Source organism: Monodelphis domestica, chromosome 1, assembly GCF_027887165.1.
Source record: "Monodelphis domestica isolate mMonDom1 chromosome 1, mMonDom1.pri, whole genome shotgun sequence".
In the NCBI taxonomy this organism is placed as follows: Eukaryota; Metazoa; Chordata; class Mammalia; order Didelphimorphia; family Didelphidae; genus Monodelphis; species Monodelphis domestica.
The window spans coordinates 232,525,857-233,471,531 of record NC_077227.1 but is presented as its reverse complement, the minus strand read 5'-3'; the positions used below and the strand labels follow the sequence as shown (position 1 = coordinate 233,471,531).

Sequence of the window (945,675 nt, the reverse complement as noted above, 5' to 3'; positions counted from 1 at the left end):
CTGAAATTCAAGAAACAATTTAGGAAGGCTTTTCAGTCTCCATTAATAAAAAGAAATTCCAAATCTATGAAATCATGAATCCTAGAAATATTTTGATTAAATAAATATGCCTGAAACATATTTGATCTTGAGGGGATGGTGTTCTAGGGACAGAGAACTATCCAATTTAGTTATAGCACAGAATGCATAGAAGGAAGTAAGATGAGATTAGGCTGGAAAGGTACATATCTCTTTCTAGAGGACCTTGAATACTAGGAAAAGGCATTTGGAAATTTACCTAATACTCATTTAGGTATCAAATGTGTCAAATATGTCAAACCTTAAGCAAAGGGTTATGCAAAAACATAAGAAAATTTACTCAGACTGATATCAAAGATAGATTAGATTGTAAGAAGAGAACAGAAAGCTACTTCCTCCACCTTGGCAGATGGTATAGAAGGTCTGTGCTAAGATGTAAAAAATGAAGATAGAAAGTAGGAAACATTCAGGCATTGTGGCAATGGAATTGACAGGGTTTGGTGATGAATTTTTCCAGCCTGCATATCCTTCAAGAGTTGAACTCAAATGTCAGTGCCTCCAGGAAAGTGGTCCCTCCACTCAACAATAAGTTCAGACCTTATATTATGCTTTGTAACTCTGAAAGGTTCTTATCTTGTAATATGCAACATTATAGTTATCTATATTAGCACTGTTCCCCTAGAATGTTACATGCATTCTGATGGTTAATGAATGAATAAGGGCAGAAATATGGTTTATAAAAGATACAAAGCAAAAAGTCCCAAGCAGTGTCAAATGCACATACCAGCAAAAGAAAAATAAGAAAATGTAGAGCAAATATAAGGTCAGTAGTATATTGTATATAAATTGTAAAGGAATAGTTTTATATATGTAAGCATAAGTGGTTATATTATCTCAATTAATATAATTATAGAAGACCCAGAAATTTCAATTCTATCAATCAATGGATATAAAATTCTGGAGTTGAAGATTTTAGTTCCAGAGTTAGATTCGCTCTTGAAGGAGAGAAACTCTTTTCCCCCATTCTCTGTCCCCCCCCCTCACTACTCCTAAACCTGGATTCCTTTACCACTGAACTAACTGACTTTTTATACATAGTCTCTATGTGATATGACTGATTCCCTTATACAATCACACTGCTTTTTTTCCTGACCCAATAAAAGCAATTGCTATCCTGTAAAGAGAACACAGGGTATATACACTATCCTGTCTTCACATTTAAAACCTTATCCTGCTTAAGTCTTCTCTGAATACTTTGAAGCAAAGGTGGAATCCCCTCTTTTACTGCCTTGAACACACACACACACACATACACACACACACATTTTCTATGCTGATAAAACTGACAGAAAAGAAGGTAGATTATTGCTTTCAAATCTTTAGGAGACATGAGCATTGGCATTGAAAGTAAATGCCAATTGATGCAGAGTGGTAAGAATAAGGAAAGTAAAAATAAAAGAGCCATAATGAAAATGAAAATTGAATCAATTTCTGTAAACATATTAATATATTTTCAAGGAAATGGTGTTATAAAACCAAATTGTTGGGGGGAAAAAAGGAAGGAGGAATAAAACCAAAAAAATTAGAGAGGATGGAATACATTTTTATCATGCAGTTTCAAAACTGATAGTCATTATATATGTCTGTGTTGTCATGACTATCCAACAAAGGCTAATTCTACACTGAAGATTTTTTGTTGTCTTTTAGAAGAATGAAATACATTTTTATTTTTTTTAATTAATTAATTTAGAATATTTTCCATGGTTACAAGATTCATGTTCTTTCTCTTTTCTTCCCCAATCCCCCTCCTGTAACCAGTGCGCAATTCTACTGGGTTTTACATGTGTCATTGATCAAGACCTATTTCCATATTATTGATATTTGTACTAGGGTGATCATTTAGCATCTATGTCCCCAATTATATCCCCATCAACCCATGTGTTCAAGCAGTTGTTTTTTTTCAGTGTGAAACACATTTTTAACTCAACACTTAAAAAGGACTTAAGGGTGAGAAAGAAAATGAGAAAGAAGGAGTTGTCTCTGCATTTGAGAAATAAATATTTCCTAAAATTATAGAATTTCAAAATTGGAAGGAACCTTAAGAGGTCATCAGTTCAACATGTAATGTGAATCTCCAAGCTTTGTGTAATAATTAAAATTAAATAATATTTCTTCTAACAGAGCTATATATTTTAATAAGTTTATTAGGAAGGGTAGACAATCATTCCTAAGTAACCTGACCACATGATAGCTATCTAGCCTGTATCTTACTCATTCCCCCTCACTTCCTGGTCTCTCTCTTCTCCTTAAGTTTCTCTCTTTGTCTTCTCCTCGGTCTCCCCCAGATTCTGCCCCAAACCTTAACTTTTATTGACTTTCACAACATACACAGACGCAACCCTGGCGCAACTGTGGTATGTCAGGAATGTTTTATAGATAGGTAAAGTTAGTCAGGAAGGGGTGTGCTGCGGTCAGGGTCCAGCCTCACTCATGACTCCAGGGTTCCCGACAGGTGGTGAACAATCAGTCAAAATAAATAAAATGAAATAAATAACAAACGGAAGACAACTTAATCATAACAGCCATGGGATTGCTTTGCATTTCAGCTGCTCCCACATTCCCAGGCTTGGGACTTATTTTTATATCCATATTCTTGGCATGCAGATACATAAAATCAAAGAGAGATAATTGGAAAAGTGATACATTAACTTTTAACAAATCACTTGATTAACATTCTATATTTCTGTATTGTGTTTTGCTCTTGCATTATTTCTTTTGAGACTAGGGGGAATAATAATCATGTCAATTCATAGGTAAGGGACACTGATGAAAGAAGTCAAGCAAGGGGGATAGAGTGGTCAGCCACATCTTGCCAAGGACCACTCTGTGGTCTCCTGGCTACCACGTGTGACTCTGTCAAGGTGTCATGGACTGATGGCCCCCAGCAGAGGAGGGGATGAACTTCCTTGACACAACTGAAATGTTTAAAGGCAGAGATAATGGCTTTCATATGCCATAATTATCTTGGAAACACTCTACCTTGTCAATGCCCTTCCTATAATGCAGCTGAATTTATAGTTGAACACAACTGTATTCTACATGTAGTCTGAGAGGGTTGATTATAGTAGAACTATATCACTTTCCTCTTTCTGGACACTACTTCTATGAATGACGCCTAATGCTTCATTAACTTTTTTGGCTGCCATGTCACACTATTGATTCACATGAATTTACAATCCATTAAAGTGCTTGATTTTTCCACTTCAACTTTTGTTTAGCCATCCTGTATATGTGAAGTTGTTTGAGAATCAAATGAGACTTACCTATTACCTATAACACAATACAAATTCTTTATTGTTTAATTTTAAGTTTCTCCACAACCTAGCTTCAAACTCCCTTTCCAGATTTATTTCATATTACTTTTCTTCATTCATACATACAAATACATACAAATTGGATTATTAGCTATTTCCCATTGGAACTGTTAGACTTAACTGCTACGCGTCTTAAAGTTTGTAGCATAGGTTTCTCTCTCCGCCCCGCCCCCTTTCCCCCCAGTAGATCTCTGGGTTCTTTTGATTGTCACTTTTGTATGTGTGTTCTAAGCAGTTTTCTTCTATTTTTTTTTTATATTATGGCATTAAGCTTTTTGTCTTATCATGGTTTTGGGGAAGTTCAATGATACTTAAGTTGTCTATATGCAACCTATCTTTGGATCGACATGTTTTACGTGCATTTAATGTGCTTTTTAAAATGTTATTAGTTTTTGCTTCTCTTTTTTTTCTAGATTGTTCTTTACTTTTGTATATTTGCATTCCTAATCAGTTGTCCTTTCTTTTGTTTCTTTGGAGAAACTTACCAAAATGGATTCAAGGTGTGTCTTTTGTTTTGTTGTGATGCATGTTTTTCAATCTGACAATTATTACTTTTTTTCAAGCCATAAATTCGTGATTCTTATTTTCCTCAAACCAAGCAGAGCTATGATGTCATGCTCTTCTAGCAATCCATAGAGCTCTCTGCTTCACAAGACATTGAATCATTTCCCTTTCTCTTGTAACATTTATTCAGAAATTTTTGGATTAATTTAGATGTTCTGGAAGCTACCTTTTCTTATGTTATTAATATATTCATTATTTCAACTGCTTGTGCTCAAGTTTTTTATATGAGTTTTCTTCCTTTTGAGATCTTTGTTTAGTCTTCAATCTGTTTTTGTAGACAATATGATGGTATATGTGGATAATTTTGAATACATTAAGTTGAAAAGTTTTTGTAGGAATAAAACAAATATTGCCAAGATTATAAGAAAACAGAAAATTGGGGGAAAGTTTTCATAGACAGTCTCTTGGATAGAGGTCTTGTATCTAAAACATTTAGAAAACTTTGCCAACTAAGAGCTGTCTCCCAATTCATAAATGAGCAAAAGATGAATAGACAGTTTTCAGATGAAGAAATGAGAGCTATATATGTGAAAAAATGCTCTAAATCACTACTTGTAGGAGAAATCCAAACCAGAACAATTCTGTGGTGCTGCCTCACATCAACCACATTGACTAAAATGACAAAATGTGAAATGTAAGACGGGATGTGGAAAAGGGGACATTAATACACTCTTGGTGGAACTATGAACTGATCCAACCATTTTGCAGAGCAATAATTATGCCCAGAGAATTATAAAACTGTGTATACCCTTAGAGCTGGATCTATTTCCCAAGGAGACAAGAGAAAAAGGAAAAATGCAAGTAATCCCTGTAGTAGTTTCTAGAGTCATCCCAAAGTATAGTGAGCCCTGCCTGAGGATTTAGAATCTCTGGACCTCTCAAACTCATAATATCACTTCCAAATCTAAATACATCTATCTTGCGTGTCATATTTATATATAGAAATTTACATAGAATAAATGTAAATATATTCAATAGCTAAATATAAGATATCTTGGGAAGGGAGATACCAGCAGTTAAAGACATCTGTAAAATCTTTATAAGTAAAATAGTCTTTGACCTGCATTTCAAAGAAAGAATATTCTTTGAGACTGAGGTCAGGACACAGCATATTCTAGATATGGAGCATACCAGTGCCAGAATACTGAGGGGGGGGGGGGTCATGGAGTGCTGTGTATGAAGAAAAAGCCAATTTGGCTATATCACAGAGTTTGGGAGGAGGGGGAATAACCTATAATAAGGCTGGAAAGATTTTGGAGTTTTGGTACATAGAGATTTAAAAACTAAATAGAGGAGTTTATATTTTATTATTGGGCAATAGAAAGCCACTGGAATTAGCCAAATAGAGAAGTCATATAGTTAGATTGACACTTAAGGAAAATTACTTTGGCAACAGTATTCTGGAGTGAACTAAAGTAGGGAGAAACTTGAATCATAGAGATCAATTAGATAACAACTTAATCTAATTTGAGCAAGAGGTCATGAGGAACTGAATTAGATGTATGATTGAAGTGGGGAGATAGATTCAATAGATGTAGAAATGGCAAGATCTGGCAACATGTTGGAAATAGAAGAATGAGGAGTATATAATAATGTCTAAGTCAAGAGCTTGGGATAAATGAAGGATAGTATTGCCTTCAACAGAAATAGAAAAGTTTGGAAGGGGAAGAATTTGAGGGAAGGATAATGATTTCAGTTTTGGAAATGTTGAGATGCCTCGGCATATACAGTTTGAAATGTCCAATAGGGCCTTGATAATGAAGCTCAGGGAAGAAATTGGGGACATAAACACACACACATGCACATGCATACATATATGGGTGGGTATATATAGTGCATATATATATATATCTGAGTCATCTACATATATATGTGTATATCTATGGGTCAAATGAAAGTCAAACTCATGGAAACTCCTAAGGTCAGAATCTTGGGGAGTAGGTATGGCTAATGAGGCAATAAATGAGATGGGAGGGTAGGTAGGATGATAGGATGGTGACCAAAAAACAATGCCATTAAAAGCCAGAGAGGAAAGACTATATTGGAGGAAGGGGTGGTCAAGGCTATTGAATACAGCAGGGAGGTTGTGAAAGGAAATTCTTGGTTCTCTTTGTCTCTTCTGAGTTTGCACTTTTAAAAAGGGAATCCTTTGTTCTCTTTGCCTAGTTGGTGTTAACACTTTGGAATAACAATAACTTAAATATCCTTACTTAGTACCTCACTAGACTTAAAACAGGGTTAACTCTCTTTTGTCTACTTTTGAATTAATCAACAAAAGTGACTACACCCATACTTAACCCTAAAGTAAGGGAAGTCCACAAACTTTTACTCCTGGGAGAAGAGTTAACACACCTTTAGAGGTAAGAAGACAGCAAGATACTTGGAAGAGCTCCACCCTTTTTTCTAACTCAAGCAGGCAAAAACTTTTGAATTCTTTTAAGAGTTTACAGGCTCAGAAACATGTGGTCCCAAAGGTTCTAATCCTAGGAGGAGAGTTGATACGTTCAGAGGATGAAAGGTGTGACAATTTGGAAACTATGATTGGCCCTTGTGAAGATAGGGATATTTCAGGGATAAGAAACCAACAAAAAGGCCACAAAATCCTTGGGCTGTGTGACAAGGAAATCACTTTAAAAGACTGATATATATTAATTTAAGGTCTCCAAGGAATTCAGCTATGTAATTCCTAAATGAAAACTCAAGTCAGCCGTCAACCTTTTATAGAGTTTAATTACACACAGGAGGAAGAAAGGTATTAGAGATAGAGAGAGAGAGGGAGAGAGAAAGTAGAGAGAAGGGAATAGGGCTTAAATACCTCTTCTGTTTAGGCTGGGGCAAAAGGCCCAAGCCCTTAGATAGCTGAGGCAAAGAAAGGAGATCAGTCCCTAATACTCACGTGACCAAAATGGAGAAACTGTCTCAGCGGCCTCCACCTCCAGCTTCCTTCAGAGCAGCACAACCTCTCAGAGCCAAAAAACTCTCCAACCCACCCCCTCAGTCCTCAGACCCCTCTATCTTTAAGGAAACCATCCAAGTTCCCTCCCCTCAGTTCTCACATCTACCAATCACTGTCCATCATTTTCCCTGTGCCAATGGTGGCTCTAGCTTAACCCAGGACCACCCAGAGGTCTGTGGCTTTGCACATGTCTGTTGAAGGTCATATTCTCAAATAATTAAATCTTGATCTTTTGCTACAGCCCTTCCTAAATCCTGTTACCCTGAGTAGGGTAGAGATTGGAATAATTAAATTTTGATCTATGCTGCAGCCCTTCCTAAATCCTGTTAGGACTGAGTGGGGTGGAAATTGTATTTTCCAAGACCTGATTCTGTCATTCCAAGTATCTCTATTGTATCAATTCTAAAATCAATCATGACTCAAAGAAATTCCTGTTCTGTGCTTAAGCATAGGTCAAAGCCCTTTCCATTGTTTAGCAAAAGGTTTCTGTCCTAAAGTAATCTTAAGAAGGTAGGAGGAGGAACCTCCCATGCCAATGGGGTTCACATTCCAATAGCCAAGACCCACTATCAATAGGAAATTTTTCAAGTATGAAATTTCCCAATGGTGAAATTTCCAACATTTATAAGTCTAAGAAATTTTAAGGTTTACAGCTGGCAGTCTGGTGAAGTTAAGTCTCAGTGTCTCTTGGAGATAGTTTTTGAGGAAACCTCATTGGAGACTGCAGCGTGGATCCTGACTTCAATTTAGACTCTGACTCCTGGACTACTTGGTTGAGTGAGTGAAAAGGCTGACTCCCTTCCTAGTTTCCTAAGAGACTAGCTTCCATCTTGGAGGAGGTCACATGATTACTCACTACTGGCCCTCCTGGCTGAGGACTAGTATAGGTATTTTCTCTAACCTCTTTCACATTTTTCTACTTTATTGTTTCCCCTCCATTTTGGTAAATAAACTGCATCCAACCATTAAATTTAACCTTTACAAGGTTCACAAGGATGAAAACTGAGAAAAGGCCATTAGATTTCTGAGAGTAGGAACTACAACATTTTTTAACTTGTATCCCCAAAACTTACCATAATGCCTGACATATAGTAAGTGATTAAGCAATGTTTGTTGATTAAGTTGACATACAACTGGCATATATGAAACAAAACTAGAACATCAAATAATGGGCAAGTGTTGGGGAAAGGCAGGTCTTAAAGAGGAGCCCAAAAGTTGGTGATCAAGGCAGAGTTGATAATCTCAAACTAAGTATGCAGTAGAGAATAAAGGCATGTATCTGTACCAAAGGCAATAGTTCTTCATTGAGTATTCAACATAAACTTGATGGGTGGTCAGAGAAGGAAAAAAGGTACAGGTTACAAGATACAGCAGCAATGATGAAAGACCTAAACAAGGAAACTAGGTAATAGGGAAACAAAATTCCAAAATAATAATGAAAAATAGAAGATCCAGGAACATAGATAAGGAACCTGAGCAACAGGGTATCCAGGACCTTAGGGAAATCTAGGGAATATGTAATAGGCATATGAAGAGAAAGCAAGGACTTGTTATTAAATCAAAATGTTGCCCCAGCTCTCCTATTAAGAGCAAGAAACACAACCAGTGAAGAGTCTATAAAATGGAAGAAAATGGAAGTACATTAGATTTGTGGTAAAATGGAAGTACTTTTGATTTGGGAATGATCTCTTTGGATACTCCCTGATGGAAACTATACTTGACATTATTCTTAAACACCCAGCCTCAGCAGCCTTTTAAAGTATGTTGACTATATGCAAACAAAATGAAAATGCTTCTAAGCCATATTTATTCCCATATACTTTAGGTAGGGGCAGATAAGAATGTAAAGAAGTCCAATATATATTTATATTATCTTTTAAAATCAGTACACCATTTATTTCTCATTTTAAAATGTTTAAACTCCTTTGTGTAAAAAAATAGCATGCATAGGATATTCTTTTTAATCTCCTGGATAGCTCTTGTTTCTTCTGAAATGTCTCTTTATTTAATATTGTCTGTGTGCTGGAAAGAAGGTGAAAAATGTAGCAGTAGCCCCCTAATGCTGAAAGTGAATAAGGTACTGCCTCATTTCATTTTCAATCACATCAGAAGAAGATGTAGCCAAAGGTGGCTTTCATATAAATAGAATTTAGAATAGAGTTCTAAATTTGGTTCAGTTGACAGTTAAAAATCAGTTGATTTTCAATCTTCAGAATCTGATTTTGAGTGGAAGAATATTGATGGAAAAGGCAATTGAATTTAATCAGCCATTCCTTATGTGCCTCATTTAAAGTTGTTTAGTCTGTCATGTGTAATATGAATTGGAGGCACTTGACAAATATTTCCAAGATCACCTAGATGGATTACATTGGAACATATGTAATCATCAATAAAATTTAGATTGAAGTAAGCTGATTCAGAATCCAAAAGAATGTTTAACACAGTTGTATTCTCATAGAATTACTTTTAACATCTTCACTAAATTAATAGATGAGACCATCATTAAGTGGCTATCAAAATAAAATAGATATTGGTGGCAGGTGGTCAATGAATTGAAGCATACAAGGACATAAGATAGCAGACACATTTGAAGTTTCCTTTAAGTTCTAGGTTAATAGCTCATTCTTTCTTCTGTCAGTTTTAATATAGAAACAGCAGGAAAGCTTTAAGAGAAAATATTCAGTGGATTGAAAAAACATTTTTAAACTTTTTGGGATATAAATATTTTTAAATTGAGAGCAAAGAAGGGTAATTTTATTAAAATTGCTTCATAGCTCGAAATAGGTTTCCTAAGAATAAATTCCTACAAAGATTTACAGATTGAAATATATTTTTTAAGTTTTTTTGTCATGAATATCCCTGTTTAAACATTGTCTTTGGTATTAATTATAAGGATGACAGATAAATATGGATCGAATCCCACTATCCTTATTTAAACAAAATCAACAAGAAGACAATATAAGACAACAATAGGAGATTATTTTAGGTGTTTGGGGAAAAATTCATCTACTTCTTCATAATTAATTTAGAAAAATGATACCAATAATAATTTTCAAATGAATGTATCATCAACTTAAAATGGAATAAATTTTCAGGTTATATAATTCAGCATGAAAATAATCCTTAAAATATATTAAACATCTATTATAGTATTAATTAATTAATATGCTGTTAATGTCAATATAAATATTAAAATAAATATATTAAATTAAAATAACCCTTCAAAAATATCAAGGGCATTGAATAAACTAGATTATTTCATCCTAAGTATTTGTAAGGATAAACATGACTTGAATTGCTTGAAAACACACAAGCCTCTTCTTTAGGTCAAACTTAGCTTATGCACAGTCTGAGAGAAGAATCATTTTGTTGGAAAATAATCTTTTGAAACAGTGAGCAAATGGACAACCTTATGTAGTTTTCAAGGTGATACAAGGGCAACAAAAGAATACCATCTGCCTGTAATATTATTTGGCACTTATTTGTATCTTTTCAAGTATGAATGTTCTGCCTCCTCAACCAGATTATAGGGTCCTTGAACACAGGGAGAGTTTTCCTATTTCTTTGGTAACTGCCCAATGACCTGTAAAGAGCCATGTACACATAACTCCATGCAATAAATACTGTTTATTCACTGACAATGAAAAGAAAAACTGCACACACTTTCAATTTCTTGGCTCTGCTTTGATTAAGGTTAATGTCAATGCTTTGTGTGAGGGACCTTGGTTCTGAGTATTCAGACCAGAGAAAGAGACAATGTCTAGCTTTAACCTAGAAAACACCCACTTATTTAATTGGAAAATTGTGTTAAGGATGAGGATTTTATATGGCTATTTGAGCTGCTGATATATCTAATTTTGCTTTTTTTAAAAATGAAGAGTTCAAACTTGCAAAAAGAATTTTAAAAATATTTTAATACATATTTATAATTTTGTGTGATTTTTATATTTGTTCTTAGACTGCCAATGCTATTTTGTAAAAGGTGTTAGATTTTGAACTTATTTAAATAAAGAGTGATCTCATTTCTTGATCAGGAAATCCTATGTTCAAATGCTTCCCATGACACTTAATAATTGTACGACGCTGAACAAGTCATTTCCTTTTTCTCAGCTTCAGTTTCCTCATCGAGAAAACAAGGTTAGTAATAGCACCTACCTTGTAGGTCTATTGTGAATATCAAATAAGAATACATATTCATGAGTTTGCAAATCTTAGAACTCTACATAATGGATAGTTATTTCTAAATGTATACGATCTTTTAAAGGTGTAATCTTTGTGGTGTTTCTGCATGTGTGTAACCACACTGTGAGATATGTGTTTGTCTTTGTTTAATGTTACAAATTGAATGAAACAACTGTCTTTGTTCACTTTTTTTTCTTCCTAGAAGAAATGGAGACTACAAGATTTAGAACAAGAATGGCCCTGAGAGATTATCTAGCTTGAAACCTTCAGGGTAGAGATCATAGGAAGAAGATGAGAACTAGAAGGATTAATTTACTTTACTAAGGTCACACAGGGAGGATATAGTATAGTGGAGCTTTGAAACCTGGTTTTAGAAATCCAAATCTAGTTATTTTTCTACTGTACTACACTATGGTCTATTGTCTTTTTTTTTAACTTGTGGGAATTTTTTTCTAATTACATGTAGAAACAATTTTTTACATTTGTTTTCTGATATTTTGTGATTCAGACTCTCTGTCACCCTCTCCCATCCCTCCCTGAGGTGGTAAATAGTGATAGAGGTTATACCAGTAATTTCATACAATACATAATATATGTGTATTTCCATGTTTCCCATGCCATGACAGAAGACACATATTACACAAAAAAAAAACACTTATGAAGGAAATAAAGTCAAAGATGCTTTGATCTACAATCAGGATTCCAAAAGTTTCTTCTTTGGCAATGGATAGCATTTTTTATCCTAAGTCCCTTGGGGTTATCTTGGAAACTTGTTTTACTGATTTAGTCCAGGGGTTCCCAAACTTTTTACACAGGGGGCCAGTTCATTGTCCCTCAGACCAATGGAGGGCTGGACTATTTTTTAATAAATTTAAATTAAATTAAATTAAATAATAAAAAATAAAATTTAAAAATAACTAGTACTGTACGTGTGCAACGTCACCACATACAGTACTCCTCTCACTGAATACCAGTGAAAGAGGTGCCCCTTCCAGAAGTGCATTGGGGGCCAGATAAATGGCCTCAGGGGGCCGCATGTGGCTTGCAGGCCACTGTTTGGAGACCCCTGGTTTAGTCCTTCACAATTGATCATCATACAGTATTACTTATATTCTTAACATTAATTAAAGGAATTTTTTCCCTCTTTTGTCTGATTTCTTAGAAACCAACATTGATCTCAAAATATGTGAGAAATCATTTAGGGCTTAATAGATAACCACTTCGATTATAATCTTAAAGCAGGGATTCTTAACATTTTTTATGTCATGGACCTTATTGGGAGTCTGATGAAGCCCACAGACCTTTTCTCAGAAAATGTTTTTAAATTCATACAGTAAAATACATTGGACTACAAAATATAAAAAATAAAGTAATATAAAACAAATTCACAAATTCCCTAAAATCAGTCTACAAATGCCCAGGTTAAGAATCCGTAACCAAGAGCAAAGATAGCTATTATGAAAAACAGCCTGGCATCTTAGGGAATAATGTCTACTCCTTACAATCCTATGGCGAATAAGTAATGGATAACTACAGCAGTAAGCCAGGCCAACTTAAGTTCCCCAGCACATTTCTAGGGAACCCCCAAATGAAAAGTATTGAAGACAATATAACAGTCTGTGCTAAAACCTACTTAGCTGGAAAAGTTTAGTACTTATATGAAGAGCTAAATGTGGAGAAGTTTACTCCTAGAAAACTGCTTTCAGGTAAATGAGATTTTTTTTTTTTACATTTGGCAACTTTAAAAGATAATCTGCTCAAGAAGGCAGGGCTTGCTATCCACATTGTTGAAAGAAACCCTCTCACTAGTTAAATTGCATTTAAAAAAATACTGAAGTGTTCTCTTTCTCAGCAAACAAGTACAGAAAAGTGTTATTCTATGATGCCTTGTAAGTGGTGAGGGTGCTCTAGCATTTCCAAAGAATATGCCAAAGGAATACAGCATGTTCTATCATATTGGGAAGACTTCAAAGTACTATCTCAGTAACTTCTGCAGCTCAGCTAAGTTGGGAAAATTTCATTATTAGTTGATTGGCTAATATGTGATGAAAATTCACCACAGTATTACATGAAAAAAATACAAGGGTGGGTTTGGTTGAGTAAAACAATCAAATCATCCCACTTAAAGTGAATAAGATGCCCTGGTACCATAACAAGATGGGAAGAATTCTTAATCAATCAACCAGTCATTCTCAACCATGGGTTTTAGACTAAATGCAAAAAGTCCTCTTTGAAGATGTAAACAAAGAAATTAGGAGTTGGCCTTGTACTTCTCAAAGTATCAAACAATATCTTTTCATAGGATATTTGATAACCTCATGAAGATAATGAGTTCATTATATAGGAGACCTCATGAAGGTCATGAAGATCATTTAAAAAACAACCATGATGAAAAGGTAAAGAAAGTTTAGGGGAAACTCAATAAGTTCTCCTAAATTAAATCAACCTTTATTTTAATATTCTGTGATTTCATTGTAAAGGTAGGCATGAGGAAGATGGCAAATTCAAGTAGGAAAATACTTATTTAGGATTAAGATTTAGGATTATGAAATTAGAGATCAAGGGGATGTAGACTATACTGAAGCCTTAGTAATGCAGTACAGGGAAAAGGATTTGAAAAAAGAGAACTAGGTTCAAGGTCCAGTAACTCTATGATTTATTACCTATGTGATTTTCATCAAGTCATTTCACATCTTTGGGAGTAAGTTTCCTTACTTTCAAAATGATGGGGTTGGACTAGATGTCCCCTAAGGTCCCTTTTGGTTTTAAGTTTATGATTCCCAGAAAATATTTTTCCTTAGGGAATATATATATATATATATATATAGATATAGATATATATATATATTTCCTATGAGTATGTATGCATACTGTAACATTTAAAATTAGCTTCTCTGATAAAAGTATTATATTTTATGAGGTTTATTAAAGATTAAGAAATAAAGAAAATACAAAATAAGAAAGCACGTGCAACCTACATCTTGCCTGCTAGATAGAGAGCCATGTGTGCCTAGAAGCAGAAGCCAAGAGAGAGGGCCAAAGTAGGCGGAGATTCAGTTTAAATACCCATTTTGTTCTCGCCCCAGGTGAGGACCTCAGGTGAGATTTTAGGGAATTCTGGGAACTACCAAGGACTTCTGGGAATCAAAGTCCAGGGTTCAAATTTCCATTTTTACAACACACACATATAGAGAAGACTTTCTTCAGAGAAAGAGTTGGGAAGATGCTTGGCATAGCAAGAATGAAAGGTCAGAAAAATGAAATAAACTATATCTTAGTAGACATGAAATAATAGATTACCTATGTAAAAAAACAGGCCTGAATTATTTTTCTGTGCATAGTCTGACTATCAACATAGTAGAGAAATGATCAAAAGTAATACCTAATTAGAGGAATAACTCTGAAAAGACATGACACACAATTTAAATAATTATAATATAATTTCTTTATAAGCCAAATTGGAAAAATCGGAAATAGATACAAAAATTTACACTTGCAGAATTGTCAACATTTGATATAATTCAGTTACTATAATAAAGGTACTGAAAGAGTTTAGAAACTGCGTTGGTAATTATTTGATCTCTTTGACAATTGGAAATGCTTGGCAGGCAAAGGCAACATTGAATTTAATAATAAATTTGTCTGTAAGATCTTATGGAGGAGAATGGAGTAAATGACATTTATATAAAAAACTTTATGTAAAAGACAGATTGAACGAAGGGCACTCTCAGTTTTAGATGCAATGATGAACTCTGAACTCAACAAACAGAATCCCTACTTGTAATATTTGCTCAACCCAAGTAACCAGTGAAACTCTCTTACCCGCAAAAAAACAATTACAGACTTTCATGATTCTCTAAGGAGTATACTCATTGACCAACTGAATATAAGTAAAAGGTACTGCTTTACAGTCTTTATGTTGATAAAGCTAGGAAATAGATAGAGGAAAGAGATGTTTTGCAAGGTCTTTAGCAGAGCCTCTCCCATCTTGTAACCTGAACCTGACACATTCAATAACAGTTCTTTTTTTACTACCATACTCAGATTCATAATTTACTGATTCTTGTTGGGGTGCTCAAACTATTTGAACTCCAACCTTCTATAAGCAATAGATTATGGAAGATGATGGGCAATATTGCCTCATGGAACAATAAGAAGCAGAAGAAGGGAGTTTACAGAAAGTTTGGCAAAAAACCAAATGAACCAAATAATTGCAATAGAATTTATGAATAAATCTAGAAGAACAAGGAACAAATGGAAAATGAAAAAAAATTTGCATGGTTTTTATAACAATCTCTTTTTTCTGCTAATAACAATGGAATCAGCATGTTTGGACTCACTTCACAATAAGGGAAAAAAAGATTAAAAGAACTGAACTAGAACAAGTATACTAAGTAGAAGTCTCTGCCAGAGGTAGCAAAATTTTGAAGGAATTGAGGGATCAATTAAAAATATATTTGAAATGGAGAAAATACCAAACACACAAAAAATAGCAAACATCATTATTATGGAGAAAGAGTGTGGAGAAAATGTCAATAAAGTTCAATACTTTATACCTAATTTTCTATCTCTAGAAAATCTTTATGAAAGTAGTCTATAAACAAATTAAGGGCATCTGTGATGAAAAGCGTAATGATACAATCAGGATTTTACAAATGATATTTGACAGCAGACCACATCTTTATACTCATGAGATTGACTGAAATGTATGGAGAATTACAAGAATCCCTCTATGCTCCCTGCTTGTTGATTATAAGAAAGCACTTCATTTAATAAAACAGCATATTAAAAAAAACTTCTTTGGTGATTTTTTTTCACATGAACATGTCAGTCATACTAGAATCACTGAAAAATGAAATAATAGATTGATTTTTCAATCATTCTATTATTATTGTTTTTGTTTAGTCATTTTCAGTCATGTCTGACTCTTTGTGACCCCATTTGAGGTTTTCTTGGCAACAATACAAGAGTGGTTTGCCATTTCCTTCTCCAAATCATTTGACAGATAGGGAAATTGAGGCAAACAGAATTAAGTGACTTACCCAGGGCCACACAGCTAGTAAATGTCTGAAGTCACATCTGTAGTCAAGGAGATGAATCTTCCTGACTCCAGGTCTGACACTATTTTCTTTGCCACATAGCTGCCGTTATGATGATGATGTAAGACATAAAAAAGAGCTGTGTGCTCCCTAAAGCTTTTTGCTATATAATGGAGGATCATTAGCACAGTCTAAAAGGAAGAGGGGGTCCTTAAAAGTCACAATGGCTTCTATATGCTTCTGTTTGAATTATATTGTACTCATTTATCAGGCTCTGGAACACTGTAGAGCCTCATACATTAGATCCATAATCTTTCAAAAGAGTTGTCTAAGTAACTAAGCACGAAAAACAAAGTGGATAAAAAAATACCTATTTCTCATAGTATGGTAGTTGTGTAAAAAAACAACAACATAGACTTGGTTCATTTTGAAACAATACTGCCATTGGAGAATGAATTATACCCATAATTAAGTAGGAGAAAGAGAGTAGGCTGGATTGCATTTGGGAAATTATATGTTTTTAATTATCTACTGATACTCCCTGAAACAAAGGCTTATATTTTTATTTTCTTCCATGATTTTAGTTCATTTAAAATTTTAATCTGTATCTTTGGATTTTATATCACTTTACTTTCTGAAATTGCTTGTGTTCTTCGTCTCTTCCCCTATCCTTTTTTACAATTAAAAAAACCCAAAGAAAAGAAATTCAGAAAACTAACCAAGACATTAACATTCTAACAATATGGGTAATAGTCCAAACTCAAAGTCCCATGAGAGATAATATGACATAGTGGAAAGAGCATGTGGCTCCAGCTGGAGGCAGAGGTTTATCCCTGCCATTTACTACCTATGCAACTTTAAAACAAATCACTTATTTCTGGGTCTCAGTTTATTCATTTGTAAAATGAGGGAGTTTGGACTAGGTTGCCTCTAAGGTCACTTCTAGCTAGGATATTCCCCATTTGTAACATAGGAAGCGGGGGAAGAGATGTGTTGAAGTCACATCTAGCCAGTTCTTTTAAGCCAATTGTTAAATTTTCCAGTGTGAGCATTTACATGTCATGCCATTTTGGCTATATATTTATCAGCTTAGCCCTGGAGAGGTACATTTTCTTATCTCTTCTTTAGGATCAAAGTTAGTCATTAAAATTATATATCATTCAGTTTCTTTTTCAAGGGACAAGGGATCTTTCAAGTTACATTGTAATTTGGCATACTTTTCTCAGTTCTCTACGTTTAATTCTGCATCATTTTATCTCTTCTCGTGCTTCTTTGAATTCTTTGTATTAATTTCTTACAGCTCTGTAATATTTATGTGCCATGATTGTCTTAACCATTCCTCAATGAATGGAAACCTATCTTTATAGTACAGATATTTTTCTGGTGATTTGGAATCACAGAATACCAGGTTCTGAAGAATTAATTCTAGGTCACCCTAAAAGCAATGGGCTGAAGTATATTAGATAAAAATAGGCTGTGGCATATTGTTGACAAAGACTTGTACAGTAGATGTGGTATAAAAGATAAGGAGGTGGTCCCATTAGGAAGAATGAAGGATAATGATAAACAATTGTGCACTCCAGCAGAGAGAGTCTTCAGAGGTTTCCTCCAGAAGACATGAGGAAGGCCTTCAGTATGTTGGGTGGATATTTCCTAGTGTCAGATTTATAGAGGTTATGGAGAAGCCATGGATTGGTTGTGATTTGCTCCAATGAACTGAGTACCCACATAACAGAATGTTTTAAAGTAGTGTAGAATACATATCTCATCCTCTTTACTAGATTACATATACCTCGAGGCTGGGCACCATGTTCTGTTTATCTCTCCTAGCATCTAACACAATGCAATGGGCATCAAAGGTACTTAATAAATATCATATGAATGAATGAGCAGCATTGGTAGGAATAATACTTAGGGATAAGCATCTTCCTATTGAAAGAGAGATAAATATTCTAAAATTGTTTGGATTTGTTTCTTTCCTTTCTGACCAGATTCCCCTTAAGGTAGTATAGAAGAATACCATATAAGACAGGAAAAGTAGCATCTATTAGTTGTTCCTGCCCCTCCCCAACCATCTATTTTAATAGATTTTTATTGACATTTTCTTCTTATATCATAGTTTCCTTCTTTTAGCTTTCCCTTCCTCTCAAAGAGAGCCATCTCAAAAAAAAGGAAAAGGAAAAAAGAAAGAGGAAGATGTAAAACAAAACAGTAAAATTGATGAATACATTGAAAATACTTGACATTATTAGTTATGTTCCCAGCCAAGTCACCAAATATTTATTAAGTACCTATTATGTGCCAGGCACTGTGTTAAATACTAAGGATTCAAAGAAAGGTAAAAAGAAACAAAATGTACCTTTAAGAAACTTACATTCTAATGGGGAGACAACAAGCAAAGAACTATATACAAACAAAATATATCCTGGATAAATTGGAGATAATCTCAGAGGGAAGGCACTTGCATTAACTTCCTCTTTTCTCTATTATAAGAAGAAATCTAAGCTGTGTGACCTTGGGCAAGTCACTTAACCCCCATTACCTATCCCTTACTACTCTTCTGCCTTGGAACCAATACACAGTATTGATTCCAAAATGGAAGGTAAGGGTTTAAAAAAAATAAAAGAAGAAATCTGCTAAAGATAAAAATCCAGAATGAAAAACTAGCTTTAACTTACCCTAGCATGTCATCAAAACCTTTAGTTTGAAAACTTTAAGATGAACAAATTCCATTCATGTGTCATTTCCCATGACATACTTTTTGCATCCTTGCTTCTTTTTTTGATGTTCAGTTTCATCGTGTTATTTATATCAGGTTTCTAAAATTCATATACTTTCAATATAATCAAATACAGCCTAAATTTAGAGCTAGTCAATGAAATATGGAGAAAATTTGAGACCCTTTCTCTGCATGATATGCCTTACTTAATACAAATCAACCAAACATAACAGCCATACCCACATACCCTCCCCACTTTTGTAAAGGTGAGGGAAGAGGTGCTTTTCTATCTTTTCTTTGAGACTAACCTTTTTCTTTGTAATTTTGAAATATTAATTTTTATTGTTTATTTTATTGTTTTGAGGTTGTTATTTGTTTTCCTGGCTCTGGTCAATTTGCTTTGCATCAGTTCATACAAGTTTGCTATATATGCAAAGTTTGAATAAAGATTCATTTTGTTCATTGTTTTATTATAGCACATTAATATTCTATTTATGTGTTCCAATTTGTTTTACTGTTCTCCAATTGATAGGCATCTGCTTTGTTTCTAGTTCTTTGTTACCAAAAAAGTACTGTTATTTATATATTGGTATATGTAGAATTTTTCTTTTTGTCAATGTCCTTTTTTCTCCTCATTTTAATTTTTTTCCAGATTATGTCAAATCAATTTTTAATAATCACTTTGTGACATTTTGCAATCCATGTTTTCTCTCTGTCTCCTACCCCTCTCTAAGAAGGCAAGAAGATAATATGATATATTGTTGTACCTATGTTAGCATCTAATACATATTACCATGTCCATCATGTTGTGAAATAAGACATATTGCATACACTAGAAAAAAATTCATGGAAGAAATAAAGTGAAGAATGGTATATTTCGATCAACATTCAGACTCCATCAATGCCTTCTATGTCAGTGGATTCTCTTTTCCATCAACTGTACCATGAATATGTCCTGAATCTTTTTTGCTTTGTTGATAATAGTTAAGTCATTCATAGTCTCCTGATTCTCCTCACTTCACTTTGCATCATTTCGTATATATCTTTCTAGGGATTTTTGTGATCATCTTGTGTTTTTTCTTATGACATAATAGTATTACATTACAATCATATGCCACAACTTATTTAGTCCTTCTCCAATTCATGGACTTGCTCTAGTTTCCAGTTCTTTGCCACCACAAAAAGAGCTGCTAGAAATATGTTGGTATAAATAGGTCCATTCCCCCTATATTTAATCTCTTTGGGATACTGACATTGTAGTAGTATTGGTGGGTCAAAGAGTATGAACACTTTTATGGTTCTTTGGGCATGGTTCTAGATTGCTCTCCAGAGTGATTGTATCAATTCATAGCTTTACCAATAGTGTATTAATGTCCCAAATTTTCCATATCTCTTCCAATTTTATCATTTTCCTTTTTTGTCATGTTAGCCCATCTGATAAGTATAAGGTGGTACCTCAGAATCGTTTTGTTTTTTTTTATAAAAACCCTTACCTTCTGTCTTGGAGCCAATACTGTGTATTGGCTCCAAGGCAGAAGAGTGGTAAGGGCTAGGCAATGGGGGTCAAATGACTTGCCCAGGGTCACACAGCTAGGAAGTGTCTGAGGCCGAATTTGAACCCAGGACCTCCAGTCCCTAGGCCTGGTTCTCAATCCACTGAGCCACCCAGCTGCCCCCTCAGAATCGTTTTAATTTGAATTTCTCTAATTAATAGTGTTTTGGAGTATTTTATATGATTAAAGATAGTTTTAATTTCTTCATCTGAGAATTACCTGTTCATATCCTTTGACCCTTTGTCAATTGGAAAATCCCTTATATTCCTATAAACTTGACTCAGTTTCCTATATATTTGAGAAATGAGACCTTTGTCAGAAACATTTCCTATAATGATTTTTCCCAGGTGTTGTTTGCCTCTTAATCTTGGTTGCATTGATTTTGTTTGTGCAAAAAACGTTTAATTTAATGAAGTCAAATTTTTTGATTTTGCATTTCATAATGGTTTCTATGTCTTTTTGTGGCATAAATTCTTCCCTCATCCAAGGGCTGACAGGTAAACTGTTTTGTGCTACCCTAACTTATTTATGGTATCACCCTGACAATGTCCTTCTTGGAATATATATACACAATAGTGTAATCTAGGAGCCAAAGGATATGGAAATTTTGGCCACTTTATTTGTATAATTTCAAATTGGATTCTAGAAGGATTTCTCTAATTCACAGTTTCACTACAATGTATTTGTGTACCTGTCTTTCTAGTATAGCTCAAATGTTGTTTATTCCTTATCACCTCTGCCAGTTTTCTGAGTGTGAGGCAAGATTTTGATATGTATTTCTTGAATTATCAGTGATTTGGATCTTTCTTGCATATGATAAGATAGATAAAATGTAACATGCCTACTATATGCCAGCTATTATACTAGGCACTGGGAACAAAAACATAAGCATAAAGACAGTCCCAGTCCTCAAGGAGCTTACTTCTAATAAGAGAAGACAACACATAGAAAGGGATCTGAAAAGGGTGGAGAGAGGAGGTTCCACAACATAGGAATAAGGAAGAAAAGTTATCAAGTGTTGGGAGCTGATCTAAGTTAGAAGTGTGTATGGCTGTATTGGCAATTTCTCCAACTGAGATTGCAGGAAAGAACTTACTCAGTTGAAGGAAGAAACTGCAAAGGTAGAGGCACTTACTGTGTCCACTACAATGGAGGAAGGAAGTAGCGTAGGACATCAGAAGTTAAAAATTTACATTTCTTTTTGGAATTTTGTTCATATCCTTTATTTTATTTTATTTTATTTTATTTTGTAGATAATGATTCTGATATATTTTGATTGGTTTTCTACGTATCTTCTGTACCAAACCTTTTTTGAGATAATATTCAGGTATTTGTTGTGGAATATGTTGTAAGATGTTGGTCTAAGCTTGATTTCTACTAAATTGCTATCCCTGTTTTTTCTGTAGTTCTTATCAAATACAGAGTTCTTTCCTAAAGTAATTTATATTTTTCAGGTTTATCAAAACTGGATTATTGAATTATATTATTTCTGATTCTCTTATCTTATTTACTCCATTGATGCACTTTTCTATTAAAACAAAAGCAGCAATAATAAATACCAAATGGTTTCAGTGGTTGCCACATTATAATATGGTTTATGGTATGGAAGTATATTATTCTCCATTTATTCTAATCCTTTATTAAAATTGCTTTCCTTGATATTTTTGGCCTTTTGTTCCTCCAAATGAGTATTGTTATTTTATCTCATCTGTAAAGTATCCCTTTTAAAAAGAAATCTATAAATCAATTTTGATAGTATTGTCATTTTTATTATATTGATATAACTCAAAAAAGTCTCAAAATGACATCCCTTTTCAAAGATTCAGTTGAGTCCAACAATGTATGCTGTTCATATGACTCAATAATAATTTACAAGTAAATAGAGAATTAAGGTTTGCAAAATGATTTACATACTCAAAGAATAAAGAAATATATGCTTTACATATTTTCTTTTGATCCCCACAATCACATTGTGAAGTAGGTGCTATTATTGTTTCATTTTACAGGTGAGGAAATTGAAGCTGAAAGTCTCTTAGTGATTTGGCCAAGGTCCTGTAACTGAGATGAGATGTGAACTCTTGTCTTCCCGAATGCAAATACAGGGCACTGTCTACCATCCCACTTAAAACATAGTATTATTGGTTAAAAGTTGGAATAGATCTCATCCAACTTCCTCAACTTAGGATCTTTAAGAGTAAATTGAAATTATGTAGGGGGGACAATGAAAGTATACAGTTTATCTATTATTTTGTTTGAGCTTTCCTATTGCAAATTCTCTATGAGTACAATGGATTCTAAGACTTTCCTTATTTTATACCCATGGTGTACTTAAATTCTTTTTCCTTTAAGAAATCCCCTCATATTGAAGCCTCTCTGCTCATGAGATTTTTAGGCAACTCTTTTTTTTATCACTCTAAAAAAGCATTCCTTCTTGTCATGTACCTACTGGATATAACAGTTCTTTATGTATTCTTAGTCTCACAGAATTGCAAAGGCAGAATGAAATGATAGTCATTTATTAAATACCTACTAATTGCTAGGGATTGTGTTAGGCTCTAGGACTACAAACACAAAAGTGAGACAAAAATTCCCTCAAGTAGCTTATATTCTACTGGTTAGATATAGTATGTTCACAAATAAGTAAATATTGGTACATGTAAACTAAATACAAAGTGATTTGTAACAAGAGGGTTGATCAGGAAAGATTTCCTGAAGGAGGTGATATTGGAACTGAACCTTGAAAGGAGCTAGATGTTTCAAGAGACAAAGGTAAGGAAGGAAAGTAGACCAGGTGTAGAGACAAGAGTTGGCATTTTTTTGGGCAGAGATGAGCAAATAGGACAATTTGGCTATAGATTTTATAGAATACAAAGGATAAAATGTGTAATTAGCTACTTTGGGTAAAGATTGGATTCAGGCACAGGATCAGAAGGAAAAGAAACAATTTGACCATCTGATAATTAAAGGCAATTTCCTTGACAGTAGAATGGAACTTCAAGAAACAGCTAAAATTTTTACAAGAAGACTTTCCCTTTTCCCCAAATCCTATTACATTTTCTCTGTTGATCATCTCCAATTTATTCTAACTAGAGCTTATTTGTATGTAGTTGTTTGAAGGTTGCCCCTCTTACTAAGCTGTAAGGTACCATCTTTTTACCTTTTTTTCTGTATCCTCAGCACATAGTCCATTGGCTGGTATATGGTAAGTGATAATATTTACTGAACAACTGACTCAGCAAAGATACAGCAGTGTTTATGTAGCTACAGATACAATCATCTTTGTATGGAAATAGTTTGATCCAAAAAATGTATTGCATCAGAGGGGTGTGTTGGATTCACACAATGGAATATCCATCAAGTCTGAGAAAACCTGACTTCTTATGTGGTGGATATTTTTTTATGCCTTATATTATCAGAGAACCATGTCAATAGTTTGAGCCTTTGTCCCTTAAACCAGTTAGTTAAGTCTCAAGGATGTCTTTAAAGGGAGAGACTATACATGAAGTGTTGTAGATATTATTCCAATCACAGTATCCTGGAAAGATAGAAGATAGGCTGTACTTACCTTAACGGATTAAAAAGACAAATGGGGGGGGCATTTTATCCTTGGGAAAATGGGGAGCTTCTGAAGCCTTTTGAGAAGAGAAAGACTTAGATAGCCTTTTGCTTTACAAATATAAAATTAACAGCTATGTGGAGAATGGATTAGAGAGGGGAGAGACTTGAGACAGGGAGAACAATTAGGAAGTTATTCGGATAGTCCAAGGGAGCAGTAATGGAGGATTGAACTAGGGATTACTGCAGGGTGAATGGAGACAAGGGAATGGATGTGAAAAGTATTGTGAATTGTGGAGGAGAGAAATTACAAGGCATGTAGCTAGACAAGAAGCTGGAGATTGATCAGCTGTCAATCAAAGGAAAATTCCATATGGAATGTGACCAGGAAACAGTTGAAGGCAAGAGACAATGGTGACTGTTTTTCTGAACTTGGCTGAGGCTTTGGGCTGATGGTAGTGACTTTGAAGGAAGAAGCTGGGTTTATCTCTGGGATTTGGGATTATTAAGTTGGAGGTGACCTGGCTGATTTGAAGGCACAAGAAGGACAATAGTCCACATATCTCTCTCTGCCTGGCTCTGTTTCATGATTGTGACTAAATTGCCATTTCTCTCAATATCCTCTAACCTAAGGCTCCCTGTAGATAATAGGGAAACCTCCAATCCTCTTACCTTATCCTCTATCTTTCCTGTTTTCCTCAATAAACCCTTACTTGAGATAAAGAAGAGGAAAGATTATTTCCTCTGAAACATCATAGTTCACCCTGAGTGACTTAGAAGGAGGTTGAAGAAGAAGAGGGAAGGGGAAACTGAAGGGAAGAAGAGGGGAGGAAGGGATATTGGAAGAGGGAGGAAGGGAGGTAAAAAGGGGAGGAGGGTAGGCAAAAGAAGATAACTACCTGATCTACTAGTTACCTAGTATTCATCAAATATACCCTCCAATATCATCTATTACAGAATGTAAAATTAATAAGAATTGGCAGTTAATTAGATATGTAGAGTGAAGAAGAAGAATGAGAGGTTTAGGATGATTCCTAAGTTTTGAATACAGGTAATTGGAAAGATGATGATAACACTGATAACAATGACATTAGATGGGCTTAGATTTAAAGGAAAAAATAAGTTTTGTTTTGGACAGAGTAAATTTGAAGTGCTAGTGGGAAAATTAAGTGGAGATGTTCAGGCATTTGTAGATTTATGTCTAGTGCCCAAGAGAAAGTTGAACGCTGTATAACAATAACAATTGAATCCATGGAACCTGATATGATCACCAAGAAAGGATATAAAGAGAAAAGAGAAGGACAAGTAAAACTCTGGAAAACAACCACTCATTGATAGTGAAACATGGTTATGGTCCTGAAAAAGGTACCAAAGACTGATCAGATAGCTAGGAAGATGTGAGATTAAAAATTATGAGAGACTGTGTTCCAGGTAAGAAAAATAAATTTATTAATTGGTCTAGCAATAATCAGTTAATTAATTGGTCAGTAATCTTTCCATGATCAAAGACTAATTTATTCAACATTTTGAGTCATTAAGTACAATTTTGGAAACTTACTATTCAGCTATTCCCAAGATTGGTAGATATTTAATCAGGAGGGGGGGGGTTAATAATCTCCAGTCTCTCTGATCCTTCATGAAGATGGGGAAAATCACATAGCTGATCATAGGATTCCAATATCTTTGCTGATCTAAATGAAGAAATCAGTTCATGCCTGATCAAGATTGATTTTTTTTTCTGCCTATCCTAAAGGGGACTCAAAGATACTGCTATCTTGCCCCCTCCCTACCACATACTTGCTCTACATTAGTTCTTATTTTCTGGACAAGACGAGGCTTGATCACCCCAATTTTAGAAGCCATTCTGGGATAGAGAATCTGAGAGCATTTCTTGGATTGTCAAGGCAAAGGAATGAGTAGAGGCTTGAAAAATACCTTTCAGAGTCCTATTAGACTGTCAAAGCATTATTTAGAAATAAAGATGATACAGCATTAGGAATAAGTTTCTCAAAGAGAACCAGGAGAGTATAGTATCATGAAAACACTTGGAGGAGAAAATTTCCAGGTTCACATGCTGCAAAAAAGGTAAAGAAAGATGAGATTGGCAAGCGGCTTCTGGATTTAGCAATAAGAGAACTGACCTTACATGGGCCATTTTCAGTTCAGTGGCAGGCATAGAAACCAGATTCCAAGAAATTGAAACTCAGGAGGTAAGAAAGTGGAAGCAACTAATATGGGTAAAATTTGCCTGTAAAGGAGAGTGGACAGCCTCAAAGTCAGGAATACCTGGCTTTCAAGTCCTGCCTCTAACTTAACACTAGTTGTATTGTAACGCAGTGTGAACTCCACAATAATTTATCAGTATGTTTTCTATGGATTTATTGGTGAAAAGGTGCCAGATGGAACAAAGGGCTCAGAATAAGGAAAGAAGTTTAGTGCGTTAGAAGCAGCAACTAACGGGCTATTTAAAGAGAAGGAAGCGCATACCACGCATGCACTCGGAGATGGAACTCGACAAGTACAGATGGGTCCTTTTTCTCCCGCGAGAGCAGAGGTGCGTTCTTGAGGTTGCTAGGCAACTCCGCTACTGGCCTGGGGTGGGGTGGGGGAGAGAGAGGTGTCTAAGTTACTGCCGCCTTGATTTACTCCAGCTTTAGCTTCTCAACCATTTTAAAGCGTGATCTTATAAATGCCCATGTCCTCCGTTACTGCCCGAATTCACCTAACTTTAGGGCGAAATCGGGCAGGCGAGGCTTGTTTCATTTTCTTTTTATTCAGGCTCAGTTTGGATCGTCACTCATTCTGAGGTCCCCGCTGCTTGGAGTTGCTGGGCGGGAGTGGATGCTCTCCGGGCCGCTATGGGGAGTATAGAAATGGAACCCCTCCTCCTGGCCTGGAGCTACTTCAGGCGTAGAAAATTCCAACCCTGCGCTGATCTCTGCACGCAGGTGCTGGAGAAAGCCCCTTATGACCAGGTACCCACCTGCCCGACATGGATACTGGGCTTGGGGATGAGCGGGGTGGGAGAGAGGGGCTTGGGAGTGTCAGCCCCTGACTAACTTTACCCACCTGTGGCTGGGGTGGGGTCCAAGGAAGCCTCAGCTGCCTCCTCTGTATATGCCAGAGGCCGAGCGACTCCGGGCATTTTGTATCTTGAGAAACATTCGACTACACACACTTATACATGCGTACATACGTGAATATATATAGGGTTTCCCAAAAGTTTAGTGAAATTTTAAGCTTTTAGGAGTTTAAAGTAAAGTTTAAAACTTCACTAAGCCTTTGGGAAGCCCTGTGTATATATATACATATATATGAACACATATCTATTTATCTATCTATCTATCTATCTATCTATCTATTTATCTATCTATCTATGTGTGTGTGCACTTTCTGTATAGACATGCATATTTACACATGTATCTGCATATGTGTATAAAATGTCATATTTACCCATGAATGAATTATTCATAAAGGATTTTTATTTCTATCTAGACCCATGACTTCAATAGTATGGGGAACTACAGGGGTGGAAATTCCTTTGATTCTGTTAGAGTTGCCTGTGGCACAGTGAAAGGTATATGCAGGGGAGGGGAATGGGAGAGTAGCTAGGCAGTTTAATTGATTTAGAGCCAGGCCTGGAAACAGGAGGTCTTAGCTGTTTGACCTTGGGGTAGTCACAAGGGCCATTGCCTAACCCTTACTGATTTTCTTCATTGGCACCAATAGAGTGCTGATTCTAAGACAGAAGAAAGGGTTTAAAAAAGATGTGTGCAGTTGAATAAATGAATAACACATTCATTAAATGCTTACTATGTGTAAAGCATTGTGCTGAGCTGGAAGAGTGGTATTAGTAGAAAATACAGTCTCTGCTATAGAAGGTTTTGACTGCAAATCAGATGTAAAAAAAACCCTGGCCTTTAGGGTACAACAATAAAGCAGATGATTATGCCTCCTTCTTATGTCATTTCCATTAATAAAATTAAATCATATTCTGATGTCAAGCTATTTGACAGTGCCAGGGATTTTGGTGGCAAGAACTTTTCTTCCCATGGACTTTAATAGATAGGTCTGTAGCAATTACCAGGGTGCATCTCTCCAGGTGCATCTTCCCAGCATGATGACCATAGGCACTGTGCTGGAAATTTTGCTATTCCAAAGGCTTTTGGGTTCAGGTTTGTGGACTATCTCCATTTTGATCTGAGGAGAAATAATGGTCAAGAAAATGGTGATGATGGTGGTTTTACTTGCTTCAGAGTGCCTAGCTGCTTTGGTTATATTGGCTTGCCTAAGCTGTGGTAGCAGTTTAGCTGTTGACTGTTGGTGGGGGATGGTTGACCCCTTCCTTATAGAATTTGCATTTTCTGGATGATGGCTCTGAGGGCTAGACTAAAAAAAAGACAGGTAGTTTTAGGGGTGTTGTCACTCCCAGGGTAGTGAGAAAAGTGGACCCCTTCTCCTTAATGATTTCTTCCCTGAATGAAGGCTATAACAGTTAGGCTGGAAGCAGGGCTGATTGTTTGGAAACACTGCTATTCTCAAAGCTCTTGGGTTCAGGGTCCTGGGTTGTCTTCATTGGAGCCTGAGGGGAGATGGAAGTCAAGTTTTGACTTGCCTGGCAAATGTTAACGACTTTATTTCCTCTTCCAGCCTTCTCTATTTCTGTCAAAGGCACTATCAACCTTTCTAGTTCCTAATCTTGGTATTATCTTGGATTCTTCCCCCTCCTTCACTCTACATATATAATTGGATGGGGTGAATAGGATATTCTGGGAGGACTAGTACTTCTGATGTGATGGCTTGCCAAGCTCTTTTCAGGGCTCCTTATCCATCTTTAGTGTCCACATTTCTCCCAGTTCTCACCTGTGTCTCTAAGAAGATGTAGCATGGTCAGTGGCCACATACTAGTAAAACCTTCTGACAAGCTTCATAGCCATCAGTGAGTTAGGAAGCTGTCTACCTTAAGCATGTGAAGATTTTGCTTGGGGGAATGAACAGATGAGAACACTTCATTCCGACAATCATGAATGGGGTAGAAGCAGGTGCTGTGAAGTGCTTAGTGCTTGGTCAGGCATGGAAGACACCAAAGTCATCCACTGCATCTCAGAACATCACCAGTTATCCTGACTTTTGTCTTGCCATTGGACTTTGATGATCCAGGAAGAGAGAACTGTTCACTTTTTCTACCTCCATTGCATTTAAATAAATCCAATTCACAATCAGATCAAGATATCACCTGGTGATATCTCCTCTTCAAAAAACAAAGCACAAACAATGATATATCCAATCCCCCAAAATAGCCTCTCAGGCCAAGGAAAGATAACTATTTTGCTTATACTTGCTAGCCACAACAGAATGAACAAGAATGATTTTATATTTAAAGAAGACTGCTCCATCTTAGAGATTTTCTGCCAATACAGGGAAATAAGAAAAGACTAATCACAGGGGGAAAATAGTTTTCTATTTTTCTATTTTCTATTATTTTTATTTTTATATCATAAAATAAATATTTTATATTAAATATAATGTATTAACTCCTTTGAACCCAGAGTCTGTATACTCCCCCCCCCAATTTTTTCTGCTTTGAAATGCTGCATATTAGCTCTATGCTTAAAATTAGTCTAAAAATCTATAAAAAATCTAGTTGTTACGCTAAGACAACTGCTCCTAGCAAGTAATTTTCCATATTATATTAATAAATATTTTTTCACTTTGGCCACTCACTTTATTTGACTTCCAGTCATGCAAACTTGCTGTTGGGTGAGATTTTCCTTAATCTCTCAAGGAACCCAAGCTGAGAAACTCCCACTTTTACACCCTTTCATCTGACTCCTCTTTAATTCATCCAATTACCACTTTAGTTTAGGCTCTCATACCTCTCCCCTAAATAATTGCAGTAACTTCCTAATAGATCTTCCTGTCTCAAGTCTCTCATTAATTCAGTTCAGCCTACATATTGCTTATCCAAGTAATGATCTGACCATGTGACTCCCTCATTCAATCTCTTCAAGTTTCCTCTTGCCCCTAGGAGAAAATCTTCTCTTCAGGTCTTAAAGCCCTATATACTGTGGCCTCTGTCCAGCTTCACTCATTCAGATCATTGATCTATCTTTCTTACTCTGAGATCCAGCCAAACTGGCCTTTCCTCTGTTCTTCACCATCTCTAGTCTGACACTGGCAGCTTCACATGTTTGGAATAAATACCCTCCAGCTCCTCTCTTCTTTAAAGATGAAGTTCCAATATAATCTTTTCATGAAACCTTTCCTGATCCCAACCCTAACTGCTAGTACCTTCCTGCCTAACTACCTTGCATTTAGCTATTTTGCATATATTTTTATTTTTTAACTTTGTATTTATATAATATATATTTTTACATTTATACTTTTAATTGAATAGGGAGCTAAGACTACATTACTCTATCAGCTGCCCAACAGGAGGTGAAAGCAGGTACCGTCATCTTCATAAACAATCATCATCTTTGCAAATATTTATGTGGTACCTTTCTTCATTAGATCATAAAGGGTTTATATAATTTTAGGGTAGGTACAGTTCTGATCAGCAAGTGTTATAAAACCTAGTAGGTAGGTAAGATGAAAATAGATTTAAATACTATAATTAAATAAATCAAATATAATACATTCATAGAAAGATAAGTTGAATATGAAATATGGAAAGATTATTAAAGAAGAATTTTTAGATGAATTCCATAATAATGGGCAACTCTTAAGCGAGAAGAACTCTTTAATATTTTTAGAATATATAAAAGAATTAAGTATGTATGGATGAATGTGCATGTATATCTATGTGTCTATATTTATATGCAAATATACTGAGTCCATGAATCACATTATATGTGGATATATGCCTTTGAATTTTCAAGATTTTATTAGCATGGGCTTTTGAAAGCTATATATTAGAACACAAACTTACCAACTGTGAGTATAGGCCAAGTGATGGACTATATGGCTGTCATCCAAGAACCAGCCTAATTTAGATCAGAGACATTTCATTGTCAGACTAGCAAAGGGGTACTAAATTTTTCAATCACTGGAATTCATAAAGCCCATCCATTGATATACAGAGGGTTGAAAACTATTTTGGTGGAATCCATATTTGATAGTATTTTTTGCTGCATGATGTAGTGAAAAGAATTTTGGATTTGCTGTCAGAGAGCCTGAGTTTGAATCCACGCTATAGATTCTTCTCCCTCCAAATTCATCTTCTGCTCAGCTGCCAAATTCATTTTTCCAAAGCATAGACCCTAACTTGTCATCTCCCTTCTCAATAAGTTCCAGTGGCTTCCTTTGACTTCCAAGATCAGATATCATGTCATCTTTATGTCACGGTGTTCTTGCTTCTCTAGGCTTCTTATGCTTTACTCTCCTCTCTACGTCCTAAGGTTCAGCTTCACTGGCCTTTTTTGAAGTTTCTCTAGTTTAGTGTTCTATCTCCTGTCTTTGTACCTTTCTACTGGCTGTCTTTGAGGACCAGAATGCTTTTCACCATCACCTTCTCCTCTTGTTTCCCTGGCTTCCTTCATGACTCAACTCAAGGCCCACCACCATCTACCAGAAACCTTACTGGGTTCCTCCAGTTGTTAGTTCCTTCTCTTCTATTACTTTTTACCTGCTGTTTATATATGGTATAAATGGAGATTTTATACCTTTTTACTTCACCCCCCAGAAGTCCCTAGTATTTCATAAAATTTCCTTTTCCAGCATTCCTCACGTTTTTTGTGTGGTTGTATTTAAGTGGCTGTAACTCCTCCCTCTTCCTCTCTTTTTGACCTGTGACTGGGTTGAGTTCAGGTAGCTTTTTAAAATTTTAGTTATTACAAATGAAACTTTTAAAATACAATACTTAGTTATTGATTATTAATTTTTAAAACCCACATTTGACTGATCACGAAGAGAGAGAATTCTCAAATATTTTTTAAAAGAGATTTTCAATTGTTAGTAAGTTTTTCACCAGTCACTCAGCCATCCTGCTTTCATGCCATTGTGGCCACTATTGCTACTGTTGCTCTGCCCTCTGCACTGCTGCTTCACCCACTACTGTGGCTGTTGCTGCCTCTTCAGCCTGAGCTATACCAGCTTAGTCTCCAGCCCTGGAACAGCCGGAGACCAGATCTACCTGCCATTTCAAGCCACATATCCCTGCCCCCTGGAAGGGGTGACATATAAAAAAAAAATCTTTCCACCCCAATCCCACCCCCCTACTTCACTTGGGTTTTGACCCTGTCCTAGCCGTTTTTTTTTTCTGTTTGAAGAAAAGAAACCCCACCTCTTCTAGTTTTCAAGCAGATTTTTTTTCCAGTGAATTTAAACTCAGTTTTGGGAAATAAGCCTGTTTTTTTACTTTTTTCTTTTCCTTATCTCTCTTGACTCAAAACCCTAAACCAAAAATGCCATTCCTTCATATGCAAATATGCTATTGTTTCCTTCAAAGTTTTGCCTCCTAACTTGCTTACTCTGTAAATAGACCTTATTCAGTTCCTTTTTTTGGAGGAATAATGTTCTTAAAAAGCATAGCTCAGTTTCTTTCCCATCTCAAGCAACTTCCATTTCCACAGAGCCTTATAGAGCTCATGCAGCTTACAGCTTTAAGGTGTGTTTTCTTACTTCTGATCCTGGAAGGTTTTGTGCTGATTGGACACCTTGCAGTTGGAAGCATGACTCATCTTAAGATTCTAGGGGGAGATGCATCTCCCTATATCCCATTGTCATTTTGGCCTGCCCACTTTCTGCACCCCATCTCATATGGGATTTCTTTATATTCTGCCCAGTGCTTCTATCAGAAACTTCAGAGCTCAGACAAAAGAAATCTAAATGGATAATAAATACTGTGGGAGGGGAAGGAAACTTTAAAAGAGATCTGGAAGTTTATTGCTAACTATTTTAAGTTTATTCTCCTCCTATAATATAGAACAAATCTGTTGGATTGATGAAAAGGATTTTGACTGCACTGCCTGCCTGTACCTTCTCATTTGTTTATATTATTGTATTTATTGATTGCTTTAAGGTTTCAAATTTTTTTAAAGTTTGCATTAATCTAATCGATATCTTTTTGTAATACTGAATCATTTTAAGCTACTATGTTTTACCTATATTGATCTTTAAGTTGTACCTTTACCTTTGCTGGAGAACAAAATATCATTATATAAGCCTAGGAATATCTTGACCAAACTCTTATCACATAGATGATGATGGATGGACTTCAATAAAACTGGTTAAATTGTATGCAACCTTTGGAGAATTTAATGAGCTAAGAATTTAAATGTCAATTCTAAGGGGTCTTCAGAAATAATTTTAGTAACTAATGGTTTCTGAATGGATGATATTTTTTTATATTTATATCTATTATAAAGAATATTGTATATAAAACAGGAAGTCAAAAAGAGCTTCTGTGCATGCTTAATAATTTAACTCTTCAGTTTAATTTACTTCTGCCAGAACAATCTAGATTTCTTGGTGATGTGATGTCCTAGACCCAAATAAGTTTTACTTTGTTTAAAAATATATTTTCGAAGGTTAAAAGATTTGCTACATCTGTAAAAATTGTGACAAATATCCATCAATTGATAGGTTTTTTTAAAAGTCACATAGCAACTCATATAAAATATGATAGTGGGTTTGTTTGCTATTATCATTAACTGGGCTATTGTGAATTTAGGGGATTTTGATACTTCTTTGAATGTTCATTGTCTACTGTACTGTTTTATTCTGAAAAATCATTTGCACTCACATAGTGGTTCATGGCCAAGTTAAAAAGGAACTGGATCTCATTTTTGGGTGCGAAACCTTTGTATTCTACATCTCCTTGACTGGCACAGTGTGTCACTGATTGTAAGCTACATATTGTTGATTTTTAAAACTTTTTTTTATTATTGTTTCTTCTTGCATGTGCAATATGGTATCTTAGTTTTTCCTCTCCTTTTTGTTTTTGAAGTACATGTCAACAGTGTTGAATCTTTAACTTTTTTGATTCTGCAGTAATATAAGTTTAAAATACATTTGTTCTAATATTAATGCATACCCAAAAAGCTTTAGATTATAAAAATGATGCCATTGATTGTTTAAAAAATTATGGGGGGGGGGCAGCTGGGTAGCTCAGTGGATTGAGAACCAGGCCTAGAGACTGGAGGTCCTAGGTTCAAATCTGGCCCCAGACACTTCCCAGCTGTGTGACCCTGGGCAAGTCACTTGACCCCCATTGCCTAGCCCTTACCACTCTTCTGCCTTGGAGCTAATACACAGTATTGACTCCAAGACGGAAGGTAAGGGTTTAAAAAAAATTATGGGACTTTGCTTAATGATTCTGTCTGATTCCAGAAGAAGGTAATATACAAAAGAGCCACTGTACAGTGCTAAAGAAGCACAGAACATCTGCATAGTACCTATGGAGCACAAGGTAAAAGAGACCAGATCCCAGTGGGATTGATGTAATTTTGAGCCAGGACAAGAGGACTTGAACTTGTTTGGGGTTCAAGGTTGAGTTTGTTTTGACATATGTCAGAGGCTGGACTTCTTCTGAGCCACATCCTATCAAGCACCTCCTTTTCACTGCTACCCTGGCTCCCATTTGCTGCTGAAATCTAGTCCCTTTTCTGTCTTTCATAGTGTGGCAAACTTTCTGTAGTCCTGGCTACTGACTGGGTAAGTGCATAATTGCTTAAACCATTTTAACTGGTCCGTGATTCAAGGGCCTGTTATAGGTTTGTTTTTTCCTTTACTTAGATTTTTTAGACATAAGACTTTTACATTTTGTATTTCATCCACAAGTTATTTTTCTCTTTTATTTGGATTTTTTTGATGTTTTTGATTTTCTTTTGCAAATTGATTCATATACCTCATAACTCAGCCATGCATCCCTAAGTGATCCCTGTGTTTGCTATTATTCACCTCAGGGGGACCACATTATTGTTGTGAAATTTTATTTGTATTTGAGCAATTTTAGGATAAGAAACTTGCCACCTCCCAGAATCCAGAAGGAACCATGAAGATGCCTGCAGAGACCAAAGGCTGCACCAGAAGAACAAGAGTTAACTTTGGGATGTGAATTGAACTATGGGGGTTTGAAATGCCTTTGTTTTGGATGTATACTCTTATGCCAAAGGGGACTGCCCCCAAATTGGTTTTTTGTCATCCTAGTAATCATTGGTTTTGTTCAAAGCCCCCTGTGATCCATTGGGGAGACTGGGGGGAATATAATTAATTGGAATCTTGAACCCTCAAGACTACATTTCCCACAATCTCCTTTTCCCTTTCATGTAGTGTGTCATTACATTGATTGAAATTTTAGTTTTGGTTTTGGCCACGCTCTCTCTCTCTCTCTCTCTGTTTGGGTGTATCCATGTGGAGGAGGGAGGACCGGCTCTTGGTTTTTGCTATCCTTACTTCCTTATACTTCAAGATAATATTTAATAAATGTTATTAAATATTATCTTGAAGTATTGGATATTAATTTTAATATCTACAGTATCTTGTATGTACCTAGTTATTTTCATGTTGTTGCCCTCACTACAATGTGAGTTCCTTCAAGGGCAAAGACTATGTTTGCTTTTCTTTGCATCTATAGTACTTGCACATTTCCTGCATGTAGGCTGACTGTGTCACCTTGATCAAGTCATGTGAAGAGGTAAGCCTCTAAAATTTCTTCCCAACTTTAAATCTGTAACCTTATGAAATAGGCCTAGGAAGCTCAAGCTCAATTTTGAATCTAGAAAGCTTCAAATCTGTGCTCCTTATAACCATGAATTACCATATTTTCCAATTATTACCTTGGAAAACAGAGAGAGTCTGAACCAGAGGGATGAAGTATAGTGTAAGAGGAAGCAATGGACATGAAAAATACAAAGTCTTTGTTGTTATGTCCCACGCTGCTTGATCCCATTTGGGGTTTTCTTGGCAAAGACAGGGGAGTGGTTTGCCATTTCCTTCTCCTTTGACATATGAGGAAATTGAGGCAAATTAACTTGCCCAGAGTTTCACAGCTAGTAAGTATCTGAGGCTGGATTTGAACTTGGCTCTTCCTGACTCCAGGCATGATGCTCTATCCCGTGAACCACTTATCTGCCATAATGAAGTATACTGTATATGTATTTGGGTTGGGAGGTGGGGAGGCAGTAAGTGGAGTTGAAAGTGGGGAGGAAAACAGTCATTTGATAAATGAGGACCAAAACTAAGGAGAAGGGGACCTAAGTAGAATATCCTTGGGGTGTCAGTTTGAGTTGGGTGTTTGGGAACAGGGAGAGGAGAATGACAGCCTTAGGGCAAAACCTATCATGTATCAAGGCTAAAATTTTATTTTTCTTAATATCTAATAGGTTTATGTTAATTACTGAGTCAACACACATTATTCATTATTTTATTTTAGCTAGTAGAGTACACTTGGACACTCATAGGGGCTTTCAGTGAAATAGGAGCAAAGGCATGAAATGGGAACACACTATTTAAGGGTGGGTAAGTCAGTGTTCTGATCCTTCCTTTGAAATCCCAGCAAGAAGAGACCTAGTTGATTTAAAATACCTTTTCTTTCTGTTATGATAGAGTAAAAATATTCATGCTGCTAGACTAGCATTTTTGAAAATGTTCATTTCCCACGATTTTAATTGTAACCCAAAAAGTAGTTAAATGTAAATACCTAAAGGAAAGAAATCTTAAAGGACCTTACAGATAGTAAGATGACCTCGTAGGAACCCTCTCTGCTGAGGCTTATGTTGATCATCCTGATTAGTTGCCTAATCTGATTATTTTTCTTTGTGTTCCATATGTCAGATTGAAGGTTTTAAAACCAGTGCTGATTTTCTAGTTATATTGTAATTAAGTTATTCTAAGGTACAATTTATCTTAGTACACACATTTTGCTGCATTGGGTTTATTTATTTTTATTTATTTTTTAACTCTTACCTTCCTCATTAGAATCAATATCATGTATTGGTTCCAAGGCAGAAGATTGGTAAGGACTAGGCAATGGGGGTTAAATGACTTGCAGAGGGTCACACAGCTAGGGAGTGTCTGAGGCCAGATTTGAACCTAGGACCTCCTGACTCCAGGCCTAGCTCTCAATCCACTGACCTACCCAGCTGTTCCCTTGTGGGGCCATTGAGTTTTTATTAAAAATTAGAATGTTGTCAAGTTAGAAAACCTGAATTCCCTTCCCAAACTCTCACTTATACCTTAGGTAAATCAGTTTATATATCCCGAGCCTTGGTTTCCTCATATATGAAATGATGGATTCAGATATTTCTCCTTTCAGTTCTATCTATATCTATGGTCTTACAGATGCTCCTTTACTTCTCAGACTCTCTTAGCTCTTTGTTCTGAACTTAAAATATTCTATATTGTTTTATGGCTATCTTTTTCATTCACTCCCATGTCATAATTCAACTCAAAAGACATTTATTTAGCACCTATCATATGCAAGGCATAAAGCCAGCCTCTGAAGATCTATAGACAAAATTAAAGTATGCCAGAGCCAGAAGGGAGACTACAACATTTGCAGTTGGCAGGAGTGTCCTGGAGCCAGCTCATTCTCAAGCAGTTTACACCTCAGAAATGCTATAAATCAGGGACTAATTTATTGTTTTATTTACTGTCAAGGAAAATATGCTATATTTGCATTCCTATCCCCCTCCACACCCAACAGGTTATTTAATATTTACTAGCACACACCACTGGAAATAGCCTAATTGGAAAAATGAAGAGGAAGAGGGCACTAGCACCTGGGGTAGGAGTGGAAAGGATGCTGGCCCGATGTCTTCCTCAGTCATCTTTCTTCTGAAAGCACAGCATTTTATAGTAGGTCCTCAGTAAACATTTATATTTACCAAATTAATAATATTTTACTTTTTTAGATGAATTATATGAAAAATCTATCAAAAGCTATGTTTCTACAGTGGAAGGGAGAATTATCTTGGTCAAATCCATTGAGCCACCTAGAATTATGGTATAGTTGGTATATAGTATATGGTATGTATAAGTATATCATGCCAAGCTGACATGTTGCTAGGTCCCAAGGGCAACAAAGAAGAAAGCAAAACAGTTCTTGCATTCAGGGAGCTTACTTTCTGTTGGGGCAAAGGACATGTTCACTGCTAAATAAAAACAAAATATAAACAAAGCAGTTTGGAGATTGGGAGAGGCAAAAACCTTGTTCTTGTTGAATTATCAAAATTTATTCTTTGGGGTAATATCGACCTGGGGGCAACATAGAGCTCTATGAACCTGTGCAAATTTTGCTTATATAGCAAAAATAACCCTTTTTTTAAACTATTATTACAATTACAATACAATTTAAATATACTACAATTATCTCATGTTAGCATTGCCATTGGAAGTGTTTACACTGTACTTCAAAGCCAAACAGGAACTGGAATAAGGATAATAATAGCACCTACCTCATAGAGTTGTGAGAATCCAGTGAGACAGTGTATATAAAGTACTTTGTAAATCTTAAGTTGCTATGTAAATGCTAGCTGCTATTGCTGCTACTAGTACATCAATAGGGAATTATCCCAAAGCACTTAGGGCCAAATATATGATAGCATGAACTCTCAAATATTTGTTGAATTGGCATCTCTCTGTACTGAATTAAGATTTTCTTAACCTCTATCAATATTTTACCCATTTCTACATTCCTTTGTATTTTTTTCCTTTACTACTAAATTTGGAAATAACTGATCAGTGGCATAAGGAGATAGTTTGGTAAATTTATTGGAACAAAAGTAAGTACCCAGTTAAGAATTTCCAGGAGATAATTCTTAGTGGTAGTACTAACAACTTTAAGAGACAGGTGTATCCTGGGGAGAGAGGAAGCTATCTAGTCTGGATGGAAAATGATGTTGACCAATTACTTGCTCTGAGGAAATGATGCTATACTTCTTTCACTATTAGTTTACCTATTTTAAAGGAGGTTTGTGGGGGAATTTTAATTTTAAGTGACAAAAAATTAGGGCTAATTTAGTTCTTTGAAAAGGATGCAATATATTAAGGTGATATTACATATTAATATATATATATATATATATATATATATATATATTATTTTTAAAGAGGAAGCTAGGTGGCACAATGGATAGAGTGATGGCCTGGAGTCATGATTCATCCTCCTGAATTAAAAACTAACCTCAGATACTTACTAGCTGTGTGACCCTGAGCAAGTCACCCAACTGTTTGCTTTTGTTCTTCACCTGTAAAATGAGCTCAAGAAGGAAATAGCAAACATTCCTCTATTTTTACCAAGAAAACCCCAAATGGAGCCATTTAAAAATTGGACATGACTGAAAAATGAATAAATTACAAAATTTAAAGAATTCTTTGTAAAATGGAACTTTAACTTTGCACTGGATTTAATGCTTTTCAGAGTACTTTCACATGCATTATCTCATTTAATCCTTATAACAAACCTGGAAGATTAGAAATTATTATCCCCATTTTTCAAGGCTGGTGGGGGAGTAATAAAGTTATTTCCCCAAGGTCACACCATTAGTAAAACTAGGGCCAGGATTAGAACTGATTAGGTTTTCTGATCCCTGTTTCAATGTATTTTTTCAACTGTATCCATGTTACTTTCCTGTAAAACAACCTTATATTCCATGGAAATCTCTCAGTGGAGACTGGTTAACATTTTCTCAAAGAACAAAATTAGAAAAGAATAGAGATTTGACACATTGAAATATTAAATCCTCAGTGGTTTTTTTTTTCCTTGAAATATCTTCATACTAAAAATAGTGTGGCTGTTTTCCTTTAGACATTTACTTTAGGATTCCCATTTCAATCTAATTTTCTCTCTCCCTTTCCTTCCCCCCCCCCTTAAATTGCATTTGTTTCTGCCACTTGAATTTTTCAGTGTGTGCTAGTAAATAACCTGCAAAGCATTTATGATTGAAATGAATTATGAGCAGCTGGAGGCTTTTTGATTCCTTTATGTTTTCTCAATGGACTTTTGGCTGACCATCAGTAAAGAGAAAGAAGTCTTTTGTCAAGGGCCTGGATGCCTGAACTGCTCAGGGCTACTAGTGAACAAATAAAGTGGTGAACGAGTTTCCTAAAGTCTCACTCTATCACCCAGAAGTCATCTTCCTGCTCTATCAGAAAATTATGGGGATCCTGGGGCAGAAATGTTCCTATGAGGCCAACTTATCCAACTCCCATGAAGAAGAGGAACTTGAGGTTCAAGAGGTTGTCCAGGACATTGACCTAAGGTCATATAGATGTGACAGAGGCAAATTTGAACCCAGGTTCCCTGAATCCAAATCCACAAGCAGAGTAGCAGGGTTTGGTGGAAAGATCATAGACTGGCATGTGTGTAATCAGAGAATCTGAACAAATCCCACCTGGCACTTAATGGAATGACCTTGAGAGAATTTGCTTGGCCTCTCAGGGCCTGAGTTCCTTCTCTTTAAAATGAGGGTATTATACTAGATGGTTTCTAAGACTCTTGCATTCTTAGGGGGAAATTTGTGGTACAAATCATGCACTTGGTGACTGCTAGGGAACCACACCTTGGCCTTACCTTCTTGCTTCCACCTGCCCTCCACTACCCCCAGCTGATTGGTTCTGGATTTGCTCCTCACACAGTCCACCCTCAACACTCTAAGAATCTAATGACTTTTGTGTGTGTGTGCCTTCTGGAGTACTGTGCACTGACTGACTTCTACACTCCTGTCTGTCGCCACTAGAAAACTGGACAATGATGAGGAGTCGCCATGTCTCAGGAGAATTCTCTGGCTTGCCATCAAAGCCCTGAGAGTTCTTTTCTCACTTCAAGGAAAAGCTCTACTGAACTACAATACACCTTCAGAAAGCCCTCCCTTCCCCACCTGCCCAAACAGAATAAAGGCACCATTAAATGCACAAGCAGTCCTCAGTACCAGTAATAAACAGAAAAAAACAAACGGCAAACAAAGGGACAAAGGAAATTGACTCAGGAACTCTACAGCAAACAACTTCCAGACTCATGCTTGCTTCTGCCTCCTCTGTACTGCTGCCATTTTCCATTCTGCTTTCAATGTTTTCTGTATTTCACCTATCATATTTATTCTTTGTGTAAGTAGATGGTGTCTCCTTTGTTCACTTTTCTTCTCTCAATTTGTTTTCCTATATACTTTAGGTCTCCTTAATTCCTCTCATTTGGGAAGTTAGGTGTCTAGAGGACTGGGCTTGGAGTCAGGAAGACCTGAATTACAGCCTTATAAACTTCTTTGTGACCCTGGGCAAGTCACTTAACTTCTACCTCAGTGTTCCTGATCTGTAAAATATGGAGAATAATAGGACCTACCTTCCTGTGAGAATCAAATGAGATATTTGTAAAGCACTTAGCACAATGCTTGGCATATAGTGTATATACTATATAAATGTTATTATTATTATTGTTATTGGTTTGCTTACTTTGTTCCTGTTTCCTGCTCTACCTAATTTCTCATCTATTTCATCTGTTCTGTTCCCTAGAAAAGAGGTAGGGATATTGAAGAAAGGATCAGAGCCTGACTACTTGGTTACTATTAAGTCCATCCAATTTCATTCAGCTGATTGACATATATTCTGTCCTCTAACTCCCATCACACATTCTAGTCTTTAGGTTCTATCTTATTTTTTCCTTCCACAGTTCCATTTCCTTCAACTTATTTTTATTCAGTTAATGGCAGCTTTGGTAAAGAGACACAAAATGTTATTGCACATTTCCTTTATATATAATGTCAGCATATTGGAATTGGTATGCATATGACTGCTTGTTTTTAGCTTATAAGGCTATAAAGAGACAGAAATAATTTCTTCTACTTTTCTTGTAATTTCCCACAAGCATCTAACAAAATATGCTACCCTTTGTATTGAGTGTTCAGTAAGCATTACTGATGAGTTTAAACAGTTGAAGCACATAAAGATCTGAGAGTACCAACATTTAGAAGAGCTAGTGATGACATATGCTTTTTATATGTTTTATTGTATAGTGTTATAATTGCAGAATTTTGTGGACAAATTTGGTTTCCAAAACAATTACAAAACATTATACATTGCCTTTTAATGTAAAGATAGATTCACTTTCTATCAATGATTAATATAATTTGTAATAACATGATTGATCATTTTAGTTTGATTTTTTTAAAAATAGCTAGAGTTTAGACTATGTTTTAATGATATGTTTAGATATTTTTTAATCCTTATGAACAATATTTCTTAAGATAGATAATTGTCTCTTAAATATTTAAAATTATTTGCATGATGAACAAGATATTCTCAGAAAAATATGGAAAAACTTACATGAATTGATGCAAAATGAAATTACCAGAACCAGGAGAACATTGCATACCGTTAACAGTAATGCTACACAATGATCAATTGTAAATGGCTTATCCATTCACAGCAATGCAAAGATTCAAGACAATTCCAAAACACTTATATGCCATCTACCTCCAAAGAAATAATTGATCAAGTCTGAGTCAGATCAGAGCATAATTTTAAAAAAATGCTTTCTTATTTGTTTTTATTTGCATTTTCTTTTACAACATGACTAATAAGAAGATATATTTTGTATTACTTAATGTGTATAACCTATATCAAATTACTTGCTATCTCAGAAAGTTGGAAGGTAGGCAGGAAGAGAATTTGGAACTTAAAATTTTAAAATACAATTGTTCAAAATTGTTTTTAAACCTAACTGGAAAAAATAAAATATTAAAAAGATAATATAAGCAAAAATTTATTTGCAATTTTATTCTTTAATTGGAAAATGTCTTATTTAATTTAATTTAATGTCTTCTGCCAAATTTGTTAGTGCTATGAATATCCTAGACTCAGGAATGTGATAATTTTTGCTAATCTTGGGAAATTGAGCTTGAAGTTAATGGATATTACTTTTATTGGGATCTGCTAAATATAGAGAAAAGGTTAAAATCAATATTTGAATTTTTTCACTTGTCAGCTTAAATTGCTTTCACATTTGCTTGGTTTACCATTAATACTTTGGCATTTTTTTTCTTTTTTGAGGGGAAAAGGAAGTTTATTTCTTAAAACTATTTACCAACTTCTTAATGCTTTCCAGGAACCTGATTCTGATGAACCAATATCTCAGGTAAAGGTTTTTGATAGTTGCAAGCCTTCTTAGTTGGAGACCCTCTTATTGCTATTTTCTAGATGTAGTTATAGCTTTAGATCATGTGCTGCTTGTATACATGTAGTGTTTTGATATTAGCTAAAGTTATGAAACATTCTTGACACTTCTAAGTAAAGAACCAAGTTAAAAAACTTGGCATATAGGTACCATTGCATATTTGCTATAATCTAGGTTTTAAGAACTGAATCTTGAAGGGAGTGGGGAGTGTGTGTGTGTGTGTGTGTGTGTGTGTGTGTGTGTGTGTGTGTGTGTGTATAGAAATCACTTAAAAGCCATTCAAAAGAAGAAAAAGAGGCAAATGGAATATAGAGGCCTGAATTGGTACCACCTAGCAGGTAGGATTACAAAACTATCAAGGGATCCATTTTGGTTTGGGTGACAGGACCCGTAGCCTGAGTGGGTAGATGGGGACCTCTTCTGAATAACATGATCAGTCCTAGCTGAGAAAGAAGGAAGCACTGTGATTCATTTCACTACTTTACTACTGAGCAAAAGCAGGACTGGTCAATGAAGCTTAATTAGGTGATAACGAAGGTTGTTCTGAACCAGAGTGTAGATGTTAAGTGTTCCTTCTGAGAGTTTTTCCATAGTGATGAGGTGAGTAAACTTTTTGGACCCTTTTTACTATATGTATAAATCATCTTTAAGGTATCTATGAAAGAGGGTCTTATCCATAATGATCTTTCAGAGGGCTATGAAACAGAAAAATAAAGCATTTTATCTTAGATAATTGATGTACTTTCTGATTATGCATAACTCTGACTGGTATTTATCATCGAATGAGGCAAAAACAGTGTATGTTAGTATTCTGGGGCCCTAGATATACAAGTTATTTATGAGAAGGCTCTATATTATTAATGGCATAAGTAATACTTTTTTTGTCAGATTTAAGAAAAAGCCTGAGATTGAGTACAGTCTTTGCAAAAAAATTGATTATATCTAAGAAAAACTACCAACAAGTTGTAATTATGTTAAAAACAACTAATGAGTAGCATTTGAAGTTTAAAGCTCAAAAACTACCCAAAGACTCATCTGTGAAGACACTGTACATAATAATAATCTTTTTGTTCTGTTACTATAAAGCTAAACCTATTAATCACTGGGTAGTAATAGGAGAAAATAAGTGGAAAAAATTCAGTCTATTCTCTTCATTTTGCTAGTGAATTTGATCAATATTGAATTGCTATTAATACTTTTAGGGTTTCTTCTCTTTGAACTTTTAATTTTTAATTTTAATTTTTTTCAAACCCTTATTTTTTTGTTTTAGAATTGATACTAAATACCAGTTCCAAGGCAGAAAAGCAGTAAGGGGTAGGCAACTGAGCTTGAGAGGCTTGTTCAGGGTCACACAGGTAGAAAGAGTATGAAACTAGATTTGAACCCAGGACTTCCCATCCCCAGGTTTGGCTCTCTAACCACGGGGCCACCTGGTTATCCCGTTTTGCATTTAAAAAAAAAAGCTTCAAAGGAAATGATCTGCTATCCATTTTTTTTATCCTAAACATATCTTGAAGTATCTTTAGAACTGTTCAAAGAGTTTGAAGTTTAAATTTTGAGTCAGATTTAACTCTCTGCATCAGGACCCTATATTCTATCAAGCAGTTGGTCAAATGAAATTGTTTTACTTATTCATGGAATGCTCAGAGTAAGTGCCCTAGAAGGGAGTTCAAGAGAAACTTAAAAAAATGCTTTTTCTTTTTCAAATTCACTGTTATCCTTCCTAAACCTGTCAGTACTGAGGAAACATGAGTGTTTATGCAAAAGTTCTTCTGGTGTAACCTTCATATGAAAAAGAATCTGCCAGGGGAATTACAAAAATTTAGCCTAAAATTGCTATGCATTCTCATGCTCATATCCTATTTAAAATCTCTTTTCATTGGCTTATATGTTAGATGTTATATAAGAAAATATTCACCCTGTGTATGCCATGTAACAAATATGTGACCCCCTTTTCCAGGAGGTTTTTATTTCAGAGAGAGCAATTATGACTTTGATCCATTTTTATTTTAAACAGATGTTTTGTTTAAAAACTATATTTATTACAGTGAATCAGAATCTTATTACCACAGAAGGTAAAACAAATGAGTCGATATTTTTTCTGGCATTTCATTAGTAGATTTTTATTATAACATAGGCGAATGTGATGGGCTCATGTTTCACAGGTATGTAAGTAATTTGTCTGTTGATTATTCACATAAATGGGAAAATATTATATTTTTCCTTACCTCCTCAAAAAATTATTACTGTCATGGAAAATGTTGGAATGTACAACATAAATGATTTAACTATATAGCTGTGTAACTACAAATACAATATTTCACAGAACCAGTACTAATTACTGCATTTGACTATCATTTCAGGTGTTAGAGATAATGTTATCACTTGGTATTTTTATTAAATTCAAGAGCCTGTTTTCTATCACTTATATTCAAGCTTCTTTGCAATGGATACATCTGTTTTTGATCATGATCACAGTTGAGCCTCTATGTTTTTATAAAGACTGGAATACAAGGGTATTAGAAGCTATGAAATAATATTTGGCTTGTTTTCAACATGAAAACTGGCATACAAGGATATAAGCGATGAAACAATATTTGGTTTATTGCCAACATAAAATGCCATATTTTTTTAAAGCCAAGAATCAATCTTCTTCCATCTGCTATTTTGATTAAAATCCCAAGAATTGTTCTCATTGCCACAAGCAATTCTTTGAATGCAAGCTGATGTTTAATCAAGCAATGACATGTTATTTTCAAGGTCATTTTTGCTTGGGATAGAGCAAAGCAAGTATTTTCATTTTCCAAAATCAATAAAAATTTAAGGATTGAATATTGTTGTTTTAATAGATTTCATTACAATTCCATAAACTTTTGAAATGGAAAATACCATTTTTACTTTTCAGGAATAAGACTTTGCAGCAGGAAAATAATAATGAAATAAAAACTCATATAGATCTATGCACATTACAAAAAAGCCCATAGAGAATTCTTGATTATGCTATTGGAGAAAGTCGGTGGTGTGAATAATTAAAAAATAATTTCTGTTGTTCTGTGTATATATTATTCAAATTTGGGGGCAGGGGAAACTGGTTTGTAGATTTACCTGCTTAAATATATCTGGATTAGGACAAAAATGAAATGTTTTTCTCTTCTGAGCAAAATGCCAAAATCAATGGTGAGAGGTTACTTGAAAGCATGATCAGGGGCATTTGCCAAGAGTTGTTCTGTCTAAAACCTTCATTTACACCAGAGGGTAGGGACAGAGAAGGGAATGGGGCATCTGCTGTTTAATGGAAAGAGAATTAGATAGCTTTTGCCACTTATTAGCACTGTGACCTGGGAAGTCAATTGTCCAAGCTTCCATTTCCTCATCTATAAAATGAGGATACTATTATTTACACTAAGTACTTCGCAGGGTTGTTAAAAGGATCCCATGAGATAACTTAGTATGAGCAGAGGTATCACTACCTCTTTTGTAAATTGAATGCAGCCCTGCCTGTACAGACTTTAGAATGCTTTGGCACAAGCACTCCCTTAACCATCATAGATCATAACCTGTATCCTCTGATAACTCTTAGTTGGTCTAAAGTTTTTGTCATTTAAAAAAAAAAAACAAAACCAAACAGATGTAAAAACCATTACTTGTTGATCAATTCTTGATCATTTGGCTTCTCTGAATTTAGCAAAACTGGGCTTTGGTCATCAGGTCCCTATGAGAAGCTTTTCTACCTTGGGATTTTCCAGAGCCTGTCCTCTGTAATTGGAATCTTCAAGAACCAGAGTCATCTTTACCTTGTTATTAGGCATCACAAAACCCAGAGACACAAAGGCCCTGGGAAAAAAGCAGCTTTAGAGATTGTTCAACTGTAAAAAAGATTTAGCTGGTCCTTTAATGTAAAAAATGTCAAACCTTATAATCAGTAGGACCCAACACACAAAATAAAGTGGTAAAGATATTCTTCAGGTTATAATCTTTGTTGTTTTTCCCATTTAAAAATTCTACTGTCTGGATTCCAAAGCAATTAACATTGTTTTGATTGTGAGCTGAGTCAGTAAATGGGGAAAAACAGTGCCCTACAGAAAAGAAAGCTCATGATGCTGTCTTGAAGTTTGTACATAATCTATACTTAAATTAATTTGCTTTTGGATTTTCCTTCTTTAAATATTCCCTATTTAAACTACATAAGAAAATTTGCTCTGTGCCATCAACGTAGTTACTGATCTATTATTTGGTGGGACATTACCCAATTGATTGTGTATGTGACTAAGAAAGACCTTGATCTTTTTGTATGATATACTTATATTTTGTATTTTGATATATAATTGTAACCAGGACTTATACATATGTGTATAAATCTACCTAATAAGAAATCAAAACATAAGGTGTCATGAACGCTAGGTTTCATAAGTTCTTCTAGTTTGCTGGTGCTACTAATTTTGTTTTATCCATGATTTTTAGGCAGCTTGGATTTTAAAAACAAGAGCACTAACTGAAATGGTGTACGTAGATGAAATTGATGTAGATCAAGAGGGAATTGCAGAAATGATCCTGGATGAAAATGCAATTGCTCAAGTTGCTCGTAAGTACCCAGAAGGCTCTTTGGACTTAGTCTGACACCCTCATTTTAAAGATTATGAAGTCAAGGTTCAGAGAAAGAAATTAAGTTACCCAGTATCACAGGCCACAGTGAGGCAGAATCAGGTTCTGTACCTATATCCTTAGGTTTTCAGGCTTAAGTTCTGACTCTTTTGTCAAACTGGCTTCCTTGTATGCCTAATAGTTTATATTATGAAACACAATGGAATTATTAGTAAATATTTACTATGTTTGGGTCTAGACAAGTCTACTTTATATAATTCAAGAAGATAATCCTCTTTTAAATATGAAGTAGGTGATAGATAGCTCAGGCTTCCTGAGAATGAGGACTTTTTTTTTTTTAGTCTAGCAGATAGTAGGCACCTAATAAGTACTCATCAATTTATTTTATTCCAAACTAAACTGTAATTTAACAGTTAGTCACATTAAAAAATATTAAATTTAACATTACCTAATTGTACTTTTCAAGGAGGGGGACTTGAATTATTCAAACAAATTGAATTATGATATATAATAACCATCTTATAATTTCTCAGTTATCAAACACCAATATATTTTAGTCATGTCATAACCCTTCTGCCAGATGCTTTTATCTCAAAAATGAATGTAGTAGGAAATGTTAAAATTTCAGGTTCTAAAATTCTCTTAATGTTAGGGCCTGGGACATCTCTGAAGCTCACTGCAAGCAGTCAAATAGGAGGGCCTAGTCCAGCTGTCAGGTATTTGTTTTTCATCACCCTCAGACATCTTTCTCAAAAATTATGTTCTCTTATTTTCCTTACCTTAACAGTTTGCTATATTTACAGGCCACTAACTCAAGCTGGAAGACCCATTACTGGTTTTGTCCGGCCCAGCACACAAAGTGGAAGGCCTGGCACTATGGAACAAGCTATTAAAACACCCAGAACAGCATTTACTGCTCACCCAATTACCAGCTCTTCTGGAAGATATGTCCGGCTGGGAACGGTAAATAACTTTGCTTTTACCACAGTACCAAAAAACAAAATTATCTTTTTGTAATGTGATTGATTTTTATTGTTGTGAATCTATTGGATTTTTAAAGGTGATTCTTGCTTATTTAGTCTGCTTTTAAAATTTTTACTTAAAATTGTATTCAGTTATATTTTACAGAGTAAAGGTTTCAGATTACTTATCTCCTAACTGCTTTTCTCTATAGGCATCAATGCTTACAAATCCTGATGGGCCTTTTATAAATTTATCTAGACTGAATTTAACCAAATATGCCCAAAAACCAAAATTTGCAAAGGTACGTTTTTCTATTATCCTTTCTAAATCTCATTGTTATGATTTTAGTATAAAGGTAAAAGTCATTGCATTGTATTTTAAAGATAATTATTTTGATTACAGATGATCTGGAATGATTTCAATCTCCTGTAAACTGATATGTACTTATATATGTAAAGTTCTGGGTCTTATTAATTTATTCATTACTCAGTTCCTTTTAAGCAAAGAATCTCAGCTTCTGAAGAGAAAGCACAATTATTGTTCTTTCCCCTTCTTTTCTCAGAATTTCTTTATCTGATTCTCTAAAGAGACATGTACACAGTATATTCTGAAATGTAAACTTTGACTTTGGGATTGCTTCATAACTTTATAACCTAAACTCCCACAAGAGTTTATTGTTCTATTCTTTCTGAGGAGTACAACCCCGACTCAGATACATATCCTTATGTTTAAAAAACCCCCAAACTAACCCTAGCCTCTCAAAACACTTTAGACTTGAGGAATCTTTTTGATGTGTAAGACAAATTATTCTCAGTGTCATAAATTGATCTTATTAGTTAAGAACTAAAGAACCAATGGCATGAAGGTTTACCTTAGATATGAAGACTGGGCATGCATCATATCAGTATATATGTAAATGCATTTGGAATCAGAGTTTGCTAATTTATTTGGGATTGAATTAAGAAAACCCATGCAAATTGGTACATATATAATGATATTATTCTAAACTAAACACATTCAAAGTACCTAAAAAAGTAATTGCATTACATTTGTAGATGTTAAATCCTATTCTTCAAGTTCTCAGGGTTGGGAGAATTTTCCCAAATATTACATGAATTCAGAAACCTAGCCCTAAAGAATAATAATTGAAACCTCTGATTAGGGAACAAAAGGATAAAGAATCAACTTGCTCTGACTAGATATTTTCTTTAATTAGAATGTTCTAATACAAGATAATCAAGGTTTCTGGTTTTTTAGATAAGTCTAGACATATTAAATCAAGGTTGAGACTGGGGAAGAGGAATAAAGGAATCCAAAATGGTCCTGCCTATATTTGGAGATTACTGAAATAAATTCAGAAGGCATAGGAATTAAACAGTTCTTTTTCCTCATAGGAATTTACCTTCTGCTGTTGTTTACAAGAGGTGCTTATCTTCATAAATTAATAGCCCCTTTCTTTCAAGATAGTAATATTTGTGTTGTATACAGTTATGATGAGACTTGTCTTAAGTTAGAAAGTATTTTTCTTGAAGTCATAACTTTCATTTCTGTTAGCAGTCAGATGAATCTATAAGTTGGCAAACTTTTATGAAAGTACATGAGCAGTTATATTAGTTATTAGGATAAAAAACTTATTTATATATTAGCTATTTTCCTTATATACTGTGTAATGAGAGGCAGTGTGCCATAATAGATTTAGTGTTGAACTTTTCTTTTTAACACAGAAGATTTTATTGTATACTCAAAGATCACAAAATGCCTTATTTCATGAGATATTTATTCATTATATATTACACTAGTAATGATAAGTATTGATAAGAAGTCATTATGAAAATAATTATACCTCAGGTGACAACCTTAGTTACTGAGGATGAACTGGTAGAAAAATTCAACAAAGAAATTGATAAGACCCTCTAGATTGAATCATGTGACATTTGGCAATCTCAATGGAAAAGGTGAAAAAAGATGAAGCCTGGGAAAAATATGGGAAAGTTCAATTCAGCAGGGAAAAAAGATTGAGAAAGGCCAAAGTTTTGTAGATTATATGGAAACCTCATGTCTATATCGTGAATGCTTCTTTCAAAAATAAAACTGACAGGCATTGGACATGGAAAGCACCAAATACTCTAGCACTACCAACAATAAAATTAAAAAAAATTTTTTTTAACCTTTACCTTCCTTTTTAGAATACGGTGTATTGGTTCTAAGGCAGAAGAACAATAAGGGCTAGGTCAGTGGTGGCAAAAGTATGGCATGGGTGCCAAAGATGTTAAGCAGAGTGCTCTCTGTGGGCACATGGCTGCCTCCCCCTAAATTTGCTACTAGAAAGGCAGAGGGACTTTGGCGGATCTACTTTCCTCCCCCTCTCCACAAATGCTGAGGGCCTTTTTTCACATCACTCACCCTTCCCTCTCCTGTGTAGGGTAAGGGGTGGGGCAGGGTATACCTGGCACTGGGAGGGGAGGGCATGGCACTTGGTCTCTGGGGGCAGATGGGCATAGCACGGTCTGGGGAATGGGGTGGGGGCAGGGCCAGACACTCCATCTCTGAAAGGTTCCCTATCACTGGACTAGGCAATAGGAATTCAGTGACTTGCCCAGAGTCACACAGCTAGGAAGTGTCTGAGGCCAGATTTGAACCCAGGACCTCCTGTCTCTAGGCCTTGCTCTGTCCCTTGACAATAAAATTAATTGCATTTTATTTCATTTTAGTGTTGGATTTCTTGAGCAGGGAGTGATGTGGTCAGACCTGTGCTTTAGGACTATCACTTGGGAAGTTATATCATAGATAGCCTGGAGTTGGGAGAGACTCCAATGAGGGAGACCAAGTAGGAGGCTCTATTGCAGTAGGCTAGAAGTGATGAGGGTCAGCACTAAGGTGGTGGTTTGGGAATGTAGAGAATGGGATGGATATACATGGAGAAATCAACAAGTCTTGGCAATGAAACACTCAGGATAAGGGTAAGTAAGGAGTAAAAGGTTCAGTTTGTGAACCCGAGTGGTTGGATGGATGGTGCTGCCCTTAAGAGAAATAGTGAAGTTAGAAAGATTGCTTAAAATAATTTTTAAAGAAAAAATTACCCCCACATCTATAATCTTTTCTATAACAAAAAGCTTTAGAGCCGATCTAGAAACAACACAGGAGAGGGCAGCTGGTTGGCTCAGGCTCAGTGGATAGAGATCCAGGCTTGGAGACAGCAAGTTCTGGGTTCAAATTTTAACTCAGATACTTCTTAGCTGTGTGACCCTAGGCAAGTCACTTAATATCCATTCCCTGGTTCTTACCATTTTTTTGCTTTAGAACCAGTGTTGTATAGTATTGATTCCAAGACAGAAGGTAAGGTAGGTGTGTGTGTGTGTGTGTGTGTGTGTGTGTGTGTGTGTGTGTGTGTGTTTTAAAGAAGTAATGTAGGAGACTAGAGCATTTATATAATACAACCTTGTTCTACTTCTTAGGTGGCGTTACTTGGCTGAATTCTGTGGAAGTGAGCTCAGTTCTGATAGAATTTAGCCTGAGTGGAGTACAATAGCCAATGAGATTCTAGGTGGAGCAAAACCAAGTTTAAATTAGGAAGTGCAGTATCAGAGGCTAGCAGAAAGGAACTAAGTTCATTTCAGTTGCTTTAAACATTGAATTGGTGCGATTTTTCTTAAATTCTTCATTTAAATATATTAGCTTTGCCCAGGTGGCATCATTAAGACTTTGCTTGCTTTTGTATCTTTATGGAAGAAGATTACAGAAAACCATTTTATGAAGGAATGAATTGCTCATTTCTTGGACGCATTTAAAGAGCTGCTACTGTGTTTACTCAGTAGCTGCAATTTATTGAAGACAAGTTTTCAGTGAAACTATTTGCTTCAGGTCAGGTCCACGGTAACTCTTCTCTATGTCAATGAAGTGAGAGTGAGATTTTTGAACAATTCCACAGCTTAACTCTAAAATCTTCTTCTACCGTCCTATTTTCCATGGAGAATTACTTCTAACAACTTCTTAAGATATTGCATCTAGTTCATGGCAACTAATATTGATTCCCATTGCTGATATGTTAGCAAATCTTGACTAATTTAGATATATTCCTAATAAGTAAAAATCAGTACCAGGCTTTTTTTTTTAAGCTTTTTGGGTTATTAGTATAAGAATGTTTCAGAGACACTAAATTTATTCAAAATATTAAAAAGTAATACCATGGTCATAATGCTACCGATCATATTGGTCAGTCAAGCATTTTTCAGATGGAGGAATGATTAATTTTTCACTTCTCTCTCTTCATCAAATCCAGTCAGTTGTCCAATCTTGCCAATCTATTTCTTCAGTATCTCCAATCCATTCGCTACCCGCTGGCTGCTACATGTATACACTACCCTAGTTCAGATACTAATCTCTTGCTCGACCAGTTAATTGTTCCCTTTCTTCTCCAGTCCATGTTCCACAGAGCTCCCAAATTACTCCTCTATTCTATAATCTTTACTTGTTCCCGATTATCTCTAGGACAACGAGGAGCACATACCTTGGTTCTGTGAACTTTAAAAAAAAGAGGGTGGGTTTGGTTTTTTTTATGACTATTTCAGTATAAAAAGGTTTCCCCTGTAATAATATGTGTTTTATGCATTTAAAAACAGAATTCTGAGAGTTCATAGACTTTGAAGGAATACCAGAAAGGGTCCATGATATAAAAAAAGTGAAGGCCTGACTAGGATAAAATAAAATTCCTTAGTTTTGCCCTACACATTCTGGTTCTGACTTTTCTTCCCACACATTTCACATTACTCCTCTTCTGGCACAAACACTACTACATTCTAGCCATAGTAGCTTACTTTGTCAAACTCCCATTTCCTTTCTTGTCCTCATGACTTTGCACAAAACTGTTGAATATACTTGGCATGCATTCCCTTTTCACCTCTGCCTCTTAGAAACCTTAGCTTCCTCTAAGACTGCTTATGCCCTACGTCCTCTGCAAAGGTTTTCCCGACTTCTCTTGGTTTCACATAGAAGACATTAATTAAATGTTTGTGGAATCAAGTTAAATATTTCTTTGGAATGGATAGTTTATAGGAAGTTGGAGTTTGTTGATTAATCTGGGTAACAGTTATTATGAAATATCATACATATATGGAGTACCAAGTGTCAAAGAATAAAACAAAATGCATCAATCAACCAACAAGCATTCATTAAATGTTTACTTTGTGCCAGACAGCATGCAAAGTTCTCAGGATACAAATACAATATAAATTATACTCTGAACAAAGTAGCATCTTTCTTTGATTCAGAAGGAACTTAAGTACCTTGCAGTGACTCAAAGTCATCATGATTAACATGACTAGATATGTCAAACAGGTCACCTTGGCCTAACCAGATTAAAATGTAATTGAGCGGGTCAGCTAGAGGACTCAGTGGAGAGAGTGCCAGGCCTGGAGACTAGTGAGCTTGGGTTCAAATTTGACCTCAGATACTGCCTCTCTCTATGATCCTGGAAAAGTTACTTAACCTCCATTGCCTAGCTAGCCCTACCACTCTAATGCCTTGGAACTAATACTTAGTATCAGTTCTAAGACAGAAAGTGAAGGTTTAAAAAATGTAATCGGGAAGTATTTAACAAAATAAATAAAGTTCAATTGTAGTTTTCTGAGATATGTGGTGGTAGGGATCTTTATAAAAGCTCCATTTTATTTGAGTTTGACATTACTATAATGGGTGTCTCTTACTCATTTGTCTTTTGTTTATGAAAGTATAGAACATGGGGGAGAGGGCAGCTGGGTTGAGAGCCAGGCCCAAAGATCAGAGGTCCTGGGTTCAAATCTGGCATCAGACACTTCCTAGCTATGTGACCCTGGGCAAATCATTTAACTCTCATTGCCTATCCCTTACCACTCTTTTGCCTTGGCATCAATACGTGCTATTGATTCCAAGCTGGAAGATAAGGGTTTTTTAAAAAACCCAACATTGGGGGAAATTCAGTCAACTGGGCTTTATTTTTGGGATTTGGGGTAAATTAAAATTAACCATATAATATAAATACTTAGCCATGTGTAACTGTGAAAGAGGAGAAATTTCTATAAATACCAGACTGTTAGACTATGTTGTTATTTTGGTTCAGTCCATGTGTTGTGAGAGTAGTTTTTGAGTCTTTGTAGAGCAGCAAAGTGCTTTTATTATGAAATAAGATTCAACAGTGAATTTAATATTTTCTCTTTATAGGCTTTGTTTGAATACATCTTTCATCATGAAAATGATGTTAAGAATGTAAGTTTTTAAAAATTTCTTTTTTACTATACTCTTCAATTTTTAAGTTGTTTTTAAATTTCTAAAACACTACATTTCTCAGTTGATGGAAGTTGTTAAAAGTTCAACAGGTACAATTATTTTCAAAATCCATTGCCATCTTTAGATAAGAAATGTAGCACAAATATGAAAGTGTTAGTATTTTAATTTACTGGTATATAACATTTGCAGTTAAATAATATACATGTAAAATCCCTAAAACTTCATCAAAGGGCAAGATGTATTTATTTAAGAATAATACATAGATTGTGTGTTAATGCATTGGTTATTTAAAACACTCTCATTTTAACTAATAACAGATGGACTCTTTAACCCATGTGAGAGGAAAAGGCAAAAGATAAGGATTTTTTTAGTGAGGCAATGGGGAAATGTTATTTCATATTTTATTTGGTTTGTATTTTATAACCTTATGGATGTATATGTACATGTGTATAAAATATATATTCTTCATTTCTTAATATTTCCCTTGCAAGTTTTATAGTTGTATGGATATGACTCATTGAATCACTTATTCTATTTAAAATGCATTTTTAAATTTGCACAAAATAATATTTAAAGTTTAGAAGTAGAGAATAAGTTGTTAATAACTATTTTGCATAGTGACTCACAATGGTAGTTTTCATATGTTTGTATGTAATTTATGTGTATGGATATGGATATACATATATAAATGAATTTCTGAATCAATTAATACTTAGTAATTGAGCACCTACCATGGAGAATACAAATTTAGGTATAGAGTATAGTCTCTGTATATATAACCTTATAGGTTAGCTATGAAATCCGAACTGGCATACATAAAATGATTAGAAAACATTTAATTTCTAAACCATATGTATAGTAACCATAGGAGAACTTCAGAGGCCATTGCTATGAATTAAATCAGTCATCTGTGAGGTGGATAGTTGGAGAGAGGGCAGAGTTTAGTGGACAGTGAAGAGATTGACCTAAGCTAGGCAAAGATATTGTACTGGGGAATAATGGAAAATGAGGTTTGGATAAATAGAGTAGGCTCATATTGTGGAAGACTTTGAAAGTTAGGGAGAAGCATTTAGACTTGTTATAATGGGCTAGTAGAAAGCTATTGTAGATTTTTTTATCTGAAGAGAGAAAAAATGTTTTAGGAAATCTCATTTGGCACCTAGGATCATCCCTGGGGCTTATGAGAACTAGGGCAAATGATATACTCTGTATATGCCTTCCCCTGCCTCTGACACACATTTTTGTACCCGTAATCTAGTTAAAATGAACATCAAGGGCAGCCTTGATCAAGAGTAGTGAGAGTATAAATATTAGGAACATCCATACATAGAAGTGTTGTAGGGGAAACGAAGTAGACAGAGAAGCGATGACTTTAAAGGGCTGTTTGCTGCTAGAGATCTATATGCAATAGGGAATAGAGGAAGGACCTTGTTGCTAGGCAGCCAGCAACAGGGCCACTTTGTTTTTCTTAGTGGCAGTCTGTGTATGCACTGTTTTAAAAAACCTGAAAGAATCAGATCTTTTTTTTCTTTAATATCACACAAATAGAGAGTTTCATCTTCCTGTCCTCCTCTTACTGTTGATCAGCAGCATCACTGCACAGTTCTTATTTCGTTTGATTTGTTTTGATTGTTTAACCAAACTTCTTATTTCATTGACGTATCAAAACTCTGGAGGAGAAAACTTCCTTTTCTAATACAGATCAGCACCAACATGGCAACTTCTGCTCTTACAGAGCTTCCTGGAGTGCTGGAAGCTTAAACAATTTACCCAGGGTTACATGTGAGGATGTATGCATTATAGGAGGGACTTGATCATACCTGATAACCACAATGGCATCATGCCTAGTGGAGCTCTAGATGATTGTCCCAGTTTATCTAAGGACCACCCTTTTGTTAGATATATGCCATGTGGATTGGAAGGTGAAGAGAATGGAGGTAGGAAAACCATTAGGAAGGGTTTGCGTTAACCAGAATGAAGTAAGAAAGGCCAAGAATAAGGTCATGGTCAAGTAGATGAGAGAGAGAGATCTCCCACCCTCATCCCAAGACATTTGGAAAAAAGAAATAACAAACTTGGTAACAATTAGTGGAGATTCAAACAGAGAAAAGTAAAGATGAATCCCTTCTTTCAAGCCTGGGAGATACTCTCATTGATAGAAATAGGATTGTGTGGGGTGAAGAAAGGAGTATTAAACATGGAATCAGGAGAGACATCCCGAATCCCATTGACAATGAATTGTGTGAGTAAGTAAATCACTTATCTTCTTGACATCTCAGTTTCTTCTTTTGTAAAATAGAGATAATAATTCTTTTAATAACCCGGGTGAAATAATACCTGTAGGATACCTATTCCTCTATGAAGACCTTATAAGACTGTGAAGGCCAAATGAATTCATGCTTGTAAAATAGCTGTCAAAGCTTAAAGCCTCATAGAAATGCCAGCTATTATTATTATGAGGTGTGGCATGGTGTAATATATAAAGACCTGCCTTTGTCATATACTGTTCATATGACCATGGGCAATTAAGATACTTCACCATTCAGTGTTCTCAGGAAGTTTTCTAGGACTATAAATCTCAGTCAGAAGAGCTATGATCAACACTAGTGGTAGGAGTGAAATCACAGGTCTATGCTCTGCCCCTTTAACAAAGAGAATATATTTTTAATAGTTGGGAAGCAAGTAGTTTAAAAACCTGAGTTTGAATCCATTCTCGGCATATCCTAGCTATATGACTTTGCACAGGCCACTTAACCTTATTTAGTCTAGAATCCCCAAGTTCCTTCCAGTTCTAAGTCCTTTGTTTCTCTGGTCTTCCCTGAAACTCAGTTTTCTTATCTATAAAATGATGGTGATAATATGTACTACCTACCTCACAAAATTGTGTTTAAAAATGCTTTTTAAGTATTAGGCTGATAAATAAATGTGAAATAGTGTTTTTTAAATTGTAAAAATGTGGGCAATAAAATGCATTGCTTGAATATTCTGGAGATGATTAACATTGAGAGTAAATTTTAGATACTACATCTGAAAATACTACCTAATTATTTTTAAGCAATACACTTTGTTAAGAATATATCTTAGATTTCTAGTAAGACAGCAGAGTCAAAGGTCACAACTCTCTTAACCTTTATCCCAGTATCTAAAAATTGCATCCAACTAAATTATGATGCAGAAATCCAAAGAAGAAATTTAGTGTCTTCATCCATAGCAAATCCACACAAAGAGATGGGCAGAAACTTTTGTACCCACAAGCTAGAAGCCTTCCAGTGCATGATCAGAGATGCTTCAGCATCACCTGGCTGTGGAATGCAGGGAGAGGGGAAGACAGGAAGCTCTGACAGCTTTTGCAATGGACACAGGGATGGGATGAGAATATGCAGCATTTTGACCTAGATCCCCCAGCTGGTAAAGATTCTTGCAGCACTCTGACCTTAGATAATCCAGAGGGACCTGAAGCCTTACAGTATTCTCTATGGAGATAAGAAACCTAGTGTGCTTGTATGGGGAAGCCCTAGGACCTCAGAAATATGACAGCTTTGTGACCTCTTGTAGCAGTCCAGTCCATATGTATAGTTAAGAGGCAAGGATTGTGTGTGGGCACATGGCCATTCTGCGCATGGCAATGAACTCTGTTCCTAGCATGGCTAAGGTTAGGGCGCGAAACCTTGCTTCCCTTTGTCTTACTCACCTGGGATAAAAACCCTACCTTCACCTTGTCGTAATTTGCAATTATCCAATGGCAATACACTATGTAACTCATCAATATATATTGAGAACATTTGCATATAAAAAGGGAGCCCGCAGCCATCTCAATCCTTCTCTTGGACAAGATCTCAGGATTGCTGAGCACTGTCTTTCCACCTTTCTCTCTCCTCTCTATCTCTACCTGAAACCTGGCCTTCGGCCAGGTGTCTCTTTCTTTTCCAATGCTAATACCTAGTACTCTCTAATTCCTCCCATTATTCTCCGTTCATTCTCCTAGCTGAGCTATATCATCCTCTGACCAGTGAAGTGTTAAATTGGGATCTTTGGACGGGAAATAGCCTTCCAGAGACGTCCACTGATCGGGGCATGGCTGCGGCTCCAAGATATTAATAAGACCTGATCTCTGACTCATTTCTGACATCTCAAACTCGGCTCTAACACGCCCTTTATGGTATCCAAAACTTCTATCCTTTTTCTATCTTCCTACCTTGTGGCTTCTCGCAGGTTCGGGAAGCCATACCTCTCTGATTTGAGAGATTGCCCACAAAGAGGAGAGAGGGTAAGGAAAAGTGACTGCAGCAACCTGAGGTGTTTCAGAGGCTCTGAAGATCTTAGTGCCCTGAGCAGAAATCCAGGAGAACCAGAAACTTGTCAGCCATACTAGGGGAGGGGAAGGCAGTTCCAGGAGCTTAGGTAAACTGAGGTCAAGACCAAATATAGCGTGACCATCCCAGCCAAGAGTGTAAGAGACCTGGCTCTGGATTAAACTCACAAATCATGAACAGAGATCAGCAATATGAATAAAGAGAAGATGATGCTGAATACTATGAAAAATATTATGAATTGAGTGAGATACCTAAGAGGGTACACTCAACAATAGCTATAAGCAGAACCTCAGACAGAAAAATGACTTGGCCTGAAGGGTTATAAAACTATCTGGAAGAAATATAGCCAAAGGTTGCAAAATGAAATTATAAGTGATATAAAAGTTCTGGAGGAAAGAATTAGAAAGAGAATGAAATAGTTAAAATAATCTAAAGATAAAAATAGAACTAGGTGTAGTTTAGCAAAAATGCAGAATACACTATTATATACCATTTTGGGGATATATTAGAAAAGCAAATTAAGCAATCTGTGGTATCACTAATTGTATAAAACATGGATTTTAAGTATATGGACATATCTATATGAAATACACAATATGTATATATTATAATTTTGCTAAATCAAACAATGGTATTATTATGTTTAAATTATTTGAATGATCTAGAATTAAATACATATTAATATCAAGAGAGAATATTAAAATGTACTATAGCCCTAAATATATTTAAACATTAGACACTAACATGGAGATATTTATATATCATAGATTAATTCAAAATTATACTTCTCACTCAATAATATATAAGAAATGGTCTACATTTATAATGCTGCTGTTTTTTGCATTGCTTTTGTGTAAAATACATATAGTATATGAATGCAAGACTTATGTTAAGATTCATTTAACAACAGATATTTTCATAGTCTTGGTCAATAAAGTTGATTAAAAATAAATAAATGTTTTTATGCTGTTTTAGTGATCTTAGTGATGGAAATTTTCCCTTTCCTATTTTCATTGCCATTTTTATTTTTATTTAGGGGAGGTAGAAAAAACAAGAACCTAAAAAAATTAGGCTTTCTCTACATTTTCAGTTTTCAAGTTGAAATGTAGGTTTTTAAAGCCCTTTATAGTGAATCATCATTTATTAACATATTCAGAGATCTCACTCATTGGGGCAAGAGAAGATTGAGAACAGGAAGGCAAGTCATTTTGTAACCAAGATCTCCACTGTGGTGTATTATTGCCAGAAGACTCCAGAAGCAGCCCTGTCACTTCAGAAGAGAGCAAATTTAGAAAGTTGACTTTCTAACATGAGGAAATTAAGAACAACAAAGCCTGAAATTTTAATATGCTTTAGCCAACCTTTTTTTTTTAATCACTGTATAACAACTATCCTAAACCTGAAGCTAAGGAATAAAAAATGGTCTCTCTTTATATTATTAGTATTATGGCAAGGTTTGTTCATCTAACATATTTCAAATGATTTACTAAAAGACAGGAAAGTTAAAGATTTCATCTAACAAAAACGTTTTTAAAAAAATAAATTTGTGGAGGCAGCTGGGTAGCTCAGTAGATTGAGAGGAGGCCTAGAGATGGGAGGTTCTAGGTTCAAATCTGGCCTCTGACATTTCTTGGCAGTGTGGCCCTGGGCAAGTCATTTAACCCCCCATTGCCTACCCTTACCACTCTTCTGCCTTAGAACTAATACACAGTATGGATTCTAAGACAGAAGGTAAAGGTTTAAAAAAAATTTGTGTTGGATCCAAAAAAACTCCTACATACTTTACTTGTATAATATTTAGCATTGTTATCACTAATGTTTTTGAATAGCTATGTCCATTTTTTAAAAAAGCTCATTAAAATGTTTTTAAATAATTATTATAATTTTTAATAGTAAAATTTTTAAAAAATAAAACAAGAAAGAGAATATTGCAGGGTGATAGAGAACTGGTCTTATCAGGAAGAGCCAGGTTCAAGTTCTGCTTCAATCACATACCAGGTAATCCTGAATAAATCACTTGATTTCTCAATGCTCTAGGTGACTGAAACTCTGAATGGCTAATCTGTATCTGTGGAGGGAGTTTCCATTCTGGGAAGTTCCTCACACTGATGAAATTATAGGTTTGGATCTTCCCTCCCACAATTAAAATTAGATAAAATACTGATTTCAGAAAGGTATTTTGGGGGGTTTATGGGAGTTAATTTGTGACTAATCTATTCATAATTTGTAGATTTGTCAAAGGCTTTAACTGTCAAACCACACTTTTTATTCAATGCTAGAGGTAATGGGGAATTCCTGGAACTTCTTGAAGAGAGTCAAACCTAACCTATACTTTAGGATACTCTTTAATCTGCCTGAGACAGCTTGAGACTGATGATGCTCCCCCTGGGTGTCCCTATAGAAACAGGGAAATTCACAAAACGAGTGTGTTTAGTGGGGTAGGGAATAATGAATTGTTTTGGGCATGCTGAATTTGAAGTGTCTATAGAATATCCACAGAACCTAGAAAAGCTAATAATTTTTTAATATCCACAGAACCTAGAAAAGCTAATAATTTTGTAAATTTCACCTTTGATTCAGGAAAATTAATGTCTTTATCTGTATAGAATATAACAAAGGAATCTATTTATCAACTTTACTATATATTTTGTTATATCCTCATTCTTATATTTCCAGTATGCAAACCTATCATTGTTTTCCTGTAACTTTGAATCTTAATGCCATAAATTAGGATTTAGTATATAAACCAATACTTGTACCTTATCTCTTACTTCCACTTTATTCAATGTCACTTTTTTGTATTTTTTAATTTTTTTTCCCGCCATATGTATTGAAATTATGTTCAGATATAAAGCATGTCTGCTGTCATTGTGATCAACTGTTTCTCATCTGCTATGTATCCTATGGTCTGGAAATAATTCTTAAAGAAAACCGGCAGGGCTACCTAGAAGTAATGAGAAACTTAATTTCATGTTTGATTTTTAGACTAATGTTTTGGTTGATATCAATTGTAGTATTTTATTAATTTTTGTTCCTGAAGGCAAAAAATATATCAAACTAAAAGAATTGTTTTTAAAGGCTTTGGATTTGGCCGCCCTTTCTACAGAACACTCTCAGTATAAGGACTGGTGGTGGAAAGTACAGATTGGCAAATGTTATTACAGGTAAAATTCTTTATAATTATCTTTTAAGCTTAACTAGAACAGATTTTCTCACCGTCTCAGATTTGATAGATCTCTTTTAGTATAAAAGATGTGGGCACAAGGAAATGGGAAATGCACTTTTGGATGGTTTGAGAAAATATTTATTTAATTTATTTAACAAAAGAACTTAGTACTTTTTAAGCCATTAGTCACTTTTCTTTAGTACTTACAGATTTCTGGCATAAATTTCACTTAGTATTTATAGGAGTACAGTGCCCCAGTGCTTAGCACCATGCCTAGTGCATAGTAGGCACTTAATCAGTTCTTGATTTAATATTTAAACAAATTTAGCAAGTATTATCATAATTAATTTCTAAAAATACTAAATAAGCTTTTTAAAAAATGTGTTCTAATATTGGACTATAGCTAAAGAAGCAGCATAGTTTATGTGATGAGTATGACATGATTAGAGATCATTTGAATTAATGAGAGAAAAAATTAATACTTTCTGTTACTCACTTAGGAATGTGATGAATCCACTGGACTATGATTATTTCTCCCTAATTTATGTAAATCTTAGGTGTCAATGTAATTGTCCAAGGAGAATGGAAGAGGGAATTCAAAGAATCATAAAATAAGATAAAATAAGTGCTTAAAGGCCTGAAATCCTCGGGGGGGGGGGGGGGGGGAGGAAGAGAGAGGGAGAGACAGAGAGAGAGAGTGAGTGGGTAGTTTTGCAAAAACTTAGCTCTATTTACAAATCCCTATAGAATGTGAGAAAGCTTTGAGTAAATGAAAAGCATAGTGAGGTAGAAAGAATGCTGGATATGAAAACAGAGGGCCTGAGTTTCTTCTCAGAAATCTGTGACTTGGGAAAGTCATAGCCTCTCTAGACCTCATATCCTCAGTTGTAAAATGAAAAATTTGGCCTAGATGACCCCTAATGGCTCTTGTAGCTCTAAATCAATGATTCTTATTTTTGTAACTTTTTAGCCAGTCTCTGGAGCTGGCCCTTTAGCCTCTGAATCTCCTCAGAGTGTCCTTTAAAAGGAGCAGTCTCAATAAATAAGAGTTAGATCAGCTGAAGGCTTTATGTACTCCAAGTCAAGTAAGCTTTCCCAAAATCTTAAGGAAGAGGTAGGGTAGAATAATTCATTGTTTGATTTCATTTCATTGTGAATGGAGAAACATGATAGAAAGTATGAATTTAGAAAATAAAAGTATAATGTTTACATGATTAGATAGCCTTTTAAGTAATGAGGAAACAACAATAGCCAAACAAGTAGCCAAATAGGATAAAACCATGTCATAAGGGACAGGCTTAACAAAAGCAGTGTGGAGTTTAAGGCAGATCTAAAAACAGAACCAATATTGGTCAAGAAAGTCATGTTCACACATTGCAAGACAAAATACATTCTGTGTTTGTTCCTCAGCCACCAGAACTACTAGTGTTAGAAAACAATAAGAAATGTTCACCAAAAAAGTAGTACGTTTAAAATTAAAAACTTTTACCTGCTTTCGTAGAATTCATGCTCAGTATAAGTTCCAAAGCATAAGAGCAGTAAGGGCTAGGCAGTGGGAGTTAATTAACTGACTTGCCCAGGGTCACATAATGAGGAAGTGTCTGAGGTCAGATTTGAACCCAGGACCTCCTGTCCCTTGGCCTGGTTCTCTTTCCACTGAGCTACCTTGCTGTCCCAGAAGTGCATATTTTTTGTATGTAGACTTTCTTTCACCAAAATAATGTCGAGTGGCTCCCTTAAAAAATCCATCTTTTCACTTTCAGCTTTTCTCAAATACTTTCCACCATTCTTGTTTTGTGTAGACACTACTCTTAAGAATATCTCTAGCCTGGAATGTTTTCTCTGCTAAACTACTATCATAGTTTAATTCTATAAAACTAACTTATGTATATAAATTGCTTATTCTTCTTATTGCCTTAATAGAATTAAATGCAGTACTTTTTATGTTTGAATAAAATGTGTGACTTTCTTGTGTTTGCTGTTAGACTAGGAATGTACCGGGAAGCAGAAAAACAGTTTAAATCAGCCCTGAAGCAGCAAGAGATGGTGGATACATTCCTTTACTTGGCAAAGGTGAATAAATAGCTCTAATTTATTCAAATTAAATCTATTATTTGAGAGTAACTTTGAATTCTGCCTTCTTCAAAGATTTGCTAGCTTTTTAAGAAAGGCATTACAGGTTCAGAACTGACCTTTGTTCCCTCTTCCTATCAAGAAAGCATGACAAATATGTATTTAATGAGATTCAGTTCCAAAAATGAATATAATTACTCATTGTACATATTGGTTTGAAGGTGTAGCCTTAAGGGAATAAGAAAATGGCAGCCACCTCTATAAAGCTGTGCTCCCTAAGAGGCTCTCTTCCTAAGTCTAGCTATGACTATCTTTTAGCCAGTATCACTATGTGTCTTAACCAAAGAAGATGGGGCTTCTGGAGCATTCAGGGTTGAAGTAAGTTTCTTCTTGATTTTCTTGAGACTTAAAAACATTGGATAAAGTAAGGAATTCATCTCTTTATGCTAAACTTTGAAGAGCTTTTTTTTTCATGTGGAATATATCATAGAAAGTAGCTAGAAAAGACATGGTATAAAAGAATAGGCAGTTCTTTTAAATGGTACCATATAAGAAATAAATGAAATAAATTTTGTAGAGAGCAGCTAGCTGGATCAGTGGATCCAGGGCCAGAGATGGAAGGTCCTGGGTTTAAATCTGGCCTCAGACATTTCCTTAGCTGTGTGACCCTGGTCAAGTTACTTAACCCCCATTGCCTAGCTCTTACTGCTCTTCTGCCTTAGAATAAAAATTGATTCAAAGACAGAAGATAAGAATTTTAAAAAAGTGATAGAGATAGAGAGAGAAATATGGTATGTACCAGAAAAGATAGCCATGGCATAATCAATAGTGATGTATTAGAGTCAGGAAGACCTGGGTTCAGATCCTACCTTCCACACATGTGAACCTGGGGAAATAATTTTTTTCTCAGTGGTGACTGAGGTTCATATTCCATCTCTGCTATTGTGATTTTGGGCAAGTTCTTTCACTTTTTTCTGGGCCTCGGTTTCCTTATATGTAAAAAGAATGACTGTTAATGACTTCTGAAGTTTTATGACCTTCTGAAGCCCTCATAGTAATATATGAAAAAACCATGATATATGGCAGCAGGACACACAACAATGAAATCGGTTGTTTGAAAAATGAAGTTTTAAGCATAGAAATTTCAAAGTAAAAATTGTAATTCTAAATTGGTATGCTACAAATTATATTCTTTATTTTATAAGTTCTTTTATAAGTATGTAGAAATTCATTTATCCACTTTATGTGTTAATTGTTAAAGTGTTGAAGAATTAAAGAGATTTTGTACTCAGAATTTATGTGGAGGTCAAACTGCAGCTATAATAATGAAGTGTATCACTGTGCGTTATGGAGAATTTTTCACTCACATTTCATCCATGTTATTAGCAACAACATGTAGGAGAATAAATATGTTTTGTGATATATTGAAATGTTTCTTGATTTTTTTTAGGTTTATATCACCTTGGATCAGCCTGTCACAGCTTTAAATCTTTTTAAACAAGGCTTAGAAAAATTCCCAGGAGAGGTGACCCTTCTTTGTGGAATTGCTAGGATATATGAGGTACAGATTCTTCAAAAAGTTGTTTTATAATAGAAAGCACCTACACAAATATTGCCTACATAGCTTCTAATGTCTCCTGGGCATGAGTGGGGGCATGAAAATGGGGGTAGGGTTTGATGGAAAAGGGGAGGAGAGGAATATACTTTTTAATAGAGTTTTAAGAGACCTGGAATTTAAATCTGCCTTCTACTGAGGTAGGGGGATGCTTTTGGTTATTTATTTAGTCCAGCTAATTTTTCTCTCTCTGCTAAAGTTCTTCTCAATCAAATCAGTCAATCATCAGTCATTTATTATTGTGTTTATTATGTGACACATAGTAGGTTATGGGTACAAAGGAAGAAATAAAATGAAATAGGTTCTACTCTCAAGGAGTTTGAATTCCATTGGGTGAGACAACTTGTGTATATATATAATAATAAACCAAACACATACATGTAAGGAGGGAGGAGGGTAGGCCCTAGCAGTTTGGGGAACCAGCAAATGCTTCAGGTAGAAAGCCAAACTGGAGCTAAATTTTGAAGAAAACAAGGGATTTTGTGAGGCAGAGTTGGGGGAAGGAATAAATTTTAGGCATGGGAAACAGCCACTAAGCCTGGAGGTGGAAGCATTGTTTGAAGAAGAGCTTGCCTTTCTGTGGTGTGGAGATGGTGGCTTTGGGTTCTCTGAGGCTCTCACACCAGAGCAACAGTTTTGACAGATCTTAGAAAGTGGACTGTGGTATTTCTGCTTTTGTTACCCGCTGTCTTCCAGTGGCTTATGCTCAAAACCTTGAAGCCACCTTTGACTCTTATCCTTATTTTCAACCTCCATGCCCAGTGCCCAGTTCTTATTGATTCTACTTCCACAATACCTTTCACATCTCTTTACTTCTTTTCCATTTTCACTGTCACTATCCTAACTTAAAATCCTCACTGATTCTTTGTTAAAGACAAACAAACAAACCTTACCTTCTATCTTAGAATCAATAAAAAGTATAAGTTCCAAGGCAGAAGAGCAGTAAAGGATAGGCCATGAGGAGTAAGTAACTTGCCCAGGGTCACACAGCTGGGAAGTGTTGAGGATAGATTTGAGCCCAAGACCTCCTGTTTGTCTCAAAGCTTTGCTCTCTATCCTCTGAGTCACCTATCTGCACCTACTATCCTCATTGATTCTGACACAAAATGCTACAAAGCTTCCTAATGCGATTCCTCATATCTGTTCTTGAATTCATACCATTTTATAAAACATCCAGGTTAACCCTCCAAATTTTTAGCTCAGATCTTGCAACTCTGATGCTCCAAAATTTTTTCTTTTCTTTTTTGCTTCACATTTTTCAGTGGTTTTCTGCCACCTCCTAAATAAAGGCCAGTTCTTTAACCTGGTATTTAAGACCTTTTAAAATCTGACTCTAGCCTGCCTTTCTGGCATCATCTCATGCTCTTGCCTTTTATATACTTTATATTCTGACCAAACGGAATTACTCCTCCTTGAGTTCTTCCATCTCTGTATCTTTGCTTATTCTCTTCTGTGGAAATAGATTTCTCCAGTCATCTCTGCCTATTGAAATTCTGCCCATCCTTTACGGCTTAGTATAAGTCCCTTGGAATTCCCCTCAGTGGTTCATCAGAATTCTTATAACCCATTCTCAGATGCTTACCATGTTCTAATCTATTTTTAATTATTTGTGTACATGTCTTCTTTAAGCCCCTTAAGGTCAGGGACTGTCTTAATTATCTATGTATTTCTCTCAGTACCTAATGCATTACCTTTCATTTAGTAAGTACTTTATAAATGATTGTTGCCTTTGCTACAGATGCAGGAACAGCTGTTCCATTTTAAAAAGGTCTAAAAAGGAAATTCCAATTGTTATTTGAGGTAAAGAAACAGCATTTTTAGTTAACTTCAGTTAGTAGGTGTTGTTTTGTTTTCTTTTGTTTTTTACTAGTAATGACAGATTTTTCTCGGCTAGCCAAGTGGTGCAGTAGATTCAAGAGGACCAGAATCTAAATCCCACCTCAGACACTTAATAGCCATGCGATCTTAAGCAAGTCACTTAACCTCTGTCTGCTTCTATTTTCTTATCTATAAAATTGAATAATAGCATCTAGCTCTCAGGGTGAAGTCCTATGCAAACCTTAAAGCTCCATATAAATGCTAGCTATTGTCATTATCATTGTTGTTAGATGCTAACTATTTAGTGCCTAGCATAGTTCTTCACTTTCCAGAAAAGAGGCACTCTTCAACCTCCTGGCCAGATACAAGGCAAAGATAACTGTCCAGGTGGTTGAACAGTGCCTCTCTTTTGGAGGGTGCTTTGCCATCTTTTCATCCAGATGCTTAGTGACCTGAACTTGCATCTCAAACTAGTGCTGTGAGGCCATGTTCTAGATGCTTCAAGAGCTATTAAAAAGTATAAGACAAGAGTCCCATCATAAAGAAGTTTACGATCTAAGTAGAGAGACAGGGCATATGCTAAAAGATAACTTATGATATAAGGCAGCATTTATATAACAAAAGAGCAGTATGAACAGATCAGAATATGGAAAATCCATTGTGGATTTCTCTAGGTTAGGCTTCCTGGATAAGCTTGGACTTAAATGAGGATGTGACAGCTACTAAAGTCATTTCCCCAAAATGAGGGGTTCATTGAAAACACCCAACCTCAACTCAGTAAACTCCAGGAGTTCCCTTTTGCCTCCAGGAACAAATAAAAAGTGTTCTATTTGGCTTCATGACCAGCCCCCTCCTACCTTTCTCCATTTCTTATATCATATTTTCTGACATATACTCTTTGATTTAGTGATACAGGCCTCCTGGCTGTTCCAAAAACTAGATAACTCCATCTCTGCTCTGGGCCTTCTCTCTGGCTGTCTCCTGTGCCTGGAATGCTCCCCCTCCTCCACTCCAATTATTGACTTCCCTGAGTTCCTTCAAGTGCCAATTAACCTTCCCAACCTCTCTTAATTTCAGAACTTTCCATCTTTTAATTATTTCCCATTTATCCTGCCTTGTTTTGTATACCATTGTTTACATATTCTCTCCCCCATTAGACTGTAACTTCCTTGAAGACAGAGACTGTCTTTTCCTTTTTATCTTTAACACTTAGCACAGTGCTTGGCACATAGTAGAAACTTAAGAAATGTTTATCTATTGACTGAATGTATAATTAAATTCCAATAAGTGAAGAAAGTCAAGTATCTATCTTCCACAAGGTAGGTAACAGAACTTAGGAATAGAAGTATAATATTCCTGGTGCACTTAGAGACAAAAAAAATTGATTGAATGTGATATTTCTCCTAACTTTAAGTTATATATCACAAAATAAAGTTTTTTCCTCATTATGGAATAACAAATTTAGAGTTAATTAGTAAAGTTGGTTTCTTGGAAATTGCAACTTATTTTACCTTTGGGAACTTTTGTTCTGCATCACAACATGGTTTTTTTTGGCATTAGCATTTATTCATCATAGTCTTGCATTCCTTTTTTTTTCTTTGAAAATTTTATTTAGTCAATTTCGAATATTATTCCTTGGTTACAAGAATAATATTCTTTCCCTCCCCACCCTTCACCCCTTCCCATAGTTGACGTGCAATTCCATTGGGTTTAACATGTGTCCTTGATCAAAACCTACTTCCATGTTGTTGATGTTTGCACTAGGATGATCATTTAGAGTCTACATCCCCAATCATATCCCCTCAACCCATGTAATCAAGCAGTTGTTTTTCTTCTGGGTTTCTACTCCAACAGTTCTTCCTCTGAATGTGGATTCTTTCTCATAAGTATTCTTTCTCATAAGTCCCTCTGAGTTGTTCAGGATCACTGCATTGCCACTAATGGAGGAGCCCATTACATTCTTTTTTTTTTAACATTATTTTATTTGGTCATTTCCAAACATTATTCATTGGAGACAAAGATCATTTTCTTTTCCTCCCCACCACCTCCCACCACCTCTCCCATAGCTGACGCACGATTCCACTGGGTAGCACATGTGTTCTTGATTTGAACCCATTTCCATGTTGTTGGTATTTGCATTAGAGTGTTCATTTAGAGTCTCTCCTCAGATATGTCCCCTCAACACATGTAGTCAAGCAGTTGCTTTTCCTCAGTGTTTTTACTCCCACAGTTTGTCCTCTGCTTGTGGATAGTGTTTTTTCTCCTAGATCCCTGCAGATTGTTCAGGGACATTGCATTGACACTAATGGAGAAGTCCATTGCATTCAATTGTACCACAGTGTGTCAGTCTCTGTATACAATGTTTTCCTGGTTCTGCTCCTGTCACTCTGCGTCACTTCCTGGGTTGTTCCAGTCTCCATGAAATTCCTCCACTTTATTATTCCTTTTAGCACAATAGTATTCCATCACCAACATATACTACAATTTGTTCAGCCATTCCCCAATTGAAGGGCATCCCCTCATTTTCCAATTTTTGGCCACCACAAAGAGCATAGCTATGAATATTCTTGTACAAGTCTTTTTCCTTATCTCTTTGGGTTACAAACCCAGCAGTGCTATGGCTGGATCAAAGGGCACACAGTCTTTTAGCACCCTTTGGGCATATTAGTTCCAAATTGCCCTCTAGAATGGTTGGATCAGTTCACAACCCCACCAGCAATGAATTAATGTCCCTACTTTGCCATATCCCCTCCAGCATTCATTACTTTCCTTTGCTGTCATGTTAGCTAATCTGCTAGGTGTGAGGTGATACCTCAGAGTTGTTTTGATTTGCATTTCTCTGATTATAAGAGATTTAGAACATTTTTTCATGTGCTCATTAATAGTTTTGATTTCTTTATCTGACAACTGCCTATTCATGTCCCTTGACCATTTATCAGTTAGAGAATGGCTTGACTTTTTGTACAATTGATTTAGCTCTTTGTAAATTTGAGTAATAAAACCTTTGTCAGGTTTTTATGAAGATTGTTTCCCAATTTGTTGCTTCCCTTCTGATTTTAGTTACATTGGTTTTGTTTGTACAAAAGCTTTTTAATTTGATGTAGTTAAAATTATTTATTTTACATTTTGTGACTTTTTCTAAGTCTTGCTTGGTTTTAAAGTCTTTCCCTTCCCAAAGGTCTGACATGTATACTATTGTGTGTTTGCCTAATTTACTTATAGTTTCCTTCTTTATGTTCAAGTCATTCACTCATTTTGAATTTATCTTGGTGTAGGGTGTGAGGTGTTGATCCAAACCTAATCTCTCCCACACTGTCTTCCAATTTTCCCAGCAGTTTTTATGAAATAGTGGGTTTTTATCCAAAAAGCTGGGATCTTTGGGTTTATCATATACTGTCTTGCTGAGGTCACTTGCCCCAGGTCTATTCCACTGATCCTCCTTTCTGTCTCTTAGCCAGTACCAAATTGTTTTGATGACTGGTGCTTTATAATATAGTTTGAGATCTGGGACTGCAAGGCCACCTTCCTTTGTTTTTTTTTTCATTATTTCCCTGGATATCCTTGATCCTTTGTTCTTCCAAATGAACTTTGTTATGTTTTTTTTCTAAATCAGTAAAGAAATTTTTTGGAAATTCAATGGGTATGGCACTAAATAGATAAATAAGTTTGGGTAGGATGTTCATTTTTATCATATTGGCTCATCCAACCCATGAGCAGTTAATGTTTTTCCAATTGCTCAAGTCTAGTTTTAGTTGTGTGGAGAGTGTTTTGTGGTTGTGTTCATATAGTTCCTGTGTTTGTCTCAGCAGATATTTTATTTTTTTTTGTCTAAGGTGATTTTGAATGGGATTTCTCTTTCTAGTTCTTGCTGATGAGGTGTGTTAGAAATATATAGAAACGCTGATAACTTATGCAGGTCTATTTTGTATCCTGCAACTTTGCTGAAGTTGTTGATTATTTTGATTAGCTTTTTGGTTGAATCTCTAGGATTCTTTAAGTAGACCATCATGTCATCCGCAAAGAGCGATAACTTGGTCTCCTCCTTGCCTATGTTAATGCCTTCAATTTCTTTTTCTTCTCTAATTGCTATTGCTAGTGTTTCTAGTACAATGTCAAATAATAGAGGTGATAATGGGCATCCTTTTTTCACTCCTGATCTTAATGGGAATGGATTTAGTTTATCCTCATTGCAGATGATATTAGTTGATGGTTTTAGATATATACTGTTTATTATTTTTAGGAACGACCCTTCTCTTCCTATGCTTTCTGGTGTTTTTAATAGGAATGAGTGTTGTATTTTATCAAAGGCTTTTTCTGCGTCTTTGGAAATAATCATGTGATTTTTGTTGGTTTGCTTGTTGATATGGTCAATTATGTGGATGGTTTTCCTAATATTTAACCAGCCCTGCATCCCTGGTATAAATCCTACTTGATCATGGTGAATGACCCTTCTGATCACTTGCTGGAGTCTTTTTGCTAGTATCTTATTTAAGATTTTTGCATCTATATTCATTAGGGAGATTGGTCTATAATTTTCTTTCTCTGTTTTTGACCTGCCTGGTTTTGGAATCAGTACCATATTTGTGTCATAAAAGGAATTTGGTAGAACTCCCTCTTATTATGTCAAATAGTTTGTATAGTATTGGGATTAGCTATTCTTTGAATGTTTGATAGAATTCACTGTTGAGTCCATCAGGCCCTGGGGATTTTTTCTTAGGGAGTTCTTTGATGGCCTGTCGGATTTCATTTTCTGATATGGGGTTATTTAAGAATTCCATTTCTTCTTCTGTTAGTCTAGGCAGTTTATATTTTTGTAAATATTCATCTATATCGCCTAGATTGGTATATTTGTTTCCATATAATTGGGCAAAGTAATTTTTAATGATTGCCTTAATTTCCTCTTCATTGGAGGTGATGTCCCCCTTTTCATCTTTGATGCTGTGAATTTGCTTTTCTTCTTTCCTTTTTTTAATTAGATTGACCAGTATTTTGTCTATTTTGTTTGTTTTTTCAAAGTACCAGCTTCTAGTCTTATTTATTAGTTCAATAGTTCTATCACTTTCCATTTTATTAATTCTCCCTTAATTTTTAGGACCTCTAGTTTGGTTTTCTATTGGGGGTTTTTAATTTGTTCGATTTCAAGTTTTTTAATTTGCATTTCCAATTCATTGATCTCTTCCCTCCCTAGTTAATATATGCACTCAGGGATATGAATTTTCCTCTGATTACTGCTTTGCCTGCACCCCATAAGTTTTGAAAGGATGTCTCACCATTGTCATTTTCCTCGATGAAATTATTAATTATTTCTATGATTTGTTCTCTAACTGATTTTGGAGTATCATATTTAATTTCCAATTTATTTTTGATTTGGTTCTCCATGTACCCTTACTCATCATTATTTTTTATTGCCTTATCATCTGAAAAGTTTGCATTTATTATTTCTACTTTTCTGCATTTGTATGCCATGTTTCTGTGACCTAGTGTATGGTCAATCTTTGTGAATATGCCATGTGGTGCTGAGAAGAAGGTGTATTCCTTTTTGTCCCTATTTATTTTTCTCCATATGTCTATTAACTCTAATTTTTCTAAGATTTCATTCACTTCTCTTACCTCTTTCTTATTTATTTTTTTATTTGATTTATCTAAATTTGATAGTGGTTGGTTCAGATCTCCCACTAGTATAGTTTTATTATCTATTTCCTCCTTCAGTTCTCCTAGTTTCTCCATTAGAAATTTGGGTACTATATTATTTGGTGCATACATGTTGATTAGTGATATTTCCTCATTATCTATAGTCCCTTTTAACAAAATATATTTACCTTCCCTTCTTCCCTTTCCTTTTTAATCAGGTCTATTTTTGCCTCTGCTTTATCAGATATCATGATTGCCACTCTTGCCTTCTTTCTATCAGTTGAGGCCCAGAAGGGCTTATTCCATCCTTTAATTCTGACCTTGTGAGTGTCTACCCACCTCATGTGTGTTTCTTGAAGACAACGTATGGTAGGGTTTTGTATTCTTACTACTCTAATGATGCATACAATTTTTGAGAGTTAGACATTACATATTCCCCATATATTAACATATATAAATTGATATAAATGTAGTCCTTATAGAAGAGAGTTTGAATAAAAGAAAAAGATAACCTTTTTCTCCTTTTCCCTTTCCTTCATATTTACCTTTTCATGTTTCTCTTGCTCTTTTTGTTTGGATGTCAAACTTTCCAGAGTTCTGGTCTTTTCTTTACAAACACTTGGAAATCCTGTATTTTGTTGTATGCCCATACTTTCCCCTGGAAGTATATAGTCAGTTTTGATGGATTCTTGATTGAAGACCCAGCTCTCTTCCTTTTCTGAATATCATCTTCCATGCTTTATGGTCATTCAGAGTGGAAATTGCTAGGTCCTGTGTGACCCTGATTGGTGTTCCTTTATATCTAAATTGTCTTTTTCTGGCTTCTTGTAAGATTTTTTCTTTTGCTTGGAAGCTTTGGAATTTGGCAATTACATTACTGGGAGTTGTCTTTTGCGGATTTAGTGTAGAGGGTGTTCTGTGAACTCTTTCAATGCATATTTTATCCCCTTGTTCTAGAATCTCTGGGCAGTTTTCTTTGATGATATCATGCATTATGATATCAAGATTACTGTTTATTTCTGGCTTTTCTGGTAGACCAATGATTCTCAGATTGTCTCTCCTTCCTCTGTTTTCCAGGTCAGTGATCTTTTCAGTGAGATATTTTATGTTATCTTTTAATTCTTTAGTCTTTTGTCTTTGCTTTATTAATTCTTGCTCTTTTGCAAGATCATTGTCGTCCAGTTGCCTGATTCTTACCTTTAAAGACTGGTTTTCCTTTTCAGTTATGTCTGACCTGTTTTTTGAGGCTTCGAGCTGTTTCTGCATTTCCATATTTTGGTCTCTCAGATTGCTAAGTTCCTTTTGCATTGTTTCCCATTTTTCCTGCCAGAAGGCTTCCATCTTTTTGATAATTTCCAATTTAAATTCTTCAAGAGTTGTGGAGAATTTCCATTTCCTTTGGGAGGTTTTTGAGCATTTGTTTCTGTTTCATCTTCTATCTCCTCTGTATTTTGTTTTTTTGCTCCATAAAATGTGTCCAAAGTCATCCCCTTCTTCTTGCTTTTCTTGGTGTTTGGAGGCTTTTGCAATTCTGTACTGTTTGCCATCTCTGTGGTTTTTCTTCCCCTTTCCAGTTAGAAATCTGAGTGAGGAGGACTGGCTCTTAGTGTATCTGGGACCTTCCTTCTGCCTTCCCCTTAGATCTGAGTGATCTAGGATTCTGGCTTTTGGGGGGCGTACCTTTTGATTTGAGTCCAGAAGGAGGGTTCCCCGGCTCTGTCCTATTGTGAAGTTTGAATTTCAGTCCCCTAGGAGTATTCAGTTTGTGATTGGTAAGGAAGGGTTTTCAGAGGTCTGAACTTTTGCTGCTTCGAAGCCGCCATCTTGCCTGGAAATCTCTTGCATTCCTTTAAAAAAATTTTTTTATCTCTTCCATTGTTGTTCTATTTTAAAATGAAATTTCAGTATTACATATTTTTTATTGTTCCTTTTGTATACCAGTTAGTTTTAGGAATGATTTACCTAATTAAAAGCTTTCTGTTATGGTTACATTTTTTTTTTGAAGTAAGTATTCTTTCATTGGTAAAACTGGCCTTTCTGCAGCCTTTTTTCTTTAAATCAAAAAGGGTATAAATCAGAAGTCTTCAAGTCTTCTTGATTTCTAGCTTACTTTCCATTTATATCATATTTTCAATGAATTTAAAATAGAATTATAGTTATTTTGTTAAATGGCTCAAAAATAACCTTTGTAAAATAATTTGTGTTAATTTTAGTTTTCCTAAGTCAAATGTTTATGAATTTAGGGGAAGATTAAATTTCACACCTAAGGTTTCATATAGCTACCACTTAACTATCCTTAAGTGCATTAAAATGAGCTATTGCAGTTGTTATGTGATTACTATGAAAATACACAGGTAGCCTTAATTTTATAAAAATGAAAGACTTAAACTTATAGAAGTGGTAAAATTTGTTTTCCAGAATTTGAAAGATTTTTTAAAAAAATCAATTTCCAGGCTGAAGCATGCCACATATCAGATAGCGTCACTATTGGTAAAGTGTGGTATTGTAGCTTTTGCCCTGAACAATGTAAATATCCAGATAAAGAGAGGTCATAGCTAAATTCAGAAAGTGAGTACAGAGTCAAAAGATTCCTACCTAGCTTTCGGAAAAATTTCCAATGTTATAGAAAGGGTACTATAGAATAGTTTAAATCTAGGTTTATGAAATTGGAATTTCTCCTTCTGGGTTTTCTGGTGACCCTTTATAAGTGAGCCTTTAAAGGGTGTATTGGCTTTAAGTAGAAATGTGAAAAATTATTGGGTTACGTAAGGAAGTTGTAAGAATTTACTGTGTCTTCAAACTGTTCATAACATTTTTACTTGTATCATTATAGTTATTCTTATAACTTTTTGAGAGTCATCTGCACAGAGGTGATAGTTGAAGTCATGGGAACTGATGAAGTCAGCTAGAGAGATGTAGAAAGAGAATGTATGCCTCCTTATAGAGAATACGGCAAGGATGACGGTCCAGCAAAGGACAATGAGGGGTGGCTAGACAGATAGAGGGAGAACCAGGAGAGAGCATTGTCAGAAAAAAACCAGAAAGAAGAGAATGTCTAGAAGGAGGTAATCGACAGTATTTGTAGATGTCACATTGGAGTAAAGTTTTTTTTAACTTTAAGAGAGTAGTCCTATCTATGCCAGTTCTGCTTCTGACACATACTGCCTCTTGGTCCATTGGAAAGTTGCTCCAGGTGGCTCTCAAGGATTTGGCTATGCAAATTAGTAGTTTCCTTATCAGGAGTACTCTATTCTCATGATATCACAGGTGTGTGTGGCAGAGGTTTAGGAATGAGGGTTAAACTAGGTAAAAACTAAAATAGCATTAAATTGTTGATTTTTGTTTTGATGGAGAATAGGCAATGAATAATATCTCATCTGCCTCTGAATACTACAAAGAAGTCTTAAAGCAGGATAATACTCATGTGGAAGCTATTGCATGCATTGGAAGCAACCATTTTTATTCTGATCAACCAGAAATAGCTCTACGATTTTACAGGTTGGTTTTTATTAGATTTGACCAAAATATTTCCTGTTAGGATATGAAGGTGGTAAGTCTTTTCCCTTTAGACCCTGTTACCCAATTTTTCTTGAGGCTCAAGGCATGCAATTGCCAGATGGCATTAGTCTTTAGTGCTGGAACATAGATAAGCTAACCAAATGACACAGAAACCAAACCTGATCTGTTCTTTATAATCACTGTGACCTGAACTAGCCAGTCACATACATCCAACAAAATATACATAACAGAAAAAGAAAAATTACACAAGTCAAAATTTAGAGACAAATGTGTTAACTTCTGACTGGGTTCAATCTTGATGTCGTCTGTCTAACAATACCCTTGGTGGCTTGTACTTTCCTAGGAACATGAAAATCTGATTTCAGTCTCTCAGAAGGCCCTCCACTCCTTATAAGCATTCAGGCTATCATAGGCATTACTACATTAAGGAAGAAAGAAATGATTTGCATACAATCCCTAGCAAAGCAATTTGGAGAGCTCTTCCCAAGGACCTTTGTATCCTGATCCAGAGCCATCAATAAGCATTCATTGAGCACCTAATATATATATATATATATATATATATATATATATATGCCAAGCACTGTGCTAAGGGCACTGGGTTTTGAGATTCAACTGACAGTCCCTACAAATTCATAGCACCTGTTAGTGGGACCTCTAAATCTTAAGTGATATCACAGGTCCTGTGACTGATGAAGTATCTGTCTTATCTGATGCCCCTCCTCTGCCTTTGGTGGTTTGGTATGGCTCTAGCAGTCAGACCCAGCTCCCTCACTCCAGTCTGAGCCTTGTCAGCTCTCTAGGCACAGCTTTAGCAATCTGGTCAGCTATTCCTCACTGCAGCCTGTAGCTTATTTTCCTAACTCAGCAGTTTTTACTTAGTGTTCCTTTTGCCAGAATGGTGACATCCTCTAGGTGCATAAACCCTTAAAGTTCCCTCTATCCCATATTAGATGCAAGGAAGGAAGCTTCCTTAGTGCATGCCTTTTAAATGAATACAGCCCCCAGAGTAGAGAAGAATTGGTAAAAAGCTGAAATTTCCTGTCATTTATCAAATCTGAACTGGACAAAGTTAATATTCACTGGCTTTATTTGAATGTGAGGAATATTTTTGTTAATAAAATGTAAGGAAAACTTCTAGAGAAAGGTATAATTTTTTAAAAGATAAGTTTTTTTAATATTGTGTACATATGTTTCAATTGATCATAATCATGCTTCCTTTACATTCTTTGAAAGAAAGAAAAGTCCTACAATATAGTAGTCATTTCTAATTTTTTTAAGTATTAAAATTTAATGTTGGATTAAAAGTAAACTATAAGATATTCTAAGATTTTTATTTCTTCACACAGGCGACTACTGCAGATGGGTGTTTATAATTGCCAGCTTTTTAACAATCTGGGCCTCTGTTGCTTCTATGCCCAGCAGTATGATATGACTCTGACCTCATTTGAACGTGCCCTTTCCTTGGCTGAAAATGAGGAGGAGGCAGCTGATGTCTGGTATAACTTGGGACACATAGCTGTGGTGTGTATTTTAGATGTGACCATTTTACCATAAAGTGCTGAATTGAATATATTCCCCAGCTGTTCTAAAACACAGGGTATTTTATGTTTCTGGCAGAAAGATTAGAGGTTTCTAATGGTCATGACAGTTCAATTCAACAAATTCTTATTGAGAACCTACTATATTCAAAAAACTGCCAGACACTGAAGGGGATATAAAGATTAATAAAGACAAAGCCCCTGCTTTTTTAGGCATTTGTCTTATACAGTAAATGAGAATTACACACAAAAAATATAACATTGTATAAGAGTTATAAACAGTGTACCATGGGAGTCTGGAAGAAGGAATGAATACATCCGTTTGGAAGAGAATGAATCTGGGATCAGAGGATTTAAAGTTAGAAGAGATTTTAGAAATCATCCAGTCTAATACCTTTATTTTTACACGTGTAAATTGAGATCCCTAAGGATATACAGATAGTAAGTAGTAGAGCCAGGATTTGAATCCATATCACCCTACTTTATGTTGAATACAAATTTAAAAGTTCCTGTAAGATTACTGAAATGTAATTTTTTTGGTCTTTTATTAGAAAGGAAGAGAAAAAGATTGTAGGAAGAAAGTTTATTTTTATTGAAGAAAAATAGATATTTTATTTTTGTAGGGAATAGGAGATCTAAATTTGGCCTATCAGTGCTTCAGGTTGGCCCTGGTCAACAATAACAACCATGCAGAAGCTTACAACAACTTGGCTGTCCTGGAGATGCGAAAGGGCCATATTGAACAGGTTGGTAGATTTATAAAAAGGGTAAACTGCATCATTTTAAAAATGATTGGGTGTACTTAAAAATAAAGGTAAAATATTCAACTATCACAGTGTTAGTAACATATGTTAGTAACAAATTAATGAATAGCTTCAAATGAAATATGAATCTGGTAAATGTCTTGAAAATAGCTATGAATCACTTGAACTCTAAGAAAAATGTTTGCCAAGGTTAATGCAAAACTTGCCAGCATACAAAATTCCAGCGTTTATCTGTACTTTGTTTACCAATAGCTATTTCAGCTGTTCATTGTATCAAAATTTGGTTTTAATTTCTCTTGTGAATCTTTTCCTTAAGGTGAAAGTAAACCTTTATTATTATTTTGTTAAGGAACATATGTTGCTAAAATGTATTTTATCATGAAGCACAATTATTATAATATCTTCTAAATTTTGTGAAAATTAAGTATAGGTTTCTATATTTTTGTGTCTTTTATCATTATTAATTTTGTAGTATAACCATCATTATTATATAATGAGCTCAATTTAAGCTTAGAGGGGGATATAGTGTCCCCTAAGATGCACATTGTTTCCTCCTATGTGGCTTTAGGAAGTTCATTTTAAATGTACAGTTATGAGTTCAGTCATAGTCTCTTTGTGCCCCCCAATTAAGAAAATTGCTAACATTTAGGTGGAGATTCGGCTTTCTGCCCAATTACATCATCATACATTGACATTACATTACAGTTACATTTATATCCAGTCTAGTTAAACCCTTGCTTCTTTGTGGTAGAGGCAAAATTCAAGTTTAACTAGAAATGTTTGAATAATGAAACAGTGCGTATCTTAGAATGCCTTTGGAGTCCTTAAGACCAGTATCAAGTCTTGCTTTTGACAACCTCTTGCTGTGTGCCCTAGGAAAATTACTTAATGTCTATGTCACAGGCAACTCTCAAGGACTATAGCTCAAGGACAAGCAAAATAGTTGCTGATTTATCTCAGTTTCCTTTCCAAGATTAAGGCCTCTCTGTGCCCCTGATTCCAGGATGTCTTCACCGGGACAATGCAACTATAGACATGCCCTGCCTCAAAACTACAGCCTCTTCGTCTCTGACTTCCATCTACTGAAGTTATTATGCTGTAGTTCTTTTATCAGCCAGATTTCTAGAAAAAGCAACACAGTTGAATCTACTTCTGTTTTCATTTGCTCTAAAACTTTTCAATCTGACTTAAATTGGCCTCTTTATGTAATTAAAATGGCCTACTTCAGAGTTCCTTGTGAGCTCTTAAAGACTACATCTCATGGTCTCTTCTCAGCCCTTATCCATCTCAGCCTGTCTGCTATATTTAACATTGCTGACCCTCCTCTCTTCTCTCTGCATTTTCAAGACTTCGCTCTCTCAGCTCTCTTCCCCCTGCCTGACCATTTCTTTTTAGCCTCTTGTTGGCTTATCATCTATATCATGCCCCCTAAGTGGGTGTTCCTCAAGGTTCTTTCTTGGGCTCCTAGGAGTTTAATTATCATCTCTATTAAGATGACTCAGATCTATACATCAGGTCCCAGTCCCTTCCCTGAGAGTCAGTCTGGCATTACCAATTGCTCATTGGACATTTCAAAATGGATGCCCCATAAATACCTCAAATTAAAAATATCCCCCCCCAAAAAAAGATCTTGTTTCTCACCTCTCCAAAACCCACCCTTTCCCCAAACTTTCCCGTTCCTGTTGAAGGTACCACCATTTTTCCATTCTCCCAGGTCTATAACCTCAGTGTATACCTTATTCTTTATTGCCCCCCATATATATGCAATTAGTTGTCAAATAGAATTGCTTCTTCCTCCAGAACATCTTTTGCATCAGACCCCACCTGTTTACTTACACAGCCCTCTTGCCACTTCTGTTTTAACCTAGGCAAGAGTTGCAAACTGCTTCATCTTTAGCACCATATAAGTATGAGCCCCATTTTAATTTTGCAGCACTCTCTGATGAGGTATGGCCAACTGTACTGTTATATTAATTCCATTTTCTCCTTCATTAATTAAAATAAAAGTATTTGCTGGATATAGAAATCCTTATTTGTCACTGCAACCTAATTGGTTTTTTCCACAAGTTTCTCCCCATTCTAGTCTTCCTTATACAACTGTTACTGCCAAAGTGATTTTCTTAAGTCGTAGATCATATAGTGTCAATCCCCTACTCAATAAATTCTGGTGACTCCCTAGGGTCTTTATAATAAAATATAAATATATACTCTTCTATTGGGCTATTAAAGCCCTTTATATCCTGCCCCCAGTCTATCTTTCCAGCCTCTTTGGCTATTCCTCCCCTCTCCTATAGGATGAATTTTGGCAGCTGCCTTCCCTGTTTCTTTCACACAGCCAGCACTCCGGCAACCATCTCTGAGCCTTTGTTCCAGCAGTCTTTCATGCCTGGGATGCATTTCCTTATCTCAGCATTATGGCATTTGTTTTTCTTTAAGACACAGCTCAAGCATCACTTCTACCTAAGACCTTTTCTAATCCCCCCCCCAAAATACTGAGGCCCTGCCATTGATTGCCTTCTACTGAACCATTATTCGTATTTATATATTCATATTTACTCTGCATACAGAGTACGTATATATACTTATAAGTGTGTATGTGGATGCATGTAGATACATATACACACACTTCTTGTCTATTCTCCATTAGAACAGAAGCTTCTTGAAAGTAGTGATAACTTCATCCTTTGTGTTTCCCCAGTGCCTAGCATAGTAGCTGGCATATAATAGGTGATTAATAAATGCTTGACACTGATTGTTTGATAAAATGCTTTGATTTTCTTAAAGCACCATATTAGTGTAAGTGAGGTTTTTTTTCCCCATTATGTAAATATGATTTCAAGGCAGGGAATTATATTGTTTGATTTACACATTTATTTTCTTTCTCTCCTTCCTGACAGAATATATGCTATAGGAGGTTTAATGGCAGCCTGAGCTTTTCAGTTACAGCATTTCAGTTGCTGTGTTTGGGGTCTGGAGAATCCTTGTATAAACATCTCAGTTCTCTGTACTGTATATGTTCTTTTGGACCTTTAGGGGACATAAAGGGATGAGCATTTTGCTGTTTGAGTACTTCAGAGAGCAGATAGCCTGTCAACTTCCATTCCCTTCTCCCTCAGAAGAATAGCCAGCAGACTGGAGTAAGAGATCAGCACCATAATGGATATATGCTCCCAGCATGTATTTTTATCTCATCCAGCTTACTACATGGGGTTTTGAAGATTACAAGAGCTCTTTCTTTACCTTAGAGAACAGGTTTAAAAAAAAACATGGGAAGGAAATTTTATAAAACTTTTATTAAGATCATATTTTGAGTAGAGCATTATTTAGAAATGTAAATCAATGAAAACTGTTGTTCTGCCTTTAAATCTTTGATTTTTAAATGAGAGAAACTTTCTCATTGACTCTTATGTAAATACATTTACGTGTTTTGCCCCAGTCCCTTTTATTAATGATATAATTTAAGGAATAAATAGCTTCTTTTGCATTTTGAATTAACTGTATCTTATGAAAAATATTAACCACAGTACATCAGATAAGTTTACCAAAAGTAAAGTTTTGTGTTGTGAAATGTTTATTAGATTTGGTTCAAATCTTGGGGCTGCTGTTATTTACTGGCTAGATGTCTTTGAGAAAGTCAATAGTGTTACCCTTTCTTAAGGCCAACATTCCTCATCCATCACATAATGGGAGGGGCTAAATTAAATTATCTCTAAAGTTATTTTCTCTAAATCCTATGATACTAAGTTATGGGAAAACTATAGGTATTTTCTTTCAGAATATTCATCATAATGCTTTGTTTATGATTCATTAACTTTTGTACTTGTATGTTTCTCTTTTAACCTAGGCAAGAGCCCTGTTGCAAACTGCTTCATCTTTAGCACCACATATGTATGAGCCCCATTTTAATTTTGCAGCACTCTCTGATAAGGTATGGCCAACTATACTGTAATTAGTGCCATTTTATTCTTCACTGATTTAAAATTTAAATTAAAAAAAGTATTTGCTGGATAGATAAATCCTTATTTCCTCAATAAATGCCATACGAAAGTGGCATGGTGTGATAGAGACACTGAATGTGAATAAAAAATCTTTTGTTCAAATCTTGTCCCTATTTATTGCCCATCTGACCTTGGCAAGTCACTACCTTATTTGAACCCTGGTTTCCCTATCGGTAAAATAAGGAGTACAGATGATCCCTAAGATACTTTCCATCCAAAATCCACTAGCTTGCCTGAATATGATCATTTTTCTTAACAGTTAGACTAAAGAAATCATTTAGTTGTGATAATACCTAGCGAACCCGCTTTCTAGTCTGGATACTCTGAGTTCAAGTCCAGTCCCTGACTATATTGGCTTGTGTGGCCTTAGCTCTTTCTTTAGAAGAAAATCTTCCAAGTATATATATTAATTTAAACCTTTATTCAAAGCATGTTCTAAATAGAACACTGAATATGAAGCTATCTATCTTTAATCATAATTCTATTTTTAAAAATAAGATTGCTATGGACCCATGATTTCATTACCATAGGGAACTCCCAGTGTGAAAACTCCCAATCAATGTGGGTCGCAACTGCCCTGAAACTTACAGACTCAGAGTTACCTTGGACACTGAGAAGTTAAATGCTATGTGCAGTATCACACAGCCAGTCTTATGTCAAAGGTAGGACTCAAAACTCAGGTTCTTCTTATTCTGAAGGCAGCTTTCTATTCATGATAACACTTTACTTTAAAAAAAAAAGTTTTTTAAAAATATTTTTATGGTAAAGTGTTTAGCTATGTGTATACATTCAGATAGGTGTTATATCTGTGTACATGTATATATGTGTGTATATACACACACACACATATATACATATGTGCTATATATATTATATATATGTATCTGGGAAGGGGAGGAATACTGGGGAAAAACTATAATGATGACAAAAAACAAGACCAGTAAAAACTTATTTTAAAAAAAGATTTCTGTTCATAAATTCAGTGTGCCTTCTTAGAAACATTACTGTATTTTAATTCAGTAACATCCAAATGAAAGTGTGTTTTTTTAATGGCAAAATTCTGCATATTAGTAAGAGAAAGCAGTATTCAAAATTTAAAAATGACTAGAATTGAAATAATTATATTTCCTCTAATCACTGATTGAATCTCAACAAGGCCTGTCCAATTTTCTTTGTTACAAAAATAGACAAATATTCAGATCCATTCAGTTTTCCTCTGTGTGTCTCTTTAGGACCAGACTTTAAAACAAAATCATTATCTGCTCCCTGCTAACATTAAAATCCCTGAACTCATTTTTAACAGTTTAAACCATATTTATCTCAATATTGTTTTCTTTAAGAACTTGAATATGTTACAGAATGCATCATTATTTTGAATAATCTTTTTTGCACTTATTTCTCTGTCCTTAATCAAAAAGATGTCTTTGGATGAGGTATATTATAGGGGTTTTTTTTTGTCTTGAATTATATATATACTATTCAGCTCATAATTGTATGGCCTACCTACCTCCCTCTCCACTCCCCAGTAAATCTTTTTAATTTCTAATGGGGCTGCTCATATTTAATTGGACACAATACTTTAGATAAAAATCTTTTTAAAATAAAAATGGTGTTTGGAACTAAAATCAAAACATTGTTCTTTAGTCATTTTTAGTTCTGTCTGATTCTTCATACCTCATTTGAGTTTTCTTGGCAAAGATAGTGGAATGGTTTGCCATTTTCTTCTCTAGCCCATTTTACACGTGACGAAACTGAGGCAAATAGTGTTAAGTGACTTGCCCAGGGTTACATAGCTAATGCCTAAGGTCAGATTTGAACTCGGGTCTTCTTGACTCCAGGCCCTGCACTCTAAAATCAAAATAGACACAGTCAGTTGATCTAGTATTTCTAGTATAGTGAAAACAGCTGTCCAGAGAAATGTATTCAAATCCTGTCTCTTTGTGGTAACAATGGGCAAGTCACTTAATTTTGCTGGATTTTCATGTTTTAGATCTAAAATGAAAGGTTGGACTAGATGTACTTTTCCAGTTCTAAGACCTGTGATCCTATGTCCATACAATATGCATTTACTAGGCATTTTTGACTTATGCTTGAGTGTTTTATTTCTTTCTTACAGATTGGAGATCTGCAGAGAAGTTATGTGGCTGCACAGAAGTCTGAAGCCGCATTTCCAGATCACATTGATACACAACATTTAATTAAACAGTTAAAACAGCACTTTGCCATGCTTTGATTGCTCCTCCTACCAAATATGCTCTTAGGAAGAGGCAGAGATCATAATATTATTACAGTTATTTTATTACATGAAGCTTAATAATATACCTTGTGCTGACGGGAAGAGAATTGGAGAATTAGGAAATGTACCTTAAAGTACATTAACATTTTTGAATGCAGAATTTTTACAAAGTATTGGGTATAAACACATTCAGGAATTGTTGAAGAAAGGCATGGCCTTTTAGGAGATAGATGGTAGGTGCTTCTCCGTAATGTTTACAAAAATATCTTAAAGGATTTTTAAAAGTATAATTGATATTTAATGTTCTTAGACAAGCCATCAAGTATATTAAAGAGTGAGAAGTCTAAAATCTGCTTTTCAAACTGCATTTTTATTAAGAGTTTGTGCATATATTCTATTGTGGAGATCTTATTTCTTAAAAGAAAAATCTGTTGAAACTTTTCTTATTAAATATCCTAAGAATACTGTATATTTTCTAGTTTCTTATGTATTAAAATAAATACTTAATCTATTTATCACAGATTTGTTCATTTCTTTTGTTTTATCATGTAAGTTTGTTTTCCATAAGAATTTTTAAATACAGCATTAAGAATTGATTCTGCTGATGAAATAATTACTTTTTGTTAGTTTCTGTCATTAAAATGGTATCAGTACTTTAAAATTGTTTATAGACTATTACATTGTTACTACTATGTGTAAATCAGCTTTCATGAATATAATTATTTACTGGTATCATGAAATTTAAAATCAGGATGAGATTGTTCAAATTTAGTTCTATCCCAGGCAATTTTTCCCTACTTAAATAGTTATATACATATTGCTGGATGATACTTGAACTTTCACTAAAATTTTGATTCAGGAAAATATGTTACAGGGAAAGGATTATCTCCATATGTTACATTATGACTTTAGGAGATTGTAGTTAATGGATGCATAAAAAAATGTATCTTTTATACGTCTTTGAAACATATTAGATATTTGTTATTCATTCTTTTCAGGGTTTTACAATCAATAGTTTTTAAATGAAAGACCAAAAAAAAAAAGACCAAAAAATGGAATTATTTGATTTCTTTCCATTTTTAGGTGCTACTTGTTGCTAATATTTTTTAATAATGTTATCCATCTAAGGAATATGAGGCCTGTGACAATATAAGGAAAGTATCCCTCTGAGAGGCCTTTATCCCATTAAAAGGATGTCTCTAAATAAATAAACATAAATAACTAACTAGCTTTAAGGGAATAGGGACAATTAGGCCAATGTGGATTGCAGGAGCTCCTCATTTACCTGAATATTTATTTCTGAAACCCCACAATTTGGCTGCATTCTCTTTTGGTCCAGACTTGTTATTTAATTGGTAAAGGAAACCTCCTTCACCAATGTTGAATCAACAACTGTTGTGCCATCTGTAATCTTAGTTTGTTGCCTGTGGCATTGAGCAATGAACTGATTTGTATACCATTCCACAGCCAGGATGCTTTGGAGGCAGAAACTATGAGGTAATATCTTCATGGTGTACCCTCCCTCTCTTCCTTCCCCTCGTAGATTGTTTAGGATGAAGGTTGAGAGATATGGATAACCTGTTTCAGTTCTCATCTAGAACTTGATGTTAAAGTCTTTGATAAAAGATTCATCCAATGTGAATAGATGTTTCAATAGTATTTTAGGTGTTTGTATTGTCTAAATCAGTCATTGCAGGATGGAAAGTTTCAGCTTAAGGATTCAGATTAGATGTTTTTTCTAAGGAGATCTGTGCCATATAGCTATTTGAAGAATTAACTGAGTTTTGTGGGATCTTGTGCAAATCAGTGAATGTTTTCAAAGTATTTACATCTCTATGAACAGTAAACCCATTGATAACAGTAAATTTGTGCTTTGATTTTCTGTTACACTCATTTTGCTGCAGGGAATTGAAATTTTGTTTCTCTGTATCTCTCACTAACTCCTGCTTGAGTTTTTGTGAGTTTTTGTGACTTTTTCTTTTACAAATTTCAATCCCTGTGCCCAATCTACACTGAAAAAAGTTCTCCAAGAATGTTTTGACTTGATTTCTACTTTTTCCATGTGTGCTTACTATACAATTTTTCTCTAAGTTTCTTATCTCTGTTGTTATTTGAGAAATGATGTCTTTAACTTCTGCATGAAGCTGTTTTACTTGTCTCTTCCTGCCATGTGATCTTTTGCTTGGTTTGCATTTCTCATCACCCACAGATTTAATTTCTTGTACTAACTTTTCATTGTTTCTTATCTTTTTCCTCTTGATTTTAACAGCAGTATGTCTTCATTATTTTCTCCATCTCCATGTACCAAACTACATACATTATAATTCTGGCTTCATAATTCTCTCCTAACCATATCTGAATATTTGGGTTTAGCTCCTGATTTAATAGCATTTTTCATTTCCTGTAAATCTGTTGCCTGTTGTGTGGATTTCAGTGTATAATGATTACAAGTAGGGTTTTCCTTATTGTATTTTGCTTTTGTGCTCTTGTTGTTACTAACTTTGTATTTCTTTTTTAGAAAACAGCCTTTGATCAGGTGTCCTGTCTTATGGCAGAAAAACCATTGCCTAGTTTCTCTCTGCACTGTTCTTGGCTTATAAACAGGTTTTGTGTATGTTCTAACAGTATTCAACTTTTTGATTTCTTCAATCTCCTTTTCTCTTAAATTTTTCTGTGATTCTTCTAATTTTTCCTATTTGGAAGTATGGGCAAATTTGATTAACAGTAGGGTTCTTATGTTTGGGGAGATTAATTTTAAGGTATGAAATTGTAAAAAGAAAAAAAAAGTTGTTTTTAATGTCCCAAGAACCAGAAATATTTCCACCAAGTTCCTCATTCCTGCCTTTAGCCAATGTGCTAGTGTATTTAATACAGAATATCTCAAAAGTCTATGAAAGCTTAAAACTACACTAAGACTTTTGGGATACCACATATAGTATTCATTATCCAGATTCAAACTTTACATTGTTTATTTGTACATAAATATTATAATGAATTATTTAAATTGCATGTAAAAATGAGAGTACAACAACAAAAATGAATCTACTAAAGTAGTGATAAAAAAAAAGGTTATATCTCAATTTTATGTTAATTCAATATGAACACTGCTGCAGAGAATGAGTCAGTATGGCCAAGGGCAAAACACTTTGTAGTTGACTTATTATGACATAATATAACACTGCATCAGAAGCTGTATACATCTTTGTAACAAAGTTATTCTAGGACTGTGTGACCTCTCAGGGCTGTGGCAGCATTTCTGTAGGCTAACTTTATTGGTTATTTGCTGCTATAGCTGTAGTTGTATTCAATTTGTGATGAGAAATTATTTGCTTAAAATGAAAGGGCAGCCATTAATCTTCTGTCTGGAAAGCACAATTGAAAAGGTTCATTTGAACCATTAATCTTCTATCTGGAAAGCACAATTGAAAAGGTTCATTTGTGCATTCATTCATTCCATTGTTCATTTGTTTACCAGTTATTAAGTACTGCAGCTAGGTGCTTCACGAGACATAAATAAACTACAGGTTTCCTAATTTCAGAAAGTTTACCACACCTTGGGTAGGAATACTGTCTACAAACAGAAGTATTTCTTTCATACTCTTTGATTCTCATCATGGCCTTTATGGCCTTGATAGGAGTTTTTGTCTTTGTGTCCCTAGCAGCTGGCATAGTACCTGGAAAATAGTAGATACGTCTAGTATCTTAGTTCATTAATTCACAATGGCTATGTCATTGGAGTCATAAGCTCTGGCAGCCCCACCTAGCTGTAAAGTCTTTGGGTATGGGTCCATGGATAGACTATGTACCCAGTGTTTTGAGAAGCCCTTCACTAGGAAATTATACCAGCTGAGGAGGTTTTTTTTTTGGCTTCAGCAACTCATGATAATATCTGGTAAGGCCTAAAGGAACTTTGGTTAGTAGAAGAAAATATGCCCATCAATGAAATCATAGATTTTTTGAGGTACAAAAGGGAGTCTTGGGCTAGAATATAATCCAGGTGGTGCCAGGGCGGGGGGAGGGGATTATATGAACCATTTAGAATAGCTAAAGTTGAGATGGGGGAGAAAAAACCACCGAGATTCTCAACAAAGAGATATTCAGTGCCTGAGCAAGGAACCTGATTGTAGGAATTCAAAGGAAAAATAGACCCAAGTGATAAGTTGAAAAGCAAAGGCAAATTCTTATAGACTTTACAAAATACATAATTTAGGAACTCGACCTTCAGCCATATTTGTATGTTGTCTTCTTTCATGTACTCTGCCATTCTTGCCTGTGTCTAGGATTTTAATGCTGCAAGGGACTTTGAAGATCATTTAATCCAAACATCTCACTTGACAGATGGGAAAATTGAGTCTCAGAGACATTAAGTTCACCACTCAAAGTAATGTAGGTCATTAGTTATTAAATTGTTTCAGTTGTGTCCAACTCTTTGTGACCCTGTAAAAATTAAATTATATCTCTAATAATAAAATATTATATTTTATGAGTTTTATTAAGGATCATTAGAAAGTCAAGGAATAAAGAAGATACAAACTAAAAAAACATGTGCCCATGGCTGATTAGCCCATTTAAAATCCCAGCACTTAGCTTACCACTATACTTGCTACATCATTGCAAAGGAAAGGAAGAGCGCTTGGGAGGCGTTACTGCCAGTTAAATACCAATTGTGAACTTGCCAATGTGGAGACTCAGGAGAGATTATAGGGAATTTTGGGAAATACCAAGGACTTCTGGGGATTGAAGTCTAGGGTTCAAAATCTCCATTTTTACAACCCTGTTGGGGATTTTTCTTGGTAAACACACTAGAGTGGTTTGCCATTTTCTTCTCCAGCTCATTTTATAGTTGAAGAAAACTGAGGCAAAGATAGTTTAGATTTGCTGAAGGTCACACAACTAGTAAATGTCTGAGGCTGGATTTGAATTCAAGTCTTCCTGACTGTAGGTGCAGCACTCTTTCCACTGGGCTATCTAGCAGTCCAAGATAACATAGCAAAATTAGAACTCAGTATCTCCTTGATTCCTGTCCCATGTTCTTTTTACCAAAACATGAATAGTTGATGGCTTGCCAAGATAGTAACATGAATAGTCATAGAGAAAGCCAACTCTTTCTTCCATAGATATCCTAATAAAGAACTGAAAAGAGCTCCAGAAATACCAATTACAAATCTGAAAAGGCTCAAAAGCAAATTCTTGTTGTTTCATAGTATGATTTTTCATGGTTCTGATTGTTTCATTCTATTTTTGATGGAGTCCACTACTTGAGCAAAGTTTATAAGCTTTTTCTCTCCATTTAAAAAAAATAAGAGCCTTATTTTCATCTTTTAAAATCTCTTCATTTCTTCCGTTATTGTAGCTCTTGTAGCCAAACCACTTTTGGTCCCTTCTGAGTCTTTACTTGTATTTTAACTGAGTTAGTCTTTCCCCCTTTGGTTTAACTCTTGGACTTCTCTTAACCTGTAGTATTTCTTCATTGTGGTAGGTTTTTTCTTCAGCTTGTTCATAGCTCTAGTCTCATTTTCCAGATTAGGACTGTATTTTAGGGCTGGGAGTGAGTAGGCTCTGCTTGGTCTTGGAATATGGATGGCACTGCCATTGAAGAGAATAGAGTAAGATAATTGCAGCAATGAAAGAATGAAGGTAGGCAATGGTTTACTTAAGATGTTGCAATTGTCAATCTGTCATTTTCCTCTGCTGGGTGCTCTCACAATCCTTCTCTGCTGCATTTGAATGAGGATACACATAGATAAGTAATGTGATGGTTAACCAGGATTATCATACCAAAATGACAAAACTGAAAGTTACATGAGCTTTCAAGAAATAGAAATGCTTTAGGAAACCAGCACAAACCTTGGGAAGAAGTGGAAAGGAGATACTCCCAAAAAAATTGGGAGTATCTATCATGTATTTGCAGTCCAGAGGGAGTTTCAGGAGTCCTGTTTTCATTCCAATATGCTTCATGCGCAATTTTCTGAGGATCTCATGGCCTGTACTGCTTCTTTGTTGGATTCAGTTCTCCCAGTCTGCAACTCTGAAATGTGTTACAGAGGCACACACATCCCTTTTCCATTTCTGTTCTCTTTCCCAACTGGCCTTTGGCTCGAGGGTGGGACTATGAGTCACATCAGCTTCCTTTGACCATTCCTCAGATTAAGACAAACTGTGGGCAAGGAAAGGAGACTAAGACAGTGTCAGAGGGGCTGAGAAAAGAAAAAAAGACTGGAAGATTCTACTCCCAAGCCAGCAGGTAGCACCTTGATTAGCAATGCCAAAGCAACGCCACAGAAGAATTCAGAATTACCAGTTCTGTTGTCAGGAGATTTCTGAGTAGGGTTTTTAGAGTCCAAAATCTATATCTAATTTTAAATAAAATTCACTGGTATGTGTGTGTGTGTGTGAAAAATGAATATGTTTACACCTGTAATGTAAACATATTATTTTCAGCTATTCAGATATTCCAAACCACACATTTTCTACTTTCTCCCCTGTTATTTTCTTTCACTCTGTTCTCTCTGTGCCCTAAAGAGTAAAAAATACCTCTTTGCCTGACAGAAATTGGGCATGGCTTTTGCAAAGAACAAAGTATTCTACATATGGTTCTTCATTAATTACTATTTGCAGCAAAAGGTTTTTTTTTTTAACATTTTGGCTTTCTTTTTATAGTCATGGTAGTTAGTAGCATTCCCTTGCTTTTTTTATACTCGTCACTAGGTCTTCTCCTAGTGAAAGATGACCAACAGTATTTTTCAGAGGAAATGGAAATAATATATGAACTCTATGTGGCTCACTATAACCAGCAATAAATTAGGGCAATTTAAATATTTGTTGACTAGATGAGCTAATGAATGATCCTGTTTCTTAAACAATAAAATGGTTGGGAGAAGAGATGACAAGGGATCTGAATTAGATGATCTCTAAGTTCCCTTCTAACTCTAAAGCTGCTGGAATCATAAATTTAGTGCTGAAAGAGAACTTCATTACATTCTAGTCCATCCCCTTCAATTTTGCAAATGAGGAAACTGAGGCCTAAAGAGAGGAAATAACTTGGTTAGGGTCCCAAAGCTAATGAGGTGGGGCTCAAGTTTAGGTCTTCCTGAATCCAAGTAGAAGATTCTGTCTACTGTGAATCTACATTATTTTACTCATAAAAAACATTTTTGGGTTCTCTGGATGGAATTTCCTATTCAGATACTAAAAAATCTTTATGTTCCCCAAAGACATTTCATATTATTCTGAAACAAGTAAGTTCTAAATGAGACTGTCCAATACGTTCACCACTTATCACACAAGGGGTGTCACAAACTTATTCTTAATTGGTACTTTCTTTCATCAAAAAGTAATTAAATGACATTAACAGTGCTAGATTTAGAGTCAGAAAGATCAGAATTCAAATCCTGATTCAGATACTAGCTATATCAATTTCAACCTATTTATCCATGAAAGATCATAATAGTAGTCATCTCATAGGATTGCTATGAGATTCAAAGGAAATTAAATACAATGGTGTCCTAAGGCCAGCTCCAATTGGTTCCTGAAAGCCAATTGTTACGTTTCTAGAGTGAGCATTTACACCTTGGAAACTGGCAAATGCTACAGATCAGGGCTTGGTGGATTGTTTTTGTTAACTGTCTTGACTTAAGAAAGATGGAGAAAATATTATTAGTGCAAATTAAATTGAATATGAAATTCCCCCCCTCCCCCAAAGAGCTGGCTGTTAAACATTTACCTATATACCACTGAATATGTTTAAAAGTACTTGCAAACCTTAAAGAACTATATAAATATTATCCATTAATTATTACTCCAAGAACTAGTATTCATAGAGTACTTCCACATATATTGTCTCATTTGATCTTTCCAAGGATTATCCCCATTTTACAAATAATAGAAATTGACCCTCAGAAGTTGACTTGCCCAAGGCTATACATAGGGCTAGTATGGCAAGGTCAAGAATCATAAGCAGATCTTCTAGAACCAAGTATGCATTCCATGAGCCATGCTGCCTTTATCATTGCAATATTGATGATTATTTCATTAGACATGAGAATGATAAATTGATGGTGACAGTAAGAAGTAAAGGTACCTAAGGAAACAGAATAGCATTTCAATTTGTACAGTACTTCAAAGTTTACAAAACACTTTCCTTATAACATTTTTTTAATGTAAGTAGAGCAAGTATTATCCCTATTTCTCAGAGAGATTGAGGCTCAGGTAGATAAAATGACTTTGTCCAAGTTCACAGATCCAGGGTATATCAGATCTAGTATTAAAATTCAATCCTCTGGACTCTAAGTCCAATACTTTTTCCACTATACCATTTTCCCAGAATAACAGCAAAATGGTGGATCAGCTCAATTTGTTCATTTGGTTCCCTTAGAAGATATATTTGAGCCCATTTCTAATCTGTTAATGCTAAGTTTTTTCAGGGAGAAAGAGCCATCCTTTATCTCAGCAAAGGTGTTCATTATATCTTCCAACTTGACATAGTGTTTTCCATGATAGTGGGAGGATGAATAAGTGCTTGGAGACACTTTGGGGTTGATTTTGCTTACACATCCATGTTCTGCCCACACACTGCCATACAAATTCCATCTTTGAGGTTTACTTTGGCAGGATTGGAGGGGGTGTTCATTTGTTTCTTTGCTACTTTATGTGAGTTTAGAGCTGCCAAACCATGCTATAGTGCCATACCTTTGCCCTGATAGCCAAAGGACACCAATGGAAGCTGTTCTAGCACAATTCAGGTTTAGCCATTTGGGTTAGGTTTTTTTACTCACTTAACTCTCAGGGGAAAGTCAGGTAAAGTTTTTATTTCTCTTTACCCCAGAACCTGGAGATTTATAGATCTAGATTTTTAAGTTGAGAAGGCAATTTAAATAGTATACCTTTTCAGTCAGTTGTCTCTTTTTTATAAGTTTCTCATGATTATTGATGTGGTAGGAAGTTCAAGAACTGCAATGGCATCCATGAAATAATGATGACAATGATGATGGTGATAACTAGAATTTACATAGCACCTACTTTGTGCCAGATACTATGCCAAATGCTTTACATTTATTATCTCATTTGATTCTCACAATTCTTGGAGTTAAGTGCTAGTATTATTCCAATTTTTTTTGCTGAGAAAGCTGAAGCAAACAGAGTTTACATGACTAACCCAGGGTCATATATCTAGTGAGTGTTTGAGGCCAGATTTGAACTCAGTTCAGATTGACAGTTGGCCTGACTGTCCCAGTGCTCTATCTATCCATTGAACCACCTAGATACCTTATTATTAAAAGAATTAGAGAAAGGGTTCCATAGTACTAAGTAAATTCTCTGTGGAGTGCTTCTGTAGGCACAGGAAGAAAAATCTAACAATGAGAATATGTGACAGGTTTGTAGCCTCCACTGGTGAAGGGAATAACTTAGGATATGAATCTAAGTAATAAAGTATTAACCTAGTTGGGTTTCTGAAATATGAAAATATCACAATCTCAGATACCCTCTTTGAACAAGCAGTTAGAATTCAACTTAAAAAATGGTTCTATTCTTCAAATATGAATTCATTCAAAATTCATTAAGCACCTGTCATCTAAGCAATAGGAAAAAGACTAAGACACATTCTCATTACCTTCAGGGAGCTCACAATCTAATAAGTAATCCTACTCATAAGTGGAATAGTCTTGGACCCATCTTGGTCTTGGAAAGTGAGACACTGCCAGATGGAGAATGAAACATGGCCAACTTGGACCCATCTTCAAAATGGAAAGAATTCACCAGTGGGAGAAGAGGGCTGGCATGGAAGGGAACTACTTCTGGGTAAAAAAGATCCTAGGTGGTGAAAAAAATTCAAGAGTGAGAAGGAAGTTGAGTCCACAAGAGTCATAAAAATAGAGAATAAAGCATGGCTCATCTAGGCTTGTCAAAATGGAGGTACTAGAAAGAAATCCACAATGGGATATGGGTCTAGTATGGAAGAGGGTGAGAAGGCCCCAGTTGCTGAGAGAAGTTTAAGACCGAAAAAGAATTTAAATCCAGGAGAGTCAAAACGATAGCTAGATGGTATTTCCTCTCTTCTCCTCCTATCCTTTTCTTTTTTCTAAAATCAATAACTTAATGACTTTGGATTTATATTATAACTGTTTACCTCCTACCTTCAGAAAGAAAATAGGTATATAATCTTCACAGCTTTTCTTATCATCAACTATGCTATCATACTTTATATGTTTGTATTCAAGCTGGTTCTTTATCAGGTCTATGTGGATCATCCTAGACTGCAAGCTGATTGGCCTCTGTATCATATAATATTTGAATAATAACAATCAATTGGTTGTTAAATGTTAGGAGTGGTTCTGAGGATCCCACAAAGAAGTAAAAAAAAAAAAACCCATCTCTTAGTATCACAGATCTAGAATTAGAAGGGAACTTAGAGATAATTTACTCAAACCCCCTCATTTTTTACTAAGGAAAATGAGGCCTGGGGAAAGTAAATGACTCTCCAAAGGCTACAGAGGTAGTAAATGGTAAAGTCTGGTTTTGAACTCAGATTCAGGCTTTTTACTGTATCCAGATGTTATCTTTAAGAAGCTTACAAGCTAGTTGTTAGGATGTGTAACAGTACACACATGTGTATGTATAAGGTAGATGTTTGATCTATGGAATTGTATTAAGAAACGCATGGTCAGACCTGTGCATGGCAGTAAAGGTCTTGACCTTTGATCTCAGCATTCTTAACATTATGGCACGAATCCAGGCTTCTTTGTCTTCACCTGGTTAGAATACTCCAGGCCTGGAACTTGTTGTAATTTACTTTTGAACCAATGGCAATCCACTGTGTGCTGCTGCATATGCATTACGTACCTCTTACCTCATTATCCTAATAAATAGAGAGGAACAGCCAGATCCGCCCTCTTAACTTTCTTTTCTCTCTGACTTGGAACTTGGCTGCATGCCAAGTAATTGCTCCCTCTATGGAGCCCCATTGTACTCTCTAAAGATCTTCTTTCTTTAATCTTTCCTTCCTTCTCACCTGACCGCAGGCCAGTACGATCTGCACTTAGAGCTTAGACTCTCAGATCTGCCAGCGGTACCTTTTCTTCCATTGAACTATAATCTCATACCTGATCCACATTATCTTGATTATTTTTATCTTTCTCTACTGTGTACCCTACAAAGAAAGATAACAGGAACTTGTCTGTGCTGTTCCTCCCTGCAATCTGATCTGTGTGTGTCTGCCTCAGTTTATCACCCTCTCTCCAGCTTCTGTTCTCCTCCTCAAAATCATAATGCAGTAGATATTCCCTTTTATGCAGTGGCTGCTGGCCAGCCTTCTGTAGGATGGTATTGACACAGAGAGAATTAGTCCACAAAGACAAGAATGTGTAGAAGAATTGTGAGGGTAAGTACTATGATTGTGGACCAAAATACTGGTGAACCTGGGAAATGTGAGGTGAGCTCCTATGTCTCCTAGAGAATTGTCCTAGAGGGATGTGAGATGATACAACCCAAAAGGACAAATGCCTTGGCTTATAAAAAACAAATTTTATTTTATAAAGGGAGTAAGGGAAACTGGTAGGTAAGACCCTAACGAGACTCAAACTCCACACAATTTCTAAGACCCCTGCAAATTGAGAGCCTTCTTTTTATTCTCTGGACCCTGCCTAAGGTGCTCTGCTTTATCTAAAAAACAACCCCACACTATCTGACTCTAACCTGATCTGCCCACTAGTGATTAGCAAAAAAAAAAAAAGGGGGGGAGCCTTGGTTTGGTTGCACTAAGTAACCCAAAGTCCCAGATGAAAATCTTTGGATTACCTTAGTTCAAGAGGATTTCTGGCAGATGGACCACTGGCAGATGATATTTGTACTCAGAAAAATTATTTCCTCCAAATAAATTCTCTACCAAGAAGTCAATAATTTCTCCACGAAATTTTGAATATCTAGGGAAAATCTTTCAGAGAAGCTCCTTCCAGTTTGGTGGAAATCCAGGCAGAGAGTAAAACCTTCCAGTTCAGGGGAAATCTCAGAAGGAAGTAAGTCGGTTATTGTCAGTTCAAACAATTCCTCTTTCCTTCTCAGAATCCTCTCCCTGGGCTTGTATCAAAATTTCCTTCTTTTCGCTGATCCCTGAAAGCAGTCTATCCCTAACTTATATTCCTACACTTACACTACCACAGTACTAACCAAGGCTATCAACTATCATTAGAAAAGAAACCATGAACAGGATGATTTCAGAAAGAACTGGAAAGCTGTAAAATTTAAAATTCAATCTCAATAATAATATATTTTAAGAGATTTATTAATAATCATTAGAAATCAAGGAATAAAGAAGATACAAAATAAAGACCACATGCCTATGGCTAGTTAGCCATTTTTTAGTCAACCCCACTCACCACCATCAATGCTGATTCTACATCAGAGAGAGGGATCCTCCAAAGACCACGCCTTTTATCCTCTGTCTACAGGAAGTACATAATGACAGGAAGTCAATGGGCCCTTGGGATATGGACTTCTTTTTTAGGGTAACAGATTTTCAATCATACATTCCCCCCAAGACCCGCAGAAGACTAATCTCTCCAGTGGGTCTTGTAAACATACCAACTTTGAAATTGCAATAATTTGAGGACAAGAGGAAAAGAGAACAAAACCAATAATTTCTAGGTGTACTGACAAAAAGCCAGTTAGGGGGCAGTCCCCTTTTGTCATAAGAGTATATGTTCAAATTAAATGTTCAATCAACCTTCAGTTCAATCAACCACACCCAAAGTTCATTCTGGATCTTCTTGATGTAGCTTGTGGTCTGTGGAGGCATCTTCATGGTGCCTTGTAAGAATTCATTTTCTGGATTTGGAGAGGTATCATATTTCTTAACCTAAAATTCCTCTCAAAAAGAATTTAAAATTTGCAATTTAAAATAATAATAATATATTCCCCCCTGAAGAGGGTTTTGCAAAACACAGGGATCACTTAGGGATGCATGGCTGAGTTATGAGGTATATGAATCAATTGGCAGGAGAAATAAAAAAATATTTTAAAAATTCAAATAAAAAATAAGTTCTGCATGAAATATAGACTATCAAAGTCTTATGTGTAAAAATTCTAAGTAAAGGAAAAATAAATCCATAAAAGGTCCTTGAATCAGGGACCAATTAAAATGATTTAAGAAATTATGCACTTACCCAATCAGTTGCCATGTCTATAGAAAGTTTGCCACACCATGAAAGACAGAAAAGGGGCTAGATTAAAGGAGCCAGGTAGGAGCCAAATTTGAGATACTTGGTAGAATGTGGGACAAGGAAGACCTGCCTTTAACACATATTAAACAGCCATAAACTTGAACCCCAAACAAGTTCAAGTCCTCTTGTCTTGGCTCAAAATTTTCATGAATCCAATTGAGATTGGTTGGTCTCTTTGACCTTGTGCTTCATAGGCACTATGCAGTTTTGCTTTGTGCTTCTTTGGCACTGTGCAATGGTTCTTTTTGTATTCTGTCCTGGAATAAGACAGAATCATTAAGCAAAGTCCCATAATTCTTTTTTAAACAATCACTGGTATCATTTTTATAGTCTCAAGCTTTTGGTGGCATGCATTGACATTATAGCAAATATATTTTAAACTTATATTACTGCAAAATCAAAAAAGTTAAAGAAAATCTTCTCAATGATGGTGACGTGCTTCAAATACAAAACGGAGAGAAAAAATAAAACTAAGTTATTATATTTCACATGCAAGCAAAAACAATAAAAGAGTTTTAAAAACCAAAAATATATAGCTTACAATCATTGACACTGTCAGCTAAGGAAATGTTGTAAAAAATAGACTCGAATATGGGACTACAATCCCCACAAGCCTTTGCTCCACTTCCCCAAAAGGCCTTGTAATCTCACCTGGGCCGAGATTGAGAAGGTATTTAAGCTGATTCAAAGGCTTTTGAGGCGCGCTCAGGCTCTTGGACTTCCGTTTGGGGCAGATGTGGCTTTTTTCATAATGTAGGTGAGGTTGTGTCTAGGACTCTCTATGGCCTAGACACGTATCTCTTATCCTGTATTTTCTTTAATCCTTAATCTTCAATAAACCTCTAAAAAATATAATACTCTTTGCAGAGAGAAACTAATTTCTACCTGCCCCAGTCTCCCCGTCTCCCCTAAATTTTAATCTTTACAGATGGTGACCACGAAGGGATGAGAACTTCTCAAAAATTTTTTAGCCTAGAGAATTTTTTTTAAAGCCACAATTCTCCAAGAAAACCATCTTGATCGGCTCCTGCTTCTGCTCCTGGCCTCTCACCTGGTGCCCGAGCTGCACTCCGGCTCCCGGCCCGACCCACCCCAGTGGTCTGTCTCTCACCCATCTGGCCTCTGACCCAGACAGCTCACCACCCCAGCCCCAGACCCACCGAGCGTGACCCCAGCCGGCTCATCACCCAGATCCTTGGAGCAGATTGCTGAGGACTCATTGCGACCAGCTGGTAACAGTATTGGCCACATGGGCAGAGGGGAGAGAAGAGAGGGAAAGGAGACTGGGTCATTTTCCCTTAGGCTAAGCCTCTGGGGGGGTGTATTGGCTCCACGTGGGTGGCCTGGGCTCCACGTGGACTGGGGCAGGAGGAAGGATCATATCAGGGGAGAGAGGAAAGAGAGACCAGAGAGAGAAGAAACAGATTTTTTAAAACAGAAACTTAAAAAGCAATGGGCTGTTTAAAAGGATTTTTGACTGTGCTGGTAATTTCATTGATTTCACCTGCGTGCCAGAAGAAACATTCAGCCCAAAGATTCAACTTTGAATTTGCAAATGGGTGGCTCAGGGAACTGAGAGCATGGTCCTGGGTTAAAATCTGGCCTCAGATACTCCCCAGCTGTGGGGCCCTGAGCAGATTGATAGTCTTTACTACTCTACCTTCAGAAAATAGATATTTAAATGGATAAACACACCTAAGGAACTAAAGACTGGAGGTTATATTCTAAGGCATTTCAGACTCCAATGGTTTATAAAAATCTCTGTATTCTATTGCATTTTTTGTTATGGTTTAACTTTGTGATTTTAAGTTCATATATTACTGGATTCAATATTATTCTGCTTGAACTGAAGGTTGATTGAATTTATTTTGAATGTACTGAGTTTTAAAAATTCTGTTGTTTTTCCCCTATAACTATTGAACAAATATTATTGTGAATAATCCCATATATGAAAAAACAGTTTTTCTATTTTGCCTTTGTAAAATTGTCATAGAGATAGATGGACTTCTTCAGAACTGGTTATAATTGTATAACAACCTTGGAAAAATTAATGTGCTAAATACCTCAAATGATTTTAAGGGTTTTTTAAATATGATTTTTGGAATTTTTTTTAACAATCTGGTTATTTTTGCCCGCCCTAAGGCCCATTAGCTGAAGTGAAATACATTTTATAACCCCCAACCTGCCCGCATTTCTAAATATGTGAATGGAAGTTGGGCAGTTAATCTCAGGGCATTTGTAACCCTATAAGCCTCCAAAAAAGGAGCATCTTTTATTTATACTCTTCAGCTCACTATTTTACTTGCACCAGAATGATATATAGATCTCTTGATTATGTTCTTAATCCAAGATGAGTTTTACTTTGTTTAAAAAATATGTTTAAATACCAAGGTTGAAAGATTGCTATGTTTGTAAAAATTGTGAAAAATGTCCATCAATTCATAGGTTTTAAAAATGTCATACAGCAACTTATGTGAAATATGAAAGTGTGTTTGTTTGCTATTGTAATTAATTGGGCTATTGAGAATTTTGGGGATTTTGATATCTACATATTTGTACTACTATATTTTTAAAGATGAAAAAATTGTTAACCTTGTTCAATTCATTTGCCTTCTACTCACAGTGATCATGGCCAGATACAAAGAGGAAATGGATCTCATTTTTTGGTGAGAAAGCCTTGTATTTTATATTTTCTTAGCTGACACAGAGTGTCAATGATTATAAGCTATATTTTTGAATTTTTAAAAGCTCTTTTATTATTATATTTTTCTTGCATGTGCAATATACTTTTTCAGTTTTTTTATTATTTTTTTTCTCCTTTTTATATTTGAAGCACATGTCACCAGCATTAAAGTTTTGATTTTTCAGTACTACAAGTGTAAGATACATTTGTCAGAGCATGCCCAAAAAGCTTGTGACTATAAAAATGATGCCACTAATTGTTTAAATAAATTATGGGACTTTGCTTAATGATTCTGTCTGATTCCATGACAAGATATACACACAAGAGCCATTGCACAGAGCCAAAGAAAGGCCAATCCAGGATGGATTGATGCACTTCTAGGCCAATACAAAGGTCTTGAACCTAGTGTGAAGACTTGAAGTTACTATGTTTAACATGTGTTAAGACATAAGCTTTCCTTGTGCCCACACTCACTCTGAAAATACTCACAGACGAGTATCCCCAAAACCTTGGCTCCTATAATCTGGTCCCTTTCTTTTCTGCCTCTCATAGTGTGGTGCCTTTCTGTAGTCCTGGCTACTGACTGGGTAAATGTATCATTGTGTAGATCATTTTGATTGGGCCCTGATTCAAGGACCTGTAATACATTTATTTTTCTTTTACTTGGAATTTTTACACATAAGACTTTGATAGTCTATATTTTCATCCAGAAATTTTTCTTTTTTTATTTCGATTTTTTCTGATGTCTTTTAATATCTCTTGCCAATTGATTCATATACCTCATACTTCAGCCATGCATCCCTAGGTGATTTTTCAATCACCCTCTTAATGGGGGGAATGTAAAAAATATCATTATTTAAATTGCAAAGTTTAAATTCCTTTTTGAGAAGAATTTTAGGTAAAGAAGATGCTACTTCCCTGAATCCAGAAACTGAACTGTTGGAGAAGCCATCATGAAGAAGCCTCCAGACCACAAGCTGCACAAAAATGAACTTTGGCTGTGGTTGATTGAACATTTATTTGTATCTGTACTTTCATGCCAAAGGGGACTGCCCCCTAACTGGCTTTTTGTCAATGTGTTCAGCAATTATTGGGTTTGTTTGTTTTGTTCTCTTATCATCAAATTATTATAATCTTTAAATTGATTATGTTTTCATGATCCTTTGGAAAAAAATTAATTTTTTGCAAACAATCAAATGGAGGAATGTAAAAAATAGACTCGAATACAGGACTACAATCCCCACAAGCCTTTGCTCCACTTCCCCAAAAGGCCTTGTAATCTCACCTGGGCCAAGATTGAGAAGGTATTTAAGCTGATTCAAAGGCTTTTGAGGTGCACTCAGGCTCTTGGACTTCCGTTTGGGGCAGATGTGGCTTTTTTCATAATGTAGGTGAGGTTGTGTCTAGGCCTCTCTATGGCCTGGACACATGTCTCTTATCCCATATTTTCTTTAATCCTTAATCTTCAATAAACCTCTAAAAAATATAATACTCCTTGCAGAGAGAAACTAATTTCTACCTGCCTCAATCTCCCCATCTCCCCTAAATTTTAATCTTTACAATGTAGCATACAAAGGTTTCTCACCAAAAATGAGATCCATTTCCTCTTCAAACCTGACCATGATCCATTGTTAATACAAGCAAATTATTTTCACATAGTAACAGTTTTTTTTATAAAGAACAATAGTACAACATGTAATGCACACTCAAAAAGTATCAAAATCCCCAAAATTATAATAGCCCATTTAATGATAATTGCAAACAAACCTACTATCATATTTCATGTAAGTTTCTGTATGACAAAAAAAAACCCCTATGAACTGATGGATATTTGTCACAATTTTAAAGACATAGCAAATCTTTCAACCTTGCCAAGTATATTTTTAAATAAAGTAAAACTTATTTGGGTCTAGAACATCACCAGTCAGTAGCAAGGAGGAACTAAGGAGGAAGGAGAAAGGAAGGACACAAGCAGTTAGACGAGAGAAGTGGTTCATTTCTTCTTTGACAAGAGTCCCCCCGCTACAAATAGCCCAGCCAGTAGGGAGAGCAAGCAACCTGGCAAAAAGTAGTAAAAGAAAAGCGCAGTAGCTCCAAAGAGAGTTGGAGTTTGCAAGGGTGGGTGGAGTAGGCAAAAAACCTTAGCAGGAGAAATGTGGCTTAAATTTTTTTTTATCTAGGCTATCTTAAAAATTTGAGGACTTCCGGGTAAACATGGCTGCAATCTAGACGTGAATCACTTCCTCTCCTTCGGCATCAAATGAAATAGACTACCTCAAAAGAGCATAAAAATCATCCTTGGAAGAATGGAGGGACTCTCCAGAAGGCCACAGCAATGAAGGAACGTGGGGTTTGAACATTTCCATACTATAAGAAGGAGAAAAAGTGTGCACAAAAACGAGAACTGAACTGCCCTACCCCATCTCCCCCATGGAACCAGAGTAGGGGCCAGTGCACTCACCAGAGACAGTGAGTGAGTGAGGAGCGTCTCTATCTGGGGGGCACACCAGGGCCCTTGGGATCTAATGAGGACTGCCAGGGAACTACCCCTCAGGGCGGTTTCACTGGAGAACCCTGTGCACTGGAGAATGCACAGACCACGGGGGCTCTTGCAAACTGCGAACACTGTGGAGATCCTAGAAACTGTAGAAACTGCCTGGGGCCAAAGCTCCACTCCTCTCTGTAGTGAGGGGGGGCACACCAGGGTCCTTGGAAACTGACAGAGGCTACCAGGGAACTACCCCTCAGAGCGGTATTACAGGAGACTCCTGCGCACAGCAGAGAAGAGACCACAGAGCACAGGGGCTGGCCAGCACACTAACAAACCGTGGAGTTGGGGAAGAACCAGCCTGAGGCAAAAAACATTGCCACTTAAAGCCACAGAAAACCCACCCATAAGACCCAGACCTCTGACCAAAAAGGAAAGGGAAAACCACCAAAGGGATGGCTAATAGTGCCCAAGATCAACCTCCAAGAAGAAAGGGAAAAAAGTGACTATTGAAAACTTTTATGGAGAGAAAACCCAGGCTACAGAGGAAAAAGAGGATGAAATTCAAACAAAATCAAAATATGCCCCCCAAAATGGAAATTATCCACAAGCTCTGGAAGAACTCAAAATGGAGCCTATCCAAAAGATGGAAACCTTCTGGCAAGAAAAATGGGAAAAAATTCAGAAAGAGGTCAACAGCCTGACAGACAAGAACTCAAAATTGGAGAGAGAGCTGGAAGCCTCAAACAGAGGGGCAGACCAAATTGAAAAGAAAAATCAATCCTTAAAGATCAGAATTAAGCAACTGGAAGACAATAATCTTGCAAATCAGCAAGAATTAATAAAGCAAAGTCAAAAAATTAATGAATTAGAAGAAAACATAAAATATCTCACTGACAAGGTGATGGACCAGGAAAACAGAGGAAGGAGAGACAACTTGAGAATCATTGGTCTACCTGAAAAACCAGAGATAAATAAAAATCTCGATGCCATACTACAAGAAATCATCAAAGAAAATTGCCCTGATGTTCTCAAGCAAGGGGGCAAAATAGAAATAGAAAGGGTTCATAGAACACCCTCTATACTAAATCCCCAAAAGACAACCCCCAGGAATGTAATTGCAAAATTCAAGAGATTCCAAGCTAAGGAGAAAATCTTACAAGAAGCTAAGAAGAGAAACTTCAGATACAGAGGAGCCCCCATAAGGATCACACAAGACCTAGAAGTAAACATGCTAAGAGACCACAAAGCCTGGAACATGATATTCAGAAAGGCAAGAGAACTGGGTCTTCAACCAAGAATCACCTACTCATCTAAACTGACTATTTACTTCCAGGGGAAAATATGGGCATTCAACAAAATAGAAGATTCCCATGTATTTGCAAAAAAAAGACCAGAACTCAGTGGAAAGTTTGACATCCAAACACAAAGATCAAGAGGAACATGAAAAGGTAAATATGAAAGAAAGGGAAAATGAGAAAAGTGTTTTTTCTTTTATTCAAACCCTCTTCTATAAGGGCTACAATTAGATCAAACATATACACTAACATATGGGGTAAATGTTATATGTAACTTTCAAAATGGTATGCATTAATACAGTAATCAGAAGAATCACTCATAGGGAAAGATCGGGGCATTAACATGATTTGGAGGGGGGAAACAAAAGGAAAGAAAAAGGGAGGGTGATAAATGATGGTACTAAGATATACTTGAAGAAATGGAAATAAATTAAATAGAATAATCTTTGTCACACAAAGATAAACACAGGAAGGGGAGGGGAAGAATTCTCTTATAAGAAGGAGAGGAAAAGAGTGCTAATTATTATTACTTAAATCTTACTCTCAGTGAAATCAACTCTGAGAGGGAAGAACATCTAGATCCATTGGGATTGTGAATTCTATCTTATCCAACAGGGTAAGGGAGAAGGGAAAACTAAGGGGGGGGGTAAAGGAGAGGGAGTAACAAAAGGGAGGGAAGGAGAGGGGGGAGGGGAAGGGAACACAAAAGGGAGGGAATGAGAGGGGGAGGGGAAGGGAACACAAAAAGGGAGGAGCCAGAAAGGAAAGCATAACAAGGGAGGGGACTAGAGGGACTGATTTAAAGTAAACCACTGGTTTAAAAGGTTATAGCAAAAGAAGAAAGGTCAGAATTAGGGGAGGATATCAAAATGCTGGGGAATTCACAAATGAGAATCATAACACTGAACATGAATGGGATGAACTCACCCATAAAATGTAGACAAATAACAGAATGGATTTGAAGCCAAAACTCCACCTTATGTTGTCTTCAAGAAACACACATGAAACGGGTAGATACTCACAAGGTCAGAATCAAAGGTTGGAATAAGACCTATTGGGCCTCAACTGACAGAAAGAAGGCAGGAGTAGCAATCATGATATCTGACAAAGCCAAACCAAAATAGACCAAATTAAAAGAGATAAGGAAGGTAAATACATCCTGATAAAAGGGAGTATAGACAACGAGGAAATATCATTAATCAACATGTATGCACCAAATGGTATAGCACCCAAATTTCTAATGGAGAAACTAGGAGAATTAAAGGAGGAAATAGATAATAAAACTATACTAGTGGGAGATCTGAACCAACCACTATCAAATTTAGACAAATCAAATCAAAAAATAAATTAAAAAGAGGTAAGAGAGGTGAATGAAACCCTAGAAAAATTAGAGCTAATAGATATATGGAGAAAAATAAATATGGTCAAAAAGGAATACACCTTCTTTTCAGCAGCACATGGCACATTCACAAAGATTAACCATACACTAGGTCATAAAATATGGCATACTAATGCAGAAAAGCAGAAATAATTTATGTACCCTTTTCAGATCACAAGGCAATAAAAATTAATGATCAGTAAGGGTACATGGAGAGTAAAATCAAAAATAAATTGGAAATTAAATAATATGATGCTCCAAAATCCGTTAGTTAGAGAACAAATCATAGAAACAATTATTAATTTCATTGAAGAAAATTACAATGATGAGACATCCTTTCAAACCTTATGAGATACAGCCAAAGTAGTATTCAGAGGAAAATTCATATCCCTGAGTGCATATATTAACAAATTAGGGAGGTCAGAGATCAATGAATTGGACATGCAAATCAAAAAACTCGAAAGTGAACAAATTAAAAATCCCCAGAAGAAAACCAAATTAGAAATCCTAAAAATTAAGGGAGAAATTAATAAAATTGAAAGTGATAGAACTATTAAACTAATAAATAAGACAAAAAGCTAGTACTTTGAAAAAAACAAACAAAATGGACAAAGTACTGGTCAATCTAATTTTTAAAAAAGAGAGAAGAAAAGCAAATTAACAGTATCAAATGAAAAGGGGATCTTACCTCCAATGAAGAGGAAATTAAGGGAATCATTAAAAACTTCTTTGCCCAATTATATGGCAATAAATATGCCAATCTAGGTGATATGGACGGATACATACAAAAATATAAATTGCCTAGACTAACAGAAGAAGAAATAGAATTCTTAAATAATCCCATATCAGAAAAAGAAATCCAACAGGCCATCAAAGAACTCCCTAAGAAAAAAATCCCCAGGGCCTGATGGATTCACAATGAGTTCTATCAAACATTCAAAAAACAGCTAATCCCAATACTATACAAACTATTTGACATAATAAGCAAAGAGGGAGCTCTACCAAATTCCTTTTATGACACAAATATGGTACTGGTTCCAAAGCCAGGCATGGTCAAAAACGGAAAAAGAAAACTATAGACCAATCTCTCTAATGAACATAGATGCAAAAATCTTAAACAGGATACTAGCAAAAAGACTTTAGCAAGTGATCAGGAGGGTCTTTCACTATGATCAACTAGGATTTATACCCGGAATGCAGCAAGTGATCAGGAGGGTCATTCACTATGATCATCTAGGATTTATACCAGGAATGCAGGGCTGGTTCAATATTAGGAAAACCATCCATAAAATTGACCATATCAACAAGCAAACCAACAAAAATCACATGATTATCTCAATAGATGCAGAAAAAGCCTTTGCTAAAATACAACACCCATTCCTATTAAAAACACCAGAAAGCATAGGAAGAGAAGGGTCGTTCCTAAAAATAAAAAACAGTATATATTTAAAACCATCAGCTAACATCATCTGCAATGGGGATAAACTAGATGCATTCCCAGTAAGATCAGGAGTGAAACAAAGATGCCCATTATCACCTCTATTATTTAACATTGTACTAGAAACACTAGCAGTAGCAATTAGAGAAGAAAAAGAAATTGAAGGCATTAAAATAGGAAATGAGGAGACAAAGTTATCACTCTTCATGGATGATATGATGGTCTACTTAAAGAATCCTAGAGATTCAACCAAAAAGCTAGTCAAAATAATCAACAACTTTAGCAAAGTTACAGGATAAAAAATAAAACTGCATAAGTCATCAGCATTTCTATATATTTACAACACAGCTCAGCAGCAAGAATTAGAAAGAGAAATCCCATTCAAAATCACCTTAGACAAAATAAAATACTTAGGAATATATCTGCCAAGACAAACACAGGAACTATATGAGCACAACTACAAAACACTTACCTCACAATTAAAACTAGACTAGAGCAATTGGAAAAACATTAACTGCTCATGGGTAGGACGAGCCAATATAATGAAAATGAACATCCTACCCAAACGTATCTATCTATTTAGTGCTATTCCCATGGAACTTCCAAAAATTTTTTTTACTGAATTAGAAAAATCCATAACAAAGTTCATTTGGAAGAACAAAGAATCAAGGATATCCAGGAAAATAATAATAAAACAAAAAACACAAAGGAAGGTGGTCTTGCAGTCTCAGATCTCAAACTATATTATAAAGCAGTGGTCATCAAAATAATTTGTTACTGACTAAGCGACAGAAAGGAGGATCAGTGGAATAGACTTGGGGTAAGTGACCTCAGCAAGACAGTTCATAACAAACCCAAAGACCCCAGATTTTTGGACAAAAAATCCACTATTTGACAAAAACTGCTGGGAAAATTGGAAGACAGTGTGGGAGAGATTACACTTGGACCAACACCTCACATCGTACACCAAGATAAACTCAGAATGGGTGAATGACTTGAACATAAATAAGGAAACTATAAGTAAACTAGGTGAACACAGAATAGTATACATGTCAGACCTGTGGGAAGGGAAAGACTTTAAAACCAAGCAAGACATAGTCACAAAATGTAAAATAAACAATTTTGATTACATCAAATTAAAAAGGTTTTGTACAAACAAAATCAATGTAACCAAAATCAGAAGGGAAACAAGTTGGGAAACAATCTTCATAACAAAAACCTCTGACAAAGGTCTAATTACTGAAATTTATAATGAGCTAAATCAATTGTACAAAAAATCAAGCCATTCTCTAACTGATAAATGGGCCAGGGACATGAACAGGCAGTTTTCAGCCAAAGAAATCAAAACTATTAGTAAGCACATGAAAAAGTGCTCTAAATATCTGATAATCAGAGAGATGCAAATCAAAACAACTCTGAGGTATCACCTCACATCTAGCAGATTGGCTAAGATGACAGCAAAGGAAAAGTAATGAATGTTGGAGGGGATGTAGCAAAGTTGGGACATTAATTCATTGCTGGTGGAGTTGTGAATTGATCCAACCATTCTGGAGGGCAATTTTTTAAAAACATTATTTTATTTGGTCATTTCCAAACATTATTCATTGGAAACAAAGATCATTTTCTTTTCCTTCCCCCCTCCCCCCACCTCTCCCACAGCTGATGTGCGATTCCACTGGGTATCACATGTGTCCTTGATTGGAACCTATTTCCATGTTGTTGGTATTTGCATTAGAGTGTTCATTTAGAGTCTCTCCTCAGTCATATCCCCTCAACCCCTGTAGTCAAGCAGTTGCTTTTCCTCGGTGTTTTTACTCCCACAGTTTGTCCTCTGCTTGTGGATAGTGTTTTTCTCCTAGATCCCTGCAGATTGTTCAGGGACATTGCATTGACACTAATGGAGAAGTCCATTGCGTTCAATTGTACCACAGTGTATCAGTCTCTGTGTACAATGTTTTCCTGATTCTGCTCCTCTCGCTCTGCATCACTTTTTTTATAAAGGGGTTCATTTAGAGTCTCTCCTCAATCATATTTCCTCAACCCCTGTAGTCAAGCTATTGCCTTTCCTCGGTGTTTTTACTCTCCCCGTTTGTCCTCTGCTTGAGGGTAGTGTTTTTATTTTCTCCTTGATCCCAGCGGGTTGTTCAGGGACATTGCATTGCATTGCAAAGGGATCAGTCCCTTTGATCTAGCCATAGCATTGATGGGTTTGTACTCCAAAGAGATAATAAGGAAAAAGACATGTACAAGAATATTCATAGCTACGCTCTTTGTGGTGGCCAAAAATTGGAAAATGAGGGGATGCCCTTCAATTGGGGAATGGCTGAACATATTGTGGTACATGTTGGTGATGGAATACTATTGTGCTAAAAGGAATAATAAAGTGGAGGAATTCCATGGAGACTGGAACAAACTCCAGGAAGTAATGCAGAGCGAGAGGAGCAGAATCAGGAAAACGTACACAGAGACTGATACACTGTGGTATAATAGAATGCAATGGACTTCTCCATTAGTGGCAATGCAATGTCCCTGAACAATCTGCAGGGATCTAAAAAACACTACCCTCAAGCAGAGGACAAATGGGGGGAATAAAAATACTGAGGAAAGGCAATAGCTTGACTACAGGGGTTGAGGGGATATGATTGAATAGAGACTCTAAATGAACACCTTCATGAAAATACCAACAACATGGAAAGGGGTTCGTACTGAGGGACACATGTCATACCCAGAGGAAACACGCTTCTTCACCATTGGGAGGAGTGGGGGAGTGGGGGAGAAAAGGAAAATGATCTTTGTTTCTAATGAATAATGTTTGAAAATGACCAAATAAAATAATGTTTAAAAAAATAAAAATAAAAAATAAAAATAAAAATTTTGAGCGGTTCTTCTCTGACTAGTGGTTGCCATCAATATAAAGGTTAAAATTAAATCTCAATAATTATATTATATTTTAAGAGATTTATTAATGATCATTAGAAATCAAGGAATAAAGAAGATACAAAATAAAGACCACGTGCCCATGGCTGGTTAGCCATTTTTTAGTCAACCCCACTCACCACCATCCATGCTGATTCTACATCAGAGAGAGGGAGTCTAAAAGCCCATGCCCTTTATCGTCTGTCTACAGGAAATACGTAATGACAGGAAGTCAGTGGGCTCTTGGGATATGGAGTTCTTTTTTTAGGGTAACAGATTTTCAATCATACAAAGCCCTACATGAACTGATGTAGAGTGAAAGAAACAGAACCAGGAGAACATTGTACACAGTAACTGCAATATTATGGAACGATAAAATATGATACACTTTGGTATTCTCAGCAATACAACGATCCAGGACAATTCTGAGAGACTTATGTAAAAGAATGATATCCCCTTCAGAGAAAGAACTGCTGGAGTAGAAATGCAGATTAAAACATGATTTTTCACTTTTTTATTTGGGCATATGTTTTGGGGTTGTGATTCTATAAGATTATTTACTTACAAAAATGACCAATATGGAAATATTTTTGCATGATAATGCATATATAACCTAGATTGAATTGCTTTCCAGCTCTAGGAGGGGGAATGGGAGGAAATATTTTGGATCATAAGACTTCGGAAAACATATTGAAATTTGTTATTTCATGTGATTGGTAAAATAAAATATCTTTATTTAAAAAAAGAAAAGAAACCATGCTGCAGAGCTCGGGGCAGTTTAGATTAATTTTGCTCTCAGGCTAAATGATCTGGGACCCAACTGTGAGCCCATTGACCAAGAAACATATAGAAGTAGTTTTTAGAGCTTTTGGCAGAGAGTTCCTAAGACCCCAGGGGACCTTCTTATTGTTTAAAATTTTTTTCAACCAACAGCTTTTACTTGCTTTAATGTCTATGATCTATGTTTTATCCATTCTGTGAACTGCTTTTACCTGAGGGGATTTGTAATATATTTTTATCAAAGAAATCTGCAATATTATGGAACGATAAAATATGATACACTTTGGTATTCTCAGCAATACAACGATCCAGGACAATTCTGAGAGACTTATGTAAAAAGAATGATATCCCCTTCAGAGAAAGAACTGCTGGAGTAGAAATGCAGATTAAAACATGATTTTTCACTTTTTTATTTGGGCATATGTTTTGGGGTTGTGATTCTATAAGATTATTTACTTACAAAAATGACCAATATGGAAATATTTTTGCATGATAATGCAACCCTGAACCACTACCAGAACAAATGGTAAAAGAGAGGATGGGATCTAGTCTAATGACTTATTGAAAACAACAACAAAAACTATATGGAAGGAAGGGAATTACGAGTGGTTTCTTGGCTCTCAGTGAGTTGCACAGGCAATGATGAGGGCAGTGACATTGAAACAGGACCCAGACATCTACAAAGGTAGGTTGGAGCCAATTTGTGACAGAACTGTATTGTGTTGGCTGTATTTGTGTTAAAAAAAAATAGAAACAGATCCTTGTGATGGTATACTGACTTGTCATTATTTGTTTTTCACCTGTGCCCAACTCTTCCTGACCTTATTTTGGGTTGTCTTGGCATATACTGGAGCATTTTCTTCTCCAGCTCCTTTTACAGATGAAGAGATTGAGGCAAATGGAATTAAATGGCTCATCCAGAGTAACACGGCTAATAAGTGTCTAACACTGGATTTGAATTTATGACAGTGCTCTATCCACTGTACCATCCACCTGCCTAAAGGTAATGTTAGCTTGCCTTTGAATTGAGATTTATTAATAAACAATGATTTAATATTACTTTCTTAAACAACTCTGTAAAGTGAGTAAGTTGGTATTATTAGGCCAAATAACAGACGAGGAAACAGACCCAAAGAGATTAAATTGCTGGTTGGGTCATGAGGGTATATGATATGATGGGATAAACATATTGACTCATAGCCTCAGTTTGGGTATAATAATGTGCCATCTTGTGCCATCTACCTTATAAGTTCTCTAAGTGAAAGTGCTTTTTAAGTCTTAAAGTGTTATAGAAATCTGAACTGTGATTATTATTATAATTGTTCCTGGTCATATAGTGAGTCATGATGAAAGCACAGGTTTCCTGATTCCCAGGCTAGCATTTGTTCTATTGCATCATGAAACATGACTTAGAAGACAGTTGCATGTGGTGTATATCTTTGGAGGACATAAAAAATAACAGTAATAATCATAGGCTGTGAACCCTCAAATCATTTGTGTGAGGAGAAACATCCTCAATAATTGCATTTGCTAAAACCACTCATCTCCTTTTTCAGAACAGGGATCTTCAAAGTATGGACTGTGGACCCAAAAAACTTTATTTACAAATGGAAAAACCATTCTTAGCAACTAGGCTGGACAAAAACAAACCCTTAGGCTTTAGTTTGCTGACCTCTGTATTAGAAGAAAATCATCTGAAAAAATTCAAATTACTTATTAAACATTCTGATTATCCAATAACACTAATAAACTGGAATTTGACAAAATTTCCAAAAACCCCAGTAAAATATTTCTTCTTGTTCTAGGGACATATTAATTTAGAGGCGTCTATTCCTTTCTACCTCTCCTATCTTGAGTGCTATATATGTATTTATATTTTTAAAATTATATAAACTTGTAGCTTTCTAGATGTATATTATCACCAGGAAAATACTGAATTTCATTTATCTTAATATAGTTTATACATTCAGGGAATTATGGGAAACTTCATTTGAAGATGACATAACACAGCTTCCAGCTCTGTGCTAACTGAAGTACAGTGTGTTGATATAAAATAAATAGGCATCTTGCCCTAGAGTAAAATGGGAAATGTCATGGAATTTATACTGCACTGAAAACTATGCAGGAGCAGAATGAAAAAAAAATTATGAAAAAAATTAAACCAACCTTGGCATTCAAATATTCTAGCTTGCTGACGTTAGTGGAGGTTTATGGACAATTGATAAGAGGAAAAAAGAAACAAATTAGGGATCTTATCCCTAATTCAAATGAATTGGTTTTTTTTTTAAGTTTGATTAAAGCCTGCTTAAAATAAAGGGTATAAGATGTTTAAGAAGAGCCCTTTATATTCCTTACCTTCTCATCAGCTGAAAAGTTTACATCCAAAACCATTTCCTTGTTCACCTTGACTATGATTTTTCTTGGATTGTGTGAGGTGAAGAAGGGAGGGGCTCTTTGTTAGTAAACTCTAGGATGGAAAAGAAAGAATGGGACGTTGCTTCCTCTTTATAGCAGTCTCCTCAGAAAACATGAGTTTGAAGCCCAGGTCTATTGTTTACTCCTGAGATGACCTCATGGAAGATACTTTACATTTCTGTGTCTTGGTTTCTTTATCTGTAAAATAACTGGGTTGGACCACAGGACTGCTAATGTTCCTTCCCTGTCTAAATCCTATGAAGATATTAACAAGAAGTGGTATTTTCATAATGCTTTAAGTTTGCAAAGTACTTTATAAGTGCTATTACATTTGATCTTCCCAACATCTCTGTGAAATAGGTTCTATCATTTCTCCCATTTTGCAATGAGGAAACTAAGGCACTGAAGTTCAGGTAACTTGTCTAAGGTCAAACAATTAGATGTATCTGAGACAGAATTTGAATTTGAGTCTTACCGACTTCAAGTCCAGTGCCATCAAAATCATAAAGTATCCTAAAAGTGAAAGTTATTATTATTATTGTCACTGACAAGTATTGCTTAGAAAAATGAAAGTACAAATATAGCAACTAAAGAGTCTTGAGTAATTTGTTGGAAATAATATACTTATAAGGAAGTGTGTGATGACAAACTCAAAAGAAAATGCTTAACAGAAAGAGAATCTTACTAGGTTTTTAGATGATTGAGATCAGGAGTCATTTCTTATTTATCTTTTAAATCTTTCTTTTCCCGAGAACAATGGTTGGTGCTAGATGCAGTCAATAAATGTTTGTCAATTTGATTTTGATTGGGTTTTATATAGCCTTTACTAATTGTAAGAAATGATTTGAAAGGGTCATCTCTGCATTTCTCCAAGTTTTCTGCCTGTTTTGATAGTTAAACTGACTCAGTGTATTAAAATTTTTAAGGTGAGAATTTGCATTTTGCTTTAGAATATAACTATAATTTTCTGGATGTTGTTGTAGTGTTTGCAGCAATAATACCAGTTAAATCCCAGACAGTCCCCTTGCTCAAACAATTATGAAAAAAATTCTAAAAGATACTAATAAATCCCAATTTTGAGGGTTTTTTTTTTAAAGCCAACCTGGGTTTCTGGTATTTGTCCTTCCTTGTAAGCAAAACAAAACTTTGCAGACATAAACTAAAAATGTCCCTATTTTTGTACTGAAGAAAAATCTCAGGGGGAGGAGGGAGAGAGTAGAGACTGAGGAACACTACTGTTTTTTCTGCCTCCCTCTTATCTGTCTTTACTCTCTTGTGGTACACAATAGTTTTCATTTCTCCCAGTTGTTGTTTGTCCTTCATATTCAAAGAGGACCACTGATATATCAGGGTAATATCTTGACTTGAATATGAATTGAATTTAAGTGAGACAGAGTTATACAGTCATTGGCCTCACTCTCTCTTCTAAAGTCATTAAAGTCCAGTGGAAAGACAAAAGTCAGGACAACTGGTGATGTTCCAGAATGCAGTGGATGCCCTTGGTGTCTTTTATGTCTGACCAAGCACTAAACGCTCCACCAGTACCTGCTTCAGCTACCTTCATGACTGTTGGAGCAAACTATTCTCTCCAAAGCATATAAACATTTCTTCCAGGATCGCAAACAATAAATTACAAATCAATATTTCCATAAATGAAATACATGACAGATTTTTAGGAGCCCTTATCCCTGACAAAAGAAACATCTCTGGGTAACAGATAATAACATATTGTCATTTAATATACTCCTAGCACTTTCTGATAACTACAGGTATCATTTCCACATGAAGAGGAACATATGCCCCCCACAATCTGGAGAATCCATAACATTTTTGGCCCTTCCTTTGTATCAGAGAAGTTTGAATTTTTTTCCTTTTGTGGAATGTTTATAATATCTTATTGTAGAATTTGGGTGAACCAGTGGAATTGTGCGTCAGCTATGGGAGGGGGATGGAAAGAATGTGAATCTTGTAACCATATTAAAATATTCTTAATTAACTAAATAAAATTTAAAATGAAATAATGAAAAAAGAAAGAAATTGGGTTACATATTTGATCATAGGTTATGTGTAGGTCAAAGATCAGTGAAAGATATCACACGACAGATGGCCATAGATATGCTTGGCATCCCCCAAACTGCTTGGGAACCATAATTCTTTTACTACCAATTTATTTGTAGCTCTTCATTTATGCTATTAAATAGTAAAATATATACTGTAAGGTAATATCCATAAATCAGTACATATATTTTATGCATTTATGAGTTACTAAACTTTTAAAGATAGCTCTACAGTTCTAGCTTCTTGTGTTGTCTGATAGTTTTGTGTCCTTTTCCCAAGATTTAATTTTAGAAAGGAAATTGTGTATGTTTATGGCATTAAAAGATAGTGTATTGATATTATGTATACTATGTATATATTTTATACATTTCTGGGTTTCTAAACTTTTAGAACTTTAACCTAAACTTTTTCCTGTGTTGCCTACAGATTCTGCAAAAAAATTCCTATTTAATTCTTGTGCTGACCTGCAATATAGTGAGACCACTGTGTGTAAAGTCACAATGTGGAAGGGAAACTTGCAGACTCCTTTTAATGAACTATATAGCAAGTTGATTCTGCAAACGATCTCCTATCATTTGAATCAGACAATCTAAATGGATTTGATTCTGGAGCTTTTAGGGAGACTATTTTTTAACTTCACATGCTAGCACTAGTGCCTATCTTCAGGATTTATATGTTTTGCTTCTGTAATCATTTGACCTGTTCTTTCACATAATGGCCTTTCTATCACTATATGCATGCCACTTCTCTGAGGAATCATGGTATCCTGAACAGAGCATTGGCCTTGGAGTTAGGAAGAAAAGGTTCCAAATTTCACATTTCAAACATACTACTGTGGATAAAAACCATTTCACTTTTCAGAGTCTCAGTTATCTGCCACCCAAAAAAGAGCTGCTATAAATATTTTTGTACATATGGCTCATTTTCCCCTTTCTTTGATCTCTTTGATGTAAAAACAATAATTTGTAACACGATGTTGTAGACTAGGAACTATGAGCTGTGAGAGATAAACTCTTCTCTCCATCTCTCCTGTCAACTTCCATAACACCCACCAGCACTGTTGCAAGCAAAGAAATTGTGGTGCAGACCTGGGGTAGCTGAGGTTAACGCTGCCCCCAAAAGATTAATTTGGGACACAGCTGTGGACCCTTTGAGCCCCAGAGGGCCTCCTTGTCAACTGCTTTTAGAAAGTCTTGCTGGTAGTTTTTTTTGTATTTTTGTCCTCTGAACTGGTTTTAAACCACCTTGAGAATTGTTTTTATCTTTGGGTATTGAAATACAATTTTAGAAAAAGGACTCTTTATATCTAACTATTGGGTTTGAATGATCCATCATACCTGATGCAGGATATTGACCATGAAACCTTGTGAAGAAATATTATTTTCATTCTATCTCCTTTCTAATTCCCTTCCTCTTTTAGGATATTCTAAAATTGATTCCCAGGAATGTTGGTTTTTGACAGAGATACTTGGTATCAATGGAAAGTATTCTAGTGTCAGTGAGGCTGACACTATTTTTTGCCTTTTCCCTTCTAGTTTGTTCCTTTCACTGACCTGTCATCTTTTTTTAAAACCTATAAGCCCTGTGTTCTACTCTCTCCAAATCATATGACTACCTCCTTAAGCCCAACCTCTTTCTTTCCTATGGGAGAGTTAGTATCAAGAAGATCCCAGTTTGTGACTGCCCTTTGATCCAGTCATAGCACTGCTGGGTTTGTATCCCCAAAGAGATAACAAAGAAAAGATTTGTACAAGAATATTCATAGTCATACTCTTTGTGGTGGCAACAAATTGAAAAATGAGGGGAGGCCCTACAATTGGGGAATGGCTGGACAAATTGTGGTACATGTTGGTGATGGAATACTATTGGATTGGATGGATACTAAAAGGGATAATGAACTGGAGTAATTCCATATGAACTGGAACGACCTCCAGGAATTGTTGCAGAGTGAAAGTAGCAGAACCAGGAGAACGTTCTACACAGAGACTGATATACTGTGGTGCAATCAAATGTAATGGACTTCTCTAATAGCAGCAATGCAATCACTCAGGACAATTCTAAGGGACTTATGAGAAAGAACGAAATCCACATTCAGAGAAAGAACTGTGGGAGTAGAAACACAGAAGAAAAACAACTGCTTGATCACATGGGTTGATGGGGATATGATTGGGGATATAGATTCTAAATTATCACCCTAGTGCAATTATCAATAATATGGAAAGTCTTCATCAATGACACATGTAAAACCTAGTGGAACTGCGCATCAGCTACAGGAGGGGGGTGGGGAAGGGGAGGAAAGAACATTAATCTTGTAACCATGTAAAAATATTCTAAATTAACTAATTATATAAAATTTTCCAAAAAAGAAGAAGAAAGAAGAAGAAGAAGAAGAAGAAGAAAGAGGAACAAAAAGAAGAAGAAGAAGAAGAAGAAGAAGAAGAAGAAGAAGAAGAAGAAGAAGAAGAAGAAGAAGAAGAAGAAGAAGAAGAAGAAGAAGAAGAAGAAGAAGAAGAAGAAGAAGAAGAAGAAGAAGAAGAAGAAGAAGAAGAAGAAGAAGAAGAAGAAGAAGAAGAAGAAGAAAATTCTAGTTAGAAAGTGTCCAAACCATCTTGCAACCTATCACACTTCTGTTCATCCCAATATCGCCCATTCATTCCTTTTAGGATAGGACTCAACTATCAACTTTTCCAGTGTTCTATCTGTACTCTCACATTAATCCAAAATCAAGGGGAGAAGTTTTGTGTGTCTCATTAGTCAATTCTTTTGCATCCTTGGTCTCCCTTTCTTTCTCCTTTTTTCTGCCTACCTGAGATAAAAGTCTTCAAATGACCCAACCACTACTCATACTAATTTATAAATGATAGAATACATTTTTTGTTTCTGAAATATTAATTTATTCTTTCTTACCCTCCCTCTGATTTTACCCCTAGATATTTTGTGTTTGATTCTTTACTCCATTGATCCTGAAAAGAAAGATCTTTTCAATATCTTTCAGACAATTTGAAAGTTTTTAAAAACAAAAAATTTTAAAACACTCCTCTATTCCTCACTCATGACTTTATTTAGCCCTAGTCACATGAGAGTCTTTCAATACTATCTGAAGTGTTTGCATACTTTCTTCTATTGAGTAAATTTGGATGTTGAATACCATATCTCCTCCAAGTTCTTTTAAAGGAAAGATTAAAATTCTTCTTTTTTGGAAAAATATTTGCAGTGAGTATATCTGATAAAGGTCTCGTATTCAAGACACATAAAGAACAGAGTCAAATTTGTAAGACTAATTGCAGTTCTCCAATAAATGAATAATCAAAAGACATGAATAGGCAGTTTTCAAAGAAAAAAATCCAAGCTAACAACAATCATATGAAATAATGCTTGAAATCACTCATAATATTAGGAATTGATCAACACCTCACACCCTACACCAAGATAAATTCAAAATGGGTGAAAGACTTAAACATAAAGAAGGAAACCATAAGTAAATTGGGTAAACACAGAATAGTATACATGTCAGACCTTTGGGAAGGGAAAGACTTTAAAACCAAGCAAGACATAGAGAGAATCACAAAATGTAAAATAAATAATTTCGACTACATCAAATTAAAAGGCTTTTGTACAAACAAAAGCAATGTAACTAAAATCAGAAGGAAAACAACAAGTTGGGAAAAAATCTTCATAAAAACCTCTGACAAAGGTTTAATTACTCAAATTTATAAAGAGCTAAATCAGTTGTACAAAAAATCAAGCCATTCCCCAATTGATAAATGGGCAAGGGACATGGATAGACAGTTTTCAGATAAAGAAATCAAAACTATTAATAAGCACATGAAGAAGTGCTCCACATCTCTTATAATCAGAGAGATGCAAATCAAAACAACTCTGAGGTATCACCTCACACCTAGCAGATTGGCTAACATGACAGTTATGGAAAGTAATGAATGCTGGAGGGGATGTGGCAAAGTAGGGACATTAATTCATTGCTGGTGGAGTTGTGAACTGATCCAGCCATTCTGGAGGGCAATTTGGAACTATGCACAAAGGGCGATAAAAGAATGTCTACCCTTTGATCCAGCCATAGCACTGCTGGGTTTGTACCCCAAAGAGATAATGGACAAAAAGACTTGTACAAAAATATTCATAGCTGCGCTCTTTGTGGTGGCCAAAAATTGGAAAATGAGGGGATGCCCATCAATTGGGGAATGGCTGAACAAATTGTGGTATATGTTGGTGATGGAGTACTATTGTGCTCAAAGGAATAATAAAGTGGAGGATTTCCATGTGAACTGGAACAACCTCCAGGAAGTGATGCAGAGCGAGAGGAGCAGAACCAGGAGAACATTGTACACAGAGACAAACACACTGTGGTATCATCGAACGTAATGGACTTCTCCATTAGTGGTGGTGTAATGTCCCTGCACAATCTGCAGGGATCAAGGAGAAAAAAACACTATCCAAAAGCAGAGGACAAACTGAGGGAATAGAAACACCGAGGAAAAGCAACTGCCTGACTACAATGGCTGAGGGGACATGACAGAGGAAAGACTCGGAGCGAACACTCTGATGCAAATACTAACAACATGGCAATGGGTTCAAGTCAAGAACACATATGATACCAGTGGAATCACACGTCGGCCACGGGGGGTGGGAGGGAGGAAAAGAAAATGATCTTTGTCTTTAATGAAAAATGCATGGAAATGATCAAATAAAATACTATAAAATTAAAAAAAAAAAAGAAAAAAAAAAGAAATCACTCATAATTACAGAAATGCAAATTAAAGCAACTTTGAAGTTCTACCCCATACCCATCTGACTAGCAAAAATGACAATCGAAGATAATAATAAATATTTGGGGATGCTGTCGGAAAATGAGTATATTAGTGAACTGTTGGTGGAGCTATGAATTTATCTAGCCATTCTGGAAAGCAATTTGGAACTATGACCCAAAAGTTACTACACGGTTTATACCCTTTGACCCAGCCACACCACAATTAGGCTTACTCCCCAAAGAAACCAAAGAAAAAAGAAATATATGCAAAAATATTTATAGCAGACATGAAACATTTATAGAATATATTTATATCACTCAAGCCTTGACTGACTCCAACTACCTCTCTCCTCTGAGGGAGGGCTGGAGAGTGATGCATTAAACTTCTTCCAAAGCCTTCCTTTATAGAGGGCAGAAACTTGATATTTTTGTTCTCTCCACACTTCATCTGCTGCCATGTTTGGTTTTAACTCCCTGGAGCAAGATGCTTCCCAGCTTGCCCCCTGGTCAACCTTCTTTGGTCTTCCGTTTCCTATCACCTTTGTTGTCTATCCCCCACCTCACCCCCATTAGCATGTAATCTACTGGAGGGGAGGAAGTGTTTACTTTTTATTAATTGTATCCCCAGCACTTAACAAAATGACAGGTCTAGAGTAGGCACTTAATAAGTGTTTATTGGATTAGGTTGGATATTTATAGCAGGTTTATTCATGGTAGCCAATCCCTGTTTTAAAAAAAAGGAAACTTAAGAGGGTGTTCTATTAGGAAATGACTAAACAAATTTTTTTTATGTGGATATAATGAATATTATTGTCATAGAAGAAGAAGCAAATGGTTTCAGAAGAAACTGGAAAATGTTCATGAAATGATTCATAGTGAAGTAAGCAGAGCTAAGAGAATAATCTACACAATGAAAACATAAAGACAACTTTGAAAACCTTTAATATTTTGATTAATGCAATGATAAACTATAAGTCCAAAAGAATGAAGATTAAATATAATACTTTCTGTTAGAGAATGAATGAATTAAAGATTCCGAAAGAGTTGTACATTTTTGGCTATGTTCAATGTGAGAATTTCTTTGACTGGACAATACACGTATGTTATTCAGTTGAGGAGTTATTATAAGAACAGATTATAAAAGAAAAAAATTGAAAATAAATATTGGCTATCAGTATAATTAAAGGCATTACATATTTTATAAGTATGTATATTTTTATTTTAAAGATTGGTTTGTAAGTTAAAACAATGCTATTCCTTTAAAATGAATGAATATAGGGAAGATTTTTTACTGTTGCTCAATTTGATTTAGATTCAACTGTAAAATATATTTTCTTTTTTAGTTATCAATTTTGGCTTTTCAGGTCATATTCCAAAATCTCCTTTCACTTTTTAAATTATTGTGAATAATACTGATGGTTGGCCCTGGAATGTAAAAAGTTTTTACCTTGCTCCCTATAAAATTTGTTGTTTATTGTTATAATTTTTATGTTTGATTTTACTTTTTTCTGGGCAAGTTAGGGCCCTGGGTTTCTTTCTGTAGGTGTTCTAGGGGTTCTTTCAGTCTGTGTTTTATATCTACTTCCAACTACTGGAAGTAAATTTTTTTCAATGATTTCCTGAAGTATTTGGGTTTTTCTTTATCATGGTGTTTTTCTGGAAGACTAACAATCCTTAGCTATCTAAATATTTGATGGCCTCCTTCAGGAGATACAGGGATTTCCCTCATCAGAGGTTTTTGAATAGAGGCTGGATGACCATTTGTTGGGGATGATATAGAAATAATTCTTTGTTGGTTGTGGTTGGAATATAGGATCTCTTAGGTCTCTTCCAACAACTGAAGTCTTCTGACTTAGATTCAAGTGATCTTCCCATTATCTAGGTACCATATCCCAAGCATGTGAAAACTTCCCTATGCAGAATGCATGTATGAGAGCAATTTGTTCCAGTGGGCATGAAGGCAGCTGAAATATACATTATGGAGTACTTAGGGCATGAGTGGACATCAAAGACACCAAGGTAATCCTCTGCATATTGCCACTAGACTTCAATCACTCTGAAAGAGACAGGAGCAAGCCTGATGACTTTGTGCAACTCTGCCTCAAGTAAATCCAATTCAGGTCCAGTCAAGATATCACCCCATAATGCCATTGATACTCTTCAAAAACAAAGGATGAACAAAAGCAAGCACAACAACCATTCTCCTTTGGCAACTATAGTTTTTCTATGTCATCCAGCACTTTTTATTAACCTATCAGTCACTGGGTCAACTAGAATTTATTAAACACCAACTATGTGCCAGGCACTATGATAGTGTTGAGGAAAGAACAAGAGTCAAATGACAGTTTCCTTTCTCAAGCAATTCACAGTTCAATGACGTCAACCAGCTCTGCATGCCTGTAATATGTCAGACATTGTTCTAAAAGCTAGGGATACAAAGACAAAGAAATGAAGCAATCCCCATTCTCTAGGATCTTATAATCTATCAGAGGAAACACGTACCCAAGTAAGTACATGCATAATATATGCGAGAAAAATAGAAGACAGTTCAATGCAAAATAGTTTAAGGAAGGAGAGCTGGCTTTTTGCTTGTTTCCCCAAGACAAGTGGCTTAGCTGCACTTGCTTCTCCTAGGGCATAGTGTCTTTGATAAATGGTCTAATATGTTACTGGGCTGGGTGAAGTAGGTGATATGATAGATATGCTCATTTCTCACCAGGTTCTGCAACTGATGGATTCAGCCAAGTAAGTTCCTCTACTATTGGTCAGCTGCTTCCCAGAGGGAGATTTTGAAGAAAGATTTTGCCTTGGGTCTTAACAAACTACGATGTGATGTGACTGGTTCATCTTTTAACCACCCCCTTCCTAAAAACGTGAATCATTCGAGCAGGGTATCTTATTAAAATCAGTTATTAACATTCAAACCTTACTATACAAATGGTGAGAGCTTAATTTAGATTTTTTACACCAACTTTGGAAAATTGGCTTTTAAAGGCTATAATTAGTGAGGAAAGGGAATAATATTCCAAAGAGAATAAAGGAGAGCAAGTTGAGCAGAGAGAAGGGGAGAAGACTAATTCACAGAACTTGCAGCCAGCCAAAAACATCTTTAAAGACAGAAATATCCTTTCTTCCCTGTCACTTTCCAGCTAAGGGAAATATAGAGGAGAGAAGGCAAGGGTCTTCCCCTCCATAATCACTGTAACAACCCCTCTCTGGGTAGTATAGAACAATCATCCAATGAGCATTTATGAAGGATTTATCATGTAGCTGGTACTGTTTTGAGAGAAGATACATTATATATATATATATAAATATATATATATATAGTATATATACACACATATATAGATACATATATGGATGTGTGTATGTATATAGTCACATGTTATTATATATATGCATATATATGTAATTGAGGTTCTAAATATGTGGTTCTATGATAGCCTCCAGAATAATATAGTGGAACAAGCACTGGACTGGAAGTCAGAAACCCTGAGTTTAAACCCATGTTCCACTCAAGAGGATGATATGAATAGTAGCAGGTCTCAATAGCCAGCATTTTTATATATTATTGCACTTTTTAAGATTTTCAGAATGCTTTATATATATTATTGATTTGATCTTCATGAGAATCCTGGGAGGTAGGTGTTATTCTTATCCTCATTTTACATATGAGACAGGTTGAGTAACTTTTCCAGGATCATAGAACTAGTAACTGTCTAAGGCAGGATTCGATTTAGAAATAAACTCCATGTTCAACATTGTGTGCACTGCACTATCTTTGCTATTTTTGTTCAGGCTTTTCAGTAATATCCAACTCTTCATGACCAGATCTGGGATTTTCTTGGCAAAGATCCTGGAGCAGTTTTCCATTTTCTTTTCCCGCTCACTTTAAGAATGAGGAAACTAAGGCAAACAGGGTAAAACAACTTATCAGAATCATAGAGCTAGTAAGTAGCCAAGACTGGATTTAAACTCAGGAAGAAGAATACTCTATCCACTGCGCCACCTGGCTGGCTATTAAAATAGGCCATACAAGGATTTGATGAAGAAACCAGGGGAGTTTATCATGAAGAAGAGAAGACTTAACGGGGAAATAATAAATTATTTCTAAATAAAGAATAAATATAGATAAATTCTAAGGAAATTAATTCTAAATAAATAAATTCATTCTAAGTCTTTTAAAAGCTGCCATAGAGAAGAGGGATTCGCCTTGTTCTTCATGCCTTATTTATACCCAGAAGGTACGGTGAGGGAAACATTCAGGGAGCCAGGTATAGGTTCAATAAAAAATAGAAAATTGTCTTTACAATTAGTGCTATCTATCATATAAATAATTAGTATTTAGGGCTGGATTTGAATTTTGGTCTTCCTGAGCCCAAGCCCAGCACTATATCCACACTACCACCTAGCTGACCTTGGGTACAGGGAGTGAGAAAGAGAAGGCACTGAGCCATCGTGTAATTGGAGAGAAAGATTCACTTATGGGACAAATAGGAAAATGTGTTTCTGAGATCCAGAAGGCTGTGTGTGTGTGTGTGTGTGTGTGTGTGTGTGTGTGTGTGTGTGTGTGTGTGTGTGAGAGAGAGAGAGAGAGAGAGAGAGAGAGAGAGAGAGAGAGAGAGAAATACAGTACAAAAGAAGTCTTCCTGACTATAATGCAGATAACCAAAGATGATGAAAATAGAGAACTGATGTCCTGAGAAAAGGAATGACCAACACCTATTGGGAACTGAGGAGAACTCTGGGAGATGTGAACTCAGGGGAGCAGGAGAAATTGCAATTGAGGTTTATGATGGGGATTGATGATGGCTAACATCGGCTGAGGGCTCCTGGAATGAAGGATGTTGAGAAGAATCAAGACAAATAGCAGTGATGGAGAACGCCTACTATAAATAAGCCATTGGAATGAGTTATAGGCAGGGATGTGCCAGTAAATGTTTCACAATCACCTAGGGGTAGGAAGAGGGAAAATGGGCATAAGACACAATTTTAAGTTCAATCTTTTTATTGTTTTTTTCTCCATAACTTTCTTAAATCTATAAAAAATCCACAAAACAATAAATCAGGCCCTGATTTGTAGCTTGTGGATTTCCAAGGTCCAATCACCACAAGAGCTGATACTAGCACACTCTTGGTTGAAAGAAAAGAAAGCTTTGCTGCACAGTCAGCGAGAACAGTCAGGAAGAAAACAGCATCATATTGAGGGTAAATATCAAATAAACCTTAGCCCTTGTTAGAGATCTATCAAAGGAACATTGTAAATGACTAAGGACTGAAAGGCTACAGAAAGGTAGGTAGCTCAGTGGTTTGAGAACCAGGGCTAGAGACAGGAGGTCTTGGGTTAAAATCCAACCTCAGATGCTTCCTAGCTGTGTCACCCTGGGCAAGTCACTTAACCCCCTTTGTCTAATCCTTATCTTATGCCTTGGAACCAATAGATAGTATAGGGTTAAAAAATAAAAAAAGACCTGAAAGACTTTGAAGAAAGGGTAGCTCCCTAGTAGATACTATTATTTTCTATGAGCTCTAATATAAGTTCTTTGGTTTCCCTTGACCTATAAATAAAATTTCGTACTTTCAGTTTTATAAAACCTAGGTGCACATTTAGGGTGAGGCATCAGTTACTGAGAAATTCCAAAATTGTCTTTGTGTAGGCCATGATCTAGAAAAGTGAGAAGTTCCCCAACATATGGCATGGGTCATGTTCTGGGGACTTAATCTGCTCTATTTTGAACTCCTAACCCAGGGTCTCTGCTCTCCATATTGATGAGTATGTGAGTGTAGACATACACGGACCCCAGACATGCCCTAGCTAACCTCAGATATATACACCCATCCAGATCATTTTCTTGCCATTTATCTTGCTGAGGACCAAATGAGATAATATATGTAGTGTACTTTGCAGGATATAAATGCTTACATTAATATTAGTAATATTTTCTTAGAGCTGGAAAGGTTCCTTACCCAACCACTCTGTGAAGAATGAGCCCCTTCTATAACATCCTAAACAAATTTCTGCCTAATTCATCATTCTAAACACAAAGTAGATTCAGAGAAGGTTCAGAAAGGAGCATTAGAAATCATCTAGCCTAGCCTTCTGATTATATAAGGAAACTGAAGGACAGAGATGCTGGCGAGGGAATAGGATGAGGAAATCAGAGGTGGTTGCATCTATTTGCTTCCATTCTTCACCTAGGGAAGAGCTGGATGAAAGGAAAACAAGAGAAAGTCTAGATGGAGTCCCAGGCTTGTTGGCCCAGGAAATTGTTTTAAAGGTCTAGTAAGAATCAAAGTTAAAAACAAATATGGCATTTTAAGCAGAACCAGGAGAACATTACACACAGTCACTGAAATATTGTGGGACGATCAAATGTGATACTTAGTTACTTTCAGCAATACAATGATCCAGCACAATTCTGGGGGAATTTATGAAAAAGAACATTACCCATCTCCAGAGAAAGAATTGTTGGAGTAGAAATGCAGAGGAAAGCATATGATTCGTCATTTGTTTATTTGGGTATATGTTTTGGGATTTTGGTTTTATAAGATTATTCTCATACAAAAATGAACAATATAGAAATAGATTTTGAGTGATAATATATGTATAACCCAGTGGAATTGCTTGTCAATTTTGGGAGGAGGAAGGGAAGAGGGGAGGAAGACAACATGGATCATGTAACTTTGGAAAACTTATGTGTAAATTTGTTACTGGAATAAAATAAAGATAAAATTTTTTTTAAATATGGCATTTCCAATGATAACTCTCTGAGCTATTAGAATAATTATACTAGCTTATATTTATATAAAACACTATATCCCACCTACCACTTGTGAGATAGGGAATGTGCCTGGTATCATAATGTGTTAATAGCCATATTAATATTACACAGATAAGGGAACTGAAACTCAGAGATGAGATCTGACCATGGTCACCTGACTGGTTCCTAAAACCATAAGATTTAGACCATTTCACTACAGATTGTATTCCTGACCCTTCAGACTATCTCCCAAACTTCTTTACTCTGTCCTTCTGATACTGTATGTATTCTTCACCTTCAACCTTTTCCTCTGAATGGCTGGTACCCTCTAAAAATTGCATTTTATAGAGGACGACCAAGGCCAACCAAATCTTTCTTCTATTCCAATCTGTGCTCCTGAATATAGACTTTTTTCTATCATGCGCCTACACAGACACTTTCTTTTATTCCATCATCCCCTCATCCCTTTTTAGCTTTTTAGTTTTGCATGTTGCCTTTTTCCATTTAAATGTAAGCTCTTTGAGGATAGGGATTGTTGTTATTCTGCTTCTATTTGTATTCCTAGTGCTTAGCACAGTGCCTAGCACATAGTGAATGCCCAATAAGTGCTTGTTGACTTGATGTAGAAGGGGCCTTAGAAGCCATCTAGTCCAATCTTTTCATTTTAAAGATGAGGAAAGCTCAAGGAAAGACGTGTCTTGCCCAAAGTCACACAAAAGAAAGAAGGGAACAAGCTTTCATTAAATGCCCACAATGTAATAGGCACTGTGCTAATTTTTGATTTACAAATATTACCTCATTTGATCACATAGGAAGTAAGAAAAACAGGGAGGATTTGGATCAATAACTTCTTACTCCAGTTTCAGTGCTCTTTTCCACAGTAAAATCATACTTCTGACAGTGGTGGAATCTGGGCTCAAAACCAAATCATCTGATACTACTTCCCCCTTAGCATACTCTTCTCCCTAATTACCTTGAGTCCACACCTTATAATTAATTCCCCATTCATTACCTTATTAAAAGATTCTAATTACATGTTGAAAGAGTTCTCTGCAAAGAACAGTAAATACTTGACTGGATGAAACAAAATATGGTATGCATATAGTGAAGGGAAAAAAATACAGAGAGTTATACACCAGGCCTTGAAAATAGCTATGATAGTGCCTAGTTTTATTAGCTTAGTCATTCAGAATATGTTATTGAAAGCATAGATAAACATCTGATACACATGTGAGTCAAATTAGTTTTGGACAGAAAGAAAAAAGACAGCCAGTTGGCTGGCCGAAGACTCGGGAAACTGCATCTTATCTCTTTCATGCCCACCTTCCAAATTCTTCCTGATGCTTTCTTAATTTTTCATACTAGAAGGAAGAAGATAACTGATGAACTCACCCTCACACTGGACAGCAACCAGACAGGGTGATCAGTTTGAAAAGATACAACTGTTCTCTTGGGAAAGAGGTGATGGACTAAAGGTATAAAATGAGTTATACATTTTCAGAAATAACCACTGTGATTTGTTTTGCTTGACAACACTTATCTGTTACAAGGAAGAATTATACTGTAGGTATGGATGAGAGGAAAGTGACAATGACGTCTTTTAAAAGCATCATAGTGCTATTTATTTTAAGAAAAGAAAATTTAAGAGTAGACGTTTTTGTCTCATAGCACTGAGCAGTCACCTTGATTGACTGTTGCTAATTAACCTTGCATAGTCCTGCAAAAGCATTGTTGGATTTGATCAGACAGTGAACATATCTAGAGAAATAGCTTGAGAAAACATGCCAAGTTTGTATATTTTTTTAGTCACAGGCAGACTATAACTCTAGCTAATCAGCTTGCAGATATGTGCCATGAGTCAAGATAGACAGGGAACAAGTCAGGGTAGACAAATGGGTTCAAATTCTCTTTACTACTAGGAAAACTACACAAGATCACAACATACTTCCATCTAACATGCCTCATCTTTGTTCACATGGACAATAAATACATTTTACTTTTACTTAGAGAAAATGATTGCCATGAACTTTACTGTATGGTAGAAGATCAGGGGTGAGATGTAGTGATGTTATTCTATTCTAGAATTGGCCTGAGATAGAAAAGGCTAAAAATTTACTTGTGACCCTATGAAGATATTATTGATCTAGCTAGAGAATAACCCAGCATTCATGGGTAAGAAGGCTCACCTTTTTTCACAAGTAACTACACATATTTGAAATCCAGTCATAAAGGTAAAAAAATGTGTTGTCTCCTCTATCATTTTCAGAGAGGCTCAAAAATCATACCTAACATCTGGACAGTGTTTAATTAGAAATCTGTTACCCTAAAAACTACATTTCCCAGGAGCCCACTGACTTCTTGTCATTACGTATTTCCTGTAGACATGGGATATATTGGGTAGGGTTCCTTGTCTTCTTTTTTTTCCTTCCTGGGTTGTGACTGTGGTGGAGCATGGTTTTTGAACAGGTAGATTAGCCATGGGTACATGGTTTTTTATTTTGTTACCTTTTTATTCCTTTGTCTCTAATGATCATTAATAAATTTCTTAAATATAATATTTAAATTATTTAAGATTAATTTTAATTTTTACAACAGTATCATCAGTTCTACCTTTTGAGTATTCTTCATTCCAGTGTGGGACCAATTTAATTAAAGAATATTGGATAGAGAAATAGATTATCGGGGTTGGGGGGGGCTAAGAAATTGTGTTCAAGTTTTTAGAGGGACCATCAATAAAAATATTGAAGCCCCTGAGAGTTATCGCTGGGCATGAAGACAAAAGGAAACCAAGTACAAAAGATATTGAGATGGCAGATAGAATAACCTGGAAAGGGATAGTTATAACAATGTTATCATTAAAATTATCTAGGGAGATAGAATTTTGGGCAAGAATACCAATTTATTGATCATATCAGGTTTATTGGTGAGGCCAGCATCATAACTGATAAAATTACATAGAACTCTATGGCCCTCTCAGGTGACCAGGGACGCTAGAGCTGGTTCAGGCATCTTAGAAGTTCATTATTCTGCCTCTCTCTTGAACATCTTAATATATCTCTAATTGGTGATTAGCTAATTAAAAGGTGGCACATCGAACTTTCTATCCAATCCTCTACTGACATCATGGGGAATCATACACAGGAAAAGAACCCTTGTCCCATTCATTTATTAACCAAATTATGTTCAAAAAGGAAGACATTCTTGGGGATTCCTAAGAATAAAGACCATGCAAAAAGCAGCTGACTAGATGGTATTTCTTATCCAAAACTCAGACACAGGAATACCCAGAAATCTTCACTGTCTCTTAAGTCAGTATAGTGTTTAAAAAATTAATTCCAGAAGTCAGTTGGATGGTTCATGGCATTAAGAGCCAGGTGTAGAGATGGGAGGTCCTGGGTTCAAATTTGAACAATTCCTGTTGTTTAGCCTTTATAATACTTCTGCCTTTGAACCAATACACAGTATTGATTCTAAGATGAATGGTTAGGGCTTAAAAATAAATAAACAAATTCTCACAATAATTAGAATATGATGTGAAGAAGGTGACAAATAGATAATATAGATTTCAAAAGATAAAAATGGGGGAGGGCAGCAATGGTGGTGGTAGTAGTGGTAGGGAACTGATAGTAAGGGAGGAGTATGCAGAATGACCTTCCCTCTCCACCAGAAAAGGTTATAATGTTGTTTGTAGTATGCTTAGGGAAGAACTAGAATTCTGTGAAATCGAGATGATAGAAGGAACACTGGTTGAAGGTTTAAGGATTTAGGGGAGCTTGTTGAGAATAGAACTGTTATCTCTATGTAATACTGGTTGTCATGGTATCCTAAAACCATATATTCCTGAAGTAAGATTGAGGAGGCTGAATTTAGAGGTTCCTGAGAGCACTTGAAGTCCTTAGGCAGCTTAGAAACAGCAGTGCTTAGCACCCAAGTAGCAAGAATAATTAATTTCTCCCATATCATCCAGCTTCCCCGCCCTTTATCTGAATTTCCTTCAAACTGCTTGTCTAAGAAAGAATTTGTGATGCTGGCTATGGAGGAAAAAACTCCTGGTTGTGACTTCTTCTCAGCAATAATAAATAGTTTGCTTTATATAAGTTTGCTTTAAGTTTGCATTTATATAAGTTTGCTTTAAGTTTGACATAATGCTTTAAATAAAACTTGATCCTCACACTGGCACTGTAAGATAGGTGCTATTATTCCCATTTTTCAGAACCTCAGAGAAGTTAAGTAACTTTCCCAGGATCACACAGCTAGTAAGTGATTCAAGTGGGCTTTGAGTCTAAGACTATCTGACTCCAATCACAGCACTCTGTTCACTACACAATGCTGTTTCCCAAAGTAGCAGATGACTAGGATTCCCTTACTACCAAGGGCTTCCTGTTCCTTATACTGGTACACTAGTAGGTGACTAAAGTAGGATTTGAAGCTTCCTGATTGTATCCACTACACATTGTATTGCAAAGAACCAAAGTTGGTAATATTTGAAGACTAGGTCTTCCTATCAATTGCTTCCTGTTCTTTACACTGCTATACTTTTTAGACAGCTCACATTTCTAGAGTGCCTTAGAGCCTTATTAGTATTTTCCCCACAATTCCATAAGCTAGGTTTAGAAGTATTATCCCCATTTTAAGTATATGAGGAAACTGAGGCTTAAAAGGTAAAGCCACATGCCCATGGTTCTATGGCAAGTAAAGGCTGCGAAAGAAAGAAAGAAAGAAAGAAAGAAAGAAAGAAAGAAAGAAAGAAAGAAAGAAAGAAAGAAAGAAAGAAAGAAAGAAAGAAAGAAAGAAAGAAAGAAAGAAAGAAAGAAAGAAAGAAAGACAGAAAGACAGAAAGAAAGAAAGAAAGAAAGAAAGAAAGAAAGAAAGAAAGAAAGAAAGAAAGAAAGAAAGAAAGAAAGAAAGAAAGAAAGAAACAAGTAAATCCCAATAATTTCTATCAAGATGATTAAACAATTTTCTTTTGCATTTTATTGGGGCTATTGTAGTAAATCACATAACCAAGAAACTGAATTGTACTGTAGACTGTCCCTGTTTAAAACAAAGGGTATATATATATTTCTATCTTTTTTTCTATAGCCCTCATCAACAACAACAAAAAATGTAAACGTATCTGATCTCCTCTCCCTACTTACTGCCTAACAAAAATCCTGTGTCCTTATATAAACTACAATTAATCCTGCCTGCTTTGGAAGACTTAGAAAGATGGGGCTGTTGTGCAGACTCCAGTGGCTTTAAAGTCTACTGTGCTATTTCTCTGTAATGCAAATTGACAAGGACTCTAAATTAGGCAACTAACTAGAAAATGAGGTTTGAAAGCCATCTTTAACAGTAGCCAGAAGCCAGGTCTTCAAGACTATAAAGAAAAGACCAGAGTGGGAGGATCATTACCATGCTGAGGAATATGCTGACAGAAACAGAGGGGAGGAGATCAATTGGAAAAAGAACAGGATGAATCTCAGTATTGAAACATCTTTCCTGAGGAGACAAATTTTGACATTCAATAGGCATTCATTCTGAAATGGATAGTATGTAGAACTTCAGACTAGAGATCAGAATACTGGCTTTTCCCCATTCTGTGTCTACCTGAAATGAACCAGGTCCTTTCTAGAACTTCCTTCGTAGCCTCTTTGACTTGCCCTGACAGGTCAGAAGACAGACAGAGTTGGTCCAGCACCCTGCTATCCTGGAATGGGTAATAGAAGCAGCAAGGAGGCAGAATGGATAGAGTGCCAGGCAGAGTCAGAAATACTTCTCTTCCTAAGTTCAAATCCAGCCTCAGACATTTACTAGCTGTGTGATCCTCGACAAGTCATTTAACCCTGTTGGACTCAGTTTCTTCTTCTGAAAATGAACTGGAGAAAGAAATGGTAAACTCCAATAGCTTTGGAAATAAAACCTCAAATATGACTGAAAATGACTGAATGGATTTGTGGAAATTCAGAGGAGGTATAGATATAAGGTATAAGTGTTTAGGAGGAAATTATAGAATACGGGAGCCAGAAGGGACCTTAAAGAGTACCAAGCACAAACCCCTAACTTAAAGAGAAACAATTCAATTTGCAAAAGTTAAAGCCCAAATTGACCTCCCTTGGTGACTGATCAATTATTAATATATCAGGCTGACAGCTGACAGTCAGTGGAGAGGGAAGAGAGGAATCCAAGATGAAAGTAGAGCAAAGACTGATCAGAGGTTGAAATTAGGTGAGAAAAAGGATGGGAATTCCTCAGTAACATGGATAAGTGGACAGAGGGACATCCCTAATCAAACATGAATACTGGGCAAATGGAAGAACAGACAGAGGATGTGGTCAGTGAATTGGGTTGGAAAAGAAGTCAAATAGATAGGGAGATTAGACAAAGTATTAGGTCAGATATGGGATCAAGGTAAGGCAAACTGCTGAAATCTGGGAAAGAGTCCTCCTTATTCACAACTTTCTAGGCAGCTCCATTTTGGGCAAGATGTGCTATTCTATCCTGACCTTAAAGGACTCTAGTTACCGAAGAGGGACTGTGTTCTGTGAGAGAAATAGTTTTATTTCCTCCTTGAAGTCCTGTGTCATGACAGGTATTGATACCTGTTTATAATAATAATAATATCTGACATTTTACACATAGGGGAGGTTGAATGGACCAATACACAGAGCAGGTTCGGAGTTGCCCTTCCTGTTTCCAATCGACTTTGGGGGAATTCTAGGACTGGCTTCTGGCTTATAGGGGTTTATACTGTGAAATGATAAAGAATCTCCTAATTGGGTGCTGATCCAAAGAAGCTGATGGTTCACTCAATGGATATACAAAAGGGATTGAACTATCCCTCTACCTCTCTCTTCATTTCTAAATTAGAATTATGTAAGGATTCTCTTATACTATTTCCTGAAAGTTAGGTGAGAGAAATGACATTGCTCCTCTCTTCTATCCAGAGAAAAATAATGATAATGACTTGTACTTTTATATTGTCTAACACCTTACTCTGTGTTTACCTCATAACAACTCTGTAAGCTAAGTAGCACAAATATTATCCCCATTTTACATGTGAGGAAACAGACTCAAAAAGGTGATACAACATGCTCTTAGTTATATGGCAAATAAAAGCTGGATTGAAAAACAAAATGAGACATGGTAAATTCCAGCAAGATGGCTAAACAATTTCATTTTGTTATTTCCCAGGGCTATTGAGGCAAAATTCATAACCAAGAAACTGATTTGTATTATAGATTCTCTTTTAAGAGCAGTATATTTGCTCTTAAGGAGCTATGAGCACATGCCCTGCCTTGGCAAGATTTTGCCTGTATTCCTAGTCAATTTTGCATTCTTTTTGTTTATATTTTTCCTGGTCTTCGGTAAAGAGCACTCCCAAGATTAATGTGAAGAAATTTGGATTAACTGTGAATTACGAAGGTCCAGAGCTCTTAGAACTCATCACTTTGGATCTGATTGACAGTAGGGGAAGTTTCAGAATTAGAGAGGTCAGTCACTGAAAAGAAGAGATTGACTAGTCTTCTATTTTACCAGCAGATCTGTACCAAGAGAAAGGCAGTGCCAAAATGAATTGAAATGTAAAATGACTGGCTAGCAGTCTTTGAATTCTGCTAAGGGTTAACTATTAGTCCCGATGAAGATTGTAACAGTCAATATATGTTATTTTGAATGCTGTTCAAAATTCTCGTAATGAACATGATATATCTTTATTGTTCAGCATTTCTTTTTGTGTGTAGGAATAAATTACCTGTCACATACCTCTTTCATGCTATGTATTTGATACTTCTTTTATTTCCTCTTTTTGGGGAAACTCTAGACTTGTGAGCCTTACTATAATTCCCTATAGTTAAAATTGTCCTTGGGTGATCCAGGATGGGGAATTTAGTGAATCTATTAATGTGAGAAAAGAAAACATTTTCTTTTTAGTGGCAAGCTCTCCCAGAATTGAACATAGTCCAATCCAATGTTTGGATAACAGGATACAAAAGGGTGAGTATGAGGAGTGTCTCAAGGTTAGATACACAGCACTTAAAAAGTTAGTCTGCAAAATGCTTTACATTCATTATTTCACATAAGCCTAATTCATTTAGGCTTAGACCCTATAATATTTAAGCCCCGTGAAGTAGATACTACAGATAGTATTGTCCCTACATTCTGAGAAGCTAACTGACTTGCTTAAGGTCACACAGCAAGTAAATAGTATAAGACAAATTTGAATCTAGATCTTCTATACCTCAAACCTGGTGTTTTCTATCACACTGCCTCTTAAGGTATGTAGGGAGCTCTACTGGGTCCATAACGCTTGGGTGACCTCTGCAGAATTCTCATGAACCCAGATTCTAACTCATCTCTCCAGGGTAGAGTCTGAGGTTTGATAATAGCTAATCTTACTAAAGAACTTGCTTTAAAATTTTAAAAGCACTTAAATACCATCATTCCATTTGATCCTCACAACAGCTCTGTCAGGCAAGTCCTCATTCATGAAGAAACTGATGCAAAGGTTAAATGACTTGCCCAGAATCACATGTTGTTCATTCTTGGTTCTTTTTTTTTTTGTCCTTCATTTTGAAGAGGACCAATAATATCATCGGGTGATATCTTGACTCCTGAGTGAATTGGCTTTAAATGAGTCAGTTGCACAAAATCATCAGCCTCATTCTGTCTTCCAGAGTCATTCAAAGTCCAGTGGCAAGGTAAAAGTCAGGACGACTAGTAATGGCCTGGGATGCAAGGCATCTTCCATGTCTGACCAAGTTCTAAGTGCTCAACAGTGCTTGCTTTAGCTGCCTTCATTGCTGTTGGAACAAATTGTTCCCATCCACCAATTCTACCAGGGAAATTCTTCACATGCTTGGAATTGACATTGCCTTGATTCACCGATGCGTTTGTGGCCCACTGGCTACTCTCAACCATCTGCTTAGATGGCTTTGCCAGAGTGTGGCTGCTGCACATGCTACAGTTTCTTGGGGCCACAGATGAGAGTTTGAGAGTGCCAGGTAGCCACCAAAGGTGGATGAGCAGCCCTGGAAAGGGTCCAGCAAGCCTTCATAGCAGAGGTCCTTGTCCTCCTTGAATACCCATATAGTCAGAGAGTATAATTCTGTTACTATTATACAGTACTGTATAATAAATAAAATGTATTTTATTATTATTATATTTAACATTGGTAATGTCTTACTATGTGTTTAATATATCAATTAAACTTTATTATATGTATGTGTGTTAAGAAAATAATGTTATACTGTGCATACCCTTTGATCTGGTAATACCACTATTAGGTCTGTATCTCAAAAAGATAATAAAAAAGGGGAAAGGACCTACTTGTACAAAAATATTTATAGCATCTCTTTCTGTGGTGGCAAAGAATTGGAAATTGAGGAGATGTCTAACAATTGGGGAATGGCTGAACAGATGGTGGTACATGTTGGTGATGGAATACTATTGTGCTATAAGAAATGATAAGCAAGATGATTTCAGAAAAAGGTATAAAGAACATCAGGAACTGATGCAGAATGAAATAAGCAGAACCCGAAGAACATTGCACACAGTAACAGCAATATAGTATGATGATTACCTGTGAAAACTTGGCTACTCTTAGCAATTCACTGATCTGAGATAATCCTTAAAGGTGATAAGGAATGCTATTTACCTCCAGAGAAAGAACTATTAGAGTTGTATTTCACATCAGTGTATTTTTTATTTTATTTTGGGGTTTCATTTATGTATGAGTGTGATTTTTCAAAAATGACCAAAATGGAAGTGTGTTTTACATGACAATAAAAAGATTGTTTTAGTTTAAAAAAGAAAATCATGTTATATATGGGGTTAGCAAGTGTTTGCTTATATCCATGATTTCAGCCATCCACAGTAGGTCTTGGAATATATATATATATACACATATATATATGTGTGTGTATATATACACACCTTATGGATACAGGGCCCCTACTGTACCTGGTATTAGCAAATTTGCATTTTTAAAATTATTTTTAAAAATTTATTTTATTTAAAAAATATTTTCCCATGTTTATGTATTTCATTTGTTCCCTCCTCTCTATATTCCCCCTCCAAGATCCAATAAGCACTTCCACTAGATTATATAAATGTTATCACTTATACCTATTTCTATATTATTAATTTTTCAAATAGAGCAATCTTTTAAAACTAAAACTCTGCAGTCATATATCTATATAAACAAATGATAAGTCATTTGTTTTTCTTCTGTTTTTCTACTCCCACAGTTCTTTCTCTTCATGAGGATAGGATTCTTTCTCATAAGTTCCTTGGGATTGTCTTGTAGTAGCAAAGTCATTACATTGGATTGTTCTACAATGTTTCACTTTCTATGTATAATCTTCTCTTGGTTCTGCTCATTTTACTCTGTATCAGTTCATGGAGGTTCTTCCAGTTCATATAGAAATCCTCCAGTTCATCATTCCTTACAGCACAGTAGTATTCCATCACCATCATATACCACATAAATTAGCATTTATTAAACACCTACTATATGCCAGGAAGAGATAGCTGGGTTGCTCAGCGGAGAGGGTGCTGAGCCAGGAGTTAGGGACACTGGAATTCAAATCAGACCTTAGATGCTTACTAGTGTGTCGACAAATTTCATTAGAAAAAAACCTCTTAATAAGTTATCACCCTTTTAGGTTTAAGTAGTTTACAAGTTGCCCCACCTTTATAGGTACTTAGCATCCCATTGTATCAATTCTAAAATAGTCATGACTCAAAGAACTTCCTGTCCTTTCCATAAGCATGAGTCAAAGCACTTTTCATTGTTATCAAGGAGCTCTCTGTCCTAAAGCAGTCCTAAGTAGGGTGGAGTAGGGATATTCCCAAGGCAAGGAGCCCTCACATTCAAGTAGAATTCTCACTATCTGCTAGGGAATTTTTTTAAGTAGAAGATTCCCCAATGGGGGAAACCCCTAACATTCATAAGTCTGAGAAATTTTGAGGTTTACACTAGCTGTGTGACCCTAGATAGATCACTTAACCTTTGTTTGCCTTAATCCACTGGTGAAAGAAATGGTACACCACTGTGGTGTCTTTGCCAATAAAACCCCATGAACAGCATTGTTATACTATGGTACCCAGGGTCAAGAAGAGTCAGACACAATGGAATAATAGCAACAGTGATAAGGTCTGGGGCTACAAAGAGAGGCAAAAGATAGTCCCTGCTCTCAAGAAGCTCCCAGTCTTTTGGGGGAAACTTCATAAAGAAAAATTATGTCTACCTACATGTGCCTCATCACACACACACATAGACATTTACTGTATGTGCTAGAAATTTACAGTTTCTTCCATTCTCCTTTTCCCTATTCTTCATCTTTTGAGATGTTTGTGATTATAGATGATTGTTGAATCAACAAATAAAATATAACATAAACCCTCCAATACCTTGTTGAATGAATGAATGACCTTCTTTGTCCCAGATATTAGACTGAATTCTGTGGGGGATATACAGAGATGTAAAAGATATGGAACTTGCTCTCAAGTGCTGCCTTTGGGCTTATGAAACTTAAAAGAAGTTCAAAGTAAGGGAGTTTAAAAAAATTACCCTGACCTTTCCAGAAGAAAAGCTTTTCATCAGTCTAGGAGCGACATGACTTTCAAGGTTCAGCCTGGACTTCTGGCCCACAGCATGTGATCAGTGCCTCGAGAGATAACTCCCACTTAACAATGGCCCTACAAAGAGCAGTGTAGGATTTCTGCCTAGCTCTGCCAAAAGCACCAGTTTTCAAGAGAAGAAAACCACATTGGGAAATAATTTTGGACAATAATTTTTCTCAGATGCCAGAGAGATGGCGATTTCCCTCTGATTCCTTCCAGTCTGTGATATATAACCCGAAAACTTCCTCTCAATAATTCACTTATTCCTTTACCTGCCTAGAAAAGACATACTTTTATAGATTTATTCCACAGAGCTATTAATGAGCCCAGAGCCACAGGTTCTATTCCTGAACTGAACAGTGAGGTTGGCTGGGGAAAAAAGTTTCTTGTCATGGTCCCCAGTTAGAGGATGGACAGCTTAGTCAGATTGGTACTAGACCTGTGAATTCTTGAGAAAAACTTCCTCTATCAATACAAGTCAGCCCCTTCCATGACACTTAAGAGTTTAAGTAACTGATGTAATTGTTCTGGAGAGAAATTTGGAACTAAAACTAATGGGCCATAAAAACCACATGTACCCTTGGATTTGGCCAGACCACCACTATTCTGTATCCCAAAGAAATTAAAAAAAAAAAAAGAAAGATGTCCTACACATACAAAAATATTCATGGTAACTCTTTTGTGGTGGCAAAAAAATAAAAATTGAGGGCATACCCATCAATTGGGCTGAATAAAGTAATGATATATTATTGTATTTATTATTATTCCACATATTTACAAAATTACAAATTATAAAACATTTGCATACAGAAAGAGAAAAGATATTACACAAATGAAATAATAAATCTCCTTTATGGTTAGCTTCCTTCTCTTCATGTCTACATAATAGATCCTAATCTCTTTCCACTCTCCTCACATCACATAGGATATCAGGTAGGCCAACATGATCGTATAAATGTCATGTTTTATCTTTCTGTTCACTTTCTGGAGCTAACATTTTTAGTTTATTCTTCCAGTATTACTTCTGTGACTGTATATAATGTTCTACTAGTTCTATTCATTTCACTTTTCATTATCTCATGTAGTTCTTTACAGGTTTAAAAAAATCAGGCTATCATTTCTTATGGTGCAGTAGTAGTGGTATATGATTTTAATGGAATTATACTATAAGAAATGACAAGCAGGATGATTTCAGAAAAACTTGGAAAGACTTACATGAACTGATGCAAAGTGAAGTGAGTAGAACCAGAAAACATTGCGCACAGTGACAGCAATACTCTAAGATGATCAACTGGAAATGACCTAGTTATTCTCAGCTATTCAATGATCCAAGACAGTTCTGAAGGACTTATGATGAAAAATGCTTCCAGCTTCCAGAGAAAGAATTGATGGACTCTGACTGTAGATTAAAGCATGCATAAAAAACCCTTTATTTTTCTTGCTTTTTTTTTTGTCTGTGTTTTCTTTTACAACATGGCTAGTATGGAAATATGTTTTGCATGACTGCACTTACATAACAACTTTTTCTCAGAAATACAGTGATCCAAGACAGTTTTGAAGGTCTTATAATTGAAAATGCTATCAACTTCCAGAGGAAAAACTATTGCAGTCTGACTGTAGATTAAAGCATACTTTTAAAAAATCCTTACTTTTTTTTTGTTTCTTTTCTTTTACAACATGGCTAGTATTGAAATATGCTTTGTAGGATTGCACATGTATAACAAAAAATTTTAAATGTTAAAAAGTGTTTTTAATGTAATTGGGAAACAATTAAATATTCAAGATGGGGGAAAAAAGTTTAAGTAATCTGCCTGGAGTCATATACAAGTAGCGGCTTCCTGGTTTTGAGGAAATTCTCTCTATACTGTCATTCTGCCTCTCATTTACCTGAATTAGGATGAGTTATTTATTCATTCATTCAGTGACTTAGAGTTCATTACTGATATGAATATTTATATCACATGAATTTTACACATGTATACTTTTTTATAAATATAACTGTGTGTAGATGTGTCTAATAACACCTGGCAGTCATTTATCTTCCTAAATTTATATGAAGTCACTTTTAAAGAGATTCACGTCTTCCTACCATTTTTTAAAAAAGATCCACTGTTTCTTTTAAGCTTGAAAACAATCCTGTGAGGTAAGTTTATTATTATTCTATATTGTTTCATAGATGAAGGAACTAAGGCTGAGTTAGGTTAAGTGACTTGTTTCAGGTCAGTATTAGGGATTAGAATCACAGTCTAGTATGATTCAAGGCTGGCTCTTTTGGACTCTTTTTAAAAAATATTTTGATTATTTTGTTTATATTCAAAAATTTCTGCCAAGAGACAGGAATGCATGTTAGAAATGGTTTGAACATCTTTACAGGAAACACTAATTCAGATTTCATTCACAAGTTTTCTCCAAAAAAAATTATACAGTTTTCATTGTTGTCTCACAAACACTGAAGTATAGATGAGGAATCATAGAGCTAGAAATAAAACTAAAGATATTGATATAGATGTCTACATAGATCTTTCTATTTATCTATCTGTAAATGACCAAAAGAACTGCCAGTTAATTTAAGAGTCACTCATGTGGGCCATAATTTGAGTATCTTACCCACTCACCATGAGTTTTGTGTGCACTTCCTTGGACACATAACTTTTCTGAGGCTCAGTTTCTTCATTTGTAAAAGGAAAATAATAATACTTGCATTAGTCTCTTAAAGGTGTGCTTTGTGATGTTGGAGAATTCTCTTGACCAAGAGGAATGGGACCTCTTGGGAGATGTGTCAGTAGTGATCCTGTGACTGTGGGTCAAAGATAGGAGGTCAAATTGAAAGCAAAGAAATTTACTGGTGTGTTAAGGAAGATTGTTCTTGCTCATAGCAGCTTCAGCCCTAGGGCATGGATTGAGTTTTTATAACTTTTCAAGCCCTCTTATAGTACACAGTTCTTCAGCATCATTCTGAGAACTTAGGCTAGAGAAGTAAAATATTTTATAGAAGAAAGAGGGATAGAGAAAAGGGAAAATCTTCAAAAGGGAAAAAATGTATATGTATGTGTTCTCAGGGAATATTTGCCATGTAGATGGCAGGATTTATTGTCAAAATGAGAAAACATTCCCTGTTCATGGTCAGAAAACCAGGGGAAATGACCAGATATTTTTATGATTATTAAAGAAGTCCAGTTAGAGAAAATAATATTGAGGTAATAATAATAATAATAATAATAATAATAATAGCTTACTATGAACCAGACACTTGTCAAGTGATTTACAATGATCCCATTTGATTCTTACAACAATCCTGGGATGTAGGTGCAATTATTAACTCCATTTTACAAATGAAATGGAGGCAAACAGAGATTAAGGGTCTTGCCCAGGGTGTACATAGCTAGTAAGTATCTGAGGTTGGATTTAAATTCAGGTCTTCTCAAGTGACTCCAGTCTCAGTACTTTATCTACTGCACCACCCATGACAACTGTCCTATAGAAATAATCATTTAAACAAGATTCCAGGGGTCTCATCTAAGGACAACTACGTTTTATAAGAATGGATGGGACCATCTACTTTAATGTGTCCTTGAATAGTTTGTGATATTTTATTTCTCTCTCAAAAAAAGTGATAGGGGAATTTCTACTGTCAGCTCATCAATTCAAAGGGAGATTGGTCTCTCAAGATTTCTTAAAATGATTGTGGCTCCTATTCCCCACCCTGCTGTTGCCTATAATGAAGGTATAATGAGATAACTGATATAAGGGGACTTTTTAAGTATAACATATAGCAAGTTGTAGTCTACAAACTGCTCTCCTTACAACATTTTATAAATAATATGCTTAAAAAATAAGGGATTCTAATAGAAATGGTTCATTATCCAAAACTAGCATCCATATTACATTAGCCTCTGGAGAAAGAAAAAAACAACACTTTCCAATAAGTTTCCCATTTAGTTCCTAATTTCTACACATGATCTTTTAGAGGACATTCTGATCAAGATTCAGTCTTTGGTATGTGGAAGGTGTAGGTGCTTCAGTCTGTAGACTCCGAAGCTTCCTTCTGGTTAAATCTTAGAAAGGAATGTCTTTGTCCTATGAATCATCAAGGGCTTTGAGATGAAAATGAAACTCTCTGAGAATATAAAGTGATGTGGGAAAAACCACTGTCTGGTTAGAGACCAGACAACTGAGATTCTAGCTCCTATTTGCTTCAGAATCTAACATAGTCTCTTAAGTTTCTGATCTTACTCATTTATAAAATGGAGATCAAGTGTTTAGAGATTTGCAGATGAAAAAAAAAAGTTCTTGCTGAACAAAGTGCTTTGAGATCAGTAGATGAAATAAGGCCAAGTGGGGCCTACTAGCTGTATTTGAAAGGTTGTCTGTGAAAGAATCGATTTATTCTGCCAGGTCCCAGAAGACAGAACTGGAAGGAACAGGTGGGAATTAAAGAGACATATCTTGTCTTCCTTAATAATTGATATTTTTCAGCTGGATCTGACTCTTCATGGCCCCATTTGGGGTTTTCTTGGCAAAGAAACTAGAATAGTTTAGTATTTCTTTCTCAGGCTCTTTTTATAGATGAGGAAATGGAGGCAAAAAGATTTAAGTGACTTGCCCAGGGTCACATTGTTAATATGTGTCTGAGGTATGGATTTGAACTTGGAAACAGTCTTCCTTATTCCAGACAGACCCAATGTTCCATCTGCTGTGCCAGCTACCTGCAATTTACTCTACCTAAAAGCTAGGAAGCTAGGAGGCAAAGTGAATAGAGATAGCATTTGGGCTTGTAATTGTGATGGGGAAGATTCATTTTCATAATTGAGGGAATTATGCCAGCAAATGGTTAATTGTGGCAACTGAGTGAACCACACAGACTCTATTTTGTGACTCGGTTCTGGGGCTACCTCAGTTCCCTTTCTGTTCAATTATGGGTCTAATCCAAATTCTTTCTTATGAGAAAAGTTTATTTAACTGTGAGAATTGGAGGAGAACCTTATTGTTTTGTTTGAACTTAGTTCTACAAACATGGAAAATTTTATCTGTTGTTTGGAGACCCTTAACCAGAGGAGTAGGATATGTTGATCAGACATGCCATAAAATATTCAGATTGCTGTAAATAGTTTTTTAATATTTGTTTATCTCAAGCAATCTATATATCTCATCTGAAAACTGGCCCCATACTGATCCACAAGTTATTGTTTCTTTGTTCCTTTGATTATTTATAGATCCTTGGGGAGGAGTGGGACACCTCTTTTCCTGAATTCAGGGAAATGAGCCTGTTTATTCTTCCCTTCCCAACTTGGAAAGTCCCTAAACTTTCCTCTAATTAGAAATTAGATCACCTAATGTTGAATTGTTTTTTTAATTAATTGCTTTTTCTTTGATTAATTATTCTTCACATATAAAGTCTGTCTCCATCTGTATTCAAGGTCCATCCCTAGGCTGGTCTGGTCCCTGATTGTTGGACAACTGCCATGCATTACTTAATAAATCAAAATGCTCAGAAGATCAAATCTTTATTTCTTCAGTCATTTCATCTTTCACTCATTTCAATGAGTTCTTGGTCTTAGATACTGACTGCCTGGTTCAAGAGACTGCTTGCCTCAGTTCCTTGTTTGTAAAATGAACTGGAGAAGGACATGGCAAACCAGTCTAGTATCTCTGCAAAGAAAACCCTAAAACAGGGTTACAAAGAATCAGACATGCCTGAAACAACTGAACAACAATAAAATGTTGCCTTCGACTGTAGTAAGCTGCCTAAAGAAATAAATTGTATTGCCAGAGATGTTTAAAAAGAGATAGCTCTTCTCCAGGATGTTGTGAAGGCTTCTTATTTGGGTATTTCGATTGCATCCCTGAGATCTATCCCAACCTTGATATTCTGTGATTTTTAAGTGCTTTGCAGTTCAAAAATAAAATAAAGTGATATTCCAGATACATGACATAGAAGCATGATTATGTTTCTGTTTTTGTGAAACTGCTAGCACTATTTCATGTCTTCCATGTTTCTATACTCACTAGTTTTCTCATCTAGAGCTGAGAGAATACTGGCATTTGGTTTTATGGCCAATCATGGACTTTTCTTATAATCAGCACTTCTCAAGTAAGACACAAGTGGCCCTCAGGCCCAAGGGAGTCAGACTCACCATAGACAACTAGATTGAAAGAAAAAGAAAAAAAAATAAAAGAACATTTATTTTTAGAGAAATATAAGAAATTACCCCCAAAAAAGACAATGGTTGTCATGACAACAATACACCGCTCTATATATTCCATAGGCATACCTTTTAAAATCTGATGGAGGGAACAAAATACTGATTTCCCTTGTGACTCTGTGCCGGCATACAGAGAGGAATAAAAAGCCTGGCTAGAAACAATATCTAACATTAAGTTCAATTGTCATTTCACTATCATCTTCCAAGAGCATTTATTACACAGCCTTTGTATTAACTTAAAAACCCATTTCAAAAGTTGGCATGAAATCCATGTTATATGAAAGGCTGGAAATTTTTCTTCTCATTTTAAAAAATCTGATTGTTTTAATGCACTGAGGGAATCAAAACCCCTAAAATCATACTTCTTAATGCAAGGGTCAGGTCTAAAAAAAAAAACATGATATACTGGACAGAACTCTGGACTTGGAGTCACAAGACAAAGGGTCCAGCCTGAATGTTTACCAGATCTGAAAATGAATGGAAGGCTGTGGGGGCAGGAATATGAAGCACTTGGTACAACAGTAACAAGTCATGGGTCAGAGCATAGTTCTTGGGAGCAGAGTCAATACAACTCCTCTTAACTGGGTTTTGATCACTCTTGAAACTACATCGTCTTCCAATCTTATGGTTTGCTTCACAAAGGGAAAGAATTTGGGGTATTAGGAAAATTTTTTTCTTGATGTAAAACCCTTTCACTCTTATGTTTTTGTAATATTCTATTTTCTCTTTTGTAATTGCTACTATTCTTTGTTTGGCAAAGAATTCTTCCCTGGACTATCACTGTGAAATATACCTGATATGATCTTCCTAATTTTTTAAAAAGTTTGACCTTTTATCAAGTAATAACATTTGTACAACCCAATGGAGTTGTTTGTTGGCTCTAGGAGGGGGGCAGGGAAGAGGGGAGGGAGAGAAAATGAATCATGGAAACATGGAAAAATATTTTAAAATTAAAATAAAAAATAAAGTTTGACCTTTATTTTTCAAGTCATTATTTCATTTTGAGTTTAGTGTTGTATATGATTATCTAAAATTCTATTATCCAGAATTCTATGAAGTAGTATTTATATTCATCTATTCAATACTCATGTATTTGTATGCAGGAGAGAAGGAACCAGTACATAAAAAGACATTGAAATTTAGAGAAGAGGGGAATGCTTGTCGGGGAAAATCTGCTGGAGAAGATGGGAGAGGATGGGTAATTGTAGACACAGAAGGACAGATCTTGGGGAAGAGAAAATGACATTATCATCAAAGACTGGTGTAAAGAAAAAGAATGGAGTATGATGTAAAGGAATTATGAAATAAAGAACAAAGGGAAGAGAAATCAATACTTTGATGTAGTCATAATATAATTGGTGTGGGCAGCCCATACTTAAACTTTCTGCAAAAGTCCTGGCCATATCGTGTCATAAATCCTCCAAAGAAGATCTATTCAACATTATGAGAGCCTTTCTCTAAAGCCTCATAATATTTTATGGATATAAATAAAAGCATGCATTTATATTATGCATCAACATGGGGAATGCTTCTGGTTCTATTCATATCTTCTACATTGCCAACCTTCCATTCAGGGAACATTTAACTATGAAAGTACTGGCCCTAAGACTTCTCAGGTAATAATTTCTCCTCACTAATAATGAAATTGAAATGGACTTTATAACCCATTTAGGATTCCTAGGATTTCTGGGGAAGTCAATTGGAACAGTCTTCTGGAGAAGAATAATAGCATTTTAGTCATAGTCTCATAGATTGTTTAAATGACAATATTGTCTTTTTCATAGGAGTCATAGGATCACAAGATTATAAAGTTAGAGCTGGAAGGGATCTTAAAGAGACCAAATCCAATCCTCTCATTTTACATTTGAGGTCACTGAGGCAAATAGAGACTAAGTAACATGCCTGGGGTCACATAGTGTGTGAGGATATATTTGAACTTACTGACTGCAGGTCCATTTCTCAATCCACTGTGCCACCTAACTGCCTTAAGGCTAATACTTTAAGGTTCAATAAAGGTGAAGTTCATTGAAAATGACAGTGAATTGAAATCCATATTTAAAATAACTTTAATAAATGTTTTGGTCTTTTTGCTAGATCTAATTACATCATTGCTGTTTTTATCTCCTAATGTAGCAAACAAAGAATTCACAGTAAGCAAAGGATAAGTTTCAACTCTGTCATTTTAGTGTTATTTATGCTCACATATATTAGTACTAACTTTAATCTGTGGGTTCCCTACCTGGACATTATAGCTCACTAAGTCTGTGTGATAATATTTTGGAATAGCAGAAGGGTAAAGGAAGTAGGTGCGTCTTGGCTAGGAAAACATTTCTATTTTGTGACAATTTGACTAAAAATAGGTAATATAGGGGACAGATAAGTAGTTCAGGGGATAGAGAGTTAAGTTTGGAGATCAGAGGCCCTAGGTTCAAATCTAGACTCAGACACTTCCTAGATAGGTGACCCTGGGCAAGTCACTTAACCTCCATTGCCTAGCCCTTACTGCTCTTCTGCCTTAGAACCAACACATTGTATTCATTTTGGGACAAGGAAGGGATTTTTAAAAAATAGCTAATATAAATGGTAGGTCCACTTAAAATGATATACATCAACTCTAAAACACTGAAAACAAATCAATTGTTCAACAAAGATTTACCAGCTTCTCAATAACACACGCACTATATGAGAATATCATTGATAAATTATTTGAATTATAGAACTCACTTTTCTCTTAGTATATCTTGCATATCATACATGGAGTGACACTGTCAGATATATAGGTTGAATGGGGATGCCAGTGCAAGTCAATATATTTAAATTTAGGAAAGTTTAGTTTCTTACTTTTCTTTCTTTTTTTAGGAAAAAAAATAGATGTGGGACAAACAAGATGGAGGAGTAAAGATTTTCTCTGATCCTTAAGTCCTCTCAAATCTCTCCAAAATATAAATTACCACTGATTTTAAAGCAACTTCACCTACCTTCAGAGTTTAGAATACTAGCAACCATAAAGAAGGTTTAAAACTCTATGAACTAATGAATAAGTCAACGTCACTCAGCCTTTGAAAAAAGCTCTCATAGCTCATAGTTGGCACAGTGGATAGAATGCCTGGAGTCAGGAAGACCCTTCTTGAGAAATCTTTGATACTGACTAGCTGTGTAATCCTTGGAAAGTCATTTAACTCTGTTTATCTCAATTTCCTCATCTGAAAAATGAGCTGGAAAATGAAAGGGCAAACTACTGTGGTATCTTTGCCAAGAAAACAATAAATAGGGTCGCAAAGAGTCGGACATGACTAAAATGACTGAACAATAACAAGATCACTCAACTCACTCCCCTCTTCCATTTTCTACCATGCTATTGGTAACAAGGTTAAATTAGTCAACTCAGAGGCTTGAAACAAAATACAACCCCATACTTAAGCATCTTCTTTTTTTTTCTAGTCCTATAGAGATCTAAGCTCTGAACTGTAGAAATTTTAGGTGGCCTTAATAGGCAGTTTGCACAGCAGTGTTTGGTGCTGCCAAAGATCTTTAAGGAGAATCGAGGAACAAAGAGAAAGAAGCAAAACATATATATTCACTTGAAATAGAGCCAAACCCCACACTGTGCCCCACGCCTTCCCAGTGCCAGAAGATCCAAACTTGAAATGATAGGAATCAACCCAGGCTGCAAAAACACTAGAATTGGAAGAACTCTGTTTTGTCATGTCAAAGAACTGAGAAACAAGAGGGAATGGATATTATACAACATGGCAACTGACTAAGCCTGAGGGAAATAGCCTAGTATTAATCTGGGGTCAGTTCTGTCCCCCCAAAAAAGTCACTTGAAGTAGAGACCTAGGCAAGTGAACTATGAATTACCCACTATGAACTAGGTCTTCTCTTCTTGTCTCCCAGTCCAGCACTCTACCCACTATGCCTGAGATATAGCCACAATGGAAAACATCATCAGAGGGGAAGGAGTCAGAAAGTGAGTAATAAGGGAAAATAAGGAGGAAAACACTGAAATTTTCAAAGATCACAGTAAGATGAAAGCTCAAAGACCTTGAGCATAAGCTGATAAACAAATAGGGAAAAGATTAACAGTAGAAGAAAATATGGCCCTCAGATCTAATAAATGAATTTAGTTACCTAAGAATAAAAACTGTAAAACAAAGGAAAATTGCCCAACATTACATGAGATAGAAGATTCTATGGAATTTGAGAATAGAAAAATCACAAGACATTGTTTTTGAGTGGTTTAAAATTTAAATGAGAATTGTGAGGGCAGAATTATGGAATATATAATAGAAAAAAGTGACAAAACAGAAAAATTTGACTATTTGAGGGCACGTTTTACCAAAGACACAAAAATGAGGACAACTGATTGTAAATGCAAAATACATAGAAGGGAAGGCCAATCTCAATGAAGAGAAGCAAAAAAAAATTTTAAAAAACCATTAAAAGGAAAAAAAGATATCTATTCAAGTAAAACCTATTGATCTCTGAAATAGAATGCATATAGAAAATCTAGGGATTCCAGGCTCCCAGAGGAAAACAAATGAAGAAATATAGAAATTTTAATATGTTTTCCCTACACCTTAAGGGGTCATCTTGTTAATTTCACTTTGGAAATCATTGATCAAGCCAGGGGATATAATCAGTCTCTGTCTTTTGCATCCCTATTAATAATACTAATGAACCCTTGACATGTTTATGATGTAGATTTATAAACAAGGGTCTTGTTTTATAGTAATTCTTTAACTAAGAGGGTATTTATTAAATGGTTCATGCTTAGAGAGCACAACTATAACAATGGGAAGGTAGCTGAGCTTCCAGATTTGTGCTAGAAAAGATCCCTCTCTCTATCATGGCTCCTGTTGCTCCCTTATATGGCAAACAAATAGAGAGCCAACAACATAAGGGCAGGATTTGACTGCAGTTGTTTATGAAAATAATGTTAAACCTGGCAAATGGACTCTTTAAGAAAAGCAAAACTTTAAGAAGTAAAGCTGAGGTTGCATACCTTTTAGTTTATCTCTTGGCTGGCTGCTTTGTTTCTCTTTGAGCTCCTGCTCCTGGACAAGAATTTAAAATAAAATAACATAGTTACATGCCCTTTCTAACATCCATTTAGATGGAGGTCATCTTTCATAGTGATATAGAAAGGAAGTAAGGATGTAGTAGGCACCAGCTACTACCTGGGGTCACTACCATGTCTCTCTTTTCTCCTCAAACATCCCCAAACTCCTACAGTAGCTGTTTGTCAAAAATCTCCACCATGTGGCAAAGATTTGGAAATTGAGGTGATGTCCAACAATTGGGAAATAGCTGAACTAATTGTGGTATATGATGGTGATTGTGCTATAAGAAATAATTAACAGGATTATTTCACAGAAAGCTGGAAAGATCTACATGAACTGATACAGAGCAAAATAAGCAGAATCTGGAGAACATTGTATGTTCAACTGTAAAAGACTTAGCTACTCTCAGCAATACAATAATCCAGGACAAGTCTGAAGAATTATGATAAAGAATGCTATCTACTTCCAATGAAAGAACTACTGGAGTTGGATGCAGATCAAAGCACTATTTTTCATATTAGTTTATTTATGGTTTCATTTTGGGGTTTTGGTTTTATGTGAGTATTCTCTTATAGCAATGACCAATATTGAAATATATTTTGCATGATAATACATATATAACCCAGATCAAATTGCTTACCGTCTCTGAGGGGAGGTGGGGCAGAGGGGAGGCAGGGAGGGAAGGAGACAATATGGATCTTACAATTTTGGAAAATGTATGTTGACAACTGTTATTACATGTAATTGGGAAAATAAAATGTCTTTTAATTAAAAAATAAATTTGAGCTTTTAACTTCAAAAATAAAAATCTCTACCACTACCTCTTGCCTCACTCCACTACGACTCAAAGGGTTGATCTCATTTTAGTTTCCCCTCTTCCCAACTTGGGAAAAACTACACATCTCAAGAGATTTTATAGCCAGTCTCCTCCTTATGATGAGTTGTTACACTGTGCTTGGCATTTATATAGTATCATAAAATTATTTCATTTGTATCTCATAACAACCTTGTGAGGTAGGTATGACAGCTATGACTATTCCCAAAATACAGACAAAGAAACAGAAGCTCAGAGGTGATAAGGAATTTTCCAGAAGATGTCTTGGGTGAGATTAGAAACCAGGTCTTCTCTTCTTGTCTCCAAGTCCAGCATTCTACCCACTACTCTCTCTTATTTTTACTTGGCATCCATCTGGAACAGACTGTCTCATCTGCTTCTAAATATATTTATAAAGAAATGTGCCTTTTGTCATCTTACCAGCCTCCAACTATTTTCTCTGACTTTGATCTCATTAGAACAAACTTCTAAAGGGCTTCTTAATCTGGGATCCACAAGACCCATCAATAAATTTTATGGGATGGAAAAAAATCATGCTTATGCTCACTAACTTCTAACTGAAACTTAGCATTTCCATCAATCACTTAAAATATTATTCTGAGAAAGGGTCTGTAAATTTCACCAGAAAGCCAAAGGGATCTATGATTTAGAGTTGGTTAATAACTCCCGACTCAAGGGATTTAGAAAAAGCATTTTTTTCTTTTTTTTTCCCCTAAATCAAAATTTTACCCTAGTGGAATGTGTGTTTTTAAAAAATATATTGGCTGTTATGTCTGCTAAAAGTGAGAAGAGCTTATTCTAATGGAAAATTGATGTTTTTAAAAATTATAAGCTGGCTCAAGGATGGATGAAAATGGGCCACTACTACTCATTTTTTGAAACACATTACAACAGAAGTCTTCATTTCCCTTTGGTCTTGGTAAGGAAGCAGATTTTTGTGTTTACCATTAGTTAGGCAATTTCTCTTAGGACCAACACCCATAATTTTAGAAGCTTGAGGCTCTTCCCCTCTCTATCATCTTCTCTAATAACCTCAACATCTCCCCATAAATAATATGTAAACCAATTATCTGCCAAGTGTGACTGTTATAGAGATTGTGCTAAAAGGGCTGCATTTGCGAAAATCATTTCCACAGCCTAAAAGGATTTCTCTGTGATATACCAGACCTGAACATTAGCCAGATTGAAAGGTTATACATTACACAGATCAGCCCAAGAGAGGCTTCCATAAACCAAGAAGCACCTTGGGGAACATTAGAAGCTTCTAGGCAAAGATCTTTTATCTGGTACTTGGAACTGGCCTTGGGATGCTTCCAGCATGAGGCAGTCATAGCCAAGAAGTTATCACACTGAGAAATCTGGAGATAATGAAATCCAGATGCTTCAGAGAGGATCTCAAATTGTTTTTCATAAATATTTGATACTCTAAAAACTCAAATGTAATTTGTCCTGAGGCTTTTCCTCCTGAGTTTCTGAGATCATGCCTTGCAAGAGAGCATTGCTTATATCCTGATACCATGCTAAAACAGTATCCTCTGGGGGACCAATCCTATGGGGCCTTCCCATCCTTGACGTCCTTCTTTAGGGATCTAATCATGTCACCTTTGTTCAAAATCTTGTGATGGCTTCCTATTGCCTGTAAGATAAAATTGAAACTCCATAGCATTCAAGGCTTTTCATAATTAAGCATCTTCCTTTCTATTCAACTTTATATCATACTATAATCCAACTTGTACTATTTGCCTTTCTCCAGACTTATCCTATTTTTTCTTAGCATCTGTGCTTTTGTTCACATTATTCCTTATACTTATAAAGTCCCCTCTCAATCTCTGTCTATTGAAATACTATTTTTCTCCCTTAAAGATGCAGTTTACAAACTCTCTCTGATATGAAAAAAGGAAAGAAGAAAACAATGGTTTATTAAGCCCTTCTATACCAGGGGTTATTCTAAGCTCCTTATAAATTATTTCACTTCATCCTCATAACAACAACCTGGGAGGTAGGTACTATAATTTTCCTTATTTTACAGTTGAGGAAACTGAGGTAGTCAGCTGTTAAGTGACTGGCCCAGGGTCATGCAACTAGTAAATGACTGAGGCTAGATAGATTTAAACTCACTTCTTCCTGACTCCAGACTGAACACTATCTACTACATTGAATGAATACTTATGAAACCTTTGCTGACCATATTTACCAAGTTGGAAATGAAATCTCATCCTCTGACTTTATGTACTATTTTGCATGTCTTTAATGTACATATATTCTATTTAATAATTATTATTTATATAAGAACCACATCACTCCAACAAGTTTCTAGAGAGCAGAAACTATGTCTTATTTATCTTTATTATTACCTACAGTGACTAATGCAGCTTTCTATACAAGTAGATACTTAATGAATATCTAATTGAATTTGTTCCTTTTATATGGAACAGGCTATTCAGGCAAATCTTAGACTGGCTGATTGGTGGGTATGAAAAACATGTGTGCCCTTGCTAGGGATCCTGGGATTTGTGATTTTTCCTAGACTAGAAAGAGATTGAACCATTGCAAGAGCTTATCTAGATGATAGAGTTCTGGGAGACCAGGAGTTTTGAACCACTTTATGAAGTAGTAGAACAGAGAGAGGCAGCAAGGAGAAAGTCACAGCATTGATAAAGTGATATGTGACTGTGGAATGAGCAGAGAAGCTAATTTAAGCAGCTTAGCCTCCACCTTATGGAACAATGAACTACTCAAACTGCATTTGCACTAGGTAACTACCCTTTAGAAACTAGAGAAAACCAGTGAAAGATTTTAATGTCTCACAAGTTCCTCTCTCTGTGATTATATGCACAATAGACATTATCTACCCTTTTCTTGTTGTTTCTTTAAAACATATCTCTATCCTGATTTTTTCCCCTTCCTGTAGAAACTCATGGTTAATTATGAACATTGTATACTGTATTTTGGTTGCAACCAAGGGGAGAAATGGTAAAAGTGGATAGTTAGCTTAAATATACAGAATTTAAGTTCAAAATCCTCATCTCCAGGAAGATTATGACATAATTTCCTCTAACAGGCAACTCAAGAGCAATTTGATGATGACTTACTAGTAATCCATATTAACAAATTTCCTAAAATGGAAAGGATCATTTGGACCAGAGGACCAGTTTCATTTAGTCTAGAAACTGTGAATTGTCCCTTTGCAGTTTGGCTAGGTCGCTCAAAGCATAGTTGTCTTGTTATTGTTGAGTTGTTTCAGTTGTGCCATACTCTTTGTGACCCCATTTTGGGGTTTTCTTGGCAGAGATACCATAGTGTTTTGCCATTTCCTTCTCCAGTTCATTTTACAAACTGAGGAAACGGGGTTAATTGATTTGCCTGGAGTCACATAGCTAGTGTCTGAGGAGAGACTGGAACCCATGAAAATGAATCTTCCTGATTTCTAGAACTGTGCTCTATCCACTATGCCATCTAGGTAAATTTTAATTTAGCTACAAAAAGAGGAAAAGGTAAAAAGTCATCAAGACATGGATTAGAGGGAAGGTGATATTCAAAGTAAGCCCAGTAAAAGGGGATAGGTATGATCTGGGAGGATGTAACCCCTCCCATTTGAAGACATACAACATGAATTTATGTTAAAAATAATTAAGAAGAATAGTAGTAGAGCCAAACTATAAGCATCAACATTGCATGATGATCAACTGTGAATTGACTTAACCATAATCAACAATGCAAGGATCCACGGCAACCCCAAAAGACTGATGATGAAAAAGGCTCTCTACTGCCATAGAAAGGACTGATGGAAGCTAAATACAGATGGAAACATTCCATTTTTCACTTTATTGCCTTCATGAGACTTTTCTTGAATGTGTTAATATATATGTCTTCTTTCACAATATGACAAATAGGGAAATATATATTGCATGATAACACATACATTACTTACATCAAGTTGCTTGCCACCTGGGAGAGGGGGAAGGAAAGAGGAGGAGTGAATTTGGATGGCAAAATGTCAAAAAACAAATGTTAAAAATGGTTTCTGTATGCAATCAGAAAAAAATACAATAATAAAACAAAACAAAGCATCATAGAGAATTGGTATTACCTGTAAAGGAAAAACACCAGAGGCTAGTGACTTTTCTAGTATAAGTCAAACTGTTTTTCAGGTTAATTGTGAATATGCATCCATAATTTTCATCCCATCCCTGTCTCCAGAGAGACAGAAACTTTCCAGTGTGAGAGATTCAGGTTGGCATGGACTGGTTGTGACTTCTGGAACCAAGAAGCTAGGAAAGACACCTGCTCATGGAGAAGCAAGAATCTCTAGGAGGGTCATGCTAAACCAGAGATATCAGATGCTGAGTGGAGGGGTCAGAAACAAGAGGCAGGATCTAGCTCAAAAGGGGGAGTCAAGATGTGAGCTGGAGTTTAAGCAGAACCAGAAGAACAAAGAGACTTATTTTGGTATTGATCTCAGCACAGTATGAAGTCCTTGCCTTCCTTGTCATTGAGTGCTCAGGTGTCTGGCTACAGTTACCTTCTAATGGCTCTTACTTTAGCTGCAGCTGGACAGCTCCCTAACACTAGTAGCAATCCTCATCAGGCAAAGAGACATCACTAAGGGCTGGTTGGACAATTGCTCTCCTGTGTAATTATAATTTAATTTATAATATGCTTCTTCCACTAAAGTTCTCCCATGTCTCATCTCAGATTAGAGAGGACTCTAGGCCCTCTACAGCCATGCCAGGAGACCATAAATTCTGACAGAGCCTACTGAGCTAGAAAGATTTGGAGTATGGTCTTGGCAATGGATTATGTGCCTGTGAAGTGAAGAATAGTTTGAATCAGTTTGGAAAGGCTTATCACCAGTCAGTCAATAAATCAACCACTGAAAATATGTTACATACCTATTATCTATGCTCTATGCACTGGGGATGCAAAGATAAATATGAATCAGTTACTCACTCAAGAACTTTACATTTTGTCTTCAAAGGGTTGGCCATCAAGGGATAAGTTGTTTTTGGTCCTTTTTTTTTTTTTGGCTGCTATAAATCTCTAAGGAAAAGTAGAGCTGTGCTGGTAGAGTTTTTTGTTGTTATTACTGTCACACTAATTCTTTTTTTCCCCAGGAAATTCTTACTTCTGTGTTAGTTTAAATTCTAAGGCATAAGTGACAAGGGCTAGTCAGTTGGAGTTAAGTGACTTGCTAGAAGGTGAAAACTGGAATCTTTATTAAGAAGAGCTTTAAATGCATACAATAAAATATACAAGACTACAAAGGAAAACAATTCTTTTGAAAAACAGTTATTATAATATTTTTTAAAGTTAATGAAACTTAGCTCTGCAAATAGGCAAATCTGAGATGTAAGGCACTCAAACTGAAAAAAATGTCCTCACTCTTCAACTATATTCTTTGGAAGAAGTAAATAGATTCCTCATCAGAGAAATTAAAAAAAAAATTTTTTTTAAATAGAAGATTTAGGACCAACTCAGAAATCAAAATTGTTGCTGTTCAGCCATTTCAGCTGTGTCCACTTTGTGGGTCTTTGTGACCCCATTTGGGATTTTCTTGGCAAAGATACCAAGACTGGTTAACTGTTTCCTTCTTCTAGCTCATTTTATAAATGAGGAAATGGAGGCAGACATCGTTAAGAAACTTGTCCAAGGTCACACACTTAATAAGTATCTAAGGCCAGACTTGAACTCAGGTCTTCTTTACTCCTAGTACTTTGTCTCCTGTAATACCTAGCTGCCTAAGTGACATCACATAACTTTGAATAATGGGATATGACAATCTCAAGCATCCAGCTTTTATGACTCACTTCCTTCCCCTTCACCATTAAACACCATTAGAGACCCATTAAGAAAATTGTTTGTACTTTTAAGAATTATGCTCAGAATACAAACAAGAAAATGATCTCTTGGAAAGGAAGAAAGAGGAAAGGAGAGAGACAGGAGACAGAGAGAGGGGGGGAAGGGAAGAAAAGAATAAGAGAAAGATACATAATACAATATATACAATATATAATATAATACAATATATAAATATTGGAAATGTAGAGCGGGAGAAGACTGAGCTAAAGCTGCAGTAACATTGACATTTGTGAGAAGTTATGGTTTTAAAACAAATCCATGAATATCAACTTGTTTACTTATCCTTTGTCTCTCAATATAAATGCTAGTATAGAATGTGTGCCCCACCTCCCTCCTCCAAAGTGGTTATTTGAGGTTTCTTTCTGCTCAGATTCTGGGTAAACAAGTTTGTTGTCTATATGACTAGCCTTTTAATGGATTTATAAGATAACATCAGGCTTGGCCTTCTAGAATGCATTTTAGTTATTTCAGTAGAGAAATACAGGACCCAGTGAATATGGGAAGTTAGTCCTTTAATGCATAGAGATTTTTCCTCCAGGGAGGAAAAATCAATTCTTCCTTGCTTTTTCTATTTGACTCTTTGCAGTGTGTACAGCATATAGCAATTTGTGCATTCAGATGAGAATGTGATCCCATTACAGACTTCAAATACCAAAATACCCACCTCCCCTCATGCTTAGGGCATCATCCCCTTATCAGTGGACAGATGATGGTGTCAGTGCCCTACTATTAGCATATGGTATCTCCTCAAGTCTCTATGATCTCAAGACTTTTTATGTTGACATTTACTTAGCTTTTTTTGTTGTTCCTGTAACTGAGAAAGATAATTCATAGCACCGCATTTGGAAAAGACCACAGAGGCCACATAGTCTAACCTATACTTGGACAGGAATCCCTCCAAGATTTTCCTTTAAGATCTACTATGAGAGAAAACTCACTACTTCCTGAGGCAGCCCATTCCACTTTTTTTTAATATATTTTATTTGATCATTTCCAAGCATTATTCGTTAAAGACATAGATCATTTTCTTTTCCTCCCCCCCACCCCCCATAGCCGACGCGTAAATCCACTGGGCATTAGATGTTTTCTTGATTTGAACCCATTGCTTTGTTGATAATATTTGCATTAGAGTGTTCATTTAGAGTCTCTCCTCTGTCATGTCCATTCCACTTTTAAATGGTTCTCTTTTTAAGAGCATTTGTTCTTAAAAGGCAAAATCTGCCTCTATAATGTCCTTGTCTCTAGTTTTGCCCTCTGGAGACAAACAGAACAAGTCCAATCCTACACTGTACATATATGACAACTCTTTAAATACTTGAAGATTATCATGACCCCAACCCAAATCTTTTCTTTTTTCTAACCATCCCTAATTTTTTTAAATGATCCTTCCTCTAGACCAGTACTATTAAACTAAAATTGTGCATAAAGATCCCTGTGAGTCAAAAGGAGAGTGTGTCACCCCCCCATCCCCCACAGCAGGGCTATCCCTAGGATTCCAAGAGAGATTGATTTATCATAAATAATTTTGTGTGGCTGATCCCTCACTTGGGGGGGAGGGAGAGACCAATAAATCTGCTGCTGTAAGGGACGAGTGAGCCACCCTCATGGGCTGCACTACTGGCATGATTTGCTGCCTCATCTAGGTAATGTATACTTTTTTTTGTTAATGTAAAGATATTTTATTTTACCAGTTACATGTAATTACAAATTTCCACATTAAGTTCTCTGAAATTATATGAGCCAAATTGTCTCCCTCCTCCCCATCCCTCCCCAGTCTGGAGCTTGTAAGTAATTTATTTAAGTTATACATGTATTATCATGCAAAAAATTACATATTAATCATTTTTATAAGAGAATAATCATACAAAACAAAACCCCAAATAAACTAAAGTGACAAATTGCATATTTTGATCTGTATCCTGACCCTAACAGTTCTTTCTTTGGAGGTGGATACCATTCTTTAGCATAAGTCCCTCAGGGGGAGCAGCTGGGTAGCTCAGTTGATTGAGAGCTAGGCCTAGAGATGGGAGGTCCTGGGTTCAAATCTGGCCTCAGACACTTCCCAGCTGTGTGACCCTGGGCAAGTCACTTGACCCCCATTGCCTAGCCCTTACCACTCTTCTGCCTTGGAGCCAATACGCAGTATTGATGCCAAGGCAGAAGGTAAGGGTTTAAAAAAAAATAAGTCCCTCAGAATTGTCCTGGATTATTGTATTGCTAAGAATAGTTAAATCTTTTACAGTTGATCATTCCATAATATTGCTGTTACTGTGTATAGTATTCTCCTGGTTCTTCTTATTTCACTTTGCATCAGTTCATGTAGGTCTTTCTAGTTCTTTCTGAAATCATCCTGTTCATAATTTCTTAGGCAAAATAGCATTCCATCACCATCATATACCACAATTTGTTCATCTGTCCCCAAACAATGGATATCCCTTTAATTTCCAATTCTATGTCACCACGAAAAGAGCAGCTATAAATATTTTGGTACAAGTAGGTCCTTTCCCCTCTTTTTTTTTTATCTCTCTAGGATACAGATCTAGTAGTGGTTCAAAGGGAATGCATTGTTTTATAGCCTTTGAGCAAAGTTCCAAATTGCCCTCCAGAAATGGTGGATCAATTCATAATTCCACTAGCAATGCATTAGTGTAAGTATATATACTTTATATACATACTTTAGAGCTGAAGAAAATGAGCTTCAGAAATATTAAGTAACTTGCCCAAAGTTACAAGGCTCATTAATGTGCAAATTAGGACTCCAAATTCAGGCATCCTGACTTTAAGACCAATGCCCTTTCTATGATGCATTACGTACTGGTGGTCTTAGAAATATGTTATAGGTTGATTAGAAAAAGATACAGATATAGGGAGGTTTATCTAGTTATAACGAGTCAGGATCATAGATTTAGAACAGCTAGATATAGCCATTATTATAACTAGACATAGATATAGCAATAGTTGGTGCAATGGCTGGAGAGCCAGGTCTGGAGTTAGGAAGACTCATCTTCCAAGTTCAAATCTGGCCTCAGACACTTATTAGCTGTGTGACCCTGGGCAAATCACTTCACCCTGTTTGCTTTAGTTTTCCCATCTATAAAACGAGCTGGAGAAAGAAATGGCAAACCACTCTAGTATTGTTGCCAAGAGAACCCAAGAAATGACTGAACAACAACTAGATCCTTTCCACCTCTAAAAATCCTTCTTGTCTCTTCTAAGCACCATTTAGTCAAGACATGGAATGTCCAGGAAGCATAGCAGATATAGTCTATGCCACACTGCCTCCATGACACCTAACCCTGACAGAGTTGCCAGAGAAAGGAGGGGAATGGGAGAAAGGAGTGAAATAAGATAGAACCAAGGTAAATCTGAAATTCAGAGCCTAGAAATAGACTAGCAACAGGACCTCCATCTCATTACAAGAAGCCTCAAGTAGCTCTCTGCTAGAGGTCAGACATGGTAGATTTGTAGTCTATATAGGAAATATCTTTTAGGACTAAGAAGGGCTGATAGACTTTTCTTTCCCTTATACCTATTTCCTCCCCATCTAATTAATCACCAAATCCAATCTGTTCTTCCTTAGTAATCACTCTTATTCCTCCCATCCTTCCCCACTTTCCTTGTCCATTCACCCAGATACAGGATGTTTAAAAAATCATAGCTCAATTTTAAGCTATTATAGCTTTAAAATCACACTGAGACTTTTAGGACACTCTGTGCCAACAGTTCTAGTTTGACTTTTTGTCGCCCTACTCCTGAACAGGCTCTTAACTACCTGTTGAACTCTTGTCTCTCCAATCCTCTCTAACTTTCTTAAATCCCTTTATCATCCCAATGCTAGATTTGCCTTGTGAGGTATCATAACAGTGTTGGAACCATAGCCAGGAAATTTAGATTTGAATTCCACCTGATACTTAATAGGGCAAGTAAGTCATTTAATACTTCATTGACTCAACTTCCCCATCTGTAAAATGGAGATGATATCTTATACTCATTACCTTATAAGCTTGTTATAAATAAAACCTTTTATAAATCTTGGAGCAGGATTTCAATGTGATTATTTTTATTAGTAGTAGTTATTAGTACTATTATTATAGAAATCATATAGATAGGGATCATATTTCCTACTCAGTGCTATAATGAGAGTTTTAGGATCATAGATTTAGAAGAGGCTATCAACTCCAAACTCCTCATTTTGCAGATGAGGAAACTGAGGCACAGAAGGATTAAAGTGATTTGCTCATGGTCATTCAGTCTAAGAAAAGAGTTGAATCCATTTTTCCTGACTCCATGTCAATGGCCCTATCTACCATGATGGTAAGGTGGAGAAAGCAAGTCCAAATGAAGTAATACTTGTAAAGCAATTTTCAAACCATAAGGTGTTTTATATACATGCTTTTGGGGAAAGAAAATGAGTTCCATTTAGGACATGTTAAATTTGAAATGTTTATGAGTCATTTCAAGGTGCCCAGTAGACATTTGATAATATGAGAATGTTAGCTGCTATTATTATTATTACCATTAATAATAATAAGAAGAACAATAAAATAACTAGACATGTATTCATTGGTAATGATTTTTAAAGACTATACAATTTTCTATTAATTAAATGTACAGGTTTATGGCATATGCAGTCCTTTAGTAGCATAGAAACAATTGGGTTGAGTATTTAGCAAGAATAATTAATTAAAATAGGAAGCTACTAGATGGTAATGCAGATTTAAAAGCCTGGTACATAGTAAGCACTTACTAAATACTTATTGAATTAAACCATTCTAAGTACCTATCTAAGATTATGTAACAGATGATTTATTCTTTCTCTCTGTCTATGTCTGTCTGTCTCTGTCTATCTCTGTCTCCGTCTGTCTCTCTGTCTCTGTCTCTGCCTGTCTCTGTCTCTAAATCTGTCTCTATGTCTCTGCCCGTCTGTCTTATCTTTCACTCTCTGTCTCTGTCTCTGTCTCACTCTATGCGTGTGTGCATGTGTGCATTTGTGCATGTGTGTGAGCGTGTATGTATGGAGCTTCCATGCTAGGGACTTCTTAAAGTCTTCAAGAGTCTATCCTTGACCTTCTTTTTCTGTAAAGTCTCACTTGGTGAACTTCTCGGCTCCTATGGGTTCAGTTTTCACCTCTCTGATGATGAGTCTGATTTATTAATCTAGTATTAACCTAGGAGGCATCATGTACAATCCAACTCGACATTTCCATAACAAAACAAATAAATTCATTATCTTCCCCCTGCCCCACTCCCCAAACCTTCCCTTCTTCCCAACTTCCTTATTATTGTCAAGGACACCAATATCCTCCTACTCATTCTGTCTGGTAACCTTTTGTCCAATCTCACCTCTTCACTAGCACTCACTCCACATACCCATCTATTGCCAGGTCTTATCATTTCTACCTTTCCAACATCTCTCATATAAGTCCCCTTCTCTCTACATACACAACCATCACTTCTCTGCAAGCCCTCATCACCCCATGCCTTGATGATTTTCATAGCCTACTACTTGCTTTCTATTCCTCTTATCTCCCCACTCTACCCTATTCTCTACTCAGCTAGCCAAGGGATATTTCTAAAGCCCTGGGCTGAGACTATCACTCCACTCCCTCCCCATGCTCAATATACTCCAATAACTCCCTATTGTCTCTAGTATTAAATGTAAAATTCTCTGTTTGGCTTTTATAGCCCATTTTAACCTGACCAACCCCCTTTTCTCAAACTCCTCAATGTTGGGACATTGGCCTAAACTGTAAAAATTAAAATTAATGTACAATAATTTACAAATATTATATTTTAAGATATTTATGAATGATCATTAGAAATAAAGGAGTAAAAAGGTAACAAAATAAAAACCATGTGCCCATGACTAATCAACCTATTCAAAACCCCTGCTTACCACCACAGTCTTGACCCAGTAAGCAAAAAGAGTGAGACCAGGAACCCCACCAAATATATCCCTCTATCTACAGGAAGTATGTAACAACAGGAAGTCAGTGGGTTCCCAGGAAATGCAGTTTTTAGGGTAACAGATTTTTAATTACACAGAACACACAGGACACTGAATTTCCCAAACCGGTGCCTTTTTACTGGCTACTCTCCATATCCTGAGATCTTGAGTGCTCTCTTTCTTCACCTCCATGTCTCTGATTCCATGGTTTTCTCTAAGACTCCTCAAATTCTGATTTCTGCCTTTCCCGATCTTTCTCCCCACCTCTACTGCCCTCCCTGCTGCTAATGCCTTCCCTCTGAGATTATTTCCCAATTATAATACATATATTAAGTAGTTACATAGTTGTTTTCATATGGTTTCCTCTATAAGAACGTGAGCAGTTTAAAGACAAAGATCTTCTTTTTGACTTTTTCCTAGAAATCACCAGGCATTACAGTGCTTAGTGTAATAATCATTGATATGGGGGCAGCTAGGTGGCTCAGTGGATTGAGAGTCAGCCCTGGAGATGGGTGATCATGGATTCAAATTTTGGCTTCAGATACTTCCTAGCTCTGTTAATCTGAGCAAGTCACTTAACCCCCATTGCCTAAACCTTACCACTCTTCTGCCTTAAAACCTAAGACACTAAAATACTAGATATTAAATATTGATTCTAAGATAGAAGGTAATGGTTTTTAAAAAATAATCATTTGTATATAGCAAAAGATGCTTGTTGATTGACTGGGAATCTCTGACACTGATGAAATAATTGGTCTAGGTAAAAAAAAAATCTAGCCAAACCAAAAGAGAGGGTGTATGGTGTATGTGGCTTATGTAAAAGTTCTTATGTAAAATATCTTATTTAGTCCTCAAATATTTTCATCCTTATTTTATAAATGAGAAGCAAAGAAGTTATATGCTTAAAATTAATTGACAGAGCCAAGATACTGAGAGAGATCTTCAGACCATGGATCTAGAACTGAACAGAGCCTCAGAGGCAGTTTAATCCAAATCCCACTCCTATTTTTCAGATGAGGAAAATAAAAAAAAAAGGAGGTTAAGTCTTCTTCACTCCAGGGCATTCCCTCTGAAATTTCCATTAATTTACATACATATATGTGTACTTTTTTGGTTTTTATATCTATGTCGGTGTATCTTGTATACAAATAGTTATTTACATGGTGTCCCCATTAGAAACTGAGCTCCTGAAGACTGCTCAGACCATGTTTTTGCCTTTCTCTGTACTTCGTAAGTACTCAGGATTTAGGACAGTGCCTGGCTCTCTTTGTCTTGCAGCAGTCAATCAAGAACACTATTAAATGTTTATTGTGTCTCAGGCACTGTCCTAGGGAGTGGGATACAAAAAAAAGTCCCAAAAAAATGGTCCCTGACTTCAAGGAACTTACATTCTAATAGACAGACAACATAAAAATGACTATGTACACCTAAGGTACAGACAGTGTAAATGGAATCTCAGAGGGAAGGCATTGAGTGGAGGACAGTTAGAATGCAATTGGAAAACAGCACTTATTCTGTTTCTACCTTCAGGTTATAAATCATTTTTCCTAGTTACTGTGGGTATTCTGGTCTCATGGTAACAAGCGAGACACTGCAGTTCACCACCAGAATTTTAAGTGACCTACATTTATATGGAAAGCCACATGCCCCAGCCCAGCAGGATCAAAGAGAGGAGGGAAAATCTGCTCTGGTACTAATTGCTTATCAAATCCAAACAAAATCCAAACCTTTTACTGTTCAACTTATAAATCTCACCATCTGTATAATTGACGATCCATTAGGCAGAGTGACTGCTGAAAGGGACATTTGTTTCCCATCATGCACCACCCTTTCCATCATTGCAAAAAATAGGATTCATTGCTAGGCACCATATGCAAGCAAAGTTGGAGGGATACGAATGATCTGATGGGCAGAATTCATAGACACAACAGCTTTATTGGCAGCCTGTAGAATTTACCCTCTTATTGGGAAGAAGTATGGCTCAGAAGCTTATTGTTAAAAACATTAGCCAAACTTGTGTCCACATTAATAAAACTCCAATCATGAGACCTTAGAGCTCAAATAGGAATGATAGATTTAGAATCAAAGGACCATTAAATCCAAACTCTGCCATTTGGTCCTCATGTGACTGAGCAAATCAATTAATTCACTGCTCTGTCTCAATTTTCTTATCTGTAAAATGACAGATATAGAGTATTCTAGATGACCTCTAAAGTTCCTTCCAGAGCTCAGCCATGATTCTATAATCTTATTCAAATACTGAGACTACTGAAGGAGATAGTTCACTCATAGTTTCAAGGATTTTCTCCTTTCTTCACAATAAAATAACTCTTCTACATTTAAAAAGAAAATAAATTAGCTGTGTGACCCTGGGCAAGTCACTTAACCCCTATTGCCTAGCCCTTACCACTCTTCTGCCTTGGAACCAATACACAGTATTGATTCTAAGATATAAGGTAAGGGTTTTAAAAATAAAATAAAAAATGAACAATAAGAGAAAAGTCATATTTGAAGTAATAGTTAAATTAGAGAACCTTTAAAATCACTTTTTAAGGTCTGAAATGGTTAAGAGACTTACCCAAGGTTACATAGTCAGTTCTTGGCAAATGTGGAAGCAAAGTTTATATTGGTCAATTATATGATTGATTCTTTGAGGGGTTCAGGTGGCTTCTCTCACATTTCATTAACATAATCTTTCAGATCTTCAGTGTTCTTTGTGCCTCTTCCTTAGCAGCTCAAGGAAGAGGTTTGTGACCCTCCTAAAACATACTTAAATCACATTGACTCCACTCTTATCTGTAGCTGAGGAAAGAGGTAAATGTTTAATGATTAGAGTTTCAGAAAAAAAAGTATGCTTCCATGAGTTAACAGATTTTAATGATTACTTTTAGTTTCCAGCAACTCATCTCTCCTTACAATGGTTAAAAATAGAAATCATTAAAATCCTGAGTATAAGTTTTTAAAAAAGGATTTTGAGCTGTTCACTGTGGGATACATTTTTAGGTTTATTCTGTTTTGTTAACATTTTCTTCATCATTTTAAGTCCAGACAATTGATAAAAAAAATAAACCAAGCCCTAATTTGTATCATCATCATCATTATTTTTATAATATATAGAATTGATATAGTGCTTTCTATGTGCCAGGCACTGTATAAATGCTTTACAAATATTATCTCATTTGATCGTCACCATAACTCTGGCTGGTAGATATTATTTTCATCCTCATTTTATAGATGTGTAAACCAACGCAGAAATCAGTAAAGAGTCCATGTAATAGAACTAGTAAATGTCTAAGACTGGATTTGAAATCAAATCTTCCTGACTCCAATCTTGGTGTTCCATTCACTTCCAAAGCATAAATGCTAACACTGGTTCTCAAAAGTGGTTGGTGTTGACTTCTGTACATTTCTAGCTAAGGTTATCAGATCTTCAGATGTCTAAGTTTTTTAGAGAAGCTTCACATCCAAGTGAGCAAGTCTCCAATCTCTAGGCTACATTTCCTTGCCCTGCAAATGAAGGATTTAAACTAGTAACCTCTCCAATCGCTTCCAGCTTCAACAATCTATAATTTTGTGAAATACCTATTTTTCTCCTGACTTTGACCTTGTGTAGCAACCATTTTTCTATTTGAGGGATGGGCTTCTAGTTGTGGACAACAGCAAATCCCCATATTAGGAAGCTCATCTGGAAAGGAAGATATTTGGAACCATGACCCTCTAAATGGACTGCAATCAAGCCCAGTTCAAAGGTAGAGGATGAGTATACTTGGACTGCATACTTAGACCTACTTTCCAGCACACTTAAACCAAGAATCTCAGCATTCCAAGGTAGAGAAGAGGGGGAGGGATGGCATCAAAAAAAGAAAACTGGTTCAAATCAGCTAATTTCATTCATTCAACTGGTTTCATTGTAGAGGGCACCCAGGGTAGATGTGGGAGGAATCAAGCCCCTGGAAGCTAAATTAGTCTCTCTCCCTGAGCTCACATGAGTTAACAGGTTTTAATGGCTGCTTCTGGTTTCCAACAGCTCATCTTTCTTCACAACAGTTAAAAATAGAAAACAGATTAAAATCCTGAGTATAAGTCCTAAAAAAAGGATTTCAAGCCATTCCCTGTGGGATAATATATTTGCAGAGCTCTGGGATCTTCAGGAATTGTCTCTGTGACAGATATCCATAGCTTGATGAGTTCTGTTTTTAGACACTGGCTAATAGTCAAAGGCTTAGCCTTCTATGATTAAAAAAAAATATTAACCATTTTCAAATCAATGGATGATGCTGTTAATGTGACTCATTATTCTGCAATGAGAGGGGGGAGGGAAGGGATAGATAAAAGAAGCTATAACGGGGTCCTTTACTTTAAAAATTAACTCAGTTTCTGATGAAGCCACAGATCCTATTAGTTCTATCCCTTTGGGGAATGCCCAGGTCAGCTGCATCAGCCTTTTCCCTTTAATACCACTCTGCCCTAGAATCTAAGTCCCACCCCCAGCACAGTGGGCTCATGTCTCCTGTGTTCTTTGTCCTGACCCCATCCTTCTGGGTCTCAGCTCTCTCTCTTAGGAGCCCTGAGTTGGGACTCTAAATGGGTCCATTAGAATAACTCTCCCTTAGCCATTAATCTGTCCTGGAAATGATGAACCTCTGCTTTAAATGAGTGATCTGAAAATCTCATAAGCCTGCTTAACTCAGAACACTGGAGGGAATTAAATGTGAGAGGAGAATGACAGCTGAGGCCCCTCAGACCCTAATAGTTATGTAAATCCACCAAACCAAACCTGTTTACATTTAAGGATGGGGTCGGGGGACATGGGCAATGGGCTTAGCCAATGGCTGCTACTGATTTGGTGGAAGTTGGAAAAGAAAGGCCAAATGCTGAGAATGACCAAGCTAGACCTCAGCTTTTCCGGTTTTAATCTACACTGAGCTGATTGATAAATATGCCATATGGCTCAATAATTTTTTAAATTATCTAATTGCTTTAAGAGAGGAAGCATGGTTGACTGAGTTGGCCTGAGTTAAGCTGAGTAGGCTATCATTTCACCTGTTAGTGTCCCAAGAAAATATCTTAGACTTTATTTTCCAGGATAGTTATTGATTGGTATTGACAGGAGTTTTATTCCTAGGAGGGGGAAATGGACTAGGAAGTGTAAGATAACTCTATAGTGAGAATAAAGGGAGACGGGACTCCTAATTGGCAGAGAGAATGCTGAGATTATATTGGATACCTGAATTAAGGGCACATCTAGCGACTGATGGAGTTTGGAGAGATATATGTGTGGTGTTAGAGATTGCAGGAAAGAGAGAGAAATCTTGGAGGCCATAGATGAGTAGAGGAAGCCAACTCCATAACATGTCTCTAATTCCTAGCTTGTTTCCCAATAAAATTCAAAGAAAAAAATTCCTCCTGGATAAAATAGGAACACTCTTATACTGAGCTGAGATCTTAGCTCTTTTCCAGTAGAAGAAACCATTCACTCATGTATTTTCTTATATATGCTAAGAAAATTTCTCCAATTTTTGTTTCGTGTTTTTCTTTGTTCAATTGGGTTTACTTGCTATTTGGCATTTGTTTAATGAATAGGGGCTCAGCAGACAAAAGTTGGTGACAAAGGAAGCAGCTTTGTTCTCTACCTGTAAAAATTATAACTCTAGACCAGCAATATTTTAGGGGGCAGATATAATCTAGTCCAATATCCTTGAAGAGTTATGAAGGAAGCAACAAGTGTTCAGTCATAGCTTTCTCTTATTTGCCTCAAGATGGGAATCATTCACACTTGGAGAAAGATTTTTTTAATCAAAAATTTTTATTTAATTAATTAATTTAGAATATTTTCCATGGTTACATGATTCATGTTCTTTCCCTCCCTTCCTCCCCCCCAATCCCATAGCTGACACACAATTCCACTGGGTTTTACTTATATCATTGATCAAGACCTATTTCCATATTATTGATAATTGCACCAGGGTGATCATTTAGAATCTACATGCCCAATCGAGAAGGATATTTTAGATTCTGAAGATAGTTGTCAGTGCCATCCATAAGTTACATCTATACATTTATTATTATTATTTTCTTTAAAAATATATATTACCAATTACATGTAATAAATTTCCATACAAGTTTTCCTAAGTTATATGATTGAACCTATCTCCCTCCCTCTCTTCCCTTCACCCTTCCAGTACTAGCAGGTGATTCAATCTGGATTATACATGTATTATCATGCAAAACATATTTCCATAACTGACCATTTTTGTGAGTGAGAAATCTTATAAAACACAAACCCCAAAACACAAACCCAAACACACAATTTAAAAATAATATGCTTTTATCTGCAGTCTGTGTGTCTATACATTTAAACAATCTATGTGGACATATATATTTTACATGAATAGCATACCTTATACTCAGAACCAGAAGGAGCCTCAACTTAGTGCTCATGGCTGCCCACATTGATGTATCCGAACTAAGTCAATGGAAGAAGTCAAGTGCAAGAGGAATCCAAATGAAGGAGGAAGAGGATAAAGAGAAGAAGGAGGGGACGCAGAACAAGAAAGAAGAAGGGGATAAAGAGAAGGATGAGGAAGAAGAAGAGAAGAAAATTAATTTTGTCATCATTATTACTAAATTTTTATCAGGTACTTCCTCTTACATAAATATAAATCCCTATCCCCTCACTAAGAAATGCTAAGGTATGTGAACTGGTCCAATCAATCATTATGGAGAAAAATTTGTAACAATGACCATAAGATTAATAAACTGTGCATACCCTTTGATCCAGAAATACTAATGCTAGGTCTATATCCCAAAGAAAAAGTAAAAGGACCTACTTGTACAAAAATATTTAAGGTGCCTCTTTTTTTTGGTGGCAAAGATACCCATCAACTGGGAAATGATTGAACAAGTTGTGATATATGATTGGGAAATTATGAGAGAGATGTTTTCAGAAAAAGCCTGAGAAGACTTATATGAATTGATGCAAAGTAAAGTGAGCAGAACCAGAAGAACAACATACCTAATAATATCAATATTATAATAATGATCAGCTGTGAAAGATTTAGCTACTCTGATCAATAAAATGATTCATTACAGTTCCAAAGGACTCTTAATGAAAAATACTATCCATCTCCAGAGAGAGAGAACTGATGTGTCTGAATGCAGATCGAAATATATTTTTAAACTTTATTTTTTGCTTGTCTTTTTGCAATGTAGTTAATATGGAAATATGTTTTGTATGAATAATTGCTATCACATTGTTTATTTTCTCAATGGGTTAGGGATGGGTAAACAGGAGGGAGAGAATTTGGAACTCAATTTTTTTTAATAGAATGAATATTAAGAGGGAAGTGAGGTGGATTGTGAGCCAGGCTTGGAGATGGGAGGTCTTATGTTCAAATCTGATCTCAGTTACATCCTAGCTGTGTGACCCAGAGCAAGTCACTTAACTCCCTTTGCCTAGCCTTTCCCACTCTTCTTCCTTGGAACCAATATACAATATTGATTCTAAGACAGAAGGTAAGGGCTTTAAAAATAAATAAAAAATATATTTTAAAAAAGGAAATGTAAACTGAATCTTGCCAATTAACCTTATGTATAGGGAGACCCCTTCTTAGTATAAGAATGACCTCTGCCTAAATTGGGACACAAATGCATTGCTGGTGGAGTTGTGAACTGATCTAATTGTTCTAGAGGGCAACTTGGAATTAAACCCACAGGGCTATAAAACAATGGATCCAATAATACCACTACTAGGTCTGCACCCCAAAGAGAATAAAAAAAATTGGGAAGGACCTATTTATATAAAAAGATTCATAGCTGCTTTTTTTGTGGTGAGAAAGAATTAGAAACTAGAGAAATGTCTGTTAGTTGGGGAATGGCTGAACCAATTTTGGTTTATGATAGTGATGTAATATTATTGTGCTGTAAGGAATGATGAACAGGATGATTTCGGAAAGAGCAGGAAAGATCTATATGAACTGATGTAGAGTGAAATAAATAGAACCAGGAGAACACTGTACACAGTAACAGCGATATTGTAGAATAATCAAATATGATAGACTACTAGTATTGCTACTGTTGGCATTGCAACTATCCAGGTCAATTCTGAGGGACTTATGACAAAGAATGCTATCACCTCCAGAGAAAGAACTGTTGGAGTAGGAATGCAGAGGAAAACATATAATTTTTCCTTTGTTTATTTGGGCATATGTTTTGGGGTTTGGGTTTTATAAGATTATTCACTTACAAAAATGATCAATAAGGAACTATATTTTGCATAACACATGTATAATCTAGATTGAATTGCTTGCCATCTCTGGGAATGGGGAGGAAAGAAGGAATGAATCATATAACTTTGGAAAACTTATATGGAAATTTATTACATGCATTTGGTAAAAAAATTAAAAAATATTTTTTGGGAAAAAAATAACCTCTTCTGGACTGGGTTTTCCTTTTCTCTGCATTTTCCTTCCATAACTTATCTGAGGCATTTAATGGACTTGGCCAAGGTGGTTTTAATTTCCCCTTCCCTATAAGGAATGATTTTATTTTATTTTTTAATTAATTTATTTAGTCAATTTAGAACATTATTCCTTGGTTACAAGAATCACATTATTTCCCACCCTTCCTGCAGCCAAAGTGCAATTTCATTGGGTATTACATGTGTCCTTGATCAGAACCTATTTCCATGTTGTTGTTTGCTTTAGGATGTTCATTTAGAGTCTATATCCCCAATCATATTCCCCTTGAACCATGTAATCAAGCAGTTGTTTTGTTTCCATGATTCTACTCCCATAGTTTTTTCCTCTGAATGTGGATAATGTTTTTTCTTGTAGATCCCTCCAAGTTGTTCAGGATCACTGCATTGCCACTAATGGAGAAGTTCATTACATTCGATTGTACCACAGTGTATCAGTCTTTGTGTACAATTTTCTAAGGAAGGACTTTAAAACAAAGGTGGTCACATGAATTGAGAGATACTGAAGGAAGAAGAAGAGGAGATTGGGGTCAGTGAGAATTGCAGGTTCATAGAGCAGACAGTACCTGACTATAAAACTTCTAGTAACCAATTTGTTGACATGTTGGACTTCAGGTTTGTCTGGGCAGGAAATGAATGCTGCTTTGTAGGAGTCAGGATATATGTTCATCACCCTTTGTGAGGTCTTTCCAATATCTCTGGGACCCTAAGATGAAGCATTCTTGTTCAATACCCTTTGATCCAATTGCTTTTTCCCTTTCTTACAGAAATAAGTCTGACACATAAAAGGGTAGGGAAGTTGAGATTTCAGAACTTTGTAGGAGTAGCAAGCTGTTAGCCACTTGGAATCTCTAGTGCTGTTCCCTTCATGTTTGATTTCATTCAGTAAAATGTACTCAGCTCTTTATATAAGGGTAAATGGTGCTTTTGCATCCCATGAATCATAGGATCACAGATTTAGAAAGCTAGAAGGGAAATTAGAGGTCCTTAAATCCAAACCTCTCATTTTAAAGATGAAGAAACTAAATTAGGGAGTCAAGATGGCAGCTTAGAGACAGCAACAGTTCAGACTTTCATAAATCCTTCCTCAACAATCAAAAACACAATGCTTCGAGAGGACTGAAAACCAAATCTAACAACAGGACAGAGGTAGGGAACCCTCCTCCTGCACCCAACTTAAAAGGTATGCCCCCCAAAAGCCATAATTATAGAACACATGGGTTTAAGGGGAAGGAAGAAAGAAGGTCCCAGGACCTCTCCCCCACCTATAGCACAGAGCCTCCAGGGGTGGCTGGAATCTCTGGGCAGGCAAGGGCACTAGTCTAGAGGGAGTACTTTGCCAAAAAAGGTGGGCCAGGCTAAGGGAATAGAATATAGACTGCATAGAGATAGCTGGAGGAGAAGCACAGAGCAGGCAACCTAGTCACAGTCAAGATGCTCCATCTTGCCCCTGCCCTTTTCTGGAGGTTTTGGCCTCAGGGCACATCTAGCTTTGCATATCAACTCCTCTGCCCTGGCTCAATCTCATCAAAAGGTCATATAAGAAGCCTTCAGAGGGCAGGGAAGCTCAAGCTCCAACACCCTTCCCCCACAGATTGATCTGAGAGCCTTGATGACCAAGCTCCAAAGGCAAAAGCCACAACAAACTACAGGCAACAACCTTGACAATAGGGTGGAAATCCTGACTCCTTTTCAGCTTCTGCTTTCAGCTGGGGAAGATCTGACTAACCTGATCAATCAGTAGAACAGAGAAGAAGCCCCTTCAGGACAGAACAGTCCAAACCCACAGATCTAGCACATAATGAGATGAACAAGACTACAGGAGACTACATGGAGGAAAAAAGGGGGAAATATGAGTAAACAACAGAAAAAGAAAAAATAAATTACAATCAATAGCTTCTATCCAGGCAATGAACAAAGAAAATGAAACAGAAGAAGATCAAGGATCACCAAGCAAAAACACAGAAACTCCAGCAAATTGGACACAGGCTTTGGAAGAACTCAAAATATGATTCAAAAAACAATTAAGAGAGGCTGAAGACAACTTAGAAAAGAACATAAAATCAAAATAAATCATCTAAAAACAGAAAATAGTGTCTTGAAAACCAAAATTAATCAACTTAAAAATGAGGCAGAGGAGATGAAAGATGAGACAAAGAAGATGGAAGAGGACCTCCAAAGAAAATCAGACCAGAGGGAGAAGGATAACCAAAAATCCAGGGATGAAATTCAGTCTTTAAAAACTAGAATCCAATAACTAAAAGCAAACGACTTCACAAACAAAATCAAAAGAATGAAAAAATTGAGGAAAATCTGAAACATCTCATCCACAAAATGGAAGATCTAGAAAACAGGTCCAAGAGAGACATCTTAAGAATCAGTGGATTACCAGAAGATCATGACAAAAGAAAAAGTCTGGTTATCATCCTACAGTAAATTATCCAAGAAAACAGCCCTGACATTCTAGAGCAAGAGGGAAAAGTGGAGATTGAAATAATCCACAGATCACCTCCTGTACTTAATCCCCAATTGGCAATACTCAGGAATGTTATGGCCAAATTCAAGAACTACCAGACAAAGGAAAAAATATTACAAGCTGCTAAGAAGAAGTTATTCAGATACCATGGAACCACAGTTAAGATAACACAGACTCTGGCTGAATCTACACTGAAGGACCAAAAGGCATGGAATATGATATTCTGGAAAGCAAGGGAACTAGGTCTACAACCAATAATCAACTACCCAGCAAAACTGACTTACAGGGGAAAGTATGGTCATTTAATAAAACAGAAGACTTCCAAGCATTCCTAAATAAAAGACTGGACTTGAATAGAAAATTTGATGCCCAAACACAGAACTCAAGAGAATCACCAAAAGGTAATTGAGAAAGGAGAAAAACCAAAAATACAAAAAAACTTTTTTAAGGGACCCAATAAGTTAAAATGATTTATATAGCTACAAGAAAAGAGGATATTGATAACTTTTTTAAACCCTTACCTTCCATCTTAGAATCAATACTATGCATTGGTTCCAAGGCAGAAGAGTGGTAAGGGCTAGGCAATGGAGAATAAGTGACTTGCCCAGGGTCATACAACTGGGAAGTGACTGAGGCCAGATTTGAACCTAGGACCTCCTGTCTCTAGGCCTAGCTCTCAATTAACTGAGCTACCCAGTTGCCCCCAGTAACTCTTTAACATTGTTATTATCACTTGGGTAGCTAGAAGAATTATACTTAGAGGGAACAGGGACAAACTGTATAGGATGAAATACCAAGACATATATATGTATGCATAAATATATATATATATACATATATATATATATATATATATATAACTAGAGGTAAAAAAAAAAGAGGCTAATACTAAGAGAAATGGGAAAAGAAACCAAATGGGGTAAATTTATATGTCATAAAGAAGCACATGGTGGGAGTGGGGGAGAACACCAATACACTGGAAGGGTAAAGAGGTTGGAGACAGGAAATACTTAATTTTTACATGCATTGAAATTGACTCAAAGGGGGAAGAATAATCAGATCCATTGGGGCAGAGAATTGATTCATGCCCTATAGAGAAGTAGAAGGGTAACAAATGGACTGGTGGGAAAGGAAGCAATACAAGGGAGGGAGAGGGTAGAGGGTAGTTTTAAAAGACCATAAAGAAAATAAGAGGAGAATAAGAAAGGAGGGGAAGTAGAAAGGGAAGTAAAATAAAGGTGGGAATTAGGGGGATTGATTAAGAACAAAACTCTGGTGTAGAAGGAAATAGTGAAATAAGAAGGGGCAGGACTAGGAATGGAAATCAAAATGTTGGGAAATACACAGCTGGTAATCATAATTCTGAATGTGAATGTAATGAACTCACCCATAAAACTCAAGCAAATAACAGAGTGGATTAGAAACCAAAATCCTACCATATGTTGTCTACAAGAAACACACATGAGGAAGGTAGACACACATAGGGTGAAGGTAAGTGGACAGAGCCAAATCTATTGGGCTTCAACTGATAAAAAGAAAGCAGGAGTCACAATCATGATATCTGACAAAGCCAAAGTAAAAATAGATCTAGTCAAAAGAGATAGGGAAGGTAATTACATTCTGATAAAAGACAGTATAGACAATAAGGAAATATCAGTACTCAACATGTATGCACCAAATGGCAAAGCATCCAAATTTCTAAAGGAGAATCTAGTGGAGCTCAAGGATGAAATAGATAGAAAAACTATACTAGTGGGAGACCTGAACCTTCCTCTATCAGAACTAGATAAATCAAACCAAAAAATAAATAAGAAAGAGGTAAGAGAAGTGAATGAAATCTTAGAAAAAATAGAGTTAGTAGATATGTGGAGAAAAATAAATAGGGACAAAAAGGAATACACCTTCTTTTCAGCAGCACATGGTACATTAACAAAGATTGACCATGTACTAGGGCATAAAAGCATTGCAAACAAGTGCAAAAGAGCAGAAATAACAAATGTAACCTTTTCAGATCACAATGCAATAAAAAATAATTAGTAAGGGTACATGGAGAGGAAAATAAAAAATTAATTGGAAATTAAACAATACAATTCTCCAAAATCAGTTAAAGAACAAATCATAGAAACAATTAATAATTTCATTAAAGAAAATTACAATGATGAGACATCCTTTCTAAATCTATGGGATGTAGCCAAAGCAGTACTTAGGGGGAAATTTATATCCTTGAGTTCATATATTAACAAATTAGAGAGGGCAGAGGTCAATGAGTTGGGCATGCAAATTAAAAAACTAGAAAGTGAATAAATTAAAAATCCCCAGATGAAAACTAAATTAAAAATCCTAAAAGTAAAAGGAAAAATAAATAAAATTGAAAGTCAAAGAACTAATGATTTAATAAGTAAGACTAGAAGCTGGTACTTTGAAAAAAAAATTCAGACAAAGAACTGGTCAAACTAATTTAAAAAAGGAAGGAAGAAAACCAAATTAACAGTATCCAAGATGAAAAGGGAGACCTCACCTCTAATGAAGAGCAAATTAAGGCAATCATTAAAAACTACTTTGCCCAATTACATGGCAATGAATATGGCAATATAGTTGATATGGATGAATATCTACAAAAATATAAAATTGCCTAGATTAGCAGAAGAAGAAATAGAATACCTAAATAACCCCATATCAGAAAAAGAAATTGAACAAGCCATCAAAGAACTACCTAAGAAAAAATCCCCAGGTCCAGATGGATTCACAAATGAATTTGATTAAACATTCAAAGAACAACTAATCCCAATATTATACAAACTATTTGCAGAATAAGCAAAGAAGGAGTTCTACCAAATTCCTTTTATGACACAAATATGATACTGATTCCAAAGCAAGGCAGGTCAAAAACAGAGAAAGAAAACTATAGACCAATCTCCTTAATGAACATAGATGCAAAAATCAAAGGATGCTAGCAAAAAGACTCCAGCAACTCCATTAGTGGCGATGCGATACAACCTGGAGGTATCTATGAGAAAGAACACTATCCACACTCAGAGGAAAAACTGTGGGAGTAGAAACACTGAAAAAAACGAACTGCTTGATTACATGGGTCAAGGGGGATATGATTGGGGATATAGACTCTAAATGAACATCCTAGTGCAAACATCAACAACATGGAAATAGGTTCTGATCAAGGACACATGTAATACCCAGTGGAATTGCACATCAGCTACGGGAAGGGGAGGGGAGGGGAGGGAGGAAAAGAATATGATTCTTGTAACCAAGGAATAATATTCTAAATTGACTAAAAATTTAAAAAAAAACAACTTAATATTCGAGGACCTAACATCAACCTCCATAAAGGAGCCATCATTAAATCTGGAGAAAATTTTAAAAAAAGACCTGAGGAAGTGATTACAAAGGTTAATCATTATGATCAGGTGGGATTTATACCAGGAATTCAAAGATGGTTCAATATTAGGAAAACCATCAACATAATTGACCTTATCAACAAGCAAACTGACAAAAATCACATGATTATCTCAATAGATGCAGGAAATGCCTTTGCAAAATGCAACATTCATTCCTATTAAAAACACTAGGAAGTATAGGAATTCAAGGGTCTTTCCTAAAAATAATAAACTGTATCTATCTAAAACCATCAGCTAATATCATCTGCAATGGGGATAAACTAGATGTATTCCCAATAAGATCAAAAGTGAAACAAGGATGCCCATTATCACCTCTATTATTTAACATTGTACTAGAAACACTAGCAGTAGCAATTATAGAAGAAAAAGAATTTGAAGGTATTAAAATAGGCAATGAGGAGACCAAGCTATCACTCTTTGCGGATGATATGATGGTCTGCTTAAAGAATCCTAGAGAATCAACTAAAAAGCTAGTGGAAATAATCAACAACTTTAGCAAAGTTGCAGGATACAAAATAAACCCACATAAGTCATCAGCATTTCTATATATTTCCAACACATCTCAGCAGCAAGAATTAGAAAGAGAAATTTCCTTTAAAATCACGCTAGACAATATAAAATACTTAGGAATCTATCTGCCAAGACAAACACAGGAATTATATGAGCACAATTACAAAACACTTTCCTCACAATTAAAACTAGATCTAAATAATTGGAAAAACATTAATTGCTCATGGGCAGGATGAGCTAACATAATAAAAATGACAATCTTACCCAAACTAATTTTACTTATTTAGTGCCATACCTATCGAACTAACAAAAAACCTTTTTTACTAGATTAGAAAAAACATAACAAAGGTCATTTGGAAGAACAAAAGATCAAGTATATCCAGGGAAATAATAAAAAAAAATGCAAAGGAAGGTGGCCTAGCAGTACCAGATCTCAAACTATACTATAAAGCAGTGGTCATCAGAAAAGAGGATCAGTGGAATAGTCTTGGGGTAAGTGACCTCAGCAAAACAGTCTATGATAAACCCAAAGATCCCAGCTTTGGGGACAAAAATCCACTATTTGATAAAAAAAATCTCTGAAAATTGGAAGACAGTATGGGAGAGATTAGGTTTATATCAACATCTCACATCCTACACCAAGATAAACTCAGAATGGGTGAATGACTTGAATGTAAAGAAGGAAACTATAAGTAAATTGGGTGAACACAGAATAGTATACATGTCAGATCTTTGGGAAAGGAAAGATTTTAAGACCAAGCAAGGCTTAGAAAAAAATCACAAAATGAAAAATAAATAATTTTGATTACATTAAATTAAAAAAAGTTTTGTGCAAACAAAACCAATGCAACCAAAATGAGAAGGGAAGCAACAATTGGGGGGAAATCTTCATAACAAAAACCTCTGACAAAGGTCTAATCACTCAAATTTATAAAGAGCTAAATCAATTATACAAAAAAATCAAGCCATTCCCCAATTGATAAATGGACAAGGGACATGAATAGGCAATTTTCAGATAAAAAAATAAAAACTATTAATAAGCACATAAAAAAGTTCTAGATTTATTTTAATCAGAGAGATGCAAATCAAAACAACTCTGAGGTATCACCTCACACCTAGCAGATTAGCTAACAGGACAGCAAGAGAAAGTAATAAATGCTGGAGGGGATGTGGCAAAATTGGGACATTAATATATTGCTGGTGGAGTTGTGAATTGATCCAAACATTCTGGAGGCCAATTTGGAACTATGCCCAGAGGGTGTTAAAAGACTGCCTTTTGATCAAACCATAGCACTGCTGGGGTTGTACCCCAGAGATAATAAGGAAAAAAGACTTGTACAAGAATATTCATAGTTGTGCTCTTTGTGGTGGCAAAAAATTGGAAAATGAGGGGATGCCCTCCAATTGGGGAATGGCTGAACAAATTGTGGTATCTGTAGGTGATGGAATACTATTGTGCTCAAAGGAATAATGAACTGGAGGAATTCCATGTCAACTGGAACGATCTCTAGGAACTGATGCAGAGTGAAAGGAGCAGAACCAGGAGAACTTTGTACTCAGAGACTGATACACTGTGGTACAATCAAATGTAATGAACTTCTCCATTAGTAGCAATGCAGTGATTCAGAACAACTCGGAGGGATTTACATGAAAGAACACTATCCACGTTCTGAGGAGAAACTGTGGGAGTAAAAACACAGAAGAAAAACAACTGTTTGATTACATGGGTCGAGGGGGATATGGCTAGGGATGTAGACTCTAAATGATCATCCTAGTGCAAACAGCAAAAACATGGAAATGGGTTTTGACCAAGGTCACATGTAAAACCCAGTGGAATTGCACGTTGGCTATGGGAAGGGATGGAGGGAGGGAAGGGAAAGAATATGATTCTTGTAGCCAAGGAAAACTGTTCTAAATTGACTAACTAAATAAAATTTTGAGAGAAAGTAAAGTTTAGAAAGTTCAGATAATCTGACCAATGCCTTATGACTAAATATCTAAGCAAGATTGAAGCCCAGTTCTTCCTGCTTCCTGCCTCCTGCTTCCCTAAGTAGCTAATGATACAGTGGATAAAGCATCAGGACTAGAGTCAGGAACACTCCTCTTCCTGAGTTCATATCTGGCCTCAGGCACTTACTAGCTGTGTGACGCTAGGCAAGGGCCTTCACTTTGCTTGCCTTAGTTTCCCCCATCTGTAAAATGAGCTGGAGAAGGAAATGGTAAACCACTCCAGTATCTTTGCCAAGAAAATTCCAAATGGGGTCACAAAAAAGTCTGACATGACTGAACAATAACTTTCTGACTCCAGGTCCAGTATTGTTATCTGCTATACCACTCTGTAGCTAGTTGGGAAACAGATGAGGCTCTCAAAAGGGATGGGAGGGGGGAAGGAGGGTATCTCAGTGGTTTAAGAGCCAGGCTTAGAGACAGGAGGTCCTGGTTTGAAATATGGCCTCAGACACTTCCTAGCTGTGTGACCCTGGGTAAGTCACTTAACCCCCATTGACTAGCCCTTAACACTCTTCTGCCTTGGAATCAATACATGGTATTGCTCTGAAGTGCTTTCCATTTCCCCTTCCCTTTAGGGAATGATTTTAAAACATCTAATATCTAATACATAGTATTGATTCCAAGGCAGAATGTAAGGATTTTTTTTAAAGGGATGAGGAATAAGCCATTCTGATAAACTATTATGTATTGGGAATTTTCAGGTTAAACTGAAGCATGAGCTGAGGTCCTGAGGGCCACTGGACTGAGGCAAACACAGTCTGCACATGCTCAAGAAAAAATGGAAGGAAATAAAATGGTTTGGGGCCTATGGAAAAGTGGGGAGCTGATAGAGCCCAAACTGAAAGTACTTTCTGGTGGCTTGTGCAGAGGATGCTACTCTCAGTAGCCATTCCAGTCCTTTATCAATAGGATGCACACAAAACACTGGGCTTTCCTACTTTGGGCAGGCAAATGAGCTGTTCTAGCAGTTTACATACGTGCCTTCTTCTAAGTGCCAGTGAAAAGAAGGTATTGTTGTGTACCCCAAAACATATACCTTTATATACAGAAAACAATTATTAGATAATGTCATTTTTTCTACCTTGAAGAAGCATTTTCTACCTTGAAGAAAATGTATCTTTGGTCTAGTCTAGATAAGTGAGGGGGAAGAAATATTACCGCTCTCTTGTACCCCTGACCATATGAAGCATTGTCTATTAAAGCTTAGTTGTGTTGTTGGTGCAGTGGATGGAGCATTATTTCGAGAGTCAGTTCAAATCTGGCTTCAGACATTTACTGGCTGTGTGACACTGGTCAAGTCACTTAACCCTAATTTGCTTCAGTTCCTTATCTGTAAAATGGGGATACACTAGAGAAGAAAATGGTAAATCACTCCATTATCTTTGCCAAGAAACCCCATGGAAAAAGTTCATAGGGACAGATAGAATTGGACATCACTGAACAACAGCAACATTGTTGTAATGTAAGTATAGCTTTTATAAGTAAAACTATTATAAGTATAGTTTTTATAGTGAGGGGACAAGTATTTCAACCAGAGGAAAACAAGTCTTTCATAGCAAACTTGAGAGAAGGTGTCATGAAGTGGACAGGACACTGAACTGGGGGTCCAGAAGACTTGTGCTCAGTTCCCACTTAGATACTAACTATGTGATCCATGGCAAATCATTTCGTTTATCTCTTCCTTACATTCCTCACCTGTAAAATGAGGGGACTGGACACTCTGGTCCTTTTAGTTTTAAACCTCTGCTCCTCTAAACTACTTTTGTTTGTTAAAGTCCCTGTCTCTCAATAATCTTTCCCTCCATTCCCACTTTCTTACTTTTCAAAAGAAGGAAAAGGGACATCTGCATTAGATATAAAATGTGTATTCATATACTGTATCTGTGTGTTTTTATATCTACTTAACATATGATGCCATAACAACCTTCTAGAAAAATGAACAGTGCCTTTATTCACTATTTAAATATCTAGTGTTTTGCTGAAAATTTTTTCTTTTCTTCTTGCCTTTCCCTCTCCCTCCCCTCCTCCTCTCCTCCCTCTCTCTCTCCCCCCTTCCCCCCCTCTTTCTCCCTTCACCCCCTATTCCCCCCCCACTGTTCTTTCTAGATGTGAGGAACTGGAGAAAAGCCTGCTTTCTGACCAAAACCTGCCGAGTTTAGAATTGCAAAACTAGATATAGAAGTTTTCTCACATATCAGTTTCTCTTTTTCCTTACATGGAATTGCATTAAGTAGAATTACAGTGCTTGTATTAAACTTCTGAGACCCAGACCAAAAATGTGGAGGATTAGATACTTTCTCCAAATCCCTTTAACTCTCAAAACCTCCCCAAAAAAGGAATCATGTGTTAGACAGGGAACAAATTACAGTAGAATTCACAGGGAAAAGAAGAGAGAATTCTGATAAAAATAAAATCCTTATGAATTGACTCCAGTGAATATTTTGCTATAAAATTGTGGGGGAAATGGACAGGAGAGCTTCATCATTTCTTCTGTTCCCACTGAACCCTTTAAACAAATTAATGTCATCTTTATATGGTAACTCAAACCAGGTGCCTGCCCTCTGGAAGGCCAAATTACTGGAACAGACTGAGATAGAAGAAATACAGTGATCCTGCAATAACAATATTATCTTAATACACAAAGAGTGAAGTTCATGTAACAAGCTTACATTGAAGGGATTCTTCCTGCTTACTCCCACATCTCCATGAAGTACCAGCCCTATTCTAGGAGTAAGAAAGAAAAAATAAAGAGCTCTCTTTCATTATACTCTGCAAAACCATTTCATCTAGGGGAGGCCATACTGAAAAAATAAAGTTCCATTCCAAATGGTCTGGAAATATTCACTGAATCAAAGACTTCTAAAAAGATATAATTATAGTGTTTTCCTAGTGTCCATTTAGGGGGTTATAGGTAGAGAATAAGAGAATTTAAAGTAGTTCTAAAGGTTTTCTCTGGGAGGGGGGAAAAGGCACAATTAATTTTGCAGATTTGTGTTAACCAAGCAAAATTTGATGCCTTAATCTTTGCCTCTATAAAGTGGAGTTCAAGAATCCTTCCCCTATTTGGGCTATGACTGTTATACGTCTTTCATACTAATGATTGCTTATCTGAAGGTTTCTGCTTCATTTCCCTTTTTTGAACTCAAATTTCTTCCATAATACAGCAAGTTCTATGCCTGTAAGAAGGGTTATCATTCCAGGAGGATCGCATGCACAGAATTTCTTAGATGTCTTGGATTGGGGTTAATATAAGAGTTCAGGGAGCAACAAAAGTCTCATTGGGTATAACTGCAGTAAATAACTTCAACTTTCTTAGATCACTTTTTTCAGGGGATAACTTGAGTGGTGAGATGGTAGTCAAGGCCATTTTGGAAATGTACAACAAGGGAAACCTACTCCCACTCTGTCTAGTAACTGACCTTTCTACATTGCCATCTATATCAGTTTGTCCTGCTCCTTGCAGAGGACTCTAAACCTTGTGTTTTCATGGGAGAACGGATTTCCCTACAAGAGACAACTCTATGTCTCTGTGTAGGGGTTGGAAACAATTTCTGAGGGGGCCAGGCTCCTAGAGGGTTGGTTTTATGATGCCAACTGTCTTCATGCTCACCAATCCAGAGCTACTCCTCTAAGGCTTCACATGAATCTATGATGAAAATTAGTTGCTTTCAAGGTTAAGTGAGTGGAAAACAAGTAATGATAATTGTCATGTGAAGATGGGGCAATGTTTTCAGTAGTGTAAAAGACAAAGGGTAATTTATAGAGCAGCCAAGTGTGAAAACCTGGAATGGGACTTTTTCCATCTTTGGAAATAACATCAGAACAAAAATGAAACCTGTCATCTCATTACCTGACAATCTTCTCTCCATATCATGCCCCCCAATCCCAAGAAAGAAAGCACAATGTCACATTTTGCTTAGTCAAAAACTATGAATGTTTATCTGAAAAGAATACCCTTCCTTTCCTCTTTGACCCAATTTACTTCACAAAAAAAGCTGAGAAGGGACCTCAGAAATGACCTAAACAAAACCCCAAACCTGAATAACAATCCTTGGTTTTCTTGGTATAGTTTTAAAACCTGCATCAAATTGCTACCATCTTGGGATTTAGACCTGAAAGGAGACTCAGAGGCCATCTAGTTCAATATTCTTATTTTATACATAGGGAAACTGAGGCTCAGAGGGATTAAGTGACTTGTTCAAAGTCACATACATTATAAGTAAGGTTCAGAGGCAGGATTTGAACATGGGTCCCCTGACTCCAGAGCCAAAGTTCTTCCCACTGTACCAAATAGCTTCAGTTTTATAACATCATGAAATTTTATAGCTGAAAAAGACTTTAAAAGTCATTGAGTCCAAGCCCCCCAAATCTGAAGGTGGCTTGTAGAAGTCAATATTAAATATCTATAAGCACTTGTACTTGAGAAAAACACATAGCATAGTGGGAAATAAACTGAGCTTTGTATCAGAAGATCTATTTTTGGCTCCAGTTTTGCTACTTACTAGTTGTGTGACCTTGAGAGAGTCATTATATTTAAGCTTCAATTGAATTACCTATAGGATGATGGAGTTGGGCTGGGGAGTTCCACAGTTCAAATCTTCTGTGCTTCCTCATATTTTCATAGGTTGGTTCTTCACACACAGTAGGCGTTCAGACATTTGTTGCTTATAAGTGCTTGTTACAGGAAATTTTAAATTAAACCTATGAATTTTCATAAACCATCTGCTCAGCCGATGGATGCAATTTTGCTTCACTCTAAATAGCTTCCTTTTCCCTTGACTCTCTGTGTGAAGCCCCTTTAGAATTTATAAGATGACTTAGCTGTGTCTCTTGATATTCCTTCTTCTGTTAGTTAGTGTCAGGGGTGGGAGAATTAAATATGCAAGGAAAGGTTTGGTTCATTTGCCTAGGTTTTAAAGACAAGTTCTGCCATTAGCCTTCCTTCCGTAACAGCTGGAAGATGTGTGTTTGCATTAAAATTCTTGTGGTTGTCATCATAAGCTTCCATTCTTCTATCAATCTCATTATCATTTTCATTATTTTCTCCTGCTTTTGTGTGTTGACCTTTTGGAATCTGTACCTGTGTAAGTTCATAAATCCATTGTGGATGTTTTAGGCTAATTTATCATTCATGTTGATTTCAGATTCAGATGACTTTTTCCTTATTCAATAGTAAAGAAATATTTTTATATAAAAGGTATATGCTAAATATACCACAGCATATAATAGGATACTGTGATTCTACTCTTCTTTATAGAAGTAACTGACTCATTAATTTCTTTAGGTGTAAATTTTTTGCTATCAAGATCATAGAAATAGAGCTGGAAGAGTCCTTTGAGACCATCAAAAGTTCAATTCCCTCATTTTACAGATGAGGAAACTGAGTTACAGAGAGATTAAATAACTTACCCAAAATCACATCGCTAGTGAGTGTCAGAGACAGGATTTGAACTCAAGTTTTTCTGACTCCAAGTCCAGTGCTCTATCTCAGATTTGCCAATTAACTAGAGACCAGAAGCATTCTGGAAATAGAAACTTATTGGATGTTCCAATGATGATCAGAATCTTTGAACACGAAGGGAGAGATTTCAATCTGCTATAGACTGTATGAAGAATGTAGGCTCTAGAATAAAAGAACTCTAGATGTTGTAGCCATGTGGCCTTGGAAAGTGACCAAGCCCAGATACCAGGCTAAAGCTATAGAAACAGTAGTCTAGCTTCCCCCAAAAGTTAAAACTTACCCTAACAAGCAGCTAATGAATTTGTTTCTAGAAAATCAACTAGGAGAGAGAGAGAGAGAGAGAGAGAGAGAGAGAGAGAGAGAGAGAGAGAGAGAGAGAGAGAGAGAGAGAGAGAGAGAGAGGAAGAGATCAATGGTAAATTAAAATTAGCCAGAGTCATCAAGATCCCCAGGTGAATAAGAAAATTACTGCTAGGAAAACTTAAATCTTTTAAGCCAATAAAGAATACATGAATTCCACCAATTTGGGACCCTTTAGGATTCAGGCTTAAATCATGGAGATTTTCAAATGGTAATTCTTCTCTCTCTGGTTCACTTGCCTCCACTCAGTTAAAAAACTAAGAATATTTCAAATTAATATAAGTTTAGACATAGTTGATTAAATTATTGAGCAAAGAAGAGCAAATATGATCTTTAACATAATTAACTATGTCTAAAGGGAGCAAAGAAGATCAAAGATGGCAACTAAGTCCATGGGAAATGATAAGATCACCAAGTGAAGTAAAATAAAGGAAGAAGAGAAAAGGCCTTGGCACATAATTAACTGGGAACACCTATGGTGAGAAGGCATGATCTGAGGAGTGGTTAGTTAAGTAGAGGAGAACTGGGAGAGAATGGTATTTTTAAAACCTGGAGAGAGGAGAGTATCATAGAGGAGGTGGTAATCAACAACATTAAAGGCTGAAGAGACAAGGAGAATAAGGATTGAGAAAAGAGCTTCAGTGGAATTATAAGCTTGGAAACCATGTTGTAAGGGGTTAACAAGTAAGAGGGGAGAAAGTGGAAGCACTTATAGATAGAAAGGTCTCTTAAGCCACAAAAAGGTAGAAGAAATATAGGATAGTTAGAAGCGATCAAAGGATCAAATGAGGGTTTTGGTGGATGCAAGGGTAGATATAGATTGTGTTTGTTGGCAATCTCTATTGCCAAGCAGTGAGATTAAAAATAAGTGCAAGAATGAGGATGGCAGATGGAGAAATTTGTTGGAGGAGACAGGAAGGAATGGGATTGCTTGAGTAGGTACAGGTGTTAACCTTGGTAAGGCTTAAGATCAACTTACCATTGGGAAAAAAATGAAGGAAAAGATAATGGAAGAAGGCAGTTGGACTGTGTGACATGAGAAAGGGGGGAGAAGAAGGAGTTCATGGCAAGTGGCCTCAATTTATTTTTTTGTAAAATATGAAACAAAGATCTCATTTGCTAGGGGATTTGAAGAGAGATGACAAGGTTTAAAAGAGCTATTGCGGAGAGTTGGATAGCCCAATGGAAGTTATACAAACAAATTTGTAGCAAACCCCATTAGAATGGTTGCATAATTTTCTCCAGCATTGTTCAGCAACGAGTTCAACATCAGAAGTGGACATGACTTTATCCATGGAAATTGGAATAAAGAAAGATTCTTTTATCTATTTTTTGCCACTGAACTCCAAGGACTACGAGGCCTTTTTGCCTTGCAGTTCAAACTTCCTATTTGTGTTGTCTCCCTCTATTAGAATAAAAGATCTTTCACATGAGTTGATGGGGATATGCCTAGGGAAGTAGATTCTAAAAGATCACCCTGGTGCAAATATTAATAATATGGAAATCGTTCCTGATCAATGACACATGTTAAACCCCGTGGAATTATGTGTCAGATACATGAAAAGGTTGGGTGAAAGGGAGGGAAAGAACATGAGTCTTATAACCATGGAAAAATATTCTAAATCATCTAATTAAATAAAATTTTCAAAAAATAAAAAATAAAAAGAAATACACAATAAAAAAATAAAAGAATAAGAGATTTTTAAGAGCAGAGATTATTTCTTTCTCTATTCATATCCCAGGGCTCAGCTGATTGCTTTGCACAAAGTAAGCTTTTATGAAATGCTTGTTTTATTGATTCATACCTCCACAATCTAACACTGAGCTTCCCTTTTTACCTTTCCAGATATTTCCCATCATTCCTTCATTATTTCCTTCCTTCATTCACAGGATTCCCCTTCACACACTACATTTCAGCTAAACTATTTCTAAACTCAACATCCCATCTCTTGATTCCAGCCTTTGCATAAGTTGTTGTCTGAAAGGCACTCCCTTCCTCATGATGCCTTTCAGAATCTATCTTGTGGTCTCAGTTAAGGTGCCACCTCCTACATGAAACCTTTCCTTATCTTCTCTGGATGATCTTCACCCTGCCACCCTAGTTGTTAGTCTACTCTTTCCTCTCAAATGACCTTTGAAGATCAAATGAGATAAATAGAGAAATAATAAATGAGATGTATATAATATGCAAATGTATACATGTAATGTAGTAAAGGATATGTATATAAATAAATATAAATGTAATTAATGCATATAAATACTTTCCAAACTTTAATATGTTTTGTATGTTAGCTATCAGCATAATTTCCAATTCTGGAAATCCTCAGATTGGGACACATCTCCTTAATGTTGATTGGTTTTTCAAGGGTGTCATTTCAAGAGCCTAAGTAGCTCAGTGGATAGAGTGCCAAACCTGGAATCTGACACACCTGGGTTTAAATTTGGCCTTAGACATGTCCTTTGTGACCCTGGTCAAGTCATTTAACCCCAATTGCCTAGCCCTTACTATTCTTCTCCCTTGGAACAAATACTTGTATTGATTTGAAGATAGAAAGTAAGGACTTTTTTAAAAAGTGTCATTAGTTGTTTCTTTTCCAAAATTCTGCCATTGAAACACACTCAATAGACCAGTAGATTCCAAGCATGGCATATAGCAATCCTGGTGTCTGATGCCAGACCTGAGAGATTGCTGAAATGCATTGTTTCAAAATGGTGCAGCCCATTAGTTTATTTATGGTTTTATTTTGGAGTTTTGGTTTTATATGAATATTCTCTTATAATAATGACCAATATGGAAATATGTTTTGCATGATAATATGTGTACAACCCAGATCAAATTGCTTATCATTTCTGAAAGGGGGGAGGGAAGGAAGATGGGAAACAATTTGGATCTTGCAATTTTGAAAAACATGTTGAAAATTGTTATTACATGTAATTGGGAAAACCAAGTATCTTTAAATGAAAATAAATAAACAAAATGGTGCCAAAAAAAGGTGGGGACAAGGAGTTGGGAAAGAATTATCGAAAAATCCTTAGAGGAAAGATGGGAGAGAGGGGGAAGAAGGCATGGAAAGAGGGAAAAATCTCTCCAAACCTAGCACTATTAAACAGACCCTGCTGCTTAAGGATAAAATGTCCATTTAGAAACTCTTAATATTGATCCCATCCTTGATGCCTTAGCAGTAATACTGCTCTGGGGCTAAGTGGAAGGAGGAATTTACCAATTTAGGATAGCTTTTTAAAATAAATAATCCTTTTAAAAAAACTTACACCACCAGGATATTTATTTCAGCTTAAAGAAATGAGATGACAGAACTCTAAGTCAAACTTAACTAGCTTTTCTTTTTATAAGTCTAATTAATGATCTCTAGGTTTCCACTGACAGATCCTCAAAGGTGTTTAATCAGCTGTCTCTGCAGATACACTACCTTTTTAGGTTAGCACATTTGCAAACACACACATGCACATACAAACACAAACAACTCCCCCCCCCAAACCCACCCTGTAATCCTACACAACCTAGAACTATGGTTTAGCTCCAGTTGATTAAGCAACATTATCCCAATTGTTTCCATATGAATACATAAACAGCACATAGCTCAGAAGATTTGGGTGCATGCATTGAATAATTCCTGGGAAAATGCTTTCACCAGGCTTTGTCAGAGTTTTTCACTTATTTGGTCTCAGTAAATGATTGGGTGGGAAGCAAAGAAAGTGGTTGAAGAGAACTGAGTGAGAGCCATACTGGCTAGTTCAGGGCAATGATTATCTATTAACAGAACAGAAGCTTGGAAGAGGAAGCTCAGCGCAGAGGGAATAGAGATTATGAGAACTGGCAGCCACTGAGATAGAGGCTTTCTTGGGTACAGCTGCAATTTGCCTTAGAATCTAATGTCAGGGCATCCTATGGTTAAGAATGCAAAAAATCTTAGAGCAAGGGTTCTTAACCTGAGGGCTACAGATCCCTGGGGTATATGTGGATAGATTTCAAGGGGTCCATTAATGTCTTTTAAAATATTTTGATACCTGAATTTCACTATAATTTGTTTTCTTTTAAATATTATTTTATTTGATGCACTGAAAGCTATCATTCTGGGCAAAGAACTGGAAAGTGAGGGGATGTCCCTCAATTGGTGGTATGTGATTATGATGAAATACTACTGTGCCATAAGGAGAGAAGAAAAGATTATTTTTTTTTAATTTGGAAAGAACTACATGAGATAATGAGGAGTGAAATGAGTAGAACCAAGAAGACATTGTATACAGCCACAGATTTAATATCTGAATAATAACAAACGTTTGCCTCCAGATAATGAATTGAAAAAGGGAAACAGGAAAATTAATCTATATATACATATCTGTTTTCTGGATGATGCCTCCTATGGTGTGGAGAGGGGAAGAAGGGACTGAGATTCCTGGAAATAAATTCTATTAATATAAATAACTAAATAAAATGGAAAAATAAACATATCATTCTGAGCAGAGGTCCATAGGCTTCACCAGCCTGCCAGAGAGGTCCAGGACACAAAAACTCCTGCTTTAGAGGATATCTAGCCTAATCTCTTAATTTAGAGATAGGGAAACTGAGGCCCAAGAAATTATACATTTTGTGAAAGTTTCCACAGGTAAGAAATAGAGTTCAGACATTCTCAAGATTATTAATTCTTAATAAATAATAAATAAAATAATAATAATAATAAATAACAAAGAGGACCTTGGAGTTAATCTAATCCAACCCCTAAATTTTACAGATGAGAGGTCCAAATAATTTCAATAAATATTTATGAAGACCTATGTGCAAGTTACCAGCACTGTGCCAGTTATGGCTTGCCTAAATTAGTCAGGCAGCTAGTTATTGCCTGAGCTAGTGACTAAGGATATTTTCATGGAGCTGAATATTGTAGAAATTCTAGCTCTTGGTTTTAATTTGAGTCATCAGCAGAGGGGCCATAACTTTTCACCATAAAAGGAAGAGTAGGTTCTGCTTTTTACTTTTTTACTTTAAACCCCAGAGGTTTAAACTACATCTGTTTTAAAAGTTTGGCCCTCACACAGTTAGAATAGGGAAAACTCTTAATGGTTCTTATCCCCTGTAAGAAGAGTCTGTTCTGAAAGTGTTGTCTGTAATAGGTATTTCCTCTCTAAAACAAAAGGCTTTTCCTAAGAAGTCAGATTCTCTGGAACACAAAATAGACAGGATGCTAAGGAGGACCACTGAGATCCTTTCCAGTAGTATCCCTTCTACTTAGAATGCTTTTCTTCCCCTGCATCTTATATTCAAATTCTATGTTTGTTTTTTAATCTTCACTTCTTACTTACCAAGGTCAGTGTATCTGTCCTAAGGCTCTGAATGAGCTAAGGCCAGAAATTCCTCATGAAACTGCATCCATCTGGCATTTTCTTAGATACCCTTCCTAAAGGCCATCAAAAACTGCCTGGGAAATATTCCACAGTTTTTTCACATCTAAGATTCTTTTGGTCTCCAGTGCAAATCAATGGAAAGGAGAAAAGTCACTGGAAACAATGTCCCTAGGGAGATCTATTTGGAAGTGCTTCCCCTTCCTCCATCCTTTGTTTCAAATTCTTTGTTTTATTTTGTGTATGTTTGTTGTTGTTGGGTTCAGTTGTTTCAGTTGTGTCTTTTGAGGTTTTCTTGGCAAAGATACTAGAGTGGTTTGCTATTTCCTTCTTCAGCTCATTTTACTGATGAGGAAACTGAAGTAAATAGGGTTAAGCCCAGAGTCACACAACTAGAAAGCATAGCCAATCTGAAACCTTATCAGGCTTTGAGCTCCTGATTCATGAGGAAAACATTTCATTGAAGTACAAATAGTTATTATTGTTTTGCACCATCTTGATTTCATATGGAGAACTTGCCCAGCACAGTACTGATAAAAAGAAATTTTTAGCTTAACAGATTAATACGGCAACAGAAACCATGAATAAAATCTTTCCCCCATATGAAACCAGCCAGCTTCCTTCCTACCTACCTATCATGAATGAGTCCCAATTTGTATTTCCTCTAATAGTAACCTAATTAAATAGCAGCACCAGGCACTATCATTAGGCTAAAGCAATTCCCCTGGGGAGGTATCCTGATAAAGCAGCAGTTCCAATTAATACCTTGCCAAACCACTTAAAACAAACCTGGTCAGTCCTTCTGCTGGTACAGGCAGTTTATCAGTATGAGAAGACAATGAATTGTACACTTTCTACAAAGGATCTCAAGAAAGCCCCCACACCTGAGTAGAGATTCTTTTTTAATAGACCATGTTGCTGTTTTTTACTCATGTTTCCACTGCTCATAAGGATTATATGAACCTCCTTCATTGTTGCTTGTCTAAACCTCCATTGGGAGGGAGGAGAAGAGAACTGGAAGCATTCCAATTGAAGATAATTTTATTGAATACCTGCAGCAGATGGGAATGGGGGAGGGTGGGAGAGGGAGAGGAAAGCTGTAGCAAATCTAAGATCACAGGATCACTGATTTAGAGCTGGAAGGAATCTTACTTAGTTTCCATGTAGTCCACAACTCCACTTCACTGATCACAGTGACAAAAAAGGGATTTGAACCCAGTTCTTTTGTCTAAAAATCGAGGTCTCTTTCCACTGCAGAAAGAGAAAAAGTATTTGTACAAAATATTCTACTCCTCATCATTCACTCTTTTACTTTCTTCAAATTCTTCCTTCCTTCCTTCCTTCCTTCCTTCCTTCCTTCCTTCCTTCCTTCCTTCCTTCCTTCCTTCCTTCCTCCTTCTCCCTTTCCCTCTCTCTTCTCTCTCTCCATCTCTCTCATCCAGGTAAGTGATTTCATGGATGTACAGAACTCTCTGTGGAAAAATTCCCTACACCAATGCAGGTCAGACAACTCATTCTACAATTTATTGTCTACTTGCTTGGGACACTGAACCAGTTAAGTGACTTGCCCAACATCACACAATCAATCAATATTATTATAATTATATATTATATTTATGTGGTATATTTACATGATTTCATATACATACATGAATATACATTATAGACATGCATATAAACATATATGTATGCAAACTTAAATGTATATGTGTATATGTATATGTGTGTATATACATATTCAGGACTTAAAACCTAGGTTAGCTGGGTTGGCTCTAAGGCTGACTCCCAAGTCTCTATTTGTTGTTGTTCAGTTGTTTTGGTCATGTCTGACTTGTTCTGACCCCATTTTGAGGTTTTCTTAGTGAAGATACTGGAATAGTTTGCCATTTCCTTTTTCAGCTCATTTTACAGATGAGGAAACTGAGGCAAACAGGATTAAGTGACTTGCTCAAGATTCCTACAGAAACAAAGATCCTGCAAAGTTAAATGATTTATCTAGCACACTAAATGACTTACCCATTTAGTAAGTGGTGGATCTGAGATTCAAACCTAAGACTTTTGACAGCATGTCTAATGTTCTGTATCTAATTCACATTGCTAAACAATTAATTCCTTTTCTCACCAATTCACCATCAATGAAAGAAATATAAGCTGGTAAGAATGAATGAGGTACTTTCAGGAAGGAAGGGACAGTGGTATCATAAAATTTAGATGTAGAAGGGACTTTAGGGATCATCTGGTCTGTTCCTTATCCTTTTTACAAATGAGGAAACTGAAGACCAGATGAATTAAATGACAAATTCCAACTCTCATGAAAAGTAAGGAGCAAAGGACAGGTTTGAGCCCATATCCTCCAATTCTAAATCCATTGAGGACTCTCTCCATGATACTATTATTGCCACCCTAGATGACATTCAGAAATAAAATCTGCCTTGTGATTAAGCAGAAGCTTCTGCTTTCTTTAAATGTTAACAAAACACATCATCTGTATTAGAGGCCTCTGTTCCCCAGCCCTTCATAGACTCATTATTTAATTATGTTTCACTTAGGCATAATGTTTGTTTTCTGACTGCCCTGGCTAAAAGGTATCTGGCTTTCTTCAGCAACAGAAGGAAGGAAACACTGACATGTCAGGCTGTGTAAAGACTTCACAAAATGGTGGAGTAGGAGCTACCCTAGGTAGAACAAGGGGCCAGTGTCTTTTTAAGTGGAAACTATCTTTCTACTGGATCAAAAAAGGCCAAGATTCAGTAGTTCTGAATAAGTAGCAAGTTGTCAGATTTTGGAGCTGGAAAGGTAGAGAAAGAGGGAACCATTCCTAAGACCACTGATTGCTCCTTCCCATGTGAGAAGGTAAATTAGAAGTTCTCCCAGAGATTCCTACCTCTATATGGCTACTGTATAATGAAGACCTGAGTAAATCACTAATCCCAAATTTCCCCCATCCCCTCAAGAATTTCCTGGGGAGAGAATTCTCTCTTCTGCTAAGATTTACCTTACTTGACCACCAGTCAATGTGACATTGAATTGGTTCCATGGCATCATGTGATAGTGGAAAACTTTAGAAAGGACCAGAATTTGAATCCCAGCCCACCATAGAATGTAACTTCATTGAAAGCAGGAAAAGTGCTTTGCTTATCTTTATATTTCTCTTGATTCCTTCGTAATCTGCAAGTTAATTCTCCTTTCGGGGCCACAGATCAACTTGAAAGCTCCTTTTGGCTCTGAATCTGATGATTCTAAGTAAATCTAAGGTCTTCTAAAACAGAAATTCTTTACCTTTTGTGTCCTTTATGGATCCAATCTCAGAATATTGTTTTAAAATAAATTTTAAGGAAAATGCTGAATTTTAATTGGAGGATAGTGAAAATAAAAATGGTTTTCTGTGTATGTAAAAGGTTATTTCTGTTTGTTTGTTTTTTTACCATTCAGTTCACAGTCTTGAAAATTGATCTCCAGTTAAGAATGCCTGTTCTATAATTTTTATTTATTGCTCAAGTTCACCCTTTTGTCATATTGGATCCCTTGAAGGGTCAGAAGAAACCTTGAGATATTGTCCCATCATATTGGTGCCTTTATTATTCCATTCACAGAAAAATTCAACAAGATGAATGAATATAAAAATATAACATATATAATTATGCTTCATTTTTAGCTTCTAATTAGCCATGCCATAACATTTCTAAATCTTTCCCAATTGTTAATAAGTATTCATGTTCAGCTTGAATATAAAAGATTATAATAATAATAGCTCTTAAATAGTGCTTTAAGATTTGCAAAGCACTTTATATAAAATACATCATCTGATCCTCATTACCTATAAAAGTAGGTGTTGTTATGATCCCCATTTACAGATGAGGAAATTGAGGCTGAGAGCAATTAACTGAATTACCCAGGATCACATAGCTAATAAGTATCTAATACCAAATTTGAACTCATGTCTTACTCCACGTACAGAACTCTATCCATTATTCCACTTATCTTCCACTATGTGGTCTATAAATTCTTCTAAGTACAATTGCCTTGTTGATCATTGCTAGAAATTTTTTTTACACACACTCCTTTTTCTATTACCTATTTTATTTTTTCCCTTATTTTCTTCTCTTCCTCTACCATTCTGTGACCTTCAAGACTACTTGCCCTCTCATTATTTCGTCTTCATTTTCTTTTTCTCAAAAGTAGTTGAGCAAAGTAGAAAAAGTACTGAATTTCAAGTTAGGAATCCTAAGTTTGAATCTTAGCTCTGACATTTATTAGCCATGTAATCCTGAGAAAAATTGCTGAGCCTTGGTTTCCTTATTTGTTGTAAAATGGAGATCATAATTTTTATTTCCCTGCCTTAAAGTGTTATTGTAAGAGGTCTTTTTTAACTGTGAAATACTATTCATATGTGAGCTGTTACAATTATTACTACACAGAATTCCTACTGCAATGAATCATCCTGATGTCAATGTGGTTCTGGGTCCTTACAGACTAACATCAAGAACAAGCAACCCCCCGGCCCCCGTCTTTTCAAACAAGAAAGGCTTCCTGAATAGTCCAACAAGCAATAGAATATTAATTATTGGCCAAAGAGCAGCCTAGGTAACTTCTGGGTGGTTTATCATCAGGCTAATCAGGGAGATATATTTTTAGCCACATCAATTCTCAAAGGCCATATATGAAGTGATAGAGTTATGATTTATGTTGGTGATGAGAATATTTATGCTGATGAAGTCACAAGTCCTTGAAATGTTGAAGTAGTCATTATCACTGTTGTTAATAATCACAACATACAATGAGTTGCTCTTTACAGTTTGGGGTCATTTTGGCAAACTCTTATGGCCTCTTAGTCCATATGAATCATTTAATCAAAGTATATATTTTACATTTTACAGATATGGACCTAATAATAGTATTTCTATGGTGCTTTAATGTTTGTAAAACTCTTCACAAATATCTTTTTTTAAACATACAGTGGGAGAGATTTTATATTTAGGGAACTCAAACAGATAGAAGTAAAATGACTTGTCCAGGGTCACAAAGCTAATAAATATCTGAAGTTTATTTAGACTTAGTGCTATATCCATTGTTACCTATCTCTAATATAAAGATAGGTACTTAGATGTATATATGCATTTCTACGTATACATGTTTTTATAAATATACTCATCTATATATAAATGCAAGTGTATGCACACTCATACATATGTATGCATATATACATATGTGTATATAAGCGCGCGCGCACACACACACACACACACACACACACATATAAAGCTAGCTTCAGAGTCAGGTAACCCAGGTTTCTAGTCCCACTTTTGACATATCCTACCAGTTCTATAATCTCAAGCAAGTCACCATCAAGACTTTCAGTACCATAGACAGCTCTCTAAGAAGTTCAGTCTCAGAACCTCTGTTGATCACTATGATTTCATTAGCATAAGGAACTTCCAATTAGGAAACATCCTCTTCCAAAACAGATTTGCATCTGTTGTACAATTTAGAGTTTTAGAGAGCTTCCCGTGGCATCTAGAAATGAAGTGACTTACCCAGAGTTAAATGACCAATATGTGTCAGAGATAATATTTGGACTCAAGGGTGTGTGATCTATACATGTTTTATACTTGTTTAATTCTAACTGCATTATTTACCTATATGTGCATATGATATGAGAATGGACATAGACATGTTTGTATATATATATATACATATGTATATATATATATATATAACTGTGAAATACTATTCATATGTGAGCTGTTACAATTATTACTACACAGAATTCCTACTCCAATGAATCATCCTAATGTCAAGGTGGTTCTGGGTCTTTACAGGCTATAGTATATAGTTCTGTTAGTATATAGTTCTGTTATATAGTATATGTAGTATATAGTTCTGGTTACATGTGTATAAAACCTATACATACATATATATATATATATATATATGTATATATTACAGTGCCAAATTGCACTTAGCTCTTCTCCTTTCCTGTTATTATTGGTGGTTCCAAATTACAGCCTTTATTTCTTTTTTTCACCATTGATGTGTTGTCTGGGAAATGAACTCTAGTAAGCTGTTTGCAAGTTATCTGTGTCTCTGACTCTGTCATCTTGTGGTCATAGGATATATGTGTTGGCATATGCTTTTCCAAAACACTGAGATGAGTACAGTAAAAATGTTGTTAAGTAGACTCCCCAGGTAAGAATATACAACCAGAAAGGCACATAGTATAAGTGCTAATGAGCCAAATGGAGTAAAGAGTGCCTAATGTAGGAATATAGAATCACTTGCCCACATCCCAATAAAACATTGGCAGAATTCAAAAACAAAACCTGCAGCTGTTAGAAGGGACAATATTCACTTATTTCTGCCAAAATGGAAGCCAAGGTTTCCTCAGGATAATAATAGCTTATGCATATATATATATAAATATATATGTATATGTATATATAACAATTTATGGGTTATACATTGCTCTCTTTACAATCAGATTGTTAGGTAGGTAATGGAAGTATGACCATCCAATTTAACATATGAAGAAACCAAGGCTCAGAGAACTTAGTAATTATCTTTAGTCACACTGAGTAAATGTTAGAGTTGGCCCTCAAAACTTAAGTCCTCTAATTTAAATTCCTTCCCTCCTTATATGAGAATCTCTTTGTATTTAGCACCTCAATTCTTCATCCTTGCCACATGGAAAGGCCATTAGTTACTGAACAACACTGTCAAGTACACTTGGAATATATCACATAATTCAGATCTAGTTCTCATAATCAGGGATTCCAATCTCCCCTATATGCAAATTCAGAGTCCACCTCTGGGTAACTTCATGCAGAGAAAGGAGTTTTCATTACATCTTGCTAGGAACTAGGTCTCCCTGACTTCAGATCATCTTCATATGATATTACTGGGCATATATTGAACCTTTAATATATTATCTTCCATCATTAGAATGTAAGCTCCTTGAGGGCAGGAACTGTTTTGTTTGCTTGTATTTGTATCCTGAGCAGTTAGCACAGTGTTTAACACACAGCAAACACTTAATAGATACTCTGTCTCCATTTTCACCACTAATCCTTCCCAGTACTGTTCAACAGTGATTCATCCTACCTCTGACCTGCCTACCAACATTTTCTGCATTATTCATTTGGTACTATCTCATGACTTATCCTAACTATTATTTATTCATTCTTTTATTTAATTTTCTCTATGCTTTGTGTGTGTGTGTGTGATAGTAGAGAACTCCATACTTTTAGAAACACTTTGTTGAAACTTTATTGCTTATAAACAATAAATTTCAAGGAGACACTGAGCTATAGAAAAATCCTTCATGCCTTAGTCTTGAGTTATTCCTGGAAAAGAATCTTCCTCTTAGTAGAAAGTTAAGGGTATATCTCAGAAAAGGTAGCCCAACTGAAGGTCTAAGATGTCTAACATTTCCTGGCAGGAGCAGGGTCCAGAAAGAGGTTAGAGAAACAAAAGTCAGTGAGAGCCCTCCAAGATGCACCCAAAAGATAGGGCCATAAGAAAGGGTAAGCAGCATTCTTTGTGAACCTATGGAAGTTCATCCTTGATTTGATAAAGGTGATGCAGCTCTGACTCTGCAAGAGCAGCAGCATACAGGGGAGCAGTTAAGTTTCTTCCAAGAAGTCTTAGAATTTCGAGGTGGGAGGGAGAGGCTAATGACTTTGCCAGACTAAATAGACCCTGGCATTGGCAGAACCTTCCAGGAAAGGTTGGGATAGGACACAAGATATATATATATATATATATATATATATATATATATATATATATATATATATATATATATATATAGTCTTCTCAGCTACCCTATAAGTTCCTGAAGTTCAATAAAACCAATAACCATTTATTGAGCATTTACTATGTATGAGGTTTTGTGCTAGGTGTCTCTGTCCTAATAGAGGGCTATAACATTTATAAAGGAGGTTATAGTTTCAAAATAGAGTAGGAAATCACAAGAATTGGGAACAGAGCCATATAACAAAAGGTTGTCATGCCCTTTCTTTTACCTTTAAAAAAACACCTTTTACCCTGTCTTTTTACTCCTTGTTATCCTTTTTGATGCCTAGCAACGAAGTAGAGATTCAATAAGTATTTGTTGACTGACCACATCTTTCCCTAGTCTATCTTCTTAACATAGCTTCTGCAAAGTACATACAAATTTCAGAAGGATTACATATTTTATTTTCAACTCAACATATTAAAAATGGATATGCTCCAACAAATTTCTCTGCTGCTATTGAATCAATCCTTCTAGCCACTAAAATTCTTAATCTTGGAGTCATTCTTTGCTGTCCTTTTCCTCACCTATTTGCCAAATCTTGTCAGTTCTACCTCTAAAACATCTCTCTGATCTGTTTCCTCTTCTTCTCTCCCATAGTCCCTACTCAGCAAGAGATTCACAATTGACTTTCCTACCTCCAGTCTTTTCCTTCTATAATCCATCCTCCATGTAGCTGCTAACTTGATAGTCCTAGAAGAAAAAAAATCTAAGTATGTTGTCCACTAAAAAAATCTCCATGGTTCTTCTACAATCTAGTACCCACTTGCCTTTCCAGTCTTATTTCATATTGCTGCTATTCACACATTCTCACTTCCAATTAAACTGGTCTGCCTAGGTTGAAGAGTGGATAGGGTGACAGGCCTAGAGCCAGGAATACTCATTTTCATGAGGTTAGACTCATGACACTTAGTAGCCTCAGACACTTAGTAGCCGTGTGACTCTGGGCAAGTCAATCCACTCTATTTGTCTCCGTTTCTTCATCTGTAAAATGAGCTGGAGAAGAAAATGGCAAACCACTCCAGTATCTTTGCCAAGAAAATCCCAAAGGGATCACAAAGAGTTGAACACAGCGTAAAAATAATTGAACTTAACTGTTTCCCACACTTATTCTGTTTGCTGCTTTAGGTCTTTGTCCTTTGTCTACAATGTATTGTAGACAATCTTACTTCCTCCTTCTAGAATCCCTATCTGTATAAATATCTAAACAACATCTAAACTAGATCTAAAGATCTACACACCCAAACACCTGTACATTTAGATATCTGTATCTTGTCTTCCCAACTAGACTCCAAGGTCCTAACTAATCAATCCACCAATAAATCAACGACCATTTGTTAAATCATCTGCTATGTACCAGACACTGCTTGTGGATATAAAGGTAAAAACAAGAAAATCCCAGGGGGTGGATTTAATGACCTGTAAGATTCTTTCTATCTTTAGATCTTTGATCCTCTGGTCTCTCTAGGTCCTTTCTTCCTAATTTCACTCAATTCTATGCTTCTGCTTCTCCCAATATAGCAGTATTTGTTACCTCCATACCAAAGGACCAGCTCTTAAATTTGTTCCAACTGCCACAAAGGCAGCTGAAGCAGGCACTGGAGTGTTTAGAGCTTGGTCAGATATCAGAGACCTCAAGGTCATCCCCTGCATTGCCATCACAGTGATCCTGACTTTTGTTTTGCCACTGGACTTCAATGATTCTGGAACAGAGAGTGAGGCTGATGACTTTGTGCAACTTTGCCTCACTTAAATCCAATTCATAAGCAAGTCAAGACATCACCCCATAAAGTCATTGATCCTCCTCCAAAAACAGGATTGAAGACAAACAACAACAACCAGAAGACCAGCTCTTAAGTAATGGAGCAATTAAGACATTAAGAAATTAACCAGGTGCCTCAACTGACAGTTTTACAATTCTTTCATGACACCAGGTCAGAATGCCTCCTGCCTTTTGAAATATGTTTTTTTTTCATCTTCTTTAGACTGACACTTCACAGAAAGGGCTTCTTCAAGCGACTCTGGAAATACAGTACCTCCTTCTTAGACAACTTGAATGAAGAGGAGACTTGAACCTTAGGATCATAGACTTAGAATCTAAAGGAACAACAGAAGTCATTGAGTGTATTGCTTTCATTTTTTTATATGAGAAAATCATTTCCCTGATAGAAAATAACAGAGATGAAATTTGAATTCAGATCTTCTGACTCCCAGCACGGGATTTTTTCCCTCCTGTAATACCATCTGTTCAAACTTTGATCTCCTTTGAACAATATTTTTTTTTAACATTCAGCTGTTGAAAAGAGATAGTAACAAGGAAGAATCTCTTTACCATTTCAGAAAGAACAAAAGTCATTCTAGGTTAAGAAATGTATTGTGTCTTTGTTTTCCACTCTAGGTTAGTTATGGTGAGTCAGTCCCAGTTGTCTCCTCCCTCTTCCAGTGTCTGGGTGATGTGCTTTTGAATTGCATCAGCCCCTCCTACTGAGTCTTGGGGTGCAGAGGGGGCACTCCCACTCTCTTCATTTATCTATTTCTCATTTTTCTCTGGAACAGCTGGGCTATATCACACAATTATCCTGGACTGTTTCTAGAAAGAGCTCCATAATTGGAGGTGGGGTGGAGAGGAATGAACTCAATGGCTATTAGAAGCACCAGCATCCCTGACTCAAAAGAAGAAGGGGCAACTCTGACCCAAGGACTAAGATTTATGTTCCTTACAAAATAATGAGTAAAAGGCTGCTTAGAACACAGATATACACACTCAAACAGAGGTGGTATTTCCTTGATAACAATTTACTTTGTACAACTTAAAATTCTCTATGAGTTGTAATTATTTATATTGTTTTGTTGATTTATTAGACTCACAGATTCATAGACAGAGCTTGAAGTGACCTTTGAGGTAATCTAATCCAACTCTTATTTTACATATAAGGAAACTGAGACCCAAAGAAATGAAGTGATTTGCCCAACATCACAAAAGTAATGATATTTATTATGTTTTTTATATTTACTATTGTTTTTCAGGCAGCTAGGTGACACAAGGGAGAACTCAAAACCTGAAGTCAGTCAGACCTGAATTCAAATCCAAGCTCAGGCACTTGCCAGCTCTCAGTTTCCTCAGTTATAAAATGGGTGTAATAAAAGGGCCAGCTTTTCAGGGTCATAAAGATAAAATGAAATAATATTTGTAAAGGGTATTACAAACCTTCAAATGCTATATAAATGCTTGCTGTTATCATAATGATTATTAGGCTGAATGGAGATAGAACCATGGGACAGTTTTTTTTATTGTCTAGGCAACCTAAGGCTTATAGTTTGTCCCTTTTCTCTTGCTTATCTCACATATCTTCAATATCTTTTCTCTGTTTCTGTCTCTGTTTCACTATATGGATGTTTTTCTTATTCACAAATCAGGTGAGGGGTTTGACAGATCAGGTTGACTTTGCTGTCAAAATGTAATCATTTCTTATGCTGAGGTTACTCTGGCTGCCCTTTGTTCTAGACAAAGCTGTGATCCACAGTGACCATCATAAATGCATTCTAAAGATGACCTCTGCAGGTTACTATGATTTCTGAAGGTGACAGCCACATCATAAAAGTCAGCTGCATCTTATTTCTTTCTGAAAGGTCATAAGGGATAAGTGAAAAGTGGAAGAAGAGGAGGAGGATGGAAAGAAGGAGGGGGAAAGAGGAGGAAAAGGGAAAGAGGGGAGAAAAAAAGAGAAAAGGGGGAGGGGAAAGAAAAGGAATGAGAGGTGGGAAAGGAGGAGGGTAAGGAGAAAGAGGAGAAAAGGAAAGAGGAAGAAGAGGAGGAGAAAAGGAAAGAAGGAGAGGAGAAAGAAGATGAAGGAGAGGGGGAAAAGAGTAGGGGAGGAGAAAGAAAAGGAAGAGGGAAAAAAGAAAGAAGGGAGGGAAAAGAGAAAGAAATGTAGGGGAAAGAAAAGGAAGGTGGGGGAAGAGAAGAGGGAGAGGAAAGAGAAAGAAATGTAGGGAAAGAAAAGGAAGGAGAGGGAAAGGAGGAGGGGAAGGAAAAGACAAAGAGGGGAAGGGGAAAGAGAAAGAGGGGGAGGGGAAAGGAAGGGGAGGGAAAGGAGGAAGAAGAGGAGGAAGGGGGAGAAGTGGAGGTAGAGAAAGAGGTTTAGGCATCTCTTTTAAGATCTAATTCCCTATGGATACATTTTTTTCATCATGTTGTTTGAACTACAGAGTAACAGAGGTACTTTTACCAATATAGGTGAAACACAGTCATACTAGGTTAATGGATATGTTGAAGAAATTCTTTTTGCTAGAGCCACTAATGAGACAATCCTATATTTTCTTCCTCAAACATTTTGCCCTTGCAAAAGACAGGTAAGTGTCTCTATCTTGATACTTTTCTCTAAGTACAGCAGGTGACATGGCCTCTCTTTATGGCTGATGTCTTTTAGTCTTCAAGTTTCAGGGAGAATGCCTTTCCTATACACACAAAAACAATCTGAAGAAATCACAGTCACTTAGTGAAGGTAAAAGGAAATGTTCTGGTCTGCTTTTTCTTGTTTCAAATGATATGAGGGGAATGTAAATTAATGTAGGCAGTACAAGTACTTTGCTGAAGCCCAGTAATAAGAGTTTCAATCTAGAAGAAGAAATTGAAGAATTCCTTTATACCAAATATTATAGTTTGGTAAAGCTGGCTCCTGATTCTATTAGAAACAAAGCTCCATAATGAATGGCTTTAGATCCAGAAAAGGAGGCCCTACAGCAAATATTCATTAAGCACCTACTATATACTAGACACAGTGTTAAGATCAAACAGTGAATTGTAGATTTAGTAGGATCTGGACCTACTAGGACCTTAAAGTTCATCTAATCCAACCACCTCATTTTATAGGTTAGGAAACTGAGGCACAGAGAGGTAAAACAACTCACCCAAGGTCAAAATCAGTGGCAGATTGAGGCATCTTTTAATTTCAAAATCCTTTGATTTAAAATCCAGCATTCTGGGAAGGGCAACATCATGGCCTCCAGATCAGGATGGAAATAGTCTACTCCATTTGTTTCCTAGGACCTGCTGCTGATCCTGTGTCCCTGATTCTTCCACTTGCCATAAAGCTTCCTGTTTTTATCTGTAGGGTTTGAAGTAGCTTTGAGGGGATTGGTTCATGCCCCAAAAGGGCAAGAAATTGTTTTAGGGATTTTGTATGTGCTGTTTCTAGGGGCTACCCTGACCCTTCAATTCCTATGGACTTAATCCCTGACCTTTAATTGTCTTGAGACTGCCATTCTCTTCTCTGCCTGACTTCCTCTGGATTCTTTTCTACCCATTTGTTTCCTGGTACCTATTCATCCACTCTTTGACCCATTCCCCAGTTCCATATCTGACTCATGATGCTCTTTCATTGGTCCTTGATGTCTCTGTAGATTCTTCTGATTCTGGCAACATATAAGATGCTCAAGATCTTATTTGAGTGTTCAATTCTCTTTGTGTGATTGTGCGAGCCTGATACTTCATTATTTCCTGAGGACATAAGTTCAAATCCTGCTTCAAATGAAAGTGATGCTGGACACTTCTAAGGTTATGCCAGCAGGGTACAAGTTGTGTCTGTTCCTACCCTGATAAAAAGACTTCATGTTCAGTCCTGAAAACAAACCAAATCTGCTTTGTAAGGACCCAGGCAGTTCTGGGTAGAGAAGCCAATGACTAGTAGACTGGCCACTTGGTAGGAATTATTTGGCCACTGCAAATCAGGAAACAAAGAAAAATACAAAATGAATCTATAGTGATAGGGGACAAGAGGAAAAAAAGAGGGCAGAGGCTGTTAAGAATCATAATGTTTAGTCTATATATCAAGTTCAACTTGGATATTGGCAGTCTAAATTTGGAAACATTGTCCAGGGCCAACAAATAGACAGAATAATGGAGGAACTGAGTCTTATCAATCTTCACAGTGTCACTATAAACAAAACTGGAAATTAGAAGTTTGTTGCAGCTAAATGGAAAATTGACATATAGGTCCAACTTTAAGAGACAAATGAAGAAGCAAGGAGAATGGGTTTTATCTTGCACTAAAAGGTACACAATTTCATAGGACATTTGGTCATCTCAGACACTGCAATGATTTTGATAGGTATTTGCCAAAAGAGTGTCATAATCATAGCTAAAATGTATAGAAGGCATTAAAATTTGAAAAGAAATTTTTATCTTAACTCATTTGATCCTTGAAACAACCTTGTGAAATAGGTACTGTTTTTATCCCCATTTTACAGATGAGTCTCTCAGCAAGTTTCTGAGGCAGGATTTGAAATCAGATCTTCCAGACTCTAAGTCTCAGGTTCTCTCTCTTTGTAGCACTATGCAACTGCCTAGAATAAATGGAAATGTTTGCAGTTTATGTACTAATATCTATTGCAGAACATCTTAAAAGTAAAAAAATTCTACCAAGGGTTTGGTAAGATCTTCCAAATTAAATGAGCATGTTTTATATCAGGTGATCTCAATGGAATGGTGGGAATAAAGGAGGATCATGAGAAATATGTGGGGGAAATATCAAAAATAAGAAATGAGACCATTTGACTCTATAGAAGTCTTATACCTACATAAGTATTTTCTTTAAAAGAGAAAAAGAATTGATAGTTATTGAACTTGTTAATCACCAAATATCATTTTAAAATACCTTAAATAATATCTTAGATTAAAGGAAATGGTAAATTACTGATGTAGGATCCAATATATGAATAGGAATCATACCATTGACAGGTTAGAACCAAGATCAAAATTAGCTAAAAACTAGAGACTGCCGAGTACCACAGGCTTAGAGTCAAGAAGACCCAAGTTCAAATCTAGCCTCCAACTTTTAATGTCTGGGTACCCTGGGCAAGTTCTTTAATCTCTACTTGCCTCAATTTTTTCATCTGTAAGATGGGGATAATAATAGCATTTACCTCTCAAGGCTGTAATGAAGAAATAGTGCTTAGCACAGTGCCTGACACATGGTAGCACTTAATAAATGTTTATTGATGAGATAATTATAATGTGTTTTACAAACTGCAAAATATGCATCAACACTAATTATTACTGGAAAAATAAAAATGTATTTGAAACTATTGCATTGTTACCTATTCAAACAAGTTATTGAGAATAAAATATGGGTGGAGAAAGGATATCAATAACAGACTAGAAGAATTTTACATACATTTAACTGAGATAGATCCAATTCCATAACAAAGAGGACAAAAGAGTAAAAAAAAAAGCCTTTAGTCTGCAAACATGTGACTTACTTTCTATATTCAGGGAATAAATTTACTTGTTAAAGCTTATGAATGACTCTGAGCAGTATCATCTCTTAAAACAGAGTTAAGCAGTAGAGGATAAGAACAGTTCGAGGAACGTTGGCACAAGACCCAACTACTCAAAGGCATCCCAAGGGCATTGAAGAATAAAAATGGAGGAAAAGCAAGCTGAATTATTGAAAACTCATTTGCAAAGTGCTTACTATGTACTAAATACTAGGGATATAAATAGAAAAGCAAGGTAGTCCCTCCCTGTCTTCAAGGAGCATATGGTCTGATAGAGGTAGACAATACATAGAGGAAAGTTTCAGCTGCAGATCAGGTGGAAAGGTCCCATGGTCCCCAGGATGCAGTGGCAAAACAGATGATGGTACATCCTGTTAAATATTATCTCCACTGATAAAACCTATCAAGAGAAATAAAATCGTTGAACCATGTAATAGTGTCAAGGACTTTAGTGAGAAGGACTTTCTTTTTCAAGTCTTGAATAGCTGTGGGTACTGAGGAGTCAGAGACTGCAGCACCCACAGTGTTGCCAAGTCACATCTCCATAATGGTGGCTCATTTTGATTAAGAGGTATGGCTTGAATTAAGGCCAGCAGTCTAGGAGGTATAATTATTCCTAGGGCTCTAAGAATCAAGATTTTCCTAACAAAATGTTTTTATCATCAAGGACAATAGAGCCACAACTCTCAGATGAGGCAAATAAAAGGGAAATGTCTGCTTACCAAAGATATTCACCATTGTAATGAAGGAGATCCAACATGGAGTCCAAGTTGAAGATGAATTTCCTGCAGATGGTGAAGTCTTCCAGATGTTCCTGTTTACAACTGGCATCATGCCAGTTGTATCAAGTTTTAAACATTACAGAGACTCCTGGAAGAGATAAAGCATAACTATTCAAGAGAGATTAGCCTAATTATCCATGCAGGAAAAAGCAAATGCCTGAAGAATGTCTATTGCCAGAATTGTGACGTGTAATTAGACTGACAAAATAGAGCTTGTACATCAGTATAAATATCTAGGTTGAATTGTACAAATGGACAAGTAGTAGGGCAATAGAATTATATAGGAAGAGAAAAGCATGTTGGATTGCCTTTGGGGAAACTGCTCAAATCTTGGTGTGGGAAAGAAATGCTATATTTGGAGTTAGGGGATCTGGCTTCAAGTTCTGCACCTGACAGTTTCTGCCTCTGTGACCTTCACCAAGTCACTTTTCCTTTGAGATTCAGTTTCCTTATCTGTAAAATGAGATAAGGAGAATTCTTTCCAACTTCAAATCTATGATCCTATATTCTCTGCTGCTTCTCAGCAAGAAATCTTACATCCTGATATTTACCCTCCTAGAGTGCAGGGGTTAGAGCCCTAGCCCTGGAATCAGGAAGATCTGAGCTCAAATTTGACCTTAGATATTTATCAGCTGTGTAACTCTAGACAAGTCACTTAACCATCATTTTCCTCATTTTCCTCATCTGTAAAATGGGGAATGTAATAACATCTATCTGCCAGAGTTGCAGAATCAAATGAGATAATTATAAAGTGTTTAGCACTCTATGTTTGGCACATAGTAAGCACTAGTAGTATTATTATTCTACCATTTGTGAAGCAGAACTTCTTTCCCCTTCATGGTGCCCTAGTTTTCTAATGCAATGAACAAGCATTACCTCGTTAATCCTCATTCTGGACCCAGGGAAATAACCTTTTGTTGGCACAAGTTTACTGAGACATCTTGGGGGTATTTTCCTTTTTGGGTTGGCAGATTGGAAGCAAGAAAACCTGCCGCCAGTTTAAAAAAAAAAAAGGCTTAATGATCTCCTTTTTATAAGCACATGCTAGAACAATATGGCATGTTCTTTGTCTCCTTCAGAGCCTCAGAAGACAAGCTTTCAGGTTCTTTGTGCTTTCCTGCCCCTTCAGGTTGGGCACTTTTTATAGTTCTCAGATTATTGTGTCATCATAGAAAGAGCACTGGCTCTGGTCAGAGGTTGTTGTTCAGTCATTTTGATCATTTCCAACTCTTTGCAACCCATTTGAGGTTTTCTTAACAAAGATACCTAAGTGACTGTACATTTCCTTCTCCAGATCATTTTATAAATGAAGAAGCTGAAGTAAACAGAGTTAAGTGACTTGCCCAGGATCATACAACTACTAAATGTTTGAGGCCACATTTGAATTCAGGTCTTTCTGACCCCAGACCCAGCATTCTATCCACTGTGCCATCTTGCTGCCCTTGTCAGTTCAAATCCTACCTACCTGTGTGATGCTGGGAAGACCCTTTACCAGTGATGATGAACCTTTTAGAGATGGAGTACTGGATCACTCCTCTTTCTCCCCCTAGACTGAGTCCTGTTCCCACCCACCCCAAGACTGAATGCCATGCCCCCCCCCTACCCCACACAGGGGAGAAGTGCTCCCATTGGGCTACTGGGTGGAGGGTGGGTGAAGTGAGGAATGTCTTCAGTGAGTGTTGAGAAGGGGTGGGGAGTGAGTTGCCTGAGCACAGTACTTCACTCCAGCTCTGCCACCTGTGAGCTGCTCACCTTACCCCCTGTGTGCTCTCATTGGGCTGTTGGACAGAGGGGCAGGTGATGTGAAAAAATGTCAACAGGTACAGTGGAGAGGGGGAAGGGAGCAGCTCCACTCAAGTCCCTCTGCCTTTCTAGTAACGAACTGGGGGAAAGGGGAGCAGCCATGTGACCATAGAGAGCACTCTGTGTGCCTTCTTTGGCACCTGTGCCACAGGTTTGTCATAACTGCCCTTTACCCTCCCCAGACTTCAGTTTCCCCATGTATAAAATGTAGGTATTGGACTAGATTGCTTATGAGGTCCTTTCCAGCCCTAGATACTATAATCCTATAGGATAGTGATCCTATAAATGTAAATAGCTTTGGGCCACAAGTTACAATCAACTTCTGACCCTCTTAGTAGTCAAGAGAATTGATCCTGCCATCATGCCAATGATGAGGATCCTTGCTAGCCCTGCATATTGTCAGGTGGAAAAAGATGCTTCTACTTTCAAGGTCTAGAGATGACCCTTGGTGAGTTGGTTTAGATTTCTAATTAAATATTTTTCATTATGGACCCTAAAATTTGTCTTTTATTGCTTCTCAATCTCTTAATAATAGATTTATTGTTGGGAAATCATGGAATCATATAGTTAAAGCTGAAAGGAACTTTGGAAGGTAATCTAGTCTAATAATCTCATGTTACAGATGAAGTAACTAACCGACTCTTTGTGACCCCATTTGAAATTTTCTTGGCAAAGGTACTGGAGTGATTTTTGTCTTTTTCTTCTCCAGCTCATTTTATAGAAGAGGAAACAGAGGTAAGCAAGGCTAAATGACTTGTCCAGAGTCACACAATTAGTATCTGAGGCCAGATTTGAACTCAGATGTCTTCTTAATTGTAGACCTGTTACTCTATCCACTTAACTGCTCTATCTGCCTAACACATAGTAGATACTTAATTTATGCTTATTGACTGAATGCTCTATGAAATCACAGTCCAAGTATTATATTATCTATATTTCCTAAACTAAGGAAACAGGCTCAAAACAGTTAAATAATTTGCCCAACATCAGAAAGCTAGGGAGTTAGTGTCAAAGCCAAGACCGAAACCCCCAAAGCTTCGGTGCTCTTTCCACTCTACTATGATGTTTTAATGAGAAGACACAGCCCTTACTTGTCATCTTATAAGGACTAATTTAATTGAAAGATATAGCATGTAGGCCTGCTTTATGTAGCCTGCTTGTTACTGTCTCAACTCTTGTTAATATGCACAGGGCTCACTGCTGAAGACCTGGAGCTATATTGATCTCAGAGTATATGCCATTAATTGTTGAGAGAACTATTTCCTAAAAAGCTTTTACTCTAATATTTGATATCAGCCTCAAGGAATAAACAGTTTAAGTGATGTTGATTCTTTCTATTTTAAAAGCTTTAATTACTAGCTTGCAAGTTGCAATTATTTTGTTCTTGTTGAGTTTAACCTCCTTTAATCCAATTTAATTACATTCTTTACTTATTCTTCTACCCTTACAAGTATTCGTATCAAGATCATACTCCCAAACACCCTTAGTACAAATTTTGACATCTTTTTTCCCCTCCCTTTCCTCCTAGTGTTTATGATATGTCAGCTGGATCTTGGAAATGTCTGGCAGAACAAATTTGCCTTGTAGGCTATGAAAATGGGGCTAAAAGATAGGGCTTCTTTGTCTCAGTAAATTTTTGTCCCAATAAACTCATAACTGGAAAGCTGATATGTACAAAACCTTTGTATTCAAAACTTTGACTAAAATGTCTGATCATTTCAGTTTTAAAAATCTAATATCTTAAGGGATTCAGTTTTTTGCTTTTTTTTTTTAAGGAAGATGGTGGTATTGAGGAGAAAGAGTACTTTGAAGAGGAAGAGGGTGCTAAAAGTCATCATTTAAACCCAGGATAGGTCTCCTTTCTATAGGTTTGGGTGGATAAGGCTAGATTGAGAATAGTTAGGCCTTTGAGACATTCTACCTACAATTAAGGTAGTTGCCACTGAGTGTATGTGGTGTATGAGATATGGCCTGTATGATTTTCCTTAGGTAACTGAACAGGAACATAGCATGGTATCTGGTCAATTATGCAAAACTTGCTATTATATAGAATATTAAAGATTGTCATTTAGTGAACGTAGCAACTCTCAGTCCTGCTACATTATGTCTACTTCTTAAAGTTTTATTCCCCCCCCCAAATATCTTAAAACACTGCTAGATGGAAGAGTACAATTACTATGCAAAAGGGTACATTGTTGAACTATTTCTCCCTCATCTGATCTCATAACACTTTATATTCTTCTCATGCACTTATATTCTGATGTAGCACCCAGAGAAGAGGCCCTCCAATACATGGGCTCTCTGAATTCTGACTTAGTTTTGAAGGATACTGTGGGCTTGGGTCTGCATATACTCAAGACAATCATGAGCCCCCACTAATGTAGTTCTTTTACCAGTCAACCAGAAGATACATTAGGTCAAGCAGAGAGTCAGATTTAAAGCTGCAAAGGACTACATAAAATCTCATTTTAAAGATGAAAAAACTGAGGTCTAAGGAGCTTAAGTTTCTTTTCCAAAGTCACATGGGCAATACCCATGAGAGGTGGGATTTAAACCCACATCTTCTTACTTGATAGTGTTCTTTTCAGTACACCACAATGCCTCCCAAACAAAAGCCATTTAAATTACACTGTATAACATGATAAAGGACAAGAAAGATTTCCTCCCACACAAAAAGGTATGCTTTTCCAAAGGTTCCCAAATTAGCACTGGAGAGGAAATATATGCAGGAAGCATGTGATCAGGAAGCACTCCTGGCAAGGCACAAAATCAGAAAATTCTTGTGATCCAGCCAATTCGTATCTCTGAAACTGAGGTCACTGCAGATCCACTAAAGTATTTTGGTGACGTCTTAGATTAACTGCTTTCTCCTTGACAGATCCCTTGTGTTCTCTACCACATTGCTCACTGCAGGGAGCTTCTGCTAAACTGAATCTACTGCTCTTCCCTGGGCACCTCTATTGTTATTTCTGTTTCTTAATACCATATGCTGGTCTTTGCCTTCTGTGCAGCCTCTTTCCCCATAGAAGAGAAGATACTCAGTCTTCGATTGTGTAGTACACTAACTGTTCTGTGATGTAAACCTCAACCCAACTGGCAACTGACCAAGTTCTTTAAATCTGTCTTTTTGACTAATTCTTCTTCCCAGTTTTTTGGTCCCTCTCATTCTTAATTTCATCTGAATGCATTTATTTCAATTCCTCCCATATCCTTTATAAAGACAAATAATTCCAAGGGACTCTACTTAGCCAAATTGAAAAGGAATTGCGTAAATTCATTGTAAGGAGACTCTCAATCTCCCTTTGTAGTCTATGCAAACAACTACAGCTTGGATTAGATGGAGAAAATTTAATAAATCTTATGTCGTTTGCCTTGCTTCATACCAGCAACCAGAGCCACTGTTTTCTCTACAGTAATTTGTATCATATTTCCTGTGTATAATCTCAGATCCCTATACTAGATTATAATGCCTTCCAGGCATTTTAATTCTTGGGCCTCATTTTCCTAAGCTTAAAAATGAGAAGATTGAATTTAGTTCCTATGAGTTCTAGTTCTGATTCTATGCTTGAACTAATGTATCCTCTGGTTGACTAGTAAAAATCATTAGTCACATGAGAGGGGTTCATGAGTTATTGTTTTGAGCACATGTCCAAGATGTGCTTCAAAACTAGGTTATAATTGAAAATTAAGGGGATGTCCATCAATTGGGGAATGGTTAAACAAATTGTGGTGGCATAGGTGATGGAATAGTACTGTGCTATAAGAAATGATAGCCAGGATGACTTCAGAAAAAGCTGGAAAGATCTACATGAACTGATACAGAGTAAAAGAAGCAGAACCAGGATAATATTGTACATAGTAACAGCAATGTTATACGGTTATCAACTGGGAAAGACTTAGCTGTTCTCAGCAATACAATGATCTGGGACAATTCTGAAGGACTTAGGACAAAGAATGTTATCCACCTCCAGAGAAAGAATTGTTGGAGTTAGATGCAGATCAAGGCATACGTTCACATTTGTTAACGTATGGTTTTATTTTGGGATTTTGGTTTTATGTGGGTTTTCTCTTAGACCAATGACAAACATGAAAGTATGTTCTATATGATAATGTACATGTACAATCCAGATCAAATTGCTTACCATCTCTGAGAGGGGGAGGAAAAGGAGGGAGACAATTATAATTTTAGAATTTTGAAAAATGTACATTGAAAATTGTTATTATATGCAATTTGAAAAATAAAATATCTTTGAATAAAATTATGTTAAAAGAAAAACAAACAAATAAAAACTAGGTCACTAATCAGAAAGCTCTTATGTTGGAGGGGCCCTGCCCTGGTGATAATTGAGAATATGTATGTATCTCATATAGTTCCTATAATAGACTGGTTTTATAAAATCAGGAAGAAGAAGACTAAGATTTCTGTTTTGGCTGAAGCATTGGAGAGATAGAGCAAGAGAACCAGTTAAAACTTCTCTGAGACAGCAATGAAACTCAAGGAAGTCCATTTACTTGGATGATTTTCCTTGTGTTTATATTTATGTTCACTAGGGTTGTATGTGTCACTAGCTAACATTCTGCATGGTTGTTTGCACCATAAGCAGCTCATTATTTTGGGCAGACTATACCAAGGGGTTGGACAATCTATATCATATGAACAGTGGTTCCTGGAGCTTTGACACTACTTTCTGAGTCCTTCCCTTTGATCTCATGTAGGCCTAAAGTTGTCAAGGTCATGAATCTTTCAGCCTATGCCTTTCTCCACTCCATATCCTGCTACCAAAATAATTTTCATGACCTAGTATTTGCAAAATACTGTGTAGAGTTTAAAGTACTATATAAATGCTAGTTAGTATTGTGGAAAGGAAACAAGACTGACAGTTGGTGGAGGAAGGGACAACTGGGAGTGGCAGTTGGGTCTTGTGACTAGCTCTTCCTTCCTGCTAGGTTTTTGGGACTTCCTTCCTGGTGTTGGAGGAGAAAGGAGCTTGTTCAGCCCAGTCTGGCGTGGCATGCTCTTCTTGGTTCAGCCCGAAGACACAGGCTTCTGAAGGTTAAAAATGTTCTTGTTTGCTTTCTGACTACTGCTAAGATTCTGAATTAGACTAAGCAGGACTGATATAGAGTAGATGGGAGTAGAAGAACCCTCAGCCAGCCTCTGGAGCCTGGCCTCAACTCTGAAGCTGAAGAAAAAAACTCCAATCCCAACTGGTTATTAAACTTTATATTATTTGAATTCGCAGTCAAATAAGTGGGCTATATTTTCTGTGCATATAGGGAGCTGAACATCAGTTCAGTCATTCCAGGACAAACAGTCCTTATCAGACCCCTGCTGCTTCCTCTCAGCAGGGGGCATCTCTCTCCTTTGCTTCACTGAGCAATATTCCCTCTCTCCCCTCAACTCCTCCATATCCCAATACAAACCTCACTTTATCCCCCATTTTTCCAATCCTCAATTTCCTTTCCCAATAAATATTACAGTATAATAATATAATAGTATTGTATAACATAATTCTATAATAATTAATAGTATTCCATATTATGTGGCATTATATAATAAACATAATTCATAGTTTAATAATAAATTATGTTCATAAAATAATAAATTATAATAACTATTGAGGTTTATTATATAATAAGGATAACAATAGCAGCAACCTTCCAGGGTTGTTTTAAGAATGAATTGAAACAGCATTTGCAAAGAACTTTTTTGTCTGTGTGGTTGTTCAGTCTTATCCAACTCCCCATGGACAAAGGTTTTTGTGGTAAAGATACTGAAATAATTTGACATTTATTTCTCCAGAGGATTAAGACAAACAAAGATTAAGTGACTTGCTCAGAGTCACAAAGCTAATAAGTGTTTGAGGCTAGATTTGAACTCAGGTCTTCCTGCCTCCAGACCCAGCACTCTATCCACTGAGCAACTTAGCTAGCTCTTGGACATACTGAGGTTAGATGACTTGTCCAAAGTCATACTGCTAGGAAGTGTCTGAAGACTGCTTTGAACTCAGGTCTTCCTGACTCCAAGTCCAGTGCTTTATCCACTGAACCATCTTGCTATCCCTGTAAAGTGCTTTGCAAGCCTAGCTAATAAATACTAGCTATCATTATTATATAATAGTATTATAAAATAAAATTCTAGATCACAATTATAATAATTAATAGTATCATAATAGTATATTATATAACAAACTATAAATATCATATTAACTTTCTAATTAATATTGTTAACATTAATTTGTCAGTTTATTATATAATAGGAATAACAACCTCCCAGCATAATTGCAAAAATAAAATGATATAACATTTGCAAAAGGCTTTGCAAGCCGTAAATCACTATATAAATGCTAGTTATTATTATTATTGTTGTTATTTATTATATTGCCAAAGACTGATTACTTCATGAGCCTTCTCATCCATAAAATGAGAGTAATAAAATTTTCATTATCTACCTCAGAGAAAACCTTGGAGTTCTATAGAAAGGGAAATTGTTATTATTATTATTACCATCCAGGGAAATGAGCTGGTAAACTGGAGAAGGCAATCTGTGGTTGACCTACTAGTATCTCATAATGCTGGTGGTATTATGCCATTCCCTAACAAATGCCCAGATGTATTTTCTCCCCCCCCCCGCTTTTCTCCCCTTTTCCTTCTTTTTCCTACTTCCTCTCTTCTCCTTCCACTTCTCTTTTTGTTTTCCTAGGAGAACTTAGAATTTGGAAGCACTGCTGTGTATCTACTCCTTTTTGAGATGTTTGAGAAATGTAGTAAATTCACATAAAATTCATGCTTGTCTTCTTGAAAAATAAGAGTTAATTCTTAGGAATTCATGCCCAGGATAAGATGCTGTATCATCTTGGAATGTCCTATTAAGAGAAATTAAAAGTCAGGGACCACTCCTGGAGGTAGAGCCAAGATGGAGGAGTAATTAGAACAGCAGTTCCATTTCACCATGAGAATCCTCTATGACCAAGATTAAAATATCCTAACAAAATGAATACAGGAGTGAAAGAACTAACAAGGAGACAGAGTGAAACAACTTTCAAGAAAAGAAAAACCCAAAAGGTAGGCAGTGAACATCTGGAGCACTGGGGTGAGAGGAGAACAGAGCCAGAAAGAGGCTATAGCAAAAAGTGAAGAGCAAGCCAAAAGCAAACCACAACCACTCACTTGAACTCCCACTCCCATCTGCTGTCACAGGCTCCAAATTTAAGTCCAAGATAACATTCATAACCTGAGAGCCTGCCTGGTCAAATAGTGATCCAAGTCAACTCATACCACTTTAAATTTCAAGTGGTGGAGAAGTTCAGAGTCCCAGCCCAGGTCAATCTGAGCTAAAAGAGGTTGATCCATGTGGGCCCAGAGCAAAGCCAGGAATCCCAATCTGAGTTTTGGATGAGGACATAATCCACAGTTTGGGGTGAGGACACAGATCACAGGGGGAGTCCCCTATACCACCAGATCTTTTTTTGCCCAAAACTAAGGGAAGAGCTCCAGAATAGAGTAATGAATGGTGTGCCTGATTGGATCAAGAACCCAGTGAGACCAAAAACTTGATTTTAAGCCTGGGGCTAGAATTTGATCAGCCCTTGACCTTATCAAATTCAGAATGAGATCAAAAGCTTACACCCAAGTCTGAGGAAAGTCTTTAAGTTATCAGCATCTCAAGGGTCAATTGAATCAGTAGGGGGAAGGGACTCTCAGAGCTCTCAGCCCTCAGTAAACTAGTAACATCTGGTAAACCATCTGGTAAACTAGTAACAACCCAGAAAATAAGTTGGGAATGTCAAGGAAAGACTGAAGTTTAAGAGAATACCCCAACTTACATAAAACAAAGCCTACCTATAATTAGATAGAAAAAATGAGCAAACACAAAAAAAGCACCTAACTCTAAAGAGTTTTTATGGAGACAAAGAGTAAGGTACATATAGAGAAGGAAACAGACACAAAGTCCAAAATAAAAATATGGATTGGACACAGAGTCTGGAAGAACTCAAAAAGGACTTCAAAAACCAATTAAGAGAGGCAGAGGAAAAGTGGGGAAGAGAAATGAAAGTGATCAAGAAGAAATGAAAATGATGCAAGAAGAATTGGGACAATTAAAAAAGGAGAACCAAAAACTGACAGAGGAAAACCAGGCCTTCAAAAACAGAATTGACAATCTAGAAACTAATGATTTCATGAGAAATCAAGAAACATTAAAGCAGAATCAAAGGAATGAAAAAACAGAGGAAAACATGAAATGTCTTATTGGAAAAAATAACTGACCTAGAAAATAGATCTAGGAGAGATAATTTGAGAAATATTTGATTACCTGAAAGCCATGATAAAGAAAACAACTTGGACATAATTTTATGAGAAATTATCAAATATAATTGCCCAGAGATTGGAAGAATTCACAAATCACCCCCAGAAAGAAATCCTCAATTGACAATTTCCAGGAATATAATAGCTAAATTCAAAAGCCACCAAGTCAAGGAGAAAATACTTCAACCAGCCAGAAAGAAACCATTCTAATATCATGGAGCTACAATCAGGATCACACAGTTCTGACTTCTACATTAAAGAATCAAAAGGCATGGAATATGATATTCAGGAAGGCAAAAGATTTGGGTTTACAATCCAGAGTCACCTATCCAGCAAAACTGAGTATATTCTTTTAGGGGGAAAATTGGTCATTTAATAAGGTAGAAGATTTCCAAGTATTCCTGAGGAATAAGCCAGACCTAAATAAAAAATATGAAGTCTAATCATGAGATTCAAGAAAAGCCCAAAAAAGTAAATAAGAAAGAAAAAAATTTTAAGGACTTATTAAGGTCAAAATGTTTATATGTCTATATGGAAAGAGGATTTCTGTAATTCTCAAAAGTCAAGGAACAAGAAGGAGGGAAGGACTTGGTCATTTGAAAAGGGAAATAATATGGGCAGCTAGGTGGCTCAGTGGATTGAAAGACAGGCCTAGAGATGGGAGGTGTTAGGTTCAAATCTGTCTTCAGACACTTCCTAGCTGTGTGACCCTGGGCAAGTCACTTAACCCTCTCATTACCTAGTCCTTACCACTCTTCTGCCTTGGAACCAATACACAGTATTGATTTTAAGATGGAAGGTAAGGGTTTAAAAAAAGTTACATGATAAAATGTTTGTGTATTAACAAATGAAACTCTTTAAAAAGGAGCTCTTACTCTTCCAACTATGATTGCTAATTTATGTGACATTCATACTGTTTCCAAAATTTTCCCTGAATCTATGGGAACAAATCACAAAATAGAAGTTGGAAGGGACTTCGGAAGGCAACTCAACTCACTTTCACTTGACAAGAATTCCTTATATTAGATGGTCACCAATCCTTTGCTTGAAGACCTCCAGTGAAGGAGAACCCAATAATTTCATGCCATCCCCATTTAATTTTTGTATAACTAAATGTCAGAAACATTTCCCTTGCTCCACCTAAATTTACCTTCCTGGAACTTCTGACCACTGTATAATGTTAATACCCTTCTAGGGTCAAGCAGAAAAAATGTAATGCCTTTCTCCACCAAGCCTTTTTTTTTGTCCACACAATACATTGTTTCATTCCCAAATTCCCATGTGACATGAACTTATATATTTTTATATGCACATATATGTGAATGTATATGTGTGTGTGTGGGTACACACACATTGATGTAGATATATATATGTAAACACAGAGATATGCATACATACATATATAAATAAACAAATGGGGATAAAGAGAGGAGCTGGAACTATAATTTCATTGGTTGTTTAGGAAGATCTCTGGAGAAGATCAATCTACAGCATCATTTTCTCTGTAACTTAAGAGTCTTAGAAATTTGCCCAGAACATTAATGTATTGCTGGTGGAGTTGTGAATTGATCCATCCATTCTGGAAGGCAATTTGGAACTATTCCCAAAGGGTGTTAAAAGATTGCCTGCCTTTTGATCCAGTCAAACCACTGCTGAGTTTATACCCCAAAGAGATAATAAAGAAAAAAGACTGGAACAAAAATATCCATAGCCACACTCTTTGTGGTGGCAAAAAAAAAATGGAAAATGAGGGGATGCCCTTCAATTGTGGAATGGCTGAAAAAATTGTGGTATATGTTGGGGATGGAATACTATTGTGCCCATAGGAATAATAAATTGGAGGAATTCCATGTGAACTGGATCAACCTCCAGGAATTGATGCAAGGTGAAAGGAAGAGAACCAAGAGAACATTATACACAGAGAATGATACACTGTGGTGTAAAAATGGAGATTTAAATCACAGACTTCAATCCCCAGAAATCCTTGGTATTTCCCAGAATTTCCCAGAATTCCCAGAGTCTCCACCTGGGTAAGATCACAATGAGTATTTAACTGGCAGTAAACGCCTACTTCCATTTCTTCTATGCACTCTTCCATTTTGCAATGATGTAGTAAGTAAGCTAAGTGCGGGGATTCCGAATTGGTTAATCAGTCACGGGCACTAATGTGGTTAATTATTTTGTATCCTTGATTTCTAATAATCTTAATAAACTTCATAAAATATAATACTTTTATAACTAGAAACTAATTTAACTGTTACAGTGGTACACTCGATTATAATGGACTTCTCTACTAGCAGCAATGCAATGATCCAGGAAAATTCTGAGGGACTTATGAGAAAGAATACTATTCACACCCAGAGAGAGAACTGTGTAAGTAGAAACACAGAAGAAATACAACTGTTTGATCACATGGTTCGATGGGGATATGATTGGGGATATAGACTCAATGATCACTCTAGTGCAAATATTAATAATATGGAAATGGGTCTTGATCAATGACACTTGTAAAACCCAGTGGAATTGCTCATTGGCTATGGGAAGGGGGTGGGAGGAGGGGAGAGAAAGAATATGAATCATCTAACCATGGAAAAGAATTTTAAAATTAATTAATTAATTATTTTTTCAAATAAAAAAAGAGATATTGCAGATAAAAAAGTAAAAATAAAGAAATTTGCCCAGAGCACCAAGAGGATCCCAGGAACTCATAGTCAGAATGTCTGAAAGGAGAGGGACTCAGGCCTCCCTAGTTTTGAGGTAAACTCTATTCATGTCACAGACCTCCCAAGTTTCCTTCACATTCCAACTAAAACCCTTCCTTCTACAGGAAGCCTTCCCTCTTCTCCAATCCCTATTATTTCCCTTGAATGTTTTCCTATTTTGTAAAAAGCTTGTTTTATATACATATATAAGCATATATATATGGATATAGTTATATATAATATGTACTATATAGATTGTGTGTATATATAGATATATATATTTACAGGATAGGAAAACATATATATTGTAAAAATAAATTAGTGAGCTATACAGTAAAATATTTAGATGGAAAAACTGTTCCAATATAGGTTCAAAACTGTTCAGATACTTTTGATAGAGATAATCAAAAGTATCCTCAATGATGAAGTGAAGCTCAAATGTGAACTTCCCTTCAGGGCCAGGCACAAGAGCGCTAAAGAGACTCTTATTATAAACATAAAATATTTATTGAAATGTATAAGGATACATAAAGAATTTCTAATTCTAAGGGATTCTAAATCCACCCAAATAAACTCCCAGGTTCCACAAGGAACCGCTTCTCCTGTGTTTCACAGGCTACACTAATCCTCCCTGATCTGACTAACCCAAATTTATACTATCTAAATAAAATAAAAACTACTGCTAATATCCTTAAAAATCTTAACTTCACCTTCAAATTATAAAATAGCAAAGGCTAGCTGGTTGAGTCTCAACAAGAATCAAGACCAGTCTTGGTCTTGGTCTTTTCAGATATAAACCAATCTATAAAAACCACAATAGATATTTAATAGTGTTTTCCAAGTTGGGAAAGGAAAACACTGAGCTCCTTCAGATTTTTCCCTCAGACAGAGAGAGAAGCAAAGATGTCACCTCCTCCAGCCCTGAGAGAGTCTCTGAGAGTGTGTCTCTGCCAGCTGCCAGAGAGCAACTCCCAACTGCCAGAGAGAGTAATTGATACAGAAAAAAATGGTCATAACTGTCAGCAGTTGAAATTAACATGCTCTCTCAGCTATGCTTCAAACTCCAGTTCTTTTCTCAAGCCAGCCACTTTACTTATCTCTAAACTAATAAAACAATACTTATTTTCTAATATCCTTACTATATATATGTATGTATGTATATGTATATATATATATGTGTGTGTGTATGTGTGTGTGTGTGTACTTGCATGTTGCATCCCCCATTAGATTTCAAGATCTTTGAGTACAGGGACTGTCTGGTATCCTATTTTGTATTCCTGGTGCTTAGCACAGAGTCTGGCACATAGTAGGCACTTAATAAATGTATGTAGATGAATTTATATAGGTGATTTGGGGAAAAGGGCATGAGCATGAGCAGCTGGGAGGAATCAGGAAAGATATTATGTAGATATTATGTAGAAGGTGACACAAACTATGTGTTGCTGCCTCTGACAGAAGCAGCTGGCAAACCCACATTAACCATGACGCCACCACCTTTGAAGATGAGCGACGTCCACATCTTGGCCGCTGCGCGTGAACGCCGACACCAGGCCACCACTGCACCTCCCGTAACAACTGGCGTCCCATGCCCCGTGTGCCACAAACTCTGCGCCTCAGCCTTTGGACTCCAAAGCCACATGAGGGTACACCGTAGATGAAACTGCACAAAGACAATAGTCATTCTTGGTCACCAAGAGACTACCACTGAAAAGCTCATATTTACATTATACATTAAAGATTCCAAAGCATTTTACATATATTTTCTCATTTGAGCTTCACAAGAAGCCTGTACATTAGTGGCGATTAATTTTCACTATTTTACAGATGAGGAAATTGAAGTTACTTAAGTGACCAGGATCAACACAGATTAGTAATCCTGCCTGAAGCTGGATTAAAATTCAGATCTTCCTGACTCCAAATATTCTATCCACTCTATTTAGAAATTAAATACTTTAAGGAATCCATCATGCCCTATTATAATACAAAAATTCTCCATGAGAAACTCTGCATAAGAAATACAGATTTAGATCCTGTCCCCAGAACTAGATTTGGGGAAAGGGAAAAGGATCTTTTCCCGTCCCCCAGAGTGACATATCAGGAAATCCCATCCTCACTTTCCTGGTAGCCTCTGAGCCTTCTGCTTTATACTTTGACCTTGTATCTCACGAGCTCCTAGTAGCTGCTTAATAAAAATGTGAAGGATTTCTTTTTTTGACTTGAATTTAGTGATCCATTAACTTTCCACTGAGTACTTAGTTTTAAATCAGCGCCTTCCAAAGAGAGATTAAGAGTCTGACTCATTTACCTTTGGCAAAGCAGGAAGGCAACAAAATCACAACCACAGATGAGCTCCTGCTGTTTAATATTTAAAGCCAGAGCACAAACATCTATTATTGGTTCAATTAAGACAGCAGCCACTCACTTTCTCATTCCACCTCACTGCTAGCTGATCAGGGCACTGAGGTCACAGAGTTTCAAAGGGCTGTTAGGACCATTCTCTCTTACGTAGGCCTATTTAAAAAGTCAGAATATGCTTGTGGTGGAAATGAGGGCAAACAAGGTTAAATTTATTTTAGTGTGCTATTTACACTGGGGGCTGGAGCACTGCAGAGCATCCTTAGTGAGGACCAAGGTCACTCAAAAAGATTGGTCTGGCAAACCAAAGTGGAATAATGAGAATTATTCAGTCATTTTCAGTTGTGTCTAACTCTTCATGAACCCATTTGACATTTTCTCAGCAAAGATCCTAGAGTGATTGGTTTGTCATTTCCTTCTCTAGCTCATTTTCCAGACAAGGAAAATAAGGCAAACAGAATTGAGTGACTTGCCCAGGATCACACAGCTAGTCTAAGACTTTGAACTAAGGAAGATGATTCTTTCTAACTCAAGGTTAGATGCTCTATCCACTGCACCATCCAGCTGATGATATAAAAAGGAATATCGACTGAATCATGACATACAATTTCCTCTATTTGGCCTCCTCACAATCTAGTTGTAACCTATCATTCTGTTTAATTTCACATTATTCCTCCTCAGGAACTAGCAAGCGGCAGCGGTCACACCCCGGGCAACGGCTTCAACTGGCTGGCTAAACCTTGTGAGGGTAGTCATCGGGTCGCAGACCTCTGGTGAACCAAGGCTTTGCTCACCCAGCATGTGAAGACTGCTTCGCCTGAACAGACAGAAGAAACCAATAAGAAGGTTCAACAGCTGAGATGGCGATGCAGCAAGGCACTGTGGAGTGCTCAGGGCGTGTTGGAGCACAAAAGACAACACGGCCATCCAATGCAGCTGAGGAAGTCTCCAGGTGTAACGATTTTTCGTGCCACTGGACCCAGGCTTCCAACGCCGAGAGAGTGAGACTGTCTCTGTGCAACGACTTTTCCACTTAAATCTCCTTCACGCACAAGTGTCTTTGTGCACACTCATCTATACACCATAGATGAAAACACACAAAGACAATTGTCATCCTTGGTTACCGAGAGACTACTACCATTCCTCCTCAGATACCCTACACCATTTTCCATCAAACTGACCTACTTGTGGTTCACCTGCTCATGACTCTCCATTTCCTGCCATTGCATATGGCTGGCACCTGGAACATTCTTCCTCTGCCTCTTGGGATTCTTGCTTTTTTTTAAGCTCAAGTGCCAACTCCTAAATGAGGTCTTTTTTGATCCTTCTCCGCCCCTCACCCCTACTGCAATTACTTTGTTTTTCTTCGGCATATATATGTATTTACTTAGAGTATCTGTGTACCATATTGTTTCCCCACTGTCTATAAAGTAAGGTCCTTGAGGTCAGTGACTGCTTTGCTTGTCATTGTATACATAGTATACTGTCTGGAAAATTGTAAGAACTTAGAAAAATACATATCAAATTGAATTAGATACAGTTGTTGGAGTTATTCATTGAGTTAGAATGTAAGTACAATCTTGGACAAGTCTTTACAGCTGGACAATGAGCTGATCCTAGAAGTCTAGAAGTAAAAAAAAAAAGATATTAAACTGGATCACAATTGGAAAGTTACATAACACTTTCAATAATAATGTCATAATAATGTCTTATAAATAATAAGGCAAAAATAATTATAAAATTCCATCTTTTTAACTTTAGTACTCTCTCAATAATATGTTCTGATTTGATCCTTGAACACCCTAAGTTCAATGACCCAAAGAGTTTTACTGTGTGTCTAAGAAGGCTGAAAGATATTACCAATGATGACTTGCTTGTGACAAGTAGTGTAAAGGACATCCCCAAAGATGTATGTAAAGAGGCAGCACTCTGTGGTAGCAGAGGTAAGGAGAGAGCCAGCTTGTGACTTTTGCTAACAGAAATGCAAAATTAAGGAAGGAAGATGGCCTTAGGACTTGACCTGACCTCTTTGTTCTTGCTTTAAATTTTTTTGCACGTCAAACCAAAGAGGTTCTTAAGAACCCCAATGTCAACCCCCTGGAAAACTCTGAGTCTTTACCCTGTTCTAACTAGCGGTTTCTAATTACTCACCTACATCAAAAGGTAAACTTCTGGGAATCACTACTGAGATGACTACTTTTTCACTGCCCCTTAGAAGCTTCCCAAAAGATCTGCAGGAACTGATGCAGAGTGAAGTAGGCAGAATTGGGAGAATGTTGTACACTATAACAGCAATATTGGATGATGATTATTTGGGAAAACATGGCTACTTTCAGTAATACAATGATCTGAGACAATCCTGAAAGACTTATGATGGGGAATGCTATCTACCTCCAGAAAGAACTGTTGGAGTTGTCTTTCACATCAGTGAATTTATGGTTTTGTTATGGTTATGTATAAGTGTGCTCTTACAATAATGACCAACATGGAGTGTTTTGCATAACAATGAAAAATGAAAAAATTAAATTAAAAAAAGAAGCTTCCTGAATACGTCAGCAGTTTCTAATTGCTCTATCCCCAGACAGAGATAAATCCAAGTATACTTCTGCATCCTCTTCTTACCTGCAGTTGAACTATTCTGTTTAGCCCATGGGAGACCCTATCTTGGAGCTCAGTCAATACCCTATATCTGCTGGCTAGTTGTAGTTTAAACCAAACCTATGACTTTTCCAGAAAGGTGCTATCACCTTACAACTCACCAGCTCTTCCATCCAACTCCTTAACTTCCCACCCCCCTCACTTCCTGAGTACATAAAATCTTTGTTGTAAGTTCACTCTTTGGACACTTATGGATCACTTTGTTCAGTGTTATGTCAGGCTCATAGCCTTCTTGGCCTCAGTTAAAGAGTTTGATTTATTTTCGGACTTGACATCAGTCTCTACAAATTTGGTGGGGTTCATGAAGGGGAGAGTTAGTCAATATTCCAGAAATAGGTTTGAGGAACACCAAATTACAATTAGAGGTATTCACAGATTACAAAGAATTTCCTTACCTTAAGTAAGATAGTTGTCTGAGACCTTCAACCAGGAATCAATACCAGACAAAAGCATACAGAGAATAGATATAATCTTAGCCTGGGGACATTCAGATGACTTTTATTAGCTGTCTTCCTTCCTATTGTGTAATTAGAATTTTTTTCCCAGAACTCTCCCCACTTCCCATCTTCATTCTCTCATTACATCCTTAAGTTTTGGAAATAAAGTTGTGAGCTTAGCTCTTTCCTCTCTCTTCTCCTGGTAATGTAGCTGTGGCAATAGGTGAGAGCCAGGCAGGAGAATTTTACTCATGTGGTTTTACTCAGGCTTTTTGTTATTTTATTTCTTCTACTTCAAGTGATTATTAATAAACTTTATAAAATATAATACTTGAAGTTATTGGATATGAATTTAAATTTTACACTACCTGTGTGCAGTGGCTTATAATGTAGATCGATGGTGTCAAATTCAAGTAGAAAATAATCCCTGCTAGGATGTATTGACTTTGAAAACCAAAAATTAACATATCTGGGACATGTATTATTAAATATTCCTCATATCTGGGACATGTATTATTAAATATTCCTCAATCATATTGTTTTTTAAAAAAACTCATCTTCTGAGCAGAATCAGGAGAACATTGTACATAGAGACTGATATATTATGGCACAATCAAATGTAATAAATAGACTTTTCTACTAGCAGCAATGGAATAACTCAGAACAATCCAGAGGACCTCATGAGAAAGAACACTATCCACATCCAAAGGAAGAACTGTGGGAGCAGAAACGCAGAAGAAAAACATATGATCAATCACATAGTTTGATATGGATACAATTAGGTTTTGATATTAAAAGATCACTTTATTGCAAATATAAATAATATGGAAATAAGTTTTGAACAATGAAACATGTGAAACCCAGTGGAACTGCTTGTCAGCTCTGGAAGGGGGAAGGAAATCATGAATCATAAAACCATGAAAAAATATTCTAAATTTAAAAAAAGAAAAAAAAACCTCTTACCTTTCATACTTCAATACTGTGTATTGGTTCCAAGGCAGAAGAGGGATAAGGGTTAGGCAGTGGGGGGTTAAATGATTTGTCCAGGGTATCTGAGGCCAGATTATTTTTATTTGAATGCTTTTTCCCCAATTACATGTCATAACAATTTTACCATATGTTTTCCAAACTTATGAGATCCATAGTGTTTCCTTCCCTCCTTTCCCACCCCGCCCCCAGAGATGATAAGCAATTTGATCTGTTATACATGTATTATCATGTAAAACATATTTCCATATTGGTCATTGTTGTAAGAGAATTCTCAGAGAAAACCCAAACCCTCAAATAAAAATACAAATAAACTAAAGTGAAAAATAATTTGCTTTGATCTGCATTCTGATTCCAATAGTTCTTTCTCTGGAGGTAGAAAAGCATTCTTTGCCATAAGAATGGCACACCTGTCCAGGATCATTGTATTGCTGAGAGTAGCTAAGTCTTTCATAGCTGATCATCATATACTATGGCTGTTACTATACTGTACTATGTTCTCCTGGGTCTACTTATTTCACTCTGCATCAGTAGGACTCTCCAGCTCTTTCTGAAATCATCCTGGTCATTATTTCTTATAGCACCATAGTGTTCCATCACCATCATATACCACCATTTGTTCAGCCATTTCCCAACTGACAGATAGCTCCTCAATTTCTAATTCTTTAAGAGGTCAAATTTGAACTCAGAACCTCTCCTCTCCAGAACTGGCTCTCAATCCACCAAGCCACCTAGCTGCCTCCAACCCTTACATTTTAATTTGGTTTTGCCACACTCTGGAACAAACTCTAGAGTTTAGTACTTCTGGCCTAGGCTATGCACTAAAACAGGGTCAACAAACATCTACCTTTGAGACAAATCTGTTTTTAAATTTTTTAGTAAATTCCATTGTTTTTTTAAAAAATGTTAAAACATCATTTTTCATTCACCAGCTGCTGGCCATAGTGTCTGACCCTTATACCTAAGCAGATGGGAGCAGAGATCAACAAATGACTGAAGAGACAAAGTAGACAGGTAGGAGCAAGGAATAGTTCAGCAACCACACAGCCAAAACAAATGTATAACAGAGATGACCCCAGCAGACTGAAGACATGACATTCAGCAAGAGAACAGTATAATCATATCCCCATAGTATGATGATAGCCCTGCATCATGAGATGTTTGAGTTTCTCCAGCTACCTGTGAACCCTGGTACCTTTTATGTATGTCCCCTGATATATATGTGCCCTTTATGTATGCTCTGGTGCCTTCTATGTATGTGTCTTCTTTTTATTTAATTAATTAATTTAGAATTTTTTTCCCATGGTTACATGATTCATTTTCTTTCCTTCCCCCTTCCTGGAGCCAACAAGCAATTCCATTGGATTTTGCATGTATCATTGTTCAAAACCTATTTCCATATCATTACTATTTGCAATAGAGTGATAATTTAAAGTCAACATCTCCAATCATATCCTCATCGAACCATGTGATCAATCATATTTTTCTTCTGTGTTTCTACTCCCCTGTCTTCTATATATGAGCCCTGGTGCCTTCTACACATGTGTCTTCTGTATGCTCCCTGATCGCATACTCTCTGCTTCTATGGATTTCTCCACTGATGATGTGATGTTTGTGGGAGTATAGCCCATTTGTGCATGAGAGAATCACTTTTTTTTGTTATATTGTTTAATTAAATGCCTTTTGTTTAGAACTGTGTGTGTGTCCTCTGGATAATTGATATAAGTGAACACATTGGTGGGGGTTCATAAGCAATGTTTTTGAATGAGTATTGACCCACAAAGTGCCTTGTTGGGGTCCTAAGGGATTCTCTAGGCACTTTATATGCATGACTTTTCAGTGACATAAGAAGAGGGGAGGAAAAGAGGACTTAGGAAGGTCTGCAACTTTTCCGAATTGTCCTTGTCCCTGATGATGTCTTAAGTCATCATTGGTCACATGTTCTTATGTCCCCCATGTATCTTGGTAATGAAAATGAAGTGAAGCAAGATACTTTGGAAATGTTTTTTTTGAAGTATAAATTAATATGAAGCAAGCTAATTATGCACATAGAAAGCACACTGGAGTAATTGTTGAAGGAGCAGTCATTATTTCAGGCCAGAGAAGATCTTCTCTGTAGTCTGTGGAATTTAGTAAAACAGCCAGTGGCCACTTGTATTCATTTCATTCTGTTTTGTGTCTACTGCATCAAAGTTAACATGTCTCAGGGGGCAGCTGGGTGGCTCAGTGGATTGAGAGCCAGGCCTAGAGACGGAAAGTCCTAGGTTCAAATCTGACCTCAGACACTTCCCAGCTGTGTGACCCTGGGCAAGTCACTTGATCCCCTTGCCTAGCCCTTACCACTCTTCTGCTTTGGAGCCAATACACAGTATTGACTCCAAGATGGAAGGTAAGGGTTTAAAAAAAAAAAGTTAGCATGTCTCAGATTTAAAAAACAAAACAAAACAAAAAGCTGTCTGGTTGTGTATGCTGAGGGATGACAAATGGATAACCTGAGTGTTGAATTTATATCAAAGAAATATTAAAGGAAGCTGTAGGCCTCTAGCTGTTGGCACAGAGAGTAGAATATTTGTTCTAGAGTCAGGAAGACTTAAGTTCAAATACAGCTTCAGACACTTACTAGTTGTGTGTCCTTAGGCAAATCACTTAAGCTCTGTTTGCCCCAATTTCTTCATCTGTAAAATAGGAATATTAATAACACTTACCTGCCAGAATTGTTGGGATGATCAAATGAGATCATAATTATAATGTGCATAGCATAGTGCCTGGCACAAAGTATGTACGACATAAATGTTAGCTATTTTCTGGGCCTACAGTCAGGAGAACATTTTCCTGAGTTCAAATGTGCCCTCAGACAGTTATTGAGTGTGTGATCCTGGGCAAGTCATTTAACTCTGTCAGCTTCCTTGTCTATAAAATGAACCAAGGAAGGAAATGACAAACCACAATAAAATTCCAAACAGGGTCACAAAGAGTCTGACATGACTGAAATGACTGAATAATAACAAATGTTAGCTATTATTATTAGGTAAACTGATATAGGATTTTCAGAAAGACTTGAAAAAATCATACAATGGGAGAAGGCTCAGGTAACCAGGTCTCCTTTTTTCATAAGAACTTCTTTAATTTCCTATTATACATTTTGAAGAGAAGGTCCCTGGATATTTCTAATTCTCCAAGTTCAATACAAAACTTTCCCCCTGAACCTCCTCTTCTCTTAACTTCTCTTTTCTTTTTAGTGTACCACCATATTTTCAGTCACCCATATTCACAACGTTATTCATCTACCCATTTAATTCAAAATTCAAGAAGCATTTATGAGCATATATCAAGTACAGGTATTCCTTCTTTCCACATTGTGACTTTCCCCCATCACAGTTTTGATATATTGTGGATCCATATAAGAAATTAAATGGAGATTTTTAGGGAGTTTTGCAGAAACTATAGACAAAACATAAAAGCCAGAAGATCACCCAGGAAAAGTTTAGAAACTCAGAAATCCATAACACATATGTAGAATATTGCATAATATCAACATATTGACCAAATACTTAACCCAAATTTTACAATAAGGTACTATAAGTATCCTATAAAAGAAAAAGAAGAAATTCATACTTTTTCTCTGGTACAAAGGAAAGGCCAAAGAATTCTATGTGGATTTTCCAGATCATGGCATCTCCATACCCCTAATGCCCATGTAATGGAAGGGATACCTAGACTAAGATTAACAATAATCACAAAAAAAAACAAAAAGTCTGATTTAACATGTTTACAAATGATTTGGTGAAGGGAGTGCATAGAAAAGTAATTTAATTCTAACTCAGAGTTGTTTTGTTGGCTTTTTTAATAGCATCTATATAGTACATTTGGGTGGCTAGATGGTGCAGTGGATAGAGTGCTGGGCCTAGAGTCAGAAAGACTCAACTTCATGAGCTAAAATCTAGACACTTACTAACTGTATGTTCCTTGGCAAGTCACTTAACCCTGTTTGCCTGAGGTTCCTCATATGTAAAAAAAATAAGAAAAGGAAATGGCAAACCATTCCAGTTTCTCTACCAAGAAAACACCCAAATGGGATCACACAATCTGACATGACTGGAAAACAACTTAATAAAGATAGAACATTAAGTTTTCAAAACACTTTATAGATATCTCATTTTTTCCTCATGACAATCCTGTGAGGTGTTTCTATCTTCCCCATTTTACAGATGGGGAAACTGAGATAAGCAAAGGTTAAGTGTCTTGCTCAGTGTCACACAGCCTTTAATTATATTAGGTGGAATTTGAATCCAAGTTTTCCTGACTTTAGATCCAATATTCTTTCCACTCCACCACCTAGCTGCCCCTGGTGAAAGGTGAACAAATGAGGATCCATTGTGGAAAGTTTTTTTTGTAAGATTTTATAATTAGGTAGGAAAGTTGTAGGTGTTTCAGGCCAGCTGCCACCATAAGGCTCATCATTCAAGCACATGGTGTGTAGGTGGGCTTCATTTAAAAGCAGATGGCTTATGGCAAAATGGTGAACAAACAGTCTTCCATTCATTGCAAACTCCAAGGGATCCTTTCGTCTTGTATTGGCCATTGCCTTCTCCACTTCTTCTAAATTCAGGTACTCAATCTCACTTGGCAACCTCATGTTGATACTTCCTATCCACCCCCATCTGTTTTACATACCAGAAGATTTTAAACTTAAGGACTTGAGAGGTCATCTAGTCCAACCTTTTCACTATATAGATGAGGAAACTGAAGCAGAAAGAGATTAGATAATTTGTCCTAGGTCACATTGCTGGTAAGTGGCACATCTGACTTTAAATAGATCATTTCTTCCATTATGCCTGTACCTCTCCTTTTCCTCTCCTTTTCTCCCCATACAACTGTTTTGCCTTAGGACTGATACAGTATTGATTCTTAGATGGAAGATAAAAGGTTTTCAAAAAGAGAGAATGTCAAGCATGCAAAACTCCAAAATTTGCGTAATCAACCAAATCAGTACTTATAGGAAATTTTAAATCCCTATATGCTTAAATCAATAAAATAGGAAAAGAATGGATTGATTAATTGGACATGCAACAGAAAAAAAAATCTAGAAAAATAACAAATTTTAAATTCCCAATTAAATATCAAATTAGAAATCCTGAAAATCAAAGGAGAGATTTAATAAAATTGAAAGTAAGGAAATCATTGAACTAATAAATAAGACAAAGAACTGGTTTCATAAGAAAAACCCTAATAAAGTAGATAAATCATTGGTTAATTTGATCAGTTCTCTATAAGTTATAGATCATATGCCAATTTATACTCATCCTCATTGGGAAATGAGTTCCCTATATCAAAAGTGCCAACCACACCTCCAGCAGACTGTTTTGAGGCTTTTAACATTGACGTAGAACCAAATTAAAATTAAATTTTAAAATTTAAAATTAAAATCAAATTAAAAAGGCCTGAAATGACAGAACAACTACAAAAGATTGTAATTTGAGGTTTTCTAAATCAATATGTGGCCTATCTTATACAAGGCTTAGCACATCATTTCTATTTAATTTTGATATCATTGCTCAACACCAATGAAATGAAATGTCTGGAACCTCGTAAGTAAAATAAAAACAATACCTCTTGGAAACGTTGTGAAATCAAATGAGATTCTATTGGGTAAAGTGCTTTGCAAACTTTATAGCACTATATGAATGTCAATAATTATTCAATCATTATTATAAGAAGCCTTCCCTAACCCCTCTTAATTCCAGTGAATACTGTGAAGGGAGCCTAGAAATACTTGGAGTCAGATTGTGGAAGGCCTTCAATGCCAGAATATGCCATTATGTTTTACTAAATGTTAGGCAATAAATGAGGAGTTGCTAAATGTTTTTGAGCAGAGGAAGGACCTGGTAAGCTCTGTGGCCTAAGATTATTTAAGAATTCATGTGGAGGATAGTTGGGAAGGAGAAAGACTGAAGGCAAAAAGATCAATTGCAAAGTAACTAATGTTGTCATCAGAAATTTGTAGTTGCTCAGAATGTAACGGCAAGGATAAGGCACAAAACTTCTCTGTGTTGCTCCTTAAGTCATAATGCCAACATCAACAATGATGATAATGTAAGTTGAATCATTGGCAAATAATACAGGGTTATCCTTCCCATTCCTCTATTTTTAACAAAGAGGACCATAATGATGATGGTGTGAGAGAAAGCAGGTTATATAGTACAAGGAACATATACCTAGAGTAAGAAAATTTGAGTTCATGTTCTACTTATGTGACTTAGCCATATGATGGTGGAAAACTCACCCTTTCTGAATCTCAGTTTTCTTATCTTTTTAATGGGGATAATAATATCTACCTCAGAAGGCCATCTTGAGTAAAGTGTTTTGTAAACTGCAAAGCAATATATAAACTACTAGTATTATTAAACTTATTAGCTATCAATATAATTTTATTCTTTTTGATGCTTCATGTGACAATCTTTATCTTCTATTTTCTACAAACAGAATCAATGGTGAATTTGAGCAATACAATATTTCTGAGGCTCCCAAATATAAGCCATTTTAATAGGGACCAAATCTTATAGGATGAAATTTGATAGAGATGGATTTGGGGTCTTGTGTTTGGGTTCAGTAAATGAACTCTACAGGTTGATGATGGAGTCACCTGGGAAGCATTTAGAAGTTTTAGTGAATTACAGACTCTATATGAGTTAACAATGGGATCCTAGACAACTCATTAAAAAAATGTTTCCCTTATCTTATAAAATGAGACTAGTAATAGCACCTATGTCCCAAGATTGTTGTGAGGATTAAATGAGAAAATATGTAAAGCACCTTGCAAATCTTAAAGTGTTCTGTAAGTGCTAAATTTTATTAAAAGGAAATACCAAGAATGAGAGAGGTGATAGCTATGTACTGCCTAATAGGAGGACATCTCAAGTGCTTTGTTGAGTTCTGATTGCCACACTTTAAAAAATTCAACAAGCATTTATTAGGTGCCTCTTATGTACAGATCCTTGTAGTAAGTATTAGAGAAGATAAAACGTTTAGAAAAGATATGGCCCTTGCCCTCAAGTCTTTACAGTTCTTGAGACCAAGTCAGGGATTAGGTTTTACCAAAAGACATGACTATACCTAAACACTTCAATGAATTTTGATCAATAATTATTTATTAAGCACCTACTATGTGTTAGTCACATAGTGAAATAGGAATAATATGTACTAATAGCCTTGGGAATACAGAAACAAAAGACAGTTCCTGTCCTCAAGGAACTTACAATCAACATACCCCTTCATCCTTTCATCAATGCAGATTGCAACTCATCCATATTTCTCATCCAGAGATATTCTTTAAAAAAAAAAAAAAAGAATTCTTACTGATACCTTTTGGCTCATATCACAACTATTTCCCAATATTCACCACCACTAAATAAGTTTTCAACATGCAAATATAAGATAAAAAGTAAAAAATGTGACCTTATTTGGAAATCAACTGACCCAATGACCTTATCTACTAATAAATTTAACATTCTGTACCCCAATGCCCCTTTCCTTTAGACCAAAATCTCAAATTCACCATATCTTCTCTGGGACCAAGATTAGCCCTCATAATTATTCAACATTTAATTTCATTTTCATGTCCATTGTATAGAGATTAATGTAGTTACTCTGTGTTATTCTTGTGGAATAAAGAATAATATCTCTCCTCTCCAAAGATCTCTTGACAACTCTACCCCTCAAGCAAGCTGAAATCGACATTATTCTAGATTTTAGTAAGACATTTTTTAAATGAGCTCATGTTATTTTTATGGAAAAGATGTAGAAATGTGGGCTAGATAATAGCACAGTTGAGTGGATTTGACAATTAGCTAAATGAACAGAATTAATGGTTCCATTTCAGTTTGAAAGGGAATCTCCAGGAAAGTGTCTCAGGGATCTGTTTGACCCTGTGCCATTTTACATGTTCATCAATGATTTGAATAAAAGCATAATCATCATGATTATAAAATTTACAGATGATACAAATACGAGGGAGAGCTTAATATACTGGCTGAGTTAAAATCACAAAGGGGATTGAAATGCTAGACAATTAGGCTGAGTCTAATAAAATAAAATTGGCTAGAGGCAAGTAAAAACCATTGCACTTATGTTCAAGAAGTTGACTTCACAAATACAAGATTAGAGAGGCATGGCTTGATGTTAGTTCACCTGAAACTAGAAATTTTTAATAGACTATAAATTCAATATGAGACAACAGTATGACACTGTGGCCAATAAAAGTGAATATGATCTCTGGCTGCATTAAGAAAGTCATATCTCTCAGATGCTTCCTAGCTGTGTGACCCTGGGCAAGTCACTTAATCCCAATTACCTAGCCTTTACCACTCTTCTGCCTTGGAACCAATACTTACTATTGATTCTAAGACAGAAGATAAGGGTTTAAAAAAAGAAAAGACAGGAATACCTTTTGGGGATAGGAAAATGATAGTTAATGAATAAATCTATCAATCCATAAGCATTTATTAAGGGCCTACTCTGGGTAGCTAGGTGGATAGAGACATAGGTCTGGAGTCAAGGAGGCTTGAATTAAAGTCTGGCCTCAGATACTTGCTAACTTATGACCCTTAGGTAAGTCACTTACCTTGTTCACCTTAGTTTCCTCATCTGTAAAATGTGCTGGAGAAGAAAATGGCAAGCGGTTCCAGTATCTTTGCCAAGAAAACCCCAGATAGGGTGATGAAGAGTTGAGAGTGACTAAACAACAACAATGTTCTGGGCCCTCTGCTATACACTGGAGATACAAATATAAAGACTGAAATAATCCTTATTCTCAAGGAGCTTAGTCCCACTGTACTCTGCCCTGCTCAAACTACCTTTGGAGGACTGGGTACCATGCTTTAGAAAGACAATTGATAAGTCAGAGAACATCAAAAAGAGGGCAACCATGAAGAATTTATGCCATTTAGAGATTACCTGGATGAACTGTGAGGGTGTGTTTGTCCTAGAGAAGGGAAGGCTCAATGTTAAATATGACAGCACTCTTTAAGTATTTGGAAGGCTATTATGCAGCTAAATGGTAGAGTAAATTGAATGATGTATTTGGAATCAGGAAAACCTGAGTTCAAGTCCTGTCTCAGACACTTGTTAGCTACATGTGCCTAGACAAGTCATTTAACCTTTTTCTGCTTCAGAGTATTAGTGAAATGATAATAATAAATATAAAACTATAATAAATAATCAGTATAAAACTCAGGGTTATTATGAAGATTTGTTAGATAATACATGTGATATACCTCAGGAATAATAAGTAACTACATCATTAAATTAAATTTAATTAATTAATTAAATTAAAGATGGATTTGTTCTCTTTGGCCCAAGAAGGTAAAACTAGGACAATGGGTGGAAGCTTCAATGGGTAGCTTTCTGAAAGGAAAGACTTTCTGATTATTAAGATAATACAAAAGTTAGCAAAATACTGGAAACAAAGTAGATGCCTAATAAGTGAGGAAGGGCTAAACAACCCAGAGTACAAGAAGGTAACAGAATATGACTGTTCTGTGAGCAACAATGAATATGAGGAATCCAGAGAAGTATGGAAAGTCTTACATGAACTGATGCAAAGCAAAATAAACAGAGCTAAGAAGACAGTATATAAAATGACTATGATACTTAAAAAATAAAGAACAGTTGCCACAAAGTAATCCAAAGTGAATTTCCAAAATTACAAAAAATAAGCATGGCCCCAAAGAAGAAATATGAGGACAGATTTTTTTCCTACTACTTTATGGAGACTAGAAATAAAGGAGCAGCCACTGATGTGAAATATTGCATATATATTTTTGAGGTAGTGATCAGTTTTGCTGAATTTTTTTCTTCATCTTCTCGGTTTAAAAAATTATTATAAATGACTCTGTGGGATAGGATAGAGGGAAAGATGCAGAGGGAAACTGAGATGATGTAAAAAATAAAAGATTTCAATAAAAATCCAACAAAAATTGTCTGCAAGTGGAATAGGCTCTTTGGAAATTAAGAGAAAGTTGGTTTCCCATTTATTGAGGTTAGTTTGAACTGGCTCCTGTTTAAATGAGTTAAACTCAATTGTACTTGAAGTTCTTAAGATTCTGTGATCCTGCACATAGTAGTTCCTTTGTCATGCTTATTGAAGTATATAGTCTGTATATCTATTATCTGTAATTAGCTATGAAAACCATTTTAGGAAAGAACTGGTCAAGATGGAGCATATCTGGAGGAGGATATTGAAAGGATGGAAACCCATGCCAAATGAGTATCAGTTAAAGGAAATGTGACTGTTTAGCCTAGAGAAGACTCAGCAGGGATAGGAGATAGTGGTATGGAGTACCATTTAAAGGGCATGGTGTAAAGGGGATGCTTTTTCAGATGCCAGTTGAGCTAAGTGACCTCCAAGAACCCTTCCCTCTCAGCAATTTCTATGAATTCTTATATGTACGAACATGCCTGAGTGATGAGAAATCACAGTTAACCAAGATGACAGTCAGGCCCTAAGGGCAATGAAGCCTTCTCTGTACTGGCCAGTTCTAGAGAAATGTCAAGAGCCAGTGAAATCCCTAAAATTATGAATTAGACAAAAGAAAATTCTTTTCACCTCAGGTGCACAATGCTCAAATTAGAGCCACAACCTCAGGTGCCTCTAGGGCAACAGACTCATGGAACTTGAAGAAAGAGGGTAACAAAGCATTCCAAGGGGTGAAGAGGTCACCAGTATTCACATTTTTGTCCAGAAGCAGCCTCTGTCAGCCCAGAGCCTTATATAGCTTTTGTGAGCATCACTCTGTGGTTGATGAAAGAAGGATTTGGTTTTCAGGGGCCATCAGTAATCTTCCACTGCACCAGGAATTGGAATAAAAAGAGAAAAAAGAAAAACAAATCTCAAGGTGACATTCATCATCTGTCACTTACCACCATCAAAATGTAGATTGTACAAGGAATACCTTCTACATTTACAAGAGTTAGGGACACAAGGCATATCCATAATCTGGAAAATCTGTATAAAAATGTTTGTCCTTCTATTTATATAAGAAAAGTCTGACTTTTTTCTTTTATAGGGTGCTTATGGTACCTTGTAAAATTTGAGTTAAGAATTTGGACATAAGCTATAAATTTTTAAAAGAATTTTTAAAAAATGAAATAAATATGAAAATATGTTTACATGAATCAAAATTGAAGAAAATAATACTAAATATGCCATACAGGTAATATTATACAGAACAGTACATAACATTTTATGCATTTGTAAGTTACTAAACTTTTTAAGATATCTCTACATTTCTAGCCTTTATGTGTCATCTTCTGGCTTTCACATTCTTTTCCCAAACTTCAAATTTTTACTTATTTTAACTTAAAAAAAAGAAATCATGGGGGGCAGGCAGGTAGGTGGCTCAGTGGATAGAGAGCCAGGCCTGGAGAGGGAGGTCCTGGGTTCAGGTCTGGTCTCAGACACTTTCTAGCTGTGTGACCCTGGACAAGTCCTTCAACCTCTGTTGCCCAACTCTTACTGCTTTTATGCCTTGAAACCAATAGTTAATATTTATTCGAACCAATAGTTAATATTGATTCTAAGGCAGATGATATGGGTTTATGGGGTGTATATGGGGTGTATGGGGTGCTCAGGGAGGAGTAATATCTTTGGTATGGAAGACTTGTCATGCCCTCCTAGGGCAGCTCTCCAGCCTCTGACTCTCACCTGACACCCAGTTCTCACTTGTGGCTCCCAGTAGCTGCTAGCATGTGGCAGCGGCCACACCCCGGGCAATGGCTTCGACAGGCCGGCTAAACCTTGTGAGGGTAGCCATCGGGTCGTCGTGGACCGCTGGTGAACCAGGGCTTTGCTCACCCAGCATGTGAAGACTGCTTTGGTGAAACAGGCGGAAGAAATCAATAAGAAGGTTCAACGGCTGAGATGGCGACACAGCAAAGCACTGTGGAGTGCTTAGGGTGTGTTGGAGCACAAAGGACAACACGGCCATCCAATGCAGCTGAGGAAGTCTCCAGGTGTAACGACTTTTCGTGCCACTGGACCTAGGCTTCCAACGCCGAGAGAGTGGGACTGTCTCTCTGCATTGAGTTTTCCACTTAAATCTTCATGCACAAGTGTCTTTGTGCACAAAAAACACACAAAGACAATCATCATCCTCCGTTACCGAGAGACTACTACTACTACTACTACACTTATGGTATTAAAAGATAAAATATGTTAATAGCATATATATGTATTTTATGTGTTACTAAGCTTCTAGTGGTTTTCATGTGTCAACCAAGGCTTCTGCAAAACTCTCCCCAAATTCCATTTAGTTTCTCATGTGGACTTGCAATATATTGAAACTGCGATGGGGAAAGTTGCAATGTGGAAAGGATCTCTGAATATATATCTGAAGGAAAAAACCAGTTGAGTTGAAGAGCAAATTCAGAAGATATCTTAACAAATGCGATGGAGAGAATGGGAAGGCCCTTTACCCCAAATCCTATCAAGTTGGGCCCCCATATTCCAAGATAGCAAGACACATCTCTCCTTTCCCTAAAAGGAAGAACAAATATTCTGTATTCCATAGGCCAATTACATACAGCTCTTCTTTTCTGGCCCAAGTATATAGGTACCAAATTTGGGGAAGGGGAAGAAAGATTGAAATGTCAGGCCTGTGGAAAGCCAAGAGGAGCTAGTGCCCAAAGCCTTTGCTTTTAATTAGACTAAATTTCAGAAATTCAGATTAGCCTCTTTATGGCAACAAAATCGTTGATTTTTAAAGGAATATTTGTATTGAAATGATTTTTCTTATTCCTTATCCACACTATGGTGGCCTTCAGTTTGGCTGCTGTCATAGAGTTAGGACAAGATATTTAGAGTTCTGAGTTCAATTGTTGGCCAAAGAATGAGTTCAGAATGATGGGGGTAAGGGAACCTTGGGAAGAGGGTTGAGGAGATTGCAGAAGGCATCTTAGTGGCCATGTAGTTCAATTTCTACTTGAACCCCAATTTTCATGGTAACAGCCTCAAGTGGGTAGGCGTGGGACCATCAATCTATATCTAGAAGGTACTTTGAGAGGACAATTAGGCTGCTGCTTTCATTTTTATACTTTTATGGCATTGCTCACTCTTGGTTCTCTTCTTATCCATCTGATTACTCCTTTATCACTTTTACTGACTCATCATCCAATCAAGCCTCTCAACTGTGTGTTATTATAATTCCTTTTTCTTCCTTCTCTATACTCTCTCTCTGGGTGACCTATCAGCCCATTGCTCCTAACTTGTTTCACTCATGTCCAACTCTTCCTGACCCCATCTGGGGTTTTCTTGGCAAAGATACTAGAGTGGTTTACCATAGCCTTTTCCAGGTCATTTTACAGATGAGGAAACTGAGGCAAACAGGGTCAAATGATTTGCCCAAGTTCACACAACTAATAAATGTCTGAGGCTAGGGGGCAGCTGAGTGGCTCAGTGGATTGAGAGTCAGGCCTAAAGAGAAAAGGTTCTAGGTGCAAATCTGGCCTCAGACACTTCCTACCTCTGTGACCCTGAACAAGTCACTTGACCTTCATTAGCCCTTACCATTCTTCTGCATTAGAACCAATACAGAGTATTGATTCTAAGATGGAAGGTAAGGGTTTTTTAAAAAGTGTCTGAGGCCAGATTTGAATTCAGGAAGACGATTCTTCCTGATTCCAGGGCTGCACTCTATTTACTAGGCTAGATCATCAGTTCACATGGATTTAATTTTCATCCCAATGCTGAGGACCCTCAGACCTATATATCTAGTTTGTATTTTATAGTCCCACAATCACCAGTTTCCTATCAAACATTTCAAATTGGATGTTCCATAGGAATCTCAAACTCAACACCCCAAATCCATCCCTTTTTTATGCTTTCTTTTTCTGTCACAGGCACCACTATCCTTCTAATCTCCCAGGTTTACAACATTGATGCCATCCCAGACCTTTTGCCTTCCTTCAGCTCAAATATCTGGTCAAGTTGTCAAATCTTGTCTTTTCTACCTCTACTACACCTCTCAAATCTATTTTCTTCTCTCAACTTACATGGCCACTGTCCTACTAGAGAATCTTATCACTTCTTGTTTGGACTATTAAAATAGCCTCCAATTGGTCTTTCTGTCTTAAGTATTTTCCTCACTCTAAAGAGTCCTCCACATAGCTGCCAATGCGATTTTCCTAAAACTGAGATCTGATCATGTCAATCTCCTCCTCAATAAACTTCTGTGGCTCCCTATTTCTTTAAGGAGCAAATATTAATTCCTCTGTCTGGCATTTAAAGCCTTTCATACCCTGGCCCTAACCTATCTTGGCAGCTCTATTATACATAACTCCCTTTCTCACACTCTGTGGTTTGAGAAAATTGGCATGCTTACTGTTCATCACAAACAACACTCCCATTTCCATATTTTTTATTGACTGTCTCTCATGTCTAAAATGAGACTCTTCCTAAAGTCCTTCCTTACTCTTGTCTCTTAAAATCCCTCAGTTCAAATATCATCTTATACTTGAAGCCCTTCCTAATTCCCCCAGATGTATTTCCTATGCAATAACTTTATATATATGTACATATATATGTATATATAGTCAGTCAATATATATTCATGTAAATATATATTAATGAACCTACTGTCTCCTGAGGCTATAGCGAAAGCTTCTTAGGGTCTATTTTTATCTTTCTATTTTGAGTGTTGGCACAATGCATAGTATGGAAGAGGCACATAATAAATGCTTTTTGATTGATTACAAATGACTTGCCCAAGGAATTCTCTTAAAGACTTTTCCTGAAGCCTAAAAAAAAAAAAATCCACAACCCCATTCAAGCAACAGGAATATTTAAGAATAATTATTCTAATGTTCCAATGATATATTTTTCTGAATTGCCTATAAGTAAAGGAGAACTCTAATTGTTATTCTCTAATTATTTTCCTTATATCAAACCTAAATCTTTTCCATAACTTCTATGCATTGCTCCTAGTTCTCCAAGCATATCAAATCTTCTACATGTCAGCCCTTTAACAATTGAGGAAATAACACATCAGGGCAGTAGTCCTTGGCAAGCATAAACTATAGTCTTTCACTAGAAGATAAGTTCATAACATTTAAGGGATGTAACATAGGTGAGAAGTATCAACAAAGCAACAGACCAATGGCAAAGGCATAAGAAAAAAAACAACAAGAAAAGATCCCAAATCACAGGAATTCAGCATGGCTAAGAATAAGTTGGGCAGCTAGGTGACACAGCAGACCATAGGCAGCTGGGCCTGGAGTCAGGAAGATTTGAAAGCTCAAATCTGGTCTCAGATATTTATTAGTTGTGTGACCCTCGACAAGTCACTTAGCCCTGTTTGCCTTAGTTTCCTTGTCTATAAAATCAGCTGAAGGAGGAAATGGTAAGCCATTCTCAAGAAAACCCCAAATTGTATCAAAAAGAATCAGACATGACTGAAACAACTGTACACAGGGATAGTACTTCAGAGTTAGCAACCATGAAGTGGCACTGGGAACATTCACAGAATAATGCATTGGTCTGACTCTTCAAGTCTTCTCTCTGCCTATGTGTTCTGCAAATGAGTATCAGCTGACATTAATAAATATCATCAGTTACTTACTACCTTTGTAACCTTGATCAGTCGCCACTGTGAAGATTGCATTTAGCTATCTCCTGATTATAACAATGAAGATACTTAGCTCTTCCTTTATTGTGAATATTAAATTGTAATCTACAATCTATTTTTAGATTTTTAATCCCCCAAAGGTGGTAACTCAGTATTTGAAGTAGATCTACCCATTTTAATTTACAAAAAGTATAAACTCAATATTTGAAGTATATCTACCCATTTTTAACTACTAAAGGTACAAACTAACTACTAAAAGTGTGATCTAACAAAAAAAGGTATAATCTAACCAAAGAAGGTGTGACCTAAAGAGTGGGCAATCCTGGAGAGGAGTATCTGCTGTGATTGGTAGACATGAAATTTAGAGAAGGTGACACAAGAGAAAAGGATCTTTAAAAAGAGGACCACAGAAGCCAGAAGATTCATTCAAGATATTCGAGCATTCGAGATTCATTATAGAGTAAAGAAGAATCACTCAGAGGAGAGACTGGAAGATGGACACTCGGACTTGGCTGTGGAACTAGACTCCTGCAGGAGCTCATGCAGGAGACCTCAGACTGTGTTGCTTTTAGAAGGTCACTGTTGGTGAGTGAAAGGATGACTTGGTGACCTTGGCTTTCTGGAGATGTAAACCTCCAAGAAAGGCCCATAGTTTTGAGACTCTTTTCCGTGATTAGGGCTTTAGAATTTCTACCTGGCTCAGAGGAAGCCGGAGTTTTCTCTCTCTCATTCCTTAATATCTTCTCTCTATTGTAAATAAACTACCATAAATTCCATTCTACTTTAGTAATTCAATTTGGGATTTAGAAATTAAATCCCTGGTGACCACAATTAAATATTCAAGTCCAACCAGAAATAAAAATTAATACCACACTTCACTGGACCTCTGTTTCCTTATCTCTAAACTGAGGAGGTTGGACAAGATGACCTCTAAGGTCTAAGGTCTTCTTTCAATCATATGATATAGTTAGAATAATATAATAATTAAAAAATTAATACTATTTTATGATACTTTAATATTGTATATAATATTTCTAAAGCACTTTTAGCACAGTGCCGGGCACACAGTAGGTTCTTAATCCCCTTTTTCCTTTCCCTAGTTTGTCCCCTTCCTCAAGTGCCTTTTGTTCCAGAATTTTCTCACCCAACTCTGGATGCAGAGACCCTGATCTTGTGACTACCATCTGGTTCTCTTCCATAATCAGTTGTTCCTAGCTCAACTTCAACTTTTGTCAATCCAGTTTTGAGCACAGTGTGTATGTACTCCATCAGCTGGGTTGCTAATTACTTAGACCTTCTCACATTCCAGGTATAAAGTTCCCAGGACTTATCAATATCTCTAGAAATAGATGGGAATGATCTGTAAATTGGGGGACTTGGGCTAGATGACTTCTAGTGGTACCTCAATTCTTAGAATTGGAGAGAACCTTCTTTATTGTTGTTCAGTCATTTCAGCCATGCCCATGTCCAGTTAAGTGCAAAAACAAAAGTGAAGTTCCAGCCCTCAAGGACCTAATGAGGGAGACAACATATACAGCCATACAAAGGATATCCAAAAAGTCTTAGTGGGGTTCTTAGCTTTAACAGCTTAATTTTTTTTTATTGTTGTTCATTCGTTTCAGTTGTGTCTGATTCTTCATGACACCATTTGGTGTTTTCGTGGCAGAAATACTGGAATGGTTTGCCATTACCTCTCCCAGCTTATTTTACAGATGAGGAAACTGAGGCAAAGAGGGTGAAGTGATTTGCTCAGGGCAACACAGCTAGGAAATGCTTGTGGCCATATTTAAACTCATGAAGATAAATTTTCCTGATTCAAGGTCCAGCATTCTACCTATTGCACCATCTTGCTGCCTTTGAGTTTTTATAGCTTATTGATAATTATATACTTAATAGATTAATTGAATAATAAATAGCTTGTTAAATTGTAATTGCTTGCTAATAATTATCCAAAATTAATAAATTTTAATAGCTTTAAACTGTCCTTAGACTTTTGGAACACTCTATATAAATGTATACAGAATATTTGCAAAATGAATACAAAGTAGTTTGGTGAGGGTAGGTCCTAGATAAACATCTTGTGCTCTGAATAGCTGGTGTTATTTTGCTTTTAGAAACCACACGTGTAGTGGATACTAACACTGCATAAAATTACTTTGGGTATACAAGCTTACCTTTCTACCCCAAAGCTTCAAAATGCCTTCCTGGCAACAAATAAATATTAAATAAAAATCTCAGCATTCTGAGAAGAGAAAAGGTCAAAGGTTATTCTGAATCTCAGATGGGGAAACTGAGGCATGCTCCCTTGATGTCATCAACAGAGTCAGAAGTGAGATTAATAGCCCAGCCTTGAAATTCTTTATTTACGTTCTGGCTTCTCTCTCTCCGGGCCAGAACAATCCATTTTCTCCCTAAGTAAAAGAATCTCAGAGGGTTGGAATGAGAAGGAGGCATAAAGACCATCTAGTGTGACCCTTGCCTCCCCCTACCCTTAAGATAAGAAAACAGAAGCCAAAGGTGAGAAAGTGATTTGTCTCTAGTCACCCAGCCAGTTATTGGCATTAAATACTCTAGGCAGAGAAAAGGTCAGACTCAAAAAGAAGAGAAAACCCAAATAAACAGAACAGCCTTTTAAAACTCACATCAGGCCCCAAAAGAAAAACAAACACTATATAAAATCCAAGGGAAGAGGAGTGTAGAGGATGCCTAGCAAGTACAGCTGTAGCTAAGGCCAAATCACTAGAGATGAAAAAATGAAAAGACAGGTCTGGCAGCCAAGCTTGCGGGAAATTAGGCTTACTTGATGTAGGCTGACAACTCCTCAGATGTGTTTATCAGCTCTCTTCCAGGGAAGAGCCCTTGGGTATTCCTAATGCTTTGGGAGAATAAAAATTGATTCCTTATGATTGATATCTCAATGCTCCAATGCAGATTTATTGATTACTTTGTCCAGAAATGCAGGCTTAGTGTTGGGCAAAAGAAGGGGAAAGCTTTTAGAGCCATACCTTGTGTCAACCACTGGACAAAGGGAGAATTCCTCAGTCCAGATGTCACATTTAATAAGAAGCCTGCTCAGACTGACAAGTGGAGAGGAAATAATAATAATAAATCATCATCTTAATAAATGGTGATGATAAATTATATTGCTATAATGATTTAATGTATGCAAAGCAATTTAGATACAACTCCAGACCAAGTGGGAGATACTAGCTGTTCTGTTCAATACTTCCTCAAATAAGTTAGGGGACACCCAAACAACAAGGATGAACATAGTTAGAAGCATTAGAGAAACAGGTTTTTCAAAGCCTTCTTACCCAAACTCTACCAGATTAATTCTTCATAACTTAGTGTTTTCTTCCAAATAGTATCAGCATTTCTGTCATAGTTATGCAGTTTGCAATGGTCAACAACTCATCAGTGATGCCTCTTTTGGGCAGTATTAAATAAGTTTTTCTCCCTATTCTACCTTATAATAAGCAATCCCTTGCCCTAAGGCATACAGCTGGCAAGTTTCTGAGAAAGGATTTGAACCTAGATCTTTCTGACTTTGACTTTCGCCTGTGGGTTATGGTCACTGGGCATAATTATAGGGGTGTATGAGTATTCAAGGAAAACCCCCAGTATGAGAGCTACTCATCCACCTTTGTTGTCCACCTGGCACTCAACTCTCACACATGGCTCCAAGAAGCTACAGCATGCACAGTGGTCGACCCTGGTAAACCATGTCAGCAGATAGGCTAAACCAGGTTGACAGTAACTGATGGGCCACAAACCCATTGGTATGTGAGAGGAGTGGCCACCCCAGGAATGTGAAGACTTCTCTTAGTAGGACGGGTAGATGAGAATAATTTATTCCAATGGCCATGAGCTGAAGCAGGCACTGGGGAGTGCTTAGATCCTGGTCAGGCATTGAAGGTCATCCACTGCATTTTGTCATCCTAACTGTTGCCTTGCTACCAGATAGAATCACAGATATGTCAAAGTAAGGTCTCTTCATATTAGAAGGCCATTTGGGTAGAAGATTTTGTGGATACTCCCTCACTTGAAGCAGACCTCAATGCCTTCTCATTCAGGGTGATCCACCCAATGTACACTCAATACTTTTTTCTTATACTTTTAATACCTCAGAGAGTGTACTAATGTGCCATTTAGGCTTCCTTTAGCAAGAAAGCATTTTAAAAATTAAGGTATGTTCATTTTTTAGACATAATACTATTGTACATTTAATAGACTATAGAATAGTATAAACATAACTTTCATATGAATTGGAAAACCAAAAAATTAATGTGACTCACTTTACTGTGATATTCACATTATTGCAGTGATCTGGAACAGATCATGCAATATCTCCATGATATGCCTATAAATGAAAAATGGAAGATATCTGTAAAGATTTTGATGAGAAACTCTTTTCACTATCAAAGACAATGGAGCCAAGTTAAGATTCCAAGGTATATCCATAGAAGGAAAAGGAAGAGGCAAAGAAAATCAAACAACTATAGAGAAAATGCAGTGAGTTCCAGCAGAGAAGGATTGGGAGGGTATTATGAAAGATGCAGCTACCGCCAACCTTGGGACTGCAGTCAGTTATCACAGAGCTCCTTAGTGCTCTGTGCATAAGACTTCATGCAATTTGCAACACCACCCAAAGAGGGCATGAACCTTCCCTAGAGACACACAATGCAGGAAAACACAGGCACCAGAATATCTAGCCAGTTAACAATTCATCCTTATAACTGTACATTGCTCTGTTGAAAACAGATAATGAATGGCTCTCTTAGTTCCCCTTCTCCCAATATATGCAGGTCTGCCCCTGAAGTACAAATCTGAGGTTCCCCAGGCTCTCCTTTCTTTCATATACCATAGATTCTACATGCAGCCTCAATAGGATTGAAGCTGATACCCTTTTTACAGCTGCTCGCACCCCACAGTCAATGTCCTAACTCCTTGATTATGTTAGTATACAACTGTATGAGTCAAGAAGACTCCTCTTGAATTCACATCTGACTTCATGCACTAACTGTGTGACCCTGGCAAGTCATTTAACCCTGTTTGCCTTGATTTTCTCATCTGGAAAATTATCTGGAGAAGGAAATGGCAAACCAAACCAGTATCTTTGCCAATACAACCTCAAATGGGATCATGAAGAGTCAGACACAACTGCAATGACTGAACAACAGTTGGGATAAATAATAGAGGCTGCCCAGAAGCAGTGACATTTAAGCTGGACTTTGAAGGATGTCAGTAGGCAGATAGGGAATTTTAGGGCTTAGAAACACCTTGAATGAAAATGTTGCAATTTATACAGAAATAGAAAGTTGTCTCTTAATTCTTCCCAGAGATTGAGGATTGGAGTGACTTTAAAAAATCAAAAGTACTCCATGCTTAATACAAACTAGGTCTCGATAATCTTATAATTATAATCGAGCTGATTCGGTATGCAACTATAGAGATGAGGCACAGGCTTTCCTCGATTCTAAAAATAAAAATTCTAAACCCACACACTTATGTCAATCTTGTAGCCAATTAAGAAGCCTAGAAGTGACAAACTTCCAGACTGCCAAGGCAGATCAAAACCCCACCCAAGACTTTCCCAATCATTTAAGCAATTATACTGTCACCAAGCAGCATCACCTCATATGACAGGGAGGAAAATGAAATAATCCCAAGACTACTTAAAACCATTGCTCATATATCTAGCATCTCTGTAAATATCACCTGGATGGCTGAAAATGATCATCTAAAACTAGGAAATTTAGTGATGGGAATTTTTCTGATAGCTGGTATCAGGACCAGAATATAACAAGGAGAGGTAAGAAGGCTTTTGCCTCAGGGCACCTACATCCAGGTATATCCACTTCTTCTCTACCCCAGGTCTCACTCCTTAGCATTACCCTGCAATGTGGTATTGCTACTACTTGGACAATCCTGCCCAGGTGATCTAGGCAGGAGGACCTGAGAGCCCATTTCCCCATTAAGGCAGCATTTATAATTGGACCATCCTAAGCACTGCTTCGTTTCCTTTCCTCAACAACTGTTTCTACCCCATTCGAAAAAAAAAGCTAATTATGGCTACACTTGAGATGGTATCATGGGTTATACCTGACTCAGGTGAGTCTCTTCATGGTTTAGGTCCAGTATTAGAACAAAATGAGACATGGGTTATTTGACAGTTAGCAAATGGAGTTTTAGTCATAACATGGAAAGAATAATCAACCAGAATACAGATAGAGCTGAACTCACTCATATTCTTCCTTAGCTGAAAGGTGTCTGGTCAATAGGGCAAGGTGTAGTAATTTGGGGATTTTTTTTCACCCATTGGAAGAGGGCATTTATTAGTTTTGAATTTGCCAGTGCATTGTCTAGAATTCCACATAGGTATCTTCTCATTGCTTTTTAAAAATTTTTGTCATGCAAAGCACACTTCCATATTGGCCATTGTTGTAAGAGCAAATTCATACGTAACCAAGACCCCAAATTAAACCATAAATACACTGAGGTAAAAGACAGTTCCAACAGTTCTTTCTCTGGAGGTGGATAGCATTCTCTATCATAAGTCTTTCAGGATTGTGTCAGACATTGCATTGCTGAGAGTAGCCAAGTTTTCCCAGATAATTATTGCTCAATATTGCTGTCACTGTGTACGATATTCTCCAAGTGCTGCTTATTCCACTCTGTATCAGTTCCTGCAGATCTTTCCAACTCATTCTGAAATCATTTTGCTTATCCTTTCCTATAGCATGATAGTATTCCATCACCAACATGTACAATAATTTGCTCAGCCATTCCTCAATTGGACATCCCTTCAATTTCCAATTCTTTGCCACTACAAAGAGAGCTACTACAAATATTTTCATACAAGTAGGTCTATTTGGGATTTTCTTGGTTAAAATACCAGAGTGGTTTGCCAGTTCCTTCTTCAGCTCATTTTCCAGATGAGGAAACTGAGGCAAACAGGGTTAAGTGACATGCTCAGGGTCAAATAGCTAATAATTATACAAGGTCAAATTTGAACCCAGGAAGATAAATCTTCCTCACTCCAGGGACTGGTACTCTATCCACTGTGCTACCTAGCTGCCCACCATAATGAGAACACTGATTAGAGTTCTTAGAAGATGAAGGAAGAAGGAAGGAGATTTTTTTAAAAAAGTATTGTGAATTGGGAAAATTTTTTAAAGAAAATCCTTGGGGCCGCTAGATATCTCAATGGAATGAGAGTTACATCTGGAGATGGGAGGTCCTGGGTCAGAAGTGATAATATCAATTCTAAAACAGAACTTAAGGGATCAGGGAATAAGTAAATATTTTATTGATTAATAAGTTTTAGAGCACTATGTGGAGGAGTTGACTTGTCAAGGGAGCTAGCAAGCTAGAGGGTGAACATTTACAGGCCGAACCCAGTACTCTAGATTTGACAGATAGAAGCAGGAGACAGATAGACGGATGAACTGAATAGCACCTGAATGCGTCAAAAGAGACAGGAAAAGTGAGGAAACCCTTAGGTTTATAGGTGGAAGGGGCCATCTACTTCAACCTCCTCATTTTACCAATGAAAAAAATCAGAAATACGATTTAAAAGCAGGTCCTCTACCTCCACACAAAGAATGCTTTTGACTTTACCCTTTACCAGCAAGGGATATTAATAATTTCGCTCACCAGTTATACTCCAGAGCTCGGGTCCTATCAAAGCCCTCTTCAACTCCTGAACATTAGTGGGAAAGCCTAATCTGCTAACATACATAGTTTTTAAAAAACTAGACAAAGAGAAACTCTCCCTAAGCTGGTTATGAATGAATCCAGAGTACAATATCAAGTATGATTCAGTTATATTAAAATATGGAAATCTTTATAGCTTGCATCAGGGAAATTTCTTGCTTTCTGTTGGCCAATGACCTGTTCATTACATCTGAGCAAACAGTGCTCAGGGTAGCCATGTGGTTTACAAAAAAATTGTTGAGTTGTGCAGAAATCATCAAATGCTTGCATCTTGTAGAATATTTTGTCCAATCTTCTCCCACAGTGAAACTTCCTTTCCACTAAGTCTTCCAAGCTTTCCAGGGTTAGGAAAGGATTGAGAGTCATTTGTCTAGTACATCAGAGCTTAAACAGAAAGGAAAATACATTGTGGGGGAAAGGTCCATCTTTCTATGGTCCCATTCCTCATTCCTCTATGTTCCACAAAAAAACCTCTGGAATCAACCCCAAGAGTAATTCTGTACAAATTCTTTTCTGGTAGCTTGCATCTCCACCATTTTCCCCAAACTAAAGTAGAAGGTTGTGCTATGCCACCTAGGAAGTTGATACTCTGTCCCAAAGCCCACTGAGGTTTGATGAGATGCAAAATTCAGCACCCCTAAGAGGAAGTCACTTTTCCCTCTCCTATACCCTTTCCTGTCATCCCTTCTCTCTTCCTGTCCCTTCTTTACCCTCTCAGTCTTCCTCTAACCTAACCAAATTGGATGCCAGATGAAATTCTCAGTAGAGGCAGAAGAGAAAGAGACCAACTTGGATCCCTAACTTACTTACCCATTGACCTCTTCTATGGCTTACTCCTTGGACCCCAAGGCATAGCCAAGCAGGCCTACTGCAATTTTATGCTCCCTGAGAATTATTGACTCAAGTTTCTCCCTGTGCCCATTCTCAGGGCTCCCTTTGATTCTCTGATAAAAGACATTGCAAATTCCATTAAATATAGATAATGAAACAGATTCAAAGAGGACAGAAGACATGCCCATTATATAGTAAGTATGAGATCTAGGAGGCAACAGTACAGGGCTGTTTCTTGGCCCTTCTATATACTTAATATTGTATTTTAATGTTAATATAATGTTAATATTGCATTTTATAATATTAATGTTATATTGATATTGCATTTTATATTAATGTATTTTAATATGGATATATTAATATTATACTTGAATATTCATATTTATTTCTTCATATTGAATTTTATATTGTTATTAATACTAAATTAACATTGACTTAATTTTGCATTTTTCATATTATGTTAACTCTGCATTTTCTTAAAAATCCAATTTTATAATCAAAGCTAAAAAGTTGATCATTTAACTTAACTTTATGTGGATACAAATGTTGTAATAGAGATTAGAAATCCATGGATTGATTTTCCTTGAGTTTCATACCCATCTAGATTTGACTCTGTGAATAAGCTGGTCTTTTCCAATACAGAAAGAAAGCAGCAATTAAGGAGGGATTGGAAGGGCAGTGGAATAGTTGATAACAATGGACTTAGTGGTGAGAACTTTGTCTTATATAGTATTTTTGCAATATAATGCTTTGAGCAATTCATACAGTCTCCACATTTCAATTTTCTAGCCTAGAGAATATAAAACACACAATACAAGCTATTGAGTCATGGCATAGTAGAAAGATCACTGGCCTTGCAGTTAGATGCTATAGGTGTGAGCACCAGCTTTTCCATTTATGAGCATGACAAGTCATTGACTTTCTCTAGGTCCTGGTTTTCTCACCAGTAAAGTGGGGATAATAGAACTGACCTTATTTACCACATGAGTCTATTGGAAGAAAATTGTTATGTAAAATGCAATAGAATGATGAGCTCTGATAATAATTGATGATAACATGGTACAATGGCTAGAGTGCTGGATAGAATATGAGGAAGAAATCTGGGTTAAAATCCTCTTTCTGACACATTAGTTATATGACTGACAAGTTAGTTAAACTCACTGAAGCTGTAAGGGGAAATTTTAGGGTTGTGACTTAATCTAATTTTTATTGGTCACCAGGGAATATCCCAAATAAAAATACCCAAGTCAGTTTGGAAATTTTATGGTACTTTAATTAATATAGAGGAAAGGAATTAAGGAGAAGAGAGAGGGAAGGGGTATAGGATTTCTCCCACCTGGCCTGTGCCAGGGGGAGTTCAAAGACCTCTGTCACAAGGTCTTTTCAGAAGATTAGAGGCTTTCCTAAGAGAATACTGTTTTTGGAAGGTAAAGGAGAAAAGAGTCAGCCTAAACTCCAAGAGAGCTCAGAGAAGGTGCCTCACCTAAACTAGGTTACTAAGCTACCCCTAGTAGTTTATCAAGGACTCTTACCGCCAAACCCAGACAATAGTTTCCACCATGACAAGGCGCTTAGCACGCTGCTGCCTGAGCCACCTCTCTGTGAAAAGAGACCGGAGAGAGGAAGTGCCGCCAAATATATAGACCATTTTTACATCACTTTCCTGCATCTCACGTGTACCAATGGTAGCTTAAGCTTGACTTAGGATAGCCCAGGGGTCTGTCAGTTGTTTCTGATTTGTCATTTGCTAGCACATGTCTGTCATAGGCCATCTTTCTCAATACTTAATCCTTAAGTAGGGGTGTAGATATTCCTGTTTTGTTAGACTAAACAGGGTGGAGTAAATCTAAAATTCACAAAGCTCAGGGACCACTCTAAAATGTATTTACTAATTATAAATTGATTTGTCTCTTTGGAGGGGATTTCTGCATTGATGAAACCCCAAAAGTTTGAAGTATTTACATACAATTATTAGCAAGGATATCATGGGTTTTGCTAAGTCTAATTATAGTTGAAATATGCTGAAATCTTTTCTCTAAAAGTTTATTAGAAAGCTATAGGCTATTGGTTTTTAATAGTGGGCAAACAAGAATGATCACTGCCATTCAAACAAAATGACACACTCTAAAGCCACATCTGCAAAGTCTTGAGCTTCCATCCATTTCAAATGTCAGCTTTTGCCTGTGTTAGTCAAGACACAAAACCAGGAACCTAAGCAGTTTCATCTCAAGAGGAATCTGGATAAATTTGTCACAACAATACCCACGACAAAGCCAGAGGGCACTGCTCCCTCCTCCTGTTCAACTGGAGACAAAACCCTGCTCTGTGAATTTTAGCTAAGATGCCTCGAATTCCATGAAACTATCATTGACACTTTGTCCTATTCAGGACCAAGGACAGAATGCTCAAGAAGGCAAATACATCCTCATGATGCTGCCTGAGAAAACATCTATGTCTCTTTCAACCTTCAAGGAGAACCTAGAAGTAGGCAATTTAAGCTCTTTGAGGATGTTGAAGATGGAACTGGTATACTTGGAGGTTTTTCTTCCAAGTTTTTCATCATTTTTATGGGTTTTATTATTTTTTGCTCATGTTCATTTTTTTTGTATTACTAATCATTTTTTAAACTATACAACATAAATAACTAATATAACAATAATATAATGCATATGATTTGTTACACATATGTAATAAGTTATAATAAATATGCTTATCCAAGAGAACCAAATGCTTGTATTAGCTAAGTCCAAAAATGTGTCTCATTCTTTTTTTTCCTCCTTTCTCCCATGCCTCCTCTCTCCCCAAGAAGGCAGGTGATCTGATACAGGTTGTACATATACTATCATGAAATGCACATTTTCATGTTGGCCCTATTGTGAAACAGGACACATATTGCTTATACTAGAGAAAGAAGAAATAAAATAAAGAACAGTATGTTTTAATCTGCATCCAGACTCCAAAGTCTGTCCCTTCTATAGGGGATGGAGAGCCTTTTTCATCATGAGTCCCTTGGAATTGTCCTTGATCCTTGCCTTATTGATAATAGCTAAGGCATTCACAGTTGATGATCATCATAATTAGTGTTACTGTGTACAACATTCTTCAGGTTCTGTTCACTACATATTGCATCACTTCATATAAGTCCAGGTTTTCTTGTGATGATCTTGTTTTTTATTTCTTATGGCACAATAGTATTCTATTACAAGCAGATACCACAACTTATTCAGCCATTCCCCAATTGATAGAAATCCCTTCAGTTTCCAGGTCTTTGCCACCACAAAAATAACTGCTATAAATAGTTTGGTACAAATATATCCTTTCCCCCTATCTTTATTCTCTTTTGAATACAGACCCAATAATGGTATTGTTGGGTCAAAGGGTGTGCACAGTTTTATGGCCCTTTGGGCATTATTCTAGATTGCTCTCCAGAATAGTTAGATCAGTTCACAGCTCCACCAACTGTGTATTAGTGTTCTAATTTTTCCACATTCCCTCCAACATTTATCATTTTCCTTTTTTGTCATATTAATCAATTGAATAATGGGAACCTTAAAAAATTCTCAGACCCTACTTCATAAGGTTTGGTTAAGACCAGTCCCCATTTAAACAATGAAGGGACTTAGATCAGGAATGTGAGACCTCTACTCCACCCCTACTTAAGCATACTTTAGGGGAAGAAACTCCTTGTTGAACAATGAAATATATATATATTTATATATACTTATATAATATGTACTTATAGTAAGGCAAAAGTTCTTAAGCTGTGCCTATTTTTAGATCTAATACAAAAGGGTGCTAAGTACCTATAAAGGTCAGGCAACTTGTGAATTTACAAGGATCAAAAAGGTGAGAACTTACTCAGAGATTTTTTCAGGTGTGAACTTAATCTAAAATTTAAGCCTACTTAGGTGTGAATTAAGAATGGCCTGTCCTTTGGAAACCGTCTACTGTGATTGGTAGATGTGAGAACTTAGGGAAGGTGACATAGAAGAAAATTCCCTTTAAAAGGAGGTCAGAAGCTGAGAGAAGGGGCTCTCTCTTAGGAGATTCAGCTGGGAAAAGCTGAATTGGAGGAGGCAGCTGGTGTCTCTCTGAACACTAGAATCTTGCTTGGACAAATCTTGTGGTGAGTGGATAAAAGACTGACTGATCTCTCTCTTGGAGTTTTCAGCCTAGGCTGGCTCATGCTGGCCTAGGCTGGTCTAGCCCTTTTTCTCATTATTTCCTTTCTCTCTCTCTCTCTCTCTCATTAATTCCTCATTTGTATTAATAAAAATCTTTATAAAACCCAGCTAACTTGGGTATGTTTAATATTTGGGAATTTTCCCCTGGCAACTACCTTATATTTGATTTAAAACAAGACACTGTCTTGAAACCATATTTTCTGCTGTCACAATTTAAGCCAACCACTCTTTTATCTGTAACAATTTATGACTCCCACTATTTTAATCGTTTGATTTAGTACCTGAGAGTTGCTTTAATTTGCATTTCTCTAGCAGTTATTTGGAGCATTTTTTCATTTGACTAAAGATAGTTTTAATTTCTTCATCTGAGAATTGCCTGTTCATATCCTTTGACCACCTAACAGTTGGAGAATGCTTTGTATTCTTATAAATTTGACTTTGTTTTCTTTGTAAATAAGGCCTTTGTTAGAAACATTTGCTATGAAGATTTTCCCCATTTTGTTGTTTGCCTTTTAACCTTGATTACACTTTTATTCGTGCAAGCATTTTTAAATTTAATGTAGCCAAAGTTATCTATTTTACATCTTGTAATGTTCTCTATGATTTATTTTGACATAAATTCTTCCCTTATTTATAAGTCTAACAGTTAAACTATTTTAGGCTCCATTAATATGTTTGTGGTATCACCTTTTATTTCTAAATCATTGACTTTACCTTGGTAAATGATTCTAAATGATTCTAAATCATGACTTTACCTTGGTATATGGCATGAAGTCTGGTTTCTTCCATACTTTTTTCCATTTTTCCTAGCAGTTTTTGGTCAGATGTGAGTTCTTCTAAAAGTTCAGATCTTTGGGTTTGTCAAATACTAGGTTACTCTAGTCATTTACTACTGCCTGTTAAGTCCTTATCTATTTCATTGAATCACTATTTCATAGCCAGTATGAGAGTTTTGATGATAAGCCACCTTCTTTCATATTTTTTGCATTAATTCCCTTGATATTCTAAGTTCTTCTAGACAAATTTTGCTACAATTTTTCTAGCACTATGAAATAATTTTTGGGTAGTTTGGTTGGTATGGTGCTGAATAAACAAAGTAATTTAGATGGAATTACTTTTATTATATTGACTTAGCCTACCCATAAGCAATTAATATTTTCCAATTATTTGGATCTGATCTCATTTGTGTGGAAAGTGTTTGGTGAATTCCTCTGTAACTTTGTAATCTCAGAATGTTGAGTGGAGGGATTAAAATTTTAAGTGGAGTAGCTTGGTGGCTCAGTGGATTGAGAGCCAGTCCCAGACACAGGAGATCTTGGTTCAAATCTGGCCTCAGACACTTCCTAGCTGTGTAACCCCGGGCTTCACTTGACCTCCATTGCGTAGCCCTTACCATTCTTCTGCCTTAGAACCAATACACAGTATTGATTCTAAGCTGGAAAATAAGGGTTAAAAAAAAAAGAATTTAAGTGACAGTTAGTATGTGTATGAGGCATAATTTGAACCCAGGACTTCCTAATTCTAAGATTGGTTCTCTATAAACCACACCAATCATGCTATAGAGACAAGTTCAGCAATTCTTAAATTTTTTTTATCTCTGTTAAGGACCTCTTTACACTCTTAAAAATTGTTGAAAACACCAAAGAGCTTTTGTTTATGTGGGTGAAATCAATTGACATGTATCATATTATAAATTAAAACAAATTTTAAAATATTTTGTTAATTTAAAAATAACTAATAAACCCAATACATGTTAACATAACAGCATATTTTGTAAAAATTTACTCTATTTTCCAAACAAAAAAATGAAAATGGCATTGTTTTACATATTTTTTAAATCTCTTTATTGTCTAGCTTAATAGAAGTCAGCTGGATTCTCCTATCTGCTTCTACATGCAATCTGTAGAGCATCAGGACTAAAAAGTATGTGTGTTCAGTCGTTTTTAGTTGTGTCTGTATTTTTGCGACCCCATTTGGGGTTTTCTTGGCAAAGATACTGGACTAATTTGCCATTTACTTCTCCAGCTTATTTTACATATGATAAAACTGAGGCAGAACAGAGTTCAGTGACTTGCCCATGGTCACCCAACTAGTTTCAAACTCAGAATGATGAGTTTTTCTGACTCTAGGCCCAGTGCTCTATGCCCTTTGTCATCTAACTGCTCCTTTAATGTCTAGCTTAATGCTGTTGTTTGTCCTTTGTTTTCAAAGAGGATCAGTGACATCATGGGATGATATTTTGACTTCTACATGAATTTGACTTAAGTAAGGCAGAGTTACACAAAGCCGTCAACCTCACTCCCTCCTCCAGGGTCATTGAAGTCCAGTGGCAAGACAAAAGTGAAGATGCCTGGTGGTGGCTCAGGATGCAGTGGATGACTTGGCATCTTTGATGTCCCACCATATTGCCTGCCTTCCTAGAGTTGGAACAAATTGTTCTCATCCACCTACTCCTCCAAGAGAAGTCTTCACCTACTTGGGGTAGATACCCCCCCCCCAGCTTGCCAATGGGTTTGTAGCCCATTTGTTACTCTCAACCTTGTTTAGCCCATTTGCCCAGATGGTTTACCAGGAAGTGGTCACTGCTCATGCTATATAAACTGCAACCCTCATGCCACATGTGAGCCCACATATACACCTTACCCCAGTCAGGGGAGGGAGGAAAGGCTTCCATTAGGCTATTGGGAAGAGGGATAGATCATGTGAGAAATGTCTCTGAAGGAGAGGGGTGCAGCTCCCTCTGGCATGGTCTGGCTCATGTGCCATAGGTTTGCCAACATGGCTATAGCTTCTTGGAGCCACAGGTGAAAGAAAGGTGGATACCCAAAATAGATGAGCAGTCCTGAAAACAGTCTTCACACCAGAGGTTCTTCCTCCTTGAATACCCAAGCTGAAATCTTCTATCTATTTCCACATTCAATCTGTTATGATACACTGATGGCAACTAGGTCACTCAGTGGAGAGAGTATCAGAGTCAAGACAACCTAAATTCAAATCCAGGCTCAAAAATTTACTAGCTATTATATTAGGCAAGTCACTTAACCCCTGTTTGCCTCAGTTTCCTCATTTACAAGATAAGGATAACAATAGCATCTCTCAATTTATTGGGAAGACCCAATAAGATTATATTTGACCTCACAGATCCCCTGAAAGGGTATCAAGGATTCTTCAGGAGACTGTGGACCATATTTTGAGAACTGCTGTTTTAGCAGTCACTAGTAAAGAGTACAATTTGTCTTACTTGTGAGTGACTTGCCCAAGTAGACACATGTAATATATGACACATCCAGGATTTGAACTCAGTTCTTTTGACTCTAAGCCCAGAGTATTTTCCATTACATTTCATTTTTGTATCCCCTATATAGCAACTTACACATTTTTAAGTACAGAGTAGGTCCTCAGGAAATCCTTATGGATTAATACTCATTTCTAGAGCCTGGGTCTGCTGGGTCTGATAAGAGGAGGGTTTTAAGGAGTGGTCTGTATTCACCATCAAAGAGAGATAATGTGCCTATCACAATTTCAAAAAGGAGATAAACCCATTAAAAAAGATGCCTTTTTAAAAAAGAAATCATGTCAAAATTCAAAAAATTTCAAACACTAATCTGTTATTCCCCAACTTATTTAAAAAATGAGGCTGATAAACCCATCATAATGGCATTAATAAAAACTTCCAGATAAAAGAATTAATACTATCTCTAGGCAGCCAGGATTCCATATTCCACGGGGCTGCCAAGATTCCTGTATCTTGGAAGGCCTGAGAGAATACAGAAGGGTTTGTCAAGGATGAAGCTATTTTTGACCTTTGGCATGGTCTCCTCTTTCCCAAATCCTTTGATGTTCTCTGTGCTCAAGACTTCAGGCAGTTCACAAGCCTGGTCCAGTATATAGGACTTCCCTGGGGGTCCCCTGTATACAACACAGGGGAACAAAGAATGCACAGGGGAAGCTACCTAGAAAGAACAATCCCTCAGGGACATATGTTCTAATAAAAGGTGGTCTCATCTGGTGCTTTGTCTCCCTTTAAGACAATCAGCTCTGCAGCCATCCCAGAAAGTCTGATCCTTTCTGCCTTTATCTCCTGTGTACAGATGACCTCAAAACAGTAAGATTATAAGCCTAAGGGCTATCACCTAAAGATGCTATTTGCCAGTTCCCTCGCTCCATTGTTCTGATTTCCTGAATGTGCTTACAACCTTGTCATTTATAAGTTATATTTTCATGAGTTGCTTTTTATCACTAAATGATATGACAAAAAATTTTCAGTTGAGACATCCAAGACTCCTTTAGCTCCAAAAAGAAAAATAAAGTCAGATTTAAGGCCTTTCTAAGGTAGAAACCAAAACATATTGCTTGCTGTGAAAAGTAATTTATCCAAACAGACCATTTAGCAGGGTAGGTAGGTAGGTAGCATGATGGATAGAGTGTGAAGCCTGGTGTCAAGGAGATCTGGGTTTAAATATGGCCTCAGACATTTTTAGCTGTGTGGCCATGGGTAAGTCACTTACAACTATAAAATGAGCTGGAGCAGGAAATGACAAACCACTCCAGTTTCTCTGCCAAGAAAACCCCAAATAGCCTCACAAAGAGTCAGATATGACTGAACAACAATAACAAGAAGACCATTTGATTTATAAAAAATAAATCTAGCACCATACACAGAGATTTTGTGTAAAACTATGGACCCTAGGAAGACAATTCTTGAGGAGCTGTGGTTCCCATTCTTCAGGATATTTGTGTATATGAACATATATGTATGTATGTCCATGCATATGTATATTATGTGGTCAAGAAGCTACTTAATGGCAAAACCAAGACTTTTCTAATGAGCCTAGCCCATTTTTTTTTCTTTTACAACATACAAACTACCTACCTAGTATTGCCCATCATTGGAAATATAAATTCATTGTGAGGAGAGATTCTTTCATTCTCTGTACTTATATCCCCAGAACATCAAAGAGTGCCTAACACATAGTAGCTGTTTATTAAATACTTGTTGACTGATTGATCTGAAAATCAAATGCTGAATGAAAATAAACCATAATGATCTGGGACAATCCTGAAAGACTTATGATGGGGAATATTATCCATCTCCAAAGAAAGAACTTTTGGAGTCATCTTTCACATGAGTGTATTTTGTGTTTTACTTTAGGGATTTGGTTACATCTGAGTTTGCTTTTACAACAATGACCAATATGGAAATGTGTTTTGCATGACAATAAAATAAAAATAAAACATATAAATCAAATACATGGGACAAGACTTTAAGTGTATTCATTCTCATCAATGCAGTTACTGCTGCCAATGGAATAACCCATCCACATTTTTTTTCACCCTATTAACTCTTTTTCATCTTTACAAAATCTTTATGAAAATAATCTACATTGATGGAGTCAGCAGGGGACTGATTCTATTTGGTAGTAAGGACCAAATGGGGGTCAGTCAAATACTCATGCCTACCTACTAAGTACACCACCCAGCAGTAGAAGGCTTGCTAGGGAGATGTAGCAAGCTCTTTCTGGTTCTCAGAGAGTTGGTTACCTCTCTCCTTAGCTCCAACCCTTTGGAGGAGGTATCACTTAGCTGCAACATGGACTAAGTTTGATGTGAATTTATCTATTTATCTTCTTGGCCTCATGCCTAGCTACATGTGAAATACCTCCCCTTCATTCTATCCTTCCTGTGTGTGCTATTCCCAATTACTTAAATACCTTTTCATTGTGAAAATAAGCATTAAAAAGGAATTATATAACTAGTAATAAAATGTAAGATGCAAACATGTATTTTTCAGAAATGGCCACCATCATAGTTCTTGACACTGTCCACCCACTCTCTCTGAATCCCTCTCAAAGGTTGAAAGCAACTCAATCTAGAAAGTTAATTCAACTTAATTCAAACCTCCCAACTGCTCACAGAGTATGAATATCAGGTGTTTCCAACAGGATCTTGACATATGGTGTCTCTCTGATATTTTTTTTGCTTGACACTTTAATAATTGTTGGGATCTTGGATCCTGTCCTCACCAACTGATTCTTTACTGTGGTTTGTTTAAACAAGGTCAGAAGGCCCTGAGAAAGAACAGAATGGAAGTTGGCATCCTAGGTCAGTGATGGTAAACCTTGTAGAGACTGAGGGCCAGGTCCTATCCCTACTCCACCCCCCAGATTGAGTGCTGTGTCAGCCCCCCCAGACTGTGTGCTATGCCCCCCACTGGATTCTGGACACACCCCACCCCACCTTACCCTATGCAGGGGAAGGAGGAAGTGAGAAATGTTGTCAGTGAGTGTAGAGAGGGGGATGGGGAGTGACTTGAGCGCTCTGCTCCCCTCCAGCTTGCCTACCTATGAGCTGTTCACGTTACCCCCTGTGAGGTCCCATTGGGATATTGGGAAGTGGGGCAGGAAGGTGTGGTGGAGAGGGGGAGAGGAGCAACTCCACCCAAGTCCCACTGCTTTTCTAATAACAAACTCAGGGGAGGGGTGGAACAGATGAATGCCCTCAGAGAGCATTCTGTGTGCCCTCTTTGGCACCTTTGCCATATGTTGGCTATCACTGTCCTAGAGCAAAGTCCTTTTCAGGACAGCCTGTTGGACCTGGTCACCCAGATCTGAGGCAATTTTGAGGTGGAGGTTTGGAAGATGACCATTCAGGAGCTGTTTCTACTTCTACAAAAACAAGTGTGGAAGATCTTTGCTTCTGACATTGCCTTCTAAGTGTGACCAATATGCTGCATACTCTACCAAGCATCTCCACATTTCCATCATGGAGGATGGACTTGTTGACTGATTCCAGTAGATAATGGCTTCCAGGCTTTCATACTGTTTATCATGCCATATTTCATACTGCTTCTTTTGTAACTAGGATGATGAGCCCAGACCCATATCTACCCAACTCTGAGTTATACTCTCCTGCCCTCCCAGTCTCTTAGTACCTAATCTACCATCCTTTACCCCCCTCCCTTTCTCTCTGCCCTATGCCTATTACCAAAAACTTCACATGCAATATCACTATTAAAGTAGAGTCTTCAGGGGCACTTGGGTCCCTGAGGCCTCCTGTCTAAGCCACGCAACTAAAGTATATAATAAACCAGAATCCAATCATCTGACTCCCAGTTCCCACCACCCCTCAGCATCTTTGCACCCTGTACTGAGATACTCATCAGATTCAGGGGACCTAGGGACCCGGATATTGCCAAAGGAGGAACTTTGCTTACCATCCTACATCTTGGAAAGCCCATTTGTGACTAAAGTTAATGTTTGTGTGTGTGTGTGTGTGTGTGTGTGTGTGCATGTGTGCACATTACATTTTGCAACTAAAAAGCCAAAGGATTTTTAAAAATATTCTGTATTGCATATGCCCTATACAAATTCCAAATGGAAAAGGGATTCCTTATAGAAGGTATTTCTCATGAGGTCATGGAAGATAATTATGATGATCATAATTTTTTAAATTGGAAAAATTTTTAATTGGTAGAAATTTTCTAGAGATTTTATGGATATAAATGCAGAAAATATCTCCTAATAAATAAGGAAATATTTCCCAGTATGGCATAAATCTCATGTAGAAAAATGATGGGAGTAACTAACTAGCTTTAGAACACAAATAACCATAACTAATGCTTGTATAGTGTTTCATATTTTACAAAGTGTTTTCCATACATTATCTCATTAAATCTCTGTAACAACCTAGTGAGATAGATTATAGATCGTAGATTACATTAAATTGTAAACTCCTGGAGAGGAGGACCTGTGACCTATCTATCTTTCTGTAAACAGGGCCTCCCACAGTGTCTTATACTTAGAGTAAATGCTTAATAAATGTTTGCTAAATTGAATTATTGAATCAGATCTGCAGTGCTCGTCCTACTACTGCTCTCCCCATGGCCATTTAACAGATTATGAAATAAAATTGACTTGCTTCAGGTTTTGAAACTAGTAAATGTCAAAACTCAGGTTGGAATTCAGGTCTTCTGATCTCAAATCCAAGTGTCTCCCACAATGATTACTTCCACTCACAATTCAATCTACTTATTAGACAATAAACACTGATTTTTTAAAATAACTTACACATATGCCAATGTGTGGAATAGAAGCAAAATTGAAGAGAAAAGGATCATTAAGGACTGGTAGAAATCTGGGAAGGCTTCAAGAGTAGGTGGCACTTGAGTTGAACCTGGAGGGAAGAAAATGATTCTGAGAGTAAAGACGGAATGTGTTTCAATTATTGGAAAAGACTTTTGCAAATAGGTGGCTAGGTGGTATAGTAGATAGAGTATTGGGCTTGGAATCATGAAGACTCATCTTCCTGAGTTCAAATCAGATGCTTACTAGCTGTGTGATGCTGGTCAAGTTACTTAACCCTGTTTGCCTCAGTTTCATTATCTCTAAGATGAGTTGGAGAAGGAAATGGCAAACCACTCCAATATATTCACCAAGAAAATCTCAAATGAGGTCACGCAGAGTCAGGCACAATTAAACAGCAACAAAATTGGGGGATGGGGAGGTTGTATACACAACATACTTTCAAGTTTAATATTGATTATTGATATTTTTCTCTATCATTTTCTTAAGTCTAGACAATCAAAAATAATAAATCAATCTCTAGTTTGTAGTGCTTGCTCATTTCTGAGATGTAAATGCTCACTCTGAAAATTTCACAATACTACCATGGTTTGAGCTGACTCTGGCACACCCCTGGATAGACTCAACAGAAACAGGGACCTTTGAAGTTGGTTTAGGGGGAAGAAGATGAGTTTCTTTTTAGATATGTTGAGTTTGAGATAGGGAAAAGCCAGCAGGAAATATCACTAGAGTTTAGAAGAGATTAGAGTTGGATGGGAGCTGAAGGGCTTTCTGAAGAAAGAGTATAGAATAAGGTTTCCTGCTCTTTAGTGTGTATCAGTGACCCCTTTACCAATCTGATGAAGCCTATGGACTCTGCAGAATAGTATTTTTAAATGCATAAAATAAAATACACGGGATTATAAAGGAAACCAATGGTTATTGAGAAGAACTATGTCCAAGTTCATAGACTACCTGAAACCTCTAATAAAGTTAAGAGCTTCTGATGTAGAGGCAAGAGAGCCCATGAAAAACCCTTGGAGAAGACCTACAATAAAGGAGCAAGAGAATCTTGAGAATTCTTAAAGGAGGCCAACACAGGCTTTGAGAGCCCAATCTTATGATTACAGATGCCCAGATTTCTGTTTGTGAACTTACAAAGTCTGGAAAATTATTTTCTTCTCATCTCAGATGCTGCATCTTCAGGATTGGGGTGGGGGGAAACAGAGAAAAAGACAGAGTTAGGAAGGTGTTCTCTGAAAAGTCTGGACAGCCTAGGATATGATGGAAAAGGGCATGGAGTCTTGCCGCAACTGCCAGAGAACTAACAGAACTTAATTAAGACTAATACATTAATTTTCCTTAAGAATTTTTGTAACTGGGGGCAGCTAGATGGCTTGGTGGATCAAGAGCCAGAACTAAAGAGGAAAGGCCCTGTGTTCAAATCTAGTCTCAGATACTTCCTAGCTGTGTGACCCTGAGCAATTCACTTAACCTTAGTCCTTATTGCTCTTCTGCCTTGGAACCAATAAAGAGTATTGGTTCCAAGATAGAAGGTAAAAGTTAAAAAAAAAAAGAATCTTGGTAATTTTTCCTTTTCATTTCCCTCATCCTAAATCAAGAGACCATTGACCTAATGGGAGGGGGTAGGGAAAGGAGGCTCTACTGCCCTAACTTGGATTCAGCTAGGATCAATTGGGGGGTAAGAATTATTTTTTTCATTAATTATTTTTTAAAGATTTATTGATATTTTTTCTCTTATATAGCCTATGTTTCTCCCCGAATCTGTCTTTTTCTAAAGTGTCATCTCTTATAACAACAAACAAATCAAGAAAGAAGAACAAGATGAGAAAAATTTCAGAAAAACTTGCCAATACTTTGAAAAACATCTGACATAAAAAGCAGTATTCCATGCTTGTATAATTCCACTCTCTCCTATCCTACCTCTGCAAAAGTGTATGGGGAGGTGTCTTTTTCCATCTCTTCTTAGGATCCAGACTTGTCCTCTTTGGGAGAGGTGGGGGGGGGAGAGGTGTTTGCAACATTTCTTTTCTTTTTTCTTAAAGATTGTGTCTCCCTATCTCACCCAGACTAGGAGTGCATGGGCTATTTATGGACCCTTTCCCACTCCTGATTGACTCGGACCAAGTCTTTTCTCCTTAGGCAACTTGGTGTCCCCCCCCCTCCCCATCCTGCTTCTGGAAGGAAGTGGTGGGGGCACTCAAGGAGTTTACAACTTAAGGAAAGTACTGTACATAAATAATCATGGCATGAGAGAGAGCAATATAAATGCAAAGGAAAAGCCTGGACAAAGTGCTAAGAGAAATCTAAAGAGGAAGAGGTCACTTCCACCTGGGGAGGGGAGGAGGAGAAATCAGAAAAGGCTTAATGGGAAAGGTGGGCATCTAAGTTATTAATACTACCTAACGTTAATATAATGCTTTAAAGCTTGCAAATATTATCTCAATTTACCTTTACAGCAACCCTCAGAGATGGGTGCTATTATCATCCCCATTTTACAGATGAGAAAACGGAATCAGAGAAAAAACTAAGTGACTCACCCGGGGACATACAGCTTTAGGTCCAGAACTCTAAACACTGCACCATCTTGGTGCCTTCTAGTTCATTTCTAAAAGAGAATCTTCCAACATGCTGTGAGGAGCAAATAATTTAAACTGAACAGGAAGGAAGTAACCTATTCCATGAACCAAGGCAAGGAGATAAAGATAAGCTAGAATGGGGATGGGAAAAGAAATCCAATTTGACTTTTAGAGTGATTTTTGGAATCAGAACCATTGGCTTTTTTTTTTAACCCTTACCTTCTGTCTTGGAGTCAATACTGTGTATTGGCTCTAAGGCAGAAGAATGGTATGGGCTAGGCAATGGGGGTCAAGTGACTTGCCCAGGGTCACACAGCTGGGAAGTGTCTGAGGACAGATTTGAACCCAGGACCTCCCATCTCTAGGCCTGCCTCTAAATCCACTGAGCCACCCAGCTGCCCCCCCCCATTGGCTTTTGTGTAAGAATATGAGGGGAATTGACTCTATTGTACCACCTCTGGTACCACCAAATCATTCAACTGAAAACAAGGGTGCAGAACTACCACATTCCAAGCCTGCTCCAAATAGAAGGATTCCTGGATTCCTGTACAGATAGAAGTTGTACTAGATGACTTCTGAGGCCACTCACTGGGATGCTATGCATTGGGGTGAAATGATTCTTTAAGACATATCAAAAGCAAGATGATTTCAGAAAAGGCTGGAAAGATCATCAGGAATTGATATAGAATGAAATAAGCAGAACTGGGAGAATATTGTACACTGTAACAACAATATTAGACAATGATTATCTGTGAAAACTTGGTTACTCTCAACAATGCAGTAAATTGAGACAGTTCTGAAAGACCTAGGACAGGGAATGCTATCCACCTCCAGAGAAAGAACTGTTGGAGTCGTCTTTCACATCAGTCTATTTATGGTTTTATTTTGGAGTTTTGTTTTTGTATGAGTGTGCTCTTACAATAAAGACCAAAATGGAAGTGTGTTTTGCATGACAATAAAAAATAAAATAATAAAATAAATTCCTGCAAATAGATCTAGGGAAAAAAAGATATATCAAGTAAAGCATCAAAAGACCTGGATTTTGTTGAAATATTCCCTATAACCAGAATGCTTTTCCTTAATTTCTCTCTCTTAAATGCTCCTCCTTTTGTGATGCCTTCTTTGGCACCTCTAGTTGGATATACAGGTATCCCTTCGACGTTGTGACTTTTTCCATCTCAGTTTCAATATATTGGGTTGGCATAAGAAATTAAAGAATTCTTTGGGAGTTTTGTGGAAGTCACAGATGAAACAGAAAAAGTTTAGAAACTCAGAAATGCATAAAATGTATGCATAATATTGCATAATATCAACATATTTTGTCTTTTAATAACATAAATATATAATTTCTCATTTAAAGTTAAAATAAGCCCAAAGAGATCATAAAAAGAATAAAGGACTAAATTGTACAAAAATATGTATAGCAATTCTTTTTGTAGTGGCAAAGAATTGGAAATTGAGGGGATGTCTATCAACTAGGAAATGGCTAAATGAATTGGTACATGTTAGTGATGGAATGCTATTGTGTCATAAGAAATGATAAGCGAGATGATTTTAGAAAAAATTGGAAAGATCTGCAGGAAATGATGCAGAGCAAAATAAGCAGAACTGAGAGAACATTCTATATAGCAACAGCAATATTGGATGATTATTAACTTTGAAAACTTGGCTACTCTCAGCAATACTATGTATGATCTGGGACAATCCTGAAAGACAGGGCAGGGAATGCTACCCACCTCCAGAGTGGAGGCATCTTTTACATCAGTCTATTTATGGTTTTCTTTTAGGGTTTTGATTACATATGAGTTTGCTCTTACATCAATGACCAATATGGAAGTGTATTTTGATAACAATAAAAATACATTTTTTAAAAAGTTAAAATAAGTAAAAAGTTAGTTTGCCAAAGTCAGCAAACAACATGTAAAGGCTAGAAATGTGAAGATATCTTAACATTTAACTACATAAATCCTATGACTACATATTTAACCCAGATTTTATAATGAGGTATTGTAAAATACCCATAAAATTTTTTTACTTCTCTGATATGAAAGGAGGGACAAAAAATTTTACATAGATCTCCAAATCTTCCTAACCCCTGAAATGTAGAATGGACAACTGCAAATGATCTTCTTCCTTAATAATTCGTTGATGTTTGTAGTCAGTCCTAAATTATTTTATTAACTTTATATACATTTTACATAGAGATATATATGTTGTCCCTCTCACCCATGAAAGTAGGGAATTTCTTTTGGTCTTTAAGTTCCTCAAATCTAGCATAATGCCTGGCACATTATAGGTGTTGAAAAATGTTTGTGGATTGAGTTTCTAACATAAACTTCCTTTGTATCTTTTCCATGTATCCACCTTGAACTATTTCATATAGTAGATACATATGTAGTTATAATGTGTAGTATTAGCCCTGTCAGACCTTGTGAGGGCAGAGATCATTTCTTATTGATTGTAGTATCTACCCTAATAACTAATACTAGACTTTTTGCTATTTCCTTCTCCAGTGCATTAAGGCAAACAGAGGTTAAGTGATTTGCCCAGGATCACACAGCTAGTACATGTCTGAGATCACATTTAAACTCAGGTCTTCCTGACTCCAGTGCTCTATCTCCTGAGTCACCCAACTGCCTCCTCTACAGTAGCAGCAACAGTAACAACATTCCCCCATTGGACCATAAGTTCCATGAGGGCAAAGATCATTTCTTATTGACCTTAGTATCTGCCCTACATCTAAGACTACAACTTAAATTTTTTTTAATTTAATTGATTAATTTAGAGTATTTTTCCAGGATTACAAAAATCATGTTATTTCCCTCCCCTCCCCCCAACCCCCTTCCATAGCAGATGCACAATTCCACTGGGTTTTACATGTGTCATTGATCAAGACTTATTTCCATACTATTGATATTTGCACTAGGGTGATCATTTAGAGTCTACATCCCCAATCATATCCTCATCAACCCATGTGATCAAGCAGTTGTTTTTCTTCTGTGTTTCTACGCCCACAGTTCTTTCTCTGAATGTGGATAGGGTTCTTTCTCATAAATCCCTCAGAATTGTCCTGGATCATTGCATTGCTACTCATACAGAAGTCCATTACATTCAATTATACCACAGTGCATCAGTCTCAGTGTATATGCTTTCCTGGTTCTGCTCCTTTCACTCTGCATCCATTCCTGGAGGTTGTTCCAGTTCACATGGAATTCATCCAGTTCATTATTCCTTTTAGCACAAAAGTATTCCATCACCAACATATACCACAATTTGTTCAGCCATTCCCCAATCGGAGGACATAAGACTATACTTTTTAATAAAAACCCTTAGCTTCTATCTTAGAATTGATATTAAATATTGGCTCCAAGGTGGTAAGGGCTAGACAATTGGGATTAAGTGACTTGCCCAGGGTCACACAGTTAGGAAGTGTCTGAGGCCATATCTGAGCCCAGGAACAAAACTGTAGTCTTAACATCATAAACATTTAAACAATGTTTGTTGGATGGGACTGAATTACATTCTAACTCCCAGACTGCCATTTACTAACTCTGTGACCTCTGGCTAATCAATTTTAAATTTCCTACCCTGTAAAATGAGGGGATTGGCATGAATTACATGCAGGTGGTTGGCACAGTGTGTAGAGGGCTGGATGAGGAATCAGAGAGACTAGAGTTTCAATTCTTCCTTAAATACTTGAGAGCAGGCACTGTCTTTTGCCTATGTTTGTATACCCAGAGCTTAACAGAATACCTAACACATAGTAGGAACTTGACAAATGCTTATTGAATGACTGAGGCTTACTAGTTGTGTGACCCTGGACAGATTACTAAAACTTTCTTGGCTTTAGTTTCCTCATCTATGAAATAGGAATAATAATATCTCTTACAAGGTCATTGTGATGGTCAAGTGAGATAACATGTAAAGTGCTTAGCAAACTTTAAGCCACTATTTAAATGATATTATCATTACCTGACTTCAAATGTGACCTCAGATTCATACTAGAATTCATACATTCATACATGTGACCCTGGGCAAGTCACTTAACCTCTGTTTGCCTTGGTCCTCTAGAGAAGGAAATGGCAAATCTCTCCAATATCTCTGCCAAGAAAAGCCCACTGGGTCAAGAAGAGTTAGACATGGCTGAACAACAACAATCATCATTGTTATATAACTTTCCTTTCTTGTATTTTACTTAGTGCATTTTTTACCAACTCTCTACTTATTCTTCATATATTTTTATAAGCAATTTTCTCCCCCTTTAGGAGATAAGCTTCTTGCTGATAAGATTTGTTTCATTTTTTAAAATGTGTATCACCAATGCCTAGCACAGTACATGCCTTATAGATTCTTGTTGACTGAATCTTGAGAATTGCCAGGAACCCAATGAATTGCTGCTACAACACTGCTAACATTCACGTATTACTTTCACTCATCTTATTTGATCTTTACAACAACCCCTGAAAGCAGGTGCCTCCCTCTCTACTTAAAGGTTAAATGCTTTGATCAACCTCAGAAAAATTTGGCTCAGCTAATGATAGATTTAGACTCAGTTCTTGAAGCTAGGTTCAGCTAACTGCACTGCCTAGATTCTTCCATTTAAAGGACACTAGAGATCACTTTGTCTACCTTCTCTTGATTGATTGGTTGAAGGTCTCAACATCCCTTGGTCTATTTCCCAGCAATCTACATTCTAAGGTTCTTTTCCACTCTGGAAACTCCATGGTTCTGCTTCCCTTCTCTTTTAATCCCTTTCTGTTCTCTCTCCACTTTTCTGCTCAGGGCAAGCAGGGATGCAGAATGGAAGCAGTTAGGTATGGGGAGGAACAAACAAGAAAACAACAAAACCACAATGGTGAAGGAGCCAAGCAAGAAATTATGCTGGGGCCGCAAAGGGAGGCACACTCATTCAATAAAAGGAGAACCTAAGGCCCCAGCGAGGATCGAACTCGCGACCCCTGGTTTACAAGACCAGTGCTCTAACCACTGAGCTATGGAGCCAGTGCCCTACCCCTTTGCAAGACATGGAAAGACTTGCGCGTCGCCGCTGCCCGTCTCCAGGTACTAGGGCTTGTTTCTTGGGAATCGAACTAGCCTGTGGGAGAATCTTTGGCGAGACAGGGCAGGCGCAGGACGTCCTGCGTCCTTGACAACTGCTCCCTCCCCCAGCTCAAGGAGCGGACCTGCTCGCCTTTCCTCTCTCTCTCCCTCTCCCAGAGCCCCGCGGCTGAGCCCTCCTACATCCCTCTACCTGGGAGGATGCGCTCTGGCGCCTTTGCGCTCCGCAGGTGTGTCGGTCGGCCACATGGTGGCGCCGCAGCACCACCCTGAGCACGTCAGTCCGCTGTTGCTGCTCTTACTGGTACAAGTAGTAGCACCCACCTCCTGGCTCCCTGCCTTCAGCTCCCATCTTCTCCCATCTTCTCCCGTCCTCTAGGCTAAGGCACCTGTGCTTCTATCCAGGGGGAAGCCTTCCTGCACGCCAGAGAAGAAAGGGAGAAGCCCACCTGCCCCAGCTGTCAGGCTTCACGGGACCACATTCAACCTTCCCATAAGAGTATTGGATTCCAGCAGGGACTTTAAAGGTTACCTGATCCAACTCCCTGATTTTACTGAAGAAGAAATTGAAGCAGACAGAAGTTAGGTGACTTTGTCGTGGTTACATGCTAGAAGCATGACCCTAAGCCCACCCCTGGCCCCCACCTCTCCATCCCCACCTCTTTATGTCCCCCCCCCCCGCGTGGAAGTGGGGTCGGAAGCAACTGTACTGAGTCTTGGGTGGGCTCGCTATTGCTTTCAGTTCCATTTAATTCAACAAGCACTTTCTAAGTCCCTACTGAGCGTTAGATATTGAAGCGATAAAAACAAATGAAAATGTGATGTTGAGGCTTATAATAATCGCTTGCAATTAATTATATGGTACCTTAAGTTCTGCAAAATGTTTTACAAATATCTTATTTGATCGTCACAAAGCGCTATTATTAGACATAACTGAGACCAAGCAAGTTAAGTGATTTATCCAGGGTCACTCTAAGGAACTGAGGACTTCCTTGAATCCAAGTTAACTGTGTGACCTGCCTCCTGGTTTACCAGCCTTATTAGGGTGTAGACTCTATAAGGCTAAGGAATATGCCTTATCAAAATTTCACATCCTGCCACTAATAGCACCTGTGTGACCTTAGGTAAACTAGTTAACATACCTAAGCCTCAGTTTCTTCAGCAACAAAATGAGAACTCTGAGGACCTGTCCAATTCTGATTCTATAAGATGCTTCTGTGACAGCAGCAAATAGAAAACCAGACTTGAGATCAGGAAAGCTCATCTTCATCAGTTCATATCTGTTCTCAATCACTAGCTGTGTCACCTGGGCAAGTCACTTAACCTTATTGCCTCAGTTTCCTCATCTGTAAAATTAGCTGAAGTATGGAATAGTAAACTACTCCAGTATCTTTGCCAAGAAAATCCTAAAATTCCACAAATAAGGCACAACTGACCAATAACAAAATGCTCCTGTGAACTCCCTGTGATCACACACACACACACACACACACACACACACTCTCTCTCTCTCTCTCTCTCTCTCTCTCTCTCTCTCTCTCTCTCTCTCACTCACTCACTCACCTTCTCCACAGATGGGCCTCAGTGCTAATAGCAGAGACAAACAGGGCCCTCTAGTGCCATCTAGTTCAATTGTGTTAGTTTTGGAGATACAAAGACAAAAATGAAAACCTCAAGGGGAGCAATATAAATATATATATGTATATATGTATATATGTATGTATGTATGTAGATAGATAAGGCAAATACCATGCATACTCAGAATAAATATTGGATGATAGGTGGGGATAGGGGAAGTACTGATAATTAATTGGTGAAATCAATAATGGATTCACATGAATTTAACATTTGAGGAAACTGAGACTTGAAACTTGAGTTAAGTCTTGAAGGGAGCTAAGTATCCAAGTGACAAAGGTGTAGAAGGTGGCTATTTCAGGTATGAGGGAAAAGCCTATGCAAAGTCAAAAAGGTTGATGATGTAATGTCTTATAAGTAAGTCAGTTTGTCTGGAAGATAAACTGTGTGATAAGAGAGTAATATGAGGTATGTCTGGAAAGATTGGCTAGAACCAGATCTTGATGGGCTTTGAATGTCAAAGGAGTTTTTGTATTATCCTAGAGGTAATTGTTGTTAAGTTTTTCCATCCTATCAGATTCTTCACAACTGCATTTGGGGTTTTCTTGTCAAAGATACTGGAATGGTTTGCCATTTCCTTCTACAGTTCATTTTCAAATGAGGAAACTGAGGCAAACAGGGTGAAGTGACTTGCCTGGGGTCACACAGATAGTAAATGTCTGAAGCCAGATTTGAACTGAGGAAGATGAGTGTTCTAGCCACCCTGCCACCTAGTTGCCCTCCTAGAGGCAATAGAGAGAGACTGAAGTTTCTTGAATACTGGATTTATCTAAAATGAATTTCATTTATCAGGAATAGAAATGGTGATTTGGTATACAATCCAGATGTTCCTGCAACTTCTGGATTGTAAGCAAAGTCAATATTTATTGGACCTCTGAATAATACTAAAAACTTGTTTTTTTTTGCTAGCGCCTGTATTTTCTCCATTGTCAAAGATCACAACCCATCCACCCCAAGGGCATCTAGATCTTCAGGAATTCCTGTAGTCAAAGAAAGTCATTACCTCTTTGCCAACCAAGCCTGAGGTGATGAACCTTGGACTAGCCTAGTCCTCTGATGCCAGGCATATAGCCTGGCCCCAGTAGTACCTGAAGTCTTTATGTCTTGGGGTAGATGGGATGTTCAAGAAAGATGAACACTTTTGGTGTGAGGGCTTACCATGACCTTTTCATGATTACTTTAATGTCCAGCTCTCACCTGTGGCTCTGAGAACAACCACACTCTGGTAAACCATCTTGGCAAATAGGCTAAACTAGGATGAGGGTAACCAATAGACCTCAAACCCACTAATGAGTGAGTTAGTGGGGTGTCTACCCCAAGCATGTGAAGAATTCCCTTGATGGAATGGGAGGATGAGAACAATTTGTTCCAACAGCCATGAAGACAGTGGAAGCAGCCACTATGGCACCTTTAGAGCTTGGTCAGACATTAAAGAAGCCAAGGCCATCTACTGCATCCTGAGCCACTACCAGCAATCTTGACTTTTGTTTTGTCACTGGACTTATATGAGTCTGGAAGAGAGAATGAAGTTGATGACTTTGTGCAACTCTGCCTCACTTAAATCTAAGTTATGTGCCAGTCAAAAGGTATCACCAGTTATGTCATTCTGGTTCTTTTCCAGTGCAACATCCAATGTCTTGGGAGCACTAGCCAGGATTTATATTCCACAGGTAGCGCCTTGAGATTCATTATTGCTTGATGCTTTCCTCTTGGGGACTCTGTGAGATATGTAAGTGACCTACAGTTACTTCCATGCCCTGAAAGGCATCAGAGTAGGACTTCGATGGAAGAAAGGTAGTAATAGCTCAGATTGAATAACACTGAACAATTATGGTTCCTATTTAACATTTCCTCTACTTGAATCTTTCTCTAGTGGTTCATTGCATCATGGAGGTGACCCGGGATCCATGGATTATGGTGCTGTGGGGGAACACAGATTGAAATCTTTCTGAATATGATTAGAGACTCTAAAAAAAAAAGAATTAGGGGACCTGGTTTTAAATCCTACCTCTGACTTTACTTACCTGGTTGATCTTGGGCAAATAATTCAATATCTACAGGCCTTTATGTCCCCATGTGTAAAAAGAGAGAGGGTTATACTGGATGACCTCTGAGGTACTGCCTAGATCAATAATCTAGTAGGTCCTACTAAACTCAGGCTAGAGATGAACTCTTGCCTGAGGATCTACTTAGCCAAGTTAAGAGAAGCTTATTACCAACCCAGGTCTCTGCTGAGTATCAGATTCTTCTTACCACAGAAACTCTTGAAGACCATCTACCAAATCAGAAAGTATATGCCAATAGGGGAAGTGCCCACACCAGGGAAACTGAAAGGTTTATTGAAGTATTTTTAAATGTTTTATTTTTATTGTCATGCAAAATACACTTCCATAGCAAACTCATACATAACCAAAACCCCCAAAATAAAACCATAAATAAACTGATGGGGAAGACAGCTCCAAACAGTTCTTTCTCTGGAGGTGGGTAGCATTCCTTGTCATGTCTTTCATTATTGTCCCTATTTAAATAATTTAAATTTTTTTTTTTAATTTTTTCTATGTTTACAAGATTCATATTCTTTCTCTTCCCTCTCCCCTCCCAGAGCTGACAAGCAATTTCACTGGGTTTTATATATATTAGCACTCAAAACCTATTTCCATAATTTTGTAATAGAGTAATCTTTTAAAATCAAAACTCCACATCATATACCCATACAAACAACTGATAAATCATATGTTTTCTTCTGGTTTTCTATTCCCACAGATCTTTCTCTAGATGTGGATAGCATTCTTTCTCCTAAGTCCCTCAGAATTGTCATGGATCATTGCATTGCTTTTGGGAGCAAAGTCAATTACATTTGATTGTCCCACAAGGTTTCATTTTCTGTGTACAATGTTCTCCTGGCTGTTCATAAAGGTCTTTCCAGTTCTCATAGAAATTAAGCAGTTCATCATTCCTTATAGCACACCTATTGAAGTATTTTAAATGAACATAGTTTAAAAATTTTTTAAATAAATAAAATGAACATAGTTATGATAAGTCTTGTTATCCCCATTTTACAGATGAGAAAGTAGAATTGGATTGCCCAAATAATGTAAGGGAGCGAGCCAGGATTTGGCTCTAGTTTGGAGAAGGGAGGGAGGGGAAATACTTGGGAACTTCAATGTAACAAATAAACAAATGAGTAAATTTTTAAAAATTTTGGATGCCCTATATACATTGTCACAGGATAGCTCTGTAAAGTATTATTGTTATAATTTTGCCATTGTTGTTCCCTTTTTAGAGAGAGAAAACTGTATCTCAAAGAAATTAAGGCCAGTCCCTAAGCATCAGAATCAATACTCAAACCCAAATCTGTCCTAATTCCACATCTAGATGTCACCCCATTCCAGTGGCATGCTGGATCTCCAACTCCCCAAATTAGTTGTATCTCCAGGGCAATCAAGGTGGGAAATGCCCAGTAAATGGAGCAGCTAGATAGCAAAGTGATAGAGTACCTAATCTGGAGTCAAGAAAACTTGAGTTCAGATCCAGCCTTAACCACTTACTGTGTGGTTCTGGGCAAGTCATTTAACCTTTGTTTGCCTCAGTTTTCTCACCCATAAAATGGAGATAATAATAGCACTTACTTCTCAGGGTTACTGTGAGGAACAAATGAGATCATAACTGTAGAGTTTAGCAAAGTGCTTGCTCTGTAAATGTTAGCTATTGTTAAATCAGGATTTGTTAATTCTTTCTTGTAATAGTTCTCTAGAAGTTAAATATCCTTCAGATAAGTTGCTTGAAGAGAAATCAGGAAAGGGCAAAATGCAGAATGAAGGATGGTGTCAACAAAGAAAAGGGATTTTTGGCTACTTACTCAATCCTCTAGTTTCCTCCCTAATTCCTAATTTCCCTATTACCTTCAAAGGTATTACTTCTCCTAGTCATCCAGCCTCAAAATCTACATGTCATCCTTGGCTCCTAATTTCTCTCTCACTTCCCATATCCAATTGATGGTTAAGTCCTATTGTACCTTAATAATAACTCTCATAGGGCTGTTAAGTGGGGCAGTGGATAGAGTGCCAGGCCTTGAGTCAGGAAGATTCATCTTTCTGAGTTAACATTTGATCTCAGATATTTACTAGCTATTTTACCCTGGGCACTCAGACTCCATCAGTCCTTTTTCTAGAAGTGAATGGCATTTTTCATCATGAGTCTTTGGGATTGTCTTAAGATCACTGTATTGCTGAGAATAGCTAAATCATTCACAGCTGTTCATCAAACAGTATTCCTGTTATTGTGTATGATGTTCTTCTGGTTCTGCTCACTTCACTTTGTATTTGTTCATGTAGATCTTTCCTGGTTTTTCTGAAATCATCTTACTCATCATTTCTTATAGCACATAGTAATATTCCATTACAACCATATACTACATCTTGTTCAGCCATTCCCCATTGATGGATATTGCCTCAGTTTCCTGAGTTCAAATGTGACCTCAAACACTTAATAGCTGTATCAACCTTGTTTTCCACAATTTCTTCATCTGTAAAATGAGCTGGAGAGGGAAATGACAAATTACTCTAGTAGCTTTGCCAAGAAAACTTCAAAGGGGGTCACAAAGAATGAGACATGTTTTTTTTTTCATCATGGGTCCCTTGGAGTTGACTTGGATCCTTACCTTGTTGATTATTATTAAGTCATTGTGGGTTTTAAAATTAATAATCAATACTAAATATTATATTTTATAAAGTTTTATTAACAATAACTAAAGCAGAAGAACTGCCTGACTTCAGCCCAATAGCAGGTTCAAAAGAGGGCAAGGGAGAGGTTACAGCCACTTAAACACAATCATGCAAAATGTGGGGATGGAGGAAAATGGAACTCTGAGAAAAAACTAAGAGACTTCTGGGAGATGAAGTCCAAAGCCTCAAAATCTCCATTTATACATCATTCACAGTTGATCATCATACATGATTGTTATTTTGTATAATGTTCTTCTGGTTCTGCTCACTTCACTTTGAATCACTGCATAATCCAGATCTTTTGTGATCATCTTGTTTTTTCATTTCTTAAGGCATAATAGTATTCTTTTATAATCATATACCACAATTTGTTCAGCAATTTCCCAATTGATGGACATCTCTTCAATCTCCAGATCTTTGCCACCACAAAAAGTGCTGCTATAAAAATTTTAGAATATATAGTTTCTTTTTCCTTTATCACTTTAGGATAATGGTAACACAATAATGGTATTACTGGGTCAAAAGGTATATGTTATTTTATTTTTTTCAAACTTTTATCTTCTGTTTTAGAGTTGGTACTAAGTATTGGTTCCAAGGCAGAAGAGTAGCTAGGCAATGGGGTTTAAATGACTTGCCCAGGGTCAGATAGCTCGGAAGTGTCTTGGGTCAGATTTGAACCCAGGACCTTCTATCTCTAAGCCTGACTCAATCCACTAAGCTACCTAGTTGCCACCATATACATCATTTTATAACTCTCTGAGTATAATTCCAGATTGCTCTCCAAAATGGTCATATCAGTTGGATCAATTCCACCAATAATATATTAGTGTCCCTATTTTTATACATCTCCTCCAGGAGATAGAAAGCATTATAAAATGTAAAATGGATACTAAATGTATATTAATGGCCCCAGAGTAAGAGTTGGGGTGAAGAGAAATACTGCGATTTGGGCACTAAACTCACAAAGAAGAAAGGAGACTATGCTGGGTGATGATAGATAATGACTACCAGGATCCATATTGGATAGATTGGTAGCATAAAAAAAGAAGGAGAATCTGGAACTAGGCTCAAATTTCTCTCCACTGGTTAAATCTTGAATGTATCTCTCATTGAAAAGTCAGATGGTAGCCTTATCTTTTTGATGACTGTGATCTAGATGTATCCAGCTTCCTTCCTTCTGAGTTGCTCTCCTCATGCCCTTTGGTATCTCAAGTCAAGCTCTAAGCTTAACTTTGAATAAGGTAAAATTTGTCAAATAAAGGCTTATTGCTTTTAGCATCACTTTTCAGTCTGCTTTGCTAGCCAATATGCCTCTTTCTTCTAAATTTCTAAATCTCAAAAAGCAAGTACAAAGGCTTGGGGCTCTAAGTTGGGACCCAGGGCAGAGCCAAGACTTGCCCCTCCAGGTCAGCCCACTTCCCATTCAATCATACTGCCCCAAGCCAAAGGTTTTGGACTGGAGTGAAAAGGGAATAAAAGTAAATCTCTCCAAGTTCCCATGAAGACATCATAATTAAGAGGTCAGACTAGTGCTGTTGTTTCAAATACAGCACCTATAACATCTCGTTACACTGTGCTTTATGTACTTTGGGGAAAAAAGAATTATAAGCATGCTTTGGAAGGATTTAAGCTCGCCACTTAGTTTTCCCTATTCCTATCTAACCTGCAGCCATAACACAGGCAAAGTAAAAGCATTTCACTTGTACCACAAACTGATATCCAAATTTTAACTAATTATTGATTTCGCTGCCCTATTTTTAAAAAATGTACACAACTACAGAAATCCTACAGGGAGCAACCTTTCCCCATGTGTAAAGTGACATATCTGATTGCTGGATTGAGCAATGGAAATTAATTATTACAGTAATTACTCAGCCACTAAGTATTTGAATTCTAGACCTGACACGGCTATCCTGGGAGTTGCCTTCAGTTTCCTGAGTGCATTAGTATTGACGGGGCCAGGTCACTCAAATGTATTTTTAATAACCTTCCTATATAGCATATTGCCATTGGAAGTTTAGGGGCATTTATTTTGGGCAATGTGTGATGGCCATCCTTGCACTGAGGAGCAGAGAGCTACCTATTAACAACTATCATTTTAAGCCAAAAGTCACCCCCACTTTCAGGTAAACCCCTCCTGAAACAGGGCAGTTATTGGGCTAAGTGAATATATGGGGGAACAAAATTATAGACTAAGCTGTCATAGGAAGCAAGCAGTGCTGTACAGAGGGAAAAGACTTGAATTCAAATCTTGGTGGTGTTTGTCATCATTAGTTGTCTTAACTTTTGTCTCACCACTGCACCTCAATGACTCTGGATAAGAGAGTGAGGCTGATGACTTTGTGCAACTCTGCCTCACTTAAATCCAATTCATGTGAAAATGAAGATCAAACAACAGCCTCTTTGATGGTCGGTAAATCGCTGAAACCCTGATGGAGCTAATTTCCTCATTTTTAAAATAAGGGTGTTGAACTGGATAATTTTTTTACTCTCTTCCTACTTTAAAAAAAAAAAAAGCCTTACCATTCTTGGAAGCATCACTAAACCTCTGTGGACAATTTCCTCATTTGTCTAAAAAAGAGGGTTTCATAGGATTTAAAGTTTAAAAGGATTTTATAGGTCATTAGTCCAACTTCCTCATCTTATGGATGAGTAACTGAGACCCAGAGGGGAAACCAATTATGCACAGTCACATGCTTGGTAGTAGAACAGGCATTTGAACCTAGGTCTTCTGATTTCAAATCCAGTGTTCCCTGTGCCAACGTCATGCTGTGTGGGACGCCATGTCCTCCATGGTTACCTAGTTGTAAACAAATCTCTACATTTAACTGGTATCAATTTTTTTTTAATTTTTTCTTGATCACTGGAGCCTGGCACTAACAATTCTTGGCTTGATCTCTGTGGGCCATACTTCTCTCTTCTCTTGCCTTCCATGAGTATAAAATATTCTACTATGATCTTGATTCCCAAAAGGGTTCTTAAAGGCCCTACAAAACATTAAACTGTATTCAAAGTAGAGGCAGGCTGTTAGAAATGTCACCTCCTGCCTAGCAACACTGCCAGAGGGGCAGAGTGGACAGAGGACTGAGCTCGAAGTCAGGAATTCAAATCCTATCTTAAAGAAGATAGCTGTGGGATCCTGGGCAAATTAATCACTCGGATCTCAGTTTTCTCATTTGCAAAATAGGGATAATAATAGTACCTATCTCACATTATGGTTGTAAGGATCTAATGAGATAACTCATAAAGTGCTTTGAAAAGCACTTAAAGCACTATGTAAATGCTAGTTACTGTTTTATTGTTGTTATTATTATAAAGCAGGCCAAGGCTTCTGGAGGCTCCATGACCACAATGTTCCTGGCCACATATGCAGTGAGACAAGATTCTGGGTTATTCTACTTCTTTCCTCTTGACCCAGCTCCTGGACACTCCAGGATATACCACCTTCTGCCCATGACTTCTGAGAGTCAGCCTTCCCAGGATTTTCTAAGACACAGCAATACTGTGCCAAAATAAGACTTGGAGGGCCTCAAGGAGCAATCTTGAACTTTTTAATCATCTGTCCACATCAGTGGACCTCTCCCAATCCAGTGGTAGGGATTTAGCATAGTTGTACTCTCTCTCTCTCTCTCTCTCTCTCTCTCTCTCTCTCTCTCTCTCTCTCTCTCTCTCTCTCTCTCTCTCTCTTTCTCTCTCTCTCTCTCTCTGTCTCTCTCTCTCTGTCTCTCTCTCTCTCCTAGTGACACTAAACTCTGACTTCAAAAGAAAAATAATCTAGCCACCTAACCATATCTTCATTGTCATCCACCTTAACCCAGCTCTTCCTAGCTCAGAGGGCCTAAATTTGGATTGGGGTAACCAGAACCCACCAAAGAACCCCTTCATCGTTAGCTCTGCTGGACCTTTCTATTCCAAACTCTGATGCTGCCCCTACTCTTATATAGGAGTTCATAGCTTCTTTTAATCTAGGCAAAGAGAGTGGTGGCCCATGGAAGTTCATAGCAGCAGCCCGTGGATACAAAATGTCAGACAGCCACCATGACTTAATGGCTGCTTGATAACACTTCCCTCTTTGTTAGTATTTCAGAAGACTCCTTTTTATACTTTTACTCAGCAGTATGACTCCAGCCTGGGGAACATGGGATCTTGCCATTGTGTTGACCACAGAAGATCTGGGTTTGAATTGCAGGAGATCTAGGACAGCAAGAACCATAACATTAAACCAAAAAACCTTTTAATGAATTGAGATAAACTCACATTTCTAGGAGCTGAGGGAAGCCCCAGTAAAAGACTTGTCATTATAGCATCACTGGCTCAATCTGGATAAATACTTCAAAGAGCCTAATTAAGGTACTCTCTTTATATACAGATTACTCTAGATATTGAGTCAAGACAATTTCTAGGAACAAGGAGTTCCCAGGAACAGTTTCACACCAGACTGAGTAGGTATTGTATATAATTCTACTTTACAGGATCACATATAGGTCACTACTATAGCTAGAAACTGAGAGAAACCCTTTAATTGTCTATGTCTTTGCATATAAAATCTCCTAAGAATTTCCTTTCTCCTTAATTCTCCATTGGGGCAGCTAAGTGGCACAGTGGATAGAACATTTGGACTAGGAGTCAGGAAAACTAGAGTTCATATCAAGTCTCAGACACATTATTTGTGTGACCCCAGGCAATTCACTTTAATCCTGTTTGCCTCAGTTTCCTCATCTGTAAAATTAGTTGAAAAAAATGAGTTGCAGAAGAAAATGGCAAGCTACTCTAGAAAACCCCAAAACAGAATCAGAGTCTGAAAATGACTAAATAATAAATCATTCATTATCCCACTCAATATTTTTGTGTACTTTCTATTCTCTCTTTGACCAATTTCTGCTTCTTAATTAACAAACTTCCTTTCCCTACAACTCCTTTCATCTCAGTAACAAATCAGACACTCAGTAAGATGTAACTCCCATTGGAAAATATTACATCCCAGGTTATCCTTTCCATTATGGACAGTGTTTCGTTTCTTCAATGAGTTTAATGCCTGACCCAATGGCCAGTCTCCTCCACACCAACTCCTGCCCTAAATTAATAATAGAATCTTTCAACATATATGTTGGTATTTCCTCAAATATCTAAATTCTCCATACCTCAATATATTCAGCACTTAATACCCTATGCCCCTACTCCACCTTAACTACACGTAGATACAGTCACACCCTTGACTTTGCCATCACCCACAAGTATTCCATTTTCATGTTTGTGACCTCCAACTTCTTGGATTTGATCCTATCCTTGTATTATTATACCTTTCCCTATGCCTTAATTTCTAATCCTATTCTTGATCCTCAGGGTAATCTGCAGTTCTAAATCAGGCCATCACCTGTACTCTGGTAACATTCTCCTCCCTTTCTCAGTATTTTTATTTTTCATTTGTTTCAGGCAAGTCAAACTCTTTGTGACTCCTTCCGGGATTTTCTAGAATGGCCTGTCATTTTCTTCTCTAGCTCATTTTACAGATAAGGAAACTAAAGCAAACAGGGTTAGGTGACTTACTCAGAGAGCTTGCCCCCTTGGTAAAACAGGTCAACTTTACATTATCCTCTATTCTTTTTTTTTTAACATTATTTTATTTGGTCATTTCCAAACATTATTCTTTGGAGACAAAGATCATTTTCTTTTCCTCCCACAGCCCCATAGCCGGCGCACGATTCCACTGGGTTTCACATGTGTCCTTGATTCGAACCCATTTCCATTTTGTTGGTATTGGCATTAAGGTGTTCATTTAGAGTCTCTCCTCAATCATATCCCCTCCACCCCTGTAGTCAAGCAGTTGCTTTTCAACGGTGTTTTTACTCCCACAGTTTGTCCTCTGCTTGTGGATAGTGTTTTTTCTCTGAGATCCCTGCAGATTATTTAGGGACATTGCATTGACACTAATGGAGAATTCCATTATGTTCGATTGTACCACAGTGTTTCAGTCTCTGTGTACAATGTTTTCCTGGTTCCACTCCTTTCTCTCTGCATTACTTCCTTGAGGTTGTTCCAATCTCCATGGAATTCCTCCACTTTATTATTCCTTTTAGCACAATAGTATTCCATTACCAACATACCACAATTTGTTCAGCCATTCTCCAATTGAAGGTCATCCCCTCATTTTCCAATTTTTGGCCACCACAAAGAGTGCAGCTATGAAATTCTTGTACAAGTTTTTTTTCCTTACTATCTCTTTTGGGTACAAACCCAGCAGTGCTATGGCTGGATCAAAGGGCAGACAGTCTTTTATCACCCTTTGGGCATAGTTCCAAATTGCCCTCCAGAATGGATGGATCAATTCACAACCCCACCAGCAGTGAATTAATGTCCCTACTTTACCACATCCCCTCCAGCATTCATGACTTTCCTTTGCTGTCATGTTAGCCAATCTGCTAGGTGTGAGGTGATACCTCAGAGTTGTTTTGATTTGCATCTCTCTGATTATAAGAGATTTAGAGCACTTTTTCATGTGCTTATTAATAGTTTTGATTTCTTTATCTGAAAACTGCCTATCCATGTCCCTTGCCCATTTATCAATTGGAGAATGGCTTGATTTTTTGTACAATTGATTTAGCTCTTTGTAAATTTGAGTAATTAAACCTTTGTCAGGGGTTTTTATGAAGATTGTTTCCCAATTTGTTGCTTCCCATCTGGTTTTAGCTACATTGGTTTTGTTTGTACATAATCTTTTTAATTTGATGTGGTCAAAATTATTTATTTTACATTTTGTGACTCTTTCTAAGTCTTGCTTGGTTTTAAAGTCTTTCCCTTCCCAAAGGTCTGACATGTATACTATTTTGTGTTTGCCTAGTTTACTTATAGTTTCCTTCTTTATGTTCAAGTCATTCAGCCATTTTGAATTTATCTTGGTGTAGGGTGTGAGGTGTTGATCCAAACCTAATCTCTCCCACACTGTCTTCCAATTTTCCCAGCAGTTTTTATCGAAAAGTGGATTTTTGTCCCAAAAGCTGGGATCTTTGGGTTTATCATACTATCTTGCTGAGGTCACTTACCCCAAGTCTATTCCACTGATCCTCCTTTCTGTCTCTTTGCCAGTACCAAATTGTTTTGATGACTGCTGCTTTATAATATAGTTTGAGATCTGGGACTGCAAGGCCCCCTTCCTTTGTATTTTTTTTTCATTATTTCCCTAGATATTCTTGATCCTTTGTTCTTCCAAATGAACTTTGTTATGTTTTTTTCTAAATCAGTAAAAAAAAATTTTGGAAGTTCAATGGGTATGGCACTAAATAGATAAATGACTTTGGGTAAGATGTTCATTTTTATTATATTGGCTTGTCCTACCTATGAGTAGTTAATGTTTTTCCAATTGTTCAAGTCTACTTTTAGTTGTGTAGAGAGTGTTTGGTAGTTGTGTACATATAGTTCCTGTGTTTGTCTCGGCAGATAAATTCCTAAGTATTTTATTTTGTCTAAGGTGATTTTGAATGGGATTTCTCTTTCTAGTTCTTGCTGATGAGCTGTGTTGGAAATATATAGAAATGCTAATGACTTATGCGGGTTTATTTTGTGTTCTGCAACTTTGCTAAAGTTGTTGATTATTTCGATTAGCTTTTTGGTTGACTCTCTAGGATTCTTTAAGTAGATCATCATGTCATCCACAAAGAGCGATAACTTGGTCTCCTCCGTGCCTTCAATTTCTTTTTCTTCTCTAATTGCTACTGCTAGTGTTTCTAGCACCCCATTGCAGATGATATTAGTTGATGGTTTTAGATATATACTGTTTATTATTTTTAGGAATGACCCTTCTATTCCTATGCTTTCTAGTGTTTTTAATAGGAATGGGTGTTGTATTTTATCAAATGCTTTTTCTGTGTCTATTGAAATAATCATGTGATTTTTGTTGGTTTGCTTGTTGATGTGGTCAATTATGTGGATGGTTTTCCTGATATTGAACCAGCCCTGCATCCCTGGTATAAATCCTACTTGATCATGATGAATGACTCTTCTGATCACTTGCTGGAGTCTTTTTGCTAGTATCCTATTTAAGATTTTTGCATCTATATTCATTAGGGAGATTGGTCTATAATTTTCTTTCTCTGTTTTTGACCTGCCTGGCTTTGGAATCAGTACCATTTTTGTGTCATAAAAAGAATTTAGTAGAACTCCCTCTTTGCTTATTATGTCAGAGTTTGTATAGTATTGGGATTATCTGTTCTTTGAATGTTTGATAGAATTCACTTGTGAATCCATCAGGCCCTGGGGATTTTTTCTTAGGGAGTTCTTTGATGGCCTGTTGGATTTCATTTTCTGATATGGGATGATTTAAGAAGTCTATTTCTTCTTCTGTTAGTCTAGGCAGTTTATATTTTTGTAAATATTCATTCATATTGCCTAGATTGGCATATTTATTGCCATATAATTGGGCAAAGTAGTTTTTAATGATTGCCTTAATTTCCTCTTCATTGGAGGTGATGTCCCCATTTTCATCTTTGATGCTGTTAATTTGCTTTTCTTCTTTCCTTTTTTAAATTAGATTGATCAGTACTTTGTCTATTTTGTTTGTTTTTTCAAAGTACCAGTTTCTAGTCTTATTTATTAGTCCAATAGTTCTATCACTTTCAAATTTATTAATTTCTCCCTTAATTTTTGGGATCTCTAATTTGGTTTTCTTCTGGGGGTTTTTAATTTGTTCACTTTCAAGTTTTTTTATTTGCATTTCCAATTCGTTGATCTCTGCCCTCGCTAATTTGTTAATATATGCACTCAAAGATATGAATTTTCCTCTGATTACTGCTTTGACTGAATCGCATAAGGTTTGGAAGGATGTCTCACCATTGTCATTTTCCTCAATGAAATTATTAATTGTTTCTATGATTTGTTCTCTAACTAACCGATTTTGGAGTATCATATTATTTAATTTCCAATTAATTTTTGATTTGGTTCTCCATGTACCCTTACTGATCATTATTTTTATTGCCTTATGATCTGAAAAAGTTGCATTTATTATTTCTGCTTTACTGCATTTGTATGCCATGTTTCTGTGACCTAGTGTATGGTCAATCTTTGTGAATGTGCCATGTGGTGCTGAGAAGAAGGTGTATTCCTTTTTGTCCCTATTTATTTTTCTTCATATGTCCATTAACTTTAATTTTTCTAAGATTTCATTCACTTCTTTTACCTCTTTCTTATTTATTTTTTTATTTGATTTATCTAAATTTGATAGTGGTTGGTTCAAATCTCCCACTAATATGATTTTACTGTCTATTTCCTCCTTCAATTCTCCTAGTTTCTCCATTAGAAATTTGGGTGCTATACTATTTGGTGCATACATGTTGATTAGTGATATTTCCTCATTATCTATAATCCCTTTTAACAAAATATATTTACCTTCCCTATCTCTTTTAATCAAGTCTATTTTTGCTTTGGCTTTGTCAGATATCATGATTGCAACTCCTGTCTTCTTTCTATCAGTTGAGGCCCAGAAGGTCTTACTCCATCCTTTAATTCTGACCTTGTGAGTGTCTACCCTCCTCATGTGTGTTTCTTGAAGACAATATATGGTAGGGTTTTGGGTTCTAATCCAATCTGCTATTTGTCTATGTTTTATGGGTGAGTTCATCCCATTCATGTTCAAAGTTATGATTGTCACTTGTGGACTCCCTGGCATTTTGATATCCTCCCCTAATTCTTACCTTTCTTCTTTAACTCTAACCTTTTAAGCCAGTGATTTACTTTAAATCAGTCCCCCTAGTCCCCTCCCTTGATATGTTTCCCTTTCTATCTCCTTCCTTTTTGTTCCCTTCCCCTCCCCCCTCTCCTTCCCTCCCTTTTTGTGTTCCCTCCACCCACCACCCACCTTGGTTTTTCCTTCTCCCTTACCCTGTTGGATAAGATAAAATTCAAGATCTGAATGGATCTGGATGTTCTTCCCTCTCAGAGTTGATTTCACTGAGAGTAAGGTTTAAGTAAAAACTCTCTTCCTCTCCTTCTTATAGGAGAATTCTTCCCCTCCCCTTCCCATGTGTATCTTTGTGTTAGAAAGATTATTCTATTTAGTTTTTTGTTTCTATTTTTTGAGTATATATTAGTACCATCAATGATTCCCCCTCCCTTTTTTTCTATCCCCCTTTTCTCCATATCATCTTGAGGCCCCAAACTTTCCTTATGCGTGATTCTTCTTACTACTCTAATGATGCATACAATTTTTGAGAGTTACACATTACATTTTCCCCGCATATTAATATATATATATATATTGATATAAATGTATTCCTTATAGAAGAGAGTTTGAATAAAAGAAAAAGATAATATTTTTCTCATTTTCCCTTTTCTTCATATTTACCTTTTCATGTTTCTCTTGCTCTTTGTGCTTGGATGTCAAACTTTCCGCAGAGCCCTGGTCTTTTCTTTACAAACACTTGGAAATCTTGTATTTTGTTGAATGCCCATACTTTCCCCTGGAAGTATATCGTCAGTTTTGATGGATAGCTGGTTCTTGGTTGAAGACCCAGCTCTCTTGCTTTTCTGAATATCATATTTCATGCTTTACGGTCATTCAGAGTGGAAATTTCTAGGTCCTGTGTGACCCTGATTGGTGTTACTTTATATCTAAATTGTCTTTTTCTGGCTTCTTGTAAGATTTTTTCTTTTGCTTGGAAGCTTTGGAATTTGGCATTTACATTCCTGGGAGTTGTCTTTTGGGGATTTAGTGTAGAGGGTGTTCTGTGAACTCTTTCAATGCATATTTGATCCCCTTGTTCTAGAATCTCTGGGCAGTTTTCTTTGATGATATCATGTATTATGTTATCAGGATTACTGTTTATTTTTGGCTTTTTTGGTAGACCGATGATTCTCAGATTGTCTCTCCTTCCTCTGTTTTCCAGGTCTGTCACCTTGTCAGGGAGATATTTTATGTTATCTTCTAATTCTTTAGTCTTTTGACTTTGCTTTATTAATTCTTGCTCTTTTGCAAGATCATTGTCTTCCAGTTGCCTGATTCTGACCTTTAAAGACTGGTTTTCCTTTTCAGTTGGATCTGACCTGTTTTTGAGGTTTTGAGCTGTTTCTGCATTTGCATATTTTGGTCTGTCATATTGCTGAGTTCCTTTTGGATTGTTTCTCATTTTTCCTGCCAGAAGGCTTCCATCTTTTTGATCATTTCCGATTTAAGTTCTTCAAGAGTTTGTGGAGAATTTCCATTTCCTTTGGAAGGTTTTGGAGCATTTGCTTTTGTTTCCTCTTCTATCTCCTCTGCATTTTGTATTTTTGCTCCATAAAATGTGTCCAAAGTCATCCCCTTCTTGCTTTTCTTGGTGTTTGGAGACTTTTGCACTTCTGTACTGTTTGCCATCTCTATGGTTTTTCATCCCCTTTCTAGTCAGAAATCTGAGTGAGGAGGACTGGCTTTTAGTGTATCTGTCTGATTGTCTGAGGCTTTAGCTCCAGGCAAATTGTCCACTATCTGTATCTGCACTGTCTTCCCGGGGAATCCCATGGTCTGCCCTCCCCTGACTGCTGGCGTTTCGGGTGTTACTGCTCTCAGTTCCCTCCAGTTGCTTCTCTGCTGCCTTACTTCCATGCTCTGAGCCTGGCACAGCATTATTCGCAAGGTACTTCAGTGCCTTTGCTGGCCCTGTGGATCCTGTCCTTTCAGAGGGCCCTGCACTCTAAGGGGGGAGGGGTCCTGGCCTCCCTGAGCTCTGAGGACTCCTGATGGGATTAGGTTCAGCTGGGTTGGTCTGGATGTTCCCCAAGGGAAAAATCTCCGGTGAGACTAGGCTCCCCCCATTTCTCTCAGGCTGCTTCCCGGCTGTCTGTGTTGGATGCCCTGAGACTGGCCCACGTTGCTTTCAAGGTGTGCCCTTCAGAACAGCTGGCCCTGAGGCCATTTTGCCAGCCCTGAAGTTCCCAATGCTGCTGCTGCAGGCTCAGCACTCTGGGTTGGGGGGGAAGGGTCCTGGGACCTTCCTTCTACCTTCCCCTTAGACCCAAGTGATCTAGGATTCTGGCTTGGGGGGGGGGGTGTACCTTTTGATTTGAGTCCAGAAGGAGGGTTCCCCAGCTCTGTCCTGTTGTTAAGTTTGAATTTCAGTCCCCTAGGAGCATTCAGTTTGTGATCGATAAGGAAGGGTTTTCAGAGGTCTAAACTTTTGCTGATTCTAAGCCGCCATCTTGACTGGAAGTCCCATTATCCTCTATTCTTGAATCCCTTGAGCTATTGTACTATCCTTGATAATACTTGTCAAATCAAAAATCCTGGATTATTCCCAATGCCCACTTCTGTTGATTCTACACATGTGCTGTTGAATGGAACTAGAGAAAGTTTAAATAAAATAAAAGGATACTGAATAGATCCACCATAAATTTTTTTATCTAGTCTCAAGTAGCCCCTTCTAGAAGAAAGCTAGTTCCTTAATACCTCTCTAACTGATTCACCATTTTGCCCAATATAAAAAAAATGATTCAAAAATTCTCAACACTCTTTGAAGACCTTAACTCCTACTTCGCAGAAAGAAAAAAATTGAGGGCATCTGATGAGATCATCTTTTTTTCTCTGCAATTTGTATCCTTCTGTTATCATTCTATGATCAGAAATTGGACTGAAATTAAAAATAATGGGAGATGAAGTCAGAGGGATATAAGATGCTTTGCAAAGGCCTATCACTCTATATGTATCCCTTTTCATCTTATCAAGAAGAGGAGGTTCCTCAAAAGAAATAAATATCCCAAAAGAAATGAAATAAACCAAAAATGATGGAATGGAAGTACATGTGGCACCAATATGCAGTTAAATTAATGTGTGCTATAATTAAAGTAAAATTATTAAGATTTACCCCATTGCCACCTTCACTTTCTCTCTAATTTCCATCTCTCCCTATGTACTTGTACTTTCTCTGATGCATACAAACAAACTCATCTTTCCCTAATTCTTAACAAAAAAAAACCCTTCTAGCCCCCACTAGCTGCCCTATGTCTCACATCTCTGTTGTTATTCAGTCAGGCCTAACTCTTCATGACCCTATTTGGGGTCTTCTTGGTAAAGAAATTGAAATGATTTGCCATTTTCCTTCTCTAACTCATTTTACAGATGAGAAACTGAGGCAAACAAGGTTAAATGGTTTGCCCAAGATTAGACAGTGAGTTAAGTGTCCGATGTTGGATTTGAACTCAGGAAGATGAGTCTTCTTGACTTAAGGCCCAGCACTCCATCCACTGCACCATCTAGTTAACCCTCTATCTCACCTCTAATCTCCTTGAAACTAATCTCAAGTAATCTCCTTGAAAAAGCCATCTATACTAGATGGCCCCTTTTCCTTCCTCTTCAAAACCCTATTATCTGACATTAGCCCTTGTCATTCAACTGAAGATTCTCCCTACAAAGGTACCAATGATCACTTAATTGCCAAATCTAAAGGTCTTTTATTAAATTTAATTTTACTTTAATTAATAGTACATATTAATTTAATTGCATATTAATGCCTCATGTACTCCCATGCCAACACTTTTTCATTCTCCAGTTTCTTTTGGGCTATTTATTTCTTTTAAGGAACTTCTTCTTCTTGGTTAGGACCAACTTGTTTCTTTTTAGTAAGTATCATCTTCAATATCACAAGGAAAATTCACATATATTTTTAGTTTCATAACTAAAGTACATATAGATTTTAAATGCTTTGTTGACCTGGATATGTTGAAAGATGAGGTCATCAGTATCTACAATATCTGCATTATTTTGAATTTTTACCACGTTCAATAAGAATTTGGCACTCTTTTGGGGCCAATAGCCATATGTTCAGTCTTATTACTAAGCCTGGACATACTGCTAACTCCACTATTATAACAATGGAAGGGAACATAATTGTTTCTTTTTTTGTTTCTCCTTTTTTCAATGGGCCCATTTCTTCTTGCATCACTTTTATTTCTCTTCCCCACTTTTCCTCTGCCTCTCTTAATTGGTTTTTGAACTCTTATTTGAGCTCTTCCAGACTCTGGGTCCAACTGACATTTTCCTTTTTGACTTTGCATATGTTTCCTTTGCTTTCACTGTCCCCTTCTGAGTCTGTACCTTGCTCTTTGGCTCCATAAAAATTCTTGAGAGTTGGGTGCTTTTTTGTTGTTTGTTCATTTTTTTCTATCTAATTACAAGTAGGCTCTGTTTTCTGGGGAGTTGGGGTACCCTCTTAAACTTCAGTCCTTCCTTGATGTTATTCCCAGCTTATTTTCTGGGTTTTTACCAGTTTCAGTTCTTGGAGGATGATATGATGGTCTGAGGGCTGAGAGCTCTGAGAGCCCCCTTCCCCTACTTATTCAATTAGCCCTTGAGATGCTGATAGCTTAAAAACTTTCCTCAGGCTTGGATGTAAGCTTTTGATCTCACTCTGAACTTGATCAGGTCAGGGGCTGGTTAAATTCTAGCCCCAGGCTTAGGTTCAAGTTTTTGGTCTCACTGTTTACTTAATCCAATCAGGCACCCTTAATTGTCCTGTCCTGGAGTTCCACCCTTAATTTTGGGAAAAAATATGAGGGTGGGTGGATTATGAATTGTGTCCTCACCCCAAACTGTAGATTATGTCCTCATTCCAATTCCAGATTAGGATTCCTGTATTTGCTCTGGGCCCACAGGGATTAGCTTGCTTCAACCCAGATTGTCCTGGGCTGGGACTCCAGATTTCTCTACAGGTTTGAAATTTCAAGGGGTGTGGGTTGGCTTGGACCACTATTTGCCCAGGTGGTATCTCAGGGTCTAATTGTTAGTTTAGACTTAAGTTCTGACCCTGGGATAGCAGATGTGGGGTGGGGGGATGTGGCTTGCTCTTCACTTCTTGCTACAGCTTCTTGCTGGTTCTGCTCTCCTCTTACCCCAGTTCCCCAGATGTTCATTGCCTACCTTTTGGGTTTTTCTTTTCTTGAAAGTTGTTTCACTCTGTCTCCTTGTTAGTTCTTTCATTTCTGTATTGATTTTGTGACAATATTTTTAATCTTTGTCTTAGAGGATTCTTGTGGTGACATGGAGTTGCTGGGCTAGTTACTCCTCCATCTTGGTTCCACCCCCAGAACCAATTCAATACAATTGTTTTTTTAATAAGATGTTTCAAATACATGATAGCTTTTCAGACATGTATGTCCATGATAGCTTGGGAAGTTTCCTACATGTTTTTGAAGTGGGTTTGGGGATTTGAACCCCTTGACTTGCATGAAAGTAAGCTAGTACATCATCTGAAGCTACTCACAGGGAGATTGAATGGTCTTTTCTCACCATTACACTTTCAGATTTCTCTGAAGCATTTGCCACACTGAGTGCTTTCTCCTCCTAATCTCTCTTCTCTGTTTTTTCATGATACTGCTCTTTCTCTTGTTTTCCTTGTTCCCTCATTTTCTCTTTCAGAATACCCATCCACATCATACCTACCTCACTATGGGTGTACTCCAAGTAAATGGTTCTGGATCTTCCTAACTTTTCTCTCTAGACACTCTTTTGATAAATTCATCAGCTCCAGAACCATTGTATTTTGAGCTAGCTATACATGTATTCATTTAAATATATATCATGGTCTCATTTTTTGTTTGTTTTGTATTCTTAGCACTTAGCCTAGTTCCTGGTACACAGCAGGTCTTTAATAAATGCTTAGTATTTCCTTGATTGCTCCTAAGAAATTCTTAGTATAACTAAGCAGGGGCCAAAATCTTCTTTAAAAAGGTCAGGGACAGAAAGATTCATGATGAAAAATGCCATTTGCCATCAGAGAATATACTGATAGAATTTTAATACAAACAAAAACATATTATATTTCACTAAAAATAATTTTTTGAGATCTTTTCCACAAAATTACTAATATAGAAAAATGTTTTACATGATTGCACATGAAAAATCTCTAGCAGATTGTTTATTGGCTCAGGGAAGAGGGATGGGAGGGAGGGAGAGAATTTGGAACTCAAAAAATTTTTAATGAATGTTAAAAAATTATTTTGTTTGTAATTGGGGAAAAGTAAAACATTATTATAAAAAATAAAATAAAGGTAAGCCCTAAGTTCATTCAGTAAATACCTATTAAAAGTCTAATATGAATGATGAACCATGATAAGGGAAAGATATATCACTGCTGAATTTTCCTACAACAAACATTGAACCAATCAATTGATAAGTTGAACCAAATTAATGTGCACTTATTAAGTTCTTACAATATTCCAGTCACTGTGTTAAGTGCTGGGGTTGTAAATATAAGGAAAAAGAGAGAAGAAATAATCCTCGATATTAAGGAGCATGCAATCTAATAGCAAAGACAATATGTAAGATAAAAAGGTAGAGAGGAGATAAACAGGGGAATGGAGATAAAGTTGGAAGAATGGAGAACGGTTGGTCTGGGCCTTTCTGCCATTTTGAAGACAATTGGTCTGGACCATTCCTCAAAATGGATGTTCCTGGAGGAACTCATCAATAGAAGGGACCCTAGGAAGGGAAGGAGAAGGCAACCGAAGCATGGTGGAAATGTCTGAAGAGTAAAACAGGTCTAGTCTTTATACACATAAATTAAGCAACTATCATGTGCCAAGCACTCTGAAAGGCACTAGATATTCAAGCAAACAAAAAATTAATCTCTTCTGAGAAGCTAAGTGGCTCAGTGGATAGAAACTAGGCCTGGAGATGGTAAATCCTGGGTTCAGATTTGGCCTCAGACATTTTCTAGCTGCATGACCCAGGGCAAGTCACTTAATCCCAATTGCCTAGGATTTGCCTCTATTCTGCCTTGGAACCAATACTTAGTATCAATTCTAAGACAGAAGATAAGGGTTTTTTTTAAAATAGGCTCTTTCCTCAAAGAGTTGACATTATATATTCATCTATCTATGTCTATATCTATTTAGTGTGCATCTACTATGTACAATGGAGAAGAAAATGACAAATAACTTTACTATCTTTGCCAAAAAAAAAAAGCCTAATAGGGTCATGAAGAGTGGGACAAGACAGAATAATAACTGAACAACAAAGCAAAAACTATGTACACGTTTCTGCAGGGGAATAGAGTGGGACAAGACAGATTCTTTACCCTGAAAGAGAAATAAACAATGTACACAGAAACAAAACACCACAGAATATGAGTGTCCTATTGCCACAACAGAAGTGCAAACAAAGTGATATAGAAGTACAAAGGAGGAGAACAATGAGTCCCAGAGTAGAAGTAGAGATTTAAAGCCAGAAGAGACCTTGGGATCCATCCAGTCTCACCCCCTCATTCTACAAATGAGGAAAAGGAGAATAAACAGATCAGTCATGACCCACTCTAAATAGAGATTAAATAATTTATTCAAGATCAGTGTGAGGGGCTTTTGGAGCATGCCCAATTTGCCTACCATGGATGCACCCCCAAGGGGGCATTCCTGGGCATTTGAACCTAGGTCCTCCAACTCCCAATCCATCTCTTTTTCTATTTTGTCAAGTTGTTGTTAGGAGAAGGTTTCTTGGAAGAGAAAGAATTAGTCTTTGCAGAAGGAAGAGATTTCCTTGGATGAAGCAAGAGGGGAAAGAAGAGTGGTATGAAAAACATCTCTTCATGGAATCAGGGAAGGAGGGAAGTGTTCAGAGCACATTTGACAGTTTGGTAGTGCAGTAGATGCAACACTGGACTTGAGGTCAAGAAGATCACAGTTTGAATTCAGTTTTTAATACTTGCTCGCTATGTGATACTGGGCAGGACATTTAACCTCTATCAGCCTCAGTTTTCTCATGCAGTAAAATGGGTTTAAAAATAACACATACCTCTCACTGTTGTCTAGCTCAGTAGTGTCAGCATTAAGTAGAAACCAGGTCCCTGGGGGTTGTATGTTGACTTAGAAAAATATAAATTACATTATCTATGTTATATTTTTATTTAATTTGTTCTATATTTCCCAAATTTGTTGAGCTGAATTTTGGAATTTTCAGTCAATCCATTTTGCAGCCTGTCCATGACTGAGTTGCCTGAAGACCAGAGATGTTAAGTGATCTGCTTGGGATCATACAACTAGTAAGTTTTAAAGGCAAGATTTGCTACCAAGTATTTCTAAATCTAAGTCCAACAGTCCATCTACTATAGCACATCTCAGTCATAAAGTGGGATTAATAATTCCTTCTTCATAGGCTACTTTTAAAGATTATTTTTTCTTATTGTTGTTATTATATTGTTTATTTCCATAGCAGGGGTTCTTAAATTAGGATTAATGGAGAAATTTCAGAGAATCTTTGAACTTGAAAGAGAAAAAAATGACATCTTTATTTTAACCAACCTTTGATTCCTCTGTCATTCTAGATATTTTATTTCATGCCCATAGAAATGTTATTCTGAAAAGAGGTCCATAAGTTTCTCTAGACTGTCAAAGGGGTTCATCTTTCCCCAGAAGGTAACTCCACTTCCCCCCTTGTCTCCTCAATGCCCTCTCCCTCTCCCTCTCCCTCTCTCCCTCTCTCCTTCTCTCTCTCTCTCTCTCTCTCTCTCTCTCTCTCTCTCTCTCTCTCTCTCTCTCTCTCTCTCTCTCTCTCTCTCTCTCTCTCTCTGTCTCTCTCTCTTTCTCTCTCTGTGTCTCTCTCTCTCTGTGTCTGTCTGTCTGTCTGTATGCCTGTCTGTCTCTCTGCCTGTCTGTCTCTCTCTGTCTCTCTCTCTTTCTCTCTCTGTGTCTCTCTCTCTCTGTGTCTGTCTGTCTGTCTGTATGCCTGTCTGTCTCTCTGCCTGTCTGTCTCTCTCTGTCTCTCTCTCTGTCTCTCTCTGTGTCTCTCTCTCTGTGTCTCTCTCTCTCTCTCTCTGTCTCTCTCTCTGTCTCTCTCTCTGTCTCTCTCTCTCTCTCTCTCTCTCTCTGTCTCGTGCACACGCACACACACACACACACACACACACACACACACACACACACACACACACACACACACTACTCTAGAGGTAAATCTGATGATTTGTTCTATATTTGAGGGGTATAGTCAAATTGGCTGCCTGAGAAGTGATAGGTTCCATCATTAGTAGAAGAAATTTGCTGGAAGTTGAATGAACATTTAACCAATTGATCAATGAACATTTTTAAAGTATCTATTATGTGCCAAGCAGTGGCTAAGCTCTGGGGGATACAAAAAAAAAGGCACAAAGCAGTCCTTGTCTTCAAGGAGCTTACTATCTAATGAAATTAGATTCTCAGGAGTTATGTAGAAGAGATTCCCTTGCAGATCATATTAGATGAGCTCTGCGTTCCCTTCCAACTTTGAGATTCTGGAATTCCATGTCTCTGAGTACCAAGCTGAGGAATTTTTATGTTCCTATAAGTATTATCATGCCTATGGCTCCATATGATCCCCTTAAGTGAAGTCTTTTCCCATTCTCTCTCATATGTCAAATCCTTCACACACACACAGTCCCAGGGGTGCATCACCTCTATTCTTCCCCAGGGCAAGATGGGAAAGAGATTTCTCTTTAGAGAACATATCCAGGTCAAAGTCAAGGATTTCAAAAGACAACTAGACAGCATGGTGCTTTTCTCGAAGGACAATAAGTAGTCTCCTTTCATATTTCTTTCCCTGACTTGTTACTGTTCTCTTTACCATTATTGATTTACGTTTTCAGTCAGGAACTCACCCAGCAGTCATGCTCAGCAGATGATCACTTGGTGTATACAAAATAGCATTCTATGAAATGAAGAATTTCAAAACCATTGGTCCTTTATGGGGCAGCTAATAGCAAGTGAGCTCCCAACGGGGCAAGGCCATTTAAACAAGACTTTCCACGCTGTTTCATAAGTCATTCAGTTAATACTAGACATCTTGGTATCCCTGGAGTCACAAGGTAATTCTCCCTGACACAGAATGTTGTTATCCATTGCTGCTTTTAAATTGTCAGGCTAATGTGCAGGATATCTGCCAGACAATGTTAACAACAGTACCTGGTTGTTCAAAAGATGGCTTTTATTGCACAAGAGCAGGGGCATCAAATAATAAGGATTGTGGTTCTTTCCACTTCTCAAAACCAAAAGAGCTTTCATACAAATGCAGACTTCAGTGTGTATTTGAGACACACATAAGCAAACACCCCACCCTACCCCATCACCATTTGGGACACTGGATAATTGCTCCAGGTTTGAGACACTCTGCGGATCAGTGTTAAGTCAAATCATAACTGAGGATCTCCCATTTCTGTCTTTTTGTTTTCCCTGAGATCAGCTTGTAGGGAAAGGGATTGGACAGGCTAGCCATAGAGAATGGTGTTAACAAAAGCATCTTTCTTTCTTTCTTTCTTTCTTTCTTTCTTTCTTTCTTTCTTTCTTTCTTTCTTTCTTTCTTTCTTTCTTTCTTTCTTTCTTTCTTTCTTTCTTTCTTTCTTTCTTTCTTCCTTCCTTCCTTCCTTCCTTCCTTCCTTCCTTCCTTCCTTCCTTCCTTCCTTCCTTCCTTCCTTCCTTCCTTCCTTCCTTTCTCCCTCCCTCCCTCTCTCTCTTTCTTTTTTCCCACCTTTCTTTCTTTCTCTCTCTCCTTTCTATCTTTCTTTTTCTCTCTCTTCCCCTCCTCCCCTCTCCCATATCTTTCCCTCTCCCCGCCTCATCTTTTTTAAGATTTAGTATCATTTCTAAGGCAGAAGAGTAGTAAGGGCTAGGGAATGGGGTTTAATTGATTTGTTCAGGGTCTAAACATTTGATCTCCCGTCTCCAGGCCTGGGACTCTATCCATTGAACCACCTGGTTGCCCCACTCATATACTTTCTTGAAACCTGGACTATATCTCACACTGGACATACACTCTGACCCTTTAGCCTTATCTTTTGATTAGCTGGTTCCTCCCAGAATCTCTAATGGAAGAAGTAGCATCAAGTTAAAGACATCTTCATTCTTTTCTAAGATGTATTCCTAACTAATCTCTCCACAGGACTTGCTTTCCTATGTCCCTCTGCTCAGTTCCTTTCCTCCCCACCCCCTTTTTAACTCCCTTCTATATTGTCTTCCTCCATTAACATGTAAGCTCTTTGAGGAAAAGGACAATCTCTTTCTGATTGTGTTTGTAGCCCTATCACTTATCATATTAAGTGATCTTTAGTGATATTAAATGATAATTAAGACAAACTGGGGACAGATTGGGCCTTAAATGACATTTGAAAGAATTTGGACTTTATTCTGTAAGTGACAGAGAGTTGCTAAAGGTTTTTAAGCAAATTAGTGATATGAATTTGTAAAATAAGCTAGCCTCAAACATCCCAATTGATACTGTGGAAAGAGTGCTAGATTTGGAAGTCATAGGGCATAAGTTCAAATCCTATCTCTATGATTTTCTATCTATATGGCTTTAGGCAAGTCATTTAACCTCTCTGGGTCTCAGTTTCTCCATCTGTAAAATGAAGAGATTGGTCTAGATTTGTGTTGGCAAACCTATGGCACACATGCCAAAGGGGGCTGCTCCCCTCTGCCCAGCAGCCCAATGAGAGCACTTCCTCCCTCCCCTGTCTGGGGTAAGGGAGTGGCTCCCATGTTGTGTGAGGGTTGCAGTTTGGGCACTTGGTCTCTAAAAAGTTTGCCATCACTGGTCTAGGTGATCTCTGAGCTCCCTTTCAGCCCTAAAGTCTACAATCCTATGTTTCAGTTTATTAGTGGGTTTTGGCATACTGAATACTTCCATTATAATTATGGCTTTATTTATGGGACTTCTAAAATAGAAATTATATTATATGCACTATATATGCACTAAGACTTTATTGATGAACATCTGAAATACGTTGTATTATACATATTATGTTACATGATATATTATGTTTGCTTATTTGATCCTCACAACATCCCTGTGAAGTAGGTAATGTTATCATCCCCATTTCATAGATGAGAAAAGAGAGGTTCAAAGACATAAAGTGACTTATCCAGGATTATACAACTTGAAATGTCAGAAATAAAATTCAAACACATGTTAATGGTTCTACATTTGACTTTTTTTTTTCAGGATACTAGCTAGCACATATACTACACTACAAACTATATTACAAACATAACATCACAAAAGTACTATGCAATTTCCCAAATGGTAACCACACCACTCTCTTCATCCAATTCAATTCTGGGCAATCTCATTCCATTTGCAGGGCTTTTCCAGGATTTATGTTCTAATAGATTTATTTAGTGGGTAGGTTGTCTATTCAAGTACATGGCACAGCCTGGCCAATTGGCACTATTGATACATTTTTTAAATGTATGGATTGTTAAGCCAATTTCTTTTAATGGATCTCATTAAGGAAGTTCCATGTATTTTAGGTCTTAATGTAGTCATCACAATTTCATCTACAAATGTCAGGAAAATCTCACCCTCTGCAGGATATCTCTCTTTCCTTTGGACTTTGTACTGGCATCTAATATGATTATCATGAACACTTTGTGAGTTGACATTCCTCTTTTAGCCTCACTTTACACTAATAATGAATAACCAACCAGTGTCCAACATATTAACATTTATTAAGCACCTGTGTGAAGGGTTAACCTTTTAGGTAGAAGTTTGAACAAAGGTCAGGAGAGCAATTTGGTAAACACAAAACACTTAGTTTATTTTTAGGAAAGTTCAGATAAGAAATAGAAAGGAGAAAAGTGAGAGTAACTAAAATTTTCTTAAAAACCCTAAATCTATCTGCCTTGGAAGGCAATTTCTTTTGCCAGGGCCAGGGCCAGGCCTCACTTCTCTACACAGACTAGCTAATAATTTATTCACTATCTAACTACCTACCTACCCAAGGTAATCAATAAGCATTAATCGTTACAGACTATTAAGGCCTTAAATTCGTTTTCTCTATCTCCAACTATTCATCAAAAACTGTCAGTCTCAGAGAGACAGACAGTGACCTCTCTCCAGGGAACCAAGAGACAAAAGTCCCTTCCAACTGTCACTTTCTCCTATGTATCCACTTTGTCTCCTAGGTAACAGAATCTTTAGCTCTAACCACAGAAGAGTTTGTTAATTGACTCTTACTGCAAAATGTTTTTGTTCCTCTGCCTCTTAAAGAGACAGAGGGAGAGATTAAGAAAACTCTCTTTTACACTAATTACCTCTCAAAGGGACCCAATCTAATGGAAACAACATTCAAAAAACTATGCACAAACAAGATATTTACAAACTAAATTGTATATGGTCAACAGAGTAAAAGCTCCTACATTTTTAATGTTCTTAACACAAAAAGCCTTCATGGCAATATTTTGCTCTACCAAAATGTCAATGTTTTGGAAAAAGAAGGGGTGAGTAACCAGTGAACAATAAATGCAGTAGCTTCTTGAATTCTCTACACCTCTCAGATTCAACTTTCTATCCACTGTGCCACCTAACTCCCTCTAGAAAGAAAAATGAAGACAGTTATATGAAAAACATTGAAAAAACAGCCCCACAGAGCAAAGACATTCACTCAGAATAAAGATAACCAATGAGTCTGGTTTTCCAGTGTATGGTAGAGACCCATTAATATTCCCATCTACTTAAAAGTAATTACTTTTGTTAGTTAATAAAACTTCTTGGTTGAATCGGTCAATAGGAACTGTGTGAATCAAGTTTATTCCTCATTTAATCAAATCAAAGCCATTGTATAAGCGACTGTTGTTGCTCAATCTTGTCCAAGTTTATATGACCCCATGGATTTCATCTATGGAATTTTCTTGGCAAAGATACTGGAGTGATTTGCTATTTCCTTTTCCAGTGTGTTCCCATTTATAGAAGAAGAACTGTGCAAATGGGGGTTAAATGACTTCCACAGAGTACCACTAGAAAGCATCTGAGGTTGGATTTGAACTCAGATCTTCCCAACTCTATCCACACTGGTACTCTATCCACACTGCACTACCTAGCTGCCTCAATAAGAAACTTAGTTAGGTGCTAAGAAAGGTATATGAAAGGAAGAAATTATCTCAGAACCAGAGAGGAATTTAGAGGGTTTAGAAGAAGAGAGGAAGAAATTATTTTATCTGGTTGCTGAGCCAAGAACCAGCAGCCTCAAGACAGCCAGTAAGTGGAGAAAGAGAAGGTGTGATTGAGCAGTGGCAAAGGAGATATTAAAGAGGGTCATGGCTTTGTAGGTATTTCAGGACAGAAGATTTTTGAGGCTGGTGCCACCAGTGTACCCCATCTACTCAAGCATGAGAGAAGTACCAAGAAAAGATCTGCTTATTCCCCAACTTTCCCTCCAGGTGCCTAACCATAGATACTATAATGTAATCTGCTGTTTCATTATCCAAATATTTCTAACAACCTGAATTTTTGCTTTGCACAAAGAGGCCAGGGTTTATAGATATAAATACAAGCACATATAATGTAGTAGATATAAATGTAAATTTAGGCAGAGAGCCCAACCTCTGTCTAAATGTTCAGAATTTTTCTAACTGGGGCTTGAAATGATTATAAATGAAATCATAACTTCTAATCTAAAATTAACTCCTTGAGGTTGAAGTGGAAGGAATCATGTCAACATGAGGGGCCCTTAATTTGCCCTTAGGATTAGAATAAGGTAATTATTATAAGTGTTATATCAGCATCTGATTTATATATGAATGGCACGAGGACTTAAAAGTTAAAAGCTCAGAAACCCTGATGCCTAGATCTCTTTAGAGATTATAGAACAACTGTAAATTATCTGTTTGTGGCTTGTCTGAAAGAAATATGGATTCTGGTTTATCACTATAATTTATAGATGAATCTTTTCATGAAAGAGTTGGTCAAAGCCAACCCTCCAAATGGATCTTAGACTCCTCAAAGCTGGGTCACAGGAAAATCTCAAGGTTTGCATTCTAACTGCTACTGAGAAGAGCTGATTGGAGTAAAAATTTGGCTCTTCTGAAAAAGTAATTGAAGAAACATTTTACTGCTTGGAGAAAAAAACTTTATGCTTTAAAAAGCTCACTGGCAGAAAATTGTTCTACTTTTATTTTTTCTTTCTCTGCCACCTACTACCTGAGAATTTGAAACTCCTCAGAACTCAGATACCAGAACAAGCCTGGAAGAACTATGTAAATCCTAGATGTTTCTGTTGAAATAAAGGAATGATGCCTCAGAGCCCAGCCAAGGAATAATCCTGGAAAAATTGCAGTTCCCAAGCTTTGGGTTGCTGTTTTTGCAAAAAGAGCTAAATACTCTAGGCAGCCTAGAGAGGAATGACATCAGTGTAAGAGCCATTTGCAGAAGAGCAGACACACCAAGAGGTGTGACCCAAGTTCAGTAGCCAACTGGGGAGGAGCAGTTCTTCCCATCAGTGACTTGAGGTTCAGATTATTCCTGAAAGAGACCATAACCATCAAGGTTATGAGTTGCTCCAAAGTCATAGGTCTCCTACTCATTTGCTTACATTCTATGGTTTCATTAAGTTTGTTGTCCCTCTGCCCAACAGACACTGCATGCCTTGGTAAAAGAATGGGTTCTATGGTTATGGATAGAATGGTACATTTTGATTTTTCATGTTTTGCCTTCTTTTTAACAAACATTTGTGCTTAAGAATCAGTGACATCATCTTAGCTGATTTGTTAAATGAGAAGCACAGCAATGGGAGCTCAACAGATATAGTATATAGTAGTATGAGTATATTCTCCCAGGGTTACCCCTACTACCCTGAAAGAAATAAATTGTAGCAGTTTCCTCTTGGAACTCCCAACCTACAGGCAAGAATATAGATCAGGAAAGCCAATCAACCCAGAGAGGAAGCCTAGAAGGAGGATATGGGGAGATGGCCAGCCACCATGCCCTATGTTATACATATGAGGGATATGTATTCAAATAAAGCTCTCTTGTACTCATCTAAGTCTATTGTTTTCAAATCTCTGCAACCCATAAAACTTTAGTATATGAAGTTGATATTATAACGCCCCTTTTCTTTTTACTTACCCAGTGGGAAAATTAGAAATAAATATGCAGTAATCTATTGAATCAAGTCCCAAATTTTTCAGTAGTGATCATGCCCAAACGACTAAAATCTTCCTTCCCCAATCTGATAGCTTCATAGGAGCTGGACTAGATGCCAGGAGAAAAGATAACTCAGCATGATGACAAGGTCTAAACCTTGAAGGAAACCTCCTATAAGGAATTTCTTTTATGTTTAAACAGACACACAAGGTATTAATTTACACAGCTGACTAATGGGTCATAACAAGCCTTTAGGGTCTGCCTTGTAAACAACATACAATCGCAAAATCTCTCTGTTCTCTTTATTAGATTACAATGAGCTCAGTGGCCCCAAGCACTCTGCTGGGTAAATAGGACATGGTTCTATGTGGCAGTCAGGCTTCAGGGTCTCCTCCAAATGCTGCCTCAAATGTGTAGAAATGTAGGCTATTTTTAGACTACCCAGAGAACACACCCAGGTCATTATCCCAGTCAGTCTGCTTTTTTTTTCTCCTGCCTATTAATTCCAAGATGGGATGTTCCTTTTAAAAATAATGCTAAGTGTCAGTCATATCTCTTTGATGTAGATGAATATTACAAATTTGAACATGGAGCTCTGGAGCCTTAGCCTCTTCCTCCATGAAAGTTTTATTTTATCCTTGGAAAAGTAGAGTTTATAACTAATAGATAAATAAACCTAGGTGGGAACTACAGATGTGAAATGTGGTATATACATTGTTGGACAATTTCTGAATCAGCTGGCTTTGCTTAAAATTTTCCTCTGTTACAAATTGGAGTGAGAAAGATTTAGAGGAAATGGCTGGTGTAAAAAACATTAAAAAAAAAAAGAACTCTGAGCTCTGACTCTCATGAAAAGGAGGGCCCCTCCTTATCCAGAGCTAATCCATGAGCTATTGGAAATCCTGTTTCCTATTGACATGAAGTCCATAAGCTTTTAAAAGCTTTATCTATGATCCACAAGGAGCAAAGGTCAAAATCAGTTACATTATGTCCCGAGAACCATCCCTATTCCCTGCAGTGAAGAATAAATAATGTCTCTCTGAGCTCTGCTACCCCTGCAAGCACTAAAGTTCACAATATTTAACATAGAACAGCTTTATTCATATAGGAAAGTCATATAGTAAGAAAAGAAAAAGGCCTAGAAATAGGCTCCTCCCCAACCCCTTTCCAGTAATAGCTCCCTCCCATTGAGGTTCTTAAGCTCTGAAACTTCTGAAAACTCACAGCCAGCATTTAATCACAGTCTACTCAAAGGTCCTGATGAAAAAGCAGCATCTCTGGGGTCTACACTTCACTTGCTACTCCCCACCGGGCAATTTCATCTCTCCCTCCGCGGTCTAATCAGTTTCAGTGGGCGGGATTACCGCGTAGTACCTGCTCTGTTGCTCATTCACTGTCACTTGCCAATTCTCCTCCTCCCCCCGGACTACTTAGAAGTGTGGTCAGCTTCATCTCCCCGCAGTCACTGACGGCCACTGCGTGTCCCAAAGCTCTGCTCTCTCTGTTCTCCCACAAGTCCTTGAGGGGAAGCTTCATGTCCCCAACACTACCTCCCCTTGCGACTGCTACTGCCTGAGAGTTTCCATCCTAAGTTAAGGGGAGATAGAGAGATCCCGACACGTTTATACATCAAAGCCAAATTCACTAAAGATTCATTGGCCACTTGCTTTGGGCAAGGGGGCACGCTTCTTCTCAAGGGGCAAAAGGCTGCCCATTAAAGGGACCCAGAAGCAGATGCTAACCATCTAATCCACTCCAATACAAGTCCTAGTTGGGCACTTGTTATATACAAAGCACCATGCTGGGCACCATAGATAAAACAAGAAAAGAAATATCTATACATATCTATCTATCTATCTATCTATCTATCTATCTATCTATCTATCTATCTATCTATCTATTTAAACCCTTACCTTCTGTTTGGAGTCCATTGCCTAGCCCTTACCACTCTTATGCCTCAAGCATAAGTGACTTACCCAGGGTCACACAGCTGGGAAGTGCCCATGGCCAAATTTGAACCTAGGACCTCCAGTCTCTAGGCCTATCAATCCACTGAGCTACCCAGCTGCCCCTCCCAATGTATATTATTAATTATATATTATATATTATCAATATATTGATTTTTGGCTACAAGGTTCATGTTCTTTCCCTCTCCTTTTTCCTTCCTCCCTCCTGGAGCTGACAAGCACTGGGTTATAGATATGTCACTGTTCAAACCTACTTCCATATTATTCATATTTGAATAGTGTTCTTCTAAAGTCAAAACCCCAGTCATATATCCATCGAACCACATCATGTGTTTTTCTTCTGCATTTTTACAAAATTGTTATTTTTAGATAGAAGAAAGCATTAACAAGTAGGGAGATCTAGAAGGATTCCCACCAAGAAGACATATGAAGTGAAACTTGAAGAAATTCAAGGATTCTAAAAGTCAGAGGCAAAGGAGGAATGCATTCTGGGCATAAGGGAAATGGCTAGTACAAAAGGACACAGAGGCAGAAGAGGGAATGCCAAATTCTCTTTAGCCATTTCACAAAGTTGCCAACAACAATTTTCAGATATAAATTTTTAATACAAAGAGTTAACATTCACATTGCATTTTAAAATCTGTGAAGTGCTTTAGGGGCATTTTTCTTATTTGATCTTCACAACAACTCTGGGAGATAGATGCTACTATCATCTCCATTTTGCATATGAAAAACTGAAGCACCAATTGGTTAAGAGACTTGCCCAGGCTCACACAGCTAGTAAGTATTTCAGACAAATTTGAATTAGTATTTTCCTGACTCCACAGATAATTCTCTGTCTACTATGCCACCTAGGTGACTTAACAGAATAGACAAATGAAGTTTCCTCCGACAGGAGGCGACCATTTGCTTATGACCAGGTCTCTGCCTGATGAAAGCAATGGGTTTAAAGTCAAAAGACCTGTTTTTGAATTCTAAATTTTTGAATTTTAAATTTAAATTAAAATCCTTATTCCCTGTGGCCTTAGCAAATCAATGACTTCGCTAAATATCAATGATTTGTTTTATAAAACGAAGAAGTTGGATGAGACGACCAACCGCCTACCTCAAAATTCTGTAAGGGTCCTTGCAATTACCCGACTGAAAAATGTATAAGCCTAGTCTTGCTAAGGCAAGCTGGGGCATTAACTGGAGGAAACTATACTCAGCAATGGCCCTATGAATCCACTAGGGGGTGCAAGCGGATTTATTTACTGTCCCATCCTAGAGCCTGCTCTAAATGCTCTCAACCCAGAAGAAAGAAAAAAGATGAAAAGTGCCCCCGGGCCACAATTGAAAGTGTTGAGAGTGGAGGGTGTTTTAGCATGGGGTCTAATAAAGGAGAACATCGTTTTTATTAATTGCATTAAGCTGTTTTCTGGTTTTATTTTGGGAGTTGACCTGAAACCCATGCCCTGGAGATAAGGAGGTTACATAAGGCAGCCAGGACCTGCCTCCTGGGTCGGGGCTGGCAAGCCGTCAGCTTTGTTGGGGTGAGTCAACACACATGGAGACTAGATGTTCCAGAAGAGCCTTTCAAGGAAGGTTACAAGCTCTTTGTACTCGCGTAGAAGCCCTCATTTGATCCATTCCCAAACGAAGGAGACTAGGTAGCAATAAACACAATTGCTAGTGTGGAAAGGTTGGGTCCGACTCATTCTGTGAAGAGAGTAGCCAAGACGCTATTTCCAGACTTTAGAAATAGGAATCGGGGGTGGGGGTGGGGGAGAGAGAAATGGGATAAAAGGGGAAGGGGCAGCAAGTGGGGACGCACTCGGGCTCAGTGAATGAGAGGAATTTGCTTCACACAATAGCTTCTTACTCTCCTGGCCTATTTTTCAGCATGGAGTAGAAAGAGGGCAGCAACCCAAAGACCACAAAGATCCCCTAGACTAGGTCTTACATTGTACATCTTGAAGAACGGTTCAACAGAGCCTTGTTTTCTGCTTCTGGGCTACTGGTGATGTTGGGCTTCCGTTTCCCAGCCTGTCACAGGAAGCAAGCAGAGTAAATCAGCTCAGGGTTCTTATGGCTAAATATTTCTTTTTCCTTGGAGAACAACACATTCAAAATGCCATTAAAGCCGGATGGCGATTGGAGTTAGTCCAACCATAAACCATCTTAATGAACAGTAATAGAGAACAACAATTATTGTTGACTTTAGAATGCAAACAAGAACTTTAGCTACTGATCTCTATCAGCCTATGAGTCCTGGCTGAGATTCTGCACAATGTTTTAGTGGTTGCTTAGCAATGGAAAATGAGCTGTTCCTGTCTCTTATCACTAGAAGTATAGTAAGAACAATGCTTATCATTTAACTGAATAGGTATGAAATTAGTTTATTTTTCCTCCATTTGAGAGGGCAATTGGCAACAAAGTGAGTTGTTTGGGCTCTGGGCACTGGAGAGGTTCTAGTGGGGGAGATTCTCCTCTTTTTTTCCCCCTAACTAGCCCTTCATTTGAGTTTTTTTCCAGTGTTGCTAAAGCTTGTGCCTCAGGATAGTTCTTACAAAACTGTCGTTAAAAACACCAAATAAATGTACACATGCCTCACCCTTGCCTCACATTCACTTTTATAAGAGAAAAAAAATCTTCAAGTGTATTTTATCACATGAATTTTTCCTCTAGAGAAAAGATGCTTTAAAAAAAAATCAACACTAGAAAGATCTTCAAGCCAACCATAGAATTTGAGTTGGAAGCGACCACAGAGAACACTGAATCTAATACCTATCTGAAGCATGAACCCCTTAAAAATATTTCTTATAAGTGGTTATCCAGCTTTTACCAGAAGACTTAAAGTAACAAGGAGCTCATAAGGCAGCCTCTTCCATTTGTTGACAACCCTAATGGTTGGAAACTTTTCTTCGGTAGCCTCTTGAGTATATTCTCTTGTATGTGGAGCCCCAAACTAGCCACCCTAGGTTCAAGATCTTCTGTGGTTCATCTCAATAAAAACTATACTTCATAGGCCCCTATTAATGTGGATATTTTTGCTAATCTGTCAGAGAATATGTGATTTCAAAACAAAAGACATTTATTCACAGTATAGTGAACAAAAGACAAGAAAAGAATCCCTCAATAAATACCCAAGTTTCCTTTTCCACAGGTTACTATACTTCCAATGGAGAAGAGAACACCCATGTGTCAAGGGCATAGGCACTGATGGCACAAAACAACCCTAGTTTTCATGCTATATGCTGCTGAATGCAAAAAATCTGTTTCCCTACACTTATATTGAGCTGAAATGTAGCCATTTCTCTATTCTCTGAAACCAAGAATATAAATATAATATCTTTTTTCCATGACAACCCTAGAAGATGCACATATGTGTCTAGAACAATCCAAACCTTTGACATTTTAGAGCTCCTCATGTTCTTGGTTAGCATTATCCTACCCTCTGCTATTCCTTGAGGGGCTTCCTATCTCTGCTCACTAAAGGATACCCAGTTTCTGTGATGGGCACATCATCTCTCCTAAGTGTAGCATGGCTGCTCTCCCCTGGGCATCACATGTCTGCTCTCTTCTGAGAACTTCTGCTGGTCTCTTGGTTGCTGAGCTTCTCTCTGCTAACAGCTTCTGAGATTTATCTCTTCAGAGACACCTATATGTGCTAAAGTGCAGTAATTAGTAAGCCTAATCCTGAAAAAGGAAGGCTCTTCAGTCATAGATAGGGAAGGTTCTGAGTCATTACAAGCAGCTATAAACAATTGAACAAAACCAAGCCTTTCTCTCAGGCTAAAGTTATATCTATCTACATATCTATATCTATTTTTAACTGTTTGTGTTTGGCACTCAATCAAAAACCGCTATTCCAGGCAAGCATATGACACAGGGTTAGACTTTCTCAGTAACCTCTGTTTAATCCATTGTGAAGCTCTTTGGTGCCCAAATCTGTTTTTGGTAGCCTCAGACAAAGAATCTACATAGAAACAGTATGGAATCTGGGTCCAAAAAACTCATTTCGTTTCTATGATCCTCTCTAGTTTGACATGCAAATAAATCTAAGTAATAAGAAAACTAAATGAAAATAAGGTTGGTCATTGTCTTCCACCTTCCCAGCCTACATCTCTGCCTTATGATATATGATTTAAATGATTTTTAAAAAAGACTGGACATCATATTTTAAGAAATTATAAAGGAAAATGGCCTAATTATCTTAAAACCAGAAGATAGAGTAGAAACTGAAAGACTTCACTGATCACTTCCTAGAAGAGATCCCAAAGTGAAAATTCCCAGGAATATTATAGTCAAATTCCAGAGCTCCCAGTTCAAGAGAAAATTCTTAAAGAAATCATAAAGAAACCATTTAAATATTGTGGCACTGCATTCTAGATCACAAAATATTTAGATCTATCACATAACAGAAGCAGAAATCTTGAAATATTATATTATAGAAGGCAAAAGAATAAGGATTACAAACAAGAATTACCTTCCCAGTAAAATTGAGTATAATTCTCTGAGGAAAATAGACATACAACTAAATAGAGGATTTTCAAGCATTCCTAAAGAGCAGAGCTGAATAGAAAATCTGATAATCAAATGCAAGCCCCAAGAGAAACATAAAAAGGTAAACATGAGTGAGAATCATAAGGGACTTAATTAAGTTAAATTTTATTTCTATATGGGAAGTTAATATATGTAACCTTTAAGAATTCTATCACAATTAGAAAAATTAGAAGGAGTCTACTTAGACAGAGGGAATGGATGTCTATTATATTGAAATGATCTTAAAAGAAGAATGAGAAAGAGGGGTGCACTGGAAGAAGTGAGGAGGGAGTGGAAGAATGGGGAAGATTATCTCTAGTGGCAAAGAATTGGAAACTAAAGGAATGTCCATCAATTGGGAAATGACTGAACAAGTTGTGGTAGATGATTATAATGGAACACCAGTCTCATAAGAAATGGTGAAAAAGATAATCACAAACAAACAAACAAAAAACCCAACCTGGAAAGGCTTATATGAAAAGGTGCAACATGGAGTAAAAGAACCAAGTGGCTGTTGTACATAGTAACAGCAATAATGCAAGATGATCAACTGTGAATGACTTAACTCTTATCAACAATGCAAGGATCCAAGACAACTCCAAGGAACTCATGATGAATAAAGGAGATCCACTGTCATAGAAGTAACTAATGAAATCTGAATGCAGAATGAAGCATACCATTTTTTCACCTCATTTCGTTCATGAGGTTTTTTTTTTCCTAGTGTAAGCAATATGTGTCTTTTTTCACAACATGACAAATATAGAAATAGGTATTGCAAGATAGCTCATGTATAACATATATACTTTGCCTGCTGTGTTGAGGTAGAGGAGTGGGAAGGAGAGAGTGAGAAAATATGGATCACAAAATGTCAGAAGATAATTATTGAGAATTGTTTCTACAGGTAATCTGACACACAAGGGAAAATGTTTTCAATAGAAGGGATAATGGATAAGGCAAGGCTTGAAACTTATTCCCAACCTAACTGGTTCAAGAAGGGAAGAATATATAGGCACACAAATCTGGATATAGAGATTCATCTTACCCACCAGGAACATAAGAGGGGAAGAGTCTAAGAGAAAAGTAGGATCATAATAGGGAGGAGAGTCAACTAAAGGAGGTAGTGGCCAGAATCAAAATTTTCCTGTCTCCCTACACTTATACTCAGCTGAAAACTGGCTATTTGCCCTGTTCTCTGAAGCCAAGAAGATAAACATAATTCTTCTTCCCCATGACAACCCTTCAAATATTTGAATGAAGACATCATGCCTCGAGTCCAGGTCTTCTCTTTTAATAAATAGAGACCTTTCATTAGGCCTTGACTCTCTCAACATTATTTATCTAGAATTTCAGAGACCAGTTACCCTTAGTGTATTATAGTGTAATATAATATAGTTTATATTAGTATAGTGTATTATATTATTAAATTATAGTGTAATATAGTGTAAGGTAAGTTGGGGCAAGCAATTGCTTTGCACCCTGCATTTCTCCAAACTCTCATCTCTGACCACTGCTCCAAGGAATCAACTAGATAGTTTGGGCTCTAGTGACTGGGGAAACAGTACAGAACACCAAGAACTGGTGCTAAAATAATATTTGCAGTATTCATATACATACGACCACCCAATAAATGAATACAAAGGCAAGAGGCAAGACTGAGGCTGGTTGCCTGGCAATAAACTTTTCTCTATATCTCTATGCAACCTACAGATGGCTTAGGGTCTATGGGGTGTTTATAGAAGACTGGTATCTCTGGTTTGAGGACTTGCTGAGTCTTTTTCAGGTCTGTTTTCCTCCTTCGGTATGCATCTTCCACCAAAATCTAACTTGTGGCTTCAAGAAGCTGTAGCATGTGCAGCAGCCACCCTCCAGTGAATCATCTTGGTAGATAGGCTAAACTAGATTGAGGGTTATTGATAGGCTCACACTTGCCAGTAAGTTGGTGGGATCTATCCCATATATGGGAAGAATCCCCCTGCAGAAGTGGTATTTGAGAAAAATTCACTCCATTGACAATGAAGGCAGTGGAAGCAGGCACAGTGGAGCACTTAAAACTTGGTCAGACATCAAAGAAGTCAAGGTCATCCACAGGCTCCTGAGTCATCACCAGTCTTCTTGATTTTGTCTTGCAATGACTCTGGAAGCCAGTGAAGCCAATGACTTGGTGCAACTAAGTCCCAACTGGCTTTAAATCTGTCATTCTATAAGGCTGCCCTGAATATTCATTTTAACCAGAATTTGATTCCTTATTCACTAAACCCATTAAAGTAGATATGGAGGGAAAGAGTATTAGGTATAATCATAGGATCACAGATTTGGTGCTAGAAGTTATCTTAGAAGCCTCTAAGTCCAACCCCTTCATTTTAACAGATGAGGAAACTACTTACAGATGGGGTCCAAAAGGGATAAGTAACTTGCACAGAGTCTTAAAGAAAATAAAGTGTCCAAGATTCACACCTTGAATCCAAGATTTCCTGTTTCAAGGGCTAATGCCCCCTTCACTAAATCAGAGATGTTAAAGGTCCCAGAATCAGAATGAAACAAGATCAGGAAATTGTTTAACAAAATAAATGAATACAATATAATATAGGTAATGTTAATTTGTGCTTTTCTAAATCAACATGAGGCCCTTGAGATCTGAGTTTGACACCACACTACATTACACCTCACTTGACATTGTAAAATCATTTTATAAGCATTTGCATGACTCAATAATTTGCTGAGGTAGGTAGTAAAAATATTATCACCATAATATAATATATATAATATATATATATATATCACCATAATATAATATATCACCATCACATAATAAATAACTTGGGGAAGTTAGGGTACTGCCCAAAGGTAATAAGTAGCAGAGACAATATTTTAACTTGGTTCTTTAAAAACACACACACACACACACACACACAACCTTACTTTCTGTCTTAGTAGCAACTCTAAGACAAGGTCAAAGATGTGTTGAACAGGGTTAAATGACTTTCCCAGGGTCACACAACCAGGAAGGGTTTGAGGCTAGATTTGAACCCAGGCTTTCCTCATTCCAGTCCTGGTGTTCTATCCAATTTGCTACCTCATCACCCCCTAACCTAGTTCTACTAATTACCCATTCATGTAAAGTACTCTTCCCTTTTTATATGATACCTGTAGAGTGTTCCTATGACTCTCCCATTCCCCACCTCCATCAAAATACAGCCTTTCTCTCCACACAATGGCAGGTACTACAGATAGAAGGAAAGAAAAAGAGATATTATATAAAATATACCAATAAAACTGAAAGTGGCTCCCCAAAACAACTGAATTAAAATGAATGCAATTAAAGTGAATGAAATTAAATCAGTCTTAACTTCATATGATTTCAGCCTCTATTCCGAGACTCCAAATAGGTTCAAATTCCACAAGCTCCTTCCACTTCCTAGAGAAGAATAATTTCAATATCAGTTTCGTTCAGGGTTAGAAGTATGAGAAGGAACGTCACCTTCTCTGATAATACTTTTTTTACCCTGCCTTTAGTTGAAGTGTAAGTTTCCCTTAAACCCACTCAAGATTATTAGAACTAATAGATATGTTTAGCCAAAGGGTTTTTATAGTCTTACACAGGTAATGTGGCTTGGTGGAATAAAGTCTGGAAAGGCCTGGATTCAAATCTTTTCTCTGACACTGTCTAGCTAAGGGACCATGTGCAAAATATTTCATCTCAGGGTCCTGTCCTGTTTTGTAGGAATAACCATACTATTAGAATCTACTTCAAAAATAATGAGGTTCAGCTTAAATTCTGGTTGTGGACAATGCTTTTGCAAATTTTAAAACATTATGTTAGTTAGGAATATTGTTAATATTCCTTGAATGGTCTTAAATTTTTTTATTAACTTAACAAACATCAACCAATATGAATATTTGAATTAATTGAATTGAAAAGAGGATTACATATGAAACTATGAACTTCTATTATATACGTGTTGTTTTTTTACAGTGTAATTTTAAATTTAGCATAAAATCCCATACTACACTGCTTATCTTTGTCCCCTTTTAAACTTCTTTCTATACTCTTCTGTGTGTTTACTAATACTTCATTATTTTTTTCTTTATTTTCTTATTTTCCATCACTTCTTAATGCCACCAACTCCTCCCCCTAATAATTTATTATTGTTGTTGAGTTGTTTCAGTGATATCCAACTCTTCATGACCCTCTTTGGGGTTTTCTGCCATTGCCTTCTCTAGTTCATTTGACAAATGAGGATTTGAGGCAAACATGGTGAAGTGACTTGTTCAGAGTCGCACAGCTAGTGAGTGTTTGAGTCAGATTTGAACTCATGAAGATGAGTCTTCCTGATTCCCAGACCAGTGCTTTATCCACTGTGCCACAAAGCTGCCCCTTACAGCTCATACCCCACAATTAGAAGCTTTTCCTTAAAACAAAAATCTTTAAGTCTTTTTCCAGGTCTACTGGAAACAAGTTTGCCAAAGATGATTTAGAACAGGCTTCTGATTTGGGAAGCACCTTTCTATTTCATAATTAAGAACAAAAAACTTATGCTGGCAAAGTGGATACAGTTTGCAATGTGCTTTTATATAAATTCTGGGAACAATAATCAAACCAATATACAACTATGTGTAGAAAAGGCATAACAAGTTACTCTACCCAATGGTTCTCTTCTAATCTCTAAAACAAGACTCTGTTCAGATGATCACTATTTCCCTTTGATGTGTGACACCCCCCCCTTTTGAATTCAAATTCCTTGAGGGCAAGGACTCACTAGCACCGAAGGAGGAGCCTGGCTCATAGGAGGCACTGAATAAATACTTATTAATATATTATATGATAGATTATAGTTATTATATTATCATATAATATTTATTGATCAGTGATCCACCTAGTCACAAGCTTCAGAGCCACAAGAGAATTTAGAGATCAGTGAACCTGACATCCCCTATACCCTTTTTCTTTTTAAATGGACGAGGAAACATGAAGTTCATAGGGGTAATATGACTTGTCCCAGATTGTTGTTGTTTAGTCATTTTTCAGTGATGTCCAACTCTTCATGATCCTATTTGGGGTTTTCTTGACAAAGGTACTAGAGTGATTTTCCATTTCCTTCTCTAGTTCATTTTACAGATGAGGAATCTGAGGTAAACAGGGTTTAATGACTTGCCCAGGATCACACAGCTAGATTTGAACTCAGGAAGACCTTGAGTCTTCCTGACTCCAGACTTGGCATTCTATTCACTATAAAGGTGGGTGGGGGGGAGGTTAAAATGCAAAGCCTTTCACGCTAAATCTAGTACTCAAGTCAATACCCTTAAAAATTCAGCTGGGGGAGTTGATTTGTTATAGTAGTAATTAAAGGATCTGGAGTCCAGTGTCCATTTGCTAGAACTGGACCTTCTGGGGTAAAAAATTTCCTCTGGTAAAAGGGGATTAGGGTTGAGGGGTGGAAACTAATTACAACTTAAGCATGAATTCTCCTTTGCTGATGATATTTAATATGTGTACTTCATTTCTGCTTGCGTGGAAGAGGGAATGAGAACAAAACTGATAGGTATCTCTAGTCTATGTATATGATAAAGAAGGTTAATTTATTTATTGATTACATAATAAAAGAAGAAAACAAATAGAGCATCATGAAGTTCGATAAACCCATAGACTGACTACTGGCAATAAGTACTCACAGATTGAACAGAAAGTACTGGGAAAATTAAAAAGCCTTTTGGCAGAAATTATGGTTAGACAAACAACTCATACCATACTCCATAAAAAGCTCTGAATAGATACATGTCTTAAGGGTAAAAGGTCATCTCATAAATAAATTAGAAGCACAGAGAGATAGACCCTTCATAGCAAAGTAGAAAATTAATACTGAAGTGTAATAATTTTTATATGAAAACTTTCTTAAATCTTTGTTTTTGAAGGTCAACCAGCTTTCAAGGTAAAGTAATTTACTCCCAGGCCTCAAAGCATCTCGTTGGGTTGGCTTTTGCTAGAAGCAGGGTGGAGACCTGCTCATTATTTATCTTTAAAAAAGAACTCTCTCCCAGCTTTTGGGACAAAAATCCACTATTCGATAAAAACTGCCGGGAAAATTGGAAGACAGTGTGGGAGAGATTAGGTTTGGATCAACACCTCACACCCTACACCAAGATAAATTCAAAATGGGTGAATGACTTGAACATAAAGAAGGAAACTATAAGTAAATTAGGCAAACACAATATAGTATACATGTCAGACCTTTGGGAAGGGAGAGGCTTTAAAACCAAGCAAGACATAGAAAGAGTCACAAAATGTAAAATAAATAATTTTGACTATATCAAATTAAAAAGTTTTTGTACAAACTAAAATCAGAAGGGAAACAACAAATTGGGAAACGATCTTCATAAAAACCTCTTACAAAGGTCTAATTACTCAAATTTGTACTCAATTGTACAAAAAATCAAGCCATTCTCCAATTGATAAATGGGCAAGGGACATGAATAGGCAGTTCTCAGATAAAGAAATCAAAACTATTAATAAACACATGAAAAAGTGTTCTAAATCTCTTATAATCAGAGAGATGCAAATCAAAACAACTCTGAGGTATCACCTCACACCTAGCAGATTGTCTAACATGACAGCAGAGGAAAGTAGTGAATGCTGGAGGGGATGTGGCAAAGTGGGGACATTAATGCATTGTTGGTGGAGTTGTGAATTGATCCAACCATTCTGGAGGGCAATTTGGAACTATGCCCAAAGGGCGATAAAAGACTGTCTGCCCTTTGATCCAGCCATAGCACTGCTGGGTTTGTTTCCAGAGATAATAAGGAAAAAGACTTGTACAAGGATATTCATAGCTGCGTTCTTTGTGGTGGCCAAAAATTGGAAAATGAGGGGATGTCCATCAATTGGAGAATGGCTGAACAAATTGTGGTATATGTTGGTGATGGAATACTATTGTGCTTAAGGGAATAATGAAGTGGAGGAATTCCATGGAGACTGGAACAACCTCCAGGAAGTGATGCAGAGCGAGAGGAGCAGAACCAGGAATTCATTATACACAGAGACTGATATACTGTGGTACAATCGAAGGTAATGGACTTCTCCATTAGGGACAATGCAATGTCCCTGAACAATCTGCAGAGATCTAAAAAACACTATCCACAAGCAGAGGATAAACTGTAAGAGTAAAAATACAGAGGAAAAGCAACTGCTTGACTACAGGGGTGGAGGGGATATGACTGAGGAGAGACTCTAAATGAACACTCTCATGCAAATACCAACAACATGGAAATGGGTTTGAATCAAGAACACATGTGATACCCAGTGGAATCGCGCATTGGCTATGGGAGAGGTGGGGGATGGGGGGAGGAAAAGAAAATAATTTTTGTTTCCAATGAATAATGTTTGGAAATGACCAAATAAAATAATGTTTTTAAAAAATTGTGGTATATGTTGGTGATGGAATACTATTGTGCTCAAAGGAATAATAAAGTGGAGGAATTCCATGGAGACTGGAAAAACTTCCAGAAAGTGATGCAGAGCGAAAGGAGCAGAACTAGGAAAACATTATACACAGAGACTGATACACTGTGGTACAATCTAAGGTAATGGACTTCTCCATTAGTGGCAATGCAATGTCCCTGAACAATCTGCAGGGATCTAGGAGAAAAACACTATCCACAAGCAGAGGACAAACCGTGGGAGTAAAAATACCGAGGAAAAGCAACTGCTAGACTACAGGGGTTGAGGGGACATGTCTGAGGAGAGACTCTAAATGAACACTCTAATGCAAATACCAACAACATGGAAATGGGTTTGAATCAAGAACACATGTGATACCCAGTGGAATTGCGCATCAGCTATGAGAGAGGTGGGGGATGGGGGGAGGAAAAGAAAATGATCTTTGTCTCCAGTGAATAATGTTTGGAAATGCTCAAATAAAAAAAATAAATTAATAAAAAATTTTTTTAAAACCTCAAAAAAAAAAAAGAACTCTCTTAGGTAAGAAAAGTAAGCAAATTCTAGACTCTGTGTTAGACTACAGTAATCCAGCCATATGGTGAAAAGGAAAGGATGTGTTGGCACCTTTCCTCTATGAACAAAGACCTGCCTTTTCATATGATGAAGTAATGAGGGAGGAGTAGGGGGTCTCTAAGTCCACCTCCTCCATGTCTATTTACTAATCAGAGATATCTTAGGGTATCAGTCCAAGGAAGGGATTGAGTGGTGGGGTCATGAGGAGTATTTATTAGTTTCCTCTCTCTCTGGCCCCACTCCTTTGCCCTGTTCACTCTCTTTGATGCCCATTCAGATTGTGAAGGAAGTCAATTGACCAGTTTAGATTGCCTTGAGCAGGCAACTAATAAATTAACTTAAAATTAAGAAATACTGCCTCTTGAGAATTTCAATCATTACAGCTCTAAAAAGGGGAAGAATTCTTCACCAAAGGATGGAACAGAGGATCACAGGAGATAAAACGAAAAATTTTGATTCCATAAAATTGAAAAGCTTCTTTATAAACAAAAGTCAATAAAAGTTAAATTAGAAGGAATATAATTAACTCAAAAAATATTGCAATAAGTTTCACTAATAAAAATCTGATATCCACTATATCAGCAGCTAGAGTACCTGATCTGAAGTCAGGAAGACTCATCTTTCTGAGTTCAAATCTGGATTCAGACATTTATCAGCTGTGTGACCCTGGGCAAGTCACTAAATCCTGTTTACCTCAGTTTTACCATCTGTAAAGTGAGCTGGAGAAAGAAATGGCAAACCATTCCAGTATCTTGCCCAAGAAAACCCCAAATAGGATCACAAAAAGAAAGACATGACTGAAACTACTAAAAAAAGTCAAGATTTACAGGATGTCCCCAAAGCCTTAAAGCAGTTTTAATCTATTAAAGTTTATTTCACTGTACCAGAAATAGATTCAAATATACAAGAACAAGAACCATTACCCAAAAGATAAATAATTAAATGATAAGGACGGGTCTCAACAAAGAAGTACAATCAACACCTATATGAAAGAAAAGTTCCAAATCACAAATAATGAAAAATTCAAATTAAAACAAGTATCAGGTTCCATGTCACAGCCATCAGATTGGCAAAAATGACTAAAAAAGGAAAATGACAATTGTCATAGGGTTCATGAGAGGACAAACCCACTAATATACTGTTGGTGAAGTTTTGATTTGGACTAATCATTCTGGAAAACAATTTGGAACTACATATAAAGTTGCTAAACTTATATTATTTCATTCAATAACATAATTTTAAGGCATTTGATCCATATATATCAAAGAAGGAAGAAAATGATCCCAATGTAAAAAATATTTATAGCAGCACTTTTTATTACAGCAAAAAACTGGAAACTAAGAAGGTGCTCATCATGAGGAATGGCTGAACACATTATGGTATATAAATGTAATTGAATATTAATGCACTTTATAACAAAAGGGACAGATTCACAGAAACCTGAGAAGACCTGTAAGAACTGATGCTAAGTGAAATAAGCAGAACCAAGGGAACAAATTAAATAAAGACAATAACACTGGTGTGGGGTGTGGGGGGAGGGAAGAGCTTAGAAAGATGTGAGAATTCTGATGAACATCCATGATGAAGCATGCTACCCATCTTTTGTCAGAGAGGTGATGGATTCCACTTGTAGAATGAGACATATATTTTCCGACATAAACAATGTATAGATTTGCAGGTTTTGATCACTTATTTGTTACAATGGAAGTTTGTTGATTTGTTGTTCTTTTTGTTTTAACTTATAAGGGGGCTAGTAGTGCTGACAATGCCTGTAGACCTTCTGCTGGGGAAACTGAGGTAGGTAGATGGCTTAAGTTCAGGATTTCTTAGCTGCAGTGGAGTAAAAGCAATGTCAGCCATGTGGTGAGCCCCCTACCAACAGAGGGACAGAGTGAACCAGCCCAGATCAGAAAAGTAAAGTGCCCACCAATTGGTGAATGGCTGGATAGATTGTTATATAAATGTAATGAAATTCTATCATTTTAGAAATTATTAAAAAGTGAATTTCAGAAAAATGGGGAAAGATTTATAAGAACCAATGCAGAGTGAAGTGAGCAGAACCAGGAGAACAATTTATATAAGAACAACATCATAAAGACAAATTTTGTTTGGTTATTTTCAGTCATGTCAACTCTTCATGATCCCATTTGGGATTTCAATTTCTTTCTCATACAAAGACAAATTATGAAAGAATTAAGAATTTTTTTTAGCAACTCAATAACCACCAGCAATTCCAGAAATATTTTACATGATAAAGCATGCTTCACAACTACTAACGGAGAAGATAGGCTCAAGGCACTGTAATATTTATTGGGAAAGGAAATGGGATTGGAAAACAGAGGGATAATGGGAGGTTTGTATGGGATAATGAGGAGTTAAGGGGAGAGAGGGTATGTTGCTTGGTGAGGCAAGGGAGGGAGATGCCCCCTGCTGAGAGGAAACCGCAGGGGTCCAAAGAGGTCTGTTTGTCTTTGAATGACTGAAACTGAAGTTCAGCTCCCTCTATAACCAGAAAAGATAGTCCACTTATCTGACTGCGAATTCAAAATATAACGTTTAATAACTAGTTGGGATTGGAGTTTTTTCTCAGCTTCAGACCTGAGGCCAGGCCCCAGAGGCTGACGGTGAGTTTGTCTACTCTCGTTCTAATTCAGAATCTTAGCAGTACACAGAAAGCAAACAAGAACAAATCTGACCTTCAGAAGTGACTGGGCCTGAATCTTCCAGCTGAACCAAGAAGAGCATGCCACTCCAGACTGGGCTGAACAAGCTCCTCTCTCCTCCAACACCAGGATGCAAGTCCCTCCCCAGCAGGAAGGAAGTGCTAGTCAAAAGACCCAACTGCCACTCCCAGTTGGGCCCTTCCCGCACAAACTGTCGGTCTTGTTTCCTTTCCACAATCGTCCCCTTTTTTTGTTGTGACCTTCCCAAGGTCACATATTTATATTATAGTTACCAATTTACTAAATCTACTCTAAGGAAATCTTAGCAGGAAAGTTTGGGCAAGGGAAGTTTTGGGTTTTACAATAAATTCAGTACAAAAAATGTTGAACAAAACTATTACAAGAAATTTGAATCTTAGTGCTAATACTACTTACTCTACATTAACTAAAACTAATACATTACTTACAGAAATTATTTACATATAATACAACAATACAGCTTCTTCTATGTCATGATGTCAGTCAAATAGAAATATCTGTTGATCTTTCTATTTGCCTAAGGCCTTATGGAACTAACTATATACATATTTACATTTTGCATAAATACAATTTCAGACACTTGTTTATATAAACAAGGTCTCTCAATATGTTAGTGATTTTGTGTTTTGTGTCTAATCGTGTTGTGTTGAATTAATACTTATCAAGTTTCTTCAGATTTCCACTTCTCATGTTGACTGATGGATCTCTTCTTTCTTCCATGTTATGTACTGATGCATGCTATTTCCCTAATATGTGACATTACTTTTGTTTTATTATTTCAACACACTCAATCTTACATATAAGTCTCATTTTCCATCTGTCCTCTAATATAAACAAATTTAGAAGTTCAAAGTCTTAGCTGTCCGTTTCAGCTTTTCCTCTTTGTTTCTTGTCTCTTTTCTTGATGCTTTTCCTCTGAGCTGGTTTAAAATCTTTTCCTCTGGGATGCTTTTCCTCTGGGTTGCTTTTCCTCTGGGTTGCTTTTCCTCTGGGATGCTTTTCCTCTGGGTTGCTTTTCCTCTGGGCTGCTTTTCCTCTGGGCTGGAAAGTTGTCTCAAACATTATGTGTCACTATTATTTCTTTATGATGTGCTTCTTATGTTAATCAGTTTTTTTTTTGTTTCCATTTCTCAGCCCTATCTGTTGTCTAATTATCTTCGATGTCTGTTACAATGGTGTTGAACTTTTTCTGGTTTCACGTGGGAACAGTGAAACCATGAGTATTTCCCTGCAACTTTTATAGCTGTTGGGGTAGTAAGTAATACTTCATGTGGCCCAGTCCATTTTATGTCTGTAGCCAATTTTCTATTGAAATTTTTAAAGTATACTATGTCTCCTGGTTTGATGTTGTGCAAATTGTAATCCAGGGGTACTGCTTGTTGTATCAAGCCCATTTCATGCAATTCTGCTATTCTTGTCTGTAAAGCTTGTATATATTTTGTTAATTGACAATCTCCACCTATCATGGTAATGTAAGCTGGTTTACATTCCTTGCCAAATTGCATGTCCAGATAGCATCTCAAATGGAGAGAGGTGCAAATCTCCACTGGGTCGTGTTCTAAGATGGAACAGAACTAATGGCAGAATGTTTGTCCATTTTTGGTATGTTTCTGCACAAAATTTTCCTATCAATGTTTTAACGTCTTTATTTAATCTTTCCACTTGCCCTGAACTTTGGGGGTGATATGGTGTGTGCTGTGTTGCTTGTATTCCTAGATTTTTATAAATTTCATTTAATATTGACTGAGTAAAGTGACTTCCATGGTCTGAGTTCAATTTTGAGGGAATCCCAAATCTAGGTATGATTTCTTTTAATAGGATTTTGACCACAAATGCTGCATTGTTCTTTTTGGAAGGAAAAACTTCTGGCCATCTAGTCAGTTTGTCTATGATGACAAGGCAATACTTAAACCCTTTGTCTTTTGGCATATTGATAAAATCTATCTGTATGCATTCAAATGGAGTATATGCTAAGGGACGACCTCCTAAACCTTTGGTCTTATAAACTCCCTGATTGAATTGCATACAAATTTTACATTTTTGACAAATTCTTATGGCATATGAGGATATTCCTGGTGCAGTCCAAAATCATCTCACTGAATCGATCACAGCTTGGGTTCCACAGTGTCCTTGTGCATGTATTGCATTGCACACGTGATAAAATAAAATTTTAGGCAGGATGGGCTTGTCTCTTTGCGAAAACCATATTCCTCTTATTTGTTTTGCTCCTAAGTTCTTTATCCATGATTGAATTTCCTGCTCATTATAGGCATCAGTTAGATTGTCCTGTTCAACTATTGAGAAATTCAATACATGAAAAGGTCCTTCTCTAGCTCCAAATTTTGCTGTAATGTCAGCTCTATGGTTTCCTAAAGACACATGATCATTAGCCCCTGTGTGTGATCTACAGTGGATTATTGCCACTTCCCTGGGAAGTTGTACAACCTCAAGAAGTTGCATTATTAGTTTGGCATATGCGATCTCTTTACCTGTACTTGTCAAAAATCCTCTATGTTTCCAAATTTCTGCAGTGGCATGAATTACTGAAAATGCATACTGGGATTAACAAGAATGTGTGTTCTGTTGTTAGGGGTCCTAATGTTACCATTTTTGCCACTCCCAGTTGGGCCCTTCCCCCACAAACTGTCGGTCTTGTTTCCTTTCCACAGCACAGAATGAAAATATGCCTTTTGGACATGGACAATATGAGAATAAGTCCATACCAAATTTTTAAATCAAACAACAATCATATAATAAGTATGCCAATGTGTGCCAGGAACCACTCTAGGTGGAAAGATACAAAACCAAAACAAGTCTATCAAGAGATGTATGAAATCTATCCAACGAAGTGCATTTATATATTCAAAATGAATACAAAGTAATTCATTAGGAAATATCATTACAAGCTTGGATCAAGTAAGTGCTCTTGTAGAAACTGAGCTAAATTTTTAGGAAATGGGGGATTATTAGAAGTGGAAATGAGGAGGTAGTGTATTCCAGGAATGAGACAGCTTCTGCAAAGGCATGTAGGTGGGAGGTGGAATGTTGTAGACGAGGTGTGACTCTTGGCCTTTGGAGGATTCTGAACTCCCACAGAGAAAAACTGACACTGAGATCATGAGCTCAAGGAGGTCATCACTTTGGCTCTTTATCTCGTCCTAGAAATTGTGGGGAATTCAGATAAAACTTAGATATTGCTCATGTCTAGTTTTCCCCAAGTATGAGTAACACAGTTCCCAACTCATACAGGGAACTTAATGTAGAATATGAATTTGAGGTATGGGACAATCTTTATCATCCCCAATTATGTCATAAAATATATACATGATGAAAAAGACTCAGGAGCCCATGGACATAAGCACCCAAAGAATTCATTAGATACCCTACGTAAGAATAAGATACTTTGGAGGACCACTGAACAAATACTTCCCGTTTACCTAAATAATGGCCATATAAGACACTAACAGAAATAGTAAAATTAGCAAGGCTCATATTTCTTCCTTATTTTATCACTACCCCACCTTGAACCCCAACCCCAGAGATGGCATGGCTTAAATTCTTCAGCGACAAGATAGATCTCCAATAAGGATGCTCTTCCTTCTCCTAATATGCAATACACCATCCAACAGCCCCATTTCTTACCGGTAGAAACACATTTCATGATCTAGCATGCCTTCAATTAGGGGTTTAATTAATTTATTTACTTACAATTTGCTTCTTATCTGCCTCTTAAAGCTAAGTAGTTGGTCTGATGGATAGAACATTGTATCTGGATTAAGGAAGACTCAAATCCAGCCCCAGACATTTCCTAGATATGTGACTCTCTGTTTCTTCAACTGTAAAAAATGGTTAATAATAGCATCTATTTCCCAGGGTTGTAGTATGGAACAAAGGAAATAATAATTGTAAATCATTTAGCACAGTGCCTGGCACATATTAAACACTGTATAAATGTCAGCTAATATTAATATTTGTAAAGTGCCTAACAAGGAACCTGGTATGTAGCAGATGCTTAATAGATGTTCATTTCCTCCCTCTTCCCTTCCTGACTTGGCCTAGACAACATTTCAAGTTTCTGATGTCTTGAACTTTTCATCTCTAAAAAATAGAAACGTCTGTCCTCTATCTGGTCCCATTTTTTCAGGGTCCTGTTTTCTGATACTGAGAATAAAATGCAATGGGTTAATTGCATAAACGTCCAAGCTTGCTCAAGAGTAGGGACAGCACAGATGCCTTATTTGGTTTCAATACTTCAAAAATTCTTGATTCTGTCAGTTTGGGTTTTCTCTCCTCATTGATGCTACTCACAGCTCAAAAGTTCCCACCTTAGTTTCATGAGGTTTGGGGATGAGCCTCTCTTCAAACTTAAACTTTACAAAGGGGGTCCCCTCATGCCTGGAATACTCTCCACCCTCACTTCTACCTCTTAGAATCCCTAGCTTTCTGTAAGACTCAGATCAAATGACACTTATTAGATAGAACCTAAACTTATTGCCCCAAGAAAATTCCTTGTTTTTTTTATTTTTTAATATTTTTTATTTTTTATATTTATTTTAATATTTTAACATTTTTAATATACTTCTATGGGTACATATTTTCTTCCTCTATGCATATAAGCTCCTTGAGGTCAGAAATTATTTCATTTTTGTCTCTGTACCTTCCACCACCTACATAGTACCTAACACACTGTAGGCCTTCAAGAAAAACATATTAATGATCATCTGATTCTGCCTGGGGAAATGGGCACACAATCTGTTTCTAGACCTGTAGTCAATTCCTTTCTAAATCTATAACCAGAACTTGAACTCAAATCTCTGACATAGCTTTCGAGTACCTGGGATCACCTCCCTACCTTGTGTAACAATTAAGATTCTTGAGAAGCAGCATTTCTTAATTTTAAGTTACTTTATGAATCAACCACTCAAGACAATTTAAACTGGCCATTTGATTCCCTCCACAAACTGAATGGGCACCCAAGAGAGTGAGGGGGGCAAAAGAGAGCAGACTTCTCTTACACAGGCCAGTATAAACCCTCATGACCACACCACTCAGGTCCTCGCCTGCACTGATATCCCCAAGACATCTCTGACTGGTAAAAAGCCACTGATGAGGTGGACTTAGAGACCCCCAATTCCCGAGGAAAGGTGCCAACAGTGCCCACATGCCTTTTCTTCCTTACATGGGTTACTGTAGACCAACATGGCAACTAGAGCTTGCTGACTTTTCTTACCTGAGAGTTCTTTTTTACAGATAAATAAAGAGTAGGTTTCCATCCTGCTTCTAACAAAAGCCAACCCACTGAGAAGCCTGGGAGAAAATTACTTTTGTTTAGAAGCTGGTTGACCTTCAAAATCCAAGCTTTAATATACACATCTAAAATTTAAATTTAATTTTAAATGTAAATGAAAATGAACATTTTAATTTTATATTACAAATAAAAAATTAATATAAAATTTTAATTCAATATTAATTTACCACACATAGTAAGGATCACAGAAAGAATTTTGTAGAGAAATACAGAATCTTAAAGCTAGAAGGGACTCTAGCAGCTATCCACCTGAAAAATAAGAGCTAGCATTGGTATAACACTTTATGGTTTATAAAGCACTTTACATATGTCTCATTTGATCATCACAACAACCCTAGTGTTGTTACTACTGTTGTTTAGTCATTTTAGTCATGTCTGATTCTTCATGACTCTGTTTTGGAGCTTTCTTGTCAAAGATACTGGAGTGATTTTTTATTTCCTTCTCCAACTCATTTTATAGATGAGAAAACTGAGGCAAACAGAGTTGTATGACTTGTCCTGGGTCACACAGCTAGTTGTGTCTGAGGTCATATTTGAACTCAGGTCTTCCTGACTCCAGGCCTGGCACTCTAGCCACTGTGGCTATATGACTGCCCAAGGAGGGGAATGATAGTGTCTGAAGCTGGATTTATACTCATTATCTTCTTGACTCCCACTCTACCTAATATGCTACTTGGGTGGCAAAAAAAAAAATTACTCCTATGCCATACTCAACAAGGGTCATCTATCTTCTGCCTGAAGACTTCAAATGATGGGGGAGCCTAGGACCTTAGTGTTGGATACGCAGTCAAAGGAAATGGGTTCAAACCCAACATTGCCATTTACTTCCTATGCGACTTTAGACAAATCTCTTAATGTCTTTGTAATTCAGTGTCTTTGTCTATAGCACAAAGGTCTGGGACTAGATGATATCAAAGGTCTCTTAATGTTTAAATCTGTGACTCTATGTCCTTTTGGAGAATTTATTTTCACTTTTACATAGCTTTCATTGTTTGGAAGGGACTCTAGAAACCAAAACTCAAAGAGACATTCTTAGGTTCTTTTTTAGTCATTTTTCAGTCCCATCCCCTTTGGGGGGATTTTCCTGGCAGAGAGACTGGAGTGGTTTGCCATTTTCTTCTCCAGCTCATTTTACAGATGAGGAAACTGAGGCAAACAGAATTAAGTGACTTATCCAGAATCACACAGCTAATAAACATCTCAGGCTAGATTTGAACTCAGATTTTCTTGACTCCAGGCCTGGTGCTCTATCCACTGTGCCACCCAGCTGCCCTCTTAGGTATCTAGAGGGAAATAACAAAGGGGAAAAGGAGATATATTTGGACAGGAAAATTTATGCTCTCTAAATCACACAACTCATCCCTCTTCTGCTTTCACAAGAGCTTGGTCTGTTGTGACGATCTATAGTATTTAACTCATTTTGGTTTCTAATAAATGCTCTTACATCCAACATTTTTCTAATGCCTTATTCAAAATGTTTGGGGCAAACAAAAAAAAGGGTTTCTCGTATACCCACGTATCCACACGGCAAATCTGATTATACTCTAGGAGGATCATTTTTTCTCATAAACTAATTATTAAACTCTCTAGTTGAAGTTTCCCATGATCACAACCTTATTATTTCTACATATCTTCTATATCACATATAATTTAATTTTTCTGTCTAACAACTCTATAGCATGCTTCTATTAGTGTCAGAGTCAGAGTACCAGCTTCATTTAGCCTGAATCACTGTTACTATGTCTCTAGATTTATCTGTCGAGTTTGAAGGCACTTGCATCTTTCTCCAGGCTTCATCTTCAGTCCTTTTATAATGCTGGATGAGGTACCCTGAACTCATCCTCTTCCCAGCATGCACCCCCACCAATGTTAGTTAGTAGAGCAATGTAGGGCTATAATTAAACAAACAAGGTTATTTGTGACATCCTGGTTTATACATCAACAAGTTATTTTCTCTGATTTTCTACAGATAGATTTGCTGTGCTTACATTAAACAAAAAATATCTCATCCAAAAATGCTATATAAGCAGGACTGAATAAACAGAATTCAACAGCTGGCTCTTTTTTTTCCTTAGGAGGCAAAACCAAACTTTCCTTTCCTGGGTTTCTTGGCCCCCAAGGAATCGCTCTGAGGGAAGGAGAAATACTTTTGGCCACTGCCTTCCTTCCCAGAGACCCAGCTTTAACTCCAGAAAGATAACCAAAGACACACAATTCTCAGAAAGGAAAAAAAGTCTCCAGGAAGACAAGATCACTTGTGAGTTTATATAGTAGGTTTCCAGACTAAATAGTCTGAGCTGGTAGTAAGAGTATAAATTTGGGTCCTACAAACAAACATTTCCTCCAAAGGATGAGCCCCCCTGTCCTCCCTGTATCCCTGCTTAATTACAAACTAGGTGGTTAGAATGCCAGGTCTAGAAGTCAAAAAGATATGGGGCTTAATAAATGTTTGTTAATTGACTGATTGATTAAAGCATTCCCTCCATGAAGCTTTAATTAAAGCATACCTATAATAAGAAGAGGCGTCATTATCCATTAGGGTAGCTAGATGACACAACAGATATTCTGGAGTCAGAAGACTCATCTTCATGAGTTCAAATCTGGTCACAAACATTTAGAAGCTATGTGATCCTGGGCAAATCATTTAACTCTATTTGCCTCAGTTTCTTCATCCATCAAATGGTCTGGAAAAAGAAATGGAAAACCACGCCAGTATCTTTGTCTAGAAAATCTCAAATGGAGTCACAAAGAATTAGACACAACTGAAAACTAAACAAGAAATTCTACACTAAATAGATCTCAGCAGAAGAATCCTTTGGACCAGGATTTATTTGGTAGATTTCAGGGCTGTCAGTCCGACAATTAAATATCTACTATGTGCTAGGATAATACTAAGCACTGAGATTACAAAGAAAGGGGGAAGAGACAGCCTCTGCTCTTAGGAACTCACAGTCCAACGGGGAAGACAACAAGCTACATAGTAAATAAATTGTAAAAAGTCAACAGAGAGTGCACTAGAATTAGGGGAAGGCTTCCTACAGATGGTGGGATTTTAGCTGAGACTTGAAGGAAGCCTGGGAAGCCGGTCCAGATTCTTTGAGGTATTAGCAGTATATCATGTCCTGAGGACTTTCTCCTATTTCACTGACTCTTTACAAAAATAAAGTGAGGAGGTTATCAGTTAGTTTGGATGTTTAATGTTACACCAATCAAATTACCAAGGGGATACTTTGTAGAACTTGATAAAATAATTGGATTCATTTGGAAAAACAAAAGGTCTAAAATATCAAGGGAAATGATGAAAGATACGAGGGACCAAGAGTAAATAGTACTTTCATACCTCCAACTATATTGTGTGATATCAAAACTATCTGGTGGTCAAAAATAAATCTCAAGGACAGTGGATAGAGTTAGGAGATTCTGGGTTCAAATTTAATCTATGGGACCATGGCCAAGACACTTAACTTTAATTGCTTAGCCCTTAGCTCTATTCTGCCTTGGAATCATTACTTAGTATTGATTCTAAGACAGAAGGTAAGAGTTTTTAAAAAAATACTTCCCAGGGTTGTTATGAGGATAAAATGAGATAATTTTTGGAGAGTGATTTGAAATCTTAAAGTATGAAATAAATACCAGCTGTTAGGAACTTCAGTGATTCCCTTTTGTCTCTAAGACAAAATATATTATCCTTAGCCTGGCATTTACCCTCTGAGACCAAAGTAGAGCTAAATTCCTTTTCCATATGACAATATTTCCAACATTAGAAGACAGGTATTGTGACTCTCCACAATTTGACTCTAACATTTCTTTCTAGGTTTTGTTCATACTACTCCCCTTTATGTACTCTGTATTCCAGCTAGATGGTGCAACAGATAGAGTGCCAGGCTTGGAGCCAAGAAGAGTCATCTTTCTGAGTTCAAATCCAGCCTCCAATACTACTAGCTGTGTGACCCCAGGCAAATCACTTAACCTTATTGCCTCAGCTGCCTCATCTGTAAAATAAGTTGGAGAAAAAAATGGCAAACCACTCCAGAGTCTTTGCTAAGAAAATCCCAAATGGTGTCCATCGATTGGGGAATGGCTCAATAAATTGTGGTATAAGATGGTGATGGAATACTATTATGCTAAAAAGAATGATGATCTGGAGGAATTCCATGTGAACTGGAATGATCCCCAGGAATTGATGCAGAGTGAGAGGAGAAGAACCAGGAGAACATTGTATGCAATAACTGATACACTGTGGCACAATCAAACGTAATGGATTCCTCTACTAGTAGCAATGCAATGACCAAGGACAATGCAGAGGAACTTAGGAGAAAGAACATCCAGAGAAAGAACTGTGGGAACAGAAACACAGAAGAAAAATATATGCTCAACCATGTAGTGAAATAGGGATGTAGTCAGGGTTTTGATATCAAAGGATCACTCTAGTGCTAATATGAATAACATGGAAATAGGTTTTGAACCATGATACATGTATAACCCAGTGGAACTTCTTGTTGGCTTCAGGATCTGGGAGGAAAACGGGGGAAGGGGAATCATGAATCATGTTACCGAGAAAAAATATTCTAAATTAAAAAAAAGAAGAAAAGAGAAAATCCCAACTGGGGTCACAGAGAGACATATATGACTGAAAGCAACTCAATAGAGGGCACCTGTGTAGCTTAGTGGATTGAGAACCAAGCCTAGAGATGGGAAATCCTAGGTTCAATCTGGTCTCAGACACTTCCTAGCTATGTGACCCTGGGCAAGTCACTTAACCCCATTGCCATTAACCCCTTTACCACTCTTCTGCCTTGGAACCAACACACAGTATTGATTCTAAGGCAGACTATAACAACAACAACATTCCAGTCAAACTGAACTACTATCTCTTTACTTAGTTCCATTATTATAATTTCCCATCTCCTTGCCTTAATTCCTCATCCCTCAGTTTTGCAACATATTCTTTCCTTATTGTTGCTAATTTTCTTCCTTCAACGTCCACTATTCTACTCTTTGAGTTCTTCCTTTAAAACCAGAAGGAAAGAGAGAATAGAAAGCAATCCATTGCTACTTATGTTTCTTATATTATTTCCTAGATTCATACTTTTTGCCTATTTGGACTAATTATGCCTTACTTTGCATCCAGCTTCATTTTGTACATCTCACCCTATTAGACTCTTAAGTTCCTTGGATTCCTGGACTGTTTTTCATCTTTGTATCCCCGGTACCTAAAAGAGTGCCTTGAAAATAATGAGCATGTAATATACTTTTATTGAACCGAACTAAGTAAAAGAGAGTTAATGAGAGATAAAGCTGATAAAGTAGCCTGAGGCCAAAATGTGGAGGTCCTTGAAAACCAAGCTTAAGACCTGGTACAGGAGGAAGAAGCAAGGGATGTGGGGTCAGAAAACATGAATTCAAATCTCAGCTCTGTCTCTTGATATCTACATGACCTTAGGTAAATAATTTTCCTTCTCTGGACCTCAGTTTCCTTCAAAACTGACTTTCCTCAGTTCCAGTAGGATGAGGGAGTTGGAATATTCAGCTTGTAAGGGTTCCTTCCAGATCTAAATCCAAGTAATGCTTTTAAATTAAAAAACAAAACAAAACAAATATACTTGGGATGAGTAACACTTGGCAGCCATGAAAATATTATAATGAAATAATTTATCACATTAACAAGCCATTCATTTAACTTCTATATGGAGAAGTTGATTAAGGGTCAGATACAGAGTCAGGAAGATTCATCTTTCTGAGTTCATATCTGGCCTCAGATACTAACTACATGACTCTGGGCAAGTCATTTAACCCCATTTGCCTCCGTTTCCTCATCTGGAAGATAAGCTGGAGAAGAAAATGGCAAACCAATCTAGTAACTTTGCCAAGAAAACCCCAAATGGCATCACAAAGGTTGGACACAAAGGAAATGACTGAACAACAAGAGAAAAAGAGGCAAAAGCCAGAAAACTTTAAGTCATGGAGAAAAAGGAGAAGGAACTAGGAGAGTTATAGGATTTTTAACTTTAAAGCAGGGGACCTTCACCTTTTTTGTGCCATTTCAAAATCATGTTTTTAAGTGAATAACAAAATACATAGAATTATAAAAATACATATTGATATAGTTACAATATTTAAAAAATTTACAGACTATAGGTTAAGAACATTTGGGTCAGAGTTCTGAAAGTTTTTGAGTGGAGTTGGGGGAAGAGTGAGGATCTGGGGGAGGAAAGGGACAAAATACAGTCTCCTTTTTGGTAAGATTGTGATAGGAGAGAGAGTGATCCAGCCCTCATTCCTACAAGGATTGAAAGTAAGTGGGCCTGGGGGAAAGTGCCCTTAGAGATAGATCTCCAGGGATGAGGGACCTTCTATATGGATGCCTGGATTGGTAGAGGATAGAGAGGAGAAATATGGAAACAGTGATAACCGAGGGAAGAAATACTCACTCTCATTCCTGATGTTAGCACTCAGGGCCAAAGCCCTATTTTACCCTGGGCTAGTAACAGCTATGTTTTCTGGGTAGCCAGTGGGCAAGATAAAAATCTTCCATGCTTTCTCAAATTCCCGTTGTCTTTAGCCTCTGTCAGTGACTTTGAATGTGAAGAGAGAAATGGATTTAAAAATTAAGAACCTGAATCTATCGCAAAAAAAATAGAATCTCACTATTCTGTGATGTATTCGTTTTCTAGTGGCTCCAGGGTTTGGGTCCCTAATCTTATAAGGGATGATGGACAATCCTAGGTTCTACACTGTTCCTGTTCCATTCTGTACAACATAATTAGTTTCTCACATTACATCGAGAATGGTGAACAAGCATACAAATCACTTTGGGCTGGAAAAATTTCTATCCTCATCAAGTCTAAGAACATCTCCCTCTCATTCTCAGCACTGGACATCAAGGGGATATAAAAGGAATTAATAGATAGAGCATAGAACTAGAAATCTTGAGGTTCTAATTCTGCCATTGACTAGTTGTATGGCCTTGGGCAAACCACCTTCTTTCTCTGTGTTTCAGGCTTTTTATTTAAATCTGAAAAATGGATTAAAAATGGAGGAGGGGATTGTGATGATCTCTAAGCTCCCTTACAGCTTTAAAAGTCTGTGGCTATATATAGAGAGTTGTCTCTGCGTTAATAAAATTTTTCTTGACCCAATCAGCCCAGTACTATTCAGGGAGAAAAGCCCCAATTCTGGAGTCAGGGATCCTGAGTTCAAATCTCACTTCAAACAATCACTGATTGCCTATATAATCTGGGGTAAGTCTCTTGACCTTTCTAAGCCTCAGTTCCTCCATCTGTAAAACAGGGGGTTGGACTGGATACTCTCTGAGGTCTCTTCCAACTCAAGATCTATAATAATACATTGTCTCCAGCTTTGCTATATATACATATGTGAGTGTTCTCTCTCTTGTTCTCCCTCTCTCTCCCTCTCTCACTCCATCTCTTTTCCTCTCTCGTTCTTTCTTCTCTCCTAGTCTGTCTCTGCCTTTCTGCTCTCTTCCCCCCTCTGTCTCTGTCTCTATTTCTATCTCTTTGCTGTCTGTCTCTGGTTTGCAATCTCCCTTTGTCTCTCTGTCTGTCTAGCTGTCTCTCCTTCTGTTTTTCTCCCTGCTTACCTTGATATTTTGATCTCAAGCTTCCTGAAGCAAAAGAAAGATCTTATACTAGAAATACCGCTGACCTTGGAGGCTAAACAACAGTTCATATTCCAGCTCTGCCACTTCCTGTGTGTGATTTTACTCAGGTTACTCCATCTCTTTGGGGCTCCATTTTCTCATCTATAAAATCAAGGCTGGGGAGGGAAAAGGATTGAACCCGACTCCCTTTCAGTTACAGATCCTGACTGAGGCTTCCATATGTATGGCAGCCTCAGTTTGGGGTGCTCTAAATAGAGACACTTTCAGGTGTCACGTATGCTGGACTCACAGTGAAGATGCAGGAGTATAATAGAGCCACAGGGAAAAGGACTACATTTCAACCTCTGCTCCATACTATCGGCATTGTACAGCATAAATAAATGGAGTCTCCTCCCCTCCTCCCCATCCCATTTCTGTCATCTTCGATTCACATGCTATGTAATTCACGTCATTAATTTTTCCATTCACTATACTGCCAATTTCTTTTCATTTTGTTCCTGGAAATCTCCTGTGTGCACCGTCTAAATTTAAAATAAATACACTGGATATAATTGGATCCTAACCAGACAACACTAAGCAATCATATTTTTTCATTGATCTTCTAGATTTATTTGCTTCCAACATGAGTAGGAAAGGTCTTCTGCATGTTTCAGATGAAATTTTAAATGAGACAAGTTGCTGTCTCATTCTTCAAGAGCTGTATTGCCCTTTAAAACCTTCTCCTCACAAGATTTTCCCTGAAGTAAAAAATGAAAAGCTTTCTACCAGAAAACTAGAAACCTAAATTGTTCTAGTTGCTATATGTCATGAACTGTGAGCTCTTCCCATATATTAGAAAGAGCAGCTGACTAAAGGTCAGGAGACTAAGACTCTAGTTCATGTTCTCTCACTAATTAGCTCAGTGACCTTGGATGAGTCACTTGACTTGTGTTGTCCTCAGTTTCCTCAACTATAAAAAGGACTTGAAAAATTAGAAGGAAAATGAGTACCCACTGATTAGCAAATGGCTGAACCCATTATGGCATACAGATGATGATGGAACATTATTGTGATGGAAGAAAAGCACAGGACAGAGGAAATATGAACAACATAGATCAATTGATGAAGAGCAAAAAAAAAAAAACTAGTATCACAAGAATAATACATACAATTACTGCAATACTGTGTGACCCTGGCCAAGTCGTTTAATATCTATCTGCCTTGGTTTCCTCACCTATAAAATGGGGATAATAACAGCACCTTCTTCTCAGGATGATTATGAGGATCAGGTGAGATAATAATTGTAAAGCACTTAGTATTATTGCCTGACCCATAGTAAGTTGGGAGATAATTGTTAACTATTATTATTGTTGTTGTTGTTGTTAAATGGAAACAGTACATGAGGGCATTTAACTTCATATTAAATGAAATAGCCCATCTTGATTGGACTGGACAGATGATAAAATATAATTCTTCCTCTTCATCCAGAGGCAGTGGCTCATGAATTTTTAATGGGAAATGTATTGCTTGATATTGTTGATATGATGGCTTGTTACTTATTTCTTTATGGGGGGGTGGGGGTGGCTGGGTGGTACAGGAGAGAGAGTGCTGGAGGAAGACTCATCTTCCAGAGTTCAAATCTAGCCTCAGACATTTATTAGCTACATGACCCCAGACCAATCATTTTACCCCATTTGCCTCAGTTTCCTCATTTATAAAATGAACTGGATAAGGAAATGGCAATTCATCTTTGCCAAGAAAACCCTAAATAAGGTCACAAGTTGGACATGACTGAAACAAAAATTCAAGGGAGGTACTGTGGTAAGGAGAAAGGACACTGGAGGCATCAAAAAAATCCAAAAGTATCAATAAAAAGATTAAAAATAAAAGAAAATAAATTTTAAAATAAAATTTTAAATGGCCAATCTTGATTGTACTAGATAAATTAGAAAATGTATTTTCTTCTTCTCTATCCAGTGGCCTCTGGGTGTTTAATGATGTGTATTGCTTGATATTATTGATGTGATAGTTTGTTTCTTATTTCTTTTGTATATGGTGGGGAGGGGTGGGGGGCACAGCTGGTGGCTCAGTGGATGGTGAGCTAGGCCTAGAAATGGAAGGTTCTGATTTTTCCTGTTCCTCTCAAGGGTGCCAACAACCTTCCAGCCACCCCAGTTCATAGCTTTGGAGTCTGTCAGCCTTGATTTCTCACTTTACCTCATCCTACATAGACATTCCATTGTCAAATGTTGCCATTTCTGCCTCCACAAAGTCTCTCATAACCATCCCCTTTTCTCTCCATCACCACCCTAGTTCATGATTCTCTTCAACTCCTGATGAGGCTATGACAATGGTAGCCTTCTAGTTCTTTCCCAATTCCAGTCCTTCATACCTTCATACCCAGGACATGCAGCTTTCAGGTCTGGTTTGCCATCCACTTAGTCCCCTAACTGCTCCCTTGTTATATTCTTTTAAGTATCTCTCCACCGCACCAAAAGTTTTTATATTTTATCCCCTTCAATTTCTTCACAACTTTTTCCTGCTCTCCCCAGTTCTTAGCACTCTCTCCTTCAGCTAAGTATAGTAAAGGATAGAGAATAGGGACTGCAATTGGGAAGACCTAAGCCTCAGATATTTACTAGCTAGATGACCCTGGGCAATTCACTTAACCTCTGGTAGTCTCAGTTTCCTAAACTGTAAAATGGGGACAATAATACTATCTATCCCCAAGAAAAAAGAGATAATATTTGTCAAGTGTTTAGCAGAGTGTCTAGCACATGGGAGGCATCTAATAAATACGTATTTCCTCCTCCCCTCCTCATTACCTCTCATTCACTTATATCATCCATATAAGGAGAGGGAAGGAGAGGGAGGGAGGGGGGGGGAGAGAGAGGGGGGGGAGGAAGGAGGAAGCGGGGGTAGGGATAGTGAGGGAGAAAAAGAAAGAGAGGAAAAGAGACGGAGGGAGAGAGAAGAGGGGGAGAGAGAGAGAAACATGAGAGAGATGAGAGAGAGCAGAGATTTTGTCATTTTTGTCTCTGTATTCCAATACTTTGCACAATACCTGGAACACGGCAAGCACTAAATGGAATAGCGACTCCTGTATTTACCCTCTGTCTTCATTCCCACAAGCAGCTGGGTTCCTAGCCCAGTCTTTGATACTTCATACCTACATCATTGCAACAGGCTCCTTGCTGGTCTCTCCCCACACCAACCCATCCTATATGCTGCTGCCAGATTAATCTTCCTAAAACAACATTTTGATTGCAACACTCCCCTGCCCAAGGACCTACAATGGCTCCCCATTGCCTACCACATCAAGTCTGAATTCCTCTCCCTGGCATTCAAGGCTCTCCATAAACTGGCTCTCGAGATTTATGAGAGTAAATATGGTATTCCTTTCAAAGCAATCTGTTTCATTTTCCAACTGAGCACCTCTGATTTGTGTGAAACATCCTTCACCCGGAAAATGCCAACACTACCCAGTAGAATTTACGTGAGTGGAGAGCCAAGCAAAATTAATAACGTATAAAAGCAGGCAGTTGTACTGTATTCACCGATCAGACATGACATGCAGTGCCTACAGATTACTGAGACAAAGAGGGAGGGAAGAAATAGTGCAGAGCCCAAAGGCCACATCCACATAAAATGGAAATTCTGCCCAATTAAAAGGTCTGCGTGCATGCCCGTGAGATCCAAAAAATAGGTACACAGCAAAAAAAAAACGAATTCTGCTAAGTCTGAGCTTTTTCAGTGAACTGGGTTCCCAGGCTAGCTATAAAGAATCTGTATCCCTCCTTCACCCAGTCTCGAAACCCAAACCATGTTCATTCAGGCTAGAGAGATTCTCGGGAAAGAAGGAAATTAGACAGACTTCCTATCACTTCTAACTACCTACATGGTACTGCAGCTAAATGCTCTTGATTATTACCAGAAATCAGAGATCTCTGCCTTTAACTATCCAGTAGGTGCTGACCATCCATTAATGCTTCGAGGACCTGGGATTTTGTTGGTGTCAGTCCTCTGGACACTATGAAAAAAATGTCAAAACTTCACTTTAACTTACATGGGGATCTTGGAGAACTGTCAGAAAAATGAATCCCAAGGTCAGCTGGATAGCTCAGTGAATTGAGAGTCAGATCTAGAGATGGGAGGTCCTGGGTTCAAATCTGCCCTCAGACACTTCCCAGTTGTGTGACCCTGGACAAGTCACTTAATCCCCATTGCCTAGCCCTTACCACTCTTCTGCCTTGGAACCAATATATAATATTGACACCAAGATGGAAGGTAAGGATTTTAAAGAGAAAGAAAGAAAGAAGAAAGAAAGAAAGAAAGAAAGAAAGAAAGAAAGAAAGAAAGAAAGAAAGAAAGAAAGAAAGAAAGAAAGAAAGAAAGAAAGAAAGAAAGAAAGAAAGAAAGAAAGAAAGAAAGAAAGAAAGAAAGAAAGAAAGAAAGAAAGAAAGAAAGAAAGGAAGGAAGGAAGGAAGGAAGGAAGGAAGGAAGGAAGGAAGGAAGGAAGGAAGGAAGGAAGGAAGGAAGGAAGGAAGGAAGGAAGGAAGGAAAGAAAGAAAGAAAGAAAGAAAGAAAGAAAGAAAGAAAGAAAGAAAGAAAGAAAGAAAGAAAGAAAGAAAGAAAGAAAGAAAGAAAGAAAGAAAGAAAGAAAGAAAGAAAGAAAGAAAGATGAATCCCCCTCCAGCCAACAAGGCGATGAGACTCTCTGAAAGTAACGTGGATGCTCCTCAGACTAGAGAGGGGAAGCCCATCAATGGACCTATATTCTCCATCAAGGGGCCCACACTCCAAGTCTTTCCATCTTGGGTGAATCTCTGGAGCTTATGCCCTTTTAGTGTTGCCCTCAAGAATCCAGGGTTGAAGAGAATGAACTAGGATCCCCTCCAAGCCATGATTAGACAGCAGAGCCGGATTTTATGGGAGATCAAAATCATACCATTGTTATCTTTGTGAAAATGTCCCCTTAAAGATTTTTAGTTTTATTAAGGGGTGGCTAAGTGGATCAGTGGATAAAGCATCAGGTCTGGAGTCATGAGGAACAGGGTTCAAATTTTGGCCTCAGACACTTTCTAGCTGTATGACCCTGGGCAAATCACTTAAACCCAATTCCCTAGTCCTTACCAGTTTTCTGCCTTAGAATCTGAAGCTTAGTATTCATCTAATCTAGGAGGTGAGAGTTTAAAAAAAAAAAAGAATCCAGCATCTTCAGAGAATAAGTTAGAGTCACCTCCAAGCCATAATTAGGCAGCAAAACATGACTTTACTGGAGATTGAAATCATGCCATTATTATCTCTGTGAAAATGTCTCCATAGTAGTCAGGTTGCTCAGTGGTTAGAGAGCAAGGCAGGGATCCAGGAGGTCCTAGGTCCAAATCTGGCCTCAGACACTTCCTAGCTGTGTGACCTGGGCAAGTCACTTAACCTCCATTGCCTAGCCTTTCTTCTCTTCTGCCTGAGAACCAATACACAGTAGTGATTCCAAGACAGAAGGTAAGGGTTTCAAAAAAGAAAAAAGAAAATGTCCCCTTATGCACTATTAAATGTCCATGTCCTTTAATCCAGAGGTCAATTCCCACAGCTACACATATGTCTTGGGGAGTCAAAAATGGAAACAAAGGTCTTGCACATGCCAAAATTCTTTTTTTCTTTAAACCCTTACCTTCCATCTTGGAGTCAATACTGTGTATTGGTTCTAAGGCAGAAGAGGGGTAAGAGCTAGGCAGTGGAGGTTAAGTGACTTGTCCACGGTCACACAGCTGGGAAGTGTCTGAGGCTAGATTTGAACCCAGGACCTCCCATCTTTAGGCCTGGCTCTCCATCCACTGAACTACTCAGCTGCTCCCTGCCAAAATACTTATTGCAAGATGCTAGAATCAGAGTGAGTGTCCATCAGCTGTAAACAGCTAATCAAACTGTGGTACAGGAATATAGAGATAGGGGATATGGATCATATCAGTGATTGCATTGGAAGAAGAACTCCTTCTACCTCCCCTATGAGTGCAGACCAACACCTTCTATTCAAGGCAGAGGCTCAAGGAGTGGCCTAGGACACTGAGAGGACAAAGCATTTGTCTGCGATTACAAAGCCAGCTTGGATCAAAAATAGGTCTTGCACACAGGTCCTCCTGGTGTCAAGGCTGAGTCTAACAAATATGCCCCACTGTGTCTCTTTATATTCCATGACACTAACTGCGCCATAAGAAACAAAGAAATATGATGAATTCAGAGCAATCTTGGAAGGCATATAATCTATTTCAGAACAAAGTAAATAAAGCCTACAAAAAAGATGCACAATGACTACAGCACTGAAACTGGAAAGAATGACAAAATGAGATAAGGCGGCGAGATTATAATGATCAACCTTGATCCCAGAGAAAAAATGAGCCAATGCATGTCCCTTCTTTCTTTAAAGACCGGACGAATGGATGTGGAATGTCGGATATGATATCAACAAAGTTGGTTCTGGTCTATTTGTAATTTCTTGCAAAGTAAATTTCACTGGGTGTGGAGGAACATGAATATGATGTGAAAATAATGTGGAACACTTGGTTTAGTAACTAATGTATTTATCTTATTACACAATATCGTATGATACCGTTATGTGTGTTTGTGTTACCACCCCCACTTCTATCACCAGGCACTTGACTATCTTGAAGGCAGGGATAGTGGGTTTATTTGTTTGTTTGTTTTTTGCCTTTTAAAAATATTTACATTCTGTCTTGGAATCAATACTCTGTATTGATTCCAAGACAGAAGAGCAATAAGTGACTCACCTGCCCATGGTGACACAGCTAGGAAGTGTCTGAGGCTAAATTTGAACCCAGGGCTTCCTGTCTCTGGGGTGGGCTCTCAATCTACTGAGAGACCTAGCTACCCCTCCCCCAAAGGATAGTGTTTTACATGCATTTTTCTATTTCCTCCAGGGCCTATTCCAGTGTTCTGTACACAGTAGGCACTCAATATCCTCTCTTGAGCCAATTATTCAAACTCTACTGCAAGATATGCAACCCCAATGGGCTGGCCACATTGTTCAAATGTCAAACCTGTGTGTTTGCTTAAAAGACTATTTTATTGTGAACCCCCTCAAGGCAGGCATTGGCACAAAAGTCAGAAGAAGCGATTGTGAGAGAAGGTGGACACTGGCACAGGAACTCCCAGCACAAAGAAGGCTCTGAGCTCCATGAGCAAGGCACAAGAGAAACATGAAATGTAAAAATCTACAGACGTTTCCATCTCAAATGTTCAAATGGACTATTTGCCCCCAACCTGTGATGGAGCCTTACGAGCTCGTATTGGACTGATCAGCCCCAGCTGAACAGATTGTATCTTGATTACATCCTGATGGTTTGGTCTTCTTTGAGTACAAAGGATGAGCAATGACTCTAAACATTGGTTGTTCTTTAGCCTATTCAAGGAATACCTGGAAGTTCTCTAACCCATATCATTGTCTTCAAGTATTATAATTGTTATTTAGTTGTTTTCTACTCTTTGTGACCCCATTTGGAGTTTTCTTGATAAAAATACTAGAATGGTTTTCCATTTCCTTCTCCAGCTCATTTTATAGATGAAGAAACTTTAAATAGCTGAGGTCAGATTTGAACTCACAAAGATGAGGTTTCCTGACTCCGGACCCAGTATTCTATCCACCTACCTGCTCCCCATCATCATACCTAAACCATTTGAGGGAGAGAAATTTTTCTTATTTTTAAGGGACTTTCAGGGGAAAAAAGTTTCATCACTGCTAAATATAGGAAATGATATTTTAGCGGGTTATTATTTTCCTTTGAATTCTCTTCCTCATATTCTTTTAAAGTGACTCATTTCTCCTCTACCCAAATGACAAAATAAAAAATCACAGGATCTATGAATTGGAAGAGACCTTGGAGGCCATCTATTCTAGTCCAACCTGAACATGAATACCTTCTACAATATACTTCACAAATGGTCATCCAGCCTTTTTGAAGATCTGTGGTCAGGAGGAATCCACTAACTCTCAAAGAAGCCCATTCATTCATTCACCCTCAAAGGAACCTTTTCATTCATACATACATTCATTCATTCATTCACCTCAAAGGAACCTATTTATTCATGCATTTTTCCATTCTTTCACCTTCAGAGGACTCCATTCATTAATTCACTTGTTTATCTAGCACTTTTTAAGAGTCTTTGACCAGTCACTCACTACAGCTAGGCACTAGGAAAATGAAGTCAATAATGAATCAGCCCCTGCCCTCATGGAGTTTATATTTTATGGGATAAAAATAACATGGACACAGAGACATAAGTCCAAATTATTTTCAGGGAAGAATGTTATCAGCTAAGGGGTTCAAGATAGCTTTTCCATAGGAACTGACACTCAAGAGTAGCCTTGAAGGAAGCTAGGAGGGAAGGAGAGAAGACATTTCAGTATAGAGAACAGCTGGAGCAAAGGCACGGAGGCAGGAAAATGGAATGGCACATATGGGAAACAGCATTTTGGCTACTTCTCTGCAATTTCAACGAATCAAAGAATCACAGAATTTCAGAGTTGGAAAGGATCTTAGAAACCAGTCCAATCATTGCCTGGAAAAAACAAACAGCATACCTTCTGTACAATATATCTGCTAAAAAGCTATGCAGACTTTGCTTAAAGACTTCAAGTAAGGAAAAAGTCACTATTTCCTTAGGTTACCCATTCTACATTAGGACAATTCAAATTGTTATGAGTTTTTCCTTGTGTCAAGCCTGAATTTGCCTCTTTTACAACTTCTCCCCTTTGCTAGTTTTATCCTATGGGACTTGGAAGAATAACTGTACCATATCTTAGCCTTTGAGAAGTTAGGTGGCCCAATGGATGGTTTGCCATTTCCTTCTCCAACTCATCTTATAGAGGAAGAAATTGAAGCAAACAAGCTTAAGTGACTGGCCCAGGGTCACACAGCTAGGAAGTGCCTGAGGCCAAATTTAAACCCAGGACCTCCCTCCAGTCTCTGGGCCTGGCTCTCAATCCACTGAGACACCCAGCTGCCCCAGATTATATTTTTCAAAGGAATTTGCAACACATTTGAATGTTAGCCTACCCTAATGTAAATTGATAACCTTAATCTTAATTTACTAAGTACATATGGAAGCCATTAAGCGGATTCTATATTGATGTCACCTGGACTTGAATTTAGTGTGAATGAGGAAATGAAAATGATAGACATGTTTATTGTCTTAATCAGTTTTATATCCAGGGGACAGCTGAAGAGGGTTTGTAGGATTTGTTCAAGTCTTACGTTACTGTTTCACTTATATCAAATATGATTTTTAAGAAAACAAACATTCTTTGTCCCTAATTTCTACTTGTTATTTTTCTCATCTTTCATTCTTGCAAATACACATATATACAAATATATTATATGTATAATAAATTTCAATATTATATATAACAAAAATATTTATATTAATATTATACATATGCCTATTCATAGGACCACAGGCATACATAAAGGAGAAAAGAATCGAAGGCCAGTAATTGGTAATACAAATTGCTAGAATTGCCAGAAACAAAGTCTTTTAGTTCAAGGGGGCCCCATCTGTTAGGCTGTTTCTTAGGCCTCATCTTATCAGAAGGATAGTGTTAGAGTGAGTTATTCTTTCAGAGGACAGCAGCCAGTGAAATGACAGACCAATGACAGAGAGAAAGTAACCTTTTTGCCTGATTTTTCTTAGCAACAATTTGCCTGATGTAGTACAAAGAATTCTGGTTATAAAATCACAAGGTCTAAATTAAGATTCTAAATGGACTTTTTATTGCACAATCTTAGACAAGTCATTTAGATTCTTTTAGCCCTTGATTTCCTTTGCTATAAAATGAGCCAGTTGAACTATGAAATCAAGGACCGCTCTGACCCTCATTGGGTGAAGTCTGGGTGTATTACATTTCGCCATTCCCTCAGGGTTCCCCAAAGAGGGTATTGGGAGGAGGTCTCGTATCTCTGCCTTTGACTCAATCCCCACCAATTATGCTCCATCAATTTTAGGGGTCCACGCACTCCAATTCTATTTAACCACTTAATAGTCAAATTAGATGTTAGGAAGCACTATTTATTTCAAAGGTAAGTAAGAATCGACATAGAAATATTTCCCCAAACATCTCTGGGACATTAGCTCCCTTTTGCCACCTTGGTTTCCAGGTAGGAGAAGGGGATTCATTTTTCACATCTTTACTCAAAACCTGCATAGAATAAAGTCCCATCAAGTTTCGTTTCAGCACCTTAGTTCCTCAGCTGTCCCTGCTGGACTGGCAGTAACACATAGCCTAGAATCCTGGTCTTCAAAGTTGCCATGGGTTGAGCCATGGGGTAAGTGGATTCCACTTCCTACACCTAGAACTGAAAAGGACAAATGAAAAAAAAGACCAAAACCCCCAATTCATTCTTCAAGGCCTCAGAGACTAAGGGGAAGGGAAAGTTGTCTCTTTTCCCACCCAGCTTACTTCATGGTGCTCCTACTGTGAATGAATGAGTTCTTCATCCTTGAATGCCTCTAGAAAAAGAGAATGAGATTGTTCCAATCTAGTGATTTTAAAGATACAGCCAATTCTAGCTGGCAGCTGTTGGAAAGAGGCTACTCCCCAAAATGTGCTAGACATATGCAGAGTGTCTCTGCATTACATCAAAACCCCAGTATGCTAGGATCATAAATTCAAAATTGGAAAAGATAATAGATCTAGAACAAGACGAGATTTCGGATACTGATTCTTCTTATACGTGAAGAAACCAAAATTTGAAAAGTTAAATGACTTTCCCAAGGTAACATAGGAAGAATCATGGATAAGATAATAAACCTAGGTCCTTCCACTCTTACTTGCATTATATCATACTACTAGTCTCTAAGAGTTTTTGCCAGTTAAAGATGTTATGATTTGTTAGCCTGAAGTCTATTGACCCCATTCTTTCCATAGAGGGAATATACCATCCTCATTAGTGGCAGAGATTTCATGCCTTCCCAGTGGGTCATTTCCATTCCCTGTAGTTTTATATAAACAAAACTCAAATCTTCTCTGTCCTATATTTTCCTAGGAATAATATCATGAGAGAGAGACAGACAGACAGACAGACAGACAGACAGAGGAAGGGAGGGAGGGAGATGGATAAAGATAGAGATGGGTAGATGATATAGCTAGACAGATTACAAATATCAATGTTCAGGCTTGACCAACTCTTTGTGACCCATTTGGAGTTTTCTTGGCAAATAACTAGAGTGACTTGTCATTTTACAGATAAGGAAACTGAGGCAACAGGGTGATGTGATGTGCCCAGTGTCACACAGCTAGTATATGTCTGAGTCCAGATTTGAACTCAGTTCTCCCTGGCTCCAGGTTTGGGGCTCAATCTCTACTGTGTCATCTATCTGGTCCAAGGTGAAGTGATCAGTCCTCAAAACCATAGAGGTTTTTTAAGGGCAGAACTTAACCCAAATGTCCTGACTCTAAACCTAGAGCCTTTTCCTTTAGAATGGAATGGTTTTTAAAATTTTTGTCTTTTCTGCTCTTGTTTCTGTATGGGGTTGAAGTGGAAGGGAACGTGTGCAACCTGGGAACTTTAAAAATGGAACACCAGTCAGCTCCAGAGAACACTTGGGATTTTGACAACTACTAAGAAACCTTCTCTATATAAGGCCCTTTGTTTATATTTTGAGAAAGATGTGAAAGTGACATTTTTCAAGACTCTTTTCAAGGAAAAAAGCCTATTTTCGCATTCTGTGGGATGTGTCGGGGTCTCTGCTGTGCTATGACACCACAGATTTCATCAAGCTATGGTAATTTACATGCTGATGTCTCTGTGGAACCAGCTCCTTGGGTAAATTTCTATTCATGGCTTGATCATCTTAATATGTTTGCATCACTGAACACTTGGCCGAGTTAACTGATCTTCCATACCCCATGCTTACAATTCATTAACAATCATTTCTCTTCTCTGTAAGAGGTATGGGGAAAAAAAAAACCACAACAACCCTGTGTTTGCAGGGATGAGAGTGGGGGGGGAGAAGGAAAATGCCACAAATAGCAAAAAAGAAAAAGAAAGAAAGAAAGAAAGAAAGAAAGAAAGAAAGAAAGAAAGAAAGAAGAAAGAAAAGAAAGAAAAGAAAGAAAGAAAGAAAAGAAAGAAAGAAAGAAAGAAAGAAAGAAAGAAAGAAAGGAAGGAAGGAAGGAAGGAAGGAAGGAAGGAAGGAAGGAAGGAAGGAAGGAAGGAAGGAAGGAAGGAAGGAAGGAAGAAAGAAAGAAAGAAAGAAAGAAAGAAAGAAAGAAAGAAAGAAAGAAAGAAAGAAAGAAAGAAAGAAAGAAAGAAAGAAAGAAAGGAAAGAAAGAAAGAAAGAAAGAAAGAAAGAAAGAAAGCAAAGAAAGAAAGAAAGAAAGAAAGAGAAGAAAGAAAGAAAGAAAGGAAGAAAGGAAGAAAGGAAGAAAGAAAGGAAGGAAGGAAGGAAGGAAGGAAGGAAGGAAGGAAGGAAGGAAGGAAGGAAGGAAGGAAGGAAGGAAGGAAGGAAGGAAGGAAGGAAGGAAGGAAGGAAGGAAGGAAGGAAGGAAGGAAGGAAGGAAGGAAGGAAAGATGAGGAAATAGGGTAATAGTTAATAGCCTCTCAGAGCTAGAAGGGAATTTAGAGATTATCTAAAACCAACTTCCTTCTCCTTTCTCTGGCCTCATTTTTGTTGTTCAGTCATGTTTGACTCTTCCAGAGCCCATTTAGGATTTTCTTGGCACAAATACTGGAGTGGTTTGCCATTTCCTTCTCCATCTCAATGATGAAGAAACTGAGGCAAACTTGTGTGAAGTGACTTGCCCAGGGTCATGCAGCTAGTGTAGGAGGCTGGATTTAAACATAGGTCTTCCTGATTCCAGACCCAGCATTATTATTCATCGTGCCACTTAGCTACCCCATTTTACTGGGAAGGAAACAGGGAAACCCAGTGGAATTGCTCTGAGAGGGGGCAGGAAAGAGGGGAGTGAAATAAAATGAATCATATAAACATGGAAAAAAATATTTTAAAACATAAATAAAAGGAAGGAAACAGGGACTCAAATGAAGCAATTTGACCATATTAACATAGAATAAAGACAGACTGGAGTGTAGAACCTAAGTCTAAATGCCTAGTTTGTTGCTCTTTCAACCATGTCATATTGCCTTTAAGTCAGATAGGTACTGGCCCTGGAGTCAGGTGGATTAGAGTTCGAATCCATCCTCAGACACTTATTAGTTGTGTTTGACCTCTATTTCTCTCCTTTTCTTCATCTGTAAAATGGAGAATGATAGAACTCACTTCCCAGGGTTGCTGTAAGGATAAAATGGGATCATAGTTGTAAAATATTTTAATTAATTTATTTAGTCAATTTAGAACATTATTTCTTGGTTATAAGAATCACATTATTTCCCTCCCCTCCCCTCCCTCCCCACCCCCTACCATTCCCACAGCGATGTGCATTTCATTGGGTATTAGTTATGTCCTTCATCAGAACCTATTTCTATGTTGTTGGTGTTTGCACTAGGATGTTCATTTAGAGTTTACTTCCCTAGCCATATCCCCTCAATCCATGTATTCAAGAAGTTGTTTTTCTTCTGTGTTTCTACTCCCACAGTTTTTCCTCTGAATGTGGATAGTGTTCTTTCTCGTAGATTCCTCCAAGTTGTTCAGGATCACTGCATTGCCACTAATGGAGCAGTCCATTACATTCGATTGTACCACAGTGTATCTGTTTATAATGTTCTCCTGGTTCTGCTCCTTTCGCTCTGCATCAATTCCTGGAGGTTGTTCCAGTTCACATGGAATTCTTCCAGTTTATTATTCCTTTGAGCACAATAGTATTCCATCACGAGCATATACCACAATCTGTTCAGCCATTCCCCAATTGAAGGGCATCCCCTCATTTTCTAATTTTCTGCTACCACAAAGAGCACAGCTATGAATATTCTTGTACATGTCTTTTTCCTTATTATCTCTTTGGGGTATAAACCCAGCAATGCTATGGCTAGATCAAAGGGCAGACAGTCTTTTAGCGCCCTTTGGGCATAGTTCCAAATTGTCCTCCAGAATGGTTGGATCAATTCACAACTCCACTAGCAATGCATTAATGTCCCCACTTTGCCACATCCCCTCCAGCATTCATTACTTTCCATTGCTGTCATGTTAGCCAATCAGCAAGGTGTGAGGTGATACCTCAGAGATGTTTTGATTTGCATCTCTCTGATTATAAAAGATTTAGAACACTTTTTCATGTGCTTATTAATATTTTTGATTTCTTTACCTGAAAATTGCCTATTCATGTCCCTTGCCATTTATCAATTGGAGAATGGCTTGCTTTTTTGTACAATTGATTTAGCTCTTTATAAATTTGGGCAATTAGACCTTTGTAAGAGGTTTTTATTATGAGGATTGTTTCCCAATTTGTTGCTTCCCTTCTAATTTTGGTTACATTAGTTTTGTTGGTACAAAACCTTTTTAATTTGATGTAATCAAAATTATTGATTTTACATTTTGTGGTTTTTTTCTAGCTCTTGCTTGGTTTTAAAGTCTTTCCTTTCCCAAAGATCTGACATGTATACTATTCTGTGTTCGCTTAATTTACTTATAGTTCCCTTCTTTATATTCAAGTCAATGACCCACTCTGAGTTTATCTTGGTGTAGGGTGTGAGATGTTGATCCAAACCTAATCTCTCCCATACTGTCTTCCAGCAGTTTTTATCAACTAGTGGGTTTTGGTCCCCAAAGCTGGGATCTTTGGGCTTGTCATAGACTGTGTTGCTGAGGTCACTTACCCCAAGTCTGTTCCACTGATCCTCCTTTCTGCCTCTTAGCCAGTACCATATTGTTTTGATGACCGCTGCTTTATAGTATAGTTTGAGAACTGTAACTGCAAGGCCACCTTCCTTTGCATTTTTTTTTATGATTTCCCTGGATATCCTTGATCTTTTGTTCTTCCAAATGAACTTTGTTATGTTTTTTTTCTAATTCAGTAAAAAAGTTTTTGGTAATTCAATGGGTATGGCACTAAAAAAGTAAATTAATTGGGGTAGGATTGTCATTTTTATTATGTTAGCTCTTCCTGCCCATGAGCAGTCAATGTTTTCCCAATTGTTTAGATCTAGTTTTAGCTGTGTGGAAAGTGTTTTGTAGTTGTGTTCATATAGTTCCTATGTTTGTCTTGGCAGATAGATTCCTAAGTATTTTATATTGTCTAGGGTGATTTTAAGTGGAATTTCTCTTTCTAATTCTTGATGCTGAGATGGATTGGAGATATATAGAATGCTGATGACTTATGTGGGTTTATTTTGTATCCTGCAACTTTGCTAAAGTTGTTGATTATTTCAACTAGCTTTTTTGGTTGATTCTCTAGGACTCTTTAAGTAGACCATCATATCATCCACAAAGAGTGATAGCTTGGTCTCCTCAGTGACTATTTTAATACCTTCAAATTCTTTTCTTCTCTAATTGCTACTGCTAGTGTTTCTAGTATAATGTCAAATAATAGAGGTGATAATGGGCATCCTTGTTTCACTCCTGATCTTTTTGGGAATGCATCTAGTTTATCCCCATTGCAGATGATGTTTGCTGATGGTTTTAGAAATATATTGTTTATTATTTTTAGGAAAGGCCCTTCTATTCCTATACTTTCTAGTGTTTTCAATAGTAATGCATGATGTATTTTGTCAAAAGCTTTTTCTGTATCTACTGAGATAATCATGTGATTTTTTGTCAGTTTGCTTGTTAATACAGTCAATTATGTGGATGGTTTTCCTGATATTGAACCATCCTTGCATTCCTGGTATGAATCCTACCTGGTCATAATGAATAACTCTTGTGATGATTTGCTGGAGTCTTTTTGCTAGTATCCTATTTAAGATTTTTGCATCTATATTCATTAAGAAGATTGGTCTATAGCTTTCTTTTTCTGTTTTTGACCTGCCTGGCTTTGGAATCAGTACCATATTTGTGTCGTAAAATGAATTTGGTAGAACTCCTTCTTTGCTTATTCTGTCAAATAGTTTGTATAATATTGAGATTAGTTCTTTGACTGTTTGGTAGAATTCACTTGTGAATTCATCAGGCCCTGGGGATTTTTTCTTAGGGAGTTCTTTGATGGCCTGTTCAATTTCTTTTTCTGATATGGGGTTGTTTAGGTAGTCTATTTCTTCCTCTGTTAACCTAGGCAATTTATATTTTTGTAAGTATTCATCCATATCACCTAAATTTCCATATTTATTGCCATATAATTGGGCATAATAATTTTTAATGATTGCCTTAATTTCCTCTTAATTAGAGGTGAGGTCTCCCTTTTCGTCATGGATACTGTCAATTTGGTTTTCTTCTTTCCTTTTTTAAATTAGATTTACCAGTACTTTGTCTATTTTATTTGTTTTTCAAAGTACCAGCTTCTAGTCTTATTTATTAAATCAGTAGTTCTTTGACTTTCATTTTTATTAATTTCTCCTTTGATTTTTAGGATCTCTAATTTAGTCTTCATCTGAGGATTTTAAATTTCTTCACTTTCTAGTTTTTTAATTTGTATGCCCAATTCATTGACCTCTGCCCTCTCCAGTTTGTTAATAAGTGAGCTCAAGGATATAAATTTCCCCTGAGTACTGCTGTAAAATGTTTTAAAGCAGTATATAAATGCAATTGTTAATGTTATAATTGTAATTATTATTATTTGGGGTGGTATGCTATTTAACATTCCAATATTTCATATTTTGGTGGGATTCAATCTACCATTAGAGACAACATCTGGTTAGACAGAAATCTGAAAGGAGACCAATGTACTGGTATGATCTCTTAGAAGACTATTCACTTGACCCACAGGTTGCTGGAAATACTAAAGAGGAATAGAGGAGGAAACATGGTATGGCTCATGCATGAAGATTAAAAATCTCTGTACTAGGGGCAGAGTTGATAGAGGTGGCTTGGTGGATAGAGGACTTGACCTGGAGTTGGGAGGACCTGGGTTCAAATTTGACCTCAGACAGTTTCTAGGTTTGTGATCTTGGGCAAGTCACTTAACCTTATTTGCCTAGACCTCACCCTTTTGTCTTAAAGTTGTTACTAAGACAGAAAATAAAGGTTTTTTAAAAAAGTGCTCATTATGTTCCAGGCACTAGTACTGGGAATATGAATACAAGTACAGAGAAAGTCTGTGCTCTCAAAGTTGTTGTTCATTCTCCATTTTCAAAGAGGACCAATGACATCAAGACATAATATCCTTTAAAAAATGATTTAGAATATTTTTCCATGGTTACAAGATTCAGGTTCTTTCCCTCCCCTCTTCCCTCCCCACTCCCAGAGTGCACAAGCAGTCCCACTGGGTTATACTGTGGGAACAACTTGTTTTCATCAGCCCATTCTACCAGGGAAAGCCTTCACGTGTTTGTGGGAGATCCTCCCCTAACTCACTGACAGGTCTGAGGTCTGTCAGTCACCCTTGACTTGGTCTAGCCCTTCTGCTGAGAGGGCTTTATCAGGCGGTGGCTGCTGCACATGGCACAATTTCTTGTAGCCACAGGTGAGAGTTGGAGGCTGGGTGGACACCAAACATGAATGAGCAACACTGAGAAGGGCTCAGCAAGGCTTCACACCAGGGATGCTAGTGCTTTGGGAATATTCCTTGCTCTCAAGGAGCTTACCTTTGAAAGGGGGAAGATAATACACAAAAGAAGTTGAAAAGGGGGTGATGGGTACCCAGCTAAAGAGCATAGTAGAAAAAAACCCAGAGTGCAGGCTGGACAGGAATGAGACATGGCTGGTTTGGACTTCTTAAATAGAGATAATGAGAGGAACCATCCAGTCAAAAGAAGAATCTGCAAGGTACTTTTTTTACTGATGAGAAAACTGTGGCAGGTAGACATAAATGACTTGCCCAGGATCACACAGCTTGTAAATGTTTGAGACCACATTTGATCTCAGGTCTTTCCAGACTCTAATAACTCTGTTCGTTGTCACCTTATTGCCACATGCCATCTTGCTACGTATAAGACTATACAAACTCTAAGGTCTCTTACAGCTCTGATATAGTATGATTTTATAATTGTACTATGAAAAGAAATTCCAACCTGACTGTTGCATTAAAAAACATGCTAATGAAATGAAGCAATTTTATTTTAACAATAAAAATAATCTTTTACCCACCCCATAGGTGCTAGGTATCAGTAGTCTGCCAGATAAAATTAATAAACTGCCCAGAAATGGAAACAATTCCAAGATGCTGTTCTTGATTTCTCTCATTGATTCTCCCCTGCTTCAAGTCCTCTAACCTTACTCCATCAGGCTCTGAAAGCTTGCATCCCTGTCGGTGTGATTCTCCATCTGTCTCAGGTATCTGTGGGTGTCCCCATTTTAGCTGTGATCACTTTGATCCCAGGCATGTGCTGTATTGCCTATAGGCAGATGGTGCTCCTGACCCTCCATCAGGAGGGCAGGCCCTTTGAAATCTCTTTCCACTAGCAAAGAGAGGTTCCTGCTGATCACCCACATTCTCTTTCCTGATCCACCTTATGACAAGCTGAAATAAGTCCAAAGAAAAGTAACCAAGATGGTGAGTGTCCTGGAAACTCTCCATCTAAAGACTGAATTTAAAGGAATGTGTGATCTTTACCTTAGTGACAATTAGGAGGGACATCTCACCAAACAAACCAAGTGCTATCATGTAGGTCAGCTAAGTGGCACAACAGATTGAGAGCCAGATTTAGAATCAGAAAGATCTGAGTTCAAATCCTGCCTCTGACGCTTACTAGCTGTATGACCCTGGGCATGTCATTCTCTCAGTCGCAGTTTCCTCCTGTGTAAAAAAGAAATGATGATAATAGCATCTATATCACAGGGTTGTTGTGAAAATCAAATAAAATTATATATTATATATATTTTTTTTATTATATATATATCTTTACAATATAAATGTTTGCTATTAGACACATAGAATCATTGTTGGAAGTGTCTTCAGAACTAGTGTAGCCCATCCTTAATACCTCTGACTCTTATCTATATCTATCTATATCAATAGCTATATCAATGTCTACTTAAAGATCTCTGGATGGGGAATCCACTACCAAATAAAGCAGCCTTTTTGGGACAGATCTATCTATTCAGTGGGGGAGGGAAGAGGGAAGTACTGAAAACAAATGCTTATTAATTAAAAAGAATATGAATTAATAAAAAATAATTCTTAGAAGAAGGGAAAAATTTTAAATAATAGAAATGAATATCCAGGGAAGTTTTAAGTAGGAATCCCAAGAAGGAAGTCTAGCAGAAAGGAAAGAAGTAGCACATCCCCAATGGTGCTGGAGATGTAGAGATGATAGGGAGGATGTAATAGACTGATAAGGAACACTGAGCTTGAAATCCTAGAGACCTGGGTTTCAAGGACTGGCTCTAAGTTTACTAACTACATGACCTTGAGAAGTCATTTCACCACTAGAATCATCTAATTTCTTACCTTTAAAATCAGAAAAATAATAATAATACTTTCACTACTTATTTTACCAGGTTGTTGGAAGGAAAATAACTTATAATCATATATTCAATTCACATTTTTAAAACAAATTTTTTCACAAAAATACTAAAAAGAAATCCCAATCAAGCAAATGATATTCTAAAATTGTTTATGAAATCAGAAGACCTGGGTTCAAATCTTGAAACCAACTTGCCAGTGTGGGATCTTGGCAAATCACTTACCCTTTCTTCATTTCACTTTCTTTATTCTATTCAATGAGGGAAACAAAATAGAGAATCTCTAAGGTTCTCTTTCAGCCCTAGATCCATGATGTAATGATCTCTGTTCATAGATCCCTTCCAGTTCTGCAGTGCTAAAACTCAATAGAATTTATTATGCCCCTCAAATGAGCAAAAATATTAAAGATAGAAATGATCAATTTTGGAGGTGTTGGAGGAGAATGGATGCACTAATATCGTATTGGTGGAACTCTGAAAAGATCAAAGTATTTTTGAAAACAATCAAGAATCATCCAACTTGTTCATATCCACTTTACCCAGACCTCTCAAAATGGCTATATATACTCTAAGGAGATAAACAATAGAAAAGAAGGTCCCTTTCATAGCAATACTATTTTTGGTGGCAAAAACCAAACCAAAGCAAAAAAAAAAACCGAACCAAAAAAAACCAAGTACTAATCAGTTGATGTTGCATGGATGTAATTGAATATTATTGTGTTATAAGAAATGATGAATATGAAGAATTAAGAGAAACCTAGGAAGATCTGAATGATACAGAGTGAAAATAGCAGGACCAAGAGAACAGCATGCAGGATTACAATTATGGAAATGTAATAACCCCCCAAAGCAGGTGAAGTATGGTGAATTGTAACGAATGATCTCACCTGTAGAATTAAGACAACCTACCTTCCTTTTTTCTCCAAGTAAGAAGTGAAGATTAGGGATGTGAATATGGTAAATACACTGTTAGACTTGAACATGGTTGCTGGATTATTGGCTTTTGTTAAATTCCCCCTGCCTTGTTTCAAGGAAGTATTATTGGGAGCCAGGGGTAGTGGTTTAAAAACAAAAGACAACAATCATACCTTTAAAATGAATTCATAAGAAGAACCTGGGAAGATTATGCTCTCCAGTCTCTTCCCTTATCTGTAGAATCATCAGTGGCAGCTTGCTTAATATACTAGTTGCCCACAATCCCTGATCTCCAAAATGAGATCAATTGGAAAGATAAAAGCCTGAAACTGACAAGGCACTAATAACTGTAAACATGCAGATATGAAAATCTCATCTGATTAGTTAAAGTTCACACTGTGAACATTGATATTTGCTGCAAAATGGGAAAAAGCTTGGGAACTGTTCTTTTTTCCCCTCTTCTTTTTAAATCACTCAAAAGTGTTTTAATGGCTGTTGAAAGAAATTATTGCCAGAGCAATCAGGGCTCTCTGTGTGAAATCCCTTTAGTGGAGTTATGCTTCCCTCTCCAGGCTAGGGATATTTGGGCATTAAAAATTACACTGAGCTACATCTGTCTACCAGCACCAACTAATCCTTTACCAGAATAATGAGGGAACATACCCCATCACCAGCAATCTAAGGCAATTCTTAGGTCTGGTATGTCCAGATGGTGGTTTCTTGAGCAAGGATATCAAGAAATAAGCAATAAATAATAGTGAGGACTTGACTGACTAGATACCCAGACCAAGGTCAGAGTACCAGAACAGAGTGTGATCATATTAGTTTCAATCCCTTCACTTTTCACTGGGCCTCAGTTTCCTCATCTATGAAGTGACTTGCCCACGGTCACACAATGAGTCAGTAATCTCTGTCACCTTGGCAGGTAGAACTCTGGATTTGGAGTCAGGAAGAGTTGAATTCAGATCCAACCCCAGATAGTTCTTACCTTTGTGACCTACTGACAAGTCACTTTACCTCTAAGCTTCAGTTTCTCCATCTATAAAAATGGAGAGAATGACTGAGTTCTTCACAGAGTTGTTGAAGATCAAATGAAATAACATGTCAAAAAAACTTTGAAAATGTTTAAGTTGTCTATAAATGCTTGCTATTTTTAGTGGTTTAGAAATCAGATCTCCTGGAAAAGGATAAATGTTGACGGGGATGCAGGAAAATTAGGATACTAATAGACTGTTGGTGTATGGGGTGCTCAGGGAGGGGTAATATCTCTGGTATGGAGGGCTTGTCATGCCCTTCTAGGGCAGCTCTCCAGCCACTGACCCTCACCTGACACCCAGCTCTCACTTGTGGCTCCTAGTAGCTGCTAGCATGCAGCAGCGGCCACAACCCGGGCAACGGCTTCGACAGGCAGGCTAAACCTTGTGAGGGTAGCCATCGGGTCGACGTCGACCCCTGGTGAACCAGGGCTTTGCTCACCCAGCATGTGAAGACTGCTTTGGCGGAACAGGCGGAAGAAACCAACAAGAAGGTTCAACAGCTGAGATGGCGATGCAGCAAGGCACCGTGGAGTGCTTAGGGCATGATGGAGCACAAAAGACAATACGGCCATCCAATGCAGCTGAAGAAGTCTCCAGGTGTAACGACTTTTCGTGCCAATGGACCCAGGCTTCCAACGCTAAGAGAGTGGGACTGTCTCTGTGCATCGACTTTTCCACTTAAATCTTTATGCACAGGTGTCTTTGTGCACAAAAACGCACAAAGACAATCGTCATCCTTGGTTCGAGAGACAACCAACAACAGACTGTTGGTGGAGCTGTGAACTGATACAACCATTCTGGAGAGCAATGTGGCACCATGCCCAAAGGGCCATAAAACTGTGCATGCTCTATAACCCAGTAACACCACTACTAGGTCTGTAACCCAAAGAGCTCAGAAATAAGGAGATTCCAAAATATTTATAGCAGCTCTTTTTGTGGTGGCAAAGAATCGAAAACAAGGGGATGTCCCTCAATTGGAGAATGGCTGAACAAGTTGTGGTATGTGATTATAACAGAATACTATTGTGTCAAAAGAAATGATGAACAAGATGATCACAAAAATCCCAGAAAGACTTATATGAAAAGATGCCATGTGAAGTAACAGAACCAAGAGAATGTTGCACATAGTAACAATAATGTTTGATGATCAACTGTGAATGACAACTATTATCAACAATGCAAGGATCCAAGACAACTCCAAGGGACTCATGATGAAAATGGTTATCAACTAATGGAGTCTGAATGCAGATTCTTCACTTTGTTTCCTTAATGAATTTTTCTTTAGTGTAACTGATATGTCTTTTTTCACAACATGGCAAATATGGAAATATGTATTGTATGATAGCACATGTAAAACCTATATCATATTTTCTGCTGTCAGGGAGAGGCAAAGGATGGGAAGGAGAGAACATGGATTGAAAAATGCCAGAAAATAATTATTAAAATTATATCTTCATGTAATTTGGGGAAAAAATAGAAGTTTTTAAATAAGAAAATAGATCTTCTGATCCCAAGTCTAGGGGCTTTTCCACTATATAAAGCTTTCTAATAACATTGTTAATAGCATTTATGTAACTTCTACTATGTCCCAAGAACTGTGTTAAGCACTTTATAAATATTATCTTTTTAATGTTCAATAAACCTGTGAGGTAGGTGCTATTATTGTCCCCCTTTGACTGTTTATGGAAATACAGAATCTGAGGCAAACAGAAGTTGTGTCTTGCCTAGGTTTACCCAGCTAGTTAGTGTGAGGTCAGATTTATGAAAAATATTCTCAACAATTGTGTCGTAGTTAAGAGAGGACTAGACTTAGAATCCAAAAGAACTTAAGAATTATTATTAAGAATAATACTCCAAGAAAATGTTGTAGCTCTTAAAGAGCACACTTCAGTGACTGTTAATGACTTTTGCAGTGGCTATTGCTGTTAGAAAGTTGTGTTTTTCAAGAATCTTTCAATCCCACAATGAAATAGGATTAAATTGAAATTCAATGAAAAGCACAGTGGAAATAGATAAACAACAAGAACTAACAAATTATTGCTACAAAGTAATCTAATTAATGCTAGAAAAAGAGGAATGATCTTCTGAAGAATCTGACAAATGGAAGAGATATTACTGAATGTAAGCTCCTTGAAAAAAGGGACTATCTTTTACCTTTGAGACTCAAGCCCTTATCACAATATGGGTGTTTAATAAGAGTAACTAGGTGGTATAGTGAATAGAGCACAGGCCTCAGGAATCAGAAAGTCTTCTCTTCACAGGTTCAAATCTAGCCTCAGACACTTACTACTGTGTCTGTACAAGTCACTTTACTCTGCTGACTTGGTTTCCTCTGTAAAATGAGTTGGAAAAGGAAACGGTGAACCATTCCAGTATCTTTGCCAAGCAAACACCAAATGGGGCCATAAAGAATTGGATATGACTGAACACAATTTTGTAAATGTTGATAGAGAGAATGTATACAAACAAAAGTTTTTTTGGGGGGGAGCTTCAATAATTTTTAAGAGTGTAAGAGGGTCCAGAGACTAAAAAGTTTGAGAACCACAATCCATTGAAGACCAGGATTGACTCAATTTTTACCTTTACTTTTCCAATACCTAGGACAGTTCCTGACACTTAGTAGATACAATAGGACTTCATTTTTACTCAACTAACATGTTGAAAATGGTACATAATAGCAAACTCCATTGTTTAAGAAGCATTTCTCATATGAATATACCTTGCACCTAGGCACTTTTTTTCTCTTAAACTTATCAGAGCTATCAACATCACTACTCTTGTACTTTGGGGCCATTATTAATAACTAAATCGTATTAATGGAACAAATGCACTGCTCTGCTGAGGACACTACTTGTTACAGTTGAGAACTCTGAACAAAGACTGATGATGTAGGAACTAATGCTTGGTATGTAACAATGTAAACGATTCATACTAAAGCTTCTCAGAGGGAGCATGAGCAAAATGGGGCAAACTGCTTGGGAAAATAGCACAGATTTAGCATTTAATTAAAATTTTTTATTTTACATATTTTCCTGCCTTTTTTTTTAGTCACTGATTATATATCCCTGAATTTTCATTGAGGAGTTCTGTGAAATAAGGACCAACTATACTTCCTGATTGATTGATTCCTTGATTGATCATTCAGTCTGGCGTTCCGTTCTCTGAGACCACATTACTTCCAGAGATGCTTGATGGCACCATATTACTTGGCGATGTATGTTCTTAAGCAGAGAGCGATGTCATGGAAGAAGCCCCATCCCTTCCCTTGGCGCTTCTGTCACAGTCATGGATTGACTGGACTGTGGCTTAAACTCATTGTGCCATTTCTTATGGCAAATGAACCAGCCCATGCATCCATGGCCTCCCTATTATGAATGCTCTCGCTCTGGCCTAGCGACTCCCTCTGCCACCTCAAAGGGAATGACTGACTTAGAGTCTTTACACTCCACAGGAGGGCCCCAGAGCAGGAATGTAAAGGAAGATTCAGCCTGGCTCAATAAAACCAAATCCTTTTGTTCCCCCTCCCACCCTTCTTTGTGCCTTTTTACATTACAATCAATGGTGGCTGTGCTTTGGGAATATTATCAGAGGCGTGATTGCAACCTCTAACATTCTAATCCGCGGGGTTGCTGGAAGCATTAGAACATCCAGGATAAATTAATTCAGTGTAAGAGCAAGCTTTGAAGCTAGGAGCATCACTAGGCTTTTGAAGCTTAAGCCCTGTTTAGATTACTTGATTAAAGTGGTTGGGTCCAAAGCTCCACTGATCAATATATTTTACTTAAGAGCTGCATTGATATAGAAACAGATTTAACTGGATCCATGTGTTACCCCCGCCTGAGATTTTTAGAAAAAGACAATGAGATAAGATACAGCCAAATAATTTAACAGGCCAAGAACTCTTCCAATAATGGGTATCCACAAAGCATGTTTACTGAGTGAGTGTCTGTGTGTGTGACTGGACTTATTAGTACTGAGAACTCCCAATAAGGAAATTCCCTTTACTAATGCTAATGAGCACCTGCTTAAGTTCAAGTCCCGAGTCAGGCACGTACAGGTTGGGTGACCCTAGCCACTTAAGTGTTCAATGTCCCTGGGCAACTCTCTAAGACTATAAATTGCAGAGCAAGTAGGTGCCTGTTCTGTGAGACTCTATAATGTTCTTTTATTTATGTATTTTATATTTATCTAGAAGACAATAAATTTCAGGGCAGCTAGGTGGCACAGTGGATATGGTCCTGAACCTGTAGTGAGGAAGACATGAATTCAAATCTGCTCTTAGATGCTTATTAAGATGTGACCATGGATAAGTCACTTAACCCATCTGTCTTTGTTTTCTTTGAGTGTAAAATGGGGATAATGATGGCATCTACTTCCCATGGTTGTTATTAGATTAAATGAAATAATATTTATCAAGTGCTTTATCAACCATAACATTTTATTATTATTATCATCTATTTCAGTAAATGAAAGACCTCACCAGGAAGGTCCTGTACCCATGAATTCACAGATTTGGTTGGGAAATAGAGAGAGAGAGATTGATAGATAGAAGTAGGTGATATAGAGATTGGCAGATGATCAATAGATGATTGGATGGAATGATAGAAGTAGGTGATATATGAATTGATAATTCATAGAAAGACAAATACATGATTATAAGACAGGTAAATAATAGGTATAGAGACAGATGATAGATCAATGTGGATATATGTGTATGTATTTATTATATATGCACATATACACTTATGTTTGAAATATATATATATATGTATGCATGTACCCAATCCCACCACTCATAACCCGTGTATATATTTTCTTTTGGTTTCTGGTGGTCCATGTACTAATGAAGGTGAGGCAGGGTGAAAGTGATGGAATGTTTACATATATATTCCCTGTAGATGAGAAGCTGGGGAAAAACTAAAGATGGCAATAGGTGATGACAAAAGAAACACAGGAAGACATGAAGGGGGAAATCTAGGCTGTCTAATCTGTACAATCATGCTTTCCTCTAAGAAACCATATGGCATAAAGTTAGATTTGTAATCAAGATTCCTGATTACAAGGCTCACCTCTGATATATAGTAGCTGTGAGACCATGAGCTGATGGCTTATTCTCTGAGAGCCTCAGTTTCTTAGTTCCTAAAAAAGGGATGATCAGGTGTGCACAACCTACCTCACAGAGGTAAAGGAAAAGCATAATGCTCTCCCTTAAAGTTCATCTTTAAATGCCTATAGGTTATTATCATTCCAGTGTTAGAATGAAATTCAAAAATATATCAAAATGGTGAAGGGTTTAAGGTGAGAAAGTATTTAATAAGTTAACTGAAATGTGGGGCTTTTCTCAACACAGTCCTTTAAGAGGGTTGTTATACCCATTGTACAGATGAGGAAAGTAGTTCAGAGAGAAGCACACAGGTAGCAAATGGTAGAACCAAGAGTGAACACCTCATTTATTCGATTAAAATCATAGCTGTTGTGGTTTGGGACATGGGTTAATTGATTTAGTGTCAGAGGTTTTGTATGTTGATAATGATAATAATAACTGGTATTTATATGGCACTTTACTAAGTGTTGGACATGTTATCTCTTTTGTTTTTCAAAATAACCCTGCGATGGAGATGCAGATACTATTATCTCCATTTTGTTGTTGTTCATCCTTCATTTTTTAAGATGATCAATGACATCACCAGTTGATATTTTGACTTGTTTGTAAATTGGATTTAAGCAAGTCAGAATTGCACAGTCATCTGTTTCACTCTTTCTTCCAAAGTCATCAAAGTCCAGTGACAAGACAAAAGTCCGGATGACTGGCAATGGCCCAAAAATCAGTGGATAACCTTGGCATCTTTGATGTCTGACCAAGCTTAGGCACTCCATAGCAAGTGTGTTGGATGCTGGAACAAATTGTTCTCATCTGCCTACCAGGAGATGACATTCCTCTGTCACTGATGGATCTCAAACCTGTCAGCATCCCCATTTATAGATGAGGAAACTGAGACAGAGAGGTTAAGTGACTTGGCTAGGGACCCACAACTAGCAAATATCTGAGGCAAGATTCAAACCCAGGTCTTTTGATGCTAAGTCTAGCTCCCTATCCACTGTGACACATTGCCTCTCTGAGGTAAGAGATATGCCCATATTTTTGTAGTAGCAAAGAAAAAGGACTGACCTAGGATTCAGGAAACCTGGATTGAGATCACAGACTACTTGAGTGAACTTTCACGGGTTTTGTTCCTTTTCTTTGGTTGGTTTCCTCATCTAAAAGAAAAGTGTAATAATGCCTTCCCAAGGTTGTTAAATAACTCAATTCAACATTTATTGTGTCTTAGCATGGAGCTAAGTTTACCCAAAACAGGATTCCCTGCCTTTGTGGAGTTTCCTGTCTCATAAAAGGAAAACATTATACTATCATATAAAATAATACGTAATAATAAGAAATCTGTTAACAGAGCACCATGTGAGGTCCAAGGTAAGGTAGTTATTAACCAGAGAAATCATGAAAGATTCCCAGTAAAAAGGGATATATGTGTTGGGATTTTTAGAAGTCATGGAATTAGATATTATATGTAAAGCACTTAAAAACTTTAAAGCACCATATAAATAAATGCCAGTTACAATAATATATTTTCAATTATATGTTGTGTAATTATTATTTTTTATTATTATCATTTTTAGTATAAAATCCCTAGATGTCTCATCTGGCAGTGACTTCATTTCCTGAGCCTTTTACTGTATTGCTGAGCTTAAGCAATTGTTTATAAAGCAATACAGGGATGAGCTGGTGAATATTTCACAATCAGATCATGTACCAAAAAAAACTTTGCACACACACTTGTAAGAACTAAACAATCAACAAAAAAGTAAATCAAGCCATGATTTTTAAAGTCTGCTGATTTTTTATGTTCCCACTGAATGGAAAAGGGAAAGGGAAAGAAATAAGCAGACATATTCTGCCTACTGTGTGCCAGACACTATGCTAAGCACTTTGCATAAATATCTCATTTGATCTTCACAATAACCTTCTTGCAGTTGAGGAAACTAAGGCAAATGGACTGGCTTGCTCAAGGTCTGATCATTAGTAAGTATTCAAGGCCATTTTTGAACTCTGGTCTTCTTGATTTCTAGACCCTGCACTCAAGCACTTGTGCCAATAACTCCCTCTGGCTAAGTGGATTAAGAGCCAGGTCTTGGAGTAAGAATGTCCTGGGTTCAAATTTGACCTTGGCTACTTCCTAGCTATGTGACCCCCCCCCCCCATTGCCTAGCCCGTAACAACTCTTCTGCCTTGCAACCAATACACAATATTGATTCTAAGACGTAAGGTTAGGATTTTTAAAAAATTAATAATGGACTCTCTAGTTAGGGTTGGCTCCAGCACATCCTTGGTTGTTACAGAGACTAAATGAGATGTCGGGTATAGAGGTATTTTTAGAAGTATTAATCACTATACAAATAAGGCTAGATATCAATGATAATCTAGTAAATTAACATGGTGACAGTCAATGAGCAGAGTTCCAGTTACAGACTAAGAAAATGTGAATTCAAATCCCAGACCTGAATATTATTAGTTGTGTGACTCTGAACAAGTGTTTTAAAATCTCTGTGTGTCTCAGTTTTCTCATTGGTAATATGGAGTCAATAATATTTGCATTACCCACCTGGCTGGGTAGTTGAAAAGAAGTCCTTGGTAAAATTTACATACAGACTTCTAGAAATGGGAGTTGTTATTAGGCAGGCTTCCCCCACCCCGCCAAAAAGTAGCTGGCCTACTTTTTCCTATGCAGGCAGCCAATTCTCTCTACAGTGTTGAAAAGGAGGAAGCATGACAGTCGGTCAGCCCACAGGCACAGTGCCCAGGCATAGAGAAGCCACCTGTGCCTGGAAGACATTCAGTTCTGTGGGAAGGCAACACATTAAACAATTGGTCCTCTCCAGCCACTCTGTATCCTTTCTCCCCAGGCAAACCATAAAATCTGAGCTTCTCAGGAAGGAATCAGATTAACCAAAAACATTCTCCTCCTACAAAATCTGGCCCACCTGCTACAAGAAGGGGAAGCACAAACTGGGCACGGGCAGCCACACAGTGCCAACACTTTGGGGAATGAGTGCCACCACAATGAGTCTTGTGGCACGGAACACATTCGTTTCTTCACAGTTTCTTGCAGTTGATACAGTGTGTGGGATCCAGGAGCCTCCATCCCACTACTTTTTCACTTTAAACATTTTTATTTATGTTGCAAAAACATGACACAGCACCATATGCTGATGATTCACTGGAGTTTATTGCAAAGCCGTCAATAAGTGCAATGACTGAATTTTTCTCTCCAAGGAATCAAGAGCTTAAAGAAGCATGTTTAATTGAAATACACTGGGCTACATTCATGAGATTTTCAGGTTTTACAGGTAAATGAATGAAGTTCAAAACTCATGTCATCTATTATAATTAATCAAGAGAAACAGTGTCCAGACAATGGGAAGAGAGAGTTTTGCTCTGCTCTGAATTGATCAGACCATAGCTAGAGTATAGTGGACAAGATTTGATGATGGGGGTTAATTCAAAGGGGAGGGGTATGCTGGTAAATGCTTAACAACCAACTCTTTGGGCAAAATGACATGCTTTTAAGTTTACTCTACATCTTGAAATTTTCTCCACTGTGGAATGAGAACGATTTTTTCCAATGGTCATGAAGGCAGCTGAAGAAGACTTTGTGGAGCTTTTAGAACTTGGTTAGACATCAAAGACACCATGGTCATCCACTGCACCCTGGGACATTGCTAGTCTTCATGACTTCTGTATCACCACTGGATCTAGGCTTCCAAAAGTCTATATAATCAACAAAACTACAAATAAAGCCCTGATTTGTGGTATTTGAAGATTTCCAAGCTACAAATGATCCTCTACAATGGTACCATTATCTCTTTTTACCCCCATTTGATATTAACCAAGGAAAAATCTCTAAAATAAGGCTTATGTAGCTTTTGTCCTTCCCCACAGTGGGTAACTGAATTCCCAGCTCCTTCATAGGCATTCAGTGTATGATACAGGTGTATAGGGGTTAAAGAAGGATGCAAAGCCTTTTTCAGGACTTCTCATCTACCTTTGTTGTCCATTTGGCTCTCAACTCTCACCTGTGGTTACAATAAGCTAAAGATTGTGCAGTAACCACACCTCAACTATCTTGGCAAATGGGCTAAACCAGGTTGAGGGTAACTGATAGGTCACAAAGTCATTGGTGAGTTAGGGGGATGTAAGCAAGTGAAGACTTTCCTCTGTGGAATGAGAACAATTTTTTCCAAAATGATCATGAAAGCATTTGAAGCAGACTTTGTGGAGCTTTTAGAACTTGTTCAGACATCAAAGACTCCATGGTCATCCACTTCATCCTGGGCCATTGCTAGTCTCCGTGACTTTTGTATCACCACTGGACTTCAATGACTCTTGAAGAGAGAATGAGGCTGATGATTTTGTGTAGTGCTGTCTCACTTAAATCCAGTTCTTGGACAAAGGTAAGACATCACCCCATGGTGTCATTGGTCCTCTTAAAAAATAAAAGACACGGGAGGTCCTAGGTTCAAATCTGGCCTCAGATACTTCCTAGCGGTATGAACCTTGGCAAGTCACTTAACCCCCATTGCCTAGCCCTTACTGCTCTTCTGCCTTGGAACCAATACACAATATTGATTCCAAGATGGAAGGTAAGGGTTTTAAAAAAATAAATAAAAATAAAGGCCAAACACCAATGGGAACTAATATGGCATACCCTTTCCCCTCCCTCATACAGAAACCACACAAGGTAAAAAAGGCTCCTAGAAGTCCATGAACAAATACAGATATAAAGCACTAAATAAAAGGCCATTAAATTCTCCCATCCAAGAGAAAGAACAAATATTTCCTATTTACCTTGAGTTTATATCATCTGAACAAACAATTCAAGGCAGTAGCAGAGTTGGTACGGTCCAGATCTCTCATTCCATCAGGCCTAACATGCCTCTGGTGAAGATTTTCTTCCTGGAAGGCCAGTGCTCAATTATCAAACTTAGACACTCAGTAGTGTCTACCAGGCCATAGTCAAGGCATTTTCAGAAACTCTAATCTGACCTGTATTCAGAAAAGGAAGAAGCAGGAGAAAGTAGCCAAGAACCCAAGATCCATGATATCTCTCCCATCTCATCTGGACATTCTTGGAACACTCATTACATGTTTCCCCTGAAGGTTGACATAGGGATAGGGTAGCTCTTGAAACATGAGTCCATCCCAGATGACTCCAATGGATCCAATCATTCTGGAAGCAGCTCCAGTTACTAAGGACCAATCTAAGGAGTTTTCTATAACCTCTCAGCAAGATATTAGTCTAGCACTACAGGAGGAGACGTTCAGAAAAAGATCCAGCTACATAAACTCATCAACTTGATTGGAGCAATTAATTGAATTAAAGGAAAAGAACCTATATGTTCTAAAATATTTATGGCAGCTTTCTTTGTGGTGACAAAGGACTGGAAATTGAGGGGATGCCCATCAGTTAGGAAATGGTTAAACAAGTTGTAGCATATGATTGTGATGGAATACTACTACACTGGAAGAAATGATAAGCAGGTTAACTTTTTTAAAACATGGGAAGGCCTACATGAAATGATAAAGAATGAAACAAGCAGAACCAAGAGAACATTATATACAGCAACAGAAATATTGTTTCAAGAATGACTTGTATAGGTCCACCTCCAGAGAAAGAATGATAAATAGATATAAGTAAGACATAGTTTTATATATACATATTTTTTTGGTAAAGTATGCCTTCCTTAAGAGGGTGGGAGGAGGAAAGGAGGGAGTTAACTGGATATTTTAATGTAACAAATTAACTAATTTTTAAAAAAATTGATGAAGCATACCCTTGATCATTCTTCCTTTTATATTTATTTCTAGGCACTATATTTTAGGGCAGGCAAAGGTAATACCTTTGCCATTACCTGGTAGGCAATACTGAGTTCCTGAGTTTGAGATTGAGCACTGGCCTGCCACATAATAAAGGAAGAGGATACTCACCAGAGGATTAGCTGCACTATGTACATAGGAGGATGACCAAGATGTTGAGAGGTCTCAAACTCACACCATAAGGGGAGCTAGGTGGCTCAGTGGATAGAGCACCAGGCCTGGAAATGTCAAGTCCTAGATTCAAATCTGGCCTTTGATACCTCCTAGCTACATGATCTTGGGCAAGTCATTAGCCCCAATTGCCTAGTCCTTGCTTTTCTCCTACCTTGAAACCAATCCTTAATATTGATTCTAAGTAGAAGGTAAAGATTTTTAAAATACCAATCAAGAATCAGTTGAATGGATGGAAGCAAGAACAGATAAATGGATGAATGAATGCATGTATGGAAAAGGAATAAATGAATCAGTTGAAGGAACCAAGCATATCTCAGGAAAGACACTTCAAATATTTATAGGTCTATCATGTCGAAGAGGAATTAAACTTGCTTTGTTTGACTTCAGAGGGCAAAACTAGGATTAATAAATGGAGGTGATTTGGTGGGGGTGAAATATGTTGGAGGTTAAATTTCAGCCCAATAGAGGGAAATTTAAACTGATGATCATTTGTTGGCTATGATGTAACTGGACTAGACACTCTAAGAAGTCTTTTCCAATTCTAACAATCAAGGGTTCAATCTTTGGAGATGGTAGCAAAGGACAGAGAGACTCTTCATTTTTTCTCCTGTCTATTAAGAGAAATTGTACCAAACTGAACAAATAACCAAGTTGAAGTGCTAAAGGAGGCCAGCTCTTTGGAGAGGACAAACCAGTCCCCAGAAAGATCGGCATAGTCCACCCAACAGAAATCAGACTTGGCAGCAGCCTGAGCCAGAGGGATCTTCCTTCTGAGTCTATGAATGATCCTGAAGATTCACACTGTGCCATCTCTGAAAACAATGGTAAAAAAAAAAGTTTCTCTGTAATATTGTGAAGTCTGAGTTTTCACATCAGGAGTTGGTGCCAATATATTGGGTACAAATTTTTCCCAAAATTTCTGAAAGGGACTGTTCATGCCAAAACAAGACAGGACGTTCCCTGAAATTCCCCTCTTAGCCTTGCTTGTGACTTCCCAGACTTTACTGCTCTGCCTTAGCTGCGACCTTATTTTGAAATTTCCCTCAGTACTTGGGTCTTCTTACTCTGGAGGATCCCTCCACCATGCCGGCCCCCTTCTCCTATTGGTGAATTTCTTCTGGGACTCCCATTTTGTGGAAGTGCCCAGACTGGCCAGCCTTCCTTCTCTCTCCTGTTTCTGCTTCTGACTTTCTGGGCTTTGATACCATGTCCCTATAGGACCTTCTACTCTCCTACCCACCAGACACATATTTTTAAGTTCTTCTTTATATGTTGTCTTCCCTCGTGAGAATGTAAAGTCCTGTAAAAAAAAAAAAGACTTTTCTTTTTGCCTGTATTTGTATTTTTCTTTTCTTTCTTACAAACCCTTACCTTTTGTCTTAGAATCAATACTAAGTGTTAATTCTTAAAAATTTTTTTTAATTTTTAAATATTTTTCCATGTTTACACTATTCATTTTTTCCCTTCCCACCTCCCAGAGCCAATAATCAATTCCACTGGGTTGTACAAATGTTATCTCTTGATACCCATTTCTATATTATTCATTTTTGCAATAGAGAAACCTCTTAAAGCCTAAACCCCAAATCACATACCCATATATGCATGTGATAAGTGATACCATATGTTCTTCTTTTGTGTTTCTGCTCCCACAGTTCTTTCTCTCAATGTGGACAGCATTCTTTCCCATAAGTCTTTCAGGAGTGTCCTGGCTTGTTGCATTGCTACTAGTAGCAGAGTCCATTACATTGGATCATGCCACACTGTTTCAGTTACTGTATACAATGTTCTCCTGGTTCTACTCATTTCACTCTGCATCAATACTTGGAGGTCTTTCCAGTTCATATAAAAATCCTCCAGTTACTCCTTATAGCACAAAAGTATTCTCTCACCAACAGATACCGCAATTTGTTCAGCCATTCCCCAATCTAAGGGCATCCCCTCATTTTCCAATTTTTGGCCACCACAAAGAGTGCAGCTATGAATATTCTTGTACATGTCTTTTTCCTTATTATCTCTTTGGGGTACAAACCCAGCAGTGCTATGGCTGGATCAAAGGGCAGACAGTCTTTCATCGCTCTTTGGGCATAGTTCCAAATTGCCCTCCAGAATGGTTGGATCAATTCATAACTCCACCAACAATGCATTAATGGCCCTACTTTGACACATCCCCTCCAGCATTTATTACTTTCCTTTGCTGTCATATTAGCCAATCTGTGAGGTGTAAGGTGGTATCTCAGGGTTGTTTTGATTTGCATCTCTCTTATTATTAAAAGAGATTTAGAACACTTTTTCATGTGCTTATTAATAGTTTTGATTTCTTTATCTGAAGACTGTCTATTCATATCCCTTAACCATTTGTCAATTGGGGAATGGCTAAGTATTAATTCTGAGGTAGAAGAGAGGTAAGGGCTAGACAATTGGGGTTATGTGACTTGTCCAGGGTCACACAGCTAGGAAGTATCTGAAGTCACATTTGAACCCAGGACCTCCCATCTCCAGGCCTGGTGCTCTATCCACTGAGCCACCTACTTATCTCTGGTACTTTTTCTTCATGTTGTTCTTCATCATGCTTGTAGCCTTTCCTGAATGTACCCATATTCCCGTACACTCTTATACTATGAGAATCTCTGACAAAGTAGTTGCATAACAATAAATAAGGCAAAGTCTACACACAACACTTAATTTATTTTATTTTATTCTGAATTTAAAAATAAAATTAAATAGGCATTTCCATATACAAAGTAATAATAATAATAATAGTAACCGACATTTGTATAGTGCATACTGTGTGCCAAGCACTGCACTATGTACTTTTTAATTATTATCTCTTTTGATCTTCAGAACAATCCTGAGATGTAGATACTATGATTAAACTCATATAGAGTTGAGGAAATTAAAGTATTAGGGGAATCGTTTTACAAATGAAGAAACTGAGGCAGGCAGCAGCTAAGTGATTTGCTCAGGGTTGCACACCTAGTATCTGAGGCTGGTTTTGAACTCAGGTCTTCCTGACTCCAGATCCTGCATCTTATCCAAAAAGAACAACCAAAAAGGAGAGATTGTACAGGAAACTGTGGGCCTCTGTTATGTACAGATTGCTTTTATTTCTAAATATACAATAAATTTAACATGTAACCAGATAAGTGCTGGAGCTAATTCATAACAGCTTGTGAGAGTTGATTTTTCTTCCTTAGAAATTGGCAAATGCTAAAAATCAGGGCTTGATCTTTTATTTCACTGATTGTTGAGATTTAAGAAAGCAATGGAGAAATGTAGATTAAACTTAAAAGTACAGCCTAAGTATAATTCCCTTCCCTTCTGCTTGTCCTCACTCACCCACAACCAATTATTAAATATTTTCCTTCACTTCACTACATTCAACTTTTTTTTTCATTTTTTTATTGTCCTGCAAAATATACTTCCTTATTGGTCATTATTGTAAGAGCAAAGTCATACATACCAAAACCCCCAAATAAAACTAAAGATATGCTAATGAGAAAGACAGCTCCAACAGTTCTTCTCTCAAAGTGAATAGCATTCCCATCATGTCTTTCAGGATGGTCCCAGATCATTGCATTGCTGAGAGTAGTTAAGTTTTCACAGATGATTATTGTCCAAAATTGCTATTAGTGTATACAATGTTCTCCTGGTTCTGTTTATTTCACTCTGCATCAGTTCCTCTAGATCTTTCCAGCTTTTTCTGAAATCATCTTGCTTATCATTTCTTTTTTCTTTTTTTTTAAACCCTTATCTTCCATCTTGGAATCAGTAATGTGTATTGGTTCCAAGGCAGAAGAGCAGTAAGGGCTAGGCAATGGGGGTTAAGTGACTTGCCCAGGGTCACACAACTAGGAAGTGTTTGAGGCCAAATTTGAACCCAGGACCTTCCATCTCTAGGCCTGGCTTTCGATCCACTGAGCTACCTAGCTGCCCCCTTGCTTATGATTTCTTATAGTACAATAGCATTCCATCACCAACATGTACTACAACTTATTTATCCATTTCCTGGTTGATGGGCATCCCCTAATTTCCAATTCTTTGCCATCACAAAAGAGCTGCTATAAATATTTGTGTACAAGTAGGTCCTTTCCCCTTTTTTTATTATCTCTTTGGAGTAGTGGTATTACCCAATCAGAGGGCATATACATTTAACTTTCAAAACTGGTTTGCTTGTCTGTGGTTCCTTCTGGTCTTCCTTCTATTATTTTCTATGCATCTTAAACATGCTTCAATCACTCTCTTCCTTCTTTTCTTTTTTCTCCCCTCTTCCCTCTTCTTGGATACCCTCTTGCCAGTCACTCTCTCCCTCTCATCTCACCCTAAATTGAGAAAAACAAAAAACAAGGCCTGTGTAAAAAATAGATGTAGTTAAGCCAAAAAACAAAAACCTCCACTTTGGCTGTTTTTTTAAAAAGTATGTTTTATGAAGCAGCCAGGTGATTCAGTGGACAGTCAGGCCTAGAGACAGGAGGTCCTGGTTTCAAATCTGACCTCAGACACATCCTTGCGGTGTGACCCTGGACAAGTCACTAAACCCCAATTGCCTAAGCCCTTACCAGTCTTCTGCCTTGGAACCAAAACTTAGTATCAATTCTAAGACAGAAAATAAGGTTTTTTTTTTTTTAAGGATATCTTATCCACAGTAGCTATTTAATAAATATTTTTTGGATATTGAATGAATGAATGAATGAATGAATGAAGGTAATCCAAGGAGCTTATACTCTAAAAGGAAGAAATAAGACATGAACACAGATAAACAGATGACCAATTAGAACATAATATGAATAAGAGGAATAGAAAGTGCTATGAGATCAGGAAAGAATGGAATTAGTTCTCTGGGCTTCATTTTATAGGAGAGTACACTCACCATGCCTCAGGGAGGTTAATGACTTGCCCAAGGTCCACCACGTATCTATTGGTTGAGCTGGAACTTAGCCACATGGTCTTGGATCTGGAGTCAGAGTACTAGGATTCAAAACCCGTTTCTACCACTTATTAATTCTACTGGGGTTTAGGGCAAATCCCTTAATTCCAGTTTCCTCATTTGTATTTATCAAATACCTCTGTGCTAGGCATCATAAGGAACTCAAATAAAATACAGTTCCCTGTATGCGAGGAAGAAAATTATTCATTCAAATTTGACAAACGTTTATAAAGCACCCATTGGGTGTAGAGAAGGGCAGCTAGGGGGATGAAGTAAATAGATAACCGAGCATGGAATTCGGAAGATCTGAGTTCAGATTTTACCTCAGACACAGACTTACTAGCTCTGTGATTCCAGGTAAGTCACTTAATCCTGTTTGCCTCAGTTTCCTCATCTGTAAAATAAGCCAGAGAAGGAAATGGTAAACCACTCTAGTATCTTTGCCAAGCAAACTCCAAATAGGGTCACAAAAAATTAGACAGGACTGAAACGACTGAACAACAACAATAATACTAGGTGTTGGGGTATGAAGTCGAGTATACAAGGTTTAGCTAACTAACATATGTTCCTTCTGCTCATGCAGCAAGATAAGACCCATGGACACAGATAAATATGTGGCATATTTACACAGGAAGAGTATATAAGTATACAAAGTGCTATGGAATTAGATAAGCAGAGAAAAACTTCATCCAGTTGGAAAGATCACAGAATACTTCATGGAAGAGATTACATTTAAACTTGTCCTTGATAGATGCCAACCAGTAGAAGGGAAGTAGATCAGTTTGGCCATTCTACATGATAAGGAAGAATATGAGTACAAGAAAAGCATGGGGCATGCTTAGGAGGTGACAGGTAATTTAGCACTCATTCAGAAAGAAAGGGTGTGAAGGAAGAGGAGCCACAAAGCATCTTGGGAAAAGGAGGGACTTGGGCAGTGCCATCACCGACTCAGTATCCTTCAATAACCCTGCCACCTGAAGAATATTAGACTGGATGCCCATGGCTGAGAGACAATGTGGCATTTCTTAAATTTAAAGACTTTAAATAGTTCCTTAAGAGTTAATTTCCAGTAACTTCAATTTTATTGCTAGTAGGAAAATAGATTCCTAAAGTAAATCAAACACAGCCATAAAATGCCCCCTTCTGGATTGATATCTGGGATAACCACCCAGTCTTCAGTGATCAGGGATCTCTAGAGCAGAGCTGTCAAACTTTCTGCAACATTCCTAAGTAAAGCAGAACCAGGTAAAATGTAATTGGGAAATAATTTACAAAATAAATGAAAATACAATAAAACATAGATGATGTTAATATGTGGTTTTCTAAGACAACATATTCTTAAAGGGATCCTTATGTATGGTTTCATGGACCCATCTCTATTTGAGTTTGACACCATTGCTTTAGAGTGCAGAAAAGTGATGCTTACAGGCAGGGTAAAAATACGAATTCTAACATAGATACAGACAACACCCAAGCATCTTACAGAGATTGCCATGGAAACGGCAACATCATCACTGTGAGGTAGCCAAATCCAAGGAAGTATCGCCACTGTTTTTTGGGGTTCAGAATCTGAACTGACATTTTCTCTGCCACATGACTCGTTTAGTGGCAGAGCTGCTGAACTGAACCCATGAATCTCCTCCGCTTTGGCCCTTCTTCATCCTGACAAGTGTCACTTTTGCTTCTCCCATTTCTCCCTTCTCTCTTGTCAAAACTCTTCCCAATAGCCTGGCTTAAATAATCACCTGTCCTCATCCATCTTTCCCCTCCCTGGCAGCAACCTCATTTCCTTCTTTGCAAACTCTTCATTATCTTATACAATCATAATAGCCTTAGGGATCTTCTAATCCAACTCCCTTGTTTTGCAGATGAGGAAACTGAGGACTAGAAAGGAAAACTGAATGATCTAATCAAACAGCTAGTGACAGAACTGGGACTCTAACTCAAGTAACCTGGCTCCAAGTCCAGTGCTCTTTCCACCATGCATGTCATGCTCAGGAACCTGTCCTTTCCCATTTTTTATATCCAAAAGGATCGCAGTCTTCAGTCAAACCCTTCCCATTCCCTTATTTCTCTTTCTTTTGGGTCCCCCTAATGAGCAATGCAAAGAAAAATAATAATTTTAAAATTATAACCATTGCTAGATATTGTCCTTTCTTTCATCATTGGCTCCCATGCCAACCATTTTGGATTCAAAACCTTCTAAAGAGAGACTATCTGCCATCTTGGGAACAACACCTAGCTAGAGTACCACAATTCATATATTCTTCTAAAAATACCATTTCAAAATATATCCTTTCACCCTCCCCTCCCCATCACCGATCAAGTGTCAGTCAGTATGACTGCCAGTATGACATGCCAGACTGACAGTATGTGCAATATTTCATGCCATATATATTTCCACCAAGGAGAGAGGGAGACATTCACTGATTCTTAAAAGAACAAATCCTAAATAGAAGAGCAGATTCTAACCACACATCCACTCTGGTGCCTAACCCAGGACGTGCCCCACTTCAGCCACTTCACATTAATAAAGAATGGGAGATAAAGTTCTATAAAATGCTACAAAGCGGGGACTGGGTAGCTCAGTGGATGGAGAGCCAGGCCTAGAGACAGGAAGTCTTGGGTTCAAATCTGGTCTCAGATACTTTCCAGCTGTGTTACCCTGGGCAAATATCTTAACCCCCATTGTCTAGCCCTTACCACTCTTCTGCCTTGGAACCAATAAACAGATTCCAAGATGGAAAGTAAGGGTTTAAAAAAAATGATACAAAAGGGAATGAAAGGTCTCACTTGGAGATATTTAGATTTAGTTGTAGAAGAGACCTTATAGATGGTCTAAGCTGGGTCTCTTATTTCACTGAGGTGGAAACTAAGGCTCAGAGAAGAGATATAAAAATGATCCAAGGCCACACAGCTTGGGCAACAGAGTGAGGGTCCCAACTCAGAACTTCTGACACCAAACTGAATGTGTGTTCCATGTACCATACTGTGTTACTTTGAAATGGCAAGCCTTGCCCTGTATTCCTTGCCTCCTTATCCATCAATGAGCAGACGTTCATACTTTCTGTGTACAGAATACCGTACTAAATTCTGGTGGAGATAGAAATTTGAGTTAAAACATGGTCTCTGCTCTCATGGGACTGAGTTTATTCAGCTTAATTTAATTCAATAAGCATTTATTAATGGATGTCCTCTCTAGACTTGCTCCATGGGAAATCACATCTGTTTCCATATGTTCAATTTTCATGGCTACATAGATAATGACCACATCGATATAGCCAGTTTCGGTTTTGTTTAGGTGTCAGCTCCTGTGAAGGGCCTATTGGTGATCTCCCAATCTTGAAATTACCTTGGATAACTCTGTGTGTACTTTGTCATTTTTTAGCTATAAATGTGCTATTTTACCAGTTTCAGAATCTGAGATTCTTCAAGAGTAGGATGGTTTTTAGTTTTGGCTCCTGCCTCCCAGGAGATCTTACATGCAAATAAATGGGCGTTGAGTTGAATTGAGAAGTGAATGAGGATGAGGGAGGGAGTCAGTAAGTCTAGATGGTTCTAGGATTCTTTTGTTGCAGTTGTTCAGTCATTTTCAGTCTTCTCCTACTCTTTGTGACCCCGTTTGGGATTTTCTTGGCAAAAGATACTGGTTTACCATTTCCTTCTCCATTTCATTTTACAGATGAAGAAACTGAGCAAACAGAGTGAAGTGATTTGCCCAGTAAGTGTCCGAGGCGAGGAAGATGAGACTTCCTGACTCCACACCAAGCACTCTGTCCACTTAGCTGCCCAATGCAATAAATAAAAATAAAATATAATAACAGCGAACATTGACAGAATACTTATAATGTGCCAGGCACTGTGCTAAGTGCCTTACAATTATTATCTCATTTTATCCTCATGACAACCTGGGGGGGGGGGAGTATGTGCTATTTATTAGTCCCATTTTACAGATGAGGAAATGGAAGCGCAGAGAAGTTAAATGATTTTCCAGGAGTCACAACTACTAAGACTCTGAGGCTGGATCTGAACCAAGGCTTCCTGACTTCAGGCTCGGCATTCCATCTACTGTACCACCTAGCTGCTATAGCTATGGGATGATAACTGAAGAAGATGGCAGGTCAAAGTAAATATTCTTTGGCTTTCCCCACCCCCTTTTCAGAATAAAGGAATCTAGGATAGGCTTGTAGACACTGGGAAAGGAATCTATAATGAGGAGAGAGGAATGATGGAAGAGAGATAGGTAATTAGGGTTAAGGTTGGGCAGGAAGGGAAGAGAACCAAGGCAGGACTAATGGGGATGGCCATGGCAGAGAGGGGCCATCGTGTTTGTCATTGATGGAGAATGGAGGAAGATGTTGAAGGGTTTTGAGGTACAGAGTCTAGGCAATGAAGAAGTTCATGGCAGAGGGCTTCTATTTTCTCAGTGGAGAAGAAGGCAAGATTGTCTCCTGGAAAGAAGTGGAGTAGGGAGGCATCAGGGGATAACAGAAAGAATAGATGATTTGGAACAATTGTGGCCAGGAGTGTGACAGAGTCAATCAGAGAAGAATAAATGGGCTGTTGTGCTGTCCTGAGGGCCCATTTGAAATGAGATAATGTCTTCTGAAAGGAGTCTCCATTGGCAACTTCCTCTGGTGACAGCTTCATGAGACGTTAGGCAGAGGAAAAGAATCAAAATACAGATAACCAGAACAACTCACCAGTCACCAGAGAAGGAACTCACACCTTCCTTCTGTTAGTTATCCTGTATATAGCTTATTTTGGCTATATTTACTTGCACATTATCTCCCCCATTAGACTATAAGCTCCTTGAAGGCAGAGATGATCTTTTTTCCCAGTTTGTTTGTTTTTTTAGCTATAATAACTTTAGGTTATTTCATTAAAAGGTCTTTAATTGGGGCAAGGACATAATAATGGAGAAAACAGCAGGAGAAATTGAATGATTATGTTTTCTTAACTTTCTTTGGCAGTTTAGTGAAGCTGGTGGACCCCTTTTCAGAAATGCATAACATAAAACACTTAGGATTACAAATGAAACCAATTATTTTGAAATACAAATATGGAAAAAAATATCTGTTTAAAGCCAAGATCCCAGACTCTAGGTAAAGAACATCTACTTTACAGGAATGTTGTGGACAGGTCTGGAAAAAACCCAGATTGGACTGGGTAGCCCCTTCTGTGGTCCCTTTCAATCTTAAAATCCCTTGAATACATTCCCTGACTTCCTTGAAAAATCTCATCCACAGCTATGCATCAGGATGGATAGAGCCTGAACTTAGAGATCTAATCTCTACCTCAGACACTTACTGGATGTGTGGCCCTGCACAAGTCACTTATTAGCTCTGTGCCTCAGTTTCTTCATATGTAAAACTGGGAAAATAATAATAAAGAACTCCTGGGTTGTTATGACAGCCTAGTGAAATAATACACACATGAGGTTTTTCAAACTTTAAAGGGCTATTATAAATGCCAGCTAACTAGCTAACAAAGAATAATCCACTGCACTGAGGCTCTGCTTTAATCAAGGCAGGAGAAGGAGCCCAGAGAGCATTTTGGAGACAGCTTTATTTTTATTCAAGCACAAACAGATAGAGACTTCTTTAAGCCAAGGATCCCTAATGGGCAGAATCAATCAGAGCTCAACATGCCAGACTTCAGCTGATAGGAAAGGAAACAGAGTTTGGGAAGATTTGTAATTATAATTTAAAATGACCCAGTGAGGTGGTGATCTAAGTTAAAGTCTGCTTTCTGAAGGCCTTTCCCACTCTAAAAGTACAAGATGCCCAAAGATTTTTGGGCCTGGAGTTAGGACTCTTTTCTGCCCAGCTCCATGCTTGACTCATTGCCCTCTCCCCAAAGCATCACCTCATCCCAGGGATGAGTGTGTGCTCAGAGGAAGCCCTCTCTTCTAGGCTAGCATCCTCAGTTTACACATGAGGAAAGTGAATCCCCCTGAGCAAGAGTGATACAGTGGAAAGAGCATTTGTATTCAAATCCTGCTCCTAACTTACTATGACCTTTGGCAAACACCTTCACCTCCAGGAGCCTTATTTTCCTCACAAGTAAATTAAGAGGCTAGACTGGATGTTGCCTGTAGTCCGCTCAAATTAAATTTAGGAGACTGGATTGTTAAATTCTCAGTGTGAGTGGATGCTTTGGATATCAGAAAAAAATATAAATCAAACCGTAACATTTAATTGATTGTTTAGATTTAAGAAAGCAATGGGGCAAAAAGTTCATGGTAAAGATTAAACTTTCAATGTGTCATCGTACTTTTTTTCAAAGAGCCAATTATTAAAAATCAACAAGACACTTGTTTTTCAGTTCTTTAACTCCAATATTATGATATTTCTTTCAGACACACTTTCCTCCTGTGAAAAATGAAACGGTTAAACCAGAGGATCTCAAAAGCCCCTTTGAGCTCTAAAAGCCTATGATCATATCATCTCCAAGAAAAGCATTTTCACCTGAGTGAGTCTACAATCTTCACACTCACACACACACTAAAATGAGGTGGAAGCAGGTGGCTTCCTCCTTCCAAGCCCTAGCTAAAGAGAAACGATTGCTTCTAGGCTTTGAAGTATGGGAGACATCAGAAAAATACCTTCCCTCTGAATAATTTATCCTAATTTTTGCTACTTGACCCCAGTGTGAGGTCGCTCAGTCCCATTCCCATTTATCTGAGAGAAGATGAACCCACACCAAAACTTTATTGCCAGGACATCAAGTCATCACTGAGAATGGGGACCTGTGGCCCCTGCACTCTGGCCCTGTTACCGTCTACACAAATTGGTGTTAGAGAGATCACCTGCCTGTCAGGAGCCAATGATTAATGAGTAGTTAGGGGGCACAGTCACAGAGCATTAATTTTCCACAGCTGTACACTGTATTTGTGGAGAGCAAGGAAAAGAAAGGGCCAAGCAATCAGCTCCTGAGAGCCTAGGAGAGCTCCACCCTGAGCCATTAGTCCGTTGGCCAAACAGATCTGGCTCTTACTATCTATTTAATCTTCCAGTTTACCAAGGCAAACAGAGGCAGAAGCTGACTGGACATTGTCCTGAAGTCAGAAATAGAAGGCACAGGATTAGGACCAAGGACTTGTGTAGGCAATGGGAAATGGGTGATGCGTCACAAGGTCAGTAGATTAGGAAGGTCTGTCCTATGGAACAGAAAATGTCTATGGAGCACCTGCTGAGTTCAGAGTATTGGAAGAATTTATGAAGAGATAGTAAAGCATAGTAACAGTACTCCTGGGATCTAAAGGATACTAGGGGACAGTTCAGAGATTAAGTGGAGAATGCAACCAAGGCAATGATCCTGGGGTACAGGGTGGGTGTGGATTTTAGAAGGGGAAGGACTTGATCTGCAGTCTTGAGGTCTTGGGTTTGAATCCTTCCTCTGCTGACTTTTGTTGTTGTTGTTTTGCCTCAGATGACCTGTAAGAGATGAAGTTCAGAAAGATGGCAGATTCCTCTCAATGAATCACTAAGATGGTGTCAAGGAGCCTTTCCATCAAAAGAAGTTAAGTTTCCTGTTTCCAACCTAAGCCCCATTTCAGATAGATCGGCTTGAAACAGCCCTTGTTTTGATTGGTTAAAAGGCTATAAGAAATGCAGATAGGATTGAAACAGTCCTTGTTTTCATTGGTTAAAAGACTATAGGATATGCAGATGGATAGGATTGAATAATCCTTGTTTTGATGGATTAAAAGGCCAAAGGACAGTGATGGTGAACCTTTTAAAGACTGAATGCCCAAAATATACCCACATACCTCATGTGAGCCATCTCCTTACCCCAGACAGGGGAGGGAAGAAGCACTCCCATTGAGCTGCTGGGAAGAGGGGTGCATAAAGTTAAAAATGTCTACAAGTGTGGTGGAGAGGGAGAAGGGAAGGGAGAAGCCCCCTCTGGCACAGGTGCCATAGGTTCACCAGCATTACTATAGGAAGTTCTCTGGATGCTATGATTCTTTAGCAAAATCTACATGATACCAGTGGGTCCTTGAAGGGAACAAAAGTAACTATTCTGAAGGTGACACAGGACAGGGAGGATAGAAGATGAAAATTATTTATAATTTTTGTTCATATTCCAGTCACTATTGATTGCTTAGGGTAGAGCTTAGTATAGTGGATTTGTTGTTGTTTAATTGTTTCAATTGTGCCCAACTTTTTGGGATGCCATCTAGGGTTTTCTTGGTAAAAAATACTGGAATGGTTTGTCATTTCCTTTTCCAGCTTATTTTACAGGTGAGGAAACTGAGGCAAACAGGGTAAAGTGACTCACCCAGAACCACATAGCTAGTAAGTACATGAGGCCATATTTTAACTTAGGTCTTCCTGACTCCAGGTCGGGTTCTCCATCCACTGAGCCACCTGGCTGCCCAGTATAATATAGGAGAAAGAGGGCTAAATGACAGGAGTCTCTCCCCTCTTCAATAAACTCGCTATTGTGTCCAGAATCAACTACAAAATTCTCTATTTGCTCTCAAAGCTCCTCATAATCTGGCCCTTACCTACCTTTCCAGTTTTCTTTCACATTTTTGTCCCTCCTCTCCTCTCACCAACTACTCTTAAATTCACTAAAGTCCTCACTCTTCCTTTCCCACCTTACTCCATCTCCTATTTATTTGTGTTTTATTACTTGGATTATTTGTCTATCATCTCCTCCATTAGACTGTGAGTGCCTTGAAAACAGGGTCTATTTTTTAATCTTCCTTTTATCTTCATTGTGTGGCATAGTGCCTGAGGAATAGCAGGTGCTTAGGAAACGCTAGGTGATTGAGTGACCCCTTGGTTCTTCTGTTGCTTGGTCCTCTAGACCTGACAGGGCTCCATGCTAATCCTCATCCTTGGCTGCTGAGACCAGTATCACTACTACTTTACTCTTGCACATTGTATAAACATTTTCTTCAAGAATTACCTTATTTGTGAAAAGATAACTGATTACTTTTGGTTCCATGCTATATTTATTTCTAACTATATCTCTACTCAGAGTGCTGTCCTTATAAGAAAGATTTTTTTAGGTTTCCTCAAATTTATCAATATGTTAATCATGCCTAACAGTTTATTCAGCTTTCTATGGCCACTCTGTTATCTCTACATTTTTGCAACTCTTTTCCAGCCTTGGTCATTTTAATTATACTGTACTGTTTTAGCTTTTGGCAATCATTATTTTCTTGGTTCTGCTTACTTCATTCTGCATCAATTCACACATCATCTCATGCTTCTCATATTCTTCATATTCAATATTTCTTACATTTCATTCCATTAATGTACTCTAATTTGTTTATGTTTAGCTGTTTATCCCAACGAATAGGTTCCTCTTTTATTTCTAGTTTTTTTAGTACTACAAAAAGTATTGATATGAATATTTTGGTGTAAATGCAATCTTTATTTCTATCTTTAACCTTTTCCAGAGTATATGACTTCTGGAGAGATGGCTGGGTCAAGAGGGATAGGCATTCTAGCCGTATCTTTCACATAATGCTGAATTGCTTTCCAGAATAATTGGACCAACTCATAGCTACATATTTTTTCAGTGAGCAGTAGAACTCAGAAGAAAGATCACTATGCCCTCGACCCAGTACTGTCCAGATCGCCTTAGCCACGGGGTAGTGATTATAGCATTGCCCCTATAAATGCCTTTTACCTCTCAAAGCCCTCTCTACTGACTGACTTTTTTTCACTTGTTCCTCACACTGCTTTGTTAGCCAGATACCCACCCCCCAGGGAAGCTCCCATGAATATAGAAAATGATTAAGTGAATGGCTCACAGTATTTTTCAAATTGTATTTATCTTCTCCTGAGTTTAATAAACACTAAATTAAACATGCATTTCTATCTATAAATTAATGACAAAAACACATGAAAAGGCACATTTCTATCACACTCAACTTGCTTTTCCTTTTAAGAATATAATAAATTCAACATTTAACTTTCAAAGCTGTCCTAACATCTTTTTTTCCTTCAGGTCTCTTTTGTGCATTTAAAAAATGCTTCAATGAGCCTTTTTACTTTCTTTTTTTAACAACCCTATCCCTTGCTCCTTTCTCCTCATAACTCTCCACCTCATCAAAATACGAACAAAACCTCTTATATTAAATATATTTAGTCAAAAAGAACAAATTCCTACATTTGCCATGTCCAAAAATTTAAGCCTCATTCACCCTTCTGTCAAGAGCTTCATTGCTTCTTTGGAATCTTGGCTATTCATTGTGTTAATCAGAGTTCTTAAGATTTTCAAAGTTGATTGTCTTTACAATTTTATTATTATTGCATAAATTATTTTCCTGCTATTGCTCACTTCTCTCTGCATCAGTTCATGTGTATTTTCCCACAATGTTCTGAAACCATCCTATTCATTTTCTTATGGCACAATAATACTCTATTAAATTCATATCCAGTAATTTGTGAATCTCCTACAATTGATAGGCACCCCTTCTAGTTTCTAGTTAGTTGTTACCACAAAATGTTTGTGATATTTTTGTACCTGTGACTCCTTTTCCTCCCTTTTTGCGATCTCTTTGGAATATAAGCCTAGTAGTGATAGCCTTGAATCAAAGGATCAATTTGGTGACTTTTAGAGCATGTTGCAAATTGCTTTCCAAAATGGTAGCATCAATTAACAGCTTCACCAACAGTGCATCTTCTTGTTAAATTCAAGGAGCGCTGTTTTTAACTGCTTTGGTGGGAGGAGGTAAGGGGCCAGTCGAGGAGCAGGATATGAATCCTGTTAATGTCTCCCCATCAAGTCTTTGATTGGTTGAATCCTGCAGTAAAGTTGACCAGTTTTCTGATGACACCTAGGGTAAACGAGCTCCTCTCCAAGGAAACCATGAATGAATCCGGCAGGGAGAAGCAAATGTGTTAATTAGTATGCTAATAGCAGAATGGATCTATTTTTAAATCACTGAAGAGCATTGATATTTACTACAAATGCAGGAAGGAATTATGTAAGAAGATGGTTAAAGTGGGTCCCCATAAAACTGTCTGGTTCTACATTTTGTAGCTATTCAAAAAATAGGCATGAAGAGGGGTTTTCCATCCTCTCTAGGCTAGTGTTTTCTAACTGGTAATGCCATCATTTTTTTATTCATTCTACCCCATCTTTGTACCCCATTTTATTCAAAGTACCCTATCATTTTTTTATTCATTGAAAAGCTTTGTAAGCTTGCATTGTAGTAAAAAATGAAAGAAGATATCAATGTGGGCACTCTAGTCCTAACTCTACCAACAACCCATTGCATATAGTTGGATATATCTCTGAGTCTCAGTTCTTCATATGTTAAAGGAGGAGACTGGCTTCATTAGATTTTCTCTGAGGCGTCTTTCAACTGTGGCATTTTGTGATCCAATATCCTAACTTCTAAAGACAATTCCAAATGTTAACATTCTCCATTCTAGTATTCTGGGTTTCAAGATCCTGTTCTCAGGTCCAGTTCCAACATTCCATAAATGCTTATTAGTTGACATTTTTACAGCAATTTAAGGTTTGGAAAGAATGAATAAAGAGACTTTTATTAAATGTTTATTATGTGCCAGATCCTGTTTTAGGGGTTTAGATAGGTCCTACAATTCAAAGAGCAGACACTCTAGTGGGGGGGAAGACCTCCCCAAAATGGGGAATGGTGGTAAGAGAATTAGATTGGGAAACTGATCTATAATGAAGTCATTTAATACATTCTTTCTAAGTAATGGCATTGTTGATTTGATTATTGTGTCCAGAGCAAGAGAAAGATCCTAAGTAATGGATTGGAAGGAAGGTCCAAAATTGAGGGAATTAACTTCATGGATCTTGGAAGTCCAGTCCCTAAGACCAGAAGTAGTAGCACCTAAAACAATGCCTTTGCCCAGCGGGCAGCACTGAGGGCTGGGGGTGGACAGGGGCAGTTCCTGTAGCAATGCTCAGACCCTGGTACAGGGAGGCACCCTTAAAGTAATGCCACCATGGGGTAGCGCTTGGGCCCAATGAAATGTGAAAGAGGATCCAGGATAGACTATATTGTAGATCCCAGCAACAACAGTATAGAAAGCCCCATGGATCTTCATGGAGTGGGCATTATCATGGGCAGTGGGAAGGGTTCCAGTAACCTGGAACTGGTGAGCCCCTCCACAAGTGATCATCTGACCATTTCCAAGGAGGACTATAAGGGGGTGATGCTCCTGGGAAGTCACTCACTCTGTGTGTTAGGATACAAGGAGAATAGATCCTCAGACACCTTTCAAGGGGCAAAGATTTGGTATTCCTCCCACATCTTGCACCCTAGACTCTCATGGAAGAGAGGCCCTGGTGGGGGGCTGTAGTTATTATATATATATATATGGAGTTATTCTTGGTGCTGCACTGAGATTGGCTGCTCCAAGTGTTTTTTTTTTCCTTTGTTCCTGAAGTGGAGAGAGCAATCCTGGGATTCCTAGTTTGTTGTTCCATATTTAGTCCCATATTCATTCAGGGGGTAGTCATTGGTTTATTTTGCTTTTGCTTTCTTTCTGACTTACCTTTTTTTTTTTGTTTTTGTATATAAATCATCCAAAGGTCCATTATATTTATATATTTTGTTTAAAAAATTTTTTTAATATGTTTATATAATAATGTGGTTTGATTTTGATTAATTCTGTTAATGGTTTTCCTAATATTGAACAATCTCTTTATCCCTAGTATAAATCAAACTTTTCAAAGAGAATAATTAAAAATGTATTGTTATAGTATTTTATAGGATTTTATTTAAAGTGTTTGCATCAATATTCATTAGTGATATTGGCCTATAGTTACTTCTCTGTTTTGTCCCATCCTCGTTTAATTGTGAGGACCATATTGGTTTCACAAAAGGGAGTTGGCAAAGTTCTCTGTCAGTTATCAAGAAGAATTTGTGTAGCTTATTTATTAATAGCTTTTCAAACATTTAATAGAATGCACATGTAAATCCATCTGGACCAAGGTCCCTTTTTCCTCCCACTTTGACAATTCCTTTATTACTTTTTAAATTCTATTATCTGAGAATAGGTTGTATAAGATTTTGATTTTTGGTTTGGCTAATGTAGGTACTTTATGCTTTTGTAGGTAATCATTCATTTCCTTGAGATTCTTGGTTTTTCTGGCATATAATTGTATATGTCAGGTTGTGATGATCCTTTCTATTTCCTTTCTGATGTGAACTCAATATATTCAATTTTTAAATTTCAATCATTTGATTTTCCTCTAGTTTTTGGACAGTTTAAAAGTTTGTTGAGTTTATTAACTTTTTTTCAAAGGATCAGCTTTTCATCTGGTTTGTAACTTTGGAAGCTTTTTAATTTTCTATTTTATCTACATTAATTTTCAAGAATCTTTCCCTTGTACTCCTTTTTTGGATTGTGAATTTGTTGTTTCCCTGGGATTTTCAATGACATGTTCAAGTAATCTACTCTTTTAAAAAAATTGTCATTTTATATTTTCTGTGAAAAAATGTTGTTGCTTTTAGAGTCTGGAATTCTCTACCCACAGGAAGTACTGAATTTTTATTGAATCTTGTCACATGAATGAATGAATGAATGAATCTCTATGTATTTCTTACTCTAGGTCTCCTCTGTAGTACGGGCGGGGTGACCTGTACTAAATTGAGCTCCCCATTCAGGCGGTTCTAGTCTTTCATCCTGTTTCTCAAGTAGGCAAGCACATAGACCTTGCTCTCTTGTTCTGATTAGTGAAGCTGCCACCCTCACTGAATAACTGGCCCAGGAAGAATATTCCTTGTACATCTGTGCATATTGCCTAATTGACTGAAAACAGAGCTAACAAGATGTTATGTCTTTCATCAGTTGGAGGAAGCTGCAAACTCAGGGCTAGCAACCAGTTTTTACAAAATGCAATTGTTCCTGATGACATTTATTTACTAAAGACCTGGAGAGAGAATTGATTGGCATTAAAAGCTGGGGGAGAACATTGATTGTCACCGTCAGAGAAGGTTGGAGAATTCTTTGCCCAAAACGGTGCCTGCGTTGCCACCTTCACATTATTTGATTTCCTATTTGAAAATGAGTTCCCAAATCCCTGAGCAAGTAGAAAACAAGCAACAGAGCCAAATTGTAAGGGATTCAGGGTATTTCTGAATACTGCCTGGTCTACCAGATCCAGCTGGGTGGTGCAGAGGCAGTTGCCACCGAGAATAGGGGGGCCTGTGTTCTAAGTCCAGCTAGGGCCCAGCTTCTGAATCTATATAAAACAAAGGGCTTAGACCAGTTTCCTAATATTCATTCTTTCATTCATTTATCCATCTATTCTTTCATTCATATACATTATTTATTGGATACTTATTGACCTAACCAACATAGTGGAAAGAGTTGTATATTTGAAGTGACCTTAGTAACTTTTTTCAAACTCTTTAGACCCTTATTTCTTGGTCTGTAAAACAAGGATACCAAGGCAACTCTCTGAGATGATAAATTATAGCTAAGTTGTCAATATGTATTGGAGGAGGAAGTTTCCACACCAGGAATCCCTAATACGGTTGAAATCTTCGTTCTGGACCCTTCCCCTCATCCTCCAAATAGAGATAACAACTCTCACACATTTGTCGATCCAGGGACCCTGCCTGATCTTGCTGACGATGGACCCAAGACACTTCATCTCCTGATGCTGGGAATTTTTGCTGGATGTTCCTTAAGAGTGGAAATGCTCTCCATCCTCATCTCTGCCTCCTGGCTACCTTCAAGACCCCTTTAAAACACCTCTTCCTACAGGAAGCCTATCCCAATCCCTCTTAATTCTAGTGCCTTCTTTCTCTTGATTATTTCCTATTTATCATCTATATAACTTGTTTGTTCATAGTTGTTCTCTCCACATTAGATTGTGAGCTTTTGGAGGGCAAGGACTTTCATCTTCCTGTTTCCTCGGGACTTGGCACAATTCTTGGTCCATAGTAGGCACTTAATAAATGTTTGATGACTGAGTGACTGACCCTAGTTCCCTCAACAACAAAGAGAGGGTTAGACTAAAAGATTTTCTAAATTCTAAAATTCTCTCATCATACCTCATTGGGCTGTTAAAGATTCATATGAAATAATATAAGTGAAGGTCTTTGTTAATGGAAGTCATTATATAAATGTTAGCTATCAAATCTGATTTATGCTTGGCTTTGTGGGTGATGGGGAGAGGCATAAGACACGACTCGTGCCTTCGTGGATCTTCCATCTTTGAAAAAAAGAGTCCTCCCCTATGCTATGAATTTAGGCAGCCCCTCATTCCCATACAGTTCAGGCAAGGCATCCAAAGTGTGCCCATTTTGAATTTCTCAGGTGACACATGGGAGAAAGAAGGTATAGACTGGAGATAAAACTTGCTAGGATACAGATTCCTTTTTCTGTAGCACTCTGAAGGTTTACAGACCATTTTCTTCCCCCCAAAACTAGTTGACTTTGGGGGGTCAGAAGACCAAATTTCAATTTCTCTTTTGAAAAGGACACACTGTAAATATATAAAAGGGTCCTTGACTGAATCGGATCCTAAAATTTGGAGTCTGAAGGGGCCTAAGAATGAGCAGAAGAGGCAGAAATTGAACATTAGATTCTCTGACTCCAAATTTAACCTTTTTTCTGCATCACACTGTTCACTGGCTTTGATATACAGATTTAGAAGAGCCCATAGAAGGGATTTCAAGACCAATCCCCTTTTTTTATAAATGAGGACACTGAGGTGGAGAGAGTATCTTGCTCAGGGTCATAGTGCTTCTCAGGGGTGGGATCTGAAAATAAGTTCTCTGACTTTACATCCTGGACTTCTTCCCAGATTTTCTGCTTAAGGAGGGTGTCCAGGGCAGCCGTGTCCCACCAAGATTCCCGATACTTCCTGGAATCTCATCATCTTGCAAAATCACATCAATCCCAAAACTCAGTTCCTCAGTAGCCCCTGTCCAGCCCCTCCTCCCTATTATGGGTATCCTTCTTTCTATATATTGTCTTCCCCCATGAGACTGAGAGCTCTAAGAACAAGGAGGGTCTTCTATTTTACTTTGCAGCTTTAGCACTTAGCACAATGCCTGGCAGATAGTAGACACCAACTAAATATTATTGAATGACTGACTTTCCACCCTTAATCCCTTTTGGAATATTTTACAGATCAATACCCTTGATTTTTTTTTTTTATGAGCTGAAAAAATACAAGTATAAGATATATTTTCTTGCATTAAGGGGACACAAACAGTACATAGTACACTAAATCAGAATCACAGAATCTCAAGGCTGGAAGGGACATTAGTCTCATCCAAAAGGAGGAATTGACTTGCCAAAGTCGTATAGTGAAGAGCTGCGACCAGAACTGAGGCCTTTTGATGCAGATTAAGGAACAATTGCAAAAGATCAAATTGTGTCCAAAGTCTGATCCCTATTTTTTACACATTACATATGACATGTGGCTACTTGGTTATTAAACATGGGCAGCCTGTTGGGGGAAAGAAGCTGATTTGGAGTAACTGCTTTTGAGTCTTAACTTGGTTATTTACTATCTATATGACTTCAGGCAAGTCAATTAACCCCTCTGGGCCTCAGTTTCCTCATCTCTAAGATAAGAGATAAGAGCTGGATTATTGAACATGTCACAGATATTGTGGTGGGTTTGAATTGGACTAGATGGAATGTGTGGTTCTTTTTCAGCTGGGATTCTGCAATTGCCAAGAAATAGCACTGGACATTTCTGAACATCAAAAATCAAATACAAAATAAAAATATGAAGTATATTACTAAAAATTATAAAAAGCATATTACTAAACTATATGTGATAATGTTATAAAAGTGATGGTTCAAGATCTCCTGACATTGATTTTTTTAGAATGTGGAGATTTAAGGTTTCTTGTATGGGGAAGCTAGATGGCTCAATGGATAGAGAACCAGACTTAGAGATGGGAGGTCCTGGATTAAAATCTGGTCAATCCTGGGCAAGTCACTTAACCCCCATTGCCCTAGCCCTTACCACTCTATTGCTTTGGAATCAATACATAGTATTGATTCTAAGGTGGAATGTAAGTTTGTTTTTTTTTTTTTAAAGGGGAGTATTGTACTTGTAATTCATTTAGTTTCTACTTCTCAGACCTAGAGTTTGTAAATGATAAACATCATGGGCTGGGTTCATAGTCCTGTATTGACTATCTGCCAGACATCTCTAACTGAATGTCCCCAATGGCATTTCAAACTCGTGGTCAAAAAGGAACTCATCATCTCCCACTCCTAAACCTACCCCTCCTCTAAACATCCTTATTTCTGATGAGGACCCAGTTATCCTCCCAATAACCTGCATTTATACTCTTGTAGCATTTCTTGACTCTTGCCTCTCCCCTATCCGGTCAGTGACCTCACCTTGCCTACTGCCACCAAATTTCTTGTAGGTATCACTTTCTCTTCTCTCAAACGGCCACTGGCCTCATTCAAGTCTTTTTAAAATGTATTGATATTTTTTGTTTTTATATCACTTAAAAATTTCCCATCCTGTTCCTCATTCCCAGAGAGCCCTCTCTTATAATTTAAAAGAAAATAGAATTCTAATTGGTCTCTGCTTTCATTCTCTCCTCTAATTCATTCTCCACACAAGAGATGCCAAAATAATCTTAAAACACAGCCCTATGTTGTACCCTACACAAAAAAATCATTAGGTACTCTATCTGGTCAATAGGATAGAGTATGAACCTTTCTACCTGTTATTTAAGGCCAAGCAGAATCTGGCTCCAACCTACCTATCCATTCAATTCCCTTTTGTGCATTCTATGTTTCATCCAAACGTTGACCAAGTATTTCTAGAACCCAACGCTCTTCCCTCCTATCTCCACACCATAGAACAGGTTGGCCTCCATGCTTGGTATGTACTCCTCGGTTGCCATTCCTGGTATTCATCCCTTTCTCATCTCTTGATTTTCAGGACATTTCTCTTCCTTGAAGGGACAACGTGTATTAATTACAAAAGTGCTTTTCTTGAACCCTCTACATCTAGTTGGTGCTAACCTAAATAGCTTCAGAATGATATATTTATTAATCTGCCTATACATCTTCCCCTAGAAGTACAGGGTTTGGGTTTTTTGGGGGGCGGGGTGAGGTGGGAGGGTAAACCTTATCTTACATCTTGGAATTAATAGTAAGTATTGGTTCCAAAACAAAAAAGTGGTAAGGACTAGGGACTTGGGGTTAAATGACTTGCCCATATCACACATCTAGGAAAAATCTGAGGTCAACTTTGAACCCAGTATCTCATCTCTAGTCCTGGTTCTCAATCCACCTAGCTGCCTCTGAATGAAAGGTTCTTCAGAGCAACTATTGCTTCCTTCTTTGGTCTTAGGATTCATCAGCACTTAGCACAGCGCCTAGGATAATGATAGGCATTTAATAAATGATTGTGCAAGTAAAGGCATGCAGGTTCACATAAATTTATTAGAGATCAAGGAAATAAAATGGATGGGTCTTCTATCTAATTATCTACCTATTTCTGTTAAAAATCTGTTTTTAAAGATGACCACTTAAAATAATTCCCATTATGTTTCACTATAAATCTATACTCATTTGGTCTTAGCTCTCCTTGGGGAGAGCATTATTGTTCTCCATAAGGCATCTCTTCCTTAGGATCAATAATCCGAGTTTATTTGTTCTTCATGGCACGATTTCAAAGCCCCTCCACACCCCTTGAGAATGTTCTCCAGGGTAATATTCAATCTACAGAGACTAGAACTAAGAGGAACCCAGTACTCCAGAAGGAATCCAACCAATGCAGTGGAGAGCAGGCTGAGGGCTCCTTCCAAAGCGGATGTTTTATGATTGATGAATATTTGGACAGATCTCCCTCATTCTAGACATTATTTCTATTGGCAATAGATTTCATTCTGATGGCCCTTTAAAATGATTTGAGTGTAGCAAATCCAGTAGTAAATTCTTCGGTGATACCATTTTTTAATGATTTAGAATGTTTTTCTCTTACATGGGAGGTGGGAAGAGGCAGTAATTTCATCTACACACATTTGTCTTTCAAAGTCTCCACTACCCTTTCAGAAAAGATACAAGAAAAGGAATTGTTCCTAAACTCTGGCTTCCAGGGAGACAATGGATAACATTGTTCTTTCAAGACAAAGAGGTTTTTTGTTTTTTTTTTTAATCCCATTGAATTTTTTCACATTTATTCTCCATTAATAGGGAGAGGGAAATAGGCTGGTATTGCTCTGGATTATTCAAAAATTAAAAGAAACTATAAATTGTTTCAACCACATAAATTGGGTGTTCATTAAAGAAATGATTTCAACATCTCAAATAAGGGGTCAGGATCCCTTCTTAAACTGGGGTCCATGCATCTTGTAAGGCAGAGATAGAGAACCTCTTAAGAGATGGAGTGCCCAAATGGCAACCCATAACCTGCCTGTGAGCTTTCCCCACCTGGGGAGGGGAGTAGCCCCTTCTGGCATACTCTGGCACATGTACCAAAGATTCACTAATGCTGTTCTAAGGGGGTCTGTGAATAGATTTCAGGGGGTTTAAGAACTTGGAGCCAAAAATTATATATTTTTACTAACTTCACTGAAATTTAGTATATCCTTCAATCATTTCAATGATTCTGAGAAAGGATCAAAAGGCTTCACCAGATTGGCATAAGGGTTTATAACACAAAAAATGGCAGGCATCCTATAATTCAGTTCAAAGGGCACCCAGATGGAGACATGCTTTTTTGGGAATTGTAGGAATTGCACTGCATTTACCCCCCCCCCCCCCAATGTAGCACTTAAAAGCGGCAACTCTTTCTTTTGGAAATAATTGCTTTTTTATGTGCGCATCTTTTTCCATTTTACAAATAAATTATTTGTGTTTTTGTTTTTTTTTGGACAGCACCTAATTTTCCCTGGTATAACTTCCCTTCTTGCAAAGCCATCCCACAAAAGAAATAATGTTTTACTTAAAAAGGAAGAGGGGGGAAAATGTCAGAATTGACCAATAGAATGAATACTTTTCCTTTTTTATTAAAAACGTGTGTGATCCATTGCCATCCATTTCTGCCAGAACTCCAGAAAGACATTCAGGCACTGGTGGGCTTATAGCACATGGATAATGCCAAGGATGTGATCATGACATTGCTTGTGATGATGCAGTGTTGGGGAGAATACATGAAGGGATCACAGAATAAGTGGTATTTTGGAGTGATAGCTTCTTGTCACCCGTCCCCACCCTCCCTGGCAGAGGTCGTGGGGACATTATTATGTTTTATTTCTTAGCGTAGAGGGAGACAGAAATCAAGAAAAGCAGTCTAGAGAGAGCCAGAAGACCTTAGGGGAACAGGCGAGAAATACGCATGATGACCATGAAGCTAAGAAGTGGGAAATCTCGTGTCTAGATTATCCAAAAGGAAGAAAATTTGTAAATTGCTTTAAATACTCAAACTGGGCATTCATCCAAAATTGGATTTTTAAATACACTACAGTTTTACCATTCAAACGAGTGTGTCATCTTCCAAAGTAACTACCCTGGATGGCGACATATTTATTCCAATAGTTGCTCAGAGCATTTTTAGAATCCCTCTTTGGAACCATTATGAGAGCCCCACATGAGCTTCACAAGAAAATGGCCTCATTACTCTGCATGATTAATTTGGCAATTCATCAGCAATTCTTGTCCCATTGTTTTGCAATGTTGAAAAAAATTCTTTCATTGTTATTTAACTTTTCATAGCTTGTCTGCCCTGTGAATAAAGGTCTTAAAGCTTCTAGGGCAGGGAGTTCTTACCCTTTTTTATGTCATGGACTCCTCTGGCAGTTTGGTGAAGCTCCTAGATGCCTTATTGGGGCATTTTAAAATGCATTAAATGAAGTAGGATTACAAAGGAAGCCTGTTAAAAAGTTACCAAAATGTTAAAATTCAGAGACTTCAGTTTTAAGAATCCCTGCTGTAGAATGTACCCACATATCCTCTGCATTCTATTTACTATAAGGGGTTCAGCGAATATATTTAATATTCTTTTCTGATCAGTGAAAAGGTAAACAATTAAGGATTTAAAAAATAAAAACAAAACAACACTCATTCATCAGAATTGGCTTTGGATCTTTGTGCTCTTTGCAAAAATCAAATCCTATCCCTCCCAAAAGATGACGGGTCACTGTGAAAGAATATATGGTAGGGAAAGTCCAAAACAAGATTTCCAAAGAGAGCATCTGTCCTGGGAGTATGGTATGTCAGGAAGACACAGATCATTTTCCCAGATGACAGTTCTAGACAGTTGAGGTGGGGGTGGGAGGCCCACAAAACACAGCTTGTAACCTGCCTCTGACATTCTTTCCCTTTATTCCTTGGGCTCAGGGTGATGGTGGTCCTCTAGAGGTGAGAGACAAGCCACAAGGACTGTGGATGAAATTTCTGGATCCCTGATTTTAAGGTCTCACACAGCCTTAGAAACCAAAATGGACTAACTGGGGATGACTTTCTATGAGCAAGTGATCCATTCTGACCTTTCATCTTAGAGGATCGTCAAGATAGGTTAGGGTGGTGATGGAGAAATCTGATAAACATGGGGCCGCTGGGCTGAAGTCTGGGGAACCCAGCCTCATGGACATCTTGTAGGAGGTTGCCTCGATGCCTCCCTTAATTTATTCCAACAGTAAATGGAAGGTTTCTTGAGAGCAAAGTTATATTCCATCAGATTAGGGGTAAGCAGGGCAGATTGGGTATCATATGGCTTAGGCGCTAAAACTGTACTACAAAAACAAGCAGACGCCCTAAAAGCAGGTAAGAAATATAAATTATTTTACTGCTCAGCATTTACATATTGAGAGTCAGTACACACAATACTACTATTTTTTTCTTCAATTGATGCAACTCAGTAATTTTTATTGCAACTGGAAGACAATACATCACAGAAACTTTATGGTAGGTTTGGGGAAAAGTGTTATTTACAATAATTGATGAAATAGTTTGTCTTTGGCAATATGATTACACATCAAGAAAATGTAAAATGCAGGTATGTATGCCTCTAAATCAACACCATCTCATTCCCTAAAGTTCAGCTGCTTGCTCTTGCCTTCGGACTGCTCACTTAGGTAACACAAAAATACAACTTAACATTACTTTTTCTTCTTCCATCGTGGTTCTCATTTTCTATTCGTGATATTGGCAGTTTCATACAGCAAATACGAGAAAAAAAATTGGCTTTTGAAAAGTTACTTCTCAACTAAAATTAATTTGGCCAGGTAAGGTTATTGACCGGTGAAGGTCAACTGACCCCTAAGCATCGATCCTAAACCTCTCAGTCTTTTGATTGCTTTATCACTTTATTTTCCTCTTTGTTAAACAAAACAAAACAAAAAACAAAACTCAGAAGTGTTACAGATTCAGAGCAAAAAAAAGTACTGGCGTAGAATGTTTTCCAGACACACAAATACTTTTTTTCCCCTTGATATTTTTACCACGGCAGTTAAAGTAGTGAGTGTGAATGATACAGATGTGAAATTGGTTACTGAATGTCAGACAACATGACCTTAAATAAATGGCCTTCATATAACATACTCGAGAAGTGTTCCAGGTTTAAATAACTGAAAGTGAGCTCAGTTTCAATCTACAAGAAGGGATTGGGGATTTCAGGCCATAGTAATAAAAAAGGATGAAATATGATTGCTAGGTATGCTAGCTCAACCATATCGAAGTCTTTGTGAATCCAATATGGAAAATCAATTACTTTGCAAAAGGTAGAGAAGGCCATTCTGCACCTGTTGCAAATGCAATACAGAGGGGAAAAAAATACAACACTGTTCATATCTTTCCAAATAAATATTCTTGGTTTCAATGATCATGACGACAACAACAACAAAAGAGGAAGGCTACTTGTTAGCACGGTAAGTCAGAAGTGATCGTAACATCTCTGATTTTCAAATGTGCAACAGCAATGATGCAGCACCATAGACACATTAGGTTTGGACTTTTAAGAGTTGTTCTGTTTTTCTTTATTCTGTTTTCCTCATCCTTCCCTTAATTTTTGGTCAGTGAAATTAGCACTTATTTGTCGAAACATGGAAGAATCACAATGTTGAGTACACTATTAATGATAAAGCAACCCAGTTGACAATTCTGTGCTTAATTCAAGAATAAACCAGTATGAGGGAAGAATAGAGAGGAAAAAAAACGAACAAAAAGGAAAAGAATTACCAACCTTGGTTGGTGCTTGCTCCAAGGAAGAAAGGATTGACAGATGGATTCACAAAAGTATACAGAACACTGAATGTTATGTGTAAATCCTTGCAAAACTCCAGCTTGAAACAGAAACCACACACATAATGTATATACTTTTGATTTACACATTACGAAGGAAAAAAAGACATTGTTACGACATTGTTGTAGCTGTGCTAACTGCAAGAGAAACCAAACAATCTCAGAGTTTGGCAGGTAACTAAAAGAGGGTTATTACTTAGGTTATATAGCAAAAAAGTGTTGATGTCTATCATCTATAGTAGTATAAATAATAAAAAAGTATTATTTAAATTAGATCACAGTGCTGGATTATGTGCATAACAGTGTTTGATAGATAACTGGAGGGCTGTGAACTATGATACTGGGGATTTAACAGTCAACACTGATAATGCGGGCATGGTCAAGAGGAGGATGTACGTGGTCCAAAGGGTCTTTTGGTGGCAAAATCTAGAAGATTAAATTGCTTGTCTATATTAAAAAAAAAATTATAATATCCGGGCAGCTGTGATCCACCACAAAGAAACCATTCCCATTCTAAATGCAATGAGGTGGGTTAGAAAAACAAACCAAAAAAAAAAAACAACCAACCCAAAACAAAATACGTTTAATCCAATTCCATATGCTAAATTCTTCTCATTAGGTCACCTGTTGCATAAATTCTGGTTACCTTTCCATTCGGTCCATTCAGTGAGTGGCTGAAGGCCCATGAACACAGTATGGGAATGACACTCAGGAATAGGTTTGATGTCACTTGGACACTGGTCAGTCCTTTTGTATAGCAGGACTTTTTGGGGGAGGTGAGAAGCCATCAAAAAGGATTTTCTCTCTAGAAGCTCTAGGGATTTATAGTTCAGTGTTTCCTGCATCTCACTCAAGGCATTCACCAGGAACAATTATGCTAGCTCCAAACACCCGAATTGGATTTAGAAAAGGTAAAGGATTCTCAGGCCAGACCTGTTACAGATTTCTTTCATGTTTAGTTACATAGCTTTTACAATGGCTTTAAACAATTGCCATGATTGGATCAGGTCAAAAATTGCTCATAGCTTGCTCAGCTGGGGGATTTGGGGGGCAGGGGGGTTTCAACTGCAACAAAGATTTGGCAACTTCCTACGTGGAAGTCTGGTGTAATTGCACCAAAGAATTCCTGGAAACTTAAATATCTGTTGTGGAGGAAAGCGAGAGGTTTTAGAACACTATGGGCAGGGAAGGGGATCAATAATATAATTCCTCTTTCTGAGTTTTGAGGAAAGATTCAATGACAAGAGGATAAAAAAATTGGGTAAAATGTATATCATTTAATAAAAAAATGTGAAGATATTCTCTTAAATATATCAGAGCCAATAATATGTGATTCTAGGTTAGAGTACAAATGTGTTCTAGGCCACTTAAGGTAGCTTTTGATGCTGTTGAAATAGAACTGAACCACTGGAACCACCATGATCCAAAAGACCAATGATCAAAACAGAATGGGCAAACTAATAAATAAATAGGTATTGGAAGTTGAATGATCAAAAGTTCGGAAGGGAATTTTAGGCCTAAAGTGTATTAAGTTTATTCAAAATATTCTTTCACAAACAGAGCTTCGCTTAAATGTTTAAATGCACTGGGGGTCTCCTGTCCCTTTGGGTTCAAAAGCGCCAACCATCTTGTCCTTCAACTAGGTACATCCAAAGAGCGCTTCCTCCTCCTCCTCCTCCTCCTCCCACCCAGGTTCATTGCTGAACAATTTCTTTTAAAATGTGAAATGTAATTGCTTTTCAGGGGAGTTGGCCCTGCTAGAGCTACTGGCAAGAGTGAGAAAGCATGGGGTACAAGGTGAATTTTACAGGGATCTGCATAGAGTATACCATGGTTTATCTTTTGGCCAAGGCAAGTGACTCTTTTATCTATGCTAAAAGTGCAGGTTGGTAGGGGAGAGATTACCTCAGGGTTAAAGGAAGTCTGGGACAGTGTCTTTCAGGCTAGTAATGCAGAAAAGATGGGACTCAATCACACTGAGTCAGAGACACCTGAAACAGGTTAGCCCTAAAGAAGTCATTCATGGCTGGATGATAGTTTGGAAGGTGCCCAATAGAGCATTAACCAAAAAGACTTGGGATAAAAGACTTATATATGCAAGTGACCCATTTGCAGATCACCCAAAGCTCAGAGGACTTGCCAGCACATTGGATGGCAGAATCAGGAGCCCAGGAGATCCCAAAAGGCAAGGACATGAATGCAGAAATTAAAGAGATGAAATTTATTTTAAAAAAAACCAAAGGAAAAACCAAACAACCCTTACGTTCTATCTTGGAATCAATACTGTATCAATATAATTGGTTCTAAGGCAGAAGAGTATCTGAGGCCACATTTGAACTCAGGACCTCCCGTCTCTACACTTGGCTCACAATGCCCCCCTTAACTGGGGGCAATCTCAATCTCTGCCCCCGAGATGAAATTTGTTAGGGGAAAATGTAAATAAAATCTTGGGATGGCTTCAAAATTTAATGTCCCGAGTTCAAAATGGGTCAGGTGTGGCCAAACTGTAGTTAATTGGGGGAAAAAAACACAAACACCCCAACACTTAGGGGTTCGTGAGTGAACAAAGGAATACTGTAGCTAAAAAAATAAGAAAATCGAATAGGATCATGTGCTACATTTAGACAGGCATAGTTTCCAGAAAAAGGGAAGGGAAAATCCCAGTGCATTTTGCCCTTCTCAGACCCCATCTGGAGTATTGTGCTCAGTTTGGGGCGCCACATTTTTAAGAACATGACTATGATAGAGGGTAATCCAGAGGAGGGCGACCAGGAGAATGAAAGGCCTTGAAGATCATGCCAGATGGGGATCACTGGGATGGAAGAGGGGGAAAGAGAACCAAAGGGAGACGAGGTGGAGAAGAGATTAAACTCGGCCTTGGAGGGCAGAACGAGGGGGCAACAGGAAGTAAGAGAGACACACATTTCGGCGTGTGGAAGGAAAAACCTTCCTAATAATTACAGCTACTGTTGAAAGAGCTTCTTCAAGAGATAGTAGGTTCCACCATAGCAGTGGTCTTCCCGGAAAAGCTGAACACCTGGTTTCATGTTTGTTCCAGAGGAGACGCTTGGCCTCAGATGGGTCGAGCGGGACCGGCCCTCGGAGGCGCCTTCCAACTCGGATCCCAGGATTCTGGACTGACACTTCTTTTGGTTATGCACCATGCGTAACCTTCGAAATGATAAAGAGGAGAAGAAAGAGCCCCTGCTAAAGTTGCCCCAAAGAGGGAGGCTTGGGGAAAATGACACTTGGAAAGTGGCTGATTGAGGTATTTAAGCAAAAGAGTGGTTCAAGAGTAAAGAACACAACACTTGTGATTTAGAGGGAGAGAGAGGCTGAGGTGGGGGAATCTCCTATTAAACGAGGACAAGATAGCTGGAAAGAGAACTCCGATTCATTCCACCTATGGATGATCTCCTTCATGGTTGGAGGGATCTTAGGTGAGAATGAGAGACTAGATCGCCTCCGTTTCTGTCTCCATTTATCCAGACAAAAAAAGGACCCACACTTCAGTGACAGAATCTTGTCTGGGTAATGCTGCTAAATCAACAAAAGGTGAATTCAGGTCCAATTAAATGGTTCTATTTGTGGTATATTGAGAAAAGAAAGACTTCCTCTCTTTACCTAATCAGAGGGAAACAGCTTTGTGGTGTGGGTCAATTGGTCGTCTCACTTTGACTGAAAAGCCTTCCATCCTCTTACCAAAAACCAGCAGATGGGTCTGAACCCTTTGCATGTGCCTTCCATTTCTTAATCAAAATTACCCACTGAGTCCCTTCTATATCAGGTGGTAATTGGTTTGTTTTAATTTCAATTCACCGAAGAGGTGGGAGGAAAAAAAAAATCAGATCTTTCTTTTGTTAGCTCTTTGAGGTTTTGAAAAGGAGAAAAAAAGACCCAAGATCTTAGGGGCCTATTTGCATTTTTTCAAACAAATGGAAAAATATGAGAGGTTTCTGTTTTTAACTAGGTTGTCCTGTTGTGCTGTATCCTCCTAATTCAGATGATATTAGGATAAGATTCTAGAGTGCTGAGGAAATGGAGACCAGAGGCTTCCTCTCGCCTCTTGTTAAATTCTATTGTTACTATAGAATGTCCTGGGAGTAGCATTTCCACCACAGTGTCACTCCCTCCTGAACATAGTACCATGTATCTCACATCATCATCAGATAAGGCCTGTTAGCAATTTCTTCTTCCTCCTTAGGGGCAAATTTGCATAATTATTCACTGCCATCTATCCTAGAACCAAATCATCATGATTTTCTCAGTTTCAGCTTCCCATTATTCTCTTGATTCTATCATACACACTCACTACTAAATTTGCCCTCAAATTATTGCGTCATGTTAGACATTTACAGACAAAGAGAAAGGACACACTTTTTTAAACAGAGAAGTCGGGGAGTTGGGGGTGGGGTGGGGTGGGAGAAGGGGGGCTGAATGTTCAGACAAGGCAGTATAGTTCAACCATCCAAGCCCTACCAGAGCGTGGAGTTTATTTATATATATATATATTTATATATATTGCAGAGTAAATTCCCCAACAGTCAGTGTTTGTCCCTGAAGAAGGTTAAACCTTAAACACCTGCTTCAAAAAACCAAAATAAAACAAAACAAAACAAAACAAAAAAAATACCCAAAAAAAAAAAACCATCCAGAACAAAAAACAAAAAACTTCTAAGCCTAAAGGCTTAAAAATTAGAGGCATAGCCTTTTCTCTATTTTCTATATTTATATGAAAATAATTCATGCTTCATGCTAAATACATTATTTACCTTACAAGAACTTTGTTATCTTTGAATAAAAAAAGTTTTTTTTTGTTTTTGTTTTTTTTTTGTTTTTGTGATTTCTTGTTTTGTTTTCCTCAAAGGAATCCATGCACTGTGGATCATATATTCTTGCTGGCTATACTGGGTGAATCTGGAAATCAATGATTTTTGCACAGATGAATCCTGACTGACATTAACTGCAATCTCCATTTCTGAGGGCAGCTTAGGAGCTCTTTTTGGTAGATTTTTATTTTCTTGTCCACCAATACGCCTTGAAAACAAAAAAAATTTTTTTTAACACATCATAATACTAATGGCAGGTTTTGTAGCTTTTAAATTTTTTTAAAATTAGATCAACTATTTTTGATCCACAGAAAAAAATCTGCATCATTATTTCCTTCCTTAATATCTACTGTAATTTCTTAGACTTGATTGCTTTTCACTCAGGCAGTTAAGAAGACATAGCTTGTTCTCTGCATTATTGTTATTACTTTTTGTACGCAGTGCCAATCTTCGGGTTTATGGCTTCTGAATTTACTATAGAAGACAGAATTCAATGATTAGCGAGATCTCTAACAATTTGCCCTATTTCTTCTCATCATTCACTGAAACCCATCACATACACAGTTCAGTTTCCACCACTTAAAAAAGCATCAGTCTTTACATTTCCAAGCCACAGGGTATGTAAAAAGCAGGAAACAACTATGCCTGACATGTGGCAATTCCAGACTTGCAACGGCACCACTGGAACCCACAGGGCCACTGGCTGGTTCCTGGTTCTGTCAAGACGGAAGGGCTTCCTCCTTTCCCCAAATCTCCTTAATTCACATTCAACTCATTAACCCAATTGTGTGATCATTTAAATTTCTTAATCCTAGGGGCTGGGCCTGACCAATGATTGATTTGTGCACATCTCCTCTAGGTGCCAAGGGATAACTGGTGCCAAATTGTACTTCCTTCCAATTCATTAATGTGGGTGTCACGGCATATTCAACCATGTATTTCTGACAAGCTGGAGAAAGCAATGTAAATTTTGGCTTTTACGGTTTTTGTCTTCAGATAATGAAAAGCTTTTGTAAAACAGCTGAGTGTCAGTATGAGTTCTATGGCTTCAATCTCCTTTAAAAATAAAAAAAATCTTAAGGGTCCAAAAAAAATAAAATAAACAAAACCAAAAGGAAAAAAAAATTGCTGATATTGCCACAAATCATTAGAATTCTCCTGACGTGCTGAAACAAAAAAAAAAATTTTTTTAGTAAGTTCAAAACAAATCATTGATTTGTTTTAATTTTTTGTGGTTTCCTTTTGCTCTTTCTGCCCCTTTGCCGTCCGATTGGTGATGTTGTTCAAGCAGGATCGGATTCCTGCTAGGTGTAAGAGAGAGCCAGCTGCTTCCTTCATCTCCTCATCATCACTCTCGGGGGGCTTCTCTGTGCGTCGCTTTTTAAGAGGCAGCGTATCACTAGGGACTTTCCTCACCTTGGATAAATGCTGCCGTTTCTTGTGCTGGGACGCATACCCACTGTCAGCTAAAGAATCCTTGGTCTCCTTTCTGTTCTGCTTCCTGTCATCTTCTTCTGTTTCGCTATGGCTCTCGTGGCTCTGGAAGCTGATCTCGCTGCCCTCGCTGCCCTCGTGGCTGCCCTTTGTGGCAAACTCGTAATGGTCGTCGGCGGAGGAAGAAGAAATGGAGTCACTGGTTGGGGAGGTGCTCCTGGGGTTGGAAGATTTGGCACTACTATAATTGTGATCTTCCTTTGGGTCACCGCTGACGACCGGGGAGCCGCAGGACTGCTCGCTTTCTGTCCGCATCCGGCAATTGGTCATGCCATTCCTGAGGAAAAGAGAAAGTATGGCATCAAAACAGAGGCAGGGGGAAAAAGAAGCAAACTTTTTTTGCTTTTGACTATAGAAAAAAGTCATTCAAGATTAAGCCTGGTATTATTTTATTAATTTGTATATTAAGTTGGCATTGCTACACTTGAGAGAATATCACAAATCCTATCAGAGAAAGTAGAGGATTTGGGAAGAACTGGTCCCTCCCATGGATGCCTCAATAACCCATGTTTATCTTCCATCAATGATGTTTTCATTCAATGTGGACAACTAGGGAGTCAAAACAACACTTCCTCAACGGCAGAGGAAGCAAATTCATTACCAGAAATGAAAAGCACGAACCAGAAATGACTATGGAAAAGGTCTGAAAAGGAATAAGGGTCTGATGTTGGCATGGATGGGCACTTGAAGGTGAATGAGAAGGCAGATCATTTTCCACAGAAAAAGTTGGGTTTTTTGGCCAGCATTATAAATATAAATTGTATATAAATATAAACAATTATGTATGTAATAATAATAATATAAAAATATAATATACTATATATAAATATAGTAATAAAAATAAGTATATAAATTAGACACAACATAAAAATAATATAAATTTTAAGTCTAGACTAAATTATTAGGCTAGGAATAGAGAGAAGAGTTGGTAGAATGTTCATCTATGAAGACCGGTCTACTTCTCTCCCACTTGTTCCTTTGGAGCTGGATATTAGGTTCACAAGTAATTTGGGGAGCATCTTCCTCTGTAAACAGGGGCAGCAGTCTCTAATAGATCTGGGATGACAAACCATTCTTAGTTCATAATTGCATAAAACTAAGCGGTGAGCTCGATGTGACTTGCAGAGGCAGTAGCTTGTTGACCTCTGATACAGATGATTAATAAAATACCTTCTGAGTTCTAACATTCTATTACTATGATGTTCTGGAGCAGTTAGAAGGTGCGCAAAGGATAGAGCGTGGTCCCTAGAATTAGGAGGACATGAGTTCAAATCCAGTCTTAGACACATCTTAGACGTATGACCCTGGACAAATTCACTTCACCCTATTCGTCTCAGTTTCCGTCTCTATAAAAATAAGTCAGAGACGGAAATGGCAAACCACTCCAATATCTTTGCCAAGAAAACCCCAAATAGACTCATGAAGAGTTGGCACCACTAAAACAACTCAACAACAAAGAAGATCTAAATATCCAGCCCTGGCCTCTCTCTTAAGTCCTAAATACTTAGGACTTAACTAAGGACTTAAATCCTTAACTACTAAATATCTAGGGGGCCTATTTCTCAGTGAATACCCCATACTCATTTCAAAATCAACCATGTTTAAAACAGAACTTGTTATCTCTTCCCTAAAACACACATCTGGAATCATGGTTCCTGGTGTCCAAGTCAATAATGTTGGCACCATCTTTGGTTCCTCACTGTTCCCCATTTCCAATTGTAGAAATGGAAATTTTGTACTCTTTGGACTTCATCTCCCAGAATTCTTTCCTCATCCCCCAAATTCCCTTTCCTCTTTGTGTATGTGTATCCTTCCCTTGTTTGTATATAATGGAAGTGGCTCCACCCTCTTGTTCTCTTTTCCACGTGGAAGGCTGGTGAGCTCTCGGGTTTCTCTAGCCTTTTACTTTCCCTTTGCTTCAAGCTAAATATTAATAAATATTATTAAATATAATACCTAAGAGTATTGAATATTAATTTTTAAAATTTACACAACACACAGCCAAGGCTTTTTACTTAGGACTTTGTGGCCCTTCTGACACCTATTTCCTTTCTCTCTACTATCACGGCCCCTCTAGAGGTCAGGGGTTACATTATTGATGCAGAAGGCTGAGGCTGGAAGGGAATGAGGCTTCCTGGGGGCCAGAGGTGAGGAGCGAGGGCATTCTGGGCTCGGGGATAAAGCCAAGAGAGGTAGGAGAATGCAGGAAGAGTAAGGAAGACAGTGGGGCCGTACTGCGGTTAGAGCGGATGCTCCTGACTGCTTCTGGGATAAAGTACGAGCTTCTCTCTTTGGTGTTCAAAGCTCCCTGCCAGCTGGCTCCAAATGCTTTTCCAGGATGATTACACATTATTTCCCTTTAACCCTCCCATAGTTGCTGTGAGGATCAAATGAGATATTTTTAAAGCGCTTGGTACAATGCCTGACACACAGTAGGAGCTTAATAAAAGCAGCTTTTTGAACTTTCAGGTCCAGTCAAACTAGCCTTACTATCCCTCCCCCCCCATTTAAATGTGTTTGCTACACTTAAATAGCCGGGTAACACTCCCTCTCCCTCCCTTTTCCCACCACAATGACTTTGTAGGCATCCCCCACCTGGAAGGAACTTTTGGCCTCGCTGTCACTTCTTAGGGTTCCTATCTTACTTCAGAGCCCAGCTCCAGGGTCTTCTCCTCACGGAGGCTTCCTTGGTGTGAATGCAATATAAATTCTAACCATATTCTGTCTGAGAACCCATTTTGGATGGTATCAGCCCCACTCTTTGACTAAGCACCCAAGCATACTGTGGGGGGACACCGGAGGTCTTGTGACGCCCTAGCCTCCTCCGGAGGAGGCTGACCCCAGGCCTGCGACCTGGACTACAGTCAAGTCTGACCAAAGAGAGACCCAGAAGGAGTGACATCTGTGACTTTAGGAGGAAGGGGACTGAGGAAGTGAGGGCCACTTTGTGGGTGTTGGGGGGGGGGGGGTCCTGCTGCTTTTGGCTGGTGAATGGAGACAAGAAGGCCAACTCAGGTGAATGAGGGGTGGCTGGCGGACTGTGTGATCTTCTTTCTCTAACTTTTACAATTAATTATTAATATACAGTTTCCAGAGAATTTTAATAACATTTGAATGCCCCTCCCCCTCCCCAAACTCCCAAATTATATTCTATTTGCTTCAAGTTTTATATAAACTTATATGGATACAAATCGTTTCCCTAGAGAGACTATAAGCTCATTAAAGGCAGGGATTGCTATCTTTCTGTCTTTACATGTCCAGAGTGCCTAGAACCTAGAAGGCTCTTGATAAATTAAAAAATAAAAAACAAACAAACAAACAAACAAAAAAACCCTTGCTTTCCACCTAAGGCAGAAGAGAGTAAGGGTTAGGCAACAGGGGTTCAGTGACTTGCCCAGGTTCACACAGTTAGGAAGTGTCGGAGGCTAGAGGGGTATATGGGGTGCTCAGGGAGGAGTAGTATCTCTGGTATGGAGGACTTGTTGTGCCCTCCTAGGGCAGCTCTCCAGCCTCTGACCCCCACCTGGCACCCAGCTCTCACTTGTGGCTCCTAGTAGCAGATAGCATGTGGCAGCGGCCACACCCCGGGCAACGGCTTCGACAGGCCGGCCAAACCTTGTGAGGGTAGCCATTGGGTTATTGACCCCTGGTGAACCAGGGCTTTGCTCACCCAGCATGTGAAGACTGCTTCGGCGGAACAGGTGGAAGAAACCAATAAGAAGTTTAAACGGCTGAGATGGTGACGCAGCAAAGCACTGTGGAGTGCTCAGGGCGTGTTGGAGCACAAAAGACAACACGGCCATCCAATGCAGTTGAGGAAGTCTCCAGACGTAACAATTTTTGGTGCCACTGGACCCAGGCTTCCAATGCCGAGAGAGTGGGACTGTCTCTGTGCACTGACTTTTCCACTTAAATCTCCTTCACGCACAAGTATCTTTGTGCACTTCAAGACCTGCGGCGATGGGGTAGTGGCGACGCAACAGGTGGAGGTGACCACTGGCAGTTGTAGTCAGATCCTGCACGTAGGCGGCCCACGGACCAGTGGTCGCTCGGCCCTGTAGGGCAGCAGGGATGTTCGGCAGCATCCTGGGTGACTGAGCAGCCCTCTCTAGGACAGCACTGCTCACCCTAATCAAGGGAGGGGACTAGAAAAGGTGTCCCAAACATTGCCTACCCTACAAACACCCGGTCAGCACACCGCAGCTGGCGGGTCATCCCTTTAAGCGGTCAAAATCAAAGAAAAAATACAAAGAAACTCCTACTAGGAGCATGGAACATCAGGACATTACTTGACAGAGAGAATACCCCAAGAACTGAGAGAACAGCTCTAATCGGTAAAGAACTGGCACGACAGAACATCGACATCGCAGCCTTAAGCGAAACACGCCTACCAGAAGAGGGATCACTCAGTGAACCCACCACTGGATACACCTTCTTCTGGAAAGGTAGAGTCACAAATGAAGACAGAATCCACGGTGTTGGCCTGGCTATCAAGACCAGTTTGCTCAAACAGCTGCCAGACCTGCCTGTGGGCATCAGCGAGAGGCTCACGAAGATCCGTTTACCTCTCAGCAAAGACCAGTATGCCACAATCATCAGCGCATATGCCCCAACACAGACCAGCACAGAGGAGACCATCGAGCAGTTCTACTCTGACCTGAGTGCCGTCCTGAACTCAGTGCCCACCAACGACAAGCTGATACTACTGGGAGACTTCAACGCCCTCGTTGGCCAGGATCATGACAGATGGAAAGGAGTGCTCGGCAAACACGGCGTGGGCAAAATGAACAACAACAGCCTACTGCTACTCATTAAATGCTAAGAGTTCGAACTCACCATCACAAACACTGTGTTCAGAATGGCGAACAAATATAAAACAACGTGGATGCACCCACGATCAAAACAGTGGCATCTCATTGACTACATCATTGTACACCGGCGAGACATCCAGGATGTAAAGATCACCAGAGCCATGAAAGGAGCTGAATGGACAGACCACCGATTGGTTAGAGCGACTCTTCAAATGTGCATTGCGCCTTGCAATCCAAAACGCATTTTACAACTTGAGTCATCTTAGAGATCCATCTTATTTGCAAACATTCCAGTCCTGCCTGGACGACAAGCTGTCTGCCAAGGGACCACTCACTGGAAACTCAACCGAGAAATGGAACCAGTTCAGAGACGCAGTGAAGGAAATCTCAAAGGCAGTCCTAGGCCCCAAACAACGCAACCACCAGGACTGGTTCGACAAGAACAACACTGCTATTGAAGACCTACTGAGCAAAAAGAACAAAGCCTTTATGGAGTGGCAAAATAACCCAAACTCTGTTCCTAAAAAGGACAGATTCAAGTCTCTCCAAGCCACGGCTCAGCGTGAGATCAGGAAGAAGCAAGGCCGATGGTGGGAAAAAAAGGCAGAAGAAATCCAGCGTTTTGCTGATACGAAAAACTACAAACAATTTTTCAGTGCCCTCAAGACTGTCTATGGGCCATTAAAACCCACCACTACTCCCTTGCTATCCTCTGACAATAACACTCTCATAAAAGATAAGAAAGGCATCAGCAACAGGTGGAAAGAACACTTCAGTCAGCTTCTCAACCGACCTTCTTCAGTCGACCAAAGAACCCTTGACCAGATCCCCCCCAAACCGCACCATTGAACAACTTGACGTCCCTCCTTCAATAGAGGAAGTCCAAAAAGCCATTAAATAAATGAGTGCAGGCAAGGCACCCGGTAAAGACGGGATCCCAACCGAGGTGTACAAGGCCATATAGTGCTGACCAGCATATGGTAAGAGGAAGACATGCCCCCAGAACTCAGAGATGCCTCCATCATAGCCCTATACAAGAACAAAGGCTCACGAGCAGCCTGTGACAACTACAGAGGCATCTCACTACTCTCCACTGCTGGAAAGATCCTCGCCCGTGTTATACTCAACAGACCCCTGTCATCTGTTTCAGAGAACCTGCCTGAATCACAATGTGGCTTCCGACCAGATTGCAGCACCATTGACATGGTCTTCATGGTGAGGCAAATGCAGGAAAAATGCCTTGAGCAGAACCTAAGTCTCTACATTGTCTTCATAGACCTGACAAAGGCGTCTGACACAGTGAACAGGGACGCATTGTGGGTGATCCTCAGCAAGCTCAGTTGCCCAGCAAAATTCGTCAAACTGATCCAGCTCTTTCATGTCGACATGACAGGGGAAGTCCTATCTGGTGGAGAGACTTCTGATTGCTTCAACATCTCCAATGGCATGAAACAAGGCTGTGTCCTCACTCCGGTACTATTCAACCTATTTTTCACCCAAGTATTATGACATGCTGTGATGGATCTAGACCTGGGCGTCTATATCAAATACTGTCTGGATGGCTCACTATTCGACCTTCGCTGCCTGACTGCAAAAAACAAAGACAACAGAGAGACTCATCCTGGAAGCTCTCTTTGCAGATGACTGTGCTCTCGTGGTCCACCAAGAAAATCATCTTCAAACCATTGTGGACAGGTTCTCTACCACAACAAAACTGTTTGGCCTGACTATCAGCCTCAGCAAAACAGTGGTACTGTTCCAACCTGCACCAGAGAGGCCAACGAACCAGCCGTGCATTACAATCAACGGCATGCAGCTTTCTAACGTCAACTCTTTCAAGTACCTGGGCAGCACCATAGCCAACGACCGGTCCCTAGACCACGAGATTAATGCCAGGATCCAAAAGGCCAGCCAGGCACTCGGGCAGCTGCGCTCCAAAGTGTACAACGCTATGAAGCTCAAAGTGTATAACGCAGTGGTCCTCAGCTCGCTCCTGTATGGTTGCGAGACATGGACACTGTACTGGAAGCACATGAAACAGCTGGAGCAATTCCACCAACGCTCTCTCTGGTCAATCATGAGGATCCGATGGCAGGACCGAATCACCAACCAGGAAGTCCTCGACAGAGCCAACTCCACCAGCATCGAAGTCATGGTCCTCAAAACCCAGCGACGATGGTCTGGACACGTCATCCAAATGGACCCACAGCGAATACCAAGACAGGTATTCTATGGTGAACTGTCAGCTGGACTCAGGAAACAAGGCCGGCCAAAGAAAAGATTCAAGGATCAGGTAAAGTCACACTTGAAGTGGGCTGGCATTACACCAAAGCAACTAGAACTCGCTGCCTCTGACAGAAGCAGCTGGTGAACCCACATTCACCATGCCGCCGCCACCTTTGAAGATGAGTGACGTCGACGTCTTGCTGCTGCGTGTGAACACCAACACCAGGCCACCACCGCACCTCCCGTAACAACTGGCGTCCCAAGCCCCATGTGCCACAAACTCTGCTCCTCAGTCTTTGGACTCCAAAGCCACACGAGGGTACACCGTAGATGAAACTGCACAAAGACAATACTCATTCTAGATCACTGAGAGACTACCACTGAGGCTAGATTTGAACCCAGGACCTCCTGTATCTGGGCCTGGGTCTCACAAATTAGTGATTCTGGAAGGAATCCTGATAATAAGTAGGTTTTCTTTCATGAAAGGTGATTTAAAAAATAAATAAGAGGGATTGTTTTGTCATTATCTTTTATCAGTGAACCCTTCTATTAATTAGCCCCGGTGGCATAATCTAATAAAATCAAATTCTTTTAGTCAGAATGGCTGAGAAATTGGGCATCATGGTTAAGTGAATATTTTTGGCTAAGTGGGCATTACTACACTCACATCACCAACATCCAACAAATTAAGAATATAATAGGAAATCCCAACAATCATAATTTGACTTCCAATATTCAGAAGGGACATCAGGATCTTGCCTCAGGGTCATCATGATGAACATTAATTATCACTATAGTCCTCTGGGGAAAGGTTACTTGAGCTTTGGGGATATTTGGATGCTGGATAAAAGGAAACATGCTATGCAAGAGTGCGTGAAGAGCGGAAGTGTTCTGTATGCTCTGGGTCAGCAGGGGATCATGCACCCTGACCCACTGGCCCTACACAATATGGACAACAAAACCTCAGTGGCTTAGACAAGAGAATGGACATTTTCCCCAAACTTATGCTAATCCCAAAGAGCTATGAGTGTTGAGAAAGAAAAATCCCCAAACATTTGGATTTTCAATCTTATAGTAATCTCACAAACTCAGTCATCACGGGGCAAGCCTGCTCTTCTTTGGAACTAAGTTTCTGAAATAGAGTTGGAATACTCTTTCCTCCCTCAAAATTCCAACACGTTTTATCATTTTAATGTCCGAGGATGGAAAGTTTGTTTTAAGGTATTATCCCCCTTCCCTTGTTATTCTAAAATTAAGTTTAGCCATCCAGAGCCTTGAGGAAAGAGTTTATGTGTCTGTATGGAGAGGGAAAGAAGAAAAAGAGAGGGAGAGATAGACAGACAGATAGACGGAGAGGGAAGAGACAAAGACACGGAAAATCAGAGAAGGGGGAGAAAGACAAAGTCAGGGGAGAAAGACAAATAGACAGAAAGATGGAAAGGGAAGAGACAGAGACACGGAAAATCAGAGAAGGGGGAGAAAGACAAAGTCAGGGGAGAGACAGACATAGACAGAAAGATGGAGAGGGAAGAGACAGACATAGAAAAAAGAAGGGGGGGAGACAGAGAAAGACAGGGGAGAAACATAGGGAGAGAGAGAGATGGAGAGGGACAGACAGAGGAGAGATATAGGACAGAGAGAGATAAGGGAAGGATGTGAGAGAGAGACAGGCAGACAAGCCTTGGACTCTGGCATCAGGAGAACTTTTAATACTTAGTAGTTTTATAACCTTGGGGAATAATAATAATGATAATAGTGGCCTGTCCTGAGTACAAGAGCTACAGCAACAGCAGCAGCAGCAGCAGGAAAAGCTAGCACTAATATAGTGATTTAAGGCTTCCATAGTGCTTTACAAATATTATCTGATGGGATTCTCATAACTACCTCAGGCAGTAGTAGGTGCTACTGTGATTCTTAAATTGAATTGACTGATTTGGAATGGAATTTGCTGGATCTCCTTCCACGAAAAGGTATAAAACTTAAACTGAGCCTCAAATTTCTTATGTGTAAAATGAAGATGGATAATATATTCTTCACAGGCTTGTTGTAAACAGAGTTATTATCATTATGGCACAGTGGTCACATTTTCTGGATAGCTGAGGATTAATCCTTTAGGTGAAGAAACATTTTTTAAAATTTAGCTGTTTTGAACAAAAGTCTTTCTAAAATGCATTATAAATTTTTTCAATCTTAAAAAAAATTTTAGAGTCGTTTTCCTGTTTAGCCTTCTCTAAACTCATTAATAGTGGGTGAATTTACCACTTTGTCTTCTAAATAGTTACTCTTCTTGCCAGTTTTTCTTCATTAGTATTCTATTTTGAAACACTTGTTTCATTTTATCAGGAACATTTATAGTCCTTGTGGCATTCATTTCTCTGAAGTTGTTTTTAGGATTATTGTGGATTTTTTCTTCCTTTTGAGTTTAATCCTCGGATTTCTCCCAGTCCAGGACATTTCTTCATTGTATTAAGCATTCTTTTTTTGTTTGTTTCTTTGTTTACTCCCATCTTTAGCCTCAAGTTTCTGGATTGGGTGGGGGGTGTCGGGTTATGTTTGGGTCAAATAGCACACTCTCCACTTGCTTCGATTTGAGTGCAGTGACTCAGAGCAGACCCTGTCTTCTGCAGGAGCTGTCTCGCTGGGTATTCTGCTGTGGTTTGGGTCTCGGCTGCCTGCCTGCGGAGTCAGACACTGACCGCCTCGGCACTAGGTCAAGCATAGGCTGCCGGGATGCTGGTCTGGCCCGGTCTTCCCAAGGTTGCCATTATAAAAAAGTTAACCAGGATGTCCTCTAAGTGTAGTTACACACAAAAAACGGCATACAACAGACGCCACCTCTCTGACTGGCCCACCGCTCTAACCAATATGCATTTTTTGGGCAGAGCAGGTGGGTACCCTCAGAGGCGCCTGAGATTCAGGGCAGATCAATGAATCCTGGATGAGAGCGGCCTTAGACAGCATCCTCCTCTATTTTGATCGCTTCAATCTTAAAGAGGAGGAAATCACTTGCCCAGAGTCATAAATAAAGGTGATAAGTAGCTTGGCCAAGATGTGAATCCTGTGCTTCCAGGTCCGTTGTGGTCTCCAATGACTGCCAGGGTCTACCTTTTGCCCTTTGTCAGGCTCCTACAGGGACTCATCACACCAGGGCGCTCTTTTCCCTTTTTTCTAAACAGCATCCTGGGAATGCAGTCTTTGACTTTCCTCAATGATTCTCCACTGAGGGCAGGGGCCTTACTTTTGGGCTGCCCTTTTTAGGCAAAAAGGTTTTTTAAATTATTTTTAAAACCCCCCACCTAATTCTGAGCCCCGAGCCGTTCCAGAAACCATGTCACAAATCTTTTGGATTCTACTGAGTAACAGCAGCTTCTCTGTGGTGCAAGGAAAGAGTAGTAAATCAGGTCCTCAAGGATCTGTGTTCTAATTCTGGCTCAGCTACTACCTACTTCTAGAAAGCTTTTGGTTTTCTTAGCTGTAAAAGGAAGGCGCTAAGCTAGCAGAGGGGTGTCAAACACACGGTATGGGAGTACAACTAAATGAGATTAAATTGTAACAGTGAAATATCTGAGGAAATTAAAAAAAAAGGCATAAAACAGAATTTTAAACTAAAACTAAATACCTTTAGGGATCCTTATGGATGGAGGAGTGTCCCCCCCCCCCCCCCGTTCTGAGTTGGATATCACTGGCCTAGAGAACCTTAAAGGTCATGTTTAGCTCTAAATCTCTGATCTGAATTTATTCATTTCTAGATTTTCATCATGAACCAACTTGCCGGTGTCTGCGTGCCACAGGGACTTGCATCCTTATGTTTTAATGCCAAAGGTGGGCTGCCCCCTCCCCAAGTCTAGGAGGGATACAGATGATCGAAGAAAGCCTGGGTGGAACAGCCAGGGAAAGGATCACCGATTTGGAGTTGGACAGACATTCAAAGCCATCTAGTTCAATGTTATTGTTGAACAAATAAGGAAACAGCGGCCCGGGGCTCACAGGACCATGGATTTAGAACCAGAAGGAAGCTCAGAGGACAACTGGTTCAACAGCTCTTTTTTAATTTTTTTAAACCCTTACCTTTCGTCTTGGAGTCAATACAGTGTATTGGCTCCAAGGCAGAAGAGTGGTAAGGGCTAGGCAATGGGGGTCAAGTGACTTGCCCAGGGTCACACACCTGGGAAGTGTCTGAGGCCAGATTTGAACCCAGGACCTCCCATCTCTAGGCCTGACTCTCAATCCACTGAGCTACACATGCCCCCTCAACAGCTCTTTTTTAAAGATAGCCTAGCTGGATGACTCTGGACAAGCCACTTTGCCTCATCTGCATCAGTTTCCTCATCTTTAAAATATAAAACAAGCTAGAGAAGGAAATGAAAATCCCTCCTGTATATCTGCCAAGAAAACCCCAAATGGGTTCAAAAACAGAAGGGCAAGACTAAAAAGGGCTGAAGACAACAAGAAGTGGCTACGGTGTTCTGTACACCGTGCTCAACACTGGAGACACAGAAAGAACTAAGAGATGTTCTCAGACCTCAAAGAGCCCATAAAAACATCCAAGTTCAACTTAAACTCAGGCTGGCCTTCTAATTCGAAATCAAATATGCTTTCCTTTGAGGAACTCTTTCCCTCTTCCTATAGTCACACACATAAGCTTGGGCTAAAATCCCACCCAATGGGGGCAGCTGGGTGGCTCAGTGGACTGAGAGCCAGGCTTAGAGATGGGAGGTTCTGAATTCAAGTACAACCCAGACATTTCCCAGCTGTGTGACCCTGGGCAAGTCTCTTAACCCCCACTGCCTAGCCCTTAACATCCTTCTGCCTTAGAACCAATACACAGTAATGATTCTAAGAAAGAAGGAAAGGGTTTTAAAAATAAAAATAAAAAACTCAAATCTGGCCTCAGACACTTCCTAGCTGTGTGACCCTGGGCAAGTCACTTAACCCCCATTGCCTAGCCCTTAACACTCTTCTGCCTTGGAACCAATACACTGTATTGATTCAAAGGCAGATGGTAAGGGTTAAAAAAAAAAAAGCCCCTGCTCTTTCAAATCTTGTCTCAGATATTTCCTAGCTGGGTGACCCTGGGCAAGTCATTTAATGCCCATTGCCTAGCCCTTACCACTCTTCTGCCTTAGAAACAACACACAGCACTAATTCTAAGATGGAAGGTAAGGGTTTTGATAATAATAATAATGATGCACAGCAGCTCACAGAATTAAAGGGAGTTTCTTCATCCCTAATTATTATTGTTAGTATTTAAATCTTTACCTTCTGTCTTAGAATCAATACTAAGTACTGGCTATAAGGCAGAAGAGTGGCAAGGGCTAGGCAATGGGGGTTAGGTGGCTCGTCCAGGGTCACCCAGTTGGGAAATGTCTGAGGCCAGATTTGAACCTAGGACCTCCAGGCCTGACTCTCTGTCCTCCGAGCCTCCCAGCTGCCCCCTCAATATGAATCATGAATGCCAAAGAAATCCAGGCCGGATCCTGCTTCTAGGACTAAGATGGTGGCCACTTCCGGAATCCCTGCTCTTTATTGAAGAAGCCTTTGCCTGTGCCTTGAGGGATCCAACACATGCTGTTCTTCTCTCATGTTCTTGCATCTCCTTTCACAGCTTTTCTGTCCCTGCCCTGCCAGGCTTCTGAGGTCACTACTTGCTGTTCTCTCTCAGGGAGCCTTTGGCAGCTCCCACATCGAATCCTCCATGGCCTGAGAAACCTGATCATTGGGCCTGTCCAAAGTGGGTGCAATGAGGAAACAGGTTCATTCTTTGGGAGGGCCTGGAGGGCTCCCCGTAACGAGTCAAACCCATGGTTTTGAGAGCACAGGTGTAGCAAGAACTGTTTTGGCTCCCCTCTCTCCTCCCTATTTTTTTTTTGGAGAGGTTGAGTGGGTGGTGTTTCTTCATGGTTCCTGGCTACATACCAGGGTAGCCAAGATTTGATGAGTGAGCTGTGTAGCCAGGGAAGGTAGAAGTTGCAAGAATGACTGGCAGGTCTTAAGACCTAGAATCATTTATGAGCTGGTTTGGTCAGAGTTCCAAAGGGGCAGTTTCCTAACTGACTCAGTCTGGGCTGAAAGTGAAGAAAGAAGGTGTGTAGCTGAGACTCCCTGAACAAACCACCTGTCAAGCCACTGGCCTTTGAGGATTAACTGGCTGAGGGTGAGAGGAAACTCTCCTGTCTTCCTGGTGGACAGATTGACTGGGGGAAAGACCTCTACCTTGCTGGGACCATCTGAGGACACCACAACTGGGATTCTTGATATCTGACCAACCATTGACTCCGTGTGTGTGAGATCCTGGGTTTACTGGGATTTATTCTTAATAGTTTTTAGTTAAGATAGTTAGACAGTGTAAGCTTAGATAATCAAATATAGTGGGTCAAAAGTCAGAGGCTATCCTTTCCCTTATTCCTTTCCCAATATCTTCCCCTTCTATTTAAATATGATTTTCCCCTTATGTATAAAGCCTTTCCCCTTTCCTAAAATCCCCATAACAGATAAGAAAATCAACACGCTCTGGCAATATGAAACTACTATAGGTGGGCTTTGTTCTTTTTGAACCAAACATGAATGAAAATGGAAGGTTTTTGGTGTGTGTGTGTGGGGAAAGGGGGGGTGTTTTAAACCTTTACCTTCTATCTTAAAAGTCAATTCAAATATCATTTCCAAGGCAGAAGAGCAGTAAGGGCTAGAAAATTGGGGTTAAGTGACTTGCCCAGGGTCACACAGCTGGGAAGGGTAGGAAATTGTGGTTGACTTGCCTAGAGTCATGCAGCTAGGCAGAGACCACATTTGAACCCAGGACCTCCTGTCTCTAGGCCTGACTCTAATTCCACTGAGCCACTCAGTTGCCCCCTATTCTTGCATGCATTCTCATTTTGGGGTAGACATTCAAGTAGATAACCTCCAAGGGTCTACGCATGCAGAGTAGTGAGACCAGGCCTTCACTTGGGTGACTGGGCAGTCTGGAATGTGGACCAACTTTGCATGTGGATATATTGAAACAGTTTCTGGTTTTCTGTCTGTTTTAAATGAAAATAGCCCAGAACAGTAATGGAGAAAGTGGCTGAAAGAGACTTAGGAAATCATCTCTTGGGCCTCATTTTTAATAATACACCTTTTATGTTTATAAGAGATTTATTTGAATAACACAATCTAATTTTATAGATGAAGAGGCCGAGAGCAGGAAGAAGTGAGTGGCTCAAGGCCAGGGCAGGAGGAGGCTCCGGGGTGGCCTTTGGGTTTGGGAGGCCGGGCAGGCGCAGGGCTCGCAGCGCCAAGGAGGCTCTCGCCATTCCTGAGGCCGCTATCCCAGGCTTCGAAAACGTGCTGGCCACGAGAGAACGTCAGGGAAGGGGAGAACAATGCCAACGCTAGCGTCTCCGAGGGAACAGCACGGACTTTTCTCTAGATTTTAGCATGGGCTTGGAAGCCATAAATTACATATGGAACACAGCAGGAAGAGACAAGCTCCTTCAATTATTAATAACTCAGTGCAAAGTCATTCATGATTGTGCAAGCCAGCTGCATTTACTTGGAGATGGCTCACCACTGCAGGGGTTGTCATTACAGGATACTGAATGCTCAAAAGGAGAAATCAGCCATCCCAAACTAGTTGTAAGCTGAATTTATAACTATCGCCTCAAAATCATTCATTAAAGGGAAACAAGGGATGCATTTTAAATGGCGGCAGTTTTTTGTGCTTTCGCTAAATTTACATGTAAAGATGCTCAAAATTATCATACATTAGCATGAATTAAAGTCCCTTGATTTTACTAAGCCTCTAATAGTTTAAGCAATATGGTTCAACAAAGCCATATGCTACTAATCTTCAAAATGAACCTAGTATTAATTCTCTTGTCAGGTAGAATGGAAAATACTCAGCCAAGAAGAAACTCCAGTTCTTCAGAGCATGTTTCCAAAGGCTTCAGGTGGGGGAGGATATATCTAAATCCATATCTATATCTATATCAAAGTCCCTTCCCTTTTAGACTCTATGTTCCAGGGCAGGGACTGTGTGTTGTTCTTTTCATCCTCTTGTCAGCACACATCAAAATTCTATTTAATGAGGATTTATTCCATACCTATTGCATACACCAGAAACTCTGCTAGGAGGAAGCGCACAATAAGACAAAAATAAATAGGTTCTGTCCTCAAGAAGCCTATCATCTAGAAACGCAAAAGAAAAACACATGACTTATCACTTGTATATATATGGATATATGATTTGGGGTTTTGGCTTTAAAAAATCGCTTTAAAGCAAAAATGAATAATATGGAAAAAGCTATCAAGCGACAATATTTGTACAACCCAGTGGGATTGCTTGTCAGCTCTGGGAGGGGAAGAGAAGTGGGATGGGGGGGGGGGGGGGGAAGAAAATCAATCATGTAAACATGGAAAAATATTTCAAAAATAAATAAAAATTTAAAAATAAACAAAAGAAGCCTATAAGCTAATGGGGGCGGCGGGGGTGTGTGTAACAAAAATGGAAAAGTAAATAAAAAATATACAATTATAGGTTGAATGCTGAATGAATAAATTCAGTTTCTCAAATAGTAATTTGCATTATTAATTTATAACAACTGTTTATGAATAGTAAAATGCTAAATCATATGTGACATTTATATTGGGCTGATGATGGATGTGAGGAAAGACAATTTTTAGAAGATGCATACAGAATTATTTTATGCTTTTACACCCTTCCCTTTTAGAATCAATGCTAACTAAGTATTGATTCCAAGGCAGACAAGCAGTAAGGGGCAGGCAACTGGAATGAAGGGCTTCACTCAGCATCTGAGGTCAAATTTGAACCCAGGACCTCCCATCTCCAAGCCTGGCCACTGAGCCACCTAACCGCCCCAATTGTGTATGCATCTTGTTTGGACACCATTGTCTGTGTGTTGTTTTCCTCATTATATTTCAAGCTTCTTGATCAATGGGTCTTTGTATCTCCCAGGCTCTTAGTGCAGTGTCTGGTACATAATACATGCTTATTAATGCTTCTGACTTGTTGTTGACTTGTAATCTACACAGTGCTGGAAAGCAGGTGAGTTATTATTCCTTCCATACAGTGAGTACACTGGAGTTACTATCTTTGCTCCTTCCTGTTATTGTTTAGAGCAAAGTCACTTACTGAAAGGATTTAGTTGGAGAGCCCAATCCTTTAGCAAGACTTGAAAAATGGACCCAATTCAAAGGATTATTGAAGCAATAGTCTGAAGGCAGGCTAGTCTCTGAAAGAGCAAGTCTCTGTCAATTAGAACTAGAAAGATTTGGGAGAGATGAGTGGCTCAGGAAAACTCTGACAAAAAGGTCACTTAATCCCCAAAGAATGGCTTTGCTCAACTCTTTCTCTTTAAAAAGCAGTACCCTATTCAGGAGAGATCTGGAAATGACCGATTTTTTAACAAAGGAATTAAAAAAAATTTAAGGCATTACTAATTTAACCTCCCCTCTCTCCACAAAAGCGAGACCTTAATGGAAAGGCAGTTCCAAAATGTAGCATTTTGAAGGAAAAAGAATACTGAAGATGTTAAAACAGAGGAAGAGAAAATAAGAAATAACAGGAAAAAAATTTTAAACAAAATTAGACTATAAGGCTTAAAAAAATTTTTTAAAAGCAGTTTTAAAGGGTTAGAGGGAATTAGGTTCTTTTTAAACTGGTTGGTCCTACAGTCTTTCAGAGAAACTTCACAAAACCCAGCATCCTACAACCTTAGCTGCGTCTCATAGCATCTATATCTAGAAGAGGAAGAGGTTGTTTTAAATTATCCTTAAAGGCCTCTTCTAGATCTGTATTTCAGCATTTCACTGAATGCACAGTAATAAACCATAGGTGGGAAATCATACATTCAAGAAGACAATAAAGATGCAAAACAAGTTGTGCTTCATGGTTAAGATAGAAGATGCCTCTAATGGACTTTAAATACTGGGGGTGGGGGTGGGGTGTTTGGTCGCTGTGGTGCTTTTGAAATGGGCCAGATCTAATGTTCTTTCATGGAGAGGTGATTCCTGTCCCCAATCTCTACACCAATTCCTTTAAAAAAAAAAGGCATCAAAGAATCATAGATAAAAGAGTAATTAATATTTTTGTTCTCTACCAGTTATCTTAAGAGGGAATATTTTGGCTAAAGTTAAAAACAAAACAAGGTAAAAACAAAACCAAACCAGAGACCACAGAGGGATTACAGGAGGGGATAGCCGTGGGCACACATTTGGAAAATGAGGCATAACATTATATCTGTCATATTTTACATATAAAAAAGTGTTGGCAATGGCTTAGAATTCAGAGTAATCAAAAAACACAAAATGTAATGAATGCTGCTAACATTATGCGTGGTGGAAGCAGTGGGTACAGCTGGGAACCTATCCTCATACATTTTTTCCTCTACCCCTGACTTAGAGAAAGTATTATTTCTTAGATGATGATGATAATGATTAACAATAATAGCTAACATTCATATAGTATTTTGAAGTTCACAAAGGTCTGCACGTAAGTCCTCATTTGGTCCTTACATCACACCTGTAGGATAGGTGCTGCTATCCCCAGTTTACAGATGAGGAAACTGAGGTAGATCAATGGAACAAGGTTACACAGCCTAGCATCTAAAGCAAGATTTGAACGAGGGGACCTTGACTCCAAGTCCAATGTTCCATCTGCTTTGCCACCTATCCAATCAGTGAACACTTGTAAATAAGTTCTTATGTCACCATTACAAGGAAATTATACTTTGATTTTTAAAAATAAACTGTTTCTAACTAATGTCCTTCACTGCTTTCTCTGAATATTTCATTTCTTGTCCCATTCTGCTGAAAAATCCAATTATGTTCTGAATGCCACCAATTGCCTTTTTGAAGACCGAATTCAGCTTAAAAATATAAGAAGACATCTCTATTATTCTGGGTTTCCCCCCAAGTTATTCATGTCAAGGGCCCAGGGGCCCAAAACTTATAAGTTTTCTTAAAAAAATTTTTGACAACTGTATTCAAACACAACTGGTTTCCTTTGTAATCCAATGTATTATATTTTATGCATTGAAATACATAATTTTGAGAAAGAGAAAGGGTGCTAGGCTTCACCAGACTCCCACCAGAGGGGTCCAGGATATAAAAACGGTCAAGAATCCTCCCACTAATACATCTCAGATCCAGTCTGATAAGGAAATTTGACTGGATGTATTATTCCTTCTTCTGGTAGGGAACAGTGAGATATTTATAAGTGAAAAACAAAAAGAACTGACAAGTGACAGACCTCAGGGCAGGAGATGAGCTTTTCAGATTTACCTCTTTTGACAATGACTTTATAAACTAATTTCACCAACTGCACGAGATCTTGGGCTTATGATCTCGGTTGATACACCTGGAGTTTACCTAGCCAAGATGTTTTCTTGGAAGCCAACGAGGGACATATTCTCGAGCTCTCATTCAAACTGTAGGCAGCCTCAGGAGCGACCGCTTATAGATAATCCTTTTATTATAATTATATAGTGTAGTTTGGTATATAACTAGTCCAGTCTAAAGGCACTCAGTTCTAAATCAACAGCTTCCTGCCATAACTACGTTAGAGCCTTAAGAGATATAGTGTTTCCCACCTGGATTCAAGATAGCAACCCAATGGGACAATGGGATCCAACATTCATTCTGCTGAAATTTGCTAAACTTTACGTTCTAGATATAGGCCAAGCTTGTAAACGGGGAATAAAACCAACACGTAAGCTACTCTTATACAAAAGGGTTCTTAACCCCTTTTTCAGTCTGATGAAGCCAGTGTATCCTTTCTTGGAATACTGATTGAGATCATTTGAAAAGGCTTAATTTCAATTAGAAACTAGTGAGGATAAAGGTAAAATAGTTTTCCTATTCATGTTTGTAGGACGCTCCCTCCCCACCCGCCAAATATCTCCAAAGACCCTAAGTTGGGAACTTTCACCTTTTCCAAATGAAGGACCCACTCTTGATCACTGGCCACCCCACCAGGGAGCCTCCCCCAACTGATCCTAGTCTACCTCCGGTCTTCCAGTGACCCAACTCCCTAGTCTCTTGGGTCCAAGGGGGCTTGGGCAATGGGGCTAGACCTCAAGGTATTAGTGAAGCTCTTCAACACAGAATTCCACGATGATGATTTAAAAACATTTAGGACCTCTTCATCCCTCAAAATGCCAGAAACATTTCCTCTCCTATTTTGCAGCTGTTTATGCCCTATTCAACATAATTGCTACAACACACTCGATGGAGAAAGCTGCAGAGGATTCAGAGAGATAACTTAAGGCTGAAGGTTGTCAGGGATTGTTATTTTGAGTATAATGGATTATGGGGAATGCACTCCCAGGCAAATTAAAAATAGGCAGGTTTCATGTCGATAATGATTGGCCAATATCTGGAGTTATTGTGTAAAAAGTCAACAGAGTGAAGTCAATTACACTATTGACAGATACTCTTAACAAGGAGGTTTTACATCATAATTATATGCAGAAGAATCCAGCAAACACAAGCTGGGTAATGATCTGCTAATAAAATAACACTATATCTATAGCAATAGCAATTTCGGAGTTAAGGTAAACAAACATGGCCCAGGACATTAAGGGGAGGGAGAAAAGACCTTCCACAAAGAAAATGCTTTCACTTAAGAATAAAGCCATTTACACACAGACACATTCCATCATGAGAAATAGAGTAGGAAATGGTCCTTAGTGAGCCCTCCTGACTCCCCTCCACCCCCCAATTTGCTGAACAAACTGTTTACAACAAGAGGCCGTGGTCCCTTCCAGGTGGTTTTCTCTGAGGTTCCAGTATAATTCTGACCACTTGTTATTGACTCCATCTTCATCCCCATCCCTCCCTTCCCAGTAATTTAATTTTTCTTAGTTTCAGCTGACTGTGAGATTCATTTGACACATTGCATTTAAAAAAAAAAAGGAAAGAAAAATAAAGTAAAATGATGGTATGAAAGTGGCAAGGATACTTTCCAATATACCTTTTTGGAGGCACAGTCCCAGCCATTAAAAACTCTTCTATTAGCTATGGCATTTTTGTCTGGGGTCCTGAAATCCAGACTGCATGCTTACTTTGGACAATTTAGCTCCAAATTCATAAGTTCTGCCACCCAGCCAGGTTAAATCTGCCCTGATCAACATATTTTGGAATGGCCAAGGCATGAGCAAATCAAATTGGAAATCATTCTATTTATTTTGTTTCTTGTTAGATTTCCCGATATTTTTTTAACAATGAAGTCCTTTTTAACTGCTTCTGTCAACACTTTCAAACTCTGCCGCCTCCCAACCGGAATATTCTCACTACTCCAAAGCAAAGGGAACTACAGACACTGATTATTAAAATTTGCAAGGAGACAGGATGTGAAGGTAACAATTAAAACCAGCAGGGTTTAATTCAGCTCCTGCTGAAGGTCACCTTCTTCTCTACATTTTGAAGAAGGCAATCCCTTGTCTCTGAATTTCCTTCATCTCCTTTTTCAATCTCCTTCATTGTAAGAATGGCATCAAATTTAAGAATGATCAATATTGTAGCAGAAATCTATGTTTAAGATCTGTTAATGAAAATGGAGAGATGTTATTAAAATAGCCCAGAGAAGGAAACAGAGAAAATGAAGGGGCCTGAAAAAAAATGTTTTCTAGCAAAAGAACAAGAAATCAAAGGCCATTCACAACCTGAGGCATGAACATAAGTAACCCTACTTTATGGAGCAGGGTTAAGATCATTAATCTAAGGGTAAACATGACCTATTAATAGAGAACTGGAAGAAAAGGGCCTCTCTGAGCCATGTTTATTTTCAAAGCAATCCAGCATATGAATAGTGGATATAACACAGGCTTCTTTCCAATCCTTCTTTTGCCCTCTCTCTTACCCTCTTAGATTTTCACATTCTATTCTTTTCTTCCCTTCCCTCCAAAGTCATGTTATTTATAGGAACAGGTCTTGTGATTAAATTTAATCACACTCCCTTTACCAACACAGGCTGGCACCTTTTCTGCAACTTAAAGAGCCTTAAATGTTTCTTAGAACCCTGAGATGTTAAGCAACTTGTTTAGGGTCACAGAGCTACTACATTTCAGAAGTGAGACGAACCCAGGTCTTCTTGGCTTACAGAATTCTCTAATTACTATGCCACGTGTTCTCTCGGTTATTATTTACATCATTGCAAAACTGGGTATAATAGTGAGTTTCAGAAGACTTTAACAGTCACCAAAACCTATCAGTACTCTGAGCTACATGGAAATCTTAAATAGGAGGATACACACAAAAGCAAATTTCCCCTTCATGGTTTCAAGAAGGGTTTTTTCCCCCCAAGGAGTCAAAAAAATACGAAAATAATGAAAAATATGAAAAAAATATGAAAATAAACACAGTCCAGTAGTGTGGAAGGAGTACAGGGGTAGGAGAATGGCTGGAATAAAGTAATTAACTGACCATTATAGATTCTAAAAATAGAAGAATCTATAGTGGAGGAGAACTTCCTACATTTCTCCTCTATCCTTGCTTCTAACTATTCTCACAGTAATCATGTGTAACTTGTTTAACCTCGCCATATTTTAGTTTCTTCATCTGAAAAGATTAGAAACCCAAAGATCTGATTGTTTGAAAATGTGCTGGATAAACTTTCCCCACACAAAAAAGTATTTTCATTCTAAACATTGAGAATTATTTTAACCCCTTAGGAAAACACCGCTAGATTTGTTAAACCCATTTGGCTAGTTATTCTTCTCCTACGCAACTGGATTTCCACTGTGGAAAAATCAGAGCTGCCTCCAAGTCTGTGTTGTTGATTTACCCTAGATGTATCATCACTATCACTTACCTCACAGCAGCCGCCATTCCGATGGGGTGGATCGGCAGTGGTCTAACTCCAGGGAACATACCTCGACTCAGAACTCGGGCTCCATTTTGTATTACTCCTGAAGGGACTGAAAAAGAAAAAAAAAGGTACAAAATTTTGTAAGTAACACAGGGAGTCAAGTTTAAAGATTTTAGTTCAAAGGATTACATTAATAAAACGCTGATGGTTCTGAGAGGTAGATTCAGTCAGTCAGGTCAGAATGATAACGGAATCAAAAGTAGAGTTGTCTAGGTTCAAAAAATAAGTATATACATGAGATAGACACTGATTTTCAATTCGTGATTGAAACTTAATGAAGAGAGAATTTTCATCTTTGGGTAAACCTCAGTCAAGAAACAAAACTAAACGTTCATTATGTTTGTTGGACACAATCAGAGAACAATAATAGTTGGAAAAGAGCATTTTCTCATTTTAAAACTATGGTTTTTAGGCCTCGGTCAATAACAGGTATCATCCACCCCACCCCCCTTAAAAACCAATATGGCCCATAGAGGAAACATACAAACCCGACTGTGAGCATTTTCACATCTCAGCCAATGACTAAAATGGTCCTACTTAATATTACAGAGATCTACCTCCAGCACACTCTTTCCTCTTCAGAGACTTTAAGGGGATTATGGATTAGGATCAAGCAGCAACTTGGCCTCTGCTGCCAAACCCCTCAGGGGGTTGCTTTCCCGAACTAACTTTCTTGCCCTCAATTCCTTCCAGGCAAATTTCCTCAACATATCTCTCCCAAATGGAATATTAGACCTGGAATGATCGACCTGCTAACTTTTTCCAGAGGACCATGCTCAGGGCACAGATTCTTCTCCTTTCTTTACACAGCCCTCTCAAAACAATATGGAAGAGACCTTTTTATCTCCCTAAAAGAAAGTCAATAATTAATTAGTACACTCTGTGATAGCGGTCCAGCTATCTAAGACAGTAAAATCATCTTTGAGTGAAAGAGCAGAGTTCTGGTCCTACTTTTTGATGCTAGCCACTTCATGATGTTAGGTAACTCATTTAATCTCTGGAGGACTGTTTCCTGTTCTATTATATATTCATCTAATGAATATAAAAAATAAATAAATAAATTAGATGGCATCTATTTTTATATATATTACATATATAGATTATGAGAGGGGATAAACTAGATGGATGAAGAGTTCATTCAGTTTCAACATTTTAAAAGGGCAAGGAGGCATAGTACTGGGAGACAGATAGGATGAATAAACATTTTACAACTCAGAACATGAAATATAATGGTTGGAAGAACCAATAGCATCATGAATTTAGAGCTGGAGGGAACCGTAGAAGTCATCGTGTCCAACTCCCCTCATTTAACAAAACAGAAAACAGAAGGCAGCAGAGGAATAATGATTCACATACCCTAGTGGAAGGCCGACCCAGACCTAGGATATGATTTACATATATGTAGAGGGATTGAAGAAATTTCAGGTCCTAAGATGGAAACCACCCCAGGTATTAAAGTTTGGAGGTCGGATGCAAATAAATATGTCTGCTGAAGTATGGTCTCTGCATAAGACTCTTAAAATGAAAAGGCCAAGAAATACCTACAACACACTCCCATACAAAATACCATTCGGCAACAAATATCCCAAGTCCAACAAAAACTGAAAGGAACATGGGGCAAAGTCAAGTCTCAGTGACTCTGGGCCAGCTCGGCATGCAGCTTTTCGAGATCTGGCTCTAGAGCTTACTGGCTGTGAGATGATCAGGGGGATAACAATCCCCTCCAGGACTCCATTTCCTTATCTATAAAATGAGAATAATACACTTTGTACTCCCTACTTTATAGGGATGTTGTGCTTCATAAATGCGCGCGATTATCATGGTGGTCGCTATTATCATGATGGTTGGGTTCCTCTTTTTTATCTTCTGTGATATACTTGCCTTTTAGCCAATTCTCTTGTTCAGAAAGGGAAGAGAAAGTTAATCTGGTTCCTTCTTACCAACTCAGGCAAATGGCTTACTCGAGATAGAAGCTGCTGGCTGAAAGTTAAGATTTATGACTATCTGTGGATTTCGGGGAATCAGACTCTCCCCTCTTTCTGATTACCACGGAGAGTTGGATGTATGATTTCAGGAAGTCTCTTTAAGTCTCTTGCATCAGCTTGACTCAGAATAACAGACTGCCAAAGTACCAAGATCAAGAAACTGATTTAATAACGAAGCATTCTGGCACACTGTGTGACATCTCACTTAAATGACAGCTCAGAGTTTAAAGAAAATATCAATATTTCTGTTAACTTTAGAGGTAGAAAGTCTATTAATAATCATTAAATGGAAATTTCACAAGCACATGAGGACATATGCACCACTATCAGACATATGTGGAAGTGCATTTAAAGTCTGAAAGCTGCCTAAAACAATACAGCTTTTAATAAATTATTTTACCATATTAAAAACTTTGTACATTGATTTTCTTCACTCCAAACTCTCTTTAATCTACCCTCTACAAGGATGCCAAATTGATACATTCTTAAAGTAAGGATAGGACCATGTCACCTCCCCCCCAAAAAAATTATTCATTCTGTCCTATAACCTCTAGGATAAAATACTAAATCCTCAGCTTGACAATCAAAGCCCTTAAAATCTGGCTCCCTTTTTTGTACTCTCTGTTCACTACTCCATGCGCAATATTTTACCTCTGGACTTCATTCCTTTGGTCAGGTTCCCTTGACTGCAATGTAATCTCAACTGGCTTCTGTCTTGTAGAATCTCTAGTTTTCTTCCAAGAATCAGTCCTGGTGCCTCCTCCTAAAGAGGGTCCTTCCCTATCCTCTTTAGTTATTAGAACAAGTGTACTCTCTCTTGAATTTCCTTTGCTTTATTTCTTTGTATGCTTTTTGTAATGTACTTGCATATTATGTTGCTGAGACAGCTGGGTGGTGCAATGGAGGGAGTGCCAGGCTAAAGTCAAAAAGATTTCTCTTCCTGAGTTCAAATCTGGCCTCAGATACTTTCTGCCTATGTGTCCCTGGGCAAGACACTTCACTCTTTTTGCCTCAGTTCCTCCTCTGTAAAATGAGCTTGAGAAGGAAATGGTAAACCACTCCAGCATTTTTTTAATTTCTAAAACCCTAACTTCCAATAATCTCATATTTAATACCACATACTGATCCGAAGGCAGTAGAGTGGTAATGGGGCAATGAGAGTTAAGTGACTTGTCCAGGGTTATACAGTTAGTGTTTGAAGCTAGATTTAAAGCAAGGATCTCCTATTTCTAGGCCTGGCTCTCAAGTCACTGAGTCAACCAGCTGTCCCCCATTGCATTATTTTTGACAAGAAGCCCCTCTTTTCCAAAATGGGGTCACAAAAAGTCAGACACGACTGAAACACCTAAAGAACGCTGAAAATATAGACTTTATCTCCTCAATAGAAAATATAAGCTTTAAAGGAAAGAAGGAGGCACACAAGGGTGGGCTAGGGGAGAATGAGAACACACAACCACAGGACAACCAGCAGAGCTTCCTACAAAATGCCATTTGGGGAAGGACATCTATCATGAGCAACCTTGATTTTAGAGGCAACTGGGGCTCCTGCAGTGGAAAGCAAAGCCATAAAATCTCTTTGAGCAGCACACAAGGAACAATAATGTAGGATGATCAGAAGTCATAGAAACAGAAATAGGAATTCTCCTGGAAGCTGGAAAATTGCAATGTTGTAGATTAAGTTTCCAAAAGCAACAAAAACAGGCGCAATCAGAAAATCCTGGAAAGTCTCAGCAATTCCATTAGACATATGGCTCCTTGGTTAGAACAGTCACAATGGAACACACCATACCTCAGAGGACAATGTAAAAGGTAACACAACCGTCTCTGATGAAATATACCTGAAACACTCAAAAAATACCTGAGAAATTGGCTAAAGAGTCCTTATTGATGGCCTGTACAGTGTGTAGCCTGCCCCGAGTAACTGCCCACTGAAACTGAAATGAAGATATTAAAAGATAAAAGTCAGTGACAAGACGGCAGGTCCAATTGCTTTCCCATGTGCTTTCTCCTCCAATGTTTTCAGTGCCATGGATCTGGGTACCGGATTATATTTGGTTTTACATTTTAATAGAAATAGAATCTTTTCACTCAACAAAACCAGGGTGCGACATGAAGGCAGGGGGACTAAATCATACATTTATTTCAGGAGAGGGAAAGGGATATATATGTATTGGCAGTTGCTTTAGAAATTGTTCTTGAGTTGAGTAGTTTGGCCCTGATGGATCTCTGGCCAATGTATGTTCCCCAAATCTCATCAGTGACACTATCTGAACATCCCCCTTTAAAAGGGAAGTGAGAGAGAGAGAATGAGTATTTACATAAGATTTACTATGTACCAGGCACCATATCAAGCACTTTGCAAATATTATCGCATTTTATTTTTACAAACATCTGAGAGGAAGATGCTGTTATCTTGCTCATTTCACAGTTGGGGAAGATGAAGATGGAGGATAAGTAATTTTGCTCAGGGTCACACAGTTAGGAAGTGACTAGAGTCCACATTTGAACTCAGTTCTTTCTGACTTCAGGCCCAGAGTTTTATCCATTGCACTCACTGGCTGCAAGAGGGGAAAGACAAGGGAACACATTTTGAATATAGTTTACTATGTTTTAAGCTTCCAAGGCCTTTCTTTTCCACATGCCTAATAAATCTCTTCTAGTCAAGTCAACCCCATTTCAGTTACAAGAAAAGTAGTTCTATAGAGTTCCCCAATTTTGCAGAAAGTTACATTTTCCCATCCCTATACCACATAACCACAGTGGCAAAACAGGAGAAAAGAATGGCGTTATTTATTTTGCTTACTATCAACTAGGCTGGGTAAGAGATGGAGTGGAAAGTTTGGGAGAAAAGTTTCCTTTATTTTTGGATGAAAGTTCACTCTAACTTCTTCCAACTTCAATATTTCATTAGTGCCTTTCAATTTCAGTTGTTAACATAGACAGAAAGTATGTTGACGGGGAGTTTGCAGGTTACTATAAGCCAGGAATATTAATATTTACTTTCTTCTTTGTCTTTTTTGTTTTCTTTTCCTTTCCTTTCTTCATTGTTTTGAACTAATTATCTCAAAGGGACTCACCATTATTTCTTCTGATAACAAGCTTTTATATTCAGGGTTGTTTAGGCATATTTTAGATACCAGGTCACAGGCATGTTCCCAATCACCACCACCAACCTCTACTTTGTCATTTGTCCTCCATACAATAGAAATCTAAAATCTTCCCAAAGCAACATTCTTATTTCTTTGAAGAGAAGGTGATGGAATGACAGAGATGGGATTTCAGGGTCTAGTCAATTAGAAGATAGTATGATTGAGTAGAAATGCATTGGTCTGGGAACCAGGGAATGTGAATGAGTTCAAATGCTGCCTACAACATTCAATATCTGGGAAACTATGGAGAAACTTTTGCCATCTCTGAGTCTTAGTTTTCTTGTCCACAAAAAGGGGATATTACTTGCACTACCTTTATTCAGAAGTTGTTGTGAGGTAAGCTGCTTGGTTAGCTTATAGGTATATAAACATGTGAGCTGTTGGAGCAGAGAAACTATTCAAAACTGAAAATTTGATTATGGATTGATTAGCAAGTCTCATTGGTAACAGAATGAAGAAAACAAGCACTTATTAAGTGCCTACTGTGTGCCAAGCACTTTACAAGTATCATCTCATTTGATCCTCACAACAACCCTGGGAGCTGTTGTTATTCCCATTTTACAGTTGAGGAAAATCTTTAACAGATAGTAGTCTGGTGACTTTCCCAGGGTCACAAAGCTAGAAAGTATCTGAGGTATGATTTGAACTTGAATCTTCCTGACTTGAGGCCCCAAACTCTATAGAACCAACCAGCAAATAGCCAAAATATTGCATATTTTGTTTTTAATTCTTGGGAGACTTTACCATTGAGGTCTACAGCTGGGCAGGTCAGTCTACTAAGGCCTGTGAATTTCATACAGGGATGAAGTGAAGCCAAAGGCATGAGCATATTCTCGGATTCCTGCTGTCAACCATATCCTAAAAATAAGACTATATGAGAAAACTTTATTTTCACCAGGCTCAAAAGTCAAGACACAAACTCATTCAGGAATCTAAAATTACCATTTAGAAACAAAACTCTTTGTAAATAGGCTTGCTTATAAAAAGGAAGGAAGAGAGGAAGGGAGGAAGGGAGGAAGGGAGGAAGGGAGGAAAGAAGGAAGGAAGGAAGGAAGGAAGGAAGGAAGGAAGGAAGGAAGGAAGGAAGGAAGGAAGGAAGGAAGGAAGGAAGGAAGGAAGGAAGGAAGGAAGGAAGGAAGGAAGGAAGGAAGGAAGGAAGGAAGGAAGGAAGGAAGGAAGGAAGGAAGGGAGGGAGGGAGGGAGGGAGGGAGGAAGGAAGGAAGGAAGGAAGGGAGGGAGGGAGGAAGGAAGGGAGGGAGGGAGGGAGGGAGGGAGGGATTTTGGAATTGGAAGACTTCTACCACTACCTACCTCAGCATCCATCCTGGTGCTTAGCTGCCTTAATTGCTGCAAGTACTAAATGCAGTTCAGTGCTCCCACTGGGGCCTTTGGAGGAGAGTCCTGGCTAGCACTAATAGAAGCCATAAGTTGAGCAGCAGGTAATTCCGCTAATCCTTCCTTTAGTTGGTTCTCCCACCTGCTTCTTTGGAAGTGGTGGGAAAAGGGAGAGAGAACACAGTGTTTCCAGGATGCCCTTTCCTCTATTCCTGCTGGCACAGACGATGGAGATCCTTAATTCCAGGCAGAAAGCTGCGGAGGCCGGCTATTTCTGACCTTGCCATCTCCCTTTCTGTTTGGGGTTTCTGATTTCATATGCTGGCATGATGATGAGCACACTTAGGAGACTGGGAAAACTTGCTTTTCCCGGGTTGGATTTGGATATCTCATTTATTATGGAGGGGCTTGTCTCTGGCCATTTTCAATGAGGGTTCAGAATCTGGCCATAAAATACTGAAATTTTGTGACTGGGGGCTGCCATATTATTTCTCTTTTCTAAATCTCAGTTTCCTCATCTGTAAAAATGGGGAATGACAGATCTATAAAACCTTCCCCTAGAGTGTTGTTGTGGGGCTAAGTAAGTACTTTGCCAGCCTTAAAATGCCACAGAGAAATGAACTATAATTAATACATGATAAGACTTTACAGGTAATATAAATGAGTAATGGTGATTTGGTCTCTCCTGACTTCATAATATTACTGTTGGGGTTAAGGATAATTTATTTGTGCCAGAAAAGAATTGCAGAGCTTCTATTTTGCTCAAACCTTGAAGATGGCACTTCTAATCTTTTGAAAAATTTTTTTCTGCCTCAGCATTTCCCAAACTAATTTGGCCACAGGATAGCACAGGGCTTGAAATATAATAGCAGAACCCTTAAATGCAGGTCTAAAGCAGTTTGGAAACATGGAATATCTCCTCCTGGAGAAAGGCGATACAATGTGTGGGAAAATAAAAAAAAAAACACTGGGATTCACTTCAGAAGAACTGATTTGAAGCACTAGCTTGGCCTCTTACTAGTTCTGTGACTACAAGCAAATCACTTCCCCATTTAACTATTTCTTGGTTTCCTCATTTCTAAAATAACAGTTAGACCAGATGATACCTGAAGTTCTTCACATTTCTAATCTTATGATTCTAGTAATGCTCAGCTCAGGAGAATCTGAGGGCAAAGGGAAGAAAATCAAATACATTTTCAGGCTGATAAACTGATATAACTAAGTGTGTATCACTGATATAAATAAAAAGAATATTATGTTTCAGAGAGAAAACAATCAATAATCTTGAATTTTTTCTCACAAATTCTTTATCTATACCCTGCATGATATCGAAGTTCTTGCAGAAAAAGGTTTGAGGAACAAAAAGGACTGCAACCTTAACCACAAATCCCAGAGATTAGACTCTTTCTATTAAAACAAAAGGTAAGGCTTAAAAATAAGTAAATAAAAGTATGTTTGCACACACAAAGATCCTCAAGGCAATATAGGCTGTTTTGTAGAACAGACCCTGTACTTCTCAGTCTTTAAGAAAACAGAGCCTAAGGTGACTCGTAAACAAACTATGCGCCCGAAGAACTGATGCACAACCTGAGATTTCATTGCCCACACTCGGCTGGCACATGCAGTAGGACCTCCTACGGTGAATTAATGAGAGAAAGATGGTCGAGAGATGCCCAGGATGGGCAGACAGGGAGGGTTGCAACCTGCCTGCCTGGAAGGACAGATGCCCATCCCAGAGTACACGCTGATGAAAAGCCCTCTGTCAGGCAGCCTCCAAGTACCAGCAGGTAAAGAAACCAGGACGGCACTCAGGAAGGCAGGGAGAACCCCGGCCCACACAGGAAGGCTTCCGGAACAACGGGATTCTCCGAGGCAGCGGGCCTCCCTCTTAACTTCCCGAAGAGCCATGGCCGGACGTCCCCCCTCGCTGCGGGGAGCGGTGCTGGCAGCCCCGACGGAGGGGCACATAACGTGAAAGGGTTAAGCCTGGCTCCCTGAGGGGGCCCTGGAGCTCTGCCAAGTGCGCCGCTATTAAAGCTCAATGGAGCTCCGCGGCAGGTGTGGAGGGGGGCGAAGAGATCTAAAGAGCCGTGGGATGGGAGAGCTCAAGTGGGGTGACCAGCAAGAATGGGCCGGCCAAAGGGAGGCCTTCCAGGCAATGCATAGTAGCCATTAATTGCTAGGAAACCGAGGTGGCGGCAGGCGGCTCAGGTTAGAGGGCCCGGATTGAAGTGAGGGCAGTTCAAGAAGGCACAGGCCTACTGGAGGTGTCAAGAGCTTCTGGCTTCTTTGCTCTTTTCTAACCACACTCAGTCCACAAGAATAGCTCCATCCGCGAGGAGAACGGCCTTCTAACAGATGCTAAAATGCATCTATCTACAGAGAGGCATTCCCACACACACACAAACCTGCGCTCTCTCCCTCTCTCTCTGTCTCTCTCCCTGTCTGTCTCTCCCTCTCTGTCTGTCTGTCTGTCTGTCTCCCTCTCTCACACACACACCATAGTCATTGGTTGCTCTAAGAAATTATTTTCCAACTGGTTTTTCATGGAGAAGTAGAAAAATAACTATACTACATATACATTTCATTGGGAAAACAAAAGGTTGAGAGTCAATGAGTTATTGCTTGGGACACTATAATTCACTCCCAGGGGAGTGGAGTGATTTTATATACTAAAAAATTTTGAGACCTGAAAATAGTAGATCTACACTTTCTTAGTAGTCTATTCTTTTTTCTTTTAAACCCTTACCTTCTGCCAGAAGAGTGGTAAAGGCTAGGCAAAGGGGGTTAAGTGACTTGCCCAGGGTCACACAGCTGGGAAGTATATGAGGTCACATTTGAACCCAGGTTCTCCCATCTCTAGGCCTGACTCTTAATCCACTGAGCCATCCAGTTGTCCCCTAAAAACATTTTTAAAAAGTTCTATATTTTTAGTTTTTTTCTTCTTCCAATAGACTTGCTGTTCCGGGGGCAGCTGGGTGGCTCAGTGGATTGAGAGTCAGGCCTAGAGACGAGGTCCTAGGTTCAAATCTGACCTCAGACACTTCCCAGCTGTGTGACCCTGGGCAAGTCACTTGACCCTCATTGCCTAGCCCTTACCGCTTTTCTGCCTTGGAGCCAATACACAGTATTGACTCCAAGACAGAAGGTAAGGGTTAAAAAAAAAAAGACTTGCTGTTCCAAGAAAACACCCTAAGTTTTCCCACCTCGGTATCTTTGCTCATTTCATGCTCTCTACACCTGAAATCTACCTCCCTTTACTCAATCAGTCTTCTAATGGTTGAAATTCTACCTGTCTCTCGAGGTCCAGCTCAAATGCCTTTTCCTCCATGAACCTCTCTCCCCTTCACCAAAGGAAAATGATCTTTTCTCCTTGGCACTCTCTTCACACCTTGCCTGTACTACTTCCATCCATTAATCATGTTTTCTTTGGTAATATATCTTGATGTCAGTTTGCCTACTAGAATTGCTCCTGGAGAGCAAAGAGCATGTGTTATTTCTCCTATCTTCCCCCGACAATACCCTGCACACATAAATGCCTGTTGATTGGCCAATATAAGGAAGTGAACTTCAAGTTCAATGAAAGCTAGTCCGTCTATGTATTTACTGACCACATTTCTACAAAGCTGCCCCTTCAGATGAATTCAGGGCCTTAGAATAAAATCTACAATGAGGCCCGGGGCACGGTGCGACAGCACAGATGGGAGCCATCCACAGCTCATCCAGACCACTGGCCAACACTGGCTGGCCACACCTGAGCTCTCCTGGGGCTAACGATAAATGACAAATGACCCAGGGATGGACCGCTCTTTGCCTCACTGACCTGTGGGCCTGCTTACAATCTAAAGTTTGGGCGACCTCTGTTTCCACCCTTGGGAATATAAGTTGGAAAGGGAAGCAGGGAGGACAACTGATTCAAGAGGAGCCTTTGGTGCTACCTATATTAGCTGACATTTACGTAGCAACCTTCAGGTTTTCAAATAACTTTCTAATCTGATCCTTATAAGAACTGTGTGTTTTATTATTATCTCCATTCAACAGAGAAGGCCCAATGAGATCTTGAGACCCGACTTGCTTTGGTCACATGAAGTATTAACAGTGGGATTCTTCTTTTTTCTTTAAATTCTTTCTTTCCATCTTAGAATCAATACTAAGTATGGGTTCCAAGGCAGAAAAATGTTAGTGAATGGGGCATGCCCACACAGCTACAAGGCGTCTGAAGCCACATTTGAACCCAGGACCTCCCATCTCTAGGCCTGGCTTTCAATTCACTGAGCCACCTAGATGCCCCCTACAATCTCCTGGGAGTTAGTCTTGGAGTCAGGTTCACTAGACTTCAAATGTGACTTCAGAAACCAGGGAGCTGTGTGACCTTGGGCAAGTTATAGGAGCTTGGTCTCCCCTAACAGGGATTAAAATAGCACCATTTCTGAGGGTTTGTGGAGGGGATCCAATAAGAGAGTATTTATAAAGCAATTGGTCTGGCCCACAGTAGGCACAATATAAATGCGAGCTATCATCATCATCACACTAATTCATGTGGTTTCTGCGCTTATCAGCCAGTGTGGCTTTGGGCCCTCCCCTAGGAGGACTTCCAGATTCATTGCTAATCCTTCCAGACTCAGCTTCTCTCCCCATCATACAAGGAGTGATCTTAAAGGAGATGTGTACCTGAATGGACAGTAATAGTAAGAAACTGAGTAGTGACAGTCAACACAGTTTCAAAAGGAAACCTGAGGTTCTTTTGTTAATTTAAATGCTTACCCTTTTGCAACACACAAGGCCAAGAAGATAATATGAACGCATTTTTTTTGGTCATAGTCCATAGCTTTCTGGAAAGTAGCAGTGAAATGGGAAAACCCACTTGACTAGAGAATTGAACCTCATTTAGCTATTATGATATGAATGTTTGAAAACAACAAACATATCCATGGTTCTCCTTGCCAAATCAAGACCCTCTCCCTAGTTTCTGTTTTTTCTTCTTTTCTTTTCTTTTCTTTTCTTTTCTTTTCTTTTCTTTTCTTTTCTTTTCTTTTCTTTTCCTTTCCTTTCCTTTCCTTTCCTTTCCATTTTCCTTTCCATTTTCCTTTCCATTTTCCTTTCCTTTCCTTTCCTTTCCTTTCCTTTCCTTTCCTTTCCTTTCCTTTCCTTTCCTTTCCTTTCCTTTCCTTTCCTTTCCTTTCCTTTCCTTTCCTTTCCTTTCCTTTCCTTTCCTTTCCTTTCCTTTCCTTTCCTTTCCCTTCCCTTCCATTCCCACTACAAATACAATAGCAAAGGTCTATGATCAAAGTCACCAGGATCATGGGTACAGATGAATAACCCAGCCACACCCATAGGGTCCCTCCTGCTTCTTTAAACTACTTCTTAACAGCTTACTTTTCAAAAGGAATTTTGCAGCTGTGACCATAAGTAGAATAGTGAAAGTCATGAAGGTCTTATTATGATGCTGTAATAAAGTCTTTATGGTTATTACCATGTGATAAGTTATGCAACTGGATTTATAAGACACTACAGTATCAATCCTGAGATTTACTTTTCTTGAACCATAATCTTTGGATGGAAGGAGAATTTCTAATTCTCCATAACTTTTAAGTTCAGGTAGAAAGACGGCTTGTCTAAGGTCTGACTGCTTGCTGGTTGATGTACTTACCGGATATGCGTACAGGTTATGGGCAGTTGGTTTAATTCCAGTGCCAGCACAAAGCAACTGGAGAAGAAACATGGGAGTATCTTTAAGAGAAGATTACAAAAGAAGAACTCCAAGGCATCATAAGAACTGCTAAGTAAACTATGAAATTCCCTGGTTCATTTCAAAAGCGATGGAGAGAAGCGATTGAGTCAAGTTTCAAAGGAGAAGACATCTAAGAGAGGTGACCGAGAGGTAGAAAGCTGGAAACGAAGTACACCTCCATTAAAGATATGTCCCACGCTTGGGTATTTCCCCAAGTCTGCAGCCAAACAGTCTCGACATTCTTCAGCTCTGTAGGCCACAGAAACTTTCAAGAGTAGGTTGGTCAGTATAGTATACAAGCCAATGCTTCCAAAAGAAGAGCTATTTGTCCCCTTGAGCCAGAGGTAGTTTGATGGGGAACCCTAGTTCCTAGTTTTGAATTTGCGCTATTTTTTATGGGACTCCTCTTTTTGAATTTGCGCTATTGTTATGATTATTTTAAATTAGCTGTCTAACTCTGGCATATTGCTGTTATTGACTATGGGCTGAGGAAAAAGTGGCTTGGAGAGCAAGCAGAAGAGAGACCTTCAGCCTCATGAAGGATGATTTTCCAGGACCCAAACGAGCTTTGCTTAGCACAATTCTTCACTCAGAGATCAGAAGATCTTCCTGAGATCACAGATCTGATCCACAGAGAGCCTCTCTCATGCCTGATGAGCAAGAACTATCGTAGCCCCATCAGATAGTGCTAGGATAACTGGGAAAGAGCAACAAGAAGAAATTAGAAAGAAAAGTGTTCCCCCAAGACCTGATATTTCTAAAGAACCTACTGGGGCTGAACAAAGGTACAGTGTTGCTGAGAGATGTCTCCAATGTCCCGATTTTTCATTATCAGGAAGGGATGGAGATGATATGTACTCAGCAATCTCCAAAGCCCAGGAAGAGGACTTTAGGGTGCTTGTGGTCAAAGGCAAGTGACTCTCTTCCTTAGAATGCTCTCTACTTCATCTCCCAAATGTGCTGCCAAAAAAAAGTGAGTGCCCGGCTGGTCCAGTCCAGAAGAAGGCTTCTAAGAGCGCTGCCTGGGGCTCAAGTCTACTACTGCTCATCCACCCCCAGGTAGTCTTTCAGATTAGAGCCACCATATTCATAGGATTTTTCTTTCAGGAGAAGGGTCTATTTCACTTTCCCCAACACGGACTGGTAGGCACCGAGCTCTTCTGAAAGCCTTAATGCATACAGATGTATGTGCACATACACGTACATGGAAGCAAGTCCATATGCCTATGTGTTTCAGAAAGTCGGAAGTCTTCATGGGAAATGGCGTTTTAGCATTAGTTTCTCCTAGAGTCTGGCACATAAATGAGAAGGTTAAGTTGACAAGTCTGTGGTGCTGTATGCTATAGAAATATCTACTCACAACCTGCTTGTATCTCAGGGGGAGTATTCAAAAGCATCATGGCAGTGGCAGCATCAATGTCAGGATCTGGAAAAATCAACCAATAAATACATTATTTACAACGGGGCCGATTTGGGTTGTGTGTGTTTTTCCCCCTGCAAGTTATCGCTTACTGAATGCAAAAGTGAAAAGAACTAGGAAATAGAGGAGATATCCCAAGGGTGTCCTTCTTCCCCTTTTTTGCATCTGGGGATGGAAAAAGGGCTATTCTGGAGTTAGATTCAAAGGATGTGTCCCTAGGCTTTAATTAAAAAGACATTAAGAATGAGACCTCAGCTTCAGCAAAGGGGGCTCCTTTTCACTGCATTCATTTCATTGCTTGCATTGTGTTTTCCTGAGAAGTAATCTGTGCCACTTGCCTGGTACCTCCCTTCTCCCCTGGGGGAAAAAATTCAACCCCCACCAAAAAACAAAAAAAAAAAAACAAAAAAACAACCCAAAGAAAGGTCTAGCCACTTTCTTGTAGCTCAGGGGAAAAAAAATTAAGCACACCTGCATCTGGGGAGATACAAACATGACATTTGGTCATTTCCATTCATCAGCAGAATTTAAATGGTCACTTCTGAGACTATGGGAGCATAGTGGTAGCAGAGCCTCTAAATATTTGGGGGAAATAGAAAGTTCTCTTGAGGGCACCATCGCTTGCTACAAAACCTATTGCTGCTCTTTTAGAGTCAAAAAAAAAAGTCATCACATCACTGCCGTTATTCTTAATAGGTTTCTGAATCCATACTGATCTGCCAGTTGACAGATGGTAGGTTATAGAGACAGAGAAAAATATTATCCTTTTATAACTAAATTCACTTTCCTCTGAGAAGCAGCAGAGGCCGCTGCTATGGAAATAAAGGTCACCATGGCAACAGTAAACAACCCTCAAGAATGGCCACTGAATACACTGAAAAGAACATCTGCCCTAGCACAGTGTCCCAGCTGCCCTGGGGCGAAACTTGCTAATAGTGCAGTGATGCCCCGTGACAGGAGCCGCCGCCTGTACCCTGTCCAAATAAATGAAGTGTGCAATTGAAGCCGACATCAAAATGCCTGCCCTAGCAGATTACCGCCTCTGTGCCTCCAAAATGAATGACTAATGATTTGGGGGGGGGGGGGGGGGGGGGTTGTTATTTGTCAGTTTTTGTACTAGATTACATACCAAAAAATTCAATTTACTGTGAATAGCTCCATGGCACTTTATTTGGGGTATTATGTTGGAAAATTACTTTTTACTGTTAAAAAAAGTACATTTTTCATGCTTTAGATGTGTTGTTTAATTTCCAGGGGGATAATATGATCCACTAGAAAACCCCACAAGCTATTAATAATGTGCATTATGCTGGCTATGAAGGACATTGTCCTCCCCTATTCCCCAGCACCCCCTCCAAGGTAAACTAACTGTACTTTGAAGTATTTTTTGCCTACAGGAGGCCAATTGCATGCAATCCCTAATGGAGTTGAAGGCTTACTTTAATGAATACATCCTACAGAAAACAGGTAAAACAACTTATTCAGCAACCTATACTATCTAATTCTTGAAACTGTCATCTCATGGTGCTAAGAATCTGGTAAATGCTCATCAAACACTTACATAAAATTTTTTGAACCCTTATCTTCTGCCTTATCAGTTCCAAGGCCTAAGGTTAAATGTGACTTGTCCAGAGTCACGCAGTTTAGACAGGCAAGATTTGAACTGAGGAACTTCCATCTCCAGGCCTGGCTCTCCAAACACTGGGCCACCTGGCTAGCTGCCCCTTCCATAAATACTTTTTGACTGATTAAAAAAACTGAACTGTGACACAAGTCCCAAGACCCTTCTGATAACTACCATTGTTCAGTGCCCAACATGAGACCAACAGGTGTGAAGATCTGCACATTTCCCCATGGGCTCATTGTCAAGATTTGCTAGAGTACTTCTGAAGAAGCAGGCTTTTGTAAACTCAGGTCCATACCGACATGTTGGCAGATGTGAGGAATGATTTAAAGGTTATGGAATATTAGATAGCAAGGATTTTTTTTCCCTTGCCTTCTCCCATACTAAATGGCCTAAAGTTGTTTTCCCCTATTGTATCCCTTTTTGGGGTTCTTTTGTCTTCTCATCAAGTTCTTGTGTCATCGCTGGAGAATGGTAAAGACTCAAGTAAATTTGGGGTTACCCAGACAGATGGTTTCAAACTAGTTACCCAGAGTCCTCAACTTTAGAGTCATTACAAGAAGATTTGCAGGAATCCAGTATAGTAACTAGATCTTTTATTTAATGGAGTTTTCAAGAAAATGCAGGTGAAACATTTCTATCTTAATTCAGTAGAAAAGGCATTTTTGGACATTAAAGAACACTGGAAAAGGCAGATATTTTCATAGGAAAAAAGAAGAAAGGCTTCCTAAAGGAGAATACACAACCATTGACTCACAACAAATGAAACAGAATCTTTTTCAGGTTCTAGTCTGAATATAGATAACCAAGCTTTTCACTATCTCATTCGCACGATTTCCAACAAGTCCCATTTCTCTACTCTTCGTGCACCAAGAGCCGGGTCAAGATCAAGCCCGTAGAAGCTTTTTGAGGAGGTGAGGGAGTTCAGGAGCTTTGATGAGAACCGCAGAATTGATGCAGGATTTTGTTGTTTGGCTCCAGAGATGATGCACTTAAACCTTGAAAAACTGGACCCAGAAAATTTAAATTTATACATGTGCAAGCACACACATACACTCTCTCTCTCCAGTACCATATTAAGTTAAGTTATGCAGACAGAGGAGTAAATAAAAACAGGAACAGCGAGGATACCCCTTTCCTCAGGTAAGCAAATAGAGATTTTCCTAGGTCAAAGTAAAATGTTATCTCAAGAGATCAAAAAAAAAAAGATAATGGCACCTTTGTAAAGGAATGCCAGAGCCAACTCCTATTGGCTAAGGAGAGCTGACTGTTCAATTTCAAGGTGAACATTTATACCTTGGAAAGCTACAAATGCTACAACTCAGGGCTGGATTTGTTGATTGTCTAGACTTATGGAAGTCTAGATGATGAAGAAAATTTCAATATGTAAACTTAAATATGTGTCATGCATACATTCCCCACCACCTCCAAAAAGTTGTTAAGCATTTATTACCCAGCTGAGACCATTTTACTGGGAATGGTTGTTGTGCATGCTATAACTTCTTGGAGCTACAAGAGTTTACATTGTTGAAATCCTGTTGGTCAGACAAATCCCCTTCATTTCTTAAAAGACTCGGACAGAAACTAATTCTATTTGCTAACAGCCCCTGTTAACAAAGCTAGCTGAGATTTTTCTGTTCTATCCACAGATTGCCAAAACTATTCTTATGCATTGCGTCTTCTCTGTTTCAGTTCCTAAAGGACAGAAACTTTTTTTTCTTCTTTAACTTTCCAATTTATCCCTGCTCAAATCTTAATCTTTGGCCAAACAAGCCTAATTGCTATCCCTACTGTAAAGCATAGTATAGGAGTAAATAATTGAGTAAGTAGTCTTACTTTTCTTCTCCTAACAGAATCTCACCCATCCTTCAAGGTACATCATAGAGATCATCTCCTGGGTGAAGCCTGTCTTGACTGGGTAGCCCACAATGTATCACATAGTGCTTTGGATTATTAATAATCAATATATAACAACTTGATTCAGATTTATTGGGTATTTAAGGTTGGGTAAAGTGCTTACTTCACAATATTCCTTTGAGGTTAGTAATGAAAACCCCCTGTTACAGATGTGCCAGGTAACAGAGCAAAGGTTTGAATTCAAGTGGCATTACTTTTGACATCAGTCCAAACCAGCAAGACTGGAACAGTCAGCGCTGAAGTTTTAAATTGACAAGAAAGACAAAAAGACATGTTGAGTTCTAATGACATGCTGCTACCCTTGAGGTCTCCCTTTCAGTGTCAGTTGACTATTCATTAAAAGAGAAAGGGAGATAGCAGAGATGATTAGCAGAGGGAATGAAGTAGGAAATGAGAGATGGGATTCACCACAGGAGATGATGTTATCCTTTACATGGCAAAAATTTGAGATGTTCTCATCCACAGAGACTAGAAAGAAAGGGAACCCGCTGAGTTCAATGGCCAAGTACTATGATTTGATCATAACTGATGTGATTAAAGAAGTGAGAGAAAGTCATACATCTGTGAAATAAAAATTTGTGAATTAAAATTTGTGTCATAAAAAAGCCAGCATATGTAGGACAAGGAGAGAGATAGGGAGATGTAAGACAGAGAAGGTACTTCTTAAAAGTGACCTTTGATTTCTCTAAAAAGAATTATATGTATCTATATCTATCTATCTATCTATCTATCTATCTATCTATCTATCTATCTATCTATCTATCTATCTATCTATCTATCCCACCCCCTACTGCCAATCTAAAAACCTTTCTGCTCTGAAGAAATGGAACAAAATGAAACAAATTAGGGCAATATTTTGTCTGGCAAGATGGGAAATAAACTAATTTGCATTTCCCCTTTATGTAATATATGCCTTCTGTACTTAACCAGATTCTATCTTGGTGTAAAGTTGTGATGAAGTAAATGAGGTTTTGTTCTTTTTTTAAACTAGTTCTTCACTGCAGTATTACAGTTAATTTCCAAAGTCCAAGATATGTTTACATCATCACCTAGGTGAGTTGCAAGTATTCCTACCAGCTGAGAAGTTGAATGGGAAAGCAATTTCCTATGAATTCTCTTTCCTTATCTCTGATAACCCTAATTCTTTCTGATTCATGGGGGTGGGGGCAGTATGAGGGGGTAATAAGAAAAGCTATGGACATAGAGGCCAGAAGATCTAGTTTCTCAACCCAGCTCTTCTAGGCTGCTTTCTGTTCTTAGGCTGTTGGTGGTACTGAATGGACTAAATTTTGGATTAGTGAGGAAGACATGAGTTTAAATCCTGACTCACATATGATCTTTGTGATCATAAATCATTTAACCTCTCCTCAACTAAGTTTCTTCATCCATAAAAATGAGGACAATAATTGTAGCTACCTGTAATGTTGTTGAGGGGATCAAGTAAGATAACATATGTAAATCAAATTTCAAACTCTGAACGTTAGCGATTATTATTATTGTTCCCTTTATCTTCCTGGGACTCAGTTTCCCTATATGTAATATGTAGAGGTTGGTCTAGTTGATGGGTAGATGTTGTATAATAATAGATTTTAAGAACATAGAATGTGACAGTTTTGGATAAGGGCAATGTAGGAATTAGTTTTGCTCTGACTAAACCATCTTTGTTATAAAGGTTTTGTTTTTCTTTTAAATGGGCAGAGGGGAGCAGGTGAGAGAAAAAAAAATAAATGCTTGTTTAAATTGAAACAAAAAATGAAATTTTAAAAAAGAACACTAGGCTTAAGGTTGATAAAACCCTAAATAAAATATCTGGGGAAGAGAAAATCAATTTTAGGTCTCTCTTCAATTGTAGGTCTCAGCAAACATTATGCAGAGAGGTATATCTGAGATATGTCTTGATGAAGAAGACCTTGCCAATGTCAGAAAGGTCCAGGGGGCATTTGGGTGGAAGGTAAGTCATTTTATCTTCCTGGGGTCTCAACTGGTTCCTATGCAAAACAATAAATAAAACATACACTACCTTCCTCCAAAGTGGAGGGGATTCAATGAAAGGATGTATTTGGAGCACTTTGTAACCATTAAGTTATAAACTTATTATTACTATTTTCTGTTGTAACCTCTCACATTTATAATTATATTGATCATAATAATATTTACAAAGCATTGTCCATTTTCCACTTTGCATACAGAGCAGAGAGGTCAGTAACTGGTGTGAAAAGTTGTTTATCTACATGCTTCCAATCACTCCTGAAATAGACATCTTTAGTTTCTTAACAAGAATGGAGTAACTTTTAAAACATACTTAGCTTTATGTTCTAAGACATAACTCGTTTGCTAGGGACAGTTCTATTCCCTTGCTTCCTCACATTTGAGGAATGAATACATAAAGGATGTGGCTTAGAACCTGAACTTTACTTTGTTCTAAAGTATTAATCATCAAGACCATTTGGTACCCATTCCAAAGAGGCCATAGTACTATTTTTAGAAACTAGATTATATTGCACTACTGTACAATAATAATATTGTATGATAATACTAGTTGACATTTATGACAAGCATGGCAAAATGAGCAGTGAGGTGGCACGGTGGACAGTGTGCCAAGTCTGAAATCAGGAAGACTCATCTTCTCAAGTTAAAACTTGGCCTCAGATAATTATTAGCTATGTGACCCTGGGTAAGTCACTTAATTCTGTTTGCCTCAGTTTCCTCATCTATAAAATAGCTAGAGAAAGGTAATGGCAAACAACTCCAGTATCTTTGCCAAGAAAACCCCAAATGGGGTAAGGAAGTCAGATACAACTGAAATAACAACAAAAAGAACATAACAGAAGGAATTTGGGTATCAAAAGACCTAACTTCCAGTCTCATCTCCGCCATTTAACTCTTGTCATCCTGGTTGAGCCACTTCCCCTCTTTTACTTTTGTTTCCTTACCTGTAAAGTGAATGAAATTCATGACCACTAAAGTCCTCACAAACTGATTCAAGGGGATCAATTTTACTTTATGGTTAGAAAGTCATTCTGAAGCTGCCTTTCCTATTTCTGTGGATGGTACAAACCTCCATTTTCTACCTATGAATAGTCTTCCAAACATAAAGCCTCAGTTCCAGTGACACTTCCTTCTATCTTATCTGTGGTCCCATCCTGCGGATTCTGCTTCTGTAGAATCTCTTGCACCCATGTCGTCCTTTTTACTTTACTTTTTTACTGTGACTAACTTAGTAAAGGGCCTATCTCATCTTCTCTCCATTGGGTTACTGAACTAACTGCCTCAAGTCTTCCCCTCTGCCCAGCTCCAAACAACCTTTCATATACCCATCAAAGCAATCTTTCCAATGCAAGGGTCAAATGAAGTCATTACTCAGAAATTGTCAGGTGTTTATCATCAGCTCCCTACCTTGGCAATCAAGTCTCTTCACAGACCCCTAAGCATCCTTTCTGGAATTATTTCATACTGCTACCCATTATGCACTGGAACTCCCACACAAATTAGATTCTAAGTGGTTCCCCATTCTCCTCTCATACTGTCTTGCTTTTGTACATTTATATTGCCCAAAGATTACACCAAGGAGAAAGGAACCTTTCCTACTTGAATCTCTCAAGGAAATGTGTTTGACCTCATTTGCCTCTTAATCTTTTAACAATCTGAGTTGTTACTAAGCTAATAAATGGTAAGGAGTAAATTTGGACTTGAATCTTCTGTTTCCTAGAAGTTCAGCATTCTTACCATCACACCATTGTTCAAGTAATAAAGAACCTTTACGACAACAATAACAAAATTTACCTACACCTTCCTTTGTAAATATACTGAATCACAAATGAAGATCCGGTCCTAAAGAGTCATTTGTTCATTTCTTAAGTACAAAAGGCATCTATATCATTAGTCAATCAACAAGTTCTTAAGTACCTATGTGGGAGGAACTTATGATACCCTGAGAAAAATGAAACCATCCCTACTCAAAATTAGCCTAGAAGTCAAAAAAGCTTTTCCTATGTCAAAATTGATGGAATCATGGCAAGGGGATGAATGGGATGGAATGGCTTAAAAAAAAAAAGTCTGCTACCTACCTGCCAAAGAGCTGGGAAAAAAAAGTCAACTTTTGGAATAAAAATATTTTAAGATCAGTTTTGAACCATAAATCGCTGGGACATTAGAATGAGGTTGAAAATAGGGTTCTGAATTTTCTATTATGCACACAGATGAAGTAACTAATATTAGTGGTCAAATTTTCCTTAATTCAAAAAAGATAGAATATATCATACAAAATTTATTCATGCTCAAAGGTGGGAAGAAAGGGGTAGAAAAGAGATCTTTAAGATACTTTCCAACCCCAAATGCTGAGATATCATTAAGCACAAAGCGTCTTAATCCTTGATGTGTGAATTTCTTAATCCTTGATCTTAAAATTTCTTTAAAAAAGATATTTCGAAAGGGTCATAACAGTTTATAAAGTGCCCTAATGAATTTTTCTTTCCCCTTTCCAGACCCGGAATATTGCCACTTGACATAGTTTCTATGCAAAGGAGGCAGGTCCATATCATGCAAACAAACATTTGAAGGGCATCTCCTACCTGCCCAGCTCTGGGCTATGAAGTGCTGTAGAGCAGAAAAATAGGTATGACAGTCTGGGTGCACTCAGGGCTTACAACCTAGTTGGGAAAGACAAGACTAGTACAGGGGAATATAAATCACGAACAAGACAATGCAAAATAAGATTTTAATTGTGCAGTATAGACAATAAGAATCAGGGAAGAGAACAATGGATGGAGAGTCAACAAAGGCTTTGAAAAGATTTAATATGGGCCTTCCAAGATGAATATGGATAGATGGAGAGTACTGTGACTCTTAGGAAATTTCATCTCTTTGTTCTGGAAAAGGGCTTATACTTTTAATCCAGGCCACACCTTCCCTCCTTCATCCCCCAGCTGAAATATTGTCAGGCATTCCTTTTCTAGAAGGGGCACACACACATCTGTCTACAAGTGGAAGGAAATTCTGCAACTGAATTGTCAAAGAGATACTCTCTATGTCAGGGACCCCTCTGTTGAAGCTTATGGATCCCTTTTCAGAGTAATGTTTTTAAATGCACAAAACAAACAACAAAGGATTAGAAAGGAAATCAATTATATTGAAATGCAATCAACAATATAAACATTTTTTTAAAACAAGCTCATAGACCCCAGTTTCATAATTCCTGGCTCTACATCAAAATAAAGTTCTTGTTTGTTTGTGGCACTGTATTTGGGGTAAACACATCACAAAATCCAAAGAAAAACCATGATCAAGCTCTCAAAAAGGAATGAAATTTGGATGCTCCTATCCAGTCCTATTCCTGGCTGAGAAGATTAAAAACACAAGGGACTGGATGAATTTAGTGCCACTCAATGATTTAAATACCACTGGGGGGTGGGGGAGACTAAATGAGGGTGGGAGTGACAGACACCCCCCCCACACACACACTTCTTCCTTTCTCTTTGAAAGTATTTCCACATCGCTCCCTTCTCTCTCTCTCTCTCTCTCTCTCTCTCTCTCTCTCTCTCTCTCCACACACACACACACACACACACACACACACACACACACACACACACACACACACACACACACACACACACACACACACACAGCAGGCAGGCACACACAAATTAAAGCCCTTACATTGCTCTAGGGACAACTGTTGAACACTCTCCACAGGGAGTAATGTTGAATGCTGTGGGGAGGAGATTCCTTTCTATTCTTCTGAAGCAGCATCAAGGCATCCAATGCCCAGGGCAGCCAGTCCTAGCAACAGTATCACTGTCTAACAGAACTCTGTCTGGGACCAGGTTTTAATGCTTAACCTTTTCTACTCTTTCTGGGCTAATCCTTTCTCCCAAATCTTTGATATGGAAAAAGAAGAAGATAAAAGAAAGCCTGGTATTTCTTTTTTAGCTACTAGAATCACACTGCTGCATGATGTTTATTCAAAAACACTACTGGCTGTGTCAGCCTCTGGGTTTGGTTGGGGAAAAAAATGAAAACAAGACTCCAATAAAGCATTTTACAGGATCACAGCCTCTAAGAGTAGGGAAAAACCACAGAGGCCATCCAGACAAATAACTGGGAATGGAATCCTCCTTCCAGCTCTGAAATCTAGGATTCTGTGAACCCTGATAAGTGATTAGACTTGGATGATTCTGAGTGATGGAGAACTCACTTCCTCTGGGAAAATTAAGTTGAACAAGAATCTGCCTATCTGCCACCTCCCAGACATTGGGTCTGGTTTTTACTTTCTGGGTCCAAGTCTAATGCTCCTTTATTTCTCATGAAGATCACTTAGGGGCCAGGTCATAATTGCTATATCACTGGCCCACCTATTTTTGTATTTTGTTTTTTTATTAAGTCATAACATCTTCGATGATATTTGAGACACTAACTGCCAATAATATAGTGTGCTCTATTCTGGCCCACACCAAGCATCAAATCAGTCTTTCTACTCGTAATTCAGATATTTCTGAAATAGCGGCAGTTCATGATTTGATTAAAATGTTCTTTTTCTTTATCCAGAGTATGTTCTGATTTTTCTTTTTTTGTTGTTGTTGTTTTTTCTTTGAATTTAATTTTATTCATTTTTAGATAACATATTAAGTTCCCCAGCTGTCTCCTTGCCTCCCAACTCCACCCTATAGAAGGTTACTATTTGACACAGATATAGAGGAAGCAGAAGCTTATCCAACACACACACTCAGATTCTCTCTCTATATGCACAGCATGGTATATAGTATACTACAGAGTATGTCTGCATCTATCTATCTATTTATCTATCTGTCTATCTATCTCTATGGGAATGTCTTTACTTATCAGCTCTTTCTCTGGAGACAGATATAGCATCTTCCTTTGTAGGTTCTTTGTAATTGATCTGAATATTAATAACACTAAATGGCTTAGTTGCTCAGTTATTCCTCAAACAATATTGCTGTTACTGTATTCAACATTTTTTTTGGTTCTGCTCATTTCACTCTTCATTATTTCATAAAAGTTTTTCCATGTTTACATTCTGATTTTTAGAAGCAGGAAAAGGTCAGTCTAAACCAAGTCAGGTGAATAATCCAAGTCAGTATCTGAACATTTATTAGCTGCCTATTGTCTGTAAAGTACTAAGAGGGCAAAGACAAAAGGTTCAATTCTTGCCCCTGAGTAAGTTTACATTCCACCCATGGGGCCCCTAGGGTGGGAGGAGGAGATACAATAGTAACAGAGATAAATATAATAAGAGCTAGAGAGTGAGACAGAGGGCCCCAGAGAGACCCACATTTAAGAAGAGAGAAAGTTTCTGGCTGAGGGGGGAAATCAGGGAAGAAAAGAATCAGCTTTGAGTGAAGTCTTAAAGAAAAAGATTCATAACGACTTGAATAAATACACAGAAGTAGAAGACCTAGAAGAAGTAGTTTGGGGAATCTTGTGGATTGGAAGATAAGAGTTCAAGAGTGGGGAGTAGGATAAAAGAAATAAAAGAAAAAATCACAAATAAAACATTTAAAAGAAAAAAGATAGGTGTTGTGGCCTTTCGCTGACCATAGCTTTCGCCATTGTTCTCTGGGTTACCCATAGTTTGGAATCACTAGAGGTTGTGATATTTTAATATTCACATCCATATAGCATTATCCAGAGAACATAAAAAGAAGTCTCCATCAGGGAACAGTTAATGAAACTAGCTGAGTCTCTCCCCCAGCCCCAAGGGGACCAGCTCATTGTCCATGGCAATGTCTATTTGAGATAAGCACAGGCATGACTTGGTGGCCTGGGATTCAGTGCCTCTGGCACTGTTCCATGAAGATTTCTCATCCATTTGGTTTTTTCTGTGTGGATTCTTAGCCTGATCTCCTTTGAGTGACCATAGATCTCATGGTGGAGGTTATGTAGCATGGTTTGGTTGAATCTAAGGAGCACCTACAAACCCGGGGTGTCTGTCAGACTGGATAAGGAATCTCTATTCTGTTCAAAGCCTGCATGATACATTTGCCTGGGCAGCAAGGATGAATATCTTTGGCAAGCAGATGACCGTTTTATGACTTGCCTGATGTGAATAATCAAGATAATCACAGAACAGTTATCTTTTGAATTGCATTTATTGAAGACTGTGACCTTAGCACTTGTATGAGAAAATTGTTGGAGGAAGGCCTGTAAGGTCACTTTAAGTCAATGGGGGAAAGAGGAGGGTGGGGGGTACTGTGGGGAAAAATCAAGAAACACACAATTTTAGGAACTTCTCCAAAAGAAAAATTCCTAAAAATGATCTGAGCTTATATAGTTCATGATTCTAACAAAGGGGAGGAGGGTGAATCTCACTGAACTTGTAAGAATACAAAAAAAAAATCTGTTGTTGTTTTTTTTTTTTAATAAAGTCTCATAACTATAGTAGCCAAACCTAGAGTCAACTTCTTGAGTTCAAATCTGGTCTCAGAGGCTTGCTAGCTGTGTAGCCCTGGACAAGTCACTTCACCCTCTTTTTGCCTCAGTTTCCTCATCTGTAAAATGAACTGGAGAAGGAAATGGCAAACCAGTTCTGCATCTCTGCCAAGAAAACCCCAAATAGTGACAGTCAAAACCAAAATGACTGAACAACAACTTCTGTCTCTAGGTGTGGCTCCTAGTTACCTAAAGTGAACAAATAAGTAGTCATACAAAAGAACTAGCTAAGCTGAAAAATAGGTATTAAAATTTTTTTCTTTTAAATAATCACACTCATGGTTAAGAATATTTGGACTAACCAATCCCATCCTGAAGATCCCTTCTAGTTCTAATATTTTATACTTCTCTCTGTAGTAACAACAACAACAACAACAACAACATCTCTAACTCCTGTGTTTGGTGCTTATAGAATTATAAAAAGAAATTTGTATACGAAGTTTTAAATTTAATTTAATTAATGCATTTTTAAACCCTTACATTCTACCTTAGAATCAATACTGTGTATTGGTTCCAAGGCAGAAGAGTGGTAAGGGCTAGGCAGTGGGGGGTTAAATGATTTGCCCAGAATTAGATGGTTATGAAGTATCTGAAGCCAGATTTGAACCCAGGATGTCCCATCTTTAGGCCTGGCTCACAATCCACTGAGCTACCTGGCTGCCCTCATTTTTTTTTTTAAAGAAAAGTAAGGGGAAAGTGTCCAGTCAATTTTCAGATGACATTCACATCTAACTAATCCACACAAATCTGCATAAAAGGACTGAGGTGAGAAAAGACCTAGTTGCCATTTTTGTTGCTACAGTACTGGCAGTGGAAGATGTCAGTCAAGTTGGGATATCAGGTTATGTTAGAAGAGTAACTGTTTTCAATTCTAACAAAAAAGCCATGTTTCATTTTTAAAGAAGGAGAAAAGATTCCCACATGATATCAGAGGAGGGTTTGAGCAGTAGGCAAAGGTTGATAGCTCAGGACCTGTGACTCTCAATCTACCAGGACAGTTTATTAGAGGCTCTTCAGCTATTTTTTTTTTTATCAATGAAATTTATAATAGTCTGAGCTGAAAAGAGCACGGAACCCTATTTCACACGAAGGAAAACAAAGGAGCTCTTCTTTTTAACTTCTAAGGTAAGGGCCTTGGGGAAGAGCTGCAAAATAGTGAAGTGGAAATTAAAATCCATTAAAAACAATGTGCAGTCTTTCTGTGGTAATTAATAATAATATTAATTATACAGTAATAGCAATAATAGTTATACAGGTATAGAGTACTTCTACATTTTCAGAGTCCTTTCCTCATAACAGCCCTGTGAGTCAGGTAATGTAAAGGTTATCATCTTCATTTTACAGGTGAGGAAATGAAGCTTCAGAGCTGGTAAATGACTGGCCACACAACTCTAAAGTGCCTTAATAGTACTTGAGCCTCGCTCTTTGGGTCACAACTTCCCATTCTACTTGCCTCTCCTACCTCTCTCCTTCTCCCTCTCGTCTCTCTCTCTCTCTCCCCCCTAAAACGTACTCTCTGTTCTCTCCAAAGATTACTAAACCCTTGATCCCTCAATTTCCTCTCATTTCATCATCTCAATTGCAACTCTCTGTGCCTCAGACCTAGTTAATCATCATTCTGGGTACAGAATTTCTTTCTCTATTCCTACTCCCAAGCACTATGAGAGTAAATCTCACAACTGTGCTAAATTGGGTCCACCCAAAAATTTCTACTATCTAATTTCATTTGGACTATTTTTGGTACATTACAGCAATCCATGTTCATCTTGGACTGCCCACAAACCTCCTTGAACCCTGGACTCCACTATACCCCTAATTCTCCATCCATCTGTTGACTTTCTTACCATGCTATAACTGGGGAAATCAGGAAAGATCTCCTGAAGGAAAATGGCACGCCTGGCATGAACACTTAGGATAGATATTCCACATGATTATAATTAAGAGAAAGGCTGGGCATGATAGTGGATAGAGGGCTGGCCTAGATATTCAGAAAGACCCACCACGGTCTCTGTCACTGATCCCTTAATGCTCAGATAAACCTAGAAAAATAATAATTTCCAGAGAATATGTAGATCAGCACGGGTAGAGGAAGTTCCTTCCCAGGAATTCCCTACAGGAATGAAAAGACAGGTTGTTTTAAAAATATATTAAGGATTACTTTCACCAACCAAAATGTGTTTTTTGTCGTTATTGTTCGGAAGACTGACAGAAGAGACAACAAAATGAAATGCATTTAACCCTGACTCCCACATTTCAGAATAATGTTCTCTAGAAATCACTTTGCAAACAGACTTGCCTATCTTCTCTTTCAAAAGAATGCCCCAGGGTGATCTCATCACTCTCTTGGGGCTAAGAACAGTTCTAAGACAGCACTATGGTGATCATCAGGTGCTGTCATGGCTAAGAAAGCCGTCTCCAGGTGCAGCCAGCCTCCGGGATGTTGTGTCACCCTGAAGCACTGAGACAAAAGTGTTCTAAGAGTTGCCACCAGTCCCTATCCTGACCCACTAGTCCTCATTCACTTGACGAATTCCTATTCATCCTGCAAAGGATGTCAAGTGCCACCTCTTACTTTTCCTGTATGAATTCTCTGGTTCTCACTATCTTCCCAGGGATCCTCACCCAACAATCTGCTCTCCATCTCTCTGATCTCTCTCTCTCTCTACGGTATCTTATATTATTGCACCTCACAGTTATCGGTGTGTTTTAGCCAGCTACGAAATCATTTTTGGCCAGGGTCAGGGAGGGAATAAAGAACAGGTAAAATAAAAAGAATAGACTGGAGAACTGGGTGAATTTTCAAATTTCCAGATGTATCTCAGTCTTGAGTAACACAGACCTGGAGATTTCATTGATGAAATATGGAAGAAGCCTGAAAGGGTTAGCACATGGACTGTGAAGCTCCATAACAAGAGAGATCAAGTCTCCTGGAAACTTCATCTTCCCCAGCACTCATAAATGACTAAAAGTAACATTTAGTAAACATTTGTTGAAAGAACAAACCCAAACACCTTTCAATGACCAGAGATGCTTTCCTTCAGAGGCAGAGAGAAGCTATTTGTGCTGTGCAATTTGGTATACAGCATTATTTTAAAAATGTGTTTTGGTTTTTTTTTTTTTTAATGGAGGTTTCATCTCTCCAACTAAATAGGAAGGATTTGGTTGGGAGCAACCCATGAGCCCCGCTGATGAGAAATCTTTTCATGGATTTTCTATGACCTAATAGAAGTGTAACCAGAAACCAGGGTGGGGTGTGAAAAGGTCTCGTAGCACTGGAGCTGATATTTGGAGTTGCTAGACTATAAAGGTGGTAACCATGAACATCATATTAGGGTCTATTCTCAACCAGCTCTTAGATGGGCAAGAATCTGAGTTGCAGGACTTCATTTTGCTCTAATTGGAGACCAGCCGCTTCCAAGAGTCTTTTGGATGCTTCAGAGAAGAAAAAACAAGAGACAATTTAGGACCAGAGTAGTCCCTCGTTTTCATTTCTTAACTAACTCTCTGGTTCACATAAAGTCATCTGGTGGTTCTGGACACCAGTATCTTCTCTTCATTGACAGAAAAAGAAAGGGCCCAGGAAGAACAGGTACAGAGCCCTTTCAGAATACAGGTCTACTTTGTCACCAAAAGGGCCCAGCTGCTCCTTGTGTTTTTAAGAAGGTCAACAGGAAAGACAGTAGGGGTTTAGCAAGTCACTAAAGCTTTTCCCCACGAACATCTGACCTTTCAGCTGTAATAAGTGTTAAGCAGTGGTCAATACCTGGTGCTTCCCAGCATGACAAGACACTGCAAGCCCAGTTTAGTCAATCTGATGGGGTTATGCATGGCTGGGGGTGAGATGGAGTATGTTTCTGACCCTTGAAAGCAATTAACTTATACTCCCAAGCAGGAGGTGTCATTATCTTTATCTCAGCAGGCATTACTGTACATAATTAGAAGTCATAATTATGGTCCTCTTTTTAAAAATGCAACTATAGTATCCAAATTGACCTCCTGTGGCAGTGAGGCCGCCATGCTGTGAAACAGCATAAAGGAGATAATTCAGGTCCTATACATCAGTTTAATAGTAGTGATGGTTCAAGATGTACAATTTCACTTTGGGGGTCAGGCTGCTATGTCTCTTCTCTCTTAGCTGTTCTGAGTGGTGTGTATGGCCATTTTTATCTTCAATAGCTACCTAGTTCTCCTTTGGGAATGACTTTAGAATGTCAATACTTTGGAGGCATGGAGGAAATCTATAAGAGAAATCCCCATTTACAAATAATTAAATGTATAAATTACTTCCTAATGAAGCATAATGACATAATACTGATTGGTTCAATTCTGTAAAAATTTCTTACAATTTCAGTTACTTCTTATACTCCTTTGCCCATCAGATTATTATCTCATATGGATTATTTGGGGCCATTTTCCTGATCAGAACTGAAACATAGAGAGTGGGAAAAGGGACAGTCTGGTCAACTCTGAAATGTGATTTTCCTATAGGCAAATTAGTACCTGAATCAAGCAAATAAGTTTACTCAAGAATCAAATGATAACATGAAGAAGGCTCAGCAATTCTTAAGTGGACATTTATATAAATATTATGCAAACCACATTTCCATACTGGTCACTCTTGTAGAATCACACTCATAAAAAATCAAAATCCCAAAATAAAACCATGAATGCTGCATCCATCCAACTCTAACGGTTCTTCTCTGGAGGTAGATATCATTCCCCATCATAAGTCCTTCAGCATTGTCCCAGATCACTGCATTGCTGAGAATAGCCAAGTCTTTCACAGTTGATCATCACACAATGTTGTTCTCCCAGTTTTGCTTACTTCACCCTGCATCAGTTCATCTAGATCTTTCTAGTTCTTTCCGAAATCATCCTGCTCATCATTTCTTAGAGCACCCCAGTCCACCACCACCATATATTGCAATTTGCTCAACTATCCTCCCTTTTAAACAGCGTACCCAATTCAATTAAATTCAATAAACAGTTATTGAGCTTGCCACACGTGAGGCATTGATTTAGGTGCAAAGCAAAAGTCAGAAAATAACATATTTACAGAAATACGAATATAAAGTATATAGTAAGAATAATAAAAAGTATTAGTATATAGCATATATGAATATATAGTACATGTTAAGTATATAGTAAGAATAGTAATAGCAGCTGACATTGATATACTTCACAATTTGCAAGATGCTTTCCATATATGAAATGACTCTCACAATGACCTTCTGAGTAGATAGCTTCTGTCATCATCATCATCATCATCATCATCATCATCATCATCATCATCATCATCATCATCATCATCATCATTTCTATTTTGCAGAAAAGAAAAATGAGACCCAGAGAGGTTAAAGACATTTGCCTAAGGCCATAGCTATTAAGGACTAGGAGAAGGATCTGAATCTAGATCTTCCTGACTCCAGATTCAATAATCTGTGTCATTATGATGATGATTACTATAAAATAAAATGAAGTCTCTGCTACCAAGAGATTATAAAGAAAAAAACTAATTCTACTCTATAATGCGCTGCAAAACATGTTTAGGAAAAAAGCCTGACTAAGCATTCTACCAACCACAATGCACAGTATGTTAGGTATTATGTAAAACTATATAAGAAAACCCAAGGATAAGAAATCACAACTGGTAAGAGCCCGAGTTGTTGTTTTAGAGAATGGGTAAAAGTGAAAGCTGAAAAGGAGTGAATACCATCTAAACAAGTGCTATGGCTATGACTTGATTTAGCAATCAAACCCTTCCCTGTGGGTACTTACTTCTAACTCCATTTAGCTCCTCTATTTCATTCACTTTCTTTTCAGGAGCATCTGCTCCTGTATCTGTCCCTATGAGGTCATTAAATAATCCTAACAAAAAGCCAACTCCTCTTGTCAAAGTATTCGAAACCTCCAACCAACACTTGAAAAACCAGAGAGCAAAAGAATAAGACTGAGAAATTTCAGCATCAGGCAAACTCCTCCCACTTGCAAAGAGGATTGAAAACACCAAAGACAGACAAAAATAGTTTCAAATGGACAGCAGCCGATATGAATTCAAAACATTCACAGAGCTGCATGTTGATTTCGGGTACAAAGCAAGGGCTTAGATTAAATAGCCCTGGGAAATACAGTTTTATCAATATGCTCTAAGTTTTCTGGAAGAGAACACTCTTAGAATGTGGTCCCCACAAATAGAAAAGCCGCCTTATTCAGAAACAAAAACTTTATTATTACGAGGTATGCAAAACTACAATTTCAATAAAAGAACCACTGCTCCATTGTTCTTATAGGCCCTTTACTATTAAGAAAGTAGGCTATTTTATACTATTTTCTTTTTTGGTTCAGTCATACAAGTCAAAGAAACCCTCCTCAATAGATCACAACAAAGGTATTCAATGGGGACCAGTTCATTTGCATCTCAATGTAGCTAGTACATGATATAGCAATGTAAATGAATTGATAAAGTTCATTCTATTACAGTATTAGAGCTGCCATATAATTTGTTAGTTCACAGGTTGCATTTTAGCATTGCAGTGAGTAGATGTCTGGGAAATTCTGCAATCCAACTAGTTATTTTGAGAAAGGCTGCTCAAAACTTCGCAGAGTATAGCAGCATTGTAGCCTATGTGTTTAGGAGGGCACCTAGGCTTGTGCTGACAGTCAAATCTACTATAAAATAAAAGCTGGATTTCCAGAGCTTTGTCTTATGGCACTTTGAAACCTGAATCTTGAATCTGCCTTATACATACCAGCCCATCATTCCTGTGTGGTGCATTAATTTACACAAACAAGCCACAAATTAAACACCATCATTTTCTATTTCAATTAAATTTGGATTCTAAACTGAACACTTCATTTAATTATGTGTTCACCAAAGCATAGCTAGACAAATGAGTTATGTCTGCGTGAACTACCCAGTCTCATGACATGGGACTGAGAGGGGTTAAAAACAAGGGCATTGTTAGGTCAATGATTTTTTTTTTTGCATTTCCACTGGCTTGAAAGGATTGAAACATAAAAAATTCCTTCCACATCATATAATCCTGGCAGCTGCTGTACAGCAAATCAAGCTCACTCAGTGTTGCTTTAGTTTATTCCCCAAAGAAACTATACTTTTGTCCACACGATTCATTTTCCATTGCTTGATGTTCTCTGGCTACCTAGTTTCCTGGTTTTATCACTGGGTGGGAGAAGCAGAATTGCCAATGGCTTCAAAGTAAATTTAATGTTAGTATAATTCCCATTTGCACAGGAAATGTTAATTTATCTAGTTCTTTTCATTTTAATACCTCTTATCCCAAACATTCAGCACAGGACTAAGCTAGTACATGCCATTCTATCAGACTATCTCTCCAAATCCCAGGTGGCCCAGCCTGTGGTATGTTAGCCTAAATGCAGTCATTATGGAGATTAAGCTTTCCATGTACCTCATTTTATCATCATGCCCCGTGCTACCATAAAAAATGGCTAATCCATATTAGTCAGGACCAAAAACTAAAGGCAATAAGAAAGATTCTGATCAGTCACCAATGGATGTGGCAGCAAAGATCAATTCCAATTTTGAAGTCTCTCCAGGGAATGAGGGGGCAGGAAGGTCTCCAGCCATCTTGGAATCTCCAGCTAGCACTGGCAGCACCAGATTAAATGTGATATGACCAGACTGGCTGCACAAATCTGACAATTACTCATAAAAAAAGATAAGATTTTCAAGGCAAATAATTGACTGAAATGGGACATAGAGTTCTTCCAAAAGTGTCTACAGTGGGATTTTTTCTCTGCTACAAGGCAGAATTGAGAAGGTTCCACCAGAAACTCTTGCATGCTATGAAAGATATGTTGATTGAGGTTTTATATGAGCAAAACCCAGAACTTAGGACTGCCAAAATGGCCCCAGAAGAAAATGAAAGAAAATCTCTTGGCTGGTGGGCTTGGCTAGGTGGCGCCTAGGAAAGGTTAAGATCTTGAACAGTTTCCTGGGTCACCAATAGCTCCTTTTGCCTTTGGTCCAAGTTCCGTTCTTTCCTTCAGTCAAACTGTTAAACTTCAAGGATTTGCCAGCCTTCCTTCTTTTCCTTCCTCCCCCTTTCAAAATACGCAAATTAAAGTGACTATATTCATGGTTCTAAATGAAACACAGCTTCAAAGAAAAAACATTTTTCACATTCTGCCTGATTTTCCAATCCAGTGGCTGTGGACCTAGACACGTTCCGCAGGTTATACAACTAGAAGATGGTAAATACTTGAGTCTCATTTTCTGCCATCATATCCTCTATCATACTACTAGAAGTAAAGGCATTTTTTTCTGTGACGCATCTGCACTTTGCTTTGCTAGGAGTCTCAGATCCTTCAGGTATTTTTCTGGCTCAGAAACAAAGGCTGCTTTGCACCTGCTTACACACATTCTCTTCCTGGCTCTCAAAAACTCATCAGCAAATGTTACAGCAGATCATTCGGGGGTGAGGTAGTAAGCTGGGATACTAAGATTATCTTAGGATATCTGAGTAATTTAAAAAACATTTTTAAAGTGCCTACTATGTGCAAGACAGAGAGACCCCAGAATGGTTTTAGATTCTCAGAGTAAGGAAAATCTGGGTTTAGTTTTACCTCTAACCCACACTATGTGACCCTGGGCAAGTGATCCACTTTTAGCTGGATCTATAAGTTGCAGAACAATTCATGAAACATAATGCCAGAATAGAGAGAGATTCCTTAACTGGAATTCCTTACATTGAAGAAATCTCAGATCAAGTCAAAAAACAAATTTTAGGTAACAAGACAACAAAGACGAAAAAACACAATCTTAATTCTCAGGAGGCTGAGAGCCCAGTCAGGAAACTAGGATCTTCAAGGAACAGTTAAGCAATGGAAATGGTGCTGGGCCTGGGACACAGGAAGACTCATCTTCCCAAGTTCAAATCTGGCCTCAGATACTTACTAGCTGTGTGATCCAGGGCAAGTCACTTGAGCCTGTTTGCCTCAGTTTCCACATCTATAAAATGAGCTGGAGAAGGAAATGGCAAACCACCCCAGTATCTTTGTCAAGAAAATCCCAAATGGAGCCTTAAAATATTGGACAAGACTGATCAACAAAAACACAAGAATGTGATGCTCTTCAAGATTTACAGACTGCTAAGGAAAGAGGGAAATCTGGTAGTCTGGAGTACGGCTACATTTCTCCGTAGGGAAGGAACGATTTTTGTATCAAAGTGGGTTGGACCTGCCTTTACTGGAGAAACTAGGAAAAGAGAGGAAAGGGGCAGAGATCAATCTAAAGGACACGTGAGGGGGAAGCTAGGTGGCTCAGTGGATTGAGGAACAGCAGAGACACGAGGTCCTCGGCTCAAATCTGGCCTCAGATACAATCTAGCTGTGTGATTGGGCAAGTTATTTAACCCCAACCACCTTGGCCTTTATTTCTGCCTTGGAACCAATACACAGTATTAATTCTAAGATAGAAGGTAATGATTTTATTTCAAAAAAATCATGTGAGTAGTTTCAAAAATTTAATTCTCAGGAATCATAGATTCAGAGTTGGAAGGGATTTTAGAAGCCCTTTGGCTCCAATTTCTTTCATTTTACCAACAAGAAAAGTCAAATCACTACCTGCTCTAAATGTTTAAACCAAGACCTGAATCTAGGGCTTCCTAATTCTGAGTAGAGTGTTACCTCTTGATTAAAAAATACAACTACAAAAATTGTAATTAAACTTTGAATAAAATAGTAATTTTTGAGGGCAACACAATGACGACTTTTGAAATACCACAGGATAATGAACACAAATGCAAAGACTTAAAATATAGGCATTATTTCATTTGGTTCTAACAAAAACCCTGTAAGATTGAAACAGATATATTGTTGTTAAACTGTTTCAGGTGTGTCCAAGTCCATTTAGGTTTTTCTTGGCAAAGATACCTGAATGGCTTGCCATTTCCTTCTACAGCTCATTTTATTGATGAAGAAATGGAGGCAAACAGGGTGAAATGACTTGTCCAGGGTTAATTTGCTAGCAAGTGCCTGAGTCTGGATCTGAATTCAGATCTCCCTGACTCTGGGCCAGGAGCTTTATCCACTTAACCCCTTAGTCACTGACCTGTAGTCACACACAGATAAATTAGTGCTGAAGATTGGATTTAAATCCAAATAACTACTGACTCCGAATCCAGCCCCTCTACTAGTCTCTAAATCAAAATACTATAAAATAGGGGCAGCTAGGTAGCACAGTGTCAGGCTGGGAGGATCTGAGTTCAAATCTAGCCTCAGATACTTCCTATTTGGGTGACCCAAAACAACTGCCCCAAAGCCCTGCTGCCTAGTCCCTACTGCTCTTCTGCCTTAGAATCGATAAGAATTATATTCCGTTCTAAGACAAAAGTGAAGGGTTATTAAAAAATGTACTATAAAATAACTTTAGATTCCTAAAGTTCAAAAACTTGAGAAATGAAAGAAATAAAATCGCTAAGATTTTCTATTGTTTATAAACTAAATTAATTTCTTTATTAAAAACACCAGAGAAATTACAAATATATTAAATGACTAGATCTTGTAGTTTCACATCAGTCCTTTTTTGTTCACAAAAGAAAAATACGAACTGTTCATATCACTATATATGAGGAGTCTTACCAAAAATTTCCTCTGTGCTTGGAAATGGGACAGAATAAAAAATCTAAAGTCTAAAGGAGACGCAGCAATTGTATTTTTTTAAGAGTTAAGATGGGGGGTGGGGGGGAGGGTGCAATTAAGTGGCTCATTCGATTGAGATTGAGAACCAGGTCCAGAGTTGAGAAACCCTGGGTTCAAATGTGACCCAAGCCACTTCCTGGTTGTATGAACCTCGGCAAGTCATTTACCACCCCCCCCATTGCCAAGTTCTCACCACTATTCTGCCTTGGGACCAATCCACAATATTGCTTTTAAGACAGTAGGTATGGGTTTAAAGAAAACAAAATGGAAAGGACTATTCTCAATTCTGTATTACTCTCAAGAAGAAGAAAAATTAATGTGTAACTTCTAAAGTACAGAAGAAAAACAATAGTAATGATAAAAATAAGATGGGATAGGATCAGAGAGATCAGGGTCAGAAGGGCTTGGGTTTGGTCCTCCCTCACACCCAAATTGGTTGTGTGACCCTGGGTCAGTCCCTTATTGTCTCAATGCCCCAGGCAACTATTTAAGATAATAAAGCTGCAGAAAACTTGTTCTGCCCTGGTAGAAGTAGTTTGCTCATCAGGAGTTCACTGCACTAGTGAAACCACAGTTCTGGACTAAAAATAAATAATGATGATGATAATATTCACATGGGTTTGTGTTCTCATCCATTTCAGAGTTCCTGATCATTGTGCAGAATGTAAGTCATCACTTTCTATTTATAATATTTAGACCTTTTCCCCTAAGAGGTCCCAAGAGATGATCTAATTTTTGCAGATGACCATAATAAACAACATTACGGGATAGCACCAGAGAGGCATAAAACAAAATGATAAGTGACTCAGCCAGCTGCCTAAGAGTGGAGAAAGAACACCAAGTTGGATTCAACTAAGCATTACTAAAACACTTGGCCTGTCCCGTTTTTTACTGATGGAACCATCTAATTTGTCCGCATCATCAATTATCATCCTCATCCTCATCATCCCCCCTTTTTTGGGTGGGGGGTTTGGGGGTTCAGGGTGGTGAGAGGGGCTAGAAGTCTTTCCTAACTATCACACAGAGAACTAGTGGCTCTTACTCTCTATTGTGCCACTGACATTTTGTTTTATGGTACTTGCCAGATTATAGCTGATAGTAAGTTTTATTTTAGTAACCCTAAGTTTGAGGACTGACTTTGACACTATGTGATTGTGGGTAGATCATTTGATAATACTTTTTTAAAAGAAATGTTTTACATGTGAACTCTGTAGAAATAATGTCCGGTGGATTATGCCCAGTGAAAAATTACCAATTTATTAAAAATTTATCTTGTAAAACCAAACACACATACCCTCAGTTTCTTCATCTGTAAAAATAATAATCGCATTTATATAGCACTGTAAGACTTGCAAAGTGATTTATATTTGATCCTCACAACAACGCTAGAACTCATTTTACTGACTCATAAGGGAAGTATTACAGGTATTACTATCTTTCTTTCACAGATAAAAAATTTCCACCCTGAAGAGACTTAAGGACTTGTTCATGGACACACAATTAGTATCAGAGGCTGGATTCAAATGCAGGTCTCTCTTGATCCTAATACTCCCTCTGATGCTTCTGCTTCATGGAGAGAGAGGTTGGGTTGATGCTTAGATATGAAGGAATCAAGAATCCCAGAAAGTAGAAACTGGAAAAGACTTCAGAGATCACCGAGTCCAAACCTTTCACTTTACCAACGTGGAACTGGAAGCCCTGGGAGGCTGAGTGTATTGATCAAGGTTAAATAGCTAATGAATGGTAGAACTAGGATTAAAACCAAAGCCTTTTTGAGCCCAAGACTCCGTTATGTGTCAGATTTGCTTAACCTGCTCCTACTAAAACTTAAGACATTTATTATTCTGAATTAACTTATCAACAATGGAAGGATCCTGGACAACTCCAAGGGACTTACAATGAAAAAGGCAACCACTACTGTAGAAGGAACTAATGGAGTCTGAATGCAAATTAAAGCATACCTATCTTTATTTCCTCCATGAATTTCTCTAGTGTAAACAATTTTTCTTCCTCTTATATTACAGGGAAAAATGTACTATATGATAACACATGTATAACTTATGTGATCATCTTATCCACTGTTTGGGGGAGAGAACATAGATTGCAAACTGTCAGAAGATTAAAAATTATTAAAAATTGTATTGACATTAAAAAATCCAATTAAAATACCTTAATGAGACCTATTATTCTAAGTCTTGTGAATATTTTTTACTAATTACTTACTAGGTAGATGGATCTGACAAGATTTGAATAGGCATTTGAAATGTAGAAATTTCAATCCACCCATACCCTGCTGATCACGTTGGACCTTTTCCACAAGTATTTATGATGTAGGCATGGGTGCTTTCCTTTCATCTTGTATATAGCTTGATATATTTGCATATTGTCTCATCATTAAACTGTAAGCTTCTTGAGGGCAGGGACTGTCTTTGACCTTTTTCTGTCCTCAAAGCTTTGAATGGTGTATGGCACATAGTAGATCTTTAATAAATGTTTATTGATAGATTGTTAGGAATGGATATACAAAAAATATAACAATCTTTGTGTTCCAGGAGTTTACATAGGTTTAAAAAACACACACCAAAAAACCCTTATCTTCTGTCTTAAAATCAATACTAAGTATTGATCCCAAGGGAGAAGAGTGGTAAGGGCTAAGCAAGGGGGCTTTGGAGGGAGAGTTAAGTGACTTGCCCAGGGTCACACAGCTAGGAAGTATCTGAAGCCACATTTGAACCCAGGACCTCTCATCTCTGGGACTGGCTCTTCTTTGAGCCACCTAGCTGCCCCTTTAAATAGTTTAAAAAAACAACAAAAAACCAACAAACATTTCCTAGATTTTCTATATCCAGTGGATCTTGGAAATGATGTCTTTGCTCAATTTCTTGAAACGGATGGCATCTGATTAGTGAAATGCAACTTATGGTGAATTTTGGTCTCAAAATAGAAAATGATTTCTCCACATTTCTCAGTTCTCTTTGGTTTTTCTCTACACATACCTTGTTTTATTTTGTAATATAAGTATCCATGTAGATGTCAAATCCTCTCCTAGCCTTTGGACTCCTTGAGGAGGAGGGACTAGGTCCCCTCTCCCTTAAAAAGAAGCGAAAAAATATCCAAACAAACCCCAAAACTTGTATTTTCACTTACACCCAGAAAGCAGGAGGGAAATACCAGCTGAAGTGAATTGACTGTATTTCCAGAGCTGGACAACAGTGAGTGGGTGCAGGCTTTTTGTCAAGCTAATCTCTACATCTATTTGCCTTGCTACCAAGACAACTCAACTACAAACAAGAGCCATGGTTTCATTCAGCAGTCTCCAAATTGGGAACCTGCCTATTTTGTTTGCTTTAGGGCAAAAAAAGGTGGCCATGGGCAGCTTGGGTTAGTTAGAGAAGTTAGTGATATTCTTCTCTCAATTATGGCTGTGAAAAGATAAAGTGATGTAAAGTACTCTTTATAGATCAGTCATTTCATTTGGAGCCAACTTGTTTCACTTGACTTTAATTTAATTCTGCCCCTAGAAGTGGTTTAACTTTGATGTGAATTAAGCCATGTTTTCTGCAGTTGGAGAGATAGTTTTCAACTCAGCAGGGACAAAGTAATGTTAACTCCTTCTGCCTAAGCAAAGTATTTACCTAAAAGAAAAACACAGACTATAACCAGTTCCCAGAGAGTTCATTTCCATTATCTGATTCAGATCATGTGGTTGGTCCCCGCTGCTGACTCTGTCAAAGTATTGTCTGGCAAGGTGAGGCAAACAAAGTCAAGTCATTCTCAAAGGGAACAATTAAACAAAACCAAAAAGCAACTCATCTACAAATATCCCTGTCAAACAATTAACAAAAAAGGAGAGGGATAGTGTTTAGCTGTAGCATGAATGTAGTTAATATTATATAGAAAATAATTTCACAAGGTAACAGATAAAAATCAAGATCGGTGCGTTTATGTTATGTTATGTTGCAATTAAGCTGCAGTCAGCACCTGGCAGGGGTTGTATGCTTTGAAAAGCCAAACCAGCAATTCCAGTTTGCATGGGCACAATTTGAAGATTCCATTTGGGGCTGCCACGCACATCTTCCACCCTGTGTTGAGATATATGTACATGTATATATAGGATGTAACATACAACATACACACATAAGTTAATGGATAGGTGGTGTGTGTCTTTTGAAAACCAGAAAATCAACTTTCCTTCCCCCAAATTTGCCTTTGTTTTTATTTTTTACCACCCACGAGGAAAAGAATCCAGATTTCCCCCCCCACCCCTGGCAAAAGGCCAAAGTAATATCCCAGCAAGACATCTGACTTCTTGACAAAAACACACACTGCTACAAGTTTGATTTTGATTTCCAAAACCAGAACAATTTTGCATCATAAAAGAAAGACTCCCACTATTTAACATGTTGTTCATAAATTAATTTTACAGCCTCTCCAGAGCACTAAACTCAGTGATGCTATTAAAAGAGAGGGAGAAGGGAAGTAAAAGGGGATGTGGGGTTTGAAACAACTCTTAGATTGCTCAGTAAAAAGAATGGGCAAAACTACTCTTAGGAGTTGTCCTAAGTCAGCTAATTTCTAACAGCAGTGTTTTTATTCTTACTCAGTGTCCCATGATTATTTAACCCCAACAACCTGAATGCAGAAGAAAGCTGGGAGGCTTTTTAGGGCAGGCATGCATGCTTGGTTCCTCTACACCGCTCCTCCCTCTGCCCTGGGACTTATGGGAGAGTACAGCAGTCAGTCAGAGAATCTGCAGGATTGAAAAAGCCAATGACAGCTGTGATGAACACAGCACTTGGTAACTGGGTGGGAGGAAGGAAAACAGCTGTGTAGATGCTGACAGAATGTAGCACAAGACTTAAAAAATAAAGCACTTTACTTGGCCTAAGAGGCAGGCCAGGGTCTTGGGGGAAGAGGGAAGGAGAACAAATCTCCCCAAATTAATGCTCTCCTTGGCATAGTTTACATAGCTTTGCTGAGGTCTATCTATCTACTGGTTCTTTCTGGTCAATTCTAAAAGCATGGCATTTCTCGGGAGGATCTGAAAGTGGGCCAACAGCCAGCCACACGCCTTAAAAAAATCCGCTGGAAAGGAGTCGGGAGCACAGCTTAGAGGGCCAGTGCATTTTGTTTATGCGACATCTAGTAAGAACAAGCACTGGCTGTGTACAGAGCACCAGATGACACTGAGGAGGAGGAGGGAGAGGGGGAGACAGACTTACAAAATAAAAAGCCGTGACCATTGCCCCGTGGTCATTGTGAGGAGGCAGCTCACAATCTGGAAGGAGAGATACATGCGAGCACATAGATCGCCACGAGGGTAGCAGCACGCAACCTATTTGCAGCATGACTGATGGACAAGTGGCTTGTGCTTCATCCAGGAGAGACGTTCTTGAAAAGCAGTTTGCAAATAAATTTTTCATCAGTTTTTTTCTCCCCTTTTAAAGGCGGCATGACCACCATCTGAGTTCACACCCTTGTGACATTCCTCATCACTCTGATGGGCTTCAACTGGCCTGTGACTCTCTAATCTATTCTATATGTCGATGAAAGATCAGCCTTTTGCTCCAAAAGCTTCACTGTCAAAGACTTCTTATTCCAGCTTTCAATGCCTTCCACAGTCTGGTCAAACGCCCTTTCAACAATCGTATTTATTAATAGCACCAGCAGCTGCTGCTATTTATAGTTACTGCAAAGCACTTTACATACATTATCTAGGTGCCTACTATGTGTAGGAGGACGCTACATGGCCCTGTGGATAGAGCAGTGAACTTGAGTCAAAAGGGAAGAAGAATTCTTACAGGATCTACTATGTGCCCTGGCACCCACTAAATGGGTTACAAGAGGACAAACTGATAGGGAATCCTACAGCACTTAATCTCTTTGATTCTCATTTTGCACAATGAAAAAATAAATAAATAAAAGTAAAGATGCCATCTTTATTTACAGGCTAATTAAAAAATATGTTCAACTAAACTAAACTAGCTAGAATACAGTTATTATGGATATTACATCTTTTACAGATAAGCCCAAACCTGAATAGAAGGATATTGAATTATATAATGTTTAATGAAAAGAAAGCATTTTAAAGTTTCTGAAGTCAAACACAAAAATCCCCAATGTGATGAAAGCACCACCACCAAGGAAATTAAATTATGTTTTTTAAGTGTTCAGTTACCTCCACCACTAAGGAATGTTCATTTTTCTTCAATCTACCTTCATATATAATCCTATGTTGTTGAAGTTAAGTTCTCAAGTCACTGCCGATGAGTAATTTTTAGAAAATGGTCTTAATAAGATGTGCGCATATATGCTATGTTCGCTCTCGCTCTCTCTCTCTCTCTTTCTCTCTCTCTCTGTTTTAAACTATAAAGCACTCTGCAAACTTTAAAACAACTATATACTCAATCAATAAACAAAATTAAGCACAATTAAGCACGTATTATGTGCCAGCCACTGTACTAAACTCCAGAGGCAAAAGACAGTCTCTACCCTCAAGAAGCTCTCAATCTAATGGGAGACACAACAAGCAACCCCATGTATAAAGATAAGTTACATATAGGAGATAGAAGAAATAACGGTGAGAATTAAAAGGAAGTGGAAGTTTGCTGGATGATTGATATGTCTAGAGAAAACCTGGTCTACTGTCACTCTCCTGCTGTTTGCAGTTCTAGTAGGGAGATGAGTGACAAAATCAGACAAATATATTAGAATTTGAAAAATAAAGGGCTTTTAATGGTAGGAGGGTCAAGTAAACTATGAGGGATGAGGGCTATAAGGGTTGTTGGAGGTTTTTCCCCCCTTAGTGAAAGGGGGGAACCCTTTTTTTTTCCTTCTTTTTAAATATCCACCTTCCTAAGCTCTCAGAAGCTCTGGTCACTTCTTGGATGTGCCTTGAGTTTCCTCTTCCATTCCATCTGTTGGTAATGCCCTCCTCACCTTCCCTTCTCATCTAGTTCTTCCAGACCCAAGGCATGCATATCTTATATCACAAAGCCTTGCCAGCCCATTGTTCTCTTCCTCCTCAGAAGTTATATGACTACAAAGGCACCATACTCAACATCTCTTTTCTTTTTAAACCCTTACCTCCAGTCTTACTGAATCACTACTGTGTATTGGCTCCAAGGCAGAAGAGTGGTAAGGGCTAGGCAATGGGGGTCAAGTGACTTGCCCAGGGTCACACACCTGGGAAGTGTCCAAGGCTAGATTTGAACCTGGCCTGACTCTCAATCCACTGAGCTACCCAGCTGCCCCCTCAACATTTCTTTTACTATGTGCAGTCTTGAATTGTTACTTCTGGAGGCCAAGAACAATCTCTTGTGCCAGGTAAAGCAATGTGGCAAAACAAAACAAAACAAACAAACAACAACAACAACAACAAAACAGGAAGAACATCAGAATTGGAGCTAGAAAGCGTGTGAGTCCCAGGTCTTAAGACAACAAGCATGTATGTATTCAGCTCCTACTCTGGCAGCCAGGAGCTGACACGCAGACAGCTTTGTACATACAAGATGCACATGGGATAAACTAGAAGTAATCTCCAGAGGCACTAGTATGGACAGAGTCTAGAAAAGTCTTCTGGAATTTGGAAGAAATCAACAGTGTGGCCAAAAAGGTAGAGAATTACAAGCAGGAGAGAGCCGGGAGTCTGGATGATGGAGCTGGCCAGTGTCATTGGATGGAAGAATACTTGTGGGGGTGATCCAGGGCTCAGGTAAAAGAGGTCGTTAAAAATCTAAAATACTTTAAAAAGTAGATTTTTGATTCTAGAGACAATAGGGAGCCACTGGAGTTGACAGGGTGAGTGGGTTTATTCCATCCTTTAGTCCTTTATTACCAATAGTTAGTTCCACCCTTAGCAATGGTGGCTAGAGGATGGACATAAATTACATCTCCACCCTTCCCTTCCTATAAATAAGCACTTGAAGGAGGGAGACCCTGGAATTTAATGAATGGGAAGAGGGTGGATATAGGCCAAACTGCACTTCAGGAAGATCAAATTAACCCAAGTGAAGACTTTTTGACTTTTTTTTTTTAATCTCCAGCCCTTGGCAAGGTGTCTGGTATACAGTAGGCACTTAAATATTGATTGATTGATGATGAGCTGGAGTGGTGAGAGACAAACCAGAAGATTATTAGGACTCTAGAGGGTGAGGCAATGAGGGGCTGTACCCGGGTGGTGGTAATGTCAAGAGAGAAAGGCCATATACAAGAGAAGTTACAAAGGGAAAAATCAATAGGACTTGGCAACAGCTTGGATATGAATAAGAGGCAAGTGACTCAAGGCAAATCACTTACTATCTCTAAGGTTTTTTTTTAATTTGTAAGATGGGGAGAATAAACACTTTAGCACACAGGGTTGTAGAGGGCAAGAGTCTATAACAGATTTCTAGATGTGTGACCCTGGACAAGTCATTTAACCCCCACTGCTTAGCCCTTACTCCTCTTTCTGCCTTGGAACCAACACATTGATTCTAGGACAAAAAGTAAGGGGTTTTTTTGTTGGTGGTGGTTGTTTTTTTAAAGAGCCCACTATGTGGAAAGTATTATTCCAGGGGTTAGAACAATTAGGGCTGAAAGGTACTTTAGAAATCAATTGAACCCAATCCTACTAGAAGAGATAATATTTACAAACAGCACCTACTTCAGTGCCTGACACATATTAGGTGCTAAGTAAATGCTTGATCCTTTCTTGTTTCTTCTCATTTTAAAGAGGAGGACACTGAAGACGGGGAAATTACTTGCTTATGTTTGCCACAGCTAGTTTGAGGCAAGGTCCATGACTCTTTCCAGGATATGCTTTAATGGTCAAATGAGATAAAAGTGCTATGTGCCTGTTCCTGAAGTTGATTCAGCAAACATTTATTAAGTACCTACTGTGTGCTCACTCTGCAAGACTCTGCAAGAATGAACTATAGTTCATTCTCTTTCTTGAAAATTCCTACCACCTACCAAGATTTAAGGCTAGGAAAATAAATGCCAATTATCACTACATGGTATCAGAATACTTTCCATGTTCATTCCTTTTCCTGCCTCCCTCCACAAGGAAAAATGGGGAGGCAGATTTCTTATTACCCAACCACCTGAGAACCTGGAAATGCATGCATTTTTACTCATTTCCAATGCTGCACTGAATGTATGCTGCCAAACGCAAAGTGAAAGCTATCCAGTTCAGTACTTGGTGCCAGTTACTCCCCAAGGTGTTTATGTGAAGCACTCAGGCAAAATGAACATAACATCTGTATTCTAATTGCTAATGAGCAATCATCATTTCTACAATTCTCCTGCCTGGGATTTAGCTGCCTGGAATACTAATGTCATTAAAAGTTTTAGGGCTGTTTTTTCTCTGCTTAAAACACACACACACACACACACACACACACACACACACACACACACACCTCTTTCCCTCACACTTTTTTTTCCTTTCCAAAATGAATTATATTTTTTAAAAGAAAACCTGTCTTCTCACCCTACCCTCTCACCTCCTTCCTCCTCTTCCCACTGAGGAAGAAAAATAAAACCCTTTTTAAAAACATTCAGTTAAACTAAACAAATTCCCAAATTAGGCATGTCCAAAAATAAAGTCTTAATCTTCACTATGCATTTTTCATCATGAGGCTTCTGGAATTGTAGTTGGTCACTGTCTCTTCATCTTTCAAAGCTTTAATATCTTTACAATATTGTTATTACTGTGTAAATTGTTCTCCTGGTTCTGATGACTTCACTTTGTATCTGTTTATAAGAATCTTCCCAAGTTTCTCTGAAATCATCCCCTTCATCATTTCTTAAAAAGAACATAGTATTCCATTACATCTGTATAAACAATATCTTTTTTCCCTGTTCTCCATATGGTAGGCACTCCTTTTGGTTTTTGACTCTTCATCACAAAAAGAGCTTTTATAAATAATTTTGTATTCCTGAGTCCTTTTCTTCTTTCTTTGATCTCTTTGGAAAATAGATCTGAGAGTGTTATGGTAGGGTCAAAGGGTTTACACAGTATATTAGCCTTTGGGGTAAAGTTCCAAATTGCATTCCAAAATGGCTAAACCAATTCAGGGCTCCACCAACAGAGCATTAATGCAGCACCTGTTTTCATACAGCCCCTCTGGCACTTATCATTTTTCTTTTCTTTTCTTTTTTTCTTTTCTTTCTTTCTCTTTTTCTTTTCTTTCAATGTTTCTAATCTGATGTGTGTAAAATAGTATCTGAGTTCCTTTTATTTTGCATTTCTCTAATTATTAGTGATGTAGAGCATTTTTTCAGGTGGTTATTAAATTGCTTGGATTTTTTGCTCTGTAACTTATCCGCCTGTTTATATTTTTTGACCAGTTATCAATTGTAGAAAACCTCTTATTCTTATAAATTAGTCTTGGTTCCTTGTATCACTTAGAAATGAGACTTACTGAACTTAATGAAAACATTTTCCCACCCTTTCCCACAGTTTTCACATATAATTTTACCTGCATTATCTTTTGTAATCAAAACTTCATTGTTATCCATAGATTTAACAGGCAATTTCTTTCTTGCTCCTTTAATTTGTCGCTCTTTACATCAAAGTCATGGGACCAGTTAGAGATTTTCTTGACACATGGTGTTTAATGCTGGTGTGCCCCTAGTTTCTACCAGACTGACTATTCCTGTGAATACTGAGGTCTTTCCATGATACTTGGGATCTCTGGTTTTCACCAAATACTATGATGCTTAGTTTGCTTCTATGATATTGCATATCTGATCTGTTTTACTGATTCAATGTATTTCTTAGCTAGTACCAGACTGTTTTGATAATTCCTCTCAAATTCTGTAGGATAGTTTAAGAGCAGGTAGGGCCAGGTGCTCTTCCTTCCCATTTTTTCATTATTACCTTTGAGAATTTTGATCATTTGTTTCTCCAGATGAATTTTATTACCTGTTTTTTCCAGTTCTATAGAATAATCTTTTGGTAGTTTTAGTGATATGGAACTAAATAAATTAATTTGGATAGTCTCATCATTTTATTATATTGGCTTAGCTGACACATAAACAATGTTTCTCCAATTACTTACATCTGCCTATATTTGTACAAAAAGTGTTTTATCATTGTTTTCATATAGTTTCTATGTATGGTTGGCAGGAAGATGCTCAAGGATATTAAAATTTCTGTAATTATTTTAAATGAAATTTCTCTCTCTAGCTCTTCCTATTGGATTTTGTTGGTAATATACAGAAATGATGATGATTTATATGGGTTTATTTTATATTCTGCAAATTTGTTGAAGTTGTTAATTGTTTCAATTAGTTTTTCAGTTGACTCCAGGGTTCTCTAAGCATACACAGACTTTCTAAAACCTTGTTTAGCTTGTGAAAATTTCTCTTCTCATTGAATCTGGTTACCCACCACACACAGGATAACTAAACCGTTTCCAATTTCTCGGGTTTTAGTTTGTGTATAATATTTCAGAAGCAATGTAGCATAAAAGAAACATTATTAGAAGGGGAATTCAGAAGACATAGGTTCTTGTCCTGGCTTTACCACTAATTAGGCTCAGTCACATCGAGTCTCTGGGCCTCAGATCCCTCATCTGTAAAATGAAAGATTAAAGTCTTTTGTAAACCTCTCTTTTCTTATTTTTCCACAGGAGATACTATACCTATTTGAGGCAGGTTTAAAAGTCCCTTGCTCTCTCAAACAAATACTCGCTATTTAAAATATTTGCTAACAAGTCTAAAATAACTTTTAAAGGCTTTCTTCTAACAGGGTTCCATCTATCTTTCCAAGCTAAGCTTATTTTTCCTTACTGATCACTGACATGAGCATTTTGCTTCAATCAAGAATTCAGTCTAAAGCATGGGTCAAGCATATTTTTCTCCCACCCTTTTGCTTTTGTCAACACCATCCTCACCTCTTTCTAACTTTATTCTGTCAGTCAACAAAACCTAATATTGCTTTGAAGCCAAAATCAAACCCTACTTCCTTCATAAAATCTCTCCTACATCTCACCCCAATCTCTCCCTTCCTTAAAGCAGCCTTCTCCTATATCTTTTTCCTCCTTTGTCAAATATTTTTGACCATTTCACTAATAATGCACCCCTTTTCCTCAGCCTATAAATGTCAGGTTTCCCTTTATTCTTAAAAAGAACATATCTGGGTGACTATTATACATAACACACCTATCTGATTCACCTCCTCTTCCCCCTCCTCCAATGAATTAGAAAATTCATAACTCTCATCATTAACAGGCCAGTTTCTCAGATTATCCTTCAGGTCTGGAATGGCCTTCCATCCCCACTGGCATTTCTAGCCACTTTAGTCTTTTTTCCTTCATAATCCAAATTCAAGTGCTGAGTTATCTATGCCTAGATATCTTCTTTGCTTCTACTTTTTTTTTAATAACTCTGTTGCTTTCCCCTAATCCTACTACAGACTGTAAGCTTCTGGAGAGTAGCCTAAAGTATCTCTCTTTGCATTTCCAGATCTTGGCAGAGGGCTTTGCCTATAATAGATTACTTAATAAAAGTCTATTGAACTGAATCATACTGGAACTCTAGAATCACAAACTGTTAGAGCTGCAAAAGACCTTGGAGATCATCTAGTCTAGTGCTCATTACACTAATTGTTCTCTAATTGTTTCATGTGTGTTCATCTAATCTTGTTTCATGAACTAGATGCCAACTTGCAGATCTTATACTGAATATCACTAAGCAATGTGAAATTTGAGAATAAACTAGCAAAGTAATTTTTTTTATTGCAGGATTTTTAAAAATTAAATGTTCATTTAACAATAAATTTTGTTGATGCTGTTTGCCTTTATGTTATAATCATTCTCCTACCATGTAGCTTTTTTTCATGACAATGAAAAAATTGGTAAAAGCATTGCTCTGGTGTTAGTACCAGACAATGCATACAAACTCTCATTTCTGTCATGAAAGGGGCAGTGAGCTTCCTTATCTAGTCTAGTCCCTAAGACTTCCTTGCCTTTTCAGTTATTTAAGATTTAAACTTGCTTTTAGTGATCTCTTTTCATTTATACATTGTTGCAGTAATCGTGTAGGTTGTTCTTTTGGTTGTTTATTTTGCTAGGTCAGTACATTCAAATCTTCCCATGTTTCTTTTGGATTCTTATTTGTAATTAGAAAACAATATTCTATTATGTTTACATGCCAAATAATATTTTTCTTCTCTAGCTATTACCCATATGGATTTCCCTACCCTGGACTTCCAAAATCTAGGTAGTGAGTAAATTAACCCTATTACCAACTGGTGGGATTGGTGCTTTTTACTTATATCCCAGGGATAGACTTTCAGCTCCGTCCATCTCCCCATCTGCCTTGAGCTCATAACTGCTGCCCTACCACATTTTCATTTCCCGTAAATAAAACTTCCTAACCTGGTCACTTCTCCCCTATTAAAAAGGAATCTCCTCGGTGGAAAAAAGTCTGTTTCTGTATTAAGCACATAACCTGGTATGGAGTAAGTACTTAAGTGTCTTTTCAGTCAATTGATGGGCACCCATTTTTTCAATTCTTTGTTATAACAAACAATGCTGCTATGATAATTTTAGTATATTATAGGGCCAGCTCTGCTTTTTATTAATGGGATTATTGGATAAAAGGATAAAGATGTTTTAGTCACTTTTCTTACACAATTCCAAATTGATGTCCAGAATAGGGAGACTACCTCTCACCATCAATCATCAAATAGTACATTATTGTGTCTATTTTCCTATAGTGCCTCCTATAATTTTTTTGGGGGGGTGGGGGGGAGTCATCTGCCAAAGAGCATGGTATAAAGTAAAAACCTGAGGTTTTTACTGTTTTGCACTGTTCTTACTATTAGTGACTTGGGGGATGTTTTTGTAAAGCTATTTATGGTTCACTGTTCCTTTGAAAACTTCACAAACTTTGAAAACTTATGTATTAGAGAATGGTGGTTGGCGTTACATATTCTAGTCAATTCCAAATGTGATTGTGGCTACTGGAATTTACTGGTGACATCTGATGTAAGTAATTTTTCCTGTTAGATCAATTTCTCTTCTAATTTTACCTTCATTGATTTTACTCATGAAATAGCATTTTAATTTTCTATAGTCAAAATCACTTAAAAAATTATCTATTCTTTATTTAACAGAGAAATTTTCTAGAGCTGTTTACACCACTAAAAAACAAACAAAGAAATAAGTACTCCTCTATTTCTCCTTGGAAATGTTTCTTTTTGGTCCTATGGACCTTCACATCTTTTGGTACCAACACTGAGATTTAGCAGATCTACAATAAGGGACTCAATGTACACCCTGGCATTTCCTTGAAAAGGTCACGATCTAATAAAGAGACAGTTGTAGGTACTTCTAATTGAGTTATTTTCAGACTCTTAGTCATGATAAATTATAAAAATTAACACAACGACCTCTTGTGAAGATTCCTAACCATCTTCAGAGCAATGGCATCGAACTCAAATAGAAATGGAAGGAGCACTAAATCAGCCATTCAGTAACTTGTAGGCTACATATGTACTTAGAAAATCGCATATGAATCTTATCTAGGTTCTATTGTATTTTTATTTATTTTGTCAAATATTTCTCAATTATAGCTGTATCTTGTCTTGCCACATCCAGGGGTATGGTAGGCGTTTGACACCACTCTTCTAGAGAACCCATGTTTTCAGATGTGTCTATGGCCCATGTAGGTGCCAGATGACACCAAAGTTATGGGGAAAATGTCTGGTGGATGGAAACTGCAGCATATTACCAACATTACTTATTATATCATTACCTATATTATTATCAGAGTAATATTACATATACATAAAAGTATTATATTATCGAGCATACAATATATTTATATTATATGTCATAGAATTATATGCAATTATATATTACAGTAATTACATATATAACTAGATATAATTATATGTATAATTATAGAATATATTATAGTAATATTACATATACATGAAAAATATATATACACATGCATTAAAGATGTCTTTGTAAGAGGAGGTAGACTGAGCATATGTTGAAAGTGAAGAAAAAACAGGAGCCCAAGTGCTGAACTCATAAAATACTAAAAGAACTAGGGGAAAGCTTCCAGGACTTTAGATGATCTCTGTAGCATATCGTCTCCCTCTGAGACTACCTCCAGTTTATCTTGTATCTTATTTGTACATAGCAATGTTTTGATGTTTTTTTTTAACCCATATCCTTCCATCTTAGAATCAATATTGTGTATTGGTTCCAAGGCAGAAGAGTAATAAGGAGCTAGGCGGGGGGTGGGGGTGGGGGGTGGTTAAGTGACTTGCCCAGGCACACACAGCTAGCTAAATATGAACCTGAGACTTTGCATCTGAAGGTTTGGCTCTCTTTCCACCAATTGTGCATAGAAGTTTTTATGCTGTCACCCCCATTGGACTGGGTGAGTTCCTTGAGGGCAGGAACTGTCATTTCCCTTTCTTTGCATACCCAAGTAGTTTAGCACAATGTGTAGCACAAGGCAGGTGCTTAATAAATGCTGCTGGCTTACTGGCATATTGAAAATAACTGGAAGGAACAACAGGATGAGCCAGATGTCAGGGAGGCAGAGGCATAAATCCATTTTTTTTTTCTCTGAGGGAGGGGCCAAAAACTAGGGGGCATTGGGGGGATTCACCCCCGCGGGCCATTGGGCAGTATCTTACTGTAACTAATTACTCTTGCTCACAAACTTTGGGGTTGGGGTTGCTGTTGCTAGGCTTTTGAAGAGCTCCCAAGTGCTGCAAGGGTGCTCCTGAGCTTGGCATTCTGGACGGCAGGCATCAATCATGCCTAGACTGTAACCATCGCCCCCTTGGGATTATCACCTCAAACTGTCGAAAGGGTACGCCAGAAGTTTGGGTACAAACTATGACATATCAAAAGCAGATGGTGCTGAATAGAGCCTGAATTCACACATAAAAAAGAGGTCTCAGGGACAGTCAATATATAAGGAAATGAATCAGTCAAGACAAATTATCATTTGCTAGTGGATCAGAGCACACATTATAAAAGACAGTTTGAGTTGGGAGATTATTGTTGGATGGCATGAAATATCATGGGAACTATTAGGAACAAAAGACAAGGTACCATGTAGGCTCTTCTATCAGAAATGCTATGCTTTAAAAGTCTAAACATTTTATTAATGCCTCTCAAAAGTGAGTGAGTAGAGGCTTAACTTGACAGGAAAAAAAAAAATTTTTTTAAAGGAAGCAAAATTTATTATGGGATCATAAGTCAAGTAGGTCCAAATCCTTAACCTTACAAAGCTGGACAAGGTGGCTGAAAGTTAGTTAGGAGGTGCGTTTTTCTTTATTCTCTTTCTTTTTGAAGCTAGCTATTTTTATTCCAGAGAAAAGTCACTTTGCAAAATTTTGGAACTTAAAAGAAACAAAAATAAATAAATTGGAGAATAAAAAATTCCATGCCCTTCAATGTTTCCATCAATAAAAATACAGCTTGAATTTCCTTCCACAAATCAAGTCCTAATGATTATCACTTTCTTACAACTGGAGCTCTGTTCTAGCAAAGGCATCTTGATGGTAGCATTTCCTTCCTCGGTCTTGAGCTAGCTTTCTGTTGCCAAGGCAACCAGTAACATTTCACATACCACAGAGTAGTATATCATGTATCACTATGGCAGAAAAGGAAATGCCATACTATACTTAAAAGCCATCTCTCTCTTTTTTTTTTTAATCTTTTACCACTCAAGTGAATTATTCAGAATACCATATCCTAACCTTTGGGTGCAGAATGTTTTTTGAAGTAGAGCAAGAGTTTTCACCCTTTCAAAAATCTAAACCAAAGTAGAAAACTGGTTTCCAAAACAAGAATAAAATCTATGTTTATCAACTTCCTGATGTGAAAAGAAGCCCTTTTCCTGTCCACACCTGCAAAATTTCACTCAAGTGGAATAGCAGCAACTTATCTAACAACAATAATAGCAGGCACTATACTAAGTAAGCACTTTACAAATATTATCTCATTTGACTTTCACATCAGATCCTAGAAAGCAACAATTTTCAATTATCCCCATGTTACAGCTGAGGAAACTGAGGTGAAGGTAAGTGACTTCCCCAATGTCACATAGCTAATAAATAACTGAAGTGGGACTTGAACTCCAGACTTTGTAATTCCAGGAACAATACTGTCTTATTATCCTCATTATATACCTGAGAAACTGAGGCAAATAGAAATTGTGTTGCCCAATGTCACATAGCTAATAAGCATCTGAAGTGAGATTTGAACTTGGGTCTTCCTGACTAAGCCTAAATGGATGCCACTTACCTGCCTATTTAAAATGGAAAAGTTCCTATATCAATAATCTCTATCACTTAAGCTTTGAACTTTGGGGATCAAAAAGGTTTATTTGTATTTTAAACCATTTCATATGGAAAACTTTGTAAGGTGTCACAGGCTACAGAAGGAAACCATGAACACGATCTTTTTTGAAGGCTGCTATAGCCTCAAAGGATCAGAAGTTTTTGAGTTTCTCAGGGAAGTTGCTGCCTGCAGGCTCTCCTCTCCTTTTATTCTTAGGAGCAGTCCAGTTGCCCCAGAGTCTCTTTAAGTGAAGTCTGCATGCAAATATCAGCTAGGATTGGTGAATTTTGAGTTAACTTCCAATGAAAATCCCAGACCCACTGCTACCTGCTGTTAGCTGGACAAAACAGTTCAGTCTTTTTGAAGACTTTCCTGAGGAATATTCAAGAAACAAGGGATAACTTTGGAGGAGTGATGTATATTAATATTTCTTTGCCTTCTCATTCAATAAATGCCTATTGAGGGTCCACTATATACAGTTCTTTTATAGGAACTCCTGAGTGATGAGGGAAAGGAAAAAAAAAACTGACTTCTCCCTAGGGACTTGAAGCTCACAGTCTTCTCCTAACAACCCTGAGGGTTGCAAAGGGTAAGTATTCCTAATTTACAGATAAAGAAACTGAGACTCAGAAAAGCTACATAATAATTGGCTTCAGAATAGGGAATCGCACTGAGATCTGACTTGAAGTTGATGTCACTTTTCTATTCAAGAACAATAACAGTAATTCACATTGATATGGTAATGGTGATGATGATGATGAGAGCTAACAAATATTTAGTGCTTAGTTATTATTGTTCAGTTGTGTAAGACTCTTTGTGACCTCATTTTGGGCTTTCCTTGGCAAAGATACTGGAATGGTTTGCTGTTTCCTTCTCCAGCTCATTTTACAGATGAGGAAAACAAAGGGTTAAGTGACATACCGAGGGTCATACAGCTAGTAAGTATCTGTGGCTACAAATGAACCCCAGACTCTGTGCCATTCACTTTGTCACCTTGATGCCATAGAGTGCTTACTCTGTGTCAAAAACTGTGCTAAATTCTGTACCATAATTATCTCATTTGATCCTCCTAACAAGCCTGGGAGAGAGGTGCTATTATTATCCCCATTTTACAGAAGAGAAAACAGAGGCAAACTGAGGTTACAGGTCCTGTAATTACCCTGTTTAAACAATTCCAGTGACCTCCTACTCCGTCTTGGGCAAAGCCCAAATTTCTTTTACTTCATACCCCAAGATCTCTAAAATCTTGTTATCCTAGTTTTTCTATCTTATGCTATTTTAAATGTTCAGCTTGAATTTAAGAGGTCCTGAAGATTTATTATCAGATTTATTCAGTGGTTTCTATAGATGATAAAGGGCTAAGAATCCTAAAATAAAATCAAACTAAACAACCCTGGCCCTAGGAATTTTGTTTTGTTTTGTTTCGTTTTGTCACTGGCCCTTCTGGAACAAGCCTAGCAGGATTATTTTCCAGCTCCTGCAATTTATCCACCTACATCTGGGCCTTTCAATTAAGCTGTTCCCCAAGCCTGGAATCTCCTTCCTCCACCTGTGGAATGCTACCTTCTCTATGAAACCATCCTGGAGCACTGTCAGGACTCTCCTCCCCATCCCTTTGGCTTTATACCTGTGTCTCCTTTATGCTTTGCCCCAAGCCTGACAGGCAGCAGGACCTGCCCCAACACCCAATAAGTTGTCTACGATAAATCTGTGATGAATGAAAAAATTGAATTGTATTAACAAACAATTTTCAAAGTTTTTAGAGATGACAGACTTTTGTTAAATATCCTTATGTCAAGTAATATCTTAGAAAATAAAAAAGGTTGCAGCAAATAACAAATGATGAATATTTTATGTCTATAGCACCTTTTTTTTTTTTAAATTAAATCCTTAACCTTCCATTTTATAATCATTACTGTGTAATGGTTCTAAGACAGATGAATGGTAAGGGCTAAGCAATAAGGGTTAAGTGATTTGACCAGGTTCACACCGCTAGGAAGAGTCTAAGACCAAATTTGAACTCAGTACCTCTATCTCTGGACACAGTTCTCAATCCACTGAGTCACCAACTGCCCCTACATCATCTTAATTAATAAAAATATCAATTTTAATAAAATTCAACTGATTTTGCTCTGTAATCTCAAAAACAACAAAAACACATTTTATTTTAAAAAACTTATTTTTCATCTTAGAATTAATACTGTGTATTGTGTTTAAGGCAGAAGAACTTTTGGTAAAGGCTAGGCAATTGGGGTTAAGTGAATTGCTCAGGGTCAAAAAAACACTACTTTAAAAGGATATTTCCATAAAGAAAAATATAATGCTGATTTAGAAAGTAAATTTCTTAATTCACAAAGAAAACCATGTTGATTCTTCCTCCCTTAAATCAGAATGACAAGCACAAAGCACAAAATGAGATGTGGAATAAAAGACCAGCTAGCTCTTTTCTCCCACAGGGGAAGAAAAAAAAAAGCATTTTTTCAAAATGTTGTGGGACTTATCAACATCCTGCCCCTCCCTTCAAAAGAGAGAGGGATCAAGAAAAACATGATAAAATATCAACATTTTATTTTACTATGTAATTGGCATTACATGAATAATAAACAAATGTATGATGACATAAAATATTTAAAAAATAACAAAGTAACGACCACTGCTTTACTCCCCTACATTGAGAAGAAAACATAGAAAACACAAATCCCTTCTTCGCTCACAATTTGGTGAGGGAATAAAACATGTCTGGAGCTATCTTGAGATCGTATTACTGAGTTTAAACCCAAGTGGTATTGAAGATAATTCGGACTTACTTGGTGATTGGGAGTGGATAAGAAAAGGGAAGAAAAACCCTAAACCCGAATGAAAGTAAACAATGCTGCCCTAGGAACTGCACCGCCCAAGACTTCTCGGGAGATCTGAGGCCTCCAAGTTCTGACGCCTGGATAAAGGCACGACACAAAAATGTCATTCCATTTTGGTGGCACCCGAGTTACTGAGGAAGAGGCTCCGGGTCAGGAAATATTCATTTTTCTTGTGTCTTGGACCCTTTGGTGCAATCTGTGAACTCCTATTGAGAATAATGCATGCAGGCATGTATACACATAGAAATGCACATTATATATATAATATTAAAATGTTATAAACATGTACGTGTATGTATATGGCATGAGGGATTACAAAGGAAATATTAAAAACAAACACACTCGTAGGCCCCAGGTTAGGAATTCCTACTCCAGAAGACGCCCTGGATTCCGCTTCAGCAAATGGACATTTTAAATCTCCTAACAAGATGAAAGAGGAATGAATGTGCTTCCGTGATTAGGGCAGGAAGTCCATGCTCTGGGCCCACCGTTAAACAGGAAAGAGATTTCAGGCTGTTTCTCCTACCAGGGCCATAGTCTGAACAGAGCCATCCCCTCTTGTTTTACCTCCATCTCTCTTGGGGATGTTCCCCTTTGTAGAACTGCTATTCAAAAGCAGGGGGTTCGGGACAAAAGGGAGAGGGATCTTTAAGGGATGGCGCTCACGGTGTCACACGGAACAGGCGCTACGACCGGTCCTTGGCCAATGGCTTTCAAAGGATGGACATTCCGCTGGCTCTGGCACACGGATGCCAGCATAGGACATGACTCTGGGACACCCAGGGCTTGTCAATGTAGTGCTGTGGGATCTTCACATAATGGGTTCAAATCTGGCCTCAGACACTCGCTAGCTGTGTGACCCTGGACAAGTCACGTAACCCCAACTGCCTAAGAGCCCTTACTGCTCTTCTGCCTTGGAACCACTACTTAATATTGATTCTAAGATGGAGGGTAAGGTTTAAAAAGGAGGAGGGGGTAGGGGGAGAGCTCGATACAAAGGTTAGTTCTTACTGAGGAGCTGATAGGGAGTGTAGTGGACCAGGAGTTAGAAAGACCTAGGTTCAAATTTGGATTGGGCACTAGATGTGTGAGCCTGGGCAAGTCACTTAATCTGTTGGCCCCAGTTCCTTTACCTAGAAAATGGGAATAATAAAAGCACCTATTTCCCAGGGTTGTGAGCATCAAATAAGATTAAAATCTAAAAAAGCACTTTGCAAACCTTAGAGTGCTTTATAAATGTGAAATATTAATGATTATCTGTGAATGCATATGTAGGTAGAAGTGACTTCACTGCCAAGCGTGTGTTCTGTTTTCCAGCCAAAAAAGTCTACATTCACTTAAAAAAAACCTCCCATCAAACCCTGAACCTTCCATCTTAGAACTGACCCTACGTACCAGATCCAAGTCCGAAGAGTGTGAGGGGCTAGACAAGGGGGGTTAAGTGACCTGCCCAGGGTCACCTAGTCAGGAACCCAGGACCTCCTGCCTTTGGGGCTGGCTCTATCCATGGGGACACCCAGCCGCTCCCCGGCACTCACTTTCCCTCAAACTTGTACCCTCCTCTCTGGTCCCGGTGCAAGCCTGCCCCATGGTCCTTCAAAGCCTATATTGAATATTACCACCCCGAGGAAGCCTTCCTGGATTCTCTCTCACCGACATACAAATGATGGTGATTTCGCCCTTATGTGAATTCAGAGCATCCTGATGACAATTATCTTTTGTAGATTACTGCTTTGTGAATTCAGAGCATTTTGATAGTAATTATACTATGCAAATGATGGTTATCTATATTCCTGTCTGATCACTTCTACGAGACGTAAATTCCTTGAGGACAGGCACGACGTCTTATTCTTGCTTCTCGGGCCAGGGTCTCTAGCTCGATGTGTCTAGCACGTCGTACACGCTTAATAAATAGTTGTTGAATTTTAAAAAAATGAAATTAAAATACTCCCTCATGCGCTGTCCCCTTGTGAAAAACCATTTAGTTTTTGACAATGAGGAAGAGCCTCTTTTAGTTTTAAAAATTTTGTTTTTGTTTTATTTTGGCAGTGGCTGACTCTAGGAAATGCTTCATGCCTCCACCAACCCAAGGGCAGGGTCTGTTTTGTTTGTCTTTTAAGCCAAGACACACTAGCGTGACACCCTGTGTAATAGCTGGCATTTAACAAAGCTGGTTGAATTAACTGCATTATTCCAGGAGACACGTTCCGTTATGTAAAACCGACGGAAACCTTAAGCAATCTGTTTAGTGTTCCAATAAGACGAAGACGACTTTCACGCCGTCCCCCATGACTCCTAGGCCTGTTGCCTGTTGATTTCAGAGCATGGAGTATTCCCAAAATTGCACGTGGGATTCTTTGGGGAAGGATCCTAACAAAGAAAGAAGCCTGTGCTACATGACTGGCCAGGGCTTCCTTCCCCATCTAGGTGCAGTACTGGGCCTGGAGACTAGAAAGGTATGTAAATTACTGGGTAAGTTATGTAACCTCTTTCTGCCTCAGTTTCTTCCTCTGCAAAAAGGGGGAGGGGGGTAATAATAGCACCTACCTCCCAGGGTTGTGAGGATATTTGCAAAATGCTTTGCAAATCTTAAAAGTACTATAAAAATGCTAGCTATGGTTATTAGTGAAAAATTCTTTTGGAAGTCCCTAATGACTTCATTTTCACCAGATCCAACTCCATTCCCATTTTTTGGGGCTTCCTCCACCTAGGCCTCCTTGCAGTATTTAACACGGCTGACTACCCTCGTCTCCAAGCTATGTTCTTGCCCCAAAATGATGATATTGTATGCTGTACTCATGAGGCAGGAGGACGGCAGAGTGAAGAGAGGACTGAGCCAGGAGTCAGCAAATCCAACCTCGAATCTTGGCAAGTCACTTACCTCTGCTCACCCCATTTTTCAGAACCGTAAGATGAGGATAATATCACCTGCTTTACAGGGACATTGTGAGGATAAAATGGGATGATTATTTGTAAAGTACTTAGCAGAGTGCCCAACACATGGCATGGTGGATCCTTTAGAACCATTTATCCCCCTTTACTCCTTTAGGAACCCCCACCTACTTCTCTGATCATTCCAGTTCTGCTTCCTTTGCTGCCTGCCTGCCTCCCTCCCTCCCATCCAAACATGGCTACACCATAAGTTCTATCTTTGGTCCTCCCCTCCCTTCTCTTCTTTCTCTCCCCTCCCCTCTCTTCCTTCTCTTGTCTTTTCTTTTCCTTCTCTTCTCTTCCCTCTGAACATGTTCTTTCCAATGAAGAGCACTTCTACCCCCATAGCTCCAATGATCTTTTCTATGAAGAGGACTCTCAAAAATAAAATATTATTCATACCTCATCTTCACCCCCAAGCTCTGTCCTCATGTTTCCAACTATCTCTATCCCCAACTACCACGTATAAAAGATCTCTGACCTTCACCCCATCCCCAGTCCTTCCCAACTTTCTTATTTCTATCAGTGGTGCCATCATCTTCAGTCATCCAAGCTAAAAACCTCAGGGTAAAACCATGGAAAGACCTACATGAAATGATGAAACATGAACCAAGCAGAACCAAGACGTTAATATTTACATCTAAATATACATACATGCATACATATACGCATACTTTTTGTCAAATGATGGGCAAAGAGGAAAGAGGATTTAAATATTTTTTTAAGTTAATTAAAAAATGAAAATGTTAGGGTCACGTTTCATGATTCCCTTTCCTTCATTATCTATATGAAATCAATTGATTTCTACATCCACATAATTTACATCTAGGCCCTTGCTTTACTCACACTGTCACCTCTTCCTCAGGTTCAGGCCCTCACTGAAAGGCTCCCAGAAGGTCTTACTGTTCCTTGCCTTTACAGTGGCCAATTTATTCCTTTTTGTTGTTGTTGTAGCCCTTCAGTCATTTCAGTTGTGTCCCACTCTAGGACCGTTTTTCTGGGTTTTCTTGGCAAAGATGCTAGAGTGATTTGCCATTTCCTTCTCTAGCTCATTTGACAGATGAGGAAATTGAGGCCAACAGGGTTAAGGGACAGGCCCAAGATCACACAGCTAGTAATAAGTGTCTGAGGCCAGATTTGAACTCATGAAGAGGAGTCTTCCTGACTCCAGACCTGGCATGCTATACACTGTACCTCCCAGTTTATACCAGTACTAACCTTTCGAATGCATGCATGACCTTGTTCGTAACGTTCCTTCACTCAAAGCTTTTAGGAGCATCCCCTTACCTGCCACATAAATGATCAATTCCTGATCCAGGATTTCAAAGCTTTTCACAGTCTATTTCCAACTTGCTGAGCACTCTTCTTGGGCTGTTCTATCTTTGTGGCAGACAGGTAGCAGGTGGATAAAGCATCAGTCAGGTGAGATTTGAGTTCAAATCTGCCTCACACACTTACTAGCTGTGGTAACCCTGATCATCCTCTCGATGGAGCCATCTTCGCCTCAATTTCCTCACCTGTAAAAAACAGGGCCAGGCCTGGAGCTCCATCCACTTTGCCACCTTGCTGCCCATTTAAGAAGAGACTCTGATCTATCTTTGATCATGTTTCAATAGACCTCAATCCAGAAAAGGAAAAACCAGGTTCTAAATCACAGGACAAGATTCGGATAAGAATGTAACGCTGGTTCTAAGTTTAACCATATCACTGTGAGTGGAATATATATACTGAAAAGGCTTTTGGGATACAGTCTTCATACAAGTGGTACAAACTGTGAAAGAATTAACCCCCCCCAAAAAAAAAAATTGTTAAAAAAAGGAATCCCAATCGCTTGCCAATCTCCGAAAGTCCTCTGCTCTTCTAACCTCATTTTTTAACTGCATCCCAGGAAACAGTCCCATCTCGGGGAGACTGTATGTTAAAGTGACAATGCGTCAGCAATTACAAGACATATGTGGAGATTGAAAACAACAGCTACAATTTCTCTGAGAGCCTGGTCTCTAGCTTCAAGCATGGGATGATAATTTTAAAACGCTGCTGTAGCCACTTCTGTCATTTCAAGATGGCAGAACACTGATCACTTGTGACAGGAGGCATTTTCACTAAGAGATTTTTGAAAGCCATACAGCATTTCTTTGTGTGAGGGAGGGAGCTAAGAAATAATAATAATGAGGAGGAGACGGATTAAAAAACACAACAACAACAACAATAAAAATCCCTTCCTTTCAGTGTGTGCTGTCAAACAAAACAATTCCTAGCCCGTGTTTTCTTTTCTTTCTCTTGCTGATGGATATTACATTAGAGGGGCACCCAGCACAAAAGATGTTCTTGGCAGGCAATGTGCCTTTTATGTGACATTCCATAGAAACATTTGAGAGATATATTGATTTAAGGCTGCAAAGATGCCCTGTATGCATCACTTCTGCCATAACCTAACCTACCCAGCATTCCACATTCATGATTTAAAACAGGTCCAAAAAGCTGGAATCTATTGAAATGGCATTTGTTCCTCCACTTCGACCTGCAGAAGGAAGGGAGAGTCAAAGCAAGGCTGGCTACAAAATACTTTTCTGTTGTGCCTAGAGGAAGGTTTTGATTTTATGAGTTCCAAAAAGCTGCAATACCAACATTGAGCCTGAAATTCCAGGCCTTTAGTAGTTTTAGCAATGACACATTGTATTACTGTGCTTTCACACGATTTCCCCCCCTTATAGTCATCTACACTTAATCATCCTTTCAAATCCTCTCTGAAGGTCAAACTAATGTTTAAGTCTATCTGGCCTTTCCACCACCCCCCTTCCTCAAATGAAGATCTAGTTAAATATTCTGAAGGAAAAGTTTGCCAAAGGAAGCAGAGGTATTCACAGTCATAAGCAATAGTTACAAGGGACCTTAAAAAGCATCTTGTTCAGCCAAGCTACCTTTAAAATACGGGGAAATTAGAATAAAAATAGAATGTAAAATTCGTAATCCTTTCTTTGTACTCCACAGTCCCTGACATTCAAAGTAGGTTTTGTTTTTTTTTTTAATTTAAAAATTCAAAAAAGAATTGATACTTAGATTGTCTTAGAATTGATACTAAGTATTGGTTCCAAGGTGGAAGAGTAGAAGGGCTGGACAACTGGGAGTAAGTGGCTTATGTAGGGTCCGGCAGGCAGCTAGGAAGTGTCTGAGAACAGATGTGAGCACAGGTCCTCCCAACTCCAGACCTCACTCTCTATCCACTAAGCCACCTAACTGCCCCCATAAGTAGGTATTTAATAAATGTTTGTGGAAAGCGTATTAAACAGCGGGTGCTTCCTGCTTTCAGGAAGTCAGATTGCAGGTAGACTGACTTTTCTACCCTGACCGACTACAGCTTTTGACTCCTTTACCACTGAGAATAGCCAAAAAGTCTGTGTCCTGAAGCGCCAGGCAGTTCTGGTTAGTGAAGCCACCCAGCAAACTTCTTGAAATATCCCATCCAACTTCAGGAAGGATCACTATCCGCTGCAATATCTAAGAACTCAAGTATCACGTAAACTCCTTGAGTTTCCTCCAGAGGATCAGCTGGCTGCATTAGCACCTGGCATTTATATTTTTTATTTATAATATATTTATGGAACTATTTATTTTACCCCCCCCCCAAAAAAAACAGTTTAGGTCTTACTTAGCCCTCAAGAAATTAGATTTTGCTTTCGTAGGGCAAATTTATGTGACTTCTGGCAAGTCACTTAATTTCCTGAGGCCTCATTTTCCTCATCTGAAAAAAGAATGGGTTAGATGAGAAGGCTCCTGGAATCCCTCCATCTTTACTTCTATAATCTATCTCTTTATCATAGAAGTCTCTGAAAGGACGCCTGAAGTGTTTAATAGATCTTGATTCTGATCTCTTATGGAAAACCTAAGAACTAAGTAGATGCCAGTATTATTCCCAAGTTATCCTATTCCTTACATGTTCTTTAGGATATTGTTGAATGATTTTTGACTTTTCATGACTCTGTTTTCTTGGCAACGCCACTGGAGTGGCTTGCCGTTTCCCTCTCCAGCTCGTATGACAGAGGAAGAAACTGAGGCAAACAGGGCAAAGTGACTTGCCCAGGGTCACACAGCTGGTGTTTGAGGCCAGATTTGAGCTTACGAAGATAAGCCCGAAGCCTTCCTAACTCCAGGACCAGCAGTATATCCACTTAATTGCCCTATTTCTCTTACATATAATTTATTCTGTGCATCCTACTGTGCATACATCATGTACTATGTACATCCTACTATAAAAGGGAAAGTGCAATTACAATTGCAAAGTGCAATATTGGAGAACATGTTAAACATCTTGACTCTGTTAGGTTCTCACCATTTCTGGAATATACAACAAGCCTAATGAGAAGGATTTTCATGGCTTTTTTACATATCTCGGACAGACAAGACAGACAGACAGACACAGACAAAAACACCCCATATGCTGAGAAGGCCTAAAATAGTTTGAAAACTAACTAATATAAAGGAATCCCTCCCAAGAGTTTTTTTTTTTTAATGTGAGTCATATCTATTTACATTTATTGTATCAAAAATTAAAATGTCTCAGTATTATTATGAAAATAATTTGGTCCTCATGAGCCCCCTTGAAAGGCTGTTGAGGACTGCAGAGATCCCCAGACCACATTTTGATAACCATTAAACAAAAGACTAAATGAAGCATATTTTAAAAAAAAGAACTAATGGATGTATTTTCAGGCCAGATTTCATTTGGGGAGAATCGGGTTGGGGATACAGATAGCACTCTGTATCAGTTAGTTTCTTTAAAAATATCAACGCCTTCCCATCACAGCCTCGTGTCTGGCCTGAAGAAACACTCACATATCTACCATTTGGGGAAAAACAAAACAAAACAAAACACTCCCTCCAACATTTTCCTCCCTGGCTACTTCTACTACTAAGCACCCAGCAGCCTGTGAATGAAATAGATCTATTTCCAATGTGAGAGAGAGAGCAGGGGGGGAAAGATCCAGCGTTACTCTCAGCAAAATCCTGTCCACATTCGCCGGGACGTAAGCTATAGACACCCTAATTACAGGCTGCAGGTAATTAACAGACACTCATGATAGCAAACCTGAACATTTAACATGAACAATTAGATATGATATCAGTTGAGGAATAATCAAGTCAGAGATGGGGGTGGGGAGAGAGATGCACAAATTCATGAATGAGGACGGCGTTAAACAGTCAGATATAATTCTGTCCTCTTTCAGCCTCACTAAGAGCTTTTCCAGCAAAGTGCAATGGAATGTATCTTGTCAAACAAGCGGAACCAGAGGACAGAATTGGTAGCTCCGAGAAGGCAATCTTCCTAGTTGTAAATAACCAGCGGCTTTGTGGGAATCAATTAGGTTTCCCTTCTCTTCTCCAGAAGTCCTATTCCGGCACATCCATCTTCTTTCATTGACTTCAGGAGCTGTGCTTAAGAATCTGGAGAGAAGGATCTATTTTTCCCTCCCTCAGTACTTATTGGGGAGTTTCAGATTCTTTCACTTAGAATTCAAGGAGAGTACTTCCAAGTCACTCTTCCTTTTCAAGGAGAGAAAGCTGGGTGAGAATTATGTACTATATTTGGCAATAGGGGCACAAATCTTGAAGAAAATGCAACTGTATCTTCTGAAAAGAGGGAAAAAAAAAGCAAACTCCAGGCCAATAAATACAGCATAGCAGAGTCCCATTAAAAACGATTTATTATTCACAGCTTCAGATAAAACACAGGTCAAATCACACCACCTGAAATTTACAAACCCAATGTAATAACTGTCTTCTCTAACATGGTTAGGTTCCAATGGAAATGTCAGTGATCCCCCTCTGCCATTGTGAAAAAGGCATTTTACTTAAATAACTATCAAATCACCAACGTGGGGCCCTGGCAGTGTAGTTCTTAAAGCTCCCTGGGCATTCTATTCTCCAGTTGTTAAGGACACTGTCCTGGTGCAGGAGAGACGAGCCTGGGGAAAGCAGACATTTATATTCTTCTATTACAGTTTCCATTCTGCTTTGAATACCTTCCCTCATTTGAGACTCAAGAATGACCCTCTGAAATTGTTGTACTTGAGTCTTTTCAGTCATGTCTGACTTTAATGAACCTATTTGGGTTTTTTTTTTTTGGCAAAGATACTATAATGGTTTGCCATTTCCCTCTCCAAATGAGGAAACCGAGGCAAAGAGGGTAAAGTGACTTGCCCAGGGTCACAAAGCTAGTAGTGTCTGAGGCCAGATTTGAATTCAGGAAGAGGAATCTTCCTGAGTTCAGATCCAACACTATTTACTAAGCCTTGCCTTTAGGGAGAGACAATAGGCATTATTGTCGCGCCCATTTTTTCTTCCTTTTATATAATTAATTGATTTATTTAGAATATTTTTCCATGATTCCATGATCTATGATTTTTCCCACCCCTCTTCCATTCCCCTGTCCTGGAGCTGACAAACAATACCACTGGGTTATATGTATCATTGTTCAAAAACGTATTTCCATATTATTCAAATTTGCAATAGAGTGATCTTTTAACACCAAAACTCCAATCATATCCCCGCTGAACCACATGACTGATCATATGGTTTTCTTCTATATTGCCCCCATTTTGCTGATGAGGAAACTAAGACTCAAAGACTTAATAAAAAGTCACACAGCTAATAAACACTTCAGGGGCAATTTGAACCTGGGGCTTCTTGGTTCCAAGGATGAAGATCTTATATACTACTCCAGGATGGTCAAATTGGGTCCCATTTTGTTCCTAACAATATGAATCAACTTAATAAAACTTCTTACATCAAAGCATTGCCCTTAATCCCAGGCTTTTCTCCATTATTCAATGTCTGCCGTTTACAATCAGCATACTTCAGAGGAAAAAAAGAATAGCATCTTGTGCTCCGTGATTCTGTTCATTCTTCCTGACTTGGTAAGCCACAATTTAAAAAGGCAATCGAGGAGCCAGTCAACATTTCTAGTCCAAGGACAACCTCTCTCATCTTTATGAAACAGCCTGAATATATTTCAGTAGCTTCCTAAATAACTTAGGAGAAGCATTTGATGACCCAACTAAATAGGGGTTCTCATCTCCAATTTTTTGGATACCACCAACATGGAAAGTTCAAGTACATTTTGTGAACCATTTAGTTACAGGGCTGCCTCACAACTACTCACAGAAACAGGAAATGCTACTGTTGATAGATGAGAAAACTAAAAATCAAAGAGTCCAAGACATTTGGTATAGTTAGCAAATGGCTGGGTCTGGACCCGGGTCGTTGGACTATAACATAGTAAAGAGAGTGCCAGGCCTGGGGTCACGGAGATGCATCTTCCTGAGTTCAAATCTGGCCTCTGACACTCATTCGTTAACTATTTGCCTCTGTTTCCTCATCTGTAAAATGAGGTCGTGAAGAGTCGGACATGACTGAAACAACTAAAAAACAACTTTGGACATTAGGAAAAGCACTGTCTTTGAAGTCAGTCAATGGATTCAAACGAAGACTCTAATGTTCACTCCCAGTGTTACTGTGGGGCAATTCATTTTAATCTCCCCAACTCCCAGTTTCCTCATCTGTAAAATGAAAGGACCGGAAAAATGGCTTCTCAAGTCCCTCTGAGTACTAGTGATACGACTGACCGGTAAGTTTTTGATAGGGACTAGGGAGTAATGGATAGAAGGCAACTGGATCTGGGTACAAAATTTGCCTTTAAACATTTACCAATAGTTGTGTGATCATGGGCAAACTTTGATCTTTTTTATCTTGGCTTACTGATATGCAAAATGAGTTGGACTCCTCCCTAAAAATCAATGATTTTATGAATCCACTTTCCATAAAAAAAGTTCATGCTAAAGGCAATTAATTAGGTAGTTGTAATTATACCCCCAAACTAATCTTCTAAGTTTATAGATTAATCCATGGCCAATTTTTCCCCCGCAAGGATGAATCTACCCCCTATTCTTACTCCTCTCGCACAGTGAGTAGGGGAATGTGTAGGCATCAAAATACAAATCAACTTTTCTATCAGTCAAAGAAAATCATGGGGAAGATAAAGCTCCTATAAAAGAAATCAGAACTGCAAAACAAAGGCAAATAGCCATGCCTGGTTATCCATGCTACCCTTCCTTTCATTATTGAGACTAGAGAAGTTTTTAAAAAATCTCTTTAGTTTCTCAATTTTAAAACACATTTTTCTTATATTCTCTGATGCCTTTGTTTGTTGTACTTTTGACTTCTGAAAGAAAAGGAAAAGAGATTAATAAAAGCCAAGCTATAGACTAGAGGCAGGCATCAGCTGCCTTGCCATGGTGTCTAAGTCTAAGTAGCTCCCAATCCTATCTTTGCAAGTCACCCCAGGCAGATGAGAGAATAGCGCCCGCTGAGGGAATCACATGTTGAGATTGCATTTTTCACCCTGAGACAAAGGAGTGCCATAAAAAATGCTGAATTTGGATTATTATTCCATTATATTCTACCTGATTACATTAATCAAACTGGTAAATGCTCCTATGGAGGAAAAAGATCGCCTAAAGGTAAAATATTTGAGGTTTGATACTTGCAAGATTAAAGCTGAATACAGTAATTTCCACATAATCATAACGACATATGCACCACTTAATCAACAGGAACACTAGGAAAATTCCAACAACTTAGTGTTAAAGTAATTGGGGGGTTGAGTGGAGGAATCAACCTACAGAGATGAAGAGAAAAATCATAGCTGGTATTAAATACCTTAAACTATCCTGATTCTACATTTCCCCCTTTTATCATGGTATCCCCCAAGATTCTTAAAAACAAATAAAATTCAAACAAACATGCCCCTATTGCCCCAAAAACACTTCAGCAAGAGAGGGCTATTAAAAAAAATCACCCCTAGACTCTTACAAGGTCATAGTTAATTACCAGGTTGCTTTACTTGGGAGTCTCTTCAGCATACCACATTCCCCACCACCCTTAGGATCTGGTGCCATGGGGAAAAGGGGTTGAGTGATGAAGGTTCAACTTCCTTTCCATACCTGAATTTCCCAGAAGTATAGGAATTTGGGTTATAGGTGCTTTCAAACCCCCAAAGGGTAGTAAAAAACAAACAAAACCACCATAGTTTGCCTATCTACCAGGAGGGGTAGTAGGATGGATGTGTGTGTGAGTGATTTCTTTTTACGTGGTTTATTTTTCACCATAGTTAATGAATACAAAATTCCTTAGTGACAAGCTACACAGAAATACAAGCTGCACCAATATCTACAAATGGGATAAAAGAATGTGGCATAATTTTCCAAACCTGGACGAGGTTTTGACAAGTGTTCTTTTGTAATATTTAAAGCATCTGCCTTATCTTATTTTTCTCTAAAAGGACACATTATCCTAAATGGTTGAAATGAAAGGCAATGAGGTTTTATTCTGGTTTCATAACCCAATGCTGGCCATTCCCCCCACTGGGCCACCCCCCAGTGCATTTATTTTCCCTTTTAATTCCTCCCCTTGGAGTAAGCAGGTAAACATAGTAAACTTGACATCATGAAAAACCACTGCAGCCCCAAATGAGTGATGTCACCCCCAGAAACAAGGCTTTCAGAATTCTATCGAAAAACTTCTATTATTAATGCTTTCCGTGACCTATGGAGGTAAGTGAAAGAGAGCTATCAATGGTGCATTTGCCACAGAGCAAATCTGATAGAAGAATCTAAACATAGCAAGGAGGACTAGCTTGCATGCTAAATGGAATCTCATCACATGACCACTTTCATTGTGATGCATGAGTTCATATAAGGACTCCCCAAAGCTACATTATGCAGGAGAATGAAAACAATTAGAAGCTATATTCAGCTCTTCCAACACAAGAGAGACACTATTTCCTGGTAGAGATGCTCAAGGAAAATGGCCCCATGCTTTCCCCCCACCCCTCTTAAACTCTTTTGTCAACAGGTTAAAATATTCAGCAAATCCAACCATAAATGTCCAAGAATGCTTTTTTCCCTCCCAGAGCCTCAGCAAAACACAAATCCCAGAACACTGAAACAAAAGAGACCCAAAGGTTCACATTCTCTAAGGAGAGGAACAGAAATGAGTTATCTTACCTGCACCTACACGTGTTCCTGGATTACACAGAAAGACACACACATGCGGACAAATGACAGGCAGCAACATTTTAATGCTAGGAGGGTCCTGGGAGATCATTTAGTCAGCCTGCTCCCATTAGAACAGATCAGAAAAGTGAGACTTGAAGGGGTAAAACCATTTACCTAAAGACACACACAGCTAGTCAGTGTTTGGCTATGGGCCTGGCTTTCCAGCCTCACAGCACTCCCCTTCTCCTCCCACGCTCCCAAGCAGGACTTGTTTAGCTCTAGCATCTTGGGGCGGGCTTATGCAGACAATCCTCCATGCTAAAAACACAGAGAATGGGGAGTTCAAGAGGCCTTGCTTTTAAAATAGACTCTGGTGACCCACTAATTGCAAGGTACTGCAAGGCCGCTTTGCATGTGCCAGAAAGTGGACTTCCTTATTGGTTGAAGGTCATCGAAGTAGTGGTTTGTGTTTGATGGAAACAGCTACAGTCCAGTCCCATCACTGCTTTCCCCTTTTTCTCAGCACTTGGCATCTACACCATTACTTTGACACAAAGATGTCTCTTGTTCATCCTCAAGATTTTTTTTAAATGCAACCTTTTATGATGATTTTTCCCCCCTTCTGGCCTGGCAATTAAGCTGTGAATTTTACCTAAAAAGTTATATTCTTTCTTTGATCAATTATTGCGCCCCCGCCCCCACCCCATGTCTGGAATGCCCTCCTCACTTGCATGAAACCAGTCTCTTCATTCAAGGTATGGCTCAAACACTCCCTTCTGCAGGAAGCCTTTCTTAACTCCCTTCTTCTGAGGATAGATTGCTGGGTATGCAGTCAGGAGGGCCTGAATCCAAATCCTACCTTAGAGATTTACTAAATGTGTGACCCTGGACAAGTCTCTTAACCTCTGAAGGGACTAGTTTTGTGTCACTGAAGAGGGCATTCCAGACATGGGAGCTAATAAATGATTAAAGAAAGAATACTGTGGGGGCAACTGGCTGGCTCCGAGGATTGTGAGTCAGGCCTAGAGATGGGAGGTCCTGGGTTCAAATCTGCTCTCGGACACTTCCTAGCTGTGTGACCCTGGGCAAGTCACCTAACCCCCGTTGCCTAGCCCTTACCACTCTTCTGCCTTGGAATCAATACTATGCCAATCAATATAGACAGAAGGTAAGGGTTTATATTTTAAAAAAGAAAGAATACCATACAAAGCTCCAGGTAAACAAAAAGACAGGGCAAAAGAAAATTCCTCTCCTCTAGGAATTGACAATCTAATCAAGAAAGACAACAAAACATTATATATATATATATATATATATATATATATATATATATATATATATATATATATAAAAAGGGACGGACAAAGTAGGAGGGAGGGAAGTACTGCAGCCAGGTGGTAAATTATGAGATGCTGTCCAGGGGTCCAATCCTTAAATGGAGGATCTGGGAGGAGCTCTCTGATAGAACTCTCCACCCTTTTCAATTAGAGGCAGGGAGGCACCCAAGGGACAGGGGGACTGGGTAGGTGTGATTGGATCTTGCAGGAAGATGAGTTTCTAGAGATGATGGAGAAGTCCGATGGCAAATATTGAACTACTTGGGATTAACTTTTATAGATTCTCTTCATATTTTTTAGACACATACTTCTATATGCTCTTTATGCCTTGCACTTGTGTGCTTGGTGCAGAGTGGGATTCAGTGCATAGATCTCCTAAATTTCAGGCTAATGCTTTCTCCTCTCCAAGATACTGCTTCTAAAGACTCACCAATATTTTCAACAGCCCAATTCACTCATTAAGGCCACCCCTAATCTCATATTCCATCAGTCCTGGCTCCACTAAACAGAGATAAAACAAATCTATTTTTGGCTAAATATGACCAGAATTCAGGAAAGCCTTTGAAAATTTTAAGTCATCTCAAGATAAAGGCAAGTTAGAAAGGTTTCTCCTTTAGGAGTCTGAATTCCTGAAGACCTTGGGAATGAGATAATGAACAAGATGAAGATAATGATAGATAGCATTTATTAAGTGCAATGAGGCTTCCAAAGCACATTACCTACATTATCTCACTTGTTCCTCAATTCTGTGACTTAGGTGCTATTATTATCCCCATTTTATAGATGAGAAAACTGAAAGTTTTGTAACTTGTGAGTGACTTTGTGAGAAGATGATGGTTATGTGACTTGCTCCAGGTCATGGCTGAGATCAGATAGGTGGTATAGTGGCTAGAGCACAAAAAGCCTCATATAAGGCCTTCTGCATTCAAATCTGGCCCCAGACAAGTCAGGCAACCTTGTATGCCTCAGTTTCCCCATCTATAATATGAGCTAGAGAAGGACAGGGCAAATCACTTTAGCATCTTCACCAAGAAAACCCCAAACTGGGTGATGAAGAATCAGACATGACTTAAAGATGACTTAAGAACAAATATTCCAAAAAAAGGCAAAAGTCAAACCATGATCTCAGGAAGCTTAGAATTGAATGGTCAAAGAAGACTCTACCAACCTGTGCAAAAAGCTTATTCCTGACAATTCTTGTTTTCAACAAAAATTTCACTGACCTGGGCTCTTTGGGAATCTAAAGTATGAAATAATTTTTTTTTGGCTTAAATTATTAAAAAAAAAACCTCATACAATTTATGTAACTCCCTCCCTGCTGTGTGGGAAATTTCTTAGCTCTCTCTCAACCTCCGTGTTGATATTACACAGGCAATCAACTTTCCTGTGGCCACATGGTTTATTAAATATAGTAAAATTGCAAGGAAAAATGTCAAGCACTCCACTCACTTGGAGTAATTGGCCTGATCGTCTCCATACTTACCCCCCACCCCAAGCCAGCACATACTCTTGCGGGTAACAGAAGGAAGGAGGGGTGGGGTGGGGTACCTGAGAATTCTCTTGGGCTTAGGGAGACTGCTTTAGAAAACAAGGAAAGAAGGGGAAAGTATGCCAGGAGTTTGGTACTTACACACATAACAGTGAGGATTCTTTGGAAAAAAAAAACAAAGTTAAAATCAAGGAATGTCAAAATACTTCACAGAGAAGAGATTGTTAAAATATAAATTTCCAAAGAACTCTTGTCAAGAAAATCAGTGGATTTTAGAGATGGGAGGGACCTTAGAGATTTTGTAGCTGGAGCCTTTCATTTTAAACAGTGCCAACTACAGTAGTAGACACTCAAATATTTGTTGAAATCGTGAATCATATTGAAACCGAGAGGGTAGGTGGTATACAGAGCTGGGACTTCGAGCCATGTCTTCTGATGCTCTATCCTCTAACTATACCACACAATTTCCCTGATGTTGTTTTTCAACTTTGATTCTCTTTCGCCCCAATGCCCCCTTCAGTTATTATTGTTGTTGCTCAGTTTTTTAGTTGTGTCTGACTTTACAACTGGTTTTCTTGGCAAAGATCCTGGAATGGTTTGCTATTTCCTTCTCCAGCCCATTTTACAGATGAGAAGCCACAGGCAAACTGGCTTATATGACTTTCCCAGGGTCATACAGTTACTAAGAGTCAGAGGCCAGATTTGAAGTTATGAAATCCCTCAACAAAACAGTCAATTCCAATTGCTTTCTGCCCACCCACTGCCCCAAACTCAGCAATAAAGAAAAAGTTAAGCAACTCAGCAACTTCACCAGAGCATTTATACAACATTATGCTCCCAGAAGTCCAATCCCTTCCCCTGCAACCTTGTTACTAAGAAGAATGAAAAGTGCACTAAGTTTACTAGGATGAAGACTTTGAGACCGACTGACTTCTAGTGTGGTTTCCATGGATGTTACTGTCATTGTGAATTCTGTTCTCTGGACTCAACCTACAAGAGTTCCAACAAACTTTTCATATTTCTTGTTAATACCCAATTCTCTGGCACAGCAGTATTTCATTTATTTGTGTATCAATTTGTTCATCTCTTCCTTCATTTAATGGTGCCCACTTTGCTTCCAGTTCACAAAGACTGCTGATATAAGTTGGGTAGATATAGTATCATTGTTCTCACTGTTTCATACAGTTTAAGAAAAAAATTGTTTTAGAAACCAGAAATTTGGGATTTTAAAGAGAATACCTAAGCTCGTGACTTTGCTCTGAACTTTACCTAGGCAAAGTACTTTATTTTAAAAGGGGAACATTCATCCTATATTCACAGAAATGGTAGAGGGACAAAGAAGGCAAAGGCACTATTAAAAAAAAAAGGTCATAACAAACCTGAAACACCATACACCATTATAATTCAGAGCATGGAAATTTAGAATTATAAATGAAACTGTAGCGTATCAAAAATAAGATTCTATGGTTCCCCTACAACATTTAATACCAAAGAAAAATATCATATAAACCACGTAACTTATTTATCTAGATACAGACAAAAAGACATCTAGTGTTAGCTTGGTTATATTTTTCTTTTATCTTCCCATATTGCATTGATCCATTGACCAATGGCTGAAAATGTTCACTCTGAAGCTTGAAACATGTCAAGAAAGTGTTTCTGAGTACAAAAGACATGCAATTTAAAAGGGCAAGAAATGTTTTCTTTGGTCGAAAGTGAGAGACTACATTTCTCTGTAGGTTTCTCATCTTGAATTTTGTTGGCCTTTTAGCACTTCAAAAGAGAGAGAGAGGAAAAAAAGTAACAGGAGGGTTTTGCTTTTTCTAGTTTCTATTTCTCTGAATGGGGCTTTCCTGTTATATGCATTATGTTTTCCTCCCCACTTAGTATCTAGTTGTCTAGCTTCACTGGTGCTTAAAGACCCAGTAAAAGAGGATTACATGTCCAATTGGTCCAAGATTTGAAAATGTTAATATGAAATAAGTAAAATGCAGGACGAGAAAGCAGAAAAGAGATTACAAGGGGATGGACCCATTATCATTACATGGGATTACATTACAAGGGGATGGACAAATTATCATTACAACAACACAGCTTAGATGAGAGTATGAGATATGCCCTAGTATATAAAAATTATATTCAACTTGTTGATTCAATTAATGAAGGAGCTAGAAATCATTAGATCATAAATCACATAAACACTGGTTGAAGGAACCAAAGAAACTTAGTCTTAAGAGGAAAAAATTTTTTAAAAGAATGATTGCTATCAACCTAGATGGATATCTCAAATGGAGACTTGGGCCATTTTCTATTCAAATGTTTATCAAAGACTCAGATAAATAGAAGACACTCATCAAGTTTATAAGTGACACAAAGATAAAATGGATACTTAATATGATTAACATTCAGGATTTTAAAAAGGCTGATACAGTGAGATGAATCTATAAAACATAATTTAATATGGTAAATATAAAGTCCAATATAGGTTTAAAAAATTAATCACATCTCAGAAGACACAACCTTTCTTGGTCTCAGTTTCCTTGTTTATGTTAGATTTTCTCTGCTATAAGATTAACCTAGAGGGTCTTTATTCCAATCATACGCTATGACCATTCCTCTTCCTCCAAGTCAAACATGCAATGTGGTTCTGGAAAGCAAACACCAAGACTTTACTAGACAGTATCATAGGCAACTCATACTCAACTGTTAAGCTACTGACAGATGTAACATAAAGTTCATTAGGTATTCAAGGCTAGAACGATTCAGTCAAGCTCGACATTTTACACTGGGCTACTATACTATACTATACTATACTATACTATACTATACTATACTATACTATACTATACTATACTATACTATACTATACTATACTATACTCACACACAAATGCGTGCGCACAGAAATAAAACAATGTTAGCAAAATTTCTCAACTAAACAATCATATTACTTTGGACTTGATGAATTTCAGTGATTGAGGGTCAACTAGATAACTACATTCCCATCAGTCAGACTTTAATTACTGAAGAGAAAAAGCAGAGTGTAGTGGCCAGGGCAGTGGACGGAGAATTGGGAGGCTCTAGGTTCAAATCCTGCTTTATACAATTTTGTTGAGTGACTAAGGACAAATGACTTACCTTTCCTGGACTTTTTCTTCTTCCTCTATAAAATGAAGGGGTTAAGGATCTAAGATTCCTTCTAAATCTAAATTTATGAACCTATGATCACTTTTAGAATTAAATACTTAAAAGAAGGAGGAAGAGAATAAACATTTATATAGAGTTTACAATGTGCTGGGCACTGTACTAAGCACTTTATAAATAAATATTATCTCATTTGATCCACAAAAAACAATCTCCCCGAGATCAGTGCTATTATATTTCCATTTTATACAGGTGAAGAAAACTGAGATTAAGCGGCTTGCCCAAAGTTTTGAGACCCAGAAGGTGAGTCTTTCTTGAATCTAGACCCAGTACACTATCCACTGCACCCCTTTGTTGCCTCCAGGTTATGAATTAGTCCCAAAATACTAGGGTTGGCAATGAGCTAAAGGATAATAAGGTCTTGGGAGTACTATGCATTCGCAGAATCAAGGGTTTAAGAACACACATTCTTATACCACTTCATACCTAGCCGATTGGCTAACATGACAGCAAAGGAAAGTAATGAATGTTGGCGGGGATATAGCAAAGTTGGGACATTAATGCATTGCTGGTGGGGTTGTGAATTGATCCAGCCATTCTGGAGGGCAATTTGGAACTATGCCCAAAGGGCAATAAAAGACTGTCTGCCCTTTGATCCAGCCATAGCACTGCTGGGTTTGTACCCCAAAGAGATAATCAGGAAAAAGACTTGTACAAGAATATTCATAGCTGCACTCTTTGTGGTGTCCAAAAATTGGAAAATGAGGGGATGCCCTTCAATTGGGGAATGGCTGAACAAATTGTGGTATATGTTGGTGATGGAATACTATTGTGCTCAAAGGAATAATAAAGTGGAGGAGTTCCATGGAGACTGGAACAACCTCCAGGAAGTGATGCAGAGCGAGAGGAGCAGAACCAGGAGAACATTGTACACAGAGACTGAAACACTGTGGCACAATCGAATGTAATGGCTTCTCCATTAGTGGCAATGCAGTGATCCTGAACAACTCAGAGGGATCTGAAGAACTGTGGGAGTAGAAACACTGAAGAAAAACAACTGCTTGATTACATGGGTCGAAGGGATATGGTTGGGGATGTAGACTCTGGGTGAACATCCTAGAGCAAACATCAACAACATGGAAATAGGTTTTGATCAAGGACACATGTAATACCCAGTGGAATTGGGCATCTGCTATGGGAAGGGGTGGGACAAGGGGAGGGAAAGAATATGATTCTTGTAACCAAGGAATAATGTTCTAATTTGACTAATTAAATAAAATTTAAAAAAACAACAACACACCCTTAAAAGATTCGGAATATGAAGGGGGTTGGGAGTAAGGGGAGAAAAAAGAAAAGAAGATGAGGAAGAAAGAGGAGATGATGATCTTTCACTATTATAAGAAAGTGTTGGGGAAGAAGGGAGAGGTCATATAGACAGTCTGCACCTGCATACTACACTTCTTATATAAGCTAAGTGGAGTCTAAGAATAAACAAGAAAGACAGGAAATCTAATCTATCTCTAGGAACAAATGAAAATTTCTTTGACTATGAAAATAATTTTGATTTGAAGCTAAAAAGAGGAGGGGCATGTGTGCATTTTTGCACACTTCAATGAAATGATTCCCAAGAGCAAGCTACTGAAGAAATGGGCAAAAAAAAAATTTTTTTTAACCATTCTAATAGTTTAAAGAGCTTATTCAAGTGCCACACTTTAAAAATGCCAGGAATTCAACTGCTTAATTTGAGAGCTCTGTAATTCAAGCGCTCAAAATTGAGAAAAGAATACACAAGTAAATGCTTATGATTTCTTCTATGTACAAAGAGGTATTAATATTTACCATCTTTGACTATGTCTCTAGTAAGAGCTACTTAGGGTTTCTATTTCTATCATGGCAGGATAGGGTGAGACACATTATTTGAATGCTGAACATTATTCCCACTTGAAATTATACCAATTGAAATTAAAATTAATTGGGGGGAGTATAGGGTGGTGAGGGGAGGAAGACAGGCATGTTCTCATTTTGTTAAACAAATCCCTTGGAAACAAAGTAGCAGGTACTATGTAGTAAGGAAAACTTGTTAGCAATGAATACAAAATTACTCAGATTCTAGTATGTAGCTTCACTATTTATAGAACACCTTTAAGATGAAAAGAACTCTTCTACTGTCTTACCTGTCCCTTTCTCATCTGAGTTTTCAAAGCCCATTTTTTGATCTGGCATATTCTTCTATTAGCACTCAGACTGATGCTTCTTCAATTAGGTAATTCTTAGGAACAGTGAATGGCTAACAAGGAAGGAAGGCAACTTTACAAGCTCCTGCTTTCTGAAGTTGCTGTGGGGTAAATCAGCCAATGAGAAACCAGAATGCTAATAAATACCTTTTGAGTATGTATCTACATAGACAGATGTTGCATCATAAGGGTGGGAAACCATTTCAGAGTTGAGTTTCAAGAAAACAATGCTATTATTTCTACATACACTGGTTTTTCTTGTTTAAATTTTCTACCTGAAATTCTGCTTGATGATTTTTGGCTTGCCAAAAGAAAAAAAAATCTGCCAAATGATTACTTTGTCACTCCAAGCCCAAAACATCTGTTTTGATTCAGTGATTAAAATATTAAATATTTTTACGTGGAAAATGTTTGAAGAAACAATGACTGGTGTTATTCAAAGGAGCCAAGAATATGGTGGTGCATTTGCTTTAGGTTACTATATAGTGGATATTTATTCGAGTTCTCTTATGTGTGAAATATTGTGAGACCCCAAAGAAGTATAGAGTACCTAGGACTCTAATCCCTGCCCTCAAGGGCACATGAAAAAATTATTTTTATTCACCTGGACAGATAATACAAGTCACAACAATAGGCAATACTAAGGGCACACATGATTTTTATTATAATTTTTAAATAATTTTAATGTTATATAGAATTGATATAAAATAATTAATAATATAGTTAATATAATGCTATAAAATGACAAATATTATATAAATATAATATAAAGGTAGTTTGGGGGCAGTTTCTTCCCAGCTTAAAGGAGTCTAAGGTAAAATTTAAAACTCTTTCTCTTAGCCTAACTCTTTATTACTAACTCGGTTAATTAACTAATTTAAAATATTATCATTACAATGTCAAGCTGTATTTTTCCATACAGGCCTGTCAAAGAATAACCATATTGGTCTTGGTAGATATTGTTAAATGAAACAATGATGTGCGTACAGGTCAGGATCTAGCATGGTGCCTCCCGTACTTTGTTAAGAACTTCCTAAATGTTTGTTGAATTGAAAATCTGGTTGAATCAGTTTTCAGTTATTGTCGGTGAGTCATGAGTCAGGTATGTCCCAATACCTTGGTGTGAGCTCAGGTCACATGTAATTCTGAACTGATGTGGGTCAGGGGCACCATACGTTGTTCTGCTGTGCATCAAGAGGCCGTCTCCCATCTCAGGCTAGAGAAGGCTCACTGAGATTCCAGGAATCCATTCTGCAGAGAAGCTAGCATCTGCTCTAGTACAACGCTTGGAGACCAGCTATCTTAGAATCAGTACGGTGTAGGTTCCAAGGCACAAGTGTAGTCTAGGCAATGAGGTAAATGTGACTTGCCCAGGTTCCACAACCAAGGAAGGGTTTGAAGACAAATTTGAACCCAGGACCACCTGTCTCTAGACCTGGCTGAGACTTCACTGAGACACCCTGCAGCCCCGCATACTGCATAAACCACAATAGCATCTATATACATTTGCAAAATAGTCATACATTTATGGGTACGGCTGAATAGTTATTCAATCTATAGATGTGATGTTTGCTCATTTATTATAATGAACAGTTTAATGAGAGAGGGGTTGCTGGTGTTTTGGAGTTTACAGAGATGAGAGTTCTTATTGAAGTGATGATACTTTCAACATTAGATCTGGCTTTATACTAGGTTTGTTGCAGTATTAGTTTTCCATGCAACAAGTCCAGATGGTGCAACAAATATTTTTTGTTTGGATGTTCAATCCATGCATTTGGAGAGGCAACTCATCTGTAATTTATAATCCTAGAGAGTCGCTGCCACGCAAAATCCTATTGAGACACGAAGGTGATTCTGGTTTTGGGGGCTTAAGATATGGTACTAGTAACAGAATGATTCTTCTTCCTGAGGACCAGCAAAAGCTAAGTAAAATCTTATCTCCAGCAGGCTGGCCATCTGGTGATGAATTTCACTGGACATTCAACAAGGTAAAAAATGCCAAATGGTCCTCAGTCCTGGGTAGCCCCTCTCTACTTCTGCAATGATGATAGCAGAGTAGCAGAAAAGAAAAGAAGGTAGAGGTGATCAGAATCACTCAGTTATTAGACCATCTATAATCTTTTAACAAGCTGTTGGCAGTCTAAATGTGTGATCCTTGTCCAATAAACAATGAATGGACACACCACCACAGGAAATGAATCATAGCAATCTTAACACTTTCGAGATAAATTAAAGCAGAGCAGAAGGGGAAAATAGGATAGTAAAATGGAAGGATAGCCTTTCCTTGAAGAAGGTAGGAATAAAAATAAAAAAAAAAGAATTGTTGAATATAGTTTTATTGTGTGCCCAAAGGCAACAAAGAAATTATTATTTCCTAGTCTGGTGATCTAGTATTGCAGTGCTCAAAAGAACACTGGGGGTGGGTAGCTAGCCAGGCCCAGAGACAGGAGGTTCAAATGCAGCCCCAGACACTTCCTAGGTGTGTGACCCTAGGCAAGTCATTTAACCCCCACTGCCTAGCCCTTACCACTCTTCTACCTTGGAATCAATACACAGTATTGATTCTAAGATATTTGGTAAGGGTTATTTAAAAAATAAATAAAAAGATAACTATGAAAATAACTACAGCTTATGTACCAACATTGGTCACAGATGATGAAGAGAAAGCCAATTCTAGGAGGAACTTGATAAACTCTCAGATTAATTCAATATACTATAATACTTGTGGATGAGAATCAGTAAAGATGGAGGGAAACACACTGGAAATCAAGGGTCAAGAATAAGGAATGAGAAGAGAGGCCAAAGATTTCACCCTTATGCTGACCATTCCAACTCTGGAAATAACTTCTCCAAGAAAATAATTGTTAGGTGCTGGTCATGGTGAGAACAAAATAATCTCACCTCAAAGGAAAATAATTACATATACTTATAACTGATGCTTGCAGCCATTCCCTGAAACAGCTGTGTATAGTCAGACAACTGACTTGTTAAAGCAAAGATCAAAATTAATATAAGCTAAAAGAAGGCTAACGAGATAAAGATATAATATGCAATTTTAATCTTTTCAAACAAACTGCGGTAATGAAAAGTGACTAATGGATAGGAAAAAAGGGATTGACATCAATTACCATACAGGGAGAAGAAAAAAGCTTAAAAGCACCTTAGTCAACAAACACTTGGCATGTTATCTAAGCAAAAAGAAGTGGCTAACAAAATAAACTTGTTTGTAAAGTCCTATGGAGACAGGTTAAATAATAGTATGAACAGTAAGTATATAGCACTGAAAAGAAGGGAGGATAAAATCAAGTTTTTTCAAAAGTTTGATAAGAGACCCAATTAAATAAAATTATCACAAGAACATTTAAGGATGAAGATGAAGGTGGACAACAGAAAAAAAAATGGAAAGACAGGTAAAGATTTTTATAACAAATATTTTTCATCTTTTTTTAATTTTTAAAATCAAGTTCGGTAAAAGTACTGTACTTGGGAGTCTAATATCATAGTCTAAGATAAGGGCACTGACAAGGCAGGAAGGGGCCAAAGAGAATACAAGCAGGAAAAGCTACTGGATTAGACCAAGTGTAAACAGAAGAGGTCTATGTTGTAGACAAGATAACTTTGGGGATGGAGAAGGAAGGGAAAGTGTGATGGGTATATAGACTTTAATAACACCAAAAAGGACAACCAGGAAAACGACATTAAGTATATATGTCTACTTTCGTATGTAGAAAATGTCTGTGAAAATAACACACACACTGAGAATCTCCGGACAAAGGTATTAATAAGGAGGAAATAGGCTTTCACAATGAGTATTGTAATGTAGACCATGTTTTTATTATCAGACAACTGACTGGAAGATAGAGAAAATACCAGCTCTTATAACACTTGTTGTTTGTTAATTATTTTAAAAATCAATTGATTTGATAGAGTAAATGCCTTAAAGGCACTATTCTGAGATTGTGTTACCAATCCACGGATCAAAAACACAAGATTCCTTGAACACAGAAATTACTTTGTTCAAGTAATCCTCTGACCATCAACACCAGAAATAAAACAGAGCACATGCTTGCCAAATAACCAATGTCACAGAGATCCAGGGTGGAGTTCAAGTTGAACACGGATTTCTTAAGAGCTGTGAAGTCCTCTAGTCACTCTTATTTGTGAGTGACATTGGGCTGGTTGTATCAAATGATTGCAAACCTTCATAGAAGACATGTATGTCCTCAAAAGAGTTTGGCCTGAGGATTCACACAAGAAAAAACAAGTGGATTAAGAATATTGCCCAGATTAAGATGCAGTTGGACAGACAGATCTACGTAGAGCTTGTGTGTGTGTGTGAATGAGAGAGAAAGAGAGAGAGAGAGAGATGGGGAGAGAGAGAGAGAGAGAGAGAGAGAGAGAGAGAGAGAGAGAGAGAGAGAGATGGGGAGAGAGAGAGAGAGAGAGAGAGAGAGAGAGAGAGAGAGAGAGAGAGAGAGAGAGAGAGAGAGAGAGAGAGATGCGCGTGAGAGATGATTTCAGGAAATTGCAAGGCTCCTTTTTATGTTCCCAAACTTCTCTCTAAAACAAACACTTGTCTTTTTCATACCAATACTCTATTGATCTTACCATATCATTATATAGCACAGAACACAATGGTCACTGAAGAAATGAAAATAAGTATTACCCAGAGGGCAACAGTTACAAATAAGAAACTTCAGAACAAAGGGGTAAAGTTAACTCATCAGAGAAGGGTAGAAAGAGAAGATGACCTAGTCATCTGCAAAGGGGAAGAGATAAATGAATTAATGTATAATCCTGCTACTCCACTGGAATTCTCACAAAGTCAGAGAAAAGAAAGTAGGTTTCCAGAGCGCATTGGTTGGCAAAGGAGGGAGGGAGAAAGTGAGTTAGAGTTACATTGGAGGTGAAGTAGGCATGGATGAGTGACAATCTACATCATTAGAAGGAATATACAGATCAAAGAGGACACAGACCCTTTTGGGTAGAATGGCCTGGTTATAGAAATCTACTGAAAGAAAAGGCATCCGATTCTTCTGAAACTCTGTAGTTTTGAATCAGACAATTCTGAGTACTCCAAAAGAGCCATACAAAGCCAAACTGTTATCCATGAGAAATCACATTTGTTAACTTGGAATAGATAAGGCAGATGGTCCACTGCAAGAGAAGCTATCTCATCAATATAAACTCATCTTAAAAGTCCAGGAAAAGTACTTTTTATTGGCACAAATAAAAGCAGTGAAAATGGGCATAAAAATGTCACATTTTGTTTGGAGGTAAATAAAAATAAGGAGGGCAATATATGATATGAATATGGATTCAGAGATTCCTTGTAACTCTGGAGTCCTTGTCCATGGCATGGGGTTTGGATAGCACTGTCCTGAGGTTCTAGAATCCTAAATCTGAACTCCAATACGGTATTGTTTGATGGTATGTAGGTTAACACTACTGTGAATGTGAGATTTGGAGCAGGTCTATGCCATCCTAAAATATTATTTTCTCCCCCAATGAACACATACTCTACAGGGTCAGCAAAGGGGAAACTGTTGAACATCCTCCTGTGAAACAGGTTGGAGTGGCCAGAAGTTGGGCAGAGAAACAACAAAAAAGGAGATATTAATCTTTTACGATGGTAATTTCTTTCTTTTTATCAATCCAGTTCATCATCTTATAATTCTTGCTAGGTATATGTCTATTTATAAAAATCCATACTGTTCAATTCTCAGACATGCTATTATTTACAAACTTTCAAGCAGCACGTGCAATCTCTCTCTCTCTCTCTCTCTCTCTCTCTCTCTCTCTCTCTCTCTCTCTCTCTCTCTCTCTCTCTCTCTCCCTCCCTCCCTCCCTCCCTCCCTCGATTCGGTAGCAGTTTATAGTCCTGTTATGTACCTGGACTACATTTATCTGTGTACATGTCGAATATAAGCTCTTAAGTGCTGTTGTTCAGTCATGTTCGACTCTTCGTGACCCCACTGGGGGGGTTTTCGGGCAAAGATACTGGAGTGTTTTGCCATTTCCTTTTCCAGCTCATTTTACAGATGAGGAATTGAGACAAACAGGGTTAAGTGACTTGCCCCGCGTCACACAGCTGGGAAGTGTCTGAGGCCAGATTTGAATTTGCAAAGATGAGTTTTCCCAACTCCAGGCCCAGCACTTTTGCCAATGTACTTTATCTAGCTGGCTGTTAAAAAGTAGATAGCAGGCTTTATGAATCATTGCATTTCTCCACCAGTTTTTGAGCACAGGAAATGAATGGATAGATGAATGAAAAAAAAAGGCATTTTAAGATCTTAATAAGTGCCAAGAAGATCCTAAATCCTTAGGATACAAATTAAAGGAGGCAGACTAGTCCCTGTTCTGAAGGACCTTAAATTCAATAGATAAAAGCAACACATGAAGGGGGAAACTAAGAGTTGGAAGGAAGGGAACAAAAGAGAATTAAGTGGTATGGTTTACAAAAGGCCAGGAAAACCATAGGGCTGGCTGGCTCTAGACATGCCAAGCTTGCCTATCAGAACCCCAAGGTCCCAGGGACAAAGTCTGAGTGTCGCTGAGAAGAGAGGCAGAGTGAAGGCAACACAAATGGGAAATGGACAAGCACTAAAAGCAAGTGGGGCAATTTAGTTTGGATTGGGGGTGGAGCAGAGGAAAGAAATAACTCTATTCAAATATTTGAGGGGTTGCCATGAGGAATATGGATTAGACTGTTCTGCTGGGCCTCACAGAGCAGAACTGGGAGAGTTTGCAGATAGGCAGACAGATTCATGCTCGACCTAAGAAAACAACCTTCCAACAATGAGCGCTATTCAAAAAATTCGCTGGACTTCATTGCAGCCTGAGTTCTCCCTCGCTCTAATTCTTCAAGTAGAAGGGTGAATGACTATTGTGGTAAATGGCGTTCTCGGTTAAGTATGGATTGGACTAAATAGCCTTTGGAAGAAGAGGGGCTATACCCTTCATCTTGTACAATCGATCGATCTTGAGAGGAAGTAGGCAGACAGATTGCTAGACCTGGAATTAGGAAAATCCAAGTTCAAATGAATTCTGCCTCAAATAAGACTAGTCACATTTCTAGCAACATGATCCCGGGTAGGTCAGTTAACAACTCCCAGCCTCAGTTTCAGTGTCTCTAAAACTGGGGATAATAATGGCACCATCTCACAGGGTTGATGCCTCAAATGTGATATAGATACACACATATACAGACCTTATATGTACATATATATTGTGCACACAGAAAAATTTACACACGCAGTTTTGTGCACATATATTGAGTGGCAAATGAATCATTTGATTTAGATATAGAAATATAGATAGATATGCGCTCTCTCTCTCTCTCTCTCTCTCTCTCTCTCTCTCTCTCTCTCTCTCTCTCTCTCTCTCTCTCTCTCATATTTACTTCAAAATCTCCCCCAAATATGTATATATCAAATACATGATGTAGACTTTAGGAAGGGGAATAAAATGAAATTACTTTGAGACATGAAATGCCAATCTGGGTTTGTTTTGGTCTAGAGACAATGGCAAGATTAGGGGGCAGCAAGGAGGGGCAGCTATGTGACAGATGGACTGTTCAGGCAAGACACCAACATCAGGGAGATTGGTTTGGAGGCTTCTATGATACTGCAGAGGACTAGTGTTGAGGGCCTTAGCCCAGGCAGTGTGAAGAGTTATCTGATGTTTAAGATGTCTTGGAGGTAGAATCCATAGCAATTGGCAACTGATTTAAGATACAATTACTTCTCCTTTGGCTTTTGTAAAACTCAGATTTCTCATCTCTTTCTGCAGTATTTGAAATCTGACATATTATTTGGTAAAAACATGTTCATTTGACCCGAGTCCAGTGTTTTGGCAGCCAGAACCTGAGGTAGATCGATCAATGATAATCAGGCATATTGGAGATATATACCTCAATACACCTATACTACATATTTATAATATGTGTATTATAAATATGTAATAAAATAAAGGCAGTTTCCAAATTATTAGCTTATTTTCTGGTCATTGCGGAGGGGAAAGGAGAAAAAAAGATTTATTTTGTGAATGCAAGGACTCTGCTGAGTTTGGCTGGTCAGTATCAATGAATTCAGGTCTGGAGAGAGAAAAGCTATCCTTCAGCCACAGAATGAACTCTTAACCCCAACCAGCAATCTGCAAATTGTATACTCCAGGAAAGGATTTTGCATACATTAGGTCAAAGTAATTTTTTAAGTGGTAGAAACAATCCAGAACTCACCCTTCCTCCTTCTCTCTTTTATCAGGACAGCAGAGACTCCTATTAATGTTATTGGGCTTTGAGAAGAGCAAACATGAACCAACCCTGAGTGGATTAAATGTGTCCTATGTGTGATTCTGGGAATGAGTGGGTCCCTGGATTCACATGTATGTAGGCAGATAACTAGATGGTATAGTGGGCAGAATGTCAAACTTGGGAATAAGACAAACTTGAGTTTGAATCTTGCCCTTTTCTTTTACAATCTATTTTAATGCATCTGAATATACCACCTAACCTATTTTCAATTACAATTTCTCCTCTGTAAAATAGGGATAATTCTAGCAATCTATTGTTTAGGGTTGTTGGAAGATCAAATGAGATAAAATGCTAGATTTTAAAAATTATTGTTGTTTTTTTTAAAACTGTAACTGATGTTCTTAGGAGAGAGGAGAGAACACACCAAGTACAGGCAATTTCCCACCCTGGGCACCCTCTATTGCATTTACCATTTCCAAATATGTCTTGTCATTATTTCTACATATTTTATTTTTCCTAATAGCTTGTAGGCTCCTGGAGGGCAAAGAACTGTGCCCTTTCTTTCTCAGAACCTAGCACAGAATAATATGGGTGAATTAAACAAAGCAGCTTTGACTTTGAAATGAACCTTTGCTAGGATGGTAGTAGTTTACTGGGATGCATTGGTGAGAATTGTCTATTGATGGTTTTAATTTTCTATGATTTACAAAGTAAATAAGACTCCAGAAAGAATGAAATAAGTGGTAACACTAAATCTCTGGAAGAAAATGCTACTACAATTTACATAAACTCCCATCATCTGAGTGCCAGGACTAATGTTACTCAGAGGTATTCTACTATTTAATTCTATGAAACGACTCCATCTTAACTGTAATGGTCTGTTGACATACGATGCCATGGGCAATGTCACTGGAATGTTGTTTTAATTTTAAGCTCCCAATTTCTTTCTACATCTATTTTTTTTCCTAATTTAAAGAGCTGCTGGGTTCCATGAATATAACTAAAATTAATATTTTGAGTAAGTTAATTCAAGCGATACATTTTTGTCTGCAATACACATTTATAAAAAAATATGTACATATTTAACACATTTCCCAATCTTGAGATTTTCCCCTTCTGAACTGTGTGAAGCAGGAAAGAGGGGGAGAGAGAGGAGGAGGCAGAGTGGGGAGAGTGCTGAATTTGGAGTCAGAGAGAGTTGAATTCAAATGCTGCCTCAGATATCTAGCTGTGTGACTCTGGGCCAGGTCATTCAACCTCTATTTGCCTCAATTTCCTCATTTGTAAAAGTGTGGAGTTTGTCAGCAATTAGCTTACAGGGCTGTTGTGAGGATCAAAGGAGACGATTTTTTGAAAGTGCTTTGCAGACTGTTAAGTGCTATATAAATGCTAGTAGTGGTTGTCGTCAAGGAGGAGGAGGACGAGGAAGGGGAAGAGGAAACTGTGGCAATGGGCACTGCAAACTTTAAAGCATTATATAAATGTGAGTTATTTAGTAGCACTAGTGTTGGTGTGTGGGCAATGGTTCGGGCAGGTATTATTATTACTCCCACTTTACAGATGAAGAGACTGAGGCCCAGAGAGGTGACTAACTCTGAATAAAATCTATTAAGGGAAAAGGAGCACATGCTGACAAGTCCTGGGCTCTTTCTAATATACAAAATGATCTGACACCTAGGTGGCCCAGGGGATAGAGGGCCATGCCTGGAGTCAGAAAGACTGATTTCCTAAGTTTGAATCTGGCCACAGTCACATACTAGCTGTACGTGACCCTGGGCAGGTCACTTGAGCCTGTTTGCCTCAGTTTCCTCATCTGTAAAATGTGGAGAAGGAAATGTCAAACCACTCCACTTATCTTTGCTAATGAAACTCCAAATGCTGTCACCAAGAGTTGGGCAAGTTGCTATGACTGAACAATAAAAATTTCTATAATATCAAACTTCATGTGACACTGAGGATGAAACCCCATGGATGGCCCGCTGTCACCCGAAAGTCATCATGTTCAGCAGGAAGCTCCCCTAACGTGCCCCTCTCCAACCTACCAAGGCCCTCAGAGGCATCCTATTTCTCCTAATCCCTCGGCCCGAGAAACTTCAGCTTTCCCCTGCTTTGCCCTCTTTATCCAATCTGTCACCGAGTCTTGTCACCTTCTTTCATTTCTGTAACCACGTCATAATCATTTCATGTACCACTTGTGTCATCATCTGCAAGGACCCACCGCTTCCCTCCAGCCTGTGGCCGCTGCTAAGATTTGCCGTCTCCAGTGGGTAGGCGGGAGTGGGCTCCATGAAAAAATAGGGGGGAAAGACCCCCCAAACGCCTCACCTAGCTCCCTCCTGAAGAGACACGGATGGGATCATGGTAGTCAAAAGGGACAACAGGACTCCCCAGACAGAAACCCTTTGGCTGAACATTAGAAATATTAGAAGGTTAGTGACTGATACCATCTGGCAAGTTGCAAAGAATTATGGCAGCCACGATCCAGGGAGAAAATAGAGGGTCAGAGAAATCACACAATGATGTGTTTAATGATTTGCAAAGCCAAGACTCAATGCCGAGGCGTTCTGGACGCACTACTGACCACGCCACTTCTCCAAAAATGAGCATGAGGTGATAATAGCCTTTTTAGAAAGGTAATTTTAAAAATTTTGCTCATGGCAAACACAACCCCTAAAAGGGGACATTTCTGTGCACAAATTATAACATTAGAGGAGTTAATATGAAACTTATGAGGGGGCAGGTCAGTGGCTCAATAGATTGAGAGTCAGGCCTAGAATGGGAGAATGGAAGTTCAAAGCCGAACCAAGATTGCTTCCTAGGACCCTATGTAAGTCACTTAACTCCTGTTAAGAAAGAAAAGAAAAGAAAAGAAAAGAAGAGAAGAGAAGAGAAGAGAAGAGAAGAGAAGAGAAGAGAAGAGAAGAGAAGAGAAGAGAAGAGAAGAGAAGAGAAGAGAAGAGAAGAGAAGAGAAGAGAAGAGAAGAGAAGAGAAGAGAAGAGAAGAGAAGAGAAGAGAAGAGAAGAGAAAAGAAAGGAAAAGAAAAGAAAAGAAAGAAACTAGCAACATATAGCTTGCCCTTTTCAAAAGTATATGCTAAAAAATAAATCAAAAGTATATAAAGTCAAAATGTTCTTTTCAAACCCATTCTGCTTGTTTTCCTCTTAGCATTTTGTTTTAAATGCTTCAAAGATTTTTTTTTAAAACCCATACCTTCTTAGAATCAATACTGTATATTGGTTCTAAGGCAGAAGAGTGGTAAGGGCTAGGCAATGGGGGTTAAGGGACTTGCCCAGGGTCACATAGCTAAGATGTGTCCGGGGCCACATTTGAACCCAGGACCTCCTATCTTTAGCCCTGGCTCTCAATCCACTTAGCCACCCAGCTGCTATTCCCCAAAGATATTTTTTTGTATTCTCGTTTTGGCAAACTTAGGGTAATACCTTTCCCATTAGTATTCCCACTGCCTAAAGTGGAAAAAATTGTAATCAATAAGCATAGTCAAACAAAATAAATACACAAATTGGCCACATTTAAAGATGTGTGTCTCATTTGGCTCCTTATATCTACCACCTCTCTGGCAAGAAGCAGGAAGCTTTACTCAATCATTCGGACTGGCCAGAGTTCTTTAAGTCTTTTAAAGATGCTTTCCTCGTCCCTGTAGAAAGACCCTTGTCAATTATTCCCCAGGTTCTGTTCATTTACTCGTAGAAATCTGCCGTTTCCCCAAACCATTCTTACTGTCACCTCTTAATCACACAGTCCATTCCAAATACCTTCCTAGGCATAATCTGCTCAGTCATTCCTCAAACGATGGACCCTTTTCCTCAACATTCTTTGAACCTTTTGGAGTATCGGCCTACTAGTGGCCTTGCTGGGCCCAGGGGGATGCACGATTGAGTGACTTTGGGGGTCAAGTTCCAAACTGCTTCCCCAACAGTGGTTCCCCAACAAGTTCTTTTTCAATGACAAGATGGCCATCTCTCATTTGTAGAAGACGTGTGACTCTACAAAGGCTTTTGCACACATCACATCACTAAAAAGATGCTGCATTTTACATTCAATGCTGGCAAAAAAAAAAACCAAAAACGCTAGCAAACAAAAATAAAGGTACCATAATTTCTCAGGAATAGGAAGGGAGCATTGGACCATGCATCTGCAGAAGGCTGAATATGGGGTCCTCAATGAGGATAGTCTCTGACACTTCCCTTGTGTCCCTGGGCAAGGAACAGATTTTGTTTATTTGGGTCTTCGTTTCTTCATTTATAATATGAGGGGGTTTGGGTCAGACCTTTAAGTTTATAACTCTCTTTCTGAAAATAAACCCATTATGCACTTGCCTGGGTATGTGAATACATGACAATGTTCCTAGAGGAAAAAGTGCTGACGAGAGGCACAATGAGCATTTTCTTCACATTAAGACACAGCATGGCAAAATGGAACAAAAGTAAAATTGATAGAAAAAGGATGATAAGAATGGAAGCCCTGCATTAATTATCAATTACTCATTAGAATTAATTCCACTTTTCAAGAGAACTAATTCTCTGTAAATATCTAGAAACAAAATTAAAATTCTATTTTAAAAAATGGTTTAAGACTGGAATTTTTTTCTGAATAGCAGAGGGTCACAGATACAGCCAAACTCAATAAGCCGTGACTCTGAGCAAGTCATTTAACTCCTGTTTGCCTTCATCCACTGATGAAGGAAATGGCAAACCGCTCCAGGGTCCTTAGCAAGAAAACCCTATGGGCCACAGGGGCAGGAAGAGTCAAGATATCATTGAATGGCTGAACAACAATTACAACACATAGAAAACTTCCTTGTTTAACCCAAGTACAAAGAGATCGTCATCCTGGATATTATTCGAAAGATTATATGAAAAAGGTCAAGCCTATATATAAAACACCCACAATTCAAATTCTTTCATAACACACGTCCTTATCTTTAGAAACACAGAGTACCCCACATTTCTTGATTCATTACTTGTTCCCAAATTTGATCAGAGATATTTAACTTTAATTAAAATTCTCTTCATATCTTTTGCTAAGATCTGAGGTCCTAGTCACAAAACCAGCTGGCCATTGCTTCGCTTTTGCCTCCATTGACCATATCTAGTGCTGTAAAGTCCTGTGACTAAAATGCTTATGATTATTTGTCTAGGTAGACACAGCTCCTCCTACAATCATAAGTTAGCATTTATGTAGTGCTTTAAAGGAAGTAAAGACCTTTATAAATATTTCCTTATTTGATCCTCACAAGATCCATGGGAGATGAATGATATTAATTCTAAGTTTTGAAATAAATATATTTTATTTAAGCACATGTAACACATTTTAGAGGGAAGGAGGGAAAGGAGAAAAGGAAGAATTTATAAATTGCTTACAATATACCAGGCACTGTGCTAAGAACTTTACAAATATCTCATTTGAGCTGTGCAACAGCACTGAGAGCTATCAATTGAGCCCATTTTACAGGCAAGGAAATTGAGGCAGATTTAGAAATAATTAAACTAGGGTTGGACAGTTAATAGGGACCAGAGCCGCTTCTAATTTTAGGTCTTCCTGACTCCAGGCCCAGTTTCTCAATGTAGCTGTCTTTAATTGAGCATGGCACTGTGAAAGGCATTTTCCTCATAACCTGCTGCTGAGATATAAGGTATTAGGTTATTATTATCCCTATTTTTAAACTAAAAAATAAATATCAAAAAACTCCGGAAACCCTGAGGTCAGGTGATTGTCCAGAACTACAGAAAACTACAGATGGGCAGAGAAGGGACTTGAATGGAGGCCCCTTGGTTCTAAGTCTAACAACTTTCTATTATATCAAGCTACTCATCAATAACAATTTACATTTTTTTTAAACCCTTACTTTCTACCTTAGAATCAATACCATGTATGGGCTCCACGGCAGAAGGGCAGTAAGGGCTAGGAAATAGGGGTCAAGTGACTTGCCCAGGGTCACCCAGCTAGAAGTGTCTGAGGTCAAATTTGAATCCAGGACCTCCTATCTCTAGGCCTGGCTCTCAATCCACTGGGTTATACCCTAATAATTTAGAATTATAAAGCGCTTAAAACTTTACAAATTACTTTCCTCTGTAACCCTGCAAAGTGGGCCAGAAAGTCATTTAAGGCATTTTTTTATTCTTATTTTGCATAGGAAAAAAATCTGAATGAGAGAATTATGTGACTTGCCCAAGCCAAACAACTAGTCAATATCAGAGCCTGAACTAAAACCGCCGCCCCCTGGGACCCACTGTCTGGTGATAACACACGCCTTTGCTTTTCAGGATGTCTTTTATGACCCATCGGTCAGTTGTCAAGATGTATTTATTAAGCACCTACTCTGCGCCAGCGCCATACTAAGCACGGGGTCAGGTCCTTGCCTTCGAGGAGCTCACAAACTAAGGGAGGAGGCAACAAGCAAGCAAATCTGTATCAACAGACTGTAGAAGAGGAAAATGGAAAATAATGACAGGAGAAAGGGGGTCAGAATGAAATGCTCTCTGCAGAAGGGGGGATTTTAGGAAGTCATTAGACAGTTTGGGAAGTCAGGGATTTTCAGAGAGAGCCAGAGAACGTCTGGAGCCAGGGGATGGAATATCTTTTTGTGCAACAGCCAGGAAGCTAGTGTCATACTAAAGAGCATAGGGTAAGGGGGGGAAAGGCAAGTGGCTGAGTGGCTTCAGAGCCAGGCCTGGGAGGTGGGGGAGGGTTGGTGGGTCCTGGGTTCAATTTTAGCTTCCCACACTCCCGAGCTATGTGATCCTACTAGGCAAGCTAATTATAATTGCCCAGCCCAACCACACTTCTGCCTTGGAACTGGGACGTATTATTGATTCTAAGACAGAAAGTAAAGCGTTCAGTGCATGGCTGGGAGAAAGGTTCGAGAAGCAGAAAGAAAGGGCAGGGCTAGATAATCAGAATGTCAGAGGAGAGGTAGTAGGGAGCCAACAGAGGTCACTGAGTAGGAGAGGGACCTGCCTAGACCTGTACTTTAGGAAAATCACTTGAGTGGCTGAATGGGGGACAGACTGGATAGAGGAGAGGCTCAGTGAGAACCTGGACCAAGATGGCGGCTCTAAAAGAAGAGGAGAGATGGTGCAAAGGGGAAACCCACAGACTGTGACCACACTTTGGATATGGGAAGTGAGCCAAAGGCAAGAGTCCTGGTTAATACCTAAGAGATGAGCCTGAGGGCACAGTGGGTGGCCCTAGGGCGGGGGGGGGGGGGGGGGGTGGGAGTTTGGAGGAAGGACAAGCAGCAAATCTCAGCTCATCCAGCAGATATTTATTAAGCATCTACTATGTTTCCTACCATATTATGGGACTATGTTCAGTACCCAGAAATACAAAGCTTAAAACAAAACGGTCCTTGATCTCAAGACATTCCACTGGGGATAACTGGGATAATATATGCCCAATTTATATACACATTATAATACACACAATTATACACATATATAATCTATACACATAATAAAAGCACTTAGACACATTACAATACACACATTTATACACATAAGTACATACATTTATACATATAACAGATATATAATATATTCATACATTATAATACACATTTATACAAATGAATACATAACACTCATATATACACATAACATATACATTTATACATATTGTAATACATACATGTATACCCATAATGTGTACACATACATGCATGCCTGCACATAATAATTATACTGCATATTTATGAATTACACACACGTGTATGCACATAGGTGAGGCAGGAAACGTCACCTTCCTAAGTTCAAATCTGGCCTCAGAAGCTGGCTGTGTAACTCTAGGAAAGCCAATTTAACCTTGTTTGTCAATGTTTCTTCATCTGTCAAATGAGCTGGAGAAGGAAATGGCAAACCACAACCCCCAGGTGGTGCTGCAAAGAGCTGGACATGACTAAAAACAAATGAACAGAAAAAAAAATTACAGTGCACACATACATGTGTATATGTATATGTGAGCCAGGGATAGTATGCATAAAAGACAGGCATGCCTAGAAGACGGGCAAGTCTTGCAGCAAGAGGGAGAGATGACCGGACAGTAGGGCTGAAGTGCTAAAATGTGTACCTACAATACGTTTAGAGCACAAGTGATGTCCCACAGAGCACTACACGTATCTGCTAGGGAGCACGAGAAAGTGTCGCACCATTGCATTATTGCACCCACTATTCTCATAGGTCCACTAAAGTATTATGTATACAGGCATGTGTACATCTATCACAGACTATCAAATATCATATACTTAAGACTCCACAAATTTACTTTATATACATAAAGACACAAATGTATTTTCTACGGATGTCTGTATGTACTTCATCTCCTCCATTAGAATGCAAACTCTCTGGAGAGCAGAGATTATTCTTCCTTTGTATTTGTGTCCCCAGCTCACGGCAAAGTCTGTCAAACAGTAGAAGCTTGGTAAATGCTTATTGATTGATAATAGGTAAGTTTATATGTCATATAGGCTCATTCTAAAATGTCAAAATAAAATGACATTCCATTTTTCTCTTATTCCTCCCAGTCCCTTCCAAATCAAGCCAATTCTATCTAGGCTCAGACTTAACTATTGCATCATGGAGGATGGGGAAGGGCATAAGAAGCTCACGTTTTACTTATTTTTAGAATGCTACACCTAACAACTTGATATAATCATATAAGAGATCAAAATAAATATTCTAGAATGGATAAACCAGGTACCATATAATTAAAAAATGTTGATCCCTGAAGCATTTAAACAGTCAAATTACTTCCAAGTTTTCTTGATGTCTGATATCTAAAAAGCATGTTTGCTTAAAAAGTTTTTCTAAAACGCTTGCCACTATCCCATCTCTAAAGCCTCAGAGCATGGCGTGGAAGTGACTGTGGATTACGGGAGGCTACAACTATCGGATTTCAAATTTTGGAGGGTCCTGACTAGTTGGAAAAGCGTCAGATCCAGGGCTGTGTCTTAGTTGTTTGAGGATATATTGAATATATATTTCATACAAGACTGGCCACAGGGTAATGGATTTTTCTACCATAGTGACACCTCCAAATCACCTACTAAGAGATAAAAGGTTGGACTCTGTATCAAAGGAAGGAGTACTGAAATCAAAGAGCTCTGAAGTATTAACATACCCCTAAGTAATCTTGGAAAGATAAAATCACCATTGTTGAAACTTTTCAGGCATATCTGGCTCTTTGTGCACCCTTTTTGGAGTTTTCTTGATAAAGATTCAGGAGTGGTTTGCCATTTCCTTCTGTAGCTTATTTACAAAGGAACCAGAGGCAAAAAAAAAAAAAGGTGAAATGACTTCCCGGGGTCACACAGCCAGTGAGTTTATGAGACTGAATTTGAACTCTGGTCTTCCTGACTCCAGGCTCAATGCTCTATTCACTGTACCACCTACCTGTAAAGACACGAATGACTGCAGACTTCAGGAGGGCAGCTAGCTACATGTTTAGCAACAGCCACACACCCAGAGCATAGTTGTGGGTGGGTTTCAAACTCTGGAACCAGGCACAATTCTCTTTCTAATGCATAGGTCAGATCATGCCATTCTTATGCTCAAAAAGTTTCAATGGCTTCCCAATTGTGTATTCAAGGCTAACTGCCATCACAGGATCATTGAAACAAATGGAAGATCCTTTAGGGATATCTACTTCAATTTAGTTTATCTCCAAAAAATGTCAGAAGACTTCCAATGGGGTACTTTATTTAATATTTCTCATCACCTTATACTCCCTACGACCAACTCAAAATGGACACATGTGGGTCATTCTTCAAACCCTGTCCTCATTTTCCCTTCTCTGGGTCTGAACAACTTCCTCTTGTCTCAGTACTCGTTGAATACATTCTTCAAGGACTAGCTCACATGCAACAAACCTTTCCAGAAGCCACCAAGAGTTTTTCCTCTCTCCTCTAAGCGTGATATTTTGTACCCTTCGTATGTCCTGAGAACATTCAATTTTTTACTATATTTGTGTTCCCCCATCTCTTCTCCTTTAGGAGATGATAAACTTCTTGAGGACGGGAACCATTTCTCATCCATGTCTATTGTTCCTTCAGTTCTCAGAACAATATAATTTTTAAACCATCACCTTCAATTTTAGAATCAATCAAATTAAAGTAAATATTTATTGAAATGGACCCAAACAGTCCACTCCACTGGAGAGTTCCTTGTTCTGGAACCATGAAAAGTTCACCCATTCTTACTATTTTTGTCATGCTGTATAGGCAAGACCATTAAGTTATTTTTAAGTCCCCTGCAAATCTGAAGATCTTATGTATGTCTATAGTAAGAATTTACTTTCTATAACTGATAATTATTCCAATGATGGTTATTAAAAGGAGACTCTTCTTATAAGATTTGGCTGAGGATGTTATCATGGGAACGTGAAGACCTGTGATTGATTTCATTCTGATGGCAGACTCGGTGATGTGACAAAGTTTTACTGAACACCTTAATCATCTCAACAAAAGTATTGCAGGGGAATAGTTTCCTATTACTATTTACATGAAGGCAAAATTAAAAGGTGCTTTCAGTTGAAAAAAGATGCCAGTTATCCAAAGCGTTAAGCAAACACAAAATTCAGAAGAGGTAAGAAGCGAAAAGAAAGGCACACGTATTTCCTATATTTTAGGGGCTGTAAAATGTAAAAATGATTCCTTAATAAAACCTCCAAACATCTTTCTTCCTGCACCCTCCCACAGCACTTTACTATAAACTCCTCTCATGAATTTCAATGTAATATACACTAATTCATCATATCTGTGAATGTGTCTAATCCTTCTCTAGGGCTCTAAGCTTCCTGAGGACAGGCAGATGCACTTTCCACTTTTCTTGTGTGCTTTACACACAAGAGGGGCTGGATTTGAATACCTGGAAGGACCAAGCTACCTTAATGATTTTTACAAAAATCCATGGCAAAGAATTTAATTTGAATTTAAATTTGAATTTAAACATAAAATTACTAATAAAATGTTGGCACCAATTGCTATGTCTGTCTAGTCTGTGGCTAGGTGTCATAGAGCACCAGGCCTGGGGTGTCAGGATAATTTGAGTTCAAGTCTAGTCTCAGATATTTACCAGTTGTGTGACCCTGGGCAAGTCACTTCACCCTATATGCATCCGTTTTCTTATCTGTCAAATGATCTGGAGAAAGAAATGGCAAACCACTCATCATCTTTGCCAAGGAGGCCTGAAATGGTGTCCCAAAGAGTCGAGCAGGGCTGAAACAACTGAACAACAGCAGCAAACTGTCTCTTAAAAGGGAGGGAAAAACCCCACAAAATTATCAGTTGATTGTTAAAAGTTTCATGGTTTTCATAAAGTAGATCAATACATGACTACATCAGTCTATGAAAAAAAATTTTTTTAAACCCTTACCTTCTGTCTAAGAATAAGTATTGATTCTAAGGCAGAAGAGTGCTAGGCAATGGGGGTTAAGTGACATGCCCAGGATCACACAGCTAGGAAGTGTCTGAGGTCAGATTTGAACCTAGAACCTCCCATCTTTAGGCCTGGTTCTCAATCCACTGAGCCACCCAGCTGCCCCTCTATGAAATTTTTAAGATCCTCAGAGAGAATACTTTATAGACTACATTTGTGAATGTAAACTTGAGACACAAGAAACTATGTTAGTATGCAGGTCAAATTTAAACGAGTGCCTCATCAAAATGTGGTACTACATAAATAAATTCTATAATTTTTAGGTCGTTTTAGCCTACATGTATAAGCAAAACTGGGCAGCTAAGTGCTATAGTGGATAGAGTGCCAAGCCTGGAGGCAAGAATACCCATTTTCTAATCTTCTTGAGTTTATTTAAATCTGGCCACAGATTTTGTAACCCTGCACAAGTCATATTTAACCATCTTTTCCTCAGTTTCCTCATCTGTCAAATGAGTTGGGAAAGGAAATAAACAATTCCTTTATCTTTGACAAAATAAAAAAGTAAAATGGGGCCATGAAAGGTTGGACATGATTGAACTGACATCAAAAATAAGCAAAACTTGATAAGAATGGATTTCACTAAAATAAAGCTACTTACAGTGTATAACATCTCAATAACAGTAGAAAATTAGTAAACTGATTTAGTGTAGGGTCCTAGGCCCAGGAGTCAGAATACTTGGATTCAAACCTTGGCTCTGCCATTTATGTGTCATGTGACTGCAATCAAATCATTCATTTTAACTTTTTCTGGGCCTGTTTCCTCATTTGTAAAACAAGGGAGGAAATACTTGATGTTCTTTAATTTCCCTTCAGTTCCAATACCCTGTGATCCTTTGGCTCTTAATACTGTATGAATGAACACCATTAAGAGTAATCAAGTTTAAGAGCCTCAATGGAAAATATACTTTAGTTGTGAGTGAAATTATTATTATGGTATTACTTTAATTGACCTAAAAATGGCCATACCGAATTCACAAAATTAACTATAATACTGCGCTTTTACATAATGATTTTATATTCTATGACACAAAGACAAAACTTATTTCTCATCAAATATATGTAATGACATATAACTCTGTGTGTTCCTTTTCTTTCCTTAAAACCTGGTTTTTACAGCAGGAGGCATATAAATTTCCATCATCTAATGCTAAGGATTAAGTATTGCTTTGCAAAGATTGACCAAGGTTATGCTAATTTGTTCTGCCTCCCTGTTTGAATGATTGCCACCTGTTTCAGTAATTTTTTAAAAAGCATTTTTCAATAACTCCCAGGGCCATGGTACAATGTAACATGGAATAAATTTAATCTGTTAAGAGATTACCATCTAAATGTACATACAGAATTGAGAGGGTTATATTGCAAAAGCTCCCATGTTAAGTCACTTATTTAGAATTTGAATAACTTTGCCCATAGAAACAGGGTTGGATGTGGTAACAGTTCATTAAGGTTTGTAAAGTGCTTTGCATATGTTAAAACATCTGATTTTACAACAATGTGGAGAGGCAGGTGCTATTATTATGTCCACATTACAAATAAGGAAACCGAGGCACAAGGCTATGAAGTGGTCAGCCAGGGTTACACAGCTAGTGACTCAGGTCTTCTTGACTACATTCTATGATGAGTTCCAAAAGACATAATAACTATAAAAATTTACAAAACCAGTCCTAGACTCTAACTCTTAGTTAGCTCCCTCTAACTAAGTAGATCCCCAAACCAGGTTCCAAAAAAAAAAAAAATGAATTAATTTGACCCAGCAAGCATTTATGAAGCACCAACTATATGCAAGGCAAGGAGAACAAAGAGAAAATAAAAAACGGGCCCTGCCCTCAAGGACTTCACATTCTACAGGGATGAATCAAGAGTTCCTTCCCGGGATTCCTTAAGTTTTAAATCTGACATCTCAGTGTCTCTGCACAGGCTGTCTGTCCATACTTGGAGTCCATTCCTTTAGGAATCAGTCAAGTCCTGTTCCCTATCACGTCTCAATTATGAAGGACTAAACCTAAGTCAAACAAGGTTCCAAGATAACTTCATGGGACTCGTGACAAAAAATGCTGATCCAAAGCCAAGGAAGCCAACGGTTGGAATATGATTACAGATTAAAGCAATTTGATTATTTGTATGTGTGATGTCTTTTGTTGTGGCATGGGAAATATAGAATTATGTATTACATGAAAGCACTGGTATAACCTATAACAGACCTTCTACCACCTCTAGGAGGTAGGGAAGCTGAACTGCAAAATGTCTGAAAACAATTGTAAAACATTGTTTCTACATACAATTAAAAAAGAAAGTTTTTTTTTTTTAAAAAGAGAAAGTTAAAAAAAAAATTGTGGCTGCCTGCAGCCACAAATTAATATCTTCATGAGTGGACACCTGAGAAGGTAAATTAGAAACTGAGGGAAAATGGGTGAAGGGGATAGACAGAGAGAGGGAACAATAAAGGAAGAAAGACGCAGAGAAGGAATTCAGTAACATGGGCTCCAGCATGTTTGCTCCTCTGATGGTGGAAGAGAGAGAGCTACACGTGTCCCCAGTCTTTTATTGGAGAATCAAGGAATGGGGAATGGGAGGTAGTTAATGAACATGTGACATGGCATAGGATTTGACATTGGCTCAACTGACAACCACAAGATTAAAGAGGAGGTTAATCAAACATGAGAGATAAACGTAAAATCATCATCATTAGATTTAAAAAAATAAAATGTTTTAATATCTGGTCAGCACCTTAAAAAGATGCATGAATCAAGCCCTAGCCCTCTTAGTATTTGGCTTGATCCCCCTGGGTTAACAGTCCTTCCCAACTTCTGAAAATAATTAAAATAGACAAATACCAAGTATCATTGTCCATGTTTTTCCCTTTAGTACCACAAAGGCTGTTGGTTGCAAGGGACTGTCTTTTCTTGTCTTGTTTTGTTTTTTTTTTACTGAGCTCCAGCAAACATTACAGTGCCTGGAAAGCCCATGAATCCTGGCATGTGTTGAATGAATGGTGAATTAAATAGGTAAGATTATATAGTACAGGATGATTGGAGAAGGGAGAAGTCTAACCACTAGAGTGAATTAGGAAAGGTCTCCTATGGGAAGAGGTACAGGAATGAAGCCCTGGAGAAAGCTAGGAATTCTAAGAAGTGGGGGTTCGAAGCTCATTCCCCCCACAGGATACACAGGCTATTTATTCAAAGGCATGGAGGTGGAGATGGAATGTTGGGTTCAGAGAACAGCAGCTATGGATATCTTCCCTTTTGTGGGGATGGGGGGAAGACCAGACAGAGACAGAGAGGGGCAGATGGGTGGAAAGACAGAGACGGAGACTAAGGCTGGAGCTCAGCTGAAATTAAATGCTAAGAGCCTGTATTTTGTATTTGAGGCAAAGGAGAGACAGTGAAGGCTAAGCGAGCAAGGGAGGGAAAACGTGGTCCTTTATTACACAGAATATGCAGCTCAGTAATACAGTGATTTTAAAGCACAAGTAATATCCATCTTAAATCGTTAGCACTTAACAAATTTTCTCCATATTCTCTATTTCCAAAACAGCAGCCCTATTCAAATGCTTTTCAGGGGAGAGAGAGAAAGATGATGCAGTGTGATCATTCCTCTTTGGACCATCAGATTTAGAGGTGAAACCTGACTTTTCAACCTTGTGATTGGTTCTAGCTTATCCTTGGTCAGCTTTCAAGGAATAATGAATTTTCAAGAGGAAAAAAAAAAGGGGGCAAGACTTTGGTGAACAAAGACAGGATCCCTTACTGTGGGAGATTGAGAAAAGAACAAGGAGTCAAGTGAAGGCATTAGAACACATGTTGTCAGACAAGCACAGAATCGGCAGAAGTTAAGGCAAAAGAAACCAATGGGGGAGAAGTCTAGAAGAGGAAGGAAGCAGTCAACAGGGTCTAATGCTACTTGAGTAGTCAGAGAATATGAAAATTAAGAAAAATTTCAAGAAAAGAGCTTCAGCTGAGTAGTAAGGAGAGAGGAAAAGTTTGCCAGGGATTCCAAAGCCACTGGGCAGTAAGGAAGTTTAGGCAGGGCTCCACTGATTACCCTTGTAAGAGCTTTGGATGATATTATCACAAGAACGGGTGGACAAGTCATTTTTTTTTTTAAGGATTAGGGGGACTTGAGAATGTTTGTGGCCAGAGGGCAAAGTAAGGGAATGATGGGTGTCCTATAGAAGGGATAGGATGGTATTTTATGACTGGTGCTAGAGAAAGAGTGCGGGCTAGGGGCAGAGGGGGTCAATCCAATGAGATTGATAGAGGGATGATGAAGAGACAGTAAATGGGAGTTATTTCATTTTCTGTCTTCTTTTTGTTTACTGTCCATCCTGCTAACGTAGGCCCCAATCTGGACTAGCACTAGGATAAAGTGAGAAATGTAAAGGGAGTAGGAAGTGGGTCTAAAATGACAAAAGGGAAATGGGTTAGGGAGGGCAATCTTAAGGGTGAGCGCTAGAAGAAAGGGGGAATTTCTGTGGCTCCTTGGCTGAGATGAATGGTAAGAATCAGGGACTGCCTGTACATTTTTCTAAGAAGAAATTCTTCTCCATCTATGAAATTAGGTTCTGCCTAAATTTGAAGAACCCTTTAGGGCCATTCAAAACCACGAGGGATATTAACTGTTCTGAGCAACACATCCTCCAGAGCTGTTTAATTAATCAAGGTTCCTAGGGTTTACCAGTCTCATAAATACCTAACAGGTTTGTGTTTGGTTTGACTTGTTTAGTTTGGGCCAGTATTTGTATTAGATGGAGCCCTCTTCCAAATACAGTGATTGATGCATTTGGTTTTTAGTGTTCCTGAAATTTGTCTTTATAGGATACAAACCACGATGTTTATCCAATTATACTTTGGCCAGGGAAGGGACACTTGTTGATGGAGGTATAACACGGTTCCCTCTGCTCAGACCGTACATCATATTTGCTTTGCTTTTGCGTCTTCCTAAATGCATGTCTGTAATTTCTCTGATTATGTTTATGTTAGCATGTCTTAACCCTCTCTTGGAATGAGGTCAGGGATCTTTTCTTCCCTATACTATACAGAGCTTTGCAAACAGGTGTGTAATAAATGTCTATTAAATTAAATTCATTGGAGGTCCCTACTCAAAGTTCTTGAACTAGAAATGCTGAGGATTGAAGAGGGACAGGGGATAAGGAAGGTTTTGTAACAGGGAATGGAGGAGTTGATGGGATAGAAGGAATATGGATGGTGGTGAGGTAAAAGGAGAGATACCCCCTACTGAGAGGCTATCTTTGAAAAATGAGGCTCCTGAGAAATGGGACATCTATGATAGCATGAAGGAATGTCTTCTCTATTGATGCTGAAGATACCCGAGAGTAGGTAAGCAAGGACCCCCCTAAGGGAAAGGCCTCCCCTTGGACCAAGGTCCCCCAGCAGGGGCCTGATAAGGACCATTTATAGCTGAATGGCTGTCCTTAGGTTCATGTTCCCCTGAAATGATAGTTATCCTCTTATCTGACTACAGGTTATTTAACTCAAGAGGAATTTAATAACAAGTTTGGATCAGGAAGGTATCAAGGTTGAGGGAAGAGGGGTTCCCTATACTTTTCCCCAGATTGGGTTTGAGTCTCTCTCAGCTTTTGAGCTGAGGCCAGGTGACAGGCTGGTGGAGGGTTTCTTTTTTTCCTGCCTATGCTAATCCTATGCTAGTTTTCTTAAGTTCAAAGTCTTTAGCAGTAAGACAGCAAGAGGAAGAAAAGGTTCTGACCTACAGAGTTGGTTGGGCCTGTCTCTTCGGGCTGATGACCCTAAAGACTGTCCTTAAGTTCAAACTGCTCCCCTTAAATCCTTTTGTTTGATGACATGATCACAGGAATACAGGTAGAATACAGTTGAGAAAACTCCAGGAATAGAGGTACTTCTATCCAGAGACAGGGAAAGAGCACTCCTTCCAGTCCAAGGGCCAGGAAAGAGTGTCCTCAAGAGCAAGTGTCACTCTCAGTCGCCCCACCCCTCACCAACTGTCATCAAGGTCCAACAATCTCTAACATTCCAACTGCTATTTTGCTCCACACCTCAGTGGCAGAAAATCCTAAAGATTGATTCAGTTTTCCGTTCCACAATTGTCCCCTTTTTTTGTTGTGACCTTCCGGAGGTCACATATTTATTATACTTACCAAGTTACTAAATCTACTTTCTAACTACTCCTCCCCAAAATAATAAACTTCCCTCAATGACACTATCGCTATTCTATGCTAACCTTATCTACTCTAAGGAATTCTATGGAGGGAAGTTTGGGTAAGGGTTGTTTTGGGGTTTTACAATAAATTCAGTATAATAATTGTTTGAATAAAACCATTACAAAGAAATTAAAATCTTAATGCTAATGCTACCTACTTTTCCTAAATTAAATACAAATATTTTTTCCTATTTTATTTATCTATAATTATTTGCAAACTATTTTATCTCTATATATTTTCCATTAAACACAATTTCAGCATCAGCTTTATAATAAATAATTAAAAATTTAAATATATACAAATGCCGTTTAAGTCTATTCCTAAGTATATCTGTCTTATATATTGTCTTATATATATCTTATGTCTTAGATATATATATGTCTTATATATATAAATAAGTTATGCTTGATTTAACTTATTCCTAATCTATTCCCTACTTTTAACTATTCTCTAAATCCCTAGTTTAATCTATAACCAAATTTATGTACAACATATATACATGCTATGTTATATATTTACAGACCATATCACTGTTACTAACTTAATTATAGTATATACATTATTTACAGAGATTATTTACATATAATACAATAATATACATAGTTCCCACATCCTGATGTCAACTAGAAATATCTATTGATCTTTCTATTTGCCTAAGACCTTATGAAACTAACTATATACATATTTACATTTTGCATAAATGCAATTTCAGACACTTGTTTATTTACATGAGGTCTCCAAATATATGTCAGTTTGTGATTTATGTTTTGCATCTAGTAGTGTTGTGCTGAAGGGATACTTATCAAGTATCTTCAGATTTTCACTTCTCATGTTGACTGATGACTCTCTTCTTTCTTCCAAGTTATGTAGTATTGCATGCTATTTCCTTAATATGTGAAATTAATTTTGTTTTATAATTCCCATTTTCTGTCTGCCCTCTTCTTGTATAAACATATTTACAAAGTTCAAAGTCTTAGCTGTCTATTTCAGCTTTTTCTCTTTGTTTCTTCTCTCTAGCACCTCTTCTTGATGCATTTCCTCTGGGATGCTTTAAAATCTTTTCCTCTGAGCTGGAAAGTTTTCTTCTCGTTGCTGTCCCATGCTTGACTGCTAGGATCTCAAACATTATGTGGCACTATTCTTTCTTTGTGGTGTACTTTTTTGATGTTAATCAGTTTTTGTTTTCGATTTCTCAGCACTATCTTTTGTCTGATAATCTTCTATGTCTGTTACAGTGATGCTAGATTTTTCTGGTTTTATGTGGGAACAGTAGAACGATGAGTCTTTCCCTGCAATTTTTATAGCTTTTGGGGTAGTAAGCAATACTTCATGTGGTCCAGTCCATTTCATGTCTGTAGCCAATTTTTTATTGAAATTTTTAATGTATGTTTTGTCTCCTGGTTTGATGTTAAAACAAATTGTTATCCAGGGGTACTATTTGTTGTATCAAGCCTATTTCATGCAACTCTGCTATTCTTGTTTGTAAAGCTTATATATATATATATATTTTTTTTTAAATTAATTGACAATCTCCTATCATTGCAATGTAAACTGGCTTACAAGTCCTTCTTGCCAAATTATGTGTCTGTATAGCATCTCAAATGGAGAGATGTGTAGATATCCACTGGGTCTTGTTCTAAAATGGAACAGAAGTAATGGTAGAATCTGTCCATTTTAGGTGTGTTTCTGCACAAAATTGACCTATTAATGTTTTGATGTTTTATTTAATCTCTCCACTTGCCCTGAACTTTGGGGTTGCGTGTATTCCAATTTTTTTTTTTATTCTTAATACTTAAACCCTCTGTCTTTTGGGCATGTTGATAAAATGTATCTGTATGCATTCAAATGGAGTATATGCTAAGGGACGACCTCCTAACCCTTTGGTCTTATAAACTCCCTGATTGAACTGTATACAAATGTTACATTTCTGATAGACTCTTATGCCATGAGGATATTCCAGGTGGAGTCCAAAATCATCTCACTGAGTTGATCTTGGCTTGGGTTCCATAGTGTCCTTGTGCATGTATTGATTCAGTTTTCCTCTTCACAGAAGCCAGGAGCCCCTGTCTCCAAGCCCAGCTCTCTCTCTATCCATTGAGCCACCTGACTGCCTTTGGTACCTTCATATCTTGAAAGATTGATTGACTTTCTGAATTGGGTCTTTCTTTAATTTATCACAGTACAAGGCACAGAACAGATTGCCCAATTCGATAAAAATTTCTCACTTTGTGTTACCAGACCCATCTACTAGGTTGATTTAAACTAGACATTTATTAAATGAATACTATTTTCAAGGGATACAAAGAAGGAAATATAAATAATTATTATATATGTATACACACATATATTTTTCAACCCGGTTTCAAGGCAGGAGAGTGGTAGCTAGGTAGTGACTTGCCCAGGGTCATCGAGCCAAGAAGTATCTGAGGTCAGATTTGAACTCAGGACCTTCTGCCTGTAGGCCTGGCTCTCAATCTACTGAGCCACCCAGTTGTGTGTTTGTGTGTATTATACATACATATTTCCCACATATTTGTCCCTTATATATATAAAAAATATTCCTTGAGCACACCTTGTGTCCTGTGTCTTCTCATGCTAGCGGTTCCCCAACTTCTTCGGTCTCTTCAGTTTCTCTGGCTTCCTTCAAGACAAAGCTCAAAGTATCCCTATCTTTATTACCCCTCTCTTCCTCCCCAAAAAGTTACTGACACCCCAATCAGATGACGTCTCATCACCCCTGTAGGTCTACATCTATGTCTTGTACACCTAGTTATCTACAGTTCTACCCCCATTGGAATGTACACTTGAGGGCAAGACACATTTTTCAGTTGAATCTGCATTATTAACATTTCCCCAGGCCTAGAGTCAAGAGGTGCTGGGTTCAAATCTTGCCTCAGATACTACCTAGCCATGTGATCCTGGGCGAGTCACTTAGCCTAGCACTTACAACTCTTCTACCTTGGAATTAATGCACAGAATTAATTCTAAGCCAGAAAATAAAGGTTAAAAAATATTTTTATATCACTTACTAAAGTCTAAACAATCAATTAACAAAACGAACTCTGACGTACAGAATTTGAGGATCTCCCAGGTATGAATGCTCACACTAAAAACTTAGCTCTCTAGAGCTATTAGGATCTGATTCCGGCACACACCTGAGGCAGGGGCAGACTGAGTTTTTCAGAAAATTTTTCTGCAGGGCGGGAGGGATTTCTTTGAACATGCAGCATTTTGCGTGGTGCTCGGCATATTATAGTGAGCATTTAATAAATGTGGGTTGGTTGCCCTCTGGGATTTCTTCAGAGAGGTGAATCCCTAACTCAGACGTTGTTCAGGTAGGTTATGTTAAGGATATGCAATTCCTTGCATGTTCTCTTATATCCGTGTTATCATACAAAATAGTGCAAAACAATCCATTCGAGGCCGCATGAGGATAACCTGGAGCCTATCAAGGCTGGGAGGATGGGCAGAGTTAAGAGAGTCTGGCTTGAAGATAGAAGCTCCAGGGTTCACATGTGGCTTCAGACACTTCCTAGCTGTATGATTCTGAGCAAATCACTTCGCCCCCAATGGCCTAGCCCTTAATGCTATTCTCTCTTAAAATTGATACTAAGGAAGGTAAGGGTTAAGAAAAAAAAAGAGGAAAGATGGAGAGTAGGATTGTGAAACAGAGCTGGAAGGGACCTCAAAGGATGACCCCTTCATCATACAGGTTGGGAAAAACTCAGGCCCAGGATGGTTCTGTGATTTCCAGGCACCAGAGGTAGTACCACCAGAAGTGGGATTCGAACCCAGGTCCTGACCCCAAAGCTAGTATTCTTCCCATGGGATTACATTTGTTTTCACCCTTTCCACCTGTCCTTTAAGATCCTCCAATGCACACTACGGTTTCAGGTCACAAAACCAAACTGTTCCCAGGCTCTCCGCAGTCCTGACTAAATAAAATATCCATACAGAAAGACAAGGGCCTAGGTGGCTGTACAAACAATGAATAGATATATAAACAAGATGTTAACGTTCAGGTAAAGGGGACCATGGACAAACAGGAAAGCAAAGCCAGGCACGTGGGAACTATTTATTTAGGATTTGGAAGGAGAAAAATCCTGGCCTCGCATCAAGTCGATCCACATACGCTTTCCTAGAGGAGTAGGAAGGGATGAGATCGTTGGGTCCCGGTGGCTAACTAAGAGAGGAGCCAGGGTTCGAGGACCGGAACAGACGAGGGACAGCGCTTTGGGCAGATCCCAGCTCATGTTTACATAGTGACTTTCAGTTTACAGAGCTTTACAAATCCTGCCTCATTCTATCCTAATAACAACCCTGGGTGGTAGAGGCTATTCTTATCCTCCCCGAAAAGAGGAGGAAATAGAGGCAGGAGGTGGTTAAACGACTCTTCGAGATTCACTAATCAGTGTCAGAGTCAATATTCGAACCCGGGTCTTTCTGACTCCAGGACCAGCAGTCTATCCACTGCACTGCCTGCCTACCTGTCATGATGAAAATTAGAAATAAGTAGCTTTCACTTTGGGGAAGATAAGACACCACTAAAAGCTTGAGAGAAGTCAGAACTAGAGTCCATCAATAAGCATTTAAGGTCTAAATACGTGTGACAAGCACTGTGCTAACAGCGGGGACACTAAGATGGGCCAACAAACCAACACTCAAAAATAAACAAACATGGAGTTCAAGACAAATGGGGAAGACAAGCTGTAAACTACGGGCAAACAGGCTCTATACAAGATAAACGAGATCATCGACAGGAAGGCACGCGCACCAAGGGGAAAGGGAAAGACTTCCTGGAGAAGGAGGGATGGCGCTGGAGGGAAGCTGGTGGCAGAGTCTTCCACGTTGCAAGGATGTAGGGTAAAGAAATGTTTTTTGATTCTAAAGGCAGAAGAGACCAGGGTATGAATCCCGGGATCACAGAGAGAGATCAGGGACTTCAGAGGCTGTCTGGTACCTTCTCTTCATTTTATAGACGTAAGGCTCAGGGAAGTTGTGAGTTGTCACAGTGACCGAAGCATGACAGGAACCCAGTCTTCTGCACCCAAAGCGGAGGGCTTTTAATGCTGTAGCCTACCAACTCCTTGACTTTGCCATTCAATTTGGACCTTGGACAGGTCAATCTAGCATAGGGGAAGGGGGAATGGGATTTGGAATTGCTCGAGTACAACTTGTGATTTTTATACTAACACTCCTCACAAGCTGCGAGGTTCTGGACAAGTTGTTTTGATTCTTGGCACACTGTTCTCATCTATAAAAATTAAGAGGCTTGGAGTAGATCGGGGGTTAGTTCTTCACCTGGAGCCCATTTCAGGAGGTCCAGGAAAGTGAAGAGAAAAACCATGACAACTTTATTTCTACCATCCTCTACGTGAATTCCCTTCAAATATAAATATAGATAATAAACCACTATTCTGAGGAAGGATCCATAGATTTCCCTAGATGACCAAAGGGGTACAATACACAAGAAAGGTTTGCAATCTCTGGACAAAATGAATGCCAACATCCCTCACAGCTTTAAATCCCAAATAAGATTCTCCATCATAACTTATCAGGGACTCCTTCTGCACATCTATAAAAATGGGGACCATCCCACTCTTCACAGCGTTGTTGGGAGAACTAAATGAGATATGAAAATAGTTTGTATATAAAGCTATAATCTTCCCCATAGCACCTAGTAAAGTGCTTTGGACAGAGCAGCTGCTTTAAAAAAATCTATGCTGAATGATGGAATGAGATCACTATGCTGAAAGGGGCTTAGAGCTGAGAGTGGGAATCTTACACCTGCTCTATAACACGGAAAGTCATACTGCACGCTGTTTTGGAGTTATATGATATGGTGAAAGCCAAAAAATAAAAATAAAAAAATCCTGGAGTTGTAGTTATCTAAAATGATGAAGGACATATGCCTTTGAAGACATAAAGGCAACAGGAATATGCTTTAAAAACTAGGGAAAAGAGGCAGTATAACTGGTCTTATTATAGATATCTATTTTTTAGGGAAGGAGAAAAGGGGCAGATAAAACTGGAATATTATAAGCCACTTGGCCCACCAATTACCATTAGACTGTGTTGCCTTTTTATTTTTCTCATTACCTAATCTATTTAGGGAAAAAAAATAATATCTTAAATCGATGTAATTTGCAGAGTAATTGAGTAATGGAAATCTAACTCAGAACCAAAGATGCATCAGTTTCAGATTCAATCTCGCTCTTAGGATCTCAACTAAATTTTTTAAATTAACATGTCTAATGAGACTAAAAAAAAACTATCAACAAAATCTCAAAATATTCATATTGAATACAAAATACAAAAAAATAACTTGTGAATTTTGTCATTTCATTTGAATGGCAACCTGGAATATTACAATTTCCAAGCGAATTCAGAAAGTGTATACATAAGATGTGTGTGTGAGAGAGAGACAGAGACAGAGACAGAGAGAGAATCTTTTAAAGATTAAGACTACACTAAGATTTTTTGGTGTGTGTGTGTGTGTGTAACTGAGTTTCTTTAAATAGGCTAAAAATTCATCCGTCTTAGAAAATGATTGATCTCTTTTAAGCCTTGCTTGCTTAGGAGAGCAGGCCATCTATGAGAAGAGATACACCATGTAGGTCATCAAGCTGCTGAAAAAAAGCAATGAAGTAAACTTTCTGTCTTAGAATTGATACTATTAGTTCCAAGGCAGAAAAACTGTAAAGACTAGGCAACTAGAGTTAAGTGATGTGCCCAAGATGTTTAAGGCTAAATTTGAATCGAGGGCTTCCTATTTCCAAGCTTGTCTCTCTATCCACTGAGCCACCTATGCCCTGGGGAGTGAAACTTCTGAGCAAAGGGAGAAGAGTAGTTAGGGCACCTGAGATCCTGGGTAAATCACTCCACTCTCCGGGTCTGTTTCCTCCACTGTAAAATGAGAAGACTGAGCCAGAGGAGCTCTCCTGCTCCTTCTAGCTCTGGCCCCAGGGGCCGCACCCTTTCTGGTTCCCCGGTGCCTGCCAAACTTTAGAGATCTTGGTATAACAGAAATTGGAACTTGGACAACAATATCACCAAGGCAGTCATGTGGCACAGTGAATCTGGTGTCAGAAGGACCTTCTTCCCACAGAAACCTGGGTGCAAATCTAGCTGTGTAACCCTAGGTAAGTCACATAATAACTATTTGCTTCAGTTTCCTCATTTCTAAAAAGAGGATAATAAATAGTACATATCTCCCAAGTTTGTTGTGAGGGCACTCCGCAAATTTTAAGGCACATAAATGCTAGCCATTATTACTATTGTTTTTTAAACTGTAAGGGCATGGAAAAGTTTCTGGAAATAAAGATTTCTTACAGTATCTATCTATAAATTTTAATGCGATTGATACTTTGAAATATCTCATAATCTGAGAAATATGGCAAATAACTCACCAACTCCTTAGACTTATAAATCAGACCAGACTGCTGTTGAAGATTTTTTTTTTAAGCCTCTGAGGGAACACCCTTTTGTGCCTGAAATCAGAGGAGCAACAACCTATCATGGAAACAATCAACCCTGCCTCTAGAGTCCAAGGAGCAGGATTCAGATGGTGTTTTTGAAAGCCTATTACCTAGATAGTACCTGTCTAATACCTCTTCCCACTCCATTCCATCCTCTCTACTCAACTCTCAGTGATTTTCTGAAATCACAGATCTAGTAACATCACCCTCATCTCTTCTCCATTCTCATCAACTCTAGTGGCTCTTTATGAGCTCCAAGATAAAATATCCTCTAATTGTTGTTCAAAGCATCCCCACCCTGCCCTGCCACCCCCATAATCTCACCTCCTACCTTTCTAAGTCTTCTTTTCCCAGACTCTGAGCATTTCCAGTGGCTGCCCCTCATACCTTCCCCTTTCCATCTCTTCCAATTTTGCTTCCTTCAAGTCTTAACTAAAATACCTGTTCCTGTTCCTCTTAATTCTAGGGCCTTCCTGCAGTTATCTTGGAGGGCTGGGGGGTAGAGGCAGCATGGGCCTGACTCTTCATGACCCCATTTGCGGTTTTCTTGGCAAAGACACAGGAGTAATTTATTATTTATTTCTCTAGCCCATTTTGTAGACAAGGAAACTGAGGCCAACAGGGTAAAGTGGCTTGCATTCTATGCAAATATAAGTTTTTGAGGCCAGATTTGAATTTACTTCAGCCTGGAATTCCCCCACTGTGCCATTTTGCTGTCCATGTATATCTTATTTGAACATAGTAGTTTGCATGTTGTTTTCCACTTTTGCTGGTGAGTTCCTCGAGAGAAGAAATTTTCTTCTTCGGTTGGTCTTTCTTTGTATCACTGGGACTCAAACCCAGTGCCTGGCACCTATTGGGCCCTTAATAAATGCTTGTTAACCTTAGGCTAGTCATTTGGCCTCCCTCAGTCTCAGTTTACTCATTTTGTAGAATGAGAAGTTGGGCTGGAAGGCTGCGGGTGTCCATTCAAAGCTCGAGCTCCATTATCTTATGAAATGAGTGATTCTACCAAACTCCTAGATTATTCCCACATTTGCTACCAGATATGCTCATGAAACAACACACACCTCTAGCTTCCAGCCACAACTTATATCAAGTAAACAGAATAAGATCATCACGTTAACGCCCCATGACAAAATCAGTTCCCAGGGAAAGGAAGGCTAGGGCATGTTTGTTTAGTCAGTCATGAGCCTTAGCAAGGGCTCAGTATGTGCCAGGCATTGTGCTCAACCCTGGTGAGAGCCAGAAAGACAAAAACACCACTGCTCCCTTAGAGAGCTCAAATTGTAAGGAGGGACAAAGTCTAATAGCTAGGCAGATGCAAAATTCGCAGAGTAGATGGAAGGAAACCTGGGGGTGGGGGCTTCTAATTCAGCCTTGTAACTGTTTTCTTTTTTGAAACCTTTACCATCTGTCTTTAGATCGATACTAAATATCAGTTCCAAGGTAAAAGAACAGTGAGGGCTAAGCAACTGCCCAAGGTCACACTGCCTGAAAGTATCTGAGGCCATATGTGAACCCAGGACCTTCCATCTCAAGGCTTGGCTCTCTATTTACCAAGTCCCTAGCTATTCCTTATAATTGTTTTTTTTTTAAATACTTTTCTAATCTCTTATAAGAAAAAGGACTTGTCTGTCATAGAAATTCCATTTATTTCCCAGGAAAAGGAAACTCTTCTACCAATGGAAGGAAGAACCTTTTGTGAAATGTAGTCTTCCAGAATGACTTGATCAGGGTCACACGGTCAATGGATGTTAGAGGCAAAACTTGAATCCAAGACTTCTTGTGGCTGTGAAGTGATGCTCTTTCTATAATCCTGGAGGTGTCAAATTCATAGCCCTATAGCCTCTGAATAAAAAAACAAAAACCAAAACCCAAGGGCTGCCTGTGGTAATGATTTAAAGCTATAATTGGGAAATATTTGAAGAAATGAAATTTTAAAATATAACAATTTAATTTGTGGTTTTAAGTTAATATGTGGCCCACAAAGATCCATGTTTGATACCACTGCACACCACCAAAGGTTTCTCATCTATCTCAGACACATGGATACATATACATTGTGATTGTTAAATTTGCAATACTCCAATGGAATTTATTGGAGGGAGGGGGTGAGGGAATATGCGAGGGAAGGAAGGAAGGAAGGGAGGGAGGGAGGGAGGGAGGGAGGGAGGGAGGGAAGGAAGGGAAGGAAAGGAAGGAAAGGAAGGAAAGGAAGGAAAGGAAGGAAGGAAGGAAGGAAGGAAGGAAGGAAGGAAGGAAGGAAGGAAGGAAGGAAGGAAGGAAGGAAGGAAGGAAGGGAGGGAGGGAGGGAGGGAGGGAGGGAGGGAGGGAGGGAGGGAGGGAGGGAGGGAGGGAGGGAGGGAGGGAGGGAGGGAAGGGAGGGGAGGGAGGGGAGGGGAGGGGAGGGGAGGGAGGGGAGGGGAGGGGAGGGGAGGGAAGGAAGGAAGGAAGGAAGGAAGGAAGGAAGGAAGGAAGGAAGGAAGGAAGGAAGGAAGGAAGGAAGGAAGGAAGGAAGGAAGGAAGGAAGGAAGGAAGGAAGGAAGGGAGGGAGGGAGGGAGGGAGGGAGGGAGGGAGGGAGGAGAGAGGGAGGGAGGGAGGGAGGGAGGGAGGGAGGGAGGGAGGGAGGAAGGGAGGAGAGAGGGAGGGAGGGGAAAAAAGGAAGGAGATTGAAGCTAGGTACAACAGTGGATAAAGTGATACTCAGACAGACCTGAATCTGAATCCTGCCTCAAATATTCACTCTCTTAATCCCAGACAAGTTAATTGATAGATAATCTTCCTTAGTTTCCTGATCTGTAAAATGAAGTTAATAATCATACTTATCTCGCAAGGTTATTGTGATGCTCAAATTAGGTAATATATACAAAAAGATCTTTTCAAGTCTTAGGACCCTGTAAATAATAGTAGCAGTAGTAGTAATAGTAGCAGAAGGAGTAGTAGCAGTAGCAGCAGCAGCAGCAGCAGCAGCAGCAGTAGGAGTAGTAGCAGCAACAACAGCAGCAGCAGTAGTAGTATATGTAGATCTGCTAAATTCCAAGTGCAATGCCCCTTCTTGAAGCTCTGTCAGGTCCTATTCAAACTGGACAAGTTTCAAGTACTGGCTCCTACAGATAATTGTTTCTCATTAGAAGACCTGGTTGAGACTAAAGGGTTCTTCAGGCACTTGAGACCAGACTCACTGTTATACCCTGGATGGCTACGAGGTGATGAATTATTTTTCTGGCCCATAAATTCATGACAACCTATTATTACTTAAGATGAGGGGGCTGGGCACGGATAAAGCAGGTACCAATTGCTGAAAATGTGGATCCTTGAAGTTTATACACACACCATCCCCATCCCCAATAATACATCACCTTAGGGTTGCAAACAAACTTTACCAGCACTTTTTCTTTCACCCCTCATGCTAACGCTGTGAGAAAGTTGCCAAGGTATTTTCTCTCACACTTTTTTCAAGGCTGGGTCTCCCCAGCTTGCCCAGGTCAGACACACAAGAGCTGGCTAGAATCACATGGCAACATTGATCTGCTTCATTTCTGGGCTTCATTTTGCCCCTTCCTTAGAAATCATGGTAGAGAAGGAAATGTGATACTTGGTGGCGCACCCCCTTCCCCATTCCCTCCCAGGGGGCACTCAGTTAATGCTGAACTTAGGTAAGACAAAGGACTGGTATCATCTATTGAGATCTGCCAGCTTCACCTTTCCTACTACTTGGGATTACAAGTGATGCAAACATTCTCAGTACCATTCTCATTTTTACAGATACAGAAACAGAGGGTCAAAAACACTGAGTCTTGCTCAAAGTAAATGGCAGAATTGGTCTCAAATCAAAATTTCCATACCGCAAATTCAGTGTTCTTTCCATAAAACATGCTAACACTCCACAATCTCAATAAAAGGCAGGAGAAGTTAGGGATGTACCAAAGGAGCAAAAAGGAAGGGGAGAGGAATGACGGAGGGGCAAGAGGATCTATCAAAAAGCAATGTTTTTTTTTTTTTAAGAACTAAAATTCAAATAAACTGCACGCAAATTATAGCACACACACCTCCATTTGTACCATAACATGACTTATCATGAAGTAGTCAGCCACACCTTTCAGTTGTCAAGGTAACTAAACAGTCACAGCAAACTTTACCCAGAGTCCTTTACAGGTAGCGACTGAAATGCTCTTTCCTGTAACACTTCACCGTGAACAAGTCACTTGAAAGGTCTTCTAAAACAATGTATCCACCTAATAAGTCCATCTCATAACTTTCTTAGAAATCACATAAAACTGTCTTTGTACTTATACACATACAAAGATATACCCTGCCCCAAAATCAAAGAGCCTTAATTTTTCCCTCTTGCATTTGAAAAATTATATGTAATCTTATAAAACTAGGGTCTGGGGTCTCTCGTCTCAGTTTTATGAACAAAGAGAACTTGAAATAAGAATGAAATTATAAATACACATATAAAATTCGTTTCTAAAACTGTGTATAAAGGATAAGGATAGGAAGTAGGCCCAGGGTTTCACGGGTTTAGGGAACTCCCAAATGAAGAAACTTCCTCTAACAGTACAGGTCAGCACCTTCTCTGCAATTTATAATCTCTCTGATTCCTCCAGCACTGAGAGGTTAAATAACCCAGCCAGTCTGGTCAGGTCCCAGGTCTTCCTGGCTCCAAGGCAAGCTCTTTATCCACTACACCAAAGGCAACAAAATAAATGGAAATACACAGAGCATGTAGTTGCTGTTCAGTTGTGTCCGGCTCTGTGATCCTGCAGACCATACTGTCTGTGAGGTTTTCTTGGCAAGGTAACTGGAGTGGCTTGTCATTTCCTCCTCCAGTAGTTTAAGGCAAATAGAATTAAGTGATTTGCCTAGGTTTGCCCAGGTAAAGCCTGAATATGGATCTGAACTCAGTTCTTTCTGACTCCAGGCCCAGTGCTCTATCCATTGAGCCACCTAGCTGCCTCAGAAGATAGTCACTTAAGAGGTTTTGGTTGCTATTCAGTTATGTCTGACACATGTCTGACACCCTTTTGAAGGTTTTTTTCTTGGCAAAGATAATAGAATGGTTTACCATTTCTTGTTCCAGTCCATTGTAGAGATGAGAAAAATAAGGCAAACAGAGGTTTGCAATAAGGCAAAACAGAGACTTGTCTAGCTAATAAGGATCTGAGATGGAATTTGAACTCAGGTCTTCCCAACTTTAGATCCAGCACTGTATCCAATGAGCAATGTAAGCTGCCTCTACAATAGAACATAGGTAGTGTTAATATGCAATTTTCTAAGTCAATAAGCAGTCCCAGTTTCTATTTGAATTTGAAGGGAGAATCCAAGTACCATATTTTAATATTTCTGACTTCTATTGAAGACCCTTTATAAAAAAAAAAAAAATCATGGTGCTTTTCACTATCATATCTCTCCATTTGGGAGGGAGGGAGGGAAAAAGGGAGGGAGAGAGGGAGTGAGGGTAAAAGGAAAGGAGGTTGGTTAATCATTGTGCACCAATCATTTGGGATTTAAAGTGGAAAAGTTAAGATAGTCCCTACTTTCAAGGAATTTGCAGTGTAACCAAGGCAGTTAACACATAAAAGAAATTAATCTGCAGGATATGGGAAAAGCCCTTGCAGTCCTGAGAGTGTAGCAGCAGGGAAGATGGCAAGGCCCAGTAGTCCTTAGACCTTTATATCCACCGTAGAGCCTCTCAGACAGCAGATAATCAATAAAAATGTGCTGAACTAATTAATAAAAGGCTTAATTTACTTTAAAAATCGACACTGCCTCAAAACACTTGCCAAAACCTATCTTGTGGCTTCCTGAGCAGAGCTGGAAAATAAAATTGAGAATCACACCCATGTATCAGAGTTATATCAATGACCCAGGGCCATTGTTCACAAGAACAGGATTGTGCTGAATTTGTACTGATCTATTATCCTCCTGTGGAGATGGCAAGCAGAGGTACACAGAGATTTGGCAAAGGTCAGACTCCCAACTGGTTAGAGAGGTAAGAACAGAAGCGAAAGTTCCCTCTTTCCCTATCCCTCTGGGCTCTCCATTCTAGTGTAAAATGCATTTCTTTATTATATTTGTTTGTTTTTAAATGAACTCACAAAACTCAGTAATTGCATGAAACTCCATGGAACAAACAGGTGGGAGTAATCCCCTTTTCAAGTTCAACAAGATGAATGAGTTGTCTCTTTGTGGAGATTGCATATAAAACCTTACAAATGTCCACAATAGAAACTGAATTAAGGAGGAAAGGGGAGAAAGTTGTTCCTAATTTAAAGGGTTCCAAAAGATCCAAACTTGTGACCAAACCAGGTGTGGTATATGTAAGGCAGCGCTGTGTAAATAGGGAATGGACTCTGATAGAGGCAAAGGCATGGTGCTGGAGAATTCTGTACTGGGTAGATAAAGTTCAAATGCAAAACCACTCAGAATCTGTCATCCCCTCACCTTCAGGATAAGAAGGGAGACTCCTGGGCTTCTGGTTAGCCTGCAAGGAGCTTCTTCCCTTTCCAGTCCATACTCTGCCCAGCTCTCAAAGTAATCGTCCAACCTGACTGTCACCCTCTTTCCCAGTCCATAAACTGCAGGGGGATCCTTACCACATCTGGGCTCAAATATAAAATCTTCTGCATGGCCTTCAAACGTCTGCATACTTCTCCCACCCACTCTAGTATATACCCTCTCTTGCTATTGTGTGGTCCAAAGGAGCCTGCCCTTCTCACTGCTCTCCCTACCTGGATTCTGGGTATTTCACCGACTGTCTCCCAAGCTGAGAATGCTCCTCTGCCCTTGGCTTCTTTCCAGTGCCAGCTAAAATCCTGCCCTCTCTAGAAGCCCCTCCTATCTCCCCCCCCCCAATCTAATGTTTCCTCACTGTGGATTGCTTCACATGTATGCCATATATAGTTTTTTTTGTACACTATAATTTGCATGGAGTCTCTTGCAATAAACTGTGTGAGCTCCTTGTCCGTGCCACTACAGTGTCCTTTTCATGGCTTTGTATCCCCAGCAGTTGGCACAGTGCCTGGCACACAGGCCTGTCCTTACTGACTGAGTTACAAGGCCAAAAGTGCAAACAAAGCCCCAGGAGCCTGGCAGAGGGCACATTAAGGGTACGTTATGAACACGTAGGGATGCTAGATTATAGGAATGCTGTCATTTTGAGGTGGGAGGACCACAGAGGTCATCTCGTTCAACTCCCTCATTTAAATTTAAAGAAAGGGAGGCCCACAGGTGAATGAACGTTCTTGTGGGGAATTCGTGACTTTACACAATGGTCTTTCCACTATGCCACACAAGAGGATTATTAATATGCCATACGGGACAGGTTGCCAGGGGTCAGGCATAACGTGGGAAAGAGAAGCCCACGTTCCACCCTATCGAGGAAAGAGGTCTTAAAATACTGTGGTAGATGCATGATGCGTCCTCCCTCCATCACAACTCCTTCTTTCAGCTCCTTCTCACTTGTGTATCTCCCCTTGCTAGGGGATGAGATAGAGAGAGCAATCATTCAGATCCCACCCTGGGATAGTCCTTTCACCTCTCCATCTGCTGGGAGGCTCCCTTTCTGGGCTCTGGGCATTTCACTTTCTCCCATGCTCTTCTGGCCATGGCTTCTTTCGGTTCTGAGTTAAAATCCTGCCTTCTACTAGACCCATTCTAATCTTTTCTCTACAGGGTTGTTGTGAGAAATCAAATGAGAGAGTATTTATCAAAAGCTTTATAAACCTTGAGGTGCTATATAAATGCAAAGTACCAAATAAATGAGGATAAAACTTTTTGTTCCTTCAGTACCTTTTAGGAGGTGGCCGTAATTCACTTTGGGAGTCTACCTACTGTCTGTCATTTGCACCATATGACTGGTCTACCACTTTTTCTGATCATACATGTTAATAAGTAAGCATTTATTAAGTGCCTACTACATGGCAGGAACTGTTCTGGGGATGTAACAAAAAGTTAAAGATAATGTCTTGTCTCTGAGAAGCTGTCTAATGGGAGAGACAACAAAGAGCTTTGTACCAACAAGCTGCATGCAAGATAAATCGAGGATGATTCAGAAGGAAAGCACTATTAGCAATAAGGGGAAGAGGATGTCAAGAAATGCTTCTTAGAGAAGGTAGAGTTTTCCCCTAGGATTTGAAGCCAAGAGGGGAAGAAAAGAGAGGGCATTCTAGGCATGGAGAACAGACAGTGAAAACATGCACATTTTAGAGATGGAATGTCCTCAAGTCTTGTGGTTTCTTTAACTTATCAAAAGCAAAAAATTAACAGTAACATGTTTCAGCATGTTTATATCAACAAAGTCTGCCTCTGTTTCCTAAACTGTAAAATAGGAATAATAATAATAATAATAATAATAATAATAGCACCTGCCTTTCCAAGGTTGCTGAAAATATCAAATAAAATATCTACAAAGCCTCACACAATACATTTCCAGGCATGTAGCAGGCATTTAATAAATCTTTTGTTTCCTTCATTTTCCTTTTGTTCATGTTGCCTTCCATTCCCCCATAGATTACATTTTAGTAAATCAAAGTGGTCACCGTATGAAAAAAAAAATAATTGTAAAACTAAGCATAAACCCTTACTATGATGGGTGATTTTTGTTTTAGAGAAATAAAACAGGATTTAAAGTGACATTTGTTCTATTAGGGAAAACCAAGTGACAACAAATATTTACATTATTTTTCTGTCTAAAGAAATTTAAATGTACCAAAGTCACAATATCAGTGGTAAGAGTCCCTGAGAGGTCTTAGAATTCCATTCTCTTGACTTTAGGCAGCTTAAGTTATTCAATCTCAGACTCAAAAGAACGTTTAGAGGACATATAGTTCATAGGCCTCAATTCTGTTCTCTAAAATAGCATAAATCATCCTTAGCTCCTTCCACTGCTCCTTGTTTTACATGAATTTCTCAATGGTTATTATCCTCATTGCCCTCCTCTTGATTTACCTTCTATAATCCATCCCTTTAAAATCTGGCATTCTGGAACATAACAACTCATGTTTATATCCTAAGTGATCATTATCTATATTTATCTAATTAGATCCATTTTATTTCTATATCTTCATGTATACAAAGTCTTATCAGACCAAATCAGTGTGATAGAGTAGAAACGCCCTCATATTTGGAGCAGGAGGCTCTTTCTTGACCCCAACTCTTAGACCGTACTACTTTAATGACCCTGAGCACACTGGGGAGATCAGTTTCCTCATCTAATAAATGAGGGGAATATGGTCATCAACCTCTAGATTCCTGACAGCTCAAAAACCCTGGGGTCTTTATAAGTCATTAATCTTCTTTTACAGGTAAGGAAATTAAGGCACTAAAATATTTTGACTTATTAAATACTGTGAAACCAGTGAGTGGTAGGCTCAGGTCCTCAATGGTCTTTGACTCAAGACTAATCAATGTTCTTTTCATTAAACTTGTTGACCCGAGTTAACTACAAAAGAACTATTACTTGTCGTGATTTCTAGGATCATCATAATTCTATTACCACCACCTAAAAGTGATGTTTTTAGTCACTCTGGTGTCCTAATGACTCACTGCTTTACTGCTAAGCCAGGCCATCCCCATTCTATATTGGCACAATTCCCTTTTTTTTCAGCCTAAGCATAGGATTTTACATTCATCCCTGTTAAAATGTCATCTTGCTGGTTTAAACCCATCATTCCAACCTTTGAGATCAGTATGAATCCTGGTTCTGCTGGCTATTTTTTGAATGACCACTCCCAGCTTTGTGACCGTAGTGGAGCTGGTTCAGCCAACTCCTGTTTATTCAGGCATCATTGCAATCAGTGAGCCACATGGACTGCACAATTATGTTCCTGCTAAGAGGCGATGGGTAGGGGTGGATTAGTGAGGGTGGAGAAGAAATAAACAGTTTCTGCCATGAGAGTAAAGATCGAATTTGAGGGGAAAAGAACACAATGTAACACAATGTCACATAAACTAAGCAACAGAAAATGATATTAAAAGTAACACTTTTTAGAGTAGGAAGGGACCATGCCAAGTAGCAAAACTGAGACATTGATTGATGTACTGAAAACCCAAACAGGTCATTAGAGACAGAGGAAATATTAAAACCCAGTTCTGGGCTTCTTTCTCTCGACCCATCACATGAAAATGTCCTCACAGTATAAAACTTTCATTTCACCTTAACGAATGTTCACAAAATCCCTACTATGTGAAAGACACTGTGCCAGCGGCTGGAGAAAAAGAAAAAAAAGAGAAAAAAAAGGCAGATGTCTTCCAGAAGCTCCCTTTCTAGTGGAAGAAAGGGGGCAAGTCCCTTCCCCTCCCTGAATGCCAACATTCTAATCTGTAAAATGAGGGGGTCGGGCCAAGAGATCTGGACAGTGCTTTCTAGATCTCCTCTATAAACCCATGAGAATGCAACTACGGAAAAGACTTCAGAATAGGGAATAAAAGAGAATCTTTTCCTCTCTCATTCATTCAACATGTTTCAGTGCTCTTGTGGGCCTCCTACAAAATGAAGATTACAAACAAGAGTCAAAATCTGGGGGGTTTTCTATGGAGGATAGTACTATCACAAATTCACTCAACCATACTGAACAAAACAGACGTCTTAAAAACGCAAATAATTATTTATATTCTTAATCAACAAGTAAGAGAAAAACACAAAAGTTTTAAGGTAATACAAGGAGTCAAAGCAGTGTGCAGAATAAAATGAATTATTCAGCCTTAAAATAGAAGAGAGAATCCTGAAAGATTTTCTGATTAAAGAATTTCTGATTAAAAAAATTCCAACATAGTGGAAATATAGTTTGAATTAAATACCAAACAGAAAGCTTGTGTAAACAGTCTGGTCATTTTCTTGAACCTTTTCATTTAAACCAAGAGAAAAATCTTATGGCACAAAGGTAGTACAATAGATAAAAGTGCTAGGCGTTGAGTCAGGAGTTAAAATCCAGTCTTGGATACCAAGCTGAGTGACTAAAGACATGTTGCTTGGTTTCTGTCTCAGTTTTCTCACCTGTAAAATGGGGAGAGCAAAAGGATCTATCTCATAGAATATATGTGAGGATCAAATTAGATAATATTTGTATAGAGTTTAGGATAGTGCCCGACATACTGAAGGAACTATATATATGCTTATTCTCTTCCCCTTTCCCTAATCTGTCTGTCTCCCTGCACCCATTTTTCTACTATGTAGTACATGTATTGCTGGCTATTATCCTGACTTTAATAAGAAGCTTAAGTGGAGTTATAAATTCTTTAACAGGATAATTTGCTAATTCTGCTATTCATCTGTGCCTTGAAAGTCAGCGAAGTGGATAGAGGAGCTGGTCTTGGGAGTCAGGATTCATGGAAGGCATTCGTTAAACATTTACTATGTGTCCAGCATTGTGCTAAGCTCTGAAAGTGTAAAAAAACAGCAACAACAGTCCCTGTCCTCCAGAAGCTTACATTGTAACAGGAAAGTTGTTGTTTATTTGATGTTTTGTGATGCTTCAAGGCCCCATTTGGGGTTTTCTTGGCACAGATACTGAAGCGGCTCATATCATTTCCTTCTGTAGCAGGAAATAAGCAGAGGAAAATGACTTGCCTAGAGTCATTAAGATAATAATGTGGGGGGCAGCTGGGTAGCTCAGTGGATTGAGAGCTAGCCCTAGAGACGGGAGGTCCTAGGTTCAAATCTGGACTCAGACACTTCCCATCTGTGTAACCCTGGGCAAGTCACTTGACCTCCACTGCTTAGCCCTTACCACTCTTCTGCCTTGGAGCCAATACACAGTATTGACTCCAAGATGGAAGGTAAGGGTTAAAAAAAAAAAAAAGATAATAATGTGAAGTGGCATTTGAACTTGGCATCCTCCTGACTCTAGGTCTGGCACTGTATCCACTGCTCCACCTAGTTACCCTAATGGCAAAGATAATATGTATATAGAAAAGCAGATAAAACATGACTATATAGTAGTATAGTATGACCTTGTGCAAGTTGTAGGCTAACTTTCTTTTTTTTTTTTAAGAGTAGAAGAGTGCCATGGGTTAGGCAATGCGGGTTCAGTGACTTGCCCAGGATCACACAGCTAGGAAGTGTCTGAGGCCAGATTTAAACCCAGTATTGTCTGACCCTCAATCCACTGTGCCACCTAACTGCCCCCTGGAGATAATTTTTCAAGACTAAGCTAGATTGTGAAAATGCATTAGTGAATTTTCGCTCTGGGAATTTCCTATACTGATAACACCACAAATCTGTTTTTGTGCCTTGAATAATCCAAACCAAGTCTCTTTCTACTGCTTTCCATTAACCAAAGTTTTTTCTTAAATTCTGAACGTAATAAACATTAAATTAAAAGAGGCAGCTAGGTGGTACAGTGAATACAGCATTGGATGTGGAGTCAGGAAGAACCGAGTTCAGAACCTACTGCAGAAATGTACAAAGTTACTAGTTTTATGACCCTGGGCAAGTCACTTAATCTGTTTGCCTCGGTTTCTTCTCTTGGAAAAGGATGATAATAATAGCATCTACCTCACAGGATTGTTGTGATTGTAAATGAAGATTCTGATTTGGAATGTTACCAGGAAAGGCAGTTTGGAGCCAAACCAACTGGGGAAGGAATTCTGGCCTTGACTGATGCTCGGGGCCTTTGAATTCTGGACTGCTGGTGGTTGCCTTTGAATCAGGGTCCTGATTGATTTCCTGATTGCCTTTGAATCAGGGAAGGAAGAAGATGGGTTTATCTCTGGAACTTGGGATAATCAAGATGGAGGTGGCCTGGTGACTCTGAAGGCAGACGAAGAAGGACAATTGTCCATGTATTTCTCTGACTTTGCTCTGTTGGTGATAGTGACTGAAATACTAGACCTATCAACCACTCTCCCAATATCCTCCAATCTAAGGCTAATTATAGAATTAGGGAAAACCCCAACCCTCTTACCTCCACCCTCCATCTTTTCCTGTCTTCCCCGAATAAACCCTTACTTAGATAAAGAAGACAGAAAGTATTTTCATTTGAAACATCATTAACTCATCCTGACTGATTTAGAAACCAGAAGAACAGGGGAAGGGGAAGCTGAAGGGAGAAGGGGGAGGCTGGAAGAGGGAGGAAGGGAGGTATAGAGGGAAAAGGGTAGGCAGAAGAAGATAACTACCTGATTTATTAGTTATCATTTACCCATCAAATATACCCCCTCAATATTATCTATTATACCATCCATTCCTATCCCATAACATGTTATTCCATGGGGGGGATTTTTTTTGGTAGCAAATTAGCCTCTCTCAATATAATGAATGTCTTATTTTGTATCACTTCTCAAGATATGGGTTAACATGATTTATCACCATCTTCTGGAATTCTAGCTGGTCACTGCATTGATCAAAATTCTTATGTCTTTTAAAGTTGTTTGCATCATATAAAATTGTGATTGTATAAATGGTTTTGCCCAGTTGTTATCACTTAATCTACATCAGTTTATATGACTAACAAGAATTAACTGCATTGTATAGGCTACCAATAAGTTCTGTAACAGCTGAGAACCCTTATGGGCCCATAGAGTGAGTGAATAGAGCACACAGATGGCTCATGAGTGTGTTTAACCACTTTTACATTGGGGTGTATGGGGTGCTCAGGGAGGAGTAATATCTTTGGTATGGAGGGCTTGTCGTGCCCTTCTAGGGCAGCTCTCCAGCCTCTGACCCCCACCTGACACCCAGCTCTCACTTGTGGCTCCCAGTAGCCGCTAGCATGCGGCAGCGGCCACACCCCGGCAACGGCTTCGACAGGCCAGCTAAACCTTGTGAGGGTAGCCATTGGGTCATAGACCCCTGGTGAACCAGGCCTTGCTCACCCAGCATGTGAAGACTGCTTCGGTGGAACAGACGGAAGAAACTAATAAGAAGGTTCAATGGCTGAGATGGCAACGCAGCAAAGCACTGTGGAGTGCTTAGGACATGTTGGAGCACAAAGGACAACACGACCATCCAATGCAGCTGAGGAAGTCTCCAGGTGTAACGACTTTTCATGCCACTGGACCCAGGCTTCCAACGCCGAGAGTGGGACTGTCTCTGTGCACCGACTTTTCCACTTAAATCTTCATGCACAGGTGTCTTTGTGCACAAAAACAATAGTCATCCTCGGTTACCAAGAGACAACTACTACTACTACATTGGGGAACATGGCGTATATGCTAGATTTCTATTTGTTTACACACACACACACACACACACACACACACACACACACACACATCCACTATTTTTGAGGAGATCTGTTTCTAACTCACACTTCTCTCTCTTTGTACAATAAAACCCAGACTGGCCAAAACACTCAGGGCATGAGGTGCTCTGGCTCACTGGGGGTTAGTGCCTAAAACATATTACAATTTCCTACTATGCTCAGTACGACTTGTGGGACTCCACGTCTCTGCTACATGAGAGGCAATGTCCTGGGCATCCATTTTCATTGGAAGTCGACTCACCCTTCATGAAGATGCTCAGGGGGCCCCCCACCTCCTTACTCCCCCTCTCCTCTCTGGCTCCTTCCATCTCTATCTTCTCACACCCATCATGTTAGGGGTGGGGGAATTATGTAACAAACACAGGAAATAAACACGATGGGATAGGACACACGGAGGCATGGAGACATCCTATCTCTTTATCCCTAGCATCTAGAAAGGTATATGACAAGCATATGGTACACGCTTGTTGGATGAAGCCAGAGAGAGGGCTAGGATGTGGCATAAACATTACTTCCCCTTGTAGCCTCTGAGGGATGATGGCACTCAAATGATACATAGGATGGGTACAAAAGAGCCCCAGGTAACAGCAGCCCCCAAGCCACTGGCCCTGCCTCCAAACCATTATCCCCTCCCTCCCCCAAATCTCTGTGATTGCTCAGAGGAGCAAATCCTGTGGAGACAGAGCTGATTGCCCCCATCTCCTTCTAGACAGCAACTTGATGTAGAACCAGAAAGAAAGTTCTCACAACCTGTGGCACAGGGTACTGCCCAATGGTTAAACATAAAAAATGGATATGGCTTTATCATTCACAAAAGAAATTATGACTTAACTGTAGCCTTTTGTCTCTCTACACTCCAAACACATCTACCATCTTAACCACCAGGCAAAGGCCTTGTCATTTGCCCTAGACCTGAATCTTCCTCAAGAGGCTCACTCCCACAATATGACTTTGAGAGCTGTGGCTGCCTCGGTTTTTCTATTTGTATCCCTGGAACCTCAAACAGTGCTTTGCACAATAGCAAGTCTTTAATTAGAGCTTTTTCATTCATTAATTCATGAATAAATGAGAATCTATCTTGTTTTTAAACATTCATTCCCTCAACAGGAAGATTCCTTCATCTCCCCCAGGAAACAATTCCAGATGTGTAATAGCAATCACATCACTGTCAGAAAATTCTTCCTTATGTCTAACTTAAATCCCTCAGGCTGCAGATCAAAACCGCTTTTCTGGGACAGATGGAAAACATCTGTACTCTAGGCATACCTTTGCTACTATCACAGAGCTTTATTATCTTAAAACTAAAATAACTACTATCCTTTGGCTCAATCTTTTATTCAATTCCAATACCACCTGAATTCAACTCAGACTTACTGCATTAAAAAAATTACTGTATACATCTCCGAATAGAGACAGAAACAATATTTTCCCACCTCCTCAATTTATTAAATTGGATTAATTCATTCGTCTATCTTTCTATATTTCCATGTCTTCATTTGTAATATACAGGCAATGTGGTATTATCACCATAAGTCTATTGTGAAGAGTACTGTATAAAATTTAAAGCATTAAGAAAAGTGAACATTATATATTACTAATAGGTCATTATTATCAACATTAATATCACGAGAGTGCTTTGGAATTTTCTAAAAGGAAAAATGCAAAAACAGTAGTTGAGTTATATACACACATACACACAGCCCTAAAAAATATCTAGTCACAATAAAATTATTAAAGAACTATACAAGTAGATTATTCAATTAAAATCATCCACTTTTGGAAACCATTATCATCATTTTCTTAAAGATAGTAAAGGAAGCCTATAATAAAAAATCAAAGTTAACAAGTACTCCCCTGCTTTAACTTACCAACTTTACTTCTTTCATCCAAATCTGTCCAACTGACCAACATACGAAAAATAGGTAATGTCCAAACGATTTAGGCTGAAAGAAAAGTGGCTTTAGGGTCAGAGAACCTGGTTCCTACACAGGGCCTCTGATGCCTTACTCCCTGCATAATGCTAGACAGGTCACTTAACCTACCTGACTTTCTCTTTCCTTAACAGATATTGGACAAAATGGTGTCTTAAGGTCCCTTCGGACTCTAGATCTCTGATCTTATGACTATTTATCCCCAACTTCCCCATGTGAATTTTAAAAGTCTCCATCTTGGTCTAGCACCCAAAAATTGTGCACACCCACCTACACGGGCATGCGCTAGTCAATGACTAATCAGAAATAACTAACTGCCCACCTGGGCTGTCCTAAGCCAAGCTAGAGCCAACCATTGGATTTGTGAGACACAGGAAGAGAGGTAGGGAACAGCCTCTGAGATTGGCGGAACTTCCTGTGGAGAGAGCTAGGGGGAGTTGGTGTTAGGAGCTTGGAGAGAGAGGACGCCCGCAGACAGCTTTCCTTCAGATCGGTCACGTGAGTTAAGGACTGATTCTTCCACCTGGGCCTTTGGGCCTAAAACTCCCCCTGCCTTGGTCAGAGGTTGAGTAGCCTCTTTCCCTTTTCTCTTCTCTCCTTCTCTCCCTAACCTTTTCCCCACTCCCAGTGTGATTAAACCTTCATAAACCTCATTCTGACTTGAGTGTTTCATTTTAGGAATTTCATAAGTAAATTCCTTGGCGGCCATTGTTAAATATTACATAAATTTTGTAGCCACATTTGTAACCATTACTATATTATAACCTTCTCCCAGAAGCCTTAAATTTCCCCATTACAGTTTTGGCTAACCACTACGGGAAAAAGAACTTATCAGTCTTCTGATCTCCTTACTATCACCTGGGAGAAATCCCACCCCGGCTACCCCCTCTGGCTCTTGGCCCTGCCTTAGTGCTTGGAAGGTTTCTAGAACCTCAATAAATTTCCTGAATTTTCTTGCCTTTTCAACCCACTTATTGCTCACTCCCTCAGTCCTGTTACCAAATACCTTGGCTTAAAGACACAGCTGCCAGAACAGGTGAGTATAAAACACCTTTTCTCTTTTCCCTTTACCCCTTAAGTTAAATTGGGGTCAACAGGATTTTTTTTTCCTTCTCCTCTTTGTCTCTCATTTCCGTCTCCTTTTACTTTAAGGAGGTGGCTCAGTAGAGAGAGGCAGGCCAGGCTTACCTAATCAACTAAGCAAGGAGGAACCTCAGGAGAAGGAGCTCTTAGGAGCTCCTAGCCCGCAAAAAACAGCTGAATACAGCTAGGGAGCTAACTTAAAACCCATTTTTTTTTTCTGTTTCCTGGCCTTTCTAGTCTTAAAAATTTAAGTGGGCTTTGCTCAAGGAAGATAGCACATGGTCATAGCGGCTTTAGCCTGAGGGCCAAAGAAGATTGCTGGGACCCACCCACATACACTTTGTAAAGAAGGAGAATTTACAATACAATAGGCCCTTAGCCTGTATAGGGTTGTAGACTCAGAGCCACCTATTGTAAAAAGAAAAAGCCTGTGGAAAGTTTGCTGCTTTGCCCTGCTCCCCACTTGCTTTGTGAAATTACAAAATATACATATAAAAATGAGTACTATATCCTTTGACAATTATAAGGCAGCTGAAGAAGTAGGGGCATTGAGGAATGAAGGATACCTCCAAATTTTTATATTAATAGGTACTGTCATTTTTGTACTCCTCAATACTATATTTAGAGATGAAAAAATAAAACAAATTGAGGATAAAATAAAACAAAATGAGGAGAAAATAAAACAAAATGAGGAGAAAATAAAACAAAATGAGGAGGAAATAAAGCAAAATGAGGATAAAATAGAAAATATTGAGGATAAAATAGAAAATGTTGAGGATAAAATAGAAAAAATTGAGGATACAATAGAAAAAATTGAGGATAAAATAGGAAATATTGAGAATAAAATAGAAAAAATTGAGGATAAAATAGGAAATATTGAGAATAAAGTAGGAAATATTGAGGATAAAATGGGAAATATGGAAGATAAAATAGGAAAAATTGAGGATAAAATGCAAGCCCAATTAGAAGATCTAAAAAGTTTCTTACAGGATCAATTGACAAACAACCACTCTACCAGAAATAGACCTGTTTCTGAACCTTTGAATGAGGAAATTTCCTTCCCTGAAATAGAGATGGAAAATACCTTTCCTATAGCCAAGTTAACAGACTGCTTCTCTCGTGTAGTGCAAATCTTGTCTGAATTTAATCCCCAAAACCCTTCCCCGGCAATCCCAGATTCTCATGTTCCTTCTCCTACAGAAAACCAAATTCCAATGCAAGAGAGATCTTGTCCCCCTAGAAAAACCTGTCCTTGTCAAACTGACCCACAGGTGCAAAATCCAACTAGAGGCCTGTTTCCTCTAAGAGAAGTACCTGAAATAGGACGAAATGGGGATGTGGTGACTTTAAGACATAGGATACCGTTTACTCCCCAAGAAATAAATGAATTTACACGAAATATTCCCACATATGAACAAGATCCTTTTCTAGTAACAAAAAAGATGGGAGACATATTTTTTCAGTATAATCCGTCTTACAAGGACGTTGAGAGCTTACTCCAGGCTTTTTTAAGTGAACGTGAAAAAAATAAAATAATTGCTCATGTCAACAAAACCAGGGGGCGTAATGCAGCACATTGGCCATCTCAGGATCCCGAATGGGACTATAACAATCCTGAGGATTATCTACAACTATACCGTTGTAGAGAGGCCATCCTCACGTCCATGAAGGAATGTGCGGACAGTACAGATAAGTGGATGGAACTGGAAAAAATTAAGCAAAAGGAAAATGAAACACCCTCCAGATTTATGGACAGAATTATCGAGTTTGGGGACAGATACTTAGATTGGGACTTAACTAAAGAGAGTAGTATAAGACAAGCTAGAAGAATCTTTGTAAACAATTCTTGCAAAGCAATTAAAAATTATTTCAAAACACAATGCCCAAGATGGTCAGATATGGACCTTGAAGAATTGCGAAAAACAGCTATATATGTTTTAAAGGGAAACGAAGAAAAGGAGAAAGAAAATGATGATGACATGGAGGAAATGAAGAAAAAAATGAGATATTTAATAGATAGGATAACTAAATTAGAAAGTGGGCAGGGTAATGAACCAACGACAATTGCCCCTCTCCAGAAATCCAATTATCAATCCATTACTTGCCACTTCTGTGAGAAGAAGGGCCACAAAATGATGGAATGTAGAACCTTTCTTAAGATGTTTGGAAGGAATACACAGTTTAATAATAGTTTTAGAAATAATAACTATAATGAATATAGAAATAAGAACTTTAGAAACCAGAATTATAGAAATAGGAATTGGGAAATTAATGACAATGCTCAAATTGAAGAAAATTTTAATGATAATACTCAACAATATATGAGAAATGGCGCTCGTCCAAAAATTACTCGAGGTACTAATGACTCTCAGAGAGGTGCCCTTCAGGGGGGTGCCCAAGGAATATCCCAAACACAATGATGGTGCCCGGGGGGGGCTAGGGCACAGGAATCAGAGGATACAACCTTTGATTTCCCGGACCCTGATGTCCTACTACCCGTTGTCCCTATCCACTGCCCTCCCCATACTAATGAACCCCATGTTACCTTAAAGGTGGGTAACACCTATTATGATTGTCTATTAGACACCGGAGCTTCCTGGTCTGTATTAAAGAGAAAACCTGATTTACAATGTTATTCTATTGGCTCAGAGAATGTAATGGGAGTATCAGGAATAACCCAAAGAGTTAAAAGACTTCCTCCTAGAATGGTGTCTGTAGGACCCCTAGAGGTACAACACTCTTTCCTTTTGATGCCTGACTCCCCTTTAAATTTGCTGGGGAGGGACCTTCTATGCAAACTCAGAGCCACAATAACCTGCTCCCCAGATGGCTCATTATCATTAGAAGTACCAGAGGAATCTTTAAAATTACTCCCTGTACTTCTCTCGGAAAACCAGGACGCAAAAGAGCCTTCCATTTTCGAAATACCTAAAGATATACCTGAGTCTCTTTGGGCCACATCTTCTTCTGATGTAGGCTTGCTTAAATCTGCTGTTCCTGTGCAGATAAAAACTAAATCTAGCCCACCTCCTTCTATCCCTCAGTATCCCCTCTCAAAGGAGGCAATTGAGGGTATTACACCAGTTATTAACTCATTAATAGAACAGGGAATAATAATCCCTTGCAAATCTGAATACAACACGCCCATCCTACCAATTAAAAAACCAAAAAAAGGGCCCGATGGCAAGCACATCTATAGATTTATACAGGATCTAAGGGCAGTAAATAATCACGTTATAAAGAGACACTCCGTAGTTTCTAACATACATACTATTATTTCATCTATTCCTAGCACAGCTACATACTTTACAGTAGTAGACTTGTGTTCAGCCTTTTTTTCAATACCAATACATGAAAACTCCAGACATATTTTTGCTTTCACCTGGAAGGGCTCACAATATACCTGGTGTCGGCTGCCACAGGGTTATGTCGAAAGTCCGAGCTTATTTGAGCAAATTTTGAGCCAAGACACAGACAATATAACATTTAAAAATAGCAAATTAATCAAATATGTAGATGATCTACTCTTGGCTTCAACAGATGCAAAAACATGTCAAGAAGATAGCAAACACCTTCTTTTGGAATTGCACAAAAGAGGTCATAAGATCTCGAAGGACAAAGTTCAGTGGTGTCTCCCCAAAGTAGAATATTTGGGGTTCATTCTGACAGCTGGTGCCCGCTCTATTTCTCCCAAGCGAATTGAGAATATTCAAAAATTGAGTGCTCCTACTACTAAAAAACAGTTAAGAGCAATTCTGGGAGCAACAGGGTTTTGCAGACAATGGATTCCTTGTTATGGGGAAATTACTAAACCTCTTATAGCACTAACAAGGGATGTAGTCCCTGAACCCCTCAAATTAGAGCCTGAACACCTGTCAGCTCTATCAGAGCTAAAAAAGGCTATCTTATCTGCCCCTGCTCTAGGCATCCCAAATTACAACAAGCCATTTACTTTATATGTGCATGAGCGAAGAGGAGTAGCCTCTGGTGTGTTAACTCAGACTTTGGGACCTTCTCAGCGCCCAATTGCTTATTATTCTGCCCAACTAGACCCAGTAGCAGCAGGAGCACCACCATGCCTTAGAGGAGTAGCTGCTACAGCCTTACTAGTAACAAAAACCGTTGATTTAGTATTGGGATGTCCATTAACAATAATGTGCCCACATGAGATTGAAGCATTATTGGTAAAACATAGAACACAGGCATTCTCGGATCAGAGAATTACAAGGTATGAAATAACCTTATTAAATAGTGAAAATATTACCTTGAAACGCTGTTCAACTCTTAACCCTGCCACCTTGCTTCCAGATTTACCTACTTCAGGAGAACCACTACATAACTGTGAAACATTAGTGTCCATGGCAGAAAAGCCTCGAGATAATCTCTTGGACACTCCCTTAGACAATGCAGATCTGATTTTATTTACCGATGGTTCCTCTTTTATGAGGGATGGCATACGTTACACTGGAGCTGCCGTAGTCTCAGAATTTGCCACTGAATGGTCAGCTTCACTACCTTCTAACATTAGCGCTCAAGGAGCAGAGCTCATAGCTCTGAAACATGCCTGTATAATTGCCAAGGATAAAAAGGCAACAATTTATACGGATTCTAGATATGCTTTTGGCATTTGTCACTCAGTCGGGATGCTATGGCTCCAGAGAGGATTTTTAACCTCAGCTGGAAAATCCATAGCTAATGCAGAAATTATTAATGAAGTTCTTTCTGCTCTCAAACTGCCTAAAGCCCTAGCTGTAGTTCATTGCTCTGCCCATACAGGAGGCTCAGACCCTGTCTCTAGAGGAAATGACCGAGCAGATGCTGCTGCAAAACTAGCAGCCATAGAAGGACCTGGATTAATTTTAACATTAACAACCACTGATAATTTAAATTTATCACTCTCCTATAATGAAAAGGAAGTGGAAAAATGGAAACAAAAATTTAAAGCAAAACAAATTAATGGAGTATGGGTGTCATCTGAAGGAAAACCCCTGCTCCCTAGAAGTTTCTATAACCAAATTTGCCAATCTATTCATAAAAATGGTCATTTTGGTACCCAGGGCATCGTGGACTCTGTTAAGAGAGTATGGATAGCCCCTGGTATAACTACCATAGCCTCTAAAGTGTGTTCATCCTGCCCTACCTGCCAGGCATATAACCAACATGCCTTTCGTGGTAAAGCCTTTGGTGGACGTCCTCTGGCTTACACACCTTTTGAGCACCTGCAGATAGATTTTATAACGATGCCAAAGGCTGGACAATATAAATTTTGTTTGGTCATAGTAGACCAACTGACCAGATGGCCAGAAGCATTTCCTACAGCCCGAGCCACAGCAGCTTTTGTTGCTAAGGTGCTTTTAAAAGAAATTATTCCTCGCTTTGGCCTACCAGCACGTATTGACTCCGATAGAGGGAGTCATTTTACCGATTCTGTCTTAAACCAGATATATTCTTGCTTGGGGATAACTCCCAAATTCCATGTTCCATATCATCCCCAGAGTTCAGGCCAAGTTGAGAGGATGAACAAAGAACTTAAAACTATGATTGGAAAATTATGCACTGAGACCCATTTAAAATGGCCTGAAATTCTCCCTCTGGCCCTATTTTATCTTAGAAGCAGGCCTAGAGGAGACTTACATATTTCACCATTTGAGATGCTTTTTGGACATCCGCCTATACAGGCTAAGCCTTTCTCCCCGGCTTATACATCGCTATTAGGGGGAGATATTACTATTGCTTCCTATATACAGGAATTACAGCACAAACTGCGTGAGCTACATGAATCCGGAGCTGCAGTACAAGCTGGACCACTAGACTTCTCACTTCACGACCTGAACCCAGGAGACAACGTGTATATAAAGAATTTCAAGCGTACTGGAGCAACTGAACCTTCATGGGAAGGACCATTCCAAATATTGTTAACTACTCCAACATCTATAAAGGTTGGAGAAAAGGACTCTTGGATTCACTGTTCTCATGTAAAGAGAGCATCTTCTGTTGAGACTGATTGACTGTATCCTATACATGCATTGGAGATAACTATACATTGACAAGTGGAACTGTTTTATTCTGCTTTTGACACATTGAATTCCTAAATTTAATTTTTTTCCTTTTTTCCTTTTTTTTTCTCTTTTCCTTATTTTATTATTATTATTATTTTTACATTATTTTATTTTTTTTCCCTTTTTCTCATTTCTATGTACTTTAGGTACATATGATCAATATTAATTTTTATTCTACAATATTAGTTTAAAAATATATATACTTGTTGTTATTATTAATACGCACCCAAACAGCTTTAGACTATGGGAACCTGCCATTTATTGATAATTGTTGTGGGACTATGATTAATGTTTGTGTCTGATTCTAGATATGAGATCAAACAAGGAGCACAGATATAACCTGGATAATGCCAAAAGAGCTCACAGGTCTAAAAATCAAAAGACCAATCCAGGTAGGATTAATACATTTCTAAGCCAATACTAAGGACTTGAACCTAGTGTGAGACTCGGGGTTGCGACACTTGACAGACGTTAAGATGTAGGCCTTCCCTGTATCCACACTCTTCGTGAAAATACCTACAGACAAGTACCTAAGGTTGGCTACCATCCTGGCTCCATCCATCCCTGAGAACGAAGGTAAAATCAGACGAGGGAATAACACTTCCCTAGATATAAAATAAAAATCTGGTCCTCTTTTTTCTCTCCTATAGTATGGCAACTTCCTGTAGCCTTGGCTGCAAATGGGGAAGTAAAAATATACTGCATTCTGTCCTACAGACTTGTGGGATTAGAAATTACTTAACTGGACCCTAATACAGAGGCCTGTAAAAAAAAAAAAAAATTTTTTTTTTTATTCTTGCTTTCTCAAATTTTGTATACATAGATTTTTTGATTTTGATACTGATTTTGAATTCTTTAATGTAAATATGCATATATAAAGGGTTATATTTTTTTCCCTTAATTTTTTCCCTTTTTCTTCTTTTGATTTTGATTTTATTTTGATATTGTTTTGTTTTTCTTTTGAATTAACTCACACACCCCCACAACTAAAACTTGAATCCTCAGCTGGACTCAGTGTTTTTTCAACACGTTCTTCAGGGGGGATTGTATTTCATCAAATCCAAGATTTAAATTTTGTTCGAGAGAGAAATCTTCAGAGAAGCTTGCTAACTAACTGAATCCAGAGAATGAACTGTTTGCAGAAAGATATCTAAACCTTTTCACTACAGGAAGATCCAGAATGAACCTTGGGGTGTGGTTGATTGAACATTTTTTTGAATGTACACTCTTATGCCAAAGGGGACTGCCCCCTAATTGGCTTTTGTCAATGCGCCCAGCAAAACATTGGTTTGCTGTCTTTCTCTCTCCTCTATTTCCCCATATTTACAACTATTATAATTTTCCTCTTAGTGGGTAGAAAAAATTTTTGTATACACTTATAGTTAGAAATTTTTGGGGTGCAGTATGCTTATGTTTAGTGATCAATTGGGGAGACTAGTCTCCCAATCATCATCAGGGGGGATTGTGAATTTTAAAAGTCTCCATCTTGGTCTAGCACCCAAAAATTGTGCACACCCACCTACACGGGCATGCGCTAGTCAATGACTAATCAGAAATAACTAACTGCCCACCTGGGCTGTCCTAAGCCAAGCTAGAGCCAACCATTGGATTTGTGAGACACAGGAAGAGAGGTAGGGAACAGCCTCTGAGATTGGCGGAACTTCCTGTGGAGAGAGCTAGGGGGAGTTGGTGTTAGGAGCTTGGAGAGAGAGGACGCCCGCAGACAGCTTTCCTTCAGATCGGTCACGTGAGTTAAGGACTGATTCTTCCACCTGGGCCTTTGGGCCTAAAACTCCCCCTGCCTTGGTCAGAGGTTGAGTAGCCTCTTTCCCTTTTCTCTTCTCTCCTTCTCTCCCTAACCTTTTCCCCACTCCCAGTGTGATTAAACCTTCATAAACCTCATTCTGACTTGAGTGTTTCATTTTAGGAATTTCATAAGTAAATTCCTTGGCGGCCATTGTTAAATATTACATAAATTTTGTAGCCACATTTGTAACCATTACTATATTATAACCTTCTCCCAGAAGCCTTAAATTTCCCCATTACACCCATCGTATAAAAGAGGAAACTGATATTAATTGGGGAGAAGCATCTTGTTCAAGGTCACAAGGTTGGTGGGTAGTGTGGCAATGATTTGAACCCAGGTCTTCTACTGCTAAACTAAGGTTTTTATACCACACTGCTTTCATTTAGTGACTTTGAATTGGATAAGTAGCTGCAGAGTTTTGATTCTCAGGGTCTATGGCTTAAAAGGGTAGAAAGGAGGGGGGGAAAAGGAGAAAAGTATACTATCAAGATGCCAGGACTTCCTAAGACAGACCTTTAAGGAAAGGTCAATAGCCTAGAAGACAATCAAAAGAAAACGTGGGGGGAAAAAAACTCCTTTGAAATAAGAAAAACAAAAACAAAAACAAAAAACCTAAGATGTTTAGAGTAATTACTTCTGAAGGATAGACAAATTTCATCATAAAGAGCTGTAGATACCCTACAAATCTGCTCTGGAACATTGAGAGGTTAAGTAATTTGCCTCTCCTCCCCAGGGTAGGTGTCAAGAGGTAGTATTTGAACCAAGAACTCAGGCCACCCTCCTCATGAATGCTGTAACCAAGTAAGAACCCATCTATCCTCTAGGTACAGAACAAAATTATCTGAGGAATGACCACTCTACAAATTCTTGAAAATGACTTTCATCAGAAGGTCCAAATATTGGAGTAAAAATTATAATAATCCCTTGAAATTAACAAGAAAGACCATGGCTTAATTTCTTACTGCTTTCTATTTAGATTGGCTACATGAAAAAAAAATCCTTAAAAAAAAATGTGTTCACTGATTACAGATAGAGCTCTACCTATAAGCTATTAACAGAGACTTTCATTCTCTTGCCAACAGTCTGGAGACATAATATGGTGATTAAGATTAGTGTTAATGGAACCTACCTGCCTAAAAGCCTGCTGGTACAGAGAAGAAAAGCAAAGAAACTCCAAAGTTCACTGATTTCATAGCCTCCTGATAATGCAGACATCAGCCTATAGCACAACAACAAGGTCATTCAATTGCACACACTGTGTGAGCTGCTTCTACAATCTCAAGGTAAAATGAATTTCTGGAAGTTTTTATTACACTCCTGACACAAATGGCTGCTGTTTGGCCTATACATTTTAGGGGGAAATGACTTAAAAGTACAAAAACTAATTCAGGCCCTAACCCTCTTCCCAGAAGAACTATCAATCAAAACTTTTGGTAGAAGAAAAGTCATTCATTTGTCATGTCTACCACAATTCAGAACCCCAGCCAACGAGGAGATGTTAGAGAGAAAAGTAAGCCGATTCTTAGTTCACTATCAACACTCCATCCATACAGATAGTGTGGATGACTCTAAATGCGGAGTAATTCCCCCAACTTTTTCAATTTGGGCTTTAGGTATTTACCCGAACAACTCTGTTTCCTTTAAGCAGATGGTAAAGGCAGTTTTCGTTCCCCAAATGATATATGAGCCAGGCTCTAGGAGAAGACAGCTGAAGAGTGAAGTTCCATAGTCTGGGGGAGGGGGGAACAAACAAAGCAAATGACCCACCTTTGGAAAACTAGCTGTGCCAGGTCTGAGGATAAACCAAACACTGTTTCTCAGTCACATTTATACATCAAAGTTATGATATACCAAGAAGTCCCTGAACACCACCACAGCTTGCTAAATAGCATAAACATATGAAATAAAGAAAAGGGAGACCTTCATAAAGGAGGTGACTTTATTGATCTTGTTTCTGTTGCTATCATACCACGAAGACCACGTAATCCCAGTTTCACCAAAGGAGACAAACACAGCTGGAACTTATACCCAGCAAGGCAGCAGCCCAAGAAAAGACAAAACAGAGACATATATTTCAATCATTTCAAACTAGTAATTCACCATTTCCAAGAGACTGGAGGAGGAAACAAATAGAAGGAAATAAACAGATCCAACCCACAGAACTCCTAATTTTCCAAAATGAGTCCACTGCTAAGGCATTCACTGTGAACTGTGAGAATAAATCATCTTCATTGGAATGAAGGAACAGTAGATAATATAACAGTGGATGATAACTGGGACCTACCTTGTAAAAGGGCTCCATTTCTCTTGAAGAAGGTGCTTCCTGGCCAGATGGGTGGACCTGATGTGCTAGAAGAAAAGAAGAAATAAGCATCAAATCTTATTTTATTTGCATTCAGTCACATGCCAGCACTATAACTTGCACGCAAAAATCCAGAATAAGCCATAAGAAGTCTTTCTGATCTCTGCATTCTTAATTACCCTAGGTAAGAACACACATCTCTCATTAAAACTAGCTTTTGCCTTTTACTCACCTCAGTTTTTAGTGTATGTAGTCTCTGTTTCTTTCTCTGAATCAGTATTTTGGGCTCAAGAGGCTTCATTACTACTTTCTTTTAAAACTTTTTTCCTTTTGTGTCAATTATTGAAGCTTTTTGCTTTCGTGATTGGCTTTACTCCCCAGTTTCCTATATGGGCTTCCCCATAAGATTTAGTGTGGCTCTACGTTTTAATAGAAGTTTGACATTATTTAATAATAATATGATTGTTAATATAAAGGAGAACTTGGGACACAGTATATCTTGTCAATTTGTTGCATTAAAGTATTGCATTATATCTCTTCCATGATATTTAACAGATGTATAAACAACCAGTCTCAGGAGGAAGAAGGGGAAAATATAAAGATTTCACACAATCTCTGGCTACTATTCTTTAACATTGGTTTAAAATCAATTGAGCAAAATTCTCTACCTCCCTCCGTCTTTCCCCTTCCCAGATGAGAAGCAATCTGATATAGATTTTACATGTGCAATAATGTAGAACATGTCCCCATATTAGTTGTTTTGTGAAAAGAGAACGCAAACAAACAAAAAAAATGAATAAAGAAAGTGAAACAGTATGTTTTGATTTGTATTGAGACTCCATGACTTCTTTTTCTGGAGGCAGATGGCAGTTTTCATCATGAGTCCTTCGGGACTACCTTGGATCACTGTACTGCTAAAAATAGCCAAGCCTTTCACAACTGTTCATTATATGAATTCTGCTCACTTCACTTTGTATCGGTTCTCGTAGATCTTTCCAGGTTTTTCTGAAATCACCTTTCTTGTCCTTTGTTATATTCCAATAGTATTTCATCACATTCCTCTACTTCAGCTTCTTCAGTCATTCCCTATAACTTCTAATTCTTTGCTACCACACAGAGTCCAATTGCTTTTAACAGCTGAAAATATACTGTTTTCAGATAAATGATGAGATGAAATTCACTAGAGTAAACTGAGAATGCCTGAGTGAGGAAGATCTGGGTTCGAAATCCATTTGTGATTTTTAAGTAACCTTGGACAAGTCGCTTAATAATCTACTATAACCAGGACAGTAGCTGACCTATACTGGTAAAGGGAGCTTCCTAGTCCAGTGAAATCACAAATCCAAATAAGAATTAAGAAAAAGAAACCAAGAGAGTTTTGATAAGTACTAAGAGTTAAATTGGGAATGTAGAAGTCTTCTGAATCAAAGAATGGTTTAAGTCAATTTGAGAAAGTACTCAGCCAAAAATATTGCTATATCAAGCCGGAAATACCATGAAAATTAATTCTACTCAAGAATATGCCGAATACTATACTGTTATTCTTTTGGTTCCTGTGTATATACTTGTATATAAATATATGAATCTAATTATGTGTGTGAACGTATATATACATATATTAAATGGGACTAGCAAATTGTGATTTTATACATACATACATATATGAAAGGAACAAGACATCTAAAGGATAAGTGGATTTGTGGTACATTTCCTTTACTTTTTAAAACCAAAGAGTAGCCAGATGGTGACTTAATAAGGCAACATAGTATAGTGTATAGAAGGCCGGCCTGGGAATCAGAAGACCCCAGTTAGATATGTCTGGTCTTGGACATGGCTCCAGTTTTCCTCATGTCTTCAGTTAATCTCAAAGGGGGCTCTAACATTTTAAACCCTTCTACAGTAAGTCTAGAAGTCTAGCAAGATATGCACTCAGAGTTAATATACAAAAAGATCCTCAAATATTAAAATTATATAAGATACTCTAGGAAACAAAATCTATCTTAAAATAAAATTTTAAAACGATAATTTTTTAAAAGTTGTATGAAAACAATATAAAAAAGTAACAGCAGCTTTTGGAGTGTTTGAGGGTTAGAAATCACTTCACTAGGGGGCAGCTGGGTAGCTCAGTGGATTGAGAGCTAGCCCTAGAGACTGGAGGTCCTAGGTTCAAATCTGACCTCAGATACTTCCTAGCTGTGTGACCCTGGGCAAGTCACTTGACCCCCATTGCCTAGCCCTTACCACTCTTCTGCCTTGGAGTCAATACACAGTATTGACTCCAAGATGGAAGGTAAGGGTTTTAATTTAAAAAAAAAAAAAGAAGAAATAAAAAAGAAATCACTTCACTCATCACAACTCTAAGAGATAGTATATAGTATTATTTGTTTTATAGTCAGTTAGTCAATAAATATTTATTAAGCACCTACTATGTGTGGTTGAGGCTACACAGAAAGGCAAAAGAGAGTATCTGCCCTCAAGAAGGTCATAATGGAAGCAAATAAAAAGTACAAATAAACTGTAGAAAGGATAAATAGGAAGTAAATCAGAGAGACAAAACACCATAACCAAGAGGAGCTAGGAAAGGATTCCTGTAGGAGATAAGGAAACAATTGGGTAGAGTCACTTGCCCAACATCTCAGGGAGCCAGGTGATCTGACTCTCAATGAAGCATTGTTTCCATTATCAGTCCACTGCAGTGCAGATAAAACACATGACATACCTGCAGTGGTTTTTACTGCCTTTTCTGCCTTTGCTCCTTCCTTCTCTCCATAAACAGGCCTGCAAGCCAAAGAAGGGGGCCAAGGTTTGCAGAAACAACAGATGGACCTACTGTGGTTCTTAGAGCTAAGAGCTGGGAATCAGTAAACATGTTTCTTCTACTTGACTCCAGCTCTCCAAGTGTTTTGAGGTTCAAAGTTAAAAAAAAAATTTTTTAATTAAAAGGCATAAAATTGCTTTAAATTATCTCAGCCAAAGCCCTACTTTTCAAGAAGTTTTTACCAGTCCTTTCTTAATCGAAGTGTCTTCCTGTAGAGACAAACTGATTTATCCTGTCTTTATCCTGTTTGTAGTTGTTTGCATGTTGTCTCCCCATTAGACTGTGAAATACTTGAGAGGGGAGACACAGTGGCTGGCACATAGTAGGAGCTTAATGAGTCTTGTTGACTCAACTAGATAATCAGCATTTTTACAACCTACTTTTTATTAGAAAATAGTAAACAGCAGTGTCTTTACTACCAAAATAGCTTTGAAGTTGTTTATCACTTGGGTTGTATGTGTTTCTTTAAACAATGCTGTCCCCAAGGACTTGTTAATTGAAATATCATCTTAAGATTCCTTCAAAATAGAGAGAGAGAGGCAAGTCTCCTCTCAGGCTGTTCAGATTGCTGCCTGATAATGGCTTTATACCAGAAAGACAGGAAAGGTAGAGAAGACAGAAAGTAGTAGACAAATTCTGCTCACTCATTCCTTTGTTCAACAAGGGAGGAAAAAAAATGCCAAATATGCCATGGCCTCAGCCATCAATATATTTCCATTTTAGATTTTCCTAATTTGTAAACATCAAGATGATTCTCCTGTGATTCAGATATGGAAAACCAAATGAAGTAGAATCTCTTAAGGATGCCAACATTCTTTTAGAGGCCATTGCCTTGACAGGTATAATGGCATAAGTGCTAAGTGAATGCCAGTAGGGGCTGAGCTTGGAGAATCACTGAATCTCCAAGTTCTGAGCCTCCTCTGTTGGGCTGAACTCAAGGGGGTGTCTACACTAAGTCTAGCACTCCTATGGTGAGACTCTGTGGAGCTGGGGGCTACCAGGCTGTGTCCAGAGGGGCAAACCAGCTTTGGTGAGGAAAATCCAGCAGGTTCAAGCTTCAGTGCATTTCAGGATTGGGATTAGGAATGACCTGCCGTGTCTAAAGCAGAATAAGTCAAACAGATTAAGGACTGAAAAAAGGCCAGTGAATTTCAACAATAATAATTTCCCACATTTCTAGCAAGCTTTCAGCTTTACAAAGCACTTCTCATATATTATTTAAATGAAGCCGTTAAGAGATCATTGGAAATCTCTTAAAAGTGTAGTTTCATTGGAGGGGTGGGTCTGAAGCACACACTCCACATGGTCTACAGCCCTCTGCAGGAGTGGAAAGAAGAAGAGATCAGGAACAATAGCTCCCATAAGGAGCCATCCACATTTTCCCAATAAATCTTTGTAAACAATGGTAAGCATTCCCATGAGAACTATCTGGGGTGAAGGGTCTACTGCTTATATAATCTAAGAACATAACAAAGCTCGATTTGCTTCCATGCCTGCTCTGAAAAATGAGATCATCTGCAACAATATTCTAATTTTTTTTTTCAGAGAGCCCCTCAAAATAACAACTCAGAAATTTCAAACCTGGGCGACTAAAAGAATAGTGGTATTATGTAGGCAAAAGGAGCCAAGTTGGAAAAGAGAAGGTATGGCATCAGAGGACCTGGATTCAAAAGCCAAGTCTTGTGACCATGGGCAACTTTCTTTCCCTTCTCTGGGCCTCGATTACTTTTCTTTAAAATTAAATGATTGATTAATAATGACTAAAATAATTAATCATTAACAGCTATGGGCAGCAAGTGGTATAATGGATAGAGTGCCAGAGCCTAGAGTCAGGAAGTCATCTCCGTGAGTTCAAATCCAGCCTCAGACATTTCCTAGCTGTATATCCCTGGACAAGTCATTAACCTTGTTAGCCTCAGTTTCCTCATCTGTCAAATGAGCTAGAGAAGGAAATGTCAAACCACTTCAGTACCTCTGCCAATAAAACTCTAAACTGGATCACCAAGAGTCATACACAACTGAAAATGACTCAACAACAATTAATGACTAGATAACTCTACAGTCCCAGAAATAAATCTATAATTCAGAATGCAGATGAGGCATTTGGTGCCTTGTCCCCATCCTACTCACTCTTCTGCTCTCCTAGGGTCAGAGAGAAGCAAAGACCTAAAGAATGAGATTTTGAATATTTTTGAGTATGAGATGACCTATATGTATACAAGGAGTGATAACAAATTTGTTAAACAATGGAATTTTCTGGCTTCAAATTTTTCTGGGGGCTAATGCTCCTAACCAAAGAGACTCTCAAAAGAACAAGTAATAGAACCCAGAGAGGATGGAAGGCAAAGGAGAGAAGCTGGTGCTATTCCTCTCTTCCAAAATTTTGGATGGTTTTTGACAATGAGAAAGTGGAGCAGGCAGTTCACTCCCACTGAAGCACTGAGGAGGAGGGATCAAAGCTGCTTCTAGATTGGGAGATGAAACACCCACACACAACATATGTAAAAAAAAATGAATACCCTGAAAAAGAAGGGATCAATAAGTATAGAATCATGGAATGTAAACAGGATCTAGAACAAGGGGGTCACTAAATCTGAGCCAGAAAAGACTCTTGTTTGAAGGATGGTCCCTTCTGCACCATGCCCAATAAGTGACCATCCAACTAGAGAAGTCTATGATCCTATGATGTGACCACCAGGGCAGAGCTCTGTTCTTGTTTTTTTCTTACAGCAAAGTTAAATCTGCCACGCTACCCTCTGCTTGCCTCTCTCCTCTGAAGCTCCCCATCCTCTGTAATTCTAGTGGCTTCTTTCTCCTGATGAAATATTTCTAGTTTATCTTGTCTGTACATGGATGTTTGCATGCGATCCCCCATTAGAGTGGGAGCTCTTCAAGAACAGAGACTTTTTTATCTCTAGTGCTTAGCTCAGGGCTTGGAACTTAGAAAGCACTTAAAAAAATGTTTGTTGACTGACTGAAGCCAAGCAGAATGTCTAATCCCTTCTTCCACAAAATACTTGAATGCCTCAGTCTTCTCTCCTCCAAGCTATTATCCGCCATTCCTTTGAAGATCTTAAGATCCTTGAGCCTTTCCTGGTGGTTTTCCTCTCGACTTTACTCAGCTAATCAATGCCTTTACTGCAAGATAGCACTTAAAAACCAGACCGTGACATTCCAGAACTACCTCCATCTTTCTGGAAGTCGCCTGCCTAGATGGCACCGGCATCAATGGCGGCCATATATCCCATTGTTCACAGGATCTGACTGGCATCATGAGATCTGCAGTTCAGAGAGACAATCATCCTCTTCTTGGTCCTGAAGGTGACTTTGGGCTATCACAATCTTGTGATTGTGAGTTGGAAAGTAGACTTCCAGAAGTCTTGAAAGAGAGAGACAGAACACAGACAATAGTCCAAAAGAGAGCAAACTGGGGCAGCTGGGTGACTCAGTGGATTGAGAGCCAGGCTTAAAGAAGGGAGGTCCTAGATTCAAATCTGGCTGTGATACTTTAACTGTGTGACTCTGGGCCGTCACTTAATACTTGCTTAACTCTTACCAATACACAGTATTGATTCCAAGACAAAAGGGAAGGGTTAAAAAAGAGGGACAGTTCCTGCCTTTGAGGCACATATACACATATATAAACCACAAGAACATATAGCTACTAAAGCTTAATATTTAAAGAGATAATACTTTAGTTTGATTGACAAGGTAAGAATTTCCTAAACAAAATGAATTTGGAGACAGGGATTTGGACAGGCATAGTATCTTACAAGTTTATCAGCACTGGGGAAAAAAAGCAGAAATCCAACACTCCTAAGAGGACACATTTTTAAGAGAGTGCTGCTACAAAGTAAAAATGCATACTTTCAATTTGATTTTATTGAAACCTCAGACGGGTAAAGAGGAAACGTCTTTTTATATTTAAAATAGTCTTCTGCAGTAACTACTAGATATAAATCTACCTTTTACATGATTATGTCAGAGTAAATCCATGCAAACATAAAAGATTTATTGTATGTCTGATTTCAGTGCATTATTAAAATAAAAGAATAAGGATTTCTTAACCGTCTATTGTGTGAAGAACATCGTACCTGGTGCTAGAGTATATCTATTAGGCTTTCGCAAGTCACAGTATCTACCCTTATGTGACTAATGGACTAGCAGGGGGCCTCCACACAATTTTTATGCTCACAATCTTCTAGGGTAAGTATACAGGGAAGTTATATAACAAGAAATTAGTCTAGTAAACATAGCAGAAAACTGGATATATTTTTAACTACACCTTACAGAGGCCTCCACTTTTTTTTGTAAATTGTGAGGGCTGGACTAGATCATTTCTAAGGTCTGTTCTGGGGGGAACCAGGTGGCACAATGGCCAAAGCACTGGGTTCAGAATCAGAAGATTCATCTTCCTGAGTTCAAATCACACTTTAGACATTTATTAACTGTGTGTCTAAGCAAATCACTTAACCCTGTTTGCCTCAGTTTTCTTATTTGTCAAATAACTGGAGAAGGAAATGGCAAACCACCCCAGTATCTTTGCCGAAAATTCCAAATGGGGTTACAAAGAGTTGGCCATGATTGAAATGACTTGACAACCAGGCCTGTTCTAGCTCAAAAGTCTTCAATTTATGGCCTGTGTAAGACATAAGGGGGATGGTCCTAGCATTACCCATATAAATACTACTAACTGTTACTATGCACAAAAAGGCAGTCATGCTTTCACTTTTGTATGTGAGGATCTAATGGTTCTTCTACATCTTTGTCTGAAAATGGTGGGTAGTAAAGGGGATTATTAATACACCAATAATCTATAAAAAGAGAAGAATGATGGTTCCTTATGCTTCATTAACATAAGATTTAAATTAACATCAATAACTCCAACTATTATTTTTAATTTTTGATATTTATATTATTTTTATAAAGTTTATCAATAATCACTTGAAGTAGAAGATATAAAAAAGATAGAAGTATAAAGTCTAATCTAACCTAACTAACCACCACCTGGCTCTCCATCCAACTCCTCAGCCGTGTTCTAGGGGGTCACACCAAAACTATAACCTCCCTATGTTCACACATAGTATAAACATGCAAATGGGATGATGGGAAAGAGTCCTAGGGGGAAAATTCTACCCATGCATTAATAATTCAAGTAAAGAAGTTCAACAGGACAAGAGGCATTGTCATGGGAAGTAGAGAGGACAGCAGAGGTCAAGTCTGAGGCCTCCCAGAAGCAAAATCACATCCTCATGACACAAGTAGTAAAACTGAATGAAGAAAGGGAGAGCTAGCCATGTGGTGTGTAGTGGTTTGGAAAATGTGGACAGAATTATCTGAATTGGTATAAAATCACCCTACCTAAATAAATCAATAACTCCCAATTTAATTTCTAATCTTTTAGATTTGCCTTTTATATGGTTCCAAGTCTCTAGATTCTTAGCTATCTACATACTTATGAGAAAAAGCTAGAGATGATATATCTGGCTAGGAATCTATCCAAGGCAAAATCCCAGGATAGAAAAAGCTATCAAGCTTACCATATGCAAGAGACAGACTAGAGTGCACATATTAGTAGAAACAATACCATATTGGTGGAACAAATATATCAAAAACTTCATTTCTTTGGTGTTCTAACAAGACGATATGCCCTTTAGCAGGATGATACCCCTTCCCTCTTTCTCAAAGAGAAACCCATAGGTTAAGAGGGTCTTACCTACCAGATAGGCAATCTGAGGACTGATATTTCAGTTTATTGATCTGGCTTATCATTAAGAGCTGGCAAAACCCAAGGGAACCATGACACAAACTTGAACAACAAGCTCTATTTCCACGACAGATTTAGTGTCCTAAATGATTCTATCACATTCCCACTTTTCATTGGGCATTATGCCAAATACACCAGGAAACACCACAGACCCAATGGTAATATGTTCAAAGTATCACTGGACACAAAGTATGTATATAATGTATTTTGTGTATGAATAGGAGTGTCGATTTAGCACTAGAAAGGATCAAAGTCACCTAGTCAGTCAACTAGAATTTATTAAGGGATTATTATGTGGTAGACACAGTGCCAAGAGCCAGTGATACTTGGGGTTTCTTTTGGTCCACTGAACCAAAATGGCCTTAGATATAATGCCTCTCCTAGAGTCATAATGTTATCTTCTCGGTCAAAAACATACAGGTGGCACATAAATGGAATCGGCATAAAGGGAAAATTGACTGGAATGATTAAGGTGTTTATTATTAACTCCACCAATAGTTCTATCTCCCCCATACCTGGTGGGGTGCTTATATGAGCTCAAATGGAGTCAATGGCTACATTTTCAGTGCCAGCACTTACACCCCAACAATAGGTAAATGATCTTGACTTATTATTTTGTTGAATGGCTTAACACTTGAGATGTAAGAAACTAATAGAAAAAATTTAAGTCACACAGGTTGAACTTTAAATATGTCATATGCACATTATTTTTATCAGAGAGCTGATGGTTAAACAGTTCCTGTACCTCTGGACTTCCCTTGCATTTTGCACCACTGCAAGATCAAGCCCAATTCTGCCAATAATAATAATAATTAACATTTACATCTATTTATGTATTTATATCTAGGTGCCAGGTACTGTGCTAAACACTCTGCAATTATTATCTTATTTGATAGTTATGACAACTCTAGTGTCATTTTACAGATGAGAAAATGAAGAAGAATAGAGGTTAAGTGATTTCTCCAGGGTCACAGAGTTTTATAAATATTTGACATGGGACTTGAAATCAGGTCTTCCTGGCTCCGGGCCCCATGCTCTATCCATTGTGTCAGTAATGGACAGTACCCAATGAGGATGAGTGAGAGTGGTAATGGGGGTGGAACATCATACATACCCATCAAATGAAATAACAAGCATAGCATGCTTCTCAATCTTAAAACTATATAAATGCTACCTGTTATACTATGATGATTAATGTTGCCCTACGATATGTTGGTTATGAACTACTTCCCACTCACCCCAACCCCCTTTCTTTTTTATACTTTATTACTGGGAAGTGGATAGGGGTGAAGAATCAAGCTTTTGTTTTAAAACTTTTTGTTGTTGTTGTTGTTGTTTTTTAAAGAAAAACGTCCAATGTGAATTGGGGTAGAAGGGTGAGAGGGTAGGATGCAGGGAACAAACACCATTCTAATCTTATCTCAGGGATTTGGGGAAAGGACTTTGTGTCCCTCTGCTCTGAAGTCACAGCAGAAGTAAATTCTTGTAATCTTCTTGAGAATTGGGAAGTGAAATCAGAGGGCACTTCCTCAACGGCTACCTTAGGTTCTCATGAAGATCATGTTCTCATGAAGATCAAGATTAGGTTCTCAGAATCAAAGCAGGATGCTAAAAACTCCCCATTAGATACAATTACCTTGAGTTTTCTTACCACCACTGAAACATCAAGAAATAATACAATGTCAAACATCCTCTGTGCTTCACATCAACATGGACCTCTTGGGTAGAGAACATTTAATTTCTTGGAAAATAAATTTTTATTGCACCATCCCTAGTCCACCAGGCAAACCGGGCTTTTGTGGTGAGCCTTACATGTAACAGAAAGTTGCCTATGCTGCTTGAACGATGTATACATGGAATGATGGTTCAAGTGGCAAGTTCATCTTTTTGGTCACATTCCTACAGTAAGAATTATGGATGGCAGATTTCAAGTCTAGCACTTTCTTTTTATACCACAGGAAATTAAGACCCACTCAAGTTATTTGATGAGCAGCTCGGTGGTCCAGTGCCTAGAGTGCTAGACCCAGAGTCAGGAAGACTCTGCCTCAAGATATTTACTAGCTTGTGTGACCCTGTTTACCGCCATTTCCTCATCTGTAAAATGAGCTGGAGAAGGAAATGGCAAACCACTCCCAGGATCTTTGCCAAGAAATCCTCAAATGGGGTCACAAATCATCCAGGTTCATCACCTTAGGTACGTACCATCTTCTGTTCTTTTTTTTTTCCCTTACTTCCAATAAGTTGCTACGCTCTGTTGATTCTACTTCTCCAACACATCAGTCCCCTCCCTTCTCATCACTCAACCACCAGCCTTGTACAAGTCTTTATTAGCTCTGGTTCAGGCTATTACCAGAAAGTTTTCAATTTGGATTTCTGAATTGTAGTCTTTCTCCTTTCCAATCTGTCCTACATACAGATGCCAAAATCATCTTTCTAAAGCATGAGGAAAAATATGTCATGGACTCCATATTGCTTCCAGGATAAAATACAAACTCTTCAGCTTTGAAGGCTCTTGACAATCTGGCTTTAGGTCATCATTCCAAGTTTATTGTGTATTACTTTCCTTTATACACTATACTTGCTAGAAAAATTCTGAGACTCAGTACTCCATGTCCCAACTCCTCATCTGTTTCCCTCTGAAAACCACTGCTAGCAACATATTCCTCTCCTGCCTTCTGCCTCTTAGAATCCTGCAAGAATTAGCTCATGTACCACCTCACCTGGGACCAGCAAGGGAGCTCAGTGGATATAGAGCTCTGGGCCTGGAATCTGGAAGATTCCACTTACCGAGTTCAAATAGTAGCAGCAGCAAGTCACTTAACTGTTTGCCTCAGTTTCCTCACTAGTCAAATGCACCAGAGAAAGAAATGGCAAATTCCTCTAGTATTTTTGCCAAGAAAACTCTAAATGGGGTCAGCAAGAGAAATCCCAGCATGGTCCAAAGATTACATTAAAAAATTACATCTTTTTTTAAAAATCTACACAAAGGTTACATATATATCTGGGTAACTGTGAAAATAACCTAATTTCTCTAATTCCCAGGTTTTAGATCAGTAAAATAAAGGGCCTAGACTAGATGATCTCTTCTATGACCCTGTGATTTTTTCTTTAAACCCTTATCTTCGGTCTTAGAATTCGCACCGTACCTCGTTGTAAGGGGTAGGCAATTAAGGAGAAATGACTCCCTCAGGATCACACAGGGAGCAAGTACCACCTAGCTACCTCTGGTCCTATGATTCTTATAAAGTGCTGTCACTTTTTTTAAGGTGCTTTATTTTCATAAGGACCTCACTCACATCAAACTTACATATGAACTAATTCCTTTAAATCAATGTGAGATTAAATTCAAATAGGTGACTGAACAAATATCATTCTAAGTTTCCAAAGATCAAAATGGATAATTTTCCCTTTGCAAAGGTATGACCTTTCGAGCACGTCCAAAACAGGACAAAGAATAAATGAGTGGAAATGTACCAAGAACAGTCCTATCTCAAAATATGGTAACAGATGGAAACATTATTAAAATGATCAACCGTACTGTCAAATGCCTCAAAAACCACAAGCAAAAGAATTATAGTTACTGTGACAGCAAAAGAGTAAATATGTTTTAAGAACGCAGAATCAATTTGGGGGCCTGAATGGAACTTTTTTTAAAAACTGGAGACTTATACCAGCTCCCCTGATTGTCAGGGCTGCCTAAAACCAATTAACTAACTTAGCTACCCTTTATCAAAGTCCCTTTCTTGCTTTAAAAGCCACTCACATGCTGCCGCCAAGTGTCTTCTGACCTTCCCTCTGGAATCCCAGGTTAAATCCATTTCCTATGTTGGATGCGTGTGCATCTGTGCATGTACCTGTATATAATTTATGTGCGTGGCTTTTGTCCTCAAAGAGGACCAAAATGCCACCATTATTGGTGATATCTTTTGACTCCTGCATTGACAGGATTTAAGAGAGACGGGGCTCTCTTCCCCAGTCATCTAAGTCCAAAGGCTTCAAAGCAAAAGCCATGACTGGTGATGGAGGGATGCAGTGGATGACCATGACTTCTTCTATGATTGAGTTCTAAGGATTCTGCCAGTGTCATGACTGTTAGAACAAAGGCTCTCAGCTGCCCTGTCTGGGGAAGTCTTTGCATGTCTGGGATGGTCACCCCACTAACTCACCGATTGGTTGGAGGTCCCCCAGTTGCCCTCAAATGGGCTCTGCCTGCCCAGATGTTTACTTGGGTGCAACCTCTGGGCACACTCACATGGACTAGCTTCTCTGAGCCACAGGTGAGAGCCAGAGGGTAGGGGACCCCAAAGGAGGAAAGCCCCCCTGAAAAGGGGCTTGGCAAGCCCTCGTGCCAGAGGTGTTAGCTTCCCTGAAACCCTGTGGGTACAAACCCCCAATGCACAGACACAGAAGTCAGGAAGACATCCTCAGTTCAGAACCCTTTTCAGGAACTAACTAGCTGTATAACCCCAAGCAAGTCCTGGTTATCTTTGATTCTATTTCCTCATCAGAAAAACAGAGATAATATACCTATAGTCTGTGCCTCTTGGGTATGTGGGGGAAGAAGGGGAGTACCCCCCACACACAGACACATAATCTCTCTCTCTCTCTCTGGATTTTCCATTCTTTCTCTGGTTGCTCTCTTCCCTGTCTCTATCATATACCCTAAGACTTCCTTCAAGAGGCAATGCTCCATACATTCAGCCTCTCTGCCATGTTCTTACCTACCCCTTCAAATACCGTCCATCCTGCATAGTGCAAGTGATGCTTCATATTCTCTTTGGATTCACCTGTTATTTCTGACCTTATGCCCATGTGAGAGTGATGGGAAGAGAGCCAACCTCAGAGCTAGAACAATTTTAGTTCAAGTCCTGCCTCCGATAGGCATTGTTGTTCTTCGTGAGCAAGCCACTTAACCTCTCAGCGCCCCCCCAAAGCAAATCTCCAAAACTAAAAATTAAAGGTAAATTGTTCATTTGTATAGGTGGAAGGCATTTCTGAGTTAGGCATTTTCTAGGGTTGGCATTAAGGCTAATCTTCTCTCCTCCCCTCCAACAAAAATTCCCTGACCATAATGGGGGATTCTCTTCTTTCTTTCTCTCCTGCATTCTCTACATAGTTATTAATTTAGAATTGCAGCATATACCATCATCTAGAGATATTTTCTATAATGTTGTCTTCTATTATAACATTTCTACTTATCCTCCCAACCAAATGCCAAAGCCTAAAGGGGCAGGGACCTTGTGTAAGTCTTTCTATCCTAGTATGGAAACTATGAGGTCCAAATGAAATAACACAAACACATTGTACCCCTAAAGTGCCATATAAACATGCATTAGGCACAGTGGATTAAAGCACCAGGTGTGGAATCCAGAAGATATGGATTCAAATCTGACCTCAGCTACTTCCTAGCTGTGTGACCCTGGACAAGTCACTTAACCTCAAATTAGCTAGTATTTGTTGCTCTCCTGTCTTTGAGTTGGTACCAAGACAGAAGTTAAGGGTTTAAATAAATACATAAATAAAATAAGCAAAATCTAGCAGTAGGAGGGTAGTGCTCTGAATAATGTTTCCAAAAGTCCTTAAATGACAGTGAAAAATAAAGTACAACTCACTATTGTAGGACTGCTATCTTTAATGCTCCAAATAATACCAGAAGATCAAAATGTCAAAAAAGAGGGAAAATGCAGGCCAGAATCTAATCCTAGAGGAAAGAACATCCCCCAATCACATTATTTCTCCTTCCTTCCTGTGACAATCACATGCAAATCTAAAATCTTTAAAATGGAAAGAAAAAAATCTAAATTGCATCATTGATGGCAAGTAATAGGCTAAGGCAATTTGAACTCTTTTCAGTGATTTCCTGATTACTTGGGAATACATAAATAACTAGATAAGTACATATGTATCCCCCCCCCCAAATATTCCATGCAAGTTTGGGTATACTGAAGCAATTCCACTTAAAAATCACTGCTACAATTTAGATGCCTACTGCTCCTTGGTGATGGAGCTGGAGAACAGATGCAAAGGTGTTTATCATCATCTTTGTGCAGCAGTTTCTAACTTTACATATGAAAACCATGGCATCATTCAGCATAAAATACATTATTTGCATGATATATTTGCATTTGTAAAACACCCACATCCACTCCCCCCTCCCTTCCCTCCCAGTTTAATGGGACCTATTTTAAATGGGCCACTCTATATAAATTGAGCACCCTGGCACCAAACTCAATGGGGCTGATAAGAAAACTACCCTTTTCAAATGTAAATGAATTTACTAATCACAATTAAAATGGAAGGGCCTAAGAAGGCAGAACAGATGTTCCAAGAGCTGCCCTTCTGGGGCCAGTTCAGATCCAGCTGAACTCCAGAGCAGCCTGTAACTGCTCCCAAAAGGGAATCTGTCTAGTGGTCTATGGGAAGAACAGAACTTTTCAGGGAGGGATGGAGGGAGGAGAGCTGGGAAGTACCAACAGAAATTTAGGGTAGGGAAGATTTTCTCATGTGACCCCAATTTGGCCCATGTTTCTGGTACCCTGGCCTGGAGCCAGGACCCCAAAGGGAGAGGTAGTGATACTGCTAATGGAGATGATTTAGGAGGGGTTGGGGGCTGGGGGATGTTCTTTTAGGTCTCTTTCCTTCCTGGCCTTCTGGACATTCAATTGTGAACTTAGAGGTATCCTCAAGAGTCAAGGATTGATCCAGGCCTAAAGTGATTTCTGCTCAATTACATCACTTGGTAAAAGAAAGCGACTTCATTTCTCCAAGGTACATTTTCTTCATCTGTAAAATGGGAACAGCTAATATAAGTTTGAAAAAAATAAATGGGAGGTACAAAAGTGAATTGATGTAATTCAGAGGACATGGGTTTGAACTGCTTTTTTATTTTTTAAATAATAACCTGGATTTACTGCTTATTTATGTCACTTCTGGCTATTCAACCTCTCTAAAAGCTTCAATTTCTTCATTTGTAAGATGAGGATGCTAAACCAGATGAACTCTCAGATGCCTTCCAGCTCTCAATCCATAAACTAAGTAAGCCCAAGCTACCTTCTGATTCTCATATTCTAAAGCCTATGAGTTTATTCAAAGTCTACCCAACCTTCTGGTTAGAAACCAATCCATCAAGCTTTCTAGGACTACCTATAACATCTATAAGAGTTGGAAGGCTCCTCAGAGGTTATTTAATCCAACACATATACGAAAAGCAATCACATCTAAAATAGTGCAGACAAGTAGGTGTCTTCTTCATTAAAAAACAACAACAAAAAACACAAACCTTACTTTCTTAGGAAAAAAATTTAAAATATTTCCAAATACTTCCTGAGAAATTCAAAGGTAACTGTTCTTACCAGTTTAATTACTATTTGCATTTATATGCCACTTTACAATTAACAGCACATTATTCACATCAACTAAGCAAGTAGGCCATGCAAAGTATTACTTTTCTTTTACTGAGAAGGAAATTGAGGCTGAGAAAAGTTAAGTGATTCATGTAGTCACAAAGTCAGTTTCAGAGATAGGCCTCAAACCTAGGTTTTCTGAATGCAAATTCAGTTTTCTTGTTACTATATTCTCAGTATCACCTAATTTCAAATCTAGAAGGGATATTAGAGATAATCTTGTCCAACCCACTAATTTTACAAATGAGGAAAATGAGCCGTACAATTGAACACAATTATATGCTATCTTGCATATTCCATAATTGTTTCATGTGAATGAATCATATCTTTCCCAAAAACAATATAAGCTATTTATTTAAAAGGAAGGAAGAAGACATCTAGGGATGGTGACTGCATGAGATTTTATTAATTTATCTGGTGCTAAGGTAAGTCAAGGAGAGGTAGTAGGTGCCTACTATGTGCCAGACACTATGCTACTAGCTGAGAACACACAAAAAGTGCCTAACGCTCCTTGATTTCAAGGAGATCAGGACAACATGCAAATAACAAGAGATAAACAAGATATATCAAGGTTAAATAACACTGACTCAGTTTCCTCTTCTATAAAATCTGGAGAAATGGCAAACCATTTCCTTTGCCAAGAAAATCCCAAATGAAATGTTGATGAGTCAGACACAACTGAAAAACAACAACAAAAAAAATGGGGGTAATCTTGGGGGGAAGGCATGTAAGATTAAGAAGGGCCAGGAAAGACTTCTTGAAAAAGATCAATCTTTAACTGATTCTAAAAAGGAAATCAGGGAAGACATTGGGTGAAAGATCAAGGAGGGAGGAAGATCCCAGCACCAGGACGGCCAGTAAAATGCCTCCAGATGGGAGATGGAATGTCATGCATGAGGAATGAATGCCAAAGAGGCCAGTACCACTCGATCTCAGAGTGTCTGGAGGGATGTGAGGTGTAAAAAAACTAGAAAGTTAGGAATAGACCTTGATTTTGAACAAGGGCTTCCCCTCTCTCCCAATGCAGGTGGATAGCTTCAGATTGTTGCCTGACTTGCTAAAATTAAGATACTCAACCAGTAGGTATTAGAGTTGGGACCTGAACCCAAGTCCACCTGGCTCCAAAGCTAGATCTCAATACACTATACCACAATGCCTCTTATTGTTACATAGTAATAAAAATAACACATGGAATATTAATAAAATTGTATAATTTACAACATGCTTTAGATACATTATGTCATTTGGTCAACTCTTTGGATATGTTTAATGGTCCACAAAAGCGCTATCTGCTGCTAGTCAAGGATACCTGGCAGCAATGGACTCATCAGAACCCAAGAATGTTCTCAACAACACTACATAGACACTGATAATGTGAGACCATCAGGGTTTGGTCCAAATTCCTACTCAAACTAAGAGTCTCCACACCCACCCCCAAACCATCTGGAAATATTGGTTCTGTCAACAGATCCTGAACTCTGCCTGAAAACCCAGCCTAGTATGGAGGATGAGGGAAGCTAGCAATCAATCAATTAATTAATTAACAAGCCTTACTTATGCCAGGTATTCATGCTGAGAGCTGAGGATAGAAATTCAAAGAATGAAATGAATTCCTACTTTTCCAAAGTCTGCATTTTGATCGAGAGAAGTTTTGATAAGGGAGATAAATCTATAGAGGTGGAAAAAATACAAAGGGAATAAATACAAGGTAAATATTCAGTAGAGTTAAGAAAAAGGACAACAGCTGCAGACATGGACTAGTTCAGGCTTCTCTAACTAGCAGGTAATGCCTATGTACAGAGTAGGACTCCTTAATGTAGAAAACCTTGTCACCCTCCTCTTTAGGACATGTCATAGGGCAAAAGTATTCGTGGGGTTGGGGGGTGGGGTGCTGGCTCCTCTGTTTGACAGGGAGGCAGGAGTGTTAGAGATTCTCCCAAGAGCCACCTGACATGTTGGGAAGCTTTGAAGCAAATGACAGTCTAGTTTTAAAAACAGACATTACTCTACAAGAAAAGAACTCTCAGCGTAAAAAAAGCATCACGCTGAGCTAAACGACAGGTTCTGTGAATCGCGAGGCCGCCTTCATTCACAGTTTTTTGGAAAGGGCGGGTAGCTACACATCAGCTCAGCGACCCACAGATTATTAGGCTTGGAAGAGACTTAGGAATCGCATCCACACATAAGGATAGGGAGCCTCCTCGAGTGTATAATGCTCAAATATGAAGGACATCTGCAAAGTGCCCCGACATAGCAATAATTAACATGATGCGCTGTTATACTTATTACTAAAGAAATGTCTCATTAGTACAGACATGCTTTCATAAGAACTCCTTTTTCAGCTTTTTCTTGATAGATCGAACTCAGACCCATTCCTTCACTTTTTCCTTTGGGTCGTGTATTTATTCATCCATTCAACACTCGGTATATTAAGCACCAACAGTATATAAATTATTATTAGATCACTGAAGCCATACAAAGATAAGGAAGATAAGATGCTCTAACCCAACACTGCTTACTTAGGATGAGCAGGCAGGGCATGAAAGACACTCAAATAAGTCATACTTAAATGATAACCAGAGAAGAGAATTAAGGTCTTTTGTGCTCTTGTCAAGTATGGTTCTTGGAAATTTGCAAATTAGTAAAGATGTTTCTGACTTAAGTGTGTTGGAGGTGGCAGGGTGAGGAGGGGAAAAGCTAGGTGACTCAATGAATGGAGAGCCAAGTCTTGGGTTCAAATGTAGCTCCAGATACTTCCTAGCTGTGTGAGTGCCGGGAAGTCGCTAAACCCTCATAGCTGTTCTGCCATAGAATTAATACACAGTATTGAATCTACCATGGAAGGGAAGAAATTTTTTTTAAAGAGTTTGTGTGTGTGTGTGGGGGGGGGGGGGGGGGGGGGTTGGAGATAAACAAGAATGGCTATTTGGAGGAAATAGCATAGGAACTACCTGGCTTGAGAACTGTTAGATCTTTCAAAAGGTAGATGATAAGAGGTGAAGGCAATATTAGCAGAAGCAATGGCAATGAGGGAACAAAGTCCCCATAAAATTGAGAGAATGTCAGACAAAGCAAAACACCCAGTTTAAAAGGATAATTTTGTCACCTTGGAGAATTTAATTAATTTTACCAAAGGGAAAGTCAGTCTCAATGAAATACATAATTAAAGACTATTGGGACAAGAGTCCAGTGATGTAAGTGCTGCTGCTATGAAAAACATACAAAAGCATTGCAGCTGATTTTGCAAAATATACAACTATGTACAGCTGCATTATTCTCTAAACAGTTACTCAAAAGCTCTGGACAAAAGCTGGCTGTTGCTTAGTTTTATATAGCAGACTGAATAGGTTTCCCATTTAAACTAGAGGTCTTTCTCAAGTTTATAAGAACTCTTTAGTCACTTGACCCCAAATGTCCCTCCAAAAATTAAACGTTAATAACTGTAATGCCTAGTTTAAGTTCAAAATTCTGTAATAGCTTCTCCTTTGTGTCCTTCAATATACTGACATTGGTCACACTGTATTTGATGAGTCTGGTTACCTCTAGACCTTAAACTCACATTGGTGCAGCCATTATGCTCTGCTAATTTCACTATTTATTATTTTTATACATGTCACTCCACTTTTCACTGAATTATTCATATCTGCCATAGTCTTATGCCACTGCAATATCCCATTACATACAGAGGCAGTAATTTGTTCAACCATTCCTCTTCTTCAACTCAAAGAGACATATCTTGTTTCCAGCTTTTTATTATCCTAAATAATGTTGTTATGTACATCGCAGTAAAAATCATTAATAATCTTTTTGGTATAATCCCAATAACTGGATCTCTGGCTCGGTCAAAGATCATGAGCAACATCTTTTCTTGCAGAATTCAAAATTCTTTTTCAGAATAGTTGAACATTGCCTCTCTTATCATTGATGTATCAGATCCTCCAACCACCAGTTTTTTCAGGTCAAAGTCAATCTTCAGCCAAGCCCTATCCACTTGGGTCAGCAGCTCTTTTAACCCATGCCTCACTGCTATCCAGTCCCACAGGCTAATTTCATCCATCACATTACAGCAGAGGGGACTAAGCCTGGGTTTTACATTAATTAGTCAACTATTCACTCTGTGAATATTCTGAATCCACTTTTTAATATCCTAGAATTTGGTGCTGGAAGGGAGTTGACCTGACCTAAATCCTTAATTTTCCAAATGAGGAAATTGAGGCTCAGGAAGGGGAAGACTTTCCCAAGGTCTCACATATAATAGTTTCAGGATAAAGAGGCAGTGTGGTAAAGAATAAAAGAACACTGTGGGTTAAAAATCAAATTCTGATGACTATCTCATTTTTTTCTATTTTATTTTTTTCCAATTTCATGTAAAAACAATTTTTTTTTAAAAATTGAGTTCCAAATTCTCTCCCTTCCTTCCTCTACCTCCCTCATTGAAAAAGCAATTTTTTATGTTTCACATGAGTAGCCTTACATATCATATTTCCATATTCATCAGAAATGTCAACTTGGAATCTAGAAACCCTCAAACTTGTAGCCTAGTAAGATCTGATGAATCCCAAGTTTAGGATTAGTTTTTAAGTGTATAGACCCTAAAGTAAATGATAATCTCAGTTAGGTGGGGCTAAGCAACTGCTAAATATCCTTTTATATTAGAAGTTTTCCCCATTGTATCAGGTGTTTCCCAAGAAGACCAACACTGGGACAATGGTAATTAGACCACTCCCAGATACCTCTGACCCCTCAGCTACAGTCTCTTTCCCAAGCAAGCAGGTAGCCATTCAGCTAGTTTGAAGAATCCCATTTCCTTATAACTATGGTAATGTTAATCAATCATATTTCCCTGTCCCTAGGTTTCCCAAAAGGTATATAAATTCTTTTGTTCCTTAGAGTTGTCAATCTAGAGATGAACCCCTTTCCTGGATTAAAGAGTGGTTTTTCTGACTATTTAATAGTTCTGTGTTTGTTTGTTTGTTTTTCTCAGTGAAACTAGAAGTGACCTTGGATAAATCATCTAATGGTGGTTTTTACTTCCTTAATTTCTAAAATGAAAGATTTAGACTGCATAAACCTCTGGAGTGCTTTCCAGCACTAGATTACAATCCTACATAGAACCAAGTTTTCCATTTCCAAATTGAGTTCCCATTCCCACACCATCCCAACCCCCATTTATCCTCTACTTGGGATTGAGGATGCCAACTAGTCTAGAACTACCTAAATTTCGACCATCATGACAAATCTGTTCATCAAAAGGATGTTTTGACTAGACTTGATTTATCCTTAGGAATCCTTCACATGGAATTCTCCTAAACAGAAAGCTGCCTCCTGTTCCTTATTTTGCATCCCCAGCCTTTCTGCAGAGCTAAAAATAAAATCCCAGGAAACAAAGAAATTATTTCACATTAAAGATGAGTAAATTTGTTTGGGTTTCTCCATCATCTCTTTTTTTAGGATGGGGATTCCAGAGAGGAAGGGAGCAATCCTAAATTCCACTCAATGGTGGCATCTCAGAGTCTGGTGCCCTTGGGGCATCCAAGCACTAAATTAACATCACTTTGACTCCGAAGAGGTGATGGGGCTCTGAAAAGGGACAAGTTGCCTGCATAACTTTGAAGAGGAGATTTACACAGGCCTTTTGTCTCTCATAAAAATGGACTTAGAAGTAGCAGCAGTGCATAAATGATCCTTTCTTTCCACAGCTTTGCAGTTGAAAGCACACTTCAGAGAGCCTTTCCCGGTGATCCATCCCCTGCTAAAAATAGCTGATGCTGTCAGATCCAAACCCCAGCTGAACCTGAAAGCAGTTCTTACCAGAGTCTGGGCTGGTTCAACTTTAAAAGACAGGCAGCTGCTCCCATACTTGACCATGTTTCTATCTTGTTAAAGTTAAGGAGGCACACAACCCAAAAAGGATCACAAACTGGTTTGTAGCTGAGGGGGCGTGGGGGCGGCAAATGGCCCAAATGTGGCTGGTGTGGTCAGTTCTTGGTGATGACAGGGTCCCACCAAGTTATGCTTTCATTCTGCGAGGCCTATGCAGTATCTTTCTGAGGGATTAGGCAGGGTAATCAGAAGGATTCCAAAACTTTCCAGAATGCTCAATTTTAATTTGTAAAACTTTGGAAGGAAAGAAATAAGGATTTATTAAGTGCTTTCTAGGTGGCAAAGTAGATAGTGTGGCAGGCCTAGAGTCAGGAAGAATCCTCTTCTGAGGTTCAAGACTGGCCTGAAACAATTACTAGCTCTGATTTGCCTCAGTTTCCTTATCTGTAAAATAAGCTGGAGAAGGGAATGGCAAACCTCTCTGGGATATCTGCCAAGAAAACTCAAAATAGGGTCAAAAGAGTCAGATATGATTGAAAAACTTGAACAAAACACCTTCCCCATTCTAGGCAAACTGGGCTAAGTGATTTACAAAGATTACTTCATTGGGTCCTCACAAGGACTCTGAAAGGGAGGTGCTATTGCCAAAACTGAAGCAGACAGAAGTTAAATGATTTGCCCAGGGTTCACACAGCTAGTAAGTGTCTGAATCCACATTTGAATTAGCTTTTCCTGACTCCAAGGGTTCCATTCATATAGAGGACCCCCAACCAGGGAAGGCAAAGTACAGTTATAATCACTATGCATACAAGAAGTTCAGAGGGATTCTTGGAATTTAAAGCTAGACTTCAGAGATCTTCTAGACCAACCAACAGTGGTCCAAAATGCAAAGTGATAAGCCCAAGTTCAAAGAGGTAATTAGCATCAGTCTGGATTCCTTGGCAACTATTTTTACTCTAAATCAAGAGTTCTTAACCTGGGATCTGTGTGTATGTATTTACATACAAATATGTGTATAGACTAGATGCATGCACACATCTATAACTACATATATATGTATTTATAAAAATAGCATATTTCTAGTCTTCAATATAATTGTTTCCCCTTATTCACTTTATCTTATGCATTTAAAAACATTAATTTTTAGAAGGGCTCTAGAGGCTTTACTGAACTGCTGATGTGGACACAGAGGGGGGAAAAAGGTTAAGAACTGCAGAATATGAATTTCTCTTAGCATTCCTCATCATCCTCCATGGGCAGGCTGCTTTCCAAAGCCTTCTTATCAAGATGAAGGACTCTTCCATCTGTAAACCTGTGATCCTATGATCTCCCACAGTGCTGGAGTAAGAGAAAAGTAGAAAAGGGGGAGTAGATGATCATTTTCAAGTGGAAACTATCAGGAGTTAAATTTTATTATTATTAGGGGCAATTAAATGGAGCTTTGGATAGAATGACAGGCCTAGGGTCAGAATCTAGCCTCAGATACTAACTAGCTATGTGATTCTGGGAAAATCACTTAACCCTGCTTGCCTTAGTTTCCTCATCTGGAAAATCCAGTATCTTTGCCAAGAAAACTCCAAATGGAGTCCCAAATAGACGACTGAAAAATGACTGAATAAAAAAAATGTTATTTGTCCTTTAAGAGGGGTGATGGGGGTGGGAGAAGCTGTACTTTAAACTAGACAGATCACATTAACAATCATTTTTAAAAAATGTAATATCCTCACTGTGTCCCCCTGGCGTGCATATCTTTGTAGATAGTTGCCTTGTGAAAACCATGCCCAATGAAAAGGTTATTGTGGTCTCTTCTTTGAGGACTGTATTACTCAGGGGACACAAAGTTCTCAATCCAACAAACTTTGCTAGTTCCATGCTGGGAATGATTTGGGGACAAGTCAAGGGCCTGGTTTAATCAAGTGAAAAATTCACTGACCAAACAAATTGGGTTTTTTTTCCTTTCCTAATTTCATGTCTCCACAGTATGACTCATAGCAAGTTCCCTTGTGAAATGAGAACTGGTTTCAAATCCAAAAAACTAAAGTTTCACTGAGACAGGCAGGCAGGCCTTGATCTACTGTCTCATTGGGCTGAAGAGAATAAAAGGCCGTGTCATCCTCAAAACACTGGGTAAATGACAGCCACTTTCATTCAGGCAGGAATCTTACATATTTGGATTTTTATTTTTATTAATGATCTGACCCAGAGACACAGAAAATGACATTTGAGACTGAGAACGTGTGACACTCAATTAGTCATCTTTGGGGATATTTGTTTTCATTTGGAGTCTTCAAGATCCATATATACATAGATGGACACTCCACTACCAGACCATAATTTAACTAAAAAAGTTTCATGCACTTTCCAGAAGGCCTAGGGAAAGTAATCTCTCTCTGTTACAACATTACTTCTTACTGGTTTCCCCCCTCATTGCCATTATAAAATCCTGTTCTAATAACAACAAATACTCACTACAAATGGGTTATCTAAATATGCTATAAATTCAGCAGAACATCAAGGTTATATTAGCGGGGGAATTTATCACCCAAGTTATATTTTTTGAACAACACACACTTTATATACTGCTGTACCTTTAACACACATTTTTGTTAACAAGACAAAAGAATTTACAGTTACTGCCAACAGCTTGCTGGCAGTTAATATCACAATTAGCTGTTGCCTAGCAACAGTCAAGCATGCTTCCTCCCAAATCAGGAAAAGCCATTGCTAAATCAGTACTAATTATAAAATGCAACAAATATTTGGAAGCTATATATGTATTTATTAAGCTCCCCCCATCCGATAGCTTTTAAATAGATTTCGTATCAAATACAAACCACAAACATATTTTTATCTTTGTTTTTACTGCAATGAAAAGATCAATTGCTTTAGGAAAATGAGATATTTCAACAATCCCTCCAGTTTCAGGGCGTGACATGAACTTCCTAAATGATTTAAACTCAAGTTCTATTTAGTCCTATGAATGTTGTTTGTTGTTTAGTTGTTTCAATCATGTTCCACTCAACTCTAGCTGAGATTGGGCTTTTTTTTGTTTGTTTGTTTTTAATTAGCTTTGTGGGACATTCCTCTCTCTCTAGCATACTACAGCCAAATTGGCCTTCACCCTGCTCTTCACATAGGACGATCCATTTCCTACCCCTGCATCAGCCACCCCTTGTTCCTAGAATGTACTCTTCTTCCTTACACCCTTCTCGGAATCTCTCTCTTCCTGGAGACCAAATTTAACCATTATCTTCATGGAGCCTTTCTCCATCTTCTTCCTCTTCAATTATTTGTGCTCTCTTTTCCAGACCACTTTGTTACATTTATTAACTTTAAGTTTATGCTGTTTGCATTTTTGCACATATTTGTTGTCTCATTAGAATGTAAGCACTTTGTGAATAGGAATGGTTGTATTCTTGTATTTGTAACCCTAGCACTTAGCACAGCACCAGGCACACAGTAGGCACTTAATCGATAGTTGCAGATTGACTTGAGGGGTAAAAAGATAATCTTTCTCTGGTATGCAATAAAAATTGTCAAGATTAAATATGATAACTGGTGGAGGATCTGGGGAAAGATGGACCCACTAATAAAGCATTGCTGACAGAGCTGTGAATAGGTTCAACTCTTCTGGAAACCTTTTTATAATGCTAAATTTATAATAATAAAGATAATAAAGTTTATTTTATTAGAACAAATACTAAAAAGTCACTCAGTCATGTATTTCCTTCAACCCAGCAATACCTCTAAGCATAAACTTTCCTAAGGAAGACAAAGAGAGAAGAGAGACAGATAGATGGGATATAGGGCGCTTGCTCTTGCTCTCTCTTTCACTTATCTCTCTCTACTGATACTTCACTTTATCTACCTTGATCTATCACTTATCTATCTCTTATCGATCTATCACCTATCTCTATCTACCTTTCCATCCACCCACCTTCCTTTCATCCATCCATCATTTGAGCAGTCCCCCACTCTAGGGAAATTATTTTTTGCAGTAGAAAATAATTAGAAAGAAAATTAATTCCCACTGATTAGGGATGACTGAACAAAATATGGGCCAGGCAGTAGGCAGAGTGGATGTATGGAGAAAAGGAAGACATGAGTTCAAAACCTGCCTCAGATACTGACTAGCTGTGTGACCATAGGCAAGATATTTAAGCTCTCTCTGACTCAGTTTCTAATAATAATAATAATAGCACCAACCTCACAGCATTGCTGTTAGGATCAAATCAGGGCATAATTATAAAGTGCCTATTAGCATGGTGCTTGACACTTAAGTACTAAATAAATATTTTATGATTATTAAATGAGAAAATTTATAGAGGGTTGCAAACCTTAAAGTTCTATATAAATGAAAACTATTCAAATAATTAGAATATTTTTATACCAAAGAAATGACAAATATGAATTCTGAGAAAGATCAAAGCCTTACATGAATAGATGAAAAGTACAACTGAGGAGAAAAGTTTACACAATAACTACAACAACATAACCAAAATAACATGGAAAACTTCAGACCTGATGAATAGTAATCAATTGTGGCTTAAGAAGCCTCGCAGTTGGCAGAAAGGTGGTAGAATGCAGGTGTGTAATGAGACAGATATTTTCAAATGTGACCCATGCATGTTGATTTGTTTTGCATAATATGCATCTGTTACAAGAAAGTGATAACAAAATAAAACAGCCTCAAGGTGTAAAAAAAAAAAAGAATAATCATATTAGTATCTTTTTTAAAAAATCATCAGTGCTTGCAATACTTTTAATTACAGTGAATTAGTGCTACCAAACTGACCTTGCAGTTCTGGGTGTTTTTAAAGTCTTTGTTATTCTACTTCTATTGGCAGAAGACTGAAAAAGTCAGAGCTGATCAGGTTGTCTTCTTTCAATTACACCACTGAGATGAGTTAATTTTTATTATTAGAAAAAAACAGGCCAAAGTACACGGCACCAATTGCTTTTCATGTTTAAACCAGCAACAAGTCTGTTCCCATAAATGTAACTCATCTATGGTTGGTGAACTTCATAAGAAAACTACAGTCACATGAGAACGAGAAGATTTCATTCAAGTTCCAATTCTGAACATGCTCAAAAAAGGCTTTTTTACTTCTGTGATATTATCCTGGGAGTTCTCGGTTTACCAGTTCCATTGGACTTTCTTGAAGCTCACTGGCAGGCAACCTCTGTTGACACTTTGGAAGACACATGTTTTGTATCACGTTACAGCCAGGGGTATTGCATAACCATAGTGACCAGTAAGTTAAGATCTAAGGGCAGCCAATCCTCTGGTCCCCAACCTTTCCCTCAACCAGTCAAAAAAGATGGTCACTTGTTAAGCCTTTCAGGCTCACTCATTGACAACTGCCAGAACACTCAGATCTATTTCCATTAAGCAAAACCTGGGCCCTTTACCAAACTAAAGTATTAAAAGCAAGATTTATGTGTTTCCTTAGTATTTCAGACCCTGTAGTTCTTCAAAAGGGATAGAGAGGGGGACAGAATAAACCACATTTTATAAAGTGCCTACTATGTGCCAGGATGTGTTAAGTGCTGTTTATAAACATCTTTTGAGAATAAATGGCATAATTTACTATTATTTATGAGGAAAAGAGTGCTATTTACTTTACCAAGATTATTTTCCTGACTTGGTACTCCTAAAGTATACTTTTTTTCTTTCACCTTTATTTGATGCCTTTTGTTTTTATAGCACAATCAATTCTAGATATAAATAGGTCCTCTAACTCTAATCCTAGTGAGCTTTCCCTTTGTCATAAAAACAAAACAAAATAAGGATGTGGCTGATTCCACACCCATAGTTTTTCCTCACAAGCTTCTACAAGGAAAAACGAAATGTTGCTTTGCTTTTTAACAGCTTAGTGGCTAAACAGCCAACAAACATAATGGAAATACTCTATTGCCACAATGAAAAAGGAGCACAAAATCCTAGAGAAAAAAGAATTGTTGGATCCAATGACCTACACTCTTAGGGTACCATATCAATGTGAGTGACTACTAAGAGAATCGTAAAGCTAGAAGAATAGCAGAATTATGGAGCTCGAAGATAGTGTGATATATTGGAAGGACGCCTTAGATCCCATCTCATTATCTCCCTCTACACCAATAAAAACTTGTTTTTAAAATATACATTTCAAAATGATGTTACTAGCAAGCATACCTTGGTTTTAGCATCAGTTATGGCATCTAATAATTAACTAAAAGATTCCAGGCAAGCTGCTTAGGTCAAAATTATATAACTAGAGCTCGAAAGAACCTAAGAAGTCACCTAATACACCTCCCTCATTTTACAGGTTAAAACAAACCAAGAATGTATGTGAAAAGTACAAAGAATCACAGAATTCTTGTAGCCAACACATATCCTCAAAAGAATTCCCACCGTAGAATAACCAAGAAGTAGTTAGCCAACCTCTAATGAAATGTCAAAGGAGGGGGGCATCCAGGACAGTGGCCTATTCTACTTTTGAACCACTCTGTTGGGAAGTTTCTCCTGATACCAAGTCTAAACTGGCATCTAATCTAAAAGTCTAATCCTTCAATACGAGAGCCATTGCAGCTAGAGTCTGGTCTTCTCCAAACTAAAGAGCTATAGGTCCATCAAATGCTGGACCAAAGACCCTTCACCATCCAGGTTGCCTCCTCTGGTCAATCTCTTGCTAATTATTAATGTCTTTTTAAAATTTGATTTTCAAGATTCAAAACAATAATCCACCTTCCAACAAAGCCCATAAAGGCATTATTTTTTTTTTACTACATCACACTCTTGAAACATGTTTTACCTGCATTCCACTAAAAATCCATGGATTTTTCTACATAGTGAAGTCTTGTTCCCCTACCATGTACTTCTGAAATGGATTTTTCAATTTCATGTTTAAGACTTTACTATCTGCACTGAATTTCATCTGATTAGATTTACTCTAGTGTTCTAGCCTGCCAAGATCTTTTGGATTCTCCAATGTGTAGCTATGCTTCCCAATTTAATGTCATTTGCAATTCAGTAAGCGTGTTTTCTATGCCCTTTAACAAGTCACTGATTAAAAACACTGAATAGACTAGGACCAAGTGCAGAACCTTAATGTACTTTGCTGGAGACTTACCCTTCTATGCTGACCATTTTTCATTGAGTCAGACCATCCAACCAGGTCTGAATCCATTTAATTAATTGTATTATCTGTTTAGTCAACATCATCTCTACTGTTTCCAGCATAAGAACAATAAGAGATAGGGAATGGAACACAATGGAAGAAGTATTTATTAAGCGCCTACTATGTGCCACATTTTCTTATAAATATTATATTTTAGGAAAGGCCTTTGGAAGAGAAGGAAGAAAAGAAGGAAGGGAGGGAGGGAGGGAGGACTGAAAGCAAGGTGTGGCAGTGCAGTGTTCTCTATATGCTACTTATAATTTAATAAGATCAGAACTTCTTGGTACTTAATGGGAAAAAAAAAATCCAGAAACATCCTCCACTTTAGTCAAATAAAATTGAATGCTAATTCATTGGAAATAGTCAATCAGTTGAAGAAATAGCTAAAATGAAAATACTGGCAACCAATTTATAGGCAGGCACCTGCAGATTTCATATCTCTGTTAAAAGTAACATTAGCTTTTATTACTTGTACCACCTCTGTTGCCTCAGTATAGCCACTTCATTATGAATTCTAATTTGGAGTGCAAATTTTCCAAATTCTTACAAAAACTGCTGGCAGGATTTTTCTCAGGGATAATTCCACTGAATTGGAAGGAACCTTTGATCATTAAATCTAACTTCTTTATTTTAGAGATGAGGAAACTGAGGCCTAAGAGACTAAACCACTTGCCCAAGTCACAAAGCAAGATGGCAGAAGGGCCAAAGACAGAAACCAGGTTTCCTAATTCATGATGATCAATGCTATTTCCACTATACTACTGGGCCTCTGCTTACTCTCTACAGAATGACATCCTAAATGAAAGCCATTAACTTTATAGGGTTTATCATTATATAGAGTTGACCATTCCAAGATTTCCACAAAGAGGGTAATGGTAATGTCTTTGTTTTGATTCAGTTCTTCAGATGGCTGGATCACAAATCATATAATTATTTTGAAAAGAAAACTCACATCTCAGTAGTCACTTTCTGAAAGAAGTCTTCTTCTAGACCTAGACTGTTATTTAAAATAGACCTTGTTAAATAGGGCCAATAAAACATTTGTCATCACTGAAATAAAACTAATACTTTTTTTAAAATTTAAGTCCAGGGGGCAGCTGGGTGGATCAGTGCATTGAGAGCCAGGCCTAGAGACGGGAGGTCCTAGGTTCAAATCTGGTCTCAGACACTTCCCAGCTCTGTGACCCTGGGCAAGTTGCTTGACCCCCATTGCCTAGCCCTTACTGCTCTTCTGCCTTGGAGTCAATACTTGACTCCAAGATGGAAGGTAAGGGCTTAAGAAAAAAAAAATTAAGTCCAAAGACCTCTAGTTAAGGTGTGCTAGCCATTATACTGACAACTTCCACCCCTTCATTACTATACCCTGAAAAAAGCATCAACTTCAGCCTTCAGGGACCAAAGAATAAAATAAATCTTAAAACTTCATTTTGGGTTGACATTTCTTATCCTTCCTCTACATGCTCATTGGCCTTTGATTTTCTTGATATCATCCTTGATCGTTTTTCTCGTACTCACATAGTCACAGCAATTTCTTCTTTTGTCAAGTTTTGACAAAAAAATATATATGTGTGTGTGTGTGTGTGTGTGTGTGTGTGTGTGTCTCATTACACACCTGTATTCTACCACTTTTCTGCCAACTACGAGGCTACTTAATCCACAATTGATTACTATTCATCAGTTCTGAAGTTTTCCATGTTATTTTGGTTATGCTATTATAGTTATCATGTAAATGTGTTACTTGTTTCCATTTTTTCTATTCCTATTACCCACCCACCACTCAGCCTTGTCCCACATCCATATTGTCAAGTCAACAAGAATTTAGTAAATGCCTACTATGTGCCAGGCACTATGATAATTATCAGGGATGCACACAGAGATAGCTTTCATTTGCAAAGATTCTGTTGTCATCACTGCTACTTACATATAGGGAAAAAAAAAGGGGGGGGGGGGACCTATAATTCTCTCCACAATGATTATAATCTGTCTCCTGGTAAGTCCCCGAAGATAGTTATCATATAACCCAAATGACTGAATTTGAATCCACTCAAATTTTTGTTTGTAGCACATCCACATGAACGGTTTACAGAATTTACTTGCCAAGCAGTAACATGAACAACAACTCCCCCAACATTTATCAGTCATGCTGGGTATAAAATATATTCCACGGAAGGGGAAAAATACAAGGTTTAGACAAGACATCCTCCTCATCCTCAAAAAACTTACAATCTAGTAACAAAATAGATTTATGCGGTGTGGTTCCAAGTCATAAACTTTTGTCTCTTTTCTTCAAACAGTTTTCCCTGCACCCAACTTAACTCACCAGGCAGCAGCTGTCTAGCTATGCTGTCCTCATCCATCATCCTCACCTGTCTGAGCCAGACAGTTTCAGTTGTAATGAGTCTGCCTATGATGCCTACGGCTCAGCTGCACTCCGGGACCCCCAATACTGGCTGTCTCGCTATTTGATGTTAAGTATGGCTCCTGATCATTACAGCTGCAAGTCATCGAGAGGCTGGATGGGATTTCTAACAGCTCTAAAACATCCCTTCTCTGGATGGAGATTTTGTTTCTGAGATCAGCGCTGGTTAACGTGAGAGGATGGAGGTCTGTCCCTCCTCTGGCTCGCGTTTCCCTCGTGCCCATGGGTACCCTAAGGTCTACTTCTCTAATTCTGTATTCAAAGTAGTGCAATGTTACGATAGTGAAATTAAAAATGAAGTGAAATCAAATGGCAATAGCAACCCAGGAGATTTCTAGTTCCATGAAAGCAAAGGTATAATAAAAGGGATTGGAATTTGCAGTCAGAGGCACGGGCTCCACTGATTACTTAATCTTTGTTTTTATTTTTTTTTTAAACTCCTGACATGATTCTGGCCAAGACACTTTCCTTCCTTTGGGTCTCAGTGCCTCATCAGAAAAAGGAGGGGGCTGGATAACGGGTTTCTAAGGCTCTTTCTAGCACTATATCTATGACTCGACAGGACTTTATACGATTTTCCTGATGATAGTCTTTCATCGCTTGGCTGTTCATCCATTACTTTGCAAGCAAGATGCAGTCAATCTAATGTGCCAATGTAAGGTGATGGAAAGAATCCCAGAATATTAGACTTTAGCGGTCATCTATCCCAATGGCTATCATTTAATGGAGGAGTAAACTGAGAACCAAAGGGGTTAGTGTGACTTGTGCATGATGGGAAGGGCCAGGCCCAGGACTCTTGATCCCCGAGTCCCAGGCAAGCACCCTCTTCACTAAATCACATTGCCCAACACAGCAAGTATTCTAACACGGACTTACCTCACCTTTTCAAGCATCAGTCACAAAATTAGAGTCACACAATATAATCGCATCTCTTATTCTGCAAGAGTACTGGCAGAAACATTCAAGTCCAAAGAAAAGATATAGCAGAAAAGATGCAAAGGAAACAACTTGGAGTGTCTAATATGCCTGCATGCTAGATTTGAGTTAGTTCATTCATTCATTCATTCATTCATTCATTCATTCATTCATTCATTCATTCTAACATGGAACAAAATGCCTACATGTTAGGTGCTGTGTTGTACTGGGAAAAACAGGATAAGATGAGTATACAAAAATAAATAACTGTGATACTAGAAAGAATGAAATAATTGCAAAGGATGGGTCCAGCCAAAGTACTAAGAGACTTATGTGGAAAGAGCAACTGGAAGGGAGGGACTTCTATAGACAAACATTGTGGATTGTGGAGAAGGGATCATGGGAAGTGTAATCTAATCCATTTGTATTTTCTTGCAAGGCCCAGAAACCTACAAGATGGAAAGGACTGGGAAAGAAATAAATATATAGTCCCTGAACTCAAGGAAATTTCGCTAACAGGTGGGCATGCAGATAGGTTCCATTCCAGAAATGGAATTTCAAAACCTGCTGAACTTCTTATGTGTGACATTCAAAGGGAAGGCTCCAAAGGAATAAAGAGTATTTTGGAATGAATAAGTTTAGGAACACATATTTAGAGCAAGAAGTTATCTAATCTTAGAGAACATCTAGTTCAACATCTTCATTTCACTGATGAAGAAACTGAGTCTCGGAGTGGGTAGATGACTTTCCCATGGTCACACATTGCTAGCATTAGAGGCAGGATTTGACGATTTCCTGACGTTAGATCTAGCACTGCATCCATTATGACACCTTGCAAATGAGATAAAGAGTTTCAAAAGAGGTAAAATGAACAATTTTGGCTACATAAAATTTGAAAGTTTTTACACAACAAAACCAATGCAGCTAAAATTAGAAAAAGAGAAAAGGGCGGGGGGGGAACCTTTGTAGAAAGTTTCTCAGATAAAAGTCTCATTTCTAAAATATTAGAGAATTGAGTCAAATTTAACAGAGTCCCAATTGAGAAATAGTCAAAAGGTTTTCAAGAGATAGTTCCCAAAGAGAGCCAAGTTTTCAATTCTTATATGAAAAAAATGCTCTAATCATTAGAAAAAATGAAAATTGAACAATTCATCTAAGATGCCACATTATATCCATGAGACTGGCTAAATTAACGAAATGACAGATGCTGAAGGGACAGTTGGAAAACAGGTACATCAATCCACTGCTACTGTAGGTTGTAAAGTGGACCAAACACTATGGAAAGTAATTTGGGACTATGCCCCCAAAAGATATTAAATTGTGCATATTCCTTTAAGTAGTGATTTTACTACCAGGTATCTTCAGAGAGCCCAAAGCAAGAAGAAAAGGACCCATGTATAAAAATTATTAAAAGCAGCTCATTTTGTAATATTAAAGAATGGGAAATTAAAGGTATGCCAATCAATTGGCGAATGGCAGAACCAGTTATGGCACATGAATGTATCAGATTATTACTGGTGCTGTAAGAAATGATGGAGTGGATGGGTTTCCAAGGAACCTGAGTGAATTTGAAACAAAATAAAACAAAAATGAATTGTAAAAAAACCCAAAAAACTTGCTGTGGTTGTAAATTCATTACCTTGTGGCCAACCTGGTGTCATTGCAGAGGTTCTTATATGGAGTGGAAACCTGCTCCCTCATACCTTCCATTAATTGTGTCCTCTTGAGTCAATCAGAGTAATAAGTCTATTCTTTTTTCTATCTAACTCTTGAAGATGGACAACAGTAACATCACATAAACTCTATGCCCACCTTCTCTTCTCCAATTCTTTTGAATGATCCTCCTATGGAATTACTACTAGCCCTCTCACCAATATCCCTTCCTTAAGGAAAATCTCTGGCTTGTCAAAGTACCTTCTAAATGTGCCCCAGAAGACTAAGAATGATGTGCCACATGTGGCCTAACTAGGGCTGAGTACTAAACAACCAATACGTCCTTTGCACTCAAAGTCAGCTTCCTATTAATGCAGCTTAAAATCACATTAGTTTTTTTGGCTGCCACATTTTAGTAAATTAGAGAATTTACACTGTAATTGTATTCTACTCTAAACCTACATCATCTCCCCTACTCCTATTTGCATAGCTGGAATTTTTCAGGCAGCTTATTTGTTATTTTAATTTTCCCAAAAAGAAAATCTTTTTGAATCCACAATTCTTTCTCACCATCTCTCAAGGCTTAGCATGCTTATCAAACTGGTTGGTGACATGTCTTCATTCAAGTCACTGATAAGAATCTTAAATAGAATGGAGTTATAGGCTAACCTCCCTCTCTCTTTGTATTTGTTTTTTCTACTAGTTCCAAATTTACCTTCCTGAACTGCCAGATGGGTCACATTTCACTTTCTTGTACAAAAAGGTTATTTTGTCAAATGTCTTATTAGAATTCTGGTTTTCCTTCTGCTTCCTTATTCTGCTCCATCAATCCCTCCCCACTACTCTAAACTCATGCCTATTAGCAATTACATGGGTATAAAACATATATTATCTTGTACTGTTTTTTAAATGTTTTTTTCTCCTGGCTGGAGCTAGGATTGTAAATCTTACACTTTTCTATTCTCTCTCCAAACTAACCCCAAACTCCTTTGTAGTGTCCCAAACTGTTAGGACTTTATTAGCTCCTTGGGACAGCTAGGTGGCTTAATGAATAATGGGTCACATTAGAGATGAGAGGTCCTAGGTTCAAATTCCATCTTAGACTATGTGACCCTGAGCAAGTCACTTAATCCCAATTGTCAATAATTGTCAATAGGCAATGGGGGTGTAATGACTTGCCCAGGGACACACAGCGAGGAAGTATCTGGGGCCAGATTTGATGCTGAAGTTTTACAAAAACTAAATTTCAAAAGGTTAAGAGCTACCTGTCTTCAAAATAATACTAGAGCTAACAAATTATCAGACATTCTTGGGACCTTTCAATGTGTATCTGGATTATTCAGCTTGTAAACCAAACATTTTCTTCCAAATTTTACAATAACGTTAACAATGAAATGTGGATCTCTGATGTTCAGTCTTAGTTGTACAGTCAGTTTTTTTTATCCTCAGGCTGTTTTTTTCCCCAATGTCCAGAATGTTTCTAGGCTACCTCTCCAGGCTGCCAAGCCAGAGTATGCACAGGGAATACAAACTCATTTTATTATTAACATAAGTAAACATAATTAGGAAGGTAAGTCTGCTGCAAAAAGAGCCATGTTGTATATTATAGAGTCAAATGCAATTAAAGCTTCAATTAACTGGAGCCCAACCAACCTCTGTCTTGGATGAAATGTTTTTGCTTTTGCTTATTGCATTCAATTACATGAAAATACATACAAGTAAAGGACTTGCTCAAAATAATTTTCAAATGATATCCTGAGACGTGAATTCTTTCGTTACCTGTATTACTACACAATGAGATGTTTTGTGCTATGAAGACCGGATTCTGCAGGCCTGAGTTTTAGTTGATTCTGCCATTTACAAGCTGAATGACCCAAAAGATGTCATTTTACTTCTCCTAGCCTCGAGTTTCCTCATCTGCCAAATGAGGATGAATAAAAAGTATTTATACCAACTAGCCTAATAGGGCGGATGAAATGCATACAGTGCCATTACTAGAGAAGTATACTTCATAGTAGAAATAGGACTAGGCAGACTCCACATATGCACCACACACAAATTACTCTCCTTTTCTGAGCCTTAAGAGATCTCACCTGTCAAGCTGAGTCAAGTTAAGATGCATTTTTTAAGTGTTTACTAATGTGCTAAGCACCGATAATACAAAAACAAACAGAAAGGAAGAATGGGAGGGGAAGGGGTTGAAGATAACCATTGAGGGTACTTAGTCAAGAGGTCTGTACAATGGAATGACTGATATGCTATTTGGGAGAGTCGTTACAAGGAAAATGATTTGTAAGACATACGTTGTTGTTCAAGTCATTTTTCAGATGTGTCCAACTCTTTGTGACCCCATTTGGGGTTTTCTTGGCAAATACACTAGAGATACTCTCCAGCTCACTTTACAGATGAAGAAACTGAGACAAATGGGATGGATTCCCCTGCCCAGGGTCACACAAAGTGTCCGGGGCTGGATTTGAACTCACAAAGATGAATCTTCTGGACACTCGGGAACTTTGTCCACTGTGCCACCTAGCTGCCCTGTAAGACATACAGGCCTATATAAATTTGAGATATGGCACTTAAAATAAATGGGAGCTTTTATTCTTAATGCACAGAATGATCTTCACAACACAGAAAGATCCCCATCATGAAAAGACAGAATAATTGAGTGCCCTCTGCCAAGTAGCCTCATGATGAGGCACGAAACGGAAATAATTTTTGAAAGGTCTTTGACCACAAATAAGCCCTTTAATTCTAGTAGTGTTCCCTGTGTTAATTGCTCCAATTGATCATGGAAATAGCTTGTTTATGCACAGTCAATCCTCAACTTCTACAGGGTTCAACAATTCCTAGGAAGCCAAAAACACAAATATTGATACACTGAACCTATGAAATAGGGGGTTAGGTTCCCATAATCACCAAAAATGATCATCTTTTTCTAGAGTTGTTGAAAATAACCTTTTTTTGGATATAATTCTGTCACAAAATAATAATTCTGATAATATGTACTTTTCCAAACACAATATCCATAAAATAACTCATAATATACAGGGGAGAAGAGAGACTGCACTGGATGAGAGGAGGGACAGGGGAAGCTGATGTCAGAAGAACCCCAAGGTAAAAAGGGGGAAAGGGTGACCAGCCATCTCTAAGCTCCCTTTGCAGCCAGTGACACTTGTTCTCCCTGAGAAGCACATGCCTTGGGGTGAGTCCCTGGCCCAGGCTGGCCCCGCTACCTCCCCCGAGAGCCCAGAAGGAGCCCAAGGGCATGGGCAGCTGGAGAGGCTGGACGTAATACAGCGACCAACAAGGAAGTGAAAATGGATTACTAATACAACTACCCAGATTCTGGAAGTATATAAAGCTAAATGAGGGAATGCTGAGGACTGGCTGTACCAGTTTGCGTCTTGTCTTCGCCATCTAACCATGAGCTGCTTGAGAGCAAGGACTCTTTTGCGTCTTTGTAGGATGTCTGGCATCCAGTAGGTGCTTAATAAATATTTACTGGCTGACTAACCCCTCATATTCTCTGTAATTATGGAGAGGTCACTGAGCTCAGCTAAGGTTTTTTCTTCTTCAAAATGGGAGTTATTCACTAACTAAACCTTTGGGGTTGCAGTCATTAAGGGGAAAACCTTATGCATTAAGTGCTTTTGTCACCCCTCATTTTGCAGTTGAGAGACTGAGATTGAGACTGGCTAAGTTACTGAATACGAGGCTGGGAAATAAATGTCTACCAAGATGTTGTAGAGCCTTCTCTTTGAATATTCAGATGACATAAGGACTGGAGGGAGGAAGATCTGAGTTCAAATCTGGTTTCAGGCATTTAATAGCTGTGTCTTCCTGGGCAAGTCACTTAACTCCATCTGCCCTCATTCTGTCAAATGAACTGGAGAAAGAAATGGTAAACCACCCCAGTATCTCTGGCAAGAGAACCCCAAAATGGGTCATGAAAAGACACAACTAAGCAATGACCACCACCCCTGAAGATAGACAATGTGTGCAAAATTTCCTTCGAAGAGAATTTCCTTCGAACACTTTGGATGCTCTTGACAGCTTTTTTTTCTCTCAGTTTATTTGTTTGTTTAGAGGACTTCAGGGCTTTTGTTGCTGTTTGAGTGAGAAGCTTGACAAGTACAACAGGAGACCAACTTATTTTTAAGCATTTAAGAAGCCCCAGGACATTGATCCACCACTTCAGACCCTAAACTGGATTGTCTCACTGGCTTGAACAAAATTGTGGAATTATTTCCTGAACAAAAGCAAGGAGCATTTAGGTCCCATAATCTCATTTCAAATCCTTTTACTCACTCCCTACTCTTTTTTTTGGCCTTGAAATTGCAATCCTCTTTTAGTAATCTCAGGACTAATTGGTGCCAACACTCTGGTATCCCCTGCCACCCCCCAGCCCCTACACACACACATTTTGCATTGTTTGGGTGGTGAAAGGGGGCAGCATGCCAAAGTTCATTGCCCCTATAATGGCCCTGTTCTTACAGGGTAACTGTTAATAATTAGCAGGAAGCATTTTGTCTTTAAGTCTCACAGCTTGAACAGTTAAGATTTTGTAGAGCCAGAGAAACACTTTAAGTCTAGAGAAGGGAGATTTCCAAAAAAACCTTTTTTTTTCCCCTTCCAGTTTTGGTCTGCATGTGTAATCCACAGAACTAAGCTACCGTTGAAAAATCCTTGCAATTCTGAAAGAAACTATTTAGGTTCTATATGATATAAAAGAGAAACATCATACTTCATTTCAATTATAGAGGGAGATCCACAATTCACTATAGACTTGAAAAAAGGGAGAAGAGGAAGGCAACGTTGAAATACCAAAACCCACACGTTGGCTAATATCATTAAACAGCTCATACTCACACTGGTCAGAGAAGCTTGGCTAAAAATGTTCATATAATATACGTATAACCCAGTGGAGTTGCTTGTCAGCTTCAGGAAGGGAAGTAAGAGGGGAACAGAGACAACAAGAATCATGTAATTATGTAAAAAATATTTTAAAAAATAAAATAAATAAAAATGTTCATAGTCTTAGAAGAAAGCACAGTTTAGAAGTGTGGCTAGAACTAAGTTAGTATCCTTAAAAACCACCAATCAATAGAATTTACAGGGTGGAGATAAACTCTTTTCTCTGAAAAGTAAACTTAAGATGATCACTAGACGCATGAAAATAGAACTTTGAATGTTTGATATAAGCAAATAGGTCTAAAGTGGAGGAGTAAAGAAATACTGGCAAGGCGAATGGTTTGTCAACAAGAATTTATGAAGTACCTACTATGCGCCAGGTGCCGTGGACTCATGGTCCAATGATGATGGCAACATGTAAACAATATACAAACGAGTCAGATACAGCCATGAAAAGGGGAAATGGTCACCGAAGAGAAGACAACGGTAAGAAGGGAGATTTTAACTAGAAAATGAAAGAAGCCAGGGGAGCCCCAAAGCAAGGCAGAGGGAATATGAAATTTAATGAACTAATGTCAGAAATCAGGAAATGCCTTGGGAAAAGGCAACTAAGTGGTACAATGGTAACAATTGCATAATTAATTGCACACATAATAATGGGATAAAATGCCAGGTCTAGAATCAAGAGGATGAGTTCAAATCCAATCGGTGACCCTTGGTAAGTCACCTCACCCTCTCTGCCTCAGTTTACTTTTCTGTAAAATGACCTGAAGGAAATGGCAAAACACATTCGTATCTTGACCAAGAAAACCTCACATGGGGTCATGATGAATCAGGATATGACTGAAACGACTGAACAACAACAACAACAATGTAGAAAAAGCACAAGAAGGCTCCTGCTCGTTCCACATTTCTATCTCTAGGAAGCTGAATGGAAATTACATAGTGGGAGAATCCATTCAGTAACTATGATTCTGGTGGCCAAATTTCTTCCTTCTTCACTGTGTATTTCAGACCAAAGATTCTGACCTAACTGAGCTTGATTATGAAACCAAGATTTCTTCCAATGGGAACTTGAAGACTTGGTCACAGGAACCTTTTCCCCTTAGATTCTTTATAATCATTCTTTAATAATAATTTTTAAAACTAGATATTACTTTATCTTCTGATAGAATTCCATTATGATGCTGTATTTCATTATACAGATTCAGATACACCAAAAAAATCATGTCCTCTAAGGAAGAAGTTAATTCAGTCTCATTTACCTCCTAATGATCTAAGAGCTGGCTGCTTTTAAGGAAAAGTAAGCTCCATGGGGGAACAAACATGTTGTGTACAGTATTTGAATTCTCTGGAGGCTTAATGATTCTGAATAATGATCAGTAAAGACATACATGCTTTTCAGTCGATTTCTGGACTAACACAAACATATAAATGAATTCTTTAAAGTTTCCCCTACTGTCAGATCAAATTCCTAGTGTACTCAAACTACAATAAACATTTTGAAAAACAAAACAAAACAAGAAGAGCCATCCCTTGAGACTGACAGAATACCTACCAATAATTCATCCCAAAATTTCTCAGTTACTGAAAAAAAGACTTGAAATAACAAACCCTTGGAGTCAGACATTTATTGAGTATTAAAGCAGGGAATTTTATCCAGTCCAAACCTCTCATTTTACAGAGAAAGAAACAGAAGCCCAAGAAAATAAAAGAAATGTGAAGCCCAAGAAAATAAAAGAAATGTCACAAAATACCCCAAGTAAAAAAGCAGGGTCTGAACTTGAACCCAAGACTTCAAACCTCTAAGCTTTGTGCTCTCTACACATTACCACTGGCCTTCAGTCAAAAGTAATGAATTTTGACATAAAATTGATCTTGCTTATTCTCATTATGTAGGTTATGTTGATAGAGCAAACAAAGAGAGCTATAATCAGTAACTGAATGAGAGCCTAATTAAATTTTTATATTAGATCACATAATGACCAGAAATAGTAAACATTGCTGTAAGAGAGAGACACCGGGCTACAAAGCAGATAAAAGCTTTGTGGTTATCTAGATAAGCAGTGTAATATCACTTAAAAGGCTTTAGTGCACATATGAGTCTTGAGAACCTCTAGTAAACAATCACAAAGTGGGAAAAATTTTAAAATGAGGCAAAATTCATCCACTTTCATGGTGATTCTTTGGATTTCAACAAGTATTTGCATGGGCAACCGACTGCCACAGAGAACAAGAAATGCCTCTAGGGAGACATGGTTCGTGCTTTCAAGAACTTATGTTAATTGGGGACATGTACACCAATAACTACCATTTCATCTGAGATCAATTTTTAAATTTATTTCAGGATCTCCTTTACATTCTTAAAAATTATCAGGAACCCTCAAAATTTTTGTTTATATGGGTTTTATCTATTCATATTATTATACCAAATATTATTTAATGTTATATATTAAATGTCATTCTCTATGTATTTGATCTCAGGATTCCCTTTCTACTCTTTAAACAATTATTTAGTTCTCTCTAAAAGTGTATTTGTTCATGTGGGTTGTCAATGTTTTAAAGTATACAAAATATTACTGGACTAGAAATTAAAATTGATGATGATGATGAATATAGTTTTGATCTCATGGGTCCCCTGCAAATATCTCTTTGCAAAGATCTCATGGGTCCCCTGCAAAGAATTATACCAGGTGGTCTCCAATCATATTGAAAACGAGCACCATGATGCTCTCTTTGTTGGGCACCTTCGGAAGGGCAACAGGGGAGAGTGGGGGCAAAAGGCAGACACCGAGGGTGGAAGAACAGCCCTGAAAAGGGCTCAGGAAGCCCTCACACTAGAGGGGCTAGTCCTCTGGAAACACACCTGTCTCAGCAGATAGGCTATCCCAGGCTGAAGGTAACTGAAAAGTCTTAAACCCATCACTGATTTATAGGGGAGTGTGAAGACTTACCCTAGTGGAATGGGTGGATGAGAACCCTTAACGCTTGGCATCAGATGCCAATGTCCTCCCCAGCACTGACTTTTTTGCCAATGGACTTTGAAGACTTTGGGGAATGGGGGAGAGAGAGAGAGAGAGAGAGAGAGAGAGAGAGAGAGAGAGAGAGAGAGAGAGAGAGAGAGAGAGAGAGAGAGAGAGAGAGAGAGAGAGAGAGAGGCGCCAACAACTTTGCCTTACTTTCAACACCAGGACAAACAACAACTTCTTGAAGAGTTAAAAAAAGACCGGCAAATTCCAGATTTGGTCTTGCTTGTAAGAAAACAGTAAATGGATCACTTTGCATCCTGGAATTCTGGTGTTGTTTGATAGTTATGGAAAAAGGTTAGCATAGAGTCCAGTGACCTGAAAGAGCTGACACATGGTGAGATGATGAGTCAGCATTTACTTAAACAAGCCAAAAGACCTGACCTTCATGACAACTTAATGAGATAAGAGAGGATGGGTATCATCCTTCCTCTCAGTAAATGAAGAAACACTCACAGAAAGGGGTTGAATTAAGCTCATCAATGCCAGTCAAGCAAGTAACTGTTGAAGTCAAGAACATCTCATGAACTGCACAGACTATTATGAACAGCAATCTTCACACGCTAAATTTTGCCCAGTAGTTTCAATTCTGTACTTTTACCATAACAGATACAACTGGATATATTTCATCTTGGGGAAGAAATTAATTATAAATATAGCACTAAAAAAAAATCTGAAAAACTCAAGAGCTCAGACCTCATACAGCAAAACTAAATACAAGAAATTCCTCAAGACAAAGATCTAGGGAATTTTTGCCCAGTCACAGGGAAATTATACCTAAAGCTCATACTTTTAATCATCTAGTCATTCTGATACCATTTTCACTTCCATTCTGTGCCCTCCATATTCTTACTCAAATTGTAACATGGATGCTGGCCTTGTCCTCTAGATATGAGATATGAGATATGAGAGAGAGAGAGAGAGAGAACACTAGATGGACAGACGGACAGATAGTCAAAATAAAATAGTTAAATTATCATCATTCCTAGTCAAAATGACTGGTTTGGGCAGAGGTCATTGGTCAAAGTTGATAGGGGAATAGTCTATAACAATAATTGTTTAATTCCCCACTGTATCTAGAACATAGGCTGCAACTCACATTTATAAAATGGGTATTTAAAAAATGTTTATTGAAATCTTGATTTTTTAAAATCATCTTTATTTCTAAATGTATATAATCTTCTATCCAGGGACATCCTTTCTAACAAGGAATAAAAGAAAAAAAATTTTTCCAACAAAACTAATCAACAAATTTAAAAGTCTGACAAGCAGCACTCCATACCCATAGTCCCTGATCTTTCTAACAAAGGCAGAGGGAAGTACTTTCTTAAAACTCTTTTTTGGAGTCAATTGGTCACTAATTTCACAGCAATTGGTTTCAATTGCATTTCTCCGTTCTTTTTGTTTGGTGTCATAACATTGATATTGATATTGTTTTCCTGGTTCTCTTGATTTAACTTAAAATCAGTTCATGGAAATTTTCTGTTGTTTCTTCCAATTCATCATATTTATTACTTATTATATAGCAGGGCAATTTTCAATTCTACTCACGTGCCATGACTAATTTAGCTGTTCCTCTATTTCCTAGCATCTATGTGGTTTCCAATTCTTTGTTACTGTAAAAATTGCTAAGACATATTTTGGTATATATGAAGTCTTTTCGTTTAATTATTGACCTCTATGGAGTATGTAACTAGCAGAAAGCTCTGAGTCAAATGCAGATAACTCTTTTTTATTCACAATGGCTCCGTTTAAGTAGGTACAACAAGTATTGTTAGTCCATTAAGCATTTAATAAGTGACCACCAGGCACTGTGCCAGGCACTTATTCCGTTTTTTTTTTTTTGGGGGGGGGGGGGAAGGGGGGATCTGGGGGAGAGAGAAGGGGACAGATAAGGAAACTAAAGCTTAGAAAGGGCTAAATGACTTGCCTCAATGATTATATAGACAATTAAGCATTAGGACTTTGGCCTAAGCCTATTGATTCAAAGTTGAAGAGTTTCCATTCTACCATATTACTTCTCATCTTTACTGTAGCCACAATAGCCATAACCTGGACTATCAGAGACAGTATCTCCTTGGTATACAAATGAGGAAACTGAGGCCAAGAGAAAGTGGCTTATAGAATGTTACCTATAATGATATCATAACCTGTGTTTCATTCTTTGTGTTTACATGGTGCCTGGCACACCACAGATACTTAATAAATGATTACTGACTGCCCACATTCAAAACCAAATCCAATTCTCGTTTGCGTGCAATTGTCTATCAGAATCCTATTAACTAGATTCTATTTTTTCTATGTTTCTATATATGTTTTCTATAAAAACATACACCTCCATTTGAGGTAATTCTTTATGGTAACTTGGGGCAACTACGTGGTTCAGTGGATAGAGCACTAGAATTAGAGATGGGAGGTCCTGGGATCAAATCTAACCTGAGCCAATTCTTAGCTACACGAACTTAAACAAGTCACTTAAACCTAAATGCCTACCTAGCCTTTACTGCTCTCCAGACCAGGGACAGATACTTAATATCGATTCTGAGACAGAAAGTAAGGATTTAAAAAAAAAATCTTGATAGTAGCTTTTAAAAAATTAATTCCCTTAAAGGAGTCTCCTTCCTCCTTATTAAGCACCTCCTGGATCCTGACACACTTAGAACTGGCAATATCAAGGCACCGAGTTCCCTCCAACACCAATGGCATAGGCTGGCTCTGAAGAGTTTGACAAGAAATGGCCCCAAGCACCAGTCGTACAGTCTGTCAATATGGAGGGATGAGCCAGAAGAAAAAAGGGGTGCTCATTTGGCAGGGAGAAGTCACCCAGGCCTGCCACGCGGAGAGCCAAGCAGTAACCATCTGCCTCGCTTTTTCCAGCAGACTTCCCAGCTCGGAGCATTTCTTGACGAGTTATCGGCACGGAGGAACCAACCACTTAAGACGTGACGCTAAAAACCAGCATTCCCAGGCCTCGGTCCCTCCATCCTCTTATGCCTTTCAGCAGCCCCTGCACGGGAAGGCACCAGAAGTGGCGCTGCCCTGGAACACACGGCCTTAGGATGGCACCGAGGTCTTTCCACAGAGCTTCCGGCTCTCCGCAGACAAAGGGCAGCAGAAGGCCAAGGCAAAGTCCGACCCGTGCTAGCAGAAGAACAAGGGGCAAACGGATTCACGTGGAAAGTTTCTGTTTGGTCTTCCCAAGGCTAATTATTTGTTAGTTTAAATAAAGGCCCCATCTTAATCAAAGCTATTTAGCACATGAAAGTGTATTTGCCAACCAAGGGCTCCCAGCAGAGAAATGCTGTAACTCAAACAAACTTCCATTTACTAAGGATTACATGATCAGGACTTGACAGGACTGAAATCTCTGATGCAAGGTCAACTCAAATGTTAGGGTGTCTTTCTTCAGAGAAAATCATTTAAGTTGAGCCCTTTAATGTCAAACAAAACAAAACACTTAATTCTTCCTACTTCTTTAATGCCAAACTTGTCAATACTAGCAACCAGAGCAACTAAATGGCTAATTAATTTGGAGATCTGCATTCAAATTCTGATTAGTCTTGCCATTTGCTAGTTGTAAAACTTTGAGTAAGTCATTTTCATCTACCCTAAGTTTCCTACCTATTTTTTTTTTAATTTGGTCGATTTCAAACATTATTCCTTGGTTACAAAAATCAATTTCTATTTGTCCCTCCCCTCCCATAGCCGACGCCCAATTCCACTGGGTATTGCATGTGTCCTTGATCAGAACCCATTTCCATGTTGTTGTTTGCACTGGGATGTTCATTTAGAGTCTACATCCCCAGCCATATCCCTTTGACCCATGTCATCAAGCAGTTGTTTTTCTTCTGTATTTTTACTCCTACAGTTTTTCCTCTGGATGTGGATAGCGTTCTTTCTCATGAATCCCTCTGAATTGTCCTGGATCACTGCATTGCTGCTAGAAGAGAAGCCCATTACCTTCGATTGTGCCACAGTGTGTCAGTCTCTGTGTACAATGTTCTCCTGGTTCTGCTTCTCTCACTCTGCATCACTTCCTGGAGGTCCTTCCATTTCCTACCTATTTAAATGGGTAGAACAATACATATGCCAACTCCTTCACAGGGCTGTCCTCATTACCATATAAAAAGGTTTTTTTAAATTATTATGATTACTTTTATTTTCATGCTTAAATCTATGACCCCTTCAGACTCTGAGGAACAACTGATTGTTGCCTTTGTCAATCTTATCATGAAAAGGAAACATCAAATAAGCCATTATAAGTTCTAAAAAGAAGGAAAGCCTTGGTCTTCATTTGGAATAACAGAAGCATGGGAAGATCAAGTCTGACTGCTAAAAAGGGGAAGAAATCAGCATTTAATTTTTTTATTGTTCAGTTGATTTCACTTGTATTCAACTTTTCATGACCCCATTTTGAGGTTTTCTTCACAAAGTTAGTGAAATAATTTGTCATTTCCTTCCCCAGATCATTTTACAGATGAGGAAACTGAGGCAAACAGGGTCAAGTGCCTCGCCCAGGGACACAAAGCTCTTAAGTGTCTGAGGCCAGATTCCTAACTCTGGATGGGCTGTGCTACATAGCTGCCCTATTTAATTTTATGATAGCAGGCACTTCTCTAAGTCTTTCTAAATATTACCGCATTTGATCCTCAACACAACCCTGCAAGGCAGATACTATGAGTAATACCTCATCCTATAAGGAAACTGAGGAAATCAGAGGGTAAGTGATTTGTCCAAGATCACAAAGCTGGTCAGTATACAATGCTGGATTCGAACTCCAAATTTTTAATGAGTTTTAATGACTCCAAGCCCAGTGTCCTACCCACTGAGCCTCCTAGCTGCCTCTAGATGAAGAGGTAATGAACCTGTACTCAGCCATTATCTATGAGGACTGGTTTTGCTTTCTTAAGACTTCTCTTTTAAAAGAAAAAACGAAGAGAGGTTGGAGAAGAAGCCAGTTAATAAGAAAGGGCTCCACTGAGTTCGAGGCTGATTAAATCAAGGTTTTCATTTAATGCCTTCCTGTGAAGCTGTCCAGAGTTCTTCTTAAATCGAGGCAATTTTTAGACAAGATCTAAAAAAGGACTTCCGAAGCGTCGGGACTATTACATTGGATTCCATAGAGAAGTCATGGAAGGAGTTAATTGTTTAAAAGGACCACAATATTGCACATCAGCTACAGGAAGGGGTGGGAGAAGGGGAGGGAAAGAACATGATTCTTGTAACCAAGGAAAAATATTCTAAATTGATAATTAAATAAAATCCCCCCCCAAATTAATTAATTAATTAAAAAGGACCACAAGATGACAATCCATGCAGGAGGGATGAAGGAGGTCCATAATGCAAACAGGGGAAGGAGACTGGTGGAACTCTCAGAATTCCTCACGATTCGTTGATGTCAAAGCATCTGTTTGATAGCTCGCTTCTTGGGGTGGGTGGCATGGTATAAAGGGCAGAAAGCTAGATGCCAAGCCATGAAGAGCTAGATTCAAGTCCTACCTCTGGAGCACACTGGGGTTGTGATCCAGGACAAGAGTCTTAATTTCTCATCTCCAAGAAAAGTGCCTAAGACTAAGATGCAGAAAAGGTGCAGACCAACATGGGTAGAGCTGCCTTTTCCTCAGTGGGGAGTTCCTTACAATAATGATATCATTAAGTTTAATTCCCATCCTCCTTAAAATGTTTGGGATGAAATAGCTGGGTGGCTCAGGGGACAGGAGGTCCTGGGTTCAAATCTGGCCTCAGATACTTCCTAGCTGGGTGACCCTGGGCAAAGTCACTTAATCCCCATGGCCTAGCCCTTACTGCTATATTATAATATATAATATTGATTCTAAGATGGAAGGTAATGGTTAAAAAAAGCTTGTTTGGGATACTAGATGTGCAAACAATGGGTTGTTTTGTTTTGTTTTGAACCTTGATTAAAGTGTTATATTACAGAGAGCTTGGCTTGGTTTTTAGTAACCTTAGACTCCAACATCCCTGATGACAACAGAATGCCATAGTTAAACTTCAAAATTAAATGAGCTCCTTTAAAAAAAGAGAGAGAGAATGTCATGGAGCAAATCATGAAGGCCCTTCGAAGATGAAGAGAAGTTTACTAAAGGGGGAAGACTGGGACAGGCTGATAAAGTGAGAGTTCCTTTCATTAATCCTCTTGATAGCAAAATGAGGCATTTAGGGACCACTATGAGCCATCTGGACAGCTAGGTGGGAAAGTGGATAAAGCTTGGAATCAAGAAGACTCCTCTTCCCGAGTTAAAATCTGGCCTCAGATATTTACTAGCTGTGTGACCCTGGGCCAGTCATTTCACCCTGTTTGCCTCAATTCGTCATCTGTAAAAATCAACTAGAAAAGGAAAATGGCAAGCCACTCCCCAGTATCTGCCCCCCAAGAAAGAAAAACAAAAACAAACAACCCCAATTAGTTTCGCAACTGAAAAACTACTGAACAACATTAGCCATTAGGTCCTTGTCTTATATAAGTTTGTAAATACTCAACATAGATTTTAAAGTATACTCTAAAAACCCCATATTTCTTCACAGGTGGGAAGGGATAAACATCTGAGTCACTTTTTTTTTTCTTTCAGGGATAAAAAGGGAGACAGATTTCCTCTGAGAAAGAAGAGAGTTGCAGAGGAGGGAGGAGACTGGCTTTGTTCTCATGGAAAAAGAAGGGAGGAAAAAGTAATGAGTTGCTGCCAGGGGATTATGTACCTGGGAAAAGAAAAACACAATAGAAGGTTTGGGGCGGCCTTTTCCCATTATGAGGAGGGAAGCAGGGCTCCCTTCCTTACCTACCTACCTTTCAAGTCCTGCGCTCTGTCTCGGAGGGCACAGAAGAGAAAAAGCAAGAAGAGCTCCCTTCCGGAGAAAACAATGCTAATGCCTGGCCTCCACCAACTTCAGCGGCATTTGCATTTTCTGTGGCAGAATATAATGCTTAGTACTCTGAAAATATTTTGTGTCAGAGTCAACTGCCTGGCATTGATCACCTTTGCATCCCGGAGTAGCGTGATGGGCCTCTAAGGCTTACGGGAGAGATTAAGTCTACAATGTCAGACCACAGGCAGACCCAGAAGGGTAGCTTCACTTGGGTAGACAGATGGTAAAGAAGGGATAGGGCCATGATAATGATAAAGCTTTATGTCTAAATTATCTTGTCCCGAAGTGAAAGGATATTTACTCTTCTCTCACCTATTCAACATCCCTTCCCGGGTGATTGCAAAGCAGAGCCCATCGCCGGAGTCGCTCCAAACGAAGAAGGGGAGCTTGTACTCTTTCCCCAATTATCGCTTTCACAGAAGGGGAGGGGGGCTTCATCCCGCCCCTTCCCACAGCCCCCAAAGATGGCAGCCTCAATCCTCCATCCCTTCTCTTCCTAATCTCCACCCTCTCTTTATCCAACACGACACCTTCTCTGCAGCCTGCAAATTGGCTCCAATTTTCCTCCACCTTAAAAGACCTTCACTAGCACCTACTCATCATTATCCCTTTCTCAAACTCCACGAAAAAGTGGCCTCTATTCCTGGTCTGCCCTCTCTGCTTTCACTCACTCCTCCTTTCCGATTTTGAGACCTTCTAGAGCAAAGGAAACGGCTCTCTCCAGGTGAGCCCCCACATCTGCCTGTCCTGCCTCCTCTTGGGGTCTCCTTTGTCCCTACCTTCCCTCTTCCCCCTCTGGGCTTTCATGAACGTTCCCACTTTCTGCCTCCTTTGGGGGTTCATCCCCCACATCGCCTTCCCTAGTGGTGAGTGCTCCCCAAGATTCTCCCTCCCCTCTCTCAGTGGTTTCAGCAGTTTCCTTAAATTTAATGATCCGCTTGAGTTCAATTCTGGCCCATGTGACGGTGGACAAGTCACTGAGCCCCGTTGTGCCTCCCTGTGATCATCTGGAGAAGGAAATGGCAAACCCATCCAGTCTCTTTGCCAAGAAAGAGTAGGAAACAAGTGAACAAGTAGGAGCACCCAGCTGAATATGAGGGGTATAAATATATGCTCTTTTAAGTTCTCTCGGGGAGCTCACAATCTATGAGCTATAATTAGGAGAAGAGAAGTTAGGAATAGAGATATTTATCTGGAAGATGTGAAGAGTAAAGCAATGAAAATGGATGACTTACCAAGGGAGAAAGAATAAAAAGAAAAGAGGAAAAGGGAAAAAAGAGAATTGGGGAATCTTATACCAGGAGGGAAGATGGAAAATAAAACAACTTGCACAGGAGGGCAGCTGGGTGGCTCAGTGGATTGAGAGCCAGACCTAGAGATGGGAGGTCCTGGGTTCAAATGTGGCCTCAGACACTTCCTAGCAATGTGACCCTGGACAAGTCACTAACCCTCTCTGTCTAGCCCTTAGCACCAAAACATAATATTGATTCTAAGATGGTATCCATTTTTTAAAAAATAGAAGTATGAGTATGAAACCTAAATAACCTTTGAATGGGAAAAGCCTACCTATGAGCAATACTAGGTAAATAAAATCTTTGGTCCTTTTCTCCTTCCCTATCCCACTTCCAAGAAGATAATTGGATAGCAGTCCATCTAAATGAGAAGGGATGAGTCCCAACCCCTGCCCCCCAAAAGAGTCAAAGGGAATTGGAGACTATATATATAAAGGTATAAACAGCCAATCGCTACCTGATGAAAGATAAAAACTTTCCATTGCAAAATAAGCAAGATGGAACTTGCCTATGTTGATTTAAATCAACAGATCAGGACAAGAGTGAACTAAAAGGGACTCCTGGAAAACACCTCTAAATGATTCACAGACAAATTTGGTAATTAATGTGTGTTTTCAGGCCGGATTGTACCACTCTGGTATGTCCTTTCTTGGCAGCTTTTTAAGGATCTTTGGAAAATATCTTAAACACTACTGACCTAATAATAAAAAATCTGGGGTTATAAGACTTTACTGCCCAATTTACAAGAAAAACAAAGACTTATTGAGATCAGGACCATATCCTGGTGCTCTAATAAGTACAAAAAAATAAGACCTATACCAATTTACCAAGAAATAGGAAATTACAGAAATTTATCTTTTAAAAAAAGTTGTAGCTTCTCTTTTTGTTGTTGTCATCGTCATCATTTCAGTTGTGTTCTACTCATTTGGGGTTTTCATGGCAAAGACACTGGAGTGGTTCTCTTCTCTGGTTCATTTTACAGATGAGGAAACTGAGGCAAACAGTTAAGTGACTCTACAGTTACGTGTGTGTGTGAGAGAGTGAGTGATTCATAGACTTAGAACTGGAAGTGACTTAAGAGGTCATCAAATCTAATTCCATCATTTTGTAAATGAGGAAACTGAGGACCAGACAGGTGTAAGAGTCAAGATTTGAATGCAAGTCCTCTGTCATAAAAACTAACTTGCCTTCTTTATCAGGCTGCCTCCAGAGGAAGGACCTCCTTTAAATTTGGTAATTTCCTAATTTCTTAGCTCAACACAGTAGGTACTTAAATTTCTTCCTCAAAGGGAGATATTACTTTCCCCCCCAAGAGAACGTATAGACTTGAGTCCAAATATTTTAACAAAATAAAATTCATATTTAGGGTAATTCTGTCTTAAAAAAAAAAACCCTAGTAATTTAAACATAAATCCATTTCATTTGCATGCATTTAGCACAATCTCCTACAGGGAAAGTTTCATATTTGATGAAGCTATTTTAATGTCCTTGTAAAATCATGCCTGGCAAAAATGCATATTTTGTGCTTAATTATACTTACTACACACACACACACACACACACACACACACACACACACACACACACACACACACACACACGCAAGCATGCACACCCATGGCTGCATCTCACCCTATTAAAAAGTATACTAACAACTATGTTAAAATGAGAGGGACCATTTATAGAAAACGACTTGTGCTTTCCATTAAAATTTTTACTAACAAGCAGGTATCAGGAAATATGATAATGATTCATTGAGCCTGGATCCTGGCACTCTCTCCCTGCCCAACTACAATGAAACTCTTGCAATGATGCACAAAATCAAACAATTAAACCACTTCAAGGCAAACTGATTTTATTGTGGATCCACAGTGCTTGGATTGCTATAAAATGCAAAGCACTTGAGTAACTGGAATGAAATATGTTTTATACATTTAAATTATCAGGGCCATCCCAACTGTGGGGTCAATTATTTGCTGATGTCAATTCAGCACTTTTACAAGTGTATTAACTCATACCGTGTTAACTGGTTTAACATTTGGTGAGTTACTGCTCCAGTGGATTACCTAATACCCGAATTACTCTCTTTCATGAGTGACCTCCCAAGAGGCAGAATTTGATTTCCCCAGATTTCTGCTACTTAATCCTGTGAGCTCAACTGCAAACATTTCCACCTGTGGAACTCATTCAGCTTCAGTTTTTTAATCTGTAAAATGGGAAGAGTGGCCAGCTACTGATGCCAGAGGGCTATGGTAATAATGAAAATTTTTTTAATTATATAAAAGTTAACTTCTGTTCATCCTGAAAAATCCAAGGTGGATCTTGCAAAAGTTTTACAATGGAATGGGTGATCTGCAGAGGAATTATTTTCATTTTTAGTCCTGTATATTCTCTGAGCCTAATACCAAGACTAGTATATAAATAAGCAGGCACTGAAAAAAACAGCTGGTAAATGGAAATGAAAGGAGGGTATTCACACCAATGGATAGATAGATCCACCATCTAAAGAAACATGAGCTTTTGTGGGAGGGATAGAGGGTCCAATAGAGAGTGTAATTCCCAAACAGAAAGTTGCTCAATAGCTACCAAATCAATAGAATTAACGTCAGTTAAATAGCATCTTTTGCTATTCATCAAAAGCCTTTACATAGAACAATTATGCTTCACCCTGGTAGAGATCCTGTGATTCATCTTCTTTAAGGATAAAAAGGTTTAACAAATGTGCCTCCTGCTTTTCTCAGAAGCAAAAAGCCAGAAAACCACCAATCCCAGTTTATTGAAGAGAAAACTGAGGTCTACAGAAGTTGAGTCACTTGCCAAATTAAACAGTTTATAGTTAATATAATTTTATTTTTGAAAATATTTTTCCACAGTTACATGATTCTTGGTGTCTCCCTCCTTCCCTTCCCTTCCTCCTCCCAGAGCTGACAAGCAATTCTACTGGGTTATACATGCATTATCAAGCAAAAACCTAACAGTTTATAGTTAGAACCAGGGCTAGAGCACCTAAGCACTCACGCTCTTTTCTCTAAACCAAGGAGAAAAACCGCAAAGTGCATTTGCTACCAACTCATAAGATTGAAAATTAGAACTAAAAAGCTTATCTAGGCCAAATTCATTTTCCATGTGAGGAAACTAAGAAACAGAAAAGTTAAGTGATTTGCTTACAGTCACAGTTTATACAGAGGCAGCATGGATATGGCCCTGGACTTGCAGGGAGAAGACCTCTGCTGAAATCCTGCCTCAGATTCTTATGAATTATGTGACTGAGCCAAGTTTGTGCCTCAGCTTCCTCAACTCAGAATGAGGGGTTGGACGTGGTCATTGGCCTCCCAAGTCCCTGATAACTCTAAATATGTGATACAATGATCCTAGGTTAAGCAGCAGACTTGAGTTCAGAAGCCAAGTTTCGGATAGCAAATCCAGGGCTGTTTTCCCATGGCGACTTCCATTTTGAGTAAATGAACCCATCCCATTAAATGAAATAACATTCCATAGGGTGGTTAGTTCCAGAGAAGCCACATTATAAATGGGAGATGAATTCTTGAGCAACTAAAGTTCACTCTATAAAAGCTCTAAATAGACCTTTTCAGAGATATTTGACTCTAATAAGGAATCAAATTAGTAAAATGAGATTAGGGAATGAAGAGAAGACATGGAATAAAGAGAAATGCCATGGGGTTGTTGTCCCATTAAGGGACACAAAAAAAGGTCCATTTAATGGGGTAGAAAAAGAAAAGAAGTGGTTGCATTTTGAGGAAAGGGTCTCTCTTCTTGGTTTTAACTTGTCAAGAACAGTGATGCCTGTCCCTAGAACCAAGAACTGCAAGAAAAGCTAAAAGCAAAGCTAGCATCTTTGCATTGCTCTTCGGGGTATCACTAAAGAAGATGGCAGGGAAGAAATTATTGCAAGGTACTGTGTAATAGGGGAAGTTGGCCAAGATGGTCATCCTGGGCAGGATATGTCGGGAATACAATAGCTAGAGGGATCTATTTGACAGCACCAAGAGTATTTTTAAATCTAAAGAGAAGATATTACTTTCTAAAGAGGCGTCTTCTACTAGTTTAGTTGTTAACTAGCTCTAAAAACATTGCAGTAGAGTTTCAAAATATTACTACAGGATTCTTTCATAATATATTACTGCTGCAAATTATGAAAGAATGAGCAATACCATGAATAGTGGACTTGTATATTGTTGACACACACGAAAAGAAGAAAAAGGCCCTATGAAAAACCAAAAGACGTGTTTAAGTTCTGGTCTGACTTTTACTAGCTATTAGCTATGACTTGGTAGGGAAACCCATTTTAGCCTTTGTGAGCCTTGGATACCTTTTCTTTAAAATTTTTAAAAAAGAGAACTTTCTGGTTCTCTCCCCTCTTCTAACTTTAACCTACTATATTAATCTCTGTGTTAGAGAGGGCAAAAAAAGGACAGATAGTGATAAAAGAGGGGGGAGGGAGAAAAGAAAGAGAGCAGTGGAGAGACACATACAGAAATAGAGAAACAAGAGAGAAAAGAATGATGAAATAAAATTAAACAAAGCTAGAAGATGACAGGGCAGCACAAAGTAAGCCTCTTGGTTACCAAGAGAGTCAGGCACTTGGCAAACTGATGAATCTTAAAGACAAAAATCAAACGTGAACACATTCCTCGTGGACTCTACCATGACCAAATTTAGGCTTGATCTGATTTCCATGTTCCTAGAAGGATGACCTTCCTTCCATATAGGCATTGTAAAAAATTAAGCATAAGCTCAGTGCACATGTGTATGACAGCTGACAGGCTGAAATAAAAGTATTTGCTGAGTCTGCACACAAATAAGCCATTTTCACGAAGATCATCAATATCTGAAAGCCCCAAATAACTGGAGGAGCCATTATGTATTTTTAGAGGCTCATTAAATTGCTCTAGAGAACCAACTAGAAACAAGGAGTGATAAATGGTAAGCTAAAATGATGAGGTTTTCCTTTTTTTTTTAAATAAAAGGGAAGAAATTTGATTTTTTTTTCTAAATTTTCTGAATGTGTAAGCTTTGGTCAAATTCATTTGCTGAGAGAGGAAAAAAAAATCTTAGTGTTTATCCTTGGAAGAATATCAGCAACGGAAAGTTTCATGTTCTCTTCTAAGAACTGCACATGCCAAACAACATTTTTCAGAAAGTAAAAAGTATATGTAAGACAAAGTACAATTAAATCATTCAAGACATTTGGCTACCCACCAGTCCAGTTGTCCTTTGACCAACTGAGATGATTCAACTCAGAAGCAACACAGCTCTGTTTTCTCTTTGCAAGTCAGTCTTGGAATATATTGTTTGAAAATCTGAATCATGAATACCAAGAGCTCACATTTATATAGAACTCTAGACCATAAAGAGCACTTTCCCATAGATAACCCTATGAAATCAGCAGGACAAACATTACTATCCCCATTTTTATAGACGGGTGACCTAAAGTTCACATAAGCTATGAACACAGAAAAAATGTTTTCCTGCCCAGAATTCCATGGAGTAGATGGTATAAATATTACCACGACTTTACAGAGATGGGACTCAAAACCAGATCCTCTGAATCTAAATACTATGTTCTTTCCTCTACACTATTGGAGCATCTAAGTTAACTTATAATTTTAGAGTAAAAAAGACAAAAAGAGGTCAATTACCCCTTGAAAGAAGAAGCGACTTGGCTATGGTCACACAGTAGTTGGCACAAAAGCCCTATTACTGTAGTGCTTCAGTCATTTTCTGTCCTGTCTCTTTGTGACCCCATTTGGGGTTTCCTAGGCAGTGATATCATTTCTTTTTGCAGTTCATTTTACAGGTGAGGAAACTGAGATAAATAAAATGAAGTGGCTTGACCAGCTACACCAATTAGCTCAGGAACACAAGTCTTCCTGCCCGCAGGATCAGCACTCCATTCACCAGACCATACAATCTCCCCTCTCCCCCCAAGCCCTATTAAACACTTCCTCTAAGATCCACTATAAAATGATGGAATGGATTTTGAATTCTTCGATTAAACAAACATGTATAGAGTGCTTCCTGTGAGCAAGCAAAAAATGCAAATAATGTATATAATTATATATTATTTCTTTGAAAATTCAAGTTAAAAGAATTTTCCTTCAGGCTAGACAACCATCACTCTCCTACTCTAACTCCAGCGGATTGCTATACTTCTAAGATAAAACATAAAATCTTCCGTTTGGTTTTTAACATCCTTCAAAATGTGGCTGCTAGCTGTCTTTCCAGCACGTAGGATGATCCTTCCCTCACTCTACAGTCCAACCAAAATAGGCCTTGGTGTTCGCTCCCAGAGGATGCTCGCCTCCCATCTCCTCCACTTCAGAGGAGCACTCACTTCCTTAAAGTCTCAAGCACCACCACCTTCTACCGTGACCCTCTTCTAAAGCCAGCCCCCCATCTTAATATTCTCCCTCCCCAACAACCTTGTATTTGGTTTGTATATACTCACAACATGGTCTTGTTGTCTCCCCCAACAGAACATAGTTACTAAGCACAGGCACAGCTTTGTCTTTTATTTCTGCATTCCTAGAGCTTAGTTCAGTTTGTGGTACATGGTTATTCTCTCCTCTCTCCCTCTCCCCATACAGTCTGTCTTACTATCAATTCTAAGACAGAAGAGCAGGAAGGGCTAGGCTATGGGGGTTAAGTGACTTGCCCAGGGTCGCACAGCTAGTAAGTATCTGAGGATGCATTTGAACCCAGGTCCTCCTGTCTCTCTATCCTCTTGAGTCACCTAGCTGCCCTGAATGTTTTCCATAAAAATTTTTTTTTGTAGTAGAATCTCTATCCGCTAAGATTTTCCATATGGTAGCTATATGTTATATAAATATCATGGTAGCATGGAAACAGTTTTGTGGATATGTACAATTTTAAATTCCAACATTTCTTTACAGATATTCATCTGTGGACATTTCATTGAACGGATGACAGCATGTAACTGAGAGAGAGACAGAGAGACAGAGAGACAGAGACAGACAGAGACAGAAACAGAGAGGGGAGGGGGGAGAGAGAGAGAGAGAGAAAGAGAGAGAGAGAGAATATATACCAATGGCAAAAATGACAAATGTGATTTCCCACAAATTCTTAACCTTAAAACAAAGCACACAATCAATAAGAATTTATTAAGTGTCTATTAGGTGCCAATTGCTGTATACGGAAGATGAAAATATGCTCTTGATATTTTCTTTGTACACATACACTGTTTCCACCACCATGGAAACTAGAATTCTAGCAGAGAAGTATCACTAATACTTTTACTGGCAAGTTAATTCATTTGGCTCATTCTCAGGCAAACATGGTAGCAATAAGTAAATTCATTTGCTAGACATCCGCTAAATGCATGGCACCAAAACAGGACTTAAAGTGAGCAAAATTCAGTCTTGTAAAGGATCTCAGTGGTCATCCCATTCAATCTCTAGCTGAAATACAAATTCTCTCTACAGTATCCCTGTGGGGTAGTCCTCTAGCCTCTACTTGAAGATGAACAGCAATGAGTATTCCCTTTAAGGACAGTAAGGATTATTGGTAAGTTCTACCTAAGGTTGAGTCGATTTTTTTTTCCTATTACTTCTTTCCACTGGATTCTCTTCTTCCTTCTGAGACCATGCAGAATAGGCTTAATGATCCTTCTCTATTACCCTATTGAAAGGGCTGCTAAGTGGCACTGAGTGCCAGGCTTCAAGTCAGGAATATGTGAGTTCAAATGTAAGCCTCAGATACTTGCCGTCTATGTGACCCTGGGCAAGTCACTCTAGAATTTTTGCCAAGAAAACCCTAAATGTAGTCACAAAGAGTTGGAAATAATTGAACAAAAAAATTATCCTACTAAGAATTGGATGAGAAGCTAAAATGTAAAAGTGAACCAACTATATCATAGTTCTGTACAATTCAATATGAAAATATAAAATTGTAATAGTATTCAAATTAGACTCATACTTTTAAAACTGGAAGGGAACTTGGAGATTTTCGGTACCCCACCCCCAAACACAGGAATTTATCCTTTCTACAACACTTCTGACAAGTGGACTCATTCAGACTCTTCTAATGTCAGGGAAACCACTAATTTTCTTCTGAATTAAAATTTTATCAGTGCTTTTTATTTTTATATCACCTACATTTTCTCAGAGCAATCCCTTGTACCAATGGAAAATGAAGGAAGAAACAGTTCAGAACACCTAGCAATATACTGAAAACTTGATTAGCACGTGCAACGTTCCACACCAGGCATCACCAACATCTGCGAGGAAGTAGAGAATAGAGCCCTGCCTCATATCTGTCTCTGGAAGAAAGCTTGGTCGTTGGAATTTCACAGCATTCAGGTTTCACTGTTTGGTTACTGATGTTCTTCCCATCTTTAATTGGGGTAGTCATTGTGTATATATTTTTTCCTGGTTGTGTTTACTTTACTACTTTTGCATCAGCTCACTTAAGCCCTCCCATACATTTCTGTGTCTTAGAACACAGAAATATTCTATTTAATTTACGTATTCCTATTTGTTAAAATTACACACAACTCAAATGGCAATGGAAAGACATAGAGTGGGCCTGAGAACTCTGACCCAAAGATTCTACTGTTGATTGTATGTGTGTATACACACATATTATACACATATATACATCATGTAAATATTTACACACTGATGTGCACACTCACTCCTGACAGCAACTCTTTTTGGGTTCACATTTGCATTCCCAGTTCTTAAGTACGTGCATTTGTTCTTGGGGTTCAGTTGTGTTTGACCCTATATGACCCCATTTGGGGTTTCCATGGCAAAGATGCTGGAATGGTTTTCCATTTCCTTCTCCAAGGCCCCTGTGCATTAACGTCTTCTTAAATAATTTTTATTCACTCATTCTTTCCCTCATAAAAAGAGGGTATTGTGATCCAAAAAATATTATTTAAGACAAATGATATTATTAAAAGCAATATTAAAAAGTATAGTGAAAGGGAACTTTAAAAAATATGATCCATAGAGGAACTTTTGTGTTCCTTAGCTTAAATAGCTTAAAACCTAACTAAATAATGACAACAACAAAAATAAAAGTACTTGAATAGTCTGCAGTTAAAAGTACGCTTGTGGTAGCTGACAATGGCATTAGCGTCCTCATTTTTACAGGTTAAAAAACTTGCCTTAAATTAGTGAAGTTATTCACCCATGAACATATATCTAGTAAATATCAGGAGCAGGACTTAATCCTGGGCCTTACCAACTCCAAGGCCATCACTCTCAATATAGTTCAATGTGTGGCCTTTCTCATGGGAGCTATATATATTCATATTTTATTTTCTTCCCCAAATAGAATAATAATCCATTACATGAAGCAGAGTAATCTTTACATAAATACTTCTCAGGGATAGCTAGGAGGCTCAGTGGATTGACAGCCAGGCCCAGACACAGGAAGTTCTGGGTTCAAATCTGTCCTTAGATTCTTAAGCTGTGTGACCCTGAGCAAGTCATTGCCATTGCCTAACAGCTCTTTTGCATTGGAACAATATAAAGTATAGAGATGCAAGGACTTATTAAATAAATAAATACTTCTCAAAGTGTGGTCTGGTCCACAGACTCCGGTGAATCCCTGAAATCTTTTCAGAGGGTCCATGAGGCCAAAACTATTTTCATAATAATACCGAGATGTCATTTGCCCCTCAAAATGCTGTTCCTTTTTCCAACAATATTTCAGGCCAGATTTTCTTCATATACATCTACCAAAATAACATAGTGCCACAGACTGAATGCAGCAGCAAATAGGAAAATTCAGCTATGTTCTATTAAGCCAACATTAAGAAAGTTTGTTTAAAAAGCATGTAAAACAGTGCCACTGTTCTCATTAAACTTTTTGTTTTGAAAAGTAGAGTTGCTTTTCACAAAATGCTATTTATGCTAACACGGGTTTATTATTTTTAATGAATTGATAAATATTTTATTCATTTTCATTTCTGATATGATCCATAAACATAACCCAGATAAACACAAGCCCTTTAAGGTCTTTAGTGATTTTTCAGCACGTGAAAGAGGCCTGAGAGGAAAAAAAAAGTTTGGCAACTCCTACTTTATGAGAATCACAGGATCACAGATTGCCAGCTGGAGATCTCTGAAGTCATCTAGCCCAACCCCTTACTTTTATAGATAAGGAAAATGTGGCCCAGAGAGGTCAAGTCAGTGACTCGGCCCTTCATTCCTCGGGTAAAAAAGTGGGGGCAGGTGGGATTCAAACCCAGATCCCCCTTATAGCCTCACGCACGCTTGTCACCATGCCAAGAAGCTTCCAGCTTCCCTGAAATAAGCCTTCCGTTGTAGATGACATCAGCAGCCACATTAAAAAAAAAAGACTCCGTGCATCCAAGTCTTTTCTTAGATCTGGGGATCCTACAGAAATTGCTTTAAATAGAACCTGCTCCAGAATATTGAGCTATATGAGGAACCAGGAAATGATTATTTCTAAAAATGTTACGGTGCCTCGACTCAGAGGGGGGAAAAGAACATCAGCCCTCTTCACTACGCAGGCTTCCTTCTTTCCTGCCATGACTACTTGCTGTTCAGGGCTCTGCCTCACCACACAGCGCAGCATACTAGTAGCAAGGTTTAGTCTGAGAACCAGGGCTTCCATTCTCCCAGGTACATCTCCTCTGAAACTGCTGAGGAAATTCTGCAATGAGTGCCGGTGTATCATGCAGTGACCCGGTGCTTACAGGCCAACCCCCTCAGGCTACAGGCTCATTTCAACACTAGGAACACTACTGGTGCCACTATTAGCACTACTACTATAACATTACTATACTACTACTACTACTACTACTACTACTACTACTACTACTACTACTACTGCTACTGCTACTGCTACTGCTACTGCTACTACGACGACGACGACGACGACGACGACGACTACTCCTGCTGCTGCTACTGCTGCTACTGCTACTACTACAACTACTACTACAACTACTACTACTACTACTACTACTACTACTACTACTACTACTACTACTACTACAGGACTTTATTTACTCACAATATTACTACTAACATAGCACTTTTAATTTACTCAAACTACTAGTACAGGATTTTTATTTACTAACAATATTATTGCTACTACTATGAGACTTTGATTTGCTTACATTACTACTACTACAACTAGTAGAGGACTTTCATTTACTCACAATATTACTACTCCTACTACAAGACTTTTATTTACTCGCATTATTACTACTACTTGTACAGGACTTTCATTTATTCACAATATTACTACTATTACTACTACTACTACTACTACTAGAGTACTATTCATTTACTCACAATATTACTACTTCTACAAGACTTTCATTTACTCACAATATTACTACTACTACTTGTACAGGACTTTCATTTATTCACAATATTACTACTATTACTACTACTACTACTACTAGAGTACTATTCATTTACTCACAATATTACTACTTCTACAAGACTTTCATTTACTCACAATATTACTACTACTACTACAAGTACAGGACTTTCATTTACTCACAATATTACTACTACTACTACAAGTACAGGACTTTCATTTACTCACAATATTACTACTACTACTACAAGTACAGGACTTTCATTTACTCACAATATTACTACTACTAGTTGTACAAAACTTTCATTTACTCACAATATTACTACTACAAGTACAGGACTTTCATTTACTCACAATATTACTACTATTACTACTACTACTACTACTAGAGTACTATTCATTTACTCACAATATTACTACTTCTACAAGACTTTCATTTACTCACAATATTACTACTACTACTTGTACAGGACTTTCATTTATTCACAATATTACTACTATTACTACTACTACTACTACTAGAGTACTATTCATTTACTCACAATATTACTACTTCTACAAGACTTTCATTTACTCACAATATTACTACTACTACTACAAGTACAGGACTTTCATTTACTCACAATATTACTACTACTACTACAAGTACAGGACTTTCATTTACTCACAATATTACTACTACTACTACAAGTACAGGACTTTCATTTACTCACAATATTACTACTACTAGTTGTACAAAACTTTCATTTACTCACAATATTACTACTACAAGTACAGGACTTTCATTTACTCACAATATTACTACTACTACTACTACTACTACTACTACTACTACTACAAGTACAGGACTTTCATTTACTCACAATATTACTACTACTAGTTGTACAAAACTTTCATTTACTCACAATATTACTACTACAAGTACAGGACTTTCATTTACTCACAATATTACTACTACTACTACTACTACTACTACTACTACTACTACTACTACTACTACTACTACTACTACAAGTACAGGACTTTCATTTACTCACAATATTATCATTATTACTACTACTACTACTACTACTACTACTACTACTACAATAACACTTTCATATACTCAGGATATTATTACTACAATTAGTATGTGAATTTCAAAACTACTCCACCCTGTTCAGACCATTCTTTGGAGGATGGGATTTAGCTATTTCTTGATCAATGACAATGGAGATACTTGGCGTAACCGAGTCAGGTCTTGGAAACGGCAATCTCCACCCTACTCAGGTAGAGATTAGGAAGAGCTGCAGCAAAAAGCTCAAGACTTAATTGTTTGAGAATATGGCCCTCAACAGACATGTGTAAAAAAGGACAGACCTCTGGGCAGTCCTAGGTCAAGCTAGAGCCACCATTGACACTTGTGAGGCACAGGAAGTGAGGTAGGGAACAGCCTCTGGAATTCATTCACTTCCTGTGGACAGGGCGAGAGGCAGGTCGTGCTAGGAACTTGAGGAGGGAGGAGGCCTGCAGACAGCTTTCCTTCAGATTGGTCACATGAGTCAAGGACTGAATTTCTTCTCTACCTTGGCCCTTTGGGCCTAAAACTCCTTCTGGCTCTCAGTTCGCTGAGCCAGAAGGTTGAGTTAACCTTTTTCCCCTTTCTCCTTTCCCCCTTTAACCCTCTCTCTTTCTTACTCCTGTTGTGATTAAACCACCATAAACTCCATTCTGACTTGAGTGTTTCATTTAGGGAATTACATAGCTGAATTCCCTGGCGACCATAAATTAATATTTTAACAATCTTTAAAGGTTGATTTTCACCATAACAAGTACTAATATTAATCATGATAATAATGGTTCTTTAATCATTTTTCAGCTGTCTGATTCTTCATGCCCCTTTTTGGAGTTTTCTTGGCAAAGATATTAGAATTGCTTGAATTTCCTTCTTCAGTTCAGTTTACAGGTAAGGAAACTTAGGTAAACTGGATTAAATGATTACCTAGGGTCACACAGCTAATAAGTATCTGAAACTAGATTTAGCTCAGGAAGATTAGTCTTCATAAGTCCAAGCCCAGCACTCTATCCTGGGTGTTATTTTGGTGAGGGTATGAGATGGCCCTTTATATATATGTCAACCAAAATAATATAGTACAAAAGACTGAATGTAGAAACAGATAGGAGAATCCAGCTGTCTTCTATTAAATTAGGCATTAAAGGGGGCACCTGGATGGCTCAGTGGATTGAGAGTCAGGCCTAGAGATAGGAGGTCCTAGGTTAAAATTTGGCCTCAGACGCTTCCTAGCTGTGTGACCCTGAGCAAGTCACTTGACTCCCACTGCCTAGCCCTTACCATTCTTCTACCTTGGAACCAATACACAGTATTGACTCCAAGACAGTGGTATGGGTTTGAAAAAATTAGGCATTAAGGAGATTTAAAAAATGTATAAAATATTAAAAATACCAGTTTTCCCACTAAAATTTGTTTTGGAAAATGTAGTTATTTTTCTTTAAAATGTTACTTATGTTAATATAATGGGTTTATTACTGTTATTTTAAGCAAATTAATAAATATTTTAAAATTTTGTCCATTTTTCATTTCTAATACAGTAAATGTCCATGGATACAAACCAAATGAACAAAGTTGTACTCAGTAATTTGTAAGTGTAAAGGGATCTTGAGATCAAAAAGTCTGAGAACCAATGACTTAGATCACTAAGAGATTTGAGTGATTTGACCAGGTTTACCCAGCTAGCATGTGTCTGGTTCTCGAACAGTTATTGCTATAACTTAAGAGCTATGAACAACAACGTTGCTTTACTGAAAGCACTTCACGAATAGGATCTCATTTAATCCTGACTCCCAACACCCACATAAGGCGGGCAGTACAACTATTAGTAGCGGTAGTAGTGGTAGTCTCTCAGTGACCAAGAATGACGATTGTCTTTGTGCAGTTTCATCTACGGTGTACCCTCATGTGGCTTTGGAGTCCAAAGGCTGAGGCGCAGAGTTTGTGGCACGTGGGGCATGGGACGCCAGTTGTGATGGGAGGTGCGGTTGTGGCCTGGTGTCGGCATTCACGCACAGCGGCAAGACATCTTCAAAGGTGGTGGCGGCATGGTGAATGTGGGCTCGCCAGCTGCTTCTGTCAGAGGCAGCGAGTTCTAGTTGCTTTGGTGTAATGCCAGCCCACTTCAAGTTGGCCTTTAGCTGATCCTTGAATCTTTTCTTTGGTCGGCCTTGTTTCCTGAGGCCAGCTGACAGTTCACCATAGAATACCTGTCTTGGTATTCGCTGTGGGTCCATGCGGATGACGTGTCCAGACCATCGTCGCTGGGTTTGGAGGACCAGGACTTCGATGCTGGTGGAGTTGGCTCTGTCGAGGACTTCCTGGTTGGTGATTCGGTCCTGCCATCGGATCCTCATGACTGACCGGAGGGAGCGTTGGTGGAATTGCTCCAGCTGCTTCATGTGCTTCCGGGACAGTGTCGAACGAACTATTAGTACAAGTCTTTTAAAGAGGAAGAAACTGAGGCTGAGTCACATAACAAAGACGATGACAGAGCCACGAGTTGTACGAGACCTTCTGACGGGCGAGTCCTTCAGGGTTTTTCCATCACACCACATTGACTGTAACATGAAATTAAGATGAGGATATTGCTAGGAATTCGGGGATAAAGAATGATCCTTGAAAGGGGGTACGACGGGCAAGCCCACTCTGTGAAACGCATTTGGAGGCCTCGAGTCAGAACACATTCCTCTCTCTACTTTCATCCCTTCCCATACAATAGATCACAGAAGGCTGCAAACATGATATTCCTTCCAGATGTAAATGGTCATGAAGGAGTCCAACTATAAGCTGAAGACAAAACGATTTCACCAGTATCTGAATGCTCAAAGCTTGAACTTATCTAACCATCTGGATTTACTCAGCTCATGAGACTGAAAAACCAAAAGACTTGTATCAGGGTGATTACAGCTAAGGTAACAAACACACACACGCGAAACATCTTTCAACTTCAATCTTAGGAAAAGTTACAAACTAGCACAATGATGTAATACATATAGGCAATCAATCAACAAAGGCAATGACAAAAACAGACCTTTAAAGAGACCTAAACCTATCACTAAAAGCCTGGAGATAAAAAAAAAAAATCATGGATTTTAAAACAACACCAAAACCCCCCACAAAATAATACTATAAGAACTTCACAAAGAATGAGATCTTTGGCCTTTGCATAGATCAGATACTCCAACACACCATTTTGTTTCTGTGGGTCTTTTCCAGATTGAGATTCTATCATTCCATAGCTCCATTCTCTTCTTGGCAAAGATTCGTGCTCCTTTAGGCAAGCTGACAGGGCTTAACCAGCTGGAGTCAGAAGATCAGAACACTAGGAAGCTTATGGATGAGCTTCAGTATTATTATTTTTTTAAATGAGGACAATTTCAAGACTAATGGTTTTAAAATTAAAACAAGATTCAGCTGATAACCTCTACCCTATCCCATTCCAAATTTATTTTTAACCGTGATTAGAAAGCAACTGAGTCAGTCCCACTGAAATAATCATCTCCTCAAAATATATTTTACAACTATAGAGACAGACATTAAGACAAGACAAGTGCTGGCAACAAGATATAGTAATTTTGCTTTCAATTAACCAATAATTATTTTGCTGTTTAAGATTTTTGAAAATCTGTCTGCTTGAATTTCTAAGAATAATTACTCACATTTTGAACAGCAAAATGCCTTATTTGAGAAAGGCTTTATGTCACTTAGCATCACATTTTCATTTTTAAAAATTAGCACGTGTGCTCTCAAAATTAGCAAGCACAGAAAAACATTATTAAGTGCCCTAGAAAGAGTATGAACAGAATAGAAATACTTCAATCATAATTTTAGCAACACTGTCTGATCTAAAAATTCAATACAACATTTATTAAGAACAAGCAAAGCATAAATGGAACAGTTCCTTGTCCTCAAGGAACTTACACTCCACTAGGACAGGAGGTAACCTCTCTTAACGAGGTCTATGAACTTATTTTTAATATTGGGAAATGTAGTTGTTTTCCTTGGTCATCTTAAGTATTTTATTTTATGCATCTAAAAACATTTTGAGGAGTCCATAGACTTATAGACTGTCAAAGGCACCCAGAATACGAGTGAAGAAGCCCTGACGTAGAACCAAGAAAATAAAAGTTGGAGACAACATTTAACAATTAGGGGCTTCTTGGAAGAGATCTGTGCAGGAGAGGTGGGCGAGTTGGACTTTGAAAGAAGACTGGATTTTCAAGAGGCAGACATGAAAAAAGGAGCAACATATTCCGTGCCTGTGAGACTACGAAGAGGCGGGAGATGATGGACTAGAACTGATTCTAGGGGACCTTTCCATAGGGCTTCTCTTTCTACTTGATGGCTTGGCGCAGAGAACAATTTGCCAGATGCACCTGCAAAGTAGCAGCCAATGAGAGCACCACACTGAGTACAGTCCACACCTTCACCAACCTCCTAGTTACCATCTTCAAAAGCATTTTCTGGCTCCTCACCACAGCTGCTAAGAGGAATATGGGAGTTAAATTGCTTGGTAAAGGAAATCATGCTGGTGTTTCCCCAAGTGACTGTCATCTCAGAGGGTCTTTTCCATCTCTGCTATTAATAATAGATTATTGAGACTTGAGACCCACACACAGTCCATCAGGATGCTACTCGGGGACTTAGAAGTGAGCTTTGAATTTCACACGTCAAGTGTATAAAATTGTTCGTGACTGATTTTATGATCTTTTATGATGTTTGTCAAATCCTTTACATCCCATACGCCATAATGTGCAAAAGCTAAAATATTATAGTGAGGGCTCTCAAAGTTAGGACTTGAATACAGGACTTTTGATTCCAAATCGACTGCTTTCTTTCTTCTATCACATGATCCTTCCCAGGTATCCTCTTGAGTTCTTACATGTAGAAGCTTCTTCTTCTTTTGGTTTGTTTTTAAAATGGAATAGAGTAGAGAAGAAAGCTCCTCCTCAACTGGCCCAGGTGAGAAGTGACTCTGAAGTTGTCTTTCAAAATTTAGTTTTTTATTACACAAACTTTCCTTTATCCAAGTATTTTTATGTTCATATTATGCCCAGAACAACAATGGCTCCCTAAAAAATTTAGCCCATTACGTGCTATTTCCAGAGTTTACAAGTACATTAATGATCAAATAAAGCCATTAGGCTTATACCAGCTTAGAGAGAGACTCATCTAAATATCTGCTCTGCTCTTGCAATCCCAGAGCTGCACCATAATCTTTCAATTTATTGAATAATTACTGAGTTCCCCTTGGGGCCGCTGTTGGCAACAGAATCCTGGGCTAAATGGACCGTGGCTCTAACCCTGTGTGGCAATTCTTATGTTCCTAATAACTTTCTAGGAGCAGACAGAATGGTAACCGCCTCTCAGGGGTAAACTGGGGAAAGAAAGTGGGGGCTGGGGGGTGGATGTAGAGAGTTGTAAGCAGAGGAAAGATAGACATCGACAGACTGTAGTCAACCCAAAGATTCCAATAACCTTAACTTGTCATTTCCTATAAGGTGTGCTTCCGCTGATTTTTATGAAAACAGACAAAAGCAGGTACAATGTTTTTTTTACCCTTCAAGCCAACTGTAGTTGCTATGTAGGGTTATTTGTTACCAAGGCAACAGCGTATATCTGAGTACTAATGGCCTGTCCTTTTGCCAGGCAACAAACAGTCTTGTGATGCAACTGCACCTGTCTCAGCTATGTGTTGCTATGGATACGCTCTAGTTACTATGGTTACCATCACGCTAATCGTCTAGCAAGGGCAGACGTACAGCAGTCTTCCCCGAAAGCCCAGCTGTTCCTCCCAGTCTCCTGCTAAAGATTGATTGTCTAGGCATGTGATGGAATGCTTCTCAACTGAGATGCCCAAGAACTTCATTAATGTTATTTGAAAAGCTCACTTTGTGCTCCCTTCTTACAGAGTATTATACTTGTGAAAGAATTTGGTAAACAAGTACACTGTAAAAAACAACTACTGAAAATTGACTTATTATCTACACAGTTCATGACTGCCACAAAGTAATCATAAAAAGATCATTTTTCTTAATTGTATAGCCTTGATACAAACATTTCAGTAGAGAGAGAATACAAAAAGGCACCTCAAACCAAAATGTCATTTTTTTAAAATTGCACTGTTTTTCAAATTGTTAATTGGGTACTTAAAAAAAAAAATCAGGGTTCTTCTCCTTCCTTCAAACGATATCTTTTTAAAAAATTATTTCCTTGTTCTAAAAGCCCCATAACAAATTGATTTGTGAGAAAGGAGAAAGAAAATAAAATCCTTCATTGTTCTCTCTGTTCACCTTGAAGAGACAAAACGTACACAGAGTAACCACAACAAAATTATCTCTCAAGACTACAGTTAACATGGAGACTGGATTTAAGGACAATAGCAGCAAGTCTTGCAGTTCATAATTGAGAAACTAAGACCAGGCTAAATTAAGCTGAATTCACTTTCTTTTCTCAGTCCTGTTCTTTCAACCTAACAAAATGTGATGAACCAATTTTGAAAGGCACTTATTTTCAAGTAAGTTTTAAAGATTTGTTTCACCAATTATGCAGCTGCTATTTGGATAAACCTGCCTCTGCCCAGAAGAGATGAAAGAGGTAAGATTTATTCAATAAACAGTAGAAATTATCAATAACTAAACTTTACTAGTTACTTTGCTTATCTTAGACTATACCTTTAAAAAATCCACAGTACTTTAACTATTATAGTAGCTTTGGGGAGAAAAAATAATTAACAGTAGACAGCAGATTATAAGATTTTTTTAAAGTTTGTTTTTCTTACCTTTGATATGCCTGAGGAGAGGTGGGAGGTGTATTAAACACATGTGAATATGGGTGATAGGGTGTCTTTTTCAAGGCCTGTATTAGATTTTGTCTATATTCTGGGTCTATACACCACAAGGATCCTTTTCCAATACTCTGCAAAGAGAATTGAAAGAGAAAGGGTAAATTGATTCAAGTTTATGTAGTTAGAGCAGCATTTATTTTAAATGGCATCAGCTTTTTTATTTGTTGACAACTGTTTGACAGCATTACTCCATCAGAATTCAGAACAATTTTGTTATTTAAAACTGACTATGGAAAATTAATAGTTACTGCTACCACATCATAGTGTTACAATAATATCACTGTAATCTTCATACCCCGCCCACTAAAAGAAAATACCAAGGGGCTTTGCTAAAGTTCATTGGCAACTTTGAAGACCAATATATCCTCTTTCAAAGTAACTTAAATGTGTTATATTTCAACAGAAGAAAAAGAAATCAGCTAGATCGTCCTAGCAACTGCTTCCGGGCTTTTAAAATGAAAGGATTTATTCCTTCAGCCACACGATATCAGTATCATTTCACTACAAAAGAAAATTAATCAGTTTGTTTTCTTCAGTTTGCTCATAAGAGAACAAAAGTTTCAGCTGGGAGTGTAATTCAGATTCCTTAACCAACAGCCTTTGGAATTACCCAGCCCTAACAAACAGAAGAACATAGGCAGTCTGTTTAAGCCCAAGCCAAAATTCAATATTTATTCTTTAGAACACGGCAATGTGCCCTTAAGAATTGTATCTTCAGAGGCCAATCTAAAAATGTAGATTTTTCTCAACTGTTCTACCAGAGCCCAGCGATTTGCTTTCAAGTTCAACATGAATTACTGACTGAGAAATTTGTGTGATCAATTTGAAAAGGGATTTTTTTTTCTCCTCTCAAATTCTGGAAACTGGGCAGCAGCCCTGTAGGGTGGGCACAACATTAACTGCACGCTTCCAAATGACCCAATGTACCCAAGGTATTCGGATAAGGTCATTTGTAAATATTTACTGATTTAGCAAGGAAAAAAAACACATTAAATTACATAACCTTTGCTCTTCCCCAAGTACTTTAAACCAGAGAATTCACTCCATTTAAAGAATGATTGTAGTACGCTTAACATTTGTCTTAGAATACTTGTAAAGAACACAAAAACTTATAAAAAATTAAGCAGCTGAGGTCTGAGAAACGATACACAGGAAAGACTCGATGTACTATGTTTAAAAAAAAAAAAAACTCAAACTGTATCATTTTGATCCTTTAAAAGTTGTGCTTCAGACTTCACAGAACACATAATATAACTTCTCAAAAAGCTCACCAAAATTACTGTCCATCAATGAACAACATCAACTACTTTTCAAGCGTAATGTTAAATGTTTTTGGATCAAACTCTAGTTAAATAGAGGTTATCTAGGAAAAGAAAATGATCATTGTTTCCAATGAATAATGTTTGCATATGACCAAATAAAATAATGTTAAAAAAATAGAGGATATCTCTAAAGACTTGGTACTTAAAACTGCCCCCAAGACATTGGTGACTCTGTAGTATTGAGTGATCAGGCAATATGAAGTAATGGAAAGACAAATGGACATGGGACCAGAAAATCTGAGTTGGAGGTTCAGTCCCTTACTCCATGACCATGGTAACTCCCAACCTTTCTGAGTCTCTGGTTTCCTTATCTCTAAGATGAGGCTAATACTTGATGATGAAGACAATGATAATAGCAAATATTTATGAAGCACTTCAAGGCTTTCAAAGTCTTTTACACATATTATCTCATTTGATCCTCAAAACAAACCTTGGTGCTATTATTATTATACCCATTTTATAACTGAGGAAATTGAGGCAGTCAGGCTAAGTGACCTGTCCAGGGTCACCCAGCTGGTAAATTTCTGACCCTACATCTGATCTTGGGCCTTTCAGACTCCAAGTTCAGCACTCTATTCACTGTACCACCCAGTTACCTCTATAACAATGATTACCTATTTGAAACATTTGTGAACAGTAGAGAATTATAGAAATGCAATTTGTCATCACCATCACCATCATTATTATTACCATCATTAATACCAGAATTGTTCAATCGTTTCAGTATGACCTCAGAGGAACACATCAATGCTTACGAGAGACATTTGTTATCCCAAAATAAGCCTAAATATAATCACACCGCTAAGGTAAGTTATTGTTTCTATTTTAAACATCAAATTTCCCAGTGTGGTTCTTTAGGTCATTTGGGGCTTGTTTTGTATTGTGTTGTTTAAGAACACAACAGCTTCTGATGACAAATGTGTGGCCGTATCTGTTTGGAAACTTCCAATTCATGCATTAATTTTCAAAACTTCGAATTGTTTAGAGAACCATGATCATACTTTTCCAAATACTGGGTGAACCACAGGCAAATAACCCACACTAAAATTAGCAGCCTTCTCTCATAAAGAAATCAGAGTGAAGAGTAAAGACCTTTTTAAAAAGAGGGACTGTTTAAAACATTAAAAAACAAAACACCACCAATGACTAAAGGCAAAATAACTATCACCCAAACTGACATTTGTGTAAAATGATAAAAATTTGAAAATTCTAGCTCTGCTTTCCCACTCCTCAACCCACCCTCATGTCACACAATTCTATCCATTACAGGACTTGGATCTATACATGCAATCTGACTTATGATATTAAGAATTAACATTTATGTAACACATTAAGGTTTTTAAAGCAATCTTCATATATCATCTCACTCCACAACAACCAGGGAGGTAGGGAGTATTATTATGCTTATCTTACAGATGAAGAAATTGAGGCAGGCAAAGGTTAAATGACTTGAAGAGTCATAAAGCTAGTATCTGAGGCCAGATTTGAACCCTGGGCTCTCTGATTCTAAGTCCAATTCTAGCCACTGGAACCACAAAGTAAAAACTATGTAGCATGCCTGGGGATTTTCCTGGCATTAAATCATGTACATGTATAAAATTAATGTTCAAGCCCTTTTCTGATGCCTCATTGTGGCATGAAGGTAAATGCTGTGTTCTTCATGGCCTTTAAATAGAACCCAGGTTTTTTCAGGTCCCACCAAGCTGGAAAGGCTTTAGGTACAAGCTCTGTCAAGAAACAGCCTGTATTCTCAGATCTAGTTAAATTTGGGTAACTCGATCATAAGAAAGTTGTTCATAAACTAACAATTTGGTTTTTTTGGTCACTGTAATTCATGAAGACGGTCTACTGAGGCGTGGAAGGATTACCCCTACAGATGAAACTGAAAAAGTGAATCTCGTGTCCACTAACTGCATTTGGCACCCTAAGAGGCTAGCCAGCTAGCCAAGACCTAGCCTCAGCCCTGTGACCTTCACATAGTGATGAATTAATCATGCTACAAGAATTACGTGCCTCCCCAAAAAGTCTGAAAGACACAAATTCTAAAGTCAAACAATCCTTTCCCTAAAGGAGCTTCTATTCTAATGTGCAAACAACACAGGCATTCAAAGACAAGTCTACACAAAATAAAAAGCAAGATAGGTGATAATCTAGGAGGTTAAGATACTAGCATTGGTGCTCGAATTTGATCTTTTTTTTTTAAACCCTTACCTTCTGCCTTAGAATCAATATGGAATGTATTGGTTCCCACGAAGAAGAGTGGTAAGGGCTAAGCAATGTGGGTCAAGTGACTTGCCCAAGGTCACACAGCTGGGAAGTGTCTGAGATCAAATTTGAACCCAGGACCTCCCATCTCTGGGCCTGGCTCTCAATCCACTGAGCTGCCCCACCCCACCCCAATTTGATCTTTTAGAAAATCAAGGATTGAAAGAAGCAGAGCTAGAAAGGGAGTACATTCCAAACACAAGAGACAACTAGTAAACATAGAAAGAAGAAGAGTGTCAGGTGTGAGGAACAGCAAAAAGGCCAATGTGGTGGGAGGGAAGAGTGCAATGACTAATGAGGTTGGGAAGGTGGGTTGAGGCTAGGTCTTTATTTAATCCTAAATGAAAGATTTTTATAGAATCCTAAAGAGAGGTTAACCACAAAGATAATGGGGAACAACTCTAGTTATTAGTTAAATAAGGAGGTTGATAGGGACAAACTCCTGTTTTAGAAAAATAACTGGGTGGCTCAGTGGATGGAGAGCCAGGCCTAGAGATGGGAGGTCCTGGGTTCAATTCTGGCCTCAGACACTTTCCAGCTGTGTGACCCTGAGCAAGTCGCTTGACCCCCATTGCCTAGCCCTTATCAGTCTTCTGCCTTGGAACCAATACAGAGTGTTGAATCCAAGACAACAGGTAAGAGTTTAAAAAGAGAAAAATAACTGGCAGATGGAATGAAGAGAGACCACTTAAGAGGCTTCTGCAGTCCTCCTGGCCAAGAGGGATGCTGACCTGAATGAAGTGTAGAAGGGTGCTTGAATGAGTAATAATGGTGAAGAGAAAACTTCCCTCCTTGCACTTCAGCTTTTCTGCTTCCTTTTGCTTTTTCCGTTTGTCTTTTTAATCTTCCCTTATTGGACTGTAAGCTCCTGGAGGGCTGGGCCGGTATCCCCAGAGCTTAGCACAATGCCCGGCACACAGTAGGTGCTTAATGACAAAAGGTGAGGAGTCGCGGGTAACACTGCGGTTCAAAGCTCAGTTTGAACCCAAAGTTCAAAGCCTGAATTTTGGCTAGAAGGCCAGGAGTGTCCTTGACAGATACGGGGGAGGGGGGAAGAGAATGAGTTTCTAGCATGTTGCATGTGAGATATTGATGGATATCCAGTTCAACATCAGGAAGTGGGGCTGAGTCTCTGAAGAATGGATGGGGCTGGATATAGGGATTCAGGACTCATCTGCACAGAGATGATCACTAAAACCACGGAAACTGATGAGGCGCCCAAATGAATAAGAGCCACAACGCCTGTGTCGCAAGGAGCCGACCCACCGCATTACAGCAGGAAACATGGCATCATTTTAGCCCGAGTTGGGTAAAAGACACATTACCTAGCAAGAATCTTGTCCACTGCAGGAGAAAACAAAGCTAGGTGGAAGTGAAGCAGCTTACACACTCAGTCAATCAACAAGGATATATTCAATACCTATGGGCCAAGTACTACATAAGTAGTGGAGATGAAGGGGTGAACATGGGTATCCCATGGAGAGTAAGGAGAGACAAAGGGTGGGTGTGCCCAAGACAAATAAGGAACCAGGAAGAAGCAGATGAGTGACAGGCAACCAATGAATATGTGAAGAAAGCAGTTGGGTGGCACAAGACCTCGAGTTCCTGGGCAAGTCACTTCACCGGGTTTGCCTTGGGTTTCTCATCTGTAAAATAAGCTGGGGGGAAAAATGGCAAACCATTCCAGTCCCTTTGGCAAGAAAACCCCAAATGGGGTCATGAAGAATCAGACACACCCGAAAAGATGGAATAACCACACATATGTAAAGGAAAAAGAAGACGGAATGGTCATGTGAGGATTAGAGAGAATGTGTGGCAGACAGCCCACAAAATCCCAGGCTGAAATCAAAATAAAGGAAAGAAGACTCCCAGTATGGGGAGGTGGGGGGGTGGAGCGTGGGGGGAGGGGGGGGTGAATCCCTAACTCGGGGTGGGCAGGTCTGGATGGATGGCTATCAAGATGGCATGGGATCCACCACAATTGCATGATAGTCATTAAGATGTTTGAAAATATAGATTATACTGAGACACAGTGGGGAGAAAGCAGGCCTTGAAGTCAGAAAGTCCTGGATTCAGGGCCTGTTAATAAAATAGACTGAGCAAATCACTTTAATGCCTCGGCCCCTAAAACCTAGAGATCCCAAAGCCAGGAGAGTTTCTACTGAACAGGTAAAATCTAGGTCCAGTCCAAACCAATAAATAAAACTACTGTTTAAAGACAAGCTCAAAGAATCCTCGGGCATATTTTCATGACTCAGTTCCCTACCTCTCAATCTTAACAGGTGAAAATCTGTCTCTCCAAAGAGCAGATGCACTGATACAAAACTGGCTATAAAGTGAATTTTAGTCAATCAAATGCTGTCATTTGGACAGCCATTGTTAAATATGGTCTACATATGGATAGGGAGGACAACTAGATGTCCCAGTGGATAGAGCACCAGGAATTGAAGTCTGGAAGATCTGAGTTCAAAGTCAGCCCACAAAATCCCAGGCTGAAATCAAAATAAAGGAAAGAAGACTCCCAGTATGGGGGGGTGGGGGGGGGGGTGGAGCGTGGGGGGAGGGGGGTAAATCTCTAACTCGGGGTGGGCAGGTCTGGATGGATGCTTCCTATGCTGTGTGACCCTTAGGAATCCTTAACTTAACTCTGTTTGTCTCAGTTTCCTCATCTGTAAAATATGTTGAAAACTAAGCACCCCACTAGCTTTGGTGTTTTTATTTTTAGTTTATAATTTTCCCCAATTACAGGCAATTTTTAATAATCATTTTCTAATATTTTGCGATCTATGTTCTCTCCCTCCTAATCCACCCATGAAATGAAACATGATACAAGTTATACATGTGCTGTCATACAATGTTTCATGTTGATCATGTTGTGAAAGAAGCATATTGTTTATACATGAAAAAAATTCACAAAGGAAATAAAAGTGAAAATGGTATGCTTCAATCTGCATTCAGAATCTATCAGTCTATCAGTTCCTCTTAGGGAGATTGATGGCTTTTTTCCTTCATGAGTCTCTTGAAGCTGCCTTGGATCCTTCCATTGCTGATAATGTTTAATGTTTTAATGTTACTGTGTACAATGTTATCCTGGTTCTGCTCACTTTTACTTTCTATCACTTTATAGAAATCATTCCCCAAACTCCCTTAAAACCCATACTTTCTGTCTTACTATCAATTCTAAGATGGAAGAACCAGAAAGGCTAGGCAATTGGGGTTAAGTGACTTGGGGGGGGGGGGGGTCACACAGCTAGGAAATATCCAAGGTCACCCTTGAACTCAGGTCCTCCAGGTTCCAGGCCTGGCTCTCTAACCATTGTACTACCTCGCTGCCCTACTTCATACAAATGTTTCAGTTATTTTTGTGATCATCCTGTTTCTCATTTCTTATGGCTCAATAATATTCCATTACAGTCATCTACAACAACTTATTCAGTCATTCCCCAGCTGACATCTCTTCAGTTTTTAATTCTTTGCCACCACAAAAAAGCTGCTACAAATAGGTCCTTTCCCCCTTATTTTTTATCTCTTTGGGATACAGATCTAGTAGTGTTACTGCTAGGGCAAAAGAAACACAATTTTATGGCCAGTATCTCTGTCGAGAAAATGACTTAACACATTTTAAGAGGGAAAGACTCCTAGTTTCCTAAGACTGAGATGATAAGCAAGCAGTTAAAGTGGAACAAGAGAGCTCCTTTTTTACTTTGTAATAGGTTCAACCTCACATAATTATATACATTCTCGTCTGATCACCTTTTCAGGCTTTGAGATGGATCATTCCCTTTGGATCTATTGTATATAGAGAATTTAAGTGACAACCAAAATCATAAAGCATTAGTAATAAGTGGGAAATATGAACCTCTAACTTCAGTCCTAAAACATGCCATCCCATGGGGCTCTACAGACCATGTTTTAGTTAAATTCTGCAGCTCCACGAGCTTCTAACAAGGAATGTTCTTGTGCTTAATAAACGTTTGGCTATTATCTACTCTTCTACTAAATAAAGCTTAGCCCAGTTCCTGGCATATATTAAGTGTTTAATAAATTCTTGCTTTCATTCTTCTTCCTACAGAAGGCTGTCTCTACTAGATTCATTCATTCCAGAAAAAAAAAATTATTAAGTGCCTACTATGTATGAGGCACTGGGGATACAGAGAGAAAAAGAAAAATGTTGTTCCTACCTATAAAAGAAATTACTTTCTTCCAGGGGCAAAAGAGAGGGGGGAGGGAATGGATTTTATGATATGAACACAGATGAGAACAAAGTAAAGTGGCAAATGATGGAAAGAAAGTGTTCTAGGATAATTAGAAGAAGGGAAAGGGAAAGGGAAAGGGAAAGGGAAGGGGAAGGGGAAGGGGAGGAAAGGAAAGGAAAGGAAAGGAAAGGAAAGGAAAGGAAAGGAAAGGAAAGGAAAGGAAAGGAAAGGAAAGGAAAGGAAAGGAAAGGAAAGGAAAGGAAAGGAAAGGAAAGGAAAGGAAAGGAAAGGAAAGGAAAGATTATCAGCTGGGGGAAGGGAAGCTGTCAGAGAAGATTTGATGAGAGCAAGCCATTCACCTCTTTATACCTCAGTTTCCTCATCTGTAAAATGCAGACACTCAAACTTTCACTCCTGGCAGGGTTAACTTGAGGTGAAATACTTTAGAAATCTTAGAAGTGCTATAGAAATGTGAGTTATTATAGCCATATTCTTTTTATCAGGAAGTGCTTGGTTATGTATTCCAGTTTGAAAAATTCTTAATTTGAAGGCTTCAAGTTTAAAACAAAAAACCCTAACTCCTCAGTAGACCAATTCAGTTTGCTTGAAACTGCATGTTAATTTGACTTACAATGAGAGCTGTCTATAATTGCTAAGTAGTTTAGCAAACAGACACTACCCTCAAAACATTTCACACTTCAAATTACTGAGATTCCAAAAGGGAAAATACTGATGCTGTCCATTATTCCAATGAGCTTGCAGGGGGAGCATGCCTGGTATTCTGTACAGCGATTTAAAGGAATATAGAAATTGCTAACGTTTGCAATTCCATCTTCAAATATTACATTTGGTTTCATGTATCAGCTCAGAAAAGAAGCAAATGCTGGCTTTGAAAACTTTTAACACACAAATGTTCAAGAGGATAGAAAGCTCAAGTGTCTTAGGTCAGGAAAAATTACATTTAATGCATCTAAAATGGACATCAAGCAAAGCTTAATCTGATTTTAGTTTTGTCATGAATGTGGGTGGGGTGGGGAGTGAGGGTGAGAGAGAGAGATCAGAGCTTTTACAGTCACATAAGCACCTTCCCCCAAGACTATAAAGTAGGTGCTTGGATTTCTATCAGAAATGGCTATTAGTGGGAGCAGCTGGGTGGCTCAGTGGATTGAGAGTCAAGCCTAGAGATGGGAGGTCATAGGTTTAAAATTGGCCTCAGACACTTCCCAGCTGTGTGACCCTGGGCAAGTCACTTAACCCCCATTGCCTAGCCCTTACCACTCTTCTGCCGTATTGACTCCAAGACGGAAGGTGAGGGTTTTAAAAAAAGGCTATTAGTAAGTACCAGGTAACATAAAAATTTAAAGGGCTATAAAAATCAAAGGGAGACAAAATATTATACATGGGGTTAAATAGAAAAAATTTCACAGGATTCCAAAACTAAGGAGAACTTAAAGTAAAAATCTGTTGGGGAAAAGATATGAATGAGAAGTCATAAATATACTATATGCATAACTCCCACTACATATATACACACATATATGTATGCATGTGCATACAGATGAAAATTTCTGTGTGAATGTGTGTATATACACAAACTGGAGACATTTGCTCATAAAATTCATTAAATAAGAGCTGAAAAGGACTTCAAAGGCCATTTAATCCAACAACAAACAAAAGGGACAGAGAAAGAAAAAGTGATTGGTCCAAGACACACATTATGTTTAAAGCAGATATGGAACTCAAATTCAGATTTAAGGCATTAAAACACTGATGGGAATTGGGGCGAGGGGAGGGGGGAATACTTTAAAATGATAAACAATTTGGGAATAGGCATTTTTAGGCAAAAAAAAAAGAAAAAAAAGTCCCAACTCTTGAAAATTTCCTAATAACTTGACCATAAAAGAAATGACTAAGAGGTACCTTGAAGAACCCAATAATATATTCTTCCCGTCTGACATGAGCTCACTGACCACAACCTCAAAAGCTCAAGAAGATTAGAAAAAATGATTCAGGGAACTCAGAGATTTGTTCTACAGTTCTAGCTCCCAGAGGAGCTAGAATTTTATTTGCAAAGCATCTAAAATCTTAGAGCCAAGTTCCAAGATCAAGCAGCTATGAGAACCAATAGAATTGGGCTGTGGCTCTCAAATAATCTGATCTACATCTGGATGCCACCAGGGCTGGGAAAGCAAGACATAAGAGGGAATTTGAGGTAGCAAAGGCAGAGAATAAACAAACTGGGTACTCTGGAAAGGTTAATGAGGAAGTTGGACTAAGGAATCCATACATCTATACAATGGAGCATACGGAACCTGTATTTCTTGTTCTATATTTATGGAAGGAAAAGTAAAAAAAGGTAGAACTCTCAGATCTGGACTGATTCTCTACATGCTACCTATGTGATCTGGGAAAAGTTTTTTTTATTTTGTCCATAAAATGAAGGGGTTGACTTCTATGGTAGTAATCATTGGTTAGTAATCTTTCCCTTTTATACCCAAATTTATTATAATTTAAGTTGGTTATGTTTACAAGATCCATTAGGGAGATTCCCCAGCAAAACTATGATTCCCAGCACCCTTCTCACTTCCTGTTGTTATGTGCTGACGTAGAGAGGATATAAATTGGGTGGAGTTATGTGTCATCCTGTCCCTTTTGGCCAGGTAGACTAGTTCGGGCATGTGATTTTATTTTGTTAGATAATTACCTTTTTATTCCTTTACTTCTAGTGATTATTAATAAAAACTTATAAAATTTGGAGTTATTGTATATTAAATTTAATTTTTATACCAGCTGTAAATCTTTGATCTTACATCTTCCCATCAAATCTAATTCTTGTTCATGTCTTTCTGAATTCATAGGGCAACCAACCTAACGTACTAGAGGCCTACCTTGGTTATTTTAATAAATGTATAGTGTCCAAAAGTCTTAATAAAGCTTGAATTGTTTCAAAGTTTAGTAGTTTCCGACTATACTAACACTGTAGGGACAGACAACCTGTACTTTGTGAATAAAAGGTGCAGAGATTTGAAGTTGGAAAAGAAATGAGAGATCATGCTAATAACTCCCTCATTTTATAGATGAGGAAACTGAAGGAAAGGTGTTAAGTGTCTAGATCAGATTTATCTAGCTAGTAAGTACCTGATTTGGATCAAGCAAGATTTGAATTCAAGTCTTTCTGATTCTAAACCCAGTGCTTTAGCCACTGAGTCACTGAGGTGTGTGTTCTCTGCACTGGGGCAGTGAGTGCCCTCTCTGATGAGACCAAAGATCCAATGATCACATGATAGAAGAAAATTTCTATGGGGAATTCCTAGGCTTCTTAGGAAGAGAAAAGAGTGTCACAGTAAGGGGGACAGGGAGGGGAGAAAAGGACTCATCAAAAGTACAATGATTATAAAGAATTTTGTTTTTCCAATTTCTCTGTTTTCCATAGGATAACAGGATGGTTATTCCAAAAAAAAAAAAAAGAGGTTTGAGGAAAAGCATTTCTGAGCATCAGATAAAAACATATGAAAATATTCCTCCTATTTTTAGTGTTTAGAACTTTCTAACTTATACCAAGTACAGACTTCGGAAAGGAGAAATTTTTTTTAATTGGGAAAAATTTTATCTACTCTTATGTCTCCACAAACTCCTTCCATGACAATAGATAATGTCATCACCAATTAAATACAATAACGTCAACATAATAAAGATGAACAATTTTAAAGGCTTTTGTAAACTGATGAAGAATGAAATAAGAATCAGGAAAAGCTATAAGAACTATGATCACAACAGTGACTATTCATGAATCTAGAGTACTTAAGATGAAAGATGCTCTCTCTGAGAAATGATAAATTTAGGGTATAGAATGAAACACTGTTTTTGGTGTACAGTCTGTGAGAAAATTGTTTTGGTTTAAGTGTGTGTGTGTGTGTGTGTGTGTGTGTGTGTGTGTGTGTGTATGTGTGCGTGCGTGTGTGTGTGTGTGTGTGTGTGTGTGTGTGTGTGTGTGTGTGTAAGTAACCAGGAATAACTTTCCCTTTTTTAATGGGGCAGAGGATGGGAGGGAAGAAAAAAAGATTTCTATTTTTTTTTTAATAAAATGAGGAAGGTAGATGTAGAACCTTACATGCCATTACTTTTGGATGAACTTACAGGATTATTAATAGATTTGCTTACCTGTTTTACTTTGTTACAAAAGGCTTTTGATAGCTCGAGAACAACAGGTAAGAATAATGTAAAAACTAAATACATAAAGAAAATTTAAAGAGTGGGGGAGGGGGAATTCTCCACTTGGCTTACACTAGTCTCCTATGCAACTGGTCTCCCAGGCAACAGGAGCTATACAGGAGTAGAAAGCATTTTAACAGGGTATCCCCAAAGTCTTAGTGCAGTTTTAAGCTTGAATAGTTCATTTAAAGCTATTTTATGTTTAAAATTACTTATGTTAAGATATTAAAGCTTAAAACTACATTAAGACTTTGGGAACAACCTACACCCCCAAAAAAGGTCTCAATAACAGCCAAGAACTATTTCAAACTCACCAACATGTCCTCTGAATGGCAGATATAGATTTCCCTACTTTTACAATACATATTATTTTACAGAAAGATTTCAAAGGCAGTAATCACTATTATCGTTATCTTTAAAGACAGAAATCATTAGTAATGTTTTGCATGTATATTGTTCCAATTGTCTTCATGACACTTTCATACAACTTTTTTTTTTTAAATGATCTTTTCTGTTTCCAATAAGTGAGGATGTTATGTTCTGACCATAGTTCTCTAGCCAAAAGTGTTTGGAACTTCTGGTAGTTTCCTAAAACATTTTATCTCTTAAGTTCATGATAGCTTATTTGGAAACACTTGTGGGAGAGTCACTATTTTCTCTGTGATCAACAACAACAAAATCACAGCATCTCAGCAAAGGAAGGGGCCTTCAGAGATCATCCCAAGATCCATACTTAAACAGAAATCCCCTCCAAACTCTACTTAAAGAAGATCACACTATTTGCCAAAACGAACCATTCTTTCAGGACATTTTTCTAAAATACTGTCTAAAATTTAGTCTCTACTTACAAAAAAAATACAAAAAACTATTCATGTTTCTTGCTACTATTTATTTTATAACTGTAATATTTAAATGTCCCTCCCCATTTTGTTCTTAAGAGTGTGATCCCTTGTCTAGCCGGTTGCCACAGGCTCCCTTCCCCCAAACTCCCACACTCTCATTTGCCTGCTCTACCCTAATTTCTTGGAATTTATTTAAATCAATCTTTTCTTATTTATTTCTCTCTTCTATTTTCCTATTTAGTTAAAGGAGTGGTTCAAAAATCATCTCTCCTCCTACCCTTCAACTTCTTGCTTTCAATGACTTTCTTTTGCTCTACTCATCTCCCAAGTTTTCCTCTGCTTTCTCCTCGTTATCACTTTTCCCTCTGTCTATTCCAAATTTATTTCCTGATTCATGGGCTATAATAACCCTGACTTGTTCCTTCTGAATATTCTCTGCATTTTTCAGAGAGATAAAGGTTCTAAAAGTGAAAGTTTGAAATTCTTCTTTTCAATAACTATGGCATTTCTAATGTATATGATCTACCCATCTCTTTTAAGTCTTGATTTTAGAAAGTGAGAAAAGTCATGTCAGAAGGAAGCACTATTATATGGTAGGAGTAACCCTATGTCACACATATTCGGGTCAATCATACCCTCTGCTCAACACAATGAATCTCCAATTCTAAAGTCATGGTATTCGATCTCTGGTTTTATGCCACCCTGCACCACACACCAGAGGGGCTGGCTGTCCTTGAGGACTGATATATATCTTTTCCTTGGGCAGGAAGCTATTCAGGGAGGTATAGTCCATGTTCAAAGCAGGTAGTTCCAAAATGTGAAAATTCCACTCAGATGAAACCCATTTATAAACTCTCTGTCTGCTGCTGAAAATGTACTTTTTTTAAATCATGTTGGAATGTTCTTTAGTGACATTCTTTCCATTCCCTTTCTTTTTCTCTTTCCCTAGGATGATAGACATCTCTCAACTTTCTACTCCTTCCCTTTCAGACTTATTCATACATTATTTTTATCATATTCTCTCATTCTCTTATTGATACAATAAAGCTAGCTTTTAAAAAACTATTGAGGTTCGCCAAGCATTATTCTCATTTTAGCCTTACAACAACCCTAATATAATTATCCTTGTTTTACAAATGAGGAAACTGAGGCAGATAAAGGTTAAGTAACCTGGCTCGGGTTATAACTGCTAGTAAATGTCTGATGCCTACATTTGAACTCATGTACTTCCTGAATCCTGGCCCAGAACTGTTGCCTAGCTGTCTACATAATGTATTATCCCTTTGCTATGCTCCCACAAAAGTAGAGTTTGAAGCAATCTTCTATTATCTAAATATTTTTTCAAAGAGTGCTGTCTAAATTCAGAAGTTGTAAACCATTTTCTTGAACTGTTTTCCTATGTTATGGAATTTAGGGTCTTTTTCCTCCACTTCAGTACTTTTCCATGATCCAAATTAACTATTTGATAAGCTTATACTTTTTTGGTAGCATTCTTCATCATGCATTCAGTTTTGTTTTTCTGTATTGTGTTCTTTTTAATTCTGTATTTCAAGTTATGAATTCTAACCTAATTCACTGGTAATTTTTTTTAAAATTTTTCTCTTTTGAACTATTTTGCAGTTTCTTGCTGATGTTCCATGAAAATTGTAGACTTGATTAAATTCTTTCTCAGTTGATCATACTGATTCCTTTTCTTTGATGGGTTTTTTTTAAACCCTTATCTTCTGTCTTAGAATAAGTCCTATGTATTGATGTCTTGGTGTTGATCCTTCTCATGATAGGATCTTTCCCACTACTACAAAAATACCTGAGGATGGTAGATTAAGTTGGCTTGGTCCCCATTCCTATCCTCAGTTATCACCAGGGAAAGAGAACTGTATCTGGGTTTCCGGGTCCCTTTTCTTTAAATCCAAATTCTCCTTTCCCTTCTGGAAGGTAGTAAGAGACACTTGTGCATCTTTCACCCTCCCTGTATCTTCGCTCTCTCTTCATTCCACTGTCCTTTCCTTCCAAAGGCTGGAAGAAAGCAGTGCCTGCCATTGCTTAGAGGAGTCAGTGGGGTTTCGGCTTCTATGGGGAATGCTAAGTGATAGATCTCCAAATTTTCTTGTACTTACTGTGCTATGTGCATGGAATTAATTAGTTCTAAGTTAATTCATAAAGTTTTACTGTAGGTAAGGATCACATTGTTTTCAATCAGTCAGTATACACTTGTGTACCTACTAAGTACCAGGCACTCCGCTTATTATCAGGGATACAAAGAGAGGCAAGAGGCAGCCTCTGCCCTCAAGCATTTTATAATCAGAGAGTTCTTATGGTTATAATTAATATGTAACTTTTTTTTTAATCTCATCTTCTTATAAACAAATTAGAGGAGCAAAGAAATACCTTTCAAATAGAGGGACAGTTATTTCATGATCAAGAGTCATGCTATAAATAAAAGTTCTCAAGGGAAGAAATCCAAGCTATCAATAACTATATGATAAAACTGTTCCAAATTACTAATAATTAAAGAAATAGAAATTAAAGTAACTTTACTCTTCCCCATCTGATTGGCAAAGTTGGTAAGAATGAAATAAATATTAGAGGCATTGCAAGAAAATTGGCACATTATTAATGATCTGTTGCTGGAAATAAGTGAATTGTCATTCTAGAAAGTCATTCTAGAAAGCAATTTGAACTATTACTGAACAGGTCATACCTCTAACCCAGTGATATCCCTACTAGTCCTTTGCCCCCAAAGAAATCCAAGAAAAGAAATCATATGTGTACAATAAAGTTTTAGCAGTTTTGAGGTGGTAAAGAACTAGTGATTAAGAGGTGCCCATTAACTAGGAACAGTCAAGCAAAGAATGATATATAAATGTTGCAGAATACAATGTGCTCTAAGAAATGATGATGGAGACAATTTCAGAGAAACCCAGGAAAATGTCTAGAAAATGATATAGAATTAAGTGAGCATAACCAGGAGAAGTATTTATACAGTAACAAGAACAATGCAAAACTCAAATGAGACCAAGACAGGAGGTCCTAGCTTTAAATCCAGCCACAGATACTTCTTTTTTGTGTGACTGTGGGCAAGTCACTTAACCCTCATTGCCCAGCCCTTATCACTCTTCCCCCTTAGAACCATAATACAATATTGATTCTAAGACGGGAGATGAGATTTTTAAAAATTAGAGGGATGTGCTAGGCTTCTACCAAGGAACTTTCATGGACTTTTTTCCAGTCCAAAAAAGAAAAAAAAAGTATATGATTATGGCATCTAATCTTTTATGCAACATTTTTAGGTAAAATATAAACATAATACACACACACACACATATAATACATAATTCCCTTCTTTTGAGGTTTGGGGGGTTTGAATAAGTTTTTGAAAAAACATCTATTTCACCACTTGTGGGTCCCATGAACCCAGTTTTAAGTTTCATAAAGCACAATAGCCCTAATAGTTTTAAAGCTTTTTGTCACCAGATCTTTAAAAAAGTCAAAACTATGTAATGCAGTTCTCTCAAACTTTGATAAATTCGAGGTGTCATCCTCCATATACATGAATTTTAAGTACATCTTATAGAGGAATTCTATAGCACACTAAAGACAACAAGGCAGAGTGAATAGAGTTGGACTTAGAGCCAAAGTCCTGGATGATTACAGTTCTGCCTCTGTCACATACTATGTGGGGCATTGGGCAAGTCAAATTGCAGAGAAGGGAGACCTGCATTGGTGGCAAGTTTCATGCTTATGAAATAAACAGATCCAGGCCCTATGCCCTAGACCCATTAACTTCTTTCTCCTCCCAGATAAAAAGGTAAATGATATATTCAATTCTCCTAACTTATCCAGTCATCAGATATGAAGGGAAAAACCCATTACTCATCACCAAGAAGATGATAGACTGCTTCTACCCAAGTGACTTATGGTTAGAAAATGTTAAACTACAAAAAAGGAAATTGTGAGAGCAAAAACTAGGGGAGAGACCTGAAATCAAGAGACCTGGCTAGGTTCAAACAACAGCTCAAGAAAATAAGGATGACCATAAGAACAGGGCTAGGCACACAGTTGTTGAAGGAATTAATCTCTCGTGAGATTATTGTGAGGCTTAAAGGAGAAAAAGGGAAAGCATGTCATTGTGAATTTTAAATCATTATACAAAGGTAATCCTGCTGGAAGACGTGGGCCTAAGATCAGCTCTCATATTACTACTAGTCACTCCTCAGTCCATTTATCACAGATGCATCATCTTTTTCACAAAGATAAAGACCACACCTGAACCTGATACCTCAGAGGGCCACTGGAATGGAAGTTCTTTTGCAAACCTTCAAGTGTTATTTAAGACAATTTCTTATAATTATCAAGATGCTACACAGGGAGTTCCAGGAAGGAGAAGCAGGATCCCTCACTGAGCTTGGATCAGTGGATCAGTGTTATCAGATGACCTAGATTCAAATCCTAGTTCTTCTAACTTTCTGCGAGTTATTAGTAACCTGTAACCTTAAGCAATTCACTTAATGTCTCTCGACCTCAGTTTCCTCATCTGTAAAATGAAGGGGTTTGGATCAGACTCCATCTAAATCTGTGATCCTCTAACTGACACCTTTCCTTATCTGGCAATGAACTGAATGTGAGAGAACGGATACAATTTTTTATTCTACTTGGCACACATTAATTATTTGCAAATGGCCTGAAATGATCCTAAACATTTAACTTTGATGTACTAATCATTTCTGTGGTAAAACAATGTTAAAAGCCTGTGAAGGCACACAGAAATGGGCACACTAGTGGGCCAAAAGAGCTTCATCCTCCACACACCTAATCTTTGAGCTATGCTCTGGGTTTGAACACTTCACTTTAAAGATGGTGCCACTGACCCAAAGTACGCATCCTTCTGGAGGAGGAGCCATTTCCCAAGACCAATGATCAGTTTGCACCTCTCCCTACTTCTAGGACCTACTGGTAAACCACTGAGGATGGGGAGGCAGAGAGGAAGAATTCTGAAATTTGCCAGAAAGGAACTCCAAACCAGGTTTTCTTGACTTCCCCACCCAACTCCGTCCACTCCGCCGATTAACTCAAGAAGCCTCTTACTGGGTACAGATGAGAGTCTTCTTATGAATAATTTCAGTAAGACATTGGGATAATTTGTCCCCTTCTTACATTTTCCTCCAGAAAACCATGTGCATTCTGGGTGTGAGGGATGAGGGGAGGAAGGTGAACAAAAATTGTTGGCTTTCAAGTTCTGAAGAGTTGTGTACAGGGCATTTCACTGCGAGGGAGACCGTCAGAAAAGCCTAACGACAAAGATGGTACTTCTGGAGGAGGAGAAGTACCTCCTTCCTCCACTCTCTACATCCATGGTTCCAGGGTGGGAATGTGATAAGGGAACAAATTATCCAAATGTCTTACTAAAACAGTAGTCGCTGGGCCTAGATAAGGGTAGGCCACACAAGGAGACCTAAATTTTGTTGATTTTTTTTTTAATGGACAGGAAACCACAAGCTAAATGCCCACTTAGGAATCTTGGGTGCTTCTCACTTTATCTGCATTGAGGTGATAACTTGCAAGGAAGTGAAAGGCAAAGAAAGGCTTGTTCTTGACAATTCAAAGAGGCTCAGTAAAGTTTTCTACAAACTAGAATAATAACTGACAGCCAGATAGAGAGCATTATGCTAATGAATGAAAGAGGGCTACCCAGGAAGCACTCTGCCAAGGGTTAAGAGTTACCTTATTATAATGCATAGAAAAGAAATCCCTGGATTAACTAACACTTTACACAGCCCATTTCATCTGACAGTCTGAAAGCACTTTATAAATACCATCTCATTAATCCTCAACTACATCCCTGGGAAGGAAACAGGCAGCCAATAGTATCCCCATTTCTCTACCAGAGGAAACATGGCAAAGAGAGTTAAATGAGTTGCCCATGAACACGCAGAGATTCTCAGCGGCCGTAGCTCTATTGTTTCCCAAACATTCTAAATTCTTGATTCTCCGTGGACAGATTTACCCAACCTTAAATTTTTATTCTTTGGCTAGCTCTCTCCCATTGCTTGGTACATTCCTCAGTCATCTACTCTTATTTTCAGCCCACTCCCACCCCTCCCCGATGCTCAGGGCTTTGCAACCTGATTCAAAGAATAAATTTAAGCTAAGCTTAACTGTAAAGGTAAATCTCTTGCAATAAAATCATGTAATACATTCCGTAGCCAAATTTAAATTATCATTGGATAACCCAACTATATTAGGTGATTGGCTCCACTACAAACTTTCCTCTGCTGGTAACAGTTAGATAGTTGTCTATAAAAACATTTTGGTTTTTATAGTTAAAAGTGAATTCTGATCCCAATACTTGATTTCTGTTGAAAATCTTAACCAAGAGAAGAACTTTCTCTTTAAATAATTTGTTTCAAAAAAAAAAGTGTTTCTTTCATGTTGGCAATAATGGCATCTGTATTTGGGTTGCTGTGACTTTAACCCTATCTATAAAGATGTTCCACAGTAGCTTCAATGGTAAAACATGGCTTTGCTAGAAATGTTTGGGAACATTTCTGTATGGTCTGGATGGCTCGGTAATCTGCCCAAAGCACTGGACAAAAATAGTTAAGAGTCAGGACAACCTGTAACATCTCCTTGCCAGAATTCGTCCATACTTCCAGATGTGGGTCAGTGTTTCTGAATGCAATTGGCCACAAGTCAATGAACCTTTCTTTCCCTGCCTCCCTACCATCTAAGTGAAATGGCACAATGGATAGAACACTGGAACTAGTGTCAATAAGATCAAAATTAAAAAATCAAAACAAGCAAAAAAGTCACAACTCTGCCTCAGTTTCCCCATAATTGTATCTACTACCCAGAGTTACACTGAGGATCCAAGAAGATATCTATAGTGCTTAGTGCCATACCTGGCATGTATCAGGTGATCAATATTTCTTCCCTCTCCTATTTAACAATATAAACAAAATGATTCTGAAGAGGACTAGGGAAAGAGGTTTGTAGGTTAGAAGTAGTTTTTCAAAAGGAGCCACTTCATCCCCTAAAGGGGTGAAAATTGCTGTTTATCTCCCTGCACACACAGTTCTCTCCCTGGGACAGAAGTCACCACAGAACCATTATACGGACTGAGGGAAAGGTCTCCTAGCTTATGGAATTCCCACATCTTGAGAAGGATTTGTGATTTACCCTTCTGAGCAGGGACAGGCCCTGTTTTCAGCCTCATGAGACACCAGAGAATCTCCCTTTAAGTTGGTCCAGAAGGCCAACCGTGCTACTGTTTCACAATGACTCTATAATGGAAGTTCCACTTAACATTTTCTTCCCTGGGTGCTAGCCCTTTTTGGTAGCTTACACACTCCATCCTCAATGATAGTGGAGACAAACCAGCCCAGTCAGAGTGTCCAAAACCAAAAGGAAAAAAAATAGAAAAGAAAGCAAGAAAGAGAAAAAAAGAAACCCAACGCATAGTGACCACTGGAGTCTTGTTGACTCAGCAGTGCAGCACCCAGGGGTCACCAAGGGCAGGGAGCTTTTCTGAGATACAAAGAAGACTTGTGCTATGATGAACACTGCTCTGAAAGGCGAGCTCTGTTCTATTCATTCTCAAAGATAGCACAGTAAAGAAAGACTCACTTTCCCTTTTGGAAAGATCTCTCTCTCCCTCTCTCTCTCCCTCTCTGCCTTTGCACCATCCACCACTAATGGGAAAGCAGTTATCAAAATGGCAATGAAGAAAGTCTTGCTTGGTTGATGAGTCTTCTTGAGGTTTTGTTTTTAAATTCAAATAGAAAAGCCTATCTTGATATCATGTATTAAAAACTTGATTATGGCGAAGAATACTCCTCTTTTTAAGGAGGGTGGAGAGTGGGAGAGGCCCAACTTCTCAATTCTCTTAGCTGGTAACTCTCAGTTTTCTTTTGCATTCACTGAAAGATGAAGGAAGGTACCCTCAACTAAATCTTCAAAGCATATGGCAGCTATTGCAAAAGCGTGAGCATTCCGAATCGTAGAGAAATTGACTTGATTATCCTGAGAATTTCAACTGTTTGGCCAAGGGTGGCCAGAGAGCTTAAGAGATTCACCAACAGGCACACCAATTTCTCTACAATTACAGTACATCAGAAGAGAGGTGAGTGTGGCGTGGGGGAGAGAGAAGTGGAACCTAGATGGCAAAGAAAAATAATGCCACCAACTAAGCATGGCAGCATGCCTTGAAAAAGCAAAAATTATTCATTCTAAAAAAAAGGAGATGTCCTGTAAAATGGAAGCAAAGCTAAGAATAGGCACAGGGGAGGTATTTCAAAGCTTGTGAAATCTAGGAGACTAGATAGTGAAGACATAGGCAGATGAGGGCCAGAAGAAACCCTTCGGAGATCACCCTGAAATTTTACCAATGCGAAGGACAGCTAGGTGATTCTGTGGATAGTCAGGCCTAGAGATGGGATGTCCTAGGTTCAATTCTGGCCCCAAACACTTAACCACTGCCTAGCCTTTACCACTCTTCTGCCTTGTAACTCATACTTAATACCAATTCTAAGACAGAAAGTAAAGGTTGGGGAGGGGGGGAGAAGGGGGTTACAAATGGGGGCACTAAGGTTCAGAGGGAACAAATGATTTGCACAGTGAATTAATGACAAAATCCAAAAACAGGACTCAGGACTAAAGAGATCAAGGCCCCTTGTCTAGTAGGAGAAGACATGCTACTTCTCTTCTCTCTTATTGTGAATCCATCTTAGAATCAATATTGTTTTAGTTCCACAGTAAGAGGTCAGCAATGGGGATTAAGTGACTTGCCCAAGGTCACACAAGGTAGTATCTGAGGCCAGGAGCTTCCATCTCTAGGCCTGGTCCTACACCCACCGAGCTACCTAGCTCCCCCTAAGAATTACTATTTTAAGGCAACTTTCTTAGAATCATTGGAACACCATATGAAGATTATTATTTGTTGTTGTTATTCAGCTATATGTGACTGTAATACCGGGTTTTCTTGGTAAAGATACTAGAATGGTTTCCATTTCCTTCTCCAGCTCATTTTACAGCCGAGTCAACTGAGGCAAACAGGGTAAAGAGACTTGCTCAGGATCACACAGCTATTATGTATCCGAAACCATATTCGAAGTCAGGTCTTCCTGATTCCAGGCCTAGCACTGTATCCATTGAGTTGCAAGTAGTACTCATTCAGGAATTCAGATGGAAGGCTTCCAAACTTTTTTAAAAAACAGCTTTCAACAACATGAATTGAAATTTATGCCTAATTCAAAACACTACCATATATAGCTAATGATAATGATGCAGAAGGAATTTAGCTGTAATGACATCATAAATAAAATTTTCATAAACTCAAGACCTAACTGTGCCCTCCATCCTAACCATTATTTATTATGGTATTTTGTACCAGGTCAGAGAGAAATACAGGAACCTAGAGTTGAAAATTAAAGGTTTAAAAGTCTAGAAAAGCTATGGGATATTTCCACATAGAAATCTTCAACAAATTAAATCCATAAATTGAAATATTTTCCCCAAAAAAGTCAAATGCAGACATTTATTATAAAACTCTTCTGTATCAATTCTAAGAGAGAAATGGGTAAAAGGCAAGGCAAATTGGGATTAAGTGACCTGCTCAGGGTCATACAACTAGGAACTGTCAGAGGTCAGAGTTGAACCAGATCTTCCTGACTTCAGGCCTGGTTTTCTCTCTCTGTGCTACCTAGCTGCCCCCAATGCAAAGATTTTAAAAGAGGCTGCGTGAAAGATCAAGTTTAGAGCTGGGCCATATAGTCAGGAAGACTTAGATTCAAGATGGGCCTCTATTGTGATGCCTGTGAGCAAAGTACTTAATCTCTCAGTGTCCCTGCACTTTTGCTTCTGTGCATTACGGCAGGGATCATATCCACACTAGGAAGTTCTTTGTATCATCAAATCAGAGATTTGGACCAAAAATATCAATATTTTAAGATTAACCCAAAGGGGAAAAAAAAGAAAATCACACAAATTTTTCTTTCTTCCTTAGGATCAACAATCAAGTCTAAAGTTCAGAATAATTGTTTAAAAAAGAAAGAGTGTCGGATTTATAGTAGAGGACCAGGAATTTTTACTCCCAGCTCTGTCACTTGCTGACCTTGGACACTTAACGTCTGTGTGCCTCTATTTCTTCACCTGTAAAATGAGAGGGTTGGTTGGTTGGTCAGACTAGATGGCCTCTGAGGTTCCTTTCAGCTCTAGTTAGGAAAGTAGCACTGTGCTTTGTCCATACTATATACATGGCACAATATTTTTTTTTAGTTTTATTCTAACAAGTTAAATAAGGACCTTAGATTACCAATCCTTGACAGATAATATTACATAGAACTTTTAAACTTTACAAAGAACATCTATGTTATCTGATGCTCAAAATAACCTGATCGAGTTGGTGCTAGCAATATCTCCATTTTAAAGAAGAGAAAACTGAGGTTAAAAGAAGCTTAAGTGAGGTACTCCAGTTCACACAGATAGTGAGACAGGATTAGAAATTGGGTCTTCTCCCCACTAAATCCAGTACTCTAAGTAACCTTTGGATAACAATTCTTTAAGGAATATTCTCAATAAACCTTAACTTTAAACCCAAAGGCTGATTGCAGATGCAATGAAGGCTTAACAGAGAAACAGATCATTGGGAAGTGAGGTGGAGTTTCCCCAAGGTTTTTAACCTGTTTCTAAAGGGTTTAAATCCTCCAGAAAGCCTGGAGTTAAGTGTTAGAACAAAGAAAGAAAAGGCCTTTTTTCCCCACATCCAGATCAAATACCCTTGCACTATTATTTCTGGGAGCACCAATTTGCCTAACCTATCTTCTTAACAGGAAATTTGAAAATGGAAAAAAGGCCAGAAGAGTTCAAATTCTTTGACTGAAGCCCAATCCAAGATTCAAGATTTATAAGTTAGAAATTATATAAGGGCTCCCCTTAATGCAAATGGCTTGGGGATGGGGTACAGAGTCCCAACTCCTGCCCCCCCACCCCACACACACACTTTCTTGTAACAGCTGAGTCCATAGGGGAGGCAGTGCTGTTCTACTAATCAAAAAAAGAGTTTTTGGTTATCTGACCCTCAGAACCTTTTTTTGCTGGACAGGATAGATTATGAATCGCTTACATACCATTCTAAAGTGTTAACTCCAAGGAAGGACTCTTCAGTGAGTCTTGGTTATTTCCAACTTTTAGATAAAAGTAGAATAAAAGGCCTTTTGGGTGGCAGGGAGAGAGAGGGTTGAGATAACAGTGGTGACTTAATGGTTAGAGTATCAGCTGGGGAATATCCAGACAGCTTGGAATCGAAGCTGCCAATCCAATCAGGAGTCTTCATCTCTGGGTCAGGGATGTATGGGTAGTTCATAGTAATGGTGGTATCTTGGGAGATAACATTAAAAACTCAAAGGTCTATCACTTGTAAGTGAATATAGATAGATCAGGATGCATTTTCCTTGTGGATAGGAACACATTAAGTTTATTTTTTTTTAAGTATTTCCCCTTATAATAAAACAAATTGCTATTGTTATTAACAATAATACATCTCATATTTCCTTATTTATCAAATACTGCTTAATTTTTAAAAAATTTTTTGAAGAAAATATATGATTTATCACTTGTTTATATGGGTAGAATATTTTGGGGTTTGGTTTTTTTTAAGATTATTATAAAAATGAATAATATGGAAATAGGTTCTGAGTGATAATACTTGTATAAGCCAGTGGAATTGCTTGTCACCTCCAGGAACAGGGAAGAAAGAGGGGAGAGAAAGAACATGAATCATGGAACCAAGGAAAAAATATAAATATTTTAAAATTACTAAATAATAATAATGAAATTAAATACTTTTGTTAGAAGAGAATATGAAGTAATTTAGGGGTCTGCTAGTATAAAGAAAAATACTTTATTGAGATGGCTTCAAGTTGTCAGTCCTAGAATGAGAAATAAAAATTAAGTACTAATTAGTACTATTTAGGAAAGATTTTACAGATCAATCCCTTTTTAACTTGTTTTTGTAAAACTGAGAAGTTAAGTGACTTACCCAAAGTCACAGAGTAAGCTAAACTCACTAAAACCTCTGATCTCTATCTAACCCTCACCATATAATTTTGTGCCTTGTACTCATTCCTCAGCTAGAATGTAAACTCCGTGAAGGTTGGAACTTTATCTTCCACAAATGTTGCAACTTTTCTATAGCCCAGTGCATTTGTATGCAAGATTTTATGGAGTTGAAGCCCAAATTTAAGCTCCCATACTTTCTTTCCATGCTTTTTCTTGTTACCTGAAGATTATTATATTCAAGTATTTAATTTTCCCACTTCCTTTTTTGACAATCTATTTCTTGGTGACTCTGAAAGACCCCAATGAAAGATCCTTCATTTGTGCCAGTCTTTTTTTTTTCTTAAAAGATGTTTTCTTTGTGCTGAATTTTTTACATGATTCAAAAGAAATAACCTCATACAACAAATTAATTAATAAAAGATTTATTAAGTACCTACTGTGTGCCAGACTCCACTTCCTCCACAGTATGCCTGTAATTTCAGGGAAGCTAGGTGGTACAGTGGATAGAGCAGCAGGCCTGGAGTCAGGAGGCCTGCAATTCAAATTCAGCTTCAAACACTAGTTACCTGTGTGATGCTGAGTGAGTCATTTACCCTACCTTTCCCTGTTTCCTCATTTGTCATGAGCTAGAAAAGGGAATAGCATCTTTGTCAAGAGTATAAAAAATTAGGAGACCAAGAGTTAGACATGAGTAACTAAAACAATGACGACAATACTTTTATAAGGAGCACTGTAAAGATGGGGCTCTATCGCCTGCCTCTTGCAAAAGAAAGGCAGACTATTTAGGCTAGAACAGTAATCTCCAAACTTTTTGGACCACATATCCCTATTAGTAAAAGAAAACAAACAAAAAAATCCAATAACAAAATTTCTCAACAAACATCTGCAATGGGTATGTTAAAATATTTATTTGATATTAATAGCTAACATTGAAGAGTTACAAACTTCTTTATGTATAATATCTCATTTGATCCTCACAAAAATTGTATGGGAGTAACTGCTATTTCCCATTTTACAGATGAGGAAATTGAGGCGGAGTCTGGAGATTGGGTTCCTTATCCAACAAGAGTACAAGAGGCTAGATTTGCATTGACTCCTAGGCTCCAAGTCCATCACTCCGCCAATAATAAGGCTGAGCAAGTGCCATTGTACCAATAATTACCTAAATTGTAAAACAAAATGAAAAATGTTAAAGGGAGGAAATCAAACAGCAAATGATACATGATCCTAGGGTCAATTAGGGAGGTAGCAGAGTTTACGGGGAGGGAATAACACAGTTAGAAATCCACCTTAGGAAAAAAAATCACCTTGACAGCCATATGAAGGATGGATGGAGAAGGGACAGGTGTGAGGATAACAGAGTAGTCCAAGCAAGAAGGAATGAGGGGTTGGATTATAGTAAAGTGGTAGCTATGTGTCCAAATAGAGAAAAAGGGAAGTACTCAAGGATCCCAGGAAACTGGCCTCCTAGCTGTTCTTCAAAGAAAACATTCTATCCCCTCTGACTGTCCCTCATGAACAAAATGTCCTCCACCCTGTCCTTCTCCTGCCTTCCAGGGCTTCCTTCAAGTCCCATCTAAAATCTCAACTTCAAAGGGAAGTTCCTTCTGATCTCTCTCAAGTCTAGTGCCTTCCCTTTTGATTATTTCTGATTTTCCTAGATATGCTTTCTTTGTATATCATTATTTGTGTTCTGTCTTCTCCCTTAGATTCTAGCTCTTCAAGCGCAGGGTCTGACTTGTTGCTTTTCTGTGTCTCCTCCGATTGGCAGTAGTAGAGGGAGTTTTTCTCAGTTCCTTACATCAAAGGGACCTCAAGTCCACACCTCCTCACTTCCAAAAGTCAAGTGAAGAAGTCCAGAGGTCCTTCCTAAGAAAGGAGGTGATGAGGAAGTCATCGGGCTGAGGCACTGTCATGCTTGGTAAGAAATATCACCTCTCAAATACCCCAAACCCTTTTCAAGACTTGAAAACACGTTTAAAGGCAAAGAAAACTCATTCTGAGTGGCCTGTATTCTTTGGCCTCAGTTTCCTCATCTATAAAATGAGCTGGAGAAGGAAATGGCAAACTACTCCAGTATCTTTGCCAAGAAAACCCCAAAGCCCAACTGAAAAATGGCCCAATAACATTCCTCGATCATTGCAAAATTATTCATATTGATAGAAAAAAAAATTCTCCATGCCATAGATTATGCTTATGAATGCTGTCTAAACAAATGCCAAGCAGTTTGAACTTTCTAACACTCCCTGGGGGTCTATAAAATCACCTAGATCTAGGATGTTGAGGTGGTTGTATTGTTGGGTTTTGTTTTTTTTTTTATTACAAGGTTTTTCCAAAATCAAGTCACATTACTATGACAACTATTCCCAGTTCTGCCTTCATGAAGCTGACTTCTTACTTACCCACTCTGTCAATCAGTAATTCTTTTGCCGCTCAGGATGCCAAAGAGCTACCTTTGGGCAATGAGAGGTGCAGTGACTTGTCCAGTGCCATGCCACCAGGATGTATTAGAGTGGGCACAAAGCTTGGGCTTTCCCAACACTCAAGACTGTCTCTCTGGACCAGTGTGAAAGGAAAGGGAATAACAGCCTAATGCCATTCTGGTATTTCTATACAAGACAGAAATTTTATTGAATCCGCTGATTTAATGAAGAGGAAACTGAGGCCCTCCGTGGAGAAATGATTTGCCTAAAGTCAGAGAATGGCAAAACCCAGAATAGAACCCTGGTCTCCTGATTTCTAAGACGGAGCACTTTGCTAAACCATGTTCTTTCCTCATGCATACAAACATGGTCATGCCTTCGTTATATGTGGATGACCAGAAACTGGCATTTCTTTGAAAGCTGACTTACCTCCAACATCCTGAGTTCCTCTCTCCTGGATGTCCCCACTCCCAAACCACAATGATCTCTAGTCACTCATTTTCTATAGTATTCACTGCCCACTCTCCTCCTCTGATATATGATTGTCTTTTACTGTGAGCTATTTTTACATGCGCATGGGTCTTGGTTCACTCCTGGGACTATAGCATCCTTGACAGGAGGGATTTTTCTCAGTCCATTTCTTTTTATTCCTCCTAAGCATCAAGCTCTATGCCTTGAAAATAATAGATCCGTCAGGAAATTACTGAATTCTATGTCAGGTTACTGAAACCTCTACCAAAATAACTAATGCCCATAATTTGTAAAGTATCGTGAAGAGCGATTTCTGAGGGAATGTAAATGTAAACACATTTTAACAGCAGTGTGAACAACAATACAAGAAGGAAAGAAGGAAAGGGAGACCAATCAATCCTGAACAGATTTTTATTAAGAGCCTGAGCTAAGCATATATTTACACACAAGACTAGTTAATTCATGAGCTCAAGCCTATACATTGAGAAAAGATTACGGTTCTCCTCTCTTTCACTGTCTCAGGTATATAGATAGATGCATGCTGAAGTAGGTAAACTAAATGCATTTTAAGTTGATCAAATAATTAGAAAAGGAGAAGAGATAGGTAATCAGGGATAAAGTGGCTATTCTCTTTGAGTTCATGATAGTCAAGTAGGGCATAGTCTGACACACCTTAGATTTGTAGGAAAGCAGATTTCAAAAAGTTCAGGGGAGTGGGAGGGAAATACCAGCATTATTTAGGAACTAGTTCAGGAAAAAATAGGCACTAGTCCGTGCCTAAAGACTATAAAAGTGAAGAAAGTCAAAGAGATAAAGGAAAGCTCAAAAACAAAATTCTGACAATAAAATCCCATGAATAATTCTAGTAACTAAGAGAAGAAGGCATCTAAACAAGTCACCTACATACACAGGGAACTCTTTGTATAAATTTAGATGTTAAAAGAAGAAAAATCTAAAAGATGGAAAATTGGCATTAATACAAAAGAGGCAAAACCCCCTAAAAATAGTATGAGAAAGCTAAATCCCCAAATGAACTGGAGTTCCTGAAAAATGCTAAATAAACAACAACAATCAAAAAATTTTTTAAAGAGAGGAAGGCAGAGAATATACTGGGCAAAATAAAGTTCTCCTTTGCCTCTTAGTGGCATTGGGTTGATCTCTATCCCTAAAAGTTTAACAGTAAAGTGCAAGCTCTTACAGGTCCCGTTCCAGTGTGGAAAAGCTTCATATATGTGGCTGGCTGCTAGATGGGAGGCCCAGACTAGGTAAATCCAGACAAGCTCATTACCAGAATGGTCACAGGCTAATGAATTATTTAGCCAGCTATTCATGAAGGTAGCCTACTAAAACATATAGTTTGTGACCTTCATCAGTGGTTGGAATATCCACAGACAGCAACATGGAGCCACTGAATTTTACCCTTTATTGCTCCATAAAAGGAATAAAACCAAATAGACTAAATGCCTGCAATTAGGGTAGCGTTAACATAAGACTGGGAGAAAGCAGGGCTGTTCAAGTCCTATTTTGCTTCTCTCTTATCTCCTCAATCAAAGAAAATGATCTTTAAACTGGAAATGGAAGAACAAATGTGGTTAAGAGGAAAGCTAAGCCTAAGATAAGTAGACAGTAAGAAAGAACTCCATTGCTTTAAAGGAGTTCAAATTAATTGGATCAAATGCAATTTAAGTGAAGGTAGGGAAACATCTTGCAGATATGCTCACCAAACCTTTGCCTATAATCTATGAGATATCACAGAAAATATCATAATAAGAATAACCTAGCCTTGATAAAATTTTTTGATATTTACAAAACACTTTACAATTATTTTCTTATTTGATCATTGCAACAACCCTGGGAAGCAAGAGCTGTTATTATCCCCATTTTATAGATGAGGAACCTGAAGAAAATAAGAGATTCAGTGACTTGCCTAGGGTCATACACATTAGATCTGAACATGAGTCTCCCTGAATTAAAGAGAAGTCTTCTACCCATTGTTTCATCTAGAGACAGATTCTATATTCTAGAAACCAGGGACCAGTGAGCCTGCATTCCATTTCCCACCAAATTCTCAAACAGATTATACAGATTGATTTGGGAGGAGACTCCAGAAGTTGGCATGAAATAAACTAAGAAAAAGTTATCAGTTTCAACATGTTTAACAAATACTTCCAATAAACAGGGAACACTGTGCTAAGCACGGATAAGAACAAAAAAAAAAAGTAAATTAATGAAATAACTAATTGATAAAATAATGAGTAAATTAAAGAAATAAAAGTTTTATCAGCATACTTGAATAGGAGTTTTTGTAGGATTTTATAGAGTATGAAAGAACCTAGAAGGAAAGTTCTGGCCCAACCCCACTGTTTTCCTTCTTACTTTTTTTTTTTTGAGAAAACCCTTACCTTCTGTCTTAGAATCAATACTGTATTATAGAATATGAAAGGACCTAGAAGGAAAGTTCTGGCCCAACCCCACTGTTTTCAAGAAAGAAGAGTAGCAAGGATTGAGCAAAGTGACTTGTCCAGGGTCACATGGGTAAGAAGTGTGGGAGGTCACATTTGACCCCAGGACCTCCTGTCTCCAGGCCTGGCTTTCAATCCACCTACCTGCCTCCCACCCCCTCAATTTCAGATAAGGAAACTGAGGAGGAGAGCTAAAGAGTGACTTGCAAAGGCACTAATTTTATTTCCCATTTTCATCAGTTATCCCAAGGAATGTCTCTCCCAGTAAGGATTCCAAATGAAGGAAGCAAACATTCAGACTCTGTGACTAATAAGAAATGTTTTGAATATCCAACAAACATATATGGAACCTTACTTTTCTTTACCTAAAAGTAGTAAGAATAGCTGTGGACAGCCAGGTTAAGGAAATAAGAATGGGAACAGGAAAACAAAATTGTCCCACCTTTGTGGGAGAGATTTTCCATCCTACAATAATATGGAAATTAAACACACACAAGTCAACACAAAACATTGGGAAACATGGGCCTTATCCTCAAATAGTTTTCAGAGTGTTAGAAGATACAAGATCAACACATATGAAACAAAAAAGGAATCCAACATGCAACCATAAACAATGAAATAAAGTAAGACTTGCTTGTATACCACCATCTCATGCCCTTTACTAAACTCTTTTTAAGGGCAGGGGGCTCTGCCACTTGAAGCTCTTAAGCACAACACATATATAAATAGATCAATTTGTAATTAAAAATTATAATTATAAATAAATATATAATATAGTATATATAATTTAGAATTATAATAATAAATTAATGGAGCATCAAAAAAAACAATTAGGACCAATTTGTGGAAGGTACAAAGAACCAGGATTGGCCTCAATAAAAATAGATTTAGAATCTAGATTGTACAAAATGGTAATGGATTGCCATATATGTTAATGCCCATTACTGGAAATATTCAAGTAGATGGTAGATGGCCAACTGTCAGGGATGCTATAAAAGAGGATTCCTGCTTTGGGTCAAAGGTTGGAATATATATGATCTCTAAGGTCCTTTCCAAGTCTGAGAATATTTGACATATATGTTTTAAACCCATTTTTAGTTATGTGAAGCAGTAATATTTCAAAAGAAAACCACGAATATAATATTTAAAATAGCATACATGCTGGTCATAATCATCTTTTATAAAAAGAAAAAACTGTTACTTTAAGAAAATAACATAGCAAGGGGATCCTCTAATGCATTTTTCAATCAGGATGTTATGTCTAGGGATTTGCTCTAAGCTGATTTTAAAGAGAGGAAATCCCAATTCACAGAGCAAGCAATTTGTTTTCTCCCCAAACCGACAAGTAGTATCATTTTACATTGGATAGAGAATTTTATTTATTGAGTATGCCTTTATTTTTCAAAAAGGCTAAAAGAAAAATTAGTAGCATGAATTGTGTGAATTGTTAAGTAATGATACTCTCAAGTACATAAAGAAACTTCTTTATAAGGAACTAAATCCAATTCTACGACTAAACCACCAGAAAGAGCTTCCAGGTTACAAGTAACTCTGAATTCTCTTTCTACTACTCGTCATGACAGATAATATGGGGGACCATTAAGAACCTGTCCATGTGTTTTTGCCCCTCAACTTCCAAAGGCAGTGGAATTCTTGGAGAGAATGTAAACAGTAGCCAACTGTTGTTTCTCTTCAAAGCTCCCTCCCACCTCATTTAGAAAAGAGAGTTCATTGTCCTTTCATCACAGTATTTATAAAGGATAGGCATGTTCAGCCATCAGTCCCTTCAACAAGATGAGAAGACAGTTTTGAATCCAATATTAGCTATCTTGTACTTTAGAAGAGGAGTTTCAGCACTTTTGGGGAGGTGGGGGATGTGGGGGGGACAACTCAGTCCTGAGACCAATTAAACAGTGAACAGTGGGATGGATAATCCCTTTCAGGGATAAGGGACAAATGGACTGACTACTCCAGGGAGAGAAGAATGTCATGAAAACCGCTTATAACATGACCAACTGAACAATTTCACTGCTTGCCTCCAGTGTCTATTATCCAGATCATTCTTAGGGAAGAGAGCTCTACATCATTAAAATTCAACCTAGACTGAAAGTTGAATTTCTTTTTTTCAGACTAGTTTGTGAGCTTTTATAACCCAAAAGCCAGTGATCAAGTCTTTTTTTTAACAAGCTTTATCCTAAAAACAACTCACATTTCTATACCACCATAAGGCTTATAAAGCTGATTCCTCACAAATACATTATCAAGTGATATAACTGTTTCATAAGTGGTTTGCCCAAGACATGTAGCTAGTAAGTAGCAATGGCTCAAACTTTGAACCAATGACTTCAAATCCAATGATCTTTCCCATTACGCCATAGGTTCCCTGAAATGGGTCATTTGTTTCAATAGTCTTACTAAAGGTGCCTCAAATATTCAGCACCAAGGACAGGTATGTATGTCTCTGTCCAGACGTTTTAACCAAGAGCATGTTAGACACAACCACTTTGTTCAACCAGTCAAGTATAAGGAAGTAATCTTTGTCCAGCTCATGAGAGGATACAACTAGTGCCAAAAGTGTCTGGGGGAGATGAAGAGGAGGCAAGCTGTCTAGAGTGAGGCAAAATTATATACGTTCTGGAAGACTTTCCTTCCCCTTGAATTTTTATAAATCTTATATAAGTTAAAATAAACATTAAAAATAATCATGAGAAGAGAAACTCATTTGGGGTGTTGTAAGTTGGGTCAGACCTAGGTGGCTCCCAAGCAATTTAAATCCAGTGACAAAATGCAGGAAACACAGCAAATGCAATTATCAGTTACAGGGAAAAGATGGATGTTCAGGGCATGGAAAGGATGTTCGACCAGGATAATGTACCTGATTCAGCTGAGCATAGTCTGGCATTCTTCCCGCTGCTGATCTACAAAAATGAAGCCTCATGAAGGCATTCCAGACCCTCTTTTCCTATCTGTTTTGTACCCAGGACATCAGGTCTTGAACAATGTCCATATCTTAGCCTCTTGAGATAATTATATCTCAAGACAACTTCAATTCCTTTTAAAGAAAACTAGCCTAACTTGCAAGGGGGTATGGAAAAAGCAGTCAGGATAGTGCTTCCAACACAGGTGCCCTGAAAAGAGCAATGCCTAGTTTATTTTGATGGCAAGAGATGGGGTGGAGGGAAGAGAAGGCAATAATTATGGGCTGGATCTATAAACAAAACTGGATCTTCCTGTTGTTTGGTTTTGAATTTAATTCAACAATCATTTATTAAGTACCTACAATGCACAAAACACAAAAGCACTGGGAACACAAAAAATGAAAAAATTTCTGCAATTCAGAGAACTTGCATTCTACTGGGGAAGCCAATATGTAAACATATATGTAAATAGTCTGATGATGGAGACTGTATCCACAGGAATATTGATATAGAATCATAGATCTAGAGGCCTTTTTAGTCCAACTCCTTCACTTCAAAGAGGCCCAGGGAGGCTAAGTGACTTTGCCAACATTACACGGCATCAACAGAGGTGGCATTCAAACCCAGCTTCCTTCACTCCAGAGTCAATACGATGCTCTTTCTCCTTTACCTGGCCAGCAAGGAAGGATTCTTTATAAGTGGCATCTCTACCTAGCTGGATGGAGCCTTCTCTGAGAATCCATCTTTCTTCATATCTGGTTCAAATATTTGGCATCATCGTTATTGTCCCTCTCTCACAACTCCCCAAAGCCCATTCAATTTCTGCATCATAGGGTTCCCATATTGCTAATCTGGAACCAAGACCACCAAGCACTTTCCCCAGATTCAAGGACTGGCTGATTTCACCTTCTGATACCTACCAATCTCTGTATGCTCAGTCGTTTTTCAGTCATGTCCAACTCCTCATGACCTCATTTGAAGTTTTCTTGGCAAAGATGCTGGCGTAATTTGCCATTTCCTCTTCCAGCTCATTTTACAGATGAGGAATTGAGGCAAACAAGCCTACATGAATGAAGTGCACAGGGACACACAGTTGGAAGTGTTTGAGGTTGGAATTGAACTCTCAAAGATAAGCACTGTGCCACCTATGCCCCTACTCCCTTATAATCAGAATGCTGAAATGCCATTCTAATCCAACAAAACCAATGCCAACTGGTCCTTCAAAAGTTCAAAATCTAAACAAGTAGTAAATAAGAATTGAAAGCACGCATCTCAACCATTCGAAATAATTTTACATATGATTGAAAAAAATGCAAAATTAAATCTAAAAAAATAAAAATAATAACTTCCATGCTACAAGCAGTATCCCAGAAATTTGATTCATAGACTTCATTTCCTAAGTAAAATGTTTACATCACCAGCAAGTTAGTTAGGATGACTATCTTAATTTTTTCTAAACCCTTACCTTCTGTCTTAGAATCAATACTATGTATCAGTTCTACAGCAGAAGAACACTCAGGACTAGGGAATTGGGCGTAAGTGACTTCCCCAGGGTCACACAGCTATTAAGTGTCTGAGTCCAAATTTGAACCCGAGACCTCCTTTCTCTAGGCTTGGTTCTCTATTCACTGAGCTACCTAGTTGCCCCCATCTTAATCTTTAAAGTAAATATGGGGGGGAAATAGTATTAGTTTTATTGATTTTTATTACCTGGGAAGAAGAATAAAGACAGAAAAAAGAGACCATAAAAACATTCTAAACAATCTTCCCACAGCACAGGTCTGAACATACCATGCAGATAACTCAATAAACTCTAGTGGCTGCCTATTAGAAACACTGTTTTTCTATTAAAATGTTATAAGGGTTTAACATTTTTGGTGGGGGGCAACAGATAAAAGAAAGGGATAAAAATGAAGAAGTCATTCACTCTGGTTCCCAGTACAAATGTTTTGTTTTGTTTTTTTTAACCCTTATCTTCCATCTTGGAGTCAATACTGTGTATTGGTTCCAAGGCAGAAGAGTGGTAAGGGATAGGCAATGGGGGTCAAGTGACTTGCCCAGGGTCACAGGCTAGGAAGTATCTTGAGTCCAAATTTGAACCCAGGACTTCCCATCTCTAGGACTGGCTCTCAATTCACTGAGCCACCTAGCTGCCCCTGCAAATGGTTTCTAATAAAGGGGGAAAGTTTAAATCCATTCCAAGCATGCAACTGCCTAAGACCTGTTGAATCATGTCAATGTGCTGTCAGATTGCTATTCGTGTAGCAGAGACATCATACATTACATAAGCTACCACTCCCCTGGAATCAAATACTCAGAGTTGTGAACTCTTCATTCACAACTATTAAAAAAGGAGGAAAGGGGGGGGGCCGTTGGTAGCTCAGTGAATAGAGAACCTGGTCCAGAGATAGGTGGTCCTGGGTTCAAACCCCACCTCAGACCTTTCCTGACCCTGGGCAAGTCAACCCAACTGCCTACTCCTTATTACTCTTCTGCCTTGGAACCAATACTTGTATCAATTCTAAGACAGAAGGTAAGAATTATATTAAAAAGAGGTGAGGAGAGAAGATAAACATACATACTCTAGCATGGCCAGTTTTCTTCCAAGGCATGAATGTCTTAAGACTATTTTCTGCTAAATTTCTTGTTTGTTTCTTTTTTTAAACTCTTATAAATCACCTGTGATTCCCATTACTAATAAGAGCAACCCAGGAAGGAACTAAACAATAAGTTACTAAGGAACAAGGCAGCTAGGTGACTGGGGGAATAGAGCCAGGCACAAATCCAGCCTCAGACATTTCCTAATTAGGTGACCCTGGACAAGTCATTTAAACCCTAATTGCCTAGCCCTCACTGCTCTTCTGCCTTGGAACCAGAACTTCGACTAATTCTAAGACAGAAGGAAAGGGTTTTTTAAAAGGAACAAGGCAGCTAGTGGCCCTCGAGCTTTGATTCTGCCACTTCCATTCTACTCTGTCCTCGATTCACTCTCCAGGGTCATCTTCCTCAAGCACAGGTCTAACCATGTTACTTCCTTACTCAATAAAGTCCGGCGGCTCCCTCTTACCTCCAAGATCAAATAAAAACTTCCTGTAACATCTTTGCAAAGCCCCTTGCAATCTGGCCCCTTCCCACCTTTCTGGTCTTCTTACACTTTGCTCCTTTCTTTGGGCTTCATATGATCCAGGGACACTGGACACCAACACAGCCGCTTCCCAGCTCTCCTGATTCTGTACCATTTCTCTGTGCCTGGAGGGCTCTCTCTCTTGGCCTCTAAAAGGGCATTTTCCAGCACCCTTCCCTTCTCCCCTCATCTTCACTCAGGAATTACCTCTCATTTACAAAGTACATATCCTGCACACACAGTGACAAGCTCTCTTCCCCATGAGAAGGTTACTGACTTTCCTTGTATCCCTAGCATTTAGAACAGTGTCTGGCACATAATACGTGCTTAAGAAATGCTTATTCATTGATTTAATCAGATCACACAAGCAGGGTAAAAAAAAAAATTTTTTTTTTTACAGTGCACCAAACATTCCTAAATTGTGACACTGATGCATGAGTAAATCACTTAAAGAACATAACAAGTTCTTACTGGGGAAAAAAAAAGTTTTGTTTTAACCTTTCCCTTCTATCTTATGATGGATACTACGTATTGGTTTCAAGGCAGAAGAGTAGAAAGGGCTAGGCAATAGGGGTTAAGTTACTTGCCCAGGATCACACAGCAAGAAAGTGTCTGAGGTCACATTTGAACCCAGCATCCCCACTTGCAGGCCTGATTCTCCCCTGGGCCACCTAGCTGCCCTTCTCACTTAAATTTTTAAAATACAGATCTATTCAAAAGACATGTCAGGGATGTGGGGCAGGGAAAAGAGGTTCAGTCTATTTCAAGCCTTCAAATCTGAAGCCACATCAGACACAAGCACTTTTTATAAGCAATACAATTTATTTTGTATGTGTAGTCAAAAGGATTAACACTAGGAAGTTAGGTACCCTTAACCAATAAAACCTTGTCCAGTTTTGACTTTTATTAAAGCCCATACTGTTCTTTTGCCTTGGAATCAATACAGATTCTAAGAGAAAAAATATTTTCTTAAAAATCATCATCATAAGAGATGTATGATTTCTTAGGGCCCTTCCCTAACATTTTCTGAGTTGTGAAGTTTTATGATTTCAATAAGCTAGAAATCACTTCCATAACTAAATTTTCTAGCATAGATGAAAACTCATTCTTATTCCTTTTTCACTTGGAAAAAGCAAAACATAAGAGTGTGTGTACCATATGAAACCACCATCTGCACACATTAAAAACACGTACGTTTCTGTTTCTGGAGTAAGTTACATTTTTCCATAGAATATCTCTAGATCAACAAGCTACTGTGGCACAGAAATAGAATGGAGTATATTTCTTTGATAATTAATCTATGAAGCAGTCATTAATAGAATGGATTTTTAAAACAATATGCATGTCTAAAACAATGTAAACAACATAAACAACCACTCCCCCTCCTCCCCTTCTAAAAATAATGCTACAAAATTATAAAGAACAAGCATGACAAAAAAAAAACACACACATATGAGAAGACCTACCCCCACCTCAGGCCCCAACAAATCTAACCCAAGGCAGAAGTAGAACTGCTATAAGTTTTATACACTGTATGTTTTCCCAGACTTTTTCAATGTATTTATCAGTTATGCTCCCTTTTTTCTTTCACTTTTTTTAGTATTTATACTATTTGTTATATGGAATGGCTTGTTTGTTAGGGGGTAAGAACCGGGGGAAATTTATGATGATACTAAAAAAAAAGGCATCAATAAAAACTTATTTTAAAAATATAAATAAAAATGAACTTTTGGAAAAATGAGTCCAAAAACCACCCTATTGGTCTTCAAATAACCATGGGTAATAATAAGCAGGGTACTGAATGAGTAATTGTACCACTCTTTGCTAAAATTTCTTTCCGCTTTTACACAAAACAGCCAGAAGTTCAAAGACCACAAGTATTCACTGGAATGGTGGTATCCATGGTCCTAATGGTTGGAAGAAAAACTTGTTATAAATTGAATAACACATTTTCTGGAATTACATGTCATTACCCTTGCCCACCATTAATACAGTAATTTTAAAGCAATCATCACTCAAAAGAGCAAAACCACACTCTGAAGCTGTTCATCAAAACATTTAAATCCTTTTTCTAAAACTAAGAAAGAAGTCAGGAGGCTAAAGCTACTAGAGAACAAGCATGTCTTCTTTATAGATCAGACATAAAATACATTCTAACTCCAACATCCTATGATTACAGGATTCTATATCATCAAAATAACATTTAATGGGGGGCAGCTGGATAGCTCAGTGAATTGAGAGCCAAGCTCTAGATTTGGAGATGCTAGGTTCAAATCTGACCTCAGACACTTCCTAGCTTTGTGACCCTGCACAAGTCACTTAACCTCCATTGCCTAGTCCTTACCACTCTTCTGCCTTGGAACCAATATGCATTGGTTCCAAGGCAGAAGATAACAGCTTAAAAAGTAAAAAAAGACATATTTAATGGACAAAGCACAGGCTCTGACAAAAATCTGAAATTGGAGGATCTGGGTTTGAGTTCTGGATCTCTCATTTTTAAAATGTGTGATATTGGGCAAGTCATTCTACTTCTTGAGAGACCCAGTTTCCTTGTTTCTAAAATAGGAAACCTTGGTATTTAGAGCTGAAAGGGGATTTTTAAAAAATTAATGCAGTTCAGGGATTTTTTTAAACCCTTATCTTCTGCCTTAGAATTGAAACTAAGTATTGGTTCCAAGGCAGAATGGTGGTTGGAGCTAGGCAACTGGGGTTTAAGTGACTTGCCCAAGGTCACACAGCTAGAAAAGTGTCTGAGGCTACATTTGAACCCAGGACCTCCAGTCTCCAGTCCTCACTCTCTATCTACTGAGCCATCTAGCTGCCCCAGGTCAGGGATTCTTAATTTGTTTTGTCATGAACCTCTTAAGAGTTTGGTGAAGGCCATGGATACCTTCTCAGAATAATGCATTTAAATGTCTAAAATAAAATATATAAGATTACAAGGGAAACTATACTAACATAAGTATTTTTTTCTTTCCATCCAAGTTCATAGACTTATTGGGAAGACATGGATCTCAGATTAAGAACCCCTGATCAAATTTAACCCCACATTTAAAGAGAAAGAACTGAGGCCCCAAATCAAGTGATCTGAATGGATTTGTGTAAGAAAGCAACTGGAAAAGCTGAGAATTAAACCAAGATATTCTTTCACAACACTGTCTAACTGCCTCAAAAGGTTATTGTGAGACGGATGCATATAAAGTGTTTTATAAAGCATGAAGTGATATACAAATGTCTGCTATTAGCATCGCTCTTGGTAAGGATCTGGCCATGGTTGCCCATTCTTCAAAATTCTTCAAAATGACATAATTATTTTCTAAGGAAAACTGCCTTTCAAAAAATTCTTTTTCTTACTTCAATAGTTAAATTCCTTTGGTGAGAGTACAAGAAGGATTCCACTCTTGAGAACACAAGAGTGAAATACGAGTCTAGTGGACTGATCCTGGAAGAAAGATTCATGTCTAATAAGAATAAACAGTTCTTAAATAAACAGAAACCAGTCAAAAGGGAAATGGTCATTCAGGCAAAGCTGAGACAGACAAAGAGTGCTGGACCTAGAGTCCAAGTTCAAATCTGACCTCAGACCCTTACTAGGTGTGTGATGCTGGGCAAGTCACTTGACTGCCTCAATTTCCTCATGTGTAAAATGAGTTGGGGAAAGAAATGGCAAATCACTCTGGGTTCTTTGCCAAGAAAACCTCAAAGAGGGGTTGTAGAGAGTGAGACACAACTGAACAACAAATGTTTGGATACATGTCAAGAATTGGGCAGAGAAGAGAAATGAAGTCAGGGCAAGTAGGTGGTACCATACTTGCACTGGCTGTTTATTGCTTGTTTTCAAATGCTAAGCAAAATTTATTTGTTCAGACTTTCAGTCATGTCCAACTCTTTGTGACCATCATGGACCATCGCACACTAGGTCCTTCTATCTCTCAAAATCTGTCCAAATTCATGGTCGTTGTTTCCAGGACACTATCTGTTGATCTCAAACCTCTGCCATCCCCTTCTCCTTTTGCCTTCAATCTTTCCCATCATCAGGATCTTTTCCAATAAGTTCTGCCTTCTCATTATGAGGCCAAAATATTGAAGCTTCAACTTCAGTATTTCATCGTCTGAGTTAATTTCTTTAAGAAAAATGTATAATATATACATAGAATGTTGAAAAATATATCATTATTTAACTAATATGTCCTGAAGGTCCCGATGAAGAAGTCAACTCTAGCATGATGACTGATGCAGGAAATTCGAGTTTCCTGGACAGTTATCACACAGAAAAGAACATTTATCTTTATTTCTCAAACCCACTAATTAAGCAAGAAACCCTCAAAAAAGTGACTTGATGATTTTTAATAACCTCATCGACATAAACAATACTTTAAATATGTCATGTTTAAAAAGGTGATCTGAATGAACAAAAATAATCAAATGTTCCTGTTTATATCTAATCCTCCTCCAATTTATTTTTCATCTATCTATCTACCTATATATATATATCTGGGAGGACAGATTTTTACCCATACCGCTAAGGTCCCTTCCATCTCTAAATCTATTGATCATGAATTGTCAGTTAAGAAGCTGCATGGTAGAATGGAAACTCTGAAGGGATTCTTAGCTATCCTTTTGAGCAAAGCCCTTTAGAATCAAAGAAGGAACTCCGATGATCACCTTGTCTTAACTACTCAGTTTTACCCCCAAAGCAACTGAGACACAGAGCTCTCTGGATTTGTTCAGAAATTTATAGCTTACAGAAACCAACTGTTCTTCCCTTCAGCAGATAGAAACAACTGAGTTTAGTACCTAGTTAGCATTTGAAATCAGTTAAAATACAAAGCTATATAGATGGCCTGCTTCCTCTTCCCACACCCTTTCCCCAACATCCTAGGTCAGCTCCTCTCAGTTTCCTCCAGAAGATTATGACTAAAGGAAGTTTTTATGTTCTTGGGTCTCTCTGTCTCCTCTCCTACGTGCAATATTGTAGGACTCTCTCCCTCTCCCCAGCCCTAAGGTTAAATATGTCTTTTAAAATGTATCTAAAGGTTCCATTTCTGTTGCTCATCCCGTGGGATACTTGAAGATCAAACAAATCAAGCTCCCAGGGTCTGATGAGCTTTTAGAGTCAGAACTAGAACTCTGCTCTTTTAATATCTAGTCCAATGGTCTTTTCTCAGACAACCTTTAGGATGTTTATCAGTCCAAAGGAGATATGACCACCTAACATGAGGTCCATTGATGGAAGAGTGCTTTGAGAAAGTAAAGATATCACAGAATGATATGATTATTCAAAAAAACAAAATTCCTCAGAATGAACCCATGATTTGTAAGACAGAAGAAAATACCTTCAAAACAAGCTTAAGAACCAAAAGATAATTAACCTAGAGTTAATCAGTGTAGGTACTTAGTTAAGTAAAAAAATCCTGTAAGCATCTTCAAGATACACTTATCTTTACTTCTGGGACAGGTTAAGTTTTCTCCCTAGCTCATCTACCAACAAGCAGGATTAGATCCTCTGCTAGAGTCAGGAAACACTTAAAAGTGTTATTTTTTAAAGACTCTTATCCTAATTAGTTAATACACAGCAGCAACTAGCAACTAGGAAAACTAAGTAATAGCACAGACATCTTAAAAGGCTAATAACACATCAAATAAATTTGATGGGATTCTCATGTTTTGAAAAATCACAGGTCATGGATTTTTCACAGTACACGATTCATTAACAAAAAGTAAATACAGTCAACATGGCAAAAAAGGGGCCAAGAGGTAACAATTGAAAAGTCCTAGGGCAGCTTGGTGGCTCAGTCGATAGAAATCCGGGGCTAGCGATGGGAAGTTCTGAGTTCAAATGTGACCTCAGATACTTCCTCATTATGTGAGCCTGAGTAAGTCACTTGACCCTAATTGCCTAGCCTTTAGTACTCTTCCTTCATATAGATTCTAAGACAAAAAAGAGACGGGGGAAGGAGAAGAGAGTCTTGTCTTCACAAACTCTATTCTTCAATAGAATAAACTCTAAACTTATCTATTCTATGTCTTCACCACTCTATTCAGACAGCCACCACTCTTTTTTAGGTCCTCGTCCCCTTTTTACCTCCTCACTGGTCTCCCTGGCTCAGGTCTCTCCGATCATCCTTTAAACATTGGCGTAACCACATCACCCCCTTGCTCTAAAAGTTCCAGTGACTCATCTTATAGGATGAAATACAAATCCTTCTGTTTGGCACTAAGAACACTTCACAATCTGGTTCCAGCTTCTCTTTCCATATAATCCTACCTCCCAGTCACCCTCTTATACCTGCATGACATTCTTGTTTTTTTAGAGTTTAATAGATTTTACTTTACCAATTACATGTCATAACACTTTTCCATGTAAATTTTCTGAAGTTAAAAGATCCTCATGGTCTCCTTCCCTCCCTCTTCCCAGAGATAGTAAGCAATTTGATAAGGCATTATTACACAAAATAGATCTAAAAACATTTGTGTTTCATTCTGCACCCCGAGTCCAGAAGCACAAAGCCCATTTTTAAATTCCAATATTCTCCTGGTAATACCACACAACTGAGAATCAGACTACTCCACGATCAGAGGAATTCTAATCACAGGTGATCCGAAGGACAATGATTGTTGGATGTAAGTAGGCCAAAGTATATGAGTCGCCAATGAGAAGTAACATGCCAGTTTCTTGAAAAGTCTAACGGATATCAGAAATACAGTTCAACTCTGCACAAAATAGTTACAGAATTTTAAAAGATCCAGAAGAACACTAGTGTATTGAGGGAGATTTTCTTTAGAGGACTTAATGTAAAGACATGAATAAAAAGTAACTAAGGATGAAAAAGTATAGGAAGGGGATTCTGTCTTTACCACAGAAAGAAGCCTCCACACTGAGGAAATGGTATATTGGGTATTTGAGGCTATTAATATAGAGGGGATGAAAGAAACCCACCACATTCCTAGGCTGAGAGACCTTAAACAAGTAGCTGCCACAAGATTATCTATTTGGGGAGTACTCAGTCCTTACTCAAAGGGATGGATTACAAATCACCATGTCCTGGATAGGGCAGACACAAGTCAAGAAAGTAAGAAAATTATGGTCTTGACTATATTTTATGCCTGACTTTCACCACCCCATAGAAGATGACCATATCTCAGTTGAGTTGATTGGGAGAAAAAAATCATTCACCTCTAAGCCCCCTATTTGGTTCTGCAACCTAAAGAAATAAAAAGAACATCTGTTAATGGAAGCACTGACTTACCCCGAAATTCTGAAGCAAAGATGGTGCAGTGTAAACACAGGGGATGGATTAAGTGCTGGGCTTGGTGTCAGGGAGACCAGAGTTAAAATCCAGCCTCAGACACTTCTTAGTCATCTGACCTTGGACAAAACTGCTTGTCTCCATTTCCTTAGCTATAAAATGGGGTACATAGCACCTGGCTGTAAGAATCAATTATGAGAATCAAATGAGATAATAACTGCAAAGCACTTAGAAGAGTGCCTGGGAAGCACTATATAAATGCTCATTTCTATTATTATTTGAGAAAAACTCTAGCCTATCACTTAAAAAAAAAAACATTAAAGGCAGTGAGGTGAGGCCTATGTAAAAGAGAAGATAAATGGTCAACTAAACAGGCTTAGCTATTTACCTAGATCAGTCATTTCATCAGTGTGAACTCAGTGAAAATCCAACGATTGGAGTCAAAGGAGGTGCCTCACAGGCACTATTTATGCCTTGGTCCTCACCTATGGACCTCAGTTTCCTCATCTATAAAATAAAGAGGGTTGGGCTTGATGACCTTTTAAGTCCTTTCCAGCTCCTTATCTACAATTTTATCAATGTTCTACCAATCAGCAACTTATGTTCAATTTAAGAATCTTTGATCATTTATAGAGGAACCCAGAAGTTAAGGGACTAGTCTATGATTACATAAGCTAATATGTGTGAAAGGTGATACTGTGCCCAGGCTTTTCTGACTCTAAAGCCCAGCTCTCCAACCATTAAGCCTGAACAGGTCCCAACAGTATTCTGAACAAAAAAATTTTCTCAAAAGAAAAAAATATGTAGACTATCAACAACCACGGAAAACAAATGCTCCAAATCACTAATAACAAATCAAAATAACTCTGCAATTTCATTTCACACTCAGAACTAGCAAAGGTGACAAGACAGGAAAAGTCAGTTTTGGAAAGGGAGTGGGAAAGATAGGCACACTAATGCACTGTTGTTGGAGCTGTGAATTGGCACAACCATTCTAGAAAGCAATTTGGAAATCTGCAAAGAAAGTGATAAAAATATCCAAACCCATTAGGCCAGGGATTTCATTCCTACTTATATAACCTCAAGGACATCAATGAAAAGAACAAAGGCCCTCTATACATGTAAATATTTATAGCAGAATTTTCTGTAGAGGCCAAGTACTAGAAACAAGTAGACAATAACTGAAGACTTTAGCAAATTATGGTAAAGGAACATAATTAAATATTACTGTGCTCTAAAAACTGATGATTAGGATGAACACATAGAAACACAGAAGACTTAAATGAATGGCATCAAGTGAAGTAAACAGAACCAGGAAAAAGTATGTATGAGGTAAATGGAAAACCAGCAACAATTAAAATTAAATTGGGCAAAATTATAATGACCAAATTTGGCCCCAAAGAGGTTAAAAAAGGAACTTCTCACTTGCTTCTTTGCAAAGAAAGGGAACTAAGGGAGGAGATCGCTGTAAAATGTCAGGCTTTTTCAATATTTTAGTTAGTTTTGCAGTATTTTTTTCTTCCTTTTTAAATCTTTGTGTTAGAGATTGTTCTCTGCAAGAAGATGAGAGCTACATTAGAAAATACAGGTGATCTAAAAACAAAAATTAGTGACTTAGAGGTAAAAGTTTAAATCAGAAAGAAAGTAAAGTGCACTTATCACAATAATCACCCAGCTGGGATTGAGGAGATCAAGGTTTTGGAATTCCATCTCTACCATTAACTCTGAGTATTACTGAGAACATATTTCTCTCTCTGGACCTTAGCATTCTCCTGTTAAATGAAGGCTTTGGACTAGCAGGTGTCTAAAATCCCTTACAGCTCTAAGTTCCTTTGAATCTATGAAGAAGAGAAAGTACATATATAATGAACTGGAGTTTAATTTTTTATTTCTCTTCCAAATGAAAGGGAATATTGGCCCAATTTATCTAAATAGAAAGTTTAATTCAAGAGTCATACACCTAATTCTTTGTGGCTAATGAGGAAGATGAAATCTTGGTGTAAGAATCAGAGCTACAAAAAAGTCTGAGATGAACTCTGGGAAGGATTTCTGTATAAATCCTTTGTACACATTTACCTCCTACTCAAAAACTTTTCATGACTCACCACTGTCTAAGACACAAGTCAAAATCCTTAGCCTGGCATTCAAGGCCATTTACCATCTACCACTAATTTTGCCAATCTCATTTCTCATAAATACTCTAAATGTAGATTCTTTGCCCCAGACAGTGACTCCCAAAACAAGATTGTACACATTCCCATTTCCCATTAAACTGTTCCCTCTCCCTGAAATTCTTTCTTCCTTCCTACTTCTCCAAGTCCTTCTCTCTTCTATCTCTTGCATGAATTCTTACCTGGTCCCTATAATCCTAACATACCCTCTTCTGAACTCTTCCTGAATTTGCTGTCTCCATTTGTCTTGACCTGTGCAGCCTTGGATTATCTTTTTATGTGCATTTCCTGTCTCCCTAACTGAAAAAGAAGCACCTTGAGGATAAGGAACTAAAATGTAGTCCTAGTTATCTAGCATGGGCCCTCAAAGAAGTAGAATCAACCCATAAAATATCAGTAGAAGGGTCCCAAAATTTCCATGGCTAGACATTTTTCAGACTGGGGCAGACATCAAAATGAACCCCTTATCTTGCAATCAATTCTCTGTTTATGAAAAGTAGAGGCTGAACCTAATGACCTTGCAAGGCCATTCCAGTCCATGTGGAGCCACTGACAGGAAGAGGTTATCACTGATGAACAGCTTCACTGCCCAGGCAACAATCAACAAACTCCATGGAGATAAAGACAACAGAAAGGCCATGAAACAGGCACAATATGGCAGGGAATGGAGGGAATGGGCGTGACAGGGAGATCTACAACTTAGAATCCAGGGCGTGACCAAAGCAAGGGTCGGAGCAAGAGATAGAACATAATAGACAAGTTTGAGTCTCAAAGTTCTCACCCCACCCCATCAAATACTGCTTGCAGGGAGGTCTGTGTTCTGGTTCCATCCCTGTTCCCTTCAGGGAAAGAAAGGGTAACCACCTACAATGTGGCACAGTGATCAGAGCCCTGGGTGGGGACTAAGGGAGACCAAAGTCGAAATTCTGTCTCCTACGCTTATTAGTCGTGGAATCCAGGACAAGTCACTTAACTCTCTGTCCTTTTGTGTAAAATAAGCCCCCCTCCCCAGCTCAATAACTTCTGGATCCCTTCCAGCTTTTAAATCTCCGATCCTATGATTCCATCCCAAGGGAATACAGTATAATGACAGGTGTGGAGAAGACGGAGCATGTAGTAAAGTCTCTCTCTATTATAACTGAAAAGTAGTATTGCTGAGGAACTGCTAGGATTTAAATAAGTTTCCTAGAAATGTTTCCTTAACATAAGGGAACACAAATCCATTGCACAGAATCTCTCTCAGGATTTACTTTACCTGGGAGCAACTACTTCTGTCTGATTCATCAAAAGCTCCAACCCTCCCCTCCAAAGGGGAAGCTGACTGATCTTAACACAAGGAGGCTAGCCGCTCTGACTATCATTACAAGAATCCTACATAATGCATTTAAACTAGTTTGGTCAGTTTATCCCTTTCCCAGCAAAGCAGGAAAGCCGCCACATCAGTAACTCCGTTGCTAAGGCAACTGCTTACTTTCCATATCAACCTCAAACTTGTTGCCATGGAAACGCGTATACAAGAAAAATTCTTCTCTCCAGCCAGGGACCAGATGGCAGCTAACTCGGGAAAGTCATGGGCTAAGGGGGGAAGTTTCTGCTAAATAGGATGTTCACTGTGGCACATTTCTGTCTCCCCATCAGCAAGGAGACTGAGCCCTTGACCATGCTTACAGGTTTAGCTTCCTTCACAAGAAGCAAAGGCTCCCACTTTGTTGAGGGATCCTCTGAAATCCTACCCTGCCAAATACTCAGTTATCCTTGAGACACCAATTCAATAACAGCCTCTTACCTCACACTCCTCACTGCTCTCTTTTATCAAATTACTCAATACCAGCTACACTCTATTCATCTATTCCAATCATCTGCTTTGGGCAATATAATTTACAGAAATAGATCAATTAATTGAAACATAGGTTTTTGGTTAATTGGGAGTTTAACCTCAAAAAGTCTTTTTTTTTTTTAAATTAACCTATGCTGAAAATCTTCCCAAAGCAAACTGGGCTACTTTCCCATTTCAAGAAAACACATCAGTGGAAGTTTACAGCTGGGGGGGCCGGGAACAGGACTGCGATTAATAGCCCAATAACAGCCTTGGGGAATAAGTAGTATACTTCTATTTTACAGATGAAGAGGAGGTTGTTAAGTCATTTGCCCTGATCAGAAGGTGGTTAAGTGGCAGAAATTGGGCTTTAACCCTAGTATTCTGACTCCAAATCTAATAATGCTCTTTTCATTATTACCAAAGAAAACAATGTTATCTCTGTCTTAAAGATTTAAGTTCTCAGAACACCAAATCTCAGGGAACAATAGCAACGTATAGACAGAAAAGATGGAAAAATTCCATGAGCAGGAAGAATTCCAAAAGCATTAGGGCTGGAAGTCTGGTTCTGTTCTATTTACTGACTGTCTCTGAAGTGACTACTTTGGGTTTCTTTTAGTTTTGATTTTTTTTTAAATTTCTACTCTACAATTCTATAAATTTCTACTCTAACTAGAAAATACAGGAAAAACTTTGGTTGCTCAAGTTCTTACACTGTGATATTAAATTATATTCTTCTTTGGTTCCCTTTTAAAGGCAGGACAAAGTAACTGATAGGACACTTCATGGACTTTAGTTAAATGCAAGAACATGCTGTTAACAAAGTAGTCTGTATTCATGAAGCTCCCAACAGCATACCAGGTGCTTAAATAAGGAAAATACAAAGTTTTTCTTCCTGGGATTACCTACATATGTATCCAGCTATTCAATCATTCTTAAAATAATTGTAGGGGATATGGGGGAGGATACACATCTCATCCCTCCAAATGCTATCTTCTTCCTTTCCTTCATCTTATCCTGTTTACTGGTGATCTTCTTCATCTCCCTCAACTAACCAATTTCTAACAATTAAAAAAAATACATTTCCATTTACTAGAATGCTTAGAGAATGGAAATCTTTTTTTTTCTTTCATTTTCTTGGCATGCCTTTACGGAATCAAATTTAGGTCCCTCAGCTGAGCATCCCAGGCCATCCACCAATCTCCATTATTTGCTTTCACCCCAAACATTTCTTCAACCTTGTCTCTCCTGACACCTTCACTGCATCCCCTCCATATTCCTCCAGCTATAAAGGAGCTTCCTTTGCTATCCAATATCCACTGTTCTCTTATTTCCTTTTTCCCTCTCCCTTTGTATATCCCAAACCTGACCATTACAGGGTTATAAAGCTGAAAGGGGTCTTGTAAGTCATTTAGTCCAAATCCTTCCTTTTATAGATCTTTAATAAATCAATGTCTTATGAAATGAAATATAGGTCAACAGGCAACAGAAATAATATTTGGACACCAAGTCTCTTGATTACAAAACCCAGGATCTCTCCATTAAATTCAGCTTCTTTAAGAACTCTTCCAGTAAGTCCAGAAGAGTAGAGAAGAAAGACCAGAGGATGGGCAAGTCACCTAACCCCAACTGCCTAATTAACCCTTACTGCTCTTCTGTATTAGAACAGATACTTACTGGAGTCTAAGACAAAAGGTAAGGGTTATTTAAAAAAAAAAAACAACACTATATACTTGAGAGGCAGCATGATGTGGTAGGTAGAATCAAGAAGAACTGAAAAGACTTCATATTCATTAATAAAGTACATTCAAGTTCTGTCTCTCACATAAATGGACTGTGTGACCCTGGGCAAACTACTTAACTTCTAACAGTCCCAGGAAACTCTTTTAGGATTATAAATTGCAAAGTTGTGCCAATTTGCATTGTTAAAGGGAATTCCTTACTTAGATTTCATTATATGGATAAAGTCACGGGTATGATTAATAGATACGGATATATAAAATTTACATTTATTAGCCACAACCCGTACATATACATGATTCCCTTGCTTTATAACCTTCTGGACTTACAATAGTTTATACACTATTATTTTAAAATAATTTCTGGTATCTAGTTTGTTTGTTTTTTAAATCTTGTCTGACCAATTAGTTTTGGCCTCAGGAATAGAGACTGGAGCTTCTAATTCTTTTGTATACTCTACATTCTGCAAAAAGGATTATAGATTTAGACCCAACACTTGAACTGAGATATCCTGACACCAACTCCAGTGCTCTATGCCCTAGACCACCTGTCCATTTCCAAGTTTTTTCATTAAACTCTCAAGATTCCCATAAATATGAAAGCTGGGGAATATCTACTAAGAAGATGCTTTTCACTGAAGTTGTGAATAGTACAACCATTTTCTGGAGAGCAATTTAGAATAACATAAAAAAGGGACTAAAAAGGCCATACTCTTTGACCAAGAGATTCCATTGGTAGGCTTATGAGAGTCTCCAAATACAACAACATGTTTACAGTGGCACTTTTTTGTGGCAGAAAAAAAACAACACAACTAAAAACAAAGTAGATGCTCATCAAATAGGAAATGGCTAAACAAATTGTGGCTCATGGATGTGATGGAATAGTATTACAATGTAAAAACAAAATGATGACTGATGGACATAGATGGACATCACACACACACACACACACAGATACACTAAAAAACTAAAAAAAGAAGGCTATAAAAGTTTAAAAAGCAAGCCTGTCTTAGAAGAGGAGATATGAAAAGATACTCCCAGCCCAACTCTGCAGAGCCGGAAAGTCCACAAGGGTTGTATAATGCACTTTTTTCAATATTTTTAATTTTTTTTTCAACATTTTTCAAAGTATGAAGAATTACGCTGATTTTTTAAAAATGTCTTTTTTAAAAGCAATTTTCCACATGGAATAACTCTCTGGGAGGAAGGGACAGGAGAGATAGTGGAAATTATGATACTATTAAAAAAAGATCAACAAAAATATAAAAATACAAAAAAAAATTTTGTTCATAATATCTAATGGTTAATATATAACACTATCTAAGGGCACTTTATTAAGTGTTTTACAAGTATTATCTCATAAGTTCCTTATAATAAAGTGGGGGAGGGGTGCTATTATTCTCTCCATTTTCCAGATGAGGAAACGGAGGCAAACAGGGGTTAAGTAACTTGCCCAGAGTCATATAGTTGGTTAAGTTTCTGAGATCAGATGTGAAATTAGGAAGTCAAGTTTTCCTGGTTCCAAGCCTGATTTTTTTTTTAAATCAAACCCTTAAATTCTGCCTTAGAATCAATGCTGTTTATTGGTTCCAAAACAGAAGAGCAATAAGGATAGGCAATGGGGGTTAAGTGACTTTCCCTGCTAGGAAGTCTGTCTGAGGCCACATTTGAACACTGGACCTCCCATCTCTGGGCCTGGCTTTCAACTCACTGGCCTGCTGATGTTCTTTTCAAAGCACCACCCAGCTGTTTTCTTGGATTCCTAAAACCTGAACATCTTTGAAATTATGACTCAGGCCAGAAATAGAAAGGATTTTGAGGTGAGAAGCAAAAGGACAACACATTTCATTTGGACTGAGGACTTGGGAATGAATACGACAAAGCCTGATAATCAGGGTCACAGAGGCAGGCAAACTACTACTAGATACTCTCCTTTTTGTCTTTTGGGGCTGCTCACACTGCAGGATTCCGCTAAGGAAAACCTGTTACTTGACATGGCCCAAACTCACCCCGGACCACCAATGACGTAGGAATAAAAACTTCCTGTGACTCTCTCTAGAACCCGCCATCATGCCCTAACATGGAACTCACCTCTGGGGACAAGGGAGAGAAGCTGGGAAAGATGACCAATTAACTCTTGATTTTAATACTAAGAAATAATAATAACAGGGGGCAGCTGGGTGGCTCGGTGGATAGAGAGCCAGGCTTAGAGATGGGAAGGTCCTGGGTTCAAATTTGACCTCAGACACTTCTAGCTGTGTGACCCTGGGCAAGTCATTTAACCCCCATTGCCTAGCCCTTACCACTCTTCTGTCTTGGAACCAATACACAGTATTGATTCCAAGATGGAATTTAAGGGTTTAAAAAAAATTTTTTTAATAATAATAATAACCTTGACATCAGATCAGCAGGGTACTGGTTATAGGGAGAACTAGGGATTTAAATTTTAAAATTTGGTTTTTTAATATAAAACAAATAATAAATTAATAAAATAAAAATAAATTAATAAAATAAAATAATAAAAAATAATAATTTAAAAAATGGTACCAAATAAGAACTGGGAAAATGTTTTTCAGGGGTGTCCAACTCTTTGGGGTTTTCTTAGCAAAGATACTGGAGAGGTTGCCATTTCCTTCTCCAGCTCACTTTCCAGAGAAGGAAATGGAGACAAACAGAGTTAGGTGACTTGCCCAGGGTCACACTGCTAGTATGTGTCTCGGGCCCCCTGAGTAATATCCCCGAATCTGGATCCAGAGCAATCCCCAGGTAGATCTTTGAAGGAGGCTTTTTCTCCAAGCTGAAGCTGGATATATCCTGGCAAGCTTTTGCTTGGTCTCAGAATGAAAAAAAGAAATCTAGGTGAAATCCATCTGTAATGGGAATCCCTTGATCACATCTCTGCTTGGAAAGCTCTGGCTCGCTACCTCACGAGCACACCCATGGCTTTTCAGACAGTTCTGAAGGTCTGAAACCTCTCCCTTTGGCTGCCACCTGTTGCTGCTGCTGCTCCGGGTCATCGCTCCTCAGGTGTGCCGGTCCTGATGAGTGGGGAGGTGTACATCCCAGGAAAAGGGAGGCAAGAGCCAAGGCAGGAAAAGCAAAGTACAAAAGAAACCTAAAGGTTGAGCAAAGCCCCCACCAAGTCAGAAGTGAGGAAGCGAACAAAGGGAGGACCCAGATCCCGGAGGGCAGAGCAGGCGGGACAACCAAAGTCCATCCAAACAAGCTCTCTGGGAGAAGCATCTCAAGGAGGCTGGTCACGGGCCTAGACAGGAGTTCCCAATCCCCAGGAGGAATCCCCACTACAGAGGCTGCTGGGGGCCTCCGTCTAGGCTTTTGTTCTCTATTCACCCAGTCAAAACCAGGCCTCGCTGGGTCTAATCCAGAAGGAAAGCCTCACAGGAGATTAGTAAAAAACTCCAGGGCAAATGAGAAGCAAACGTTTCTGGCACAGGCAGGTTCCTGATAGCATGTTAGAGGGCCTCAGCTGATGGGATTTTTATTAGAAGGATCTCCCTCGATACTCAAAAAAATCCCATGAGACCAGCAGTGCAAAAGGAAGAGAAGAGAACCCTCCTAACTGAATGTCTTATCATCAAGTGGCATCTGGAAAATGATCCCCATGTTCTAGATGGGGAAAGAGGCTCAGAGAAGTTTTGATTTGACTGAGGCTCAACCAGGAAGCTGTCAAGGCAGGTCTGACTGCAAGTCCCGAAGACCATACAGTCAGGAAAGAGAGAAGTTCTATAAACGTGATCATATTTTTATCCAACTTGCAATTGCTATGGGGGGGAAAGAGGGGGTTAAGTCTCTAGATCCAGAGAGCATGCATTCATAGGGCATTTTCCCACTAAAATCAATCTTTCCTCCCCCCACAAAAATTACACCAATGAATCTGTGACAAGTTTGGGGGAGAAGAACCTCCCAAAGATGTTATTGCATTTTATCAGGAGGCAGAGATTAAAAGCTATTATCATTTCATATTTTTCAGCATATGGGGGTGCTATCACATAACGGACAAACTCATCTGCCAAGCCATTTTTAAAAAGAAAAACTGCCCATAGACAAAGGGATACAAGACTTTGAAAGTAACTGTGGACACCTTGAGGGGCTAAAGGGGGAAGAGAAGGAACCTCTGTGTGATCAGTCAGGAGAAATGAGAAAGAGAAAGACTTGGGAACCTAACGTACAGTCTAGCAACACTCAGCATTCTGGGTCAAGTTTAAGATTGTCTTTAGCATCTATAAACAACAGGATTTTGCCACATCAGAGGAAAACTCTCTCTCTCTCTCTCTCTCTCTCTCTCTCTCTCTCTCTCTCTCTCTCACACACACACACACACACACACACACACACACACACACACACACTTCCATCCCAAAAACTTTTCAGAGGTAAATGAAGACATCGTTGTGCCTAAACTTTTATTTTTACCAACAAAAAGACAGAATTTGAAGTCATTTCCCCAGTGGCAATGCTGAGACAAAAACCCAGAACTAGTAAAATTTCCATTCTGCTTTGCTTTCTACCGGATCCCAAAGTCTCCTCCACACCTCAAAACGCAGAGTTCTTAACCTTTTAGTGTCATAGACCTCATTGGCAATCCATGGACATCTAAGAACAAAAATTTTTAATGCACAAAATAAAACACCTAAGATTATTTATAAGGGAAATCAATTATGTTGAAATAAAGGTGCAATTTCCCCTCCTCATAGCCCCCCTCAAGTCCAGTCAAAACCCCTTAAGGGTATTCTGGGTTAAGAACCGCTGCCCTACAGCCAGTACAAATGCTTTTCAAACTCTCAAAAGACACAGCTTTCCAGTCAGGTTCCAAATAATCCACAAGACAGACTTATTGTTTATAAACATCATGTATTTTGAATAGCATTCTGTTTAAAAATAGAAGGAGTGAATGACGAACAGGAGAGTGTAGGCTCGGGCCTTATGATCTGGGCTATAAAAGCATGATTGGTTTTTATTTCTCATTTGGAAGTACTAATAGATTCAGAGAACGTTTAAGCCAGAAAGATGCTTAGAGAGATCAGCAAGCCAAAGAACCTCCTTGTTAAGGTCACAGATAGTAACAAGGAATGGGGTTAAAACCTCTATCTCCTGGGTCCATGGACAGAGCCAGGGATCCATGTGAATCACACAATGGCAAGAGCCTTCAAATTTTTAATATATAGAACTGTGCGGCAAAGATATCTTATAAAAAGGAAAAAGCAGAAGTTTCTAAACCTCTCAGATCAATACAAATACATAATTAAGTTTTTGTAGAGGACTAAATCAATGCATTGATGGACAAAGATATATGTCAGGAGGAGCTGGTTTCAAAACTGACCTTAGACACATCCAAGTAGTGTGACCTTGGGCAAGTCATTTGACCCCAAATGCCTAGCCCTTATTGCTCTTCTGCCTTGAAACCAATAATTAGAACTAAAACTAAAACAGTAGGGCTTAAAATCAGTAAAGGCTTTATGTGTCCAGGCTACAAAGCACTAAAATCCCAATTTAAAACCTAGCTATAAGCTTTGTTGTAAACAAATAAAAAGGGGGGTGGGAGGGCGCACACACAGAAATAACTAAAAGGTCCTTAAGACAGCACTGAAGGTTCCCGTTCAATGTATGAGGCACATATACAAGGCTGCATTTCCTGACTTCTAATAAACATTTCAAATTCTATCCCAATGCCAAATTTTAGGACTGTGTGAGGAAGATGGGCAAGAATCTTTAGTCCCCAAACTATGGGTCACAGATCTGCTTTTTCTACACTACCCCTCATTGAAATTCTATACTACTGAGAATGATCCTTAACAGGCCCCAACGTAAGAAAGAAAATAAAACAAAAAGTGGAAAGCCAAGAATTTCTAGGGAATTAATGGGGAAAAAAAAGTGAAGGAAAGAGGCCTAGCCATATCGCATCTCAAACTATATTTTAAAGTGGTCATCATCAAAACAATCTGGTATTGACTTAGAAATTGAGTAGGAGATCAATGGAATGGATTATGTACTCAATACAGAGAAGTAAACAACCACAGTAACTCAGTATTCAATAAATCCAAAGATCTAAGATTTGGCGGGAAGAAACCATTCCTGACAAAAACTGCCAGGAAAAATAGAACAGTATGGCAGAAACAAGGTATAGACCAACATATCATACCATATACCAAGTTAAAGTCAAAATGGATCCTTGAACTAATAAAGGGTGACATCATAAACAAATTAGGGGAATACAGAAAAGTGCATCTGTCAGGCCCATGGATGTGGGAAGAATTTATAACCCAACAAGACATGGCGATTATAACAAAATATGGAATGGATAATTTTTATTACATTTTAAAAATTTCTACACAAACCAAACCAATGCTACCTATATTAGAAGGTATTTAGCAAGTATTTCTGACAAAGGCTTAATCTCTCACATATATAGAAAACTGATTCAAATTTACAGGACTAAAAAGCACTACCCAATTAACAAATGGTCAAAAGATAAAAATAGATAGTTCTTAGAGGAAGAAATCAAAACTATAATCAAATCTATAATCATAAGAAAAACTGCTCCAAATCACTATTATTAGAGAAATGCTCATTGAAACAACTCTGAGATACAACCTCACATCAATCAGATTGGTTGACATGATCAAAAATAAAAACTATAAAAACTAGAGGAGATGTGAGAAAATTGAAATACGTAATACGCTATTAATTAGAGCTGTGAACTGATACAACCATTCTGGAAAACAATATAAAACCACTCATAAAACTACTGCATACCCATTGACCCAGCAATAATGCTACTGGGTCTGTATGCCAAAGAGATAAAAAAATAAAAGGAAAGGATGGAGATTTGGCTTGGTCTTGATCCTCAATCCTTTTTTAACTATCAGTACAAAAATAGTTTTAGCAACCCTCTTTGTAGTGGCAAAGAATTGGAAACTGAGGAAGTATCCATCAATAGGGGGTTGATCAAACAAATTGTGGTATATGGTTGTAAATGACAAACAGGATGAGTTCAGAAAAACGTCAAAAGGCTTACATGAACTGATACAAAGTGGAGTGAGCAGAACCAGAAAAGTATATACAGTAACAGAAATATTATATGACGATCAATTGTAAAGGACTAAACTATTATCAGCAAAATAAGTCTCCAAGATAACCACAAGGGACCCATGAAGAAAAGTGCTATATATATTCACAGCCAACGAAGGAACTGTTAAAGAGTCTGACTGCAGATCAAAGCATGCCATCTTCCACTTTATCTTCTTCATGGTTTTTATTTTTTAATTATATGGGTGAAACACATCTGTCACCGCATGAGCAATATGGAAATATGTATTGTTTAATAGCACTGATATAACCTAGATCAGACTATTTACTTCAGGGGAGGGGGATTTTAATCATATAATGTCAGCAAATAATTGTCCAAAATTGTTTCTATACCTAATTTTTTGTTAAAACCCAATAACATCAATAAAAATTTTAAAAAGAAATAAAAATGAGAAACGCATCCTCCAAGCCTTTGCTTCCCATGGCATCATATGGACCACAGACACCTAAATTAAAAAGCTTCCTGGAAGCCCATCAAAAAACATGTCAATACAGGCTAGAATGGATAAGAAAGGAGGCCTGTGAAAGATGAATCTTTTCAAGTCTTTAAAACAAATACTTGTTCACTGGTAGGTATCTGAACTTGTTCTGAAAAGGGCACCAAGGTAAATATGACTGAAAAATGGGGGGAGGCTTGGAGAAAAGAAGGAAGTTCAGTTTCTCCCAGCATGGGGTGCAGATTGATATACCACCAACTAGGAATTGCTTTCAATTCCCAAAGCTAATAAATAATCCTCCAAAATCTTATGCTTTGGAATTCATCTTGTTTCCAGTTTCAGAATGGGTCACTTATTTTTATGCACATGTACAATATGTCAAACATGTGGACACATACATGCAAGAACATTTCTCAACAGGCTGAAAATCTTGGTGAAAGTTGCTCTATTAATAATGTTTGTCTTTTTTTTTAAATGGAGGTGAGATTTCTTCTTAGTGGTTCTGCTTGTAGAAGGGTTGTAACTTTTTCTTTTTCCAAGGAACCTGCCTTTAAACAATCCCAAGGATGAGTGTGTTGGTGCTTAAAATGAGTAAGGCCCTTCCTTTGCTAAGGAGGACCATCCTTAAACCTCAGTACTGGAGTCAACCACTGCCCAACCTTCAGGCCTCCAAATGCCACAGAGGCTCAGAGGAAAAGAAATACAGAAGAATGGTATGAGAGACCTAGGACAGCAAAGAGACGGAGCCAAAGCTCAATCCTCAAAAACTGAAGCTTACTAGAGGGATGGGGCATGTCTCTCCTCTAGCACCATTTGTCCCAGGCAGTACAGATCCAGTCATTAAGTTTATATTAAAACCAGGAATTATAAGAGGACAGCTAGGTTGCCCAGTGGATAGTACCAGGCCCTGGGGTCAAGAAGACCTGAATTCAAAATCAGCTTCAGACACTTACTAGCTATGTGGCCCTGAGCAAGTCACTTAACCATGTTTGCTTCTGTTTCCTCAGGTGCAGAATGAGCTGGTGAAGGAAATGGAAAATCACTCCAGTACCTTTGCCAAAAAAACCTCAAATGGGGTCATAAAGAGTTGGAAATGACTGAACGACAACAAAAAAACAAAGAACTCCAGGAAGAAAGGGAGAGAATCACTAATGAATTTGACCTCTTTGGCCAACAAGATCAAAGGCTTATAATAAGCTTGGTCCCTCCATGTTCAAATCTTCCTCTTCCTCTCTCCTGATCGGTTTTTCAAAGTCTCTGGGTGAACTGGATTTTCAGAAAGAGTAAATCCAAGAAGCACATGGAAAACCACTGCTCTTTCCATTTCCCCATGAAGTTTGATTCCACTCAGGACATGAGTAGTTTCCACAGCCTCCTGATTCTATTTTGAAACAGAACTCTCTCTCAAGGTATAAGTTAAGGTCTGAATTCCACAGAGCAGCTGACCCAACACAATACCTACCCTGAGATCAAACCGAAACTTCAAAAAAAACTCAAAGAATTATGGCGGGGAGGGGTGAGAACGGGTGGTATATTTATTATCCCTGAGAGCCCACATAAATGATGGAAAAAAAACAACAAAAAATAACTCCTCTCTGTACAACTTCAAAACAAAGTACAAAAATACCAAGTCAGTTGTGGATTTGCCTAGAATCCAGCCCTAAACCTTCTAGGAGTTTCATACAAAGTAATCAGATATGATCAACCATTTATTATACAAGCAGTTAAAGAAAAGTAATCCATGTAGTTCCCTGTCTATTTTCGGTTTTCTATCAGAGGGGGACTCTGAAAATATCCTGTATAATATTAAGGTAGCGCCTCTTTTCTCCAGGTTAATAAGGCAGAAGAGATACAGAGATGCATCTCTCTTCTATATGTACCTTTTCGGTGATCAGTTTGCTTAGGCACAAGCAAACTTCAGGAATTAGTGCCTGCAAATAGAACCTTTCTTGGACTCTAAAACCCAACGATTTCTAACACAAACTGAAATTTTAGGGGAAGGGTCAAGCCTGGAAACTAAGAATGACATTTCTGTCATTCAGTTAACGATGGTGCAGAAACACTACAACAAGCAGGTAGTCTCAGCAACAATATCTAAAAACCGTGTTATATTAAATATGCATAAGGATGCCAGCTTTGGGGAGCAAAGTTTGGAAGAATTCTTTCAGATGTCTAGACAACGAATTAAATAAAGTCATAATCGGCCATCCTAAAGACTCTGCTGGTTTTTTCAGCACAATGAACTTATACTCCCTTAAAAGGAGATCTTCAAAGGATGGCTTTTCCCCCCCTTTAGCAGAGAAGATTAAAACAAAATTAGCAGAGGCAACAGAATTATACGCATCATTTCCAGACCCTGAAAGGCTTACCTGGCTTCGGTCTTTATCCACTTTCTTAAAACATTTATTCAATGACAAATTATGTCTCACTGAGTTTTTCCACCCCGTGGGTGCATTTGCAAAATATGGAAAGTGTTCCAAGATCCAGTTGTATATATCCTTTACTGGCAGTCGCTTGGTTGGAGAGTCTTCAATGGCCATAAATATGAGGCAGCTAAAAGAATAAGGAGGTTTACAGTTGGGGTTCTGCCTGGCATCATAGGGCATGTCAGAGTGAGCGGGAGAGGGGGGGGTGTCATCATCGATGTCCTGAACAGGGCTGACACTCCTGAGGACCGAATCCCCGAAGCTCTTTAACAAGTTCTTACTCTCATGCAACCAGTTCAAGTTGGTGAGCTCTTCATCTTCCATGGCCCCCTTTTCTAATCGGATGGCAGGCAAGGCAAAGTCGAGGTCATCGTCATCGTGAAGGGACTTGGACAAATCACTACTTCTGTAACACTGGCTCAGGCCACTGGAAACACTAATTCCTGAGCCCTCTGGCTTCTTACTGGGAGGCATGACTGGACCCATTTAGGTGGAGGCTCCTGGCAAAGTAAATTTGAGAGAAAATATTAGCTGGTAAATCCTTAAAAGAAAGTATATGACGCTTCCTTCCTACCTCTCTTTTCCCTCACCTCCATCCACACATTCCCCTACATGGTCACATATCTTTATGCATTGTTCACATTATTCTACACATGAAAAAGCTAATAAATGAAATCCTTTACAATCCAAATGAAATACTGATTTTAAACAGGATAATAACAATAACAATGACGTGGGAAATAGTGGAATACTTGTGATACTACGTCACAAGACATTAACCATGAATGATGAGGTACAAATAAAACAAAAAAAGGAGAAACTTCACTCATATCAAGGACGGATCCGTTCCTGGTTCTCTACTGAAATTGACGTGACCTTCCCACTGTTCCCCATCTCCATAAGTCATGTTTAATGCCACAGTTTCACCATCTTCAAGAGATGACAAGATGGAGCAACAGTCTGTGTTTCTATTGCATCTTAAAGAGTTTAAGATTAGGGGGAGAGCTGGGTAGCTCAGTGGATGGAGAGGCAGGCCTAGAGATGGGAGGTCCTAGGTTCAATTCTGGCCTCAGACACTTCTCAGCTGTGTGACCCTGGGCAAGTCACTTAACCCCCATTGCCTAGCCCTTACTACTCTTCTGTCTTGTAGCCAATACACAGTATTGACTCCAACAGGGAAGGTAAGGGTTTAAAAAAAAGAAAAGAGGTTAAGATGCAATTTCCTCATGACCTTGTGAGGGAGGAAGTAAAGTATTCTCATCTTCATTTTACAGATGAGAAAACTGAGGTGAAAGTGACTTGCCTAATGACCATAACTGTCCAAATTGGGGCTAAAATTCACAGGTCCTACAAATAAGTCAAAGAGGGCTGCTTTCTTGTATTTCCTTGATATCAGTACTTACGTGCAGCCAGGTTTCCCTGAATCCAACAATAAATATTGTTGAGGATGCAAAAGTGTTTAAATGTATTATACATTATATACACATCTCTGGGCTTTAAAATATTTGTTTATGTTTAAATATATACATAGGCGTATATATAATATTGGTGACTCAGTAGATAGAGGGCCAGCCTTGGAGTTAAGAGAACTCCAGAGTTCAAATACAGCCTCAGATACTTTACTGGCTGTATGACCCTGGGCATATCACTTCACAATTTGCCCAATTTTCCTTCTCTGTAAAATTAGCTGGAGAAGGAAATGGCAAAGTACTCCAGTATCTTTGCCAAGAAAAATCCAAATGAAATCACAAAGACTTAGACAGGGCTGAAAAACTACTGAACAACAACATATAAGACACACATATATAAATATATGTGTGTGAGTCTTTATATTTATATTTATGGATACATGTGTGTACATAGTACGTATACACACTCACACACACACAGAGCTTAAAGCCAGTTGTTTCAGATTAAGTTCAGCTGTTCTCATTTTGAGTACATCCTGACTGCATTGTGATTAAACTGTATTGTCAGGAGGCCACATCCATTTTAGTGTTTTCTTGGATTTCTCTCCCTCTTTCCCCAGCATCTCTCCCATTCACAAGTAACAAGATCTGCAATTTTAAGCAGAGCTGTATCGGTATAGTCTGAAAAAAAGTGAAGAAGAACCCTGCATATCTGGACTGAAACAAGAAATCAGCTTATTTTAAAAGGCAGTAACTTTTGAGTATTCAAAAAGGGCATTCAAGAGCCCATGGGTTAATGTTAGAAGCACTGAGAAGGGGAGGGATGAGAAGGGTTACTAAAGGCTCTAGAAGCTAGGAAGGCTGCTACATGTATTGCTACACAATTATATTTCCCTACTTTTATCAGTGACCTAGAACAAGAAGCATATAATAAAATAGCAACTAAGAAAGTCAATGAAAGAGTGCCAACAGCCCTCAAAAGAATGACCTAGGCAGATAGGAAGTTTGGTTAACCATCTAAAATCCAACACAAGTTTTGAAACATAGCAGAAATTATGCAAAAGGGTAATTTGGATGCCTCTTGTTTTACAGCTGAAAAACAGTTTGGTTTGATGGTTGTTTTTGGTTTGTTGTTTAAAGGGGAGGGAAATTTTGGAAAGGAGCTAAGACACACAAAATGTCAAGACCTATCAAAAGAACCATTAAGACTGTCTGAAAGCCCTGACACCCTACTTAAGGGATCACAGGATTTGGATCTGAGAGGGACCTTAGCAGCCTTCTTGTTTTATAAATGAGGAAATCCAGAGAGGGGGAGGGACTTCCTAGAGGTCAAATTTAACAAGTAAATAAACAGCAGAGTCAGGATTCAAACCAAGGTCCTTTGACTCCCCATCTCAACCAAAGAATCTCTCACTGTGGCAATATGCATTGAACAAATCTTTACTGATTTTTCAAAGATAAAAGGGATCTTTTCCTCCTCTCAACACTTGGCATTCCTCCTATTGGCTTACTATAGCCTTTTTTTTTTTAATTAAACACTTACCTTCTGTCTTAAAAAGCATTATTAAGCAAGGAACAAGATTGATAAGGGCTAGACAACTGGGGTTAAGTAATTCACCCAGGCTCACACAGCTAGGTCTGAGGTCAAATTTGAACCCATAACCCTCCTGTTTCCAGACCTGGCACTCAATCCACTTAAATGCACTATGGACGTACTATATTCTAATTTGTATCGAAAATTATCTATAAACAATCCCTCTCTACTAGCTCCTTGAGGGTAAGGGCCCAGATTTCTTTTATATCTGTATCTCTTCCAGCATACTAGTTCATTGATTTCACTGGGGGGGGGGGAGGGGTTCCCTCAATGAGGAAAGGTTTTTTGATGAAACTGAGTCCACACTTTTCTTCAACTACAATCTCAGAGCTGCCTAAAACAATGTGCATTTCTGTTATTTGACTAAGGTCATACATAAAACTTGAGGTGCTTAATAAATGCTTCATACTAATACTAATACAATGGAATTGCCCACCTGCTCCCCTCCCCACATATATGCTCATTAATTCACACAGGAAAAAGGAATTAAGTATACCTATAATGTATCAGGACTGTGCTGCGCACTTCACAAGTATCTCATTTGCTCTTTACAACAACTCTGAGATAGGCGCTATTATTATTATTCCCTTTTACAGTTGAGGAAACTGAGGCACAGAAGTTCAGTGATTTGACCAGGGCCATATGGCTAGTAAGTATATGAGACCAATTTGAACCCTAGCCTTCCTGACTCCAAACCCATCTTTCTATCCAACGCACTATCTAGATGCCTCTACACAGCTGGGCTTAATAACCATTATTTTGAATGAAGGAAGTAAAAAAGTAGCCCTAAGAGTACCTTTTCTCCTCTAAAAGGTTGAATCAACTTTTTGAATCGAGCTTTCAAACTACTACTTTTTATCAGTGTGATTTTGGGCAAGTCTTTCCCTCTTTAGAGCTGTTTTCTCATCTGTTAAAATGAGGACAGGGGAAGAAAAGATGGTACGTGAAATGATCCCTCCAGTCCCTTGCTTGCAATTCCAAAAGGATAAGAAGGCTGTGAGTATAATCTGTTAATTTTAAAGGAAATGCAGAACACTAGTGTGAAGTTTCCCTGAAGCAGGAAACAAGAATGAAATTTTGTCTACAAGGTATATTTTATTCCTGCCAAACAGGAGCAACAACAGTGGGCAAAGGGGAGGAGTTTTACTATAACCTGAAAACTGTTTTCTTTATAATTAGATCAAATCTGGGCTTCTTTGTCAAAGGTCTGAAAGTTCACATCAAATATCTTCATTTCTGGTGAACAAATAGAACTTCCTACTCCTCAAAGGGGAACAAGCTAGACCAACTCTTCAAGCTTAAGTCAACTTGAGCTCTAAATGAAAGTTTTATGTCTCATGAGCTTCTAAACAGGAAAATTATATCATGGCTGACAGTAAAGTAATTTAATTGCACTGTTGCTATGACAACATGCTGCTCTCTTTCTGTTTAATTTGCTTATTTGTCAGTAGCTTCCCAAAGGAATGAACAAGCTATTCTCCATGTTTTCTTTTGTTTTAAACAAACATTTTCGGAGGCCAGCAATAATAGTTTCTTTCATTAAATGATACTTCAAAAATAAGTTTAGAAAAATAAAGAGTAAGGGAGTAAGGTCCAATAACCTTCTTTCATTTCTTTGTTTTGCCTCTATTCCGAGAGAGCCTTCCATTTAGCTGCCCCCCCCCAACTACATACCTACAAATCATATATTTTACAGCAAGAGTGTGCAAAGGCTCTTGACCTCTAAGTTTGGTTTAAAACACATTTTCTAGAAACCACAGCTGAATATTTTTCCATTATTCTGTTCTAACTGCAGCACTAGCCAAATCTTTTACCCTCCCTAGTGGGGGGGGGGGGAGAGAAGAGTATGCAGTTAAACAAACATTTTTTAATCTGCTGCCAATTAGGCAGCAGATATTGTCAATAGTTATTCAGTGGTGACCCCCTTACAACTTTTCTTTTTAGAATTAGTTACATTACCCCAACACAGTTTTTTTATGCTTTGCTGCGTTTTTTTAAAGAGATAAACTGCTTTAGAAAAGCTTGTTTCTTGCCCACTTCTAAAAATTCTCCACCATAACTAGCAGACGCATTAATGTTAAGGCCTCAACAGATGTTCACTATGGGATTGGGGGTGGGGGGGGAATAGAAATTTCAATAGCGAAGCTAAAGGAGTCAGAGAGTTTGTGGGGCCGGGGGCAACTCCATCCTCTCCCCGCCGCACCCCCCCCCCCGGTTCTGCGCGCGCACACCCTGGGCTCCCTTCTACTGTACTTGTCAAAAACATTTGAAGGGGAACAGCGAAGGCAGCGATTGGCTAAGCTTGGAGTCAATCAGCGGCGTTGCTAGGAGACGGGGAAACTGCTCTTATTCCCCACACACAGGGCAGTTGGGAGCTCACATACCTTCACTGCTGGTCAGATGTCATAAACGTTTTATTGGCCTTACGGGTTGCATGTCATAAAAATAAATACAGCCCCCAACTTATCATGCAACCAAGAAACCATGATAGAGAAGGGGAGATGTGGGCCTGGGTGGTGGGTAAGGTTTCAGGAGACTTACTCCCCTTTCTACCCCTTGCCAAGGCTGGACAGCTTCAAAAAAAAATCTTTGTTAGGCACATCTCTTGTTATCTTAAGAACCGTTTCGTCCACTCACTCTTGGGGACCCCCCCAAGTCCCAGTCTTAATGACTAAGACCTCGGTCCTCCTCACACAAAACCAACTCTTGTCTGTTTGTGAAGGGGTCGCTTTCTTTTTCTTTTCTCTTTTTTTTCTTTCGGAAATCGAAGCAATAGGAAAACATCCTGTACGTCGGGTCAGGAAACTCTCTAGACCAACCAACTTAGCTCCGCCGGGGTTCTCTTCCTCTGCCCACTTGGGCCAACCCCGCCGCATTCCGTACCTCAGAGCAAACATGCCTCCCCACCCCACCCAGATACCCAGCTGCAGAGGGGTGAGGACCACCTTCATAAATTAAAACAGACGAGTAGGTCTCCACCAATTCCCGGCCCATCCTGCTGGGCCCCAGCCTCACTTTTCTCCCATCCTCTCCCGATCCACCACCCACCCGGAATACACTAGGAAGCCTGCAAAAGCTCGAAATAAACTTACCTGGCTCCAGCCGGGGACAGGGGCAGGGTGGGGTGGGGAAGGGGATGGGGGGTGGAGGGTGGGATTAGATTCCACCGCTGCCCTTGGGCGTGAGGTTACAAACTTTCATCTGATGGAGGTGCACATCGCTTCCTCTCCAGGCTAACAATGTGCAGCAGGCAGTAGCGAGGGAGGAGGTGGTCGTGGGGAACAGAAGCGGGAAGAGGAGGAGGAGGAAGGGGAGAGAAGGGTAAGGGAGAGACATGGGACCTGCTGCAGTCGGCCTCTTTTCTTTCCTCTCCCCCCGCCCCCTCCCCGGCCCGTCCGACCTCCCCACTCGAGATCGGCAGCGTTTGGGGGCCGGGGCTAGCAGAAGAGCGATAAATTGTTTCCACTGCAAACAAAAAAAGGCGACACATGACCAGGAAAGAGGAGGGGGGAAGAAAGGGGAGGGGAGGGGAGGGGAAAGCAGGAGGGGGGAGGGAGCCGGAGAGAGAGAAAACGTGGGCTGGGCTGCCGGCAGGCAGCCGCGACTAGAGCTGCAGTGAGACTAGCAGAGAGGAGCACCGAGCTTCTCTGCTCCCGTCTGGAGATGTAGGGGCGGCGAAATGGGAAGGGGAGGGCAGGAGGCTGTCCAGTGGAAGAGAGAGGCTGTCACCCTCCGGCCCCAATCCTCTCCTTCCCTGGCCACCTCAGCTCCAGGTCCTAGCCCAGTTCCACTGTGGGATCACACACAGGAGATTTCCCCAGCCGGCTCCGGCTCCTCTTCTCTCGCACTTCTCTCCATGCCCCTTGGGCTATCGGGGATGGGGGCCTGAAAAGGGGGTGACTGGGCTCCTGAAGAGCCACTGAACACTTTACCTTTCTGCTGCTTGGGGGGGGGGGTCGAAGGGGGGGGTCTCGGAAAGAAAAGAGAAACCTATTCTGACCCGCCAACGGTCCTAAAAGCTCCCTTACACCACCACCATCCCCCCCACCCCACCCCCGAGGTACAAGCACGCGAGTTAAGGGGGCTTCCCTGTGATGACTAGACCCTGCAGAAGTTTGTGTCCTTGTTTCTCTTTGGAACAGCTGCTGAGGGGGTGCCAAGAAGCCCCAAATCAGAGGCAGAGCAATGCCCCCTTTTAATTCGGGTGCCACCTCCATTCTCTGGAGGCTACCTAAGCTCCAACGTGTCACCCAGTCGGGTTTTACTCAAACCTCTTGCCATACATGGTACAAAGTAAAAATAAAAAAAAAAAGAAAAAGGAATTGCGATGCGGTCGAATCTTGGGTGCAGAAAAAAATATTCCATTCCTCCCAAACTACAAATTCCTATCATAACTCCCAAAGCCTTTCCAATTTTCCCCCCTCTCCCCAGGAGAAAAGTCTTAGCTAAAATTACACTTTTCCTTCTTACTTATCTCGCAGTAGAAAGGTAGACGGCAGCCAGAGACGGAATTAAAGAAAAACAATGTCCGTTTTAAAGCAAACCGCGGGTTTTTAAAGGCACACCGAAGGGGAGGCGGTAATTGTTTATTTTCCACACTCCGGCAGACTTCTAGGCCATCCGCTAAAACAAATCTTATCTCTCAGCCCCAACTAAGAGGTTCGCACAAACCCAATTACCAATTCATGGTCCCACCCACACAAATGAGCACCAGCCCCAGAGCAGTGTCTCCGCAGTCAACAGAGAATTTGCCACCCACTGCTAAGACCCAACTGGTTTCCCTAACCGTCCCACCCCACCCCCATCTTTTGATAGGATGATAGCTTCGGCCAACAAGATACCCTAGTGATTTTTTTTTTTAAATCAAAGGGGGAAAAAACTAGCCATTGCACAAACAGGTAATTGATTCAAAGTTCGTCGAGTCTTTTATGAGTAAAGGTTCCGTCCCCACCCCTGTGAACCAGCAGAAGTTTCTGAAGGATCAGACAGCAGAAACAATGTAGTGTGGCACAGAGTAAGCTCCTAACTGCTGGTTGACTGGCTGGCCGATGGAAGGGCGGGGGGGGGGGGGGCTAGGACCAAAGAGAGAAGAAAGCAGAGGGGTGTGGTAGAAAAAGCCCGGGAGGGTGGGGGGGTCTCCAGTCATGCATTCCATGGCCCCACCTCATGTGACCTTGGGCAAGTCTACTGGATAATTCTAAGTCTCAGTTTCCTTCACAGTAAATTGAATTACTAAATAAACCCTTTTTTAAGTTACCCAACCCCGTGGACCCTAAGAAAACGTTGAGCCTGTTTACGTATGTTCTGTTTGGGATCGAGATTTAGCCAAGTTGGATGAAGTACGAGATATGGCCTTACTTGCTTTTAGATTATTTTTTCATTCCTGAAAAGAAGGAAACCAGCCTGGAAAATTCTTAACACTAGGCCAGTTCCTTCTCACAGGGGAATAAAGAATCCAATACCATTCATCAGACTCACAAGATGGTGAAGTATCTTCTATATGATGCCCTCACCCTGATTGCAAACCAAAGGGGCACAGATGCCAATAGGAAGACAAAGTCCATTCAAATGATCAGTAGGTTTTTTTGTTTGTTTGTTTTCTGAGAAAAAAAAAAAACAAACAAAAAAACTAGTGGTGGTAGTAAAGGAGGGAAGGGAAGAGACTGTGACACTCATCTCAACTTCAATATAAAAATTCTGGTATTCTCAGGACCTGAGCAACCAGAAGAATAAGGGCAGCAAACAAACAGCCCCTTTTCCAGTTCTAATCTTTCAAATCTTTTCAGAAGAGTTCCTTAAATGCTTTTAGAGTCTATCTGCAGCCCTTCCTTTCCATGTGACCCTTAGTCCCCAAGCTATGGACCGGCTCACTCATACCAGAATTTCACATCCTTTTAAATATTCAAAAGATCAGTGATTTCATCAATGTGGGTATTCCCTCTACCAGAGGCAAGTCATAACCCCAAGAAGGTCTTTATGAATTGATGTGTGTGGTTATTCTTATAATAAGTCTCTCAGTAGTTGCTTAGGGTTGTCAACTTGAAATTTGGAGACCCCAAGTTCGCCCTGGGCCCAAGAGAATTAGCCCAGAGGGAGTTCTCAGACACACCAGTTTCAGACTGAACAATAGACCCTAAGGGAGACTTAAATCAAATGTTAAGTACCCTTTTGTCTTAGTAGTTTCTCCCAAAGTATCAAAGTCCTCTCACCCTTCCTTTTATATCCATTATAAAGCAGCAGATCATCCAGTCTAGGACTTCCCATTTCTTGTAGCCATGGTAATGTCAATCAATCATACTTCCCTGTCCTTAGTTCCCCAAATGGTATATAAATTCCCCAAATTCTATTGCTCTTGGGAGAATCCTCTGGTGAGGTGATCCTCTCAGAGATACTGTTCCCAGAGTCCCGGAGCCCTTGACTTTGTATGGTTTTTAGGCCTTTGACTCCATGTGGTGACTATTTCTTTCCTGATTAAAGACTTGGTTTTTCTAACTACTTTTGTAGTTTTGTGTTTTTCCCAAGTTAACAGGGCAGTCATTGGCCCAATCTTCAAAACTCAACAACTTCCGGGAGGGCCTACCAGAGTTTACATTGCATTGGCATTTGTCAAAGTAGAAATCTAGAAATCCCCAGTTTATTTAGTTGGGAGGTAGAAAGCCCAGGTTTTGACCTGGTCACAGGAGAGTTTCCCCCCTGAGGGAAAGTCCCACTTCTCCAGACAAATAGACATCCACTTCAGCTTTGGCTCAGTCTGGCAAGAAGTCTGTTCAATCCTGGGGAGGGGGGATATATGGGGAAAGGCTCTACCTCCCACCTCAAGTGGATGTCTATTGTCTGGGGAAGTGGGACCATCCCTCAGGGGAGGAACTCTCCGGTGACCAGGTCAAAACCTGGGCTTTCTACCTCCCAACTAAATAAACTGGGGATTTCTAGATTTCCATGTTGACACATTCAATTAATTCCATTCCACAAATATTAAGTAACTGCCATGTCTGAAGATTGAAAATAAAAAAGAAAGTTCCTTCACTCAAGGAACTTACATTCTATTGGAAAGTAGCCTTAGAGAACCCAAGGATCTCCTCCATACTACAAAGAGGCATCAAAGTAGGATGTGAATAAAAGTTCTCTTTAAGTTCCCATTGCAATTTATGGCACATTACTCTTCCCACTTCCTTCTATATTCCTTGGACTATAAGAAGCCAAGCAATGTAATAGAAAAAGCATTTGGCATAGAGTCAAGAAATGCCTTGGTTTGAAACCATGTCTGTGATACTCACTAGCCATGGGGCTGTGGGAAAGGACGTTTGTCTCTTTAAACCTCAGGTTCCTCCGATACAAAATGGGAATGATAATCCCATCTGTGATACCTATCTCCCAGAGTTTTTGTGAGATTTTTTCCCCAGCTGTTAGCAAAGTGTCTGGCACATAGTAGGAATTTAATATATGTGTGCTGATTGATTGATAAAAATTCTAGCTATTTTTAAAAATATATTAGATATTAGTTATTATCATTAAAAAATATAGGACATATAGGGGGAAAGAGCTGAGTTCACATCTTGACTCTGAAAAGTGTGAATGTGGACAAGTTACAACTTCTCTAACTCAGTTTCATCAACCATAAAATAGAGATAATGCCAGTAAAACTTACCTCACAAATGAAATACCGTGCAAAATGTTAATAAATCTTTAAGAACCTTATATCAGCTATGATGTACCATTCCTTAAAATCCCTCTGCTCTTTTCTCTACTATTTAGCTTTAGAGTTTAAGGAAATCAGAGTACTTCCACCAACTATAAAAGCACATATTAATTTAGGGCCAGGAAAAGTCCCTAAAAGAGCAAATTAAATTAAAAATAGAAAAGAAAAAAGGGCAATTAGAAATTCAAAGAAGCTTTTTAAGCCATGAATTTAGAAAATAAGTTAAGCACCTACTCAGTACAAGATGGGCAGCTAAGTAGCATAGTAAAGTACCAAGCCTAGAGTCAAGAAAACTTATTTCCCTGAGTTCAAATCTGGCCTCAGCTACTTATTAGCTATGACCCTGGGCAAGTCACTTAAACCCGATTGCCTCAGTTTCTTCATCCGTGAAATGAGTTAGAGAAGGAAATGGCAAATCACTCTTGTATCTTTGCCACGAAAATCCCAAATTGAGTCATTAAGAGTGGGAAGCCACTGAAAATGATCAAACCACAAGGGTACAAGCTACAATGCAAGATGCTTAGAAAGATACAAAGACTTCCTTTCAGCTGCCTGGTGGATACCATTTTCCTTTTTTTTTTTTTTGGCCAGTCTTTCATTTCTACTTTTAAGAGAAGAAATTGAAGTTAGACATTAAGAAAAGCTAAAACAGAAAGGAAAGTTATCTGGTTTAAGGAAGGAATCCCTTTGCATCAAGTTTCATTAATAATGGTCTCCTTTCCAAGGTATATATGGGACTGATTTAAATTCGAAGGGCCATTCACCAACTGAAAAATGGCCAATGGATATGAGTTTTCAAAGGAAGGGAAAAAATGGTCCAAATCACTAATAATTACAAAAATGTATATTTAAAGCAATTCTGAGGTTCTAACATGCTCATTATGTTGGAAGAAAAACCAAAAAAGAAAATGAGATATGTTGGAAAGGTTGAAAACAAGCACTTTAATGTAAATGTACTAATGGTTGAGTTGGAAATCAGTCTAGACATTCTGGAAAGAAATGTGACATTTTGTCCCAAAAGTCACTAAACTATTACATAAACATTACAGGAGGCCTTTGACCTCCTGAAACCATTACTAGGCCCAAGCCCCAGTGAAATTAAAGAGAGAAGGAAAGGACTCATATGCACAAAAATATTTTTAGAAGCTCTTTTTTATAGTGGCAAAGATCTAGAAACTGCAAATACAACCATTATTTGAGCTACACTTGAATAAATTATGGTTTATGAATGTAATAGAATCGTTCTTGTAAGAATGGTGAAAGGGGCAAATTTAGAGATACCTGGGAAGACTTCTATGTGCTGATGCAAAGTAAAGTGAAGAGAATCAGTTGAGCAATTTATATGACCACACTGTAAAGACAAGAACTTTGAAACACTTGAGAACTCTGATCCATTCTACGAGAAAAAAAACACTATCAACATTCAGAGGAAAACTGTGGGAGTAGAAACACAGAAGAAAAACAACTGCTTGAATACATGGGTCGAGGGGGATATGATTGAAGATGTAGATTAATGATGATCCTAGTGCAAACACCAACAACATGGAAATAGGTTCTGATCAAGGACAAGTGTAAAACCCAGGGGAATTGTGTGTCAGCTATGGGAAGGGTAGGGTGAGGGGAGGGAGGGAAATAATGTGATTCTTGTAACCAAGGAATAATGTTCTAAATTGACTAAATAAATTAATTCAAAAGAAATAAAAAGAACAAAGAACTCTGATCCATGACCAACCACCATTCCCAAAGCCCAAAGATGGTGTATACTGTCTACAGATGATGGACTCATTATATAGAATGAGAAAAAATATCTGGACATGATCAATGAAGAATTTATTTTGCTTGACTCAATGTATGTATATTACAAATGCTCATTTTTTGGTTAAGAGGAAAGATTAGAAGAGAATGAAAATAAATACTTATTTGAAAGGGAAAAGTTGAAAAATAATTTCTTGAGTAAAGAGTTTATTAGAAGGGCAGTGAGGTGACTCAGTGGACTGAGAGCCAGGCACAGAGACCTGAGGTCCTGGGTTCAAACATGGACTCAGACACTTTCTAGCTATGTGACCCTAGACAAGTCACTTAACCTTTACTGCCTAGTCCTTAATGCTCTTCTGCCTTAGAATCAGTAATGATTCTAAAGAATCTTAGAATCACTAATGACTTTTTAAAAACATTTATCTTCTGCCTTACAGTAATGATTTAAAAAATGATTTTAAAATTATTTATTAGAATAGGAGCCCATGAAATCTCCTCTGACTCAATATATTTTTTAAATTCATAATGTTATTTTCCTAAAGCACATGTCTGCATAGTTCACTGTTCTAACTCAAAATAACTCCAGTGGCTCCTTGATACCTTAAAAATCAAGTTTAAACTCCTGTCGGGCATTTAAAAGACTTCACAACCTTGTTCCAACATACCTTCCCAGCTTTATTAGGCATTATTCTCCTTCATACACACTATGGCCCAGCCCTAGAATGCAATCCCTCCTTATGTCTTCTGCTTGGTTTCCCTAGTTTCCTTCAAGACTCAGCTCAACCCAGCTGTGTGACCCTGGGCAAGTCACTTGACCCCCATTGCCTAGCCCTTACCACTCTTCCACCTTGGAGGCAATAATCAGTTTTGACTCCAAGAGGAAAAGTAAGGGTTTAAAAAAAAAAAGATTCAGCTCAAGCATTCCCTTCTCTAAGGAGGAAATCTTTTCTGATTGGCCTCTTATGAGTACTGTTCTTCATTGGAGCTTCTTGGTATATATTATATTGGTACGTGTTTCCTCCCTTGACTATATTTCAAGCTTCTAGATGAAAAAAAATCTTGTCATTTTTTATTCGTATCTCCAGTACCCAGCAATGGGCCTGGCACAGAGCAGGCACTTAATAAGTGCTTGTTGATAAATTGAAACCTACTGAGTAAATATAAGGCACTGGGCTGGGCAATAGAGCCATAAAGGAGAAAATACAGAGAATCCCTGCCCACAAGGAAGTTTCTACTAATAGGTATACACACAGGTATGATAATTTAAGGAGGGAGAAAAGGCCTAAGAATGAGGGAAGGGAATTGATAAATTGTTAAAATGATTAAATATTAATTAAAATGGAAGGAAACTCTTCACAGATGAGGTAACCCTTGAATGGATGTTCATGAAGAGAAATGAGGAAAAAGTACATTCTAGGCATGGAAGATGGTTCCTTCTCCCTCTAATTCTGTGACACCTCCCATTTTCCAGCCCATAGTTCTGCCCTGTGATCTTTCCCTCCTCCATTTCCCATTTTACTCTTCCTTTTATTTGCTCATTTGTCATTTATTGAATGCCTGCTAGATAATTTTCCAAGAATGTAAGTGGCAGAGAAAGTGCTGACTTGCTAATTTAGCAAAGGGAATTTCCTCATCTAGATCACTTATTATCAACAAAATCACAGGGCCAGTGCCAAGGCAGCTATGCAACACAGGGGACAGAGTACTGGGCCTTAGTCTTATAGTCTTGAGTTCAAATGCAGTCTTAGCTAGCTGTGTGTGACATTGGGGCAAGTCACTTAACTTGTGTGCCTCAGTTTTCCTCAACTGTTTTTGTTGTTCAGTCATTTTCAGTCATGTCCTTTGTGAACCCATTTGGAATTTTCTTGGCAGCACTACTGGAATGGTTTGCCATTTCCTTCTCCAGCTCATTTCCAGATGAGGAAACTGATGCAAACAAGGTAAAAAGTGACTTGCCCAAGGTCACACAGCTAATATCCGAGACCCTATTTGAACTCAGGTCTTCCTGACTCTAGGCCTGGAGCTCTATCCACTGCACCATTTAGCTGCCCCTTCCTCAACTGAAAAAGGGGACAATAATGGAACTTACCTCTCATATAAATAATATAAATCTGCAGAGCATTTAGCACAATGTCTGATATACAGCAGGTACTTAATAAATGCTTATTCCTTTTCCTTACTATCATATCCCTATCCCTTATTTTTACAAGATAATGAGTAGGTTCTACATGGGAAACAAAGATGAATAAGACCTATCCATTAACCCTGGGTTCACAAGAACATAGATTTTGAGCTAGAAGTAATCTAAAGAATTATTCATTCATTGGACAAGCATTTATTGATGCTATTATACACAAGATATTGTATTAGATGATGGAGGATAGAAAGACAAAATTGAGTCAATACTTCCTCTCAAAGAACTTCCATTCTACAGGGGAAAATAGTATGTACTCAGTTAAATACAGAGAAACTTGGGAATGAATTGGAGAGCACTAACTCCTGGAAAAACTAGGAAAAGTCTCCTCATTAAGCAATAGGGAGATATTGAGTGTTTTTGAGCAGATAGGTGACATGCTCAAGGCTTTTTCATTAGAAAGACTAATCTGTCAATGGTCATGGAATAAACTGGAAGATCTGAAGATGTTAAAGGCACAAAAACCTATTTGGAGATAATAAGTGCTTGAACTAGAAGACAGCATTGGGAGTGGAAAGGAAAGAACCAATTTAGAGGACACTGCAGAAAGACCAGCTAGATACTTAATGATACCTAATGAGGTTTGGAAACTGGAAGAGGTGCTTCCTTTTGTTTATTCCATGTAGTTTAGGAAGAATAAATGAAACTCAATGTAAAGGCTGCATAATTTACAAACTTTAATCCCAGATTAGATAATGACCATTCTAGATATAGTACAGTAACTTTTACTACCTTTTCTTAGTCCCCCAAACCTTTCTTTCTGGAGCATAATTAGCATAGCAGGAGTATAGGCAATGGGAGGTACTTGGGAAATGACTAGTTAGATCTATTCCCTTTGTGGAAAGAAAACCAGGTAAAAAAGTTACATAAGAGAAAATAGGGTCATGACTGGTAGAGTGTGAAAAAAGAGATAGGGTCTTTTCCTTCCTTAGATAGGGTGAAATAATCAAGACTATATGTATTAAGAATCCCTCCCAGAGGAAAAAAGGAAATAGAGAACTTACAAAGTTTTTTGTGGGTTTTTTTAAACTATAAACATCAATTAGGAAGAACAAAGATTCTTGATTCCTTTCCACTGTACTTAATGAACAAGGCCATTGGCCTACTTGCTGTCCCTCAAATACAACACTTCATCTCCCAATTTCATATCTTCACTGGCTAAATAACATGTTGAAAAAGCTCTCTCCTCATGTCTGTCTGCTGGTATCCCTACTTTCTTTCAAGACTCAGTTTAACTCCCATTGTCTGCAAAAGGCCTTTCTTTCTGGTCAGTTCCTTCCTCTCTCCTCTCCCTTTGGATTATCTTATATATATCTACATATCTATAACTATAGCTATCTATCTATCTATCTATAATATCCCTCCTCTCTCCCCTCCCTATTGGATTATCTCATATATATATATACAATCTATCTATCAAATTTTCCCTCCTCTCTCCCCTCCCTATTGGATTATCTCATATCTATCTATCTATCTATCTATCTATCTATCTATCTATCTATCTATCTATCTATCTATCTATCTATCTGTCTATCTATCTATCTATCTATCTATCTATCTATCTATCTAATTTCCCTCCTCTCTCCCCTCCCTATTGGATTATCTCATATCTATCTATCTATCTATCTATCTATCTATCTATCTATCTATCTATCTATCTATCTATCTGTCTGTCTGTCTGTCTATCTATCTATCTATCTATCTATCTATCTATCTATCTATCTATCTATCTAATTTCCCTCCTCTCTCCCCTCCCTATTGGACTATCTCATATCTATCTAATTTTCCTCCTCTCTCCTCTCTCTATTGGATTATCAATATCTATATATTCTGTGATCCCATTAAGGGTTTTCTTGGCAGAGATAGTAGAATGGTTTTCTATTTCCTTTTCCAGTTCATTTTACAGATAAAGAAACTGAGGCAAACAGGATTAAGTGACTTGCCCAGGGTCACACAGCTTGTATTTGAGTACAGAGAAAAGCTAAATAAATGCTTGTTTATTGATTGAATTTGGATTCCCGAGTCAGTTAATCCATTCTATCAGTAAGTATGTAATGAATATGTATTTGGAGCAGTGGAGGAACATATGAGACTTATACAGGATGTCCTTCCCCTCAAGGAAAGGTATGATTCAGTTGAAGAGAAAGGATTAACATGCATAAAATGATTAGCAAACCCTATGAACCAGTATCTAATCAGTTTTGCAAGTGATATGATCCAGAGTCTAAATGCAGTACTTCACAGCCAGTAGTCAATCAAGGTGCATTCAGAGTCAGGAGAAGTGGCTTCCCTGGCTAAATGGAGGAGAGTGGCTAGAAAGACTGGTGAATATTATATAATACAACTGTAAGCTCCCTCCTTTTGTCTTCATGTTGCACAGAACCTGCACCATGCCTAGGCCTATTGTAAGTATGTCATGGATAGAGAGCTGGGCTTGGAGACAGGACCTTGGGCAACTGCTGTCACTGAATCCCAACTGCCTAGTCCTTATGCTCTTCTGCCTTGAAACCAAAATTAGTATCAATTCTAAGACAGAAGGTAAGGGTTTTTAAAATAAATACTCGGTGCCTGGAAATACCTGCATGAAGTGATACAGAGAGAAATGAGTAGAACCTCTAGAACATCATACAAGATAACAGCAATTCCATACAAAGAACTGATTTAGCTATTGTCAGCAATACAATGATCCAGGACAATTCCAAAGGACTCATGATAAAAAAATGTCTCCAGAAAAAGAACTGAGTCTGAAAATGGACTGAAATGTACTATATTTTGGTTTTTCATTTCTTCTGCTTGAGTTTTGTTTGACTGATATGGGAAAAAATTTGACATGATTGCCTATGTAAAATCTATATCAAATTGTTTACTCTTTCAGGGAAGGATGAGAAAAGGAGAAGGAGGGGGAGAATTTGGAACTCAACTGAATGTTAAAAATTGTTTTTACATGTAATTGGGGGAAAATAATAGTGTTAAGAAAAAAAAGAATAAAGGTAGAGGAAAAGATAAAGCTTAAAATAAATAAATACTTGTTGAAATAAATGAATGAATGAGTTCAGACTACATTACAATTCTGTTCCTTAAAAATGGCAGCCCTCTACTTCAATTTCCCAGTAGTCCTGAGGGAAGCTTGCCCTTTCATTCTGAACATTCCTCATATTCTCATATGCTATACTTGTGAAACAATCTGTGAAAATTCCACAGAATCAGTGCAGACAGCTTATGGGAAAATAAGTATACTTGCAGAGCTTTTTACAAAAGGCTTAAAAATCTTATCAATCAGTGGGGACAAAATTATACCTCTCTCAAAGTGTTGGTGTTTTGAGTAAACTGGAGAGCTCTTTAGTATAATAAACACTGTATTTCCCATTAGGGATTCTATTGTACTGATGTGAGAAGGCTTACAATATCTCTGACTATAAAACTTTCCAGAAATTCCCATATGGGTCCAAATATAAGGCGAATTCTCTTTGAATGAAATTATTTTGATTTTTTTTAAATTGAGCTTTCTGTTTCCAGACCAGTGTATATTTATCTGGTTTTCCTCGCCCCAAAACATAACTAAATTCTTCTGTCAAGCTTATGGCTCTATTTTTTATAGAACTCTCTTTTATTCTGCCTGCCCTCCTGGTTATATTAGACCTACAATCAAAAAACAGAGTGCATCCATTAGGATAACAGCTGACATTTCTACAGTTCTTTCTCACAGTTCCTTCTATTTCTATAAATGTTGATGGTTTGCAAAAGCTTTCCTTGCAACAGCTTTGTGAGGTAATATTTAATAATAATATTTAGATAGTATAAACTATGTGCCAGATACTGTGTTAATAACTTTACAAATATTAACTCATTTGATATTCATAACAACCCTGGGAAATAGGTGCTATTGTTATCCCAATTTTACAGTTGAGGAAACTGAGGCAAACAGAGGTTAAGTGACTCACTCAGGGTCACATGGCTAGTAAATTACTGAGTCCAAATTTAACTCAGATCTTCCTGACTTCAAGCCCAGCACTCTATCCATTGATCAGTCTAGTTTTTTAATAAGTACAAACACTATTCCCATTTCCCAAAAAAGTAAACTGAGTCTCAGGGAAGCGAAGTGGCACTATAAACTGGATCTTAGGGAACAAGCAAAGTATCAAAAGATAACAAAAAAACTAAAAATCAGAAAGCTATGGTTAAATTATAAAGGGCTTTACATATTAAACATGGAAGCTTATATGTTGTGTTTGAGGCAATTGGGAATTGCTAAGGTTTCTTAGGCAGTGAAGTAACATGGTCAGAACTATATTTTAAGAATATCAATCTAGTAGCTACGCAGAAAATATTTTGTGGCAGGGATCACTGGAACTGGGAAGATCAATTAGGACGCTAATTCAGAAGCCCAGGGAATGAGAGGATGAACCAGGGCATTAGGCATGAGAAGGCAGAGACCCTAAGAGATGCTGAGAGGGGGAAATTGGTAAGACTTAAGGAACTGGACATTTGGGGAAATGAGAGTGAAGAGTCAAAGAAGAATATTTAGGAACTGAGTGACTAGGAGAATGATGGTGCTTTTGAGAAATATGGATCAGTTTAGGAAAAGGGGAGGATTTATGAGAAAAGAGAAAAGGAAGGAGCTCTGTTTGGGACATGCAGAGTCTAAGATGCCTATGGGATATTCCAGTGAATACATCCAGCAGGCAATTGGAAATGTAGAACTGGAGCTCTGAAGAAATGAAAGTTTGATAGGAAGATCTGAGAGCTATGTGCACAGAGAGGACAACTGAACCTACAAAAGCTGGGGAGATCACCAAGAAAAAGATGGCAGCACCACAGAATCAGAATTCTGTCACTTAGGAGTGCTTAGTACTCACCTAGTCCAATGAGGGACAGCTAGGTGGCACAGGGGATAGAATTCTGAGCATGGAATGAGTTTAAATCTGGTCTCAGACACTTAACTAGCTGTGTGATCCTGGGCAAGTCACTTCACCCTCTCTCCTGACTCAGCCTCATCTATAAAATAAGGTGGAGAAAAGAGATGGCAAACCATACCAATATCTTTTCCAAGAAAAATCCCAAATAGGGTCACAAAGAGTCAGACACAATTGAAAAGCAAATTATTTATAGGTGAGGAAACTGAGAGTTTGTTAAGTGCCTTGCCTAGTGACTCAGAGATAGTCACTGAGCCAGGATTCAAACTTGGGGTTCTCAAGATGCACATTCAGGGCTTGCTCCTCCATGTCAAGCATTTGGGGATGGCATGGAGAAGGGCCAGGACAGATCTAAATCTGGAATCCGAAAGAAAATTACTTGAAAAGAAACAAATATCAGAGTGTTTTTTCTTCCAATTGAGTGTTTTAAGTTTCTCTTATGATCAGCACAGTAGGTTATTTTCACTGTAATCAAAACAAAAGAGGAAAAGAGGAGGGCCATAATATCAAAGTCCAAAGGAAAGCTATACTGTAGGAGAAGGCAGGTGAGAATTCATTTTATCCCACTATATCTTGCCTAGCAGGTGAGAGCATTTTGAAAGATTTCCTCAAAAATGTGTTGTCTGAACTTGGACTAGCAAAATCATCTTAATGCTGGAGACACACAGGACTAGCCGAGGGTCACAAGAGAAATGCTTCACAAACACATGAAAGGCAAGGCATTAATGTAAAAACAAAATAATCAATATTTTTTTAAAAGGAAACAAAAAAAAGGAAAAATTAAATTACAAGCACCTACCAATCTTTTATTTCCTCAAGGGCAGGGACTCTGTCTTATACTTCTCTTGTTTCCACTCTTTGCTTAGACTAAAAAGTACTAGGCATAAAGTGGGTGATTGAGAAATATTTGTTGACTGACTGCTTGACCCAACAAAAATTATAACCCTCTTAGAAAATCTTCCTTCTCTAGACTTTTTATCTATGTAAATTTACATCCTTGCCATAGGAAAGAGACCACAACAAGTTTTTCCCTTCCCCAAGTCTTCAAGAGGTTTTATTGTCTTTTTCAGCGAGTACACCAAGTCCTGAGTCTTATGGGTCTCTGAAAGTGAGCCTGCCAAAGTGTTAACAATGCCAAAAAACAAACTTCTCTTGCTTTATTTTCTTTGTAAGGGAGTGAGAGAAACTAGTCAATCCTTATAAGCAAAACCTTCCCTCTGGAGCAAAGTAAAAGCTCTAACTTTGATGAACTTTCTGGAAAACAATGACAAATTGAGTTCATTTGGTCTGGATTATTCCCCGCTGGGCTGAACTGCACAGCAAATATCCACCTAAGAATCATTCCATCAGCAACCAGTGTTGAATTACCGCAGAACTGATAGGACCCAACGTGGAAAAATTAAAGGCGAACTAACTGCCAAGAGTCTTCCAGATTGATGAAAGTTCACCAGGACCTTTCTCTGGGCCTGAAATTCTCCCAAGTTAGAAATATTTCAGGGGAAAACCCCCAAGATTTCCCCCCTCCTTTTTAAGAGTACTGCAGCACAGGTGCAAAGCGTGTGTACCCACAAGAGTCAATGTGTGGTTGCAAATGACTGGTCACTTGAATACTGGGTAAGATTCAAGTTACTGAGGAAGGTGGAAGCTTCTGGGTTACAGTGCTGCCTCCCACACGTTCTAGCTGTGTTACTGTGTCACAAAGGAGCAGCGGCCAATTTCCCCCTGGGTGCCAAAGTTTCCTCATCTGTCAAAAACGAGGCTAATAATACTTTCATTATCTACCTCTTGGAGGGGAGCTGGGTGATCTTTACGCAGCACAGAAATGTTAACGAATATGATTCTAGAGGAGGTAGCTAATAAAACTGCAAATTCAGTTCATCATAAAGTTAGTAGACATTTGTGAAGTACTTGTGCCAGACACTGTGCTAAAACTCTAGGGGCACAAAGAAAGATTTAAACACACACACACACACACACACACAAACAGTTTTGGGGGCATCTAGGTGGCTCAGTAGATAGAGTCAGGTCTGGAGACAGGAAGTCCTGGGTTTGAATTTAGATTCAGCCACTTCCTCGTTGCATGACCCTAGGAAAGTCACTTTGCCTAGTCCTTATCACTCCTTTGCCTTGGAAACAATATTTGGTATTGATTCTAAGACAGAAGGTAAGAGTTATTAAAAACACAGTCACTCTTAAGGAGCACAAGGTCTAACAGAGGAGACAACATGTAAACAACAGTGTACAAAAAAAGCAATATACAGGATAAATGTCATAAGACTTCTTCCTGTGGGTATAGTTCAATAGCACCTCATTTCTGTACCCAAAGAAAGACGGATGTGCTTATTTTCAAAGAATTAGAGCTAAAACAAAACAAAACAAAAAAGCCTTCCTTTTTTATTTGGCAGTTTTATTCATAGTGGAGCATTGAATTATCTTTTCTTACTTGCCATAGACATTGTTAGACCAGCTGTCTGACAATATGGAATTCAGAAGGGGGTGCTGCCCTTGTCAATGGCAGGTGCTTTTGCACCCTGGAACATCCATGATACTAAGACCTCCCCTCACAGCCCCAGGACAAGAGGTCTGAGGCCAGGCTGGACCAACAGTGGGAAAAGCACTCCATCCACCATTAATGTCAACACTGTAGGTCCCCTGCCAGGACAAGAGGTCTGGGGCCAGGCTGGGTCAATACTGGGAGAAGCACTCCATCCACTATTAGTGTCAACACTGTAGGTCCCCTGCCAGGAGAGTCTGGTTCTTAGCCAATGGTGGGCATTCCACATGGCATTGGATTTACTGAGGGCAGTTTAAGGGAGTTTTCTATCATCATCTAAGGGCTTCCATGACCAGGTTCCCACACACACAACTGTTATCTTACTCCAACACATCAGTCCTGAATGCTGGGCTTGCCATTTATTCTCTTATGCTGGTCTCTGAATTCAAAATGTTGCAGGAATTCAACGTGATTACCTGTTTGTTTTTTTTTTCTTGCTAATCTGGGAGAGGAGGGTCCAGAGATTAAAATGGAGGGTTAAAAATAATTTCCAAATTCTTGGGCCAAGCAGGACTTTGATCTATAGCCTTTTTTAGATCTTGTTTTTAATTGTGATGATCTAAACTGACTAATTTGCTGCAAAAGGCTAATCCACGTCTTATCAAATTTCAGACTTTTTAACATAATTTCACCTAAACATACTGAGGGCTGAAATGTTCTTACCTGCCATAAAGACTTGGGCACTCTATCAGAATTGCTACCTAGTTTCTGTGTTTTCAAATGACTTCAACTCATGATATCAAGCATAATCCAAAGGAAATATACGTGTATATATATATATATATATATATATATACATGGAGGGAAAGACAGAGAGAAGAGGAAGAAGAGAGAGAAAATGGAAGAAAAAAGAGAAAGGAGAAAAGGAAAAGGGAGGGGAGAGAGAAAAAAGAGGAGAGAGACAGAGAAGGAAGAGAGAACAGGAAGAAGGAGAGGGAAAGAGAGAAGAGGGAGAAGAGGAAGGAGGAGAGAGACAGAGAGAAGAGGAAGGAGAGAGAGAAGAGGAAGGAGAGAGACAGAAAAGAGGGAAAAGAGGAAGGAGGAGAGACAGAGAGAAGAGGGAGAAGAGGAAGGGAGAGCAGGAAAGGGAGAGAGAGGGAGAGAGAGAGACAGAGAGAAGAGGAAGGAGAGACAGAGAAGAGGGAAAAGAGGAAGGAGGAGAGAAAGAGAGAAGAGGGAGAAGAGGAAGGGAGAGACAGAGAAGAGGAAGGAGAAAGACAGAGAGAAGAGGAAGAAGAAGAGAGAAGAGGAAGGAAGGAAGGGAGGGAGGGAGGGAGGGAGGGAGAGAGAGAGAGAGAGAGAGAGAGAGAGAGAGAATGTGTGTGTGTGTGTGTGTAGGGGAGAACGGGCTAGTACTCATCCCATCCCACTTCATCTTGCAAGAGCAAGAGCATTTTTGAAAAATTTCTGTCAAAAACATGTCATCTGAACTTGAAGCTGCAAAAGCATCTGAAGCCTGAGCCTTACTGGACCAGCCCAGGGTCACAAGAGGAAGGTTTCAATAGCCCACAAAAGGCTGGGCAGATCTGAAAGGAGGCAGGCTGCCCTGGGACAAGGCAGCCAACTGCCAAACTGTCATTTTGCTCAGTGGCTGAACAGAAGGCTGGTGTAATGACAACCACGAAACTCAGTTAAAGTCTGAAAAGGTGACTAATGAGCTCATTCATGCTGGCTATAAATTATTCACTACAACACTGATCCCACTCAAGACAAGCAACAAAGTAAACTTTAAACACAGACATCTCAGGCCTCCTAAGTAGAGCAAGTTCTGTCTGTAAAACTTTTCACAATAAGAGATACTTGTCTTTCTCTATTCCCATTGTCTACTCTGTACTTGTTTACTTTTTTTTAAACTGCCTTTAATCAGGTTTAAACAGACACAGCTGTTAGGCATTTATTTCTCTGTTGAGTCTCTCCCCCCCTCCCCCATTAGTTATTAGAAGCAATCATGAAGCTCTATATATAGCGGTAAATTATATTCTTTGCAAATTGAAGGATGACCTTAAAATGAATCCTAGGTCTTCAGAAAGAATATTCATGTGCATGTGGTGGGTGACTGGCATCAGGGACACAAAGGGGAAAAGGGGCGGGAGGGGGGGAAAGGGGGGGGAGAAGGATGTGAAACAGAGCAGATCATTCTCAGCCATTATGAAGCTTTAGATTGAGTTCCAAATTTCCCTTCAGCTCCAGCATTGACTGTTTGCTGCAAAGCACCCCTTTCCAACCTGCCTCCAAGGGGTCATGTTGCAGCTGAGACTGCCAGGAAAATGTACAATCTGTAAACCCAATCTAAGAAGGAATGCTTCATTTAGACTTGGGGGACACTGATAAACAGTATGGCAGGTTTGTTGAGAGGGGGGAAAAAATAGTCCGCCACATGGCTGGAGATAACTTTCAGTTTCCTGTTTGATATTAAATAGAGACTTTAAACTCTTCTGTTTCTATAAACCATAATGTTTGCTACTGATGTTGTTACTAAAAGCAGAGTAACTATTTGCATAAGCGGTCCATGTTTGTAAAATCCAAAGATAATTGTTAAATCTTGCTATCTATTTCCAGGCCAGAGAAAGTTAGGACACATGTAAAGGAAATCTCCCCACCAGCACATGGTCAGGTCACATGTGTTTTTAACATGCTCGGTCTATTCAGTGCTGAAGCTGTTGCTGGGTTTTTTGGCTTTGAGGTTTGTTTTTTTTTTTTTAAATGTGTTACATGCAACAAAGACACTAGCTCTGTGGCCTCAGCAAGTCTGTTAACTTATCTGGGCCTCCATTCCTCATCTAAAAAATTCAGGGGTTAGACAAGATGACCTCTGAGGAGTCTTTCGGGTCCAAATCTATAAAAATCATAGATCTGAAGCTAGAAAGGGCATTAGGAATCATCTAGACCATCTTTCTCATTTTACAAATGATAGAGCTGAGGCCTGGAGGACATAAGTGACTTGTGTGAGATGGCAGACATATTAAGTGGAAGCTCAATGATTCACATTCACAGCTTTTTACATTGTACCATATTGCTATACTACAACGGCCAATCTCAAAAAAAAAAAAAATCACAATTAAAATAATAGCAAAAGGATCACAGACGAAAGCAAAAGCAAGAAAATGAAAATAAAATTGGCTATTGTGGACACTTCTTGAGACCACTTCAAGTATGAGAGCATCATCTCAAAGTTACAACAGGTCATCTAGTGCACAGATGTCTAACGTGGAATAACCCATATGGAGTCAACCCAAACTGGATTAAAATATATTTGGAAATATATAAATAAATTAAAATATTACATTACAAAACTAAATCAGTGTGGTGAGTGGAGGGATCCTTACATAGGGCTTAGTGCCCCTGTTTCTTTTGAGTTTGATACCATCAATTTAATCTAATTCCCTTTTTTTTTTCTGATAAAAAAACAAAAACTAGCACCCCAGAAGTGAAATGATTTGCTCTCAGGATACACAGATCTCAAGTTGCAGAGCTGGGATCTAAAGGTAGGTCTTCTGATGCCAAATCTAGCCCCTTCTATACTATACCATGCAAACTGACTGGCTGAATGGTCTCCAAAACCTTATATAACATGCATGAAATAACACTGAACGAGGAAGGCAAGCCAAGATTGAGACTTTCACTTTAAATCAGATGCAGAGCCAAACTTTTTCTCTGTGTAAAGACCCCCCACCTTCCCAACACACACACACACACACACACACACACACACACTGTTTTCAAGTTTGTAGTGAAGTGGGGGCTTCTCCAGTCATTTCAGTCATCTGAAATGCAAAGTGATTAAAAAAAAATCAGGAAAGAAGCCTCTTGCAATATTTATAGTAAAGTACTTTGCCACCTACCGACAGCAATCTGGTTTGCCTTCATGTACTTAGGCTATTTTTTCCTTCCAAGTTCCTGAATCTAGTAGGAAGTCACTTTTTTCTTTTCCATCGTCTGTGTAGTATTTTCAGGGCCCCTTTGGCCAGTTGGCAAGTAACATTTTTTTTTAAGGCCCAAAGAAATGGAAAAATTTGAAACTACCTCCCATGCAAGTCTCAACTTCTCAGGATCTCTCTGCCCGACTAGATTCCTGTACTTCTAGCTCAGGGGTGTTGGCGAAATACTGCTTTGAAAAGACTGTCACATGTCCTGCCCCAATAACCTGTCTAACAAGTGAGTTCACCTCACAGTTCATTGGTGGGAAACCACAGAGCTTCCTGCTGGCCCAGCTCCACTCCCTGGCTCCTGATTTTCCCAAGGAGGACCCAAAGTGACGTCAGATCTGCCGCAGGGGAAATTGATGGCATCTGAACCATAAGAGGCAAAACAGAAAAGACTGAAGATTCAAAATCTAGAGGCTTATACGGTTAGAGATCTAGAATGTCGGAGTTTGAACCAGAAGAGGCATCAGAGATCATCTGACAGTCCGACTGCTCATATTACAGAGGAGGAATGTGAGTCTGAAGAGGTAAGTTATTAGACTTCAGATTTTCTTATGATATTCTGTCTAGACCTATCTCTTTATTTTAGAGGAAGAGGGGGGAAATGTTTATAGAGTGATTTAAGATATATAAAATGTTTTACATAACATTATTTCATTTAAACCTTCCTTGTCATCAAAAACTCCTCTGTGAGAAAAATAATACAGATATTAGCAATATCACTTTACAGAAGAAGAAACTGAGGTTCACAGAAATTAAATTAATTTGTCTGTGGTCACGGAGCAAACATTATTTAAACCCAGGGTTTCCTGAACCCAAGTCTAGCACTCTATTTGCTTAAGCAACATGGCTTCCTTCTATTACCTTCTACCTGGTAGGGTAGCCAGGAGGTAAGGTAGATAATGCCTCCTGTAAACTTGTTCTGGGTATCCCAAAGAGCTTTAGGGCAGTTTTAAGTGATTAAGGCTTATGGGAGATCACAAAAGTCTCAGTGCCATATTTTAGCCATTAAAGTTTAACATTTCCCCAAGACTTTTGGGACTCCCAGTGTAAACCTAAGTAGTTGTTGCTGACAATATTAATATACAAGCTACATCTCCCCAATTGGTTGTAAGTTCCTCAGGGAAGGGGCCGTGTACTTTTCATCTTTCCAGGCTTAGATACAGTAGGGCCCTTCATGGATGCTTTTGGCATGCAATTAATGCCTGGCCAAATTCTCATCCCAGTGCTCCTCCGAATAACCAAGATTACAGAAAGTGACCTGTTGCTCCCGAAATTACTAAATGTGTCTAGTTTGCACCTCAGCAGCCTATCTTCACAAAAGTCAGAAGAGTTGCTTTCCTATTCACCAGATTAACTCCTTATGCAAATGTGGGAATCCATAGCCATTAGTTAAATCCATAAACATTCAAAGTGCAAACATACACACACATAAGTGGCAGTGAAGCAATTATCTTAGTAGCACACCAGGGGGACGCTCCAGTCTGAGTCAAATGGCACAGTGTTTTTAAGGGCCTGTGTGATGGTAGAGAAAAATTCCAGGGTTGATGTATATTCATTTCACCTCTAAAACGTATCCCAGTCCTCACTGCTGGGACCTGGTGTGCTGGAACTCCCCAGAATTCATCTTCTAGTTGGAACAAAATGCTATAGAGTCACAAAGATATTCCATCATGATTCTTCTCCCCTCCACCTCTGCCTCTTTAAAAGTCTGCCCATCTCTTTCAAGACCCAACTTAAAAGTCCTTGGACCAAACTGTTTTCCCTCTTTGGATCTCATTTTCCCTCTTTGGGCCTCCATTTCCCCCTCTGTAAAATACTGTTGAACTAGAAACAAATTAATTATGGGGTCCCTTTCAGTTCAGCTGTACCGTATCTCGTGTTTTAACACCCTTCCTGGTTCTGATGGTTTATATTTTATGTCCTAATTCCCCTGCCAGGTCTAACTTTCTATGTTCTGAGGTCCCATTAAATCTAAGATTTGAAGTTTTACCTTATTACATTCTATGTGTTAAGGTCTCTTCTAACTGCAACATTCTAGGATTCTGTAGGCAAATCCAAAGGCTTTTATAAAAAGCCTTATAAAAAGTCAATAAACAAGCACATTTTAAGTTCTTATGTGGTACCCTGGCAAAAGTAATAGTAATGACAAAAACATAACACAGTAGGACCTTATTTTATGAAAATTTGACTCATGAAAATTCAAGAAACATGACTGGCAATCAAAAAATAAAATAAAAGCAATAAAATTTATAAAATAAACATTTTAATTATGCACCAAATCCTTGGCATTTTCCTAACTGGCCTAAAATCTCACAGCAGTTTGCCCAATCATGCTCATTCTCACTTTGAAAAATGTTTGTTAGTGTGAGTCATATAGTTTTGCACCAAACATTAAATCCTGCATCAGGCTTCATGAAAAATTTTCACTTATAACAGATCATGGCCACATCAGAGCAATGCTTCCTTTGTTTCATTAACACTATTTAGTTGGGTTGTTTTTTTTTAAAACCCTGACATTCTGTCTTAGATTCAATACTATTAGTTAGAAAAGTGAAGAACAGCAAAGGTTAGGCAATTGGGGTTAAAGGACTTGTTCAGGATCACACAGCTAATAAGTGTCTGAGGTCAAATTTGAACCCAGGATTTCTTAATGCCAGGCTCACTGCTCTATCCACTGAGCAACCCAGTTGTCCCCTATTTAGTTATTAAAATGGACCCAAAGTACAAGAGTAGTGATGCTGATTGCTTTGATAAGCCTAAAAAAATTTAAAATGGCTCAGTGTTCTCATAAGAAATATTTATTAAGATTCCTCTATTATAAAAATGAATAATATGGAAATGGGTATTAAGTGATAATACATGTATAACTCAGTGGAACTGCTTGTCAGCTCCAGGAGAGGGGAGGGAAACAACATGAATCATGTAACCATATTTTAAAAGAAATATTAAAAATTTTAATTTATTTAAATTTTCATTTAATATTTAAATATTTAAAAAGAAATAAATAAAAGAAGCATTTATTAAATAATGTTCTCTATTATGCATGACTTTCAACTTATGCAAAGGGTCTTGGAATTCATTGGTCACATGAGGTACTGTGGCAATACTAAGAAGGGTGAGTATAAATATATATATATATATATATATATATATATATATATATATATCTTTTCTGGAACAGTGGAGAAGGAGAGTGGAAATACAAATAGGTTGAAGAAAAGTTCAGATAAGTTCTGGGTTAACAGATCTATGACGGGTTATCAAGGGAGAAAGGACCATACTCCAATGGGGGTAAACCACCACTAGATGTGGGGCTGGAGGGGCTAAGTTTAAATCCTGGCTTTGCTTCTTGTTACTGTGACCTTGGGTAACTTATTTAATTGCTCCGGATTTCAATTTCCTCATTGGTAACAGGATGGAGTTGGATTTGATGATCTATAAGGATCTGCCCGGCTTTAAAGCAATTGAAACCTATGCTATGTATTCTAGGAAGGCTTCCATTTGCTCTCCCCACCAATACCCCTCACCAGATGAAAATGATCTTTTTTTTCCTCTTCCTGAAACCTCAAATATGTTTATACACTAATACTTGATTTTATATTTTAAATATGTGTATATGTGTCATACATTCCTCCTCCCATTTAGATGAGGTTTTAAATTCCATATGGCAAATGGACCACATCATTTAATATTTTGATGTCCTTTTGTAGATCTGGGATAGATGGTACAGAACGATGAGTTGGTGGAAAAGAAGAAAAGCGGCCTGAATTGCCTTCAGGAAATTGCAAAGCTCCTCTAATGACCCCAAGCTTCCTAGAAAAGCAAAGGCCTATCTTTTTTAATACTGACATTTTACAGCAGCAAAACATGCAATCCCACTGCCTCCAAAGGACTGAAAAGAGGATTATTATACAGGGACCTATGGATAGATACAAGGTGGGTATAATCAGGATGCAACATATAAACTAAATATCATCTTGTCTGATTTGTTAGAAAAAGGTCATTAACCAGAACACCACTGATACTTATCCAATGTCAGAAGTAATAATAATAATATAATAGTTAATATTTATTTATATAGCATTTCCAAGTTTGCAAAGCTCTTTACAAATATTCTCATTTTTTTTCTTCACAGAAATTCTAGAAATTTGTTTGATTTCTTTTAGTTTATCCCCTTTTTACTGATAAAGAAACTGAGGCAAAGGTTAAGCAACTTGCCCAGGGTCACCCTGAGGCCAGATTGTAATACAGTTCTGTCCAGACTCCAGGTTCAGTGCTCTAGTCACCTCACCACCTAGCCACCTCAGGGCTCCAGCACATTGGGTGAGCTCCTGACCACAAAGTTGGGGGAGAACCTGGATAGGAGCTGCCCATTGAGAGATGGAGGAGATGGAAGGTGGGAATGAGCAAGCAAGGTCAGGTTACAATCTGCATCAGATCAAAGATCCATAGACTTGACATCCCTCAAGGAACTTATATTCTACTTGAGGTGAAAACATATACATTAATTGTAGATAAAACTAGAACAAAGTCAACGGCAGAGGAAAGGATAACTAGTTACTGGGAGGATCAGGAAGGGCTCTAATAGAAGACATTGTATCTTGAAGCCAGTTTTGATGGAACTAAGGTGGGAAAGCCTGCTAGATCAGTGTAATAGTTCAGGACTGATTCCTGTATTGGGCTCCCTCTCAATATTTAACTACTGAAATATGTCCCTTTCTCAAAACCCAACTCAGTTCCCACATTCTCCAAAAAAACCTTCCCTTATTCCTCCCTCCTCAATTCCTACTGGCAAAGCTCTTACTCCTCCAACATAGCATTATTCCCAGACCCAAGTTTCCTCTCTAACTAGAATATCAGTTGTTTATCATTTGGATCTGTGTCAGTGAAGTAGCAGTATATAAAACAAAACCAAAAAACTCACGACCCTTTCTATGTATTACCAACAAAACCTAGCAGGGAGAGAAAGAAAAAGAAATTACCTACAAAATAATTAGAAAATATAAAAACTATTTGGGAGCCCATCTACCAACACAAGAACAAGAATTATTCAAACACAAATAAAAAACACTCTTTACTTCTAGGAATAAAAACAAATAATTGGAAAGAGACCAACGGTCCACGGTTGTGTCCGATTAATATTATAAAATGTCAACAGTACCTAAATTAACCTATATATTCAGTGCCATACCAAACATCCTATGTATTACTTTATAGAACTAAAAAATAAAATAAAATTCATCTGAAGAAACAAAAAGGTCAAAAATCTCAGGGAACATAAAGAAAAAAATTGGGAAGGAAAAGGGCCTAAATGTACCAGATCTCAAACTATACTACAAAGCAGTAATCATCCAAACTATTTCGCTACTGGTTAAAAAATATATAATAATTGGTCAGTAGAACAAATTAGGTACTGAAGTTCCAGAAACAATCACACATAGTAGCATGGTATTCAGTGAACACAAAGACTCCAACTACTGGAGTAATAGCTTACTATTTGACAAAAACTTCAGAGAAAATTGGAAATTAGTCTATCAGAAATTAGGTCTATACTAATAACTACTCACACCATACAATACACCATACTAGAATTAAAAGGCCATTTCATAAATGAACTAGAGGAATAGAAATGGAGATGCCTTACAGTACAATGAATGAGAAAAGAGCTCTTGACCAATCAAGATAGACTGCAAGAGATAATACAGACAAGAAAGGAAAAAAACCTGACAACTTTGATTACATAAAATTGAAAAGCTTTTACATACAAAATTCTTACAGGTAGATTAGAAGGGTAACATTTGGAGAAAAATATTTGCAGCAAATGTCTTTGTTTAAAGACTGATGCAAGATATATAAGGAACTTTTTTACAAATATATAATACCAGCAGCTGGTCAAAGGATATGAACTAAGGGAAGAAATCCAGGCTATCAATAACTGTGGGCTCTAAATCGCTAATGGCTCCAGAGAAAGAACCATTGGAGTTGGATGGATGCGCATCAAAGCATAATTCACATCAGTGTATTTATGGTTTAATTTTGTTGTTTTGGTTATGTATGAGGGAGTGTGGAAGTGTTTTGTATGATAATAAAAGTAAAAGTAAAATGAATTAATCATTAATGGCACTATTGTTGGCACCCTAATTCACACTGAATTCCTGCAGAGGAAGTGGGTAAAACAGAAAATTTAGGTATGTGGTTTATTTGTTAAGAAACCCTCAGCCATCCATGAGGACCTTATTCTACTGTCATTTTGGAATAAATCTTTGGTCTGTGTGAAGGCCAAGTTCTATCCAGTCAAATTAAGCCAATGACAATAGCATCAAGGCAGAATTTCCCCTTGTACTAGGGGTCCTAAGAAAAACAAGTCTAATTAGCAGTGGAATAAGGTCCCTATGGGTGAAAAATGAAGATGGACTTCAGGGGAAAGCAAAGAAACAGGTATTTATTAAGCTCCCACTCTGTCTGAGACTGGGCTAAAGCACTTTATAAATAATATCTCCTTTGATACCAAAAACTACATCATAATTACTATGTTATAGCTGAGGAAACTGAGGCAGATAGATTAAATAACTTTTTCAGCATCACACAGTTAGCTAAGGATCTGAGACCTAATCTGAACTCAGATCCTCCTCAATCAAGATCTAGTATTCACTTTGCTGCATCTCTCATTCATTCAAGCTTTAGGCTTGAAAAGGACCCATCCCTGAAAGAAAGGACAATCACAGAGATTTTCTAGGGCTTTGCTTCAAGAACTTCATTACAGATTTTTTTCTACCTTACCAAAATCACTCCCTTTCACTCATTCCACCTTCACATAAAAGCTAACTATTATATCAAACTCCCTCTGTAAACTGCTTGAGAGCAGGAACTATTTAGTTGTTTGTTTGGTTTTTTTTTTATTTCCAGGGGCCAGAACAGAGTTTGGAACACAGTGGGCCCTTAATAAATAAATGAGGGTGGAATAAATGACTTACGAGGAAGGTCAGCATTGGTTCAAGATTTAAACAGGAAGGACTAACTACTGTTCAAGTCTAACACCTACCAGAGACAGCTCCCTAGTTCCACTGACCAACTCACCTCCAGAATTCCTGCAAAATCAAGTTTACCCAGGGACTGACATAGAAGGGCTCCTAGCACAGCCCTGGCACTGCCCCATGGTCAGTTCTTCAGCATGCATCCAGGATGCTCCCAGGCTTCTCTTCCTATACTGCCCCCTCCTTCCTTCTTACACAGGATGTAAACCAAGCAAAACTTTACATATAGAATAGTTTCCCAAATTCCCAACAAAGATTTTACTCTGATTCTCTCTCTCTCTTAGGCTTAGTCTCCCTTTACTAAGGGACAACCGCACCTCCTATTGCTTTTTAAAAAAAAAATCTTTACAATCTATCTTATTGATTCTAAGACAAAAGAGCAGAAAGGGCTAGGCAATGGGGGTTAAGTGACTTGCCCAGGATCATACAGTTGGAAGTGTCTCAGGCTAAATTAGAACCCAGGACCTCTAGGATCTCCATCCACTGAGCCACCTAGCTGCCCCCTAAATGAGATAATTATGAAGCACCTCAGGCATGGAGCGGGAAAAACCGGGGTTCAAATATGATCTCAGACACGTTCTAGCTCTGTTGCCCTGGGCAAGTCACTTTGCTCTGACTGCCTAGACCTTGTCATTTTTCTTTCTTAGAATTGACAGAAGGTAAGGTTTTTTAAAAAAAGAAGAACTTAGCATGGTACCTGGCACAGAGCAGGTGCTTTTAAAATGTTTTCCTTCTTTCTTTCTATAATTATTGCTTATATCACCCAATTTACTATAAATTCAAATGATCTTATTTTGTTCTCCAAATGATACAAGCATTAGTCTTTTCTCATTAAAAATTTCTTTTCAAGAGAAGAGATTTCTTCTTCCTGGGACACCTGATAAAATGCTGAGTAAATGGTGAATGTTCAGCAATACCTGTGATGATACACCATTTTAACATTTATAATATACTTTTCTAAATAATAACAATAATTAATTTTATATAACATTTACTATGTATGTGCCAGGTACTGTGCAAAGCACTTTACAGATAGCATCTCCATTGGTCCTCACAACATCTCTGGGAGGTAATATCTCCATTTTACAGATGAAGAAACTCATAAAATAGAGGTTAAGTGATCAAACAGCCAGTAACTTACTGAGGCCAAATTTGAGCTCTGATCTTTCTAACTCCAGGTCTTATATTCAATATAATTTGCTACCTGGTTGCTACCAACTATCAGGAATAATAAACTGCCTGATTTCCATTTGAGCTACAAAGACCTCCAGGAACTGATACAAAGTGAAATGAGCAGAACCAGGAGAACATGGTACACAGAAAGTGAAACGTTGTGGTCCGATCATATGTAATTGTCTTTGCGACGGATAGCAATGTAATGATCCAGGACAAGTTCATCATCTGGGTTAATACTGCTATAATCAGTGTTTATAGAATAGAAACCATTATCATAGATACAGTGAAACCAATAATATTCTGTTCAGAAATCTAGTTGAAACTTGGTTCAATGTAGAAAATGAAAATTTTTTAGAAAACATTCAAATAAATTTCTTTGGTTCTGGGTTTTGTTTTGCAGGGTTAATGGAAGATATATGTAATGAGATTTCAGGGCATGCACAAACTTTGTCGTGCAAAAAAAATACATCATTATTTTCATTCACCTGCAACTACATTTTAGCACTTTCTTCAATTATTTAAAAATATTCTGAATATTGTGTCCCAAGAAATAATGAAGGGAATGATTTCGGAAAAATCTGAGAACTTTATAAACCAATACGGACAGAGATGAGAACCAAGAGAACAATTCTACAATAACAATATTGTAAAGACAAACAACTTTGGAAAACTTGAGAGTTCTGATCAATGCAATGACCAGCCATAATTTACAAAGGTCAAGAATGAAACATGTTACTCCCCTCTTAATGGGGAGGCAATGGGTTTAGGAATCTGGTTGGAGAAAGAAATTTGTTTTGCTTGACTATGTCTATTTCATTAAAAAAAATTTATTTGAGTGTTCTTTCACGGTTACATGATTCATGTTCTTCCCCTCCCCCCCCCCAGCTGACAAGCAACTCCACTGGGTTATACATGTCTTATCACTCAATACCTATTTCCATGTAATAATCTTTTAAAAACCCAAACCCCACATCCAATACCCATATAAACAAGTGAAAAAATCAAATGTTTTCCTTCTGCATTTCTACTCCCACAGTTCTTTCTCTAGATGTGGATAATGTTCTTTCTCATAAGTCCCTCAGGATTGTCCTGGATCATTACATTGCTATCAGAAGCAAAATCAATTACATATGATCAGCCAACAACGTTTCACTTTCTGCTTACAATGTTCTCCTGGTTCTGTTCATTTCACTTAAATCAGTTCCTGGAGGTCTTTCCAGTTCAAATGGAAATCAAGCAGTTTATTATTCCTTATTTATGCCTATATTTTTAACAAAGATTTTGTTTCCTTTCCTTTTTCCAATGGGGAGGAAATAAATTTTTGTTCATTGAAAAAAAAAAAGAGTTAAATTTAAAAACCATTACTCTTAGGAGTCTGGATTTTACTCAACCCAAAAAAGATATCCAGCACACATACAAAATGGTCCAGACCCTCAGGCCCTAAAGTATCACCTTAAATTATTTAAAAAAAAAAAAAGCGAAACAAATTTTTAAATTAAGTAGTGTAGGTAGATTTCATTACCTCCAGCTCCAGATAAAGAAGTTAAATATTAGATGGAAGAGAGAAAAAAAAACAAAAGAAAGTTAAATGCAAAGTTATTTTATTCTGCTTCAGTAAAAAGAGTTAAAAGGGTTACTTTGGTAAAAGATAAGCAAGAAAATGCAAGCTAAAGATACATAGATACACACATATTTATACATCTATGTATATTTTATACGTACACATAATGCTTACACTATCCCAAAAGTTTTAGTGCAGTTAAAAGCTATTTAAAGCTTAAGCTACAAAAGCTTAAAACCCTGTGTAATTAACGATCATCATTGTCATTCTTTTCTTTTCCTCTCTTGTCTCATATACAAAGAAAAAAAAGTTTCTGAGCAGATAAGTTGCACAGGAAAATAAACCTGTGATTTTCGAGGCTCAATCATAGAAAGAACTCTTACTAGAAAAAGTGAATACAACCAGCTGTTGAGGGAGCACAGCCCAGAAGTTAAGCTTATCTGATCCACACACATGCACTGAGAAAATTTCTGGCTTTTACAGATGGCCCATACAAGCTATTTTTACTTTAACTAAAAGGTGAGGACAAATTATAACAATGGTTGTTCTAATCAAATAATCCATCAACAAGATTCATAAAGTTCCTACCATGTGTGCTCTAGACAAAAATGGAACAATTTCTGATCTTGAGAAGCTTTCATTCTAGCTGAGAAATTTAAAGTTCACCTATTTAGATCTATATAAAAACCAAAGTTCATCTCTCACTTTTTCTTAAAACCCTTAACCTTCTGATCTTAGAATGGATACTAAGTATTGAAGAGCAGTAAGGGCTAGGCAATTGGGGTTAAATGACTTGCCCAGGGTCACACAGCTAGGAAATGTCTGAATCCACATTTGCACCCTAGACCTCCCATCTCAAGCCCTGACTCTCAATTCACTGAGCCATCCAGTTGACCCTCCCCAATTCATTTCATTTCATTTCTCTTTCTTTCTTTCTCTTTCTTTTTCTTTCTTTCTTTCTTTCTTTCTATGAACTTAAAAATTTATTTCCAGTTTTCCCCAGTTTTCTTTGGAAAAAGCAGAAGGGAGGAAGGGGCACTCTCATCCAATTCATTTCTTTTTGGGGGGGGGTGCTACAAAGCTTTATTAAAGAAGCCAAAGGCAAAGACTGTGTCCTTGAAGAGCTTATAGATTTACAGAATTTACCCAGAAGACTCAGGTATTTACCACTAATTTGCTTACATGAGTCCTCTGATTGAAAATTCAGTTTTTTAAGAGTATTCAGCAATACCGATTAGTAGAAGAAAACAGTCTGAGGATATAACATTGGTTTAAGTTTGCAAATATATACAACAAGCGTGTTTTCATCCAATTCATTTCTTGAGAGTAGTAATAAATTAATAAAAGGAATAATAGAAAAGATACCCAAATATGTTTCCTTTTATTTCTTTTACAAGTTTATTTCATTAAAAAATATTCCTTTAATAACTAATGTTTTGGTTTAGAGGTTTTTTTTTTAACAAGTAGTATTTTTATATAAATAATGAGAGCACAGAGATCATTATTTCTACTCTTTTGTATTCCCTATGGTATGGAGCACTGAGCCTGGTATGTGACAAATACTTAGTAAATGTTCATTGAAAAATTCACACTAAGAGGCAGCACAGTTTATTAGATGGGATGCTAGGCTGGGAAACTGGAAGACCTAGCTTCAAAACCACCACCTTTGACAAGTTTGGGGCCAAGCCCTTCAAGCTCTATATGCCCTAGGACCTATCTGGTAGAGGGAATTCCCACAAAAAAAGGTGGGACTTTCTACCCCACCACTCCAGGATTTCCCCACACCCAGGGAACCACAGAGTCCTTGTAATTCCAGTCATTCCTGTTGGAGAACTGTGCAACTTTAGCCTTCCAAGGTACTAGGAAGATGTAATATTTTGAAGAGACATCATGGTAGGGAGTAGAAAAAGGCTGGCACTCAAGAATCAAAAGACCTTGGTTCAAAATTCTATTGCTTAACAGTTCTTATTAACAATGTTAATTAACCTTACCATTCTGTGCCTCAGATTCCTCATATGTATAATAAAGAAAATAATACTTGCATTACCTAAAAAATATATTATAAAGTTCTAAAGACATAGGGGGGGAAAGTCATTTTCTAAACCACAAAAAAAATATATCAGCAATTGCTGTGAGTACTTTAGTCCTTTACCTTCTAAAACTTATTCTTAATCAATGACATTTCTTTAGCACCCTGTAGTGCTTGGCACTCTCCTACATAGCTTAGATCCTATCCAAGTTAAACAGACATTTTATAGTCTATACTTCCTATGTAACTAATATTAAAAATAATATAGTTCCCCCAAAACCAGTTAAAATACCTAAGCTGTAAAGAGAACAATAGAGTAAATTTACAGGATTCATTTTTAAGCATTTACCTCCCAAGCCCCTCATTGGACATTACTAGTTCATATTCCCATAGAGGTAATAGTTTCTTCATTCTCTTACATTGTGGCTATGTAAAAAACAAAAAAACAAAGAAAATTTTCCTCTATAACAAATATTTATATTTTCCATAATTTTCTGAGGATCTCTGAAAGATAATTCTGAGTATGGGAAAATTGGCAAGCAAGTTAACGTGGCTGCCAGGTGGTACAACAGGTAGAGAGAGGGCCTACAGTCAGGAAGATTCGAGTACAAATGAAGTGGTTGTATTAGCCTGGATAAATCATTTAACCACTCTTTGCCTGTTTCTTCAACTCTAAAATGGGAATAAAAGAATTTGCCTCAAAGAACTCAACCCTATAGGTGTACTGAAGTCATTGTAAATGAGGATCAAAGGATATATATATATATAAAGCAGTTAGCATTGTGCCAAATACGTAATACCTACACTCTAGGTGCTCTATTCATTCTTATTCCCTTCACCCAAGTCATTTAAGTGCTAAATGCCCCCTGATAATTCTTGTCAATTTGCTGGGGTGAATGGAGTTCCTTATACCTGCATTAATGAAATCACAGATCTGGAAAAAAAAAATTAAATGTGTGCGTGTGTGTGTGTGTGTGTGTGTGTGTGTGTGTGTGTGTGTGTGTGTGTGTGTGTGGTTTTTATTTTTTAAAGGACTAGGACATGGTTTAAAAGTACAGAACTTTGGATCATATTTTCTTTAAAAGATGAGAAAGGAACACAGAAGTAAATAACATTTTTATTTACTTTTCATCATTATTGGTTTTATTATTGGTTTAATAATGTTAATGAGAGACTACAATTTGTATAAAGTACTTTGTAAACTTCAAAAAGCTCTATAAATGCAACTTGCTTCTATTATTATTGATGATATTGTTAATATAGGGTACCCATACATTTTTCTTAAGCTATTTTCCAATTTATGGTTTAACATATGGTTTCATTCTTTGTTTTGTTGGTTTTATGTAAGTTTAGAATCAAAATTTTATTAAACATCTCAATAGTTTTGGCTTCTTTTCTATGTAAAGGAATACATTTTCTTCAAGTAAATGATAAACACTTTATAATGGCTCAGTCAACTATGTGCTGGAAGTTGTCCTGGTAAAAACATATTCATTCCTATGTAAGAATCATGTAGGATATGCAAAAATGCATTGGCAATTAGCTTTTTAAGGCATTTTATTTTTAAACCTACGTTTTCCTCTCAAAGGAAGGATACTGCACCACTACTGGTATCACTTCCAAACAAAAAGTTACCTCAAGTTTAAAGGAGCAACATATCATCAGAGATCTCCTTCTCAAATAATAGATCATTTAAAATGAGAACAGGGATATCTATAGGGAATTAATATAATATGTAATTGCCCTGTTAGAATTTTCTTGAGGTTTATCATTCAGATGTATGAAATAGAAAACTAGAAAGTATATTTTTAAAAATTTCATTTGGATTTTTGGTTTTAATAACAAATTTCCACATAAGTTTTCCAAAGTTATATAATTAATATTGTCTTCCTCCTGGAGCTAGGGATTCTATTAATATAGCCTCAATTTCTTCTTTTGTAAAATGAGAAGAGCAGTGGACTAGATGACCTCTGAGGTCTATTCCAATGCTAGAGCTAAAATCCTATGAGCCTCATAAATATTCTGTATATGATGATAATATTCTGAAACAAGATGATATGGTAACAACTCATCATCATTAATGATAACTCACATTTCTACAACACTTTAATTTATAATTTACTGTGACCTTTATAACAATCAAATAAAAGTCTAACTATCCTCATTTTACAAATAGGGAAACCAAAGTTCTCACAGAGGCTAAGTGATTAAGCTCAAAGTTTCACAATTTAAAAAGGGATGGAAACAGGATTCAAACTCAGGTCTCTAGACTCCAAGTCCAGCATTCTATTACTCTAAATTGGTGGGGCCATTAAGTGGCACAGTGGATAGAATACCAGTCTTGGAATCCAGAAGACGTGAGTTCAAAACTGGCATCATCTGTAAAAATAAATTGAAGAAAATGGGAAACCACTCCAGGATCTTTGCCAAGAAAACTCCAGATTGGGTCAGGAAGAGTCAGACACAGCTGCCACAACTGAACAACAACTACCACTCAATTAGAGAATATTCCTGAAGGTTAGCAAGTCTGAAGGACTTCCACTGGAACTACCTGCATGGAATTGAGCAATCAATCAGACCTTTCCCAACCAAGAGCAAAAGTTTTGCAAATTAGTGGCTGAGAACTGGGATATAGTCTGTGGCCAAAGAACAGAATAAAGTGGAAATCTTGATTCAATCAACTGAGCTTCCCAATCATGGCTATAATTGACCTGCAACATTCAAGACTTTCAAATTAAAATTTCATCACATCTAAACATGATTTTCTATACCTTTTCACCCACCCACTCTTACTGACTTAGGGCCTTCAGAAACAGAATGGAAAAGACACAGAAAGACCTGGAGGTTGATGAGGGAGATCTCGCCACCAGAAGTCCTGTCTTTGGTTTTGAAGTCTTTAGGTCACAGTTTAAACAAGCACTGACCTAACTCGTTATGAGTCATATTCTCATAGATTTGGAGCTGAGAATGACCTTAGAAGTTATACAGCTCTTAAACTGGGGTCAGTGAACTTGCTTTGTTTTTTAAAAAATATTTTGAGAACTTAGTTTTCCTTTGCAATCTATGTATTTATACGTTTAAAAATATTGTTCTAAGAAAAGATCAATAGGCTTTGCCAGACTGCCCAAGGGGTCCATGACATTAAAAAAAAAAAGGCTTAAAAACCCTGATCTATACCAGTGGCTTTTCACAGATGAAGAAATTGAGGTCTAGAGAAGATGAATAACTTGCTCAAGGTTATATATTAAGTGATCATGTCTGGATTTGAACCCAGTCTGTCTGATTCCAAATCCTTTTATCCTTTATATTAACGTTTTCTTGGGAAATAAGAATTCATGCATGAGTTTTAGTCCTATTAATGAAGGTTATATGGTCTATGATAATGAAAGTATTTTTAACTCTGCCTCTATGTTTCCATTTTTTTTAACCCCTTACCTTCTGTCTTGGAGTCAATACTGTGTATTGACTCCAAGACAGAAGAGTGGTAAGGGCTAGGCAATGGGGATCAAGTGACTTGCCCAGGGTCATACAGCTGGGAAGTGTCTGAGGTCAGATTTGAACCTAGGACCTCCCATCTCTAGGCATGACTCTCAATTCACTGAGCTACCCAGCTGCCCTCTATGTTTCCATTTTTTTAATCTCAACCCTGTTTAATCCAACCATTATTTAGAAATCTACTTGTATACCAGGTCAAAAGGAAAAAATTTTAAATCTTGTCCTCAAAGAACTGTGAGGATACAACATAGAAGCATAATAGTAAACATGGTAATTTGGGGAGAAAAAGGGTTAAACTAGCAACTAAAGGGAATAGTGAGGGTTTTGAATAAAATGGAACACGTGAAAAATGGGATTAGAAATCCCTTCCCACCTCAGTGATAGGAAAAAGTTAGATGGTGGTGATGTGATAAAATTAGTTCAAGCCCAAGTCAACATTCTTTGAACTGATATTGGTAAATGGTATTCTCCTTATTCATCAATTCTCATTACAAGTTGGTCAGTTCTTCCTTCTTCCCTTCTCCCCCAGAAATCCCTCCCCTCCTCCTTTTACTTTCTGGTCTCCTTGAATTTCTGGGCTTTCTAGCCTTCAACTTCAAACATTTGTTTCTAGAATTCCTGCTGCTTCTCAGCTCTCTTCTCTGGTGCCAGATGAAATGGTTTCTGAAATATGTTACCATACAGACTTTCTAAAGCTGTCTATTTTTCACCCCATCATCAATCTTCTGGAACCAAGACTCCCTTCGATCTGAATTCTAATGCTGTATATTGTTGTCCTGTTTCTGCTTTCTTTAGCAGGTATCAGATTCTGAAAATTTTCCTGTGTTTCTCTGAATTCCTCATGTTCACAACTAATAATATTCCATGACACTCATATATCATAATTTTTCAGCTATTCTGCCAATAAATAGGTGCTCATTTTATTTCTAATTTTTTGCTGCTACAAAAAAAGCCTTGAATATTCTGGCACATAAAGAATATTTTTTTGGTCGTTGACTTCTTTTGGACTGCTGGGCCAAAATTTACAAATTGTTTAGTAACTTCTCTTGTATAATGCCAAATGGCTTACCAGAATAGTCAGAATGATTCGCAGCTCCACCAACTGTGTATCTGCATACCAAACTTCTCAAAGGCCTTCCAACGTTGACTATTTTTGTCTTTAAATGATTTTTGCCAATTTAATGGATGTGAAGTAAAACCTTAGGCTGCGTGTTTGGAAAGAAACATCTACTCCCCATAAGCTAAGTAAGTGGTATGCCAAAGAAATGTGCATATTTGCAAACCCATTAGATTCTTCTGGATATCGCCCAGAATGCCCAGCCCTTCTGGAGAAATAGCATCCCCATAGAGATCTGTACGCAGCATGCTGGCATCATCTATGCCTTATTCACCTTTTCTATAAATATCTGCAATTAAAGCCGAATGGCCAGATCAGCAGAACCAAAACAGTGTACGTCACAGCTGGAAAGAAAGAAAGAAAGAAGACAACAATGCAGAGAAAAAAAGAATTTCAGACACTCCTAGAAGGAAAGGCACACAGGTGGGGGGAAGAAGCATTTTTTTCTTTGCCTGTTATTGTTTGTAATTAATTTGCTTCTACTTTGTTAAACTCTGGGAATTTATATAGATTTTTAAAGTTTTTATAGTTAAAATTTTTTTCAGTGAAAGAAAATTCTCCTGTTCTCTACCCCCTCAATATTGAGAAAGCAAAATGAAACTCCTATTAATAACATTTATAATCAAGCAAAACAAATTCCTGAAATCAACTATATCAAAATTTTAAAACATGTCTCAATTTTTACTCTGGGTCCATTATCTTTAGGTCAGTACATAAGTTAAGGAGTATGGGTGAAAGTCCTCTGGAATCATAGGTGGTCATTGTTTTGATCAGAGTCCCTAAGTTTTCCTATGTTGTTTATCTTTCAGATTTCACTCTCTATTTATTTCTCTGGTTATTCATTTTTGTTAATGGTTATTAAATTTATAATCAACAAATTATTTTGAATTAGGAGAGAAGGAAAAGAGAAGAATTAAATCAAAATTATTAATTTAAGAATTTACATAAAATATAATTAAGAAAAAATTTAAAAATCAATTAAATAAAACTCTACTTGCTATGATTATTATTTTGACCTTTTTCTTCCCACATAAAATGAGTGAAATAAATTCCAAATAGGAGCAGCTAGGTTACACAGCAGATAGTAAGTCAGGCTTGTAGTCAGAAGGACTTGGGGTTTAAATGTAACCTCAGACATTCTCTACCTAGGCAAGTCACTTAATCCCAACTGCCTACTCCTTACTACTCTTCTGCCTTGGAACCAGGACTTATATCAATTCTAAGACAAAAGGTAAGAGTTGTTTTTTAAAAAAAAAGTATGGGGAGAAGATAAACATACATATTCGAGCATGGCCAGTTTTTTTTTCCAAGGCATGAATGTCATAAGACTATTTTCTGCTAAATTTCTTTGTGGTTGTTCTTGTTGTTTTTAACTCATATAAATCATCAGTGATTCCCATTCACTAACAAGTGCAAACCAGGAAAGAACTAAAAAATGATTTACTAAGGAATAAGGCAGCTAGGTGACTCAGTGAATAAAGAGCCAGGCACAAATACAGACAGTGACATTTCCTAGCTAGGTGACCCTGGACAAGTCACTTGAACCCCAATTGTCTATCCCTCATTATTCTTCTGCCTTAAATTCAATACTTAATCTCAATTCTAAGACAGAAGGTCAGAATTAAAAAATGATAACGAAATAAAGTACAAATGAATTTGTGTGTTACAAGCTTGCAAATTAACTCCATCACCACCACCATCTTTCTTTTCTTCCTAGAAGGCTTTAGGAAGCCATTTGGTCAAATAGCTTCTGACCTTGTTTCATACCACAGTGCTCACAGGGGTATGATTGGCCCATCCTCCTTGTGTGGCTGGCCTTCATTGTAAAGTTAGAAGGCTCTCCAAAGCCAGAAACTCTCTGATCTGTGCCTTCTCTTTTTCCTTGGTCTCTCTGAGGAAGTATTCTGATGGAACTGAACAGCTGCTATATACAAAGACATTCCTGGTACTGACACCCATATTTAATCAGCTTTATTCTTTTGCTCCCTCCTGACCTTTCTACACGCCACCACTTTTTCTCTTCGTTTCCCCTTACGCCCTCCACCATCTGCCCTTGCCCAGGAAAACTGGCTTAAGAGAGAAATTTTTGGCTTCTTTGAATAAAGAGATTTTAAAAAAGAGAATGGGAAGAAATAGATTTGGGATAGAATGGAGAAATTTCTCCCTTCTCCAAACAAAAGTTAGGTTGAGAAAACTGGGTTCAAATCCTACATTTCCTATAGAAAAATTCACCTTATATGCCTTCCTTTTACTTTCTTTAAAATGGGATTCTTTCCCCATCTTCCTAGAATAGAACTATAACTAGTAATTTTGGTGTTTGAGTCAAATGGAAATTGAAGGAATATTAGATATGAACTCAAAAAGGTTTGGTTCAAATCTTGCTTCTTCAATTTAGTACCTGTGCAACAATGACCAAGTCTCATAACCATTCTGGGACACTGTTTGCTCACCTTTAAAATGAAAAGGTTGGAGGAGATGATCTCTAAGGATTCTTCTATGAACCTTTTGGGCAAAAAAAAATGAAGAAAGAAGGAAATCACACTAGATCTTTTTAATATCCCCAAAATTTCATATTTAATTTCTCTTCAACTTAATAGGCATATCACACCGAAATCAGAATTTTGTTGAGAAAATACTAATCAAACCTCACTGTCTACCATCAAGAAATTTCACTGTGTAACCTGTCACCAAGTATTTCTACAGCAGTTGAAAGCTGAAGTGAATATAAGTTTTCAAAAAAAAAAAAAACCACATTCTAGGTTTTACCATGATTTGAACAAAACAGAATTCAGTTAAGTCTGAAATGCCAAGCAGCAAAGATGACATTTGGAATCTGGATAGCTGGGGGTAGGGGAAAGAGGAGGGCATCGTTTACTTTTTAACTTCATTTGAATTAAAATAAGAGTTTTCTTTTTTCTTTCTTTGTTTTTTTAAGCCCTTATATTCCATCTTGGAGTCAATACTGTGTATTGGCTCCAGGGCAGAAGAGTGGTAAGGACTAGGCAATGGGGGTTAAGTGACTTGCCCAAGGTCACACAGCTGGGGAGTGTCTGAGGCCAGATTTTAACCTAGGACCTCCCATCTCTAGGCCTGGCTCTCAATCCACTGAGCCACCCAGCTGCCCCCAAGAGTTTTCTTATCCACCAAATGAAACTCTCACAATCTGGCCAACCAAGAGTGGGGATATGTTCCTGGGCAAATGACCCACCATGTTCAGAACTATGTAGTTAACTCCTAATAGGTAGTAACAGTGGATAGAGGGATGAGCCTAGAGTTAGGAAGACCTGAATTCAAATTTGACCTCAGATATTTACTAGCCATGTGGCCCTAGGCAAGTCACTTCACCTTGTTTGCCTCAGTTTCCTCGTCTGTAAAAAGAGCTGGAGAAGGAAATGGCAAACCACTGCAGGACCTTTGCCAAGAAAACCCCAAATGGAGTCACAAAGAGTCAGATGCCACTGAAACAACAGAGCCACTGAACTACCACAACAGACTTGGGGCAAGTCACTTAATCTGTTTGCCTCAGTTTCTTCAATTGTAAAATAAGGATAATAGTAGCTTCTACCTCCCAAGACAGTTGAGAGGATCAAATGAAATGATATTTGCAAATTGCTAAGTAGAGTTGCTGGCACATATAATGTTTAAGAAGTGCTTATTTCCTTCCTTCCTTCCTCTTTCATAAATTCTATTCGAGAGCTCCAAAGTATGATTCAGGATGTCATTTCTAGGGAAAGATTCTAAAGATTAACCAAGAATGATGTTCAAAGATGAGGCAGTTAGAAAGTCTGGATTTTGTACAAAAGTTACCAAAGAGTGAGTTGGATCTAGGAGAAAAAGTACAATGACTTCCTTTTCCCTAGGCAAAATTTGAAAACTAGAGAGCTGATCCTGAGCCATGGTTCCCTCCAAGGTAATTCAGCAATCCACTACTTCTTATTTTATTTTATTTTTCATCCTGAATTTCTTTAATCTTAAATGAATCACCTGATTCATTTTTTTCCACTTCCACACAAAGATCAAGGCCTATACATTTTTGCAATGAAATTTTCATTATTTTTTTTTAATTTAGAATATTTTTCCATGGTTATATGATTCATGACCTCCTCCTCGGCTTTCTCCTCTCCTGTCCCAAAGCCAATGAGCAGTTCCACTGGGTTATACATATATCACTGTTCAAAACCTATTTTCATTTTATTCATAGTTGTAGTGGAGTGATCTTTTAACATCAAAACCCTAATCACATCCCTATTGTACTATGTGGTCGATTATATATTTTTCTAATACATTTCTCCTCCCACGGTTCTTTCTCTGGGTGTGGATAGCGTTCTTTCTCATAAGTCCCTCAGAATTGTCCTGGATCATTGCATTGCTGCTAGTAGAGAAGTCTGTTACATTTGATTTTACACAGAGACTGATACACAGTGGCAAAATGTTTTCCTGGTTTTGCTCCTTTTGCTCTGCATCAGTTCCTGGAGGTTGTTCCAGGTCCCATGGAATTCCTACGTTTCTTTATTCCTTTCAGTACCATAATATTCCATCACCAACAGATACGACAATTTATTCAGCCGTTCCCCAATCTATGGACACCCCAGCAATCCACTACTTTAAATAAGGGTCTCAAGGAAAACACTGTACACAGAGACTGATACATTGTGGTACAATCGAAGGTGATGGACTTCTCCATTAGGGTCAATGCAATGTCCCTGAACAATCTGCAGGGATCTAAAAAACACCATCCACAAGCAGAGGATAAACTATTGGAGTAAAAACACCGAGGAAAAGCAACTGCTTGACTACAGGGGTTGAGGAGATATGACTGAGGAGAGACTCTAAATGAACACTCTAATGCAAATACCAACAACAGGGAAATGGGTTCGAGTCAAGAACACATGTGATAACCAGTGGAATTGTGTGTCGGCTATGGGAGAGGGAAAGGTGGTGGGAGGGGGGGAGGGGAGGAAAAGAAAATGATCTTTGTTTCCAGTGAATAATGTTTGGAAATGACCAAATAAAATAATGTTAAAAAAATAAAGAAGAAAAAAGAAAAGCAAAAAATAAATAAACAAACAAACAAACAAACAAACAAATAAATAAATAAGGGTCTCAGTTTCCTTTTTCTGTTAAATGAAGACGGTGAGCCAGATAACACCTATTCTCTTCTTCATCTTTAAAATCATATCTCTGAGAAGCAGTTTAAGTGGCTCAATGGATGGAACCAGACCAAGAGATGGGAAGTCATGGGTTCATATTTGGTTTCAGACACCTCCTAGCTCTGTGACTCTGTGCAAGTCATTTATACTCAATTGCCTAGTTCTTACTGTTTTTCTACCCTGGAACCAATACTTGGCATTGATCCTAAAACATAGGATAAGTGTTTAAAAAAATAATATTCTGTGTCACTGGCTGGGGACCTCTCCAGGGACTTTCTCCCATCCCACCAAGGATTACTTCATCTTGGATTTCAGCTTCCAGGACTGAGAACTCAGGGACAGTCACAGCTGAGAACTGCTCACAGGATCCATGGGGGCAGGAATAAAGAGCCAGAGAAGAAGGATGCCATACCTCTCTTTGATCAGGTGGCCATCTGGGTTCAGAAGCATGGTCCAAATACCACCCAAGGAACTTTGTTGTACTGGGAACTTTCATTAAAGCTACAGTAGGAAATTACTTTTAATATGCTATGTCAGCCCTCCCACCACCCCACGAGTATCTATGGGCTTCAAAAAATGTCTTCTGATTCATTTAGTCTGTAAAGACCAAATGAATCAGCAGTCCAGAGCTTATGGGCAGCTCTCCAGTAAACCAATCAGCATGAACATGCAATGCTGGAGAAAAATTATTGGGAAAGGCCCAGACTTGAGTTTCAGATTTCCAAAAGCTGAGATAAAAACCTATTAAGAAATACTTATCTAAAATGCACTGGCTTTTCTTTTAACCCTTTAGCATAAAGGTCATACATTATTTCAGATAGGAAAAAAAAATGCTAACACATTCATGTTCCACCACGGTATCCATGAGCCCCACTCCTCCTCTAATCACCATGTAGTCTGGTTCCCCATCGAGCTCCCCAGTGCCCTGATGCTAGCTAGCCCCTCTAAGATCACTAAGATGCTGGACTGGCAGAAGAGACCTTAGAAATCATCCAGTCCAGACTCCTCTTATTTTACACATGAGGAAACAAAAGGCCAGGAGGGCTGGTAAGAAATAGGCCCAAGGTCACACTGGTCTCAGTAGCAGAATGCTGAGATCTGTATCTTGTGGGATGATGCCTGATACACAGCACCCATACCACTGCCTCCACAACTGTGGTTCTCATTATGATAAAGCGGTGGGAGTGGGAGAAGTGAATAAACATTTATATACATGCCAGGCACTGTGTTAAGGGTTTAAAAAAAAAACTCTTATCTTTTGTCCTAGAATTGATACCATATATTGGTTCCTGGGCAGAAGAATAATAAGGACTAGACATTTGGAATTAAGTGGCCTGCACAAACTCACACAGCTAGAAAGTGTGTGAGACCAGATTTGAGCCCATGAATTCCCATCTCTAAGCTCTCTCTATTCACTGAGCTACCTAGCTGCCCCTACTAATGATTTTTTACAAAAATTATTTAAACAAAAATAAGCTAAAAATGTTATAATGCTTATTACTAAAAGGCAGGAATGAAGGGACGAATGAACGAAGGAGGAAGTAAGGGAGGGAAAGAGAGGGACAGAGGAGAGAGAGAGAAAGAGAAAGAGAGAGAGAAAGAGAGGAAGAGAAAGAGAGAGAAAGAGAGAGAGAGAGAGAGAGAGAGAGAGAGAGAGAGAGAGAGAGAGAGAGAGAGAGAGAGAGAGAGAGAGAGAGGGGAAGGGAGGAAGGGAGGAAGGGAGGAAGGGAGGAAGGGAGGAAGGGAGGAAGGGAGGAAGGAAGGAAGGAAGGAAGGAAGGAAGGAAGGAAGGAAGGAAGGAAGGAAGGAAGGAAGGAAGGAAGGAAGGAAGGAAGGAAGGAAGGAAGGAAGGAAGGAAGGAAGGAAGGAAGGAAGGAAGGAAGGAAGGAAGGAAGAGCATTTTGACAGCTGAGTGGATAATGGACTGGAGTGAGGAGAAACTTGAAGAACCGGAGACCAATCAACAAATTACTGCAATTATCAAGGCTTAAGGTAAGAAGGGCCCATGCCAGGGTGATGGAGAAGGGAGTATTTTCTAGATTGTATATTCTAGAGACAAGAAAGTAGAATCCCCTACTGGATGGAGGCAAGGATGAGAGTGACGACGCCATCTAGGTTTCAAATCTAGATGACTGGAAGGATGGTGATACTCTCCAATGACATAAGGAACTTAGGAAGAGAGGAAGATTTGAAAGGAAAGAGAATGAGTTCAATTTAGGAATTGTTGAGTTTAAGATGTCTATAGAACAACCAGCTTGAGATATCCAGCCAGAAGATTAGAGGTCAGGAGAGAGATTAGGGCTAGACAAATAAATGTGAGAATCATCTGCATAGAGACAATAACTGAAACCATGGGATCTGATGAGATAACCAAAAGAAATTAAGAAGAGGGCATAGGTCAGAGCCCTGGAGGACACACACAGTTATCAGGTATGACCTAGATGAAGAACCAGAACAGAAGACAAAGATGCAATCACCAGTCAGGTAGAAGAACCAGGAGAGCAGATTCTTATAAACCAAGAGACAAGGGAATTTATTATCTCCCTTGGCAGCCCATTTTATTTTCTAATTGTTCATTTTTCTTTTTATTTTTTTACTTTCCTTTAAACTTAAATAAACCTTGGGGCAGTGAGGTAGCACAGTGGATAGACTGCTAAGTCTGGAGTTGGGAGGACCTGGGGACAAATCTGGCCCCAGACTCTTCCTGAGCAAGTTATTTAACCCTTTAATTGGTTACTAATTGACACTAAGCTAGAAGATAAGGATTAAAAAAAGAAAAAGCTAGAGAATATAAGCTAGAGAGAACAGAATATCAAGGAGAAAGGCTTTTTTTTTTTAAACCCTTACCTTCCATCTTGGAGTCAATACTGTGTATTGATTCCAAGGCAAAAGAGTGGTAAGGACTAGGCAATGGGGGTTAAGTGTCTTGCCCGGGATCACACAGCTGGGAAGTGGCTGAGGTCACATTTGAACCCAGGACCTCCCATCTCTGGGCTTGGCTCTCAATACACTGAGCCACCTAGCTGCCCCCTGTTTTTCCATTTTTTAAAAGATCACTGTCAATCACCTATTCAGGATTGAATTCTATGAAGGGCAGCACAGACTGCTTAAGAGAATTTTTATTTTTTTTTAAATCCAGAGAAAATATATTTAACCACTTTGTGTATATTTGTATTTTTGTTAATATTAATGTTGCATATATCTGATATGTATTCATTATAGCCTCCATTAAAGTTTATGCTCAGTGCAAGGACAGAAGTTGTTTCATTCTTTATATTCATATCCTGAATTCCCCAAATAGTACCAGGAACACAGTAAGTGCTTAACAAATCAGTAACTGATTATTAGATGGACAAGTAAACTCGTTGTCTGGAATTTATTATCTATTATGTGGCAACATCTACCACTTCACAGAATTCTAATGAAATAAAATATATTAAAACCTTTTATAAATCAAAGACAAACATGGGGAAAAGACAGGGAATGGGAAAAGATCAGATGAGGGAGAAGGCTAACTGAAAACCCATTTGTTCAGATCCCAATCTGTGACCCTTTATCCCCAATCTGCAAAAATCAAAGTTTATAAACTAAATAGCTCAAGGATTGTAGATTTCAGGTATTCTGTAAGATAAATGTTTTTAAAACAAACTCGATAAATAATAAAACCTCTCAGTCACCTTGCCTGAAAGTGGCTTCTAAGCTCTCTGATACAACGTTTTAAGAATTAGGACTCAATTGCCTTATGTCTGTGTCTGTTTCAGGTCCTACTGAAAGGCTGTAGTCAGCCTTGTATGAAGCCATAACTCTACGGGGCATTATAAAGTATGTCCCTGAGCAAACCTCTGTTTTCCTTGGTTTCCTCAACTGTAAAATGAGGAAAATAAGAACACCTACTTCTTCTCAGACTTGTGAGGACCAAAAGTTACAGTATCTGTGAAAAATACTGAGCAAAATGCCCAGCACACATAAATCCACGTTCCTTTCTCTTTCTCAGATAAATGCTTAGCTTTCCCTGTCCCTTTCCCTACTCCAGTTACTTACATTTTCATGTTTCTATAATTATTTCTAGAGTCCCATTAGTAAAATTCCTGCCTACACCTCGAGCCTATTATTAACCAGTACACACACTTCAAGCCACAATGCAGGGTACATATTTCATTAATCAGCTGTTAAAAATCCTTTTGAGACTTCACATAAACTTTAGTTTTTAATGCACTTATCAATCTGGTTTGTTACAATTATCTGGGTTGGAGTTTCAGATTCTTATTGGATTATGAGTTTTTTGAGGGCAATGAACACATTTAATCTAAACTTTGAGGTTTCACCTAGCACAGTCTAGAGCAGACAACAGATTGAACATTAAAAAAAAAAAAACCTCATTATCTTCCATTTTAGAACCAACACCAGGTATTGGTTTCAATGCAAGAGAGTGACATGGGTTAGGCAATAGTGGGTAAGTGACTTGTCCAGGTTCACTCAGCAAAGAAGTATCTACTGCCAGATTTGAACCCAAGACTTTCTGTCTCTAGGCCTAGTACTCTATCCACTGAGCTTTCTAGATGCTCCAAAATTGTGAACATTTGTTGTAATGAATGAAAACACAGAGGGGTAGATTTTGGTCCTACAAAGGGAAAAACTTCCTAAAGATGGAAATTATGAAAAACAGAATGGGCAACAACAGAGGTGGAATAGGGGGACAAATTTGAAGACTTTCCAAGTAGAGATTCCCAGGATTACAGATGTAGGGCTAGAAGGGAGAGGCTTATCTAGACCAAGCCCTTCATTTTATTTTATTGTTTAATTCTATTTTTATTATCATGCAAAACACATTTCCATATGGATCATTGTTATAAGATCACATTCATACATAACCAAAACCCCAAAATAAAACCGTAAATTATACTTAAGGGAAATATATTATGCTTTAATATTCATCTATCCAATTCTAACTTCTTTCTCTGAAAGTTGATAGCATTCCCTGCCATTAAGTCTTTCAGGATTGTCTCATTGCTGAGAGTAGCCAAGTTTTCACAGCTGATCATCATACATTATTGCTGTTACTGTGTACGATACTGTGTCTTGTACTGTGTCTCCTGGCTCTGCCTATTTCACTCTGCATCAGTTCCTGCAGATCTTTCCAGCTTTTTTGGAAATCATTTTTAAGCCCTTCATTTGAAAAATAATGAAACTGAAAGAAAAGGAGGTTGTGTGATTCACCCGACAGCACATGGGTCACAATTTTTTTCAGAGGCAGCATTTGAACCCAGGTCTTCCACCTCCAGAAGCTGTAGATGACAATGTATTGGAGGACTGCCCGACCTCTGCATGATAACTATAATAACTGCCCACAGCTAACACAACAAGTCATAATGGGTATGAGAGCTGACCTCTGAATCAGAAAGATCTTGGCCAAAGATCTGTTTCTGACAAATATGGGCTACAGGAAACCTTCTGAGAATGCAAATGGAAAAACAATTCCTGATCTCCATCATCCTCAGCCAAAGATTCTTATACCCATGATATCATGTTTCCCAGTCTTCCATTCTTTTCCTCTCTATCGCATTGCCCATCCCCACAAAAAAGCTTGAAAAATATTTTGCATAGTTACTCATTGGATCTTTACAACAAGGTTACAAAGTGAGTTCCTATTATTGTCCCCTATTATTTTACAGATTAGAAAATGAAGGCTTAGCAGGAAGGTTATTTGCCCACTATCCTTTATATGGACATTAAGAGTCAATGGCAACCATGTAACCATAGTAAAAATATATTAAATTAATTAAATAAAAATTTTCAATTAAAAAAAAGAACTGAATAAAAGGCAAAAAAAAAAAGAGTCAATGGCAGGGTAGCTCAGTGGATTGAGAGCCAGGCATAGAGATGGAAAGTCCCAGATTCAAATCTGTCCTCAAACAATTTCCCAGCTATATGACCCTGGGCAAGTCACTTTTTTTTTTTAAACCCTTACCTTCCGTCTTGGAGTCAATACTGTGTATTGGCTCCAAGGCAGAAGAGTGGTAAGGGCTAGGCAATGGGGGTCAAGTGACTTGCCCAGGTTCACACAGCTAGGAAGTGGCTGAGGCCAGATTTGAACCTAGGACCTCCCATCTCTAGGCCTGGTTCTCAATCCACTGAGCTACCCAGCTGCCCCCTGGGCAAGTCACTTAACCCCCATTGCCTGACCCTTAACCACTCTCCTGATTTGGAACCAATACATGGTAAGGCAGAAAGTATGGGTTCAAAAAAAATTTTTTAAGAGTCAATGGCAGGATTTGAATCCAATCCTTTCCCAACTTCAAGATCAGCCATTTATTTATTCATAGAGTGGAAAGGATCAACTTATCTTGACCTCTCCATGATCACAAACTTCATGATGAAATACAACTCACCTTTTGAAAACCATTTTTAAAAAACTATACATACTAACAGTTTCTTCCTTGAACACCTTGTGGAGAGTGAAAACTAGCATTTGATATAGTACTGTAAGATACTAATACTATTTAATTTTATCCTTAAAACAACCTTTGAGGTAGGTATTATTATTATAATGCCCACTTCACAAATGAGAAAACTAAGGCTGCTCTGGTTGAGCAGTTTATAAGTGTCTAAGGCAGGATTAGAATTTTCCATCTTCATGACTCCAAATCCAGCGTTCCATCCACCACACTATTAAGCCACTTCTTTATTCTACTTCTACAGAAAGAGTGAAGTTTTGGGGACAGTTTTGTGGAAATGGAACACCTAAAAAACATGATTATTTCTACTACTTTTATAAGATCACAGATCTAGAACCAGAAAGGCACGCAGAAGCCATTCAGTCCAGTTCATTTCTATTTTACAGGTAAGAAAACTGAAGTTTGCCCAAGGTTGCAGAGGTGGGAACTGAACCCCCAATTCTTTCACTCCAAAAGGAATACTCTTTCCACTGTACCCCATTTCAAGGCTCCTAGAAAACAGCTCCTGGGAATGAGTTCAGAGAAAGCACAGAGAACTATGAGAATTACAAGATTACAAATCACCTATCTAGCTTTGGAAGGGATCTCGTCCCCATCATTAAGTCCAAACCATCCACTTTAGAGAAAAAACTGAGCCTCAGAGACACGGCTGGTCTAGACTCACGCAGACAAGAAACAGAAAACTGGGATTTGAACCCAGGTCAACCCTTTCACACTTGACACACCGACCAATAGACCAGCTGGGAGGAACAGCCTTCGGTTCCAACCCATCCCAAGCTCCAGCCAAAACTGCTCCATTCTGGTTCTGGATCTGGCTAATGAGACTCGAATGTGCTCAATGGGGGAAATTAAACAATTAAAGCGTGTGGAAAGCGCTGATTGCCAGAGAAGGTCTCCTCGTCTGCCAGAGAGAGCTTGGCGTGTGTGCGACAACCACACTTTGAAGAAGCCGGGCTGATCCACTTAAAGGAGCAACAGTTCTCAGCTGTGCAGTCAGCTGTGTGCTGTTCTCAGGAGACCGCCTGCCTGCTGTTCACATGGCAGACACTTCTCAGAGAGACCAATATTGACAGCAGCCTCCTGGCTAATTACGAAAATGGACCAGCCCACCCACCTGAGGGGACCTGGACACCCACACGAGAGAAGATATTCTAGGCGTAGAAATCGTCTGCGTTTTGCCACTTTGATGGAATTCAACAAATGCTGGTTGTGGTTGGCAGTCGAACAGGAAAAATGGAAAATGACACAATTGTCACCCCTCAGGGCGCTTACCATCTAGCAAATGATGGCTTGCTTTTAAACTTAATTTAGCTATCATTGAGTTAGTGACTTTCTGGTTATAAGATCATTCCTGAAAAAAAAAAATTCCCAGCCTAGAAAGTAAAAATATTCAGGTTTTAATTCTTGGCATTCACTTAAAAAAATTTTTTTTTTAAATATCTATTAATGGGGGTAGCCAAGTGGCTCAGTGGATTGAGAGGCAGGTCTAGAAATGGGAGGTCCTGGATTCAAAACTGGCCTCAGACACGTCCTAGCTCTATGATCCTGGGCAAGTCACTTGACCCCATTGCCTAGCCCTTACCACTCTTCTGCCTTGGAGACAATACATAGTATTGATTCTAAGATGGAAGGTAAGGGTTTTATATATATATGTGTGTGTGTATACATATATTTATTGAAATCTTTTGTTTTCATATCATCTTAATTTCCAACTATATTGCTATCCTTAGAACCATATCTTATAACAAATAAAAAGAGAGGGAGAAAATCCAATTTTTTTTTTAACAAAATGAAGCAACATAATAAGTGATGAAAAGAAAACCAGTCCCATAAAATGAAGCAATCAATATGTTGTTCAGTCATACCCGACTCTTCACGACCCCATATTTGGGGTTTTCTTGGCAAAGATCCTGGAGTGGCTTGCCATTTCCCTCTCCAGCTCATTTTACTGATGAGAAAACTGAAGCCAAGAGGATTTTACAGGTGAGGAAACTGAGGTAAACAAGGTTAAGTGACTTGCCCAGGGTCACAAAGCTAGTTAAGAGTCCAAGGCCAGATTTGAACTCAGAAATGAGTGTTCCCAGCTTCAGACTTGGCACTCCATCTGCCCCATTACCTAGCTGCCAAGCAATATATCACAGTATAAAGAATATTCTATGCCTCTAGTCCCTTACCTCCCCCATGATGGAAAGGAGATAGATTTGCTTACTTCTTTTTCAGTGACTTATGTCTTCAACAAGCTATTTTAATTAGAAATCATTCAGTCATTCAGATCCACTTTCTTGTGTGATTTCCACTTATGACATTGTAGTCATTTTTCATATTGTTTTCCTAGCTCTGCTTGCTTCATTATGTATCATTTCCCATAAGTCTTCTTGAGTCTCTGTATTCTTATTTGCAGGTTCTTGTGGTGCAATAATATTTCATTTTAGTCACATCTCTAGACATTTGCCACTGGATGGGCCTCTACTTCATTTCCAATTCTTTGTTACCACAAAAATGTTCTGCTATAAATATTTGGATTTATATAGGGTCTTTATGGCAGCTAGGTGGCACTATGGATAGAGCACTGGGTTTGGAATCAGAAAGACTCCTCTTTGTGAGTTCAAATCAGGCTTCAGACACTTACCAGCTGTGTGACCCTGGGCAATTCACTTAACCTTGTTTACCTCAGTTTCCTCACCTGTAAAATAAGCTGGAGAAGGAAATGGCAAACTGCCTCAGTATCTTTGCCAAGAAAACCCCAAATGGGTTCATGAAGAGTCAGAAATAATTGAAAAAGACTAAAATGGGACCTTAATATCTATTTTTTTGCCTCTTGGGGTTACAGGTTGAACCATTGGATCTCTGGGTTAAAAAGCAAGGATATTTTATTCAGCTCCTTAGAATAATTCCCAATTGCTTCCCAGAATGGGTACAGCAAAATCGCTTTTAATCTGAACTGGTTTTCTTATCTGTAAATGGAGGATATGGTCCCTTTCATCCCTAAAGTACTATGTTTCTCAGATTCACATTTTAATTCTATGTCAGCCACTAGCTAACTGTGTGACCCTTCATGAAACACTGTCCAGGCTGCAGGTTTCTCATCTATACAAATGCAGGGTTAGGTGACCGGATGTTCTACAAGGTCTCTTTCAGCTTGGAAATAACCATAATAGCCAGCATTTATATACCACTTACATAAAGCACTGCTTTCAGGCTCAGGACCCCCATCTGTAAAACAGAGATGATAATAATAGCATTTATACAGGTTTGCAAAGTCCTTTACACGTTATTTCATTTTATCCTCACCACAACCATAGAAGTTAAAATGCCATTAATATCTCCATTTTCCAGATGAGAAAACTGAGCCTGAGAGTGTCAAGTGATTTGCCCAGGATCAAACAGTTGATGAGTATCAAGGCAGGTTTTGAATTCAAGTTTTCCTGGCTCTAGCTCTTAGACTTTTCAACCCATTAAGCTACTAAAAACTGATGATCCTTTGAGTTTTGCCTCTGCCTTAAACTAGCTGCCTGGTGTGGCCCTAGATAATCCTTCATTCAGATTGGAAGGGATGTTTTCAAATGGCTATTTCAACTTCCTCATTTTATAGATGAGGAAACTGAGGCAAACAGCATTAAGTGACTTGCAGAGGGTCACACAAGCTAGTGTCTGAGGCTGGATTGGAACTCAGGTTTTGTTAACTCCAGGTCTGACATTCTATCTATCCACTGTGCCTCCTAGCTGTCCCAAAGAAATGTAATATTCCAGTTAAAGGTTAGTAATGTATTTCCCCTGCCCTGCCCCCATCTGTGTTCATGTTCTTCCAGAAATCCATCCATGCACCCCAAGTGAAGACCTCCTGGTCTAGATGTTCTGCAAGGACTCCCAAAGAATCAGTGATGTCAGTTAGAAGGAGAAGGTGGTCCAGAGGGAAGAAGGCAGGAGAGGCAGGACCATCTTTGAAGACTTAAGAGTAGAGCAGAATCAAATTTGGAGGTTGAAGGGAAGCTGGAATCCAGGAAGCGGGGAGGACAATGGAGAGAGAATGAGGGAGATTAAGCCAATCTGGATGGACCCACAGAGGGTCATGAAGCCAAGAGTCAGGAGCTTAACTGTGTTGGAGAGATATCAGGAAGCTATTAGAGGATTTGTGGGAGGAAGGTGGTAACAGCCAGAGAGGCAGGTGAGGGAGACCAATGTTCCTATCACTCAAAAGACAAGCCTAACCTTCCTTTCCCTCCTCCCTTCTATTTTTTAATCCATCATTTCCTTTCTTTACCTCCCTCTTCATCTGATTTCTCTCCACACTGACAGGGATTCTCTGGGGTTGGCAGGCTCACTTTCTTCACAGGTATGAGAGGTGTATACAAAAAGCAGCCAGCTCTTAGAATCTTTTCCCGTGTCATGTGCCCAGAAGCTGGATGCTGAGGGACAGGCAGAAAATCTACCCTCCACAGGATCACTCGGTATCATTTCCATGGAAAACCCAGCAGGCGGAATTAGCTGTGGACACCAACTGCCTCGATGACACCATTTTACCAAATGCTTTCTAATGCAGCTTTCAGGAAAATTACCCTGTTCCTCTGGCCTCAGCAGGGCGGTATGGTGTTAACCGTCAGCTATGTTATTATGGCTCAGGATCACTTGGTTTTCAAGTGTTGCCTTGACGTGCCTTAAAATAAATAATAATAAAAAAGTTACTCAGCTGCCTGATCCATGCTGGCTGGCACTTGGATACAGGGTGCAGGGAGTCCCTCTCCACTGGCTCAGGTGCCACAAAGAAGCAGCCAGGGCTGGACAGGATGCTGGGTTGGTCCCAGTCCATCACTTGCCCTCCATCCCTACTCCCCCCTACCCCCCCAAGATGTTTTGACTGATGGGAGATAAAGCCCTTAAACAAAGATTAGCCAAGCTCCTTTCAGTTCCATTCAGGGCCAAGGGGGGCAAAGTCGATATTTACTGAGTGGAAAAGGAAACACATTTTGTTTGCAAGCTCTCCAAACTAAAGGGGGTGGAGGGGGAGCAGCAAGGAATCCCCAGTTCCCTTTGCCTTACGTCGTCATCTTGTCTCATCTAGGAAACAGACTTAACTAACGGCCAGGCTTTGAGGGAATCCGTGACTCATGAAGGCGTTGATCTGTTCCCCCATTGGGCTGCTACTCAGCAGCCATAAAAAGCTGGGCAAAAACCTCTTTTTAAGGCTCAGTGCAATTCAAAGAGCACCTAAGTCCCAACTATGTGTCTGACACCAGAGAGGATGAGGAGAGTGAATAGAGTCACAAGGACCCAATGGTTCCCTAGAGGGGGGACCAGGAGGTCCCGTGAACCTAAGCAAGGAAATGCAAAATACAAAGAGAGGACTTTCAATGAGGTTCTAGGTCTTAACAACTGGAGAACTCAGGAAAGAGCAGGAGATTGCTCTTAAGCTGAAATTGGAAAGGAGTTAAGGGTGCTTTCAAAACAGCAAGGTAAGAGGGGCTGAGCATTGCAGAGATTGGGAGACAGACTGAATGGAAAGAAAAGATGGAATGTCATTTACATGGAAGATCAATTAGGTCAATTTGGTTTAAGAGTGGGGAAAGGGGTAGCTAGGTTGCTCAGTAAATAGAGAGCCAAGCTTGGAGCCAGGAGGCCCTGGGTTCAAATCTGATCTTCAGATACTTCCTAGCTATGTGACCCTGGGAAAGTCTTAATTCTTATTGCCTAACTCTGACTGTTCTTTTGCCTTGGAACTGATACTTAGTATTGATCCCAAGAAAGAAGGTAAAGGGTTTTTTCTTTTTGTTTTGTGAAATAAATCTGGAAAGACCAGATTGGAGCCAGCTTGCAAAAAGAGTTTGAGTCACAAATACAGGAGTTTGTATTTCTTTTTTGGACCTCAGTTTCCTCTTCTGTAAAATGAGGGTTTTGAACTAGAAGACCTATATGGATTCTTCTTGATTCAAACCTTTGCTTTTATTTGATTATAAAATCAAGTGGGGTGGGGGAGGGACAGTTAAGATTGCTCAGTGGATAGAGAGCCAGACCTATAGATGGGAGGTCCAAATATGACCTCAGATACTTTCCAGTGGTGAGACCTTAGGCAAATCACTTAACCCCAATTGCCTAGCCCTTATCACTCTTCTGCCTTGGATCCCATACTTAAGAGTATTGATTGATGTCAATAAGAAGGAAGGTAAGGATTTAAAAAAATTTTACCTTTACCACTCTTCTGCCTTGGAATTATTGAATGATATTGATATTGATGAGGTGGAGGGGAAGGATTAAAAAAATAAAAAGAAAAAAGAAAGTCAATAGGGGGCCACTGAAATTTCTTGAGCAGTCAAGTGATACAGTCAGATCTGTGCATTAAGAATATTAATTAGCAACTATGTGAAGGGTGTATTGGAGAGGGAAAATATAGGAAGTAATAGTGCAAATACTAAAAATGGTATGCTCTAGACCCCAGGAATAGTTCTCTTCTTTATGATATGGCTCTTTGGGGCTAATTAATGTTTTAAAAACTCTCTTACAGGAAGAGAAAAATGTTAAAAGGCCTTCCTTGGTAGGATGCAGAGAGGATCAAAAGGTAGAGAAAGCTACATGAGTTTGTATTTCCTTACCCAAGCTGAAGTTCTATGCTACAGCCATCTCTCCAACTGGCCTTTCATTCCTGAATCCACATATCAGAGTTGAAAAGGACTTATATCATAATTTTACAGGAAACTGAGTCAAAGAATTTAGGGAACTTGTTCAATATAGCACTGGAAGGACTAATATGCATCCTACTCCTTGCTACTTTATGGATGAACTGTTTCACAAAATTCACAAAGTAACCTTCTCTACAACAATCCATCTGGAGTAGGTACTGTAAATATTTTTTTAACTGCCATTTTTCATATGGGGAAACTGAGTCTTGGAATGTTTAAATGACTTTACTGTGATTACCCAGCTGATGTGTTAAAACCAGGGTTCCAAATTGGGTCTCCTCATTCAAAGCCTAGTGTCCTTTTTCACTGTACCACTCCCTCTGATGCTAGCTGTCATCCATCAATTTGCAAAGGAGAGAGTGTATTTTTGTTGCTATAAGTCACAGTGCTCTCATACATTCTGGGCTGCTACAGATTAACTCCCTCTCCCAATCATCTCCCAGGTAGCACAACATTGTTTTGGCACCACAAAGTATAGCCCTTCTCAATTATGTCTCTCACTGACTTAGCTGTCTATCAATCTTTGCAAGGTTGAGAGCCAAGGTATCAGTTTAGACTTTTACACATGAGGGAACAATGTAACATTTTGATATTACAAAAATACTATAAATTCTCAAAGAGTTGCATAGGCTTAGGAGAAACGGTCCATCCCCCCTGAATCACAAAACCTGTAAACCTTGACTTAATGAAGCTGTTCCTCTGGCTGGGGCCTCTTCCTTCAGTCCCTCAATATGAGGAAAGGACATTCTAGTTCTTGGTGCCAGAGGTCTGAACAGCTGAGAGGGATTTCTGATGAAGAGTGAGTGAGTAGCACATCTGCAGGAGCTGACATCTGGCTCAAAACTGTCAAGAAATATAACAGGGGAGAGAAAGGGATGGCACAAACCCTCCCGGACAGTTGCACGACATCACAGAGGTAATGCGCCAATGTCATGCCAAGTCTCTTTTGGAAGCCACTGGAGAGATGTGAAAATGCATGAATTTTATACTTCAGAATCAATTCATTTCCCCTTTCTCTAGAAATCCAGGCTGTTTCAATGAGAAAAAATAATGACCTCTTTTCTTTTCCCATCTCAGCCTCAGAGAACAGCAACATGTGAGTACTTTTCTGTACTTCTAGCACGAGGGTCATCATTTGTGTATAACAGAATTGCTCTTATGAAGAGACAACCTTAAAAAGGTCACAACCAAATCCTGATTCTATAAATGCTGCCATGAAAATGAGAGGAACGGGAAGGCCACCAGTCTGAACTCGGATCCTTCTGACGATTGGTTCTTTTTAATCAGCATATGTTACTAGAGTCGACAGGGATCTCTCTCCCTAATAAGGCGACTTGGAGGAAATGTCTAAACAGCAGCGGGCATGAGGTTTCTCCATGTTTAATAAATGTCAGTGATATTTGCGTACGGCATACTCAGCAACGAAGCATTTTATCTTGTCAGAGTAGATAGATTTAAAGGTATGAGGATTTGGTTCCCTCCTCTCTCTTGTCTGTCCTCCTCCCAACAAACTCCCTCACACACACACACACACACACACACACACACACACACACACAGAGTTATCCCTTCCATATCACAGGGGTTAGGGGCTTGGTGTCCCCCACAATCAGGAAAAAAATTGCATGAAATTTTTAACCCTCCTTTCCTCCGGGGAAGAAGTCTGAATTTCTTCTTTTTCTTTTGTGGGGTGTTTACAGTACCTTCTTGTAAATTTGGGGTTAAGCATGTATTTCTGAATTTCTAAATTTTTTCTATGTCATCTGCTGGCCTTCACAAAACTCCCTCCAAATCCCCATTTAATTTCTTATGCCAATTCATAATATATAAAAACAGCAAAGAAAAAAAATAGAGACATAGAAGGGATAACTATAATATTAGTAACCTTGTTTGTACCTATCATCTCCCTAGGATCATATATATTCAACAAGCAGTCATTAAGCACTTTTGGTATACCAGACTAACTTTCATTTTAATTTAACTAAGGTTCTTAAATGCAAGCGATACAAGGACAAAAGTCAACATATTCCTGGGCTTTAATAAGTTTAACTTGCATTTAACTGGAGTATGTCTCAGGGAGGAAAGCAGGCTGTCCTGTATAATAAGACCTCATTTTTAAGTGATTGATACTTTCCAAGACCCTTCATTGTGTGAGGCACAAATGGTGCCTAAGAACTAGGAGAACATTGTATACAGTTAACAGCAATACTGAGGTATGATCAACTGTTACAGACCTAGCTATTTGCAGGAATACAATGACCCAAGACAATTCTGAGGGACTTAGGGCAAAGAATGCCCACCTCCAGAGAAAGAAAGAATCAGAATGAAGATAAAGCATACAATTTTTCACTTGTTTATTTGGGTTTTTATTTTGGAGTTTAGACTTTACACGATTATTCTCTTACAAAAATGAACAATATGAAAATATATTTTCCATGATAATACATGTATAACTCAGATTGAATTGCTTACCAGCTCCAGGAGCAAGGAAGGAAGGAAGGGAAGGAGAGAATTCGGATCATATAACTTCAGAAAGTGTATATGGAAATTTGTTGGCACATGTTAATAGGTAAAAATAAAATATCTTTATTTTTAAAAAAGATAATTTAAAAAATGATACATAATATTAAGCCCCTTTATTTAATAAGTATTTTTAAACAAACATAAATAGATATTTTATGACTTTTCTTCAGCATATCAAAGCTACCACCATCACTACTCTTGTACTTCGAGGCTATTAATAACTAAATAGCATTAAGGTAACAAAGGGAAGCACAGCTTTGAGGGACATGACTTGTTACGAGAACTCTGGACAAAGACTGATGTGGGAGCTAATGTTTGAACGAAGCAATATTATGACCCACAGACCACAGAGTAGGGGCTCTGGTTCTTTATTTGATTCATCTTGATTGGATGGAACCAATCTGGGGATCCCTCAGACATTCAACTTTCTGCTGTCCATCAGCACCTGGAACCCTCCCTCTGGGACCAGCCATCCTTTTCCTTCCACATCACTACCAAAAACACCCCAAGGCTGGGCATGATTGGGCAAACTGCCACAAGACTACACTGCTTGGGGAAATGGCTTGGAGTTAGCACGTAATTAACATTTTTTATTTTATTGCCAATCATATATACTGTATTTGCATGTGCTGAGTATGTGTTAAATGAGGTCCTACTGTCATCTGTTACCAAGGCTTCATTTTCTAGTTGCAAATACAAACTAGCTCTATAACTCCCCCAAAAAAGATAAAAAGATAGGTAAGCAAACTTCTACTTAACCAATAAGCTAACATTAAGTTAGAACAGGGAAAAATACTCAATTTGAAGTGAAAAAAAGACCTTGTTTTAAGTTCTTCTACCCATCCTGACTAGCCATGTGATAGTGAGCAATAGATTCCACTTCTCTGAATTTTGGTTTTCCACATCCATAAAGCTGGGACAGCTAGCTGACTACTATTTGTATAGGGCTATGTTATGTATTTTGTTATGTATGTTAGTATTTGTCTAGGGTTCTCTTAACCCTTTTGTAGAATTTATTTATATAAGGTTTATGTTTATTTAGGGTTTTATCTCACACTATCCTCCTGGCCATTCCACTGCCAAGATATTCCATCTCTCAGCTCTGAGCATTTTCTCTGGGTATCTCCCAAGCCTAGAATGCTTTGTTGGCTGATTTCCCTGATTTCCTTAATTTTTATTTATTTATTTATTTGTTTGTTTTTTTAAAGCCCTTACCTTCTATCTTAGAATCATTACTGTGTATTGGTTCCAAAGCAGAAGGGTGGTATAGCTTTGGGGGTTAAGTGACTCGCCCAGGGTCATACAGCTAGGAAGTGTCTGAGACCAGATTTGAACCTAGGAACTCTAGGCCTGGTTCTCAATCCACTAAGCTGCTCCCCCTGGTTTCTTTTAAAACCCCACTAGCATCTCATCTTTTACAGGAAGCCTTCCCCAAACTCATCTCTAGCATCTTCCCTCGGTTAATTATTTTCTATTTATCCTGTATATCTGGCTTTGTATATATTTGTTTACATGTTGTCTCTCCCATTAGACTATAAGCTCCTCGAGGGCAGGGACTATCTTTTGCCTATTTCTGTATCCTCAGAACTTAGTATAGTGCCTGGCACATAGTAGGCACTTAATAAATGTTAACTGAGGATTTTATTATATTATATAGAGAGGATTTTAATTTCATTTTATCTTAGCAACCACCTTGGGAGGTCAGTGCTATTATTCCTCCCATTTCATAGATAGATTAAGTGGCTTGCCTAGGGTTACACAGCTTGTAAGTGTCTGAAGTACAATATGAACCTAGGTTTCCCTGACTGCAAAGATGACTCAAGAGCAGATGGATCACACATGAAGCCCACACTATCCCCAACTAAGGCCCAAGCAGAATTAAATGTAATTTTAAAATAGTTAACAAAATAAATAAAAATAGATTAAAACAGAAATAACATTCATATGTGGTTTTCTAAGTCAATATGTGGCTTGCAGGGATTCTTATCACAGTTTAGTGGCCCCATTTTTATTTGAGTTTGATACCAGTGACGTTGAATATCCGTAATAAATGGTCATCTAACCCAATACTTGAAAACTCCTAGCAACGGTGAATGGGGTCTGTCTCTGATTAGGTCTAAGTTGATCCTTGCTCTATGGTGGTGGCCGAGTGCCCAGCTGGCCGGTGGATAAAAAGCACTCACTTCTTTAGGTGTTCTCAGAGGTCCAAGTCAGCCTGATGCTTGATGAAAGGCAATCTTGGAGTCAGGTGCCCTTGGCCAGAGCATCCAACTTCTTTTCTGTATGTTCTCGCCAAGTCAGTTTCCATTAAGAAACCTACCCTTCCCGGATTGGGCTGCTCTAGGCAACCGACATTCTTGGGTACCCACGATGGCTTCAAATCTGACCTCAGACACTTCCTAGCTCTGTGACTCTGGGCAAATCGCTTATTTCCTACTGAGAACGTGCCCATCCTGGAAGATGCTTTCCTCCCTCTTGGGCCTTCAGTTGTGTCTGGCAGCAGCTTTTCTAGGGTTTCCTGGTTTGGATAATAGCAAAGGGACAGGATCTCCTCCAACTACTTTTTTTTTTTAACTTCTTGAAATTCTGCCAAATAGGAGACTATGTCTCCCATTTTAATTTCTCTCTGGAATCAGAGGACGGAAGTTCAGATTCTACCTCTGATGTTTACTTATAGGATCCCAGGCCATGTCCCTTAATCTCCCAAGGCCTCAATTTCCTTATCTGTAAAATGAAAGATGGCCTTTGAGGTCCTTTTCCAGATTTATGGTCTTATAAGCCAAGGGTTTAATATTTAACATGATAAGACCATGTTACCCTCCACTCAGGGGGAATTCTTCATTTGTCATCACTGTAATCCTTGGGTCCAAATGGATTTTTTTAAACTTAAATACTGACTCTTGCATTATTTACATGTAAGCTGCACAGAGTATTCCTCTGGATCATATTTTTGCAAAATATTTTGCTTCCTATAGTCCTCTAGTTGTTGCAGAGGGTGTTTCTGCTACCCGGGGATTAGTCATTAGATTATCTGCACCTCCCACAATTCCATCCTATTAGCTTTATTTACATTTATAAATTATGCACCAAATTCAAAAGCCTCAGTCATTCTGAGCTCAAATGAGTCACAGGAAGAAACATAGGCAGAGCAAGAATAAAGCCTAGCTTCCCCTTCCTCCAGGAAGCTTTCTCAGATCATTCTAGAATTCACAGATGTGCTTTAAGGAAATACTTTTTCATACTTAGTCTTATGCAAGAAATAGATTATCAATATTCCTAAAATCTGGTTTCATGAGGCTCCTCTTACTAAAAAAAAAAATCCTCAAGTACCACACAACATTAATAAATATAAATAACAAATGGGGATGGAGAGGGAGGGAGCTAGGTGGCTCAGTGAATTGAGAAACAGGCCTAGAGTCTTGAGTTCAAATTTGACCTCATATTCTTACTAGTTGGTATGACTCCAGGCAATTCACTTATCCCTACTTGCCTCAGTTTCCTTATCTGTAAAATGAGCTGGAGAAGGAAATGGTAAACCATTATCTTTGACAAGAAAACTGCAAATGGCGTCATGAAAAGTCAGACATGATTGAAAAATGACTGAATGATACATTTTAATGTATCTATCCATTTGCCTGATATCTCACCTCTTAGAGTGAAACTCCTTGAAGGCAAGGGACTATTTTGTCTCTTTTGTCTTTGAATCTTTAACACCTAACATAGTGTCTGGCACAAATCAGAGAATAATAAATTCTTGCTGATTGATCCCCCGCCCTCCTTCCTATTGGGTCCCTTCCTTGCAGAGGATACAATTATAGCAATCTTCAATAAGAGATGAATGATTAATAGAAATCGTTCCCAGGGAATAAATATGCATACTGTCTAAGAAAAGCTTGTTAAAAGAAATAAATTTCCAACTAGTAGAGGGAAGGAGGTTTTTTTTTAGAGCAGGAGACCTTCAGAGATACTTCTTGCATACTCTTGTATTTAGTGCTCCTTCCCCTAAAGTATGACCCAGAATCAGTATTATTTAAAATGGAAAATAAATAATTGGCACACTTTAGTAGCCTGTAGTTCTATATTGTCCAATCCTTGCTGTGACAAATGGCTGGTAGGTGGTTAAGTGGTTAGAGTACTTGGTCTGAAATTAGGAAGATGTAGAGTTCAAATCCAACCTCACACACTTAGCTGTGAAACCCTGAGCAAATTATTTAAACTCTTTTTCCTTCAATTTCCTCAACTGTAAAACAGGGACGATAATAATAGTACTTACCTCCCAGTGTTGTTGTAAGGAGAAAATGAGCTAATATCTGTTAAGCACTTAGCACAGTGCCTGGCACATAGAAGAAGCTATATAAATGCTAGCTATATTATTATTATTATTAATTAAATGGCTTTTCCCCCTCTGGGTGGTTAATGAGATCTAAAAATAATAGGTGACAGGGCAAAGAATGTTTTTAAATTACCAAACATGCAAAGTAGAGAATTCTGGAAGGGAGGATTTACTACATTGTTATTTACTATTCTCTAATGACTCCAACAATTTTCATTTTATTCCCACCCACCCTATACCCCGAATAGATGGTATGCTCCTTGAAGGAAGAAACTGGTTTTCATTCAACCAGTCAACTTTTATTACACCCTTGTGTCTTTTTCCTATTGATTAAGTATATATTAAGCCTCCTATATATCACATTCATTCACTTGGCAAACATTTATAAAGGACCTAGCAAGACACAGCTCTCAGCACTAAGGGAGAAAATAAAAATGAAAAATAAAGGATGGTCCCAGCCCTTCAGGAGCTTAGACTAACAGAAGATATAAATCAAACAAACAAAAACACAAAAACCACCATGAGATAAGGTAGAATAGGTGAGATTATTTGAAGTGCAAAGAGTTACTGGATCTGGAGTCTAAGAACCTTGGTTCAGATTTAAATTCTGTTATGAGGCCCTCATTTAATTGTTGTTTGTTCTAATTTTCAAAGAGGACCAGTGACATCATTTAACTTGCACGTGATTGGATTTAAGTGAGGAAGAATTGCACAAAGTCATTAGGCTCACTGTCTTCCAGAGTCGATGGAGTCCAATGATAAGACAAGTTAGGGCAACTGACAATGGCCTGAGATGCAGTGGATGACCTCGTCATCTTCCACATCTGACCAAGCTCTAAATACTCCACAGCCCCTGCACGAGCCACCTTCATGGCCATTGGGACAAATTATGCTCTTCTGCCCTAATTTTAGTGACTAGTGACTAGACAGAATCCCAATAGGGTGACTTGCCCAAGGTCATGTAACTTACCTAGCCTGCGTAGCAGAATCAACACTAGAAACCAGGTCTCCAATTCTAGAATTCCTTCCTCTATATTATGTTGCCTCCTCCCGGGAAATCCTGTGTAGACAGAAGACCTGGGCTCAAATTCATGATTTGTTACAATTAGCTTCATGACCTTGGGTAAGCCACTTCTCCCCAATATGCCTCTGTTTCCACTTGAACTCAATTTCTAAAAAATTAACACTATTTTATTCTCCCCCAATTACATGTAAAAACAATTTTTAACATTCATTTATTTAAAATTTTAAGTTCCAAATTCCCACTCCTCACTCTCCCTCCCTCACCCCCATGCCCTCTCCCTGAGATGGCAAGCAATATGATATAGATTTTGCATGTGCAAGTATGTAAAATATTTTTCCATATTAGTCATTTTGTGGAAGAGATCTCAAACAAGAAGAAGTAAAAAGAAAGTGAAATATAGTATGTTTCAGTTTGTCTTCAAAGTCCATTCTTTCTCAGAGGACAGATGGCATTTTTCATCCTGAGTCACTGGGCACCTGAACTCCAATTCAGGATTTGTTATAAATTCCATTCCTGACCTTGGGTAAACCACTTCTCTATGTGCCTCGGGTTCTACCTCTTAAAAAGGAGGATGTTTAAAACTGATGGCTTCAAAAAGTTCTCTTGTAACTTGAAATCTATGGCCCCAGGATCTATCTAGTGGGAAAGTAGAAACATTCCTTTATTTGTTTCCAAGTGAATTAGGTTGCTGGAGTTTCTTCTGGAATCCTCAAGAACTATGTATGCACAGTTTAACTGCTCCCAGATTTGGAATTTACTTTCAATTATTCAATTCAATCTATTGTTTATTTATGGCTCCATTGTTTATTAATGTCTTCCCACACCATTTTTATAGACTGGAGACCAAAGTGCCATATACCATGTAAATTCTAAAACTCCAACCAACCAACAGTCCCCATAGCCACTCTAGGAAGTTAATTTACCTCACATCAATTCACCCAGCACTAGCAAACAGATTCTCAAGTGCTAATGCCAGGCATTTAGAAGTTGCCCTTAATGCACCATGAGTCGAGGAAAAAGCAATCATTTCAGGAAACACTATAATTTCTGACAATAAAGATTTACTCTGTGCACTGGAATGTTTCCCTACGATGAATGAGACTCTTGACCAATAAACTACATTAGTCCTCATAAAAGTATGCTGGGGTCATAAAGAACCTGCCAAATAGAAATGATTGCTTTTGCCTGACTTTCTATTTTAAATCCAAAGTTTACAAATGTAGCTCCTGAAGCTGTGCTCTGGGCTGATGTGAAACACATAATGTTGGCCATTTTCTCATCTCTTTTGATATATGTTTTGTTTGATAGGAAGAATGGGGGGGGGTGGAGCTAAGTGGCTCAGCAAATTGAGAGCCAGGCCTAGAAATGAGGAGGTCCTCAGTTCAAATCTGGCCTCATACATTTGCATTTATTAGTTATGTGTCCCTGGACAAGTCACTTAACCCCAATCCCTAAGCCCTAATGGCTCTTCTGCTTTGGAATCAATACTCCATACCAATTCTAAGCCAGAAGGTAAAGGTTTAATAAAAAAAGAATGAATGGGGTAGAGACCAAGCTGGACCACAAAATATTAACTGGGATACATAAGTCTTCTTTTTCTTGGCATCAAGGTGGTGGACAATAGGTACAGAATATAAAGCACACATGGCCTGAGCCTCCAATGCTCTTCTGTTCAATTGTCCCTCACTGTCATAAGAAAAAGTTCCTTGATCAGGAGGAAGGTGGTACCATTGGAGAATAAGTCATATTTTTAAGTAAAAATGTTTTTTCCTAAAAGAATTTTAAATAAATCCTGTATCCATGATACTCTAAAATCTAAAAGGACAAATACATCTGTGTTTTCTCCAGCTACAGTTGATTGACAGTCTCAATGACTTTGAATTTCAGGATGATGATATCATCATCCTCATCATCATCTTTTCTTCATCCAAGTATTTACTAAACATCCACATCTACAAACCAGGATCAATAGACACAGGCTGTGTCTCCTCGAGGCCATTGATTCAATCATTTTCTAACCAAATTGGTTGTTGCAGCTGTCATCACTATCTCAATCAGTGGAGTCCTGCCAACCCTGGCAACATAAAGACTGCACGAACAGTTCCACAGTCCAGGTCCTTAGAATAATCAGATTGGAGCCATAGGTCATTAAAGAACATTAACAGTGGAAGAGTCTTTGGAAGTCTAGTTCCAATTCCCTCATTTTACAGAGGAGGAAACAGAAACGTAGCCCATCACCATCCAGAGACTTCGTGGCAAAGATGGGCTTAGACTGTAGGTTAGCGAAGTGCTCGACCCATAATCATTGATCATGGAGGTGCCCTGGCAAATATATTAGACTACTTCTTGTAGGAGGGCTGATGTTTCTAACTTTGGGGTGCAAGGGATAACCCCAAAGCCAGGCTCTGAGCCTTGTCTTTGTATTTACTACTTCTTCAGCCCAAGAAACTTATGCCACATGGTGGCTAGGGATGAAACAGCAAATGCTCTGAATCATAAGAGTCTGCAAATAAATTCCTCTTATATAATAATAATGATAATAATGAGGATGATTATAATAAGCAATAAAAATGAAAAGATAAGAATAACTGGGACAGAATTATGAGACACAGACACAAACAGATTAACGGGCCAAATGTCCATTGGAACAACTTAATACAGCATTGTGCCTCACTGGCATCATTATTGAGACACGAGGGAACAATGTGTTTGTGGCTCTGGAAGAGGAAGGGAAAGGAACATGAAGATTTAAGGGTAAAGCTAGTTATCATGGCAACCAGAGTGTTTGTACATCTTAAGGAACTGGCAGGGGTTCACTGTGCAGGAATATTCATTCAGAAGGTATGACTTTTTGGCCGTCTGTTAACAGAATCAAGGGGGTTTAGTGTCCTGCACACAGTAGGTGTTTAATAGCTATTTGCTAAATTAATCATAGATATAGCTGTAACTATAAATACATGTGTGCATGTGCATGTATAAACATGCATACATATACACACATAAGAGGCAGCATGGCGGACTATACAGAGATCAGGGTATAGAGCTGGGAAGACGTAAATTTAAATCAACCAATCAATCAACCACTTCTCAGCACTTTGTAGGGGCTGGGGTACTTGGGATACAAGGCAAATGTGAAATAATTCCTACTCGGAAGGGGTATACATTCCAATGGAGGAGCCAACAAGGTGTGGGGAGAGGCATGGGGAGAGAGAAAGAAAGAGAGGGAGAGGGAGTGGGGGGAAGAGAGAGAAACAGATAGACAGAAAGAGAGACAGAAAGAGAGAAAGAGAAAGAGACAGGGAGGAGGGAGGAGAAAGAGGGAGGAGAGGGAGGAGAGAGAAAAAGAGGGGGAGAAAGATGGTGAGAGAGAGACAAGAGGGTGAGGGAGAGACAGAAAGAGGGAGAGAGAGAGAGACAAAGAGAAAGAGAGACAGAGGAGGGAAGAGAGAGAAGAGGAAGGAGAGAGAAAAAGGGAAGAGAGAGGGGGATGGAGAAGAAAAGAAGAGGGAGAGAGAGAGAGAGACAGAGACAGAGAAGGAAGGAAGGAGAAAGACAGAGAGAGAGAAAAAGAGAGAGAGAGAGAGAGAAAGAGAGAGAGAGAGAGAGAGAGAGAGAGAGAGAGAGAGAAGAGACAGACAGAGACAGAGAAGAGGGAGAAGACAGAATTCCAAAAATATACATAGGTACGAATGTGTATATAGACATATTAATTTTTCTATATATGTGTACTGTACATATACACATGCTGTATATATTCACATACAACATACATTTAAGTTATTAAAGCTTAAAACTGCACTAATATTTTAGGGAACCTAGGATATATACATAGAATAAAATAAAATACACAATGTATAATATGATCTCTAAGGCTATGAGACCTTGGATACCTCCGGGCTTAACTTCTCTGAATCTCAGGCTTACCCCTTAATCAGTCAATAAAAATTTAATAATAAAATAATAAATAAAATAAAAACTTAATAATAGTAAACATTTACCTTACTAAATGCCATGCACTTAATCATTTTTTTTCTCCAAACCCTTACCTGCTACCTTAAAATCAATACTAAGTATCAGTACCAGGGCAGAAGAGTGGTGAGGGATAGGCAATTGGGGTTAAGTACTTGTCCAGGGTCACAAAGATAGGAAGCATCTGGGGTCAAATTTGAACCCAAGACCTCCTTTCTCTAGGCCCAGATCTCTATAGACCAAGCTACCTAGCTGCCCAGCTGCCCTCATTCACCTACTCTAAAAAGAGAAGACAACATATAAGAAAATATATAAAAATAAATTTAAAAGCTTTGGGAAAGGGGACATGATAAAATCCAGAGGCATTAAGGGGTTCAATGAAGATGAGATGGCTGTCCTAGGCATGCTCCTTAAATGAAGGCCTTCAGAGGAGCTCTCCACTGTCTACCTCTCTAATCAGGGGTGGAAAAGATTCCCAGGAGTCAGAGATTATGATATACTTAGGTTCAGTTCAAGCACCATGTCAAACCAGAGGCCCTTCTCGAAACTCGATCAATTCTCTCCTCTTGTCACAAAAATCACCATCATGGATAATAATAGTTAACATTTATACAGCACTTGCTAAGTTCCAGGTACTATGCTAAGAATTTTTTAATTAAGATATCATTTGATCCTCATTAATACCCCCAAAAGGTAGATCAAATTATTATCCTTTTTAGCAAATGAGAAAATCAAGGCAAATAGTGGTTACATGATTTTCCCAGGGTCACAGAACTGGTATGCATCTGAGGTCAGAATTAAATTCAGATCTTCCCAATTCCAAACCTGGTTTTCCACATCATTATCTAATTGCCTATAATTTTATGTTTATTTTGCATATAGTTTTCCTCTGCTAACTATACAGATTTTTGCCCTCTCAAATAGAATCAAAACTCCCTGAGTGCAGGCAATGTTTTCATTTCTGTCTTTTTATTATCAGCACAGACCTAAAATAGTGCTTAGTATTTGCTGAGTCATGTCCCCTTTGGGCTTTTCTTGGCAAAGATAGTATTGGCCATTCCCTTCTCCAGTTTGATTTATAGATAAGGAAATTGAGGTAAATAGGATGAAGTGACTTACCCAGGATCATAGAGCTAGTGTCTGAGGCCAGATTTAAACCCAGGAAGCTGAGTCTTCCTGACTCCAGGTCCAGCATTCTATCCACTAAGTTCCCTACCTGCCCTGTGCTTGACACATAATAGGCATTTAATGAATGTTGTTAAATTGAACTGAATCTACTGGTCATAGATAATCAGTGGGGGAAGTTTCTACATCATAAGTGCAAGAAATCTGTGTACTCACATACAAACACACTCAACATTTCTATTGTTCTACTATATATTATACCCAATTAAAACAAACAAAATATAAATGGAACTACTACTAAAGGTTATAAAAATAAACATCACCAAAATTTCCCCAAATCCTCCTTCTAGGAATGAATAGATAATTTCAGGAAGAACTGAGAAGCCCTACATGAACTGATGCAGAGTGAAATAAGCAGAACCAGGAGAACATTGTACACAGTAACTGAAACACTGTGGGATAACCAAATGTGATAGAATTAAGTATTATTAGATATACAATGATCTAGGACAATTCTGAGGGACTTATGAAAAGAATGCTATCCACCTCCAGAGAAAAGAACTCTTGGAGTAGGAATGCAGATGAAAATATGATTTATCTCTCATTTATTTGGGTATATGTCTGGGGGTTTTGGTTTTATCAGATTACTCACTTATAAAAATGAACAATATGGATAAAAATAAATAAAAATTAAAAACAAATTAAAAACAAATCCTTCTTTTGCCATCACTTCCAGCTCACTCTCTGATCTTGTTCCTCAGCAGCAGCTCCCTTATTCATATGACTGCACTCTAATGTCTCCTGACTGAATGGTGAATCCCTGTCTTGGGCCACCATATCTTGAGAAGCCTCAGCCACACTGGAGCTCACTTCATTTTCATCTTCTTCTCACTTTTGTTCCATGTCCCCCACATCAGCTACCTATGCCCCTTTCCCCCATGCTCTGTCTTCCCACATTAGAATCCCCTTATCAGCTTGCCTATCTTCCCATATTAGAATGGAGGAAGCTCCTTGAGTGTAGAGATTGTCTTGTCCTCTTATTTTTGTATTCATAATGCCTGTCACATAAGGATTCAATAAATGCTCCATCCATCCATTCATCCATCCGTCCATCCATCTGTCCATCCATCCATCCATCCGTCCGTCCGTCCATCCCTAATCCTTCAGCAAAGGAAGTGACTCTGGCTTCTCATGGTCTAATTCCTTTAGCAATTAGAATAATCATAATGCCTGGCACATAAGGATTCAATAAATGCTCTATCCATCCATCCAGTTATCTATCTATCTATCTATCCATCCATCCACCCATCCATCCATCCATTCTTCCATCTATACCTAATCCTTCAGCAAAGGAAATGACTCTGGCTTCTCATGGTCTGGTTCCTTTGGCCATTAGAATAATCAGATTAAACCACAGGTAATCAAAGGCTTGAAAGAGACCTTGGAGTTTTTTTCCCCCAGTTAAAACCCTCTCAGATTAGAGAATAATCAGATTAGAGCCCTAATTAGTCAAAGAACCAGAAGAGATTTAAGTTTTCCTCAGTTTTAGTCCACTTTATGATAGAGAAAATTAAGCCTAGAGAAGGGGAAAATTTTGTGTCAGCAGAAATCAAATTCTGGCTGGCTCTGATGACAGGTCCAGTGACCAAATGCTGTCATCCAAGAACCAGTTTAGCTAAGGGCAGTAGACCCTCAAAACCAGAAGGGTGCCACAACTCGTGATTGCTTCCCCCTCCCAAGTTTAGAGATGGAAGTTCCCGGGTTCAAATCTGGCCAGTCACTTCTTAGCTGTGGGTCCCTGAATATGTCCCTTAACCCCCTTTGCTTATTCCTTACCATAACTCTGCCTTAGATCCTATACACAGCATTGATTCTAAAAAGAAAGATAAGTATAAAAAAAAGATTAGATTGCTATCTGAGCTGGCAGAGAGAGAATCCTACTGATGAAAAGCAGTCTACCCTCTCCCACCTGAGCCAAAAAAAAAGTCATTGCTAAACATTGCTTAAGCATCTGCCAGTGCCCTGAACCATTATCAAAGACACTGATGAGCCCAAGAGTGGTTACCCAACCATTTTTCCATTTATATTTGGAGACTCTTGACGGGGTACTTTAAAAATCATTTGGTCCTCCAATGGAACTTAGTGTTTCCTGTCTCTTTGCTGGCCCACAAAAGATTGTGATTGAAGAGTCAGGACGCATGTTTACCACATCAAACTAATCACAAGGATAGTCTATTAGGCTCTAATTGGCAAGTAATTCAGTCCTCCTGGTGGCTGCCGAAAGCCAATTTCCTGGTTTTTTTCCTCTCCTTTTTTGTTCACCTGGAAAATATGCATCACTGTCTGGTCATCAGTATTTGCTGGTATTCAGTAAAAATCAAAGGTGGTTAAGACCCCCTCAGCTCTCAGCACATACAACAGTTGTGACGAAGAAGGGGGCTGCCAGATCTATTTATTTCAAAAGTGATCTTCTCTTCTACCAAATGTTAAATACCAAACAGAATCACAAACCTGTTGACTAGAGCTTGAGGGTGAGAGATACTAAGTCTTTGATAAAAGACTCTTTCCTGTCTTCATTACTAATGAAAACTCTATTACCCAGGCCAGTTTGGAATTTGTATTCAATGAAGATGTGCCAAGTCCAAAATATTTTGCCCTTCCTGAGGCTCCCAGCTCTAGATGACACTGCTCTGAGTTTCTATTTTTCCTATGAGCAAAATTACGTCTCATTAAACCCAGGAAGCTTATGCTGGTACCACTAAATCCCATCAATGATTAGGCTCCGAGTTGGTAAAATGCTGCCCTGGTCAAGAGGATGAATTCAAGTTCTCAATTTCATTTTTCTATTCCTACTCATCCAACCTAAGAATGAAATAAATATAATAGCATAGCAGAAATATACAGAATGACAATTAAAAATTACTATAAAATTGAGTAGAACACATCTTTCATGGGAGAGAGCTAGCTTATAATAGATCCCTTGGTTTGGAACACTGAATTTGGAATTGGGGATGCTCTCTGCTATTCCCTGGCTCTGGAATCTGAGGCAAATTACTTTCTCTTACTGGGCCTCAAGTTTCTTCATTTATACAAGAACCTGCCTCACAAGGTAGTCGTGAGGACATCCCTATGTAAAGCATAAAGGACTTTAAAAATGTAGGACAGGGACTGGATCTCTTATTTCAATGATATAGGCAACCCCTGAAGGAGGAAACCCTCTCTACCAAAGTAGGTCAACTTCTCTGCATCTTAGAGTCTAAGGTGGCTCAGTACATAGAATGCCAGTTCTAGAGTCAAGAGGATCTGAATTCAAATTTGGCCTATATGACCCTGGACACATCATTTCATCCTGTTTGCCTCAGTTTCCTCATCTGTAAAATTGAGCTAGAGAAGGAAATGGCAAACCACTCCAATATCTTTGCCAAGGAAACTCCAACTGGGTCACAAAAGAGTTGGACATGACTGAAAAATGACTCAAGAACAAGATCACTCAAAGGTTAAGAGACATGATATTCAGAGTAGTAAGAATTATGTGTCAGAGGTAGAATTTGAATGAAGGCCTTCCGGGCTTTGAGACCAATTCTCTATCTATCCTGCCATACTGTTTCTATAAATGTAAGCTATTATTTTTATTGTAAAATGAAAAAGTTGGTCTAGATGTTCTCTCTGGTCCCTTGCAGTTCACAGTTCTATGTCCCTAATGTAAGATACCTCTCCTGATTGTAGAGAATAAATTTAAGATTTCTATAAAAAAAGACAAATCCACAGTATTTTTTCCCCAACAAAAATGCTTTACTGCTGTCTACTTTCTTTCCAAAGTTCTCTCTTTTTCAATGCTCTTTCAACCCTTCAGAGTATAAATCAGTGCGAATGCTTCAATTAAATCCAAAGATAGCTTTAACACCTGCTAATAATTTTAACAAAGAAAATATATCCTGGTCTAGGGTAACCAGTGAAGAAGTGATTGAGGGAGCAGAGGTGGTGAAGAGATTTTTGTTCAACATTTTTGTTCATAAAATAACAATATAAAATTACTTATAAAAGTACATTCAATACTTTTCATTCTACAGAGGATTCATTTCATTCCCCTTTACATGGAAGATACTTCTACATTTGCTTCTAAAGGTACATTAATTTAACAAAAGAGTGGATTTGTGTTTTCTCCCTCCAAAGACTCACCCACAATGACCTGTATTAAATTTTTGAAGAATAGCTACTTTTCTTTCCATGCAGAAGAAGAAGGAAAGAATTGGTATAGGGGTCCTATTTGTTTGACACGTTACAAGTCCATGTTTGAACGCTAGCATTATAACTCTAAAAATGAAACACATTTCAAGCCTTTAGTTAGAGGAGACTTTTCATACCGTGATTTTCCATAACAAGTAAAGATGGGGCATATTTTTGACCTAAACTCCTAAAACCAAGGAACTTGTGTCTGTTACCTCCCAGTATTTACCATGATGTTATATGTAAATAGAGATTTGATAAATTCTTTCTGTAACAGTAGAGCTAGATAGTGAAAGGTTCAAAATAGAAAGATGAGAAAAAGGAGAAAGAAAAAGAAGGGAGAAGAGAAGGGAAATGGGAGGGAAAGGAGAAAGGTAAAAGAGAAGAAAGGAAAGAAGGAAGAGAGGAGAGGGGAGAAAAAGAAGGGAGGAGATATTGGATAGAGAAGAGAGAAAGAAGATAAAGCAGGGAGAGAGAGGAGGAGAATGAACAGGGTGAATGAGAGCAAGTGCCAGGCACTGTGCCAAGAGCTGAGCATACAATTGATGCGAGCAAACAATATAATCCCTACCTTCAAGGAGCTTCCATTCTACTAGAGGAAAGCCACATACTAAGGAGACCTGGAAGGCAGGAGGCTGGTAAAAAGGGTAAGTTGTAAAGGAAGAGAAATCTGAAAAGTGAGTTAGGGTCTGAGTGAAAAGAAGCACAGCTGGGACCCTTTTTGAACTGTCAGTCCCAGTATGGGAATTACACCAATCAGGAGCCTCAGGGATTTTTTTTTTTTTTGGAGGGGGCCATAAAATACCCAGTACAATTGTCCCTTTGCTTCATGAGAGCAGAGATAATGCATTAAAGTGGATGCACTTTTTTGCTGAATGAAGGTTCACATATATCTTGCCATACACATTGGACATGTAAAAATAAATTATCCAGAAGCCTGCTTGCGTGAATTCACACCTAAATAAAGAGTCAGTTTTAATCAGGTTTACAATCTTATCTTTCAGGGACATTCAGTGGACCTTCTTGTAAGATCACATGTGAAGATTAGTTGTTGGGAGTTTTAAGGATAATCTCAGTGGCAGCCAACAGTTCTAGAGGCTGCCTTTGTTTTGTCTATCCTACCTCTGGGCGCTGCTGAAAACCTGGGAAATTATTTTTTCCCTCTTAGGCCAATGCTCCTTTGCATTCCATTCCAGAGGTTCTGCTCAGGCTTCGCATTCTCCCAGGAGTTCTAGCTGCAGCCCACGGGCCCTGGACATATTATAGCCTGTGACGGCATTTAAAAACCCAACTGGGACATTAACTCGTTTCTCCCCATACAGTTATAGCAACTCCAAAATAGCTTAAAATTGGCCAAATCTCAGGCCACTGTGTTTTAGATTTGGTGATCACTAAGATCTCTTCCAGCTTCAACACACTGTGAGTCAATGATTTTAATTGAAGCCATTTTGCTAAGGATACACAGAAAGCCATGTTTTTGCCCATTGTACTTTACAGAGGCCACACAGGTCACAGGAGGGACACTGGGAGGTCAGTAAAGTCTTTCATTCTGCCATGCACAGACTGTATGATATTGAATAAGTCACCCCTCTGGAATTCAATTTCCATATCTGAAAAGCGAGGGGTTTGGATTAAATAACATATAAAAGTGTCTTTAAAAAAAAATCCTTACCTTCCTTCTTAGAATCAATACTGTGTATTGGTTCCAAGGCAGAAGTTCGGTAAGGGAAAAGCAACAGGGGTTTAAGTGACTTGCCCAGGGTCACACAGCTAGGAATTGAACCCAGTAGGATCTCCCATCTCTAGGCCTGGCTCTCAATCCACTGAGCCACCTAGCTAAAATGTCTTAAAGTTGAGAAGGAGCTAACAATCTATGCTTTGCTCCCAGCTCCATCATCCTGAGAACCCTGCCACTTCTAAACATTCCAAAGCTCCCCTCCTTCCACGTTCTCAACTCCTAACTTTTACAGTCTATGTTTTGAAGCTCCTTCTCAGATCTAACAATCTTTATCGAATCATCTGTTATAGCTCTGATGATCTATGTTCTCAAGTTCCTGCAAGCTAGAGAATTCTCTAATCCTAATCCGGATGGTGTTTCAGTAGAACTTCTCTGGGCTTTGGTTTCCTATTTGGTAACATAAATGGGCTAGATTAGATGGCCTCAGAGGCCCCCCATGTTCCAAAAACCACCACACAGAACATACAAAAGATGTCTTGCCATCTGAGACAAGAATGTACACCTTCCTTGTAGAAATCGGTTTAAACAAAGGAAATCTTGGACCAAAATGCACTGAACGTGTCAGTGTTTTTGGGTGGGTTTGGTTTTTTCCTTTTTTAATGAGAGTCATTTTCTTAAATATACATACTGCATACATTGACTTTAACCTCACACAGAACATGGCCTCAGACTCCATTTTGAATGTGGACTTTTTTCTTCTAGAATCTTTCATTTCCTCCATTGTATTTATTCAAGAGGAAAAAGGAGAGAGAGAGAGAGAGAGAGAGAGAGAGAGAGAGAGAGAGAGAGAGAGAGAGAGAGAGAGAGAGAGAGAGAGAGAGAGAGAGGAAAGAGGGAGAGGGAGAGAGGGAAGGGGAGGGAGGGAGAGAGAGAGAGAGAGAGAGAGAGAGAGAGAGAGAGAGAGAGAGAGAGAGAGAGAGAGAGAGAGAGAGAGGGGAGAGAAAGAGTGCACATAAGTGCCATTTCATATTCTAGGCAATTCGCTATAGGCAATGACACCATTACTTTGTACAAATAAATTTACATAAATCATTATTAGAATGTTTTATCTTAGCAACATTATTTAGTTCCCAGAGCACAAATTAAATGCTTGCTTAAAGCAGAATATTTTAAAGTTAGCCCTATACTGTTTATGAGACAGGATTAGAAATTTCCATCTCATTTTTCATTCATAATGTAATTTCTTTAGTTTTCTTTGTACATTAAAAAAAAAAGACATGGATAATTTTCAAGGGGTTTCCTTGAAGCAAGTCACAGAATAGATTACTATGCCATATTCTGTTCATTCATCAGCTGAGATTCCATTTGACTCTTGGTACGTTCTGTTTAGAACACTGATTAGAAGAGGCCAGGGACATGGGGAAATGACAATGCAATCCATTGGGCTCCCTGGTTCTTTTGCCTGACATTATGGGTTTGTTTGTTTTTTTTTTGCCAAACCAACTTCATGTTGAACAAAATTTGCAAGTCAACTGGCTTTCTAGCAGGCTTTTCTATTAGTTATTTGTGCTCATGGGTTTCCAATTCAGGTTACAGCTTCCAAGAATCATGGCGGAACACAAGAGGCAAGCTCCTATGGTTTTTCTGCAGGGTTTCCCTCACTCACCACAACAATTCTGTCCTGGAAGTGATGTAGAGAGACCTTAAGTGCCTGTCTTCGGGGTCAACGTCGTCATTTTATATTTGAATCAACTGAGTCTAAGAAAAGAACATTTAACTCATCAGAAAATCTTCAGACATGTTTTCACTCAGTTCATGCTCAGCCTTCTGTCTACAATTCTCTTCTTTCAGGGCACTTACCTTCTTTCCTCTTCAAATCCCCAGTTCTAGAGCTTAAAATAAGCTTAGCTCGGTGCCTCATACATAACAAGGGCTTTAAATTTAGCTTAAATACCATAACCTGGGAGCAGCTGGGTGACTCAGTGGATTGAGAGCCAGGCCTAGAGATGGGAGGTCCTGGGTTCAAATATGACCTCTGGCACTTCTTAGCTGTGTGATGCTGGGCAAGCCCCCATTGCCTAGCCCTTACCAGTCCTCTGCCTTAGAATCAATATATAGTATTTATTCTAAGACAGAAGATTAAGGGTTTAAAAAAAAGCATAATCAAATCAAGTGGGTCTGTTTCCAGATGAAGTATGTCAACACCTAAGGCCTCACTCTCCTTCTAAAGTGCCCCTACCTGGCCACCATCCCCAGTCTTTTCCCCACATTACTAAATAAGGGCCTTAAGGGCAGAGACAGTCTTTATTTTTGTTTTGGTAATCCCTTAATAAAAAATGTGTTAAGATGTAATTGGGAAATGTTTCAAAAAACAAATAAAAATGTAATACAACATTTAATGTCAATTTTTGGCTTCAGAGATTTGTTTCTGTTTGAATTTTGACAGCCATGACAAAAGGGAACAGCAGAGAGGAAAATCTTCTACCAATGCTGACATTGACCAACTCTGTAATTTACAGCCTGATAGAGGTTCCTGACGGGATCACCATGCTCTCAGTATGGCAGACAACCGAGATCTGCTAAACTGAGAAGCTAAATCTTATCTACTCTATTATACTGCTGTGGGAGGGCAGCTAGGTGCAATGAAAGTGGACAGTGTCAGGCCTGGAGTCAGAAAAACTGATCTTCCCGTGTTCAAATCCAGCCTCAGACACTTACTAGCTGTCTGACCCTGGGCAAGTCACTGAACCCTCTTTGCCTCTGTTTCTCTCATCTATAAAATGAGCTAGAAAAGGAAATGGCAAACCACTCCAGTATCTGTGCTAAAATAACCCCAAATGGGACTACCAAGAGTGAAACATGACTGAAAAACTGAATAACAACAACCCATGGAAATTTAGCTCACCCTAAAGGCTAATGGCTAAATGTCTAAGGAACGGTACTGACAAAAAAATTAATCTGAAGAAAAGGAACCATTCCGGAGATGGCTCAGGCCAAACTTCCGGGAAGATGGGGTAATGGTGTGGAACACTAAAGGATTCAGAGGTCACAAAAGACAACAGGGAATAACAGAAAGGAGCTCTAAGCGTGGGGGGTACATAAATTGGGCTCAAATCCAACTCTCACTTAATAGCTTTGTGATCTTGAGATGGTCCCTTCACTTCTCCCCGGCTCTTTAAAAATGGATAAAATGAGGAGAATGATACTTGAAGGGTTTACTGCATAGTTTGAGCAAGGAAAGACAGAAATGCACTTTGTAACTATATAAAATGTTCTACAAATGTATGTTATTATCCCAGGTGGAGAAGGGAAGATGGGGAGGGGGGGTTGTTGCTGGAATCCCTAAAACGACAAAACTAACCCATCAGCCTGCCCGCTCCAGTCCGATTCACCTATTCTAACAAATTTCAATATTCATACATACATAATGGGCATATTCTAATTCCCAGAGGTTCCCAGAAGCCATTGGAACCAAGAAACACCAGAACTCAAATCCTGCCTTAGACACTTTAACCTATCTCAGATGATTTATCTGCTTACAGCTTGTTGGTACATAACTGTTTGTGTGACATTTCACCTACTACACATATAAACATGCATCTTAAAAAAAACCACAAAAGTAGCCTATGGATATTCGATATAAAAATGCTGTTGAGTTTCCTTCAATAAACTATAAATTCCTTGATAGAAGGGATTATTCTACCAATCTGCTTCAAGTACAAGATAATACAGGACAATCCTGAGAAAGCGGCAGGCTTGCACAAAAGACTTCTCTCTCAGGACACGTAGTAGGTATTTTAATAAATATATGTTGACTGACTGGCTAACTTCTCTCAGCTTGCTTGCACAAAAGATTTCTCTCTCAGGACACATAGTAGGTGTTTTAATAAATGTATGTTGACTGACTAACTTCACTCAGCTTGCTTGCACAAAAGATTTCTCTCTCAGGACACATAGTAGGTGTTTTAATAAATGTATGTTGACTAACTTCTCTCAGCTTGCTTGCACAAAAGATTTCTCTCTCAGGACACATAGTAGGTGTTTTAATAAATGTATGTTGACTGACTAACTTCTCTCAGCTTGCTTGCACAAAAGATTTCTCTCTCAGGACACATAGTAGGTGTTTTAACTAACTATGTTGGCAGAAGACTAACTTCTCTCATCTGCACCTTTCTCATCTGCAAACGTAATAGCATCTATCCTTCAGCAATGTTACTAGGCATCCAACTTAGACAGTGCTTTATACATCTTGAAAAAAATCACTTGACAATGCTATAATTATGGTTAATGGTCATTTCTTTTCAGGACCTCATCCTTAAAAGCAGAGGGCTTTTACAAAACACCCCGACCCCCTAAAACAAACTATATCGTATTCTGTGTCCCCTTTCTTTTTTTATTTTCCTGTATAGGAAGTGAATTTCTGTAATCCTTTCAGAGTGGAGAGAACTATACTTCACTGTTATAGAAAGTATTCTTAGCAGTGAATGACAAGCTCTTGGTACAACCTCCCCCAAACCCCAATTTCCTAAGTTTAGCCTTTGATTCTTCCGGTAGTCAGGGCCCCAGAGACACGCAGTCATTTGAACACCATGTACCCTGAGACCAGCTTAGCTTGGCTGATCCTCACAGTGGCCCATACCATTAAACTCTGCCCACAAGCATACCAGTCAACATTCAGGACCCATTCAACTTCAGGGGGCCTGGAATGGCTCTCTGCCATGACTCCACATCCTCATCCAACACACACACACACACACACACACACACACACACACACACACACACACGGAAATACCCCACTTTCAAAAAGTCCTGCAGCTCAGAGGGGCTCCTCTTTCATCTGCCCCCTTTGAGTCATATGGTATTTGTCTTCTTTAGGTATCCGCAAAGACAAATCTTCTCTAAAAGCCTGTATAGCTTTTCAAAGGATTTTCCTGTAATATCCTTACAAATGGAATTTGTCTTCCTTTCCCTGGAAAATCCACCTGTGTGCCAATCCAACCTATAAAAGTCTGGAGAGCTCTGCCAAGTGGATCAGTTTTGGAGATGTGACTTGGCAGGGAGACCACAAAACCGATAATTGCCTAAAATTGAAGGTGAGCTTTTCCACTAGAAAAGCACTCAACTATGGAAGGTTTAGTGTCTTGTCCCCTGAAGACCAAACTAACTAAATGCTGAAAGGCTCATCACCACTGATAAATCCCCAAATAATAGATTTTTTTTAAGGAGAGGGGGGAGACAATCTAATGAAGTCATATATTAGGGTAATAGAGAGCTTGGACATGCACTGGTAGATTAATCTCTCTCTTTCTCTGTCTGTGTCTGTCTGTGTCTCTCTGTCTCTCTCTTTCTCCCCCTCCCTCTCTCTCTCTCCTTTCCCTCCTTCCCTCCCTCTCTCCTTTCTTTCTCTCTCTCTCTTTCATTTGGAGTCTCTATCATTTGCCACTCATGTGACCTTAGACAAGTCACATGAACCTTTTGATACTCAGCTCCTCATCTGTAAAATGAGGAGGTTGGATTTGATAACTTTTTTATCCTCCCTTCCTCCTTTCCCCCCCTCTCTCTTCCTCCCCCACCTCTCTCTCTCACACACACACACACACACACACACACACACACACACACACACACACACACACACACACACTCCCCATGAAAACACATTTTTTTTGCAATACCAAAGAAGTATAAAAACAAAATGACATCTGTTCCACCCTTGGGGAAGAAGATGGCTCCAAGCTCAAGGCCAGCCTCGATAAATCAATTCAGTAAATGGAACTGCAAGTTACTGGACTGGAGTGAACTCAAGTAATTTTGCAAAACAGGAAAGCTGGTGCATCAGATTGCATTACAATTTCCAGTGGAAGATTTCTGAGCCTCAAAGAAGGAAAATGGACAGTCTTTAATGAAGTGGGGGGGAGGGGTGGTCACTTTCCTAAATGTGAATGTGGCTCCTTCAGATGTGCAATGATTTAGACCTTCCTGAATCAGAGGCAAAGAGTACAGAAGTTGCCACATCCCTTCTGTAAATAAATATTCTCTACACACACTCTGCTCAAATTAGGAATTTATATCTAATTGACCATCTGGATTTGATAACAGTTTGGGGTCCAAAGGTTTCACATCCCTAATCCCAATTTACAATGATTCAATGTTTCATTTTCCTTACGTATTAAATCAATAATCACAGGCCTTGCACTTTTTGTATAGCACCTTGCATAATTATGTGTTTAATATAGAAAGAACCCACTTATCCAATATTCATTCATTTGTTCATTCAACAACCATTTATTCTGACAACCTCAGCCCTGTGGAACCCAGCCACAATATTGAAAGTCATTTAAAAAAAAGCTTTTCAGCAGTGGAAAAAGCTATCATTCAGGCCAGTGATGAGACATCAAGGCTCAAACTTAAGAGATTTCTGACTTTTTTTGCACACAATTCTAATAAGCTTGGATATCTAGTTTCTCAGCAAACCAGGTTACATTCAGGAAATTTAAAAACAGAGGGGACTCTTAGAGATGCAGATACAATGAAAACAGCAAGAAATTTCTAAGAATGAGAAAGAAGAAATGGAAAGGAAGTATGAAGCAGCCAGAGCAACTTGAAAATCACAGCAGTCTTGGGTCATTACAAGTGGGGACAAATGACTAACACGCATCTCAAAAGTCACAACGAGTGTCACTGATTTTTGTAATAATGACCCTGAGTGACCATTAATTAAAAAAAGGTAAATTATCAAGTGATAGAGACATGCTGTAAAAACAGTGTTAAACCTGGAGTCAGGAGATCTTAGTTAAAGCCTCAATTTTACCCCTTACAAACTCAGTAGCGTTTTTAAGTCTATTAATCACTCTGAACCTCAGTTTTCTCATCCTCAAAAAGGATGGTGATAATATTTAATTCCCTTTATATGACAAGATGATGGTAGAAAGAAAATACTTGTAAAACCTTAAAATATACTTTTTTTGACCCAGATCTATGATTTCATCATTAAGGGATACAGTGTGGAAACTCCCTCCAATCTATCAAATCAAGATACTTTATAGCCATTGAGGGTTTCCTGAAACTTGTTCAAGATCAAACATGAAGCTGCTAAGTGGGAGAGTCAGAGCCCAAACCTCACTCCTCTGTCAAAGTCCAGGGTTTGTCTTCTGAGGTCTCACTATAATGTTCTCAAGATGGTACAGTGGGAAGAATAATGGAATTGGAGTCAGAGGACCTGAAATGCCAATCTTGGTCCTGCTACCGACTTCCTATTAAACTTAAGCAAAGTCCCTTAACCTCCTTGTGTCTCAATTTCCCCAATGAATTGTTCGGTTATTTCAGTCTTGTCGGACTCTGACATTATTTGAAGTTTTCTTGGCGGAGATACTGAAGTGCTTTGCCATTTTCTTCTTTTGTTCATTTTACAGATAAGGAAATTGAGGCAAACAGAATTAAGTGACTTTTCCAGGGTCACAAAGCCAGCAAGTGCCTGAGGCCAGATTTGAACTCAGAAAGATGCGTCTTCTTGATTCTAGGTCCAGCATCCTATCTACTGAATCATGTAGCTAAAATAAAATGAGTAAGTTGGGCAAGATGGGTCCTGAAGTCTCAGTCCATATAGCTATTATCCTAAATCACTTCTTTTTTAAAAATTAAAAAAAAAACTTTTAAACCCTTTCCTTCTGTTTTAGAATTACTACTTTGTATTGGTTCTAAGGCAGAAGAGCAGTAAGGGCTGGGCAATGGGGATTAAGTGACTTGTCCAGGATCACACAGCAAAGAAGTGTCTGAGGCCAAATTTGAACCCAGGCCCTCCCGTCTCAAGGCCTGGCACTCACAGCTGTCCCCAATTTTATTGTATATTTTAAAAATATTTTTCCATGTTTACATGATTTGTTTTCTTTCCCTTCCCTCTTTCCTCCTCCCTTCCAGAGCCTAAATCACTTCTCCTGGACCTCAGTTTCCTCAACTGGAAAAATGAAGGGATTGAACTAGATAACCATAAAGATCCTTTCCATCTCAAAATCTATGATCCTAAAATCAGCCTTTCAAGAATATTTGTAATCATCTAACGTACAAATTTAGATTTAACACCACAGCTAGGTGACCCATGTGGCTAGAGCGCTGGATCTCGAGTCAAGAAGACCTTAATTCAAATCCAACCCTGAGCAAGTAACAACATCTTCAGTCACTTAACCACTTAAGCCTCAGTTTCTTCATCTGTAACATGGGATTGACAATACCTCCCTCCCAGGATTATTATAAGAAGAGCAAATGATATTGACAAAATGCTTTTTAAGTCTTAAAGTGCTATCAGAATGTTAGCTATTGTTATTGCTATCATTCATTAACTCTCCCACAAAGTTGCTTGTATTTTACACACAGAGCTTTTTTTCGAGCCTTGATACACGGCACCCAGTTCTCTCTCTCAGCAACTATCAGTGAACACACCTCGGTCTCTAGTAATACAGACACATAAAAGGGGGATCAATTCATCATCCCAGCAGTCGTTCAGTCCCAAGCAGACCATTTACTAATTTATTTCCATATGCACCTGGCAGATAGATTAATCAGGCTTCCAACTCTACAACCTGAATTGTTTTATTTCCCTAATAAGCTAATCCTGGGCAAGAGAAAGCAGGCATTTACAGAGACATACATCCATTTGTCCTTCAGAAAAAAAGGGTCCTCCATCAACCTCAGAAGCCTGATATGTGTCATTGATCAAGACCTATTTCCATATTGATATTTGCACTAGGGTGATCGTTTAGAGTCTACATCGCCAATCATATCCCCATCGACCCATGTGATCAAGAAGTTGTTTTTCTTCTGTGTTTCTACTTCCACAGTTCTTTCTCTGCATGTGGATAGTGTTCTTTCTCATAAGTCCCTCAGAATTATTCTGGATCATTGCATTACTTCTAGCAGAGAAGTCTATTACATTCGATTATACCACAGTGTGTCAGTCTCTGTGTACAATGTTCTCCTGGTTCTGCTCCTCTCGCTCTGCATCACTTCCTGGAGGTTGTTCCAGTCTCCATGGAACTCCTCCACTTTATTATTCCTTTTAGCACAATAGTATTCCATCACCAACATATACCACAATTTGTTCAGCCACTCCCCAATTGAAGGGCATCCCTTAATTTTCCAATTTTTTGCCACTGGGTTCAAATATGACCTCAGACTTTCCTAGCTGTGTGACCTTGGGCAAATACCTCCCTATATCACAGTTCACTTATCGTGGGTTTAAAAATATACACATGGGAGCAGATGGGTAGCTCAGTGGATTGAGAGTTAAACCTAGAGACGGGAGGTCCTGGGTTCAAATCTGGCCTCAGACACTTCCCAGCTGTGTGACCCTGAGCAAGTCACTTAACCCCCATTGCCTAGCTCTTACCACTTTTCTGCGTTGGAATCAATAGACAGTATTGATTTTAAGACGGAAGGTAAGGGTTTAAAAAAAATAAAAATAAAAATATACACATATCTAATTCTGTATCATAGGATTTTTTAGATGAATATGAATACAGTATTTTACACAATGGAAATGCAGTACACCACTACAGCTTGTGCAAGTTTGCTGAAGTGAGATTGTACATTATTGGCTGATGGAATGAAAGGTGACCTCTGATTGGCTCAGTGACTATAGCATCAGCCTGTTTGCTCTTCCACTACTTCCCAGATTTTTCACCTTTTGCAGGGGTCTCTGGAACCTAATAGGTGAAGGATCAATAGGTGAGGGATCACTGTACACTTAATCCCAATCACCTAGCCCTTATTGCTCTTCTACCTTGGAAATTATATTCAGTATTGATTCTAAGACAAAAGATAAGGGTTAAAAAAAAAGGAATCAAGAGAGACTTGTGAAAAGGTTAAATTATTGAAAGGCAGCATTAGATCATGAAAAAGATGTGAAACTTTGAGTAAGATGGGGTGTGTTCCAGTTTCCACTCCCACCACATAGGAACTTCGTGACTTTAGACCACTGAGTGTCTCAAATCTCAGTTCCTTCATCTATAAAATGGAAATGATAATATTTTTAATCCTGCTTCTTTATCTAGCTTCATGATCTTATGCAAAAGCTACTTTCTCTAAATTTCCTCATCTTTAAAATGGGAATAATTCCAATTGTATTATGTGCCACATAGGATTATTATTTACAATTGTTTCAGTTTTGACACAATTGAGGGTTTTCATGGCAAAGATACTGGAGTGATTTGCCATTTTCTTCTTCAGTTAATTTTACAGATGAGGAAACTGAGGCCGACTTGCCCAGGGTCACACAACTAATAAAGTGTTTGAGGCTAGATTTGAACTCATAAAGATGAATCTTCCTGACTCTAGGTTAGATGCTCTATCCACAAGGTGTTATATGTAAATGTCAGTTAATGGTATTACATTTCACTTGGTTGGCTTTCTCGTTTCAATCATTTCACTTTATTATTCACAATTTCACTCATTTCATCTTAAGATAATGAGATTTATAAATGGAAGCCACTTTAGTGGTCTTTTAGTCCAGTCCACTCACTCTGTGGGTGAGGATACTAATTAATGAATGGGATAAATGACCTTGCACTTTACTAAGGTTATGGGGCAGTAAGTGGCCAAGCAGAGATTTAGATGCAGGTTCTCTAAAAAAGTCTCATAGCCTTTTAGATCACCCACTCCTCAAGGGCAGAAACTATATTGTCCTATGTAACTCCTGAGCTGAGCACAGTGCCTGGCACACAGTAGGTGCTTAATAAAAGTTTACTGATGGATGAGCTGAGTAGAAGTGAGGGCAGAATTTTACTCAGAATATATAATGAGCCAGGTCAGGCTGAATGTCACATTCCCCTCACTTGGTACAAGGATGGGAGTCTAGAATTTCTGAAACTAAAGAGATTTTATTGATATCTCTATGCAGCCAGTTAATGTATACCTTAACCTTACTCGGACATTCCTCTGCAGAGGATGTATGCTCTCTCACTTTCCCCCATCTCTCTCTCTCTCTTTCCCTTCCTCCCCTCTCTGTCTGTCTTCCCCTCAACCTCTCTCTCCTTCTCTCCTTCTCTCCTTCTCTCCTTCCCTCTTTCTTTCTTTCTTTCTTTCTTTCTTTCTTTCTTTCTTTCTTTCTTTCTTTCTTTCTTTCTTTCTTTGTCTCTCTTTCTATCTGTATCTCTGTCTTTCTCCCTTCCTCCCTCTTCTTTCCCCTTTCTATCTCTCTGTCTGTCTGTTGGTCTCTCTCTTCTCTATCTCTCTCCCATCTCTGTCACTTTTCTCTTTCTCCCCCTCTGTGTCTTTGTCTCTTTCTTTCTCCCTTCCTCCCCCTTCTTTCCCCTTTTCTGTCTCTTTTCTCTGTCTCTATATCTTTCTTTCTCTGTCTCTCTTTGTCTCTCTATCCTCTCCCTCTCCCTCACTCTTTCACTCTCTTTCTCTGTCCCTCTGTGTCTCTCTCCTCTCTCTCTCCTGCTCTCTTTCTGTCTCTTTGTCTCCCTATGTCTGTCTCCTTCTCCCTATCTTTCTCTCTTTCTTCCTCTCTCTGTCTCTCTCCCATTCTCTTTAAGGGTCTGTACTTGACAACAGTGAGCAGCTTCAGTGTTTTTGGTGATAGGGTTGTTAAATTATCAGCATTGCTTTTGGTGCTCCCCAGGGTAAGTCCACTTTGGGTTTTAATTATGCACTACTGATACCAGCAATGAGTATGAGTCTCGCCGGATTATTTGGCGCTGAATGCTTATATGCAACATTCACTTCACAGCCAATCTGGATAAATGAATAAAGCATAAGTCTGTCAAAGATGTAATAAATAGAATAAAGACAAAGAATACAGTGGAAGGACCAATGGAAAAATACCTTTGGGGGGCAGTTATACAACTCTAGCATGGCCAGGAGGTATATAAACAATTTATATAAACAATTTCATCAATTGGAAAAAAGAAAGAACTGAGTTTTGAGTTCTGGCAGTTACATTCCAGCTAAGTGATGGTGAGAAAGAAACTCTGGTTCCATTCCCTTACTTTTCATATGAAAAAATAGAGGCCCAGAGGGGTAAGGTGAACTTGCCCAAGTTGTAAGAGGCAAAGCCAGAATCCAAGCCTAGGCTTTTTTTTTTTTTTTAAACCCTTACCTTCTGTCTTGGAATCAATACTGTGCATTGGTTCCAAGGCAGAAGAGTCATACAGGGTAGGCAATAGAGGTGAAGTGACTTGCTCAGGGCCACACAGCTAGGAAGTATCTGAGACCACATTTGAACTCAGAACCTCCTTTCTCCAAGACTAATCCATGCCTCCTTGACTCCAAATCCAGCTTTCTTTTTCCTGCACACTACACAAATTTGTTGTTCAGTCATTTCAATCATGTCTGACTCTATGATACCATTTGGGGTTTTCTTGGCAAAAATTTTGAAGTGGGTTTGCCTTTCCCTTCTCCAGCTCATTTGATGGATAAAGAAATTGAGGCAAAGTGGGTGATGTGATTTGCCTGGGGTCACACAACTAGTAAGCATCTGAGACCAAATTTGAGCTCAGTCTTCCTGACTCTAGCCCAGAACTCTATCCACTGCATCCACTATACAAGTTACTTCCCCTATAAAATGATGAGGAAGTAGGTGGTGGTGGGAAAGATCCTTTAACTAGATAATCTCTCAAGAACCTTCAAGTTTAACAGCTTATACAGTGCGTGATGCTGGGAAATGCTGGAATCATCTAAATGATTAACTGAATTCATAGTGATGCCCAGGAGTGTGGATCCAATTTTAATATAGATATCAAGAGCATCTATTTGGATGAAAAGACAAAAATCATAAATGTTTGACTCTATTATTGATCAGATCATGGCAGAATGGTGTATAGAAAATAGAGAAGCACTGATGGATGTTGGAGTCAGAAAGCCTGGATGATGGACTACTGGCCCTGTCACTTTTTAGCTAGATGATACTGGGCCAGGCATTCAGTCTCCTGATCTATCCAATGGGTAGTGTACTACCCTGCCTCCCAGTACCTGAGAGCATGGGTCACCTTGGGCTCCTTGTCTGAGCCCTCTCTGAGTCCCAAGTGTCTTGATCTGAAAATGGGGGTTATAATGCTTCTCCTATCTGCCTTCCTGGGTTATCTGGAGCATCAAATGAAGGCATTACATAAATGCAAGTTAACCCCAACAGTGGTGGCTAATCAATTCTACTATTGCTGCTACTACACTCCCTAGACCTTGAGAGGTTCTAAAAAGGCTGCTTTGTTACAACTTCAGATTTAGTAAAAGGATCAGTCAAATAGTACTTGGCTCTTATTTGTCCCATGCTGCTGCCTTTGAGAAATCCCTCAAGCTTAATTGTTGGGTTTTTTTTTTCCTGACTACATATCTAGTCATTCAAGTGAAAGTTACTGGGTTTTGTTTTTGTTTTTTAAAAATACCTTAGATATTAGACATCCAAATCACATGAAATGACCTCAGGGATCTCTATTGACTTTTGGAACCCATTAGTATGGTTTCCATGCTTTTAAAGAGATAAAAATAATATAATAATAAAGGCTACATATATACATATATGCACATTTTAATGTAATTAAAAATAAGCCAAAGATTTTATATAAATACATATTTTCTCTCTCTTTCTCTCTCTCTATATATGTATATATATTATATATATGTATATACACATACACACATATTCTACATATATACACACAGAGAAAAATTTAACTCTTCAAGCAAAGGAAGAATTTAAAAATAAGACAAAGGCTATATATATATAAACATATACAAATATGTATACGTGGAAATTTAACTCATTCATGTAATGAGAGTCTAAAAATAAGGCAAAGACTATATACATATACCTATATGTACATATAAAAATTTTTATCTTATGCAATGAAAGAGTTAAAAAATAAGGGAAAGAGTATATATGCAAATATACACATATATATCCCTATTTGAACATAGAGATTTAACTCATTCATAAAAGAATTTTAAAATAAGGGAAAGACTATATATTTAACTCTTCCATTGCATATAAAACAAACCCTTCTGTAGGTGAAAACAGACCAATGAAAGACACCCCTACCTCTGTATATGGGTGTGTATGAATATATATATGTATATATATATTCTAATATTTTGTGAACTCTAGCTCATGAAAAAAATTAAAATTATATACACAAGCCTATATTTACTTAGATTACTCCTGACAGGAGAAGAATTTGTCACTCAAAATGGTTAATTTTACCATTGCCAATTTCCTGTTTTAGAACTCAAGGTTAATAGCTTTGCGCACCCATGGCGCTTCAGATGCAAGAACCAACACTATGCAAACTCCAACTAACCAATGATGTGCAATACATATGTAGACTGCTTTCTACCCACCAATAAACTGCCTCCAGGGCAAAGCATGTATTGCTGTGGAGCAGCTGTTACAGGGCCAAGTAGCTCAAAGGGATGTGTAAACTACACACCAGGCAAAGAGGGGGCACTGGGGACCAGGGCCAGGTTCTTTGAAGGATGTCTTTTTTGAAAGATACCTACCCTTTCCTGAGAGCCAGTGCAGAGGGGAAGGAGGAAATGACTGGAGGAGAAAAGTGGTATACTGGAGAAGAAAGGAGCTTGCTTTCGAACTTGAATTGCCTTTCCATTTCCCCCCTTGAGAAAGATCCAAGCTTTGCCATTTCTTCCTCTACTGCCCAGACTGAAGTATATATGTATATATATACATATATATGTAGATACACACACACACATATGAGGCTCCAAGAAAAGTCTAATTTTGACTCACCTTATTTAGAAATGGTAAGCTACCACCCACTGGGCAAAGCTGGGAAACCCATGATTCGTCTGGTCAAATGACCCTCTAGACTGGATCAACCCATCAACCCCGCCCCCCCAACACAGGGGATATTCAAATTACCCCCCAACTGAGTCCCAGAGGTCTTAGGATGATATCATGTAGAGATGCAAAGGAGCAGAGATCATCTCATTCATTTCTTTCATTTTATAAGAAAAGAAACTGAATCCCTACCTTTCTATCCAACCATTGTCAGACAGAGGAACATGCCAGGCTCTAGGTGCTGGGGATAGCACCTTTTCATAGAAGTCTCCCAGACATAAAAGTCTTCCTAGACATGGAATGAGGCGTGTGAGGCATGCCACTTTCCACAGAAGTCCACTTCTGGGCAGATAATCCTCCTCAAATGAATAGATTAGCTTAAATTACCATCCCATTTGCCTCAGCTGATACAGGAATAATAAAACTATAAGGTAAATGCATTTCTTAAATGGGATAATGGACATAAACAGAAATATTGTGACATGGAAACTCAATATAAATTGAACTACTACAGCCTTGAAAGCCCTCACAATCACAATGCAGAAGTTGAAACCCATTAACCTAATACCTAGGCTGCCATTCAAATGCAGAGGGCTGGCAAGCTCTTAAATAAATACTCATTTGTACATTTCTTCCCCCAAATTATTGTGCGATTGGACTGCAAAGTCACACACTTGCAAAGTCTCATCGTCTTCTCGGGTGTCCTCTAAGCAAACGCTAAGGGAAGATCAGTCTGTGCTATGGCAGAACAATATAAACAGAGATGCCACTAAAAAGTAGCAATGTCAAAGACAAACCAGGGTCATCTAGAAGACAGGAGAGACAGATTTACATAAGCGCTCCAAAAAGACAATGGAATCTCAATTTGGCATTAATTGCACCACAATACAAACCTCACCACTTCCCACCTCATCCTAGTGTTTTGTTTTTGTATTTTTTTAAAGACTGAGAACAATTCTTTTTTTTTTTTTTTGGAATGCCATTAGTTTGCCCTAAACTCTGCGGCAGTTAAAAGATTCTGCCGCAAATTAGATTTGCTTTAAGGCTCTGCTATTTTCTACCAAGCCTACCAGACCTCACTCCCCCACCCCACCAGCACCAGCCAACTCTCCCCGTGTAGTGCCGCCGCTGCCACCACGGCCGCCCCCTCCCCCTCACTCACCTCCCCCTGCAAACCCTTCCTCCCTCCCTCCCCCAGCAACAAAATTCTTCTTCAAGGATCTCATCTGGCAAGACCATTTCCTTACCTTTGCAACTCACACACACTGGCCACATCGGATGCTATTTCCCCAAGCAAGGACAATTGTTTGCACGGTATCCTGCAACTTCCAACTTTGCCCAGATGATTCTCTACAGCTGGGAGGAGGGATGCGGCGACACTTGGTACATTGCTCAGCCGAACTCGCATACATCTGAATCCGGAGCTATATTTTAAATTCTTTTACACTTACTTAATATAGTGCGTGCTGCCTGTCCACTGATGCGATATCAGAAACCTGCAAGCTACTATTTCTGCAACTGTGTCACTGTAGATAGTCTGAAACATGTACGTAGCTGTTGCCATGGAAACAAACACAGCTAGGGTAGAGTGCCAAGCTGTGTTAATTCCTTCACCCATGAACCCCAGGGGAACGCTAACATTCATCTTCATTCTCCTTTAGTCCCTTGCTGCTTTAATATTTCTCTTCCCCACATTATCAAATGATGTACTAAATACATAGGACACACCTGAAAAATTCGGATGTCGGAAACTTGTGGCACCAACCAAGCCTGCTGGGTGTCTGTGGAAAATGGTACAGCTATCCAGAGATGTATCCCCAATTCCCACCGGGAAAATGGGGAGCCCAACTTCCTTTCTTTCTCTAATGGTTTTGGGAAGGTCAGAAGGGGAGCATCACCTCTTGGCTTAATAAAAACCTTTTCTTCAGAAAATGTCTTCAGGGGAGAAATGTGACTCCAGACAGCTCTTTTATCAGTTCATTTCTGTGAAAGGCAGACGGACAGGCCCTGCAAACTTTCTGAAGTGGATTCCAGAATAAAGTTGTGTTTCTTCCCTTCCAAGTGATCTTTCAGGAAGGAGATTGGCATTTTAATCAGGCAGAAAGGCTGTCGGGGCTTGGTCCGCCTATTATCACTTGCTTTTGCAAAGAATGGGAACCCCTAACGAATAACTGAGCAATGAGAAGGAAATCTAGTACCAATCACACAATAATATAATTTCTCAAAGACTTATTTACTCTGAGTTCAAATCTCTGCCCTGGTTTGTGCAAATAGCTTACATTGAGAGTTGGTAAACTCCTTCATTAAAAACAGCAAACCAAAGGCACACAACCAAAACAAAACAAAAAAACAAACAATTCAACTCGTTAGGGAGTTAACTATCAAAATAACTGTATTTAAGACACCAAAAGTCACTTTAAATATTGGAGGTTATTTACTGCCACAGATTAAAGCAACCTGTTCAAATGTTTAATCGCTTCCTACCCCTTTAGGCTAGTTAATAATATTCACTCTACCTGAAAATGGCTACTTTTAAGATAAGGTCTGACACATTCTCCTTCTTAAACAATCAACTTTATGTTTTATAAATGTAGTTTTCCAAACAAGAAGCCCATGCTAGAAAAACTACCATCTGCTCCCAAACTAAATGTTAGGTCAAAGATGGAAAGAAACCTTCCATGGCTGGCCTTTATGATGAAAATAGAGAGGCTAGATAGAGGCCATATTGGACATGGAGGACACATTGGAGTGGACAGTAGAAAAAGAAGCTGGAAGAAGAGGAATGATGATGATGATGATGATGACTAAGGATGCTAGCATTTTTTATATCACTGTAAAGTTGGCAAAGCACTTTACATACTTTTTATCAGTTGATCTTTGCCATTCCTTATATACAACATTTTCTGGAGGGTTTTTACTGACTGTCCTCCATGTCTGGAATACTCATCCTCCTCATCTTCTCACTTCCTAGACTTCCTTCAAGACTCCCCCAAAGTCTCACCTCTTTAAATAAGACTCCCAATCTTTCTTACTTCCCCTCTGAGATTATCCCCAATTTATAAATTGTTTCTACAGAGCTGTTTTCAGGTTGTCTCCCTCATTACACTGTGAGCTCACTGAGCAGAGACTGTTTTGCCTTTGACAGGTGCTTAGCACAGTATTAGGAACATAGTAAACATTTAATAAAGGGCTGCTAACTTAAAACTCTACAAAGTGGATACGCCTAATATGATTATCTCTATTTTTCAGATGAGGAAATAATCTGAGAGAATTTAAGCGACTTGCATGTGATCACACAAATAATACATGTCAGAGGAGAGATCTGAACCTGGATCTTACTGACTCAATCAATCAAACACCTATTAAACACCCACAAGGTACCAGACACTGCGCTAAGCACTAGGGACACAATTACAAAAAAAAAGATAACCCTTACTTAGAAGGAGCTTATACACCTCTAGGGAAGACAGCAAGAAAATGTCAGTCCACACAAAATATAAGGAAACTCCAAATTCAGCACTGTTTTATAGCTAAAGAAAGAAAAGGATACCAGCCCTTCAATGCTGCTAGGCAGAGAAAGGGAAACATGGTGGCCTGTGGTGTTCATGAATCAGGAATGAGCGCTGAGACTAAAGGACTATAAGGTTTTATATCCAGAGAGCAAGTGGAACTCAAGCCATGTAAATTAAACAAAGCTCTATTCCTGAAAACATTGTGAGGTTCGACATTTAGCCTATAGGCTAAAAAGTCAGATGAAAAGTCAAATTCCCTCCCTGTTCTATTATCCCAAACCTAGAAGGCTACATGGAGAGAGATGAGAAATGTCAGAGAATTATTTCCTCCCAAAACCTCCACTATAATCCCATTTTGGTGCCTTATTACAATGTAAAAGCTTTTGGAACAAAAACTCTGGCTGGTCCTACAGAATTGGGAATTACAAAAAGTGGTGGTGGTGGTTGTCCTCCATACTCACAGGGGACCAAAGCAACATTACTGGGGGTCTTTTTTAAAATTTTATTTAGTCAATTTAGAATATTTTCCTTGGTTACAAGAATCATATTCTTTCTCTCCCCCCCCCCCCAGCCCCTTCCCATAGCCGATGCCCAATTCCACTGGGTTTTAAATGTGTCCTTGATCAAAACCTATTTCCATGTTGTTGATGTTTGTACTAGAATGTTCATTTAGAGTCTACATCCCCAATCATATCCCCTTTGACCCATGTAATCAAGCAGTTGTTTTTCTTCTGTGTTTCTACTGGTGATATCTTTTGATTAGAGCATAAATTGAATTTAAGTGAGATAAAGTTGCACAAGTTGTCACTCTCATTCTCTCTTCCAGTTATCAAAGTCTAGTGGCAAGGCAAAAGTCAAGCTGACTAATGAAGACCCAGGATATAGTGGATGACGTTGGCTTCTTCTATGTCTAACCAAGTTCTAATGGCTCCATAGAGCCACTTCTGCTTCCTTCATGGCCACTAGAACAAAGTATTTATGTGCCCCTCCCACAAGGGGAAGTTTTCACATGGCTGAGGTAGGTACCCCCCCACCCCAACTTACTGATGAGTTTGAGGACTGTCAATTACTCTCAACCTGATTTAGCCTACCTAGAAATGTTTTACTGTATAGGGCAGGCAGAGGAAGAGTGTGTATGTCTCCTAAGCATGCTTAAAGTTTGGGGGGGGGGTCATCTAGAAAAGAACGGACATAATGAGATTGTTTTATAATGACTTTAAAAAAACTTAAAAAAAAACATAGCTCCTAAAGAATTCCTGATCCAAAGTCATGGAATCCATCCTGATCCAAAGGGATTTAGATTTTGAGGTTGTGTTATCTCAGTGATAAGATCACAGTTCTATCAAAGCATTGAAGTATTTCCCTAAACAGACTGTTTCTATTATAGCCTTCATCAACCAGGGTTAGTAAAGCTAAAAATTGCATCTCAATGGAGATGAGTGGTATCACACTCTTTTTAAAAGCCACGGTGCTGTCAGCCATCTAAATCAAGTCTTTGGTTCCTCCCAGAATAACTAGAAAATTACACTATCAAGTAGACTAAAAGAAAAGTTAAGTCAAAAACCATTTATTAAGCCTCTGCTATGTGCTAGGCAACATGTTAAGTGCTGGGTCTATATAGAAAGGCAGAAACAGTCCCTGCCCTCAAGGATTAATAGGAGAGAGTAAATGCCAATAACTATATGCATATGTGTGTGTGTGTGTACAGCATATATATATATAATAAAATGGAGATCATCTCAGAGGAAAAGTATTATCACTGAGCAAAACCTAGAAAGGTGGGATAACAGCTCAGACTTAAAGGAAGCCAGGGAAGTCAAGTTTTCAAAATGTGGAAATGCCTCCAGATGAGGGAGGGAAGATGGTAAGGTAGTTTCCTGCAATATTAATGTTTCCAAGAATCTACAGTTTCTATTATAAAATGTTGCTCAGAGAAATCTCTGGTTTTTTTTTTTTCATTAGTGTTTCAATTACTCAAAATCAAGAAACAAGGCATTCTACTGTTGTGTTTTAAGAAATGAAAAGGAGAATGATGGGCTTAGAAAATTTTGGAAAGATTGATATAAACTGATGCAAAATGAAGTCAGCAGAACCATGAGAATATTGCACACAGGAACAGTAATATTGCAATGATGATCAACTGTGAAGACAAGATACTCTGATCCATATAATGATCTATACAATTCCAAAAGACTCATGCTAAAAAATGCTCTCCACCTTCAGAGAAAGAAATGATGAACTATGGGTATAGAGTAAAGCATACTTTTTTTTTTGCACTTCCTTTATTTTTCTTGTGGGTTTTTTTGGCAGCATGGTTAATATGGGAATTTTTCCATGTTCCATGTTTCCATGATCACATGTATAATGCGTACCTTCTCAGTGGGGAAGGACCAGGGGCTGGAGGAAAGGAAAAATTTTGGAACTAAAAATTTTTAATGAATTATTCATGCAAATATTAAATATTTATTATATTAAAATTAAAAATTATTATATTAAAAAGAAATACGGTATTCTCTTTGTGAAGTGAATTCTTCAGATATCTGAAACTTACTCCCTGAAATACCCAAACCTTTTTCTTTTAATATCTTTTGGCATAGAAATATTAATGAAATGTATCACATTCTTTTTTCTCTTTGTTAGCCTTTTCCTGATAAAGGGTAAATTAAATGTGTTGTAAAATAATAATAGCTCTGGAGACTATTTGCTCCTACTCTAACTGTGCCTAACAGAGTCTGCTACGTTAAAAAATTGCTTTGTTTGATTTTATGGGTATCTTTCTTCACAGTTCCTTTTTATTTTTACCAATATGCTTGAATTTAGCAACTTTCTCCTCCTAATACACTATGAAATTCTACACTTGTTAAGATATTCCAGTAGTCCAGAGATCTATAATTTTGTTAGTGTTATAGCATGGTTAAAATTATATGTAAAGTAATAATAAATGGGCTCTGAGCAAAGGACATTAAGAGAACTATCTATGAGTAGGTACATGAATTTCAGGAACAGAGATTTTGTGAAGTCTATGGTTCTTTGGGAAAAGCACTGAATCTGACCCTTTATATTGTATGTGACAATAGGAAAAAATCTTTTAACCTCCCCAGGCTTTATTTTCTTTCCCTACAAAATCAGGGGATGGATGAAGTAATTTCTAAGATTCTGAGAATTTTAAATTTTGCTCCACTTAGTTTAAGGACTCGCTTCTGCCTGAGATATTGTATTGATCACCTCCTGACATATTGTCTAGTTTCTATTAAAGTTATTTTCATATATGGCCTAATTCCCCTGCTAGAGTGAAACTCCTTGAAGGAAGGGTCTATGTCCTATTTCTTTCCTTGTATTTGCAGTACCTTGCACATACAGGTACTTTAATAATTTAAATCAAGCATTTAGTAAACTTCTATGGTGCTCAAGATACTGGAAGAGCTGCTGGAGTTTCAAAGATGAAAAATATCAGCATTGTTGTCCTCAAGGATCTTGCAATACAGTGGGGAAGGAGGGAATGTTACAACATCTATACCCAAAAAATTATTGTATGGTACAAGTATGAATGCGTGAATTGCAAAAGAAAAATCAGAAAAATCACATTGGGATATTGCAATGGTTTTTTAGGAATGATCTTGAAGGAACTGAAAGATATAATCAGGTTATTGTTATAGGTCCTTCATCTAAGAAAAGGACCAAGGACAACACAAGGTGATATCTAGACTGACACAAGAATTGGAATTAAGAGAGGCACAAAGACAGCCTCGCTCTCTTCCAGAATTACTGAAGTTTAGAGGCAGGACAGAAGTCAGGATGACTGACAATGACCCACAATGCAGGGGATGATCTTGGCTGCTTCAATGTCTAACCAATTTCTAAGCATTCCATAGTACCTGCTGCAGCCATCTTTATAGCCACTGTGACAAAATGTCCTCATTTACCCATTCCACCTGGGGAAGTCTTCACCTGCTTGGAGGAGACATCATCCTAGATGGGTTTGAGACCCGATGGTCACCCTCAAAGTGGTTTAGCTCATTGGCTGAGATAGTTTTACCAGGGTATGGCTGCTGGACATATTACAGTTTCATGCAGCCACATGGGAGAGCTCAGGAACAGATGGGCACCAAAAGTGGATGAGTAGCCCTGAAAAGGGCTTGGCAAGTCCTCACACCAGAAGTAGAAATTTGTGGAGGGTATCTATTCTAGGCATAGGAAATAGTTCATACAAATACACAAAGAAATAAGAGAGAGGACAAGAGTAGCAAATAGCTACTAGTCCAGACCAGCTTGAATGCAGAGAACCTTAAAGCAAATACTATGAAATCAGGCTGAAAAGGCAGGCTGGCATGAGCATGAATGTCAGGTCAAGGAGTTTGGATTTTATCTCTATAGACAATGGCAAGCCATCAAAGGCCACTAAGCAGAGGAATTACATAAAGAAAATTATAAATTACAATCATAATGTAAAAGATCAAAGCATCTTTTAAAATCTGGTAGAAGATGGAAAAGGAGTTATCTCACACATCTATGGTTTTGGAAGAAATTTGTAATTGAACAAGAGAGCAAAAAACCAAGAGAGAGAATAGATTGTTTTTTAATATATAAAATTTTAAAGCTTTTAGATGAACAAGATTAATTTAACTAGAATAAGAAAAGAAATTGACAAATGGGAAATATATTCACATCAAATATCTTTGGTAAAATTCTGATAGCCAAGATATATAAGGAACTGAAACAAATATTTAAAAACAAAAGTTGCTTCCCAATAGACAAATGACTAAAGCATTAGGAGTAGTTTTCAAAAGAAGTACAAATAATAAACCACGTTTTCCAAAAACTGCTCCAAGTCATTAATAATAAGAGAAATGTAGATTTACTTAATTCTAAGGTTTTACCCATTTCTGTACAAACAGGCAAAAAAATTTTTTTTTAAACAATGCAAACTATATTTGAGAGGATGTGGAGAGATGAGCATAATACATTGTTGGTGAACTGTGAATTGAATCAACTGTTCAGAATAATGATTTGGAAACACACTAGAAAAGTGATTAAATTGTTCATTTTCTCTTACCTAGAAATACCATCACTACACTTATATCTCAATCAGATCAAAGATAGAGAGATCATATCAGCCAAAATATTTAGAGCAGCTCTTTTGTGACAGCAAAAAACTACATCAGTTGGGGAAAGACAGAATAATTTGTGACATATGAATATAACAGAATATTATTGTACATTAAAACAATAGGGAATTCAGAGACTTTTTGAATGGCTACAGGAAAACAAAGTAAGGGGGCCATATACACAAGGGTCATGATAATAGAAAAGAAAACAACAGGTTAAAGAAGAAAGAGTTCAAATCAATATGAGTCAGTTTCAAAGAAGTGAAGATAAAATGGAACTCTCCCTCCTTTCAGTATAAAGTTGGGAGGGGCAACAAATTTGGAATACGGTAACATATATTACTGTTTTTGTTTGTTTTTTATTATACTTTTCTGATAGGAGGGTTTCTATATTAGGAAAAGGTATTTGGAAGTGATACACAAAAAAGCATCAATTAAAAATTTTTTAAAGTTAAGCATTGGGAGTATTATTTGGGAAGCAAGGTCAGGGATGGATTGAAGAAGGGGGAAACTAGAGACAAAGGCATCAGTTAGAAGGTTAATAAGTAACTGAATGTATCTTGTTCTGGCTACACAGAGAATCATTCTTCTTCCATCCTAGCTCTGCTGTGGTATATTGGATGATTAGAGAATAGTGAAGGACAAGTCTATTGTCATGGCTGAAATGAATTTAACTTCTTGGTCCAACTCACCAGATGCCATTTCCCTAGATTCTCCTCCAAATAGAGCCAGCCCTTATACTCATTCCAAAGGTCTTAATGTTGGGTTGTGGGTATTATTTATTTTTTTAATGATTGGAGGCTGGGTTCAAAACTCAACTCAGCTGTTTCCTCCAGGAAGCTATTGTACTCTCCCAGCTAGAAGTGATTCCTCCCTTTCTGAAAAGCTCATCTTTCTCTGTTTACCTTCTCCTAAGCCTTTTAACATATTCTAACTTGACTTAGGCTATGATTTATGAAATACCTTTTATTATCTCCTATTAGACTGTTAAGTTCCTTAAGGGTAGGAAAAATGGGGTTTTATCCTCTTTGTTACCCCATTCTCTATTATAGAGCCCTGCACATAGGATTTGGCCCCACTGAAGTCATCCATGCAATGCAAACCTTTCTGAAAAATCCTTAATCAAAATCCACTGCCAGATGAATAAAAATCATGTACTAAGATCTAGGGGTATCAAACATGACTGACAGTTGCAGGAGCTGAGCTCTGGGAAAGAAACACAACCAAAGTATTGTTGTTGCAGCAGGTCCTTTAAAGTGAGACCATGTTTTCCCACTGTCAACAAAGAAACAAAAGACCAGCTCGGTCTTTGCTTTCGCATCTTCCAAAATCTGAGCTGAGTCACAGAGAAGCTGGGCCAGCTGGAGGGTATGCTAGCGAGACTGTAATGGACTGAGAGAAAAAACATTGGCTGCCCAGACCATCTATTGGTTGGTGGGTGCACCCACAACCATATGGATGCTGTAAGAGTAGCTAAATCTTAGTGCTAATGACTAGAAGGGACCTTCCAGCTAATACAGTTCTTTCCCCCATTGTATGTGTGTGTGTGTGTGTGTGTGTGTGTGTGTGTATGTAATTATAATATAATACAAAATAACATATGCACAAAATAGTATATGTTATAGGCAATAGAGGTAATGTTATATATTGTATGCCATAATAATTATTATATATTACATAATACAAATTATATATTTACATATAATATAAATGTATATAGGTATATATAATACAACTTCAAATATATAATATAAATGTATATGGACTATTATATATAAATATTCTCTGTAAATGTATATAAAAACTATATATAACCTATATAGTTTTTAAGAGTATACATAAAATAGTGTATATATAATAAATATATATAAAAATAATGTATATTATATAAAAGAGCATATTATTTATAAAATAGTATATATAATAAATATCTAGTATATTAGATATAATAGAGCATATAATATATATATGTAATAGAATGTATAGGAGGCAGCTGGGTAGCTCAGTGGATTGAGAGCCAGGCCTAGAGACAGAAGGACCTAGTTTCAAATCTGGTCTCAGACACTACCCAGCTGTGTGACCCTGGGCAAGTCACTTGACCTCCATTGCCTAGCCCTTACCACTTGATTCCAAGATAGAAGGTAAGGATTTTAAAAATTCATAAAATTAAAAAATATAGAGTATATATATATATATAAATATATAAATAGCATATATTCTATAAAATAGAGTATATATATGTATATATGTGTGTGTATATATATGTATAGAAAGAGAGAGAGAGAGAGAGAGAGAGAGAGAGAGAGAGAGAGAGAGAGAGAATGAGAATATTTACTGTAGTCAAGACAAAGTGAAATTATCATATACATATAGTAAGTTACAAACCATGCAGGTAACAGAACCAAGACTCAAACTCAAGGTCCTGTGCCTCCAAGCCTGAGCCTCTCTCCTCCACCTCTAGGGCTGGAGGAGCTTTTAAACAAAGGATTATTTCATTTACTCTTGATTCCAGATTTCATGCTTAAGCCCCCTTTAGAGCAAATACTGCAATAAAGCTCAGGAATTACCCCTCCCGGGTCTAGGCATGCTCTTCCCTACCCTAACCTGAGAAGCTCCTTTTGCCACCAGTTTTAAATCAGTTCTGCAGGTGCAAAGAGTTCCGGGGGTGAGCCGTGAGCCCCGGCCAGCTGCCAGGGAGAGGGAACCATCAGGGGAAGTGTCTGTCATGCCCTACGTGCTCCACTGCAGACACAGTTTGGGGAGAAATTCATTTCTCCTTTCCTATTTCAGGCCACATCGCCTTTGTTCTCAGATTAGCATCATGAAGATGGGAAGTCAGCTTAAAATGGTTCTTTGAGGGAGGATAATTCACCTGCCTGTAAGAGCACAGGTCTGAGAGGTGAGAAACTGCACTCTCTTTATCTCAACTCGTTCCCTTGCTGGTAATGAGACCTTGTCTCGGCGCCTGCTTCCTCATCTGTAAAATGGGGATAAAGCTTGTGATACCTAGGGAGATAATTTAATTAAAACCATAATCTGCAAATCTTAAGGTGCCATAAGATATCAGTTATTATTACCATTATTATTTTGTTCCTCACAGACGCTGGAGCTCACATATTAGAGCTCCTGGGACAAATTGTCTTTCTGTTATTCTTTTAGGTTTAATGTTCATCAGACCATTACTCAAGTGGATAAAACCACTGATGTGTGTAACTGAATGGAAATACTGGGGAGCAATCTCTCTGACTGTCGACTCCCAAAAGTCTCTTCAGGCCAACTCCAGGAGAACCTTAGACAACAGGGAATATATACACTTTTTCCTCTTTGCACATGAGTTTCATTTTTTTTTTGCTAGATCTCCATATTTTTCAAGTTTTTCACTCGATGCAATTTGGAGGTTGAGAGAGTTCTTTTATTTTAAACTTAAAATTGCTCTTAAGTTTTTTGATTTTTTATGTTTTTTTTTTTTAAACCCTTACCTTGTGTCTTAGAATCAATACTGTGCATTGGTTCTAACACAGAAGAGTGGTAAGGGCTAGGCAATGGGGGTTAAGTGACTTGCCCATGGTCACACAACTGGGAAGTGTCTGAGGCTAAATTTGAACCCAGGACCTCCCATCTCTGGGCCTGACTCTCAATCCACTGATCCACCCAGCTGCCTCCCACTCTTAAGTTTTTGAGTTTCAATGTTTTGACCAAGTCATAGTTCCATTTGCAATAATCTTTTCTAGCTCCAGTATAGTTATATGCTTAATTCCCAAGAACATTTTGAGATGTAGATTTGAGGTACAGAGATTTATTGTTTGTTAGTTTATAAACAACAGTGAGCTTTAGTGTCTAATTATGACTACTTGATAATGTCTTTCTAGCTATTTCATAAGTAGTATTTTTTAAAACCCTTTCCTTCTGTCTTAGAATCAATACTAAGTATCTCTTCTAAGGCAGAAGAGCAGTAAAGGAGCTAGGCGATTTGGTTAAATGACTTACCCAGAGTCACACAACTAGGAAGTATCTGAGGGACAAATTTGAACCCAAGACCTTCCATGCCTCCTGGAATTCTATCCCCTATGCTACTCGATTCTCAAGTGCTAAATTTTTGCAATTTTCAATGACATATTGAAAAGTTTCCTCTTCTTGGCACTATGAAATGGTTTAACATCAGAAACTCGTAATTTTATCAGTAGAAATGATATCTTTAAGGAAGGGATACTACCATCTCCATTACCATTGTATTCTAAGGACCAGGAGACTCTTCCATCTAACTTGGAGCTGAAATATTCCATGTGTAGTTTCCATTAGAATATGAGCTCCTAAAGAATGGGGGCTGTCTTTATTTTGCTGTTTTGGGTACCTGTGGCACAGAACAGTGCTATGCATATAGAAAGGGCTTAATAAATGCCTCATTGCTCCTCTCTTTCCTAAAACCTAAGCCCTTTATTTATTTTTTAACAATCCTTATCTTCCATCTTATAATCAATACTGTGTATTTGTTCCAGGGTAGAAGAGCAGTAAAGGTTAAGCAATGGGGGTCAAGTGATTTTCCCAGGGTCACTCGGTGTCTGGGGGGCAGATTTGAATCCAGAACCTTCCTGTCTCTAAGCCTGGTTCTCAGTCTACTGAGCTACCTAGCTGTCCCCATAATCACCACCACCCCTTTTTTTTTTTTACAAGAGAGATTTTGCCCATGAGAAGGCTTTGTCAAGTTGAAATGGCTAAGATGTAATAATGGCAATTCACAGATGTCCCTCACAACTCAGTAGATCAGACAGCACAAAGATTTTTTTTTTTTAGTCTCATAGATGAGGAAACAGATACTTAGGTCAAAATGGCTCACTTTCAGTCATGCAACCAAGATGTGATAGAGCCAGGACATAAAATCTGTGATTCCCCCTCCTCCTCTCTAATAGCATTGTCTCCTACCTACTCTTTTCATCTCACTTTTGATATTATTTTCCTTCATTAAATGAACTCCCTGAGAGCATGCACTAATTTTTTTCTCTCCCTTCCCCCCATTTCCTTGTATTTTCAGTGCTTATCTCAGTGTCTGGCACATAGTAGGCACTCAATAAATGCTTGCTCACTTGACTTGATTTGTTAATAGCTGTTTGACCTTAATCAGACCATTTTAATTGTCTGAGTCTCAGTTTCCTCATCTGTAAAACAGGGAAAATAATATTCAGACTTCCCCCTTCTCTAATTTGTTAAAATGATCAAATGAAGACTAAATAGGGAAAGTACTCAATGAAGGAATATATAAATATAAACTAAAAACTGAGAGAGGGTGTGAGATCAACTCTAAGAGACACTAGATGGAGGTAATTTCATAGAATCATAATCTTTCACAGCTGGAAGGAACTTTGGAGGTCATCTAGTCTATACCTTTCATTTATTACTATATGTTTAAAAGATTTTTAATATCATATTTTAATATCACAACAGTGCAATGCTCAGATTCTAAAATGGTATATCCCAGGGTCACCTAAAGGATATATCATCAAACCTGATAATGGAGGTAAAAACAGAGCTGTAACCGGGACATGTGATCTGGGTTTTGTCCCAGGAATATTGGGATGACTGAATTACAAGAATACTGAAATAAGATAAAGAACTAACTTCTTTTCTTTTACCTCTGCAGTAGGAAACAAATGAGCTTTAGTACCTAGTTGGCAATGGTGTCAAAACAGGAAGGTATCAAGCTGAAGGGGACTCCCCACCCCAATTATGGGTGAATTCATTCCTAGACTATTCCTCTACTCCTACCATCATATCCCTTCGGGGGTCCTGCCAATATTGACGGGAGAGCCTTGTAGCCTAGGTCTGAGGTCTTTTTTTTTTCCACCCCCCAGTCAAATCTGTCTTTAAAAAGTGGATTTGAGGGCATATTCATTTGAGGATTTTTCCAGGGTACATCTTGTAGTGCTCGCCCCAGACATCAGAATTGTTATTTATAGCTCTGGGTGGAGCTGCTAATTTTTTTTTTTAATCACAGAATTTTTAAGCTGGAAAGAACCTTAGAGATCATCTATTCCAACTGAGACCAAGCAGTTCATCAGGTCTGTGGGTCTGCCCTTGGGGTATGAGGGATCTGCAGGCTACCAGAAAGATGTATCTGCCTAAAGAACCCACACACTGTCACACTATCTTGAAAGCATTGAGATACTCACAGGTTATCTGTCTTGTTTAGACATTGCATCACTCAGTCTCTGTACATTCTTTTCATCTCAAGCTCAAACAGGAAACTAGCATTCAGCAAACAATTCTTTCCTCTGCATATCTAACCTATTGAGGTTTTAAGGGTTATGCATGTTAAGTCTAATTCCTCACCCTTAGGAGATAATTAAGCCTTCCTGATTGAAAATCCATAGAAATGCCATACTGAATTGAAAACTGGAGATTCAATCTCACAAACATTTATTAAGTATCCACTACTTACAATGAACAGAGTTCCTCAACAAGGGATGTCTTCAAGAGGAGGCTAGATGGCCACTTGTCAAGAATAGTGTAGAAAAGACTTCCTTATTGGAAAAGACAATCTCTGAGATAGCTTCATCTCAAACTCTGAGATGCTGTGATTCTGCCAGACCTTGAATGTCTAGAATGTCATACTTGGGCAGGACAGCCTCTCCCCCCAACTAGGGGTGGTATGTTGCCTTCTTTCCTAAGCAAGATCCAGGGGACACTAAGCACAAAGTGCCACAGAATTCTAGGAGAGCCCTTATAAATCATCTAGTCAAATCCCCTCATTTTACAGGTAGAAAAACTGATGACTTAAAAGGTGAAGTCATAGGACTAGAAAGGGCAAAAACTAGCATTCCATCCCAAGTCTTTGGAATCCAAGTGCAAAGTCCCTTCCACTATTTCTCCCCACTTCCATTTATTTCTGCTGTTTTTCTTATTATTTTGGTGATTTGCTGCATTTAAACAACAAAGAAGCTAATGTCTAAGGAGATGATATCATATACCCAAAGTCAAAAGACCCTGCCAAGGCTAAGAACAGAACTTTGGTTTCCTGGCTCCAAATCAGTTCCACTTGTACTATCTATGACAAGCAGCATGTTGAAGTGATAGTTCCCTAGACTTATAACATCTTCAAAAACTTTAGTCATTATCACTTAAATTCCTTCTACCTCAGTTCTCTCATCTATAAAATTAGGGGGCTAGATTCAATGGTGTCTAATGTCCCAATCACCTCTAAATCTATGACTCTATCCCAGATTATATCTACCATAAATCACAGAATATATTCAGACCACTACAAGTCATAAATGGATAATAAAATAAATAAATAATAAACCAAATAGATTAAAGGCAGAGTGAAAGAACTCATATATGCAAAAATATTTATAGCCCCCCTTTTTGTTGCATCAAAGTCCACAATAAAGGAGTTACTCATCAACTCAAGAGATTAGTTGAACAAATTATGGCATATGGATGTAATGGACTAGTAGGGTAGAAAGCCATCAAATATGATGAAAGGGATGGATTATTCAGAGAAACCTGGGAAGGTTTGTACGACAGTTTCAGAGTGAAAGGAGCAGAACCAGACGAAAATATATATATAACCACCACGATACTGTTAAGGAAAACAATGTTGAAAGACTCATGCAATGTCTAATCGTAACTAGAAAAAAGAAAAGGATTATAAATGTAGAATGAAGCACATTTTCAGACATGGCCAACATGTGAATGTGTTTTTCTTGGCTCTACTGGTTATAAGGGTGTGCCTTCTCTGAGGGGTGGGAGGAGAGATTGGAAGAATAAAAGCAATGTGAAAAAAATGAAAAGAATGAAAAATGGCCAATGAAATGGTTTAAAAATACACAGAAAAGATCAGAAATTCACAAAAGAACATTGTAATATTGAACTTAATATGAACTTTTAAAAGGAAACAATCTGTGTAACAGATTCATAGATTCATTAACAATCTTCTTTGGTTTGGGGGATATGGAAATGTTTATATTTGTAAATGTATTTCAAGTATATAATGCCAAAGAAAATATGGAAAAAAAGGAGGAAAAAGTAAGCTGGAGCGATTTTCCCTGTGATATTTACCAACAATTACCTGATAAAGCACTCTTTAGTTTTTACAATACCTAAGGGCAAGCTGTCCTAAGATGAGTCCACAAAGTACATAGAACAAAACAAAAAAAGTCCAGTCAAAAGACAAAGAAAAAAAGATTAGTTAAGAATGGAAACTTTTTGAATAAATGAAGCACATAACAATAGCAGACTTGGTGTGACAGCAATCTCTTCAGTCAAGACAGTTTTATATATACATATATCTTTTTTTTTAATCAAATGATGCATTCTCTAACATGGGAAAGGGGAGGAAGTTAACTGAGTATTTTAATGTAACAAAAAATTGATTAATTAAAAGAGAGAAATTCTAATGTCCAGGGAAGGATATAATCTATTTGAAAATACATTCTTCCAGACAATTCACAATTAAAATGATATATTATAATAAAGTCTTTAAGGTTAAAATATGAGCTGAACAGGAATGGATCTATACTGCACTGGGGACCTAAACAAGCTCATATATCCATGTCAGTCATTCCTCCCAGGCAATGGGTATATGTCAAGGTTGTCAAACTCAAATGGAAACAAGGGCCATTCAATTATACATAAGGATCCCTCCAGATCACATAATGATTTAGAAAACCATGCATGTTTATGTATTTCTTTTTTTTTTAATTAATACTCAACATATTCAAATCAGATAGGAATTACATTTTAACCTGTTTTGAGTCACACTTTAGAGTGTTTGGGGCTCTCCAGATGTTCCATGTAGGAACCTGGATCTTAAAAGCACAAAATTTTACTTTGTAAAATTACTGAGGCATGTGCTGGTTACATTTTTGCAAAGACATAAATGATTTTTTTTTAAACCCTTACCTTCCGTCTTGGAGTCAATACTGTGTATTGGCTCCAAGGCAGAAGAGTGGTATGGGGTAGGCAGGGGGGGTCAAGTGACTTGCCCAGGGTCATACAGCTGGGAAGTGTCTGAGGCCAGATTTGAACCTAGGACCTCCCATCTCTAGGGCTAGCTCTCAATCCACTGAGCTACCCAGCTGCCCCATGACATAAATGAATTTTAAATAATAACAATCTATCGAACTACCACTGGCTTATCAAAACATAAAGAAACCGTCAGTATTGAATTATTTCAAAAGTATTTATTATGTGCCTAGTATGCATCAAAATCAGGACATATTTGGGAGATAAAAAGAAAAAATCCAAACAACCCATGCCCTCAAATTACTTAAATTCTATTGGGGGAAATAGATAGGTATACAGAAAATTAAATACAAAATATATACAAAGTAGATAAATAATTTTAGGGTAACAGTGAGAAGAGCAACAACTTGAAGGGTCAGAATGGGTCCCATATAATAGCTGGCTTTTAAGTGAGTTTTGAAGGAAGTTTTCTACAAACTGGTAGTGAAGAGGGAATGCATTTCACAGACATCTTAGACAAAGAAGGGACATGGCAGCAAGAAAGTCAATTTGAATAGGAACTAAGAATTTATAAAAGAGAGTTATATATGTTAAACCTAAAAAGGTAGGTTGAAACCAGAGAGTGAAAAGGCTTTAAAAACCAGGAGTTGATATTTTACCCTGGAGACAACTGGAGCTTCTTGATCAGAAAATGATAGGGTGATACTTTTGCTTTAGGAATAGCACTCTGACAGTTGTATAGAGATGGTAAGATTTGAGGCCAGGAAACCAATTAAGAGGCTTCTGTCTAGGTGCAAGATGATTAAAGCTTAAACTATGGTGGTGGGTCTTCTGAGTGTTACTATGGAGGAATTATCAATAAAAATTAGCAACTCATTGGCTGTGGGAAGTGAAAGAATAAGAAGTCAAGGATGACTTGGATTGCAAACCTGGGTGATTAAAAAAAATGGTAGTACTCAAGAGAAACAGAAAAATTCAAAAGAGGGGAGCCTTTGGGGAAGAAATAATTTAAGTTCCATTTTATACATACTAAGTTTGATGGAAGATCCATTTGGAGAAGTCCAACAGGCACTTAGTGATGCAAGACTAGAATTCAAGATAAATACAAGGGTGGGTTATGAAGATTGAGGAGGAGGCTGGGTTGAGATGATAGACTAATTCAGAAAGGCTGGAGAGAGAGAGAGAGAGAGAGAGAGAGAGAGAGAGAGAGAGAGAGAGAGAGAGAGAGAGAGAGAGAGAGAGAGAGAGCGAGCGCAAGCAAAGAGTGACAACATGGATGATGATACAACAAAGGAGAACAGGAAGGTGAAGTCAAAGAAGCAGGAGAATCATGAAGGGCAAAGAGTGCAGTAGGAAAAATGGATGGTCAACAGACTCAAATGCTGGAAAGATATCACAAATCTATCCCTTCATTCATTCAACAACCACTTTTTAAGAGCTTCTTACATGTCCAGCACAGTACTTGGATATCAAGGGAGATACTGCATTTAGACAAGTACCTCTTCAGGGACCTTACAATTTAGTAAGGAAATTAGACCCAAGTGATAAAATTAGTTATAGTCTTCTATGATAAGTATACTGGAGGATTATAAAACAAAAGGTCTAATGGGAGTTGGTATTTACCAATGGTGGGGCTATAAACTTTATCTTCCTTTCCAGGATTTGGTAAAGATAAAATTGTTTTCATCCTTTAAAGCAGATTGGAATTTGGAATTCACTGACTTTTATCTCTGTATGAAAAACAAAATCCTAACCATATGCTAATAAATAGTCAAATAACTGTAGAAATAATGACTTCCTTTATCTTTTTTCCAACAGTGGCTCTAGGCATCCATCGATTATATCACCTAGTTAGGAGCCTAGAAAAGGCTAGAGTTCTGTTCCTTGGTCTACTACTCACTCAAAGTGATTCTAAGTAAATCATAGCAACTGGGTAGTACAGTGGACAGTGCCAGACTTGGAGACAGGAAGATTCTTCTCCCTGAGTTCAAATGCAGTCAGCTGTGTGACCCTAGGCAAGATACTTCACCATGTTTGCCTTGATTTCCTCATCCATAAAATGAGCCAGAGAAGGAAATGGCACACTACTTCAGTATTTTTGTCAAGAAAACCCTGAATTGGATCACAAAGAGTCAGATATGACTGAAACAACCAAACAACAAGGGTATAAAATGCCAGACTTGGCATCAGAGCATTTGGATTCAATCCTGACTGAAATTAAAAAAAAAATGGATCTGTAATAATGGGCAAGTCACAACTTCAGAGACTCTCAGTTTTCTCATCTGTGAAGTTGGGACAAAAGATACCTCAGTAAAGTATCAAGAAGAGTATTGCCCTTGGAATATGGAAAACAGATTGGGTGTAGGTTTTGCCTTTAAGAAATCCTGGCTATATAACTGTGAGCAACGTACTTAATCTTCAGGCATCCCAGGTAACTCTCTAAGCCTGTAGGTTCTGGGGAGTTTCAGATATGTTTTAGTAAAGGTGGTTTCCATGCCAGCTGTTTCTTACCTTGTCTAATTATTGGTTCAACTCTCATGCCTGCTCAAAAAAAAATTTAATTTAAAAAACTCTGGGAATAATGATATTTGTACTACCTACCTCACAAGGTTATTGTGAACAATGTGTTTTGCAAAGCTTAAAGCACTATGTAAATATGAGTTATTTTTATTTCCTAAAGAGAGCATTTTCTTACCACTGAGAAGTACGAGGCTCATTACATTTTTTCCCTGTTCCTTTTCATTTATCCACACAGCAAGCAAGAAAATGCCTGGAGCCAAATAATATAGCAAGGACTCTCTTCTCTGCTTCTGACACTTGTTTGCATCTCTTGGAAAGTACGGGAGGAGGGATGCCTTTGGCAACTCAACAACTGGCAGAACTTCTGGCCATGTGCATGCCAACCCTTCTACATGCTGTTCTGGGTCATGCTCCCATATGGTGCCACTTGATTATGGGCTCAGAGATCTAGAGTTGAGAGAGAACGCAGAGGCCTTCTAATCTAATGCCCTCGTTTTAAAGATGAGGAAACTGAGACCAGGGGAAGTTGACTTGCTCCAGTTTACACAGGATCAGAGATGGGATTTGAATTCAGGTCGCCTTAATCTAGAGCCAGTTTTCTTTTTCCTGTATTATTTGTATCTAGGGAACAAAGAATGGATAATGCATGTATTTGTGTGTAGATATGTATTTACATGCATGTGCATGCACACATAAAAACATACGTACAATAGGACATTCAAATGGAAAATTTTCAATACGACTCTCCCTTTCCTGACACATATGGAGCATTTTCCAATTAATTAATCTATACATTTTCAAATCTGTAGGTATATATTTATGTCAAAAGCTTTTTCTTTAAAAGGAAATTTAAATTAAAAAAATATTAAATATCCCTATTATTTCCCAATTATGATGCCCCCAGTAGAACTTTCACTTATAATTTTTTTTAACTTAAAATGAAGCCAAATTAAGTAACAAGGACACTGGTCACACCTCACAGTTGATGTCCCATTCCTAATCTTGCTTGCTGCCCAGAGGAGAAAGTTTTTCACTATCAGACCCACAGAATCCATTGGTCATTGTTTGGGTTAAAGCTGTGATATCGTTTTGCCTTTCTCTTACATTGCTGTGGGGTCATTGTGCACATTGCTCTCTTGGTTCTGATTACTTCTTTCTGCATCCATTCATACGAAGCTCTCCAATGTAAAAAGCACTTTCACATACATTAGCTGATCTGTCCTAACAACCACCCAGTATATAACGCCAAGGCATTCATGTGAGGTGGAGGGAGACCATGTCCCCATCCTTCCATAAACCCTCTGAGGACTGTCATCTGTAGGTTTAGAAAAGTTCAACCTTTAAATCACAGTTCAAAAATGAAGGCTCATAATAACTAGAATACCCAGAAGAAAGTTGAGATGTTTTTAAGTGAAACCAAGCTTGGACATTTTGGACTTCTGGGCATTTAAGAATGAAGACTCGAAGGAAAATTTAATTGGTGATCTCCTGACTCTTTAATAATTCAACCTTGGTTTATCAAGCATAAACTACATTCAAACCATTACACTAAGTGCTAAGAATATCAGAATGAAAAACAATACAGTTCCTGGCCTCAATGAGTTTATGGACCACTGGAGCAATACGATCTATACATAAAGTACAAAAATAATATAATAGCTACCACCACTTAATGGGCAACGAGGTGGCACAGTAAATAGGGCAATGGCCTTGGAATCAGGAAGACTGATCTTCACAAATTCAAATCTTGTCTTAGACACTTCTTTGCATGGGCAAGCCACTTCACCCTTAACTTCCTGAACTGTAAAATAAGCTTCAGAAAGAAATGACAAACCACTCCAGTATCTCTACTAAAAAAACTCCAAATGAGATAATAGTCAGATGAAACTGAAAAACTTAAAATTTTAACTTTAAACAACAACTTAACATTTAATGACAAAACAACAAAAATATAGCACTTTAAGATTTGCAAAGGACTTTACATATATTGCCTCACTTTATCCTCCCAACAAACCTATGAGGTAGTACATTTATTATCCTCATTTTATATATGAGGAAACTGAGGCTAAGGTAAATGACTTGCCCAGAATCACATAGCTAGGAAATGTCTGAGGCAGGATTTAAAGTTGGATCTTCCTCTAATTCAGTGACCCAGACAAATATGTTCTAGGAAAATGTGAAGATGAGAATACTTTCAACTAGGAGAAATTGAAGAAAATTTCACAGAGGAATTAATGAAAGAACTGAACTTCAAAGAAAGAAAAAGATTTTAACAGGACAAGTTGAAGAAAAAGATTTCCACATATGGGGGAAATTGTCTACACAAATACAGAAAGACAGGAGGTTGTAGAGTGAATTCTGAAAACAACTAGTCTCAGACAGAGTGCAGAAGAAGGGCAGGATTATTAATTTAGAATAAGAAGGACCCTCAGAGGCCATCTAGTCCAATCTCTTCATTTTATAGAAGAGGCATTGAGGTCCAGAGAGGTTGAATGACCAGTCCAGTCACATAGCTAGTAAGAGACAGAGCTGGGATTTGAAGTATAAAATGATTCCAGAACAATAGGTTGAAGCTAGACCATAACCTAAAATGCCAGCATAAAGAGTTTATTTGGCAGCATTATAAAAAATGAATCAGAAAGGAGATAGACTATAGGCAGGAATAAACTAATTAAGAGGTCATATAGTCAAGAGAGGATGAAGACCTCAGCTATGCGAGTAGCTACATTTGAGAGCACAATATGGATGTGATAACACTTTTTTCCCTGCCTCTAATCTTAAAATAATTTCACAGAATAGATTTACATAGGATAGATTTCTGATCAGAACTACTGGTGCTAGCCACAGAAAAAACATGGAGTACTTGAAAGCACCCTCACACTGACATCAAGAGACATAAGGGCCAAGATGGTGGAGAAGGTACATGGATCCATCTGATATCTACTAAATTACTCTCCAAAAAACTATGATATAATGCCTCAGAACAAACTCTGAAGCAGCATAACCCACAAAAAGAAGGGATGACATAAAATTTCAGCCCAAAACAACTTAGAAGGCCAGCAGGAGGGATCTAGTACTCTGGGATGGAGGTGGATCCCAAAGAAGTACACTAGAGCAGGTCCCATGATGGCAACAGGCCCTGGGAGCAACTGAAGCATGAGCAAAGTTTTCAGAGATCTCAGTCACAGGTGGTAAGGTAGACTGGACAATAGCTCAGAAGGAGATTAGAAAGGTTATTTGCTGGCTCTGGGTGCAAGACTTTTATTACACTACGCATACACAGATTCAAGTAGTCCTGGAGTGAGATTTTAGGATGAGGAGAAACATCAGGGCCCAATGCTTAAGGCCACAAGGGAGCATGGGACCTTAATCACAGTTCCAGGGAGTGAATGAGTCTTTGTGGTTATTCACAGACCAGATTACAGGCTAGAAGAGTGTTAAAACATCCCCCTCCTTACATCATATAACCTTGGAAGAACCAAAAGCAGATAAGATTCCCAGGGCCAGTTCTGAAGGCAGCTGCACAAAGAACCTGAAGCCTGGAACAGTGCTCCCTTCACCACAGTTACAGGGCCCAACTTTAATAGTTTTTCAATTAAAAGAAAAGTGAAATAATGGAAAACATACAAACAACATAAAAATAAAGTCAACATGGAAAGTTATTTTGATAACAGGGAAGACCAAAACACAAACTCAGAAGAAGACATCAAAGTCAATATTGACACATCCAAAACATCCAAGAAAAATATGAATTGCTTTCAAATCAGAAAGAATAAATGGAGGATCACAGAAAGATTTTAAAAAACAAATATGAGAGGTAAAAGAAAAATTGGGAAAAGAAATCAGAGAGACACAGGAAAATCATGAAAAAAAGAGTCAAGTGCTTGGTAAAAGGGGCATAAAAGAATACTAAAGAAATGAATATCTTAAAAAAATTTGAGGGCTTTTGGCAAAAGAGACACAAAAATCCAATGAAGAGAAGAACTTCTTAAAATTCAGAATTAGCTAAATGGAAAAAGACATACAAAAATGCATTGAAGAGAAGAATTTCTTGAAAGCAGAATTGATCCTATGGAAAAAGAAATATACAAATTCACTGAGGAAAAGAACTTTTCATAAAGCAGAATTGGTCAAATAGAAAAGAAAGTTAAAAAGCTCATTCAAGAAAATAATGCCTTAAAAATTAGGCCTAGGCATGTGGAAGCTAATAATTCAATGAGACCGCAAGAAACAAATTAAACAAAGTCAAAAGAATAAATAAAATAGAAGAAAATGTGAAATATCTCACAGAAAAAAAAATAACTGACCTGGAAAATAAATCCAAGAAAGATAATTTAAGAATTATTGGACTATCTAAAAACCATGATAAAAAAAAAAAAGCTCAGGCATGCATTATCTTAAATAAATTATAAAGGAAAACTGCCCTGATATTGTAGAACCAGAGGACAAGATAGAAAATGAAAGAATCCAATGATCGCATCCTGAAAGAGACCCCAAAAGGATAACTCCTAGGAATATTATAGTCAGATTCCAGAACTCGTGGGCCAAGGAGAAAATATTGCAAGCAGCCCAAAAGAACCAATTCAAATATCATTGAGCTATAGTCAGGATAATACCAGATTTATCAGTTTGCATATTAAAGGATCAGAGGGCCTAGACTAGGATATTCTAGAGGGCAATGGAGTTAAGACTTCAACCAAGAATCACTTACCCAGCAAAACTGAGCATAATCCTTCAAGGGAAAAAATGGATATTCAATGAAACAGAGGACTTTCAAATATTCCTGATGAAAAGACCAGAGCTGAGTGGAAAATATGATTCTCAAATACAAGACTCAAGAGAAGCATAAAATGGTAAACAGCAAAGAGAAAAGACATTCAGTAAAGTTAAACTGTGCACATCCCCATGTGGGGAGATGATTCTTTTAACTCCAAAATACTTTATCATTGTTAGGGTAGTTAAAAGGAGTATAAGTAGACAAAGAGCAATATATGATATTATTTTTAAAAACTAAGTCATGAGAAAAAGGAATGCAATGGAAGGAAGGGGAAAGGAAAAATATAATGGGGTAAATTATTGCACATAAAAGAAGCATGAAAGAACTTTTAAAGTAGAGGGAAAGATGGGAGAGGTGGGAAAAGAACATGTGAAGGTTACTCTCATCAGAACTGGCTTAATGACAGAAGAACATACACAATCGCAGGAAAGTGGGGGGGGGATAAGAAAAGGAGGTGGGGCTCATAGAAAAAAAGAGGAGGAAATTGAGGGAGGTCAGAAACTAAATAGGGAGAAGTCAGATAGTAATATACAGCAATCATAATGGTGCAAATTTTTTCACAGTTCTAAGAAAGGCCTCATTTCTCAAAAACATAGAGAAATGAATCTAATTGTAAGAATACAAGTCATTCCCCAATTGATAAATGGTTAAAAGATATGAGCAGGCAGTTGGCAAAGTAATTAAAGCTCTCTTTATTCATGCAAAAATTCTCTAAATCACTATTAATTAAGGAAATACATATTAAAAAGCAACTATGAGGTGTCACGACTAACTTATCAGATTGGCTATTATGACAGAAAAGGAAAATGAAAAACTTGGAGGGAATATGAGAAAATTGAGACACTAATGCACTACTGAGGGAGTTGTGAACTGATTCAATCCTTCTAGAGGACCATTGGAACCCATGCTCAAAGGGTTATAAAATGATATATATTTTTTTGAACCATCAATACTATTACTAGGTTCGTATCTTAAAAAAAAAAAAAGAAAGAACCTATATGTACAAAAATATTTAAAGCTGCTCTTTTTGTGAAGGCAAGGAATTGGAAAGTGAAGAGATACCTATCAATTTGGGAATAGTTGAACAAGTTATTGTATAGAATTGTAATGTAATACTATTGTGCTTTAAGAATTGACAAGCAAAAGGAGCTCAGAAAAACCTGGAAAGACTTACATAAACTATACCTGAGTAAAGTAAGCAGAACCAGGAGAACATTGTACACAGTGACAGGAATACTGTACAGTGAACAACTGGGAATGACAGCTATTCTCAGCAATACAGTAATACAAAACTATCCCAAAGGACTCAGGATAAAAAATGCCATCTGCTTCCAAGGAAAAAGAACTAATAAAGTCTGAAACCAGACCAAATCAAACTTTTTAAAATTTTCTCAATTTTTTAAAATTCAAATTTCCTTCCACAAAGGGATTAATATTGAAAAATGTTTTACATGATTGCATGTGTAAAATCTATATGAGACTGCTTACCATCTCAAGGGGAGCAGGTTTGGGGGATGGAAAAGCAGGGGAGGGAGAGAATTTGAGACCCAAAATTCTTTGAAAAGTGTTGGAAACTGTTTTTATATGTAATTGAGGAAAAATAAGATAAAAGGGAAGGAAAAAAAGACACAAGATTATAGGCTCTGCCATTTGTAAATTTGGGTATCACTGACCCCTACATTAGCCTTGGGATACTATCTGTAAAATGGAGTAGTTTAGGGATATAAAGCTGGAAGGAATCTCATTTTATTTATTTTTTTTTAATATATTTTATTTGATCATTTCCAAGCATTATTCGTTAAAGACATAGATCATTTTCTTTTCCTCCCCCCCCCACCCCCCATAGCCGACGCGTAAGTCCACTGGACATTAGATGTTTTCTTGATTTGAACCCATTGCTTTGTTGATAGTATTTGCATTAGAGTGTTCATTTAGAGTCTATCCTCTGTCATGTCCCCTCAACCTCTGTATTCAGGCAGTTGCTTTTTCTCGGTGTTTCCACTCCCATAGTTTATCCTTTGCTTATGAATGGTGTTTTTTTCTCCTGGATCCCTGTAAGTTGTTCAGGGACATTACACCGCCACTAATGGAGAAGTCCATTACGTTCGATTATACCACAGTGTATTAGTCTCTGTGTACAATGTTCTCCTGGTTCTGCTCCTCTCGCTCTGCATCACTTCCTGGAGGTTGTTCCAGTCTCCATGGAACTTCTCCACTTTATTATTCCTTTTAGCACAATAGTACTCCATCACCAACATATACCACAGTTTGTTCAGCCATTCCCCAATTGATGGGCATTCCCTCATTTTCCAGTTTTGGGCCACCAAGGAATCTCATTTTAAAGAGGAGAAAATGGAAGCTAAAGGACTTGCCTAATGTCAGCCAGGTAAAATTAAATAGCAGTACTCTAAATCAAACACAGACCTTTTTGATACAAAAACATACTAGCTACTCCATTGGGTTGTCATGAACCAAGTGCTTTAGAGCTATTAGTAACAACATAAAACAGTCACCACTAAATGAGAAAAGTTCACGTGAACACCTAAGAGCAGTTCTGAATATCCCACCACTCAATCCATACCATGTCCACAAACAAAGCCAATTTACCCAAGAATGAACTATCTCCTCATGTACGGAAAAACCTTCATGTATGGAAGGCTTTCAGGATTGGCCATACATCACCATATCTATTGTTCGCTGGGCAAAGTGCCTTCAGAAAAGTACGATTTGTTCATACAATCCAATAGTTATTAAGTCTTAGGTTCCCATTAACCAACTCAGAGAGCTAGTTCATCAACTATAAGGGTTAAAGTTGTTTATCTATTTAAATGTGTCTGAAACAAATCTCTCCCCCCCCCCCTCCTCCAAGGGTTCACTGCACATATAAAAACTTAAAGACCAGTACAAACCCTAACCTTAAGTTGACTAGACCCAGTTATGAGAACTGGATCAAAAATTCTCTCATTCCCCTCTCCTCCTTCCTTTTTCTCTTCTTTTTATTTTCAAAGATATTTTATGTTCCCAATTACATGTAATAATTTAACATATGTTTTCCAAAATTATAAGATCCAAATTGTTTCCCTCTGTCCCTTCCTTCCTTCCCCTCTTCCTGGAGATCTTAAGCAATTTGAGCTGGTAGATAGATTGATGGATGGTTGGATGGATGGATGGATGGATGGATGGATGGATAGATAGATAGATAGATAGATAGACAGACAGACAGACAGACAGACAGCAGACAGACAGATAGATAGATAGATAGATATACAGATAGATAGATAGATAGATAGATAGATAGATAGATAGATAGAAGATGGACAGATAGGTGATAGATGGATGGATGGATGGATGGATGGATAGATAGATAGATAGATAGATAGATAGATATTATCATGCAAAACATACTTCCATATTGGTCTTTTTTAATAAAAGAATACTCACATAAAACCAAAACCCACAAATAAAATAACAAACTAATGTGAGAAATAGCACACTTTGACTTGCATTCTGACTCCAACAATTCTTTCTCTGGAGGTGGATAGCATTCTTTGATATAAGTCCTTTAGGACTGTCCCAGTTCATTTTATTCCTGCCTTCTCTTCTTCTCATTTCCTTCCTCTCTCCCCCCTCCACTATATAGTCCCACCTTGAGTTTATTGTGGGAAACATCTCCTCATATAACTTCTTGTCTAAATCTCCACAGATGTGGTTAAAAGATTCCAGATCCCATACAAGCACTCAAGGTAACTATGCATATACTAGATAAATAAATATAGCTTTCATTCTATCCCACAGAAAAATTACAAAGGACTCACAGGAGCCAAAAAACAATGCAGAAAACACTTGAAGGACTCATGATAGCTCACAAAGAATTGGCACAATTCTCTGCACTTAAAGACTATTAAATAGGTAGGCCCCTTCAGACTGAATCCCAATTGTGTACTTGTACTTCTACAGTACTTTGAAAATAAGCTACTGTTTTATGACCCAGAAACAAAAAATGGCTCCTCCAACAATACTCCTTTCCCCCTAAGAGTAAAAACCAACCAGGGATTCTACAATCCATGAAACCATCTAGGAAGAATCATGGCTTAAGTGTCCACAACCTCCAAAAGCCAGATGCAATTACCATCCCAAGCAAATGCTTGTCACTCTAGAAGTCAAGTTGATGAGAGGACTCCACTGATCAGCCTCCTAGGGCAGGAATGCTACTTCCATAAGATCATAGACTTAAGAGGTGGAACAGACTTTACAAGTCATCAAATCTAACCTCCTCATTTTACAGTTCAGGGAACTGAGGTTCAGAGCGTCTACAAGACTTGCAAAGGGATAATAAACTAGTTAATACAAGACTGAAGAGTATCAGGCTGAGATAAGATAAGAGAGACTCAGTTTAAAAAAAAATGAAGTGAACAAAACCAGGAAAATATTATACATAGATAACAAAAATGTAAACAGCAACAAGAAAAAAAAAAACGGAGCACTTTTTAATTATAATGATTAATGGTGGAGCTCGATCCCAAAGAGGAGGTGAGAAAATACCTGGCCTTCCTTTCTTTTCCAGGAGAATGACTATGTGTGTCGAATGCTGCACATCCGGATTCAGTTGATGTTGCTGGCCTGTGTAGTCTTGGGCTTAAGATATTGCAAAGGTTGTCAAAGTGAGGAAAAAGGGATATCTTTGGAAATGAAGGTGATGCAAAAAAAAAAGAGCTTTCGACATTTTTTAAAATAAAGGATGCTTTTAGCAAAAAAAAAAAAAAACTTGGCTAGCCACAAAACACTTAAGAAATTTGAGAACCTGATTGTATCTACTAGTTAACATTTAATAATACCATAGATGAGAGTTAAAAACAGGAAACAACCTTAAGAAGTATGTTGCTGAGAAAGAGATTTAACTTTGAGCAAATATGTGTTCTTAGACATATGCACCTAAGATTATATGCAAATATGTTGCAAATGCAACAGATACACAAATATATGTTCCTCTACAAAAGAAGAGGAGGGGAGGGAAAGTTGAGAGAGAGAGAGGGAGAGACAGAGACAGACAGAGACAGACAGAGATCTACCTCCAAGTCCTTTATTTTCCTGACATGGAAAAATAATAGGAAGTCTGAGAAATTAACAATGAAAAATCAGTACCCAGATTCCTTTTCCATTCCCTGTATTCTGTGGATACTATCTCTATGCTCTCAAATTTAAAGGTCATTAAACAAATAAAACCAGAAAGGATTTCACATGTACTTTCTGTGATCCCCTTTACTCTCTATACCTACATATATATTCACCAAACTCATCCCAATTCAATTCTGAAAGTTTTCTCTTCCTCTACAAATATTCTTAAGAGAAATTTAATTGTCTTTGTCCCATTTTACCTCATAGCATTTATTTTAACTGCTATATACAGTATAGTCTAGTGGAAAAATAACAACTCTAGAATCTAAAGGTATGAGTTCAACTCCTACTTATAACAAAAGATATATAATCATGTGCAAATGACTTAATCCCCTCAGTTTCCTCCTTGGTAAAATGAAAGGGTTGAATTAAATGGTCTCTCAGGTCTTTTCTAGTTCTAGAACTATCTTGTTTCTATAACTTCCTTCCCAATTATATTATTAATTTTTTGAGGGTAAAAACTATGTCACTTTTCAGCTTTATATCCTAAGTATCAAGCACAGGAGTGTATGTACTGGAAGCAATTAATTCCTCCACTCCCAGTATAGTCTAGTGATTTTTCTAAGGAAAAATCAAATTAGTGGTAGGGTTGGGATTAAACCCAGTTTTCGGGTTCTAAATACAATGCCCTCTCTTCTATATTACCTGTTGAATTCATTTCATAGAACTACACATACCAACATGGGGTGACTTGGCTTGAAACCAAACATTTAACAATAGTTCTAAAAATTTTATTGCTAAAGTCTGAATAATTTCTAATTTTTGAATTAGAAATAAGTCCCCCCCCCCATACTTTGATAAGCAAAAATGACAGCCATTGGCCTCAAACTACCAATGAAATTGAAGAGATCTCCATTCCTACACACACACACCATATTGCCTCAGTTCTTTGTATGAGACAGGTAGGTAGGTAGCGGACCATGTTTCTTGAGGGCAGATTCCATTTCATTTTGGCTTCTGAATCCCTACCTCCTAGCCTAGAATTTGCACACAGTAAGTGCTTAATAAATGTTTAGTGAATTGAGTTCAGTTGGTTGGTACTCTGTACTCATGAGATTAAGGGTATGATCCATAAAATGGACAGATTAGCTTAGTTCTGTTTCACTACCGCAATGGTTCACCTACAAAAGATATCATCTTCTTCTCACTCATTCAAATTCTAGCTATGAATGCTGTCACAAGAGAAAAATTCCATTTTCCAGCAGGTTCTCCTTGATATCCTTTCATATTCTATAAAATCTCATCATGTCTCATGCCATGATGGCAGAAACAAAGAATTTTAGAGCTATTTTGTGCTTAGTATCAGAACACAGGGCTGCAGGGATATAAAGGACTTTAGAAAATAGAATGTTGGTCCAGGAAAGGATCTAAGAATTATCTCATGTAATCTCATTTTACAGATGAGAAAACTGAGGTATAAATAACTGGCAGCTCTAGAACTAAAACCTTTTTCTGCCTGCTCTATGAATTCTAAGACCAGAACTCTTTCCTCTATATTATTCTGACATACTACTAATTTACATTTATCTTTTTCTACCAAATTGCATACTTTACAACAAAGAAAATAAATCTTTTCTGACTCCCAAGTCTTCTTTTCTTCTTTTCTTTTAGTTTTTGTCATGCAAAACAAGTTTCATATTGGTCATTGTTGTAAGAGCAAATTCATACATAACCAAATCCCCAAAATAAATCCATAAATACACTAATGTGAAAGACAATTCCAGCAGTTCTTTCTCTGGGGGTGGGTAGCATTCCTCATCATAAGTCCTTCAGGATTGTCCCAGATCACTGCATTGCTGAGAGTAGCTGAGTTATCACAGAAAACCATTGTACAACATTGCTGTTATTGTGTACAATGTTCTCCCAGTTCTGATTATTTTGCTCTGGATCAGTTCCTGCAGATCTTTCCAGCTTTTTCTGACATCATCTTGCTTATCATTTCTCATAGCACAGTAGTATTTCATCATCAACATATACCACAATTTGTTCAGCCACTCCCTAATAGATGGACATCCCTTCAATTTCCAATTCTTTGCCACCACAAAAAGAACAGCTATAAATATTTTTGTACAAGTAGGTCCTTTCCCCTTTTTTATTATCTCTTTCTCCCTAGTCATTTTAATTAATGCTACGCTGACTGGCATTTCTATATTGCCTTTTCAAGACTTACAAAACATAATTGCCTCACAATCATCTTGATCTAGAATCAGAAATTATGGGTTCAAATTCCATCCTGGTACAAGTTTGTAGAACTTCAGGGAAGGCACTCAATCCCCCCTGGGACTCAGCTTCCTCATCTATAAAATGAGGAAGGAGGCAGGCTAAATGTCTTTTGTGATCTCTCTCAGTTTTACACCTATGATCTTAGAAGTAGATTAGGCAAGTATTTTAGCTTCTGTTTTACAAATGGGGTTAATGAGACAGAGGGCAGTTAGGTGGTACAGTGGCCTGGAGGCAGGAAGACTCATCTTCCTGAGTTCAAATCCAGCCTCAGAAATGAGTAACTGTTAATATAATAAGATCGAACGACTGAGGAGAGACTCTAAATGAACACTCTAATGCAAATACCAACAACATGGAAATGGGTTCGAACCAAGAACATATGTGATACCCAGTGGAATCGTGCGTCGGCTATGGGAGAGGTGGTGGGAAGGAAAAGAAAATGATCTTTGTTTCCAATGAATAATGTTTGGAAATGACCAAATAAAATAATGTTTAAAGTGAAAAAAAAATATATATAATAAGATCGACAATATTACCTAAATTAATTTATTTATTCAGTGCCATCATTATCAAACTAGCAAAAAATTTTAATAGAATTAGAAAAAATAATAACAAAATTCATCTGGAAGAACAAAAGATCAAGAATATCAAGGGAACTAATGAAACAGAGTGTGAAGGATGGAGGCCTAGAGTTACCAGATCTCAACTATACTAAAAAGCAGTGGTCATGGGGGCAGCTGGGTAGCACAGTGGATTGAGAATCAGGCCTAGAGATGGGAGATCCTAGGTTCAAATCTGGCCTCAGATACTTCCCAGCTGTGTGAACCTGGGAAAGTCACTTGACCCCCATTGCCTAGCCCGTACCACTACTCTTCTGCCTTGGAGCCAATACACAGTATTGACTACAACACAGAAGGTAAGGGTTTAAAAAAAAAAGCAGTGGTCATCAAAATAATCTGGTAGTGGCTAAGAGATAGAAGAGTGTATCAATGGAATAGACTGGGGGTAAATGACCTCAGCAATATAGGGTTCAATAAGCCCACAGATTATAATTTTGGAGATAAAAACTCAATATTGGATGAAAACTGCTGAGAAAACTGGAAAACAATATGGCAAAAATTAGGTTTGGATCAGTATCTCACATCCTATACCAACATAAGTTCTAAATGGATATATGACTTAAACATAAAAAGTGTCATTATGAATAAATTAGGGGAACGTGGAATAGTCTCCCTGACAGATCTATGAAGAAGGGAAGAATTTAAGACCAAACAAGAGATAGGATTACAAGATGTAAAATGAATAAATTTGATTATATTAAATTTAAGTGGTTTTTGTACAAACAAAACCAATGCAACCAAAATGAAAAGGGAAGTAACAAACTGGGGGAAAAAATTTAACAAATTTCTCTGAAAAAGGTCTAATTTCTCAATTAATTTTCTCAATCAAATTCTCAAACAAAGAACTAAGTCAAATTTCTAAGAAATCAAATCACTCCCCAGTTGAAAAATGGTCAAGGGCTATAAATAGGCAGTTTTTAGATGAAGAAATCAAAACTATTAATAATCATATGAAAAAATGTTCCAAGTCCCTCCTGATGAGAGAAATGCACATCAAAACAACTCTAAAATACCACCTCATACCTAGCAGATTGGCTAATATGACAGCAAAGGAAAGTAATAAATGTTGGAGGGGATGTGGCAAAATTGGGACACTAATGCTTTGCTTTTGTAGTTGTGAATTAATCCAACATTCTGGAAGGCAATTTGGAATCATGCCCAAAGGACCTTAAAAGAACACATGCCCTTTGATCTAGCAACTACTGGCTTTATAGCCCAAACAGATAAAAAAAAAATCTGAGCAAGGATCTATTTGTACAAAAATATCTGTAGCTGTGCTTTTTGTGGTAGCAAAAAATTGGAAAATGAGGTGATGTCCCTTAATTGGGAAATGGCTAAAGAAATTGTTGTATGTGATGGAATACTATTACACTATAAGGAATTATTAATTGATGGATTTCTATAAGAACTGGAAAGACCTCCATGAACTGATGCAGAGTGAAATGAGCAGAACCAGGAGACCATTATGCACAGAAACTGTAACACTGTGGTACAATCAAAGGTAAATGACTTTGCTACTAATAGCAATGCAATGATCCAGGACAATTCTGTGGGACTTAAGAGGAAAAAATGCTATTCACATCAAGAGAAAGAACTGTGGGAGTAGAAATCCCGAAGAGAACATATGATTTGTCACTTGTTTATGTGGGTATGTGATTTGGAGTTTTGGTTTTAAAGGATTGCTCTTTTACAAAAATAAATAATAATTGCTTGTCAACTCTGGGGACTGGAGGGGGGATGAAGAGAGGGAGAAAATATAAATCATATAATCATGGAAAATTTTAAAAATTAAAATGTAGAAAGGTTAAAAAATAAATTAGTAGCTGTGTGACTCTAGGAAAGTCAATTTACCCCATTTGCCTCAGTTCCTGATCTGTTAAATGAACTGGAGAAGGAAATGGCAAACCATTCCAGTATCTTTGCCAAAAAAAAAACAAAAAAACCCAACAACTCCAAACAGGATCACAAGGAGTTGGACATGATTGGAAACTGACTGGACAACAATTTTTTAAAAAGGGGTGCATATGCGTACAATGACTGGTAGAGCAAATATTATAATCTCCATTTTACAGGGGGATAAATGAGAGTAATTAATTTGCCCAGGGTCGCAAAGCTAGTAAGTGTGGGAAATGGGTTTCAAACTCATGCCTTCTGAATTCTAAACAGGTGTTCTTTCTACTCCCAAATGCAATTAATTATAAGCTCTTATTAAAAAGAGTTCATTTATGAAGGATAATCAGTAATTTGCTATTACCTGAATGGCCTGAGGGGCTCATGGCTTAACTCTGTTGATAATGACCTTTATTTGTAAAATGATAAAATAATTTCTTCCTTATTTCAAAGGCATCCATTCTTTCTTATGGAGGGACATATCTCCATTTGGGGACTTTAAATGTGTGTGTTCCCATGGAGAAAGGAATTCCCCCTGTGCTGGTCTTATTCATTCACCAGTTCAACTTGACAGGCTTCATCCTCCTTCAGAGCCCTGGGCTCATGAAGTAGATGAGACCTGGCAGTCAGACCTCCCAGCGGAGAGCTCCCTCCTACTCCGGCATACAAATGTGGATGCCTTGGGGATGCGTTTGAAGGCAAAAAGAGGGAATTCCTGTTTGGAAAAAAAAAAAAGAGTCTTAGAGGTGGGCTTTATGATGGTATGAGACTTAGGACCAGAGTGATAATAGCAGAAATAATCATATGGCACTTTATAAAGTTTACAAATATTACTTCATTTTATCTTTTCAACAACCTGGGAGGTGGGTGGTACCACTTTACAGAGGAGGAAACTGAGTTATTCAGAGGTTAAGTAACTTGCCAGGGATCACAAAGCTAGTGAGTATCTGAGGCAGGATTTAAACTCAAATTTTCCAGTCCCCAGGTCTAGTCTGCTATTCACTGTGTCACCAAGTTGCCTCTAGCTGGAAAGTCAGACCTTTAATAATTTTTTAATGACTCTTAGAGATCATTTAATATCAGTGTACAAGTGCCCAAAGGATCTACGAATTCTTTAGCATGGGGCCTCCTGGTGTGGGAATTCCCATTTTTTCATCCACCAGAGAAAAATGTAATTCATCAATGACACTAGCATTTGGAGGCAGAATTTAAATCAAAGTCTTCTTGATTCTAAACTTAGCGTTCTATCTGCTATACAGGGCTGTCCCTAGAAATTTTTTTCCTTCATTATCTAGATAAGAAAATTCAGGCCCAGATCAAGAAAAAGACTGGTGGTCCAAGGTCCCATGGCAAAACCTCAATTCGAGTCCATATTTCCCAACTCCCAGATCAGAAGAGCGTCATCCTTATTTTGGTAGAACACAGCTAGAAGTTCTACCCTTGATCCTCCTTATAACCCCAAAAGCCTTGCTTGGGTAGAGAATTATCCTACTTTCACAACACACAGCACATTTCATTCTGTTCTGTTCCAGATGGCTGTCCATCCTGAACTTGTGCATGTGACAATGGTTACAAGGGGGACCAAGGGAGAAGGTAGAAGGCATGGATCATTTTCTACTTACCTGGGATGGAGGGGAATGAGGGGAAACCTGGCAGGTCACTTAGAATCCCAAGTTTCCTTCAAGGCTCAGTTCAAGCATTATTGTCCCCCTTTCTGGTTCTTTTTCTGGCTCCCTGAGGCTACTAGTACATCCTTCTCATGGATCTCTCTTTTTTTAAGCCATAACCTTCCATCTCAGAATCAATACTAAGGATCAATTCCCAAGCAGAAGAGCAGCCAAGGCTAGGCAATTGGGATCACACAACTAGGAAGTATCTGAGGCCACTTTTGAACCCAGGTCCATCCATCCTCCAGCCACCATGATCTCTTTTGCATACATCTATGTGCGTACACATAGGGAAGTTTATTGAAAATAGAGATGGGTTGTTGTTTTTTGTCTTAGCACTTAACTCAGTACCCTGGTACACAGCAGGAACTTAAAAAATACTTATTTCGAGGCAGATAAGTATCTCAGTGGGTAGAGCCAGACCTGGAGGACTTGGATTCAAATCTGGCCTCAGATACTTCCTAGCGGGGTGACCCTGGGGTCAAGTCACTCAAATCCCCATTGCCCAGCCCTTACTGTTCTTCTGCCTTAGAAATAATATTTAGTATTGATTCTAAGATGAAAGAAAAGGATTTAAACAAATATTTATTGCTTGAAGGGTTAGAAATGTTTCTTTTTTAATTGAGAAAAAAAGTGGCACAAAAAGTTTCACATCAAAAGATTTGATACTAGATCTACATAAGTAGTCTGATGAGTAGCAGCACATATTAAACACTTAACAAAAGCTCTGGGAATGATCCATTCTAGGATCAGAGCTCTAGAAGGTCCGCTAGCCCAACCCACATATTTTTACAGCCCCGGAAGGCTAGGTTAAAGGAGCTGAAGTGATCTGGCCACGGTCCATGGTGTCTAGGGTCCCTTCCAGGAAGCTGAATGGCCAGCATCAGAAATGGGATTGGAACCCAGACCCCCAGAATCCAGAAACCATTTTTTTTTGATGCTGTACCAGACTGTGTTTCCCCCTCCTCCTCCTCCCACCATCTTTACAAGGACTAAGAAGAGTGAGTCTCTCTCACACTCACTCATGTCTAAGATAAAGTCCACTATCCCTCCTCTACCTGCCATACTGAGATGTCACAAAGAATGCATTCCACAAACCCTCAATGACTCCAGGAACAAGACCTATTAGGATAGCCATGGGACTGGAGACTGCTAGTCTCACTGTAAGGTTCTCAGCAAGATCGCTTTGCCTCAGCTCATTCCCAAAGGCATCATCTCTCCTTGTTCCTCCCCAGCGAGAGAGACAGGCCTGCGGGGTTCACTCTGCCCCGAAGCATACCCAAAGGAGGCCACCTCAGCTTCCACTCGTTCCTGTTCAGAGGATCTCCGGAGACCAGACTGATGGAGAGGCAAGCCTGGGGATTTATGGAGTTGTATAAGAGGGGGAACGCAGTAGAAAAAGAATCACGAGTCCTGAAAGAGGTAGTTCAGTGCAAGAGATAGAATGCTCCTCTTGGTTGGACTCAGGAATCATCCTGTTGTTGTTTGGTTGCATATGACTCCTCATGACCTCATTTGGGATTTTCTTGGCCAAAATAAGTGGTTTGCTATTTTTTTCTCCAGCTCATTTGACAGAGGAGGAAACTGAGATAAACAGGGATAGATGACTTGCCCAGGGTCACAGATCTAGTGTCTGAAGGGCAGATTTAACAACTATTCATGACTCCATTTGGGGTTTTCTTGGAAAAGATGCTAACGTGGCCTGCGATTTCCTTCTTTAAGTCTTTTGACAGATGAGGAAACTGAGGCAAGCAAGGGTGATTTGTCCAGGATCACAGAACTAATGTCTGAGTCCAGATTTGAAAACTATTCATGACCCCATTTGAAGTTTTCTTGGAAAAGATTTTTTTTTTAAACCCTTACCTTCTGTCTTGGAGTCAATACTGTGTTTTGGTTCCAAGGTAGAAAAGTGGTAAGGGATAGGCAATGGGGGTTAAGTGACTTGCCCAGGGTCACACAGCTGGGAAGAGTCTGAGGCCAAATTTGAACCTAGGACCTCCTGTCTCTAGGCCTGGTTCTCAATTCACTGAGCTACCCAGCTGCCCCCTCTTGGAAATGATATTAAAGTGGTCTGCCACTTCCTTCTTTAACTCTTTTGACAGATGAAGAAGAAGAAGGATGACTTGTTCAGGATCACAGAACTAGTGCCTGAGTCCAGATTTGAAAACAATTTATAACCCCATTTGGAGTTTTAATGGTAAAGATAATGGAGTTGTTTCCCATTTCCTTCTCTAGCTTATTTTACAGATAAGGAAACTGAGGCAAACAAGGTGAAGTAACTTGCCCAGGGTCACACAGCTATTGTCCTGAGGCCAGACTTGAGCTAACAAAGGAGAATCTACTTAATTCCATCCACTGTGCCACCTAGCTGGATCTCTAGGCAGATCTTTAAACTGTCCTCATCTCTATGGAACCTAAGGCTTGGGGTAGTGAGTCCAAATCCCAGGAGATGGTTTATCTAGTAGTAGTAGTGGTAGTAGTGGTAGTCTCTCAGAGACCGAGAATGACTATTGTCTTTGTGCAGTTTCATCTACGGTGTACCCTCATGTGACTTTGGAGTCCAAAGGCTGAGGCGCAGAGTTTGTGGCACATGGGGCATGGGACGCCAGTTGTTACGGGAGGTGCGGTTGTGGCCTGGTGTCGGCGTTCACGCACAGCGGCAAGATGTCGACGTCGCTCATCTTCAAAGGTGGTGGCAGCATGGTGAATGTGGGTTCGCCAGCTGCTTCTGTCAGAGGCAGCGAGTTCTAGTTGCTTTGGTGTAATGCCAGCCCACTTCAAGTTGGACTTTAGCTGATCCTTGAATCTTTTCTTCGGCCGGCCTTGTTTCCTGAGTCCAGCTGACAGTTCACCATAGAATACCTATCTTGGTATTCGCTGTGGGTCCATGCGTATGAAGTGTCCAGATCATCGTAGCTGGGTTTTGAGGACCATGACTTCGATGCTGGTGGAGTTGGCTCTGTCGAGGACTTCCTGGTTGGTGATTCGGTCCTGCCATCGGATCCTCATGACTGACCGGAGGGAGCTTTGGTGGAATTGCTCCAGCTGTTTCATGTGCTTCCGGTACAGTGTCCATGTCTCACAACCTTACAGGAGCGAGCTGAGGACCACTGCGTTATACACTTTGAGCTTCGTCACAGTGCTTACACCGCTGTGTTGGAGGACTTTGGAGTGCAGCCACCCGAGTGCCTGGCTGGCCTTTTGGATCCTGGCATTGATCTCGTGGTCTAGGGACCCTTCATTGGTGATGGTGCGAAAGGTCAAATAGTGAGCCATCCAGTCGGTATTTGATGTAGACGCCCAGGTCTAGATCCATCACAGCATGTCGTAATACTTGGGTGAAAAATAGGTTGAATAGTACCGGAGCGAGAACATAGCCTTGTTTCACGCCATTGGAGATGTTGAAGCGACCAGAAGTCTCTCCACCAGATAGGACTTCCCCTGTCATGTCGACATGAAAGAGCTGGATCAGTTTGACGAATTTTGCTGGGCAACCGAGCTTGCTGAGGATCACCCACAATGCGTCCCTGTTCACTGTGTCGAACGCCTTTGTCAGGTCTATGAAGACAATGGAGAGACTCAGGTTCTGCTCAAGGCATTTTTCCTGCATTTGCCTCACTGTGAAGACCATGTAGATGGTGCTGCAATCTGGTCGGAAGCCACATTGTGATTCAAGCAGGTTCTGCTCTGAAACAGATGACAGGAGTCTGTTGAGTATAACACGGGCGAGGATCTTTCCGGCAGTGGAGAGTAGTGAGATGCCTCTGTAGTTGTCACAGGCTGTTTGTGAGCCTTTGTTCTTGTATAGGGCTACGATAGAGGCATCTCTAGTTCTGGGGGCATGTCTTCCTCTTCCCATATGCTGGTCAGCACTATGTGGAATGCCTGGAGCACCTTTTCATTTAAGGCCTTGTACACCTCAGTTGGGATCCCGTCTTTACTGGGCGCCTTGCCTGCACTCATTTGTTTAATTGCTTTTTGGACTTCCTCTATTGAAGGAGGGACATCAAGTTGTTCAATGGTGTGGTTTTGGGGGATCTGGTCAAGGGCACTTTGGTCGACTGAAGTGGGTCGGTTGAGAAGCTGACTGAAGTGTTCTTTCCACCTGTTGCTGATGCCTTTTTTATCTTTTATGAGAGTGTCACCATCAGAGGATAGCAAGGGAGTGGTGGTGGGTTTTCATGGCCCATAGACAGTCTTGAGGGCACTGAAAAATTGTTTGTAGTTTTTCGTATCAGCAAAACACTGGATTTCTTCTGCCTTTTTTTCCCACCATCAGTCTTGCATCTTCCTGATCTCACGCTGTGCCATGGCTTGGAGAGACTTGAATCTGTCCTTTTTAGGAGCAGAGTTTGGGTTATTTTGCCACTCCATAAAGGCTTTGTTCTTTTTGCTCAATAGGTCTTCAATAACAGTGTTGGTCTCGTTGAACCAGTCCTGGTGGTTGCGTTGTTTGGGGCCTAGGACTGCCTTTGAGGTTTCCTTCACTGTGTCTCTGAACTGGTTCCATTTCTCGGTTGAGCTTCCAGTGAGTGGTCCCTTGGCAGACAGCTTGTCATCCAAGCAGGACTGGAATGTTTGCAAATAAGATGGATCTCCAAGAGGACTCATGTTGTAAAATGCATGAACTGTCTGGGCGCTTTTTGGATGGTGAGGCGCAATGCGCATTTGAAGAGTCGCTCTAACCAATCGGTGGTCTGTCCAGCATTCAGCTCCTCTCATGGCTCTGGTGATCTTTACATCCTGGATGTCTCGCAGGCATACAATGATGTAGTCAATGAGATGCCACTGTTTTGATCGTAGGTGCATCCATGTTGTTTTATATTTGTTCGCCATTCTGAATACAGTGTTCGTGATGGTGAGTTCGAACTCTGAGCATTTGCTGAGTAGCAGTAGATCATTGTTGTTCATTTTGCCCACGCCGTGTTTGCCGAGCACTCCTTTCCATTTTTCATGGTCCTGGCCGACGTGGGCGTTGAAGTCTCCCAGTAGTATTAGCTTGTCATTTGTGGGCACTGAGTGCAGGACAGCACTTAGGTCAGAGTAGAACTGCTCGATGGTCTCCTCTGTGCTGGTCAGTGTTGGGGCATATGTGCTGATGATTGTGACATACCAGTCTTTGCTGAGAGGCAAACGGATCTTCATGAGCCTCTTGCTGATGCCTACAGGCAAGTCTGGCAGCTGTTTGAGCAAACTGGTCTCGATAGCCAGGCCAACACCATGGATTCTGTCTTCATTTGTGGCTCTACCTTTCCAGAAGAAGGTGGTTTATCTAGGGATTTTCCAATGGATTCAGCTCCTTGGCCTGGATGGGAATTAGCAGCTCTAGCATTGTATAAAGTAATCTGCTTCTACCTCTCTCCAGAGCATCAGAATCCTGGTAGGTAGGTAGGTAGGTAGACAGACAGACAAGGAAACTGAGGATCAGGGATTAAGGGGCTTGCCCCAAATCACTCAGCCAATAGATAATACAGACAGAACTCAAACCCATGCTCTCTGACTTTGAGATTGGGGTTTGTACCCCTCTGCAATATTGCCTCTAATTGCAGAAGAACAGTAGTAGGAAGATGGGGAGAAGGGCAGGAAGTAATGCAGCAGAGAGCATACATTCAGCTTAATGAGTAGCTCCTTATGCACAACAGCCCATCCGTCGTCTCTGTGTGTATACACCGGCTTTTCCCTATCACCCCTTTGTTTGTTTGTTACTTTGCTTCCTTCAAATCTCAGCTCAAATCTCACCTTATGCAAGAGACTTCTCATTTGTCCCCCAATAGCTGCCTACCCCTCTGAAATCAACTTCCATCTGCTCTGTATAGACCAGGCATGTAGGGGGTGAACTGGGTGTTTGCTTCTGGTGGGAGGGCTTGCTAGGTCCTTTCCAGGGCTGCTCAGCCCATCTTCAGGGTCTACCTCTCCCCTGTGGCTAAAAGAAGCTGTGGCATGAGCAGTGACCACATTCCCAGTGCCGCTGTTTTGGTAGATGGGCTAAACCTGGTTGAGGATGAGCAACAGACATCAAACCTGTCATTGAAGTTTGGGGAATGTTCATTCCAAGCCTGTGAAGACTTTCCTATTGGAATGAGTGGAGAAGAACGATTTGTTCCAATGGCCAGGAAGGCAGCTGAAGCAGGCACTGGGGAATGCTTAGAGCCTGACCAGACATCAAGGATGCCAAGGTCAGCCACGGCATCCAGGGCCATCCCCAGGCATCCTGACTTTTGTCCAGCCACTGAATCTCAATGGCTCCTGAAGATAGAGAGGCTGATGACTTTGAGTGACTCTGCCCGGCCTGAATCCAGACATCATTCATGACGTCATTGATACTCACTGAAACAAAGGACGGACCTATGCATGTAGTATGCAGTGATTTGGAGGTTGCTTTTTCTATCAGAATGGAAGATCATTGAGGGAATGGGCCATCTTTGCCTTTCTTTTTGTCTATTCCCAGTGCTTAGCATGCAGTAGTAACTTGAAAATGTCTCCTGATTGACATCAACTTTTAGAAGATCCTGGGACCTTCTAAAGATTATTTCCCTAAAATATGCTTTAAAAAAAAAAAGCTTTGATGGGGCCCAATTACACAGCTAATATAAGGAAAAAGGTAGAAGGGAAAGATGGCTGATCTGGGGAGGGGGTCAAATCCTGACTCTGTCACTCATTAACTATGTGACTTTGGGCTAAGTGCCTCTAGGTCTCAGTTTCCACATCTGGAAAATGGGAATCACAGTCTCTCCCTTCCTCATTTCGCAAGGTTGTTGGGATGATCAAATTAACTACAGGGTTTTTAGAAGGAGAAGCACCTTGAAAAAGGAATTAGCCTTGTAAACAGCAAGACCTCCATCCAAGCCCAGCTTCTGAAATAGACATTGATGAAATCACAGGTTCAGAACAAAACCCAAATTAAAATGTTATGTCTGGAAGCCACATGTCCAAACTAAAGTGAAATACAAACAGCTTTCAAACATTTTCATTCTGAGATCACCCTTGCTAAAAACCAACAAACATATATATACATATATATTTAATATATATATACAAACACACACATATATATTATGTATATATGTGCACACACATACACATACATACACACAATGAAAGGGGAAAAAATAAGCATTTATAGAGCTCCTACTACATGCTAGGCTCTATGCTAAGTGCTTTTTACAAATAGTATCTCATCTGACTCTCAACAATCCTATGAGGTATTTTCCTCATTTGATAGTTGAGGGAATTGAGGCAAACAGAGGTTAAGTGGCATAAAGTTGACAATCTCTAGAGTGTTGAGGAGAGCAGAAAGATTCTATCACTTTTTTCCTTTGTTTCTTTCCAGAGAGAAGAGGCTAATGAGGAAGGGCTGGTGGAGAATCAGGTGATGATGGCACTAATGGGAGACAAGATGCTAAAAGGGAGACAACAGCTAAGAAGCAGAGAAAATGCCTGGGGAAGAAAAAAGGAAGGAAGGGGGGTGACAGAGTACATGCAGGGGGTTGAGGGGGCAGGTAAAAGATTAGAAAGAGACAGAGTATAGAGAACTAATCGAAACAGCTCTTTAGCCACTGCACAGGGCAAAGAGAAGCTATACGACAGGGCTGCCAGTTTCTCCCGTCCAGCTCTTCTGGTTACTATAAACTCCCACCCCAGTATAGTTAGACGGGGCTGTGGCCAAACTTTCACCTCTTTCTTGATGACTCTACTTTGTCTGTATCAGAATGATTTCTGGATATTCCCATTCTTTCCCCTTGAGAATGCCCTTATACAACATTACCAAGGCTCAGCAATGTATAACCCTGGATGCTGCTGTTATTTTTTGCAAAGGAAAACAATGAAGCAAAAACCCAACAATATCATGTCTATGTCTGACAATATAGAGGACGCAAGCAAGTATTAAATGTCAATGATGTGCTAAGTGCTCTGAAAATATTGTCTTATTTGATTCTCCCAATAACTACCAATGAGGTGGTTAGGTATTCGTTATGATTCCCACCTTACAGTTTAGGAAACTGAGTCAAAGGTGAAGTTGCCCAGGATCATACAGCGACTGTTTCAAGGCAAATTTAAATTCAAGCTCTTGCTGATTCCAAATCCAGAGCTCCATCTACCTGGCTACAATGTAGGTAACAATCCTGAAGTCTTAAGACTCCCGTGGTTTTGTCATTTATTTTGTTTCAATTCAGTCTGACTCTCCATGACCCCATTTAGAGTTTTCATGGCAAATACTGGAGTGATTTGCCATTTCCTTCTCCATTTTACAAATGAGGAAACTGAGGTAAATAGTATAAAGTGACTTGCACAGGGTCACACAGCTAGTGAGTGTCTGAAGTCCTATTTGAACTTTATCCATGGTGCCACCTTCACATCTGACCTAGAGTCCCCCAATTCTATTTAGAGAAGATGCCCGTCATCAGTTGTACTCTCCAGATTGGTTATTTACACTTATTCTGTAGAAGCCACAATACAGCTTTATTCAATCCTATTTCTTAAACCACCATAAAGCCTCATTCACATTCATGTAAACTACCAAGAAATGATTCACTCTGTAGAATGGGAGAGACTTTAAGAGATCATCTCATACACACCTTTTCATTTGACAGATGAGGAAACTGAGGTCTCAGGAAAGGGAAGCTCACAGCTCCTCAGTGGTGCTGCCCAGGCTTCCCAGTTTCTTGCTCAGTGCTCATCTTTCCCACCACATCCCACTGCCTCTCACATGTAGGTTTAATTTTAGTTCATCACACATTCAGCCTGTGCTTTCAAGGAATTTTATAGTCTCCATTCCATCTGTGCATCTCACTATTCTATCTCCATTCTCCACTGTACTACACATGTATCTGTATCAACCTTGTTAAGAAACAGAGAGAGAATCCGAGAGCCTAAATTCATCTTATTCTATTTGTCATTTTGACAATGTAAGGATGAAGGTAACATCTGAGGCAGCAAAAATTCCATTTTTAATTTGAGAGGCCAATTCCAGGACAACTAGCTCTGGGCAAGGGCAATAAGAGAAAAAAATTTTTTTTTCAAAGTTTCTGTTTTATAGCATGTTACACTGATCACAAACTGTCAAAGCAAGTCCACAATCATTGATTAAGGCTTCACGATGTGCCAAGAATTATGCTGACAAAATGCACTGGCTTAGAGAGGGGAGGACTGGGTTCAAGTCCATAACTCTTACCATTAAATGGTCATGTCTATCAGTCATTCAATAAACATTTTTTGGTCTATATAATGCCAGGCACTGACTTTTTAAAAATCATTACTTTGTGTCTTAATAAGGGTTCTGTCAAAGACAGAAGGGTGAGGGTGAGATAAACAGGGTTAAGGGACTTGCCCAAGGTCACACAGCTTGGAAGTATCTGAGGCCAGATTTGAACCCAGGTGATCTCAATTCCAGACCTGGCATTCTATCCACCGTGCCACCTAGCTGCCCCTCAGGCACTGGCTCTAAACAAGTCTTTCTCTTCTGTGTCTCAGTTTCCTCATTTGTAAAAGGTGGAGTGAATTAGTTAATCCTGAAGTCCCCTGTAGCAGTGACATCCTGCCAGTCTAACTATAGCCCACGTGACCAGGATACAAAATGGATATTTTTACAGCCCCAAATGCTTTAATTACAGGTAGAGCCATTTAATGAAACACCAAATAAGTCAGAATGCACTCAAACATTCAAAATTGTTAAAATAACACAGATAATTAAAAGGGGGGAAATATTCAGCTTTGGGATTACCAAATAATAAATGCTAAGGGTCCCCAGCTATCGTGTGATCTGTTCTGACTGCTTTTCGAACCTTAAGTGCATTTAAAGGACCGTAATTGTTACAACCCAATTGCCACTGGGACTCTGGAGCAGGTGTGCTCATCATTGAAACTGGAGCTTCAGTCAAAGCAAATCAACTCAAAAAAGGCTCTAGCATTTTCAAAATGCCAAGGGGATTTTTTTAAATGAGCAATTAAATGCTCTAAATTGCCAAAGAAAAATAGTACATTTTCACCCACATGCAACAGAAAGGACAGTGAAGGGCCGGCGATCTTTGTGAGGCATTGCCTCTCACAAAGGTCTACAGATCGTCGTTGGCATGCAGACACTTGGCACAGTGGCTATCCTCTTCCAACTGGACAGGACTCGGTTTCCTTTTTCCATCCAAAAACTTTAATCCTTCATTTTATAATTCAGGTAGAATGAGTGGACTGAGAGTCCCCTTTTCTTCTATGGGCCTCAGGTTCTTCCTCTTTGAAAGCAAAGTTTGATTTATCAAATTGCTTACTGGCTCAGGGAGGATAGGGAGAAAAGGGAGAGGGAGATATATTTGGGAGCTTAAGAATGTTAGAAAACAAATGTTAATGTCTTCTCTGGTTCTGGGTGGGGAAGGGGAAGAAGGAGCTCAGAACATAAAATGTAACAAAATGTATATTTTTTAAAATATAATTTAAAAATTATATTTAAATTTAAAATAAAACAGATAATTTATTATCTTTATATGTTTCATTGTATATTTAATATATCTGACACCTAAAATATATTTAATTTAAAATATAACTTTAAAAATATTTTTCCCAATTACACTAACAATTTTTAACATTTGTTTTCAACTCTCAATTCTCTTCATCCCTCACTCCATCCCCACCTGAGTCATTAAGCAATTTAATCTAGACTGTACATAGGTGAGCGTAGAAGACATATAAAACAAAAACAAAACAAAAAAGAAAAACAGGAAGAAAATAAAGTAAAAAAAGTATGCACCAATCTGCAGACTCATCTGGGCGGATTAATCAGTTCTTTCTCTGGAGACAGATAACATCTTTCATCATGAGTCCTTTGGAATTGTCTGTCATTCACTGTTGACCATCATACCTTACTGCTATTATGGTGTACAATGTTCTCCTGGTTCTGCTCATTTTCACTTTTTATTAATTCGTGTGGTTCTTTTCCAGGTTTTTCTGAAATCGTCCTGCTCATCATTTCTTTCTTTCTTTTTAAAATGTATTTAATTAATTAATTCAGAAAATTTTTCCGTAGTTATAAGATTCCTGTTCTTTCTCTCTCCTCCTTCCTCCCTCCTCCCAGAGTTGCTCATCCTTTCTTATAGCACAATAGTATTCCAAAATAAATATTTTAAGAGAATGGTAAAAATTGTTCTTACATCTAAATGGGAAGAATGAAATATTTTTTTAAAAAGAGTTCATTAAGGTTAATTAAAGTAATATCTAAGGTCTCTCTAAGAACAATGGTGTTGCTTGAATCTAGTCATAACACACATTGTTGCCATTTCAAAGGGGGCATTTCCCATTTATTTCTCAACTGGACTTAGGGTCTGTGTGCAAAGAGACCCAAGTTATTAACAGAGACTCCAAGTGTGGCTACTCCTCTGCACACAAAACCATAGCTAACATGATGCCCTGGTGACACTGGGACATCTGTGGACCAGGGAAAACATCTGACTGATTTATTCAGCCAACCGACAATGATTCAAAGGTCTACTGTATGCCAGACGGTGTCCCAGGCCAAACAAATACAACAAATACAAATACAGTTGCTGCTCTACATTCTAGGGAATTAGGGGCACAGGACCCTCATGAATGTGAAAAACTGGGGAAAACTCCAGGCTCCACTCCAAACTTTTATTTTTAGTCATTCTGATGATATTTATTTAACACATAAAACAAGTAAAACAACACACTGCCATCTATTAAAAAGTTGCCGTTTCTATGCAGTCAAGATTAGTATCTTGTACACTATGCAGCTGGAAGTGTAGCTAAAGCAACTGTTGGTTGGATTAAAACCATCATTTTGGGAGAAAATCAAGTAACAAAGTCTGGATGGTAGAGACCATGAGGATACATTTGCAAAGACGGTGGGTACCTTGTAGTTCCTTTTTTTTTTTTAAACCCTTACCTTCTATCTTAGAATCAATACTCTATATTGGTTCTAAGGAAGAAAAGCAGCAAGAAAAATGAGGCAATAAACATTAAATGACTTGCCCAGGGTCACACAGCTAGGAAATTTCTGGGGTCAAATTTGAAACCAGGACCTCCTGTCTCTTCACTTGTTCTCTATATCCTGAGCTACCTAGCTGCCACATAGCCCACCGTCCTTTAGCACACTGAAACTTGTAATAAAATTTATTGTTTATAATAAATATATTATGATACACTTATGATATTAAATGATAAAATAGATTATTTTATACAAATAGTATTTATACATTTATGACTTATTAAGGGCTTTTGGGGGTAGTTCTTTTTACATATATGTGTTGATCATGAATTTCCATAGTATGCCACAAAAATCTCCTAAACTTCCCACTTAATTATTTATGGCCAACTCCCAAATAACTAAAATTACAAATGTAAAACCCACAAATGTCAAGGAATGACTATATAAAAGTGTGAGAAGAATCTCTGCCTTTAAGGAACTTACATTCTATTGGGGGACTACAATTGTTTAATGAATAGAGCTGGACCTGAGGTCAGGAAAGCCCTGAATTCTAATTTGACCTCAGACTTTTCCTAGCTAGGTGACTCTGGGCAAGTCATAGAACCTCTATCTGCCTCAGTTTTCCCATCTGTAGAATGGGGTGATAATAACAGCACTTAATTTCCAAGGTTGTTATGAGGATAAAATAATGTTTTCAAAGTCCCTTTCAAATCTTAACAAACTATACAAGAGTGAGAAATTACTGTATGTTTGTGGTTGAGAAAATACAGAACATATATCGTTAAATGCAAAGGAACAGGTCACTAACAAATAAAAGAATTGGGAAAGATCTCTTCAAGAAAGAGACACTGAGCTGAGCCTTTAATTGATCTACTAATCATCAGAAATAAAGAAGGAAGGCATCCCATTGTTTATTTAAATTTTATTTACTAAAACATCTTCAACAAACATAGCAAACTGGACTAGGGTCAATCCACCACCTACTAAATGTCTCCACCTTGTTGTCTCACCAGCAACTCCAAGTCATTTAATCCACCTCCCAGCATTTACTACTTCACCTATCCAACAGCTCCTGAAATAATGGAATCAAGTTCAATTAACTGATCAACAAATATATATTAAATTTTTATAATTCTACATTACATATAGAATTATGATTATAAATAATATATAAAAATAAATATATAAATATTTATTAAATTTATTAAACCTTGCTAAGCATTGGGGATTCAAAGAAGGGTTAAAAAAATAGGCACTGCTCTCAAGGAGCTTCCAGTCTAATGGGGGAGAAAACATGGGCATTTAGAAGATAACATATAAATAAAAATAAAAATTTAAAAATATATAATTTATGCAGTATATTGAAGGCAACCATACATCCGGTATGGTATTTTTTTAAGGGTCTTATATTTACAGAAAAGTTAGAAGTCAGTAAAAGACTCCCATCCCTTCCCAAGAACAATCCAGGCGGTTTTCCCCTTCCAGTTTATTGTCCATATTTGCAGTATGTGTCCAATGCAGAGATACTGACAAATTAATTCTGTGGATTGCCCAATCCTTCCACATATCATGATGTGAAAGTAAGATACTTGGAGGTAAGAATTACTTCATTCTTTGCCCTCCCAACCCTAGTGCCTGGCATTGAAGGGCTGGCACAGAGGAGGTGCTCTAATAAATGTTTCCTGTTGTTGGTTCGAGAATTTAGGAGATGGGGATAGAGGCTGGATTTGTGATTTCACTGGGATGGAAAACTCCCTCTACTGATGCAGGTCATCACCCTCTCTTCAATTTACAGTTACAGAAGGCTGCCCAGTTTGGGTCACTGAGAGATCAAGGGACCTCCTGAGAGTCAGATAACCAGAATATGTCAGAAGCTGATCTTGAAATTGAGGCAAGGTGTCTACATACTCTGCCACAGTAAGCCACAACTGCATATCATAGGCTGAAAAATTCTTCACCTACTTTGTTTTTTCACAGTGAGATTTATTTTATTTTTATTTCTTAAAAATATTTTTCCATGGTTATAAGATTAATTTTCTCTCCCTCTCCTCCTTCCCTCTCCCCTCCTGGAACTTGTATAAATAGAGATTTTGAACCTTGGACTTTATTCCCCAGAAGTCCTTAGTATTTCCCAAAATTCCCTATAATCTCTCCTGTGTCTCCATGTAGACGAGATCACGTTATTGGTATTTAAGTGAATTATGCTCCTTCCATGCTCTCTTTGACCTGCGACCAGGCTGAATTCAGGCAGTTCTTTTGTTTAGCAATATAATATTTAGTTATTGTATATTAATTTTAATCTTTACAAACTGACAAGCAATTCCACTAGGTTATACATGTGTTATTTGCTGTGAAATTTATTGTAAGCTTTTTTTTTAAACCCCTACCCTCTGTCTAGGATTAATACTAAGTTCCATGGCAGAAGAGCAGTTATGGGCTAGGCAATTGGGTTTAAATGACTTGCTCAGAGTTACACAGCTAGGATGTATCTGAAACTATACTTGAACCCAGGACACTTCCCATCTCTGGCTCTGGCTTTCACCTAGCTACCCCTTCTCCCTAATATTTATGTAAACATTAAAAGTAAATTATGAGCAAATTAATAAATCATTAATAAATAAATTATAAGCAAAAATAAGCTTGCAAAGCAAAGTAATGCCAAAGAGAGCATAAAATTTTAATCTGACGTCACTTCCAAGAAACAAATCTAAATTCAAGACAATTCTTTCTCTATATTCCAAGTTAAGCCTGGTCTGTCTTTGCAAGCACAGCTAGCTGCTTCTCTGTTTTAATGACCCCCTTCTTGTGGGCAGGCATCAAAGTGAATGAGACTCACTGGAACCCTGCCGGCATGTTGAAGAATTATCAGACCTTATGGTAACATCAATGGATCTTCCATTTTTTCCCCAAGTAGACAACCAGTGGAGGGAACTATCCAAAACAAAGGCTTTTCCACAGCATGTGGGTCCATTTTTAAGACTTGTTGATACTAGGGGAATGAGGATAGCTCATACACTAGCTTTGACCATTTTTGTGGGAAAAGGGGAGAGAGGAGCAGTTGACCATGCATGGAATCATTGAAAATGACTTCCACCATCCAAGGAAACACTTGTAAATACTTTATATGGTTTCTTAGGCATTTAGCTGGAATGAAATGAAATGAAACCAACAACAGACCCTCTTCCCTCTCTCCCCCAATAAACACACATCCATAGTAACAAAAAGTTAAAATATTTAGTCACTTTTAGATTTTATCATGGATGTAGTATCCCTGGAATGGAACCTGAAGTCATCTACTCCAACTCTCTCACTTTTTAAATTAGTAAACTAAGTCCAGGTGGTTCAAGGGTCAGAATACTGGGCCTGGAGTCACAGACTCATCTTCCTGAGTTCAGATCTGGCCTCAGTTACTCAGCCAGTATGTGACCCTGGGAAAGTCACTTAAACTTTTTTTTTTTTGCCTCAGTATCCACATCTGTAGTAGAATGAACTAGAGAAGGAAATAACAAATTACTCCAGTAACTTTGCAAAGAAAACCCTTTATGGTCCTAGTTGGGGGATCCTGGGCAAGTCACTTAACCCCCCACTGCCTAGCTTTTAGAGCTCTTCTGCTTTGTAACCAATATACAGTACTGATTCTATGATGGAAGAGAAGGGAAGAGAAAGAAAGGGAGGGGAAAAGAGGGAGGGGGGGAGGGGGAGGGGAAGGGGAAGGGGAAGGGGAAGGGGAACGGGAAGGGGAACGGGAAGGGGAACGGGAAGGGGAAGGGGAACGGGAAGGGGAAGGGGAAGGGGAAGGGGAAGGGGAAGGGGAAGGGGAAGGGAAGGGAAGGGAAGGGAAGGGAAGGGAAGGGAAGGGAAGGGAAGGGAAGGGAAGGGAAGGGAAGGGAAGGGAAGGGAAGGGAAGGGAAGGGAAGGAGAGGGGACTGGATGGAACAGAACAGGATGGGAGGGGAGGGGAGAGGAGAGGAAGAAGAGGGGAAAAAAGAACAGTAGAGAAAACCTCAAATAGGATCACAAGACATGGAACATGACTGAAAAGACAAACCAAGAAGAAGAAAGCTGTTACTGGATGATTTACCATTAAATGACCCAAATGCACACTTACTTAAGCTTCTTTTTAAAAAATGATTATTCTTTATAATAAAGCATTGGGCTTAAGCAAACATTTTCTTAAATTTCAAAAAACAAAAATTCTAATTCTTAAATAAAATTTGACTTTAAGCTGACTGAACTTATCTACCCAAATTCAAACATGATCAGAAGATTCCAGGCTTGTTTCAAAGGATGTTTTCAAGTTAAGAAGAACTAAATCTGGATTTAGGAGTTCAGTTTGCCTGGAGACCTTTCCTTCCCTACACATAATCCCTAACTTGTGACATCAGAATGTTGGAATCAGGAAATTTGCAGTGCCCAGAGTAAGATGATTATGATTTAGAGTAGGAGATTTGATGCTCAGAAAACCCAAAGTCCTGTGTCACCTACAAAGGACTTGCACTTGGAAAAGAAAGAAATACACACTATAGGAGGAAGTCCAGTTCTGTCCCTAGCCAGAAGACAGGGAAGTACTCCAGGCAGGATCACCAGTCTGTTTTTATTTTTTGAATTTAAAATATGTAAAGGAAACACCATGGATAAATACCCAAATAGAAATGCTTACTTGTTGACAAGGTAGCATATACTTCAACAGCATAATTTTAGGCTCCATTTTTTACCATGTTTACAATAAACATGTCACAACTATATTTTTAAAACCCACTTCTCTCTTCAAACCCTATGTTTAAATTAGTGCATATAAAACTATATCTATTCTTAAACTTTTCAAACCTCAAGTAATGTGCAAATATATATATGTATATTATATATATATATATATATATATATATTTTTTTTTTTAAACAAGTGATCAGGAGCAACACAGCACTGCCACCACCCTCAGCTCATCTCTCGGGAATAAAACAAGTCTGATAGTTGGGTAAACAGCATAATTACAGGTTCCAGTGTATGGGGATGTTAGCAAGCAAGATTTTACCCCATTTTTAAATCAACTTCTGAACTGATACGCCTGGTGAATCTGGGATGAACAGGTATTTAAACTAATTCTGCCGCTATCCGCAGAATGGTATAAGCCAAGAAAGGATGGTGATCTACTTACCACATTTGAGATCTTGTGGGGCAGTGAGGCGATGCAGTAGATAGAGAGCTGGGCCTGGAGTCAGGAAGACCTGAGTTCAAATCCCACCTCAGACATTTACTAGCTGTGTGACCCTGGGTTTGCCTCAGTTTCCTCATCTGTAAAATAAGCTGAAGACAGAAATGGCAAATCACTCTAATATCTTTTCCAAGAAAACCTCCACTGGGGTCATGAAAAGTATGAAATAACTGAAATAACAACTTTGTGACCTTAGAAAAGTAATTTTATTTCTTTAAGCCTCAGTTTCCTCATTTGTAAAAGGAAGGAATAAGATTAGATGATATTCAATATCTTTTTTCTAGCTACAAATCCTAGGATGCTATGAGATTACAACTCTACAGCCTATGAAAGATGAAAGGATTATAAAAACGCATCCTTGGAGGTAGCTGATCCAGAGTAAAGGGAGACACTGCAGAATACGGAAAGAAATCTGGACCAAGAGTCCAAAGATCAGATGTGCTATGTGACCTTATACAAATCACTTCCCCCTCTTGGAGTTTCAGTTTCTTCACTTTTTAAATAGTAGGCTGAACTAAATAACCCCTAAGATCTCTTCCAGCTCCAACATCCCATGGTTCTGTGTTCTACCTATGGTGGAATGACACTAGAATAAAAACATATAATAGAGAAATCAATCTGTTATGTTCAGCCTTTAATAAAATAAAAGAAGATGTATGTATGTGTTGGGGGTAGGGAAAGGGGGAGAATGGAGTCCTAAGTCTCAAATTTAATCAAAATGGAAAAATATGGCAAAACAGATATCTTTTTGCTATTGAATTTTTTTGAAGTTCAAATAATAAATGAAAAATGTATAAAAGTTAGTACTTATTAAAGTGGTACTTGAGAGCATAAAAGAAACTGATCATTCCATGTAGCAAGAGGCCAGATAAATCAAAGGCCAAAAATTTTCTTTTTTGCAATATTCCTATCTGTCTCAATTAGGGAAAGGGTCTCTGAAATGCATGTTTCTTTAACTATGGTGCTTTTTTTTTTTTTAAACCCTCACCTTCTGTCTTAGAATCACTACTATGTATTGGTTCTAAGGCAGAAGAGCAGTAAGTGCTAAGCAATGGAGATTAAGTGACTTGCCCAGAGTCACACAGCTAGGAAGTATCTGAGGCACATTTGAACTCAGGACCTCCCATCTCCAGCCCTGGCTTTCAATCCACTGAGCCACTATGAGAGCCAAAGAAAAAATAAAAATGTATGGTACATTTTTAAGAACCAAACACTTATGTCTGGAATTGAAAAGGGCACATAGGGTCATGGATTGAAAGCATCGTGGAATTAAGATGACCTTAGATCAAAGTCTAGCTACTGATACATAATGGCTGTGTGATCTTAGATAAGTTATTCAACTTCTGAGAGATCCTGGCACCCCTGCAAGCCTATGTGTTTCAGAACATTCTGCAATGGAAGAAGAAATTAGGTGGCATGATGAAGAAAGCATCTTCTTGAATTCAAATCCGACCTCAGATATTTACTACCTGTGTGACCCTGGGCAAGTCACTTAACCCTGTTTGCCACTGTTTTCTTTGTCCTAACAACCCTATAAATAGGGTCAAAGAAACACAGGACTAAGTGATTTAAAAAAATATATATGTATGTATGTATGTATGTATGTATGTATGTATGTATGTATATATGTATATACACACAGAGCTAGGTGTCCCAATAAATAAAGCATCTTCCTATTTCAAATCTGGTCTCATACTTATTGGCTGTGTGTCCCTGGATAAGTCACTTATCCTTGCTTGCCTCAGTTTCCTCACTTATAAAATGAACTGGAGAAGGAAATGGCAAACCACTCCAGTATCTGCTAAGAAAACTCCAAATTGGGTCACAAGTCAGACACAACTGAAAATGACTAAACAACATATATACACATATAAATATTATTATAACATAACACATACATGATACACATGTATATATTTATACACATATGCCATCTATACTATGCATATCAAACATTTCCTCTCTTAGTCTCAGACTAAAATGCTGCTGCCATTGAAAAGGCCACAGAGTGAGCCCTTTCGAGCGACGCCACGGCAGATCCCACTTCCTTGAAAGTGGACGTCGGGAGACCCAATGACATTGGGACAACCTGGAGGCGCTGAGCTTGGACAAGGACCATTCTGGATTATCTGGCCCTGGAGCACCTCTGGCTAACCGCAGACACCCTACCAAGAGGGAGAAATGAGTCTATCCTCCATGGAATGATTCCCCAAGAATTCTGAGCTCAGGAAATTGGATTGGGAGCATGAAAGTTGCCAAGGTGAAAGGCATTCCGATGTCCTTATCGGTTACCTCGCATCCTCCCTTCCCTCCGCGCCAGCAATGTCAGGGATGCTGTCCCGTGCTCCAGAAGCTGTCAGCTTTCATTTGGGGCCGGGAGGGGAAGGGCAAAAGGAACTCTTCTCCCCCCTCCCCCCAAGATTCAATAAAACCTCCTTACCCATCGCCTTACTATCTTTTCCCATTGAAAGAACCACCTACAGAAAAGTAGATGAAATCGACTTTAGCCAGCAATACAAAGGACAGCTGTTTTGTCTCAACAGAGCGTTTCCCTTTTAGGATTCCACATTCGTTTGACTGTGGCGAGGCATGTCTAATGTCTTAAACAAGATCTAGCTGTTTTCTTTTAGTTGAGGTGAAATTTCAGCTGGAAACCTACTCGGAGAGATCTGGAAGGATCAGTCCATATAAGAACAAGCCAGTATTTATTTTTCATGAGCATCCGTAGGCTGATCAAAACCTCCCTCTCCTGCCACAAAATGTGCAACCCGAGTATTTTTCCAGGCTCTTTTCGGTCTACAGAACACAGGTCAAGGCACGGAACAGCCCTTGGTTTTAATTCTCCTTCTTGCACCCCCTGAATCTTCAAGCAGCCCTCTTTAGTTAAAGACACTCATTCATGGTTCTGCACATAAAGCCATTTCCCCCGGTGACCTAGTGTAGAGGGAATGCAGTGAATGAACGACTTTACCAATGAGACACTGTGAACTTGTCCTTGGACTGCAACTGCCTGTGGGTAAAGCGTCGACACTCCTTTCCAGGCTGTCTTTTCAACAAACGGAACGTGTGCGTGCGCACCACACATACTTCCCCCACGTCGATCTAGCCTGCTCAGTCAGCATTTGGGGAACGTTTCTCCGTCCCGCCTGCCCCAGAATGCCATTGCATCAAAAACTAGAGAGAGGCAGCTAACGGATACATGGATAGACTGCCGGACCTGTCATCTCCCTGAGTTCAAATCGGGGCTCAGACACTTACCCGTTGGGTAGCCCTGGGCAAATGAGGCACGTCACTGTTTGCCTCAGTTTCCCCACCTGTAAAATGAACCAAAGAAGGAAATCGTAAAAACACTCTAGGGTCTTTGCCTAGAAAATTCCAAGGGGTCCCAGGGAGCCTGACACCTTGAAATGTCAGAGCACCAACAAAACTAGAAAGGTCATCAGAAAAATAATGGGATTATCCATTTAGAACCAGAAGGGACCTCGGACGCCATCTAGCCCAAACCATATATTTTACGAAGGAGGAAACATGTCCAGAGACTTGTCTAAGATCACACAGAGAGAACACGACTGAGTTAGAATTTGAATCTAGAACATGGATTCCAAAAACCAGGACTTTTTCTATTGGATTAGCTATCAATTTTAAAATTGATATTCTTCTGTTTTTTTTTTTTAATAAATCCTTACCTTCCATCTTAGAATCAATACTGTGTATTGGTTCCAAGGCAGAAGAGTGGTAAGGGCTAGGCAGTGGGGGTTAAGTGACTTGCCCAGGGTCACACAGCTGGGAAGTATCTGAGGGCAGATTTGAACCCAAGATCTGTCTCCAGGCCTGGCTCTCCATCCACTGCATCACTTAGCTACAACTTTGGCACTTCTTTGAAGGTTCATATTAAGAAAACTATTGGAGGGGAAGGGGCATCTGAATGGCTCAGTGGATGGAAAGTCAGTCCTAGAGACAGGTCTTGGGTTCAAATCTGGCCTCCAAACACTTCCTAGTTGTGTGACCATGGACAAGTCACTTAACCCCCACTTCCTAGTCCTTAGCACTCCTCTGCCTTGGAACCAATACACAGTATTGATTCTAAGATGGAAGGTCAGGGTTAAAAAAAAAATACCCACAACATGGAAATGGGTTCAAATCAAGAACACATGTGATACCCAGTGGAATAGCACGTCGGCTATGGGATGGGGGGGAGGGAGAGAAAATGATTTCTGTCTCCAATGAATAATGTTTGGAAATGACCAAATAAAACAATGTTTAAAATATATATTAAAAAAAAAGGATGTGCCCAAAGCTATTAGAAGCTTCAGATTGATTTCATATTATCACTACAAGTAAAATTTAACCTATCTGAACCCAAGTCTGTTGCATGAAAGAAGTAAAAAATATCAAGAATTGGAGAAAAACCAGTGGTCCACAGTTTAAAAGTCAGCTCAAAATGGATTAATTACAGAAAAAAAATTAATTTGGCGCCTTGCTAGCATTTTGAAATGTCAAAGTCAATGTGGTCCCAAGGTCTCTATGCAAACTACATTTCGATGAGATGTATAGTAAAAACTAATTTGTCTCCTCCCCCGAGAAATTGCTTGCAGAATGGTATATCTGAATAATTAAAAATGAAGCAGAAATGAGTGAGGGGCAGCCCTATTTTTGAAAATCAATTTGAACTCTGTGGGAAGAATGAAGGTTGGATGACTCTTTCTACCTGTGAGGCTTTCACCAAGATACTCCATCTCTCGGAGCCTTTGTATTCTCTCCTATAAATGAGACAACTTCTCCTTTAGTACTTAGAGAAACTAAATGACTTCTAGGAGCTTTTCCATCTCTGTCCCTGAGAACTGATTTAGACCTACCACCACTTAATAGAAAAAAGTACCTCTTCATGATTTTATTTTATTTATTTTTTAAAAGAACATACTTTAATATAAAAATAATGTTTTGTTTTGATTTTTGGTTTATCTAAAAGTCTATAAGAGAAATATATAGTCATAGCTTTATAAATATAACTTACTTATATTTATATATTACACATTACAGATATTTTATTTCATATATTTTCTAAATTTATAAATTTTATTAAATTATAATATACAAATATATTTATAATTAAATACTATGAAATATGAAATTTTATATTTCATAAATATATTTCTCAGATAATATAAGAAATATATTTTATATAAAACTATTTTGTATAATATATGAATTTATATATTATGTATTATATGAATATTATATATAAATATATAAAATATATATAATATATAATATAAATATATTTATTTATATAAATATAAAATATATATATATATAAAATATAAAATATAAAAAGAAAGTTTCAAAACATATAAGAGAGATGCATGATTCACCTTCCTATCCCTCTTCTAGCACAGGGTGTTTAAAGTTTGTTGAACTAAACTAAAAATTGATTAAACAAATAGCATCATCTGCAGACTGGAAGGCTAGTTCTAGAGTCAAGAAGACTTGGAATCAAGTTCTACATGAACAAAGCATTTAATTTCTCTAAGGTCTAGACTTGGGCCAGCTGGTGACCCAGGAACACTTGAATTCTAATTCAGCTTTAGACATTTATTAGTCAAGTTACATTCTTTACCTTAATTCTTTCATCTGTAAAATGGAGATAGTAATAGCATCTACTTCCCAGGGTGGTTGTAAGGATCAAATGAGATAATCATTGTAAAATGTTTAGCATGGCACATATAACTATTATATAAATGTTAGCTAATATTATTATTAAACTAGAAGGTACAGCCCCAAGGATGTGCTGCGTGCAGGTCCTATGGGCTTCCCCCTCCTGTTGAATTGCTAGTGTGAGCATTTTACACCTTGGAATTCAGAAAACTCTACAGAAATCCAGGCTTGATTATTGTTTTGTTGATTATTTCTATTTAAGAAAGTAATGGAGAAAATGTTGAAAATGCAGATTAAATTTTAAATCTGTCCTGAACACATTTTTTGCCCAGAACTAGTCCTTAAAATATTTATCAACACACCCTGGTCCATGGATGATTTGCAATGGCAGTTTCCCAGTTTCTACATTTGAATCACAGAATCACAAAATTGATCATCTGATCTAACCCATACCTGAGCAAGAATCTAATCTACAACTTGTCCCATCCAACTTCTACTTGAAGTCCTCCAGCGATATTAAGCTAAATCGATAAAACTCTTTGTAAAAATCAACATTTCAGACAATGCTCTTTTACTCCTGGCATTGAAAAAGTTTCTCATCTTCAAGAAGTATTTCAAGTTATTTGTTCTCCACCCCACCACCCCAAACCAACCCAACCTCCATTACATTGCCCATTTCATTATTTTTGTTGTTCAGTTGTTTTATTATGTCTGACTCTCTCTGCCTCTGTTGGGAGTTTTCCTGACAAAAATCCTGGAGAAGTTTGCTATTTTCTTCTCCAGTTTTTTATAGGTGAGGAAATTGAGGCAACTGGGGTAAAGTGATTTGCCCAGGATCACACAGCTAGTAAAGTGTTGGGGATGAGCCTTCTTGACTCCAGACCTGGCATTCTGTCCTCCACACCACCCAAAAGTCCATTCATTTCATTACACAATTAATCAAACATATTACCAAGTGCCTCAGTTATATAGTGACTAGAACTTCAAAGCTATAAATGGAAAATAATGCAAAATTTCTGCAACTCTTGAAAAAAACAAGCAAAAATTCCATTTTTCAATGCTATAGTCATTGACATTTTAATTTTTTAATTTATTTTTTCACATTAAAAATCACCATGTTAAAAAATGATGAGCCATAAATATTCTCACACTTAATGCTTTATCTGACTATAGGAAGGGAAAGAAAGAAGGAGGAAGGGAATGGGGAAAAAAGAGGAAGAGAGAAAGGAAAGGAAAGAAAAAAGGGGAGAAAGGAAAGAAAGGGAAGAGGGAAAAGGAAAAAAATGGGGGAAAGATCAATTAATAAGCATATCATACATTGTACTTGCCATATGCCAGGCCCAGAACTAGTGACTAGAGATATAAAGAAAAACAAAAAGAGGGAGAAAAAAGAGAGAATAGAAATAGAGAGAGGGAGAAAGGAAGAGAGACAGAGACAAAGAGTGAAAGTGAGAGAAAGAGAGAGAGAGAGAGAGACAGAGACAGAGACAGAGACAGAGACAGAGACAGAGACAGAGAGGGAAGGAGGATGAAAAAGACAGAAAGAAGTAAGTCAAAGAATCTGAGAGGGATCTGGGAATGAGAAAAAAGAGGATCTTGCCCCTAAAATGGTTCAGGGTTCTTGCCTACTCAGAAGCCCATCTCCAGAAGCCTTTTCCCAGGAGAATAAGGGTTTGAATCACATCAGTATACTTAGGCAATCTCCCAAAAATAAGTTTTGAGCACAGATCTCACTTTTTCCAAAACACATACTGGGGAACTCAGCCCAATAAGACAGAATTGGCTTTAACACACAGCTCTTGAGTCAATAATTCAAATAGCAGGGAATAAAGCCCAGCCAATAAAGCCCTGTGTGTTTGGGGCAGCACTTCAGCCAGGAGGCAGGACTTGTGATTCTCCTAGTCTAGGCCGGAAGGCTGAGTTACTGCAGAATTCTGAGGAAGGCCCTGTCAGTGGATATCAGGATTTCTAATAGTATAATGACAACTGACATTTGGAAAGCATTTTAAGATTTGCGAATCTCTCCACTTAACCTTATCTTCTTCACACCTCATGATACCCCTATAAAGATACTGCAGGTAGGATTAAACCCATTTTGCAGATGAGGAAATAGGCTCAAAAAGATTTGTGACTTGGCCAAGTGCAGCATTTAATACCATTATATACACCGTGCCCGTTCTATATTTGTAATTCTCTACTTTTATATAGAATTATATAAATTTATAAAATATATAGACTGATAGATTAAATATAAATATTTATTTTAAATTTAAATAAATATATTATATATTAAATTATATTTATAAAAAATAAGAATTCTGTATTTATTTTAAAAAAGGAGTTATTTAAAATGTCTGAAATAGGAGGTTAGGTAGCATAAGAGATAAAGAAGGTCCTAGGTTCAAACCTGACTTCACACTTCCTAGCTATATGATTCTGGGCCAATTACTTCCCCCAATGGCCAATCTTCTGCCTTAGAATATATACTTTGTATCTGATTGTTTTCAGTGGTGTGAAATATTTGGGCAGAAGGGAAAGTCCAAAAATAATAGCTTCAAATTTCTCCTCTATGAAGTAGGAGTCATCACAATGGCACTATCCACCCCAAAAGGTTCTTTGCAAGTGCTACAAAAATGTTTACATAATTCAAGCCCTGCAGGAAGAAAGATCTGGATTCAAAGCCTCCCAGTTGTGTGATCTTGGGCAATTTATTTACATTATCTCAGTCTGTGCCTCTTCATTTATAAAATGGAGGTAATAGCTATACTTCCCTCGCAGGGATGTGGTGAGTATCAAAAAAAAAATAATATACACATTTAAAGGACTTTGCAAACCTTAAAGAGCTCTGTAAATGCTAGTTACTATTATTATTATTACTATTAAGTGTGAGTTATTAGATAACTCATGTTTATCAGTTTGTTCCTTAATCTAAAACTATCACCACAGAAAGGTAGAATGTCTTTTTTTTTTTTAACCCTTTTAGAGTCAATTCTGTATATGGGTTCCAAGGCAGAAAGATGGTAAGAGCTAGTGTAAACCTTAAAATTTCTTAGACTTATAAACATTGGAAATTTCACCATTGGGAAATTTCATACTTGAAAAATTTCCTATTGATAGTGGGAACTCTATTGGAATGTGAACCCCATTTGGCATGGGAGGTTCCTCCTCCTCCCTTCTTAAGATTACTTTAGGACAGAAACCTTTTGCTGAACAATGGAAAGGGCTTTGACCTATGCTTAAGCATAGAACAGGAATTTCTTTGAGTCATGATTGATTTTAGAATTGATACAATGGAGATACTTGGAATGACAGAACCAGGTCTTGGAAATTGCAATCTCCACCCTACTCAGTCCTAACAGGATTTAGGAAGGGCTGCAGCATAGATCAAAATTTAATTATTCCAATCTCTACCCTACTCAGGGTAACAGGATTTAGGAAGGGCTGCAGCAAAGGATCAAGATTTAATTATTGAGAATATAACCTTCAACAGACATGTGCAAAGCCACAGACCTCTGGGCAGTCCTGGGTTAAGCTAGAGCCACCATTGGCACAGGGAAAATGATGGACAGTGATTGGTAGATGTAAGAACTGAGGGGAGGGAACTTGGATGGTTTGCTTAAAGAGAGAGGGGTCTGAGGACTGAGGTGGTTGGTTGGAGAGTTTTGGCTCTGAGTGGTTGGAGAGGTGCTCTGAGAAGCTTGCTCTGAAGGAAGCTGGAGGTGGAGGCCCCTGAGACTGTTTCTCCATTTTGGTCACGTGAGTGATAGGGACTGATCTCCTTTCTTTGCCCCAGCTATCTAAGGGCTTGGGCCTTTTGGCCCAGCCTCAACAGAAGGGGTATTTAAGCCCTATTCCCTTCTCTCCCCTTTCTCTCTCCCTCTCTCTCTCTATCTCTAATTCCTTTCTTCCTCCTGTTTGTAATTAAACTCTATAAAAGGTTGACAGCTGACTTGAGTTTTCATTTAGGAATTACATAGCTGAATTCCTTGGCGACCTTAAATTAATATATATCAGTCTTTTAAAGTGATTTCCTTGTCACACTAGGCAATGGGGGTTAAGTGACTTGTTCAGAGATCAGGTTTGAACTCAGTACTGCCTGGTTCTCAATCCACTGAGCCACCTAGTGGAGCCCAATCACCAAGAGAAATAGTTTAATAATATTATTTATTTGATCATTATTATTAACATTATTAATAATTGTATTATTACATAATTTTATATATAACATGTATAATTTTATATATAACATTGATAATGTTAATAATTAATATTATTATTAATGAAAATCATTATATAATAACACTTGGGAGAGTGTTTTGGGGGGACACCCATGGTCAGTAAGCATGAACTAGATGAAAATCCAACAAAGGAGACTGAGAAGGCGTGGGAAGGGAATAAACCAGAAGAGATCTGAAAGAAATAAGAGCAAGAGAACGGGGAGTGGAGGAACCATTGTCTTCTAAAGAAATTTAGTCATGAAAAGGAGGAAAGATTTAGGACAATAACTAGCATGGATGGACAGACAGATCAGGTGAGGGTTTTGGAGGATATGGGGGATATGGGCATGTTTGCAAGCAATAGAAAGCAACCAGGAAATAGGGAGAGACTGAAGATAAATGAGTGAAGATGAAGAGACAGGGAGCAATCTGCTGGAGAAGACAAGGATGAGTGTCTCTTCTGAGGTACAAACTGCATTCAACTCAAGTACAAGTGAATGCTTCAACCATGGAAGTCACTCAGAAGAACAAGAATATTGTAAGGAACCTCCCTCCCCCCTCAACTCTAGAAAAGTATTTATGGGAAAAATCATCACAAGTTCGATTTTTAAGGAAATGTATTTAACTTGAAAGTACAAAAGCAGAAGTTGAGGCTATTTTTGCTTAGTATTGTATCTACTTTCCTCTGCAACTGCATGTAAAGATAACTTCATTAGAATTTTTTAGAAAACTACTTTATAATGATCTTTGTTTCCAATGAATAATGTTTGGAAATGACCAAATAAAATAATGTTTAAAAAATTTAAAAAGCAAAAAAATTATAATAATAATTAAAAAAAGAAAACTACTTTATAGAGCAAAAGACAATTGATATTCTATTCAAAGGACAGGGACAAAGATAGAGACTGAACTTGTGATGTATTGCTTTAGTTTGTTTTTGTTTGGTGTCGTTTTAGTCATATCTGCCTCTTTGTAATCTCCTTTGGGGTTTTCCTGGCAATAATACTGCACTTTTTTGCCATTTCTTTCTCCAGCTCATTTGACAGATGAGGAAACTGAAGCAAACTGGATCAAGTGACTTACCCAGAGTATGAAGAAGTTAGTGTCTGAGGCAGGATTTGAACTCAGAAAGATAAATCTTCCTGACCCCAAGACTGACACTCTATCCACTATGTCACCTAGCTGCCCTTGTTGCTTTAGGATACCCTACAGGAGGGAAATCCTTTTACTGATGCAGGTCATCAGCTTCTTTGCAACCTGCACTTTTAGAAAGTTGCTTAGAATCCTCAAAAGTTATATGATTTCCCCCCAAAGTCAAACATATGGTATATTTGTAGAGAATTGGACTTGGACCCAGGGCTTCTTGATTTCCTGACTTCAAGTTTGGCTCTCAATCCAATATGACTTGTTGCCCACAATCATTCAACTAGTATCTGACTCCAAGTTCAGCATTCTGCTGAGATTCCACCCTGCCCTCTCCATAAATATAAAACATGATGATGAAATTTAATGAAAGAACATGAAATACGTGGGAGAATGGCCAAGTCCAACAGATCAGACTCAGTATTTTCATCTGTAAAATGAAGGTAATCATTCTGTAAATATGTAACCTAACAGGACTGTTGAAAGGAAGGTACATTATCCACGTACAAGACTACTTATAATAAAATATATATTTAAAGAAATGCAGCAAGCTACCAATGATTCCTTCTAAATTATTCTTGACTTTTTTTCTATATCCTTTCTAGCAGTTTGGGACTCTGCTCAGAATATTTGTTGCCTACATTCATAATTGAAGAAAATGCCAAATTTCAGTTCAAAATAAGTAAAAATAAAGATATTTTTTGCCTCATCCAACTTCACCCATATCCTCAGGTGAAGAACCCCTAAATCTCCTTATTGCTTTGATTTTCCATGTACTCATGTATTAAGTATAGAAACAGGAGATCCCAAATATTATTTTAGCTTTAATAGGTTATTTAAAACAGCAAAACTAGAAGAACCAAATACATATTTACTACTACTATGTAATAATAACTATGTATTAAGATTTAATAGCTTTTCACTGCAGTGAGACTTTTGTGTCATCCTATATGGACATGTGTTCATGAACATCTGTGATACACATAAACACATGTTCATTGTCAACTAGCTGCACTAAATGTGTAGATGGTTCTTTTAGTTTAGCTTTTTAAAAATCTGTTTCACTTTGAGATCCAGTTCTCTTAAGACATCTGGAGGTCAAAGAAAATGTAGAAAACCTTGGGATAAACATTTTCCATCTTTTTCTTTATCCTTTCCCTTTAAATCTACAAGATGGTGGCAGAAAAGACATTATTCACTCCCGTTAACTCCCCTAATTAGTATTCCCAATTTTGGACTATGGATACTTCTCTGAATACGTACAGGGAGCTTTGGGAAGTAGGCTTCATACTGAATAGAAGGAATTTGGTGTGTGGCTAAACTGAAATGAAGCAAACATTTTTTTTTTCCTAGCAGAGAAAAAGTCCCTTCATCTTGGCCTCAAGAAGACTGCTGATTACAGAACTCAAGGAATCCCTCACATTGGAATCTCTTAGGGCACATGAGAAATAAACTTTCACTTAAAGTTGTCTGGGGTCCCAAAGTCACTAGTCTGAGAGAAAACTTAATAAAGTACATATAAGCGATGACCTCCAGATCAAATCTTATTTCAATAAACTCCAAGAGACTGTCCAAATTGCTTTGCTGTACAGGAATTTGGTAACATAAAATATTGTTTGAAATAAGTGAGTCATAGGCTGGGGTTTAGAAATATTCTATCAGAGACCATTGTAATAACTGTTGAAATGGAGTCTGATGTCTAATTGAAAATGTCTACCTGACTTGTTTATTACTAAATGAGTTTTCCATAAGAGGTGAAGATAGAAGAAAAAGAAATGCACTGCATCTGCAAAGTTAATTATAGACACATAAAATGTGGTCAATAGTTATCACCCTGTCAAATCTAAATCCCAATCCTTCTTAGCCTGAACTCATACATTTTATATCCTAGCTAGGAATTAAAAGGAAGGAGTTGTGTTTTGTCCTATTCGACTTTGTTATGTAATAATTAAAATTGGTTGCCAAATGTAATAATTTTAAAAAGTTGTGGTCACTTTTCATCATAATAAAAAATTAAACTATGAATATGTTAGTAGCTTTAGTGGCTTTATTATAGCATAATTGTGATAGTAAGAGAGGGAAATGGAGGAAGAAGATAAGGAATTTTCTAGCCTTCCACCCTAAGCCTCCTCCAAAGAAATCTAGCTTGCCCCACCACCACCACCACCAAAGTTCCAATCTCTGGTCAGAAGAGTAAGAGAGTCTCAAACTCCAGGTTCCAGTCTCCAGGTAGAAGTCTGCAAAAGTCTCTTCAACCCAGGCGAGTCACCAAAGCCAAATTCCTCGAGCCACCAACGCAGTAGACACCTATGTAGAAGTCCTCCCTCAGCAAGAGCCACCAAGACATCAGAATGAATCAGAATGCCCTTGGTTGGCTTTTTTATAAGCAGTTTTCTCCACATCACTTCCTGTCTCTCTGGTTTCTTCTTCCTTTCACTGTGTCCATCACATCTCAGGAACTCATCACAATCTTTCAATTTGTCTAGCACTATGGGGTGGGAGTGGGATGGGGTTGGTGCAGTGCTTGTGTTCTTTTAGGATGTGAATTTTCTTTCTTTCTACCTTACTAAATGTTAAGTAGGGGTACTTTAAGTTTTTGATTGATTAACTTAAAATAGACAAAGGGAATAAAAATTCCCTTTCACAATCCCCCCTATGATTCTACTGGGAGACTAGCATATTGAAATCTCTCAGATTTACATGCCTAATCTCTCCAATGAATCATTTAAAATCTCCAGCTTATACCTCTAAAGATCTTCTAGCTAAAGGTACATACAATATTGTACTTTCTAAGGGGAAATTATAATAGTTGGAGATAAGTGGGAAATAAAAGAGAAAGAGAGCAAAACCAATGATTGGTAGGCATATTGAAAAAAGCCATTTGGGGACAATGCCCTTTGGCATAAGAGTTTACATTCAAAATAAATGTGTTCAACTCCCTTCAGTTTGATTCACTATATCTCAAAGTTCATTTTGGATCTTCTGATGCAGTATATGGTTTCTACAGGTTTCTTTTTTGTACCTTCTTTAAAAGAGTTCACTTTCTTGATTTGAGAAGTTAGCGAGCTTCTTTTCCTAAAATTTATCTCAGAAAAAATTTAAATATTGGATTTTATTAAAATTATGCAACCCTGGAACTTTGTTGGGGGAGTGAACTAGATTTCTTTGGAGCAGACTTTGAGTGGTAGGCTAGAAAATTCTTTTCTTCCTACATTTCCCTCTCTTACTATCACTATTTTGCTGTAATAAAGTTACTAAAGCTATTTGCATACTCATAGTTTAATTTTTAATTATTATAAATGGCAACCACAAATTTTTTAAAATTATTACATTTGGCAACCAATTTTAATTATTACAATTGGGAGGTGAGGGTAAAGGAAGGAAGTGTTATTTCATATATAAAAGCAGCACTAAATACCAAGTGGAAAGAATGTTTCATCAGTTTTTCTTGACATCAAGTCTATATCAGTCTCAGAAACTTCCCCCATCACTCCTGCTTGTGCCCTCTGGGATCAAGCAAAGCAATTACTAATCCCTCATCCCCATAATAGTTCAAATATTTGAACCTGGTTATCATGTAACCCCCCTAAGTTTTTTATTCTTCACTAACCACCACATCCTACCCCATTCACATTTCAGTCATTTTTTTAGTTACATCTAACTCTTTGTGACCCCATTTAAGGTTTTCTGGGAAAAGATATTGGAGTGGTTTTTCATTTATTCTCCAATTCATTTTACAGATGAGGAAACTGAGGCAAACAGGATTGAGTGACTTGTCCTGAGTTACAGGTCAGATTTTAACTTGGGTCTTCCTGACTCCAGTCCAATTACTCTATGTACTACATAAGCTAGCTGCCCTCTAAACATCTCCAGTTCCTTTAATGCATGTTCATATTAGAGAGATTCAAGGCCCTTCAACAATCCTGTCACTGTATGATCTCCTTTGTCCTTCCTAAACCATGATGCCCTGAATAGAACATGTATTGCCAGGGATAATTTGACCAGAGCAGCCCACAGAAAGAACATCACATCCTTATTCCTAGAGATTATATCTCTCAATGCAATCTATTGTTCAAGTTAGTTTTGTCTAATTTTTTTTCCTAATTATAACGGAGGGCTCAGTGAAAGGATGAGTGGTTCAAGGAAGAGATCCTGAGATCTTATATATATGTATATATATATATAAATATAATATATAAAACCTTCCCACAGTATTCTCAGGTAGATCCTGAGATTATTTATATCCTATATATAGAATATATAAAATTTCCCAAAGTATTCTCAAGTAGATACTGAGATTATATATATAAATATATAATATAAAAACTTCCCAAAGTATTCTCAAGTAGATCCTATTTTAAAGATATGATTCTGTATTAAATATATTTTATATATGATTAATATGCATATAATAATGTATTTAATATGTAGGTTCTGAGATTATATTTACTATGTATTAAATATATATTTGTTTATATATAGTTAATATATATAAATAATAATGTATTTAATAAATAATAATCTCAAGATCTACTTGAGAATACTTTGGGAAGTTTTGATATCATGTCTAAGCAGAAAATGAAACAGATGAGGAATCCTGAAAACCATGGAAAAGTTCCATAACTAAAAAGGAATTCTCACTATAACATGCTTGACAAGATATATAGATATGTGTGTGTGTTTAAAGGAAAGTATGTAATATATGATATATAATACACATCACAATACTATATATCATGTATTTTATATATAATTATACCAGAAGTGTGTATATATGCAGATATGAATATATGTGTGAATATACAATAAATATACCTACAAAGATGTCAGTAAAAATGTTTAAAGGGCGGAAAATCCACCTAAATTCTAGTCTCAATTGTGCCACCAACTGACTGTGTGACCTTGAATATTTCGCCTAACTTCTTTAGCCTGTTTTTCTCTTCTGTAGAATGAGGGGTTAGAAGGGACAATCTTACAATTTCCTCCAGCTTGAACCATCTTTAAAAGCTTTGCCAAACAGGGATAAAGGCCTGCCCTATCACCACACAAGGACACTAGAGACTAGTCAGAACAAACAAACAGGGTGCATTTGTCCCGCGATGCAACAGCCCGGGTTTTATCAAGTTCACATTTGTGCCAATTCACAAAGCGGTGTTCACTGGTGTCTGAGTCTGACAGAGTGAATGAATGAGAGGGATGAGGTGCCAATGTTTATTCATAAAAAAAAAAATCCACCATTCCCCCTCCTCCCAAGGGATTCTCTGAGATCTGTTAACAGGATTCTAATTTGAGATGCAAGTGTAGTTTAATTAGATGACATTCTTGGGGATTTTCATTCCTTTTACTACCGAGGGGTTAATGCACAGAGATCTTCCTTGATTCTTCAGAAGGCAGATAACACCAGCCACTTGACATTGGGCTTGGAAAACAATCGCCTCTTTCCACAACACAGTCATTACATAAATAGTACAAGTAAAATAAAAGCCCAACAGCAGAGCGTATACTGCTCTCTGACTGATGGAAGCAATCAATCCTGCAGTTGAATCACTTAACTAAAAAAAAAAAGTAGAACTAAAAAAAAAAGTAGAAGAGACATTCCTTTTCTGAATTGACGGATGGATAGAAGCGATGACAGAGTTGCTTGAACTTATAGACAGAAGATAAAAGGTTGACACCTAGTTGGGCTGCTTACAGTAAAAGCCAGATGACCCCACTGTAGACCTCACTTTTCCCATCTATGCTGTAAAAATTAAAATTAAATTTAAAATTAATAATTCTCTTAAAATATAATAATTTTATTTATTGTACATATTTTTATTATGAGATTAATTTTAATTTTTACAATACAAAAGGAATGTTAATCCTTGTGCTATCTACATCACAGAGTTGTTGGGAGAAAAATTCTTTATGGTTGTATTCGTTAAATAAATGTTATGTGCTGCAATTTTTGTTTGATCTATTTTACATTTGATGTGTGCATTGTGTAGTGGATCCATTTGGCAATCTGGTGAAGTCCTTGGACTCTTCATCATGATTTTTTTTTTTGGTTTGTTTTTAAAATTTACAACTGAAAGAAATCTCAAGTTTCTGTTAGAGGATACTGAAAATAAAAATGTAGCGGGGGGGAAAGTGTTTCCTAGGCAAGTTCACAGACCCAGTGAACTCTATCATAAGACCCCTGGGAAAAACTTGGAGACCCAGGTTAAAAATCCCTCATTTAGACGGCGACAGTCCTTTCCCTTGCTAAGAATACTAGGATTCTACAGTTCACTAGCTAAGGGTTTAAGAAACACATTCTGTGGAAAATAAGCCAATGAGCTTTCAGGTTAAAGGTGAGGCTGGAACAAGGGGAAAACTCTTTAGCTCCAGCAAAGTTGAGTACAATGAATGGGCTCCAAGTCTTTATAAAGAAGTCAATGAAATTAGTAGCAGAGACCAGAAGCCAAAAAAAAAAAATCTTCCAACCAATCCTAGCACAGGGCTGAGCTACCAAGAACAAAATCCAACCATTCTGGGAGGCTAAGCTAAAACTACTGCTCAGATTCCTTGTGTTGGAACTGTGATGTTAATAGATTCCACCTCAGCCAAAAAAGGGAGCCAATGGCAGAAAATCTATCTTCCTCCAGCAAAGGTTGCTAGGCAACGAGCAAGCTTTTGGCGTTTGGATGATGTCTCCAGGCAGCAACGACTACACACAATAAAGTCCTCCATCCCTAACAACTAAACTTGATTTTGATAGATCGAAACAGAATCAAAATCTATCTTAAAAAATATTGTTTCCCTTTATTCCAAATTCAAAGTTTGGAGGGAAAAGAAGGAAATCAGAACCTTGAGGCAGCTAAGGACTATATTATGGAAGTCATTAGGGAAGGGCCACTTAATACTTCTGGATTATTCCTTTTGCCTTACACTTTGGAAACTCTTTAGGAAGTTCTCCCCCCCACTCCATCCCATCCTCATGTCCCATCTAAGGCACTGAGAGAATCCAATTTATCCACAGACCTACTTCTGAGGACCACAAAGGGTTTGTTTTGTTTTGTTTTTTAATTTTTTATTTTTTAAAGAACAAATATTGTAAAAAGCCTTTAACTATAACTTTATTTTATATATATATATATAACACTTCACTTTTAAATATAACTTTATTTTTATTTATAATATATACTTTAATATATTTTATTTTTATATATGTTTACATATTTTATTTATTATTTTATATAATTATAACATTTTATTATATTTATTTATTATAAAATATATTTATTTTACAGGCAATACTGTGCATGGAGTGCTGGTCATGGACTTGGGAGGATGTGATTTCAAATCCAGCTTCAGATACTTCTTAGTTGTTAGTAATTACTTAACCCTATTTACTCATCTGTAAAATGAGCTGGAGAAGGAAATGGCAAATCATTCCAGTATCTCTACCAAGAAGACTCCAAAAAAGATTATGAAGAACAACAACAACACATTAAGCTTGACATTTGTCGGAGGCAGGCAGTTTATATGGAAAGAGGGTGATGGGTTCTGCCCCATCGCAGTGACCACTATCTGACCAAGGCTGGAGGGATCACATGACCAAGTAGCATTCTGAAATTGGTTATATGAATATCCATATCCTTGTCTCTCTTGGAGGGGATAGACACGGTCTGAATAAAAAGGACTTTCCTAGCAGGGTTCCTTAAAATCTTCAGAATTCAGGGATTCTTAGCCTGGAGTCAAGTTTTAACTTAATGTGTTTTTTTTTTAATCTATATATTTTGATAAATTTATTTCAATATTACTTGTTCCCACTATAATTTTTTTAAGCATTTAAAAATATTAATCTGAGAATGGATCCATAGGCTTTACCCATTTGCCAAAGGAATCCATGGCACAAAAAAAGGTGAAGAATATGTGAGCCAATTAGATGAAATCTACATATATATAAATGATGCTGGAAGGAGGGAGGCCTCTCCCTGCCACTGGACCTGTGAGTTGATCCCCTTCAATAAAAATTCTTTCAATTACCTTATTGTGGCTGTTGCTGCCATGAATTCCCACCATTTTGAACCCAGGCTCTCCAAAGGTACAGAAGTCAATGTATTATAGAGGAAAGACGAGTGGGCTTTAAATCAAGAGGCCTGTATTCAACATGCCCTCTCTGATACTTCTTCCTGGCTATGGAATTCTGGGCATAGCACTTAATCTCCTTTAATTTTTTTTTCTATTGTGGTGATAATTATGCTTGAAATACAACATAAAATAATCATACCTTCTGATCCAAGAATTGAATTGTTGAGGATATATCATAAAAGGGTTATTTAAAAATAATAACAGTTCAAAAATGTTTTTATTCATAACTAAAAAAAAAGGTAGGCAACCTAAATGTCCAAAAACAGAGGAATAGGGGGCAGCTGGGTGGCTTGGTGGATTGAGAGTCAGGCCTACAGACCGGAGATGCTAGGTTCAAATCTAGCCTCAGATGATTCCTAAGTATGTGACCCTGGGCAAGTCACTTAACCCCCATTGCCTAACCCTTACCACCTTTCTACCTTAGAACCAATATGCAGCATTGATCCTAAGCTTGAAGGTAAGGGTTAATCAAACAAAAAAAAAGGAATAGTTAGGTGGTACAGTGGATAAAGAACAGGGTTTGGAGTCAGGAAGACTTGAATAAAAAACAGTCTCAGATAATTAAGGGCTGTGTGATCGTGGGCAAGTCATTTTACCTGTTTTCCTCAGTTTCTTCACCTGTAAAATGGGGATAATAATAGCCCCTATCTTCCAAATTGTTATGAAGATCAAATGAGATAAACATTGTAAAGTGCTTATCAGAGTGCCTCGCCTATAGTAAGTGTTATATAAATGTTAGCTATTATTATCTTTTTAAAAACTAGACTACATTGATGTAATGGAACACTTTAAGGAAGGTAAGGATGACTATAGGAGAAATAGAAGAAATCTACTAAGAGTTTTTATAAAAAATGCAAAGTAAAATAAACAACTACAAGTAGAGAGCAGCCTAATGATGATGAGAGAGAAAGTGAATAAGAATGAATGGACAAAAAATATATATAGATAGACTTGTGGAAAGAATGACTGAAAATTTATGATACTTTATATATGGAAATGAATGTAAATAGAAATCACTACAAAGCAAATTCCTTGTTTTGTTTTTATTTGTTGTCCAGTCCAACTCTCTGTGATCCCATGGACCAAAGCATTCCAAAACTGTCTGGAAAGGTTCTTTGGCAAAGATACTCAAGTGGTTTGCCATTTCCTTCTCCAATAGATTAAGGCAAACAGAAGTTAAGTAACTTTGACTTGCCCAGGGTCACACAGCTAGTACACATCTGAGCTGGGATTTGAACTCAGTTCTTCCTGACTCCAGGCCCAGTGCTCTATTTCCTGTGCTACCTACCTCAGTTGCCTCTAAATTAATTGTATTGTTATACAATATTAAATTTATAAAGAACTGAGTTTTTCATTTAAAAACATGTAATCTCACTGTCCCTCTCCCAAATAATAAATACTTGAACTAAATACCTTATGTTTCCCCAAAAAGTGCTTTCTAAACATTCTAAACTTTAGAAATGTCAAGTTGTTAATTATTAGTAGTGATAATAGTAGTAATATTATTGCTAACATTTTTATGCCTGGCTCTATTTTATCCACAGTTCTTAGCTAAACTATTTTATTTTATTTTTTAAAAATATTTTCCTGTGTTTACATAATTCATTTTCTTTCCCTCTCTTCTTTTCTTCCCCTCTCCCAGAGCCAATAAACAATTCCACTGGGTTGTACAAATGTTATCACTTGATATCTATTTCCACATTATTTCTTTTTACCATATAACTGAAACACAATCACATATTCATATAAACAAGTGATACATCATAAGTTTTTCTTTTGCATTTCTACTTCCATAGTTCTTTCTCTCAATGTGGATATTAACTAAATTACTTTAATTTTCTCTCTCTGTTTTTGGTCTACCTGGCTTGGGAATCAATACCATATTTGTGTCATAAAATGAATTTGGTAAAATTCCTTCTTTTCTTATTTTGTCAAATATGAAGTAAACTATTTTAGCAAAAGATTGCTTTACAACTTTCTTCATTCCAACATTTAGGGTGAGCAAATAGCACCAAAAGGGGCATGTGAATAAATGCCCACTAATTCTGTGTCTAGCCCTGAATAAGGAAGTTGGAGGGGCAGGATGGAGTGGCAAGAAGGGAGGAGACAAAAAAACTATGATAGAATTTCTGCCCTCATTCTGTCATTTCCTGTCACCAGCTACCTGGGTGAGCCTAAGGAAAACCCTCCCATTATTTTTGCAAATGACACTCTGTGTTTCCAAACAGCATTCAACTTTTTATATTATGAAATTTACCATGTAAAAAGAATTTCACATTTTTATTGAAATTGCTGAGGCATTTGGCCTTCTCCCTTTGTGATTTCAGTGTCTATTAAAGCATGAGCGCTCTCAAAAAAACCAAAACAAATAAAAAACATTCAGAGCCTATGTACTCTGTAAAATGAAAGGCCTGGACTGGCTGATCCACTGGGTCCCTTCTAGTTTTGACATTCTGTAATTCTGTGACTCTCACAGTAGGTTCAGCCCCGAAGTAGCTGGTAAGGATGTCTCCTTTTCCAACCGCGATCACAGGTGATACTTTGGCATCTGCCTTATTCTTCTACAGGCCATCCTTCTCACCCATACCTGTCTTCAGGGACCTGATCAGATTCCCAAAAGGATTCAGGATGGTTCAAAACCCACCCCCGTCTTCAATCTGTTGACTTTTTTTTGGCTCCAACATAGCCTTCTTCCCAGGGACAATAAAACTCTCCTAAAAGACACTCAGGCTTTCTTTCTAGTCCCTCTCATTATTCCTTTCCTTTGTCTGAAAAAGCCGTCCCATCATTTCTGTGTAATTGTTTGAATTCATTTCCTTCCTGCCAATATTATGTGGCAACAGCCTCCCCAGAAGCAAAAACCTGCTTCCACCCATCCCGAAGAATTGCTCTTCCTTCTCCGTCTGTGTAATCCATGACCCATCATTATGATCTGGCGCAGAATTTCCACAAAAGTGAATGAGGGCAGGCGGTCTAAAAAGCCAATTTGAATGGGTAATTTTCCCCCCACATCTACTAGAAGGGCGAGAGATGCCAAATCCTGCCCATTGTCTCTTCCTAATGTAGTCTAATGTAGATGATTTCATACCCATCACTGTGGTAATCCAGCACCCTCAAGGTTGCTTCCAGGACTCGGCCAACTCCACACATCCATTATGGATCCATTACAACTTGAGAAGCGTTTCCATGTTTCTTACAACACATTAAAATGCGCAGCAGTAGCTAAAAACAGAGTACTCTGTAACCAGGATGATGATAAAATGCAGTCTGATGGAAACGTATGTATCATGATTGCTCACTAACAAGCCATATGCCCTCAAGACACGAAGAATAAGGGAGTTTTTAATGTCTTGGCCTTGGAAAGAATGTCTATCGATGAGCAAAAGGCAATCCAGAAAATGGGAAGAATATTGGATTTAGAGACAAGAGACCTCCATTCAAGTCTTGTTCCCACTCTTTACTACTTATGTGACTGTGGACAAGTCACTTTATCACTCTAGGCTTCAGTTTCTGTATCTGTAAAATGAGGAGATTAGAGAACTTCAGATTCCCTCCAGTTGAAATCTTTTGATCCAAAATTTTCAGTTTTTTAGTTAGAAGAGATCAAAAAGTGATATTTAATTTGTTTCCAAAGAAAATAAAGAAAAACTAAAATCCAAGGATAATCTGGAAGGACTAAATTTATCATTAAATAGCAAGATATTGATCTGGATTATAAATTATATGCATAAAGTGATAAAGGATTTGAAAATGCTTCTTTCACAATAATCTTCTTGGGCACCTAGATGGTGCAGTGAATAAAGCTCTGGGCTTGAAGTTGAGAAGACTTGAGTTCAAATTTGGCCTCAGACTCATCTTATCTGTATGATCATGCACGAGTCCCTTAAACCACTGTGGGTTTCAAAATTAATATCCAAGAACGAAGTATTATATTTTATAAAGTTTTATTAATAATAACTAAAGTAAAAGAACTACCTGAACTCAGCCCAGTTGCAAGTAAAAGGGAGTGTGGGAGGAGCCACAACAAACTGAAAATATCATCACAAACATGAGGATGCAGGAAAAGGGAAAAGGATTCTAGGTAATAGAGAAAGGAATTTTGGGTAATGTAATTTTAGGGGTTCAAGAATTTCCAACTATACACCTCTGTAAAATGTTGTTGTCATCATTTAGTTGTATCTAACTCTTCATGACTCCACTGGAGTTTTCTTGGCAAGGATACTGGAGCAGTTTGACGTTTTCTTCTCCAGCTCATTTTACAAATGAGGAACTGAGGCGCATAGGGTGAAGTGCCTGGGACTACACAGCAAAGTAAATGTTGGAGGCTGGATCTGAACTCAAGTCCTTCTGATTCTAGGGCTGCCACTCTATCTACTGTACCATCTAGCAGCTCATCTGTAAAACAGGGATAATAATAGCACCTTCCTTTGTAGGGTTATCATGAAAATCAAATGAGATAATAATTGTTAAGTGCCAGGAACCCAGCAAGTGTTAAATAAAATCTTAGTCATTATTATTATTCCAAGTTAAGTTGGCAAGCATTAGTTTTCTCATTTTATAGATAAAGAAATTGAGACTTGGAGATGGGAAGGGATTGCCAAAGCTCACACAGCTAGTAAGAGGAATCCAGCTCTTTGGACTTGGAAACTGCTGTTTTTGTCCTGAATTATTGTTCCTTTTCAATTTCCAGACTGCCAAATAGTAAGAAAAATTATAGAAGGGGGAAGAGAGAAAAAAAGTTGGCAATAAATGATCAAACTTCAGTCTCTTCTAGTCATCCTATCCACATGCACCCTTCTCTGTATTAAGTTTATTTAATAATGGTATAAAAGTTTCTGCAAATTCACACAGGATTTATCAGTATAATTCTTCAGCAAGTAGGCCAAAGGAAACCAGGAAATTGTTTCAAGATAATCAACATACTAGATTATCCAAATGCCTGCAAACATTTTTTTCAAACTGACCAATTGGCTCTATCCAAAATTTTGACTGGTTGATGTCTCTGGCACTGCTGGGTTTGCCGCTGACAATCTGGCCTCCAATTTGTTTAATTACAGCTTTTCTGACTTCTCAATTCCCTCCAGTGACTTTGCAACTGAGAAGCCTTTGAAATCCAAACATTTAAACGACCTCTTCTCTTTCTTGGGCAGGATTAGGAATAGCCAAAGCTTGCTGGTCTGAGGAGGAGGTCATCTAATGATTCTTGGCACAGACAAGATATAAAAGGGACTTGAGCAAGAGGGTATGATCATTATCTTGTTTGCAAAGAATACTCAGAACATCAGACACACCCATATTCAGATGTTAAATCGAAAAAGCACAGTCTCAAGCTAAACAGAAATTATTTTCAAATTATTCAGGGGTGGAACTAGCCAAAATTCTATCCTTCCCATGATTGCAAACATGAGAAAACTGACTGTATGCTGTTGAGAACAGAGGCAGCTAGATAACATGGGGAGAATGTGGCAACCAGAAGACCAGAGTTTAAATTCTACCTCAGACACATACTATTAGCTCTGTGAGCCTCTTAAAATCACAACCACAATTCCCTCATCTGTAAAATGGGGATAATAATCCCATCTACTTCACAGGGTTGTGTTAGGATCAGATGCGATGATCTATATAAAAGTATTCTGCAAACCCTGAAGGCTATCTAAAAGTTAGCCATTATTATTATTATATGATATAATTAATATATAAAAGTATTTTATTGTATAACTATATAATAATCTCTAGATACATATACACACATACATATATTCTTATGTACATTATATATGGGTTATAGTTATATATGGGTTTTAGCATTTCATATTGTTCTAAATACAGGCCATCTCCATGTTTTGAGTTCCTTGAGGACCCAGACCATTTTGGCTTTTCTTTATATTCTTAGCACTCATAATCGTGCTAAGCACATAGTAATCGCTCTCTCTTTTTTTAAAAACACTTACCTTCTGTCTTAGAATCAATACTAAGTAATGGTTCTAAGGCTGAAGATCAGTAAAGGCTAGGTAATTCGGGTTAAGTAATTTGCCCAGGATCATACAGCTAAGAAGTGTCTGAAACCACATTTGAAACCCAGGACCTCCTGTCTTTAGGCCCTCCTTCTCTATCCATTGAACCACTAAGCTTCCTCTAATTTCTTAATAAATGCTTGCTTATTTGGCCCAGAATGCCCTGCAAGCCACTAGAAGGCAACAAAATAGAAATTTGGAGGTGATATACATTGGAAAACTAACAAGATGGCTGTGACCTGCTGTAGCCAAATAAAGTCACCCTTCTGGTAGCCTACTTTCTTTGTGATAATCTTAACCTTGTGTTTGTCTGCTGGTTGAGAAATCGGCCTCAACAAGTTCATCGCCATGCCTCGAGTCTAAACCTTTCCAACTTGGTAGGATCTGATGAAGCCTGTGCTCCTCTGACACAGTTAGTTAAGAAACATTTATCTATCAAGCATTAATTTGCTAAGGACAAAAACAAAGTCAAAAGATAGTCCTTAGTTCTTGCTTTCAAGGAGCTCACAATCTAATAGGGGAGACATCATGAAAACAACTATGTTCAAATTATATACAGAATAAGTTAGAAATAATCAATAAAGGGTTTTAATTAATTAATTTAATTAAGGAAGCCTGGAAAAGGGTTCCTGTAGAAGGTGGGATTTTAGCTGGGACTTGAAGCCAGCGGGGGAAGGAACTACACAAAATCATCATACTAAAAATGTATATATGTGAGTTTGTTTGTTTTTAAATATTTCTTTCCTTTTAAATATTCATTTTTCTCAACCCTGCCCTCTTCATTTCCATCTCTTTAGGTGTCATTTTTCTGACTAAGAGTGCAATTATAGGATGCATGGTCTATATAAAGATGAAGGTACTATAATCACATTCCTCTCTTTACTACTCTTGAGAATGCTGACAAGTCATGAATAGATAAAACAAATAAGTGGATGAGATGATCCAAAAATCATTTCTTGACTTTGGAATATGAGATGTAGGTGTCAACTATTGACTTGTCTTCCTGGTTATGGTTGACTTAGGCTGATGCTAGGCTAATTTTATATTCTATGAATATATTGAACCTAATAGGAAGAGAGGGTTATTTGGGAACAGAATCACAGAATGTTAGTAACTATAAGGGATCTGTAAGGGAACTGTAAGAGTTATTTGTTCATTAACCAACAAGTGCCAAACAAGCACTGCTCTATGTCATACATTATGCCATTATTTCCTCTCTTTATATATGAAGGGAGGACAGCTAGGTGGCACAGTGATTAGGGAATGGGCCTGGAATGAGAAACACCCGAGTTCAAATCCAGCTTCATACTTACTAGCTGTGTAATCCTGGACAAGTCACGGAACCTTGTTTGCCCCAGTTTCCTCATCTGGAAAATGAACTAGAGAAGGAAATGGCAAACCACTCCAGTATCTTTGCCAGAAAACCTCAAATAGGATCACAAAGAGTCATACATTAGAACAACAAATACAGAAGGAGAATCTTAGGGTCAGATCTCTTGACTTCCAGCTTCTATTTGTGCACTACAGTGCCAGGCACATGGTAGAAGCTTAATACATGCTAGCAGATTTATTGATTATAAAATACAATACCTCCATGGCAAGGAAAAGGTACAAATCAGAAGATATACCAAATAGAAAAGCAAAATTTCCTTTCCTGACACTACTAGGGGGAAGAAAGTGAAAATGACCTTTAGTCAAGTAATATCAAGAGTATTTTTTTAATACAAAAATCCATCACAACTCTATAGATTCCACCAGTCATAACTAGCAATTTCCTTACCTGGGGCTTAGACAAATCATACCTCCAAAAAGGCCATCAAAACACAACACAAAATCAAACTTTTAATGTGGGACATTGGTTCCAATGAAGAGAACATAGAGGACATCAAAACATCATTCCCTGGAGGAGTAAGGCACTAGAACTGGGAGGGAGAGGGTATAAGCCAGCCATCTGGTAAATGAGTTCCCATTTTAACTAATTCTTCTTGTCAATTTTTTTTACTATGCAGCTGAGGGCCTGCAAATGCTTTTAGCACCCTCTAAATTTAAGTGCTTTGGGGAAAATCCCCAGTTACCCTGCCCTAGATATGTCTTTCAACTCTATTCAGAAAACAGTCATGGAACCGAAGACCTATGGAAGGGAATTGAAAGTTTGTTCCAGCCCAGTCTCTAATCCTCACCAGGACCCTTCTCTATAACATCTTCCCAAAGACCTCCAGTGACTCTAGGAGTCAATGTTCCCCAAACTACCTATTCTGTTTTCTGAAAGTTCTGTTCTAATAGCAAGTGTATCCTTACACTAAATTGCTTGCCTGCCTATAATTTCCACCATTTGGTCCCAGTTTTGCCCTCTGATGCCAGGGAGGACAAGTCTCAATCCCTCTTCCAAGTGACAACTCCTTAAGACACTCGAAGACAGTGATTACATTCCCTCTGTCTTCTCTTTTCTAAGCTATCATGTTCAATTCCTTCAAATTGTATTTAAGTGATGTGATTTCTTGTCCTCTCACCAACTCAGCTAACCTTTCTTCATTGTTCTTCCCTCAAAAAAACATGAGCCACAGTTTCAATGTCTTCCTTAAGGTGAGTTCCCACTAAAGCTCTCCAATCTCACAGGATCCCTTAACTAGAGCTAGAAGGGACATTGGAAGCCACCTAATCTAAACTTTTTACAGATGAGGAAACTGAGTCAGAGAGGCTAAGTGACTTGCACAAAGTCACACAGGTTGTACTAGAGATAGGATTTGTATGCAGGACCTCTGACTGAAAGGTCAGTACATTTTCCATTGTGCCATATTTGTTTCCTTCATATATCAACACTGAAATCTAAATGTCTCTAAAAACCTATAAAGAGACAAAAGTTGAAGTTTAATTCCAGACAGTGGGATTCTAGTATGTCTAGACAACTTCCTTCTGATGGCTTAATAAAAGTTGTTGTTTTGTCAATTAGTCGTGTCTGACTCTTTGTGACTCCATTTGGAGTTTTCTTAGCAAAGATATTGGAGTGGTTTGTCATTTTCTTCTCAAGATCACTTTATAGTAAAGGAAACTGAGGCAAAGAGGGTGAAGTAACTTGCTCAGAGTCACATAACTAGCTTAATAAAAACAAAAAAATGCCTGAAGAGGAGGAAAAAACTTTAGTCTCTTACAAAAAGAAAACAGAGTCAAATTTAATATGGTCAGAGAAATTTCAGAGTACCCATCTGAGATTGCAAATATCCATGACTTAAATGGAATTCCCTTCTCTGATTCATGGGTGCTCTCCTCCCATTTGGCAGAACCAAGCCAGGCAGATTCAGATTTCCAAGTTAAAAGCCTTTGACCATGGCCCAAGAAACAAATATGCATGCATTTAGCTATCTCCATGCTGCCTGAGGGTATCAGTCTGGTATGGGAGGATGGAAACTTCAAACTTTTGCTGCTGTTCAGTTATTTCAGTTGTGTTTTTTTCTTGGCAAAGATACTGGAGTGGTTTGCCATTACCTTCTTCAGCTCATTTTATAGATGAGGAAACTGAGGCAAAAAGGGTGAAATAACTTTCACAGGGCTTGAACCCAGGAAGATGAATCTTCCTGACCCCAGATCCAGGTCACTGTGCCTAAATCTTCATTACCTATCAACTTTTATTTAATGGCTATCGGGCTAATGGACCCTTCACCAGAAGAAAGCAAAGCTGATGCCTACCAGCCTGTTCAAAAGGGATCCATGATTTGAAACTTCATTATTTCACCTGCAAGGTCCAGGAAGAGGTCAAAGGACATGGAGGCAAAGAACACAATTCGCATTTTCATCCTAGCAGTCCCTAAGTTTTAGACATGCAGAGTGGAAAGGATTCTGGACTTGGGCTCACATGCCTGGACTGATGCTTTACAACAGTGTGACCATGAATGATTCTTTGCTCAGAAGTTTCCTCTGTAGAATGGGCATAACTCTAAAGGATTGATGAGAAAGGATGCTAGTCTTCTCTTGATAAAGAGATGATGGCCCCATTTGTAAAAAGAGGCAGACATTTTTTCAAATGGTCAATGAAGAAATTTGTTTAGATTAACTACATATATTTATCACAAGAGTTTGTGTTTTCTTTCTTAAATTGGAGAGAGAAGGAAATAAGCATTTACATTGGGCCTATTATGCACCAGGCACTAGGCAAAGACTTTTTTATAAATATTATCTCATTTAATTCTCACATCAGTCCTGGGAGGTAGATGCTATTATCATCCCCATTTTACAATTGAAGAAACTTAGATAAACAGAGGTTTAAGTGACTTGCCATGAGTCATGTAGTAACTAGGAAGTATCTGAGGTCAAATTTCAACTGAGATCTTCCTGACTTCAGATCTAGCACTCTATCCACTGTACCATCAGAGGAGGTAGAAGAAAGAGAAATTAAAAGCTTATTAATTGAAAATAAAATAAAATTACTTTTAAAGATATTAATAATGGAAATGAGTGTCTATGGGTAGAATGTAGGAGACCTGGATTGGGATTCAGAATCCACTGCTATCTCCATAGCCCTTGGGCCAGTCATTTCTTCCTGGGATTTATATGATCAAAAGGTGTAAAATCTGAGGGGACCTTTGAGGCAACTGAGACCAACCCCTTCATTTTATAAATCAGGAAAATAAGGCCCAAAAAGGTTAAGGGACCTTCTCAAGGTCATCCAGTTAATAAGCATACAAGACAGGATTTGCAATGTTGTTTCTGATTTTTTGCTCTTTGTAACAGGATGGAACTGCAATATATATATATATCTTTGGTTCCTTCTAGACTCAGTTTTCTAGATCTGTGCCTCCATTTTTAAAACCAGAACATCCAATGACCTCATCCAGTTGGAGGACGTTCTGTGTAACATAATGAGCCATTAGCAGCAAACATTTACAGGAGCTGAACAAGAATTCCCTCATTCCCAGACAATTAAATGAAAATCTTCCATCCATCCTTTTGCACGTTAAGGATGTCTGCTCCACCAATCTGTCTGCTGGTGACAGCACAGAGAAACCCAGAACATTTGGTGTAGCCCAAGGGTAAAGAGAGACAGACAGAGAGTCAGAGAGAGTAAGAGAGTGAGAGAGAGTGAGAGAGAAGAGAGAGAGAGAGAGAGAGAGAGAGAGAGAGAGAGAGAGAGAGAGAGAGAGAGTGTCACAGACAGACAGACAGGAGATATAGGTATAGATATATAAATATAGATATATACACACAGAGAGAGGGGAGAGGAGACAAGAGAGGGGGGAGAGAGAGAGAGAGAGAGAGAGAGAGAGAGAGAGAGAGAGAGAGAGAGAGAGAGAGAGAGAGAGAGAGAGAGAGACACGCACATAGTGTCCTTGACAAGCAGCAGACTCCAGTATACACCTGGATAACTTGTCACCAACAGGCTTCAGACAATCACTGATCAGAGATAGCAAGGAAGTTGCAGCACCAGCCCTTGCCATGTCAGCTATAATCCTCACAAACTGAGGAAACCAAGAGTCCTTGGGTGAGCGCATCATCTAAAGGCAACCAGGGAGTGAAACCACCATGTAACATATCTGCTTTTCTTCCTCATTTTCCAACAGGAAAGGTAAAGTTTTTAATACATGCCTGCTGGATATCTATCATCAGGACACAAAGCAATCATCGTAGGGGAGAGAAAATGCTTTGTAGGTTAACAGAACACAAAACGACATCACACAATACTGGAAACTCAAGGCCAGATCTTCCTAATTTCAAAGGTCTCTCTGCCTAATAGTGGAACTTGTCCATGAATGTACCTGGCTATGCTTTAAAAGAAAGCAGATCTTTCCAGGGTTCAGAGATCTTTAAAATCCCATCGGCCTTTGAAGTGAGGTACAATGACATCCTCTGGTTTGTAGGCTAGAGAGGAGGTTTAAGCTTGAAGTCTCCATTACCTACCAAGAGTTTTAGAAATATGATGACTTAAACCCAAGGCAAAAAAAAAAATAGCCATTTTGGAAAGTGACACTTAAGCAAATCTGATTGTACTAGCCTGTCTTCTTTAGAATATTTTAATGAAACTCAAAAAAAAAAAGTACGTAGTTACAGACTTCATTGAAACTTCTAAGGAGACAGGAGGAAAAATCTGTGAGCCTGAGATGCATCTTTCTCCTTCATTTGGGAACTTCCTATGGATTACTGTAGTGCTTGTTATGTCAGAAAAGAACTTGGGTCACTCTTCCTGGAGAGCTCATTAAATCCATGCCTATTTGTACTTGGTATATGAAAGGATAATCATTTATTAACTTAAGAAAAAACCTATACCTTATTGAGAACCGTCACTAAGCAAATTGGCTGTCGTCCCAGCAAACAAAAGCATGTGGGCCATTCAAACATATTTGTGAAATTCAGGTATCTCTTATACTGACTAGTTTTAATGAATTCACAAACTAAAAGGATCTCCCTTCAAACAAACAGTGATTAGACTTGACAACAGCAGTCTAAACATGATCCTTAATGAATAAATTGGTTCATCTTTGTATCTTACGGACCAAATACAGTCTTTAATCTGAACATAGGTAGAATATAATAATGGCTTTGGGAGGACCTTGACTTTTCCATGTGACAGATTCCTCAAATTTATAATCATGGCAAGTAAACACGAAGAAGTCTTTTCAAACAACCCTATAGATTTAGATTCTAAGTGCATTCTCTCTATTTGCTCACAAATGGAATTATCTGTCTCTCTGGAGGTTGACCCATCCAACAAATAATTAGTTATGCAACTACTGTGTATAAAGGAATACTTCTGGGAACTAAGAGAGAAAGAAAGATTAAAGTGGGCAGTCCCTGTATTCTGGAAGCTTGTGGTAATAAATTAACCCAAGAGACATACTCACTACCATTTTTAAATGGTTCTTCAGATCTAGAAATGAGTAAAATCAAACTGAGCGATGCTTTTCACGTTAATCAGAGAAGAGGAAAAATAAGAAAATATAGTCATAGGATCACAGCATCACAGACCTAGAACCAGAAAGGGACTTATGGGCCATCATGCTCAATCTCCTCATTTTATAAAGAAACTGAGGCATAGAATGGATAATTAATATATCCAGTCTTAGAGGGACGTTAAGTTCCTGAAGTAGAATTTGAATCCAAGTTCTCCTGTCTCCAAGTCCAGTGTTACATCCAATTCACCAAGCTGCCTTCAGTCCAAAATTAAGTCATTCATACTTAATATTTGTGGGCTCAGAATAGGGTAGAATAAATGCTCTGTAAAGTTTCTTCCACCTCTTTATGATTTTATGTTTCAAAGTCATAGAAAACAACTTTGAAAGGAAATTTTTTATCCCAAATAAACTAATTGATCGAAATTGGTTATCTCTGGGGCAGCTAGGTGATTCAGTGGATAGAGAGCTGGGCCTAGAGCCAGGAAAACCTGAGTTCAAATCCAGTCTCAGATACTAGCTGTATGACCATAAGCAAGTCATTTCACTCTCTTTGCCCCTGTGTCCTCATCTATAAAATGAGCTGGAGACGGAAATAGTAAATCATTCCAGTACCTTTGCCAAGAAGATCTCAAATGGGGTGTCAAAGACTCAAACAACTAAACAACAACAGTTTACTTCCAAAACTGTATATGATCAATGAAACTCTTAGCCTAGGAATACTGGCATAATAGAAAGATATAGTAGACTTGGAGATGCAATGAGGTAAAAACTCCAGCTCTGCTACTTACTACCTACATAGGACAAGCCATTAAATCTAACTAGACTCTCAATTTCCTCATCTATAAAATTCGTTGTGATATAATAAAAACTAGCATTCAGAACTATAAAATTAGTTGTGGGTATAACAATAAAAGCTACCATTCAGTGCTTTAAGGTTTGCAAAATAATAATATTATAAGATTTAATTCTGACAACAACCCTGGAAGCTATATATATATATTTTTTTTTTTTTTAAATAAAATCCTTACCTTCTGTCTTGGAATCAAGACTGTGTATTGATTCCAAGATAGAAGAGTGGTAAGGGCTAGGAATGGGGGTCAAGTGACTTGCCCAGGGTCACACAGCTGGGAAATATCTGAGGCCAGATTTGAAGCTAGGACCTCCCATCTCTAGGCCTGGCCCTCAATCCACTGAGCTACCCAGCTGCCCTTGAAGCTATTTTTTAAAACTAATTTTACTGCTAAGGAACTGAGGCAGGTAGAGAGACACAATTAGGAAATGTCTGAGGTCAAATTTGAATTCAGGTCTTCCTGACTTGACTGCACCACTTAGCTATTTAACTGTACTAGAGGAGAAATTGAAAAAAACATTTATTAATTGCTTCCTATGCTCCAAGCATTGTGCTTAGTAATAAGGATACAAATACTGAAGCAAAAATAGTCTCAGATATCAAGGAATTTGTATTCTATGGGAGAAGCAAAAGGGAATGGTGACCATGAAAGTGGGGCTTTGGTTCAAGAGGTTACATTACAGAGATGATGAGAACTATAAGGGGGTCTAACACAGCCTATCCAGGAACAACAGCAAGGTTGATTTCATCTTGGTTCATGGCTCCAGAACTGGAGGTGAGAAGAGGGAAAGGAAAGAAAGGCAGCCTTCAAGTGTGTTAATGCAGTATGGTTGGGGCTTTTCTGAAATAGTACTTGGAAAGAAGTAGTCACTGATCAGGAAAATGAGGGGCCAGGGCACAAGTTGCCCCTGGTGATGATCTATGGTGTTGGCTATGAGAAGGTCATTTAGGGGTCCTTTCTAGCACTAAATCTCATGATCTTGGTAACAGAGAGGCAGTTTTGTAGAACTGAAAGAACAGCACATTTCAACTTGAATTCTGGCTCTATGAGCAGTTAGTGGCTGTGGAATCATGGGAAATTTACTTCATAGATGAGGAAAAGAAGAGCCACAGAAATTAAGTGGGAACAAAATTAGCTACAGGTAGCTAGGTAATTTGGTGGATACAGTGCTGGTCCCAGAGTCAGAAAGACCTAAGTTCAAATGTGGCTTCCAACACTTAGTAGTTATGTGACCCAGGGCAGGTCATTTAACCCTGTTGGTCTCAATTTTCTCATTTGTTGAATGAGCTATAGAAGGAAATGGCAAATCATTTCAGTATCTTTGCCAAGAAAACCCCAGATGGAGTCATGAAGAGTCAGATACAACTGACAAATGACTTAACAACAAAAATACCTACAATAATTAATTTACTTGTACTACATCAATAAACATTTGTTAAATACTAAGAGCTAGGACGCACTGTGGCTAAGCCCTGGAGATATTAAAAAAAAAAGCGAAGATATAATGAGAAAAGCAAAAATATGGTCTTACCCTCAAGAAGATCTCATTATAATGTAATAAAAAATGTGCTTTGTAAACCAAAGGGTGCTAAATATAAATGTGTGCTAATTTGATTATGATATTATATTAAGGTGTAAATTCCTTGAGGGAAAGGGCTATATCTTTTTTTCATCTTTGCATGCACAATGACTGACTTTCAGGTACTTTCAAAATGCCTGCTGAATTTAATTGAATATAAAAGAGAAAGAAACAGTAAAAGATTGAGCAAAATTCCACAAGAAGCCTACCCTGGAAAGTAAAACTTTTAGTTTCAAATACAGCAGGAGGGTAGTGCTAATAGTCATTTCTCCAAAGGCTCAATATACCAATTAGGTCCCAAGGCAACCTGAACAGTTACCAACCTGAGACTAATGACCCTAGAGATTAATTCCATCCTCGGAAGGCACCAAGAGACCTATAGGGCTAATGCCTCCGTTAATTTGGGCAGAGTCAGAAGCGAGGAATAACTGGGTTAGGTTTTGATGCTCACAACTTTTTCAAGGTTTACTACTAAGATCCCAGAAATAAAGATTGACACATCAAGGAAGAAGTACAGACACAGCCACTTGGTTCATTAGAACTGGGAAAATAACATCACTTTTTGCACTTGTAAGAAGTCAACTCAAGTTAGTTCTCCCCTTTCATCCTTTCAAGATCCATCCAAGCTAGATTCCCAGCTCATATAGAAAGAAGAAAATGCTCCATTCTAACTTTGCTTTTAAAAGAGAGAGAGAGAAAAGAAAAGAAAAAAGAACAAAAACCTTCAACCCCTTTTTTATGTTTGAGTCAAGCAAGACAAAAGTACCAAAGAACAAAAGAAATAGTACAGTGAGCATGTGAGATTTAGAAGGCCATTTATTTTCCTCTATTAAAATATCGATGTAATTGGCCCCAAAAGGCAAGCCCAGAAGCAGAGGTAGAAGATATAAAGCCAGATTTCGGTTCAACTGGAAAGAAAAACTTCCTAACCATTAAGGCTATTCCCAAAAAGAGATGTGCCAATTTCTGAGGTAGTGAGATCTTCATCATTACGAGCCTTCCAGGAGAGATTGTCTAGGTTCATCATTTTAGAACTATAAGGAACTTTAGAAATCACCTAGTTCAACTTCTTCATTTTTGAGATGAAGAAACAGAGGCAGGGATGTCACAGAGTATAGATTGAATTGAATGATAGTTCAAATTCCTTCCAAATCTCAGATTTTGTGATATCTCAGGAAAATAACTATAAAAATTCATCATGTGCATAATATATCAATGTATAAATCTACACAAAAATAATAATGATGAGATGATAATAATAATAGACAGCATTTATATAATATCTACTTGGTGCCAAGCACTGTGCTAAGGATTTACAAATATTATCTCATTTAATCCTCATAAGGAAGTGGATGCCATTATTATCCCCATTTGATAGTTGAAGAAACTGAGGCAAAAAAAGGTTAAGTGACTTGCTCAAAGTCACATAGCTTGTATTCAAGGCTTCTGATTCTAGCCACTGTATCATTTAGCCAATAAATATATGTTATTTTAAAACAAACAAATAGCTAAAAAGAATTAAAATAAGTTAAAAAATAAAAACAAAGAAACATTCTGGAGAGGGTAAATGATTGGCCCAAGGACACCTGGCTAGAAAACATAAGACTTAGGACTTCAAGCCTTCTAGTTGAAATTATCTTTTTGCTATCCCAAAACTTCTTAGGCAAATCAGAAAAAACTAGAAAGGAAATTCCTTCTTCCTCTTCAAATACCGATTGATATTTTCTATCCATTAGTTTGTTCTGAATGAAAGCTAAGTGCCTTGTATCTCCTGTGTAATAAGTGTACAGTTGTCAGTTTAGGAAAAGATGTTTCCAAAGATTTTTTTTCCAATTCTGTCACCATCTGCTCTAAAATAATTGGTCAAGACCATCCTTATAGCAAACTCTTGCTCATCCAAAGATTTAGTTCCAGCGTCTAGAGAGAATTCCTAAGTTTGGGCTAACTCTTTCAACATTAAGGTAGCAGTTCAGTTGCCAACAAGTTGTACTACCCACTAATTCCACCATTTAAAAATTTCCCTTTAGAAAAAAGTCTAAAAATCTCAACACTTCCAGTCACCAACTCCTTGTAAACACTGAGGTCTGTCCAATGAGAAATATACATTAAATGCCAAATGAAGTTTACCACACAATGATATACACGAAAAGTTAGTGCCCAGAGAATTGTATCAAGCATGTCACAAGTGGAAGAACTGGTGGGATACATTTAATTTTTTTAAAAATAGTTTTCTATGGATACATGATTCATTTTCTATCCCTCCCCTCTTCCTTCTCCCCTCCCAGGGCCAACAAGCAATTCCAAGGGGTTATACATGTGTTATGAGATACATAATAATTTAAGAAGATACAAAAATTTAAGAAGGAATATCCTGAAGATACTTATTATAGGAAAACATTTATTGAACACCTACTGTATAGATGATCCTAAGCTAGGTAAGGGCAGTAGGGCACATCCATGGAAGAGAAGGAAAGGAGATGTTATTAGAAAAAGAGCAGCAATGTTCTTTTTCTGAAGCTATTCTAACTTTATCCTTGGACAAAAACTGAAGGGAATGTAGACTTGTTGCCCACAGCGATATTGTGTCTGCTTAGGGCTGAGATCCTGGGGCCAATCTGTAGGCATAAAACTACATTCAAGTATGTGCCAGAGAAATGCCATAAGTGTATATACATCATATCGCATGACTTGCAAATCATTGGGGCATACTTAAGCAGACTATAGAGTTCATGATTAGCCAATAAATATACTATTAACACAGAGATGTCATTCCTCAGATTTTTCTCTGTATCCTGTTATTTACCTATTACTACTGACCCAGGTCCCTTTCACCAGAGAAAGAGAGCATTGTATTGATATTTTATTGGAAAAATATCAATTATGGAGTCAGAACCTTTTGCTTTTAGTCCTGGCTCAGATACTTACTAACTTAGCCATGTTAACAGTGGCCAAATCACTTCTCTGAAAATTAGTTTTCTCATGAGTTGTCGTGGATAAGAGTACTGGGTCTGGAATCTCAAGAAGACTCAAATTCCTGGGTTCAAATCCTACCTCAGGCACTTAACTTGCTATTTGAAACTGGGCAAGTCACTTCACCCTGTTGGCCTCAGTTTCCTCAACTAGAAAATGAGCTGGAGAAGGGAATGGCAAGCCACTCCAGTATCTTTGCTAAGAAAACCCTAAATAGGCTCACGCAGACTCAAGCAGGACTGAACAAATGACAACCACCTCTTCTTCCCTCAAGTTGAGGGTTTGTTCTATGATACGTACTGTCTCCAATGGTACATTACAGTAAAACATCTAAAGCTAAACAATTAAAACAAAGGATTTCATGTGCTTTGAAATGACAAATACTGAATTATATATTATAGCAGATGACCTATTTCAAAAGACTATCGATATTAATCTTCTAACTGAAGAGAAGGAAAGAAAACTTATTTAGATCTCTTTTTAAGGATCATTAGAGTATTAGGCTCTCCTAATTCACTTGGATTCAGTATTACCAAGAAATTGATTGTCATCATTCTGAGTCAGACAAAGCAAATGAATCCCTCTTCCCTGTGACGGTCCTTCAAATATCTGAATTGACTCCAGCTATTCTATCACCCTAAGCCTTCCCTTTCCAGGATAAACACTTCCAGTTTCATCAAACCATGATCCTGTGACAAGGCTTGAAGGCCCTCTAACATCCCTGGTTGCCCCCCTCGGGATGTCTTCTAGCTATCAATGTTTTTCTCAAATTGTGGTGCTCAGAATGAAACACAATTCTTTCCACATTTAGTCTGACCAGGGAAGGGACTGTAAACTCCTTACTCCTGGAAGAGATGTTTTTCAAACTCTTTTCTTCCACCTTAGACTCAGTACTTAGTATTGGGTCTAAGGCAGAAATATTAAAAAGGCCAGGGTCACACAGCTAGGAAGCATCTCAGGCCACATTTGAACCCAGGACCTCTTATCTTTGGACCTGATTCTCTATTCACTGGACCACCTAGCTGCCCCAGAGGAATCTTTTTTTTTAATGCAATGCACAATCCAATTAGTTTTTCTAGCTTCTATATAGCCCTGATGATTCACATGAACTTTATTGTTGTTGTTCAATCCTTTTGTCTTGTCTCTACATGACCTCATTTGGGATTTTCTTAGCAAATCCACTGGAGTAGTTTGCAATTTCCTTCTCCAGCTCATTTTACAGATAAGGAAACTGAAGCCCACAGGGATAAGTGATGTGCCCACGGTCACATAGCTAGTAAGTGTTTGAAGTTGAATTTGAACCCCAAGAAGAGGAAAATATTCCTGATTCCAAGCACAGCACTCATCTGAGCATATGATAATACAAAATTTTAAAATTTTCCAGTTCTTTTTCAGAAAAAACTAAGCATACTTTCCCTGTCTTGTCCTTATGAAGCTTTTTTTTTTCAACAAGGAGAATTCAAAGCTAAGTTTTTGTTGTTGCTGTTTTAACTCCTGAGTCAGCACACTTTTCCAGTGGATGTGAGTTCAAATTCTGCCTCTAGAGCTTTGGGTGATCTAGAACAAATGACTTTACCTCCCTCAGCCTCAATTCCCTCAGGAGAGAGATAATTTGGAACTCAGATTTTTAAAAAATACTAAAAATGCATTTTTACATATATGTAATTGGGGAAAAATAAAATGTTATTTAAAACAATAAATTTACAAATGGACAAAAAAAATATAGGGGGCTGTACTAGATGGCCTCTGATGGATAGATATCCCTTCCAGATCTCCTACTAAAATTCTATTGAACTTTCAGCAGCAGAGGGCTAAGTCCCTGTGAGTAAGGATCCCTGGGGCACTCAACTGAAGACCTGTCAAGTTGACATTTAATCATTAACTTTTTAAAAATATTTTGACCATTCAGCCAGGTCTGAATCTATCTAACTGTATTACCTTCCAGCTCATCTTTCTCATTTTATTCCACAAGAATAGCATGAGATGTTTTATCAAAAGCTTTGCTAAAATCAAGATAAACTATATGGACAGGAATGTTGTCAAAGAAAGGTGGCTAGGACCAGATTAAAATGTAATTAGGAAATACTTTACAAAATAAGTAAAAATATAATACAACATAGATAATGTTAAATTCTGGTTTTCTAAGTCCCTTTCTGGGCAGTGAGGTAGCACAATGAATAGTGTGCTGGGTTCAGAGCCAGGAAGACTCATTTTCCAGAGTTCAAATCTGGTCTCAGATACTTCTTAGCTGCATGTCCCTGTGCAAATCACTTAACCCCATTGTCTCATTTTCCTCTTCTGTAAAATAATCTGGAGAAGGAAATGACAAACCATTCTTATATCTCTGCCAAGAAAACCCCAAATGGGGTCATGACGAGTCAGACATGATTGAACAACAAAAACAACAATGTCTTTTTCTACTTGAGTTTGACATTCCTCTGATCTACGAGCACCTAAGTGGAAAGGAAATAAAGTGATTGTAGTAGATTGGCTCAAATTTAATTAATCATTTTATTTTCCTAGACATTCACTAACCCCTCTTTAATGATTCATTCTACAATTTTCACAGAATTCCAAGTCAATCTTATTGGTCTATAGTTGGCAGACTCTTCCCATCCTTTTTTATAGATGAGGACAATATTTGTTCCCTTTCAGTCCTACAATCCTTCCCCCCCACCCCCTTTTCCATGATCTTTCAAATATTGCTGATAGTGGTTCAGCAAAACAAAGACATCTACCAGTTCCTTCTGTGCCCAAGGATGTACTTATTCTGGACAAGGTGACTTGAATTTAGCAAGGGCATGCTAATTTATTCTGGAAAACCAGAGGAATACCTACTCAGAAAAGCCACTGAACATCAACCATATAACCAATAAACGTTTGTCAAGACCCTAATATGTGCAAGGAAAGGAAATAGCATGTTAATGAATAAAATCCTAGATGAGCAGTCGGAAAAGCATGAATTCAAATTATTCTTCTGATACTAGATGCATAATAATGAACAAGTCACTTAACCTACACATTTAGGTAGCACAGTGGATGGAGAAGACTTAAGTTCAAATCCAACCTTAGACATTTACTTGCCAATACACAGGCAAGTCTCAAACCAGCAGATTCCCTTTGTAAAGTTATTCCAAGAGAGCCCTAGTATACAGCAGCCAGGCTACAATTTTGTATTGACTGCAAAATAACTTTTGAGATACTTTGCAAATAAATGTGTAAAGTCAGATCCTTTCCCAGCATTACCTCCCGGTTGGCCCTTTCCATGCTCATTCCCTGTTGACTCATAGGCTTGGTCCAAATCCTTGCCAAAAAAATTAAACTGATGATATCACTAATAAATGAAAAGATTACAGCCATTTAAAACCTAAAGGAGAAATAAGCAATGGGAATACAGCTGATTCTTCCCATGGTTCTTTGTCATTCTATGCCTGAGCTACCAGGAAAACAAATTCCACCCACCACCATCTTAATTCTATCCCTATAGAAGCAACATAGTACAGTGGAGAATTTTACAATGGACTAGGATTGGGATTCTTGTCTTGCTTCTGCTGCTGACTGTGTCCCCTTAGGTAAATTTCTTCCCCTCTCTGCATCTCAACCTGCCACTCCACAAAATATCATTTCATGCAAATTAAAATACTCTGAGGTACCACCTCACTCCTATCTGATTGGCCAATATGACAGTAAAGGAAAGTGATCAATGTTGAAGGGGAGGTGGCAAAATTGAGACACTAATGCATTGTTGGTGGAGCTGTGAACTGATTCAACCATTCTGGAGAGCAATTTGGAACTATGCCCTCTAATACTGAATCTGTATAAAAAAGGAGAAAGGACTTACTTGTACAAAAATATTTATAGCAGTTCTTTTTGTGGTGGCAAAGAATTAGAAATATAGGGGATGTTCATCAATTGGGGAATGAACAAAGTGTGCTGTATGTTGGTGACAGAATTCTAATATGCTTTAAGAAACAATGAACAAGATGATTTTAGAAAAAGCTGGAAAGAGCTACATGAACTGATGCAGAGTGAAATAAGCAGAAATGGGAGAATATTGTACACAGTAACACCAATATTGTACGATGATCAGCTGTGCAAGCCTTTGCTACTCCCAGCAATACAACAATCCAGGACAATTCTGAAGGACTTATGACAAAGAATGCTATCCCACCTTCAGAGAAAGAGTGGTTGGAGTCAGATGCAGATCAAAGCACGTGATTTTTCACATTAACTTATTTATGGTTTTACTCTGAGGTTTTGGTTTTATATGAGTATTCTCTTACAACAATGACCAATATGGAACTATGTTTTGTGTATTATAATCCAGATAAAATATCTTACCATCTCTGAGAGGGAAGTGAAAAGGGAGGGAGAGAGAAAATTTGGATCTTATAATTTTGGAAAACATGTTAAAAGTTGTTATTACATGTAATTGTGAAAATAAAATATCTTTGTACAAAGAAAAAATAAAAATACATACTTCAAGGGTGACTTCCAACTTGAATACTCTTAAGAGTCTCCATCTAAATGGCAGGAGAAGTCAATTGATACATTTTCTCATAAGGCAGAAGATGGAAACAATTAAAAAGGACAACTTTAACAAAGATTAGGAAAACATGATGGATAGCAGGTGGTTTGGTGAAAGTAATGGAAACCCTTAGAATTATTGGTTGACTCCAGTACCCCATACTTAGGTCTACTGTATCGTTCTATCTCCCCCTGAGTAATCCCTCAAGTCTGGTTTAAATTCCTTGGGCAAGGAATAAATACATAGAGGTATTCTCTGGTGCAACATATGCTACAGCCATCAAACCTGGAAATATGAGAACAGCTGTGTCTGGTGTGGGAGGCAAGAAGGGAGGGTGACTGGAGGAGATCTGAGAAGCACTAGGTATTTAAACTGTTAACTTTTTATTTTGTCCCTTGGTAACAAAATGTAATTGTGATTTCACAGATTCCTCACTGGTGGAGTTCTTCAAGGCTGCTAGAAACTGATGATTAACAAAACAAATCCCACCAGCAAAGACCAACAAGTAATTCCTTCAAAAACTCCACACACATTCACACTTTACTTTTACCTTTTTTCCAAAGGCAAATTGCGACTGTCAGACGCACCCTCTCATTACTGTCCCCAGCTCTTTTCAGAAGGGCTAATCAGAAAAGCCTACAGAGGATTTAATCAGACTTTTTTTTTTCTTCAAGTGACCTAATGTTTTGGTATGAAACTGCTGCCAGCTCATACTGGGTGGAAATTTAGCACTGTCAGCATTTAATTATTATTTTATCGCAGATTTCTTTACTTTCCTACAGGGAAGAAATAGCTAAAATAAAAAAAAATGCACCGACTGCTTAGCTTTTAAAATCACAAGACACTGCCCTCATTATTTTGCTTTGTCAAAAATTACCAGTTCAGGACACAGTCTGTGTCATAGAAATGTTCTAAGTTAATAAGAGGTAGCAGTATCAACGGCATCCATCATTTGAATCCTGAAACTACAGAGGGAATACAATTGTTATTATCTAGATTCTTACTCCATTGAATCATTCATTCCTGCTCATTTCCAGCGGTGACCCAAATAATCCAGACGATATTCAAAAAGTTCCTGCCCTCAGAGGGCCTGTATTCCAAATGGACCAATGATTGTTGCTACTATAAAGCTATTGCTATCACTAATATTATTGCTATAGCTATTGCTATTTCTAATCTTCCTTCATTGAATCATTCTTTCCAGTTTATATTTAGTAGTAACCAAGATAATTCAATTGATATTCAAAAAGTTCCTGCCCTCACAGAGCCTGTATTCCAAAAGGAACAACAGTCTTCCAGATGCAATAAGAGGAAGAAAGGAAAAATGTATTGCTTTCTTCTCCTCACATTAATTTTCCCCCTTTTTTCTTTCTAAGTGGAGGGAGAGGGCACAAAAGGGTAAAAACTAGCAATATCTACTTATTTCCAAAAATGAGGTTCTGTAGGATTCCCCCCAAAATAAAGGAGATGCATTCGACTTTTTTTTAAACCCTTACTTTTAGTCTTAGAATAGCAGTAACCAGGGCTAAGTGCTTGCCCAGGGTCACACAGCTAGGAAGTGTTTGAGGTCGGATTTGAACCCAGGATTTTCTGTCTCCAGGCCTGGCTCTCTATTCATTGAGCCACTTAGCTATCCCAAGAGAGGCATCATGAAACACTACACAGCACCAGGGACATGGGAAACACGTGGATCCAATAACAGCTGGCTGCTCCAGGGCCTATACTAGTGGGTCAAGTATGACTTGTAGGCTGCTGGTATATCCTGCACCAAATGAACCTTTATTTCATGGTAAGAAAGCAGGTGGTGAAAGGCAGTGGGTTAAGGGGTAGGAAGGGACCAGCAGAGAGTGGCAGGTGAGTGTGCAAGCTGGGGTGCCTGCAATGTTTGGTCCTGGGTCTTCTCCTGCTTTATGGAAGTCTGTGTCAGCAGAGGGGGCCATGGCTTTTACTGCTCCAGAATCACCCACGGTGTGAATCAAAATGGAGGGCATTAAAGGAGAAGGAAAGTTGTGGTTAAATTCATCAGCCAGTTTGCCTCTCTGAAGTGTAGCAGGCAAGATTACTCCCAACCCTCTATATCACCTGGAAAGAAAACATTTTTGCCAAAGGAAGAAAAAGAGACAGAGCACATCTTATCAGCAAAAACACTACCAAATGGCAATCCATCAGTGCCAACAGAAGAAGGGAAGGTGAGAGAGGGAATCATTTTCTAAATGTTGACCAGAGATTAGCTTTCTCTTTTTTTTTTTACCTTATCCTTCATTGGCCCCATAAAACTTTTCATCTTTTTTTTTTAACCTTTGCCTTCTGCCTTAGAATTGATACTGAGTTTCAGTTCTAAAATAGTAGAGAGATAAGGGCTAGACAACTAGGGTTAAGTGACCCACCAAAGTGTCAGAAGGCACATCTGAATGCAGGACCTCCCATCTCTGGGTCTGGTTCTCTATCCACTGAGCCACGCATATGAGCCTCCATATAACTCTTTCTGAAAGACAAGTGTCAATATATGTTTGGTGCACCAAGTTCTGCAGAGGGTATAAAAGACCCCCAAGTTCTGTCACTCTTTAGAGAATCCTCTCAGGAGGTGAACCTCCCAGTGATACTGTCCCCAGAGCCTCCAGGGTTCTGACTCAGTAGTATTTTGGCACCTGGCTCTATGATAGCATCTGATTTGGTCCCATCTCTTTCCTGATGAAAGATTTGGTTTTTGCTGAATACTTTAGTATTTCTGTGTTCCTTCCAAGTTAACTCAAGCATATTATCTGACCAGACTCAAACAACAACCAAAAGCAAAACTCAAACCCTAATAGTCAAAAAACCAAACAAGACCCCCAAATCCCTTTTCTCCCCACTCTAGTTCATCTCAAATTATCATTCCTTTTCTTTAGACACCAACTGTTTACGTTTATTAAGGTTGTCTCCCTCATCATAGCAAATATTTACTGAGTCATTTATTATGAGCCAGAGGCTGATACAAAGATGAGCAAAACAAGGTATCTGCCCTCAAGGAGTTTGGAAGTCTAATGGAAGAGGTAGGAAATAGACATTAAAAGACAGCTGACAGTACACAGGAACAAGTATTCATTGCTCATTTATATTTATATTTCTAGCACCTATAATAGTGGCTGGCACCTAGTATTTTTTTTATTAAATTAATTTATTTAGTCAATTTAGAATATTATTCCTTGGTTACAATAATCACATTATTTCCCTCCCTCCCCTCCATCCAACCTTCCTGCAGCCAATGCTCAATTTCATTGGGTATTACTTGTGTCCTTGATCAGAACCTATTTCCATGCTGTTGGTGTTTGCATTAGGATGTTCATTTAGAGTCTAAATCCCCAACCATTTCCCCTCGACCCATGTATTCAAGCAGTTGTTTTTCTTCTGTGTTTCTCCCACAGTGTTTCCTCTGAATGTGGATAGTGTTCTTTCTCATAGGTCCCTCCGGGTTTTTCAGGATCACTGCATTGCCACTAATGGAGAAGTCCATTACATTCGATTGTGCCACAGTGTGTCAGTCTCTGTGTACAATGTTCTCCTGGTTCTGCTCCTTTCATTCTGCTGATGCAGAGTTCCTGGAGGTTGGTCCAGTTCCCATGGAATTCCTCTAGCCTAGTGAGTATTTAATATATACTTACTATGTGCTAGTCACTATGCTACATGATTTACAAGTATTATCTCATTAGATCTTCATAATAACCTTGTAGAGATACATTGCTATTATCTCCATTTTATAGTTAAAGAAACTGAGGTAGATAGATTAAGTAACTGGCCCAGGATCTGACATCTAGAAAGTATCTAAGGCCATATTGGAACTCAAGCCTGACTCCAAGCCCAGTGCCCTAATCTAATTCATGCTAAAAGAGTCGTCAGTAATATTGTGTTCTTCTTGGATTGTTCCTCCCCTTTTCCCTCAACTAATAGATACAGGTGGGACTTTTTATTTTATTTTGTTTTTACAAAAAACACATATTTAATCAAAAGAAGGGAAACAATGCTCTTATGGCCACCACACAGTCATGCACACAAACAACAACAATACCACACTGAGCTATGCTCAGACTCTGGGAACAATGTCTCCAGGAAAATGCACTACGAATGGGAATCTCCATGGTGGGACTTCTACTGAACTGAAGAACTGGGAACATTTTATACACTTTAGGGAGTATAGGAAAAAAAGAACAACTAGTGACAAGGGAAGGAGAATTCTGGCCAGGAGCTAGACTCTGGTGGGTCTTAAATTTTTTTAAATTATTATTTTTTTTTTTAGCAATTACAAGTAATAAATTCCTACATAAATTTCCCAAAGTTATATGATGTAAATTGTCTTCCTCTCTCCTTCCCTTCCTACTCCCAGAGTTGGCAAGTAATTCAACCTGGGTCATACATATATTATCACACAAAACATGTTTCCATACTGTTCATTTTTATAAATGAATGATCTTATAAACCCCAAACCTCAAAACATATACCCAAATAAACAAGTGAAAGATTGTGTGCTTTCATCAGTCAGGTGGGTCTTTTTAAAAAGACTTTCAAATATGCAACTAACAGCTCAACCCGTATGAAATATAACTAATCTTAAGTCAGTTTTTATCAGCAGTCCATTCTCTCCTGACCCTGTTGCCCCCACTATAATTTCCTTCTCGTATCAAGACTTTTACACCCAGATATTCCTGGCCCCATGTAGATATATGTACTGACAAATGTGGACCTGTAAGGAAAATATGGTCTCCTTTCATCATAAAACACAAGACCTACTTCTCTTAAGACTACTGCCTAGTGCGGCCCCAAAAGAAACACAAAGACTCATACACAGGGGAAAGAAGGCCTGGCCACCAGATGCTGTAAGGGCAGAGTTCCATGATAGAAGGTATTCAAACAGTTTCCCTAGGCTAGGAGTTCTTAAGAGATCTTAAACCTTTTATGTCATGAAGCCAAATCTTTGATAATCTCATGCTATCTATGGATCTCTTTTCAGAATAATATTTTCAAATATAAAATGAAATATGTTAAATTAAAGAATAAACCAATTATATCAGTTAAAAATCAATTGATTTATAATTAGATGGTCACAATTTTTTGGTTGTTTTTAATTCATGGTCCTCTGGTTAAGAGCCTTTCCCTAGAGTCTCCCTCTTGGAGGCAGGGCTCAACAAATAACCAAGCTGAAGAATGCCCAAGATGCAAAATGTGCTGTGGGCTGAATTTGATAGCTGTTGCTACCCAGTTAGTTCCAGAGCGGCAGCATTTTTGCTGCATAGCTGCAGGAGGGGAGCATGGCTCATTTTTGTAGCAAAGTACCCAGGTACCCAGGTACAGGGTTCCCAAGGGTCGCATCTTTAGCTGTGGAGATGCCAGTAGTGAATATGACTTCTTGGACTCACCATCGGCATCATTAGGACATAAGGATCATGGTCAAGTGTTCAAAATAGTTAGAAAATCCATATTTGTATTTACAACAACAACAACAAAAAAAGTTTGGCCTCATAGATAGATGTAGGCTACTCTTAGGCAATCAGCAAGGGGGAAAAGTGCATATTGTCCCCTAAAGGTTGCCATATCTTGATATCTCTCGTCTGTTTTATCTCCTGCTCCCAGTAACAGTGACCTAGTTTCCCTATAGCATATATTTAGAGCAAGGGCGGGGGGGGGGGGGTAATGAAGAGAACTGGGGGAGAAAGAGGAGACTCAGCCTGGGGAGAAAAGACCACAGAAAAATGAGAGCCACCCAAATCCTCGGAGGACAGAGAACCAACCAGCTTATGTGTCTCTGCACTAAGATTTCACATTTGCCTTGCTGCAGCAGCTGTTGTCTGCTTTTTCACTCCTGGCGACCAATAGGACTGCTTTCTCATTTCTGCAGCTGCACTTTCAGATTGAACATTATGCAACAAATAGGTTTAAATTTATGACTCCCACAGAGGTCTAGACTAGGGTCCAGACGTACAGTTAACACATCTAATCCATCTCCGAGGTCTTTAGTGTAAGGACCCACATTCTGTCCAAAAATCTTGGGTCATGTCTATACCTACCCCCTTCTCAAATAGGACACAAGTCTGATCGAGACAGCCCTCTCCACCCAAAAAGACTTGTGGGAAAGATGTGGAAACTAGATCAAAATTCATTCTCTTGTTCATTAAATTTATAGCAACAATTTCCCAAGATGATTTCAAACTATAGTAATAACTGTCTTATCTGGTCATCTCCAGGGTGGATAGATAGAGCCAATATCCAGGAAGAGGCTTTATTCATAGACATAGACCTCATGCCAGCTAGACTATGATATTCTTGAACTATCTCCAGGGAGGCAACAATGACAAAAGTAATGACTCTAAAGTCAAAAGACCTAGATTCAAATCTTCAAATACTTCTAGACAACTATCCATGTGATTTTGGCCAACTCACAACCTCTACGGGCTTCAGTTTACACATTCATAAAAAGAAGGGGTTGGACAAGATGATCTTTGAGGTCCCTTCCAGTTTGGTATCAGTGATCCTATATAATTTGTTGTGTTGTTTTTTTTTAATTTGAACATTTTTATTTAATTAATTTAGAATATTTTTCCATGGTTACATGATTCATGTTCTCTCCCTCCCCCCTCGCCCCATAGCTGATGAACAATTCCACTGTTTGGGTTTTTTTTTTTTGAAATTTTTATTTAGTCAGTTTAGAACATTATTCTGGGTTACAAGAATCATATTCTTTCCCTCCCCCTACCCCACCCCTTCCCAGAGCTGATGCACAATTCCACTGGGATTTACATGTATCATTGATCAAGACCTATTTCCATGTTGTTGATGTTTGCACTAGGGTGATCAATTAGAGTCTACATCCCCAATCATATTCCCATCAATCCATGTGGTCAAGCAGTTGTTTTTCTTCTGTGTTTCTACGCCCACAGTTCTTCCTCTGAATATAGATAGTGTTCTTTCTCATAGGTCCCTCAGAATTGTTCTGGATCATTGCACTGCTGCTAGTAGAGAAGTCCATTACATTTGATTGTACCACAGTATATCAGTCTCTGAGTATAATGTTTTCCTGGTTCTGCTCCTTTCACTCTGTATCAATTCCTTGAGGTCGTTCCAGTTGACGTGGAACTCCTCCAGCTCATTATTCCTTTTAGCACAATAGTATTCCGTCACCAACATATACCACAATTTGCTCAGCCATTCCCCAATCGAAGGGCATCCCCTCATTTTCCAATTTTTTGCTACCACAAAGATTGCAGCTATGAATATTCTTGTACAAGTCTTTTTCCTTATTATCTCTTTGGGTATAAACCCAGCAGTGCTATGGCTGGATCAAAATGCAGTCAGTCTTTTAAAGCCCTTTGGGCGATCCTATATAATTTGTGAAGGCAGCAAATATAGCCTGGGTGTGAGGTAGTGGGTTCCCACTCCCTAGAATACTACTACAAGGATTCTGCAATAGTTTCAATATGGCGGACCCTAAAGTCCTTTCCAACCTGGAAATTGTCATGGTGACCTGAGTTTCCGAAACAAAATCTGTCTCCGTCCACTCTTGGCCTCTGTGATATGCATAGTACAATGTCTTAGCTTTAAAATTTTTGGAACCAATTACAAAGCTTTATCCATCATCAGCATATAGAGTCCACTCTGGCTGCAGATAATAGTAATATGAATATGGGCACATTTTCATGAGTTCTTCATGATGTTTCTTTGGCCTGTGAATCTCAATCATTTGTAGCTTTCAAACCTTCATGATATATTTGTGTGTTGCTGTTTACTGAACGTTAGTCATATAGTCACTTATTTACAGAATTTCTGGGCTATTTCAATAGTTTATAGGAACCATATATAATATTTGAAATTAGGACTATCCTGGAAAATCTGGGACATATGGTTGCTATATATCTCACTGATAACAAAAAATTAATTTTCATTAATAAAATATCACATTACTGTGGTGTTTTAAAGTTTACAAAGTGTTTCCTAAACAGCAACCTTGAGAGGTAGGTGGTACAGATTTTCATGCTTTGATTTTATAGATGAGGAAACTGAGACACAGAGAAAGGAAATAACTTGTCTTGTCAAATAGTCAGTCACACTTCAGTTGCCTGAGAACATCACTGTTTTTTGACACAGTATAACTGATACTCTAATTTAATTATGATGAGACTAAGACATCAAGAAAATATTCAATTATGTTCAGAATACAGGACAGATATATTAGTGTGCTTACAGGTCAGGAGAGCTTCATTATGTTGTTTTTTTTTTTAATATTTTATTGACACTTTTTTCCTATATTAATTTTTCAATAACTTCCCCTTCCTTCTAATTCTCCATATAGTTCTTTCTTATATAACCAGGGAGCTGGTAAATATGCCCAAGACAGACTTTTAAGTTTAATCTGAATTATTAAAATTTTCTCTGTCACTTTCTTAGGTTTCTAGATAATCAACAAAAGAATAAATCCAGCCTTGATCTGTAGAATTTGCCGATTTTGGAAATATAAATGCTGATGTGGAAAATTTAACAATGTAGTCAGAATGGTTCCAGCATAACTCTGCTTTGAGTGTGGGGACAAGTCTCTTGCCTGTCTTTGTATCGGTAGCACTTATTACATAGTTGTTGTTCAGTTGTTTTTCAGTCATATCTGACTCTTCAGAGATCCATTTAAGGTTTTCTTGGCAAGGATGCTGGACTGGTGTACCATTTCCTTCTCCATTTTACAGATAAGAAAACTAAGGCAAACAGGATTAAATGACTCGCCCAGGGTCACACTGCTAGTAAAGCATCTGAGGTCATATTTGAAGTTGGGTTTTCCTGACTCCAGGTTCAGCACTTCTATCCACTGCACCACCTGGTTTGCTAGTACACAGTGGTCAATGCTGACTGAATGATTAGATAGGCAGAATCAAACACATTTATTGTGCCTAACAGTTTATTTAACATTCTGTCCCCCTCCCCCCAAGCCCCCTCTAAGATTAGTCATTTCATTTATTGTCATATTTGATTTTCGGTTTCTATTTTCCCCGTTTTACAAGTCCCTCTAAACTTGTCAAGATTTGTAATGTCCAGTTCTTCCAAGTGCCTACCGTGTAGTCGATACCATGCTTAGGGACCAGGGTCTGAAAGGCAAAAGGGAAAGTCCTTGTCCTCAAGGAGCTGACTTCTAATGGGAGAGATGATGGGAGGCTAAATAAGCATCTATAAAAGGGATACGGAACAGGTAAAAGGAACTAAGCTTCAGAGCAGCAGCTAAGTGGCTCAGTGGATAGAGTACCCAATCTAAAGTCACAAAGATGGGAGTTCAAATCCAGCCTCAGACACCTACCAGCTGTGTGATCCTGGGTGAGTCATTTCATCCTGTAAAATGAGCTGGAAAAGAAAATGGCAAACCACTCTGGTATCTCGGTCAAGGAAAGTCCAAATGGGTCACAATGAGTCAGACGTGACTGAAGCAACTAAACAAAACTGTGAGAAGATGTTAGCAGCTGGAAAGACACAAGAAAGGTCTCCTTCAGAAGATAGTACAACTTAAAACACAATATTCCAGTATTTGGAATTTTGTATGATTTTATGTGTAATGAGTATTTTATTTCTTTCCTTCTCATTAGGGGAAGGGGGGGAGAGAGGGGGAGAGACAGACAGAGAGACAGAGAGAGAGAGAGAGAGAGAGAGAGAGAGAGAGAGAGAGAGAGAGAGAGAGAGAGAGAGAGAGAGAGAGAGAGAGAGAGAGACAGAAAGAGACAGAGACAGAGAGAGACAGAGAGAGACAGAGAGAGACAGAGAGAGAGAGAGAAAATATGGACCTAAAAATACAAACAAAATTTACACTTTAAAAAATTCTGTTATATCATATTCCATAATTTATTTATCCAATCCCCAATCAACAGGCTGCTACTTGAGGGAAAGCTAGTGGCTCAGTGGATTGAGATCCAGGGCTAGAAATGGGAGGTCCTGTTTCAAATCTGACCTCAGACAGCTGTGTGACCCTGGGCAAGTCATTTAACCCCCATTGCCTAGCCCTTACCACTCTTCTGTATTGACTCTAAGACAGAAGGTATGGGTTATTTTCTTTTAAGGCTAACAAAAAACCTATGTGTAAATTTTGTTATTGGAATAAAATAAATATTAAAATAATAAATATTTTAAAAGGCTACCACTTGGTTAACTAGTTGTTTCTGTTTAGCTGTACAGCTTAATAGAGAATTTGAACAGATATAGACAGCAAGGTAGCACAATGGAATCATGAACTTGGGAAGGCTTGAGTTCAAATCTCACACCTAACTTGGCTGTATGACCCCCCTGAACAAATCGCCTTAACCTGTGCTTCCCTCAATTTCCCCATCTGTGAAATGAAGATAATAAGAGCTACTTACTTCTCAGGGTTATTGTGAGATTCAAATGAGATAATATTTGTGAAGATCTTTGCAGACCTCAAAATGCTTATATTATAAATGCAAAACATTACTTATTTGGTTGTTTGGTTGACTGGTATATATGGAACCTTTAGGTCAAGAATCCCTTTGGAGTCATGCTTTCTAGTGGAGAATGGTGAATGTTTTAGCAATTTTTGCTCTTCTTGGAATTAGTAAGATTTGAATTCAAATTTTGCCTCAGAAACTTACTAGCCGAGTAGCCTTGGACAAAGTACTTAATTTTTGCCTGCCTCAGTTTCCTCATCTGTAAAAATGGTCTGAAGAAAGAAATGGCAAATAATTCTAATATCTTTGCCAAGAAACCCCCAACTGGGGTCACAAAGAGTCAAACATGACTGAAACAACCGAGCAAATAGCATTGACCTTAAGGGGTGATTAGGAGGATTAAGTGAAATATTTGTAAAAACACTTTGCAAGCTTTAAAACACAATATAAGTGCCAGCTATTTCTTTGCATAATTCTAAATTGTTTTTGGAATAGCTGGATCATTTCTGTGTAATCTATTTTAGAAAGATGTTCACCCAAAATAGTTCATATAAAAATAGTTTGGGTGCTGAAAAAGATAAAGCTTTTTTTTTTATCTAAAATATGTTAAGAATATACAATTTAGACCCAGAAAGGATCTTTGGAATTGTCTAATAATAATAGCTAGCATTTATATTGCATCTTAAAGTTTAGAAAATGCTTTATATTCATTATCTCATTTGATCCTCACAACAATCCTTTAAGGTAGGTAATTCTTTAATACATTTATTGACGTCTGTGAAGTTGAGGCTATTAACTATTCCCATTTTACAGATGAAAAAAAATTGATGCTTATGGAGGTTAAGTGGGTCACACAGTTAGTAAAGCATCTTTTTGGCTTTCAGTCCTACATTCTATCCGCTAAGACACTTAGCTTACTCCTTTTTTGACAGATGGGGGAACAGAAAAGGGAAAAATAATGGACCAAGGTGACACACAAAGTAAGTAGCAGAGTCAAAATTCAAATCCAGATTCTCTGACTCTAAATTCAAGGCTCTTTCTATTAGAGTACATTGTTTCTCACCAAAACAGTGTACTGAACTTACTCATGCAAATGGTAAAACGAAGGGTTACTTTATTATCTGTTGTTATCATAGTATCTGTTAAGTGCCAGACATGCCCATAAATTCAGGTCATTTTTTCAGGGAAGTTCTAAGAATGAAAGTTACCAACACTCCAAGGTATTTTTGAAATTGGTTAACACACTTTCAAGCTTCATTCAATTAAATGCTTTTTAAAGCAAAGATAAAAATGTGTCTTTTGGCTCTACCTGGCCCTGCCCCTTTTCTATCATTAGGCCTATCTTCTGTTCTTTTTTTAGAATTAGGAAATCAAAATAGAAACCTGACATGTTTATATCAATTCAAAGTGCTCGTTAAACATGAAAGAACAGGGCTTGGGAACACAGAGGTGACAAATTTTATTTCTGTGATGACAAGTTGGAATCTTCTTGCCAACTGGCCCCAGGAACAACCAAAAATCATAGCGAGGAGGCAGTGAGGTGACAAAAGCACGTTGGGTTTAGCAGACCACCTATGCCATGCGGAGAAGTCTAATAGCTCTGGGTAATTGGATTATGGCTTTCGATGGGAAGACATTCACAATTATGACTATTCTGTAGACCTGCAGGGGGAAGTCGGGCTGACCTCCAGGATCATCCCAAACCCTGACTGGGATCCGGGGAAGCCATGCAGTTTAGGAAGCAAAAAAGCAAAGATAAGGGGGGCGGGGGTTACCAGGACTTCTGAATGTCACCCCATGTGCTATCCATTCAGTTTGACAGACACAGCAAAGGAAATGAGGAGTGATAAGTGATAGCGTGATGATTAGATCAGCCACCTTGGGAAAGGTGCTGAGCTAGAGATATTTCACTAAAATAAGGAGAAACTTGGGAATAGATTTCTGGTGAGCGATCCCAAAGTAGATACAGTCTGAATTGGAAATGGATTTCACGGGCAAATAAAGTCTAATAAATGGCAGGTCATTCAAAAATGATATATCCTGGAATCCAATAGAGTGTTATAAAGTTTGTTATTGATACTTTAACATGAAGAGAGCTTCCACTCAGCAAATATTTAATTTTAAAACATGCCTTACTGATTTGTTCAGATGGAAAAATATATAGTATATTAAATAGATGCATATATCTGTATATCTACATACAGAACATATCCATATAGATTATATACATAGATATCAGATCTATTTTGTTGTCCTTCACTTGTTTCAGTTTAGTCTGTCTCTTTGTGACCCCATTTGGGATTTTCTTGGCAAAGACATTGGAATGGTTTGCTATATTCTTCTCCAGCTCATTTTTCAAATGAGGAAACTGAGGCAAACAGGATGAAGTAACTTGCCCAGGTCACACAGTTAGAGCCTGAGGCTGGATTTGAACTCAGGAAGATGAATCCTTCTCCAAGTCTGGCACTGCCACTTTGCCACCTCTATCTGTCTATATCTATGTCTGTCTCTCTAACCATCTGTCTGTGTCTATATCTATTTGTGCATCTATCTGTCTATCTAATTACCTATTTGTCTGTCTATCTATGTATCTGTCTATCCATCTATACCTGTCTGTCTATGTCTATTTGTCCATCTGTCTATCCATCTACCTTTCTATATCTATCTGTCCATCTGTCTGTCTAATTATCTGTCTATCTACACATATATGCATATGTGTTACATCTATGCATGAGTGTGCATATATTATCTCAAGAGAAAGGAAGCCCAGGTTAGTGGATAGAAAACAGCCTCAGAGTAAGGAATACCTGGGTTCACGTTTCACCTCTGACATACATCATCTGAATGATCTTGGACTAAACTTCCAGTGCCTCTGGTGGCTTTCTAAAGCTGCATAATTGCAGAACCCAGGCAGATTTTTACATCGGACAAGGGAACTTCCTCTATGAATGAAATCACAAGCCTGGTGAAATATGTTCACCCAAACACACATGCACACACTTTTTCCCCTTCTGACCAAAATGTTCCAGGAACAATAATTTAGGCTTCCTCTGTACTCTGGAAAACAAGAAACAAAAAATTTAAGAAACCTAGAAAATTTGAGTTTTTGGTGTTTGTTTTCACTTGTGCAAGGGAGTAAATAGGTCACTAGTTATCTCCAAGAGGACCAGTTCAATTCTACAAACATGGGTTGGGTTCTGAGGATTAAAAACTAAAACCTGGAAGTCTCTTCCCTCAAAGGGCTTTACATTCTAAATATGGGCCTACAAGGAGCCAAGGACCTTCACAAATTCAATAACAAAGATATATGACCCTTGGGGGAGGAAGTGGAGAGTGGAGAAGGAACAGAGAGCTAACCTACTAAGGAAAGCTCTGATCTTTAAAATCTTCCCAGATTCAAGCCATTGGACAAATTTTGGCCTGGAGAGCCAGGAGTTTAAGAAAGTAAGTTTAATTCCAGGCCTTATAACTACTTCCCTTTCCTATATTCCAAAACGTTAGCCCAAACTCTCCATTTTTCTGTAATGTTTCTATTACTCACAAAGATGCTAATTTCACCTGGACAATTTCTTCTCTTGTTCATAGGTCTTGCCCCACAAAAGCTGAGAGAATCACTGCCTGATCCTATTATCCTAACAACCGAATACTTTACAAAATTATAGAATTTTTTTTTACTTAAAAATCTTGTGTAAAAAGCAAAATCCAAAGGGAAAAGGACATACTTATACAAAAATATTTATAGTAGCTCTTTTTGTGGGGGCAAAGGATTAGAAATTATGAGAATATCCATCAACTGGAGAAAGGCTAAACAAATTGTGGTATATGATGATGATGGCATACCATTGTGTTGTAATAAATGATCAACAAAATGATTTCAGGAAGACCTGGAAAGATCTGCAGGAACTGATGCAGAGTGAAAGAAGCAGAACCATAACATAGTACACAGTAACAGCAATATTGTGAGATGATCAGCTATGTTAGACTTAGCTACACTCAGCAATAAAATGATCCAGGATAATTCTGAGGGACTTGGGACAAATAATGCTAACTACACCTCCAGATAAAAAACTACTGGAGTCAGAATGCAGATCAAAGCATACAACTTTTTACGTGTTTATTTATGTTTATGTTTTAGGATTTTGGTTTTATAAGATTACTCACAAAAATGAACATGAAATATGTTTTGTATAACACATGTATAACCCAGATCCAATCATTTACCAGCACTGGGAGGGGATAGGAAAGGGAGGAGGAGGAATAACTTAGGAAAGCTTGTGGGAAAATCTGTTATTACATGTAATTGGTTTAAAAAATGGAAAAAAAAAAGCCTTCCAAAAAAATAACTTAGGAAAACTTGTGTAGAAATTTGTTATTACATGAAATTGGTTTAAATAAAAAAGAAAAGCAGAACCCAAAATGGAACCCTTAGAAAATTAACAGCTTGTACTGAATGGCCTCATCCCAAAAGTGCAGAGATGCTGGGTCACTTTCTTCTGGGCCAATCTCCACCACACTGAGTGCAATTTTCACCAAAAGGAAGTCCTCTACCTATCTGGTGGAAGACAAAGGACTTTAAGCATTACAGACTATGCTTTGCCAAACTGGAGAATCTCTCCTTGAATTTCTCTCTTTACCCCTATTCTGCCCACCTCTAGCTTCCAAAAGCTCTTCAAGAGTCCTTGGTTGGACACAATAACTATAAATCCTGATGCCTTCTTTCCATATGGCCTATCCAAGAAGGTAGGGAGTCTTCATCACTGGAAGTCTTCAAGCCTAGTCTAGATCGAGGGGCCAAACTTAATTAGAAACTGTGGGCCACATATTGACATAAAACTACATATTAATATAATAATATCACCTATATTTTACTGCATTTTTCTTTTTGTTGTTCATTCAGCGGTGTCTGATTCTATGTGACCCTATGGACCATAGCTATCCATAGAGTTTTCTTGGCAGGGATACTGGAGTGGGTTGCCATTTCCGTCTCTGGTAGATCTTTTAAAATTTATTTTATTTTCCCATTATTTTTTAAACCTTTACCTTCTGTCTTAGAATTAATACTAAATATTGGTTCCAAGGCAGAAAGGTGGTAAGAGCTAGGCAACTGGGATTAAGTGGCTTGCCCATGCTCACACAGCTAGGAAAAGTCTGAGGCCAGATTTGAACAGAGGAACTCCTGCCTCCATGCCTGATTCTCTATCCACTGAGCTGCCTCTTCCCACTACTTTTTTTTTTAATATATATTTTTTTCCTTCCCCCCTTTTTTATTTAATTAATTTAGAATCTTTTTCCATGGTTACATGATTCATGTTCTTTCCTCCTCCTCCTCCTCCTCCTCCTCCCACCCACTTCCTGGATCCCATTACTTTTAATCTAGTTCAGACACACTTATGAGTGTCTTTCCCAAGTCCAGAGTTGGTTCTCTACCCATAAGACCACCTAAGATAGTATAAACCCTCTCTCAAACATCTCCCAATCTCATACAACAGTACTCCGAACATTTTATTTACTGATTACACCACTAAGTGACAGTAATTCAACTTACCCCCTAGCTAGAGAACATCCTTCCCATGAAAATGGTTGTTTAGAATTTGAAGGTTAATAAACTCATTTTCTGCCATTGGGGTTACTCTTCTTCTGGAGAACTCATGCATGAGAAACTCTTCCCTCCTAAGACTCAGGATAGCATTTGTACGTGTCCTCCCATCTCAAGGAAGAAGCTATGAAACTCTTCATTTAGAGGGAACCAAAGGCTTAAGTGCTTTAGTGATAAGCCCATTCTCTCAATCCAGGAGAGGAAAGAACTTATCTTTGACTCCTGGCACAAGTTAATGACATCAGGGGGGGTGGGGATCCAGTCTGACACTACAGTCTACTTATTTTCAACCCTTTTTCCCCAGCCCTTAATGGCCCCTAAGTTAATTTTCCAGAGACACCCATTTTAGTTAGCAGTGGGAGCCCTAGGGGGAAAATGTTATAAATATCAAAAGTCACATGTAGCAGCATTTGGGGCTCATGGAATACAGCAGTTTCCACTTATTTATTTGTTTAGGAACTTTGGCTTAATCAGCTTTAACTGAATGCTTCTGACTACTGAAATCAAGATTGCTAAGCTTTTATGCACACCCACATCATTTCTTTTTGGACAAGAATATAATATTGGTATAAATTTCAAAAATATCTGTTTTGGTACAAAGATCTCAGACTCTCAAAAGAGTTACATTTTACTGCATAATGTCTCATTAATGGAAGCTTGGGAAAATATGTATTATATATAGTGCATATATATATGTATGTATGCATATAGTGATACTGGACAAGAAAAACCACTATTAACCTGTCTGGCCTCAGTTTCCTCATCTATATTTTCAAAGTACTGGCTCCTAGCTTTATTTATTAGTTCAATAGTTCTTTTACTTTCAATTTTATCAATTTATCCTTTAATTTTTAGGATTTCCAACTTAGTTTTTATCTGGGAATTTTAAATTTCTTCTTTTTACAATTTTTAAAATTGCAAGCCCAATTCATTGTTTTCCTCCCTCTCCATTTCGTTGCCTCATCTGTAAGATGTTGTACGACTTAAAATAATCTTTTTAAATCTATGTCTTATTTTACAATCTCTTCAGATAAATATAGATTATACTGTTGAGCAGGTCCCTTAGGCTTTCGAAGATTCAGTTTCCTTATCTGTAATATATTTTTTAAAACCCTTACCTTCTGTCTTGGAATCAATACTTTGTATTGGTTCCAAGGCAGAAGAGTGGTAAGGGCTAGGCAATGGGGATTAAGTGACTTGCCCAAGGTCACACAGCTAGAAAGTGTTTGAGGCTTTAGGCCTGGCTCTCAATCCACTGAGCTATTCAGCTGCTCTTCCTTATCAGTAATATGAAGGGACTGGACCTATTAACCTTAACTATCCCTTGTAGGTCTCTATATACATATTTACATGCTTCTATATATTAAATATATATTATATATCACATTAAAATATATGTTAAAAGGAATAAAAGTATTAAGTTTCTTTTTTTTTAAACACACCTTCTGCCTTAGAGTTAATTCTAAGACAAAATCCTTGATTCCTAGCACAGATAATCACATAGGAGGAAAAAAAAAACAACAATCTGGCATTATAGTCTACTTATTTTCAATCATTTTTCCCCTCAGTCCTTTTAAGTTAATTTTCTGTCTTAGAACCAGTTCTAAGACAGAAGAGCAGTAAGGACTAGGCAAATGGGATCAAGTGACTTGTCCACGATTAGATAGCCAGGAAGTATCTGGAGTCAAATTCGAACCTAGGTCCTCCCAACTCCAGGCTGGCACTCTATCCACTGAGATACCTAGCTGCCCCCCCCCCCTGCCCCCAATATCAGTTTTTCAAGGCAGCTAAGTGGTAGAATAGATAGAAAGCTCAGCCTGAAGTAAAGTTGTTGTTCAGTCACTTTTCAGTTATATCCAACTCTTCATGACCCCATTTGGGATTTTAGTTTGCCACATCCTTCTCCAGCTCATTTTACAGATGAGGAAACTGAGGCAAACAGAGTAAAGTGGCTTGCCCAATGTCCTACAGCTAGGAAATGTCTGAGGCTGGATTTGAACTCAGGAAGGATGGGCACTCTATCCATGACACCACCTCCCCGTTGGGAGTAAAGGCCCAAGTTTAAACAGCATCTCAGACACCCTATAGCTATAGACCTGTCAGGGTCAAGTCACTTATGCAATATTTGCTTCAGTTTCCTCAAATGTACCAGGGGAACAATAATAACGTCAATATCCCAGGGCTGTTAGTGAGGGTCCAATGAGATAATAATTGCAAAGGACTCCGCACAGTGCCTGGCACTTGGGCCCTTCATAAAAAGCTCATTTCTTTTCTTTTCCTTTCTTTAACCAATTGTGTCATCTCGGTCAGAAATACCACGACCTCCACAAGATTAAAATACCACCAAAGTGGACGTGAACAATGCCTGTCACAGCAAGCTTGTGGGGAATCAGAAAGGTAGCTCACCTTCTGGGTATTGGATCTCTCTTATCTCTAAGCAATCCAGATCAGATGTCTCCCCCTCAGCCGCCTTTCCGAATGGATTCTCCCCCTCCCCAGGGCTCCTCTCATCACCCCCACCCCCCAAACCTCCCCCAGCATCCCCCCCCCTCCGCCTCCCACCAACAAACAGGCCCAACCTGGGAGAAGCAAAAATGGCAGTTAGGGCAATAACAGGTATTTTCACTCAATACGTTGTCAGAGCGCGGGATGCCAGTCAAGTGGTAGAGTGATATATCGCTCCTTTCTTTTTTATTTGTAGCCTCAGAAATCTGTTCTGAGTACGGTGGAATCAGGGAAAATCACTCTAATCATCAAAAAGAGACCCGCTCGGTGCCAAGAAGCTTCTCTATTTCTGTCAGAGTCAAAGGCACGGGGCGCGACGGCCAGGAAACACTAAGTGGACCTAATGGGTCTCAGGGTGGGAAGGAAAGGAAAGAGGGGGGCTGGGGGGACCCCACATCAGACTCCAGGCACACCCAGAAGGGGTGAACGGGGAAGAGGTTTTTAGGACAGCAAAAGCCGTCCTTGTTCATGTTAGAGGGTTTCAACCCGAGCGTCAACAGACATCAGGCACGTTCACGTCGCTTTTCATGAGTCACCCTCAAACAGTTTTAATTAAAAAATGCAGGCACAGATTAGGCAGTGTTTGTCCAAAGGAGGTGGATTAGGCAGATAGGAATCTTTTTTTCTTTCCCATCTACCTTGATAAGCAGCCCTCCTGGAGAAAACCCACTGCAGCCCCAAAGGCAAATCCTGCCCCCCAGCCCTCACCCCTCTTGTGTTCTCGGGGAGGAGCTGGATCCCTTCACAAAGCCAGGACTGCGGGGCCAGCCACGAAGACTCTCATGTTAGTTTAGGGTGAAGGGAAAGAGAAAATGTCTTACTAGCAATAACTTCAAACAGCTCCAACTCTGCGCTATTTGCTGTGAGTTAATCTCTGAGTCTGGGTAATTGGAAATGCCTGCTGGGGGACCCATGAAACCCTCTGTTTTAGACTTCTTCGGGCCATTAGAAAGTCAGAATGAACAAATACGGAAATTGTCGGGGGTATGTCGGGAGGGAGATGGAATCCAACTACCAAAATAAGCCCCTCGTCATTCCTCGCTGCAACCACGAGGGTGATTAATAAAAACCCTGAAACAGTTCCTAAAAGCCTAAAGCACTCATGACCCCGGTAAATGTCAGAACCCTAGGAAAACCACTCTAAAAGGAGAGCTTGAAGGAATTGGGGATACCGGTGGAAGGCACCAGTTGGGAAGGGATGGGGCAAGAGATATTGAAGACATTCCTGTCTCCCAAGCAGTATCACGGAGAAGACCAACAACATTTGTTTGGCTTGGACACAAAAGGAAAAACTAGTAAAAATGGGTGTGTATAAATGGAGATTTTGAACCTTTGACTTCATTCTCAGGAAGTCCATGCTATTTCCCAAAATTCTCTACAATCTCTCCTGCGTCTCCATGTTGGTGGGATCACGTTATTGTATTTAAGTGGATATATGCTCCTCCCATGCTCTTTTTGACCTGTGACCAGGCTGAATTCAGGCAGTTCTTTTGTTTTAGTTATTATTAATAAAACTTTATAAAACATAATATTTAGTTATTGTACATTAATTTTAATCTTTTCAGGTGAAAGATGCTAAAAGGCTTATTTTTTAAAACCCTTGCCTTAACATATGACATCACTTATTACACATATATATGGGACTGTGATTTGGGGTTTAGGCTTAAAAAATCATTCTACAGCAAAAATGAATAATATGGAAATAGGTATCAAGTGATAACATTTGTACAACCCAGTGGAGTTGCTTGTTGGCTCTGGGAAGGAGGAGGGAAGAGGGGAGGGAAAGAAAATGAATCATGGAAATGTGGAAAAATATTTTTAAATAATTTTTTTTAAACCCTTGCCTTCTGTCTTAGAATCACTATTGAGTATCGATTCTAAGGCAGGAGAGCCATAATGACTAGACAATTGGGTTTAAGTGACTGGTCCGGGGTCACCCAGCTAGGAAGTAGCTAAAGCCAGATTTGAAACCCCGATTCCAAGTATATTTAAGTTTAAAGCAAGGAAAAAATCTTCTTAACAATTAGAAATGTTTGAAAGTAGAATGGATTGACTTGGGAATTAATGAATTCCCTCAATTGCTCAACAAAGGCTGCATAACCATTCAGTAGGGAATGACTTCTGAGAGTCTTTCCAACTCCAGGGTTCTTAGATTGTATGAAATCACAGAGAAATAGATGAAAAATGCTGTCATTTCTGTTCAGTGTTTTAAACAAATGAATTTGGTACAGCATAATAAGTAACATCTGTGTAGTACTTTAAGGGTTGCAAAGTGTTTTTACAAATATTATCTCATTTTATCTTTACAAAAACCCAGGTTTTAGGTTGTTCAATCACTCAGTCATGTCCATGCTCATGACCCCATGGACCACAACAGACCAATACTGCCCATGGGGTCTTCTTGGCAAAGACACCAGGACGGTTTGCTATTTCCTTCTCCAGTGGATTAAGGCAAACAGAGGTCAAGTGACAGCTAGTGTCTGAAGTTGTATTGAAACTTGGGGGTCTTCCTGACTCCAGAACCAGCCCTCCATCCATGGAACCATCTAGCTGCCTCACTTGGTCTAAAGAGAGCAGAGTTTAGATCAGAGATGGCCAACCTTGGGATTTTGTAACAGTATTTCAAGCTTCATGGAACAGGAAAGCAAATATAGAAAAGGGTTGGGGTGAGAGGGGAAGGATGCTATTGTTATCCCCATTTACAATGAGGAAACTGAGGCACAAAGTGACTTGCCCAGGGTCACACAACTAGTAATGAAATCCCAGGCCAACACTGTATCTACAACAACATCAAGCTGCCTCCAATTCTGAGTTAAAAATATGATCATTGCAAGTGATGCAGGCAGGTTCTGGCTTCTCTCTTTGGCCATCCTGGTTTTAGGGGCAAGCGTGAGAGTTTAAATATATATATATATATATATATATATATATATATATATATATATATATATATATATATATATATATATATATATATATATATATATATATATATATATATATATATATATATATATATATAATACATATTATAATACATAATTAAGAAGGTTAGTCTTCCTAATCTACACAGAAAAACCTCCCCATAAAAGCTGAAAGAACTCCTTAAATTGCCCCAGACCAGTCCGTGTATTGATGACAACGATGAAACCGATAATAATAGTTGACATTTTTGTAGTTTTTTAAGGTTGGCAAAGCTCCTTACATGTATTATTTGATTTAATCCTCACCACAATTCTGTGAAGTTAATAAAATTATTATCTCCATTTTATAGATGAAGAAACAAACTCATGAGAAATTAAAGTAACTTGCTCAGTTTGTGGTGGTTGAGTTCAGTTGTCTTAGTCATGCTCCAGTCTTTGTGATCCCTTGGCAAAGGCACTGGAGTGGTTTGCCATTTTCTTCTCCAGTTCACTTTACAGATGAGGAAACTGAGGCAAGCAAGGTGATGTGATTAGTCCAAGGTCACACAGCTAGTCCAAGGCCAGAGGTGAACTCACGACAATTGTTTCCCTGACTTTGGTCCCTGGTATTCTGTCCACTACCCAAAACTCACTGAGAGCCTGAGAGTTCCCAAGTGTGTCTAAAATAGGACACAAACCTTCCAGCTCCATTCTGATGATCTATACAGGAATCAAAGGGACATCCTGTATCATTTGGGAAAGTCATTTAACCTGGATGAGTCTCAGAGTTCTCCTATTTAAAATGAGAGGGAACATCCCTTCCAGCAGGAAATCTTGAAACGGAATTTTAAGACATGGGTCCCTCTGCAGAAGTTCACACAAAATCAGCCACTTTTGTGTAGTACAAAACAGGGAATCCAAAGAGCTGGCTTTTAGTAATGGCTCAACCTTTGACAAACTGATTCCCCTCCCTAGGCCCTGTTTTCTTTCTGCGGAATGGGAAGAGGGGTTGAATTAGATCAGAAGTTCTTTATCTGACACTTTAACTATATGACAATGGACAAATCATTTCCTTTGTCTATTCCTCAGTCTGTCTTTTTTGTAAAATGGAGAGGAAGGGCTGAATCAGATCAGAGTTCTTTACCTGACTGTCTGGATGATCTTAGGCAAAGTACTCCTTTTCTCTTAGTCTGTTTACCTTTCTGTAAAACATGGGCAGGATGTGGATTAAATGAAAGGTTTCTAACCTAAGGTCCATTGTCCATGAAACCCAGAAGAGGAAAATAAAAATCAGATCTTTAATTTCACTAGCCTCTAACTGAAATTTAGCATTTCCTTCTTTCAATTATTATTATTATTTAAATTCTTACTCCCTTAGAATCAATACTTGGTATTGAATTTTAATTGATTGAAATGAATTGAATATTGATATTGAAGAATCATTAATTAGTATCCATTTCAAGGCAGAAGAGCAGTAAGGCTAGATAGACACAGAGGTTAAGTGATGTGGCCAGGGGCACATAGCTAGGCAGTGTCAGAGGAAAGATTTGAACCAGGACCTCTCATCTCTAAGTCTAACTCTCTATCCACTATAACCACCTAATTGTCTCTAAAACAGCAGTAATGATTAGACAATTGGGGTTAAGTGACTTGTCCAGGGTCACACAGCTGGGAAGTGTCTGAGATTTAAACTCTAGTCTCTAGGCCTGGCTATCCACTGAAGCATCTACTAGGTTCCCCCAACTTCCCTTCAATAATTTTTTAAATTAAAAAAAATTAAAAATAGAAATATTTAAATTAAAAATTAAAAAATTAAAAATTAAGCTTTTTTTGAGAGAAAGGTCCCATAGAGATTCTTGACCTCAGAGAAGGTTAAGAACCCCTGGATTAGCTGTTATCTTACATTCCTTCTAGTTCTAAGATTTTTCTCTGATTCTAAAGTAAGTAAAGGCTCTATTCAGCAACTGAGATGGAGACAGTAGTATCAGGGGCGGGCCTTCACCCTGACTCTTCAGAACCGCTTTTGTCTACTTTCCCAAATGAGTCAGAAAGTGGCCACAGGAAAGCTAGAGCTGGGAATGCAGCCCAGGATGAGGAACTCTATTCCTGGGCATGGAATCTATTCCTCACTAAACTCTAATTTTTCTCTTCTAAAAATCAACTTATGTCACAAGGACCTTGTGAAGAGTCAGCTCCTTTGGGTCTCAGAAATGCTCTGTACCCTGTCAAGGGGCTTGCTTTGCAAAGCAAGAAGCTTTAACTGAAAATTCATTAGCAATGTGAGGAAAACAAGAGCTCAAGGTTTTCACTTAAACTGGGAGATCATAAGAATACAGTAAAGAGTTATGGGCCATGTAATGGCACCACATGTAGAACTGCCTTCCTAAAAAGACAAAAACAAACAAATAAAAAAACACGACTTCTAAGAGAGGGGATGGAGGTTGGTCTACTTGGAATGGTGTAGGCAGAAGGATGGTCTCTAAGGTCCCTTAGGATTCTAATTGATTCTAAATTCTATGATTCTATGACTTTAAAAGACCCCTCTCACCAAGATAATACTCTAGTAGTGGTAGTCTCTCGGTGACCGAGAATGACGATTGTCTTTGTGCAGTTTCATCTATGGTGTACCCTCATGTGGCTTTGAAGTCCAAAGACTGAGGCGCAGAGTTTGTGGCACGTGGGGCATGGGACGCCAGTTGTTACGGGAGGTGCGGTTGTGGCCTGGTGTCGGCGTTCACGCGCAGCGGCAAGACATTGACGTGCTCGTCTTCAAAGGTGGCGGCAGCATGGTTAATGTGGGTTCGCCAGCTGCTTCTGACAAAGGCAGCGAGTTCTAGTTGCTTTGGTGTGATGCCAGCCCACTTCAAGTTTGACTTTAGCTGATCCTTGAATCTTTTCTTTGGTCAGCCTTGTTTCCTGAGTCCAGCTGACAGTTCACCATAGAATACCTGTCTTGGTATTCGCTGTGGGTCCATGCGGATGACGTGTCCAGACCATCGTAGCTGGGCTTTGAGGACCAGGACTTCGATGCTGGTGGAGTTGGCTCTGTCGAGGACTTCCTGGTTGGTGATTCGGTCCTGCCATCGGATCCTCATGATTGACCGGAGGGAGCTTTGGTGGAATTGCTCCAGCTGTTTCATGTGCTTCTGGTACAGTGTCCATGTCTCACAACCGTACAGGAGTGAGCTGAGGACCACTGCGTTGTACACTTTGAGCTTCGTTGCAGCGCTTACACCGCTGTGTTGGAGGACTTTGCAGCGCAGCCGCCCGAGTGCCTGGCTGGCCTTTTGGATCCTGGCATTGATCTCGTGGTCTAGGGACCCGTCATTGGCAATGGTGCTGCCCAGGTACTTGAAAGTGTTGACATTAGAAAGCTGCGTGTCATCGATTGTAATGCACGGCTGGTTAGTTGGCCTCCCTTGTGCAGGTTGGAACAGCACCTCTGTTTTGCTGAGGCTGATAGTCAGGCCAAACAGTTTTGTTGTGGTAGAGAACCTGTCCACAATGGTTTGGAGATGATTTTCTTGGTGGGCCATGAGAGCACAGTCATCTGCAAAGAGAGCTTCCAGGATGAGTCTCTCTGTTGTCTTTGTTTTTGCAGTCAGGCAGCGAAGGTCGAATAGTGAGCCATCCAGTCGGTATTTGATGTAGATGCCCAGCTCTAGATCCATCACAGCATGTCGTAATACTTGGGTGAAAAATAGGTTGAATAGTACCGGAGCGAGGACACAGCCTTATTTCACGCCATTGGAGATGTTGAAGCGATCAGAAGTCTCTCCACCAGATAGGACTTCCCCTGTCATGTCGACATGAAAGAGCTGGATCAGTTTGACGAATTTTGCTGGGCAACCGAGCTTGCTGAGGATCACCCACAATGCAATCCTGTTCACTGTGTCGAACGCCTTTGTCAGGTCTATGAAGACAATGTAGAGACTCAGGTTCTGCTCAAGGCATTTTTCCTGCATTTGCCTCACCGTGAAGACCATGTCGATGGTGCTGCGATCTGGTCGGAAGCCACATTGTGATTCAGGCAGATTCTGCTCTGAAACAGATGACAGGAGTCTGTTGAGTATAACACGGGCGAGGATCTTTCCAGCAGTGGAGAGTAGTGAGATGCCTCTGTAGTTGTCACAGGCTGCTCGTGAGCCTTTGTTCTTGTATAGGGCTATGATGGAGGCATCTCTGAGTTCTGGGGGCATGTCTTCCTCTTCCCATATGCTGGTCAGCACTATGTGGAATGCCTGAAGCGCCTTTTCATTTAAGGCCTTGTACACCTCGGTTGGGATCCCATCTTTACCGGGTGCCTTGCCTGCACTCATTTGTTTAATGGCTTTTTGGACTTCCTCTATTGAAGGAGGGACATCAAGTTGTTCAATGGTGTGGTTTGGGGGGATCTGGTCAAGGGCACTTTGGTCGACTGAAGACGGTCGGTTGAGAAGCTGACTGAAGTGTTCTTTCCACCTGTTGCTGATGCCTTTTTTATCTTTTATGAGAGTGTCACTGTCAGAGCATAGCAAGGGAGTGGTGGTGGGTTTTAATGGCCCATAGACAGTCTTGAGGGCACTGGAAAATTGTAGTTTTTCATATCAGCAACACTGATGGGGTGTATGGGGTGTTCAGGGAGGGGTAGTATCTCTGGTATGGAGGGCTTGTCATGCCCTCCTAGGGTATCTTTCTAGCCTGTGACACCCACCTGACACCCAATTCTCACCTGTGGCTCCCAGTAGCTGCTAGCATGCGGCAGCAGCCACACCCCGGGCAACGGCTTCGATAATACTCTATAATCACACTAAGTCCCATTATTGAAGGGTTCAAAGGACCCTTTGAACATGGGTATCCACTGGACAAAGAGACAACCAAGGCAAGTCCACGTGGAATTATATATCTCATATAAACACTCATACACACACACACACATCACCAGGTATAGAAACAATATGGCAGCAGAGGGTACTTAATAGTCAGGAGATTTTTAAATTTTAATTCCTAGTCTCACAATTCCTAGAAGTTGAGCAAATTGTAAAATCTCTCCAACTTGTTTCCCTCTCCATAAAACAGAGAGAATAATACTTATACCACCTACCTCATGGGGTTATTTTGTGGGAAATACTTTGGTCTCTTCCAGTACTAATAATCAAAAACTCTAAATATCCTGGGTTTGCCAAGTCTTCTAATACACTCACAAATCAATTCTTTTATCATTCACCTTCCACCTCCACAATTCCTCCAGTCCTGCCTCCCACCTTAAAGAAGGCAATGATCAGATTCAAGGATGTATGAGCTGTTGAAAATAGAATTCTGATGTAGAAAGAAAGACTCATTTAAATAAATAGCACCCTTACAAAGAGGTGGGTGAATTCAGTCATTAGACTTCTCCATCATCCCTGAAGATGGGAAGAAAAGACTTCGAGATGGTAGAGAAGAAAAAGGTTTGAAAGAGATTTAGAGGTAAGAAAGGGAGGAAAACTGTGCATGAACATGGGCATGATGACAAGTAATTACATGACAAAAGGAGCAAGATATCCAAGTCAGGCAATGGTGGAAAAAAGAAAAATATGAGTCAATTAAAACATTTTCTACTGGACAGACATATGATGAACACAAAAGGAGCATGTGGGTTCCTGACCTTGAGAAATTTTCTTCCCACTTACATATATTCCTCAGGAGGGGAAGGACACAGCTCCCACATCAACACCATCACCATCAGAAGCAGCAGCAGTGCTGTCTCCCAGAGAGAGCACAGAAGAAATGCTTATATTTTGGGTCCAAAGGGAAATGAAAGAGATCATGGGCCAATTGAAAACCATAAGGGATCAGCAATCAGGAGGTCTGGGTTTGAGTTCCAGTTCTACCACTAATCTGGACCTCAGTTTCCTCTTCTGTCAAATGAAGAGTCTGAATTAAATTATCTCCATTCTTTCCCAGCCCTTTAAATTCTAGGATTTGATGACAGTGTTCACTAGGGGGAATGTGACCCACTCTGTTCATTCCTATGAACCTCTTACAACCCACTGGCGAATCTGACTCAAGAACTGAAGAATTTCCATTAGTTCAGGAACCTATACTCCAGTCATTTCAACCTGACCGTTTCTCATCATCTACACAGGAAGGTGGCACACTAGATAGAGTGCAGGGACTGAAGTCAGGAAGAGCCAAGTTCAGATCCAGACTCAGACACTTACTTGACCTTGGGAAAGTCACTTAACCACTGAATGCCCTCAGTTTCCTCAACTGTATAATGGGGATACAGATAGCATACCAACTGTTATATTAAGGAATAGGGTTACTGAGGATAAAAAAGGTATTATTTGTAGAGTATTTAGTAGTGCCTAGAACATAGGTGGTGCTATGTAAATTATTACTCTCCTCCTTCTCAATAGTATCCCATGCCAGGATGCAGAAGGGATGCAAAAGCTTGATAATAAGTGAAAAGGCATGCCACAGTCTCTGAATCACCATAAAACCTGCCTAATGACATCCTTCCTCTTTTTTTAAAGTCTCACTCAAAGGTTACCTCTTTCAGGAAACCATTCCTGACCCTCTAAAATATAAATGAACTTTCTCTCTCTTCCCCCCTTCTTCTCTCCCCCTGTCCCCTTGGTATGTCAGTCTCTCTTTCTGTCTCTTTCTCTGTCTCTGTCTCTCTGTTTCTCTCTCTCTCTCCCTCTACCCTTCTTCCCCCCTTCCCTCTCTCTCACACACACTCAAAGAATGTGAAAGATGAATGGATACTTTTAGGAGAATTTGGCTCAGTCTTCTAATCTTTTAGATGAAGGAAGGGAAGTCCCCTAAACCCCTCTTCCTCAAAGAAGCCAAATGATTGGCTTAAAGTCATGCTAAGACTTGAACCCAGATCTTCAACCTCTTCAGACTCAATATTTAGGATTCTTTCCATTATGTCCAGTTTTAGTTAAATCACTCATAGTGCTTTAAATATCTTCTCAGCTTCATTTTTTTAAATTTTACAGTATTTTATTTGATCATTTCCATGCATTATTCATTAAAGACAAAGATAATTTTCTTTTCCTCCCCCCCACCCCCCCGTAGCCGACGCGTGATTCCACTGGGTATCACATGTGTTCTTGCTTCAAACCCATTGCCATGTTGTTAATATTTGCATTAGAGTGTTCATTTAGAGTCTCTCCTCTGTCATGTCCCCTCAACCACTGTAGTCAGGCAGTTGCTTTTCCTCGGTGTTTCTACTCCCACAGTTTGTCCTTTGCTTATGGATAGTGTTTTTTCTCCTAGATCCCTGCAGATTGTTCAGGGACATTACCCTGCCACTAATGGAGAAGTCCATTATGTTCGATTATACCACAGTGTGCTTGTCTCTGTGTACAATGTTCTTCTGGTTCTGCTCCTCTCGCTCTGCATCACTTCCTGGAGGTCGTTCCAGTCTCCATGGAATTCCTCCACTTTATTATTCCTTTTTGCACAATAATATTCCATCACCAACATATACCACAATTTGTTCAGCCATTCCCCAATTGATGGGCATTCCCTCGTTTTCCAATTTTTGGCCACCACAAAGAGCCTCAGCTTCATTTTTATTTTATTTATACACATGTGTGTATATATAAATGCATACACATATAATGTTTATATATATACATACAATCATATTATTTTTCATTAAAGTCATTTGTGTATGTCTTCTCTCGCCCACTGGATTATACATTTCTGGAGGGAAACAAGGAAGGGATTCATCATTATTTCATTTTCATAGTCTCAGCACTTCACACACAGAGTCTGACACAATCATATTTACTAAATATTTTCTATATTAAACAAGGGCAGCCCAGGATGCTGCAGAACAAAGTTGGGAGTGAGGGAGACAGCTAAATGCTGTAAGTCTTGAAATTTCTCAGACTTGTGAATGTTAAAAATTTCTACATTGAGGAATCCTACATTGGAACAAATTTCCTACCGGGAACATTCCCCATTTTGACTGTGAGAACTCGCCAGGATCAGAAATGGGAGGACCTCTACTCCACCCGTACTTAAGACTGCTTTAGGGGAGAAAACTCCTTGCTAAACAATGAAAGTACTTGGACCCATGCTTATGATGAGGCAGGGAGTTCTTTGAGCCATGCCTGTTTTTAGAATTGATACAATGGGATGCTAGGTACCTATAAAGGTTGGGCAACTTGTAAACTTGCCAGGAGCAAAGAGGTGTTTTCTCTGGTTCAGACTTACTGAGGGGATTAGTAGACCCAGCAGTGTTTTTTTCTGATTCAAACTTACTAAAGGGATTAAGTCGACCCAGCAGGGTTTTTAGAATGGGTTGTCCTTTGGAAAACATCTACAGTGATTGGTAGATGTAAGGACTTAGGGGAGGTGACATAGGAGAAAAACCCCTATATAAGAAAAAGCAGAATCTCTTGAGAATCGCTTAAGGAAAATCCTTTTGGAGAAGGCTCTTATGATCAATCCTTTTGGAGAAATCTTTTATGAGGATTGCTTGGGAAGAATCTCTTGAAAGAGGCTCTGGAGAAGGGAAGCTCTTGGAGGACAATCTCTAAGGAGGTCTCGCTGGAGCTCTCTCTGGTGAAGTCAGCTGAGATGGAGCTGGCCTGGTGTCACTAGAATCCTTGCTTAGACAGACCTTGTGGTGAGTGATAAAAGACTGACTGACTGATCTCTCTCTTAAGATTCAGGTCTAGGCCATGTTGGCTTAAGGTCCTCTATACTTATTCCTTTCTTACTCTTTCTCTCTTTCTTTGATTACTCATTGTATTATTAATTAAATTCTCTATAAAACCCAGTTGACTTGGGCATATTCATGATTGGGAATATATTCCCTGGCAACCACCTTATATTTGATTAAAAAACCAAGACACTGTAGTGAAACATATTTTCTGTGGTCAAATTTACTCAACCACTCTTATATCTATCATAATTTATATCTTCCACCATTTTAACTGCCACAGTTTATGGCAAGACAACTATTTAAAATCTTACAATGCTCAATGAAATAAGACCTAGAGACAGTTCAAATCTGGCCTCAGACATTTCCTAGCTCTGTGACCCTGGGCAAGTCATTTAACCTCCATTGCCTAGTTCTTACCACTCTTCTGCCTTAGAACCAATACTCAATATTTATTCTAAGATAGAAGGTAACGGTTTAAAGGAAAAAAGAAAAAAGTTGGAGCATCAGACCTCCCCTGTCATTTCCACAGCAACAAATTAATAATAAAAGCCAAATGATACCCATTTAAAATTCCATGAGAGAAAAGAGACCAGTCTGTGCTGAAAGGAATTTTCTAGGCATGAAGAGAGGGAAAGGGAGAAGTAGAATGGGGGGTAGGGTGGTGGTGACAAATTTACAAAAATCATTTCACATAATCTCAGTGTTTCTTACTTTGAAAATTCCAAGGTACATATAGGTCTTAGGACCAGTCAACACATACAGCTTCAATTTCAAGAGAGGAGGAGGGAGAGAAAGAACATCCAGCTGAGATCTACATCAGAATCGTCACAGTAGCACTGAGCAGCATAAATTAGAGATGCTGTTAAAGCCATCCCCTAGACATTGAAGTCAGCAGCACTCTAACCTGAAACTACTTAGCAACAGTAGTAGACGATGCTACATTTCAAAACCTGGCCATAAGAACGAATTGGAGGTTTATGTCTACCCAGTGATTTTTATTTTCAACAATCGACCAACTCTGAAAAGGTCTCTGTGGCTGTATTTACATCACCAAACTCCACAGGCTATTTTAAGAGTCCTCTTTCTGTTTCCAGGAGGAAGAGAAACTCTGAACTACCAAGCAATCGGGAGCTGGCGCCCTCAAAGACTTGGAAAGCAGACAACTTGGCCAAGGGAGGCAAAAGCTCCAGGGACAGGTGGTGGGCCGATGGCTGGCAGGATCAGGGAAAGGTTTGCCTTTACACTCAAGCAGGAGAAGGGAGGAGGAGCCTTGAGGAGAGCTAGGATGCAGCTTCTCTCCCCCCCCCCCCCCCCAAAGTGAGCACTGCTCATGGGGCTGTCCATCTGTAAAGGAAACTTGAGCTGAGAGAGCTGGGGCAAGAGGAAGGAGGAATGAGCAGGGAACTTCAAGGCCAGGGATAAGGGAAGTCACTCAACCAAAAAACAAATATGTAGCAAGCAACTGATTACATCCCAGGTATCAAGAGGCACTAGGTCCTAGAGGCTAGAGATTTGCCCTTAAAGGCAAAAGACCTGGATTCAAATGCCAATTCGGATACATTGTGTCACTATGGATAAATGACTTAACTTCTCTGTGTTCCAGAAAACTCTCTAAGACTATAAATCACAGAAAAAGGTACTGACACACAATGGGGGGAGAGGTGCACTACACCAATGAAATTTTAGGTCCAGACAAAGAAACATTGTGAACACACAGATATAGGTCATTATTCCTGTCCTCCATTCGTTCACAATCTAGCTCATTCATTCATTCACAAATGTGCAAGAAATTGCACTAGATACTACAAAGAAGAGATGTGGAGAGGAGGGTGATACAAAAGTAAAACACTGACTGTCCTCAGTGAGTTTATAATCTAGAGAGGCTGGGGAGAATAGGATATATACATAGATAGATACAAATTGGGACATTTCAAATATATTTGATGAATATTAATCAGTATGAGATTATAGGATAGAGAATTTGCTTCTAGGTAGGGGGTTCAAAAAAAAGCTATAAGGAGATGATGGGATTTAAACTACACCTTGAATGGTTGAGGAGATAATTCACCATCGTTCTCTCGTATGAACTAGCTAACTGTGTGATCTTGCCAGTTAGAAAACTGAGTGGATGCAGACGTGGAGTCAGGAGGACCAGAGTTCAAATCCTTCCTTGAGCATTTAATAGTAGTTTGACCTTGATCCAACACTTCTTTAACCAGTCTGGGCCTCGGTTTCCTCATCTGTAAAATGAAAGGTATGGACTTGATGGGCTCTAAGGTCCCTTCTAGATCTAAAACTATGATTCTATATGTCATTTTCTCTATGCCTCAGTTTCCTTATTTGAAAAATGAGGATTGGATTAAATCATCTCTAGAGTCCCTTTCTGGCCCTAATGTTCCACAGCTCCTACAGCAATTATTGTCTGTACCATTAATTTAGCAATTAATCATATACTGCCTTGTGACATCTCTTCTCTCTTTGCCTTGAACAAGCCTACCCTGACAAACCTCGTTAATTGATTCCATGAAAATACAAGGCAAAAGAACCTCATGGGTCTGGGAGAAGGGAGAATCAGCTCCTTTGGAACAATGTTATAAATGGGAGCTTTATTCCTGGTCATACAAAACTTGGACAATTGAATACTTAAAAATAGGTCTTTTCAGAGAGCTAAGACCATTTCATCTTTATACAGTTATTCTCCTACTGATGACTGATTCTTCTCTCACCTTAAGTCACTTTTCCCAGATGTAGAGACCTCTGGGTTTCTCACCTGGCAGAAAGGAAGTGAGATAAGAAAGAACAGCATCATGGAACAACTTTGGGGGAGAGAATTCCCAAGAACACAAGTTCTCTCTCTCTCTCTCTCTCTCTCTCTCTCTCTGTCTCTTTCTGTCTGTATGTCTGTCTCTGTCTCTCTATTTGCCCCCTTCTCTTTCTCAATCTCCTTCTCTCCCTATCTCCCATCTTAGAATCACTACTATGAGGATTAAGCAAGTTGACCAAGCCATTGGCTAGGTCTGGTTCTCTAGCCATCTAGCTTCCCCCCTGATGGCAACTTTCACTGGGTTCTTTCCTTTGTTTATCATCTTCTTCTCTTCTTCTTCTTCCCTACAATTTATTTATTTATCATCTCCCTGTTTTCTTCTTCTCCCTATGTTTGCCCTCTTGCCTCCCCCCACATACTGAATCCAGGCCAGAGAGCTGTCATCTGTTTTAGCACCATGTCTGAGCCAAGCACAAGGAGGGACTTAATCAAAATTAACTGAAGCTGACCCTTAATTATAGCCTTCCCTCATCCTGTAGCTTACAGCCTGACCCTTCCTGGAATTTTGATGACGCTATTCAAGACTCTGCTTCCTATTCTCAATGGGCATGTTTTGGTTAGGACTTAAAATAATGTTTTGGATACAAACATCTCAACATTTTTCTCCCATAACACAAGCCTCAATTAGAGTATTAAATAATTGGCCATATGTGGTTTTTAAATCTGATTGGATGAATGGCATAGTCATTAAAATTGATAATTACAATGATGATAATTAAAATAATAACTAACATTTATCTGGTGTGCTTACTATGTACTAAATGTTTTATAATTATTATTTCAGTTGATCCTCACAACAACCCTGGCAGTTAGGTGCTACTATTACCTCCCCCCCATTCAACAGATGACAAAAATGAGACAAACATGGATAAGGTGACTTGACCAGGGTCACACAAGCTTGTGGCTAAATTTGAACTTGGGTTTTCCTTGGGTTTTAGCCCTGGTGTTCTATCCACTGCCTCCAAGAATATGCCAGACTGTTCCAAATCATTTACAGAGAAAGATTCAACAGAACAAATATGATCCAGTTATCTCTGCTCCCCAATGTTATCCTAGATCTAAAAGCACCACCACCACCAACATTTAAAAATGAGAAATAATTGAAAACATTGAATGTATCAACAAAGGAGAACCACCCAGGGCACTCAAAGCAGGGCAATAAGTTCAGATCCAATTCAACTGGACTCTTTATTTATTGATCTAGAATCAAATAGCCTGGGGAAAGGTCATTTCCTTGTGCAAAATCTGAATAAAAAAAGCTCAAGGTCTTTGTGGCATGGCCCCTAAAGGGGTGAGAGGTCAAAGTATATCCTCTTGCTCCCACATAATTCAATTTAATAAACATTTATCCCTTCCCCAGATTCTGGAACTCCTCTTTCAGTTCTGTGCGTGTGTGCGAGCAGACCCTCCTGCAAACTTTTGCCTTTTCTTATGCACAGTCCTGTTTTAGCAAAGTTTTGCTTTCCTTCATTTTCCCCCTTACAGTTTCTACTTTGGGTCAGACACTGGAAATACAAAGCCAAAATTAAAGCAGTCTTTAGCCTCAGAGAGTTCATGTTCAACTATACTATTTATATATTAATTTAATATGATATAAAGTATATTATAGCATAACATTTATAATATATATTAATAAATAAAATTTATATAAAGTAATTGGGGAGGAAAGAAAGGGCAGCAAAGAAGCCACAATCAATTTGATCAATAGGCATGATCAGGAAATCTCATGTAAAAAGAAGTAACAACTGAGCCAAGTCTTAAAAGTAGTTAGTAGTTCCAATATACTAGAAATATATAGAAAGGATGAGGGAGAATACTGTAGGCAAGGGAGGATCAAACAAACATGTGCAAAAATATACACACTAGAGATAGAATACTGAGGTTTGAGAACAGGAAGCAGGCTTATTTGGCTTGAAAATGGAGAATCTGAGAGGGAATAATATGAAATCAGACTGGGAAAAATAGGTTGGAAACAAATTATAAAGGAATTTAAAACCAAATAGAGGACTATGCATTTTATTCTGGAGACAACAGGGAACTACTAATGTTTCTTTTTTTAAATTACTATTCATTTTTTAATTTTGTTTTATTTTTAGTTCCAAATGTTTTCCTTTCCCCTCCTCCATCTATTGAGAAGGAAAAAAAAAAGTCATGTTGCAAATACATATAGACATGCAAAAAAAATGTCATGTGAATCATGTCTCAAAAAGAAAGAAATGGAAGAAAATAGACCTCAATCTTCACTCTCAGTCTACTAGTGGTCATGATCTGGAAGCAGAGAGTATGTTTCATCTTGAGTCCTTAGGAACTGTGGTGGATCATTCTGTTGATGAGAATTACTAAGTATATCAAAATTGTTTATCTATAATATTGCTGTTATTATATGAAAGTTCTCCTGGTTCTGCTCATTTCGTTTTGCATAAGTTCATACAAACCTTCCTGGACTTTTCTGAAAATATAGACCTTCATCATTTCTTAGAGTATAATAGCATTCCATCACATTCATATACTGTAACTTGTTTGGCCATTCCCCAATTGATAGGTATTCCCTCTGTTTCCAACTCTTTATTATGACAAAAGAAGACTGCTATAAATATTTTTGTACATATAAACCCTTTTCCACTTTCTTTAATTTCTTCAGGTTATAGACCTAATAGTAGTATCACTAAATCTAAAGGGATGACCATTTTCATAGCTTCTTGGGCATAGTTCCAAAACTGCTTTCCAGAATAGTTCACAGAGCTACCATTAGTGCATTAGTGTGCCCATTTTCCTATATCACCCTCCAGTACTTGTTGTTTTCTATTTTTGTCATTTTAGCCAATCTTGATGGATGTAAGATGGTAACTTTGAATTGTTTTAATTTGCATTGCTCTAATTATTACTGACTTGGAGAATTTTTTTCATATAGCTATTAAGTTTTAATTTCTTCCTCTAAAAACTGCCCTTTCGTATCTTTTAGTCATGTATTTATTGGGCAATGGCTCTCATTCTTAGGAATTTGACTTATGTATTTTATAAATTAGACTTATCAAAGAAGTTTACAAAGATTCCCCCGCCCCAGTTTCATGTTTTTTTTTCTAATTTTAGCTGCATTGGTTTTGTTTTGGGGGGGAAAAAACTTCTTAATGTTATATAGTTGGAATTATTTATTCCCCCCCACCCCAAGGGACCTTCCTTTCTCTTTTTTGGTTATAAATTCTTCCTGCATCCACAGATCTTACAGATAATTTCTTCCATGCTCTACTACTAAATGGCTTATAATATTGCCCTCTATTGCTATTTCATTTGGAGCCTGTCTTCATACACAATGTGAGATGTTGGTCTATGTCTAGTTTCTGCCACTCTACTTTTCAGGTTTCTCAATAGTTTCTGTCAAATAATAAGCTCTTACCCCAACTGCTGGAATCTTTGGGTTTATCAAACACAAAGTTGTTAAGCTCATCTGCTTCTGTATATTGTGTATCTAATCTGTTCCAATCAACTTCTATTTCTTAGCCAGTACCAAATTGCTTTGATGATTACCATTTTGCAGTACAGTATGAAATCTGATACTGCAAGGTCTCCTTCTTCCCATTTTTTCATTGACTCCTTTAATATTCTTGACATTTTGTTCCTTTAGGTAATTTTGTTATGATTTTCCCAACTCTATAAAGAAATTTTCTGATAATTTGATAGTTATTACACTGAATGAGTAAAATAATTCAGAAGGCACTGTCATTTTTATTCTACTGGCTCAGACTACCCATGAGCAATTATTTCTTCAATTATTTGGATAGATATTTGTGTTAAGAATGTTTTGTAATTGTACTTACATAGTCTCTATCTGTGTCTTGGCAAATGTACTCACAGGTATTTTATACCCTCTATTGTTATTTTACATGGAATTTCTTTCTTTCTCTTGGGTTTTGTTGGTAATATACATAAATGCTGATGATTTATATAAACTTGCTATTTGACAAAAAACTATTAAGAAACCTGTTAAGTGGAATGACAAAAAATAGACACAGACGAACATCTCATACAATTTATTTTATAGCTTGTATTTCATTTATAACTTTGCTGGATTTGATTTTGTTTTCATTTTTTTTTTTGGTTGACTCCTAGGGTTCTGTTAAGAAACCATCATATAATCTGCAAAGAGTAATAGTTTTTGTTTCCCCAAAGCTGTTATCACCATTCATTGGTTTCCAACTCTTCATAACTCATATGAGTTTTATTTTGTTTTTTGAAAAACTGTATTTTTCATTTTATATTGTCATACAAAACACTTCCATATTGGTCATTATTGTAAGAGCAAAATCATAAATAACCAAAACCCCAAAATATAACCAAAGATATACTGATGCAAAAGACAACTCCAATGGTTCCATTTGGGGTTTTCTTGGCAAAGATACTAGAGTGGTTTGCCATTTTCTTCTCTAGTTCATTTTACTGATAGAGAAACTGAGGCAATTAGGGCTAAATGGCTTGCCCAGGATTCAAATTTGAAGTCAAGTCTTCCTCACTCTAGGTCCGGTAATCTATCCACTGCACCACCTAGCTGCCCTTCCTCAAAACTAAACTTGCCCAAAATTGAACTCATTATCTTCCCCCAATCCCTCTGCATCCCCTACCTTGCCTATTACTGTAGAGGGCAACACCACAACAGAGGAATTCATTCTGGACTCTCACCTCCCAAATTCAATCTGTTACGAATGTCTTATCAATTTCACCTCCGCAACACCTCCTCTTACAGTGCCACCACCTTAGCACAAGCCCTCCTCACTTCATGTCTAAATTGTTGCAATAGCTTAGTGCTGGATCTGCCTGTCTTAAATCCCCCCTTGTTCTAATTCACTCTCCTTTCAGGCAATACAGTGGTTTTCCCAAAGTGCAAGTCATATCATATCACCTCCCTACTCAGTAAACCCAGAATGGTTCCCCCTCTCACCTTCAGGATGAAATATAAAATGCTCCGTTTTATCTCAAAGCCCTTCACAACCTGCCCCCTCCAACCTTTCCAGTCTTCTAACAACTTACTCCCTCTAACACATACATATTGCCTATTCCACGAACAAGATAAACCATCTCTCAGCTCCAGAGTTTTTCCTGACTTTCCCCTGTGCCTGGAATACTTTCCCTCCTCAATTCTGGCTTCCTTTAAGTCCCAATGAAAATCTCACCTTCTAAAAAGAAATCTTTCCCAACCTCTCTTAATTCTAGTACTTTTCCTCAGTTAATAATTTCCCATTTATACCACACATAGCATGTTTTCTGTGCATGTGTGAAGAGAGAGATATCTTTGCATGATTCCATTAATGCACATTTCATTAATGCACAAGCTCCTTAAGGGCTGTGTTTTGTCTCTTTTTTGTAACCCTAGTTTTTAGCATAGTGCCCAGCACTTAATAAATATTTATTGATTGACTAGACATTGTCTATTGTTTATTCTTTCAGTATCTTCTTCTTGTCATTGCTATAGTTAACATTTCTAGTACAATATTGATTAGTAATGGTGATAACAGATATCTTTGCTTCACCTGAATTTTATTGGAAAGGCTCCTACCTTACTTTATCCTTTACCAATAACTGATCATTTTAAGGAAATTTTCATTTATTTCTGTGCTTGCTAGTATTTGGTTTGTTTCTGTGTGTGTGTGTGTGTGTTTTTTAACAGGAATGGGTATTGTGTTTTCTCAAAATAATTTTCCTGCATCCATTGATATGATTTCTGTTATTAATATGGTCAATTATACTTATGATTTTCCTAATATTGAACTAGTCCTGCATTCCTGATATAAATCTAGTCTGGTCAGAGTTTAACATCTCTGTGATATATTGCTGTAATATCCTTGTGAGAATTTTATTAAAAATTTTTGCATCAATATACATTAGGGAAATTAGTCTATGTTTTTCTTTATCTGTTTTGATTCTCTCTGGTCTAGTTATCAAGACCATACTTATATCATAGAATTTGGTAGGATTCCCTCTTTATTAAAAAAAAAAAGCCAGTATGCCAAATAGTAAAGTAAGGCAGTTTATATAGTATTAGAATTGTTCTTTAAATGTTTGAAGGAATTCACCTGTAAAATCCATCTGGTCCTGAGTTTTTTCTCCCCTACAGGGAATTAATTAATGACTTCTTTAACTTCTTTTTCTAAAATAGTTATTTTAATATTTTCTTTATTTTCTTTCCTGTTCTATTAATCTAGGCAATTTATATTTTTGTAGATATTGATCCATTTAATTTTGATTGTCAGTTTTACTGGCAAAAGAACTTCAAATTGTTTTTATTTCATCTTCACGTAATTATTTTGGTGGTTGTAAACTACTGTTTTTCATTTTTTATATTGGTAATTTGGTTTTCTTCAGGTAATTCAAATTAACCAATGGTTTATCTACTTTATTTTGGCTTAAAAAAAAAAAAACAGCTCCTAGTTTCATTAATTGAATGGTTGTTTTACTTTCAATTTTGCTAATTTCTCTTTTGATTTTCAGAATTTTTATTTGGTATTTACCTAAAGCTTTTAATTAGTTTTTTTTTGTTACATGTATATAATTTGCTGATCTACTCTCTCTTTTACTGATGTAAGTATTTAGAGAAACAACTATTCCCCATAGTATTGCTTTGGTTTTGTCCCATAAGTTTTGGTCAATCATATCATTGTAGTCATTATCTTTAATGAAATTATTATTTCTATGATTGGTCTTTAACTCACTTATTCTTTAGGATTAAGTTATTTAATTCCAAAAATTTAAATCTATGCTTAAAAGGCTCTTAATTAGATGTCATTTTTATTGCATTATGGCCAGAAAAAAAGTTGTACTTAATATTTCTTTTTCAGCATTTGTTCAGGAAATTTTTATGCTCTAATACATGGTCATTTTTTTTTAAGTGCCAGGCACAGCTGAGAAATAGATATATTCCTGTTGCCACTCAATATTCTTCAGCGCTCTATCATAGCTAATTTTTCTAAAATTCTATTCATCTCTTTCACTTCTTTCTTGTTTGTTTCATGGTAAGATTTATCTATGTCTCAGTGTATAAATGAAGGTCCCTCACTGTAATAATAGCTTCACTCTCTACTTTCTAGTGTAACTCAATTTTCTTTGAGAATCTGGAGACTATGACATTTGGTAGAAATATTTTCAGTATTGATATTAATTCATTTACTATGGCAAAATGTTGTTTCCCTGCTTATTTCTTTTAACTGGGTCTATTTTTATTTTTGGTTGACCTGTGATTTTGATTGCTACCCCTGTCATTTTTACTTCAGCTATAGCATAATAGAGTATATGCCAGGTCAATATTTTAACTGTGTATCTGTTTTCTAGTGCGTTTCTTGTAAAGAACATATTGTTGGGTTCTAAATCCATTCCGCTTCCTCTTCTGTTTTATGTTTTCATGCTTCTCTTGAGCCCTGTGTTTAAATCAAATTTCCTATTCAGTTCCAGTCTTTTCATTAGGAAAGTTTTAAAGTCCTCTATTTTGCTAAATTCTCATTTATGCCCCCACCCCATAGGATTATACTCAGTTTTGCTGGTTAGATACTTGGTTGTAATCCTAAATCCTTCACCTTCTAGAATATCCAATTTCAAATTCTCCATTTCTTTATTACTGATGGCTGTTTAATCTTGTGTGATTCTAACTATGGCTCAATAGTACTTGAATTCTTTCTTTTTGGCTGCTTAAAATATTTTCTCCTTACATTAAAGCATTGCTGGTGGAGTTGTGAATTGATCCAACCATTCTGGAGGGCAATTTGGAACTATGCCCAAAGGGCACTAAAAGACTGTCTGTCCTTTGATCCAGCCATAGCACTGCTGGGTTTGTACCTCAAAGAGATAATAAAGAAAAGGACTTGTACAAGAAAATTCATAGCTGCACTTTTTGTGGTGGCCAAAAATTAGAAAATGAGGGGATGCCCTTCAATTGGAGAATGGCTGCACAAATTGTGGTATATGTTGGTGATGGAATACTATTGTGCTCAAAGGAATAATAAAGTGGAAGAATTCCATGGGAACTGAAAAAACCTCCAGGAAGTGATGCAGAGCGAAAGGAGCAGAACCAGGAGAACACTGTAAACAGAGACTGAAACACCGTGGTACAACTGAATGGAATGGACTTCTCCATTAGTGGCAATGCAGTGATCCTGAACATCCAGGAGGGATCTATGAGGAAGAGAACTATCCACATTCAGAGGAAAAACTGTAGAAATAGAAACACAGAAGTAAAACAACTGCTTGATTACATGGGTCATGGGGATATGGCTGGGGATGTAGACCCTAAATGAATATCCTAATGCAAACATCAACAATATGGAAATGGATTCTGATTAAGGACACGTGTGTCGGCTATGGGAGGGGTGGGGGAAGGGGAGGTAGGGAAAGAATATGATTTTTGTAACCAAGGAACAATGTTTGAAATTGACCAAATAAAATTAAAATTTTTTTTTAATTTTCTCCTTGATCTGCGAGTTCTGGATTTGGGCTATAATATTCCTGGAAGTTTTCATTTTGGGGTTTCTTTTAGTAGGTGGTGGTCGACCAGCGGATCCTTTCAATTTCTACTTTGCCTTCAGCTTCTAAGATATCTGGGCAATTTTCCTTTATAATTTCTTCAAATAAGATGCTTATGCTCTTTGATCTTCAGACAAATCAACAATTCTTTTTAACATCAAGGATGTTTAAAATGCCCTTATTTATCATAAATATTGGTTTAATATAAGACATTATTATGTCATTATTATATGATTGTAAACTATAAAAGACCACTTTTAACACATTTTGAACACATTAGCACACAAAGCCATGACAAATTTAGCCTTTAAGTTACGATGAAAAAAAAAATAACCCACAAACTTCCTGTGATGGGCACTTCTCTATGTGACCAAAGCACAGATTTAAAATAAATTAGTACCCTCACTCAGAGATCAGGAAGAAAGAGGTCAAGAATGAAGTAAGCTCTTCTCACCTACATGTGCATGTCATTTTCTCTTGAGCAAAGCCCTCTCTTTTCCATGGTGAAATCCTTGTTTCAGTACCAACATGCTGTGTGACCCTGATAAATAGACTATTTTAATGATTTACCCTAGCATACTTTTCTTTACTTTTATTTTTTCTTTTGTTTTAAAACCCTTACCTTCTTTTTTTTAGAATCAGTACTAAGTTTTAGTTCCAAGGCAGAGGAACAGTAAGGGGCAGGCAATGGGGGTTAAGTGACTTGCCCAAGGTCATCCAGTTAGAGAATGTCTGAAATCCTATTTGAACCCCAGATCTCCCATCTCCAACACCTAGCTCTCTATCCACTGAGCCACCCAGCTGCCCTTAACCCCTGATATCTTAAAGGTTATGCGGGTGAAATACAAATTCCAATAGAGTCTACTAAGCTGGAAAGATTCAAAGTTCAGTCCTCTGAGGACCAACCTAAATATATAGGAAAGCTAAACACCACTATGTCAATCACAAGGTGATAACCTCTTTGATCATGGAAACTCATAAAAAAAACACACAAAAAGACATATAATGACATATTAAACCAATATTTAAGATAAATAATTAAACTTTGTGTGATTTCCAGGGACTACAACAAAATGGCAAAAAAAACCCAAAAAAACCCCAAACAGCAACAACGAAACAGATGAATCCCAGTTTTACTCTCTAGAAATATTAAATTTTGATACACTTAATGTGAGATCTTTATCCAAAGAGCAATGAGTAGATATCAACCAACAAGCATTTATTAAGCACTAACATTGTGCCAGGTACCATGCTTGGCACTGAGGCTATAAATATGAAGAATGAATTATACCACTAGAGCAGTGGTTCTTTTTTTTTAAACCCTTTCCTTCCATCTTAGAATCAATACCATGTATTGGTTCTGTAAAAATCTTATCCTCTAATATTGTAATCTTTAAGTTGATTATGTTTTCATGATCCTTTTGGGGAAAAAATGTTTTTCCCCAAAATGATCACACGGAGAAATGTAAAAATGGAGATTTGAACCCCGGACTCCAATCCCCAGAAGTCCTTGGCCACTTCCCAGAATGCTTTGTAATCTCACTGAGATCCTCACCTGGGCGAGATAAAAAATTTCTATTTAAACTGGTTGTAAAGCCTACCAGCTCTCTTCCTACTTCCGCTTCCAAGGAGACACGGCTCTCCACCTAGCAGGCAAGATGTAAGTGGTGGTGAATGGGCTCTCTGGGCCTAGGCACGTGCTTTTCTTATTTTGTATTTTCTCTAATTCTTAATCTCAAATAAACCGCTAAAAAATATAATACTTCTAGCAGAGAAACTAAATTTAACTGCTACAGTTCAAAGGCACACAAAGGGCTGGGCAATGGGGGGTCAAGTGACTTGCTCAGGGTCACACAGCTAGCTAGTTTCTGAGGTCACATTTGAACCTAGGACCTTTTGTTTCTAGGCCTAGCTCTCAATAGCAATGGTTCTTAACCTGGGTTCATGATATTTTAAAAATAACTATAATATATTTTTTGATAACTATAATATATTTATATTAAATATAATTTATGTATACATAGTGATAATATAGCTAACTATAATATAGTTATATTAAATATAATAATATATCTAACTATATATTAAATATAATTTATTTGTATTATATATGGTGATATTTTGATAAGTATAATTAAATTATTTATATCATGTATAGTGATATTTTATAACTATATTTATATTAAATATGATTTATATTATGTATGGTGATAATATTTTGATTACTATATTTCAATATAATTGGTTTCCTCTTTAATTCTATGTATTTTATTTTATGCATTTAAAAATATTCTGAAAAGGGGCATATGATTATGAAAAGATTAAAATAAGAAAAACTTTATTATTAACTTTAATATAAAGTAAGAAAAACCAGAGTTTCCCCTAGCTGAAACTTACTAACTCCCTAAACCTTGAACCTCTTTAGATCTAAAGTTTTCTGCTAAGCCAAGGAAGGTCCTTATATAGACCAATCTCACACCGGAAGTAAGGGGGGGCATGGCCCCTCCCTAGCACGGGATTGGTCCAATTCAAGACCAATCCCAGCCAGGATGGAAGGAGGAGGGACCCCTGGGGGACACGGGCCTGTTCCCCTGCCCCCTCCCTGCCACAACATTTTAAAACCCACAATTACTAAAAGGGTCCATGACACAAAAAAAGTTCGGAACCCTTGCACTCTACTGAATCATTTCGGTATTAATCTGAGAGAGCTTTAAACTAAAAAATGGAAGAATTGGGATCTGGTACGCCAGAGCAGAAATACAACACGGGGAGAAGAATAACACAAGAAAAGGCAAGTAACTCACTAGAAAGAAAATATCCAATAAAAGTCAGCAATAAACCCCACAAGCTTTAGTAAAAACCCATGCTCCAAAACAGAACTGATCAACAGGGTGAATGAAAGATCGTAGAGAAAGAAAGAAAATGGGAACGCATGAAGCTCCTCGAGAGAAAGTTGGAAGGACTTGGAAAGTCCTCCTAATCCCTTCATTGTACAGATAAGGAGGCTGAAGCTCATAGGTGACACTCCAAAGACAGCACTCTTTCCACATTATCACCGAGCCAACATGGTAGGATGGGACCCACGCTCTGGAAGGGAATCCCTCATTCAAAAGGAGGGACTATGGAAGAGGACTGCATATTAAGTAGATTAACCCATGTAAGGGAATCCAGGAACCTGAGAAGGAAGAGCACTTGGGTGCTGGCCAATGGAAGGAGAAATAGAAGTTATACAGTTATATAGGTCTACTATAGACCACCCAGGACAAAAAGGAGGCATTAGATGAAGGGATTAGAAACAGATCTCAAAATTAGCAATAATCTGTCGCCTGGCAAATTTTTTTAAAACCCAGATTTGAATCCAGGACCTCCTATTTCTGGAACTGGCTCTCGATCCACTGAGCCAGTCCTCCTTGTAATGTCTAACAGTTGGTCCTCATCCTCCCTTCTGGGGTAAAGCAGAATGAGTTTAATCGCTTGTTTTGTTTTTTGGTGTCTTTTTTTTTTTTTAAATCACAGGTCTGCAGATATTTAAACACAGCTATCATGCCTTAACTAAAACTTCTGTCAGAAGTGAGATATTGTAGTCATAGGGAACATCAGTTAATCAGCCGTTGATTAAATAAATATATAACCTCTCTCTATGCCAAAGAATTAGCAGCTAAATTTTTTTTTCCAATTATGATTTGGCTAAACAATGATTAAATAAAAAAATATAAAACCTCTGTGCCAAATACAGAGCAGCTATAATTTTTTTAAATTATGATTTGGCTAAATGATGATTAAATAACAAATATAAAATTTCTATGCCAAAGACGGAGGAGCTAGAATTTTTTTTTAATTATGATTTGGCTTAATGATGATTAAATAAATAAATATAAAACCTCTAAGCCAAAGACAGAGCAGCTAATTTTTTTAAAATCATGATTTGACTAAATAATGATTAAATAAATATAAAACCTCTATGCCAAAGATAGAGCAGCTAGATTTTTTTTAAATTATGATTTGGCTAAATGATGACTAAATACATAAATATAAAACCTCTATGTGAAAGACAGAGCGGATAAAAAAGTTTTTTTAAGTAAGATTTGGCTAAATGATAATCTTACCCTTTAAAAGGTGAAGAAAGTGGGGGCAGCTGGGTGGCTCAATGGATTGAGAGTAAGACCTAGAGATGGTAGGTCCTGGTTCATATCCGACCTCAGATACTTCCTAGCTGTGTGACCCTGGGCAAGTCACTTAATCCCACTGCCTAGCCTTTACCACTCTTCTTGCTTGGAACCAATACCTAGTATTGATTCTAAGACAGAAGGTAAGGGTTTTTATTTAAAAAAAAAAACAAAAAGGTGAAGAAAAGTGACAAAGGGAGTTGGTATTTTAGACAATTCTGAACAATAAAAAGGAACCGGTGGCTGAAATTGAAATCATGGGAACCTTGAGAACAAGTGATTATCTTATCAGATTTCATGATCAACCAATCTAATCAACAAGCATTTATTAATATTAACAATATGCCAAGTACTAGCTAGGTGATAGGGATATAATTATAAAGAAAGAAACAAAAACCTTAGTCTCAAAGACCTAGCATTCTATTGGAAGAGACCACAGATATAGAAATATATTCAAAATAAATAGAAGGTAATTGGGGAGAGAGGAAACTACCAGTAGGACACAGGAGATGAGGAAAAGGCCCTGTGGGGAGGTGGGACTTGAGCCAGAGGATCCTAGCAGGCAAAGGGGGGAAGGACCGAGTTCAAGGCAGGAGGGCTGGGGAATGCAAAGGCATAGATCTTGGGGAAGAACAAAGAGAAGACCAGTTGGCTGACCACAGCGAGCAGGAAAGGGGAGAAGAGTGTGGGAAGGAGAGTAATGAGTAACAAGGCTAAACCAGGTGGGCACTAGAAGGACTTTCTCCTAAGGCTTTTCAAAGATAGAGAAGTAAAGTCAGACATAGACTGAAACACATCCTAGATTGGGAGAGAACATTTTTCAAAGGGTTTAGGATTCACTGGCCTAATATTCTGCAAGGAAAGTTGGCCCAAATAGAATAAAAGGCACTCAAGAGTGAAATTCTCAAGCTCTAAGCAGAAATTAGTCAGATAATGATGCAAAGGGGAAGTTGCTTAAAAAAAAGTTAAAGCACAAGGAACTCAGCAGCAGTTCATTTTTTTTTTTTACTATGCAATAGCAGCAAGGCCATGTAACTGAGGATGAATATAAAAGAAATAGTCCACTAAGACTATCTTCAGACGTACTGAAGTCTAGAATGAGTTGAGGTAGGCAAATAATATTAAGAATAAAGATTTTTTTTTTAATTCCACAATGGAGAAATGCGGAAGATCAAAGAAAGGATAAAACTTTCTCCAGTGTGGGGATGAGATGATAATACTGGACAATGAGAAGGATGAACTACTCAACTCTCCTTATACTTTTCTATGAAAATATCAATGAAATAATCATTGAATTATGAATGGGAAAAAGAATGGGAAAAGTAAAAAATTTATGAAATCTATGAAAATATCTCTATCTATGGAAAAGCAAAGCTCATGGGAAGATGAGGAGATGGAAAATGGCCTATATCTGGGCTTATTTCAAGTTACCAGACCCAGATAATCTATGTTTTAGTGTCTTAAAACCCTAGACAGGTAGCATGGTTTAATTCCTGTTAGTCATTTCTGAAAGAATTTGTAGAACACAAGAGAGACCACAAAACTGAAGGGAAGCAGATCAATCATGTCTCAAGAGCAAGGGATAACAGATGGACATTGTAATTACTTTATTCATTTCGGCACAATAAAAGGACCAAAAGGAAGGCTTTTGGTGTCATGAGCAAATAGATATAGGGAGGCATTTGGGCAGGTAGGCAGCAAAGTGAACTCATCTCCCTGAATTTAAATGGGGTCCTAGACACTTGGGTGACTCTGGGAAAGCCAGTTAACGTTGTCTGCCTCAGTTTCCTTATCTGTAAAATAAATGGAAGAAAAAATGGTGAACCACTCCATTATGGTACTAAGAAAAAAACCCAAATGGGGTCACAGAGTCAGATGTGACTGAAAATGACCTAACAATAACAAACACGGAGGCATTCAGAAGAGATTCTGATTCCCTGAGTAATGATGGAGAAATTATTCTCCCTCTCTGTACTTCAGGTTTTTCATCTGAAAAATGAAGGATCTAAAAGATGAATTTAAGATTGCCTTCTGATTCTAAATCCCTATTGTGCTATACTAAAACAAATCAGGACTTAAACGCTTGAAAAACAAAACTCAAAAAAACTATGTAGTGCTAAAGTAAATACAATAGGCATTCAGATAAAGAAGAGAGCTATATCGACTGGCATAGTCAGAGAAAACTTCATGAAGGACGGGACTCAAAATAGTCACAGGAACATATCTGTCCTGAAGAAGAGAGCATTTAGGATGGGCTGCTTCATTGTACTTCAATAAAAACTTCTAAAATTTTATTTCATTTATTTTTTACAATTTTGCCCATCGTTACATGATTCTTGTTATCTTCCTCCCCTCTTTTCTCCCAACCTCCAGAGTTGAAAAGCAATTTCACTGGATTATACATTCCATAATATTTTTTTAAATATTTAAAATTTAATTCTCCTTGACTCTAAAGGAGTCTCAGACACTTCCCAGCTGTGGGACCCTGGGCAAGTCACTTAACCCCCATTGCCTAGCCCTTACCACTCTTCTGCCTTGGAACTGCTAAAAACTGTTAATGGTTATAATAAAGAAGAAAAAAAGGGAGAAAGTGAGTTTCTGGCCAGTAAAAGTTGCTGTTCATCCTTTCCTTTGGAAGATCAATGCCCTCAGGATGTTGGGGTTAGAGCTGGGTAGTAATCTAATCCTTCTATTCCTTCTCTAGTCTAATCCCTTTCTCACTCAACAAGCCACCATAACTAGGGTAAGGCAACTGGGATTTGTTCCAGTGATGAAATTTGGAGGGAGCCCACAGCATTTGCCATCTTTCGGTAGCATAGCAACAACTGAGTTTAGCACCTAGTTGGCAAGAATCATTAGTTAATATAGGAATCTACCAGAAGGTATGCTTCCTTATCCTGGCTGCTATTCCTCAGGTAAGTCTCCCCTTAGTACCTTCTCTTCCAGTAGCACATTGGAGGATGCATTTTATGCCATTTGCTCCAAATTTCAGAATGTAGTTTACCAATGGGAGCACCAATCACTCTAAAGAAAACATTTCTGCTTTCAGTTTTAGCTCTATTATGTTCAATTTGGGGTGCCCCATACATAACTCCCATAAAAAAGAAGCACTATAACTTTTTCCTTCAAGGGATGTGACTTTCTAGAGTGGACTCAGAGAAGCTCATTATAAAAAGGTCTTTAAAACCAATGCAATTTCCTTGAGTCACTCTTGTGTGAATCTCTGATGGTATTTCTATGTGCAAAACTGTACCAATTTTGTGACCCAATCACCCCTCCCCACAAACAAAACTGAGCTGATAGATTCCATTGTCAAAGTTCAAAAAACTGCTTATTTTTTTAAACCCTTTACTATATATATTTATATTTATGGATTAAATATGTATTTAATAAATTAAAATAACATATTAAGCCCATACCATACTTTATATATTTATATATTAAATAAATTAAATAAATATTTACTATATATTAAACCCTTACTATCCTTTATATATTTTAAACCTAATACTATATTGGTTCCAAGGCAGAAGAGTGGTACGGGCTAGGTCATGGGGTTGAGTAACTTGCCCGGGGTCACATAACTAGGAAGTAGCTGAGGCTAGATATGAACACAGGGTTTCCCATTTCCAGGTCTGGCTCTCAATTCACTGAGCCACCCAGCTGCCCCCTCACATTATCTTCTGATGTCTCCTAGGAAAGTGGGGAAGATCCCAGATCTTCCCTCAATGGTTATGCGGGTGGAAGATGATCTCTGGAAGAAGTTATCAATTTCAAGTCTTCACATCTAACCTAGTGATTCTGAGCTAAGTTCCCAAAGGGTCATCATCAACAGTTTGGTCCCATGGAGCTACATTTTTTTTTTACCCATGGCAACTCAAAGACCATCTACTAATTTATAGGATGGTTGACATTTTCATGGATGGAGAGGGCATTCACAATTGTTATTAGCTTGCATCCTGTCTTCTACATTGAACAAATTTACAGCAATGGAGGAGTTACAATATCTGTTCAATGTAGCTCACGGGTGACAAATAACTCACATCATTATCTGAATGAGCTGTGAATCTAAAAGCATTTCTTCCCTCCATAAATACAGACTGCCTCCTTAATAGTGAGTGAGCTAGAGTGGCTCCTCAAAATTGGTACCCAACTTATCAGGTACCCTAACTCACTGTGATGAATCTGTCACCACTTGGCTAGGCTAGGCACAGACTTCTAGGTTTAGTTCTAGAAGGGCCTTTCTAAACCAAGGATCATCTAATACAATCTTGGAAATGCAACTGAGTTCCTAAGTAGGTCTATGACCCCTAGGTAGGTCCTAATTCATCTGGTCCCCAAACTCATGCCTTCAGAGCATTTAGCCAGGAGGATCATGGATTCATAGGTTTAGCCATAAAAGTAACTTCTAGTTCAGGCATCATCTAGTACCATCTTGGAAAACAGAAAAGTTCATTATTGGGTCTGTGCCCAGTCTTTACTCCTACACAGAATTTAAAAGAGCTACAGCCTGTTACAGCTCTAGCATTCCATATTTGCACCCTTTCTCACCCTGATCATATAGATTTCTCAGTCTCTAAAGTCCATACGTCTCATTTCCCTTCCAGTTCTAAAGTTCTGAGTTTGTGAAATGTGACTGATATACAATAAGTTAATAAATAACTTTAATAAACCACCATCAATGCCAACTAGTAAACTCTTTATTTCTTGTCTTTTTTAGAAAAAATATCTGGAAAAAAATTCTAATACCAGTTTTTAGGAGGTCTTTGGTTTCACAGAATATTCATTACTTTAATCACCAAGTATCTTGAAGTAATATGGCTTCTTCCAAAATCTATATAATAACTGATCAGGGGTAATATAGATATACCTCCACTGATGGTAAAGAGAAGGAGAATAGAGAATCATTTCTTCCCCTCATAGGAAGGGCTTTCCTATTTGCAGAGACCAAATACAGGTATGTCAGATGAAGTTAAACAGAAAAGAACTTCAAAGACTCATGATGAAGAATGATACTGTGAAGATTAAATTGTAACCCCTGCCTATTTTTAGAACACCCTACTTAAAGTTGAGTGGGAAGATCTGCCCATTTTTAGATCTAATCATCAAAATTGTAAACATCCCATTTAATCATTAAGTGAGAGGTCTGTGACCCACGTGTGCAAGAGTGGGTGATGAATCAGAAACGACTGACTGCCTCACAGGCAGTCTTAAGCAAGGTTTTAGACTATGATTTGTCCATGTAAAAAGTGGAAGAAGACACAGGAAGTGATACAAAAGAAGCATCTTTAAAAGGAGCAGTCACTTCCTGTGAGGCCACTTCTTCATTCTTTGGAGTAGAGGCTGAAGGAGAAATCTGCTGACTGGACTTTAGATCCTGTTCCTGATGAGACTGTTGGACTGACATGTGGTGAGTGAAAGAGCTGACTCCTTTCCTGGATATTTTCTGAAGAATCTAGCCTCAGGAGATACTAGCTTCTTGAGAGAGTTTTTCCCCAGGTCCTCGGCTTTGCCAAGGCCAGCTAAGAACCAACTCTCCCTGACTGGGTTGGACTAGGGGCTGGAAGTAAATTACTTAGTGCTTAGGCTAGATATCTTACCCTACCTCTCTCTGGTTTTCCTTACTTTACTCTTTCTACATTTTGCAAATAAATTGTAAATAAATCTCTTTGGGATTAATATAAATTCCTGGCAACCACACTCTTAAATAATCCAGTCCAACCCTTTTTAAAATTAACCCCTTTTTCCCCTTTACAATACCTATACTCTGACAGAGAGGTGATGATCTTAAGATGGAAAAGGAGACATTTTCAGACATGGCCAATGGTATTTACTTTTGCCTAAATATGCTTTTTTGTTACATGAGTTTTGTTCCTAGATTTTGGGGTAAGGGACTTGGGGAGCAAGGGAAAGGAAAGTTCTGCTTATATTCCCCCCACCCCACCCCAAGAAAGAAGGATTTCTTAAATACTTAGGAGAAAGTACAAAGAAACTTAACAGGTAGAATTCTAAAGAAAACATAGAAGCAGGATGAATATGAAAGTAAAAGGTGAGCATTATCTACTTTAAAACTATATGAATAGATCCATAATTTATATACAATCCCCCTTTTTGGTTCCACTATATGTATGAAAATACTATTTTATTTATTTTGGCTAAATGCAAAATAAAAAAAAAATTAAAGAATAAAACCTGGCTCTAATGGTCTGCTATTTCCCTGTGCTTAGGAAAAACCACCTCAGGAGAGGGAGATTTTCCCACTCACTGTATTGTTTAAAATCTATCCTCCATTCCCTGGGGTTGATAAGAGTAAGGCCACTGCCTCTTGGGATATAAGGGAGATAAGTGAGGCTCCTCCCTTCTGTCTTCTCTATTTTCTATCATGCTAGCAATAGGAATAACTGACATTTACTTTGCAATTTAAGATCAAGGAATCATCAATCTAGACATAGAGTGGGCCCCTGGAGTCTACCTAGACCAACCTACTCATTTTACAGATGAAGAAACTGAGGGCCAGGGAGGTTGTGACTTGCCTCAAATCATGATATATATTGACATGTTGACCCTTTAAGTTGGAAACTGCTTCAGATAAACGAAATAACTTGCCCAGATTCACACAGCTAGTAAGTAGTAGGGGGCTGGGAGGATTCAAAAATGAGAGGCTTCTGAGTCCAAACCTTACATTCTTTCTAACACAGCACACCTTCTGAGTAACAGGAAGGTTTGTGACCAATGAGGAGATGACCATTTTCACAGGTACCAGTTTCATATAATATTTAAGTATGCATAGAAATTGATGATACTCACATATTACCAATAAGTTATATTACTAAGATTGCCTAGAATGTACCATACATTTAGGCAAACTCTTATTTCACAAGTGGCAATTAATACACAAAATTTTCACTAAACAATAAATAGGCTGGGAGAGATGGAATAAGTCAAATCTCCTACTTTGGGCAAAATGGCATTTAAAAGACCCCCAAGACAGATCAAGATCTCATTTTTAAGGCTCTCAATGAAGCACGAGTAGCCTCACAGAAGGAAGAGACAGGAAGAAGAGCATTGGGCTTTGGAGTTGTATGAACCTGAATTCAAGTCCAGGCTCCCTCATTTCCTGGTGACCAATGAGTAAGTTTCTCTCTAATTTGCTTTTCTACTTACCAAAAAGGGTTAAAATAAAGAAATTACTGTGCAAAGTGTTGGATAAAGGAGAGATCATTGCTATTATTTCTCTAATTTTGGAATCAAAGAATGTTAGTTCAGGTTCTTTGGAATTCCATAGGTTAGTGGAGGGTTCTGGGCAAGGGCCAAAAATATATTTTTCATTTCTCCTTGCTATTAAGCCTCTGGTAACCACAACCAAATGATCCTTCTGATACACTGATTTAAATTTTGCGAACTCAAGGTTTCATAAAGCACTTCTTCATAAAAGCCCTCGATCCCCTCTTGCCTTTGCCCAGGGTCATCCCACTTATGCATACCATATTTTTTCTCATGCTTCCTGTCTCATAGACTCCATCGCTTCCATCAAAACATCACTAAGACTCCTGGTGAAAAACCTTTCTTGATCCAGGCTATCAATGTTCTCTCTTTTTAAATTATTAAAATATTTATTAACATAATATAATAATATATAATAAATAGTATAATAGGTTACATAGACAGTGCATTATATATAGATGGTGTATAGTCTAATATAGCATACATACATGTTCTTTATAGCATATGATATAAACTATATCAATATTGTTTTGATATTATTTGTAGCATATATTTATGTTGTATTATATTATAGTATTTTCTAACCTATTATGTCTATGCTGTTTATACTGTGTGTTATTTATAATTGATAATGTGTGGTATTTATAAGTTTATGTATACACTTTATATGATACTGTTATTTAGAGTATGCTTTATGTATACTGCCTTTTTAATAACATATTTGTATATGTGCTGTTTCTGACCTACTGTATGCATAATATTTATATAATGTTTTATATTTATAATGTATGTTATTCATAACCTATTATATGTATTGACATTTATAGTTTGTATATTATATTGACATAATGTATAATATATGTATATATAATATGTAATAAAATACATAATCTTTATATTATTTTTACACCTAATAGATAATATATAATAATTTCGAGAAAGCACTAATAACCAAGATCAGAAATATATGATAAAATATATATAAATACACATATTCATATATTTGTTTATTTATCTAAAATGGAAGCTTCCATCTTGGTCTAGAGATCATTTTGTGCTTTTGTCTCCAGAGTCTAGCATCTAACACCCAAGAACAGGTTCTTAATCATTGGTGATATAAAGAACCTAGAACCAATAGTATGCATTGTTTCTATTTTATAAATGAGGCAAGAGAGCCTTGGGAGAGGTTAAATGAATTTCCTTTAGTTACATGGCTAAGTTAAATGTCAGAGACTGGACTTGTCACTACCAAATCTAGGACATGAGAACTGACTAAAAATAGTAATAGCTCATAGTTTGGTAGCACTCTACACTTAAAAGAATTTTTATTTGACTTTCACAACTGCCCAAGAGGCTGATAATACAAGAATTATAAGGCCCCAGGAAGCCTTGTATGAACTGATGCAAAGTAAAGTGAACAGAACCAGGAGAACAATTTATTCAAATAACATGAATATTGTAAAAATAAATTTTTAAAGACTCAAGAATTCTGATCCATATAACTGACCACAATTCTAAAAGACCAATGCTGAAATTTGCTTTTCTCCTCTAGAAGGAGAACTGATGGGCTCAAGAGTGCAGATTGATACATTTTTTTTTTAGACATGGCTAAAACAGAAATTTGTTTTGCTTGACAGTACATATTTGTAATGGGTTTTCTTTTTCTTGCCTTTTCAATGGATGGAGAAGTAGGATGTTGGAGGGAAAGAATTTAGAACTGAAAATAAAATAAAAACTGAATTTTTTAAAAAGTAAAAAACAAATATTGTTAGATCTATTTTGCAGATGAGTATAACTGAGGCTAGAGATTTAACAACTTGCTTTATAAGGTCAGAGCTAGGAAAGGTCTCTCCCAATTCAATGCTGTATCTATCTACACAGAGGTGTTAAACATAGTGGGATGAGGACCCCAGTCCACAACACTCCCACTAGGCCAACAGGAATCAGCTTAAAAAGTAGTTGGGAAATATTTAACAAAATAAATAAAAATGCGATGCAATTCTGATAACGTTAATTGGTGGTTTTCTCAGACAATATTCAGCCCACAGAGATCCTTATCTATGGATTTGTGGCTACCCTTCCCTTTGAGTTTGCCACCACTGGTCTGGGTCATACTATCTCCAGTTAAAACGATAGGATTTATTTCTGCCATCAATCACCATGCAGATATCTCATTTTAAAATGTCACTTCTAATATTTTGCAAAATAAAAAACATAAATGCTTTCTTAAGCAGTGATACACATCATTTAATTTAACTTTTTTATATTCCTCAATTTTTTAGGAGAAAGAATCTTATAGTGGAAAAAACCTTTGAGCTAATCATTTCACTGGACCTCAGAATCTCCTCATCTATAAAAAGATGAGGATGAAGTGAATTTATGAACCTACTAGTAAAGCATGGTTTATATCAGGAGGAGCAAATGTTTAAAAACAAAAAATGCTAAGTGCAAATGGTCTACCTTGTTGCTACTCCCTTTTGCTATGATCTAAACATTGGCTTGTTCTAAGCATATATTGTTAGTTCCCTGTGGTAAGCAGACTCGGACTGCCTTGTTAAAGGGATGTTTTCCCTGGCTGTTCGCAATTACCTTACTCAGGAATGCTCCTTTCACCTGATTTTCCAAGAAGGAGCAAAACAAAGCATTAGCTTTAACAAGCATGGTTTCTTCACATCCTCCAAGGAAGGTGATTTAAGCTCTTCCTGGAAAAATTCATTTCCTCCAATAATCAATCCATCAATCAACTGATAAACACTTATTAAGCACTTATTAGGTTCCAGGACCTATGCTAAGCCCTTTGGTTAAAAAGGAGAAAAAAAAAGGAAAAAGGCAGTCCTGCCCTCAAGGAGCACACAGCAGAAAGAGGGAGACAACATTCAATCAACCATGCCCCAAACAAGGTTCCTAGAAGCTATTTTTCATCTGTGACACTCAGAATGGCAGGAAGAGTATTTATTTATTTTTTAATTAAACCAGTAAATGGTATCTTTATTTTCCTCTCAACCACAGAAACATTTGCCACTTGCAATTTTGTTTAGCATTTTCCCTGCAGCATTTTAGGTCACTGGATTTTTTTTCTGGAATATTCAAATTTATGTGACGAGCATTTATTATGTGCATATTACTAGTGCCAGGCTGGTTCCCAGGAACTGATACAAATTCAAGAAACAAGGACGTTCCTCCCCTCAGGGAGTTCACACTCAAATACAAGGAAGTACTCCCTAGGAAAGGGGGTGGGAAGAGTTCTAGTGGCTGGCCAGAAGCTCTTAAGTGGAGACCATAAACTTAAATTCATCTCCCCCTTTCCAAACCACAGCAGAATAGGAAACTTACAGGTCTACATTCACAAGGTATCTTTCATCTCTTTGACTACCATTTCTAAAGGGAGTCATTGCCTTCTCTTCTTTAGAATAATCTAATGACCAAGGCCCATCTACAGTTGAATTTCAACAGAGTCCTCAACTATTTATTCAAACTGAGGCATATTTCTCTACTAAAAAAGAAAAAGCAATTAAGCCTTAATAGGTAAATATGCTGTTAATTGACAAATAAGACTAATTTGTATTTTCCTCAACATCTTATTATTAGTTTACTTGTATTCAAAAAATAAATTAAACTCATTTCAGCAAGCATTTATAAACACCTGCTCAGTGCCAAGCAGAGTACCAGGCCAAGAGGATACCAAGACAAAAAAAATTAAGGTCTCAAGTTCCTCAAAGAGCTTACTTCCTACTAGGGGGAAACAACAGATATATACAGATCTGGGTATAAATCTAGACATATATGCATATACATATATATGTAAATATAAAAGATATGCCAAATAAAAAGAAAGTAATAGAGCCAATCTAAATCAAAGTGGGGGATGGGTAGGAAATAGATCAGAAAAGGTCTTTTGTAAGAGGAAGTACATGAGTTGAGTCTTAAAGAAAACCAGGTGTCCCAAGAAGCAGAGTTGAGAAAGGAGAGCTATCCTAGCATGGGGCCCACTTGTGTTCAAAGGCATAAAGGGTTCTGTGTGGGAAACAAATTGAACACGGTCACCAAAAATGTTTTTATTGCTAAATCAAAAAACATCAAGCCCCAAATTTAAAAGAATAAATGGATATAAAGGATTTAATTCTTCTTTTGTAGGTAAGTCATCCCTCCCCAAGTAATTATTGCAAAAACAGCTTTAGAAAGAACTATAGTGAGAAAAAGGGTTAGGAGTAAGGGAGAATTTAGGTAGATTCTAGAAACCAATGAATCCAGTTCATTTCCTTCAGTTTGTAAAAACAAGCAACTGACATATTTCCTGCCAATGAACACACGTTCAGATAAGAAGTCTCCCAACAGGAAATCCTTTGCTACAAGAGAACACTTGGGCCATTAAAGTCTGAGTTCTTCGATAAATTCCAAATCAGTTAAAGTCTGACTTCCAAGGGCTGCCAAATTTTTTACCAAATCACAAAAGCTCTCCTATGTTTAAATAGGTACGGAATATCAGGTAAACCCAGTAAACACTTATATTGGGTCTCTTTTACTGCAAATACAATTAAATGATTTTTTAAAAAGAGTATTTGCTAGTGAAGACAAATGATGAGTTTAGAGAGATGTCAAACTGAGTATGTATGTTTAAGAGAGAACATTAAAAGCCCATAGAATACATTGTTTGTTCGGGAAATACTTCTGAGGGAATATAAAGAAATTAAAGACTTCCAAAGAAAACATACTTAAAGTTTTAACAAGAGCCATAAGGGATGAAGAAATCTGGTCAGATCACATTCAGTTTAAAACTGGGAAACTCTATGCCATATATTTTTTTTAAAGAGCTCTTTACCCTCTGCCAAATACCAAGCCAACAGCTGTCCAGTCAAGAGGGGTCCTCTCCAGCCAGTAGAGCTTGGGTGTCATTTTTACCCAGAAATCTGTGGGAACCCTGCAGTTCTCCCAAAGGATAAAGCACCCTTTCTCACTCACAAAGGCTTGGGAAGGAGGGGGTAGAGAACTTTTCAAATCTAACCTAATAGTTAGTAGTATTAGTAATAGTAACCAACGCACCCTGAGACAAATGATCTGTGCGGTGTCCATTCAGTTCCTGTTTCCTAAGCAGGGTTTGCTGAAATAGAACTTTTTCCCCTTCTTTGACTCCACAGCTAGTGGCTGCTGGAGAACAGTGCTATCTCTGAAACCCTCCTCCTTAGCTTCAGTCCCAGCAAGTCTTTCTTCCCAGGTTGCTTTCAAGCAAAATTCCTAAATGCCCATCACTCATTTTTTTCCCCACTTCAAATGCTTTAACTTAACTTTGAACACACTCTGGCATACAAGTAAAACTTCATTAAGAAATATTCTCCCCACAGGTAAAAAAGCCCAACCTTGACTGCCCTGAAAAGCCTTTCTAAGAGAAGTACAGCTCTTTGGAGCTAAGTACAAGAAGCATCTCAATTACACTGTCTCCAAACCCTTTCCTTTGGAGCTTTCCTTTAGAGCTAGAAAATGCAAAGTAAGCACATTAGTTCTCCTAAGTCTTTACTCTTTGCATATTCCCCTAATTAGAAAAAAAAAAAGATACTGTTATGAAATACAAGAGACTTAAGAGTTTTGTTGAAAAATGACCTTGATTTGACAGGCACGTTCTCAGGTTTCAACAGATGCTGTGGGAATCTCACAGAAGCCAACATGTTCTGCAGGCATTTCTGATGACATGCAGGGTTTTTTTTTTTTTTAAGAGGTAGGGGGTGGGGGGAGGTGGTGTGGAGAAGACGAGATGGTTAGTCTTCTCAGTTTCCATGGCAACCCCGTCTCCACTCTTCGGTTATTAGATACCATCCACTTCCTGTCTCTAAATTTTTAAGCCAATCAGAAAAGTGTTTATACATTTAACACAACTTACAGGATAGTGTCTCTTTAATAACCGAGGTGCTTTTAAAGGCATGGGAGACTTCTAATGTAAATTTCCTAGGGCCTTATAGCTTGCCGTTTAAAAAGTGAAGGAGAATGTTTCACAATATTTACTAGTCTACATATGAGTCACTGTGAAGGAACCCTTTCTTTTTTTTTTCCACTCTGTGAAATCCATTCTGTCCATTCTCATACCAGATGCTACAATTCCATTAATGGTGAGCAACCTAATTTTTCATCGTTTGTTTTTTGTTTTACTTTTTTCTTTTAACCAGCAGTCTTAAATTTGGTGCATGAAACATGGTGGTACTCAGACCACCAGAACTATCAAATAATAAGTTAAACATAATCTGCTAATGTCACTATAGACTCAGCTCTTAAAAAAAAAAGAAAAAATAGGTAAAAATCTTCTACAGTTTACAACTTACAATAAGAAATATAAAGTGAGAATTACTTAGACTTGTATATTTATAAAGATATGCCAGCCAGGATACTATTGCAAAAGTATTTGCCATCAGAATGGCCTGTTTTAACCTGAACATTTTTTAAAAATATTTTAAAAATCAATAGTTTTTTTTTAATGTCTCAATTTACACCTAATTTCAGAAATCTACCTTGCAATAGTGTTTGCCTTGGAAAAAAAGTCATCTGAAATTAGGGAAAGGTTTTGTTTTTGTTTTTGTTTTTTAAGTGTACTCTGACAGGTTTCACAAGAGACCGGCTTAATACAGCTGACCAGGGACAGTGTCTTAGGAAAAAAAGTAGGATTCAGCCCTCTGTTTAGACTTTCCTCATATACATTCTCTGGGCTGGGGTCCTCAGAAGGCAAAGCTGGCGATCAATGAAGAAGATGGGAACAAAAGGAATACAACAGGATGTCTGCCTAAGCTTAGGAAAATGATTATTTTTCCTGTCCACCAATTGGAAGCACACTGTATATGACAGGCTCCACATGGGGGCTTCTAACAGACCAGCCCTTTCAGATTAGATACATTTTTACATTATTATAATCTCCCAACCCAACTGCTTCCCAGTGCTTCCCCACAGCCACAACCTGCCCTTTGAGTGCTTCTAAAGCATAGCCTCAGTTGAAAAGGATAAGATGGGGAGAGAAAGAAAAAAAAGAAGAAAAGAAACCCACCATTTAAACCTGCTAAGAATCCGGCTTCCCTTCCCCGAATGTCATTTTCGAAGCATAAAGCAAAACATGCTTCTCAGCTTCCAATAACCTTAATGGTTTTCGCCTCGGAACAATGTGCGTCGCAGAGAGAGAAATGTTTTTATTCCTCTTTCGTCTAAACTCTCCTCCCGGCACGTCCTATCAAGGTCTGCCAAGCCCCCGGCGTTCGAAAGGCTGGTCTAAACTGTCCACAGATTTGACACTCTGTTTATAACAACAATAAAGCAGCTGGAACCGCAGCCCCGTCAACTCCGCCGAACTGCACATTTCACATGTGAGTTCCATCGCCATAAAAGTAACATCTGGAGAACATCTCCACGTCCAGCAAGTCATTAAATATCACCATATCAAGGATTTCACTGAGTCACTTAAAGATTTTTCTCTTCTGGTAGATGCCAAGGAAATTAAATGGACAAAATAAAAATTACAACGCTGACCCTCACAAATGCTCAGGCGGGGGGAGGAACTTTTTTTTTAAGTGAACCCAAGTTTTAAGATAAAACTATGTTGTTGTTGTTTTTTAAAGTTACCTTGATCCTGTCTGGGTCTTTCCTATTTTTCACTGCATGCTGTAAATCAATGCGAAAACCAGGTGAAATTTTTAAATAAAGGAGAAAAAAAAACTCCTTTAAAAATAAATTAAAGTTTGTGGATTATTTTTCTTGCAACCTTATTATTATTTTTTACTGCAGCTGCCTCTACATTTTATAGGCTCCTAATGACAATGCTAAACCCGAGCTGGAGATTAAGAGGCAGGAAATGGAAACCATTTTAGTTACCTTTTATCTTCTGTCCCCCCTGCTGGGGCTCCCCTCGGCCCAGGCTGACGTTCCAGTTGGGTTAGAGTCTCCCGCTTAATCCTTTCATTCTGGTTCGGCTCAATATTGAGAACGCAGCCTGCGAGCGGATCGCGGCCGTAGCCCGGGCTCCATGCTCCCGGGGCTATGGTGGTGTCAGAGGGACTGCTGAAACCCCGAGAACTACCCAAACTCCTGCTGGGTCCTAGTGCTCATCACGCCCTCTCCCTAGCACCCGGGCCCCATGAGAGGAGGTGGCCGCTGCCCAGTTTTCCACTCGGAGCTGCTCAACGTGCAGCTGACCAGCTAGCCCGGGGTTTGTTTTGTTTTTGTTTTGTTTTCTGATGGAAAATGCCCTTGTGCCCATGACAAGGGCCTCTGGGTCTCTTTGCGCTTGAAACTGGGGGACATGGGGAGTGGGAGAAGGGGGTCGTGGGAAAGACGCCAAAATAGAAAATAAAATAAAATCAAGATGAAATGCAACTGAGCATTTGAGAAAGTAGACTTTTAATATCTTCAATTCTCAAGAACCTCTAGGGCCCGGCAGTAACGGGAATAAACAAGGTTTGTGGTCCCCAAGATGCATATTATGCATTCGCGTGCATAAAGTACAGTAAATCATAAAAGACATAAGGAAAATGTGAATTTTTTTAAAGCATACCAGAATGGCGAGGTTCTTTTTTTTTTTTTAAACAGCCTTTTAAAGTTCTCCAATTAATTCCTCCCACCATCCCCCACTAGCTTTTTTGCATCTTCTTTTTCCTGAATCTAATATGATAAGGATCAGCTGGGAATGAAAGACCGAAAAACTTGGATTAAACTTCAGTCTGGGACCATTAGCAAGCTGCTTAACGTCTCAGTGCCCCATGGAACTCTCTAAGACTATAAATTACAGATGAGTTGGTAATCAGCGTTGGTGAAGAGAGTTTCCACGTCAGAGACTGTCCTACGTTGTTAAAATCACGGGGGGGGGGGGGAAGAAAGAAAAGAAAAATCGTAAAGAAAAAAAATAGCTTGTTTTTAAAAAGGTGGAGCAGTTAGAGGTAACTGCAATGGATTTTGGAGATGGAGATTATGGGTTCAAATCTCAGCTCTGCTTGTGTGATCTTAGACATATCGTTTTGTTTCTCGAGGACTCAGTTTCTTTAGCTGTAAAAATGAAGCATTTGGACAAAATATATATCTCCCCACCCTAAATGTAAGATGCTAAAACAAACATCATTTCCTGTGTATTTATGTGTCAGGTCCTCTTCTAGGCATTATGCTTAGACAAAAAAAAAATCCTACTCTACAGGTGTTCCCAATTATATAGGAGCAATAAGACACTCACTTAAATAATTACAGTACATATTAGAAAGGGTGTTACAGAAGTAGTTTTAAAACTGGAGGTCAGAAGAAGGAGAAATGACTTTGGGCTGCAAGGGTGAAGAAGGCTGCAGGTCCAAACATGCAAGTTTTACTTTCACAAAACCTCAAAAATCACACCCAGGTTATTTCCACACACATAAATATCAAGAAAAAAAAATAAAAATGAGGGGATTAGTGCTAAGATATAAATTGCCTCAGAAATAAGATCTGATTAGAATTTAAGACACCTGTAAAAATTTGCTAGTTCAACAAATTGGAATTGCTCATCCTGGGGCAAATCACTTCTCTTTCTACCTTAGTTTCCTCAAAAGTACATTTAAGGAGTTGAACTAAATAATCTCTAAATTACCTAGAAGTTTAAACATTCTATTAAATTTGGGGTACATTTAATTCAACAAACACTTATTAAAAACACCTGCTTGGTGCAAAGGACTGTAAATATATAAAATATATGTTTTTTTAAACTCCTATAATTAGATAGTATTTGTAAACTACTTTGTGAATCTTAAAGCATTTTATAAAGGTGAGCTATTATCAGGGATGTGCTGGCAAATGTTTAACAATAGTCTGCTGGGAAGGGGAATGCAAAACACTTTTAAATTTACTCTGTATTGTTGGCACTTCTTAAATCCAGGTTCACAATCAACAAAACAAAACAAAACCAAAAAATCTTGTAAGCCTAGATTTGTAGCATTTGCAGATTTCTGTGTAAATGCTCCCAGTGAACATCTATCAGCTGACCAGTCAGAGACAGCTCCAGTGTAAGCTTGCTGCCCTTTAAGGAACTTGCAGTCCATTAGGGGAAATGACATCTACCAAAATAAATATGCTTATGATATAGATAAGGGCAAAAGAGAGATCCAGACAAAACACCCTAAAGAAAATTGAAAGGGAAATCATTTTCATCTGGGCAAAGATTGACTGAAGAGATAGTGCCTGAGAAAGGTCTTGGAAAATTTCAACAAGGAGAAATAAAGAGGGGGGTTTGGGGATGGGGGGCAGGGAGTATAGTCTGTATAAAAGGGGAAGATGGATCAGAAAAGGAGAGAGCACATGTGAGGGGTCAAAGGCAGAGGTATAAATAAAGTAGTACTTTTATCACCTGTGTGATCTTAGGCAAGTCACTTAAACTCTGTGGTCCAGTTTCTTCAACTATGAAATGTAGGGATGGGACTAGGCAGATTTCCTTGCATTTATTTGTGTATGACACTATGATGACCCAAATTTGTATCCCATGATCTCTGGTCAACATAATTAATCACTGAAGGCCACAGGGGAAACTTTCAATTCTCAACTGAAATTACAGATGATAGTGATACTATAGACCAGAGGTTCTTAATCGGTGAATGAATTTGGATGAGAAAACATATATGTATGTGTGTGTAGATATAATACATATCTATATATTTATTTTCACTAATCTCTAACTGAAATTTAGCATCTCCAAAGTCACTTAACTGATTTGCTTCAGTTTCCTCCTCTGTAAAAAAGCAAACCGGAGAAGGAAATGGCAAACCATTCTAGGATTTTTGTCAAAAAAAATCCCCAAATATGACTGAAAAATGAATGAACTGAACCATTGAATTACAAATGTAGGCCATAAGCCACAATAGTATTAGGTGTTTGCCAATATTTCTCATATTGGGAAAGGGCTCTATGGACCCAAATAGGTAAAGAAAGAAATTTTGCACGATTCTACTGAACTGTAAGTCAAGTTAGATCATGGGTCCTAAACCTGCAGCTGGCAGGGACCTCACAGGCCATCTCATTCTCTACCCCCCCCCTTATTTATTTATTTGTTTGTTTGTTTGTTTATTTATTTATTTTACAGATGAGGAAACTGATACCTTGGAAAGTTAAGTGACTTGGTCATGGGACTAGAAAACATCAAGTCCTTTCTTCATGTTCTGAGAGCCTAAAGATCATAATTATAAAAAAGTGACTAGAAGCAGTTATGCCATATCATATCATATTAAGTTCTACCTTACATATATGCAGGAGAAATATTCCAATATTCCCTCAGAAGTACAGCTAAGTAAATATAATTGAAGATTATACTTTCAGCATAAAAAACTCAGAAGAATTAAATTCTAATGCTAGCCCTTTATTGTTGTTCACTCATCTGACCTTTTGTGACCCCATGGATCAATACTGTTCATGGGATTTTCTTGGCAAAAGTACATTTTCTTCTCCAGTGAATTAAGGCAAACAGAGGTTAAGTGACTTGCCCAAGGTCACCCAGCTTGTTAAGTATCTGAGGTCAAATTTAAATTAAAATCTATCCTGATTCCAGGCCTGTGCTCTATCCCCTGAGATACCCACCTGCCTTCTACTGGTCCTAAATAAGGGTCCTTGTTTGGATCAATCACTCCCACTGCTTTGAACCTCTTTCCTCATCTGTAAAATGAAGGGAATGAAAATACTTTCCCTGCCTACCTCAGCAGGTTATCACAGGAAAATATATATGACAATGCTTTATAAACTGCAAATTTTACACTAATAGATGCTGTCAAAAAAGATAGGGCTGCCTTATGTCCAATAAAAAGACAATCATGCCTATCAAGACATTATCCCACCTCTCATGTATGACCTGACTTCCATGGGCCTCAGTTTCTTCATATGTAAAAATAAAGGGCTGGGCTAGATGACCTCTAAGATCTTTCCCAGGAATTTCTAAAATCTATGATCCCACTTTACAAAGGAGAAATGAATTTCAGATAATAAAACTCAGTTTGGATAGCTACAATGGCCATTACTTACAGATTTTTGAACAGCCTTTTTGCCAGAATTTTGTTTATTTGTTGTGGTTGTTGTTTTAAGTCAATATCTTTCCCAGCTTTTTTCCCCCCAAACTGGATAATGAGAAAGATGCTTTGAGTTTGTGCAACCTACATAGGGAAGGTGTCCAAATCTGCTCCCCAGCCTAGTGATAGAAAGCAGGAAATCTCCACTGGAGGGGAGAGGCTTCCCCTGTCAGCATTGGCCTTTTTCCTCTTTATCAAAGGCCAAGAACTGGCCTTTTACTTTACAAACCCCAGGGGTGACCTTTTCTCAAGGAAGATGATGTTGGCTACATGGCGGCTGCAGACTCTCCTAAGGTTTGACAAATACTGAAACCACAAGGCTTCCTGACACAAGATGACCAACAAGACAGCTCCTGACATGGATAGTACAGTGCTTCACTACCCAAGCTTGGTGTGTAACAAGGGCTTCTGGAGATCACATTTCTGAATGCCTCTAGGGAAGGCAAGTCAGGTTGCACATCTTATACTGGGGGGACCCAAGGGAAAATCACCAAATGAATTCTGTTTGTGGTAGTCCATTTCCTCCTCCCCTGGATGGTAAAGGAAACGGAGAAAAACTGATAGCAAGTGCCTACAGTCATCTGCCACCCTAAACTGCTCTACCCTTCCCCGACAAAAGTATTTGGATGAATTATCTCAGCTTCAGGGAATAGAACAGCCCCAAAGTACTATCCTTGCTACTTCTTCCTGAAAAGTTAGGACCCTGACACCTGAGCCACATACAGGAATGCTGCACCAAGGGGCCCCAGACATAGCTGGAGGGCACATCACAGTAGAGATGAGGATCCCACATCCCTTTCCCTATTCCACCAATGTCACTGGATGGATGAGCTATCAATCAGTAAAAGCTGGTTTTAATTGGTAGGGGAGGAAGGAAGAAGAGAGTAATAGAATAGTCTCTTTCAAATTCTTTTTGTTTTTTTGAATCAATGAATGAATAATGCATTTACTTTGCCATTGTTACTGTTGTTCATTTGCATCCTGCTTTTGGGGATCCCATTTGGGGAGTTTTCTTGGGCAAAGAGAATGGAGTTGTTTGCCATTTCCTTCTCAAAATCATTTTACAGATGAAGAAATGGAGGCCAATAGGATGAAGTAACTTGCCAGATACTTGCCCAGGGTCACACTACTAGTAACTGTCTGAGTCCAGATTTGAACACAGGAAGATTAGTCTTTTTTACTCGAAGCCCAGTGCTCTATCTACTGTGCCACCTTATCACACTTCTTACTTCTTCATAAATATTGAACCTAAGAACTGTGGGAATAGAAACACAGAAGAAAAACAACTGCTTGATCACATGGGTTGATGGGGATATGATTGGGGATTGTAACAGAGATATGAGAGAGAGAAGTTTTTGCAAGAAAGATGCATCTAGCTCTAAAATGCAAAACCCAGAACTTTTATGGAATGTCCCTGGGTTGGTGGCAGTTGGAGCTGGGGAGGGGCTTTTTGTGTCTCTGTGTGAGGGAGTGAAGTCACTTTTCCCCTGGAGGCTTTGGCTGGCCACTCTGAGAGGAGAAACTTGGCTTTTGGACTTTGTCTCTTTGGCTCTGCACAGTTGAAATTGACCAGGGGGCTTTTTGGTCTCTGTGTCTCTGACTGGGGACACACATTTGCTCTCTGGAGTTTGAAGTTGGCTGAGAGACTTTTGTGAAGCTGACTTAGCTTTTGGACTCTGGTGGGGCTGACTTGGTTACTTGAAGTTCTCTGACTTTTGACAGTTGAAATCGACAAGGAGAAACCTAGCTGAAGAAAAAGAAAGAAGAACTTGAAAAGCCATTGTCCTCCCATCTCCCTGTCTCAGAGTCACAGTTTGTGCCCGGAATATTCCCTCAAACCTTTCTAAATTATCTCATTTAGATTAGGGACTTCCTCATCCCCCTTACCTCAGTTTCCCATCCTGTTATCCCAATAAACCCCTTACCTGAGAAAGAAACTTAAGAGTATTTTATAATTCACTTGGGGGGAGAGAAAATTGGGAGTAGAAGGGTGGCAGTTGGAGTAGGGAGGAGGGATTGAGGGAGGAAGGAAGTTAGGAAATAGATCAGCCATTGTTGGGGATCAATAGGCAGATCTCCCAGAGCAGTCCCTTGTGTACCAGTATCCCTATGTGTGGTAGCATCCCCCCAGCATCATTTCTCTGTCCTCCATTAATAATAAGCAGTCCTCTCTCTAGTCACAGCCAGAGAACAACAGCCATTGTGAAGAAACAGGTTTCTCTTCAGTTCATCCTCTCTTTCTCAAGAAGATATAGTTTCCTCAGTTTTTTCTCTCTAACTCAAGTAAAAGTTACACTCAGCTTACATT

General features: G+C 38.1%; 2 protein-coding genes, 2 long non-coding RNA genes and 1 other non-coding gene across 32 annotated transcripts; 3 read left to right on the top strand and 2 right to left on the bottom strand.

Annotated features, from left to right (window-relative positions):
• Positions 1-26,278: 26,278 nt before the first annotated feature.
• Positions 26,279-86,091, top strand: TTC8 (tetratricopeptide repeat domain 8). Of its 8 annotated transcripts, none has more exons than XM_056810559.1 (16): positions 26,279-26,514; positions 26,739-26,935; positions 43,003-43,032; positions 47,533-47,653; positions 48,326-48,389; positions 48,477-48,636; positions 48,848-48,937; positions 54,832-54,876; positions 62,289-62,374; positions 64,362-64,449; positions 65,900-66,010; positions 76,872-77,011; positions 78,382-78,556; positions 79,197-79,319; positions 83,182-83,265; positions 85,452-86,091. In XM_056810559.1, exons 2-16 carry the CDS (start codon positions 26,819-26,821, stop codon positions 85,566-85,568), a joined length of 1,551 nt encoding a protein of 516 aa, XP_056666537.1. In that variant the 5' UTR covers positions 26,279-26,514; positions 26,739-26,818; the 3' UTR covers positions 85,569-86,091. The 8 variants fall into 8 exon arrangements, with proteins under 8 accessions (XP_056666537.1, XP_001366581.1, XP_001366632.1 ...); XM_007472650.2 differs by lacking the exon at positions 26,279-26,514 and adding an exon at positions 35,539-35,598 and having other exon boundaries at positions 26,575-26,935; XM_001366544.4 differs by lacking the exon at positions 26,279-26,514 and having other exon boundaries at positions 26,572-26,935.
• Positions 86,092-270,380: 184,289 nt separating this feature from the next.
• On the bottom strand, positions 270,381-270,453 carry TRNAT-UGU (transfer RNA threonine (anticodon UGU)). The gene has a single exon. It is a non-coding gene; the product is annotated as a tRNA-Thr (tRNA).
• Positions 270,454-391,963: 121,510 nt separating this feature from the next.
• On the bottom strand, positions 391,964-939,389 carry FOXN3 (forkhead box N3). Of its 21 annotated transcripts, none has more exons than XM_056810545.1 (10): positions 939,178-939,381; positions 836,562-836,710; positions 769,909-770,000; positions 757,190-757,279; positions 688,575-689,131; positions 629,331-629,467; positions 560,063-560,127; positions 435,227-435,292; positions 421,610-421,715; positions 391,964-400,043 (listed from the first exon to the last, which is right to left on the bottom strand). In XM_056810545.1, exons 5-10 carry the CDS (start codon positions 689,115-689,117, stop codon positions 399,494-399,496), a joined length of 1,467 nt encoding a protein of 488 aa, XP_056666523.1. In that variant the 5' UTR covers positions 689,118-689,131; positions 757,190-757,279; positions 769,909-770,000; positions 836,562-836,710; positions 939,178-939,381; the 3' UTR covers positions 391,964-399,493. The 21 variants fall into 21 exon arrangements, with proteins under 21 accessions (XP_056666523.1, XP_056666524.1, XP_056666525.1 ...); XM_056810546.1 differs by lacking the exon at positions 769,909-770,000 and adding an exon at positions 733,538-733,589; XM_056810547.1 differs by lacking the exon at positions 757,190-757,279.
• Positions 646,618-669,297, top strand: LOC103102347 (uncharacterized). The gene is made up of 3 exons (XR_008914936.1): positions 646,618-650,352; positions 656,059-656,208; positions 668,671-669,297. It is a non-coding gene; the product is annotated as an uncharacterized LOC103102347 (long non-coding RNA).
• On the top strand, positions 715,086-723,740 carry LOC103103904 (uncharacterized). The gene is made up of 3 exons (XR_457263.3): positions 715,086-715,199; positions 718,386-718,611; positions 723,286-723,740. It is a non-coding gene; the product is annotated as an uncharacterized LOC103103904 (long non-coding RNA).
• Positions 939,390-945,675: the final 6,286 nt, after the last annotated feature.

Excerpts from the sequence above, each read along its gene's own strand:
- TTC8 (XM_056810559.1), top strand. The coding sequence starts at position 26,819 with ATGGGGAGTATAGAAATGGAACCCCTCCTCCTGGCCTGGAGCTACTTC. Across the intron at positions 47,654-48,325 it reads TGCAATTGCTCAAGTTGCTC|GGCCTGGGACATCTCTGAAG; the intron begins GTAAGTACCCAG and ends TCTTAATGTTAG. Across the intron at positions 78,557-79,196 it reads ACTTGGGACACATAGCTGTG|GGAATAGGAGATCTAAATTT; the intron begins GTGTGTATTTTA and ends TTATTTTTGTAG.
- FOXN3 (XM_056810542.1), bottom strand. The coding sequence starts at position 689,117 with ATGGGTCCAGTCATGCCTCCCAGTAAGAAGCCAGAGGGCTCAGGAATT. Across the intron at positions 560,128-629,330 it reads TCTCCTCAGGCATATCAAAG|CACATCAGGTCCACCCATCT; the intron begins GTAAGAAAAACA and ends CTTTTCTTCTAG. Across the intron at positions 400,044-421,609 it reads GGAATGGCGGCTGCTGTGAG|GAATGGCATGACCAATTGCC; the intron begins GTAAGTGATAGT and ends TCTTTTCCTCAG.